Source organism: Falco biarmicus, chromosome 2 (genome assembly GCF_023638135.1).
Source record: "Falco biarmicus isolate bFalBia1 chromosome 2, bFalBia1.pri, whole genome shotgun sequence".
Classification (NCBI taxonomy): Eukaryota; Metazoa; Chordata; class Aves; order Falconiformes; family Falconidae; genus Falco; species Falco biarmicus.
In genome coordinates this window covers 25,925,088-27,078,520 of record NC_079289.1, presented here as the reverse complement: position 1 = coordinate 27,078,520, position 1,153,433 = coordinate 25,925,088, and the positions used below count along the sequence as shown (strand labels likewise).

At 38.3% G+C, this 1,153,433-nt stretch overlaps 5 protein-coding genes and 2 long non-coding RNA genes across 17 annotated transcripts; 5 read left to right on the top strand and 2 right to left on the bottom strand.

The window, feature by feature from the left end:
• Nucleotides 1-3,879: 3,879 nt before the first annotated feature.
• LOC130144695 (uncharacterized) lies at nt 3,880-24,315 on the bottom strand. The gene is made up of 3 exons (XR_008820220.1): nt 24,226-24,315; nt 17,171-17,268; nt 3,880-4,330 (listed from the first exon to the last, which is right to left on the bottom strand). It is a non-coding gene; the product is annotated as an uncharacterized LOC130144695 (long non-coding RNA).
• Nucleotides 24,316-24,366: 51 nt separating this feature from the next.
• SPART (spartin) lies at nt 24,367-42,240 on the top strand. Of its 5 annotated transcripts, XM_056328922.1 has the most exons (10): nt 25,092-25,410; nt 30,064-30,896; nt 31,994-32,191; nt 33,197-33,301; nt 35,076-35,205; nt 35,972-36,166; nt 37,140-37,298; nt 37,377-37,467; nt 38,436-38,496; nt 40,577-40,710. In XM_056328922.1, exons 1-9 carry the CDS (start codon nt 25,392-25,394, stop codon nt 38,494-38,496), a joined length of 1,791 nt encoding a protein of 596 aa, XP_056184897.1. In that variant the 5' UTR covers nt 25,092-25,391; the 3' UTR covers nt 40,577-40,710. The 5 variants fall into 5 exon arrangements, with proteins under 5 accessions (XP_056184894.1, XP_056184895.1, XP_056184897.1 ...); XM_056328919.1 differs by lacking the exons at nt 25,092-25,410; nt 38,436-38,496 and adding an exon at nt 24,367-24,434 and having other exon boundaries at nt 40,577-42,240; XM_056328920.1 differs by lacking the exons at nt 25,092-25,410; nt 38,436-38,496 and adding an exon at nt 24,425-24,544 and having other exon boundaries at nt 40,577-42,240.
• A 4,802-nt stretch (nt 42,241-47,042) lies between these two features.
• CCDC169 (coiled-coil domain containing 169) lies at nt 47,043-98,639 on the top strand. 2 transcript variants are annotated; one of them, XM_056329572.1, is made up of 8 exons: nt 47,043-47,346; nt 53,454-53,536; nt 53,989-54,099; nt 54,192-54,232; nt 88,934-89,032; nt 89,183-89,236; nt 93,025-93,101; nt 96,591-98,639. In XM_056329572.1, exons 1-8 carry the CDS (start codon nt 47,270-47,272, stop codon nt 96,691-96,693), a joined length of 645 nt encoding a protein of 214 aa, XP_056185547.1. In that variant the 5' UTR covers nt 47,043-47,269; the 3' UTR covers nt 96,694-98,639. The 2 variants fall into 2 exon arrangements, with proteins under 2 accessions (XP_056185547.1, XP_056185548.1); XM_056329573.1 differs by lacking the exon at nt 53,454-53,536.
• A 38,441-nt stretch (nt 98,640-137,080) lies between these two features.
• Nucleotides 137,081-388,672, top strand: DCLK1 (doublecortin like kinase 1). 4 transcript variants are annotated; one of them, XM_056328740.1, is made up of 18 exons: nt 137,081-137,384; nt 140,520-140,908; nt 150,561-150,907; nt 266,403-266,502; nt 305,747-305,863; nt 322,037-322,131; nt 339,703-339,787; nt 341,151-341,259; nt 345,668-345,725; nt 346,493-346,612; nt 352,407-352,553; nt 357,683-357,816; nt 358,488-358,565; nt 359,206-359,302; nt 361,210-361,290; nt 368,469-368,582; nt 374,324-374,397; nt 383,758-388,672. In XM_056328740.1, exons 2-18 carry the CDS (start codon nt 140,533-140,535, stop codon nt 383,813-383,815), a joined length of 2,190 nt encoding a protein of 729 aa, XP_056184715.1. In that variant the 5' UTR covers nt 137,081-137,384; nt 140,520-140,532; the 3' UTR covers nt 383,816-388,672. The 4 variants fall into 4 exon arrangements, with proteins under 4 accessions (XP_056184715.1, XP_056184714.1, XP_056184717.1 ...); XM_056328739.1 differs by lacking the exon at nt 374,324-374,397; XM_056328741.1 differs by lacking the exons at nt 137,081-137,384; nt 140,520-140,908; nt 150,561-150,907; ... (1 more) ...; nt 305,747-305,863; nt 374,324-374,397 and adding an exon at nt 320,942-321,110.
• Nucleotides 388,673-451,903: 63,231 nt separating this feature from the next.
• On the bottom strand, nt 451,904-961,977 carry NBEA (neurobeachin). 3 transcript variants are annotated; one of them, XM_056329059.1, is made up of 59 exons: nt 960,964-961,977; nt 868,693-868,924; nt 862,336-862,436; nt 862,007-862,102; nt 858,137-858,258; nt 848,509-848,635; nt 840,683-840,802; nt 834,300-834,446; nt 825,725-825,922; nt 825,157-825,290; nt 813,477-813,585; nt 811,021-811,173; nt 810,063-810,231; nt 800,903-800,982; nt 800,112-800,174; nt 799,906-800,003; nt 797,909-798,001; nt 794,677-794,785; nt 792,596-792,677; nt 792,264-792,387; nt 791,741-791,933; nt 790,456-791,475; nt 786,097-786,314; nt 784,440-784,593; nt 776,577-776,600; nt 773,975-774,155; nt 772,730-772,860; nt 771,250-771,357; nt 769,366-769,534; nt 767,883-767,978; nt 752,187-752,625; nt 740,312-740,466; nt 736,071-736,197; nt 732,353-732,480; nt 712,920-712,981; nt 699,902-699,966; nt 686,946-687,054; nt 683,077-683,243; nt 641,657-641,781; nt 620,341-620,484; nt 617,140-617,178; nt 605,344-605,480; nt 553,890-554,007; nt 552,906-553,008; nt 546,608-546,723; nt 538,304-538,416; nt 528,593-528,733; nt 520,653-520,772; nt 509,651-509,803; nt 499,876-500,043; nt 479,195-479,284; nt 477,497-477,689; nt 474,231-474,302; nt 471,906-472,061; nt 470,846-471,016; nt 460,216-460,317; nt 456,643-456,839; nt 455,779-455,930; nt 451,904-453,678 (listed from the first exon to the last, which is right to left on the bottom strand). In XM_056329059.1, exons 1-59 carry the CDS (start codon nt 961,246-961,248, stop codon nt 453,588-453,590), a joined length of 8,889 nt encoding a protein of 2,962 aa, XP_056185034.1. In that variant the 5' UTR covers nt 961,249-961,977; the 3' UTR covers nt 451,904-453,587. The 3 variants fall into 3 exon arrangements, with proteins under 3 accessions (XP_056185034.1, XP_056185032.1, XP_056185033.1); XM_056329057.1 differs by lacking the exon at nt 617,140-617,178 and having other exon boundaries at nt 776,592-776,600; XM_056329058.1 differs by lacking the exon at nt 617,140-617,178 and having other exon boundaries at nt 477,497-477,674; nt 776,592-776,600.
• Nucleotides 598,643-603,518, top strand: MAB21L1 (mab-21 like 1). Its single transcript, XM_056329056.1, has one exon. It carries the CDS (start codon nt 601,565-601,567, stop codon nt 602,642-602,644), a length of 1,080 nt encoding a protein of 359 aa, XP_056185031.1. The 5' UTR covers nt 598,643-601,564; the 3' UTR covers nt 602,645-603,518.
• Nucleotides 782,271-786,228, top strand: LOC130144844 (uncharacterized). The gene is made up of 3 exons (XR_008820265.1): nt 782,271-782,711; nt 783,871-784,021; nt 786,126-786,228. It is a non-coding gene; the product is annotated as an uncharacterized LOC130144844 (long non-coding RNA).
• Nucleotides 961,978-1,153,433: the final 191,456 nt, after the last annotated feature.

Here is a 1,153,433-nt window from a genome sequence, read left to right as displayed (position 1 = left end):
TGCCACTGTTTTCCCCTTCTCCTGTAATTACTGTCTCCCTGTTTGTTCATTTAATATCACCATCCCTTTTGGAACATGGTGATTATGTTTCTGCCTGTGAATGACCCAGTGTCTGTCACTGTAGATCCGCCCCAGCAAGCAGGGCCAGCTCCTCTGTGCAGCAGTCCTGCTCAAGCACTGTATGGTCGTTCCCCTTCTCTGGGGTCCCTCCCCAGCACGCAGTGCCAGCGTGCTTATTCGGCAGTCCCAGAATATGCTTTTTCACCAGTGACAATCTGGAACCAGTCCTGGATGTCGCTGAGCATCTTCAGTGTCTGCAACCAGTCCCCTTTCGGGGAAACTGAAGCTTCTCAGGCTGGACGTGCCCAGAAAGACTTCTCTGATGCGTGCCTGTGAAACAGCAATGTTCTGAAGTCTTGGAAAGGTTCATTAGTATCTAAATAACCAGCTGGTTACCTCTACACCTGATTCTACTCTCATATTTATTGGGATGACACAAGAAACTCTTGTTCGACTTTGGGAGACTTTCCACGCTGGTTTATGTACACGTAACATGCAGGAGATCAGGTCATCCTCTTTTTATGTGATGCTCTTTCTCTGTTGCTGCTTATGAAACAGATGTGAGTAAAACACTCACATAATCTGGAAGAATTGAGAGCATTGAAACAGAATTCCTAATTTGCTGCAAATTATGAGTTTTTGAAATGTCTTCCTTGCCTGAAGACACAGTTTAGTTTCCCATGAAATGGGATTTTCACATAAAAATTACTATGCAAACCTTTTTAAAAAAAATTTGAGAACCTAATTTTAAATATTTTTAATGTTGATTTATTTCATAAAATACCTATTGTAGTATATAATGTGCACCAAAACCAAACATACTGCATATACATAGAGGAAAAATTTTTGCTGTTTTAATTTTACTCTAGAACCATGAAGATAAATTACTACTTTGTGGATGGACAGAATACCTTCTCTAGATTACCTGTACATTAAAATGAAACAACCTTAGATATTAATGCTAAAAAACCCCACCTGTTTCAATCAGTATAATGTATTAACTGCTGTTACTGATTTTAAGAATTAGATGTTCCATCTATGCTGTAGCACTACCGTTCCTAATTTGTTATGAAACACTTACAAATAATAAATAAAACCACATAAAGTCAAATATGAAGGAGTTTCAAAGTTTTCTAAAATGAAAATATTCAAAAATTAAATACATGGAGAAACATTTATAGGCATTTTCATTGAAGTAATACAATTTTCTGGGGGAAAAAAAAACCCCAACAAATGTGTTTGGACTAGTTTTAACCAATCTTCTGGAAACTTTTTACAAAGACAGAGTAAGCAGTCATTCATAACAGTAAGCTATTAGCAATACCAGGACTTTCAAGGATTATGAATCACAAAGTCACAAAATCATTTAGGTTGAGAGGGAACTCTTGAGATCATCTAGTCCAGCCCCCTTGCTCAAGCAGGGTCAGCTACAGCAGGTTGCCCAGCATCATGCCCAGTTGGGTTTGAGTATCTCCACAGGTGGAAACTCCACGTCTCTCGGCAATGTGTTCCAGTGTTTGACCACTCTCACGGTAAAAAATAAGTGCTTTCTTGTGTTTGGATGGAATTTCACATGTTTCATTGTCCTGTCACTGGTCACTACTGAGAAAAGGCTGGCTCCCTCTTCTTCATTCACATCTATTATGTATTTATACACGTTGCTGGGATCCCTCTGGGCCCTCTCTTCCCCAGGCTGAACAGTCCCAGCTTTCTCAGCCTCTCCTCATCTGTCAGATGCTCCAGTCCCTTAATCAACCTTCATAGCCCTGTGCTGGACTCCCTCCAGTAAATATGCATCTTTTACTGAGGAGCCCAGAGCCTCACCAGTGCTGAGTGGAGAGGATGGATCACCACCTTCAACCTGCTGGCGATGTTCTTCCTAATGCAGCCCAGGGGGCCACTGGCCACCCTTGCAGCAAGAGTGCATTGCTGGCTTGTGGTGACCTGTCTCTCTACCAGGACACCAAAGCTGTTCTCTGCCAAGCTGGTTTCTAGCTGGCCAGCCCTGATCATATGCTGGTGCCTGGGCTTGTTCCTCCCCAGGTGCAGTACTTGGCATTTCCCCTTACTGAACTGCATGAGGTTTCTCACAGCCCATTTCTCTAGCTTGCTGAGGTCCCTCTGAAGGGCAGCACACCCACATGGTTTATCAGTCATTCCTCCCAGTTTTGTATTGTGCAAACGTGTTAAAGGTGTACTTTTTCCCATCATCCAGGTTATTAATGAAGATGTTAAACAGGATTGGCCCCAGTATGGACCCCTGGGGTACACCAGTAGTGACTTTCCTCCATCTGGACCTTGTGCCACTGACCACAGTCCTGTCAGCTTGGCATTTCAGGCAGTTTTCCATCCGCCTCCCTGTCACTTTATCTAACCCATACTTTCAATGTGATAGCTGCCGTTCCTTGTATCTCCACAATAGATGCTGAAGGCTGCATGGATATGGCATATGATATTATCCTCTCCCAGGCTCAAGTTTCTAAATGCATCTTGTGATTTCTGTCTTAAGGCATTGTAATGAACCTACCTATGTAGCTTCTCAAAACTTGAAAATAGTTGGATGCCTTCAAATCAAACTATATGGAAATGTTACAGTACAAAGTGGTAAGGGACTTGTAAGTATTGAACAAGGCACTTCATATTAGAGAATAATATGTTTCTTCAGAGCCAATATATGTATTTTTTATTCAAAGGCTACATGAATGTGACTTCATTTAGAAAGTTAAGTTGAGGTTTTAAAAGCTAATGTAAAACTCTTAAAAGAATATGAAAGTAGGTAAGAATAAGAATACATTAATAGGTTTATGTGTCTTCCAGGCAGACCTGTGATTCATCTAGTTGAACAGCCTACCTCAGACAAGGACCAACACTTTATTACTCAGAAAAATACAAAATCCCTTTCATGTGCATATTGTCTGAATATAAAAAGTGCTGCATCCTCATGGTACTCCAGACTTACAGTGAATAGTGACGAGTGGCATATAAATCAGAGAAATGTTCTTGTAGTCCAGGTATGGAAAGTGAAGTATGTCTTGCTTGAAAATTTATCTTCTCTTGAAGACAAATTTGAAATTTATCTTCCCCTGCAAGAGAAGGGCACTTCTCATTTTAAACTGAGGCTTAAAGACTGAAAAGCTGAGTCAGCCTCAGGAGGTGCCTTTGTCTCTCCTTTGGCTAAAGATGGAGACTGTCTCAACAAGTTATGTGAGATGAACACAGTCTCTTGTGATTATTTTGTATCTAGAAGCGTATTAATGTCTAATTTTTTTAAAGTTAAAACCAAACTCACAAGCTGTGATATCTGATGACAATAAGTAATATAAACTCTGTATTTAGAAATACTAGTTATCCATTTCCCATACGTGGATGTTTTGGGCTCATTTCTGCTTATATTGACATGTCTAGTTTATCTTTGGCTTCAGCTGGAGTCCATTCAAGCTCTTCATGCTCTTTATAGATTTTCACAGGTCAAAGACTGCTGCTGCTTTCTTCTAAAACCCAGGAAAAGGGCACTAATAGCTTACTCTGTGTTCCCAGAAAGTCTAGCGTCCCTGGATTTTAACACTGCCAAATCTTTGGCAGTGTTTGGGCAGATTGTTCCATGTAAGACTTGATTAGTTAATGAAGACAGGATGCTTGTTACAAATACAATGCTGACTTCTTTTAGACATTCACACTTAGCCACTCAGGCTATTGCCACGTTATGAGAAATGTCAGTGTCACACTGGGAGCACAATTACGTATTCTTTATTTTATTTACTGCCATTTAAAAATTGTGCACAAAATGTGCTCAGCCACAGGAAAAAAAAACACCCACTCAAAGTATTAATTACAGATTTTATTAAAAGCATACAGAAAACCTGAAGCGTAACCAAGCAAACGATCACTGTTCTCTCACCCTAGGAGAAGAGAGGAGGAGGGATTCCAGTGGCAGGGAGCTTAGTTGCTTTTGACAAGAAGGGAAACATAGACCTCCTAATTAACAGTGCAGTTAAAGAAGGGTGAGCAGCTTGCTGCCAAACATAACCACAGGGAAAACTGTAACTGCTGCAATCAAGAGCGTTATTTACCCAGTCAATAAAAACAGGCTGAAACAAATGACATAATGCCCTGAGTAACCATGGTCTGACAATAGGAAGTTACCAAGAAACATGGCTGCTGGTGGGTGGTTCCTCTCTCAGTCCTGAGGAGTGTGGGGTGACACAGGTACTGGACTGAGGGTGTCCTGTGTTGTATATGCAGTGGTGGGCACCGAGCTTGGATCTCATCCCTGTGAAATAACAGAAAGACCAAAGACAAAATCATGTCCACATGCTATGAATATCCAAAGGGAAATGATGGTCCAAAAACTCCCCAGCTATTGAGCAGAGTAAACTTTCAAGCTACAGGTGTTGAACTGCGCTGCACTGTTCTGGATTTTGTAATGAATCCCAGGAGATTTGTGACTTCATCTAACCATGACTAGAGATAAAATGAGGGTTTCCATTTACTCCAGCATTTTTGGGGTCAGGACTTTGTTAAAGAGCTAGCGAGCCTTTTTCACAACCTTAACAGCATCTTCCAGAGTGCCCCAGAAAGGAAGGAAAATCACTTTTACAAATCACAATCCTAAAGTGATTTGGCATGCATCAAAAAGCAAAACGATACTATATATGCTTTGGCTGACATTTACAAGGATACCAGAAAATGTCCCAGATTTACAGCTCCCTGGCTTTCCCTGGGCTACTCAGTGCTACTTAACTCAGTGTCAATGCTGAAGTCCAGTGCTGTGTGCACTGTAAGCTGTAAGCCATTGATAATGGTCACAGCTAGCTGTGGGTTTGATTTTTTATTTCCCTGTCCATATCAGATTACCCAGAACACCTGTCATAGCCTCACATTATAGCCCATAGCTTAGGCCTACATTCTTGATGTCCTGATGTCTTGATATCACACAGATCAGTGACAAAATGTGGTTAAAAGAAAGCAATGACTACGTATTTGAGGAATACAGAATACTGTTCATCAGGTCACCAATTAAAGTCATAATGCATATAAAGTATTTATTTCTTGGCTTCAGAAATACTGATGCATTGAATATTGCAGCTAATATGTGATCAGATTTTCTCAGACTCTACCATACTCCTCCAGATGAAGAGTGCTCTGATGAGGAGGAAGCAGTGGTGTGAGTCAGACTAGCAGCGTCAATAAGGATTTTCAGGACTTTGATGCCAGAAAATATAGCAAAAAACCTAAAACTGTGCTGCAGGCAGGAGTTACATAGGTAACAGGAACCATCAACACACAAGCGGGAGCCTTGTTGTCTGCGAGAGAAGGTTTGGAGCTCAGCCCACTCAGCATTCCCAGAAGGGGACAGTTAGTACTGATGTAGATGAGCTCAACAAGAATGTAAATAAGGAGCCTTCTGACAAGGCCACGCTAACTGCTAAAAGGAAACAAACTGCTGAAGACATAAGACTCAAGGACACTAGGGTAAAATAATTGTGGTAGTGGGAGATTGTGACCTCCTACTCAGATGGCCCCCCCAAAGAGGGTGGATCCTCTGCTCAGGGAGCATGCATAGTAAATTTAAAATGAACTGTACCTTTAAATGGAAGCAAGAAAGCAGCTAACCAATAATTAGTTAGGAGGTGTAGACTTTGGGTGGAACTATAACCAACTTCACTGTATGAAATATGTATTGTGAGTAAAATCAAGTGTGCAAGTTAGGAGGAGCAATCCCCCTTGCACCTGGCACTGTAATAAATGTACCTGCTTTATAACTCCTTGAGTCGTAGAGTTTGATTCTGCACATCAACTTGGACTGACGTGTCATAGCTTTCAGCTCTAAAACTGCCTTTTTGATTAGCTTTGATGTAATCTTTTCAACTTCTGCAAACAAGAAAGCCAGCCAATAACTTTTGTGTCATGGCAGCTAAAAATAACAAGAAGCGTAATGGTCCAGGCACAATTAAAATGTTTTCCAGGTTTTAGACATCTAAGTACCTGTGTCCGCACTGAAGTCAGCTGCTTCGTTATTCAGACTGTCATTTCTACACAGCTCTTTGTGGACACAAAAGATGTTTCCAAGCAGATTCCCCATCAAGCAAGGCCCTTCTGATATTGCTTGTGCACACCCACCAGATGTGGGTCATTGTGCTGATAGATCCTCATTCCTCTCTTGTTTTTACAGGTTTGGCAACTACCTTAAGTTTCACCTCAAGCAAATAAGTAGAGGATTACACCTAGCAGATCTGTCTGACCTCATTTTCTCATCTGCACAGATGTGAAGTGAAAGTAATCTATGGAAACAACTAGATTTACAGTCGAGAAAAAAACATTAAGGGTAAATGAAAGATCTGACCCAGCTGGAAAATCTGCCTTTAAGTTCTTCCGTAAATTATTCAGGGTTTTCACTTTCTTAGAAAACAACTGGAGGGCAGGCTTCCCAGGTACCAGGGGCAAGGATAGAGCAATTAAAGTGTCTCACTATGCTCCCTGTGCCAGAAATGTAAACATTGCACAGTGCTTGCCATAAAGGCTGTCTCTGTGAGGTGAGGCTTGCCTACTAATGTGCGTTTGGTCAATGGGGCTGGGGAGCCAGACAGGTCAGTAGCCTTATCATATACCTCTGGCTACTGACTTGTAACATGCCTCAGCTGCACGTGTCACATGCATTCTGCAGCGTGGGGAAGATGTGGAGACTGGAGGGAAGTGGGGGAAACAGAGTATCTGCATAAAACCATAGGAAAGGCTAGCAGGAGACAGTTCAAGCTGAGCTGGGTGTCCTGTTACTGCTTTTTGAACTTTCTGTAATGTAAACACTGGGTAGGAGACAACTTTAACTTCATACAATGCACATAGCCTTTAGTTGGAGCACAGCAGCAATGGCAACTGCTCACAGCACACATCAGTCTCGTCTGTAAGTGCCATCATAATTTCAGAACACAGTAACAGTTGTCTCCTAAAAGTATATTATTTCATTGAGTGATGAATGGCATTGTGAAATATTACCTATAATCAGAACCCTTTATGGCGAAGCTCATTAAGTTCATGACAAATCTAGTGTTGACAGCACTTTAATTTTGTTTTATTGCCTCATTTTATCTCAACGATTTCTGTCTCTGGTTTACAGTTAATAATGAAAGACAGCAGAACTGCACTGTGCTTAAGAATCAGAAAAATAAGTATTCATCTTTTTAGAAGTCCCCGATTTAGGCCATAGGAACAGTGGGTACTAGACAATGCAGGCACTGAGAAGGTGATTAAAGTTTAATAAAACTGTCAAGTGAAATAAACCAATCTCCTTGCAAAACATTCTGTTTGCCAGGTGCTTGGATTTTAGCTGTTAAAAAATTCTCTTTCAACAGTCTGTTTAAATGTGCAGCAGACTAACGTTGTGACTGCCAAGTCACAATTCATTTTTTTGCATGATCTGTTGAGACTTGGTAATAAAAAAGACTACTAAAACGACACATTCAGAAGCCACTATAGGAAGTGCTACATAGAATAAATGCACTGTTAATGAGTTGCTACAAACATATTCCTATCTTTTACTGTCTAAGTTAGGCTTTGGAGCCTGGTCTTTCCCCACTGTCTTCACAGAAGAGGTTCTGATTCTCCACCCATATGGTCACCTGCAACTGTCCAAACTGTGTGTCATTACCAGTCTGATTTGATACAGCTTTCCAGCATTTTTTCCATATGCATGTGATTATACAAAATCCAAGGCAGTGAGCAATCAAACACATACCTCCCCATAGAAAATCTATAGTCCCTACAACCACCTGAAACAACCTTTCACTTAAGTTCAGCACAGAGCTCTATTAAACTGTAAAAACCACTCATTATTAGTGGATTAATAATTACTAATTGATCTGCTGTGCAGTACCTCAGGTAACATTTTAAGAATTTTGTTTACAAGTTGTATTCTCCAGAGACCTGTAGGTGAATTAATACAGAGTGATTCATAAATAACGTATTCCTGTGATTCTGCCCAACGTGTCAGTGTGGGTACCATATGTCAGACCTTTCCTCTGCATTCTCCAGCAGCCTTTCTGAAGAAAACAGGTCAAACAACAAACTGAGTTTCTTGAAGGCTGGGATGTTCCTAAGGGATTCATGGTTTCTTTAATGAGAACATCACCTCGCCTCTTGCAAAGTTTTGCAGTGTGGAGTGCATCAGCTCCCTGACGCAGAGGCAACCCTGACTGACAGGAGAGAGATACCTCAAATAATGAGGAAACCATCACACCCTGGTGCTGCTCTGAATTAAAGAGGCAGTCTGGCTCTCAGGAAGACGAGCTTTTTTTTGGGCCACATTGGAAACACTAAGTGGCCTTCAGAGGGGAGAAATACTCCACTGAACAAATCTGCCTGTGCAGCTCCCACCGGAACAGGCTCCTGCTTTTCTCTGATATCAGAGGCAGCCAGTAATATCCACCCAGCCAAATGCTCACTGCATAGGAAATTAAAGGGCTTAAAGCTAAACCTACAATGGTTTGAGTGTCACAGTGCTATCTGAGATATCCTGTCCCTCTCCCTTCGTTCTTCCCAATTATTATTACTCCTCAAGCTTGGAAGTTATTTTAAATTGTATTGCAAGGCTCTTGGGAGAAGGCTGAATGTCTCGTGTGTCTGTATTAGCTCAGCTCCATGCGTGAATTTTGTGTTCAGCGTGCAGGTATTGCTAGGGCTAGTACAGCAATACACACACACATAGGAAAGAGCTCTCTTAACAGGAGAGCATTAAATTCCCCTGCAAAATTCTTCTTCAAATTCTTGTTCAAAACAAAGATAGAAAAAATATGCAAAATTAAAAGTTCACGTGCATGTCAGCAAAGCTTGCATTTTTAATTTTCCCATTACTTTCTCTGTGCTTGTGACAAGATGTGCAAATTTATACAAAGCTTTAATTAGTACTGTGTGATGAGAACTGGAAAGCTTTATGAAAACACCCATTTACAATTTTATCTGGATGCTCCTAAAGATAATGAGATAAACCTTATATTTTTCCTTCCCCTGCGCTTGGCTTTTGAATAATCCTGCCGACATATACTGTACCATGTGCAGCATTATCTGTAGAAAACCACTGCAAAATTAAGATCATAAGAAAAATAAGATATGCGGTATTTAAGGAAAAATAATTTTGTTTCTTTATGCTTTTGACAATGGTTTTGAAAAGAGTGTATTTTGAAATCATGTGGAAAAGAGTGTGCACAGACTCTGAGTAAGGAAAATGCATGACTTTTTCAGGGAACAAAAATCTCCCTTTGTAGCAAGATCCATATCAACCATCGTGCCTGGCATTCAGCTGAGTCTGTGGCCAACAAGTCTCACTGAGGGAGAGCCCTGCTACCTGGAGAGGGGCTATTCCCCCACTCTCTTGGTAATAAACCCCCAAGGTCTGAATCCTCTGCCTGGTAGTAGAGATTAGGATTGTGCCAATATCCTTTCTTTCCTTGTGGCTCAACATAAAAAAATCCCACCAAAAACCTAAGAAGAAGGGATACTGAGATAAAATAAATATTTTCAGGCGTTTGCATTTATTTTATTCTGCTACAAAGGAAATGTTGGGTTGGTTTTTTTTCTGAGGGGTTGTTTTAGGACCATTGAAAAGTGTGAGGAATGACAGCCTAGATTCACAAAATTGTCAGTGCTGTTGGCAGCAGGCTCAGGTAATAGGCATCCCAAGTTAAGATGAGGGAGGCTTCATGTCAGATGTCTCCTTGACTAAGAGACACTAAAGGGGACCCTGTCCCCTTTCTGTGTTGTAATTACCATACAGGCTACTCCCAGCCACCTCAGCTCTAGAGCAGCGGTCAGGGGAGACCTTTATAAGAATGTCTTCAATTAGAAAAATTAAAGTGTAAATAGACTATGACACTGGGTGATGTAGTAATTTCATTTTTTGATTAGAGAGAAAAATACCTTTCTTGAGAAGGAATTTCAGTCTAATAATCTGGCCCACCAGGGGCTCTATACTCCGATTTCTGTATGTGTATGTATTTCTCTTGGTGAAAAAGCTATATTTAGCAAATTTAGCAAAATTGAGATTTTCGTGCTCAGAATGCTGTCTAGAACAGGAGTGGTCACCCTCTCACTCTTGATTTGCATTGTCTCATGAGTCTAGAACAGTCCTCAGGCAGGAGATGGACCCCCCCAGGGGGCAGAAAGTGCTGAGGGGACTATTTGAATTCTCTGTGGTGGGAAAAAGCAAACCAGCATGTGCTGCTAAGGCTGCTATCACCACTTGCCCAGTGTAACCTCATCCTGCAAAAATGAAGTGCTGGGACCCTGGGAGAGTTGCTGCCACAAACTGGTCCCAAAGCTTACAGGAGATTCTGATATGCAGTTTGCAGGGTCAGGATCTTTTGGCTACCCACGATCTCGAACAATTTGTCACTGCTTCCCTTCCCACAGAGAAAGAGATGTTCTGGGTAGAAATGTATATGAATCATTGCAGACAGTAATTTTCTCCTGCAAATCTTTTGCAGGTGGTTTGCAACAAGGATGAAGCAAACTGTTCTGACATCACATTTGCTTCCTACATGGGCTCAATGCACCTGCTTAATCCACAACCTCACACACACAGGGTTCTTTCAGACTGACTTTTGTTGATTGATGGAAGATGGAAGAGTCCATCTCTCCCTCTCGTGCTTTTATCACTGTTTGAACAAAGAGTTTTATTCTTGTTATCTCCCTCTGGTGAGCAATAAAAGATAAACCACAGGACTTATAAAGTCAAAGAAAAGCTAAGAGATGTAACTAAAGAAGAAAAACAAAGAGCTGGCTGCTGACAGGCAGGTAGGCAAAGCTGGTGGGGTGCTCCACAGCACACCTCTTCATGCCTAACAGCTGCAGGTAAGGTGAGAAGAAAAGCAGCAAAAAGATTACAAGGATGCTTCTCTCAAGTGCCCTTTGGTCTTTGTTTTAGCATTTGCCAGCCATCTTCTGTGGTGCAGAGATCTATATCTAGATTTTAAAAACATCTATAGCTTTTTTCTTACTTGAAAAAAAATGTTTTTTCTCAGTCTATTTCCAAGAAATGAATATTGCACCTGAAGCTCTATATAGATTTTAGCCCTACTGCTCTAAGATCCAAAATACCTGGTTCTCTAGCCTGCAGTCTTTTACCAAGTGACTGCAACATCTTCATAATTCCAATAGCATAGTACAACAGTGACCACCACACATTTCTTCATTTACACAGCTAGTTGTAGCACTGCTGGTATTAGCTACCAAGAGAGCTTCAAGCTGATGTACAGTCATGCTAATTAGCACTTGTGTACACATCAACTTGTAGAAACTCACACCAAAATTAAATACATGGGAGGCCACTCCCATCCACTGGTAACAGCTTGTCTAGGAATTCTTTCATAAGTCATTGTTTATCAAGAGCTACCTTCTCTATGCCTCTATTGTCATTTGTTTATTGAACAACACAGAACGTTTATATGCAACTTCCATCTGATTCTAGTCTCAGAAGTGAAGAGTAGATGAGTAATGCATATTCTTGCTTTACTGGCAGTCTCCAAATCATAAACCGAGTGTTTGTCCAGCTTTAATAAGAATCCAGTAAAGTGATAGGATTTAGTTTCATTTCCAAGAACACAGGCCATTATTTCTGGGAATTAACTTAATTTATTAACATTTGACTTGTTTGTAAAGGTGCTGTACATCAGGACCACCAAGGTATCACTAACGGTTTTCTCGCTTAGAATTTGCTTGAAGGACAGACAATCAAATTCAAGGTGATTGCTACGTGCAATTTAAGCTGTAATGCAGCCTCCTAATAACAGTTTCTATTCACTCATTGCAATGATGACTGCTGAGAAAGATAATACTGACACATGGTGAAGACTAAAGCAATAGAAAAAGATGGTATTGTCACATTATTCATTATTATTATGCCTTTTGCTAAAGGAACCAAACTGGGAAAGACAAGATAGAGATAAGCACGGTTTCAACACCATTTTTGGCAATGATAATAACATACTTGTATAAGACATTTCATTCAAAAGAGCTTTTTATACAGAGATTTTAATTACTTGCATACACCAGCAAAGGCATCACAGAAACTCAGCCATTTCTGAGGAACAGACCACAGGGGTTCTACAGCAATGATACAGGACGAGCTGTGAAAGTCAGCTTCTCCAGCTGATACACAGGACTTGCTGCTCACAGTGACTCAAAACTGCAGGGTTAGTGCAGGCAGCTGCCTCCTGGCACAGAGGGATGGACCATGGGGGAAGGCTGGGAAATGCAAGGACTTCAAGTGTGGGACGTGGCAGGGGAGAAGTGAGATGGAGTTTGTCAGTTTTCAAGCAACTGCTGCTGGAGCAGCATGCATCTGCCCCCTGATCCCAGAGGCACAGCCCATGCACACACCAAGCCGGGCTGGACCATCCCGGTCCCCAGCTGCCTGGCGGGGGCTCCCCCACCATCCCTTGGGCCACCCAGTGCTCTCACACCTGCCAGCACCACTGCTAACACCCCAGCTGCTCTCAGCACACTGGTGCTCCACATCATTAGGCCATCATCACTCCAAATGTCCAAGAGTTATAACAGACGTACCACCTTCCTGCAGGTTTCCAAATTAATTGGTCCTTATTGTCACTTGTGCAAGGCATGCAGATACTTTGACAAAGAGAAAGCAGTGCCGGAGTGCCTGCTCGACCCACCCCCTGCACCACTCCTGGGCTTTCTCCAAATCCAGCTGTCAGCTCCCGCAACAGCTGTGCTCAGGGGAGCCAGGAATCAGCTCCTTGTGCACCGGCCACCTCTGTTACAGCTGTGGACAGCCAGCAAACCTAGAGACTTTTCATTCCTCCCAAATTCTTGACCATGAGGACATTCTGATCTGATAGTTCTAGGAATGCTGACGTTTTAAAAGAGCAGCAAAAGATGTGGTTTAGAAGGCTACAGCTCTGGACCAACCTAGTTGCTAACACTTATACACAACAATCAACAGAGCCAAATCATTGATTCTTTATGGAATAGTTATTCAACAGGGAAACTGAAGAAATCGGTGTTTTTATGTAATACTGTGCATGATGGTGCACCTCTTTGCAACTGCTTTGTGGTTATGGTGCACTGGAGGCATTAGACTGTCTCAGCTCCAGCCCTAGAGGAGTGACAAAGGAGGATCAAAATATCTGCAAAGAGAAAAAGGCAACTGGATGAGAGACGTAGATCCAGCTTCTGCACCTGGGGATATCCTCACCCCTTCAGGTTTCTGAAAGACTGGGAAGCCTCATTCTCTTTTGTTTTGGGTCCGCACACAAGAGTTTTCACGTGCAGAGGACACCTTTCCAGGAGTCAGTGTGCAAATACACCCTGGTGGCTCTGTACACCTTCTTCTTTCTATCTGGAGATCGAAACTGCTTTGGTTTTCAAGGGCTTCACAGCAAACTTGGGTCTCACAGCAAGACACTTTCTGGGTTGTATGGAAATCGAATCACAAAGTATGAACAAGGCCTCGGACATATGTCCTTTTCTGCTTCCATTTTAAGAGCTCCTGGCCCTCACCAACTCCAGCTGCTATTGCTGCTCCTCAGAAAGAGGTTACTGCACAAGGTGGATAATTTGCACTGGCCAGCAGCTGGTGGCAGTAAGCACCGCACCATGCTTTGTACTTCAAGAACACACATGGCAACAGCCTTTACAACAGTAAGCACGTCTAACAGTGGAAAAGTGGTGGGATTAGCTGAGGACTGTGTTCAATAATTTTAATAACAAATGTTTTATTCATAAGGCCCTATGACATTTACACGTGTTTTCTAAGTAAAATGTTTCTTTTGAGAATGTGTCCACAAAGTAACACTATTGATTATGCTGATTATGGGTTAAGGCTTAAACAGTGTACTATAATAAGATAATTAGCTAGGGTTTTTTTGCAGTTAATGACAGAATTAGTCCAAGAAACTTCTGAACCGTCTTCATTTGATGTGGGTATTTCCAGCGTAATTGCTCAATCTGATTTAATTATACCACCTGGCTTCCAAGGTACTTTAGACTGACCAAGATTGACAATGAACACTTGTTAGCCCATTACTCTTAATAACATAAAACTTCCCATTACCTCATCAAGTTTGGAAAGTTTTCCTGTTTTACAGTCAGAAAGCATATGTAAGCACTAGCCTGGAACAGGCTCTTTTTCCCTCCAGAGCCCTTACATTAGCACAGAATTACTGTTGCCTTGCCCAGGTAGTGCAATGTCCTGGATATCACTGAACTGTTAGTAAAACATTTCAGTTTTCCATACCTATATCGTACTGCATCAGTCATACATTGTCTTATATTTCCTCCTTATATGTGATATCAGCCCCACTAGCTTGTTTATGTTAGCTTCTTCTCTTTGTCCATCAGTCTCACGAAGTCTGGTTCATCACTCTTTATGTTAGAGTCACAGTTTCATTGCATCTTAATACAATGCTATTTGAGTGTATTTGATATAAACTAACATCTAGGATCATTTGTAGGTCTTGACATCAGGTGCTATTACACAGATTAGTGTAGTCAGTGCTGGCTAACAAGAGAGCAGAACTACTGCTCAAGAGGCAAGAATGGTTTTAGAAAGGAGTATTCCCAGCATGTATTTAGGGAAATGCAGTATATGCCATACCTGTTGCTTTAAATGAGCATTCCTATTTTTATTATTGATTTTTAATTTCTTTCCAGATCTTTTTGGCTATAATCTTTTCCAGAAGGGAACATCAAAGATAGGGCAATAGCTAACAACACCAGAGAATGTTGCTCTTATAATACGTGCAAAACCTGAGGCAGAAGGACCTAATACAGAAAATGAGTGCTGTGTCAGAGGTGATATAAGCTGTCTTACTTGTACGTATTTCAAACTAGACCAAAGAACTAGAAGCTGTCTCACCTCTGATGTGTATAATCCTGTTAAGACAGAATTCAGTTCAATAGGGATTAACTCAAATTTAGGTTGCATTTGGCACCCTAGTTTCAGTTGAAAAGCATTTTTTATACAATCACTGTTTTCACACCTACCAAATAAAAATGTCTACAGGAATTACTTCTTTTTTAAAGGCTTCAAACAAAACAAGAAAATTATGTAAGCCACTGAACTACCCATCCTTGAAGCCAGGAGAACAATCTTCTGCTCTTGAATATCTGTAGTTTTACTCAGGCAGCTTTTGAAAATACTTGAAAAATTTATGCAGTAGACAAGAACAGTGGAACAGGTTCTGCTTGAGTAAATATGTATTGAATATTTATCGAATTTGAAGTGCTTTGCAAGTAAAACCCAGTCAGAATTAGTATCTTCAAATACGTGTTTTCTGTAAATTAGAACAAAGTAATCATTTGAACAGTTCAAGAAGGGACATGGCATATTGTGAAGAAAGTGAATTTACCTTTCACCATTACAGCTGATACTGTGTGGAGGAGTTATTTTCCTGGATAATGCAAGCCCCTATCCTCCAAATGCATGTGCCTCCTTACGCACAGAAGTGTACCTTTCTCACGGCACCTTAGTTTTGCAGAGTCGCTGTTCTCAGCAAAGAATGGTGATCCCTGTCCTATCACTTATTGTTAGCTTATGCTAACAAAAGAAATTAACTACTATCTACTATATACCTGAGAAATAGCTTAGAGGGTGTATTTTAGATCCTTAGGTTGCAAGTGGTGCCCCTTTTTCTCTGGCAGCAAGGCTATTCTGACAAGTTCCCCACCTCCACACTGCAGTTCATCATCCCATCAGGTCTGCAGATGTGACTGTGATGAGGACCTACCATGAACAGCATCAGTGGTGCTAAAAACTTGCCAAATCAAAGAAAAAGAAACAGTTCTTCACCAGTGGGTTCATTGATTGGTTTTTAAACCAGGATGATTTGACTGTTAAGGTAATTATGCCCTCAGCCTCTCTGCACTCCGCTAGTATGCAGACAGCATGAATTCCTGAGCTTTTGAAGAATTAAATTAATATTAGTTCACTTGAATTGCAAGAGGGAAAGTGAAAGGGTATTTTCGTCCTACAAGTACAGACTTCAAACAAGGTTAATTCCCTAAGAGCACGTATCAAGACCTATGCACATAAAAATCTAGACTTAATTATGCTGCATATTATATTTTCTTAAATATTTCAATAAATAAGTAATATTTGAGGGTAATAAAATAATTGTACTGGAATACAATAATGTCTCAAACACTGAGGGAATAAAAGGTATGAAAAATTTCTCATAAAAATGTAATCCTTGGGATATAACCTTGTTACTTGCATTTCAATATCATACAGACACTTTATCCAGCAGGTTAGAGTTCCCAGTGCTAGTTATTGGGACTTGTTTGTGTTAAATTAGCCCCAGAAGGATTTTCCTTGTAATCCCTGTATAAAAAGGAAAGATATTAAATATTTCAATTAAAATAATTTTGAAGTCTAATATACCTTCTAGAAAATTAAAAAAATACCTATTTCATTTCAGGAGAGTTCCATGTTCACTAAATTTAATACATAACTCTCCTTCACCCAAGAAGACTGAATGAAGAAAACAGGAATTTTACTGTAATTTATTTATACAATGGTGGAACAACATTCCAGTGCTTGTACTAGGTAATTTACCTAGGGAAGTACATAAAGCCAATAACAAAGAAACTTTTATTTAAAGTTCAAGTTTTATATATGCTTCAGGTGCTTAAGTGTTGTGGTTGCCAAGCTGGAATAACCATGAGGTATCTCTAAGTAAAGGATGCAGCCTTCTAACCTAGGAAAGAGGAATCAGCATAAGCACAGAGTGGTTAATGGGTCACAAATTCTCTACACACACTTGGACAAAATCCTACACATGTAGGTCCATTTACCACAGGGCAGTCCATAACACTGAGGATGTACGTAGGTGTCTGTACCATCACAGTCTCATTTTTTGCTGTTTTGGCGAATTTAAAATTAAATTCAATCATATTTACAAGTAATGTATTACCTAGCGTGTTTCCCTTGTACACTCAAGGCCAAGCTTTGCACTGAGCTCCCTATATAAGTATTAATAATGGAGCTGTGAACTTTCAGGTGACTTTTTCATTCAACTTTTATAGCCTCTGATTATGAGTTTTAATGAACTCTTAACCTTTGTTCTGTATTATACAGCTTTTGATTATGAAATTTACTGACCTTTGGTTGATATTGCCCATCTACAAAAACTCTGGAGATTCATTTCAGGTTCTGATGGCAGATTTCCTCCACTGAGCTGATAAATATAAATCCCATTCCTATAAACGAAAAATCACGGGCATTGGATTTACAGAAATAAAGAAAATTCAGAAACCTTTTAGTCTATGCATTAGCAAGCAAGGCAGTCAGAAGAGGGCTGTAAGACCAGAATTACTGAATAGAAATGTAATGGTGCATTTTTGCTAATAAAATCATGGTTAGAATTCACATTATGATTTCAAGTAGATATGTCCATAGTATAACCTTCACTGTTATGCAGAAATACTGAGAATAGGTTTAAGCATCTCTGTACTATCCTATAGTCTGCAGAATAGACAGACACTGAGCAAAACCTAATTTTCGCTGCAGTATTGTTTGATTTTAGGCTGACACCTCCGCACACTACATAGTTAGCCTTCTTTGCTTTCTGCAGTCTAGCCCATAAACTAGAGATAAGAAATTACAGAGAGCAGCAGAAAAGATTCTGTCAATGGTATTTCCAAGGACAGTGAACTGAAATTCATAAATAATTGAACTGTGATAGCAGAGCTAAATTCACCCCTGTTATAATGCCAAGGCCACAGCAACAGTTTACCAGGAAAGACAGTATGCCCACATCATCCAGGATCTCCTCTGGCTAGGTCCTCTAGATCAGGTTGGCCCAGTCCTAAAGGCTCTTATGACTAGTGTCAGAGCTGAAGTGGCACCTGAGCAAAGGCACTCCTGTTGGCTCTCCCTCTTCTTTCCCCCTGCTAGGGAGCCAGCCTGTCTGACACACAGTCCATGTCCATCCTGTCCCCATGGACCCTCGAAAAGTGTGTAGCAGAGCTGATTTTCAGAAGACAACACAACACTATTTGCTCTTTAATTTACTTTAATTTAAGGTTGACTGTGGCTCTGAACAGTCCCATGGCTTTCTTGGACTTCTCATCTGTATCGCCTGCTGTCTTTAGTCTACTATGGAGATGGCAAGCCCTTTCAGCACAGGAGCTTCCCCGCGTTTTTCTGCGTCTGTGAACCCCCCGCACAGGAATGTCATGGACAGGTAGGTTCTAGGAAATAATACCACCTCACTAGTAAATGAATATATAACTTTGCATATATTTAGAGACAATTTTTAAGCAGTTAGCAGCAAAATCAGTAAAAATAGCATCATAGAATCATAGAATCATTTAGGTTGGAAAAGACCTTTAGTCCAACTGTTTACCTAATACTGCCAAGGCCACCACTAAACTGCGTCCCTAAGTGCCACATCTACATGACTTTTAAATACCTCCGGGGATGGGGACTCAGCCACTCCCCTGGGCAGCCTGTTCCAATGCTTGACAATGATTCTGGGGCAGACATTTTTCCGAACATCCAATCTAAACCTCGCCGGGTGCAACTTGAGGCTCTTTCCTCTTGTCCTATTGCTTGTTACCTGGGAGAAGAGACCGACCCCCACCTGCCTACAACCACTGTTCAGGCAGCTGTAGAGAGTGATAAGGTCTCCCCTCAGTCTCTTTTTCTCCAGATTAAACAACCCCAGTTCCTTTAGCTACTCCTCATCAGACTTGTGCTCCAGACCCTTCACCAGCTTCATTGTTCTTCTCTGGACGTGCTCCAGCCCCTCTACACCCCCCTTGCAGTGAGGGGCCCAAAACTGAACACAGGATTTGAGGTGCGACCTCACCAGTGCTGAGTACTGGGGGACGGTCACTGCCTTAGTCCTGCTGGACACACTGCTATGCTATTTTATATATACACACATATATGTGTATAATCTACATACCAGCCAGGATGCTGTTGGTCTTATTGGCCACCTGGGCACACTGCTGGCTCATGTTCAGCCGGCTGTCAGCCAGCACCCCCAGGTCCTTTTCCATCAGGCAGCTTTCCAGCCGCTCTGCCCCAGCCTGTAGCGCTGCCTGGGGCTGGTGTGACCTAAGGGCAGGACCCGGCACTGAGCCTTGTGGAACCTCATCCAACTGGCCTCGGCCCATGGGTCCAGCCTGTCCAGACCCCTCTGCAGAGCCTTCCTGCCCTCCAGCAGATCAGCACTCCCCCCTCAATTTGGTGTCACCTGCAAACTTACTGAGGGTGTACTCGATCCCCTCATTCAGATCATCAATAAAGACATTAAACAGGACTGGCCCCAGCACTGAGCCATGAGGAACACCCCTTGTGACCGGTCACCAGCAGGATGTAACTCCACTCACCACTACCCTTCAGACTCGGCTGTCCAGCCAGGTTTTTACCCAGTGAAGTGCACATCTGTCCAAGCCACAAGCAGCCAGTTTCTCCAGGAGAATGCTGTGGGAAATGGTGTCAAAGGCTTTACTAAGGTCCAGGTAGAGAACAGCCACAGCCTTTCCCTCATCCGCTAAGCGGGGTCACTTTGTCGTGGGAGATAAGGTTTGTCAAGCAGGACCTGCCTTTCATAACCCCATGCTGGCTGGGCCTGATCCCTTGGTTGTCCTGCACATGCCGCGTGATGGCACTCTGGGTGACCTGATCCACAACGTTGCCCAGCACTGGGGTCAGGCTGACAGGCCTGTAGTTCCCTGGATTCTCCTTGTGGATGGGTGTCACACTTGGTAGCCTCCACTCAACTGAAATAAACACATGAACAACTGCCTACAAGAATGAGAATAAGTGAAGAATTCACAACTCTGTTCATGCAGAAGTGTCAGCACGCAATAGTGTAGAACAAACGTCCAGAGTATTCAACTTTCCTAATACCTTCCAAGATGCTCCTTCAAATGACCTAAACCATCCACAGTTGTCACTGGCCATTTACATGGCATCTTATATCCAATAGCAAATACAAAGCAACACTACTTAGCCCACTTTTTTTTATTATTATTATTTACAAAATACTGCTTGTGTTGCACAGAAATTATTTCCCAAGCCTACTTGTCTCCTCCTTATGCATACCCATACCCATATCTTACTGGTCTTACTCCTCTGTGCTTTTTTTGCCACTAAGCTCCTTGCAGCTTGCTCTGGTCTTCAGCTGAATGGAAGCAAACTCTGTTTCTCATAAAGTGTCAGTCAGCCAAGGTTGCATATAATGGCAAAGCAGGGGTTTTAGCAAATTAGCCTCAGGATATTGGTTATCCTCCAAAAAGCTGAGAGGACAAGGTGGACCCAGCCCACAACTCTGCTCATAGTAGAAGCTCTGTGTAAGCCTCAGACTGTGTGAGCCAGCAGGGCCCAAGCTCCCCTGTCCCAGGTCTTCCCAGTCTCACCTCCATGTGGGCTGACACATGAAGGACTGGAAGGCTTATGCCACTGTGCATGGTAGCCTGGACTAGACAAATAAACATATTTCTTGAGTAGGGAGAAAAATGTGGTAATGTTCTAAAAAGTGCCTTTGTCCATTTAGAGGGCAAAGCAAGAGGTGGTGGGGTTACGCTTAATGAAGATAGGTAAGGCTTGGTGGGACGGATGGAAGGAGCTTGGTGGACATTCAGAAAGACTTTGTTGAATAAGTATGTTGTTCTGTATCTGAAAGGATGAAAATTCATATATCATCAAAACAACCTTGTAGCATTTCATGTTACTATCATAAACATATGCTTCCCTATAATGCTGCTTAAAGTAGCTTCTTGGGATTTTAAGCTGGAATCTGTTTCCCTGCTCATTGTGTTTACAGATTAGCCTATTATAGACATGTTCAGTAGCATCTGCATTTTACTGTACTGCATTTAATTGCTTTTGTAATGAAATAAACGAGGTTTGGGAGGTTTTCTACTGAGAAAAAACTAAAAGATCATTATAAGAATGACTCAAGGTCTGCTGAGTCCATGGCAAAGATTCAGTTTTCCTATTAATATCGCCTCAAATTTTAAGCAGAGTATGTAAAATGAATGTTTTTATTTTATTTTATTTATTTATTTACAAAACTCTCAAATTAAAATAATCATATATAATAATATATTAGCCTGTTTTGAAAGATGTAGACACATAATCAAATTTTTATCTTTTTAGATGAACAGGGAAATACTACATTTCGTACTCATTACCTGTAGGGCCAAATTATGCATCTCCAATTTAGAGACCTAAATGAAATGGATAGATTTTCAGATATATTAGGTATTCAAACATTCGTGTGCAACCCATTTCAAAACAGGACCATACCATTTAACTTACAGAGCAGACAGATTTTGCTGACAATCTTTCAAATAGCCCTAGTTTTTCTCAAAGCAATGTGAATACTGCCATCTAGCTATACAGTAACAGTATATCTTTAGGCCAGTTTTGCTAGACACAAACTTTCAGTTTCAGTTTAGAATAGAGCAGGACTGAGATATAAAAATTCCAGTTGGAGTTCTGTTAATTTAAAAATGGTGTAGACATCATTTATTATTAAAATATAGTATAATGTTATAAAATACAGTTTTGACAGAAAACTGAAAAGATCAGAACAAGATTAAAATCATTGCATCTGACGGTGAGCAAGCTATTCCTTGTGAATGACTTACATTACAAATGCAGGACCTCATTTTTCAAAGGTTTATACATGCCTTCAGTTGATTGGGGTAACTAATAAAGTTGAAACCACATGTTTGTAAATTGAAGTCTAGATCCTCTTTCCAGTTTGAGATTCATCTACCAAAGATCAGGATTTCTACAAAACACTTTGTCTAACAAATACCCTTATTATTTTGATCTATTAATTGTTTGGAAACTGTTTATATAGAGTGTCAGCTGAACACTCAGTATTCAAACCGTACTCTTTGAGTTCCATATTGAGGAATTTTTGGAAGCATATCATTGCATGTTCAAGATGTTGATACACCAAGCATCCTCCTCAGCACCTCTATGGGTAACCAAAGGATGAAGAAACAGAAGACAGGCACAGGACTTGCCCTGATACTGAGAAGGACATGAATGGTCTCAGCACCTAGTCTTGGGAACTAGAAGAATTGATTTCCACAGCCTGTTTCCACACATCATCCACAATATTATGTACAGGGCTGTGCAGAGCTAGACTGTTGTTTGGGATTACACAGTGGATAACTAGAATCATTCTGGTTGAGCTCCTGCCCACCAATTTGAGGAGCTTGTACTTCGAAAAACAAATTGAGACATGTGACTCCTTCAACTTTCTTCCCTAGGCAGAGATAACTGACGTAATTACATGACAGATATGCCACCTAATTACAAAACAGAGTCTCATTTCTAAGTACAAAGCTATCGGGAAAGTTATCCACTTCTCACCTGAGAAAGAAAGTCTACGTAATCTAGCACACACACAGTGGCACTCCAACTAGAAAGTGAATCCTATCCAAACACAGACTTACCTGAAACATAAAAGGAGAGAAAATCTACATAAGCAGATGTCTTTTAGCTAGTATTTCATATACCCTTACCAAACAAGACACGCTGTATGACATCTATTCCTGCACCGGACCAGTTCACAGAACTGTCTAGTCCAAAAACGGGCCAATATCAGATTCATCAAAGGAAGATGCAAGAAAACATGTTGTTACTCACAGACTAACAGCCCTCAGACCCGTTCTAATTCAAGCAACAGGAGGTTAGCCTGATTTTCAAATCGTGAAGAGCTGACACTACAAGACAAGCCAGAAGACAAGAAGACACTACAAGAAGACTGCCACAGGCAGGGCCCCAGATTGCCTCACCTAAATGATTAGGAAAACAGATGTTCTCCCAAGTCATCTGTAACAAAATCTTGATCTTTTTTCTTACATATAGTATATCACAAGGCCCTAAATCTGCCAATACAATTTTTGGAATAACTTACTTTGAAGTTTGGGTATGCGTATTTTTGTACACATACACAGAGCTGAATGAGAGTTACAGCTTCTTAAGAAATAGGGAAGAGACTACATGCGTTCAAGTGATTAACGCAACTTATCACAGATGCCCAACCACTCTTGTCCACTGAAAAACAGTAGAAAAAACAACACTTGATATCATTAGGGCTATGCATTATTTTTCAGTTTGACACATTAGTACTTGGTGGTGTGAGCCACAAAAAGCCAGAAGACAAGAATTTCTCTTTCATGTTCCCAGAGAAACGAATTCATGAGGTAAAATCAGCATGCAGACAACTGTTCCTCCACAACATTAAGAGCATTAAAAAAAAATGTTTAATTGTGGATACAGTGTGAGATACACTGCTTTGTAATTCTGCATTTTCAAGTTTGCATTTTTAATCTTCTGTGTAGCCTCCCCCCCCCCAATAAAAAAAACCAAACCACCTCCAAAAAAAACAGGAAAAATTGCATAACTCAGAATAATTCATCATCGTCATTATCATTATTATTATTAGTAGTAATAAAAAAATCACTTCCAGGCTTGTGAAGTGCAGAGTCCTTGCCCCTGAATGGTCTCTTTTTTGACAGCAGCATAATTTGCACCTTTGATGCTAAAGGAAAAAAGGTGAAATATATTTCACCACCTCCACTGCTCTCTGCAGTCTGACTGTATGTCAAATCATTTTGGAAAACACATAGCTGCCATCTAATAAAGTGGCCCACTATTCCAAGTGTGACAAAGAGGCATGCTAGCACGCTTCATCAGCATTTGAATTTGTTTTTCCTCTGAACTGAACAAGCAGCACCTCAATATTGTAATCAACATTTGTGAATAATTCAAGTTCTGTCGTGCCCAGCTTCACTATAATCTGTTCCAACAGGGATGTGTTTAGCTATAAACCACCCAAGAGAAGAGCTTTGCTACCACCGGTCTTTACAGAGACAGAGCCAGGTATTTCCCTGGTAGTACTCTCTTCTGACCATTTTTGTCAACTTAATGTGCTGCTTACTTAACAAACTGAACTCCCAGTCCACTGAAGCTGGTACGTTCTGCAGAGTCTCCCTGGTTCTCACGTTCCCGTCTCCATTGCAGCAGATCCCGCCGCAGCAGACCCTCCAAGAGCGCTGACCCCTTTCCAGAAAAAAATTCCCTTAGGCTGGACTCGAGGACCATGCTTACGGCATGCCTGAAGGCTGGGAATGTTACATGTGGGGTCCCATAAAATGGTCCAGGTTTTCTGTGCTTACCCGGTGGGTATCCTTATCCAACATCACCACACAGCGCATTACGCTCCCATGCCCCCCCGCTCGCTCCCGGAGCGCCGCTCCCGCCGCGCCGGCCCCGCCCGCACCCGCCACGGCCGCGCGGTGACGCCAGGGCCGCGTGCCGGCGGCCCCGCCCGCTGCCGCCTGACCCGGGAGGCGGGGCCTCGGCTGGGGCTGCGGGGTCTGGCTCGGTGAGCGCGGCGGCGGGGCCGGGGTCGAGCCCTCCCGGGTTGGAGGGGGGCTCAGCTGCGGAGCCCGGGGACGCGGGGAGGCCCGGCCCGGCCCGGCCCGGCGGGCTGCGGTGAGGGGGCTTGTTAGGCCTGGGGCGGGGCGGGCACAGGGCAGGTAGGAGGTCGCGGGGTGGGCGCCGCAGCGCGGCCGCGGTGCCGAAGAGACGGCGGGGCGGGGGTTGCTGTGTGCGCGGCGGGGAGCCGGGACGCGGGCCTGGGCAGGGCCGGGCAGCGCCCGGAGGGCTCGTATCGCCTCAGGCCTGAGGCCGGCCTGCAGGTGTGCGGCGCCGGAGGCGGGAGGGAGCCCCCACCCCGGCGGGGGGCGCGGGGGGCGCGGTGCCGCCTCAGCGCGGCGAGCCCCGGTGCGGGAGAGCCGGCGGGGCAGCGGGTGGTTAGGCTGGGTTGAAGTAACCGCGGTCATTTCTTGCGTGGCTCCTTATGGGACTGAGAGGTTACTTGTCAGTGTACTTCGGAAGACTGTTCCTCGTGTTTTGCGGTTTTTAAAAGATTCGCGTCGGGTTGGGCTGGAGTTGTTTGAATGTGGAGAAATCTGTTGGCGGTGATCGGAAACTGGCAGGCGTGCAGCTGATGAAAAATATTAAGTAGCCATCTTACGTAACGCTGCATCTTCCATGACGTTGTCGGAGTCTCTGGCCACTCGGTGGTGGATAGTGACAATGTCTTTGGACATGAGCACTGTGAAAATTCAAGGCTGGGCAGCACGGCTACACGATGAAAGGAATTATCTGCCCGACTGGTTTTTCAATTTCCTTTCCAGAGAAGTGCCAAGTAGGCCCTTGAAGCCTAAAAGCTCTGTGTTGAGTGCTTGTGGATGGAAATACACACCAAGGAGTCAGGAGGTATTAATCTGGGCAGAAAAGTGTTTGAAACAAGCAGCAGTACCCAGAGGAGAAGTGGATGTGCTGGCTGGGTGAATGTAGGTGCGGGGGTATTGGTGTAGGTTGAAATGTTGGAAGATGGGAGTTTACTGAAGTCCTCAGTAATTTTGAGAGTAAGAATGACCATGTTAGGTCAGATCACTGCCTTTCTGTTGTGTAGCTGTTGGTATTATCTAGCCTTAGGTGCTTAAATACTAGCAGCAGGCCACCAGTTAATGAAAAATTTAAGGGCTACTTTAAACAACCTAAATAAATCCACAGTTTTTTGCTTTTAGTTTATCAGCTAGTACCTGGCATGTATTAGTTTAAATCCTTTATAACATTTGTTTTAATTCAGTTTTGTTCTCTGAATTCTTGAAAGTCACTAATACTTTGTTAATTGCTCTTTCCCTACAGAAGTAAGGCTTAAACAATTCTGTCTGCATGGTAGTTCTCCTTTATCCTCTTCATCTTTGAAATCAGTGGCTGATAGTAAAATAGTTGATATGCAGGAACAGCTCTTTGATTAAGTGGTTTGCATTTTTTTGTTGTTTTTTGCTTTTCCTGCCTTACATTCCCCAGGTTTCAGAAATAGTGAGACGGAAAGAGTGTACTACCTCTGTCAGTAAGAATATTTAATCCTCTTAATAAGCTTTAGGCTTCATGTTTACCTTCTGGCAGTGAGATCCATCATTAAGCTGTACTTTTTTTTTTTTTTTAAATATACATTATATTTTTAATGAAGTGGGGTTTGCTGCTTTGGAGGAAGGGTGATCAGCCAGATAGTTGAGATGTTAGCTTACTATATAAAATTGAACTCGAGTTTCCGTGTTGCACTGTAGCTAGCCTCTCTTGTTCAAGTCATTTAAAACACAGACTATATGTGTACTGATAAATGAAAAAGGGCCATGGAATGAGCTCAGGCACTGGATTGATCTGTGATTATCTACAGTGCCTGTTGGCTCTTTTCCTAGCTCTGTTTTGGGCCAGCTTCCTGTAGGAGAAGTTCCTCTTGGTCTTAGTGCCGAGTAGTACAGATCTGGGCCAGTCTGTGCAGGCTGTAGGATCAAAGGTTCACTTGTGGCACTCTCGTATTTAGTAATATACACCTTGCCATTCATTCCAGCTTTGAAACAGAGGAAATAAGACTCTGCATTGTACAGAAACTGATTACAGATAAATATCAAAGCATGCAGGACACTTAAATACTGTACTAAGATCATAATACTGAAAATAATAATGACCAAGGATCTTCCTTGCATACAGATTGCTACTTAAATGTTCTGTTTCAGAGAATATTTCCTCTTGTGTTGTGAGGGAGCAATCCAGTTGGCTTCCTTACTTTATACAATCCGTTATTTTGTATTAATTTTAATAAATCAATAAGAATTAATTGAATTCGGCTCTTCAGACTGACTTTTAGTTACCTTGTGTTAAACTTAAGATATACCATTAATTCCTTCCTCCAAGTGCTTTGCCACACTAATGCATAGGTTCATGGTAACTATACTGTACATACACTGCAAACTTGGTATGTTGCAAATGATCAGAGAAGAGTTGCAAAACACCCACTCTTCTGAATTGCTGAGCCAGATTTTGTACCTCCGCCGTGCACGGCTGTACCAGTGCTGTATGTACACTGATCGTGCTGACATCTGTTTTCTTACAGACCTTTTCTATTGTGAATAAAGACTGAGCTTTAGCAAGAACAGTAGTGTTGACAGTATGATGAGCATACAGTGAATAGTAAATTAGTTCACTATTAAATGGAAATGCAGCTATGACTCTAGGATTTTACTTGATGCCTCTTTTTGTAATGTACTAACAATCATTAGCAAAAAAATGATATAAAAGCTGTAAAGTATCTTTGCCTTAGCCTTCCCCAGCAGAAACAAATAAAAAACATGGAGCAAAATAGACTGGTGCTGCAGTTGTGTTCACACAGATGAACTGTTTACTTAAAGCCTTAATGGACTTTACAGACTTTTTACAAAATTCATTTACAGAATGAATTCACAGGCTCTAAAAAAGTCAAAAATGGTAAATTTTGCTCATAAAGAAATAAACTGTGATATTAGATTAAACTTGTCTGTCTCTCACTCTTCTAAACATTTTCTCTGTTTTGGAAACCTACAGTAATTTTAAAATCAGAGTTCTTTAATATTGGGTTGTTTTTTACCTTTATGCCCTTCTTAAAAGGAAGATTTGATTTTTCATTAGTAAAAACAAGTGTTGACGCAAGATGATGTGGTTTGGGAGTCCCTGGGGTTTTTTGCTAGCAAATTATTTGACTATGCACATATTAAATGGTTAATGTCCAGCTCATAAAATATATGACATGGCTAAGTAAAATCTTTCATGTAAGGATCCAGCTATATTTGACAGTAATTCTTTCCAATTAATTGCTTCCTATTGTGCTGGTCAGAAACATACTTAAAACTTCTAAACCTGATGTCCTTGTTGTTAAATATACACTTATTCTTATGCCAGTGTTGTTCTCAGCTTAAATCAAAGATGCGGAGCACATTGGCAGCAGGTGATTGCAATCAACCAGAAAAATCTCCTCCAGCCCAAGATTTGTTTTCCAGCTACATGGTGGGGAATGGGCAGCAAGCCTGGTGGCTCAAGTTGCTGCTGATCCACTCCATGTGGGCTGCCTTCTCGAGCCATCCCTGTCATATTCCTAGCTATGTGTCTGTCATTGGACTAAAATCACACATCTTGTCTTTTGCATGAAATTGGATTTTGTCATGTCATAAAAATACAGATACGTTCCAGATTACATGGCAGGTCCTGTGACTGCAGATGCATCAGTCACATAAGTGCTATCTGCATTTTGATCATAAAGGATGCAGGAATAGAGCCCAATGTTTCATCTTTCCTTCAAAATCTTTTCATGACTTGCACTGCTTAAGTTTCTTTGGTTATGTTGGAGTAGAGGAAGGATATTTTCTGGATGATACACATATTTTTAATTTTTTTTTTTTTACTTTATTGATAGACTAAAAGAAGAAGAGACATTAAATAAACTTAAATGTAGGTACAATTTCAGGTTTTTATTATGAGTTTGGATTTCAGTAGTTCTTCTCTTCTTTCCTGATTTACTTTCTTCCATTCATCCAGTATATTCATAGCGAGTAATCCAATCTCTTAGCCCAGGGGTCCTCAAACTATGGCCCGCGGGCCAGATACGCACCCCAGGGTCCTCAGTCCAGCCCCAGTATTTACAGACCCCCCCGCCCCCCCCGCCGGGGGTTGGGGGGGGAAACCAAGCAGCCGCAGATGACTGCCTGCCACTGCATCCGCGCGCCGGCCCCCTGGTTAAAAAGTTTGAGGACCCCTGTGACTTAGCCTTTGGTTTATTGGCTTGGTAAGGGAAACTTGCCTCTCTAGGCAAAAGAAAAGTGATTGATTCACCAGAAAAAAAACAGTAACTTTCTGCACATCTTTTCCAGTTCAGGTACAGCTTTCTTGAATGTGGCTCAGTCTTGTGTGAGGTCTCACCAATGCTGTGTGCAGTGGCTTTAATGCTTCTGCACATGGAATGGAAGTATTTTAATTTTTGCACTTGGATTTTACTTACCCTCATGTTTTCTGTAGCTTGCTATCATTGTGATTGACAGATGTCTCTAGATTTTTCTCTCTTCCATCAAGCTTACAGCAGAGAATCATTGTTTTTACTGAAAATACATACTCTTTCATTTTTATAAAGTATCCAGTTTTTGTTGTCCATGATCATTATTCTCTTCTAGTATAACCTGGTTTTTCTGAACTGACAGTGCCTCTCAACACAGTCAGCAAAAAATTTCACTGGAGTTTTTTTTACATTGTGTGTTGCAAACATGGTGTTAGTCCAAGAATGATTTGTATTTGCTGCATTTGGCCAAGACTGAAGACCTGCATTCAGTTAAAAGAGTGATTTTACACACTTTAGAGTTCACATAAACCTATTGGATTATTTTCTGCTGTTCAGTTGGTGCAATAGACATAAAAGCTACAACATTTTATAGATACTGGTACTTCCAAGTTTTTGTCACCTGGGGTGCAAGAAAGTGAAAACACCAATTGTCTTTCTCACTTTATAAACACTGTAAAGGAAGTAAGAAATTCCCTGTTTTCATGTTGTAAAGCACAGCTTTAACTGTTCAGAGTATTTTTTCACATTCTGTGTGTTGATGTTAGTTGAAGTTTATCAAGATTTGTTTTAATCTTTTGAGTGCTTTACCTTAAATTACTTAAATAAATGTACTGAGTTTGTAACTTCAGCCTTTATTTAAATAGACAAAATGTTAACTGCATTTTTTAATATCTTAAAAGATTTTTTGAAAATATTATCAAAAGAAAAGTTAGATGTTTCTAAATTATTTTTTTTACTCTATTTGCTACTGATCTTAATACTTCTTTTAGATGAAAAGTTTAATATCAGGTGTGTTCATATTCTTCTGATGTTTAACTTCTAAAAAATGCATGTGTGTGATGTAACTAGGTGCAATGGTTATCAATTCCTTGCTGCCTTGGAGTCACATATTCTAAATCTGGAGGTTATTAGGAGATAACCATAATGTAGCAGGCACTGCACCAAGCAACTAGATAGCTTTCTGCTAATACACGCAGTGTGGTCATCATTAGAAACTGGTTAGAAGGTATTCTAAGGTAAATATTGTTTGGTTTCATCTATGAACATGCTTAATGGGCTTTATTCCAATTTGCAGTAATGGAAGAACTGCAGGATCCAGTTATGCAAGAAGATGCAAATATTAAAGCTATTAATGAAGAGTACAGGAAAGCCTTTATTTTTATCAATAGAGGACTGAATACCGATGAACGGGGTCAGAAAGAAGAGGCAAGAAGTTATTACAAGCAAGGGCTTGACCACTTGCTCCGAGGTATTAGCATTCCATCGCAAGGTCCTGCATGTGTAGGGTCCCAGTGGGAGTCTGCTAGGCAAATGCAACAGAAGATGAGGGAGACCCTCCGAAATGTTCACGCTCGACTCGGCATTCTAGAACAAAACATGCCATCTGTACAAGCAAGTCCTGCTGCGATGGATGCCCCTGCTGGGGTGCCCAAGTTGTACCCATCCATTCCTTCTAAAGAAAAACCAGAACGACCCCCTGCCCCTAATTCTTCGTTTGTACCAAATCAACCACCTGTAGCAGATAGGGGTGTTGCAACTGCGAGCCAGGGGCAAATTCCAGCTATGAGTCCATCATCTGCAAAACCTCTTTGTCTGCCAAATGAAGCACCTCCTGCCTATACTCCTCAAGCTACCAACGGCCATTTTACCGTGTCTTATGGCACGGACTCAGGGGAGTTTTCTTCTGTAGGTGAGGACTACTACAGTAAGTGTACTCAGCCACCTCCCCTTGAAAACCTGGGAGTGGATGCAGATGAGCTGATCTTGATTCCCCAAGGAGTGCAAATCTTCTTTGTAACTCCTGATGGGCAGGTTAGTGCTCCTTCATATCCTGGATATCTACGCATTGTGAAGTTCCTGGATACAGATAGTGAGATGGCACAGAATCGTCCACCTGCATTTCTTCAGGTAACAGGAAAATAATTTTCTCCTTTAATTGAATTTCAAGAGCTGTCATAAAAATTTAAAAGGCAGTTTTCTTAAGTTCTTGCTCTTCTGAGCCTAAATATCTGTGTGATAATATGAAGGATGTTACAGCTGTTGGAAAAATGGTTTTGTGCAAATACATACTTTTATGACTTTTTTTTTGCGAAAATCAGCTGTCTTCCAAAGGTTGTCAGGTGCTGACTGTTCTGGTGAATTCCATTTTCTAAAGGAGTTGACTTAACATGTCTTTTCATTAAGTGAACTTCCCTTTCCTCCCATAGAGAAGATGTGTTAATTCAGCTGTTGTAACGTGTTGGTGTAAAATGGGGTTGTGCGCTACCTGCTTCGGTCAGAGCTAGTGATAAGGTACTACAGTTAGGGCAGCTGATAATGTGGAATTTGAGGGCCCGTGTTAACCCAGACTCTGAACTACAAATAAAAAAGATGCGTTATTTGAATTTTTTTGGTCCATGCTTGCTTCATGTGGGCATGTTCTGTAATGTACATTGTGTTTCTGGTCTGGTTTCTGGATCTCCTTTTTGCTGCTAAGATTGGCTGTTGGAAATCTCATCCACAAAGCGGAAACCTGGAGGAGCAAACAAAAACTGCTTCTTGGTTTTGGGTCTGCTAGTTCACCTCCACCTGTGTTAGCAGCCTTCAACAGTCAGCCATCAACAGACATATAGTCTCATTATCCAATCATATAAACCCAGCCTGAGATCTACAGGCGCTGTGAATTCTGACTTGTTTGGCAGTGGTTGTCATCTGCTTTTACACCTGGGCCTCAAGACGAGACCTAGTTAAGAGACTACCAGTCTGAATTACAGTCCTGTGAAAATTAGTATTTTCTCCATATTGGACTGTCAGAACTAACCAAGAACAGTCATGTGGGGTTTTTGTTTTGAAGCTGTTGTGGTTTTTGTTTGCTTTTTCTACCCGCCCCCAAGATGGCATAAGGCTTTTTTATTTTTCTTACAAAACTTTATACAAAATCAAGTTTGTGATGCTTATCAGTATGTTTTACCTACCTTTCTTTTTAAAAGGATCCTTTAATTCCTTTTTGTGCTTGTCTTCTCTAGGTTTGTGACTGGTTATATCCTCTAATGTGTAACCAGTCTCCTGTTCTGTGCTGCAATACTGGAGTGTACATGTTTCCTGACACGATGTCCCAGATACCAGGGTCCTACGTGGGAGTAGTGCTGTCTTCAGAACTTCCAGCAGCTGACAGAGAGCTGTTTGAGGATCTCTTAAAACAGATGTCTGACCTTCGAATCCAGGTGAATTTCTGGGCTGCCTGGTTTAAGCTGATAAGGAAAGGTGTAAATGGTCAATGTATTTTTTGTGTGAAACTGCGAAGTTCTGTGTCTTGCTTGGTAAGCTCACCAGTGAGAAATCGATAAAGTATCCAAGATTAAACAACCTAGTAATGAAGCTGTAGGCCTGTGAGATGGGAGAAGAGAAATTTTAAAGTACAGATTTGTAAGCGCAGAGAGGAATTGGAGACCTTTTTTTATATTTTCTCTATTTTTCCGAAAGGTAATGTAGGACTCAAAAGTTTTGTGTTTAGGAGAAAGCACGTTTTCTGCTGTGTGTACACACACATGCACACGCTCTCTGTGTAGTTTTGATGATACCATTCTTGGAATATTGTGCCCAAACGTGTTAACAGTTCAAAAATGTTAAGCCACTTGAGAGCAAACCTGTGAAAATAGCGTGTATCTCAAAAATCTGCATTCAAATGTGATCTCAAAATAGACATATCTGGTTCCTTATTGCACTAAGATGTTGGCAGATTGAGAAAACAGAAAAAAAAACCCCAACAGTGTAACAAGGTGCAGTAAGATACAGTGACTGGAGACAAGGTGAAAAATGTTACTGTAAGAGCACTGGAGCACCATCTCAGGAAGAATGGTAATCAATAACTACGTAAAAGCTCATAGCAAGATTATATCTTTTTGTGAAAGACAAAATCATGTTGAACCATGAAGATTTGAATGCAGTGCTGATGGAAGACCAGTTTGCAGCATGCTGTGTGAGTGGGGTTCTGTTACTGTGTAAATCCTGTTGAGTTCAGAAAGGAACTTCACTGGCACAGGAGGCCACTAATTTTTGTTTTAAAGGGAAAGGTACTACAGAACCTTTATGTGATATTTCAATGCAGGACTTGCTGGATAAGATCCTGTCATTTTTCATGTGTAGTAGTTCAAACTTGCTATCTCATTAGTTCCTTATTGTCCTCAAATTCCATGTTTTTGTTAATGTTCCCTGATACAATGTCACAGGTGCCAGGATCCCATGAGAGAGTAGGGTTATCTTCAGAGCTCCCAGCAACTGATAGAGCGCATTTTGAAGATAAATTTAAACAGATGTCTGGCCACAAAGTCCAGGTAAATTCCAGGACAGTGATTCCAAAATTTTATGTTAAAAAAATAATAATAAATTGTCACAGAAACAGACGCTGGTACTGCTGAGATTCCAGACTCAATTGACAGCGGCAATGTATGGTGTGCTGTGTAGTGTGGGGGGGGGGGTTGGCTGGAGTTTTTTTGGTTGTTCAAGAGCTAATTCACTACTGCAGGCTGCCACATTTTGCAAATGAGCAGATTGCTGGAGTTTTAAAAAACGTGATATAGCACAAATATTTCAAAGCCTAATCTGATGGCCATTTAACGTGTCTGTTTTACACAGTACTCATGAGGATCTAATTAACAACTGTATTTAATTTAATTATAGTATTGAGTCACCTGTCCTATTAGGCAATCAGTTTCTGTTCTTTAGTATAGTCCTTAGAAGTCTTGTTGACTGTTTTTCTACATAGTGACCCAAACTGTGGTGTAATTAAATTATATCTGGAACATAGTTTGGGGGTTTTTAACTGTTTTTGGTTGGTTGTTTTTTAGCTATAGCTGTGTATTAAGGTTATTTGTCCTGCCCAGCCCCTGAAGTGTTTTGGTCACATGCTAAAGGTCTTTCTTGAACAGGAGATTTCACACTGCGGTGGAGCAGTAATTGATGATACAGTATATGTCAGGGATACATTGTTAATCTTCTGGGTAGCAACCTTGTAAATCTTAATCTACTCTTTTCTGTTAATGTTGGTTTTGCTTTCTTTTATTGTGACAGTCATCTTTGTGACATACCCTGCTTTTATTTCCAGTAAATATTTCAGGGGAATCTAAGAATTCCATGAAATATCAAACATTATTCTGTATTCTGTTCTGTTCCTAGGTTTCATCTATGAATGCTGTCAGTTAGACTTTTCTAGACTAAACAAAAAGATTTTTTCTTTCTGTCCATCGTTAACTAGCAGTGTTTTCAATCACGGAAGTGTTGGAGGTTTTTTTTACTTTTACATTGGAGAAGACCTAAACATGGAATCTCTTAAGAAAAACCTAAATCTATTCCAATTTTTTTGCTTTCTATAAAGTTCTATTATACATTGTCTGTGAACTGTGTAAAGTTTTGCTGTACTATTTAGAAAAACTAACCATACTGTGGTGGTGGTTGCTGTGTTTGAATGATTAACATATACTCCAGAAACTCTAGTGTTTGACATGAAATCACACAGAACCTATCTGCCCAGCTTTAGATTGGGAGCTTGATATGGTCCTTGGCTGTGCCATTCTGCAACAGCATCAACGGCACGTAGAATGAATAATCTCCTTTATTTTTTAATTTGAGAGGAAAGGGTAAGGAGCAAAACAACCAGAACAGCTGCATTCTTTTAGTGCAGCTGGATTCTCTGACCAAAGACTGCAGTTCTCATACTGAATAACAACAGAGGTGAATTCCCTCTGAGAAGATAAAAATAATAGGTTGATGAGTCTCTTATCTGTATTGCTAGTTAGTTTGTATTGCAAGTTTTCCTTAGTTACTTGACCATATGGCCGTATTGGCAAGCACATCTCTATTGTAACTGGATTAAGAAAGCGCACAGGAAGTGCTGAGCTGTCTGATAAGCTTTTTTGAATGCACAGCATTTCTGTGCAAATTGAGTTGCTTGTACACTTACAGCTTGCTTGAGTTTCTGTACACTTACCCAAGGAATACACAATATTAACATGATTTGATATCAGATCTGTATGATCTGAAGCATTTAAACCAGAAATCCTGATGATACATTGGGAAGTAGCTTCTCAGATGTTTACTTTTTCTTCATAGCCTTCAGAAGCCTCTGGTGATGCAGTTAACTTGCCTCAGACTGTACGTATCCAACCACAACCTGAAGGAGCAGAAAATCAGAAAGAGTTGCCAGAATGGAGTGAGAAAGTTGCCCATGGAATCTTATCAGGTACTGCTGTAATAAGAGGATTGTGTTGAATGTAAAGCTCTGTGAGTAACATTTAAACAGTATTTTCACCTAAACACATGTGTGCTAGTAGAAGCTGAGTGGTCAGAAGTAGTTGTTCACCAGTTCGTTGTGATCATCTAAAGGATACTTTGACAACCTTTATAAAAACCGTGCAGAATTTAAACACATTGGCAACAGTTTTGTTCATGAGGCTCCTCAGTTGACTATATGTCAGGATATCTCTGCCTGTGACTCAAACCACCGTGATATATAACTGCTCATACAGGAGTAAAATTGTTCTATTAAAGCAGGTATCTGTTGTGATTTCTGCAGATAAAAGTTTTTTTTCCCTCTGCGAACTTTTGGAATATACTAATGACCACAAACTGATTGTAATAAATATAAATCTGCTAGGAGGGCTAGAGGGTTGGGTTGTATGTTTTCAGAACGTTAGTAGTGTTGAGGTGTGCAGTTCTGTCCTTCTGACCCAACTGGGGCATGGATATTTATTAAAAAACTGAATGTCTGTATTAAGCTGACATTGATGAGAGATGGCTATATTGAACTTTAGTAAATTGAAAAACTGTGGGTGGTGTAGGAGCCGAAATCGCTTCAGGAATTCATGCTGGCCCATGCAGGGAAGAATATAATTGCAGACTGTGTTATCAGGAATGTTTGTAAAGTCAGTGTTTCAGAGGAGGGAAAACTGTAGGAATCATAGTCTGTAATATTGTACATTGTAAGAAAAACAATTTTTGCCTTGAAGGTGCGTCTTGGGTAAGCTGGGGCCTGGTAAAAGGAGCAGAATATACTGGTAAAGCTATCCACAAAGGAGCTTCTAAACTGCGAGAACACATTCAACCAGAAGAAAAACCTCTGGAAGTCAATCCAACTGTAGCAAAGGGACTTCATGTAGCAAAACAGGCTACTGGAGGAGCTGTGAAAGTCAGCCAGTTCTTAGGTAAAAATTTCCATCTCATAGTATATTCTATTTTTTGCCTTAAATATTTCATAAAATGGGGGTTGGTTTCTCTAGCCAATGACCTAGAGGGGAGGGACTGAGCTGATGAAATCCAGAGATCAGTAGTTTGTGCCTAGTTACCTCCTGTGAGAGACATACTTTAGGACTAATACTTATTCTATGGCCTTGAGGCATTTTTTTCTTAAAAGAATAGTCTGTACAGTCTTAAGTTTGGCATGCTTTTCTAAGTTATAGACAGTTATTTGAAGATGGTACCTCTCTTCTTAAATTGATAACAGTGTATTTTAAAAGCTGTGTAGTCACTGGTTACTACCATATTGTACCATTAGAGAATGTGTGTGTGTGGGCATTGTTTTAAATACACACACCTGAAACAAGTCTATTAGACTATGTATAAACTTCCAGATAGAAACGGCTGGTTGTTCAGAGGTGCTTGGTAACCCTAGCAGCTCTCGGTAACTTCATTGTGTTACTTACTTGCATTAATGTTTATGTCCAGTGTCTAGTGACTCATCCAAGTTTAAAAAACAAATTGTGCTGGATGTTGCAAAAGTACTTTGAAGAGCTGGAAAGACTGTAAGAAAGACTTCTCGTGAAGACAAGTGAGGAAAGAAACAGCTTGTTACCTATCTGCAGGTTGGGGGTAACAAAGCAATGGAAACAGTTTGAGTGCAGGGCATGTACGTATTTCTTTTAAAGTTCTTTTTAGCTGTAAGGCCAGCCTTACCCATTTCTTAGGAATTGGAGTTGTGCAGAATCTGAAAAATAAGGTTGCTTCTGTATCAGTTGGGTAATCAGCCTGGATTAAAGTCTGTCTTTCAAGTAAGAGCGTTTAAATAGAAGCAACGCTTAAGACTTCAGTGAAGCTTAGTTCTAATTAGAAGGAAGGACTTTTGAAGAAAGATGACCTTTGTTCTTACTAAATAATCTGCATACTATTCTTTTACGGTAGTTGAGGGAGTGTGTTCTATAGCAAGCTGTGTCGGAAAGGAGCTGGCTCCACACGTGAAGAAGCATGGCAGCAAATTAGTTCCAGAATCCCTTAAGAAAGATAAAGATGGTAAATCCACTTTTGATGGTGCTCTGGTGGTGGCAGCAAGTGGAGTTCAAGGTAATAAAAATTCCATATACTTTTGTAATTGTACTTTTTTCAACGCTATGAACTCACATAAGCTCCTCATTTTTACAGGGTTTTCAACAGTGTGGCAAGGTTTAGAAAGCGCAGCAAAGTGCATTGCTAAAAGTGTTTCAACTGAGACCGTAAAAACTGTCAAATACAAGTAAGTTATGTTTTTATTGGTTCATCTTCTACAGCATGTTGTCATTGTGTTTGAATACTGGCAAAAAAAAGTATATGAAAGTGCAGGGAAACTAACTGAAATACTTGCTTTACTCTATGCAGCACATGATAAGCTGCTAAGTGCACAGTAATGAGCATCTCCTGTAAGTAAAAAGATTAAATGAGTAAGTGGTCGTGGTAAGTATTTTTTTAGCTCTCTTCTAGAAATATTACCGCTTCAGGCTATGTTACAAGTAACGTTCAGATTTATATCTTTGCTCTACACTACAATGTCATTATTAAAAACGTTACTGTTTTAAACTCAGCTCTGGTCCTGAATTTATGTAGTATGTATTTACTTAGCTAAATTTAAGAAAAATGGAAAAATTCCATCTATCAGCAGGTTTGGTTAAAGTGAGGATGTACAAAAAAGAGAACTGTGTAAGGAAATCTAAGACATAAATAGCAATAATACAATAGACTTGACTTGCAAAATACAGGCATTCTTAGAAAAAGATAATAGGGGAAGAGGTTAGTAACATTTGAGATTAAGATGATGGAAAGACCAAAACTGAGTGCATGTACTGGAAGATGCTGTGGAGAATAAGGGAATATATCAAAATAACTGCAAGACATGAAATATACCCCTTAAAAGAAAAAAAAAAAGGCAATATATGTATTACAATAAAAAGTGAAGAGTAAGCAAAAACATGTAGCTTGTGGAACTGGTAATAGGTGTCACAAAAGAGATGTTCAGGATTGCTGAAAGTGCGTACAGGCTACTACCAGAAGGTAACAAGGTAAACAGCATACAAAATTAAGTGGATTGGCATTCAGGGTTGTGTTGTGCTGAATTTGAAAGAGGCTAGATAGTGAAGTTCTAGTCAGTGGTGCTTTGTTGCTAATGTTTGTACTTAATAGGAATATCAGGAGGTTTCACATGAATTCACATTAATGTTTTTATTTTAGATATAAAAATAGGACATATGGAGATCAGCAGTCAACAGGCACTAAGAGTGAAAACCAATAAGTAATTAAATGTTGCAGTTAATTATGATATATTTTAAAATATTTGATATGTGATCTTTTAAAAATCTATATAAATATGTTAAAATACTACATAATATATATCTTTTGGATGCTGGCTTTTGTTTCAGTGACAAAGATTTCTGCCATTCAAAATACTTCAGCGAATGTGCTAAATTCCACTTTAATGGAAACAAAGCTGAAGGAGCATCAGCACAGTGTCTCTAAATTAATAAAAAACTTAGCTGCAATACCTCTTTGGATGGAGTTATAAAGAGATGCTCATCATATGTGCTTGTTGATCAGAACTGGGGGCAAACGTAGCTTCAGATACTTCTGCCAAAGTACCGTGCTACTACCTTCGTGGTTTTTTTACAGTGGTTTAAATAATTGCAGCATCTACATCTGCCCAGCTTTCTTCCTTAAAAAAGCAAAAGTGATAAATGATGCAATTGAGACAAGCAAATTGAAAAATCACTTATCAAATACTAAGCAATTGTTATCTGACTGTATTGGATAAGCTACAGTCTTACTTTAAAGGAGGTTACCTGTTTTACTTATGATGTATAAAACTGGCTTATGATGTTCCTGAGGTGCAAATAACTAACCAAACTGACAAATACTGCACATTTGCTGTGAGATTAATTCTGTGCTCTGCAAATTTGATGCTGGTGATTCAAGGCTGTTGCTCTATCAGAGAATTAAAAATAAAACAAAAGAAGCACTAATTCTTTTTATTTGGTTTCATTGTTGGTTCCAGCCATCATGCCATGGCTGCTGTACTGATAATGCAATAGATTTCAAGGTTCTTCAATATTCTGTGCTTTTCTCTGGCCTTACTTTGAGGTCCTCAAAGAATTTCTGGTCTCAGGAAGCACAGGGAAAAAGTAACTCCACTAACTGTTGGGATTCTGATGCTGCCAGAAATACTTCCCTTTGGCCTGGTTTGTCTGATTACAGTGCTCTCTCGGGAAATGTTTGGTTGCCCAGAACAGCTGGAGTTCCTGCTCTCACTATACTCTTGTCCTCCTGTATGCTGTCCATACTGGTGTATATGTGCACCTTTCTTCACAGTTGAGTAATTAATATGAGACTGCTGACTTACCCCCTAAAGCATAAAGAAGCTGGGCCCACAGCCCAGTGAAGAGACCCGAGGCTTTATCTTGTAGCAATTTTCATCATAGCCTTAAGACAGCTTTTTTGAGTCTTTTGGGATATTGTATGACTTCTCCTTTTTCCCTGCTCCTTCCCCTTTGCCACTGCATTGATTCCAGATTACTTCAGATAAGCTTTCACTGCACAATGGAACGCTTTTGTAGGGACCTTGCTACCTCCAGTGTGTGAGCGTAGCTGTGTCAGCAGGTCTTTGTACCCAGGAGACCTGCTAGGCTGAGTTAATTTACTTGAGCACAGTGGTGCACTACCTCAGTAAGTCTGCTTTGGAGATTTTGAACTAACATGCCAGTGGGTTGCTGTTACATGAGACACAGTATCATTTTATGCCATGTAGGCATGGGCAAAGGTGATAGAGGACAAGTACTAACCAAGCACTATTCTGGCAGTGGTGGTACCAATAGAGCTAAAATATGCCCGAGGCGATTCCTGCCCCTTTTTCTGTAACAGGTGAGAAGGCAGGACAGTTTGCCCTCCCTCCTCAGTGCTGCCACCCATGGTACAGACTGAGAAGATTAAGCAGCTTCAAGGGTCTAGTTGTGAGGACTTAGATGGGGGGATATAGAGGGTATTAGGAAGTTTGCCTAAGAACTTAAGTGAAAAAGTACTTGGGGGGTTATTGCACACACCACCACCCCTTTATAGTTCTATAGATAAGCCTTCTCATCAAAACTAGAGGAAGGAGGGAGAAAGGCTGGAAGTTTTTTTGCAGAGGAAAAAGGCCAGAAGCATATTGATAACTCTAAAGAGTAATTCATCTGATAGAGGAGCAGCCCTTGCTCAAATGGCTTGGTAGTTTCTAATTTTATTCTTTAGACATTCAGGCTGTGTGCTTATTATTTTGGTAATGCTTAATTTTTTGCTTTAAAATACTAAGTATACAAATCTACAAAACCACTATCTTTCTTAAGGTATGGAGATGATGCTGGCCATGCTACAGACAACGCTATGAATTCTGCAATCAATGTTGGTGTGACAGCATTTAACATTGACAGTATTGGTATCAAAGCTGTTGTAAAGAAAACTGCAAAGGAAACGGGCCATGCTGTGTTAGATGAATATAAAGTATTGGATAATGAGAAGAAGGATAAAAAATGAAAGCAATGAAGTATTTCTCAAAGCCTTACATTAGAGATGAAACTTCCTATTTAGAATTAACCACATTGCTAATCTGCAGTTTAACACAGATCACGCTGTACTTTTCAAGAAACTGTTAATATGACATGAAAATGTTAAAGTAGGGAGGGTGTTCATAGATGGAAAAATGAAAGTTGTGTTAAGTCCTTGTTCTGTACTGAACAAGGGTCTTAACTTGATCAGGGCTTTAGACAACTGCAAGGATGTAAGTTTGCAGTTAATAAACTTGCCTCTGTAAGCACTTTTTCAAAATATAATATGGAATAATACATTAATATAGAAATATTATTGTGAATATTTTTGTAATACTTTATATTTGTAAAGAAGGTGGTGATACAGAACAGATAGGATTACTGATTCTGGAACAAGTAGGATTACTAGTTTTAGTTTTTAACTACCCTTAAGAGTTAGTTTTACTAAAACAGCTTGTCTTATTTAATATGCACTACTAAAATAAGCTTTGTGTTTTGTTGTTTTGTAGAGAATTTCCCTGTTCAGCTACCAAACAGCTAATCTTTCCAAAGCTCATGTTAGAAGAAATGAAAGATGAACCTCAGGTAACTAGGTAGTTATTCCCTTTAAAACTTTTTTTTTCCATCCAGCATATAAGCAAACCAAAGATAGCAAGCATTTCTTTTAAAAGAGGGTATTTACAACTGTAGAAAAATGTATTCTCCAGTTGACTCCATAAGGAATATATAAAGATTCTTTGAAATTTTGATTTTTATGTAGAGAAGATAAGTATGGTTTTGCATAAAGTATTTTTCTGTAAAAAATAAAAAATAAAAATAAATCCATAGGGGACACTAGGAACTTCTATGCATTTGTACTTTTCAGCCAATCCAGAAAGATTCAGAGTATGTATCATGGCCTCCTAATGGAAGACAACATGTATTTGCTTCAACAAATAGTTCTAACAGTCAGCATCTTTATTAAATTCATAGTTGCACAAGGTGCATCTTTAAAGGGTATGAAGTCAAGCCCTTTTAATGAAGAGGTGTGTGTGGAATAGGATAGACCCTACTGTGTAGGTTTTTCATTCTGTTCCCAGTACAGTGTGAAGTAACTCCATACGTAGAACCCTTGAGATGGTTTTACACTGCTACTTATTTAACAGTTCATTATTGAGTTTTAAAGCTGCTACTACACATTTTAATATTGGTTGGACCTGCAGCAAACAGAACACCACCAATTTACAACTTCCCTCCATTTCATGTAAATGGAGAAGATAACTATAAATGATTGTTAGCAAATGATATTTGCATCAGATTGAAAAAAATACAGTAATGACTAACGTCTATTAGAATGGTAATAGGTGCACACTTTGTGGTAGCTACTGTAAGCCTGTACTTAGGGTGAGAAATGTGAAACAAAGGATCTAACCACTTGCGGTGTAACTTTGATTTATGGAAATAAAGATGAAATTAAAATTGGTTAATCTGTGCTTGGCCTTTTTATGATATGAAGCTACTGTACGGATCAAGGAGTGGAAAGACTAGGCCTTCTGAAAAAAAGAAAAGTATTGGGGTATTCACAATATTTACGATAGAAATAAGCTCATCAATTAGAGCTTAAAACTTTTCAAACTAAAAAGGTCCATTGAAAGTCCACTACAACACTTTCTTTTTCTACAGTCTGTCACTTGCCAAGTATAATTAGTTTAAGGTGACTAAAGACTTCATGCTCGCAAAAGCATTTTTGTTATGAACTTCATTTACAGCAGGGATGTATGTATTTGTATCTTCCTTCTGCCTCCTGTTTTGCTTTCATATGTAGCTCATGTCCTTTAGTTTTGTATATAAACCATCAGAACAACAAGTTGGATTAAAACAACAGTTAAGATTGAAGTGTTAACAGTCTTCAAGAGACTTAAATTGTAGCACACTGAGGAAAAATATTTGAATGCCATTCATATAAGACGAGCATTGTCCTGTTGAACCTGTTGTTGCTGACTTCACATGTACTCTTTCAAATTTGTCTTGAAGTAGATGAAAGTTATTCTTTTTTTTAATAATTACTACCCCATTTTACATTTTCTAATGTGATACATCCATGATACTCCCTTTTACGTTGTTCCAAACTTTAGTTAATTCTCACTGCTGAAAGTATTACGCTGTTGAATTTACCCTGCTTCAGTTGTCACTACTTGGGCCCTGGGCAGCAACTCCACAGGGTTCTCCCCACTTCCTCTACCATATTCAACAGCCTTATCTCAGCTCTCCCTTTTATACACTACACGCTAACCTCTCTAAGCCTCATATCTTAGTAGGTTTTTATTTCCAGCTTGGTTTTGTTTCTCCTTTGAACACTGAACATCTTTTGATGTATGGCAGTCTTAGAAGTGGTCTTACTGAGCTGTTTACTGAGTGAACTGCTACCTGCTTTCCTACTGCATTTCTATTTCCAAAATAATGTGCTCAAAGTCTTTTCTGCTGCAATAGTGGTCTCAAATCTTGTCTTGAGAAGATTACTTTTAATGACCTCTAAGTCATCCTAAGCTAATGCTGTGTCTGTATAAACAACTATTCTTACCTCAAGTCTAAGACCCCTGCATTTGAATGGATTCCTCTAGATTGCAAGGGTGGATTGGTTGGTTAGTTTGTTTAATGCCAGTTTAAAACCATCTTGGGATAGTCTATCTTAATATTTACTGACAAACTAAATCTGTAATCTTTTAAAATGAATTGGTAGAACTACCTTCCACTAAAACATGCTGACTAGCTCACCATAAAACAGTGTAGGTTGGGAGGGACCTCCAGAGGTCGCAAACTACAGAGATCTGTAATCCACCTTCCTTCTCAAAACAGGTCCAGCTGGAGCACAGTACTCTGTGTCAGTTCTGCTCACATTTTGATTATCTCCAAGGATGGAGACTTTACAACCTCTCTGGGCAACCTTTGCCAAGTTTGACTTTGGTAAAGGTAAATATTTCTCCCTTATACTGGGCTTAAAACTTTTATAGGTACTCAGGTGCATTACTGCTTATCCTTCCATAGTGCACACTAGAGAGAAGCCTGTCTTCTCCATGCCCTCCTCTTACGTAGCTGTTGACAACACTAAGATCTCCTTACGCCTTCTCTTCTCCAGGCTGAATATAGGCCAGGTGTGCCAGCCTCTGACCTAAGGGAGCTCTTAGGATTTGTTTGGGGGACCAAAACTAAGTGCTCCAGCATGTGGTCCCACAAGTGCTGAACTGAGCAGAAGAACCATCTCCATCAGCCTCCTGGCTATGTTCTTCTGACGCAGTCCAGGAGGCTGTTGGCCTTGTTTGCTGCAAGGTGTGTTGCCAGCTCGTGGTCAGCTTGTTCACCAGGGACCCCGTGTCTCTTCCTATGAAGCTGCATTCTTGTTAGCATGCCCAGCCTGTACAGATCCATGGGCTTTTCCCATCCCAGACATTGGATTTGTTTTTTATTTAATATCATTAGGTTCCTTTCAGCGACCTGCCTCTTCAGGCTGTACACCCCACTCTGAAAGGCAGCCCTGCCCAACTGCATAGAGGCTGCTCCCCTCAGTTCATCATCATTGGCAAATTTGCTGAAGGTATGCCCAGTCTTCCAGGTTGTTAATAAAGAATCAAGGTATTAGGTCAGGGTTTGATCCCAGAGTAAAGTGGTCATACTGCTGATCACCACACTTTAAACCTGATGGCCCAGCCAATTTTCCAGCAACCTTACTTCCCAGTTACCCAATCTGTAACTCGCCAATTTGGCTATAAGGGTACTATGGAAGGCTATATCAGAGTCCTTGGCAAAGTCAAAATATACATCTACCACTTTTTTCCTTGTCCACACAGCCAGTCATACCCTAGTTACTGGTGCTACAGAAATAACTAGTTCTTTCTAACAATTAAATTAAGTCATAACTGAAATGTTTGTCTTCTGCACCTGGTCTGTCTTAGTCTCTCTTTATTGCCTTCACATAATCTGAAGATATGTATTCAAGTATAAAATTCTGTTTTCAAACCACATAATGTCAAACATTATGACCAGGTTTCCCAACTTATCTTACTGAAAATTTTAGTTTCAAAAATAACATTAAAATCCTTAAAACAATGAAAGCAGCTTTATAGGTATTCATATCCAATTTTAGCCAATTTATTTGGAATAAAGAAATGCAGGAAAATTCTCATGTGTTGCAAGTGTCATTATGTTACTGCTGTGATTGTTAAAAATATTGACAGTTTGAAGTTTTACCATGCTCACGCAGGACCTCAGTCCACAAGACGCCTTGGCTCTTCTCCCACTCCAGTTCCCAAACCACCTGGTGAAGCACATGGTTATACCTGCTGTCCTGTGCCAACCCAACCTGTATGGTCTGGGCTCATCTTTATGTTCCTGAGAACTTACCTAGTTAGGATAACTTGTAATCTGAGTTGAGGCTAGGACCTGAAAGTATCCTGGAGAGTAGGTCAAAGAAGGGTTTCCTGGGGCAGAGAGAGTACATGGTGGCCAGGATCTAGCCCTGTTACCATGTGCTCTTTGTTCTCAGACTTCTGTGTGATTTCAGGGCTCTTTCTGAGTTCTGAATGTGCCCTCCAGATGAGAACTATTCAGTAGGCTGGTTAAGTTAAATCTTGAAGCAGTTCTTCACAAAAACTTGTAACAAGAAAAATGGTTACTGATTAACACCTTAGCTGTTAAGATTCACTACACTGAGTTACTTATGGATGCTAACCTAGGTCTAAGTCATTACTTAAATTACTGGTTTGGTATGGAATGTGTTTTCAGTCTATATCTTAAAAAGGTAGCATTCAGTAAATTGTGAAGGCAAAATGAGCAGCTAAATTTAAATGTGTTACAGTGCAGCACTCTTCTAAAATTTGTTTCTTGATTAAAGTATTTCAGTCAATTTTTAATTCAATCCACACCTCAAGTGATAATTCAGTGATTAGATGATAGCATCAGTTATAACTCGAGACTGTCAAAAATCACCTCCTGCTCTAATCTGTCAGACAAATGAAATTAAAATGACTTTTTCTTCTTAGGACCAAGGTTCTTATGCTCCATCCTACTGTTCTACCCCCAGACACTGGATTAGTGACCCCGCTGTTGCAGTATCAATAAAGTGTTAGACTGGGCCATTCCAGTGTCATGCACTAGCACCTTAGGCCTAAAATTTCACAAGATCTCAGGGGCAACTTTTGGATGGCAATGCTGATTTATGCTATGTTAAAAGTAATGGTAATACATAACCCTTACCCTTGTTTTAAACTTCAGAGCAGTGCCTGTGTTACCCAACAAGCTGTAGGGCTGTTGGCTTTGGCTTGCTACTTATGCAACAGAATTACTTGAACTGAGAAAATACACCCTGTGTTTTTTCATAGTACACCAGTAAAGCTAAATTACAGTCCATCTCTTTCCTGAGAAAGCGAACAGATAGTTCCTCTAACGAGCACTAGGTTGCGTGAAATTGTGAGTTGATCCAAGAATACACTGGTCGCTGTCAGTCTCACCCTGTCTTTTGCGTCAGCTCTGGGGCTTTTCTGAGTAGCTGGTAAGCCGTTTCAGCTCACTAACCAGCAGAAACTGCAAACATTAAATGCATTCCCTGGTACAAGTTTTCTAGGTTTCCTGAGCTGCACTGGCCTGTTGGAGTTAGATGTCAGAGCTGGCACTGAAGCTGCCGGAGAAGGTGACAGGGAGAGCCTGGCAGAGGTGATGCCACTCTTGCAGCATTGAGCTGAGGTTAATTCAGTCCACCCATAAAGCTTTACCTTGAGGAAGCCATCAGATCTGAAATTCCTTGTTTGAAAAATGCAACATCAAACATTTTTGAGCGTGAATCCAGACCACTAAAATATTAGCCAGTGTATATTGACTAATTGACTTGATCAGCAATGATTAAGGCCGATTATTTTAAGCTTTCTGTCGCAAGTTAGGTTCTTGCAAACTACTTTATGGCCAGCACTGATCACAACTGCCGGGGATGCCAACATGCCGGCTGGGCTCCCTTTGGCCATCGGGCCCTGCCATGCTGTGCCAGCCTTTATGTGTGGGTCAAAGCGCTTATCCTAAAACCGTGCTACTTTACGTCCAAGTGTTCAGAACAATCTGCACATTATTTGTGCATCCCAGGTCCCAAAAAGCTCAGCACGCAAACTGGGCCAAACCTGTATTGTGTTTTTTCCCATTAATTCCTGGCGCGGCCCGAGCCACACGCTGGGGACTTCCCTGACAGAGCGGAGAAGCCGCCTCCCGGCAGCGGCTGCCGGCGGGCTGAGGGGCACCGCCACAGGGAAAGGCGACGCCAGCTGCTGGGCGGCCCCCGCTCCGCTTTCCCCGGGCAGCGGGAGATCCGCGGTGTCTGGGGTTGAGCGCCCCGAGGGGTGACCGGGCCGGGGGCCAGGACCCCCGCTCGCCGCCTCTGGGGCCGCGCCGAGCCGCTCCCTCAGGCCAGCGCCGGCCGTCGCTCCGCGCAACGGCGCCGACGCGGGGAGTGCGCGCTGGGCGGGGGCCGGCGGCGGCATGGGGGATGGCGGCGGCGGGCGAGCGGCAGGCCCCGACCGGCTGGCGCTGGAGCTGGGGCGAGAGAGGCGGAAGAAGTGAGTGCCCGGCGGGGACGGGGCTGAGGCCGAGCTCCGCAGGCGCCAGCTGTCCCGGGGAGCCGCGCCGAAGCCCCGGCCGTCCTGCGGCAAAATGGCGGCTGCTGCCTGGGGCGGGAGCGCCGGCCGATGCGGGGGTGCGGAGCGGCCTGGGAGGCCCTGTGCGCCCGGGGGGGACACGGCTCGGCCCGGCCGGAGCGCAGCCGGGAGCGGTGGGGCAGGGTGTGTCACGGGGCACGGTGGCCAACAGGGACAGCTGGCCAAAGGGCTGGCGCTGGCCCTGGCCCGAGGAGCTTGAAGATGCAGGAGAAATAATTTCAGCCAAAGGTGAGGCTGGTGCGGAAGAGGCGAGGAAGACAAGACTGGGCGTCATGGTTTAACCACAGCAGGCAGCTAAGCACTGCAGAGCCGCGTGGTCACTGCCCTCCCAGTGGGATGGGGGAGAGAGTCGGAAGGGTAACTGAGAAAATACGTGGGTTGAGGCAAAGGCAGTGTAATAAGTAATAAAGGAAAGAAAAAGGAAACAAACACACCCAAGAAAAGTAAGCGATGTGAAAAACTCCAGTTGCTCCCCACCAGCTGGCCAATGGCAATCTTCAAGCAAGGCAGCCCTGGCAAACTCCCCCCCACCCCCCCCCTCAGGTTTTATTGCTGAGCAAGGCATTAGGTGGTACGAAGTACTCTGGTGGTCAGCTGGGGCCAGCTGTCCTGGCTGTGTCACCTTCACAGCTTCTTGTGCACCCCCAGCCCACTCGCTGGTGGGGTGGGGTGAGAAGAAAAGGCCTTGGTGCTGTGTGATCACTGCTCAGCAATAGCCAAAGCATCACTGCGTTATCAGCGCTGTTTCATCACAAATCCAGAACAGCACCATATGAGCTACTGTGAGGGAAATTAACCGCACCCAAGCCAAAACCAGTACACTGGGACTGGAAGCCATGATGGAGTAAAAACATTAGAGGCCTTATGTGGGTGCATGCCTGACTGGGGGAAGAAGAACCTGATGGACAATGAGGTGGTCATAATACACACTTCTTTGCACAACGTTGAATAAATCTGGAAAGCTGGATTTCACCTTTCTCTACTATGAGCAAATATCTCTGAAACCTACAGGGAAGGTATGGCATCTCTCTACTGCAGTTTGCAGAGAAGATGAGGACTGGTTACTGCTCCCTGTTAGTTCCCTTGCTTAAGCAGGAAATGTTTCAGTGCTCTGATGATTGCTGATTCTCCTGCAGTGGTGGGATTCTAGGCTTTTTCCTCAGTTTGCTTAGGAAGTTACACATTTTTCCCCTGTGTTAAATAACATGATTGCCTTTTGAATGTTAATAAATTCAAAGTTAGAAAACGTCAGAAGCTCCCATGCTGTCTTAAGTCAGACCCTTAATATTTACATTTCCATACAATTTTCAAACATTTTATTCCATGCTGACTTCTCCCTGGACAATGTTTCATTCAGTGTCTGGGCTGCAGATCTCTTCAAACTAGTCCTGCAATTATGGACTTTATAAAATGTGTATTCATTAATGGAAAGGGCGAAACCAATACTAACAGAGTCAAAATAGGTACACAGCTTCCATGTTTGAAATGACACAAAAAGGAGCTTAGACATGCTTGCAACATGTAAGCAAATGTCCTTTTACTATGTCTCCTGAATAGTAGTGTGCCAGTGGGATGTGTGTTCTACATATCAACTGCAGAATGGTATTGGCTTTCTTGCACTGCTTGGATATATTTTTTTGTTGTTGCTGTTAATGAAAATCTGATTTCTTTATGTACCTTAAGTTCTTGCTAACATCCCTGAGAATCTTCTGCGAGACTGTGCCCGAAGTCCAGGACACATTGTGAAGTGGTGGCTTATTTGCCAATGAAAGGAATATATATACTTAATAAAAAACTTTATTGTGATGGCATGACAGTAAAAGACTTGTTGCTTCAGGTGGATTCTACAAATGTTTCCCATGTGTATCTTGTGTGTGCAAACAGACAATACTAGTATTGTCGATCTCACAGAGATTGTTTATTCAACCTGACTGTTGATGACCAGGCTTGTTAGACATCTGTATCTAAACCAGTGGCATGTGTAGTCAGTGAATACAGAAGGGCTCTTTGAAGGTGTGATTCATCTGACCTACTTTGGCTGGCTGTTTTAGCATGAGATGACTCACACCCTAGGAGGTGCCTGTTTCTCTCCATTGGGTATAAAGCAAGATGAGGATAACTGGCTTGCAGATAGATGTCTGCATTCTTTCACAGCCATCTCACCCATGCCTCTTTTTACTGGCTTATTTGATTATTGTACCATTTAGGCAGTTTGCTAACAGCCCACCTCCTGCTCTCATTTAACAGTCATGAAGAAGAGATTTTTTACATCAAAGAGTAAATTCAATCATCCATATATGTAAGGGGGTCTGTACCTAAAGTACCTGCTGATTCTCGGTGATTGTGGATGTAGTACTGTGAAATCTTTCAAAGGCTTTAATGAAAGTCAACTTAAATTTGACTCTGAATTACTGTAATCAAGATTCAGTACAGGTTTTGATTGGGAAATGTCATGGCAAATGTTTCTCAGAGAAAGAGAGAAGGCATATAATGCTGCAGTAGACATCTTAATAAAGAGATCTTAAAGCCATATATATATATGCATGTCAGCTACTTACTAATGTTGATGGAGTTGTGTGTTAATTCAGCTTGTGAGATTTCAGCTTCTCTGGCTTTGCTTGCCAGGAAGGCTGCAGCATTTTCCCAGCACGCTCCTGACTGCGAGTGTGAGAAGTCTGTAGCTTTCAATACTGTATATGCTCTTCTTTGTGGTGCCATTTGCACTGCGCAGCATTGTTTCTGCTTCATTTATAGGTTCTGAAGGCATCTATATACTTTTGTCTTCCACAGGAATCGGTAAAGATCTGTCATGTTATAGAGCTGATAGCCTAGAACTGATGATTTGCCTTGAGCTTCTCCTGTAATGTTTCACGGGCTTCTCTCTCCACTACAGAAAATGGCTTCAGGCAGCCTTTTGCCTGATACGTGTAGCAGATATCCAGATATGGATAGCAAAATGTGCAAGAAAATGGCTTTCATCCTAGGTGGCTGTCACTTTCAAGTAAAATAACACCTGTACGCTGTCTTAAAGAGAAACTTAGCAATTTTTTTCTTTTATCATTTCAATCACAGCCTTCTTTTCTGCACTGTGCTTTTTTCCCCTTTTCAAGAGAGCTTTCTTGTTATGCTTAGTATGCAAGGATGTAGTTATGCTCCCCTGATGACTTAAATGTGAGCCTCAAGGATTTAAGGGCTTTCTTCTGTGATGACTATAAATTGTCCATTGACATGGGAAAGATTCATAGTGCTTGAATGTGTCTATGTTTAGCACATGTGAGGCTGCAGGAAAGTCACACCACAGTCCCTCTAAGTACAGACTGAGTCTTTGGGCAGGCACAGCTGCATTAAATTCACAGTAAAATATATGGTGTGACCATCACTTCCTGTCACAATTAGAAATAACTCCAGAAATGCAAAATACTCTGTTACATTAAAAAGCTGAAATATTTACCAAGTTGGTCAATGTGATTTATTTCTGCATCCTCTGTTAGGGCAGGGACTGTGATTTACTGCACATACACTGACTAAAATAGAGAGGTTCCACCCTGGCTACTTTCTGGGTGCTATTGGAGAATTAAATGTATAATAATAATTGGATTTTTTTGAAAAAAACCAGTTTCAGTTGCCAAATGAAAATACAGCTTTCTGTCAGTGTAGCAATTACAGTCTGACACCTGACAATTTATCATTTCTGTACACACTTTCATCAGGACAAAATATAATTGGAGTTGTCTGGCAGTTTTGCTAATGGTGCAGAAAGAATAATAAAATCTAATGTACGCAATGTTGTATAGAGTCTTGTAATGGTAACATAAACTAAAAACTGAAAACACTGGATGTAAAGAACTGATTCTTCCTGTATTATCACTCTGCATCCATCTAAGCACCTGGTTGGGATTTCTTTAGAAAGGAAAGCAATTTCATTTTGATAGCTCAGCTTTAGTTACAGCTTTGACTGTGTCTAATTTTCAGTGTTACTTCCTTCCAAAAATCCCATTTTAGCACTCACTGTCGTCATCATTTCGTCTTTTCCAGGCACTGAGAGGTTGATAGAAATCTGATTTACAGAAACTTTATCTATTTGTGTTGGAATGATACCAGCAATGTAGTAAGATTTTGTCTTTCTTCTTCCTAGCCATCTGCATATTTCATTTGGAGTGGAAGCAAACAGGCAGCAGAAATCAAATTTCCTTTGGTATTCCTGCATCTAAGCTTTTTGACCTATATGTTTCAAGTCTAACTTTTGCTGGGGCTTTCACCACAACCATTTTGTCTCCAGCAAGTTACCAATACTTTCATTATTTCTTTGCCTTTGTCCCCCTGTCTCTGATTTAACATTGGCAGAGACAAAAAGAGCAATGGAGCAAGGAGGGAGGGGAAGACCCAGCTCTCCCCTGCCATTCAGACATCTCCTGCTGTTCTCCAGTGTGTTTCTTGCACTGAAATTACTCTTCTTTATATTTCTTTGCTATTTCAGCTCTTCAGCTTTCCTTATTCCAGGCATACCTCTTCTGTTTCTTAAGATGGGTTGGTTTGCTTCTGCAGCTTTCAGTTGAAATCTGATGTTTCACACTATAGAAAAGAAATGTCACCAACTGAATGTGAGCATGAGGAGTGCAACAGGTGGTACCATTTCTTAATCAGCTCTATCATCAGAGCATTGATGTCTCATAGGCCAATTAACTATTTCCTTAAGAGCATTTCTCATTATGAACATGTTCAGAAAGAGAAGATCCGTGTTGACATGGAAGCTCCCCTTTAAAATAATAAAACACACCAAAAAATAGGACAACACTATTTTCTGTCTTGCTTGTTTTAATGAACTCGGGTGAGATTTAAAAGGCATCTATAGTCATGTTGGTATTATAAAGCGTTTTCCAAAGGGCTTTATTTGAAGAGTTTCGGTCTCAGTTCTTTTGAAGTATCTCAGTTTGGGCACTGAAAAATGGAGGCACCCAAGAACCATTGGTTGTTTTTTTTTTAAACCTTGACTTTCCAAACAACTTTAAAGGACAAAATCACAAACTGCTTTTGCGTTGTGGTGTGGTGTGTTTTTCTTACAACCTACACTGGTGTGGGCTGACTTCTTGAGAACTCATAGGCAGGAGAATTTATCCATAGACATCTCCAAAAAGAACCAGGCTGTTGGCATAAATATGGCCGATAATTTAGTTAGCAGTAATTTTCTTTTGCTGTGATTGAGATGGTTATGATTCATTGTAGCACACTGAAGTAACATCTTAAAGGATGAGAGTCATTCAGCATGTTGTCTGTTGCATGCAGGTGGGTTGTACTCTCACCAAAGTCCTCTGCTAGTTTCTGCTGCTGGTCATACCTTCCAAGGCAGAAAGAGCTCAGTTTCCATAGTACTTGCCAGCTGTCTGGCTGCCCCACCAGAAGTAATCAATTGCCAGAAATATATTTTCCCACAAGGTTAAGATACTGAAAGACATGATGGCTTTAGCTCCTGGTTTTGGGGTTTTTTTGTGTTTAATTCAATGTAATCACTGGCTTTATTTTCTGGTAGTCATAATACATGGTATGCTTTGATTGTTTTTGTTATGGGTACAATTTAGAAAATGACAATCATTGACTAGTGAGTCAAAATGAAGAATTAATTAGAATTTCAAACAGCACATCTCTCAGGCATATTCCCATTTCAAAAAACATATTCCTTGGGCATCTTCTTTAAATGAAAAATTAAGGCCAGGGTCTTTTCTACATTTGTTTAATTCTGATGGTCTGCTAGACATTTTTTAATTTAAGAAATACTGGTCTTGTTTTTTATGGAAGTAATTTTATTAATGACATAGAAATGCTTCCATTGTTTTTAAGGCACTGTAGTATCTGTAGAGAAAAATACATTAAAAAAGCATGGGCAAGATGATGTAATTGCATAGGAATGACTAATAGATGCTTCAGCTGAAAATATATTTGCTTTATTCTTTGTAATTTTAATAATAAGATTAATGCAATAGTGAATTTATAGACTTCTCTAAATACCACAGGGAAATCCTTGAAATCTCAATATTTGAACTAGGAAACACTGTAAGAGAGCTGGAAAAAAGACTTTGCTGTGTTGAAGATGAAGGTAAGTGAATTACAACAGTCTTGCTAATTGATTAGGAAACACAAAAATATTAATTATTTTGTGAAGGCCCTACAGAGATACATATTTTTATTTAGAAATACAAGTTTTCCCTTTTCAGACATGGCTATTAGAGGTGTGATGTTGCAAATGTGAACTTAAGGAATGCTACATGCTGCCATGTTTGCTTTCTTCATTAATTATTAATGAAACTATGAATAACATGAATTCATAGAGTTGGTTAATATTCTGGCCACAGTAAGCCCTGTGAAAAAATCCCTTGATTTATATTTTCGAGCTCTTTTGTATGCAAAGATCCTCATTATGAGGATTACTAATTTGAGACTTTCTCAGTCTCCAGAAAAAAAGTGGGAACAGTTTGAAAAAATGCTAAGTTTTACTTTAAACAGCATGAAATAATGTGGAAGATAGAATAATCCTGTATTTGTTTTAAGGTAATGAATGGAAAACCAGATACGAGACACAAGTAGAATTGAACAAACGGCTAGAAAGGCAAATAAATATTCTTCAGGACAAGATGGAGCTTATTCGTGGAAATCCAGCAGGTAGAAACGCGTATTCATAACTGGCTTTTGATACAATTAGTGATTATATGTTGAAATTATATCAATGGATCAAATTTTCTGCTTACTTGTAGATAAACTGTCCATTGTTCGCACCTTTGATCAAATGCCTGTGGTGAGTACTATGACATTTAGTTGCTTAGCAATAAATAACACTGTAATTGAAGAACTTGTATAATCTTTTGTTTTCTCATGATAAAAAAATACCAGCAGCCTTGGTCTAGAAACCATAACAATCAGTCCTGCTTCCTTTTTTATTGTTTCAGATAATGCAGTTACTTATAAATTTATAGAGTAAAATCATTATTTAGGAGGTACGTAAGACCTGAATGTTGGGGAGAACCAAGCAGTGAAAATTTTAACGGAGTGAAGGTTGTGTGATTGAATCTGCAGTAAGGCATATGAGAAGGAGTAGCTGGGCTAGTTCTGTGAATAAATGAAAAATCTTAAACCTTGATCACAAAATCATGGACTCACTTAGTGTTTGACCACTGTCACAGTAAAAAAAAAGTGCTTTCTTGTGTTCAGATGGAATTCCATGTGTTTCTATTTGTGCCCATTGCCCCTTGTCCTGTCACTGGGCACTACCGAGAAGAGGCTGGCTCCCTCTTCTTCATTCACTCCTATCATGTATTTATACACATTGCTGGGGTCCTTCTCTTCTCCAGGCTGAACAGTCCCAGCTTTCTCAGCCTCTTTTCATCTGTCAGATGCTCCAGTCCCTTAATCAATCTTCATAGCCCTGTGCTGGACTTGGTTCAGGAAGTCCATATCTTTCTTATACTGGTGAGTCCAAAACTGGACCCAGCACTTCAGATATGTCTCACCAGTGCTAAGGAAAAGGGACATATTACTTCCCTCAACCTGCTGGCCACATTCTTCCTAATGGGGAGTCCAGGGGGCCATTGGCTGCCTTTGCAGCAAGAGTGCATAGCTGGCTTGTGGTCATCTTGTCGCGCACCAGGACCCCAAGGTCATTTGCTGCCAAGCTGCTTCCCAGCCAGTGGGCCCCAGCATATGCTGGTGCCTGGGGTTATTTCTTCTGCATTTCCCCTTGGTGAACTGAATTTCATACGATTCCTCTCTGCCTACTTCTGCAGCCTGTTGAGGCCCCTCAGAATGGCAGCACAGTGCTCTGGTGTATCAGTCACTACTCCCAGTTTTGTATCAGCTGTGGTAACATAGGTGAATAGTTGCAGTAACGTTTTGCATAATAGAGTTACAGGAATTCCTCATTGTACAGTGAATCTTTGCAACACTGAAGGAAGTATCTGTTTTCATTTTGAAAATGTTATTCCTTAATACATTCGTATTTCATGACCTGCATTTCAACAAAGCATAAAACATTTTTCTGCGATTTTGAGGAGAAAATGGCAAGATAAAACCAGCAAATATTTTGGCCGTCTACTCTTCTAAAGTTGTAAATAAAGTGAAAACAATTTTATATTCAGTACTGATTTTTTCTTAAGTCTGTTGTCTGCTGAAATTTTTTGCACCTTGCGTCTTACTCACTCTGTAAATAGAGAAGGTAGATAAAGATGTGATAATGCCTTGTCACATAAGTAGGAATAATGGACATTATAAGGCAGGCCTGTGATGATTTTTATTCCAGTTGCTTATGCTTACAGAAATGTTTCCATCTGACTTTTTTGTGCTTCAGATTCTGAAGATTAATGGGAGTTTACTGAGCCTGGAAGAAGCTTCATGGCCTATTAGTAGGAATGATTATCTGTTGTAAGCAGGGTGTGAATAACTGCTCTTTCTGATCTGATACATGGCTTTCAGGTAGTAAACATTCTTGCCAGTTTTAGTACTGTCCTAAAGACTATGGTCTGTCCAGAGGGGAGAAAAAAAAGTCCTTAGGGATTTAGTGAAATATTTCATTTTCCTTGTTTTGATTTTCAGGAGTTGGAAAGAGGGGAAGAAAATAGATATCTTTTATGTTGGTTTTTTTTTCACTGAAGATATCGGAAAAGTCAGTGTATATTTACAGATACTCTTGGAGAATGCAGAGCTGCTCCAGTTTTATTTAAATTTTTAGGAGATAAAACACTACAAAAAAAAAAAAAATACACAGATTATTTTGTGCTGTTTAAGCATATAGGTTTATCCAAATCCTTTTTATGTTTTGGAGAGTTGCTCGAGGGAGTAGGTGGGAATATTTAGCTTCTCCACAGATGAGAATAAAGAGCAGATGTGGTGAGTGGGTGTAGAAAAACAAAGAGCTTTGCAGCCAGTCATCAATCCACATTTGCTCAAAGTAAAAATGCTGAGAGTGGGTATATATAAAATTGTGTGTGTGTGTATGTTAATCAAAAGCACGCTATGATATTCAGCTTTCAGCTTGCAGTTGGGTATGAATAGGAATATATATTTCTTATGCATATTGCACAGGAAAAAATTATTCACTGAAAGGGTTGTCAAGCATTGGAACAGGCTGCCCAGGAAAGTGGCTGAGTCCCCATCCTTGGAGGTATTTAAAAGACCTATAGATGTGGCACTTAGGGCTGTGGTTTAATGGTGGACTGACTTGGCAGTGCTGGGTTAATGGTAAGGTCTTTTCTGACCTAAATAATTCTATGGTTGTATGAAGCTCTCTGGAAAGATAGCAGTGTGATTCTTGGAAAGATAGCAGTGTGATTCTTCCAGCAAGGTGATACAATTTCTATAATATGGCAACAGTAGACAGTAGATTTTGTTTTGAGCAACGTATTTCAAAAATTAAATCAGGCACAACAACAGGGTACAGCCTTCCTGGGGTGCAGAGAGTCCCCTCTCTTCTGCCTGGTGCAGTCCCTTTCCAGTGCTGTCCCGTGGTGGACTACAATTCCCGGCATGCTGGCTGGGGTTAAACCACAACAGGTGCTAAGGAAATGCAAGAAACAGTAAGTGAAGACAGTGAACTGGATAAAAGCAGACATAAAAAGTAAGTCTAAGTGATGTGTTAAATGACAGGCAGGAAAGAATTAAAAAATGAGAAGAGGCCCATTGATAAAACTGGTGATGGAAAGAAAATTTAAAAAGCAATGAGGTATGAGACAGACAGGAAAAAAATTAAAATAGGGATGTCAAAGTAGATAAAAATAGGCAGAGAAACGAAATTTTAAAAGCCACAGGATTAAAAGATGAAAAGATCAAAAAATAGGGATGGCAAACTAGAACGGAGACAGAAGAACAAGAAATAATTCAAAACTAAAGGCATCAAATGGGATAAAAGTAGATACAGAACATTTTAAAAGTGACAAGCAACAAAGACATTGAAATAAAGATGGCGAATAGATAAAAGTAGAAAACTTAAAAAGCAAGGGGGATTAGGGAAATAACGTGAAAAATAGGGACAATGAATTAAAACAGAAACATAGAAAGAAAAACTAATAAGCGAGGGTGCCAAGGAAAGAGAAGAAATAATATTTTAAAAGACAGTGAAGGGAATAAAAGTAGGCATAGAAAAACCATTTGAAAAAGCAAAAGGGATGAGGGAAATAAAGGGAAAAACTAAAAAATAGGGAAAGCAAACTAAAACAGACGTAGAAAGAAAGTTTAAAAAGCGAAGACACTAAGGAAAGACAAGAGATATTTAAAAGAAATGACAGTGAAATACAGAGAGCAAACACCATAAAAGTACAAAAATTTAAAAGCAATGCAAATTGGGGAAATAAATGGAAAAAAAATAGGGACGGCGAACTAAAATGGAGATGTAGAAAGAAAACTAAAAAGTGAGTGCCATAAGGAAAGAGAAAAAAAATAAAGACAGCAAAAAAGAGTGAATGGAATAAAAGCAAACAGAAAATTTTTAGAACAACAGGGATTAAGGAAAATAAAATTAAGTAATGGCAGTGAACTAAGACATGTAAGTAGAAGGAAAATGTAAAAAGCCAGGGGGCTAAAGAAACACAAAACCTAATTTTAAAATTATTGATGATGTCTGCCCCATCCTTCTTCTTCCCCCAGTTTTATATTCTGGACATGATATCATGTGGTATGGAATATCCTTTGGTCAGTTGGGGCTAGCTGTCCCAGCTGTGTCCCCTCTCAACTTCTGGTGCACCCCCAGCCCGCTCACTGGTTGGGTGGTGTGAGAAGCAGAAAAGGACATGACTCTGTGTAAGCGCTGCTCAGCAATAACTAAACAACCCTGAATTACCAATGCTGTTTCCAGCACAAATCCAAAACATAGCCCCATACTAACTACTATGAAGAAAATTAACTCTACCCCAGCCAAAACCAGCACAGAGAGACAGGATAAAATTTAAAATAAAGACAGTTAATAGGTTGAAGTACACATAGAAAAGAAATTTCAAAAGTGATGGGGTACATGACAGATGAAAGAATTAAAGAACAGTGAAAGCTAATTAACTAGCCATAGAAAGAAAATTTAAAAGGCAATGTCCTACATGTCAGACAGCAATAACTTAAAAAAGAAAGACAGTGAATAGGTTAAAGTAGACATAGAAAGAAAATTTAAAAGGCAACAAGGCACAGGATAGAAGGAAAACATAAAAAATAGGGACAGCAAAGTGGATAAACTTCAACATAGTTTAAAATGTGATGGCTTTAAGGAAAAAGACAAGAATAAATAAAAAATAAGAATAGGGGAAAAAAGACACACAAAATTAATTTTAAAAGTGACGGGGTGCATGTCACAGGAAAGAATTAAAAATGCTGATTCAGGGCTTGGATAAAAGTAGACATTGGAAGAAGTGACAGGGCATAGGACAGACAGGAGACAATTAGAAAATAAAGACAGTGAACTGCATAAAAGTAGCCATAGAAACTAAATTTAAAATTGACAAAGTGTACTATGGAAAGGAAAAAATTAAAAAAAAGACAGGAAACTAAATAAATAGAGACATAGAAATAAAATTTTTAAAGCAACTGGGTACAGGACAGGGAGGGATTAGAAAACAGGGACAGGGAATCAGAGGCAGACACAGAAATTTTTTAAAGGGACAATCTGCAAGAAACATAGGAAAGAATGAAAATGCAGGAACATGGATGAGAACAAAAGGAAGCATTGAAAGAGAATTTAAAAAGTGACAGTGTATATGGAAAAAAATAAGGAATTAGAATTCAGGGAAAGGGAGGCAGATAAAGGGAAATGTTGAAAGAGAAATTAAATAGTGATGGGTACAAGAAATATAGGGAAGAACTTTTAAAAAATCAAGAAAGGGAGCTGGATAGAGGGGGACATAGAAGGAATTTTAAAAAGCAACTGAGTACAAGAAATATAAATAAGAAGTAAAGCATAAAGACAGGGAGATAGAGGACAATGTAGAAAGAACATTTAAACACTGATCGGGTACAAGAAACACAGGAATATTAAAAAAACTAGGATGCTGGGGTGGATAGGAAGAACCATACTAAGAAAATTTTGAAAGTGATGGGGTATGAGAAACACAGGAGATAATTAAAAAATGGGAACAGAGAGATGGAAAGAAGAAAATAAAGAAAATTTTAGAAGTGATGGAGTACAGGACAGAGGGAGGCATTAAAAAATAAGACCAGGGCACCAGAGAGAGAGAAACATAGAAAGAGAAATTAAAATGCAACGGGATACAGGAAACACAGGAAAGCATTGAAACATAGGGAGAGGGAGTTGCAGAGAAGGAAACAGAGACAAAAACTATGCTCCATTAATGAATTATGCAACAGTTTCACCTCCTGCTGCAGCACCAGCCTCCTCGCTCTGCCTCTTGGCCCTGAATAATTGATGGCAGTGAGCACAGCAGCAGCAGCAGCAGCAGCAGCCCCAGCATCCTTCCTGTGCTGGCGGCCAGGTCGTTAGGAGGCAGGGTTAGACACGCAGGAAGGCCAGGGTCTACGGGGACAGTCAGAACTACAAGGACAGGGCACAATGGAAAGCAGTTCACTGGCACACTAGAAAGTGGTGGTAAAAGTGGGATGGGTCTTAAGAAATGCTGACTAGTAGTAACAAGAAAATCCAGAACAGACTGGTCGTGCAAGCTGGATGCAAAACACAGGCACATCTACATGAAAACACCCAGACTAGGACATTAGCCAGCCTTACCCCCTGCTTTGTCTTTGGGCTGAAAGTCCTCACCTCTGCCTGCTGTGTGCCTCGCAGACCTGTGTTCCCTCCAAAGGCTCTATTTCTTTTTCATTGTGTTGCACAGGGTTTGGCAGCTTAGCACTCACATTTTTTTATTATGCTAGCAGGTTTTCCTACGTCTGTGGGCACCTAGGTAGGTTTAATATCTTCCTCTTCAGACTCAAAGTCACCTTTATTCCACTTTGACTGAGGGACCTAGATCATCATAATGACATTTTCAGCAAGTGCTGTTATATCCTCGTTATACTCCTCCATGTTCATAATGACAGTTCCTTTTGTATCTGGATTTTCTCCACTCTTTCTAATGGGGCTTCCTCCTGTAGAACTAGTGCTAAGAGGAAAAAAGCGTATAGTCATAATGGGTGAGATACACAGCACTGTCTTTTGTAATGCTTCATAAAACAGCTTTTGTTTCAATTCTAAATCTTCAGTATTTTTTCAAATAGGAACAGACAAGAGAAAAGACGAGTCCACTAGCTAAGATGATGAAGAATCAATTATGTTCCAACTCTACATTTAATTAACAAAGACACAAGATTCTTACCAGACTGGGGACTGTCTGATCTGGTAATGGCTTCACGTCCTGCTTCTACCAATTGTGGATAAATTAGATATACATTCTTGTTTCAACATGTAAGCAAGCAGTTATAGAGAGGTATACACAACCAAAGTTTTATCCCCATCTCTGCTTGGGAGCATGAGCCCATTTCAACATCTTCTGCTGTAATGGGCTCTCTTGGTTTCGTCTGCCGTAGTAAGCTTTCATATCATATGGTGGAACTTCTCTGTATCTGTTGAAACACTCCTGTTGTCCTTCCCCTTAAGGTGTAGTCTGTTTAGTGGGAGAGTGGCCTCAATACTGGAGACTTTGGTGTTGCATGGTTATCTTCTGTATGAGGGTGACCTTGGCCTTAAATGGGGATAACTATGTGACCTTGACCTACGACGATAGTTACGACTCTTCCCATTGCCTCTTCTTTGATATGGCGGCAATCATGAGTAGGAGTGAGAGTGGGCACAACTAAATGATTGAGAGCAGGAGCAAGAGGGGGAAGAACCTGATCTTGGCTTGGAATAGGGATACAAACTTCCAGACCAAGATGAAGCACTGTAGGGAGACTTGGACCTTAAAAAAACAATGAAAAAACCCCACCCAGACCCACAACACAAAATAAATGAATGAAGTTAATTTAAAACAGCCACTCACACCAATTTTTTTCTCACTTTTTTTTTTTTTTTTATTCCTCTCCATATGCTTATGTCAGAGCTTCTTTCAGCTGCTGACATACTGCTACTGCAAATTGAAGAGCATGGTAACATGTAAATTTTCTGCTTATAAGCCAGAACAGCTGCTGCTTTGTAAGTGTAAAAACATACAGGAAGGGTAAATGTTTCCACTCACTTCTATCACATGAACTACTTAGTTATGGATGGATTTAAGGTGGTGTATACTGGCCTCTACTGGTACGTGAACGTGCACATTTTTCACTGCTCAGCAGCTACGTGCAGTGCAAATACTTGTTGCAGTAAGATGCAAAAAGAGCAAGCCTTAGTAGCTACAGCACAGTATCAAGCATCAAGAAAACACGGTTTAGCCTGAAGACAGTAAAGCTCCATTTTAAAATGCCAGCTTAGTCAATTTAACTTGACTGCATATTTGGCAATTTGCACAGGGTGCAAAATACTTGTTTTGCATTCTTACATGCAGGACTGGCTTCTAGCCAAACATTGTAGCAAAATTTTGCACATACCTGTAGCTCTAACTAAGGATAGTGACCACATTTCAAGAAAAATCATATCTAAAAGCCGCTAAACTCAGCCTCCAGTAATGAATGCCATTGCTCTAGGAAAGATACTGACAGCATTACTAAGAGAGCTATTCAGACTCCTGCCCATGGGCTTTTTTGAGGATAGAAGACATCAGCTACCCTGAGTTTTTTCTTCACAATTTATTCCACATATGCTCATTTCTCCTCCAATTTGAGATTTCCTTACACAAGTCTGATCTTTTGATTTGTAAGAAAAATTTAACCAGTCTGCAGTCCAGGTTAAAATCTCTTTATGTATCCACATGAGATAGACAGAAGAGAAAATTAAGGCAGTGTCTCTCACATATCTCCTACAAAGTGCTTTGAGGTAGGTAATAGTTACAATCAGACTAGGGAGATGCAGAAACTACACCTATGCAGTTTCTAGCCTGCTCATGGCTGTCAGGAGGTGAAGGATGTCATTACAGAGAAGCTTTAGTAAAAAAGGCACCTGTTCTTTAACAACCACTACCCAATTATAAATATCAGTCAACTGTAATCCCTGCCATTTTCGAGCTAGTGACCTACATATGAAACTCCTGTCGCTGCTGATCCCTTGAATCATCCAGTCCATCTAATGACAGAGAGAGGTGGATTGGAACTCTTTCTGATTGTTCTAGACAATCTCCTTCTCATTAGGATTATGTAAAACATTTACCTGGAAAATGAATACCTGTGCTCCTTTTGAATCTTCCTATATGCCATCAATCCTGTAGGAGAATCATTCATAAACTCATAGAGTTTGGACTTCTTTTCGCTGTTAAAATCAGTTTGACTGTTACTACAATTATAGCTTGACCTTTATTCCAAAAAGACACCAAGAAACAAAACATGGCCAAGATGCAAAAATGTGTACTGCATGCAGTGCAAAAGGTGAACATCCTAGTTAACCAAAATCAGTTTAGAATTCCTACAAGTTTTGGAGAATGTTATAGAATTCCATGTGTCTTGGTTTAGTTTTGCATGTTTACCATATGCAATGAAATAGTCTGTTGGATAAAACTCTTTGTCGTTTTTGCTTATGTCGGATGCACTTTAGTGTGACTGCAGTCTGATATGCTATCAGAATACAACAATGAAAAACAACGCAATTTCATTGAGCCAAATATGTATTCCTTTTTAAGTCTCCATTCTCCGTAAAATTCCTCCCTACATAAGGGAGGCCAACAGCATCCTGGCTTCTATTCAAAACAGTGTGGCCAGCAGGGCCAGGGAAGTGATCATCCCCCTGCACTGGGCACTGGTGAGGCCGTACCTCGAACCCTGTGTTCAGGTTTGGGCCTCTCTCTACAAGACAGACACTGAGGTGCTGGAGCGTGTCCAGAGACGGGCAGCGGAGCTGGTGAAGGGTCTGGAGCACAAGTCTGATGAGGAGCGGCTGAGGGAACTGGGGCTGGTTAGTCTGGAGAGGAGGAGGCTGAGGGGAGACCTCATTGCTCCCTAAAACTACCTGATAGGAGATTGTAATGAGGTGGGTGTTGGTCTCTTTTTCCAGGTAACAAGTAACAGGGATGAAACAGCCTCAAGTTGTGCCAGGGGAGGTTTAGATTGGATATTAGGGAAAATTTCTTCACCGAAAGGTTGGTCAAGCACTGGAACAGGCTGCCTGGCGAGGTGGTTGTTTCACCATCCCTGGAGGTATTGAAATAAATGTAGAGGTGGACTTAAGGACCTGCTTTAGTAGTGGACTTCGTAGTTTTAGGTTAACAGTTGGACTCAATGATCTTAAAGGTCTTTTCCAACCTAAATGATTCTGTGATTCTATAAAGAAAGTGCTGCTGTTGTTGGGATGGTATTTGAATGTGCTGTTGGTAGTGCTGTTGACTGATGACATGTTTGCAGGAGCTGGGGTGTATCCTGGAACAGGGGAAGGTATACCCAGCAGATGGAGGCTGACCAAGTGGAAACTGAGGAGGAAATGGTGGCGGTGGTACCGCCAGTGGAAGAGAAAGCGCATGGGGTGATGGAAGATACAAGGGAGGTGGAGGCATATGCACAAAGACTGCTGTTACAATGGTAGTGCTGGGGTCTGAGTCCTTTAGGTACCTTTGCTATGCGGATGTCCTCAATTTGAACTTCTAAAGAAACGCAAACCCCTGTGTCCCTTTTATGCTCTGCATTGATTTTAAAGAGGAAAATGAATGAAGCAGGAACTTGGTGGTGAGCACTTCCTGTTCTCAACTTAAGCATTTTTCTCCCTGCTTTCTGTTTATTTGAGACTACCCTCATTTCTTGATTATCATACTTGCCTTCCACATCCTCACCCCAAGCAGTTCCCTCAGTCTTCTCGCCTTATACTCAGTTTTGCAACTGTGGGTGGAGGCTGCCTATGCTTAAGAGACTCCCATCTCTCAGGTGCCAAGTGCCCACTGCTCCTCTGCCACTTCTTGATACACTTAATACTTTGCAATTCTGAGCTTCAAAGTACTGCACAGATATTAGCTGGTCTTCTCTCAAGCTTCTTTTCTTCCATGTATGTTTCCTGATTTGTTACCTCGTAGTGACCTAATTGGCCTGGTCTTGTCTCTGAATTGTTCTTTCCTTGCTTACTGAATTTGAGATTTTTAGATAATCTGTGGGATGAATACTGGGTTTTTTTGTTTTGATTTACCTTTAAGATAAATTTTTACATTTATATTAACATTATATACATTTTTATAAACCCTTACAATCTATCTATAATAAATATGTACCAAAAGGAAGGACTATATTGGCACGGCATTAACAAAGAAAACAGCCTCCTCTCTCTCTCCAGCTGGGAGAAAGCAGCTTGGCTATTTGAGATGACTAAATTGCAGAAATTCAAAACTGGCATAGAATAACAGCGTTGACTTTTCCAAGAATTTGCTCAATCACTATCAGCTAAGCCACTGAAAATAGAATGTTGGAGGCTGATTTCTATTGGGAAATGAATTTCTTCGGTCCTGTCCAGCCAGTTATCTAAAGGGTGGTTTTCCACCTCATTCTGTAATTATGTTTAATTTTGATAGGTGCTTACAGTTCCTCAGTCACGTACTAGAGTTTTATTTGAAGTAATTTTACCGCAAGCACAGATCTTCTTTGTTAAAACCAATCCAATTAGAGCTACTGAAAAATTAGTTACCACTTGTATTCTCTGCAACTATCTGTGCATACTTAATTATAAATCAGCTGTTGTAGAAATTAAGTACATGTTACAGACTGGTTTAACAGGTTACAAGTCATCATAGACTGATTTTCTGTGAAATACAATTCTCAGCCTGGTCTGCCACCTGCTGAGTGAATTGTACTGGTTTTCATCGGATGACCTTTTGGAATGGGGAGAGGAAAAAGAAAGCAATCCCATTCAGCTCATCTGAAGATAATTTTTTTAAAAGAAATTCTAAAGTTACAGTCACTTTCCAGTTGTGGGTATTGTTCCTTCTTGGCGGCCCAGAAGACATGGTAATGCTTGTTGTCTTAGTACAGGAACCAGACAGCCCTTGTGAGTAAATGCAAACAGTTGGAAAATAAGCTCTAATAAATACAGTATTTCAACAGCATATATTGAAATAAAACTTGCCATCTTTTCCAACACACTGCTGATTAACAGAGAGGAAGATTTAGAAAGTTCAGTGGCAGTCACCAGAGCAGCAGGAGGTGTTACAGTCACGAGTGGTGGTGGAGTTGGTGGTGGTGACAGCTGCTGATGAATCTAATTACTGAGCCCTTTTGTGTAGCCAGTTCCATTGATGAAGTTGTTCTCAGCCTAGAGGCAGAAGAACACTTACAAAAAGGTCATCTGACACTTTAGTAGATAGATGAACAAAAGTCTCTACAGGATAAAATGACTTGTGTGTTCCTGTAAATGCTATCAAGCCTAAAATAAATCAGCATACAGAGATATGAACATGTCACATGAAACACTGATATTAAAGATTGGTAACTCAGAGTATCTGTAGTTAAAGTACTTCAGTGTTAACACTGAATTTGAAAGACAGGCAATCGTGTTAAACAAAAGCATGACCTGAATTTGCTAGGTTGTCCCTAAAGAGTTGCAGATTCTGTAACAACAGATAATGCATTTGAAAAGTAAATGTAGCCTTATGTAATTTAACCTTGTTTAAGGAGATGAAAATTAATATACTCTTCTCTTCCAGCTGTTTACAAATAGACTTTTCTTAGAGTTTACAAAAATGTCATCATGTTACCCAGCATAGGAAGTTGTTGGCAATTAAGGCATCAGGAGAAACATCTGTCTGATGACACAATGGGCATATATGTTCCTCAGATTCCAGTAATGCTCTTCTAGTACTTCTGTGTAATTAGAAGCATCAAAATAGGTTTTAGCCAAACTAAGGAAATTTTGAGGGTTCTTATCAATTATACAAATATGTAGATGATTAATGGGTGAATGTGGTCTTGAATGGAGAACATGAAGATATAAATGTTCAATAGTGTAAAAAATGTCTAGTATGCAACAAATAGCTGTACAGTTTTGGTATTTCATTGTTGTAACATTTGAAGATGTCAAGTAGGCTGTGTCATGATATTTTGACTAGTGGTCTTTCCACTATCTAGTACGGTGAGAAGGCACCGACATCAAGATTAATGAATAAAACACATCTCAAAAAGCCATGAGTGGGTTTGAGTTTTGAAGGTTTTAACCAACTCTCCCTTGGCAAAGAATGTGGATTAAATACCTAACTATCCATTTGTGGCAGGCCACAGTCAGTCACCAGTGTTGGCTATATAGTTTTGCGTGAGAGAAGGGGCTGTGGACAAACTAAATGCATTGTGATGTTTTAGGTTAACAAACATGGGAGTAGCACTTACATTCATCACAATAACTCATTCCACAGCTGGGAATAACAACTGCATCTGTTATTGTATCTTTACAAATGAGACATAATAACTCATCTGGAATAGGACCATCTGAGGAGGAGGGGAGCTCCTCTGATAAAAAGGGAGGCTTTTCCTTCTTCCCTCTAGCATAAGCTTCCCTCGAGCCGGGGGGCGGGAGGGGCGGCCATAGGTGGGGAGGGCAGGGCAGGAAGGTAAAAGAAAAAAGTAAAAGATGGGTAAAGGAAAACTTTTCCCGCCTTTGGATTTTATCAAAGGAAGCTAATAAATGGAAGTCTTCTTATTCCACATTAGCCTAGCCACAATACCAGAAAGGGCGGGGGGGTGGGGGGGGCGGGGAGGGTAGGCAGGGAGGAGCAACAACAATTTTCTTTCTATGGAACTTCCTTAATCATTGCATCAACTATGAAATTAGATCAGACTGAAAGAATCATTGCTTGACAGGTAGAAAGCAGTGAAGTGCATCCCACCTCTCCTTTGCCAGAGGGTAAATGTAAATTGCTGGTTCGGGTTAAAGTTAGTCTCTGAGTAATTAAATTTTATAAATGAAAGAAGTCTATGTTAAAACTTCTACAAAAGGAGATCTATGACAGAAAAATAGAAGTGCTACCAAGTGCATTCTAAAACAGCCACTCTTGTCAGCACACAGTAGTATTTTCTTAGTTTATAGCAACAGGAATACTTCAGTCTGTTTCACACATGAGATTTGCTAAAAGTCAGAGGGGGAGGAAATCTCAGTATAACAGCTATTTGTTAAATTTTGCAAGAAGCCTTTGAAACGTAAACCAGAAGCAAAATGAGCTTTCAGAGAATGACTCCAACGGTAAACACTACTGAAATGTCTTGCAGAAGCACAGATTCTTAGCATACCTTAAAGTTACCCAGCTTCTAGGGGCATGAACAGTAGGATCACCCTATTTTAGTATTAGAAAGTATCACAGATTTTGAAGTTAAGATACAATGACAGTGCTTCCTCCTCTGCAGTTACAGAGGCTGGCCAGCTTGGCTGCATTGCCACTCAGACGTTTGTGCATGGTTTCTCTAATTCACTTTTTGGTCAGTCCAATTAATTCCATACTTAGGCATTAATAGTTGGTATTGCATATTTCCCAGTCTTTGTCATCATAACACCCTTTGCATTGTGATCTTTCACCTGCATCATGAAACTCCTTGGAATTCCTGTGCTCCTTTTAATTCTGGGAACAGACTCAAAATTTTTGTCCTGTTAGGAAAGGAAGTGCAGACATATCTCAAGTCCCACACTTAAAATGACATTTCAGTGATTATTCTAAGCAGTGAAAGCCTTTAATCCTCTCCTTTTACCTAGTGAAAGGTTGCTTGACTGAAATATCCACTTTCCTCAATGAATGTAGCCAGGCTGTACCAAAGGCTTGAGCAGTGTTTTGAACTCAGTTGACATTCTTTGGCATAACTTCAGTATCCTTAAAGTGAAATATCCCTTAGTTCACCGTCCACTCAGAGAAGAGACACAAACTCTCTCCCTCTCCAAAGCAAATTTCTGAGTGAGAGCTTAATTCAGCATTCTGAAGCAGTCCCTGGGGAAACTTATATTCACCATTTATATATGAAGGTTGAATTCATACCTCATGTATATACCTTCAGTGATTGATGTTAAACAGCATGAATAATCAACCAGAGGCTTCTGTAATTAAAACTCACAAATATTCAATAGATGTGGTCAACAGAAGCATCTTGTTTTTATATGAAATTTTAAAGGCTTTGAACTGTCATTAAAAAGAGTTAGAACCAGAAAAAAATTCAGTACTTTAGAGGAATTATAGAGGAATAAAGGCAGGTTAATTAACATTGATAATATACAGCTGTGGGCTGGCTTTGGGGCGGTGGGTTGGCTGATGTAGATAAGGTGCAGCTGTGGCTGGTTCCTCCTAAGTAGTTAAATAGCTCTAAGGGGTATGAAAAAGAAGGAGCATATGAAGAGGAGCAATGGATGAAGAGAGACCCAGAAGAAGCAGAGGGAAGAAAGTGTCCTGGATGTAGGAGAGACAAGGAGAGGCCCTGGGAGAAAAGAAGGGGGCCTGGATGAGGAGAGGCTGGCTGGAAGAGGACCCTGGAGAAGGAAGATTTCAAACGCAGCAGAGGCAAGAAGCAGGGTGGACTGGCCTGAAAAGGATGAAGAAACAGCACAAACATTACATTAAATTTTGAAATCTTGTGGGGGATTGGTGGCCATGCTGGGGAAAGGCACAGAAACTGCTTATTGAAGTTAGCCTGGTATGGGATGGTAAAAAAGTCTTGTTGCAGCTGGTTAGGTTGGGTACTACTGCAACATGGTACTACTGAAATAGATGAAAATATGTGTGAAGGTTCACTGAGAAAGATCTATGGACATATTTGGTGAGTATGACCTAGAAAAAAGAAAATTACACATCTGTTATTCCAGGTCTCCCTTGAATTTTGAAAGGCTTTGCAACATTGCCACGTAAGTTCCGTATTTCACCCCAAGAGAAATAATTCTTACTATGAGTGTTCATGTATTTATGTAATTGTCAAGGTGAAAAAAAACCTTAAAAGCTTGGTAACACTAGAACCCCTGTACAATCTTTAGTTTTTGTTGGACAGTTCTTTCTATAGTGGCCAGGTTTTCCACAATGAAAGCAGGTGTATGATGGTAGAGGTGGACCCGAGGGTTTCTTTGCGTAACTAGAAGTTTTTTGGGGGAGAAAAAAAGGAGAGACACATGCATACCTTCTTTCTGTTTTTTTTAAAAAAATAAATCTCTACAATATTTCCATAACCTCCAAAGAACATATCTGACACTTACTTGACTAGATTGTATTCATGGCAAGACTGTATCATCATAGCTTTTTATCTGCTTTGGAAGCATTGGCTTCAGCCAGATTGGCAGTCTGTTTAACAGGTAATTAGTATTTTGCACACACATTAGGCTACAAGGAGACTCAGGTAAGTTACCTCAGGTAAGGAGTTGTGTAACTAATCCAGTTGTCTTCCAAGTGGGTTGAAGCTATGTGTAGAAAAAAGTATACTAGCCAGTGTTTTTTTTAAGCTGGTCTTTAAGCTCCAGACTATCTGAAGAAGCTAGCCACTGTGCATTTGAGAAAGATGTGTGCAAGTAGCATTATTTACATTTAGCAGCATTAAAAGGACACACAACTTGAAAGTCAAGGCAGTTGGGTTTGCTTGCTGAAATTCAGCTTCAGACACAGAAGCAAAAAAGAAAAAAAAGATCAAGCTTTTTATAATCCCTCAGCAAGACAAAAGAGTCTTTTTCAGTAGACATTTGACCATTATGTGCTGTAGGCAGACCAAACCGCATAGTTTCTCCTCATTAACTTTGATATTAAGTGATTTAACTAAACTTTTTCCAGTTGACAGTGTCCTTTTAACATATAAATTGTAATATAAACCTTATGCAGAACTAGATCTTCAAATTATGGAAGCCAGCTGATGTTTTTTTAAGTAGTACTTCTTCAAATGTATTTATTCCACACTAGTCCAGATACAAGCAGGGTTGAAGGGAGTGACTGTAAATTATTTAGACCTTCAAGAACCTATCATTCAGATCAACCATTCATGTTTTTGTTTTTACATGCATTCATTCACAAAAGCAACCAACTAGTTTCCACATTCTACTAAATTGTTGTTTCATATACAGCTCTTTTCTCAATGGTAGCATGATCTAGATTGACATCTATGAAACAACTTCCATTAATATTTGCAGAGAATTTTACAGGTTATTAACTAATTTGTTTGAACCCAAATGGTTTGCAAAACACATCCAAATGCCACAAAACATCTCTAGGAATAGACCAAAATTCAAATATGGCATTTAATAGATAGTAAAAAGTTTTGGTTTGTTATGACTACACATTACCTCCTGTGCCAGTCTGTACTAAAGAGATTAGAGTAAGTTTTGAGCTGCTTTATGTACCTCCATTTTTTGAAATACTTGAATTTTATCAAAAGTTTAAGTGGGCTTGGACACCAGTGGACAGTTTTTCACATGTTAGAGTAAACTTCACATGACTTTACAGAACCAAGAACACGTTTAGGGGCAGCACTAAGGGAGACCAATTTCCTTCAGTAGCTACTTTCCAAAGTAATCCCCCTGAAATGTACACCATTATATTTCTGCCATGAGTGAGGGAAGAAGTTCCCAGTGGGAAGAGGTTTCTTTTTCTTGGAAATGAGCTTTGTCCTTTATTTTCAGAAGAATGAACTAGCTCCTCTGCATTAGGCCCTGCCTTCTCTAATCTTTGTAACGTCAAAGACTAGTAATTTCATTGGCTAGCAGTACATTGTTTCACCAAGTGCAATCACTAGTGCTTTCCCAGACAAAGTTACACATTGTTGAGCAAAAAATGCAAGTGGCAAACATGGCATTACAGCACTTTCAGGTCATGTCTCCTAACGTGCCACACATACACATTCATATATTCCTATAAGCAATTAGGTACGTTTACACAATTTTCACAGTCTGTGTTCAAACAAATTAGGCTGTGTTGTCCACTGTCTATATACCACAATTTATGAAGTAGTGCACTATTCAAATTGTGGATCTGTAACTATAATGACTAGAAATTCAAAAATAGCCATACAATCGTCATACAAAACATCAATGTTCCAGAAACACTTCTATTCTGACTGTTGCAAATGGCCATGAGATGTCTCTAATTTGCAGCCAATTAAATTCTTCTGTAAAAATTGTGTTAGTTCCCAATGCAAAATTAATGAAACATATGAAAAATGGTAAACAGCTTCTGAAGCGTCTGTAAACAGTTCTTTTTGTCTTGAAGTTGGGTAATACTGCAACATTACACTGAGGCTGATATGGTCCTCCCCTTCTATCTTCCTGAACTAGGAACTACAATTTACAGGGTAGTATCAAAATATACACACATTTTAAAGTTAAATACTTTAAATTATTAAAAATTAAATTAAAGTTTTGTTCACATTACAGCAGTTATCCAGCTATAGATCACAGCATAAGGTTTAAAAACACAAAGCAACCCCTTTTTTAAAAAAAGTATTTGACAAAAAAGTACATCTAAATATACCTCAATAAGCTGGGCCAGAGAACAGGTACAGAAGTGTCATCAATCTGTTTAGAAAAATTAAACACATATTCAAGTTCTACAATCAAACCATGGCAATAGTTTACTGTTGTCTGAAAGCCTGCACTATATCCTCTGAGTGTCTCTGAAAGGGCCATTTCTAAGCCAGTGTAATTTGTATTTGTTCAAAACAAAGTCCAAACCTATGACAGCTTAAGAGTGCCTATGTGGTTAATGGGAAGAAACTAAAATAACCAAACCCTCCTGAGATCAACTTGTTACTCAGAATATATTTGAGAGGGACCCTTGTCAAATGCTTACAACTGCTTAAAAAACAGAAGGTTAAGGAAGCTGTCAATTTTCAGCTAAAAAGGATGTAAAAAATACATTTCAGTTTATTTGAGAAGGAAGTGTCACTATAGGAAACTTATTTTCAGGGTAGTTTGTAAATTAATCAGTTAATATCGCATGATTTTCTAAATGCATACAGGTATCATTTATGAACACAGTGTAGTTTTTTCTTTGTCTTTCATTTACTTAGTTATAACCAACACTGTCTTCCCTCCCACTCCAGGATTTTTCTTTTTCTTTTTCTTTTTTTTTCTTTTTCGCTTTCTCTTTCTCTCTTTCTCTCTCTTTCTCTTTTCCTTTTCCTTTTTAATTTTCTTTTCCTTTTCCTTTTTCCTTTTCTTTTTAATTTCTCCTTTCTCCTTTCTCCTTTCTCCTTTCTCCTTTCTCCTTTCTCCTTTCTCCTTTCTCCTTTCTCCTTTCTCCTTTCTCCTTTCTCCTTTCTCCTTTCTCCTTTCTCCTTTCTCCTTTCTCCTTTCTCCTTTCTCCTTTCTCCTTTCTCCTTTCTCCTTTCTCCTTTCTCCTTTCTCCTTTCTCCTTTCTCCTTTCTCCTTTCTCCTTTCTCCTTTCTCCTTTCTCCTTTCTCCTTTCTCCTTTCTCCTTTCTCCTTTCTCCTTCTCTTTCTTTTCCTTTTTTCTTTTTTTTTTTTTGAGGCAGCTGTGTTAGCTTATGATAAGATGCATCTTAGAAATGTAATACAGACATGCCACAGAACACTTGAGGCTAAAAGACTGCTAACTTTATTTATGAACATGTGATTTGTGTTTATACACATGCTAATAAGAAAAGATAAAAGGAACTCTTTTACAGAAATAAAACCCAATCTGAATTAGTTCAAATGCTATAAACGTGTTTTACATAAACACATTACATTAACTACTAGGGTCACTGGGCCAGTTTAACTCAGGCTCGCAGTGAGAGGCATTCATGTCCAAAAAGGAATTTGAACTACCCAGTGATAGAATTACAGAGGGCCAATTTAGACTTACAAAATGTTTTCCATTTTAAATTGATTGTATACCATTCCATGAGAATCAGAGGCTGTATCCTTCACAGAACACAGACCTCAAGTTCATTAATTTCTAGATTAAGTTATCCTAACAGCTTATCAAGTGATCAGATCCAGTGATCTAGGGTTAATGTAATGCCTCACCCCATTCTAATGAAGAAAAAGCAGTTATACTTAAAGATGAAAACCAAAACCACCACAAAGTAATTTTTGTACTGTAAGGACTATTTTGAAATTTGTCATTACGCATAGCATTTGACCCAAGTGGCAAATGGAGATCTAGGCCATTACCAGTCAGTATTTCCTTGAGTGAGTTACTCATGTTCTAGCAGCAGAATGACAGTGTTTTCAAACGTGAAGAAAAATGCTGCCCCTTTTCTAAAGGGGGCACAAGTAAAGTGAAAGTGTTGGTATAGTGTGGTGGTATAGTAAAGAACGGCACCAAGTTCAGTGGTGCAAACCTTGAACCTACATGATCTAAAAATGATCATACATTATCTGTACAGCACACAGTCATACAGGAAATATTCTAGCATATTTAGTATGAAATGCAATGTGTTACTAGGCACAAATATCAATGTTCTCATTAGAACCGTGCAAATGATAGCATTGCTCAGTTTCGACTATGCTGAATCAAATACATTGGATTTATAACGTATACTATGTTTTACTGGAAAATACGTTGTCAATGTTTGGAGAATTAATACAAGGCTACATTGCTTAGAATTGGGTGCAGCGTGCAGAAAAAAGTTTGAGATTGTGTTTTTACATACTGCTTTTTATGTTCCACTCACTGGCTCCGTTCGACTTCTAGAAGAAGAAATAAAGGTGATTGGAACTTGTACTCAACATAAATCAGTGAAAACAGATTATAAAGCCTGAACATCGAAACATTATATTCTGATAGTCTTGTGAATGTGGAAATTCATTTGTATACATAAACACTGCTCTCTTGGTATATTCAGTGCAACTGAAAAAAACCCCTCAAAATCCCATTTGTAATTTGTCACCAATTACTTTAAGATACAGAATACAACAGTGCAGGAGGAAGTCCTCAGATATTTTCTCTCTGCTATACTATGCAATTTCTCTCTGCTATATGTGAAGTCTATACTACAGTTTTGTGTTCTTAAATAGTCAGCCATGAAATTACAAGGGTAACTTCAGCCAAACTGTATAGCCCTAGTGTTACAAATAGGTGCCAGATACAATGCTTTGGTTTCTAAGAAAGAACAGTAATTGTCTAGACACTTTGAAGTGCATGTTTACTTACATGAAAAAAAAAATCAGTAATCTGACAAAGAAATAAAATAGCAGCAGCATTGTCTTTAGAACAGTGTTTCTTTGTGGAAGCCTAAGCACTGGGTTCAGGTACCTACCATACTCAGACATGAACATGCCAAAGCACTACCTGTGGTCATATGCTATATTTACTGAAAACAGCAGTAGAAATGTCACGTGAAAGCAGTTCCTAGGATTTTGTGCAACTGAGGAGACCTTTGACAAAAAAAGGTCTTAATTGCCAGAATTTGCTTTAAGATCATCTTGAAAATGTTACAATACTTTAGGAAGTATTTATGATACACAAACACTTGCTGAGATTCCGTATACTCATTGGTCTGTACCTGCACGCTACTCATCATGAATCAAACATGCAACCATTGATCTAGTTAATAAACAATTCATACATCATCCAAAGTGCCCTATGCGCAGAGGCAATGCAAAGGCTGCTGTGGGATTTCTGTAAAAATAGAAAGGCTCATTCTTCCTGCCACTGCTGGAACATCACCAGGCTACAATTACAGCCACACACCTCCCAAAGACGAAAAAGCACACGGAAATACTTTAGATTATCTTTATCCATTTTCCTTGAAGAACATATTACAAGGCAAGTAACGCATTTTTGAAGGCCTCTCCAACCATGACAGCATGCATTCATCATTCCCAAACATTAGCCACCCCACCAGCTGTTTCCTCGAGGTTTCCAGCTGAAGGAATAGAAAGCTAACCTGCCTGCTTCATTTTCAATGTTAGGATGGCAGTGACCTTCATTCCTTATCCCCACATACAGGTATTGGATTTTTGATGGTGGCTGCGTCTATCCTCTCATTTTAGGGCAGCATTTGAATACCAGGAGGGGGTGCCATCCAACCAGAAACAGATGCATTGGCAATACAGCACTAAGCATACCTACCTAAATTAACCCCCAAAACAAAGCCATGTTTAGCAGCACAACACTGTAGCATCCAGAATTACTTGGTAGTGTCTGAAAGCACTGCAACTACTTCAGCATTATGCCCAAAGTTTATATGCAGAGCCACATAAATTCAGGGGGTTTTACTTGCAAATGTTTCATGGGCACCAGGATGCTGCGGTACTATTTGTTTGAGACATGCTGTAACTTGTTATACTTTATTTATTGAGAATTAACCTTAGAAAGACATGGAAAACCCACAGCTTAATAATATCTACTAACTGTGGAGACAAAGTGTATCTTTTAAGAAGGCTGGAAAACATGGCCATTCAAACCATGCTGATATAGCTGATACAGAACCGGACTGTATGAATACATCAACAACAACCATGAACCTGTAGTCAGAATTGCATTTGAATATCTAACTTTATCAATATACCTGATTCTCCATCCTCCATAAATCTTAGGAATACAGAAATAAAATCTGGAGCACAGATACCAGCTTAGGGTAAAAGCAGACTTAGAAAGATAACTAGTAACATTTGGGAATGTGCTAAACTGCTTGCTGAGTTTCAAGTTGGAAAGGATTAACTATTCCTTCATCATACTTGCAGAAAAAAAGCAATATGCTTTAGGATGTTATTCTTTTTCTCTTGCCTGACATGGACATTGTCTTTAGGAGACTAATAGGAATCACTTAAGAATGAAACTTCTTGTTTGTCTGGTTCGCCAGCTGGGAAGTCTTGTTCTTTCCTCCAGAGCTAGTGTGCAAAACCCCCCAGATTTGGGATGTAAGAATATCCCTGCCCCCCTCCCCCAAAGGGAAAAAAACAGTCAAACGCTGACAGTCAGACTGCTGGGTGATGGGAACAAATTATAAGTTTACACTACAATGCATATCTGTCTTTACTATAATGGCAAACGCATACCATAAGGAATCTCTCCATGTAGAGGAAGCAGGATCTACAACTTGACTTTCAGAAAAATCAGCCCCAAGAGCAAACCCAACTTAATCATCTGAACAGTTACCACTCTTGGAGTTTGAATCCCATGTCCCAGCAGGCCAAAAAGTCTGTCTGCTTTGGGACAGGTACAGTAAAATCTACCCTGTGGCAACAAAACTTAACAGCAAATTTAACAAGAAAGATACAATCTGAATGAACCAATATCCACAAAAAAAAGTGAATATGCTGAAACCCTCACACAGACTACAGTGCTTTATGGCTACGTACGTAACATCTGATTTGTGGTTACTTTAACTCCTCCAACAGGGCTCTCCTAACAGTTACTGATGAGTTCCTAGGAATCAGGGCATTATCATCTCTGTATTCTGAAAACAATATAAATACAGAAAAAGCATTAGTCAGTTCTTAAGAATGGGCTTTAATATGTAATTACATATCACTGCAGAGAATCCCATTACAGATATAAAAGCAAAATTTTACATGCAGTGTTGTGCTTTTATCGCCTCAACACACTAACAGTACATTTCAAGAAATCTTCAGGTTTGATAGTCAACTGCAAGTAGCAAAATCTTTTCAATATTTTTTTTTTCTTTAGAATAGAATGAATGCCAACAGCAAAATGGTCCTTAAGGTTGCTAAAGGAGAGTCTGCTAATGCATGAGATTCCTTCCTGATCTAGCTTAAGTTTTTTTCCTTCTGTTGGGTTACAAAACCATAGAACACGTCCCTATAGTGAGCATGGATGAGGACACCCCCACACACAGTCCCTCTCTGGCCTTTTAAAATAAGTCCCAACCATCCATTTTGCCTTCCCAGCATCTTACAAAGAGTCCACCATATCACCCCCACCCCACCCCCCGCCCCCCTCCCCATATTTCAAATCCTGTTTACTTTTAGCTTCTATTAGCCTTGCTTCTGTTACTAGATTTCCGTTATGAAATGTCTTGGAAAAATCTGAACAAGTAGGCTATCTTCACTCAAGGTCCACTCAAGGGTCTTTCTAAGATCATTTCAGCATTTAGTCGGGACTCCTGCACAGTTATAAAAATCCAGTACTTTCTGTCCACGCGTAAGAATTCCAAACACCCTATTTAGGGATTCTTAGGCATTAGGATGTTCTTATCCTGGTCTAGTTTTTTCCTTCATCCTGTGAAGGTGAGTTTAAGCATCTACATCTGTTCAATAAAAACTGAAATTCATGGTTATGCATATAAACCAAAAATCTGGCGTACACATATATTACACTGAAATTTATTCTCTAGCTTCCCTCTGACAACCACTGGGGGATTTTTGCATTTTCACTGAAAAACACGCTTACGAAAGCTTCAATAAGCATCTGTGTCACAACCTGTGTTTCTGCTTCTACCTGCATGTGTATCTCTAACCATCTGTCATGAAGTCCAGTGGCATCCCTGAGACACTTAACGTTGCGCTGTTAAGTCTCCTCACAGACATTCTCCTGAAAATAGTTTAAATATGTGTAGGTAAACAGCCAGCTTTAGGTCTGACCACTTTAAAGTCTAGGGCTGAAGTTACAGTCACCACAGTGTACGCGTTATTCTAAGTTTTAATGCATCAAACATGAAGAGGTAAAAAAGCACAAGTACACATTTTAAAGAAAAGACTGTTGTAAGAATGTCACAGAACCACAGGAAAAAAGAAAACAAATAATACATTGAATGTTTAGGAAATGAAAACACTTTACAAGTCTTTATTTCTGAAAAGTCAGATGCTGAAGTCTTTAATCACATTCAAACTTAATTCCAGCGAGGTGATACAATTTCTATAATATGCCAACAGCATTTTTGTTTTGAGCAACATATTTAGAAAATTAAGTAGTATTGGCAAGTCTTTTTAACCTATTAGCAACCTTTCTAATTTTTCAAGGAAGTCAGAATCACGCAGTTAGAATTATTAGAAGGACCTCTAATAATCTGTAACTTCCTAAGCAATTTCAGCTCTATTTAACACAGGAAATACCTCAAAGATACTAGATTTATCTCACTCAGCTAGTCATTTAAGGTCCTGCCAGTCAACAGAAGGAGAGAAGAACATTTCTGTAGAGTAATTCATCCCATCATCATTCATACCTAGAGCTAGGTAGCATGAAATATTTTCTTGATATCAAGCACTAAAGGAAAAATAAAAAAAGGTTCGTCATTAGGGACCCTGACAGTCAGCAAGCTATAAAAACCTGAATGAAAAAGAAGAATACAAATGTAAATTCTGGAGTGATGAGCAAGGAAGCACTGAGGATTTTCTGTGTTGGTAAATTGCAATGATTATTGCAGATGGCTTGTGCTATTTTTGCTTTAAAATCAGAATCGTACTAATGAATGGTTCCTTGCTATTAAAAACACCCCTAAACCATTTAAATATACAACTATCTTTCTGAAGTCCTTATATTGACTTGAGATAATATTTTACTTTTTGTCTCAAAAAAAATGTAGATGTCACATGACAGTAAATGCAGAACCAATACCTTGAACACAAATTTTACAGGCAAGGTTTAGAAAATAATTTTTGTGTACTGAGGGCAGAATAAAAATAACCTAAATAGAAAAGAGCACAGGGAGCACAGGGGAGTTTCAGCAATGAAAACTGTTTAGTCAGTAATTTCCTTTATGTCCCAATGAGTAATACAAATGTCATACAGTACTTCAGAAATAATTACAGAAGGAATGCCTTCTCTCTAAAGTATAACATGATGTGAATTTTCCTTGCTTCTCTTAAACATGCTGCATTCATTTGTTCGCATCTTTTCATTACATGAGTTTTGGTGAAATACATGCTCTCTGTTAAACATAATTTCCCATAAAAGCAGAAAGAAAATTATTCCTTTCTCTCTCACCATTTATGCAAGAAAGAATCCCTGGATAGTGGCTTTATTATGCAAAGACTGGAAAGCACGCTGCAAAATCAGTTCAGAAGAGTGCACTCCTGATGTCATGGCCTTAGCAACACTCTAGTTAAGATTAGCCAAGGAACCAAGGTTTGTGTGATAAATCACCATTTTCAGGAGTCTCCAGCACCATAGCTGAGAAAATTCTGACATTGAGGGCCAGATACTTACTGCGCAAAGCTGCCTTTCTGAGAGCGCAGTGACCGCAGAACTGAGACCCTCACACAACCACCTCAGGGTTGTTCAGGCTGTCAGTTTTATACTGTAAGTAGAATGTGTGGCGGTGTCACACTGGAGAAGGTGTTGGTAACATGGCAGGAGGGGAATGTTGGGTTTATGAAAACGCGTAACAAAGACTCTACTTCAGTAGGTGTTGATAACTGCCTATAGGGAATGTCAGCACTTTATAATGTCATAGGAAATGTTGACAATTCTACTAGAAAGTGACTGTTAAATGAACTTTATTGCTCTTGCTGGATTAAGTCACCAGTAGCTCTGTGGGAATAAGAAATCTGGTATCCTGTCTTTTGTGAAACTTGGGAGTATTTTGGAGAAGATTCTGCAGCCTGGTCTGACTGCCCTAAGCTGTATCCTGCCTCCTTGCAGACCTCCCCTTCCTACTCCTTTCATCTGACCTCAGACAAGTATTTTGGATGCCTTGAAGAGACCTTTTCGTTTTGCCGTTTTTATTTTCCTTGTCATAGTGGTGGTGGTTGGTCCTCCTGGTGGCCTTGCACAAACCAGCAGGCAATTTTATTTACATCACTTTGTGGTATTCCCAGAGGCAGAATATGTTTTATATTTCAAAGAAAACAATCAGGGAAAAATCTTGCAGGCAAGGGACATTTATTACTGGCTGTTCTTAAAAAGTCCATCGACATCGGTTGACTTGGGACCCTGGGATATCTTCCAGAGAATATGCATAAGGAAGCAATCAGGCCGACCAGAAAAGATACTAAGTGAAGCATTTCAGAGCCAGCAACAACTTGTTCTGGCAATCTGAACCATGGCAACGGAGGGCTGCATTCTGCCGCCTTCCTCCTGGAGTCAGCAGCTAACCTCTAGGAGTGATGCTGTGGAGACCATTGACACCAGGATTTAGGGTAGCGGTGCCCCACACCCATTACACTGAAGGAGCCTGAGATTTCCAAGTCTTCAGGCTGGTTTCTTTACCCTGGCTGTTGCACATGTCTGGTGCACATAAGACGCGCTGCGTGCGTGGAGTTCAGCTCTGGGTCTGGTTTTGACTATGAAGATGGTGCTAACCGCGAGGGGGCACTTGGCATTTAGACAAGTGCCGGGAGCCTGTCTGCGCCTCTCCTGAAGCCCTTAGAGGATCCGTGCGTATATACCGAGTGCATGTTAGTGCATATTTTCTGTAGAAATATGCTAAATAATTTTTGTGTATCATTTTCTCGGTAGCATATGACTAGTGAGTTTATTGTTATCAACTTAATATAATTTTCTGTTACAACAAAACTAAAGATGTATTGCTTTTTGCTCTTGATGGGTTTAAAACATGTTAAAAGATTCAGCTAATCAGCTGATGAACATCAGCTCCTAGTGTTGGAGGGAAGAGTGTTTATTTTCTAAACAAAACTTCATTTGATTTAAAATGTCAAGTAGGATGGATTGCAAAGGCTTCTTGTGTTCCTTTTTTTTTTCTACACGACTGACAGATATATTGCTTCTGTTTTAACTCATGGAGAAAAGTTAAAGAGCATTAGAGCTGAAGCAAATTGCCATAAAGATCAATAGTTTGCAGGAGCTAGACTCTGGTGAAAGCAAGTTTGAGCCTCTTGATGGTGTCATGGATTTGTCACCTTGTCTGTTGTGAAATGATTTATGGAAATTACCATCTCTGTTGCCACTGGTAGCAGGGCAAGGAAAAATCCAGAATGAGTACAACATATGTGGGTGGCCTTAAAAATTCAGCTGCAGTGTCATTCTGTATAATTTCATTTTCTGGCAAGTGTTAAGTGAAATTTGTAATTTTAGTCGAATGAAAAGGAAATTGTGTGAAAAAAAGATGAACTGGAGAATTGGTGTTCCCTTTGTGGAACTCCGGGCTTTGGTCACTGCTGGACAGAAGACTTAATGTATCATTGCTCTGAGAGTGAATCTTGCTAAGCCCTGCAAAATTCCATTACATAAAGAAAGTATTCATTTAAAATCTCAGTGTGTCTTTTAGCTTAGCAGCTTGCTCAGAGTGGTTTCACATGGATGACTTACTGAAAACTAAAGGATCTTAAATTCAGGTTAAATGCCTTAGCTTATGTCTCCTTTTCAGGAACACATTGTCCAGCTATTCAAAACTTAGTAGAAGAACCTGTAATAAACCTATCTTTGAAAACCCATTTCAATATTCAGTTACACCACTTCTAAAAGCTTTTTCAGAATTTATCTTACTGGTTCATCCTGGAGTTTTGTTGGCAATTTCCCCCTCTGGGGGAGTGCTGCATACTGGGAGGCTCCTTCTGGTTCTCTTGAGCTCTCACTGGTCCTTGCTTTGTATTGACACTTTTCTGTGCTCCAAGAACTCTGCTATAAGTCTGTGTTACTGTATGCTTTAAACTCTGTTTTCTGTGAGCTTTTGCTTTTGTGTTCTTTTGTTGTATTAAGCACTAAGCTGATCATACAACCATGAGCACTGAGAATTGAATCTGTTTTGGTGAGGTTTCTTTCTGCTTCCTTCCTACAGAATTTAGGAAAGACAAATCCAGCCCTTAATGATCTGGCTGAGTTCATGTGCTGGAGTTTCTCACTTCTTGATTTGTAATGTTGTGCAGCAGCTAAAAATTCCAGATGCCTAAGGTCTCAGCTAGCACTTCAATTAGTGCCTTGAAAGTAGGGGTGGGAGGTAATTTACAATAGTCCTAGCTAAAGTGGGTCTCTAGAAGCTCTCTGAAGTTTTACTATTTTAAATTTTCTTGTGACTGCTTTTGAAATTGCGTTTTATAGTGTTTGTGGACTTGGGGAGGTCTTTTAGTTGAGTAGGAACACCTGTATCACTAGATTCCTATAAGAACTTCAGTATTGCTACGCTGAGCTCTGCATCATCAGTTAGGTGCGTGGACCCAGGAATAGAAGTCAGAACACTGAGTTAGCTGCCTAAGTTTCCTAGGTATTAACTGGGAGAAAGGCAGCTAGATTGGGATTCAAAACAGTGTGTAATTGCAAGTTGGTAAGAAACATCCAAGAATTGTGTCTGAAATTTCAGAAGTAAGCATGACCTTGCAGCCTTTCTCACTTGTTCCTCTTCCATTCATGTAAATTTTGCATTTCTGACTGATTGATGGCCTGGCTTAAAAAAAATATCTCAGTAGCAGTTAAGTATGATGGCAAGGGCACTCTCAGGATATGAGATATGAGAACTGAAGCTCTGAGGGTGGCAGAGGACTAAAATGCAACCCATCTAAACTCTTTGTGAGTTATTTTTTAGGCTGTTAGACAGTATTCCTTCCTCATGTGATGTGGCTGAAGCGTGCTTCTCAGGTTGTGCCCCATCAGACAGATCACCAGAAAGCTTTGCTTTGAGACTCCATAAAGGCTTTCAGCAGCAAACTAAGGAGCTTGATTAAGCTTGTGCTTATGGGCAACCACAACAGCAACAGCTCATATGCCTACCTCAGTTACATGGCAAAATCAGATGTGAAGAATGTAAGAGATTGCATAGGTTGCTGCATTAGCATTCTGCTTGAAGTGCAATTTAGACCCTAGTCCCTTTTTGATTTGGGGCTTCACTTCCCAAGCTATACATGGGGAATAATTTTTAATTTATTTCACAGGAGAATTGTAAGCATAGGTACATTTCAAATTATGAGGCACCCAGATAATATAGGGATGGTAACCATATACTGTAGTATCAATCTATTTTCGTCTGCTTGCTCATGAGAAGCAGTGTAGTGCACCGTTTGTTTGCTTGTGGTTGGATATCATCCTTGCTCTAGAGCTGAATGAATGCCCAGGCATCTGCACTGCACCAGCTGCATTGGCAGCAAAAAATAGACAGTGCTTCTGAAAAGATTAAATGAAAAAAGATCTAAACCCCTACTTTGTAGGTGAAAGAACTCAAAGAAATTAGATGAGTACAATCACTGAGGAAATACCAAATTGCTCTGTTGTGAGTAACAGCTGCAACACCTAGTCTTACTGTTTGATATAACATTGATGGACAATCTAGTGAGGAAATAAACAGTGGGCTGTGGATTTGCACAGAACAAATCTGGAGAGCATCATGAACTTCTGTATTTACTGTGTTTAAGCTGACTGTAGTCATACAAAATATGTTGTAGGTGGTACAAAATATGTTGTACAAAACATGCTGTCACATGGTTGTGATCTTTAATATGCAGTCAGGTAAAGAAAGCAAAAAATAAAATTAGTTACCTCGCTTGACAGTGCTGAGGTTTTCTGTATCTGTCTTGTTTAATTCTGTACAGACACTGAAGTAATGAAATAGCATATGAACCTGGTGGAATTTGGCCAAATCTTTTCTTTAATCTGCAGCTTACTTTTTCTCCTTGAATGGGCCAGTGTTAACTATAGGAGCCTTCTGTGTTAGGAGAAAGATTTCATCTGCATCCAAGGTACTTCTGTTTTAATTAGAAAAAGACCAAAAAACCCCCAAATCTTTTAATGTCTCCAGTGTGTCTGTTGTAACAGATTAAAATTAATAACAGTTCAGTCATGTGTGAAACATTCTTGAAAGATGAGGCTCTTCTGTAGCTCCTTTTTTAAAAAAAAAAAAAAAGAAAGTGGGACTGGTTATTCTCTCTTGGCAACATGTTTTACAAGTACTGTGCCTTTTGCCATGCTCCTGCAAAATCTTGACTTCAATGGAAATCATTCCTAGGGAATTCACAGCAACAGCCAGAAATGTTACTGCAAATTTTATGAAAAATAAAATTTGAAGCTGAATAAGTAACGTGTTTTATAGATAATTATGAAAAGAATAAAAGACACAGTGAGTTGCAGATGATAGAAAGGAGAAGACTGGAGATTTCAAACAAGTAAATGTAAGAGATGTATATGCTTGGTGGCTCCCTGTTAGAAACCATTGGTAGGACTATCACTTTACACATCGAGAAAATAGAATGGCTTGATGATGTCCAAAATCAAGGATATAAGTTATGGACCTGAGATGAAAATGCTTTTATAAGAATGACATAATCTTTGGAGAAATGACAAATGGTATTTTCAAGTTCACTCTGGAACAGACTGAATAATACTGTGGGAGGCTGGATGGATGCCCAGAAAAGTGGAAACTGAACTGTTCAGCCAAGGTACTGACTGAGGGATGGAGGGCACAGTTGTAACAATAAAATGAAGGTCACAGAATCACAGAACTGTTGAGGTTGGGAGGGACCTCTGGAGGTTGTCTTGTACAGGCCACCTACAGCCAGTGGCCCAGGATGATGTCTAGATGTTTTTCTAATACCTCTAAGGAGAGAGACTCAACAACCTTCCTGGGCAACTTATTGCACTGCTCAGTCACTCTCACAGTAAAAAAGTGTTTCCTGATGTTCACAGGAAACCTCCTGAGTTTCAGCTTGTGCCCAGTGCCTCATGTCCTGTCACTGGGCACCAGTGAAAACAGCCTGGCTCTGTCCTCTTTGCACCCACCCTCTGGTGATTATACACATCAATAAAATCCCCCCTCAGCCTTCTCTCCTCTAGACTGAACAATCCCAGATCTCTTAGCCTTTCCTTACAGGAGAGGTGATCCAGTCCCCTAATCATCCCCATGGCCCTTCACTGAACTCTCTGCAGTATGTCCATGTCTCCCTTGGGGAGCCCAGAACTGAACACATTACCCCGGGTATGGCCTCACCAGGGCTGGGTAGAGGGGAAGCATCGCCTCCTTTGACTTGCTGGGAATGCTTTGCCTAATGCAGCTCAGGATACAGCTGACCTTTGCAAAGAAGGGCACGTTGCTGGCCCATGTCTGCCAGGACACCCAGGTCCCTTTCTACCATGCTGCTTTCCAGCTGGGCAGCTTCCAGCATATATCAGTTCATGGGGTTGTTCCTCCCCAGGTGCAGGACTTTGGACTACTTGTTCAACTTCATGAGGCTCCTATTAGCCCATGTCTCCAGCCTGCTGAGGTCCCTCTGGATGGCAGCACCACCCTCTGGCCTATCAGCCATTCCTCCCAGTTTGGTGTCATCTGTAACCTTCCTGAGGGGACACTGTGCCCCATCATCCAGATCATTCATGACGATTTTAAACAGGACCAGACCCAGTATTGATCCCTTAAGGCTTATATTAGGTTTGGGATGTTTTTACCATTAGCATGCATTCATAACCTCTCTGAGAAATAGATGATATAAGGGCACTGGCCTTCTGGATCTGAGGTTTGCATGATAAATAGGGAAATTAAAAAAAATACATGAAAAAAAGAAAGGGAGAATATCTGGGGAGAGTCATATTATCTTCCTTTCCATGTGTACCAGGAAAATCTGGTAAATAAATGCATAGTGAAGCATTAAGGTCATGAGAAGAAATAACTGATCATTAAGGCAATGATAAGGTAATCAGTACAGAAAGTGAAAGGATTCAGCTATTCTGACTAGGGAGATGCTCGAGTTAGAAATAAAAATAAACAAAATTTTTGAAAAGGATACTTTGTTTATACAGGGGGCCTAAGCAGACAAATGGAAGAACCTGACTAGCCTGATACGTAGTAACACTGATAATGAAAACAAGAAGGGATAATTATTAAAGGTATGCATTTGGCAGGAAAGATCAAAACAGAGATAGATACGGTATGTTGCAGGTGTGAAAGACTTTTACATCAGTGTTGTTCATTCTTTCATCATCTGTTTGGGTTAATTCATCTTGAGATCGATAGGAAAACAAATTTTAGTCACAGTAATATTGGGAAATAATATTGAAATATGTATTGAAACAATATGGCTCTAATATTAGGACACCAATATTTTCTTTTCTATATATAGCTGTCTACCTCTTGGCTAGATCTTGAATTCTTACTACAGGTCTCATTAATACAGTTGAGTGAGTATAGAGTCTTTTATCTAGATATATCTAAGCAGGCATCTTCTGTGGAATAGTTGTGTAAACAAAGAGGTTTGCAGATGTTTCAGTGCAGAGTAGCCCACCGCTGCTCCAAAAGGACATGTGTCTCCCGTAACCCATGTGTCATACCTGCCACACATCAATGTCTTGGAACCTCTAGGGCATCTCAGATGGCCCCCGAACTGAGCTCTGAAGCTGTTCAGCTGAATGAATTGCTGTGCATCATTGGCTGTATTGACTGTGATGCTTAGCAGGAGCTTCACAAATGGACACTCAAATGTAGATATCTTCACCTTAGACTGAATCCCATACATACAGTCAAATATAGATATAAATATAAAACTTGGATGGATTAATTTGGATATAATATTATTAGATTACTTCCAGAAATTGTATTGTATGTGATACTTGTAAATAAAGACTAAAACCCAAGTGCCTAGTAATAATGATGAGGCACAGATCTCAGTGGATGTAATAGTTAACACTTTTTGTCAGAAAATACTGGATAATAAGGAGGGAATGCATTTTTAGAATTTGAAAATCTAGAAGAACATTGCAGAAAAGCCAGTCAAAAAAACTGTCAGATCAAGTTATCATGAATTAATTAATTTTAAATTAAATGTGTATATATTGCCTAAGTTTTCAGTAAAGGCAGACACAATAAAATGCAAGACAAAGGAAGAAATATCTAATGTCAGCCAGTGCCTAGAAGAGGAAATGACAGTAACTAAATCCTAAGGAAAACTCAAGGAGCTGGGCATGCTTAAATTGAGGGAAATGTGTAATCTGTACCTTAGGATTCTGAAAGAACAGGCTTGCTACATCACTGATCTGATAGCAAGTGGTTTTAATAAAGTTGTGGATGATGGCATTGTGTGCATTGGAGAAAAGAATTTTTTTCGTTTCAGTTTTAAGATAGAGAAAGAGAGGAATAATGCAGAACAAGACTGAAAAATGGATGGTAGGCAAACCTGTTGACATTCTGTGATGAGACAATAGATTTGTTGTCACAATAAATACAGTAATCATGTTCATTGTGACCTCTGATAAAGATACCATGTCACATGGAAAATAACTAATTTGGAGAAAAAGAAGATTAGTAGGTTTGTGAAGGACTAAAGAGCTGGAAAATGGAACGTAATAGCAGTGACTAGTGAAGGAGGCTGCTGGGGGAGTACAAGCAGAGTTCTTCCAGAACCAGTTTAGGAGTAATCTTAACACTTATTGCATGACCTTGATACACAAAGTAGAAATAGGTTGTGATATCTCTCCTGATACCAATTGTGTAATATAATGGGATCTGGATGTTGTTTAGAAAAAGAACAACACTGAAGACTAGATTATTAAAATGGGATTAAAATTTAATAGTGTAGACCAAGGGATTTAGGAAATAGTAAATAAATTCTGTTATGAATTGAGAGCTGATCACCTGGACATGCTGCAGAGGAGAATCTGGGTATTCCAGCTGATCCCTTGTTGACTGTGAGCCATCACCGTGCAGCTGTGAAAAAGGAAAATGCAATCCTAAAACTTCTGTACACAGTTTACAGGAGTATTACTGACATTGTTCAGGGCAGTGAGGTGGCTTCTGGAGTACTACATACTCAATACAGTTCTGTTCTCCAACCGTAAGAAGGTTGAGCTCCAGCCTGATGTACAAAGGGGTTACTTTGATGATTAGAGGAAAGGACAGCCAGCTGTGTGAAAAATGATTTTTAAAAGCTCATCTTATTTATACTAGTAAAATGAATGTTGAAAAAATGTGTTCCTGTCTTCTGTCTATTCATGCTGAGGGCAAACACCAGGGAGGAAGGAGAACAGTTATCTTAGAAATCATTTCAATAGAGAAACAAACAGTTATAAACTGAACTTGAATAATGTAAGACAAGGAAATAAAAAAGCCATCTACATTTAGAGTCGCCCAGTAAGAATGTCTCTAGTGGATGGAGTGGATCAATTTATGAAAGAGAAGCAGTTTCCCGTGTTAGAAATGGAGGAGCACCTGCTTGGGTGTGTGTTCTGCTTCCAGTGCCAGTAATCAAAAACAGTCTCTACCACTCTTGGTCTAGCTCATCCCAATTGTAGACAAGGTAGATGGCTACACACCTAAGACAGATAGTTGCCCCACAAAATACTGCTTTCTAGCCAAGCTGTCATGAGTTACTTTGACATCCCATGTGCCTCTTCAGCCAGTCCAGCAGCTCTCTCAGCAAGTGGTTTGGAAATGGATGTACAGGTGAGATCTGAAATCTTCCTCCTACCGAAAAGGACCCATCAGAGTGAACTTTTGTTAGCAGTAAGGAGCAATTCTTGCTGGTCACCACAGGGTGACTTTACTAATCTATCAAGGAGCAGCAGTGTGGAAAACTGTATCTGTATCATTTTAACACAGTGGAAATGTGTAGCACATAACTTGATAATTGTAGCATATGGTTAATTGCCTTTGTCTCTGCAGTGTACCAGGCACAACCATGTAAACAAAAAGTGCACAAGAAGCAATTAGAATGACAAACATCATAATGCTTGAAGAATAAGGACTATGATGATGATATCTTTATACAGAACGGAAATATTTATAAAACATCATTTTATCTACTGTAACCACAGGGTTCCTTAAAGGAGGTTCTTAAACAACTAGAAGAAGAGAAGAAAAGGCTCCAGAATCAGCTAAAAGACTATGAACTTAGCCTGGAACAAGAAGCAAAGGTTTGTAATCACTGTATGCCTCTAATCTATGAAAGCCATTATGTTGTCTGACAAACAGACAATAGAATAGTTTCACAAAATATGTCACTGGAAAAAAGCTTTTAAAATATTTTGCTTAATTCTAGCCTATATCCCTTATTTCAACTGTAGGCTTACCACAAAGCTAACAATGAGCGGCGCATATACCTCTCAGAGATTTTACAGGTAAGAAAAATGTGTGACTCAATAACTTTTAAAAATCAGTATGCTTTCTTAGTATAGCAACAGCATCTGTTAACACCTTAGGTCAAAGCCTTTTGTCACTTAATTCATCTACCAAATCCATTACAAAAGCTGCCTTTTAAACATTTTGAGAGCTAGAAATTGAGATATTGCTACAGTTTATTTATTTTTAAATACTATTTTTGCTTTTGTGTCAGTTGGTGTTTCATTGTTCCCAAGCACAGTCAGTGCCCTTAAATGAGAAAGCTGAAGCAATTTTCTGATACTTGCCCATCCATTAGTCGCAGGAGTGCTATGCCAGTTTAATGTTTCAGTTGAAAAGAACAGAACCAAATTTTTAGCAGTAGTGACACCGACCTTAAGTAGCAATTCCTCTTTTTTGTATTTCTCCTTTTATTCTTTTAAAGACAAACTAGCCATCCAGCTCAGAATGATGATACAGCATGTATTTCAATTAAATTTATAAGCTAAAGGATAAGATACCTTGTTTTGGTGAAATCAGAGGTTAAATTTTATTGCTGCACATTATGTAATACATAAAAATTGATACTGCAAACTGAAGGAACCTGTAAAGATTTCTAGTACTTCTTAGTCTGAAAGAGCTCTTAATTTCTGAATTATGTAAAAGTAATAGTTTAGTGTGATACTCAAGAATGACTCACTGAATCCCTGTCATAGCTAACTGGGGTGAAAGGCTGTAATTAGCAGTGTTTCCATGTGTCTGCACAGCGGGCAACTGATTCTCTTGCACGGTTCATTGCTGCTCTGGGAAATCTGAAAGAATTGCTTAAACTAACTTTCCAGCATGAAACCAAGAAAAAAACCCCCAGTAAATGCCCACGATAACTGTTAATATCTTTGCATTAACAATGAAACTGGGAACTGCTGGAGGAAGAATATAGGAAAGAAAAGATGATTTTATTGCTGAACATGCTAGTAAGAGGAGTGCCTCTGTTCAGCTGCCTAGAAAAGCACTTAAATGTGCATAAAGCATTATTTGAAGTGAGGTATATGCACTGGCATGTTGCTTAAATGGAGCATTAGGGACTAGGATTTTGCCACTGACACTCAAGGTAGGTAGCACATTTTATTCTTAGTAGTCAGTTATTTGCCCCCATGATTTCAGAATCATATGAGAGCAAAATAATACTCTTCACTTTAATCTCCCTATCATCTCTCAGTGTTAAACACCCAATCTAAAGTAGTTGTAGAGGGTTCCTCTGTAGCCTATGGAGAGAGGAGCATGTTTAAGGTGCAAGCCATCACACCTGTTCTAGATCAAGATGAAATTAATTTCCCAGGGACTTATCAGTCCCTCCTCCTGAGCTGTGAGCAGAGCCTATGTGAGTTGTTTGTGTGATCAGACACTGATGTTTTACATTGCTAATCTGAACATGGCAGTCAACCTAATCATGGTTGGTTGTTGGTTACAAAAGGACCAGTGGCTCCTCTGGTCTTTTCAGGTCTTGTTCAGGTATGGATTTGATTTGATTGTTTCCTTTATATTATTTTAAAGTCTGTGTATATACGCCCTCCCTTTTAACAGTTCATTTTAACAATAGAGGCAGAAGTAAACTCACATTCAGTCCAGACTTTTTCAGCTGTAATTCTCTGTTCTAAAGTCTGCACAGTAATGTTGGTAGTAGTCAAGTTAGAAGGATTTACTCATAGGCTAACATTTTCCCTACATTCCAAAGTAAATATACTACAGGATATTGTTATTATATATTACAGTGACACTCTTTGTTACAGAGAACGTATATAATGTCTTTTTAGGCTTTTTTTCCTCGTTATGTTTGTGCTTTTCTATAGTCCACAGTAAAAAAAAAAACATATTAAAAAAATTGTAGAATGGAAGTTTCCGCTACTAGGTGTTAAAAAAATCCCAGGTATTTGGATTTTTTTTCCTAGCTTGTTTTGGATCCCTCCTGAAGCCTGTGGCAGAAGCAGAAGGCAGAGATACTTCTCAGCAGCCATTTCTTTTAATTACCTTTTTTATAATAGAGCACTTTTTCTGCTGTTTTACAAAATATCTTCTGAGTGCTTTTGTTGTTTGCCTTGTCTGGATCTATATGGATATAGTAAATTGTAAATGATGGTTTTAAAATAAATTAAAGATTTCACAAACTTGGGAAGTCATGCTAGAGGCACCAACGGTTTCTGGTGTATTCATGCTTGCTTTTTTTTTGTTTTGTTTTCTGTCTGAAAAAATGTTGGTTTGGGATTTGAACTCCACAAATCTCAAAACACTTTCTGATATTATTCGGAAATCAGTTTAAGAAGCAAAGAACAATAGCAGAACTTTGAAAAGGCCGTTTCTTTCATGCCTTTTACTAGTATAGTAGACTCTGACTTGCGATTATGAATTCTTTGCAGAAAAAACCCACAATTAATCACAATTATCTGCTTGTGCAATAACAGCTCGTTTTAGTTGGAATAGGTCTGGAGTAAACTTTACCAGCAAAGAGACTTTTAAGGACAATAATCGTATATACTGGCACTCTATATTCATATAAGTAATAATTTAAAAGAATGGTGAAGGCAATCGTAGTACAGGCCTTGCCTTGTGTCACAGAATCACATCTGCCTAGAAAGACGATGAATTATACTAGTCACCATCTTTAGTACTAGAGTTCCTTAAGTGTAAAAAATTTCTTGCTTTCAAGAGGGTAAATCTGTGCAGATCCTATTCCATTTTTATGCTTGCACTCTGAAAAGACTGTTTTAGTTACAGCTACAACTGGGTCAAGAACACTTGCCTGGTGCATTGTATATTTGGAAGCACAGTAGAAACCTTTTGTCTTGTAAGCAGTGAGACACGCTTCTTTTTAGTGCCAGAATTTTTTTCTCACAAGCGCAAGATGTTTTCACACATGCTATAAAATGTAGCATTTTAATGTAATGTAATAATCCAAAGCTTGAGCCTTGTTTAGGTAGCCCCAAAATCTAGCTGTAGGCTTTGAAAAAGCCTCCACTGATCTGATGTAGCCGATACATGATAATCATGATATATTAAGTATTTATTACATGTTCCTGATGGATCTGTTTAAAGGGGCTGAGAAAACTTTATTCACTTACACTTGATACCCAAGTGTGCACAGCAGCCAGGCAAGCCCTAAACTTTCTGCATTTTCTAATTTTCTGCCCACAGTATGCCTGTCCCTCTGAGATGCAGTAAAGTAATGGTAAACATGGTGAAGGCAGCTGGGTGAGAAGGGAACCCTTGGAGCTAAGGAACGAGGGAACCAAGTGATTTAGTCCTGCTTGGATTCTGTTAAATGCAAGACCCAGGGTAACAACCGAGGGGTTTTTCTATGTGTCCAGTAAAGTAAACTTCTAGAGTATGCAGAGATTTCCATGCTGTGTTAATGTTTTTTTCAAGTAATTCCTGTCCTTAATTAATGGTTTAATCATTCAAAAATACAATTAAGTGATTATAATTTGTTTCTTATTCAGGGAGGTATGTTAGGAAAAATAATCCTTCTTCATTGAAAATGTGGAGTTATAGGTAGCATGACCAAAAACATGCTGATTGAAATTACGTATTCTCTGATCGTTCAGCTCAATAAATAATGGTATTTTTGCACAGCAAGGGATTTTGGCATGTGTTCAATTCTCCAAATCAACAAGGCATCAGTATAATATCTGCTTAAAGTACTTTATGGTGATAAGGCCATAGCGGGTCAAAATTAGTTTGGAAATATTTTACTTCTTTAACTGTGATTGTTGTTAGCATTTAACTTGTTTTGTAAAAAAATTGGCTATTGCAGACCTCAGCTACACTTAAAATCATTGAAAGGCAAAAAACAAATGCTCTGACTGGCAAGAGAGAAAACCAGATACTAAGGTAAATTTTCTTTATATTTCCTCTGTTTTCTGGTTTATTATTTTTTGCTAAATACTGTGTTTTGAATATTGCAACTTTCTGTTCATGGTAAATAGCACTGAGCATAATTCTACTGACAAAGTATTAATCTTAACATAATATTTGATACTGTTTTTCAATCAGTTTTATTTAATACTAAGTATGTTGCAATATTGAAAATAGATGTATTCAAGTGGCCTTTCTGAAATCTTACAATACCTCTGATGTCCTTCTCTTTCAACCTGCCTTTAAAATGGATCATTTTTTTCTGTATTACTGCAGAGTTGAGAATAGCAAGTATACCCTTTAGTCCATTAAGAGTGATTCAATTAAATAAATGCCTTGCTTGGTCCTTTTTAGCTAATAGAGGTTGTAAAGCTTTTTGTGGATGATAATGTGAGTGATTTTAGATGACAACATATAAAGACTTCATTGTTTAACAGATTTCTGTTTAGTTACATGGGTTATAAATTTAAATTTGAAAAGAGCCCACCCTCTCTGAGCTACATAGAAATAAAATTAATTTCTGATTGTAGTGCTTGTGGGAGAGCTTGAAATTGGAGGACGTTTATTTTTCAGCTGGACTGAAAATGTTGAGAATATAAAATACGAAGAATATAGGGATTCATGTCAAAATTGTGTTGGACCCAGTATCCTGCCTCCAGCGGCCATAAGTAGATGCCAACAAACAAAAGTGTGTAAGCAGGCAGATATAATATTTGCTTTTGGAGCTCTCCCAAATACTTTGTTTGGAGACTTCCTGAGCTAGTATGTTTTCTGTGTATTTAGTATCTCACAGTAAATACTCTTACCAATAAACCCACTTACCAATATTATCAAAACGAGCATACCCAATATATATTGGGAACTTCAGCAAATGTAATGAGTAAATTATAAGCATGAAATTGTGTAGGTATATTTGCTGACTAGCTTTATCCTTTCATTCTGTGTAAGCACAGAATCACAGGATTTCAGAAATCAGAACACTAGATCTTAATGCTCGAGGAGATGACATTAAAAGAATATGAATTAATGTAGTACAATATGAATTAAAGACTATAACTAAAGTTTCTTAATACAGAAAAAAAGCATGTATAGGTTTGAGGGGGTACATCAGACCCCACCAGCTGCTGCTTCTGGTCCCAGTGATGTTTAACATACTTCATGTGGAGAAGGTCAGGAAGCTAGAACTAGAATTCACTGTCTCTGCTGGAAGGTTAAATATCATCAGCCAGATATTGAGATTTGCTGAGGGTTAGAACTGTGATTATCTGGGGATTTTTTATACTTTATTTTAGTAGACCATTACTTATGCTGAAATTATATGACAGTACATTTCCGTAATTTTCTTTATATCAAACAAAAGAAAATAAAGTGTAAAATAAAATAGTGCCCTGTAATTGCTCGTCTCAGAAGATGCATATTGTAACAAAATATCCCCTTTCAACGCATTTTCCCTCAGGGGATTCTTTTTAATTTTTCAAAGTACTTTATGCACATGAAGGGAATTTTTCATCTTTTAAATTGCCCTTACTAACAAAAAACATGGTTTACAAAGCACTGGCTTTTATAACTAGGACTTAGAACTTTAAGGTCAAACTTTGGCTTTAGTTGGCAACATGGAGATAAGAATGGGGATTTGGCATAGTTTGTATTTTAAGGAAACACTAGAATGTAAGTAAGGACCCTTTGATCATCACAAGGTTAGCACAGCCATTGTTATATTATTCCTTTTTAATTATGTTTTGATTTACAGCCTGAAGGCTGTTCATTCAAGCTGACATTAATGAAATATTTTTATTCAAATGAGGGAAGACCTGCATGACTGAAAATAAACATGTTCTTGAGAATAATTTGAAAATTTTCTGTCCAGAGTTTTTCTCTCACTTCTCTTGACCTTTCAGAAAATGTCTGCCTTCATTGGATTCCAAACCATACTAAGAAACTATGCTTAAAGTTTAACTATAGGTGCAGGTTTGGAAAACCCAACCAGCATATTAAAGCAACACCAAAACATTTTTGAGTAGCAATTCTGAACACTAATTGTCAATGCATTCAGTTTCCTGGCCACTCAGACCTAGAAGCCAAGTTCATTAAAGGTCTTTCTTACAGAATTTCACAGGAAAAGAAGAAGATAAGCTAGCTGTCGGTCGGGAAAAACATGAATGTCTTGATGACTCATGTCTCTGATGAAATCTGAGCAGCCAATTTAATGTCATCATGAGCCCTTACTGTTTTACTCGGGCATAAACGTGGCTTATTAGCTCAGTTTCAACACTGCACTGGCTGCAGCTACCTGGCTTCCAAGTCTGTAACTCCAACTGGTTTTGGGTGGAAAGAGGTTTTGCTGCCTGCAGAATTCCACACAGACACACAGTGTGTGCTTGGTCCAGTTCTACAGTGATCTACAGATTAATCAATTGATTTTGAGTAATGGATTTATTTGAATAATCAATTATTGAGCAAACTGGGGCCTTGGGTTCTAATCTTCTAAGCTCCAAGTAGAAGTAGTTCCATATCTCTATGGGCAAGGGGGTTGAGTGCATCCTCAGTAAACTGGCAGGTGACACCAAGCTGGGCAGGACTGTTGATCTGCTGGAGGGCAGGAAGGCTCTGCTGAGGGGTCTGGTCAGGCTGGACCGATGGGCTGAGGCCAGTTGCATGAAGTTCAACAAGAAGTGTCGGGTCCTGCCCTTAGGTCACAACAATCCCTTGCAGTGGTACAGGCTTGGGGCAGAGTGGCTGGAAGGCTGCCTGGAGGGAAAGGACCTGGTGGTGCTGGCTGACAGCCAGCTGGACATGATCCAGCAGTGTGCCCAGGTGGCCAAGAAGGCCAACAGCACCCTGGCTTGTGTCTGAAACAGTGTGGCCAGCAGGGCCAGGGCAGTGACCATCCCCCTGTACTGGGCACTGGTGAGGCTGCACTGTGAATTCTTTGTTCAGTTTGGGGCCCCTTGCTTGAAGAAAGATAGTGAGGTGCTGGAGCATGTTCAGAGATGGGCAGTGAAGCTGGTGAAGGGTCTGGAGCACAAGTCTGGTGAGCAGCATTTCCTATGTAAGATCATGGGCTCAAGAGCATGGTCTCCAGAGCAGAGTGGAATACCTGCAGAGAACTGTAACTACATTGACATGAAGTGGTTTTCCATTTCCTAATGGGGATTATGTAATGTCTCCTTAGCCAGTTATCGTTCTCTTTGTGCAGGTGTTCAGTATTCTGTTCACGTTCTTCAAACACCATCATTTAGGTAACAGGAAGCAGTCAGGAACAGTGAGATGAGGAGGGAGTTTGTATGCAGAATAGATGCTCTGCTAGCCTGCAAACCCAGAAATATACTTGTTTTTTCCTCAGTCAGCTTTATTAATTCACAATAGTAATCAGTTATGTAAATATAAAAAGCATGTAAATTTATAGCATTTAAAGCTTACAAGGAATGTGACACTTGATAACTAACTTCACCCATTTTATTTCAGAGGGAGGTACAGTGCTCCAGGAAACCCGAAGATGGTTAATCCTCAAAAAGGATCAATTAAAAAGACTTTAGGAGTGAAGCAACTTCCCAAACTAAAGCACTAATTTAATATCAATGCCAAGAACTTCCAATCATTTAAAAAACACCACCAAATTTAACGGAGCGTTTCCAAATTGAAAATGAAGGTATTTGTGCCAAACCCAGATTGGCATGTCGTCTTAATGGCACTTAATGTAAGTGATCCTTTGCCTGACAGAATTGTTCTTCTAGTTGCCATCTTTGTTCTGGTGATCTCTGACCCTTTCCATTCTGGTTCTTATCAGTGATTCTGTGTGCCAGGATGTTGGAAGCCTTGGAGAATGTTTAATGTCTTTGTACGCTAGGTAGATTCTTTAACTTTTTGACTACACGGCAGCCATTGAAAACAGACAATCCTGGAACATTTTTGACCTCTCAGCCAGGAAGAAGAAAAAGGCATGCTGATGTAACCTGAAGTATTGTATCAACACCCAAACCAATAAATCTCAGATACAGTTCCATCCAAGAGCATGCCCATTCAATATAGGCAGCAAAAAGAACTTCTCAAGTAGTCTGATGTTGGTACAGCTGAACATGCCTTTCATTTGGCTTTTAGAAAGACCAACAGCGTAGTTTGCTAGCCAGTCTGATTTCTTACATGATACCATACGGTAGAGTGCCTTTACAGTTTAAAGTTATATTCTACAAGCTTTATTACTGTAGCAGAGAAGACAGAACAACTCCAAATGTAACTCTTTCAGAGGCTGGCTTACCACAGCTCCTGTGTTGACCGCCACTTTGCCTGCACGGTTTAGAAGCACAGCACCATTGCCAGCTACTTTAGGCGCTGGTAATGGGTAGAAATGAAAGAAAAACAGAACACTTTATTAAGGATTCTTCAGAGCCTATCTTGTGGATGGGTTGTTTCTTTTAAACACTGTATACACATTATGTTTCCTGATATTGGTATGTTGCTATTTTAAATTTGAACTCTCAGATGAACCTTTGTATCCACAGTCTGGGTTCCATAAAAATCTCTATGTATTCTTCAGTGGCACTGATCTGTGTATTTTGAGGATCCAAAACAGTGCCAGTATTTAAAGTAATCTCTTCAAATAAAGTAGAACTACTTTGTATTTTAATTCTTAAGCATGCAATTATTGTTGCAGTTTCACTACCTACACTTTAGTCATTAAACTTCAGCAGAATTTTTCTAAGTGGCAACAGGAAAAATGTTTTGGTAATGAAGCTTCAAGCCTTTGGGTTACATCTTAAAAGCTCTTGGCAGAGCAAACGTGATTGCTTGACTGTCCTTTATTATTTTTAAGAGCATCCCTAGCTCTTTTCAGTATCTAACAAAGCTTTTTGCCTTTTTAAGAGCAGTACTAATAGTTCCTTATTACTGGCAGCATTAAAGTGAGGCTGTAATTAAACTCATACAAAAAGATCAGTGATGGCATTCTAAAATGCAGAGAGAAAAGGCCTGCAGTATTGTACAGCATATTCTGTATGGAAACCCCATTTTTTTCCTCTTTCATAGCATGAGGCTTATTTCAGGTATTTCTTATGTTACTGTGATGCACCTGGTATTATTCTTCCATAAGCAGGGTGGCCTGCCTGGCCAGTTTTTTAGTCACAGTCACAGCTGAAAGCATAGCAGAGCTGATCAGGTTAGCACTCTTCTGTTTCTGTTTTTCACATGGAAAAATTCCAAATTTTGATTGTGCTGGCATTTGTCATCGTGAAGGAGAGGGAAAAAATCACCATAATGGTCCTGTTGGCATAAAAGACAAGGGACATCTGCAGTAGTGAAAAATACCCAGTTCTTGGATTCATGCAGCAGACATTTACTACTGCTGTCTCTGAATCAAATGTTAGTCAATGCACTTGAGTCTGGTCCCAGTAGCACCTCAAAATAACTGGGAACATTGCACAAATATGGTAGAATGGCACTTATGCACAGCAGGAGACTTGGGTGCTTCCCTCATGGGTAGTCCTTACTGAGGACTTAAAAAGAGACTTTTTTTTTTTTTTTTTTTTTTTAAGCCTAGAAAGAGTCGTTTATTGCTAGAGTTTGGTACAGTAATGACCTGAGGAGCAGAGCAGACTGTCCTACTTCATCCCTGTTTCAGCTTGCCAGGAGCAACCTCAGGATTTGAAACTCAGTAGTATGCTAATTAAGCCCTAAAACATGTGTTTGACCATTCTAATTGTGTGGCAGCTGTAAAGTTTGCTGTGCAAAATGGTTATAATTCTGTACTCTTACTCTTTGAATTTGGCATTTCATTTTCCTCCTGCCTTTCTGAAAATAAGGGCACCCCTTGTGATTGTTTGATGACTCAAGTTTCCTTGCAACAGCAAAATTTTTGGTTCAAAAGTGTTTTGTGTTATTTCTTCGGACATGAGCAAAACTTTTTACACTGCTAGCTTTCCCAAATTATGTTGGAATTTTTCATTTGGCTTTGTTGTTTTGGATGGATGAGTGTTTTGAAATTCCTGAATTTCTCTTGTGTGGACTTTTTTTCTTTACTATTATGCTGTGCTCTGAAATTGATTTTGTTTACATTTGTGGCAATGAACAGTTACATGTCTTTATACATTATATTCTATATGAATATTTCAGCACATTTAGGAGTAATTAATCCTTCAAAGCACTTATGTATTATTATTTTAGACATAGAAGACTGAATCACAGAGCTAGGCTTATTTAAAGTAGAGAATGGTGTGTAGTGACGCCTGGTTTTTCTCTGATTTTGTGACAGAGTGATCTTTTGTGATGTTGCTAACCATTGCAGGGTAAATCTGTCTCCTCTGAAGTCTCTGTGCATCATATCCTAAACTGGAGGAATCTGAAGACAAAAATGGGAAATTGAATTGCTGACAGTTGTGATCAGTGAGTGAATGGAGCTAAACATCAGAGAAAGATAGAATTAGAGCTGAATGTTTGAATCTGGCCAAACTTCTTGCAGCACAGAATGTAATTGGGATTCCAGATACACTGGTTGTAGCATGTAAGTGCCTTTAATTGATGAAACAAGAAATCTGATACCCTAATTCAGGACTTGAGAGTATGCTTCCCTTACACAGTTACTCATGTAACTCCACTGGTTTCAGATGAGTCATGATTTTGAAGTAATTATGACATTTTAAGTATTTACCCATATTGTTGCTGGAAAATATGAATTAAAAATCTCAAATTCTGGTAAGCAAACATTTCTTATTTCCTGAAAAACTTTTTTTTTAAAAAAAATAATCTCATGATTTAAGAGGGTATTGAATCATGATTTTTCTTTTTGATAAATCAGTATAGGACCACTGTATTCCTCTATGACAGAACAAAATTAAAATGTTTGCTGGATAGGCATTGACTGTGTGGTTATTATGTAATTATGCAGTATAACCACAGACTCCAGAGAACTTTAGGTGATGAGCTTCCTCACATTCAGGACATTAACAATGAGCAAGATATTTCATTGCTTAAATACTTTGTTTAATGGATTCTTAATATAAATAACTGACTGGGTGGTACAGTTCGCACCTTCCCTAATTCCTGTGATATTCCATCTCCACTGGTCCAGATGAGATGTATAATTTACCTTTAACACATTTCCAGTAGTGGAAAATGCTGTGCAGGCATTTTTAAAAATGTAATGCACACAGTAGCAAGCAAATAAAGAAAGGAAGAAAGAAAGAAACAAACAAACCAACCTCTGTGTTATTAAGCTTCTGCTGCTGCTGCCAGACTGGTCTCAAACCTAAACAATAATTTGAACTAACTCTGGTTGGAAGCAGACATAAAGTACGTGGGTGAAAATCACAGCTAATTGCAACAGTTTTATCTCTTTACATACAGGTGTCACACTAATGGCAGACAGCTCTAGACCAGATAATGAAGCTTTTCAAAGTTGGCAGTACGTCATTTATCTTGGCAGATCAGTTTAACCTTCTCTTCCAAAGATACAAACATTGTATGTAGTTCCTTGTAGGTTACAGCTTGGAATCCAGTTTTTTTGCCCTTCGCTAATCTGTGCCATAAGCTACTGACTAAACTGTGTAGAGCCCAAACGAGTATCTCACGTCTGCAGGAGCAGCATGCACATGGAACCAGTCTTTCCCTATGGTTCTGCGTGCAAACCAATGCACCACTCCACAGAAAAGGCTCACCCAGGCTGTGCTGTCCTCTCAGCAAGAACCAACAACAGCTGAGCTACTGGAATGGGTTTAACCTCTGAAGCCGTTCTGGGTGCTGCCTGTCACAAAGGTGGCTTCCACCACAGTTGTGTCCTCCATGTAGCATGCTCTGTGTGGCTGGCAACATACTCTTAAAATGACTGTCAAGACTCCACAAGTTTTCTCATGGAGGAGAATGAAGGTGTTTTGTGTATTCTGGCTGGTGGAACAGGAAACAGCTAGCTGGCTTAGCTGGGCCCTTGCCATTCATTTCTAGAAATTTCCCATTGTGATTGTGACTCTTTACCAAACTCTCAGATGTTCTTTCCTTAATCAGAGATGGTGGCACATCACCTGATAGGAATGGAAAGAGAGGCATGTGCCTGGTGGTAGTCACACAGCAACGGGAGTTGCACTTTGTTCACCCACAGTACAGAGCTCAGGACTGAGAAGGACAGTAGCCTGCTCCCTTAGCACAGGGCAGTTCTGAGCATCTCGAGTTCCCCCAGCTGAAGTTCCTTTGCCTGTTATAACTAGGGACAAAGCAAGGCTGAGAACACAGTACTGATGTTGCAGATGCTTCAGTGCACCTTGCTAGAAGAGGTTAAACAGCTGCTTGTGCTCATGCCCACGGGTACCTGGGCAGTTCCTAAGTTGGAGCTGGGCTTCTAAGTGTAGGCAATGCAGTTTCTTCAAATTTTGCAGCTAGGAGTGTGCCGTTGCCATGACCTGTCACGTGTTTGAGGATCACCACTACTCCATCAGGATTCCATATCAAAGACTTCCTTGGCGTGGCCTTCCCTGATGGATGCAGCAGAGCTTTACTTCCATGTTAGTAAAGCTCCTACACTCTGGTTCCCATGTAATATCCTCACCCCTCACTTTGTTGCCTGGGAGAAGATGAACTCTGTTCCAGGAACCCACCCGTACAGTGGGGAGAATAGTATGATTCTGGTGCTGAAAAGTGATACGAAGATAAATACGTGAGTTCTGGAAGGAAGCCAACTGGTAAAAACACAATGAGCCTGAGTAGGCCTGACCTAAATCAAATGGGTTTTCTTTTGTCTTACAATGTAAATGGATAACATTGGTGCTATGTTGGTGCAGAAACAGCTGTCGCCACTGCATCTTACTGAAAAGAATTACCAATAAAGATTCATGTCTTATTGGGTCATGGAGCGTTTCCCAATGAACACAGCCCAGCAGTGTCACCAGTTGCTGTGCAAATCTTGTCAAAGGAAAAAATGTCAGCCATGAAAGGAGAAGGACCCCTTGTGAGGTGTGGCTGAGGAGATGCCTCGCTCCCCCCACCACTCTGTACAACAAGCACTTCCTCCTGCAGCTGTCTGATCCCTCCTCACAACTAGCTAGTGTCCTATGGAGAATCTGCTAAGGAATGATGTGGTGTAATGGAACAACGCAGGCTGGGGAGCAGAGAAATCATGCACAGCTGAGGGATTATTTTGGGAGAAGGATGAAGCAACAAGGGTGTGCCCCCTTGACTCATCCTGTGCTGATTAGGAATAGGATACTGAGAAATCTTAAAAAAGGGGGCAGAAAAGGGAAAGAAAGAAATGTGAGCATGGGAATCATCTGTCCCAGCTTGGGGCTTAGAAGTCATACATCTAAGTCTGAGCTAATCACCGTGTACTCCATGTGTAATCAATGAGAAAAAATAGACACCTTCAGAGAGCAGTTCCTCTCATTATGACAAAGCTGCTTATAATGGATCAGATGACACATCTACTGGATTTCTCTCCACTAACTAGAAAGAGAATACAGGATTACAAATTCAGAATAACCTGTCCAGCGTGTAGCTAGGTACGGTGAATCCTGTTCATGAAAATGCCTATTTTTCTTGCTCTGATTAAGGAGAGTGACACACAAGATCAGTAGAGAGTCTGAGCCAAGAGGAAATACTGAGCTGCGATTTGACTCTCCTTTGGGCTGATCTTTTCCTCTTGCATCAGCCCAGCACACAACAGAGGACCTGTTCTTTAAGCACTCTATTTACAAGGCCCACAGATCTATTCTCATGTTGCATCAGCATTTACAAGGACAAATTACCTTTTTTTTTTCCTTCCCTTTGAAGAGATCTGGCAAGCTCCACGCTCTTTTGAAATCAAAGCAACAAGCTGCTGCATTATTCTAAAAAGCCCTCCCTGAAGCCTGTGGACCTCCAATATATAGGTGGGAAAATATAGCCCACAGATCAATTTGCTACAGACCTTAGAAGAAATCTGATGCAATTGTGATAGGAATCAATAACCTAGAGATCAATACTTTCTTGTGTGTTCCCATCTCTTAAAAAGCTGAGCTAGGAGTTTACTAATGACAAGTCAAATTGTTGGCTGGGCAAATGTGTTCTTGAAGGATTAAAATAGTTTGCAATTCCTGCCAGGGCTGCAATGGCTAATAGCATGACTTCATTAGTATAATATATCTCTAGGACAAGAATAATTTGTCCAAATACACTTAAAATGTTTGGATTAAATCACCTGCCTTGCCTTAGGGTGCCACCAGAAATCACCTCTCAGGCCAAGCCTCTGATGGTCTGCCATCAGCCCCTGAGCAGCGAGGATGGGTGCTGCTCTTGTGCCACCGAGGCTGTCCTGCCTTGGAGGGGCGTGAAAACCATGCGTCCTTCATGTGGCTGGTGAGGAGAGAAGAGTGGAAGACCATATGTCTGGACTGTGTTTTGCACTCCAGACATCTGCAGTGAAGCACCAAGTGTGAAACTGTGTTGCGTTGTGGTCATTGCTGCCTTGGCTAACGTTTCTTAATTTGTATGAACACCTCTCCAGTGGCTGGTGTTTCTGGGTGTACCCACAGGCATGCTAAACTGCACAAGCAATGGGAATTCCTAACAATCCAAATCTGTCAGAGCAGAGACAGAAAAAATACATCTTATAAAAAAAAGAAAAATCAGAAGACTAAAAACCTGTTATTACAAAACCACACTCACAAAGCTACGCTGTGATGCCTTTGCCACCCTGGGCTGGGTCTAACCCTGGTTCCGCTCACCGGGCCCGACCCCCAACTCCACTTGCGGGCAGATGTCCTGTGCCAGCCTTGGCTGTCCCTGTCCCTGTCCCCAGGGAGGTGCCTGGTGCTGGGGCTGCCCCTGGCACCCTGTCAGCCTGCCCTACTCCTGGCTGGGGCAGTGGGACAGGCCCTGCCTGCCCTGCCTGCCCTGTCTGCTCTGCCTGCCCTGCCTGCCCTGCCTGCCCTGTCTGCCCTGCCTGCCCTGCCTGCCCTGTCTGCTCTGCCTGCCCTGCCTGCCCTGCCTGCCCGGGGATCCCCTGCAGCTCCTAGCCCTCAGTAGCAGAGGTCACTGGCTGCTACCAGTCCTGTCAGATTTGCACTTGTCAATAGCGATGACATAAATAACAGCTCGCTAAAATGCAGGAGTGATTTACTTTAAGCACTTCAGCACCTGCTGTTGCTCATTAAGGGATTATCATGCCCCAGATTGTTACTGGCAGTCCAGGGTTTACAATTTTAGCACATGGCATGTGTGTACAAGTTACCTTACAGTAGTGAGTTCATGCACTTACGCTGTCCTCCCTCCGACCCCTCCAGCCTTTGTCTTAGGATCTCACACGTAACTTAGCCACACATTCTGGAGGTGGGATGATTAGGAGAAAATTCAACAATTACAGCAACACACATGCTTTTAATGTTAGATATCAGCGTTTGACAGATTCTTACAATTCAGAATAGTAGCGTGTTCTCTGTTGTTGGCTTATTTTATCACTATGTGGACATCACTGCAATTAACAATTCCTGAAAAGGGTAACGAATGCAGAGGTGGAAGAGATGTGAACTAGTGCTAAAGCCTCTGGGGAGATCTGGTATTTCACACTCTGGGCTGGCATTCGGTGAGGGAAGTTATAGCAGATTTCATGGCGGATATCCCAAAACCTTGGCAAAAATACCTGTCTTGTTCCTCCTAGTAGTCTGCCCTGCCTAGGTAATTGCTTTAATTGCTTGTGCATGTGTTCTCTGGTATCTGCAGCACATACTTTCCCACCGTAGCATTTCACAGTACTGCAAACTTATTCCTTCATCTTGTTTTACTAAAGTTGGTCGCCTTCAAGCCTGAGCCATAGAGGAGTTCAGTGATTGTTTTCTGTCCTGCCTGGTGATTTCCCAGCACCATCTGTTTCCTAGTGCCAGCACTGGCCGCAGCAGTGCCTGCTTTGCCCTTTTTGAACTGTCTGTCCTCTCTCCTCTCCCCATCAAAAGTTTAACTGGAAATTAATAAAATTTTACTGCTTAGTGCAGGTCTGTGGACTACTTGTCTGGTCTCGGGGAACTATCATTTAGGAGCAGTGCCCATGGCATTTCTCAGAAAGGAAGAAGGAACGCTCTGTGCCCAAAGATACAGAAAATAGAAAAAAGAACATGCTATCGCTGCAGAGGACAAACAGCACCCTGCTGCTTTCTCAGCCAAAGCTCTGATGATGTGCAAAAAACCTCGCCAACAACAACAACAAAAACCCAACCCAAAACAACCCCTCCTAAAATCTAAATAATAGAATTATGCAGTGAAAGATAAAACTGGTCCATTCAGGCTTCGGCTTGAGTTATTTTGAGAGAAAGTTCATAATTTCTATAAAAACATTGTAGTATCAAACTTAATATAAACTTCAGCTTAAAAAAAACGGTACAAAGCAGAGTGAGAGCAGGAAGGTTACCCTATAAAAGCCTTTGAAAGGTTTACTTAAGAAATACCTTTGATTATTTTACATCTAAAAATGTGCTCAGAAGCAAAGAAGATACTTCTGCTACAGAAGAGGCTTGCTGAGGGTGTGATTTATTTACTTGCAAAGATAAAGTTTAATATATTTAATGGACTGGTTGAATTCTCGTATAAAGAAAAAAGAGAGAGATGCTCTAAAGTAAACCTGCATGCTTTTGGCGTTCCTCTTGAGCTGTGGAGTATAAGCATAGCCAAGGTACTTGCCCAGTATATCTGTGCAAAGACTGGCTAACAGCATCCAGGGGATTCCTGGACCCTTAGAAAGGGTCAAACAGAAGATAATACAGAATATGTTGTTAAGGTTTACATTAAGAGCCAGATTTTCAAAGGACTTCACAGAGTAAATTCAAAGAGGGCTCAAATTATACAGGGCTTGAAAGTTAGGTTCCAGAAAGGGAATCTGCCACTAATACTGTCTGTATGTTACATGGGAAAAGTTAGAAATTGAAGGATGAGATTTGCAGCCCTCAGATGCCGAGTGTGGGGAAGCCTAAGCCAGCCAGCCAGCAGTCCAATCGTCAAGATGATGACCATGAATGGCGGAGATCTCCTGCCAACTCTGCTTTATCTTATCCAAACCGAGTAGGGCAGCTCTTTCTGGTAAGAGCTTCTGTTTCAGTTATTGGCCACTCCACGACGAAATGCAGCTTAACCATAAAATTCTGTGCTGTACTCCATTTCAAATCCTTCAAATGTCTTTGCAACAGTTCAGCCTTTTGATGGTTTCTTGTTAATAATTTTCTACAGTGCAGAAATAAATACATTGCTGATGTCATTGCATGCGCATTGTAACATGTATTCCACAGTCATCCATAATTCATTGGTGTTTAACAAACAGAAAATGCTCTGCTGGAATAATTTTTATTAAACCAAACATATAATGGTTAAATAAAATAGGTTGGTTTTTAAAAAATACCACTTTATGTTATGAAATTGTATGTGTATAAGAAGACAGAGTAATCATAATCAAGTGGAAGGAAAAGGTCTCCTTAATAAGGAATGCTGAAGAGGTTTTGTGTAACCTTTTCATCCTTTCCTCAGCAAATCAAGAGTTCTAATATGTACATCTCTGGGAGTGATGCTTTTACCATGTTGATTCTTTCTCTTTGTAGTTGCCTATGAAGCTTTATTTAAAATATAAGAGGTCAGTCTCCCTTTTTTGCTTTTGCAATTATATGGTGGGTTGACCCTGACTGGACCCAAGGTGCCCACCAAAGCCAGTCTATCTCTCCTCTCCTCAGCTGGGCAGGGGTCACAGCGGAGTCATGGTCTCCTTTGGGCACCCACCTGCTCCAGTGTGGGGTCCCCCCAGGCTGCAGCTGGCTGCCTGCTCCCCCGCGGGCTCCGTGGGCTGGGGGCACAGCCTGCCCCGCCGGGGGCTGCCCCGCGGGCTGGGGGAGCCGCTGCTGCGGCGCCCGGAGCCCCCCCGGCCCCTCCGCACCGCCCGGGGCTGCGGGGCTGCTGCGCTCGCTCTCTCGCTGCCGCAGGGGGGTTTTACCCCCTGCTCAATACGCAGCCCCTGAGGCGCTGCCGCTGTCGCTGGTGGGCTCGGCCTTGGCCAGCGGCGGGTCCCTCTGGGAGCCGGCTGGCACTGGCCCGCGGGCCGTGGGGGAAGCTTCTGGCAGCGACTCGCTGAAGCCGCCCCTGTAGCCCCCCCGCCACCAAAAACCTGCCAAGCAAACACAATACAACTGCCCTTAAACAGAACTGATATTAAAGAGCCTAAAGTTGTGATTTTGGCAATTTTAACAAAGCAGTGATATCAAACACATTCTGTCTATGAGCTGATAAGTCAAGCTGCTGACTCTCAGGAAGGATAAGTTTAGGCTTCTTCAGTGCGTGCAGAAATACCAGAGATTTTCTCTCCAGGTGTGACACTTATCAACTAAGCCTTTCCTTTTTTGTACACATCTTGTCCTTTGGCCTTAAACCAGGAGTGTGGTGAAAGCTTTACAGGTGCTAATGTCATAGTTGCGTGCTAAAGTTACTTTGAGGCACCTGGCTCTTAACTGAGTAGTGGAATCACAAACCTGCGAAATGCAGATAGTTTTTGAGAAAAGCTGCTTGAGTTTTCTGGTAGAAAAGGTAGGAGATCAAAGTCAGCCTAGAGGATATGTGCCATGTCTAACAGTACAGCTTCCCTGGAATAAGAACACTAGTTACTACGGAAAAAAATAAAATCACACTACCAAATGTCAATGCTTATTGTTCTAAAGTATGTATTTCATTTTCAATAAAAAAACATGGAAACAAATCTGTGGGAAATACTTCATACCGAAGGTTTTTAATGACTTACGTTCTATTTATGAGCCTTGGTCTTTTTGAATTTTCAGGTAGAAGGCACCATTTCAGCTGCTGAAAGCAGTGTTTTCAGCATGGAGGCATCCAGGTATCGGTTTCCAGGGGTACCTACTGCCATGACCGTTACCGATGTTCCCAGTGCAATAGCACTCGCGGGCAGTGCACGTGCAGCACGCCTGCCCACTTGGAGGAGATCTGCACCATGTGAGAAAACTTGAGGCTAATGTATGACAAACCACAAAAACTGCAATACCTGTGATTTTGTTCTCAGGTGACGGTTATCTAACTGAAAGAGGATTTTCTTTGGTTTGTAATAGGAGGATTTTCATTTTTTTGTGTGTGTTGTATTGTACCTTTAACTGTCAGGTACCTCCTTCAGGATGGTGGGTGGAAATTGCAGGCAAGCTGTACAGCTCTGTGGGCAACATCCCATTCATCTGAGCTGAGCTCTTGGGAAAACGTTTTTGAAAGGAGAACTAGCTGAGCTAAGAATAGACGATTACTTTCAAATTTGCTTTCTAAAGGCCATTAAGTAATCAAGTTAGCTCCTTTGACTGGGAGGAAAGCTCAGTAAACCTATGTAGCACTGGGTTAATATGTGTACTAGTGAACACGGGGACATGAGCTCTGCATGGCTGGGAGGAAAGTTCCTAGTGAGGGCCATGCGCTGTTTACTTCAGGATAGAGCACTATGTTGGGTGAATATTGAGGAGCCCTTGCTTTGGCCTACAATACCTCCTGAGGTCATCCTGAAGGTCATGATCTAGCCTGGATGTCTGTAATTCAAATGTGAGACAGCTCATTGTGCCAGCAAGGCTCTTTAATACTACGGAGGTACTTACCTTTAAGGATTCATTTTACTTAAATGATTCTGAATAGGGAATGATGTTATAATTAGGACACTCAGCTGGGCTGTAGGAGATGATGATGATATGGTGACTCAATTTCTCACTTGTCTGTGGGATAGCAACTGTTTTCTGTGGGTGTTGTAAGCACTATAATTCTGTCATGTTCTAGAGGCGTCTCCATCTCAACGCGACAGGCATCACCGGTAAAAACCTGCAAACGAATCCATGCCTTCTAAAGCAGAAAGATGAAAGAAGAAAATTGAATGAATGGTGGAAATTGTGCATGCTTACATTGTTTGTACACCCAAAAATGGGATTATTTGAGTTTATTGGCTGGCCACCCAGCAAGATGTAATACCCAGATTTCTACAATGACTAGTTTCCTGCAGGCTGTTCAGGCTGTGGATGGCTTCTGCAGCCCAGCAGAGCCCTGATCCTGTTTCTTTGTGGCAGCCATTTCCACCAGTCTAGACCAAGTGAGTGAGAGAAATAGTGGCGAGTTTATCAGTATTTTTCATCCTCCCTTCCTGAAGGCTAAACCTCTTCTCTGTAGGCAGAAAGACCTGCCAATGGGTAAAATAGACAAGTACACCTTTGCAAACCAAAGTATAGTCACAAATGGAAAACCATACTCTCTCCTGCAGCATCCCACGAGCATACTTCTCAATTAATGGCTTCAAAATCTGTCATGTTCTGCTTCAGAAATTGATGGAGGAAGGGGACCTTTCATCTTCCTTTTTTTTTGCTGGCATGAGAATGGGACAAAATCTGCTATTTGTCCTAGCTGAGATTGGTAGAGAACATCTATTACGATTGAATCATTGCCAAACAGCTTTGGGTTAGAGAGATGAGCCTGAATGAAACTTGTCTACACTGGGAATATTTTCAGTTCTCTCCTCATGACTGGCTCCCGTGCTCTGCCTTTGTCCATAACTTTTCAAGGAACAAGATGGGGTATTTGATTCTTATTTCAGATTTTATCCAGGTCGATGCAATGATGGGAACCTCTTCTTATTGCCCAATGTGAGACAAACAGAAAAAAATAAAATACAGAGAATATTTTTATGTTAAACCTGATCAAGAGCAAACAGAAAGTGGTAACAATAATATGTAAAGCGACTTCACTTTGTAAGTGGTTATTTACTTTAAGAACTGCTAAAGTAAGTGTTTATAGCTTAGCTATAGCTGATTTCAGTTTAAATTCTGCAGGCTTCTCAATCTTAGCATAGAGATCCACCCCCAGGAAACAGCTTGCAGACTCAGACCTTTAGCTGGAAGAGTTAGCTGACTTATGTCAATCAGCTTGCCAGTATATGCTCTCCCTACCGTCTTCCTAAAATAGCAGTAGCTAGTTGAAAATTTATTTTCATGGGGGTGGGGAGGTGATAGGAATAATAAAATGAATTCATAAGTCTCGCTGTGCATCATGAAATATATCTCTTGATTCTTATGTATATTAGCTAGGCACATATGGTATATGGCTGCAGAGTTCACAGTAAATGCCATTCAAAAGGATTTTGACATTTAAAGGTCAAGTGGCACCAACATGCATTGAGAAAGCATGATAAAAAAAAAAAGTATATATAAAAGTGAGACTCAGAAAGAGAAATTAAGGGAATGATACTGTGATAGCTTGCCATTTTGCTTGCAAGTTGTTTTGAAGATCACTAGGGAAAGTTTGTGTTGCCATTCACTATGAAATATAGTTCTAAAGTGGCATATGAAGATAAGGCTTTTGCTAAACAATGACTACAGCATCTATCTGCTAAAGATCAAATAGCCAAGGCACTTTGAAAAGCAGAGGAAACAACACAAAAGTTGTATGACACAGCTCTGCTTTTGCTGCCTTCTGCTTCCTTCTTCAAAGAGCGGGCAAGAGAACTAACCTTGCCTATGGTCCATGCTTTCCTCCATCTCTTCACTTCTCTTGTTTTCTTTGATTTTTTTTTTTCCATCAAACAGAAAACTTGTAGTTTTAGAAGAAAGAGGTTATTAAGCAAGGAGAACCAACTGAGTTGCAAAGGGGCTCTTATTCAGCTTAAAACTCACTGAGCTGTGCTGGCAGAGGGGAGTGGATGTGCACACGGTGCTGACATTTGCACAGTGTAAGGGAAATGCAACATTTTTTCCTAAGCTCTTGTTGGTATAGCACTTTTATAATAGCTATAGTCACAGAGCAAAAACCTTCAGGAAGAAATGTAAACATTTTTCTAAATTTGTTCGGTTGCATAAGAACCGAAAGGTGAACCCAACTTTTCCCTCATTCCAGAACAAAAATAGACCAAAAGTACAAAGATGAGATTAAACTCTAAAGTTTTCTTGAAGTCCCTTTGTGATTAACACAGAAGTGTGATTTCTCAGCTTCACAGTCTCAATGCTTTTATGTCTGCAAGTCACTATTTGACACCTCCTTTTCCACACCATCCAGCTCACCTAAGAATCTGCCTTTGACACCTGTTGTTAAAATGTATCTTTAAGCTAGATTTTTAAAGTGCTGACTTTTAGCTAGATAGGAAGAAAAACTTCATCACTGTAGTGATAGTACACACTCTCTCCCAACTTTTGGAAGAATGAAAGGAGAGGCCTGCCTTCTTTCAAGGCATTTTCAAACTTCCAGTAATGAGTTAGCAGGAAATGTATCCCCGCAAACAAACCGCCATAAGCACCATTGCAGAGTCCCTTACAGAACTGCCATGTAAATCAGCAAGGCTGTTTTGGAACTTTATCACATGCTGGCAGGGAAAAGAGGCAACGCACCTTAAATAACTTCCAATATGCAAGACTTCTAGGGAAAAAAAAAATCATAGAGAAAGTCTCCCACATATAGATTATGATTTGCTGCTGCATTATGGAGCACATAAAATGAAGGATAAAATATTTTCAAACTCATTATTGATATGGCTGTTAGGTTTTATGAAGTTTCTAAATGCTGATTTTACAATCCCATTATTTAATAATGAAAAGTGTAAAGAGCATACACTACAGATGAATATTTCAATGTTAGTGTCTGCTTGGTAAAAGACATAGAAGAAGAAGTTGGTTTAACCTGAAAAATTTGCATCATGCTGAGTAGGGGAAAAAGCAATAAAATACATGGAAGCAAAGTAAAAGAGTAGCAATGAGCAATACTTCTAGAGGATAAATATTTACTTTTTAAAGATTGGACTGGCTTTGCTCTTTGATGCACCTTCTCAGTTTTAAGACTTATGCCTTTATGAAACAAAGAAAATATTACCAATAACTAGTTAATCTAAGTCTTGTAATGTACAACTTCTATGAACATTAGTTTTCAAGGAATGTAGCAGTTTTGTCTATGAGCTCCTCCACTGTGGTAGAAAGCCAGGGCACACAAAGTGAAATGGGATTATACTCCTTGGGAATACCTTGTGCTGCTTTCCTCCTACCTGAAGAAGCTAAGATAGAGAGTATTGTTAATGCATTAAGCAACTGCTGCAACACAGCTTGCTTTCATGGGGAATATACATTCTTCTAATTATTTTAACTAGAGAACAAGTTATTACTATGAACAGCTGTTTGATCTCCTGCAGTAGATAAAGGGGGGGAAATGATATTATATTAATTCTTCAGGTACTATCTGGTTATACAAGATATATCCAAGACAGGATGCCTCAGGCACTCTGAACTCCTTCTAGGATGCTTCACAGCATTGTACACCCTGCCTAAAAAAATTTCCCTGTGCTCAGCTGATTTTTTCTCCTGTATTTACATTGCAAAAACACTTCAAAGCAATGAAAGGACCCATAAGAGGCATCTAATTCCTTGACATCCATCACCATCAGCCTGTGTCATGGCACAGAGGTATTCCTGACAGATGTGGGTCCTTCAGGACCTGTATCTCAGTCGTTAATCTTCCCTGCTGAGTGTCAATATGCCAGGTGTATGTAACATGCACAAGAGGATCTTGGCAAGTGTATAACCCACCCCTGGTCAGGAGTAATTTTTCTTGGTCTTATGATAGCCTGGGTTGTTGGTCCTCTGAGTGCTGTTTGTGTGGCTATATGTGTCATTATAAAGGCATCAAGTATATGTAGACATACCATAGATGCTCTCTGAGACCAAGTCCTTTAGCACCCTGCTATGAGTTACCTGAAGGTACTCCCATGAGCAGCTCTGGTAGTCAATTTTTTATGTTTGTGCAGTGCTTTGCCCTCCAGAAACCAAGGCCAGACTTCTGTCTCAGGATTATCTATCACCTTCTCTAACAAGCTGGAACACCCACTGGAATACGGCACTTGGCAATTTAATAGAAATGACCATGCAAGAGCCACCAAGGGAGATTTTTCACTCATCACAGCTGCCAAAGGAGCTATGTGCCAACAAGAGAGGCAGTGCAAGACTGCAGCAAGTCACTAGCAATACCCTAGTCAAAGAAATGTTGATAGTTTGCAGCGCTACTTTATGAGACTCAAACCGGGTTTGACTTTAGTGACCTTTTGATTTCCATTTGTGAACAAATGGGAATAATCAAATTTAAAGATGCTCAAGCACTTGTCCAGGCTTTCAACTGTCCTAAGGATCTTGCTGAGGACCTTGGCAGGGCTTGTTTACAGGCAGCAGATTATTTTTTTTTTTCATTACAGAGGTGCTTATCTTCACTTTCCCATCAAATCAGCCAGGCAGCCTGCAGCCAAGCTCTGTTAGAATACAGAAAGAAGGGTAAAGCAGTTGCAGTTAAAAAGACCATAAATTACTCCTTCCTCTGGTGGTGGGAGAGTGCAGATTGCACTGATCCGGTTCTTTGTGCCAGAATCCCACTTTCTTCAATGACTGTCTTAACCTCAGGCCTCACCCCTGCCTTTCACAGGCAGTTTTAAAGCATGCAGAAGTACAAATCTTCTCTTTTCTCCATATTTGCAAATTCAGCTTTACTGAGGCAGAGTTTTTTGTGAGTGAAGGCACTCTGTGACTGCAGCATGACACAGTTGTCAGAGATATGCCAATATCTGACTGGTCAGGATTTATGTCTTTTTTGTTTGTTTCATTTTTGAGATCGTAAGCAGAGATGCACCATACTTGTCACTGGGGCTAGAGGGGATCAATATACGGTTCAGAATATGGAGGGAACGTGAGTTCACACTGGTGCAAGTCTGCTCATCAGTCAAAGGCAAATATCTTGCTGGTCTGAATCTAGTGGTTCCAACTTTTGCTAAGTTTCTGCAACAATGTGAGTCAAGAAGCAGAAAGACTGCTTGGGACATGTATCTGGAAAGAGCAAAGGCAAAAAAAAAAAAAAAGGAAGAAAAAATCCTGTGCATGTACAAGAAGGGTGGAGGGGTTCTGGATCAACAACACTAATAAAATGTTACATTTCCGGTTGCCACGTCATAGTGACCTGTACTATGAACACTGAATAAGGAGGGTAATTGTTTTGTTATACTATAGGCTTCTTGACTAAATCCTGTTGGCAGCCTGGCTGTATGGGACAGGGACTGGGACCCCTCAGTCCTGAAGCCATCAGATCTAGCTTCCATCTAGCAATCACAGCCCAGATGTCTACAGGCGGGCAAGCCACAGGAATGGACTCATACAATGCAAGCATTCTCAAGAGAAGGTGGGATGATGTTCGGCACAGGTTAGACCGTCTTCTCCAGAGTTCATGCCATGCTATGGTATGCATGGAAAGGACTACAGCCATACATTCTAGTGCAGTGTATAGTTTGCTCTGAATTATTGAACAACAGGAAATCGGTACAAGTGAAATAACAAAATGTAACAAAACCACACAGTCTCTGCCCTGAGGCTTGATCTAGGCACAAATATGTAAGCATTAGTAAGAGGTTACAAGATCACTTAATTCTGCTTTTTCTGGTGCTGCCAGCAGTTCCTGTAATTTGGAAATGCCTCCCCAGTGTCTCTCAAGGACCTTCATTCTCCCTTTGTTCTCCTCAGGGAATACCACCTCTCACTAACCTTTAAAGGTCTTAAATCTTTCCCCAGTTAGTGTTTTGAAGCACTGTAGAACAGTTTTAAATATGCATATGTATATAGAAAGAGTTTGTCAGGGTAAAGCAAATTTTGCAATTCGCTAAATTAAATTCTTAAACATTGTCATATAAATGTGTTCTGTTAAATGTCTGACTATCTGGGCAGGGTAAAATATTATGGGTTTTATTTTATCTAGTTTATATATGGCACCTAAATATAAGCTGAGAGCCAGATTTAAAAATGTGTTTTCATTAAACTAATGGCAACTATGTGCCTAAGTTGATATTAAGTTTAAAGTACTATTCAGATAAACTTTTTTTTTTTTTTTTTTCAGTTGAGGTTTATCTAAGTTAAGGAGCTCAGGACTTGTCTCTTGACAGCTTTTAACATACTGAGTGAGAATTAAGTGTGTGGGTTTCCATCACCTTGATTACCCTTGCCATCAGCAGGAAAAACTGTGCTGCAAGTAATAATAGCAATAATAAGACCGTTTCCTTTTTTTTTTTTTTTAGTTTTATTTCAGGCAGAGCACTGTCAGTTTGCAGAGGAGTAAAATGCATGCCGTTAAGAAGATTAAAGGCTGTTTAGACTACCATAATTCGTGGTCCATGCAAAACCTGAAAGCAATGTATTCTACTGGTGATACCTGCATAACTGGGATAAAAATACCAATAACGTCTTCTTTTCCTGAAATGGTTGTAGCTACCCATGCCTACAGGCAGTAAATAAAGCTAAAGATCACAAAGGAGAACAGACACCAAGGCTCATAAGAATGCCAGATTTCTTTATGAAAATGCCTGATCTAAGAAGCCTGAAGTTTCAAAAAATAATTGAGATTTGTTCAGCCCTACATTTCCTCCTAAAATGAAATAACTTTACACAGCTGCCTTGTCAAAGAAAAATGGTGGGCTTGAAGCTAAACTAATGTATTTGAAATATATTTGAGTTCCTGACTTTGTTTTAGCTGAAAACACTTATCTCATGGAAAGCATCAAGTGTTAATTAGACTCACCAGTTTCATTCAGATATTAGTGGCAAGTAGAACGCAACCCTGCAGATTTGCAGTGCTTCTGAGAACCATCTGAAGGATTATTTTTGTTTTTATGTAATCTGTGAAAAATTCAGTTCATTTAGGCTTGAATATAATTTGACATAGGGATTTATAAGAACCTCGGGAACCTCATGAAGTTCAAAAAAAGAAAATGCAAACATCTCTGGAGTAGAAAAAACCCATACACCAACATAGGCTGGAAACCAAGAGCTGAGAAGCAGCTTTGCAGAGAAGGGTGTGGGGGCTCTGGTGGACAACATGTTGATGAAGAGCCAGTAGTGCACCCCTATGTCAAAGGCAGCCAGCAGCCTCCTGGGTTGCATCAGCCTGCATGTCCAGGGAAGTGGTTCTCGTCATGAATTTGGCACTTGTGAGACTGTCTAGAGTGCTGTGTGTAGTTTTGGGCTCCCCAGTACAAGAAGGACATGGATGTATTGGACTCCGAGAAAAGGTGAATCCTGCAGGATGGAATTTACCTCACTTTCACTACCCTGAAAGTCAGCCTGGAATTCAGGTGCCCACTGTGTTTTTGTATGAAGCTTACCTAGTTCTCTTTAAGGAGGGTTTTCTATCTGTTAGGGTGTGAGCTTTTTGAAGAAAACCTAGTGGTCTACCCAGTTTGATTTATCTTGAAAAACTAATACTACTAGACATTCATCAATGTGCCAGCTCATACTGAAGTTCAGATTTCTTGCTTTTGTCACTGTCTTGTGTCCTTCGCTTTGGCCAATTCATTGCATGCTGGCAACCTACTCTAACAAAGTCCTCCTTCAGTTCTAACAGCTGTTGTCACAATTCTTCAATTAACTTCTATTCTGAACTTAGTCTTCAACTTCTCTAAATTGGGGAGTAGCATTTGATTACAAAAGCCACACGACTACAGCAAAGGTGGAGTGTCTAGGCTTTTTTCCTCCCTCTGCCTTTCACCGCTGAAGACTTTCACACACCAGTTACGTGTGTGAAGACTCTGACATTTCCATGAGCTAATCAGAATATGCATAAGGAGACTCAGAGGATTTTCTTCCCTTTTACAAATGTTTAAATGACACAGTCACGTTGGGGTGTTCTATTCTAGGAAACATAAAAGAGTATCTGCAAAAGTAGTTTATTTCTCATACTCTGAAATACTAGACTAATTATTTTCTGTTTTAAAATAGCCAAGAGGAATTCTTGCTGTTGCGGGGTGAAGTTGGTTGTTAATTATTTATATTTTCTCCTTTATTCAGCTATTTTTTCTACATAATTAAAAATTCCTTCCCGTCCAAGAAGAAGTCTGCATTCCAGCTGAGTTTGAGTCTCCTAGAGGGAAAGGGTTTTTTTTGTGATTGCTGGTTTTTAGTCATCCCCTGCTGATATCCTGTCGTCCAGTCAAAACAGAATTAATTTGCAAGAGGCTTCCAGCAGCAGAAAAGCCTCTGAAGTTTGCTGTAAAATAATGCATACAGTGTACTGGAAAACAATTGAGCTTACACTACTGGAATATAAAATTACAGTAAAAAATCACTAATCAGTTTGACACGCTAAGTCCAATATTGATCTGAAACAATATCATGTAGTTCTTGTGCATCGTCAAAATAGGAAGTGGATGCTATAAAGAGGCTAACACAACTTACAAAAGTGTGTAGAGTAAAGCAAAACTTCACACAGAAATTTTAATGACTGATAAATATTTGGTCAGACTTCATCTTACTGTGGCGAAAGCCTTGTCTGTTTTGTCTGATAATATTGTGACGTGCCTAAGAACAACTAGGCATCTAAAATGGCTTAGTATCCAAATGAAGGAATTTTGAAAAAAATACATTTCCTAATTAGTTTAACCCCTAGACTGCCTGTGGACTGTCAGTGCTGATGTGAGGAACTGGCAGTTTCATGCACAGCTAGATATAGATTCTTCTAGAAGTCACCCAATGGAATCTGAAAATAGTCTACAAATATGCACAGCATTGTCACTACTGAATCCTGTGGAAATCATCACCTAAGTCAGAAAGGCACAGAAGACAATCTAGATTCTGGTTGGAATGCAGGAAGGAAAGCTAATCTGAACATTACCTGCATTTTAAAATCAGTTTAATCAAATTCATGAACACAATTGAATGGACACACTTTTTTAAAAGTACATAAATAAGGCAGTATGGCAACGCCAGTCAGAAAAGTCACGTGGGAGTTGCGTATATGCAGCACACTTATGCATCTGTCATGTTCCGGGGAATGTTGATTCAATATCATTGAGTAAATCTATTCCTTGTGACATTTTGATGGAGTTTTTTTTTGATCTTTTATTGCTGCGATATTGTAGACCATAATCAGAGATATTAAGATTTATTTTCATGTCTCCTATATGAAGTCCCTATCAGAAAACAGCGTTAGCAGGATGTTCTCAAATAGCTGCTTCTGAATGGGCTGCCAATCTGAGACAGCAGAAAGGACATATACCTATTATTTTAGGTATTATTGTGAGCCATTTTACTAAAATGAAGTTTATTGCCCAGTTTATTCTGTATTATCTTTCTGTCTTCCTCCTGCTTTGTAAAGCTTTTTACACACTTCTCATCCTTTCTTAAAGACTTGTGTGAATAAAACAATATATACAATCGCTGTTACGCTGAAAGATTTACTAAAAAATTAAGATGTTTTTGGTTTATGGACAATTCAGACAATTAACCTGTTACACGAAATATTGACTGTAAATTGTTTTATACAACCAAAACATTTGGAATACACAAATGCTTTGCAAATATTAATTAGTTCTCAAACTATTTTTCTGTCCCTGTTACACTGTAAACTCAAAAGTGCGTTTTACAGAGCCAAACGTGTTTGGGGTACGAGACAAAAGCGATGGGCCAAATGCAGGCTTATGAAGCTCAGCCAGATTATTGTGTATGGCAGTTTTTACTGTCTAATATAATACAGTAAGTTTTTACTGTCTAATACTCAAAATACATTATTTAACAATGCTATCCTATACATTGTTTTACAGATCTTCCTTTTCAGAGGTGAAATTGTTCTTTTCTCTGTGGGGACGACATTACCGTAAATCTGAGTTATTGGGGAACAAAGCTTAGCTTTTGTTAAGGAAAACTACAATGGAGGAATGCATGTTAATGATTGAAATGTAGGGGTTCTACTAATCTAATTACAGCCTATCTGTTATCCAAACCTGATGCCAGTTACATGAGACATCGTATCCTGAGCCACGTAAATTGTTCCACTTCTTTGCAATTTTGGATTAATCTGAAATACAGACCTGGTATCACATCTGGTCATAAGGTTGGAGGCCGAATACTATCATACACAGCGTAACTCCATATTACCCTATTTTGTTCCTGATCCATTCTTGATTTTGGGACTGCCATAACCTCTGAATTTGTTGAATAACCTAGTAAATAAAAGATAAACCTTGCATTTTTTTTTATTTTTTTTTTGGCTGTAATGAAGGTCTAGCATGAACAAGCAACTCTTTAAATTATTTTTTCAGTTATTGAAGCACAACTTCATTTATCAGAGATTTAATCTATGGAAACCACAATATTCAAATAGTTCATAATAACATGGAAGTTCACAAGGTGCTATGTAATATGTAATCATTTTTGCCTTGAAACCAATTTCTCTCAATGTTGTTTTCTATAAATATTGCTTGATGTAATGGAACTTATTTTAGAGCACTACTGGAACAAATCAATTACCTCTTGACATTTTTTCCAGTATCTAGCATAGTAAAAACATACATTTTAGTGTCTAAAATATGTCATTTTGTAGAGTGCTCTAATAGTTTCTGAAGATTTCTGGAGTAACTGTAGCAGAACTTCCTTTTATAAAGCAAATTATTTTAATGTCTGGTGGGGCCTTGTTCTGCCAAAAAAGTCAATAAGATAATAAGAGCTTCTATTAGAAAATAAATTTTCAGTAACTTTGAAATATGTGAATTAAATATGCACTGTAAGGACTTGATTCACAAAACTTTTACCTAATAGGTAAAATAGGAACAATTAAGACCAACGTTTAATAAGATTACAGTACTATTACGCCAGCAAACATTAAATGTTCCTGAGCCTGAAGGACATTTTTTTGTTGTTTAATTTTTTTGATTTATTTTTTTTCCCCTGTAACTGTGAAATACAGTATCAAAAAATAGTTGTGTTTCTGCACCAGTGGTGTGCAGTTAAAAGCATCTTGGTACTTTTTTTCTGTAATCTTTCCACGTCTATGAGTTCTTTGACTATGCTGATTGTTTTTTCACAGGTCACAATGGTTTTTATTTATTCAGTTTTTCTCCCCTCATTGAGTATGTGAAGGAGAGCAGGAAATTCTCATGCCAGCAATTCCCTAGTCAGCTGCCCATTAAACACTGAGGCACCTAAAGTTGGCTAATATCCTTTGGCGTGCAATGCTTTCAGCTCATATCCATAATACCTTGTGTCGCTGCATGTCCAGAAGCATCAGTCTTCACGAAGTGAAATGGATCATACCTAAAACATGCAGAGGTCTAGAAATTTCAGATAAAATTAATTTCACCTAACTGTCCATCCTGTTTTGTTATTCCTCGTTCCCCATGCATGCTTGATGGGAAGCACAGGCATGTGTGAAAGGGTTCAGATGCCTAGAACACAACTTTTTTAACTTCCACCTTCTTTATGACTACTTTTCTTAGGTCTCTGGAGGATGTGTTCCTACAGCTTTGAATTAAGTCAAGGGAGGATCTGCTAACACCAAGCTCACACCTTTTTGTGCTCCTCACACCTACTTGTAGGAATAATTTAATTTTTTTACTTCTCAAAACAAGATATAAAATATTGCCTGTTATAATTAAGCAGTTGGTGAAGTTGAAACCCAGAACCCATATGCTGTTTAATTGGTTGCTTCCAAACAATGTGACTGATGTTAAAGGAAAGATGGAAACAAGTGGAACTGATTTAGAGCAAGACATTGAGCTTGATTTCTTTGAGATCGTATTTCTTGTTAAAAGTCAGCCTCAGTCTGTGATAACAGGAGATAGCAAATTCATTTAAAAATGCATTTATTTTTAATACTAGAGAGAGACTATCAAACAAAAAGGGTTTTATACGGCAGCAGTTGAATGTCTGAGGAAAAGCAATAATATTCATATTGTCATTTTTCACAGGTGACTTGTTTATATTTTTCAGAGCTATTAGACTCTCTGAATGCTTAATGGGAAAGTGTGTTTTCATAATCTATTCTCAACGGGTACTTAATAGCTACCAAATATCTTAGTTCCCCAATTTTCTGCTGGGTCTTGGCTCCCTGATCATCAATACTGTATATATTAGTTCAGCAGTAAGCACTGTTTCAGACTGAAACATTTAGTTCCCTGCAAAACAAAAACTAGGTGTACTTCTGGACATAATTCAGTCCAAACCCCATTCTCTAAGGATGATACGAGCCCGGACAAGCTTGAACTCCAATGTTACATTCTCCCAACCCACCCTCAGTAGGCTTTGCAGCCTCAAGCAACCTTACATGTCTCCCCCAGACAGGTAGTACATGCCTTCTGTTTCATGCTATAAAAATACTGCTTTTGATAGGCTGAAGCAAGATCTTCACATTTTTTTCAGACAATTTCAACTAGAAAATAAAAGTTATTAAAAAACATATCTCTAAGCAACTGGTCCTTGAGAAGGAAGCCCAGAGCTAGTGTGCATGCAGCCGGCTTGTGTGAGTGGGACAAGTCCAGGTGTGCACATAAGATATTCTGCGCCATGTAGCATGGCACGAGGGATCTCCCTATAGTGAATGCATTTAGCAATGTAAGTACAGCCAAAGAAACTGAGAAAGAAACCACCAATTATTCAGGCAGTTGATGGCAAAGTAACAATTGTGTTAGTGGCAACAAACAGGAGAACTTACCCGCACATACACACCTTCCTGCACAAAATATGCATGCTTTGGTCCCGCCCATACTTCATGTAAGTTTTTTGTACCTTGCTGAGTTATCCAGACACCTTTATGTGTGTCATTCCACAAAAATGTTTAGATAAGTCTAAATACCTGTCTTTGGCATACACTTCTGCATATACATTACTTTACTAATGCAAATAATTACATTCATTGGGTCTTAATGATTAATCATGTACTTAGGTATTTTTTGCACTGGGTCCCAAACTGTGTTCAGGGTTCAAGTGAGCAAGACAGTTTGGTGTAAGCCTGCTCCACCATGGCCTCTCAATAAAAATATCTGCATTCCAGTGACTTCAAAGACTGTTAGTCAGCCCCTAGGGTACATTATACTAACCTATAATAAAATGGATGCCTTTTTGATCTGGGGAAACGGTGACCAGTCATAAACTAAATTTTTTTATATCCATCCCCACCTTTCATTCATATGTCAAAGGTCTACTGCTCCTGCAACCCTTGAAATGATTAAGAATTTTGCTACTGTTAGCAATGCACTGAATCAAGGTGAGCTCTTCTTCAATACAAAATGCAAACCTAAGACAAATGGCTAAATACAGTTTTTCAGCTCTGCAAACTTGGCTATGCTTTAGTGAAGCTCAGTTCATTCATGAGCACTGTTCGCACAGTTTTGAGCAGCACATGTAATCTTTCCTTACGCAATCGCACTTTTTTTTCTTAATTCCCTAGCACTTTCTTAAAACTACTAGGCATACATAGTATTTTGTGTTATTTCTAAACAAAGTAGAATTCCATGATTCTTACAGTTTAATTAAAGAAAGAGTTTTAAATCAATGCTTAAGTTTATTGATTTCTAGGGGGCTTAAGTATACACTTCAATTAGCATATAGGTAAATATGCTGTTGAGTCATAATCCTGGTTTATTTGATAAGAATTGCATTATCCGTCCTGTATCAATCAGTCTAGGTCACCCACACTGAGCTCTCCTCTTGGGTGTCTTCTTCATCTCACCCCTCTAATAGTTGCTCTTTGTCTTTTGGTGATTTAGAAACTGCTTCTTTGTTTACTTTTAGAAAGCAAACATTTTCATGATACAGATTCCTCGCCTAAGCAGTCTTTCTATCACTGGCTAAAGATGAAACATCAATATCTGTATTTACTGAGGAAAATGCTTCCAGTCTAAAGACAATTGACTTGATTTTTTTTTTTTAATTAATTTGCAGACATCTTCAGCCTGATGGTACCTTTTTGCTGCTGCGGTCAAGATAAAACATGAACATAAGACACAAAACATAAAACATCTTCTCACCTCCAAAACCAATCTCAGAAAAGAAAACATTCAGAAAAGTTCTTCAGAAGATACTTCATAGCAATCTGCAAAGAAATCTCTCCATTCTCTGCAATTTCATAACCAAGGACTGTTAACAACAATCCTTAGGGGTGGGGTGGGGACTTACTTTCATTTCCTAGTTTTCATTTGGCACTTTCGGGTAAAATGAGACAATATTCAGAGCCTGTCATCACTGTTCTTTATTTTATTGTATGACTACCTGCATCTGCACAGAAGACAACAGAGAGCCTTTGGGCCTGTGATTAAGGATACATAGGAATCCTACACTGACATATTCTACCTGGATGATAGAAGCATGCGAGACAATTAGACAATACTTGAGGACCAGAGAGGCACAACAGGGTGATGGACAAGCTGAAGGATTAAATCTTTATGAAGATCCAGGGTAGAAACAAAGCTGAGAAGGTGCTGTCTGTCATTACTTGAGACAGACATGGTATCGTGATTCTGTATTGAGTCCTAACTCAGAACTGTGTCACCAGAACAATAAAGGGTTTGCCTTCTGCTGGTCATGGCAAGACACAAATACGTTCCCTCTGTTAAAGCCTGGGCATTTTGTCTCAACAGGGTTTCCAGAGCACTTAGTAGGGAGAGGCAGAAGCAAATGTGTGACATACCCCCTTCTCCCTTTATCACGCAGTACTAATTTCCACAGGCTACTGGTCCAATTAACGACCAATACCAGTTTCCAATTATTAGTATAATAGAACTGCTAATTTTATAAATGCCTTAATGCTCTACACATAACCTAGTAACTGCAAGAGTAAGAACTCCTTGATTACAATCTAAACTGAGACTAAGAAAAAGGATATCTTAGGCCCAGTGACCCATTACATTTGCCCTCAGCTTTTAAGGTTTATTTACATGCTATTTGTATTACAGTGACATGTAAAGGGCCATCAGTGTACCTTCTCTCTACTGCAATATACTGAATCATACAATAAATGGCAGCCTTTTCTTTAACAAACGTTAAGATAGGAAGCATATACTTGCATGTATTGCACAGATCACATGATGGCAAACATTCTCAAATGAAAGCCTGAGACACCAATGGGTTGTACCTCTCAAAGACCAAGTTTGTTGTATATGTTGTAGGTTTAACCCTGGGTCTCTGAGAGGTAGATTTATGATTACTTGGGATAAACTAAATTCCCTTTAAGGATGCTGCCACATATTTCAAATTCTTTCAAAAACAAGGCAATTTGATTTCCTACATTTTAGCTCATTCTTGTATCCAACAACAACAACAAAGATACGTAAGAAATTCATAAGAAAAAGGATGGAGAGGCTGGGATCTGTACAAACACTAAACACTTAACCTTCCTTGTGTTATTTTGCAGTGTGTCTGAGGTGTGTACATATATATCCTTTTCTTTTCCCGTTTGTCTCTCATTATCACTGACTATTCCCAAAGTATATCTTCTTGTATCTGGCTTGTAGGCAGTACCTTGTCTTTTGTCTTTATGTAACCATTCTCCCCCTCAGTTTTCAACAGAGCAGCCTGTTTCTTCCTCTCAGCTCCCACATGGCAATCATTCCCCTTTGCTATATAGATATGCAGTCCCTCAATTCTCAGAACATACACTTATCTAACGTCTCTTAAATTTGGAAATGTACCTGTTCTGCCTTTGTTCTGCTGGGTTCTACTCATAGGAAAATGTTCTGGGACTTCTTACGTACCAAAGTGAGAGTAGTTAGTATTTTAAGCTATATTATCTTGTAACAAAAAAATATGATAAATTGTTTGTTTAGGGTATCATCATATAAACTTCTTCTATGTACAGTTTGGAAGACATACAGCACCTCATTGTTTTAAGTCGGCACACTATGAAATATAAGTGGGACTGACCAAACACGGGCAGTAATTAGCACTCTTTAAAACCTGCAATTACAATTTTAATTTTATCTTGCACATAGTTGTGAGTGCATATGGTAACATATGTATATGAGAGTACACATATCCACTGATAGGACCAGTGAGTTTTTACATGCATGTTATCATCAAACACAGCCATAATATTACTATAAAATGCAGCACATGTTTTAAAGGTCTATCTTTACATTGTTTCCTCTTTTTCTTCACCTGGCTTTGTGCTTGTTTTATCCTTTTTCACTCAGAAGCTTTGTGTCTCCTCTCTAGTTTGAGGATGACAAAGTATGAACACCACAAACTCTGCAGGGAGTTCAGGAAAATCGTTATTACAACGTTGTTTCCTGCAGTTTTCATGGCTTCTTACACAGACAGAACCACAGAAAAAATGGTGAATTTAGGGCAATTCTTCCAGCTTTGCGCTATATGGTATGTGGCAGTGAGGAAGCTGAAGGGCTCACCATACATGCCCAGCAACAATGAAACAAACCTTGTTTAATGAGAAAGGAGGAAAAAACATTTTTTATCCCAGATGCTTAAGTATTCATCCTACTATGAGTTCAGCCTTTGTTTAGGGACACTTCACTCCCTTGCAAAGCACAGCTATCGACTTCTAACAGTATTATTTTATTTCATAAGCTTGGCAAAAGCACATATTTTGCTATACATACATTTATCACAACTATACAAACAACTGAAAAGTAATTATTGTTCTGATTTCTTCTTTCTTTCTAATCTACCTTTGCCCTTTGCTTCCATTTCCCTCTTGTTCCCTATTCCCTTTTGCCAATGGAAAGGGGAGAAAACAGAAAACAAAAAAACTTGTGGGTATCTCATGGGTTGAAATATTCGCTGTTTGCTGAACTATTTCTCTATCCAGCATCACCAGTGATCAGATAAAATATGGGATCCCTGAAACCACAGTCTAGGAATTATGTATTTCAGTAACTAGTAGGTAGTAGGGTTATGCTCCTGCATGCTATCTATCTGTAAATGTAACATAACTTCAGCAAGACAGAGGGGAGTGTTGATTATTTTGTAGCCCTGTCTTCGTTGTGGAATAAGAAGTAGCATAAGAAGACAATTTTCCTGCTAAGATTACGGATGTTTGGGGAATATGCTGAGCTGCCCAAGGAACATACAAGCATTGCATAAATGGATGTGCCTGGTAGACATTTCACAAGACAGAGGTTTTCTGCACTGGTTTGGCTTTGTTTTCTAAGGATATGAAACTCAGAAAATGCAGTGAGGCTCAATTCAAAATTAAGTCTTCTAAAGTATGGAAAAAGTACTGGCAAACGGAGCACCTACAGTTTGTTTTTTCTGAACTTTTAACATGGTTGTGGCAATGCTAAGGTGGAGACCATCCATCCTCCCTCAGAGGTTCTTAAGACTCTCTGAGGGATCCCTGCCAATCTGCTGCCCTTGGTGAGCAAGTCATGTCCATCGGCTGCCTCCTGATCATTTGCAACCCCTGGAACCTGTAACCAAATTGGACATGAGGAGAGAGCTCATGTACATTGAATTCCTCAAAATGTTAGGAAATTAGACAGCTGGGTAGCGGGAAAGGGTATTTGTGTCCATGAAGAGGAAAAGGTTAAGAAACTGATTCGCTATTGGACATCTAAGAATCAATATAGGCAAGATGTGCGACCGACTGAGCTCCATTCATTCTGCTGCTCTGGGAACAATTATTTCAGCATCTGTCTTAAGTGTGAGGGAACTTTCTGCATCTGATGATAAATTGTGTTTAATCACTTTTACATTACCAGTGACTTTCACCTAGCTAAATAATTATCATGGTATTGTGCAATGAACTTATCAATTCTTCTAGATTTATTCCCTTTTGAAGGTTTGATACAGACTTCTAGTTAAAAAAAAAAAAAAGGCAAAAGTCTAGTTTCTTTACTAAGAATGTGAATTTAAATAAATAAAAAAAATCCTGGTTGATACTTTTATTTTAGTTTTATGGGATATTGTTTTGCACCTTTCGTCTCTCAAAATTTAGATAGCTCAGCTAACATTGGAAACGGGTAAAAATGTAATTCCTCAACAGCTTCTATCTACTACTATGGTACTCGTGTGTACCAGCTTGTATAATCCTCAAAACTAAGATGCTGAAACTGAAACTAATACACCTCATAATGTATGTAAGATATTTTAAATAGCAAATTAATAATGCTAAAGGCCATTACATATATTTAAGTACTTAGTAAAGAAAAGTTTTTTCTGAAAGATCAGCTGACAAATTTTACATTACTTCAGTTTTCAACAAAGGCTTTAGACCACTGCCATACAGCAGTGGAAAGCTAGGCTGACTTTAAGAAGGAAGCTAGAACAGAGGAAAGATTTGTGTACTAACTTGAAAGAGTCATAGTTAAACCATTTGAAACAAATACATACACAGGATACCGATGTTGCATGTTCTTCTTTGCTATAATAAGAATTATTCTATTTATCTAATAAGAAATATTATCTGCAAGAAAGAATAATTTATATTCAATTACTTGCCATCTTAAAATGATTGAGCCTCATGTTTTCTGCATGGTTTAGTACTTTCAAAGTGGGACAAGCAATTATCTCTTACATAATAAACCATCTGCATGGACATAATTAAACATTTGCTCAGTTTCATTTGATATTAAACCAGAAAAAGAATGTGGTTAAGTAGCATTTATCATGCAAAAGATGCAAAAATCAGCTGAAAATCCATCTATAACATCTTGGTTAGTTGCTAAGCTTTTGAAGGGGTCTTGAATAGATCTCAAATGTGATGCTGCATAACTCAGGTTGACATGGTAACATGCATAGTAAGGAAAATCTCAGCTTTATTAGCAACTTCATTTTAATTCCCTCCCCTTTTCAGATGCTCCCTCAGTTTCTGGAGTTAACGTATCTTAAGAGTCTCTGATTGTAATTCATAATTATCTGGTGCAATTAAGATGGTGTGCTAGTCTTTTATTTTGTAGGCAGCTGAATAGTACCAGGTCTATGACCTGAATCCCTAGCAGCATTTTTTAATGACTGTTAAATTTAGTGCTGTTCTGCGGGAGATTATGTGTATTGCTTGATGATGTTTGCTCTATTAGGAGTGATCTGGCAGCACTCTGCCAGAGGAAACAAGCAGAAAGGAAGAAATTTTCTCAATGTAGCTACTCTAGCAAACATATAAGCTGTGAAAGGTCAATGACCCAGAGCCACAGGCTCTGAAGACTCTTGCAGAGCAGACGAGACCAGAAGGGCCACATCTTGAGAACACAGGTGAAGGAATGATAGCAGGGTGAAAAAGGACCCTGTAAGACAGAGGCAAGGCTCAGTTTGCAAGAAGAAAACTGAGACATGGTCATTGCTTTTGGGATATTTGGATAAAACTGAGGCTTTCATAGATGACCATCACGGAATTGTAGGTCTTAAACTAAGATAAACACATCTTCAATTGTTCTTTAATTCTCTCTAAAAGCTTTATTTCTTCTGCAAAGCAAAGCATACTTTGTTTCTAACAAGGATTTACATCTTTATATATTCCTTAATTATCAACTTCTGTGCATGAGAGAGCACTACAGATTGGTGTATGGTGTGGGATGTGTCTGGCACCTTATAGCATGAGATTGAGAGGAGGGAGGGAGAGAAGGAACTGCAGAGCAAGGATATCATCTGAGAAACATGATAGAGTAGGAAAGCAAAGTGCTACGCTGCATGAATGCATGAGGTACAGATGAGAGGCAGGATCTGTTTCATTGTATGACGCTTGACAAAGTCTACTGGATAAGGAAACTCATCAGACCTTTTGGGTAAGTCATGAATGATAACTAGAGTACTTCAGCTCCAAGGATGAATGAGGGATAGGAGAACTGTGAGATTTCACAGACAATAAATAAAAGCAGACTCAGAGTAACAAAAAACCCCAACCAAACAAAAAAAAAAAAGCCTAGCAACCATGACTTTGGTCACTCTTCAACCCCCAAAATAACTTACTACTTAGAAATGTAAGATGTTACCATCACACCAGACAGCAGCATTATTGAGTGAGAAATGAGTGTTTGTCACCTAGCTTTACAGGGGAACCTTGATTTTACATGGAAATACTGGCATCGCTGTGAGATCTTTTACAAAGGATATCTGATCAAGGAATTAGAAATACTTGAAAAGAAATCTGACAAATGGAAGAATAGAAAAGATCTTCCTCTGATAACTGCATAATTAACAAGATTGAAAAATGGTTGAAACTAGCTTCCATCAGAGCTTCTGGGTGCACAGTAATTCCATGTGTCTACTGAATGTCTGACACCTTCCACGATGGCATTCCAGAGCCACAAAAAACCCCAGCCATTTTTTAAACTGACAAATGGGGTTTCTGTTGTTCAGATAATTCTAAACGTAATAATCCTGGTAAAATTCCACTGAGGAAACAAAGCAGCAATAATTGTTTGGAGGCAGTTTCCCCTAGGTCTACACCATCCAAAAGGGAAGAAAAAAAAAATTTAATGTCACTGTCTACTGCAATATCATCAATTAATTGTTAAGATTTAAAAATGTTGGTTTTCCACATGGACTGGTTTTACTGAAATTTCAAAAATGATATAAAAGGTTCTGTGTTTTAAAGCTACAAAGAGATGTAATTCTGTTTATGTAAAACAGCCCTTCATAAACTTTCAAGGGATTTTTTACACTAAACTTTCTTCTAATAAAGCAAAATCAATTAGTTCTTCAAAACAGAGGACCCTGAATTCCACTTTCATGGCAAATTAGATTTTGCTTTGTTACCATCTAGGAGCTTGTGGATTATCTTGCTTAATACTACTTTCCTTCCTGTCGACAATTAATGTAATCTTAAGATTTGTGTTTGAGTTCTTTCAGGCTATTAACAGTAATAGCCTCTTTTTATAAAAATTCACGTTTAAGGCTATATGTGAATATATTTCACGTTGCCTGTGCCTAAACTTCTAAAATCTCACCACACAGAGAAGCAGGAAAAGTGTTATCTGGTGACACAGAACTGCCAGCTACCCTATTCTCTTCTAGGCCTCATGAGTTTCCCCACACAAACATGGTTACTGTATGTATGTATGTATGACAATGGCCATATTGCCTATTAAAGGACTGAGCTGGCAATCCATAGAGTTTCAAAATCATAGAAAACATCTATCTACCCCAGCCCAGAGCTTTTGCCTTATGTTTTCTAAAAAGTAATTATAAATAGCTGCTCTTAAAGAAATTTAATTTTGAATCATTTCAGATCATTGTCACGTCACTGTCTGAAAATTTTTCAAAGTCAAGTTTTTAATGAGCTTTGGGTAATTCTAGTTTGGTGCAGTAGAACTGGAGGTACCTGGAATAGTCCAGAAGGGTAGCGTGTTGGGCAGATTTCAGGTTTGTGTTGAGGCTCCCAAAGTCTGACTCCAGTCGTAGGCATTTAAGTTCTTTCTTTGGGGGAAGGGGAAAAGACTATCAGTTATGTTTACTTTCCTTCTCCATTTACTAGCTGTTTAGTTTGTTGCAAAGAGAGTCTCTAACTTTCATTCTTTTTCCTCTGTATATACTATTTTGGCAACCTGGGCATCCCTGACACAATATGTGATGACTGTGGGAATATTATACTTTGATCTGATTTTACCTTGAACTATGTTACCATAAGAGTCACAACTACTCTTACAGTACCACTGCTAATTAAAACTATTACTGCCTGTATATTTACCTTTGTTTTTCTTCAGCAATAAAGCATTTATTATTGATCCTAGTCATAATCCCCAATAAGGTATTTGGGATTGATCTGTGATCAATTTTTTTGTCTTTTATCTGGTGAACCTTAAAGCAGTGTATAACTTTATGGTGGCTAAGCATATCTGAATTAGCATCAACAGAGATGTTATTAAAGAGTACTTCTCTAGACTTTATATTTTCAATACTTTGGAGGTAAAATTATTTGCTGCTCAGGATCTTAAAACACTACTATTTATCTGTGCACTAATGGTATTAGACAAACTGAAATCTTTAAGATTATCATGATAGTTTGGAGGTTGAAACTCCTCTAAATTAATGAGAATTGGATTTTCAGCCATAATGTAGATAAATCTTTAATTAAATGTCATCAAATCAATTCTACCTGCTGCTGTGCTTAGCCATGGGGTGGTCAAGTGTAGGGACTATCAGTAAATGAGCCTTTTCAGACTACATAAGCAATAGACCTCTGTAGTACTCAACCTGCATGAGAGAAATGGTGGTCTTGTTAAAGCAACAGCCAGTGCCTTACACCTTTAACCTGCGAATAAACTACAGGAGAGGATGGCATCCAAATCCTCACTCAGAAAAGATATATGCTACTCAAAGGATCTGATTCTGGTTGTAACAGGAGGTGTGGAACCCAGCAGACACTGCTTGACAACCTCATATGGCCAGTGCATCACAAAAAAATGGCATCTAGAAGGTGAAAAAACTACTCCTATACAGTGAATATTTGAGACACCTCCCAGGTCACTAATGTCTTCCTACTTCATTTCTCCTCTTCAAATGACCTGAGATTTCCCCATTATTTCCTGTTTACTGCCCTCACACATCCTTTAGTGACTTGGGTCACACTGCCTGATCACTTCCCTGAGAATGAGCTAAGGTCTATTGCTCCCTGTCCTCACAAAATCCTGCCTCAGCTATTGTGATGTTGCAACCCTCTTCTGATTGACAAGACCCACATGGCAAAAGAGTTATTTGGAGATTTACTTCAAAAGTGCCAATAGTTGATGCAGAATTTTACTCTCTATATTCTTTCAGGAAGCAAGCTCTTTTTAAAAACAATGTAAAAATTGTGTCCCAGCCCTAGCCCCTCCAACTTATTTTTAAAACACTGGTAAACGAAACTACCACGTATGCTGTTCTTAGGTCATTAAAAAAAACTGTGTAGTTTGTATATTTATATTCATAGAACATACCAGCTTTTTCTCAAAACATACCAGCTTTCTCTCAAAATAAAAAAAAGACAGTCCTCAAATCCTCAGTGTAGAGTATGTGAATACTGTTGAGTTGAGGTTATTGTGAACATGCATATTTTAAATTATTTTAAATGCTTCTGCCAAAGGTTAGCAGTCAGCAAAAAAATCTATTTACTTTAATTAGTTTGAACCAAAGACCAGCAAAAGTTCAGATCCTGCACTTCAGAATTATTTTATTTCAGCTTCTTGGCAAACTGGAAAGGAGAAAGATTATAGTAACGGTTTACTTACATATATCTCTTGCTATACTATATGACAATGGAGACTATTTTGGAGATGGATAAGAGAGGTTTTACAGGTATGATTTAGCCTGCCACATGGATAGTTCATTTATAATTGATAATCCTGAATGACGGGGGCTTAGGTTCAATTTGTTAAGCAATGCAAGCAAGCAAATAAAATCAGACAAAACTGTTTAAACATGCCCTTAATAATATCAGAAATATTAGTATCTGAAACATCTCAACAATATCTGAAAGAAAAAAATAAAGACACATAAGTCTGACAAACCATTCTGTAGAACATTTGTGGACATAGTCAAAATATCCATGGAATATCAAAAAGTGAAATATCATAATTTTCCAATACAAAACATGTTCACTTCACAATGGGACCTCTTTCCAGTGGGCGAATATGCAGAAATCACTTTAAGAATGTTTTATCCAATGATGAGCATATAATTATATCTGCTGTATGCAAAGAGAATTAAATCCTAGTCTATAGTTTGCTTTTAAAAGGATGAACTTCTTGAAGAAGTCAGTTATACGGGAGACAAAAAAGTCTTTAGCAGTGAATGATTTTACTAGATTCAAAAATCCAGTTGTGCAGTTAGAAAGGATGTTGTCTTTTGTTAAAAATATCTTCACTGAAAAGAAATACAGGAGGACAGATAATATAGCAAAAACTTATTTACTCATTATTGTAAGTCTGGACAAGTGAAATATCAACAACAGACATATGAGAAATCATCAGTGAGAAATTTTACAGACACAAATACTAAGGACAAAGAGGAATTAAAAAAAATACATTGTGAACAAAATTAATCCCAGCAAAACTGTAGGTCTGTTATTAGAAGCAAACAGCTGAAGTTGTCAATAACAATGCAGAACAGACAAAAGTATTCAACAAGTATTTCTGCATAATGCAATGCCATCCCAGTCAAGAATGCCACATGTTTTTGCCTAAAATAATAAGCAAATATTTTTTAATATACAGGTAGTTTAACTTTAAAAAGAATTTATTAGTTTTATGCCTGAACAATTAATGTTGCTATTCAAGAAAGTAAAGAATATTAAGGAAGTAATAAAAAACATAGTTAAAGCCAGGGTTACAATTTGTCTACACAAAAAACATGACCCTGATGATATAATTCTAGCTATGCTGGAATCAGTAGCAGGTAAAATAACTGAAGGCCTGACACGTGATATAATCCATACAGAAAATGATTGTGTAATTAGTGCCAATGTGCACATCAAATTGAGTAGCTTTCTGGGTGAGATTGCCAAATATGATTGATGAAGGTGACTGCATCGACATAGGCTTCTGTAAAGCAACAGACAGACAGCAGTACATCAATCTAATTAAGTGATTAGCTTTATACAAAATCAGTGTAACAAATAATAATTAATTAAAAACCAGGTAAATGACAGATCTTCAAAAGTAGCTACAAACAGCTAATCATTATCCCTTGGGTAATTCTTGAGGAACTTGTAGAGGTCTGTTCTTTTTTACAAGCGAGTTCTTCTCAACACGTTTCTGGTGCCAGGGCTCTGCCACCCCACCCCACGCCTCTGCAGTGCCCAGCTGGCGCCTGCAGCTCCAGTTGCTCAGATCCCTGCTGGGAGCTGGCACAGGCTGTTTGCTGGAACGGGCATATGTGACCACGCTAGCACCAGTTCCCTTGGTCTGGTTTGGCCTCCAGAGAGCTGAATGCCTCTCTGACAAGAAGTGGAATGAGCTCTGAACACACCCTTGATACTGCTGCCTCGGGGCATTGAGCCCCACATTTCAGAAAATGCTGTCCTCTGCCACTACAGGATTTTATGAGTGATCTGAAGAAACATTTAGCAGCATTAATGGTAAAATTTGCAGATGACATAAAATGCATGAAGTACTAAATAATTCAAAGAAAAAACAGTTTCTCTGTGGGGAAATTGACATCCTTTAGTAAGCCAGGATCATTTGAACGTGCTTTTTGAGACAGCTGAATGCAAGGTCATTCAGCAGGAACAAAGAATGTAGGTCACGTTTAGAAGACTGGAGACTGTGTCCTGGAAAGCAGTGACTCTGAAAAGGATTTAGGGGTCACAGTGGTTAGCCAACTAAAGAGAAGCTCCCAGAACAATGTTCCAAGGCATTTGGTACAGCCTGCAGATACAGCAGTGTTGGGTGGTGACATAACTGTATCCAATTCTACTGTACACTTTTGACAAAGGTGCTTAAAAATTAGAAATGTTCAGAAAAGCACTACTGAAATACTGGATCTGAAAAACCTGATTAACAGTAAAGAGATGAGAAGTTGAAGTTACTTAATTTATCTGAAGTGTGATTAAGAAGTGACTGTATTGTGGTTTATAATAATGCATTACAGAGGGCTCAGGAAACGCAATAGTCCAAAGTCTGTCCAACGACGAAAGACAATTTTGCATTAGCAAAAGAGTACGCTTTTTTAACAAGGCCACTATATAACTGTTGAAACAATTTACACAAGCTTTGTTTCTATTTAAATTATGTTGTTTTAATTTGAGGACAAGCACATGAAAAAGGTAAAGGAAAAGCATCTTTCAAAGTGCTCTAAAAAGAAAAACATGGCAAGCATGCATGACAAAGGCAAACAGACTGTACAGTGCTGTGTGGTGTATTCATGTTAAAACAAAACTACAAATGAACAAAACACATTTCAAAAGATGCTTTCCTATTCAGTTTATACTTTAGTATTGATTTGTATTCTTTTCTTTTGACTTTTTTTTTTTTTTTTTTACTTCATCAGAGTGAAGATCTTTCTTCAACATCTGTGAAATTTTGCACACTTAGGCTAAATGTGAATAATACATGTCAGAGACATGTAAACACCTATGGGAGAAATAAATTATGTACGTGAACACAGGCCACTATAGCTAAAGTAATGAGCTGAAACATAAGAAATTTCCATTAACCTGATCATCAGAAAAAAAATAAAATCTTTACAATTGGAGGAATTCAACTTCAAAGAGATGTCTCCTTTGGGAATTAGAAGCCCCGTTACTTGAGGCATTTAAAATGAACTGGACAAAACAGCACTGAAGAATGCTAAAGAACAATCCTTTGTCAGAACCGGGATAGTCTTGTCCACTTCTAAGCTTTGCGATCTCCTGTTTTTTTCTTATCATTTAAGACTGTCATGAATATCTTATTTGATTCTTCACCTACAAACTAATTGGTTTAAAACCAGATTTTTTTTTTGCGAGATGACCAGAATTATTTTAAAATTAGTTTCCATTCTTCCATCAAGTATACCAACATTCTCAATATCGCCGTACCTGTTAAGTCTAATCACAGACCAAGACATTTTCAGAAACAGTAGACTAAAAAGCAATGTAGCTGGTGAAATACTCGATGTGGAGGTGCTCAATTTTTAGGAACTCACATCTGAAAAATTGTGATCTTTAGTAAAGTGCCTCAGCAACCCACTGACCATAGGGGAAGAATTAGGTGCCTTAGAAGAAGATCCACAAAAACTAAGCTAGGTGGTAAAAGCATGCTGAGGACAGAGTTGTACGTTGACTTCTGAATCTCTTTGATGTTCAGGTATTTTAATGCTATTACTCCTTCGAGCAGAGGTTTTCCTGAAGGTTTTAGGTGCTCATTTCTCCTTCAAAAACTGAGGAAACAAGTGTAGCCAGAAGTCTCCTGTATCTGTAATGATTAAAGAACTCCTCCAGGAGGATGAAGACACAGCAACAATTAATTTTTCTCCTTTAGGGAATCTCCTGTCTCCTAAGATCCTATCCGTGGACTATTCTAGGGGAACAGAAAAGGAGTGCTCCATCCTCTTCTTCCTTTGAGCCTCTTACAGTTTTTGTAGACGGAAGGCTTCATTTGCCTTCAGACAGATTAAGCAGGAGCCTCTGTTCTGATTAGAGGTCTATCACTGGGAGCAGGGCACCCAGGGCTTAAGTCCCTGCTCCACTGATTGTTTCTGGATTTATGGATATAAAACACATAAATGGTCTGTAATACAGACACACAAAGCCATCTTTTGTCCTTCCCAACTGAGTGCTACAACCACGAGGTTACAGACTAATTCTCTCTGTCTGATCTAATACATTTTTAATTCTTTCAGAGTACAAAGTGGAGCAGCTTCAGCGGAAGGGACAGGCTGTGTTTTCTTCCCTACCATGTCCCTCTGGACTGTGGGATGTTTACCTGACAAGTAGAAGACAGTTGTAGTCTTTGTTGCACAAAGAAAAGCAAACCAGGTCCTTTACCTTGAGAATGTTTTAACCACTGAGATTAGATTTTTAAATAAAAATGAAGAATAGCCAAAGCTTGGAGGAGAAAGCATCAGTTATGGCTGAATTTTTGTGTGGAGGTTGACTTAGCAAACATGCTCCAAGACCTGAGGGGCTCAGGCACAAGAGGAGCCAGTCAGCTGAAGCCCGAGATGCCTTTGGGCAAATACATCTTCTAGGAAATTTCCGCCTAAAAACTGTAGCATCTGTGGAGGTTAGTCACCCCCAAGGTCAGGTGTAACTAAGCCAGCCGTGTAAGGAAGCCTGGCTCCAATTTTGGTACCTAAATCCCCCGACAAACCAACCTTCAGCACCCAAGCCCTGTCCACGAGCTGCGGGTCTGGGCGTGGGCTCTCTTACTCTGGGACCAGGCGAACCTCGCGGAAATGCCCAGTGACGCATTTGGTCAAAATACTTCCAAAGGTGTTTTTTTGGATGCTGGGCGAGGGCCTGGCAGGGCCGGCAGGGAGCCCCCGCCAGGCACGGCCCTGCCCCGCACGCAGGCGGGCCGCCACCGGGCGCACCCCACGGCCGGGGCTCCGGGGCGGCGGGCAGGCAGCAGCCCGCGGGCGGCAGAGTTACCTCAGGGGGGCCCGCTCGGCGCGTAACCCCCCGCCGCCGCGCGGCCCCCTCCGCGCCCGGGCTGCCGGGGGGCGCAGGCGGGCAGCGGGCTCCCCTCGCCCCCGCCGCCCCGCGGGCAGGACGCGCTGCCGGGGGCGGCTCCGGCGGCCGGTCCGCAGCGCCGGGCGAAGAGAGGGCCCGCAACGGGAGAGAGGGGGAGACGGTGGCGGCGGCGCCGCCCTCTGGAGAGAGCGCCAGGGAGAGGCTGGTGTGAAGAGCCGCATTTCAATGAGGGCCGGGCTAATGCAAATCACTGCAACCGGCAGCAGCAGAAGAAAGGCGAAGCAGCTGCAGCCCGGGCTCCCCAGCAGCGCGCTCCAGCCAGGGGAGGCGTAACAAAGGCAGCGGAGCCGCTTTCTGCGGCAACTACTGCGATTAAAGCCGGGTGGTCGCCGGCGGGGGAGGGGGGGAGCCGCCGCAATTTGGCCGCCTCCCGTTTCGAGCCGCCGTCTTCCCTCCGCGCCCCGCCGGCAGGTCTGAGGGAGAAGGTGCTCGCCAGCCTGCGGAGAACAGGTGAGCGCCGGGGCCGGGGTCGGGGCCGCCCCCCACCCCGCGCAGGGGCTGCGGCGCGGCCGCTGGGGCGCGGCCGCCGGGCACCTGTGCCCATTGTGCGGGGCGGCGGCCTCCGCCGCGCTCCGCAGCGCTTCCCCCGCGCGGCCCCGCTCAGCCGCGGGCGCCGTGTGCCGGGGCGTGTGCCGGGCTGCGGGGCGTGCGGCGCCGGCCCCCTGCCGCGGGCTGCCGCCCTGGGGCGCCTGGCTGTCCGCCGGCCCGGGGCAGCGCCGTCGGTGCTTCCCCCGGTGGCCCGCGGGCGAGCGCACCTCGGGTTTGTCACTGGTTGGCGCCGCGCCGCCCGCCCGCCGTGGGGCTGAGGGGCTCGGTGCCGCCTTCAACGGGCTGGCTGCGTTTCAAACACGTCTCCCCTGCCCCAGCAGCATGAACCCCCTTTTTCTTGAAGCGGCTGCCGCATGGATCCACGTTTCCCCTCCATCATGACTTAGTGTGCTGCTCAGTCCCTGGGTGATTTCGCGGGGTCCCAGTCGCATCGCTGCGTGATCTATTTGATTTTTTTTTTTTTAATCAACATGTCTGATTGTTTTATGTAATTTCTCACCCACACCTGCATTATAAATAATTCTTTAACAGATGTATAGGGTGTGAAGTGTTGGGCATGGTGGTTTTCCAGGGGTGTGTCCTTTCATTTTTCCTCTATCTGTGTATATATCCCACTGTGTATTTATACACACCCAAATGGAAACATCTGATCGGATCAAATTGTGTAGGATTTCTTTGTCTGCTCTGACCTTGTGGTTTGAACATGCTTTTCTCTAAATAGCAGGACTGTGGTATTCAAGGGGAGCTCTATTTCTGTTTTAAAGGGTGTAATTGGGAATTACAGCCATTATTGATTAAAGCATAAGTGTGCGGAAGAAAGGGCAGTGACTCCCACTTCTTCCTCCCCCCATCCAAAATTAGTAAAGCTGAAAGTCTCTTTAGAAAGTATATCTTCATGTAAACTTGTTTTTTCCTTTTTTTGTGTGTGTGCATGTGTTTGAGATGGTTTGAGCACATGAAACAGCAGACCTAAGAAAAATCCATTTTTCTTGGCACAGCCATTGCTTTTGAGATACAGCTTCTGAATTGTGAGTTCTGGGATTGTTCAAATAACAGTTTCTCATTGGAATTAGAAATGAGGTAAAACAACTGACAATTTTTTTTAATTTTTTTTTTTTTACATGGAAACCTTGGTGGTATAATCTTGATCCTAAGCTGTGGCCACGAAGTGATGTTTTCTATTTAACCTATAGAGAAGTATCAGTGAGATGCCACAGCAAATGTTCTTGTTCTTTTCACTGAAGTGGGGTGTGTGTATACTGAGGAGGAAAAGCATATGTTAGTCTTTTTCTTTTTATATATACACACATATATGCATATATATATGATTTATAAACACACATATTACTGTACTATATATATATGTTAGGTACCTTTAAATATTTACAAATATAAATCTTGCACATACACATAAACACATGATCCTGTGCCAATGTAACAAAATAAGTTGTGGGCTGTAAACAGAGCAGGGAAAATAATTGCCACTAAGGCCCTGCATTTGCAGTGGTGTGCCTTAGGTGTTTCTTCTAGTCAAGCACATGAACCGCTCTGAGAAGTTGCTGAGCGCATCCCCTACAGCTTTGCAGCATCAGGGTCCAGCTGTATAATCACTGGTGTAATACAGACTTCTGTAAGCTAAAGAGCATCCATAGGCCTTTTTGTATTCCCTCCTACTGTTTTACAGCTGGTCTGAATACATTTTTTTTCTTAATGGTCCCACAGTTATGAGTGGTTGAAACAAAGTTTGTGCTTGCTATTTTTTTTTCTTTTTATTGGGAATCAATGAGAGAGGCTGCTTCTAAATTAGGTCTGTGCATCTGTGCTATAAATAAACTTACTGTGCTCTGCTGTTCTGCAGACAACTGCAAATCTAGGTGGCTCCGAAATTAAAAGAAATGTGTTTTGAACCTTTTGATTGTTCTAATTTTTTTTCATATTTCTGGTTTTATTTGTGAAGATTAATGTGCAATTTGTAGTATTTTTAGTCTTGTGTTGATTGTAAAAAGGAACAGAAGTATCTACCTTCTTGATTTCATTTTAGAACATGAACTTCCATTTATGTGAACTATATTGAACAATGGGGATCATTTTGGTCAGAGGTGACGGGTTTTTGTCATTGTCAAACATGGGAGACACCAATTGCTAATTTACCTGTTGACACTGAATTTATCACTTCAGTGATAGTTTTGTAGGCAAAAGAAGCTGTCAGACTTTAATCAATTTGAATATTAGGTCTAGGGTATTAGTAATAAGTCTTGCAAACATTACAGAGCACTGAAGTAGCTTGCTCATTGGAAAGTACTAGTACCCCATGTCCCTCTAATCTTGATTTTGTAACATTTGAGCACTTCTGTTGGTTCAGAGTATGCAAAATATTTGCACAAGGACAACAGAAGTAATTTATTACAAAGCTTAGGCTGTAGGGAAACCAGCGGTTAGAATATGCAAGGAATTTTGAACCGTGGGCTTGACCCACTAAGTGGTAGTCCTGATTCTCCTCACCAACCTGCAATATCTGTTCCTCTGAGAAGTACTTCATTGCTTGCTTGTTGGCGACTGGTTGCCCTTCTGAAATGGCCTCTCCTGAGATCACATTTGGAACAAACAGTTTGGTGGGGGTGAACAGTCTAAAGGGTAGACTGGACTCAAATCACACCTGAATAAAACATGAGAAGAAGTAGAAAGTTGATGCGTTTGTTCTTTTTTTTCCAGTAGCTCAACTTTGTCACCTCATTTTTGGAGCTCTTACTGAATTTGAACAAATGCTTTTTAATGTTTGCATATTGCTAGCAAGGGGTTTCATGAGTGGCATTTCTATGGTGTATAAAAGCCTAACTTACGAGCTAGGTTTTACGGCATGGCAAGAGAGTTAGCTGTAAAATGAACATGTGAACATAGCATGGTTTCGTTCAGATGTTTGTCTCAAACTGGGAAGTAGTCCTCTGTAAGTGCTATGTATAGAATGTGAAGTCTCAAAGTGAGCTCCCTAAAAATGTGCATTGTTCTTAAACTTCTTTTGTCTTGTGCATCCCTTAGGTTGAACTTCAAGATGTCCTTTGGGAGAGATATGGAGCTGGAGCATTTTGATGAGCGTGATAAAGCGCAGCGATATGGAAGAGGGTCCCGGGTAAATGGTTTGCCCAGCCCTACTCACAGTGCCCACTGCAGCTTTTACCGAACCCGTACTCTACAGACCCTGAGTTCTGAGAAAAAAGCCAAGAAAGTTCGTTTCTATCGCAACGGAGACCGGTATTTCAAAGGGATTGTATATGCCATCTCCCCTGACCGGTTTAGATCCTTTGAAGCTCTCCTGGCTGATCTGACCCGAACTCTGTCTGACAATGTGAATCTGCCCCAGGGAGTGAGAACAATCTACACGATTGACGGCTCCAAGAAGATTTCCTCCTTGGACCAGCTAGTAGAAGGTCAGCAGTAAGATTTGGATGTGTAAAGTTATGTTTGAGTCAGTGTTTGTCAAATCTGTTAAGTCTTTTGCAAATAGGTAATAGTGTTGCCGTTCTTATTGATAAAGAAAGGATCTTCAATAGTATAACTAGAATTGTGAGTATCTAAAATTGTGCCATGAAATATTATTGCTTTGCTACTTAATTCCATCTTGTTGACAGTGTCTGACCTTTCCCTTTCTGTTAATGTAGTGTTGATAGTCCTAGACCTCGAAGATTGCATCTGCTGGTTCTTTTGAACTTGCATGTTTAAAAATGCTGATGAGATTTTAGTCAGTTAAACTTGACAAGGTCCATGGTGCTGATGAAACTTACATGAAATTCAGTTCTGATGGATTTTTTTTTTTAAGTCTGTCTGTACCTAGTGAAGAGCTCCAACTCTTCCCTACAAGTAAATGTGCCTTAAGTAAAATACTCTCCTCTCATGGAGAAGAGTATAAATGTAGGCAACCTGTTAAAAGAGTAATGTTGTAGCCATGATTCAGCTGGGGTAGACTGTAAACTTTTCTTCCCTCTAGTTTTTACATTTTCCTCTTCCCTAGTTCATTGGCATCCTTACATTGATTTTAAATAAGGCTCATGTACCCACAGTATAAGGCATTACCAGTGATTTGGTCAGAACTGACAGGTCTTGGTCATGATCAAACATTGGAGATCCCAGCTGCTAATTTGCCCATTGACAAGGAGTTTATCACTCCTTCAGTGACAATTTTGTTGACAAAAGAAGTTGTCAGCATTAATCAATAAAAATATTTGGCCTAGGATATTAATAGTGCCTTTTACAAGTTTTACAAATTGCTACAGTAGCTTTTCCAACATAAAGTACTTCTGGTTTGCAGTGGATTTCTTCTTACGTGTGTAGGCAGTAGCTCCTAGTACAAAACATCAGAATGTATAAGGTCTGAAAGCATTAAATAGCACATGGCCATAGCTGAGGTTGCTTTTTATCTGTAAAGTTTAAATGAAGGTGCTTGACTGCATTCAAAGAAAATAAAGATGGAACGATTTTTTCATCATTGCTTCCATCCTGCCCCTGGCCCCAACGTACCATGGGCAAACTTGTAAAAAATGGATATATAGCCACTGGACAGCCATATTAGAGTTGTAACAGACTGTAATTTCTTTATGATTTTAAATTTTGGCACTGGGTGGGAGAAGTTGCGGTATCAGAATGTAATGAGAGGATCAGAAGGCAGCTAACGTGGGGAGAGAAGAAAAGGCTAATGATGAATAAGGTTCCTGAAAGAGAAGCACATCTTTGCGTAGCAGTTGTTCAGCCATCATTGAGTTGTCTCCTTTAGGTGCCATAACAGAAGAAAACTTTTTAAGGAGAAATTTTGAGAGGACATTCTTTATAATCCTCCTTGCATGAAAAGGAGAGTAGGAGAGAACATGAAGATGCTCAAAAAGAAAATTGAAGTGGTGGATTTGTCTATCTAAGTAAGGGTTTTGGGGGTTAGGACTGTAGCTTTAGTGAAATGGAAAGGAAACTTAAGATCAATGCTATGAATATCAGGGCAGAGTTAGATCTGTATTTGTCAGGACAGCATTTAATTGGTGGAGAAAATCAATTTATGTGAGGAAAGACCAATATTAATCAACAACTGTTTAAAAGCAGTGTTTGTGCATTTTTTTCTCAGTAGTGGTATAAATAATTATGCTTATTTGATTGGTATGCTCATCAAGAAGCAAGTATCATTGATGTTAATGTTGATTTGCAACGTCTTTTGCTGCCAGTCAGAATCAGCTTTTGAAAAGAAGGAACTGAATGCAGAAACAAATCCAGCAACCTTTAAGACTGCTTTATTTTGGCATCCTAGAAAAGAATAATACCTAGAAAAGAATAAATCAGCCAGTCAAATTGAATGACAGTACAAGAACATAAGTTTATTTTAAAGAAGGGCTTTGGGATTTCTTTTAGTTTTGTGGAACTTTTGTTCTTTATCTTTTCAATGAACACATCCTCCCTGTGTATAGTTCAAGTTGGACAATCTTATTTTCTTGTGCCGTTAACACTGGGATTTACAGAAGTCAGTCTTTGTGTGCAAGTAGAGAGCTTCATCCTTGTTTCCTCTGAAAGGGGACTTCTGTCTATTTGTATAAGACTGCAAGGTGGATTATTTTGTTGTTTCCTTTGTAGAGCTTCGCTGTAGAAGTACAGCGAAGAGTACAGGTTCATATATTATTAGCTCAGTGATGGTTTTTATGTAAACCCTTTCCACTCTTTACTGTACAAATTTATTAGAGTTTGGCCGGTCTGGTACAGCATTAATTAGCTTGAAGCTGTTCTTTGTGCTTAAATAGCTGGAAAATCACTTGATTTTTGCCTCTTGCCAAATTACATTTGTACTCAAACCACTGAAATATGAAGCATTGCCTTCTTAGTGAGACTATTCCCTTACTCTTTGGATTCATTTAATGAGACGGTTATGAATTTAGATATTTTTTCTCCTTTTTTTCCTTCTTTATTGGAAAGGACATTCAATTTTGTGATTGTGCTGTAAGGTAAATATCTAAGGCTTTGATTTGGTGGGGTTTTTTTGCCTTTATGCCTATGAGGAAGTTACTGGACTCTTACCTTCCTATATGGTACATGAAGAAGAGAAGCTTCTGGGGGAAACAAGACAGCAACCACTGTCTTTCATCCCAGAGCTAAACACATACAGCTGCATGAAAGATAGGCCCAAATGAAAAAGGTTGTGAAGGAGCTGTTTTGCTTCAGTAATATTTAGTTCTGTCCTTCAGACAATTCAGAGCTGGCATGGCTATATGCTGGTGTTGCAGGTTACTTTGAGGTGTGTGAACACATCTTCCTTTTATTTGAAACTAATGAATTCTGTAGGGTTTGTTTTTTTAAGACTTTGGGCATGTGAGATCTGTTGGAATTTGGTAACAAGGGGTATGTACCGTTGTAAAAAGTTTCACTTTTTACAGTGCTCTGTAACTTTACTTCCTCTAAGGTGACAGGAGAAGAGGAGAATGCAATGCATTCAGGCTACCTCCTTTTTGTCAGACCTGATGTTCAGGGTCCTCTTACCTTTAAAGAATGGTTTCCAAATGTGACATGACTTTATTCCCTAGGTATGACCTGTAAGCAAAGCATGTAGTAACTATCAAGATGAAGTTGCTCTTAAGGCTAAATTGTCTAGCTGTAAACAAAGTGTCATGAAAGGACTAAATGCCTTTTGCTTTTCCAGAAGTGTACCATCTTTAAAGCTGAAGGCAGAGGTGGACTGATGGGTCTTAACCCCCAAAATACCATTAAACAGTGCAACAAGAACAGTAATAGATTGGAATGAGCAGGATAACTCTGAAACAAAGAGTATTATTTACAGTTTTTACTCCTGGGGTCCTGCTATGTGGAACAAAGACCACAGAATCAATCCATAGCCAGAACTGCATCCCTTTCTCATTAATTTTTATTATAATATTACCTCAGAGTCTTGAGTATGAACCAAAATCAATTGTTGTAGGTTTCCACAATACCTAACACAAAAGATGAACTCTGCAGCAGAGAACTGGCAGTCAAAGACAAACCAAAAACCCCAAACCACAAGCCTGAGAGAGTACTGGAAAAGAATATTGTCACATGTCAATATTGGATGCATTGCCAGACTATTATAAAGATTTGTATGTGTGCATGCACATTTTGAGTAGGCGTAATGGCCAAAATTGTTTCAAGGAATAATCTGAAAAAGGATGTCTCCCAGGGATTATCTTGGAGCAGTCCTCATTGAAGGAGCAGTTTAAAAGAGCACAGATATACCAGTTTTAATGTCTGGTAATGGCTGTAACTGGCTAGTAACTCCTGGGAGATGTGAACCTCACTGCAGTGACAGAGGAGATGAAGGCTCACGTGAGGACGGCAGGGAGGCTTTTGTGAGTGGAGGCAGGCAGTTTGTCTTTGGTGCAGCAGAGAAGCTGCCTGCCAGTGGAGGGAGGGTTCAAAAGGCAGTGCCTCCTTGCTAAACTGATGGGCTATGATTGAGTTCCCAACTTTTTTTGTGTGGGTCTTGCTGCTCCCACTGGCACGTCATTCCTCTTGTCTCAGCTGTTTCTTCTCCTACCTGCTACTACTACAGCCTCCTTGACTCTGCCACCCGCTCCAGCTGCACTGGTGAGAAGCCCAGCCAGGGATGTAGGAATTGATTGATGTGGTCTCTGGTGCACTCTGGAGCTAATGCTCTTTCTTCCTAAGTCAGGCCTACTTCAGAAGGTGGGAACTGATGGTCTGGAAAGATTCATATGCATATGTAATATGCTATCAAAATATTAATAGTAAAGTATCTGTTTAAATGTTTGTAGAGCTGAAACTATGTGGACGTTTGTTTATAGGGTTGAATTTACACTGGATATTTACCATGGACTTGATCCAGGGCTATCAGAGTTAGTGGAAGTTGGACTGGAGCCTGTGGCAGAAATGCCTGCAATCCTTACATTGTTTAATAAACAAACAGCTGAATAATCCCGTTGCATAAAATGGTAGAGCGTTGTTCTGGCACTGTTTATTTGATTATTTCATGAATTTCAGAAGATTAATCCTTTAACCAGTTGATTCACATTGTGTCTTCCTTAACAACTTCTTGGAAGGGCCCATGGTTTCTTTTTCTAGGTGCTTTCCAGTTATTTTTTAAGTATGTATGATGCCTATCTTGCTTGTAGCAAGGCTGTGGAAAATTATGGGCCAGAGGGGGTGGAAGTACATCTTATTTTTTCACTTAGCTTTTGATGAGAGAAAAAAACATTTCAGTCTGAGCCAAGCAGAAAGAACCATGTGTGAAATAAGCCCTTTAAAAGGTCTGAGGAGATCTGATTTAAAGTTTCTGATGCATCTGGTGTCTATGTGAACATGGGTAGGTCAAATTCATTTCCTGGAGATGCTCCATCTCTTTTGCACTGTTGCATTTTTTTCAGACACTGCAGAAAGACAAGGCAGTGGTAATGTGGCTTAAGTAGGTTATTGTTCTATTAACTAACACATTTGGGAACTATTAGGTAGTAATTTATTTGGTTCACGTAATTTTCCTTTTGCAATCTGCTCTGTGTGATGAAGGATAGTCAGAATTCTTCATCCTTTACCCTGAGATTGCTCTTCTGCCTTTTGTATGGACAAAACCAAAGGATGGAAATGAAAAAGGGCAGGTTTGCCTGTTGCATGGGGTTCTGGGGGTGCCAGTCCCTTCCTTGTATTCTTAATCTATTTCTTGCCCTATCTGTTGGGGAAACAATGAACAACCGCTGCACTGCACATCCTCACCACCAAAATGTGCAAGTACTGCAGTTCCTTCATCTCTGGTGGGCTTGTAGATTAGCTTTTATTTCCTAGCACACATCTGCTACAAGGAATCAACACTATTTTCAATAAATTGGCGGTCCTGCTGCTTTCACAAAGAGGGGTTGGTGGTTTCCTCTCTGCTTGCGTGATTCAAACAGGTTCTCTATTCCTTCTCCAGGGTTTTCACCTAAGACGAGCTGGCTTCTTTATGAAGCCTTTTTAGGCCAAAAAGCCTTTAGCACAGAAAAGCAATGCAAATAATACCTTTCAAGAGGTAATGCCTTGATCATTCTTGTAGTAAGACTATCAGAAAGCTAAAGAAAACAAACTAACTGCTAGTATCAATATGCCAAAGAGGGAATCAGCACCTGCATCAGGAAAGCTCCAGTACTTACAGGCAATGATTCGATGCCTCCTGAGCAGTCACTTTGTACACAGATATTATTCTTTAAATTATATTTTTAAGACATGAAGCATGTAATGAAATTCTATCATGACCTATAAGTCCTTCATTGTTACATGGCTCTAGTTGTTCTGCAGCACTGAATTTTAGCAGATGTATAACTGCAGGTGGTATGTTCGTGGGGTTTTTTTAAGCATAAACCATGTTTTGGAATCTCTCTTTCTAAATGATTAGCTTTCTGATTAGCTTATCAATGCTCAGTTTTATTGTAATTGTTCCATGTGAAATGTCCTGACATGTTGAGTACTTTCACAACTTAAATTGTAGGATTACTGGTTCAAAACTGGCAATTGTATACCTCTTACCTTTTTTTTTTTTTTTTTTTAAAGTTAGTGTTGTGTGTTTCATTTCATGTTGCTGTGGAGAGGTAGGAGGGTGTTCAGGAAAAGGATACTTTCTAAGATTTAGAAATAACTTTTTTCCCTAGATGTCAGATATCCCAAACCAGCTGGGTGTCCTGCTTTTCTTTTTCTAATGGCTACTGATACTGTAATCAAGAGTCAAAATTTCATTAGTTACAGCTGACTGTACTGTGAAATGCTCGCTCCCCTCTCTTGGGGAGCTGCAGTCAAGCAGATACTACAGGTGGGCTGTTTTTTCTATGCTTTTGTTTAATCCAGTATCTCCAAAGATTCCTTCTTCAACATGTATATTCTGTTACAAATCTAGTGTGTGAAGATTGTTACCTTCTTCCTCCATCTGTCAGTTAGTCAAAGCCGACATTTGTGGGCTGTATTTGTGCTCAGGCCTGACCCAGAGCAAGGGCTGGTGGTGCTCAGTGGGATTACCCCTGGAGGTGTATTTTCCTTCAGGTACGAGTCAGGGGGGTGAGGCTGTTGTCTGTGAGGCAGTTGTAGGCAAAGGTTACAAAAAATAAAAATAAAAATTAAAAAAAGACCACCCAAATTATGTCATCACCTAATAGTTTTGGTGAGGAAGCAATAGTTAAGGCAGAAGATGGATTTATTGAACTGGTCAGTTCATGTTCGTGGACATGTCCCATGTTCAGGAAATTTAAGCTTGTATTTGAGTGTTTCTAGTGTTTTGAGTACTTAAAATTTGCTGGATGTCACCTTAAAACAGGGTTTACTGATCTTAAGATCAGATGTAAGATACTTCTAGGACATAGTGGGTTTGTCCATTTAGTTTTTGTTCTTACAGGCCTGGTCCTTAAGACCACTGTGAATGAGAACTGCAGTCCCTGGCTAACGTCCCTGAAGGGGGACTTTGCTTGAAGTATAAACAGTCTTACATTTAACATAATTGTGGAAAAGGTGTGTTTCTGTTTTCCTGTATAACATAGCTCTTGCTAAAGGTATTTCATCTTAGAAAGTCTTGGATACTCTAACTTCAAGATATTCTGTAGCAAAGTAATAGCCTGTTAAAGGAAAATAAAAATCTTGGTGCAAATATTGATGTAATATAGTACTGTTGGAAATGAAGAAAGGAAAAAGAAGTCTGATGTTAAAACAATCCCATGACTTCAGTGATTGTATTGGTCTTTTTTATGGTCATTTACACAAGATTAGTTTTATAATGAAGAGCTGACATATGCTATTAAACACTACAAGGAACCCATCTGACCTTTAAATATAGCTGATATTAAAAATCATGTGGAATGCTAGCCTTTCAAGAAGGGGAACAAAAAGAATTCTTAATAAAGTAAATGTAAATCTTCTGGGTACAATGTGCATCGCCATTTGTTTAGGTACCTACCCTTTGAGAAGTGAGTTTTAATATGAAGACTTGCCTTTAAATAAATGTTATTTCATGCAACTAAACTGAACAATTTCTCTGATAGCACTGAACCTGAAAATTTTATTATTATCCCTGCCCCCCTCACCCCACCCCCCTTCCTAAAAATGCTCTTAATGATTTTAAAAACTTGTTAATTTTATGGATGTGGTGTTGTGGATGCATTCTGACCTTGCAGTAACTGAGTAGCTAGTGCTAAGAATATTGGATAGGGACATGGATGAAAGAGTATATGTACCATTTGATCACTTTGGGATCATTGCTGTGGTTACACCTTTCTGTTCTGATGTTACCATATTTATCTATCTATCTCAGATATATACAATGGATAAAAGGAAACATTCCATCTTAGATTCTTAGCACTTTAGATGTTACTGCAAAGTGTAGATTAACTTGAATTTACATGATGACTAGTAAGCATTGGAATGTCTTACTTCATCTCCCACTCTTTTTTGTTCTGTTTTATAAGTATACTTTACGAAACCCCCAAAAATCTTTTTACGGTTTTTGCTTGATCATATGCTGTCATTGCACTTACCTTTTCTGCTCAGTGGTCCATCTTCACATGTTTCTCTGCTTTGTTTTCTTTTGGAGTTCTTCCACTGCTTTTCTGATAATCACCATACAGTGTGTTACTGTCCCACCTTTGGAGCATCATGACAACAAACTTGAATCTCTCGCATCCGGGGCCTCAAGTCCTAGTGGATCCCCCTCTCCCTACCCCATTTCTAACTGTGATAACTGTGTATTGGCCACAATTCCTTGTGTGCTGTATTGTTTGTGGGATTGGGTTGGGTGCCCTGAAACCTTAAAATTTGTGCCCAGAAGTAAAATTTAAATATTTATTTTTCTTTTAGTAATTGAACTGTGTGTCCTCTTTCCTTAGTGTGGGGATTGTTGGGAAAATCTTCGTTTCTTATGTGCTTTTTTGGCATACGTGGTACATCATTGAGTTTTGTTCTATTTTTAATATCTTGTGCTAAACTGCTAACATGAAGGCCTCTACGCTTTCAGACACTGAACTACTGAACTCAGAAGAATTAAAACATCTCAGATGTTTTTGTGGTATTGTTCAGGATAGGATTTTGCATTATTTGTAATGGAGTTTAACTGCAGGCTGCCAGAAGGTGTGGTCTTGCTGGATCTAGTATTATTTTCTTTGGGGAGTTTTTGCAGCCAGAAGGGTGAACTGGATAAGCTTGTTGCAAAATTAATATTGTCTTCGCGTTGTTCAATCGGATCGCTGAGCCGGTCCAACTCACCCAGTGTGACTGGCAGTGCAGTCAGTCAGTCAAGCTCAAGGGAGAGGTTGGGGGCACCTGCAGGTGCCCCTTTTGCAGTAGCCTGAGCCTGCAGCTGGACTGAATTAAGGTACTCCCTCCCCAGAAATTGTGTGGGTGTGGTATTCGTGAAAATATTTTATTGTAGATAATGCTGCAATAGAAATATGAACTATTTATCCACTTTTTTTAACTGCAAGTACTCTGTAATAACTATTTTTTGCCTTCCTTTCTCCACCATATTATATATTGAGTCAGTAGAATAATACAGTGAGATTTCTTGCTTATACATTTTATGCTGCTTAAAGTGTTAAACAATCAAATATTAACAAATCTCCCATGATACTCATCCACCTTTTATAGAAAGTTACTTGTAACCTATAGTTTTTGAGAACATTTCATATTATTTCTTCTGAAGTGTTTGAGGCATGCTGTTTTGTTAGGAGCAGGCCATTTAAGCATGAAGGCTGGGGGGCTACTGTGATAATGTGGTGGGCAGCTGATTAGATATGAACCCTACTTACTGACAGCAGCAATCCCCACTGCAGATGGTGTTTTCTGATCGAAGAACTGCAGGTTTCAGGGATTTTGTAATAGCATTTTCTGAATGGTTAGCTGAAAAGTGATCTTTAAAGGTGATTTTATAGTCTGTAGCATCTGAGAAGGGACAAGATCAATATTTTATGCACTGTAGATCAAGAATAATAAGAATAATGTTTAATAATTTGAGAATAATTTGATTTGTTCTATTTCTGTGTGGGTTTTGGTTTTTTTTTTTTTCCTTCTGTTTTCCTTCCCCCTCCAATCTGACTTGCTGGTCTGGCACTTTTGTTTCCACAGGGGAAAGCTATGTATGTGGTTCCATAGAACCCTTCAAGAAACTGGAGTACACGAAGAATGTAAACCCAAACTGGTCAGTGAATGTTAAGACAACTTCTACTTCTCGTTCAGTGCCATCTCTTGCCACTGCTAAAGGAGGTACTCCAGATGCAAAAGAGAATAAGGATTTCATTAGGCCTAAACTAGTCACTATCATCAGGAGTGGAGTGAAACCACGGAAAGCAGTCCGGATTCTGCTCAACAAGAAGACAGCACATTCATTTGAACAGGTTCTTACTGATATAACCGATGCCATCAAGCTGGATTCAGGGGTGGTTAAACGCTTATACACACTAGATGGAAAACAGGTAAGAATTTTCATTATGATAATTCTCAGCATGAAGTGAATATAATTTTCATTAGTAAAAAATTACTTTCCTCTAGAACATAGAACCAGGCCTTCCACTGCTTATAGTATACTCATGTTCCCGAACTGCTCACAGATCTTATCATGAAGCATTACTTGGCCTCAGTGATCGTCTTGCCATTTATGATAAATAATAGCTCTAAATCTGTCAGTTGAAAGTGTGATTTTTGCTCTGCATGCCGGAAATGTAGGACGAAGGATGTCATTTTAAAGAAGCTCATTCTGTTAACTTGTTTCAGCTTTTTCTTGCAGCAGTTTTATGAGTCATTGTACTTGACTTTCCGTAAACTGTAAGAACAAACAGTGAGGATACATTCCACTGTGATAAATGCAAGTCTACCGCTGTCCAGAGTGACCAAATGATGAATCTTACTGCAGTTAGAATGGACTATGAAGAAGGTGCAAGCTTAGAAAATGAGTGAGCTTTTTTCCTTTTGCAGGAAAACAGGTAGTATTATGTAGTTGCCCACATTTATTGAGGAGTATCTTGTAGGTTGTGTGTTATTCCTTCTATGAAATACCTTCAAGCAGTGACACTTTTTTATCTGACATACTAAGTTGCATTAGGGTGAGGTTTTTTGAGAGACTTATTGAACTTGCAAGTGGAGGGACAAGAAAAAAATATTACATAGTAATCCTACTTCTTTTTTGTCTTTCACTTTATTTGTAATTTATCTATGGACATGTATTAATTATAGCAAAACTGGAAAAGCTGTTAACCTGATGAAGGGCAAGACTAATTTCAGCATGACCTGAATTGAATTAGAGCAATGGTGACTCTAGAGAAATAAGGCAGATAGTTACAACTGTAAATGCAAGTTATTAAACTGAAGAAATTGATAGAGATAGAATGTGGGTAGGAAGATGAGCAAACAGTCTTCCTGAGAAGCTAGAAGCTGCTAGAGACGAAGATATTTCTGCTGTAATGTATCTGTAGTTTAGAGATTCTAGGCTCAACAATTCACAGATATACAGGTAACAGTGTACCTATCAGGAAACACTGCAAAATATGCTTGATACAGGTAAATAGCTAGATCTGGTGGTGATCCTAAAATGTCTTCAGTTACTGAGGTTAATATTCAGGCACAGCACTGTAATCAGCTACAACAGTACCCTCTGATCTCAGAGAGGGCTGGTTAATGGACAAGCTGCTTATTCAGAGCACTGGTTCAAATCAGGGCCAAGTCTGGCTTGACCAGAAGTCCCTTCCATCTGCTGTTTTGTATCAGTAACCTTTGACACCAGTTGCAGACTGGTAGTTCAGCTCTTGATGACTGCATATATGCCTGTAATGATCCCATTACTGTGGCTTTATTGGGAGCTTTGACCTGGAGCAAAAATGTGATGTGAAGTTCTTTTTGTCTGCAGCAAAGGTCTGGGGAAACTCTCAACTCCTGTCCTTCTTACCTTGCTTCATGCTCCAGGGAGCACCAAGGCTAGTAAATTTGAGGAAGGAGTTGGGATTTTAAAGCTGCAGAGATCAGTGGTGGTCTCTGCTGTGACCTTGACAGAAGATCTTGAGTGTCTATTCTAATTCCTACAAACTTTCTCAGTAAAAAGGGTTGCATATCTGTTTTGTATTGTATATGTAAATAAACTTGTGGTTTAGCTATGAAGCCTGACATATGAAACATGTGGCCTGTTGTCTTCTGGATAATGTGCTTGCCTGTATTTTTTTTGTATTCCAAATGCCTCTTTAATGGTTGTGTTTAAAATGAAAAAAATATCTTTACACCTGTTTTAGAGCTCTAATTGCTGGAAGTAAATGTTACTTTCCTACTACCGGGGCGAAAGGGAAGATCAGGTTTTCTTGGCCCTGATGCTGTCAAAGTTCAGTTGAATCCTTTGTTAAGTCATGGGATTTGAGATAAGCTCAAATCAGTGGTGTACTGGGATATTTGTTATCTACCTGGTAGCCTGAAACCTACATGTCTAAAGGCTCTCCCAGAGGTCTGGTGTCTCCACGTTCCATCCCTTTTTGGCTCTACAGTTGAAATTGCATACCTTGCTGCCTAATCCTACTGGTAAGGGCAGGGTTTGGGGGAAAGTGTGTGTGTGTGTTCTACTGGTATAACGAAGGCTTTGCTCACTGCGTGTACAAAGCAGCTTTACTGGCAGAAAGGGAAATGAATATTCCCATGCTCAGCAGGAGCAGCCTGTTGCTCACCCCTGCACAGGGAAGTCATTGATTTCCTGTGCTGCTAGGCAATTGCTGCTCCATTTTTCTATGCCAAAAACCTGATCTCCCAGATGGTGTTGGGGTCACGATGATGGATTTCTTTATTGCTCAACTCAAGCTGTGAATGATTACTGGGAGGAAATCCATAGTAAATCCAAAAATTTTCCAGTAATATTTATAGTTGGGAACTTCTGCTGTGGCTCCTGCTGGAGCTTCGAAGGTTCTGGAAAAGCCTGTGTTCACTGACTAAATCTAACAAATCTGTGATTAAATTTTTCATTGCAAACTTAAAAAGCAATACAATTTTAAAGCCTCAAGCAAAGAAAAGTAATTTACTGTAAGCTAAGAGAATAAAACTCTTCTAGGATTATTCCTTGGGAATGTAACTTGGAGAAAGGCTATTCTGTACAGCCATCTCTTGTGACTTATTTTATGAAGCCAACACTGGAATTACCTACGCATGGCAAAAATTGGCATGAGTCCCATGTATTGTTACTGCAGGTGGGTAATGGGGTATGTATGCTGTTGTTGGGAACTATTTTTAGATGCCTCAGGCTAATAGAAAGTAGTAGGAGTCAGAGTCTTAACTGGGCATCCGAGTTAGGTGGCTGTCCCATACTGACCCTACTCATTGAGGAATTGAGCTTAAATGCTCTCCCTCCAACAGTTTGGTTAGTTGTGATGTTTGATTTTTATCTATAAAAGATGTTAATAAATATTATGTTCAGTTAAAAGGAATTTGAATGATGGCCTATAAAATTTGATGACAATGTAAAAAACTTCTCTTGATGAGAGAGGTAGTGCTTGCACAATTAGTACCTGAGGAAAGTTGTTATTGCTAGGAAGAAAGCTCTTCCATGATATTAATTTTCTTCCTCCATCCCCAAAATTCCTTCTTGGTTTTGGAAAATTCAGTAATTTTTGGTGTACATAATGTTTTGTGGGTGTTCCTTATAACTCCAGGGAGCTTGATTAAGTACATGTGTTGTAGTAACCATTTCAGTTTTTTAAATGATGGAATAGTAGAAGAAAGGGGGGAAAAACCCCACACCCAAGCTAAAAAAAAAAAAAACAAAACAAAAAACCCAAATCCAAGAAACAAAACCCCAAAAATTGCCAAGAAAAGAAACCCCAACAAAATTAACCAACCTTGTCTCATTGAGTCAGCAGCAGTTCAGGGACTGAAACCTGATGTTTTCCAGTATTGTGTAGTATTTACTTGGGATTTCATAGAATCACAGAATGGTTTGGGTTGGAAGAGACCTTAAAGATCTTCTGGTTCCAACCCCCCTGCCATGGGCAGGGACACCTTCCACTAGACCAGGCTGCTCAAAGCCCCATCCAGCCTGGCCTTGAGCACTGCCAGGGATGGGGCAGCCACAGCTTCTCTGGGCAGCCTGTGGCAGTGTCTTGTCACCCTCACAGGTCACACACCCTCACAGGTCACACCCTTATCCTACCTGACTCTCAAGGCAGAATGGTGGGCATTCATCTGAGAGCAAAGGCTGCAGCTCTGGCTGGGGCGTCTGCACTATCTATGTTGGTGGTGGCTGATGCCTCCACCCAGACGGAGCTGCTGAAGGGAGAGGCTGCAGTGCAGACCTCAGGCTGCAGGATGTGCCCAGACCTTTTTCCTGGGGTGGGGACAGGCAGCAGACCTGCCCCCAGAAGGTGTGCCCAGGTGGAAGACCTTCTGCAGGAGGCGGCTGAGCTGCAGGAGGCATTGAGAAGGCTGTATAACATCAGGGAGGTTGAGAAGGATTTCGTGCTTTTAATTTAGTTTTGTTAAAATTGGTTTCTCCTTATTATAAACAGGGTGACTAATGGTTTATTTGCATTTCCTTGTAACTTGTCAATCTGTATTTGACTTCAAGGTTTCTGAAATTTTAGAATATAATTTAACTTGTGCTAAAAGGGGCACAGTATACAACTGCAATCTGATCATATAGCACATTGGTGGCCTGCATTTAGTATACTCTTGCAGTTCAATTATTAATGATTCCTCAAAGCTGGATAGGTTTCATACTGTGTCTAGAATAGTATATGTGTATTTTTATAGATAGAGGTAGAAGGAACTGATACTGTTTGTACTCTAGGGGAAGAGAGAGAATCACCTCCCTGTAAGATACTGAAGGATTTGAAGATGATGATGGGACTCTTAGAAATGTTTAATAGTTTTATGAGTCAAAATTAAAACCTTTCTGGGGGAGGTCTTGAAGTTTTCCTGGCCGACTTTGCTGTGTGAGGAAAATAAAAATATAATGAGTAGGTTTAATGGCTGTCTGTAGGAATACAGATCATGAGGACATGCTCTTACTGTATTACTCTTTTTTTTCTTAGATTAAAAGGTTGTTTAAGTGCATTAAAAGGTATTGTCAATGTTGACCCTTAATATTATCATGTACTTGTACAGAGAAGGAATGCTTACTTTTGGCTAAAATATGTCTTGCTTTACTGTAGCTCCAACGTTGCAGTTTGGTTTTTAACCTTCCCTTAACAGAAGGTGCCATTTTTAGTTTGATATACATTAAAATACAATTTTGTAAAAGGCCGTGTGTGGACACACAATACAAACATGAAGGATGCAAGCTGCCTGTGGAGATAGAGCCTGGTTGCTGTGTTGCAAGCTCCGATCTCTGGTTTCTGTTTACTTGATACACTTCTAGAACAACACTAATGACTGAAATGGCAGAAAACTAACAAAGGTCACACATAACAGCAAAATTGTGTAACAGTGCCATTTTAGAAGTGTTATGATGTGTGTATTTGTACAGGATATTTACAATTTGTATGTTTAGACAAAGACTAAGTTTGGACAAAAGTGCTTTGTTACCTTGTAAGTCCTCTATTCACTTTTAGCAGAAGAAACATCTGGTTTATAATGGGACTTACTTATTTGAACAGGTGGTTTGTTTAGCTTAACAAGATGCAATCATGCAAATTATTCAGTTTATGTGTTATGCTGTGGGTTTGACTCCAGACAGATAAGTAGTCAGTGGCAGAGATACCAAAATAAAAGTCACTATCAGTTTTGTTGTTCTTTTAAAATACATTATTACAAATCAAATTACCTTTACAAATATGAAATATAGCTACTGTTACTTAAAGGCATACCTTGCAGAAGTATGTTTGAGAGGCATAGGATGTCCTTCAAAAACCTTGCTTTAAGCCATAAAAATAGATATTTTAAAAAATTGTGGCTGCAAGGAAAGGGAACATGACAGTGCTAGAAAGCTTGAAGCTTCTTCATTGGGTAATGTTTTTGTTTTTTATTGGGACCCCATTCTAAAGGGGGATATCTTATGATACAAACTCCCTTTCCTGTGGACTCCTCTATGTGAAGGCACCTAATATCTTAGTTTTTACTACTACTATTTTAAGAAAGTACTCTTTCAAGAAAAAGGAATCAACCATTTGCACCTACACCTAAACTGAGCATGTGCTTTTTAAATTGTTTTGTTCTTAACAAGTGGAAAACATTTGATGATAATGTCTGATTCTACAGTAAATTCTTGACCAAATCTACCGTTTTGTAGGATGGATTAAAAATCTCAAATGTCTTTCTCTAGACTTGGATTGTCCTTGGTACAGAAAAGCCTATGTACAACAAGGTAGGTGTCATTCGCTGAAAGACATTCTCTACTTGGCATGTATGTAGCTTATGTTATATGACAGTCTAGACAAAACAAATGTTAAGAAAAATCAAATTTATGTGCAGCAGGTGACTCGTTTTGTGTGTGCTCTGTAATTTTGATTCATATCAGCATTTGTAATCAGTTCCATTCTTAATATAGAAGGTGCATTTAAGGGTGACTGGTTGTGCATGTTGTTTTTATTTGTTCTTCAGTTGTAGTTACAGTCCACTCGAGATACATGCAACTTAAAATTATTCCTAGTTTGAAAAAAGTATAGAAGTGCTATTTTACCTTCTGTATGACATATCTTGAGTGCAGTAACTTTAATGTCTCTCCTTGGTTGAAGGCTTTAGAGCTCCCTGCCAGCCACAGGCACACAGGGGTGGTGTGATTGACCAGAGAACCATGGTGCAATTGCTGTGAGGTGTAGCTGTGCAGATGCTGACTAATTGGTAGCAAACATTAAGTAAAATGACTTCTGCAGCGCATGTAAGCATTTTAAAAGGGAAGCAACAGCTAAAGTTGTGTTTATTTTTTTGAGGTGGCACTTTACTACCTGGGGACCTGAAACCCATTGCATTTACACTGTACAAGCTGTTTCTTCTTAAAGGGCTTCTAATATGAATGCTAAATGGACATACCCCTCAGAAAATACCCATGCTGCTTAATTTTAGGCATGAAGTTTAGGACCCTGTCTGGGAGATGCTGACACACTACCATGTTATGTAGCTGAGAAAGACACTCCAAGAACAAAATGTGTCTCTCCAGCTTTTAATGTATCTCACTTTCCCTCCTTCCTACCTGCACTATATTTAATCAAAAACTTCCTTTCTCTGGAATATGTATTATTTCTGGCTTTGATGTTTTGAAATTGATTTTGGGAAAAAGACTTAAAAGATGAGGATTTTTTTCTTAATACTGGGGAAAAGGCCCCTTCTTGAAGATATGATAGAATGAAAAACAACAAAAAAATATCAGAGACCCAAAATTGTCTGTCTCTACAGGTGGTGATAGGCTTTGGGAGTCTTAGAAGATTCTTAGAATTCTATTGAGAGAAGTGGACTTCCATTATAAATTAGACTGTACTTTACTAAGAAAAGCATAAAAATCTGGTTCAAAATAATTCAAAGACATGCTAGGGTAGACAGTGTCGGGTGATTGGTATTATTCTGGTGTTAGAGGAGAGCTGTGATAGGTCCTTGAACCCTTGTGACTCTGGGTAGGCTGTTTTGATGTCATGTTATGGCATTGACTAACAATTTTAGTTGTTACTCAAATAAAGTCTTCCATAAAGGAGTGAACAGAAGCCCATTCCTAACTGAAGGCAGTGTGTTCAGTCATTTGTCTAAGGTCAGTTCCTATTAAGCTGAGACTGACAACTGTGTTGCTCTGTCTCTAAAAGCTCTCTCACAACAGCAGTTTCCAGGGTTGCTAACTGGCATCCCTTAGGAACTGTAGGCTGACTTTGAAAATTAAGAGAAGATGCCATCTTCTGTGACCTTTAGATTGGCTTTCATGCTGTGCAAAGTAAAAAAAGCTGTTATTAATTGAGTAAGACTGAAAACTTGCATATCTGCTTCAGTATGCTTTAAATATCACATAAATTGATCCTACTGTCTTATAAGGGTATCCAGTTACTCATTAGAGAGTTTATGTACAGTCAGAAGCCTTTTTTAAAGAAAGGTCATTTCCAGCTCCTCAAAGGTGGAGGGAGTATGGTATTGTGCAAGTGTGGGGAAGGATGCCTTAGTGGAAAGGAAATGGTGTGGTCATTCAGAACTATCAGTTACTAGAATAAACGTCTACCTGGACTTTGCTCCATTGCTTTAAATGTGCAATATAACAAAGAGGAGCTTCTCATTCAGTTAAGTTCTGATTTGTGTGTTGCTGACTGGCGGGCAGGAGAGGAGAAGCAAACGGAAACACCCCCAACTGTATGGTCTTGTTGGGAGTGATTTTTTTGCTTCTTTGTTTGGTCAAAGAGGACTTGGACCAGTGCTTGCAGATTTCTCTGATGTTGTACAACTATTTTGTGGAGACGGGCATGAAATTACTGGTGAGAATTGAAAAGATTTTCCACTGCTCAGTAGCGTGTAGTCTCAGGACCAGATACATTCTCTGTCAAGAGCTGAAATCCTTTTGTGATGCTTTCAAATAGTAGTCATCCTAAACTTTGTTTGTTCTGCTACCCCATCCTGTTATGATACTGTATTTCATGACTTTCACTGAATGAGCTGAGCTCAGTAGTTTGAAGACTCGACAGTTTGACAATACACACTGTCATGTTCACTGGGATAATTTTATTTTTACTCTCTGAAGCTGTTATTGTTTGTAATATTTTTTTCATTGGCATAAGTAAGTGTGGTATGTATTTCCTCTCTCTGAAGTGGCATGATGTAATAAGACTGTAAAAAAGCATAATGAATCTTGGATTATTTCTGTTCCTTCTAAACCAAGTTGTTACAAGAGGATTAAGAATTTCCAGCCATTTGGAAGAATTGTAAGTATAATCTAAAAAAAATATTTTCCTCTCATAGTTTTTGTGTATCATGTGTTTCTTTCCTAAGAAATTATATTGTACTATTCATAGAAAAAATTCTTAATACTACATGCAGCTTATTAGAATTTAAATATCTGCTTTTTAATGTAAGCATTTTAGTATAATTCTATCCTTGGATTGTTAGACCTTGAATTTTTTTCGCAAACACTTGGAAAATCTTGGCAATCTTTCTTTTGAAAAAGTTGCACTAATAAACTGAAGGTTGGTAACTCTTGAATCAAGCTCAAGTTTGAACAGCTACCTGAGACAGTGCAAGTATGTCCTTGATTACTTATTTCTTTCTACTTACTTTTATTTTCAACATGTTTTTGCCAAGCTGTTGTGTAGAAGGAAATTGTTCCATGAATGATGAATACTGAGAGGGCAAACTACATAAATTTTGTGTTACTAGCCATGTTTTTCTGTGAAACCTAATTCTTTAATTTTTCTCTATCTGTTTATAGGAACCAAGATCTTTAAAACACCACAAAATGTAATTGATACTGGTAAAATAGTCTCAAAACTACTGATGGTGGAGGAGATGGTAGTGACAGCCCAATTTTATACCATGTTTTTCTAATTAAGTTTCTGTGAACCCAGTTTCTTTTCTGAAACTGCAGTCAACTATGAAGCATCTTAACTTATTTTCAATTCTTTCCAGCTTCTTAAGCCATGCACTTTGCTGTTCTTACAGTGAGCAGCAAGAAACATGAATGTCTTTGGATGTTCTACCTATTTGGTCTGGAATTGCCTCTTGTGATTCTTTTTCTGTAGAAAGCAAGTCTAGGGCAATGACATAAGTCTCAGGTGCTCACCAAGTTATTCAAGATGAATACAGGTCTCTGCCTCTTGAAGGATCCTTCTTAAATGAAGCTTGCTGTGTATAGAAGTTGGAGATACAATTCTGTTTCCTTACTCTGTGTGTCTGAGGATTTCTGCTGTGATTTTCAGTAGAAGTGGGACTGAGGCTTAGAGGCTCTACAGGGACAACAATATTAAGTGCTATTAAATCAGTGATGTACAATGTATTCTGCCTTTTCCCCCCTCCATTCGTCTTCAAGCTTGAAACTAATTTGTTCAATCCTGTAGGAAGTATTGACTTAATCTTTTCTGAATCTATGTCCCCACTACTGTGTGCCAGTTCATGAGGGCAGAATGTCCAGACTCAATCAGATTTAGGAACTAATACAATTACCAGTAGGTTAAAATATTTCCATTGTACTGAATGAAGATGGTAGTGCTCTGAAAACATCTTAGAATTTTATAAATAAACCAAGCTCCTTTGAGACTGTCATCCTGATGTCACTGGTTAATATGACTAGGTGTATATCACTCATAGTTTGTTCTTAAATTTTATTAAGTACTTTGTTACACATTTTCCAAAAATCTCTTTTGAAGTAGGTCAAACCACCTATTACAATGAAATGTTTTTGCTTGAGAAGGCTTCCAAGAAGGGAATCAAGCTTTGTCCATAGGACTGAATTCCTGAAGTCATAGACAGAAGGGCAAAGAAGTCTTCGGGAACTTGAGGCATGGCAGGACAGGGTATGGTACTTTACAAACAGGAAAAAATGAGTGCAAATGGGTGTGAAATTATCAGAGATAAGTGAGTTTAAGTTCAGAAAGCAATATGGTATGCTCTCACTGGAACCAGCAAAACATTATAGGGTTTTGAATTCAGAGTTGGATGTTGCTGAAAATAGAACTCATATTAAGTAGTTAAGGCTGATTGCCTCTCCCAAATCAGTTGTTCTGGTGGATTTGGTTTTCCATTAAGTGTTGGACCTCAGAAACTTCTATTTAAAACTCCTCAGAGCTTTAATAGCTTAAAACTGTAAGAGACTTTTACTCATAGAGTGAAATCTCAGTTTGAAGAGCATTTAATTATCTTTTTGGCTTGATTTAAGCAGTGATTTTCTTAAAGCTGCTAGGCAATAGGGGAAGATTGGGGGCATCTTGTGGAATAGCCAGAGTAAAGTGATTAAAAGTGAGGGAAGACAGACATTGCCCAAAATGCACATGCTGACTTTTAAGTAGAAGGTTTGCGGTTTAAAATATCTTCACCTGCTTTCCCTTGCAGCCAGGTTATGCGTCTGTTTTGCATTAATTTGAATTGCAAACTGCAGCTGCTGCTATATAGCATGCATCCAAAAGCTGAACCTTTGACACTTTCTTCTAGTTGTCCCTGAAATATCCTGCTGTCTCATGTTCTCTTTCTTGATTTCTTACACGCCTCTGAATCATTTGTCTGTTTCTGAAGGCTTTCTAGGAGACTCCTTCATTTTCTTTGAGCTTTTAACTACTCTTTTTGTGTATTTCAGTATTACCTCCTTTTTCAATTTGTAGTTACAACTATTGTTAGTTTAAAATCTAGGAAATTCTGACAAAAGGCACTTCCTGTGGAGTTTGTTCTATGTGTGAAATGGTCTCCTGAGCACAACATCTAGATTCCATACTCCAGGGCTTTTGTTCTGTTTGTATATCTTTTATGCTTATGATCAAGATTTCTTTAACCTTCTGCTGTTTCTCCATGTATGAAATCCGTGTTTGCATCTTACACCCACACAAAATCTAAGTTAAAGCTAGTGCAATTATAGAGTGTTTAAGTGGCATACTTACATGCTTGTTAGAGAGGAAGTAACTTTGAGAAGGAGGTGACTGTAACACGCATGTGTTGCAGGAAATGATCCTGGCACACTAGACATTGATAATGAGAAACGCAGTGTTCACATGAGAATAAAATCACCCTATGATCTTAAAGCTGTTTTACAACCTAAACAATTATATGGTTCTATGCTATAATTCTGTATTGGTGCTTAAAAATAAAAAGATTAAAATTATAGAAGCTCATGATCATTAAAAAGTCCATATAAGGCATTTTTGATTCTGATACAGAGTAGTTTACTCTCCACTTCTTGCTACAGAGTTGTGAATAGGGTCAGTGCCCCACGTGGGTATCAAGGTGGTAGCAGAGTTTACACCTAAGCAGTTGGGTTTAGAGTGAGAGCACCTGGAATACAAAAAGGCACTCTGTTTTCTGTTGTCTGAGTAGTCCATATTGCTATCTGAAATGCTGTTGTATTCTATTATTTTATTCTTGCTACATCAAGATAATTCCAGTGCTCCAGCACATTCAGTTTTCTATATATTTGTGGAAAAGAAGGCGGCTTATAGGCCTTAAAGAAAAAAATGATATTTGGATGTTTCAGTTTCTAAACCAGAACACATCTGTTCTGGGGCAGATTGAGGAGCATTGTGAATACTCTGGAGGAATCTGTTTAAATAGAGTGTGATCTTGATGAATTGGGAACACGGACTGCAATCAGTGTAAGATTTAATAAAGCAAATATGAAGCAGTTAATGTAGGAAAGAGTAATCAAAGGGCCTATCAGAACCAGAGGAACAGAAACCAGGTGAGAGTGCAGTAAGCATGACATGAAGGTTTTTAATGTAGGAAGTGTTGAATATTTCATTGCTATGACACGGTGGAAAAACTTATTTATGTAGGAGAATAAGTCATAGAAGTAGGAACTCTTTAGTGGTTTTGTAGTTGATTAGCAGCTTTGAGAAAGCAGTTGTTGATACCTGCTTTTTTCATCAGGGATAGGCAAAATTTCTGTATCTTACGTAAAGACGGTTGGACTGATACTAGTGTTGAATGCTCTCAGTACAGTGAGCAAAGTTTGAGTCATGCATAATATCTAAAGAGATGAAACAGGAAGAACAGGGCTATTCTAACTGGCCAAGAACCAGGAACTTTGATACTTGAACTTGTCACTCTTTTGGTTAAATTTAGCAACAAATAAACCTGACATGAACATTCAGTATCTGTAGTATGGACATGCCAAATCATTAGGTAAAATCTGTGTGTGGGTCCATTTCTGTAACACAAGACTGAAAGGAAATAAACCCTTTTATTTCCTAAAATAAAAACCTATAGTCATTTACAAGTATTCCATTAGTTAACAAAATGTCTGACGTTTTCAGTTAAAGTATTTGTCAAAACAAATACATTTTAACCAATACATTTTTTGACAAAAAGCTATTTAGTTGAATGTTTCTTTAAATGAACAATTTCATTAAGACATGAGCAAGAAATAATGCTGTGAAGCTAAAATTAATTTTAAAACATGTACTAAATTGTAAATGTGGGATCAAAGGAGCAAATGGGTAAAGATGTATAGGAGTCACTATAGATGAATAACACTTCCTGAAAAACGTTTTCAACCAAAATTATATTGCAACTTCATTTAAATCTTATTTAAGCAGCAATATTTAAATGTGGGGTACTGGTATATAGCCTGCTGTGTTTTATACTTTGGTTGTTTGTAGGGGGAAGGAGGTGATGAGAAAGAAAGGGTGTGACTTTCCTTTTTTTGGCAAGTTTTCAATAATACTGTGGGAGGGGTGGCTTTTAAATGTGGCATCCCTGTAAAAAACCTGAAGTCTTCTATCTGCAGATGGAGGAGGGCTGTCCTAGAAAAGAAAATTAAGCTCTGGTTTCTCTTGTGCTGAGTCCAACTGAATGCCAGTCATCCTTCACAGCATACAGTAGGAACTGCTCTCTTAAATGGTACAGAAGGAGGGGGAGAGGAGCAACTGAATGTCATATTGTATGTCTGTAGGAAGAGGAAAGCTTTAACAGCGTTTCTTCTCTTATAGGCAAATAATCAGAAGGATCAATAAAATAAGAGGCAGATGCTCTGAAAAATGACCTATATTGTGGCTATACTGATTGAAGCTCTTCACCACTGCATCCAGTTCCTCCCCTGGGTGGAAGAGTTTCTCCCTTGCCTTTAGTTTCAAATTGCAGCATCTTGTCCTGCTGCAGCATTGAAACAGGAATGTTATGATGTTATGCAGTCATCAAGCTTACTTTTTTTTTTTTCTTTCTTTTAAGTACCCTGTCATAACTGAACATCATTCTGAAATCCTGAAATGATAGGCAGCCTTACAGCTCCAAGTTTTCTCCCTCAGAAGAACCTTGGTAGAATGTGTGGGAAGCTTTTGTAACCCAAATCAATGGTAGTCTCTCTGTACAGTACAGAGTGAGCAGTTCCATTCTTTGGGAACAGAGCCTCACTAAAATTATGTACCAACTTCCCTTAGCTTTTATTCTGTATTATTTTAGATTACTCCCTGGAAATACATCTTTAAACTTGGTACAAAAACCTTCAAGCAGATCAGAAAAGGCAACGAGTCATTTTTGTCTTGCTAAGTAGAGCCAGAACATTTTTCTGAGGTGCAGCGGGTGTGTGCTGCATTAGAAAGAACAAAGGCACCACTTCTGCTTGCAGTCCTCATCGGGGAATCAGAGTTATGCAGTTAAACAGGAGACTTAAACAAAATAAGACTGAGACATTTTGCCTTTAGTAAGGTGTACATAATACCTTTTTAAATTAGTACTTAATCTCAGTCGCTTAGAGATGTAGAGAAGGACAGGCTGAGTATTTAACAGTGGACATGAAGAAGAGCATGAGACTGGATAATCTGCCCTCCATGAGGGGAGGTACAGACAGAAGTTGAGAGGATAATATGAAGTTTTTATGGATGGGTGATGCTAATCAACTGGAACGGTAAGGCTGAACACAACACAGAATGAATAGCAAGGTGAGAAGAGTTCATAGAAGGCAGTACAGAGCTACTGAAGAGACATGAAGAGATCATTCGCCCCCTTTACACAGGATCCTGTGTTACATGTAGGTCAGGAAAAGGAACTTATTTGCAATCCTTGAAACTCTTAAGGGAGCCCTGGGAGTAGAAGGGTTGTTGGTAGGTACTGCAGAGGGAGAAGCAGCTGTCTCCTGACAAATCCAAAGTAATGCATCCCAAAGAAGGGAGGACTTTAGAGCCTAGAAGGGTAGATGCTCCTCCATTTTGAAAAACATAACAAGTAATTTGGAGAATCTTCTGCCATCTGTGTATGCTGTGATGTATCCAAGTATTTATGTTTGATCTTTAGCAAGTCTGAAAAAGTTTTAATTGCAGACATATCTCAACTTTAATTTGGTGAAGCTGTAGCTGAAGCTAAGGGCTTTTTGAATAAAAAATTTTGCAGTGAAAAGAGTAGCCTTAGTAGTCTAACTTTGTTGTGTGTCGTTGGTGAAAACATAATTTAGTATTTCTTCCCTTTAGGCAGCCCTTTTCTATACAAATTTAAAATCTTCTGTAGGCTTCATGTTCTCAAACTTCCTTTCTCAGAAAAGGTTTAAGTGCTATGAATAATACCATTCTGAGTCAACTGGCTAATGCTAAGATGTTTCAAGTATTTTGACACATCCTGCAATAGAATAATAAACTAAATTAATCAGGGTGTTTTTTTGATACTACTCTCATTCATAAAATTTCATACCCTGTGAAAACTCTCTTCAGACATCTTATGTCACTCGCTTCTACATTGTTGTATGGAGGAGAAGCAAGACCATCAGCTGATTACCAGCACTGCAAAACAGCTAGGCTAACTGTACTGTCCTAGTTTTCTCCCTTCCTATAGGGAAGGTGGTGTGTAGGTGGTGGTGGGGAGACAAAGGGGAATTAGGTTTGGGGGTGTTTTTTTCTTCCCCCAATAAATGGAAAGTTATTTCCCAAATGAGGATACAATCAATCTGCATCAAAGAGATGATTTATTTTCTTTTTTTTTTTCTGTTTCTTTTATGACCCTGCCTAATTCAGGTTTCATTTCTTCTGAGATGCCTGCATAAATCTCTGCTACTCAGTAATTTGCTCATCTGGGAAGGGCAGGTTGGCACTCTTGTCTGCTTATGTACACATACACCCATAATCCAGCGCTCACATTGCTTCTTTTGAGAACAAACAAGTAGTTAATTTTTTTCTTTTTTGTTGTTGTTGGTTTTGTTCTTTGTCTCTTTTTTCTTTTGGGTTTTTTGTTTTGTTTGACAATACCAGTCAGTGTTGTTTATGGACAAAAACTGTTCTATCCTAGTTATTTTTTTCAGGTGGATTTTCACCCCCTGTTTTCTCCCTGCCTCTTGTTACTATGGCTTGTATTTCCCTCAGCTTTGTTAAGTTTGATTCTGCTGGGAACTAGTACTGAGCAAAGCCCGTCTGGACTAGTCTTAACTACTGGCAGCTGGCTTTATAAGGAAATAGTTCTCATATATGGGATAACATACACAGCTGTCTTTGGAGAGGAAAACATTGCTATAAAGTTTGGGGTGGTTCTTCCCTGATCTTGGTCCATCACATATAAATGCAAACAATCTGCCACATATGCTTCAAAATCTTCAGTCTGCCTCAAAATATTTGTTAAAATTTTTTTCAGGCTGTGGAAAAAATTGTCGTCAATAGAGTCATTATTTTAATGCTGTTGCTGATCTTTAGAGATATTGAAATATGAAAATGTGAAAGTCCTTATCTTCAGAGGTACTGGGCAAATGTTTGTTGTTGCTTATAGATCACATAATTGATTTGATTGTTAGAATTTAGGTTGGAAGAGACCTTTAAGTTCATCGTGTCCAACCATTAACATAGCACTGCCAAGTCCACTACTAAACCATGTCCCTGAGTGCCACATCTATACATCTTTTAAATACCTCCAGGGATGGTGACTTTGGGCAGCCTGTTCCAATGCTTGATAACCCTTTCGGTGAAGAAATTTTTCCTAATATCCAATTTAAACCTCCCCTGGCACAACATGAGGCCATTTCCTTTCATCCTATTGCTTATTATCTGGGAAAAGAGACTGACCCCCACCTTGCTAAAACCTCCTTTCAGGGAGCTGTAGGGAGTGATAAGGTCTCTCCTGAGCCTTCTTTTCTCCAGGCTAAACGACCCCAGTTCCCTCAGCCGCTTCTCATACAACTTGTGCTCCAGACCCTTCACCAGTCCCGTTGCCCATCTCTGGACATGCTCCAGCACCTCAGTGTCTGTCTTGTGATGAGGGGCACAAACCTGACATGGTATTCCAGGTGCGCCCTCACCAGTGCCCAGTACAGGGGGCGGTCACTGCCCTGGTCCTGCTGGCCACACTGTTTCTGATACAAGCCAGGATGCTACTGGGTGCCTTGGCCACCCAGGCACACTGCTGGCTCATGTTCAGCCAGCTGCTGAACAAAATGTTTCAGTATGATGAATCCAATAGATGTTTTAGGATGAGAAATAAAGAAACAGTAAGAATATGCAGTTTATGCTTATTTTAGATTTAACATATTACAACAGCTACTTTGTTCTAATAAGTTATTAGTTTGACAACAAATAGAATTGTAATCTTTACTGTGTATAAACTGAATTCATGTAGGCAGTGAAGAATGGGTTTGCCACTCATCATTTGGAAAGTGTCTTCAGACTATAAAGCTGTCAGATATCCAAGTGGAGTTTTATTGACTGACTTGCTGCGATCAAGGGAAGTTCAAGAAGACTTACAACAGGCCCGTGTCTTCAGCAGGAAAGAATTAGGACTGCTTAGCAGGGAGTGTATTTTCACCTGCCTCTTTGAAGAGCAGAGAATGTGCAACCATGTATTTCAGTGAAACAAGTTAACAGCTCACATGGTAATAAAAACTTCTTACACTTCAGGACACAGTCTGTGAAGAGAGAAGGATGTATGCTAGCCACTTTTTTTGGCTCTTTGTTAAGGTGGCAGTCCCTCTAACTCTTCTAAGGCATCAGAATAGCCAAATAATTGAAGCATAAAGCCACTTCTGAGATATTTGTAAGAAACTTATCCAGCCCTTACACTTTCATCAGGTGAATTTCATCTGCACTCATAGATCTGCTGTTCAGTGTCTGGTTAAAAGAACCCACATCCCTTGTGTCTTGTTTTATATTCCTCAGTTTCTCTAAGGATAACTCAGAAGTTACTGTGGCTCTGTTAGAGGACCATAGTAGAGAGAAGTTCACAGAGAGTATTTGGTACACCAACCCTTCAAGCTATAGAGGTTAAATTTTAACATCTACTTACTTTTAAAACTCTGTGGAGAAGCTCTATGCAGTAGAATTTGTCAGGTGGAGAAGCTCTATGCAGTAGAATTTGTCAGATTGTTAGGGTGAGTATGTGTGTGGTGGGAAATAGGCTGTTGCCATGTAATGTAATAAATACACTGGAGAAACTTCTTAGAAGCACCCTATAGCTCAGAAATTATTTCACTATTGCATTAAAATTGATGGAATCTATGCAGAATTTCTTTGTTTGCATAGCAGGTAAGGTGTTAAACTAAGGGAACTCAGGGAACTGTTCGGTTGGGATGCATTTTTTTTTTCCTTTTATAATTCATGCTAACAAATTGATGTGCAGAACTTATTCAGAACAGCTGCTTTCCTTTAGCTCCACTGGGTTTTACACATCTGACCATTCTGGTGATAATCAACAGTGAGAATACCGGTTTTCACAGTTAATTGAATAGCTGAGGATGAGTAAAGTATGACTGATTTATTTGATTTGCAGAAAACATCAAGAGGATGCATTTTCTTTTAAACTTGTTGGTATCTTCCATTCTTGTCTTGTTTCCCATGGAAACAAGCTGTATGGACTATTTATTTCCATCCTTGCCTAATACATTTGGAACCTATAGGTCTGCTTAAGTGAAACTTGAAAGAGCAATAGCAGTTTTTAAGCAGTACCACTGAATTTATGGAGTTTTATGGCTGATTAAAACAGGGTCAGGTTGATGCCCTTGGTGGTGCAGGCAGACTTCTCCCCCTGTGGAGGTGAAGCAGCCAGGACTCTTGTCACCGATGGCAGTAGCCAGCTGGTCAGTAAACAAATAGCTACTGCCTAATCCTAACTCTGTGGAGGTGCCATGGCAAATTGGAGAGCGCTGAAGTTAACACGGCAGAAGGAGAATCCACCCTGTGCCCATCGCTGAGAACCTGCTATCAGTGTCTCTGAGTAAATGTACTTGGGCTCTCTTCATCTCCTTCTTTCAAGTATATGATGCTAAGGAGTTAAGTTGCCTGCCTAGGCAGCTGAACATACTAGTTTTCTCTTTGAAGAAAGAACTTGTTGTTATATTGGTTTCCTTTCCTGGGAAATGCAGCATGTGGTGGGGTGTTTCCCCTCCTTGTTCACTGATAAAAATGTACGCCTTGAGCATGCTTTCCACACATGTACATACACAAAATGTAAATGTGGTCAAAATGTATTCAGGAGGTGGCTGTGTCTGGCATCTTTCTAATCGCTAAAGGTGATAAAATATTTTCTGCTAATATTTATTAATGAATCGGAAACATGAATATACGTTCCTTAACTCAAGTGATCTATGGTGTACATAATTGTTCTGCCTTTTCACTACGTAAACACTTGCTTTATCCAGCTTGCAAATATTCTGGGCACACCCCTCAGCAGTTGTTCTGTGCCTTTTTCCTTCAGCCCTCCTTTTCTCTGAAAAAGAAAACACTGGCTGACATGGGAAGCATTCCTCTTCAGCTGCAGTATAAATCTTCAGGTATATTTGCCAACTTGAACCAAAGGGAGAAAGGGGTTCTTCACTGCCGATGCAATGAAACGTTAACTCTCTGTAAACCCAATCTGCAGGAAAAATGAAAACTACAGCTAGTAATCTAGTATTTTCATATTTTTTTTAAATGTTGGTAATGCTGTAGGAAGTAATATAGAATATACCCACCCTATTTAGGCTTGCCTTTACAGTTGCTTTGTTTCAGAGTTTTTATAAATTAGCCTTTCCCGTTTCCGTGGCAACTCAGTTGTCTGCATTGGTTGCCAAGGAACAGCTTCTGCTGCACAAAGGACAGGGACACTTCTACAGAGTGATTTCATTCTTGGCGCTAATAGGCAGTGGAAGTGAAAGCTTGATATTCAGTGGAGTATGGCCTCCATATTGACTGTTAGCAGGAACTTTTTTTTTCCATTTTTAAGTGTACTTGAGGTGTTGGCTTCTCTTTGTAATTCAGCTATCACAAACCTCCTGTTATACACAGCTACAGGACTCCTGTGGAAAGGTGTAATAGTTGCATAGACATAAAGCACTGGAAAATGCATGTTTTCAGAACAGTTTAACCAACCATACAATAAATTGTCTTATTCTCTGGTTAACAAATGAATTGTTTTTATAATGCAAAGTCAATTCTGTCATTTGTGAAGAGCAATTAAATACTCCTTTTCTATATATCCCAGCAAAGACAGGATTAAAAGTGAGCAGTATTAGGACAGCTCTTTGACATGTGGCTCCCTAGGCTCTCTGGAACTCTAAAAGTATTTTCTTATTTGACCTCTGTAAAACTACAATCTGGATTCCCATCTGATCTTTCTTTTAAGAAACAAAATGACACCTGTCATCAGTTCATCAGTTTTATAAAATGAATGCAGATAAAGGGAGCATATTGTGAGACATAATTCTGTGTTAGGGTAAAATTTTATATTTGAGGCTGCCTTGCAGCCATCGGTTCTATAGCTGTGAATTTCTGAGTGTATGGTCTCAAAGTAGGTAGTTATCAAAGGAACTAGTCTGGGATTTGTTACAAAATACTATATGTATTTGCAAAGGAGAATATTAATTTGCTTTTTAGTTTTGTAAGTGGTAATCAGGGCAAAATATTGTGCATTGCACAACTAATAAATCCAGTTATGTGAGACTGAAAGGGAGTTGGACTCTTCCTCAGAGGCTGGTGTAGACATGAAAATAGGGTCTTTTGATCTTGGTATAGAATCTGTAGCTCAGATTTAGCCTACATCCTCTCGTTGAGTCTCTGATGAAGTGCCATTACTATAGTGTTACATGAGTGCTACTCATCAGTGGATTTTGTGTCAATTAGTATTGGGAATAGCTGCAAGGAGGGTGAAGTGAGTATTGTATAATACAGACTAGTCTGTTATGCAGAAATGCAGATACTCCTGTGAAAGTAAAAAGCTATTGCACAGCATTGTCTGCCCATAGATGTGTAAGGAAAGAGGCCAAGAATAGTTTGTTTGACCTGTAGCTAAAACGCTGGGAGGAGTCTGCAGTAGCAAAGCGGCTTACAGAATGTAGGGAGAAGCTGAGTCATTAGAAATTCAATAGCATCTCTAATTCTATGGCTTAGGCAGAAAGCTACGTTACGTGCAGCCACTTTGCTTTTATAGGTACTGAACAGGGCATAGCCTCTTAGGGTAAGTGTGGCCAAAACCCACTGTTACTATGTTCTAGTTTTTAGACATTTTTTAAAGCCCTTTGTTACACAGTAGTAGCCCTGCTTACGTGAACTGGTGCGCCTGCAGGCTAACTCACAGGAGTCCTTTCGGACTTGTTTTAGCTTAGTTTGGGAATGTGCTGGCCTTGGAAAACTGGCGTTCAGTCTCTGAAGCAAGTCAGTGCCTCTGCATGACATTCACAGCTTGATGGATTACTGAGTGAAGTGCAGTTTTATCCCTAGCTATTACCACCTTTATTACTGAATTTATTAATTTTTTTAATTTCTAATATAAGTGAAGAAGTGCTCAAACCTTCCCTGTTGTAATAAAAAGAATCTGTTCTTTCATAGTGAGGCTGTTTGTAAGGAAAGCTATACTGCAATGAGCACATAAACCTCCTGGAAATCAGAGTGAGCAACTTGACTTTGATTAATGTTTGAAAAGCTAGATTTCAATATTGTATTACATGTTAAGCAAACCAACTACATTTTGCAAATTTGAAATAAAGCAGTGGGTATGGTGGTGGTATTTCACAGTGCAAAACAGGGAGCCCTCAACCCCTTTTTGTTCCTAGTTAGCTGTAATCTGAAAGCTTTGAACAGAGAGGACAGAATGCACTGGAAAATAAAGGAGCAATTTACCTATCTTCTAACGAATGCCATAAATAGCAGCCTATCCTTTGTACTTGCTCTCTCTTCCAGATACTGTATTCCATGATACAAGTCCTACAATGTTCTTTAAAAACCATTTGGGGATTTTTAAATGGGGAACATTGAATTCTCTTTGTGTGTAATGCAGTTAGAATAATTTGCAGTTGCCCAAATAGCTTTACAAGTCACTCAAGGCATGATTTACTTAAAAATTATATGAATCAATTAGATAATAAAACATACTTAATGTAAAAGTTATAGCACAGACTGATAAAAGCCAGGCAACTAGATTAAGTATTTGACCTAAACTTGTCCTTTTGAACCAGATGTAAGGCAACACTTGGGCTGTAGGCTGTGTAGATACTCTGAGCTGTACCAATGTTCTAATCTCTGACCAGATGGGTTGATTGGAGAGCTTGATATCACTGTTTAAATATTTGTTAAATAAAAATGTTTATTATAAATACCATTTACAAGGGAGAAAAAGACTTTGCAGTACAATTGATCACTACTTCCTTATTTGACCTTTATTTAAATGAGATCAGTCATCCAGATTGTATAGAATGTGGCCAAACTGGGGATTTTTTCCCCCTCCTCTTATGTAACAGACTTTAAAACCCTGATTTGATATAAAAATCCACACAAACATTTTATGTAAAGTGCATGTTTTATATTCCATCTCTCTTTATTGTCTACCCTGCCAAAATCAAATAAATGCCAAATGCACACATGAATATAAATTTCTAAAAAAGTCTTTATTTTTGCTATCTCTACAATGGCCAAAAATAATGTATTCTAGAAGAGGGCTTGAGTGGGGAAATTCTTTATTGCACTGGTTGGTGCAGCTTTGATGCGACAGGATTGCTCTGTCACTTGCTTACATTGCCTGGTATGCTCACATTGGCAGGGCTTGCTTCCCAGGCTGACTGTGGCTTTTCAGCTATCAGCACAAAAGCTACAGCAGACATTCCTGTCCTGCATACTTCTCCCAGCTGTTGGTACTATCAAAGTATTCTTTTTGTTTTGAACCTGGCTTCTAGTGTGTCTGTTTGTGTTTAATAGTCTAAGTTTCTAATAATTCAGTCTCATAGGAAGGAACTGAATGATGGGTTTAAGGTGTTTGCTACCTAAATTAGCTCACAGTCATCCCAGTCTGAGTTAAAACTGGCCTCTTTTTACACTGCCTCCAAAGTATCTTGCAAGAGAAAGAGACACTAAATTCAATGTTGCAATTTCACAGCACATCTTAAAATTCACAAAACTAAAGCTTAGCTACAGTCTTGTGCCATGTGTTAGAGCTGGGCTGTGAGAAAATTCTCTAAGCATACTAATATTGCCTTAAGAAAGGAGTTCAGCTGACCAAGTAAAGAACTTCCTAGAAATCTCTTTGGGAAGATTTCCCATAAGGGTAGTTCAGAAGAATGTTATCACAGAATTGAGACTTTTCTGAAATATCACTAAAAACCAGCAGGTGACTGGGATTTCCATTTAGTAAGTTGTCAGTATTTGCTGTCTAAATAGAGATCTAAATGAGGTACCATTGACAGTAAGTTGCTCTCATACTGTATTCCTGTTGATTTAATAAAGACATTGACACCAGCTGTGTGATATGAGGGAGTCTATACACTTAACATGTTGATGACCCTTTTTAGTCTTGAATGATTATTCCAATCAAGCCTTCTGTTAGAAGTACTTAAGGATATAATATTGGGTTTATGTATAAGTATACAAAATGGCACCAAGAAGAGAAGTCCTATTTTGTTCTGCTCCTGCAAAGGGACTCTCTGCTTGAGGTCATTGACTGGCTACAGATCTGCTCTGGTTTTTTGTGAAACTTTTATCTGTTCCTGGCTTTTTTTCTCAGACTGCCCCTTTAAAAATTAGGTAAGCAAAGTGCATAGTTTCTGCCATTTCTGCACAAGTTGCTGAAAGTCTCATAAGCCATCCCCAGTTCGTTTTTTTTAAGTATTTTTTTTCTTTCTGAGAGTCTGTTCTGTGTGCTACCTTGTTATTTAAAACTCTGCAAAGGTGTTTTGAACTAAGGTATTCTATATAGAAAGGTATTCTATATAGAAAGACCTTCTACAAGTTCCTTAAACCTAGCCTGCCCAATGAATGGATATAGGTAAGTGTTAGTCTTGCTGGTTTTGGGTCACATAGCAACGCTGATGTTCCTTTACCTATTACTCATTTTTCTGCCCTTTTAAACAGCATCTAAAATTTCAGTTGCATTAAGCTACACCTCTTATTCTGATTAACAGAGACAATTCATAATAGTAAATTGGGATGCCCTCGGCAAGATAAAGAAAAGGAGGGTATAAGTTTATTTCCTTACTACAAACTTGTGCAATTTTTGCCTTTGAGACTTTTTTTTTGCTATATATGTTGTGAGGCCTTGTTGGCTTTGGCTCATTACTCTCACAAGCTACATCTAATATTAGTGACATTTGAAATATGCACACAAGGAGAATATATTTACCAGGGTTCAAAGTTGGCTTAGAGGGATAAAGTCTAATTTAGTTCAACTTGCAGGGTTTATCAAAGCGTGTGTATGGGAAAAAGCTCCAGGGTAGGGTATTATAATGCTGTGTTTAATCACCCAAGCTGAAACTTTTAGATTGCCCACAAACCCACTGTTTGGCTCATGAAAGAACAGATGATATTGATAATTTTCCTGCCCTCTTTGAAAGGGAGCAAAGAAGGGTCACAGGAATTGCAAGACTTCAGAGATACTTGCTTTCTTTTGGCCATGCACAGGCTTGGCTGTATTTTCACTGCAGTGGCTAGAGTCACACAAATCCTTTGTGATTTGAAAGTGAAGTTTTATTTATTGTTCACAGCTGTTTTCTAGGGGAAATCTTGAAAGAAATGCATGTTTCAGGCAAAATGCTCCCTTTTCTTGTTCACCCTTGTTTCTGAAGTTGATGAATTTTTTTAATGAATTGTGGTTTTAAACTTGGGGAGGCAGCTAGTGTGGTGGCTCAGTTTGCTGCAGTTTAGCAGGAGCAGGATAGTAGCAGGGATTATGCTGGGGAGCTTTCACAGGTGCGACTGCTGCATCTTGGTAAGTGCAGCTGAAAGAGCTGAAGCCAGATGCAAGGAGTTCTGGGTAGGGTTTAGTTTCAGGTTATGTTCACCATCAGCAAATGGCAGCTTCGGAAGGGTTGGTATGGGCTAAGGCCAAGAAGCCCAGCACTGAAAGGCAGAATGGTAGGATGTTCTGAGCAAGCTGGATGTCCCTTGAAAAGGTGCCTGCAGCTGCTTCTGGTGTTCGAGGTAGTTGTCCTTAGAGGGTTTTTTATATAGCTTTAGTGAGTTGAATTACGTGGATTCTGTGTACATCTTTAGAGTTTGGATTGGATATATTTTTTTTTTAGCTGGTTTACAGTTCCTTGGTTGTTGATACTAGAAAGGAGGAACATTTTGAATCTGTTACTTTGTGTATTGAACGTTTGTCATCATGTTTCTACATTAAATTGATCAGTTGTCTTACCTAGGGAAGATCTCTTTGCAAAAATTCAGCCTTGATTTTTCCTTTGATCTATGCAGCAAACCATCATGCTTCCCTTGATTGCTTTCTTGTGATTGCTGTACAATATTTTGAGAATTCTTCTGTTGTGAATCATTATTTGGCAGGTACATGGAGAACTGCAGGATCTAGCTGAAAACTGACAACTTTTCCACATCCTGCTGATCTTGGCCAGATTGCAGAACAGTGGTGGTCTCTTGTACTTGTATCATATCTTAGATGAGCTTTTAATCTTGGGTTTGAGCTTGTTGTCAGAAAAAATAGTTAGATTCAATAAAGCCTCTGTGCAATGTATTAATGTATAATGTCTCTTGTTATAATGGTCCTCAGGTACAATTTCAGGATAAGAAGCTGTTTATATTAGCGTGGCTACTTTCTCAGCATTCAAGCTAGTAACTGTATCAATTTCTTTATTGAAGCACTTGAAAATGAAAAAACAAATGATCACATTCAGCTTACCAGTATGTTTATTTTAAAAATAATAAAAAAATAAACAACTTCCACTTCCTTCCTTTGCTACCTCCTCTATTTTTTTTTTTCCTCTACCAGATGCTCTTCCATCTTTACATCATCCCAACTTTCAGCTGGGGATAGTGAACAGTTCGTTGGTACTGCACACTGTATGCTGAAGTCTAAATTTGAACAAGTGTTACATAATTGTCTGAAACCAGAAGCAGGCACTTACTTTAGGGAAATTATGAAATATTGCATGATTCCTGATTAAAGTTGTGCATTGGCACTGGGGAACGAGTTAAATTCCCCCAAATCCAAGCCAGGATCATGATATGGAAAACAAAGCATCCTGCATGTGCAGTGCAAATATGAAAACCATATGTAATACTGCAGTGCCTTTAAACAATTGTAAGTGAGAACATGTGAGACTGTAGTAGAGTTTAAAATGTGTGTAAGTAAACATGGTATGTTCTTCCCTCTCCTGCTGATAGATTACCCCTTGGTGCAATTTCACTTCATAAAGCAATTTTCAGTTTTACAAGACAACTTTGTCCCTCAGCCCAAGTAATTATTTCCTTCTAGCTTTATTTCTCAGCTTATCCCCTGTTTCCAGGACTTCTCTAAAATTTTACTCTAGAGCAAGAAAGTTAGTGTCCAGTCAGAAACAAACTATTGAAGATTGTAGAGGTCTTTGGAATTACAACTTTAGGACATACCAGAAGCAAACGGTAATTAGGTAACACAGTATTTGCAAACAGAATTGGTGGCAAATGCCAGGAGACTTCAAACCTTCCAGTTAGTGGCCTATAAACTAATGGTTAGGCTTCTCTGCTGAGAGGCAGGGTGGAATTTGTGGGACTCCTGCGGTTACTTTTCAGAAACATCTCTATGCTCTTGGCAGGATTTTTAAAGGTGTTTATGTGTACTTAGCTTCCTGCAGCTAGTATTCATGTGAAAGCCTTATTAGATGCTTAACAGCATCATTAGCCACCTAAATACCTTTTAAACTCTTTGCCTTTGCCAGAAGGATCACAGACTTTGCTGGGATGGGTCTTTTAAGCTTAGCTCTAATGCTCAGATTTCTCAGCCTGTGCTAAGACAGGTAATGTCAGGTACAAAGTACATATAAGCAGAATCAGACACAGTTTTGGGAACTATATTATGGGGTTTTTTTCAGGGTGTACTTCACATAGAAACTTGGTCATGTACGGGGTCTGCAAGTCGCAACATACCTGAATCGATGAGCCCACCAGGCTCATCAAAGGCTATAAAAAAGTAGTGTGAAGCAAAGTAGCAAGGGGAATGGCTCACTTGGGAAGTTCAGTTTATATATTAGGAAAAACATTTTCACTACAAGGGTAGTAGAGCACTAGAGCAGTTTGCTCAGAGTTTGTGTAATCTTCATACCTAGAAGGTTTTGGAGCTTGACTTGGTGAAAGCCATGAGAAAGGAATGAAAGTCTGGACTAAAGATTCCCAGAGGTTGTTTCCAACAAAATATCTATGGTTCTGTGAATGCTTCCTAATTTTGTGTTTTGGTGCATCTATTCTTATTTTTTATTGGCCTATTTGTATAGGCCAGTGAGTCCAGCTTCTGTCATGAACTGATGGTCAGTGACAGTTGTTCGTTCATAGCCCACAGACACTGTGACCATTTTCCTTAGGGAAGAGTTTGCCTTTGCATATTAGGTGCATGGCAGCTACTAATCTTAAATACTGTGTATTAACCATATAATAATTTACCTCTGTAGAGGTTTTTTATAGTCTTGAGATTTCATTCTCTTGTATGCTTTGTAAATCACAACTGTTGATGCTTTCTCATTGTTGTTCTTGGGACTAATTTTCTCTACTGGGATTAGTATTCCTTAGGAGATCTCAGTGATCTGCATCAGTGTGTTTACTGATGGATGAACGTGTACAAATTTTCAAGATTTGTGCAGGTGTGTGTGGTAAAGCTTTGTGGAACATGGATGGAGTGAAAATAGGAGACAGCACACTGTAGCGCTGGCATTCCATGACGCATGGATTTTTAGATCATTTTTGTAAAGGTTGTAACAAAACTTCAGTCTTGCATCCTTTCCAAAAACTATCTTAGAAAGGAACAACCGCCCTCCCTTCCTCAAAATTATAAAGAAATATTTCATATTCATTGCAAATTTGACTTTATATAGATGAGTTTCTGGTATTTGTTATTCAAGTCAAATGTGTGTCAAGTAGGCCTTTTTTCTTTTAATATGACCTCTTGGCATAGCACGTTCATATAAAAATAGAGAATACATAAATGTAACTTGTACAGAACACTTTTTATGTTAAAGCTTGTTTGAATTAAATATATAAGCATGAGCTTCCGCTGGTACCCATTTTCCGTGTATTGTAGACATATTGTAATTTCTATTTCTGTTTAAAAAATATACATTTACGCAATTTCTAAGAGACAGCAGACACAGGTAGTAGTCTACCTCCCTTTATTTTTCAATTCTTTCTGTGACTTTGTCAAGCTGCCTTCTGTTCTCTGCCAAAACTGTTTCAAGCAAGTCTCTTGAACTAGCTGTTTGTTAGTTAATACTGTCAGTTGCTAGATCTGGAGCATAAAATTGTTGTTGCATCTCTCCCTTCATGCTATCCTTGTAGCCCTTCACTACATTCTTATTTTTGTGCTTATCTTTAATTAGGTATTTTCCTATTTTTCTGTATCTCTGAGGAGCTATGGTAGTCATTAGAACTGTAGTAGAGATTTGACTGGTTTTGAAAATCAGGATGATTTTTAAGATGCTAATGTTCAATGTCATAGAGAGATGTTTTTTTTTTTTTTATTATCAGCTCAAGTGAGCGTGGTATAATTAACATGTTTTGTCCAGATCGAATCTCCAGAGCTTTGCTATCGACACAGAGCAGCATCCTAGAAAGCAGTTTCCTGTTTGGCTGGGGTTCTGTTAGCAGCCCTGCCAAAAGATGCAGTTGTATTTCCCCTTGCCTCTCCTGTGCCAGCACCAGGACTTGGAGATGACTGACTGGGATTCCAAAAGCTCTAGTCCCAGTACAAACTGGGGGATGGGAAGAAAGTGCTACAGCTGGCCGGAGGTCAAAGAGTAGGATGTGACTAGCCACATGACAGCAGCACTAGCGTGGGCTGGCTGCAGTTGTTGTTGTTGAAACCACATCCTAGCAGATAGCTGCTGAATATATTTGAGTTATGTTTATTTCATAAGCCTGTAATTTGGTCAAATTCAAGAGAGTTTTCACAAGAATTCAGAAGTCATTAACTTGGCCATAGCTTCCTAACCAAATGGCGAGTCTGTGCTCCACATGATGGAATTATAAGAACTTTTTAATGAAACACACATTCAAAGGTTTTTGATATGAAGAAATCTCTTTGTGTCAGAGCTGTAGTTATTGAGGCTTCCCACATCAGGGTGATGTGAGACTGCTACATGGCATGGAAAGTTTTACTCCAGATTTGTTACACCTTACTAAATTTTGGAGAAGAATATTTCCATTTTTAGAAATGCATTAATATCATTGTTCCATGTAAAAAGGGGAACAAAGGGGAAAAAAGGTGGGGGAAGGAGAGGGTTCTGGTCAGAATATGATATTAACTGAACTCTTGGCCTTGATGGTGCATTACTTCCCGCTACTGAACTCACTCTGTGTATGAAGGGCAAGCAGACTTTGTCTGCTGGGGAAGAGACAGACCTCCAACTCGGTTCTCTTCATCTGAACTTCTGAGGGGGGAGTTCCCATGTGACTGGTAATGCTCAGTGTTATGGTGAAGTCATGTGGGCCTTTTATATAAAGCTTCTAGGCTTCCTTTCATCAGTCTTCAGAAATTCCCAGCTTATTCATCTATTTGCCACTTTGTGCCTCAGGGGAGAGGACTTCAACTTAGAGATACTGCTTACATGACTAAAACAAATAAAGATTTTTCAGCAACCTCTGTTTGCTAAGGGAGTGCCCTTTTCAGCTTCTGAAATGAGGAAGATGGGCTAGGTAAAACATTGTCCTGGAGTATCAAATAACATTATTTTTAGCAAATGATATTTTGGCAGCAGGAAAATTACATGAAGATGAGCATAGTTGTGATCTCGTCTCTCAATAAAACAGTGTAAGTGATGAACAAGGAGGAAATGTCTTCTGTGGCTTCACAGAAATCCTTTGTGGAAAGTTTTTAACTTGTCTCCATTTAATGGTACTTAAAGCTCAGAGAGTTTGCAGCCCATTAGAATAATTCTTTCTGCTTAGACAGGAAAGCAGTGGCCCATCTTGGGCCACAGAGCTGGCTGACGGCAAGGTGCTTCAAGTCACTGATAACTACAGGCATACACTGTCAGGGCTTCACATGGAACAATTGCTTTCATTGCTTACTTTTTCTCCCACTTGATCACCTCTGACTGTTATTGCATCCTTTTTGAAAACTATCTTAGAAAGAAACAACAGCCCTCCCTTCCTCAAAATTATAAAGAACTATTTCATATTCATTGCAAATTTGATTTTAAGGGCGTACAAAAATAATTTCTGTGTTGCTAATACAGGAGACTGAAAAATGCATTGTGTGTGGCCTTTGGGGGTAAAACCATCTTTTAAAACCAACCAGTATAATAACAAGTTAATTACAAAATATTTTACAAATTTTAGCCTTTTCTCTCTTGAAGACAGAACTAGTATCTGCTACCATCATTTTTATTTAGATATTCTGGTTTTACCAGGGGTTAAAAAAGTCTCTGGTTTTCTTGTTTTGTTTTTAACCTTAAGATGTTCTACAGACCTGGGTTTTGTGGCTCTGTGCAGCACGTTTAGCTTTCAAGTTAGAAGTAATGATTGCTTTTATAATTGTTTTGAAGATGCAGAATAATAAAAGTCATGGAGTCCTTCACTTTTCAGATTTATGAAAACAAATATTTAATATAAATTTTACTGTGTTCTGTTTTGAATGTAGAAAAAGGCAAAGTAAAAGGGGCAGTTAGCTTTCTTGATAAACTTGGAGTGCAACAAAACAATCACTGAAGGCTTTTCAGTGGTTGTCTGTAACCTGTCTCGGCAGCGCAGCCTCACTGATGAATGGCAGTGGGCTCCTATGCAGCCTCACCCTCCCAGGAGTCATTATTATATCTGTTTCACTATTTATAGTGTCATACAATGAAGAGATATGTTAAATAGCTGAGACCTCTGCTTCTCTGTCAAATTTGAGTGAGACTGAAGGTTTTAAATACTGAGGAGATAAAAAACCAAGGGATTTGCAGTACACTCAGTATGCTTAAGGCCTTTTTCCTTACAAGATTAGATTGTTTAGAATTTTGGGGATTTTTTTTCTTTCTTTCCTGTTGTTATCCAGTTACTTTAAACACTGCAGATTCAAGTGCATTTTATTGCTTTTGGTATAAGGTAGTACTTGGGTCTAACTTTGTATTGGAATAGTCCAAATGATGTATTAGAATCTGTTCTTTGGCTATACTGACATGTTATGACTGGATATATGTTTTAGTGCTTGGGCACTGCTTTCTAAAATGGAAATAGCAGTGGACATGCTGCCATTGCTTTTGAAAAGGAAAGAATCACATGCTGCTGAGAAACATGAGTTTGCTCTGGTTTTGGTATTATGAAATCCCCATGTTTCCTTTCTGTCTTCAGTTTATTTATTACTCTTGAAAAAGTTTTGCTGTTTCTAATGCTGCTTGTGGCCCAAAACTTGCTTTACCAGGTATTTTGGTAAAGATTCACACAGAAAAGTAAACGTTTTCCTGCATGAGTGAGCAGGACCATTTAACACGGAACCAAAGAATGCCATGGCTGGAGCACCTCTAGGACTCTCATTGGCCAACAATAAGGTATGATACAGATGATTGCGTTGTGTCTATAGGTACCACATACGGTAGTCAGAAAAAATTCTTAGAAAATAGGAGCTCTAACTACCATTTTTCAGTACACTCATTTTTCAACAGTTTTTCTAAGGAGTTTGGAAAAGGTATTGTATTAGGGGCCCAGTGGTGGGGCCCTAATTAGCTGTTGTGTTTTCTGCCTTTTGCAGATTTGTATCTCCCTCTAGAGTATGTTGAACTGAGAAGTTATATTTTTGGAATGTGGACAGTCTGTGACTCCCTTCAAAACTGGAATGTGAATGAAGGCACGGTCAAGAGAGCATGATGATGGTGGTTGTTGGTGTTTGCTAGTCATAATGTTTTCTAGACAAAGATGATTCCCATTTTATTTTGGGTCATAATGTTTGTAAGTTAAATCAATCAAGTGAGAGTCATTAGTTACTCAGATGTACAGCAGGGTGAAGTAAGTCTTCAGGTAATTTTTGTGAACTGTTACTTTGTTAATGCTCTGCGCTGATCTGCTGTTATGGAAAACCACTTTTCTTTGGATCAGAAACTCCTGTGGTAAGAAGTTGTGGCACAGCTGTGGCAGGCCAGCTCAGATGGGAGTGGAGGTTCTCAGGGTATTTACTTTCCCTCTGCACCAGCTGGCAGAAGGCTGGTGCATCTGCTTGCCCCATTAGCAGCTGCCCTTCTGGGTCAGGAGCTTTTTTACTACAGAGCTCCAGTGACTGCAGCCTTTGTGGAGTGTTACCTGAGCTAGCAAACCATAGGCGTTTCTACTTCTTGCTGTTTGTATATATGGTATTGAAACATAAAGAGGGAAAAAAACATGTTGAAACTAAATCTGTACTGCTTTTCTAATTCTTAAATAAGACATGCAATTCCTACTAACTCATAGCATGATTTTGCTGTTTCCACTTACTGAATTTCTGTAGCACTGAGGTGTAACTTTTAGAAAGTCACTCTGGATGTTGTAATGTGGCTGTGCTGTAATGTCATCCATTTGTACTCTGAAACCTCAGTAGTACCTAAGTGTCTGCCAAAAGTGTAGGAAATGTATCTCTGTTGAAGCTGACGGGAAGTGATCTTTTTATAGCTGTAAAAGTGAAGGCATTGAGGATGGGGTACTGTCTAACTTTGGCATTTAATTGATAGGCTTTTTGTACAGCCCCACACCTAGATATAGGAGACTAACTCCTGCAGCCCTGGGCAAGATTCAGAGCAGGAATCAAGCAAGGTGCTGATAATCTTACTGATGTCTGGAATAGAATTTACGATTTTATTTTGGATATTGAAGTTTTCTAAATAAAAAGGGGGGAAATTAAAGTGGCAATGAACGTTATTGTCTACCATATTAGAGGGTGGAAAGTAAGGATCTTCTGAATTAAGCAGGGCAGAAAAATCTTATATACAAGCGAGTGCTGCAGTGAAAGAATGCTTGTGGTTTTGACAAACAGATGAGAGAAAAGGATTGGTTAATGGTGAAACAATGAAGGTGTTGAGAGAAACTTTCTTAAAGATTGATACCAGTGAACAAGAAGGGGCTGAGAATTTACAGCTGTGAGGTTTGGCTGAGACAAGAAAGAAGTTAGAAGGAGCAAAAGGTAGGATCTGGATAGTGTTGGATCTTTCAGGTAAGAGTACAGAGCTAGATCAAGCACTGTTGAATGACTGAACCTTTATAAAATGCTGAAGAATACAATACAACTCTGCCCCCTTCTTTAGAATAGGTTTACTTTCTTATTTCCTTGCTGATGCTTGAAAGGATCCAACTGGCTGGAAGCACCCACCTTCACCCAGGAAGGGAGTATTTCTATACTAATCGAAGGTCATTTTCCTCTCTCATGACTAGACTTATCTTTTTCCATTGCAAAGATAACCTAAGCTCAGCATATGATCAGGAGCATGCTGGTGAGAGCTCTGTCACTGAAGAAGGGCAGCTCCCACGTTGTCTTGCCACACACCTTAGCAATTATTGTTGGAGCCATTTCATAGGAAAAGCTCCTTCATAAGAAAAGGCTGTTGAAAAGTCCTGTTCTGTTTGGATTCTCCTTTTTTAATTCCCTGACAAAGTTCAATGTAATATCAGATTTGTTCTGTGATTCTGCTGTAATTTCTATCGTACTGCAAAACATGGGATGGTGGCTAGGTACTGTTGATTTAAAGGCAGCAAAACCCCAGATAAAGTTCTGAATTTCTGTTTCTTTGTGGGATTTGACTTGTTTGCTTATTAAGGTGAAGTTGCTGATTTGGGGGAGAGAATGACAGTGATAGTGGGGGTTAGCAAGTTAATTCCCTTAGATTTCTATTTCATTTGCTCTTTCTAAGCAGAAAACTTTATTTAATTTTAAATAAACCCAAGAAAATTTATTTAACTTTGCCATGGATATTCCTCTATGTTTTCATACGTACATTTTTTGCACTTCATTCTTTATAACGGTTAATGACAATGGCTTTTACGAAGCTACGTACGTATGTATTCAGCAAGAAGATCATTAAGAATTTAACTTTAGCTCTCAGGATCTGTAGGCTGAGGGGCTTAAGGAGAATGCAAAGAGGAGCTAAGGCAGCCCAGCCCTGAACGGGAAGGGAAGGAGCTGTGCACAGCCATGAGCCTGTGTCTTTAGGTAAGTTTCATTCCCCTCACTTCAGATGTTTGCATCTTAGCCTCCTCCAACTAAGCTAATTTAGACTATTGTAATAGCCAGTGAAAAGACATAGGCATTTCTAAGGCATGATTCATGACCTTTCATAGGATGAGATGAACTGGACCTGCAAGAGAGGATTGTTTTCTTTGTGAAATGGAGCTTGAGGTAACCAGGGCACATGTAGATGCTTGCATCATGGAAAGCCGCAGCTGGGGCAGAACATCACCATTGTGCTGGAGGTCATGCCTGTCACAGGACACTGCTAGAAGCAAAAGGAAGAGAAAGGGGCTGTGACTCTGCTACCCCAAAACCAATGGCATAATAGAGCTCTTGGAGGAACATAGCCTAGCTGAAAAACTGTTAGTTTCCGGAGTTGGGGGTGTGTTTTGGTGTTATTTTTTTTAATCTCACTTGGGAGCGAGGGAGTTATGTAACAACCATGTCAGCACACCCACAGCAGCAGAGTGGTGACACAGTTATAGGGTAAGAAGAGCAAACGAGGGATGCTGTTTGCCCAGAAATTTTAAACAAAATGGGCTGTTCAGGGATGTTTAATTGCAGTGTTGGCAGCTCTAATTTTTCTGTCCTTAATTTTGTGGTAGTCATTGTCTGACTTGGAAATGTGGCTTTGGAACTTTTGCAGCTTTGAGGGTCTGTATTGCTTTTTCTTCTTCAAAGCTACTAGGTATTATGCTTTGGAAGACATTATAGCCATGTGGTTCACAACGTTTTATCCATATACTGTTTTTTATTAACCATTGAAAGTCTTTCATTTGCTTTTTATCTTAGGAAGTTTTGGGCCACCTTTGTGGATTTTGGGCATGTTGATTTGACAGTATTAAAAGAACTTTTTGATTACTTTGGGAGAAATAATCTGAACAGTTTAATTTTTTTTGCCATGCATAGAATACCTTTTTGACATCTTTTTGAGCAGAGCACTCAAAACTGAATATAACAGAAGAGAATGAAGACTGGAGATCGTTTGCATTTTTTTGGTATCATAAAAAAGGTGGAAAAGTTTAATTTTTCAATGGAAAATAACAGCTGGTATGGTGGAGGTGTAAATTATTTCAGAGTTTCAGTTTTTATTCACTGTGACTGCATGTGTCTCAAAAGAGTAATTGACATCAAGAAAATTAGATTTTCTGGTAGTTTTTCTGGCCTATGAACATCTAATTACATTTGTTAACCTGCAGTAAAAAACAGTTGTCAGAACACAGGACATGTTGATGTAATTATTTTCACTGTTTATCTTGTGATAGGAAAATGCATACAGACAGATCAATATAACAATCCCTATTAAATGCTTCTGTTCTCTAAGATTTGGGGAATGATGCTAATGCAAATGCTCTTCTGAAATTGTTCTGCTGATGGTTTCAGAAGTTTCACTAGTCATAGTGAAAGAGCCAAAGGTAGGGGAGGAAACCTCCTAAGAACTAAATTATGCTTTGTTTTGGCATGGTGAGAATCAGAGAAGGTACTCTGGTAATCCAGCCTTTCTAGAGAAAGTTTCTGAAAGCTTTCTTTCAAACAGTTCTGAGTGTCCATCAAGCTTAAGATATTTTGGAGAGTAAAGTGTCATTGAACTGATAATTCCTGCCTTGGGCTTTGTTAGGGAATGATGCCTACAGACCCCCAAATCATCTCTTTTTTGTCCTGAAACTCTGTTAGACGTTTATTGAACTTTTTTTCCTAATGATTCCTGACACTTTATTTTCTATTTTAACTGCTTGCTGAGCAGGGGGCTGGTATTTTCTCGCAGCTGTCTATCATAATTATTAAGATATCACAGCTAACTGGTGATAGTTTACTGAAGCTCACAATTTACTTTCTGAAGTTAGGATTATTTTTCCTGTGTGCATAATTTGTGATTTAACTACACTAAATGTTACCTGCTATTTTATTGTCTCTTCAGTCATTCTTCATAAAGTCTCTGTTTTCTTGCTGTGGTTTAACCCCAGCTGGCAACCAAGCACCACACAGCTGCTCACTCACTCCCCCCTTCCCCCAGCAGGATGGAAGGAAGAGAATTGAAAGGGTGAAAGTAAGAAAAATTGTGGGCTGAGATATGAACAGTTTCATAATTGAAATAAAATAATAATGGTAATGAAAAGAAAAAAATAACAGAGAAATATAAAACCCAAGAAAGACAACTGATGATGCAAATGAAAACAATTGCTTACCACCAACCAACTGATGTCCAGCCAGTCCTTGAGCAGTGGCCCCCCTGGCCAAACTTCCCCCTATGTTATTGCTGCGTATGGCATCATATGGTACGGAATATCCCTTTGATCAGTTGGGGTCAGCTGTCCCAGCTGTGTCCCCTCCCAACTTTTTTTGTACCCCCAGCTCTTTTGAAAATCTTTTGAAATTTGAAGGAGAGGAACTGGATTAGCCTTCTCCACTGGCTTGTGGATAGAAATCCAGTAGGCTTGTATGTCAGGATAACCCATTACAAAAGCCATGCTGACTCTTTCCAACTGGGTCATATTTATCCAGACATCTAATTCCATTCTTCATTGCAGTTTTTGTTAGTATGTACTGCACAGATCTTAGGCTTAAGGTCTTGTCTGCAGTCTCTTAAAAGTCTGTCACCTTGGCCACCACACAGTCCTCTACTTACCAAGATATTTTTAATTGAGAGGTGACATACCGTTGTGTTACTAATTTACTGATTACATGCCTGAGTTCTTTCGGGATTCCTGGGTTGAGTGCCGTCTGGTCCTGGTGAGCTGTTAACGTTAGTTTTGTTGTTCCTGCTGTACCTGCAATATCAAACATACCCTTGGAGTCCCCTGCAAAGAGGGGTCCTGGCAGGGGAATCCCGAGAAATGGTGTTGCAATATTGTAGCAATAATGTGGCAAAACTCAATGAGACTTCCTAGGAGTGAAATGTTACTTTAATACGAAACTGGTTTCTTTCCAGACTCTTACACCTGGGTACTTAAAAGCACCAAGATACTTCTGTCTGCAGAGTTTAGCGTTCAGGCACCAAGGTCTGTATATCCAAGTTGTTGGTCCAGTGCTGTGGAAGACAAAGGACTCCAGCTGTTGAGTTCTCATTACAGCTTTTGGATTTTTTGGCAGGCATGTAGTTAGTCTCTGTCTGGTTAGTTGTTAGTCTCTCCATCCTTTCTCACCTCTGCATCATTACGAATTAGTTGCAGTCGCTTGTTTTAGACTTCTTTTCTTGATTTGAGTATCCTGAAACACTGCATGTAAATGTGCTGCAGTCTTGCTGGCTTACTAATCTAGACGCTATCAACAAATTCCATTCTTATATTCCCTCTTCTGCTGTTTTTCTTGGTGTTTCTGTGCTCAAATGTTAGCATTTATTCTCCATTCATACCAATGTTAATATTTCTATCACAGCCTTTTATAGAGCCTCCCCAGCATCTCATACTGTTACTATCACTGCAGTGAATCTGTATCTTCGTATTTTCTGTAATGCCTTTATCTTCTGAGTGTTTCTTGACCACTCTAATGATGAGTTGCCTCCCAGAGTTTCTGGCAGGCTTCCTGTTCCTGATGTGCTTGAAGAAAGATTTATCATTAGTCTGTGCCAGTTGTTCATCAGATTTTTAGTTTTGCCTGCCTTGCTGTGCTTTTACATTTAATTTGCCAGACTTTATGATCTATTGAGCTATTTTTTTCTGTTTCGTCTTGACTTCAGGTTTTTTGAGGGTAACCTTACTCCTACACTGCTGTTCTAACTGTTCTCGTTTCCTTTCTTCCTTTTCCAGGTTTTACTTAACAGGAAATATGTACCTGCCTTGTCTTTCCAGTCTTATCTCTGTTCGTAATATCTACATTGCCTGCAAAGATTTAAATTCTTTATCTGCCCTTTTTGGATTCTCTTAACAAGCTTCCTTACTTCTCATGCTTGCACTCTCTGAAGCTAGATGCAGCTGTAGGTTTATTTTTTTTTTATTTTATTTTATATTTTATTTTATAGCTGGGAAGCTATTGCATGCAGGATTTTTCAAAGTCTTGTAGCTGAAAAGCCACTCTGTATTTGGGAGCAAATCAAGGGTTGCATTTTCTTGTGTGGACTTCCCACCCAGCTGCTCTGTGAAACAGTCACTGAATTAATGCACACACAAAAAAAAAAAATCACATCCTGATGTGATGGGATGTTTGTGACCAACATAAAAAGGACCTGAGCTGTCAAGTCTCCTATTACGATACCCCACTTTTATCATATCACATTAATTGTTGCTATTCTGATTAGTTGGTAGTAAGGAACAAATACCTTCCTGTTCCAGCCTGGAATCTAGTCCATGGGGATGCTGCTTTAATTGTGGAAATGATAGGTTTATATATTGGAAATAAGAGGAACTGGACATACTTGTTAATCAGTTATACGTTATTTAGCATAATCATACAATGGTTTGAGTCTGAAGGGACCTTTAAAGGCCATCTAGACCAATCCCTCCCCTATAGTAAACAGGAACATCTTCAACTAGATCAGACTGCTCAAAGCCCTGTCCAACCTGGCCTTGAACACTTCCAGAGATGGGGTATCTACAGCTTCTCTGGCCAACCTATTCCAGTGTCTTGCCACCTTCACAGTAAGAAATTTCTTCCTTTTGACCAGTCTAGACTTACCCTCTTTCATTTTAAAGCTGTTGTTACTTGTCCTATTACAACAAGCCCTACCAAAAAGTTTGTCCCCATCTTTCTTACAAGCCCACTTTGAGTATGGAAATGCTGCAACGAGGTCTCCCTGGAGCTTTCTCTTCCCCAGGCTGAGCAAGCCCAGCTCTTTCAGCCTGTCTTCATAGGAGAGGTGCTCCAGCCCTCTGATCATCTTTGTGGCCCTCCTCTGGACTCCCTCCAACAGGCCAATATCTTTCCTGTGCTGAGGACTCCAGACCTGGACACAGTGTTCCAGGTAGTGTCTCACCAGAGTGGAGTAGAGGAGCAGAATCACCTCCCTTGACCTGCTGGCTGCTCAAGTCAAGTGGAGTAATTTTTATGACTGAAGTGCTGAATAAGTAGCTCACTTAAGGAAAAACAAGGACAGGTAAGAGAAGAAAAGAAGTTCTTCCTTTGTGTGTTAAAGATGCCTTTACTTAATCCACTAGGTGATGTTGAAAGCCTCTGAAGGTACAATGAAGAAAAACCAAGTCATGCTAGTTCTCTTTAGATTCCTCAAGTAGGCTATTTCTCATCCATGTATGTTGCCAAGAACAGGGTATATTGTTCAGAGGAACTTCAATTGCATTAGCAGCTTCCAGAAAATAGTATTGTAAAACACATAGTCTAGCAAAATTTCAGCACTTCTTTTGATAAACAGTGCTGAAAGCAACTCATGGTGAATGTCTTCTGTATTTGCTTCTGACTAAAAGGAAGGAAGAGTGGAGGAAGGTGTGAATTGGATGAAAGTGGCTCTTAGCAATGGCCTGGAAAGCATACTTCAGAAAATCACATAATTTGTCAAAGTCTGAGGACAGACAATTTAGTGGTTTCTTAAAGACATGCTCTAAGGGGGCACAAGTACAAGCTGTTTCTTTGGGAAGAATAGATAGCCATAATTGCCACTGCCTAATTACAAGTTATTCATTAGCCTAAAACTGAAGGAGCCATGCAAAAAGTGGGTACTAGGTCATCTTTTGAACATATCTTATTTTAAAAAAATAGTACTTGCGTGCAGAGACATTAGAAGGATTTGGTACAAAACAAGACGGAGGTGGCAAAGCTGCAGCAAGAAAACATGCTGTAAATATATTAGTAGCAAGATAAATCACTAAAGAAAGAACTTGCTGTTAGGCAGAAAGTCTAGAAAGTTACCAACAGTTGTTGCTAAAGATGTTGTAAGCATCATTTTTACTTTACTGATCGTGATTAACTGAGCGGACAAGCACAAGGGCCAAGATGTCAGAACACAGCCTAGCATACACATACAGAGGTTAAAGCTTGGAGTCCTTTCTTAAATGCTTTCATGGTGGACAGGCAAATTTAGGCAAAAGACTAAAATGGGTAAATGCTATTAGAGACCTTATTTGAGAATGAACAGAAAATAACTGAAATTTTGGAAAACTGGAAAAGGACCAACTTAGTGCTTATTTCTAAAGGGAATAGGGGATGGAAGTATAGAACAGAACCACAGGCCAGGCAGTTTAATTCCTGGAAAAATACTGAAATAAGAAACAGGCATTTTGAGGAAATTGAGGGGGTAAGCAACAATCAACATAGATTTGTCAAAGACAAGTCATTTTGCATCAGTTTGTCTTCCTTCTGTGACAGAGCAATGTGCCTGCTGGGTACGGGAGAAGTAAATTTGATATATCTTGACTGTAGGAAAGCTTTCAACACTTTACTAGTGCTCCTATGAATAAGGTGTAAAAATACTGTTTAGCTGAAGATTTGTAAAAATAGACATAGAACAAAGTTTAGTGTGTGATTATGCTAGTTTGTTTTCAGCTGCAGAAATTCCCAGTTTCACAGTAACCTGTCCCAATGCTGCTACTAATTAATATTAATGCGATGAACAACAAGAACTTTTAATTAAGATATGCCCTGCAAATCATATCAGAGATGGAAGCTATGTTAGAGAACAGATTTAAAATTGAGATTTTTTTTTAACATTGTGAAAGCTAAGTGCAGTGTTGGGACCAATAATCAAATATCACATGGGAATTAGTTGCTAGCTAAGCAGGTCTGAATAAAAGAATTTTGAAGTTGTAGTTGATTCCAGCTGAACTGTAACTGGGAATGACATCTTGTTGCAAAACATAGCCATTGGCTGTGTAAGCAGAGTGGTTGCATTCAGCACTGGTCTGGCTCAGAAAATACCAAGTAAAGAGTGAAATGAAATGTGCCCTGCATGGAGCTTCAGGCTTCAGAAAAGATGTTTGACTGGTTGAAAAGAAGCCAAATGCAAAAGCACCAAGAATGAGCAAAGATCTAGAAAACTTCCATGACATGGCCCACTGCTGTGGCAGTCTATGTCTGCAGTTCTTGTTCATGTTACGGAACTCCCTGTGCTACTGTTGACTGAGTTACAGTAAATCTTGTATATAATGGCTTTTATTTTTCCTTTTCATGGAACTGCATTTTTTGTCATGAAACCCCATTAAAAGGGGGGTGGGGGTGGGTGGAAGTTCTTATACTGAAAAGGTCCTTACTGAGATTGCAAAATCTAGTACTTAAAAACTGACAAGGACAATTCTTGTTCTCATTCAGCCTCCATGTGTGACCACAGGCTGTCTTTTTAGCTGTGCAGTTGCATATAGTTTTCCTCATATAGGTTTTTTGTCTCATTTACTGCATGTCATGAATGCATACAAAATCAGCAAAAGTGTGTGGTCATCCTAATCATACTTGCTATTGCCAGTGTTTGGTTTGGTACAGTCCAGTGTTTTTAAGGTTTGGGGTTTTTTTAACTCATGTGGTTGTACTTGTACAGGGTGCAATATGGATCATTTCTGTCAGCTTACTGCAAGGCAGTAAAATAAGTTTGAGTGGCTTTAATATCCAGTTGTTCACATTTTTATGTGTAGTTTTAATATCAGAAGATACTTAAGGAACTATTGCCTTAATATAGTCAAGGAGATGGTGTGACTTCTACTTTGTTGTTTGTCATAGTTTTCCATGATAGCTGGTGGTATATATCAGTTAAGCTATCTCAATGGCCATATTAAAAACAAAATGTCACCACTTGCAGAAGATTAATTTAGTGTGGTAGCTTTTGTTCTTCCTATTCACACCATAAATAATATTTCATTACTGTAGTGTAAGTGAATTCATTTAGTTATATGATATGCTGATAAAAAGATGATTACAGTGATGTATAATGAACTCATAGGTGAGCAAGGTCTTGCTTCAGCTGATCTAGCTCTAGTGTAACTGGAAAGAAGCTCTGGTCTGTATTTTGTAAGAGGCACTTCCGAAGACTTACACTGCATGCTGAAGGGCATTTTTGGAAAGTGATACTTTTTGGAAGATGACTTTTGTGAACTACTTGTTCTGAACTCGCTGTTTGACACTCTGCAGAAGAGAGAATTTTCTGTTATCTTGTAAAAGTGTATGCTTTATACCTTCACTGTGCCATTCGGCCCAAAAATCTTAAAGTAGCTATAGAACTGTAGAACATCAGATTTGCAGATTACCATGAAATCATACTAGTCTGAGCAAAAATTGAGAACAACCACTCTATAGTGAACAGCTCTGCTGGATGGCCATCTTTTTTTAAAAAGCAAATCTGTTCCCTCTTCTCATTATGTCAGTTAGTTTCAAACAGGAGCTGTGCAGTGAGAAGCTGTAATTGCTTGTCAGGAGGGATAGAGGAGCTTAGAGAATACCTTCCCTGTGAAACCTCTGTTGAGTAACTTAAAGGTTTCTGATTGTTAAACTGAAATCCCCAGTTTCAACCATCTTCTGTATGAAATCCACAGACTGAAAAGCTCCAGAGTGGTGGTGGTCACAGCCATGCATGCGTTCTGTCCAATATTTCTCTTCTTTAAGTTTCTTGGGGGTGTGTGTACTAATGAAAGCTCCTGGTGCATTGCAGTGCAGTCTGGAGGGTGACTGCAGTTCCCGATGCATGCTGAGCTAGGTTTAAGCCCTACTAGGCTAAATTTAAGCCAGGTGAAAGCTGTTCTCTAGCCATAACAGCGCAGGTTTTAACCACTCCTTATAGCAGCCTCTGCTTTTCTTCCTTCCCGGTAAACTGCTTCTAGTGCAGGGGAAATGGAAGCAGTGAACAGAAGACTGGTGCCCCTATCTTAGCAATGGGAATGGATTGAGCATGCCATTGAGAAACTCCCACACAATCTCTGTTGGCAAAAATAATTAGAAATTGTATATTAAAGTGTCCTTTCATTCCTCCTTTCCCTAATCTTATCTTTCTTCAAGCATGCTTAAACTTTCTAATGGTTAAATACTAACCTTCACTAATTCATGCAGTTTGTACATGGAGGTATTTTAATGAGCCTGTCATTATTTGTCAGCTGTGTGGCCTCTGACAATAGGAGCTGTGGCTGTTCTAGTAGGGTAGCTTCATAGATTGTCCTGCAATAAACAACAGCCGAACAGAAGAGGATAGCATTTGAGTCAATTATGTTGCTTGATTTTGTCAGCTGGCATATGGTATTTGCAGTCCTTAAATTGGTTTAAAACATAGATCTCCTGCTGTGCTGATAGCTAAATCTGATTATTCAATGATCTGGCTTTTCCTGTAAGATACTAGAATTAAACAAGGCAGCATATTTAATACACCATGTACCAGGACGACATCAGTGCATTCTTTAATGAAGAATTTGTGAAGCCAGCTTTGTGATATTAAGAGTACTGGCGGTGAGGTTTGACTGTTCCACAGTGCCTGGCATTTATGCAGAGGTAATAAAAGTGCTACCCTAGATATTACTATAGCTTCACTCTGAAGCAGTAGCAAGTATCTGCCTAACAACTTAGTAATCCTCACTCCAATATTAGACACAAAACTATGTGCTGCAATATTTGACTTTCCTGCTGTGTTCATAAAGAAAATGATGACTAAGTTCAGTTCTGGTCTCAGAAAAATTTGCAGACAAGCATGGAAACCAGTGTATTTGCAATTTCAAACTTGCTTCAGACTCTTTTTCCTCCACTTTGTTGTGTTTGTCAGGTTATAAATTCATTGAAGCTGTCTTAATCTTTTCTGTCGTATTCTTGTATGTGGTAGATATTTAGATGGTATCCATCATCATCTACACCTTAGAGATGAGGAACATAACAGAAGTTTAGTTGTATAGATCAAAACTCTACAATAAATGGTCCGGTCTCATGAGTTCCTGAACAATCTCAACCCATTCAAGACAAAAGCAGTAAATCTCCAATGTGGGAAGTAAAAGGATTTAACTAAAGAAAATGCTTTTTTCCAAATCAACTACCAATTATGCCCTTTAATAATATTTGGTTGGTAGTTTAAATCCTTTTAATGTTAGAGGACAGCTGCATGTCATTCCTCCCACTTGGTAAACCCAGCGCATATCCACAGTGGCGTTGGAGATGTCAGACTTAGAGGTCTTGCCAGGGCATGTGTATTGCACTTGCACAGCATGGTTAGTTCCTGCTTGCATGGGTTTAACTGCTCATTCACAGTGCTGCTGTTCTGTGCTTGTATGACAGCTTCAGTATTGCTGGGGGGCAGTGCAGGTGTAGGTGCCCAGTGACCTGATAGGCTTGAGACATTTTGGGAAGGCTTCAGATCAAGCTGCTGCAGCAGCTGCCAGGGCAATGAATCCAGCCTTTGACCCCTTTTTGTACACTTGCAAGTTGCCCTGAGGAAATGAAGCTGTTTGGAGCACAACTGAATGAATTCTCCTGGGGGCCCAGATCCAGCCTCTGTACTGCAGGTTGAACAGAATAAAATCCATGTCATTCTTCCAGCCTGTTTCTATGTACTATCTAAAGTTTGTAGTGCTGTGAGCAGAAAGATTTGCAAATACTAGTTGCACAAAAGTATACAGAAGATAGAGGGAGCTGATAGTGTTGTTGATTTTGATGTGAAATATCTCTGTATGCTCTGTGTGCCTGAGAACTGGTACACAGCTCCAGTGTCATCCACCAAGGCCAAATCTGAAAAAAATTCTCAGGAATCAGCAAAAATAGTCAGAAGTTATGTGCTCAGGCTGAAACAGTGGTATTTGCTCCCTGCAGTGTGTCTAGCTTGTTTAAAAAGTAATCCAGGAAGCAATTTCTTCTTCTGCAAAGTTTGACTTTGCTTCTCCGTGTGTTAACACCAATAAGTTATGACTGTATTGCTTCTTGTGACTCTGTAGTTTGGAGACAGAGAAAAAAAATATTTCTTCAGTGTGCACATAACTGCAGACTACTTCTTACTTGTATTAAATAATGGGATCTGAAAAGTGCAGCTGATATTGATTGCAGCTCTTTTTCTTATCAGATACTTAAAAATCTTGATTGCCTTTTCTGATATAAAGAAAATGTTTTTCCATAGTTGGTCATACTAGTTAGGGGACTTGCCCAGTGCTGGACTCAGTATCAGAGAGGAAGAGGGAGAGGAGATGGTATAGGAAAAAAGTTTTCTCCCAGATTCAGTTCCCAATCCACAAAACATGCTCTGCATGCCATATGAGTGAAACCTACCCTTTTATAGTTCTGGAGAGAAGGAGAGGAGAAAATCCAGTAAGGCAGCGGTTAGGACATTTGCTAGAGGTGCAAGATTCGCAGGGTGAAGTCTCTGTCGTGGCTGACACCAGTAATGGCTGTGCCACATCCCTGTTGGAGACTCAACACAGAAAACTTGTTTTCTCTGTTGGAATTCTCTGGCTTTGTTGTGCAGATCCCAGCTCCCAGAAAACTTCTTTTCTCTGTTGGAACTCTCTGGCTTTATTGCTCAGATCCCAGCTCCAAGTGCCTCACCTCTGCAAGGAGCATGTTCGCTGGATAAGCAAGTACTTCATCCAGGAGGTGCAGATGCATTGTGTGCAAGCCCAGTGGGCACCCCATGTTGATAAGCCGTGCTGGATCGCTGCTGACTCTGGCATGAAGCACGGTGTGCAGAGATGAAAAAGCCTGGAAAGTGAGACTTTGCAAAAATATATTTAAGAGTCTTGGCAGAGGAGTTTTTAGTTTAATCTGATATCTATTAACTGAAGCTGTTTTATTTTAAGTGAACAGGAAAAAATCAATGATCACCAAGGCTCTTTTCTCAGCTGGGAGTTTGTAGGCATGCAGACTATTACTGTAGGGAACCTAAACAGGATCAAAGTGGGTACTTTTCACTTGCATCCATGTGTAATTCCTAGATGCATATGGGATTTGGCCCATGTAATAAGGATGTAATCCCTTATTTCCAAGTGCTTGAGAGCAATTAAAATATTGGGGGCAAGGGAGAGAGGTTAGCAGACTGTGTAACTTCAAAACAAACTGAAGAACTCTGAACTAGATGACCTTTAATTTAAGGCTTTTAAAGTCCTTTATAAATATGGTGATAAACTTGATTCATAACTTTTCATGGTTGTTTCTGTGTTTGTGTGTATATTTTTTCTCTTATAAATATTACATTGCAGGAAATTGAAATACCATCGTGAAATTACCACTCTAGTCTCAACAAATATAAAGACTTTCTGATAATCACAAGTGAAAACAAAAGCAGAAATTTAATGACAAAAGGAGACTTCCTTGTAGGTGGAATAGCATATATTCCTGTACTGTGATTACAAAGAAGAAACTACATTTCTGTTGCTTTAAGTCAGCCTGGGAGCCAAACACCATCCATTAACATTTTTAAAGGTAATGCAAACGTCTGATTCAATGCAAATGTCTGCTGTGTGCTGTCCCATTTCTTTTGTCATTATCTAGAAATAATATCTAGTTTTCAAAGGACAGATGTTTGTTTCCTGAAAATCAACAAAAAGGTGTTATTCTGGCATCTGTTCAAGTTGCCTCAATCTATCAACACACTACTGTTCACTGTAGTCGGTAACACACTCAAGTTATTCATGGTGGAGTGGTGCATTTGCACAAACACCTTATGGTGAGGATCTGTGGATGTTAACTGGGGCACCACTCAATAATGTAAAGCAGTTGCAGTTCCCAGAGTGCCATGTCATGCTCTACATGGATGGCATTTGCATACAACAATGATGTTGCAATCGATCAACCAAACTAAATAAACAACCTAAATTAGTTCAGCATTTTTTTTCTTCAATTCAGATCTTATTTAGAAGTTCTTACTTCTTTGGCTGATACCAAAACATTTAAAAACTAATTTTGTTTCTTTGATGGAATTTATTTTCAATGGCTACATTGAAATTCATGAATACATTTTTCCTGGGAACAGCCTGTGATTCCTTATCATTTTCCCACCCTTCTGACTGAAGCATTTCAGTTAAATTTTTCAAACGAACTTTCCATTTGTGGGCAGGAAACCACAATGGGCCCAGTCTGCAATTGGTGTTCCCCTCTGGCCCTGATTATTGAGCATACACAATATCTTATGGATTTAAGGGAACTGAGAACCTCAGAAGAACAAGGCCTGTGTGTCTGTCTGGGAACACCAGGACTGACAACTGCAACAAGGCTGTTGTGGTCTGGGGAAAAAAGCGATTAAGGAGAAAGATCAGAAGAATTAATGGGATTTGATATGTAATCCTCTCTGAGAAGAATCCTTGCAGGCGGGGGGGGGGGGGGGGGGGGCATTGGTAGTTGAGGGGGTTAAGGAAGTTCACTTTTTTTTTTGTGGAAAAAAGACTGGTGGTCAACCCCTGGTGCTGCAGAGGTGCTGTTTGTGCTTGTCAGGAACCTTTCAACCTCTCTGAACCTTCTAAGATTTCGCAGATGACGCATCTCAGACTCAAACCACCATCTGAATTTTATTTCTTTTGAAATTGTTTTAGGCTAAATGTTGGCCAAAGTTCTACTGGAGTCCCCCATTCCCTTGTAGAATAGGCCGAAAGGAGGTTGTGCGGGGAGCCAGGCCCCTGGCATGGGTGTCTAGAGTAGGGCATTTTGTATGGCTTGCACCTGTTTGGGTGATAGGAACACAGGTGTCAGGCTTTCTCACCAGGGACAATGACACATCCTACCAGCAGTTGTTCATGCTAATTTAGTCTTCTTTTACAGACAGATCTTTTACTTTGATTCCTTGTACCTTTAGAGAAACAAAGCCTAAAATGCCCAGAATATCTTCATTTACTCTGTAAGACTTCTGCTGTAGTTCATGTTTTCCACACCGATTATCTAAACTACAGTAAACCCACACTTACAGTTTTCCGGTTGTTGAGGGGGGCTTGAGTACTCGTTCTTGTGTTTGCTTGGAGTGGTGTTAATGAACACATTTTCGGGATAATTTGAGTTGACAGGGCTCCTTTTATTCCCTAGAACAGTGCGTTAAATATTCACATTTCCTGATTGCTTTGAATACATTGGGATTAGTGATTATGCAGAATTATTCTAATATTCCTATTTTAGGGATGTAAATCTGCATAAAAGTAAGGCAAGTGGCTGGGTGATACAGTAGAAGACAGACATCTCTGGTGGAAGTTACCTTATTGCAGCCAACACTGTCATTAAACTAATGGGTGCCTCCCGTTGTGTTGGTTCTGTGCATTCATGTATTATTAGGCAGGTCCGGCTACCTGAACATCACTTCACTAAAAGTGAGAGTCCAAAGGCCAAAGCCAGTCTCAAAAGAGTATGGATTTAGAGTCTACACCCCATTAAATTCATCGGGAATCAGGGTATTGAAAACTGCTTTTCCTCTGCTGTAGATACTACTGTGCTGCAGTTAGTATTAAAAAGAAATGTATATTGATATTGCCTTCTTGGATTCAAACTCAGAAGAAATAGTGTTTACTCTGCAGATGTTTTTTGACCTGATTTTGATGCCTTCAGTTTCAAGGATACCTTAACACATTATATTTTATCTACTATAGTGGATGTCGCAGAGCAGAGACTGAGTGCCCTGACTTCAGAGGTAGGACTGCAACATTTTAGCTGCTTGTCTACACATCTGGCTTTTGGCCATAGCATTTAGCTTAAAATAGCCTGTCACAAGGGTGAAATGAATTATCATATCTGATTATCTGTAAATCCTATCCATCTTTCTCAGTGCCTCTCAGAGAAAACACATTCATGTATTAAACTTGCCCAATTTTCTCTTCCAATACCATGAACAGAAAGGGTCCCACTTTCTCATTTCCACATGTGTTGTTGGCATGCCAAACTTGCTGGTTACCGTGAAGTTGTTCTGCATGACTTTTATTGTGATAACTTAAATTTTCTTTTCCTTCTCCCTTATATTTTCAGTGTTCACTTGCTAAGCACTGCATTTTAAGCATCAGCCTCACCAACACTGAGACACTTGAGTGTCATCACATGGTGCACACCAGAGGATCAGGCTCAATGAGCACAGGTTTATGAAAGGCAGGTCCTGCTTGATTAATCTGATCTCCTATGACAAGGTGACCTGCTTAGCAGATGAGTGAAAGGCTGTGCGTGTTGTCTAACTGGACTTCAGTAAGGCCTTTGACACAGTTTCCCACAGCGTTCTCCTGGAGAAACAGGCTGCTCATGGCTTGGACGTGTGTACTCTGTGCTGGGTAAGAAACTAGCTGAATGGTCGAGCCCAATGAGTGGTGGTAAATGGAGTTACATCCAGCTGTTCACCAGCTGGTTGATGTTCCCTAGGGCTCAGTACCAGGGGCCAGTCCTATTTAATATCTTTATTGATGATCTGGACAAAAGGATTGAGTGCACCCTCAGTAAGTTTGTAGACAACACCAAGTTTCAGGGGAGTGTTGATCTGTGTGATGGCAGGAAGGCTCTGCAGAGGGATCTGGACAGGCTGGACTGATGAGCTGAGGCCAATGGCATGAGGTTCAACAAGGCTTAGTGCCAGGTCCTGCACCTGGGTCACAACAGCCCCATGTAAGGCTACAGGTTTGGGGCAGAGCGGCTGGAAAGTGCCTGGAGGGAAAGGACTTGGGGGTGTTGGTCAGCAGCTGGATGAACATGAGCCAACAGTGTGCCCAGGTGGCCAAGAAGGCCAACAGCATCCTGGCTTGTGTCTGAAACAGTGTGGCCAGCAGGGCCAGGGAAGTGATCATCCCCCTGTACTCAGCACTGGTGAGGCCGCACCTCGAATCCTGTGTTCAGGTTTGGGCCTCTCTCTACAAGACAGACACTGAGGTGCTGGAGCCTGTCCAGAGACGGGCAATGAATCTGGTGAAGGGTTTGGAGCACAAGTCTGATGAGGAGCAGCTGAGGGAACTGAGGTTGTTCAGCCTGGAGAAAAGGAGGCTCAGGGGAGACCTTACTGATCTCTACAACTAGCTGAAAGGAGGTTGTAGTGAGGTGGGTGTCTCCCAGGTAACAAGCAACAGGATGAGAGGAAATGGCCTCAAATTGCACCAGGGGAGGTTTACATTGGATATGAGGAAAAACACCTTCACCAAAAGAGTTGTCTAACATTGGAACAGGCTGCCCAGGGAAGTGGTGGAATCACCATCCCTGGAGATATCTAAAGGATGTGTAGATGTGGCACTCAGGGACGTGGTTTAATGGTGGGCTTGGCAGTCCTGGATTAATGGTTGGACTTGATGATCTCAAGGGTCTTTTCCAACCTAAATGATTCTGTGATTCTAAACTGCTCAATAAATTTGCAATTTGTTGCTTATATGATTTACCCATTTGAGGGGATTTAATACTGGGAGGACTTGGCTTGTAAGTTGTAGACTTGTAAAAGACTTTGGCTTGTATTCTCACTTAAAAAGGGTTGAACATGATTCATTCCTTGGTTTCCTCAATATCTGAGTCAGTTCTGGAAATGTGCAGTAGGAGACTAATAATGTTTCCTCTGACCTTTATTTCATATTTAGTATGTATGCTGCTACGCACGAAAGAAGCAATTTAGTAATGAAAGGCAAATATGGTGGTAGATGTCTCATTTTATCATTGACAAGTTCATGTTGTGTCATAGTACAACTGTTTTGTGATATGTAAAAGTTTTTACTTACTACATTTATGTATTTTACTTTTGACAAACTTTTGTTTATTTACTGATGGGGAGGGAACTCAGATGTGAAAAAGAGACCTTTTACAAGATTCATAAAGCTTAAGTTTCTATCCCCATTTCATCAATTTGCATTTTGTGTGTTAGCCAGGAAGGCTCAGTTCTGTCCTGATAATATAACACAATAGTGTTCAGGGTTGTTAGCAGATTCCGGCCTCCTAGACAATCCTGATTAATTTGAGATACAATTGATTAAAAGTAGCATACAGATACATTTATACTCTTTCCTCCCTGAAACAACTTCATCAGGAGTTACCAGTTTTGCCTTGGAAATCTGTGGCTTTTGTCTAGGAGAACAGAAGCTTCATCTAATCTCAGCTTCGGGAGCAGATTTTAGCTAACCATGTTTGCTTTTTTCAAACTGCAGATCTGCAAGTCCTTCCCACGCCCAGATCTGCACATACAGATACATGAAAATCAAAGGGCGTAGTCTGGTAGAAATTCTGCTGTCATTATAGCATACACAAGATGATGACAGTTTTGGCTGAAGTACAGGCAGCATCTGGCTTTCAGTATTACAAGTAAGCATGTGAATAAAATTCAGACTATTCACAATGTGTTATCATACGACTGTTTTTCAGCAATATTTGTCTTTTAGATACTGGCTGCAGTGATTCATTGCTATGATAAACATTTTGCTGCTTTTGCCTAATCCATTGTTTGAATTCTAAAAGTGAACCAATGAGAACAGAGCTTCCTTTTAACAGCTTGACCAGCTCAGGTTAATGAGCCAAAAAAAACCCCAAACCAACCCAAAACAAAACATGGTGTGGCTGTGAAATAATAGATTGTTTGCTTTGAACAGAAAGCATACTTCTTAGAAGTAAAGGAGTTGTTAGGGCTAATCAGATACTTTTTTCTTTTTTTAAATAGAAAAGCTTTCATGTAATTTTGAGTCCCAGAATTAGGTATATGCTAATTCAGATATGAGATGAAAAATAGGCATATGAGCTACATATTTTGGAGGACAGTGTCTGCTCCATATTCTCTCTGTATTTGCTTCATTAACAAAAAAAAAAGTGTCTTATGCAACATATAAGAAAATGCTGTTTTCCTTTTGCTTCCCAATGCCTGCTAGTTTTAGGAAGAAAGAGGACAACAGTGTCTTTCTGTAGGTTACAATTCCAAGTCTCTACTTTGACCTCAAAAACTGTCCTGGTTTCAGCTGGGATAGAGTTAATTTTTTTCTTAGGAGCTGGTGCAGTGCTGTGATTTGGATTTGGTGTGAGAACAATGTTGATAACTCACTGATGGTTTTAGTTGTTGCTGGGTGATGTTTGTACTAAATCAGCGATTTTTCAGTTCCTTGGGCCCTGCCAGTGAGAGAGCTGGAGGGGCATGGGACATTGGGAGGGGACACAGCCAGGACAGGTGACCCAAACTACCCAAAGAGGTATTCCATACCACGGGATGTCATGCCAAGTATATAAACTGGGGGAAGAAGAAGGAAGGAGGGGACATCTGGCATTATGGAATTTGTCTTCCCAAGTAACCATTATGTGTGATGAAGCCCTGCTGTCCTGGGGATGGCCGAACACCTGCCTGCCCATGGGAAGTGGTGATGAATTCCTTGTGTTGCTTTGCTTGTGTGCGTGGCTTTTGCTTTACCTATCAAATCGTTCTTATCTCAACCCTCGAGCTTTATGTTCCTTTCTGCTTCTTCTCAACGTCCCTTTGGGTGAGGGGGAGTGAGGGAGCGGCTCCGTGGGGCTTGGTTGCTGGCTGGGGTTAAACCATGACAAAACCACATTGTATAACATTGTTTGGGGGGCATGGGGGCTGGTGTTGTCTTAAGGTGCAAGATCTTTCACCAGTCAGTTTTGAGGCAGTTTCAAACTACTCACAGCTGTCTTTGGATGATGCCCCATCACTGGAAGTCTTCAAGATCAGGTTGGATGGGGCTCTGATCCAGTGGAAGATGTCCCTGCCCATGCTAGAGGTCGTTAGACTGGATATCTTTAAAGGTCCCTTCTAATCCAGACCATTTTATGATTTACTTGAAATATATGGCTGCCATCCATTTGTGGCAGTTTGTGTGAAACTCCCATCTCAGTTTAACATTCAGTACTGCTGCAATACATTTTTAAAGTGATGTTACGTTGACCTTTCTTATGGGACATTATAGACCATCACTTTTGTTTGTCAGTACATTCACATTTAGATACAGGTCAAATCTTCGCAATGATATGTCTGCTCAAAGGGTGTTATCAATAGCTTTGTGCTCTCATTAAGGCTGCGCTCTTCATGGGGTTAGGCAGTTGAAACTAAAAGTGGATAAAGACATGGAATAATTCTGTACACAACAAATAAATACAGTATCAGCAACTGTATTTAATCTACATCTTGGTCTAAGTAACGTAGTTTATGCAGGGAAGTTTTGTTCTTCATTATGGCTATCGCCACAGTGAAGAGCTAGTTTGCTGGAAATTGCATTGCAAAATAGGGGAGGGGGGAGGAATAGGAAAAGGTGTGTTTGGGGGATAGTGTTACATTTCTGGGTCATGTAGGTAAGTGCCTGCACCTGAAGTATCTGTGATTAGCTCACATTAAACTTTGGAGGGAAAAAACTCATGCTGGTAACTCAAAAAAATTCACTAGGGTCTTGCATTAAGTTGTATTACCTTGCCATTAGTAAAACTGGAGAAATTTATTCACTTTCTGCTCATTCATCTTTTTTAGATTTCTATCAGAAAGTAAACTGCAAACAGGATTTTCACTTTGCCAGCAGTTTTTAAAATAGCTGCCTCTTCTGTCCTCTTGATTTTAAAAGAAATCAGTCTTTGAGATGTCTTAAATACTTTTTTTTTTTTTTTTTTTTTTTTTTATAATTCAGCATTAGAAATAGCACTCCAGTATGAGTCAATGCTTTGGTATCTGCCTCTTATCAGCTATTTATCTTGCTTAGAAAAAAGCAAAACTGAATTTACTGTGTCATGGATGCCAAATGTTGCAGACTTGATAATGAGGGCTGAGCACTTCCAGGTGATTTGTTAGCAGCCCCTTATAATAACAAAAGAGGTTTGAACTGAAAGTTAATTTCAAGGACTGCTTAATAGAGTTACTGGAAAATGAAGTGATTAAGTTGTCCCATGGGGTCCTTACAAGTGCTTGTGGTGGGTGTGAGCTGTGTGGTGGATGGGAAGCAGAGGACTGTAAGGGCAGGGGAATTCTGGGGTGAACATACCATGTAGTTACATAATGTGACCTGTGATGCTGTTGCTTTTTTTTTTTTTTTTTTTTTGTGGTTTTATGGTTGAGTCATCAGTTGCAAGTGTGAAAATTAGAGACTTGCTTGAAAATCTAGGGACAATTAAAAAAAAAAAAAAAGGCACCTGATCTATAGTTTTTCAACTTAGTTCTCTGCCAGCATAGATGATTTGCATTTCTGTGCATAACCAGAGTGCCACAGGCTTACTAAACTATAAATTAATAACAAAAGCGTGACATTGTTACAGTACCTGACATTTAGGTTTTCCTTGCTCTTGAGAAACCAATATCTGGGCTAGAAAAATATGGTACTTCATGTTAGCTAGCTTTCTAAACTAATAATGATCTGTGTTGTGCTTTGCAAATTGAAACGGCTTCATTATGGGGTTAAGTGCTGCTGCCCAGAACAGGTTGACCTGGTGGTTAGAGCAGTTTCCTAAGGAAAGGGAAAAACTTCCTTTAACCATTAGAATATTGCTTGCCTAACTTTGATGATTAAAAAGAAGTGCTCTTTTGTTTCTTTTCCCTTATGGAAAGACTTTGGCGTGTGGATAAATGCTTAGAATGAAGCATTTAAGATTGGCAGAGGTGGTATTTAAGGTATATCCTTCCCTTCCCCCAGTTCTTCGTTTCCTGTTAATTGCTCAGATACTCCATTGAGTGCATTTAGTCATTTCAGATCCTGTTCCTGAGAGATTTGATGAAGTATAGTAGAGAGATCATACAGAGACTTCTGCTCTTTCTAGTCAGGAAGATAAATGCATCATTAGTCTTGGCCAAGGTTTTGCTTTTCTTGAGTACACCTGAGGTTACTTCTGTATTCACAATTTTTGCTTGCCTACCAGGAGGATTCTTTTGGCTTGAAGTTTTTACTCCCCTTGCCACATCAATAGTTTTTTGTTTCCTTTGTCCCTAAAGGTGTAATCACCAAAAAATGCACTGAAGTTAAACTTGACTGGATCTGAGATATTGGAAGACCGACACAGGTCTTGGGAATAGTGTAAGGATGGTATTTCTGTGAGTTGTCTGTGAAGTGCTTATGTACCCAGCAACATACGAGTTCATAGTTCCTGCTTTCCAGTTCAATGTTTGGAAAATATAAATTGCAACTGGGCAGTGTATACTTGGGGCTGTATTTCTGTCCATAACAGTTATAAATATTTTTGCTATGTTAGAATTACATTATTATATTATAGATCTTGATCTCCTCCATGCAGACTTTCAGCAAAGATTTATATTGGAAGTATTATGGTTGTTATGAACATCCCAAAGTGGAGACATATCTAATATAATGCTCTGGTTTTGCATTTTAGGAAGACAGGACAAATGAATACCATGAAAATGTTTCTTTGTTCCTCTAAGTAATGCCTGACTGTTATTTGGTGCATACTTTTGTAACTGTGCAGCATTGAAATAATGTATTTTGGCTTTTGGATTCTGTGTTAATAATGTAAAATAATCACAGTATTAAAAGAAAAGGGGGAAAAATGTTAGAGTTAATTAACTGCCATTGACATTTGTGACCCTTACAAAAGTCTTAATAATTTGCAGTGGCTTATTTCCTCTTGTGGAGACTCTTGCTGTTTGCTTAAAGTAGGAGCTGGAAACCTGTTCCCAAGCACTGATTATATCCCACAAATTTATCCAGTACCATTTATCCAGCTCTGATCCAACACTGCATACCTACGTAATCCTTGCTTTCCCGGGAAAAAAAAAACCAGCTATCTAGCCTCAGTTCAGTGCTGGTCAATACTTCTGCTGTGCTTTGGAGCTCACTGAAGCTGGAGGGGTGGCTACAGCAAGCTCTGTTCTTTGTCTTCCTAGACATACTGTGCTGAGGAACATCAGAAGATACCCCTGTTCTTGACAGTCCTGCCAAAAAAAAAAAAAAAAAAAAGGAAAAAAAGGGGGGGGGGGATGACGATGACACTCCTGAAGTCCCTAAATATTTCCCATCTTCTGTAACCAAAAAGTTCCTCTCCCTCTAGAGGAGGGACAAGCTATACCTACTTCTTAACTTTGATTTTCTGCTGTAGGGTCAGAAGTGGTAATGGTGGTTAGTCAGTCAGTGGGAGATTTTCACTGGCAAGACCTTGCATTATGTATTTGGTCTGGAGCTTCTTGCATCGCTAAGGGTTTAACTCCACCAGAACCTGAAATGGCAGCACCTTTAAGAGATCACAACACTGCTCATTGCTGAGCATTTGCATGAACTCTGAAGATGTTGCCTGGAAACATACTGCTGTGCTATTCTACAATCACACTGTAAAATATACAGGGTTTATCTACTTCCATCCAAGACTATGCTGTGGAACTACAGCAGTTCTTGCAATAACGGCTCATTTGATAAGCTCATCAGGAATGGGATGGAGCTCACTGCTGACTGCCAGCCAGCTGTCAGCTCACTGAGCCTGGAGCAAGGATGAACAATGTGGGTCCCAGGCTGTAAGCACACTGCCTGCCCACACTGCCCCTGCTTATGGGGTGGCATCAAGTAAAACTTTCTGGTGTTATTTTTAATTTCCCAGCGCTTCTTCTGGATCTTTTTGCTTTGTACCTGTCCATAACTTTGAGAGCTAGAGTAAATAAATAGAACTAAGGTACTCATCATAACTTCTGAGGCTGGTACTTTTGAATCCAAGTTGTGTCTGGTACCAGTTTGTAACGTTACCTGCTGTCAGGAGTGGTGCAAGTCTGGAATACTCACCACACAGTTGTTACTCCAGCTAAAGGACTGGCTGGCAACCGTGTTACAATTTGCACCGTTTGTTGCAGTCAGTATGTCCTATGCTGTCTGCTTAAACATAGGCTGCATGATCTGCAGTCCCTAAACAAACCCTCCTGCTATTGCTTGTGCCAATGCATGGGAAGCTGATGAGCAGATTTGACTCTCCCTATATTCCTGCCTCTGAGCTCAAATAGTCTGACAAGCTATTTTCCTTGTCCTGAATTTCTCACTGAGTATATTTTGAAATGCATCCCCGATCTTGTAACCTTATTTTCTGTGTCATTGGAAGCATTTCTTTTTCCAGAGGCCAGGTCCATTAGTCAGTTTGCCTAGCTGGCCATGAAGAGCCATTATTACTTCAAAACTTCATTGGCTTTTCACTGAGAAATCAGATGACAGTGTCAGTACCATGTTTTATTGGGCCCATGATTAGACAGGAATGCAAATTCACTGCGGCATTTAGCAAAAGGGTAAGAAAAGGTTTCTTTGTGGATGAAAAAAAGAAGTAGAATCTGTAGGAACTTGCTCAATGACACTGTTTTCTCCTAAACTGAAGAGCTCTGTATGTGATATTTTAATACGCAGAAGGCAGATGTGGCCATAAGGAGAGTGGTAAGACATTTTAAGATACTTTGAACAAGATCTAGTAGGCAGAGAAGCTAGGTCTTTCTGTGAAAGAATTCTTTCACAATTGATCTTTGATTTTTAATCAGTGTTTACTAGTGGATACATATTTGTGCATTAATTGAATAATACAAATTCAGCAAGGAATTTCTTAGATAACCAGGTCTGAATGTAGCTATATATATTTTCTGTAAGTTTTTTGAAATTTAATGTTTTCCTAAGGAAAACAGCAACATAGGTTGAAATTTTGCTTGTCTCAGCTACCTGCTGTGCCTCATTTGAAAAGGCCTGTGGGTAGCCTAGCTTCACTGGTTGACAGCCTTTGAAGAGGCACTTCCATCTGAAGTCTCTGGTGGTTTGTTTTTTTTTCCCTTTGTGATGTTTGGGCGTAGAGGAGGACACCTGTAGACTAATATTCTATGAGCAGGTGAAAACCTCAGTTATGGGATTTTCTGGTTTGGGGTTATTGTTTTATAAAACTCAGCTATATCTGTATCCTATCAGTTCCCTATAGGCTAGAGACTCTGAGGGATTAATACATGAGAAACTTGAGATGCTGAATAGTGTATAGCAGTGTCAGCCCTACATGAATTACAAACAGGGACTATTTCCCCTTATGTTCCAGCAGACAAAGGGAGGTACAGAGGTGGGAGAGAATAAAGAAACGGGTGATTCATCTCACCTAGCACTAACCGTCTAAAGTTTAGTGTCAAGTCTAAGCTTAATTGTTTAGGGATAAGTAGATATTTCCACAGGGCAATTCAGTTCCTCTTGAAATAAGCTGATATGACTGATCGATGAATTACCCTTTCAGGTTTATTGTCCTCTATTAACTATGCTCTGTCTTCAAACAACAAGCTGAAACTTTTCTTGACCTACCTTACAAGGTAGTCTTTTAAATTTTAATTCTTTCATTCTGTAAAAACAACCCTTACTACCCCACTCCCCCTAAAACCCCAGAATACCCGACCCCACCCTCTCCTGTAAGGTCTTGTAAGTAGTGAAAATACTAAGCAAATCTTAAAATCTATGGTCATATTGTTGTTGAAGTTTTGTAGGAACTGGATGATTAAAATGGCATATTGGTCTTCTAACAGTGAGTAGTCTGTCTTTATTTGGTGTTAGGCTTTTTGTTTTGTTTAGGGGTGGTAGGAGAGCTGAGGGCAGAGAGAACAAGGTATCTCCCTAGGCAGAGGTGAAAATGCAGTGCTGGCTCACTGCATGCCCTTAAGTCACTTTTTAAATCACATTCTTTAGCTTCATCCAAAAATCTTAGTCTCACTACTGTTTCTGAAGGAAAGAGATGAGTTTTCAACCTACAGCATGTTAAGCTGCAAAACTGGCATAAAAACTCAAAGACCCTGAGCAGTTTACCTGTTGTGTCAGTACTCTCTCCATCTTCTGATGCTACAGAGAGAAATTTCATAATTATCACAAAACCAAGCTCATGCATTAATTGTCTACTAAATAGTGTTTGACATGAACAAGGTTTTTTCAAGGTCCTCTAAGTCTGCAGACTTACCTGACTGTACCATCTCCTGTCCTTTGTAGATGCAAATCTTGCGGACTCTGTAGCTACCATATCAAACTGCTTGAATAATTAATCTGCACCACCTGTATAAAACAACACAGTTACCTGCTAAGATGCTATCCTACAGCAATGTCCCCAACACCAGCAGTTTTCTGAAAAGGTCTCATCCATACTGTGCACACAGTAAAGATGGCAGATTATGGACTCCCCAAACAGGTCTCTGTCTGCTGCCTTGCTGGTAGCAAAAGACCATCCGGAGGCTAACACAAGGGTACTAGGAAACTGCTTCTGAAAGCCTGACAGCTCAGTGTGAATAATTGCATGGAGACATTTGGGTTGAAATGTCTGGAGGTAAATTTGCTCTGATGCAGCTACATCCCTTGAGGTAAAGCTTGCAGCCATGCTGGAGACCAGGAAAGATGAAAGGAAGCTCATACAGTATCAATTATCATGATCCAGTCATCCCGTATACACATACTTGACTTATCATTCTACATCTTCATCACAGATCAGGCTATTGTCACAGACTCACTTTAATGATCTGAAAGTATTAAAAAAACCCAACCAAACACCCAAAAAACGTGCTGGAAAATTGATTTTGAATTGTGACAATTATATGTATTATTTTGACTGATTAGGGGGAGATAAGAGGACTGTTTGGAGCATAGTAGGAAATAAATAGTGAATTAAACTGTAAGAAGAATTTCAAGAGAGCATTTCTAAGGTACAGCATGTAGTAAAGGGGGAGGAATGAAGAACTGCTTCCAAAGAGCAGTTTTGCAGATTAAGGCAAATGACTCTGCTGGATGTCTGGGACAACTTGGGTCATCTAAGCCCTAGGAAAGGGGATGAGCTGGAAGCAAGCTCCAAGCATTATCTGCTTAACCTTTTTTCCTTTGCTTTATGAGTGCTTAAGGGGAGAATTAACAATATTGATATGGAACAAAGTTGCCATTTCAAACTGTTTCATCAGTCACTGGTAGCAACTAAGCAAGTCTTACAGTTAGACTTGTCGTAGATTCCCCCAAGAGCTGTAGAGGTACAAGGCAGTATTTACAAATATGCAAAGGCAGAAGAAATTCTCTTTGAGGAGCATATCAGTAAGACAGTTCTTATTAGATGTACAGTGTCTAAACTGTAGAGTTAATACACAGAATCCCCAGCAGCAGTAAGCAAAAGAACATGGATGTGTATTTCTGTGAAACCCTCATGGCATCCATGCTGCCGCTGACAGTATCATGGTATATGGGTTAATTTCTCCTAAGGTTAAATTTGGTTCTCCATCTTCCCCTTTGCTCTGCTTGTAGGACTACAGTATATATTTGAAAGAATGGCAAAAGCGACTCTGCCCCTGAATTTAATGCAAAATTTCCTGAAACAGGGAGACATTTCTTAACAAGGCAATGTTTCTTACTTTTTTGCATTAAAAAGATGTCTTCTAGCAAAGATGACCTTGAACGCTTTTGAAAATTCTTCTCTTGCATACTAATGTGGGATTCTCCATCCCTTATTCAAGACCTAGGCCATGCATGTGTTACATATAATAAAAAATACATAATATTGCAAAGATTTTGCATCAGTCAGAGAAATGGTTCTTGCTTAGTCTTGTACATCAGTGCCTATATGTATCACATTGTTCCCATGTTGAAATAAACAGCAGTGGTATTACAAATAGGACTTTTTTGCCAGTATAGTACACTTAGAACAGTCATCTGAATTAATGTTTAATTTTTTATTGCTGAAAATTGTACAATTTCTATAGTTGAGTGAGAAAGACTTTGAACCTGCCAAGTATTCCTTTTTTTTTTCTCTTTACTTCTGCGTGCACAGATCAGAAAGTTGTTCCCCTCAGCAGCTGTCATTCAGTTCACTTGTGTGTATGTGCATCTTGAAGGACAGTCGGCAACATTGTAATATTTAAGTGAAGACCGTGGTTCCATCCTGCATGAATGGGGAATGTAAAAACTATCATTGTATGGGTTTTACTCCTTTCCAGATATCAGTGCTGAATAACTAGCTTCAACCAGGGCTGTGGTAATGCTCTCCTAAATCTAACCCCCCCTCTACCCAAAAAATGCTACTCCAAACCCCTATACATACACAAATGTTAGGAGCTACCTTACTGGTAGGCACCTGCTTGTTTTGCATGGACAAAACATCTATCGATAGAATTACTTAGCAGCAGTTCCTGTAATACTGTAGAGACTGACAAGTAGTGTAGTTGTTTAATGATGGGAACAATTTTGAAGCTGTTGGCTAACATGTCTTCTGTACTTACTACATTTTGAGCAGTTTAGTTTCCAAGGCAACTGCTCATGTCAGCATACAGATGTGCTTAAAGCAATGGGAAGACATTTCCCAACAATTCCTTGATTTAGTGACAAAATATAAAGAACTAATTTCTGTTCTTTCTAACATCTGCAGAGAATTCAAGATTTCCTGTGGGCCAGCAGCATGTCACATTAATACAGAGATTTACCAGAGGGGAGCAATTAGGATGAATATCTAAGTGAGGCATGGTATTTATTAATGGAAAATACACTTTTGATTAGACCTCTTTACTGGGAGGACTAGAAAGTGAATAATGAAGACATCATAACCATTGTTGTGGTGAGGTTTTGATTTGTCTTTCTGTTGGAAAGAGAAGACGGGATTATTGCAGAGCAGCACATTGTGAACACAGTACACAGCACTGTGGAAGGTGTGATACTTGCTGATGGTGCTTTTGCTGGACCTATATTTCTCCGTCAAGTAGGTCACTTTCTGAACTAACTGGGGCTGCTTTCTTGAGGGAGTAGAATAAGGCAAATAAGCATCCTAAAACTGTTGAGCTGTTACTGTAATGGCTTTAGTTCAAAACTTCAATGAAATACAAAATAAGTACTGTTTTCAGTGCCTTGTGAGCCAATAGGAGGTCTTTGTCCATAACAGACCACAGTGGTTATCTAAGAAAAAAAAAATAAATGAGGGGAAGTTATCTGTGGGTGCAGAGATCAAAAGATCAGAATGATCTGTTGTGGTCACCTACCCTGATCTGACACATAAAGCAGAACAAAGGGATGTATCATTCTTGCTTTGGCTCCCAGGCTTGTAGCTATATTTGAATAGCATCCACTATAGCATAAACACTGATATTTAAAAAGTTTCCAGTGACTGAAAAATCCACCGTAACCCTTGGTAGTTACTATAAGTGCCTTAATGTTTTCCTTTGTTGAGAAGTATGGTGCACATCTTTACCTGATTTTAGCCAGGTCCAATTTCCAGTAATTTGTCTTGATTAGGTCTTTGTCAGCTAGACAATTTGTTTCCAGTGTAGGTGCTTAGCCTGTAGTCCTTTTTACCTTCTTCTTGACAAGATGTTCTGATCCCTCAGTTGTTCCACTGACTGTTCTCTAAACTCTCCAACTTATTGCCAGTGTCCTAGAGCAGACAATGTTCCAGGAACGTCTGTGTTAGTCCAAAACACAGAAGTAGCATACCTCCATAGCACTGCTTCAGATCCTGTTTTGTACATCACAATGCTCTATTTGCTCTTTTTGGTCTTAACGTTACAGCAGGCACTAATGTATACCAGTTCACTCATCAGAGGTAGCACACCTCGTTTAAAGCAACTCTTTCCATGCTCACAAAATATCAATTTAGTTTAACAACACCTTTTTTCCATTAATCTGTCCCAACTGTCATTCATTATATTTCCTTCTTTTAACTGCTTGAACCTCACATCAGCTACCATCTTGTTTTCCCAGAACCCAGTGTCTGATTGACAAGACTTTAATTATCCAGGTAACACTGTTCAGTTCCCTTGGTTGTTGGACTGGACCCTTTTTCCAGTTTTTCTGGACTGCTACTGCTTCAGAGCGCCTCATTTGACCTCCTTTACAGGTCTTAAATGTAAGGTACCCTGAAGTTTACAGATTCAAAACCCTTACTGGAGCAGCTGTTGTTTAGCATCCTCCTTTGATGATAATGGTAAGGGCATTATTTCATCCTTTATGGTGAAATATTTCAGACTGTCCTGTTTTATATCACTTGCCTAGTTAACAGCTCACGTGCAGAAGTTTTTTCCTTCCTGCCTTTTTGTTTTGGCAATGTAAAGGAGTCTCAAAGAAATTCACTTTGTCATTCCTTCTTTATATTCTTCTTTGTTTCCACACTGCACCAGACTGCTAGATAGCTAATTGACTCATTTCGTAACATTCTGGTACTAATAATTTTCTGACAAGCAGATTTACAAACTCTTCTGTGGTTCTTGTAATGTTAGTTCTCATCCTTTCAAACATTAGTTGTCTTTTAATATATAGCCAGTCAGTACTGCGTTTTGATTACTGGCCAGCAACACACTGAGCATGGAAGAGGAAGGAAAGCACCCAGCTCTGTCTCCAACAAAGTTATTTGCTGCTTCTCAGCTGGATATTTCTCCACAATATTATTGACAGAGCGTAGCTGCTCTCATGTACCCCTCTACTTAAGCTAAAAGGGATGAACAACTGGTGACTTTTCAATTGCTGAGCACAGTGAATAGTAGCTGGGAGTACTGAATCTCAGGGATGGTTCTGATATGTGTGATACATTGTACCAAATATGTATTTGAGAAAACCAATTACTAGAGATGTTCCTTAAGGAAAACATTTCCCAGTTAACTAGCGATGTGGATAAAATGGGATACTTGCTTTGCTTCCATCCAGTAGAGGAGCACCTTCCCCTTCTGAACAGTTCAAGTTCTACAAGAATTCCTGTACATCTGGAAAGTTCAGACTGTGTTATCTTTGCTTCTGTCCAAGAACTTCATGAATGTACACAGGAAGATGGTTTTTAAATCTTTCTGTATCAGTTTTTTACACAAATGTTTGCTAATGGAATCAAAAGTGTATTTCACAAGGTTCAGTAATATTAGGAAAACTGTAATAATTTGTACCAACTTGATTGACAATTATGAGAGCTGATATTTATATATTTATTCCTTCTGTTGAAGAGCTCATTGAAAAAAAAAAAAAAAAAAAAAAGACTACTTTGTTTCTGGTGGAATGTTTCCGTTCAAGAGGGACAGTTTTAGTGTCTTTCCGCAGAATATGTGTACCATGCTGCATGAAGGGTAAATTAAAACCTAATTCCTAAGCTTGGAAGAACTGTACATCAGTTATGATTAAGTCCCACAAGAAATGCCAAAGGTTTGCATAATTGAAGAGGTAGTGCTCAGAATATTAAGAGCAAGAGGAATCTCAGCATGAAGAGGGGTAAAGGAACTTTACCTCACCTCTGTCCTGTTGCTACTGGTACTGAATATTGTGATAGGTTCAAGTTAAAACTTGTAAAGGAAGGTAGGAAAAAGACTTCCTAAATCTGTATGTTGAAATTATTGAAATGTTTAGGAAATTATGAACTTCAAGAGTATTTCACTATCATGTTTTGCTTTTCTGTGAAGATTGCATGGATGTGTAAGTTAACCTCTTGCACCTGCTCATCCCCTCAGCTGCTGTAAGCTGGTGATTCAGGGTGGTTCAGTAGTGTCACTGGAACAACCCTGTTTACAGGTGCACAAAACTGAAGAGTCAATACTTTTAAAAATACAAGGTTTTGCAGATTTTCTTCAAAGAAATATTACCTTTGCTGCAAATGGTATGTGGACAATTTTAATTTCAAGGAAAAATAAAAACACTATTGAAGAAGCAGACGTTACATTGTTATTATTTTTATGGTGATTTTTTCCAATACTCTTCCAGTTCATTTTCATGAAGAATTTTTCTGCTGCAAACACAAGTACCTTTTGAAATGGATCATGACAGCCACTAGCAGACTCAACCTTCAAGCCTGTAACTGATCACAGGGAATTTTCATTCTGTGGGAGATTGAGATGCCAGTTTTGTGCTTAATTGGGACAAAATATCAAACTCATTTGTGGATGGAGCACTTCAAAAACATTGGCACTGTTTTTGTTTAAAATATTGATGAAATGCCTATGTTCTCACAAAATGTTTTAATTAAGCCAAATCCTCATTTCCCAGTGAGAAAAATTCCAATATTTTTTCAGCCTGTTTTACACAAGAGGACAAAAAACTGAGTTAAAATCCACTTGTTACAGTAAGAATTAATTTTTGCATGCATGTCAGAATTGGATTTTGGGTACTTAAAATGAATCTCTTTATCATGCACAAAAAATAAACCATTCTGTTGCAAAGTTGTTGGCTTGCAAAGCTAGTATGACCAGGTTAACCTTCTGCTGTTTTGCATCTCCATCTTCAGTCCTTTATGAAATCGAATAAAGTAACTGAGCCCCTTTGGTTAGGAGTCTCACCTTAATATCATGAATTTTCCTGAAAACAATCACTGATGTGTTTTGTCAAGTCTTAAGCAAGTGGTGCTGAGGAAGTAGATTGGTAAAGCCCTGTTTGGAGCTGTTAGATAGGCAGAGTAGAACACCCACCATTAGATATTTGATGCAGCAGGGGTATGGAGAGAGCAATACAATAGCTTGGCACTGCATTTGGAGGGTATTTTTGCTTAAGGCACCACTTCAGCAGACATCCTTCACAGACATATTCAGAGTTGTGCCTGCTAAATTTACCGACTAAAAGTATGTTCTTTATTTTCTTCTGGCTGCTAAAATTCAGGAGTGAACCCAACCATCCTGTGAGCTGGGAGAGGCACAGTGAGCACAGCACATCCACGCACCTGTGGCTGGGCTGTCCCCTGAAGTGCCTGGGCTGGCTGCTGCTGCTGGGGCCAGCTGGCCCCTAGCTGGGCACGTGTGCATGGCTCCGGTTTGCCTCTGCGTTTGCACGGAGATCGCTGGCTTACGTTCTAGGTGTAGGATCACTTTGCCATCAAAGCAGAAGCCAGAAGTAACTTGGGTTTGATTATGTTTACAAGGCAACAGTCAATGGTTTTCAGGAGAGCTGTTCTGAAAGATTAAAGCAGCTTTAGGCTTCAGTTTTAACTATTCCAATACAAATGAAATGGACCAACTAGGATTTTGGAACATAAATCCAAACCATGCTACCATTCTACTTTGGCATGTAACCATTGTAACTAACCCTGTCTTGTCATGTCCAATATAACAAAATTCAGGCCAGAACAGCTCCCTGAAAAACTTTTGTGAGGGAATGGTTTCAGTGCAAGGATCATACTATTTCTCCTGGTTTAAGAGTTATTGAAATGGCAGGAGCCTCTGCTTGTCTCTGCTGTAGCTCTCTCTGAAGATAGAAATTTTTCATTTTCCCATTCCTTTGTAGATGTTTCTGCTTGCATGTGTTTACCAAATCTACTCAAAAACCCCTAGTATCACCAAGCATCAAACGCTGCTCTCTGTGCTCTTCTCCAGGCCACAGAAGGAATAAAACTATGGAACTGGAGCTGAAAATTGACAAAGTTTAGGGGTAGTCTCCAAGAATGGTTCATCATTAAATGCAGATCAAGTGACTTTATTATAATTGCAAACTGCTGTTGAGGACTTCTGACATTCTTTAAACTTCCCTTGCCTGTGTAGTAGGGGGACCATATGGTGACTTGTTTTCTGTGTAGCTATGAAGACTTCATTATTTATTTTTCAAGCTACATCTTAACACTTCAGTTTTGCAAGATTTAAAAAAAAAAAAAAAAAGGGGAGCAAAAAAAATAAGCTGGACTACCCACTGGACTAATTTTTAACTAGACCAGGTTAAACAGATCCACTCAGAAATGAAAACGTACCTGTTGATGACAAACCAAGGATTTTCTGGTGTATTATTCTAGTGGTTTTTTTCCATTGAAAGCTATTTATTTGCATGTTAATTTTGCTGTGTGATCCACTCAGAAATGAAAACGTACCTGTTGATGACAAACCAAGGATTTTCTGGTGTATTATTCTAGTGGTTTTTTTCCATTGAAAGCTATTTATTTGCATGTTAATTTTGCTGTGTAATAATAAGATCGACCTCTTCCACCTGCATGTATCAGAGGCTGGGCTATTCCTACACCATTTTGGTATTGTTTTGCTGGATTTTTTTTTCCTTCCCATCATGCTCTTTGGTGGGTTATACCTTTGCTGAAATTGTTTTTCATTTACACACAATGGTGGTAATTTTTTTTGGAATGGTGCTACTCTTAAATCTTAGAAAAAATGTGTCAGATTGTAAGGCTTAGATTTTTGGAAAGAAGACAAGACCACTGTGCAATTTTTTAAAAGGCATATGGAGGGATGGTGTAAAGTGCTATACAAGAGGGTATTATTCCAGACTTGTATGCCAAGTAGCTGATACCATTGATTTACTAATGTATTGCTGTGATTCAGTGCTGTCTTTTGGAAAACCAAACTGTGGCTTTGGGGTGCTCCTAGAAATCTGCACTATTTAGCTTGTCAAAGAGTACAAGGCAGTTTTCTCTTAAAAACCAAATTGGTTGCCACTTTTCTTTGAATACTTATGTAGGATTTGAAAGGACTTTTTCTGGGTTTAGATCAAAAGTAGAAACTGTCCTTAGGTGGGACTTTTGGAGATGTACAGGACTGGGAGTGTCACCCAAATCAGACATATAGCTGTTCTTCAACCACACAGCTGGCAGTGCTGTAGACTGAGTCAAAATGCAGGTGGTATGGCTACAGAATAATCATAATTAGAACTCTTTGGAACAGAACTGTAGCTCTGTGCTAATTCTTTGCACTTAATATTCTTGTCAGCTACAGTTAACACTGCTGCAGATTAGCCCTGCCTTTTAGACCTCACGTTTGGTGGACTAGTTTAATAGATAGCCACCCAGCACAGCTCAACACCAAGGGTAAGGATCTGCAGTTGCTGATGTTACCTAAGGTGCACAGTAGTCATTACTACAGTATCTTTTATACAAATCCATTGCATTTCACTTTCTTTAAAAAAAAGAAAAAAAAAGAAACCCACTAAAACTTGTCACATTTTTGTCAATGTTTTGGGAGCTCTGTGGAGTAAGTTTTTCTAGGTGTTATTTCTGGCACATAAGGTTGTCTCTTTAGACTCAAGAACTGCTGCAGTTGCAGCTGTAAAAATGGCTGGGTATGGCTGCACCCCAGTGGGTTGCAGTAGTTGATCATAACCTGCCCTTGTACATCCATTTTGAGACGGTGCTGTGGTTTAGAGCTTTGAGGTCTTCCACTTCATCTGTAGTCTCTTGCTCTGACTGTGGACAGTGGAAGTAGCAAAGTCCTGGTAGACCATTAGTTGTTCAAATGTATGAAAGGTGTGGGGTCTGCTAAAATATCTTTTTATTTGAACCTTGCCATGTGATATCTGTTTGTATTAGTGGTAACTGTTGACTCACCTAGAAAAATACATAATTTGTGACCACCAGAAATAATAGTCTTTTTCAAGTACCCATAAACTGGACCTGACTAGTATACTTTGCAGCATTTTTTTTAAGACTTATTCCTGGGAGCTAAGCATTTTGAACTGTCTTGAAAGGTGCTATTAGAGGGTAATTACTAGTGGAAGTTCCAAGTAAAATGAAAATTTCAATTATTCAGGCTTCTTGTAGGAGGCAAAACTGTGGAGGAGGGATAGTTGTATTGGTAACTAGTATTTTTTGAAAGACTATATAAAAATAGATAAAATGCTTTATAAAGTTACATATGGTGATTTTTTGTAGCTTTTGAAAGAAACATAGGCTTTATACACTGATACTTTATTTAAACCTAAGCTTCAACTTTAATCCTGTTAATGCAGGGATTCTTACAAAATGACAGTGGGAGATACACAGCATCAATTACAGAGAAATATAAATTGCACATGGAACTCGGGATGGTTAATTCTAAAAGAAATCTTGCCTTAAAACTTCCCCAAATTGCTGGAAACCAGTGGGTGAGAGGGTCATTTAGTAACATCTGAAAGACAAGGCACACATAATGAAAGATCAAAGAAAGAAAAAAGCTTGGGGGAAAGATGGAACAGGAAGAGAGAGGAAGGATTCTGTGCAGAGATGGTAACAAATTTTAGGTGGAAGTGAGCAGATAACAGGGGAATTAGGGAACTGGAAGAAGGTCTTTAATATGGATTTCATTTTGTGGTAATACAGTAATCCAAGCTGAAGACCTTCACCTCTGTGATGTTTCTGTGTGCAGAGGATTTGTCTCCGAGGTGGTAAGTTCTTAAGGAATGGATGTAGGACTAATGAAGGCTAAAACAGTTTAGTTTGGATTCTAGAAGTTAGAAGTTCAGACCAGGACAAGATTAAATTAAAGCTAAGTCTGGGGTATGGATGGTGTAAAGATTTTTAAAGATTTTTGGATTATGAATTGGGGTCACCAGGATGAGGTTCTATACCAACAACTATGCTGAGAAAATAGATTATTTTCACTACAGACGTGTTTTACTACCATCACCCTTGAAGCTGCAGTAAAGAATGGTAACAAGCAGTGAAAAGGAAAACTTTCCAAAATAAAATACTGGTCTCTGCATTGATTAAAAAGAATTCCTGATCGCCATCTGCCTTTATTTTCTTTATCTTTTCCCTGTTTTGTGGTTTTCTTTAACAGAGATATCATCTTCCACATCTTTTTGTAGGTCCTAGTGCTTTTGCAGGATTTTTGAATATAGAATCAGTTTCCAGGAAGGGCTGAACATGCCTTCTTGGTGCTGTTAGCCAAGTATTTTTTTTTTGTTATTAACATTTGGAATATCTTAGAAAATTATGTATCAAAGTGTAGCTTGTCTGCGTTGACTGACTTTGTATGAGACAATGCTTGTTATCAATATTCCTGAGTCTATGCATGTGCTTGGGTTGGTTTTGAGATAGGTGAAACCTTAACTAGTTTGATCTGTTCTTTGACACACATTGATGTTTCTTCTAGAAACACAAGAAGTACATTTACTAAACTATTGATGACTTCAGTTTACTAAATCAAGCAGTGTTTCTTTATGTTCTGTGGAGCATTGATAAAAAGTGAGTCCATGGCAAGGTGAGAACAGCTTTGTGGCCTTAAAGAAAAATAGCAGCATGAATCCAGGTCTTGTTTTGTTTTCAGTTTTCCTCATGCTTAACAAGATCAAGAAACATTTCCTATAAAAAGTGCCTGCCTCCAGAAAGCAGTACTGTAGATAAAGCATCAGACTGGGCAAAATACTGGAAACTTCTCAGCACGTACTTCCTTAACAAATCAGTTAATCTGTCTTTCTGTTTCCTAAGTGACATTATATATATGTATAAAAGGTAAGTTTTACAGACGGGGGCTGCCCTATATATTTCTAACAGAATTTAAAAGACTGTCATAATATAAAAAAAATTAACACATTTCTGGTTCAGTGCAGTTCTAGGTTTGGGGATTTCTTGCTTTTTCTTATATATGGGGGCATTGCCCTGAACTGACACGTGAAATAGATGTAAATTGTTTTTGAGTCATGTTTAGGAATGTTGTTCTCTGACCAGATTCCATTTTTGTAAAGCACAGCAGAGGAAAATTTTTTAAGACTACTTTTTATAGTGCTCAGCTTAGCTCTTTACTGAAGTGCACAAGCCCAGGTACATTTCTGGGGGCTGTCCAAAGTGGGACAGGTCATCTTAGGGCTTCTGCCCACCACCTACTTTCTCCTCTGCACAACCTCCTGTAGAACAAACCTGGCCTTTTGTTTAGCACAGGAGGGATCTCTGTCACTCTGTCCCTCTCAGGCTGTGTCAGGGGCTGCAGTGTTGCCCATGGAAATCTTTTGTAACCAGGGCTGTAGGCTAAAACTGAAGTTATAAGAATTGTGAAGTATATTTCCTGACTAAACCCCTTGCTTTTCTTTGGTTCCTTAAATAGGTTCTGTTCTGCTGTTTAGCTTTGAAATATGTTGGGTATCATAAGGACTTTCCTCATAGTTTGAATTGTAGAGAGTTGATTGCACTGTTTCTTCTGAAATATGACATTGGCAATTTATATCTAAGGTTGTGCTAATGTTGTGTCTATGTTCAAAGTATCAATTTTATAGGATTTTGTTAAGGCTGTCTGTTCAAGCTTCTCTTTCCCATCATCCTAATGAGGTCTATAAACATAAACTTTGGAAAATTATCTCTGTTCTTTCTGAAACAAAAAAAACCCCAACAAACCAAAAACCACACCACAATTAAAAGCAGTTAGCTGGTAGCTGCTGTTGAACATTATAATCTCTAGAGTCAAAAAATTCTAACTTTTCCTATTATGTAAAAACCCAGAATAAAACAAGCACTGTGATGTCACTGTGATAGCTGACACTATCATAGTCTCAGGTCAGTCTCTTTACTCAGGTCACTAGTATTGTCATCGATGCCTATTGCATTCATAGGCTTTTCTCTTGCCTGAAGCTCTCATGAGCTCAGCTGTCACGCTCAATTGTGTGAAGTGTATAAATCTAAATGTTAATGAAAGTGTTCAAAAATTATGAACCCATCTTTTGACTGCTCTGTGCTTCTGATGTTACAGGTCTGTCTAGCTGAGTTACCCTGCCCTTGTTCTACTCAATAAAGAAGATCCAAAGAAAATGTCATATCTGCTTCCTACATCTTTCCTTCCCTTGAACTAAAATAAATGCTGCAGTACAGTGGGTTTCAGTTACATAAACACTGTTCTTTATCTAGTTAATTTTACTTCCCTTCCCAACTTCATACTGATCTCTTCACCAGTTTTTGGTCTCCAGGTAGAAGTATTTGCAATCTCCACTTCTTATCCATAAGGCAGTTAATTATGGCCTAACATCTAAGCAGCAGGAATGCAACTAGAATAATTGCTTATCTGTGTTATTGCGGAAAGGTCTTGAAATGTCTGTCAACTTAATTTAAATACTTTGCAAATAGGTTCTGTGTGTAATGTTGCAGATACACAATTTCTTGGCATACAGCGGCAGCTTAGTTATGATTTTGGAGTGTATTGGGTTTGCATTGCAAGGTTTTAATAGCGGATGGTTTCTGTCAGAAGCTGCTAGAAGTTTCCCCCATGCCCCACAGAGCCAGTGCCAGCCAGCTCCGAGAGGGACCCACCGTTGGCCAAGGCTGAGCCCATCAGTGATGGCAGTAGCGTCTCTGGCATAACATATTTAGGGATGGGGGGAAACCTGTGCAACAGCATTTGCAGCTGGAGACACGAGTAAGAATATGTGAGAGCAACAACTCTGCAGACACCAAGGTCAGTGAAGAAGGAGGGGGAGGAAGTACTCTGCTGGAGCAGAGATTCCCCTGTAGCCCATGCCTCTGCAGCCTGTGGAGGTCCATGGTGGAGCAGATCTCCACCAGAAGCCAGTGGAGAACCCCATGGTGGAGCAGGCAGATGCCCAAAGGAGGCAGTGACCCTATGGGAAGCCTGTGCTGAAACAGCTTTGCTTGTAGGACTTGTGACCCCATGGGGGACCCATGTTGAAGCAGCCTGTGCCTGAAGGACAGCACCTGGTGCAAGGAACTGGAACAGTTTGTGAAGAACTACAGCCCATGGGAAGAATTTATGTTGGAGAAGTTCATGGAGGACTGTCTGTTGTGGAAGGGACCCCACACTGGAGCAGGGGAAGAGTGTGAGGAGCCTCCCCTGAGGAGGAAGAGCAGCAGAAACAGCGTGTGATGAACTGACCACAGCCCTCATTCCCTGTCACCCTGTGCCACTGTGTGGGAATGGTGTAGAGAATTCAGGAGTAAAGTTGAGCCCAGGAAGAAGGGAGGAGTGGGAGGCAGTTGTTTTAAGATTTAGTTCTTATTTCTCATTATCCTACTCTGATCTGATTCATAATAAATTAAATTAATTTCTCCAAGGTGAGTCTGTTTTGCCCATGACAGTAATCTGTGAGTGATCTCTCCCTGTCCTTACCTCGACCCAGGAGACTTTCATTGTGTTTTCTCTCCCCTGCGCAGCTGAGGAGGGGAGTGATAGAGCAGCTTTGGTGGGCACATGGTGTCCAGCCAGGGTCAAGTCACCACATGGAGCTTGGCTTAATTTCAATGAGTGCATTATATTATCCTGGATCATGCTGATACACCAATTGTCTTGCATTCCAAGTGACAGCAGCTGAATGCTTTTGAAATACAAGGACAATGCTTTAATGTAAAAGGATTTATCTGTGCAATTCTGGGACAAAGATTTTAGTAACTTGTAGATGTCAGTGGGGTGATAAGAGATGTACATTTAATTTCAGACTTTTTTTTAAACCAAATTAAATCTACTTTTCATGTAAATTCTCTTAGGATCATACACTGCATTTCAGTAGAGGGACTTTTGGTAACCGTCCGTAGTTTTAGTATCAGGACACACTGTTGTTACAGTTTTTCTCTAGGTTCTTATGGAGTACAAAACGTGTGTGGACCACCCCACTACTCATAAATATGCCATTGCATACCTGCTCAGGTGTTAGCTGGGATGCAGGTACCAAATATATAAATATGTATTTAGGAAGGAGTAATCTACATTCCAAGAAACAAAGACATGTTACACTGTATGTTGGCTGTACAAATTGTGGTGGCTGCTTGCTCCATCTGCACTGTTCAGAAGGGTTGATATGAATTTGGCATACCATGTACACTGTGGCATCTTGCAGGGTGTCACGTTGCTTGTGGTAACTCAAAGGCTAATCTCACTAGCAGTAGAATGATCTTTAAGTTGTTTTTTTTTAAAAAAAATGTTCTTATTGACTCCATTTGAATTTTTTTCATAATTACAGAACTTTACAAAATTGGAGATAAATATAATAAATGTGTTTGGGGTCTTTTAATTGGTAATGTGCTACATTTGGAAAATCATCATAGGAATAAACAAGCAATTTGGAAGAATGAAGAACAAAAAATAATAAATAACAATTTAAAAGTTAAAAGAAAAAAGATGATCTGCTAATCCATTGGATTAATCCAGGTAATGGCAGTGGTTTCAACTAGAATTAGGACTGTAGTAAAAGAATATAGAAAAAAACTTCCCAGGAATAAGATTCAGGAAGCAAAGCTGCATTGCTCACATACTCAAAGTGTAACAGCTTACAAGATGTCATGTCTGTTTTACAGACAAAAAAGTTGATAAATTTAAAATTGGCACTTAAAAATGCCATAGGAGTAAAAAACCAGGAGAAATCTGTCAATCCTCTCTCTGTTTAGAAATGCTTGCATTTCTGAAAGCACATACCTGCTTTTGCTTTGGCTTTGGGATGTCAAGTGTTCCTAGGGATTGAGACATTAAACGAGTTCATGGGTGCAGCAAGGAAGACATGGATCATGAACAAGGGAGACAGAAATTGCCAGTAAATAGAGACAAAATCAGCAGCATCGTATGGAATTTTACTTGGTCAACATAGGAATCCCAGTATAGAATGCAGGGAAAATGCTATTGCTTAAAGCAAGAAAAGCATACTGCCATACCAGTGAGTTTATATTCTTGGAGATTTTCCTTTCTTTGAGCACTGATGGGAAAATGTAGTTATTTGATGCTACCTGGTTAAGCAAAAACAATGAGTTTTAGTAGATACAGAAAAAAAAGATGTGCCTGCATTCAAGGACTGCCCTTCAGTAGTTTTTCTTCAACAAGGTTTTCATGTTAAATTTTACAGCTGAATGAAGACTTATCAGTAGCTGTTATTTCAGATAGGAAAGACAAGTCCTCCTGGATATGCAATTTCTTTCATAGTTAATATACTTCAGAATACATCTGGCAGGACTTCAGAATCAGTACTGACTTTTAATTTCTTTTCCACTTTTTCATCAGCTCTTGTAATGAGAGCAGTAAGAGCTGATAAGCCTATATTCCTTTATGCAGCCTGCAGCTTTCAAAGTTCATCACAGAACTGACCCAAGCATCTCTGGAAAGGGACTGTATAGCAAAGGTGGTAGCTTCCCATGAGAGACAGTTCATCTTGAGAGGCAAAGGTGCATGTGCAGGGCAGCTTTTTCAGCAAGGGGTGGCCAACAGAGGACATTGCTGTAGTGAAATCAGATGGCACTACATTACCCTGCCTCAAGACTGAGATCCAAAAATGACTTTGAAGTCCTGTGGTGTAAGAAATACATATTAAGGCCATCAGGTATCTGAAGCCTTTCTTGGTAGGGCAGCGATTTACCAGGGAGAAAAGCTCTCAAGTACTTCAAACTGTGGACATAATTGGATACTGCAGGGACAGGCATGGCGTAAGTTGGCATTAGGAGTTGGAAGTGGTGACTGTGGTGAAGCCTGGTGGGAGGCTTCCTTGTCGCTCTGATGGTGATGCCTAGGACACTTAATACAACTCCCTTTCCCTCTTTTCCTGTTTCAAAAACAATAAATGTTTCTTTCATGCTGCTACTATTATGAATGGCTCATGAGATTCCTCTTCATTAGGACTGTAGCCCTTTCTTTCCAAGCAAAATGAGAACAATTCAAGCCCTGTACCCTGAAAAATCATCTCTACAAAACTCTGGGTAAATGTGAAACGTGAGCTTCCTGTTGGTTGCAGATGCTTTGTTTCTTGCTGAGACTCACGCAGTTTCTTTCCAGCCTTGCCTCACCAGAGGGCTTCCTGCCTCAATTTTTGCTAGTATATATACCCTCGACTAAGATAAAATACCATTGAGTTGTTGCCTGATACCAAATCTGTGTACCTGGTATTATTTAAATAACCCTTATAAAATAAATACCAACACAGTGAGTCCTCTTTAAAATGAACTAGGAGGAACTTGCCAGCTTTTCTGCCTGGTTAGAAAAAAAAAAAAAGGTAGGTGAAACACAAATCCATTTTTATCTCTTCTACAGCCCAGTTTACAAATGCTTTTAAATGGTTTTTGCAAACATTGCACTACTGCTCCTTGATGCAACAAATTAAGAGGATACAGTGATGTGTAGAGGACAGGTAGGGACAAGGAAGAGATCCTACAAGAATTTGGCAAGAGTAAGTCCAGTGAACATCAAGACGCAAAACTGAAGATGGAGTAGGTATGGAGATGGGGATGGGAATTCCAAGACTGAACACAGTAAGCAAATGCTTCCTGCCTGTGAACTTGGAGAAGGGCAGAAAATGGAGCAGTAGTTGCAGAGGCAGGAGAAACCTGGGTATCTGATTTTACCTTCTTTCTCTTCTTTTGCTCTTTCTGGAATGCCCATTTCAGATCTTAAAACCGGAATCTTCTGTTTGCATGAGGTTAGTATTTGTGCTGCTCTCTGTCTAAACTTTTGCCTTTGACAGTGCTCCTTATGGAGGCTTTTTCATCTCAGAACCACCTGGTCTTGGAGCAGGCAGGTAGTGGTAGCTGGTCACCTCCATTTCCCTATTCCTGCCTTATTTAACAGAGCCCCCCCCAGCCTCCTTGCTCTTGCTTTTCTATTAAACAGCTTGAGAACTTTGTTTAACCTCTACCTTGGTTATTTTTTTCCCTCAGCTAAAGGGCAATTCATTTGACTTTTGTACATTTTCCAATTTCTGTATAATAATATCCATCCTTTCTGATTTTCCTGATTTACCTTGGTATCCCCTATCAGTCTTCTGCCTCTTACACTGTTGTTCAGCTTCTCTGTGCCTTGTAATCCTTCAAGCACTGTTGATTGACTCCACTGCTGCTTTTAATTCTCTTTCCATTGGTTAACCTGTGAGGGCAATTTGTATAATGTTTTTCTCATTTAAAACTCCTTGTTTAGTATTAATTTAAAAATAGTGTAACACTCAGAGTCATGTGGCAGGCCTGGTTTTGGCTATTAAATTAATTTCTCTGGATCTTTGCTGTTTAGTAGGTCTGAGCTTTCTTTTTGATCTGAAATGGTGGTAAACCATAAAACTATCAGGAGATACTGATGGAAGTGGAAAGTGAGAGAATATGTACAGTTGAAAGCATTGATTGCTACTGCACCAACAAAACAGCTTTCCCAAATTTCTTTATAAATAGACTTCAATTCAGTTTTTGAACTTGAAGGTGAATATGGAAATGTGACTGTGTGTAGGTATAAGTGGTAGCAGGTAGCAGCTACTTGTGGTGTACCAGCTAATTATGAAACTTTTTTTTTTTGGGGGGGGGAGGAAAAAACTTTTCCCTTTTTCTTCACATGGGAAGATACAGAAAAATGTTAGCCTGAAACATTTCAAAAATTGTGTTTATTTTTCTGAACAGTGAATGTACTCTACCAGAATTGAATGCTTCTGTGATAGTTTTTGAAATATACTATTACTCAGACACATGCCCGGTGCCAGCCATATTACTTGTAAGCAATAAATCAGCTTATCTTCAAACAAAATAAATCTGACAGCTGGCCTTTCATCACTGCCTATCAAATGAACGTGTCAGATCATTCAACTTGTTAACTCCCGCTTAAGACAGAATCCGGTCTGGGTTTCATATGAAGCAAGGTCACAGTAGCCTTTTAGCATCTGTTTGTTAAGGAAGTTCCTAAGGGCTTTCCTTTTAGGAAGAAAGATTTGAAATCCCCTTCCCACTCCCCAAATCCTTTAAGCCCATGCAGAAATTTATGGGGCTTTCAGAATACTTTGGTGGTAGTGACAACAGGGAAATTCAAATAAATGGCTTTGGAAAGGTGTGTGTGTGTATCTTGTTGTCCAGATAGGAAACTGTAGCATTGTGATTTATGCTATTTAAAAAAAAAAAAAAAAAAAAAAAAAGTGTATATATATATATATTTTGGAGGCTAGTCTCTAATTGCTGAACACAGAACAACTTGGGTTGAGGTGTTCCAAGTTGTGGTACCTGTTACCTAAATGCTGGGTCATACCATATGGATCAATTGCCCCCTTTCTGTGGGCATAAGTGGGTGGATATCAGGGTACATGGATATAAGTCGTGTGGATGTGAAGAGGAAGCAGAGAGCACAAAGGGAAGTGTTTCTAAGGAATGGTCTGGTTATAAAAAGTTTTCAGCTGAACCACATTTCATGTGGATCAAGCAGTATTGACTTTATTGTGATAGGTTTTGGACAATACACAGTATAGTCTTTTCCCAAACCATTCATAAACTAAACTGGAACATGGACTGATGAGATAAAGTGGAGTATAAACAGAGCTGTCAGGTCTTTTCCTGTACAAATAAGACTTGCAGAACTGACTCCTATCTCACACTTCCTTTCGGTCCTCCACACTGTTCAGTGGTCTTTCTTTGACACTTTTTCTGTCATTTGGCTCAACTTTCATCACAGACATGAAATCTAATGTGTGAGAAGATGCCTGAAAGGTCTACAGGTAAGACTGGAGAATAAAAACATGTAGAATTTTAGCAGGCAAAGAGTAGACTTAAATGCATGAAACAGCATTTTTATTCCTGGGAGAAGCCCCATGTTAGCACAAGTAAATAAGATGTAAATACATTTGGCAGCATAAAAGGGAAAGTATATTTTTTTCTCTCAGAAGAGGGGAATTTTATTTATTTTTTATGTGTGTGCTGTAGTATTGTGGGAAAAAAATATCTGAAAGGGCTCCAAAGTGGTCAGTGGCTGCTTAAGTCAGCCTCCTTTTTCCAAGGCAGGACCAACTCTTGGTATATATTTGTCTAAAACTTCAGCTGCCAAGAGATTCTGCAACTCCTCAGTGGAATCTTTCCCACTGTTTTACAGTTCTTGCTTTCAAAAAGTTCTTCCTAAACATTAATCTAGATCTTCCTTGCTTATAATTAAATTTCTTCCTGTCCTAGCAACATATCATTTTCCCATGCAGTAGTACTTTCTATATACAAATGCTTATGACCAAGTCTTTTCTTTTCTTTCCTCAAATCTAAACAACTCTAGATTGCTCAGGTTTTTTTCGTATGTCATGTTTTATATTTTTTGCTTTGTTCTTTGTCTTTCTTGGACTCTGGCATCTCACATCACTGGAACTCTGTTCTTGATAACATTAAATCATTTGAAGGTTCCCTGGGATGCTTTTTGGTCTGAGTTAACTAGCACACTCCTGCATTAGAGAATGTTCAATTTACTTGTATAGATGTCACCTGAGTAGCATTACAGAATGATTAGAAATCTATAAAACATCATTTGTAAGGCACTTGTAAATATTATGGAATTGTAGAATGGTATGGGTTTGAAGGGAAGGGACCTTTAAAGATCATCTAGTTCCAGCCCCTCTGCCATGGGCAAGGACAACTTCCACTAGACCAGATTTTTGGTTTTCTTAGATGGTCTCAAACCTGATCTTCTTCTGTAGCAGGGGCTTCCTCATTCTCCCAGTCCCTGCTTTTGCCTTCTGCAACTTGGATGGTGTGGCTGGAGCACTTGCTGGTGAAGACAGAGGTGAAAAAGTCATTGAGTACCTCAGCCTTCTCCATGTGCCAGGTAACCAGCTCCCTCTTTGCATTCTGAAGAGGGCCCACATTGTCCCTGGTCTTTTTTTTTTTATCACTGACATACCTATAGAAACATTTCTTGTTGCCGTTTATGTCCCTGGCCAAATTTAATTCTGTCAGGGCTTTAGCTTTCCTAACCTGGTCCCTGGCTGCTCAGACAGTTTCTCTGTATTGTTCCCAGGATACCTGTCCTTGCTTCCATCACATATAGGCTTCCTTCTTTTGTTTTATTTTGTCCAGGAGCTTCTTGTTCATCCATGCAGGCCTCCTGGCATTTTTGCCTGACTTCCTCTTTGCTGGGACTCATCACTCCAAAGGTTGAAGGAGGTTATCCTTGAATATTTACCGAGTTTTCTGGGTGCCTCTTCCCTCCAGGGATCCATCTCATGCTTGTCCTTGCCTCTTACAAATTTCATCAGCAATGGCTTTATTATATTTATTATGGGGTCACTGACTAAAAAAACTGTTAAACATCAAGCCCAGTGTCATTCCCTGTGGATCTCTGCTGGAAATGCTGCCTTTTCAAGGTGATTTCCCAGTTGCAGTTACTGTTTGAGAACTGTTTTTCAGCCATCTTAACCCAGTTATCATGTGCTTTACTGATACTGAATAATGCTAATTTTTGAATCAGAATATCATGAAAAAGCCCAGATCACAGAATGCTCATGGTTGGAAGGGACCTCTGGAGATCATCTAGTCCAACCCCCTGCTAAAGCAGGTTCTCCTAGAGCAGCTTGCACAAATCGTATGCAGGTGCGTTTTTAATGTCTCCAGAGAAGGAGACTCCACAGCCTCTCTGGGCAGTCTGTTCCAGTGCTCTGCCACCCTCAAGGTAAAGAAGTTCTTCCTCATATTCAGAAGGAACTTCTTGTGTTGCAGTTTGTCCCTGTTGCTCCTTGTCCTGTCACTGGGCACCACTGAAAAGAGCCTGGCCCCATCCTCCTGACGCTCACCCTGAAAGTATTTGAAAGTATTTGTAGACATTGATAAGGTCCCCTCTCAGTCTTCTCTTCTCCAGGCTACACAGGCCCAGCTCTCTCAGCCTTTTCTCATCAGGGAGATGCTCCAGTCCCCTAAACGTTTCATCTAAGATTGTCTGTTGCATCTATGTAGTTACCTTTATCAACCAAGTTGTTATTTTGTCAGAGAATACACCCAGGTTTATCTGACAAGATAGATTTTCCCACAGAACTGCACTGACCAACACTAATTATATTCCTATAATCTAATGCTTTATTTCCCAAATGTATTACATTTATCCGGACTGTTGTCAGGCTAACTGGAGTATATCTGCCAATGTTATCTGAAATGACCTTTTGTTTTTTATTGGTACCCTTCCAGTCTTCAAAAGATTCTGTAGCAGCCAAAGATTTACATGTCAACAAGATAGACTATTTTTGAGATAATCTCTTCTAGACTTTTGGATAATACTTATCCAGCTCTTCTAATTTTAAAAGGTCTGTTTTGGTAGTAGATACTTGCTAATAGTCTCTTCAGTTATCAAGGGACTGGAACACATTCTATTGTGACTTGATGCAGTATCTTTTCTGCCACTACTGAAATGCAGGACAGACAAACCGTTTCTGCATCTTTATTAACAACTTTGCCATCCTGATCTGTACTTAACCTATACTATTGCCTTTGTTCTTAATTTGTGTAAACATTTTCAGTATCATCAGTCCTTGGAGGTGAGAATTTTCTTTTGTCTTTACTGGTTTTCAGTCTTTTCACAGCTTTTACTGTCCTACTATTTATTCCTTTCTTTTCTATTTGTGTGATTTGATAAAAGAGGCTTTAAACTGCTTTTGTTTAACCAGCAAACCAAGAAAGGCTTTTAGCCCATCTTATCTTGATTGGCCAAGCCACAGGTTCTGTAGAGCTCAAAAAAAAAAAGAAAAAAAAGAAAAAGTTATAGTATTTTTTTCCCAATATAAGCCCATAGTTATGGAAGAAATATGTAGCCACTTAGAGCTGCGGAGCATCTTCTTTTGGAGCTGCAAATGTGTGCTCATGCATTCAGTTCATATTTGTTTCTGTTCTCCAGTAATTTTCAGATTGTGGTTATTACTTCAGAGGTAACACACTTACATTGTCACTGTACTGTAATTTTTCTTTGTACAGAAAACAAATCTAGTGTTCAGTAAGTTTGGGTTTTTTTTAATTGGAAGATTATTGTGTAGAATATTTTAAAAACATGCAGTGAAATACTGTTATTGGTTTCATGAAAAGGCATACATTTCCTGTCTTGAAGTATGGGAAAGTGGAAGCTCGGTCACTGTGCAGTGGTGGAAAAGAGTATTGTTCATTGTAGTGGAAGGGAAGAAGAAGAAAATGGCAATTGAGATAAAGTCTGATTCCATAGTGACCTCTGGAGAATAAGTGTTTGGGTGGCTGGTGAGGCAGACAGGCAAAGGGGCAAATGAGGTTGAGCTGCAGTAAAATGTCAGATGTACCTGGAGAGGTCTTGAATCAGAATGACACTTTTTATTTTTTTAACTGCTCTTCTGGAAGAAATATTGCAGAGGGAAAAAAATAAGAATGAAAATGCTTTTCAATAATGCTTTGTTGCCTGCAATTATGGTTTTTTGTACTACTCATTTTTTTGTCTGCCGTTCTGCATGGAAGGGGCATTAAATAAATATTTTCAGTAGGGTTGATAAGAAGCGAGAATTAGGGATGCAATTAGATTACTTAATAAAATTACACTTCTAGTTTCCCTGTGCTTGGAAATGTTTGTTGCATTGGAACAAAGCATAGACCTCAGAACTGGGATGTATCGTAAAGGCAGTGAAGAACAGATGTGCAATGAAAATTGGCTAAACCTCTCTTAAGGTATCGGTCACTAAAGCCTCACAACAGACTTTGGCTTCTTTAAGTAGCACAGATACATAGAAAGTTCCTGTTGCTAGAGCATAAAATAGGCTTCTTGTATGTGAAAGCAATCAGGCCTGTAACATCTATGTGTCTTCTCATCAAGCCATTTATTGGTGGGCTGAAGGTGTGGAAAATCATAACTCTGTTTTCCTTGAGATGCTTGAATGAGATTGTTGCCTTGAAAATAGGGGATTTTATGGCACTGTTTCACAAGTCAGCCTTTTGAAAACTAGCAGATGACCTCCCTAGTCCTCCAGAGGCCTGTGAAGGTGAAGAAGGAAGGATTAGTTCTTTGGGAGATCAAAGGGTGCAACACAGCCTTCTGCTGCGAAGCCCCTGTCCCACGGGCCAGTCCTTAGTGCTGCTTTGTGTCTCTTTCCATGTGAACTGTAACAGGGATGTGTCTGTCCTTCATAGGCACCGACTCAGCACCTTTTAGGAATTGTGGAAGGGCAGACAATTGCCAACATTTAAGTAGTTTACTATGCCCTTGCACAGCAAAGCGATGTGTATTCTGCTCAAACTATGGCTCACTGACAGCTACTGAAAATCTGCAGGTGCTCCCTGCCTCTTTCAGATACACGGTGGTCATTGGGTAAATGAAAGTCAGCAAGTTTAAGTGTTTTGATTTTATCATTTCCCATATACATGACGATGTGTAGGAGAGCTCCTCTGCCTTTCTCCTTCATATCCTGTTTTATTAACAGTATTGTGGTCATAGAGGAAAAAAAACAACTATGCATGATAAGCAAAATCCATCCACATGCAACTGCCTCCACCTTCATCCACAGTTTACCACTGCATGAATACTAAAGTTGACATAAGGATTCAATTTTGCTCCTGTTTCTTTTGAAGGGTACCTTTTGGAAAATACTATTTTGACATGCATGTCAGAGCCTCAATATTTGTCTGCGTTGCTGTCACAAGAGCACACAGTAGAGTTTTCCATACTAGTCTTAAATTAACCAACTAATTTTGGAAGCAGTGTCTCTGCAGCAGTACAAGACTCGGTACGGGCCGCTTTACCTCCCCAGGCAGTCACTGTTTCCACAGGGGAGGCATGTCCCTGCTTGCTACCACAGGCAGACAGTTGTGATGCTGTCTGTCGCTGACTCCTAGCAATTCCTTTTCACCTTATTGTGGTATCGTATTTGGTAGAGTTAAAGAAATAAGGAAATCCATTTGAAGCAAAAGAGTGAGCATACAGAAATTAAAACAACCCTACATTCAGAGTCAGTTAGTTAAGATCCAAATGTTATGCTTAATTGTATCAAAATAACATCACAGTTCTCTATCAATGTATTAAAAACTACCTGGAAGTCTTACTGATAATGAAGCTGAAATGCATAAGAAATACCTACTGCATGTGCTCTATTTTGTTCTGGATTGTCTCTTTAGCTATTTTAAACCTCATTATAACTGGAAAAATTACCTTGCACAACAGCAGTGCACTGAAAGAACTGTGAATAGAAAACAGCGGTCAAGTTCCATCACAATCAGCAGTGCTAGTTTTAGACCAGCTGAGTACTACTTCTCAAAGGTTTTCTATGGTTAAAATGTGATTGCTGTCAGTGTGATGGTAGAAGCTTGCAGAAGGAAGTGAAATTTTTTTCTGCCATTGCTTGAGACAGGCTTAAAATCCCCCTGCTGAACTGTGCTGGGAGTCTGAGCAGAATTTTGTGTCAGGAGATCAAACTCTGTCCAAGTTTAGCTTAGTGAAATGATCTCTTCTCTTACCACTTATATTAAAGAGAAGCAAAGTCTTCACAAGGAACTGAACTATTGCTCCTAATATCCCTCTCTCTGGGTAGTGTTGGAATTTGATAATATTCCTAACATATCTCTCTTTAGGAAGCACTTGGAGTTTGATAATGAACCTGGAGGCAGTGTTTTCTGAATAGCTACCCCTTCTGTAGGAGACAAGCAGCACTCTAAATTCTTCCCAGGCACGAAGATCTTCTGAGGCACCTACACAGTCTGAGAACTGCAACTCATTCCTACAAGGCAGAGGAAAGTGCAGCATTTGTGATTCTCTCCTAAAGCCTCTGGCTGCCCCACTTAGTCAAACAGTAATCACGTCTGGAAAGGTAGATTGGGAGGCTTGTTTTATAATCCAGCAATACAGGGAAAATGGAGACCCTGTCAAAAGATCAAGGCCCCAGAAAGGGCTAAGTGGCATTCACTTATAGGGCTAGATTTCAGTAGAAGATGCTTGGCAATTAATCTTTCTGCTTTCTGTTGTGGAAGAGGAGCCAAGACTTGAGCCATGTATAAGTGAGAGCACTTGTTATTAAAGCATTGGTTTTCAGGTAGATTGCATTCTATGGCAAGAAATCACTCCTTGAAGATGAACTACTGACAAATACAGTCCCTTGGTTGTGGTAGGTTCCTTAGCTAGCAGCTGCCCCTCATTTCCAGAAATGTATTGCCTGGTCATCACTACAAGACTAAATTTTCTTCCCTTTTTTGTGCAGAGACTTCTGTGTTGGAAGGTGAATTGAACTCAAAATCTGATTCCCATGTCTCTTGACCTGTCAAGAGACTCCTATATGGATAAATTTTTGGAGGCTCCTCCATCAGCATGCAAAAAGTGACACGTGTTTCTTTCTTTGGGGGTCGGGGCTTATTACACTGAGTGGTTCCTACACAGTTCTTGACAGATACAGTGCTCTCTGTACATGGCACTATCAATGTCTTTTCACCTCTTCCAACAATCTACTGCATGGACTAGATGAAGGTAGCTCCTATCTCTCACTAGCTAGCCTCTAATCCCATGTCCCCGTGGGTAGGGAAGAAACATTTCAGGTGGCATCTCCTTCTTTCTGCAGTCAGTATTACTTGCGTGAGACTCCTGTGCCCTCAGTTAGAAGCTTCCCTCTTCTTATCACATGTCCAGAGCAGCCATCCATCACTTGTCCAAGGAATAATGTGACAAAGCCTGTGGTCTCCACCTTACTTTTCTATTGTAGGGGAATTGTGTACTATGCTGCAAAAGCTGCTTCTGCCCTTGAGGTCACTTGCTAGTTCATTTGACTTAAAGCATTCACTAAGCACCTAAGCAAAGAGCAGGCATTTATATTTTACTTCTTTAGGCTCTACTTTTTCATGATGGTTGCACCTATTTTACTACCAGACCAAAAGGTGAAGTTCTGCCACCCATCCTGCTCAGTGTGACAGTACTTTGTTTTGCATTACCCTGGCTTGCGGTCCAGCTGTGACTGTTTCTGGTGGCTTGGTTCCTTTCACTCTCCTGTCTTTGTGAGCTTGAATATTTGGAATTGGTGGAATCTTACAGGACAAGAGTCCTAGCCATGCTTATACAGTGAAGGAGCTGATGACTTTTTCCATAGGGCAATGTGTTAATTCAAACAGTTCAAATTTTGAAGCCACTGAAAACCCCTAGGCTAGTTAGGGCTTTATTTGGGCAGAAGAAGAAACTCTTTCTATGCTACCTTTAAGTTTTCACTAAGTTGTGAATTAGTAGAATAATAAAATATATTCATATATATTATTATTAAATTAATTATATTAATCCTTTTTAGTAGAATAATCAATCAGTACATTAATCAACAATCAAAACTCAACCTGTGATGCGCGTAGTTGTGGTAATATAGAGGGAACACTAAGATGCATGTTCTCTCTCAAACACATATGAACACACATTTATATTATCCTTTCATCCCCCTGCCTTTGTCTGTGTAAATTCACTGTGGTTTACGTCAGAAAAACAGTCTACAAAACTTAACAAAGTAGAGTAGCACCGTATAAAAAAAAATATCTTTTGAAATGTTTGCAACAATTAAGGTAAGATGATAAACCCTTTCCTTCTGTAGTCAACCACAAGCCTGCAAGGCAGTCCTGACAGTAAGATCCAGGTGAGTAATCACTGGGAAAAGCTACCAAACCTGCAGTCCTCATCCAGAAAAATCCTGGCCTTAGCATCCTTTTGTGCTTTTTGAATAGCAATCTTTCACCCTTCATCCTTTTCTATCTCACTCCTTGACCTTCTTCCTCCTGTTCTTTACCCCATCCCATTTCTGCACCCAACAGTGCTGTGCTCCACCAGGCAGTTGTACAGACAAAAGCAATTCCTGATACTTGCTTAGGTTACTGATGCCATTTTAGCAACTTCCCTTTATGAATCTATCTGAGTGCTCTGCAGTGCAGAACAAACTGGCAAATGCATAGGGAAAAGAAACAGGAAATCTGGCCTATGTCACAGGCCTCTGTTTTCTCTGACAGAGGAAAAGGGGGAAGATGAAAGGGATCTGTGTGCCGTACATTTAAATGGCAGCAGGCAAGGATAAAACTCTTGACAGTGCAGGACAGTTTCTGGACGGCAGTAGGACAGCAGCTCTGCTATGAGCTTGTGGATTGACCTTGGTTCTAGAAAGGAGCTGAGAATCAGGTGGGGGGAAGGATAAGGACTTACTTTTGATGAAGGAAAAACACTGTCTAAATGAGATGAGTTCATTGAAAAGGACTGTGGATTCTGCATGTGGAGCTGAAATGTTTGAGCCTGATTGCTTATCAGGACATTGCAATCCTCAGATAAGGGGGAAAAAAGCATAATTTCTCTCTCTCGTGGTATGGTTACCTTCAGTTCAGTGATAAGGTGACTTTGCTTTGAGTAAGTTAGGCTACTAATTCTACCCCTCCTTCCTTGTGCCCTGCAGCAGCAGAGATCACCCTCCCAGACAGCAGCTCTTTTCCTGCTGAGCTGCTCTAGTGTGAGCAGGCATGGAATGCTATACAGAACACAGGTCTGGTCATGGAGGGAGGAAGAGTTGGAGGGGTTTTACTTATCCCATCTCTGTATGATTCAAACTGTAACTGACAGGGCACAGATTTCAGGTTTTTGTTGTAGCAAATGGGGAAGGAGATAATAGAAAGGTCATTGGGCATTCATTGAGGCTGCAACATGATGGGGAGAACAACTGCAAACAGCTGAAGGGTTAAGTGTTAAATCTAGGCTTCTAGTGTAGTTTGGGTACTTTTCTGAACTATTTATAGTGGGCTTTGTCACCTGTTCCTGTTCGGTGCACCTCCATCTTCATTCTTGTCAGCTGGCCACCCATGAGATACTACAGCCATTCTTTTCATGCCAGGTAACTAGAGCTCAAGTTTTTGCAGTAAGGGAGCAGTAGCTGTGGTGTGCTGGCTGCCTTACAGGCATCCTACTCCTGGAGGACCGTTTCTTAACTGTGGCTTCTGAATTTTCCTTCCAAAAAAAGAGATTGAAGTTAAAGTGGTGCTGCTGCATTTTAAATATGTAATGCTGTCAAAGGTTCTTAGAACATGTTGGATAGGTAACCTATTTTGAGTTTTGTACATTTTAAAAAATAAACCAAAATTACCTGAATGACTCTGTATGAAATAGCTTTTTTTTCTTCTCTATACTGTGTGATGCTGAGCATTAGTGCTATTAATACTTCATGTATAAATGCATTAATGCATTAGAACCACTATTTGTTTAATACTCATAAAGTCACTTCAGAGTTGTTGGCAGGCACTATCCCCATTTTACAGAAGAAATGGAAACATGGAAAGATGAAATACAGTGTCTCAAATATCCTCTGGTTCTGGATAGCCAGAACAGTGTATCTGTACCCAGGCTCCCAACTGTTCAGCCCTTTGCAACAGTCTCTTTAAACAGTACAGCCTCATTGTGTTCAGCAGCCTCAGCCATGACACCCTGCTTTTCACCTGCAGTCTCATTTTGTTCAGTACATACCTGCTAACTTTTCCAGCAAATGAAGAAGGGCCCTACAGATAATAGCTTTCTTCATTATCCTCTTCCAAATGACACCTGCTTGAGGGATGAGGTGGTATATGATCATGTAATTAAAGACTGTATAATGTCCATTCCCCAGCAGCAGACTATGGGGGACCGTGGCAGCCACAGCCCCTGGCTCCCATTCTAATGCCGCAGTAGCATCTGGTGGTTGGAGCAGCAATTGCACATGCAAAAATGGGGCTTTTTAGTTTCTTTTGCTGTAGAGCTGGGAGGGGCATATCCTTCCTGGTGCTGCTTTGCACTTTCTGGGGCTAGAAATTACCCTATGGAAGAAGAGTATTAGAAAAAGAGAGTGTCTGATTCTAATTATGCTTCTACAAGATGTGCATTTGGATAAGAGCACATCCACCTTAAAGTCTGAGGAAACTGAAAGTTTCAAAGGGAGAGAAATGAGGCTTTTCTTTGACCTTGGTGCGATCCCTGCTCCAAAAGATCGAACAGCTAAATCTTCTGTATAAAGCACTTGAGCTGTTTGAGTTTTATCCTAGCTGGTGACAGAGAAATGACTGAATAGCTGCTGCTGAAGATTTCCCTGCTGTTTTCTGGGACTGACACTGGTGTGAAAAATGTAAAATGGTTTAAGAACTCAACATGATCATCAAAGATGATGATCTATAATACTATCTATACATAGTGCAGTTAGCTCTACACATTGCCTAAATTCTCCCTTCTGCAGAGAAGAAACTAGGAAAAGTAGGTTTCATGAGACAAAAATAAGATCTGTTTGCAGAAGAGGAGGAGTAATTTAAAAATCAAAGCAATTCTTCCTGGAAGTGGTGCCACAGTGGTGCTTTGTCTGTTCTGGTTACAATACATCATCAAGCAGGTTGGGAACTGCAAAGATTATATGTATGTTCTGAAAATGCCCAGTGAGCTGTTTAGCCATGGAGCTTGGTTTCAAAGCTGACAAAATGCTGTGGTCAAAAGCTGTGTGCTTGGCCCCACTCATGCCTGGTGAGTACAGGCTATGTGAGTGAGGACTTGTGATTACACCCACGGGAATGTCACAGACTGAGCTTTCCCCCCCTGGCTCTCCATGGGGCTTCTCCCACCATGAATAGCAGGAGGGTTTCAAGCCCAGTCCTTCGAGAGGCTTCAGGACTAACAGTACTGTAGATAGCCCCGACCTTCCCATCCTGCAGCAGCTTCTTCCAGTTTTTCAGCTGAGTCATCTAGTTGCTGGCAGGTTGTGGAGTATCACCCCAGGTACTCAAGTCAGGAAGGAAAGCAGAAAAGTAGATAAGCTACACTAATCTGGTCATTACATAGAAATACTAGGGAAGAAATGCTGCAGTGTGATTCTGCAAGTGAGCCGTTCCTAGTTTCAGTAGGTTTCTCCTGGTTTTCTAAGTTGGGGAGGATCTTCACAAAGACACAGTTGAACAACTGCTGCTTTTTCTGCCAAGTAGGTGTTGGTAGAAGGCTTTGGTTGCAATGGCCCATAGTTTCAATACTGCTGCACACTGAATTTGACTTCAGGCTGTGGCAGGATGATTTCCTAACGGTGTGACACAGCTGATCTGGGCTGTCTTTTTGGGCCATATTGTATAGAGACTTATTGCTTTCTGTTAACTGTGCTTGGCTGAAGTGTGGGGAATAAGCCTGTTTCTCCTGGGCAATGTGACTTCAGCTCAAGTAAACCAAAGCTTCTGTGCCTGAACTGCTGTTTTCCACCCTAGCATTGTGGTATTGTACAACTTAACAATAACAAATGTGTTCTGTAGACATTAGTTATTTCCTAATTGGAAAAGGGATGTTAGCACAAACTTTTCTTGAAGATTGTGTGTTCTTGCTTTAATATCATGTCATTGAACAAAAGCCAAATAGTTTTCACTGATAAACTTTTCATATCTTATTCTAGGTTTAAAGCAGAATATTTAGTTTTTTCTTTAGTACTCAAGAAAAATTAACTTCCTTCTTTGCATTATGCTTTTTACTGAACACTCTCCAAACTCAGTTCACTTTGTAAATGTAAAACACTCTCCAAACTCAGGACGCTTTGTAAATGTCAAAAAATGTAAAAAAAAAAAAAAAAAAGTAAGAAAAATGTATCTGTACTGTGACACATTGATTAAACTGGACCAAATCACATGGTAGCTTCTGGAAGGTCAGACTGATACTGAGCTTGAAACAGAACCTCCAAGAGTACATTCCTAGACCTAGGGGTTAAAACTGTATAGCCCAAATGCTACAAGGGTATGAACCTTTATTCCCTCTTAGGACTCAGTATTTAATTAGCCTGTTATGGCTGCTAATTAGCTCTTCCTGCATCTTCATTTCCAGTCATGAACTTTTAGGGCTGTGATTTTCAAAGTTTGCTGTCACTTCAGAAATGGTCAGTTATATAAATATGTGGCTTCTTGTTTTCCCATGGACATTATCTAAAATTGCAGATATTTTTGATGCTGTAAGGTATTTGAAACAGTAGTAAATATAGGATGATGTTCATTAAATGAATTGGAAGCTATAGGTTTCAAAATGTCAAGTGTATTGTGCATGACAGCATCTACTTGAAAATAATACCAAAGCAAGCTGTCAGACAGCAAGGCTTCCTTGTGCACCAGGTGAAGTGGGGTGGCTGCAGTGATTTTTCTGTTGAAGGACCATGCACGCTCGCTTATTAGTGGATTCAGACTGTTTTGTGCTGTTTGTCTGTGGAGTTGCTTCTTCTTAATCCGGACAGAGAAAGTAAAACTTGTAGCAGGTAGGCACACAGTGACAAGTTCATATAAATGCATGAGAGAGCAAGCAAAGTTATAGTTTAAACAAGGGTTTGCAAACAGCACTTAATAACGTTACAATGTCTTTCAGAAGATCCAGCATACACTACAGTGGGTTCACACTGGTCTTTTTAGCCCCAGTAAATATCACAACAAGTGTCAGTCTTTTGTGTGTTTATCTTAGGAAGTTACAAAAAAGTACTCTATCACGTTGTATCTAGAACACCTTGTTCCGTCCCTGGGGTTTCTTGGTGTTTTTTTTCTCAAGGGAAAATAGCACGTGTTTCACTCTGATCATCAGTCATCTAGCTCGATGCTGGAATCCTGACTGTGCTGTGGTGAAAGGTTTCCATGGCTTTGTCTATCTGCCTGTTGCTTTCATTTCCTCTGAAAATTACAATTTGTGCTTGTGAGGGAGATGCGCTGTCATGGTTATTATGGGTCTGTGCTCAGAGGCAAATGAAGAGCATGATGGAGAGAGAGCATTTCCCGTTTCCTCCCAAATAAGAAAAGAGTTAGGTCTGAGACAAATCCATTTTCTGACAGCCTGTGCCCCAGATGTCTCGCTTCAAATCTTAGGCAGCTCCAGACCTTAACTACTGTGAATTGCAATAATGGACAGTTTCACTTGCAACTTTTATTTTGAGTTCAGAGTGGAAAAGCTCCTTAAATTAAATGTGGTGGATTGAATCTTCAGAGGTTGCAAAGGCTGGGCAGTGGTTTCCTCTTCTCCCCCTCTCCTGCATCCCTGTCTCCAACAACAACAAAAAAAAGACCCCAGCAAGTTTGTGTTTCTGCAGAAAAGGTCATTTAGTACATGTGCTTACTCCGTGTGAGGCAACCTGTGCAGGAAGAGCTCAGCACTTTGTCTAGACTGTCTGCATATTTCTTGACATGAATAAGAGTTGGCCTTTATTGCTTACTTCATCTCACCCCTATGTTATGCTTGGATAATGCCTCATCTGTGAGATACGAGGAGACTTTATAGAGATGGCTGTTTGTGCAGTGGAGCGTGTGGTCATTCCAGCTTCATGGTAATCTGACAAAGTGGGTAAGAGTAGTAGTATGAAAATGGCATATAGCATTAGTGGAAAAAATTAGTTACCACTCTTTGTCCCCTTTCCATGTAACAAAGTAATCTCTGTTCATCATTTCTTGTTACCCTTCGACCCCTTGTCACACTGGTATTAAGCCCATTACGTGAATGAAATGTGTTCTGTAAACTCAGGTCAGTTCTTAATGGACAATAATTCAAATGATGAGACACGTAATTGGTTATAATTTACTCTAATTGATGTGCTTTTCCCAGCACAACTCCAGTGCTCAGACAGCAGGAGCATGGATGTTATTAACCAGGGCAAGTGTGAAGGGCGTCCCACTTTCCTATGTCCGGTTTTGTTTCCCTGGATCAGATGCACGGTAACTTTCATCCAGCCAAAAAGTCTTTCAGGTCATGTACATATAAACACCTTCAACCTGAAAATCAGCCAGAAAATTCCTGCCTACTTTAATTTTATTAAATTTGAATGCTGTTACAGGCAATGACAGATAACAAGCAGGCAGTAAAAAAAAGGTGATGCTGCAGTGCGTGTGTCTGCTGTGGCTTTCAACCATTGGTCACAGATTCCTTCCTTCCAAGGAGCCTAGTCTTAGGGCAGCATTTAATAATTTTATATCTATATATATAATATATATAATATATATAATATATATATAATATATATACACACACATATATTTATATTTATATATGAATATTTTATATTCTTTGAATTACCAGAAGTTTGAAGCCCTCGTATGTGGAAAAGCAGAAGACAGAAAATTTATTTCTGAAGGTGCTACTTGTGGCAATAAGAGTGCATTGACTTTTTTTCTAGCCCAAGACTAAGACTGAAAAAATGTTTTCAGAAGATGGACTGACTGCACTAATACTGTATGTTAATGTAATTGGCCATCTTAAAATTGTAATGCCTTTGATTTATTTAAATATAGAAGAATACATATTTCTCTGTTTTGAGCAGACAAAAGTAGACATTTATTCCTGCAGAGTGGAAAGCTTTCATGAACTTTAATAACTGCAGGAACTGTAAAGGTTTTTTGTTATGGAAAGACTGAAAATATTTACTCCTCCTCTTTCTTAGACTCCCTCAGAGCTGCCAAAGACTACAGGCACCTGTGAGCCAATGATAAAAGAAAGGCATTTTCTTAATGGGAATCAGATAGTGGTTTCATGCACAAGAACAGTCACAAAGCACAAGAATTTACGTGTTCCTTTTAAGCTATTAAGTCACATTTATTAAGATCTGTGTTTGGGCCTGTTCCTGGGTTTCTGAAAAGCATTTACTTGTCATTCTTACAGTGTAAAAAAGTTGACTGTCACCTGCTGTTTTTTTCTCCTGAAAGTCCCCTGCCTGCCTGAATATTTAAAATGTGTCTTAATTCCCATAGTTTAGGCATGCTATTAATTGAGGGGGGAAATTTTGTAGGCCTTTAGGACAGCTTCTAGTATCGTTATTTTAATCCCAGGGAGTTTTGTTCATTTTGTGTGGTGGCAAATGCACTTCTACACTGATGCACAGATTTTAATCTGCTGTAGTGCTCAGGGTTTCAGCCATTTCCTTACTACAAATGAATAATGAATAAGCTGTGGTTTGAAAGCTAATGGTTCAAGATGAAATCAAAAGCTCATTGCAACATGGATGATATTCATTTGTCATCTCCATGGAAACATCTATTTATCAAGACACTGCAGCTAAGACTGTAACAAGAAAGTAAGTAATTGTTGGAATGCAGGGCTTTTGCTGAGAAGCAGATTTGGTGAACAAATGATAGGATTACACAGGAATGCAGCATTATTTTTGAAATTGGATTTTTTTAAGTATACATAAATCTTTCACCTCAAAGGATATGGATTTTGTTGTGTTTTGAAAAGTTTAAAAATACCAGTAGAACGAGGAACAAAAAGCATAGATATTCTAGGAGATCTCTCCCATTCTGACCTGTTGTGGTCCATGTGCCTGAGAACTTGTGGTTAATTTCAGAGCTACAGAATTGCATGCCCCCCTTGCATCCGAAGCATGGCAACATGCCCCCCTGTGTATAATATGCCACCTACAAACTTAACTGGATTTAACAGTGCTGCTTAGCAACAGAAGGAATTTTGTTAGGTAAATTCATGACAGGACAAACCTATTTCAAAGTTTTCCTTAGCTGACTTTGGGTTATGTCCTGTATTTCTGTTAGTGGGAAGCTTGCAGAAGAGGCAGAAAGGTACAGTAGGTACCATGCCTTAGGACTGAGCCCATCATTTCTTGTCTCAGACAGATTGTACTTTTCTCGTTTAAATAGTCATAGTAGTGCAAGTCCCAGTCCTGAAACACTGTTTAATATGTCATTCCGTAACAATCTTGAGTTTTTAGTTTTATGGATGTAATGCAGTGGATTCAATACTTTTTTAGTACTCTTAAGACAGCTTTAATTGCATGGCAGGAGGTAAGCTCAGAGTTTGAGAGGCAACAGAAAGAGCATCGAAGGCTTTTTTCCTAACTTTTGTTCATAGTGCGCTTCAGCTTTTTGAAGCGGGGAAGAGCTTTTCCCAAGCTGGTGCTACTGTCTCCCAGGAATGCCATGTGTCCTTGCTGGGACAGATGATGCAGGAGGGAGAACAGCCCTTTTTCCCACTCAGAGTTTGCCTGAAGTTTCCACAACCAGGTAAAGTAGTTACCCTTCTTCCTCAGGAACAGGGTCAGGGATGGTTTGGCTTCTGGGAGTGAGGTTAGTCAAGACAGGTAGTGTTGTAATATGATGTCCAGGTAAAAGTTGGTGAGGAATTTGTTCATAGGCCATAGGCAAAACTGACAGGAACTGGTGGTGGTGAGAATTATCTCCTGTAAATTATGGACACATAATCTGTTCTGTTATTATTTCTGTCCCAATTTTGTTTATGAATGTGACTTATACTGAGGTTGGGGGTTTATTTTCTGCTTTTTTTAAGGGAATGGGTTATTTTGGAGCGTGCTCATAGCCCCTTGTCAGGGGCTTTTGCTTCTAAACCTATAAAATGTCTACTTATTATCCTTTGCAATTAGTTTCAAAACTCAGGGGTATTTTTAAAAAATATCACAAATAGATTTTGCAGAATATTTACCATGTATGTGGCAGTTCCACAAATGAAGCACACATTACTTCCAGTGTGTTAGCAGTACTCGTGACATGGGGAAGCATTTTTATGTTAATACAAATAGTGCAATTTACTGGTTACATGAAGTATGCATGGTAGTATGTACACCTGAATTGATATACTATGGTGAGGATGTTGTCCTGTAGTGCCTCTTGTCCCATGTTACTATAGAGATGGAAGACGCTTCAGCAGGACCTGTTTGTTGGCTCCAATTGTCAAACCTGTAGCCTCTCCTGTTACTTCCCAAGGGCAGAGTATTCTTTCACTGTCCAAAAGTGAAAAACAGGAGATGAAGAGTAAGCAGAGAAAAAACAGGCTGGCAATAAGACAATTGAGGCAGAAGATATTAATGGGAAAAAAGAGTGAAAATGAGGGAGTGATGGCAGGAGAAAATGAACTGAAGGAAAAAATCAAATGGCTGAAGCTGGGAGGGGCCACTGGAGGTCATCTGGTTCAACCCCCCCACCCCGATCAGGCAAGGTCCCCCAGAGCCGGCTGCCCAGGAACGTGTCCAGATGGCTTTTGTGTATCTTTTAGGCTGGGACTCCACAGCCTCATTGGGCAATCTGTGCCAGTGCTCAAGTCACCCTCACCTTAAAATCTGTTTCCTGATGTTCAGGAAAAAATGGGAAAAAGTGTGAAAAACAGATTTCACGCTATGAGCACTAGCTTGGGTGATCGCTCATAGCCAAGCATGCCTCTAAGGAAAGCTAAGTTAATGCATCTGAAATGTGAGAAAGGGAGAAGGGCTTTCTTCTGGCTAGGAACAATACATTTTGCACGCTTATAAAACCAGAAGTCACTAGTTTTGAAGTTCTGCAATGAAAGCTCCCTGGAGGATGTAGGAGTTCTCTATTTATGATCCTGTGTCCCGTCCCCCGTCCCGCCCCTTACTTCTGCATTTTCCCCTTCAGCCTGTCTGGAGATAAAGATGCCGAGTATGAAGCCGCAAGTCTCTTTGCTGGAGCGTGCTGAAGAAACGAAAGAAACCGAAAGGAGCGGCGGCTGGGCCCTGCCCGCAGCGCCGGGCTCTGCGGAGCCGCAGCTCCCCCGTGTGTGCAAGCGGGGGGCGGCAGCGGCGCCGGGGCCGGGGGCTCCGCTCCGCACCGCTCCGCTACAGCCTGCCTGGTACGGTGCAGCTCTTGGCCTGCGTTTTCTGAGCGTGCCATCAACAGGCATCGCCGCTTTCAAATGAAGAATTCCAATTTAATAACGCTAACATTTAACGTGAAATAAACTTACTTAAAATCATGAGAAACCAGGCAAGTTAATCCTAAGTTGCTGAGCTGGAGCATGCGGAGCGTTTGAAGTGTGCACTGGATAATTAAAATGGAATGAAGACCTCTGCAGCCCCTGCGGATGGACAAGGAACCGTTTAGCCTCCTTTAGAAGCAGTATTGATTTCTCTGAATATTCACGGCTGGTTAGGAGGGAAGGCAAGGCTGCTGCATGCTGTTAGGATGATGGTTGTTTTTCCAGAGTGAATTCATTCTGAAGTGGCCACTGATGAACTCAGGAAGGTAGACGGTAATCTTTGCACAGGAAATATTTTAGAACATGCCCCAGATGGTAACTTAGAGCTTTATGTTCCTCTGAGCCCTCAGGTTGGTGGAGTCACTGTGCCATTCCAAACAGCCGGTGTTTTTTTCCCCCCTCTGTAATACTTCCATCAACTTTTGGGTCACTCGGAAGAAATTAATACATTACTTGCATGATCAAGTTTCTGTTTGCGGAGGCAAGTTCTAATGTAGTCTGGAGGATCTTTAGATCTGTCTTATGAATATCTATTGATGCTCTTTTCTTTTCCCTACCTGTGTCTAGGTTTTAATTAGCCTTTAGTATAACCCTTCTTTTAGATAACCCTATAGGTTATATAAATCTGTAGGTTTAGGAAGTTTAGGGACAATTAAGGATGCAAAGTAAATGTATTTATGAAGGTAAACTAGCAAGGCTGGTTTTTACTGAGACTCTGAGCTACTACATCTGTCAGCAGTGAGATATATCTGGAAGGTAATTCAAAGCACTTAGTTTTCCTCCTGCTCTGAACCACCTTTTTTAAAATCTGTCCCTTTCCATTGAACAGCTTTCTGTTCATGAAGTTAACTTTTGTGTATAATAGCAGGAGAAAAGAAATAAAATTTATTGTAACTTAGGTTTAGAGGAATATTAATACCTACACTATGCCCAAATCATATATTACCAAGTAAAAATCTCTATAAAACACCTTTCAAAGTCCTAATACTGGCCTTATACAGAATGCGTCAGTGCTGGTGCTAAACTGTCTGGCTCCTACTGAGAGTTTATTTTAGATCCTTGTAGGTTACTTATATACCAAGTTACTTCTCTGAAGTAGAGAAAAGCAATTTTGTATGTTTTCAGGTTAATTTTTATTATAAGAAGGGAAAACACACCCACAGCCTCTTGGCTTCTGCAAAGAAGGGTTATACTAAAGGCTAATCATCTTGAACAAAAGGCAAGGTAACTACCTCTATAAAAATGCAAAGGAATGGAAAGAAGTATCTTTGGGGCTTGAAAGAGTTAACTTGATTTTAAATGATGGGGAAAGCTCAAGTAAGGGTGTACGTTTGAGGTGTTTTTGGCTAAGTGAGTCTGTTGCCTGTTATAAATTTGCTAGAAATTTGTGATTACATAGGTAATACAAAACAAATGCATGTCATATACATTGCTGCCAAACGTACACTGAGAAGACTAACTATGCAAAGCACCCTTGAACGCTTATGCACTTGGCAGCGTTCTGCAAACATGTTGTGAAGCTCTGATTTTCTGTGTTCATATTCCTCTTTTTCAGGTTTTTCCTTTAAGCAACAAAAAGACTTAAATTTGGATTCCAATATCAGGTTGTTAGTGCAGTATCTCCTGAGAAAGAAAAGTATCTCATATTTTTTCTGAAGCGTTACCTGCGCCTGCTGAAAGTTATTAACAACACTTCCAAAGTAATGAAGCCAGCCGGAGTAATTGGAGCCTTGCCATTAATATAAGTGAGAGTGCTTATCCTCTGTCACATGCCTAACGTTTGTGAATATCATTCAAGGACTCCTTGAAGAGTCCCACAACTAAGACTGGCTCATAATTACTTCCATCCCCATCAGAGTGTGTCACCATCTGTGGGCTATGTAGCCAGTTCCTTCTTGTTGCTTTTGTTTGACTTGATAATTATTTTTTTTAATGCTGCACAGATGTCCCAGCTTTGACAATTAGTGTATCTGTAGCTTCATCTTTGCTCTCAGGTGGTTAAGATACTTACCTTTTTCCCCTCTTTGCTTCTGAGCTAGCAACCCAGTTTCTTGGTTAACAAAAAAGCAAAAAAACCCCAAAACAATAAAAACACAACCAAAACCCAAGGAAATCCCAGCCAACCAAAACCCAACAACAACAAAAGCATATGCAAGCACAGGAGAGAGATTTAGGCTATGACATTTTATAGACATACCTGAACTTAGGAGAGTTAACCAGTTTGGACAAACCTTCATCTGTTTTGTTTTGGTTTTTTTTTTTTTCTTACAGGCCAGACATTTTCTGGTTCATTATGTTGGTAGTTACTAATTGTATCCTGGGATCTTTAAATCTGTTCATATTGATACACATAGAATGTGTAGAGAAATATATATGGATTTAATTCAGTTAATCACGGATTATGGAGTTAACTCCAAATATGTGTTCACCAAACAGGTGAAATTGCTTTTGATGCAAATTTCTCTTCCCAACATGGTGCTGTTTTCTGTTACTGCATCTTTCTTTCTCAAATCTATCTACACCTGGCAGCCTCCTGAATTGCAAATGCACTGATTTCTCCTACGTGTAGCCTTTTTCATGTTTCTTTATTGCATCATTCCCTAAAAGATGTAGGATTTCAGAAGTAAAGGATTTTTAGTTGAAGGCTATTAAGTCTGAGTTTGTAATAGGTAGTAGAATCAGATTATAGGTGGTACAAGTTGAAAGATTGTAAAGTTGTGTAAGGAACAGCCAAAGTACTGAATGGTTTGCTGGACTTCTGGGCCTGCAATTCAACAAGTTATTTAGGGCTGTAGTGCCTGAGTACAGATTGCTTCATCTTTTAAATTTCATGTGGGTTTTGAGTCAGTTCTTCTTCAAATGTGTGTTAAATTGCATATCATTTCCAAGCGCATCTGGCAAATACTTTTGATACGACTGTTGCATGTAAGCAATACTGCACTGCCAGCGAAGATGTGCATCTGCATCAGGGTGTCAGTTTGATATATCTTATTACGTCAAAAAGAGTCAAAACTCTTCCAAATTCATTTGGAGCTTATTGTGTCTCCGCGTGTTTCCTCTAAGCTATGCTACAGCTTAAAATAAGTCACCCTCAAGGTGCACAGATGAGGATAAACTTTCTAGTAATTAAGCATGAATGGAATGGTCTTCACTTGTGGAATCTATAAATATGCAGCTGTCGGTTTAATGATGAATGCTAGAGGGTTGCATGGCAGCCAGAAGTTTCCCTTTACATTTTCTTAGGCATCAAGTATATTTTAAGGATATCGGTATCGGTATATTCCAGTCATTTTAATCTTAAAATTAAACAACTCTGGATACCTACTCTTAATAAAAGTACCCCCTTTGACAGTTTATAGCTGAGAATAACATTACAGTTTAAATATTAAAAAAAAATTTCTAGCAAAATAGAAGGGATTTTGAAGGAATCGTTTTCTATATCATTGTGCTAGAACTTTCTGATATGCTTGACAAAGATCCTCTTCACCTGTCATTGCTTGTGAATTTATTCTGTGTTTTGCTGCCCTGGATTTCTTTGAAACTTTAACTGACTCCATCTTTTTGTTTAGCCACCTTTTCACAGGTTTCTTTTTAATTCTTAAATCCTTGGGTAGTCAATTGTGTCTCTACCACTACTTGTAAAATACTTTTTCCAAGTGTCAATCTGAGGGTTTTGCTGGCTTTCTTTGGGGTCACATCATATTCATGGATTTGTAAACTCTTCTCATTTTTTACTTGCTGGATTTAGTAATGTCCCAGCATTTGCTGTACTGAAAGACTCACAAGAATAATTTGAGTTCTACTGAGAAACATTTACATGGGAAAGCAATCTCCACGTTCAGTGTGTTTCAGAAATCTTAATGGTTGTAACTAGCTTGTCTGTGTAGTGGCGACAGTTTTGATCAAGGTGTCTCTTCCACAGAACTGAGCTTAAAATTCCAGATTTTTGTGATTATTGCTTGTGTGCTTGTGTCTGCTCTTCATCCTTAAGCTTTTGAACTCTTTCACATTGTAAATTTTTCTAAGTTAGATTCTCTCAGCGTATTTCCAACTTTTGCTGCTCTGTCCTAAGGAGTCAAAGCCCAGTTACAAGAATCACTCTGCTGGACCCCAGTTATGGATTACACATTTTTTCTGAAGGACACAGTCTTTGTTAATGGAAATATCTTGAATTTATAGCAGTTACTAGCAAGACAATTTCTCTGATTAATTTCCCAAGAAATGCCCTTGGGGAAGTATACAATTTGAACAGTGGCTTTGCTAGATACTTGTATATTAATATTAATGTTTATTTAACATGCTCTCTATCCATCTTGTTAACATCTGTTGTAATAACGGAAACTTGCCAAATAGTTTCAAGAGAGATGGTGATGAGTCTGTGCATCTGAATGTCTGTTTGGATTGGACTTTAGATTTATTGTCTATATTTTGCACTTAGAAGAAAGGGAATCTCTCAATTTTCACTTTTCTTGAGCACAAAGAGCTTTGATACTTGAATCATTTGATCTGGTTATTGAAAGGATTACTATTATTTTTCAGCCCAACTGACCCTCTGGAATTTGAGGAAGGTGTTTAGCTATTCAAGGATTTGCATTTTCTGCTATTTTATTGCCCTTATCGTTACATGAAATGCTACATTATCAGCATATTTGTGATGTTTTTATACTGGTCACACATTGCCGCAGTGTGCAATGACTTGTTGAAACCTGGACATCTGTTTTCTCTTTTCCTCCTTTTTTTTTAGAAGTCAACCATGTCGCTCTTTTTCAGTGTTGCATGCCAAACCTTAACTTTGCATGTCTATCTAGCCAAAAGGCGTCATACATCTCAGTTACGTTCCAGACAGTATACGATGGAGTGCTGTCTCACATGCTTTTTATTAATGATTATGCCTGAAAGAAAAGCAGTGTACAGCATTGGTGGACCACAGTCCACCATTAGTCAGTAAGCTAACATGAGAACATTGTGTCATGGACATTAAGGTGATGTCTGCATTGTAGCACTGGAATTTTGGAATTAAAATGCTTTCAAAGACAGAAAAATAAGTCTCCCACCTCTAATTGTATTTGGGTAGATATATGTTATTGCACAGCCCATCTGCTACTCGAATCACTAGTTGAAATCTGATTCTGCTTCAGGCACAAGATGTGATAGGTTTGGTTCAGATATTAATAACCCTTACAAATTCCATGTTTTTACCTGCTTCTGCAGCGCACACTCCCTCTCTCACAAGAATGACAAAGCCAGAAATATTCCCACATTTGATAAAATCATACTGTGGGGCAGGTTGCTCTGAATCCAAAGCCCAGTCCAACTGAAAGGAAATCTTTTTTTCCAGGGGGCTTCCCAGAAACTGCCTCCTTGAATGCCACCAGGTGGACCTGATGACATGGTAGCCTCTAACTTGGATGCTTTCTTAATGCTGTATTTGACTATGACTTTGACCTTTTCATGTATCATTCAGTAATGTATATAATACAATTTCTGTTATAGAAGGATTTTCAGTATCTAAAGCCAAATTACAAATCAAGATTTCCATCTTGATTTGGATCCAGGCGACTAGTAAATTGTATTCAGACCAATTCCCAGATAAGCCGTGTCTCCTGCAGTCTCCAATGGAAAACGATGCGGTCTCCCAGTGTCTCAAAAAGCGGTTGCAGCTTGCTGCCACAATTCCCAGCTGGGAAGGCAGAAAGCAGCATCTGGCCAGCCAAGCAGATCAGGACCCAGCTTATAGCTTCCTGCTGAGCAGAATTTGGCAAAAATAAGTACATGTCTAGAAAAATACATAGTGAACCATGGTTAAAAATCAATCAAGTACTTAGAATCTAAGGGTTAATTCAAGGACTCATACTTGACATAGCATATGTTTGATAGATCTCTTAACTGAAAATGGAAATAACAGTATTGTACACTTGTGGGTAAAATAATGAGAGTGTCTTTGGGTGAAGATTTGTATTGAATTCGAGAAATTGCAGTCAGAAGGCTTTACTGATCTGCAAGTATTTGGAAAAAGCAGATTTGGAGAAAAATTGATCATGTGCACCTTATTTTTGAGATTTATGAACGAAATCCAAGTTTGCAAGATTTGGGGGGAAATACAATAAAACTTCTTCAGAAGTAGGAAACCCACTGATTGCCTTATGAGGAAATGGGCCAATATAACACATTTATTAAACACAGTAAGCATGGCAGTGTTTCATTTTGTCTAGCACTAGAAGCTTACCCTGAAAAATCTTTTTATCTGTACTTTAAAAAGACATTTCCTTCTTAGCTCCAAACCTGTAATTATAATTCCGAGAAACTGGCACCTGACTGCATTTTTCTTTTGAATTAATTCATTTCACCTAGCTGGTCTCTACCCCCTCATTTACCTACTCTAAGCAACTAGAAGGATAGGATTAAATCATCAGCTAAAATTTGTCATAAAATGTGAACAATGAAAATTCATGATTGATTGTTATTGCTTATTTTAGAAACCTTACACACAGCCGTGAGAATCTAGTCCAGTACTCTGCTGTTGATTGCAAACATAACAAAGCTGTGGATTTCAATTTTTGAATATATCTGGCATGGTATTCTAAAAAGTAATACTATCCCAACCACTTCAAAAAATGGCATTTTCACTTGTACGTGACTGATGATTGAAAAGACACTTGCGGCCTTTGAATTGTAGGGGTTTTATTTATAAGAGGTTTTGTCATACAAAGGCATTTTTCAGCCAATGAATTCTCAAGCGTCACTGCTTTTTGAAGAACATACTGACAAACACTTTAGATGGTTTGAGAGACTGCTCTGAAACCAGCAGCTTTTGTTCAAGTCCAGTTGCAGGAGTACAATGATTTGAATGGTAAATAAGTAAAAGCAAACACCGTCTTGACACAGAGGGTATTTGCCACACTAGTGTAAGTGGGTGAAGAAGCTTCTTTAGAATTCCTCACTCATTAGATCATAAGCAGCATATTCTATGCTTAATTTTTCTGTGCTTAATTTTCCTATTCCTGAGTATTTAACAGGAGAATTCAGTAATAATCTGGAGTAAATAACTCATAGGTGTACGGTAATGTATTTATCATCTTCAGCAAAAGACAGCTTGTATAGCTACGTAAATGGTTTCCCTTGTGCATACACATTCTGAAATTCAGATACATTTCAGCAGAAGTGCAGAGTTGTGTGAGATAGTATCATGGTTTTCCTGCTAATAACTTGCAAGTGTTTCTGTTTTATTTGCCCAGTCTTTGAAACTATTTCAGTACCTCTAACAAGGCTTCACTTAAGCACCTAAATTCAAAGAAAAATTATTTTGCTTAGCCATCAGAAATTAGAGTAATATTAATTTCCTGGATTATGTGAGTTCGCTATTTACTTTTAATATATTGCCACCTGTTTGGACAAAAATACAGGAGGGCTGCTGGAGTCTGCACTTTGTGTGTCTGACCACTAAATGGTAGTGTTGTATTGCAGCTGATAAAGTAAAATACATGAATATGGCAGAAAAAAAATAAAATCCAGATGTAATTGAACTCTGCCATCAACGTCTCAACTGTTTCTCCATTGGCCCATTAATTACATCTTCTGCTGTTAAATCAGCCGTTCTCTCAATGTTTGATTGTTCTGAAAAAAACACCCTCTGTTTACAACTAATTCATTTTAAATGTGTGAGGAGTTTTTTCCTCTCCATGCCTTTACAAGCTTTGTTATGCTATTTGAATTGTCCATCACAAGCATGCTGATCTGTGGTGCAATTGCTGTGTGATTAACAGGAGAGTATTTTATGGTGACTAGCAGGATTCTGTTTCCTTTGATGCAAGATGACTGTATTTGATGTGGGCAAGTAGTTCATTATTTAGGATAAATCTTTATCTGGCATATACATTTGACTTTTATAAGCAAGATTGTCTGGGCAGTGGGGCTGCAAAGTTATTTCCCTTTTAATTTTGGTGTAGGAGCATGCATTGCTGATTTGACAGAGGAAAAAAATGCTTGGGTTTGTACTTGTGACAGATGGGCATCCCGCTTCTTAATCCAGCTGGACTTCTGAACCTGAAGGTTCACTTTCCTGCTTCTTTGCCAAATAACATAGCTTAGAAATTGCTGCAGTCCTTGAATGGCTCATAAGTATGCCTTTCTGCTTATTTGCCTGAATAATCTAACAGTACTTTATCTTTTGTATTATTAATTAAAGTCTATATTATTAATTTTAAATATTAACATGTAATTAAAATATTAATTTAACTATAATTACAAACAATATCATGAATAATAATACAAATTTTTGTGATATAACACCTGTGGTGTTCCCTGGATGTGGGAGTAGTTCTGGCTTGTGCTGCAATGCACAGATGATACCCAGCCAGCTGCAGCTTCCAGGTAAGTGTTACTGAGCAGAGCAGCTGGGAGAAGAGAGCATCCCTCTGTCCTTTCTTGGTATGAGTACAGGAGGCAATAATAATGCCTAATCCCACTTTTTGTGTCACACTAGGGAAGACAGTAGAGGACATATGGCTGCTTTATGATTTATTGCCTTGCTTTATGCTCTAGCAGCCTCTTGTCTGCCAAGAAGATGCTACGGGCCACTTGCTGGACCACAAAACAATAGGATACAGGTCCAATTCAGAACTTGGAGCAAATTGTGTCTCTTTGTTGACTTTATGAGGTGGGGGGGTGTTGGGGGGGTGTTGGCTCAAGCATTATGTGGCCTGTTGTAGGCAAGTCATTGCTTGTTTGTTACTGTTCGTGATTTGTGTAGTTTTAGGAATAGCTAACGCCACAAGGTACTTTCAATCGAAATATAGGATATACCTGGCTGGAAATGCAAATTCTCATTTTGTAGGAAATGACAAACCATAAAAATTTTGAAGCCTAAAAATAAGCAGAGTTAAAATTTACCATTCAGATTTTTTTAAGTACTTTTAGTCTTAGGATTTTGCTTTGGTGTTGAGTGAGTTATGGGACCTTGAGTATGAGTATCTATATAAAGAAGTACCAGTGTGATGTTCTTACTGTGATGCTCTCCTTCATCAGTTCATAGATATCTATTTAGATAGAAAAATCTCTGCAGCCCTCAAACCTTGGATTCTGACTAAATAATGGCATATGTCAATAACTTGGGGAAGTGAAGTGCCCAAAAAGGAAGATGAATCAGTTTGTGGATAACTCAAGACCTTTGTTGAATCCATATTGGAAACCAAATTAACATAAAATATAAAGATAAAATACATAAATCACAATGAAAAATTGTTGCTTGCTATGTAAACAGTACAGATGCAGGTTTCCCTGATCTAAACTGTTTATGATAGTCACTCTCAAAACAGATTAGCAGAAATAAAAAAGGGTTGGAAGAAATTCTACTGAGAGTTGTGTTTTTCTGTGGATATTATGAACCTGCAATGCACTCCAGTTTTGCAAGAGCAAAAGCTCATGCTTCATTAGTCTTTAACTATTAGAAGGGTGGGTGAAGCTAGTAAAGGTATTTGGTCACCTCAGATCTGGTAACTGCAAGATCCAAAATGCTTCTCTAAATGCCTACAGTTAATTGCTTTGGATGGACTGGAATGCTACAAGGCAGGAGCTGGACAGTTAAAGTAAAAGAGGTATACTGAGTTAAGGTTTCAATAATAGTTGCAAAGTATTTGAGATCCCTTTTATATAGGGAGTTAGGGGGCAAAGTAATATCCTAAATTTAGGAACTAAAGTAAAAGAGGAACAGACTAAGATTATGGACTTGGGTTGCCAGTAGAGTTTTACATTTTATATTGTAGGCTCTGAAATTGGAACTATAGAAAGTGCAGAGTTTCCTGATGACTGACATAGTACAGAATAAGAGGAAGGAGCCAAAGATTAAACCACTCCAAAATGTAAAAGAGTGGTTTGAAATTGCAAAGTAATGCATTGATTGCAGTTTTTGCCAGCAGGAGAAGAACTAAATATGGTACCATGAAAACCAGAAGGGAGATTTCCACAGAAATTATGTGGCTCTGATAAATTGGAGTTAAATTGAGAATGAGAAAAAAAGCATTTCAGAAAGAGGCTTCTGATGAATTTGCAAATACTATCCTCAGTGGATTTATGGAGAGATTGTAAAGAGCCACAGCTTAATCCCTGTGGTGCTCCTTAGAGATGCTAAAAAGGAGAACATGTAAGGAGAATTACATTGTGTTGCCAAAGTGTTGTAGTCAGGGTAAAGAGTGAATGGAAAGAGTGTGCTCAAAGAATTCATATGTAGGGGAGAAAATGGAGTCTGGTAGAAGGGGAAACAGGAGTTGCCTTGGGCAAGTTATATTGTTGTGGTGTGTGGTGTCGAGAGCTGAGTTTAGAAGAGAGAGCTGAAGTGACAGGGCAACAGTTGTGTTTTAAGTTAGAGGTGTCTGCAAGAACAGGTGTCAGCGCTGGAGGCTTTCAGAAGTAAGAGGTGCAGAAGGAAATGAAATTTTAGTACACAGTGGGGTTTAAATAGTGGAGTGAGCAGGCAAAAGCAACAAGCTGGTTAGAAAACTGGAGGGCAGCAAGTTTCTATTTGATGCAGGAGATGCCCACTCCAGGCTTGATGATGGTGCCTCTGCATTTTTCCTCTTTCCCATGTGAATGTGTGTTAATCTTGTTCCACACTAGCTAGTCAGCGCAATTGTGCATTAATGCAGCTTTCAAAGTAAGGTAACATTTGAGGAGGCGTCATTTTTGGGTGTGGATAGGAGGCATGTTCTCACTGCTCTTATCCTGTCTGGCATGAAGCGATTTTTGACAGGAGAAGCTTGAACCAGCCATGTCAGTGCTTCCCGCAGAGCAACCATTCTTGAAACTGAGTATTAGTGCTTCTCAGCATTGCATTCATGCATAAACCCATGGGCTCCCTCTTGGGAAATATCCCCTGCTTGCCTCAAATTCTCTAGCAAAGAAACTTGTTTACTAAACTAGTTTTAATCTAACAAAGAAAAGGTCTTAGCTAACATTTCAGGCCAGATACAGTAGTTTCAGTATATTAAAACTGCCAAGTTTCTATTAACTTTATCTGAATTCAGAGGATTAATTTCAAAGTTTTTAAAAAGATTTGTCACAAATTAAACACATTGCTGAAGAAGAAGGTGATGGCACAATTGAAAAACCTGGAATATTAATTTAGATTTTCTTTTAAGCATGCTGTCATTCAGTGCAACACAGAAAAACAAAACAGATGATAGTAAGATTAGTGTTCAAAGCATAGTACGGAAAAGTTTCTCCAGTCTTCAAAACGGGCAAGAAGGAGGATCCAGGAAACTGCAGGCTGGTCAGCCTCACCTTAATCCCTGGAAAGGTGGTGGAACAGCTCATCCCGGAGGTCATCTCAAAGCATGTGAAGGAAAAGAAGGTCATCAGGAACAGTCAACATGGATTCACCAAGGAGAAATCATGCCTGACCAATCCAATAGCCTTCTATGATGGAATGAGTGCCTGGGTAGATGAGGGGAGAGCGGTGGATGTTGTCTACCTTGACCTCAGCAAGCCTTTTGACACTGTCTCCCACAACACCCTCATAGTTAAGCTCAGGCAGTGTGGGTTGGTTAGGTGAGCGGACAGCAAGGTGGGCTGAGGGCTGGCTGAATGCAGAGCTCCGGGGGTTGTGATCAACAGCACAGAGTCCAGCAGGAGGCCTGTAGCCAGCGGTGCTCCCCAGGGGTCTGTAGTGGCTCTAGTCCTGTTTGACTTATCCACCAATGACCTGGATAAAGGGATAGAGTGTCCCCTCAGCAAGTTGCTGATGACACAAAACTGGGAGCAGTGATTGCTACACCAGAAGGCTGCGCTGCCATTCAGCGAGACCTGGACAGGCTGGAGAGCTGGGCAGAGAGGAACCTAATGACGTTCAATAAAGGCAAGTGTGAGGTCCTGCACCTGGGAGGAATAATCCGATGCACCAGTACATGCTGGGGCTGCCCAGCTGGAAGGCAGCTCTGTGGAGAAGGACCTGAGAGTTCTGGTGGACAGCAAGTTGCCCATGAGCCAGCAGTGTGCCCTGGTGGCCACAAAGACCAGTGGGATCCTGGGGCACATTAGGGGGAGCGTGGCCAGCAGGTCCAGGGAGATGATCCTTCCCCTCTGCTCTGCCCTGGTGAGGCCACATCTGGAGTGCTGTGTCCAGTGCTGGGCTCTCCAGTTCAGAAGAGACAGGGAACTACTGGAGAGGGCCCAGCGGAGGGCCACAAAGATGATGAGAGTACTGGAGCATCTCCCCAGTGAGGAAAGGCTGAGAGAGCTGGGCCTGTGTAGCCTGGAGAAGAGAAGACTGAGAGGGGACCTTATCAATGTCTACAAATACTTTCAAATACTTTCAGGGTGAGTGTCAGGAGGATGGGGCCAGGCTCTTTTCAGTGGTGCCCAGTGACAGGACAAGGAGCAACAGGGACAAACTGCAACACAAGAAGTTCCTTCTGAATATGAGGAAGAACTTCTTTGTATGTAGCACAGAATGGATGTTGATGAATGCACAAATTGTAGAAGCAGACTGATACGACATCTTCAACAATTTAAAAAGTAGAGCAACCTCTGCATTGCTGACAGAGGAAACAAAATGAAGAGTGGTCAGTCCTGAGCCACTGCTGGTCAACAGGCAGCTGAGGTGGAGGTTATACATGGAGCATGGCGTGACTCCCCTGAGGCTGGGGGTGCTGGCTTGCTTTCCATCCACTCCTGGGAGGCAGCAGGAGAACAAGCTATTTCTGCCAAGTTTGAGTGTGAAAATTCATATGTTTCTATCTATGATGGTGCCTTGGACCATCTAATTTGGGGGCACACATAGTGTTTCAGAGGCATTAACCTGCAGTGTGTCCACACAAGCCAGTTGTTAAAGACTAGCTTCAGCCAGTTTGAACCCCTACAGCAACATCTCCTCCTCATTTACAGAGGGCACTCTTGTAATGAGAATCTTGTGATAAAATGCTCTTTTTCACTGAAGAGCTCTCACAGCTTGATGATGCAGTTGTCACCATGGAGATTTCACTGCAACAGAAAAGAATGAGTTCTATGCCATTCAGCTTTGGAAACATATAGCAGATACCTCCCAATACCTTCAGCTAAGCCACCACCTGAGAAGAGAACGTGGATGAGAAGCTAAGAGAGGAAGTACATATATGCTGATCATAAATTATACTTTTTTGTACAGGACTGGATCTCGAAAAGTGGCATGTGTGTAACAACTGATAAATGTGAAAGGGCATGAATGAAAGCTTCAGAGCCTGAGCCAACAGGGAGGGAAATAGACTTGCCTTGAACTTCAAGGCAATATTCAAATGTGATGCTCTGTGAATTCCTGTTGAAGTCTAATTCCTTTCCCTCAGAAAGGGTATTTCGTGCTATTATCCACAGCCCACAGAGGATGGGGTCGGCTGAGGTTCCTCAAAAAAAAAATAATTAAAAAAGGGCTAGATTACAAATTTATTTATAAACAATGAGTATTTTTCTTTCCCCTTCCTGAAAGCCTTACTGAGATGTTTGGATTTCTCGTTTCACAGCAATGACCTAAAGACGATTACACCAGTATGGAATGATTAATTTCTGATTTTCCTGAAGCCATGAAATCCTTACAAATTAGTAATGGCTGTTTTGCTGGTCTTTCTGATAAGGGAAGTTCTACACAGTAAGGAATATATTACAAAACTGAACAAAGCATTTGGGAAAGCTAGTATGGGAGGCAGCTCCATACTGGCTGGGAGATAAATGTAGTAATATAAAAGATGTCTTCTGTTACTGTAATTCTGCTAGGATTCCGAAATTAAACAAGACTGTTAATACATATACAAACAATTTCTGTAGGACTTGAGGGTACTGGTGGATGAAAAGCTGGACATCAGCCAGCAATGTGCGCTTGCAGCCCGGAAGACGAACCATATCCCGGGCTGCATCAAAAGAAGTGTGGCCAACAGGCTGAGGGAGGTGAATCTGCCCCTCTGCTCTGCTCTGGTGAGACCCCACGTGGAATACTGCATTCAGCTTGGGAGTCCTCAGCACAGGAAAGAGATGGACCTGTTGGAGCGGGTCCGGAGGAGGGCCACAAAGATGATGAGAGGGATGGAGCACCTCTGCTATGAAGACAGGATGAGAGAGTTGGGGTTGTTCAGCCTGCAGAAGAGGAGGCTGTGGGAAGACCTTGCTGCAGCATTTCTATACTTAAAGTGGGCTTAGAAGAAAGATTTTTAGCAGGACCTGTTGTGATAGGACAAGGGGTAATGGTTTTAAACTAAAAGAAAGTAGATTTAGGCCAGCTATAATGAAGAAATTTTTCTGCAGTGGGGGTGGTGAAACACTGGCAAAGTTTGCCCAGAGAGGTGGTAGATGCCCCATCCCTGGAAACATTCAAGGTCAGTCTGGACGGGGCTCTGAGCAACCTGATCTAGTGGAAGGTGTCCCTGCTCGTTGCGGTGGGGGTGTGTGTGTGTGTGTGGACTAGATGTTCTTTAAAAATCTTTTCCAACCCAAGGTATTACATGATTCTATGATTTATAATCTCTCGGGAAAATCCATAACTGTCATGAGACTTCTTACTGACTGTCTTTGGTAGCCGGCAGTGAAATCAATTCAGGACCTGATCTGAGATGTTCCTCCATGAAGCAATAGACAAAGAATGGGGAAATCGTTAAAATAAGTAGTGCAGAGGTGATGGTTAGTGGAAAATATAGTTTGAGACATAAATATTAAGACATTAATAAGGATCAATTTATGTCTTAAAACAAGGAGGGCCTTTGTTTTATTGGAAAAATCAGTCAGAGGGGAAAAAAGGAGAAAAATAGTAGAACAAAGTTTATAGTGAGCTCCTTCTACTTAGGAAGAACTAAAGAGACCTGCCTAGGAATTAAATATTGAGGCTAAGTGAATCAAAAGTAGGAGGAAAATAAAAAAAATCCATAATAGAACTCATAAAACTTGATAAAAAACTGAGTCAGAGTCCTAAAATCAGGACTCATTTACACACTGAGGTTTTTCCAAATATATGATTGGGTTTTTTTAACTGTTTCACTGTCAGGGAAATGATGATCAAACTCAATATGACATTGGTTGAGGTTCAAAAAGGCTACTTTAAAATAGCTTTAAAACTTCCCAGTTGGCTGGCTATGGGGTAGAGGCTGGAAGGCACTTGCCACTGATTCTCTGCTTGCCCCCCTCCTTTGGGCTGCTCTTGCCTCGGTAGCCTCATTTACCCCCCTGTTGCCCTCAGTCTGCACTCCTGCCTTGCAGCCTGCCTCTCCTCCTTCCTTTATGCCTCATGTTTTCCTTTTGCCATCCTTCATTTCTCTTTGTCTTTCCAGAAAACCCCTATAACCACTTACCGTTTGAATTCTCCTTATATCCTTCTGCATCTTTTTTGTTTTACCACCTCATTTCTTTGTCCTCACTTTCTTTCCAGCTCTCCAACAGCAGTGGTGCCTGAGGGCACCCCAGCTTGAGATTTTCTCATTGCTCATCCAAAATAGCTTTCAGCTTTGAGTCTAATTAAGTTGTTGTTATTAAAAGAGGACAAACACACAGAACACCCCCACCCCCCCCCTTCTTCTTCATCCAAGAAGGAAGCATTGTGAAAATTGTAAGAAAAACATGAGAGTTAGTAATCCTGGTGGTGGTGATGTACTGTGCTGTTGCTGTGAGCTATTCCTGAATGCAGGGGAAAATTTGAGTTTCTGATTATTTTTCACTTAAAAATTTTGGAGTCGGTATTAACTTGATATGTGGTCTGCTCTAAAATAATAGGAACATATTCGATTTGCTGTGACTGACATATGCAAAACAAAAATTGTTCTGGGTTTTTTTGTGCATGTGTGTGTTTTAAATCATGAATTCAGAAAGATCCCTGATCCCACTATAGCCAGAATATAGTGATTATAAATGGTGATTTTATCTGTAGCTTTCATGGCATGCTTGTAGAGAAAGGATTGATTAAATTCCTCTGTCCGTCCCTCCCTCCTTCCTTCCCTCTCTCTTGTCCCTCTCCCTCTCTTCCCCTTGCCTTTCCCTCTCTTTCCCCTCCATTCCTGCTTCTCTCTCTCTGTCCTTCTGCACCTCCTCCACACCAGTACTGACTGCTCTTTCTCACTTGTCGTGAGAGAATAAAACCAGGTAATGCTCTACAAGCTATTATTCTTACTCTCAGGTCATCTGTGCTCCAAAAGATAATGCACAATTTCTCACATCGTTTATAGATATAAGAAAGAGAGTCTCCATAACAAAGTTACCAACTTCAAAGAGGTGAGTATTAAGAGCATAAATGTTTCAGGCCAGTTGAGGGAAAACAAAAGGCTCCACAATAGTTAGGATATTTCTCATTGGTTCCAGGTACTCACCTGTTTAAAAAAAAAAGAAAGAAAAGTTAAGGTAGTTTTTGCAGCAGCTCAGCATCTGTGCTATGGTGCAAAGCCAGTCCTGAGGCTAGGATGGAAGCCAAGTTTGCGGCTCTGTTCCCTGTTCTCCTTCTGGGGCAGTTCAGCTGATCTGCTTCATGCTCCCCCAGAGGCTGTGGGTGCTTGGCCCATCTGGATCCCCAAGTCCCCTCTGGGCTTCTAGCAAAAGTACCACAGCAACTGCTGAGATACGAAATATTTTGAGATTCTTCCTAGGCAGACACTTGCATTTCCCACTGGAAGGCAGGTGAGATTCATAAGTTGTTTACTAGGACAAGGATTTGTGGGGGATCCAGGCTTCAGCCTGTACAGCTTGCTCAGGTGAGTTTAGGCATGACAAATACTTCTGCCTCTCCTCTGTTTTGCACTGGGTACGTACAGGTCAGCTAGTCTTCTTCACATGACTTACATATAGCCTGAAGCCTATACTAGTGATCAATTTTCTTTGCTGCTCCTTGTCGGTTTTCTCACCGCTGATGCAAAGGATTGTAATGCCCGAGACTCCCTAGCCTCTGGTGATGTTACTGTTATTTATCCTACGAGAGTGTGAGACACCATTAACTTTAAATATCACCTCTTTGCCAGAAAGTTTTTTGTTTATAAGTGTCACAGTATGTTTAGTACCAGGTGTGTGGTAGAAAACATTTATTTTTTCAGTTTCTTTTTACTTAAGGTGTATGTTTGACCGTTCCTGCATAGACTTTGTTTTCCTCGCTGTCAGAAATGTCCTGGTGGAATATGGAAGATAAAAACTCATTTGTGAAAAAGAAGAAGATGGATTCTGTGACTTGAAAATAACAAAAATGTTCAGGGAGACTTTTGTAATTCACTATTTTTAAAATGGGCTCTATTTAAAGTTGATCATGTGCAACAGAGCACACTGGCCTTTTAAGCATTGGTACAGTCCAGTATGGGTGATACAAATCCTTGATCTTCTAAACTGTAACTTTTGAGGAGCTGTGTTCTCCATAAGTGAAAATGGGTAATAAAAAGCAGGTCCTGTTGCTTAGCTGATGGCTGATAGTGAATAGAAAGTGCTTGCAGATTTCTATCCAAAAAAGCCTGGAAGGGGGTGCTGTGTATTTGTTAGATGCCTTCTGGAAAGGCCCTTCTGTGAAACCTCTGAGGAGTGTGAGCTGAGGATTGGAGAGGGCGAGGGATGTTGAGACATAAAGGATGGAAAATACAGACAGCAAAGGACATTCCAAGGCTTCAAATAAATAACATAAAAAGATATTGGAAGCCTGAAGAGAAGTTATTTCAGAGGGGAGTGGGTTTGGAAAGAACTTAAGCTCTTGCTATGAGCTTTCTAGATAATTCCTAAATTAATAAAATCCCTGGAGACAAGAAAAGCTTGTGTATGTAGCGTATGTAGTTTTACATCCACTATAGGAAACTGAGAGCATGGAGAAAAGAGGCAAGCATAAGAACACTTTAAATTATGAGTGTAAAGTTTAATAAAATGCAAGGATATCTAAGTAGAAATTATTTTTCTATTGTGCTGATCCTATTTTCTTTCTTATTTGCATATAAATTGCACCGATTGAACCTGAGATGCTTTAAATAGTGGCAGAGTTGAGCCTGGTTAGGTGGTGTTACCTCCATTTTAATGTCTTGGTTAGGCTTGAATAAAATCCTCTTAACTGGGCATAGACAAGCATTTCTGAGTTTTATTAAATCCATACTTTTTTTTTTTTATTATTCAAATATGAATTTGATTTTAATTCGTCCTTGTTGTCAAAATAGATCAATTTTGTGCCTAGTGTGACTTATTATTTGCTCAGTTCTAATACTCTGCTCGGTATAAACATGTATGTAAAGGTTATCACTCCCCAGAAGTGTGTCAAACTTGGGAGGCAACAGGAAATAACAGGATTTTTAATGTCATTTTGCGAATTAGTAGTTTCGTACATGCTGTGGGAGAGGTAGCAATTTCAGAGGAACTTGACTGAAGGGAAGAGATGTTTGAAACTTGGTGGGAGTATGGGGTGGGAAGATAGTCAAGATATGTCTTGTGGACAAAAAAAAAGATGGTAAGTAAATGACTTTATATAAAGGTTGCTGAGGCTGATACACTAATAGAACATAAACTGAGTAGGAGCATGGTAAAAAGCTCTGTCAAATATTAACATTTTTAATGTTGGTGTTCAGGTACTGTGAGGTGTTAAGATGGCAGTCGTGATAGGAATAGGGTTGTGGTAGAGCTGAATTTAAAAATATGTGCATTGCTTAAGGAAAGGAGTTTTGGGGATTACCTTTGTGTCTTTGGGTATTTATTTCATCTAGTTCTACTCTCCATTCCTACTCTGCAAGCAAGTCATGACATGTACCACTATTTTTCTTCCTTGAGATTTTTCTAGCGTAGAGGCTCATAACTGTTGTAGATGCCAAAGCCTTAAGGCATGTTTCCAGGAAGCATGATGTGAATTTTATAACCCCTAGACACCAGTCTCTGCAGATTAGAAAGGTGCTTGCTTTTATGCCGAAGCCTGGAAATACCTCATTGGCCAATTCTTTCATTTGTGTTTTTGTAGGATCTAAATGCTGGCTTTCACCCCCTGCTTTTTATGAGGTTAGCTAGACTGTTCTCAAATATTTTGTCAATTTTTAGAGATTTTCATGTGTTACTTTCCTGTCTGTAAACTTGAAAGTCTATTTGTGAAATTATCCTGTTCAAATATTAGTGCACTATTTATTTACAAAACATGATATAAAAAAATAAGCGAACGTAGCCTTTTAAAATCTTCTGGTAAATGTGAAACAGGAACAGAGTTTACCAAATGTCTTTGACTTTTTAAAGGTAGTCAGACACCTAATTATTTTTTTAAATTTGTCAAAACTGGATCAGCAAGTCCAATGTCAGATTATGGGAAAGTTACTGATTTTTCTTCAAGAATATTAGTAAAAGTAGTCATATAAATGGAAACATTAAACTGTTAAATAGTGCCTTGTGAACTAAAAGCTCTTGTAAGGAAATTATAGAATTGGAATCAAAGTGGGACCTTTAAAGGTCATCTAGTCCAGCCTCCCTGCAATGAGCAGGGACATCTTCAACTAGATCAGGTTGCTCAGAGCTCCGTCCAGGCTGACCTTGAACATTTCCAGGGATGTGGCATCTACCACCTCTCTGGGCAACCTGTTCCAGTGTTTCAGCACTGTCATTGTAAGAAATTTCTTCCTTATATCTAGTCTAAATCTACCCTTTTTTAGTTTAAAACCATTACCCCTTGTCCTACCACTGAAAGTATGTCCCATCTTTCTTGTAAGTTCCCTTCAAGTATTGAAAGGTCACAATAAAGTCTCCCTGGAAATCTCCTGTATGGACATGATACTACACCAGTGTAATCCTGATTATTCATATTTGGGAGTAGAAAGGGGTTACCCTTTTACTCAGTACTAGAAGAACCATTACCCACTCACCTGACTGTTCAGCTTGATGCCTTCAAAGAGGCTTCATTTTGACTCTGCTAGTGAAGAGGAAGAGTGTGATGGAGACTCAGTTCACCCATATGAGTTCCATTCCCTGCCAGGGAGATTTTGCTGAAATAACTCCATTTCATTATTCTGCGTACAAAGCTGTAACCTTGTTTCATTGCAAAGGATGGAGACGTGGGCTCAAAAGCAAATTAATTATCCACTAAGTACTGAATGGTACCTTGTGCATAAACAAAAGGCATTTACCTCATACCCCATTGATGCATCATGTAATAAATGTACAGTTACAGCTTTTTGTCTTATCTCTCTCTTCCTGCAGTGTCCATGAAAGTGTTTCTCACTTGTAACAGATGGTCAGAGCACAGCTTTGAAATTTATCTGGAGATGAAGCCCTGTTGATTCCATTAAAAGTGTTCATGCAGTTGGAGACAAGGAGGCATTTGTTGTTCTTACGATTCTGATGATGAGGTATTTCATGCAATGCCTTCCTTTCCTTTTTGCTTGCAGGTGATGTGCCTTCAGGATTTCTTTGGCGATGATGACATTTTTATTGCATGTGGACCAGAAAAGTTCCGTTACCAGGATGATTTCTTGCTGGATGAAAGTGGTAAGAAGGTGTATTTTAAAACTTTTACAACCAGAGTAGAGGGCAGATTTCTATATCACACTAATTAAGACAAAACTGTATCATCTAAATTGATTTCAGAAAGAGCCTAAATATTTTTATTCTTTAAATTCTGACTACTGAAAATAAGTAACTGAAAGGAACAATAAAGTTACCCAGTGAAATATATCTGCCTATCTAGCATAAAACTTCACTTTAGCGTGAATTTTGTATATCATAGGAAATGGTTATGTGTTTGGTGGAACTCCTTTTTTTCCAATGTCTGTCTTAGCATTTTGTCTTTATTTTCTGTTGAATTTATTCTGCTGCTTTGTCATAATCTTTCAAGCTCACAGTTCTTACAATTGAGATTTATATAATATTTCACAAGTTATATGATAAAGGAAGATAGATACAATTCTGTATGGAAGATAAATATAATCAGTAAATGCAGCGAAAGTCATCTGAGAAAATTCAGGGAGTTCTGTTTTCTCAGAGACTGACTAATACAATAATGTGATCAATGTACGTAATCCTCATGTTCAATTTGCAAATACCTATATTGTTGCAAAGATTTCTAATTTAGGAACCATGGCAGGAAGAAAAAAACTATGTTTCGTAAATTTGGGGGAAAAAAATCTACCACTTTAATTGTATTTATTTTTGTGTACAGCAAGATTCAGCAAAGGTTTTATTGCCCCTACACTTTCTCTCAGCCCAGGGTGTGTTTGTAATCCATTGGTATCAGCTGCTCTCATCTTTTTGAAATATCAAAGATCTCAAAGAACAGCTGACTGAAACATCAGTCAGAAAAGACTTTGTTACGGTAGTAACTCCTTCATAGTCATCATGTGTGTGTTTTTTTAACTTCAGTACTTCATCATTGTTTATGATGCTAGATGATGCAGTTGTGAATGATGGTGCAGTTGTATTTCCCTAACTAACCCGTGAAACTGGAAGGCTTCTTGGTTCACTTGGATCCAGACAAATGCTCCATTAGCTTGTGTAGGAGCAGAATAAGGCGGTTTGCACAGACCATACCTTGTGAGCTGAGGGATGAGTCTGAAATGAGTATCTTTCCTACTGGGCATGGGAATGACATTTTGTGTCAGGCACAGACAGGAGCAAGCACTCATTCTGCCTTCCTCTAGAGGACCTTGTAATATGGAAATAAAAATCAAATGATGCACCAGGTTTGCTCTTTGCAATAATGAAATTGCTGTAGTTGCCTCTAAGGTGAAATGTACAAACCATGGAAAAGTAACTTTAGGCATCTTTAGGACAGGAATTAGAAAGGTAAGGGGACATATTTGGGCAGCAGGGGAGTTTCCCAGTTGGCGATGTGGCCAGCACAGCCATTCTTGCCTTTAACGACAGGATAGTCAGGTAGCTGACTGCATAGTCTGGATTCATTTGTGTGTCTGATCTGAAAGATGACATTGGCAGCTGCCTGGCATCTCCTCACAGTGAATCCTGCAGCAGTTTTTCCAGCACTGGCACAGGGAGAAATGCTGACAACATATTTGTCTAAATCCCTTTTTGAAGTACATAGCTCTTTTTTGGAGGTCTTGTGTCAAAGTACAGACATAGCCTGACTCTGCCTAGTCTTTATTTGTCTGACATATCATCATCTCTTTGAGTAAGCAGTCTTTCTCTGGAACATTGGTGCTAAAACCCATATTATGCTGAGCTGGAAAAAAAAGCGCTTAAAATCTAGGCTGAAAATACAGCTTTAGCAATTTGTTGTGGTGTTTGCTTTTCTACTAGGTAAAGATTCAATGAATGACTATTTTGAGTATAGGAGCAAAGAAAGAGCATAAAATCAGACTCCAGACTGTAATTTCTTTGCAAAATGTACTTCAACTTTGCTCTATATTTTTGGGGGAAGTTTGGTATCAGAAAACTTGTTTAGGTTGCTTGCCATTAATAGCTGATATACCAGCTGATATACATCTACCCAGCCTTTTCTGAGGTAAGAGAGGTAAGAGCAAGATTTGAAGAGAGAATTAGAAAACAACTGAGCTTTCAGCTTGTTTTGCTTGGTAGATGAAGTTTGTGGGATCACACTGTGTGTCTGTGTGTTCCTCATAGTTAATCTAAGAACATTAAAATTATCACTAAGTGCTGTCCAACTGTGCAAGGCTTGGAAAGCCTGTCTCTGCTTCCCTGAAAAGCAGCTTGAAGCAACACTGTGCTAGTCTCAGTCACTACATCCCTCCAGTGTTTCCCAGTTTCAGCCAGATGAGGAGAATAATAGCTAAGGTGTTGCAGTTTAAAGAATAAAGAAAAACAAAATTTTAAGGTGAGCAAGAAAAACAGAGAGAATAAATACTTAAACAACCACAGCCCTGGGATTTTGGGAATTGCTTATCAAAGAATACCCTTGTTCTGTGGTGTGTGTTCAGAGCTCCTGCAAGTAAGAGACGAAGTTTCTGGGATTGGAAGACCTATCAGCTGTACTGGGATCCATTTTAGCTATCTCTAGGTATCAAGAGAGTAGGTACCTGCAGCTGAGCCAGTCTCAGTAGGTTTCTTTCTTAGTAAATAAAACTTAGACCTATTGACAAGGTAGATGGTAGATGTTTGATTGACTTAGTTGAAGATGAATGTTTAGAACAGTTAGTGTGGATTATGCTCCAGAACTGTCTGGATCTTTTGTAAAGAGATCTATATGCCTGATTTAGCTGTTCTGAATCTACACTGTATTTCTGTAAAGCTGCTGAAAAAGCTTTTAGGGTGAGATTAATTTCACCCCATCAGAAAGGAAAAGTCTAAAGTTAGTCTGCATTATTCCTAGTCATCTTTCTTTATCCTGCTCCCATGGCTTGCTCCTAGCACAGGATAACACCTTCTAAAAGCCATAGAACCAAAAATTTAAAAAAAACAGTCTAGAAGGCAGTGAATCAATCTTCCTGTCTAACTGTGGAATTAATATTCCCCATTTAATTTCTGATAAACTTGTCTAACATGCCCCTTTAACACCTCTGATGAGGAATCTGTAACTTCCCAAGACATTCTGTGCCAGTGGTGAACTCTCCTCACTGTTTTTCAGTTATCTTACCCCAGATTCCCTTGCTATAAATGAAGCCCATTACTACTTTTCTTATCTACTGTGAACATGGGAAACAGATGATTCCTTTTCCTTTGAAAAAATCTGTGGGCTTCCATAAGCCTCATCAATTTTCTCTTCTTTAGGCTGAACAATTAGTTCAGCCTTTCTTTGTTTAGACTTCAGGCTCAAACCTGTCCTTGAAGGAAGGAGTGTGTTCCTTCTTTCTATCATCTCATTTCTCTGTTTTATGTCTTTCAGGAAGAGGCATTGCATATCCCCTTGGCAATCAGTTAAGAAAAGTCAGTTAATTAGGGACCCATCAAAGAGAAAAACAAGCAGTCGGCACTGTACATTGCAGTATCTTCTCTCTTCCTTGACGTACAGATGGTTTTCATATTAAGCACACAGTTTATCACATGAAATACAGTATCAATAGGCACCACCCCCATCATAATTCCTAGCAATCATCTGCATATCTGACTAAATCAATAGATACAATAGCCACACACACTTCCATCAAGAGGACTGCAGTTGGGGCATGAGGATGCATCAGAATGACCGTAAAATTAAGAAGTAAATACTCCTTGTTTGTCAAGCATCAGTGGAAATGCTGTTTTCATAGAAAGTTTTTTGGGGAAAAGCACAAAACCATTGTATTAATGAAGCACACATTACATCAACCAGCTTGTAAGAAGAAATATTCCTCGGCATAGAATATGGCCATGGCTGCTTCAGGCATTGTTAGTTTGCAGTTCTGGAAACTTTCCCAGAAATCCCAGGTTTTCTTTAACTGATGGTGGTTCAGTTTTCAAAGAAAAGAACTCAGAGGATGGTTTTCTATAGACCTCAGCTGTGTGTTGGCAGAGATTAGGGTTTAAGTGCCACGCTCACAAAAATATTTGCAATCAGCTGTTATTTCGGCACCTAAATAGGATTTGGCAATGCAAATAACTCACGGGATTGGCCCTAAATGAGAACATCTCCTTGGATTATACGGATATTTCTTTCTTAGCACTGTAAAGTATGAGAGTTTTTGAGGCTGGCAGTATCAGACTTAATTTTAAAAAATTAAGTTATTTTTTATGTTTAGTTAGTGTTGGCTGAGTGCTTTGGAAGCTTAAGTCGCACAAACTGAAGTATGGTGGATTTCATCACATACTGAGATGCATCATGTTAAAAGGCTGCAATGCCAGCTGACCAAAGCCAGTGTCTGCCTCCAAGCAGAGCGTAACCAACATAGAATGTCTGGATGTGAAAACAACTGCAGTTCACTTGTCAAGAGCACATATTACTGTTATGGAAACAATGATGAGAATGACCCTTCTAGGGGAAAATTAGGACTGGAATCTATGAAACTTAATTTCACTTTGATTTGGCTGGCCTGTGTTAGTCCTCAGCTCAGCATCTCTGTGCCAGCAGTGTTACTGCTTCATCTTGCCAGCAGCAGACAACTTGCCAGGAAAATCTGAGTCCTGTGGCGTCCGCACACGTGCGTGTGTGCGTGGAGGCATGCACATGCATCTGATTCAGTAACTGCTGTTAAGGTCAGGAGTATCATGTTTATCCCTGTTAATAACTGTCAGGTTTCTGTAACCTCCATTACTCTGTCCTTCCTAAAAGAGAGAGGAAGGAGAAATCAGTTATAGTCCTCTTCTACCCTGATTTATAGGACAGAGACTGATGTATTAAGCAGTTTTTGGCTGGACTTAGGAGTGGAGAGCATGCTGGCTGACTTACTCTGCCCTCATCAAAAACTCGTGCTTTGGCAATTGGAAAGTAATGGTGGGTTCTGGGGACTCTGAGATATAACTTTGCTTTCAACAGAGGCATAAATATAAAGTGTTCCAGCACGGTGTGATATTTTCAAATGTCAACAACTGCTGGGGCCTGGAGACAGATATTCTGTGTACAATGCAGCAATAAACAAAGGGAGGAGGGACCAGTCCTCTGGCTGTGTGTACCATTTCAGACCAATGGTTCAGAAAGGGCAGAAAGAAAGAAGCTGGGTTTCCTGTGGGTTTGCATCCAGTGACCCCTTTATTTTCTTACTCCAAGACCTCCAATTTCATCTCCACCCTCTCATCATGCCTTAGACACTTGCATAGTACCCTCAGCTCCTTCCCATTTGGTACACCGCTGCTTTTCCTCATTCCCTTCCTCACAGTAAGGACATTAACAGGGTGTCTGTTTCATCCAGCAGTGTGATAGTTTCACCACTTTCCCAATAACAATAGGAATATCCCGTCACTGAGACCACCTGCATCCCACTGCACTGGAAGTACCTCCGTCCCTCAGCTGGCATGCCAGGCTTGGCTCTGGCTGCATGGAAGGACTCAGCCACATGGTAGTGTGCAAGTGACTCACTTGTTTCTGTTGTGTTAAACTCTTAAAAGGAGAATGCTGATCTGCAGTTAAATACTAAGAAAAGGCTGTTAGCCTGATCATCAGGTGGTTGTTAATATAATATCATGTGTCGCTCATTAAATAAAATCTGTAGGAACGCTTGGGTTGAATGAGCTGTTCACATGAAAAATGCATTCACAGAACCTCAGGGTTTTTTCTGCGCAGGATTTCTTTTAACATTTGGCGCTTTTTTATAGGTACGTTGCCGATTACATAAGCCCATTTCTTTATCTGTTGTCTGCAAGATATTTGCTTTGAATATTCTCTACTCTGTCTCACAGGTCTACTTATTTGAGACATTGCTTCTCACTTTTCTGCCTAAGCATCTCTAGCAGTGAAAGTCTGGTCATATAAATCATAAATCCTTGCTCTCCCTAGCTGGCAGATTTATAGACATGAATAAAGACATTAGAGCTTTCAAGAAGATTACATACGTACTTCCCAGTTCAGATTTATACTGAAATGCCTTTCTTTTCTCTCCCTTCCCCTACCTCCTCACCATGCATGCATGTATATTTGCATAGTTATCACTTTTCATCAGTGTTGTTACGAAAAAGTTGCCTGTATGTATAACCAGGAAAAATTGTGATCACTTAAAACTTATAAAACAGTTTCTCATTGAAACTAACCAAACAGTAAGACTGCATTTGATGCTAATTCACTCTGCTCATTGAACCAAATGTTCCTCAATATGTTTTCTGCAGTATTTTCTTTCTCTGATGTCTGTTAAAAATAGCATGAATGAAATGCTATCCAATAAATTAGAACTGGTGGAAATTCCCACTTCGTTTGCATAAGGAGTTTTGAGTGTGCATATTCCTTCAACATTTTACCATGGTAAAGCTGATTTGGGGTATAAAAGTACTAAAAACTTTGGGTCCGAGAATATCAAGAGTTTCTCAATAATATGTGCATATTAATTAATGGCATTTTTATTGGGAATTTATAATATAAAGATTCAGCTTGTTTTAAATAGAAGAAAAATGGTTATTAAAAATCATCAGTATTTTTATCTTAACGCACAGGAGGTTTTACTCATAACAGGTAGTGTTAATATATAGTTAATAACAGAGTAGACAGAATGTGTTTATGGGTTTGTACAGATTTATATTTTTGCTCTTTTGTTTTATATTTGTGTTGTATTTCTTGTACTGAATCTTGCCAGGGGAATATTGAGATTAATCAGATTGGTTCAGGTAAAGATTTTTCTTACAACACATTTTAAGCTAGTTTCCTCAACTATGAATATCTCAATTGTATATCCAAATGCAAAGAGGACAATTCCAGGACAATTCCCATTTTTATGACCAGCCTTAAAAACGAATTTCCAGTTCCGGGGAAGTAACACCAAAATTTGGTAGACATAACAAGGTAGATCTTGGCACTTGAGTTCTTAATTTGACTGTCTCATGTCTCTTCTTTCATGGAAGTTGCTTTATTTTACAGCCGTTGAGCCTAGTCCACAGTTTGTGTAATACTTCATTCTAGACCACAGGTTGAGTTTTGAGCTTGTATGTTCAGTCTGTATCCTCAGAAGATGGTAGCTTCCAAAATACCAGCTTCCTTTGAGTGCTTTTTATGAGAGACTTTTATCTTTTCCTTTTCCAGTTCCAGTGATGACAGAAGCAGCAGATAGTAGCTGTGTACTATAAACCCCTCCACTGAGTCTGTTAAGTAGTTTGGAGAGAAGCGCAGAGGAATTTATCATAGATGTTTAGAAATCATCTTTCCCATATGTTTATCTTTGTACTTTTCCTTGTTTTGTTAATTAACTTGGTAAAATGGAACATAAAGTGTTGGTGATCTTGGCAAGTATATTTGCACTTGTATTTTTCACACTTTGCAGACCCTTTCCAATGCTGGCAACTATTAGAATCTGATCTATTTCTGAAATGATGAGCCCAGTAGTCCTGTTGCAGGCAATCTTTTGGGTGAGCAATGCAGTCCCATTTTCTCCAGTTATTACGAGTTTGTATGAGAATGTTTCAAGATTAGTAGTCTTTGTAGTGTCAGGGCTTCATTATTCAGTTTGAGAATGTGTACGAACTGTGTCATTTGCTAAACTGTATTAGGACGTGCCCTAGAGACCTTCCTGTTTGTTGGCTACTAGAGTTGTATCAGGGAGATTCTGTATTGCGATTAGATTCTACTCATCATCGATAAAATTGGACTGACTTCTTAGACTGACATTGTAATTTTCTACTTCTCATATTAGATACAGGCCCTATATTTGGAGTTTTATAATGTCTTGAGTAAGTGTGTGCACACGTTTTTTAATGGCAGAGCTGTCCACATATTCTCTTATACTGGCAAAACCTTTTGAAAAGAGAATAATTCAAAAACCGGAGTTCATTAGCTTTTAGAAATCAGAAACTTTCTGAAGGCATATGAGGAAAATATTTATCCTTAATATTTCTTAAAGGCCTGTTTTAAAAAACCAAAATCTTACCAAACAGAAACTGCAGTACAGCAGCTGAAAGAGAATCAAAACTAACCTGGATAGTATTTCAAAGTGGTGAAATCAGAAACAGTACATCAGTGACAGATATCCATATCTATATACACATACATATTTAGTGAGATGCTGTGTATACAGACACATATATCAAGCATAAAGGGTTTTACTGTCCTGCAAATACAGCCAGTGGAAGCCCTCTGTATAGTGGCTGTGTTGGTCTGTACTGCAAAACTGATAGCTCACAATGTATAATGGTTCAGTGCTGCTGTTTTCAAAATGCAACCTACAGAAATTTCCCATTGAAAATTCAAAAGTGTTGCCTGAGAGTTCAGGTTGCTCCTGTGAACAGTCACCTTCGAATAAACTTTTTTTATAGCATAGCTCCCTGCAGGAAAACTGGCTGCTAATATTATGCATAAAGTAATTTAAGGCTGAGTAATCATTAGGAAGTCTCATGTTGCCATGGAATTGAACACCCGTAGGTGGTAGGTCATGGAGCTCTGATTTGGATTCTTTTATTCTTCAGTCAGAGCTTTTTTTAAATTTTGTTCTAGAGGAATTGTAGCACTTGGGTTTTTCTTTTGGAAGAAAATCTTCTAGGAACTTAAATTTATTGAAGCAAGAAGGGACCTAATCTGAGATTTCATTCTTTTAACTAGAGGACCTGGGTCAAGGAAAGTGTTTGGAAGATTGCTAATTATTCCTAAGAGAGTGAAAGTTGGTTAGAAGACAAAGAAATTTAAATCACTTAGGTTTTCCTGTTACTCTGGAATAGGAAAGGAATTTTTCACAGCTGCTAAGATTGTAAACTGTCTTCCCATTTTTGCTAGACAGAATGAGGCAGTTTCTGATGAAAACACCATGTTTACGAAGAAAAAAACCTGCAGGAGAGCAAATTTGATGAAGCATTATACAAATTATTCCTGTCTTTAACTTTACATGCTCTTTCTGTTTTGCAAGCAGATATTAATGTCTGCAGAATAGGTGACTTGAGAAAATGTAATAGACTGATGTTTGCATAGCAGTTGCTGTACTGCAGGGCTGGAAGATGGGGTATATTGTTTCTGCTTAAAAGAAATAAATTGGGAAACCACAGGGAATAAATACGTGTCAAGCAGCCTAACTTTGGGATCTAATAAATTGCTTGAAATTGTCATTAAAAGTAGAATTCTTAATTTCATATGTAAGCATTTAATAGTAAAGACAAACCTACATAAATAAAACAAGATTGATTTTTTTCTAGATCACTTTGGGGAGTACTGTTCTCCTGAGATTCTGCTGGGAGTCTGCTGGGATCACAGCTCAGACTGGATGCAGACAGACAGCTGTGTAGTTTTTACCAGCAGGAGAAATATTAACATGTTATGAGAAGCTTTAAACTTCCTAGATGCAGATTAGAGACAAAAGGCTGCTAATGCTAACTGGGAACATTTATTCCATTTAGTTTGGTCTTGTTAATAATAATGATATTACAGAAAAGCCATCTTAGAAAGAGCATTAGATGTTGTAAGCAGGTATTGATTTAATTTATGTTGAATAGAAGATTAAGTAAAACCAAACCTGTCCGGCAATTAAGTTGATTTTTTTACATATTAAGAGAGAACACTGAAAAATCGAGAGAGTTTGTCAGTGAAGTCGATTAGACTTAAGAGTTTGGGGATGAACATTAGAGGAGGTTTGTAACTTCAGCCAAAATGCAACCCAGAAGCTGTCTCAAGTTTGCATCTGTCCGAAATAGATTGGTAAGGATCCAGAATCAACGGGCAGAAAATGGAAAGCCTAAAGAAAAATTAGTCTGTAAAGAAGTCTGTACACAAACCTGAACATGAAAATGTTCACGTAGACACATTTGCCAAAATTATGTGGATTTTGACCTTGCAAAAGAAATTAAATTAGGTAAAGTTTTTAGCCAGATGAGATTAAAAAAACAAAACCCACAAACGAACCACCATAAACTGAAGTCACGATACAGTGTAGTAATGACAGATCTACTATGTCAATGTTTTGGCCTCTGTATTCAGGAAAAAATGAAATCTGTAATGGGAGAAAAGCACCCTTTCTAATCAGATCTTTGGAGAAATGAAAATTACTGTCCCAGGGAAGAATGCAGAAGGTAAGTCAGTTGCAAAAAGCATCGTGTTGTGCAAGCAATACTTGTCACTGTTGAGGAAAAAAGTTTGTACGTGCTATTAAGATAGTAACAGAATTTAATGCTGTGCACCTTCCTGTAAACGAAAGAAGCTGATATTAGTAAAGCTTTTCTGTCATTTCTTTACTCATCTGATTTCCCATGCTCAATTAAGATAGGCTCTTTGAGCTTTCAAATAGGACATCAGCTTTATGAACAAACTAATCTGTAAACTTCAAAACACTCCTCTGAATAATCTCTGGAGTATGCTGTGATACACAGAATGAAAGATGGTTTCATGGGCTATTTCCAGCCTAACATGCATTTTCAGTCTGCAATTATTTAAACTTTCTCAGAATAAAAAAAAAAAAGAAAGTCATTGGGACTTTACACACCTCAGTAAGCGTTGTGGAGGTAGCAGATGTTGTTAGTGAAGCCATGTTTTCCAGCTATCCTGCAGTTAGCCTATCGCCAGCGTGACTCAGCCTGTTTACATTAGTTTTACCTAAATAATTATAGCAAAATTTAATTGCCTGAACAAGATAGCATTCAAGGAGAACCCATTAATATCAGTGGCAAAAGCTGCCTAGGGATTTTTAAATTAGAGACAGTCCTGGAGACTTTGGTATTTTTTAACTTGGGAAGCTAATTGCTGGATTTTCTGTTGATAGGTAAAGCAATGTTGCGGCAAGTCCGGGGCAGCTGAAGTCAGCAGTACCATTGTGAAGAGGCAAAAATGTGGGTGGGCTGGCAATTGTATTTGCCTATAGAAGGCAGGCGGGTTTTGTTGCCCACATTACAGAACAGCTCAATGTGCAAGGCATGTGTGCCTAGGTGTGAATGTTGATTTAGTGTCAGCATATAAAAGTGTTTTGCTTTAGTAAGAGTGCTTTATTTAATTGTCTGGTGCATGAGGATTTTGTCTGTAAAAATAAACAGTTGAGGAGCTCCATATTAGAGTAAGTTTGTCTGAATCTCTCATTTTGCCTTTTCCTGTATCCATTTGTGGACTCCTTAGCCTCTGGTTGATTTGATATCTTACTTATGTCACAGTTCATTTTTTTTCTTGTGTGTATGAAGATTAGATAAAAAAATCAAAATTATTAATATTTGACAGTGTAGGCATTCTTTTTATTAAAGGCCTGCCAAGTAATACTGTTATTTTCAAAACCCATTAGAATACCAGGTGGTTTTATTTCTTCGGACATCACTTTATGGTTTTCTTCTTTAAAAATTGCTGCCTACTAATTTTCAGTACTCTTATTAGAGGCAGATTTGGGTCACTAACTAGAAAAAAAACATCTCTAATATTCTGAATTCCTAGAGGTATGTTAAATAACTTTATTTGTTACAAGAGAACCAGTGTATGTGCCTGTGTATGTTTCTTTAAAGCCAAACCTACTGCAGTGGACAGTTACATAACAGCTTATGTTTAAATGGAACAAAAATATGGTTGTTATACTTCCTTTATTTTTTTCAACAATGTTTTGAAAGTTTCATCTCCTTTTCCTACCCATTACAAGCAACCTACACCTACTTACATGTTCCTGCCAACCAAAACCAAATTCAGACCAGTTACGCAGGTCTGAATTTGGAATAATTGCATTCTTAGGGAAGTGTGTGACTGGTGACTTGGACTAGATTTGGATACAGCTTTTCGTAGTGAAGACAGAGGAATGGTGTGAAAAAAGCCTACAGGTTCCCCCCACCCCCCTGTGATATAACACTCTGTTTTAAATGTATGGGTGGACGATGTTCGGTAAAGATGAGAGGAAAATCTGTAAGAAATACAAGGTAAACATACCAGTAGTTTAATAGTAAGTGTTGTAGGTACATATCAAGGTAGCATGTAATAGCCAGAATTTTCAACAGGGTTCCAAGATACCTGATATTCTTGTCATGGGCAAGTCTATAATTAACCTAAAACCCTACACATCAATTGTGCTATATTGGGTACCAAAACTAATGACTTCCTGGTAGGCTAGAATAGTCTGATTCTTAACTGGCACTGGTCCACGTTTTCCGCCTCCAAAACAAGTGTCCTGATATTTTGCATGCAGGAATGCAAGAGTCATGAAAGGAGGTAGGAAGCAAGAAGGAGCATGTGTCTACAGTCTAGTAAGTAAGGACATACATCAGGGAGAAAAAGCACTTCCATTCAGCTCCCTCCTTCCTAGGATAGTTTGAAGTGTCTGTAACTACAGTCATTTGTAAGCAAAAATACATAGACTTTAAACCTTAACTGTCATCTGTTTAAGTTAGTGCCCTAATTGCCAGCTAGTATCAAAGCACTGTTGTGGTTGTCCTTGCTCTCACGTGTGGTCCCCATTGATGGGCATAGCCATGTCACATGTTAGTTTGTCATCCAGGTGTACCTGGGATGACATTGCAACCTCGGGAACCCGTTTTGCACCCATGAATCCACTTCAAGAGTGAAGGAACCTTAAAGTTTGGAAATGACAATCTAGGTCAAGGAGGCTACATCCTTTCTCAAGCCACATCCATAAACCAAAATGCAATAGGTGTAGCTTCTTAATCACACCAGTACTTTCAGTTCTGTATTTATAGTTATCTTGGTTCTTATTATCACTGAACTTATCAATGGACAGCAAGTTGACCATAAGCCAGAAGGGTGCCCTGGTGGCCACGAGGACCAGTGGGACCCTGGGGTGCATCAGGGGGAACATGGCCAGCAGGTGGAGGGAGGTGATCCTTCCCCTCTGCTCTGCCCTGGTGAGGCCACATCTGGAGTGCTGTGTCCAGTTCTGGGCTCCCCACTTCAAGAGAGACAGGGAACTACTGGAGAGGGCCCAGTGGAGGGCTGCAAAGATGTTGAGGGAACCGGAGCATCTCCCTGATGAGAAAAGGCTGAGAGAGCTGGGCCTGTGTAGCCTGGAGAAGAGAAGACTGAGAGGGGACCTTATCAATGTCTACAAATACTTTCAAATACTTTCAGGGTGAGTGTCAGGAGGATGGGGCCAGGCTCTTTTCAGTGGTGCCCAGTGACAGGACAAGGAGCAACAGGGACAAACTGCAACACAGGAAGTTCCTTCTGAATATGAGGAAGAACTTCTTTACCTTGAGGGTGGCAGAGCACTGGAGCAGGCTGCCCAGAGAGGCTGTGGAGTCTCCTTCTCTGGGGACATTCAAAACCCGCCTGGACGTGACTCTGTGCAACGTGCTGTAGGAGAACCTGCTTTAGCAGGGGGTTGGAACTAGATGATCTCCAGAGGTCCCTTCCAACTCCAGCCATTCTGTGATTCTGTAACTTTAACTTAGTCATTTCACATACTAGTAAACAGTTTTCTTCAGTTAGTATGATGTCTGGGTTTTTAGTGAGTGACAACTAGAATTTAGGGTTACTTTTCCTTTTAAAACAGATTAAACAATTTCCCTCATGCTATGTAAAATAAAGTTTCTCTAATTTCTTAAAATTGTTTCTGTTTCTTGAGTTTCATGATATACCCCTAAATTTCTTGTTTCTTTGTGAGTCAGACTGCTTTGTTAGCAATACTTTGTGAGCCTATATCCAAATTAAAGTAATTTCTATTGGGGGAAAAAAAAAGATTGAGTGGAAAACTAAAATTTGTAAATGACTTCACATCTTGTCTAACAGTAATGTCACTGCACCAATTATTTGACTGTTCTTAAAGACTCACTGGAACATTAACATTGCAAAGAAGGATTTCCTTACAGGTAATGTACAGGTAGTCCAAAAATCTGTTGCAGGTGATTTGAAGAAAATTGTGCCCAGGCATTGAAAAAAGGAAATGAGTCCAAACTGAATACAAATTGTGTGCTGTTATTCTTTTTCTACCTTATGGTAATTAAATATATACCTTACTCTTCATCTCCCCATTTATGTCTAGAGTTTCTGGAGTCCAGGTCAGGTTGAAAGATGTAGTTTGCATTTAAATTTCAGAACTTTTGGGGCACTAGTAGCATGTGGCCTTACTAAAAGACATACGGTCTGAAAAGTAAAGTGGCTGTGATGGAGCAAAGCCTCTGTCAATTAATTCCAGGGTTGATAGTTTCATGAAGTGAAGAGCTGATGTATCAGCAAACTCTTTACAAGGATCCATGGTTATTCATGGTGCTGAGAGTCTATCAGTTACTGTGTCTCTAGACTCCAGGACTATGCTAAAAAGTTTTCAGTCATCTCAAGTGCCCCAAAGATTTGTGGAAAATATGCTTTGTTTTTTGTCATCTGGATCCTTTTGCTGGATCCTCTGTTAAGCATAGCCTTCTCAGCCCCAGAGTTTGGTTCTAGCTGGTTAGCTCTCATTGCAGAAGTGATGCTATAGCTTTCTAGCTAACATAAGATATTCCTTGATACTGTGTATTTCTGTGTTGTGTTAGAGGTGAATTAATGAATAGCTTTGTTTTGAGATTTTGCATACTTTGGATTTTTATTATGTTGAGCTCTAATATAATTTGCATTGCATTGTGCTTTAACAGCTTTCATCTTTAGTGAGGTAGGATATTGAGTATTTCCTCTTCTTACTTTTATGATGTCATTATTTCCTACTCTGAATTTGATCCAGGTGCTTATTAGGCATTTGGAACTTGTTAGAGATTACAGGCACTTATTGATGGATACAGCTACGTATAGCAGGAGTTGCTTGTAGTACAGAGGACTTCTCTGAGTCATTTAAAAGCAACTGGAGTATATGGGTACAGTGCAAGATAGGAATCTTTGTGAGCTCAAGTGAAATACTCATAACTTTATGTCTCTTCTTTTTAAAGAAAAGGAAAAATGCTTCTAGCCTGAGACTGTGCTAGGTTAATTCTTTCAAGATCTAACACGTGAAATTACAGGATATGAAAGACCATAGAGAGATCTTGCAGATTATTGTGTTTGTTGCAGTCCCTTTCACACCATTCATTAAGAATGACTTCTGAAAATAGGTCTTGTTGAAATGGGAGACCTGTATAAGGAGGTACAACGGTTGTTACCAAGGAAAGAGAGGCATATATATTGTCAGTAATAGAAACTGCTTCAGGGAATGTATACCAGCTTCTAGGCAGCTCTGTTTCTGAGATGGAAGCTCCATGGGTAGTTACTTGTTCAAATGATATTGCTGCAGTGAAATGTACGTGAGGTTTCCTTTTTAAAGCACATAAATAGTCTCCATTAAACTACAGGCATTTTGTTAGCTTTTGGGGTTTTTTGCACTTTAGGGAGGTCTTTGCCTGCACAGTGTAGGGCAGCAGCCTTATTTCATCCAGAAAAACAGTCATCTGGAAGATTTTAAAAACTGCTGTCATTCTCATAACTCACGTTTCAAATTACCGGTCCTGTATACTGAAGACAACTTGTGTAATTCTTGTTGCTGTCCCAGAATATTGACATACTTGTTGTGGATTTTTCTTTATCATTGGAACATATAAGGGGGATGCACCTACTTCAAGCTCTCAAACAGGTGGCAACAGACCAGATTTCTGAGATATATCTAGTAAATTGCAATAGCTACATCTGTGTTTTCACAATAGCTCTTCATGTCTTTATGTATTTGAATGGAACAACGAAACTCACTTTGCAATAGTGTATAAAGTTGTTCAAGAAAGAATAGAATAGTTCATTTGGAAGGGTGTGAACATTCCTGCTTTTCTAAGAGACCAAGCTTCTGAAACATGTTTTCAGTTTATATGGCAAGTTTGCAATATGTCACTTGTGGACATAATTTGATAAAGAAAGTCCATGATGAGTGAGATTATGTTAGCATGTTAGCTATGACAGAGTTTCCAGATGAGCAGTTTCTCTGCTCAACGGATAACAAGGCAAACTTCTAAACATGCTTACCTTATAATCACAGAATGTGTACTTTCTGAATATTAAACATAATTCTATGAATGACTCAGAAGTCATTTAAGAGGACCTACCTTTTTTTCTGAAGAGTTTGTAGTGTTACCTGCTCTTCCACAAGTATTCCTAGCTTTGGTGTCCAGTGTCCCCCGTGTTTTCCTGAACTTTCTTTCCCTCTCCTCCCCCACACATGTGGAATAGCCTTCCTGGACTCATCAATAAGAATTGTGTTCAAACCTTTCTTCAGTGATATTTCTTACCTTTCTTATGATGAACCTCATGATGCAGTTAGGTGGATGAGCAACTGAAAATATTTGGTGCTTAGCATGAGGGGCAGGTCTTTTCCTCCTCCTTTTTAAATAACCTACATGACTATATCTCAAAACTATTGAAAGCTGCCTCCATGTCTTTGTCTCCCTTTTAGGAAATACTTCATGTTTCTCCATCAAGCTCACCATGTCCTTTTGAATGACAATGATACTTTAAAATACTATTATTCACCACTACCTATAATGTGCAGGGCCATTCCTATTTCAGGGTTCTATACAAATTCAGGCAAAGTTGAGTATTCAAATTACACATGGGCTTTTTCATGTCTGTGAGAAAGCTGGCATGAAACTCTGGAATCATAGAATGGTTTGGGTTGGAAGGGACCTTTAAAGATCATCTAGTTCAACACCCACTGCAATGAGCAGGGACATCTCCAACTAGATCAGGTTGCTCAGAGCCCTGTCCAACCTGACCTTGAATGTTTCCAGGGACAGGGCATCTACCACCTCTCTGGGCAACCTGTTCCAGTGTTTCACCACTGTCATTGTAAAAAATGTCTTCCTTATATCTAGTCTAAATCTCTCCTGTTACCCCTTGTCTAGTCACTATAGGCCCTTTCAAAAGTCTGTCCCCATCTTTCTTATAAGCCCCTTTAACTATGGAAATGCTGCAATAAGGTCTCCCCAGAACCTGTGATACGCTTGGCTTTCTGGGCTGCAAGCACAGACTGCCAGCTCATGTCCAGTTTTCATCCATCAGCACCCCAAGTCATTCCCTTCAGGGCTGCTCTCAATCCCTTCATTCCCCAGCCTATATTGGTATTGGGGGTTGCCCCAACCCAGGTGCAGGACCTTGCACCTGGCCTTGTTGGATCTCATGAGGTTCACATGGGCCCACTTGAGTTTGGCCAGGTCGCCTTGAATTGGTCTTTTCCAATATAGCCTTTAAACCTGTGGTTCTTTTCCATTATGTTCCAGCAAGAAGTACAGAACAGAATTTGGCATGTAGGACACAATAAAAAATACAGGATACTAAGTTCAGTGGCTATATGAACTTTTGCAGGTTACTGATGCCATTGCAATTTCATGGTAAAAAATAGCCCATTTCCATACTCCAGTTTAGCAAACAATTCCTAGAAGGACAGAAGGGTCACTATGTCTGGAGTAATTATCTCCTAAAAACATTTCCTAGGAGATGACTTGAGTGGTCTGTTCAAAGATCATCCATCACATTCATCCTGTGGGTTAGTCCTTTATTCCAAACCTGGGGAAATGATGATTTAGGTGGTATACATGGGACATCTGAATGTATTTCTCTATGATTCTGTCTAGCTGTCTTAATACTTCTTTTCCTTTCTGACAAATTTTTCAGGACAAAGATTTCATATTTTTGTGAGTGCTGTTAGCAGCTCTTACATACAGGAACAGCTTCAGTAAGCTAGTAAACACCTGGGCATAAATGTTTAACATTATTCTTGGGTATACTGTGATGAGATCTGACACAGCAACTGTGCATGCATTAATGCAAGAAGTGAGAGGAAAAAAGATCCTCATCCCAAAACATGATTTTAAAAAGTTCTTCCTACTGCAGTATGCACTTGCTGTGCATTTATCATTAGAAGTAGCATTTCTGTCAGGCCTCCCACTCAGAAAGTGTTTAGATGCCACACGTTTTGTGTATCAGAAGTGCCTAACTAAGCAGAATATGTGACTGCCACCATTGCTACTGTAGTTGAAGTTGGCCTCATTTACTTTAAAGTTGCCTGTGATCTGCAAGTCCAGTAATGAAGAAGGAAAAAAGAAACAAAATGAAAGGGAAATGTCTATCTCCTGGGTATTTCAAAGCCACAGAGCACTAATTAGAGTCTCAAACTTAAATATCTGAATCTTGGGGGTATAAAACAGTGCATAGGTTAGTTAGAAACCATAACTTCACAGATAAACACTGGCAAAATAAAACAAAACAAAAAAAATAGTTGTCTGGAGCCAGTTAACTTGGGTGGAATTTTATTTGAATAAGTGTTTGTTTATGTGTCTGAACAACTGTTGTTTTTCCATCACTTGCATATATTATCATTAGATACTTGAGCCGTAAGATGCCAAGAGATTATCATATGTGCTGCAACAATTACCGGTGCACCTTATACACAATGTTCAAGCTGTGCCTTCTTAGAATATAACTCCTTACCCAAGAAAAATGCCCTGTCTTTTCTGGCTCACCTCATCACAGGACAGGTGATGATTTATGTTGTGTAGAAGTGTTAGTGAGAAGTCGATAGAGCTTGATGCTCAAGAAATTTCATGCTAATACTTTTTAGCCTACCTCCTTTATCTTCAAAGTATCTCCAAATGAATTAATTAGCAAACTTGTTTTCCTCTACTCTCATGTTGTTATCAGCTGAATGGTAATGTGTGGTTTGTGGTAGAGAAGAGCAGAAATAGAACTGATACATGGAAATAGCTAAAATTTGACTATAGTAAGAGCAGATACACTATAACAAAAGAACTAAAAATACCTTCTGGATACACATATGTGTGTACGCATACACAAATGGGAAAAAACATTAATGGCCAGTATACAGATTATCTTGCTAGGGATCTTACTCTTTTAATAATCCATTGATTTTCACTTCCTGTTTTCAGAAATTTTGGGGGGAGTTTGGTTTTGAGTGTGTGTTGTTTTTTTTTTTAAGTTCAGTAATAATATATTTCTTTACTGTTTGTTATTTGGTAAAATTTTACTATTTTTAAACATGTTTTATATAAGCACATCTTAAAACCCAAATAAATGCTTCAAATAAATAAAAATAATAAAAAAAAGACAAAACCTTTCCAAATCCAAAACACTTTGTAGTAATACTGTGCAAATATTAAACAAATCAGGCTCACAAATGTTCAGGAATTCACAAGTTATGGTTGTCTATCAAACTATGTTTCACTTCATCATTATTTGGCTCCCTCTGTGTTTCAGTGTGGCTGTTTCCTCCTTTATCTGCCATCCCTTACAGGACAGCACTTTTAGAACAAAACAGTGTCTCCAGTTCTCCTTTCCATGCTTGGAATACCAGTAGCCTAGGGATATCAGGAAAGGAAATTGTAAAGAAGGTTGTGCTGTGGTGGTTGTACAACATGGCACACTTAACCATGCAGTCTGTGGGCAGATGTAGAGGAGATAGGTCCTCTGTGATGCAGGCCGGATCTTCAGAAAAAATCTCTGTGAGGTCTGAAGACTTCTAAAGAAGTCTTCTTATTACATGAAAACACTTCTTGAGGTTTGCATTTTGTCCAGACCTTTGCTTTTCTGTTTAGCTGTGTAAATCACAGAAAAACTAAATTTGATCAGTGAGAAATTTTATGGAATCAGGCAGTTTTGGGTCTGTTCCGGTTCTGCTTCCTTTGGTTTCTTTAATCTGACAAATAATCAGCTTTCCCCTAGCCACCTCTAACTTTTGGGATTCAATTGTGGACATATAAGTTGAGTAAATCAGCCTGAGGAAAGAAAATAAACATGGAAGATTTCAATCCACAGTTAAAGTGTTCATGAAATGTTATAAGCAACTGGTGAACAGTATGTTACAATAGCAGGTATCCAGCAGCTTCAACCATAGCATTAAATGAAATGTTCAGTTTAAGTGAACTTCAGTGTTCCACTTAATCTCAATCATGTGTTTTGCAGTAGAAAGGAGGGCTCATGATGTGGTGTAGGCAATGTCACACAGGTGGATTACAAAGAAAAAAAAGTTCTGGGCACCAAATACCTTACTTTTTAAATGTGGCAATATGTTAAATATGAGTCACAGAACAGAATAATTTAGTGTTTCTTTGTGCATTTCTTGACATGCACTTCAGCAAAAGTACAAAATTTTAAAATTGCTATTTTTTAAAAAAAATATCTTAAATAGTGCTACTAATTACAGCAGCAAGAAAACAACTGCATGTTTTATGCTGGGATATTTGTTAAACATGGTGGCTGGAAAGTAATAACAGCTGCACCGTCTAGGACTTCTTATGCATTTCATGAGCCTTGGGGTCTAAGTCCTCAGAAAAGTCAGGTGCTCAGAGATAACTGAACATATAAATCAACAAAGAGAAAAAAAATCGGTAGAATTTACTGGACATCTTTTATGTCAATGAATTTTGTGAAAATGTTCAAAAATTTTCAATATGTTGTCAAGATCTAGGAGTAATAGATGGTTTTGGTAAAAAGAAATAATAGAAGGACTTGTTTTATTGAAATATTTTATCTTCTATGAATTTATGGAGAAAAAATAGTTTTAGGTAGCTTGATCTTTGAACTGTTCAAGAAGTCATTTTAAAATCAAGTTACATGCAGATCATGCTATTAAATCTGAGGCCTGACATAGAAGGCAATCCTGCATTTGTTTTTAAGCCAATAGACACCTTTGGACTGAAAAAATAGGTTACATATGGCCCTCTGCTGAACTTCTTTCTTTAGTTCCCCTTCTCCTCATAATGCCAATGTATATATTGTGACATGGCATGCAACAAAACATAGCTCCGTGATGAAAGGAGTCTGTTTTCTAACACAATGTGACTGCTAGTGGTGGACTTCAGTGAATACCTGTGGCAACCCAGCAAATTCGAAATAACACCAATAGCAGACCAAAAAATGCTATAATAACAAGAACAGCAGTAGAAAACTTGGTGCTTGCAGTCTTCTTAACTTGTACTCAGAAATATAAAAGACTGGTATCTCTCTCAGCACTGTGACTCCTTCACCAGGACACCACTGTTCTTACAGCTGGCACTGGTGTTCTTCCCCTCGTGTGATCTCAAATCTATTTCTGGTCATTTCCTTTTTCTCCAGCTGCAGCCCCAGTGTTGCTTGTGTTATTTCCAGCCCAACAAATGTGGTTTCTCTGGGGTTCCTAATTGTCCCTTCCTGCCTGGATCACAAAGACTCAGTGCATCCTTCTTTTTGACCCTTTACAGATTCTGCACTGTTGATCACACTTTCTGCACTAACATCTTCATCATTAACTGCTGTATTTTCCTCTCCCAGTTTCTCTTCCTACTCCCTCACTGCCTCAGTGTATCATCACAAAAACAACCCCTAACCTGCTTCTAGAGAAGAGGGGAGAGGCGACAGAATAAGCCTTCAAGATGTGATAAGATGCTTGTAAACAATTTTTTATTGATTTTTTTTTTCTTGCTGAGCAGTGCAGTTAGGCATGCTCTTCAAAATTGCTACTGGGTCAGAGCTTTTGTGTCCTGAAAGTTTCTCTGGAATGCCATTTCTTAGATCCACTTCATTTAAAGGTCTTTGAAGCAAAAAATATCCTGTGCCCCTTTCTTCTTACTATCAAAACCTGTTTGTTGGAAATGTGAAAATGGAATTATAGGAATATGTATTTAGGTTAGTGGGAGAAAATATTATATCAAGGTCTTGCAATGTTTTCTTTTTTCTTCTTGTAACTCTGAAATTAGATAGGGTCTTTTTTATCTTTTGTGCTTTGACTTTGGTGGGCTCATATATTTGGAGTGACCACCAGGATTTCCTAGTTATGCTGGTGGTGCTGCTTGTGTAAGCAAACTCACTGTCTAAAACAGCAGGAACTGTATTACATGTTGGAATATTTGACAAAGGTGGTTATTTAGGCATTTAGTCATATCCCTTAAATAAGACTTATTTCCAAATTTCATTTTTCCTGTCCTGTTCAGAGTAAAAAAAGAAATAATCAAAAGCACAAAATTAAAAACAACACTAAAATATCATTGCAGAAGTATGTATAATGATTTATTTAAGAAATCATGGGAAAAATAGGAAGTCTTGTTGGAAGGTTTGTGTACAGCCAAATACAATCCAATAGGAACATCATCAGCTAGTATATATTGTCATAGTCCCTTCATGGTAACTCAATTAAAATCAAGATGTACATGCTGAGAATGTGCACTGAAGTGTGCATATTAAACATCTGCTGTTTAAAAAAAAGATCTAAAAATATTTGGAGAGTGAAATAAACTGTGAAGTCTGTTTTCTGTTGTTTTCTTTTAAGGCATTTAGCCCTCTAGACCATATATGTAAAGCTGAATATATATCAAGGTAATTTAATTACAGGAACCATAAAACCTGAAAATAAGATATAGTATTAAAAGAAGGCTAACTATCTGCTAAACCAATTCAGTCAGTTTCTTTCCAGTACTCCATATAAGGTACAGGTAGAAAGTTATGGAAATTCCAAAGAAATAAGGGGAACAGTTTAAATGAGGGGAAAAAAAATGATGGTAGTGCTGGATTGCTTCTTGGTTTGTTTTTATAGCATGCTTTGAGAATAAATTTTCTTTACTGATGTATATGCTAAAATAATCCTTTGTGCAGCCTGTCTGCATTGCTTCCCCGAATTTGAGGATTAAATACATAGCTCTGGTTTTCATAGAAGTTTATTTTAATAAAGGTGCAAAATCACTAGGTTTTTGATCAGGTAAATTTGCAGGAAAATTACCCAGCTTAGGGAAGGTCAGGCTTCACTAAGATGAGTGCAAGGATTCTCATTACGGTGTGCAACATGGCTTTTCTTACTTCAGGTCAGGCAGCTGGTAGTTTTTCAGGTGAACCTCATAATGCAAATCTAGGTCCTGTTAACAGCTTAAACCAATTGGTTAGTATTCTTTCTGTGTAAGATGAACAAGGGGAAAACAGATAAGACTGTCCCTTGTCTCCTTTGTTGCTTTGTAGATTGTAGAATAAATCCAGATAAGTGAAGCATAAGGCTTTTGCTTTATGTAGGTGTTCTCCACTTCTATAGTACCAATACAGTAAAATCACCACATACTTTCCCACCCCCTACGTATATAAAGAAAAAATATCTTATGCCTGAGATGTAAAATTAATCTTGTGGAGATCAGCAGCACACTGCTATGCTCAAATTCTATTGCTTCCATAGAGATTCATTTTCCATTTCAAATTGCTAAGGGAGCCATAAAATATTTAGATACCTACGTATGTAGAAATCTTTTGTTGGATACAATTGTGTCCAGATATAGAAGATCTGCAGTTAACTTTGGGGACTGGATCTATGCAGATTTTAAAAAAACCAAACCATAAACCAGTGCTAACATCTAAAATTAATGCTCTAGAACTTTCCATATTATTTAAACTAACCTTTGCATTAAAATAAAAGTAATTGCTCATTTACCATAGTAAAAAAAGCTAACGTGTTCTATTAAACCAAGGATGGATGTAGAAGTTCTATTGATCTAAAAAGCTTCCTCACCAAGCTGAACTGGAAAAACAATGCACATCTCTTGGGTAACTTCTGCAGGTTCTGTTAGCTTTTATTAGCAAAAGAAAATGTAGCATACACCCTCTTGAGATACATTAATATGGAGAAAGATGTGTAGAGATAGGCAAGGATTACAGATCAGACCAGATTTCTTACAGTTTTCTTTGACTACAGACTTTTCACAAAAGCCTTGAAGAAATTCTCCCATGGAAAGGGAGAATTTTTTCCCAGGTTCATCCCTACCTGTTTGGGTGATACTTTATTTCTGCCTTTTGCATCCAGTATAGGAGGTGCAGAGTAACCCCGTGTTGCCATGACAGTTAGCCGCTATGTACTTCAGCAAGACCCAGGTATCGGTGGTAGAGCTTCTCACATCCAAGTGATACATTTAAATTTCTGTCCCCAAGAATCACAGTTCTCCATTTGACTCCTTGACTTTCTCCTGTCTTGGCTCCCATGCACTAATCTCTCCTGTCTTAAGAGAAGTTTAATGTTTCCTGTGAATTTTCTTCAAACAAAGAGTCCATTATTTAATCCAGTGCACCCAGATGTTCCAGTTGGACTCGGGGAAGGGGTGGGGGGTGAAGAGGAAGCAGGAATCAGAAACAGTAAAACTTTCATAAATGGCTGTTCTGTTGTTATGTCTTGAAAATGGAGTGTGTGCCCGCTGTGTTCCATAAACACATGCATTGCATTAGGTACAAACCAAAGCATTTCATTCAAGCACATCTAAATATTAGATGGAAACCAGCAAGGAGTTATGGTTGCAGGGAAAAATTAGGGGAAAGACGAAAGAGTTCTGCCTAGTTCAGTGAGTAATAACTTAATTGGTTGACACTTCTAGGCTGATATTGAAAGAGCAAACAAATATAAGTCATCTAATATAGAAAATTGAGGAAAAAAATAACAAAAAAAGAACTTAAGAAAACATATACAGCAACAGCCATAAAAATATCTGTTTAATTGCTCTTAATAACGAAGAATGGGGAGCACAGTATCTAAATTACACAAGGTTTCTCTCAGGTTACAGAATGCAATGGTTGTGCCAGTGTAAAACCGGGAATTACATTGTTGGTGTTTGTTTGGCATGCTTTGCGCAAAAGTTCTGAGCAAATGTTTGTAATTGTTGTTAGTGGATGCATAACCCTTTCTCATAAAATTATTATGTTCTCCTCACCCACAATGAATTAAAATGAAATGTATTGGTCAGTGCATGTGTGTATGCTAGCATATTAATAATAATTTTTAGAATGATAGAGATTGTTTCAGCTGCCTAATTCAATTTGGGAAGTCAGTGAGATCATAAATCATGGAACAAATTATTTTTTATCTTAAAAGAGGGTGGAAACACTGCTGTTAGATTTATGTGAATGGACATATGCTCTTGCACCTAGCTGTTCCGAAAGCAAATTAGTAAAACAGTTTTCCATATGGATGCTTTTGAATTTTCAGATCAATAGTTACAACAGCATTTATACTTTTTAGGGGTCCTTCTTCATTTTTTGTCATTGTGTCACTCATTGAATAGATGATTTTAAAATCCTTTCAATTTTTTTTTTTTTTTTATTCTAAATTATTTGCTTGGCTGGTAGACTTTGAAGTTTACATACACAAGCAATTTCAATAGCTTGAAAAGCAATCACACATCAGCTCAGCTGTAGCAATTGTGCATGTGTACATAATTTAATTTGCTTCTATTGTAGGCTCAGCCAAGCCATGTTGCATTAACTCACTTTTACCATGCATATATGCGGATAATTGCTGTGACTCAGATGACACTCAGTAACTTGGTAAACTGCAGTAACCTGATCATCTGCTTGAGCCCTTTTTTTTTTCTAATTACAATTTAAAAACAACTGTAACGAAGTCTCTAATTTCTTTCACTTTTTAAAAATATTCTTTCTTTTTTGATTGGGCATGAACCCATTTTGTGTGTGTGGTTGGATCAGCAAGGTTCTGCACATTAATTTCAGGCCACAAAGTGCAGGGGTTACAAAGACCTGTGTCCACAGCTGCGGCTCATACTGCTGTGAAAAAAGAAGTCAAAACTCCTCTGTCAGAGACACAGGGAGCAAGAGCAGTCATCAACGAGCTCAGTACAGACGAGCACTTTGGAGCCATGAAACAATCTCCTGCCCACATGGGAGTCTGCAGGAAAGGGTGGGAGGCTGACGGCTTTTTGGATCTGGCCCCATTTCATCTTAATCTGCTCTGGCTCCTGATCTTTTCAAAGTCTCCCCATTGTGCGTGTGATTCCTGCTAAACATGCAGAGAAATTTTTAAGATCAAGACCATATGATATAGCAAGATTAATCTACCCTTTGGCCTTCACCTCTCCCTCCCACTGGGGGAGAGGTTTGGTTCTGCTAATTTGTCATGTTACTTTTTTTTTCCTCCTGCCATCATTTTTTTTCCTCCTTATGGTTCACCTAAATTGGGGATTTTGGCCCAAACACACTCAACATATAATGAAGATAAATAGAATTCCTCACGTCCACTACATGAATTTTGAAGACATCATTGTTTATTTCACCAGTTTTAATGTGGAGAATTTGTAACTCATTTGTAGAATATAAGTGTTTTTTCACTTTCGTTATATATTGTGGCTGAGTGAATCCCTGTAGGTCTGTGAAGCAGATGTGTTAGTACAGCCAGTATAACAGCTTCATTTCTTCCTTCATCTTCTGCAATGCAGTCAAGTTTCAAATTGTTATGATATGCAGTAATTAAATATGAATAAATAAAATATCACCAGATAATGAAGCTGCAGTCCCCTCTGTCATGTTAAATCATTGATGAGGTGCCTGTGAGTAGGAACTGTGGCTGACGATGTCTTCTGCCACGAAGTCTCTGATTAGTTTTGAGAGCATTTGTGTAAATTTTTCCGTCATTTTTGCATCAATAACCAGAAAAAAAACCTTTTTGCCTCAGTAAAATATATAAAGATCATTACATCCTGCTGCCTCATTGATCCATTCCTTTCATGTCTTCCGACACCAGAATAATAACTGGAAGCAGACCAATTTTGCAGATAACAAGTATGTAATTCAACTGTGTTACCTTGTTAGGTATCAGTATGTAATTTGCAAGCTTGTTAGAATAAGGAGGTAGGTTTTTGGAAATAGATGCAGAGTACCTTTATCTATTTCTCTTTTAAAGTCATATTCTCCCCATAAAAATATTAATTTCAGTGAAGGAATGGAAGAAACAATAATCAAAATGAAAATTTTTGTTTGCATTTGTCTGTTTTAAAGCGGTCCAGGTTAATCCAGGTATTTTAGATCCTACAAATCCTACTCTGATGGAAATAAGGTATGAATTCAGTCTTCATGGTCTTCTGAAAATTCCTCCTGCATAGTGGCTTTTGACCCATCTGAAACATTACTTCTGTATCTATATCTATTACTCTTATCTCTATGAATATATCAGATTTATAATACCTAATTCCAGACTCTAGGGGCTTAATTTCAGACTCTACTGTTTGCAGTGTCTTCTTCTCACCTGTGAGAGGGCCATGGAATATCTGTCTTGTAAGTTATGAGAAAGCTGCCATTTGATTTCATCAGCTGTGAATATTAGGGGAAGGAGCTCCTGTTTGAGGTGGAAGGGAAGTTAGGCAGCAGGTTAGCTACTTTAAAAGGTGCTGCTTGTTTGAAACAGTTCAGGGAGCTGGAATTCTACTGCTCTTCCTCAGCTATTTCAGGGGATGACTCAAGATGTATAGCTCAGTCCATTAAGCGTTTTTTTGCTCCTGGCTTTAGACCACGACTGTTACAGAAACCCTGTTGTACAGTCACAGTCTATAGGGTGATGTGTTGAGACTGGACAAAGTACCTGAGGGTCCGGTTTACCGTACTCTCTTGTGATTTATCATTGCATTTGCACTGGTTTATTTTTATAACACCTGTATTGTTTTTCCAATATTTCTTTGCTGTTAGAATTACTGTTCCTTAAAGCAGTGTCTCTGGTACTCTGCTTTTATATGACTGAGGAACTGCACCTGCTGTCACATAAAGATAGCATGGAATATAATAATTAGGAAAGAAATTAGACTGGGACTGATTATTTTTCTTTAGTACCATCACAGAATTCCTGTTAATAGTAGAGATGCCCAAGTGAGATTTAAATAAGCCCTTTCACACTGTCAAGCTGTATGTTGCAGCAGCATAGGAACATACGATAATTTACCTTTCTGAGCTCCATTTTTGTGTAGCCAAGTTGCTACCCACGCTCAAGTTAAATCTGGGATGGTACCTTCAGAACTCTACACTGCAGTCACAAAGTAAATGTGCCTCATTAAAAAACTCCCATTTGTTCATAGAATTCTTTCAGTGTAGGAAAACATGTCTAATCTACACAACAGAGTTTTGGCATCCGGAATTACCTTTTATCTCCACAGGTTTGCATGCAGGCACATGTAAATGTGGAGTAAGCAAACAAAGCCCAGCTTGTGGCACCTAAATAGAACCACATGCCGCAAACCTCAGCCAGCAATGCAGTTGCCAGCAAAGTTTCAGCGTGCACACATCCCAGGAGCGATGTCAGCAGCTGCGAGACCAACAAGATTTCTGGCAGTGATGTTTTCCAGTTTAGACCTGACCACGCTTTACATCTCTTGCCCATCTGTTTGTTTTGCATTGTGTTACATCATCCCAATTGCAATATTTAAACTATAAAATCATCGGGGGATCATACAGAGGGGGAAGCTGCCTTGTGCAGGTTGCCTCAGGGAGAGCTTTCTATTCATAGAAGTTAGTGTCAGAGAAAGTGCAGAGGCTTTTTTGTGGGAGGAACAGACATATGGGAAGCTGGGACTGACACTGGCAAAACCACAGGGAGGTTAGAAGAAAACTGGAAAGTTAAGGCAAGGATATTTTGTCTTCAATATTTCTAAGTTTCAGTTATGAAGTGGATTTATGATGTTCTTGAAGAGCTTCTTGGGTTCCAGATACTGGTGGAATGGAAATTAGTAATTCTAGGGACTGTATTTTATTATCAGCATTGTTGCCTTATTCGGTATTTTGTGATTTTGAACAACATTGCTGTATATGTGCTTATGTTTGTGAGAAAGAAGTCATATTTTCTCTTAGAATGTCTAGAGGAACATAGGAGTATGTTTGTTAATAAACCTGGGCTTAAGTTAACTTTGGGGTTCAGCTGTGTTTGGAATTCTTGGTATTTGTTTTTTGAAAGTATTCTTGTAGAAAAAAACCCACCCTGTATTGGGATGACTTTTTACAGGAAATTAAGTGTCTCTTTGAGAATATTCGTAGAAAATAGATTAGTAAACATTGGCTTTGCATCAGGTCTTTACTGGTAGCTTTTCCTTATCTGTTCAGAGGCAGCTTCTGAGTGTTGCAGCCCTTCCAAGACTAGGAATACTCTCACTTCTAAATACTGAATAATCCCAAACTTCTGAATGCATGTTTTAGGGAAGTAAGACTTTAAATAAAGAACATATCTGAGAAAACTGTGGGTGACTCACAAAGAATAATATGGCAAAACTTGCTAAATTAATTATTTTTTCATCTTTCATAGTTGCTACATGACTTCAATTCAAAAGCAGCCCAGTGTTTTGTCAACCCGTATGACAGCCCTCTTCAAACACTTTAGTAGAAATTCATCTTTATTTAAAAAATTAAAAGTAGATATACTTCCACATTTGAATTTCTTTATAATTAATGGAGGAGATACAGGGCTAGAGACGTTTCTTGGACATCACCGTGTAGAACAAAAAATTACATGGGTCAAAGAGTTAAAAAAATGAGACACCCCTATGAAACATTGTTGTCTCGTGCATTGTTAGGCTTAGCCTACTGTGTCAATCGTAGTAGCAGCTTTAATTTCATGGAAGAAGGTCAGCTCAGACTGGATTTGTCTATCATCAGCTAAGTTTGTGTGACTCAGCAGTGAAATAATTTTATAGAAAAGATGCTAAAAACAACAATCCACTGAAATGTTAGATACTATCATAAATAATACCTGTAATTTTTATAAGGTAGAGTGTAAAGCATTGCTTCCAGTAATAACCTAACTGAATGTATATAATTATAGTCTTATCGATGCGTAGTTAGCACTCCTCCTGCCCCCCTTCGCCTACCCACGGCTTGTTGATTATCATTTAAGCATCAGCTGCATATTAAGCAGTGATCCTTGCTTCAAATGTTTACATTCCAGACTGCTTCAGAAGATGGTGTGGGCTAACATATTTTTGGTTAGTTGGCTTTTAATTTGCTTTTTTACAGCAGCTTTTCTTGAACTGGGTAGCATGTGTGAGTTTCTGTTTTCATTTTGTTTTTTCATCTGGACATGCCTATATATGGGCTAAAGAATGAAAAGTGTGTTTCGAGAGCGGACTGCCTTGTGGAAAATGTAGATAGAGACATGCCTCCTCAAGCAACTCTAGCATCACAAAATCAGTTTAGATCTGTCTAATGAGAGTAAAAAAAGATGTAATCTATGAAGTCAGTAAGAAATGTTTTGTCTCAGTATTAGGTTCCATCATATAGTTGGTTTGGAGATGGTTTGGAAGGAATGTACATACAAGATAATGGTATGAGGTAATATTAGCCAACAAGATTCTGAATTGTCTATGAAGGAGAAAGTCTGTGTTTTTTGGGAAATGCCAATTCTGCTAATGCCCTGCTGAAAGAAATTCTTAAGGCTGGCTTTTGAAGACAAATAAAAGATTTATATCTCAATAGTCACCCCACTCAGGAAATGATAATGATTTTAATTCACCCATTAAGAAGGACTTTTCCTTTACTAAAATGTTCTTGGACTTTCAGTTTTACATTAGAGTGACTATCTTTTACTTATCTCTCAGCTAAATTCAGACAAAAGGGCTGACAGTGAAAAAAATTCTGAGTACCTTCTGTGAGTCACACTAGGAGGACTTAATCAAAGGAATCACAGAAGGGATCTGAGAGGTCCCAGGGCGGAGGACCTGCTATACCTAAATTGACTTCACAGGTTTCTGGCTAACCTGTCTGTGTGAAGTTGCAGTTAGGGAAATTCAACTAGTCCTCCACATGATTTGTTCCAGTACTTCTTTATCTCTGCAGTTAAAAACATGTTTCCTCATGCATGAATTAATCTGCCTTTTAGAAATTTAAGATCACTCTTCTTTGTCCTATTTGTGATACAACTAATAGTAGGAATTTATTTTTTCTTAATAAAGTATTGAAGGCTGCTACTTTGTCACATCACTTCTTTTCTGAACTGAAGATCCTATTTATATTAGTTATTCTTTGCCGGTCATGTTTCCCAGAGTTGCGATCTTCCTTGCTATTCTTTCAACCCTCTAAAGGTGAAAAACTTGTTTCTACATGGGAAACACAAAAGTGGATTTGTTGCATTGGCTAACAATGCAGTAGCCCTGAGAACAGGATAATTCAGGTGTCCTCCACAGAGTGCTTCTGTTCATACCAGCAGGATAATGATTTCTTTCCTTTTGCTGGAGTAGTTTGCTTCAGATTCAGCATGTGATCCACTGCAAAACTTATGTCTTTTTTTGCAGAACTCTCTTTAGCAGTTATGCAAATGACGCATGTAGTGAGCTAGCTTCTACCTTTTTTTATGTTGCTTATTCTTTCCTGGTTGTTGTACTTTGAACTTGTTGAGTTCTATCTGTTTTTTCTAATAACTTCTCTTTTTTTCAAGACTCTTCTAAATACCATTTATGTCCTTCTTCAGTGCTTACAGCTTACAGTATGATAGCTTCATCACCAGATTTAAGATGCATACTCAGCTTATTAATACAAATTTTGATTTATACCAGGCTTGGAAACAAAACCCTGGTGAACTCCTTTGCTAATTCTCTCCTTATTTGACAGTAAACCCCTTGATAACTGCTCTGGTTTGGTTTTCCAATACCCGTTGTAAAAGCAGTTTCTGTAGAACATATTTTCCTAAATTGCAGCTTGGGTTTCAAAATCCTGATTACAAAAGTTTATCATCTCTACTGTCCTCCTTGTTATCCTGCTACAGCAAGACTACTTTTACACAGTTTGTTCTTGACAAAACTATTTAGACTATCATATTATTATATATAATTTTAATATCTTCTAAGCATCAAATGGTTTGTTTCCTTTATTGTTTTGTATTGCCACAGAATCACAGAATGTTTGAGGTTGGAAGGGACCTCTGGAGACCTCCTCTGGTCCAACCCCCCTGCTCAAGCAGGGCCAGCAGCAACCATGTGCCCAGGATCGTGTCTGAATGGCTTTTGAATATCCTAAAGGCTGGAGATAGAGAGAGACTCCGCCACCTCACTGGGCCAGTGCCTGGTCACTCTCAGAGTGAAAAAACATTTCCTGATGTTCAGAGGGAACCTCCTGTGTTTCAGTTTGTGCCCATTGCCTCTTCTCTTGCCACAAGTAAAAGGAAAAGAGCCTGACTCTGTCTTCTTTGTACCCTCCCTTTGGCTAATTTTTTCCATAATCTGAAACTAGGCTGAGTGTTCCACAGCTCCCAGTTTTCTGATTTGTGTCAGTTTTAAAGATCAGCACTTGCTCTGACTTGTTCTAATCTCTTGGGACTTTACTTGTCCTTCACAATTCTCAAAAAATAGTGTCTGGTAGCTCAGAGATTGTCTCAGATGTGTCCCTAAATATTCTTCATGCTTAGCTAATTTGAAAATGTTATCTAAGGGCTCTATCTAACCAGTTCTGTTCTTAGTGCACCTTGTCTTCTAATCCCGCTGTCGCTAAAGTTATCTACCTGATTGCAGTTAGTCTTTTTAATGAAATTGAAACAAAGAAAAAGGTAAACAGTCACGGTCTCATATTAGTCTGTTTCAAATGGATTGTTTATATTTGTATATCCCTTTTTTGTGCCAGGCTTCTTGCTAATCTAACTAATTAGCTGTGTAAGTGCCATGGGAATTTGGTTTGTGCTTAACTGTTGTGACTACAATCTTTATCACAGTACAGTATATTTTGTTTCTTTGAAGAAAAAAAAAAGGCTTTTAAATCTTAATACTGCAAAATGAACTTGTTATACTGATAAATTAATTGTAAATATGCATATTTACTTGAGAAAAAGCATCAAAGCAGAGATAAGTAGGACATTCTGTTTAAATACGTATTTTCTCTCTCACTACAAATCAGTTACACAGAGAAATCTGTAACTTCAGAAGACCTGGTTAAAATGTGTTAAAATTTAACTGTTTTGAAAGGGTGTTTCTCAGAAATATCTTTAGCTGACACTTTCCATGTGAAGCCAATACTCTGCAAATGGGCATTTTTACTTTTCTAACTGTGGAAAGGACTTGAACTTGTAAACTTCCAAAAGAGTCATTTGAAATGGGAGATGGTTGAAAACAAGTGATAGTCTTCAGACATCAAGTAGTAGTGCCAAACACCCTGAATTTGTTGGACTGTAATGTTGTCACTTCTCTTAGACTGGAATAAAAAAAATAATAAATGATGGAATGCCTGTGTACTTGATGCTTGGGATGATGTTAATATTTACCATCTGGATTGGATGGGAAGTCTGTTTATTCTCAAAGAACAAGATGATTTTTAATAGGTAATACGACAAATACTACCTCTTTGGGCTGGACAGGAAAGCATGCCATTGATCCTGCTGAACGGAACACTTAAGAACTGATTAATTTGTACTATCCTCTCATTTCATCTCCAATTGCATGAATAAAACAATGTCAAGAAAAATGCCACCCAATAAGATAAAGTAAGGCTCTTCAGTAAGAATTTCCCCCCCAGCTTCACCAGGGGCATTAGAGGGATATCTTCTGTTGTTAGAGTATATGACCAGTAAACAAGCTTTTGTCACGGAAAGAAAAAGCAAAGGCAGGACACGTTTCTTTGTTTCATGAATAATAATGCCGAGGCCATACATAAAAATAATATAGTTGATTGCAGTTGTAATCAGTTGTATCATGTTAGCCATTTCCAGTTAAAAGTAACTTTATGATATTTTGGTCAGTGCAGCTAGTGTGGTAAACCTGCAGTAGGGGGGGTGTTCTGAGTATAGGGTTAAACTAATGAATAGCATTGGAACAGCTTGGGTGAAGTATATTGAGCAAAAAAGTGATAAAATCTCTGGAAGTGAAGGGGAGTATGTGGCAAGACGCACAAGACATACATGTTAAAGACCGTGTGCTAGCAGTGTGTTTTAGCTAATGACAAAGTTCATATTTCAACTCATTCTTCAAGTCTCTTAAAATATTTTCTGATAACGCAATTTCAGCTTCAGAAATTAATATTTTACACATGCAAATTCATTCACATAGGTTCGGTAGGAAATATTTCAGATTCATTTAGGCAAGCAGGTTTTGAAGAAGTCTTCTAATTTTGGCTGCCTACAAATGCAGAGTTGGAAAATAATTAGATATTGTGCCTTGTCAGAGAAGCTGTTGCAGTGATGAAAAATGTTTTTTAACTCCTCATTATCACTGCTGTGGGGTGGTACTTTTCATGATAGCAGATTCCTTCTCTGTTGAAAAGTGAAATTTAACATCATAGTGTTTGTATAGCCAAAATATTAACATGGAAGTCTGTGTGAGATGATTCTGACAAAAAGGTTAGCACTTGGAGAAGGCAGGAAGATAAAATCTACTCATACACAGTAAGATTATGAAATACAGCAAAAATCTTGTGTTACTGTTTGTATTGAGTAAAAGAGCCCATCCCCATCCAAAGATACTGCTTCTATTAGGGTACCTTCACCAGTACTCAAAATCTATAATTTATATCTGGTCATTCATGAGTAAGATTCATCTTTTCTAACTTACAGGTTCCTAAGATAGGTCACATGTTCCATGGAGTGTGGAAGGACCATGGGGGGAATAGTTCATACGTATGCATCATATTTTTAGCTGTCTTGTACTTGATGAGTTCAATCCTCCCAACAGTGTCTTTAAGTTATGTAGATAGGAGCACGTTTGAAGATAAAGTAGGAAATACTTGAAGCAACATTTTGATTATAGATAAATTCTGTTTACCTTTTAAGAAAATCTTTCTGAGTGACTTCACTGAATTTAGAAACAAATAAGAATTTTGAAAGTTATACATTAGAGCAGAATGAGATATTAGTCATAGTACAGGAATTCATTAATACCTTCCTTATTTCTGGCTTTTGCCTTGTCAGTAAATACTTATCCCAGTTTCAGAAGTGGAGGATGATACTTTACATGAAGGAAAATCTAGCTTTTTCTATATTTTATACCCCAGTCAAAGCATGTTTCTTGGCAGAAAAAAAAAAAAAAAAAAAAGGATGTTTAGGTATTTGCTGTCACAAATATGCAGCACAGAGTTGAAATAAAGTATTCCTAATCTTTGTCATGAGTGGAGGACAAGTTACTGGTAAGAAATCAAATCAGAAGATAAAATGTCTCCAAAAAAAAATGCATTTACAGTGGCAGATAGCTTAGTGCATGGGATAAAATGTCAGGATTTTGTATTCTATGCATACATCACTGTCCATCTGCATCAGGAACACATTGAACGTGAAGACATGCAGAACAAAATTTAAGTAGGCACAACCATGACAATAGAAGGTTTGAAATTACTTAAACCTCTGTGAAATACCCTAGATCCCTTTCATTTCTGGAAACTGTATGATAGTTACCCTTTTAAACATGTAATTACAAGTCATAGCTGCCACTGATTTGTCAGTAGGGTTGGGTGAATTTCAGTCTATTTCAATGCCACTAGACAGGATGGTACCATTTCCCTTTTGCCGAAGAGTGAAACTTAGTTCTGCAAACAGAAGATTACTGGTTTTAATTGAAGGCATGAATGCAGCTGAAAAGTAAAATCTTATTAGCTGCATTAAGTATTAGCAACATGGAACAAATTACTCTTAACATTAAAAACTAAAATCGGTACTGCATTTGGGGTAATGATCTACTGATTGGCCTGAGGACACTGCTAGTGAGGCTAATGTCTTTAAGCAGTGGTAAAAGGTACCAGCTTAAGACTTACAGTAAAGTGGCTTACCAACAACCACATACATCCTTGATCTTCCTTCCTTGCTTATCTGTAGGATACAGCTGTTGCTTAAACCAAGTTAAATGTTCCTGTCTTAGAGAAACAGATTGACAGGGATACCAAAAAAAGTAAGTATCTGTCCTCTACACAGAGGCCTCAAAAAAAAAAAAAAAAAAAAAAAAAAGCAAAACAGTACATAGAATGATATTTTAGCCCAGAACTCATGAAGCCCATACAGTCAACTTCTGTATTGCTGACAAGGAAGCCTTTTTGATCTCCTGGTAGTTTAGATAACTTTTCAGTGTTCTCTCAAAACATGTTAAATTTGTTCATTTTATGACACTTTTATTGCAGATTAGTTACTCTGTATTGCTTTCTTGGCATTGTAAAATCTACCGAACATACAAGCTAATGAAACATCTTGGAAATGAAACATCACAGACCTGGAGACTGGAGGCGTTATGATGCTGTGTGTTAACATCCCTGAATTACCTCATGCTTACATTTTATCCATTTGACAACAGGAAGAATCAAGAGCTCACAAGTAAATATGCTAGGGTTCCTCCTAGTTGTACCAGTTCCTACCGCTCATTGAAACCACCATGCAATCTCAGGAACTTTGTGTTTCTTGTCTTGTCCCTATGGTGTCTCAGTGATGTCAGATCATAGCCTTGGGATATTTCCCCTTTTTTTCTCAGCTGTACTGTTCTTAATGTCCATCAAATGCCTCAGACTGCTGTGGTGATATTCTACACTGTAAAGGGACTGCAGTGTCACATCGTTAGTCTTGCTGCCGATTGTTTGTACTTCTTTCTCCCACTTTTTAGTTCTGTCTGTATTTATACAATAGAACATCTTATTGCAAGATGTTTTGGCTGGAAGAACATTCTTATTTATCTAGTATTCTGAGGTGGAAAGCAATAAAGCCTACGATCAAACCTTAAAAGTTGACCTTCTTTTGCTTCACGTTACCATGGGTGTCATCATTTTGTTCCTTTAATCTTAGTCAGTCGATGGTGGGAGGAAGGACTGGGACTTCATGATACATTTCTTCCCCACTGAACATAATCAGAAACACTTAGTGTTTCTTCTTGGCTGAGCATGCCCACATGAGTGAAAAGGCACTATAACTCTCTTCTGTCAGGAGTTCAGATCTATTTCTGATATAGTTTTGGCATCAGAAGAAAATCAGGGGAAAAAATGTTCTTCTATTTGATGGCTTACCAAGGATCCATTGTATGGTTATCAGAATACTGTTGATGAGGAGAAGATACATATTTATTTCCTTACCAGGATAGATTCTGTGTAGAACATGTGGTTTTAAAAAACACACTTTTTTGTTTAGTTTTCCCTTCCTCTTTATGTACACATAGTTCTACAGCAACAGGCAGATAATGGTAATGTCTTAGAGGAGACAAGCAGTGGTTATGTGGTTACTAAGTGGGATCCTTGCCTACAGTAAAATTTTAGTTTTCCATACTAAATGTTACAACAAAATTGCATACATAAACTGTTCATGGGAGCTGAGACCTGTTTACAACAAGCAGCATGGTTACATTTGACTCATAACTGGAAATCATTTTAGACTCTGTAACTAGTCTTGCCACAGTCTTGAAGACATGAGTTGCCTGACCCTGGAGCACTGAAAGCTTGTGCACGTCGTTCTCCACAAGTCATACCGCTGCCCATTTATGAATAAAAAAATAAAAGAAGGGTTGTCTTGAGTATTGTCCTCAATAGCATTGTATCAGTAGGATGGAAAGATAACCGTGACATGCATTTATTTGCCTCTTCTTTTCTTTTGTACCACTTTCCGCCTGGTCCTTTCCAATACTAGGAGAGAAAATACGCATTCAAATACAGAATCTTATCTCTAACCTCATTCTAACTCTGGGTGCTTAGAAGGTATTGAGAGAACTTGAATGCGTATTAGTACTTGTAATAAGATGAGAGTTAAGCTTTAGTGCACAGCACAAATTGCAAGAGAGGGATGTAGATAATTGTTTTCTTTACATGTTGGAAACAGGAAACATAGTAAAGTATATTACAGAAAGTACCTGGCTGTTTTACTCATGGGCTCTTAAGTTTTTCTACTAAGCAAATAATTACGTTCTAATGGGTTTAGCTTGAATGAGTCATTCTACTTCAGTCTCATTTGTTGACCATTAGAGTATTCAGTTCCCAAATGATTCCTGTGAATGGGGCCTGCACTGGGATCATGTCATCGTTTTCCAAGATCAAACAAACTGGCAGTTAGGTGTTCAGGACATTCTAAATCTTTGTTTACAAGAAAGGTAAAGAACCTGTTTACATTTCACATGGATAGATAGTTTCTGGAGCACCTGTTTATGCCAGCAAATCGTTGTAAGGTTCCTGTTGTAGTTGCCCAGTAGAATCTAATTGAAAGCTTTCATCTGATTCCTCCTGTTTTCAGCTGATACTTTCCTCTTACAACAGAGTAAATGTTTCTCTACGTTTCTACTCATCATTCATATAAAACGAGAGTAGTCATAAATGAATCACATGAAATGTCAACAGAAAGAAATTAGCTACTATTTGGCATTAGAAAGGTCAGAGATTTGGGGATGAGAAGCTTCTTTGGGAAGACCAGGGCGTTTCTCTGGTCCTCTCAGCTCTTAGCTGTGCTGGGTGTTCCCTCAGTAACACATCAGTTCTTGCTTCTATTTCCTTCAATAGCCTGATGAAAAACAAGGGCAGCCAAGAGAAATACATTTCATGATGTCATTCTCTGGTGGATATGTTTAAGTTAATGAGTTATGCTCAATTTTATTTCTTTGTTCTCTAATCTGTCTAAACTATGTTACAGGCTCCACTGATCATCTGTGAAGACTAAATAATGTGCAGGCTTGTACATGGTATTTTCTGAGTAGGAAGAAAAAAATATTGTTTATTTCTCTAAACCTGTGTTGAGGAACCTTAAACATAGGAAGACAATGGGAAGCAGGTTGATACAGAACTAAATGTTTACTGATGTATTTTTAAATAAGTGAAGTATACTGACATTGTCAGGTGAAGAGAGTATAAACATTGCTGCAGACTTCTAATTGTATATTGGCTAAGAAGTGGATTTTTTTTTTTTTTTTTTTTTTTTTCCCAACTGTATAATATGTCTGGTGATTAAGTTAGTATCCATTATGAGTGCAAGACATCAGCATTATGCACACTAAGTTCTTTCATCCTCGGGCCAAGAACCATTTTGCAGGCACAATGCAAGAATGCCTACAGAGCTGTGTGGGTGTATATAAACTCTAACCTGAACATCTTGCTGTGTTCTCAAGTGGGAGTGTAATTTCACCTCTTCATTGATTTTACTGATGTCTCTTATGAGCAAGTAGAGCTGTTTCCCTCAACCTGTGATGAGTTGCCTGTGCTATACAATGTGGGCTGTTGCTCACCAGAGGATTAAGCAGGAACAACAAACATGCTTCACTTTCTTCAAACCTTTCATGAGTGACAGACACCTGCGTCATCTTGTACAGTCTTAACATTTTGATATATAAAAGCAGCTTTCCAGTTCTTCTAGAAGAGGCTGCCTAGGTTAACAAAAAATGCTTACATTGCATTTGGATCATTTACAAAAAACCACTGCATTACTTAGGCTGAAATCTTCAGAAACAAATAAATTTTATGTGTAATCTCAGCACTGTTAAATTAAGCTGTCCTAAATACTTGCAGTAACCATGGTATCTAAAAGTCTGGATTACTGCAGCAGTTCTTTATCTGGGATGTGGTACATACTGTACTTGGATTTTAATGGAGCCATTTATACAGATTTTATATTTTCTCATAAAACTCTTCAAGATGAATGAAAACAAGTGTGGGCTAAATGTTTGTGCTTTTCAGTGCTCTTTCTGTTATAGAATCTTGCTGGCTTTCTTAATTGCTAACTTATGTAGTTTCTTTGTCTTTTAGAATGTCGGGTGGTGAAATCCACTTCCTATACCAAAATAGCTTCAACTTCGCGTAGGAGCACCACCAAGAGCCCGGGCCCATCCCGACGCAGCAAGTCTCCTGCTTCTACTAGCTCAGGTAAAGCATGCAAGAAATCTTCCTTAAAAAAAACCAACCAATTTGTTTCAATACAATTGGCAATGTGCTTGAAGTGCCATGATTCTGTGGAAAATCATTGTATGTGTGAAACAGTTGATAGTAAAAATTCACTTGTTTTCTAAGTTGCATCTGCGATGAAGTGATTTCCCAATATAAAATAATTCTCCAGTTTTATAAATCATATTCTGGCATACCATGGTTCAATTTACTTTATTTTCCATGCATGATTTTGCTGCCAATACATAAAGACTGACATAAAGAGATATTCTTTTTACTAGGAACTTAGTAAGTATAATGCAGGAAGTAGTCCAAGTTATGCAGCATAGGATCTGTGTCTGCAAAAGGTTGATTTCATAATCTTTATTTTGTATTTTGTTTCTGAAGGAGTTGAGAGGCAGCAGTGAGAAAAGGATAGGTTAAAGGCAATGAGGATACTGAGGAAAGGGGGGCAGGGCAGAGAAAGAATGCAATTACAGATGTGAGTGTGAGGTGCAAAGATAGCTGAGGAAGAAAAAGTCAGAGCTGACTGAACAAGCCAGTGGAACAGGCTGGAGAAGACACAGCAAAAAGCTTTAAGAAGCTCAGTCTGAAGCGCCTTGCTTTGGCTGCCTTTGCAGCTGCTCCCATGAAGTAGTCTGTGACTAGTTCCCCCCTGCTGCTTTTTCCTAAGCAAAACAAATAAATAAACAAAAAAAAGTGCATTAGATAATTTGCCACTATTGGTGCTTGAAAGTACTTGGTGTGCACCAGTTGAGTAGACCCAATCCAGCATTTGCAGCACTGCTTGTGAATATGGATTTTGTAAAAGGTGAACAAGAGGTCTGAAAGCCACCTCACTCTTCATGCAGGAAGTCTTCCGCCGACAGGGAAGCGAATTTCATACTGGGACCTGCATCCAGCACTGAAAGGTCTTTATGGGGAGGTGGTGATCAGAATGGCCCAGGTGCTCCTAGCTGGTTTCAAAGAGGGGAGACATGGACCAACTGGAAACATATTTTTCATAAGAAGACTAAGCTGAGAAAAAAAAAGGTCCTTGCTCAGGGAAGGAGGGAAGTGGGAAAGACACAATGAGAGAGGTGTAGACACAGGTAACAGGGCTGGGAGGCAACATGCCTCCTATACATCCTAAGAACAGCTGAAATAGAGAAACCTGAAAAGAGGTAATGGGAAGAAGTATCAATTGTGAGGAGCAAGCCCACAGTAGCTCTTTCTTAGACATGTATTAAGCAGATTTCTTTCTAGCTAGGTGGAACAGTTAAATTAAACTTTAGCAAGGGAGACCCAGTTTGCTGTGTGAATGTTACGGACTCTTTCTGGTTTTTGTCTAATGAATATTCATTTGGGAGCACAGGTAATGGACAGCGAACCGTGTATGTTCATTTCTGTGTGGAACTGTCTTGCTATGCATAACAAATGTTTCTGCCAGGGGACTAGCAACATTTTTGTCGTGTTGGCTATGTGATAACTTGTTGGTTTTGGTCCTGAGAGAAATTGTACTGTTTTTACTTAAACATGCAGAAGTGTAGGTCAGTAAATCTTAATTTCCTGCAGTTCAATTTTACAAGGGTCTGAGCAGAATACCATTACATGTTCAATTACTGCAAAAGACCAGGAGATTATTTTACAGCTGGTGAAAAAAAGGAATGTTTTCTGTATGCCACAATAATAATTAATATATCATTATATTTATAACAAGGAAAGAAACATTATAGTGGAAATATTAAAAATGCAAAGCATTTTGGATGGTCCTGTGCTGATGACGCATTTCCCATCTTAAAAATATGTTACGTGAAACCACTACATTTACAGGAACATACTAGTATGTCAAAAGATATTCTATGACCTTGCCTATTGGACATAATCATTTCCACACTGTAATTAAGATTTTCTTAGAGAAAAACATAAGACAAAGCCTGACAAGAATGGATAGGATGCTGGCAGATCAGTCGGTTAGCTGATAGGAGCCTGGGTGAAGAACCGGCTGAAGGGCAGGGCTCAAAGGGTTGTAGTAAACGAGGCTACATCTGGCTGGTGACTGGTCACCATCAATGTTCCTCAGGGTTCAGTTCTAGGGCTGGTTCTGTTCAATATTTTTATTGATGATCTGCATGCAGGAGTTGAATGCAGCGTTAGCAAGTTTGATGATGATACCAAACTGGGAGGTGCTGTTGACTCTCTCAATGAACAAGAGGCCTTACAGGGGGATCTAGATAGGTTGCAGCATTGGACAATGATTAATGGGATGAAATTTAACAAGAACAGAAGCCAGATTCTGCACCTGGGACTGAGTAATGCTGGGCACAAGTACAAATTGGGAGAGGAGTGGCCGGGACAGCCCTGCGGAAAGGGATCTGGGGGTGCTGGTGGGCAGCAGGCTCAGCGTGAGTCAGCTGTGTGCCCTGGCCACCAGGAGGGCAAACCGCACCCTGGGGTGCATCAGATGCAGTGTGACCAGCCGGTCAAAAGAGGTGATGATCCCGCTGGATTCAGCACTGGTGCAGCCTCACCTTGAGTGCTGTGTGCAGTTCTGGGCACCACAATTTAAGAAGAACGTTAAGGCACTCGAACGTGTCCGGAGGAGGGCAACAAAGCTGGTGAAAGGGCTGGAAGCCATGTCCTGTGAGGAGCGGCTGAGGATTCTGGGCTTGTCTTGTTAGGAGAAAAGGAGACTGAGGGGCGACCTCATTGCTCCCTACAGCTTCCTGAGGAGGGGAAGTGGAGAGGGAGGTGCTGAGCTCTTCTCACAGGTATCCAGTGATGGAGCACATGGGAACGGTTCAAAGCTGGGTGAGGAGAGGTTTAGAGTGGACATTAGGAAGCATTTCTTTACCGAGAGGGTGGTCAAACACTGTGTGGTGGGTTGACCCTGGCTGGACCCCAGGTGCCCACCAAAGCCACTCTGTCACTTTCCCTTTCAGCTGGACATGGGACAGAAAATATAATGAAAGGCTCATGGGTCGAGATAAAAACAGGAACATCACTCAGAAATTATCTTCATGGGCAAAGCAGACTTAACTTGCAGAAAATGGGTGGATCACAAGACAGAGACTGGGGGAGCAAAATCCCTCCTACTGTAAGAGAAGATCAGGTTTGTGACCACCTGAGGAACCTGAATATACATAAGTCTATGGGACCTGATGAGATGCGTCCCAGAGTCCTGAGGGAACCGGCTCATATCGTTGCCAAGCCAGTCTCCATGCTAATTGAAAAGTCATGGCAGTCAGGTGAAGTCCCCAGTGAGTGGAAAAAGGGAAACGCTGCACCCATTTGTAAAAAGGGTAGAAGGGAGGACCCTGGGAACTGCCGACCTGTCAGCCTCACCCCTGTGCCTGGGAAGATCATGGAACAGCTCCTCCTAGAAGCTGTGCCAAGGCACATAGAGGACTAGGAGGTGATTTGAGACAGCCAGCATGGCTTCACCAACAGCAAATCTTGCCTGACCAACCTAGGGGACTTCTATGATGGAGTGACTGCATCAGTGGAACAGGGAAGAGCTGCAGGTGTCATTTGTCTGGAATTCTGTAAGGCCTTAGTCTCGGCCCCCCACAACACCCTTCCCTCTAAATTGGAGAGATATGGATTTGATGGGTGGACTGCTTGGTGGATAAAGATTTGCTTGGATGGTTACATTCAGAGGGTGGTGGCCAACAGCTCGATGTCCAGCTGGACATTGGTGACAAGTGGTGTGCCTCAGGGGCCAATACTGTTTAATATCTTCTTCAATGACACAGACAGTGGGATTGAGTGTACCCTCAAAAAATTTGCAGATGAGACCAAGTTGAGTGATGTGGTCGACACACCTGAGGGACAGGATTCCATCGAGGGGGACCTGGATAAGCTCAAGAAGTGGGCCCATGTGAACCTCATGCGGTCCAACAAGGCCAAGTGCAAGGTCCTGCACCTGGGTCAGGGCAACAACAGGTATCTATACAGGCTACAGAATATTGAGAGCAGCCCTGCTGAGAAGGATTTGGGGGTGTTGGTGGATGAAAAGCTGCACATCAGCCAGCAATATGCATTTGCAGCCCGGAAGACGAACCATATCCCGGGCTGCATCAAAAGAAGTGTGGCCAGCAGGCTGAGGGAGGTGAATCTGCCCCTCTGCTCTGCTCTGGTGAGACCCCACGTGGAATACTGCATTCAGCTTGGGAGTCCTCAGCGCAGGAAAGAGATGGACCTGTTGGAGCGGGTCCAGAGGAGGGCCACAAAGATGATGAGAGGGATGGAGCACCTCTGCTATGAAGACAGGATGAGAGAGTTGGGGTTGTTCAGCCTGCAGAAGAGGAGGCTGTGGGAAGACCTTGCTGCAGCATTTCTATACTTAAAGTGGGCTTAGAAGAAAGATTTTTAGCAGGACCTGTTGTGATAGGACAAGGGGTAATGGTTTTAAACTAAAAGAAAGTAGATTTAGGCCAGCTATAATGAAGAAATTTTTCTGCAGTGGGGGTGGTGAAACACTGGCAAAGTTTGCCCAGAGAGGTGGTAGATGCCCCATCCCTGGAAACATTCAAGGTCAGTCTGGACGGGGCTCTGAGCAACCTGATCTAGTGGAAGGTGTCCCTGCTCATTGCAGGGGCATTCACCTAGATGACCTTTAAAGGTCCCTTATAACCCAAACCATTCTATGATTCTGTGAAAATTTATTTAATTTATTGCCAATCAAGACAGAGTGTGGTAATGAGAAAACAATTTTTTTTTTAAAAAAAAAAGCACCTTCCCTTCACCCCTCCTTTCTTCCTGGGCTCAACTTCTGATTTTCTCTCCCTCCTCCCTGCCAGCGGCACAAGGGGATGGGATACGGGGCTGCGGTCAGTTCTTCACATGCTTTTTCTGCTGCTCCTTCCTTCTCAGGAGGATTCCTCATACTCTTCCCCTGTTCCAGCATGGCGTCTCTCCCATGGGAGACAGTTCTCCACAAATTTCTCCAACATGAGCCCTTCCCACAGATTACAGGTCTGTGGTCTACACAAACAGCTCCAGCCTGGGTCCCCCCAGGGTCCCCAGCCCCGCCAGCAAACCTGCCCCAGCCCGGGCTCCTCTCCCCGCGGGGCCACAGGCCCTGCCAGGAGCTGCTCCAGCATGGGCTGCCCACAGGTCACAGCCTCCTCGGGCATCCACCTGCCCTGGTGTGGGGCCTCCAGGGGCTGCCGGTGGGGATCTGCTCCTCCGTGGGCCTCCCCGGGCTGAGGGGGACAGCCTGCCTCAGCGTGGTCTCCACCATGCGCTGCAGGGAAATCTCCACTGTGGCGTCTGGAGCCCCCCCCTGCCCCCCAGAGCACCTCCTATCTCTCCTGCACTGACTTGGCTGTCTGCAGACCTGTTTCTTTTACATATCTTCACTCTTTTCTGGCTGATGCTAGTCTTGTGCAGGTTTTTTTCCCTTAAATACGCTATCCCAGAGATGCTACCACCATCACTGATGGGCTCGGCCTTGACCAGCAGCAGGTCCATCTTGGAGCCAGCTGGTGTCAATTCTGTGGGACATGTGGGAAGCTTCTAGCAGCTTCTCATAGAAGCCACCCTTGTAGCCCCCCTGATACTTTGCCACACAAACCCAGTATACACTGGAACAGGCTTCCTGGAGAGGTGGTCGATGCCCCAAGCCTGTCTATTTTTAAAAGGCATTTGGACAATGTCCTTAACACACTTTAACTTTTGGTCAGCCCTGACTGGTCAGGCAGCTGGACTAGGTGATCACTGTAGGTCTCTTCCACCTCTTCTGTTCTGTTCTGTTCTGTTCTGTTCTGTTCTGTTCTGTTCTGTTCTGTTCTGTTCTGTTCTGTTCTGTTCTGTTGTTCTGTTCTGTTCTATTCTGTTCTGTTCTGTTCTGTCCTTCTATTCTATTCCAGTCTAGTCTAGTCTAGTCTATCTTCTTACCGCTTAAAAAGGATAAACAATTCAAAATGTTTCTATAAAAGTTAATTTTTGTGGTGACAATGGATCTCACTTGGCTGTCTGTAGCTCTTGTGTGCAGAAAGCCTGCAAATACTGAAGTCAACTTGTGTGGATGCTATGGGAAGTCTATTTCTAACCTTCCATATGTGAGTCTTTACATCAATATAACTGTCATAAAAGGAAGCGATATTACACTAAGTGGCCACTTGCCCTCAAGAATTGTTTTTAGATAATGTAAAATTAACAATAATCAATGAATAGATTTTAAAAACAAGCAGTTTGATATTATATACTTCATTAAAAAAAAACAACAATGGAAAGAAGAAGCACTAACTCATATGTTAGACAAAATACAAAGTTCTCCCATGAAATGCAGAAAATATGTAGAGATTTCACTATTCTGCCATCCAGTAGGCCTAAAAATACTGCCTATTTATTGGGATTATGTACCTGTGACAGTAGCAAAATGAAGGAATTACCATCTAGTGCACGTATGAACAGATAATTTTTTCCATGGTGTGTCTACATTAAACATCTTGGTATTAGTGAGTATCCTAAATGACTAGTGCATAACTGGAAGTTATGCTTTTGTTGTCATGTTTTTACTGCTAAGTGTATATACATCTGTGGGGGTTTTTTATTTATTTTTTTATTCTATGCCTTTAAACCGCTTTCAGTTCATCTTTACTGTGAGGGGTTTTTTCTTTCATTAGGGATAAACACAAAACATACTCAAGAAAATAGCAGATTCTTTGCTCAGATCAAATCCAATACATACACATTCTAAAAATGAAAAGATGTATCATTTTGTGAAGAGTTTTATCACAAAAAAAAGTTGAGAAAAGTAGGGATAAGGGCAGGCAGAAAGTGTTATCAGTAGCATACCCTTGAGAAAAAGCTAAGCAATCTCTATGGACAAGAGCATGTTGCTAATTAGAAAGAATCTGATCCCTCTTATTTGATTCTTGCTGCATTTTGAAAAGTTTGTGCGTTCTTCCTATGCAAAAGGATCAGATGCCTGCCTTGGTCATCAGTTCATGCCCATATTAAGATAAGACACATGGATACACATACTACACATGAGCCCTAAAAAGAAAGTTGCATAGACGAAGACTATGTTAAAAAAATGTAAAAATGTCGAAGTTGGATATTAAAACTGATAAAGTCCTGAGATGAATGGATGTCCTTGACTTACCCTTAATTCTCTCCTGTATGCATTTGTCGTATGGTATAGTCTTTAATGTAGATATTCAACATTATTTTTCTTCTCATCCAGCACAGGATAGCTGATCGGGATTCATCATTATTAGAGTTAATGAAGGATATTATAAGAGTCTTTGGGTTATTCCCCTATTGTTAGAGAGATGGATGTGTCAATGAGGGTAGGACATGGTCTGGTTTGGTTTAAGCACTTATATACCACCCTCAAGAACTGTTTCCCATGTTTGACACAGAATTTCAAGTGGCACATGAATTAAAGCCACACTTTGGCTTGAACTAAATGTTTATAAATGCGGTGAAGTCCATGAGTTCCTTGGTCTGAGCAAATAGTAGTGTGGTGTGATGAACTTTCCCAGATTTGTCCCAATAGCTTCTGAAATTGCTCACAGAAATTGAAGGGGTTATTTTAAGGGGTTGGCTGGTTTTTTGGTTTTCTTTAATATCTGTGTCTCATTTTTGCATCTCTAAGTCTGGAGCAATACCATTTTACCAGAACTGGTGCTTTGAAGATAATTTCAGTAGTGTTCACAGATGATTTTTAGAGAAAATTCTGCTTGAAGGCCCTTGCTTTCTGCTTCAGTCTCCCCTTGTTGTAGTGGCCCCTGACTGCGTGTGGGAGCAGGCAAAGGACCCTGAGTGTCTCCCCTCCTTGGTGAGCCCCCAGCCATTGCTCCAGAGAACTATTTCCCTTGTCTTCTCATCTGGTACTATGGGCAAAGGGTTCTTAGTGACATTCCCAAGGATCTTAGATAACCTTCACCCACTGGGGTTGCCTTTATCCCTCCATTGCCTGTAAGGGAAGCATCCTTGGCAAGCCTGAAAGCCCCATACAGACCTACCATAAAAATAGTGTCAGGGTTTGCAGGTACCTGGCCATGGCAGTAACAGCATGGGAACAGAAAAATAAAAAATACTGTCCCACAGGCTCTGGGACACCCTGGCACAGCAGGATGGGGGAAAAGGTGGAGCTTCAGGTGGCAAGCAGGCTGCAGGGTTGCAGACAAAGACCCTTAGCAATACTGGAGACTGCACTAGCACTCAGTGCCACGCAGGTGCAAATCTGTACTCTGGTTAACTGAGGGCAAGGTAATGGGTCACTTTGTAAGGGAACGGGAGACACACACCCCTCACCCTTTTGAGCATTACAACCTACAGTGAGCAAAAAAGCTGCATGTGCTTTTACACCATTTCTTGACATATTTAAGAGGAATGTATGCTCCTCCATAGGTGGTGGTCACCTTTCTTCCATCCTTGCTTTTTCCTTTTTGTAATTTCTTAACAGAGCATGTGTTTAATGTGCTTATATTCTCCTGGTAGCCTCCCTGACTCTGAAAGCAGATGCATCCTATTTTTATATAAAAACACAGAATACTTTTTTCTTAAAAGAGTACATGCAAGCTAGGAAGATCTGTGGTAAGAGCTGACTTCTCCATTATTATGTTTTGTTCAGTTTTTTATTTACATCTGACAGTGTTTCAAAACAGTACCACAAGACAAGTCTCGCTGCAGGAGGATAGCTTCCTGATTTTTTACAAATGCATTTGAGGTATTGTCTGCTTCAAAATGCTTTCAGTCTAAATAGAGGAGAGAAGCAGGAAACAAGGCAAAGGAGAGAAGCAGAGAAAAGTAGTGTGACCTCCCAGGCAAGCAGAGGGCTGAAGTCTGGTTCCAAGTGCAACAGATAATCCTGCCTCTATTTAATTTTCCTGATGTCTTCTTAAAGGCTGTAAAACACCTTAATGGTTGGGGTTTTTTTGTTGGCATCAGATATTATTTGGGAAAGGACATCATAAAGGAGACATTGAGTTTCAGTGAGGCCAGGTATCAGCCTGATGCTGGTGACTGAAAATTATGAATGTCTGAAAGCTATTCAGTAGCTGTTGGCTTCTGTCCAGCTACCAATTAACACCATTGATGTCAGCCTCAATGCAGGTGAAGAGGTAACAGATTTGCAGAACACAGCGCTTACTTCTTCATGATCATTACTTTTAATCAAATCAAGAGCAGCATGAGATGGCTGGAATTATTGTACCTTTTTCTGTTAAATTAAGGAAGGATACTGCATTTGGATGAACACTGTTTTAGCCTCTGAAATCTCAACTCATAATTTTCAGGACTTGCTCACAACAAAACTACTTTCTGGGTTTTTTTTCAGTTTGAACATCTCCTTCAAAATTACTTCCTTCTCACTTCTCCTCCCCGCTGAGTTATCTACTGTTCCCCTCAAACTGTCACCCACAATATTTCGGATGTTTGAAATCTTTTTTGTAACAGCAATTCAGGTTTGGGGTTAAGAGGAGTTGTTTTGCAGTTTCAGTTATTTAGTGCGACAGGGGTCTGTTTCAAGAGTAACTGAGTTGATACACGTACCTGTTCGGAATGACAAAGGGAACATGTGAAGAACAGATGGAGTAGGTCCTATTACCAAGGGCTGTTTTTTTTTAAAAAAAAAAAAAAAATTGCACCTGGGTAAAGAAATCATGAAACTACACCTCAGACTAAAGCCTGATCAAAACTGTAGATGTTCCCTAAAGAAAAAAGTGGTTTGGGATATGGAAATTGGATCTTATTGAAGACTTCTCTAGGGCAGATGCTTGTGCTTTTCTCAGCTATTTAGAAAAAAAGGGGTAGATGTGTTTCTCCACAAAAAGATATGTTTTCATTTAGTTGGATAGTTCATCCCTAAACCATTATCCAGAAACAACCCTTCTTCAGCCACCTGAGTCAAGAAGACCTTTTGGGTCCCAAAGGAAGGAACATATCATATTGTCTTTGGTGAGGTCACATGCTTTCATTCACACTGTTACAGGTACTCAGCTGACAGATTTTGTAATAAATATGCTGAAGCAAAACTTTCCTGAAGCCAAGAGTACAAACCCATGGGAGTGATGGAGTCATCCTACAGACCCAGGGATTTTTAGATGATTTTTACTTTGATCCTGGCTTCTTTTTAATTTTTTATTTATGGTGTTTCTACTTGATACTAATAATTAAAAAACTACGTTTTATCATTTTATAGCCTGTAACAAAAATCAGGAGTTAGTAAGAGAAATAGATTTGGTTAGACTGAATAGTGTAACCCTCTAAAGGGAATAGAAAGTTAAATGCTGAATGAGAAAATGTCCTCAGAGCTGGCACTCCATTCACACAAACTGATTTGAGAATCCTAGTCTTTCTAATTAGGCAAAACAGTTCAAAGGAAATTTTCATTAAAAGTTACATATATGTAGATGCTCTCTCGGTTAGGGTCTACACAAAATTAGCAGCCAAGGTCATAAATATCAGCTGTACTCTGATGAAGTGCAGAGAAAAAAAACAAGAGGCACTTGCCCACCTTATGAGGTTACCAAAAAAAAAAAAAAATTACTCGTCGATTCCAGGAAACGATATTTTCAAGGAAGACTCCTGTCTTCTGAGATATCAGGCATGTCTGCAATGTCTAAGTGTCTACAGCACTTCTCTGCTTGAAAGTGTGGACATAGCTGACTTCAGGTTGGGGTAGAAGTGGCCATTCCATGGAGGTTGGTGTGGGCTGAGTGTGTGTGGGGTTTACAGTCCCTGCTGAGCTCTGCACTGCTTGGGTTACGTTGTGTGGCTACCACACGTACCAGTGACTTACAGGGTCTCAGGTACTGGTGGCTACTAAGATACGAATATAAACCTGATCTGAAGGTGATCCCTTTTGCTGACACTTTTAATCTGTTGATCTGTTGATCATGTGAAAACTCTGTATGGGTCTGTCAAGCCTTGTCTTAGTGGAAGAGAGATGTTTGTCTTGTATCTGCATAATCACAGTCATCTGGGTTGGAAGGGACCTTAAAGATTATTGAGTTCCAACCCCCCTGCCGTGGGCAGGGACACCTTCCACTAGACCAGGCTGCTCAAAGCCCCATCCAGCCTGGCCTTGAACACTTCGAGGAATGGGGCGTCCACAGCTTCTCTGGGTAACCTCTTCCAGTGCCTCACCACCCCCACAGTGAAGAAACTTCTCATCATAAACTCTAGAAAAGATTGACTGTAAGAAGGACAGTTTAGAACCAGTTAAAATCAATGCAGTACTCGTTATTTGGAGTTTTTCTCAACCAGTTGCATTCTGATGTAGAACCTCTAAAGCCTTGTCTTTACTGGGGAGTGATAATGAGGGAACTTGCTTAATGTGATGCTTCGGACAAACTGTCTTTCGGAATGAAGAGAAAAATGACAAGGTGTATACAAGTAGAATACAGAAGCAGAAGGAACCAAAAGGCAAGGTATGGTTTGTTCCATAACTACTTTGTAACTACATAATTCTACTGAGGCAAAAATGTTGTTTTGGAAAGAACAGCGACAAACTACAGGAGTAATTGATACAAGGTCAAGTAGTGATCTTGCATCACTATTTTCTAGCTAACGGTTGTTGAAAATTACCTGCACACGTTGTTGTGACTTCTGTAAATCATTTTTTAGTTTATCCTGTACTAGTTGTAAGTAAGTTGTGGCTGCAAAAAAGCCTGCACCATTCTTTTCCTTTGGTCTCATTTTTTCCTCTTTCAACACACTCTTGTGTTTGGCAAACCACTTTTATTAACACACAGAGTCATCTCTAAATGTTTTATAGACTACAAGATGCTAACACATGAACAGGCAGTTTTATAGGAGGGTATGATTTTAATACAGTGCAGTGGCATTGGCAGCTTCTCAGACTGGCACTTGACACTTCCATTCAGCTTTTCTCAGTTTTTATTATTATTATTTAATAAAAAGTTTCCCTATCAAAATTATTTATTGGATTGCCATCAAAGTACATTTTGTTTACAGTGTTTTAACTAGTTCATAAACATCATTATATGAAAACCTATTTTGCATTTATCTTAGTAGATGATGGTATCCAGCTTAGTGTTCTTTTTTGTGGGGTTTTCTACCTTCATGTGTGTGCCAGGTGCTGGAAAAACAAATACGAAGATAGGTTCTTGCTCTGTTATGCATCCCCACTGAGAGGATGGTAAGGACAGGAGTTCACATGAGCAGTTGCATACCTCTGCTCCGAGCAGCCACAATAATTTTGTTATTTTTTTAGCTTTTTAATACATATTTTTCCTCTGAAATTTTGTATGGATAAATCTTTTTCATGAGACGATGGGAGGGCGCTGTGTGTTAAGCTGAAGTCTCTGACCCCTGCCATTTTATGAATAAAAGTGACAAGAAAACTCTTGCCTCACTCAATAACATGATTAATCACAACAGTGATTTACCAATTTCATATGTCTTTATCTACATAAATGTTCCCTGTAGGAACACGTGCTGTATCAGCCCATGAGAAATGCAGTGCAGATACTGGACAGGAATGCAGTTTCCAACCAGAATGCATTCCACCTAGAAATGATTTTTAGGGCAGTTTAGACTATATTCCACTACTTACTAGGAATGCATTATTATTAAATATTATTGATTTTATTCACATATTTGTTTCTGTGTTGTCTCGTCATGAGCAGTGTATGTAAGAATGGCCTTTGAATTGTCGTGATTGTAAATGGAGTTCAGGAAGGGGGTCAGAATCAGTCCAGTCTCTTCCCACTACACAGCACTTAATATCAACTCTATTTGCAAATTCAGTATAGTGAATTACAAGGAATTAGAGTCAGAGGTGAAATGGCCACAAGCCATAAACAAGAAGATAAAAAAGGAGGGGGCTCTGGAGTAGACTGGGGAATTATTAGGAATTGGGATTTCTTGCCTGTTGTGATGTCAGTCTTAAGCATTACATTAATAGTATCGGTAGTAATAGTAATATATATCTGCAGGTATCCAGCATCCAGAAGACAGACATGATGTGCACAGAGAGTTCATTCAGCCAGAACTTAAAGCCTAAGTAGACAAGTAGTAAAGATTATATTACTTGCCTGATGTTGTGCAGGTGCATATAGAGAGCTGGGAATAAAACCCACCTCACCCCAGTCCCTGTTCAGGTTGACTCTAATGTAGACTTTGTATGCCTTTGGTCATCAAAGTTTATTTAATGCAGTTCTGTGTTTGGAATAAAATCCACTAAAATTGGTAGGTGGGGAGAATTTTGATGATTTTGCTTCATCTCCAGCATATCTTAAAACTCTAGGTACATGTGTTTGGATTCATCTTTCCTAGCTTTAGAAGTCTGCACTTCAGTGGATGCTTCTAGGACATCAGGTCCCTTTTAGATGGTTGCTTGGGGATGATACATCTCATGCTATGACAGCAACTTGGTTGAAATAAGGTCTAGAAAACTACTTCAGATGTAGAAGTCAATGCAATAGGTACCTAAAGATCGGTAAAAGGAATTTCATCCTCAGTGCTAACTGTCATCTCTAGTTTCCTAAACATCTCTCCACGGGGAGTCTTTATACACTCGCAAAAACCTTGGCATGTGTTTTAGGTACTTACCACCTTTGTATTTTGGATATGGGTAGGGAGGTGAGCAAATGCCACTTAAATCTCCTGAGGACCTTGATCCATTAATCGTGCTCTTGATTTCAGATATTACAGATGGCCAACACAAGCACAACCATCATCATTTTCCTTTTTCAAAAATGCTGTTGGGGAGAGCATTGGAGCTTAGCTTAAATGCTTTAGATACTCTGGTGCTGGAAAGCGAGTGATTTTTAGGGTTTGTAATACTTTGGTTTTTCATCTTAAACAGATGAAACGTGGTACATGGGAAATACATTAAGAGTCAAAGACAACATTGCATCTGTTTGTCTGCATCCACTTGGTAGCTTCAAGTCTTTGTCTTCAGGACAGAATAACGGCAATAGTATTTCTAAGAAAAATCGTTGTTGAAAGTTCTGGGGAAGGAGTCAATCTGTAAGGAACAGGAACCACTGCCTAGTGCTACAAGATTTATTAAAGTGTCTCTGTTATCTTAATTTTTTTCATAATTATAAGACCTGAGAATATCTGCTTGGTTTAAAGAGAAGTCTTGTTACTTAGCAGTCCTGAGGACTAGCTGTATGTGAAAACTAGTAGTTTAGAATTAGTTTCTAAATAGTACCATATTTGTTTATAAGAAGCCCTTTAAAACTGTAAGTTTAAGGTTCCAAAAATCTCATTTTTAATGTCCTCATCTTGTCCTTTTCCTAAATGATTTCAGAAGTATTGATAATAAATTTTATTTTAGTCATTATTGGCCAGACCTATGGGGTGTTTTGCTGAATACTGTATGAACTTCAGTGAATTTGTCCATATGCATGTACTTTCCCACACACACTTAGTACAGCATTTGAATCAGTGCTGATATGTGCCAACTATTGTCCTCTGTACAAAGAGAATTTGAAGCCTACATGTGTAGAATGTTTTTCTAGAAAAGCAGCCTATTTAGATCCAATTCATTTATCTTGTTATTCCTATCATTATGCCAATATATTGCACCTTTGCCTTAAACAATGCCTTGCACAAAGTGATGTTGAGATTTGATCACTCATAGCACCTAAGCACCTAAGCTCTGTTAAGCGATCATTATTTATCATGCAGTATAATGTGTTTTCTTGATGTGAGTGGTGTGGTGTGGTAGATACACATGTTTCTTCCTTATAATGTGTGGGCCCAGTATTAGCCAGTGAGAACAATGTATTATGTAAAAAGTAAGGAAAATCTATTAAAAATGCCTCCTGTATTATCCAAAGGAATTAACATTTGCTAGATTGCCAGTCAGCCAAGGTTTTACAAGAGTTATTGTCATTTTGATTTTCAGATGAGTCATTTGGTATATTGCCCCCAAAGGCACCTCATTATGATTCAGTGCACAGCATATAGAATTGCTTAGGCTTTCGGGGCTCCATGGAAAGCGAGTGGGGGTTGCGGTGGCTCAGCGTTGTGAAGCAGCAGCATTATGCTTAATTGACACCTTTGATGTAGCCCTAAGACAGCACCTGCACCTCCCACTGCTGCTCTGAAGACGTCAGCCTTACGCAGAAAAGGCTTCTGCTTATGAATCCTGCATCGCATTCAGCTCACTCTGTGAGCAGCCCCAGCTATCCTTAACTAATCCCATTGCTTCTCATCTTGGCTACAGCTTGGCTTAGTACAGAGCAGGAATTTTGCTGCTTGCTGTTATCAGGTTAAAACAGTAAGATTTTGTCCATGTTAGAACTCATAGAAGGTAAGTCAAATACCTTGTTGATATCCTAGTGTGTAAATATTCTCCTAAGATTCAGAATCTGGGAATTCAATAGTCGATTATATTTTTTTCCTGGTGCTGGCAAATATGGACTGTGATATAACAGTTGCTTGTTTAAGAATATTTACATATATATGTGATCCACGCTTTGTAGTGTTTCTATCTAGCTCAGTGTAAACATTATTGATAGCCTTTTGTGTGATTATTTTGTAGCAGAATTCTGTCCTCTGCTGGTATTGTTTTGTTAATTGAATAGATAATGTCACATGCATGCAAAAGATGCTTCTAACATGATAGGCACTAACATATATAAAGGAACTTACTTATTTGTGAAAGTGATGCTTTGCTGCAAGTCAGACTTGAGGTGTTGCATCCAGTTTATTTGCCTCTAGAAAGCCCTTCTGGGTTAAGTCTGAGGTGATGTTTGGGGTAGATACTACTGCAAAAATCTCTTCAAATGAATGAGTGAGGAACAGCAAGCAGCTGATTTGTTCTTGCAAGCAATACTGCTTTTTGCTTTTGGTGGGTAGCACTTCAAACCATAACTAAATGAATGAAAAGGTTTACATATATCAACTGTCTGTTAAAGTCAACAAAGCATCTTGTTCCCCATCACTTTCAAGCACAGGAACAATACAGTTTTAAGAAAACATGTTCATGTTCTCTGCCATTGACAAAACAGTCTTTCAGGTGTGTTTATTTACTTGCACTCTGTATAAAAATTGGCTTCATGAGCCAAAACACTGAGGAAAAAGTTCTTTTGTGAATTACCTTATTTAATGTTTAAACCATTAAGCAAAAGCAAATTAATCTCTTCAGCAAAGAATGAAAAGATGTATGTTGATTTAACTATTTATTTGCTTTTAATAATGCCTTGTATTTATTTTTTCAATTTATTGCTCTTTTAGTGAATGGAACCCCTGGTAGCCAGCTTTCTACTCCCCGCTCTGGGAAGTCTCCAAGCCCATCTCCCACCAGCCCAGGAAGCCTACGGAAACAGAGGGTAAGGAAATAAGGAAACTGGTTTCTGAGTATGGCTGGGGCCAACCCAGCATAGCCATTACCCGATAGCCTTCCCTCCACTGATTCCTTCTGTTTGGAGTCATAGGGTGGAAGAGCCTGGCTACAGTCCTTGTTGTATTTATACAACACTGAAGTGGAACAGAACAGTTCTGTGCCTGCTAAAATACTAAGTATGCTGGAAATGGATTTATCCTTGAGGGGAAAACCAGGGGTATCTTTCTTCTTTTTTACAAAACTTTTTTTTTTTTTTTTTCGTTAGTTTCTTTTTCCACATGTTTCACAACTGGAAATGTTCACATTGTTAAAGACTTCTTTTTTTTTTTCTTAATTTACCATGGGCATTATGTCACTTATGAAAACTACAAACAGCTTTGATTTTGAAGCAAGGTGAAAGAATGTGCTGTGGAATTTAGCTGTGGATTAGCTGTGATACCATAGCCTTGTGCAGTGGAGATACTATCAGTATCGAAGCAGCATGAGACTTGCCAGTCACTTTGCTGGACCAGAGTTGTTAGGAGCTGTAAGTTCCCTCTAGTATAGAGGAATCTACAATGTGCCTAAGCATCCAGAATTAAGGTAGTACCTATGTTACTGCTGTTAACCCTCTGACAAGATATGACTTGTCAACCCAAAAGGCTCCACATGCTTATTTAATTATTTGTATCTGTTCAAAAGCAATGGGACAGATGTCTGTATATCTTCGCTTCTGCTGTTTTCTAAACTGTGATCCGTTCTCAATGGAAGCTTCCCTAAGGCAGTACTCTGTATCTCTAACTTGTTTATAAACACAGTTTGAACACATGCTTTTTCTGCCTTTTCAGTTTTTAAATAAAGACATAATTTGTGTGTCTCAAAGTAAGTGGATTACGTACAGAATTGGCAGTGCTTGACTTTAGGGGCTGGTGCAGACCTGATTCCCCAGATATCCAGATCAGGAATAGCTGTAGCATGGCACAACTCCCTTCTAGGCTGTGTACGCTCCTTCATGTCTGGCGGGTACCAGGGAGCTGAGGAATTGTGCATGCCCAATCTTTCCTCAGGCTAGGATACAGCCATGGGTTTCTGTCGTGACTTGTTTATAGATGTGGAAACCAACTGTGATCTTGCAGTATAGAGGCAGCCAGTGAGCAGCAGCTTGAAGCCTCAGGGTAGTGTCATGGTTTTCATCATCTGGTACAGGCAGTAAAGATGCAAGTTTCAGTTGGGTAAGCTGGTACTAAAATCTTCTTGAATGCAATATCTTCTACACCTGTTTGTTCTTACTCTCAAAGATTATTAATGAATCATTAATAAGTCATTGAAGAGGGAACAAAGAGTCTTCCAAATGAATTATACATTGATGTAAGGGTGTCTAGATGGATGTTATCAGTATACAGTGGATTTTCATTTGCTGTAACACTGTCTCTTTTCATTGGTAACTTTCCTAAACTTCCTTTCCCACCACTGATGCTTCTCTCTGCACAGTGAAGAAATGTTTTTTCTGTTAATGCTGGTTGGACGGGTGAGTGGGAACTATGTGGTCAGCACCATTAGACATAGGGAGGGGCTGGCCACAAGGTTTCTGAGTTTCAAGTGTGAAGAGGAGAGCAGATGGATTTCTCCTTATCCGGGTTCCCTATGTGGAAGTGTAACAGGATCACCAAGTGGCAGTGTTATGGATGCAAAGGGTTGTATAGTGGTGACATAATCACATTGCTAACTGTATAGAAAATAAATAATGAATTAAACTACAGGAGAGATAAGACATTGTTATGAGATACTCATATCTAGTCCCTTGACCTCGGTAGGGGACCTTTCATGCTTGTCGGGCTTTATTTTAGACAGTTGTTTGGGTTTTTTACCTGACAAAACATGGAATACATTACTGTAAAAATGGATTGCAGTCATGTAAAAATGCATTGCAATAATATTATTTACGTTACAAAATCAACTGCTCGGAAGTTCAGAGATGGAAACTTTACACTTGCTCTGAGAATTTCAGCTGCTTTCATCTCTAACTTGTGAAGCGAATGAGCTAGAAGATCAGTATAAAACCCATATATGGTTGTGTCATTGAAGGTTATAATGTGTATTCCAAGAACTGAATTAGTTCTACGAATAACCATTATGAACATCGGTGCTTACTGATCTTAATTTTCTTGTTAGCAGTCTAAATGGTGTTCTGTTTAGTTTTAGTACTATTGTATGTTGGTATTTAAACTTTATTTAGGGGACAGGTTGTGTGCCATATTGTCATAAACCAAATCTGAACCCAGAGCATTTTACTTTGTCTTCCATGGCTTCAGCTGCAGGGCTGACAGGCCAGCTGCAGAAGGTTTATTCCCTAGGAGGTTTTTGAAGTTTTGGTGTTATGTGATAGACCTACAAGAGAAAAGAGGAGATGATTTCACTGTCCCCAGTGTTGAGAGGTGAGGTATTCCTGCCCTGAAAGAAGTGTTGGCTACTAGAGCCACAGTCTGGGGTTGAAGGTGATGCTGGGCTTCTGGCTGGTCCAGGTTTCTCTCTTTACATGGAGTTTGAGGGAGCTACTGCTTTAGAACTGAAATAAGATGCTGGGTCCTGGGGATGCCTGCTCAGCTGTGTAGTTCATTGGTTTTTCTGCCCCTTTCTTTGTGCAGTCAGAGGAATGCCTGTTCTCTCATGCCATGAGGTTCATGGGGTGCCAGTGATATGTACTGGGTCTGGAAGGCAATGGGGAACATTGACCCTAGCACAGCCTGATTACCTTGATGTAACTAGTCAGTCAGCTCTTCAGCATCCCCATCCATGTGCTCTGAGGGAGTTGTAGGCTTAGTATGTCAAAATAGCAAGGGGTTTGGGCAGGCTGCCAGTGTTTTTCCTGGGAAGTACAGGTGAGAGGAAGTCATGCTTTTAAATTCAGAGGCACAAAAGCAAGGTACATCTGCAAACTGAGGGATTTATCTCTGTGAATAGTAAAGTATAAAAATAGTAGAGATGGTAGAATTTTCAAGGAAAATATTCCTTCTAATTATGGAGTTCATCAGGCAACTTGGAATAGGGGTCAATCATCTTCCTGACATTTCATCACTTACCTTTTCTAACAAAATAAATTCTGGCTTTCCACTGTTGTAAATATAGCCCAAAATGCTGCTGTGGTACCTACTCATGAAAACCATATTCTTATAACCCTACAGACAAACTTTTGTATTCTTAAAAGCCAGAACATAAAAAGATAAAAGTTTTACCCTTTCTAACTTGTATATGTATGTGGCTGAGTTGTTTCCAGAAATTCAGAAATCAGTGAAAGTCATATTTTTATAATCGTGGGTGAAATTCAATCTATATTTGAGGAAAGTGTGATTTGAAAGATAAATTTCATGGGTGTACTACATGGACTTGAAAGTGAACTAGGAACAATTTATCAGCTATCTGAGCCAACTATCATTGAATTATCAGCTTCTGACTACTTTAACTTGCAGGCTGTGTACTATAGTTATGCTTTCACGTAGTTTAATTCTTTCTTTGTATTTATTCTTAAAAAGGAAGTTAATATTCTTGGTTTTAAATTGTTATGTACTTATTGTGTATTTCCACAGAGGATTAAAACATCAGAAATTCAGGTTTATAACAGCTGAAGTAGAGAGTTATTGTGTTGCACATGCATATAGCTCTACCACAATAGAGTACAGTTAATGATGCAGACCCAGAAAAGGTGTCATGGCAATCACAATAATAAATGTACATAATAGCAACCTCAACATTTTATTTAGCTAGCCTTTATAATAGTTTATGAGCTTATTTCCCACTGTCTTGTAATCAGAGCCATTGCTTCAATTAAGGTGTACACATTCTATACTTTATACCTGGTTTTCTGTTGCTTGCCATTATTTTAAATGTGTTTCTTACTTCCCTAGAGACTACAATCTATAAAAGAATAAAAAATTAGATTTAAGGTACCTCTTGACTAATCAGACAAAAAAGTTTAATTCTATGTATATGAGGAATTTTTGACTTGTATGTGGCCAAGAAATCTTATTAATTCAGCAAGTTTTGTCTTTTTATTAATCTATGCAAAATAAAAAATAGATTCTCCTCATATCTTTTCAGAAATACAGCTCTCTGGCTAATTATAGGCAAGGAAAATTCTTGCAGAAAGGAAAACTTAAAAAAAGTTTGAAGTATTTAAAAGTATATGACAAAGCAGAGAAAATGATCCTGAAATCTTGTGTGTGATTTTGCTTTAAAACAACCATAACATTATTGAAATTAATGCAAAAATATTCCCTAAGTATTGAAAGTCAGTTCTTACAAGTATCATCTTTGTAAGTTCTGAATGCTTATTTTTTTATATTCAGGGGAGGGAACAGTGACCTGGAAGATACTACTCAAAAGTTTGGGGTGTTACCTTCTCTAGCAAATCAAAAGATTCTTTTTTTTTCTGTGCTGTGTATTAGAAATTCCCAAAGTGTATATGCTCAAAAGAAATATTAATAATTAACTGACTAGTTGGTATTCAGAATGAGATGGTCTTGTCTGTTTAAAATTCTTCTTTTGTCTAGATTGTTCACAATATAAATGTATTTAAGACCTGATTTTCACTCTGCCAGTCTAACAAGTCTGCTACTGTATGTACACATGTCCATTGGCAGAATACGTGCAGAATAAGCATTCTAGGTAATGAAAAACCCCTTTAAGCAACTTAAATCCCCTTTATATCATGCCTGCAAGTAAAACATAAACCTGCATAGATTAGTAAGACCCTTGTAAATTTGAAATTTGTAAAGCATTCATGTTAGGTAGTCCTTGTTTTATAGTATAGCCTTTACTTTTTCTTTTTTTTTTTTTTTTTTCCCCTCAGTTATCTCTCTGTGGTTAAAAAAAAAACAACAAAAAACCCCCCAAAAATCTCCAAAGATCAGCCCTAAAGCTCAGCCTTCCCATTCTCATGTGGTCTTGTATTTTGTCTTATACTTGTTCTGTTGTATTTTTTAAATATGCTTTTTACTTAAAGAAGCCCCCAAAACACCTTAAAGTTATCAGAGCTTGGCTATGATGTGTGCTGGGCACCTGCCTACTCAGCACCCCTCTAAACCATCAGTTATGTTTAATTCATCTTAAAAAGATAGTGCTCTGTCCTCTACTGCTTCTCTTTGCTGAACTTTCTTTTTCATCTAGTGCTATGGGGTATCTTGGCTAGTATTTTTGTGCTTTGTAGGTAGGGTAGGGCAGTGTATCATCACCTAACACCTCTGGCATTTGACGATCATCTGATCCATCAGAGGATGCTCAGAGTGGGTGTTGAAAAAAACAAAGTGGATCGTACACTCAGACTCTCCCTCTGCTGCCATGAGCTGGTTGCTTGGCTACCATCAGAAAGAGCCAGCGACGGGGGGATTTTACATGCTGCCTTTTTACACATCCACACAGACACAGAAAACCTGTGGAAATGAGATACCATTGTCAGTACAATATAGATAATGGCAATATTCTGTCAGCATTCCGGGGCTCAAGTGTGGCTGGATCCATGCTATATCACCCATGGGTGGCAAGTTTTAATTACCTTATACAAGGTAAGCACTTTCCTACTGCTGTTTGCAAAACAGCAAAAAGGGAAATATATTCCCTTTACTATTAAGTTCATATTGCCAAGTTTCCAAACAAATAGGAGACCCTCCAGAACAGGCGGACGTTGTTTTAATAGTGTTTAATAGGAAAGAATCCAATAAAAGAATAATTTCCTCTTAGAATATGTGGTACTTTGAAACTCCAGCTTTGTTTACTAACCGTCTATTTGTTGATTAAAAAATAATTTTATGACATTGAGCCAAAAATCTGAGTGTATAGAATATGTTTATTTTATGTTAAACAATATCTTCTGGTCCACAGTAACAGAAAGAATATGACAGTTGCAGTGCAACAAATCAAACACAATAAACAAATGTATACTGCACTTCATCTTACAGGACCTGTATCGCCCACTCTCTTCGGATGATATGGATTCAGTAGGAGACTCAGTGTAAAAGAGAAAATGGAACAATGTTTATGGTTTGTGATTTGGTGAAGGTTTAACATTTTTAAAGAGAATAGCTGCTAATTTACAGTAATAGTGAATCGCACAAAAGAGTTTTGCATATTTAATATTAAAAACACGGGGCCAAATTAATTCTAGCGTGTGGGGGTATTTTTGGCTTTACCACTGCATTTTAATGCAAGAATTTTTAATGAATGAGCCATTGAATATGTCCATCAGATACAAAACAGCATTGTGCACGCTTTAAGGAACAAAGATTGAATAAGGTGAATATAACGCACAAATCCATAGCGGGCACATCTATGAATAGTGCTCTTTTTATCATCTAAGGTACTGATTATATGTTCTGTTTTTACCATACGTATATTCATTTGGGTATGAACAGTTAATGAATACTTTGCTTTTACCAATGAATAGGTAAAATGCAGAAAAGAAAAATCCTGCCATATTAAATTGCTTGCACCACACTGTCTGATCCTGACACGCACATTTGGAACACTCTAATTTTAGTCTTTTTATCTAAATGAAAAGAGGATGAAGAAATCCCGTGTGGGCACTGGACAGAAAGTAAATGCTTTCAAAGCAGTGTTCAAGTTCTCTTCTCTGCATTACCATTTGATGACTGTAAACAGAAGGGTGTTCACAGGCAACATGAATGTTTTACCTGGCAAGGGCTGTTAATACTGATCATCTCTGTGTTGCAAGTAAATATGGACAGATTTCTAAATGAGAAAATATGGGGACCTGCTGGCTAGCAGCGTCATCTGACACACGTGATGAGACCTTTTGGGAAAAAAAAAACCATTTTGCCTGAGAAACTAGTGATTATTTTCACTTCTGTTAAGGACAGGAACATCATTTTTTATTTGCTGTAATAAGACATCTTATGCATTTTAAAATGAAAGCCTACAGAAATGGCAGTACTGTAAATCATCCCTCTATTGACCTAATTTCTCTGTTTGCGTAATTTCTAGAGATGGTCATTTTGTACAGCATGAATATGCAAAACTCCTTTAGTGTTAAAGTAGGTCATGCATTATAACCAGTTGCTTAACAAATATCTACTAATTTTATTTGTTTTCTGCTGCTTTATTGTGAGACTCTTAGTCTAATTTACATAACAGCAATATTTCCCATCATATGTTGCATATTGCTTTAAAATTTATCTGTTGTATTTAAGCTGATAGTGTAGTGATCACGTTTTTACTGACTTATACCTTTCCTTTCAGTATCTCAAATAATAATGATTTAAGAATTAGAAATAAGTGTGATTCTGGTCCTCAACAAAAATCCATAGAGATTATATTTTTGAGCTACGTAGTGATGATTTAATATATTTTGCAATCAGGGAAATTTACTTAATAGCAGAAAATTTTAGCTGCCACATGCCAACTTTTAAATGTAGTGAAATAATTCCTTTACACTGATTTGTTCACGATAAAATTTGGCAGCTGGAAAATGTTGGCATGTGATGTGGCTCCACTGTACGAGTAATCATTTTCTTTATGGAGGATATTTTCAAAAAGAAGTAGAAGGGCAGCAGAATACAAAACTTACCTTCTCTGTTTTCAATACTTGGTTCCAGTATCACCTGGAGAGAAAGTCATTGATCTGGCAGGTTTGTTGAAGCAGTTAGGTCGTTTCCTTTTGAAATGCATGTTTTTCCATTCCTGCTTCAGACTTCAGATCTAAAACTGTTCCCAGCAATAGGAACAGTCCCTGTGTCCCCCACCGCACCCCGATCCTAAAGCTGTCCTGTTCTACTGAAAAAGTTTGCAGCTGTGAATTTACTTGCATTTTTGCCTGTTATGAAGGTATGTCTTTGCAAAATATCATTACTTAATCCCAAGAAATGCATATTATGTAAAGGTGCATTGGGATTAGTTTCCAAAAATTCAGACAACTCCACCAGACTGATACTGTAGTTTTGAAAATTGTTTTTTCCTGTAAAGAAAAGAAATTACAGGAATATTATTTTTCCTCCCCTGTCCCATGTAGGCTATTGCTGTTTAAAGCAGTTCATTAAGAATGTTTGTTCTGCGCAGGGAGCGCAGATTGCCAGCAAACCTGAATCCCACAGCTTTGCTTAGTTGTGGAAAAGAAAAATGGACCTTATATCAGTAATTGTTATCATAGCGAGTTCTCCATCAAGACTGTTTCAAAGAATATGCTAGTCCATAACATTTAATCATTTCAACATATGACTTGTATTAAGGGGCTATTCAGGGGCAATATGTATCATTAATATTTCATTTAAGGAATGAAAGTCCCTTGGAGATTGAAAAGGTACACTGTTTATAGACTTTGAGATCCCTTTTGTGTGGAATGTAATTCCCATTATACATGAGCAGAATGAAATGTTTCTTTTAAGCAAGACCAGAAGGTTTCAGTTTATGGGTGAAACTGAAATTGTGTTTCTTGATGCTGTAGTTCTGCTTGCAACAGCACAGGTTTTAGTTTGTCCCTAGATTTCATCGACTTCATTAAATAACAGAATAGCTTAAGCAACTTTATAGTGTTTGAACCTCTTATAGTTCTCTGTATGCTGCATTATTTGTGCCTACTCTAAGGTGATTATGATGTAGCTAAAGAGTCTTGTATAGATTGTGAATGCTTTGCTTCCCTTTGAACTTTATGAATCCTTGTGATTATTTCCCTAATGCTTTCTGCAACTTTCTGGGTTTTTTTTAATCTCTTTTCTTCTTCTTTTACGCAACAAACAGTTCACATGTGAAGCACAGAATGTGTATGTTTATATTTATACGCACATACACACACATACATAGATTAATGGCTTTGAAACCCATGCACAGTTATGACACATTTGTGGCTTTAAACAGATATGTGGGGAAAATGTCTTTATGGGAGGATGCTCATCTGGTGGGATTTGCTACAGCTCTGTTAAAGGCAGTGGAGCTGCACTAACCTGTACTTGCTGCGCAGCTCCCCCGAGGAAGTCTGTACGGTTTTAAGAGATCTCATGTACATCAAGGGCTAAGTTCTGCTCAGTTTGAACTTAGTGGCAAAACCATGATTGACTGCAAGATGGGAAGGATAGGACCTTATACCCAGATACATATACACAGACAAAACATTAATCATAAATCTGAAATGGTATTATTTTGACACATTCAGACTTGTGTCTCCTCTTGAACGTCACTGTTTCTTTGTTGAAATCAGTAAAATCTTTAACATTCATTATCCACTGCAAAAATTGCTTTTTAATTTGTAAAATATAATTCAGCAACAGCACATTATATTCAGTTATTTTTCTCTTTAACCCATTTTCACAGGGCATATATGGCTGTAAAATGAAAATTCTGGGGCACTAATATTGTGGCTATAAACGTATATTATAAGAAAGGATACCATAATGTTAGACAGCCTTGAAGAACACCTGGGTTGAGATTGTGTGCTGTAGCAATTTAAATAAATAGTCATTTTTGCTTTTACAGTTTCATACTGTGATGTGAACTTTATATAGCACAGTATGTTACAAAAGATGTCCTACAACTCTAAATGTTAAAATGAATTAACAGTAATATAGAATATAGAAAACAACCTCTGATCAACCCAAGTGTACTGTTTTGTTAAAAATAGTAGAGAAATGAACAAACCGAAAATCTTTATGGTGCTAAATTACCTCAACACTTGATGAATATTTAGATTAATGTTGTCTGTGCTTTTTCTTGTATCCAATTAATGGTATTCAACAGAATACAAGATTGTTCTTTATTTAATATTCACTTTCAGTTTACCTGTTAGTGACAGGATGAGAACTTGTAACCATGAGTGATGAATAGAAAAATAACCTTATGTCACGCAGCCAGCAGTAGCTTTACATGCAGAGCAAAGCAAGCAAGTGGTTGTCACACTCCTTGGAAATGGGGGTGCTGGCCCCCAGGAAACCCCTCGGTTCAGAAAGCAGGGCTTGCAGAGCAGAGCAGAGGCTATTCTGAGCCGTATTTGCTGTCATTAACACCTTTCAGCTGGCTCGGGTTTGCCTTTTTCGCCATGCACCTGGTCTCAGGCTGGCTGAGCGCCCTAACTCCCCGTGGACGGCAATGGGTATGTAGATACATGTGTTGTGTATGCACACATTAGCGAAGGGTTAAAAACACACGCGGTGCACACATACATAATTGTATGCATTTTAGTGTCTGTATTTGCGCATGTTGCTTATATTCAAATTTGCTTAAATTAACCCTCAGCAGTGAAGTCTGAAAAAAAGCTGTACTGTATTCAGCGTGTACTTGTTCTCTGATGTTATATGAGGTAATTAGTTTGTGGTTTGCCCTGCAATACAGTGTTTTGGAATTTGGACTCTAGTGAAAGAGGAGCTAACAATGTTTGTGCTAAGGCCTCTTCATTTTGTTAGTTGCACTATGATATTGTAAATATTGGCACATTTACAACATAAGTTTAAGATTTTACGAAGTTATGCATACAATTATTTTTTTTAAAGAAAAGTGCTTGGATATTTGCTTTTTAAAATATACCATTTTTGTATTAATGTGATGCAGGAAACCAAAAAGAAAGCTGTTGATTTATCAACAAAAAACTGTAAAACTTGCAAAAAAAATAATGCTGATGAATGTTTTATTTCATATAATCAGCTGAAGAAAATCACCTTCATTTTTGTGCCATTGTTTCATCATACTGTGTTGTACTTGTGTTTCATATTTGACCACGTCATCCTGTTGCAATTTGTTGTTTCTCTAGATTTAACATTACTGTAGATTATTGTAAGCGATGTAATAAATATATTTAAAAAATACGCACTGTTCAGTGAGTTTATTTTGGAAACATGATTAACAGCTTTAAAAAAATACTTGCAGTTGGTATTGCTTGTTCATTTTGGATCAGCATTGTCCATCTAACAGTTCATTTAGTATAATCATATGGGATCCATGCATCCTAATGGGTTCCTTTAGATTTTAGATACATTCAGTGTCTTTTTAAATAATAAACGGTGGGCTCTAGTGTGTGCATACTGAAGATCCTTCAAGGAAGAATTTGGTTTCTAACAGGTCTTTTGGAGACAGTAAATATACCTGCCTTGAATTGCTTATGGGTAAGTTTGTGTGCACGCAATGGGGTAGATTTGACGTATGAAGTGAGAAATTAGTAGATGATCCAAAGCAAAGTACAGCTCCCTGCTGACAACTCAGCTATAGCAACACTCCTCTTAAGAAAAGAATTAGGAAAATATGCCTGTGAAAATCTGAGAGTACTGAAACGTACCCACAGAGTTTTAAAATAAGTACCTTGTTTTCTTGATATATCTTTCCGCTCTTTAAAAATACATATCTATAGCCTTTTTATTTTTTGTTTGGTGGGGGCGTTGAAAGAGAGATGTTACAGTTTCTGACATGTCATCTGCCAGTCTGATGCTTCAGCTGATGTTCAGACACTCTCCTGGAGAGATCTATGGTCCTGATAAAAGTTTTAGTTTTGAAACCATCTTGGCTGCTAGTAAATAGGTCTGCCTAAAAAAGTTGTACAGACATAGGAAGGAAACAGTACTGTAGAAATGACGAAGAGTAGAAACAAAATAATTGAGGTTTCTGTCCCTACCAAGTAACAGTTAAGAATGCCAGGAAAGCTTTTAAAATGCAACTCAAATAGATTCAAAATAGAAGTGGTGATTGTGCTGTGTCCTTAATTAGGTGGAAGAAATAAGAACCTCCTTTGATGGCCTTTCAATTTTTGTTCTGTAGTTGAGTGGAAACTTTTAACTGTGTATAACTTTAGAAAAGGAAAAAGGAAACCTTCACATTGCATCACTGCATATGTAACTTTTTATGTTAACCACAGTATGGATACAGTAATGACAGGTCAGCTTCCGATACCATGAATCTGATACTTTTTTTTTTTTTTAGATCATCAATCTTTTCTGGAGAATGCCAAAGACTGAGTGACCCTACAGTCTGAATTATGGCTCAGCTTTGGAAGCAGCTGTTAGGAGCTAGGGGAGGTTGGATTTAAGTTTACTGTTAAATACCATATAGGAAACTGTATTGGTCTTTCAGAATTGCTTTGTTGCACAAATCAAATGAGTATAAAGGAGTTGATGCTGCAGCTTAATAAGAGGATCCTAATAAAACAAAGTGCTTCAGCTTGAAAATTTAACTTTCAGTCTGTTAGCTCCATTTCCTTGCAAACTCCCTCATTTGTCCCTCTATCCCTCAAAGAAGAAAACCAACACAAGTTCCTGAATGGCACACAGCAGATTGTTGCTTGTGTCATTCGAATTTAACTCTTCTCCAAGCTGTGTAAATCCTGAATTGCATAAAAGAAAAAAATAATTTCCCTATGTAGGGCCTCTCAAGTATCTAACTAGATAGGGCAGGACACAGAATGGTGGATAAGTAGTAGAGCAGGTTTGCATATGGTTTTTGTCATTCCTTTCCAGATAAAGCAGTTTATAAATAAATTTGGATCTCTGTCAGTTTAGTGTAGTGTCGAATTTGAAAAGAAAACAATTGCATAATTTCTTTTTCTATACATTGAATTCCATTGGCTTCCATTCTTTCAGCATGAATATTGTGGATTTGATGTTTCTCCATGAAGTAATTTTTTTACCATCTCTGTACTGTTTACATGAAAACTTTTTCCCCCATCTCAGCTGGCTGGGCCAAAAAATGTAAACCATTAAACAAAAGAAAACAAAAAAAAACCACTTTTCACTGGATAGAGCTTAGAGAGGGAGTTTCAGTGCAACCCTTTCTTCTCTCTAAATTGAATAATAAAAAAATAGTTTGTTTTCTTAAAAGTTGCATCAAGATATATTATTTTACTGTTTTAAACCAGCTGTTCTCTGCTTTCCCTTTTGTTCTCTGGAGATGTACCATTTTGTTGTATTAACTCAGTTTCTTGCTCTGGACTGCTACATGTTAGAGGAATTTTTTGAGCCCTTCAAAGTCCTTCAAAGCGAATACCTGCACTGGACTGTTGTCTTTATTTTACCATTAACTGTGATGATCTTGAGGGTAAGGAATTGACTATGTCAGGAATTCATGATTGTAATTGACTATGTCAGGAATTCATGATGGTTACCTTGCAAAGGTTATTTATAAACAGACTGAACACTAGTATGGGCTCCAGAAGAGGTGAGCATGGTTGCTTAACTGTTTAGTTTTGGCTTTCATGCTTTTCATCTTTGCTGAATTGAACTTATCTTACACATATTACTGACACACATAGGTTTTGTATGTTTTTTAAATTCCGTAGAATTCTTCAGAATAGGGAAAATCTTAGGAGACATCAGTTGAAGGCATTAATAATTCCCTTATTCTGCACCTCCTTCCTGAATTTACACTTTACTAATTTTACTTTTTACTTCATTAAGCCTGTTTCTAAAAGAGCAGAACTCTGCATGAGATCCAAACTCAGCGTTACACCTGTGTGCATTTCTGTTACTCACATTTCATCCAGATGCTTCCTTCATGCTAGGAAAATACAAAGGAATCTATTGTTGAGAGACTTTGTAGACTCCATGTGCGCTAATAAAGGTTTTGAGAGGTTTGGAAACTATAATGCAGTGTTTGGGGTTTAAGATTCAGGAATCTGAATTGCATTAACAAACTTCCTAGTCGTACTTGTTTAAGCTTCTTCTCGTAACTGCTGATACTGGTAGTCCACAAGAATAATTCCTGCTGTTTAGTTGGAGTGGAATTTTGAAAATAATTTAGGACAAAGGTGAGTATGAGGAGAGAGAAATTACAGTAATATTTATTTTTTTCATGGATTTAACACAATTTCCACTGACATACAAACTATTTACAAAACAGTTGCTAAATAAATCTCCCAGTGAGACGCAGATGAAACACTATAGTGCTAATGTTTCCATTCACATCAGTGAGATGTGTGGTGTGCTGGCCATCTGTTATATAGACCTGAATAGGATCTGAAATCCTTACACCAAAGACCTGATTTTTTTTATGCCATCACTTTTATGGAGGTGTGCCATAAAAATGGCCATGTGCTGGCAACCTGTGCAACTGGACTCCTTTAAATCCATGTAAAAGTGATGACATTTCAAGCACCTCGGCATCTCTTAAAATTAAAACAGCTAATTGCATTAAGGTCTGTGTGTTGAAGAGATTATACTCTTGCTTAGAGTTTGTTTTCCCCCCGTCCCCATCTGCAATATCCCTGATGGGGTCCACAGCTGTGAGAGCAACAGTGTAGACAACAGACTGCCTCACGATTGGCAAGCCAACTGGAAGGAACACCGAGACCCACAAGGATTGCTGGACCCGGAGGGCTTTCAGCTTGTGAGAACAACGAGCTAATTAAAGTCTAAATAAAGGAATGTTCTTCTAGCTGAAGTAAAGATAAATAAATAAGTGCCTGCATGTTGTTCCAGAGGACTGAATAAAGATGAAAATATTTGTGTTGTGTTTAACTAGTAACGTCTCTTTCATTGTGAAAGGGGGTCGGTCCGTCAGCAGACTTGGTGAATATATGAAAATGTACAGTTCCTGGTTTATTTTTAAGCTGTTGTTTTAATAGGAGGTGTTCAGCAAAGGAAAAGTGTGTGTTTTCTTCATATTTTTCAAGTCATTTAAAAATTTTAAAGTTTTCAAAATCTCAGTATGTATTTTTAGCAAATGTCTTCTTAGCTACTGCTTCCTTGTCACTGGTGAGCTCTGCTGCTCACATGCTGGTGCTTTGCACGCAGATCTCACTGAAGGGGCTCTATGCTTTGTTTGCAGATCTATGGTACAGTATATGCTGCTAATGCATCGCTTTAATTCTTCAATTATGGATATCATCTTAGTCTTCCCATTCTTATGTGGTATCAATAAGAAAAGAAAAAGGGACACTTAACAAAATAATCTCATGTTGATGTTTTATTTCCTTTAAATTTTCTATGGGCCACTTTTTTTTTTCTTTTTTTCTTTTTTTTTTTTTTTTTTTTAGTTTAACTAAACCTAGGCTAAATACATATTTAGGGAGCTATACATCAAACAGATATTTAGAAGTGAATTTAATTTCATTTGTGTTAATGCCATTAAGACTTTTTATATTTAAAGTGAAGCACTTAACTGAAACACTTTGCTGGAATGAGCCCTCAAAGGAGTCTAATTTTGGAAGGACGAAGCAGTCATCATTCTCAGCTAAACCTCATCTTAAGGGTCCTTGAGAAATTAAGTTCCCAAATAGAAATTTGAGTACCTCTAGGCACCCATTTTGAGAAGATGTGGCCACCGAGTTAGGTCTCGATTTCTGTGTCTCCCCATTTTCGCATATGAGAACAACACGTTAAAGACTCCGTAAAGAGACCATCAGACTGCTAGCAGAAAGCTGCACCAGTGAGTAGTTAGCAGTCTTCGCCTAACGTTGGCTAAAAAAGTGTAATCTCACTATTTAAAATGCAAAAAACTGAACAAAGTATGTGTTTGATAATCTGTTGAAAATCTAGCACTAAATTTTTTGTGGTGTACCCCTTAAATGTTGTAAAGATTCATTCTTGATTTTGCATGTAACAAATATTAAACATATTTAAGTTTTAAGTCCTTTAAGAAAATACTGTGGGGTGGGGAAAAAAGTAAGAAATTGGATCCTGGTCTAGGAAAACAAACAGACACAGCAGAATGAGTAGTGAAAACATGTTTTTGTGCTTATTTTACAAGCAGGAGTGTAAAGGAAACAGTTCTCTCATTACATGTGTATAAAAATAGGCTTTAAGAGTGACTTCTCCAGACATGAGAACTTCTAGCATTTTCCTGTTACCTTCATCCTCATCTGCTCATTTGTTCAAAAATGAACGAGAGGTAAGTTTTTACTGAGACGTCCCACAGAGTTTAGCACAGGAATAGAACATACATAAACACATCCTAATCATGAAACAAGGGCAGCAATATCTTAGCGAGCTGCACAAAATCAGTCAGTGCTCACTTCTGTTGTCAAGAGGCAGCAAAAGTAGTCCAAAAACTGATTAATGCAATTTTTAATTCCGGCCAAAGCTCAGCAAAAATGCTTGGATGGATGAAAAGAATGAGCTGTGGTTGATTAAAAGAGAAAAAGAGCAAAGAATCTCTTGGTAGATGGGGTGCGCAAGCTTTCAGGATTATTTTGTGAAAAATAGGCCAAGTTCAGCCTTTGCTGACCTTAATCTATTGTGGGAGAAATTAAAAGTTAGACTATTCAAATGAACTCAGTATACTGGCCAGCTTTTAACTCTGCTGACAGCCTTCTCCCTGGCTCCATGCTCTGCAAAAATCCCAGCTGCTGCGTCGTTAGTTCCTCTTGCTCCAGCCATCAGCTGTGCTCTGCGGTGGCAGAGGAGAGAGGTCATTCCAAAGGAGCTGTATTAAATTTGTAAAGTGGATTGGCAGCCGGACTGTGGGCATCTAGATACCTCACACACGCAGATAAGAAACTGGTAGTGTTAGTAACGTGCAGTGCCACCAGCAATTTATGTAATATATAGACTGAAGGGGGTAATTAAACACTGCAGCACTTTGTAAGCTTTCAGTATGCAAACCGTGTGAACCTGAGAAAGTTTTAGTTTGGAAATCCTCTGAATGCTTCTCACTCATGTTGCAACATGAAGACGTGAGGAAGTGCTGGGTTTTGCTGTAAGTTTAAAGGGCCACTGTTACATTTCTAGCTTCTAGTTTGCTTTGAGGATGGGAGAATCCTGAAGATATGATGGTGTAATCATTACACAGCACAGGATAAACATTTTGGGTGAAATCCACCTCATGTGCCTGTGTAGTTTCATCCATCTAGATTGGTGATGAAGCAGTCTTCCTGAAGTACATGCCTAGAGTCCATACGTAACCGATAGACATTGGTAGGTGCTTTGGAAGGCTTCCCTAGCGAAATCCTGCCTGCTGTACTTCTGGCATCCAAGCTGGGTGGCTGTGAGTCACCTTCCATGGACTACAGAGATACTGTCCTCCCCCCATTAAGTGTATAGGCAAATGTAGACACTTGCTGTACGAGTATTTAAAACGGAGGTTCAGGCTGATGCCTCAAGTGAGCTATACCTAATCAAATGCTTTTCCAAGAAAAGCAAACGTTATTCACCCTGACGTTTTATTTTCTCCATACATTGCCATAATGATTTCTGCCTTCTAGAACACAACTGGGGAGGATTTCACCAGAGGGAGGTTTGCAAAAGTGAGGAATTCTGCCCGTAACAAAGCCAAATTCGGTCAGAACAGACGTTGGTGCTTCTGGTGCCTGCTGGGTTAACGGTGTTGCTGAGAAAACAATCTCCTGCCTGCAGAGGGCATACAGCTCCTCAGTTTTCCCTGCCAAGTGTGCGTGGAATAGGGAGAAACTGATGGGCCATACATAACAGCATTGCTGCACGTGATGGATCAGGGATATCTCTGCCTATGCAAGGATATCAGAAGTGCAATTTCCGTGGAAAAACTGGACTCTTCCCAAGCATCCTCATATCCCTTCACCAAAGTAAATTGATACTTTACATAGGGAACACTGAATCCTTTCCAGGACGTGTGTCCAGCAGGAACATGCTGCAGGTACTCCTGCTCCTTAAAAATCATCTTGTTTTCATTTGTGTCTCTCCATTTCCAGAGCTCCCAACACAGTGGCTCCTCTACCTCATTAGCATCCACCAAAGTTTGCAGCTCTATGGATGAAAATGATGGACCTGCAGAAGGTAACATTTGAAGGCTGACATTTCCAAGCAGTCAATGTAGTGACAACAGCAGCTGTGTAGGAAATGAGTCATTCTTCCTGCTGGAGAAGGTGGGAGCATTGCGGGCTGGATGACTCTCCATAAAGAAGCTCGGCAGCCTTAGCAAACCACTCAGGTTCACCCTGGATCAGATCTGATCTGGACATCGCTATTCAGAGGTGGTTTTGTTGCAGCATACTCGAGATACCAGCCCTGCAGGTGACACAGTGCTGACTGTATTATTTAAGTAACTTTTTCTCTCATCAGTCATGGTACTAAAGAACATGCTGCAGTCCTGGGTCTTTACTCAAAAATGGTTAATCTTACCCTGTACTAAGGCTTTAAGGTGCTGGCTAAGGGATAGTGCCTGCTCAAATACTGCCAGTTCACTCACCCGCACATATGCGTTGTATGTGTATGTTTCCCTCTGACCGTAACTGTTCATGCCACCTGTGAATCCAGGCAAACCCCAGCCTCCTTGTATCATGACATTCACATTTCATACTAAACTGGAACAAAGGACAGATAAAGATACAGTTAAAAGCACTGCCTTAAAGTGTGTAAATTCAAGTCACATTTCTGAGAGACATTTCTTTTATGGTACGGTATTTATATAGTAGTTTGTATCAGCTGCAGTTTACAGTCAGCTTTTAGAGGCATGTTAGGTATTTGTAACACACTATTTCAAATACATTTAAAAATAATGGTACATGAATGAGCACTAAAACACATGAAACTACAAACTTTTCTTATGCTTAGACACTGTGTAATGCAATTTTACCAAAACATCTGGTGCCCAGGTTGCATGTGAGGTAGTATTATTGAGAACATTTGTTTAAAAACTAAATATTTAATATTGGGGGAGGGGGAGAACTAGCACTTAGCACATGAGGAGTTTTATGGATGTCTCAGTTTACAGGATGTAATAAAATAAGTGCTTGAGTGTTGGACTTCTTTGGTACATATATTTAATCATGCTGTGTCAAGGAGTTCCAACCCTTTTTGGAGGCTGGTCTGCGCTTGTGCAGATCACAGAGGCCTTTTCATAATTAAAAAAATACAATTTTGGTTTTGTCCTGGGGGCATATTGCAATGGGAATGGTAAACTATGTAACACTCGAATGGTGGTATGTTTGAGCCCCCAGAAGTCTTATTTTTCATTATTGTATCTGTGTGAAACCTGTTGAGTATATACAATGTCAGCAGCATGGTTTCACTGTACAGTAAGTGAGATACTGACTCTGAATGGTTTCCAGGCTCCTAAACCATAGACTTAAAATGCATGTTATGTGCAACATCTGTGTTTCCTTCACTAACAATAAAAATGTACTAATGATTCTTTCAGAAGTGTTGGAGGAAGGTTTCCAGGTTCCAGCCTCGATAGCAGAGCGATATAAAGTTGGAAGGACTATAGGAGATGGAAATTTTGCTATTGTGAAGGAGTGTATAGAAAGGTGAGGAGGATGATATGCTTATGACTGTAAAAATAATCATTAATGGCATGCTTTTTCTATGTCTTTATTTGTAGAATATAGAATATGTAATAAGGTAATGTCTCAATGCCAGACAGAAAAACTAGGTAATGCCCTCTCATATGAAAAAAAGAGAGTCCAACAGACAATCTATGAGTTTAATTCTTTGTAAGCTTTATATGGTTTTTTTCTTCAGAATGCATGATTTTACCAGTTCTTTGTGTTAAATCAGACCAATGAAACATTTCATGTGTAGGGACATTCTTTAAAGTTGTCAGGAAGTTTTGTGTGTGCAGTGCAGTGGTGGTGGTCAGCATAAAAAGCTGACTGGATCCATCTATTCTGCATCTGACACTGAGGAGTAACCTCTTCCATGTTTATCTTTAATTAAATGGGCATCTATCTCCTGCTTGCCCACTTTATGCCATTATATGAGCTCCATCCAACTTTAGGAGCCTGCGCTCAAAATCTAACTTCTTCAGTGCCCTTTACCATTTTGATTTTAGACACCTACTCCAGATTAGAGAAGGCACAAGTCACCTCAAATGTCGGTGTTGCTGAAAGCATCCATGTTGACTAGCTCAGGTGTCGGTTTCTAGATCTGGTCAGGCAGGTCATGAGCCTGGTTTGAACTGGATCGACCCAACATTAAGAGTGTAAAAAATAGGGAACAAAAGCAGAAATGTCCCACAGAACCGCAGGTGCCTTTTGGCGGCATTGTTAAAAATAGGGGAACGTGGGGTAAAAAAGATTGAAGGTACTTCACCTGTATGTGAAATGATTGTAAGACTGTTCATGATATCCAGCAGCAGTGCAGAGAAGGCAAAAATCCTGCCAGAGCTAGAGATGTCCAAAAGAAAGAACAATGGAGATGTCAAGGTCTGATAATGAAATTTCACGAGTGAAGTTTTATATCCCTTATTACCAGATCATAGAGACTATTACAGAAGACTGTAACCTCACCTTTGGGCTCAAAGAAAGAACTTTTGCTCTTTAGCCTGTGAGAATGTCATATTAACCCTAGAGAGTAAGTAAAGATTAGATCTCATGGCAGATGATGATAAATTAGCTTGGCTGGTTTTAAACTAGAGTCTCTTTGGAAAAAGACAGGTCCCGCCCTGCATCTGAAAGTGTCTGGCAAGTGCGGAGACCATGAAGACGTCTGTTGGGGAAAGGGGGAAGAGCTGATTTTGTATCAGCTGACAGCGTGCTGGTGGGACTTGGCCAAAACTCTTGTGAGGCCTTTAGAGCTCTGTCAGAGTGAGTTCATGGTGGAGCTGGTCATCTGGAGGGCAATAGCTGTTCAGATCAAACCCCAGCGTCCGAACACTAAACTGGGGAATATGGAAACCTAAAGGAAGCAAAGCAAAATAATATGAAACCAAGAAAGCACTGTAAAACCCCATGGAGGGGGCATGACTGATGAAAAACATGAGTGAAAACATGTAACTAAGAAAAGAGAAAAATGCAAGCTAAAAGAAAAGTGCATAGTGACTGAAACAGATTGCAAGCCAAAATAAAAGGTTGAGATTTTAATACACTGTCATTCAGCTGAAAATGCCAGTTATGCTGAGAGACAGTTCAAATGTGGCGGTGTGCATTTTGCAACTCTTTCTCAAGCTCGGAGAAAAGACATGAATAAAATTAAATATAGGTCCTGACACACCTAAATATAATACTAATTACGATAGCCTTGAGAAGTTAAATGAAAACTGTTTCTTGTCCTCTTGTCTGTCCCACTGGTCCCAGAAGTATCCGGTAACATGACATATCTAATGAATACGTGCTCTAAGAGCATGATTACTCAGGTATTCCCCAATACATGCTTTTATGGTCTCTGACCTATACCATTCCATCGATGCGAATTATATCAGAGTTCTACTTCAGGACATCTTGAAAATTCAAGCAGAACTATTTCTGTTAGTTCCCACTTCTAAAGCAGTATGCCCTTGCCATCACAAGTGTGGAAGGAGAAATTAAAGGCTAAGAGGGTAAATTAAAGCCAGTACGTGTAAAGCCCCTTCAAAAACATTCTTCACAGTCTTTCTAAGCAAAAAACACCTCACTTCAAAGTCTGATATGTCCATCATTTGCAGAGCCAGAATTGATGGGGTGATACTTGGGAGAGAGGACTTTTCCACTTTCTTTGGACATACAGTTCCTGTGTGCATTAGACTTCAAAGGAATAGCGCCATGAGGTGTTAAGCAAGTAGGAATGGGTCTTGTTACACAGCTTCACTGATCACATGGATACTTCTTCTCCAGAGCTGTGGAGACCAGCCCGTGTGCACTGGTCAGCCACTCTGATGCGTCAAAGCTGTTCACAGGCATTTTCCTCTGACAACAAACAGACCGAAGAGAAACCAAAAACCATCTTCCAAATTGTCACATGAGGACTTCTAAATCCCATTCTATGTATCTGTGAATGCATGTGCACACACACACACACGTGTGCGTACATATATAATGCACACACAAAAGTAATGAAGATAGATTTTTGTCCCCAGTGCAATGGAAACTTTGCAAAAGGTTAAAACAGCCAGTGAGTGTGGCACAGAGCCCTGTTACGAACTAGAGGTCTAACTCTGTGCCCTGTGGTAGTGCTGTGGGTCTAGACTTTTATCCAACTATAATGTGTTTCCTACTTTGTGTGGCACCGTTTTATTGTTTAGATTGAGTGATAGGGGAGAGGTGATATGCCCATTTCACTGTGTGTCTGTGGCATGGCCATGCATATTTTTTGGCGGATGTGTAAGTTGCAGCGCTGCTGACAGCCTGTGGTTCTGCAGCTTTTTAGGGGAAAGGATTTGCATTATCTTGGCTTTAATTTTCTTTTTACCAAAACAAAGAGCAGTCAGAGTTGTCATCTGCTCGTTACATATCTGCTCCATTGTATGCGCAATTTGTCCTGCGGTGTTTTTATATGTGTTCATTTTTAACTTTCAGATACTTCCAAATTCTGACATTTCCTCACTAGCTCAGGTTTCCCAGTGTGTTGGAATACATGGAGTCTCCCATGGCCAACAAAAACCATCAATTTCCTTTCTCATGACAGAAAGGAAGCATTCCTAGGGCAACCAAACAGCTTGAAAGAGACTCCTATTGAAAGAGGGCATACTTTGTCGGAGTTTGAACCCCAGATATCTTAATTTCTAATATTCCTTCCACTACCTCCTCCTTCCATTCCCTAAAAATAGTGTCTCTCATTGCCAGAGGAATTCTCCATGTTTAAATATGGCAATGAAAATGCCCAGTCATTTTCCTAATGCAGTGCTTTCAGTTTATGACTCACTTTGCATGTCCTGTTTGACAGACTGCACACTTTCAGGCATGTTCATTTCTCTATTGAACTTATTATAGATCAATTTAATGTATCAGTTTAACTTTGTTTTGATAAATGAAGAATGAAAAAAAATCACCCCATATGTTTGAGAGGTAATTTTTTTCCTTATTTTTTAATGAAACATGCACCTAAGGGCAATGTAATAGACTTTTGTAAACTGTTTTGACTTTTATTACAAAATGAAAGTGTTTCGGTAAGGGCTTTTTCTTATGTTACCTATTCCACATTTAACCTTATAGTGAAACTAGAGCTTGTGAACAGAGCTTTGTGGTTTCATCCCTACAGCCATCTTTTGGGTCTGTAACTTGATTAAGAAATGGCAATTGATCCTCTTAAGTAGTCTACAAGCTGAGTTTTCTGTGTTAGCATTCAATATAATGAATGTATGTATATACAGGGCAGTGATAAATATCATATGGTTTCAAAAAAAAACCACTTAAAAGGAAATGTATTCTCTTTAATTTCTTACTGTCTCCATAACCTTTCATATTCTGTCCTATAAACATCATATTTAAATCTGCTAAGTACCATATACTTACCTAATGCTTAAAACATTATTCCAAGGACTGACGTTTTTGTCATAAAACTTGTAAGTACAGATGTGCAAACAAATGACTTTTTATTTTAAGTGAAAAATGTAAGTAATTACCATAGCTTGTATTTTTTTATATATAATAGAAAACAAAACTTTATGGTTTTGAGAGGATTTGGATTTGTAAATGCTATATAATATTTTTACATAAAACTGCAGAAGAAATAACAATTACCACTATAAAATGAAAAAAATCAAGTGACTGTTTTGCAAACATCAAAATGTCTTCATTTTTCTGAAAACATGCTTAATACCTTTTTCTTGGGCACACATATTCAATACATTTGATTCAAGTTCACAATTCCAGTCAAATCCAAGCTTCATTTCTTGACCAAACAAATACTTGAATAGAATCCCTGCCCAGACTTACTGTGCTCAAGTAACAAATATAAACTTGCCTGAGAAAAATATTCAATGGGATTGAACATACAGTTTTTTCTTTTCTCTTTCCTCAGATCAACTGGTAGAGAATATGCCCTGAAAATAATCAAAAAAAGTAAATGTAGAGGAAAAGTAAGTACAAGAAATCATATGAGACCAAAACATTTTTTCCCCAAGAAACATTTTGTGAGAGATCCATTTAGGAAGCTGTCGGTATTTGTCTTCTTCCTGGCAAACGTTAGAATCTTTTTGGTTGAAGCCTTTGCTTGGCCCCTGGAGACCCTTGGAGCATCCATATCCATATAAAAGGCTGCAGTGTGCCTTTCTAGATGCATGGGTTGATTCTCCAGTTGGTTGGTTGTGTGGGGGCACTCCCCTTGCTCTTTACCCCGCAATTATGTCCTCTAACTTTCATAATTGCAGATGTTATAGAAAACAGAAAAAAAATAGTAATAATTATAACAACACCTGTCACTATGTCTAAGCAGTATGCAAGATTAATCAAATTGATGTCAATTTTATACCAAGTGACTGTTAACTTTTGAAATCTGTAACAGAAGATGCTGTCATATTTTTGAGTCAAGATTCTGCAGCAGAGAAAAAATTTTAGAAGCTTTCATATTTAATGTTTCTCTGCATCAGAAGCATGTCTTTTCCTCCATTTCTTTTTCTATGGTCTACTCTCTGTTCTTTTTTCAGTTATCACACTGATGTTGTTTCTAGACACGTTCCTTCCATATTGCTGAAGGCAACATCTGTTACCTTTTTTTTTTAAAAAAAACAAACCTGAAGAATCCATGTAGGTCCCAATTCCCTCTGCTTTTTCCACTGTGAAAGTTTTTCCCACTAACCCACAGTCATTAAAGATTTTTTATTTTTTTTTTTTTTTTTTGTGGCAGGAACACATGATCCAGAATGAGGTGTCTATTTTAAGACGAGTCAAACATCCCAATATTGTACTTCTGATTGAGGAGATGGACATGCCAACTGAGTTGTACCTTGTCATGGAACTTGTAAAGGTGAGCATTTTGGAGGCAAGCTGCTTATTAAGAATTGTTTCAAACAAAATTTCATTGGTACTAAAGCTTACTAAAAATTATGGAATCACAGAATATTTTAGAATGGAAGGGGTCTGTGCAGGTAATCCTGTCCAGCACCCTACTGAAAGATGTGTAAGCCGCTATTAGATTTATTTGTATAGCTTTCAAATGTTTCCACTATTTCTCTGACTTTCTGTAAGTGCTCTGTGGACAATACTTTAGAGATCACCAGTTTTATTTGATCCCCCAAAAGAAGTCTTCTACAAAAGTTTTATCTTAAAGAAGCACATCTTCCTTAAAGTGAATTGAAAATATACCCAGTCTGAATAGCTGTAAATACCAGCCTTCAAAATACAGTATTCTTTAATAAAATAGTTTAATTAAATTATATTCATTTATGTTATATTTAAGCAATAATACCTGTCTTTTTTCCTTCTTGATAATAATTAAGCTGGAGGAGGGGGGAAGTGAAAGAGAAAAACCTGCTATATAAAACATGGCTCTATTTTTAAAAGTAAGTTTGTGAATGCAGTATTTTACATTTGGGACACTATTTATTTTTTTCATAGTAACTTCCAGATCTCATGCATTTATTTCACTCACTGGTGGAAGTGAATATTCAAACTAGATTAGGAAACTCAGACCAGGTCATCACTTGTCCCCGTACTGTCAGCAGTGCAGTGCAAGAAGTATGAATTTAGCTCTTGATTCTAGTACTAATACACAAGTATGTCACTGTGCATAAAAAATGGCAAAAATACATTTAAGTAAATTGTACAAATAGGACAGAAAACCGCTGAGGACACCTTGTCCTCCATACTTTAACAGAATACATATTTTTCACATTCACTAATGGGATTAGTGACTTTCTTCCTCAAGTATTCTGTGGGAAGGAGGTCTTTTCAGCAGCCACCTTCATTTCTGTATCTTGATCAGCAGGTTCTCCTGGGGCAGCCTATCATGCCTACACCTTGGAAATCCACAGTTTTAAGTATTTTAGTTTTAAGGACAAAGATTACTATAAAGCTGTGCAGCAGCAGTATTTCTGTGCAGGCCTGTTGTATGTGCATGCTTAACACTTGTGAGCAAATCAGGCACTCTGAACCCTGGCACACAGCTCACTTCCATTTATCTTGAATTAAGTGTGGTCACCTTTGGTAGATATCCTCTGTATCCATGGTTAGAAAGAGGCACCACCAGAGGTTGTGAGAGAAAACAATTTTGGCAAGCAGGATTGTTTTCTGCTTTGCTCTGGTTGTAGGTGGAGATTAGGGGATGCTCTTAATGTAGGCACCTCACTGAGATGTTAGATAGGACAATTCTAGGTCCAAGTGTTTCTTGAAGAACTTCCCAATCTCGGCTGGAATACGAGAGCAAAAAGAATGATTCTTTTTTTTTGTTTGCTTTGTTCCATTATCCTGTGCTCTATGGCAGCACCAGTGACACAAGCTATGTTCCCAGTGCAGAGCTGGAAGGCTGTCAAGTGTGACCCATGGGTGGATGGCCACAAATTTTCCCTGTCCTTGTGGCAGACCAGGAAAGCTGTTATCCATGAGAAGCTCAAGCCGTGCCCCACAGCTTAGGAAATGGCAACATTGTCCTCTTAGGTTTGAGCCTGCCAGATGACCTTCTTGGCTTGAGTGGTGCTATGGAGCTTATGGTCCTACTAAACCAGCTGTCCACCACCTCCAAGCTCTGAGGAAGCACACTGGGATGTGCTGGTGGCAAGAAGCTGACAGGATACCTAGCATCCCTGTTTTGTTTCTGATGGAGAGGTTAAATCCTACAAAAAAAGCATAATCCTGGCACTCTTCCATGCCATGAATCGTTCTGTGTAGACAGTCCCAGAAGCATTTCCCCACCTTCTTCATAGTCACAGCGCTCTCTTGCACTCAGGAGCGTAACATGAAACAGCACAGCTTCAGATCAGGTGCCATTAGCCATCTAACACTATTTTAACCATAATTAGTGTTATTTTCCATAAGCGAACGCATTCTGAAATCCATGTTACTGTAGCTTTTTCCCAGTATCTGTAAGAACTTGTTCAGAGGTACCTCAATACTCTTACCAACTTGTAATCTAATGTAGCCACAGCTTCAGCCTGCATTGACAAATCCTTCATCTCAGCCCCATGAGGTGTGCTAAGAAGTAAAAGCTGTGCCTTGTCTAACATGTCAAGACGTAAGCACATAGCTGGTTTTATGGGTGCAACCTGCTGTTCTATTCATGCTGGAAAAATGTTCAAACTGTAGTCTCTGGTGGATTTTTAATCAAAGTCCTGCTCAGCTAAATAAGACAGGAGGGGACCAACAACTCTTACAAAATAACTAGCCTAAAAGATGTATATAAAGGAAACTATCCATTATATTCACTTTCTGGAAAAATCTGTTTTCTTGCATTCTTTCTTCTTTACTCTTCAGAATTGCTGCACATACCAAGATATTTATGCTTTTAGCCATGGTATAGGAGGGCTTTATAGACATCTCTTTAGTTCAGCTATCCTAGTGAGCACAGTGCTAATGTTCTTTACTTTTATGTGGAATAATAAAAGAAATTTAGAAGAAAGACCCTGATCCTGGGAAGTCAACTTTGTTTCTTTGAAGCAAACATATATTCCTTAATATTTAATTGGGAAAAAACCCCAAACTTGTTATACTCTATGGGCACCAGGGAAGGTATTTCTGGAAAGACATTGATTGTTAATTCACCAGTTGCTGACTGTTACCATTTCAGAGCCTGCACTGTTAGAATTGATTAACCATCTGTTATTGACTGACTTTTGAAGACCTGACTTTAAATCAAACTCACAGACAGGAAAGAAATTCATGGAGAAAAGGCTTGATACTGCAAAGCACGGTTTCAGTTAATACCACCCTGCATTAATTGGCAGTAACATGTTTGACATAAGTGGCTGCTGCAAATGGTGCCCTCACCTCATGGCAGATAGGCCATTCATTGCTTTGTAAAGTGTAAGAAAAAGCACTTCATAAATACAAATATAAACACATTGCAAGTGGTGCTTGTAAAAGGAAGCAAGGACCTGGTTTCTGGCACATTGCCTTTTTACACAGCGAAACAAAATTGTTATTCAAACCTAACAGGGGTTTGGCCAATTTAACAAACAAGATTTATTGCAGAGTTTCCTTCACTGCTCCAGGATATGATTTCACATTTGCAGAAGAAAAGAGAGATTATATCATTTACATAACAAGCTAATAAATAAATAATTGGTTACCGTACTTCCAAATATACTTCCTTATGTGCTCATATTGATAAAAACTGCATTCAGATGTTGCTGGTCCCATTTTACTCCAGAATAGGGGATTTAAGACTGAAATGTCATCCTGAACTCACATCTTGTGCCTGAATAAATGATAGTGACCTGCAGTGTGAATTGGCTAAGCAGAACCTTGCAGGTTAAAGTGCTCTTTGGGGAAAGGGAAGTCTGAAAACAATTCTGCCTGATATAGCTGTCAGATCTGTTAACTCTTTCCAGGGCATCACCTCCCTTTTAAGTGCAGAGAATCCCACAGACTAAATATATGCTCTTTTCTTAGCGGGCTACCTGGTAAGAAACTTTACCAAGTAAAGTAGACTGCTTAAATGAAGAAAGTTATTCTGCTTCAGATTGCCTCGACCATCTGTTAATGTGCTTTGCAGCCTCTATTTTTTTCTGAGTTTAAGTTTCTCTTGCACATGAACATTTTTTCATTTTCTTCTGACTTTAGACCAAAATTTTCCCTTCTCTTTTCAAGGTTCAGCTTTTTTCCTTCTTGCCCCTTGCATCTCAGCTTGGACCATTTCCTTTGTTTTGGAGGCAGATCCTTTGCTGTGGCTATTGACCCTTCTCGTGAGCATCTGGAAGGTATTAGATAAGACCAAAGATCTGTCTAATCCACTACCTCATGTTAAAAAGCAGCTGGAACTGAGGCTTCACAGGAAAGAGGTTAGGGAAAATAGGTTATTTTTCCCACATATTTTGCCACATGCTGATATCTAATACTTGGGGATCAGATAATGCCATGAAGTACATGGTACTGTACTTTTGCCAAATATTTGGCCTTTCTCTCTAATCCTCTCTCTGGTTTAGCTTGGCCTTTTATTCCTCCTTTTCCTTGACACTATGTATCTTGATGCATCTTAATCAGTCACTGGTCAGAGCAAGCGGTTTTGATGTGGTCCAGATTTGACAACAGTGGGCTGCAAGCAGTTTCCAAAACTAGGGGTTTGCATCTACAGTGGGAATAAACCTGCCAGGGCCGACCCCAGCTGCACCTCAACAATGCTACATTTTTAATACTTTCTTTGGGTGTTTTTTTAACTAGTACTGTCTGTTTTCTCAGGTTTGTGTCTTTGGTGATTGTCTTTTTCTACCTTTTTCTCTGTAGCCATGATTCCTGGAAAAAGATCTTGTTTTGTTTCTTCCCCCTCGTCCTTTCTCTTAGTGAAAACAGTGTTTTCTCTGGAGCCGAGCCTTAGAAAAACCCAACAAATAACTTGAAGCTGTTGATAAAATCATGAGAGTTGGCAAAGCTGGGACTCCTCTGTTGCCTTCAGAAAGCACCTACTTTTCTTTAAAATACAGTCTCCTGTGTTTTGGGTTTTTTCTTGATGTTTTGACAGCAGCAGGGATTTTTTGCATTATTTTTGCAGAATTATCCTTTCCCTCCTTTTGGTGGTGTTGTGTGTTGTTTATAGTGCTGCTTTGATTTTGGCCGAAGGACCAACACCTCTGAGTAGTATCTCTCAAAAGATGTTTGTTTTTTCCCTCCACTCTGTCAAGGTTTCTCCTTCATCTCCTCTTTAAACTTTTTTTTTTTGGTCTTTCTCCCAGCACTGACATGTTCTTCTTCCCATGTGCCCACTCAGCTCTGGAAATACAGTCCAAATGTCATGGCTGCCTCAGATCCTGGTGAAGATCATTTCAACTTTGAGGACTTCAACTTAATTTTCCTTCTTTTCTTCTTTCTTTCTCTCTTTTTTTCTTGTTTTTTTCTTTCACTGCCAGTAGCTTTTAGCTGAATTAGACAGCACAATGAGCTGGAAATGGCACAAGGTGCCATCTGTATTTGTAGCTGTGGTGAAATACTAATGTTAATTCTCAAGTGTCTTCCAGTATGATTGTCTGACATATATGCTGGAGAGTTCTTCAGTATTAGCTGCGAGAAGCATCACACTACCCAAAACTTCACATCTTGTATAGAGAAGGTGGCTTCTAAAATCCATGTTTTCAAAGTTTTATGAGATGGAAACAAACTTTCAAAATATGCTAGCAGTGATGACAAGTAGCCGGTTTGAGTTTTACTCAGAGTTCTTTCATCCTTCTGGAGTGCAGTTAGGCTTCAGGAAAAAATTTGACGTCAGCCTGTTTGTGATTATAATAAAGAGTGGCAAGGGTTGGTACGTGAGTGACATCGTGACAGGCAAGTATGTAGGCATGCCAGAAATTTGCAGCAGAGGCTCTTAACACACAGGTTGGCAAGTGCTGGACATGTGACAAAACCAGCAGCAGGTGGGAATTGTGTTCAGTAGAGATTCCAGCCTCTTGTCTGACCAACTAAGCCATGACAAATTATTCTGAATTACTGATATGTTCAGCTGCCATTATGGGGGGATGTCATTACAGTACCCATTGTTTATAGCTGCAAGAAAGCTGTGCTGCTCCTCCCTCCTCCTCCTCCTCCTCTATAAATGATGCACCTTGATCTTCTCTACATTTTGCAGTCATTTCACAAGCAGTATTGCTCAAGGTGCCATGGTAATTTTTCTCCAGGGAGGAGATCTTTTTGATGCTATTACTTCCACCAACAAATATACAGAGCGGGATGCCAGTGGAATGCTTTACAATCTGGCCAGTGCTATCAAATATCTTCACAGCCTGAACATTGTCCACAGGGATATCAAGCCGGAGAATCTACTGGTAAGTGAAGATTCAACTTTTGGTATTGTTGATAACTTGAGAGTGTGTGAGAGAAGGTCTGTACTTCTTCCTCCTTCCACACACCCGCCAAGTTTATTTCAGTCTTTTAAGTTATAGGTCTTTTCATTTTAACCTTGGCATTGTAAAGCTTTCCTAAGAATAACAGCTATCACAAAAAGTACAGTAACAAGCTGGTATGTCTAGACTGTTCTCCAGGACATGGAGACAGAGTTGTTCCAGTGATCGCTAGAAGTGACCTTTTAGTAAGCTGCAGCATCATTTCAAGCTTCTCATGAACACAAAGGTGTTCTGTCCCCAGCAGACTATTCTGTACTTCTGCAGCTGGCTGAGTAATTAGCAGCAGTTCAGTTTTACAAACATGGTGGGTGTAAATGTTGAGCCCTAATCACACAGTACGTCAGAGCACAACCAGGAAGAGACTTCAGTGTCCTTCCTTCCCCTGCTGCACCTCCCAAATAATCCTATAGCACTTTTTATTAAGCCACTTTTCCAAATAGATAGCCTAAATCTTCCTTTTCCTGACTGACTCTGTATGAACCCCTCGCCACTGAAGACAATGAAAAACACACCCTGGCAATAAGTCCTTCTTCTGAGAATTTTGCACTTTTGAATGCAGCAATTTTTGTTCTCCAATTGATATTGTTTTATCTTTTTTGAGAAAGTAATTTCTCCCTGTTATTTCACTGTTCTCTGAGTTTTCCCAGATTTGCTGTCACGTTCCAGTATCAAGATGTCCCAAATTTCCATATATTCTGCAACCATAAAAAAATGCTTAAGATACCTGGAGTATCAGTTCTCTCAGCTGTGTGCTCTCTGTCATGATTTAGTGTATTTAGTCCTGCTTGACACTGAAGAGGATTTATGGGAATCTTGATTCAAGCAGATCTAACTAAACTTCCAGGGAGTGGGAGTTTTACAGTTGAGTGGTTTACTACTAGCAGTAGTTTACTCTAGTGGCAGGTGCCTTTATAATTCTGGGTGAGGAAGTAGCCTGTCCTTGTTTTCCAGAATCTGCTAAGAACATGGGTGGCAGTTTCACTAGACACTAATGATTGATTAGCACCACCCTGGTGCTGGTGTGGGTGGCTGCAGGCAGAAGTGATAGCAATCGCATGCCAGGGTTCATTAATGCTGTGACTCGGAGTGTGCAGGAGGGGCTTGGTCTGGGGCAAGGCTTGCCCTGCTGCTGTCTTGACATGTCTCTAAATGCCTAAATTCTAACAGTAGACAAGCTTTTTGGGGAAAAGTGGAAAGTAGGCAGGAGGTGGGGGCAACAGGGGGAGGATTAGATTTTTATACCCAGCTGTCCCTAGTAATTACCCACTACCAGGAATGATCACACCATTTGCATTGTAGCTGCATTTTTCCAGTTATGCATATGTAAAGGTCCTACATTGATATTGATACCGAGCAGCGAGGATGCAACTCTTAACCTCTTGCAGAATCCTAACTCTCAAAAGCCAGCACTTGATTCACAAATTACATTAATTCTCTAAAATTTATCAGGTCCTGGAAAGGAATGAACGCTGGTTTAGAAGAACCCTTTGCAACCAACCTTACCCAAGTTCTAACCCTGTCCCTGACACTGGCTGTCTGCGGCCTCGGTGTCTCTTGACCTTTCTACTTTTATTCTCTTATTTGTCGGATGGGATGGGTAGTTCCTTGTATCACAAGACTGCAATTAGGGTTATTTTCATGGCGTTTATAAAACACTTGCAAAATGCCATATGGGTCTTAGCCTTTCTGTTGCTAAAGACCTTCCTGCCTCCTGCAGCCTGCCTTTTGCTTGCAGCTCTGTAACCCTTCACCTAAGTGGTCATGTCAGTATTTTTCCCTTGCTGTGCTTGTGCTGCTGCTTTCATGCTATTACTGTCACGGCCTTGCACCTGCAAACCCTGGTAGTATTGTTACAGCAGGTCCTCCTGGTCATAGGTGTGAGAATCAGCCCTTTCCCCTCTGCCCTTAGGCTACTCATGGGTTGTAGCTTTAGGTTTAGGGGAGCCTATAACAGACCTGCCCCAAATGAGAGTGGAGCAATTAACTAGGGAGGGGGCAGCATCTGCCCGGATCAGTACATACCCCAAGGCTAATAGCCCGGTTAGCAGGAAAAAACAACAGGCAGTGTGAGCAAGGCCTGACAAAAGCTATAGAGTTACTGCAGGCAAGAAGATACAAGGGGTGAAGGGGAATGTGCTGCTCTGGAGGGGACACCCAGAGAAGGATGGTCCTCTGGAGCCTCCTTATTGCATCTCTTCTCAGTTCTGGGGAGGGCTTTTCCTTTCTCCTCTTCCTGTCTTTCCTTTGTTTTTTTTTTTCCTTTTTCCCAAAAGTAACTTTATGATTATGGCTGATGTGTCATATAGCTATCAGCTGTATATGTGATAGAGCTATCAGCTGTAGTCCCAGCTGATAAATCTTGGGGGTGTGTGAACCTGTCTCAATGTCCTGTGTGCACCACCAGTTATTTTTGTAAGTCCTTAAACATTCTTTATTATCCTCAAGGCATGCAAAGCCCACCTAACAGTCAACTGTCCAAGAGTTTAAGGTATGCTGAATACCTGTGATTTGTTAGCACTTTTTTTGTTCTCTAGAGAGTATCTTCCATGTTTTAATTGGAACATTTTTCATAATTGCTGCTATTTAGCATGTTTATTTTGTCAAGTCATGGGATGTCTCTATAGCCATATAATAAACCCTAGAGAACAACTCTGACTGTTGCCATCTGCACCGATCACAAGAGCAGCTTAGAAAATACTGACAGTCTTTATAGTAATAGGATACATATGGTGGCACACAATTATGTGTGGCTGCATTCAATTAGTGTTGTACAATTACTAAGTTTTATTGCTTAGTTAAAACAGTGAAAGCACTACATAGTGGGTAATTTGCACTAATCCCCATTTCTTTAATTGCCCTTCAGTATTTAAATGCAGCAGAACATATATAGCATTTGTTCTGAATAACATGAGCGTTAAATTATCTTTCACATTCCTTGACTGGCAAGTAACATACCACAGCTTCACATTGGGCTCTTTTTATATGGAGTTATAACAGGGTGAGGAAAAGTTACTTTCTTCAGTTTTACAAGTGAACTGAAGTAGTTTTCCAAGGAAAGTGGTTCCTGGAAACAGATGGGACAAAATACTAGAAAACACACAGCACCAAACCTTCTGCATTGGTAAATATTGCCAAACGAGCCTCTTCCGTAATTAATTTCTAGGATATATGAGTCATACAAGGTGTGGTATGTTAAAGGAAAGAACTTATGAAGGTTCACTAAGTTAACACAACTTAGAGAGGGCTTTGTAAAAGGTAACCGCATGAAATAGAATATGAGATGCTAATTAGACCGGATTCAGCTCTTGATGTCTAAGTGCACGCTTTACATTTTTCAGCAAGTGAATATTTAAAGCTCTAGTCTATAGCCTTTAATTAAAACTGTTGTTGAAATGAGATTTATTACTGCCATTTCAGAGAGCACTTTCTTTAGTTTCAGCAACCAGATGTATTTAACAATCTGTGTTTTTAATAAAACCGTAATTGCTTTTTTTTCCAGGGCTTTTCTATAAGCCTATCTTTTTTTCTGGCTTAGTAACACAGAAATGTGAATCCATATCAAATTGCTGGTCCTCTTAAAGTCCAGCTGTATTATAAAAATAACATAAGGAAAGGAGAAGAAATTTGTGTATTCTGAATGTCTGCTTGTGGCTGTATCATCTGGACAGAGGGGTTTTTTTCTCTAGACATGACTAACTAACAGGAGAAACTGGGTGGTGGTGGTGTATAAAATAATTATTATGAGCTATAGCAGATCTGTAGCAAACATTGGCAAGAGACTTCAAGATTTCATTTTTGCACCAAGTGAACTGTTCATGGGTCCATTGTAGAATTTATTGTATTTTTGTGAGACAAAGATCTAGGATTTACCTCTGCAAACAGTTGTAGATAAATGTGATTTTTGATGTAGGAGTAGCTGGTCAAGATGGGTATTAAGGATGATTTTGGTTTTGATTGTGAAGTATGACTGGTTTTGCACGGTGTTACTGCTAACTGTTGTCAGGACATCACTGCTGGTGAGCCAGATTGCATGGAGTTTTGATTCGGGTTGCAAAATAATAGTGATGCATACATACTTTAAAAAGGCCTCCTATAGACTGTTTCCATTTTTTAAGGTGCTGTTGTGGTTAACAGCATTAAATTCCATCATAAACGGTTTCAAAATGAGAAGCAAGAACCCAAACCAGCAGCTGGATTAAAGAAAGACTCACAGTCTAGTGTTTAATTTAGATGCATTTTAGTCTGTTTTGATTTTGAACATTTTTTGGTAAGTTTTCAGTGTTTGCAGGTTTAGGGTTGTTCCTTTGCATTAAGCCAGCTTTTAAAAATGTGTATTTTTTACTGATGTTTCTAGCTTTTTTCTTGTGACTGCATCTTAATCTCTATTTGCATCCATAAAAACCCATGAAAGATCATGTTGCTGCTGTGAAGACCCCGTTTTAACACAGGATTTTCTCGTATACTCATTAATAGCCCTACCTGTGTCCATTGATGATGACGGTAACATACCACTAAGTCACTGATTGGAGTTTAACAGTCATCCAAGAAGAGGATAGTGTTGCTAGGTGAAATAGTCCAGCCACAGTTGTGTCTCATGACTTCAACACACAAAGAATCTGTTGCTGCTATCAGTGCAGTCGCTGCTGCATTATCTAAGAAGCTGAAATTCCTGTGCAAGCCTTTAAGCTCTGTGGAAGTTAAAGGAACAAACTCCAAAACCCTACACTGTGTATCGGCTGTCAATGGGGAGTTGAGCTAGGAACGTCACTACTGGAAGGTCAGACCTTTGCTTCTGAGCTTTAGCTTCTAGCAAGTAGTATGTCCTTTGTTGGCCAGGTAGCAAGGTAAGTTCTTCCCAGACACCCTGACTACATGCAAGGGAAGTTGTCCAAATTGTCTGTGAATTTTCAAAGCATGCAGAGAAGTATGTTGTTAGTAAGGAGAAGAAAAAAGACTGTAAATTAGAAGGAACACTTCAGGCAGTTAGTAAATGATACAGTAGTTACCTTGACGGTATTGCATTAAACCTTTGAATTTTCCTCCTGATTTAGGTTTATGAACACCAAGATGGAAGCAAGTCCCTGAAGCTAGGAGACTTTGGCCTAGCAACAATTGTGGATGGACCTCTCTATACTGTTTGTGGCACCCCAACATATGTAGCTCCAGAAATCATTGCTGAAACTGGGTAAATCACTTCTAGTGACGATTCACTGGTGTGTACACAGTGGAGGTTGTTCTCGCCAGTATGCCAGACAGGAGTTCTTGCAGTAAAGACTTTTATGCTGCTTTTGCTTGGGTATGATGCAGAATCATGGCTCGTAGAACAATTTAGTTGGAAGGGGCCTCCAGAGGCTATCTTGTCCAAACGAAGGACAGCTTTGGAGTTGTGTCGAGTTGCCCCCAACCTTCTCAGCTTAACACTCACTCACAAAGAAGCCATTTTCAGATACAATAAAAATAATTCTTAAGCTGTCCCCAGAGACTGCTAATTACCATTCACTTAATTTTATTTCATTATCACACACTGTCCTCTTCTGATCTGTTCCACAGAGTAAACGCCTGCTGGCTTGAGCAGCCTTTGTCACCTTTGCAGGCTTCATGTTGGTAGGCATCACTTCTAACTCAGGAATACAGCACAATGTCTTCTGTGCACTCCTACATTTTGATCTAATGTAGTTTTAAGATGTAAATGTAAAAAAGATTTGAAAGCAGAATTAGGATAGGTAGGAAGGACACAGAGAAAGTTCAGATGAGAGTATATAAGAAACTGTGAATAATTCTGAAAATGTTTCCTCTGTTCTTGCACTGTAGTTCATAGGAGTTGGATGTCTCTAACCATGTCTCTCACACTTCTAGATATGGCTTGAAGGTGGACATCTGGGCAGCGGGTGTGATTACTTACATCCTGCTCTGTGGTTTTCCTCCGTTCCGTGGGTATGGACCAATCTATTCAACCGTCCTTGTTCTATGAATTGATCACTGTGCTGCCTTTGCATGAAGCACAGAGATTCCCACTGGAAAAAGTTCTCTGCTCGTAGAGTTTGGGTTTTCCTGTGCTCTGCACAGTAATTTACACAAGCCCCATAAAAGTCTGTGATTTTACTGTAAAATGTCTGTCTCATGTTTGTTTATTTTAGTTTAAACTTCATTGCATTACAAAACAAGAGCCTCCATTATGGGTTCTGGGTGCCTTTGCCTGATGTTTAAAATACACAGTGAAATAAGCATCTTCTTTCATGGACCAAATACGACATACTTTGTGGTCAGTAAAAGGTAATTAAAATGTAAGCCACTTAATAAGGACATCAGATCATTTCTCTCCCTCAGAGCAATTGCAAAGTTATTGACAATCCTAAAGACAAGCAGGTTACCTCAGAAAGAATGTACCAATGCACTTTGTTTTATGATCTTACTATTCACACCCTTGGTTGCACGCCTGAGGGGAATCAACAGCTTCCAAAAGCATACTAAGAGATTGCCAATTAAAAGCAATTTGAAGCAGCCTATTGAAACCAGCTTTGGAAATAATCTTTGTGGATTTTTTTGTTGGTTTTGTTTGGTTTTTACTTTACAGAAGTGGAGATGACCAAGAAGTGCTTTTTGATCAGATTTTGATGGGACAGGTGGATTTTCCATCTCCGTATTGGGACAACGTTTCTGACTCTGCAAAGGTGGGTTTTATAGTTGATGATACTCTCTTTTCCAATATTACTCCCAGTGCCAGTATTTAATGCATGTTGTTCTTTCACAGTACTGTATTTGACATGTCTCACACTTCCCTGCTACACCTATAAATTCCTCTGGGTCACCAAGTATGTTGTCATATGATCACTGTCTGTTAGACTCCAGGTGGTTCTGAAATGGACCCTGTCTCTATATGATGTCTCACACACCAGAGGCACCAGCAGCCTTTACTGATCAAGAAAAATTTTGAGTAATTTTGCTTGACCTGCACTTCTTAGCTGGAAAGCTCCTTGGGACTGTACTTTCTTTATATGTACTTATGATGGGGACCAGGTACCAACCTGAAGCCTTTGAATATTATGTAATAATATTATAGGGAGGCTGTTTTCCTCTTATTAATCCATTAGATGATATGTCTGTTGTTTCTTTATTCCAAAAAAACAGGCCTCACATTACCTGTAACTCCTTATTGTTGTCAGGGTCGTATGAAACACAGACTGGTTCCAGCCACCAGTTCATGGTGTAGCCTTTTGGTACATGGCACAAAGGACATAGAGCTCAAGGTGTGCTAAGGCAGACACAAATCCTTTTCAAGTACAGATCCTGACAGTAATCATTACACTTTCAGAGCAGATCAAGGGGTTTTAACTCTCATTAGTGCACTGGAGCAGCAGTTTAAGTCACAGATTTTCTAGGGATCTGGCATTCACAATGGTCATGTGTAAAAATTAGAGAGAGAGAGAGATAGAGAGAGATAATACATATGTGTATGTAAAAAAACCACACAAACCCAAAACACCAAAACATGCCAAAGCCGTAAAACTATTCATATGGTGATCCTGCAGGTAGGTAGGTGTTTAATTTCTGCCAGTTTACTTCTGTAGCCTGTAAGGCAAATCTAGGCAAAAGTGTCTTCCTGTTTCTTTCAGTGTGACAGTGTTTAATTAATCACCAAAACAAAATTACCTGCATCCACCTCCAAATTTAATGAGAGTAGCATTCACATTCTGAATCTCCATTCTTTGGAGAGTTACATTCTGCTTTTACAGATATGTGGAGGGTGATCAGGACTAGCATTTTAGCCTGTTAACTAACGAGGTTAATGAATGAGATACAGTCATAGAGTTGGAGGAACCACGTTGTTGTGTGTAGCAGGCTTTATTTCATAGCATCATTAATGAGAACTCTGCAAGTCCTTTGCCAATGGTGGCCTCCTGTGAAACACCTTCTTCCAAATAGTTCAGTCCAAATTTTCTGTTTTGAAGCATTAACCTACTCATTTAACTTCTCTTTGTTGCTAAAAGCTATTAACTTTTGTCTTTGGTGATACCTCTTTATTTGCTGTCATACTGCCATGCTGTTTCCTGTGCACTCCACTCTGGTGGAATTAGTTGTATATTTACATTCTAGTTGAAAACTGTGTAATTGCAGAGGAAATCACAAGAAGAAAAATAATATTTTTAAGTGTTTGGGTTTTTAATATCTTCTATGTCATTTATACAAAAGCTTAAAGTAAAATTCTAGATTTGCTGGGTTTTTTCTTACAGAAGAATTAGCTTTTTCTTAATGGGAAGCTAACCTAATTTCATGCTACCATCTGTTTTGTACATTATGCATTAAGTGTTTTTCTCTTAAACAGTGGATACACAGGTGTAACTCCGAGCTGTCTTCTAGCTTTTCAAGGTGTTGCTAGATACTGATTTAAAAATTCAGCTTGAAGTTCAGCAATTCATATTTGTGCCTTTTTTTAATAATCAATGTATTTCTGCAATTGGTAGTTCACTCTCTTATTAAGCACTCTTACATAATCAATTGAAAAGCACTTTTGTGAATTAAATGTTGATTTCTTCTTTAAACCTGCTCTTTAAATTTGGCCCTGTATTCCATTTCTCAGGAACTTATCACAATGATGCTTCAAGTGGATGTAGATCTGCGATTCTCAGCCTTGCAAGTTCTTGAGCATCCATGGGTCAATGTAAGTATTTTGAGGCTTATAGATGCTGCTTGTAGCTTGGCACCTTTGAGCTCTTTTCTGTCGTCCTTTCTATGCCCTTTTGGAGCCAGCACATTCTAAAAATGCCAGAGATTTAACTGGAAATAAGCTGCGTTACAGGCTGATTTAGTATATCATGCGTACCTTGAAGTATTCACTATTTTATGCATGCTCAGCTACATTTTCTCTGAAATATTTTGGGCCAGGTTTTCAACAAATCTCAACCACACTTGACAAATTTATACCTCTAACAATCAGCTTGCAGGTTCAGTGACACATTTTGCTCTCCTAAGTTCAGATGGACTCAAAAATCTGACAGTCATGATTAAGAGCTATTGAAATATAGCTCGTGGTGTTAAGCCTACTTGATCCAGCATGAAACAGGGAAACCTTTAGAATCATATTTAGCTTCTGACGTTGAAATATATATATATATTTATGTGCAGCCATATCCATTTAATCTTAGTTACCATGAAATAGCTATTTATGTATCCTGGCTTGTCTCTAAGCGACTGGACATTTGCCATAAAAGTGGTAATCAGTGAGATGGCATAGAGATAAATTTGGCAGAGAATAAAGAGATTTCTCTATAATTAATGTTGAGACAAGGACACTACTTAATATTTGTTAATTATTTCAGACTATTTAATATGTCTTAAAATACTTGGATGACAAGAAAGAAAAATTAGAGAAAATCCAGATTCAAATTCAGAAGGGAAGACTGAGAAAAGTACAATTGGGATGAGCAGAGAAAAAAGACAAAAGGAGGAACAAATAATGTTTTGTTGTGTTTCTTGCAAGTTTCAGTGCACAGTCCTCCAAAATCTTTTTCTACTCACTATTCTAAAATTCAAATATATAGTAACTTAATGTTTTTTATTAAAAATGTTAATCTTTTTTTATGAAAGTGTCCTCCATGTAGCCCAGAATAGTTAAGTGTTTCCTAAGTATATGCTTTAGTCTTGGAGGCTCCCTTGTTGCCCAAACAATTTTTTTTTAAATTGTAAATATTATCATGCAGAGCAGTTCTGCAGTGTACAAAGGGTGCAAGGATCCAGGACAATGTCTGATGAAAATATTTTCATTTTTTAAGGTAACATTTAAGCAGCTGAAATACTAATTTTCCTTGCTGCCAGGTACTGTCCTTGGACATAGTATTCTGTCACAGTTTATACTGACTTTTGGTGAGTGAGGTGTCTCTCTGTCTCCATGGGAGGAGAACGAGTGGGGATTTCTGGAGTGCAGCTGAGGAAGAGATGGAAGTGACTGATCAGAAGCTGCAGAGAGAACAGGTCACCCGCAGTGTCAGTCTGCACACTGCTGCTGAGGTTACTGAACCGTCACTTGTTTGGACCACGTAAGGATGTGGTCACTACTCTTCTTTTTCTGAAAAAACACATTGGAACTGTTAATGCTCCCCCTGGAGACATTTTTTTTTTCTTTTTGGCTTCAGTTACACCATGATATATTTCAGGAAGCCATTTTAGTGAGATGTATTAAGAAGAAAAGGTGCAGCTCTTTGCCAGTAAAGTGATGGTGATGGTGTGCAGGTGACGTGGTCTGCTCCCTGCCCTCGCTAGTGCCTGCTGATGGGAAGTGACAGGGAAAGGGGCTGAGGGCTAAAGTCTTTTGACACTCCGGAGCTCCGCTAACCAAACTTGAGCTCTGTTTTCTGAAGCACCGTGGCAAATTCTCAGTTTTCTGTGCAATAAGTTAAAATGTGGATACTGTAGAGGATACTGCAGAGACTTAAATGGATTTAAAAGGGAGTTCAATACATTTTTGGAGGATGAGCCCATTGGTGCCTCTTAAATATGGTGGTCTGGATACAACTCTTGGCTCACAAAGTTCTTAAGTACTTGGCTGGCAGAAACTGGAGGATATACCACGGAAAGTTCAAGAACTACTTGTTTTCGTTAAATGTACTATTTCATGAACTGTGACTACAGTACACTGTTGGAAACAAGATACTGTGTTCAATTCACCTTTGGTCTAGCTCTACTACACTTGCTGCAGTTCTCATAGTTTTATGCTAATTATACTTCTTTGCAATCAAAACCTGTAGCAGTTCTGTCCATAAATACATGAAACAAATATTCTATGACAGTTCTGTAATTTCTTCCTTTCTGTCCAATTGCTGCTTTTAGCAGCTGAGACGAATCAGTGTTTTGTTTTCAGCAATATGCTAACAATAGTTCATAATGCAGATCAAAACCTCTTTTGAATTCTCATATGTATCCTCCAGATATTTTTTCTGGAAAAATAAAGGCCAGCACTGGGACCAGTTCAGGAAAGTGCTTGAGCTCATTCCAAATGTCGTTCCTAGCATCCTAGGCATCACACATGGAAGCGTTTAATAGTAGGCATAAAATTAACTATATGGCACTAAAATCCTAGTTCACTTCAGGAGAAATAAGAACACGGCTGGGTTGAAACAGGTGCTTAAATGCTTTCGTGAAAAAGGACACTTCACTGAAGTAAGGCTGGGAAGTACACAGTAGGCAGCCTAGCAGGGACAGCCTGCTTGTGTACAGAGGCAGAATGATGCGCTGGTGTCAGATCCAAACTCACATCCCCAAACCATCACCTGCCTGAGCAGCTTCAAGTCTGTCACACCACTTCCCTGTACCTCATTTTCCCAGCTTCAGGACAGGGAATTATGGTAGTACTCATCCCTGTTTATAAAAGGCTCTGCCCTGCAACTTTCATAAAATACTATCTTTCTGAGAAGAAATGGCACGTGAAGTTTTCACCTAACACTCCATTTTCCCAGATGACCTGTTTAAATACTTTTCCATGGCATCAAATGCCAGACTTTACTTTCCCTTTTCTTATTTCAGTTCTGAACCTATTCATAGAGTGGTAAACTTGCAGCTAAAATACTGGATAGGACAGCTGGCTTGAAAAGCAGGCATGTGTTTTCTTTGACAATTTTAAAAAACATTTTCTCTCTTTGATCAAACCTTTGATAGAAGTGTTGTAACTGCTTACACTGTATAAAACCATTTTGTAGATTGTAAATAACCATTCTACTTTATAGCTGCTTACTATGTGATTACTTGGTAAATTGCTGAGATTCCTGGAATGTGCTTTGACAGCTTCAGTAGGAGCCAACCCTCATTTCAGTTTCAGTTTTTGCCATAAAAATAGCTGGAATCCTCTTGGAAACTGCAAAAGTTGTTATGGTGAAAGTCAGACCAGTAAAGCAGTTCCTATGTCAATAATATCCCAGCTGTTTTCAATTCAAAAAAAACAAAACCTGAAAAGATGTTGGCAATGTGCCACTGCCACAGATGGAGATCTTGAATTCTAAATGAAGTTCAGCAGCATTTCCTTGCCCCCTCCATGTAGTTTATTTGGATTTGTCTTTCCTATGCAGTACACTTAGGCTTGGAAACAAATCCATCGGTTTATACTTCCCCTACAGGGACCCCAGCTCTTTCCTTTCTTTACCTGCTCAAATTCTTTGCAAAACCAAAGAATTATAAAAGAGGCTGGAAGATTGAGGTCTGGCATTTTAAACATTGGTGATACTGAGAATCTGATTTATACTCTACAAATTACAGGACAAACTTACTCTCTTTTTGTTGTATAAGTAGTAAATATTTTCTAATGCTGCACTGAGCAGTGGATGCTGAAAGGGATGGACTGCATTCTGTAAACCCTTCTCTGTTAAAATAATCAATACTAATTGTTGTATGTTGATGCTGGAGGAGGAAGATGGCACACACCAGCCTAAAAAGCATTAGGGAAACTGGAGCTTTTACATATTTCCTTAACCATGTCTGCCTTGGAAATCTGTGTGCAAAAGAAATGAGTAACCAAGCAATAAGTAGTAATAAGCTGAGTATTTGTGAGGAACTTAATTTTAAAAGACATTTCTTACTTGGCAGCTGCACTACTTTTGGTTACACCCTAGGACACTGCTCAAAGAAAAATTTCCTTGTAATCCTTAAAGGAAAGAGTCCAAAAACTTTTCCAGTACTTCTATTTTCTCTAATTTTCTGCTGTTATTTATATAATGACCTATTCATCTCATGCCTTTAGACTTTGAAAGTAAAGCTCTTGTAAAAAGGATCTGAGTGCTTCAGGGCAGTAGGAGTTTGGGAATCCTGAACTTCATTCCATCTTTTTAACACTTCTTTTTTCTTTGAGTGGCAGTGTCTCATGCCATAGAGAACAATGCAAATATGAAAACAGTGTTTATTAGTTACTCAAATGACACCAAGGCTCTGCCTCTTATTTTTAATTTCATTTTGATTTCTTGCAAATAGATCATGAAACCTATTTTGTGGAAGTTGATTTAAAAAAAAAAAAAAAAAGGCATCTTAAGATCCCAAGCAGTTTACATTGTCCAGGTGAAAACTCAAATTCTGAACCAGAGTTTTGAAATCATCAATGGATTTTGACTGCTAAACTTCTGAAATGTGCTCAAGAGAGCGCTTCTTTCACAGCATCAGCAGTCAACATTTTCTGAAACTCATGAGTTGAGCACCAAAAATCACTCATCAACTTTAAAAGATCTTGTCCTGATTGCTAAAGCTGAGATGAAATTCTGTGATCCTAACCCACTGCAAGAAGTAGTTCCTAATGTTAAAATAGGGAAAAGGAACAGTTAACCTCATTGGGGTCTGACATCCTTCCCATTACAGCAACCTGATGAAATTCTTGTCAGCAGTGTTTAGCTTTTTCTCCAATTCTACAGCTTACCCTGCTGATTCTGGTGAATCTGATGGTGGGTTTTTTTCACTTCTTGCCTTTTTAAACTGCAAAGCAGTTTGTTTTTTATGTAGTTAAACAGTTACCATCTCTCACCTTCAATATCCATCTATTTTATTGGTGGCTGAAGTGATTCCAGGAGCCAGCTAATATATATTAGCTTGTTTATAAAGCATGTTGGAATAAAAATATAAGTAATAATAAAAAAAGATAACTACTAAACATCAGGTAGCAGCAACAGTAGTAAGAAAATTTAATAATGATAGAGTAATCCGTGTATCCCTATGCCGCATCTTACATTGAGCTGGAAGATATTTCATCTAAAGGCTGGAGCCCAAACTACGTGTCTCTGGCATGTTGCACTGGAATTGTGGGTGCAGTCCTTCACCAATAAAATATTACACAGTCTTGGTAACTATTGTCTTTTCCATATTTTAGTCTTTTGACAAGATGACATGCACGTTTGGCAGGCTTTCATATCAAGAAAGCCAAGAGAATTATTTTATTTCCCCCCCTCACCCCCTCCAGTGAAGAAGAGTACACTTTACAGACTAGCTTTCTTCTGGGAAAGGCAAGGTCAGCAGAAAGCAGGTTATTTTTAGGGGTCATATACCACCGAGCCAAGACTCCCTGGTGCTAGACAATAATCAGCTACTGGGTTGTATTGTTTTGTTTTGTGTTTTGCAGCTGTGTGCACTTGACCATATTTTGCCAGCCGAGACATTTTGTTAAGGGGTGAGTGAGGGATCTCTAAACACAAACTCCCCAAGCTAAATAAATAACAAACCCCAACCAACCTCCCTAAAATTCCCATATGCTCACTGAACTCATGATTTACTGCAGCAATTCTGTAACTCTTTGAGCGCACTCAGAATTGCTGCAAAGCCAGAAAAAAAAAGTGTCTGTCATCTCTTTGTATTGTGATCTTGTCTCTTGTTTGCCTGTATTCTGCTAGGATTTTGCTTAAGCGGAGTTTAAGAACTTTTTAAACTTTTATAGCTACACATACCATGCAGTACCAGCTTGGGATGACTGTTGTGGATGGCCAGTGACCTGATAAGCTGCATATTCTGCATTTTGTTGCCTATTCTACTTGTTGTTAGCTGAAATCCTGCATATTCTGCCAGCAGAGAAGTCTCACCCAGTGGAGACTTTTTGCACTGTTTTCAGGCATAAGGATCTTAATTGCAATTTCTAAAAGAACTTTATTCTCTTGGGCTTGAATTCAACCTGCTGACTTGTGCAAAACTGCAAACTCACTTCTTTCTGGTAGGGTTTCACTTCAGCATCAAGGATGCCTGCGTGGCTAGGTGCAGACTGACAGGTTTGCTCTGGGAAGCAGGATGCCCCAGCTGGGAGGAGGCACCTCCCAGCCCAGCTGCATGGCAGCTAGCTTGCCTGGTGCATGTGACAGCAGAACACGTGTCTGCCTCTGCCTGGGCACACAGTTGTGTGCCTACTTTTACCTCAGGTTAGATCAACTTGAAAACATGTGTCTTTTGGCTGGGACAATGAGGCTACCCACAGCCGGGTCCAGCTGCTTTCCCAGGCAGTCTGTGCCTCTGCCTGTCCTTTCCCCACAGCATCCCAGGCTTACGTGCCTTGGGACTGGGGGAAGGAATTGCAGTCCCTTGTTCTCAGTCAGTCAGAGATTTGATCTGCAGAGGTGACTTTGTTTAACTATGATTCTGGTATGGTACAGTCATAGACCAGGGGGAATGCTACAGCAAGCCGTGAGCCCACACCTAAGCTGGCCTGCAGACATAGGCAATGATACGTCCTGATACTGATGAGGTCTCACAGTCAACTGTCCCGAGGGTCTCATCCAGGGCATGCCTGACCTCCCATCTTGCCTGAGTTTCCTTGCACTGGGGCTCACTGAGCCATGGCTGCAATATTCACACAACCCCATAGTGTCTGAGTTTGTAACTTTTACAACAAGACATGGACCTTAGAGGTGTCTCTCAAGGCTTTTGGAGAGCCTTTCCTGCATCTTACCAAAACAGGGCCTCTGGTTTCTTTAATCTTTTGGGTGCTTTCTACTTTTGAGGTCATTATCTTTAAATTTATGTGATGCGTAGACGGACTCATAAACAGATCTGAGTTTACCAAGCTTTGAAATATTAATGAACCCAAAAATAACTGAGCGGGGGTAGTTAAGACGTGGCAGAAAGAATAATAAAATATTTAATCATTATTATTAACTAACATGACCTAAAATTTGAGAGTAAGATATTGGGTAAAGAAGGAGAGGCTGGTTCGTGACATACGTTCATCTTATAAATACCTTAGATATATTGATGGACACAATGATTGACCCATATTTCATTACAAACTTTTTGTAAACTTTTCTATATTGACAGGTTCTATCAGAATCACCTCACAATTCCTTTATTTCACCTTTTCTCTCTGAAGTTTTATTTTGCTCTATTTCTCTGCAGGACGATGGCCTTCCAGAGAACGAACATCAGCTCTCGGTAGCTGGGAAGATAAAGAAGCATTTCAACACAGGCCCTAAACCGAACAGCACAGCAGCTGGAGTTTCTGTCATAGCAGTAAGCATCTGAAATACACAGCCGAAAAACTAACATTTATGTGCCCACAAGACAGTGTGTGTTTAGGACATGCCACCAAAAAAAAAACAGAGAGGGTTAATTTTTCAGATAATTCTAGCATTTTATTAATATAAATGTCGTTAGACTGGTATTCTGCACAATTTCTCCATTGGTTCCCCTTGCGAGTCACATTAGCAGCCCTGGGAGATATAACTGTACACACACTTCCACATCTTACCAGAAGATCAGTGGACCTAACTCCAATGTAGATTCAACAATCTGAACAATGGGATCATGACATTTTGCTTGGCGGCAGGATCATCACATGGGTTGAGGCCGTACAGAGGTTGGAGCAGAAAGACAGCAGCACTTTAAAATGGAAGTTGCTCCAAACCCGTAACAGAAAATCTGTATGGCAGTCGCAGCTGCTCTTCTCTGAAGATGTCAAAGGGCACTATGATGCCTCGCTTCTACCTTCATGGTTGATACAGATCTAGCCACTTCAGATTTAGCTGAGCAGCAGCATTTTACTGTACTGCCACATGCACACTGCTTCCTTTTAGGCAGAAGGACTTAACTGTGTAAAGAATTAATGGAGCTCCTTGCTGCCTTCTGTCATCTTGCAATTCCAACCTAGGCATTCCAGGTTCTGAAACCAAGCTTGACCAAACTTTTGACCAAGCTTTACCGAGGTTTCAATGGCATCCTCAGTGTAGCATACATTGCATACATTTGTATTTTTTCCCCAAAATGAACACGTGTATTAGATATACATGTGCGCAGAATAAATTCAGTGTGTTATGGGATTCTTCATACTAATGCCATTGAATAGTAACATGCACATCCTTCACATTTTTAATACATCTGCCTGTGTTTGTAAGCTTTTATTACTCATGGTAATGTTAATGCTCCAAATAGTCACTAAAAATAAGCGACATGTTAAACATAACCATTCCCATATCAGATTACTCGGTGTTCATTCCCAGCTTCCATAAATTGCAGGTGGTGTGACTGCACGTGTACACTTTCTTGTACTGTTTCCACTTTCATGTTTCTCAGCTCAGCCCCTCCAGTGGTGAGTTAAATCAGCATGAAGTAAACTCAGCTCAGCACATGCAGTCTGGCTCACAGGTGTGAACTGTTTGTGCAGCAAAACGGATACTCTCTCAAAGTTACTTGGTATAAGTACTTAAAATTTCAAGCTGTGCCTCTCATATTTTTTCTTTACTCTTTCTAATCCTGAATGTCCTCAACATGGAAGCAAGTTGTTCCTCATGCTTTTCCTAGATTTTCTCAGTCATCAGCTAACATAGTCAGCATTTATTTATTTCCATTTTTAAGCAATAATACTGCAACAACTCTCCCACAACTAAAACATCACATACCCATTGCTCATCTGAAATGCAGGTATGTTCTGTATAGACTAGCTGAAACCGTGTTCCTTTCGAATGGACTGCCAGCACGCTTGTCCATGAGAATTACTGTTCAGATCCTCCACGCTAATGACTTCAAAGCTTAAAAGCAAGAAATGATGCCTCTGTCCTCATCCACCCCTCGCCTCCTTTATGTTTTTAATTTCCCCACCCTCCTCTGTTTTTTTCTTTGCCCCAGTTGCTGTGCCAAGGAATTGTTTACAGCAGTTTGACAATCGAGTAATGAAAAAGGCACTGTAGTGAGTCTTTCCACTGCAAAACGTTATACATCGGGGGGGGGGGGGGGGGGGGACAACGACACACACGACACACGTATATGTTTAATTACATTCTTAATGGCTTTTATTTATTTTCTAGTGTTTGGAAATTTAACAGATTATTTTTAGTGATCATCTCTATGGGTGAACATCATACTCTGGCATGATTAATCCATCAACTTGGCCTATGAAGTAGAAATGTTTAGCATATTTTTACAGAATTCAGAAAGTGGTTTGATTAGCTTGTGTCAGTTATTTTCTAAAACTTGGAAGACACGGAGAAGTGTAGACTTCTTTAGCGATTTGGTAATGTTCCAGAAAGCTAAATAACTTTGATTTTAAGAAGAAATTGCCTTTATTTTCTACAAAACTAATTTAATAAGTAAAATAAAGCCAAAAGCAAAACAACAAAACCTTTAATTGTTGTTTCTGCATTTGAAAGCTTATTCAATATACATTTGACACGCATGTCATCAGGGGTTTACATCTGGGGGTCTTCCTTTAACTGTGCAATCTCTAATATTATTGAAGTAAATCTTATTAACAAAGACTGCTCTACATTTAAAATTTTCAAAGTATGTACAGATGCTGTAACATATTGTTCAGCACTAAAGACGTGCACTAAGTGTATTTTCTACAAAAATACTGTTTTATTGTGCCTGCTTGTATGTTTACTGTAACTTTTTGAGAGAGTGCTTGTGTATATAATATACAGAGTTGCCTTCTATATATTATATAACACATCTGTGTCTGTGTGTGTGTGTGTGTGTGTGTGTGTGAAAATGTGTCAATATGTGCATATATTTATATAGCTTACTTAGGAGTATAACAGATAATTAATAGCATTATTTTAAGTTTTATAACTCTGTTTATCTACAGAGATAGGTAATTTGTGGTATTTAGTCCTTAATTTGTCCTTACACTGGTATGATATTATATGCCTGTTTTCTTCAGTGGTAAGAAGTAACACACCTCAAAGATCTCAAGCAATATTTATCATATGCACCAATTAAAACTATAATATGAAAACTAATTTTCTAAAGAAGCGTTTGTGGTCAGTTTGACTGGGGGGAAGTTTGAAGCCGCATGTATTTTACAGACATCTGCCGTGGCTGCTGCTTCCTTCAGCGACGTCCAGATACATTGTATTGAACCCCTCTTTGGTTCAGACTTAAGTCTGAACCTTGCTGATGTGGTAATCCTCAAAGTTGTAGCTGACCATTCAGGGTAGGGATGTCCTGCAAGTGTTTGTGCATGTGTCCAGACTTGGAGTTTGTCCACATTTGAAAGGATTTGTCAGTTTGGACAGACTACCATAATGAACGTGTTGTGCATGACTAGCAAAGTAGTTCCTTTGCTGATGTAGCAGAGATGATTCACCTAACAAAATTAGCTATACAGGCAAAGAGACTTTTCTGTTGATACCTTAATACATCATTAAAAGTTCTGCCAGCATAACTATGTCAGTTGGAAAAAAAATTCCCTTAAACCAACATAGCTTTGCCAGCAAAATTTTAATTGGAGAGCTAGCTTTTAAAACAGCAAGAGAATTAGCAAGCCCCTAAAAAACTCTGATTGCTGCGGGGAGAATACGTAGGAGAAAGATCACTTTTCATGCTCCATTCTTAAACTCTTGTCATAGACATTGAGTGCCGTCTCTGTAGCAGACAGGGGCTGAGCTAGTGCCCCTCCAGCCCGTGTCAAAGTGGCCGCATAACTGCTAAGCATGTGCCAAAATATTTGCAGGATCAGGTTTCTCATACAGCTTTCCAATAAGAACAGTATTTTATAGTTACAGGATGGTGTTTATAAAAGACACTGCAGTAAAAACATGAAACCAGACTTTTTACTAGTCTTTTTAAAATTGGGGGATACATTTTTTTCCTTCAATTCTCCAAGGGTGTCACCTCTTTTTTGTTTTTCCTTGGCCACAGAACAATACCCTGTGGCTGTACCCTCTGGGCTTTAGTGACAGTGGCTCAAGCAACCAAGAGCCAAAATAATTTTTTTCAGAATGCTTCTGCGATCCAGAAGTGTGCAGTAATTCCTTGTATGAACTGAGTATCGTTTGTATTCTTGTCTGAAATGTTAAAGCTTTGCCTGTATGTTGTCACTTCTGTGCTTGTATTTTTGCCATTGTTAAGACAGATGAAAAGATTAATGATAATCTTCTCTTAAGGTTGTATGAGGTCTCTGTCTTGGCAATGGGAGTAAACTCCAGCTGGAGACTCAGAGGAACTGAGTAGGACAGGAAAGAGAAAAGCTGCTCAGAAAGTTGGTGCAGCCCTCTGCCTCTTGTAGAGCCCTGGGTGGGCTGGGGACACCGACGTGGGGCCGCTGCTGGCAGTCGGGCAAGGGCAAGGTGGTGGATGGCTTGTTGCCCTGCATTCTGCCGGTTTAAACATAAAATCACATGTTCCAAGCAGCGTTTTTAGCGGTGGGATTTCTTGAGTGATGTGGAAGAGAAGCCAAGTTTAGTCTGTGGGTTTTGCTTGGCTTAAAGGTGAACCCGTGCTTGGGCTGTCACATCCCATCTATTGTCTGTGTTGTCCTGGTACCCTTGTCCACAGTCAGGTTTCCCACAGCAGCAGTTCCACGCCAACAAAATTGTTTCAGGTCGTGTTAGGAAGCAACTCCCCCGGTTTTGTTTTGGTTTTTTTTCTCTATTACTTTTTAGCTCTTCGACTGTAGGGCAATATTTTTGATCTGCTTTTTAAGAAAAAACACCCCTTTTGTGTATTTTATGTGCAGCATACAAGGAAGCCAGTAGATGGCAATAACAGACCAGTGTAGTTAAGCCAACAGCAAATTAACTCGGTACAAGGTTCTGCGTTTAAACAGGAAACGTCCTTTAAATAATTCTAAATAAGATGCAAGTGGCATTGTTTTAACAAAATGGAATAAATTATTAAATTCTACGCTTGCAGGGGAGTCATCAAGAAAAAATTAAATTTGCAGTTAGGTCCTAGCTACCCTTGGAGTGGTTGGTAACTGGAAATGCGTTGAACTGCTTTACTGAATTTAGAATTCAAAATAGTCGTCAGTATTGGAAATATATGCCACGTTCTTAGTGAAGCACAAAATGGCCTTTTCTCTTCATAGGGTAAAATGTGAACATCATCACAACTAACAATTTTAAAGCGGGCGAAGTGTCTCCCTCAAGATATTTTCCCCTAAATTTTTATTTAACTCAGCTAAATGATGTCTCCACCGTCTGTTAGTGCAGCACAGAAGGGTTAGAGAAAACAACACATTTTCTTTGTTCCTATGCACACGATTCTGATAATGATAAATTAAACCTAAAAGATCTGTATTCCTTAAGTAATATCATGAGCACACTTTCCTGGACACGATGTTAAGTTAATTTCTATTTTGACTTTAATTGGTGCAATTTTAAACCGAATAGTTTTGTACTGTTATCTTTTTGAGCATGAGGTGTAAGCTGAAATGATAAACAATGTTATTCATGGCTCTGAGTAGTCCTCCTCTCCAAGGTTAACGCATTTTTAGAAATGAATTACCATGATTGATGGGGTATCAAAACCTGATTCTTTTCATCTTTACACATTCCATGATTATGAAGCAGTCTAATTTAAGCCTTGTGTAGTCTGTCTAGCCTGTTCCTTGGGATGGTTGCACTGCATTTTTTTTAAAATTATTAAACCTCACAGTTTAATTGCAAAAGATAATTTTCCATTACTGGTATGTGCAACTTAAAAGGGCACTTCTGTCTTTGGAGGTAACAAGATATTTGTCAGACTTTTAAATGAATGCATTATGCATTAAGTAACCTATTTCACAAACTCCATTTTAGTTTGAATAAATCGGCTTCTAATTTAGCAAGACTGAATCTAGAGTTAGTATCTTTTTCTTTTATTTCTTTACTTTTTTTTTGCTTTTCGTCTCTGGTACATAGCTTTAGGATGTTAGAGAAGTGCCTTCTGAAAGTGAAAACAGTAAATATGCACTAAATAAGGAACAGCTTGCTCTGGAGTCTGAATTCTTTAGCCTAATGTCGATCCACTGAGTTGCCCCGTTTCTCTCTGCTCAGCTGGACCACGGGTTTACCATCAAGAGATCAGGGTCTTTGGACTACTACCAACAACCAGGAATGTATTGGATAAGGTATGAGATGGTGCAGCGCCAACAGTCAGTGTTTCCATGGCAACGTGCTGGCAGTCTCCATTAACCAGTTCCTTCAGTGGATAAACATGCTTTTTGATTTGTTATCCGGTCCATATGCTGCTTTATCAGTTTCGTTTTAATCTTGATTGAGATGCCACACCCCCTCATTCCCTTTCTTCACCCATCCCTCACACCCACATTGCCAGCTTTCTCTTCATCGCACATGCTCAGTATCAATTTCTCCTATAGTTAAAAGGACAGTGTATATAGAAAATCTACTAGATATGCTGAAGTATGCACCCTCCCCCTCCTCTATTGCTTGTTAAGGCATCTGCTTCCCCTGCGCTCCTGTTTTGAAACACACGGAGCAGCAACAGGCTCTCAGCATATATTTTCCTCTTTTTCCATGCGAGATGTGGAGCTATATACTGTCATTTTAAACCCACTAAACACAATCCTTACCTTAGATTGAACAATGCATTTACATAACGTGGTCTGCAGAAACTCTCCCAAGTTCAATGAAATACAATGCATTGTATGTGCTGGTAAGCTTGTGTTTCTAACAATGCATTCCTTCTCTTTCCTTTTTAAAACCCTTCTGATACCTATTTATTTTTATTTGATTTTTTTTAAATATTGCATGAGTCTTTTGAATATATTTTTCTTCATTGTGTAACTGTGCCAGGGTTGTTGTTAGCTGGCTTAACCTGTATGATAAAATGGGGATCTGGGGGGGAAGGGGTTATTCTGGAGCGGGGGCAAGGAGGGGTCCAGGTCTGATAGCCCACACGAGGCACTAGGTCCACACACCTCCTCAATCAATCCAGAGCCCTGGAATTTCCATCAAGTGGTTATTTGCTGGCTTTTTTCCTTCTTATTACTCACAAGACCCGCATATTGATAGCTGGAGAAATTTTTACGTTTCTTGCAAAACCTGCATTTTCTAACAATGCAATGTTTGAAGACTTTAAAAACTCATCTGTGAGCTATTTGGGAAAACAGCAAATTAACCACATTAGTGAAACAGCAGAGATGGTCACTGCAAGTGTTTCCAGTAAAGTAAAACTCCCACCCTGGATCATTTCACTGAGTGCATGGATCGGGCTACAGCACGGATTCCATAAACCCTAGCAGTTCACCGAGCGCACACTGAGGGTTAAGTAGATACTGATATGGATGTTCTGGGGAAAGAAAAACCAAAAATAATCCTTTTTTTCAGACCAAAAAAAGTAGAAAAATTGAGAATCACTTTCACTCCAACTGCTCAAGTGTGCAGCAGTACCTGTAATTCCAGCTTATTGCGCTTGCGTTGGTGGCTACAAACCTACCATGACCTGCAAGGGCACAGCAAAACCTGCTTGGTCTGTCCCGTCACTTGGCATCATCCTTCGCAGGTTCCAACCTTTCAACACAGCCAAGAGACGGCAGCACAGCATCTGTGCTTTTTGGTTTTGAAGACAGGGTGAATGGGACCTGAGTGCCCAGCTTTAGCTGACTGTGGGTTTGATAGTATTAGAGGAATTCTTCTTTCCTGGTTATGAAGGAAAAGATGGCACTTTGTGTCAAGCAGGACTTTGTCAAATAGTTGCAAATGTAATGCCTCCTCTGTAAACCAGAGGAAAGCTCAAATGAGCTTTATTTCTCTTCCTGGAGTTTAGTTGCTATCCATGATCAGCTCACAGTCCTTCTCGGCTTTACTGTATTTTACACCAAAAGAAAAATAACTCCCCAAAAAAACTCCTGTCTTTCTATACACAATGTTTGGATCTTTTAAAACCCCAGCTTCAGGGGGAGCAGACCACCAGAAACTGTGATAAAATGGAGCATCTCCTCTCAGACTGGCCTTGACTCAGTTTGACTGCATAGCCCAGATTTTGAAACAAACCATATGCATTTTGAGGAGGTAGGGGGGGAAGACTAATTCTGCAACTTGGTAAATAAATAAACGCTATTAAAAAAAAAAAAAAGCCATTTTACTAAAGCACTAGTAATGGCTGTCATCAGCATACAAAATGACACATCCCTGAATAATGGGCTGGAGCAGATGGGCGATAATCTCTCTTATTCATACATAAACTGCTCTGTTTTCCAGCTGGGGGCAGTAACAACAATGTTTATAATTAGCGCTTTCTAAACAGGGCACCTAGTGTGGAAAGGCCAATTGGGAGAGCAGGGCTCCTAGGCGTAGATGCTTAATTAGGAAATACTATAACAGGGGGTACCTCCAAACAAGCACTGCCCTGTGCTTGGTCCTCTTTCATCTACGAGAACAAGCAACTGCTGTAGTGACCAACTTTTTAGGCTAAATAAAACCATTTCGATGTAGCAAGTGTTTACTTTTTAGTAACGCAAATGCAAAGCATATGAAAAGGTTCATCAGTTCCCATCTATAAAACAGTTAATTTATCACAGGCCCATGAAAATTAACCTGAATTCACAAGTACAGCGAAAAATGAAAGCAGATCCCAAGGAAAATGTAATGCTCCCTTTGTCAGTGTTGAACTACTCATTTCTTCTCCAGTCCTTTGATTGTTTTCATCCCTAGTTTCTAGTAATCTTCTAAAATATCTTTTTAAATGGCACTATTTCCTACTTCAATCAACCAGAAAACCTTTTCCTTTCTCGGCCTAAAAGGCATTCCTATCCAAAGTGCCTCAAAGTCCCAATTTTGTGACCCTGTTATATTCCCTTTCAGTAGAATAAGATGTGCAAAAGTGACACAACTTTTTTTAGATACTAAAATACAACAAACCTTATGTACAATAATGTTTGTTATATCAGATATAAGATATAATGCCTAGGAAATCTTGTACTGTTCCTTGAACAGAAGGAACAGAAAAATCAGAGGGGCTAAATCAGTAAAATCATTTGGACCCCACAGTGATACATGTTTTAAAGCAGCCCACCTAATGCTGTTGGGACACCAGCCCCGCAAACACAAGTGCAGAAAAGGCCAAAGCAGCAGCAGGAGGGAATGAGACCTGGGGGTCCCAGTTACAGCGCCCCCCGCCCGCCCCCCCCCCCCCCCAGTCTGCACTGTGCCAAGGCTGGTGAAACTTTGTTGTTCCTGATAGCCAGGAAAGCCAGCCTTGGTGCAGGAGGGTAATGCCCATGGTGCAGTCACATCTCCATTCTCCCAAATTGCTAATGCCAACTCAAGCCGAAGACAGAAGATATCACCCATCTCTGAGCAGAGGTACTATGTTCAGGATTTCTTTTTTTTTCTCCAAAGTCAGCCCATTCTCTGGTAGTTCTCTTTGTAAAAGGCTTAAAGCCAATTCATTCATATTTTATATGGGAACTTATCAGCAGTGACCACAAAAAATCCAAATGGCACTTGCATTATCCTTCAGAAATATCATAACTGATGGATTTACTTTCTTATGAGGAACTTTTCTTTAAGATGTCATTAACTGAGGCTTTTAACAGTTTGTGTGAATCCAGATTTTTTGGCTTTCTTGTAACTAAGCCAGAATATAGTGGAAGCATTCCAAGCCTTTTCTTTAGCCCCAAGTGTTGCAGTGTCCAGTCCATAGCCTTCTTCAGCTGCTTTACCTGTTCCTCCTAGTGGCAGCATGCTTTGAAGGCAGTGCTTTCCATAGTTTACCAATATTTTCTTTGACCCTGAATTTCCAAACTGGTTCTGGTTTATGTCTGAATCTTAACATTATTTTAATCTGCTGCTGACAGAATGGCTTAAATTTTCTGCCATTTCTGGGCTGATTCAGAATATCAGGGGAGCATCAGAATGGTTGTATCTAATGTAAAACTTTAGTAGGCAATGTTCGTATATGTAGTATTATGTATAAAATTAATATAAAATGTTAGCATATGTTATTTTCTATATATCCACAGACACTATATAAAAGCTAAAGGAGCAAAATAAAACCCAGGAAATGTATAGGAAAGTCATTAATGATTTTATCTGTGTAATGACAATAGCAAGGAGATGAGGTACATTGGATGCTTAACATTCCAGTCCATACTAAATTCATAAAATACTTGATTTTTAAAATACAGTTCTCATCGTCACAGTTAAAAAAGTATCTGAATAGCTCATTTGAAAACCCATAGTTCCATCCTCTATGTTTGGTTCTTAACTTCCATTACTTTGCATCTGTCAAGTTACTTACACCTGTCCCAAGTAAATACAGGACACTTTCAAGTCAATACTTACAACCAGACGTCTTGACAATGGGACAAGGAAGTTGGGAATCGGGCTTACTATCTGTAGAGTGCCATGCTTAATACCATAAAACCCTCCGTAAGCTGAATGCTGGTAGAAACAGGCAAGCATCTAAACTCATTTTAAATCTCTTCTGCTCTTTGACTAAGAAAACCACAACTGATTTTCAAACTATAAATAAAATTCACCCTTGCAAACAACTTGGCACTAACTCTCTTCCACATGTAATTCAAACCAGCTGAGGAATCACGTCTCTAAAAAGGGGGGATGTCAAAAAATAAACACAAACTTAAATATAGCAATACTAATTCAGCAGTTGTATGTGTAGAATACTACTTTGTATTCCCTCACCAATGCAGTACAAAGCATACATCAAATTGATTTGGTTTTCTTTCTTTTTTACTTTCATTTTAGCTAAATTTCATGCCAGAAGTTACATGGTGCGCTAAAGCACTGGCCTTTTGCATTTGGAGGTCTAGGTTCAAATCCACTCGATTAATTTGTCCCCTCGATGTGGTCATTTGCACATCTCCAAATCACCGTGTAACTTGACTTAACTTACAGCTTGTGCCTGAGGGGCTAAAAATAACACGTGTCTTTTACTCCTGGACTGAGGTGCATTGCTAATTTTGAAGTACTCTCCAAAAAGTGTCTTGAAACATAAATCAATCACACACATATATATATTTTATATATCTATATAAAATTATACATATGTGTGTGTGTGTAACCTGAGAAACCCATGGAAAAAATAAGAAAAAAAAGATCAGACTGAAGGGCTGCCTGGCTCGTGCCATGAGCGTTGTTTAATGGTAATTTTTACAGTAAGGAAACCTATCATTACATATCTCAGCGTATCAAGGTCACTAGCCAGAAGCTTAAGGAAGTAAGATAAAATTATCTAGGTGTGAACATTTCAATATGTGCATACACATATATGTATATAAAAGAATGCACTGGAAGAAAAATACCAGTGTTGCAATATGTTCATGTAATTCCACACACTAAACAAAGCATCACAGAAATTACAAGCAAATAACAAATATGCTCCTGCAGAATGAAAGCAAGTGAAGGGAAGGGTTTTTTAGATTAATGCATGAACAGCTGCATCCCCAGTTCAGTCTCCTGGCTGGTATGAATAATGGATGGACTAAGAGGCAAAATGCACAATAATGTTCTTTTATTAATGAAATGCATATATATCTATATTTGGTGTCCAGCAGTAAATTAAGACAAGTGAAAAGAAAAACAGTCACTGCTCACATTCATAAAATGCAGTTACTTCAATCCAATAATTACTGACCTGACAGAAAATATCACCCCACAGCTAAAATAAGGCGCTTCCCACTGCAAATCCAACATATATATCAAAGCTGTTATAGTTTTTGAATGTCTGTTCATAAACACACAGTTCAACATTTTCCAAGATAAAAAATGAATTTGCATGGCTCAGGAGGCCTGCAACATCAAGATGTAGAAATCAAAATGAAGACACTCCCTATGGCAAAATCCTGGGAAAATGCTAACTGCACCTCGGTATACAGGTGACAGAAAGAATGATTTTAAAATAATGCTTCTTTACTTGAAATTAAATGCATTTCCAAAAATGGCTTGTTAACCATTTGGTATTGGGTGTCAGGATTACTAAATGTTGATGCAAAATACATTAGTGCTTAATGAAGTGCTTCAGACCCATCAGCACCAAACTATTAGAGGCAATCCACTTATCTGCTGCTGGATAAGAAGCTCTACATTTCCTCATGGATTGCAGGAGGACAGCCGCATATCTTAAATAAGAATGCTATCCTTACATTTGAGTTGCCATTACTATCGTATAGTGCTCAAAGTTCTCACTCTCTCACCTCGAGCCAGGGAAAAAAATGTCAAAATGTGATAATGAAAATCTGGGATTTGCAGCCCTCTGAAGCATAAGTGCACTTCAGATCCTCTTATTATTTATTGAAAGAGTAGCTTAAAGTAGAAATGCCCTGGAAATCCATAATGGACTGGTTCATGCACCGGTGAACCACTCAGCTGAACAGTAGATGAAATAATACATCTATTAAACCAAGACAATGTGTATAAGAGGCCTTTGTTACAAAAACCAGTAATAATAACAAAAAAGGTGATTTTTTTAATATGCCCACGTGCACAAGAAGGTACAGTAGGTGAAAACTGCCTTTACACACACAGTTCAATACTCAAATGATTCTTACCATCTCCCCTGCATTCCACAGCATTAATCTATCATATTTTGAAATTCTTCAGAGGTAAAAAATAACCGTGACCTCATTACATGAAAAATAGCATTTGTGCAGAATGCAGAGTGGCAATACCGTCTGGCAGCGTACTAGATGCTGGAAGTACAAAACATCATCAAAACATTGCGCAGAAGAAGCCCGGTCTTGCAAGGTCTGTAGGGCTTGTGGGTGCTCTGTCTGTGGCCAGAAGTGACCCATTTTGTGGGTCTGATATGTTAAACGTTAAATGTTAGAATATGACCTGTGTATTTTTAGCTCTTTGTGACTTTATATATTTTTATTTGATAATCTCTTTGGGTGAGAAAGGCTCTGAATGTCTCAGCCCAGGAGAGTTACCACAATAATACCCTTGAGTCTACAAGAGTGTCTTTACAAAGACTGATTAGACAATATTCAAGGGAGACTTTGGATAAAAATATAAAGAAAAATATTGTCTCAAAATATCTCAGGAAGTTTCTGAAGGGTTAGGAAGCCAGAAATATTTGGTCCTACAAGTTACAGCATAGCATGCTGGATTAAGTGAGATCATCAGGGGTATTTCTGCTTAATTTTTTTTATTGTTGAGGCAAGTGCCTTTATGTATATTTTTAAAAATGTGTTTAAACAAAAGCCCCCAAAAGCTTTCCCAACAATAGTAGAAAACCAGTACCTTGGGATTTATTTTTTAACATCTTAAAAAATATGTCCTGATATTTAATTATTTACCTGGCTTATTTATTTTGGATTTTTTTCCTTTAAAAATAGCAATATCCTAGGCTAAATTTCAAAACAGATCTTTTATTCAAGTGTATTTCTTTCTGTGTAATTTACTCTGTTTTAAATATCTTCAGTTTTTACATATACATTTACCATTCTCATGGAGCAGGTTTTAAAAATACATTTTGAATTCAATACAAATATTTTTATTTATTTGACCAGAAATGTTCAAATTTTTCACAAGAGAGTATCTATTACCAGAGGATGATGTGATGTGGTCTAAACTTGAAATAAATGCTTATTTCCTGTAAGCATAAAAAATCTTTTTAAATGGAAATCTGTATTTTATAGAATGGTAATATATGCCATTCTTTTCAATTTTCACACAGAATTACATACTGTATGCAGTATATTCACTGTGTGTAAAAGGTCTAGGTAATCTTCTGTTTCACATTAAAAAATAATCAAAAACTGAATCGGTCCAAGGCTAAGAAACATAGAAGGCATTGAAAATACTAATTAGAGTATATATATTCTTTACTGAAAGATTAGCAGTGAACAGAGAAGTTCTCAGGAGATGAGAAGTGTTGGATTTTGTAGGAGTTATTTAAAATATGGGGATGAACTTATCAAAGGTAATGTTTTGCCCCTTTAAAGTAATGCCATGTAGGTTCCAGACACAAAAATATTAGTTCAGCAATTTAGCCTAACTAAATCCATTGGCTATAGTAGCTCTGTACTCTTGTCCATCTTTCTGTCTCTGTTAGATCATTATTGAATGCTGATTGCATTCTTTTAGAGCATGGGTTGCTATAATGCTATTCTGCACCGGTATGATGGATTTAGTTTTCATTTTGTTCTCAAAAATATGTTGGCTATAAAAATACATCTCTGCTCTCCTATGAGGCTCATGCTATAACTGGTAAATTTGCTAGAGAAATCAGTCATGTATCTCTGAAGAAAAAACAATAAATCCTTTGAAGCAGAATAACCTTTTGGCTGCATTGTTTTAAATGGAGATTTTCATAGTAGGGACAAATTTTACAAGTCTTAGAAGTCAAACCTACTGGCTTCTCAAAGTTACCTTTGCCTCCAGTGCCGTAATCGGATATTTGTTTGCATTTTTTATGTCGTCTTACTAGCTACCTGCCTTTTCCCATTTTGCTTTTTCAAAAAAATTCATGAAGGCAGCCTTGCTGCAGAAGACAGTTAACTGTGTTGAAGTGCTCTTGCTGAATCAAGGCCATCCTGTTGAACTTGTAATTTTACAGCAATTTCAGGGACTGCAGTCTAATACTCCATAACCAAGACAACAGCAAAACCCAGTCCCATGCTTGAAATTGTTAGTCAGACTTAGGCTGCCCTTATCTGGGTCGCAGTTTCACCTTGTAAATGTGCCATAAAAGCAGAAGAAAGGATATGGCTAGAAGTCAACAGCCATCTTATTAAGACTTGCATTCCCAATACTGGCAGAAACTGATCAAAAAATGAAGCCCATCAAGTAAATGTTCTTCTTTCCCATTCCTAGATACTCTGGATAGACCTAGATATAATTAGTGGAGTATTTAATTCAATAGACCTTGGTTAGCAGGTGGAGACAGGGTGGTCAGGCTAAACAGGTCTTTCTGTCAGAGCTCTTCAGCATTCTCCCTAAGAACATCCATCGAGCAGCGTGAGGAAGTGTCAAAGAGCTGGGCTAGCTTCCTTCAGTGTTTGTTTCTCTCTCTTGTCTGACAACTTCATCACAGTCCATCTTTGTTAGCTGATTGCACTGACTTGAACTTGCGTGAGTGTGTATCAGCCTTCATTAGGTCAAATCAAAGACAAGCGTACATCTCTGCCTTGCCTGTAGAAACAGATTTATACTTGGAGAAGGGTGGGGGGAAGGTCATTTGGTATTTGGCTTGAAATTTGAATCTATTAAAGGATGAAATTAATAGCATCCAGAAGTAGAACATATGGCATCCATATATATGGTACTGTATCTGCTCGATGATGTCACGCTACCTCTTAATGTTTGGGAAATGCACTTTTTAAAGCATTTAGCTATGTTGTGGGCTCAACCTTTCAGACCTGACTGAGACAGAACAGGTTTAATTTGGTCTGAACATTTATTATCCCTGGTATTGCAGGCCACATAAAAACTCATGGTTTTCATTAGTTTTGCATTTCACACATAGCCTAATTTCATTTATTCTTATTTTATGCCCCTGCCAGACCACCGCTCTTGATAAGGAGAGGCAGGTTTTCCGACGAAGACGCAACCAGGATGTGAGGGGACGTTATAAGGCACAGCAAGCTCCACCTGAACTCAACTCCGAATCGGAAGACTATTCACCAAGTTCATCCGAGACTGTTCGCTCACCTAACTCACCCTTTTAATAAAACACTTTTACTCGAAAGTCTTGGCTTTAACCCTTTGAGACCCTGAAAATCCTTCAGACCTGTGTGAAGTGATTACAGCTGATCTATCCAGCAGTAAATGCTGGGATGGTGGAACACTAAAGGGTGCTCACAGAATCTTTGTAAGAATAATTTCCTAATTGATTGAAATACTTGTTCTCTGTTTAGATTGCAACTTGCTGCTAATATGATCCTCAAAGGGTTAAGGCTATTTTGCTTTTTTATTTAAAGATAGAAGCAGTGAATGTTTTCATCAGTGAAGCTAGGAACTGCAGTATGTAACTTTAGCACATGTTAACCCTCTGAGTAAACAATCAATTTAAACCTTGACAACCCACATTAGGGCTTTATTCTGGCTTTTTTGCTTTTATACGCACATATCTTTTATAGTACCCTAAAGCTCCTTGCCTGTTTCTGGCCAAAACAATATCAAACGCGCTAATGCTTAGGGGTTACAAATCTAGGCTTTAAAAAATGAAAATAAAATTAAACAGTATCTTCTATAGCAGCTCGTTCTAAACCTGCATCAATCTTCCACAGGGAGTGATTGTTGTTGGAGGATATAATGCAGGCTAAACGGGGAATTCCGTTTAGGGCAGCCTTGTAGTTTCCAGAAGATGACGTGGTGATGGCCACAAAAGGTTGCTTCCATATTGTTTGCTGCTAATGACAATGCAGAGTCTTGGGAAACGGCTTGTGGACGCATTTTGTCATGTAATGGTATGTAATGATGTAGTTGAGAAGTTCCTGGTTCCTTTGCCTCACAGTCAGAAATGTGCAGACATCCTCTCAGCATGACCTGGGTATTCCAGGAGTCACTTAAAGATTAACATTGATGAGAATTACCCTTAAAATAGCTAGACTATTCTAAGCCAGCGAAAGTACAAGTCATTTAATATATATGTAAAGCCTACACTGAATTAGTGGAAGTTTTGTCTTAGAATGGAGAAATTAAAAATTATTTACTATTTCTATCTGTAATACTTAATAAAATGGGCATTTACACAGAGTATACATATTTCTGGTTTGTTGAAACCTCAATGCAACATTATAGCATTATATTTAACCGTTATCCTTAAGTTGGCTTCCACAGAAATATTACACTTTGTAGACTTTTGCTTCAGATGTGATAAATTGAAAGAAAAATTATTATAAAATCCCTCAGAATTTCACTTCAATGAAAAAAGCAACTTCAAAAATCCTATTCTAAAATAAAAAATATGAAATTTTTACTTTCTCTTATTATTCATATAAAATGGAATTTTTCTCCTCTAAAGTTAAAATTTTCTCACAATGATTATAAAGTCACATAAATGTGTTTTCCCCCCCTCCTCCCTCCCTACCCTTTTTCTCTCTTTCGCCCTTCTTCTCTCGTATCATATAGCTAGAAATATCAATATGCTGCCCAAAAAGATATGCAGACTTTTCTGCTCTTGCTGGGAAGTACAAATAGATTTTGGAGGAGCAGACCAAGTTGCCCATGGTGCCATTTCTACTCTCAGTTCTGTTTGCATATCCTGACAAACAGCTGTGACAGCTGATGTGTACCTGTAGCTTGTTGCAGCTGGTGTAATGCTCTTTTGGATTTCTAGTTGGAAGTATCACTTGAACTGTATTTCAAGAAACATTGAAATTCTTCTGTTTCTCCATCCTTTAAAGTGCATCTTTCATTGCCTCTGTCACAAAAATTTGTATATTAAAAGCTATGAAGACTTTAAATACAGGAATTTCAACTTGTGAATCGTCACAGAAGTGGTACAGGTACTTCATACAGCAAGTTTTTAAATCCACCCAGTGTTAATGATCTAGAAGTGAGATATTTAGTCAAAACTAGATCTGCAGACATCCTGCATAATGTAGAGAGATAAGCATTTCCAAGTTTGATTCATCTCACCTATCATGGGCATGCATTTCAGGTAGGACTCATGGTTTGATTCACTGCATTGACTGTAGAAGGAACTCCTGGTGGAAGCTTACACCAGACACCAAACTTCAGGTTATGAGTTTATTAGAATGAATCTCACCCTAATTCAGGAGCTCTGATCTCTGAACGTACACCCATGGGCAGATGGCCTGTGCTTGGCCTCAGTTACTCTGTCTGGAACCTGAGTAGCAACATCTTAACCCAAGTGAAGCAAGTAGGTGTCTTGGAGAACTCCACAGGGGCAAGAGGTGAAAGGACAAAAGAACTACCATACAAAACTTGTCAGATTTTAGGTTTTGGGGAAGGACTGTGTCTGTGGCAGATCTTTGACCATGCCCATCCCACCTTAGATTCTTTGTGGAGAGAAAGATCCTTAGTAGATAGGGCACAGCCACTGCTGTTGTGAAGTTAATGGTAGTTTGATAACATTTGGATAAGGACAGAAATTATTTTTCAGTAAGATTAAACCTTCAGCTAAGGTAAAGCCTCCCTTGCCACTTACCTACATCAATTTACAGTAGGTCAGGAACTGGCATATGTTTTTCCAGCATTGCCCTTCCCACTTTATATCACAGCCTTTCCTTTAGAAGAAATGCAACTCAGCCATGTAAATGCAAGACATACATTTGGTAATAAATGTCCATTGATACCATATGCTCCTTCACTATTGGGAAAATTTGGCAGTCTTAAAGCAAAAGCTGATGTTCGTTCTTCTTAATGAGAGAGGGAAGTCAGGAGAAAAAAAATAAATAAAAAAATATGCTTCACCTTATGCATGAGAAATATTATTCAAAAATCCATCTGGGATTTTCCTATCACCTTTGCTTTGCTTTGTTTTGGAATAGAGGGTTATCATTAAAGTAAGATGTTTGGCTCCTTCATCTTCCACCATCTTGTACTGCTTAAAATGTATGTAAAAATAATCCTAGATCATGAAAACCCTACTCATCCCCAACGTCTGATATGTTTTCAATCTTTTGTTCATGTTTTATGAACATAATTATAAAAATATATTTTAAGTTATTTTTAGGTCTATGAGAGATCGGGTTTCAAATTGCTGATAGCCTCTTTTTAGGCTTCAAGGAAAGGTGTCTGAATATTTAAACTGTTTTGAAAGAGTTGGCAATAATGGTTTGAAATGTATCCATTTATCCATATATTTTTTTAAATATAACCATATATATATGTATGTATAATTTCATGGAAATAATAATGGTTCAGGCTTGTTTGGCAGTGAGATCCCTTTTTCTTGCCTAACTTCTGAATTCCTGGGGGTAAGCGAAGACAGGATATGTGCCCCTAAAAATACTTGAAACACCAGTGAAAAAAAGAAATTAAAGGTAACAGACTTTTTTTAATGTGATGATCTGGGAGAGCACATAGCACACTCTGGGCATTTTACTGTAATACACACCAGTCTTCCTGACTTCTTTCTTCATTTCCCTTTTGAATCATTGCATCGTATTGGTGCTAAATGTGACAACATATTTTTTTTTTAAGCTTATTACAACTTCCTTAAGCCAACTTCCTTCCACCAAGCTGAGACGGATGGCAGCCATGGAAGGCACTGTCTTATCACCAAGGAGATGGAGAGGAGCACTTCCGAAGGGTGATTCAGGTCATCTAATATTTGGTCTCTGGAGATGCCTGACAGTCTGATCTTAGCATTAACAGGAGAGTAGAACAGGGTCACTTCCAGCTTAATTCCTCTAAATTAAGTGTAAGTGGGGATAATGTGGACTCCAACTTAAGTGCAATATTCTAGTGAGCTTACATGCAGTAAGCAAACTTTGATGTGAAAATGTAGTACTGATAGGTGATAGCACAGGATTAGTTAAACGCTGCTGAGCTGGGTGTTGTCTCATCTAGATGTTTCCATCTAGGAGTTACGCATCTAATCTAGGGCAATCATCAAAACTTCCATTATAGCTGCTAGACTGGCTTCTCTAATGGATAATAAAATTCTAAGATGGATGAATTGCTCACTAGATGAGGTGCCTAGCCCAAATATATTTAGAACATGATTTATTAAGTCGTGACATATAAATTAATATTTCTGTAAGTTACAATTTTCATAGCATTAATGTACAAAAAATCCAGAATACTACGGTTCTACTCAGAGGGTTAACAGAAAAGCACTAGGCATGCTGATTACATTGGTGTATCCAAACTGCTTTGCTTTTTTAGCCAGTGTTTGCTGATTTTTTTCAGAAAATTCTTGAAAAATTTCAAGTTTGAAATAATTTAAGTGTTGTTGTTTAAGGAATTTCTATAACCAAATTAATCTTATTTTTAGCTTAACTTATCACAGGAATAATATGTATCATTGATGCAGTGTAAGTCTGTAGTTATCAATTTTATTAATTCCACAAGTGATTCCAGAAATCTCTCTTTTTTTAAGTACTTACTATAGAGCTTACAATGGTGGCATAGGTGACTGAGACTGTCTTTCTTATTGGTAAACAAACAATATTGTAATTTCAAGAAAGTCCTAAGAATCAGCTTTTCAGTTTGGTAGTGTACTAGTTAGGGGAAAGCTATCTCATGACATGCATTGTGTAAATCATCTTTGTAGATGAAGATTGTTCATATTAATGAACACATTCTTTTTCCTTGACATTGTAGCAGAAACTGTTTACTTGTTAATGAACAACCAATACATTAATTTGCTTCAGACTGTTAGAGGGGAAAGTGAGATTCCAGTCATTGACAATGTTATTGCTTTACAGTAGCCCTCATCTAATTTAAATGTGGTGCATACTACAATAAGCAAAGGCAAACCTGTGAATAAACTCCTGAAAAAGCCTGGCGGGTCTTTATTCAGTTGGGTGCTCACATACAGTAGCATATGACAGCAGGAAGGCTTTCAAGAATTGTTGAAATGAAAGCGATATATCCACAAATAAGAGCTAAATTGCAATCCTTTCCCTATGGGGCATATATGTTTAAAAAGAAAAAAAAAAAAAAAAAAAAGAAAAGAAAAGAAAAATTGGCTCAGAGGTTTGCAGTGCTACTATATTACCACAGGGCAAGTACATTAAATCATTGTTATTTGCTAGCCTGGGGTGTATGTTAGAAAATGGCATCTTTTTTATTTAGTTTAGATTGTGGGCAGGGAGAGCTTTCCTAATATTATTGCAGTGCCTGCTAGTGCTGCCATGGTTAAGGCTGTGTTAGTATTTCCATTATAAACTCTTAGTCTCAAAGGTTTTTAATTTGATTGTAAAAATTTGCTTCAGGCAGAAACTTGGCATACAATTTTTCAGCTCACAGTTGATTCTTTTCCTAAAATATAAGGGAAATCAGCTTGACCTCTTTGACATTTATTTTCTAAGTGTACACAAACATTCACACATACGGACACAAAGACGGTCTTTATGCGGCTCATTTCAGATGTGGTACATTTTCAAGCACATCTCACAGGTCTTAACTACAAAGGTGACAGCTCAGAACTTTGGGGCATTTTTAAAACCAGGGAGAAAACTCAGCGATCAAGAGCAAAAATGTTCCACGTGTGGGAGAATTTTATTTTGGTGTGACAAACATTGAAAGGTTGTGCAGTAGTGGGTATGTGTATATACCATGCTGAGTGCTCGTGTAATTTCTAAACCCGTTAGTTTAAGTCACTCCAAGTAGCAAATGCTAAATGTGGACATGCTGAATTTCCCTGTAAGATTGGGAGAAGAAGCATTTTCATCTTGTGTTTTAGAGTAGCACCATGGACAAAGCTGACGTTACACCAGCCAAAAGGATCCACAAAGAAGAATTAAAGGAACATGTTTTCTCTTAAAGGGCAAAAAAAATTGTCTGAATAAGACAAGGCTGAAAGCTCACATGAATAAGAGGGGTATTAGAAGCAGTCTAAAAAGCATAAGTATGGAATCATTTGAAAACTATAAAAGTGCAAGAAAGCCACGCAGTGTAATGAATCCATGTGCAGAGCCAATCAGCTACTAATCTGGAGCAAATTTACAGCTACAAACAGGCATAATTAATATACAAATCAAACACACCCAGCGGCAGATGGAATTGAAATCCTAGTTCTTTTAGCAAACATAATGCAGACCTCTTCCTCCTATAGTCACTAAATGAGACCGTGTGTAGCTGTTTGAAGTAGTGTTACATGCAGGCTAGTGGGGAAATTAGGTGTTTAAAAAATGACTGTAAATTAATTTATTTTTTTTATTAGCAATTCTGCAGCATGCTCCTACCTTAATGGGTCCTTTTGGGAAATGACAGCTTTCAAAAATTGATGTCTATGCATTTTATGCTTGTCTGCATATATACTTGGATAGCCCATGCCAAATAGCTTCAGTAAGAATTGAGTTGCTATATTGAGGCTCCATATTACCTGCAATTTTCTGCAGCAGGGGCCAGAGGAAGGAATAAAGCATCCATTAAATAAAGAGTTCATGGAATGACCCACCTGTAACAGAGAAGTCTTCCTCATCCCTCTTAGTGATTGACTTGAATGATGAACCACATTGCTTACTTATTTCCAAAAGTGTTCACCCTGCCTGACTGGGTGAGGAGGTGACATTGGACAAAGCCATGCCATTTTCTTGGCATCCGCTTGCAGTGTTGCACATTTTGTCAAGGCATGAGTAAATGTTAGGTTAGGAAAATAACTGTTTATGCTAAATAGCAGAACTAGCAAAAAGCATGTAGGCAGAGATTAGCCATGACACTTGTAGACTGGCATTTGGAAAATGTTTTCTGACCAGCTGATCAAACAGGTTTTTGAGAGGGTTTTTTTTTCAGTAGAACCATTGGAGCCAAGAAGCTCCAATTGAGTTTCAGGTGGAACTTGCTCTGTTCATGAGGAACTTTCTTCTTAAGGTGTTTCTGATAAGTCTTCATATGCATTTCCTGTTGTAGGAAGACACTGGACTCAGAAACTCAGAAGATCTCTTGTATTTCTATGTTCTTAACAGATTTTAAAGCTAATGATGAATTCTTCATACACATCTGATTTTAAGTGACAGCAGTGAATAAAAAGAAGCCTAGTTTTACTTGTCTAGAGTTACTTTCAAGAAGAGCTGATATCACTACTATGACTGATACTGCTGCTGCTACTGCTACTACCACCATTGCTGTTCAGAGGTAATTACTTTTTTTACCTACGCACCTCCATTAGGTGCCTGGAATGCTTCAACATCTGCTAATAAGACCCAAAGGGTCTTATATTAATGACAGCACTTATAAATTTATTTTCTTTTCAAACAGGATGCCCACAGCTACTGTAGCTGAGTTCCATAATATGGTGAGAGTTTGAAAACTGGTGAGAGAAATTAGTAAACTGAGAGAGGGGATTATCTGTAAGGTATAAATGCAATGGATCGCTTGACCAAGAGTATTACTGGTGCTGTGTCTTGCAAAGGAGATGAGGTTTTTTCTGTTCAGCAAATCCAAGCACATAGCAAAAGGCAAATAAACCTCTAAGATATGAACTTCTGACAATTTGGCATTCATCATGAATCTTAACTAGGTGTAGTTTTTATGTAGTTACTTCAGTGTAATAAGGAGATAAAATATAAGATGGTTAACACCAGATCTTGATGACTTTTGCAATTGATAGTTAGGAGGTGGGAGGAATCAAATTGACTTACTGATGCTAAAACAAGAAGTAGTTCAGGAGAAGCATTTCCAGAGAGAGTTGATGTGAAAAAGGGAGGAGGACTCTTTAGTAATTCCTGGAGGCCAATTTATCACTTGCCATTTGTGCTGATCTTTGGTGTCATATCTGAGGGTAAAAAATTACTCAAAGTGGTCCAAGGTTAAAGACATAACTGCTATAACTTATATTTTATTAAGGAATTAATAATAAACTTTTATATTCTGCCTGAATGAAAATTGTTAAAGGATTAATTAAGTGTGAAATTAAATAACACTTTTCTCATGTATGCTAAAAAGCTATCTAAGGAAGTGGTGGCCTTTAAACAAGTTTCTAAATTATTTCAATTTAGAAAAAAAATTCATTTCTTTTGAAAAGTAAGAAATTTAGGAATTGCTATGTGGTTTGAATGGCATAGATGAATCTTTCATTTTCAATGTTCTAAATAAATAATTTCTAGATTATATATATTTCTGCAAAAATAGAGGGAAGCCAAATTTCATTTTTCAAATCCTGCCATTTATGCCAATAAATGTGAATTAAAAGGAGTGAGATCTGATATTTTCACCTTAACTAATGAACTAAGTTTTTAAGTTGTTACTTAGTATTTGCTCTAAAATGGTAATAAAAGAGTAGAAAAGGACAAATCACTTAATGCCTCAGCTCTAGGTTTAACTTCTAACAAGCTCATGTTTCTTAAGCGGAGAAGCGTTACAATATATTTCAATTCAGTCATCACAAGCAAGCCACTAAGGAGTTACATCCAGCTGCATTCCTGAAAAGCTGTGCACAGGCTTTAAAAATTAGTCATGCAGCCACATCCCAGTTTTCCCACATAAACCTCTGCACCAAAGTGAGTCTTGATGAACATGATTATAAAAAAAAAAAAGAAGCAACTATTAACAAAATTCACACTTCATGTGTTAATGCCCTAGCACAGGAGGTGAGTTTGGATAAGCGTATGGAAATCAAATATAGTATGAACTGACAGCCTTTTTATCTGGTGCCCTTCGACACTATACATACTAACTCTCATGAGAAATGTGAATACTGTTTTACAGTGGAAGCCTGCAAAAGCCCCCTAATGACTGGAAGTTTCATTGTAAATGGCTGGATTTGGGGAATTAACAGGTGAATAAAGAAATACAATAAAAGACCAGAGAATAATGCATTGCATAGTGTACTTTTTCATTTGTTCTGACAATCGATTTAGTTTTAATTTCATACTTCATACATTATCAGCAAGTGTGCTGGAGTGTAAAACCTACAAATAAGGAGTCTGAGTAATATGAGATCCCACCAGGGTGCTCTGATTATTTTTGCTGAAAGGCAGAGAAAGTGCTATTTTATCTATGTTGGTAAAAGCATGTATTTTATCCTACTCTCATTTACAAGTTAATAGTTGCTATTTAACAGCACGTTCATGGAACAATTCTTGATGCAGGATATAGATGCAAAACTAAAGAGTCTATTAGAAGATGCCTGTCTGTCTAGAAGATAAATTTTTACGTTCACAGAGATTATTAACTGACAACAGGGTTATAGGCATGTAGTACTTTCCTTTTTGGACTTTCTCTTCCCAAAGAGTGTCCGCTCCACCGTACTGGCAGCAAAAGCTTTCGGCATGCTGAGATGAAGGTGAGTGACTTGTGAACACCATAAACCTTCATGAACCTTCACGGTCTTCAAAGAAAATAGCCCCCTTCTTCTCTTACCCCTTTCACACACCTCCAGCCTCTCCAGGCCACTTGTTTCTTTCTCCTTCCCACACTCCCTTTCTCTTCTGCACTGCAAATGTGCAGTGCAAATCCCTGTGGTAAAACAGATCAGGGAAACTTCTTCAAGGAAGAAAAAAGTTTTACCCTGCATTAATAATTACCTGGTTCTGTTTGTGACTCCAGTACACCAGCATGCAAGGAAAAAGGGTATGAAAAAGTCACTGCTGCAGTGGGAAGATGGGACTACTTTCAACAGCAGGGGTGGTGTAAATTGTAAATGAAAGGTGTAGGGTCTAAAAAACATGTATTGTGTCTGTTGGGATCAAGTTCTACACTGTTGTTCTTATATCTGGATCTTTCAAAGTGTTTTTATTTTGTATAAACAGAGAGTCAAGTCATGTGAAAAAATACTGCAATAACAAAAGAAGAAAGACTTGGAGGAAGGTGGGACATGATCATTTGTGTTCAAACATTACATATGCTCAGTAAAACTTGGAATACATAGAGAGGAGGTGTCATGCCTTCAGATTATCTACATGCTTTAGATTTATCCAATGCTTTCTAAAGGACAATGATGGAAGACACACACAGACTATCTTGCAGTCACTTGCCCCAAAGTGATAAATGACCCACAGCTTTATTATGTGTTGCCACTTAACCTTCAAGGCAGGAAAAGGCAGTTGCTGGAAACCTTAAGCCTAGATGTTGCCCCAGTTGTAGCTTTTTGCTCTGCCCCAGAGCTGCTCTAGCTAGGCAGTGTTTTCCACTTGTCATGGTGTAGGTAGAAAAATAAACCCTGGCCCGCTGCATGCCAGCAGGCAGGCTTGGCACTGCTGGTCTCTGCCAGAGAACGCCAGCAGTCACGAGGCTCTGTGCACTGTGCAGTCATGGGCAGCTCCTGACAAAGTAAAAATTGATGATGCTTAAATACCATTTAGTCTGGCTATATAAAGGCCAGTGAAATCCTCTTTTTGAAAGTGTTGTAGTTTAACCCTGGCTGGCAACTAAGCCCCATGCAGCCACTCACTCACTCCCCCACCTCCAGCAGTGGGATGGGGGAGAGGATTGGAAGAGTAAAAGTGAGAAAACTTGTGGGTTGAGATAAAGACAGTTTAATAGGTAAAGCAAAAGCTGTACAAGCAAACAAATCAAAACAGGGAACTCATTCACCACTTCCTATGGGCAGGCAGGTGTTTGGCCATCCCCAGGAAAGCCGGGCTCCATCACACATAATGGTTACTTAGGAAGACAAATGTCGTAATGCCAAATGCTCACCTCCCCCCTCCCCCCCTGCTTCTTCCCCGAGCTTATATATACCCATCATGAAATTCTATGGTATGGAATATCCCTTTGGGCAGTTTGGGCCACCTGTCCTGATTGTATCCCCTCCCCTATTGCTTGTGCCCCTCCAGCCCTCTCTCTGGCAGGGCCTGAGAAACTGAAAGGTCCTTGATTTAGTACAAACATCACCTGGCACAAACCAAACCCATCCATGTGCTATCAACATTGTTCTCACAACAAATCCAAACAGCACTGCACCAGCTACTAAAAAGAAAATTAACTCTGTCCCAGCCGAAACGAGGACATAAAGATACTTGAACCAATGATAATCATAAAAGACACGCTTCTGCAAAGAGACTGGAAAATGCAGCTATTGGGGTGCTGGTTTGTTGCCTCTGTACTGGCTGCAAGCATGTGCCAGGCATCAGGCAACAAATGGGGACCCTATGGGTGGCTTGCAAATCAGTAGTAAATAGTCATAACCAAGTCTTCCCTGGAAAGCAGCTGGATTTGGGGTTTGGGTTTTGCTTTATTTTTTCTAAACAGCAAACTTGTTCAAAACTCAGACTTGCTTCCTGTTACTTGTTTCTGTTATGTTCTAGGAAATGGGACTTTGGAAACATTAACAAAAAAAAAAAAAAAAAAAAAAGATTAACAGCGTTACATATCCAAATCTTATCGTGATTCTTCTGTTTGGGCAACAGGCAGGTAAGGAAGATAGGATCTAGATTATGTCCAGCTGCTCATTTTGAAGTACAGACATACTGCACTCCAGGCAGGGAAATCACCTGAAAGGAAACCTTGGTAATTAATTATTTATTTCCCTTCATGTAAGATGAAGCTGGATATTGTCATTTTACATATAATTGCCACATAATCAAATCTATGGTACTACAACATTCCAGAATATCCCCAGATTGCTTTTTTTATACCAGCTCTAGGTAGGAGAAACATATACACATAGCAAATTCAATGAATGGCATTACAGTTAAAAAGAAACTTTTAGCACTGAGACAGTTGCCTGTTATCAGAGATTGCTGGATTTTTGATCAAAGCCATGAATATGCATGTATTTGTTTGAGCAGATATTAAACTTTGAAATATAACAAGTTTAATTATGCAATGTAGTATAAAGAAAAAAGACATCTCCGGTCCAAGGCTTCTCAAATCACCTGCATAGAGAGAAATCAATTTATTCTTTCCTGCTAGACACCTGAAAAGATAAACCCACTGACCCTGAAAATATCTCTCTCTCTATTCTTGGCCACATCCATAATCCTCCTTTCTTAATAGCTGAAAAGAAAGTCATAATTAATATGCCACTAGAGAGTTTTCATTATTTCTTTGGAATTACCTCTTAATTTACTAGATTAGCCTGATTAAGTAATGAATTTGTCAGTTCCAGTTTTTCCTTAAGAATATGAAATATCTCATTTTTGGCCAGGCGATGCTGAATTAAACCGCAGCTGAGGAAGACATTTTGGCCTAGATTTCTTTTGTTAAAAATTCTTTAAAACCACTTTCTTAATGCACACCTAATTACTGAAGTCTGCAGAGCCCCACAGGCCTTCTCCACTTGCAGACTTAGCAGCCACAGAGCTGGAAGCAAAGCACAGTGGCTGGTTCTCTGTGTGCTGAAAGCCACAACACGAAGGGAGGAAGGGTGTTGTAGACCACAGTCCTGATGCTATGGCACAGAAACCTGGTATTTTACTGACATGCTGGGTTGCGGTGCCACTAAAGATGTGCAATCACTCTCCTGCAGAAGCCATCTCTTCCATTGGCTGGAGGAGGAGAAAATCACGATTTTTTTCCCAATTATAGGTCCAATTTTCCGTGCATTGTTGAAGCACACCAACCTTCCTTCACCAATGTGTAGCAGAAAAGTTTTGTCTTGTTTCTGCATTCATTTTTTGAGAACTGTGGACTTTTCCCTTCGGTGTTTTTGTTGCTGTTAAGAAAACACCTGTGGGTAATTAATTATAGTATTTTATTCTAATTATGAGCCTGTAACGGATCAGAAATTGTCCTCCTTTTGTCTTTACATGTCAGGAGAAACTGGTCCTCGTTCCCTGCAGCGTTTCCCATTTCAGCCAAATGGATCAGTTAAGTAGCTAACTCACTGAGCACATGCATTAATCTGCTCAGTAGCCTAATTTGGGGAAAATATGCAGTGTTGCCATTAAAATGTCAACCTTTACCCCTTATAGCTGCTATACTTGGAAGGGAGACTGGTAGGTTCCTGTCTGCAACTCAAGGCTGATGGTACCATAATTGCCATAGGTGGAAATTTTCTGAGACCATTGGAAAGGTTTAATGCCTGGCTGTGTGCCTGTACAGGAATGCAGACTGGCAGAAACTTGCTTCTGCTTTGAGGCCACTGGTAAAACCCTGGGAGAGGCTAGGAACTCAGTCTTAGGAGCTGGAGTGGGATGGAGACTGGTACACACACACACACACACACATACCTATATATAAAATGATAGATGGAGAAAGCCAAACCACAAATAACCATGTGGCACTGAAATTCCTACAGACCAGCGGTTCACACATCAAGAGAACATAATCAGTGAAGAGTGATGAGCTGAAAAGGAGAACACAAAAGCCTGACATGCCATGAACCAAGAAAAAGTTTCCAGGCTGCAGGATTTCAGTGACTCACAGTCTAAAAGATTTGGTGGTGCAGGAGCTGTTGAGGGCTGGCCAGTTGCTCTGGCTACAGAGCATTTCACACTGCATGGAAGTGCAAATGTAGTGATGGTGAAGTGCAACTCTGTAAGGGGAGGAGCAGTCAGCTGGCTTGCATGGACCCTGCCAGCACAGGGGAAGGAGCTAGCTGTCCTACCTCTCCACTTTGAAGGACTAGACTTCATGTTTTTCGCCAGGTTCCCAAACCTGTGGAGTTTTTCTTTTACGCTAAATGAAGAGGTGACAGCTGCTTTTGTTTTAACCTCCTGTCTGCAGCTCTGATGTGTCTGTGCTACAGGGTTATGCTCTGCTCAGGGGAGACTTCACCACAGCTGGCATGGAAGAAGCTCTGAAACACATCAAACAAATAAAGTAAAGTAGTAAAGCTCTCATGGCCTCTGGTGAGAATGTGCAACTATTGGTGTCCAGAAACTTTTCAACTTGCCCAAATCACAAAAGCAGCATGTGGCCTCTCTCTGACCCCAGCATCAGCTTAGTGGCCAATTTTATGTCCTTGCAGCAGAGCAGAGGTACTAGAGCTCTTCAAAGAAACAACAGGAAAACGATCTGTCAGTTTGAACAGCCAAGGCCTATGTGATGGCCAAGATTTGGTTTATTTATTAATTTTTAGCTTGTGTGAGGTGTTCTTTAGAGAGGCGGTAGTCTCTGTGGAGGGGTGGCAGCCACCTCCTCTGGGAGAAGCGCGGGCTGCTCCACCGAGCTGTGGAGCCTGCAAAAACGGGAAAGCTGCTGAAAACAGCAAGGAACGGAAATAACTTGAGCTCAAGGGTCATGGAAAGAGCATCTGGAGGAAGAAAATAGGCTGGGCAGAGTTTGCTGTGACCAAAAAGCCATGTAGTTGGCTGAAGTGGAGGCTGAGAGAAAGGATCTGTTTGCAAGGATGCAATGGGCAGGGGGAGGTGTGTTAATAAGTCTTTTTTATTTCTGTTCTGTCCAGCATAATCACTCTGAGCTTAAAACAAGTTGGCTGGCCAGGCTTGTGTTTGAACGCAGCCTATCTGGGCAATTTGTTGGCTCCTTCTGGAGCTTTTTCCTGAAAATAATAAATTTTGATGGGGCTGGCTCAATGCTGAACCTTACTTTAGACAGCGATGTTCAGGGAGACCTTGGTTCTCTTTAAAAGTTTGCTCATTTTCAAGCTTTTGTGCCTTGTCCTCTCTCTGCCATCCCAGAGACTAGGTGCTGCTGCCCAGTTCAGGGAGAGGAGCAGGAGCGTTTCTTTGGTCTCCCATTTCTAAAACAGAAATGGAAATCAGACGAAGGCAAAGCTTTGAAGGCCTGTTCAGCCTAAGTGCTTTCAGATACAGCAAAGCAGAAGGGGCAGAGGGGTAATACACACAGACTACCATGCAAAGAGGATAAATTCAGAGCATTTTTCCAGTATTACAGTACCAGGAGAGCTAATGAGGAAAAAGGTAAAAGAGACAAATAATAAGGAGAAAAAGTGAAACAAAATCATGAGAATTTGGAACTAAACTGGCCACCCATTTCAATGTGAATGCACAAAAGGCAGCAAGATCCAAACTGCCTGCTGTGCCCCACGCCTTCACCCAGCTGCTTCCCTGGGACACCAGTGCTGTGAATTTACCCCTCCAGTGACTGAGGTTACCCTGTAAATGAGGTAATAGAAATTTGGGCTAGTCAGAAAACTGAATGGGATATCCAGAAATCAAGCATCAAACTCTTACTTTACTACTTACTTGAAGCCCAAATGTGGAAGAAAAATCTCCCACAGGACTTTCATTCAGTCTCATGTGTGCTGCCTTTCATGCGTGTCTTAAATTACACTCAAATGAGGCTTCTGTGCCCACAGAGCTGTCAACGTACCACCACTTGCCTGCGTCTGTGGAGAAAAATTCATTAGTTTAGGTGCCAGAATGCCATTAGTTATAATCTTACCTCTTTTCCTTTCTGTGTGTCCCACTGTCATCAGCCTGCTCCTTGCCCACTCTTCCCTTCACAACTTGAGTCTGTTGGCTGATTTCAACCAATTTGGAGAGAAGCAGTAGAATTTTAAAAAATAATTGAGGGTGTACAAGTATTGTTGAAATCAGCAGCTCAGGAACTGAGAGAAACCTAAATTAGCTGTTGGCCCTTGTGCCAGGGAGAGACAGATGGGAGCCAGCAGCGCTTCTGCCCGAAGGGGCAGCTTGGTGGTTGTATCTGGCTGCCTTTCTGTAAGGGGTGCTGGGCTGCGGTGGCTGAAGGGATGGGTGGAGAGCTGGCTTGATGCTGCTTGATGCAGCAGGTAGTACTGGACCTTCAGGAGGCAACTCCTGCAGCTTTAGTGTCACTATTTCCCACTCGCAGCTGCAGAACTTGATCTCACTGCCCTGCCCCAAAAGAAAGCAACAGCTCCCTCATCTCCTTCCCCTCTTCCTCCTACCTGTTTCATCCCTCATTTTAAAGGAATGCTATTATCCTTCCTCTTTCTGCAAGAGAGAAGCACCCTTTGACTTCCCTTTTTTTTTGTCTTGATGCACTGAAATTAGAGGTGAAAATGGCTGCTTCTAGGCTTCCTAGGTTGATTTGTATAATTTTGATCTTTCCAACATAAAATGTGCTGTTCTGAAATTTTGTGACCATGAATGTGGCCAGCTCTCATTTAAACAGACCTCTTCAATATTTAAGTCCTGAGAATATTTTTGGAAAAAACATTCCCTTATTTCATAATTCTAATTTTCTTCCCAGAAGAAACTGATTTTCCAGCTAGTTTTCCTTAGAAGCTATTATGAAGCTATTACTCAGCCCTTACAGAGAAAAGAAAAAGATCATGGGATCATGGCAGAGGGGGGAACCACAAAACGAAAGCTCTGAATATTTCACACATCTTTAACATTATTCTTTTAAAAAAATCCACACAGGCTGACTACACAAGTGGCACTGCCTTGCAAGCCTATGTGAACAGTTCCTTGGCTAATGCTCATCAATCTGAGGAAGGAAACCAGGTGACACACTGTGAAATGCTGACCCTGCTGCTTGTCCCCATGCCATATGGCAGCAGAAGCTGGCGTTGTTCTTTGGCACTTAGACCAGGAACTCTTTTGCCCCAGCCCACTGTTTACAGAAATAGTGCTTCAGCCCTGACCGTTAATGATGTGCATGTATCAGATGACAATGCTGTAACCTGCAACAACCTTGTAAACTTGGGCCATAGCACAAACACTCCGAGGACAAACACACTGCAGCAGTTATGTACAAAATATTAAGTTTGATGTGGTTTAATTTACTGGAAATGAGCAAAAGGAATTCCACTCTGGAATTCCATTTCTGAAGAAATTTGGCTGGAAAGAATCACAGCTCTGTCTAGTCTGGGCCACTGGCTTTATCAGGGTGAATCCACCCCATATAGAAATGTTATAAGTCTCTCAATGCTCTTTGGTTCCAGTGTTAAATTCTTTGATAATTGTATCTTGAACTATTTCCCTTGGCAGTCTGATCTTTAACCCAATAACCTTCTGAGTCAGATTTTTTTTCCTGTCATCCGGTTTAAATCTCTTCTTCCTTAAATTTAAGTTTATGTCTGTTTCCCTTGTCTCTGCTTTTCCTGCTGAGCTCTCAGGTTTATAGGCTGAGTCATTTCTACTTGAGGTTTCTTCCCACTCTTTGCTTTGTTTGTTCTGCTAACTTAAGCACTATGTTTCTCTTTTGTTCATGGACGAGAACTTAAAATTTAAGAAAGTCTTGTTATCCTCACCATTCATTTTCTCACTTCATCATCTATCTAACCTGCAATGTAATTCAATCCTTCTGCAGTGGCCTCAGATTGTTTTTTATGGAAAAACTGTACATGGGATGTGAATGATCCAGAGCTTCAAAAGCAAATTCTTGAATATTAATGACTATGCTTTTTTATCTCCAGGGTGATAGACTGCCAACATCCATGTCTTTGAAATCCTTCCTGCAAGTAGATTACCATCCACTTCAGGATGGCATCAATCATGCTCATTTGATGACTTTTAGTTTAAAAGTTCGCTTGTTTGTTTGTTTGCATCATGGATCTTTTCCCTCTCTTCCCCTCCTACCTTTGTTTTTGATTACCCCTTTGATCAGCTGGTGAATTAATTAGACAATTGTTCCCCTGACTTTCAGCAAATCCTTTACACAGACTTGGGAACATTTGAGTCTGTTCAGAGTCACATAATTTGGCATGTCTTGTACCTTTGTGCCCCTTTTTTTCTACCTTCTGTAAAATGTGCTTTAGTCTACATGCCTAATCTGAAGCAGTGGACAAAAGCTGTTTTGGTCCTTAATCCAGTTTGAGCAAAGGATTTTTTTCCCCCACTAATGTTCTTTAACAAAAATAGACCTGCAATCCCGGTCTTGTGATCGTCTGATGTGCAACAGGTCAGAGCACCCACATCTGTCTCATAATAAGTGTGTCAACCAAATATGGCTTTGTTACAAAGGGAAGAGTCAAAGACTCAGTAAACAAAGTATTCTGCTCTAAAGCAAACAAATAATCAATGAAACCAATTCTTTCTTCAAAATCCATGAGCACCTACAAAGCTCAGAATATGGAGATTCATTTCCCCATTCTCATCCTCCTTTCTCAGATCCATGCACAGTATGTGTGTGCCTCGTCTTTCTCTGCAGAGGTTCAGGGCCAGTCACCCAAACCCCATTGCTGCCTCACTGTGACTGATTGCTGTCTTCTCTGGGCAAACATTAGTAATGAATTATACGCAGTGAGAGTGATACCAGCATGCAGGTTTCTAAGCACAAAACGACAGAGAGTGAAGGGTTCAATGAAAGATGCATTCCTCACTGAGTCACAACAGCTGCCTAAAGGAGGGGGCAAGAGGTTCATACCCTGTTTAGCTATAGTCCGTTACTCACCAGTTAAGAACAGCAAGTGACTCCTAGTGTGTTACTCTTTAAAATATTAGTAAATTATTAATATAGCTAATAATAAAATATAATGGATCAAATAAATTATTAGCAAAACAGAATAGCAGACTGGGATTGCTCTAACATTGCTGTAGCTGGGAAGCAACATTTATTCTGCTCATGAGGGTTGAATAGTCTTTCTCCTACTTCAGCCACAAAAAGAAACGTTTAGGGGTGAAAGACAAAGCCAGTCTTCACCCTTTAGGAGGTTTCAAAGGGCCCTTTGGCTACAAAACCGAAGTCACTCATTCAAAAAAGAGGCATGGGCAAAGGCAGAAACTGACTGTCTCATCAGGAGGTAAACAGCAAATCTGCTGAATAAGAAAACGAGGGAACTTTCTCATGTTACCTTGGTATAAGCAGATTAAGCATATTTTTGCTTTTATTTTTTCTGCCTACATCTTTTATAAACATTTGTGGCTGTGTTGTCTGTTTTGAATGCTATGAATGCATGTTTGTGGTTTTGCTTAGCCTGAAGTGAGGGAAGCGCAGCTGGCTCGCACCCACGTTTCAGGCCACCTGCGTTCCTCTCCCCGGCCTGCAGCTGGGCCAGCCCTGGCCCTCGACTGGTGATCCACCTCCTCTGTACCCTGCTCGCTGGATCCAAGGGATCCAACACATCGGGCCCATCTGAACCACGTGGGGAGATAACACGGGGTCAGGAAAGGCAGAAACACCCTCCAGCTCCCTGTTGGTGAGGCAGAGGTTCTCTGCTGTGCTGGGAGGTGTCAACAACATCCCTCTAGCCCATGTCTCACTGTGGCAGAGTGTGTTGCACTGGGAAATGAGACAATCATAGTAAATGTCTTCAATGGCTCAGAGCGTAGCAGTACTCTGATGCCAGCCTGCATGGGAGTGTAGTGTTCCCGGCTAAGGGAGAAGACAGCCCCACAGGAGGCAGGGCACCAGGAGGAAACACACAGGCTAGGCCTGCAGCAAGCCGTGCCGCCTCCCCGTGGGGAGCTCACCCTGTAGTACAGACTGAAGCAATACTGACCAGTCAAAACTGCTGCTACATAAATCGGCACTCTGGGGGTTTGAGGAGGGGCCTCAAGAGGCAGAGGCATGCGGGGGTCCCAGGGGAGGCCCTGTGGCCCAGCAGCAGGGTGGGTCTGCCTGCTCCCTGGGCAGGCGCATGGGGGAATGCAGATGGGCAGCGAAGAGGCACCGCGTGTGTTGTGGTTGAGGGCCATCACTCCAACCTGCATTTGTGGTCACAACAGGCACTTAGAAGACACAACTCTTCTCATCCTAAGGTCATGAGAAATATATCAAATGAATCATTAGCTGTATGGCTTGCTCAGATATAGGCAGCTATAAGGCTAGCATTACCTGGGAATAATCCTTTCCAATTACTCTGCTTCAGTCCCGTATACCATTTATGTTCTGAACTCCTCCACAGTGTTCCCATAATGTTTTCCCAGTGGCAGAATTCCTCCACATTTCCTGCTGTCAGGCATCGTGGGCTCAGTGAACAATCAGATGGAGCCTGTTCAAACCTCTAATAGCTGAAAGCTTTATTTCAGGATTAAAATAATTTACCCCCTCAGATGTGATATGTTTTATGTACAAATAACTAACATGGTTCAGTGATTGGTACTGATTATTTAGGTACTAAAAAGATTTCCTAAGCATTCAGTCAACACTATTTTCAAGGTATGATCCAGAGCAAATGATGTTTCCCAAAGGTGTGCGTACTCAATTGTGGGCACTCCACTACTTTCACTGCACCTTGACTCCGTTTCACCTTGACTAGTGCTTTTTAGGAGACCTAAAAAAACACCCCAATCTAAAAACCTAAATGAGAAGGTACCTCAATTTTGGAATTTCCGGTGAGAAAGGAAGCACTGCAGGAGCAGCTAGGACCTGCTGGCTGCCTCAGTCTAGGATGCATGGTTCAATGCAATGAGGCATTGTGGGCACCTAAGTAGGTCTGGTCCCTTAAAAAAAAGTAAATTGAGTTCTTCTGGGGAAAAAGTGCAGAAAAAAACACTTTGGGAACAGACACAGTGCACAATGCAGAGGAGTGGTGTGAAGGGTAACAGGGAAAAAAGCAGGTGGGACTATTTCTTTTCCTGATGTCTCTGAAAGAAGGCATGCACAAACTCAGGGAGAGATGTGGGAAGCACTAGAACTGTTTTGGGGTCAGGGAACAGTACAATGTCTAGAGGCCAAGCAAGGCAATGCGAAAGACATGCAGCAAAGCCATGACTCTCCCACTCACAGGTGTGACAGGCATGGACACATGCTGGTTTGAAGGGCAAAGGAGACACTGTCTGAGGTCTTGGATCTGGTCCTAAAACCTTTTCTGGCAGCACCTCTGTCAGGGCAAAGGTGATCACCAAAACCTTTGTGTGCAAACCTCTGAAAGGAAATGTGTGCTGAATAAGCCCTCTGTACGTTAATAACCTTGTGTCAGTAAAGGATCCAACAGCAGTTTAATCTTTTTTAATCATACAGGTTGGGCTGATAAAGAATGTATACTTCATTTATAATTACTACAGTAATTACGGGCTTTCACAGCAATGTAACTGAAATTAAGAGTTATTTCTTATATCTTTATGGCTATTTCAAGCCATTTTAAAGCTTTTTCCTGTGCAATCTCATTTCACTTCTAACAGGTCATGACCCATCTTATATCCTGGCCCTATGAAGAGAAATAATACTATATCCTTGCCTACAAGGCCATTACAAAGCAGTTTTTTTCTCCAATAAAAACAGGAAAAGAAATCATTAAGAACATTTGAAAGAAATGTAGTCCATCTTATCAAAGGTATACTTTTGTGTAGAAGATGTATTTTCCTACCACAAGCATTAAAGGGTAACAGGCATAATCTTAGGAGAGTCACAAAATCTACAGCTCCAGGGCCACTGGGGATGGAAAAGGCACGCCAAGAGGAGCACATCACGGAACCAACATTGATGCCTCTACACCTTTCTGATCTGGGCCACCCATGGTGATGGGGATCTCAGCCACAATCTGCCATTAGTCTTAGTGTTAGAGTTAGGGTTGAGAAAGCCACAAAGCCTACAGCTTCAGGGATATTGGGGACTGGAAAAGGTATGCCAAGGGAAGGATGGCACTGCACAGACATTGATGTTTCCACATCTTTCTAATCTGGCCTACCTATGGTGCTGGGGGACCTCAGCCTGAGCCCCAATCGGCAATTAGTGTTAGTTTTAGGGTTGAGATAGCCACAAAACCTAGAGCTCTAGGGCCACTGGGGCTGGAAAAGGCATGCCAAGGGGAGCATGGCAATGCACCAACATTGCTGCCTCCACACCTTTATAATTTGGGCCATACTTGGTGCTGGGACCTCCCCCTCAGCCCCTAGATGCCATTAGGGTTAGGGTTAGGTTTGAGACAGCCACAAAGCCTACAGCTCAGGGCCACTGGGGCTGGAAAAAGCATGTCAAGGGCAGTATGGCACTGCATCAACATCTTTGCCACCTTTCTAAATTTCACCTGCCATGGTGCTGAGGACCTCTGCCTCAGCCTCAGGATGCCATTACAGTTAGGGTTAATGTTACAGTTAATACTCAGAGAGCCATAAAGCCTGTCCCTTCACCTTGATTCCCAACAGCTTAGTGATTTCCTTCTCCTTTGCATGCAGGTAGAAACTGCTATAATATTCCATTTCTTATGCAATGATGCAGTGAAGCTTTCTGCTCTTCTCACCTTTCCAACCTCACTTTATCTCTAAGCATATATATGAAATCAATGACTAATGGAAAAATGACTTGTGTTATTGCCCCTTAAGGAGCTCTGCATCAGCAAAATGAGAGAAAAAGAAAACTATAAGAGATCCAGGTTCAGTTCTTTAAATCTAGAACCCTGTCTTGACAAATATAACAGGAGGATTGGGCAGGAAAAGAATAGATGGAAGAAGCTGTATATGAGAAAAAAGAAATAATGAGCAAATTGTTGCATAGTAAGCTGAAATCTCAGCTCCTTCTTAGCTACTGTCTCCTGCTCCAAGACTTCTACTTAAATTCACAATAAAATGTTCATTTTACAATTACCTGTGACTTTTTCAGAACTCAGTCATGAGCTTTTTATTCTTTTTTATAACATCTACTTCAACAAGGTCCTGCTTTGCAGTTGGTGCTTCTGTGCACTACTTCATATCAATAGCAAAAGCTTCTCATGTCAGATTTACTTTGAAGGATTTCTTATCTAGCATAGGCAACATTATAGATTACTGTATGATAAATGAATGCTTCCCCTCAGATCAATTTTACTTTCTAGTAGGCTCCACATGCTTAGTGGAGTATACACGTGTATCATCATCATCAGAGACCATTACATATACAACTTCCATTTTAAGGTGTGCTGGGTAAGACTACACACTTTTTGATATATATCCACTGCAAACCTCCTCTGAGAAAGAACTCAGCTGGAAATCAGAGCTATTTTTTATGAAAAATCAGCATGAATTCAGAGTCATAAAGAAGCAACATCTATTTGAGAGGAAGCTATCAGAAAACTTGAGAAGTTGGAACATGTGTCTTAGCACTTCTTTTTTTTTGTGTTTGTATCTATCATTGATCCATAAGTAGCCCAAGTGATGGTTGGAAAGGGTAAGCAGATGACTGCTCATTTGTTCAAAGTATAAATTCAGTTAGTGTCATGGCACTTTATAGGTATTAAACACAGAAACTGTTTTATTTTCCATCCTAAAATCTCTGCTGCAGGTACAGTTCCTGAGCAATTGTTCTGTGTAGGATGGATCATCAAAAGAATCATAGATTAAAAGAATCATAGAATCAATTAGGTTGGAAAATGTAGAGGACTGAAGGCAGTGGGTTGATTAGCATTGATAATATGCAGCTGTGGCCTTGCCTCGATGGCAGTGGGTTGATTGACATGGATGATGTGCAGCTGTAGCTCGTTCCCACTAAGTAGTTAAATAACACTGAGGAGTGTGGGGGGTTAGATAAAGTAGGAGCAGTGTGGTCTGGTCTCTGGAGGTAGAAGAAATAGTATGGCTAGTAGGATCAGATTGATGGAAAAAAAACTTTGTTGCAACCTACTAGCCTGCTTGTGCTGTGACAATTGTTGCCCTGTGTCAGGGTAACTGAGTTGGACTCTCACTACAACAACTGGTGCCCAATGTAGCTGAGACAAGTGGGAGAACCTGTGACCTGTAACAGACACCATGACAGGTAAGCTGTTGACCACTAATTGATATGTATGTATTGCAATATTTGTTGTCCATCTTAACTTAAATTGCAACTGGAAAAGGCCTTTGAGATCATAGAGTCCAACCATTAACCCAGGACTGCCAAGTCTACCACTAAAACATATCACTAACCACTACATCTACATGTTTTTTGAACACCTGTAAGGAGGTGATTCTACCACCTCCCTGGGCAGCCTGTTCCAATGCTTGACCACCCTTTTGGTGAAGAAATTTTTCCTAATAGCCAATCTAAACCTCTCCTGGTGTAACTTGAGGCTGTTTCCTCTTGTCCTGTTGCTTCTTATCTGGGAGAAGAAGCCTACCCCTCTCAGGTAGCTGGAAAGAGTAATAAGATCTCCTCTAAATCTTCTCCAGAAAAAAACCACCGCAGTTCCTTCAGCTGCTTCTCACAAGACTTGTGCTCTAGACCCTTCACCAGCTTTGTTGTCCTTCTCTGGACACACTCCACCACCTTGAAGCCTCTCTTGCAGTGAGGGGCCCAAAAGTGAATGCAGTAATTGAAGTATAGTCTCACCAGTGCTGAGTACAGGGGCACAATCACTTCCTTAGTCCTGCTGGCCACACTGTTGCAGATACAAGCCAGGATGTTATTGACCTTGGCCACCTGGGATGCTGCTGGCTCATGTTCAGCTGGTCAGCCAGCACCTCCAGGTCCTTTTCTGCCAGGCCTTTTTCCAGCCACTCTGCCCCAAGCCTGTAGCCTTGCGTGGGGTTGTTGTGATCCAAATGCAGGACCCAGCATTTCCTTTGGAACTTCATACAGTTGGCCTTGGCCCATTGGTCCAGCCTGTCCAGATCCCTCTGCAGAACCTTCCTGCCCTCAAGCACATCAACACTCTCCCCCCACCTGGTGTCATCTGCAAACTTACTGAGGGTGCACACAATATCCTCAGCCAGATCATCAATAAAGGGATTAAACAGGACTGGTCCCAGTACTGAGTTCTGGGGAACACCACATGTGATTAATCACCAGCTGGATGTAACTCCATCACCACCCTTTGGGCCTGGCCATCCAGCCAGCTTTTAACCCAGCACAGAGTACACCTGTCCAAGCCATAAGCAGCTAGTTTCTCCAGGAGGATGCTGTGGGAAATGGCTTTATTAAGGTCCAGGTAGACAACATCCGCAGCCTTTTCCTCATCGATTTGGCAGGTCACCTTACTGAAGGAGATCAGGCTAGTCAAGCAGGACCTGCATTTCATAAACCCATGCTGGCTGGGCCTGGTCTCCCAGTTGTCCTGCATATGCTGCATGATGGCATGATCTGCTCAATAATGTTCCCCAGCACTGAGGTCAGGCTGGCAGGCCTGTAGTTCCTGGGATCCTCCTTCCCGCCCTTCTTGTACACGGGCATCACATAACTCACATGAATTTCTAAAGTCTGTTTTTAAGTTTTAATGACAGATTTTTGCCAATCTACTCAAGTAGAAAGACAAACACATTTTACATATATAAAAAATATATACATGTATATAACCTCTCTGTGTGCATGTGCACATATGTGTATAAATATACACACATGTATAAGGATATATGGGTTACTTGCAAAGGAACAGCAGGTGCAATGAATAGAAGAATTATCCTTATTTACTTTTTAATAAATAAGGATTGGGAAGTTTAGGAAATTTGTTAAAGCAACATTGAACTCGGTAGTAGTATTTTACAGCTATTATTGCAAGACCTTGTGTTTTCCTTTCTACAGGGGTCATGCCCCTTGTAGTGTTTTATTTTTATAGTGCTTTGGTACTGAACAAACCAAAAACTAAATTAAACTCAGCTAAAACCATTGTGGTTAATCTAGGTGTGAAGCATGAAATCATGAAAAACAGTTTTGCCCAATTTCCACATGAAACAATAATCAGCCATGGCTGACTCACAAAAGTCAGCCCATGCTCACTCGAAACTGCTGAAACTTTGTTTTCCTTATGGAACTTGTCTGGGGGGTTGGGGGTTTTGTTTGTTTTTTTATTTTTATTTTTTTTAAAGAATGACATTCCTTACATTTATCTACATTTTTCCGAATCTCTTAGAATCCTGGGAAAGACTATAAAACTCAGTCTTTTCATTTATACTTGGAGGTACAGGGCAACTCAATCTGAAACATTACTTTAAGAGAAAGAAAAAAAACCAACTAAAAAAAGGGAGTTCTTATGAAGAAAATGCCTTTGGAAACCTCAGCCTTACACTAGACTTGATGTATTTGAATTTAGTTCTCTGTCATGAGGGGGTACACATATTCAAAGCTTAAAACTACATTTCAGTAACTGAAGCAAATAGCTTCATATCTCAGCTTTAGCGTTCAGATCAGCCCATAAACCAGCTCTTGTCACAAAACAATACATCAGCTAAAATGAACGTTCCCTTGCTAATTTTATATTCTTTAAGTGCAGAGGTCTTTTGTTTCCCTGTAACTATTTGTAACCCTCTTAAGTTTAGATCATTTATAGCCTCTGCCCTCAATATCCACTAGATATCAAAAATAAACATGAAACAGATGACTACAAAATATGCTTTCTTTACTTTTCTGTAAATAAGTTACAGTTATACTGTAAGAGTGCTGCTACCTTGTGTGACAGACAGTACTTGGTGGGTTTCTCTTCTTGTCCACAACTCTTTGATACTCCTGTAGGGAGACTGAACCAGGTGGGATTACTCAAGGAGAGCAGAAATTGCCACCACAGTAGGTCAACATCCTGAGGCTTCAGCTTGCATGAGAGAAGCTGCAGCCTGGAGGTGAGTCTACTTGTCTTCAAGCATGGAGACAGAGTACCGTGAGGGACAGACAGAGTCTGACCTCTGAGATGATGAGAGGAACTTTCCTAGTGACCAGAGATCACTGGGCAGAGCTGGCAGCAATGGAAAAAGTCCCTGGGATGGCTGAAAATGAGTCATGAAGAAGGACCCCAGGGGAAAAGGGAGACTTACCCACAGATCTTTCCTGTTTCTGTTTGTCTGACCCAGTAACTGGGGGTTTTATTACTTGGGAAGTCAGTTAATTACCCTAGGCCAGATGTGAACAAAACCTGGCTATTCAGCATTCAAAAGCTTTTCAGTCTTTCAGAGGTATTCACTAGCAAAAATGTCTAACAAAGCATCTTTGGCTGACTGACCACTGGCCACACTTGCCACCATCATCAACTTGGGTAGCAAACAAAGTGCTTTACAGTACACACCCATCAGCTGCTTCTGCAAACTGCCTGTAAAAGCACTAGCGACTTGGGTGCATTTACAGAGAGTTGAGGCATGCATCCCCCATTGCCTAAAATAAACTTCCCAGATCTTAGCTATAATTACTGTTCCTAGATACACCAAATCTCTATAGTAGCAGTTTAGTATATAATATAGGGGAGGATAAAGCACTAGCCAACATGTTTAAGGCAGTAGCCTGAAGTAATTTCTTCCATCTATCCTTAAAGTTCACTGTGTAACAGTTTTCAAGCAAAAGATTTTTAATGGGTACCTAAAGACAATGTTTCTGAAAAAACATTTCTATCAAGGAGCTATGTACACAGTGTCCTCTGCAACCAGGCTCTTCATTCAGATCAAAACATGAAAAGTCCTAGTGTCCCCTCAGCTGTAGGCTTTGCGTCTTTCTGAAGTGTCACTCTATCCCCAACACTGAGTGTACTTGGGCTCAGGCTATGGTCCCCAGCACCATGGGTGACCTAGATGAGGAAGGTATTGTTGTGACAATGTCTGTGCAGTGCTGTGCTCCCCTTGGCATGCTTTTTCCAGTCCCAGTGGCCCTGAACTGTAGGCTTTGTGACTCTCTCAACCCTAAACCTAACCTCAGTGGCATCTTAGTGCTGAAGCTGAGGTCCCCAGTACCATGCCTAGACCAGATTAAAAAGATGTGGAGGCAGCAATGCTGGTGCAGTGCTGTGTTTCCCTTGGCATACCTTTTCCTGACACAGTCACCGTGGAGCTGTCAGCTTTGTGGATCTCTTAACTTTAAACCTAAACCTAATGGCTTCTGGGGGCCGAGGCTGAGGTCCCCATCACCACGGGTGGCCAGATTATAAAAGTGTGGAGGTATCAATGCTGATGCAGTTCCATTCTCCCCTTGGCATGCCTTTTCCAGCCCCAGTGGCCCTGGAGCTGTAGGTTTTGTGGTTTTCTACACCCTAACTGTAACACTAACCCAAATGCTAATGGCAGAACAGGGATGATGCTGAGGTCCCCAGCACCATGGGTGGTCCAGATTAGAATTTCTGAAGACAGCAATGTTGGTGCAGAGCCATGCTCCTCTTGGCATCCCTTTTTCTGCCCCAGTTGCCTTGGAGCTGTAGGGTTTGTGGTACTCTCATCCCTAAACTTAAGACTAGTAACATTATGGAGCTAACACTCAGGTTAGTAAGGGCTGGTGAAATAATTTGCAGATAGAGAAATTATTAATGTGTGCTTATGTGCATGCATGTCAGGGCCCTGTACCCTTTTGGGATGGGTAGCTAAACTTTTAATTCTGAAATTTGGTTTTGTTCCTAAATTTTCTGAAGACTTCTTTTTGATTATAATGTTGAGTGCATCATTTATTGTGTTAGAGTCGTGCTGTAGAGTAATGGACAAGTACAAGGGGAACTGACTGAAAGCTGCCTCGGTTTTCATTATTTTTGCTACTTGACTTTGCAGTCTTACTCAGATTATTTTAGTACAGCTTTTGCTTAGTTTTATCTATGTTTGAATATTTTTAAAGGCACGATAAAAACACTGTGTTACAGTGCCCAGCACATCTCTGTTTTCTATTTCAGTCAGTAAGTTAAACAGCAGTTCCTGTCTCTTCTAGCTCATATCAGAATAGGCAGTAATGTTTTAGGAAACTTGGAGATCAGATGAAGAATTCTCTCTTGCCAAAACACCTGGCTTTGATGGAGTCCCAGCAGGCTTATGTAAAGATTTTTCACAGTTGCTTTTCCATCTGATAGGGAGTAAGTTCAGTAACTCTAGAGAAAGTGGCTGTTTGCCATGCAAGAATTTAGCATTTAAGCTAAATCTAATAAATGCCCAGAATGTGCTGCTTATTTCCTGATTTCACTAAGTAATGTAGATGTAAAGATTTTTATCAAGCATACTGGCCACTAGTCTTCAAGACACTATCAGAAAATCAATTCACCAAGACGAGATTGGTTATGTTCACCCCAGACATGTGTTCTGTAATGTCAGACACTTAATTAATATACCCTAGGTCTCCTGTAGATTTAATCTCCTCTCCGTCTGTGTCTCATCTCCACTGATGCTGAAGAAATATTTGACAGTGAATTTCTATTTATAACTTTATACTCCTTTTCAGTTCCAGAGCCATGTTTTGTTACCTGCAGGAAACAAATCTGAGTCTTGTAATCTGAGTCTATAAGCAAGAATCAAGCAAATGTATCCAAGGCCAGCCTGGCTTTATATAACCATACTGCATAATCTATTCCCTGGCCTTTTGTTGTAAAACTTGCCTCAACAGTTAAAACAGCTAACATTACATTGAAGGTTATGGTTTCTTCATTAACTTTTTTTTTTTACACTAAAAAGCATGTACTGTCTGTTGCTCATTCTATACACTCAAAAGTCTAAGTGAAAGATATACTTTTTAAAAATGTAATTGCTTATCAGGCAGTAGAGGCATGGAGCAGCTGAAATACCCCACAGATCATTTTCCTGTATGTTTAAAAATGTCATAAAGTCATCTATGCACAGTCCTCAAGAGTATCTGGTTCTAAATGAAGTTTTAATTAGTCATACACCTTGCTGAATTCTAAATTAATTCAGGAAGGACACCTGGGTACTGTTATGGGAACATAATTATGACTTCTACCCAATGTGCAAAACCAGTAAAAAAACCAACCTCAGCAATATTTTAGAAAAGGGGCGATGACAGTTCTGGAGGTATTATAAAGTCACCTACATAAATCAGTAGTTATTTCAGAACAGAAATAGTACTATATAACATGTTTAGTCCAGGTTATCCCATCAGGAAGGGTTGTATTCATGACAAACATTTAGAAAAAGGAAAATGGCTAATTCATACCCTGACCTGTTTTCTTCAGGGCAGAAGAGAGAGAGAAGAGACATTATAAAAATGTACTAAGGAATAATTGATAAACACAAGGTGAACAAGCACTATTTTTACACCCATTCTCAGAATACGTAAATAAAAGCATGCTCAATGAAATTGGAAGACAGTACATATCAAATGGACCTTTTGCTGTACAATACACAATTATTCTACAAGGTGAGAAATACCTGGAAAACCTGCAACAATTTTGTATATAGGGTTTACAAATCACCTCAAAGAGAGTAGTACACTTTTAAATAAATATTTGAATTTCCCTGGGGAATAATTTTAAAGGTTTGAGGGCACAATATTTCTGTTTGTTAAAGCATTAGCAAATTTTCAAATAGTGGCAGGCGGAATAAATGTCACCAGTAAGTCAAGCCATGACTGATTCCCAGAAAATGTCTTCTGTCTCTCTTGAGCAGTAAGGCCCTACCACTGATACAATCTGCAGATTAATTTCTTTATAATCTTTCTAAGACCCATCTGTCTTGAGAAAACCAATGGAAACTCACTGAGTCAAAGAATTTGGTAAAATCATAGTCACGAAATTTACTCCAGTGTTGGAGATTTCACTAGGGTTCTACAAGAAATTACTATAAAGAATGTAAATACTATACTTACTGTAGGAATAATTTACTCTGAATAATATCTGAAACTGTCAAAGAGTGATCCTATAAGTATTAGGTGAGGTTATCAAGAGTGTATTCCTTCTATATCATCTTTATATAATTTCTTCTTTCCAAAGCTTTCAAAGGTACTCTGTGATCAGTCTTTTTCTACATTGTCATCAGAAGTTGATGACAGTTCAGTATTACCTAACTCTGAATTATTTTGTTTGGAGGATACCCTCCTACATTTTGTATGCTGTTTATTTAATCCTATTTCCGTTTACCTAAACAGGGAAGATTGCAAACTGATTAAGCCATTTGGCACATCATAATTAGAGAACAGGGTTCACTGCTGTTGGATCTGCTGTAGCTGTAAAACAAGTACAGAATACAGCTGCCCATTAACTGGAAATCCTTGCAGGAAGTACTATACACCTGCTCTCTGTAGCATTTACTAGTTTCCAAATTGTTTTTAGCAGTAGTCTAAGGAATTGTATTTGATGCTGTAAACCTAACAATTCTGGTTGTTCTGGGGATTGCTTTTTCTGTCTGATTTCAGTATAGCTGCAACTCATTTTGCATGAGAAGTGATTGTTGGTGCATAAGAGTTTCTGACGAGGATTCTTTGATCTCAGACTTTTATCCCATCTTTTAATCCCATTGTGTCTTAGTTTGTTTACTTTGTTGGCTTGACAGCAGCATTTGCATGCCTCTCCATATTTTCCTAAGTCAGTGAGATTTAAATATTGTTACTTCTTCTGTTTGAACAAGCAGCACCCATACGTATCATTCAAACCCAAACTGTGCCTCAGCCAAAGCCATTCCTTTGTAAGATACTTACTGAACTGGTGGCTCAGCAATGCATAATTAGTGCATCACCTCCTTGGCCTTTGCAGAATGGCAGACTGGAGCAGTTTACTGAAAACATAAGTAACTGATTATTTGATAACTCATTTTGGAGACTGAAAAGGGAAGAGATTAATCATGTAATTGCAGGAGTTAATTGAGGTAAGGAATGTAGAAGGCTCAACTTGCTTCTAATCAATGGAAATTCTTCCAGGGAGACATAATGGTTGTGAACATGAAGAAAAATTGGTAAAAATTAGGAAATTATTTATTAGAATTCTTAGCCATTCTTTGCCTGAAATATTCTGCCCTGACAAATGTTTGGGATAAAGAAACAATAAAGAGACTTTGTGCCATATAAGTACAGGCAAGTTTTGTCTAAAAATAAAAACATTTCCAAGACAAGAAACTCACAGGTACCTGTTAGTGTTTTGAAAACTGCACAAGTCACTGTGCACCGTTAGGCAGTGAGGAGTCAGCTGGAAAGGAGGCTTAGCTAAGAGTGAAGTCAAACAAATATCCTGCATCTGTGTTTTCCGTGGAAGGTGCTATTCAGAGGGCATTTCCTATGGGAAATCAGATGTTGGCCTTAAGAGAGATTGCAGCCTCTCAGGAGGAAGTTATGAAGCAACTTGAGAATGACAAATGCAGTGAATTACCAGGAGCAGATGGTATTAATCTGAGGAGTCTGAAAGAAATAAACTGTGAAATAGCGGAGATACTGATGAGGTCCTTCCATTTATGGTGATTGTTACTGGGGGCTTCAAAGTCATTTGAACCAATTAATTAGATTTATTTTTTTTTTTTTTTTTTGCCTCAGCAGAGGAGAGTTTGTTCCAGCATCTACTGCCTGGATAGGCTTCCTTGTGGTTTCTGGGCTGGGAGGATCACTAGGGTGCAGGATGTGAGGAAGGCTAATTCAGTTGGCTTAGACCAGTGTGGCTTCTGCAGAGGAAAACCTTCACTGCTTAAACTTACAGGCAAAGGAAATGGGGAAAAACTGATTCCCAAGTTAAGTCATGGGAAAAGATTTTCAGTGAACGGCTGTTTGCTAGTGTCAAGATGTCAGTAGTGAATAGGGAGTTGAATGAATCTGTAGAAAATATGCAATTGTGGGAACTAAAAATTGTAAAGAAATGGAAAACACTCTAAGCAGATTTGCATACATATATGTGGGCTGAGAAACAAGATGTCAGATAAGGTAAAATCAAAGTAGTAAGGATTAAGGAGTCGGTCCAATATAAATAACAGATCTCCTTATAGAGCAATAACTGGTGAATTCATAAAAAGGCCTGTGCAGGGAAAATGGAAAATTCAGAGAAGGCTGAAAAATGTATCTGTAGATAAAAAACTTGAATTGCAGCACCTTCTTTTATGGAACACATTAGGTGAACAACACACAGTGCTATGCAGCTAATGAGAGTGAGACCTGGAAAGGCAAAGGCTTTATTGTGACAGCTATTCACATAGATATTTCCTGTGAGCAGGAAAGCCATAAGACTGAAAAGTCTCGGAATTTTTCACTGAATCATAAGTGGCATGACAGAGACAAACATTGTATTTATAAATTCTATCAATATTGATGTTTCCTCTAAATGTTCAGCTGTGACAGTGAAAAGAATGTACCTTGTATAAATACCATTTTGCCATGTATGACTTCACATTATATATTTTAAATGACTTACCGTACAGAAAATAGGAAATGGAATCAGGTATCTGAAACACTCTAAGAAATTATTTGTGGGATTTTCTTCTCTACTTTAAGAGCAGGAATTAAGAAGAGAAAAGGATGTGGCTACTGAGACAAAAATGGAGTTGATCTGGAGAAAATAAAAAGAAAAAAGCAGAATCCATGAGGTCTACGTTCTCCTGAAGTGGGTTCCTAATACATGTTTCATAGGCCAGAGGTGTTCCAGTAGCAGATGAAGATGGTGCTAGGGCAGTGGATTTCATGGAGTTTAGAAGAGGGTCTTCAGACAAGCTAAGTCATCTTCCAAACAAGACTGTGTGGAAGGCAGACAGCTAGATAAGGAGAGTTGCACGTGGCAAAACATGGTTATGGGGAGAAGACGGGATTCGCCTAGTGAAGGGAGATAAAGTTAATGGTTAGTTTTGCTGTGCAAAAGAATGACCAGGACAACCAGAAAGAAAATAGGTGACAAAGGGAAAAGGGAAACCAACCACAGCAGAAAAAGAAGACAGAACAGCTTACGTAGCCTGATACTGGAGTATAAAGAAGAATACAGATGCTGTTCAGGTAACTGTGATGTTGAGAGAGATGATAATACAGAATGATCTGAGGACAGACAGAAAACAGTAGAGAAGAACATGAAATTTGCTTGAACATAAAACCTAGAAGTTTTTATGAATCAAAGGACAATGTGTTACTGTGAGACGATAGGCCTGCAGTGAAGAGATGCAGAAAACAAAAGGATGTGCTCTGGATGCACATGAGGTTGAAAGGATTCTGGAAGAAAATCTGTGGGTCAGCCTTCCAATGAGGGTAGGTGGTGCTCCCAAATTCTCATTGAAATAGATGAAAGATAATTACCTGAGTTGGCAAAGTTACTCAAAGAAATGGAAACTCCATCGATCCTCTGAAGAATCCTCCTGTTTCATAGAAAAGCAGGGCCAAAGTTTGACACAGCTATGAAGACAGTATCCTGGTTTGAATTTTTAGAGAGGCTTTGTGATATTGACAGTTGAGAAGAATTCAGAGGGAAAACATTTTACATTTCTGTCAGGTGTTTGGGACTCAGGCTAGCAAAACTGGTGGGGACTTCTCTAACCTTGGAAACAGAAAAGCAGACTCAGCATACACATTTGTAGTCTCCATGCTTAGATTTAATATACACAAATATGAAAATCCAGAAAATGGAAAAGAATATATAAAGAATTCCTGGCATCACATATGCAAGCGGATTTCAGAGGGATAAGAGAAACGTGTTAGAATACCTATATTGCCTAGGTCAGCTGTTGAAGAGTGTATACAGTTCAAAAAGACAGATGTAAAAGTGAAGTTGGAAGCATAGACTGAATATGATTATATGGTAGATAATGACAATATAACGAATGATAGTAAGGACAAAGGTTGAATCAACATTGTTAGTCAAATATACTATCAAAAAGGGTATTTGTGTGGGTGCTACGAAGACTTGAGTCATCCTGTAAGTGGTCCAACAGTCTTCACTGCTCTTGATCAAAGCTGAAAAAAATGGCACAAGACCTTTCTGTTTCCCTTGGCTTTCCTTCCCATTCCCCTGTTCTCCTAGATTGCTTTCCCCCTTGTTTTACTGAGAAGTTTCTTGCTTTTAGTTATTCCTTTGTGACCATTGGGTATCCTGCTGACCAGAATGGTTTTACTCTTTGATGGAGTCCCTTGGCTGTGTGCTTATATTATGCAGTTTGTGAGTTCTTCAAAGCAGTCTTTGTATGCCACCCAGTGCAGCAGGGTGCTGCCCTGTAACTTTTAGGTATGAGGATCTCTGGGTTTAGAAATTCTTGTAACTTGTATGAGGTCATATAGAAAATCCTAAATTGGGAGTTTCTGGACTCTATTCTGGTGTGCAGTCCAACGCACACTACAAACTTGAGAAGGAAAGTCAAATAAAGTGATGATGGGTATTTCCTTGTGGCTTCAGAGGTGATGGTGCAACCAACAATGTGAACAGCTTAATTTTGTGATTCCTGAAACCTTTATTTCAAGGTTTATTTAAACAAAGCTGGAGATCGTGAAACATTTGAAATGCTGCATCCTGTTCCTTTTAATAAGACTTTCTAAATCATTTTGGGTCATGTCAATGCTATAAAGAGGTTTTCCTTCTTGAAATTCAACAACTGTTCACATACTTGGTCTGATTTATCTACGCCATTCCAGTATAACTTAATTTTCTGAATAAAAAACCTATAAACCTGCATTTGTAGGATGTCAGCATCTTCTGCAAGAGATTAATAAAATACATCTGATGGGGTTTTGCTATAAATTTTTGCTTGATTAGTGGATTTAAAGCATCCTTTGACCCAACAGCTGTGAGGTTAGAAAAAGGAGGAAATAGAGCCATACTTCTCTTGCTCCAAGGGGACTGTAGAGATAGCTTGCTGAATCAACCAGAAAGAGCTTCAGTACTTTAACTAATCCAACTTGCTTATAGTCCTGCTCTCAAGATGCACCACTTTTCTCCAGATACATGCCTTATCTGCAGGAAGAGAGAGGCCTAGGAGAAATCTCTACAATCAGGGTACTTATTTCCCTGTGCAAACCCAGCTGCTCTTCCTTTCTGTGCTTGCACTCTACCTTGGGGGGAGCACCAGCTCAACAGGTCATGAATAGTCTCTTACCCCCTTGTATCGCAATGATGCTTGGTTAACTATAAACTATTTCCAGGTTAGTCAAGTAAATTTGTGAACATGTTTTGTGGCAAGTGGCTGATATCGCTTAGAACTGGTAAAATTTTAATCTGATCTACGGCATCTGAAACCTGTAGATTTTTAGGTTAATCTCTGTGTCTGGCTGCCTTATTTGGACATTTTAATCAACTTTGAATGCAGATGTTAGGCCGGACTGTCTTTTGCCTGGTTATCATCAAGAAGTTAACGTAAAATGCAGGGGTCTGTTAGGGATGTGAAATGCATCTCCTTCGGTAGTGAATGGGGTATTTCCAGAAGGGACATTTTTTTATGTGCAAGTTAAAACTGTTTTTTCTACACCCAGCTCAGACAGAAATAATCAGTTTAATGTGAGTATGTACTGTCATGTGGTCAAGCTTTAGGTGAGAGCAGATTTACACAGAGAAATCAAAAGGAAATGGCAGAAGCAGTCTCTTGCTGGATTCTGTGACAGTAAGTGGTCATACAATAGAGAGCTGCCAGCTCTAATCTCTAGTCTTTTTTCCATTCTCATAAAGTGTTCTTTCATTTTACAGAATATTAGTTTCCAAGTTACCCTTCTGTATCTGTTAAATATTGATTATTTTTTCCTTTAAAACAAGGGACATATGTAAACAAAGAATCCATTTTAAAGGAAGCTTAAATGCCTCAGACAATTATGTTTAGTATCAAGATTTAGAAAGCCAAGCCTCATACATTAATTATTAGAAAACAAGGTGGATGGTTAAGATGGATAGACATCTGAAATCTACAAAAACTTTAAGATATATATCTGAGGAAGAGTGGGGAGGTGCACTTTAGGTATATTAAAAGAAGCATAAAGAGGAAAAGAACAGAGTGGAAAACTGTGGCTGCTGAGAAAAATTTTGACAGGGTATTTGGCTGAGAAGCTGTCTCCCCTGGGAAAGGTTCTCTGAACAAACAAAACGAGGCCAGACAAAGGGCTATAAAAAGTTCGGAATTATGTGCTGAGATATAATGGCTGTAATTGCATTGGTTTTCTTGTTTGTTTTTCTTTCTCCCAGCTCTTGGGGTGGGTTTTCCTAGGGAGCATGAGTTGATTTGGGTAGGGGCAAGGACCCAACATTGTCATCTGCATGTCACTGGCAGCACTACTCACTCAGCAGCACAAAAGGGAGCATGGGGATGGAGGCCTGTGGGAGGATGGCAACACTTCTTGCAGCCGGACGGGGCTCCGTGGTCCTGGCTGCAAGCAATGCAGATGGAGAAAAAGAAAAAAACAAACAAAACAAAACAGAATTTAGGAGGGAGTTCTGGGAGTGGAGATATTCACAGGACCCTGCACTAGCTGCAGGGGCATGTCCTGGGAGCCTGTAGGCAGATCATTTGAAAGCTTCCTGGCCAGTTTTCTTTAGGGTGTCTGTCACACAGCATTCAGGATGCCTCTGTCCTGCGCCTGTAGGAGCACCCAGAGCTGTCCTGGAAGCCCCAGCAAGCGGCGGTGGGAAAGACAGGCTGTTCAGGAGTGCTGCTTTCCTTGGGGCAGGGCTCAGTTTTCAAACCATATCGGAGGCAGCTACAGTCCCTGCCAGCAGCCCTGTGCAGCACAGCTAGCAGCCGCTCTCAGCTGCTCTCAGCAAGCTCCTCAGCCCTTGCCAGCCGTTTGTTGCAGATGCTGGCAGCTGGCTTCATGCCTGCCCTCCCCACCCTGCCTCCAGCCAGCTGGGTGTGACAAGGACGGGAGCTGGTAGAGGCTGGCTGGGAGGAGAGCAGCAGACATGTCCCACACTGGGCAGAAATGGGAGTGTGGCTGGGGGGCGACTGGGACAGGGGCAGCTAGGGCAGAGTCTGTGCAAAAAAAAAAAATGGCAAAAATTATAGAAAAAAACAGGGCAAGAAGGGGAGTGATAGTATTGCATAGATTTGGGGGTTTGTTTGTGTTTTTAATTGCTGGTGAGTAAAAATTTGTGTGTGCACAAAGTTGGAGACCTATAAGACATAGCACTGCAGAGGGGTCTGTGCATGGGACTAATGGGGACAAGGGGCTGTCATCTGCTGCAACGCATTATGCACAGTAGGAATGGCAATAGGTCGTGTCTTCTGAAAATAATTTTGGGGAAGGAGATCTAATTTATGCACTTGGGTACTCTGATACAATGCCGCACAGTGTGGTATCTGAGCACATTTCAGATGTCTTCAGCTTCTGGGACGGAGACATTCATAAATAAAGTGAGACAAGTGGAAGTTGGGGAGGGTTTTCTAAGGAAGATTTTCCAAAATTAGATTCTTCCCCTGCCTCACATCTCACCCCACCCCCGTGCATTTTTGTAGAGTTTTCGCTCTAAATCCGAACATGCACCAGAGAAAAGAAGCAATGAGATCTCAGGGTCAAAGGGTGAACTCTGCTTGTTGCAACATCTGTTCTTGCTTACACAAGGAAGTTACATGGGTGTAAGGAAGAGAAATCAAAAGAAGTACTTAAAAAATGATCATGAAATGCTGGAGAAAATAATTTCTTGTTCCTGTCAACTCTCCCCTCCCCCCTGGCCCTGGCCTTTTTTGAAATCCTTAGTCACATTTTTGACTGAAGAATAAAAAGTGGATATGAGGAGACTGTGACTAAATGCAAATTGGCAAAAGAAGGAAAAAAGGATTTTAGCAAAAGAAGAGCTCCCATTTTTAACAGAAAAAGTCAAGCTTCCTCTTTCAGAGGATTTCATTAACACATTCAACTGAGGAGGTGGCATATGGTTTGCATAATGTGTTGCAGCTTTATTAATACAGAAAGAAAAATAAGTGGACAGAATCAATTTTTTTGTGGCTCTAGGTGGAGTTAGGCCTGATACTGCACCCTTTGATTTTCATGATCAGCTTGTGTCTTGCCACCCAACCCTCTGACCCCTCTGCCCAGGTGATGGACTGTCATAACAGGGAAACCTTTGATACTAACATCACTGGCTCATCGACTGGCTACTGAATTTCAGAGTCCCTTTTAGCCCAAACCAGTGTATTTTAGAGCAAAGGCAAAGCCACAAAGATGACTAGGGGACCAGAGCATCTCTCTTATGAGGAAAGGCTGAGAGAGCTGGGCCTGTGTAGCCTGGAGAAGAGAAGACTGAGAAGGGACTTTATCAATGTCTGCAAATACCTTAAGGGCCAGTGTCAGGAGGATGGGGCCAGGCTCTTTTCAGTGGTGCCCGGCGACAGGACAGGGGGTAACAGGCACAAACTACAACACAAGAAGTTCCTTCTGAATATAAGGAAGAATTTCTCTACCTTGAGGGTGACAGAGACTGGAAGAGGCTGCCCAGAGAGGCTGTGGAGTCTCCTTCTCTGGAGCCATTCAAAACCTGCCCGGATGTGACTCTGTGCAAGCTGCTCTAGGAGAACCTGCTTTAGCAGGGGGTTGGACTAAATGATCTCCAGAGGTCCCTTCCAACCCTGAACATTTTGTGATTCTGTGAAAGTTGATGTGCTAGACTAGTCAAACTGTGACTTTGTCTCTGCGAAAGCTAAGATTAATGAAGAGAGCAATTCAGCACAGTAGCCTGTGATTTGATAGCAAAATAGAGAGCTATCTGCTGTGTAATTGCCAGGAGAAAATCCAGCAAATGACTCTCTGAAGTGACAATCACTGTCAGGTGTCTGGACATCAAACACTTGCCTGTTGCAGGGCCAGTTAAAGGGCAGGACACAGCTCCACACAGGAAGAGATGCAAAATCAGATGGCTTTACCACATTTTCAGATATTAAAAAGCTGTGTCCTTCACCCAGAATTTAATTGGTTTACCTACCTAAACTTACGTTGCATCCTCACTTCTCATCATAGTTTCACACTTTGCCATTGACTTCATCAGAGATACACCAACCTATTTAAAGGTTTGTGTCCTTTACCAAACTTCTGTTTTGCCTTTCAATTTTATGATCTTCACATTCAGACATGAAAGAGTCTTATCCCAAGTATCTGGTGTTTTAATTGAGACTGGCTGGCTCAGTGTAGTCTATGAGCTACGCTAGGATGAGCAGAAGATTCCTCTTTTGCCAAATCAATCACTGTCTGCATTGATCCCGTGATCATTTGAACCTGTGGTAATTGTTATTATCATAAGCTTTTTACAACTGAAGTTTTTATTTCATTAAAAAGTATTCCAGTGAGGCTGACTTAAGTTACCTCCCATACAGTTGTATGGGAAAGAAAGACTTGGGATAAGTCCTTTGGACCTCATTTGTTAACTGTTTGATGGTGTTGTGCTCTCTGAGCCAGTCTGTCTGATCAGTCATCAGTACCGTACAGAAGCAGTACTGTCTGTGAATTTTACTTTGTTTCTCTCTTGATCCTATAGCAGTGGTGCTGAGCTATTGTTCTCACTTGGTGCTTGGCTTGAGGTTTAATGCCTGTCTTTCAGACTGAAAAGGGCTTGCATGTCCTAAAGGCCAACTGTTTTCAAGATTTTGAACTTGTCCAGTAAAAGGCATTACATGTCTCCCCAGTATTGCATGATAATACACAGGTGACTTAGTGACAGTCTTTTAGTTGCCTCTGTGCAGTAGCCCTTCCATGCACCACACCTGATATGTAAGAGCTCCCTTCTGCTTTACCCCACCTCTTTAAACGGAGTAGAGACCTTGTGCCTTAGAAAAATGCTGCTTTAGGTTAGGAACTAAGGGGTTGTAAACTGATGTTATCTACCAAGTGCTACCAATAATTCTGTGCTATTCCTAACATTTATTTTGCTGTAATGCCTCTGACTCCCAGTTTGCAAGCATTTTTTACCCATTTTGCAGGTTACATAATGCACAGGTTGTAAAAAAGTAATTTCTGGCATGGGTGGGAATAAAATCTGGATTTTAGCATGCCCACATCCACTCTTCGCTCACTTCATTACAGTATTCCCCAGTCAACCCTCTGCCTGTCCTGTCTGAATGCTGGCCTGTGCTAGCCTTTGCAGTTGTAGGACTTGGCTTTTCTGTATGCAAACATTATGCTAAAAACATCCGACCAGCAAAGCCAGAAATAGCAATGGGCTGATTTCCTCAGTTCTGCCTCAATAAAATCTGCATAGGTCATTAACAAAATACATGCCATGTTTCCATTTAGTATTTTCCAAATAACATCTGCTTCATTAGCTTCTCAGGAAGAGATCAGTAGCATGAGTTTAATTCAAATAACATCAATGGTGTGTGTGTAGAAATGGAAACAGCAACAGTTGTGTGTGTCATCACATAGCTGAAAACTGCCCTTGTATAACAGTAACAAATCCCTTGCCGTGTGGTGTTTTCTGTGAAGTTTCATGGCTATATGTCTCTCTTGAGGGGCTGCCTGGGAAACGGTAGTCTGTAAGGTTTGGATGGAGGTGGCCTCAGTCGCTTGTACTGGGCAGCTGTTATAACTGGAGATATTTCCACACAGAATAGCAGACTTAGAGAGTTTTGTAGAATAACTCAAGTTGGAAGGGGACCCATAAGGATCTTCGAGTCCAACTCCCTGCTTCTCACAGGGCTACCTAAAACTAAACCATATGACTAAGAGCATTGTCCAGATGCTCCTTGAACTCTGACAGGCTTGGTGTTGTAACCACTCCCCTGGGGAGCCTGTTCCAGTGACCAACCACCCTCTGTCAGGAACATTTTCCTTCTGTCCAGCGTGAACTTCCTCTGAAGCAGCTTCATCCCGTTTCCTCCTGTCCTATCACTGCTCACCAGAGAGGAGATCAGCACCTCCCCCTCCACTGTTCCCCTTGAGTCACTTGTAGACTGCGATGAGGACAGCCCTCAGCCTTCTCTTCTCTAAGGAACAAACCAAGCGACCTCAGCTGCTCCCCATAAGTCTTGCCTTGAGACCTTTCACCATCTTGGTCGTCCTCCTCTGGGACACACTCTAACAATCTGATGTCCTCCTTATATTGAGGCACCCAAAACTGCACACAATACTCAAAATGGGGCTGCACCAGTGCAATCCAGAGTGGGACAATCACCTCCCATGAGCAGCTAGCTATGCTGTGCTTGATGCACCCAGGACACGTTGGCCTTTTTGGCTGCCAAGTTTGGCTAGCCAGCTTTCAGGCTTGGTTTTGCTGCTGTGCTACCGTGGACTAAGCTCTTTTCAAGCTACAGTTGCCTTCTTGTCTAGGTGCCTTGGAATGAAAGCAAGGTAAGAAACAAAAAACACTTCACTGAAGAGTTGTTCCTGCATCCTCAAAAGCCCAGGCTAAAGCACGTGGCTGTAATTTCCCTGATGCAATATATTTTTAATAATCATGAGCCAATAGATGTAACTGGGAACTAGTTAAACATACACATATGTGCAAATGCGCACAGCTACAGATGCAAAACACATACAAATGGTGCATTGCCACAAAGAGAGGAAGCAGTTTCAGGGAAGCCCACCTGTTGTAATGTTGTAGGAGAGAAGGTGGATTGTACCCACTGCCATGGTGTTGCTCTCTACAAGGACTCTGTGTTCTAACACAGCAGCACCCATTTCAGCTGTCAGCTTGTGGGTTTGACTGCTAAAACACATGGGCCTAAACACTTGGCTTTGTGTGTGCTGACATGAGGAACTCAATATTTTTAGTTGTCTTCCTTACACCTCCCAGGATGTCCACATCACAAGTGTCAGGGGCAGGTGTTGAGCATTTTGCTTTGGACCATCTTCTCAGTGACTGTAATATTGTTTCTTTTTCTGACTATTTCTCCATCTTGAGAAACTGTCAATCTTCAGGTCACTGTTCTGGTTTAATCTTCTCATGCCTGCACTGACATGGTAAATTCCATTTCAGAGTAGATCACCATAAATCTTGTACTTTAAACATATTGGCAAAAGTAGGGAAGAGTTGGAGTATCTGAATTACCCAAGAGACTTGGCAATCTCTTTTTTCTTTGGGATAAGAGCAGGCAATTACATGATCCCACTGGATCTTCTCTTTGCTTGACCTGTTCATCTTTGCATCTATTACTCTATTACAATCCCTTGTGTGAAGAAAGTCTGAGATGCGAAGACAGATAATAAACATAGTCCCTGGTCGACTGCTGCTCTTCAAAGGATTTCTATAACTTAGATTAAGTAGTGCAGCTGTCCTTCCCCTGTAACTCTTCCTTTTCAAGTCCCTTGGTGCCTGTGTTTATCCAGGTTGCACAATGGCTGAAGTATATGACAAGGAAATATATATGATTGTCAGTGCCTTAATTAATGCAGGGTGAAACAGAAGGAAGAGATGGATATTTGGAATGAGGAGTTGGTATTTGCAATCTTACTTACAGTGTTTCTTTAACATAAAACAGAGACAGCAAACTTGAGTTTTGGTGTATTAACGTTACTGATCTATCTTTGTTAAACCAGCATGTTTATTTCCTAATTCACAAAACTAATCTTGGGGTCAGATTTTAAACTGGGAATACCAATGTTTGAAACTCCAAAGTGTTTTCCTCTAAAAGTGGCTAAATATTAATGTTGCTAATATGTGCATTCAGTTGTTTAACATGGCTGTTCAATACTGAGTAAGTGTGGGCCCACACCAATGCAGGGCTGTGAGTTTCTTGGGTTTTGAGGGCTTTTTTTCAAGGAAGGCTACTGAAAAAAGTAGTAGCTACTGAAAAAGTGCTCCAGTCTGCTGCTTAATAGAAATTCTTGCTGGATGGGCTTTTTAAAAAAGGCCTTGGGTGCTATAAATAAAAGTCAGCTTCCACTAGATGAACAGATGATTTGATTTTAGTAAAGTCTTAGTTCAGCACAGTAACATTTCATATGCAGGAAATTGACAAAGTTGGGAAGTTTCACCAGCTATATACATCAGCAGGATCTTCAGTATTTTCCAGCTACTTTTTAAACCAGCCATGTTCCATCTTGTGTGACCTTTTGCTGTGACTAACAATCAAAAGTAAATTGGCAATATCAAACAAAAGGACAAAAAGATAGTTCACAGTTGTTAGAGCCTGAGACACACGATAGATGAGGGTGTCATAAGTAAATATTTAACCAGCAGCTTTTGTATTGGAGCAGTAGCAGAAGGTATAATCCACGTATCACACCTTGCAGTGGCTACACAGACTAGTAAATGCACAGCCTAAGCTCCATGGGCTGCCTACAAGCCTTGGAGCCAGAGCTGACCTGAAGCTGAAGGCTGGCACTGCTGCAGCGACAGCTGAGTGAGCTCCAGCTTTACCTCAGGTGACAACTGCACAGAAAGCAGCACTGAGAAATGCACTGAGACAACTATTTTAATACCATTTTTGTAGATTTGGTCAGGTCTAACGCACTGATGTCACAAGAAATATCTGCTGGGTGGACTTCCTCAAGCACTGTGGGTGCTGTAGGTAGAAGCCAAGAACCTCTTCAGATGCAATTTGAGGTCTGAGCCCCCCTGAGAACCACACAAGGAAATGCACTGACATAGGACTTGCATGTTGGTTCATGTGTTCTGAAGTTTATGTGAACTGGCACTTGCTCAAGCTGTATTTCTGCTGTTGTTTCCCTTAATCCCCTTTGTCACGCTCTGAGTTCCCCACTGGGTTTTCTGGGCACAGTTTTTGCTAAAGTACATTTAGTTTTTCTCTCCAGTGCTGCTGCTATAAGTCATCTTTTTATTTCTGTGAAACCACAGTTGTTCTTGCTTATTCTGCATGCAACAATTCATTTGCCCATGTCCCACAAATTAAAGTTGGATCCATTTTAGGCATTCTAAATTACCCTAGTTCTCACAGGATGACGTGTATTGAAGTAACCTCAATGTGTCTCCAGTTTCAAGACTCAGGTAGCACCTGGGTGTTCAGGGATTTGTCCCTTTTGCTGGGGTGGTGACCAGAAAACAGCCAACACCATTTTCAGTGGGCTTTCCATAGCCAGTGCCATGAGATAGGAACCGTCTCAGCTCAGGCGCGAGGGACAGCGACCCACTGCCAGCCTCTTGCAGTGTCCATTCACAGATGCAGTTATTGTGTTGGCTGACCTGCCAGGTATAATATACTCTAATTCTGCCAAAGTCTTGCTGATGTTGCTTGATTCGCTGCTGAACAATTGTGCAGCTTTTAGTACTTGTCCTCATTGACAAAAAATGACATTACCATAGGTTCAGCTCCTGGTTTCCAGCTCGCCCTGTGGCTGGGTGAGGCAAAGACACAGCAGCCTCTGGGACTGACAGTTGCAGATGTTTTTCTGATCCTCTCCTGGTGTGCTGTGGGCCCAGTGTTTTGAACTCTGGGTTCTCCAGCACTGCTGATTATAAAATTTATATGCTGATCACTGCTGCGCTGCTTCATCACTTCAGTGTTGAATGGATCAGTCAAGCAAAAGTTGTTGGCATTTGAACCAAACTCCTGTCTCCTGGCATTTTGGGAGTTCTTAGCAGCTATGCTTGTTTGCCCAGGGTAGCACATCGCTGAAACCACTTTAGCAGTATGTATAATGAATGATTTTGTCGTTCAAATATTAGATCCTTGATGGCTTAAAAGTTAAGGGTAGGGCTTTGTTCTGGAGCAATGCTTTTTCCCCAGTGGGAGACATAGCTTGTACCTTTGCCTTGTCATAACAAGGAGATATATATGTGGGGTAGGAAAGGTGGAAGCATACTCTTTAACTGCACTCAGTTAGAGATCTACCTGAGATACCATGTGGTCCTTCAGGAGGAAGGAGACAAACTCTTAAATCTCTTTGTGCCTTCCTGATTACAATTCAGTGAGTGGAAAGTCTTTGTCCTACCAAACTGTTTACACTATGGCAATGTCCCTAGTCCTTGCCCAGATCAGTCTGTGCTAATGTCCCACCTTCTGAGAAAGTCGATGGGCAGGCATGTGCACTGATCCTGCCTGGGGATGTCAGGCTGGGTGGAATTCCTCTTGTCTGACTTCTGATGTCCACGATGCAGATCTTATTTTTCTCCACTGACTAAATTAATGCTGAAGTATCTAAAGTCAAGTAAAGGCCACCTGGTCACTCTCGTTTGCACAGTGTTTGCGTTGGGATAGGGTCCTTCTGGATGTGTATGAGGCTGTTATAATGTGTGGAGGGATGGATGACGTATGTTCTGCATTGCATTCAGACATACTGTGAAATCTGCACATTACCAAATATCATCAAGTCCCAGAATATAGTTAAAAATTGAAACTTTATGTCCAAACACATTTCTTCAATAGTATATGTGTACAATGATGATTTTGAGATCAGTTCTTCATATACGTACTCTCTACTTGGGAATAACTACATTTTCTTAAAGTAAAAGCTAGCATCTCCATGAAAGGTTGATATTTGTAGAAATCTGATTATATGTAGACTTAACACAGGCCACCTGATCTAAATATTTCTCTTCTAGAAGGCTAAAAAACCAATAAAAAAGTCAAAACAAAAATTCAAGTATGGAATTCATGTTTACTCCTGCTAGAACTGGAGAAGTGAGTTTTCTTTAGGAAATCATCATTTGGGGGTTTGATACCATGCTTGAAGGTTTCATGGGAGGTTGGGTAGGTGGCAGAGGGGAAAATGGTGATAAAAGGTCTTGATTTTCAGAATAAATCCAGAAAATGCCCTAGACTGAAACTTAAGTGTATCAATACAATGCCTGCTATGTTCTGAAAGATAGTGCATGGAGAATCAATAAACCAGTGTTTTTTAACTCACTAATTCATGTTGTCTAAAAGAGCTTTCAGAGATTTTTGTTCACTGGAGATCAAAGTATATCTGTATATATTATATGCAGATATATATGATATATGTAGTGAACAGAGATATTGGTAAGTCAACCATTGTTCACTGTTTTAGAATCATTTCGGTTGCAAAAGATCTTTAAGATCCTTGAGTCCAACAGTTAACTTAGCACTGCCAAGTGCACCACTAAACAGTGTCCCTAAGCACCACATCAACATGTCTTTTAAAAACCTTCAGGGATGGTGACTCAACCACTTCCCTGGGCAGCCTGTTCCAATGCTTGACAGCCCTTTCAGTAAGAAATTTTTCCTAATAGCCAATCTAAACCTCCCCTGGCATAACTTGAGGCCATTGTCCTATTGCTTGTTATTTGGGAGAAGAGACCAACACCCACCTCGCTACAACCTCCTTTCACATAGTTGTAGAGAGCAATAAGGTTTGCCCTCAGCTTCCTTTTCTCCAGGCTGAACAACCCCAGTGCCCTCAGCCGCTCCTTATAAGAATTGCACTCTAGACCCTTACCAGCTTTGTTGTTCAGCAAACGTTGCTCAGTTTACTTGTCTGGCACCCTTTCTTTTTTGGGAGCTTGCAGTCTGACAGAGAAGCTCCCCTGTGGAGTCAGTGAGAAGTTTCCACGGTGTCCCTGTTAAAAAGCGTGGAGCTGCCACCTCTCACTCCTGGTAGGATAGAAACATCTCCTTTGCAAATCAGAAGCAGTACAATATTTGCTTTAAGAACTTTGCTGCAGGTCTTCTAACTGGACATTTCAGTGGCTTGGGAGTATGAAGCCCCAAATGATCAAGGATGCTCTTAGGCATTATTTTACTTCTGCTAGATGTAGTGAGAAAGATCACCATTTGTTTATTCAAGAAGTTGCTCTATGCAGAAAAAAAATAAATATTTTTAGCAGCATTTTAACTTTGTTGTGTTAGAAATGGTTCACATATATAATCACTACATGACAGAAGTGATAGAGTATCTGTGACTGGGTCTATGACCAAATATTGAGATATAACGAAGAACGTAATACGGAAAATATGTTTGACCCATTAAATAGAAGTAAGAACTGGATCTCACAGCATAAGTCTGCTCTCTGTGTTTGCCTAGAGCAAACAAGCAAGAAAGGAAAAGCATTCATGTGGAATGTGGATGAAAATAATTCAACAGGGGTTACTGTAAATACTGTAGAAAAGTGTTGGTGAAAGCAGATTAAATTCCTGTTACAGGCATAAAATACAGAGAAGAAACCAAATAGTTTGGTTTAATAGCCCTGTGTATTTGCTAAGGAAAGAAAAATGTTTTTCTGCTGTCATAGTACCTTCAACAGTTTTCAGAGCAGATACAGAAGCTGTTTCTACAGTCCTCTTTCAGGGATGGCAAAAATTCTTTGCAAATTAGCCTACTCAGGTTCTTTCCAGCAGAAAAGTACGTAAGTTATTTTTCAAGATGAGGCAGACATCTGTTTGTTTTCAGATTTCACAGAGACATTGTACTGGATTTGTAATATTTTCATATATTTTATATGTATAAAGATTTATATATATATTTAATATTTCCAATTATAAAGCGGAAAAATCCAATATTAAGAAAATTATGCCTGTTTTATTCTTCACAGTTTAACAGAACTTCATAAAATCTCTTTTGACTACACAGAATTGCTTTTTATTTTCATTTTTGTGGAAAAAAATAGTTCATTACAGTACCTTAATTATTTCATGTACACAAAGGAATTGGCTTACAGTCTAATATATGCTTTTGGTATGGTAGGGAAATAATAGAATTAACTGGTATTACTAGATTCCTTCCTTGAAGACTTACAGATGCCACTTGCTACACAGGACTGGAGAGATTCTTTATTTTTAAGAGAAAGGAAATGTTTTTGATCAGAATACTTTATTATTAAAGCATTGCAGATGCATTTTGGTTTTGTGTACCTACTCCATGTTATGGCCAACAAACTGAAAATCCATCCAGCTGATGCATCATGAGATACAGAATATGTCCAAAAGACATGTGCTACATAATAAGATGTGTCCTTTGCATCGCAGGCCAGTGGTGAGAGTAAGCCCAGCTATAGCTGACCACAGCATTTGCTGTGTGAAGGCAAAATATGGCAGGCATCAAATCTTGTTTATAATTTTATTTTCTTAATCTTGAAAACGGTGAATTCTCCTCTGTACACTTTTTCTTCTTTGCTGCCTTTCTCTGTGTTCCTCTACACATAATTTTAAAGTGAAAACATATGACTTACAGCCTAACTCCATCCATTTACTCAGCTGTACCTATTTAATCAATTTAAATTGGAAGAGAGTTTACCAACTTCCAAAAGTAAATCCAGGACCAGTGCAGAGAGTATTGTATAAACAAAGGTCTAATTTCATTTTTACTTCTGAAAAGAAAACTCAAAAGCGTGGGGAGAAAATTTTAAAAATTACCTTTCTTCCTGAAAATAAAATAGATTAAAAAAAAAAGGAGGAAAAAAAAGAAAGACCAAGGAACATGGTGGTTCTTTACTTGGATTCTTCCTCTTCTAAGGCCACAACAAAATTAACAAGCCCTGAAACAAAACTGAGAGTTTAAATTAATGGCTTCTGGCAAACTGTCAACTGATATTAACTTTATCATTCAACACAATGTCAGTTTGAAAAGCTTCAGGATAGGGCATTTGAATGTTAGAATCCTGATTAACAGATTAAATGAATTCCGCTTTATCTTTCAGCCCAATACTGTGGACTAAGACACCTGATTTACTAATCTCCTCTGACTTTTGGGTAAGTATCACTGACTGCAGGTTGGGCTCAGACCATCGTAAAACAGATGAAGACAGCATGGCAGAGCTTAGCTTCTGTTTTCTAGCAACTATTTTGTTATTTTGGCTGGCCAGTTTAGATCTCATTAATGCTAATACTGGAATAGGCTCATGACACACAATCCTAATGTATGTTTCATGTGGCCTGATTTTTCTTGGAAGCAGAGGTTGTTAAATATTTATATTATGTTAGCATTTAGTGTCACTAAGCTCTGTGGGCCCATCTTACTACGTTTTGTAAAAATATGTAGTTCATGCAATCCTTCTCCTAAGGTGCTGCTGCACTTCATCAGTGGCAGAAAGCAGGCCAGTGACTAGCTTGTTTGTATACGCTTATTCCCATTTTGAAATTTGAAAATTTTAGTTTGCAAGCAAATAAATTTAATTTTCCAGGGCAACTAGCTCTGCTGTGGACGACCATATGAGTTGTGCAAACTGAGCCACACCTGAACACCTTCCATTTCTTGGCCCATTGTCTGTTCCCCAAGGACAGATAGGTCCCAGTATATTCCCATTTACCTCCTGTTCCTTGACTGATCTGTTGTTGAAAACAACAGGAGCTTAAAGTTATTAAACAGATATTTCTCACTGTTCAGATTTGTTTCTTGCATGTTGGGTAAACGAGATGTGCATTTTCACCGGTGACAAACTTACTGGTTTTGCTGTTTGCTGGAGAGCTTCTCTTTCAGGATGTGCCCAAAATGCTGCTCCTTTTTAAGGTTATTTTTTCCCCTCCATTTCCAAGGAGGGTATATGTGCTGGTGAGGCCATGACAGTTGATTAACTCCGGTTATCAGGATGCTTTCTTTATTCCTGTTAAGTCTCTTGCAGATGTGTGGTTCCAGCTTATCACATCACTTTGAAAGGAGTTGCACTGTGCTCTTTTGACCTTTCTTCATTAAAAATTCATTGTATTATCCCCAAGAAATGTATATTTCTCCACAACCATGTTTTAGCCCTGTAAAACACTAAAATGCCTTTTAAACCCTTTTTGCCCATTCAGAAAAGTATTGCAAAACCATGCTTCTGCAACACCCCCTTCTACCTAAGAATGCCAGAGTCCTTCACAGGCGTGAATAAATGAGAGAAAAGGAAATATCACACTCAGAAGACGGACAATGCAGGAAAAGGTTTAATGAATTGCCAAAGCTTACAGCAGCACCATGATGGTATATAGTACCTTTTGCATGATGTTTTGGGTTTTTTTCTGACATCCACTTCTGTGCCTTAGCCACAGCAGCCCATAGGAGCACATTCCTCTCTCCTCTCTGAGAATTGATTTATCACTATAAGTATGGTTTATTATACAACCTTATGCTGTAAATCCTTCCTGCTCTAATGGCTGATAGAAGTCTGGCACCGCGGTGAGTTCCTGCTCATTTACTCTCTGGATATTGGGTATGCTGCTGATGTGAGAATGAGCTTCCTGGGAAGTCTCTCTTAACATAGAAATGTGAGAATCAAAGAATTTGATTCTGCTGGGATTTCTCCCATTAATCAGGGTTCTGAATGGTTTCACAACCCTTTGTTTCCTTCATTTTCATTTTTATTGCATCCAAGTTTTATAGGGAAGCATTTTTTAAAATCAAAAAACAGAAAACAAAGAACCAAGCAATAACTGTGAGCTACTGCCTCAGTAGGACTGTTTGTTCAACACAGTCACACAGAGCCAGTCTGCTTGAAAAATGTGTACAGCTTCAGTGCTATTAAATATAATTTGTCTTAATGCAGGCAATAATCAACACTGCATACATCTGTGAGGGAAGGAAGGGATTCCACATATCCTTTGAGATGATTTCTGTAGTTGCATGAATTTATTCAGGGGCTTGGAAGGGGTATTTAATTCACTACAGGAATTGCTTGCCAGTGCAAGCAAGGCTTAATTCATAAGCAGCCTGGTGTTGTGGAGTGCTTTACAGTCCTTACATTGAAGGTGCCCCTGTAGTGCAAAGTATTGTCAGTGTGGAGAAGTGACATGGTAACATGAAGGATGACTTTTGAAGGCTATGTCTGAATGGAAGTCACAAATGTAGCTGCGGCTTATGTAACAGTGCCTGAGCTAGCTGCAAATATGCAGTTTTGGGTAAGGCTGGCCCCATGTCCACCCCAGTCTGAAAGCTGAGTGAGCACAAAGGAAAATGGCAATGGCTTTTCCCTCTCTGCTACTTGAAAGGACACTGTGTAAAAAAAGGAACTGTTTAAAGTCCAGCTCAAAAAAAACCTGAGATAAAAACCCATTAGGATCTACAGAGTATCTCTTCTATGATATCTGTATTATGGGATCACTGTCCTCAGTGGGGTTCTTGTAGATCTCTCCAGTACGACCTGTTAATGTCTGTGTCTGTCTGTGAGTGGCCCAGCGCTAACCAAGCACAAACCTGAGCACACAGACATGTGCATTTTCATAATTAATCGTTGCCATTCAGTCTATTAAAAGTGAAAGTCTCACCCTGATAAAGCTCCAAGAGATCTAATTACAGCAGGTTGTCCATTGAGTAATGTGCTAATGTGAACATGCCACTCCTGTGCCCAGTTTTCTGTTCTCACTCTCTGCTTTATTTTCTTCTTTTTTTTTCTTTTTTTAATTGAGGTTGTGTTTCAAAATGTTTATCCTGTGTTCAGAGCTGTCTTTGGGAACTGCACCCATCAGCTTTCTTCCATTGCAGCTGCCTTCTCTGGGAACAATGAAGCTGGCAATGAGCTTGGAGGGTGCTTGGGAGGCAGCCCATTCCCACTGCAGCTGGGAAGGGACTTCAGAAATATTCTTGTAAGACACATTATGATGGACTTTGTCATTCAGAAGGAAAATGTGTAGCTCTTGATGCTACAAGCAGAATCCTCTGCTAGAGTCCTGCTTAACCAGGTGAGGTCGATGGTGGGAGGAAAGGATTTGCAATTTGTTGCTATAGTAGAGGTGGCCCCCCTGGCACCCATTCATTTCACAAGGGGACAAAGGGACTTCCTCTCCACTGGGAGACCCTTTATGGGTGCTGAGTCTCCTGGAGGGGATTTTTTTTGCTGAACAATTATTTCAAATAGTCTTCTTTTCCCTGCTTCAGCTGAGCTCAGTGTGGTTTCCAATTTGCTCCTGCCTCCGTCCAGACATACTGAATATCTTGAATGCATTAGGTTGCCCTGTAAAATAAGGGAATGGGAGAATGTTGGGGGCTGGCAGCTCTGTGTTAAGAAGTGGTCAGGAGGAAGATTTTAGGGAGGCAGGTTCCCAAGTGGAAGGCTGTAGCCTTGGGAAGTGTCAAGTTGTTTTGGGGATGGAAGGGTTTGAGACTGATTTTATCATAGTGAGGGCTGCAAAAGAAACTGGTGAAACCCATGTGGAAATCCAGGGTCTTCATGGGGAGTCTGTTCTTTGTGCCCTCTACACATACATTGTTTTTTGTGGATGTTAGTTTGGAAAACAGGAGTGTATCTCAGGACACCTCTCTAGGGCTCTTTCATCAGATATATACATGTTGTGGGTGGGGTACCCACAGACCAAGATGTCTCTTCCTCTTCCTTTAAGGCTCCCCTTCCATTGTGTGTCAGACCCACAGCAGCTCTCTGGTATGCTTCCCATCCTCAGACCATGATATACCTTCCCAAAAGTTGATTTTTAGCTTCTGTTACTCTAGATTGGAGAGACCTGTAAGATTTCAGTTAGCTTAACCTCTTTCCCTCATAGTTTACCCCTTCTGGGTATTGACATAGTTGAAGCAGGTAGTTGTAGATTTCACTGAAGGAGCTCTGAAGCAGCTCTGGGTTTCTTCAGACAGCACAGCAGGTAACACAGAGATAGGGGAAGCAGGGGCTCATTTATATCCCCACTCCTGACTGTTCATCAAAATTTTGGTCTATTTCCTTTCAGGATTGCTGTTCCGCTCTAATTATTTCATTTCTCCTGGTAAGAGCCTTCCAAGTCTAGGTGTTGTTTCTTAAGTCCCTTTAATTTTGAGAGTTTCCTCAGGAACCTCTTTGCTCAAGAGGCTATCCCCTTATGGCTGAGAAGGAACTGCATTTTCTCTACATAAGCCTCTGCTTTTTTAAAGGGTTTTACCAGCACCTCCAGTTCTTTTTTCCCCTCTTTGATTTTCACACACTAAGAAAACCAACTCCTGGGTCATTTGAGTTGAGTTTACTGCCCTGGAAGGCAAATGCATCTTGAGGTCTCCACTCTGCAATCATTAAAAACCTTCTTCTGCTTTCAAGTCTAAATTAATTTACATAATGTTTGTACCTTCTGATTCTTCGGCCAGAGTCGTCCATTATTTAAAAAGAGTTCCTTTGTGTTTGCCCTCTTGGTCTACTTACAGCCTATCAGACATGGTAATACATGTCTAATGTCCTCAACCCAACCAAAGTACTATGGCCTTGCTTGACCGCATCTTGAGAGGGAGCGTCATGTTGCTGGTGGGGAAGGGGTATATCTGAATTTGTGTGATCCACTTGTCCTTGCTACTGATATACACCTTTTCCTGCCTAGTTTGTGCATCAAATAGGATTTAGGATTGAATTAAGTGTTATGAAGTTAGCACTGCTCAGACAGAAGTAAATTTTTGTGTGTACAACAGCAGAAGTGTAAGTATTGGGAGTACAGTGGAAACCCAGATGCTAAGAGAGAGTTGGTATCTAGAGGTTAAGAATGGCAGTGGTAAGGGTGCAAAACTGTAAATACCTATGGTTTGCCTTACGTATAACAGAAACACCAAAGAATAGATCCATAGTCTAGTTGTTTCTGCTTTTGTGTGTATTTGAAGTATGGCTTATCACGTGATAGCTTTTGGACAACCCCTCTGGTGTACAAGCCCCATTTCTTGTTGCTGGAGCCACTGGAGCTCAACTGCCTGTCACCGGTAGCAGCAATGTACTGTGTTTACCCAGTAATGAGCAACAGACTTTGGTTTCCACGCAACTTTCCTGCAGAACAGGTTTTTAATATTTTTAAGAAAGCAAAGGATGTTTATATATCTAAGGTTCTTCCTGTATATGAAATAACAATGTTCAGAAATCTAAAGCAAATCAACTTTTAGAGAACTCATGTTACTTATAAAGGAAAAAAAAGTTAATTGCGTTCATATCTAAATGTAGACTGGTACAGGATTTAGTACGGATTACTAATTTCTTCTCAGGTTTATCCTTATTTCATGAATGATAAGGTCAGAACATGAAAGAATGAACAGCCACAATGGGGGTTATTTCCTGAAGACAACCATGTGGTTTTGTGTGATGGTCACAAAGTTACAGATGTTAATCTATGGTATTGCAATTTGTGGGAGCCTCATTACTTGACATAGACCATGGAGATGACACTTCCTTTAGAGGCGTATTAGTAGTTTATTTCATTTTCTGCATCAGCTTAGTCATGCTTGTTTGTCACCATTGCTGCTGGAAACGTGCGCACTTCCTAAGGTTCAGAGTTTCTACGTACAATGGTAGTTAGAGCATGAAAATAATAAAGAAGAAAAGTCAGCAAGGACATGTACAATTTTGCCTGTTTTTAGTGTTCCATCCAAATGCTGGTTCAACAACGCTTTTGTCCTTCCCCCTCCAGTATCTCTCCCCTCCTATGTTACATGTGTATATTGTGTGTGCCCTGCCCAACAGCACTGAATATTGCTAACTCTTGACAGTTTGAGGGCAGACAGAGGGGGCATCTGTTGTATGTCGCGGATTTTTTTTGATGCCTGGTGATAATGTTGATACAGATACTTTGATCTTTAAGCAGTTTGACTTCATGGGAGAGATTCTGACTGTGTGGATGTCTAAGTAACTTCCATCAGCTCATAAATCTAAATAATTCTCAAACTCTCCTCCTGGTTTTATGATCTCCTAAATTATACAGTCTAAAGTATTTTTCAACAGTTCCACATTTCTGGCCAAGACTTTGGAGATGGTGAAAGCTGAGCCTTTAGTGTCCTGTTTCTATGGCAGAAAGGGTGCAGGCAGCATTTGTAGGCCTGGGCACATGAAGATGGTTTTCACCTGCTTTGTTCTTAGGCAGATGTTTGTCATGCTTAGCATCCATTCTCCTTTTATGCCTTTATTAAAAACCTCCCCTCCACACAGCATAAATTTTGCAGCCTACTTGAGCTCTCATTGATGTTGCGAAGGTCTTTCCATGGGAGATTTGAATAAAGGACTGATATTTTAACATTTTTTTTTGTAATAACTCCCATGGTTTAGGAGAGGGTTTTTGTTACCACTGGAATGCAATAAAAGCCTCTTTTGAACAATTTTGATGAAGGGTGAACTCTTTCCATGCCTGTATGTGCAAGGGATATGTGAGCAGTACCCGCCCAGGAGTCAGACCCTGCTCAGTCTTCATCAAACTCATCTTGACATTTAAAAACTGCTCTGAATTAAGGACTCCCTTGCATCACAGATCAGCACCTTACAGACACAACTCCAGACTATCTTTCTCAGATTACATCTCTATTTGAAAAGATGTTTCTTCCAGACTTCTCAGATTTCTGAAAAAGTGTGATTTGTAGAAGAAATTCCATTTTGCCAGTAATGTTCTGATTAAGCAGAGGAGGAAGAGGAGGATGAGGATAAGGAGGACCTCTCCTCCTCTTCTGAACTCTGCGTTGGGCACTGACTACTAAGTCCTTCTGGTCTCATTCAGACCAAATACGAGTTTTGGCCAGATTTTCTCCATAGAATGGCTCCAAGTAGAGCTATTTCATTGTATTGTATATCAGCAGGTTAAAATTGCTGAGGCATCTGTTGGAGCACAGTAACTACCACTGCTTTCCTCTTATCCAAACCCTGTGTGGCCAGCAATGGCACTTTGCAGCCAGAGGGAAACAAAGAGCCATTACTTTCAGTGTGCTCTCCTGATCAGGATATATATTGATAGTTTATGCTAGAAAGAAGGGTTTATGAGTGCCTCTGGCAACTGGTGGTGTGAGCTGTGCACCTATAAATTCTAAGTTGGCCGTATCAAACAAAAAATATTCTCCAGCTATAGCCTGGGGTAACAGGCGGTGGGAAAAGCCAAGCTGAACTACTAATCCATAACCACAGAAATTACCTCCATTCCAAAACAAACACTACATAAAATTTTAAAACATGGCCAGCCCGATATATGTAATAAAATGTCAGTAGTATAATTCAAACCAACCTTAGAAATTGTGATATATTGCACTTGGTCACATATACACTTCTGTATCAGTGTTAGTTAAGAACAAAGGTCGACAGCCGTTCAGGGGCTTATCCTGCCCAATGAATATTATCACCAACCCATTATGCTTTGATGTTAATAATTTCTAGTGACCAGCAGCACCTACACAATAATACAAATATACTAATTTAAAAGAATTTGGTTTCATTTAAAAAGTCATAAAAAAACATTTGTGAATTTCGATATAGTTATTGTGGATTTCACAACGTTATGGCTGAGAGAAGACTCTAACCTTAAAGATTTGGCAGCAGTTGCATTTGAGAAGTGATAAACCCATTATATGCTCAGTAGATATCCCCCCATCTGTTGACAAAATAAAATTATAGAAAATGTTGGACTGAAATCAAATGTTTTTAATAACCAGTTTTCTTCCCCCCTCCCAACAACAGAATAAATTCAGTATAACAAATAAAATGTAAAATGCACTACAGTTTACACAAGACAATTTTACAGTTTCATGGGAGATTTTAAAATTTTCTCTGGGGAGTTTCTCCAGGTATTTCAGGCAGGTGTTTGTGCTATCTGTAAGGACCTCTCACTATAATGAATTTCATTTTGTGGGAACCTACTTAACTCACCCTGCTTAGTTAAATTATTTAACAAATTAATTCTGCTTCGTCTCTAACTGCTTGCTGCATCTGTGCACCATAGCTAAAGAACAGAAAATGGGATAGTGTTGGAGCTGTATGCTTCAACAGCTAATCGAGTTTAAAAGGCAGATACAAAATACAGAAAATATGTTATTTTCTGACTTCTCATTAGGGCACACTGCTGTAGGTTTCAGTTTTGTCCTTCAATATGCCTCTTGGCTTTAAATTAGAGACCTGATGGAGCATGCTAAGGCTTCTCTCCTGTCCAGGTTTCCCTTCCTCTACCAAGATGATGGGTCTGGCTGCTAACTCCTGCTGTGGATGCAGTGCTCCCCAGTCTGTTAATAAATACATTCCCTTAGATTAATGTTTTGAACTGTCAGAATTTGCACAAGCTAAAGACATATTTCTGCAGCCAAGCATGCTCCTCAAATACTGCTAGAAACACTGGGGAATTTTTCTGACTGCTACTGGTATCTGGGAGGCACTTCCTCACCTCATCCCTGGAGCTTAGTGTGGCTTCTGTACCTGTTATGGAGGTGTGGCGATCTCTTCTTTGAATATGTTCAATCAAAGCTTTGGTGAGTTTGGCAATATTTCCTGTAGCCCTGACTTTGTGGTTTACATTTGCTGTATCCCATGTAAGGAATTCTTTGTTGTAAGTGGGTTGCATGAAATCATCCTTAATTCAAATCAGGATACAGTAAATTGTAAATCTATTTATTCATTTACAACATGCTAACAGAACTCACAGTTACAGGTGTTTAAAAAGAAACACAGGAAAAAGAAAATAATTCTGAAACTACCATCAAGCTCCAACCAGAAAAACCATGTCCTTGTATTTGCCTGACTTGCAATAGATACTTCCCTGATATATTTCTTTGTACATAAACTGTGCCTCAGTCTGTGCTCTCCAGGGACAATCATTCTACAGGTTCTATAGCTCATCCCTCTCCCAGGGTCCTTTATATTCCTCCTCTCTTCCACCTCCCACCTTGCTACACATAATATCCTTCAACCTTATTCCAGGGATACCTATAACACGGCTCAGAAAGTGTATGATTGGACAGTGTGGCTAAGCTTTAATCTGTTGAAAGAACTGATGCAGCCAAGAATAAAGCCAGTGGGGAATAAAAAATGGGTAGAAGGTATCTCCAGCCTGATTCTCTTCCTGACCCACTTTACCTGGCAGATGAGAGAAGCCTCGACCAAACGGAAAGGAGGGTCTGGATGGCCAACATAATTTCAAAATGCCTTAACTTGTATAGTTGTGAGGTGTTTACATCTAAGCCAGTGACCCCAGGGTACTTTTGTTACCAGTGCAGAGAAATTAATGTGTGTTGCCACAGGAAGACTTCTTTCATTAGGTGTCCTGGATACCTAGGGCAGGTATCTCAGTAGTTCAAATGACTCCCCACAAGTGCCTGTTTGTATGTTTCCATGGATAATAAAGGTATCCTGGGGTGACATGTACGGATTTGGATATCTGATCTTAGCTGAAGCAAAGGGTGAAACAAATCCTGGGTTTCCATGCTGAACATGTCCCAGCCAATGGACTTGAAACCCATTTGCATATTGCTAAATAGCTAAATTACATGAACGTATGTACAGGCTCCTTACTTGCCTTGCCTCAAAGGGAATCAGTGAATTTTGGGACATACTAGGCTAGAATCAGTAAGCTTTGAGTCTCAGTCTTCAGATGTTTTTACAAGATGTTACACTTCAAATGCTAATGAATCAGATATTTAATTCAGAGGGTCACACCAGACTGTTGTTAGGAATTCAGACTTCAGCCTAGTTCTCTTCTCCCTGGAAGGCACAGAGAAAACTATGATAAATTGTCAAGTGTGATATACAGATAAATGTTGCCATGAAGAGTGTTTCTCTGGAATTTAACCAGGCCTATAAGCCCGTGTATCACTGTATCCTAGATTTAGTACTAGTTAATTCAATTCAAAATATCTTCCTTCTGTATGTGAATAACTGTCAGTCTTCTTTTGCATGAGATCTGTGTGATTATAATTTTTTTAAACATATGAAACGATTATAAGATTTCAAAAAAACATTTTTGCTCCACTAACTTGCAGGCAACTGTAGTTTTCTAATGTAAATAGTACTGAGTTTAAGTGACTCGTGTAATCAGTGTCTGGAGTCCCTTTAGCCTCCACATTCTTATTTACATGTTGATTTTTAGTGTAGTGCATAGATAAGGAAAAGCGAACTTGTTAGCAAAATCAAGGAATGCATCTAGTCTTTCCTTAATTCAGATATGGACTTTCTGAGAAGTGTTTAGCCTAACATTACCAGGTGTCACTTTCTACTTAGCGCTGGAACTGGCGCAAAGGTGGGCTGTCCAGCTCCACTTTGCGGTTACAGTGACTGGTTTCTGAAGATAGAGAGTTCAGTCAGGTGATACACTCAGGGTGTTATGACAGCTGTATTCTTATTTTCTTCCCTGATTTCACAGCAGTCTCCCTAGATAAGGCTTTGAAAGACAGAGCTAATAAGGTGCTTGTCAGCAACATGGCTTTACTTGTTAAGAAGCTGGGGGCACTTGCGTTACTCAGATGATGGTGGTGCTGTTCCCAGTTTCTTTCATCTGGATATTCCTACTTCAGGGAACAACATGTTGAACAGCAGTGCTTTGTACAATTTCTGCAAGGCAATTTGATTCCTCTGTTTTTAAAAGAGGACAATACGGTGCTTTTAGCAAAGCTTCAGAAAGCTGTGCCAGGGTGTGAGTTGTCCCTTCTCATTATCCCATGGGAAAATGGGGTTGTTGAAGCACCTACTTTTGTGCTTCCAGTTCCCCATGTTTGTTTTCTGTCTTCTATGACCTAGTGCTGCTCAGCCAGGTCCTTTTGGCACATCTAGCCTTCTTGGGAAATGTCTTTTGGAAATCAGAGATATATAAAACTATCTGCTTGCTGCCTCACGATTCTTGCTGAGTAGTCTGCTGATAAAATTGCTCCTCTTACTTGACCAGTCCATCACCATCACCTGCAGAAAATAATTTTTAAAATTCACACAAAAAAGCTCCATGAAAACTTTGCCAAATTTGATCACCCCTGCACTTCTATGATAAAACCAGTAAGATTGCTCTAGGCAGCTGCCAGTCATGTAGGTAGACTTACTGGTTGGTCTTATAACATTTAAGTGATCTTGGCTTAAACATGTTGCTTATGATTGTACCCTTTAAACGTACTTGTCTCATAACAATTTTTATACTAAATGCATCTTAGCAGCTGTAGGGGCATGGCTATTAAAAATGGAGGCTGTGATCTAAATATTTTCAATAGTTTGGGTGGCTTGCCAAATCTAGACAACTTACATGAATACAAAATTGCTTTTAGCTGTTTCTAAATTGGTTTCTGAAGTTTGGGTTACACCTATTAGGTACAATTAGATATAGTTTCTAGTAACAGCTATTTTAACCAATAATAACCTTAGGATATAGTGTAAGCTCTTTGGTTTTGTTTTGCTACATCATATAATATATTCTATATAATTACAGATAAGATTGCACAAAACATGTAAATAGAAAGAAAGGCAGAATTTTAAATGAACTAGAGGTTAAAACTTGCTTTGCGAAAAGCACAGGTTTGAGTTAAAACTGGCTACTGGAGTTACTTGAACACTGTTGGGAAATACAGAACAGTGAGGATGCGTTTGACATGCTTTGCACGTTTAGACACAGTTTGCACATAGGGACTTAGGCCTAAGCGATAGAAGAATTCTAGATCACACACAAATGAATATATGGTAAATGGTAAAACCTAGTTGCTAATAAATTCTGTATTTTTGCTGGGGTCACTTTAATCCTTATATAGCTGTTGTCTGTACATGAATAGTGAGTATTTCTATAAAGTCTCCCTTAAGCTCCATAGTCTTCTCAGAAGTGACTTTACATGTAATATTTTTTTTATATTTAACATTTTATGCATATGAAAGATCCACTTTATTGTAGAAAATAACATTTACTAAACTTATTACCACTTTATGTTCATCTCATTAATTAACATTGTATTAGATGTATTTCAAAATCCAGGTTTTACATAAAGTCTCTTGCTTCCAAATGTCAAAAGCCATTGAGAGCAGTATCAGACTAAAAAACTAAAGGTGAGGTATTCTCAAGTTCACTGAGAAGAAAGTGTTACACAGGACTGACCGTACTGCCTCCTGAACCAATCTTGCGAATGGGTAGTTTTACTTCAGGCTGCAAAGCATTTGTATGTGTTTGTTTATTAGTGTCTGTGGCTAATCATGCGTTACTCCGGGCAATCCCAGAATATATGCAAAAGATCTCCAGTCAGTGTACACCACTGGCACTTAGGACGCTCATTAAACTGAAAAATATCTTCTTTTCTGATGTTACAATGCTTCTATCTAAAACGTTCCTGTATGTTCATCTGCATGTGCATTTATGATTGCTTTTTATATCTGCATGGTTTTCTCCCCAGTTATTTATTTTCCAGTCAACCACTAAGTACATTCCAGTTCTCTCCCCCATCCCACTGTGGGGGGAGTGAGTGAGGAGCTGTGTGGGGCTGCGTTGCCAGCTGGGATTAAACCACAACCGAGAGTAAACCCTGTCCCAGCTAATATGCAGAGGGATCACCTTTTGTCTCTCCAAATGTCTTGTTTGAAAGTCTCACAATGGTTTCATGAATCAGTCAGGCTAAGTCCTGTCCACTTGCAAATTATCCACACCACAGAAAGACATAAGTGCTTTAACTCCAGGACAAAGTGAACCTGTTCTCCCCACTGGCTGGTGGGATTTTGATCTTCTGGAATGATGAGGGAGCTGAAGACTTCTGGTAGAAATACCTTTAGCCTGGGATTTTAAACAAGGCAAGGAAATGATCTGCAGGACTGCAAAGGCGGCACTATATTGTTCTAGCAGTTCTTAGCCTGTCTCTGTGAGAATTATAAATTAAAAAATAAGGACTACTTAATTTCCACGTGCTTGGGATTATGTGTTGTGCTAATGTAAGATGCCTCAAAACAGTGAATTCTGTAGCTTACCTTAAAGTGATCAAAGGGCCCGGGTAAGTTGTCTTTGGAATTATTGATTTTTGCTGGGTTTGTTTTTTTATAAACTGGTTAAAGTACAAAAGTCCTTGCCAATATAGTAAAGGGAAAAATGAATCAGAATATGACAGGCCTGTCATTCAGACAGGACTGCATGGTGGTCTGTCTTATTAGTGTTATTATTAGTGGTTAATAGGTGTCTTATTAGTGGTTAATAAGGAATTTACAGGTGAGTTAAAATAATGAGATAATTTGTTACCACAATAATTTGTGTAAGTAGATGATACAGTTTTGATAAGACTACAAACATGTTAAAAGGAATACTGGTTTCATGAAAGGCATTAGACTAATATTGCATATTTTTTTATGAAGAAATAATACTCACAGTCTCTCAAAGTGTAGTTGTTTCCAATGTCCAAAATTCAGCTGTTCCTGCTGGAACCCTGCAGAAATCTTTTTACATTAGAAACTTCTTTCCAAATGCTAAAAGCAAGGGAAGATACAGCAAGAGGACACTGATTGCCCAACATTTGCCCAGGGCAGAATACCATTTTTTAATTTTATCTGTCAAAAATGGATTTGTTTGAGTTCACAAATGTCTTATCAGTTTGGAATTTCAAATGTTTGTTTTTGGAAAAGCCTTTCAGTGGGTCTATTTAGTAGTTATGTTAATGGTTGCTTACAATGTCCCTGTTCTCTTAGCTTTTTATCCTTTGAAACACACACAGTTTGTATTTGAGGGCTAATTTTTATGGGAAGTACAGAAATCTTGTCAGCTAAGTGTTTTGGAAAAGGGCATTATTAAGGTGGGAGGAGGACTTTTGCTGAAAGTGTGCTTAAAAGAAATTACTGCAAACATTGATGTCTGAAAAGAAAAAGTCTTCAAGAACTGGTGGTTTTATGCACTTACAAGTAGGTCCACATTAAATTCCTAGAAACTGACATTTCCAGGAGTTGCAGTCCCATAATATGATTTTCTACAGACCAGATATAGAGAGATATTAGATTCTTAAAACAAGATTTGAATATAATTTAAGTAGTGGCCATATAAATACAAGTGTTTTACCCTTCAAACCCTGGTTTGTGAATGGCTGCATCTGTTAATCTGGAAAGGTTCCTATGCACATCCCTCATCTATTCTAGGACTGTTAGTGAAGATGCCTTTTTTCTTTTTGCCTTAGATACGAAAAAACAGACTTGGGATTAGCCACATAATTTTGCCCTGAGCCCAGGTCATGCCAGATTCCCTGACTAGAATTTCTACTGTTCCCTTTCTCTTACTTAATACCATCTAACCTTGTGATTTAATGATTTATCTGTTTTGTTTTGTCCTGGTTTTGCTAGAAAGCTCCCCAGGTAGCAAAAAGAGTGACCCACAATTGAGCTGCCTTGCACACACACGTGCATGCACACGTATTTATGCTGTGAGTGCCTCTGAAAAGCACAGTGGCCCCTTCCCTCCCCATGAGAAACACATGGTGACAAAAGGGATCGAAGAAACCCCAGAAACAGGGAGAGACTTGGGAGAAAGAGGTTGAGCAGTAAGTTGAAAATGTCCCTATAGGCAATTTATCTTGAAGAAAAGTTGCAGAAGGAATCTTTTTTTCAAGTTTTCATACTTATATACATTCAAAACCCATTCTTCCACCCCTCCCTCAATTACCAGATTGCACCTTGCAGAAAACCGTAACCCTTGAGCTCTCTAGTTGTGTATGTGTTGCCTCATCACATTCATTATGGGCTGATATGGAACTCAGAAGGTATTGCTGACTAGTGTACTGGCCAGATCATCCATCAATGAAGAAAGATCAGCACCCCTTGGGACACTAATCCCAGCCTACATGGAATGAGGTGTGAGTACACTATCTGTAGCCAGCTCCTGCACAGGATCCATATTCATTCAATACATGTCTGGAGTTTATGTCCCAGCTGAATCCTTCCCGCCTGACATTCGTAAGTGCTGCTGTAGATGTCTGGCTAGCAGGCTTATCTCCCACAAGATAACTTCTTAGCATTGAGGGACTTATCAAGTTAGGGCACAAGCCTCTGCAATGAGGCTCTGACAACAGAGGAAGCTATAGCAATGGTGATGGTAGCTTATTAACTCTTTCCAAGGTATCTCATTTCATGGATCTGAACCGGTGTCGATGAGCTTCAGGGAGGAATGGCCAAGGAGGAGCTCTGACCACATACTTCTTGAAGTCTACAGAGCAAGCAGAAGCTCTTTCCAGTCGATATTGATGTTCCATCATGTAAAGGTATGCACAAGGCAACACGCAAAGGGGCTGTGAGTCTAAGCATGCCAAAAAACACTAAGCACCTTCCACATAAGCTATTGCAACAGCTGTAGCTAGTGATCCAAAAGCTGTCGTTTTAGGGTGTGGTGCTCGAAGATGATACAGCAGTCTTGTGCATAAACTTGTGGCTGGGAGTTATTGCTGAGTCCCAGGCCCCACCTGTCATGACTGTGTGACATGGTTGATAGGCTGATGATCATGGAGCCCAAGGCACTCTTTGTAGGTGCCTTGGCTATATCTAGCAACTTGAGCAACGAAAGGTGGAGGCTTGGGCACTGTGCTGTGCTCATCTGCATGGTGTAACTGGCATGCCATTAACCTATCACCCTCTAAACACCCTGCAGTGTGCATGGGCTAGGATGGATTAAGGGCTGGTCCCAGGGAGTCTGGCGGCGTGGCTAGAGGCTCTCGTGCCACATGCTTTCAGGTCAGAGAAGGGCCCTGACCTGTGCTAATTGCTAGGAGAATAATACTCCCACATGACCTCTGGTTCTGCTCGAATAGACAGCTGAAATATAGAATACACTTTTAATTTCAGTTTTTTACCTCCTGCAACCCACACTGGGACACCAAGGAGCTTGGTGAAGAGATGTGTATGGGCCTTCTGGAGCCTCACGTGTGTGTGCTTTATGCTGAATCTGCTTTAGTTCTCCCTGGCAGTTATGGGGAGTTGGGGTATGTGACGGATACCAGGAGGGTCATGGTTGCAGGAGTGAGAAAATCCAACTTATGGCCTGCTTTTCATGGCAACTTAAAGCAAGGGGGACAGAAGCATTTAGTAGAGGAAAGACAGAGGGAAGGGACATTGCAGGAGCAGAGCTGGGACAATCTGTTTGGGCTTATTTGGAAAAAAATGAGTGTTTTGTTGTAGAGGAAATCTGTCCCTCTTTGACTTTTCTCTATGCTCCTAGCCCCTTCCCAGAGCCCTGCCGTCTCCCTACTGAAGCAGTCTTTTTTTTCTATTACTAATTTTTTAAAAGATGTGCATGCAGGGAGACTGGCCACCAGGCACTTTTTTATTTCCTGTTTGATACCTTTGTACAAACTAATGTATCTGAACAGCCATAGGCACTGGATTTATATGTATAAGCTGTACAGCAAGGCTGAAACACCACTTTCAATTGTTCTGGAGCCTCTTCTGGCAATCGCTAGTCCAGCTACGCAGTAAGGGAAACTAAGTGCATCATTCTTAAATTTGCATGGCTATGATACTACGATTAGCTTTGCCACAGGGCTTGGTCATTGCAGCATCCTGCCAAGACCAACTCTCTTCAAAGTATAAACAGACATGAAACTTCTAAGCCAAATCCACTGATGTTGATAGTTTTTAGCTGTCTGTAATCTTCTGGCACCAGGGGAGATATTTTTTTTCCCCCCCACTTTTGTACATAAAAGCATATTCTCTGCTTGATGTTAGGAACGCTAGACTGAAGGTAGCTGAAGGCACCTTAGGCACACAGAGCTCTTATGCCAATCCTTTAATGAATAAAAAGCACTCCAGGCTCTGAATTTTGCACATAGGTACCCCTGTTGTTACCCAGGTCCTTGTTTGTGCACATGGGGTGCAACTGAGAGAGGACTTCTAACTAATGGTGTGGAGCTGTAGTGCTGTTTAGGCATGATGTCACCACAGAGGGACCCATAAACCAAGTCAGCTGTTTGGCAGATTTTCATCTACATAAATCCCTCTGTAAACTAATTATATGGTCACAGCTTATAAATTTTACAAGAAAGCAATCTCTTGACTTGTTTTTCTTGTCGGTTGCAGATCTTGGAATTTAACTGTAGATGCTGCAAAACTAATCACCGGGGTTAGAGAGTCTATAAACTGTACCGTATTGCATAGACATATAAATTTCCAGTACTTCTTTCCTTCTTTAAATATCAGCTTAAGTTTTAGTCCATTCATTTTAGTGTTTGCAAGTAACACACACCTACATAAAACCAGTACACAATTAAACTGGTGGGAAATGTGAGCATAAACTCCAGCTAGAAGTCTCCAAATGAAATATTTATATGTACTAGACATCTTGTATCAGGAGATGGTTCTCTTGCTGTTATCAGAAGTCAGCCCTTCACTCCCCGTGTCTACTTCAAACACTTTTATCCCTGGCAGCACGAGGCTTGCTTCAAACATCCTGCTTGCTTGTCAACGGCGTGATATTATAGCAAAAATTCACCGCAACTGTTGTTCACAGGCAGCATTTTTAGCTCTACAAGCACAACCCATGAGATTCTCTATCAACATAATCATTATTTATCCAAGGCTTTTCCAGTAAATTAAGCCTAGCTAGTCTTTCCTTGGGGTAAAATGCATCAGCCTTTCTTTTATTTTTCCTCTTACAGAGAAAGCAGCATTCTCCTCAACAGTGGTAGGATCTGGACAAGGAATAAGCCTCATAGCTGTTGCACCATCCTCCTGGTATGGCATCGGCTTATAGTCCAATTTTTAACCTATGTCTAACTGGCAGGAACACAGCCAATAACTGCACCTTAATTTCACTGCAGGTATATTTTTGTTGTATCCTCAGTGCTACATCTCCCTTAGCTGAGAGATTGGTCACATTTAACTGGTTTGGTCAAAGCTGCTTCATCTTCCACAGGCAGCTTTCAGAGTTTCCCTGGAATCAGGAAGTCTCATTTCTATAGAGAAAAAAGGTGAGTTAGCCCAGCTTTACCATGCAACAGAAATGGGGCAGCTGAAGCTTTGGAAAAGTCTTGTGATATAAACTGGAGATCTGCTTCTTTTTATGTTAAAAGACCCGGCAACAGATCGTGTATAATAATGTAATTAACAAATCAACAAAAACAACAAAGGAATTTAAATATCCTGGCACATCATTTTTTTCTTAAAAAAACCCAGAAGTTAAATAGACACTAAAAGGCAACAGTGGTGTTTCACCACAAAAACCATATCAAGCTGGTCTATGTGACTATACCAGCCTGTTAATACATTCTCCTTGACCTATGCCTTTATGGAAACTCAATTTTTATAACATAAGCCATAGTGGAGATGGTATATTATTGCTATTATTACTACTACAATTATTATTATTATTATTATGAGGCTGACTTTTTTGGGTGCCCCTACCTATGAATGCAATAGAGTAGGACTTTTTTCTTTTTGTAGCCCATGGCTAATTTCTCATAAAAAAAACTTGCTTGGGCACAAAACCTTCCCATTTGTGACTAAATTGTACTTCACACAATTGCTGCGAGACTTCATGCAAACAGCAGCATTAATTAAGATACTAGTAATATTCATTTTTGTTTAACTGCAATGGTGCATATTTTCTTAATCAATTTGTTGAATAAAACATGAAATTAGGTATGAAACTTGTATAATTATGGAATGGAGATTGTGACATACCAATAAACTGTTTCACAAGCTGCAATTAACATACCAATCCTTTCCTCTACTCCCCATCTCTCCCCCAGCCCCAGAACAATCAAGTTAGTTTATTTGCTTCAAAAGCTGATTGATATACTTATCTGCTAAAATGTATACAGTATTCTAATAAGATTCTCAAACATTGGCTTTAGTTCGTTTTGATAATTGTTTAAAGAACAATCATTCTAAACAGGAAGGCAATGAGTAGGGGCAACAAACTGAAGTGTTGGCTGTTATTCTGCTTTTTAGTCTATTATCAGGAGTTTTCTAATTATGAGGAAAGTATTTTGCTTACCATTGTTACCTTAAATTAGATATCTGACATTTAGCTAACTGTATTTCCACTTGCTGTAATCTTTGTAGGGACCTCAGCATTTCCAAAAGGCAATTTATCCCACCTGTTTTGTTCTGCTATGAGAGTGTATATATCTAACTTTCAGTGCCCAAGGCAAAATGAAATTAATTTCATCTTATCAGATATTGATACCCAAAATGGCTTTCATCAGATCTTTGCTTTCTGTGAGGTCTATTATGCAAGATCATTGCCTATTCACAAGAATCCTAAATATCTCTTACAGGCTTTGATTTTTCACTTCTGTTGATCAAAGTATCTTTAGTAACTTCTCTCCGTGTACTGACAATCAAAAGAGTTGCAAAACACACTCTGTAACCTCTGTTTTAGTTCCTGAGACCACAGGAAATACAGCCACCCAGGCATGCATAATTTTTGGTATAAACATAGCATATCAGAGAGGATTTCTTAAAATATTTTTTTTGTTTGTTCCTAATGATAATGTGAATGTTTTGATGAAAAGTTCATTGAAATGAAAAACAATCACTGAATTCTTTGCATATTTTATTTTTCTTTTTGATTTCCAACTCACACACATCTGGCATATTTTACATCTTTGCAATAAAACATGGTTACAATAGCTTAAGGAATTTATATATCCAAAATATTTCACCATGATCTCAAGATGAAATGAACTTGTCTTCCAGATGTTCAATAGTCTCCCAATTCTAAGCTACAAACTCAAGATATTGCTTACAGACGGGTGATGAATAACTTAATCATTACGTTGATCCCCATGATTTCAGAATCATAAATACAAACAACAATGAAGAAGGAAATTCAGTGCTAAACTTACTAATACAAGGTGGATAACAAATAAGTAATCACATCAATAAATAATGATATGTTTCTGGTGCAAAGTGCCAATACAAAGAATCCATTATCTTTTTAAATAAATGACTGCAAGTGAGTGTAAATTCTGAGAAAATTACATTCCTGTTACATGCCTCATAGCCCTACCGACACAATATGTACATCTATGACAATACAGTCACCAAATATACAAAGAAGAAACATGAATTAAAGTGTATATACCCCTGGGTGTGTAATTTGATCAGTACGATGTGCAGAAAATTATTCCAATAGTTATCATTACAGTATTGTAAAACATGAAGTGCCTTAGTTTGAGTGGCTTCAGGTGAGATTTTCAGAAGAACCAAAAAGAATAACCTCAATTACCTTTACAATGAAGCTAAGGCTGTCAAATAAACTAAGCTGCTCAGAGGAAAGATAAAGGAAAAAATCACTGGGGGCTTTCTTGCCCATGATTTGTATGCCAAATGTTAATAATCCAGAAGTATAGCACTTTATCTGTATTGGAATTTATTAAGCATTACAAAGCATTAAACTGAACTTCCCTCTTTGCTCCCTTTCCTTCTAGTCTTTGAATTTAAAAGGGAGGAATTCAATTTCTATTGTATAAATATGGCAAATGATGGCTTTTTATCCAAATGCTTCATGAGCAGAACTCCACTTAAGAGGGGTAAAGTTTAGATTCAAAACGTGAAAAAACATGTGTTGGTGGAAATGTCAAAATTACTGTTTGCGCCCAAATTCAACCCTTTAACACAAGCTGTACCCTTAGGCAGATCTCCAGTTTGATTTGTGTGAATGCACCTGTTCCTTCAAGACATCAGGTTTAAAGTACATGCAAGTTGTAACTCCACAATAAAATTAAGAAACAGTTTTGTTCTTTATACAAGGTTTTACTTTTACAAAAGTATCCCTTTAAAGTTAAGATGTGCATCTGATGTACAAAGTATCAAACGTATTTTTTTTATCTCAGCTTGAAAAGAGGCTGGAGATGGGATGCATGTTAGGTTCAAAGCCTAAACATTGAAATAACTGGACACAAGGTTCCCCAGAATTTTCAAAAGTCTCTTGTGGCGCATCCTACTACCTTTTCTCAATAAACAAAGATATATGAAATAATTACCAAAACATCTCCTAATTCATATAATTTACATGATACAAGCTTGCTTTTCAGCAGCTGGTGTTCAGTTGTGAAAAAACACACAAAGTAAAATGGTTGCTGACTACAATGTACAGCTATTGCTGGGTGTAATGGAATGTACAACGGAGGTCAATGCAGACGTGGTTTTCCACCAGAGACTACACCTTTCATTGCAGCACTTGTGCTCTCAGCTTTACCTGGGCTTTCAGTTCTTCATTCCGCTTCAGTATCTGTTCTGATGCTCATAATGCCACCGGTTAAAATCTATATTAAAAGCTACAATGCTGCCAGAAGCCATGCCAGTAATCAGAGTTCTGAAAAAGATAGAACAGGCGGTCCTGTTAATCCTCTTTTACCTTCTCAAGCAATGGTTTACCATAAACAGCAAAAAAGCTAAAAGAATAAGGCTCTTTTTGCAACACTGTCTGAAGATTAAGCTCATGGGTAGGATTCAGTTTGCAAATGAGACGCTACATTTAGGTGTCGCCATATGAGCCAAATTTCCATCTTCCCATTACAGGAAGGTCAAGGGAGATCTGGAGGTCCATTCAGGCACCTTCACATAAGTAAAAGCATCACACCGTTTGACATGCTCTCACATACCCTGCCTTGCCTCCAGCTGCCTCTCCAGAAGGGTGTGGGTTTTCACTGGGTGCTTTGTCATGTGTGCCACCCCAGGTACGTACCTCAGACCTCTAAAGTATCTCAAACAGTACTAACTAGCTATGGGTAGGCAACTGAATGTGACCCCAGTCAGTACCCCCAGTGCAGCCTGAGACCAACTCCCTGCAGGTCACTGGGCATGTACTTTAGAGTGAGCTTCATTGTCCTCTAGACTCCACAGGCTGTAGCAAATAAATTTTCATTTTTATTACAGAAGTTCGTTCCCGTAGCTCACATGAAGACACCTTCATTTAGGTGTTTTAGAACCCAGATGCCTAATTTCAGGCACCTTGTGCCACTGGAGGTACCCCAGGACAGCTGACGTGTCTATGCTGGCTGGCAGCTGGGACATGGGGCTTGGAGCACTCTGCACTTGGGGCTGCGGCTGGGATCAGCTGGGTATCCCATGGCCTCCCAGACAGAATGAGATGCCTCTGTGAAGACAGCTGAACCGATCCCTTAATTACAAGCTGGTCCCACCTTGGTACTCCTAAAAAGCTTCATATTGAAATGTAGCCCCATATTTACGCTGTTCTGGTGGCAATAGCTGAGGTGATTTTCCAGTTATCACATATCCTCTAATTCTGGTAGCTGAGTTTTAAAAGGGAATTAGATATCTATCACTACTTCTATCAAACTATACAAAAGCTGTTTTCTGCTTAATTATGTGACTAAAGCTAAGCAGGTACTTAAAGCACTTTGCACAGCTGGGGCTTCTCAGCCTGTTATTGCAATAAGGAATAGAGAAAATAGGCTAGCTGAAATTTTTTGCAGTGTAAATAAATCTCTTCAAACAGAGCACAGTACTGTATGCATAAACTGGCAAAGCTCCAGAAGTGAATAGGCCTGTTCCAGTTCCAGTTAGTTAGTTTCAATTAGGCTAAATCTGAGACAAAAAACTTGTTTCAAGTCATCTACTTATACATGTTTTTGTTGCTTTTGTTGCTTTGCGAAATGGGTTAATATCATCGGAATGCTGAAAAGTGTAAGAAAAAAAAAACTTAAATGAATGCTGCATGATTTTTCCAATATCCTATGAATTCTTTGCATGTCATGAGTTTGTATATTAATAAGAAATACAATACTGATGCATGATGTACACAGCAAATCCACTCATAATCCTGCATAAATGCAACATATAGACTTTCATTATAATCACAATAGAAGACTGAGGGATCAATTTCATATATCTTTGACATTTACAGTGGGAATTTTAGTGCCACAGCAGTGACTTCAAAAATCTTGGCTTCTACACCACACCCCCATTGCTCAAGAAGGTCAAAGGAAAGGATCACACCCACTCCCAGTGGATAGATCCACCAATAGTATTACACATTATAGTCTAGATGCAACCCCAAGTTCTCAAGCTCTACATATGTGAAAATCAGAAATGTACCACAAACTTTTGTAATGGGCTTTAAGGCCTCTACTACTACTACTACTGCACTCGGATCCAGCCTGACCATTCCTATGTGCTTAAGTTAATGTAATTTTGCTCATACTTTGCTAACTGAGCCTTTGGCTTACTGACTTCAATGATATAAGACCTCATGTTACTTTACGTGCTTGTGCTGTGAGACTTAGGGATCGGGAAAAATGCTGAGTCAGACAAATCAACAACAACTGGGGTAACAGTTTTGTACCGTATCCTGTTAATGACTGCATACCATAAATTCACACTTTACAGTTCATGGAGATGTATACTCTGTGCAATTTTACCATTTACATACAAACATTAACGACAAACTCACCTCTGATCATGAGACAGATCCATAGCTCTTATGCCAGCATCACAGCCAGGGTAAATATAGAGCTGCTTGAAGTCACAGGCCTGCCACACTTCCACTACACCATTGTCTCCCCCTGTTACCAGGTTCTGCCCATCACTGCTGAGGAGGATGGCCTTCAGGGGGGAAAGACAAAACCCAAGCACACAGTCAGCTTTTATGGAAACAGGTTAATACTACAAAAAACTAATAAACTTATAAGCATTTCTTTTGCTCTGGCCACTTTAAATTTGAATAAAAAGGCTCCCACTCCTCTTTTTCCCCAATCAAAAAGTAAACCAACAAATATTGGGTCTCCAAATGTAAAATTGTGTGGTTTGAAACATGATATATAACCAAAAAACTGTTTAAATGAATCTGCAAAGACTTGAGTTCAGCACATAACATTTCAGTGTTTGTCTCACAATAGTCGGTGCCATTGCTAACACTTAAAGCAAAGCAGCGATCTGCATTCCTCATGCTGCTTCAAGTGCTAGTGACAGAGCAGAGCCCTGAAGGCACAAATTCATGTCTTGGCTAATAAATGAAGAATGGACTCTTTTCAGAGCATTTTGTTTTAAAGATATATTTCCCACTGAAATTTAATTCCAAACAAACATTCCAGGAATCATGTGGGATCATAAACAATTTGTTCTTATTTATTCTGGAAAAGCTCAAGTGCATTTTTGCATTTGGAGATGGAGAAAAGAGGATCTGTGTCTGAATATGACTTAACCAGAAGGTATCAATTTTACGCATATTTCCTTTAAATCACAGGGCAAATACATTAAATTTATTTTAATACATAAAGGTGAGACACAACAAATGTTTGTTTGCATTTAGATTTACCCTGGTTGAATCATTGATCTCCATCTGAGCTAAGAGTTTGCCATTAATGCTGAAATTGCTGAACCGTCCTCGTTCATAGTAGATAATGCAGTGACCTTCACTAGATACTGAAATTAAGCGAGGATACAAGCAGTTTTCTGTTCCTTCCAGGGCTCTCAGCAGATCTCCAGTAATTGTGTGTACCAGACAAGGACCTTCTGTATATGAAAACATAATATATCATATATTTGCTACTTATACAAACTATCTATGCTGTGCACAAAAGCAATGCATAATACACATTTATATCACATTTGTCCTGCATAGATATAAGGAGATGTAATGTTTGGTTAAAGAATTTAAAATATACAACAGAAGAAGAAATGCAAGAGCTAGCATATTAAGAAAATAGATACAACATGCCTAAAATTGGTAGTTTATTATTTACATAAACCGGTAGGAGTCTTCCTTGATCTACCTTCTAAAATATTCTTTCCTTTTTCCAAGCATTCAGAAGCCTCAGCCTTACTGCTTTCCTCCAACAACATGAACTCTCTTTACCCTGCCCATTCACATTAAACAGATGGGGCCCTATCAGTGACTAGTAGGAGCAACTCCCAGAGGGCATATAATCGTATCACTGCATATTTCCCCTATAGACAATGGCAGTCCCTGTAGGTCCTCTCTCCCAACGAATATGTTATATGCATAAATTTCAGTCCTAAATTGTTTTAACAATGGAAGTCATCTGACAGCCAACAGTTACTATGATGTCTGAACTATAAGAGCTTTTAGGAGACCACATTGTAACTGCTATTACTCTAAAGAGATAATAATATGAGATTTTAATATATTTTTATGACTGCTGATGAAAGAAAAAAACAGCTATGAAATCCTCAATGTACATTTTAAGATGCAAACCTAGGCTATTTCCATTTCAAGATCTGTGAGAAAAGCTCATTTGAAAGTGAGATCTGTATTCCTACTAAGAAAAAGAGTCTCTTCTGTGGTAAACGTAATGAGTCATAGTAAATACTAAATGTTTTCTTTTATGAATCACAGGATACTCCTGGACAGCAAAGTAATCTCTTCCTTACACAACTGGCTCATGACCCTGAAAGTAAATTCATTCTGGCAGACTCAGCCACCTCACGTTAAGCCCTTCTAACTTCCCTGAAATTCACAGAGCAGCTGGGTTTGCCCAGGTAGAATGAATCACAGCATCAGTGCATTCACCCATGAGCCCTCTGGTATAGGTTTTCATCTGTGTTTGCATAAAGCCTTATACAGAGTGACCTCAAGCCTGGCTGGGTCCATGAGCTACAACTGCAATGGAATTAACTAATGTTCTTAAATAGTTGAGTTTCAGCTTTGGAAATACTGAAATGCCAGAATGTTACATGAAGTGATGCCTCCACCTTTAGAATAATTACCGTTAGATCTTTCAAAATAAAAGTGTAATGCCTTCACAGCTGAATCGACATGGACAAGAAAAGGCAAAAAGAAAATCTGATTTAAGATGTTACTGTAAAGACATGCAGACTGACCACTCCTTTTGTGGTTTTATTGGATAAGAACTTGCAAACATCAACCTGATGCACAGGATTTTTCTCAGAAGAGTCCTATATGCGCTGTCTCCCTGCCGCAGCAGGTTCTCGAGCACCGTGTGTGTTACCACGTTGCCACAGCCAGCTCCAGAGGGACAGGCTCCCCACGAGGGAGCACAGGCAGCACTCGGGTAGGATGGCAGGGCAATGCAGCACTGCCACGAAATGCAACCTAAGAAACTGGAAAGGGAGTGGAAAGGACAGAAACTGAAGAAGCAGCTTTAAAACAGGCATCTGCTGGAAACCAGAAATAAAACCGGGTTGTTTTTTTTTTCTCTCTGCATTTATATATGGACTAGAGTTCGACGAGGAAGAGCATGAGGAGAGTAACTCAGAGGACAGACTGGGTATACATTTCTCTTGATCAATTACAAACATATTCTGGATTTGATGTAAAAGTCTTGGGTTCTCCAGTAGCTTTTACCTCCAGAAATATATGTTACCAAAACGTCATATACTTAATGAAGCAGAAGATAACTGAGTACAGATTCCAGCTACTTTAATAAGATAAGACCTGTAAAAGAATAGTTGAAAAGGGTACACTATTACAGCAGTAAGAGTGTATAAAGATGCCTTAAAAGATAAGAAATAGCAGTGCTGCAAGAAAAACTTTAGGTTCAGTGTCACTGTACATTTTTTTCATAAATGTCTTGACTTCACCTACGACTGTTATGTAGTATGTCATTACGAGAGTTAATGACCCATTAGGATTTCCTGTTAAAAATGCCTTTACTCAAAAGTTTCACACTCAGCTTTGAAAATAAATGTTGAGCTCCGAGGCAGTATAAATGGCGATAACCCAGGAGCTCAGCTGTGAGCAAAAGCGGGCAGAACAAGCATCACATCCTTCTTAACCTCAGAAGCAGCAAACTTTTTAAAAAGGAATATGAGGATATCCACAGAGATGAACAAAACGGGCATCGCTGTAGACAGAGAAGCAAGTGGCTGGATGTGGATGTAGGCGTGGAGTGGAAATGAGATAGGAAGATATGTAAGGAAGAAGAACCTTAAGGAAGGACAGGGGCAATGTAAGGAAAGCAAATAAGGGAAAAGAGATAACGTAGCACAAAAGAGAGAGAGAAGGGGGAAGACAGTGAGGCAAATAGGAAAGGAAAAAAGACGTGCAGTTTGCCAAATTAAGAGAAGAAGCTGAACAAGAGAGCGCAGTGGGAGAAGAAAAGTGGACATGGACTTAAGTGGGAAAGGAGAAGGTGTACGGAACAAGTAAAATGGAACAAATAAAGGAGAAACAGAACACAGAAAGATGAAGCAAACATTCATTGAGGCACGTGTTTCATTTACATTGATTACCAGTTATACAGGAGACTGCTGCAGGTTTGGAAAGGTATTTTGAACATTTGTATTGGCAATTGTTGGGTACTCTGGATTCCACAGATAACTAACAGGGAGAAAGTGTGAACAGAGGGTTCAAAAAGCTTAACAGAAGAGAGGTAACAACAAGTCTGCAAACTCCTCATTATTTGGAATACCTCACAAAAAAAAAAACCAAAAAACCTACTAGACAAAATGCTGTCCACAGATTCAAAACCAGACAAACTGACCCTGCCTCCCTTGCTAAGGCTGAGCTCAGTCCTACAAACTGCCATTCAATTATGGTCAGGGTGGAGAACTTGCAGCTGGCCCTCCCCCAAATACAGGTCTCTACCAACAAGTTTCTTCAAGATCAGTAAATGTCATTATGAATTGTTGTACAAATTTTTTATCAACTACTCTCCCAGGTCCAAGGGGGAATAGCAGCACAGGCTGGAAGGAACAACCAACTTAATTTGTGTTCAAACCTTGTAAGCCCTGATAGTAAATAATAACATTCAGAGTAAACTGTTGCAGATTCCCCCAGAAATACTACACGTCTTAGTAGAGGAGGCTTTAGATAATTGAAGTATATGTAGCTTGAGGGAAGACTGGGAAGTACCACTAAAAAAGGCTCTAAAACTGTATAGACTTAAAGCATAAAAACATTTCTGACCTTTAGCACCACTGATAACAAGTCCCAGCTCTGCACAGACCGACACGCAGACAACTTCATGGTCATGACCAGTTAGAACAGCGCGAGGAGCTGGATAATCACCTGTAAAAAAAAACCACATGGGAATTAAAACAAAAAGAGCAAAGAACAGAGGAACACCAAACGAGATCTGTTCCATCAACAAAAGAACTTTGCTGCAATTTTCCTGAAATCAGTAGCATCAAAGAGAAGTGCAGTGTGGTTAAATATCTCATACTTAGGTTTCTGAGCAAAATCAATTCAGATGTCACAGTTTCACAGGCAGAGCTTCCCAATTCAAACTCATTCCCAACTCATACATTAACAAAAATGTTAATTCAAAACCAAAACTTCCTTGGTTTAGAAATTATGGACTGTGCGCTGCTTACAATACACAAATTATAACAATACATTACAGTTTCATTACCTAAAAATATTGAAAATGTGTATTTCAGATAAAGAACACGAAGTGTGGTGGTATTAAAAGCAGCTGTAATGTAAAGGTCTGCTATTGGACTTCTATGCCTCCAGACTTCTGCTAGGAACCTAAAGAGCAGCATGAATTGAGGGTGTTCCTGTATTAATGGTCATAATTTCTTTCATGAAACTGGTGGTCAGAAAGAAGAAAGAAGGGACAGGACTGTACTAGAAAGATGCTACTATTGCATAGACATTACTGGTTCAGAGACATACTGACTGCTTACAGATTAAAATTATAGCTAAAAGTGATTATGGGTATACATAATGTTAAATATATCACCATGGATAACTGTCCCATTTTTATCCCATTTAATTTATTAAAGAGTGGGATAGACTACTCCCTAAAAATTTATTTTTTTCTATTCAGAAGCGAAATGTATTTTATTTTGAGTTCAAACAACTGGGCATTTATGGAGTATTTATATGACAAATAGCAACATTTCTGTTGTTTCTAGCAATAACAGATGCTGACATTTTAACGGTGAATCGCCTATATGAAGTAAGGAATTGCTCAGTATTTGATATTGCTTTGCCAGGCAAAGAAAGATAACCAGTAACAAAAAATTAGCAACTTGCTAGATAACATAGATTTCAGCTGGTTATATTTACTTTGTACAAATGAAATATAGAAAGCTGGCAAATTCCAAAGAACTGGAGTTCTGCCAGTATAGTTCAAATACTTTAAAAGGATAAAAGAAATGAGCTAGGGAACTACAGATGAATTACTGTAACATTAATCCTATGCAAAATAACAAAATGGTTAATCCACAATTCTGTCAACAGAGAATTGGAAGCAAAAATCTCATTAATGCCAGTCACCGTGCTGTACTGGAATAGCAATCTTGTCAAGCAAGCTTCTTTGTTTTTAACAACATGAGAGGTATAGTTGATAAAGATGGCTGTGTTAAAATGGCCTCCATGTATTTTTTTCCAAGATATTTGTCTTAGTAATACAACATTTTGATTTAAACCTGTTTTACATGGGACTGAATGTGGACAACATGGATGGCATAGAAGCGGGTTCAATGATAGATCTTAAAAATTTTGGTCCATAGAAAGGTATTTACTACGAGCTACATATTCAGATACAGGAAATTAGGGTGTCCAATTAGGAGCTGGGAATTGATTCTTGACAGAATCCTAACCAATAATGGATAATACAAAATCTTTGCTGGTAAGATATGGTTGTGTATAAAACTGGTACAAAGATTCACAAGCAACCATATGATGAAGAGAGGAAGAAATTACTCTAACATTCTCTGCATTGCTTAGTTAAACAGAAAGGTAGCAAAATGTGTTTTATTTTATTTATTTTGAATACAGCCAGGTGGAAGGCTGACACTCCTGGACAAGCACAAGCTCTGTTCGCTGGAGAGGAGACTGTTCTGGAAGGCAGTGAGACAGAGAAGGATTTATGGACCCAGAAAGGAAAACTCCCTCAACACTAACTTTAAATGCAATACTCTAGAATAGCAAACTGGAGTCGAGAAATATCTTGCTGCTGTAGATAAGAAAGATTAAAGTCTTGTACCCACATTCACAGAAATGAGCTTAAAGGAGGGTCATACAACTGATATAGAGAATAAGGCTTAAGTGTTTAAAGGGTTTTCTCTCTTTGCTGCACAGGCAGCAATGCAGTGACTTGACCACTGTAGCTGGGAGTCACAGGCATAAACGATGTCCAAGAGCACAAAAATTTATCTTGCAGCTAATGGCACAGCAAGGTCCAATGGGTGAATGGCTGCACACATTTCAACCCTGCAATAAAATGCAGTTTCCCAACTGGAAAAAGGGTTAAACACTAAAATTAAAATGGGAACTACCCAAGTAGCTACGCAATATTGGCATGGGCTTCTGAAAGATATGCGTTAGGAATGGAGGTTTTCACAGACTTTTGTGGGTCAATGAATTAAGTATTTCTTATTGCAGACACTCATATTATATAAACCTGTCAATAAATTAATGAAATGGCTATCTGGGTATGTGACTTGGTAGGACGTTCCAGACCTTTCTTACTTTAAAGGAGAGAAATATTCTGACTTGCAGCCTGAACTTACTTCTGTCTACCTCGTATTTCTTTGTTCTTGTGTCAGCACTGTCCCTTAGCTTCAGATCTTCTCCCCTTCTTGTGTTTTCCCCACTCATGTACTTACAGAATAAATCAGCCCTCTCAGTTGTTCTTCAGACCAAACTCTAAAAGACAGAGTTTTATTTTTATAAAAAATGCCTCTTTTTATTCATTGTAGCAACCCATTTCTGTGCCTGTCTAGCTCCAAGTTGTTTCTTAAAATTTGGGTAGCCAGAACTACATACAACAATAGTCCTTCAAAATTTAGTGTGAACCTACAGTACTTCTTGCGGAACCCTACATAAATTTGGTGTATTTCACTATCTTTCTGAACCAGCTGAGAACTGCCAACCATGGATTCACAGACTCTTTTTGGACCCAATAGTACAGGGTGGGTCAGTCTACCTGGTCCTGTCACTGCATTGTATAGACACTTCCCTACCTCTAACGAAAACAGCTACACCAATAAATCCTAGTTTCCCAATCTTTAATCTAGCCTGAAAGAAAAGAATCTTTCCGGTCTGGAAACTGAAGATGTGAACTGAAAATTGGGCTTTACTGCTAGGGAAGGATAGATGTTGGAAAAAACAGAGAAAGATGCTTTTTGGATATCATCAACCATCAGCTGTATTTGGAGATTTAGATTTTTATCATTGCTGTTGAGAATCCCACTTCCTTTTGAAGTTGGATTTTTGTTCGTTTGTTTGTTTGTTTGTTTCAGGTACATAACAGAAAAATGAAAAGAAAAAAAAAATCATCCAACTAAATACAGAATTTTCCACTTCCCTCCCCCCCCACACCATATGTCCTCCTGGAATAAAGAAGAATTATGCCTAAGGGTCATCTTGGCTTAAGCTCTGATCACAGAGGTGTATACAGCAGTGTCATCAGACTGCAAAGGTGAATGACTGAAATTAGATTTTTTTTGAGGGAAAAGAAATAACACAGTTTTCAAAAGGGTATTTTCCTTAGGGTTTCCTAGGAAAACATTATAATATCATGAAACTGTAAAATGTCAGAATATGAAAAATGAGCATATTTAATTGACTACTTGATTTATGAAGGAAAATGCTTATAAGAAGCAATTGCACTGAAACATAGATCTTTGAGTCCTGTTTTTCAGTAAATACAAATTAATAACAGCATATCATTATTAGTAACAGTCCGACAGTAATTGAAAATGGGATTTTCCCCCTTAGGGCTCTAAGAAAAAAATATTCAGTGATACTTTCTACAGGAAAAGTTGTGGCATGGGGAAGAGAACCTCAGTCATATTACATTTTATTTTTAAGGACAGAAGTTGTGAATGCCAGGAATCATTCAAAATCTAACAAAATATTCTGTCACTGTCACATCACCACTGATAGATGCAACAGAGGTCAAAGGCTGCAGCTCTGAGGGAATTGCAGGTGAAAATATCCTACCTAAGAACTGAGATACCATCACTGTAAACTCCCTGTAATTTCCCCAACGGAGCACCTTTGAACTGAATTACTACAGGGCAGAAGGGAAAAAAAAAATAATAAGCTGCATTGTATTTCCAAGCAAGTAAGTTTTTCTACAAAGTCTGAAATTAAATACATCTTCCCTTCTCTCTGAAAAATATAATGCTTGATACTACTATAAGGTTATTCTAGAACAAACGGTGCTCTAGCATGGCAAGGAAACAAAAGAAGAAAAGAAATAGAACAGTGTTATTATTTCTTTCATATTGTCCTTTTCCAGGAATTATGTACAGATTGCTATGGGGACACACCTAAGAGCCTTCTGTATAAAAAAAAAACCATGAGACCACAAGGCAAATTTCAGCTATTTCATCTCTGACTTTGATGGCAGCAAGTACAAGACCATAGCTGAATTGTTTGCTGAAAATAATTTTGTTATTTACTTTAGTATTGGCATTTTTGAGGGTATACTCATCAGAAAAAAACTTAGAAAATACTACGGAAGTGAATACTTTCATGGAAGTGAAAATGTAATAGCATTCTTGAATTTTTACTGTCAGAAAAAAACATCCTGGAGTTTGACGAAAAGATAAGGCTACGATCAATAAATAGGAATATTTCAAAAGAAGAAATAGCCAATAACAATGTCCACAACATGAAGGAGCAATGGTTGTAAAAGAAAGACTGCTGACAGAAAAATATTCATATATTCAAAATATTCTCAGTTCTGGCAGAACTGCTTTATTTGCTGAGGAATGTGAGCAGCACTGTATATATCTACAAGCAATACACCCAGGTGAGCGGATTTCCAGGTACCTTACATCCATCCAGACCCTAAAAGGAAAAATACAGTAGAGGAGAGGTCAGTAAGGATTTGCTATGTCTCTTCCTATTTCTTCCACTAAATTGCTTTGGGAACTTTGGCAAGTTGCTGAACCACCCTGCACTGTACAGCTCCCATGGGGTGTGCAGCAAAGCATGGGCGCAGACATCTGTTGATAAAATGCTAGATATAACCCCATCCGTTCAGGTGTATTGCTGGCACATCTACCTTTGTGCAGCAGTCTTAGGAGAGACGGGTCTTCAGCTACCAGAGTAGAGATGGTGCCAAGTAAAAATTACACACTAGTTTTCAAAGTGCTTCTACTCTGGCAGAACAGCGCTAAGATACTGTGTTTTAAAAATTGATACCCAGATTGTACAAACGTACAAGTACCATAATAACTCTAAACAGGCAAAGCAGATTGCGTGTGTGCCAATGCGATTGCGCAGGACCTTCAGACAGCCGTCCAGTCCACTTGGTACAGAACATACTGGTGGCTATTTTTAAACCGCTGCCCTTTCAAGGTTAAACTAGGGCATATTAAAATGTAGAGGGATATAAAAGAATAAGTAAATATTCTGAGTTCAGAATAACTACTGTTTCAAGAGACAAACTCACAAACCCTTCAATGTTCACCATTTAAAAATGTTTCAAAAATATGTTATGTAAAATGAACACATAAAGGAATACTTCATGACAGACTTTTAAAAAGTGCAGGTTAACTGGAGAAAGAGCGCTTGCCCTCCCTTTGAGGTACATACAGAATATACTCACTGGGATAGGACAAATTGTTAGCACCTCTGAGGATTACATTATAATGCTAAACAAACCCAGTTTAGGACTGATAGACACAGGTTTTTTCCAGTGGTCAGCACAGTTCCCGTTAGAAAAAACAGGGTTAACTCACACCTCTTGTGACCATCCTCTTGGAAGCTACAATAGGTAATGAGAAATGTCAAGTCCCGAGATCAATGAAATTTCAGGCTCTAGGGACAAAACAGGAATAGCATTGATCCTTTTAAAGAACACCAGTCAGAGGATGAATGTAATATATTGCACAGAAAGGCTCAAGAGGATAAGCGGCCAAGTCCAACATACTTACCTGACAAAAAATTCCATCAGCTTTTAGCACAAGCTGCCTACCCTTCCCTTCTTTCATGCAGGAGTCTGATTCCAATTAAAGTGTGCAAATTAATTTTTATCACTTCCAAATTAGTTTCTGAATTTGTGTCTGTTTCAGATGAAAGCATCTGTCCCTCACTTTTCTGCTATTCTATCATCCACTTTGGTATCTGTTCAAAGACTCAGAGATAATTCTCAATTTCAAAGTCACTTGTTTGAAACAGACATTCAATAAAGCAATCATAAAATATAAAAATAAAACAACTATAACGATACATGTTGAACTCCAGGGCATATTATGTACTCTCTTTGCTCCTTTTTGTGATGACTAATACAGTTGCTATGTGAGAAGAAATTTGTATACAAATTAGAGTTCAGCTAAAACAAATCCCTATATACCATAAAGAGAAAAAAAATTGAAACACAAATTGTCAAACTCTATCACAATAACTTTTCTATTCAATCCTTAGAACTGCAAAGATTTACATTTTCCAGATCACTTCAAAGAATTAAAATAAGCAAACTAAGTCCTGTGATTGTGCCAGGTCTTCCTAAGAGAAAACAGATTCCTTTCACTGTTCTTTCAACCACAGCAGATTTATATAATGTGGTCATCAACTGCATAAGGTGCAGATCTAGATTACCTATTGCAGATGGACAATTTTGGCTTAGAAAGTAGGTATCTGACCCTGGTGAGATGACTAAGCTTCATTCAGGGAGTGTTCCTTCCAGAGGCAGTACTTAACTAAGCAAGGATCAAGAAATAAGGGGAGGCTCAAAATCTCATAAACATATATAAAAACCTGCTTTCAACTGCCTTTCAGCCTGAAGGAATTCATGCCACATCTCCCACTTTCCAGGAGCATCCCCAGGCACCAGCCTCTAGTCTAGGCTGGAAAAGCATATTTTCTGTCACTGCTATTGGAGCTCAGCAATTGTATAGCCATGAAACCAAGTTTGTTGGACCAGGGAATGTACAAGTAGGGAGATTTGCCCTACATACTGCTGTTGAAGGTATGTACTCTTGGTTCTTGATTTCTTGATCTCTATTTCTATCCAATCATCAAGTCACATAAGATCCATAAACAAGAGCAGAGAAAATAATTTTGCTTTCCACCAAAGCTGGAGGTTCACAGGGGGCCCCTCCCACATTAATTTATAGCCTGATAGTCAGCATATGCTTGTGAATATGGGAAAGTGGGTTTGAATTCCCCCAGTCTCTGGAGGCTGAGAACTTAGTCTCCCACTTCCTGGACAAACATTCTAACCAGAAGGTTTTTCACAAGCTATTTTTGAAAGCTAATCCATGGAAAACATTGTATTTAAAATATGGTAAAACTTCAGTCTTCTCATACCAATTGTGAGAAGCGTTAAGAAATTTTGACAAGTGAAAAAAATTGGAAACTCCTTTTTGATGCTTATTGTAGAAAAAAAGTGATAACTTCATAGATGCATTGACTGGAAAAAATATTTTAAAATCATAAAAATGAAGATCATGCTTTCACAGGCACGTTTTCAACTACTGAGTTGGAGCAGTCACTTGCAAGAGTCTTATCCAAGACACAATTTTTCACCACTCTCTTTAAACCAGAGCTGGTTCTGTATTTCCCACAGACAGAGCTGAGGTCACCCTCTGAGCACCTGTTTGCACTGGTATTTTCAGCAGAGGGCTCTACACCAGTCTGACAGGTTAGGTTATTGACATACATGTTGTTTAGTAAAAATTTCATCTAACTCATGGATTCTGAAATATGGAATTTTAGCAGAATCAGTAAAGGGTTTGTTCTGACAGGTTTTGCCCCAGATTATTTCACAATAAATAATTCTGCTTGCTATGTTTTCTAATGAAATGCTAGCTACATTTTTCTGTACAAATGTTACATTATATAAACTATTTAGGACTTGCTCCCCCTGCCCCGCAATTTCCGCCCCCCCCCCCCCCCCCCCCCCAACATTTTCTGAAACAACTGAAGTTCCTTTTGGTAATTGGATGCATTGAAGCTGAAATTGATAATTAACTGTCTTTCAGCTTAAAAGATCATTATAAAGTCAAGCATCTAACCCAGATAATTACTATAGCTGACATTTTTCTTTAATTTCTTCACCTTCTTACAGTCTGTGGTATAAAATACCTTATCTGTGTCTCCAGATGACAGCTTTTAAAAAACTAAGCCCCCTTTTCCCCCCTGAAAATATCATCTACATCTTTCTAAAAATTCATTCTAAAGATGTTAACTAATTGGATTTGACCTACAGCGAACATCTCACTTTCATTTTTCCCGCAAGGTAAATCCTAATCTTCTACCAGTAAGTATAAAAGAAGAGTAGATTAGGAAATATTTATTTACTACTTCAGCAGCTTTAACTATGTAAAACTTCAAACATATTTCCATAAGGATTGTTGAGAATGCTTCACTCCTGAAAATGAGTATAGAGGGAATCTACCATACAACAACTGTCATCTGTTCATGGTAGGGAACAGACTCCAGTAGTAATTACTTCAGCAGAAAGATTTAGTAACTGTGGAAGTTTTAAAAGGCAGAAGATCCGTCGGGCATATAATCACTCGTGATCTATCTACTGATGAACGTTCATGAAAAGTCAAAGTAGCTGTTAATAAGGATATGCTTACAACACATAAGGTTCTGGTTATAGTACAGTACTAGTACATAATTAGCACACCCATGATAACTTTAATGCCATGAGTAGTGATAGCAATAATAGTGATGACATCACACTTCCTCAACATGAGTCTACAACATGCCTACAACATGAGTAGTAAGAAACCTGATCAATACTTTTCAAAGCTACCACAGTGGACTTGGGTATTTAATCTTCTTGAGATCTGCTACCTGTGCCTGTGAGATTACATTTGCCTGGACCCGACTATCATCTGCAGTGCAGTCTCCCATTAATCTAACTATAAGGCCTTTTCTTCAGCAAAACAGCGCCTTATCCACATAGACATAGAGACAAAGAACAAATAATACAATTTGGGTTTGTTTTCATTTATTTCTGTCAGCCAACTGATATCCTTTCTTTTCATAAAATTAAGGCTCTCCATGGCAGACACTTCCAAAGTTACACAGCTAAGATACTAAACGTGAGATTCCAAGAAGTTACACTTTCTTGCATTCAGACATGTTCATGATGACAAAAAGGTATCAGAACTAAAACAAATCTATCAGCAAAAGAATTGGAGCAGTTTGTAGGGAGATGCTAATGGCAAGGCTGTCCAAGCCCCATAAAATCAAAGGAAGTAAAGAAAAAGTCTTACATTTTTTCTTTAATGAAAGGAGCAAGAGAAAGCTCTTATTTTTTTTCTGACTCTTGGCATAGAAGTTACTAATACTTGATATGAATCACACAGTCACTCAAAGAAGCAAAACGCCATCAAGCTAACAGACTGCCTTGACATGAAATTCTTTTTCAGACTGAATTTTTCCCTATGTGAGAATTAAGTGCTAAAAAAGCTCTGGAATATACATAAAAATTAGAGGAATTTGTTATGGGAACACAATTTTAGTTTCCCCCCCCTCCAGTTTCCCTCTGTTATAGAAGCAAAAGAAAGATGAGAAAGTGAGGCTTTTGTTTGTCTCCCCTTTGCTCTGCTTACAGACAAAGGAAGAAAATTAGAACACAAATAAAAAATCTGCTCCTGCAAAATTAACAAAATATTTACTTTGTAGCAAATAAAACACTTTTCTACCAGACATTCAGTTGAGGAAATACTTTCACTTAGATGTCTGTAACTGATGGGTCTACAACTGCCTCCAGTCAGTACTTATACCAGAGACCAAAGCTGATAGCGATGGATTTTTCCATGTTTATCCAAAGAGGCAATAACCATAACCCAGTGCGGAAAGTAATCATCAGAATTCAGAAACTGCTTTAAATGAAATGGATTTAGTGTTGTACAAAACAGCTCTAGTATATGGAAAAAAATTGCTCTTGTCTTTAGCTGTGGTCACATTTCTGGCTTGGGTGAAGGGGTCCCTTCATCCCTTGGGTGAAGGGAATTAGTAGTGCATTTTAAGTGCCCTCTTATATAAGTAATCATCATCATAATCATTATTATTATTATTGTGTCCTGTTCACTCTGCAAAACACTGATAGTTAGTCCCCTGCAAATGAAGTGCAAACTCTTCCTGACATTTTATCTTTTCCTATTTTTATTCAGTCACATTGCTTCTCCAAAGGTTCACTTGCTATAGAAAGACCTTTCTCAAAGAAACTCATTTGATTCCATGGCATGTGAGACATTCCTTTTTTGAAATGGCAAGCAGCTGATATAGCAGGCTGTAGCACAAAAGGAGTAAGTTAAAATGCCAAAAATTATTTCTTGGGAAAGTCAAAATATAGTGATATACATCCTGTCACTTAAAGGCCATAACCATCTTGTTCTAGTTTATAATGACATGATGCTATAAGTGATAAAGGCAATTACAAATTTAAGAATTACTCCCATATTATTATCTATTATCACACACAGACTGTTTAAACATTTGGCTAGTACTCAATGAATTGCTTAGCATGTGGTGCTCTTCTTGTCAACCTGCAAGTGAAATAATCAATATATTTGGCAATACCTTCTGAAGCTAGCAGAAGGAATGCTAGAAAGGAATAGGCGTGACAGAGGACCTCTTAGGAAGGTGTTTTTTACAGGATACTTACTGCTGTTTGGATTGTCACCTATAATATGATGTCGGCCACTCCAGTACCAAAGCAGCAATGTAGCATCACGAGACCCAGACACGATGTAGCAATCACCACCAATATAGGACTCTGATCTGGCAAGGCAAGTCACGACATCCCAGTGGCCAAAAACAATCTGAGTTAATTTTCCTGGTGGGAGTGTAAAGTGATACAAATTCAGGTTTTTAAAGTACTTGCTGCATTTAGAAATCATTAACTAAATCATGAACAAATATTCAGTTCAAATGTAATTTTTGCCTCATGGCCCTTAATTAGAGTTCACTACATGCTACAAAAAGTTAAAAAATTACAAAGATAAAACTTTTTTTTCTTTGCTTTTTATGTTCTTATTGAGGGCTGTGATCTGTGTCAATCCATATCCTAACCCTTATCTCTGAAAATCAAGTCAGTGCTGCAGTCGCTGAATATTAAGTGGAGTTACTGATCCATCAGTACTTAAGCAATGGTGTTAGAACACTATCTGTGAATTTATTTCATGAATTATATGCATAAGACAGCACATGAACTTTTCCATAATGGTGCTACATTATTATATTAAAATGTATATTTGTTCTACATTAATGTCAAACTAAGGTTTACTGTGATCGTCAGCTCCTTCTTTCTATTATTGCAATCAGTTTTTAGTAATATACTGAATGACATTAGGCTAAGCAATCAGACAAAGAAACAGAATACTGGTTCCTGGTAGCAGGCTACGCAACCTGCTTCCTTATTACATGAAATAAATAGAGAGAAACAATATAGTCATGAAAATATTGTAACAAAAAGTTTGGTTGATCCTTTTAATATAACTATGGCTTTCAAAAACTGTATGCCTTTCTGTTTCCTTTTACACTCTTTATCTTCCATTTTAAAAAAAAGCATCTTAAAGCTATCATGCTCAAACAATCATGCAGAATTTTATAAACTGCCCTTTATCATTTGTTGAGGGGTAAGCGCAGATATTAGATATGGTAGTATTAAGACAAGGGCTCACTTTGTGACCCAAGAAGGAACAGGTAGTAATATTTAGTGTCACCTGTTTCTGTAGAATAAACTCGAAAGCTCTTGTCCCAGAAACCACAAATAAGAATGTAGCGATTATCTGCTGTGACCACGAAGCAATGTGCATTGATCTGGATGCTCTGATCCACAAGGTCTGTGATCTGCCGTTTGTTCACACCAGAGTTATTGGCTGTAACAAAATGCAAAACACATTTTACAAGAAAGCCATTCCAACACCTTCCTGTCATCCACTTACAGGAGAAAATGAATACATTTAACTTTCAATGAACTGTGAATTTGTTGTTGAGTAAGCATTTTGAATATGAACATTTAGAGCTGTCTATATGGGTGTCAGAAATACAAAATTATTGTGAGATTTCTGGTTTCCCTTTGAATAAGACAAAAGATTTTACAGGAGATGACAATTTCTTCTACACTGCCTGATGCACTGCATAATATGTGGTAATATTTTAAGTGTTCTGCTGAAGTACTCGCCAAACCCAAACTGAACTAGGGGAAAGTGATGGAAGTCCATTGAAAATACCAAGTCAACGCTAACAATACTGCAGAAACTCAGCTCCTGCTGGTTGGTATCTCTCCTACAGAAAACTTCCCAGCTTGTATCGTGTGACCTTGGCATCCCCCATACCTGCAGATGCTTAACTGGATCAAAGACATCAGGATACAGCTAGTGAAGCTACTCACGTCTAATGTGCTTTTTCAACACTGTCTTATCACCTGCTCCTCAAGCAGGCAGCCAGGCCACAGTCAGCAATGTTAAAAGAGGCGATGTCACCTGGAAATTTCCCCAGACAGAGGGAAAAGGAATGGTTCATGCAGAATCCCACCACCCTGACTATAAAATGGAGCTGTTAGGAAGGACTAGGAGTAACCAGCCAACATGCTCGGTACTTCCTGCAACACAACAGGCTTTGGCAATGCAACAAAGCCGTGTCCCTCTCACCTAACATTAACTTTCTAGAAGTTCAGTATATAATATAAGTTAATTACCTATGCTCCCTCTATACTTGCTGGAGAGAGAGAAATCGCTTCACATGGCAAGTCATCTCACCCTGTAATAGCTGTCCAAGTGCTAGACAACTCCAGAAGATGGTTTCTCTTTCTACAGTAGCTACAGAGGGAACCTTGACAACCAACTCCAGTTAATTGAAGTTAGGTAAGATAAAACTCACTCTGACAGACATGTTTCTCCTAACGTAGAAACACGACAATGCAGGTAATATTCTGACATTTCTTTTGTCCCTATTTTTGGTTATTCTAATTAAATTGCTCACAACTGCATGAAATAAAAGACTCAACACAAAAACCCCAACCTATTTTACATTTGCTTGTAAAAGTTAATACCATGTTCATATACATTCCAAGAACACATATTTAAATTAACAGATCCTTTATATCCATCCACTGAAAGATAATGAATAACAGATTACTCAGATTTCCAGAACAGGTGGGCACAATAGTTGTGCCCTAGCTTTTGAGAGGAAAATCTGAAGAGAAAACCTTTGTCATTATATGAGCAAATGAAGCATACAGAATGCGAAAGCTAAGTCTGCTGAGGTACTTGTATATAAATCTTTCAGCCACAAATATTGACACAGACGAAAAAGGAACTTTTCATCTGGAGATGTTTAAAAATGCATTTTTTTCTCACCAATGCTGCAAAATTGTCTTTAAGAACCTTCCCTATACCCAATTTCTATCTCAAAAATATGCCTACTGGAAAAAAAAAACCCAAAACCACAACCACAAAGCAAATAGTTGCAAGAGAAATAATGACTTAGGAGTACAAGACCTGCAATCTAACAGTTTTAGCAGATGCTATTTCTCAAAATATTTCACCTTCTCAAATATTTTTGGATTTTAAAAATACAATCATGCATGCATCAATTTAGGATCCAGTCTTTTCTTTATTAATTTAGTAATGGCAACTAAAACAATCCAAATCATAAATTGAATGAAAATAAACGGATCTGCATCTGCACTGATGTACACAGAGCTGGCTGTAAGAAATGAAAGTATGTGAACTCTACCAGACCCTCACATCTTATTTTACTAATATGACCTGATAAGAGAACAGAATTATAGATATGGGCTGACAATGTAACTCACTTAATTGGTTGTTTCTTAAATACCAATTGTTTGTGATGTTAATAACAAATAGCACTCATGTAATTCATGCAGCATCAATAGCTAATGCATTTAGTTCTTCAGGACTGACAAGAATAAATATTTTCCTATCTGCCATGTTAAATGAAGCATAATATACAAATATAGCTTAATCAATAATTCTTGAAAATGCCATGTTCAAATATATTGCTACATTTTCATCTTGACATACCAATCAATGGATCCATTTCAATTGGAAGGTGATGGGCTTGATCCAAAGAATATCCTGGGGCTCCCCGAAGGCCTATGCATGAAAAGAAGAATAAAGCACATAGGAAACTTGTTGTCTAAATTTTTTATATGATTTATCTATGTTTAAAACTGCATTATTGGATTATTTTATATATAAAAAGTAACTTTTTACTATTACTTGTTCTATGAATATTTTAAGATACCTTCCTCTGTGCTACACAAATATGCATTTCTTAATTCTTCATGTAATTATAAACGTATGAGCACAAATTTCATCACAAGTTCTACAATCACATTCATTAAATAACTTTAAAATAGAGTAACAAGAGAATTTTTATTTTTACATTGAGCACTGTATGAGATCTTACAATAGCACAGAAACTAAGAATAATTGGATTAAACATTGTTATGAGTTCCTCACATATGGAAAACCATAAGTGACAGAAACTTGGACTTTTAATGGATTTATCTAGATATTTTAGCTGGGAAATTGTGGGCTACAGTAAATTTGCTACAATTGCTCCTATTAGTTCTATCCTGAGCAGCCCTTTTGCTGTTCAAATGTGCATCAGGGGCTGCGTATTTAGTGTTATCTGCTCTCATGCCCAGGCAGCACTGTTTTGGCTCTTCTGAGTACCTTTCCTAGCATATAAATCACAATGGTCACCAATGAAAACACAATTTTTATCAGGAGCTGCCAAGTTGCACAAGAATATCATCCATAAGAGGAGATACAACATTCTGGAGAACACAATTTTCTAATACTGCAACAGACAACCAGAGGAGGTAAAAGAAAACTTTCTCTACAGCTGGCTCTGCCATCTTCTGAAAAACATCACTCTGAGAACATCTCATTCCCTCCTTTCTTTCTCTTCTTTCAAAACCAAACCAGTTTGGGACAAATCTTTACTGGTATTAACTCAGATTAATTTGCTTCTGTTGCAAGGCAACTATGTAAATGCCCTCTACTGTGTACAAACTCTAAAGTTCTACATACATCCCACAGCAGTAAAAGTGGTCCATGTACACATTTGTGTAGACGAAACTATCCTTTATACTAGAGTTGTGATTTATTAAAATAATATTACGGTAATAGTAGGAAATTAATACCCTGTCCTGGATTAGCCCCTTGCAAAAAAAAAAGACATTGCCAAGGATTTAAAAGTTAAGAAAATCATCAAATGAGTTTTGATTCTCCAGTCTTGTTTTCCTGTCTCTTTCTGCTATAATATATGCAGAAAGCATTCCTCTCTCAAATTTACACCAGAGGTTTTCAAATGGGGTGAAATTTAGTTCACGGTTGGTTCATGACATGAATTCTTCATGTTTGAACATGACTTATGTTTTACAAAAGTTTATCTGAAAAACTAAGATCTAAGTCACATGGATTGTAAAGGCCACCATGACCTCTACCAAACTAGATGACTTCAAATAACAGTTGTTAAGGAAAACCTTGAAAACCAGGATATGGCAATAATAGTGACCTTGACTCCTTCACATTAAAGTATGGGTAGGAGCTTTGGCTTCCCCTCACTTGACAGTCTGGATGAGAAAGGGGTACTTGAGTACTAAATAAGCCTCCTCAAATGGACGAGACATCAATGATGATGGGTACAGAGTACTTGGGCAGCATCCCTGAAAATACAGGGGAACTGATTAGGAATTAGTCAGCCAATGGTAGTCAAAAGAGTATCAAAATATCAGGGGATAATTTCTGTACCTCTGAATCACTTCTGACATTGGGCTATTTGATTGAGGATGCTGTCATAAAATATTTTTTAAAAAAAATGTTTTATTTGCATTTTTTCCCCTCTAAGTTTTTCCCTTTTATTTTAAAGAAATAGGCAAAACATTTTTACATCTAAAGCAGCTTCTCCTGATGGAGTATCATAAATGTACGGATTTGTGAAAAGCAATCAGATATCCTGTTCTATTCCTGTCCTATTCTCTAAACCACCACACAAAGTTTTTCTGTGAACAGAGAACAGCTACCTTCTGAATACATGCAAAATTTAATATCCCTGCTAACATTACTAAAACTTTCAGAATGAAATTAATATTAAACATTATATCACTACTCAGATTTCAGTGATATTAACTTTACTTGCTCTGATCGTTCCTCTAAATGCATGCCTATAAGTGAACTCCCATTCATTCTTCTAAGTCTTGCTTCTAACAGCAGTCTTTGGCCAGCCTTGTGCATAGGGGGCAGGATCTATTTCACCTGACTTGAATTATTCACTGAGATGCTTACATTTAAGCCAGTGAATTTCCTAGGTAATCTACAATCCCTTTACGTCTACTGAAGGTAGATATCTATACCTAAATATCACAAATCCCTCTCCAGGAGGACCTACTTCTGTCCAAGGCTGCCTCTTGTGCAAAAAGAGTGGAGGACTTTTCTTTTTTTTTGCCTAGTTCCTACAAAGTTCCTCAGCCAGCTACAGAGTCCCACTCTCAAATACAAGGTAGCTTCTTGCTTTTCCCAGGTGGTACAAAACCTTCAAGAGTTTCCAGATACTGAAGCATAAGAGCTACCCCAGCAGGGAGCTACCTTGGAAAATGAAACCCGCTCTTCCCTTCATGTACCTCATGGCCCCACCACCTATTTAGTAATCCCTGGGACAACCTCAGCACTTACTTGTCCAGGTAAGGACACAGGACAGCCCTAGCAGCAATACAGAGAGGTGAGCAGAGGAGCTGGAAGGGAAATTTGGGATGAGCTTGTTGGATGGGCTTTTGGGAGGGCATGAAGAAACTTCTCTTCAGAACAGTTCACTGTCTGGCTGCTTAGGCTTGCTTAGGATCCCATGTTATCCAACGGTGCCTGAGGGGAAGGCTTATGACAAGCTCCCGGACAGACCCGAAATCTCTCTCAAGCAGCAGACAGTGCCGTATGCTCTCTGGCATGCCAGTATGTATTCCTGAAACCTGGGACACATTAATATCAGCTGTGTCAAGAACAGCAGCACTCTCCTGAAAAGCATTATCAAAGACTGATCCCGATGTAACCACAGATCGATTGGCTGCCATGGTGATGTGCTGCTGTTAGGGAGAGTGTTTCCAGGAACGACTCCAGAGAAAACACAAGCTTTGATTATTTGACACAAACCAGAAAAAAACAATAAATTTTTGCGCACAGCCAGGTGAGTGAGACTAACCCACATCCAGCTAAACTGCACTCAAAATTAAAGCTGTGCCATTAAGGTCTTCAAATTCAAATGAAATGTGCCTATGAGAACCTACCTACGGTGTTGTGCCATCGATTGACTGCAAACAGCCTGCTGCAAGTGACAGTCACCACGGCAGGGATGGTCAAGTGGGGCAGCGTGTTGGCTGCTACGTGTGTGACGGGGGAATTGGATGGGAACTTCAGCACCATGATGACATCCTGCTGCATCTGATCTTTAAACATGAGGGGGCTCTGTGGAAGGAAACACTGTTGAGTAGAAAGGAGAAGAGAGCAGAAGAAAACAGAAGGGATAACACAATTAGTGAGGAGGTCTGAGGGAAAAGGAGGTTAAAAAAAGAGCAGGCAAGCGTGTGCACATACAGGGAAAACAACACTACCTGTGCGTCTACACTAGTGATGGAGGAGAGCAAGATCAGAAGCTATTATTGGATCATTACACGAGGATAAGCAGAGAATAGGTATGGTAAGGGTTATCATTACAGGGCGCAAAATGACCATTAGCATTAATTAATGTACAGTAATATGCAAAATATCACAGCAGTTAATATTCATACAATCAAGATACAAGTCAAATAAGAGCATTAATCAATTAATACATCATAAATATAAACGCTATAAACTACGACAGTTGAAAAAAGAAATTTTAAGAGGGACTCAAAAACTCACAGATATTTCATTTTTCTTAATGAATTCTTTATATGAAATACAGCATTTTCAAACAGAGACAATTTAATTCTATCTAAAACATACTTATTAGGGAGTCTGTAAGAAATTATAAACCTGTTTGATGACTCTACACGACACAGTTTTTCATACATGGACAATAATACTATTATTAAGTACTGTTTTAGATGTTATTTTTTTCAACCACTGTTATAACAAATAGAATTATTTCTAGAAGTTCAAACAATTCTTCATACTTATCCATTTAAATTATTATTAAAAATATATTCTCCATATTTGAGAATATAAAATAAATATTATTTTTGTTTGACATCTACACATACTTGAAATAACACAGCTTACACTTCCAGACCAATTCCCACTTTTGCAGTGTACAACTAGACAGAGTGATTTCCTTGTAGATAGATAAAATGATTGAAACTACTGCACGTATTACTGTCGATTTATGAAACTTAAAAGAAAATATCTAGCTCTAAGCATTTAATCAAAGGCACTGAGGGGCACAGAGATCTGTCTTGTTCAGTCTGGCTATTTCATATGATTCTTTGCATGAAGCAGAGAGAAGAATGTGTTGGGAATGAGTTTTGGCATTCAAATTGAAATTTGAAATATACATTGTATTCTCCCAGGGTAACAGGCGGGAGGATTCCAGCATGATTTGAACTCCAAAACTTCAGTTTTGTCAAACAGGCATTGTTCATAAATCAGCCCCTAACAATGCAGCCTTTAAAACAAAACAAAACAAAACAACATGCTCACTGTAAGAAAAGCCTGCAGTCATACTCACAGAATTAAGAATGTAAATTTGTATTTATCAAGTGTGCGTTTATGAAGACAGGGCCTTTTTATACAATGTTAGACAGGAAAAGCCAGGACTATAGGAGGCTAAAGCTATTCAAACCTCCACCTTGCTCTGCTGGAGCGCTGTGAGCCATTGCTGCCAGGAGAAAGTACAGCTGCACGGGCAACAGAGGGCATTAAAACTGTTGCTTAATGGGTACTTTATGAGCTACAAAGGATCCTCAGGTTCAAAGGGAATGCATTCCCGGCCAGCAGTTATGTCTTACCAGGTGCATGGCAGAGCTCCGAGGTGGATGGGGCTCAATAAGCAACTGTGATGGCGTCTGTCCAAAGTTCTGTATCTGCGCCTCCATGGCCTGCGGGCAAGGGAGAGGGACTGTCATGAGTAATATGCATCAAGGAGAGAGGTCAACACACTGTGTGACAATGCAGGCATATCCCAAGTCAGCCATGAAAAAAGTCCAGAAAATTCACCCGGTGCTCTCCTCCCAGGCTGCAGACTCATCCAAGTGTTAGTATTTTGTAGACAAGCTTTGCTTCTCCTTTCAAGCATGCTTCAGTTAACCAACTAACCATTCTCATTTCCAGCAACTGGCGTTATATGTGAAAATGTTAACCTGTGAGGACATGCAGTTCAGGTCTTGAAAGCGTTTTTTTTTGCACTAAAAAACATATATACCTTAATAAAGTCCTTTGTAAGGAGGAAAGTATGAGGATCTCTAATAAAATAAGTCTCTGGGATCTTAAATGGGGGGAAAGAAAAGCAAACTGAGAAACAAAATTCATGTATAAGATATAATAACACCAAAATAGTTGCTATTTCAACAACATTAGTAGGGTAAAAAAACAAAACAAAACAAACCCAGAAACAAATCTTACCAGGCACATTCAGACTAATGTAAAAATCTTTCCAAGTTGCATACATTCACTGAGTATTTCATGCTTAATTTTATTGCATTTTTTCCTGGCCTTTCAGGATTTACAGGTCTGAAATGAAAACTTAGCAATTTCAATTCATTATTCAAGACTTAAATCTACTTTCAGAATAAACCTGGAGTAATTTGATAGGGAGCAGAATACAGCTCATATACTGAGATGCATCCCCTACTCAAACAGTTCATTAAAAAAATATATATATTTAAGACATATTCTTAAAAATTTTGGCAGAATATTGCTGCTTGTAAAACCATACTGTTAAAGAACACTTCTTATTTTTCAGACAGGTACTATTTTACCTGACCTTGTAAAACTGAGAATAAAGCGTTCTTAGAAAACTAAACTGGCAGATTTTGAAATGCACTGTGCATTATGTACCTATATATACTGTACCCTGCACTACTGACCCTTAATATTTTTCTTGCAAGCTTTATGAATTTTTCATTTCCTACCACACGAGAAACATGAAAAAACACCAAAAACATGACTATCTTGGTAAATTACATTATTTCTTTCAGACATAAAATGGTAAGAAACACAATAAATACTTTGTGATACAGAAGAATCCTTTTAATCTATGTATGTTGTAATTCCTGCAAGCCAAACTGTGTTTTCCTCTGCTTCACAGCAGAGATGTAAGAACAGATATTAGAGAGAGATGTCCTAGAAGGTCACTAATGTCTACCACCTCAATGCCCTAGATTGACAGGTATATAATGGAATACCACAAACAAATATTTGCCGAAAAAGAAACTTAATGCAAATTCCAGTCAAGTGGCTGAAGGACTTTCAGCGGATCGTAGCCCTAGCACATTTGTTGCTGTAACTATCCCGGTACAGGTGATTTTTTGTTTGTTGACTGATTCAGTCTCCACGGCACATAGTGTTTCTTGGGAACTGGTGAGCATCTTGGGTTTTAACATGATTTAATGATGAATCAATTTAAAATCATAGAGCAATTTCACACAAAGTCAACGCATTTCTGTGGGCATATGTGTATACATGTGTATGTCTATACAGCAGCTCTCTATATGTACCACACAAATGGTATCTCTTTACACACTGTGTAGATACCTTCACTCATGCAGACATTTTTTACACAGGCACATAAAATTCAATTCAAGTCAAATCAAAGGTAGTATTTCCCATTACATTCAGTACTCTAGAACTGATTTGTCTGCTGGGGAGAAGGGAAGGGAATTATACTTGTTTGTGAATTTCATTTTCAAAATGACAAAGACTAATATTAACAATATCAGGCACTGTGGTATATGCTTTCATGCAGATCTGCCAATAATATTTTCAGACAAGTAATTTCCATTTTTCTTTTTTCAAATAATTATCAAGGTTAATTTCTGAAAGAATTCTGTGTTGAAATAAGAGTGTGAATTGTATTTGGCAGCAATACTGAACAAAACCTAGATCTTCTTCTCCTATCCTTTATAGTGATTCCTTAAATGATACTTCTGTTCTCTTGTGGGCACATTGAAATAAATGATTAAATCTTTTTTTCAATGCAGCCCAATCCTAATTTACATGTTTACTTTCACGTTGTCCAGTCTTGGCAAATTCTGATTGTTTGGCTATAAATTCTGCACACAAACTTTGCTGGCTTTGCCTCCGAGTTCAAGTAGATTTATGATAGTAATAGAGGAAGAGAAAGAGAAGCAGAATACAATAATAAACCAGCATGAATTTTTCAGATTATGAGGAATGGACACTTAAGACATAACTGTCAAAAGCAACTGTTATTTTACAGCTCAAGATGTCCGGGTAAATACTCACTTACACACTTTATGTGCCCATAATTTTAAAGCATTTAAGTTACTGCCAAATCCTTCTGCATCCAGAACAAATGCAGAATCAAGACCTTGATATTCAGGAAATATTGCATGTTTTTGCTGGCTTGAATTTACAAGATAACCACCTCCTCCCCACCTTGTGGATAGTAATGTTATCCTTTTCTTACAAAAATACCATTTTTAAAACTGAAAATTCTTAGAAGCGTTAAAGAAACTGAACAATGTTTCTTAAAAAGTACCTGTAATAGTAACTACTGCACTGAGACTATAGTCTGCACAGTACCACAGCTGTGCACAGCTACAACTGGTATTCCTCTCTGGAGCTCACACCACTTAAAAAGGACAGAAAAACCTTGTCAAAACCTAACACAGAAGATAAACATAAGCATACAGAGATAAAGTGACTGGCCCAAGGGTATTCCTAATGCTGCCTCCTATCAGATCACTTGACACAAAATGAAAAGCAGGTACACAACAGATTTGTGAACAATAATGTAATGCACTGGTTTGTTTAAAAAGAGAACTCTGGCTGTATCTGAAATTAATTTGAAAACCAGTAAGTGTACACTTCAGTTCTTGAACTGTAAATTATCAAACTTTAGATTTGTCTCAAGTACTTCATTCTAAATAATCAACCCCTTTTCTCCCATCAGATCTTCAGTATTGTGTGCAAAGTGCTACACCACTCCCCGAGACACACATTCTAGTCAAGTCAATAGAAATTTTAATAAAATAAAGTTAATTCTTGTTTCACCTTCAAACGTCCTTCGCGTAGAAAAAGCTTGGAATTCAGTGGCTGCAAGATTTAATGCTTTCGGAACAGCAAAATGGCAATTATATTAGTTTTCACTTTCTTAATAAGGTGTTGCAGAAAAGCTATTTAGTGAGCTGATTTGAGATTCCCTACTGTTTTTAATACACATAAAATGAGATTTGTACTCCAGACACTTCAGGGAGTATCAGTTAGGAAATGATCATGTATTGCAGAAAGATAAAATGGGTCTTAGTCTATTATTTGATAATTATAGGTCAGAACAAGGGGAAAAAATCTGCAAAAATGCTGGCAATTCAATGTTTAAAATGAGTTGATCTCACACATCCTAATTTGTGCAATCAAGCAAAATGCAACTTCATAGCACTTAATATTGGCTATTTAACAATAACAGAGAGATATTTATATGTTTACATACAACTTGGTCAAGAAACCAATATACCAAATCATCCAGTCTTATGAATGATACTAACCTTAGATACAATAAGCAATATCCTCAATGTATTTTGATCAGAGGAAAGAAATATTGGGTTTTAATTTTTATGCTTAAAGGCAGACTGTACATTCACAAGAATTATACAACTGGGATGTTCCTCTGCAGCCTGGAGGATCGGTCCTTAGCTTCAGCTTTCTGTGGAATGAAGAGTTCAATACATCTGCTTTGCTCGCTACGCAGTCCACTGAAGAATTTGGGATTTACTTCTCCACTCTGGTTGAAAAAAGTACAAATCTGCCATTAAATAATACAAGTAATCTTTCTTTAGGAGTAAGAACTATTTTTAGTGGTCAAAGGCAATGCCTCCAGCAGCAAGCAGTGTAACTCAACAGCAGCAAAGCTGCAGAGCAGAAGAGTTGGTCTTAGAACACAATATTTATTTTTTTTCAGTTGGAATGGATCTACAACGATCATCTAGTCCAACTGCCTAACTTCTGACTGAAAGTTAAAGCATGTTCTTAAGGCCATTGTCCAAATGCCTCTCAAACACTGACAGGCTGGGGGCATTGACCACCTCTTCAGGAATCTTGTTCCAGTGTTTGATCACCCTCTCAGTAAAGAAATGCTTCCTAATGTCAAGTCTAAATTTCCCCTGATGCAGCTTTGAACCATTTCCATGCACCCTATCACTGGATACCAGGGAGAAGAGGAAACTACCTTTGTCTTGAGGAACCCATGCTGAAACTGTACCCACTGCAGGGTTTTCCCACCAGACTGACTCCAGCATGGCCTGCAGATCCCAGCAGCGGCTGAGCTCTGCTAGCTGTGTTAGCTGCAGCTGGAACACACTGTGGCTTAGAAGACAGTTCACACACCCCAAAACTGCTCTGCAGTATGAATGAGAGCATGGCAAACAGGGATGATCGGTGGCAGATTCATTTCAGAAGCACAGTCCTACACTAAAAAAAAAAAAAAAATACTAGAATTAACTCGCCTGAAACAGCACAGAAGTGAAGGGTTTGTTTGCTTTTTGATGTGCCATTATAAAAAGGGTAAGCCATGAAGCAGTGTATTTTTACCATACTTTTTGTCTAAAAATGTTATTTAGAAATGCAGGTAAAATGACCAAGGAAGATACTAAGGGTCCATCTTATTTGCAAACTTCCCTTTGCTGAGAGAGACGCCTGGTGCCTAGATAACAATAGAAGCATAAGGCATGAGCACTTTTACTTTGAATCATGGAGGGAAGAAATTCCTAAAACCAAATTGCATCACAGATCATAAGACAATGTCTTCATTCTTCTGTGAAGTGACCTTGTTTTATTCATCTCCACTGATTAATACCATAATCACTTAAACTTTCTAAAATATGTATTATCTAAATGCCCCTATGGTTTTGTTACCTTTCTTACATATTCAGTCTTCCTGTAACTAATTTGCATAATACTGGTGTGTTTTGTTCCTCTTGTGTACCACATTCAGGTTTTTTCTACAACCCATTTGCCCCTTTGCATGGCAACTGAGTCCAATGAAGTGCGACAATCAGTAGGCATTTGAGAAACAAGCACCACACCAATAATCATCCAACTCCACCTTTCCTGAAAATGTATTTCAGTTTTGCATCCAGGTGAAGGCAGGACTCCTTTACGTGCTCTCCTGCCCGTGCAGCCAGCATGCTCAACAGCCCCCAAGCATCATCTTCTTCAGAGCAAGCATGATTGACAGCCCTTTGGTGGGTAGCATAAGCAGCTTGAAATGTTATTGTTTTGCACGAGTGGTGTGAGATACCGCATTTCTACTTGCATCTGCAGCTGTTAAGCAGCATCAATATCTTCAGGACTTTTTATAAGTTAGGTTAAGAGTATTGATTTCCATTTTATTATTGTATGTTTGGAGGAAAGAAGTGCTGTAATTTAAACAAAAGCAATGACTCAACTAGTCTGGAGGCTTCAATACAGTTAGTTATTTAATCAGGATACTCAAGGGACTGAAAGATGGGCACAGAAATGCATTTTCTCCACAGGTCACTACTTTATTAATTTAACATGGAGAAGGGGCAACCTTAAGCTCCCTCCCCGCACAGGAGGTACCTCATTGGATCCACTGTGCAATTAAATGGCTCCCCACTAGAAGACCAAAAGCTGAGAGCCAACCTCCAGCCTCCTCTCAGTCAGTCCACCCCTGAACCTCTTCCTCAACCCCCTGTGAAAGGAAAGAGTGCTAAGAAATGTGAAAGGTAAGATCTGCTAGGTTTTCTACAGGCTTGAATCACGTTGGTGAACTTATTTTTCTTAGGGAGCCCTGCCTTTTAGCTTTCACATTTACCTCATCAAGCTATTAATTGTGATACCTAGTTCTTCCCTCTTTCGTCTTTATAATGCTCCCATTCTTGCCCCTGGTAGCCCAATATGCCTTTCATGACACAAAAATATTTTAAACACTCTGTCGGCTTAAACAAGCATTTGGTTGATACATGCAAATGGGAAATGAACTCGGTACATCTCATAAACAGAGACAGAGAAGGTAGAGCAAAAATACCATCAAGATGGATATCCTGCAGCCAGGGCAGGTTTAGCTGAGAGTGTCCCTTACTCTCCTAGGCATGCTGTCATGTGCCTGAGCACAAATACTTCCTTTTCCTCTCCAACAGCCCGTTCCCCTGAAAATCGTGCGAAACCTCTTTATGCTGAAAAGGGCCGATGTCACGGAGTGAAATGGTCCTCTCCCTTCCTAACCATACCAGAAGGAAAGAAAATTTTCTATAGTTTTTCTCTTTCTTGTATCCTTCCAACTCTGTGTGGAACAAAGGAGCTTGCCACTGATATAATGAAATTCTCTCATTAAATTACACTAAAAACTACAGCAAACTCTATTATAGTCTAAAGCAAATAGCTTTAAATTCCAATTCCTCTGACAAGGTCTATGTTGTTATAGGGGTTCCTCAGGCCACGCTGCTCAGTTCATCACTTTCTTTTTATAGTTGCAATAATTTTTAAAACTGTGGGTTTTGCTCCCAGCCCATGGCAATTTCACTGCCTTTTCCTCCCTGCCGGTTGCCTGTATACAAGGCAGACAGGGAGTATCCCTTTGCTTATAGAGTGAGTGCTGTGCAAGATTCTAAATGTACGCTGGAACTGAAGAAAGTCATACATTTATTTACAGTTTTGTTTACAATGACATTCATTTTTTTTTTCTCTTTCATGTAGAATAGAACAGAACAGATTATTTCAGTTGGAAGGGACTTGCAATGATCATCTAGTCCAACTGTCTGACAAACTCAGGACTGACCCAAAATTAAAGCATGTTATTAAGGGCACTGTTCAAATGTCTCTTGAACACTGACAGGCTTGGGGCATCAACCACCTCTTGAGGAAGCCTGATACAGTGTTTGACTACCTTCTCGGTAAAGAAATGCTTCCTAATGTTCAGTCTAAACTTCCCCTGGTGCAGCTTTGAACTATTCCCACATGTCCTATTACTGGTACCTGGGAGAAGAGCTCAGCACCTCCCTCTCCACCTCCCCTCCTCTCAGGAAGCTGCAGAGAGCGATGAGGTCACCCGTCATATAAAGAACAATTGATTATCCTCATTTCATGCTATTACTTTCTTCAGTTGAACTATTGTATTTCCTATGTTCATGTTTGTAATAATTCTTGTCCTATACAGATTGGTAACATTTACTGAAACTCTTGTGTTCATTGATGTCATGCCAAATGAAATCATTGCTCTGTCATCATTCCCCCAAATCTGTCTTAAGTTTATAAAAGAAAATGTTGCTCTCTTTGATCATTAAGTTACTGAGTACAACACATTAGCAAAGATTTTACTGCTAAACTACTTTTGTGAGAGATGCAAATAGCATGATACAATAATTCATTAAATATATAACTTCATGCCACAAATAGTTAACGTTTTGAAACCTGGGCAATCAGGATTTTTTATTTTTAGATTACTGATAACTGCCTTGAAATAGTTTTTCCTATTGTTGTGTAATGGAGAACCTCAGAATCAAGGATTCCTCACTATCTGACAAGCAATTTTATCTTTTCTGAAGAAATTCCCTCCTTCATTTTAAAACAAGAATTTTTGTTGTTGTTTTAGGATGATAAATATTTAAGGTGACTGACTGAAATAATTTCTCATCACCTAAACTCCACCTATATAAGGAAATACTTCCATATCCTGTTTTCATTATTCAGACACCAACACTTACGGTTACATTCAAAAGGCTACATGGACAAAAGCTCTATGTGATTTGTTGGGTGAGAGGCCAATCTAGATGATCTTTCCCATCTGGTGTTTAGGTCTAGGGAACAAGCTTCTCTTTGACATCTTGATTCTGCAATGCAAATTACTAAAATGTACACCTGCAACATAGAATTTCCCTGTTGATACTACTCTTTTGTATTACTCCCTTATGTGATGGTAATCAAAGCATCACAACATGCAGAATTGCAGATGTGTCCTAGCTAGTATTTGCAAACCAAACCAAACCAGTTCTGTTGCCTCAATATGCCTCCCATTGCATAAATCCTGTTACTGAGAGAGAGTCCTTGCTCAGGTCTTAGCAAGAACTTGCTCAGAACATCATCTTCTATTCTGGCCAAACTCTTTCTTTCTTTCTTCCCGAGTTTGTGTTGTCAGTTTCAAGTTCCAAGAAATTCAGGTTCCTGTTAATTCCAAAACTCCTCTTGAAGCTAACCCTGCTCGCAACTTTCCATTTCACTTTTTTTTTTTTTTTTTAAATCTATCATGACAGTCTTAGGTTTGTCATACCTCTTATTTCTTGACACTCCTACTCAGGAGTTTTTGCTTTTAAGCAAAGTGTTTCCTTTCCTCTCCCCGATGTCATCCTTTAACTAATTTTTTTTTTTTTTTTTAATATGAAATACTAGCCAGGATGCTGAGAAGTTATGTTATTAGATCTTTGAGATTTTTTTTTTTTTTGAAACAGAGCAAACTTATGACACAAACATTCTTTTCTGAAAAGGCTCCTCAGATTCCAAGCACATTATCTCCAGTAACAGAAAGTTATTTCAAGGCTTTTCTGAAAGAAATAAAATTGTTTACATTTCCTTGAATAAGAAATAAAAAAATCCTCTGAATTTTTACATGTAGCTTCACTTCTGACTGAACCACTACAGATTTTCAAAGTCTACAAAAAAGGAAGTGAAGGAATAAAAAAATTATATGAAAACTGTCATTAGCATCCCATAGTTGGCAGTCACTAAAATTTACAGGCATTTTAAAAAAACACTGCTGCTGTCTGGGACACTGCAATTGTTTCCACATGTGAAAAGCAGTGAGTAACAGCCAGAAAGCCTGAATTTCCAGTTGTACTAGTCTTAAAATTGCCAGTAGTATTTTTTTAAAAACACCATCAACTGCATTTAGAAACCTGCTAAATTTTACAAGTCAAAAGTACTTAAAATAGTCTTTTTTGTTTAGAAATGCCTAACTAGATTCTATTATGCAATATTTCAATGAAATCACAATGAAAAAAGAAGTCCCAAAGGTCAGGACTAAAAAAATCCCATAAAGCTCTGGGAAGGCTGCAAACATCATTTCTTTGCATTAACAACCATACCAAGATCTCTCTGTTCCTATGGTAATTCCTTCACTCCTACAAGGCTCCCAAGGACTGCCTTCGTAACCCTTTCCCTACCTCCTCCTCCTTTATGTCAAGAACTTCAAATGTCCTTTCTGTCCTTTCCCCTTCTTCATTGTTCACCTGGTTTCTCATGCTCCCACTGCACCTTGGCCTCTCCCTCCTTCAAGAAGACAGGAGCTGTTTAAAAGCCCATCTTCCTAACAGTGCCATTTCCCCTCCTTCAACTCTCATCAGACATGAAGAGAAGCTGCTTACCCTGACCAGTGCAGTTAAACACTACAGCACATGCAGGGCTTCACTCTGGGTAAAAATTAAAGGTACTTTTGGTTTTCCTGTCATTTAAAAAGTATTAAAATAATAATTAAACCCACACGTCACTTATTCATCAGCATTTATACTAACCAGAACGCTGAAAAACAGACACTAGCTACTCTGTTGCAATGAGGACAGTGGTATGATTGTACCTTTGTATTCTTACATTAATTGAGCTCCAGATATTGTCCAGGAGTAGAAACACTACAAAACAGAGAAAGTACTTGTGAAAAATCTCTTGTTACTTTTCTTCTCCATTGAGGCAGAAGAAAGAAGAAACTTCTACTGTTCATTAAGATCTCCAGGGGAAAGAGACATAGAACAATCTCTATTCTAGACAAAATAGCAAAACTGAGCATCTCTGTCCTTATTCCACAGCCTGGTCTGGAAAACAGAAGCAGTCAACTTGACCTCTACTCACAGCTCTCAACAGGCCAATGCGTCAAGCGAAAAAAGCAGTAGTGTTTGTGAGGAAACTGGGGGAGTGACTACTTCTGAAGGACTTTCAAGCTGGGAGACCAAATGGCTCCTGACTTCTGCTAGCCAGGAAAGGTCGCACAAATAGAAAGAGCCTGGCTTTGCTGGTACCCGCACAGCCACTGTAAGAAAAGGAAAAACTAACGCAGATGAGAATAAAATACAAGTACCTTAGACTTGTTAAGTGCTTTGGGGAGTAACTGGGAGTGGAGCCAAGGATGTAGCATTGGGCTGCTTCCCATGGTTTTCAGGGTGATGTCATCTGAATAGTGCACTGCCTCTTACACACAAGGAAATTTTACTCCGTGTCATCAGAAGGGAGAATTTGTTGGGGACGACAACAAGTTTTTAATACTATTTACTAGCTCCTCTTTCTTTTGGTTTTGTTTAAGACACCATGTATGTTTTTAATTGTCAGTTCTAAGAGCATAGAGGCCTTTAAGCATAGGCATTCTATCCATACAAATGCAACAGTAATATCAGCAGGAGGTTTCATTGAAACTTTGAAACTTCATCCACTCCCTTCTAATTTTTTTTTTCCTTCATGACTAAGAGCTTTCATAGTGCATATTTTCAGCTGGTTTCAAATATGCTTTTTATTTTAAAAGCTAAATTGTGAGCTTTAAAAATTCAGTTAGACTTGTTAAAATCAACAATAAAAGTAAAGTTTCTGTATGATGTGTTTATTTTGGGAGGAAATGATTTTTTAAAGAACAAAAATTTTTAAATTCCCCCACCTTTCATTATTTTTCTGTCCATCAACTGAATTTATTCCTTTTTTTTTTTTTTAAGAAAAATATCTTGTTTCCTTACTCTCCAATTGCATTTCCCTCCCTAATACTGTCCTCTTTCTGTCTTAGGAAATGCTCATACATTTGCATTGTATTCTGTAAAACTATTACATATTCATACCTTTTGTATAACTTTATGACAAAGTTGGCAATATAACAGATAAAACATGGAATGTTAACATTTAGGATAGTATTTAATTTCTTTGACTTGGTGTAAATTACGTGCAACTGGGTTTGGTTGTAGGAGGTGTAGTAAACTGACTCTGGATTGCAATCTATAGAGGGTAGGTGCTGAGGACATCTACTGAGCACATTTTGTCAACCTGTTGATGTTAGCCTACGTAACTCAGCAAAGGACTGACCCTTCAGACAGAGAGGCTTCAACAATTAAGAGCTCCAAAGAGCTAAACTAAGTGTCATGAAAACTTTCCACCCATAACGTAGAAATTAAAAAACCCCTACATTAACCATTAGTCAAAAATTTAAAAGTTACTAAAACAATCCTGATTTTTTTTAAAAAGATGCAATGACTTATGATGGAAGCTAATGTAATCATGAGGTACAGACAAAACAGCAATGACTGACAAAATGGTTGCAATCATGCAATGCTTACAGCCATGACCGTAACAGAACCCAGCAGAATACAAGATATGGATTGAAAAGTCCCAGTTTTTCTATCTGCCCTTGGCGTACATTCTTCTAACAATGCATTTTTACAGTGTTTGCCCAGTCTAGTTTGAAATGACCCATTTAATGAGTCTTCTACAGTTTCTCTAATAAGATTTGTACAGTCAAATTGCAGCCTATAGACCATTGGAAACTTCTGCCACTAAGCCTGAACTTTCCCATCTGAATTTGATCCTGTAACTGCTAGTTAATCTGGCATCAGACCAAGTAATATCCCTATCTCCATTGGCATGAGCAGCTCTCCATATTCCTAACTTTCTGCTACATGTCCCCTTTCACTCTGTTATATTCTATCAGGCTCTTGAAATCATAAATCAGTCTCCTCTGTACTCTCATCACTCAGATGCTCTTCTCTGAACTCTCTCAAATCATTCTGGTAAGGCAGCATGGAGAACAGCACACCATGCTCGCAAGGAAGTTCAACCAAAACATGAGTTAGTGACTGTTCATACCCCATGGCAATTTGGCCAGTAGTTGACAAGAATTCAGATGATCATAAGCAGGTAGTCATTTGAACTACTGGGACACCGACATCTTTTGATGTAGAAGCGAATAAATGAAGGCATAGGATCAAGTCTAGAGAATATCATTGTCATGAAAATAAACATTATTAATAGCTCAACTAATGAGTCTTTACTGTCAGAAGGATAACTTACACGTTTCAGAAAGCCAATACACAGAACACACATCATATTTATTTCTACTTATTTTACAATTAAGAACTTCCCCTGTAGAAAAAACACAGGAGAAAATGAGGAAAACAGGGAAACAAACAACAGAACAGGCCTTGTGAAAGCTTGCTGTAATAAAAGAGGAAAGGGTACTTAATCATTAAAGAATGCATTTTAGCTGTGACTTTTTCTTCTGTTTTATTATTGAAATAAAACATGATCACTGAAGACATTTTTTTAATGCTTGGAAAGCAGAACAGACTCAGTAAACCATAGCATGCATATTTTGTTCTTGTTTTATAAATATAAACCTACAAAATTAGAAGTGTGACTCAAAATTAAAAGTGCGACTTCATGTTCTACTCTTGCTTTGTCAACAAAAAAGCAAAACTCATACCTAAAATATTTCCTTGTTAATGAAATAAAACTTAAAAAGTTAAGAATGTGGTAATAAAAAAATAGTGGTTTTCTTTTTTGTCTGAATGGAAAGTAAATGCTGGCTTATCTCTTCGCTCTCAGCTTCATCTTTGTATTACAAATCATCTGCCTTGTTCCCACCTTAAGAAGGTGCTCTGAGATTTGCAAAGCACATACTTTTCAGTACAAATTGTGGTTATGAGGTTCCAACCACCTGCCAGCCTCCAGTTTGTCCACTGCAGGACACAAGAACTATCCCAGAGAACAGGCAAACCTACAGAAATAACAGCTGAAAAAGGACTGACAAGGAAGTAGGTAAAACATACATACTGAAAGGTGTCACATATAGTATTCATGAAGCTTCAGTGCATATTAGAATTTCAGTTTTGGAAACAGGTTATAGTGTTATGTTTAAAATAAATGTTCTCAGTTATTTTCAGGGTTTAGCTTATAAAGAAATAATTCTGTTTGGATTATTTCCCAGAACACATTCTTCAAAACTTCACTTTGTTCTTGACATAAATTGAAAACAATAATATAGATATACTGTATACAGGCTTCAAAATGGCATTAAAGAGGCACATTATCAATATGTTTAAAACATTTAGAAAGCTCAGCTTTGCATCTTTCTAAGTGAATGACTAGATACTTAGACTGAGTAATATCTGTTTCAATAAACTGCTGTGTGTGAAATGTTTTGAATAATAGTTAATTTATGCTGAGGTAATGACAGCGTAATATAACTGAAATCTGTGCTAATAGGAAAAAAGAAGCCCCTTCCAGCTATTTCTGTTACAATCAGCCGCAGTAATTTTCACCCTATCTCTCTCTCACATAAAAAATTACTTTAAGTGTATGGTGAAATGCTTGTTGCTAGTTTTAAAAGTCAATTAATTGGTACCTGCCATCCATATGGAGAAAAACAAAATAACCAGACAATAAAGAAAAAATTTTCATGTACAAGACCTATATTTTATATATTTCTGCAATAAAAGAGAGCAATTGTAGTTAATGATGTTCTTTTTCTATCAGCAAAACATTACACCCAGTTTGAGTAGGACTCCAGCACGTTCTGACAAAAATGCACATGAAATTTCTAATGTAGGTGAGAAATGGCCAAACAATTTATTCCAAATAATTGAGTGAAGTAGACTGAGACATTTTTCTGGGCTATGAGTTATTTACAAACTCACCTTTGTATTCCTTTGATGAATTAATTATCTGAAATATTTATCACATAGGTTGGCTGAAGTCTCATCAGCTAAGTAAGTTATTGGCAGTTCTTCTGTTCGAATGTTCAATGTATGGTCGGTGATGTACATTGAGTGGTAGTGCTTAGCTCTGTCTGGATACTGAGCTTTTTAATCACAACTACAATGAATAATAAGCAAATCTCAGACCTTCTAATATGCCATTTTGGACCCAAAAATACCCACCTGTATGCCACAATTTGGTTTGGTTCCAGGAATTGTATATTTTCTTGACTATGAAAGATTCTGAATTCCCATAAACATAACGGCACGACCCAGGAATGGTCATGAGCACAGATCAGCACAGATTCACTAAAATACTGACTACTGATCATCTCTAGCACATCCATTAACTGGAGACATCATGATCAATCTAGAGTTAGATTAATACAATCTACAGTTAGATTAATAGATTAAAATTGTTTTGAGCAATGGTAAAAGGTTGTTTTTAATTTGGAATCCTATGGATCAGATTATGATTTCTGACTCCTTGTCATAAATGGCTCGCGTTACTTAGAGTAGGTGCTCCCGAAAAGTTATTTTCATAGTAAAATTGGATGCATAGCTAAAGTGTTTCAGTAAAACACCTTCTGAAAGCCCTTTGCCTTGAAGAAGAAACAAGGAAAAGAGCACACATTAATTTCAAAATAAAAGCATATACACTGGGCAATTACTGCATGGTAACTGACCTCATGCAAATTACACTAATTCCTTACTGAATATTCTGACTTAAGGTGTTTGCTTATGTATTCAGCGCCTCCTGCAGTAATCTTTACCTACAGAAATAAATATCTTACTTTCAGAAAATCCCTGTGGTTTTCTTCTTGATCTACAGCAAGCTATCAGAGAAAGTGACAGCAAGTAAAAACTCTTCCTTTCCCATTTACAGAGGATGACACCGAGCTCTGAAATTCATTGGAAAGATATGAAAATCATTATATGCACAGGTGCTCGCAGAGTGAAACAAAAAAAATAAATTAGTTTTCTGTTGATAATATCTTAATGCATACAAACCAGAGTTACAGACAAAAAAATACTATAAAATAATCAAGGTGATTTTCCCCAAACCAATATAAATTTGGAGGAAAAAATCCCTGGTTTTAAGTCTGGGAAATACAGTATTCAGGAGTGAAGGAGACGTAGACTCCTCCACAAAAATCAACAGGATGCAAGTACACATTTCTTAGAGAAGAACAGAAGCCTCGGCATCGATGACAATTTCTACTTTGATAACCGCTTTCATTTGAATAACTGCTCTTGCTATACAGACTCCTTCAATTAACTTCGAAAAAAAGGGGATATTGATACTACTTGCAGCTTCCTACTTGTTTCATCACTATCCGTATTCATGCCTAAGCAGGACTGCTCCTAGGAAGGAAGTGATGACCATCCCTTGTATGGAGGCAATTAAGCACAACTGAACATGTAAGTGGCCAGTGCTGTGGGTACAATTCAATCAAGCAGATCCATAGGGGTGGGTTTGATATTCTTGTCACATCAAAGAAACGGCGCCCAGAAGAAAAAGGTCTAACAAGTTAAAAATGAAATCAGAATAAATAAGAATAACTCCGAGCGCAAGCAAGAACAAGCACATGGCTGCAAGAGCTGGTGTTACCTTGAAAGCGTTATATAGTGCTATTAGAATAGCGTGTTAATTTTTTCCTCATAAATTTGCCAGGTTCAGCCACCAGGGAAAGGCTAGCATTCCAGCTCCCTTTGTTAAAGACATATCTATCTTGCTGAGTCTTGACAGCCCTATCATGTCAGCCCTCTGTAGTAGCAAAGAGTGTTTCAGCAAGGAGGGGGGGGGAAGGAAAGGAGAAAAAAAAAAAAAAAAGAAGTGAAAACTGATGTGATCTACTCTGCTTCCTGTGGGCATATTTCACTATAGCAGATCCAGAGGGATGCTTTGTTATTCCTGTCAGATCAAAGAAAGAGATAACAGAAGAAAATATAAGAGGAAAAATAAAACCCAGAAATGAGGGTAACTGAAAAGCTTTGCAAGACTACTGCATCATTATGACTTTTCAAATTATTTAAATATGCTAAACATCAAGTCACCACCAAAGAAATAAATATTGCATAGGCCATATGCTCTGTTAGCTGCCAGCAAAACTGTCCTACTAGGATTAGTTTACAGGCGCAGCAACTGCCTGTCAAACACTAGCAATTTTAATCATTTTTCAATTTGCTGTGTGAGTTGCGAGTATGCTCAGGTATTTTGACAGGTGGCTGCTCAGAACAAATATCTGAGCCCAGTAGCTTCAAACTGCCTTGCTTTCCTATGCCCTTGCAATTCCTGTTGGATTGGGGGTGTGCAAGTGTTTGGTGAAGATGCAGGAATGGCACTGCACTGCTAAGCTCTATTTACAACTTACACAGAACACAGGGATGACAAAAAGTTAGCCTCAAGTCTAAAGCAAACCCATAGCTGTGTAATACAATGTTTCACTTGATTTTTCAAAACACATCACAATTCTAATCACAAGCAAGTTGAATGCCTAAAAAAAAGTAAATAGAGATCCGGCTATGATTTTAAACAAACAGAAAAACTGAAATAGTACTTTTCTGCATACTAAGTGTGCTTTCGGTACTATATGTCATTAATCTATTGGGCATTAACTGTCCACTTAATTATTTTGTGTTTCATCCGCAAGGTAGTACTGAAAATAATTTTAGCTCTTCTTTTGCATTTTCTAATGAAGAGTGTAACTGTGCTGTTCCCTTCCAGCCACAACACTTTGCGTCATACAGAAAAAAGTTCCTGACTTCAAAAAAACATAACCCCATTGATTTTTGAGTGTCCAGATTTCCAGGTGTCTGAGAAAAAATGGGGCTCCTAAAATCTATAGACATTCTGGGAGAAGCCAGGGGAGGAACTGTATTTTCCTAAAAAAGTGAACCAATAACACCAAAGCACCATAAATAAGCTACATTTCTGATACTGTTCTTTATACATTAGCATTCTCAGCATCAACCCCCTGAAGTCAGCCAAATCTGTCCAGTGGAAAGGATTTAGATTATGATGTAAACTAACAGTAAAGACAATTCCAAATAACAGCTAATGTCCAATATAACTACTGTTTACATATTAAAAAGAGATACAGGCTTTGTACCGGGAATGTTCTGTCATGTTTCTCCACAGGAGAAGACTGTCATGGTAAAGTTCATTATCAATTACTGCTTTACAAGTACAAGATGAGTTAAGCTGTCATAATTTTCTCAGCCAGAGATCCTGTGCTGTCAAAAAATGTCAATTTCTAATCTGACAAAAGAAAGAAAATTATCTGTTATTCTGACCTCTAATTTCTTGACATTTTAATGCTGTAATTGCTGTGGTTAGTGCTGCAATCATGATTTCACCTGTCAAGTAAGAATGAATCAATATCCTTAAGCTGTTTTTCAAGTTTTGGCTTTCACCTCACGGCTTTTACTTTAGAAAAGGAAAAATTTACAAATAGGATACAAAAAGTTGCAATTAAAAATAATTTGGGGCTTGAAAAATATTTTGTTACACATTTTTTCCTCCTCCTTATTACAAAATGAGAAGAGTTTTACAATGTGCAGAATAAGAGACCATTAGAACGGATAAAAATGGAGAACTTTCTAATTTTTAATCATAAAAGATCTGAACAACAAAATTCAATTTTATACATTCTGTGGAGCATTTAATTCAGGATTTTCATGTTGCCTAAATTATAGCGATCAAGTATTTTTCGTGTTATCAGCAAAACACAATGTTGTTTGAAAAATCAAAATCAGTATGTTTAAATGAAATCAGTATATTTTACCCATCCAATGCAGACACTAAGTTGTCAAAGAGTTATTACAGGGGCAGGCATATGTAATTTCATAGGCTTTAGAAATCTAAAACTTAATGCTATCCCAGCATTCTGGTTTCACTCATTGTGAATTTGCAAAACAGAGATGAAGCAACCCAGACTGAGAGTCTTCTACTAAACAGGTCCAAACAGAACAAAAGCACCGGATGGCCATTTTTCCAGTGTTAAACAGTAAAGAGTTCTTAGAGGGCTCCCCCATGCATGTGAGAAAAATGTAAGGAATGGCAGAGATTAGTTATCCCACCACTGAAAATGTTTTTGCTCCAGCTAAAAGGCTACTGAAGTGGCTCCTTTACCACTCTTCACAGAGTGCTAAGAACATACTTCTCGGTGGTTGAGTGAGGTGTCAAGGGTGAACATGAAAAAGCCAGGGCATAGCATGAACAGGTCACAGGGATCTGCCTTTTTAAATGATGTTTGCCAATCAGCTCAGACCTAGTTGGGAGGGGTTTTTAATTTGGAGCCTTATTTCACTGGATGGGTTCTGCTGGGACTGGGCTTGATATGGAATTAGTTACGGCCACAGCTGAGGAGGCTCCTGCCATATCTGAGCCCACTGGTCTGATAATGGCTGCTGCCAATAAGGTTGTATTGATTGGCTTATTTTACAGCCATTTATTGAGAACATTCACCATCCTCTGTGCGACAGAACAAAAATGTCTCCATTTATTTAGAAAATAAACATCCAGAGCATTTGGATGCCGAGATGCATTATCCTGGATAACTGCAAAGCTCAATTAATTTTAAATTTCAGCGTTTCTCAGTTAAGGTGCCAGACACTACCACTTGCCACTGAGAAACATACTAAACAATTGTTACTACTCTAAAAGGTGCTAGTGTTCCTATCCTTACATTTCTGTATTTGTAAGTGGTCTTCAGAGGCTTTTACAAGATCTTTTTGCTTTTAATATATTTTCTGGAGTATCTAGTAAAAGGCAGAAGTAAAAACCAACCAAACAAACAAACGAAAAAAACCACCAATGAATATAGAAAATATATACTTGTTAACACAAACATGACATCCAAATACCTGATTTACTAGATCATCAAGATGTCAAATGTTTTATTACCGGCCAGAGAATGTTTGCTAGTTTCAAAAATAGAGCTCAGGGAAACAGAAGGCAGCTCTAAATCTATATATATTTAAACGTGTATTGTAATTTCTGATTAAAAATGAACAAAAAGTATTTTTTAACCTTTTTATGACAATGTCTGAGATCTCTCAGAAAAGAAAGCATACTATTTTTAAATGTATGCACACAACTTTACGTATCTATATCTAACAAAAATTAGGAGGATTTATTTTTTCTAGACATGTTGTCTTCTCATTGCTAACAATGAATTTTATTTACTAATTTAACTCACGGCAATGAACATTAAGCTGTGCTTTTAGAAGTTTACATGGTGTAAACAGCCTAAAACCAGGTTTGTGTGCTACTGGCTGACAGGGCATGGGCTACATGTACAAGTGAGTGAACAAAAACATCTCCGTGAATTTCCTGAAATTTCTGACGACAAGGTATGCATGTAAGTAGAGCCACAGGAGAGCTGAAGTCTCATCATGTCATAACATGTTAAATAAGGTGCACAGACAGACAGATAGACCTCAATCCTACAAGCTGCTCTGTGGGAGCAGACCCTTAAAGTCAAGGCATAGGAGTCTGCCCATGCAAATCAGGACCTTAAGCCATGCAAATCCCTTGTATTCATGGTGCTTGACACCTGTTTAAAAAGTATCCCTGCTTAGTATCTCCAGTTTTGCACCTTACTGACTCTTCTTGCACTCACAGGTTTAAATCCAGAAATCCATTATGTACATGTTAATTTAAGTATTTGAGGCAGTGGGATCAAAGCAATTCTGGCCATTCTTGAAACTAAGCAAATACTAACTGTTTACAAAACAAAAAAGCTTTGCAGTGCATGGTGTTAAAATCCAGCTCTAGGAAGCCAGGAGTCTGAATGTTCTTTCTTTAGTTCTGCTCCTGAAAAACCACCAAACGTAACAAGATGCAATAACCACTACTAAAAACAACATGCCAAAACCCAATTATTTAGCTGAATATAAATGCTTTCTAGAATTGATTTCCTTATGAAATCTGTAGATTTCTGTTTCCAAGATTGGAAAACAAACAAACAAACAAAAAAACATCGCCTGGCAATGTATAAATTATTACTGTTTTGCATACAGCAGATGGCAGCTATCTGGGGGAATGGAAGATTGTGTCTACAGCTTCATCACAGCGGTACTCATCTAGCAGCTGTTGCTTTTTCACACTTTTCACCAAATTTCAATTGTTTTAGCCAACGAATGGATGATATTAGAAAATGGTCATTCACGTTAATAGTCTTACTAAAAACAAGTACAGTCACTGGAAGGAAATGTATCAGGATAGCTAGTTGTTGGGGTTTTTTTATTCACTAATAAATTTTAAATGCTCACTTGCATATATATACGCGTGCATGTGCATATATTCAACATACCCATACAAAGACACAAATACTTGAATGCACAAATAGCAAACATTTTCTATTTTGGTAACAGTTTCATTACTTTTGTTTAATCAAGTATAATCTGAATAATTGCTACTATCCCTCTAGTAAACATATCCTTTTTCAGATACGTACTCTCAGCAACATTATGTGACTGAATAGGTTAGATATTTTTTCCCTATGACTATGACGTGGGTTTTTCTTTCGGCTTTTCAGTTCTACTACATGAACTATAAAATAACTGACCATTAAATATATTAGTAACTTCAAGCAAACAAAATACTTCAGGGCATTCATTTTGTTGCCAGTTAATAGTTGCCTCTGAAGTCACCTAGGACCTAAGTTCTGAATCAAGTCACACACAACAATTTTCTCCAACAGTGAAAGATGGGAAAAGTACCATTTCTTGTGAGATGACAGCATTTTTAGAATGAAATTGCAGTAAACACCTACCTCCCTGAGGACAGGATCAGTGATACTGTCCAGGTTCACAGAGCCTTCATATGTTAGGTAGTGGAAAACGTTGAGTGCACGTACTGCTTCTGGTCCTCGTTGCTTGTAGCCAAATATAAGGTCAATCCACTGATGAAGTTGACATGATACAAACTCGCTTTCCAGGGCCTGCAAGTGACATTCAGAGTTAGGAAGTAAATTCCATCTTGCAATTTCATGCTTAAATTACATCCTACCTTTTCCAACTGAGGAAACATAATGGGTATCATTACATTTCCTGTTTGGGCTTGATATATTTGAAATCTTTCAAACATAAAAAACCAGAACTAATTATATAGAAAGAAACACTAAAAAGATATTCTTCCCTTCAACTCTATGTCATGCTAATTCTCTTTCCAGGTACTGGGTTTCTCTAGCTGCAAGGGTTTTAATTATTAATTTGGGGGCTTGTCAAGAAGTTTGGTAATTTGTCAAGAAAAACTGATGAAAATGGGAAAACAATTTCAAAACCTCAATCTTCCAGCTCATTTCCAACTATTACTAATTAGTCTTAAATCAAAAACGGAAACTTGAGGATTAAAAAGCTGTATCAGCAAAATGAGGTTCTGAATTCCAAATGTAAGTTGTGACTGATTTCTCAAAGAAGAAAAGCATTTTTTAACACTCGTTTTTGACATTAGGTTTGTTCACCAAAGAAAACACAGGCCACAACTAGCTAGTTTGAAAATGGGTTCAAGGATCAATACTCCTTTGCTCAGCATATGGAAAGAGTTTCATTCTAGACAGAGGAGGTGATGATAGTATTATCGCTGAGCCTGATCCAACCAATGTGCCTTTATCAGACATGATTGGTATCCTTAGTAGGTATCATTGCCTGAACTGGAGCTTTCAAAAGCTGAAGGAATTACATAGTTTCTCCTCACCCCACTACCAGACTATCTGTCTTGTTTCCCATGAGCCCGTACCCAGATACACAAATCATTCTCCTATAAAGACTCATCATGTATTTAAGATGGCATCCCAACACACTCGTTCCTTCTTTCCTAATACTGTCTTCAGAGAACTGTGATAAAGAGGAACTGGTATTGAAATATTTGTGGTTCATTGACCAAGTTTTTACATGTGCCCTTGCCCAAATCCCATCACAAGCCTGATTTTGTACAGCATCATATACCAGTTCCCTTTGATTAGAACAAGCACAATTCAGTTCTCAGATCTGGGAACTAACTTCCAATTGGTTTGTCGTCACAGCACAAACAAACTAGCCAGCTGCAGCAAGGTCTTTTACCATCTCATACCAACATAATCTTCATGCCAGTCCCTCTGCTGCCTTCTCCTCATCCAGGGCATGTGATGTCTGCTTCTTCCTCCTCTCCCTTCCTTGGCTGCCCAACCCCTTAACAGAACCAGCCACAGCTGCACCTTATCCACATCAGCCAACCCACCGCCCCTGAAGCCAGCCCACAGCTGTATATTATCAATGTTAATTAACCAAGCTTCATTCCTCTACAGTTTGTTAGGAAAAAAAAAAAATTACAGAATCACAGAATGGTTGAGTTCGGAAGGCATCTCTGGAAATAATCTGGTCCAACCTCTCTGCTCAAGCAGGGCCACCTAAAGCAGGCTGCCCAGGACTGCACCCAGATAGCATCTGAGTATCTCTGAGGATGGAGATCCACAACCTCTCTGGGCAACCTGTGCTGGTGCTCAGTCACGCTCACAGCAAAAAAGCATTGTCCAGAGAGAACCCCCTGTGTTTCATTTTGCGCCTATTGCCTCGTGTCCTGTCAATGCCCATCACTGAAAAAAGCCTGGCTTGCTCTAAAGAAAAAATGCCAGCCTTAATACAATTTATTATGTAAACATCTGTGTCAAGCTTACTACTACTCATTGCACACAGACAGAGCTGGCAGCAATCCTCTATATTACATTATCTAATACTTTTCATTCTCAAAGATTGTGGGGTTTTTTTTTTCCTTCCCCTGAGAAATCCTAATTCCTCCATTGTTTCTAGCTAGCACAGTCCCACTACTCAGCACAAACACTTTCCAGATAGGACAGTTTCATGTCTGCCCCAGGAAAGTACAAATTTTACAGGAGAATAAACTTTGGGAAAAATGTGTTCTCCTTTTATTCATTTATATCAAAAGGAGGCTGCTTCAGATGTAATCATCAGACACTGCAGTACTGTGCCACGCACTGCCCATCTGCAGCAACCCCCTGTACACCACCCCACGGGCAGGAATAGCCACAGACAGTGCAAGCCACATGGGTAATCATGGATCCATCCCTGGGTAATCACGGAACCGCTCCTCAGACATTCTCCCTGTAACACTCCACATGGAAGAGGAACTCTCCGTGCTTTGGTGGAAAACTGGACCCTTTTCTGTCAAAACCAGTGACTGTTATTTCTGAGAAAAATGGACAGGAAGGCTCAGGCTTAATAGCTGGCATAGAGCTCAGTTTTCAAGGGCTTAAGTTCAGCATACCAAAAGAAGCTATAAAGAATGGTTGCAGAGAACCACAGAAAAATTTGTTTCCTTTTCAAAATCAGAGGCCATCGTATGCAAATGGCAAGTACTGTTATGCAAATAGCATTAATACTACTTAATACTAAATACTATTCAATGAATACTATTTGGTTTCAAAGCATGTCTCCAAATGAATCATTAAGAAATGCCAAATCCTTAATTATAGGGTATTGTGTGCATGCAACATGATAAAGTTAGCAACTACATCATCCCCATATAGCCTTTTTCATAAGGACTTTTACCTCGTTTAGCATGCAGGAGGTTAGCAGGCAAGAATAAAATTAACTATGCCACAGCAACCATAAATAAAGCATTTCCTAACTTTTAAATGTTCAATTTTTAATGTTACTTTGTATGTAATAAAACTTAAAATAGAATTTATAGCCTGTTGTCTTTCAAGCATCCGTCTCTGATCAACTTAAAGTGAGCAGCCTAACTGTTCTCTTCCTTCTCTGAACTCTGCATATTTATGTTTCTTTTGCATCTGTATCTATTATTTATTTACTAAAAAGTAATTTTAAAAAAAGTGTTAGGCATTTGCTTTGGTCAAAAACAGCACTGCTGTTTCTAGAATATGGAGAGCATTTCAGGAAAAACAGAAAAACTTTTGACTATTGAAAGGTGGGCCAGTAAATTTAAAAAAATAAATAATTTGGTCAAATGAGCACATTTCACCAACTATCTCCTCTAACATCCTCTCCCTCTATGTAAAGTGCCTCCTGAAGATTTATGAGCTGTTCACTATCAACAGTATGTTATGTTTCTCAAGAACATGCAGTGCTCAGTAGGGAATAGGGTGATGGAATTTTCTGCGTAAAAAATAATTTGTAGGTACAGTAGGAACAACATACAGGAAAAGATAAGATAGTATCCTTAAAATAGGCTGGTGATGGCCCCAAAGAGCAGCGTTTTTCAGGACTATTTTGGATTCAAAGCATTTTGGAGGCTTTAGCTTTTTAGAGCATATTTTCAATATGTAATATAAGGAAACTATTTTTTATAAAAAAGCAATAGTAATTATTATTTATATGATTACATAATAATATTTGTGGTTCTCAAAGAGTCTTACTGTTCAATAGAAATGTGCTAATATCCAGCTTGTCTTGTATTATTAAAATATACAGAAAACAGAGTTTTATTCAGGCAGTCTCAAACTGAACTTGTTTGAGCCACTGTTATTAGGGCTTCATTTTCAAATAGCATCATTCCAGTCAGTATTTTTTTCATTAATTTTGTTTTGAGAAAAGAGTCTCTCATGTTACTGTTTACAATGGAGTGAATTTTATTGCTAATAGGTAAATTGCAAGCATTATTATTTATCTAGTGTAGACATATTTTGAAGTAGAAGTACTGTGGGGTTTGTGTGTTTGCAGGCAAGTATATGCACACGTTCCACAGGCTGAAAATCTGACCTGTAGCTGTTGTAAATTATAAATAGATATTAGTAAATTTATGTTTACATATGAATTAATATAAGCCACCTTACTGCTTAATGGAATCAATAACTATAGCTCTTTTCAGACTTTTGTGCAGTATGAATGCTGCACACTTTCCTCCTTGCTCATCCTAATTTGATGTTAAAATTATTTTTTACAGAGAATCCAGTAGGAAATATTGGTTTTTATTTTAACGCAAGCTATGTGCTGTGTAAAGTATCAGGAGTTCTGGATTTATAAAATATGCCGTTCCAGTCTCTAACACAACATAATGTGTTACCTGGGTATTTTCTGCCATCAGAGAAGAAAGCTCTGATGCTGCCCCTCATCTGGACCACAGCTGCACCTGCCCCCCCTGTTTCTGCAGCTCCTGCCTTGTTTTCCCTCCCCTCCACAACTATATGCTCTCTGTCTCTCCAGGAACTCCTACCTCAGTATCTTGCTATTAACTTATGTTCAGTATATTTAAAAGTATTTTCTTGAAACTACTCCGAGACACTTTGGTTTTGTAGATCTGCTCAATAAGCAGACCATTGGTTGTTTTAGCCTGTGAGCTGGGTTTTTCTTCCCTCCCCTTACATCTGTGCTCCTCCGCAGTCATTGAATATACAGATTCTGTCTGCCTAATACTTCTTTGCCTCATTTACCATTTCTTGTACTGACTGTCAGAGTAAAATCTCTGACTCTTGTCATAAAATAAAACAGGAAATACTGATATCTGAAATCAGTTACCTTTGTTTAAACAAAGTAATATATCAATAAAAGTGACACAGAAGTACATTCTAAAGATTTGTGTTATTCAGGGATGTCTGCACAGAAACTGATCCTTTATGTGAGCATCTTCAAGATGTAAATAAGATGCTTCAGTGATATAGAAAGTTTACAAACACCAAAATCATTGCCAATTCCAAACTGGACTGAAACCCTGTTAGCTGAATGAGTTTTAATTGCATTGAGAACAAACCTTGGCAATACACGAAATTATATCAAAGTTACTATTAAGGAAGTAATATCAAATCTTATCTACTGCTTATCTGGTAAAAAAGGAATGTCAACTGCTGCTGAACGGTGAGGAGCAAAGATAAATCTTCCAGATCCTCATAGCACAGAGGTTTCATAATAGATGTTTCTAATGACTATTCAAGAAGCTCTTTAATTATGAAATACTATGCATGCTTCTGAATAGCCAGGGAGCTGTACAAAAATGTAATTGGCAGCAAAGATTGCAAATAAATCATTTCACAGACAGGAAGAAAATTCAATCTTAGTAACAGTTATGTAATAGGAACAAAATATGTATAACAAAAACAGGACACCATTTAGTCTTTCAAAAAGATAATTTATAGTGAATGCATATTACTCAAGGCTGTAATCTGTAATTTAATATGTGCATAAGCCATAATGAAAATATCATTATAATTAACTATGAATTACACAATCTTGCATCTTTTGTTTCAAAACTAAAGAATGCTTATTATAAAAGCCCTGCTTCAGTGTTTCACAGTGGTGTTCCCTGCCTTGATTTAACATGCTTGACTTACTGACTGAATCTGTTCTATTTCTGGCTCTCAGGACTGCTCTGAGTCTGTGGGGACTGGGAGGCTGAGTAGGACTACAGATGCACATCTGTGGAAGGTTTTATGCGTGTGCTTTTTTTTTCCTGGTAAACTGGGAGATTATGATTGATGAGCCCAGCATTAGGGTAATGTTATCAGGGACACTTTCTGCCTCTGTCCTTTGTGCCGTCGCCGAGGTCAGACCATAATCATGTTAGCATTGAACATAGTGCTTTATTAATGTTTCATGAGTAACTCCGTAGCAATCAGTCTAGCCTTGTATGGATAAATAAAACTGCTACAACGATCCCTGATGTATACACTGAGCGCTTTAGAAGCTACTGTAATAGGTCTTAAAAGTACCTTGACCGAATGTCTTTTCCAGTCTTTATAATGTCTAATTCTCACAAGTTTAAAGGAACCTCTTTTGATTGAAAACTATTTCCACCTCCATTTCTGTGCTTAGTTAGAAGTGTAAAACACCCAGCTGAACAATCACATAAAACAGCACCAAAACCCTGCCTGCCATTTATTAATTTGCACAGAATTTTAGTGAAGCTTGTTAACCAATTGGTTAAATTATGTTGATTTATGTCACTGTGCCTCTGTGATGCTTTCTAGGCTGTTCTCTACTTGCTTTGGTAAGTCTCAGGATGAAATGCTGAGATTCTTGCTGTTATTTAAGGAAAATGTTTACATTCATAAATGTGCAAGTAGGCTGTATATAAGGATTTGTATTTACTCCCACATAAAATTACACATTATATATGCCTGCAGCAAGCAAAAAATATGTATGAACAGAAGAAAATATTGTCAGCTAGGGAAAAACAAGATCCCACTGTATGTTACAAGGTATCACAGGATCCTTTCCACTGAAAGGGAAGGACTACTGCTGATTTCATTAGACAAGGGATCAGGATAACACTTAATTGAAATATTCCTCAGTTTTCTGTGGCCTTCCTGTAAACATGTTCTCTGCTTGCTTTGCTAAGCTGCTGTAGAAATTCCAGGCTTGCACAAGCTTGCTGTGTTTTACACGTCAGCACCACACCCAGGGTAATTTTTTTTCTCAAGATAGATTCTTGTATAACAGCCAAAGCTTGGCCTGGGGATGACCTAACTGAATAATACATCTGCTGGATGGTTCAAAACATGGAATCAGACGTTAGGTAGGGAATGTCAAACTTTCCAGTCCCTTCATACTTGTTCGTTATTTTGACCAGTCTAGTTCTAGTGAGCAAAAAGACAGCATACTGGCAGTTTGCTGGATGCACAACTAAAACCCTGTGTGAGGAAGCTTTTCTGATAAAATTATTGCACATTCAAATTATCGTACTTTTAAAATGTAATTCCATTACTTCGTACTACACATACTATCTGCATTTTCATGAAAGGGATTATCCTTCTTTAGCTACTCACTATTTTATAATAAGCTTTATAAAAAACTATGCATATATCATGCTCTTTAAATAACCCAAAGTTATTCACTTTGTTTCTACCCTCTGAACTTCATCCAAATGTGAGTACTTCTTCTGTCATCTAGTCCCCCAGAAGTGAATCCAGTATTCCAGGTGCAGTCTCAAAAGGACCATAGACAGGTACAATTGTTTACATCCTCTGTGATGCAGTGATTCTCCACAGATAGCATCAAAATACAGTTATTTCTGGTGAATATAGAATTAAAGAGTTCTGTCTAATCTAATTGCTACTCATTGTCACCCTTCCCTCACTACTGCTCTATTTTTAGTACTATTTTTATTTCCAGACTTCTGTTTACTATTGAGTATCTTTAATTCTTTCCTCCCAAGGTGGTTTTCAGTGTATTTTCTCCATCTAATTCAAATAAATCTATGCCTCTTTCTCCTGTTTTCTAGGAAATTCCCAACTTTATTATCATCTGTGAACTTCATCAGACTTGAAGACAGCATGTATCTGTGTAGAACTGAATTTTAACCACTGATCATGCTCTTGCTAAAAGTATATGCTGGGATGAATAAAGGCCATGCAGAAACTGCCTCCAGGCAAAACTGTATAATAATGGCATGATGCTGACATCTGTGGGGACAGGGGTGGAAGACAGTACTGGAAGGGTATGCTACATAAGTGAGATCATTTCTGATTTTAGAAATCTGCAAAGTACTCAGTTGAAGACTGTAATTCTAATACTACTCTAACCTTAACATCAGTTTGTCTGTCTCCTGGCAGTCTGAGCATACTTACACATCTATGGAATCCGTCATTAGAGCTATTACAGCTTAATATTTAAAAGGTGTTTCCAGCCTTTAACTGTCAGGTTTTCTTAAAAGTATTGTCCTGAAGGGCACAAATGTTATGCTCTAAATTCATGCAAGCATCTCTTTTCTTCAAAAGCACAAAAAAAAAGAGACCTCCTATGCTCTTTTCTAAATAGCAGAAATTGCATGAGAGAAATCAAATTTTAAAAAAATATAATAAAAACCCTGTAATAAAAATTATATATAAGCTAATATAGATATATAAACTATATATAAACTAATAAGAAAAGTACATATAAAAACACCTAAAGCTAAAGCTCTTCTTCAAGTGATCTCTTATCACCTAGTGGCTTTTATGCTCCTATTAATCATTCCACCTTTGTGGAAAGGAAAGATGGAGAAAACACAATTTAGGATACAAGAAGGAACATTCTTTATAAAATTACCCAAAGGGAGTCATTAATATGCATCTCTTATTATATTTCCCAATAGGTGGCAGCTTGTTTATTCTTTTCCACTAAGGTATCACACTGCTGTTCTTACAGATGTCAAAACTAAACCTCTTGGTCAACTTTAGGGTGCTTACTCCTGAGCCCAGTTTGAGTTTAGCCAGAACCACAATCCAAAAAAGGCGCCCTGCAGTGGCATGGGAACTCCAGAGACACGTACCTGTGATTGCACATCCCACACCTGAGGACACTGATGGAATGTAGTCATCTTTTGAGGTCACCTCCTTTTTTGCTAGTAAAATTGCACTTTGATTTATTGTCACCAGCTGTGACAACTACTTGTTTTTTTAAAAGAATGTTATAATATTTGCAGCAATAAGAGAGATCAGCCAAGGAAAAGAAGGAAAATGTTGTTGGGTTTCTCCCTGCCAGTGAAGGACCGCTCCCTGGAACACATTTCTCATGCTTTGTGTAGTGCATTTCATATGCCTCAAGTGATGACGTTGCCATCACTCCCTCAGGAGACTGCTGTACATACGTCAACCGTTTACTGTTCTTAACAGAGGATACTTCTAAATCATATACATCTATCTAGGCATAAGTTTGGCTTTATAATATTCTTCTAATCTTTTGAACTTCATATGGCTATTTTTTCTACCAACTCCTGAAGGGAAATTTTCTTTAAACAGACAGTTCTTGAAAGTAAATTGCCAAACTGATTAGAATGAAACCAATACTGCTGTAGTTCCAATGGTATCTATCCCAAAAGCACTGTAAGAAATAATGCACAAGCTGAGAAGTTATGCAACTGTATGGAAACCCATAGCTTATTGAAAGTGTAGTCCTGACTCTATAAGCAAGATATGCAATATGCATTTTAAGGAAGATCCATTCCCAGAATAGAACCATAAACTGAAATATAGCTGGCCAAATCATCAGAACATAACTTGGTTTTTCCTAAAAAAGACTAGAAGCATATGTACATATTAACTCTACTGTTAATAAAATCATTATTTATTAAATTAAAGCAAAAAATATACAATGTAGATAAATCTTTTTAGTGCTTTCAATTCTGCAGACTTCATGGTAATTTACATCAGAGCAGCTCTTTTGCAAAATTTCTTCAGAGACTGAAGTTGTTGGCTTAGGTTCACATTTCTACACTTCCAGTTCCTCCCTGATAAAGTGTATAGTTTCAGTCAAGTAAGGAATATAATAATCTCGCAAGATATCAGCATTTGTAATATCCATTAATTTTTTTTATGTAGAAGGTAGTGAGAGGGAAAATACTTGAATTTTCCAGGCTAACCTATATTGTCCAGCTCATGCCCATCGGATGCTTTCTCATGAGAGAGTAAATAACTGAATTCCATCTTCTATGATTTAGGCACATGGAAGGAAAATCCATTGCAAAATAAAGGGTTCTGTCAAGCAAAACAGAATACAAGTTCTCCTTCATTTTTTATTTTTTTTTCTCTAAATCTAGTTCTAAACAGATGAAAAATAGCATTAGGTCATCTTGTTAAAACACAGAACTCCTTACTTAGGCAAAACTAAAGTGCATCTTACCATCCTGTTGATACGGACAAAATCTTCAGGCTTCTTTGCCCACGGAGGGAGATCAACATCATTCACGACTACTTCATCTTCCCTGATTCCCAGACTATAGCCGTTACTGTTGACAAACATCTCTGGTAGGTAGTAAAACTCTGGAATTAACTCCTAGCAAGGAGAAAAAACACAATGAGATTTTACATTTTTACAGAGATGCTAAATGGTGCTGCCAGAATCAGGCTCTGTTGTAGCAGACATTAAAGCATTCCTGGCTTTGTTTATGTTTCTGTGCATTTGTTTAAGGAATTGTATAATCTGGTGGTTTGTACTTACAGTCAAACATATTTTTGATAATGAAATATTCATTATTTATTTTCCCCCTATCTGTTTTTACGAAAAACACAACTTTTGAAAAGCAGTATATATCAATAAAGGAGACCTTTTCAGAATAACAGGTACAAGAAACTCTATGCTAAGCCTTCAATAGTATGAATAGATTGGGTCTTTTAGTCGCTATTTAACTAAACGGCTTAAAAGGGGGGAAAAGGTTGCTGATGCAGCACTGTCTTGATTTTACTTCCTCTATATTATTTAATTGCAGAAGAAAATGTGGCAATTTGATTATCTATATAAGGAAAAAGAATTCAGGGTGAATTAATTTTTCTACTGTAAGAAAAAATCAAAAATACATGGAGTGAAAAAAGTCAGGACAATAAACGTCCTTAAAACAGAAATACATGATATTTAAACTGTGAAAGATCCATAACTGAGTAGCCAAGATCACCTGCAGTGCATTAAAACATAGGTAAGTTAGGGTGTGAAGTTTTTCCTAATTTGCAGGATAGCTAAACAGAAATGCATTTTGACATAATAAATATTGCTTTTTTTTGCTATTATTTTAGTAGTAAGTATCAACCTGCAATAATAAAAAAGCTTTAAAGCCTGCTATCTTTTCTAATATCTAGATATGGATTAAATTCACTATACTACATTGTTAAAAGCATTATGGCATTCAGTTGTGTAACAGGATCAAAACTGATGACACAGCACCTGAAACCTGAGTCTCTTTGTGGTCCTTTCAAAGGCTGCAGACATGCAAAGCGTAAAAAAAATCACTGCAGACACAAACTCATCTAATTAAATCTGATATGCAACTCCATAGAGAATAGAGCAGTTAAAGCATAGATGGTCCTTTCAAATTCATTCATTTAAAAAAAAAAAAAAAGAATATTTATGTTACAATGTTAAGTATGTTTAGGGAAGCAATTTACTTGCTTCTTTACATTATTTTTAATATACTAAAAACAGCCTGAATTCAGATTAGACTAAAACACAATGCCAATCAGCATCTAACCAGTGCAAAACACTAACCAAATGAGACATGCCTGAGCTTGAATAACTCATTATGAAATGAGATGTAATTTCAAAAAGCCCAAAATATTTACAAATATTACATGCAGTAAATAATAAAAAAGCAGCTAGAGCAAAGCCAAACTATAAGCAATCCTGAATAACCTAAGAGGTTAAAAGAAAAAAGATTTTACTGACAATCTTAAGTTTGATGACATACCTCTAATTTACCCAGAGTGCTTCTACCAGCAAACTTCCCCCCTTTCCCCTAAACAGGACTCACTAAATCATAAAAGCCTTTTGGTTTCTCTAATGAGGCCAAAAAAAGAATGAACAATCCTTGATGCTGGAGAAAACTAGTTATTAATCTTTCTAGAGCTCAACAAACTACTACTAACATGTGCTACCGTACAAATCATTTGCAAACTAATAGCATTGCCTTAAAGAAAGGAAAAATTCATAAGGACCTCAGAATGGTGAAATATTATTAAGACAAAATTAAATTAAAAGTCAACATTCAAATGAAACGGAATTTTTAAAGAAAAAAGTAAGCAAGGTTTATTTCTATTTTGCATAAAAGCCTTGAAACACATACCACTGTTTTTAATTATTACCATTTTTTATGTAACAAGGTGGTGTACTAACCTGTAATGTCAAATAGGATGCAAGTTCTTGATTCCGTCAAAGATACATTAACTCTTAAATTTCCCTTTTCGGTTCTAAATGTCCTAGGATCTAATTGTGAACTTTTACATCTAGTGTATCTGAAAGATTTATGCTACCTGAGACACTTCTAGTGTATAAGTGAATTCTACTAACCATCTGACTTGCGGGGTATCTTGAAACAAAGGGATTTAAGTCACTGAATATTTTTAATAGTATTTCCATTTAGTAATTTTATCTCTGTTGCTATTTGCTTTCAGTGTAATTTAATGTTCCCTTGTCTAGTATAGCAGAAAACATAAATAGAAATAGAATAAACAGAAAGCATGCCATTAACTTTCTTCATAAGATTTATTGTGTTGTATATGTTTAGTTTGACCTGTCTTATTCCTGTGCTCTGGAAACTAACCAGTGCCTGACTTCTAAATCCTCCTCAAATAACACTCTGTCTAGAACCCTAATCATTTCAGTTACACAGCTCCTGGGTTTTTTGTTGGTTGCTGTGGTGGTTTTTTTTAGTCAAAGTAACATAACTGGAGAGAGTTTTTAAAAAGTTTAATAAACTTACTGTGTTACAGTCTCAGCATTCTCTTTGATGTTATTTTTAGTGCAGCCTACAATTCTGTGTGCTTATTTGAGTACTATTTAGCATGAATTGAACCTTTTCTTGAGATATGAACAATGTCGCATGTGACCTTTCCCAGATACTTACATATTTTCCATACTCTTCATTAACCATTCAGTTTTCTTTGGTATCATTTGATATTCTTCTTGCAATTTTGCTGTCTTCACCATTGACTAGACTAAGAAACCACAATGCTTAAAAGCAGCTCAAATAAATCCACCCTTTTCTCATTTCTAAAGAATGAATTAATATATGCTAACACACAGACCCATTATGAAAACTTGTGGCACTCCTTAAGTATGAACTTGCCAACATTTGGAAAAATCTTTAAAATATGTTTTAGCTATTTAGAAGCATAGAAAATACAAATAATTCAGAGAATTGTGATAGAAAGGTTTGGATTTATCTATTCACTGTTTATTCTGCTGTAAAAAAATGAAGCTGTCCCTTCTACTTCATGCCAAAGGCAGGCGCCAGGTGAGGATGGAAAGACGAATATTCCCTTCCCTAGGGCCCCTGAGCATGCTTTGCTAGGAGTACAAGCCGAGAGAAGCAAAAAGAGGTAGGATTAAGCAAGGAGAGAGCCTGGGAGATGGCTGGGAAAATGATGGAGCAGACAGGAGCAAACTTCGGTGGAGACGGCAAGACGAGAACCGGGGCCCAGAGAGAATTGCTTTAACCAAGAAGCCACTTAAAGTTGCAAGAGTGAACACAAGTATGAAGGAAAGGATAACACTCGCTAGAGTTATTTTCAACACTTATTTACATTTTTCTCAGCCAGAGTTTGGGTTTTCTTTGTTTCATCAGTGGGTTTGTGCCAGTTCATATTCTAATAAAGATTATAACTAGAGACAGCTCTTTTGGTGCTCTTTGGTGCTTTGCCTGTTAAGGACACCTCAACTATTTCAGGGTCACATTTGGAGAGGTCACCTTGCCCATTCCTCTGTTCCAGAAGAGGTTCAGCTATACCATCTTTTCTGCCAGACATGTCTATCCTGTTGTCCTAGAATTTGAGTGACAGCAACACTCCACAATCCTTCCATCAACTGACTTCAGCATTCTTCATCTGAGGAAGTTTTACCTAATGCTGGGCCTAAATCTTGCATTACACAATCTAAGTCCATTTTCCCCTGTCCTAGCTATCAGTCCATCCCAGATACAGAGAACAAATTACTGTTTTCTCTTTGCATAGTTTATTACTTGTTTGGAAAGCATTATCCTACCAGCTTTACAGCCTTTCAGGTCCAAAAAGCCAAATGAAGAACAATGATTTTACCTTCTGTATTGCCGCATTACTTAAGTTTTAGTTAGAGATGTGTAATATATTCTTATCATCTCCCAAATTAGCTAGTAGAATTATTCCTAAACAGTGCACAACTTAATTTATTCCTATATATCCTTTGGCCTTACTGTATTTCGTCATATGTTCATCACACAGAAGCCAAAATAAATGTTTTTCTCAACTTCTGTAGTCTTTAGATCAGAGAATGAGATTGCATACTTTTCTGACAGCATCTGCTATTTTTCATTCGGTTTTATGCACAGTGTAATTTGCCATACAGCAGACCTTCCTACAAATGACCAGCTTCGTACTTTAGAAGGGTCACTGTTAAATTCACCCTGAAGATAACGACAAGGACACTCAGAAATCAACAGGGGAAAAATGTGTCTCGGGGATGGTATTTACACCAAGGGATGGGACACAGAGGACCTTCTATCTCCCAGTCTGCTTTCCACTTGACAGACAGAATAGTTGCACAGTGTATCCTTAAAACTCCTATTGCATCACCCATGGCACTAGTGGTAAAAGTCAGTGCAAAGCCAGGTCTATGCAAAGGAGTGCTTGTTTGAAGCTACCATGATTTTGGGAAGTTTATGTTTCAAGCTACAAATGCTCACGGAAGAAAAATCTCATTTTTATTTTTTTTTCCTATACTACAAACATTGAGTCAGCCAGTGTAAAACAGGACATGAAGGAAAACATAAAAATAACAACATAAAAAAGCTTTCCCAGAAGTTACATCAGTTTGCAGGCAGCAAATGAGGGAATGAAAAGAAAAAAGATAGGTCAATATCTTTTAATAGTCTGGTATTTCTAAAATATTCACAGACCAATTAAGTGGTTTAGATGCATATTGTTACTATATGCCATTCAGCTGATAGATAATTTTGCATATAAATGATAAAATGCAGTAAATTTTATTGGCTTCTTTGCTCTTGCCAAAATATATCAAAGGTTCTAAATAAATCTTTCTGACTACATAACCTGTCATGGGTAATTTCTTACCACAAGAAATATCTAGAGTTCAAAGAGTTAATAAAAATAGGGATTCTAGTGATCTAAATCTATTTGCCGTAATTTCTGTCTAGTCGTCCTTGACATTTCACAAGCTGGTAACCTTCTCTGCTCCCCTTTCATTCACACTTCTAATAAGACAGGTTAGCTTTCTATCATTTAATAGTCAGCTACCTTTCAAACTGCCTGAGAAGCCTGGCTCTTCTTAGATGAAGAACGATGCAGTAAAGCTACTGAGGGGTGTAAAAAACAGAGCTAAAATGAATATTATAACAGACATTTCTTGTCTGTAAATGTGATCTCTAGTTTATTTTAATAGCTATACTAAAACCCCAAGGTATAGTTAACAGTATTATACGCCTTGTGTCTTCATATAAGAAAACATCCCCAAATGCATTTTCTAATTTACAAGCCTGTGACAAATCCAAGCTGCTGAGAAATTAAACTTTTAAAATATGTCTTGGGGTGATAGAGGACCACTATTAACACTATCATAATTGTACACCACTTGCATCAAATCTGACGTTTCTGTTTAATATGTTTTGCTAAGGGTATGCCATTTTATGGCCTCCCAATGAAATCAAATCCAACACAGACGTTTTCACTTTTCTAATATAATTCACTTCAAGGTTTTAAAGCTGCCATTTCTTTTTCTTTCTTTCTTTTCCTCCCAAAAGGTCGATCCCCTGGCATCCATTAATTCCACAAGAGCCTAGTACTGGGTCAACGAGTCAGTCATGAGTACTTCCACTAACCGTGTTAATTCACACTGAGGCACCTCAATGACATTTTGTCAGAGCTACCTTTCTAACTTCTAAACACGCTATTCAAAAAGCCATATAACAAGTTTGAGAGGCATTAGGAAAGATTAGTGCCTGAACAGGAGGTTCTGAGGAAGTCAATGTTACCAAAAACTGGAGCCAGGGTGTGGAGGAAAAGGAAAAAATGTGAAAGCTGACTGGCCACGTTATGGTCATTTCTGGGTGACTTGCTTCCGCAAAGGTCACACTGCGAATGTTCATTCTTTCTCCAGCTTGTACTGATTATCTCGAGAGAAGGTCGATGTTGATAAAGGGAGACACAATAAAATAAACTCTGTTACCCAGGTTCTCCCTTGTGTGTTACCACGCTAACATGGCACATACCATACTAATTCTGTTTCATCCACTGTAGGTGAACCGGTTTCTTTGAAAATGAACAAAGCCCAGCCCAAATGTAAGGAACAAAATTGTCTAAGTAGCTCTTTAGCCATCGATTGAGCAATATTCCATCATATGCTACATTTTTCAATATAAAGGTATATTTCAATATATTCATATTTCAATATGAAATATATTCATATTTCAATATAAAGGTATACCTTTTGCCACAATTCAAGATTCAGTAATTCCAGCTTGTTCTTCCAGCTGATCAAACTACTGCCACAGCCCTACTTTCATTAGCTCAAGTATGAAAAAATTCAGTTCCAGAGGAGACTACACATAGGCAAAGGGAGAGAGGGAAGGCGGAAGGAGGGAAGGATAAAGGGAGAAACAGAGGGAGAACGCCAGAGGGGATACATGTATGAAAAAAGGAGACTGACCCACAGAAGTGCAGCATCCTAAACAGATATACATTCTTCTGCAACTGTCACGTTATCTGTTTTTTAAATTTCGATGCAGAACTTCTTAGAATTGGTTTGGATGTTTCTTTTAAAACTACACTGAGACTTCAAAAAAACACTGCTATGGGAAGTGTCTGAGTTGCTTAGAAATCTCAATGTACTAGTCAAAACTGACCTACTTCAGAAGTGACTTAAGCACCTAATAATAAAGCACTTCATAGTCCTCTTGCTTAAACAGTAACTGATGAAAAAGTCATAACACAGATTTTACTTTCTAAAAAAATTAATTTTGAAAGGATTTTTTAAATTAGACATTGCTAATAAAGAATTAAGGTAATTCACATAATTATTTAATACAGTACATGAAAGCAAAAATTGTGGCCATCTTACAGTACACAGCATTGAAGAACATCAGATTAATTCATTATACAGGCTGTTTTAAAATTATTTCATAACCTGTGCCACAGTAATTAATGCGATTACTGAGATCAGAGATTAAATGAACTTAAAGCAGCTCAGATGAATTTCAAATGTATGATAAGGAATAAATGAATAATGAACACTTGCTATTGTTAACAGTTTTCAAAGTTTGCTGCTTTGATGGATAGCCCATATTCCATGCACTTAATATTTACTATAAAGACTCAAAAAATCTTCAGGGCAGGAAAATTTACAGCGTGGGAATCCACGCTGCCAAAGACCCTCATTTATAACTGCATGTGCAGACAGAAAAAGCTACACAAATACGCAGAACACTTTGACAGAGAACATGCTTTAAGAGTTTCTAATCGCACACAACCTCTATACATCTTCTCTTTTGCACACTGTGTACTTTCTTGCAGTTGCGCTAGATAAATACTAGAAGTTTCCAGACAGCTGAACATGAATTTTTTTGATGTTTCACACTCTCACAGTTGAAGGTCTTTTGTTGTGCAAGACAGTGGTTGCTGCTCATAGGAGAGTGGGCAAAATGAGTAGAGATTTTGAGGGGGTTTCTTGGTTCCCTAAAGCTCACTGCTCTTCCGGTCCCTGAAAACTTGATTAAAATGTTTAAAAAGCCTGTAAGGCATTCCAAGCAGTAGCACAACTAATCTGAAAAACTGGGGCATTTGTAGTATTAATAATAGCTCAGTTTCCCATCCTATTGCAGAAAGGACTCCAAGGCCTCAGGGAAAGGTTGGCCCTGATGTCATGGCATTGAGAAATGCAGTTCATTAAGATCTTAAGCAACAAACAACAGCAACAATTAGCTGCTATACTCATTCTTGATTTATCGCTAAGAAACAGTGTCTACAAATGGAAAGGGCCTAAAGGGTCAACTTGCACATCCTCTTGCCAATTCGTGATTGTCCCTGATGCTTTTCCAGTGCTTTGCCAGTCTGTTTCTAAGAAGCTCAAGAAGTAAGGGTTTTACTACTTCCCCTTGTGGGGGTATTCAAATTCACAGAATACTCAATTTCACTTTAACTTTTCATACTCTGTTGCCTAAGTAAGCATTTTTCAACTCTGATCCCTTTCCTCTGAGGTTTACCTCTTTGTTCACTGACAAACAATTCTCCTCCCATTTGTATGTTTGCATAGTTCATAGCATTTATATTACCACGTCTTCACTTTTAGACATTAATTATGCCACACACATACACATTTCCCTTCCTATATCCAGCTCCTTAAACACATTTGCTGCTCTTCTTATGGCTCCTTCCATTTCAGGTATATACTTCCACTAGCCAGTTCCCAGCAAAGAGAGCAGTAAGAATCTGCTTTATCCATTACAAATAAATACTAAAAACTGAATGAGGAAAAAACAAAAAGTTTTTTGCTTCAAGATAAGAGCTCTGAAAAAAATGAATGATTAATCAGGCTGTTTCAGGTGGAATTTGGGTGCCATGAGATATTCTAGGTGTTATAACGCTAAGGACGCAGCTTCAGTCTCACGATAAGCTTTCTGTCACCCTGCTGATCTTCAAGTTTCCTTGTTAAACTGAACACAAAACAGCAATGCATTGACATACATTGTTTAGGCTACCAAAACGGACTTTGGTAGACTTACGCCAGGAGTGGCTTTGTATTAATATATAATAAAATAATTTGATGATGCAATACATTGAATGCTGGTATAAAATACATCTTAAAATATCTTCTGCTTTCCACCTGATTTTTTACTTTTTCTTTTTTATTTAGGTAGCTTATGAACTTTTTCTGTTTGCTTTATCATGCCTTAAAGATTCACATTATTTTCAAAACCACTTTTCTTTATCGATTTTTACCTTAAGATGAATCAACTCATGATAAATCAATTCAAGGTTAATTTCTAAACCTACCTTCCCTGTATCTTCATTAATTAATGAAACTATATTTTAAACAGCATCTTTCATCCCTAAAGTATCCCTCAACAGACACATCAGGAATTATCTGGAGAAAACATTTATTGGCTAACATACCTCATCTGTCCCTCCCATATCAGATTTTCTGTAATGATTTAGCCCCAAGTAGGATTTTTCTTTCTAATGGCATAATGGAAATGAATATATATCTAACTTTGACTCTGGGGCTCTACGGCAGACTTCCAAGTATGTTGTAGAATACATTTCACAATCTTTCCCCAAGTGTAGCTCTGACCCTTAATTTTTACTCTCTTACCCAAGTTATCCCCAACTCCCTTTCTTAAATGCAATGACATTAAAGTACATAGCTGCCCCACATCTTCACCTTTTGCCTTCCTTTTCCGAGGAGGAGGATCTGGTTTTGAGCATCTTTTTAATACTTGTTTTATGCTAATAACTTGGGGGGGTTTCAATAGAAATACATTTTGTAGTGCAACTGTTATCCCACCATAATTCCCACATCTTTGCAATAGCTGGCAGCAGCAGTTTAAATTACCCCACTTTGTACACAAGACTCCTGGTATTTTCATATAAACATTTCAGTTCTTTGTTTTACAGATAACTCATTCAGCTGCTAGTTTAGGAACAATCCTTTCACTAATTATATACCCTAGCTGAATACCGTCCCTCTGTCTGTCCACAGATATTCCTTTATCTTTTGCAATGCCTTCATGTATTTAACTGCCCTCCTCCTGTGTACTAAAGCCAGACAAGAAGATTACTGTCACTTCCAACTGTCTTCCCTTATTCCTCAGTTTAAGGCTCTTATGTTGTTTCAGCCCCGCTCCTAGGAAGCCATTTTCTCAGATATTCTGGTGGGATTCTAGGAAAGCCAGATTTCATTGAAAGGGAAAAATCAAAATGTCAGCACTCTTAATTTGAAGAAAAATGGTTGCATTTCAAATATAGTAGATATTATCTTGAATTCCTTCCAGGTTCTGATATTTCCTTTGTTTTTCTTACAAAAGTAACAGTAATAGTACTTAAAATACTATTGACTTTCAGAGGAGCATAAATAAACCTGAAAAGGGCTGTAAGAGGTTTAGGTTAATTTCTTTTCTTTAAAAAGCATTTTCTCACATATGTTATAATGGCCATACAATTTACAACTCATTATCCCAACTAGTAGCTAAAAAATAACAACACGTTTTGTCCACATACACTTCTGAGACTGCTGGAATATTTATGAGAACTGGAGCTCTGGTATAAAAAAACAGCAATAAATTTACATCTTCTTTTGTTTAGTTAAGTAAAAAATATAATGGTAACAGGACCTTGACTTTAGCATTTCCTAGTATGAGTGGTGGTATCAAAACAGGGAAAACATTCACTTTAAAATAAAGTTTAAAAGTTTTTAAAAATAACAATTAATGATATACTGCAGCCTTTGCCTACCTTATTACTAGAAAATGAGAATCAAGAAAGGACCATATTATTCAAACTGTTATTAGATTTTGGTTTATTTCTGATAAGGTCCCATCTATATGAATAATATCCCTTTGTATTTAACAATAGGTAAGGAATAACAACAGAAAAATCACCCTGCTCTCCGGCTGTTTCTGTATATCGTGTAGAAGTTGTTTTAATCTAATGCGTATTGTTGCATAATATCCCCAGGCACATTCAAGTAAAAGCCAAAGCTGTACAGAAAAGCCAACATTTTAAATGGGTCTTGTCATTAATGCTTTATTAATTGCCCCAGGCAATGCAAACCCAGAGCTAGGCAAGCTATAACAATATGACACTTTAAGGTCAAATCCAATTCCTGCTGTGTTTTATGGAGTGGGCCAAATATTGAGTTAACAGCAGGAAAGAACAATTTATTGGGCTTTTCTCCTTCTCCTGATTATCTGTTCTAAATTAGATCATTTAGGTTGTTTTTCTCCAAAAACAAAACACCTTTTGTCCACTCAACTTCAAAGAATCTTTGATTGTTTCTGTTAGAACAATTCTTAGTAAGATCTACCTTTTATTTAAACTGTACCTAGTGTACTGAATATAAAGATATGAAATATAAAAACTTCTTTGTCCCTACATAAAACAAAATACCATAAATGAAAATGCACGTTTCTAAATTTATTTAGTATAGAAGTTACCTTCACATCTGAGGTATCTCTTTGGCTGTTCCTCCAAGACCTGGCTACTGAAGAGAAGGTTCGATCTGGGTGGTCAAATTTGCCATCATTTGCATTTAGAAAGAATGTTGTAAAGGGCTCCTGTAGTCAATGAAATGAAGATGGATTAAGAAAACAACAGAAGGAATCATGCAGCAGGTTTCTAACAAAATCTAAATTACTTTTGCAGATCAAAATACTTCATAAAGGCAGAATTAAAGAAAAATATGACACATCATGGTTATATCCATGCATGGATATCTCTACTGAATATCTTAATACATTTATTGGCACTAACACATTTTACACGCACAAATCTTGAGTTCTGGCAGGAAAGGTTATTTTACATATATTCACTCTTCCATAAGACTGATTACCCATCAGCAGCAGATCTGTGTAGCTTAGTTCCAGTTCACAACAGCTGCCAACTTCACTGCAACAATTGTAAACGCCCTCTGTGTTATTTATATTACCACACTTTGTTTACCCCTTGTAAGATGGTATGCCAAAATAAAATCTTAAAAAATCTGTGGCCTGGATTTTCCTTTTGTTTTAATTTAATTTAAAAGACCTCATCAGGTTCCACTTTGCCTCCCGTGGGCAGAATGGCTCTACGATACTTACAACGCAGACTGTGGTTACAGGATATCTATTTACCATTACTTTGGGGCACAGGTACAGAGATGAAATATTTAGGTTTTGTTTTTGCTAATTCTGTCTGCAACCACACTCCTAATACTTACTAAATGGAAACAGCCATTAGCTTTTGAAGAGTTCAAGTCTTACGCAGTCTGGAGAACCCATTTTTATGTCATTGCATTCCACTGCAGGGAAGGGATTAACAGGGGACCAAATCCTTAACTTGACAGCAGAACCTGAATTTTGAGATCAGCTCCCTGGTTTTCCAGCACAACGCCATTAGCTCTCTGATTCAACTAATATTTGGCAATATGTCCATATAGATGAAAACTACTTCCTTCTCTTTGCCAAAGTCTGATGGAAACTATTTGAAAAAGTGACCCTTTCATTAAATAGACACCCAAATTTATTTCCTTGCACGTCCTTATCATTTGTAATTTTTGTTAATCAAAGCAGTTCATAATCACCAGATTATAATTCCTATTACAGTATTACCCATCTACTATTTGAATTTTATTCTATATAAGCTCTACTTCCTTTTCTGAAACTTTTGAAGAAAGCAGGGAACTCCTCCATTAATAAAGAAATTTTGAGGGAATTATATCATATTATACCAAAAAAAAAAAAACATTGCGTTTTTAAATTTCCCATGATTAAAGAGGACTGAAGTAATTCATTTTCCATAGTATTTAAGGGCAGTTCAAATATATGGAAAGCACGGATGCAAAGGTAGTGAAAGAATCTAAAAAGACAAGGAAAATAAAAGAGGGAATTCAGACTTCCAGAGACTATTGTTTCTCTAATCTTTAAGCCTCATGTCTTCCCAATTAATCTTCTCTATCATGCACAACAGTCAACACAGACTACTTTTTTTCAAAGAGAAAATCTCTAAATTTCTTTCTCTAAATGAGAAGGAATGGGATATCTCTCTTATTGTCATCATACTATGCCAGTACCTTTGAAGTAGCTTAAGGGAATTGTTTATATTTTAACAAAGATTTTTTTTGTTTTTTTCTTTTTAGCCAGGAAGAGTATCTTAACTTTCAGTGTATGAGAGTGCAAATATGGAATAATTTTCATTAAAATAATGCAAGACATTTTACTGCTAATTGAATGGTGGGGTTCTTTTCCATATTTTCTTTTTCTCTTAAAACATTGGGATTTTTTTTTTAAAAGATACTTCCAAAAGAATAGGTAACAATCTAAGAAATAGACTTTCATCAGTGCATTTATTCCCATCACAGAACAAAAATATGTGTTAAATAATTAATTTAAAATAATTAAATTAAATACAAAGTCATCACAATATCATTTCTTGTTGGAAGACCCTAACCCCTATTGAACAATGACTTTGCATTCATGAATACTGAAAGAGTGTGTGGCAAGTGAGGAAAAGATTTATTTGAAAAGAACATTTGACTTTATCAGCAGCTGAATTTGGTAAACAGTATAAAAGTATCAGAATGGACTGAAATACTGAAAGAAATTAACTTTTTGTGTGTCCAGATTTTACAGTGCTCCTTATAGTGAACTTCATGTAAAATATAAATGAAAAAGTGTATGATTCAAATGCAGAGCTAGCAAATGGAAAATGATATATACAGGAAAGGGATTATATTAATTTATTTTAAAAATCTACTAATATTAGAATTTCAACATTAAATTTACATAAATTCTTTTAACATTAGAATTATTTTCATTTTAACTGAATTCCTCCCCCAAATCTCTATATATTTGCAATAGCCATCTTTCCAAATTATGCTATTTTTCTAGCTTACTCATACTGAAAAACTTTATATCTTGTTCTGTCTTCTACCATCCCCTATCTATCACTTTTTTCTTTATAAGATATGTGTAATTTGTTGTGAATAGCACAGTGGAGCAGACTGTGGGTCACTGCTGAGGTTCTGAAGTCAGAAGCAGTTGATGGATTTTAGAAAAGCAGAAACCAGGAAAATGATGTAATTACAATGAATTATGTAAAAATATTAATCCAAAATTCCATGACAACATTATTTTAAGCATCTGAGACAAATATACAAAAGCAATAAAATTCATAATCAAGGATTAAACTTTTAATAGCTGAGCACTACAGGGTGCCCTATTATGCTATCCTGCTATGACCTGTTGTGCCTAGCTTTTTGGATTTTTAATCCTTAGCAGAAATTCAGAGCTTTCAGTTGCTTTATCTCAGCCCTCTCACATAATTGTAAGGTAATTTTTATTCTCTGGAAAGTCAAGTGCTTATATAAATACAATTCATATCTGTATTCAATATACTCATTTAAATACTGTTATTCTATGATACCGATTACTGTCATCTCATGTAAAGGTTTTGTTGCTGAGAAAGCTATAAAGCTGCACAACGTTTTCATTACAACCACTTCTCACTTCTTCCTAATATTCTGAATAAAATTCATGCCTTGCTTACTGCCAGCAAGAAGAGAAATTCATGGGGTACTTGATTATGGTGAATACAAGCTTGAGCTGTGGGAACACGGAATTTTTCCATTCAACAGCACTTCTCTCCCTCCATCCCCTTTTAACAGTGCCTCGTCCCATTTGAATCATTTATGGTGGGAGTAGGGGAGGGAGGAGGAAGTGATGTGTCATTATAAGACATCTTAAGTTGCACAAAAATGTCTTTTCAGCCATTTGTAAGAGAAGGAAAGAGTATTTGGAGCTTTGTCAGTGACATGCACCTTTTGTCTGACATATCTCTGACTATACTGCTCAGACCTACCGAAAATGAGACTCAGATTCACTTCTGTTTACAAAAGAATTTCAAGTTCTCCCCACCTTTGAGCCCCACTAAAAACTAGTTTCAGCTCGGTCAGATCTGACTCATAATAAATCCAGAATTTCTTCTACTTTGTACAAGTACTTGGTCATAACAGAAACTGGAAACCTATTATACCCTAACAAACTTCTTGACTACCACATTAGAGAATCATGCTTTCTAATACTGGTCTCTGTTTCAATGAAGGTGTAAGCGATTGACACAAATACAACCTTCTTCAACAGCAACTACTGAGACCATCCAACACCACCATAACTCTCACCTATTTCACCCAAAAATCTGAAAACAATGCTGATATTCACATTCTACATGATTCAAGTCAGAATTATTTTTTCTGTCTACTCTTCTGCTTTCTTCTGTCCACTTTTCAGGTTGGCACTCAAGTCACTGGAGTATGGCATCCTGACGTAGCACTCTTGGTTTAAACTGTTCTGCCTTCTGCAACTTAAATATTCACTGACCCAGACAGAAAGCATGTGAAAAAACTGACTCTTGAGCCAGGTGGTAAGGTCATCTAGTCATAAACTATGAATATTTAATTTCATTTATACAAAAATGGAACTAGGTCAACAGAACAGTTCATCCCTTTCCAGAATACCTTTTATTCTCTTTGCTGGAGCAAACTTGTGGGTGATGTTGGCTCCCATGGAATAAATAGAATTTTGGAGGTTTAGATCTAAAGATGCAATGTGCAAAAATGTTTAGCCATGGTTTGATTTCAGTAACACCTCAAAGGAGGGGAAGGCAATATTATATAAATCATGGTGTTCTCTGTTAGTTCTTAATCATCATTATTAACCTGACGACAATACAGTAGACTTTCACATTCACTATCTATCTCTGCGAAGTAGTTCTCTAATCTTTAATCTACCACTCAATTTCGGAAAGCAAGATGATCACTTTCAAGAAATAGCTGATTTTGGTCTTGCTAATCTCTCACAGACAGGAGATTTCAGTAACCATGCCTAAGCATATTGTTTGAAAGCTTTTTTTTGTTTGTTTTTTTCTTTGTATCTTCTCAGGGATAAACAAATACTCTTCCTTGAAAGGAGTAACTTCATGGAACAACTTCAGACTTCATGTGGAGGCTTCTAAAAATCCTTACATCTAGCATTACAGTTGGACTCAATGATCTTAAAGATTTTTTTCTAACCTTAATACTTCTATGATTCTATGATCATGTGGGATTCATTTGTAATTATAGCATTAAATATTTCTAGGCTGTGATTCAGTTCATTTTTTATGAAGTCAGTTAGAGGATTGTTTCTTGATCTTTCAGAATTCTAATATGATGTAGTGCTCTGAAACGTACAATAGATCAGTTTAAATAAACATGTACAGGTAAATTTAAGAACTGTTTTGGGAGAGTTTCAGGGGCAGCTGTGTAACCCTCAAAAGTGACCATAACCAATCTGATATATGGCCTGGTGAAACTGAAACATTGCTTATCCTGAAAATGCTTAAATTTTCCTCCTATCATTTTTACAGGAGAGAATGGAGCACACCTAGACATGTACAAGCAGCTCGTAGAAAATACAAACAGAAGCTTAGCAGATGGATTAGTAGCTCATGGCTTCAGTTAAGGATTACACCCTATTCTCTTATGTACAATGAAAGCAGAAGAAGAACAAAAATAATAATAAAAGTATTATACCTGCTCTAATTATCAATAGCTTCAACATATTACATAATAAGCTATTGTCATATTTTTAAAAACATAATCAAATAGGTCACTTTTAAAGACAGATTTTTACCGGACACTCAGTACACAAAAGAACTCAAAAAGAAAACTCTACTGCCAATGAAAAATTTATTAATGACAAAACAGAGGCAGTGACTGATGATATCAAAATCAATTAAACAGGACAGAACTGAGGCTAAGGCATAAAGTGCCTTTTATAAAAGTAGCCTGATACATCAGATAAAGGAAAGCAACAGAGGGAAATATAAAGCAGTAGGGAGCAGATTATCACAGAATTGACTCAGAAGTATGATATTACAAGCAATATTTTGAAGAGAACTGACAGGAACCAGATTGCATCTGTCAAAGCCAAAAAGCAAGAAAAAAAAAAATAATTAAGGTTTTGTGGCAATTACATGTTTCTCTATATCCATACTTCAGAGTGGCTGAAACTTCCTTTCCTACTGCAAATACTGTTTCCTCCAATACAAAGCTCTAGGCAAGCAGTTTCTCCCCTTTGATCCCCATTACTCACTACTGCTTTGTTCTGCTTCTATGTAGATTATTTCATTCCCAGTACACTCTGTTTGTTTGCTTGTTTCTTTTTCTCTCATTTTCTCACTTTTTTCTTTCCCTTTTCTTTTGTTCTTTGGTCTACAGTCTTTCCCGTGATTTTACTTTCCACTCCTCTCTTTCACTCTCAGTTCGTCGTAACCTTCTACCAAAACCCCTTCCTCAGCACATCTTTTCCCATGAATTATCTCCAATCTCTTAAAATACTGAAAGCATTTTTCTACCTAAATCCCTGCATCTCCTACTGTCCCCTTCCTCTTTCTGGACCAAACAATCATTTACCTTTTAGAAAATGTTCTTACCCAGTTGTCTTCACAAACTCATACCAAAACACTAGCTCAAGAAATTAATGAGCAAGAAATCCTACTTTTAACTTCCAGAAATGTGACTTAGCATTATCTATCAACTTCACTGGCATAATCTTCTCCCTTAGGATTTTTCATCCTTCATTTTGTAGCCAAAAATATCTCTCTAAGGATCACTATGACTTTATAATCCCCATCACTATAACCTTTTCCTGTCTCTGTACACTCTTATTTTCAAATCTTTATTTTGGGTTTCCATATGCAGCCTTATCCGATGTCACCACGTTATTTACTTTTCCCCTTTTCTGAGCTTTAAACTTTCCCCACATCTGTCTCCCCCTCACTTATGTTGTCTCCTCCCACTACTGATTGCTTTTCCTTGCTGGTCACTCCTATTTAAATAACCTTTAAAACACCCGTCTAGGTGTGCCCCCATATTTAAATTCTCCCTATGTTGTTTTCCCTGGAAAGCACTGCTTTTCCTTTTCTTTTCTGCTTTCTATTCTCACATATGCTGTTTGCTCTAACAGATGTAATTTGTCAGGTCTATATTGCAAGGCCATCAAGGCAGAGACCTTATTCGCTCCCTCTTTTAGCACAGAAGAGAAAGAGAGCAAGAACACCTACAGTATTACATAAACAACAGTAGTAAAAATGACACAGCATTAGCCTAATACAGGAAATGAATACTCCTTGGTGTGTTGTACATCCAGCCTGTAAGCAGACTTTCAGCCCTAAGAATTTGCCGACAGGCAAGAGGGGAACCTTTGTTGAATAGCAGCCAAAATTAATAGATAAACGTGCAAATAAAACCACTGTTTGCAATATACTTTAAGGCAACAAAGAAGCACATGTGAACCATTAAAAGTATTCACAGTACATGAATAATTTAGCAACATTTAATAGGAGTACAGTGATCACCCCGTATAGGAGTGTAATCAAGGCTTAGTTTCCCACGGGTTAAGAAGTATATCCTGAAATCATAGACACATGAATTCTTCCCTTCTGAGCAGAAAAACAGGACGTGTCTAAGGAAAGATGAGATGAGTGAAAACTCAGATGCTACACTTTGTGCGACTGCTTTGTTTGGTTGTGTGTGAAACATGCTTAGAATATACCTTATGCTACAGATTTTTATTGGTCGGGTGTAATTTAAGTTCAGTAATTACATAGCAACCCAATTTTTCATTAATTCAGGTTTCTCTGTGAAACTGTAAGTCTCTCATCAACACTCCTGTTTCAGTAATTCATTGTACTAAGATGTAAACTGAATTCAGATTCATTCTATCTTTGAAGTTTTGCCCCTTTCCCTAGGTCTGATTTTGAGGATAGTATATAAGCATGAGGTTCCAGAATTGAAACAGCAAATGAAAGTTACGAACCACATTCTTACATTTCTGAAAACTGTTAAGTTGTTTATTCATTGAGAAGCATAGTTCATTTGTATAAAATATTGCTCTGTACTGCTTTAATATAAAATTGGTTCTTTAATTCCCCCCTCAATTTGACAGTTTAATGTGCTTCTTATGAAAGATTTTTCTTTAATGTTGTATATACCTGTCCCTAACTGGAAAATAATAAATGAATATACAAGTAGTAGCAGCTTTCTGCATCGTCTAGAGACTTTTTTTAAAAAATGGATTTAGTTTTACATGAATTTTCTTCATTGTCTGTGTCCTTACACCACCACAATTTTGTGTCTAAATTGTATTTCAGGCTGTTTGGGTAGGAAGGACTGCCTGATCACTACAAATGATGAGTATACACAGTATACTTAGAGAAATTCTAAGATTTTAAGGTAGGGAAGAACAATAAGCTTTTGATAGAAAGGTACTTTCGTTCAAAAAATCTAAATAGTGGTAAGTGACAGAGGAAATGCTGTAGATAAAGATATTCATGAAAACCAGGATCTAGAAATACTTACAATACGAACAAGCCAAGCCAATGTAGAAGTAGATGTAGAGTAGTGAGTGTTGTAATGATAAGGTGGAGTCTGATCATCTTCCCACGTCTCATACCGTTCTGCATAGAAGACTGCTCTCTTTGGGTTCAAAGCACCAATAGGCTGCAAAGGGATAAGAGGTCAAATATATTATCGGCTGAAGGGCAGCATGTCTGAAATGTCATAGGTTAATTCTGCATTAAGATTCACTACATAGGAGACTGCAACCAAACTCATTCCATGCTGTAGTAATCCCTTCAGATTGCTATAATCTTAGAAATTTCTTTCAAAGGCTTTGTGTACTGAAAGTCTTATGACTTTCCTTATTTTAATTGACAAATATAAGTGATCCACATCTGCAAACTTTCAAGACCTTGAAGTATGAGTTGTTTCCCAATTAATTCAGTAACGTTGTTCTGGAAATAGACTTCTAAAACTGCATTTAAAATGCATTGAGGCCAAACTAATATTTCTGTTGCTGTCATTCACCATAATCACACAGCTAATGAAAACTGACTTTTGCTCACACAGGATACTTTGTAATGCACAGTTCATGATGAAAAGATTTCACACGGAACTGCTGGTGGTGTCTGGTGATCCTAAGCAGAAATACTTAAAAAACATGCATAGTCCTGCAGGATTGGATGTACTTTCTGACTGAACAAAGCCATGTTTTACTGAACAAAACAAGCTTTATACTTAAATACAATACAATATGGAAATTATTCACAAATTCAAAGTCCATTCTGGCCATACTTTACAGACAACCTCTATAAATTAGTTAAAAAACAAAAGAAATGTAAGACAGTAGTAGGAACTGTTGGCTTTGATGTGCCTACTCAAGGGATACATGCTTTTCTAGGGTTCTTTTAACTCACTTTATCTCAGAAATTTTTTTGCAAAAGATATTTGTTATTGTGTGATACAAAAGTCACTAGGATAAAGAAAATACAACAGAAAGTAACTAAACTGTTGAAATAAATATGTAAGTGATCTTGAATGTGTATTTCCAGATAAGATAGCAGTAGTATACTTACTATCTGCAAAGAATGTTCGGATTTTAGCTTTTGTAGTAAAATTAATCAAACACACAGTTTAATACTTAAAGGGCTGCATACTTCTGCACCAAATAATAGTATAAACTTACTATAATTATTTGTATTAATCAAAAATTAAGAGTTAGAACTGATATCACTAAGGGAGTTACAACCTGAAATCAAAAGTACTCAAGGTCTTTGACCTTTTTCAAAATGCTAACAGGTATTTTCCCATTTCATTCCACCCCACAATTCTTCTAGTGAGTTAAAATCCAAAGTCATTTGGAATGGAAATACCAGTACAAGGTCAAATCAATGGGTTTCACTACACTGCATATGTAACAACAATTTTAAAGCTACAAGGATTTTATTCCTTCAGCGCTGCTATGTTTTTTGAGATGGCTGTTAAAAAGGTTGACAAAGAACATGATGTTTACCAATTTTACATATTACAGTTTGTTTTTAAATAGCAGTGTTTGATGAAAACTTACATTTTAAAACATTATGGTTTCAGTGTTTTTCACATGAAACACTCTGGATGCCTAATACTTTGCTGTGTCATGGAGATGTTAATAGCTTTCTCATACATGTAAAATGTATGAGTAATCCCTAAAGATCAGTGTTATCTGGTGCAGATTGCACAGCAAGACCTTATGAAACATTCTTGAAAAAGTAAGTATAAGCCATTTCCTAACACCTTCCAGGCATGTTTCCCAACTACTGCATAAATAAACAAACAAACAAACAAACAAATACTTGCATTTTTGTTATACTCTGGTTTGTTACACATCCTGCCACTGTCAGGATACGCTGGCATTATTATAGCCTATAAGTTGCCAATATATAAAAATGGTTGTTCAGCTACTTCCTTGACGGAGTATCTTATTAAAAGACATTATTTTCCTATTAAGACTGACTAACTGTGCCAGATACATGCACTTTGCTAAATTATATCGGGACACTGCTTTGCTTCAGGGACTGCATGGGACCTGCCGATACCACCCTCGTTTAAGGTACTGTGCATCCACTGCTCTGGCAGGACAAATTCCAGTCCCCAACTGTGCTTTTCAAAAGCTAAAGCAGTAGTTCACACTCTCACCTGTTAACAGGAGATGTCACCCTCTCTGAGAAGGAAGCACAAACTGGCAGGCAAATCGGTGAGACTGCATTTTGCAATAGACAAACACCCTGACAGTATCTCTGCCCTTCACTGTGAAGGTGCATCTTACCCTACGCTGCAGTGAGTTCTGAGGCTACAGAAGACAGAGGCATCATCTGCCAAAATATACATATATGTTTGAAGCCACAGTAGGGAAGGGATATGGTGATCAATGCAAGACTGAAAATCACAACTCCAGGCCTTTCAAAATATATTTGAAGCTGATCAGGTATCTTTCATCAAATAAGCTATGTGTTTCCATTCTTCAGTGTAAATTGATTACAGTAACATGAACTGAGAAGCATAACTGATGCTCAAAAATAATCATAAGGTATTCCATTTTATAGACTAGTTTAACCCATACCTTTAAATAACCCTTTTAAATAAATAATATATATATATAAATATATAGAGAGGCAGAGTAGTTAATGAAAAGGTACTTCCTCTCAAGAACTTGAGAAGAATTTTCCAAAGTCACACAAACCACAAATGCAAACACACCATCACACTTTCTGTTTCTTCAGGGAGAAGTGTTATTTCAATTTAAAAGATAAAAGATACAAGGTTGTAAGATGGTGCATTCCCATTTTCATGTAAAAATGCCTGCACAAGTAGCTAAAATAATCTACTTTCAGAAGACACATGTTCAATTTATTAAATGATAAACGTAAAAAGCCCTATTCTGAAGATTTCCTTCATCCTCATCAATATTCTTTTCAGAGTCAGAATCCATTTTTCTTTCAATTACTTTCAGATTCATTTGAAGAAAAATGCTGAAATGCACAAAATATCTGCTGAATAAAATGGACTCTTTAAGTGAAATATCATGAGAGTCATCTCCTTTCTTGAACGGTATGGAAATTTTCAGGTGAAAATCTCTGGGAAGAATCATTTCTGGAAATTACCCTTTCTTGCCCCAGAAAGAAGGAAAGAAAGAAAGAAAGAAACAAAAGGGTGAGGTAGATCTTGTCTTCAGCTAGAAAGTCTCACCTCGACTCCTCAGGACAAATCCTAGATTGGATGAACTAGTGATCTGGATGGTAGCCTGGGATTCAGGAGATACAGGTTCATTTCTGTCATTCCACAAAGATTTCTAGTGTGTCCCAAGTAAACTGCTGAGGAATAACTACAGCTTGCAATACAAAGGTGTGCTAGAAATCCCTGAGCCAGTGGGGGGGGGGGGGCTGGCATGCAAACACACCACCATGTATGCAAGGATGACAAGTGGAATCCCAGCAGCAGTGCAGCTGTCTCAACGCAGCACTGCATGGGGAGGAGAGCTGGGAGCTGCCCAGACTCATACAACTGCAGCTTCTGGTTCAGCATTCCATCAGCTATTTCTGGCCTGTGGGGAAGAAATATAAGGAACATCTGATCCCCCTTTTCTCCCTTTCTGTGCAGTAATGGAGACCCCTATGTGAAACACTTCTCCGCACATTAACAGAGAGGACTTGAATGTCCCCTGATGCAGGAAGCCATACACACTGGAAATGCTAACAGGAAGTGCCCATTTCTCTCATCTTTTTGTTGTGCAATTTAAATACTTGTTGATTAACCACAAATAGATCAGCCTGTGCGTACCAAATGACCAGGCATTTTCTGAAAGCAAAACCTTCTGTAAATAAAATAGTAGGGAGTAAATTCAGAGAGGTCTGTACCTGGCTTCCTTAGTGGTTTTCTAATGTCCATGTGGGAAAATGCTGTTACCCAAAGAAATGCTAACAGTTCATCCTTTCTTAAAAGACATACATTTTCTGTAAAGACTTTAAATCTCAATTGCACAAAGTACCAGCTAACCCTGGTTTACTCTGATGAGTAAATAGCTAGATGATCATCCTGCTAGATGACAAGATCTACAGTAACAGTAGTCTCTCACATTTCTTGTGCAATGTGTAGGGTATGTGGAGTTCTGGGCACTTTTCCATAGCATTACTGTGCCATTCTCAGCCCAGAAAGTCTGAGGTTTTGTCAGGTTTTAATCTAATACCATGGCTATAAAATGGAGATAAATTTTATTTATGGATCAATCTCTGTATCTTAACATAATGGAAGAAAGTAATTTTATTTCCATTTCAATAAGAACCTGCTGCTGTGTGAACTAGTCAAAATGACTTGCAAAAACAATACAAATGCAAAGCTCAACCCATGTCCTATGTCTCAGTCCAGTACCTTAACCATAAGATTAGTACAGAAGCTGAATTTGAGTCTCACAAATTGTTCTGAACGTTAAAAAAAAAGTTCTTTTTATGACGTTTTATAAAATACTTTTTCCAAACATGTTGTTTGTCTTTTTATTAAAAAAATCCCTCTGCAAGGACTCATACCAAATAGTATTAACTTTTCATAAAATGGTTTTATAAGATATTCTTTACTCCAACCAAGCAAAACAACTCGCTTTATAACAATGTCTATCCAGCCACTTCACTTCTGATATACTAAAAGCTGCTGTTTGAGTTTATTTTATGCTCCTTTTTCATTTAAAAATAAAGTATTTACTTTAACTTTAAAAACACACTGCTATTCATGTCATTCTTTTCTATCTGGTTAATCTCTTTAGACATCTGGCCTTTGAACCAATGTATTGTCAATACATCTAGTGTTTATATCCACTGGACATGTTATGTTAGCTCATGTAATATTTACTGTTTTGCCAGCTATCTTCATAGAACTACATTCTCTCATGAGAGCAGAACTGAACGTAGCATCCAATTTATCCAGCCATTGAAATATTCTGCTTATCTTGACTCTAATTCATGCAGCAACTACCTTACCTGTTTATATCTCTCTGTTTAGCTTTTTTTTTTTTTTTTTTTTTTTTTTTTTGGGTGTGGGTGTGTAAGGTGCTCTGCAATATCGTGGCTGGGTGCAAAAGAAATCTTGAGCATGGCTTTGTTTGGCTCTAGCTCAATACAGACTGAGCTTTTCCTGACTGCTTGCTTTTTTACTAAAAAACCACACCAAACAACAACCTTTAAGTAGGACATCTTAGGATGGTACTTTAAAGTGTAAAATAAATCATAATTTTATCCAAATTTGTAAACAGTTTTTCTTCAGCATACCAATATCAACACTATCAAATATGAGTTCTGGCAGGTTCAAAGTACCGGAGTTTCACTCAGTAAATTAACATTTTATTTAAGAAAAGAAAATGTTTAATTGTGTGGCTTAAACCAAATGAGAAACTCGTTTTCCTTCTGATGGTAGGGCTGCGTGTGGTAAGGAGTTTAAGTTACAGGAACTGATCTCATTTTTCCAGTGAGTGGCTCTTGATAAGCCCATAAACTCCATTCCACAGCATACACATTTTTGGAAGTATTAAGTGTGGTTTCCCTTGAAATATTCACACTTCGATGCATTCATTTGCATTATTACATTTAGAAGCCTTGGGGCTTTATCACTTCCTTTTCTTGAAATGGCACAGTAATAAGGAAAAGTGGTTATGCTTATCACCACCCGTCAGTCAAACACCTTCTATATTAACAAAATATAATTTTTTCCACTCAATGAATGGGCGTGTGATGTTTCATACACATGTCAATATTAGTATTACTTTGCCTGGTGAAGAAATCATTTTATTTAACAGGATGTATGACTGGAAGTAAATGAGGAGAAATTCCCATTTACACTTTAATGAGCAGGGACAATGCAGCATGTCAAAACCATGCATTCACTAAAATTTAGGAGTAAAAGTCAAACAATTTTGCACAAACAAACCATATCACATTTTAAGTGTGCTGAAACCCTGAAAACCTCAGTGTACAGTAAGGCCTGCATACACGTTTCCTGTACTAATGTTTAATACCACAGGTATTCTTCCAAAGGAAATCTCAGTGACGAAGAAAATAAGCAGATCACCTGGTGGTTTGATAGTGAAAAGATAATCTATGTACCTATGACAGCCTCTTTCATTAGCTTTTCATCCTGTCAAACAATAAACATAACCTTTAACCTTGTATATGTAATGAATAAAACTTGAGCCTACACTGTCTAATCAAATGAGTGGTCCAATATATCCTGCTGCTATGGCACCTTCCATGCCCATGGGCCCTGGTTTTAGATTTCAAATTATAACTAAAAGCAAAAGAAAAACCTTGATAGGGAAATTTCCAAACATTTCAAAGAAAAAGGGCAGAGGAATTTTCAGGCTAATATTTAAATATAATTGTTCTGAGAGAACAAGCAACATCTGGATGTAAAAGTACCACAATAAGGAGCGCTACATAAAAACTGAATAAAATTAAATGGAAGGAAAGAACAAGTTACACATTCAAGATGGCTTTGCAGTAATGTAAATATTTAAGTTTGAGTTAAATGCAAAAGGCATATGTTTTACTCTGTCACTGACACCATAAGCAAGCCAAACACATCTAGTTCCATTTCCACAAAACATATGAATTGCATTCATCGTGTATGCTCACTCAGGAGTTGTGATGTTGCAACAGTGGCGTAACATGTTTTATTCAGAAAGCCTAGGAATCAAAGGTTAAAAAATTGCAAAAGTACTGTCAGTGATCATAATTGACACTGGAGCTTTGCACGAACTTTGTGAGATAATACACAAATTATTTATTTTTTTAGAAGTTAGATTCAGCATCTATATTTAACTACCAGAACTTTTTTAAACCAACAAAACAAAGCATGATAGGTGCTTTCTCTTTAAATTTCATTGCTTTAGTGGCTTCTGCCACATACGCAATAGTGTTAGAATTCCAAATAATTTCAAAAGATTGTTTGAGGGGTATTAGTTACTAAATATTCAGGATAGAGGCTCTGTGAAACCTAAGAAGGGCAAACTTGCAGGAAGACAGAAGGTCAGGAACTAACAAAGGAGATTTTATCCATCAACAGCTTAGCTGGAGGTTCTGATTTGCCATCAGATCCGCAAGAACATTTCTCCATTGCAGGGTAAAACCTGACAGAAGGAAGTGGCTCCTCATGGAAAGGATACTGTGTGTGCCGGCCCCAGAGGTCTGGCTGAGGCTTGATCGCACATCCCGGTTCAATAACATGAACAATAAATCACTAACTCCTGCTTTTAAGCACTGGGCTACTCAGGATTCACTTCCCTAACAAGGAAAGAAGGGGCTTGCCTACAGATATAGGACAATATTGAAAATGAAAACAGAATTGCCACAGAAATACTTCAGATACATTCTGATTTTGAAGATTTTTACTGATAATGCACAAATTGAAACAGGTTGCTGTTTCAATGCATAACAGCCCAAGTGCACAAAGTAAGGCATTTCATGTTAAACTGGCCACTGCCTTTTACAAAAAGTCATTAATCTATTTTCCCATCTAAAATCATTGTGAAATGAAACCTATCAGATGCTATTATAATGAACACTGGAAACATTTGATAATTACACCCTTTTATCCTGAGGGATCTCACAACACTTCATAGATTGCACACATGTTCTCTCACACATCCACGAGGTAAATGCAGCTCAGATATTGCCAGAAAGGAAAGACCATTCTCCTTAACTAGTTCAGTGTAGGCTTTTTTCCAGGGGTCAAAACCCTAGCTTTTCCAGAGGAAACCACTGGCAGCTTTTGAATAAGAGAATGCAGTTATCAAATTGGGTAAGAAAATGTCCTGGAGCAAAATACTGCTGTGCACATTGCATGGATTCTTGAAACGTAAATAACATGGAACTTGATTTTACATTTCCTTTTAAGGGAGAGCACTACTAGGAGTGCAGCAATACTTAATAAGATATACAAGCACTAATTCCATAATGAGTCTTTACTAACTCATGAGGAAAACCTATCTATTCAACTATCAAGCTACTTCCTGTAGCAATTACATACCTTAATAGGCTGCCATAAAAATTTGGATCCAAGCAAAACTAAGTACCTCATGACGGACTCATGAGACGCTGACTAATCTTGTTGCACTTCACCACATGTAGTGCTATTAATACTAGAAAGAAGTGAGTTTGAGAGAGTTTGAAAAGTGTAAGCATCATAATGAAAGGTTTATCACTATAAACAACTCCAAAAGAAATATTTTTATACATGCTAGCAAGTGCAAGATGATCACTGGCCTTTATTTAACTCATGTCTGTGGAGCTTCTTTTATTGTTCTTGGCACAGATTACAATAGCATTACAAAATTGAAAAACATATTTGTGAAACATATCTATAATACTGTGAAATACTGTGTCAGAAGTTTTACACAACATAAGTAGAGTCTCAACCAATTTGTTTACATTTGAGGTATACTTTGAGTGTAGTTTAATTTCTGCGTTTATTTACTTGTTTATCTAAGAAAAAGGGAGAGGAAACCTAGGTGTCTCCATCTGCTATTACGCAATCAGGTTCTACTCAAATTATTTTGGAAGTCTCACAAAAGTAGGCTTCCAGGAGCAGTTACATCTGGAGGTACTGCAAGCACACTTTCCAACAGGGATATGAGACTGTGGGATGCCCAGGGTGGGATCTTTCTGCTGCTGCCCAGGACGTGTGCTTGCAGGAAGAGGAGGAAGAAAAGCAGACTTAAGGCAGAAGCCCCAGAAATTCTCATCCCTGACCAGCAGCAGAAGGGAAAGCAGGGGCTGCAGCACAGGGGTGCAGAACAGACCTTGGGGGTCACTCTCTCCTCTCCAGCCTCACTCCTTAAGTCAGTGAGTGACAGCCTCCTGTGGTTCTGAGCCTCACTCAGCTTGTACAAGCAACTTCACGCTCCTGGCTAAGGAACTGCAGCAAGGATGCAAGAAAGCTGCAAGAAATTCCTGCTGGGGATGTTGCGAGGCTACCCACCTTCACCGGTAAGAAAGTGCATACACTTTCCTAGTTGACATGAACCAGGAAAGATACTTCTCACAACTCAGTTTCAAACCCTGTATTTTGCCTTTATTCCATTTGGCCAAAAGTAGTGCCCCTCCATATACTTCTGCTATGCTTGGCCAGAACATACCTTCTCCCCAGCCTGTTGACACAATCAGAGTATCAGAGCTGGGTATAGCTGGCAGTCTGGTGCTATTAGAGAAACAAATACTAGGAACTGTTCTATTATAAAGCACCAACTGCTCGAGTCTGGCTAGAGGACAAAAACCACAAATAACGATAGGGCGGAGATACTCCAGGATCTAAAATACACAATACTTGTTTACTGAATAATCATTAAACCAAAAGGAGGTGCTGCTATTACATTACTCGTCTACTGAAAAATGAAGTGAAAAATTAGCCAAAGCTTCTTATTTCCAAAGGACCAGCTTTCACAATCTAAGGGAGATAATTAGTGAGATCAAGTGGTCTGACACATTCATGATCCGCAAGTCAGAAGGTACAGAGGAGTTGCAGGTTTGGAACCAGATCAGTCAGGGACACAAAAGCAGCATAATGTAGAGATTCAGTATAAAAAGATTCTAAAATAGAAAAGCCCATTTCAGACTTTTCTGACTTAAGATAAAAAACTAACTTAGCCAGACTATAAGTATAAAACAAAATCTCCTCCTAAAAGTGCTGGCTGTCTTTAACAGAATTGACACGTACCTTTGAAAGATCTCTGAAGTTTCCTGGAAGGGTCAGGTCTAACTCCTCAGACTCATAGTTTGTTAAGACCCACGGAAATACAGGGTATTGGTTCAGATCATTGTATGTTCGTCCTATTAAGAAAGAAAAAGTTTTAAGAAGTAGGAAATAGTGTCCACTACTTCAGCTGAAAAACAATCTAGCAGTTACTTCTATTGCATCACATACTCCCAGTTCCCACCACTTGACAGAATCAGGTATAAATCTTCCAGACAAAAGCAACCATTCAGAGGCACTTATCTTGACTCAGAAGTCAATGCAGAAATCAGCGTAATATAAAGAGCGCAGTATTTTTCAAGATAATCTAAAATGTACCATATGCCAATAAACACTTTCCTTTTTATTTGCATTAAGTTTTTTTCATAGCATGAATGTTGAAATTTAAAACCACTAGACTATTATTTTCCTAGCAACTGCATGGGGTATCATTAGCTGGCAAAGATTAAATGAGACTCCAAACAGCAAGGGGATAAAGTTGAGGTTTGAAAATCTAGGTCTACCCTAGATAGACAATATTAATCCATTATTCCTCATGGCTCTTCTTCACTGAAGTGAGATTTCGCTGCAATAGTGGAATCAAAGTGGAGGAAGTCATGTTTGCTTTAACACTATTTCATAAGCACTTTGAAAATCAAAAAACATTTTTCCTCCCCTAAAAGCCTAAGCTGACTGCCCCAGGCCACCCTCTCCAAACATAATGAAAGAAACATCAATACCATCCCAGCAGCTCACATGTGCAAAAGCCATCTTTAGATACAATTTCAAAAGAACAATCTGCAACTGAAGTGAACTGTAAATTATGAATTAATTACCAGAAAAATTGTGTTTGGGAAACACTGTTTTTTCTGTGTCAGCTGGTGGTTAGTAGTATCTAACATTTCAGTGATAAGACAAATGAAGTTGCTTAGTAACAGAGCCATCCACCATATTGATTTACTGAGAACCACACAATATGCAACATGAGTCTTAAAAAACAAAATCAGGTCATAAATATATGTGTGTGTGTATTTATATAATATAATTAGCAGACTGAAATAACCCAGGTTAACAATTCCCAGTCCTGCGGCAGATTTACAGCCCTGTCTCACTAACTGCTTCCTTCCAGGTTCTGGACAGATTCCTGGGGTACAAAACCCGGCACAGAAAAACACAGGCTTCCTTGTTCTGAGTAGCATTTGCAATTCTCCACAAAAATCAGCTCTGCTTTAATGAAATGTGAAACTTTCACTGCTCTACAAACACCTTATTTTTTTAATAGAAGTTGATGGACAAGGAGAATGTTTCTATTTTGTACTTAGTTTCACTGAAAACAGGAAAAGTGCATATCGTTAACAACTGTGTGTCCTCATTTTTACATTTTGAGCACATAGGTGTTCACAAGAATATAAAAAAATAACTGAGGTGCAAATACAACTGTTAAAAAAGCAATACCAGTACAGTGTGCCACACATAAATAAAGATGGATAGAAACAAAACCAGTCCTTCTTTAATACCAAAAATAAGTGACTGCAAAACCATTCTCATAAAAAATGAGTATGAGTATCAAAAAAGTAAGTCAAGAAATACACCAGAATTTATCCATGTGAGGGAAGAAACAGAAAGGTACTCTCTGGCAGAATATTAATTGTTTTAGTTGGGGGGTGGGGGGTGGGGGGTGGTGCGTCTAGATGTCCTGAAGTAAGACAGCTCTGCTTCATTTTCCACATCTGCCAAATCAATATATTATTTTCCTCTTTTGCAAGGGATTAGTTACATACAATTTTTAAAGTTTCTTGAGATGGTCAAATTCAAGGTTTTATGAAATATGGCCTTTATAACACTATACCTGTATATAATAAATGTTTTTCTTACCATCAGAATCCTCAGTTAGGTTAACCAGAAGAGTGTGCAAAAGCCTCAGCAAAAGAAAGATATTTGTGTTTACGTAAAGAGCAGACTAAAATAAATTTAAGATTCAGGAAGAGAATGACTCAAATGACTGTAGTCTATTAAAAAGCATAAACAAGACTAAAGATTCTTCAGAATCAAAAGTTTTATGGAAAAGTGTTCACAGTAATAAAGACCTCGCATTGAAAACACTTTATAGAAACATTTGGAAATGTGAGAACATTTGCAAGAGTTCAAAAGGAAATTTAGGGTTATCCAAAATTATTTTTATTTTCACAATTGAGATTTTCCATACTCTTATTTTAATGAATTTTGATATTAATTTGATTTCATTTCAATTTTAATATTCAGTCAATAAGATTTTGACTCTTTGATCCTGTTCCACATGGGAAAATCACAAACATGTGAATAGCACAAGAAAAGAGCAACCCTAAGCCTAGCTGCTGTACTTGAGTTCTCCTTTGCTGTGTGGTTTTGATAGGTTACTTATAGTACAGACACACAAACAAATTATCATGTGGAATTAGCCCCATTCAGGACACTGCAGTAACTCTTGTGTGCAATTTTTTACCCCATGATGAGAAATAATTTGCAGCAATTTATGTCTCATCTTAGGTAGGATAAGCTACAAACAACGGAGCCTTCATGATTATGTATTTGATAAATATACCCATAGTCTTGTGAAAAAAATATTTACTTCTCTCCTACTTCAATATTTATAAAACATGTTTTATTTATGAAGAGATTAACTACTAAGAGTAGCTATTAATCTGTTTAGAAAAAAGTTAGTAATTTATTTTTCTCAATTCACCAGTTTTCTTTTTAACGCCAACAGATAAAAATGGCTTGAGAAGATGAACCATAATTTAAATTGTGAAAGGAGACCAAACCTACATGATGAGATAAGACCACACAACTATGCTTATCTGAGTGGAGGACAGTGATCTAGGCCTATAATGGGATTACAAATCCCTAATTCTAAACATGCATAAATATTAGTGGTTTAACTTTATTAGGAATGCTTTCTTGATCTGTTCTGGCTTCACAATGATTATTTTCAGCATAAAGTCAGCAGATGAATATATTTAGTCGTCTCATCAATTGTCTGGTTCTTCCCGCAAGAATTATTTGGTTCTTTCTTTAGCTAAATAAATATAAAACATAAACCTGTATTGCTATTGGTAGTCCCTATACCTTTTCAGAAGCTTCAGATTTCCCTCCAAGTAGGCTTACAGAGATTAATATTAAAGGCTGAATATTAAATATCGCAAGCCTGTGACACTAATCTACTTGAACAATAAAACAGGCATAGTAAATGAGATCTCAGAAATACTGGATATGTTTCTTCATTAAAAAAAAGTTTTTAATTAAACCATCCAATTTAATGTTTTTATATGGCACTTTAGTTTTGAAGGTAAAGTGAGCTAGAGACAGCTGACAAAGAAATTATAACTGCAATTCCTTGGTGAAAATGTTAATGACAGCAAAATATTGTTTAATTAGATGATTGCAGCATCTGGATTAACACTCTTTAAGAGCGATGTTCCTGTGCTTGTCTGCTTCTTCACACTTTACAGACATTTTGTCATCTCTAGGTCATTAGGAAAGAATTTTTAATGATTTTTCTAGAAGCAAGTAGTTCGAGTTACATCTAATTAGATGACAATAATAAGCCCAACACATGCAGTAGCTAAATATATACATAATTAACCAGTGAGGGCTTGTACATCACAGAGTAAAAAAGTGGAAAATGCTAAACAGGCAAAAAAAAAAAGAGGGAGGGGGAAGATGTTCATCTGAATTTATTACCTGACTGAAGATGTCTTTTTTTTTTTTTTTTTTTTTTTACACAAACCTTTAAAAATAATCCCTTTCCAGTACAAGAAACGGCTTACAAAAATTATGCGGATAATTATATAAAACTTTAAAAAGCTTTGGCACATAGTATTTAAAAGAATTAAAATTCCAATAAATACAAATACAAACACATATTTCATATTCTGCCATTTGAAAAGGAAAAAACAGCAGAAATCAGTTAAACAGTGAGAAAGATTTGAAAACAAGACTTCTAACTAAAACAGTTGTTTCTAACTATATTAGAAAATGACTTCTTGTTCCCACTCCTCTTGATTCCTTTTGCTGCGGTGGGACTACTTTTAAGTACTTGTAACTGCGAAAAGTAAAAATTACTCTTCCCTATATCACCCAGAGGGTTCAGTTGACATACATGGTGATCACATGCAATATGGCCTTTTCCTAAGTGCCTGAAGAAAGGACAATTAGTATAATCATAGCTGCTTCCAAGCCTTCAAAGTGAAAGGATCCCTGAAATGGCAATAGGTAGGAGGAGGGGGAAGGTGGCCAGGAAGACTTATGTCTACACAACCAGAACAAAAACCAGGGACATGGAGAGTATAACACTGAGACTGATTGATAAGTAGCAGAGTGCAGTGTTTACCTTTGGGAGAAAAACCCAGAGCTGTAAACATGCTGATATATGCTCGAGTCAGAAAAGAGGGACAGAAAGAGGTGAAGACCTTGGAAACAGATTAGAGAGGTGGGAAAACAGTTGGGTAGAGGGCCAGAGAAGCAGGTTGAAACAAGAATTTAGAGAGTCTTGAAAATGGAGAGCAATTCTGAACTGAAATTGCAATCAGGCCAGCAGAAATGATGGTAATCATATAGTCTTGGAGAGGAAATTATCGAGAAAGACAGAACTATGATAGCTGAAGCAGAGACTTATTAAGTCATGAGTACAGATCACAACAGAAAAAGTTAAACTAAAAATGAAACCGGGCAATGTTTCAGAGCTGGTAACAGGGTGATGTAATGATAACAACAACAAAAAAAAAAAGTCATAGAAACATGGATTTTTTCCAAGGGGACACTTCAGTATTTCAAACATTGATTAAAAACTTACAGAATAGCCAGGGGCCATGCTTGTCAGGACAGACATATTGGCAAACCAGGGAGAGATTTAAGGAGAGATCCGTATATTTATTTCAGTGGCTCTGTTCTACAGAGACCAGACAGTCTGTGTAATTAACAGTATTAACAAGCAGGCAAAAGACAAGGTAGGTAGGATTTAAAAGAATTAAAATTCCAGTTGTGGGAAAGGACCCATCTGCATGCCACAAACAAAAGAAATGAGTTGGTGTCAGCAGCCTCATTCCTGAATGTCTCTCTTCCAAGGCTGCTGTTTCCTGAATAATTTCAGAAAAGGATCACAAGAAAACATGAGTGATTTCTTACTGTTTTGTAAAGGGCTAGATGCTAATTAAGCACAGTTGAAGAAGAAAGGAAGCTACAAAGAATCAGCAAAGAGCATATTAAGCCACTTTGTTAGTGGACCTCTGTTTACTTGGAAGAGGAGAAAAAACAATGAAGGGACCTATGTATCACTTCCCAACAGATAATCCACATTTCTTAAGTGCCAAACCTCCACATTTCTTAAGTGATTAAGCTATGGCTCAGATATGCCAAATAAGCCAGTAGGAGCTAAATGGCAGCAACAAATAAAAAGCCTTTGATTCACATATTTCTCAATGGCTAAAAACAATGATACTGTTAGAAAAGAAGACACTGCTTAAACAAACAATTACAGTCTATAACTAGGCCATCACTGTCTACATGAACAATTACTGGCAAACAAGTTGTATCTTTCAAGGAAATATTTCTTATGGGATCTCATTACAAAAGAGTATAATTAAAAATATATTTGGAAATTGGATTTCTAAAGAAGAAAGAAAAGAAAATATGTGCTATGTCTTTACTTGGCAAAGGAGGTCATGAATATATTCAATACTCTATCTTTGTGTACAAAGTAGAAAATCCCATATTTTCTTCTGACTGCCCAGGGTCCTACAGTGTCTACAGTGCACAGAGATTTTGCTTCTGTTTAACAGATGTACTGGGACAGTTATCAGTTCCGTGTTATCAGAGCTAGGGCATCATGTAGCATCATTAAAAAGAATGATTTTATAAAATAGGTCAGTCAATACAAGATGGAGACGAAGAGCTAGGCTGAATTTCTTCTAGAGACTCAAATTTTCCTCCCTCTCTTTCAGGGAGTATGGTCTTTACCTAAATTTGAATTTGAATTTTATCATGCATTGCTGAAGTACTTCATAAAATGGTAGGTAATACTGTGAAAATGAGCAAGTGAGCTTATGCAATTAACAACAATGAGATTACATGAACAAATGAGATTTACCAGTAAGAGACTGATACAAAAAAATCTGCCAGAAATTAAGTGCTTTGAGCCAGAGAGAGACAGCACTAAGGTACTGACCAAGCTGCTGTAAGCTCTTCCAAATACAGTACAAGCTCATAGACAAAGAAAAAAAATTGAGTCACTAATCCTCCAAACCTTAGGCACAGCAGGTGGTACCTGGAACGCTAATGTCAGGCCATCCTATTGTAAGGCAGTTGAATGACATCAAGAGAAACTGGCCTCATGCAACCACCCAGGTGTGTGGCTGTAAAGCCTACTTAGCAGTACTAGTATGAAACAACAGGTTAAAAAACAATTTTCTTCAGAACTCTGAGATACTCTGAAGGAACCTCTTCAGGGTGAAGCTTTTTTACTGATGGATACTTTAGTGTAAGTCACTGCAATTCCTAATTGACTTCAGACATAATGATGTCTTCCAGGTTTGGATGCTTTGGTGATGTACCTAAAAATAAATGACCCTGGATTTTTAAACTGACTAAAAATGAAAAGTAATTTATCAAAAATTGGCTCAGTTCTTGTCTACTCTCATTTAAAGAGTTTAAACACACTGCTTACAGAAGAAATGTATATATAAAAAGGAAATTACAAGCGAAGGACAGTCCCATCGAAAATGTATTGGACAAGAACTGAGGGGATCTAGGCTAACTTCCCAGCTCTCCAGTAAATCCTCCAAGTCTGGGTGAAGCAGTCAGGGAGCCTGCGAGGCTCTGCCTGTGTTTCCTCATCACCACAAGAGCAGCGGATGTGCAAGAGACGCAGAACGGCTGGAGGCAGGCTAGTGTCCAGAAGCAGGAGAGCAGCATTCTTGTGGCACTGTGCCAGAGGTAATAAATGTTCAGCAGGGCTCCTTCCTTCAGCAAAGGTCTGCGGGACTGTGGCTATAATGCTTGGGAACCAAGCTGGTGAGCCTGCATTGGACTGCACCATACAGACTTTCCAGCCCAGGTCCCCGATAGCTTCAGGGACTCCGCTTTGTGCTCCACTGCACAAGGTAAACGTGCCCTCGGATTCCCAGCTGCTCAGCGGTAGCACTTCTGTATCATACTGGGATAATTTGATGACACATTTATTAACATCCATAAGACCGGATGCATGGAAGATGACTACCATATAAGCATAGAGACAACAGCCTAAAGGTTCAAAGCAAGTGAGTTTGACAGCTCCTGAATTCTGCCACTGCCCTGTTGGGAAGAACGCAGTTGGGACTGTCCTCAGGAATGGTCAGTGTAACAGGTGCTACCTTTGGGTTTCACACTCACATTTGTCTTACATCTGGCCTGAGGATAACCTCAAGCATAAAAGTCAGGACCAAGTAAAGATGAGAGTTGTAACGCCAGAGTACAGAGTGATGCCTGGTGGAATTTAATTTGGGTTTCAAATGAAAGCTCATTGGAGTGAAATGTCTGAGGAAGGCTCTCCACAGGCAGGTTCATAAGCAGCATGTGTGCTACAGGCAGGAGTTGTAATAGCAGACAACCTCCTGGAATTCTTTGTATATGGTGCAGAAAACTGTTGCTTTTCACATTTAAAATTACCACAGGAGTTAACACGTAGAAAAGGGAAAGGTGAAAGGAATAATGCCATCGCGAATGTTTAATTAATGACAATTGCCAGAAAAAGCTCTTCTTTTGCCAATAACAAATGGATGTCTAAAGCAGTTATTTCTCATTTTAAATACCTAATCTGATATTATATTTCACCTCAAAGAACTAAACGAGAAAAGAAGCTGTAATCTAATCATACCACAATCCAGGTGACATCTGTACTAGGCAGAATACTGTTGTTATTCTGCTGTCTAGTTGTTGCTGCTGAGAATGATGAAGTAGCGAAATTACATTTTCCCATTATTATTTCCAGACACTCTCTGGCAATGGTTTGTTGACTCTAATAAAGCTTCAGACCAAGCTGTCAGCAGAGGAAATGGCAGGAGGGGAGCAAGGAACTGCCTCCGCAACAATACATGAATCTAAAGTCTCAGTGATAGGTTGTGCATTTTCTGATAAAATTTAATGTGTGTGTTTCAGAATCTATCGTAAAGCTGCAGCTGAATTCTAGAGGGATAAATGAATTCTATCAAGTCACGGTGCTTAAGACTTTGACAAACATAAACATATTATGAAGGATTAAAGAGTCAGAATCCTTACCTGCTATAGTGTTGAGGAACATCAAGTATTCGAAGTTAGATATCTCCCGTCTCTGCCAGCGCTGAGTCATGTTGGAGGATTTATAAAGCTGTCGGGGAGTGGCCAGAGAGATTCTCCTAGGAAATACATTTAAAGAATGATTTTTTTTAAGATTCTCATTAAATGTTAAGATGTAGGGCAACATTATTAGTGTGATTAATTTCAGATTCTCTCAGAGGCTTTTTTATTTTGTTTAATGAAGTCAAGAATACACTATTACCCTTATTTGAGAAATTACTACAATTAAGATCTGTATTTTATTTTACCAGTACTACAACATTGTAATCACTCAAAATAATATATTTTGTGTTTTATTTTATTCTGAATCTGGTTAAAAGACTGGCAGGAAAACAAACTGCAGACCTCCTGGTGCCTGGCTTGTCCAGCAGGAATAAAAGAGGAATACCACTTCCTTGTTTCAAAAGCATGCATTGAGATAAGTTCATTAAGGTGAGTGAGTGATAGATTAAAGTGCCGTATATTTCCAGCACTGGGTTGAAGATATTTACTCCACAATTTGTGCACCTCCTCCATGGTCAGCTACCCATGATCCCCTTCCTATATCCCAGTGAGCTTTGAGCTTTCTATTTATAGGCTGGTTTCTGAAAGAAACAAGGTTTATTCAGTTATCTGCTCGCATGTCCATCTGCCTGTCTCTCCATAATAACTTCTGAATTGCATTTCATTCAAATTTGGAAAAGGAGTAGAAGCTTCTAAGATACTGAATTTCCACACATTTTCTAAATCTTACCTGACTGGATAAGGGAGAAAGAACCAAACTACTGTGCCGTGGAAGGGAAAAGCAGAAAGCTTCAGCTCTTCCATTTTCAATTTGACAACATCAAAATAACCAAATACCATGCACCAAGTTCTAAATTACCCATAGCATATAAAGTCCCCCGTTGGTAAAATATAAGGGACTAGATTCAGTCTAGACTAATGCATTAAATAAAAAACCTTGCAACAAGCAGAAATAGCTTTACTGCTCACGACACATTTCTAGACAAAATAGTCCTTGCTGAAAAAAAAGACAAGGATAATCTTTGGAAGGAGAAAAAATTAATCTCCTCAAATATTATTTTTTTTACAGAAACTTAAATCTTATAAATAGATCAAAATAGAGAAAATGTTTATACCTGTTAAAAAAGAGGATCTCTAATATGTACCTTATTCATGAATTTAAAGAATATATTTAGTATTTATATAGTTTGTCAAGAGTAAATAGGGACACCCAATGCTTCAGCTTTCAGCTGCACACTAAACACACTAGGTGCGCTATTTCTAGACTCTGAACGCTGAGTATTATCTTAAAATAAAGTTATATACAAGGTGTCAAATTGGGCAGCAATTACAAAAATGTGGACCATCTACTTCTAAAGATATATGTACGTACTCCTACACATGCACTAAACCCTATTTCCAGAGAAAGAATGATTGAAAAAGTATGTGATTGGAGTGTACAGCTATCACAAATATATGCCTGTCTTCTCAGTGTGTAGGTTGTCAATGTCTACCATACTTAGGCTTACAAATTGAACATACAAAAATGACCATGCAAGTGTAGGTACACTTCTTTAGTCTCTGTACCTACCCAAAACAGCAACACATAAGGTCTTGCCAGCTTGGCTAGCCCTATTTTATAGTAGACTCCAGGATGCCAATGGTAAATACACTTCACTAGTACAGAGAAGATGTTATAAAGATTTTTTTAAGTTTTTGTTATGCTTAATCTGAACAATTTATCTAAAGAATTATCTGAATGTAATCATACTTTATATTGCATTTTATAGGATAATAATTACTTTTACAGCTAAACTCTCAAAGACATTCCCAGGAAACTTGGACTAATGCTACACACATTAATAAATACAGGAAATAAAAATACTAAAGAGATCACTAAATTTACAAAGCATTTCTGTCACAGATTTTCTGTTCCTCCCATGATAAAAGAACATTTATGCATCAGTACAGCTTAGTAGCTGCTTTTGGACTTTACCCACAATCTCCCAGGGAGTCTCAAAAAATCTATAAACTGTCAAGTGCTGGACTTCACATTTGAATGCCCGATTTGAGCGAAGTCTACAGAAAATCAAAATAGACTAAAAAAGCTCCTTATTTACTCTAAGGTGTTTGAAAGATTTGCAGTTATTTCAGCAGAGACTGGAAAAAATTATGCACAATAAATTGGTTCCACACCTGCTTGTTTCAGTTAACACAGGAAGACCCACTGTTTTGTGTTTTGCTAAATCCACCCAACTTTGATCAAACCGTTTCTCTCCTTCGATATGCCATCATCAGCACAAATGAATGTGCTTCCTTTGCTTCTAGAGGACTGTGAAATACCTACTCAAAATGGAAACTGCAGAACATTCCCTGATGTACAAGGGGATGATCCAATTTTTCAAGTTTTATATGCTTTAAATATGTTTAGAAAACACTTCATAACATTCTGTTGAGGGAAGGGGTGTTATATATCCCATATGTGGAGCATGACCTGCCCCCTTTCACAATCCCTTCTAATTTAGTTAGCTACAATCCAATCTCATACAAAGAATCTTTAAATATCTTGTCAAAAATGTAGCACCTGTGTGATGTTTTGTATTGTGTTACTCCTGTTCAGAAAACAAAAAAAAACCTTGAGAAAGCCACTGGCTTCTGACAACTCATTGATACTTTTAATCAAAGCTCTAAGAGGGGTTTTACGCTTTGATGATATCAAATCTTAGCTTTCTGACTCCTCACCCTTCCCAAAATCCAACCTCTGCAACCAGCTATATTGAGATCTGGAAATGTATCACCCACAAGCTATTGATGTGGAATAAGTGGCAGAGCTGAGCTGACATTGAATATAATAACCATAACAGCCAAAATACTTTTTCTTTCAGCAATAACTTCATCATTTCTATTTCTTAGCTTTAATAACTGGAGTCATTGTTTTACTTAATGCATTAATAGCCCACAGAATTTCAGTGGAAGGTGCTAGCATATGTTTAGTGGGGAAGTATGATACTGTATCTTTTGCCAATTCATTGATCTCTATATGTTTATAAAACCATTGGGCAGCTCACAGTTAGTTTCTAAGCCATGATGTTACCCTCAATAAAAATGCATCAGTAAATTACACCTGAGGTGTTAGAACCCTAAAATGTGGTCTGCTAAAAGTGTAAAAATGCGGGCATTATTCCACCTGTGTAGAATCATATGGAGCTGTAGAAATAAGTTAAATAAAAGGCACAGTAGTGTCTGCCCAGTTGTATCATATGGCACGGTCATAAGGAAACGACAATCAATGCAACATGTCTAAGGAACACTGCAAATGCATTTATCAAAGACAGATGAATTTGATTACCAAATCAGACCAAACTCTTCAACATGTGACTAATTTTAAGGATGTAATTACTTCTTTGCAACATTAAGCACAGGCTTGAATGCTTTGTTGAATCAAAGCATTGAAAAGGCTGTTAGGAAAAGTAGCAAGAAGTCAAACTGGAGACTTGCTTAGAATGGCAGGTCTGTAAAAGTCTTGGGAAGAGATACCAGTTTGTCTGCTTCTAATCCTTTGTGCCATTAGAAGATCATAAATATTGCTTCTTCGTTCTGTTTCCTTCCATCTTTGTTAATCACAGGATTTCTCCATGAAAACAGAAATGCACTTAAAATCCATATACTGCATTAAAAATAATTTACTCCTTCAGAAGGTTTCCATTGTGAATGCAGTTCTTTATGATAATGTAATTAAATTTAGATGAAATATTTATCAAAGTAGTGTCAGAGAGGAAATGTTACTTACAAAAATAAAACTAAAGAACTTTTAATCAAAACAACCAGAAAGATCTGCTTTTGTTAAAATATTTTAAAGTACAGCTTAATCTGGGAGATTGGTCATAAAAAAGGATAAAAGTTTACTCAGCGTAGCAGCTCCTTTTGGTTACTCAGTGTAATTTCTCCATATGTTAGTTACACAAATAAGCATCATTTTAAAAATTAGCATTCCAGAGGGAACATATTCATAGGAATGGAAACTATATTCTAACATCAACAAAATATTAACTACAGAGCAGTTATAGAGCCAGATTTTCCCTCAGCTACTCCACTGCAATCCTACTGAAGACAATAAGGGTAAGTAGACAGAAAAAAAGGAAAAAACATGATTACGGGGTCTTTATTGTGCATAAATCATGACATGATTATGCAAGAACAAGAAAGGAAAAACTTCACTACCATATGCCAGATTTATTCTGAAGGCTAGCAAGCCCATTTTCGATTCAAATTGAATGTAATCAAAAAGATATGGAAATAACTGCATATAATATTGAAGCTTAAACTTTTCTAAATAATTATATATCAACAAACTTTTTCAGACAATTATTCACTGAATAATGCACAAAGGATATGAATTTCAAAAGTAAAAAATGTCACTATAGATATGAAATTCTGATTGAGAAATTTGCATTTTGTTTGTTCTAGAACAAGTGGCCATTTTTATTTCAGAAAAGAATACTATTACCTTCCATTTAGAGACAGCAATTCCTTTAATTTGAGTATTTGGAAGAGCAATGCAAATATTAATAAGATGCACCTTCCAAAGAAATGCCCGAAGTTCCCCTTGATCTTAGTGAAAACTTGAGAAATTTGGCAGTTTGCCTAAGAACTTCAGCACGTTCAGGAGATCAAGCCTTAGGCATCATGAGACTCTTCAGCTCATGACAGGGAATGATGTTCAGCTGGGAACAAAATAATTCTCCAGTCCTACAAATGCTTTGACACTTCAGAGTATTTCCACATTCTGCACTGGGATAAACCAAGGACAATATGAAGTTTTAGTTTGTAGGAAATGACTTAAAGAAAGAGAAAGACACATCCCAGACTTAATCATCCACTGATGATTAAGTAACTGGCTTTTGGCCAAGGCAGGCCAAATGGAGATCTGAGCCCAAAGCACCATATTTTGTGAATTTCCTGTGGTTTCCTAACTCACTTATATTTATTTATTCTTCTTTCATTTTGACCAGAAATTAATCCTAAACCTAAACATTTTTCACCAAACTTCTGCTGATACACCTTTAAAAACAATTTTAGGTCTGAATAGACATACCCAAACAAATAATAAAAAAAAAAAAAAAAAGGAAGGCAGGAGGCAGGAGATTTCCCCTCCAACTCACATGATTGTCTTACCCATCACTAAAATACAAATACTTTTACAGTATAGGATCTGACAATTCGCAGCCTTATTTCTGACCTTAGACTGATTTGATATTGATGTTGATAATAAAAACTTTACTTGTCTGTAGAATGTGAAAATCTCTAAAACTGAACCTCAGTTGTGGTTTTTCTTTTTTCAAAATATATAGCCTCCTTAATTTTGGAAACAGAAGAAGAAAAATTCATTATGCTAATGAATGGAAGAAATTTGGGAATTGCAAAATAGCCGCTATACTGATGAGCAATGAAGTAAAACCCACAGACTTTTACATAAAAAGCAAGTGAGAAGATATATATAAATGTGGATAACTGGCTAGCTGAAAAGGGTCACATAGACATAGTCCAGCTGGCTGGACAAAAATGCACATCGCTCTCAGCCTATCTGAAGTAAAGCAAAATACACTGTCTTTGGCTGTCCTTGTTACACAATAACAGGAAGATTTTGGTGGGAAAAGAATGTTGCAGGTGGGAACAGAAAACTACAGAAGAGAAACTAGGGGCGGGCTTGGTATTTAGGCAACTAACCAATAATGAGCTTAACTTTTGTAATATGTATGAGCTAATTATAAGAAGGCATAAAAGGTGACTGTAAGGTACAATAAACGAAGTCTGCTGATCACTCATATTGAGTGACTGTGTCTTCCCTCCGTCGCGACATATAAAAGCAATAATTTTCACTCAGCAAACACAGAACGTAATCAAGTTTAGTTCCATGTCCCACATAACAATCACAGCAAGGATGAACGTTTGTCTACACATGTGTAAAACCTGACTGAAAACCAGACTTTGGAGAGATAAAGTGTAAGTTTCCTTCACTGAAAGGTACTTATTTCCTATAATTTAAAAAAAAAAAAAAAAACCACCACCAAAACCACCCTTTTACTTCTGTTCCATAATAACAAGCCCCAAAGTCAGTAAAGGGCATTGTTTCTCAAACTAACCTTAAGGAAATCAAGAGTTTCGTGACAGGAATGATGCTTTAGTATTGATATATTTAAAGATATAATCTGTATAATATAATAAACACAAAATATACAAACTATTTTAATGAAATTACCTGGCTTGTGGCAAACCATAGCTGGTTCCTACTCCAACACGTGGTAAGCTGTACACAACCTTTTTCACTGTTGCTTGGTCAGGAAAATTAAACATAACAGAAGCTAAATGAGGAAGAGAAAATATGGACTAGTAAACCATCTGCAGAAGTCTGTTTCTCCACCTGCAATATATTTTTTTTAAATCCTCCTGGTCTTTTATTTGGGAAGAGAAGTCAGTCCCACTTTTGCCCTCCCAGGGGATCCAGGTTAGAACAGAAATTCCTGGCATACTTCACATCTATGTATCATCAGCTGGCTAATGTTTTGGCACCAACTCTCCCATTTTGCAGAAGACCTGAGTGTGGCATCCTCCAGAGGAACCAGAGCTTACCATTAACCCGTATAACCTTTTATCAGGCTGGGAAGCTGTTCAGTAGTTTGCATGGCATTTATCTTCTAACTGGTGCATTAAAACATACAGGACCAGAAATTGTTTAATTCCCTCTCCAGCTGAAATCTAAACTTACATCAGAGCTCCTCAGGGCAAAAGGCTACTGACACACCTCACCAAGCACTGAACTCTGAATCAGAGTAGCACATACAGAAAACTGAGTGGATCCATTTATTGATCTGCTCCTTTTCACTTTACCTCAGTTTATAATTAGAAAAGGAAATGTCCTGTTAGATATTTCACTAAAATATTTACAGAAAATGGAAGAGAGGGGTGAGATCAAAAAAGCAAACTTCCTATCAGACACTTGAATGTACTAACTGCAATGATCTGTTTTTATTAATAAATCTCACTGCTGCATGGAAAGCAGTGAGATTGATTTATGTGATTGATTTTAATGCAAAATGCAATGAATACATGCAAAAGTAAGCATTATTGAACACAAACATAAGCACTTTATCAAAGAAAGCACAGAGTTTAAATTTAAGTTTAATAAAGTAACAGAAAATAACTACTAGCACATTTTTATGCAACAAAATAAACAAAGACATACTTCTGTTTGCCATAAACACTTCCAAAGCTGTGTTCTGGAGAAGATAACGTCTTGAGAAAACAGCCCGAATCTCACTGAACATCCATTTTCCATGAAGGCCTTCTGTATAGGCGAGGACCTTCAAAGAAAGTCAAGGTGACAACTATTAGCCGGAGTTTTTCGTTAAAATATTGCATAAGAACATAGTAAATTTTAGCCATCAGTGAAGTACAGTTAATTGTATCTCTTTAACAAGTAAAAAACATGCATTAAAACATGAATTTCAATGTTTTTAAAAAATGCAATGAAGTACAGCTGTTAGAAGAATATCAGCAAGTACCATAATCTGATACTGCTAAGGTCAACTTATTTTTCCTAAAAAACCCTCAAGCTCTACAAGCAAGCACAAGGTAACAGACACGGTTGCAGTTATGCTTAGCTGTACTCTTTTCCAGCAGTGTGCATGACACAGTTGTCAGTTATGTATCGGATAACAGATTTACTTCTGTGGCAAAAGTACTGTGCAAAGTACAACCAAATCATATAATGTGCTATTCACATCCATTTCGGAGTCATAAAATAGAACTTCCTCCATTCCATTAATAAGTACAGGAATTAGCTAGAACACCATGTTGGCACAATAACTCTTCTAAAGTTGGGCACATCCAATATAATAAACCATGAAGAAAATTTAACAAGTTGTATTTTTGCATTTGAAAATTAATATGAAAATCTTTTAAAATTAAATAATTAAAAATTAGCATTGCTTTTACAATTTGTCAGTTTCTCAATTGAAGGCGATGGTCTAAGACTAGATATAAATACCTAAATAATGTTTTTCACTGTTCTGGATGTTCAGGAAAACAAACAAAAAAGACACAACGTAATTAGATATTGGCTTTATTAACTTATCTCATCTGCGAATTATCATTCCAGCAGTATTATGCATTTAGAACAACCCTATTCCAATCCTTCTCATCAGCTGGAAGGCTGCTTTCAGCCCTCCACCTCTGGTCGGGTGGGCTCTGCCCATTGCTGAGACTCTGACATTTCATCCTATAGGGAGTCAGTTGGTTGCGATGGGGACCGTCCCCTCCCTACACCCAACTGCATTTCCCCGGCTATGTAGACTGTGCCTTTCCCTAGGCTGCAGCTACTAAGAGCTACAGCCTCAGTGAAACAAAGAAACACAATGAACACCTTCACTAAAGCGAAATGCAAAAAGTGGGTTTCAGACCAGAGAGACTGAATTTCTCTGTTCTCCACAAGGTACATAAAAACTGTTGATATACCAGCTTGCGGTGCTTTACTCACTCAGTTGAGGTCTTTGCTTTTTGTAATCAGGACCTCCCCCAACTTCTGAACAGGGAAATGTTGGGGAGACCATATGTTGCTGCTGTCAACGATCCTTCATGCTGAAGGTAATGGAAATTGTATTCCTTCAGTTTTTTTCTCCAAAGTAACTTCAAGTTAGTAACATGTCTTCATCTATGAAAAAGCTAATTTAAGTTTGTAGACTTGGTGTTAGAAGAGCCCCATGGTTTTTTGCTAATTTGTTCGCCATAACTTTTTTCTCATAGCTATGATGGGTCTGTTTCAGAGATGACGGTAACAGCAACAACACAAATATTCAACACACATTGAAGAGCATTGAACACACAATGAAGAGCATTGAAATGTTAGTTCTGTCCTTGATGGAAACTGGACAGAGGAACACGCCGAGTCCCCTGTGCCGTCTACATGAGACGTTACAGACAAGACTAAGCAACACTGCGGCTGATGGCACTGTTTCGTTCACCCCAGCTCTACACTAACTAAACACAGCCCTGAAGGAAGGAGCTTGATTTCTTTGGAGGTCCCCCAGACACACACAAGAGACTATATGCCCCCTCCTTTCAGTCACAGGCCAGCTGTGGCATTACTAGCTTATACGCTAATTCCTGCAACGGTCAAAAATCTGCACCTTATTTTTACTTCGAACTCTGTTGACTTCAGCTTCTAGCCACTAGATCTGGTGACACCTATGTCTGCGAGATTAGAGACTCTTCTAGTAACAGACAACCTTTCCTTGTGTCGGTAATTACAGACTGTGATCCAGTTACTGCTTAGCTTTCCCCTTGATAAGGTAAATAAACCAAAATTTCTTTCAGTCTTTCATTGAGATCAGATGCTAGGATACAGCTGGTATCATGTATGTGAAATTCAGATGGTTAAGAACAATGTCTGTGAAGATTTCAGCACCCTCCTGCTCTGAATGTGTTCTGCTGCTATCTGATACATAATTTTTGTAAATACACAGGTTGTTAAGATACACAGAGGAAACAGGGAGGAAAACACTCAAGTTTAAAAAGCTAAAAGATGAGAACAGTCTCCCAGGCAGAAGAGTTTGAAATGTATATAGCAGTAACCAGATCTACAGCAGCCAGCAGATTTGTCAAAGAATTAGGTCCTTGACAAAACAGCATGCTTCAGGAATTCAGTTTTTGTTTCAGAAATGTTTCCAGTTGTCCTTTTTTTTTTTTTCTAAAGGAAAGCATTTAATACTGACTATAACCTATGTATTAACATTTTAGATGATTCACAGTGATATACTTACAATGTCTTGATCTATACCATAGATTAGTTATTATAGTTCAACACTAAAAGCACATTGTGTACTAACAATACGTTTGTTGCCTTTTTCTCCCTCCTCTTCTTACTCAAGTATAAAAGAGTCATAAGTTCACAGAGGTACATTCACCCCACCAAGAAATTAATGACTTAAGATAGCACACCAGTAAGGCAGTAGAAAGGATAGGAAATCAGAGGAAAGGAAGGAGTCTATAATTCAATTACTGTCCTCGATTACACTCTTCTTAACTGTCTATTAGTCCTACAAATATCAGATTATCATGTCAATATCAAATCATCTCAATTATTTCAGTATTTCTGCTGTATTGTTTTCCTGTCCAAGATATGCCACCCATTTTTGTCATCCTCCATACCATTCATCTAACACCATTTTCAAGCGATTCATTAAACCTTCCATTATTAGGCATCTACAGTTTACAGCAGAAATTACTGACATTGTTGGAGGATTCTTTCTTGTGGTAACAAGAGCCAAAACAAAGTAATTTCATTTTTCTGAATTTGAATCCTTTAAAAGGTTTATACTTTTTTCTTTTCTTCCAGAATAATTTTTAGCATTTCACTTTCTTGTATCACGTGAATGAAGGTCTGGCTATTTTACATTTTTTACAGACTGCATGTATTGCATATTTCATTATTCATGGAAATAACCACTCTGTTCACCAAAAGACACTGACATTATGTTATCTAGTTATCTGAAGCCAAAATTACCATGTGCTCCATCCAATATTTAGTTGTTTATATTTAAAGTCAGTGCTTGTTATTTTGATAGTTTTATGAGGTTTTCTCTTAAAAGCAGTCATGGAGACTTTTTGTTGTAGGCATTTCTTAACAGCTGAATCTTCATGACTGAGCACAGAATTCTAGATATGTCTAAATAATCCGTTTTAAATAAACTAAAAAACAACCAGCCAACTAACAATGTCTGCATTTGAACTGAGCACACTTTTCAATATTAGTATCAGCTGCAACTGTTTGGTTTAAACCTCACTTCTCTTAGTAAAACCCTTTCACTTACTCAGAAATATGGGTATGTTTTAAATATAGTAATGGGTCCGCTGGCCAGCAGACAGATCAAGAATAAAAATTTGCTAGCATGCATTGCACTAAGATGAAGCTGTCATCCTAACAGAGGAATAAGAAGTCTGTAAATCTCAGGGTTCTCTAATATAGAAAAACATCTATTGGTGACACTTACTTAGATTTGATTAGTAAAGCAGCGTGGGAAGTTCAGAAGAAAAGCAGAACCATTACTGAAGTGCTTTCCTGCTTGGCTCAAATATGAAGGCTCCATTATTTTAATTGTATTTCTGATGTAATCAAGATCTATCCTTTTTTCTTTTTTTTTCTTTCAATTAAGAGTCAAGACATTTTTAATCATAAACCTACTTCAGTAATTATTCAATTATTGATAATGAATTAACTGTTATTTAATTAATATTAAAAAATAGAATTTTGAAGTATTGCATTAACCAGAAGACCAGAAATACTAGTTTCCATTCTGCTAGAATCCCTGATAGATTATTCCCACAGGAGAAACACTTTAGCATAGAGGCTTATTTTTGCTGCTTTATACCATTTTTTGGTATCTCATAGCCCCAGGCACAGCACACAGAAGAATATTCTGGCCCTTTTCTTTTGATTATTGCTGCTGGAATTGAAATAATCACAAAATCAGGTACTATAAAGATATCGAGGAAAGCAGCCTGTACAAGTCGTAGCTATTCTCAGTTGGTTTTGTAACTTTATGTAAGTTGTAACTTTATGGTAAGAACAGTCACTTCTCCAGCCTGCTGTAAAGAATTGTTGCTTATTGCTCAATATTTCCTTTTTTTAAAATAGCCCTTTGGTGTGATTCATTAACACCTATGTATGTGAATTTAATCTACTGTTTTCAGGGGAAATTCATCATTTGTCTTTTGGAACCATATTTCTGTTTCAGGGTATTTTAACTCTAACCTGATTCCTCAATGAATGTATCAATTCATACTTTATATCTAGTGCAAAATACATGCAATCATTAACATGTAATATAACTTTGTTGCTGGGGGTTGTGGGTTTGGGGTTTTTTTATTATTATTATTTTCAAAGCACTTATTTCCCTCATTATTCCTTACCTCCTATACTAATAATGTCAAACCAATAATGTAGTAAGGGACTTGCATTCCTTGCATTTATGTACAGTAGAACTGGTTCATTTTTTGCTGCATTTCCACAAATACATTCCAAAGATCCTGTAGATTTTTTTTCCCCAAGTCTGAAAATGATCCTCAGAGTCATGTTTTCTGAATAAAATGGCCATTTCCTGAAATTAAATGTATTTTTTTCCTTTATCAATGACCAGAATGGCTTCCAAGAATACTGTAATTTTGGTACAGATTTTTTCATTTTATAAAGATAGTTTTATCCAGTGCTTAAGTGTAGCTACTATTATCTTTAACCTTGACACCACTATTTTAGTTAGAATATTAAACAAAAGAGCTCTGGTGCATCCTTAGTTTAGACATCAAAATCCCACCTGTCTGTTAGATGGCTCTGTTACACAGCAAAACAGGGTATTATCTTTAACATGTGGTACTTATTTCCTTTTTCCTCTAGAGATGCAAGAAGCTTCTATGAATTAATCCTTTTCCCTCCTTCTAAGTTTACCCCTCCTACTTCTTCAACTTTTAATATCTTATATTTGAAAAAGTATTTGCTCTGCATTTGAACAGATTTGTCTTGACTGAGCAAAGTCTAGTGAGATGCTGTTGCATCTTGGTAGCCCAACCCAAAGCAACTCTTCATCATTTTATTTGATTCAAAGACTTAGAGATACACACTTAAAAGCACTTAGAAGATATGCTTAGAAGTATATTCCCAATCTGTCCCTCCAGCAGTCAAATAACCCTAATAAATTTTCCTGGTGTCTCTATTTTCCAGTGGTTTAACTGTCCTGAATTATATGTCCAGTGCTACGCTTTTCACCACACTCAGAGTACCTTCCTCAACACTGGAAATTATAGTTACAACTATTTTATTTATGCACTAACTATATACTGTACCTTTTTTGACTGTTGGTTTTGTTTTTTTTTTTAAACTAAGCTTGCAAAATTGTGTTTCTTCCAATACAAAATAATCCCTTGTCATCCACATAGACAGTGGTCCTTTAATTTGAATAGGATTCTTGTTTGTATTTCATTCTTCATTCACCATCACCAACTTTTGGAAGACAGATTACCTGCTAGAGCCAACTATGAGTCTATCTTATGTGTCCCAACCTTGAACAAAAGACATGAAGAAGAAATCTTGGTTCCTTTCAATTACCCTGCAGTCCCTACACCTACATTATCAAAATGAACAAAAGTAAAATAGCCTTGGTATTCCAGGTTTCCAGGGCAGGACCTTGCATATAGTTTCTCATGACAGACTTTTCTGTGAATGCAGTTGCCAAGGAGAGAAGAGAAACTCTCTAAAGCTCCCTCGTCCATCCTTGTCAAATGAATATTTAATATTCCCTAAGGTTGAGAAAGTGTTTTTTTACAATGAAATTCTGCTGTAAACTTAAAAAAAATAAAATATATTTTTGTTAGTCTGACACTACCCTCCTGAAAAATAACCAAACACAGTTGTGACGGACATAAATTATTCAAAAGGTTCTGCTTGGGCCTTTTGCCTCCTACTTTCTGGTGGAAACTATATCCTGCTTTTCATATAAAGTGAGCTAGGGGTCCATAATGGAAAAGCTAAAATCTAAATCTGTGGTTACCTCATCTTTTTTTGTCTAAGAATAGGCAGGAAAGAAAAAAACCAAAGATGCCAAGGAAGGGAAGAAAAAAGAAATTATCACTGTGGGAAAAGCTACACTATATCACTTTATAGTGATACGTGAAACAGCAAGCAAGAGTATGCTTCAGTCACAAAGCAGCATTTGATTTCATACTAACCATTTCATAACAGCCTGGTAACCATAAAATTAATGGAACTTAACTGATACGTTCCCTACATCAGGGTCTTACGGGATGCTTCCAAATTTGCAACCTCAGCACTTAGAAGATGCCTGCCAATAAAGCACGGAGTACTTCACAAAAACAAATCACAGTGAATATATATCTTCAATCACAGTGCTGTCTAGAGCCAGCTACAGAAGTGTGCTTAAGCACCTGACCCAGGTACACAATAAGCATTCATAAAATAGTTTAGCATTATTGTACACTTTTAGAGCTTAGAAACGCATGAAAATTATTACTAAAATCATTCTCTCCTGTCAGGGCTTTGGATTTCCCTTTTTCAGGTGTTTGCTAGCATCACCATTTGCTTCAAGGAAAATGCAAAATTCTGAATGCAGATCTTCCTAGGTTAAAAAAAATGGTTTCCATGCACATACAGCAATCTTCCTTCTCCAGAACCATCTAACAACAAGGAGTTCACTTACAAGTACGTGGCAGACTGCATGATTGCTTTACATATTCTAAAGACGCTTCTAAAATTTTACCAAATATCACATTATCATTTTTTCTTTGCATGCTATGGTCTAGTAAAACATTCTCAATTTCTCTTTATATTAAGGTCTCCTTTTGCCTTCCTTATAACATGCATCTGTGTAAAAAAGTGTCTTTATTTGTAAGCCTTAAAAGCTTTCCTCCAAGGGTCTCTTGTGATCCTATGCTCTCCAGGATGAGCTGAGGATTATGTGCCATTATAATATCTCCATTCACATCAGTTTTAAAAATCTTTTTTAGAACTTTTTTTTAGAATAAATATTGGCACTCCTACTTCATTTTTCTCCTCCTCTTCAGGGATCTAAAAAATGCAGATATTATTTTTGTGGGTTTGAGCTTTACTTCCTTGCCAAATTTTCTCAGCTTATACTTCTACTTCCAATGTTTTTTTAAGCTTTCAGGAGGCCCCTTGTCTTGAAACACAAGGTTCTGTTCACCCCAACCTTTTCGAAGTTTGATCCCTCTGGCCAGCACACTGCTTCGGTACCCATTAAAACAATGCCCATGCAGCTGACAGCAACTGACGCTCTTATTCCCACGTTCGTTTTCAGTCATCTGAAAAATTATTTTAAGTTGGCCCATTTTCAGCTCATTTTCCTCTTTTCATTGGTAAAATGGTTTTGCATGTTATGATTTTGTGTTTGAGGAAAGTAATGGAAAGGATACGGGGATTTCTCGAGAAGCAGCTGCAGTAAGGTTATTAAAGCAAAAAAGCCCTGCTCCTAGATAGAGAAACACTGCTGCTAAATGTTAACATCCGGATCAAAGTAATCCAAAGAGAGCATCTTACGTACTCTAAATGCATTTTTTCTAACTCTGCTTTTGTAAAACACCAATGCCTAGTTTTAAATACAAGGAAAAGTGCTACTGACATGGGGAAATATTACTTTTGTGAAAACAGAATTCTGAATAACAGTTATTTTTATCATTTATTTGATGGAGTTACACATCTGTGCGCCTTTGTGTAGTTTCCCCTCCTATGAAATGTGCAAACAAATGGTCAATTCAGGTGATTCCTGAAATGCCGGGAATGGACTGAAGTTCCTGGGGAGAATAGCATCAGGTAGAGGCAGCGGATTTAGACATTACCACCTGAGAAAAGGTAGGCAGAGGCCTTTTTCAAGCTCTACTTCCAAACTAAATTCCAACAGTTATTGTCTTAAGCAGAAGTTTCAGCCAATTTAACAATTCTAAAAGTGGGAATAAAGCTGATGGCACCAGCACGTGCAGAGGAGCAGAAGATAAATACATTCGAGTCCAGTGCCATAGAAAGCCATGTTAGAGTACAGCCCAACTCAAAACACAGAGGCTGAGGAAACAAATACTGGGGCAAAATCTGAAGAAGAGAGAAGCTCAATTAGTTCTAGTTAGCAGCAGGATTGAAGCAGATTGTGTCTGTTACCTCATGAGGATTAAGATGATTTTGTGTTGACTTTGGCAAAAATGGGATGTCAGGCTCAAATCTAGTTAGAAATCGTAACAGAACTGCTGTTTCTGTTCTCACTCTACACCTTGTGCTTAGACATTAATCCGAACAGGCAATCTCAGTACTTACACTCACACTCTTCTGAGCAATTCTGCCCCAGCACCACACTCAGTGAAATGCAATCAAATTATTTCAATCAGAACTGTGCAAATTACATTTTCAGTTGAGCAGACAAGACAAAAAAAGACATAAAATTGGTATGACCTGACCAAACCTAGAACTTTTTTTCAGGATTGAAAATGGAGAGCTTGTCTGCCTGTCAGCTGGTTTATTCTGGGCTGCCTTAGCACAACTAATAGAAAGAAAGGACTTGTAATATTCAGAAATCTGGGGAGAAGACAGTGCTGATAAATGCTTACAACTTGAAACCAAAGCTGGATATTTATTAATTAAATAGTTGCTTGGCAGAAAAATGCAGTTTTATTCAACTTGAAATACTGATGGATTTGACAGATTTTGTGAGAGTTTGAGCTGAGAGAAGTTGCAGAACTGGATTCAAACACCAGCATGAAAACAAACAAGTTCTCTGTTGCCTAAAGTGAGAAGCTGGAATAGGCACTCAGATTCAGTTTCCTTCTACCTGAAAGGTATATGAGCCCAAATAACATCCTTCCCCAACAGTGTTGTCTGCTCCACCCCACCGCTGTGCTCCCAGTGAGCCTCTCACAGCTGGATCAGGGCTCCTTACTGGTCCAGGTTGGACAGTGCATGTGGGAGTTGCATTACCTGCGTGCTGGCCCAAGGAAAGGCAGCAGCAAGCAGCTCACCGCAAGCTCCTACATGTGTGTGATGGATTCAGCAATAGAAAGAGAAGCTCTCTGGCTCCTGCCACGTTTGCAGGGATTACAAAGCAAGCATTGTTTGCTGGTCATAGTTTACCAGCATACAAGGCAACCTGCTCCCTTCAAACATAGGAAAGAAGTGAAACAACTCCCCAGTTTCCAGGTAAGCATGTTGACATCCAGTTATTAGGAAGGACTAGGAGAAACTCAAGTTCTTCTATACTCAAACTGTGTCTTCGGGTACTCATTTCATCCTCGTGTATTAGTTTTTCCCTTGCACTAAGGATAAGTGATTCAATCAAGTTTTAGGACTCTGCAAAAGCAAAAACTGTAGGAATAGTTTGAATAATAAAGAACGTATGTATGGTATCCACAAGTCTGATGGGAATGAACACAAGAATAAAGCCATCATAAAATCCTCAGGATCTTTTTTATTTTTTTAAACTTGCATACCAATCTATTTATTCAAAAACACAATGTAATAAAAAATGTCTAAAAGCTCAAATTAACCATGATGTAAATCCTTAACACTATAATAACTGAAGGCACTATAACTGGTATTAAAAGTTTAAATATTGAGTTTTGTTGAACATTACCCATTTCCTACCAAATGACAGGTAGAAAGATAGGTTTATGTCCCTCTTTTCATAGATGTGAACTCCATGTCATACAGATGATATGTGCAAACATCTTGGATTTTAAGTTTCTCATTTGATTTATTCAGTGCAGAACACATATGATCTAAGGTCTACAAAATAAAGACATTTTTTCTATTAGAGAGCTTAATTTTTTTAAGTTTCTGTTCCTATATAAGATTAACAACAAAACATTACTGGTTTATGATCAATCTTATATACAAAAGCTGTTTCATCAATCCTGACATTTGGAAATATAATTGGAGGAATTTCTACTGCTGAAATTTTAGCAGTAAGTTTAAGATTTATTTTTATAAGCAAAAAGAAATAGATTGAATTGTAAAGTGATAGATACTATAAATTTACAACAGCCTTGCCATCTCCGAACTTTCTGTATTACAGTTTGGAACAGACAAGCATAATCCTCAAGAAATTCAAAATTCTACAGCTGCCACATGCTTCATTGTGCCAAAAAGTGTTGTGTCTGGAGCACTAGTGACTCCTGGAAGTCAGTTTGCTTGGTGGTGGAATTTAATGCAGATTCAGGGCTACTCTATGTTATGTCATCTTCTAATGTCTCCAAAGAACAACTACACTGCCTATGAGTTATGGTGTGCACAACCAAAATATCTTCATCTTTGTAATATATTGCCATACCAACTGATTCTTTATTAACCTATTTAAGATGAGCTTAAGATGAGGGGGGTTTTGCACTGCTGGGAAAGACAAGGAATTATAGCACTGGGAAAAACACAATCCACAGCTCCAATAGCAACCAAAATTCTACTATACTTTTTATTATTATATATGGAACATTATCTCATGTTACTAAGTCTGTACAAAGAAAGGATAGCAACGTTTCTTCTGAGAATTTTAACTTGGAATGCTTGCAAACTGCCTGCTGTAACTAAATAATAATTTCATTAGCTTGCATCTCATTTCATTTATTTTGCTTCAATATTACAAAGTACCAATGCATTCTATACTTGCTTTAAGAATTTTTTGCTTTACTTCATCAGATACAGTAATTAAGCACTAAAAAATGAATCTACACAAAACAGAAAAACTGCAAAAATCAACATGTATCAAATGTAATCTGTATATAGAAGCTCCATAAGTGATTTTCATATTTATTTCAATAACTGGAACCACATTTACACAATATTTTTATTATGTGCATTCTGTATATTCTAGGTGTACTTTCACATAGTTAACTATCAGCTTATTAAATTTGAACAATGTAAAGATCAAAATTATAGATAAGTAGAACTTTTTTTTGGGTCTAATCCTTTACAAAAAGTCTCATGAAAACTAGGAGGAATATTAAGAGTCTACTCAGCCGGCTACCAAAAATGGATTCTGGGGTATACATATAGTCTTCTGACGTCTGCAATAACTAGGGGAAAAAGTGCTATAGCAGATTTAATATACAGGTCCCTCTGCTTTGGATTTCTAGCCAACTGGAATGCAAACCTGCATGTCATAAATTTGGGCATACTCATAGGCTTTCCTGTGGTGAACTCTAGGTTCCCAGTATGAAATTACTGCAACAACTGTCAGCATGTAGAGATATTTTGTGTGAATGTGTCTCTGTTTTTATCCACTACAAGCTGCTCCACCACAGAAGGTATTTAGATTTTATGGACTTCTGGGTACTATGCAACTATGAAAAAGTATGCCAACCCCAGCCAAAGAGGGTTACCTCATATAGCCTCAATTAATTTATTCTTAGCATTTGTTTAATTAAAAGAAATTATTAATAACATGGAATTTACTTCAAGCGTTACAAAGATATTTCATATTTCCACTTTTTAAAAACTGACTACAACAGCCAACTATTCAAATTCTCCTATTAATCTAAATTCTTACCTTTCTTTTATGTGGGTAACAAGTTAATTGCTTTAGTAGACAACAAACCCTATTAACTTGTATAGACAGATTACTGCCTGTACCGTGATCGGCTCCATTATTACTGCCATTAAGTCTGGATTTGGTGCATATCACATTCCTTCTAAAGAATACAAGCATCCTACGTAATAGTCTATCTCTGATAAGACTCAATTTTGCAAGATGCATCTTTTCTTTGGAGCCAGGTATCCTAACTCCTACTGTTTGGAGTAGAAGCTGAGAGTACTAAGCAAGAGAGCTCAGCATCTTGCAAATATGCTTCTTTCATTGAAAGCCAAGAAAGTCAGATATCAAGAGAAGAAGAAAGAAAAAAAGAGAGGGGATGGGGGGTGGGGAGTGGAAGGAAAGGAATTAAAAGCCATGAAAATGCATCACATTAAAATGCATCTTAGTTCTGTAACTTGCAATGATGTCCAATGTACATTGAAATATTGGAAAATATACAGTGATGCTGTTTTGTTTTATTATTATGAGTTTCTGTCATTTTAGATGTTTTCTAAGTTTGGATGTATACACATTTGTGAGAGAAAAAGAAAATGGTACAAAATGATCATATAGTTTAATTAAATGAAGTAATCGTAAGAGATTTTAATTCAACAGTTCAAAAGTTTACAGTCACAGAATCTCCCCACTGTGCAAAAAACAGAGATAAGTCTGCTAATTGTTACATGAATATTTTTGGCTATTATACACAAAAAAAAACCCCCAAAAACCAGAACAGCCTTACTTGTAAGTCTACAATAAAATATTTGCTATTCCTCATTTACATTAAAGGGAATTAAAGATGAAACCAAGCTAAAATAAGTCCCCACTCAACTTTTTAGCACAAGGACAGGTTACTTTTAGAGCAGTCTTAGAAAATCCAACGTATGACATGTGACTGTTGCAAACTAATCCTCACTCTGCTTCTACTTCTTTCTATGAACTGCAATGCAAGGTCCAATAGACAGCCTCAGATGCGTCTCAGGTCCAGTACATGCTTTTCAAACTTAATCAAGGGAATATAGAAATGTATATAAAAAGATGAAAGTGTCTTTGCCTTTATACGTATTGGGAGAAAAAAAAAAAAAAGTAGTAGTAGTAAAAAGCTGGGGGAAAAAAAAGTGAGATGTTTCATAGGGGAAGGTTAAGTCTGATGCTAATGCTTATTTAAAATGGTGACAGTCTGGAGTAGTGAAGCCTTGCTGGGCTGCTTTAATTTCTCCCTGGAATAGCTCTCTCCCAACCTTCGGCAGCACATCAAAGTCTCTGGAGCTCAATTAAAATTGGATTATATTGAAATGCTCTATCTATGGAACTGTGTGCTCACTAACACTTTTCTTTCAGTAATACTCCAGATGACAGTTGCCCATCCCAATTTAAACAGTTGTCATAGAGACCATGAACTAAAGCAGCAGTAACTAACAATACAAAGGAAAGGTAAGTGGTAGGATTTCTGTGAATGAAGGGCTTGGTTTCCAGCCGCAGTGCTCACACTGCAAGCAGCTAAACGCAGAAAACATAAAAGGCTGTAATACTCTCCACAATCCGAAGCAGCAGGGCAAAGTAAGCAAAAGAGTAAATATTTCTAGCTACTGGGGAAAAAAAGGGAAAAAGTGTTTTACACACCAGCATGTTGTAGCTACCTGAAATGTCCAGAATCAAGTGACACTCCCTAAGAAAAACAGCAGGTAACCCTGGATCAAAACTACAGTTACTAGTCTATAAATTAAAGGCATTGATAGGTACATTATAACTGCAATAGAAAAAAAAAATGAGGTATGAAGTGTTTCCCTCTTTTCAAAAATATTTTATAGAAGATTTTTTTTTAATTATAGATGATGTCCATATCCTTTGTCTTTATGACAAAAACCTAAAGTGAAGATCTGATACAAACCTCTAGGAAACTCGCTGTAATGTTAACTAAATGTGCTCAATGTGCCTAATGCTTTCAAATTGTTTTATTATTGGTTTATAACCTATAACCATGTAGATTTTTGATGTACTGCACCAAAGCCTGACAATACCACTGGAAAACCCTGGCAGCTTCCAAAAAACCCAAAATAACATAAACAGCTTATGTTTCTGGCAGCACCGGACAGCAATGTATTTAACAGCGTAGATTGCTAGTAATGATACTATTTTCTCATGTAGATGGCATGTTTCTGGCACTATAAAACTCTTAACCTTTCTTGTAATTGGCTTATTGAGAGTCCCAAGGTTGTTTTTTGTGCCATTGGGCTGATCACCATGGAAATGAACACTTATTGCTGTTTTGCAGCAGTGCTCTATTTTTCTTCCAAGTCCTCCACAAGCATCCTCCCTGCTCTCCTGGGAAGGCAGCGTTAGGATTTTGAAGCAGCAACAAGGCAGAGTGCAAAGAGCGCAGGCCAAAGGGGAAGCAAACAAAAATGTGTCAGAAAATCTAAAAACTGCACAGATCAGAATTTGTCAAAACAAGGCCTTGGTTTAAACCAACAAGAAGGGCCCCTACAGCTCGGGCCTTGACAAAGCGTGGCCTCTTTTTTTTTTTTTTTTACTTTACTATTATTTATTTTATTTTATTTTTAGCCCAGCTGTAGAAAACACCATCTAATGAACCTGTCTGGAGCTGCTGTCCCCATCCTGTCAGGCATGTCAGGAGATGACAAGCACTGGGGACAGGCCGCCGCCAGTCACAGACAGGCTTGCCAGCTGGAGAGTTCAGCCCCAATCTAATCACACCACCAGAAAATAACTTTCACGCTTGCAGCCTGACAGGATGGGCTCAAGGAAAAGAAAAAGAAAAAAATAATAATAAAAAAATTAGGATAGAAACAATGCTTTTTGTTTCAATTACGTACCTTTTGGAGGGGAAAAAACCCCAACCATTTTTAAAAGCTACTAGCACTTCATGTTGGTTTCCATTAGTAGAACTGTTTCTGTCTTTCCTTTTACAAAAAGACCACCAAGGAAAACATTAATGCCAGCAGTTACAGAAGAAGTGAAAATGAGACTGTATTTGTGGGACCTGGATGCGCTTTTGCTGCATTTACTATTACATACACACACTCTTTTCCAACATATATATAAATACAAAAATAACTGCAACCGTTGACAGAGCCACACTTAAGAAAAATGTGTGACTAATGGTAGTGGTTTTATTTCAAAGAAGCTGGGCTCATTGGGTATTATATCTGTTTATAGCCATCACTCCAGGATTTGTATTATCACTTGGGAAAAAACTGCCAAGGTACTAACGGTCGAGCTGTTTGTGCTCCTGAAATGGAAATGAATATTCATACCCAAGAATTACAATTTAAACAAAAAAAGCACCAGAGCCCACAGCCTCAGCATAGGTGGTTCTTTCCTGTTTACACACAGATAATGAATAAACAAAAAGGAAAATCTTGAGCATGTATCTTCAAAGGGGCTACAGTGAAAAGGCAGTAATACACTGGTGAGCAACCTTTCTCATTCAAAAATTGGAAACACATATGTCTATTCCAGAAATTTAATAATCAAAAATTGCTAATATAGATCTCTGTTCCAGAAATCTAATAGTAAAAATCCACAGAAAGAGAGGGTGAAAGTTATTTTTTTTTTAAATAAAAAAAATGTTGTTTCCCCCAACAAACATTAAAACAAATTATTAGGTCTAGACACAAACAAAATTACTTAAAAATACACATTCAGCTAAAATGAAAGTGCAAAGTGCTAAGTGTATCCTATCTGCTCCTAGATGTAAATCAAAGTGTATTTGTCTTCTAGTGTATGTAGCTTATTATGTACAGCTTAGTAAACAATTCCCATTACTTGGAAGGTAACTGGGATGGAAAATGACTGGTTCATGTAGTACTTAGTAATTATTTTATGAAGAAATTATGAATGAGTGTAGGTCCGTCTAATCCCTATAAAATAATAAAAAATGAAGATTTGTTATTGCATCCTGCCATTCATTCACTCTCTGCTGACATTATAGATGTCAGAAAGTCTGTTTAAAAGCTTGCTATCTCTATTCATCTTTGTTTCTGGCATGAAATACAGACTATAATAATCTTGTCAAGCCCACATTTAGACACTAATTCATGACCCTCTGCTACAATTTAGAGAAAATTCATACATAACTCTTTTAAAACAAACTATGACCCCAGACGGAAGGGTAATATCTAGATTCAGCTGCCAAATAAATGCTGACTAAAGCCACAGCCACCCTGATGTTTCTGTATGGATGAGAGGGTACAAACCATAAAAACATATTTTTTTTCCTTTTTAGCCTGAAGACTGATCAGATACATTTTTTTTGCCATTTTGAGATATCAGGTATGCAATTAGGCATCACTTACTTTCCTGGGAATACAGAAGGAATCATCTCTTTCACAATTTAAAGACTATGGCTAGAGCTGTCACAAAAGAAGTAAGAATCCAGAAGACTGGATGCAGCCCACACCACCAATGCCAGTGAGAAGTGGTGACCCTCACCTTGATCTTCCAGCAAAGCCTAAAACTCCCCATCAAAGACCCAGCCTGCAAAACTCATGCAGAAGGATACATAGCGGAGTTGACCAGTACTCACAACCTGTCTGTAGACTTGAGAGGACAAACTCAAACAGAAGTGGGTTTCTGCATACATACAAATGGAAACATCTTCTGTGAGCAGTCTAGATACAAATGCACTTCTGCAAGGAACCTAAATACAAACATAAATATACTTCATCCTATAATCCCCTAACAATGTCCGAAATCTGGAAAATGGGACAGTAGACTCAAGTGCTGTCACAAAACCTGTTAGTATTTTGATATATAAAGTACCTAGATGGCAAAAATCCTTCAGAAAGCAGAAAATAAGGAAACCGTACCTTTTTTCTTGTTTGGTTTGGTTTTGGTTTTTTGTTTTTAACGAATGTCATTTTGATTAGTTTGATAAAGAGAACGGAGAAAAAGATGCTTATTATTAGAGAAACAAAGGTATGTCATACTGGTCATACTGACAGTAAACTAGCTGCCCAGTTCTGCCTGTCAAAGGCATAGACTGACATGATGAAGGGCAATGATACTGAAAGATTTCTCATCTCCTATTGGCAGTTTCATATGACCAGTCAACAGATTGATGCAATGTCTTCTCTTTATTCACATACACAGGGATTATTACACATTGACCAAAGAAACACAGCTAACTCCTGTTGATTTAAGATGAGGAAACATCATCTAGTATCACACACTTGGGTCACAAAGTGATACAGAATAGCACACCCATCTGAAATTCCAGAAAGTTCTGCTAGACAGAATGTAATTATTGAAATTGTAATTTTCTCTGAACATCAGCATTACCACCTTTGTTAATAATTAAAGGTACTGCAGAAAGTTAAAAGCCGTCAACCGAAAAAAAGCTGTTCTATTTGAAAACAATGATAATAATAAATAAATGTAAAACCACAAACCCACTGATTTGAAACAGCATTCCTACAAGTTTTTTTCTTCTAGACAGTATCTTTCTCAAAACCACCATGTACTATTTTAGCATTAGTTTATACACTGCTGCTTTATGGTGGTATTATTTAATTTATTTCATTCATGTTGAAGCAGAGAGCTCTAGCCTTTTGACCCCAATTTTCACTTAAAGAAACAAATTTCTTTTTTGCAAACTAACTCAATTTTTCTCCTGTCAACCTTTAGCCTCACTTTAAAATATTAACCTTTTTCCTATCATGATAAGCATCCAACTTTCTTCTATCCAAATTTAATGTTAATAACCATATCTTATGATAATGTTATATTCACTTTTAGCTACCTCTGTCAAGCACACAGAAGTAATTTAAATCTATACAGCCTCTTGAAATTTAGTAGCATTTGCCAAAACCACACAATCCCCTTTAAAAAGCACTATTTCTTTTGAGTATTTGCATTTTTTCCCATTTTGTGCTCTAAGATGTTAGCTAAAACATACGTTCCTCCTTTGAAAGCAGAACAAGAAACTGAGGCATGGCTTCCATACACTTCCACAACAGAGAGCAATGCAAAATCAGCACAATCACTTGCCTTCTTTTTCTGCCAAAAATAATTAGGTGAAATGAAGACATAGCAGAATTAGGGTGAAGAAGCCCGAACTGGAGGGAATTTTTTCCTAGATTTATTTTGATCCTATCCCACCAATTTAATTGAATGGGCTGTATCAGTGTTGCTGACAGAAGAATCTATTTAATATAAATTACTATAAATAATTTAAAAAACTTTAACATCACAGAAAATAAAGAGAAATTTTTACATCATCTCTCTAGAAGCAGCATCTAAGTCTGACACTTTAGCTACTATAAATATTAATGCTGATTGGACTTGTTTGCAAGAATGTCGAGTGGTCTAAACAGCTGTTACCTTTGGAAGTTTGAAGTAGAAGCTGGAAGTACTTCAGAGAGTCCAAATTTGTTTTTACACACAGCTGCCCACTATCAGGAACCTATAGAGTGACCTCACTGGCTTTTCCCATGGAAGAGTGTTTCACCCATGTATAAGGAACTACTGAGAAGAAACATCTACTTGCTTCAGGAGAACTAGATCTGTACATTTCTCCTTCCTGGTATCACTTTAGGAGTCCATGGGATCGCTCATTTAAAAGATTGAAAAACATAACTAAAACAAGGCCATAATAATTATGAAATACCTCAGTGAATGAAAAGCGACCCTCGCTTTGGCTAGCTCAGTCTTCCAATGCAACTGTGCAATATTACCATGTCTCCTGCATCGTTATGCTGTAGCATATTTCCATGAAGAATAAGGCAGTCAAGCTGTATTTTATAGAAGTCTATGAGAGCATTACTCTTGGAAAAGTGTTTGAAAAATCAGTTCGTTGCTGTTGGAACAGCTTTCTCTACCAGCGGGAAAACTTTGGGTATTTTTAATGTTTATGAAAAAAACCCAAAATTTTTACAATGGAAAATGTCAACTAGTTCTATAAAAACCCAAACACTTGAAATACCTTTTGTCATTTATATGGAATGAATCAACTTTTCAAACTTTTCAAACTTATGATTAAAAACTTAGAATATGGGAAGATTCAGTCTAGCCCTGCTGGGAACTTTATTTATGACACTGACCAAAATACTCTTTAAAAGATTCCGGTTTTTTATAAGCTCACAGCAAGTAACACCAGGAAGTAACATTTTCCTGCCTCAGTACACACAAACTAAATAGATCCCAACCAAAGAGTAAAACAACCCAAGACCTATTTTACATGAAAACAGCACTTCATGTAAGGAAGAAAACCTGCTTATGGGTAATTGCTGTCCCAGATGTGTTGGGCTCTGACAATCATGAGCTCGTTTGTCCACTAGAGGGCAAGGAGGTGGAAAATTAAAATATTGAACCGAAGCATCACATATTTCAACAAATATTTCAAGTAAACCCCCTGCTAGTATAAACAATAGTATAACAGGAACACAATTCAAGTTGTGTTAGTAGCTGGAACTTGTATTCATTAACTGTCTGAGTTTTCCTCCATGATAAATGACCCCATGCAGATGAGGATGGCGGTACTTTTATGTCTCTGGGACCCACAAATGTCTAAGGATTTTCATGGACATCAAACTGCAAAAGGTTTGATCAGAATTGCAGATCTGCTTGATTTTAGAAGGACTGGGCCTTATCCAAAACCCACTGAAATCATTCCAGGTCTTTCCACTGATTTCAGTAGCTTTGGATTGACAGGAACTCTGATCAGAAAAACATAATTAAAAAGTGAGGGGAGCAGCAGTAAGCACAACGAAAGGGAGAGAGAGAGAAAGTGAACACATCACTCTATTCAAATGATTAAGTGATAAAAGAAAGAGAGGGGGCATTGGCTAGACAAAACACAACCATCCTATCCTGATCTTTTACAGTGTTGCTGCGTTCTGTAAACACACACTGAAAGGCGGTGATGTTGTGCAACAAAGGCATCTCTGTATCTTGTCAGAACATCCTTCTGCTTCCCTGGGCAAGAATTACTCTTCAGTTTAGTAAGAACATCAGTTCTTACTGATCTCATCATCCAAAACTTTCTATAAAGCCAGTTTTGCAGAGTCAGTGTATTCTACCCTGCTTAGTTCAGGCCGTATATGAACAGTTTGGGTGTAAAAGAATGAGATTTCTTTTATAACAGTGAGTCAAGCAAACTCCTCTGAGAATCTCATTGTCAAGCTGGATTCTTTCCTGGTTGCACGTAATCACCAATAACTGTAAGCCATCTGAGGCCTATGCCACATGTTGACATTGTAAAATTGAGGTGTACAGAATGTTCAGTAGACTGGTAGGTCAACTAGTAGAGAAAAAAATCCAAATTTGTTTTTGGTTGCATTTTACCTACAAAGCTAAATACGTTTCTTGGTGGCTTAGGTTAAAGACAAAAATTCCACTGTGCTCTTTTAAGCCTCACTAGTCATAGTGAAATAAAATCTTTGGAGGAAAAATGCATTTCTCTCTACCTCCTTCCCCTTTCTAAGACTCAGGCTCAATAAAGTCAAACATTACACTGAGCAGTGATGGGACAAGGGGAACACAATTAGATTCCCACTTTCTCCATGATCCTTGCTCAGTCCTGCAGGGGCTTATCGCAAAACATTACACTACTGAATGCTGGAACAGAACAGGCCAACCTAGGGGAACAGTAGTGCCGATGGGCCAACTGACTTCTCTCCCTCAGGACAAGAAAGTGGGTGTTAGGGCCAGAGTCTTCCCATCCTCTCGCAGAGCCAAACATTTACCATTTGTTCTGGGAAAAGATCTTCCTGATGTTAAGCAGTGTCACCACTAGTATTGTGGTCAAATCACCACAATACGTCAATAATTTTTTTTATTTAAATTCAAAATATAAGATACAAGACTGACATGAATCTCTCCAGTCAGATATCGTGCAGTCTGAATTTCCTTTAGCAACAACTGCTTTGAACATAAATAGCAAAACTCACAAGGGTTCTCTGATCACTGCCATTACCCATTGATAATTATTTACTGATAACGGCAGTGATTTTAGACTTTTCAACATAACAACAGTACTATATACTACAAACAAGTAAAATACACAAAAAGGAACATGATCTGAATTATGAAGCACAGAAATGCATTCTGCCTGTCGGATGACCCAGTTTCTGAGTTACATTGTTCAAGCAGGTTATTGTGATAGATATTGTAATAGATCTAAGCATGACATCCTGCAGATTACTAAAAAAACCTTTGTAATGAACCTGAACAGAGTCCTGTGGTCCTGTGAGGCTCCTCACAGCATCATTTGATTTCTGAACAGCACAGCATTAGGTCTGCTAAAACAACCTTCCCATATTCTTGTGCTAATTTTATCAAAGCATAACACTGAACAAAATTGCCATCTACTCTTTTCACACACATATTTCTCAATGAACGATAAACCTAATGCAATAAAGTGAAGCCCCCTCCCAACCCAACCTGGCTCCCGACCCCCTTCTGTCCTCCAGGACTGCTCTCTGTTTATCTTGCTATTACGCATGAAGTAGCAGAAAAAATCCTTCTTCCTCAGTGTCTTGGTCTCAGACTCTGCCAGGGAGTGAGCCTGTGCTGTTGACCTTAGCTATTCTTTCTGAAATCCTGTATATGCCCTTTACCGTATGTGAGCAGTTCAGTTTAAGAAATCAAACCCAATTTTCCCTGCTAGAAAAAACAATCAGTCAAGGCATATTCCCCACTATTTTTTTTTTTCTTATCAAACGGCAGGTTTTCCTCTGTCTCCCTTACAGTACTGAAGTTCCTTTAAAAAGTCCTTTTTTTCCCCTACAGAGAGCAGCTGAGAAATTAATTTCCTTTCTCTTATTTTGGAATCAAAACTTTGGAATTATTTTTTATCAGTTAAGAAAAAATACCAACACAACTCTGCTTAGATTACCAAAACCACTCCTTATCTGAAATAAACACAGAAAATAAAATCAAGGCAGCTGAATCCTTTTTTAAAGCTATGAAGACTTTAAAGCCAGAATCCATTCTCTGAATACAAATAGGTAAATGTTCTTAATTATCCAGGTCCTTGAACTCCTTTTGAAATCAAAATGTACTCAGAGAATGTCATTACCAGGGGAAACCATTCTATAGCTATACAATATTTAAATCTTTTTAAAAAAATCTTATTATGTACCAGGATCTTTAAAAGCCAATTGAATATTTTTAAAACGATATTCTGCCATAAAATCAGCTGCTACTTGGAGAACGTATGGAAAATATGGATGGTAATTGAAATTATTGACCCAGTAATAACTCTGAGTAAGCAAAACTTGACTTCAACAGGAATCATACTTGAATTAACAGTGCAGGATTGGTCTGCACAATTGCCAAATAGCTTCCTGTTTCTTCATCTTGTATATTAAAACCTAGTAAAACCTTGATACCTTGACATAATTTTATGTTGTCACTAACATTACAGGACACTCCAGCTTGCCTTTGTGCTCAGAAGAAGCCCTTCTGCTGATAGCTATTATGTACACTCTGCTTCCATTTGCAACTGTGCAATGCAAACAATGCGTAGGGAACGACCTGTTCAGTTCCACGCCATCAACAGATAAAACTGCCGAGTTTGAAAGCACAATTAAAAACAGTAGCTGCGATAAAAAAAAGAACATCCCACCAGTTTACTGTTCTGACCACAGGAAGACTCCAGGGATAAAAGCTGTTGTGTGTTTACGGAAACAGGGATGTGACTAAAAAGTGCCCTGTCAGTTTTCGGCTCTGTCTTGCCAGCTGCATTAAAATGCAGCCCTGAGCAATTTTTTTTTTTTTTTTTTTTTTTTTTGTCTGGAATTTCAGGAGCAGAGAGTACAAAAGAGCTGATGAGCAATGAATGCTTCACCCTTCCTCAATTAATCTTGTCTCTCTACCTTTGCTTTTGCTTTCCCTCTACATGAAGGTAATAATGACACCCTCATCCATTATCCTTTTATCCCTGTTATTCTCGTGAAATTGCTTAATAATATGTTACAGATTCGTCTTCACTCACATAATTCTTCCTGTCATTTGCAGTATATCATCCTGCAAACATACAGCCCACTTTCACTGGCCGTTCTTTGAAGATTATTGTCAGTGACATCTTCAGGATGCGTTTGGAATCTGGAGCATCATTTCCGTTGCGATGGGGAATTACACTGACTTATCTGTCATTGCCAAAAGCACAACAAGCAATTCAGTGTTAATGCAAAGGTAACACAGGTTTTTATCATGCCGCCAGAACAAGAGCTCTTGTAAATTTATGCTAATATGGCCCTTTTATAGTTTAATAACCTCCTCCCCTACTGGAAGAAGGGGCACATGCACAAGCACACACATACACCCCCACACTCCAGTAGTTTAATAATCTGTGTCACAGTGTGGTAGGTAATTTGTAGCTGATCCTCTTGTAATTATTTATTTTAAATCTTTTTATGAACGCTAATCTTATATAGTACAGCGGATCTCCAGTTTTGTTACATATATAGAAATCGTAAGAAGAAACTGAACAGCTTCTATTTCTAACAGTAGGTATCAACTGTAAATAGTTCCCACAACATTAATTCTGTATTTCTCAACAAAATAATAACAGATCAGGATTTTGGTTGGTTGTCCCCCCTCCCCCCTCCCCACCCCCCAGCCCTTTCTTTTCTTTTAAGGCTATGGCTGCTGATTCTGTTTGCTTTCCTCATCAAGAAATCCACAGTACTACAAACGAGCCCTTCTCCCTGATCCAGGGTGGCATTCCAGAGGGACCCTGGCGATCCTGCCTGCATGCCAAATCTGACAACACATGACAAGCCGGTCGGCGTGCAGTAATTTGACTAATTATACCGGATTAGAGCATATTAATGCAAGCTGTTTTCTCCAGAGTTAATGACCTGCTGACTGGGTTCTGTAAGGCCCCACTAGGTCTACAGACAGCTAAAAAACAAAACCCTGCTTTCTAAGCCCTCGTCATTTCGCATCAGCAAATGAGTATATCAAACTACTGAGCAGCAAAATTCAAGCGACATTTTGTGTGCTAGAAACCCATGCAGCTTTCCCTAACTTTCCACCTCAAGGGTTTCTTTGATATAAAATTAAAATCTACTTTTTTCTCATTTATTTCCTTCCTGCAATGCAGAGTCCAGAAACTGAGGAAGGTATTTTTCCCAAATTTTCCCCCATTCTTTCATTAATGAGCACAGGGGAGAGAAAAACAACTTATGGTCACTATAACACTGCCATGTTATTTCATTATTATGTTAAGATTCTACATTTTTTCTCAAAACATCCAGTATTAAAAACAACTTTATGAAGTGATGTTCTCAAATTAAATGTGTTTTTCAGGAGGTTATATCCCTTGAGATAATTATTTGGGGATTTATTTTTTGTCTACTTTGTTCTAGATTAATAAATTCTTCATAAAGAGATTGGCTGTTGTTTATAAATATTTTAAGTGAATGAAAAATATTTTACAAACTTGAAATGGATAGTTTAAAAAGAAATTATTTTTAAACTTTGGCTTGTTTTAAAATCAGGTTGTTAAGAACACAATCGTTTCTACAAATATGAAATAATTGGGCTGAAATTAAAATTTTCTCCCCCCAAGGGCCATGGATAACCTTTAGCAACATGACAAGAGCTTTGTGTGTAGCTGTGTGTATACAACACAGGTTCTCATATTCTGAAATACAAAAACGTTTTTCATTTAATGATTTTAATATATACATGACTAAATTATCTTACTGTTCAAATACTTAAATCATCCATTAAAGGATTCTGAAATAAATTCACATGTGAAGCTCTTCACATAGGCTTCTGTATTCTTATTTAGAGCTTGGAATATTTCAGTACTCCACTGAATACTGAAAATATGCCCATGTAGCATAAGACAACAGTTACTTCTTTCCCTTCTTTTTCTCATGTCATTTTTTCCAAACACATGTATGTGTTACTTTCTGGAATAACTGAAACTATAAAATCAACTCCTTGCACATTTTCCTCAAAATACACACGAAAGTGGGAAACTGAATTGCAGCTCGATACACTGAGCACGTATTTCCAATATAAATGTATTGCTGATGCAAAATATGATAAATAAATTTACTGCAGAGAAAAAGTTGAGTCTGTTAGCACTATACTATTTGATCCATTATAATTCTACATGTACTTTTGTATCTTATGTCTCATAAAGGACTAATTACATACATACAGTACATAAGTTATACACAGGGAACCAAGTACCACGCTTATGCCCATATATGTATTATCTAGCATAACTCAAATGAAATTTAAATTTACTTTACCATAAATGAGATCAGAAACATACTCAATTAGCCCATAAGATCTCTGAGTCAAGTTAAACTTGGTACAGTCCACTATCAAATTAATTATGCTTTGCATTTTGCAAGCCAGAAGAAAATTGGGCTATCTGTGACTTCTGCTTGCAGAAAGTATTCTTTCACTTCAGTGAGTAAAGGAAGAGGGTCTGAGTAACATTAGTAGTGCTGTAAAAAGTCCTAGAGGGCTAGCTTAATCAAGAAATTGGAATGGGCTAGAGACCTTGACTCTAATTTACTAGGCTATATATAGTAATTGAACCAAATCCTGGTCTTGCCTTTAATTACCCTAAGACCTCTGCTTTGCTATTACCTCAAAGAGCCTGAAAGTTATCACCAAGACTACTGTTCAATGATCTATGGAAAATGAGATGTCCACCACAACCTGAAGGGAGTTATCAAATGTTCACAGCAAAAAGGAACCACCGCCCTGGCATTCTTGTTGGCACTCCCAGCAGAGGACTGGAAGAGTGACTGGGCATGAAGGCTACTAAGCTGTCACCCCTAAGGGGGATCCTTCAGGTCATGGGTCAAGCATATCAGGAGGGCAGTGTGGGAAAGGCAGAACTGTTGCTGCTCACGCATAAATAAGGGACTTTGGTCTTCAGGGCTGTCAATCCAAGCATCTTTCAAGAGAACTAAATTCATTATACACAAAAAGTGTAGATAGCCCTTCCAAGAGGAATAAAGCTGGCATTTGAGCCTTCTCTAGATAACTATGTAATCAGTTTTATACTGAAGTTGCTTTGACAGTAAAACTAGGCTTAGTAAATGGTTTTGTGTGTTAGAAGTAAGAAGGAATACCAAACCAAAACCAACCAAACAAGGTATATAGTGACTTTTTTACAATAAGAATCCAAATAACTTTATATTTTAATATAGATGTTATGTTTTACACCAACACATAAACAGAAAAAAATATAAATTTTAAAACAAGGCAAACATCTGTACAGCACTAAATAGTAGCAAAAATGTACACACTGACACAGGAAATCTCAAAGTTTAGATTAGCAGCCTTTAAAGCATCTATGCAGTACAGGCTTACTGTAATTTGAAAGAAATATTTAAATCTTGACATTATGTAAGTTCTGAATCTGTTTACCTAAATTCCAGCCTTTGTAGCTGACAAATTTTTAGGCTTTACTTGAGCCTGATTACCACTCACACCTTCAGATCTCTGTTAACACTGGCATGAAATGGTGACTGAGTGATCTCCTAGAAACTTACACAAATCTATAAATCATGCTGTTGCCTTTCTTCTTATGGCTATATAAATCCTGGTAGAGAAGGCAGAACGTTTATGACACTAAGGTCCACTTTGATAACTTCCCAGGAGCTCAAAGTTTGTATCTAATTTACAAGCAAATGTCCTTATGTATATTTGTAAAACATCCTACTGAAATACAGATCTGAATTTTTTTTCCTATCAGTGTATTTTCTGGTAGATAAATAGGAACCAATGACTGGTAGTGATCACCAACTGTAAGGCCACTTTAACCTGTAAATTCTGGCATTGCAGCTATGAAATCCATTCTTCTATCGTACAGACCACCTATACTCCAAAGCATATAAAGTGAAAAAACTATAATAAAGGATCTAGCAGGAAGACAAAAGGGACTTTTACTCAGCATAGGAAGGGGTTCACTAGTTTCATTTTGAAAAATTACTAAAGCACTTTTCAGCCTATCAATCACAAAATATCAGGGTATAAAATTACTTTATGTTACTGGAGTTATTTCATAACCATTATGATTCTACATTTCAGTTTGTTTCAATTTTGTAAAGGGCATCTCTCCAGGCTGCAGGATGCTGCAAATATAGTGTGAAATACCTTCCTGACGGTACCCAGGTTAAAAAAAATAAATAAACTGGTATGTGTAGAATATACACAAATAATGACCAGGAAGACAGCATGCCACAAATGAGTGATGGAAGCTTTCTTTAATATAAAAATATCTGTTGATACCCTATTTTACATGGACATGGCAAACAGTACCTGGAATAAATGCTTCTGTAGTCAAGTGATTGCATTCTTCTTGGGCTAAAGAAACTGAGTAATAAAGAACGAAAAACTGTGATATTCCGAATCTCATATTATTCTGATCCTCTTGGATATCTAGCGCTCAGAACAGTCTGAACATCTTCAAACAGGCTTATATCACACAATTTACATACACTTCATTCATCTTTTATACCAATTTGTGCAAAAGCCTTAAAATTGGGCTTACTAAGAAAAAAAAAAAAACAAAACACACCACCACACCATTTCTTACTATTGTAATTCACTTGTTCCAGAGTTAGGCAGTGTTTTTGAGAGGAAAAAAATCACCACAGCAGACATTTTTATGAAAAGAATCGGATAGTCAAGATTTTTATTTCACCAGTCACTGTGCATACTGCAATCCAAACAGAAAATACATTCCTATTTTGATAAAGAAGTTGACAGAACAAGTTTAAAATTACTTGTTACTTCCCTCAGACACATCATATTAATATTTTACTGAGAGCTGAGCATTTTTAAAATGTAACTATTTATGAGTGTCCAAAGCCCTAAAGCCAGCTATTCCTGTCTAAATGTAAACAAAGATCTGAATGACTGCAAACACAGACTACATTAAACTCAATCACCATTTATTATGCACAGTTTACTGTTGAAGCTAAATTCTCATCAAATGAGATTCAAGGGCCAGGTCAAAAAAAAATTTTATATTATGTTTTAAGCAGCATTTCCTAAAATTTAAATTCAATGAACAATAATATATGTAGAGGTTTTGATCTGGCTTAAGTATTATCTAATAATGATGGTACTAAATAAAAATCACTAGAAAGCTATAGCATCTGCAAGACAACAAAAACGGCTTACAGCAGAGACTCCATGAAACATTTAGCTGGTATTTTCCACACACTGATCCAGTAAAAAAGGGTAAGCTGTAAAAATGTGCTTCTGAGAGTTTCAAACCATATTGTACAGAAGTCACATCAAATTAATACTGAGGACCATTTAGAGCTTTTATTCTGAAAAGCTTTTGAAAAGGGATTAAACTATGAAAACTCACATGATACTAAAGTACCTATTAATGGGTTTAGGGGGGGGGGAGGAACAATGAAAGTGTTATTTTTAGATAAATCGTTACTTTGTATGTAGCAGCACAAAGCATTTGCTAAAGAGACACTGCGACAGTTCTCCAGCAATATCCCACACATCTAAACACTGAATTTTTCTTGTCATTAAGAACAATCATACATAGAAAAGAGGGTCTTATGGTTTTCTCTTTAATTTTCAACAATTTCTATAAATAATTCATTAGGAAAATGTAGCCTTAGTCAAAAACTGTGTAAGCAAAATCAGCACCGTTTTTAGATTACTTGTTATTTTAGAAAACACGACTGCATGTTTGTAGTCGTCCATACGTGCATCTGATTAACAAAAGCCTGCTAACAAACCACTTGTATAAAAAAAGTTCACACTGTACAATACACTTAACACGCAGAAAAATTATGTTTTCAAAAAATAACAGGAAACAGCGCGAGTAGTGAGAACAAGCAACTGGGGTAGTTGTCATCTCATCAAAAATAATGAATGCTCAAGAGATTTCTAACTTCATCTCTTCCCAGTCATTTGTCCGATAACAATAGGCTACCAGGAGAGAAAAGACTAGGCGCAGAGCACACTCTTCTTCCTCGGCTCTAGCTAGCACCTGTAACCTCTAAACAACTGTGTACCAGCTGAAATCCACATGACAACAGCCCCAAAAGACAACTGGAAATGTTGTTCCTAGCCTGCTGTGCCTCCATTCAGCGGCGGGATGCACCACATGGTGGATGACAGCTTTGTGTCTGCCCCATCTTGCAGTCTCCCCTCCTCCCTCGACACACAGTCATGCACACACAAAACAGTCTTATGGCTAATGATGCAAACATGAAGTGTAAAGTCTCCTTAATTTGACCCTTGTTAAACTCCTAATTGGATTGAGGCGGTCTCAGAGTGGAAAGCAACCCTGGATTATTCAAGAAGGCTTTTACAAAATGAAGACCAAATTACAAAAGGCTTCCACTCTGGCTGCTGGACACCACAAAGAACAGGCAATGAATTGCAGCTGTCACTTAAGTTAAAAATCTAATCAATTGCCTTTTTTTTAAACAGGTAACTTTTTGAACAGTTTCTTCATTGTGATACTCTTCAGAGCGCGCTTGACCCAAATTTAATAAGCTGCTATTAAAGCAGATGAGCAGCTGTAGAGCAAACAGTGTAGAATGATACCGTGCATTCAGGCTCTTAATGATTTTAAAATGACTACAACCATTGCTTCATTCAAGAGGAACAAAGCTCAGGGCTCTTTGCTCAACAACGTCTTAACACAAACTGTCTGAACAGACAGCATTCATTTGTCCTTCATGAACCCAAAAGGTCAGCTGCATTGCTGAGAACATCTCAACAGTTTAATTGTGTTTCTCCTGTAGGAAGACTGAGAAGAGAAACTTGGGGATTCCTTGTGTATGAAAACTAGCCTTTTTTTTTTTTTTCCCCTCTTCCAAGGAAATATACAGCTTAAGTACAGAGACAAGGGGTGCATGATATGCAGACAGGTGTAAAACATGAAGTAATTATAGAAGCTCAAATTAGTTCCTAGGCCTGAGGCAAAAAAGAGAACAGTGCCTTGACAAAAGGGAATAGCAAATAAGGATAGCAAACAAAAAATGGCTTGAATGTGTAAATTAGCAAGAAAAATGAGACAGAAAAGCAGCTTTACTCTACTATTATTCACCACATGAGAACAGAGCAGCTGAACATGATCAAGAGGGCTTTGGAGGAGAGAGGCAGGCATCAACACCGAAACGAAGCCAAAGAGTGGCAGCTCCGCACTTTCTAGTCAGTCACTCATTATGTGGTGAAGTGCTCTTGAGAAGTGCCTCTTATACTTGACCTATCATATTACTTCTTCTGTAAACACATAATCCCTGCTTGTTAGGTGGTGTCAACACTAGCATTCATTCACTGTGGTAGTCCTTTTGTGTATAGACACTTTAGAAGTGCTGCCAAAACCAAAGAATTGACACCATAATAAAACAATTTGAATTTCAACCAGGTAAACAGATCCTACGCGCTTCTGTAGAATGTAATGTGCAGAGCATTACATCCAGTGTCCCTTATTTGAGACAAAGCTGCTTTCTTACCACAAAACTATTTTCTTTGCCTGTGTTTTTTTGCCAGATTAACAACCACCTAATGATTAACATTAATAAATGAAGAAGGTTTAATAACAGGAATTACAGCCACTGCAACTTACTTATTTCACGCATGTAAAAAGAATAAGAGTTTGCATATTTTTACTACCAGCCAGCTACGCAGAAGACCTCAAACAAAACAAATTGTGGTTGTACAAACAAAACTGACCATCTCCTACATGCAACGTATTACCATGAAGGTCACCCAAAAGCCATAAAACCGGTTAGGTTTTATGCCTGAATTTCATCTACGTGTACAGATATTTTATACCTCAGTATTTGTGGGGACTTGTGTCTGATTATTATAATTAGATATTTAGACCTTTGACTCAAATATTATACTTTTTGCTGCTAAAGGCACAATTTCATACTTAGAACATCTTCTTTAACCAATTCAGAAGTATAAATAATTGATTCTGTGCTTCTGTGTTAACAGAGGCTTTCTAGACAGGATACCACCCTAACATTTATGAAGTGCTCCGAACACTTTTGCAGCCTGTGGGACTGCAAAGATGACTCATTCTTTCATTAAACACTCAACAAAATATGAGTGAACTTTCTGATATACCACTGAGTATCAGTGAAACACACAACTAGAATGGTAGTATTTGGTTAAAATGGCAATTTTTACAAATGAGTCCACAAAGACATACAAAAGGAGGACTTGGATATGTAACACCCCACCTCTCAAAGCTGAAGAGCCATGTTAGCACTTGGTACATCAAAAGAAGCAAGAAAAGTAACATTACAGGCCTGATACTGCAACAAGGTGACATGATACATTACTGCAACCCTGTCTAAAAAATAACTTATCATCATGTGATGCCAATGTCATCATCCTCCTGCCCAGGATTGCCAAGATTTTTTTGTTGGGTTTTCTTGGGTGGGAAATCAAGCCTATGATCCTATCCACACATAAATTTTGCAGCTGTGTATTATGTGTTCAGGCACTGAACTGTGCATTTCTGGGAAAGCTTGACCACATTTAGTGTTTGGCTCAGCTTACTTAGCAGGCAGCAACAGGCAGCTTGCCTATCATATGGTCTTCAACTCATCCACCTGGGCCCTGGGACAGTGAAACAGTCCTACCTGGACTATCCACGGCATTTCATTCAAACACCTCTGAATTCTCGGCAGCCTCGACTCATCTGAAGAAACTCACATCAAATGGGAACCTAAGTCTCACACCTTCTACCTTTGCCTTTCAGCTGTTGCTTCTCCCAGTCCTAACCTTTAGACAGAACTTCTTCCCTGCATCACTGTCCTTTTAGAAATCCCATTTTATACTAGCTTTAAAAATAAAATCAGAAATACAAGCTTCCTACATAATATAGTAGCTAGCATTATTTATAACAACACTAACCTTTTTCACTACCTTTTTTCTATTTTCTTTTTCACTATTTCTTGCATTTGCCAAAATTAGACTATAAAATGAGGCCGGAATCACATAAGTTCTATTTCTCTACAACATGGAAATGTGTGTCACTCTATAAATATTAAACGAGACCAATAACAAATAATGTAGGCTTGTGAATGAAGGCCTCATAAGTCCCACATTTAGTAACATTAATTTAAGAACACACAGTACCACGCAATACAAGCAAATTCAGAAGTTTGTGCATACAAAAAGGTCTCATTCAGTCCTACTCATTAGGACTTAATTTAGAATGTAAAGAAATACCAGTCAAGGTGCCAATATAATTATTTACACCTTTAAAGATGTGTCATGAACTTCATTACACAGGTTCTCTCTCAACTTCTGGAATCTCCCTGTTGTCCCCCTCTTCTCAAACACATCCTGTTTCCCATGCTAATAAAGCTTTCTTTTAGTGTATAGATTGCATAAGGCTCTGGACGGGTTAACCTCTAAAATAGTGAAAGATGCTGCTGAAAAGGCTGCTGTTTTCACTGTCTGGGACTCCAGAGAGCATCATTCGCTTTCACAAAGCAGTGACTTCTGCCCACAAAATCAGCAGCTCCACTGAGGCTGGCTCAGTTCAAGCACAGCCAAGAGTAAGCCTGGGAAATGTTGACACTTTCCAGCATGATTCACAACAGGGTCACCACGTGGGCCAACCGTGCTTAGGTGCGCTGATAGAGATTCCTCAAAGTTCAGATTTCTGCTTAGTGCAGTATTTATCTTTATATGAAGAAAGCCCTACACATTTCCACTATATTTCAAACTCCTTTAGGCAAAGAACTACTCTTCCTTCTTAATTCGTCTTCTGATTTACCCCTTTGGTTCTTTATATTGTTTTTTTAAGTCCCTTCCCTTCAATGAAACAAATGTTTACTAGAAGTTTTCACATTAATTTTTCCTAAAAGTTTTAATGTCTTCCAGTTCAAATTCATTCTCTTTTGCCCTGATCTTCATCCTATCTAGTCATTTTCTTTCTAATCCAAGCACAGCATAAATTTTAGTTGCCTTCCTCTTTGTGATTTATTTCTCCTGTCCTACAAAGCTGTACAAACTTAACTAAATGAATATAAACATTAGGTTTTTAATTGAATCACTGTCATTTTGCCTGCGCAACTGATGATCGCACACAGTACGGCAGGATCAGTGTGAGGTTGGATTTTACATTTCTTACGAATGCACTGAATTCAAACGTGCAAGCATTTGCTTTACAAGCAGTCCAACACATCCACTCTGTGACTGATCAGCACGTATGGAATATGGCAAACACTCTTCCGTCAACGCTTTTTCAGAATTTCTAGAAAACAGACTGTCCAAACAGGCAGCCTGGCCCCACATATCTGGGAGGCTACCAGGGAAAATGGAAGGGCATGGTTTACCAGCAGAAAGGGAAGTCTGCTGCTAACACTGCTGAGCTTAGCAAGTAAGAATTTACTGCCCAAAAAGTGACTCAGCTTCTTGGTTCCAATTTCTGCTAAATGGATATCATTGTAGGCACTAATGACTACTATTTTCTAGATACTTCTATAAAAAATGATTTTCACCAACCCATAACTGATAAGCATATGATATGCAGTAGCCCTAGCATGGCATTGCATAAATAACTTTCTAGGTTCAAGGTGACTTGAATAGTCATTCCTGTCACAAAATTCATGTAAAGGAGCTAAAGAATAGAAATGAATAAAATGAATGCAGCTTATAGAGGAAAGGAAAGTAGCACAGAGGATGAAACTACAGCTGCAATTCCAAGCTTTCAGAAGGCCACACTCTGCTATGATGCAAACTCTTGCAGAGCCTGGCTAAAATGAGACATGAGTTCATGCAACAAAAGTTTCGTCAGCACAAAAGAATGACATGTAAGCTTCACTGACCCAACTACATCTGATGTAATTAGTGTCATCATTTTAGTTAATGCTTGATTTGGACCATTGATCTTAAATATTTTATGAAATGTTTAAAATTATATAGAACAGATGTACTCTGACTAACATGAGTAGATTACTCAGCAAACAAAACTACACCTGACAACTGCAACATTTCAATAGCACACAAACATAATTCCAGCTAACTATTCTTTACAAGTGTAACAATCTTTCCTCAAGGAAAACAACTGCTCATTTTTAGGCATTTTCTAATATACCAGTCATTGTAGTTTTTCATGGTCCTTAACACAGAACAAATAAAAAACCAGAAAACGTTACAAAACGTGCAAAATGCTGGTTTTCATCTGTGAGGTGTATCCTATCTAAGGATTTCAATGATAAGCATGTTTTGTCAATTTAGCAAACCTCTTATAATATCTGGCACAATAAGCAGGTAATATGTGCATTATCCAACAAGTCAAAACCTATCACAATTGTATCATCAACTAGCCCAAACCCAGGTCAGATCTCATATTGCCATAAACCATCATGTAAAAATTGTCCTCAGAACATGTTTTTATACATGGAGGAAATCCCGAACAATGCATAAAGGTAAACATCCTCACTGTCACAGCCCAAAACCAAATTCTATTTATTTAAAACTGATGCAGTTGTTCTCAGCAAACTCAGTTTTCAAATTCTGTGTTTCTCCACACACATTATATACTCACACCCATTATTTACAGCTTTTCCCCAAGACTCACCTTCTGACAGTTATCATCTTTGGTACATAACACTGCAAACTGCTCCTAGGAGAACATGCACCATGCAAATTCAGGAGCAAGAATGAAGCCACTGGCAGACCTGTCCGCTTTCATCTTCATGGTTATGAAGATAAAAATTAGTCTGAAGTTTTGTTTTCTTTCCTTTTCTTTCCCAATGAAAGTACTGACTGCAAAAAATGCTATTTATACTACAAAGTTCACTAGGACAGGTTAGGGCACAGGCAAACTTCAGGTCTGCTGGTAACCACATCCCCTTGCTTAACATGCTAGCTGAGGAATGCCATCTTATATGATTCACTTCTGAGAACCAGTGATATCTTCTCCCCAATCATGCTGCTAATGTTGTCTTGAGCACACCCAAGGTTGTTTTCACAATAACAGATGAAAACAATAATTCATTCTCAGTGAAACTAATTTCCTACTCATGCAGTAGTAGGAAGAATGTGACCTGTATTTTCTAAGCAGTGTTTTCCAACCTTACAAAATGCTTTTTATCTATACCAAAATAAGGGTTTATCTCTCTTCTTCCATTCCTACAAGCAGTACGAAAACTTTTTAACCTCTCTTTTTTCTGTGAAGGAAAATTTTGTTTAAGCTCTGGAAGAAATTAGATGCAAAAGTCTTTCATATCTGGATACAGAGTTAGAGGATGAAGATGGAAGAAGCTGATATGAAGACAGATACAACTGAAGACTATTATTACTGAACACTGATGCTGAGACACTTGTAAAAACATCCAGCCCGCTTGGATATCTGCAAATGTGGTAGGTGAAGTGACAAACCCTGCAGCTTCTGTGCACCTTGTTACTTCATGATTTCGGAGATATGTTAGCATCTCGGAAAAAAGATTTTCAAAACCACCTTGGCAAACAAACGTATAAGTACTTCATGTATAAAGGATGGGTCCCACTAATGTCAGTGGATTTACTTCCCTGAGAGACTGGTTAAGTCAAGACACGTTAGGGTGAAAATGGTACATCTAAGGTTAAATAGAGGTTGACACCCAGGCTTCAGTCATGATTTTTGTTGTTGTTGTTGTTGTTGTTGCTTTCTGAAATCTGCAAAGCTACAAGATACTTCCTTTCTGTCTTTTAAATCCATCTTTCCATAAAATTTAAGCAGTTATCAGAACTTAAATTGCATAACAAAATCTGCTTTCCTGAAAGGTATAAAGGGAACCTAATCTTAATTTATGTGGTTCAGAGAATCTCTGAGACATTTAACAGCAGTACATCTAAATGAGTTACTGCAAGTCTGGGAAGAGTAAATGACTAAACAAGAGCCATACTAAAGTCAATATCTCTAAAGTTACAGATCCCATTTTATAATTTCAGTTCATCCCTATATTTTTAAACAGATGTACCCAGCCAGCACCTTTGTAATTAGTCTGTGGTACACTGAATAGCAAAATTTCTCAGATGGACTCAATACCACATGCTCCCATACATGTCCAAAGTGGAAGGCACAATATAACCATTTTACAGAATTCTCAGGAATCAGACAGGAGCAGAATAAATCACTCTGTGAACAAGCTGTGTACCAGGCTTCATTAGTTATAATTACCCCCAAAATATGCTCAGCAGAATGCACACGTGTCATCTGGGAGTGACACACAATAGAGTGGGCAACTTATAAACTCCTCCAAGCACAGAAAGAGTCCATAAAACAACTGGCTTGTGCATTTGGATTCATGTGATAACACCTCCTATTGCATAAGCCACCAGATGACACAGATGGGGCAAATCCAAACAAGGAACATTTCTTTTGTATAAGCATTGGACTTCATTTGATGCCCATTCAACCAACAAGCTGAGAAAGCTGAGTATAAAACACTAGATCTTTGTCTTTTTTATTTCCCAGATTGTGCTACACTTGCTCAAAATAATAAAACATGTATAGTTTTAAATACTTTGAACATAATGACTTAAAGGAAAAACAAAGCAAAACAAAACAAAACAGAATGTTAAATTTAACATACTTATGCACAGGCAAAACCAAATGTTCTTTCCCAAACTTTAAAAGGAAACATTTCTAATGTAATATTAACCAGCATTTCCCTTGCAAACACCATATTACCAAAAGAAGTAAGTACTGAGTGAATGTACATATCAGCAATCAGATCTGTTCTCTTCTGGAGAAAAGAAAATTAATTAACATTCTGTTAATGGATCAGATTACCTTTCCTTTAATGATTACTACAGAACCAACCACGTTACAATTATTGCAACACTGATTTCATCTTAACTTTGCTCTGTAAACTTGCTAATTTTTTTCTGCCTCCTGTACTTTCTGCCAATCATAATAACTACTTTCTCTCTGGGACATTCCAGTCTCATACCAAATGCACATTTTTTCCCTATTCTTGCTATTTACTTTTTTGCATCCATATACCATAGTGTCCCTGGTCTTCTCATTAAATGTCTTTCCACATCTTTCCTGTAGTTGTCTATTACTGCCCACTGCTATGGAGATTTGATCATGTGAAAATATTGGAGGTAAGTACTTGTTTGCTGTAACAAAACTACACTTTACTCAGATGGAAACCGATATTCTTATACAGTTCACTGTACAGACTGATTCAATGGCAAATATAATGTGCAAGTTTAACATGCTCATATATGTCAGTATTTTAATATAAATCTGGAAATATATATTGTTTGGATGTCACGTGTAGACTAGTGCATGTGTACGTGTATTGATATGAATGCCTATGTGTCTATTTACTTCTATATCCAAACATCTAAACACATACAAATAGGCCTGCATAAAATTATAGACACATGTATGTGTACACACTCAAAAAGCACCCTACACCTTTAGGTGGCACATACGGCACTTATACTTTGTTACATTTCAGCGTGCTGTTAGGGAACTATGTAATATCCTCACATCTGTTAGCTACTTCCAAGAAACCCCAGAAATTAACTCCAAAACTCTGACTGAAGAATTTATTTAAATTAGTAACTTAACATTAACCACATGACACTGCGTTCTGTGGAATCGCTCATATCCACCCAATAACCCAGTTATTCTGATACAGTGGACTCTTAACTGAGGTTCGTGGACTTAGAGTGGTAACATGAACTGTCACGCAAAGAGTCGAGTATATTCACAACATGTAAGATCAATTAAGGTCTGTTACTATAAATAGCATCAGTTAACCTGCGATCAGTCAGAGCTATGCTGTGTGGATGCAAGCAAGGACAGAATTTGGCCCGCTTGGCCACATTTCTGTGTAGTGCAACCGAGAGGTCGCTTCAGTATTCATGCATTCAGTGCCCACAACCTCCATATAGTGCTCACAGGCACAGTGGCAGCAATTTCGCATTTTTAAAACATCAGAGAAGCATGAACGATTTGTGAATACGAGCTGCTATGGTATTATTTGAAGTCACTGCCTTATTCTTTTCTTTTTTTCTTTTTTAAAGAAACAGATATTGAAACTATCCCAGCTAATAATTTCATTCTGACACTTGAGTTTAAAAGGTTAAGTTACTATCTGAAGAAAGGTAATCTGACTGCCTTTCAAAGCAGCCTGCAAGCTCTGCAATCTGCATAGAGAGGGGCATTTGTCATCATTAGCTGAGCCGTGACAGCTGGCACCTAGGGTGTCCCAGATTCAAGAAGTGGCAAAGGCACTCTTTTACCTTAAGTTGCCATTAAGTATAGCACGCTTCATAAAGAGCAATATTTTCTTTTTGTTACAGAGCATGAAATAACAGCAATGAATGCATCTATATTTTCTTCAGCAGGGACAACAGGCCGATATGCAATTAGCAGTTACCTTTAGACAACAAGACACCAGGTTTATTATATGAGCACACACCCAATTCATGTCACTTGAAAATAACTACAATTGGCTCAAAATTAGGGCAGTATATTTTCCTTCAAAGATATTTCAGACTGATTGATTTGTAAATTTTATTTATGGACATGACAAATAGTGAATAAAACACAGTTTTTAACTAGAGGTATAGTACTGCCACTTCAAGCTAGGAATGCCTAATTACTTAAAACAGACAGGTAATTAGATATAGGAAAATAAATAGTCCTACACTAGCATACAAGCTAATGCAGTACATTAATGCTTTGAAAGAATGCCTGATGGAGCACTACTTTAATAGCAGCATTAGAAACTTAAAGTATATTCCCATAGTGTATTTAACAGCTAAGTTTGCCACAATTCTTTTTTTTTTCAAAACAGTTCCATAAGCTTTTGCTTGTGTTCATATTTAAGAGTTATTTAATAAACTGAATGCGTAAAAGTCTATGAAATAAGTCATTTTCATACTACCATCAATTATTCAATCTATGAAATACTGAATAAATGGTTTATAAACATTAAAAGACCCTGATCTGTTTATTTTTATAGAAACAAAACACAAAGCTACAAACTAATATGCCTTCACATTAAAAAACCAACATCAAACAAAAAGAATTTTAAAAAAAGAAGAAAAAACCTTCATTTCTCCTCAGTCTCTCAAATTTGGAAACATAATCCATAAAGCTAGATTTTGCATTATTATGTAAACTAGTTTTTCACAAATAAAACTAATTTTTGTGTTAATGTAAAATCTATGCAAATACATGCAGTCATTTATCAAGGAAGCTGACAAGCATTCCATATTGGAGAGGGAAAATGAAACTGCCTCAAGAATAGAGGCAATTAATTATTTCTGTATTTTCTCTTCCTCTGTCTTGAGGCACAAAAGTTATCCATCCAGTTAAAACAGCAAATGAAATAAAGAGTTTTTTTTTTATTTAAACACATATGGCTTTTGCCTGCAATACTGATCACCACAAGGTCTACAGATGCCCGTGGCTAAATTGTACACTGGCAGATGCACACAAGGGAAAACTGTGTTAATGCAGCGTGGTGAACAAAACAAATGAAGAACTGAATTTTGTGGGGGTGAGAGTGAGAGGGCTTCTTTTACCCCATGAAGATACACAGTTTGCCTACCAAGAGTGGATTAGATTAGTTATACATTTATTCTGAAAAGTTTTTTCTCATCCCCTATGTCAAAAATCTGAATAGTATGTATAGAAGAAAACATTCACACAGATATACACAATTTTCTAAGGTACAGCTGATAAGTAATGGGCTTGCCAAGATAAATGGTTATATTATTTCATCTTTACAATTAAGGACTAATAATACATAATGAATGCACTTACAGAATATAATGAGAAAACTGTTGTCCAACATACTCGCTGTCATTTTTTACCTACTTAGAGAAGCAATGTCTTGAAGCGTAGCTGGAAATTGCAAGCATTACGGCACAGCCTAGCATATGCCATATACTCTTCTGTGCTTCAGAGGATTAGTAAAAGTTCTGCACTTGGTAATTGTTCCTTTTGATAAGGTTATTTTAAAAAACTGAAGACAAAATTAGCCAGTTCATTCCTGGAAATAATTTGCAGAAGGAAGCAAGAAATAGACATGGTAAAACACTCACTGAAAATAAGACAGAATCACGTTGATCGCAGTAGTGATCTTAGCAGGCCTGTAAATGCTGCATAACCTTAAAACTACCACTGTAATGACCAAGTAAAAGTAGTAAAGAAAATACTTACAGTCCATTTTTCACATGTATTTTGAGTGTCACACAACATAACCACATCCACCCCATTAAAAACAGCATTAACAAAAAAAACCAAACAAAAAAATCAAACTTTTTCCTTGAAATTTCCTTTAATTTTACAAAATAATTATTCTGTATCAACGTCAACTATAAATAAAGATTATTCAGAAATGTGAAATAATAAAGATAGCTCCTTTGCCTCATCTAAAACTAAGGAGACAAGAGAAAACATTGTCACTACCCTAACAGATACTCCATAATTTTTTTCTTCTTTTCAATGGCACAAATGTGTTATAAACAATAACACGCCTGAAAGGCAAGATCTATTTCTACTATTGAGAAAAAATCGATAATAATATTCCTTTAAGACAAACAGATATTTCCCATAAGCAGCTAGTATTTCTCTTTCAACAATTATATTGCAGATTTATGAAATTACAAGATTTTTTGTTATCCCTGTAGTCTTTCTCATTTCAGTGACACCAGCACTATGCCACAAAGGATCCTGTTCTGTATATTCTGTCCTAGAGCTGGGATGAAAAAATGGTAGGGAAAAGTAGGAAGGACAGTAGGTGACCTAGGTTAAATTTTCAAACCCAAATAAAAGGAGAACTAGAGTCATTTGCTGCCCTTAATAAGAAAGTCAATTCCCCCCTAGATAAAATATTATGCTCTGTACCGACAATGTTCCACCAGTTAAGAAAACAAAGTTCAGAGTGGTGGTGGGAAAATCAGTGCATTTTAAAGCTCAAAAGATCTAAGTATCAAGTTTTTCCTGAACACATCTCTCCCCTTCTTCCCTAAATAATAAGTTGGTTGACATGTTTATATTACAATTATAGCTAGGATATTTTTAGGAACAATGAATAAGTGTTTTTAGCAAGTAGGTTGCTTATATTTAAGACTGTTAAAAGATTTTGTACCTTTTGGGAGTTATAGAAATAGTCCTGAATATGCAAAAGGACATGAAAAATACAGTTTTAATAGAGATTTTGAAAGCATAACCTTTCACTCATTTCTCTGAATAACCTCAGTCTCCTCGTAAAGGCTTTAGAGCAGATTCGGAAACGCATTCTTGTGGGAGCATCTTGCTAAAATATGGACAAAACAGCACTGCCCTTTCTCAAGGAACTAATTCAATGCTATTGCTAAAACACAATGAAATTAATAGGGAAGTTCTGCTTGACAGAAGAGTAGATATTTGGGCCAAAAATATACTTCCTTACCAAAGCATTTGATGCATTAGGTATTTTAAAGGCACACTGTATTTCATCCTATTCAAACGTTAACCTCCAAGGGTTAGCCCACTTAGGCCCTGATCCTGCAAATAACTGCCCATGCACTTACCTGTGAGCCTGAAGAAGCCCATGACCTCCCCAGCACCAGCTGAATGTTTCACTAGCCATGTGTGCATTGGCAGGATCAGGGCCTTCACAAGGTTCAACGAAACATATTAATCACTCACGACCAACTCACTCAACTCCTCCCTTCACCATTATTTGTAAAGAAAATACCGGAGAGCTATACACTACATTAAAAATTAGAAGTCTGCATTGAAGTATGTTAGGCATGTCTTTTTATAGCTAAATCAAGATAAAGTGAGCTACATAGGTAATTTACCATACCCATGTTATCGTAACGGGAGAGGACAAGTTTCATTTTGAGTTAGAGGGGCTTAACATGCCCAAAGTATCAGCAGCATGAAAAGCAGCAATAAACACGTAACATGACAAAATGTTTATGAAAAGATGATGCTTACTTACACCTTTCTATAGGCTAATGTTCAAAGATGTTAAGCAACATGTTTTCTGCTGATTTCAACAGCTCTAGCAGCTACCTACAAGATGATGTAGTTTTGTTTGTTAGCTGATATGAAACCAGCTTACACAAAAACACCACTCACAAAAATAAGTATGTTCAAGACATACCACCCTCCTATTTTGACTGGGCTAGAAAGATGTTTGGGTCACTCATAAAATACAGCATGAACAAGCTGAGGGGTGCCATAATTTATATAATGATGTATTTCAAATGCTCCCACACTTCAGTTTTGATCTCAGACAACATATTCCGGGGCTAGGTTACCAAGAGGAAAAGTTAGTTTAGACATGAAGTCTTCGGAAGCTGCTCATCCAACACATACAGCTTTATTTTCAAGGTCAACATTGAATATTTTCAGTCATTTAATCATATACAGCATGAGAGAGTAATGAGAGTTCTGCAGCGTTGGATGACCCACTACAGATGTAGTAGATTAAAAGGCGCTAATCCCCACTGATTCCACCCTCCTCTCACAGTTCAGCAGAAAAGAGCATTCTCCAAGCAGGAGATCTAAAAAAAAAACCCTAGTGTTGGACTGCTTAAATAAAACACTGTACTTTAAGGAATGTCTGGCTTTGCAGAAGCTGATGGAGAAGTGAACCAAATGAATAATTCAATGCATTTTTTCCCCTGCTTGAATATTTCTGCAGTTCTAGCTAAAGTTACAGTTGTGCAAGCTCCATGTTTACTTTTGAGACATAACTTTTAAAGAAAACAAATCAATTACTGGTTTTTTCCCTTAACAGATTGCAGATTAGAGGAATTTAAGGCATTAACAGTTCATCCATAAGACCTAGGATGACCAAGTCCAACAGTAATGCAAACTCTTTTCATGGTTTGTTTGGTGGTTGTTTTGTTTTTTTTTTTTAATGGGAAGAGAATACATACATGTGTTAGATTCAGCACTAATGAATGCTAATTGTGTACTGTAAAAAGGAGCTATATCACAGTTTTTTAAAAAAGTAAAAAGCATCTGCAGTAAACTAGGTAGCAGAAGAAAAATGTTTGCATACATAATTAATGAGAAATTTATACCCAAAATTCTAAGTAGAGAGTGTATAAGTCCATTAAAATTGCACTTTTGCAAACACTATAGCAACTTACATTTAAACTTAACTTTTTGTTTCTTCCTAAATTTGAAAGTGGAGGCAAACAGTAAACTACAAAATAAGAATACAGAGAATTGCAGGTACCACAAAAAAAATGATGCTGCCTATTTTATATAATGTGACACTTAAAGCAAACTCGGCACAAATATCTGTCTTTAGTTTTCCTACTTGAAAAAAAGTAAATTTATTGTTGCTGGCAGGATGATATGGATGAAATAACCAGGATGAATTGAGGGGGGAAGGGGAGAAAGAGGAGCCAAGAAATCAGATACATTCAATGAGCCTTCAAACTCACTTCAGCAGTAGGGATAAATAATTTAATCAACTCGGCTTCATTTTTTTCCTAGCTCCCTAGTGCAATAGGCAGATATTAAAAAATAAAAATTTAAAATTCATGAGCAGTTGTGTGTGGAAAAACTATCGCTATATAATAAGAAATATAAAGTGATATCAATGCAAGCACTTTGCATGTGTCTGCATCTGCATGTGCATTTTAACTTACACTTTTCACCATATGAAAATAAATTATTGGTGAAATTTATATAGAGAACTTTATTTTTCCCCCCCTGCAAATTACATTTTAGGGGCATAGGCCAGTACCTGCAGTCGAAGATTTTCAACACCATTTGACTTTTTGGCTAACATGAGCACTGTGTGACAAGGCACTGCAGTTTGAAGATTTGAAATAACAAGCAGAGTTCAACAAATACTGTTATAGTACCCCCAATTAGGGAGAAATAACTAGAAATAAGTAAATTGGTAAAAGTCACCAATATCATATGGTACCGTTACCGTGACAAATGATCAATCATCGTTTTAATGAGGTGATTTGAGATTATAATCTCAATTTTCCAAAACAACTCAATACATATAAAAATAAAAGTCCGTGATGAAAAGGTGTTCCTTTTGTAATTTATGAAGGACACATCAATAACTACAGGGAAAAAATAACTGCAGTAAGTGGTCAGAAGCTCCGAAATATTCCTGGTTTATATCATACACAGTCAGATAATAATTTTTGGAGTCTAAACCAAACCACCAAATTCTTGTCATGTAAACGATCGGGTCGCCTTAGCAGTCACATTTCAGGGGTTGACTGGTGTCAGCAATGCCTAAATCCAAACTATCAAATGTTTATTGTGTATGTGGGAAATGAAACGATGTAGAGAAGTTAATACCAACTTTTAGAGCTAACCATCACCCACCCAAGGCTAAAGCCAAGTCATTGCCCATCGCCACCAAGATACAATAAGTAAGTAAAACCTGCATTGCTTGGTATCATAGGTTAATCTTAGCATTACGCATTGCAAGCTCTGATTTAGGATATCAGACGTAATTTTTATTTACATTAATTTTGCCACTTTATGAAAATGAAGACCACCGACAGCTCAGAGGTACCACCTATCGCCTTTTGCCTTTAGCAACCGGATTTACTGAGCTGAAACCCAGGGGGCAAAAACAACCCGGCCCTGGCCCGAAGCGTTTGCACCGTTCGTGCGGGCGCGGGGCCGGGCGCTGCAGGGGGACCGGGGCGCCCCCGCCGCGGGGAAAGCCCGGTCCCTCGGCGGAGCCCGGAGGAAGGGACAAGCTTTAGTCCACCCGCTGTAACTTTCGTTTTTACGCGGCGCTTGTATGTAACCCTCGCGGGGAAGGCGCTCTTTCTCATTTAAATCGCAAAGAAGCCGCCCCCGACGAGATAGGGCCGGAGGATTCGCGCCGGCCGGCTCCCAGACCGAGCGGCTGCCGCCGGGCACGCCGCCGCGCCGGGGCGGGGACCGGGGCCAGCACCGCCGCGGGCCTTCCCCCGCCCCAGGCGGTCCCGGGGACCCGCCCGCCGGAGTTGAACCCAACTTCGCCGCTTGTCCGTCCTCCGCACAGCCCAGCCGTGCCCTGCTGCGGCCAGCCCCGCGCCCGTGTCGGAGGGCAGGGCGCGACCTGCATCGCCCCCGGCCCCGAGGGGCGGAAGGGGGGGGAGGGGTGGTCGTCCCGGTCCCCCTCCGCGGGGGCGGGATGTGCCAGGCCGGCGAGGTGCCTCCCCCTCCCCGCCCGCCGACGGGGCCCGCGGCGGTGCCGGCGAGCCGGCTGCTCGGCGCGCCCGCAGCCCGCGGAGGGGGAAGAGGACCGGCCCCCGCCCCCTCCGCGTCCCCCGCCGCCGCGGCAGGTTCCCCGCGCGCCCGGGGGCAGCCGCCGGTAAGAGCTGCGGGGGACGGCAGTGGCGGCGGCGGGGAGGTGCCCGCCTGCCCCCTCGGACCCAGCCGGGACCCCCGTAAGTGTGTGCTCGGGGGAGGCGGGGGGAGCCGGCCCCCGGGAGCCCGCAGCCCGCGGGGGAGGGAGGCGGCAGCCCCGCACCCCGAGCCGGGCCGGCGGCCGCTCTCCTGCGGGGCGGCTCGGGAGGCGGCGGGACCTGGCGCGCTCCGCCGCTGGCGCAGCCACAGCCGGACCCGCCGCGGCCGGGCGGAGCCACGTGTGTCCCGCCCGGCGCCCGGCCGGGAAACTACCCGGAGGAGGGAGCAAATTTTGCCTGGAGGAAACCAGCTCCTCTTCGCCCGTAGCAGCCAGACAGCGGCCGCCCCTCCGCCGTCGGCCAGGGGGCTGCGGCCGGTTAGAGAAGAGCTTCCTCGTTCGGGAGGACCTGTCACTTGCGGGTTTGCAGCGAGGCGCCCCGAGCCAGCCCCAGCCCCGCAGCGCTAACGGGCAGCACGCGGTCCCGCATCAGCTGCCTCCCGGGCAGCGGCTCGGGGAGCAGCCGCACAGACGCCGGAGCGAGCGGGCCAAAGTCAGGAACCCTGCGCTACGTGCGATAAAGTTGGTCGCATTGATGCGCTGAATAAATGTCGTGAAATGTTCTTTGCGGTATGGCTTCTCCTTGACGGTGGATATGCCCGTGGCAGTTACTTTAAGAATTAGTAATCGGTTAGTAGATTAAAGATTCCAAGCGATTAAGAGCTTTGCTGGTTTATTTTTTCCTTAAAATGTAATGTGGGGTTCTCTCGTAGTGAAGCTCAGTGAATGCTGCAAAGCAGAGGAGTTTGCCACCCCGGCTTATTTACAAATAAAGGTCCCGATTACTAACACTTAAAGTACCGAAAGCGAAATTTGCTAATTACACATCACGCGCACGAAACCCCGAACTGTCAGATGAGTAGCGTGCCAGCACGTTTGCAGTCGCTAGCATCCCTCCCGTGTGCACATTTACTAAACGCAGCTTGCTAGCAGCGCTCGCCATACGATAAATCGTCCAGGTTTGAAATTCAGAGATACTTCTAGTGCGTCTCAAAAAGCAGCTGAACATCCACTCTTCACAATATATTGGAGAGCTATACGGAATATAAAAACGAGGCTGAGAACTGGCAGATTAGATTTACCGTTCATATCTGCTACTTGATTTCTGGAGGGAACGTGAAAAAGACCTGACGGATACGTTTAGCGATTGATTCTCCCTTCATGAGGTACAAACACAAAAAGCAAGGCAGAGACAATGCCGAAATGCATTAAACCTCAAAATCGATTACAGCCCGTCAGAAGATCTTTTAAAACAATACAAATCGTGGACTTTGGCGTAATATTTTATCCCGAAAGACACTAAATTTGCCGTGAATGCGCTGCCTTGTTCACTGGCCGGTTCACGAGAGGGAAAAAAAAACAACAAAAAAAAACCAACACAGCAACTTCTCGCTTCAGTTACAGACAACTATCAGGAGGAAAGGACAGCGTGATGTGGCGCCAAGTGTGAGTTAATGAATTTACGCCTCTGCTCCTGTAGGAGCGAGCCCGGTCCGCAGCTCCCCAGTTGATGGCTGCCCATTAATACACCTGCGTTCCCGCCCCGGCCGTGGGGAGGCAGGCGGGGATTCAGTGCGGAGCCGCACAGTTTTGCCAGGTCCTTGCGAAACGCCAGTACCCTTGGAGTTGCACCCAAAGGAGAGCCATTTCTCTGGATTTCCGAGCCACAGACGACCGGGGCGGGTTTTCTGCTAGTAACCTTCTACCTTTCTATATGTGCCTGCGTGTGCGTGTGTGTGTGTGTGTCTGTGTATACATATCTATCTCCTAGAGAGGGATTAATTAGCCGGGTTTGAGCTGAAAGAGGCTGCAGTGACGAGGCCAGTGGCGATTGGCCGCCCGCCTGCCTGGCCCTGCCTTTATAATTTCCACACGAGTGCATCTGGGCTCTTATACAAACCAACAGCCAGCTTCTTCTGACATATACACACACACACACACACACACACGGCACTTTTTTCCACCATCTGATTAACCACCCTGCATACACACAGTGATTACTACGGGAAAACATAAATAAATACGAAGAGGTTTTATTATTTTGACTACTGGAAGCCTCACTGTGTCTCAGTGCAACTTTTGTTTTTCTTGCTGCTGGGGAAGGTGCAGCTCTCGATGCTTTCCTCTCACTCACGGACCCTTTAAAAAAAGGGGGAGGAAAAATATCGCCCCCTCCAGTCCCCCGCCCGCCCCCCCCCCCCTTCCCCCCCCCCCCCCCCCCCCGCCACACACACTTCAAGACGGCTGATCTAAAAAAGCAGGAAGAGAGCATCTGAGGAGCAGCAGCCCCAGCGCATTTTGAAAAACATTTGTTACATTTCAGAGTGCGGCAGCCTGTTTCTCCTCTGAAGTTGGCTCCAGCCTTAGCAGCCGCATTGGATCCCACAGCCTATTGCGAGACTCCGGTATACAATCCGGATCTCTGCCCCAACATGATCGCGGCCCAGGCCAAGCTGGTGTATCATTTGAATAAATACTACAACGAGAAATGCCAAGCCAGGAAAGCTGCCATCGCCAAAACAATCCGAGAAGTCTGCAAAGTGGTGTCGGACGTGCTGAAGGAGGTGGAGGTGCAGGAGCCTCGCTTCATCAGTTCCTTGAACGAGATGGACAATCGCTACGAGGGGTTGGAAGTCATCTCCCCCACGGAGTTTGAAGTCGTGCTGTACCTGAACCAAATGGGGGTTTTCAACTTCGTGGACGACGGCTCCTTGCCGGGCTGCGCGGTGTTAAAGTTAAGCGACGGGCGCAAGAGGAGTATGTCCCTCTGGGTGGAGTTCATCACGGCGTCTGGCTACCTCTCCGCTCGCAAAATCCGGTCCAGATTTCAGACTCTGGTGGCTCAAGCCGTGGATAAGTGCAGTTACAGAGACGTGGTAAAGATGGTGGCGGACACCAGCGAGGTGAAGCTGAGAATCAGGGATAGGTACGTCGTGCAGATCACTCCGGCGTTCAAATGCACGGGGATCTGGCCGCGGAGTGCTGCCCACTGGCCGCTTCCCCACATCCCCTGGCCGGGACCCAACAGGGTGGCGGAGGTCAAGGCGGAAGGCTTCAACCTCTTATCCAAGGAGTGCCACTCTCTGGCCGGCAAGCAGAGCTCGGCCGAGAGCGATGCCTGGGTGCTGCAGTTCGCGGAAGCCGAGAACAGACTGCAGATGGGCGGCTGCAGGAAGAAATGCCTCTCTATCCTCAAAACCTTACGGGACCGTCACCTGGAGCTGCCGGGCCAGCCCCTGAATAATTATCACATGAAGACTCTGGTTTCCTACGAATGCGAAAAGCATCCCCGCGAATCGGACTGGGACGAGTCGTGCCTGGGGGACCGGCTCAACGGGATTTTACTGCAGCTCATCTCCTGCCTCCAGTGCAGGAGGTGCCCGCATTACTTCTTGCCCAACTTAGACCTCTTTCAGGGCAAACCTCACTCGGCCCTGGAAAACGCGGCCAAACAAACGTGGCGACTGGCTAGGGAAATACTTACCAACCCCAAAAGTTTGGAGAAACTTTAAAGGGTAACTCTAAAAGCGGCCCGACCGATCAATCTGCTTGTTTCCCGATGAAGTTTAAGCTGCCTGTTCGAAAAGTCAAATATTGTCACTTGACAATGCAAATCATAACTCTCTTTTAAAAAGGAATATAGTTTAGGCTCTTCACAAAGAAAAGCAAGTAAGAACAGCAAGTATGGTTCCTCTTATCTTCGTCACAGTTTTGCAGTTCCCCATGGAAAAAAAAAAAAGAAAAAAAGAAAGAAAGAAGAAGAAAAAAAAAAAAGAAATTGTGTTACCTGGAAAGGAAAATTGGCCGTAATTTAACATGATTGTGACCGTTCTGCCCAGAAATGGTACCAACGGATTATAAAAAAACCCGGTATTTTTATGTAAACCCTCTGTGAGTAAAAGCTATTTGGATATGCCACCTGAACAAAACCTAATGTACCTTTTAATTTGTATCAAATATTGTGATCTCACATTGTCTTTGAAATAGTGGATGTTGGTGTTTTGTGATTTGGTGAACAGAAGTTAAATTGCCATTTTGGATACTTCAAGGACAGTTTCTGCTAAAGAGAAGATACCATTTAAAAAGGTAGATTTTATCATGGTACTTTTGCTAATTGTCTTTTGAAGTGTCTGAACTTAACAAGTTTACATTTTTCGTTTCATATATATTGCTTGTTCTATTTCTAACATTCCATAAATATACTTGAAATGTTATTTAAATATATTCAAAAGAAATTTGGATTCTGCTTATATAATAACGCTTGAATATTGGAATTATATATTTGAAAATGCACTTGAAATACACTGGATACACCTTTTGTGATTTAGATTTTAATTTCTGTTGCTGATTTATTTAATTACAAGCTAATAAATGAAGTAAAATGCATATGGGTAAGCGTTTCAATACCGGATCAAGTTTTCTACTTGAAAAAAAAAAAACAACAGAGGCGGCTATGCTTTTGTGAATTTTGCCTTTCTGTGGAGAGTTGCTTAAAACCTGTAAAGCAGAAACCTTCAGGGCTGCTGCCTGATTTTGCATTTTGAATAGTTTTGTAGAACAGGGAAATACTGGTGGTGCAAACACATTAGAATTTAGCTCCAGATGACCATCAGCAACTGTCAGATACCGATGCAGTTGTTAAGGCAGTAACACTTTTTGAGCCGTCCGAAAAGAAACCTCTTTTCGAAAGGTTTACTCTGCGGCACTGATGTGTCTCTGCTCGGTTTTGAACAAAGCTGAGGAAACGCAACATACCCGTACAAGCAGTCGGTGTACTGAGCGAGCAGTGAGCCTGATAAAAGTAGCATTTTGGCGCAAGTAGTAATAAAGAAGAAAATAAAATTTGTAGGTGAAAGGCTCAAGCCGGCACCAATAAAGTGAACAACAATATTACTCTGACCTACAAATCCGTTATGAATGTGATAAGATTGCCAGCTGCACTCCCAGAAATCAAAACTCTGTGCTCCCAGGGCATTCAGAGGGAATAACATGTACGTGCTTACAAAACTGCAAGCGATCCAAAAGTGCCTGTCCGTGCTGCCACGCCTGGTCCTCCTCAGTATGCATTTCTTTAAAGCGGCTTTATAGGCAAAACGCAAAAAACGCCGGTTTTATTTAGTACCCGAACAGTCAACAAGTGCTGAAAGGGGCCGATCGCCTGTCTAACACCCACTAGCAACTATTTCCAGTGGGTGCACTTTAGAAACCGTTACACCCAGCGATTCTGACAGGATCTCTTACCCCACCCCACCCCACCCCCCACCCCCCACCCCCGGCACTGCGAAGCAAGTTCCGAGTTTGAGAAATGACTCGTTAAAGAGAAATCACCTTATTACAACCATATTCAGACGAGGTCGCTAGCTTTTTCTTGCCAATTATTTACGATATTTCTGCAGAATAAGGACCCCCGAGGTCTTTGTAAAAGTACCTTCCCCGTTTTCTCTCTTCTAACATTTTCCAGCGCAGTAACAAAGAAATAAAGCAACAGCGATAAGAGTAACAAGAGATGCAGGCGAGAGGAGCGCCCGGTAACACACGTCCCTCCGCAGCCCCCCCCCGGCAGCCCCCCGCCCTGCCCCCGCGGGGAGGGAGCCACGCAGAGGTTCCTGCTCCAGTCACGCACCCCTGCCCTGCCGCGGCTGGGTTGGAGGTTTTCGCGGAGGGGGGGGGCGGCGCTGGGGAATCGGTAGTAGTAAATGACTTCAGAAAAAAAACCAGAGCTTTCCCAGGAATCGAGCCTTGGGTACATTCCTTTTTTTTTTTTTTACCCCTAGAAAATAAGCATTAACTTGCATTTCAGCAGTCAGAGTGTTTACAAAATGCGCCGTATTTTCTTACATGGCAACTAACTTTCTTGAAATAACGGGGTTCTCCAGTATCCTCGGAAGGGGTAAAACCCTCCGCTGCTGTGTCTCAGGCAAGCTGCGGGCTGGGACTGCTGCTCCCTCCAGGGATTTCAGAGCAATTGGCTTAACTACTAAATCTGACCACGTTCATACAAAGGCACCGAGCGAAAGGCTGTTGGAAAACGCGCATGCTGCCGTAATAGAGGATTTAACATCATTAATACATTGCGCTTTTTTTTTTTTTTTTAATGAAACGCAGCGAGAGGCGGCAGGCGGGAGCGGAGTTTGGAGGGAGGGGGCGGCCCTGGCGCACGTGCACCGGGACCGGCACCGAGACCGGGGACAGAGCCGCCCGCCGCACTCACCTTGGGGTCGATCTTCTTGAAGGCCGGGTCATCCTCGTCCACCTCGAAGTAGATCTCCGTGGTGGTGATGGAGAGCGTCCCCTTGGCCACCACCACGGGGGCGATGAGCTGTGCCGGCGTGCTGAGGACCACGGGGCCTGCAAGGCAAGGGCAGCGGCGTCAGGTTGGAGGCGCCCGGCCGGCCCATCCCCGGTGGCCCTTCCCCTTCCCTCCGCCAAGCCAGCGCCCGGCGAGCCCCCTAATAAACTTCGTTTGTAAACCGCCGTGTTTATTCCCTTCCTGCCCGCGGTCAGCGCTTTGAACTCCGCGGTCAGGACAGAAGCGACTTTGTGAGCTCCGGGGTTGCCAGATAAATCAACCAGCAGCGAAATTCAGAGGGGTTAAGAGTGAAAAATAGCTGCCTCTTAGAAGTAGGTCCCGTCCCTTTTCATGCCCTTTTGCTCCTCGTTAACACTATCGCTGTTTATGTGCGATAGCCGCGACACGCAGCTCCGACCTGGCAGCGCGGGGTCGCCGCGGCGGCCGGGCCGGGCCGGGCCGGGCTGGCGCAGGGCAGCCCCGCCGCCCCCGCAGCCCCGCCGCCCCCCGCAGCGCCTCCCCCCCCCCCCCCCCCGCCCCGCCACCCCGGCCCCGCGGAGCCCGGGGGCACGAGCGTGAGCCGTGGGTCCAGATCTCAACTCCGAGAGCATCGCGAAAGATTTTTTTTTTTTTTTGCTTTTTTCACCTACTTCAATACCGCAACGGCTAGCATCGTTAAATGTATTTGCGGCAGGATCATTTTTATTTCAGCTTGCTGTCACTTAATCCTTTTAAAATGACTGTAACAGTGTTTCGCTCAAATACATTGCTTAACGGGGTGCTTGCACGGGCACTGAAAAGATGGGATGGGGAAAACCCGTTATAAAAGGCAGCCTTCTCCGCACACAAATTGTTAGGTTTTAATTCAGGAAAAAACTTCTGCTTTCATGCAAAAGACAACAAGGGGGATCACTTTTTCACCATCTTATCTTCAATACGAATGCAATCTACTGTTAGAGCTGACAACCTCCGTCTTTAGGAAGCTCACTTGCTCTATCGAAAAGAAAAGATGAAATATAAAACACTCTCCTAGATTTAACCGCTAAAGCGTGTAGGGTGATTTGTATACACATACGTGATCACACGCATCCCCACGCACGCACAAACACACATCTGACACACAAACAACGCGAGCCCCGACACCGAGAAGCCGGGAACATCGGCTGATGTGCCTTTCAGGAACTGGCAAACCGATCCCCTCAACGAATGCTAAAAAGGGTCTGGCTGTTTTTAAAATCTCCTCTGCCGTCAGGAAGACCTCGCTCAGATGGTAAGGAGTGCCCTCGTCCCCTTCCAGCTGCCGTCCCCGGGCACTCGCCTCCCTGGGGACCGAGGCGGCGGGTGCGCAGGAGGGCCCCGGGCTGCAGCGCGCGCCGGGGATAACGGCACGGATGCCACCTCTCCGCCTCCTCCGGCACCGCACGCACGCTTTACTACCAGACCTTGCAAGCCACGCTTCAAATTACTCGCTTAGCCCAAATTAGTCCTGTACCGGAGCATTTATGTGTCATGTTGTTAATGTTTTACCTTACTGTAACACCCAATTTGCGACCGTATTGCACAATGTTTTGTCATTTACGCTGCAAAATAAATAAAGAGGGAGGCACGGGCTGCTGTGTGTACGAGGGGAAGCTCAAACGCACGGTTTCAGTGACAGCTTTCAGCAGCCCAGCGTGGCAGGCTGGATAATATTGATACGAACTCTATTTTCTTTCATTTTATTGTTTTCCATCTCCTAATAAACCGGGGTAGCCTCTTGACCCTAGTCAGCTGATCGGAATCACATGCGTCGGGCTCGCTTTCCTGCTCTCCCCGTCTCGCCTCCATCTTCTCTCCCTCCCTTCGCGGTGAGAAGGGAGCCGAGCCGAGCCGAGCCGAGCCGGGGAAGCCCGGCTGCAGGCTCCAAAGGGCAGGGGGGATCGATCCGAAACGCCGCTTTAAAGCCTCATCAATCTTCATCTAGGTTGCTCGAGTAATTACGCCCGATTCTCTTGTACGATTACAAGTGGATTTGGGTTTCTATTCCCCAGGCCCCCTCTCTTTGTGTTTACAGAAGGGGGGTCTGGGCAGACAGCGGCTCGCTGCCCTGCAGAAGCACTTGCCCTCTCAAGCGGGGCGTCCCTGCCCTCCCCTCGCCCTTCCCCGCAGTGCGGCCGGGCCTGGCGCACGGTGATGGGCTCCCGGGCCTTTGTGCGGGGAGAAAAGCGCCTTCGGAAGACACGTCCTGGAAACGACCCGCTATTCTATCATTTTAAGGAGGCGCTTGTGGGCTTTGCTGAATCCCAGAAGGAAGACCATCAATTTAATCCAATTAGCTCTTTTCCCTGGTGTTGTGCGGCTAAGATAAAAATAAAGCCACCGCTATTTAATGGTCAAAAGGCCAAAACCTAGAATCTGACATCCAGGAGAAGACAATAGGTGCATCCTGGCTAGCAAGCGTGCCCGCGAAATGCACTCACGTCCTGGAGAAGAGGGCAGAGCTGCCAAAGCAGGGGGTGGATGTGGAGGGAAAGGGAACAGTCGCTTCTTAGCCCCTTACTGAATGCAGAGGAAATCGGGGATTTCTGGCTGCCTCCTCATCCTCATCCCGAGAAAAGGCTCCGAGCTCCCAGACCAGTACCTTGGCATCTGCCCTCTGTTCTGCTCAAATGACACCTCAGATTTGTTGCAACATAAACATGTCAGAGGTATTAAAATGCGACAAGGAATAAGCATCATTGTACTTTCCAGATGAGGAAACGTCTGCTTGTGGGGTGTTTTTCTCTCTGGGCAAAAAAGAAGCAGAAAGCATAACAAATTATGGGATTTCGAGGGAGGGGGTGTTCAAACTAAGTTAAAAAAAAAATCTTTTCAGATTTTTTTGTCCTCCTGAAAGCCCAAAATAAAAAAAAAAAAAAAAAGGGGGGGTATTAACAGTGTGTCATTTTCACACTTGTCCTTTGGAAATCTCCAATTACAACTTCCAATTCCATAGCATGTTTAAGGAGCACTGAGTCTTTTTGTTGTAGCCTTCAGGGAGCAAGCCAGGCACTGAGAGAATACGAAATTAATCCACTACAGCTACAGAGAGAGAGGATTATGTTTTAATCCCCTTTGGGATAGTCTCTGGATCTTAAGGATCCGATATTAAAATGTTTACATAAAGCATCATCAAAATACCGCAGATTTTCCATATGGCACTGAGCTACCGGGAAGCTTTGGGTCTCCTTCCCAAACCCGGTTGATAATGTCATGAAACAAAAGCCGGGCACACCTGAGCCAAGAGCCGCGGGACGGGCTCATTCGCACGCGGGGACGATAACAAGCTGCGGCTACCGGCCTCGCCCGGCCCCGGGCGGCAGCGGCGGCGAGCTGCGCTTCTGCGGGGGATGCGAACGCCGGTTCCCCGCGCGGCTGCAGGCAACGGGAGCGGAGCGGGGGCCGCGCTGCCCGGGGCACCGGCCGGCAGCGGCACACGGCGGGGCTGCAGGGGCTCCCCGCGCCGCCGGCCACACCGGGGCCAGCCGGCTGGCAGCTGTGGGGGCAAAGCCAACCTGTGGCTGCTCCGCCGCGCCAGGCAGCCCGGGGATTGCGGGGGGGACGCGCGCCTAGAGCGCTGGTCGGCTGCTGGGACCCTTCAGCAAGAGCGTCTCTTTTTTTAAGGAGCGTTTTGTTGCCTTTTCCCAGCTCCTCTGCAGCGGCCAGGGTGGCTCGCAGCGGAGGGGCAGCGACCAGGCGAGAAGTTCTAGCCTTAAAACCAGACCAGAAATCACTTCTGATCTACAGGTCTTGTAATCTGTTCAAATGGAGAATTTTCCGCTTTGCCTGATCCCTGTGGTCAGCACATGTGATTTACATTTCTAAAATAAACGCTACCGCGCATATACATTTTAAAATAATATTTTCTTTCCAGAAGTAAATGATTGTGGGATTAGAAGGTCCCAGTGAATAAAAGCAGAATGCGATCTCTCCCCTCCTCTCTGCTCATTTTTGTTAGACAGAGACTTCAGTCGTCATATTTAGTTCTTGTATCTCAGCTCTTGTATTTTTTAAGTGCAAGTAAAGAAAGTCAGTGCAAGTGAAAAGTTCTATCAGGTGAAGAAGCCTGCTGTCTGCTAAAGTAAAATTGCCAGTAAAATTACCCCTCTTACAGAAAGCTCTGAAAGAGTGATATTTTGAACTTGTCATTTCAAACATTTTCATTTTCCTAAACTGTCACTCTTAACCGTAAGAACTAAGCATGCATTACATTTATGAGCCTGAAAATTACACCAGAAGTATATTTGCTAAAACGATTGGGCATAATTACACTTAAGTAGGACAAGATATATGCTTTTATATGCTGAATTATGAAAACAAGCAATTTACCTGCTGCAGAATTAAAAGTAACTTTTAAAATAATGTGTTGGTGATTACTTATAGATGAGAAAACACTAGCTGGGACAAATACTTTTAAAACATACCCAATCAGTCAGACTAATTTAATCTTACAATCTATTGGTAATTATTCTGAAAAAAAGTGGTGAATATCACCATGTTTCATTTTTAGCTGATGCTGTTTTAAAAGGAAAAACACGCAATCTTTTTTCATACACTGTTTAACATGGAAAAATGAATATATTTACTATGTAAACCATCAAATTTTTCATAAATCACAATTTGTAAATTGATATGATATTTAAACAAGAATTTTAAATATTAAATATAACTATTAAAAATCACTCATAAGGTACCTTAACTAAGGCAACTGAAATTCTCTCAGCACTTTAACTTTAAAGCCAAGTGTATCTGACACTGACTTGCATTTAAAATGACTACAAATCCTTTTACTTGAAACAATTTTTACACAACACGAAACACACACACACACACATACACTTTAGTTTCTTGAAATATAAATGGCATAGCACACAAGCAGAAACAAGTATAGGCACCAGAAGCCTTTGGGAAAGTCAGAAAACTATTTCATCCAATTAACGTCATTAATTTAAGACATGCACTGCCATGTAAATAACAAGTAAACAAAGCAGGAGTCCTAAAAAACAATTAACAGAAATTAGGGTTTTTTTTGTTCCTATTGTTGTCAAAAATCTGATTCAAACTACTCTTTAAAAAGACTCTGCAGTAAATATATTGAACTTACATGAGGATGGTTGCCCCCAATTTGTTCTCCACTATAGCAGATACAGGGAGTAACTCCTTCACTCAACACAAGGCCTTATAAGAATGTACATATACAGTTCCCTTTACATATCATTTTCAACTGTTTCAACAAAGAGAATAATTCGCACAAATTTTTGATTGCAAAAAACATAATCTAAGTCTAAACATGACTATAATCTTGTTTTTCTCCTCCCTCACTTGAGTAACAACCCCAATTCCTTTCCCCTGTTTTCAGAGATATCCAAGCTTACTTTGCTGGCTTTTTACTCTTGCACAATCATATGTTTCATATTGTGAGGGAGGGATTGATTTTTATTGTTTGTTTAAATGTCATTGCCAGTGTGTATAGCCCCTGATATCCAAAATTTTCCCCACTTTCCCCCCCTTTCCTCCATAAAGCACGTAACACTACTACTAACATCAAAGATCAACTTCAATGGTCTTTTTCAACAACAATAACTAAACAATTACAGCAACTCAATTCTCTTAAGTGGTGCCATAACAGCAAACAAATGTGTTTGATTAAAAGGAAAATGTAAATAAAAATAATCTTGCATATTACAACTGTGAATAAAACAGTAAGAAATAAATACATATTTTTGTGAGATTATGAAAATAGTTAAAGATAGTGTTGCTTAAGGAAAAAAAAAATTATCTCAAACATATACATACTTTCCATACATTAGAATTAAGTGACATATGCACCTCCACAGGTAAAATATTACTTGAATTCCATACCTTCCTGGTCACATTGAAAGAAAAATGTAAAAAAGTACTTCTTCCTGAGGGAAAACATGTTTCACAATATTCCTAGGAAAAAGTATCTCTTGGTATAGTTCAAGGCATGATAGAAAGCAACCACTTAATAGAACGGTTACAGAATATGCAGAGACAAGCTCAACACCATAACAAAGTCAATCTTACTAGGTGTCTTCTCACAGAAGGTCCCACAGAACAATTAGCTGTGTGTCTAACAGCCTAAAGCAACTTGGAAAACAAACTTTTGCCCCCCTCTGCAGGTAAAGCTCTGTGGCTACATGAGGACCTCTGAACTGTGCTCAAGCTCTAAGTGGCTTATGTGGGTTTAGTATTGTTCCAGGACATGTTTGAGCACCAACCTGGCAGATGATCAGGTATTAATAATAATCAAGACTCCCCTTAATGATTTACAGCTGGCCAGAAACTTAAATATTTGGGATAGGGACCTCACTACTGCAATGCATACATTTGGCACTTCAAAATTAGATACGTACAGTGTGCTCTGCCTGAAGCTATACCTTGGAAGGACTGAGTAATTTAAACTGGTTAAGAAACAAAGAACTTGATTATTAAGCAGTGCATCCAGATGCGAGTATGCTACACTAAAGCACTATGACCTGCACTAGCTTCCTCCTAATTTTCAGGTAAAATTTAAGGTACTTTTTTTCAACCTAAGTGATGCTGAACCTGCTCACATAAGCGACAGTTTTTTCTCTCTGAGGGAGCCACTATAGCTGTCTATTTAATCAAACGTAACAGAAAAAACACAACTTAGAAAAGCATATCTAATGTGAGAAGAAGAAAGGATAAAGTGGAGAGAGCATCCTGCTATAGCAGTATCCCGCTGAAACAGGAACTCATTGTAATGAGTCAGGAACACAAGGGATCACATCCCAGTTGCCACTCTGAATGAACCAAACTTGACAGGTATCTTATACAGTCCAGCTTTGTGTACCTTGTCATGCCAAAAGAGTTCAATTGATTAGAAACGAAATGAAAGATGTGAACCCTCAGCTTTCATTTCTGCTAGTCTCCATTCTGGAAAAGCTCTTCAGGATAAACTGTAAGCCTTACGCTTCTTGAGACCATAGTGAAGGGAAGTGTTATGTTCAGATAGCTTGGATATTTTAAAGTTCACTTATTTGGTTAGTTACTCCTGTAGGTGTGTGGGAAAAATGAAGTAAGTTGTTGAATCAGCATATGACTTGCTAGGTATATTTGGAAGAATCATCTAAGATGCAATAGTTGTAACTTGAAAATTAAGTATCTCAAAACACCACCAGAACCAATACAGAATGTTTTCTAGTGTAACTGTGTCTGCTGGTTGACTGCATATTTTGCTTTCCCACAGTTAGGGAACTTCTGAAGACTCTCCCACAAATACTCTCTGGTACCTAACAAAAGGAGAACTGATGTGGCAGGCTGTGTTGTACAGGCTTTTTTCCTTAACAACCTGATTTCATTGCAGGAATTTTATTGCTTCTGAAATAACAAACTTGTTAAAGTTTGTTCAAAATGGCTTCCAGGATCAGAAGTTATAAAGATAGAGGCTGACAGAGGATGTTCATAGAAAACTCATTTCTTTAGAAAGCCAAACTAAAAGCACTCACATAACAGGCTACCAGTGGGGACTGTCCAAATGTACTGGGTTAGGCTGCCTCTTGTACAATTTCTGGCTAATAAACCCAGGACTAACCAAACTGTCCCCCTGATTGATTTTTCAGCTTGCTTCTGTTAACACTGGTGGAAAAAAAACACACCAAAAAAGCAAAAAAAACCCCAAATCCTGTCCATAGGTCAACAAAAGTGCTCACTTTAAATATAGGGACTGTTAATACAGTTCTGGATACCTTCCTGCCGCTTACATATGTAGGTCTGTCCCTATATGTTCTTACTACGATGACAGAGATTTTTACATGGGAATCAATTGCATAGTGAAGGTGAAATAAGGTGCAGAATAGTGGATCCTGGCTGCTTACATATAGGCCTTTTTTTCTGCAGTCTCTGTCCTATACATCAAATAGCTCATCAGCTTGACCTTTGATAAGCTAACCAGTTCCATCCAGGGTGTGGTACCTTGGGACCAGGGAGAAGCTGCAGACCTGTGCACTAGGCAAGTGTTCAGTCATAGGCTCCATTGCACAGCCTTGGAGTTTTCAAGTAAAAAGTTTTGCAAGTTATGGAAAATAAATATAAATTAAATAGGCTGATATGAGTGGACAGTAAAAGCACGTGAAGCACTCTCAGAGCCGTTCATAAATGCAAAAGAACAAAGTTTGAATTGATTTAATTTTAAAGCTTGGAAAGCAGGAAATCCAGCTGCCATTTTGAAAGTTGAAGATGCTCAGACTTAGAGTGGGGTGCAATAAGGTGCAAACAGACGGGCTCTTCAAATCTTATCATATGTGACTGTCAACCAACTTATAAAATACTAAGCTATTTTGGACAGTAATGTAGAAAGAATGATTAGAATAAACACTGAGACATCTAAAAATAGTATGTTATAGAAACTGTGGGGCTTTTTTTTTGTTTTTAGTGTGAAAGCCAACTGCATATCAAAAGTATAACTGTTTCCAGTTTATGCCTGAATCTATACTCTAAATTAAACTCATACAAATATGTTTTTCTTTTTTATACTTAGACTTGAGGATCAAAAGCTGAATATATAATAAGCAGAAACTATGGAAATCTGGTTGAATTAAATTTCCTTGTTTGGAAGTACAAGGCTTGTGTGGTTATGTGTCTACCATAAAAAGGGAAAAAGAATGACTATTCTTCCACATTCCGGTCCCTTCCCTAAATAAGCAACCCCCGCAACGGAATTCCTATCTCGAACTCTAATTTGGAAGAAAAATGGAGTTTGAGGGGAGAAAATTATTCAGTAGTACATGCTGAATTCAGTGAATAGTTTCCATTGAGAAGCCTGAAAAACTAGGAGAAATATTGACTTTTTTTAGTGTTTTCTAATGAAATTGATATTCGTTATTTAACTGATGTATTTGTGTGTGCACGTATACATACATACTTTCTTAAAGAAAAAATATAAGAGATGGAAAAGCTTAAGGTACTTTAGACACCTCCAAACAGAGAGAAAAAGTGAAAGAAAATGCAAGAGAGAGGAGAGAGAGAGAAAAAATAGGGCTGGGGGGAAAGAAGGAGAATAACTACTACCTCTGACTCTGGAAGCCTCAGAGGTACAAGCTGTTGGAGTCTGGGAGAGAATTATTAGGAAGCATCACTGCATACTTGCTACAGTCCTTCCTGAGCTTCCCCTGTGGTTGCTCCTTTCTGACCTCTGGGACCCCCCCAGCCCATCAGAGTCACTGGTGGAGGGATGGCAGCTGCTGCAGTAGAAGGAGAGCGTGTGATGGGCAGCAGGGCTCTCCCAGCCTCACAGAAGAGGACCCACCAGGGAGGGAGGAGAAAGGTTGGAGGGTGAAGACGGGACCACTCTTGGAACCACTGTCATGCCTTGCTCTCCAGGAGTTGACAGGGATGAAGATATTCCTTCAACACCTGCAGGGTAGGCTTTGGTTGCTGCTGGAGACAACATAATGTGCTATTGGGTCCTTTCTTTGAATCCATTACTCTGACAGCAAATAATGCAGCACAACTTTCTCTGGTTGGCCCCAAATAAATGATGGGGGTTTTGCCTGCAAAACCTAATAATTTGAAAATCTGTCTTCTCAGTAGAGGCCCAATTTATTGTTCTTTTCTTTAATTAAGAAAATCTACTGTTTGTCCAACTCCATTAACAAAAACAATAGAAATGATCTTACATACTTTAAAATAATTTTGAGATGACAACAGAAGAAAAAACAAGAAAAGATGCCCCTCCATTACTCCTTAAAAATAGGTAGAGAAAAAGTACCGACCAGCTTTGTTTATCAGAGATTGTTTTACACTGGTCAACTCTTGTAAAGAAAATTCAGTGTCAGATTTTCATAATAAGAAATATTACTGTAACTAAATGTGTATATGTATAAATATTAAATGCATTCTATATTTAAAAAGATGAGTAAATCATATTTAAATTTTCCATCCCAAATACTTATTTTGTGACCTTTTTGTGGATGTAGATGCAATTCCTTGGTGTGTTTAGTGTTTTAATTACTGCATCTGGCCCTGTGCAAGGCTTCAAAATAATTTCAAAAGTGTAAATGACTCCTTTGTTTGAATCTGGAATAGAAAGTTTCCCTTAGGGCTAAATTATTTACTTTTTATTATTATTATTTTGGTACTGTTACACAGTTTTAACTGTAAATCTGTGTAGTAGTAGAACTTTTGGCACTATTCCAATTTCCACTAATGACAATGTCAAATGTTTTTTTCAATTCAAAATTGCTGAAAATTGTATTGATTTCTGTTAGTTTGTCTGAAATGAGACTAAAGGCTTACTTTGCATAGGCCACAAAACAGATGTTGATAGTGTTTGGTTACCACCAGTCTTGTCTGGACTTCAAACATGACCTGGAAGTGAAAGGTCTTATATCTCATTAATAATAATACAAGCTGTCAAATCCTCATGACCTCGCACAGGGCAGTAAGTCAATACACTCAGCACACTACCAAGAAGTCTGGATAGAGGGCTTATCACATTTAATCCTCAAGCCAATGTGGAATAGCCACCCATGCTGGCTTGGATGGAAGGTCAGCCTTGTTTAGTAGTAGCAATGCTGCTTTCTAGAAATATCTCTATGCTGAAGTTCAGAGTTGGTAAAAGTTAGGGCAGTGCTGGGCTGCTGTGTCTCACTCACACCGTCCTGGCACATTTGCATTGTTTCCTAGGTTTCCTTCCACCTAGGGACAGATGTACAAGAAGAACAGAAGATTTGTAGTGAAGGTTAAGATATGTTAAGAGTAAGATGCATTAAAGGCAGTTAGGTGCTTTCCTTGGGTTTATTTGGATGAGATGCTCAGTCTCCTCGTACAATGGAGTGAATAACATGTATTTATTCTTGCAAGACTGTTGTGAGGCTGTAATTCACCATGGCTTATGGGATGTCAGATTCTGAGTTGACTGAGCCCAGGCAAATAACCAGACAGATGCCTGCCAAAGCCTTTTGTTTTCCTAAAATAACCCAAAGCCTTATATCCTCCTATCTTTGTTTCCTTTTTCTTTCTAGAAACTGCTCTTTAGAGAGCAGTAAAAGACTTTGTCAGGGATACTTTGATTAGCTGGGACCTATTTGTTGTTGCCACCAGCCACATGACAAAATAGCTGAAATGTGCTCCAGTTACAGAACATGTATCTTTCAAAAATGTCATTAAGGCTAAAATCTGCTTTCAGATGTGCACAAACAATTCTCATCAAGTCAACTGCAACTTCACAACAAAGGGAAGAGAACATATTTCTAAAATGTAAAATTCATAAAACCTGAGTGGTTCAACATTTATTCTGGTGTTTGCCTTTTTTTTTTTTTTTTTTAATGACCTATTTTAGAGCAAGTGGTGCTTTGAAATAAAAAAAGTTTCGTGAAAGAGTATTAATTATCTGTTAAAACATATTTCCTTTTGAGAATGCCAGCTTACAATATTAGAATAGATCCACATATTTTTCATTTTGAAAAAATCACCTACTAAGCAGAAGACAAACTGTTAGTGAATTTGCATTCTCAGGTTCTTAAGAGAAAATGTAAGTATTTAAGAGCCTTACTGTAGCATTAGAAAATAGAAAAGGAAAAGAAAAAGGAAAAAGTTAGTAATATTAACTCACTACAGTGGATTTGATTGTATGAACCACAGATTCACAATATATTAGAAAACAAAATTGACTGGTCTATCTCAATCATTAGTTCTAACAGAGATGTGACTTGCCTCTTGAAGTGAACAGTCTGGGAAGAAAAGGAGCTAAAACTGAAACAGAAAAATTTAAAATACTTTAATACATAAATGCTAAAACAAGAACAACATCTTTTGATAACTCATACTGTAAGACAGTTAAAGTACTGCTTTAGTTAAAAATCTCGATGCAGACTTAAAAGTCATAATTCTAAGACATAATAACATGGAATCTGATTTTTATATTTTACTAAAATGCTACTTAATATAATGAAATCTGACCAACTGCCATTGCAACATATGGAATACTAAGATTATATAATAAAATATTCAGACTATAATTATTTAAAAATTCTCCATCCCATATGTAATTTATCAAAGTGAACTTTGCATTGATTTGTGCCACATGGTTGATGAAAAACTATAAAGAGTCTCTGGAACAAAAGGTATGTACAGATAACTTTGTACGAACAGTCTCAATCTGTTTCAAGCTTTCCTTTTTTTTAGTTTTAACTTCACAAATCAAAATATTGTAACATTTATATTCTCTTAGTTAAAAACTTTCTAAAACCTAAGGCCTCATCTTTCTAAAACGTGCCTCAGTTTCATGGAATAAACTATGTTTAATTGTTTTAGTTAAATGTGGACGATCTTAAATCAATTGAAACCTGTTTTATAATGATTTTGTTTAATTCCTATCCCTTGCTGAGACAACCCACATCATTGTAAACCAGGTTTAAATTGATTTTAGCTTTAAAGTTAAATTGGAGGCATATCTGAATATAGAAATTCCTATGTGTTATTCCTCTATGAACAGTAACTAGATATAAATGATGCTGTGATATACCATAACTTGATATATCTCAAAGATTTCCAGTTCACATACACTGAACCCATCTAACTCTTTAGCCTACAGTGTAGCTGTATTCGAACCTGCTCTTCAAAGCTGTCAGAGGTGGTTCTAACCATCTTAAGCATAAAACCCACCTCCCTTGCCTACTGCTTTTCATGATTTCAGTTATTCGACCCAAGTTTCAGAGTCACATTGTATATTCTGAAAACTGTGGAAAACCTTGATACCATTATATGCAAAATCATGCAGCAAAACAGAGGGCATGGAGGGACTGGTTTTTTCAGCAATGGGTAAAATTTACAAAAGACACATACGATACCATGTGTGACCATTAACTCTCAAAAGCATTTCATCTCCAAAAATGAGCAAGAGTCGAGTAGCAAAGGCTGCAGTTAATCTAATAGTAAAAATGAGGTAGTGGAATGTGGGTTCTTTTTGACAGGTTTGCAGGTTTTGGTACACATATAGAAGCATTAGCACATCATCTCACCACCCTTGGAGGCACCCTGCTTGCTTTGTTAGTGTTGGTAGGGAGCACAAAGGCTAATTCTGTTAGGACAGACGTCCTGTCAATATTTCAAAAGTTGATTTGTTTCAGTTTCTGTAATTTCTGTTTTCCTAATACAATATCTCCAAATTTCTATAAACTTTAAAAGCAGAGGACTAGAATTACTGTGCCATGTCCTGAAGGAGAACAGGATAGCATATATGTAGTGATCTCTAGTAATAAGCTACATTGCACATTAATACTTAAGGATGCATTGAAATACCAGTTTTTTGCAGAGGGATGTAGCTATAGGGGTTGTACTGCATCAGTGTGTTTGAACGAAATGGCAGTGTTGGGGCATATATAAGAACTTCATAGCTGACTGAGATTTTCCAGACTGGGCAAGAATTCTGCGTGTCCACTTTGCAGTTCTAATTAATATTTCAGTGTAAATGCACACTGCAGCCTTTGAACTACAGCTAGTGTATACATATTTGGTTGGAAGTATTGTTCTTATATCTAAGAACTTAGCCAATGCAGCACCAAGTTTTCCTTCTAAAGCAGAAAGGGACATTGATCAAATTATTGCACTAATCATCCTGCTTGATGCGCTGTTTTATTGGCTTAAGACAACAGTGTCTCAGCAATGGCTAGCTGCAGATTGAGAAAGCAAGCAGATTGACGTATCAACTGTGATAATCATGTACTGAAGGTTACTCCCAAACAAAAGCATTTACTTCCCCTGCTCTGCTGTGCTTTAGTTTCAAAGTGTGAGACTAACTTCCATGTAGGAGTTTTTTGGTTTTTTTTCCATTTGTTTATTTTTTCCCCCATTTGTTTATTTTTTGTTTTGCTTTGACTTTTTTTTTTTACCATCCATTTATGATCTTTGCTACAAATTTCAACTATGGCATCAGAGGAAAATGCAGGAGCAAAGATAGCTATTTTAAACATTCAGTTATGCAGAAAAAATCCTGAGACACCACAAAACTACCCCTTAGTGGAGTAGTTTATTAAAGATTTTCCTAAGTAAATTAACCTAAAAATGTTATACTGCATTTCACAGTTCTCACATTTTTATCTCATCTGAGAGAAGAGTGCATTTTCAACTTTCAACATGCCTTTCTTTCCAGACTACTTTCCCAGGAAAGGTAGTATTGGCTCAAGACAGAGCTGTAACAGAATCTGCTAGAAGGTGGATAAAAGTGAGACCTCACTGCATACCTTCAGCCAGGGAGAAAGGTCTACAAAAGCTCTCAGGTACATATTCACAGAGGATTCATTCCCAGCTCGTATGCTAACTAACAAAGTTCACAGCTGGGTTACAGTCTCATTCCCTTGTTTACAACAGGCAACTTTTTCCCTGGCTGTGACAGATGGGTTGAGATACTGCAGATCCCCCCTAACTCCATCACTGAGAGAAGTGGGTGCCAGCAGGAGCACACGTGTCTCTCCACAAGCTGTGTGGCACTTGGGATCAGGTCATGGCACACAACCGCATGCTGACTCGCAAAACCCTGAGTTGTGGAATTAGTACTCTTTTCCATTTTAACAACAACAACAACAACAATAATAATAATAAAAAATAGAGACACTCCACAGTGATTTTACAGAATTTTCAACAAGTCATCACAGGCAGCAATAAAAGTACTTTGAGGTATTGCTATTTATTGCATCTCTGCTGAAAGACTGTGCAATAGGCACATGCTTTGCAATCAAATTCCTGTAGTTCACAGAAGTAGGGCATCATATTAAATCTAGAACACAAAGAATCTATTCGCACTGTAATTGTATGCTTAGCTGTCAATATTAAGACACCAACCACAAAGGTTATGAACTAACAAGTTTAAAAGAGCCTTTTGGCTCATATCTTAGTTGTGATGAAAAGTATAATTACCTGCAAGGTTGTCAATCTCTTTCTCTTGGAGCAGGCTAACAGCATCATCATCTCCTTCCAGCATAAGCTCTGTTTCTGCGTTCTGATTTACCACAGCTTGACTTCGGAAAGTCTTCTTTGACTTCACTACATCCTCTTCGGTGCCTAAAAAAAGTTGGAAATGCTGTGAATTTAGCTGAATAATTTTTTAAATATAAAACAACTAGTCAAGTAGTAAAAAAATACAGTATAGATCTTTTTTATTGATAAAGGGAAAGAACATTTTCTAAAACTTTATCAAAATTTACAAAATAAGCAGCCTTATTCTATCTTTCAAAATATATCTTGAATAAAATACGAATTTTTTCACAAAGACTCTCCTGCTTTTAATAATTGCCATTTACTTTATGTTCAATTTGTTCCATTAATTTTATACCTGCAAGAAATTCAGCAAGGAGTTTCTCTAGCGTTTTTGGTGTCCTGACTCTGATTGACCTTTGAGAGCTCAAACCACCTACTCTAAATAAAGAAGCTGTTTTTAGGAATTCAAAATCTGTCATGATTTTTGTTTTAGAGATTGGGGGGGACAGGGTGGTGAATAGGATATAGGTTATCTCAATATACAGTAACAACAAGGTAGCCTATGCAGAGATTCAGAAAAGACTGAAAAAAGACAAGCACAGTAAGGGAATTTTGGTGTGCATCTCTGTGTGTGTTTCTAAGGTGCACAATAAAAATGTTGGTATATAGACATGTGCCAATTACCTCAAAGGGCTTCACAGGTAAGTCTCACCCTCCTTCTTGCCTACAACCAACTTTTTCTATTCAGACTGATGGTTCCTTACAGCAGGAGATAACCCCTTCTTACACTTTGAGAAGGTCCAACCAATGCTTGCCAGGGTTAATTTGCATGATGTAAAATATTAATCATAGTGTGGTCAAATGATAGAATCATAAGTAGCTTTCATATCATAAATAACTTTAATGTTACTGTTTTGACATTGCCATGGTATTTGTTTCTTAGCTGGGGAGAGGTCATCAGTTCTATTTTCAGTACTACAGACTCATAGTAGCCTTAGGCAAGAAAGCTTTCTATTTTTTTTCTAAACAGAAAACTCTGCATCTTCACCTTGGACCATACAGGATCTGGGTACCTCTGGTTCTGCCAGAGAAATGAAACTCAAATGCAATCTCTCCTTTCTATAGGATAATTTGGAAATTTTCTTCCTAGTAACCTACAGAATGATGGGTGAAATCTGAGCAAAATCAGGTATGTGTGGATTTTGTTTGTCATCACAGAATGGTCAGAATTGGAAGGGACCTCTGAAGACCATCTGGTCCAACCCCCTGCTAAAGTAGGTTCTCCTAGAGCAGGTTACAAAGAGTCACATCCAGGCAGGTTTTGAATGTCTCCAGAGAAGGAGACTCCACAGCCTCTCTGGGCAGCCTCTTCCAGTGCTCTGTCACCCTGACAGTAAAGTTCTTTCTCATATTCAGAAGGAACACATATGTTACAGTTTGTGCCTGTTGCCCCTTGTCCTGTTACTTGGCACTACTGAAAAGAGCCTGGCCCCATCTCCTGACACTTGCCCTTAAGGTATTTGCAGACATTGATAAGGTCCCCTCTCAGTGTTCTCCAGGCTACACAGGCCCAGCTCTCTCAGCCTTTCCTCATCAGGGAGATGTTCCAGTTCCCTCATCATCTTTGCAGCCCTCCACTGGGCCCTCTCCAGTAGTTCCCTGTCCCTCTTGAACTGGGGAGCCCAGTACTGGACACAGCACTCCAGATGTGGCCTCACCAGGGCAGAGCAGAGGGGCAGGAGAACCTTCCTCCACCTGCTGGCCACGCTCCTCCTGATGCACCCCAGGGTCCCACCGGCCTTCCTGGCCACCAGGGCACACTGCTGGCTCATGGGCAACTTGCTGCCCACACTGCCTGAACGTACAACATGATGAATACTATTATGGCAGATGTAAAATGATGAGGTAAAGCCCAGTAAGACTCACAGCCTCACATGAATACAAGGAGAACTAAGAGGAATATAGTAAGCAGACAGGTTAGTGAAGATAGATGCATGGAATGGAACTTCTGCCAGGTAGTTTTGTTATTACAAACAGTAGGGAAGGTGTTAGGATTTTATCTCCTACTCTTATATGAGCCTTTTAATTAGTTTGTGCACAGGAGAGTCACACCATATAAATAAAAGTGCTCGAGGCATATTTTTCTGTAAGTGTGTTTACTCTGAAGATCACTGTTAGCATGCCACTTGATACTGGACTCTACCACAGGCTGAGACAATCTCATGTTTTACATTGCCTAAAATTAACCTTTTTTATACTATTGCTATTATCCCAATTGCTATTTCCGAAACTACAGAGCAGGTAAAGACAAACAAACAAACAAAACCCCTGCATTTTTTTCACCAAGCCCAAAATTAAGGACAGCAGCTCTAGTCTTCCTGTTTGTTGCTTTTTCCATTAGGACCATACTGATACTAATAGCGATTAGACAACACCAATGTCAAAATATATATATATATATTTATATATAAAATACACTGTATTTTGCTGTGCTCAGTTATTAGGCTGTGATCATCACCTCACTTGCATAGGTTACTACTTAGTGCAAATAACTGTAATTATTTACCCAATTTAAAATTGAATCAAGTAACTAACGGGTGGGAAAGTTTTCAGTATTATGTCCAGGGTTTGGGTTTTTTTTGTTTGGTTTGTGTGTTTGTTTTTAGTTTTTCTTTTTTTTTTTTTCCTAAGTCACAAAAAGGAGTAGGAATTGTAGAAGTTTAGAAAAACACAAAGGAGTTATGTGTTGTAACAGATCTTCAGTTTTACCAATTCAGAATTGTCCTGAGTATTTAATCACTAGATCAGGATCTTGTTACACTTGTGTTTACTGCAAGGGAGTTTAGCATCACTTGACACAAATAATAGCTCCTGCTGTGAAGCATTTGAAGTTGAAGGAGATTCAGCCTGAGATGATCTAACATGATGGAGGAAGGAAGCATGAAAATATTGTTCTCTTCGTTTTTGGTAGTTCTAGTGAGTGTTACAAAAGTTTCTGAGTTTTTATAAAACGTGATAATCTTCAAATAAATTACTTCAAAAGTACTAATTTGGAATAATCAGTCAACCATTTCTGTACTAACTGGTTAGATCAGTGACAATCCTTTAAAATTATTTATGCATGAAGACACATTTTTAAAATTACAAGAAAAAAAGTTCCAGGTCTGAAATTATTACTAACAATCAAAGTGCATCAGAAGAACCTAAAATTTAGTGTATTTTAAACCCCTTGTGATGAGGGTTCCAGTTACCAGATTGCAGAAATATTGCCAGACACCGATGTAAGAAACATGGTAGAGTAGAAAGCATTAAATAAGTTTGGCAAATTTGGAGCTTAGCAACAAGACAAATGTTTCTAAAAGCCATACTGTTTTATAGTATTAAACATACATTTATCTAAAAGAAATATAGTAAATGGCGCCTCTTTGTTTCGATGGAAAAAAGTTCTGGTTTGGCTGTTGTTTAAATTTATCACTTTGTTGAGCGCACCTCAGTTTTGCTGTACTGTACCAAACATTTATCTAAATGAAAGTGTACGAGACCTGGAGTTGCCCTTCAATCACTATATCCTTTATGAATTAGAGTTCCATTTATCAAAATTACAGCAAGAAGAGTAAGGTCTCACAGGGCTGTCTCATTACAAGGCTTGTAAACACTGTCCTTACAAAGAAATGGTTTAACACCTAACAAATCAAAAACTGATTGGGAATAGAATTTATTTGAGATCATCTATCTTCAGAGGACGTGCTGCACTGAGTGCACTTCGTGGCCTTTCTACCCATTCATCAAGAAATTAACAAGCGAATACCACAGACCACCAGATCTCCTTGGATCCTGAAATGTGAAATATGTTCAAAACAGATCTGTCACGTCACAGATGTTCCATTTTTATATTTCAAGAGAACTTCAAAAAGGTTTTAAAATAAGAGAACCTCCTCAAATGAGTAAAAAGAAAACGAACTTGTCTCTTTAAAATGAGACAACAAACTGAATAAAAAATTATATGACATAAAACTATGTCGAGTATTGTTAACAATGATATAGAAAGGAGAGATGAATAAATGAATACTTGATATTTCAGTGCATTTGAAAAAAACTCAAACCTCAAATTATTTTTTTAAAGCCCCAGCAAAATTACTATGAAATGAAATCTATTTCCAGATATGTCATTTAAAACTTTTTTTAGGACACAGGGAGACTGTATTTTAAAGACACAATAAGGAATTGTATTAATATCCGTTCCTAAGTGTAATTAGAAAATGTTTCAAATTCACTAAGATAGGCAACAATTAAAAGGAAACCAGATAAAATTTCAAGAAAGCAACATTTTGACATTGGGGTGCACAGAACTGGAACTGGGAGATGCTATCAGTTCTTGTCCTTAACAAACTCCTTCTTAAGGGATATTTTTCTAGACTGATATTTGGAAAGAAGCCTTGAAATAAGCAGCCAAGTATTTCCTAAAACTACATTTTGCAAAGAAGTTAAAAGTTGTAAGTCACCCAGCTCACACAGCAGTCCAGCTGAAGTTGGTGCCTTAATTTCTTGAAACTTGAAGGCTCTGTCTTAAAGATGTTTCAAGGAATGTATGTATAAGACTAGATAAACTATTTTTCAAAAAATCCATCTTTTGTTTAAGCTGTTATAACCTTGATAATTTTTTTATATGTGCACATTAATAAATAGATTCCTACAGTAGCTTCAGGACAACTGAAAAGAGCTCCTCTTAAAAAAAATTAAAGAAACCAACGACCACTCCTCTACAATACCTGTGTTTTTTATATGTCTGAAAGGTTATATGAGCTGCACAGTAAACTTGTACAGTACTGCCAAGGATTTACTATTCAGTCTTCCAGTAGTATTACTTTTCCTTAAACAGAAATTAAGCAGACAAAAAAAGCCCATACCAAACCCCCACAAACCCCTAATAATTTCCAAAGAACAGGAGAATCTCATGTTATTTTGCAGCTACAGCTCTAGAAGTATTTAATACCGGCAATATTTAAACAATTGGGGGGTTACTGTTATTGCAACATTGGAGTTTTTGCCTCTCTATTTTCAATTAAATCAATAAATACCCTGTTGGGTTCTGTAGGTCCCAACAGGTTCTAGGCATGCAATCTAAATTTCAAAGGCACTTTAAGTGCCCCGACCCACAAAAATTGTCCCTAAATAAAATTTTAAAATTAGCAGTACAAACACAACATATTTTTTATTGTATTTATGTTTATGTACACTTATTTTATTAGACTTTACACTAATTACTATGATATATGTTCTCTCTTCTATTCATTTATTATATGTTCAAATACAGCGTTTTAATTTTTTTTCTCTCTGTATTTAGTTTAAAGTGAAGTTTAAATATGGTTAATTTTAAGAAAAGTTTGCTTGGTAATGCTGTAACCAACAAAAGGAGACTACTGCTTCTTATAAAGTTGTTTCCATAGTTTACTTCAACGAATTACCGATAAGGCAATTTATGCAGTGAGTGCTCTTTGATCTTTGAAGAGAGATGGCAGAATGGAAAGTTAACCTCATTTTAATGTTACCTAAATATACTGACAGGAAATTCTAATGTTTCCAAACATCTGGAAATCTGCTTCATGGGATGGTGTTCTTCTTTTCTATAAGAAACCTTTTTCTTATATTGTCTTTTACAGTTTTATGTGGCTTCTAAAGGAACATTTTGACATAAGTAAAGTCTGTTCTCTTTACAGTAAAATGCTGCATTTAATTAAAAACTCTCTTTTATAGCAGCTAAAGTACAGTTTTTGTGAAGCTTAGCTTTCCTCAGAAGCTTTTAAGGGTAATGTTGCTTTTTTCTCCTTACAGATCACTGGTATGTACTGCTCTGTTGAACGCTGCTTTTGTTGCAGAATTTTAATCGCATACAGTAGTTTTAAATATTTTATTAAATAAAGGAATTCAGAAATAGTTTCTCACAAGAGGCTACCTGATAGGTCATGATGTGAAACATGAAATTATATCACAGCTAAAATATAAGTTGTTAATACAGTTCAAAAGAACTAAGCTTTTTCTTGGGTGAGATTTTTTGTTTATTGTACAAACCAACTTTTCCAGGAAGAACCAAGCTTATGTGTGCACAGCATTAAAATGCAACGTTGTTATCTACCTTTTTCATTCTTTCAACATCATTAGTAGTTGAAAATGCTTAGAAAAAGGTTTTGCTAGATAATCTTCCTGCTTTATATAGACTACCAGTTTAAACCCCTGCTTTCATTGCTAATCTTTACTAACTTGATTAGGACCGGGACCCTCACAGCAGTCACAGTTATGGAGAGCAGCTGCTTGGGAGACTGTAAACTGACCTCTACAAAACTCCGTAAGATTAAACCATGGACATGGCGACCACTCCACCCCAGCCTAATAGCTTTCCACTGGGCTACAAAGCCAGCCCTCCTAGGACTGAGTTCACTCGGTGGGAAACATGAATCAGGTACCCCTGGACCTGCTGAAGAGACTGGCTTTCTGGCTTTCAGTAGCAGACCAGTGCTGGCATATCATGATGAACTATTCCCACCTGTGTCTGCCAGGGTTGTTATTTAAATTGCAATGTGTTTCTGGAACTGGCAGCTTTGACTGGCATATAATTTAGTTTTCCCAGAGAATCAGAGAAGCAACTGTTATTAAAGGAAGGCTGGTTTTAATAGATCTAATAGAAGCCAGAGAAATCTAAATCATATTTTCATTATTAAGGATCTTTGAAGAAATGAGGGAGAAAAACTATGGCAATCGCATAGAAATTAAAAATTGTATACATTTGTATTGGAAGTTACTTCCACCAAAAGTAAAACCAAATCACATTTTTGTTTTCCATAATAGATAAATACCTGAAAATTTAATCATAGACATTCCATGCATTTTTCTCCAATTTTTATACCTAATATCTGACCAGTCTTCTTTATGTAATTTGTAAATAAATACTTTATTGTTGTGTACATTTTCCTCTTTAAAATTCTCAGATGTTTAACGTTGTAAAAATTAGACTGACATAAACCGTGCCAATAAGGAGACTAAGAATATGGGCAAGGCCAAAATGAACATGTGAGGGCTTTTTAAACAATAAATACTTGTAGTTAAAGTCAAAGTGTTGTACGTTAAAATAAAAGGTTGTACATAAAAATAAAGTTAGCATGTTGAACATTCATTATTTTTTTAGTTTACAGATAGGAAACCTGAGACTCAGAGTGGTTACAAAATTAATTTTTAGAAGTTGTCAGTATTATCATTATATTTATTTGAGATTTCAGATGTTGTGAGCCTACGAGAAAGGATCCTGCACTGATTCAGCATCAGCTCTAAAGAGCCAGCGGGTGGGTGACAGAGTCAGACATGGCCAGTCCAGCAAATGTTACGAGGCATTTCAGGCTCCTGAAGAGCAGTCTTCATTCTGACTGGAACCAGAAGACAACCTTCTCACAGGAACTTAAAACAGTCAAATGTTTATACTTGGATTAAGATGTAGCTTGCCACTGTAACTCGTACACACAAGAATGGATTCATATTTCATGACTGATGACCTTTACAAATCCCTGTCAGTTTGAAATGCAGCCCCTCAGTGTATACTGTAGTTGATAAATTGCAGAAAGAAACCAAATTCTCTGATATGCTGTGCACTTAAACAGGCAAAGATAATACACAAGAAAAATAATTAGGAGCAGTAAAATTTTCCTAACTGTGTTTCCAGCCATTTTACAGAAGTACAGTAATAGCTGAGAGGAAAATAACTACATCACACCACCAGTTATTGCTCAGTGGAAAGGACATCAAGGACACTTGCAAGTAAGAGAATTGGATCAATATTAACGCGATTTTCATTTCATGCTTCCCCAACTCCAGTAAGCTGACAATATACTCTGATTATGTGAACTGCCTCTGAGTAACATAGAAAAGGTTATTAGAGCAAGAGGTGGAAATGGAATGCACTTTTTATATTGACAGGTCTGCTAATAGAGTGTACTGATTTTCTAAGCCATGCAATGCATTTTCACAATTTGGTTTTGACAGCAAAAAGGAATTACATTTATTCTTAATTCAAAATATTCACGTGTAAGCAAAGGTTTCTTGAGACAGGCCACTGAAGAGGGTAATCAAACTATTTCAATAGCAAAATGTAATTAATAAGGTAAGAAACAAAAGGTGATTGAATTTAAATATGTATGCCAGGGTAATGAAATCATGAAACAAATCTGCTAAATGAGGCATTCTATGCTTTTGAAATAGCATCTGATAAAATCTTCTTACGATAACACATAAGTGAAAAATAGGTCATGTCTTAACATTCAGGTCTGGATTATGTCTGGAAAGTTTTAGATTAGTTCTGAGTTTGAAATACCTAACCCAAGCACACATTCTTCAGGAAAAGCCATGTTCTGACTCTATCTGCTTGCAGAGCCTAAAGACAGGATCAAAGTTGTTGGAATCTAAAGAGGCACACCCCATACTGAGGACCTGTGCCCACATATGCTACCCTCAGTTTTGCTTCCGGCTGACAAAAAAATTATAATTGAAAAGGCTAATAATGATAAAGCCTCGGGAAGAAATGAAATGCTCTTTGGGAATACAAACACTTGGTATACGCTAGCAGCCCAGTGGTAATGCAGTGGCATGTGAGAAATGTGATCTCACCTCCTGTACTGGGCTATTCCACACCAGTATTTCTAACCCTTACCTGACATTTAAAAATTAGAGCCTCCAAACCATGAGACTGATCCAAAGCCCAATATTTTTAAAAAGAAAGATATATCTGTAGCATTGTGGTCTGTCTTCTAAGTTTGAATTCGGCCTCTCTGTGGCCAAAGCACGGGCAATTATGTCTTTGCTAGAAGGCAGTTTTGCCCCTCACCACACAAACTTTTGCTATCAGATCCAAACAAGGCCAGCTCTTCAGAAACAGCCCCTTACAGAGACATAATAGGACAGCTAAAAAGTCATTCTCTAGTGCAGGGAATGAAGGTGTAGGAAGTAAGTTTAAAATTATTTTATAATAGCTATTGTAATTTCAGTAGTTAGGTAACTATTTCAGTCTCTATTGAGACTACTTATTTATAGAAGAAAGCCTCAACAGCTTGTGATCAGTGCTTCGAGAGACCCGTTTGCCAATACGTCTGAAATGATTTTTGCTTTCTAGAATAGTAATCTTTGCAAATGACATTCTGCTCTTTTGAGATAAACAGAAGGAACATCTTATGCAGTCTTTACACAGGCAAAATCTCCTATGCATGATACAATGTCTCCTTTAACTGTTTCTTAAAAGGATTGTCCGTGTTATATATATAAATAATAAAAGTGTCAATATAATAATGTCATTAGAATATCTAGATTTAGTCTCCATTATATTGTATTTTATTGTGCAATTCCAACTGGTTCAGTGTGCTGCCCTGTTTGCTTTCTTTTCTGTGCAAATTTCATTTCATCTTCACATAGATCACCACATCTTTAGAACTGGCGTACATAATTTTCACTTCAGCAGCAACAGTAACTGGTGGGAGGAACTGTTTCTATTTCTGCATAGATCAATGCCTATAGCAACACCAGACAAAGGGCAGCACCCACAGGATATATACATTTGTGAAGCAGCAGTGTGTCCCTGACATTTGTTGGGATATTTGTGTTTAACTCTTAGTGCTACTACGGGACTATGTTCTAGAAGCAACAGACAGCACTTCTGTTGGGCCAGGCTGCTGTAAATGCATAAGCTCCTTCAAGACAGAAATTATCTATAAATAGCAAGTTTCTATCAAAATTATCTAGATAGCAATTATCTATCAAATTAAAATCCAAGCTTTGCTATTTGCCTGTTTTGTGACAGAGTTTTAGTCTTGTTTGGTTTTGTTTGTTTGTTTTTTTTTTACAAAAATATCTGCAGTCATAAACCATCTTTGTTTCATGCAGTCTAGCAAAGAAAAGCGAAACAGTAGCAGTACACAAGATGTCATTGAGATAAAGCAGATTCTAAGGGTCTATTATTAAAACAGCTCAATGAGATAATTGACAAGATTTTCATTATTTTGTCTCTAAAATAGGTGAACGGCAATCACTGTCCCAGGTAGAAAGCCTGTGTGTATTAAGGAGAGCTAACTCACAGAAATCTTAGCAGCAGTCAGCAGTAAAGAAAAAAGGAAAGCAGTATTTTCTTTCACTTTCTGTTAAGCTGCCATGTGGGGTCTGTGTGTCTTTCATTCTGCTTTGCAAAGGTTGCAAGAAAGTGCAAACCTTCTGTGCAACTGCAGGAATACTTGCAAAATTTCTACATTTATGTTAAATTTGCAAGTCCTAGCAACACTATTTTCCATTCAGACTGGAGCTGAGATGCTATTTAGACAACATGATCAGCTTTTTTAAGGGCATGGCATTGAATGACTTGTGCTATATAGTGAAAGAACTGCCAATAAAATCCTCAAGTTGAGCTTGTAGACAATGTTCAGGGCTTTACAAAAATATACTGGGAGATATATTCTTTAGGCATATAATAACGATAAGAAAAAAGTCATGTCATGATGTAGCATACATGATATGAAACCCCAAATTAAATATCTAACTGGAAACATGCATAAAATGCTGGCCGATAGAATTCTTAACAAGTTGTCTTCCTTGTCACACTGGTTAGTGGTATATTTGAGAACTTTCCCTTAAAATATATTTGGTTTTGAATACAGTGCTTTCACTAGGTGTTTCTGCATCCCTGCCTGTACCTTGCATAATGCTGAAACTCATAAAATCTTCCAGTTTGTTTCATGCACTGGTACTTTTTGTGCATGTTTCAAAGCTATAAAACTATAAAACAAGTAACACATAAGTGGTATTGAAGAACTCACTGTACTTGTAGGAATATGGAACAGCCAGTGCACATATACATGAGTCTTTGTTTCTTGTGTACAAATCTTGGTATTTACATAAAACCTATACGATAATTTCAATGTGATCTAATAGAAATAGATTTTCTGTGATATATGTAAAGTAGTGCAATGTAAACAGACGAGTAAAAATAGGTATATTAAAATACACATTGTCTCTGAAAACTAATTCCTTTGTTTTTGTAATCTATACATAGCGATTCCATTTGCTTTGTGAAAGACAAGGAATCACCTATATTGAAGAGATACCTGCACACTGCCTCTGTCCACTTAACCCATCTTTACCTTGCATGTAGCTCAGGGGCTCTCAGAAACCTGAGCCCATTTCCTGAAAGCCTGTCATGCCTCCTACTGGCTGTCAGAAAGAGTGGGAGTGTAAAGTCTTTTAAAATCTATACTATGATCTCCTAATTGTAGGCTGCAATGCTTGCAGCACTGCTGAAATAACGGCCCTGCATTCCAGCCATGCACTTGGCAGGCTGTCCTAGCCAGGCCTTCATAAAACACCTTCCTCCGTACAGGCAGACATGGATCTTCACCTTGCATTTTTACACCCGTTTGGTCCAGCTTTGACTTCTTTACTCATTTTTTTTTGTGTTATTAAACACCTTTCCCCCTTAATAAATGATACATATTTCCAGTTGCTCCTATAAAAAGTGGAGAATGAAGTCCTGCAGTCAAGAAGACATCAAGAATAAGAAGTGTGGAGAAAATCTAAAACTGGAATATCTTGTGCTTTTAACTATAGCCAAAGAAGATTTAAAGTGCTGTTACTCCTTAATATGGAGTCTTAAATCACAGAAAATAGGAGGCAAGAAAAGCACATGGTAAAACCTGAATCCTAAAAGCTACATTCAACCAGCTGTGAAAGATGTCCTGAAGGAGTATTATTAGACTTTCACTGACAGAATGCTTTTCCAAAATGTTTGTATGAGATGCACTGAATATACATGGGTCAATAACTTCTATTTCTGTGTCAATTAGCAATAGAACTGAATTAATAGAACAAATACACCCTTCACATGGGTTTAAAAACATTTTGCCTCACAGTAAATTACTGGTTTTGGTAAATTAATGACTTTCATTTGGCAGAACCGACAGATATCATGTATTCTTTTCACATGAAACCATTAATGGTTGAAGGGGGAAAAATGCAGCTAGACTTCTAATACTGGCGGTGGTTGTGATTTTTAGGTCTTAGGAATGGTCTTGCAGACCAGTTTGATTACTTCAAGAGCATTCCAGAGTCATATGCTTTCAGATGAAGCAGAGAGAAACAGAAGTAGTTATAACTGCCGGTAAGAAGTCAGAAAGTTCTGCAGTAAAAACTATTAGCTCAGACCTGTAAACACCAGCTAAAATCCAGGTCATGTCACATAACATGACAATCTCAGAGGAAAGGCATTTGAAACCCAACACAGAGGTTTTGAGGGGAAACGAAAAGTTTTTGTATCCTATTTGGCTGTGTGAAAAGCTTGAATTAGAGTCAAGGTAGAGATTCTGACCTTCAGATGTGAGGAAATCATTAGAAAAAAAATGGGAACAGGTATTTAGAGACTGCAAAGGACTGTTAGGATGCAATTGCAACTCATCTCCATCACCTAGTCAGACAGCAGAAGTTCAATACAATTCAGCACAATAGTGTTCAGTACTCTACCTAAGGAAATTCCATTACAGTTTACACCTTGAAGGTGTCTTTCACTACATTACAGTGGGTTATAAGAATGAGGATCTTCATAATAGTAGATATATTTAATCAGAAAATATTTATGATTGGAGTGACCTAAGAAGTACTAAAAACAAGCCCAAATTAAATCTAGTATTTTAGATTTAATTATTCTCACAATTAGGATTTTGCTTTGCTGATCCTTCTAGTAATACCTAATGTAAGCTCTTATTCATGGACTTTCTTAAAACAATTTAATTTTCACCTGTATTTGATAGTTACCATGTAAAATATTGAGGACACAATTATGTCATATTTTCCCTAAAACCCTAGGAGGATGAAATATTTGGAAGTTTATTTGGAGAAGCAGTGGATGGCACTGTTGGGCTACAATTATAAGGCTGTAGATGCAAATCTTGAATTGCTAAGCTTAAAAAAATCCACAGATTTTCATGACTCCTTCAGGCACACAATTTGGATGCAAACTCACTCAGGGTACATTGGAGATTTCACAATCAATGTGGAAGTTCCTATACTGAAAGGAATTTGTGTAATAGGAGTATTATTTTAGGTGCTCCAAGTGAAGCAGAATGGTTTACACACTTGTCTCACATGGCAGGATGATCACATTTAGACTAAAGAACAAAGTGGACTTACTTGACACATGGAAGCATTGTTATGGATTAATTTAATGACTGCATACATATTCTTAAAATGCTCACCACTGAATATCAAGTAAAATACATGGGTTTTCTGTCCATAAAGTGGATGCTGTTTCTTAAAACTACTCACAATTAACTGTCAACTTGTGTGTACTTATAGACTAAAGTTAAGTATGTATAAATGGGGTGAGGGAACAGGGTTTCTTCTTAGTCAAGGGCTTTTGTTCTTTAGTTTCTCTTCTATATTCATACTTAAGACATCACTTAAATAAATATTAGTTTGGAAAGTTATCTTAGATAAGGTTCATCACCTGCATTTCCCCAGAGCAATGTATTTTATGATACTGTATGTGTTACCAATTTTCAGGATAGGGCATTAACTATGTCAAAAAAAAGTATCAAAAACATTTTTGCGGCTCATGTAGTTACAACAAACTCAGTTTCAGTTATAATAAATCTTATACTGTCCATGAGCAAATTAGAAGTGTTTTATGATGATCCATACCTGCTCAACATATTCATTAATGATCTGGATGATGGGGCAGTGTTCCCTTAGCATGTCTGCACACGACCTGAAACTGGGAGGAACAGCTGATATGCCAGAGGGTCGTGCTGCCATCCAGAAGGACCTCAAGCTGGCTGGAGAAATGGGCTGACATGAACCTCATGAAGTCCAAGAAGTGCAAACTCTTGCACCTGGGGAGGAACAGCCCCAGGCAGCAATACATGCCGGGGGGGCACCCAGCTGGAGAGTAGCTTTGCAAAAAGAGAACCTGGGAGTCCTGGTGGACACCAAGCTGAACATAAGCCAGCAATGTGCCCCTGCTACAAAGGTTAATGGTATCCTGGGCTGCCTTAGGTAAAGCATTGCCAGCAGGTTGAGGGAGGTCATCCTTCCCCTCTACGCAGCACTGGTGAAGCCATACTTGGAGTGCTGTGTCCAGTTCTGGGCTGCCCAGTACAAGAGAGAGATGCACATATTGCAGAGAGTCCAGCAAAGAGCCACAAAGATAATGAAGGGACTGAAGCATCCTCTCCTAAGAGGAAAGGCTGAGAGCTGGGACTGTTCAGCCTGGAGAAGAGAAGGCTCAGGGGGATCTTATCAATGTGCATAAGTACCTGAAGGGAGGGTGCAAAGAGGAAGGAGCCAGGCTCATTTTAGTGACAGAAGCAGCAATGGGCAAAAGCTGAAACAGAGGTGGTTCCCTCTGAACATTAGGAAACACTTTTTGACTCTAATGGTGACCGACCACTGGCATAGGTTGCTCAGGCAGGCTGTGGAGTCTCCATTCTTGGAGATATTCAAAAGCTGTTTGGAGATGGTCCTGGGCAACCTGATCTAGGTTGCCTTGCTTGAGCAGGTCACTTCCAACCTCAAACCTTCTGTAATTCTGTGATATGTAAATCTGCATTTCTTAAAAATGTTTTATGAAGTTTAAAGTAACTTGTTGATGTGGATTGCATTTCTAGTATCAATCAAATGTTTCTGCTTTGGTTTTTTTTTAAGTCCATGAGAAATTACATAGAAAGATCAGTTTTGAACATCAAGATATAAGTAATCTAGGGGTTTAAAAATATTGCTGAAGACTACGTTCTGGCAACTGTCTGCTTCAAGCTCTGGCTCCGTTGTAAGAATCACAGAACCTTTGAGGCTGGAAGGCACTTCTGGATATTGTCCAGTCCAACACCCTGCCCAAAGCAGGGTGAGTTAAAGCAGGCTGCCCAGGACCTTGGCAAGCTGGATGTTCAGTATTTCCAAGGATGGAGACCACACAACTTCTCTGGACAACCTGTTCCATTGTTTGACCATCATTAGAGGAAAAAAAATGTTTTTACGTATGTTTAAATAGAATGTTCTGTATTTCAGTTTGTGCCTGTTGTGCCTTGCCCTGTCACTGGGCACCGCTGAGAAAAGTGTGACACCACCTTCCTCATTTTCTCCCAACAGGTATTTACACACAACTATATGGCTCCCTTGAGCCTCCTCCTCCCTGAGCTAAACAAAGAATATCTAAAGAATATCTGTATTAGTTTAGGAGTAAAAGTAAATATAAAAGAAGCCTAGAAAAAGATCTACAAACTCAACCCTGACAGCAAAGCTGTTCATATAGATGTAGTATAGAAAGAAATATTTCATAGACAAAACTGAAAGCGTAATTTGGTCTTTAATCTCATACGGTACACATAGAATGCTGTCACTGCAGATACATCTAGAAAAGTAACTGGTTTGTATGCACCTAGTGGGCCTGCTAGTAAAACTCTGGTAAGTGATGATCCAGTATCAGTTGTTTTCAATTTGCTTTCAGTTTTGCACCAGTTACTAAAAAAGTACCGCTTTCTTAAAGACGGTTCTGAAATCAGTGTTGTTGAAACTGTTCTGGAAGTATGGTAGACATTGTCAGTAAGCACAGACAAAAGACAGGGTGAAGATGATGAAGTCAGAGGACTTTATGAAGCTAAGAAAAAGTAAATTAATGTTTTTAGAGATATATACACAATTTACGCAGCAACTTTGACAGACAATCTTGAATTTACTGTAAACAGTGGTGGTCTTTTCATCAAAAAAAGACACCTTTAGGTTGTTAGCAATGTCATTAGTGTCAATAACCTAATACATCAAAGTGTAGAACCCAAAATGAAGGATGTCTGGAAATAAAGACTAGTTTTTAGGTGAGCATTCCGACTTCCTAGAAGAAGGCATTTGATTTTACAGCAAAGCTTCTGAACAGAGATGGTGAAATTGAGCATTGCCAGTTCAGGGGACATTTTCATTTCTTCAAATACCTTATCACTTGCAAATGTCAAGCTAAGTTTGTTTGTAAAACACAGATGACTTTCTGGAACAACATTTGGTGCATGCCAGATGAAACTAGCTTCTTACTAGTTTTTCTGGAGTGCCCTCTCTCTGTCTTGTTCTAACACTTACTGCAGAAGGCTGGGAGCCCAGCAGTTCAGGAGATGGAAGTCAGGAGCTGTGGGAATCAAATGGTCTGGACTTCTCAGCATGGAGGGCTTGCTCTAGAGCTAGTTAGACTTACTGAAAGTTCATCTTGACAGACTTTTGTAACACTAAGGACCCTCAAAAATGGAATCTTCCTTTAGGGTTCATGGAACACCCACAATCCCTGTTCTGAAGACATTTCCTGGTTTGAATAGGGGTTCTCATGCATTTCAGACTCTCAGTTTCACAGCAGAGAACCCTGCAACCTTTCTTTTAAGGTAGTACTTGCTTGAAACTAAATGTTCTGGGAATGTAAGTCCTTCAGCAACCTGAAGGAATCCTCTCTGCAATTCTTTGAAAGTCTATCAAAAACCAGTTGCTTTCATGAAAGTAGATTTCAGATTTGAACATTTCAGATTTCAAAACATGATTTTTTAAATTCTTTTTGTATAATGAAAGTGTATTTCTGATGATGAGCACACAGAGCATTTGCTGAAACTTAGAGCCCTAAGGTCAAGTCCCAAAAGGAGACATACAGTCTGCTTCAGCTAGAACTGCTCTTGAAACCAGGTTGCTAATTAGATGTCCACATGCACAGTGGAATGAGTAACTTAAAATATGCAAGTTCATAAGCAATTGCCATATTGCAAATATAAGACATATCTGTAGCTTTGTTTCAAGACCTGAATGTATTACGTTACATTATAAAGGCTTTTTTTTTTTTTTTTTCTTTTGTTCTTTTTCATTCTGAGCATTCAGGATCTGTCATGATAATTGGCTTAACAGGCCAAATATTCTTGAGCACAGACACTAGAAATCTTGCACATATATGTTTAGAACATGGGCACTGAGTTATTCATGTCCATTTCTTCCAGTGCAAACTAGAAAATGTGGCCTGTCTTGGACCTCTTCTATGTGCATATGGTTTGTGGACAACAGTCTTTAAAGACTGAAGGACCAAAGCTTTAGTAAATTATTTATTTTGCTCTTAAGATGACTGTTGTGGAGCAGTATTCTGTCTCACTGGCAGGGTGGTACAGTAGTGTCTAATCTATACTAATCTTCAGTGACTGTAAACTGGTAAGGTGATTAACTGGAAGCGACAGTTCTCTCAACACATGTACAGAATCACTTTGGATAGGGTCATATCTGCATATTTCATGCATTTATTGGTAGTAAAATTTGGGGAAGAGAAATAGAGTTTATAATCTTTTCTACAGTATTTTTTTTCTTCCTTTTTTTTCAGTCCGCAATTTAATCAATTACACTGAAACTCCATCTAAACTTAAAATAAGAACTATTTAAAGCTCACAGACACTATAAAATTAAAATGTTACTAAAAATTTCCAGGTAGTTCAAAATCCCATTATAGCTTGCACTTCGATACTACAATAAGTAGTATCCCTTCAGCCTCACAAAAGGGAGAAATTAGCCTATATATCTAGTCAAGTAAGAATTTAACTAAAACAAAAGGGCCCAGCAGATACAATGCTGAACTAATTATGCTTGAATTTTAAATCTATATATGAAAGTCATTTTAACAAATTACAGACATGGAGGAGACTAATCCACAGGGAAAAGTTCTCCAGTCCATCTCCTGTAAATGCTGCTATGACTCTGACATACCTACAGTCTCGAAGGACAGCCATAAGATACAGCCACAGGAAGAAGCTTTTATTTGTCACACAGTTGTATATAGTCATAGAAATAGGTTATAATTTCTCACCGCAATATTTTTTACCTGTCAGGTACTTTGAAAAAAAAAACACGTATATATAAATGTATATGTATATGCACACACATACATGTATGTATGCATATTATATTTTATCAAAAATAGACATCTGAACATGCATACAATGGCTGACTAACAAACTGTAGTTAAATAGAAGCTTCACCCACTTGTCTGGCAGCAGAAATTTTGTAGTAGATAATACATAATGCTTCCTACAGGAAGAAGTCATTTACCTGAAATTGACGCTTTTGGGTTTTTTTACCTCTTCAAGGTAGAATTTAACATTTGTTGTTACTTCTCTAAAACAAACATATACATCACAGACATCATTTTCAAGACTATTCTATTCCTTGATGACTGCAAGTATTATATAACTACTGTATCCATACATTCAACATCAACTCCGATTTAATAGTAGAGTAGCTGTAGAGCAGTTTTTTATTTATCAAGGTCATATCTTGATGGCTGCACAAGCTTAGATAAATCAGGTGTTAAGCAGGCACATCTCCAAGGAATGTGGAAATTCTCTTATCTGCAATCCTCAGCATATCTTATTATTTACTGCCAAAGAAATGACTGATTAATTTTGTCATCTTTGCTCTGTGATTTTTGCTCAGCTGAAACTGCCTGCCCTCTTCTGCAATGCCTGATCAGACCTATTTAAGTTGATGCCTTTGATCGTAGACACTGAGGAGCTTGCTGACTTAGGCTTTGACTAAACATTCCTCTATTGCAATATTTATGCACAAAATCCTAAATGATAACTGACAGTCAATGTAGATAACAAAAACTTGTAAGATGTTTCCACTATCTTACTGATGCTCGAAATAGCTTTACTTGTACTAGAGGTATCAGTCAAGATGAAAAAATGCTATTAATATAGCAAAAGCTCAACAAATTTTGCTTTTTGAGTAGTTTATTTTTCACAAAGTATCTGAGGTCAGGTAGAAATCTGTTACTGGAAAACTATGCAGTATGATTCCTTTAAAATGCTTTAAATTCTTTCTGTAGTGTGATATCATGCTTAGTTTTGGAAGCTAGGGGCATTTTACTATCAAACTGTTCCAAACAAAATTATCAAAATAAAGCTAATAAAAAACCCTACAACGAAAGTTAAGCCCTATGGAAAAAAATCTGCCTCTAGCTCTTTATTAATCACATTCCAACACCAGAGGCTAAAAGTACATCAAACTGCACCAAATCCTTTTCACATGACAACCTCATAAATTATTCAACTCATTAGTAACACCAAGAGGCATAAAAATAACATCAGTGTTAAGGATGTTTTCTTACAGAGAAAGGTCAGCTAAAAGTTTCAATATTAAAATCCAAAGGCTTAAGCCTCTGAAAAGTAAGTATGTCTAGATAGAATCCATGAATTATAACCTTAAAGCATACTGGTTTAAAATTCCATATGTTGATTTTAATATATCTGTGAAAAGTTAGAATTATTTAATTCTTCAAGTATGACAACTTCAGTCTGTTGTAACTTTTATGCAACCACTGTTTAATGCGTACCACCTCTAAACACACCTGAGCTTTAATTTTCCTGTATGTTGAATGTACTAACAGGTGAGTAGCATGAAATTATATAGAAAAAAAATCCAATATGAAACTATAACTACTTCAGTTTTTCTATTTCTTTTGGTTGCAGCTTTGTCTTACAAGCTAGCTCTACTACCAGGCAGCTGTCACCTGCACTAAAATACTAGAACACCGAAACTACATAAGTAGAGGCAATCTCTGCAACATGCTGAAACTGTTTGTGCAACTTTTATTACAGTTCTCATATAAAAAAAAACCAAACCATTTTTAGCACCCTCCAAGTACAATTTTATCACAAAGATACAACATTCCTGCTATAAAGGCATGAAACAAAGTCCATCTAAGTAAATGGAAAGCTCCTTTTTTTAAAAAAAAAAACAACCCAGGGTAATATTAAGGCTTAAAACTTAATAGTTTATACATTAGATTTCTTCCTGTTTTAATGCTAGTTTAATATCCAAAATTAAAAATATTAATCAATACGAATATTTTTAAGGGTTCTTACAGCTGTATAACACATAAACCCCATGGTTTTGATAACTATTTGCCTTACAAAAGCAACACAGCAATTAGCACAGTTTTGCATCTGCCTCTCATAAGATCTCTATTTCGATGTTTTGGAAGAATGTGGAGAAAATAATCCTTTGTCAAATATGCAATACTATGTACTACTGGGGGAAATGTCTTCCTTAATTCAGTTTATGAACAGTTTATGACCTGAAGTCCTACACATGATAGTCTTCATGTTTAAATAATTATTAAATTGCACTAGCTAGTACAACTGCACACACAGATATTAATTTATATGTCTAACCTTGTTTGAATCCAAGCTATTTGCCTTAACAACCTGCAAAGCTGGTGAAATGCATAGGTCACACAGACTTAGCTTTGTATCTATGATATTCAGAACTTCTGGCAACTTTAGCCTTTGGCTACACATCAGCTGAAAGGTTCAACTTGCTTTGTGTATAAATATTTCAAGTTTTTACTCCTACATGCTAAAGAATAGCAGGATATTTTTTTTACCCTGGTACTACAGATTTTAAAAAAAAAAAAAAGGACCCAAATGCATCTTAATATTCTTTAAAAAATTCCTGTCTTTGATATGTTAGAGAGGTACCCCAGCTTAAACCTGAGAAATAAATTTGCTTTAAACTTCTGGAGTACTCAGGTTCAGCCTGCTGTACTGACATCATTAAACATGTGAAACTTTCAGATGATATAAGGGAATGTATAAGCATGTTCCTCCTTCCTCTTTTATACTCCAGCTACCTCTCCATGAAAATCAAACATTGATTAATCCTTAAGTTCCTAGATGGAAGCAGTTCATTATTCAAATCACAAGCATCCTTAAAAAGAATTTTAAACAAGTTCTTAAGTATTTCATGATTTGCAGAGAAAAATACTTTTGGCTGAGATTATGCATGCCAGGATAAAACTTCTGATATTGTTTAAGAACAGTTAATTCCTTATTCACAAAAGGTCTCCAAAGAAACTATTACGACACATTAGTTTGATGGCCCAACAGTTTCATTCTGTCACTCTGGAGAGACTAGTTCAGTTGCTTTTACCAGTGTCTCAAAATTAGCATCTGGGAATGCTACAGAGGTGTAATGTGAATCCCTTGGGGATCAGAGAATTTAACGGCCCACAAGCTCAAGTCTTCTGGTTCATTAAAGTGCAAGAACTGAAAGAATTCCTTTTCTAAGAATATGTTGTCATAGGAATTGTCAGCACTGTCCTTCGAAAAGAAGGGATATGATTCTCAGGGATTCATAGACAGCAAGAAAATATCATAAGCTACATTTTTATTCAGGAGTTAGTACTGACCATATTCCACAGCAGCTTTCAGGAGAGCATCAGAATGAGTAGACCCAAAAGCATTGCGAACAAATCGCCTCCGCCGGCGCAAATCATCTTCCCAGTAATCCAAGCGCCAGAAGTCATGAAGTTGGCTGTGAAATAAAGAACACACACATCAGCACCTACCACAGCTTAAACTGTATTTACATACATTATAGTATAATTGCACTGCTGCTTTTCTATTTCAGGAATACAATGTTGGGAAACATATATTACTAAAACATACAATATTCTAATGTTTCTTTACATGCATTTATACATTATAAACCTCAGCACTGCCTGTCTCAAAATGTTCTGCCTGCTGCTAAAAACATTAATCACCCTAAGCCCATTAACAAATGCAGCATCAAATTACAAGTATTAATGGCACAGCTTGCTTTCTTTTACAGTGTTTTTAACAAGGCTTGTAAATCATAGAATGGACCTCAGTGCAAATAGTTTGCAATTTAATGACTATGGTCCCTTAGCAGACTGAACTTAGAAGTATAAAATATTGCCCACTTGAATTTTGTAGAACTATGATTAAACTAATGTGCTGAAATATTCATTGAAATAATTCCCCACTGCCCCTAGCAACCTGAGAAAATTGCAATTTTATTCATTATTAATAACACTGAATTAGAGCAGAAAAAAAAATCCACCATGTGGTAATTGTCTTGGTAAATTATTATTCCAGCACTAACAGAGTACTAGGACGATTTTATAGCTTCCAGCTAATACAAGCCATTAACTACCACAGCCATCTTTGCGTTACATTGCCTTTTTACATTCGAGAGCAATATTAAAGGTCTGTAGAATGATATAAGCCATTGTTAGTTTATACTCAAGTCAAAATATACACATATATAATCATCTGGTATTCAGCTTTGGTTCTAAAGAAACAAAGCAGCTCCACTTCCAGACAACTTCTAGGCCTTATCAACACAAACATCTTCCACATCAGTTTTATCAGTATGCTGTGGCATATTCTGGCAAAGTCATATTTTAAGGCAACATTTAAAAAACCTTTTGCATCACTATAAAATACCCACAAGGTTTGTGGATGCATCCTTATTATCAAATTCATGATTGAACACACCATACAATGAAAATGATGCTGCAGATCATGTCCTTGCAGACCGTAACTAGGGAACCACTGCTTTAAAACAGTCATTTTCAATCTATCTGCAGAACCTTGGAGATGCATGGTCAAAAGGCAGATGAAAAAAATAGAGAAAATTTTTCAACTCATGAGTGTGGGATACATCTTTGCTGGATTTTTCTAGGTGTTACTTCAGCCACTGTTTTCTGTATTGCCTTAGGCAGGAAAAGATCATCAAGTCCAACCATTAACCCAGGACTGCCAAGTCCACCACATTTAAGCACCACATCTACATGTTTTTTGAACACTTCCAGGGATGATGATTCCACCATGTCCCTGGGCAGTACACACTGGTAGCCATTTCCAGAGGAAATGCTGAAATATGCTAATGTAGAACGGACCTTTTAATTTTTTTAGTCCATTGAACCACTTTTTTTTATGCTTGTACAAGTTCTTGTCTAACTTTACGAACTTCTGTCATGACACCTGGATCAGTTCTGGAGGGCACAGCACCAAGGGAGGTGGACGCAGCAGCTTACCTTCTAGCCACTTAGAAATTTTTTGCATTTTGAGTGACATTTTCCTGACATGCGTCTTAGGTCTGCGTGAAAGCCCTACTTTAATTTCTTCCTTGCAGAACAGGCATTTTACTTATATACAACCAGCCAGGAGGCAACTTCAGGAGTTCAGTGGGAGTTGCTTCCTCACTGAGAGCAATTCAGGGCATCTCGTGTAAAGGCGAGGCAGTGACTCTGTGCTCCCACGGAAGATGCAGCATTAATGGCCTGGCCTGCATGCTATGAGACAGAAATATCTTGCTATCTTGAGCACCAATTATTTTCTGCTGTATAAAACAGCCTACTTCGGTTTTGTACTGTGATATAGTTATTGCTTACAGATGTCATGTTAGCCTAAAGTATCAGTCCATCATTTCTCCTCCTACACTGAGCACCAAATAAATTTATTGGGATTGCTAAATCCCCTTGACCCTTATGTGATATAAATGCAAAAATGGACAGAAAAGTGCCCCATGGTTTAAAAGACAAAGCTTAAAGACTCCTAGTGCGCTCCAAGTTTATATTTTAAACTGATGGTATCAAAGGTAATCCTAAAGGCTTTTTATCATTATTTTTTTTTGAAAGGCAAAAAACTTTCTCTTTCTAATTCCATCTAAGAGTAAGTCACGATGGAACAGGAGTAAAGATATTAATGAAAACTCTTAAACACGAGTTCTCTGAAATGGCATTTATCTCCACAATAAAAAAAAAAAAAAGAAAAGAAGACTGTTAGGTTGATAAGAATGATACAATTATGTAAGAATTAAAAACTTTTAATGAAATCAAGAAATATTAAAAGACTAAAAAAATTACATTTTTAATTTGTTCTATGTTTAATCTGATAATCCATTAATTTCATTAATCACTCTGAGGTATACTGTATATTCTCAGCTGAAAGTAATATAGATTTTAAAGTCATTATTTTAATGAACTGTTAAATAAACAAGTGATGAAATTGTCAGAGGATAAGGTCTATTTTTGGGACCCCCAAAAATGTTACAAGTTCAGCAGGGATGGAAGTCTGAAATACCTAACGATGGTGCAAAATAAAAATTTCGAAATAATAGAACACAAACCTTATTCCTAATCACAAATTATATGGCTTTTTAAAACACAACTGAAGTTTCTTCCCAGATTTTTCTACAGGAGTCTATCCCACAACATTATCAAATACTTCCAGATGATGGAAGATGGTATCTGAACCCTAAAGAAAAGGTTTCTGATTCTTAACCAGTTACTCTCAGATTTACCCTTGACTCTTTGTGCAATGTCTTTAATAAAAAGGCAAGATATTCTCCTACCCTATTGTTAGCAAAAAAGCAGATGCCTGAAAAGCTGATGGCTATATATACAGAAAGTTTTGAATGGTTGAGTTTCATCACTTGCATTATAAACAGATAAATTTGTGGGATTTTCCTAAAAAAGTTATATTATTACATCTTTGAATTAGAATAAAAATGCTAGTAAGTAGAAGACTGTGACCATTAGCTTCAGACTAAAACTAAGAATTTAACTTCCTTTAAAAGTCCAGAGCTATGGACTGAATCAGTATTACATTGTCTAGCCTCTAGATTACAGCCTTTCAGAAATACTTATATTCTAATCCTGTGGATGTTATTCAGGCTTTAAGATTTTTCAGGAATTTAGGTGGCTGTTAGGTAGTTCTAAATGATGGCTGTAAATCAAGTAGAACTACACTTTCTAACACTGTAGTAGGCACAAGCGAGTCCTAGATGACAGCAGGTCTGCAAATCGTTCACATCTCTGCTACAATCCATTTTTCCTAGAAGTGACTTGACTAAATCAAGTAATTTTTGTAATTTGTTTCTGTAGCAAGTACAATAGTTCAGTAAGCTTTAATTTTCTTTATAACTTATATTATTAATAATTCGTATTTCCACACCCAACTAGATTACATGTAATTTCCCCTTCCCCCATATCTTATACCAGTCAAGTGACATTTTGAATCAGGCTTGTTTGAATGAAAAAGTGCATATTAAGCATATTGGAATGATTTAATTTTTTTTAAGAACTAAAAGTCCACAGCATCATTTATATGCTACTTCTGCACACATAAAATAAACAAATAAATCTGTATCACTTGAACTGAGCAGTTATTTAAAATGCACCTTAAAACATGACCCAAATTAGTCTGCGCCATGAGCTTAACTGTCAAGATAATTTCCTTACAATCTGTAATATAATACAATAGAAAGCTTTCTCATCCTTACCTTAATGAGGGCTGGTATGAAAATAGTGATATTACAAGGTTACTAACAGTGAAAAGCTTTATTTGGAGTGGTGTTGCACACTTAATCCCAAATTTTGGATGTGCAGTATTTCATGTAGTTAATACAGACACAGAATATACACGTTTTAATGGAACAAGCCCTATTTTACTACAGTTATTGAAGGATTACAAATTCTGTTTCATTGCCACTGTCATCACTGGTGTCTGCTTCGCAGCTCGCTGTGTACATTCTCCTACTTCAAGCAGTGTTTTACCTTGTTGAAGGCCAGCATGGGATGGAAAGGCAAAGTGGTGTGGCGTTACCCCAGGTGGCCAAGGTGGACTTTGATAAATCAGAGCAAACAGCTTTGAAGTCTCCCAAGGTCAGGTTGCTCTGAAACTCAGAACTGCCCAGAATTCTATATAATACTCTTTGTTACCATACCCCACACACACCTCCCATGTATTTGGGGACAAAGATTATTGAGATGGACTGAAGTATTTCAGGTAGGCCAATCTATTACCCTCTTAGAGGAGAAACTGTGTAGCGCTCTGCCACCAAAACAATTTAAAAGAATATCCAGCCAGCCTGCACCGCCAAGTCCTCCCTGCCTTTTCACATCTCTATAGCTTGGACTTTTAAAAGACAACTTTTGAAGAGATTTATGTTAACTCCCACAGCCACAGCTCTGATGAAGTATATGGGAAGCAGTTTTTCTTTTACTTATGAATACCAGCTCTCCTAAACAGCAAGTCTTTTTCCACCCTATGGGCAGTCAGCATGGGTGACAGCAGCTCCACAGCTGTGATACCTGGTCCCCTTCACGTACAAATGCAGTTTGCTGTATGACACCTACAGCCACAGCAAATACAAACAGTGGAGAGCAGCAGTACACATGACCATAAAGGCATCCTACAGATGGAAGAGATTAAGTTTGAATATGCTAATGAAGAGAACAGGCCTGCAGGCATGAGGGAAGGCAAAAAAGTTGTTTGGAAAAAGAGGTGGGTCACAGAACTGGAAAGTTGTCAGAGAACCCATAGTCTTTGTAATAATACTGGGAAACTGCATAGAAAAGGCAAGGAATTGATGATCTGTAATTTCCAGAATTAGTCCTGGTTGGTTTTACATAACGTATTTTAAGAAGGAAAACCAATTATTTTCACAGTGTGGAATTATGATTGTGTTTGGAGAATTGAGAAAAAAATGTATATTTAAAAAGTATAAAGCATTTCCCTAAGATAATATGAAGAACAGACTACTTGTAACATTAAAAAAAAAGTAAGTAAAAGAAAACTTGAAATGGAAAAAATTTGCAAATTTTTACTTATGCAATATTTATTACAGTTAAAAACTACAAGCCAAAATATAAACCTGTTTGCCAGAAGACAAAAAAAAGTAAAAGTCTTCTGCAACAATTAAAGAGCAAATATTGTTTAGAAGTGGTATAGCAACATATAAATACTGTATCAGAGTGAAGGTTCCTCTGACTGTGCTTGAAACAGAAACAGTGACTGCTGGGTTTATCAAGATGGTGAGACACACACGTAAAAATCACATTATAATGGCTAAAAGAAAACAAAGCACTACTGTGCCTGAACAGAAACAAATATCAAAAGCCTTAATTAACGTAACTTCTATAGTTTACACAAAACCAATTTTTTTAGCTAGAAAAATCACAAAACTCCATGATGTTTTTCCAAAGAGTATGCTGGAGAATCTCCAAAATAAAGCTACTGAAGTTTTTTTTAAAAGTACTGAAAACTAAGAATAATGCTAAACAACTACTACCAATAAAAATAAAATCTGGAAATATCAACACAGAGAATAAACATGTCAATGAACCTGAGAAACATCTAATGCAATGAAAATTCAAAAAGACAGTAAAAATATTATAAATAGGAGTTTAAAAGATCTTTAGGTCTTGCTACAAACAGCAACATTTTTTTCTCTTAAGTACATATGCACAAGAATTACTGTTGTTAAACATCAGGAGTATATTTGGCAGAGGTTCAAGGTAGAAGGGGAAAAGTCTCAAAAAAAGACCTTACCATTTAAATATAAGGATGCTAAATACTCAGGGAAATTTAGGTAATATTTAACCTTTTAAAAGTTTTTTTTTTTTAATGAATATTATGCTGAGTGACTCAATTCATGCATGAGGAAGTTTCATACTGTAATTTTTGAAAGAAGCTGGGTGGATATGTCCTGTGGAAATCACATGGATGTTATATTGTCCTGGTTTTGACTGGGATAGAGTTAATTTTGTTAGAAGTAGCTGATGCAGTGCTGTGTTCTGGCTTTGGTGTGAGAACAGTGTTGATAGCACACTAATATTTCAGTTGTTGCTTGGTAATATTTATACTAAGTCAAGGACTTTTCAGTTTCTTGGGCCCTGCCAGTGGGAGGGCTGGAGGGACACAAGAAACTGGGAGGGGACACAGCCAGGGCAGCCTTGACCTGAACTAGCCAAAGGGATATTCCATACCAATGAGTAGAGTTGTGTGATGTTAATTGTTACACAGTATTGTATATTGTCACTTCCGTATGCCTGTTAGTACTGGGCATCCTGTGGCGCCCATCTCTACCACTTTGGATTTGAAGATCTGATCCTGACTCCTCTTCAACTGCCACACCAACAAAGAATGGCTTTGGTGAAACCAGATCAGTGCAGCCATAATAGAATCAGAACTGTCTTCAAAGTGCAACAATCCCGCACCTCGTACCATCTTCCCTGCCCAGAAGGACTGTTACAATAGGTGGAGTCCCATGTCGTGGACTAAATGAACTCAGTGGATTTCAGAGAAATGGTCCATAGACTAAGGGAATGACACCGTGGATTTATGTTAAAGGACAGAAGAGGTGATTATGTATTTGAAAACGTATCATGTTGTAAATGGTATGGAATAAGAGGTGGATACTGTCCTGGTTTCGACTGGGAAGCAGGGCTACAAGGCTTAGGATATCATTACAATATGATGAATTCATGTTCAGAAATTAGTGAAGTGACATAAACAGCAGGAAGACAGGCCATGAAGAAGAACATAAGAAGCTGATGGAGAGGGCACAGACAATAAGTTCTGGGGGATGGTGGTTGTGTCAGTGGGCAAACAAGGGATGCCTAGACTGCTGGTTAGGGATAGTGTTTCCTGGGGGATGGCAGGATGGTCAGTGACCACTGGCTTTCAGTGAAGCAAATTAGCATGGGTAGAAATGAGAGAGAAAGCAAAGGAGCTCCCTGCAAATTTGGTTAAACAGTTGGTGTCCTTGTCACTGACAGCTGGAGAAGGTGGTGCGTACAGCACAGCAGTCCAGCTAGACAACTTGCATCCCAGCAGCATGGCTAGAAGGCATGCCAGCACTGCCGTATTCAGAAGCATCATGAGAGATGACAGGTATTTTTTGTACCTCCTGTGTAGGGCTGCCAAAATGTGAAAAATTAAAATGAGAAGAGACAGGAGACAGGAATGATCGGTGAAATTTGAGAAGAAATGTAAACAAAGTCAGAGCACAAAAAATGAAAAAGTACTTGATAGAAAAGTCTAGAGTTAGGCAGTGAGGAATTAAAAAAGAAAAGTAATAGGGTCTAACCAATAGATAATATTCACTATTCACTGGAATAATTTTACCAGAGCAGGAGAAAACAGGACAGATTAAAAGTTTTTTTCTGGCAATACTTTCCATGGTACCGGGAAATGAGAAACCATAAAGAGCACAGATTGGGAGGCAAAGAAATTGAAAAGCATAGATCAAAGATTTGAAAAGTTGATTTTGTGAAGAAAAAGCAACACTGAGCTGGAAAAAAATGGAGTAGTAGTAAGTTTGTAAGGAACAGAGATGTGAGAAGAAAACCAATGGCCATGGAAATGAGTGGAAGAGAAATAACTGTGGAAGTGGACAGGAAGAAAAAGAAATCCATGTGAATAACTATGGATGGATAAATGGATAAATAGTGGGTTATCAAGAATATCTGTTAGATAATCTATAATATTTTGAGACTTGCAAATTTAAGTTACTTTTGTTTAAGGCAGTGAGCTCCAGAAATCTGTGACCTTTATGGCTGATCTGTGTTCTACAGTTACTTTATGAACAGAAAAAGGGGAAAAAATAGTTCATTTTACCACAATCGATAATACACACAGCACAAGTTACCAGCAGATTACATACTAGTTGACGCACAGGTTTCCCTGTGAAGACTGGAATATGGTAGAAGTTTTTAAAACAGGAAGGAAAAAGTTTATAAGTTGTTTACACTTGTAAAGGATGAATGAAATTCATGAGCCTGCAAACTTTTACAGATATTGGCATTTATGTGTTGTAGCTTTGCAAGGTTTGAGTGGAGGGGAAGGGTTTTTCATGTAGACTTTGAAATTAGGGTGAGAGAAAGCACGAAGGACCTCAAAGTAACAGAAAAAACTACCACTGATCATCAGAACAGGAGCAGAAGAGTCACCTTTGAAAGGCAAAAAGAAAACTGCCAACACAGTTTCTTTCCTATGATCATGTTACTAATGGTATTGCATTAATCATGAAGGACAAAACTGAGAGGAACGGAGAATTGGCTACAAACGAAATAAGAGCGAGAACCATCAGAAGACCACTAATGATTAAAGATCCACCAAATTCCTGAAGAAGAATTTTGTAAGAACTGTTTTAAAGTGTAACATCCTTGTCAGAAAAGGAGGAGTGATTTATGTGGCTTTTATTCTCTTCTTAAGGCACTGGAAAAAGGTGTATTTAATACACACTCTTAAGGAAACCCTCCAACTCCTGAAACTTTTATGACTTAATTTCAGTGAAAAAGATGAGGACACTGAAGTTCAAAAGAAGTAAAATAGAAAGAAGAAGCTGAAACCAGAAATCTCTCTAGATGTATTAATCTTCAGTTAGATGAGACATCAGAAAGGAGAGTAATGTCAGTAGATGTGAAAGGGAGGCTGTGGCAATAGAGATGTTCTTTTTAGCTATGGTAGTACCTGAAACACAAGCTTCTAAGACAGCTAATTCCCAGATTATACTGTATGGTCTGATAACTTGCTTCTGATCATCAGGAAAATTTCTGTAAAACGCAGACAATTTGTATATGGATTTGGGATTTTAGTACATTGCATAAAGTCTGAAGGAAAAAACGATAATGAACACACAAAGAAAGAAGGACTAATAATCATCCTGATTATCTAGGTTTTTTATAAAGCTTAGATCTCCAGAATGAGATGTCATTCTGGAATAGCTGCTATATTATTCAGTAGTAGTAAACTTACATCATGAAGCAGTAGTTTTAGGGAAATAAGACTAACCATGCATAAAACTATATGGGAAAAAACATAAGAACAAAGCCACGTACCTCTTAAAAAATTAGTAATGGACATGTCAATAAATCAAATGTCATCAAAGTAAAACTAAAGGTAAGTAGAATTTTTTAAATTATTAAATTGATTTAACATGAAACATAAATTAAAAGTAATGTGAAATAAGTTTGGCAAATTATCCAAATATTGATGTGCCATAGTAGGACACTACATGTAGTACACCTAAATGAAACAATACAATTTCTTGAAGTTTTATACTCAGTTCCTTTTAGAATCCAGTGACATCGAATAAACTGAACTGAGGCAATATAAAAAGTAGATACATAAATTGTCAGTATTTGACTCACCAGAATCACACTGGGTTTTTTTAGTAACAAAATAACAGAATGCAAGTGCATAACATTTTAGGAATAATAAATGGTATCCCTTGAAACAGTAAAATGCAATAAACTTTACGGTTACTAAAACTGAGACATATAGTAAGATAATCTTTGAGGATAAGGAAAAAAAGTGGTTGGAACAATACTCTGTGGTTTAACTCAGATTTCCAGTCTGGAACTTTTATCCTATTTCAGAATGTGTTGACATCTCTCCAAAGAAGAAATAAACCCCTCAGAGCCCAAAAAGCCTTTCTATAGTTTCAAATAAATGAAAATTTGGGTAAAAATTACTTTTGGAAAATGTTTTGAATGAAAATACAGTGTTTTACAACATTTTTATTTTTAATGCATTTTTTCTTATATCATGCCATCTCAGCACAGTGGTGTACTTCAGAAAATTTCATAAGTACTACCATGATGCCACAGTATAACAAACTCCAAGATGGAATGAATGGTGTATTGAGGTTGCCTCTCTCAACTGATTGCAAGAAACAGACAAAATGGCTTACACTGGAAGCGTAACTGTACATGCCAATAATTAAGCAAAATGTACTCCATGCAAAGAATGCAGCTTTCCTTATTCAAAACATGGAACTAGCTCAAAGTTTCACTGACACAAAAATTGAACTATTTAGCCAATGATCTTCCAATTTCAACAAAAAATAAAAATCTTATTTCTTTTACAGTTTGACTATTATGCTTGCTATAATACCACATCAGAAGCAGGTACCATGACATCAGCTCGCGAGCTTCTTCTGTGAAGAAATACAACATGAAAACAAAATAAAATTTCAAAATAAAAAGTTTTGTAGGCTTTTGTTAATTTAGAAAAATGAAAGGGACAAAATCAGGCATTTTCATAGGGACTTAAACCATCATAATTTTTCATCAAAAGATTTAACCTAAATATTGTTTTCTGATTTAAAAAAGTTTTCAGCCCAAAATTCCATTCAAATCTGTTCGTACAAGCATACCACCTGCTGGTAGCAACTGTATTTTGTTTCTTAAGCACCTTAATTGTCAACTTAAAAGAAGGATAAAAGTCAGTGCCCTATGAACACAACAAACAGGAGTCCTTGTAAAATAGTACAACTTTTTGTTAAAATCATCTGGAAAGTAGTGTGCCATTTTACAGCTATAAGCCATAAGAAATCAGATAAACATCTCAGAATATATCTTGTTTATCTTAATTTTAAAAAAGTGAAATGCTGATTTAATGAAGGAAATGGAAAATGTTTTGGGACAACCATCAATTTTGCCATAAAGATGCTCTTTTCTGAACAAGGTTAACTTCTATAGATAAAGTTCTTATGAGACTGCCTAAGATATTTACAGAATTAAACTTCCTTTTTTAAAAATCAAGTATTCAATGTAGTTCATCTCTTGAGTTTCAAACACTAAATATTCCTCTAGCAACAGTTCTGTAGACAGCATTTGTCTGATAATAGAGCTCACTACTTCTATTCAGCCAAGAATACGTAAATGCATTTGAGTCAGAAGCATGGTGACTAAATTTTGACGGAGGAAAGTGAAAAACTGGTTGCAGAAAAACCAAATAAAGTGGTGTTATGACCACTGGAAAGTAAGCAAACTCTCTCCTGTAGTTATGCCTTGCCTCTAGTATAGCATCTTATTGTCTGACTCCCTTCTTGCACAGAATTAGTTTAAAAACCCCCAACCAACCACCTCTCCAAAACACAACCCTTGCTCATCTAACTTTTTTTTTTTTTTTCTTGGTTCAGATGTTGTACTGAAAAGAGAAGATAGAGAGAACAATTTATTCAGAATCTCACAGAGACACCTTCCTCCTCTGCCTTCTGCATGAGTGCTATCTTTTCTACTTATGTAAATGATAGGATATTTTGCTCCTGAGTGAAATGAACACCACTAGATTCTTTATGTAGCTTTTCCTACCTTTTCTGAAAAGAAAAAAAAAATAAAATCAATTTTATCTTTGAATTATTAATGGCAATAATACCACTGCATTAAGAAACTCCAATAAGCAAAGCTGGAGGTTGAGGTCCCTGCTCAGCTTGTTGTAATTGTCACCTGCATACAGTCCGCATCAGCTCAATGCAGAAGTTTTGAATTTTTGCAAATGTTCTGATGAAGCAGGCAACTTCTACAAGGAAAACAATTACCACTGTATTTCAAGATTGTTCTTATCATATTAAATATATAACTATGGACAAAAGGGTCCCAGCTTCTCAAAAATACCTAGGCTTTTGTGACTTCTCTGCAATTCTGGAATTGCACTAGCTAAAAGTTGGTTCAGTATGGTTACTGTGCCTGAACAACCAAAAAAACAGTCACAAGTTTTCAAAGCAGGCATCCAAGTAAAAGGGCTTGAAGCTCTTGAAGACTTTTGTGCCTCATTGGCTTACTTAAAGGTCAAATGCTAAAGGCTCAGACTTGTAAGTAGGGATAACATATGTGACTGCTGCTGAGGATGCTGCCCCAACTGTCTGCTCCATTCCAGATGCATAGATTAAGGTGTCTGAATTTCTTGTGAAAGAACTACTGAAGCAGCTACTGAGCATACTAATTCCATCCCAGTTTCAAGGCAAACCAGAAATGACTTGTCAAAAAATCTAGAGATGTACTTTTAACATCAACTGCAGGGTTGAGGTAGACAGCTAGGACTCCTTATCTCATTAGTTACTCCTGTTATGTAAGTTATGGCTCAAAGGCTATGGCATCCAGAAATAGAAATTTTGTCTCTCAAAATCTTTAATTAGAAGAAAAAAAATATTTTGTCTAAATATTTTTAAAGTCTTATTCTAAAACTAAGACAGCTTTTTTTTTTAATATTATTTCTTAAAAACTCATAATGAATTACTGCTTCAAACCTTTATACATTATTCAAGCTGCAGCTGTTTAAAGACAGCTAACTTATAAACCTGGCATCGAGAAGAAATAATTAGCTTCCTTGAGACTTATCAATGAATAGCAACAGTGATCAAAAATAAACAATAAAGTTTTAACTAGGCAATTATTTTTATTTCCATCATGCAGAGCTGTTTATTAAAAGGCAACTGTTTTAACAGAAGGATTATTTTTGCAAAATGTCATTTCAAACTTGGTAATTGGAAATCTTCGAATTGAAATTTATGGAAGTCTGAAATTTTATACTTTCTGAAAGTTTTTTGGGACAGATTCCTTTTTCATCTGTAAGTACAGACTAAGTTAGAAACAAAGCACACACCTAGCTGCAAATCTAAGATCATTCTTCAGAAACAAAACAAAGGCATGCTGGCCCAGTTAGTGGATATGTCTTGACTGGTGTACAAACAGTTATTCCTATCCACAAATGCAACTTGTATTGATGAAATAAACCTTTGCCAAGTGGCATAGCCATGAGTGCTATAGGATTTTTAATAGAGATCATGTTTACAATACTATCAAATAAATGGTGAAATAATCTTAACTTTGGTCTTTTTTGTTCCTGGGAATTTTTGTAAGAGCTAAGAAAGCAGCTTGGCAAGTAAATCAAAACTGTTCTATTTATACTTTATTTCTGACAGTCAAGAGGTTCTTTAGAAGTATAGAAGCAGTCTTCTATAAAACATCCCAAAATATATCAGCATGACCTAATGATTTATTTTTGGCTCTGCAAAACTTGTGGGAGAAGAAGCAGACATGACATAAAAAAAAAAAAAAAAGGCAACACAGGATTAAAACTTCCTTGTCTTCTGTCTTGAAAAAAATCTCTGTTTTTGAGGGTTTTGGAAAACAAACAGCTTTAAAGAATTTTTGCATACAAAGTATTTGACAATCCTTTGTTCAGGATATACTTTTTAACGTTTTCCTTCCTTTTAGCTACTTTATCTGTTAAGCAATCCTGAGCAACAATCATGAGACACAGCTGATTTTTCCCTTGTCTGTAGCACAAACCTGTGACATGACCACATGTATCTCCTGAATTTTCCATGTACTTTCATCATTCAGTTGATATTGTATAGTATGATTTCCTATAGGGATATGCTTTAAAAATATATTTAATGTATATTTGGCTATTTTTGGCTGTACGTTCTTACTTAAATGAATATTACAGTTAAAGAAAAATCATAGCAACGGTTTAATAAATTTATACAAAACCCCACCACTTTTCTGTGTAGAATCACCATGAGGAATTACAATCCTCAAAGTTTATAATTAAGCTGATTTCATCCTTTACATGTTCTCTGCAGTGGGTTTTTTAAATGACTTTGTTACCATAGTTTGCATGGAAGATGACAAATGAGAACAGGACTTCAAACTATTATTATACCAGAAAGGAAAGCTTATGGACTGGAACAGTACTGAAGTAGAAAATTCATGGGGGAAAGAACCATAATCCATCACAGAAAGATGTGCTGCTTTCCCTTCATAACATGGGTAGCCGAATTTCCTGATTCAGGAAAGCAAAAAGCAAAAACTACATGACTGTGAAATACAAGCTATGAGTTGAGGAGAGATGACATTCTAGTAGTTCAAAAATGTGAGAAAGTGAGAAGAAAGGGAGCTGGACTCAGTCTGTACCTGGGTTTGAGGGCAATATAGCAATAGTATTTTTTTGCTTACTTTCTCTGAGCTGCGGATCTGGATAATTCAGAATATTTTCTGCCAAAGCTCCTTGTGACACAGGCCCTAGGAAAGAGTTGACCCTGAAGTGCTGAAAAATCACATGTGGCTTAAGGAGCCATGGAGCAGGTCATGCCAGCCTCAGAGGTTGTCAAATTTCTAATGACCAGCTTGGGGGAACATAACATCTGCCCCTCCCTTCTTCACCAGCTTCATTCTTTTGGAGCCTCCTGCTTTATTATAGCTGCTCCAGATCTCCTGTGTAGCTCAAAAGAAATAATGTTTGAAGATGCTGTGAGGTTGACTATCACCTTATTTTTGGGAACTGATTCTTCTACAGGGACCAAATTGCCTATGGCATGGTAGAATTTGTTTTCCTTTCTTGCAATCTGGAAGGCAGAGTTCAATTATTGGGAAGTTAATACTAGCAATTAACAGTTGTAATTTACTGGAAAATTAAGGTTGTCAAATTATGCCAAACGATAGCTGAGTTGAGTTTCTTTCTCTAACTTAAGACATCAACATTATTGACATTTAACTAATCAATCCAGGCCCAATTCTTAGGCGATGGAGAGAACTAGTTGCACCTCGGGGAAAGTTGGGTGATAGGGATCCTGCTGCACTTGTCTCAAATAACAAAGATCTCAACTGTAGGGAACATAAAAACCTGGGGTTCTTATAAAAGAATTTGGCATCTAAGACTTGTGTTGAATTGTCAAGGGAAGGATCAGGTCAGAGAATTCACATGACTGAGTGAAATCCAAGAGGCAGAGAGAGAAAATGAGAATTACAGGCTATATGGAACCCATTAAATGAGAGAACTGGAGAAAGTGGCCGATTGACTTGTCCCAGTCTTATATTACTACAAGTAAAATTTACATGGCGGTATCTTTTCATCACCTGAGTGACCTGCTAAAGCAAATTCCAAAATATAAAATAGACAAAAATCACAGAAATCATCTCATCTGTGTAAATTTGAAAAAATTTCAAAGTTCCTCTTTTGAAAAACAGGCTTATGATTTTATTGCTATAAAACTGCAATGGAGAATCAGGTCAGGATTCAAAATCCCAGATGCAGACTGTAAATGCCTTATTGAAAACAAAGTTATTTTGAACCCATAGGAAATAATGAACATAAAATTATATACATTCAGGAGACAAAAACTATATAAATTCAAGCAACCAAGTAAAAAAAACCACCTGACACTCTCAAGAATCAGACTATGTTATTAAAGCAATTGAGAAATCCTAATAGTTAACACTTAAAAACAGAATACTGTTTATTATACATAATATAATGTTAAAAAAGCAACATTATTTTGGAGAATTTGAATCTGTGGTGTAGTATATACTTATTTTTAAAGAAAAAATATAATTTAGGCCTAATTCTAAAAAGAAGTACGATTTTAAGTATAAACCTATGAGCAATCCCATTAAAATCAAGAACATATTTAAAACGAGACTTGTTTCAGGACATATGTTAGGGGCTTAATTCCACAAAAATTTCAGAAAATTCTACTACTGGTAGAATATCAATGTATTGTTTTACACTACAGATTGAACACTGGTAGGAAAATATATATAGAAATTGCTATTTGTTACATACAGATAAGACTTTAGTTGAGGTTATTTTCTTAACTCTTTTTCTGCTTTCTGAAACAGATCTCTTTTTTTGGAAGAAGCAAACCACCAAATCAAAAATCCAAACTAGTGAGAAACTTCTTACATTCCTAGTAAGAAATGGATTGAATTGACACCAGTATGAAAAGCTGCTAAATCACTCTGAAAGATTACTAATCTTTTATATGGAAAATGGATATAGATTCTAGTCTCATCTCATGCTTTATAGGACTTTTTCTTAAATAAGTGACTTAAATAATTGACTTAAATACAGTTCTGGAATAGCTTTTGCCTAGTATCTCACGCTTTGTTTAAGCAACCAAAGTAACATGGGACTATGTGGGTGAATATATACATCAGGCCTGACCTTCCATAAGTCTTTCTTTTACCAAACTATCTAAATTAAGTTGCTTTAGTCATACTCATATTATCATTGTCTTGATACACCCTTGTCTTTCTGTAGATGTTCTGTAATCTCTGCAATTAGTGATGTGGCTCCAAACTACACATCCAAACCAAGGTACAATGTATAATGGATCTACTATTGTTTTAATAGCAGTATCCTCCCATGGAGTAGCAAAGCTGAATTATGGACCAAGAAGTCAGCTGCTCTTCCTAGTTAATACCGAATCTGTCAAAAGTTTTTTTATCTGGTTTTGGAAAAAAAAACCAAAGCCCACAAAAATGTATTCTTGTTCACAGCAAAAAAGCATTTTGTTTATATTTATCTTATCCCTTGAAAAAAATATGTAATACTTCCATTATTTAGTTCAGGGAGAGCTTAGGAAAATGACACTGTACCGTGACATCTACATACAATGCTGTGAAAATACTCTTGCTTTACCCTCCACCACACTTACAACATTGTGTTAAGAATTTATTCCCATTACCGGCAATATCATCTTCCAAACAGGCAGAATAACTCAACAGACTGATAATGAAAAAAACACTGTTAATGACAGCTGCAGTGTGCCTATGACTGTAGCATTTTGGACACCAGTGAGAAGGCAGTGTGATTCAGAACTTATTCCCTATCATTAATCGGATTATTTGTCAAAATTTCTTTTGATAGAGACTTGATAGAGACTATTATTGATGCTGTTCCAACCAGCCTTTGGTCAGCAGCGGGACCATCAGCCCTTACACAACAAAGACGCCTTTGCTGATAACTTACAAATATCTGTGCACCCTTCAGCACAGCTAACATGGTAGAAAAGAAACACACTAAAACTCTCACTGTTAAGGAAACACGAAGTCCAGAACTGACTCAGTAATACACCCTTCTCAGACACTAACTTGCTAGAGTTTTATCAGTCACCAGTTAATAGTCACAAATGCACAGACTCCGTCATCTCTTCCCTTAGGGCCGCCTCTGACATCATGAGAGTGGCTGATGGCATGGAACCATTCAGAGCCTGCCTCTAGAGCAGACACACTCACAAGAAACACTGAAAACTCAGAGTAGAAGGAAAGTACAGGAAACATTATGGAGGTTTGTTGGATAAGCTAGTAATAGCTTATTTACTTATAATACTTGGTTTTTTCACTACAAATGTGTATAAAAACTGTTTAGTGAAGATCTCCAAAACCTTCCTGTGCCTGCAGCAGACCTTTGAAATTAAGCAGGAAGAAAGAAAACAGGTTAGAGCATTTATCTTTCTGATATTAATCTTTTCTACTTCTGTTCCATAGGACATAGCATACCAAAATAAAATAAAATGAGCACAATACATATAATAATAATGCTCCAATTATCTTGGAGCAGCAGTGCACCCAGCACCTGGACTATATGGAAACTTTTAGGAAGATGAAGAGGAATCTCTCCCCACTTTGGGAGGTCTCTGCAGATTAATTTATTTTCTCAGGAGTCACTATATGTCATTCAGTGCTCAAGGTGCATCTGCTAGGGGAAGAATCATGGTCACTTTCCCTAATTTTCAAGTTAAATTTGCAAGCAAAGTACTTTTATTTTGTAACTTGCACATCAAAAAACAGAGAAACCACTATTCAGCACTGTGAAATACACATATATGCTAACCACCGATATCCAAAGGCACCAGAATGCAATTGATTATACAGCATTATGCCTGCAATCTTCTGAAGATATTCTGAAAGCCTGTGACAGTAAATCAAAATTATTTTTTTCAGACTTTGTCAATAAAGTGTTCCTTTCTCAAACATACACACCAATAATAATTTGTGCCTAGACTGTTACACCTGATTCTATCTGAAGGTAAATACAATTTATACGTGAAGAGCTATGGCAGACACAACATGCTTCCCCCATGAATCACCAAAGTTTTGTGGAATGGAACACTGTCAGCCTTTTCTGATGATGCTGTCTCACTTTACACTAGCAAAACATTAATTGGAATGGGGAATGAAAAGACTACAACCATATGGCTCAGGCCCAGGCCCATCTCTTACCACATTGCTCCGATTCAGAATCTAAGTCTTTATTATTTTTATTCTTTTGAGACTACTGAGTCAGTGTAGATGTGCGGATTTGGTTGAGGAAGCTTTAGTCATTCCTGATTAGCTTTCTAATGGCAATAAAACTAAAACCTGGCACATTGCAGATGGGGGAGGGAGGGTAGGTGGGGAATGAGACAGAAGCAAGTACATGTGTATGTCGTTCTCTTCTCTGGCTATTACACAAAGTGAAATAGCTCCAGCTGGAAGGATTAACAGCGACCTGCTCCAGAATAAGCTACAGCCTGCTAGGGGAGCCTCCAGGGAGGTCGACAAGGCCATTGCAAACGTTCTCAGCCAAAGAACAGAGCCATAACTGAGAGGGATGTGACAGTGATCTTTAATGCTGTAAATGGCACCACGATGGTGAATCAGCAACAAGGACTCAACAATTTCTCAGAAGAAAAAGCCTAGGGAGAACATATAGTTATCAAGCAACGAGTTCAGAACAAATGAAAGTACACTTTGTGTGGATTTCTCACACAATATACTCAAGGTATGGAACAGAATGTTATGCCATATCATGGATAATAGAAGTTTACATGAGATCTTAAAGGGATTATGCATTTTCTTTCATAGAGGGGGAAAAAAACAAACCCCAAAAGTTATTAAACTGAAGGATATCACCTGTGGCTCAGGAAGTCCCTGAGCTACAGTTTGCTGAAAGCTGGGAGGATACGCTGGGGGAGTGTCACAATAAAGTCACCTTGGGAAATACCACACTCCTCCCTAGGCCTCCTCTGCTGGCAGCCAACAGATATTGGAGTAGCAGACTTGTAACCTGATTCTGGTAGTTTGCTGTTGTATCGTTTTCCACTGTTATTTTGGGGCTGATTCCCCAGTGCCTTCAAAATAGCCCTGTGTCAACTAAGTTTCAGTGAATTAACTTTCGTCCCCTGGTTAACAGCGGTACCAAGTAACTGATGCCGTTGCCCATCTAACGAGCACAGAACAGTACATTCTCAGCAGGAGGACTTGGGCTCTGTAATTACTCCTTAGAAGAATGTAGATTTGGCCCAGACCTTTGAAGGTGTTCATACAAAGAAGACATACTTACACATATTGTGAAATTAATTGGTCTTGAAATATAAACCAGTTCCTAGTATCAAACCCCCTAAGTTTATGAGCTTTTAATTTTTTAAAATGTCATCTAGTACGTACATACACTGCCAGGTCACAGTATTCTGTTAACATTTGAAGAAGATGATTGATTTATAATCTTAACATTTATTCTTTTGGAGTGAGTGCAGTAAATACAACTGTACACAGTTAAGTAGGGGAAATGAATATACACATGAAAGAAATTTACCAAGTTTCATCAATATTATGGTATTTTGCTAATATAAAAAAGAAATCGCCCTAGCTGCACTTCAGTGGTGAAATATATAATTTTCTTTTATATGTTATTTTTGATCAACAATACTCTTTAGTTGCCATTTTTAAAATGGAGGTATTAAAATCACAGAGCAGCTGCACAAGACAGTACATATTCTATGATATGTATAGCTTAAGATCATTTATGGGAGGAATGTCTTTAACAACTAAATTGCACAGGGTTAGACTGTGATGAAAATGTATAAATAAAATATCTTCAAGATCTGGAAAAAGTTACTTATTTAGTATTTAACAGAAAACGAAAAAAAGAAATGTGAAGTTAAACCAAAGAAAAAAATCGGTATGCTTAGGGCAGCATTTGATCAATTTTAAAAATACCACTTTATCTGCTCTCTTTTCCTTTGCAAAATCCAATAAACTGCCATTATATTCCTTTTAAATGGTTCCATTACAAGGATTCTATAACAACAGACTAATCTCTTGATAATTATAATAAATGCCTGTAATCAAAGCAGGAACCATTTAAAATAAGGAGAAAGGCTGTTTTCCATCAAACTCATTGTAGTTCCGTGACCTTTGGAGCATTAAGCTACATCATATGCTGCCACCTCTAACTGCAACACAGCTTTCCTACCACTCTTGCTCAAATAAAAATAAAAAGGATGAGAGATCAATGGCAACGTGGATTGACACATGGTAAGAGTTCTTACTTTCCAGCTCTGAGCCTTGTAGAACATAAAAACCTCAATTCGCAAGATTCCAAAGGCTCAAAGTCGGCAGCATTCAGCCAGCAGCTCTTTGACGGGCTTTGATACGTAGTGCTTCCCTTCAAGAGGGAACAGGGGAAGGAGCAGACTGGTATTTTAAAAAAGTCGTGCTATGGCAATGTGAGCTGTATATCACTACTAACGCTTAAGAAAGTATTACTTTTCAGAAAGACAGGACATTTTATCACAAAATTCGATATTGTATTCACATGAACAAACAATGATTTCCAGAGATCATTTAAGAAACTGAAGGCTGATAAAATTACGGGAAATGACTATATATGATCAGAATGGCTTTCATCTGCATTTTGTTAGACCCAGCATTGATTTCACTTTTCAGCTGTGAACAGCAAGAGGCCAGCTGTGGCCAAGGGAGAGAGCAAGCAATGAACCAGGGTCACAATAGAGGCTGAGTTGTCAGAAAATTTAACACTTTTAATGACTAAATCACAGCAAAAAATCTTCAAGTTACAACCATTTGAAAATTATATCCAGCAGGTCCCAGAAACTGTCAGAGAACAGAAGATTTAATTTATGACAAAGTAAAACCTCTGAACTCTAGTTATGTGAATAAACAGCATTATAAGGGGAAAACAAACAAAGCAAGGAAAATATAAAATACATTGCCTTCAAGGCAGAAACAACTACATTTTACTTCATATTCCCAGATGTGCTAAAGGGAAATTTATGACAGCACACTGAAAAGCAAGATTCCCATTGTGAAACCCTTCACATTTATTTAACTAAGCACAATCACTGAAAATGACCTTTATCCAAACCCTTCACAGCTGTCTTAAAATGATCTAAAACTATTGCCAGATTTTCTTTAACTAACATTACTTAACAAAAAGTCATTACCCCAGGGCCATATTACACTACTGGCAAGTAAACACAAATCCATTTTCAACAACATGCTACGAAGTTTTAATGAAATATTGATAACAAATTGAAAACTCCCCATTAAAAAGGTGCCAAACAATACAAATCATCATAGTTTTCTCTTCTAGCAACAAATAAAATTTCTTTATGCTGAAAACATTTGGCACCTATTAGACGTACACGTGAACAGAAAAATGGCTAATACTTAAAAAAAATATCTTACATTTAAAACTTATTAAACACGGTGTCAAAATTATTATAAATGAAGCTGTTCTAGCAGCATATCGAGAAAAGATATCCTCATCTGTTCTCAAAAGACAGTACTTACAGAGCGTACATTTATCTGTAAGATAAAAAGGGCTACTGACTATAAATTCATACGGCAGTTTTCACTGCAGTACACTAATAATTTACCAGCGCGTTAATAACATTTGATTCCAAGACTTAAAAACCAATGTGTCAAAACGATGGACACCTTATTCTTTCTCCTTTTTCTACATAAACATTGAACATAAAGATAAAAAGATTGTCACAAGACCTGGCCTCCTGCAGGTCTAGGTCGACTGACAGGGGTTAAGGGAAAAAAAAAAAATCATACCTGTGGATTCAGAACAGGACAGTTTAGTTTTTAAAAGTACAGACCCACAAATAAAGTGGGTGCATACTGTGGGGAGGGAGGGAAGGACTTTATTAAGGGGCTGGTTAGTTCAGTAAATCATGGCTTTCAGATAAAGATGATTACGGTGGTTCTTTGGTGTGAGAGGGAGAAGGGTACAGGAGGTTCATTTCACCACTAAGTAATTATGCTGACCCGGAGTGTTACCATTTATCATGGCTGAAAGATGACACTCACTGTTAGCCAAGGGAAACTGCTGGTCAAATGCTTCCATCTAGATCAATACACACCACATTTTTCTACAGCCAAAAGTAATTATACAACAGCAAACTTCACAATCAATACCCACTCGAGCTAACTTATATTCTGCTGTATAGACATGAAGGTATGGCACCGTCAACTGTCACTACTGCATTTGACCCAGATTAAAGGGTTTCTCCCCACCATTATAAAGGACTTTTCTATCTATTTTCTGAGTAAAAGCAAATGCATCCTCTTTTCTACAGCATGAAAAACAACGAGCAACCATGCAGGTTTTCTTGTTATCTTGATGTTCTTGTTATCATTTCATAAAGTCTCACTTAACACAAAATAAGAAAGAAAATCAGTCAATTACAGAAGAATCAATCTTCCTAACCACTGAAATCTAAAATAGTTTCTGGAGCATTAGTTTCTAAAAGCTGCAGTTGAAGATCTGACCTTTGTGAACTCCAGAGATCAGAAAAGAGAGAAATTTATACACCTAAAGTATTAAATCAATGTCATTTTCAGTATTAAACATATATTCATGTTTGTTTACACAGAAGCGTACACACAGGATTACCAGCAAGCCAGCTAGTACACAAAATTAGGCTTTAAGAGTTTAGGTTTTGTTTCAAAATATATCTAAATGTCAGTTTTGACAACAGCTTTCAAAAAGGCAGAGCTTAGTCTTATAAACCAATCTAACACATCAAGAAAGGTTAGAGGGAAGAAAAAAATCACTACTTCAGTAAAAAAAAAATATTTGACATCCAATTTTCAAGCTGATTTATCAGTGGAAAGCTAAAATTGATAGTTTGCCATTACCGGGTAGCAGGCTGTCTAAGAAAGCTGTTACAAAGCCTTTCATTTTGATTTAGCCACATGGATCAATACAAACCTATACTGTTTCAATTTTACAAATATTGATTTTCTGATATAACCTCTGTGGGAGAACATTCATCACCTGCTATACTAAAAAATATTGAAATTTATTTTGTAAACTTTGATTCTCAACAAAATATAGTGTTCTACTGAGTGAAATGAAATCTATTTTTCCAGATAACAGCTAATCACTGTTAAAATATTTTTACTATTATATTTTTGCCTTTTCATTTCAGAGTCTGACTTACATTGCTAATCCTTTAACTGGATTCATATCAAGGAAGGTCACAAAACTTTCCTTGGTTTTTTTCATCAAGTATCTTGAGATTCTTTTCAGTTTTAATGAACAGAAGGACAAACTAGAACTTCAACTTAAATTATTCAGTTATAGTGAATATTAAATTTTTACACTAAGTTGCTTCCCAAACCTGGAACCTTAATGCTTCAGGGAGGAAGATTTTTTTTTCCCAGACATGAAAGAAAACCCAGTTTCTTAAAGTGGAAGCAGGTATTATATGAAACAAAAATCTTTATCCTATATTTACACAACAATACTATTTACACAAACACTTTGGGGTTTATCCACCTTAGGGTTTTCTAATCTGCTTTTCGTGATATCTAAGAGCTCTGCTGTTCCTCAACATTCAAAGTATACTACATTTTTATGTTACTTTGTTCATACGTGGTTATTGATTTTTATGACAGCCCATTCAAACTGATACAAATATTGAATTTATTAAAAAAATCATGTGGTTTTGTAAGAAAATTTTGAATTGTACAGCCTTTCTCGTTCCAAAATATGTCATCAATCCTGAGTACCTTATTCAATTAAAAAAAAAGCTTAAAAATAATTTACCAGTTTGAAACAATCACTTTATTTACCCACTTCTTTCCCAAAACATCCCTATATGAGCTACCTAAACAAGACCACAAACATTTCTGAGTGTCACGTTGCTGCTGGTAAGTACAGATACACTATCCAGCCAGGGAATCAAACCAAAAAGGACACCAAACTGGTTTTAGGAGGAAATACACCCTGGATAAAAGTGTAAAAATTTTTTCAGCAGCATATGAAAAAGAAAAGAGAAAAATCGTAATACTATGTTGGAAGGACACAATGCAGGGATGAGATTCAAGCAACACCCAAGAGGGTTCACATTAGTAAGTGTGCACTCAGAACATGTGCTGGTAACACAATGCCATTCAGATCAGTGATTACCAGACTGTGAAAAATTCCTAAATGATTAAGTTAAACACTAAGTAAGTGAAATTCCTGAAATAAAAGCAATATTTTCATAATGGAAAAAATATAATAAATTCTAAAGTTTCTTGTAGATGTGGTATCATGAAACCAGGGCAGAATTTCTTTGGTGGATTTAGGGCTCAATATGGATAGTCTGTCTATTTACAGAATACAGAATGTTATTTCTAGCATTTGGATACTAGAGTAATCATCCTATGTGTAACTGAAATCAAATAACACCAACATCAAAATACCTGAATTTGAAAAAAAAGATATTAGTATCACAAAAATTATGTAAGATAGAAAGGTGGGAGAGAAATGCACAGAAAAGAAACAAAACAATTCGACTGTATATGGAAGTAAGGACTTGTTAGTCAAATCAGATGTGCCTTTTCATCCTGTTCCAAAAAAGCCAGAAACAGATCTTAAGTGCAATGGCAATGGCTACATGCAGCTAGAAAGGACTCTATATGAGCCATCACACAAACCCATCCTGTTATTGTTCAGAAGCTGATGCTGATTCAAATGCTGATAATTTTAACCATTAAAATGGTGAACACAGTGAATCTGAGGCATAGCAAAAACTCACTAAAGAACTACATGACTAAAGCGTGTTTAAAAATAAAGCAAAGCAGCACAAAATATTAAAAAACTTTCTCTTAAGATAAAGTATTAATTAAGTACTATTTTAAGGGCTTTTTTTTTTTTTTTTTTTTTTTTCCATCAGCAGATCTCAAATCACTCTTTTAGCAAAGTACCATAATTCACATATTACAGATGGGGAAAACAAGGTAGATAAAGACTGAAATGATTTATTCAGTGTTGAGGTGTCTCCTCACTGGCACCACCAAGATTATAACTTCATTATTTAGGGCATAAAGTGACTACTTTCATAGCTGAAGAAAGAATCTTGCTTTCCCACATGAACTGTATTGTGAATTCTGGAGGGGAGAGTGGGTGGAATAGTTGGTATGTCTTGGTTAGAAGTGCCATGAATTGCTCCTCTGATTTGTTAATGGCATTTATTAAATCCACTATTCCCATAAATATATATATTTTCAACAAAGATTTAAAAATTACAAGAAATTTGAATCTCCATAATTCCAATTTCCATATATTATTCAGTTAAAAAAACCCCAGCATTTTGAAAATATGTTTATGTTTATAACATAACAATAACTAATCTCAATGCAAAATAACATTTTTCTGAATTTCTGAAAAATAATTTCCCCCCTAACAGGACTGTTTTGTTAATTTTTTTAAGGGGAAAAAAATAGTTTTGTAGTCTCTAGCTTGTTTTCTTGGGTTATTTTTGGTTTTGTTTTTTATTTAATGAAGAGAGAAAGAAAAACCTAGAAGCAAAATATCTTGTTGACACTTGGGCCGCCATCATATAATCATAGTAGCAAATAAGTAAAAAGACAGCATTTGTAGCAAGTATGTTTAAAGATCTTTTCTTCTAATAAGGGTTCTCTGTATCTAACCATATTCACATCAAGAAGAGAATGACCTTCTAAAAAGTAATGATGGTGATTATCCATATAATGGTTGTAACATGCAAATATACAGCAGCCATGTAAAGGAACAAAAACCAGGCAGCAACTTCACAGTGCTTAAGGGCTTCATATTTTACAGCAGCAGCATTAATGGAAAAGTTAATGTAGCATTGAATAACAGTGAGTTGCTCAGCTGCTGCTACTGCTGCAGAACATTTACATCATGGAAATAACACATCATTTTTTCACTCCTATTGCTTTCTTGACCCACAGAAAAACAACTCTCAGCCACCCCCAAAATCACATGCAAAATATTCCTGCATTACTCACTCAGTTGCTTAAGAAATATGCCCAAGCATATAATTTGCAAGACTGAAAATGCAAATAAATTAATAAAGCACAAAACTCAAAATCATTAAGCAACAGCACTGAAGAAAATCTTCAAAACTATACTCTCTGACTTAACTCATATTATGGTACAAATGCATAAACACAATCACCTAATGCAGTACACAAAATGAAACAGCATTTTGCAGTACTTAATTCCTGATCTCAATACATGAACTATCCAGATAATTATGCATGTTAAATTCCCTTGTTTTCTGTATACCAGAGAGTAAAAACTACTGATGACATTCAGTACAGTATAATTTAAAAACTTTTCATTGAGCCAAGTTTACAGGAAAGTTTTGGTAGGCAACACCTAGATAATGTAAATGGAGGCACATAATTGGCTCTCAACTAAATTGCACTGAGAGTTGTGTTTAGGGAGAAATCTGAGGAAATGGCCACAGACCCCACAGCTATAAGTCCTGTAAACCATGTCCACCCTTCATTATTGCTGGCTGGTTTAGAAAAGAAAAAGTAAGGATTTTTTTTTAATGTAAATACAGAGTTAAATGTTGGCATATAACAGCAATCTGTCCCTGCTTCATAAATTCAGGCAATGACCTTAAAAGTTTTGCTTCTTGATGCAAACTCTAAAATGTGAAGGCATATCAGAATTTAGAATTTCCATTAAGGAAATTAGTTCTTCCTGGAATTCCTGAAAATTATTCATTTAATGTTTCTCCACTGATGTTGGACTAGTAAAACTTTTTGATTTTGTTGCTGATTGCCCTTTTTCACTATCAGAAGAACAAAGTGAAGACTGCTAAGCATGGTTATAGAAAAGGAGAAGATTCACCCCTTTCTTTTCTGCTCTCAAAATAATCAAAAAGGTGCTATTAGTTTGAAATTCGGGCAACTCAAACAGAAACACAAATGCTTGACTGATACTTTATAGTTTCACTGTTGATACACATGAGAATAAAAACTGGGAGTAACAACCACTGCTTCCAGATCCTTCAAAATTTGTTTGTCTGCCAGGTCTAAACTCAAAAGTTCTACAAAATGACTCTTCAGTCACACCTACAGCTGTTTCTCAGTTAGTATTTGTCAGGCAGTATGAAAATCTTCCTCTCCCTACCTTAATTTATCTGCTCTAGGTATCTAAGTGAATGCAACTTCTGAACTGATATTATCATTCAGCTATATGCATAATTATATAATTCACTGACCTTTACTGTTCTCTGATGTCTGTGATGATATTAGCTATGAATTTCTAATAGGGTTGACAAAGTACTGGCAGAAAGTATGTGTCTTGCCTTTACAAGAGGTTTACATTTACATACAATTACAACTGGTAATACTGATGGGTATGGGAAGAAAATCAACAATAAAAACTTCTGAGTATTAGAGTCAATGGAGAACCTAAGAAGCCAGCAGCCAGGAAACCAAATTATTTTCCAAAAGCTACTCAAAACCTGCTTGTAATTTAACATCTTGTAAATGTTTTGGAAACCATGAATGACAACAGGAATCTGTAGGAGTTCTCCTGTATGGGAATGTCCATTATGGCCTTTTCATTTTTACACTTACATTTTTCCTAGAGAATCTATGTCTTTTAGAGAACAGCAGCATTACAACTTTACTGTGGGGATTGTGAAAAGTTAAATTTAACAAAAGAAGGGGAAAAGTAAGTATATTTTCTTAAACCTGAAAGTAGAAAACAAGAATTTAGAAGGACTTTTTTTTTTTTTCTGTTTTAGTGTACACAAATTGAGAATTTGTTGATTCCTTTTAAAGAAGTGGAATCCTCTAAATAAATACTGCATTGAGAGAGCTGCCCTTAGTTATTTGTCACTGTCACTGAAATAAAGGAGCTATTCTAGTACTTTCAGAATAGGACATTCCCAAGAAAAGGTCTCTGTTGTAGTGTTGTCCAGCAGAACCTTTTGAACTTCCCTGCACAGCTGGCAATAACACCCTTTCATAGCTCAGCTAAAGATTATCAAACGATGGAGACATACAAGGTATACCACAGTCAGAAGTCAGCACGTGACCTGTAGATTTAGCTTCTGCAGCACACAGGTTGGAAAAATTGATGTACATGGCCTCCACTGGATGCTCATTCAGAAAAAAACATGTCTATTTCTTTCCAGGAAACAGAATATATTCATCAGCAAACAAGGGCAGCAACATACACAGTAACATTAGTCCAAAAATAGGTAAAAATCTAAGCCTGAATATATCTGATATGCTAAAGGACCATTTACACTAATGGAAAATCACAATTTGTATGTAAAAAGTAATTTCCTTGTTTTTAAAGAAAATTGGTAATATTCCTCCAACACTACTGAATCGTACATAAATTCCAATCTATCTTTTATATTGCTTTTAATATTTTGTTTTTATTCCATCAGGCCTCAAACCTTTATAAAACCTTCTTTGCTAAAATTTAAGACGGTATGGTTTTCATTGAGGCCATTATCAGAGAAATTAATGGCCATTCCCACAAGATTCCAATCACAGTTTTTCCTACATTTTTAATTCCAAGACTGTTAAAAATGAAAAGTAACGTATAGTTGGGGAACAATTAAACAGTTTGTCTCTCTGGGTCCTCTAAGAGTATACAAACAAGAGATTTTCACAAATTCTTCATGATGATCTCAAATGGAAAGACTATTAAGAAATAAACTATTTTTTGCTTATTCCACTTTGCCTGGTAGTTAGCAAAATAATGTGGGGTGATTTTTTATTTTCTCTCATGCTTCAGTGTTAATTGAGATTAAATCAGAAAAGGATAGCAGATTCCATTTTGTTCTGATGGATACGTATCACATCATGCTCCTGCTCTTGGCTGCTCTTCTTTCCTGACAGGTTTCACTCAATTAATTTTCATAGATTTTTAACTCAACAGTTCAGCATAAAATTCTACCACTGAAAATGCTGTCTGAAGTTCACAAAATAAATTTTCTCTACTATTAAGCTGTCATCAACTTTCACTTTTTATTCAAGAAATCACAAGAGGTTGAGCTACTATTCAGTGTAAAAGATTACTATGCATCTGAAAATAATGTGTTTTTAGCTTTCAGAAATTGGAAACTTGTATGTCTATACATCAAAAAAATTAAAAATGAACATTTTTTATAATTAAAAACAATGTTTCTACTCACCATGAGGCAAATAAATCATGCTTTACTTTCCTTCGTGTTTTCACGTAGCACAAGATATATTATGCATAAAAATTAAGGCCCTCTTATGGCAAACTATCCCAAAGGCTTCAGTAGTATTTCTAAATTGGGCCTAAGAGACATCAGATTTAGCTTCCTCTTTATGTATGTTTTTATTGCTTCCTACAATTAGTGCAAATGTAACTTCTAGTAAATCATCAAAACAAATTTCTTACACAAGAATCTTCCCTAGATTCAGATTGTGACTGTAACAAAACCAAAAAGCATTCACATCCAATAAATATAATTTGCTATCAGGATAGAAGAGAAAAAACACTGGGAATGTGAAAAATAAGTACACAAACTCTAAGAAATAATTTCATTTTAATTTTAGTTTGTTGACATTATATATACAGAATAATTTTTAAAACGATGGTTAACATTCTCAAATTGAACAGCAGAAGTATGTGTGTCATGCATTTTTTTGTGGATTTTCTAATAATCTAGAAAATTGGATAGTTTTCTATATTATTGGGTTTTTAAATGGTTCAGTGCTATTGAATGTTTAAGAAATACTTCTGGCACAAGGCAGTATATTCCCGAAGCTGAAACAATCATTAGACTCTGATGTTCATCTATTTTATTGAACTACCCACAGGGAGCTTTATGGGCATACTACCATGTCAAGGTCACAGGATTAAGTGAGCAGTGATGACAGTAAACAAGCCTTTTCTGTATATTCTAAAGGGTCTTACTGAGTTACTTAAAATGCCATAAACGTAAATAGTCTCCTATCTCTACAACACATCTATGACAGATGACTTCAAAATATAACACTCTTGTGCAACGGAGCTTTACAACCTAACCGACAGCCTATATTATTGACAACAGATACCAATATACTGTGGAGCACAAATATTGGGAGAAGCTTTCAATCTGTCATCGTCAGATATTTTATGTCTGTAAGTGTATAAGAAATATATCTACATATACATCAGACCTCTGTGTGAACAGGTACTACTGTGGAAAAAACCCAGAGCTTCCAGGTTAAGAAAAAACTGTTACACAGAAAAAGTAAATACTGCAACAAATGTACGACATCTATACAAGCCATGTAAAAAGAGATACTGAAATCAAACACACAAAGTACTTTCAATACCGACTTGAATGATTTAATTACTCTTTAGAAGTTTCCTGTGCATTACCATGTCTATTTTATAAATGAGGAAAGCAGTACAAGTGAGTACAGCAACCTCCAAGTCCTGTGAAATCTGACAGACACGCTGTTCCCGATTCAGCCAAAAATAAACCTGTGCAAACTTATTTGTTCACTCTTAAAAAAACCCACAAAATCAATCAATCAAACAAACAAAACCAAAATCCAAACCCAGAAGTGATAAATTGACAGAGAAATGTCCGCTGAGAATATTTTCCAGAAATCAGAAAAGTGAATTGTCTAAAGATGACCTTCACAGTTTGGTACCTGTGAGCATGCAGACTGTGCTAACAAAGCGCATACAGAAACACCAAACCCAAGGAACTCTCCTGCTAAGCTATCTTAAGGTAAGATGGAAGGGGCAAGGCTCTGGTTGCTGGCCTCTGTGCCCAACAAAGCATGCTCCTGCTGTACACCTGCAAACAGGATCTATGCAGCACTTGGGAGCAGGAGTTGCACCCATGCTTGCCTGTGACTCCCCTGTAGTAATACTGCACGGTATGGCTCCAAGCAGATTAGAAATTACTGCAGACAGAGTGAGAGGAGATAAAATGAAATAGGCACAAGCACCGTCTTCCTGCTTGATGGTGAAGGTACGGATAGATGAAGGCTGCCATGATAAGGACAGAACAGGTACTGCTGCGAGGAGAGCTTTGATTTCCTCAAACATGGGACTATCAGCTGACATAAAAACATGCTACACAGAGATAAGATTTTCTTTTTAGCATCAGATGACCTGTATGATTGATGCATTGACTTAGGAAAGCTCTGAGGTAGTTTGAAGGAGGATGATGTTGTACCACAGAGAAGCAAAAATGGGAAAAAAGCTCATGTTGAAGGTTGATTTTGTTTTCCCCCCGGGGGGAAGAGGGGGAGGAAAAAACCCCAAACAACTGAGGAGACATTAAAAACGGATCAGTCTATTACATATCTTGGCTGATTACACATGGCAATAAGGAAAATGGGAAATACAGGAACTAAGAAGTCTTAGTATCCAGAAGATAAAACTTAGGATGGTATCACAGAAGCTTGACAAGACAAAATAGTGTTTGTTCCTGTGAAAAACAAGAAAGAAATACTTTTTGTTTAGCACATAATATTTACTTCCTCCAAAGTTCAGAAACAGGCATGAAACATATTTATTAAAAGTCTAGGCAATGTTAAAAGGGAAAAAAAGGTAGTACTGCACTTTGAGATAGAACAGAAAAATCTCTACCACCACCTCTGAAAGAGGATGGACACATGAGATATTTAGTCTTTTTAAACAAGTAAATGAAAAAAACGCAAAATTTGGTGGTAAGGGACTCATTTATTAAAACAACAGATCTTAAAAAAAAAAGTTATAAAAAGATGGATGTTTTGTACACATGTGTATGCTAGGTTGAAAAGTAGCTTAAGTTTTGTAAGGTATTTTAGATGTGATTTCATTCTCACTAGGTCAAGTTTTTTTCAGAATACCTAAGAGGAATTACATTTAGAATGAAAATAATCACTGAAATGGAGTTCCTATTTCCAAGGAAAGATGTTAAAGCTACAGAACAACCAAGTTTAAATCCTCCAAACTTAGAAAATTTCAGGAAATTGGTGGATAATCCCCCATTACAATAAACTTGCCACAATTTCTAAAACTGAAATTACACATACAATGCCAAATAATTCTATGTGGAAGGAAGATAAAATATACTAAAACACTGCTATGGTTGTAATCAAGATCTCTTTAATAAACTCACATAATCAAAAAGGAAATGTAACAAGAAAAAGAAGAAGAAAAAAGCAGACGGCAATTCCTGACCACTTGCTTAGCAGTTCTCTGAAAATTCGTGAAGTGTGATTCCAGATTACTGGAAAATAATGTTATGTGGTCTTAAAAGGGGGAAAACACCCACTAAATGTTTTTAAACATTAAACTAATGTTTACCTTTGACACATGTAAGGATCCTAGAAGGATTTATCTATCAGTAATTAATCTAAAAATAGTAATGTAGCTTTATTATGAACAATTTCCTTTACACCTTTGCCATTTTATTTATTTATTATTTATTTACTTATTTATTATTCTTCTACAGCATAATCAGAGTGATTTTATAACACAAGAGTACTTACTGTTCACATAGACTAAGAGAAATATCTAACAATAAAGGAATCCATGAATGGTTAATACTTGGATATTTTTTTTTTATGAGTATCAAAGGTTCATGACCAGAGTAGGAATTTTTTCAAGTGGGAGACTGTGTGGATTGTTTTGTAAATTCTGCTGTATTGAACTTTTAATTACCAACTTTGACGAAGAATCAGAGAAAATCCACAGTAAAACTTGAGGTGACAACAAGCTGTGAGAATTGTAAGCATAGCACAGGAGAGTAATAATGCAAAATTATTTTTAAAAGTCTAAAATATATAAGACAACAGAGAGAGACAACAGTCTTAAAAACAATTAGAAGTACAGATACAAAGCAGGAAGTGATTTCCAACTAGTAGAAGGGACTGACAGCCTGCAAAGTGGTTCCTGCAAGTACTGACTGAGCCTACAATCTTATTTTAGGATGTTTATTTTAGATGTTAGGATTTAACATCAGTGAAGCTATAGTGTGAAACGAATTGAGTTGTGCATTGTTGAGGGCTCACCTGCCATCAGGTGCCCAGATCGCAGTACCTCATTCTAAGGAAGATGTAAGCAAACTGCAAGGAATCTAAGGCAAGACAGCAGCATTATACAAGATATAGGTAATTTAATATTTAATATTAATTTTATAATTCATAAAATAAAATTAATGTTTAATAAGATAATCAGCAAAGAAAGACTGAAAAATTTGTGTTTGTCTAGTCTGGAAGTCAACAGCCTGAAAGGACAGTATCAGCTTCCAAAGACTTTGAGAAGGGCTAGGTATAAAACCAGGTATACTTAATTTAATTTGTAGCAAAGAAAATGATCCTATAATGCACATGCAAATTCAACTATAAAGCTATCAAAGACATAGAACAGGTTTTCTAAGGTGTTTGCAGATTTCTACTCCCTCCCTCCATGAAAAGGGCATGCAAAGCATGTGATAGGGATGTTCTAGACTATACCTGCCCCAGTGCCTGAGGATGATTTTATCTCCAGTTCCTTTCCAGACCCTACTCTGAAAACCTCGAATTATTTTATAAACAAATGGTTGGACATGAATATATTTCCAATAAAAATGTCCAAAGCACATTAAAGTTTTGAGAGGAGGGGAATAAAAATGGCTCCACTGGGTTTTCACTTCTGGTTAAACTTCGTATTTCTGATGTTTCCAACAAAAATGTCTAAGAAGTCTGTCAAAACACTATAGATGTTTCTCTTGGAGAAAACCACTTTCTATGGCTTTGCATTCATCCTCTGTAATCTACATGAAGCATCACATGAGAAAGAATCCTGGAGTGTAATCATGCTACAACAGCTTACTGTAATTTTCATTCGTGAGAAAAAAAGGCCTTCTTAGAAACACTGAACTACAGCATCTTCTTCTCTATGGCTTTTGCTCCTTTTTATTCTTTGCTATTCGTATAAAGAAGATGGGAAATCCACTACTATATGGCACAGGTATTACTAAATAGACACGGGAGAAAAAGTGAGAATCATGAGAAATTCTTCCCTCATGTTTTCTACTGAGTTTCTACTTCTATCTAAATTGGAGGCAAGGAAAGAAGGAGCACAGGTCCTAGAAACATTGTCTAATACCAGCAACAGTTAGTGCAGCCTGCTGATATCCACTGTAGAGGCTGTTTCCTCTGCAGGAACTAGGAGGAAAATATGAAGAAAGGCAGATGGACTTTGAAGCCCTACTGAGATGTGGAAACTTCAAAATCAAGAGTGACTGAAATTAAGAGTCCTCAGGAAATCCTGAGTTGAAAATTCAAAGAGTCTGAGTATTAGATGGACTTATGTCTACTTGTCCTCTCTTTCTGTTTCTTAAGCATTCACTTACAGCTGAAGATAGGTTACTAGATGGACCTCTGGTCTGAACCATTACAGCTGTTCTTGTGATTGGTGTCCTGGAAGATGAATGACTGGATGCATATGCGCGTGCCAGCTCCATGGCTAGACTTAAGAAGTAGCAGAAGTCCCTCTCCATTAAGGCTGGCCTTTCTCTTAATAAATGTATACTTCAAACATTCTTGTTACTCCTACAATAAAGATATTGATAGTAAGTTGACTGTATGCAATTTGGAATTGTATTCTGATTGCTGATTCAGTTAAATACTCTACTGACATCTAAAGATCTGTTGTTTCTAAAGCTTAAAGAAAAACAACATTGGCAAAACTTTCCTCTTTGTGTTTGCCATGAAGCAAAAGGGGAAAAACAAATTTTAGGCAGAAATAGAGAACATATTGAAAAGAGGTTGAAAAAACAGAGTAAAGAAGAAGAAATAATTCTCTTACTGCAAAACTAATAATGTGAAAAAAATGCAGAAGCCTTCCTTCTTTAATATGAAATACAAGGTACTGTACTTTCTACAGATAAACAAGTCTTTCCATGCTTTTCCCAACATTGGAAAACACTACCTCTTTCCAAAGAAAATCTTTTCTTTGGAGGTTTCTTCCAGCTCTGGAAAAAAAATAATTCATAGTGAACAGCACAACAGTTCAAAACAATTGAGTAACCTCACACATATACAGAACAGAATAAATCTCACGTAAGCAAACTGTGCACTCACTCATACAGCCCATCTCCGGTTATACAATACTCCTTTCTTGGTGGGTATCTCTATGCTTCAAATAACATTCTACATCTAACTTCCTATAATTAGAAAAGGACACAATGCTTCTATCCCCCTTTTTCCATTGTGCTTGTCAAATGCCACAGCACCACTGGCAAAAGCTCCTTCAGATAGTCTCTGCCTTCCATTGCAGCGGTAAGCAACTAGGGAGGCTGAAAGGAACAGGGTGCGCAGTGGGTAGGGGGTGTAATATCATGCATGCAGAGCAGCAGGAGCAGCACAATGCTGAAAGCATAGTAAGAAAGCTAAGGAGATTGAAATACTCAAATACTACAAAAGAGTGATCAGATTAGAAAAACAGTCTCAAATTTATGTTTAAATCTTGCTCCAGAAGAATGAGTAATACTGGACCTAAAAAGTGAATAATGCTGACACATTTGCTGATCTCAAAGTATCTCAAGTAGTGCAGTTAGGTAAAAACAACAGAAGACAGAAAAGTATTTTCTTAATTTTTTTTTTTTTTGTGATGAAATGATCTCAGAACTAAGTATTTGGAACTTGCAAGCGGGATAACTAATGAATGAGCTGAAAAATATGCAGTTCCATCAGATCAAGGATCTATTCTGCAAAGAAGAATAGATTCCACCAATTCCAAAAACACAGAAAATTCATAAGAACTTCTTCCAGAATATGTGGAAGAATGCAGAATCTTAACAGGCCCTCCGACAACGGGCATGTCAAACACACTTTGGGATCCAGTAGGCAGGATCTGGTCCTCCACCTTTTCCACTGTGCTAAAGCTCCCTTTGTAATTTATGTCTAGCAGTTAAAATGAGCCAGAAATGCATGAATAGCTAAACCAGATGAAACAGATCTGCAGTGGGGGACAGGATAGGCTGTATCTCTCTGAACTCCCCAAGACAGCAGCTAGTATAAAGATGGAGTCAGAGCATGCCAAAGGCTGGCTGTAAAGGAAACTCCTTCTTACTAAATTCCTGTGTTCTGGTCTTCCCTGCTGTAAACTGGAAACACTTGGTTTAGAAGCAGCACTGTCCCAGAATCAACTTATTTAACTGCCAAGCCCCATAGGCTCAGAACGGGGGAGTTCTCTTTCCGCACTCACCCCCCCCACTGGCCCCCAGCACAACCCAGTCTTTGCAGAAGCACATGCTGTAGCGAGAGGCAAAACTAGCTGTCTGGCAAAAAACTTTTTATTTCCAGCCTGTCTCCTCAGACGAATTTGGTCTTCACCACAGAATGAGTTTGACAGCTCTGCCCTCCACCATGAATGATTAATTTGTTATGGGTGTCTAGTTTAACCAAAGATGGATTTACAGAAAAAGCCCTTGTATACTTGCTATTTGGTAAAGCTGCTTTAATGTAGGTGGAACCTCCTTCATCAAATCATGGAAAGCAAGAGAAGCAAGGCACATTTTTAAATGTCATTTTTCTCATTATAGTAATCCTCTTGTGTATTTCAAAACTGATAATGTGAAAATATCTATGACAAGTATTTCATATCTAGATTTAGAACACAAACTGGAATTCAGAGCCCTTTGTATTGCCCTAGATTGCTCTAAACCTATAGAAACTGTAAGGTAGAGCTATATATACAATATTCTTGAACAACAGTTTTAGAAAAATTGAGATGTCTGATTAAAACAAGAAGCTGAAATAGGAGAATACTCCAAATAAACACGGTAACAGATTATGGCCCCAAACACAACATGCATATAACTGAGAAAGAATTTAAACTGTGTGTACAGACAGGTTTCACGAAACTTTTTTTTTTAAGAAAGATCTGTATGGGGAGAGAAGCAGATGGGGAGGAAGAGAAGCACCATATGAAACTGACAGAGAAGACAGAAGGAAGCATATGTTGTGACATGAAGACTATAACCCTGAAAAAAGCTAAGGGTAAGTGCTGACTTAAAGAAGCTTTGAACGCTAAGCTATGAAACACCCTGTTTGATTCTTCCTGAGTTCAAGGAAATAGGATGTTGCATATTCACTCTGAATAAGTGGCAATGCATCAAAGAAATAACCAACTCAACAGTTTCTCATCTGAATGGGAAAAACCTGTAGAATTCTAATTTTGGTAGAACGCTGAAATTAAAGAAGAGAAAACCAGTATGTTTAGGGTAAGCTATTATGAAGACGCCTAAAAGTGCCAAAATGAGGGAAACATAATTAGTTTGGTATAAGGGCACAAACAGGTTTTGTAACAAACTAATGAGATTTATTTTGAAATCTATTATTCTTTGTCTGAGATATGAAGGAGAAAATAAGATAATTCAATAATTTCCTTGTGTTTTAGAGGAGCTGATGCTCACACCTGCAAGAAATTGAGCAAAAGAACTTTAGTCTTCACTTCAAGAGGTGAAGAGAAAATATTTGTGAAGGGGGAAAGAAGTTAACACTGATAAACAATATACAAAATCAAGTTTTTTTCAAAACCGTTATTTACCATTTTTAGAAAGGAGATGAAAGAGTTAACAGGTTCTCAGACCAACGCAAACTGTACTGATTAATGTATGGACAGGGAGAGGTTGTACAATGTTACTGTGTTTGTAGGCATCTATTCAAGTGGTGGAACACTAGCATGTAATTAATTTCTCCTTCATAAATTAATGGCTAATTAAGAAGGTAATTGAAATGCAAGTCACCTATGATTTTATGTTATTTTAAATTCAACTATCTCTATGTAACTATAATCTAACTTAGAATTGAAAGTTTTATTTGTTTTTTTCTTGACTTACACCATTCAACTTCATTCTTGTTTCTTCAATCATTTTGAGACTTTTATGATATGTTTAAAATTCATAATTCACAAATACTATAGAATTCAATTCATCAGACCTTTTGTTTTTCCTCCCAGTGCTAAGTTTTTATGTTTCTTAATAGTCTCTGTTTCTTAATGAACAAAGAGTAAACTATGTGGCACCTACAGTTTAAACACAGTAAAAGCTGGTTGCTGGTTTCTGCAAAAACAGTACACGCAGACACAAAAGCTGGGGAAGCTTACAAACCATTGCGTTGAGCCACAAACACAAGGAAAAATTTTCTCTGCAGCTGGGTCACATTTCACAAAATGAGCCCTTAGTATTTTATAACATGAGCATCTATTTGAAAAATTTAGAAATTGTTCTTTACCTTGAAAAGAGATAATAAACCCCATATATATATGTATTAGATGCTGCAATTATCAGTAAATCAGTAGCTGCAGATCGTTTATGTGATAGAGAACTGAAGCTTTTAAGAATCGCAGTCACCGCCCCCTCCAAATAGTTTCTTACCTATCTTACCATTTTGGACGTCAAAAGGTATTGCTATTGCCCAAGTATTTATCATGTGGGAGTGGTTGCCTATTTCTTCCCCTGCCCCTTCTGGGCCTGGGAATGGTCTCTGTAATTTCAATAAACGGTCTCCATCTCCCGATGTAGGCAGGAGACCAGCAGTGTGCCTTCGGAACTGGGAACGCTCTCCCTGACAGAAGTGGTGGAGTCACTACAGAGGTCTAGAGGTCTGGAGTGTCAGCCTGGTGGTTTTTTTTGTAAGTAACTGTATTCCAGTCAGACTGTATCTCCCGGGCACAGAGAAGCATCAGTTTATAAAGAGACTGCTAATGCTGTAACTGTGTGTCAGCAATTAAAAACGGAGACTGGAGGCTTGTTGTGTCTCCTGCTGGCCAAGACCAGTTATGTACAACTTTAGAACCCATCTCAATTTCCATCATAGAAAAAATATTGCAGGAACTACCTAATTAACAACAGTTTCTGCCTTCTGTGCCTAAGCAGTTTAATGAGACCCCTCTCTATGTTCTGCACTTGAAGCCTTTTAAACCTGCCCACTCAGAACCAGTGACCTCGGTCCTTAACAAGGCTCCAAGGTTCTCCCACTGGGCATCTCCCCTACTTGCTGCCATCCTAGGCCTTTCCATTCACAGTCCGCTAGGTCTCATGACAGAAGGTACACTTGGGTGGTGGATCACACAGCTGCCACGGCACACATGGTAAGACCTGCAGTGCAAGGCTATTTGCTTCCTGATCAGCTCCTGCAAATGGGGAGCCCCACTTGGAGACCTTGTGCTGCTGTCACCATGCTCCCCTTCTCAGGTTAAACAGCAGCCTGCAGCTAAAATACAATCAGGGCAACAGCTGCACCTAACACCACAAGTGCCAAAATGGGAAAGCAACATTGCAAGTAATTGAGAAGTAGAGACACCGGGGAAGTGGCATGACAGGAATAAAATAAGAGTTCCTTTTGCTTGATGTAAGAAATTTGATAGGTTTGTCACAGGTGTCAAGCTGCTTCATGGCCCATCAAAAACTATCATGGACTGACGAGCAAAAAAAGCTGCAGCAGTGGTCTGTTGCCATTTAGGATGCCATCAACAATCCAGGAGCGGAAAGTTATCTGGCCCAAAGATGAGATGGTCTCCTGAAGAAATTAGTGACCAGGATCTGGCTTAAGCCTGCAAAGTGTCTGCAGCCACTCACAAATTTGAGCAACATTATTAAAAAAATTAAAAGATGTTAAAAGGACTGAAAATTGCCCTTGTTTTCATCAGGGTCAAGTCTCCAGGTACACAGCTTTAAGCTTTAACTAGAGATAAACATAAGCACCCATTATTGACTAAAGCTGTTATGAATTAACCATACCACAATCTCTTTTGTGATTTTTTTTTTTAATTTCCGCCAGAATGCTTCTGATGTTAAGACTACTGAGTTTCTATAAGACTGAATTTCCACACTTTCTAGCACCTTAAGAAAGCAAACCATCTCTATCGTCACTGAGGAAACAGTGATTTCTTTGGAAGATATAAGGATGATGAACTTGAAAAATATCTGCAAGAATCAACTAGACAGAAATGCAAAAGGAATGAACAGTATATGTGGTATTTGTTAAATATTACTGATGTGATGTGTCAAATGTATTGCTTGGACACCTTTCTAATAGGCTAAAAACCTACATATATATTCAAGTTAAATCCAAATAGATTTTTTGAAAGAAAATATTCATCTATAGAAAAGTTTTTATATTAATCTAGCAGTCTCAACTAGATTTTCACTGAAGAAGTTTTTCAGAGCTAAAAGGGAACTTTGTGTTCTGCTCTGATTCAGAGCAGACTTAAACAGGATTTAAGTAGAAAAATCAAGCTGTAAAAATTTGGATATTTGGAAGCAGAACTTCCTTCATTTGTCTTCTTTGAGCTGTTCCACTCTGAATAAATAATCAAGTATTTCTGGCTAGAATGCACAAAGAGACAGACTTGGCAGTCTCTAGCTTTGCAGACAGGGCACTCACATGACAGACCCAGGTTCAAGACCTTGCTCTGAAAGAAGGAAAGGAGCAATTTCAGCTCAAGCCTTCCACATGAGGGTCAGCACCTTAGCCACTGGCTATTTTTATGATTCAGAAGAGCAAGGCTCTGGTTTTTGGCAGCATACATGAAAATGTTTAATTTATTATTAATAAATTGAATTAATTTAATTTAATAAATATGTTGAATAGAACGAAGCTAGACTCAATACAGCCCCAATTAAACCCTTAAATACTACAGTATCAGTCACATACAGTAGAATTATATATTTTGGATCTTTTTTTGTTTTTTAAATTATTTTTTCAACAGGAGTACCTGCAGACTTGAGCTGCACTTAGGTTATGTTCAGCTTTACACATGGTATAATTAAGTAAAATTTGATTTAAGCATACATAGCCTGACTGTGCATGGCTGGCACTGACTACTGTTTTGTTGTAGGAGAATTAAGATTTACCAGTGGATCTTACCTGTTCATTACTTGCACAGAAAAAGCTATAAACAGAAGAAAGCATTAGGCAGCAACTCAAGTGACGTGATTCTGCTGGTTATTCTAACACTGACTTACCCTATAAAGCTAGGCAAATCATTTTGACTCTCTCTCCTTTATTTCAGGCTTCCTCTGCTGACGTCTACATGGAAATCTCGACTTCTCTCAATACCTCATTCACAACACTTCACTCAGATTCTAATACTGGTAGGAGCCTCAAAAGCTACTGATATACGAACAGTAAAACTGCATTATAATCAACAAATACCTGTTCCAATTGATTTAAAACATGGTAAAATATTATGTTTTCAGTCTATAAAGGAAGTTTGATCTGTAAATCCTTAGCAAAGAAGACTCTTTGAGAACCAGTTGAAGAAAGGACTAACAGAGAAAACATATTTTTAGCAACACTAGCTCTTAATATGTTCATATTTCAGTTGTACAATGACCACTTCTCTTAAACTTTGGAAGAAACACTTAAAACCCATGCATTTAATGACTGCATCTTACCTGTGAGAAACAGCTCCCCAGGCACCATGCTTATTTGTTAGGATGTTGAGTATCTTCTGTTTCAGCTGATTGGCTGTAACGTGATCTCGATGCTTGGCAGCACTGATGAGATGATCACACATCTTCTCCTCCTCTCTTCTGTCAGCAGCATACTGAGCACACTGTGACTAGGAATGAAAGTATATCCACTTCATAAAAGATAGGCTATTTAGAATTGCCTTAAAATGATGATTTACTAAAATTCTTCAAATATGACGAGAATTCATTATAATACTTTTGAGAGGAATAGGACACACCATTAGACTGAAACAGTTCTACTACTATATATTATCCATGAAAAAGCACTGAGAACACGTAAAATTGAAATATCAAGAGCAAAGACAATTGCAATTAAATTGCAATTAAGGAATTGCAATTAAAAACATTTAGCTACACATCTCCGTGCATATATTTATGACCATAGATATGCTTTAAAAGTTGGTCTTTTCATTTAAACTTTAAAAGTTGTAAAAGTTTCATGTGTTCTCAGGTATGAAATACAGGTATAAATATATAGCGTAATATATATGAAAAAATTATGTACAGTGGTTTTGATTTTTAAATTGCAATAAACCCTAAAATTTAAGAGCCATTTGGTAATTGTATTATTATGGATACTAAAGAGAAATTCCTTTAAATACAAAAGGAGTATATTTTCTATTTCATATCATAACGTGAAAAAATTTCATAACATACTACCACTTTTAAAAAACCCCGATGGTTAAAAAAATTGCTCATCTTTTAAACTGAAAAATGTCTAATGTTCTCATCATGTTTCCTTTAAGAGAGAATTCTTTCTGAAAAAAACACCATGGTTATTGACCTTCATGCAAATTTGTTTCTAAAACTGTCAAAACTCTATAGCATAAAACTAAAAGTTTTGATAAATCCTTCCTTTATGTATAATAAGCACAATGTAATTTTTCCATTTCTTTTCTCAAAATCATGTTATGTTCAAATTCAATTTCGCCTCCTAGTAGAGATCCTTTCAAAATGTCTAAACAAAGCAAATGTAGCCATGCTAATTAAAATAAATCCATAATAGGATCATTTTCTAGGTATAAATTACAAAGGCTAGATTATTCTCAAAACAGTTAATTTTGAAATCACCTTTTGAGAGACATTTTTGCATGCACAGTTATTGTGCATCATTTTAGAACATTTAACCAACACTCAGTGCTGTAGCACAGTGCTGAATAGAATCCTATTTTTGAGTATTGAAAAGAGCAATGAAAATTAAGTTAACCTCATACTAAACTGTAGTTTATTCTTCATCTTTCTGCACACTACATTTTTAGTACAGATCACATTGGCATTCAGTAAGATTTTAACAGTGGTCTTTCCACTGTGTTACAGCCATTATTTCAAGTAATCTATCTGGAAAAGAGCAATCATTACACTAATTCATAAAGGGTTAATTCATTTTTCAATTTATCTTCTTGTACAGGGAAGCACCAATTAGTACAATGATGTGCCTTAGTAATGAGGTTAATATTTCACCAGCTCATTGGACAGTAAAATTAAATTTTCATTTTTCTTCCTGAACAATTACCAAGGTTAACAAAATGAAAGTTAACTGTGAAGCACCCACTCTGGGAGGAATTTCCCTGGCCCTGACTGCAACTGGAGTCACAGGATAAAACGTAGATGCTGGACCATGGCCTCCCCGCTATGCAGGAGACACAGTAACTTGGTGCAGCTTGGGGCAAATCATTTCACCCATAACGATTCAATTAAAGTTTAAAAGGTAAAAATAAAATAGCCACTCACTTCTCTGGCTGAGAGCAATGATTAACATGTACTAAACCCCAGAACATACACCAATACAGCTTATTAAAACAAAATGACAGATTTATAATTATGCAACAGAAAACTACCAGAAATCTCTTTGTCCCTACTACTTTCAAGTAGGATGAATAATAAAATGTTCAGTTATATAGCTACCATTATTAAAGACAATATATAAAACATTCTTTCAGACTTTAACCATCACCTTATTTAAGTACATATGAGTTTCATGTTTAACACAGGGTACATTTCATAATTTTCTTTTATGACTTGCCGAGTTTATCTTACTCATCTAAAATGTGTAGGTGAAGTTTTTCATGTGACAAATATAATGAAAATTTTCATATATGAAAAATGTGTTGGATTCTTTACCAGACAATAAGACTGACTTAAGGCTATTCCTTTAGGGAATTTAGTTAATATTCTAAATCCTATTTGCTAACAGAAGCTGGAAGTTAATTGAATATTTTCATTTTGTCTAGAATTCTGACAGATCTTATACCTCAATGTATTCTTCAAAGAGCAGATAACTCAATCTTCTGTTGTCATCTTAGGTTACTGGATGATGCTTTGATAAATATCAAATGTTATTTATTGTTGAGGCAATATGAAACTTCAGTCTGACAAACACTTAATTGTAAATGTGATTTTATCTAAGTTCAAAATATCCAGTATATGCTTGGTAATAAAGTTGTTGCAATCCCATATGACAAGTGTCTGCTGTCTGCTCTGACAAAATGAAGTAAAGGTTATGTGTATTCAAAATGACAACAGATAGCTGTGTCTCACACTTTTCAGCTAGGTCAAGGAGCACAGGAACTAGTACATCAAAGTGCACATTTGAGAGAGCTGTTTCAAGGAGATAAAAACCTCATCAAAACTAAGATTACTGGATCCTATTTCTAGCCACCAGGTGCTTGTTGACATTTTCTGACAGATGAATAAATTGATACAGCTATTTATTATCATCAATACTAAGTCAGTCTCTCTTAATCCTAATGTTAGGTCACTTGCACATTATAATATGTGGAAATGTATCTTTGTGCATACATAATTCCATATACACAAATGTATGTAAAGACAGGTAGGTTTGTAAATAATAAAAACCAGTAATGCTGTAACATTGTATAAAGCGCCATAAAAGTGCAAAACCATATTTGATAAATTTATATAAAAAATGAAATTTCAACTCCACCACTTTTGTATGACCTTGTTTTAAATATGAACAAAAATAATACTGAAGAAATAACAAAAAACTCGTTAAACTAAACACACTTTAAAAATAGCTTTTTTGCATATTTGTTTCATTTTCAAGAACGTAATTTAAATAGTATACTGCAACACTTATTGATGAAGAAGTAACTGAATGTTGACTGCTTTTAGGAAGAAGAATTATAGACATTAAAGAGTCAGCTGCTCTGTTACTTCTTCCAGTATGTAAGAAGAATAGACATTTTAAACACAATCTTACTGTTAATAGTTAATGATGGCTAACTGGCAAGAAAGATGCAATATCATATTTCAATATATAAATTATAGGAAGTAAATGTTCTCATGTGCTTCAAAATGCAAAATGTTCTAACAAAATTATCTTAAAATACTAATTCTGTTTAACAAAACATTTCTATTTCTTACGTTTTGTGAAGAGCCTTAAGTGTTTTAATTGCTTTTCTTTCTTACTGAACTCATATACAGTGTTGGTAAAATCCAACAAAAATCATTACTAATGTGAATTGCATTACTATTTGCAATAAATCAGAAAAATTCTTCGTGAACTTAAGGGTCTGCCATAACAGTTTAGACATTCTGATTAAGGGATTTCTTCAAGCTGTAAATGTTTTCATGAATTTCAGTGAGATGAGAAATTAAACCCATTCCTTGTGTTTGACATTTACCAAAGCTTTTAAAAACTGGTTTTAAAATGCCTCCAATGTAAATTTCTTTCTTGGAAGAAAAAAAATATCTTTATTGTATGGGGTTAAAGTCTAGGTGACAACTGAGTGAAAACAGAGAAACAGAAATGCACCAACTCTCAGGCTTACCTCAAACTCAGCATGCTTGTGGACGTCTTCAGCCCTTTGTCGGTTCAAAATAAATTCTGCTTCATTTGCAACACGCACTATATGGTCTTTCATTGCATGACATAATAATCTAAAATAATAAAAAAAAAAATAAACCTTTGTATTTGATATACTTCAAATAAGCTATTTCAGTAGTTTTACTTAGAATGGAAAAAAATTAAAATTCATGAAACGACTGTAATGCAAATGCCAAATCAGCTGACATGAAAAATTTAATTGTATCCAAAGTTATCTGCATTTGTGAAAGCACAAATAAATCATGTTATATGGAAAAGGCTTGCTATTTATTATTGAAGGGAAAAGTTATTTATGGAAGTATTGTATTTTGAGTGTGTTTTTATCAGCAGACTCAATATGAATCCTGTACTATCATAAAAAAATATTCAGACAACTGCTTAAGCTCTTATTGATATCATGATATCACTAAATATAAATATTCAAATTTCAAAGTCTTAAAAAAAGCATGAGATTATGGAAGGTTTAAATTTCTATTAAAACTGCAAAATAATATACATCTCTTGTGTATGTTTTTCAAACACTGGAGTGAAAAAAGTGCAACATGTTTCCAAGTTTTCATGGTGTCAGAACTAGACAAATTTTACTTAAAAAGAAGGAAAAAATTGATTTAAGATTGGACTGAGTCCGAGGATGTCAATCAGACACCTTACATTAAGACTCTTTTAAAGACCACCAAATACCATGAGATGCATAATAAAATTGCAGCATAAACAGCACTGTGTTGTTAATAATGCTCTTAATAATATCTTATTGGGCAGGAAGAATGGAAGCAACTGCTTGCTTTCTTGTCCCTACAGTCCATATCTAAGTTTGCCTGTTTTATTAAAAATTGCTTTGCTCTTCTTATCAGCAGGGAGGAAATATCTTTCAGGATGCAGAGATCTGACAGGTCTGTTTAGGATCAGGAAGAACTGTTTCTCTTTGTGTCAAATTGGCACACGGTCTGGGATTTTCTTTCTTGCAGCATCAGGGATACACAATTTCAGAGATTCTGACATTAAGAATGTGAAATTTCTAGCAAATTCCATCATAAAATTGGTGTCTAGTGCTTAGAAACACCTCAAATGAAAGTCATGATTATTAGAAATTAAAACCACGATTACTAGACCTTACACCTAAAGATGGAAAGATTTGAACTCTATTCTTGCCTTTGGCATGTTGCCCCATTTGTGAAGGGTGGATATCACTTACCCTGAGTTAATGTTTAATATGGGTGTGTGGCATGGGAAGACATAAATGTTGGGGCCTCTGTTTAGAGGTAAAGACAAACAAGCTCAGGTCAAGGTTTCACAGTGAATATTCATGCTTTTAATAAGCTTTTTTATTATATCTAACCCTTTGCTATCCTTGAAAGCAAAAGCTTTTTGGCAAACTCTAAGCTGAAAGACTGAAGTTGCCTCCGTTGTAGTCCTCAAAATTTGGCTTTATTTTTTAATCTACCTTGCTGGAATATATACTTTCTTATTTTACTACTGTTAAGTGTTCAAATGTTTATTGTTAAGAGCTAAGTGTAGAACTGCCCTCAGATATGGATTAGGAGTGAGCATTCATGACTTTAACAAGCTTCTCTAAAATGAGAAAATACTTGAAGTGAGTGTTTAACCTCTCCAATGAAATTTTGCATCACAGGTCTTCCCGAACTTTTCCATATTATATTAACAACTTGGAAGCAACTAGCTAGGATTTCAAAAATGAACACAGAAGATTTCAAGTGTCTGCTAGCTGTACATCCCTTCCTGAATGAATAAACTATTGACTAAATAGAGCACAATGCAAGTTCAGTATCTTCGAGTCAGCTGTGGTCCAGGCAGGATTTCTAGTTCCAAATGGCTTTAGGTGATATTGATAGGTTTCTTAGAGACTCCCTGCCACCAAGAATTTGGTGAGAAAAGATCGAGACTAACCTCAGTCCACTGGGTTTATTATTTGGGACATCTGGACATAGTTTTCATACCTCAAAAAACAATGTAAGCTGCCTTTGTTCATGAACAATGATAAATACATACCATCTTCATTTTATGTGTATTTATCTGTAGTAAAAAGTGTTCACATTCTCTATGACCATTTATGCAATAAAACACCTACAAGGGACTTCAAATGGATTCCCAGAGAAAGCTAATTTCAGCAAGTTATAAACAAATCTCTTGCCAATACTCAGCGAAAAGATAGAAAAATAAAATAAAATAAAAATCTGTTGACACTAGTCTCTGACTGTTTTACAGAAAATGAAAACTTTTATAGACATCCAGCAGATGAATTAAATTAGCTGGCTGAAACTGCTGGTGACCACAGTGGTATCTCCTACCCCTCTAAATGACCTTTCTGCTACAGAGACTGAAAGACCTGATGCATTTGGGAACAACACTGGAGTTGCTACAGCTTTTGGACAGCACATCAGGCAAACTAAGCCAGATTTCAGGTAACCTTGAAATGCCACAGGTCTTCAGGCTCCAAACTCAAGGAGATGACAAATAACAGGTGACCAGAGAACATGACTGAGCACTGGGCCCTGACTGCCTACAGCACTCAAATCATAAGCCTGGCCCCCACTCATTTTTTGGCTCACTTCCATCCAGAAAATGTATAGGCATGGTCCAAAAGACAGCTTACTAAAGACACATGGATGAAACCAAATCAGCTTAAATTCTTTCCAGTGCTACCCAAGAAAGTTCTGCAGGTGTTTTCACACCACACCCCAGCACACATCAGTCTAGTGGGCAGCCCTTATGTTATTCCAAACAATCTGAACTAAACAACGTAGTAATGATATCTTCAGGTGAAAAAGGAACCATACAGGCTTCAGGGAAGAGCTGGACTAAATGCTGTGCAAGATGAATGAAGACACTCCATTCTAACAGGTGCTAACCTTAAGCAGTATGAACATAGGCCAGTCCAGCCTATTTGGTTTTGTTTAAAACTACAGACATATCTGCCCTCTTTTTGTTTGCTGTCAAAAATTTTATCTATGGGATATCTCAGTATTATTTCAACTGTATCTAGCCAGTTGTTTCATACACTCTCATATATTTATCACTGCGATTTCTTCAAGAAAAAGATAAAAACCTGTTTGTATGTGGTCAGCACATTGGGATTATGACAAAGGTAAAGCCAAGGCCTATCAAAAGTATATAATCAATAGATAATATTGTATCAATGTGTGCTACTAAGGGACATATTGTGATTCACTTACCTTAGGTGCTTGTATGCACCTAAGATACAGCTTCAAAGACTAGGAAAACTATGTTTTTGCATCTGGAAGACCATTAAGAATTATGCTAGCCTTAAAAACACTTGCCAGAAAGACAGACTTCTTCAAAACAAGAAGGATTAAAATCTAGGCCATCATTTAGAAATTGTGCATGCCTCCAAAAGAAGCCTTGGCCTGGATGTTTTGATTTATAAGTGCAAGAATGTAGGTCAAAAAACAGAACCATAATATGTTAAAACAGTTAAATGTGTTGACTTAGCTTTGAAAGGAAAGGCAGCTACCACAAGGTCAGTGAAGCAATGCCTTAGAGAGGTTTTTGCAAGGAAACTTATGTGCTTGCTTGAAGTTGTTAAAGGAAACTTGTTACTTCTTGAAATATAAAACACTACTTAAAAAATTTTTGGTACTGATTTTTACTTCTAATGTGAAGTTATCCTGTATTCTCAAACTATATTTCTACTAAGGAAGGGACTGCAAAAGTGTTATTACTATTATATCTGGATTACATCACAGCCAGCTAACTCTGACTGAATGTCAAATTCATATAGACACAGCACAACTCAGCATACTGTCCTAACTGGGTTACACCTGATGAACATGCATCATCCTTTGAACACTTAGCAATTTACCTAAATCCTTACTAACTCAATCACATGCATGGCATAAGATTTTTTTTTTTAAAAAAAAAAAAAATTCAAGAAACCTCAGACATTTCTGGCATAAGAAAAAGTGCTTACAACTATCTTTTGGATTCTCATATAAAAAATAACAGGAAGGATTCAGAAAGGATCCTAAACCAGGAAAAATCTCACACTTCGTAGTTTCAAAGGCTGCCAATACATTAAAAAAGTTTCCCTTCACATACTGTAAATAAGAGAAAAACCCAAGGACCTCTAGGTCAGCAAATTCACTCCACTGCAACATGCAGCTACATCATACAAACTCTTTCATAAACTCTCTTTAGTTTATGAACAGCTTTTTCATGAAATCTAACTCATGAAATGTGTCTTCAGTTTATGAAAACGTAATTGAGTGCTTGCCTCCAGCACAGCTTTGGAAGGTCCTCTAAAGGTTAAAACCCTATTCCTTTCTAATCCAATATTCTTCAGCAGTCTTTACTGTTTCATTTTATGCAAATGTTGCCCCTAGGTTCTCACAATTCTTCCTTCTGTTGACCTTCTGATATTACATCTATCCCTATTTTACTAGGGCAAGTAAATCAGCTCTCTGACTTTTCTTGTATGGCAAAACAGTTAGTAACAGAGATTGCCTTTTGGGCTTTTACTAATTTCATACACTGATTTTACCTTCTCTGCAAGTGCATAACCAAAACTGTCAGCAGTATTCTAGACAAGTTCTACTTACTATTTACATAGTAACATTAATACTGACTTATTTCAATGGAAATACCTTTTTTTGATGCAATTCTAGAATTTTGTTTTCCTTTTTCTTAGCCCTATGTTCTATGATTTTGCACAATAAAATTTCAGCAATAGATCGGTCTTTTACTTCCTCAGACCTTTCCAAAAGACGAACCAACAGTGTCTAGCATATATTCTCAGGAACATGAACTCCATATACTATAATTTGTAAAATATTTAGGTAACATATTGCATTGTATAATATCTGTATTAATGCAAATTTGAAACCCACCCAATATATTCCGATTGGTATTTCAGTCATCTGCCTAGCTATGTTTCCCACCCACAGATTTTTACAGAGCACTCCTTTTTTGGGGAAAAGTCTATCCTCTGCACCTTTCCCAAACCATCATCCTGTACTGGAGTGACCAATCAAAGTAAGAAGGAGCTTGAGGCACAAAATACATGTATACTTGTTAGTCAAAGGGAAGATCTGAAATTTTATAGCAGTACCACTTTTATTCTCCTTCGAAAATAAAACATGACCTTTAGTGAGTTCTCCTTATCACTGACAACTGAACATTTGTTGTGATTGAATTATACTCACTGTTCTCACCCACCCTTGTAAATTCTCAGCCCGCCTTAGCAAGCACCACCCTCAAAAGACCTAGTAGATAGATGGATGTTGAGACAGTGATGAGTCAGGCCTTTTGGTCATACTTAATCTCTACACAAGTAGTCCTCTCAGAGGGTTAAGGAGTTGAAAAGTGTCACCACAGGCTTGCTGTACTTTTTGTACTGTTCTCCAGTAATTCAGGATTTGCCAAAAAAACCCACCCAAAAACCAAAACCACAACAAAAAAATTTACCTAGAATAACATTTGGCTGTATCCTGTGTGACCATTTATTCAGTTGCACCACTGAAACTCCTACTAGAATTGAAGCAAGTGTGCTGCTGTTTCCTTCCCCAGCTGAACTTTAGAAGTCCAGGGTACTTACAGGTTAAAGGAAGTTGTGAAAAAGTACATGTAATCAATCAGATGCCCCTGTTTTTCAGATATTGGGGTTTAAAAAGGCTGGATTGTGGAGTTCCACATTCCAAGAAGTCACTCAAGGAAACAGCCAGAGCCTGGGAGAATTTTTTTTACAGTTTTGGGAAATAGAGGTGGTGATAAGACTATACCCAAACTGTCTTGGAAACACATAAAAAGTATAAAATGTTTGCAACATGGATTAGGACAGGTTGTGAAAAACAGTGCTATTTGTACAATGATCAGAATTGAAGGATGAAAACTTGTATCTCACTAGCTGTTCTGAACTAACTTTGTTGTCCTGCAGTCCATTCTTCCTAGTAGAAATCTTAAGAGAGAAAAAGGGCTTGTAGCTGTTACACTGCTAGATAAAACAATTGTGCTTATGTTGCCCAGTCTTTCATTTGAGATAAACTAAAAAAGCAGATCATTCCCAAGCAGCAATTTTCAAAACAGATTACAAAATGAACATTTGTTATAATTTAGCTAAGGTCTTGCTTCCTCTACTCATTCCTGAAGTTCTGCCAACTCACATGTTCAGGGAAACAGATGTTTCTTTGACTTACTTTCATCAGATGCCCATAGCTTAATTTTTCCAAGAAGCAGCCTGGAAACATGCCACTTTTTCACCAAACACAGTTGTTTTGACAATTATTACTCTTAATGGCATTCACAAGAAATGAAACCTATTGTTGCACTTGGTATCTATAATAGGATTCATAGACTGGTGTAACTTGAAGAGTTTGAAGTTCTACAAGATGCAGTACTGCTACAAATACTTTGAAAGTAAATTCCTACAACCATTAGAAGGCAATGGCTAACACAGGGGTCTGATTTCTAGCAAAAAGCCAATAATGAAGAATTTACTAGAGAAAATTTTGCAACTATAGCATGAAAGACCAGCTACTTGGCTACTACATAAGCACATTGGCAAGATAAACTTCATGGAGGGTAACTATTAATGTTTCAGAAATGTCACAGAAGCTATAACAGACTTGGTGAAGCTCAGTTGACTACTAAGAATCTATTCTACTTCTCATAAAGATTTTCTATTTTGCTTAAGAATTTTCTAAATCTAGAGGAATCTGTCTCTTTGAAATAGTGACCATCCCGTAAACATCCAAGACCAGCAGTTACAACTGGAATGGCCTGCATCTCAGAATCAGCCTCCCCATTGAGATATGACTGGATCAGGCAAGGCCAGAAGCTGAGAGGATGCCTCAAAACCTCGAACAAATCTAGGAAGTCCAGCTGTACTGACCTCACAAGTACATAAGTGGTTACCATAACAATGTACGCTTTGTCTAACACAAACTAATTATCAGTCTGGAGGTAGGGCAAGGACAGCTGTTGTAAAGAATACGAGATTATAGAAAAGCATATCAAACAGGGAGCTTAAGCTTACACCTCAGCTGGAGCAGAAATACAGATATTCAGTGCCCAGTTTTACAGAAGTATCTATGACAGGAATCCTCTACTGATGGAAGATGGCATTTAGGATGAATTTCCACAAAACAGCCACTCACAGATGATAAAGGATTCCTCCAATCAAAGTTACACTTGGTGAGGGTGACAATACAGCAACAGAATTTGGTTACATCTGTCAAAGACAGAATAATCAAACAACTTTGTTCTTATTTATATATTGTAATTGAGGGCTATTTTCTGCCTGGATTTACACATACTGGATTTTGCACATCAGGCTAGAATCCTTTGCAAGTTGTTCTGGTAGGCCTACATAATATCCACGATGTCTGAAGACCATATGTCTCGTATTCTGGGATGATTCAGGTGATCTCCCTGTTTGACCTCAAGGTTCCTGTGATCAAGATCATTGGCAAGACAGAAACAAGGAACAGCATCCTTTCTCCATCCTTCTTGGACCCAACTACTAAATGAGTTCTTCAAGGAGTACCTAGGGATCCAACTGTAAATGCATGTCATAAATCAAATATGGCAAACGGCACCATAGATACACCTTTTAACACAGTGCCTGAACATTTAAGTATTGTGGACAGTGAATAATGACTGTGAGCTCATTTACAACAAACCAAACATAACAGAACTGCCAAACTGCAACAGAGGATGTCCAAAAGAAAATTTGCTGCAGTTACCCAACAATCCTAGTTGAGGTAACATGGAAAGAATGTAAGTCTTTATTAGCTTCCTTTCAGGATTTAATCAGCAATTCATCTAAATTCAAACAAACACAAATTTCCAGTCTATTTAAACATTCTGCTACTCTCTCCAGGAAATTAGTGAAACCTCTCCACAAAATAAGGTTTAAAAGAAAAAGGCCTCCTGTGAATTTTAAGTATGCTTGGAGATCCAGTTAGGTGGATATGCAAAAGTATATATTTTCATGGCCAAAGGCAGAAAGCACACTTAGGTACAGAGATGAAATTACAGAAACAAAGCTTACAATTTTAAATCTGAGATGAAATAAAGTCTCATGATTCCTCAAATGTATGTTATGATCTGACTACCCCTGCTATTTAAAATAATGAAATTATCTAAGTAATCAAGGAAATTATTTTAAATAAAAGAACAAGGTCATCTCTTTAAAGAGGTGAGTGTTGTAAAAACATAAAGGGAGAAGGAAATGGAAGATGAGGATAGTAATCGGATTCTGAAAGACTAATAGATAATGATCTGTAACATCCATCTCTTAGGCAGGATAGACCCCTGAGGTACTCCACTTGTCAAAGGCATCAAGGTAGAGTACAACCAATTAATCACAACCCTCAGAGGCCCATTATGCAGCCAGTTTTCTACCTATTTAGTTGTCCATCCATTCAGAATGTAATGTTCTAACTCCAATACATGAATATTGTGGGACACAATGTGGAAACCTTGCCAATGTCAAGGTAAGATGTACAATGCTCTCCCCATGTCCACAAATCCAGTTTTATCACAGAAGACAAACAGGTTGGTCACGCGTGGTCTAGCTTTTTTAAATCCATGTTGACTGTTCTCAATTACGTTCTCCTTCATGCAGCCAAAAGTGTGGTCCAAAAGGACTTGTTACATGGTTTTCCAAGGTACGGAAGAAAAACTAACCAGCTCACAGTTCTCTGGCTTTAGTGGATTACTTTAAAGATGGGTGCAACATTTACCTTTCTCCAGTTACCTATGACCTGGCCCAAGTTCCTTGACCTTTCAGAGGTAATAGTGATCAGCCTTGCAAGGACTTTCACTACCATCAGATGTACCCCATCAGGTATTATGGACATGGTATAGTATGGTATGGCATAGAACAAGCTATCTCAAGGAATCCTTGACTCAATCCTCATCCACTGCTGGTGGTTCTCCTCCTTGAACACTTTCACTAAAAATAGAGACTTGAGAAACCTTGGTGAAGACTGGGGCAAGTAAGGCATTGAGCACTGCAGTCTCATATAACACTAAATCATCCATCACATTCAGCAACAGGCCACATTTTCCTTGGTCAGCCTTTTACCACTAATGAAGTGGTAGAAGCTCTTGTTGCCCTTGATATCTTTCAAGTCTCATTTCCAGTTGTGTTGGCCTTCCTGACAACATTCCTTACATGTTCAAGCAGTGTTTCTAAATTCCTCCTTTCTAGCCTGCTTCTACTTCTACCTCCTGTGTACCCTTTTTACACCAGAGCTTTACTATAATTTCCTTGGTTAGCTAAACCAGTCTTGATACACAGACTTTTTTTTCCTGTTCTTGCACTTGGATGATGCTGTACTTAAAGGCCTGCCACCTTTCCAGAGGTCTCTTGACCTCCATATCTGCCTCTTATGCAATCCTACCTATCAGTTTCCTAAATAAGCTAAAATCTGCACTCATGAAGTCTGTACTATGCTACATCCTCACTCCACTATTTCATAGCAACTACAGCCAAAGGTGACATTAATTACCACATTCAAAATCAGCAGATCCAGCTGTGTGTCACTCTTAATTGGTTCATCCTGTATCAAGAAGTCATCCCCAGCACCCTCCAGAGATCTTCCTGACTGCATGCATCCCACCCTGTGGCACTTCCAGAGGATATCAGAGAGGTTAAAGATCCCTATGAGAACTAGGGTTTGTGATCCGGATACTTCCTCAAATTTTTTAAAGAATACTTCTTCCTTTCTCTCACCCTGAATGGGTGGTCTGTGACAAACTCTCACCATAATGCCACCCTTACAGGACTCTCTTCTCATCCTGTCCTGCAAGTTATCAGCCAGACTATCATCAAACCCATTGAAGAGCTCCACACATCTGAGCTACTCCTTCACAGAGAAGGCAACATTCTCTCCTTGCTTTCTCTGCCTCTATTTCCCAAGGAACATGTATCTGTCCAATTGTAGCACTTCTGCCATGCAGTGCAGGCCCTCCCACCAAACCTCATTCATTCCACTGATGTCATAGTTTTGTGATTGCATGTGGAATAATTTCTACTGCTAGTTTCCCAAGTTGTATGCATTTGCATACATATTTACTTGAAGTGGGTGCTCCTATCTTTTCTCTTGTTGTCACCCTACACCCTTTTCTTTTGACCTTATCCATCAGCACCCCACTTAAATATGGGTTGTAATCTCCCTACCACATAATTCCTAAAGAACTCTTTTCATGTCTCTTTTTACAGCCAACATTGTAAATGCATCCAGCTCTTAAATAAAGAAGCCTGCTTGTGTATATACCCTAACGTAAATCTGAAATCCTAATTAAGCTGCTATCAGTGAAGCTCTTGACATGTGTGATACCCTCAATATCACATATTCATAGCATGAGACTTATTAAAAAGCAGCATAAAGTTCAAGATCCTAACCAGAATATCTCTAAATCTTTCAGATATATTATAGACATGTACACTTCCAAATTAAATATCTTTGCATATGTTTTCCTTGAAAGTATTAATTCAAATCTACAGTCAGATACTCTTGTTGTACTAACAACTGTTATAACAGTTCCTGTTTTTAGAAAAGTGTATCAGTGTCTGTATGCTGAATCCTACAAATGTGTCATTCAGACCTTCCTAACAAAACAGTAACTAAAACAAAATACAGAAACAAACACAGTAAATCAACTGATGTAAAATGAAGATGCATTCATTAAATTGACAGGGCTTTTTCTTAACTACAACTAAACTGAAATATTGTATTTCAGAACATTTCTAATGAAGTCAAAGATCAGAAAGACACTCGAATTATTTCAAGCAAAATCAACAGAAGTTAGGTAATCAGAAAATCACCTTATAGCATCCATATATTAAACAAGATTGATATCTAACTGAAAGCAGTAAAATCTATTATCCTCTGCATTACACCTAAACATTTCCTCTACGTCAAAAGAAAAAGCTTTCTCAAAACTGTTGATTTATTTACCCAGGTCTCTCAAAATCTTACTTAGAAAGTCCTTCAAAATATTCTTAGTCTTCATTTTGCTTTTAATAATTTAAAATTCAATCATTATTGCCCAGCGATTATATGCAATTTTACATCCCATTAAGCCTGCTTTGTTTTAATTATAAAGACCCTTTGTTAGATTCCTTTAAATGATCCAGTTTATAATTTCAGGTTATCCTAGGGAGCACTTTAATTCAGCTGCACATTCATCAACTGTTTATGTCCTGTTAATTGTTGACAACTGCACAATTGCATTCTCTAGCTATGATTGATGAATTGCATTCACAAGTTTAGCTATTAAGCAGAATAAATATTTATAACAATTTCCAGTTAAAGGATTGTTATCTTTATACCCAAAAGGGTAAATTAAAAACAAATGGGCTGATTGCAAAGACGAGTGTTCTAATAATGCACACACACTTGTTCTAAAACACCTTTCTGACAAAAGTATATGGAGGAACATGCGTCTAAGGGCAGTTTGATTAAACATTCCTTTGACTGGATTTAAGCAGCAGTTCTTAAATACTATGATGTTTTGAAAAGTTTTTGTTAGAGGGGAGTAGAGCGTTCACTGATATCTTAATACCTGACTGCTAAAAATATGCAGATGTAGGATTTGTTCAGAATAAGCATTTTATCAATAGCGAGCATGCAATAATATCTGAACTCACTAGCCTGGCTGAGAAAATAGAAAGGGTCAAAAGGAAATTTATTTTCATGTTTATTTATTTGTATTACTATCCAAGAACATAAGCTTCCTACAATTACTCAGTTTATTATCATGTAATATTTATTGTACAATGTGCAGTACATGACCCACTCAGGTGAGTCCTATTATGGTGTAAACTCATATTGCCACTTCACAGCAAGAAGAATTTCCAAAGAAAAGACTAAATTTCCAATTGCTATATTGTGGTGTAACTTCAGTGTGCACAGGGAATCTGAAAGAATTTGCACCAAGCAAAAACTGGGTGATAAGCTACAAGTTCCTCTTTTCAAGGTATTCATATTCCTATACCTTAGTGTTTTCTAAACTTAATTTTAAATAAACGCATGATTTAACCACTGAAATATCACAGCAAGACAAAAAAATATCCTCTAATAAAGAGAAGATTTGATACTTTACTTTGGTAATGACATACCAAAGGAAACCACACCTAAAATGACAGCATCTCTTCAACAGGTGTATTGCTATATGTTTTGGTTTTTTTTTTTTTTTCTCCAGCTGCACATATCAAGACATCTAGTTTCAAAGGGATTTAATGTACTGGCCAATATGTGTCACACACATTAGACAAGTGGCTCCATTTGTCTTTGGCATTCTACTACCAAGAAGGCCAAAGAGTCCCCCTTTGCTGCCCAGCTTGCTGGCTGGAAGTACTGGCAAACATTGCACAGAGTAAAAGACAGACACAGTATTAAAATTACTTGGGGAGTGATAATAAAGTATCTTAAGAATTTGCAAAAGCAAGACTGCTTTTATAAACATAATAACCTGCGTGTTTTACAGAACTCAATTTGGACCAGAAATTCTAGGTAAAATAATTCCTTTTGAAATTATAGTACAGAGAAGTGCATCTGTACAATGAATGCAGTGCTCCTAAAACAGATGGAGCAGCAGATGGGTTTACAGATTGGGGTCCCTGGACTGTCTGGGTAAAACAACCTTGCTGCTCTGGAAAATGGTGGTTCAATTCTCAAATAAACCCAAACCTATATACAGTTCATGGGAGCTCTATTTCCTTCTGTCAATAAACAAAATTTTCAGAATTTATACAATTCCATATTAAATATTTGCTATATAAAGTATCTATACAATAAATCTCTTAATTAAAATGGCCTTTACACAATCTTTTTGGAACAGATGGTGAGGAAGTATTATCACCCAATGGAATAAATGCAAAATGACTACTTGTTCAAAAGCTTTAAAATTAATTACCTTCCTTCATTGATGAGCTCAATAAATGCAAGTCCTGCATTCTTCTGAATAGAATTTTGCCATTCCTAAGAAGATAAAATATAACATGATCAAAACCCAAGGATTTTAAACCACATTTCTGAAGCTGACCCTGATGACTTCCTAAGGAGCTTGAATATAGGCTGAACTTCTTAATTTAATGCTTTTTTTTTTTTTCCTTTTCAAAGAAGAATGACTTGATCATTTAAAAACTCTAATTTGTTTTGATTTTCAAATAACTTTTAGGTGGTCATGTTTTCTGTTTCACCCTTAAGCAAGCTTTAGTTTCCTTGTCTGGAGAATATGAAAATACGTCTTGTTTCTCCAGTTCATAGTTGCCCAATGAACATATTAAGTGCACCAAAGTATGACAGCAGTAGTTTCTTCATGTTGCTTCACTGTTACACCTTGTACATTTTATCATATAGGGCAGACAACAATGTGTATACCACCCACCCCTCCTTGAGTTCAGTCTTTGCTTCTGCCCCGTTACAAATGAAAACAAAACCAGTTGCTAATAACAAACTGAGTTTTTAAAATTCTTCTACTGTTAACATGGATTTCCAAGATAAACTTTTGAAACTAATTTAAACCACCTAATCAATATTAAAAGATAACAAGTTCTATTTCATATACCACTAAGTTAAAGAGAAAATTCTCAATGCATCACAAACAGCTTCTATCACTGCCTCTATCACACCAACAGACTTTTGATACTTGAGATAAAAAAAGGTTGAGACATCTCTCTAGCAAGTGAAGATTGCTTTCTTTTGGGACAATACCTTAAAACTTTAAGAGTAATAAACAATTCCTTTTCATCATATAGAAAAAAAGAAATCAAAATACATCTTTTGTACAAAAAAAAGTAAAACAGTTCAGAGATAAATCATCTAGTCTGAGACTTCATCTTATAAACAGAAATGGGTAGAGAGAGCTACAGTTACAGAACTATTCTGCTTTACATTTAATTTTTTACAGGACTAAAAAAATCATGCAGAAATTCCTAATGCTTGTTTCCTGATACGGGCAAAAAAAGATACCTTTGTACAGATAAGGAAATTTTCTCAAAGAATAGTTGTGAAAACTAATCACTAATCAGCATGGTGCTTCTTACTGATCATAGTAATTCACAGATTTGATCAAGTCATGCATCTTACAAAAAACCAGCAAGAATTATCTTGTACTCATGATTGATTTTATAAGAGGCAGCTACTGAAATACTCAAATCATGAACATACTCTTAACCCATTACTAAAGAGGTAAGTCCTGGTTAGGGAAGGTGGAGTATCAAGACTCTAGCTTGTGGTCTAGAAAACCATTGTAACAGGTCCTTTCTTCAGAGCTGTTGATTTTGTTCTTTTCCAAATCCACTAACCAAAGCAAGCCTAATGATCTAATTTCTGGAAGCAATTAAATTACCTTGGTACAGTACAAAGCTACTCTGAGAAACTACAAAGAAAAGGATTCAGTTGCCTAAGCATAGGCAACTAGTGCCAATGGAAGAAACAATAGTCTGGGTTTGAGACAGTATTTGAGGTGTATCATTATATATTTTTTTTAAATCAGAGCCCTTTACTGTACACTATATAAAAAAAAACTGTTAGCATTTTCTTTTGAGATGATTTTCTGCACCACAGCTGCTATGACTTTGCAGTGAAGAAAACAGAACTGTTATCACTACAATTCAGGAAAGAAGTTGAAAAGAGAAGAAAAAAAAGAAAGGAAAAAAGGCTTCTTAAAGACAGCTAGAAGAAAGCATGCTGATTAAATTTTTAAAGAGAGACAGAGGGTCTACCTGTGTCTGCAAAAGACCAAGAAATTCTTGCATGTATTTTTTCAGATCTTACTGTTCAGTGCACATCTCAGATACTGCAGGACATCCAAGATGTCCTGGATATCTTAAGGTACCTAAAGAGGCATTAGATATCTATGTGGAAGCAAACAAATCTCTTCTTATGTCCCCACAGGTGGAAAATCTCAGCAATTTATCCAAAGTAAATATTCACATTAAAAATGTGTGAAACCTGCCCAACTATCTACCAAAAACTAGTGGAAAACGTACTGATGCAGAACCAGAAAGAAACCAGGATTCATGCATTGCTTCACTTCAAACTCACTACTACAAATACCACTACAAACTCCTAACCTTCCATTAACCCACAGATAGGGGAATAATTATTACTACTACAATTTCCTCTCCATTTTAGGTGTAATCTAATATAAAAGATTCATGATCCTGAGAGGTGAACCGTAGTTGTGAAGAGGCACCAGGTTTTCTTTTTTCCAGTTTCTTTTTAAAAACCCCCAACAATAAACTGAAATATTTAGAAATGCTAGCATTATAGTTGCATTTCAATAGCCATTCAGATCACTGCATGAACTTTAAGAACTGAATTAAGATGTGGAGTTGTATGCTCAAAGAATGTGCAGCAATTTTTTTTTAGAGTTTCTGTGAAATTTAAGATAATATTTCTCACCCTCAAGATACAAAAACCAGAAAGATAAACACCAAATGTAATGGATACAGTGATGGTGGGTGGGAAATTTATGCTATAGGCAAGTAGAATCATAGTATAGCTATTTGGTTATTAGCAGCTAAGTTCTTGAATGACTACACTACATCTCAGGTGGTTCTTGTGTAGTTCATATCCAGAATCTTCTGGGCCTTAAACAAGAGTTGGGAGACACTTCTGTGCCTCGGAAGTGTTGATGCCAATTACATGCTGAAGTAACAGAAGACTTGACAAAAATATGTAACAGAGAATTTCTTCTATACAAGAGGAATGTATTGACCTTTCTTCCTTTGGGGTTCCTGATTGACAGTGCCAGCAGTGCACCTCTCAGAACAAGGTAAGGTGTAGAAGACTCAGAGTCAGAGGCACATTCAGAGACTAACACAGACAGTGTTCAAGAATGATGACACATAACTTCTTTGTACTAAAACCAGAATGAAGATACCAAATTTCATTTCTAACTTTATTAATGTTGAAACAAATAAAAATAAGTCTTCGTACACAATAATTAAACATTGTAACATTAGACATTCAGTTAAATTACTTTCCCGTATGGTTATGTTCTGAATATTTTATATTACGCCATTTTCTATTGAAGACATCAAAAACGTACTAAATCATCAGGATACTGGCAATTGCCAACCCCTGTCCCCACCTAACTTGTCCTCCTCTATTCTATTGTTGCTTGAAAAGCATCACTGCACCCAGAAAGCATGAGTACATGTTCCTTGACAGAAGGTTCAGACTGAATCCTATTATGAAACTGTCCATGCAGAGGAGAACAAGATGAATAAAACTGGGATGAGAATAAAAGGCTGAAAATTCTAAAAATTGAACCATAACATAGTACAGATATTATTTGAAATTCAGGGTTTTTTTTAATTCACACCATTTTGAACATTTTTTTCTTCTCTGATATTCTTACAATTTTTACTTTTGAGTATATTTTCCTAATCCTATTTTTTAAATATTCTCAGTACACTAATAAAAATGGGGAAAAAAAAGACACCAGAGAGTATTAACAAATTTAGCAACATCTTAAATTGAAGAGAGTATTAACAAATTTAGCAAATCTTAAATTGATACCAGAAAATTTGCACAGGTGAAAAATAATAGCCAAGGAGTAAAAAAGGAACAGCTAGGCTTGACATGCTAAGAACTATTTTTTTAGTTTATATAATACTTCTTTCCAAATTAACTTTTGCTTACAATAATTTTTTTAAATTTTTATTCATGGTGATTAGGGAATTTCTTTAAAAATATATTGTGAAAATAATAAATAATAAGCCTGACATAATAGCTTTATAAAAAAAAAGGAATAGTGATTCTCAGAGTTTTCATAATTTACATAGGAACTCTTACCCTTTCCACTTTCCGCAAGGAAGTCTAAGATTGTATCGCAAATTACAAGTTTCTCAACAAACTGCGGTTACTGAGTGGACAGATACCTGGTGTAGTAACCACCCCACAATTCTCCTTCCACTACAGGTGCCACTGTCTCGATCAATTGTATCTTCTGTGGAATTCTCTCTTCTCCATTTCTTAAACTGATCTATTTTTTGCCCTTTTGTCATACTGAACCTTTACTGAATTTTCTAGTCTAAAGTATTAATAATTCAGTTCATATCTCAATACTTCAGTCACTGTCATAACTCCTTGAGACAGGTGAAATTCTTCTCCATTGACTCCTTTCTAGGCCCTTGAATATGTTTAGACAAAAAATCTTGTACAAACCAGAGCAGGTGCTACCTTTTATGTGGAGACAAAAGAGGAAATTCCATAAAAATGTGTTTGCAATTCACAACATGCATGTAGGTTAGCTAAGGTTTGAACTCCATGTTGTGAAGTTACCTTCTAAAATCACCAATAACTTCCTTTATTTGAGAGGAAAGATTTAAAGGAAATGATACAAGATTGAAGGAAATGGCAGAAAACCATGTCCATTAAAAGTAGGTAAAAGCAGAAAAAAACAACTGAATTTAAGGTACAGCCTCATAATTATTTTTAGCAGATTACTCATAATTTTTTGAGAAGATTATACAGTTTTTAAGATCATAGGGCTGTCCCTACCATTCCTAGAAGAATTTATTTAAAGATATTGAAGTCTTAAAACCTTCCATTACTGTTTGGAATTAGAATCAGATCTAAGTATTCCAAATTCACTGCCTTTATCCCTCTCTCACACTCGGATGTATCTGGCTGATAGATGATAAATAAAACGTACTTTTGGTCTACCCTTTCAAGTAAAATTGTGATCAATTTTTGGATTTTATGATAGGTCATCCACTTTAAAAGTGACTATTTCCCATAGTAAGGAAGTTGCAGAATGGCATCCTCCTGGGAGGCAAATCTGCAAGTATTTGAATACTTCTTTTGGATTCTGGCCAAATCACAGAAAGGAAAAGAATGTGAAACTTTCACAGCACTTATTTATGTGAATATGACTCTAACAATGCAGCAAAGGCAACAGGAAGTTTTAAATTTCACTTTCACAAGACTAAAGCCTTATTTTTCCTTTATTTTCCTGACTTGGAGTAATATGTAAATTTCTTGCTTTCTTGGAAACATACAGACACATTGCCCTTCTGATCACCTGTGGCAATTGCCTAATTTATCTTGGAAATTAAGTCAAACGTTCCCAGAGGAACATTTCACTGGTACCTTAGAAGAAAAGAATAATAATAAAAAAATCCACAATTGCAAAAGCATTTACATTATCCAAACAACACTAGGGAAACAGCCAAATTTATTTAGATGATATAATATTAACATTCACCACCTTGTGGAAATTCTGCACATATTCTAATACAGACAGAAGATACGCGTTAGAAGACACACGCATATCCGCATCTTCTAGAGCTTACTTCGTGACTGGAAAAATAGTTTGTCATTTAAGAGACCCTAAAATTATTATTAACAACTTGTGTTGCTATGTATGGCTATCAATCATAAAAGCCAATCCACTTATTACTCAACCAATCTTTAATGTTAAAGGTGAATAACTAATCTGAAGTCTTCCAAAACGCACCATTAAAAAGAAGACCTTTTGATGTACAGAAAACTATCCTTCACATTGTCTCCACTGTATATACAGTGAAACCCACAAAAAATATGGTATAGTTATTAATAATGATGGTCTCAGATAATGAGCTTTTGCAGCCTTTCTCAGCCCTTTAAGAAATAAATACCAGCTGATGACTTCTGACTTTCTAGGTATTTTCCTCTGATCTAAGATTTTTCTCAATTGTAGGCAACTTAGTAGAGCAGTCAGGGGAAGACACCTTGTCGTATTAGGATACGGGGAAATTAATTCTTACAGTTTCCTGATCCTGCCTGTTTTGCCATTAATCTAGAAGAGGTTCAGAGCAGCATCTTGCTGATGTGTAATAAATTTATTCTTTGACATTTTTTGACAAAAATACTCTGACAAGGACAGGCAAGAGAAAGGACCAGAAGTTCTGTGATGACTGGTGTATGAAAGATATTGAGGAAGAGATGCTGCTTATTACTAAAGGAAAAACACAGTAGTTTTCTGAGTGTATGGGGATCTGGAAGAACATCTCACAGAATAATCAAGAAAGTAAAATTGCCCAACAAGTAGAAAAGAATACACTGATGGTTTCCATTTGAAAGTTAGATTATCAGAAGCAGATGGCCAAGAGATGAAGCCAGATTGGTCTGGAAGACATTCCACACATGGACAAGGAATTAATGCAAGAAAATTCTTTGACACCCCTTTAGTGTAAAAAAAAAAAAAAAAAGACAATTCAAAATGATAATCTTCTTGTAGAATTCTATAAAGCAAGTAAGAAACATTAGGGAGAAAAAAAAATACCCACCCAAACATAAAACATAAAACAATCACTCCCAACAAACCACTCAATTTCTAGAGAAAAAAAACATAAAGGAAAAAGTTTACTACCTCCCCTGTAGCTTGTCCAGGAGTTCATTTCTGGTTTGGAAATTACACTAAATGAGTATAATAACCTATTTGTGTACAGGCCGTGTTCTGGATTGTGAAGAGCCCTAAATCAACATCAGAACATACATGTTTATGTTCATTAGCATCTGGAGTGCTGTGTCCAGTTCTGGGCTCCCCAGTTCAAGAGGGATAGGGAACCACTGGAGAGGGCCCAGTGGAGGGCTGCAAAGATGATGAGGGGACTGGAACATCTCCCTGATGAGGAAAGGCTGAGAGAGCTGGGCCTGTGTAGCCTGGAGAACACTGAGAGGGGACCTTATCAATGTCTGCAAATACCTTAAGGGCAAGTGTCAGGAGGATGTGGCCAGGCTCTTTTCAGTAGTGCCAAATGACAGGACAAGAGGCAACAGGCACAAACTGTAACATATATTATGTGTTCCTTCTGAATATGAGAAAGAACTTTACTGTCAGGGTGACAGAGCACTGGAACAGGCTGCCCAGAGAGGCTGTGGAGTCTCCTTCTCTGGAGACATTCAAACCCACCTGGATGTGACTGTGCAAGCTGCTGTAGGAGAACCTGCTTTAGCAGGGGGTTGGACTAGATGATCTCCAGAGGTCCCTTCCAACCCTGACCATTCTGTGTTTCTGTCATTCCCTTCTACATTATATTTTAATTCAGACTTTTGCAGTGATATGATATGAAGCACCATATCCTCCTAGTTGCACTGGTACAGAGACACTGGGTTATTCAAAAGGACAATGTGAACACATAGCCAAATAGTTTCATGATTAGGAAAAAGAAAGATTAAAAATTTACACCTCCACAGGAATTTGCATAACCAACCTTAATTTCACCATTGAAGTTATACCAGACTTAATTTCCTAGATAGATTAAGTCTCAGGTCCATTGTTCTTTAGATTTAAGAGAAGCTGTCATTATTTAACTTGTCTTCAGCCTTCCTACTGCCGTTGGTGTCAAAAAGAAAAATAGCAAGCACTCTGTTCATGTGCTGCTATCACAGTTACTCTGAAAAAGCTGTCACTTATCAAAGAAAAATTAAGGAGTATGAGAACTCTAGGAATACCGTTGGAGCTAGTAAATAAGGACCAACAAGCATAACTCAAGTTGAATCTAATACTGGCAACAAGAGTAAACAAATACAAAATTATTACAAAAAGGTTTCTAATAATGCATAAAATGAAAATGTAAAGTAGATATACAAATAGTGTAGTACAGAAATAAAGCTAACTTTCTTAAGAAGATGGAGCCTGGTAAGATACCTGTGAGGATGGTGCTTGATAAGAAGGCACTGTACAGCAGAGCTTGACAATTCCTACTTAAACTTGGCTAGAAAGCTTTGAATAGATACGTTTAGTATCAAGAAGTATGGATTGCGTTTCTATTGTATGAATCCCACATTTCAGAGCTTATGGTCAGCTGTAGGACCTGAAAGGATTTCTTTTTCTGCTTGGTTTCTGTGTCGGGCAGCTGCCAATTTCTGAAGCCCAAGATCTATCCCATACTTTGAAGCAGAATGTACATGTAGATGTGTTTGTGCGAACTGAAATGTCTCCATTGCCTGGTTGATGGGTCTTCCTATATTGCCAGAGCTAAACCTACCCCCAGATTTCCTCAGTGAGAATTTCCTTCAAACTTGCACTGGTAAGGCACATTTTTGGGTTTTTTTTTGTTTGTTTCTTGTTTGCTTGCTTTTGTACCTCCCCTTGCAGTGAGATTAATTTCTTTATATTGTTTCAGTTTTTTTCTTGTCACTTAGGACAACAGGCAAATGCACTCATTTGCCTTCCCCTCTCCTGTCTTCTGCCCCATTTTGCCACTTCATTATAGTTTTCATTTATATAGTATATATAGTAGTATACAACTACTACATTTTTACATGCGTCAAACTGCTAGAAAGTGTTTTATGGACTGTGCTGCATGGCAGCAGATCCTTCACAGATCTTTTTTGATAACGTATGTACTGAATGGCTGCCTGTGGTATGGAGAGACAGACTGGATTCAGCCAAAGCAGCTTCTAAGTTTCCAGGTTAATAGACAAGACAATGCAGACAGATACAACTCCTTTATGAGGCTCATACTGTCAACCAATGTTTGAAAAACTTAGCTGAAGCTCAGTTTACCCATTAATTACATACTGGAGTTGTCAAGTTATGGATATACTCTCAGGATAGTTTGCTTTAATTAAGTCATTTTAAGTTCTACAATTTTTCATAAAAGTAAGCAATTTATAGAATTTACAGCTTAATTATAAGAGGGACTATATATCAGCATGTATTTGATAATCTCCAAACGGGTTTTAATTGCCAGTTTTAAGAAAAACATTTCTTGGTTATGTATATCCTTTTCTTCACTCCCTATATAGTTTCTCTAAAAAAAGCCTATTTATAAAGGATAGCATCTAAAATAAATCTTTTTCCTCAACATAGTGATTCATAAGTGGATTATTTTCATTCAAGTTTTGATATTTCTTTTGGAGGCTCCTGAATTACCATATTGATCAAACATCCAACATGGGTGGTGGTGGAGTCAACAGAACAATGTATTGAAAGCTACAAAATTGTGAACATTTGACTGGTATTCTACATGTATTCTACAACCACAAATGACCTAGTATTTTTTCCCTAAAGTAACCATTTATCCATTATAATAGTTGTATTTTTAAACAGGTAAAGTAGCAAGATGTCTTAAATACTAAGACAGTATTTTCTGTTTAAGAATATAAATTTCCCCTGTTAATAGATAAGATACAGATAAATACAAGTGGCATGAGATAAAACTCTTTTGGGATAACATCATTCAGTTTCTGCAGAAGCTGTATCCCTAAAGAGAAAAATTTGCTGAAGGTCTGGAAGCAATTAGAACCTATTGTAGTGTTTTGGCTAACTAAAAAAAAAAAAAAAAAAAGAAAAAAGTAATTGAACTCTAAATCTGTGTAAGAAGAAACTATACTGCAAAAATTCATATTGGCTATTTTTTTCTTTTAAATTGTATGTTTTATTGAAGAAATCTGCCACTCCAACAGCAACACAGCTGTGACATGCTCAACCAGGCTGAGGGAACAAAGACCAGCTAATCAAGCACAGATCTTGTCAAACATAACACATCTTCATCCATTTTATGTTAAAATAGACAAAATCCAAATGAAAATGCCTATTTTATGAAAAGTGAAAATCATTGTGTGTTTATTATCAATTATCTAGAAAAAAAATACATTCCAAGTACTTGGGTGTATGCTTTTGGTTTATATAAGAAATAAAGAAAATAAAGCCTTCAAACTAACCTAAATTTTATGAAGCAGATGATATTATGAAAAGATAAAATGGGTGCAAGGAAGCAAGTTACAGTGCAAGAGAGATTCAGAAAGTACAAAGAGTGAAGTTTTTGTTCTTCCTCAAACCTACAAATGATTCACTATCCCTACAGGAGTTCCTTTAAAACTTAAAATGTATTTTTCACAGAAACTCCAAATTCCTTTGGGGGAAAGGCTTGATTGCATATCCCTCAGAGTCTAAAAGGCTGCCCATATGAACTGAATTATCCATGACATGTACCTTCAGACATTTGTAATGTGATATTTCATGTAAATTTAGACCATACCTTGGACGTGAGCCGCTGGCAATGTTGATTTTATTCAGGAGCTCAGATAAGAAAAAAAATTCTGACATCCTTGCTAATCTGTAGTTGTTAACATGGAATTTCCAACATAAAGAGCATAAAAGCATCTAATTTGCTGTAGCAAATGAAAGGAAAACAAACTTCGCATTTCCCTTTCCTTTTCAATGTCTAAAGTTACTCTGTTCTGTGCAAACAAAATTGCACTTTTCAAAGGTTTTTAGTATCGTCATCTATCTTTTAAGTGACACATTTCAAACTTGCCCATATAATCTGTAGAATGTCATTCAATTTGAATATGAAGGATTTACCCATGTTAGGAAGAAAAGCCCTAGTTACATTAGGATTACTAAAAAACCGCAGTACTTTACATAGTCTTTCCAGTTCATATTACTCAATTTATCATATGGAAAAGCTCAGGCAGCACTATCTCTTTTTTTATAGAGATGAGTTAACCTCATTTGCTGTGGACCACATCTCCTACGATCCTGATTCCAAGTTCTGTTAGCTATAGGCTCGATTACGATATTACGCTGTCTCCTATTCTCTTCTAGCCATTTTATGCGTTAGCATTTTTATAGCATTTACCTCATGTTTCCTTTTGACAAATAGTTTCAAAATGTAAAGAGAAAAAAAGAACACAATTTTTACTTCAGATGAATAGAACTACAGACCTGTTTGTTTAGTACACCTATAGGATTAAATAGAATATTCTGAGGAGAGGCATTTACAGAAGCTATACTTTTGGAGTTAGGAAGATGAGGGGAGGACAATGCAATTTGCACCACTACTGCCCCCTGTTGACCAGCTCCTGTAGAAACATTTAACATCACCAACGAACATTAACGGTATTAGCTTCTAAACATCAGGACACACAAAATCTTCCTTATTTAGAGGATAAGAAAACAGCCCTGAAGTATCAGATGGGGTAAAAAAACTGAAAGCTTGCAATTTCCCAAGTAACTGGGTAGATTGAAAGCAGTTCTCCCAAACAAACAATGAAGAAAACTAATAAATATTAAAAACTTCAAAATGATTAGGCTCTTCACATTATTTCAGGTATAATATGAATATTATCTTTAAAATAGTCACTTTTATTTTAAAATAATAAATAACACATATAATAGCCATAAAAACAACAAATTGATTTAGCTACATTTGTTACATAGCTTTACTGGGATGTCTAAAGAAAAAGCATTGCAGAAAGAGCTTAAATTTCTCTCTCTTCCTTTCAATCAATATTTGAGGCAAAGTTTCATCTCTAGGGCCCTTAATGGCAGGAATTCCTGGAGCCAGCAAATGAGTAATGTTAAACCTATGATTAGATGATGAGGCCATCAAAGACACTAGATCCTAATGCTACATTCCACTTCATTCCTGAGAACTGCAGTAAAACCAAAGGCTAGGAAGAAAGGACTCTAAGTTATTCCTTCCCTGAAGAAAATGCTTCAAAAGATGCTAAAAAAAAACAAACAAAAAAACCCAAGGTTGCATGACATGAACATAGAGCTCAAAAGCCTTAATGGATCTTTTGGAATTTTCCTGGAACCTGGGACTTCACCATTAGGTAACAAATTTTTCAAGTGCCCTGCTGGATAAGGTTTGAAGTTCAAACCCCACTGAGGATTCCTGCCAGGGATGTATTTTTCTTTTACTTTTCCCTAACCAATATCCACCCTGGCTAAAAGAGGAAGAAATAAAAAGGAAGATACAAAAAGAAAAAAAAATAATAAAGGAAAACAAGATTTAATGATTTCCTTATGACACAAGCATGAAGAAAGACAACCTACGGACTGGCAAACAGAAGCAGCAGGTAAATTAGAACTCCCTCCCCCAAAATCAGTTGTTAATGGTAATTATTTTCAGATAGATTCCTGAAAAGTAGATCTTGATTTCAATTACCCCTAGAAACTCATTTGTTTTCAGTACATTTTTGGTGCATGTTCTCAATGTACAGCAGTGAATGCTCAAGTAAAGCTACAAACAAGTAATTTCCTTGATAGTAATATAACAAGTTAACCTGGGCATTTTATATACTAACTTGGTTTGAGTTTAACTGGTATTGTAAATCTGCGGGGGACTTGGTAAATGAAATGCTGTTAATAAGTCTTTAGAGAAGTGTAAAAACTTGTGAAGTTATTTGGATCTGTTAGGCCATCATATTTTTCTTGTATTTTACAAAATGAGCAATATTCTAAAATATTTGTTGATAACTTATTACTGGCAGCTTAAAGTAAAAGGCTATATATATGAAATTAGCCAATAACACTTCTGTCAAAACAAATAAAATTAAAATTGATATATAAACAACCCAAAAAATATGAGGAATTATTTTAGTCTTGAGTATTTTACTTGTGAAAGCAACTCAAAATGTTAACTGATTCAGATTTCTGAGAAACCCATTACTGATATGCTAAAACCCCAATAATTAACTATAGCATTTTTAAAATAGAAATAACCTGCTGCCAGTCCTTGAGGACTATCTAATAATTTTATATACTGAAAGCTACACAAAATATCCAGTACGTTGTCATGTATATCAAAAGTAATAAAGTCACCACAAAATAAGGTTTTAAAAGTTACTAACTCAAAGGCAGATTTCAACATTAAATTATGACAACAGTATCCTATTTACATAATTCTAAATAGGAACTGGCTTTAAAGTGAGTTCATACACAGAAAAAGTGCATAAAGTACATCCATATCTTCTACAAAACGAATGCAAATATACCTTGTATACCACATGAATATAGACAAACTATACAATATATATAAAAAAATATCTGCAATTTATATGCTACCAGGAGAGTTTAATTTGTATTTTCTTATAACGAAATGGAAGAAACAAACGGCAAGATAGAATTCTTAGGCTGGCAGTAATGCGGCACTATGCAAAGAAACTAATACAATTAATACCAGAGAATGTCTTACCTGTGAACAAAGCAGCATAACAAGTTCAACCACTGAAGTACTTGACTTCATACAAACCAGACCTGCAATAAATAGTCAAAGATGAATTTAAAAGATTGGTGATATTTAGTTATTATAGATTCATGGTTTCAGAAATTCCATAAAATATTTGTAATGTATTTTTTGTCACTCAAATACACTAAAACAACTTTCAAGCACAAATATCTAAGAATTTCAGATTCAAACATACTTAAATGTTCAGAGAGCAACAAAGAATCACCTGGAATAATCTATACCAGGTTCAGGACAGAATGTGTTTTGATTAAGTCTTTTTGGTACTTAGCTTAGTTCAGTATTTAGCTAAATAAATAAATACCTATCTATACCATCCAAAGCAATTTACTATAAACATAAGAAAATAATCTTTGAATATTAAATCCTGTAAATTCTTAGGAATAAACATTCAGATGTTATCAAGTAGAGCATAAGGCCTCTGCTTAGAAATTGTTTTAATTCATCTGGTAACTGATTTTCCTGTATTTGAAAGCTTGAGTGTGAATGAAAGAGGCATTCATGTGGAATCTTCTCTTTATTAAAATTATAACCCATAATTTGTAGACCGTGTTTCTTAAAACAAACCTTGAATTATGCAGCCTAACTGTTATTTATTGTTTGTACTTCATTTAAATGATCAGTACCACCAATATAGATACTGGTTTGCAGCTTTGGAAATGCAAATTCACTTTCTGAGAGAAGGGTATAATATCTAAGTATTTAAAAGATGCATCGTACAGAGACAAGGAGGAAATTACACTTCTACTGTTAACTTTATATATGGTAGTTTCTGTTACCTAAAATCATACAGACGTTGATATGAAGGTTTAAGGCATGGAAACACTTTGTTTGTACTATAAAAATGATAAATTCACACATCTAAGGCTTACAGCTAAGGACTAAATAGGAAGCTGAAAAGCAAACTGATGTGCTTTAAGTAGGTTCCTACAAACAGCGATTAGAGACAAAAGCACTCCTACACAATAGCACATATATTTATTGTGGGTAGCAGATAAATACCCTTTTGTGCCCATTTTGCTAACAACCCCATCCTTATTGTATACTAACACAGAACAAGCTGTAAGAAGCCACTAGGATTCCATTCTATCAGATATATGGGCAGACAGTTAACTAATGAAATAAGAGGCAGATGTGCAAAGCTCATTTAGGGAGACAATTGTTGTAATTGATCAGCTATTCTCATGCTCAAGTGCTAGAGGAGCAGAAAGATTAATGGGATACTTATCACCTGCAGGCTACCTCCACTTTCTGAAAGCTGACAAAGAAAATCCAAACAGAAGACGGAACTTTACAGTTAAGCCAATGCAGGTAGCACAGAGACGTCAAATATTTTATCATAGAATGTTCTCTGGTTTATTATGAGTCCACCACATATTCTGTAAAACTAAAAACCATATCTTTTCTGTTAATACACTCACCATCTTTCAAAATCAGACCTCAGGTGTATTAAAACATGATCAAAGAAAAATAATGCTCCTAGAAACATTCCCATGCTACAGTCTTCTAAATCTGTACATGTCTGTACCTTCTGATTTTTCATCAAAAGAATGAACGTGTCCAGAATAAGCACCATACACAGTTATGGAAAATAAACCAATTAAATTACATAAGAAAAGTTTATGCATCAACAGTAATTTCTTTGTATCTTCACCAACTTTCCAAAAAGAAGAGAAAAGTCGATGCAAAATATACATTTTGAAGAGAAACACACAATGACTATTTCCTGGCTTAATTCATTAAAGTAGAAGTTCATAACTTTCAAAAACAGTTGGTGATACTTATACTGCCTGTGTACCTTCAAACAATATGAAAAAAAGTTTGGAGCATGGACCAAAACAAATGTATCTAAAATGGCACAAAGCTGGGATAAGTACTCATAATTGTCATCCAGGTAACAATGATGATCAGTATGAAAAATAATAAGATTTTTTGTGTACTATATCTAACTTTTTAATAGCCTGATGATTCTATGGGCTTGAGTAAAGAGGTCATGTCACCTAAAATGGATATATTTTCTCTGTTTGTCCGGACATCACTTGGTAATTTTTGTACATCACATCTAATCAACTGCAAGTTTGGATGTAGCATTCTAGCATCAGATAGGAGAACTGGACTGATTTTGGTGAAATTCAGAAAAAGAAAGAGGATACAGGACTGACATCTGGTTAGCACATCAGCACACCCATTAGTTGCAGCCAGCTCTGTAATTCCCTGCTGACGAAACAACCCATATTAATAGCCACTAACACCTCTCGTAGCCAGCAGTATTTAAAACTTGGCATTCTAGGAGGCTGGTTTTCATGTCAAAAAGAAACAAATAACTATCTTAGGGAAAGCAGCACTTTTCATATGTGAAAATATAGAGGGAGATAGGAAAGCTTCATAAAAGAATTTCATGGCATCAAAGATGGATGCAAGGAATACAACTTCGCAGAGAGCTCAGTCTACAGAAATCAAGTGTGCAGCACTCTAATTACAAATAAGCAAAAATAGGAGGAGCCATGACAGAAAACGGGGAATCCCATGCATCTTGGTGGGTAGGAAGAAGGAAATAGAAACAAATACTTTCTATTGACCTTTAAGTATTCATACCATACATTCCTTGAAGTAAAGCAGAATACAGAAATGTGAAAGATTCATAGCAGGGCCACCATAAGCATTGTAAGCTTCTTGCTTATCAGACTCCTGTTCCCACTTCAGGGACTCCTTGCACTCAGATCATGAGGGAAAGTGTGTGCCCTCCATTACATGCTCAATTTCCTCCCTCCTAGCTGTCAAGGGCTCTATCTTTGTGTCCCTCCTGCTTCTTCCTATTTTTGTTTATTTCTGATTAAGCAGTTAAAATTTCAAATAAGTAACAATTTTTTTCCTATTACACAAAACACAGTTAATCTTCAGAGTTTACTGCCAGAGCTGTTGTGGAGTCCATAGTAGAGAATTATAAAACCAGATCAGACTGAGTGGAAGACAGATCCATTTGTGCCCATTAGGAAAAATTGTCAGAATGCAATCTCTGGTTTATGAAGATCCCACATAATCAGATGCTGTAGGAGTAAGTTAAGGAAAAATCACCATCCCCATCCTGTTTAACTTACCCTACATAGACCAGAAGAAAGATAATTTTAATACCTTTTGGTTTTTAAATCTGCACTATCCTCTGTTCTAACTGTTCTAAGTCCAACTTGCGTGAATTGCCTCACTGCTCTTGGCATGGTACAGACACTAAAATAATTTCCTCCAGCAGACAGTATATATTTTAAGAGACAAAAATAAAAAAGGAGGAGGAAAATGTTCTGCTCCCCTTTTACAGACAGAAGAGAAGACACAAACTGGTTGAGGTACCTTCATAAAATCAAAAATACAATTTGTAACATGAATCAGAATAAAGATAATTTCCTAAGTCCCAAATGCACTAACAACTGCTTATTCTTCCTCTTTACCATTTTGCAGGATTTGACAGAGATTTTGAGAGTGTGCAATTTATTAGTTTTAACATAATGAGAAACAAAAATGATAACAAGCTTTGAAAAATAATGGCTTCTCTGAATGAGGAGCGCACAGAAATCTATTTTCAGTTCTCTTTCTCCCCCACTTAACTCCAATGAGAAAAAGTATTTGCAATTCAAACTAAAACTGTTGCCTGCATTCTTCGGCTGCAGATAAGTTCTTCCTATACCATCTGTATCAAATGCCTTTAAAGAAGCTAATGTAATTACCAAAATACAAGTGGATATTTCCTGCATACAGCAAGGTTAAAAAGGTCACTGTTTAACTGAATGGAGTACGTGCTTTTTATATTTGCTGTTCTTAGTACTTTCCTTCATGGTCTATTCTCAGTCCATTAAATATAGCCATCAAAATTCAGCAATTTAATAGCAACAATGACCACATATATGGATGCAAAAACTGGGAGCATCAAGTGCATGACCTTAGCTAATCTGGAATAAATGATGTATGCCTGGCAATTATCTCAAAATGCTCTGGTTTACTTGACTACTTTTTCAGAGTTCTTCTGTTGGCCCAAAGATATGCTAATTATTTCTTTTCACTATGACTTATTAATGTCTAAAAAAAGATTAATTTCAACTATACTATTTTAGTCATGCCTGTGGCATTAATGAAGTCATGGGTTCAAAACCTCGAAGCTGCCATGCTGAACTAGTCAGTGTGAATTTCTATTTTGAAGAAATATAACGTAGGCTGATAAAATCAATTTTAAAAAAATCCTTATGAAATAAGATCATGGTTTTGAACTTCCTTTTATTATTATTAATACAATGTGTGTACGAGTCTAACTGAATACCACCACAATTTCATCTGGTCTTTATCAAGGTTTGCCTGCATTTTCTTTCAATGATTTTACTTTGTGTCAACTTAAACCCTTATTGGAACTGGAATCAATTGTAATATTAGCAAACCCAAAAGTTATATGTTTTTATATCTTGTGTTCAACTTAGAAAAAAGATTCAATTAACTATACTTTAGAGGCTGCAGAAATCTTTCACTCAGTTATAGCATCTACTCATATGAAAGTCTCAGGTATGGCTAAATAAAAAGCTTCAGAAACTTTAATCCATTTAACTCAGTTTACAGAGAAAACTTGGCCTTTATTACTCCTTTACAGCATGTCATCAAAACTACAGGAGCTTTGTATAGTAAAAAGTGCTTATGACAAAATAAAGACATACTATTATATGCATTATTTTATTAACATATGAAAAGTGCATACAATGTACCTGGAAATGAGCATTAGGTCCTAAGTTAGACAAAAGAAAAATCAGAAAATACCAGAATTCTCCTTTTTAACTTCTATTTTTGTTAGGTCAGCTATTTTCTATTTCCTACTCATACAGTCTTACACGTAATTTAAATAAAATTGTATTGTTTCAAGTTATTAATTATAATTACTCTTCCCATAATCCTCACTCACTTCTGTGCCAATAGACAGAGTAGGACTCTTCCGCGGGTAATTACCACTCACAAATTTTGTCTTCATTTTTAATAGACTATTCCCTTCTACTCTGTTCAACATTTGTTAGTAATGGCTAAACAAAGTTTCAAAGACAGTTCATGCTGATGACAGAAACTAAAGCATATTTTGGCTGTGACAGTACCAGGAAAAAAGTGATAGTGATATTTTGGTTGGAAATACAAGTTTTCCTTCCAGTTTATTTTTCTTGCAAAATGTCTTTCTTCTGCCATCAAAATCTTATGGTGAATGTTTTCTTGAAATGTTTTGCTAAATCCAACTTAGAATCAAAGAAATAAACTTAGGATTTCATTTTTGACCATTAATTAAAATTACTTGGATAGTTGAAATTTACATTATTGCCTCTCTGCCATATGTTGTCAACCTAGATTAAAACTGATGTTTTTAATCAATCATCAAGTTGTTGGTGAGTTCACGACAGATCTGAAAAGAGAGAGTATGGAGGGAAAATACAAAGACAGGTGAAAAGTTAGGAAGTAAATGCTAAGTATGCAAAACTATTAACTGAAAAGACAGATGTTCTTATTCCAAGTAAGGTAATTATTAGCGGGGAAAAAAAAAGAAAGCAAGATGTGTATTAACCAGAATGTAATGTTTTACAAGATTACACTCAGAATTGGTTTTAGAACCATACATATGTCATATATTTTGTAGACAATTAAATTACACTAATGGTCTTAATTTATGAAAAGAAAAAGCTGGCAAATATTCAGGAATTGCAGAAAGTCTGCAGATGGAAATCATAGCCATGTTGCAGAATAATTACATCTTTACTTTTACTAGATGAAAGGAATCACTATTCTAAAGAATGTAAGTCAGAAAAATAACAAAGTCAGGGTTATGGATTTAACAATTCCCTTCAGCAGCCTTGACTGGCAGAACACAACATCACCACCAACTCTAGGGACCATGAAGGACGGCTGTATTAGTACTCCAGACCATCCTTTGTATGGGTAGGTCAGAACAGAAGAGTGACACAGAAAAACATAATGAATATGAATTTGACTCAGTGCTTTTGGAGTTGATCAAGACAGTTATACTTCTTATAGGATTTTTTGTTATGGTGAAAGACACTGTACAATATATGCAATATTCTTTATATCTGGTGCTCGAAAATCTAGGAAAGGTATCATCCAGGTTATCAAATGAAATAACTTTTAAATATTATCAGAAATCTTCAGATAAACACTGTAAACATTGGTAGGTCAACACAAAAAAATAGATTTTAATCTGTTCAACCCCAACATAAATGATTCTGCCCCTTTAGTCAAATTTGTAAAATAAAATGGGCCTTAACACTAGGACATTTAAAAGAATATTAATGTTATGTAACAGTTTCTTGAGTTATTTTATGTTATGCTATTAAAGTAAGAAAACCTATACTTCTTCACACTGCAGTTATTAAAAAGGAATCTAAATGACGACTATAAAATATCCAGATGGAATCACCGAATGGCAAAAACACTTGAAAGCATACCCACAGAGAGGGGATTTATTACTACATATCAATGATTTACTTTTTAAAATTACAGACTTTAGTACTATGATGTCATGAGCTGTAATGATATTGACAAACTGATGCTGGTGTTACATTACTGTAAAGAGTCTAGTCTTACATCGACGTATGGAATTTTTGTTAATTTTCCATTAGTGCTAATGGGATGCACAAATTCTTGTTCATCAAATGAGAAGGAGACTACTCAATCTATAAAATAAAATCCACTACCACTGTTCCATTCCATATCTCACTGAAGATTTTAAAAACTGATCCAGTTTTTCATTTAGCACTTGTGGTAATTTCTTTCTTGGCCAATGGTCCATTGGAGTTTACTCAATATGTGCATTTGTGTTTCTCTATCCTTCTTTTAAAATAGGATCTCTTTGGAGGGATCTCTTTAATTTGTTGTGAGGTAGTGATGCCTATTTAACTGCGATACCAGAACAGATCTAAAATTTATATCAGTTGATCATGTATCTGTTGGGAACTTGTTCTAGTTAGCATTAATAACACAAAATTACTCTTTTCACATAAAAGAATACAACACAAATGTTAATTATTAAGAAAACAATTCCCTGCTAAATTTAACAGGTTTTTTTTTTTTTTTGGAAGGATGATACTTATATACTAGAATTTATTTTGGAAACGAAATGTGTTTCCTTCTCTTCTAAAGCACCCTTCTAGACAATGGATCAAAACAACTGAACTGGTTATCACACTGCACTGCAGCTGATCAAATAAAAACACCTCTAATCTTGAAAATGTCTATAAAATTTAGCTATTGCTTTTCTGTTAAAGTCTACTTTAGCTTCAGGTAGGCTTGAGTAACTTATAAACATTTTATCTCAGTGGAAGCCTGGAAGAACTAAAAAATACACTACGCTTAGAGGTTCTGGAAAATCCAAATCTCTTATTTATCTAGAAAGAATCTCAATGAAAACCATTCAAATAATTTTCCAAACACCAAACAGTCCACTGTGAATATTAAAATATGATCCTGAAAGTCGTCTTATTTTCCCCTTTATCCTATAATATGGCTCAAAGTTGTAGCTAAATTTTTGCCACAGCTGCTGCCCTAGATATTTTATTTCAATGGATGTAGTAAGAAAAAATATTAATGGAAAAATATATTTACAAATTAATTTAAAATGAAAATGTAAAATGTGTTTCAAGTTTTGGTGTGGTATTTTCTCAAGATGCCATTCCTTTCCTGATCAAGTTGCTTTTTTTGTGATTCAATTTGTAGAAAAACTACTAAATGAAAACACCCAATAACAAAGAAGTTTTCACATATTAAATACATCTGGGAAAAACCAACTCTTCTGAGATTTTGTGTTCTACAGATCCCTCACAGTGTTCTTATTTAAATGAAGAAACATCTACACCTCCTTTTCTTTTTTCTCAGTCCTTCATGTCCTCTCAGATCTGTGTTACAGGAAATTAATATGGGAAGAATTACCTCAACAGTGCATTGTTTTCAAAAAAGTATACAAACAGAAATCAGAATACTAATTTCACTCACCAACACAAGCAAATGTTTATACCTTTAGTAAACCTATGGTTTCTCTTTTTTTTTTTTTTTTTTTTTACATTTTAGTAAAAAATGCTTTCTCTTCATCTTAAGAATCTTTTCCAATTCTATCTAAAGCTGTCAAAAGTGACCTCCTGGACAGGAGGGATCATCACTATGATCCCAAATGGCAGTGTGTAGCATATCACACTTTCCCTGAAAATGCATTACTTGATGTTATTTCTTCGTTAGGTATGAGGTTTTATTTTTTTCCTGAAATTTATCAACTTTTCCTTAGTTTCAGTCTATAACTTATTCCTATTTGATGCCCTATTTTCTGTGCTTATTTATTCTTTTTTGTTTCTTCCCTCTTTTTATAAAACATAATAGTTGCCTTTTGTTTCCTTCTTTCTAGTACTACCTTCTAGTTCTTTGTTACATTCCTTCCTTGTACTAGGGGGGAATCATCATGGCGTGACATAACTGAAATGTGCGTATGGTGAACAACAAAAAAGGAAGGTGAGAAAAGGATAAACTGCACAGCAGTAAAACCCCTTATTCTTTACTGGTCCTTATTTTCTTATATTTCTTCTCTTTGGCAACCTTGGGGCCATACTGAGATATCAGTGAGTGAACCAGTGAAGCTACAAATAGGAAGTATATCAAAACCTCACTGAACTCATGTAGCTAAATTTCCAATTTCCTAAATTTCCTAAATTTCCTAAATTTCCAAGCCTAAGATGACCATTATTTTAAATAGGTATGATCTCCTGTGTAGCGTAACCCACCAGCTAATTTTTGTATCTACTTGAGCAAACTGTTGGTGAACTAATACTTTGTTTAAATGGTAATTCTTTCTGAGATTTTGATAACAAAGAAAAAAACATCTCCATTTCCACACTGAACTTTGCTGACCTTGGTTGGCAGCCACCAGATCTTGCTCCTATCCTGAAGCCCTACTGACAAATGGTAATCATTCTAAAACAGTGTCTCTCAAAACACAGAACTGTACCGCAGTCATAGATCTCTTGAAATAACTTGTATTTCTTGTGTTTCAGTTTTCTTTATTTACTTGACAGTAACATTGTTATGGGCTCTCCCTAGACCTGCTTTGACATCACTTTGCCATCTTAATTTGACATATCAAAACTGTCTCTGTTGTCTGACAAGTTCTTTCAGCATGAGGGTTTCCCACTGCAAGAAAATCTCCACAGACAACATCACTGTTAGTATAAAAAGATTGGATCATAAAATTCCACATACCAACAGACAAAAATAAGACATGATATAAGACAATATATGTTTAGCAGGTTTGTGTTTTTTGGGGGACTTAAATCTTAACATAACATTACACTGAACGCAGTGAAGATGTATTGTCTTAGTTCTTGCAAAAATAATCCCAAGTCTGTAGGGAGTCTGTTAACATCTAGATAAATCAAGTTTGATGGTTCTATTAATGCTTATGATATCGTTAACATTTATTTCTATGAAAAATGAAGGGCTCTATATATAGGTATATTTTTAAGATTCAAGTGTAGTAGTTTGTCATGTTAAATGATTCAAGAGTTTTCGTGGAATATTCTATGTTTATGCCTTGAAGGCGTGGAAACAAGCACATCCATATCCAATAGGATGAACTGTAGAAGTGCCTTCGAATCATCAGGGCAAGTAAGGCAGTTTTGTAAAATTGGTCACTGATTAAAATGTTTCAGTCTGGGTCAGAAAAACAGGTGATAAGTACACACAGCGTTAAGGAGTATAGAAGGAGCAACTGTGACCAGCCAGAATGCAGTTAGTTTTGTAAAGAACCTGGACATGGGCTACATGGAAAAGGATTATTAGACTGCCTCATGAGAATTACATCTTTCCAGGCAAAATCTGATACAGAGATGTTACTTGTACCCTATAGTTTATCAGAGCTAGGTAGTTCTCTGGAAAATACTGCTGGGATAATAAAGTAGATTGATTCCATTTTTAAGCCTTTAGAGGACAAAGGGTGGGGCAAATACCTGCCTAACTGTTTCAAGTCCAAAATCAGGCAGAATCCCCTGCTGAGTTCTGAATGATGAATTAAGTGGAATAAGAACCAGAGAACCTCTGCCTGTGGGGAGCTTCAGTCACAGCATGAACATCCTGTAGATACTGAATACCTTTTTGGCATACCACCTCGTTTTTCTTTGGACCTGGACAGTAGAGGAGAAAATAATAAGGGGCAAGAAGGTGGCTGTTCTAAAAAAAATAATAAAGTAATTGCACAACTTAGTCCAGTGTTACTATGCTGCACTGCTGTATACCTGATATAATGAGTCCACCTACAGGCTATGTGACAGCAGTGCCTGTACATGTTAAGAACTTTCTCAAGAATCTTTTAAAAAATATTTCCTTGAAATAACATTAAAGAGGTCTCTTGCTATTCTTTTTGTAGTAGGAGCCAAATTTACTGGGGGGAAAAAAAGAGAAAAAAAGAAAATTATTTTCCATGAAAGCTGGAAGTTAGAATGAGAAGGCAGACAGATGGACATCTGACCTACATGGTATTAGGACAAAGGAGGAGTATGAATTCATCAGGGAGGTTATTCTTCTAGAGTTTTAAGAAGAAAAGACCAGCCCTTTCTAGGCTTTACGGCTTGCAACTAGAATACAGGCTACTAGCTTGGAAAAGAAACTTGTGAGAAAGTACCCAGTACTGCTGGAGGTAAGTGGGACCCAAGGACCACAAAAACCTCCCTTTCTCATTTTTTAAAAGCTCTAGTATTTTATGCATTTATTTCTGTGCTTTAAAAGAACAACAATTGTTATTGTTTGGTTTCTAATAATATAATTTTTACAGTAGCACTTTAAACAGTAATTTAGTAACTTCAAATATTAGTAGCTTCTGTATTTTCAAGGATAATTTTCAGACCTTCTTTGCAGCAAGCCTGACCACTTTACACTGCTACCAGCTTTTCTTTTCCTGAGGGCATGGTTGTGTTTTTTTTTTACTGCTGCACTCTCTTAACCCCTTCTGTTGAGTATATGTAGTTGATTCTAAACTTTACAATTAGTCTCACATTTTCAGTCATTTTTTTCTTCATTAGCAAAGCAACAGATTTCTGCCTAATGAGAATGCCCAATTTCTGCCTAATGAAAACGCCATACATTTTTGACAGTACATATATCTTGATTATTAATTAACGTAACAATGATAATACAATCAAGGACGTATAATCTGAGTGCCAACAATTTCTACCCTTAAGTTACTCTGGACCACACAAGCCAAAGACAAAGGAGAGGGCATGAGCAGTTAACCTCTGTTACACAGTCTAATACATCTTAGTAAGTGTCCAATTCATTAGACAGGGATAGAGTGGCTCATATGTTTAATTAATTATTGGCAGGTTTACTTTCAAAAAGGTGCCAGATGCTATGCATTTCCTAGTTGCTATCTGGATCTCTGATCTATGTTGTTTCCTGCCATGTTAAACATCTGTTCAGAACATACTTCTGCACACAGGAACTTCAGTAATTTAAGAGTTAAATCTTCAAAATGGAATGAATGTGTATCTTCTTCACTTTTGTGTGTTTGTAATGATATCCCTTTAAAGGCATCATAAAGGAATATTATATGAAGAAAAATGTTCTGTAACTGGTGTGGGGATCATTACAGTTTGAAGATTTCACTGTGCATAAATAATAGACTTCTGCTGTAGCACCTGCTCTTCAGTTCCTCCTCTGAATGCTAGGATTGGGATCTGTCTTGTCACTAGTAGCATATTCAGAAAAACAATGTGGAAGTTGCAAAGCTTTGAACCTCGATTCCGCTGGAGGATGTATAAATAGAGGCAGATTTGAATATCCATTTCACCTTTCATCATTTATTTGTTCCTACCATATACATTTCTGGAAAAAGGGTGGTGTTTTCTGTCTCCATGTGTATTTGACTCATCGATGTGTTCTAGTAAGAAACACTTTCAGTCACAAAGTGTTTGCAGAAACATGACCATACTGTGGAGCCTTTCAGTAAGACACTAAGAGCTAATCATAGAGAATGTCTTACAACAGATTTCTTACAAGCCTATAAATAGCAGTTTGAAATTCGTGATTTTTTTCCCCTCCCCTGTAGATGAAGGGATTACATGTGCAGTCAGGATTTCAATCACTACCAGCATTTTAAATTCTATCCACTGGAGGATTTCAAAGGGTTTTGTGCCCTCATTCAAAATTACCTATTGTTTTCTTCATGGTAAAACCCAAACCTTGCAAATTACTTGCAGAAATTCTAAAGTAATAAAGGAAAATATATAAGAAACATCCTCACAATGCAAATCAATGCTCAAATCTTGTAACAATATAAAGTTATTCAATGTATTGTTAGTGATGATGAATGTTTTTAAACTAACTGAAGTAAAGCATTATCTGTAACTCATTGTTTCAACTTCACTATCTAAACGGGGCTTGTGTTTGGACAGTAATGCAATTTCATTGGGATCTTTTTGCAAGTGTTTACAGCAAGAGATAAAAAGAAATCTATGAACAGGAATCCTACTGCTACAAATTAAGGAAGTCTGTCTTCCAGAGGATAGGGTCAGGCAATTCACTGGCTTTAACTGCACTGTGCTGAGCCTGCAGCATCACATCTTACTAAACATAGAAGTACACCGAGACACCTAGGGCACATGGAAAGAAAGGAGTGAGAGGTGGCATGGCAGAGAAGAAATACATTATGCACTCCTTAGCCTTGAAAACCAATACAGAGCTCCTGCCCCAGTACAAACCAAACAATCCATAAGAATCCTGATTCTGACTGACCAGTGTGATCACACCCTGTGAGACATATGCTGCAAATGACACTAGCCTGACCTCCCCGCAGAAACATTTTTAACATTCAACTTGATTTCTAACAGGGATTCTCTGATGTCTAATAGAGTTAAATTCATTCTCTCTCTCTCAGTCCTGCTTTATCAATTGCTTTCCTGTTCCTCATGCTGCAATATCCATAGTATTGTACCAACACAGTATGTTACACAGTTGCAAATGAACCAGAAGAGATTTTTTTAGTTACTTTTCAGTCTTCCATTTATTCACTGCACAATGATGACATACCACAAATGATAGTGCAGAGCAAATATTGAAGCTGATTAAGAGATACACATATAACTACTGCCTCAGCCAAGAAATTATAGGGTATCTTTTCTTGAAACAGATACCTATATTCATGAATATTGTGTAAAAATAGCATCATTTAAGCATCCTCTGTTGAATTGGTTGAAACTGGCCAACATGTTGAAAAGTTATGAAGGGAGTAAAAGGCTGATCCTTCTCAGCCAGTCTGATTACATAAGTCTCACATCCTCAAGAAATCACATTAAAGTATATGTATGGCTATGCACTCATACACTTGCAAGGACTCTCTGAAATGTGGGACCAAATTATAGCTGGCACGAGGCTTGCCTGAATAGACAAACTTCATTATGCAGAGAAAGGAGAAAATGTCTCACACTGAAATGAGCTTCAAGGTAATGATTAAAGAACTTCTTAAATAAAAAACGAAACGCAGTTTATATATATAAACATATACACACAAACACACATAAAAAATCAGAAGAAAGGCTTATTTGACTTAGGCTTCGGTGACTTTGAACACTGACCATCTTTGATGCCTTAAGGGAAGATGATATATTGTCAACTGCAGAACAAGGGAAAACATGCTTTTTTTACTGATCCCTGCAGGTGGCTAGTTGATGCTAAAGTACATCTGTCTATGGCCATGTGAACAAATGCAGCAATGGCAACGTTAGAGCAAATTAAGGTTAACGCAGACTATCACACCTTGCAGGGTATGGCACAGAGGAAGTGAGTATTCACAGGCTCCAAAGCCACAAAGAAGCTTCAAACCTATTCAGCAAATACATGACATTTTTCCTCCTGAGAAGCTGGATTTAAGACTATATTTAGAAAGAATGTGTAAGACAGTCATAAAGACTACAAGTAGCATCAATCACAGTACTTGATGGTAAGCCCTAGTAAAGTTTCCCAATGTTATTTACTCTCATTAGGCATTCTGCTGGTAGAAAGGCTAAGACATCCTGTAGTATCTAACTTCTTTTTATCTCTTCTCTTTGGTACATGGAGCAGTTCAAGCTCCTTACATTGTACTTCATGGCATTTATCTCCCATCCATCAATCGCTCTTGTGTCCTGCTCTTTTGTTCCCTCTGCAGCGTGTGCGTATCATTCTTGAAGTGCTGACTATAGAACCAGATGGTAGGAGTTTCACTGAAGTTGTGCACAGAAATGAAATCACCTCCTCATTTATTCTTCCTAGGCATCCAATATTGGACAAGCCTTTGTTCCCTCAGCACTGAGCTGAAAGCCCAGAGTATACTAATTATTATAAAAATCCCTAAATTCTTTGTGTGGCTTCATCCAATATCTCCTACCCTCTATGTATAGTTTATATTCTTTGTTCCTAGAGATTAGACTCAGCATTTGGCTGTGCTGAAATCTGGCTTTTTCTTGAGTTTCGGTTATTCCACAAAATGATTCAACACCTCTCTCCAGTGGAATGCCCTTGCTTCTCATTTTCTGTATCTCTGTCTAAGCAGTTAGCTTTGCCAGGAACAATTCTGTACCATAATAAAGACTGTTAATAAAAATATCAAAGTAGGATCAAAAAGTGGCTTATATAAAATTTCTATGAATAGCTTCAGGTTTTACTTATGTGCTGTTAGTTCCAGTTAATGGAAATTTGAAAATCATAACACTAATTTTTTAATTCCTTTTCTCTCTTACTTGTAATATTTATTCATTTATTTAGTTCAGAATGTTGGCTACATGCTGTGCTACACACTAGTAGGCAATTACCAAAAAGTCTGATTAGTTGAAAGAAAGCATGCCTGGACACACAAACAAAAACATTTAGCATGTGGCAGAGTGAGATAAAAGATAGTATGAACAGGAAAATAAAAGTTCTGCAAGAGCATGCAAGCTCTGCTTTACAGCATCTGTGCTCCTGAGCACAACAATAATACAAAGGTTCTGAGAAGTTTCTAAGAGAAAACCAAGGGTCATGTTAAGCACCAAAAATTACTTTTTTTCCCCAGAAAGTATAAAGGATTTCCAGATTACTACGGTGTCTTAGGAAAATGGTTGTCCTGTTTTATCTAATACAAAAGAGTATTGTTTAAGCAAATCAGAAACTAATTGTGCCAGTACTGGTGGATGCTACAGTGATGCCACACTTGTGGTCTTTGGGAGCTTTTAATGCAATGTCATTTAGCATCCAAGTTCTATCTGTGGTTTCCAGAGGAATGTTTTGGGCAATTTTTCAATTGTTTCAAGAAGCCTCCTGTCAAATAGCATACAAAGCTAGTCCTTCACCACTTCTACTGAATATTTTCATAGGGCCATGTGGTGAGTTAATGAAGAGAAATGAATTCTGCTCCTATCAGCACAAAAACATTTTCTTTTTCATCTGATTTGAATTGTGCATGTACCAGAAACATATCAAATGCATGCCAAAGAATCTGTATGAGCTCTTTTGGAGAAGGACTACCTGGCTGAGCTTCTACCCAGCTAGTGATATAGGAAAATGAAAAGCACTGGTAATGTTTGTTTGGTATCTCACTAAGGAGAAGGGAAAGCATTGTATGTGACTATGTTTCAATCTTGGACCTATTAGAGTTCAGGACACTCCAAGAATAGCTGTAGTGAAAATACTTTTATCCATCTGTGCTTGACAAAAAAAGGATATAACTTTTCTTTTGGATAGAGATCAGATTACACTTGCCTGTAACATTTTCACCTAAAAGCTAGAATATCGTAATGTACTGTACATGGAGGGAATTTGCAGACCATATGGAAATGAGAGTTAGTAAAAACATATCTGTGCAAGTGTTAAATGGAACTCCACAACGAGCACTGCTAAGCTCAAATATGTGACCTACACATATTGCATGTTTGTTTCCAATTAGATTTTATACGGACAATTTTAACCTTTGCAACTTCTATTCTCTGAGGCACTGGGAGAACCTCGGTTGATGAACCACAGTAATGTTGGGCTGGTTTTGGTACACTCTGAAGCTATTCATATCCAATTGCAAAGCAATCCTTTTTAACTTATCATTGAGGACAATTTCCAGTTATAAAATATTTTGGGAAGTTGATGAAACATTAGAAATTCAGTTGAGTGTAAGATACTTTTGAAGAAAGAAATGGTTTTGGGAAAAGGAACAAAAATTAGTATTATTTCAGTATAGTAAATATGTGAAATGTTTTACCAATAAATAGGTTCTGCAATGTCAGATTACAGCTTGATAGGGTTCCTCTGCTACCAGTCACATTTGGGAACTTAAATGAACAAACAAGAAAAAATAAGAATTTTGAGTATGAGTGGTCCAAGTTTTTGGTCTAGATGGACAAGATCATTGCAGCCCAGTCATTTCAACTCCACTCAAAACTTAAGAACTCACTGCTTAGATATTAACTATAATTTCCTCAAAAAATTAATCAGCCAGTCTTCCATGGGACAGAATGATGATACATCCTAAAGGAAAATGAGGTGGCATGGTATGACTACAAGATTTTTCACAAAAAGTTTGAGACAGCTCAACTACTGTGAAAAGGTGAAATCATAACTAAGTTGTATACACGTTTCCAAATATATATTTACAACACCTAACTCAAACCATCAGATTTTCTGGAAAGTTTGCATAATCAATCTGGTTTAGAATTATTAAAATGATTTTTTTCTGTTCCCTTTTCTTTTGTGCTCTCTCTTCAGTATGCAAAACCTCAGCTACAAAACTCTTGATATTCTTACTAAGTCTGAAGTGATTTAGTAATTCTTATACACATGCATGCACAAGAGTACTAGAGAGAGCTTCAGAAAAAAAGCCATGTCATCAAGGATGCCTGGAGGTATTCAGATAGGAGAAAGACTTCTTACCATAAGGAGGTTTTGAAAAACTGCAAGAGGAGGGAGGGTATTTTTGTGTTTCAAGCTTGAATACTCAGAAGAAAAGGACACGCTTCATGGAATGCAACAGATACTTTTATGTTGATCAATTTGAAAAACAGACAGAACCCTTAGACTTGATTAAATAAAGTTTATTTACTCCTTTTTGATTGTTATAACTAAAACCTTTAGACATAAAGCAATAAATTAGACTATTTCATATAAAACTGTCAAGCTAATTACTGCTTGCCAGTATAAAATCAAATTTAAATTATCAAAGCCCCACAGGAACTCTGTGTACTCACATATCTTGAATAACACCACTAAACCCCTCTATTTTGCAGAGCCATTACATGGTGAGCACTTTCAAGCACTTCAAGGACCAACACTGGCTTTCAGTAAACAATGACAGGAAACTTCTCAAAGCAAATCAGGTATCAGACTATGAGAGAATTTAGAATTCTCTTTTAAAGGCAAATTATCTAGGCAAGAATTCAGTTTAGTTGAGAACAAGGGTCTCATGCGGGCAGTGAAGAAAGAAAAGAAGTACACAATGACTATAAAAGCATCTAAGTTCTCTGTTAAGAAGCAAAAAAGCCCAACTGTGTTAGAAGGAGCAAACAGAAATTCAAGTCCTGCAATGTAAAAATCCAAGGTGTACTCAGATTTTTTTCTTTACGGATTGCTATTTCAATATCTTGGGAAGAAAGGACTGTTTTTCAGAAAACAGGAAGAGTGTGATTGGTTAGACACAACATTAAGGAAAAGTGATGGGAAGGACAGTACTTGTTTTGGAACTCAGTGTTTGTAAACTATTCCTGAGACTGAACTGAGTGGCTCAGTCATAGATGGGACAAAATTTGGAATGGCAGTCCAAGCGGGTATCGGAAGAATGCTAAGCCATGTCTCTCCCTGTACAGGCAAAGACATAAACTCATACCGCCATATAGCTGTGAGGCTCCTCTGGCCTCTAGCTTTTCAGTCTTTGTCACATGCTGGGAACTGTTGTAGCCTTGTTTATGCCATGAATCTGACCAAAAGACAAAGTCAGAACAGCATCAGTGAAGAATTTTTTAAAATCTATAAAAGAGTTCAGGTGAAACCAAGACAATTTTAGTTGTATTGTATGAATTCTATAGTGCAATTAATCAATTGTCAAATGGAAAGGATAACACTGCTACAAATTTTGCAAACAACTTCACTAAGAGACTTGAAAATGGAACCCATCAAATATCTTAGTCATCTGTGTTCTTGATGAACATCTCAGACCACTAACTTCAGGTGTCATTAAGTGAGAACTGCAACTTACTCATAGCTATAAAATTAACAGTATAAAATACCTAAAGTCTCCGAGTATTACTAAGCTGCTATAACATTCCTTGGTCTTATTAAACAATAACGAGACAAAAAAAAAAAAAAAGGCTATTTAGAAGATCTCATTTACAAGGTACAAATATTTTTAGCATTAAGAGTAGAAGATGGCCAACATTGTGGGGAGTATTAACTGAGACCATAGAAAGACTGTACACTAATATTTAGATAAAATGCATGTATAATAGAACGAGTTTAGGAATTTGAACACAAAGATGTGTTTTTTCTGTGTAGATCTTCACACATTGTAAGTTCTGCCTTAATGAGACTTTTTCCTCTCAATAAACAGCAGTATTGTGTGTAAGAACTATTCTGAAAGGAAAAAAGTTTATTTAGCTGAATATATTCTCTGAATATGTGACGTGGGAGCAGTGCATGCTCACGCAAAATCCCCTATCACTATTTTAACTACATTCACACTGATTCATTACTTTCTGCATGAGCTTGCTGTATTTTGCACTTTCTTCATAATTTCTGCATTACTTACTGCCTCAACTTACGAGGCAAATCTTCTAACTATGAAGTAGTTATAAAACCCCACAAAATTCCTCAGAAGTGTTCAAGAATACTTCTTTTTCAAAAGTCATCCCTTTTTATTCCCCTATAGGGACAGCTCTTTATCCATCTTTGTGAATCCAACTGACCTACCCAAGCAAATAGCTTCCCTACCAAATATAGATACACATATCAATAATGTTGGAGCGCAGTCTTCAATTCACTTTCTTTGGGAATCGATTACACTTTTTAACTGTACTTTTCACTAGTTTCTCAAAGTCCGGCTGAAACACATATAATTTTTCTGAGGAGGAAAAAGCGAACTAAAGAGAAGTTTTTGCATTCCAAGATGACAGGACGTATCTTTACACAGCATCTCACTTGGAGAAAAAAAGGGGTACAAGAGCTATCACTTAATTTCTGTAAATGACATTAAATGCAAGGAAGTGAAATCACAACACATTAACAACTGATTAATTTATTTATGAAAAATAGTTATATGAAGTCTAGTGAAAATGAAAAAAAGTTCATATCAAATGACTAATTGTCAAAATAATATAATCTTATAACAGAAACAGTACCTTCAATCAACAGCTCTTGTCCATGACTGCCCAACAGTGTTCGGGATAGGAAAGGGGCAAAATCAACAAAAATTTCTCGCAGCAGAGGGGCCACCTTTTCTAAGGCTCTTTCAAGCTTTGCAGTGATACTGTGAAAAAAACAGACACCATGATTGGAAGAACACTTAACAACAGAAGTTAAATGATATCAAATCGTATCTGTTTTTAAAAGTTGCTGCAAGCTTCTTTATAAAAGATGATCATAATTTGATGAAGCTTTACAGTGTTTAAATGGCTTTAAGTAAATGCAAATGTTACGTCAGCCTCATAAATTCTACACCATTTACAGAGTACTCCAGAATTTATTCTCATTTTCAAACATGATAAGAAGAACGTCAGATAGTCAAGTGTAAGTGTATTTCACCCATCTCAGTTTATATGCATCTCATCATTTTATATACAGTTGAGGGCTTGAAAAGAGATTTTATTCACCCAAAGCAATCACAGGTAACTTGCTTTTTCGTTCAAGCTTTCAAATCACAACATCTGGCATTGCAATGCTAGACAATGGAGTACATGAGAAAGTGTTCTAGCACAGGTATCAAGAAAACCAATATTCTTTTCTTCAGCTTTGAGGGAACATGACCCCAGGAAAATAACTTTGCCATTGCATTTATACTTCCCTGCCTGCTGAGAATATATACTCTTCAAAGCCCAGAGTGTTCCTTAATTTCAACTTGTACAATGAGAAGAGGTGTTGTGACTTCAGTTTGTTTCTTAAATACCAGAAATATTCCTGTGTCTGAGGATACAAACCTAGCAATAGTATGCAAATGTCAGCAGTGTGCTAAGGACTGTACCCCTAAGAGTCCTTCCCCTTTAAAACTCAACAGGGCAGAACACTTGTACACTCTGAAACTCCTATGCCAAGATTAAAAACCTGCTGTGTTATGAACTATTCCTTAAAAACTGGGATGAAATTACATACGTATTCTGGTCTACCAATAATTTTTGCTGTTCTTTTTCAGATTGCTGGTGGCTGAAGGGGTTTTCTTTGTGCTTTAATTGCGGCACAAAAATATTACTGGCATTTAAAAGTGCATTTATAGGAAGAAGTTATGCTTATTGACAGGATCTAAGAGAACGAACACTGACATTTAAATTTTATACTGTATCTACTAACTATAAACATTAAATAAATATGGATTTTTTTAAATTCAGATCACATAAAGATCCCTGCATTTAAAGAGAAAGCTGATATTATAAACATATTGGAAGTTTTTCTTCATTAGCATAAATTATTTTACTGAATTCCTATAGTTTATTTTCTTTCAATGTTCTGCTTTCCCATTTCAAATTCAGATAGTGATTTCCTAATATTCCAAAGGATGGATTCATATCAACAGCCTTTGCTTTAGTTGACTGGTTGACTTTTACTATGCTAAAGTCTCTGTTGACTATATTTGAAACACAGGCAACTACCTTAGAGTTTTGTAATTTGCAACATGAATCTATCCCAAGTTTCTCTGGTAGAGATAAAAAGCCTACTAGATTAATCCAGTCTTCTCTAAACCATGTTTTAAAATATGCTTTCACTGTACATTGGTTTAAAAGACCCCATTTTAGAGTTCACTTAGCTCTGAAAACTTTACATACAATTGAAAAAATATCAATGTCAAAAGTTTTAAAATTAAGATCAATTTTTATTTAAGAATCAAGTAATATGGGAGGTGTGGATGTGCTGTTAATCTACACCTTGGATGAGCTATTAATAAACACCTTGTTATCAAATGGATAGCCGATGGATCTTGTATATTATGGATCTATTAATGGGCAATTGGGAATAGCATTCTGTGAAAATGTGAGATCAAAGTTTAGCACTGTTTAAAAATGCATATCAAAGGACAGGAATGAATATTTAAATAGAGGAAAAAGAAAACCCGAATCCTTTTTCCTTCATATAAATCCCTGGTGCATTTACATGTTGAAAACTGACTGCAGTTCTGGTCCTTCAGTTTCAAAAAGAACAAGTAAAATTAAGGAAAAAAACATACGTAGAGACCCCAAAAATGTTTCGGGGTAGCATGTGGCCCATCTACTGCCTTTCCTGTAGACACACACTAAGGAGAGAAATTGATCTGATTCTAAAGCTGTTTCTAACAATTATTGTACCTTATAATGCATCCTGCAATCATGAAGGAACCGTAGAGATTCATGTAACTAGTTTTCATGACTGAACTAAGATTTTAAGGGGGTTTTGTAAAGAATGGGTATTTTGGTTTTTCCTCTCCATTACTGGAGATTCAAGGCAAATAAACTCTTAGCAGCTTCCAAATTCAAGATTATTTATTTTGCAGATTAAAGACAACACACATCAGAAAATTGTGTGTGTCTGTGTGTGTGTGTATATATATATATATAATTTATCCATATATAAATGTGATAAACTTGGACAGGAAAGGTTGAAAGAGCACAGTAGCAATATGAGATTAAAAGAAGTAATTTTAAGACTGTGAGCAAAAAGAACAAATAATTCTGTGGATAGTTCTTGCTACCTACTGCTTGAATTGGTCACAAGAAAGTGCAGAGAGGTGGGGGGCACACACTGTCCCAGTCCCATGTATGCTACCTTCCCAACCCCATTCCAGGCCAGACCTCTACCTCCAAATCAAGACTATTAAATGCCAAAAAGTCCAAGGTAGTTCTCCTGCCCACTTCCCTCTGCTCATTCTACAGCTGTAAGCAGCTCTTTACCTATTCAGCAGCTATAAGGGAAAGCTTAGGTAAGTTAGCTTTCACTTCATGTTCTCTAACCCCACAAACAACTCTCATTTTTAACCTCATAAAAGCTGAAGCACAACAAATTCATAATAAGGAAACCAAAATTTATCTGTAATCAAAATAAACTTTTAGTTGTTTATTTGAAGCCCAAAGCACATTTCTTGGGTTGATTATATTTTAAGTTTTCTACATTTCTGATATTGTGCTTCCCAGAATTTTTTTCAGTTGCTAATCTCAGTTACTACTCAGAGCACAACATTTTCTGAGTTCAGATTCTGCATTCAAAATGTGAATTCTAGATTTTGCAAACTGAAGTTTTTCTTTGAGTCCAGGACCAAAACTTTCAAAATGCTTATGAAAAAAACAAGAACATTTCATTGGTTAAAATAACTGAAAAACAAAATTGTTAAAAATCCAGTTTAATTTTAACATACTTCAGTATCTGAATTTTAAAAAAGATGTCAGCCCCAGTGAAGCACTGTCCCAACACAGGAAGACAAGAAGCAAAAGGAGTGGCTTAATTACACCACAACCTTATTAACTTGCGTCATAATGCTGTCAAGTAATAAATAACACCACACAAATGGACATTGTCTCGACCATTTGCACCGTTTTGGAGCAGAGCCAACAGCCCTTCTGCTTTCAGCCTGGGCCCACACCCCCTGCCATGATTTCACCTGCACTACCACCTGACATTTCAGCTAGGACCAGCAAAAAAAGGCATTTTTTGCATCGTGTGTTAAATCGCTGAAGTACCAATACTTTTTTTCACCGGTTACATAGGGCCTTCGATTTAAGTTTATTTCTTTTCTAGTTCATTACAGAATGACAGTCTTTTGTTCATGAGCTTGTAAGCATATTAAATGAGCAAAATTATATATTTTTTCTTTGTATAGTTTCATATGTTTGAAGTTGTGGGAGAGGAAATTATAGTTATTAAAAGATAAAACTTGTGTACCTCATGTTTTCAGCTGAATCCTCTGGCATTGGAGCAACAGTTTGTACAGCTGGGAGATTTTTGCTGGTAGCACCATTCACAAAGCTGGATGACGAAGAGGAAGAAGAAGATCCTGAGTCTACTGCACCTGTCCCCCAAAAAATACAGGTCTTAATTCAGTCTGAAGAAACATAATTTTTAGAGATTTGTAATATATTCCTTGTCTTATTCATCTACTTTTAAGTAAGGAAATAATGTTGTTTATTCTAAAACAATTCAAACAATTTGATATGATCATCATATAAATTAATACCTTATTCTGCTACTATAAAAATAATAAGCTTAAAAAGCTATTGGAAAATCAGGCAAAATAAATCCTTACCTCATTTTCATTATTCCCAAATTATATTCCAAAGATGAAAACATTTTTACATCATCCTGTAAAGCAAGATCTTTCTAAAATAAAGGTATATTTATGATGAGCTTGAGTGGAGAATAGAAGTTTAACTTTTTTTTATAATATATATATATACACACACTTCTTGACTGCTGTAGTTGCAACTACAGGCAGAAAATAAAATACAAATTTAAGAATTACAGAGAAAATAGAAAATGCATATTCCTTCAGGAAGTAATATGGAAAACTAGTATCTAATTATAGTTTTTCTGTTTCCTTCCTCGAGTCAAGGGGAATCTTAAGGTATTAGAAGTCGGAAGGGCAGCGGGGGTATCATTTCAATGGGTTGTGAACAGCTGCCCAGAAAAAAAGATGCAGACAGAGCATACATTTATACTTTAAGTGATCGGGGTCAGAGCTAAGGGCTAAACTTAGACGCTAGATGCCAATCTATCATGCTTGCTGAAATGGGACTCTGAGTTCAGCCTCTCTGAAGCAAACCAGCAAAGGCTCAGAGTGGCCATGAACAGTCGTGAGAGCACTGTGATAAATGCTGTCCCTGTTCTGCTGCGCTGTCCTTGTGCAACGCGTCACTGCAAGAGAGGTAGCAACGAACAGTCTTGTAGTCGGAGCTCAAAGCCTGAGGGACTGCAACGCTACCAGACACAAGGGCGACAGCCAACAAGATTTATCTAAGTTAGCAACGAGGGGTGGAGAACCCCAGTTTAGAGATCAGCGGCATTATCCTGCCAATTTTGTAAAATGATAACTAGTTGCTCCCTGTTGCTGGTCAGTTTTAGCAGCTGATACATCACTGTCCTTGGAATTACATAGGTATATGTTATTTTTCAGTTTCCTGCAAAGCTCTACAAAGCATTTACAGTTCCTTAACTGCTTAAGCAGCCAGCTGACAGTGAAGCAGAGGTCAAATGTTGGTAATCATGAAAAATTCTCTGGCAGCAGGGATGATTTATTGTGGTTTTGGTTTTTTTTTTAATTTGCCTTTAAATATTTTTTACTGATAAAAGAATTAAGGTAAACATCAGAGCTTTCACTGGCTCGCTTAAGAAAATTTACATTCAAAACTCTCAAAATGCAGCAGGATCTGCTGGGCTTGCTGACACCAGAGTAGCTGGTGAGGTTCAGGATTTAGACTAGGAACTGATTTAGTCTGTTTTAATAATGTCAGTGGGAGGTGGCGGTGGCTGACACTCTGGGTTCTGACTTGCACTAAATGCAAATTGTAAATGTATCCAAACACACCGAGAAGGAAACACAAAAATATAGGCTCTCTCCCAACCTAGGAATCACAGCGATTTATCTGAGAATAGGGTAGCTTAAAAAAGATTAAGGACTCACACATATGTGTATGTGTGTGTGTATTTATATTATTTATAGATATGTATTATTTACAAATTTATATTCATATATGCACTGGTAACACATTTTTTTGTTGTTGCTTCCCTCTTTCTTCCAAAACCAAACTTTCTTCATTTAAGGTTGTTGTCTAAAAATGCAGTTGCTAAGTTGTTTAACCAGCTAGGCTCCCAGAAGAGAAGGTCAAGCAGACCTAGAACTACTGGATTAACATAGAAGTGAGAATCAGGATCAAAATTGAGGAAATCCAGTCTAAACCCCTATAAAACAAGTTTCTTACATAAAGAGATGAAGGAAGAAAACCTATCTCCTAAAAGATATATTCAAAACACTAAAAGGACTTCAGTAACATACATCTCATTACATCGTGACAGTGACATTGACTACGACAGCAATGGCAGATGGAATGTAAACACTGACTGTAAGCCATGAATAACTGAAAAAAACACCTTTCACAAAAGTCCAGCATAGAATATACCTCAAAGACACAACTGTATTTCTACAGTATCTGTGATATACTGTAAAAACAACTGTAAATAGGTTTGGGGGGACATCTAGTGTTTCTAAAAATTGTATACTGTTTCTTTTTTACCATAGTACAAAAAAACCCCAAACTAAACCAGGTGCTGTTCAATGAAATTCTATACACTACTTTAAAATCATTAATAACATAGATAATTTCACAGACTTCAGGTATGTAAACCAGAAAGTACCTGGATACTTCAATGTATATATCTCAAAAACTGACATGCATAATCACTGTTTTAACTACCATAGGCACAGTTTAATTAAAAACAGCAAAAAGAGTATTTTAATATAATAGATATTTATATATTTTCAATGTGAGACTACTTTTTTTTTACTGTCAATAATGTTGAGCATTCTTAGAATGTCGATATAAAATTCAAATCTTAAAAAAAGTTTGGAGGGGAAGGTCTTTTGAAGCTGTTTTTTAAGAGAATTCATCAATAAAGCTCATTCAGATGAATTAATGCATAAAAGACTTTACTAGAGCAGTCGAGTACACACATAATACTAATTAATTTGTTACTTGCTGAAATTCTATTGAATCAATACTTTTCCTTTAATCAAGCTAATCCATAGACTAGGAGACAAAACCAGTTGCATTAAAAAAAAAAAAAAAAAAGCAGCTATAAGATCTACCAGAAAAAAGCAGCCTTTAATCCACAGTGAATGTACCATGGCATCTGCAATACTGTCCTCTACTAAGGGAGGTATCGGGGAAATGACTGATTTTTAAATGCACTTACTTACAAAGAAGAGCTACTACATTCCAGCCCAAACAGTTCAGATCTTTAATCACTGAGAAGTCTGAAAAGCTTACATTATTCAGTATCAATTGGAAAACAAGGTTTCCAATGTAGGATATTTTTTGCATGACATAAGAGTACCTAAAAGGAAATCCGTTCAAGATTAACAGAAGTGGCTACACAAATGGAACTGTTCATAGCAGTGATAACATTATTCAGAGCATTCATTCCTCCCATCTGCCTCAGGATAATTAGATTTTAAGATTTTTTTTTTATCCTTAGAAAAATCAAAGTTCTATTACCAGGTATTAAAGGTAATCTGCAAAAGGAAAGAAAAAAAAAATGAGTGTGCCTTCATATTATTCCATGAAGCAGAAGGATGCCAAAAGCTTCCCCCTCCATTTTCTGCAACCCCAGGGAGATTTTCACTTTCTCAACCCTTGACTGAAATCGTGATAGCCTTGAAGAGAGCTTTTCTCTCAAGTGCTTTTGTGTAGTTTAGAAAGAAAACAGACCATAGCCAGACATTTCAAAGGAATTTAAGTAAACGTCAGTTGCTCTCAGTAAGGATTCATTTCTCAACAGAGATCACACTCTCCATGGTCAACAGGCTCCTTGATGATAGACAATCCCATTATTACTATTATAAATAATTAAAAAAAGAAGGTCTTGTCCTCCTTCTATAGGTCACAATGATCAACTACTGTTAAGACATCACTACAATTAAATTAGGTAGGTTCTTACTGAAAAACCATCCAAAAATCATAGCATAATTTTCCTTGACAAACAGTAATTACCCAAAATATTAACTCTCCACAATCTACAGTATATTTATTAAGTAGCTAGTTGTCTTTACTTCCTTTGACACACAAGGAGGGATTAATTGGTATATATCACATAAACATCCTCTACTGCAGAGCACTGGAGAATTTAGCTCATTTCAGTTCTAAACTACGCTTATAAAACAGTGTTAAGGCTATTTACTTTTTTAAGTCTGTGCAAGTCCAATGTGCACTCTCAACACTCTCAAAGATTACAAACATACGCCAAGAGAAAACACTGGCTCTAATAAAGGCCAAAATTTAATATTTCCAGGTTTTTAATTCAGAAGCACAAAAACAGTAACAAAAAAGATGATTAAAAAACAAAACACCACTAAAAATAACAAAAAACAAACAAGAAAAAATGAGGGTCACAAAAATATTTAAGGACAATACCTGTTGTATTAATCATACTTTTTGGTGTAGCTCCTGTTGCAGCAAATATATTAGGTGTACTACCCGGTGGCAGTCCACTCCCAGGTGTAGCAGCTCCCACTGTGGTAACAGCCAAACTACCTGGAGGGGGTTTCTTTACTGGTACAACCACACTCCTGTGGAAAAAGAAACCGCAGATTACTAGAACTGCACAATGGAGTCAGCAAGGTTTTTTTTGTGATGGGATTATGCTGTGTTAATACGCTGTGCTGAAGAATACATAGTAATGTCAATTTTCTTAACCTTTCTGAAATAGGGTAAGACTACTTTAATGGACCCTAACACCATAGTCCTATCCTTTGTCTGCAGCTTCAAGTGATTCCAAGAAACTTAATCTGTCTGTCAGTGCGCACAAAATGAAAAGACCCGGCCACTTCATTGATATGCTGTGAACACTGCTATCACCTGTGTTCTAGATTTGCAAAGAAAATGTTAAGTGTTGGAAATATTGCCAGCATCCTAGCAGTGTACATGCATGCAGTCTTAATGAGTATGTTAATTTGTTGATCTTACTGAAATTATCTAAGCTGACAATTTTTTTGCCAGCCATCTGAACATTTGAGTACAGTAGCTGATTCTTCAGCACCGTGCACATACTGGTCTTGCAAATATAGTTCACTAACAAACATAATTTTGCACTCAGCCTTCTGGAAAACTTTCACACTCATTTCAACCAACAGCTCATGATGTAAATTGAACACCTAAAATGGAACACAGTAAATATGTGCTTTCACAATATTGATACAATATTGATTTAAAAATAAAGCTTAAAAAGCAGTCTTGAGAATTTGAAGCTTTTAAGAAGAGAACAGGGCTTTTATAGAAGTCTGACATAATATCAGATATAAATAGACAACATTGCATTCAAACACATTCTCACCTAATCTTAAACCACTCTCTTTTCCCCCCAAATCTCAAAACTAAAAGACTTCCTCTATGTGTTATAACAGAAGAAGAAGGAAACTTTTAAGAAGACATTTAATTAATTTTTTTTTCAGCACTGGACAGCTGTCATAGTGCAGACAACGATATTTACATTTTTCCTTTTAATATTTCCATTTGTCTATCAAAAACTGCTCCTAAATAGTCTATTTCAGTAGAAAACCTGAGTGAAAAACAAACCTGAAACAAATTATATTTGTAAACGTTACAAAAGATATTTTCATCATCATCACGTTTGCTAGTTAAGCAGATACGCTTTTCTTTAAAATTAATCATTTTGATCAAATAATACACCAAGAAAATGCAACTTTTTAGGGCAATAAGGCCACATTTTGCTCTAGAAGTTCCTTTGGTTATTGTTTTGTTATCCTTCTGTTTAAACAGGATGATACATACAGATTGAAAGGTGCAGAACTACTTTTTACAGTAAAGTAGTTTGTTCATATACGTCTAAATCTTCAGTGTCCCCTGGATTTTAAGGACTGGTGATGTAAATTGTATTGTTGATGCTATTGTGAGAATTATAGACAAGTTTGGTTTTTTTTTTTATCTCCTCTTATATGATGATAGTGTACAAAATGATCCGTAAACAATTTTTTCTTACTCCTTTTTAGAGGGGTAACAGTGCCAGTTGATGTATCTGCGTTTTGAACAATGTTACCACTACCCTGAAGCACATACTATTAGAAAGGTAATTCTAAGTATATTGATGATTTTCTGTCTCCTTCCATTGACATTAGGAGAAAATGAGTTTGCACAATGCAATAGCTATTAAGATAAGTGACCCTAAAATAATTGCTTTTGTCTGTAGTTAATAATCCCATATAATAATTTCTAATATGAAGTGTTTACATAGCAGCAGCTACAGGTGATTAAAGCCAGGTCTACACGGGTTAGATTACCCTGCTCCATAACACCATGAAATTTCCTAAAATTGGCTCCTATCCACACACAAAGATCTCTGTCTCAATTAATACTTCATATACTGGAGTTCTCGTTTTTCAGGAATACTGAATACGTATTCAAAAGCAGAGGCCCTGTAGTGCCAAAGAAACAGAAGGAGAAATTAGGACTTGTATCTTAAGTGGGAGCATCTCCTGAATATTTTAATTTCATAAGGAAACTACTATCATTACCTACAACACCTTTGTAGAGAACTGCAATAGAAAGGTTAAGACTGGTGTGAATGGGAATATTTGGCTGCTGAGGCACAAGAAGAAAAGACATACTAGGAAAAACCATTTTCAACTGCCTAAGCTAATGGCACATAGATTATCAGGTCATCAAGACCACAGGCATGAGTGTATCTTTGCAAGATAATCAGACTTTGGAAGCAAACCCAATGAACAGTGATGACTCAGAGAGGTGGGGAAGTAGGGACAGACTATTGACAGCTCCATAAGGGTAAAAAAAGGCATAACTAAACCCTGAAAATAGTTGCCAACCTATGAGGAACCCAGGATATGTGAGAAAGACTTGACAGCTGGCATCCCATGCTCTCCATGTCATTACAGCAAATCCTGGACCTAGCATCTGGACACAAGGATGGGGGGAGTCTGCTGGACAGCCTCCTTAGACACACACCCATTATAATGTTTGCAAACATGAGACAGACCACGAGTCAGTGAGATCTGTTTTGTTTTGGGTAAAATAATTTTTCCCTCCTATAAGGTCTGGTATTGATATTTGCTAAATTGCTGACACAATTGCTGCAGAAGTATTTTCTATTTTCCTGCTACTTTTCTGAAGAAGATGTAGCTAAATTCAAAGTCTTCCTCCTTTTCTTCAGACAGCTCAGTGGTCTTTCAGAGTATCCAAAAGATCACTTAACTATCCATAGCAAAGACCACATCTGTCAACTTTACTTCTTAGACATAATAGAATCATGGAATAGTTTGGTTGGAAGGGACCTTTAAAGGTCATCTAGTCCAACCACCAAATGTACTGGCTTCCTGTAAAGGCAAAACCTCATTTTTTAGGAGTGTAGTCAAAGACTGAAAATCAGCTCCCATAGTAAGAAAGGACAACCCTACCCAGACCCCTCAAATACTAATGCTCTACATATGGTTGACATTCTTGTGTAGGTCTGAATCAGGACATTACAGCAGGTCAGGTGTTATTAAAATACAAATTATCAAGAAACAAGAGAAATCTCTCTACCATAAGAATAGGCAAAATCAGTGAGACGTTATCATCCCAGACTGAAAGAAAATGCGGCTTTCTGACATGTCACACATAGTGACCTTGTCAAAATGTCTCGTTCTTGCTGATAGAACAAAATACAGTGAGAGAATACAGAATAACATGCAGAAGAAGGAGATTGAAAAACTATACAAACACCACAACAGAGTGGTCAAAAATGTGCAAGGCAATCAAAGGAACAGCAGAACAAGAAAGGTGAAAGAGGATGACTTGGTGCTTTCAAGTAAAAAGCCCCTTCTTTTAATCAATCAAACTACTGCAATAGCACATATGGTGAAAATGGGCAAATCAGATTTATGAAAGAAGTGTAGCTATTTACCTGCATATAATATGAATGGAGGAAATAATTCAATGTGATAGGTGTCTTACATGTATCTGTAAGGCATTCAGGTATTTCCTTCATGGAGGAACAGAAATCTACAGACTAGAAGAAAAGGTTATAGACACTTCTATCGTTTCATATTAGGCCTAGTTTTCTATAGTGTATTTCAGACTTCCTAAACATCCCAAACTGGTCCACATTTTTCTGGTTCGTGTTATCATGGTCTCAAATGACCCCCAATGATTTAGTCAGGAAAAGCTTAATAGTAATTGGCTGTAGCAACTGATTTTATTTCTCTGTTCATTAGGTCGTTTACAAATCTAAGAAGAATTGTGACTACTAATCATTATTCTGTTACTCTACGCGTGTCCTTTTCAAATTGTAAACCTAAGCCTTAAGTCATTGTAATTCATATCATGCTTCAGATGAGTGTTGTTGGTTCAACCTGCATACCACTTGCGCATTGCTGGTTCATTAAATAACCTCAGCAAATGGCTACAGGATTCTTCTGGGGTTTAGAAATTTGCATGAAATAACTAGGTAGAAAATAACACCATCAACGTGTTGAACTGCATAAAGAGAAAAAGGAAATAAAAGACCCCCACCCCTTCTCAAATTTTCCTTAAAAATTTAGGTACCCAGTGCTGGTGACATACAAATCAGGTTTTGCAGCATTGTATTGTCTCACTCTTTCTCTGTGATCCACATTTTGTATATCTTCATTTTAAAATTTAAAGGCCTTGCAACCTAATCACTCTGGTCAATCAAGAGGTCAGAGATAAGCCTTCAATACTGAATGTCTTGTGTCACCTATCTAAGCGGCAGCAATTAAATCAGAATCACTTTATGCTGTTCTGAGATATGTGAAACCTCTTAAGGCTGAATTAACATTCTTGCTCCTCCTTTTCTCCCCCACAGCAGCAGAAAGCATAAGGATTTTCAAGAAGTGCTCTTCAAAAAGCAGTACAGATATCAGACAAATTTTTCACAGAAATACTCTGTCAAAAAACAACTTCTCCCAGATATTTCACAAGAAATCACAGTAGGAAATTAGGGACAATTTGCTATATTACATGCTACCTTGTTCCTACAGTTAGATTAAATTAATCTCTGGAAAGAAAGCTTAGTATTTTTTTAGTATTTCTGCCGTGAGTTATACATTTTCTCCATGCCTATATACATGACCAGTCCTTTATGAAACATGCATATTGCCCATAAAAATTATCCACTATTCTTTCTGATTTCAGCCCCAGATTATGATTTGAGTCTATAATAAGTGATCATTAGCATGTACTAACAGCACAATTTGAATTCTACTTTAGACAACATTCTATTAGACATTAAGGTAAGATTAACCTGAAATCAAGGAAGGAAGATGTAACTCAGAGTCAAGAGCCATGGAAAAAATGGATTAAAAAATTGTTAAGTATACTGAAGAGATAGGAAAGGCTCACAGAAGTATATAATCTTTGAACCTGTGCAAGTGAAAACTTAGTGCTGAATATCCAGTTAGTTGTTACGGATTCTTTCAATCATTTGATAGCATACATTCATCAAAACTTCCTAAGCTTAAAGTACATAAAATGATCCTACTCTACTAAACACAAATTGCTTGTTTCTAAATATAAGAAGGTGAATCATCTCAGGTGTGGTTTTAGGACAAGGACATGAAGATCATTGATCTTCTCTCTCAGATCAAGCTAGAGAGTATTTACCCCGAGTGAGATTCCCAGTCACTAGTACCTCCTTTGCATTCAGGATAAATTAGCTGAAGCACCTAAAATGATCTAAAATATTGACAACAAAAAAGGAAAAACTGTAAGAGATTAAAAAGCTAGCTATCAAGAAAGATGAATGGTCTTGGATGAACAGAGAAATTGGAAGTACTAGGAATTTAATAAATTTGAAGAATGTGAATAGAATATAAGTGAAAACATCATGTATTAAATGCCAGAAACATCATCGAATAAAGACAAAAAAATAAAGATGCAACCAGCATGAGGTATAGACTGGGATGGGCAAGGAACCTAACCCTGTATCTATGATGCAAAAAAATCCAAAAAGGCAAGAGCTAAAAAACAGCAGTTTTGTAAAAGTCAGCACAGCTTTAACGGTGGTTTTACAGAGCCTGTTTGAGTAAAAAATCAAGACAAAAATCTAGTGCAATTTTCGTCTATATACCCAGTGAATAATATTAAAGGGCAGAGAGATGCTGGTTTCTCCTGGTAAAACAGACATAAAACTTCAGTTGAGATACATCTACAGCTCCATGCATATGAATACAAAAAGATGCACATCATACAGGTTATAAGAAGAGTTTTGAAAGTGCTACCTGCATATAGATTGCTAAATGATGGACAAGGGGAACACAGTTACAGCTTTATGAAAAAAATTGAGGGTTAATATACCAAATTTTGGTCATCTTGAACCTATTTGTAAATTTAGGATGAATTTGTTCTAAACAAACAGGTGAGGTGGAGGTGCGCTTCCACGTTGTCACCCATTTTATTTAGTAAACGAGTGGCCAAGACAGTCTCTAGGAATACAGACAATGCAACTTCAGCTCCCTTCTCCATTTAACAGGATTTGAAATCATACCTCCCATTCTCTGGAGTGTATTTTAACTGCTATTTTAGAAAATATATTTTAGAGAGAGGAGCTCTCAAGTCTTTCCTTTGGACCACAGTCTCCACTGCACAAAGATACGGAAATTACTGAGAGTGAACTGAAACCCCTGATGGGTCACTTAATTACCAAACTGACCAGTTTTTTCATTCACATGTTCACAAACTACTGTGATACCCAAAGCAATGGGGAATGCAATGACTAAGTACAGACAGCACCTGTAACTGTCCCTTCTGATTAATGGGAAATATGCTCTGTTTTCTCCCATTATTTTTCATTATGAACTTCAAAAAGTAATATTTTCTGTTGAGAGAAAAATAAAACTTATTTATTCATATCTCCTTTTTATTAAGTTTTCAGGAAAATCAGCTCTATTTTTCAGCAATTATCTTTTGGAGAATCTAATAACTCTAACAGGAATATAACCTCTCATTTATCTGTTTTATTTAAATGACCGTGTAGATCAATATGTATCAATGATCTCCCAAAAGTGGGTAATAATACAACAGATAAATATTGAACCTCTCTATTTGAACCTTCAGTGTTTCTTCTCTCACAGTTCTTGTCTTTTCCCCATTCTGCTAGTATAGAAAAAGAAAAAAGAAAAAAGTTTATTCTAGTAAAACACACAGATCATCTGAATAGTCCTTCTAAATATAGCCCACATACATAAAACATATTAAACATACTTTTTTGAAGATCATCTCTCTCTGTACAAACTGGCAGGGCATGTATCAGCCTTGACTGGATTTCACAAGATGTCCACCTTTTCTAGCATCTAAATACTATTAAAACTGCCCCCAAGGACCTTCTATGGGGGACAAACCCCCCAGCCGTCCACCCCCCAAAAAAACCCCAACCAAGACTATAATACTTCAAAAGTGTATCCTCCAAAATATTTCAAAATATGCTTGTGAAGCCTTCACTGAGCAAGTAAACTATGCAAACCCATAGTATTCCAATTCATGAACTGCTAATGCATTAAAAGGAGTAAGGTAATTTAACAGCAGCAAACCCCCCTGATCGTCTCACTTCCAGGACTTCCAGATTTTCTTCTTAGGCAAGCATGCTTTCTATTGAAATAATTCTGCTAAGTACAAAAAGTATATGTAAATTACCTCATTTTGAAAAACTAATAAATGAGACACAAATCCATAAGCACTCTCAGTTTTGCTAATAACACCCCTCTAAAATCTCTCTACTGGAAATAAGTAGTATGGAACACACGTAAGCTTCAGAAAGCATTACCGGGTAGAATCACAAACAAATTCACAAATGTTAATGGTCTAATTTGCATCTAGTGGGACAAATGCCAAAAAAAAAAAACCAAACAAAAAAAACCAAACAGAAACAAGAAATCTCCAAACCCTAAAAATCAATAATGGGGACTGATTTTTGTCAGACAAAAGATGAGAAGGCAAAAAGGAATTATTGGTGAGTTATGTTCCATTAGTTGCAAATCTAGGTGAAACAACCCTTTGTGTTTGCTTCTAAAAATGTCATCCCAGATGCCATTTTCAAGGAATTCAGTCTGACGTTAAAAGACATGTCATAACTTTGAGGATCCAGGCTCCAGTGTCCCAGAAATCTGTTTATATAGCTCATAATGTAATTACAGCTACCTTAAGACAGATGAGGCAGAAGGCAGCAATATATTGAAAACTAATTGAAAAATGCAGTTGTCCAGAAGCACTTGTGGGGAAGAGGTCTCTGAAAAGCTGCTCAAAGCTTCAGAGTTTGAAGTGAAATTTTTGATGTTGTCACTCTCAATCTATTGAAGAGCTGACAGACAATCAAACCCGTCTGGCTGGCTGGCAGCTCATTTTGCTGGCAGGTGGCAAACAATTAGACACACCAATTTGTGCCTCCTGATGACATTAAAGCATGAAACTAAGTTGTATGCAGGGCCTAGTGATTTGTGTGAAAGCATTTCAAAAATAATACTCTTTGCCGTGGCAACTCATTTCAGACTGCCACCTCCCATTACGGCTTTGAGTGGTGAAGACGACAGACTTGAGTTCCGTGTGGTGCAAGGCCGCTTCTGTTCAATCCGTCATCAGCGCCCCCCGAGACCTCAATCCCCTCCTTTCATCAATATCACCTCATCATTTACATTCGATAGTACTTGAACTGCTGCATACATTAACTACACACAAGTCCTATTTGATAAAACATGTTGGACACATTTTCTGCTTTTATATTTCATTTATGAGTGCACAAATTCTATTGGAAGAACACACTGTGGCCTATTACACAATGACTCCTACGAACATATTAGCAATGTACGATTAGAAGATAACGCAGAGCAAAATACATCATATTAAATTATAAAATAGAATTTTGAACTTCAGATCTGTTTTCAGGACTTTGTTTTATATAGAGTTTACCTGCATGTAAGATTGTGATTATAGTTACAGAAATATCTTAAAATAACAAAGATACAGTTATTTTTTTACTAATTACTTATTATCTTAACTCTTCTTTTACAAGGCACTCAGCCATCCAAATGCAAAAATAAAATAAAAGTCTAGCCTCACAAGGACTAAGAATATTTTTTGATTAATGTTAACATTTATCTGACCTTGATTTACTTATAAATATGGAATCACTGTGCACATTTTATAAAAACTGAAAGAAACAAAACCTGACGAAACAATACACTCCATTACTCATGACACTCCCTAAAGAGAATAAACATGACCAATAGCCACATTGCTCAGTGAAGTACCAGAACTGCATAAACTGTAGCAACAGAAGACCCTACAGTAATATGGTTCAGAAGCACAGTGTCAGCTTTTAAAAAATATGCAGTGTATATTACTTGTTATTTTATATCAGTAAGTACAATTATATTTACATGAGCAAGTATAGAAGAACAATCACACTGTATTTTTTTTTCATTTTTCAATGATAATTGGGATACTATAGGCCATACAAAATGTTCATAAACCACCACAAGCTAAAGTTCATGTTGTTTTCTCAATTAATATTTTAATTAATTCTAATATTATTTCAATATAGTATTCAATTCCCATCTCGTTCCCGCCTCCCCTTTGTTTCAGCACCCCAGGAAAAGTTATAGGGTCAGGATCTCAATCTGCTCCTCCTTCATAAATTGAAAAAGAAAAGCAACACCACAACCACCCATCTTTTACCTCCACAGAGGTCAAGCAAGTACTTTGAAAATATGAGCAAACTGCACAGAGAAGTAATTTCATGAACAGTGCTCATCATTCAGTAATGTAGCCATGAGTTACAACAAGCCAGCTGAGGTCCTGTGGGCCAAGTATTTTCATCAAGATGCCCACAATAACATCCATTTAGTTGGAGGAAATAATTTAACATTTCCTAATCTGCTGAGACGTGCCTGAACCTGTCAATTTTCCCTTCATAGTTGAGGGTTACATTGAAAAACATTATTTACCTCACGCAGTAAAATCAGACAGCAGGATCATCTATTTAATAGAAACAAAATATTCCAACGAAATTGTTGTAAATGGGTCTTCTTTTGCCTAAACTTCAACCATTACCACTTTTTTTTTTCTTTTTTCTTTTTTTTTTTTTTTTTTTTTTTCTGAAGAAGTAAACAATGCCAAGAGCTGACATGGTACAACATATGCTACCAAGGTCCAAACACAGCTGTACACTTTGTACAGCAAATCCTGGAATTACAACTTGGACAGCAGGGTAACAGGACCAGGAAAAAACAAAACACTTAAACCCCTTAGCTCCTAAGCAAACTTATTAAGAATGAAATAGCTATGAAAATCCACGGGGTCTAGACATCTCTCAAATAGCACCTCTCAAATAATTAAATAATTTTGTGTTAGCATCTATTAATAATGATGTTCAAAATGTACAAGCAGTCACACTGTTGCAGGAAGAATATAATGGAGGTGGTCCCACTAAATACAGGTTATGGCCAACCTACTGCCGATCTTCAGAGTTTTTCATGTTTTCTTCTAAATTTAGAAATGCAGAATAAAACTCAGCTCTTCAACCAAATTGATGTTAGGTTCCCTCTAATGATAACAAAGATATCTCATGAAGTGATAGGCTCCATTTTAATTTAGGTGTCTAGCATTTTGTGAATTAACAGCAACCCTCTGAATGAAATATTTTTCTTAATTGAGCCAGGTAGAAATTTAGCTGGATACGTTCAACTAAAGTAAAGTAATCTTTTGGTGGTTGCAGTTAGGTATTATTAATTCTTATTCATTATTTATTATGTAGCACAAATTTTTGTACTCCTTATTGTACAAGAATACCTTCTAGAATACGATGGTTCCTCACAGAGGATAAGGAAAAATTCCTAACTGTATAGGAAAAAAAAATATTTTTCAATTCACATTGAAATCACTCTAAAATCAAAACATGCAGATTGATGAAAAAAAAAAAAACCCTTAATGAAACTGTTCCTAAATGAGCTTTCTCTGGCATGGCCTTAAGACCTGTAATATTATTTGAAAGGGATATATTAATTGCTTCTAAAGTACATTTCACTTTTCCTATCTTGATCAGATTTTCTTTGTTACAATAGATACTACCTGATTGTTTATTGAATTATTTTGGAAAAGCAGCCTCAGTACTAAGGTATATATACAGACAAGAAGGCAGCAGATTTTTTTTGGAATTCATAATGAAAAATTGCTTCTTCACTTTTATTTCAAAATTCTCATGTATCTTCTTGCATTTTACATTACACTGAAAGATGCATATTGTTTTAAAGACTTTTTTAATGAAGACATTTCTGTAATTTTTTCAGGTTTTCTGTAAAAGTCTGTGATTTTTCTTATAGATCGCAACATAGTTGTTTTCTTGCTTTATTTTTCATTTCCTCATACCTGTATGATGAACTAATACATTTCTACAACTTTGCTTAAAATTTTGAGACATATTTTACAATTTCTTTGAGTTAAGTCTTGATTCCATTTTTCACTTTTAAAAAACATTCTTATGAAGAAACTGCAGGGGTCTTTGTCATACTGGAAAATGTAACCGGATCAACACTTATAAAAGTTAGCTATTTGCACAGGTTAAGATTGAACCCACGATGAATCAGGTTACCCTTCTTCTGGAAGGATGTGAACTGCACATCTTACCACAACTTCTATGTTCAGGATAACTGAGATGGACTGGACATTTAAAGAAAAGCAGATTCATTAGAAGGTGGGAAGATACCCCCTAAAAAGAGAAACAAAGGACTCTTCGTAGAAACGTTCAGCAGTTTATTTTTAAACACTAACTTTTGAGCACATTTGCTGTTTAAAGACCTAAAAGGAAACTGGCTTCCACCATGACCATGCAAACAATTTGCCATGGTTGAAGCATTTCAGTACCAGAAAACAGTGCAATGATGGATCCAATTAAGATTTAAGCCTTAGAAAGAATATTTGACAGACTTTCTGCACAGTCTGTTCTGTATCAGCAGATACTACCCCTCCTGCTCCTCACTAAAATGCTGTTTTAAAAGAAAAACGTTTTTATTGCAAAAATATTTCTTTACAACAGGCTTGCTTTCCAAGTACCTCGTGGAGTTTTATTTACTGCTGACAGAGAAAAACAACGTGAATTACTTCTGTCTGTACTATACGGCCTGTTTTGGTAACACAGAAACGGAGAAGTAACACAGCTGTTTTTTAACATAGTCTAATACAAACCAACAGAGAATAACCATGTTTAAAAAAAATAAAAGTCCTTCAAATTTCTGATTTACATAAATATAAAATGAAACCGGTCATATACCTGTCAAATGAGTGAAACTGCATGGGGAGAATAGCTTGCGCTTCTCTCTTCAGTGCAGGATCTGGGTAAGGGATCGGATCCGGACCACATTCTGCTATTTCAACAGGGGCTGCCACAAGACTTTTCAGTATTTCCTTTACATTGATGCCTTTACTTTGGCTGATACTGGATATTGATGATGCAGGTTTCAGGATTTCACTGGGGCTTTCTGTTAAGCTCTCCTGAGATTTCTTCACTTCAGAAGACAAAGTAGACAACAGCTCGCTCATAGCATCAGGGCCTGTGCTGGTCTCCAAGTCTGTCCCATTCAAAATGTTAGGCATCTGTTCATCTCCAATTCCAGAATCTGTATGAGGGATAGAGCTTTCCAGCTGAATATCTTCAACAGGTGTCGGTGTTTCTTTATCTTTGATATTTTCTGGAAATACAGTTGGTGTCTCTGCAGTGAAATAGAGATTATGAACAATATTTATAACTTTGATTTCTTTCCTAAAAATATGACCACAAGGTTTTACAAGACAGAAATGTGTTAGAAAGTCCACAATTCTTAGCAGTTTAAAGCTCAAAAACTCATTCTACGTACAAAACACTTTGCTTTCAACAGCTGTTTGGCATATATAAAAGCTTGGAAGAGGAAGCCCAAAGCTGCATTATGCAAGCTCAGTGACATTTAGAAATTACAGCCCACTACTCACACAGTAATTAAATAGCAAAATACTGCCAGCAAAAAATAACACTAAAAATTATAACCTATTGACTGCATATCTGTATGATCTGTGAGACTACTGGAAGAGAAAAATGCAATCATTTATACTTTAGGATTACTATAAAATTGAGTCTTTTTATTGCTGTCAGCAAATATTAAGCCTACATTCAAAGGAAAACTGCTAGACCTTTTGGTTGCTTTGTCTTTTGTTTTATACACATTTTTACACACCTATCATTACATTGCATACAAATTTATTTATACATGAATAAAAAAGGATGTTATTGTTGATTTTAGATTGCATTTAGATAACTCCCCTTTCCCCACAAAAGGTAAAATCCTGTAATTCTTTCAGGCAAATGTTAAGAACAAAATAAACACAGCTTTATAGAGACAGGAAAGTGGAATCTGTTCAGTTTGGAACACTTCCAGATTGATATGGACTCTATAACATGTTGTAATTGAAAAACACACCTTTATTAATTACTTCGGTGAAACAGACATAACAACTTCATTAAATTAAGAGTAATTTGCTATGCTTAAAGGAAAGTTTGCTAGAGTTATGAATAACTTCCATATTCATCTTTTTGGTTACATTTTTTTAGAGCAACAGACTGTGGCTACTTTTAATGACAAAAAGTTGCACTCAAACTGATTTTTTAATTTATTTTTAAACTACTTTATTTTCATTAGAGCACTTGTCTTGAATATAAAATTTAGCTGGCCTATGTATGAAATAGGAACTTTTTTTTTTTTTTAATGGTTCTGATATAGCAGTTTAGATATTATGGAAATTACATGTGGATATTACAACATACTCAGATGAAGGTCTGCCCTTCTGACTATTCCAAGCAAAATGTGCTTCAGCAATGTAACTTTAATAACAATCAATAACTTATTATCGATTGTTTGATACAGTCACGTGTAAAATATCTACATTTTTACCACTTAGAATCATAGAATCATTTAGTTTGAAAAAGACTTTGAGGTCATCAAGTCCAACCATTAACCCAGCACTGCCAAGCCCACCACTAAACCATGTCCCTAAGCACTACATCTATGCATTTTTTAAACACCTCCAGGAATGATTCCACCACCTCCCTGGGCAGCCTGTTCCAGTGCTTGACCACCCTTTCAGTGAAGGCATTTTTCCTAACATCCAATCTAAACCTCCTCTGGTGCAACTTGAGGTCGTTTCCTCTTGTCCTATCACTTGTTATCTGGGAGAAGAGACTGACCCCACCTGCCTACACCCTCCTGTCAGGCAGCTGTAGAGAGCGATAAGGTCTCCCCTGAGCCTCCTTTTCTCCAGGCTCAACAACCCCAGTTCCCTCAGCTGCTCCTTATCAGACTTGTGCTCCAGACCCTTCCTCAGCCCCGTTGCCCTTCCGTGGACATGGTCCAGCACCTTGATGTCCCACCTGCAGCGAGGGGCCCAACACTGAACACAGGGTTCGAGGTGCGGCCTCACCAGTGCCCAGTACGGGGGGTGGTCACTGCCCTGGTCTTGCTGGCCACGCTGTTTCTGACACAAGCCAGGATGCTGTTGGCCTTCTTGGCCACCTGGGCACACTGCTGGCTCATGTCCAGCTGGCTGTCAGCCAGCACCCCCAGGACCTTTTCCATCAGGCAGCTTTCCAGCCTCTCTGCCCCAAGCCTGCAGCCTTGCGTGGGGCTGTTGTCATCCAAATGCAGGACCCAGCACTTTTTCTAGAACCTCATACAGTTGGCCTTAGCCCATCGGTCCAGTCTCTCCAGATCTCTCTGTAGAGCCTCCTGCACTCAAGCAGATCAACAGTCCCCTGCAACTTGGTGTTGTCTGCAAACTGACTGAGGATGCACTCGATCCTGTTGTCCAGATCATTGATAAAGAGATTAAACAGAACGGGCCCCAGTAGTGAGCCCTGGGGAACACCACTTGTGACTGGCCACCAGCTGGATGTAACTCCATTCACCACCACTCACTGGGCCTGGCCATCCAGCCAGGATTTTACCCAGTGAAGTGCATACCCATCCAAACCATAAGCAGCCAGTTTCTCCAGGAGAATGCTGTGGGAAACGGTGTCAAAGGCTTTACTAAGGTCCAGGTAAGGAACATCCACAGCCTTTCCCCTCATCCACGGGACAGGGGTCACCTTGTCACAGAAGGAGATCAGGTTTGTTAAGCAGGACCTGCCTTTCATAATTCCATGCTGGCTGGGCCTGATGCCCCAGTTGTCCTGCACATGCCGTGTGATGGCGCTGAGGATGACCTGCTCCATAGCCTTCCCTAGCACCGGGACCAGGCTGACAGGCCTGTAGTTCCCTGGATCCTCCTTTCGGGCCTTCTTGCAGATCAGTGTCACACTGGCTAACCTCCAGTCTTCTGGGACCTCTCCAGTTTGCCAGGAATGCTCATAAATTATGGAGAGTGGCTTGGTGAGCTCCTCCACCAGCTTCCTCACTGCCCTTGGGTAGATCCCATCTGGACCCATAGACTTGTGAATGTCTAACTGGAGCAGCAGGCCACCAACCATTTCCTCTGGACTGTGGGGACTTCATTCTGCTCCTCCTTATCCCTGTCTTCTAGCTCAAGGGGCTCGGTACCCAGAGGGAAGCTGGTTTTACTGTTAAAGACTGAGGCAATACAGCATTAAGTATTTATCATAAGTCTTTTCTCCATCCTTCCTGGCAATCTTCCCCGCTGCATCCGGTAAAGACTGAAGATTTTCCTTGGCCCTCCTTTTGTTACCGATGTATTTGTAAAAACATTTTTTGTTATCTTTTAGAGCAGTGGCCAGCCTGAGTTCTAGCTGGGCTTTCACTTCTCTAATCTTTGCCCTGCATAACCTTGTGACATCCTTATAGCCTTCCAGAGCTGCCTGCCCATTCTTTTACAGGTGGCAAACTCTCCTTTTTTACCTTGTGTTGCAGCCAAACCTCTGTTCAGCCAAGCCATGCACATAAGTATGTGTGTATGCATGTGCATATAAAAAAATCCATATGAAATTATTTACATGTTTGAACTAATGGTAGTGTAAACCTCATCATGTGTACAGGGATTAACAAGCAGATACAGATAGAACAGAAGAGACTTTTAAAAATACAAAGCAGAACAACCCATTATAAAGAGTATTGCTTTCTTCTTTTAAGAGCCATAAACACTGAAGCCACTTCCTTCTTCCTTTTCTCCTAAGTGCCTTAAACACATCTTATCAAATAGATATGAGTCCTGCTTTGTGAAGCAGGAAGTCGAAACTGGATTTATGAGCTGCATAAAATACATTTAGCATCTGCTGGGCCAGGAAGTAAAAAAAATCCATATCTACTTAATACTGCCTATATTTGGCACAGAAGGACATCTGATCCACAGAATGACCTTAATAAATTTTCTACCTGTCTTTTTAAACTTCACCCATACAAAGACAAGGCTTCTCAACTGAAGGAAGGAGTAGGACTGGACTGCCAGTCAAGTAGGTTGTTGCCCTTGTAATGTATGGTAAGTAAAATAGCGTAAGGCTCCTTTATTAGGTCAATGAAAAGAGGACACTGAAAAAAGAAGATGGTCCGCTACATGGTGAAGTTAGAGTACACTTAACTTCAATTTTCATTAAAGTGAATAATGCTGAACAGAAAACGAGACAAGAAAGTTGATAGAAATGTGGTTGTGGAAATTCACATACCCTAACTCAACCAGAAAAAAGATTTGAAGACATTAAAATCATGGGAATGAACTGAGTCCAAGCCAAGTTTGAAAGATACAGTCTATGAAATTACTGGTCTAGTAGCAAATAGTTTTGACAAACAGGTAAGTGGAGATAGCACCACAGGACTGGAGAAGACCACACATGGTTTCTTTTTTTAAGAAAGGGGTAAAAATGATCTGGACAACTGCAAACCTTCAACAGTAAGCAAGATTCCAGGATTTATTCTGGAGTGAAGAACAGTAATGCAACAGAAGGAGACATTACAAATTGCTTTGTTAAAAGAGCTTTTAAAATATTTATTGCTTAAAGAAAATAAGGGCCAATGTAGTAAATTCAGTTAAGCTGGGGCTGTCACAACAGATAGTAATTTAGTCAGGAGAACCTGGAAATTAATAGACTGTGGGAAAAGAAACTGGGTAAGAAGAAGCCATCAAATAGCTTCAAAAGAAAAAAAACCAAACCACCAGACTGAGAGCAACTACCATGGGAGTTATATTGTTTAAAAATTTAATAAAGATTTCAGGTGAAAAAGTAAAACCACTCTGGTGAAATTTGCTGATGACAGAGTTACAAGGTACAATTAATGGCCACAGAGGGATGATTATAAGAAGGAATTATGACAGAACTGCAAATTACATTTAATAGTGAAAAGCTATGCATCCAGTGACTAAGACAGAGATTCCCATTGTAACTGAAATTCACCAACCGGAAATGACTGAAGAGAAGGACCTGGATACACCAGTCACTGGGTAACTATACAGTTACTAATACAACACTGCCATGGAAAAGGCAAATGTGATTCCAAACTTTTCTGAAGAAATAGTTCCTGCAACAGTTAAGTATTAATGGCATTAGAGAAGGCTTTGGTACGGTTTGTTATGGAATACTGCGTACACTGTTGTATTTGAGACAGATGGAAATGCCACTGCGGAGATCCACAGTGATCTACTGTTGCAGAAAAGAAGAGTTTGGCTAATATAGTCTGGCCAAACTTAACACTGAGATGGTATACAACAACTGTCATACACGTATTTTCTGGACACAAACTCCAAAAAAAAAAAGGATTTAAGCTAAATGGAAGAGTTGACATGAGAAATACTGAGTGCAAACTCAGCAGGAATAAATTCAGTTTGGGAAATAACAGCCATCAATACGGAATTAAGATTCTGGAATACCTGTCCACTCAGAGTAGCAAGTTCAAAAAACAGAACTAATTTCAAGATGCTACAAATAGGATTGTACTTAATTACTCAGCAGGTACCTTGTAATCCTTTGTTCCCAAATGAGAATAAAATGCCTAGAGGTTTTGAAGCTAAAAATGGAAGGAAAATTAAATTTGTGGATATGGGATTTAGATATGACATACTATACAATACATAACACTATTTAAAATTATTTAGGAATAAAATATCAAGAGAAGTTAATCTAATACAGGCAAGTGTATGGACACTTGATTTCCACAGAAACCACACTTGTATCTTCACTTTTCTTACTGTCTTGAGTATTTAATATGAATATGCTGTACTAAGTCAATTAAGCTTAGTCTGATTTATCACTTCGAATAAAAGTCTTTAAAAACTGCCTGCATACAATGCATTAACTCTCATTTTTAAAAACATCAAGCAAGCTAATTGAATAAGGGTTTAAAAGGTCCAATTTACTTTTTGTAAATCAAAGGAAAATAAACTCAGACCAAACTGCTTAATAACTGCCTCTCAAATAAGAATACTAGCAAATTAGTATTTGTGAAATTCAGATAAATACGTCTTGAAAAGACATAATATAAGACCGTTTGGATGAGCATTATTAATAGTACTATTCTAGGTAAATTATAAACTCCTTAGCATGGGTCAAAAAACCCAACCAATTTTAGTGACAACACTGCACATCCACAAGTTTTATTCTATGTTCATTTATACCATGTCATGGCACTTCTGTTGCCTTCAGAATTCAGGAATAAAGAATACTGCTTCGTAAAGTTATTTAGAAAAATCTTAAACTGATAACACGTACACTTTTATAAAGATCCTAAATACTCCAAGAAACTTAGCAAAATGATAAACATGAACAGAAGCAAAAATATAAGTGATTGCATCTGTCTATGTTATAACAATGTGACAGTAAGCCTGTAAATTTTAAGCAAACCTCATCAGTTTTCTGCAGCACAAGGCCATGTCAGTAGACAAAGCAGAAACATTACTAGATCTAGCGATCTTAACTCTGTCAGAAATAGGCAGTTGGAAGCCAGATGTCTCCTTCTTAGTGTTTTTCATTGTAACTAATGAGTTCATCTACTACATTATGGGAAAAATATGGGCTTAAGTTAACTAAATGACATATTGTATATCTGGTGACCTCATCCGTCACGCTCCTTCCTTAAAATATCTTGTTTGCTTGTGATTTATGAAGTGTATTGTAATTGTTTTAACCTACTGAGTTACCTAAATAGCTCTTGCACTGCTTCCATATGCCTAAAAAATACACCGCCCTCCATGTCTATTAACTTAATAATGAGACATTTCATATTTGCAGTAAATACATACAATTTTGCCATTATAAAAAATGACAACACAAAATACTCTGCTTTTAATCTTTATTTACCTCAAAGAAATGGAAAAATTATGTGTATATTCCTATGGTCTTTTTCATTTCACCAAACCTCCCTACTAGATAAAAATCATCTGAAAATTTTCAGAAGTAAAAAAGTATGAAAATTACTATTTTTACCTGCTTACAATATGGGTGAAAATTTATTTGAATCCCAAATCACTGTCAAATTTCTGCTGCAAACAATATAGCCATATTTGGCAACAGAAGGTTTGGGGTAATCTTGATACAGGAGCTGCTGTCACCTTTCAGACTGCATGTGTAACTGGAAAATTTGTAAGTTGTTTTCTGTATAGCTGTCTTAAGGCATTGATAATAACCGTACTAGCTGCCTTTTATAAACCCATTTGTAGTATTCTACAAACCTTCAGGGACAGTACAGTACAAGCTGAAAATGCTTTCAATCCAACCAGGCAGTGATATTATACCTTCTGCCATATGCGGCAGAGTCAACTAAGCAATTCCTAAGCTGTAGCCTATGAAAAGGGAGTGAAAAAATTATTCCTAGGAATATTAATCTACTAGTTTTCATAAAAGAGAAGCAGTGCAATTAATCTGAGATGAGAAACTAAGTATGGGGACAGAATCAAGGAGTAATAAGGATCTGATTTAAAAGCACACTGAAAGCAGTAACCAAGAATGGAGTTGCAATGGAAATGTCCTCAAAGGCTGAGGCACAACATTGAGAAGAAACACCCTAAAATAAACATTAAGATGCCAAGCTGCTCTGTATCTACCCAAGACCTTTTCTCCTGTTGGCATTTCTGTTTCTGTGTGAAAGTTAAAAAGGGACCAGAGTAAAAATCCCTTGAATAGTGATCCTGGTCATAGCCCAACCACATAAGGTACTCATTTTGGCAGCATGGCCAGTAATACTCTTCATGTAATAAATATGCATTAATAGGCAATTTCAGCTGTGCCCCACTAAAGGAGGTATGGAAGACTCTGGGGTGGGTTGGCAATTGGAAAGGCACGAATCTTGAGACAGGAGGTTTAAGAAAGAAGGCTGGGAATTTCCCCTTAACCAGAGTGGATTTGTGAGGAGAAAGGATGTAGCTCTGGACCAGGAAAAATGGAGTGGCTCTGGAATGGGAGAGAAATGGAGGTATGAAAGACTTGGGGGTGGGGAAATCAAGCCTGGGAAGTGACCAAAGAGGACAGAGTTATCATCAGCCCTTTTTCACAGCTGGACACCTGTAAGTGTATGTCTTCTCTTCCTGCCCACTGGAAATTGCTTCTATTTGCTCAAATACTTCAAGGTCTTCTGATTTGTTTCCTTCCCCGCAGTCACTCCTGTACTCAGGCAGGCACACAGGGCAGCTCATTCTACCTTGACTAAAGAAAGAGTATTAAAAGAGCCACTTATGACAGACATAACTCTTGATCAGTTTAGGCAATGTCTTTAATCAATGTCTTAATTATTCCTTACTAATCAAACCTCTTTCACTCAGTGCTTGATAGATAAGACATCTGTACATCAGTCTGATTGATTACCTGGTTGCCAAACAAAATGTCAGCAGTCCTAATACAAAGCATTACTGAGGCATTAACTAAAAAAGACTTACAATAAAATAAATTTAAGAAAATGAAAAGTTGTATTAAAGAAATGTCAACTTTAGGGTATAAAACCAGCTGGTTACATTTAAAACAAAAACCAAATACAAATTAGGAAAAATACGGTAATATTTTCTCTAGGTGAATTTCCTATTTTTTTTTAGTATTTTCTCTTTCTTTTTTTATTTTTGTCCTGTGCAAACTCAAAAACACATAATGAAAAAATAGATTTGTTGGTAGTTATCTATAATAATATCTGTATTTCTGATCTGTGCTGAGAAGACTTATGGTTTTTGTGATTAGACATTCTCTGCAAAAGAAATAAAACTCTGTCACCTAGGTTACAGCACCCAGCAACAAAAGTTAAGGGTGAAGCATAGAATGTGTTAGATACATATGATGCAACTTACACTAAAAATGTTTTCTATTAAGCACTACTTTGAAAAATCAAAGACGTTTAAAACATCTGTAAATTGCACACACAAATGAAAGGAAGTAGTGATGTTACTTCAAAAAAATAATCCCTATTACCACTGCTGCATGTGTAAATAACAACTGATCAATACTATAATGAGATATATGTGCAAACCTTTCTTCTGATGCCTTAAGTAGTTGGTGAAGGGTAATGTTAGTTCAAGATGTATTTATTACTATCTCATGATCCTCAAATGCATGCCCTCTCAGAGGTAGTTGGAATAAGCAGCATGTATTTCACCAGGAAAGCAGTATGATAATTTTGAGTAGCAGGTAGAAATTCAACAGAATTTTAATTTCATGATTCTCGTGATCATCCATGTCCCCTATAACATCTCCCTCAGTTTCTTGAGAACATATGTACAACCAGATGTTGAAGATGATGGAGTCATGAATTTTGTCAGGACTTAGTGGAGGCAAAGGATATTTTGACAGGCAATGGAAATTAGTCCTTTAGTCCACTTTGTGTAGTTAGACTGCTACCCTTATGAAAAATACTTGGTTTCAAAACAGGCTGGAAATCTCTGTACTACTACATATAGGAATACAAACAACAGTATCACAATATACAATACCCAGAGTACTGTATACCTATGAGATTAGAGAAACTTGATGCTTTACTTGTCTTCAAAGAAAAAGTGGTTTCTGCAACTTTTTAATACAGTTTCTTGTGTCAAGAAAAAAACAACCAGTAGCTTCCAGTCAATCCACAGCACATACCTTTAAGAAATCTGTTAATTTACAGCGCTTTTGGAAAGATACAGAGAGTGTAATCAAGGGACTTGAAAAGCCAATCCATTTTTGATAAAATGTTGTGATAAGTTATATACTGGTTTTCTTCGGATGTTATAAGGTGAATTGCAATGCTTTCATTTCTGAAACACTCCTGAATAATGCTAAGTGAAAACATCAATTTTCAAGTGAAAATATCTTTCCACTACTTGGTTAACATTAATTTCTTCTCAGTAACTAACAGGCTACCAGCTGAAGTGTAAAAAAAAAATATTATTCACATTTTTCCGCAGCTGGACATGTGGAAGCACTATTGAAAGAAACAGTAGTCCAATAAACCTTCAGGATAAGCAAGGACAGCTTCAACAATGACCAGAATTGAGAAAACTCATCTGAAATGATCCTGAGCACCATAGCTAAAACTACTTCAAATTTGTAGATGCAGTTGGAAGAAGTTGCATGATAAGGCAGATTAGCTGCTATTAACAGAAGATACCATGCTCCTCTATTTCTCCTGTGTTTTATTCCAACGACAAGACATTTCTGCTCTCAAAATATGCAGTGATTACTCTCTACCTGGCAAAAGAAAGGGCTACTCTCAATTTTTTCAGTCTCAACTTCCACACTTTCCAGACATAACAGAGATATTTTCATACCCATTTTGGGAAAACATCCCAATCTTACCAAAGAAATTGACTGAGAACAAAACATTATTTTCTAAGCTATTCCAATTGCTGCCATTCCAGAAATACAAATTGAAGCATTTTATGCTCTGTAACAAGAGCAATTCTTCCTGACTAGAAGTGAAGACCACTAATGATGCCTTGACTAACACAAGTTTATTTTAAAATGGTTGTGGGAACTGGCAAGTTGCACTGCTCAGATGCGTTTTCAGAATGTACTGTTAAGTCAGAAGCCTTTTAAGAGACTGGATAACCCTCCTACAAAGGCCTGAACCTCCTCTGATGTTAAGATTAATTTAATGGATTTGCTCGAAAAATGAAACAGAAGCAGCTTGTCTGTCTTCCATAAGAAGTAGCTTTGCTTACTGGGACTATCTTCATCCTCCTGAATTTGAAAGGAAGCTTTTCATAGGATTTGAAATCATTCCCCATCACAAGGAGTAGAGATCAAGCTTTAGCACTGCTTCCCTACTAAATACAACACAGCTAGGATTTCGCACACATAATCTTTGTGGAAGATGCTGCTAAAGATGAAGGTCAAAGATTTTTATAAAAGGGTTCGCTAGCACACCAGGCTGCAAGGAACCATCACCTTCGAGGAACTCAAATGCTCAGCAGGCAAAAAAGGAGACTGGAATACTTATAAGACAAAAAAAACCCAAAAACAAACAACCCCAAAAAACCCCCATAAACCAACCCCAAACAGAACTGAGAATACCCTCAACCATACCATGAAACAAATCAGTATTCCTAAATACTTTACAATGAAGAAAGGTGCAGATTAGTTGCATTGCACACTGTTACATAGGTAGACAAGAAATAAGGGATATTGGAGGGACAATGAGATGCACTGATGAGATTTATTAGATGCCAGGTGTGAAGGGAACAAGCCTGCCAATCATTAGGTTGAAGACATTGTGTAATTGTGTACATGGACATACAGTTCCTACTTTAAACCATAGATATGTAGTACTCATAAAGAATATGTAACTATGAACTTGTAAGTAGCAAATTATAGCTATCTACGGGATGGGGATATTACTAAGGCACATAATGTCATTAGACTGGATTAAGTGCCTGAGATCAAAGAATTTCATGGCAGCTTTTGTCATAAAGCACGCCTTGTGTCTGGAGTTCAGTTAAACCTAGTCAAAGAAGCCAGGACTAATCTGACCAAGGCACAGGTCTACAATGGCATCTGTAGTGACTAGTGCCCATTTTATCTCTTTTTTAAGTAGATTTCTAAAGCAGACCAGATGAATTGTACCCTAAATGTGCCGTAACTCCTCTCCACCTATTATAAATGGAGACTAGGATGACTAACTCAGACATTGATTCATTACTGGTATTTTCCTGAAAGTACAACTCACACATGACTGATGATTTTGAGATAAAACCTGAAAATCTACTACAGAGGTTTTGGTCATACTGCAACACCCACAGTCACAGAGATAGTGACAATGATAAAGAGTGTTTCTATCATCTTTGACTAGTCAGATGAACACAACTCTACCCTTCTAGCAAAGTAATTTTAAATGTTATTCCCACCTTTACTACACTTAAATATTTTAAATATGCTGAAGAACTTATCTTAATCACAGTTAGTTGAAGAAATCTGATGAACCAAAAGGTCTATACGCCAGAAAACTTTTTAGATCACTTGAGAGGATCCTGCATTTAAACAATTCTTGGTTTAAAGTCTCCATTTTGAAATCTTCATAAACACAGAGAAACTGAGCCATTTGACATTCCAAAAATCTAACTCATTCTAATTTTTCGGTATTGTGAACAGAAAGAAGTCAGTCTAGCAACATCTACTTTTGTAGGATGTGTTTCTCAGACATCCTTCAGATGGAAGAGAATAGTTCTGATCTGCTATTTTCCTTGAGACTGTGGTAATAAATTACTCCAAAGAGTAATACTATATATGACCTAAATTGAAAAGAGAGGGAGCTTGCTTTTAATTTTGGAAGTTCCACTTTGTCTGACTAAGCACAGACTATTTTAGAAGTACTGCAAACCCTTTATAGTTATCAGAAACCAGTACAAGAAACTCAAACACTTGCAACAGACTTAGGACAAGGAGTAAATCTATAGACAGAGTAACATTTTTCTTCTCCTCATTAATCAGCTTAGAAAGAAAAATAAACACAGAAGTATAGAACATTATAAAGAAAAACACCCATTTTTATTGTTAAATGGTAGTCATGGACACCATCGGCTTATTTTTTCTTTCCTAGGTGTGTCCTTCCTCCTTTAAGCACTATAATATAACATATAGCTTGTGAACAATATTTGCATAACAGTAGAAGAAATATTACATTCTGATTTTACTAGCTACAGACATTTGTAATTAAAGTTAGAATGTATTTCCCTGCAAAGCATACTTTACAATACAATACTACATTTTATTTATCTGTATTATTCATATTCATATATATTTTCATATTCATATATAATACCACCAATGAACTAGGCAAAGGTCAACACTTTATATGATGAGAACTGAAAAGTTTCATATCAAGTATAAAAATGTTTAAAATTCTTGTAAGCTGTACTTGCCACCAGCTGTAGTTTTAAGAAGCATACACCAACCAAATACTGTAATGTGGCCAAGACAAGTAGGGTCTCACACGGCCTTATATGTATTTTAACTGAAGATATTGCCCCATGTAAAGAAAAAAAAATCATCACTAAGAACAAAATCAGTATTTTACTTAAATACTGATGATACACCTACTCCTATCTTACTCTTCCCCTGCCAAGTTTCCTGGACAGATATCTAGATTCCATCTACTATAAATGGATTTTCTATAAGCAGCCAATCCCTCTCCCTTAATTCACACAGATCTGTCCCAGAGAAGTCCTGTACAGTTCTAACAATAATGATACAATTTACTGTATTGAATTGGACTGACAAGGAACAAATCCTTCACATCCATTTACTTTCATGTGGAATGAATAAAATAAAGACTTCCATGTAACCATGTAAAAACTGAAATTTTATCATTTTTTTTTAAAAATAGGATTTTGCTTTAAATTTACTATTAAATGCTACATTAAACCACTCTATAATGTGTTAAAAACCTTAATATTTAAAATAATATTCAAATATTACATGCTTATTGCCAACATCTGAAAGCATGTCAGATTAGTAAAAGGAAACCAATTGGTTTAGCTACTGGAATGAAAGATTCTTGAAAGGACAAAATAGGTTTTAACTTTTAGCCTTTTCTGACAGTGGTGACATTTTTTTTCCACTTAATTTCCTGATAATTTTCGAAACTGAGGAAATGGGCTTAGAATATAAAAAGCAGAAACATTTTTCTTCTGTAAGGGGTGAAGCAGCTCAGTATAAGCGGCTGAGAGCTCAAAGTTAAAAACTTGAAGTATATGATGGTATCAACAAATAAAATAACTAACTACAGATAACACTTCCTTTCCTGAATAATTTGTTTCTAAAGCCAAAACACTTCTTTTTTAACCCACTCACACTTTTACTATAGCTTTATTAAACTATTTTAAAACCAAACCTATATTTTATGTGAACTCAAGGTAAAACAAGTACTATAGACAATAGTACAAAAGATAGAATTCTTAAAAAATGCTTTATTTGAAATATTTTGGTTTGTATGGCTGCCTCCACTTCTCCCAAATCTTTTTTTCTGCTTACATATATTTTATTCATGTACTACATGTAGATAAGAAGAAAACTATTTACTTTTCCCCTCCTTTTGCCACCCATTATATCAAATACCAAGCTTCGTACAAATAGCAATATAATCTCATTTGTGTTGCATAATCTATGTTTATTCTATTGAATTTAATGACGATTAAATTGTCTTTAAATAACTGTGTTTTGAGGCAGTCTAACCAATCCCAATTTTCAAACAAAGGTGGCTAAAAATAAAATATCCTGTACCTGCTACACAGAAACATGCTATAAACACCCCCCCCCCAAATAGAACAATAACAAAAAAAAAAGATGAGAAAGCAGTATTTAACAGTTTTAGGGGTTTATTCTGTAGTGCTACATAGTACTGTAGTATTCTTGTGAACTAAGAGCAAATTATTTCTTTTTTATCAACAATGGATTAAAGCATACAAATGCAACTATATCACAACAAAGAATATTATGTCAGCAAATGGAATGATCCAAAATATTTTTTTTCTTTGTATGGCAGATAATCTTATTAATCAAAATCACAAATCCTTGCTTACTAGTAGTTAGAAATCAAAACAATTCATAATATAAAGAAATACCAGATGTTGATGTAATGAATATTTTAACATAATGCTTCCAGATCAGCATATGATAAACAGAAGTTGCATTACTACTAAAGTAGGAAGTTAACTATTTCTGTTCTTTATAAATAAGATACAACTTTAAATTTCTTAGGCTTTTTATAAATCAGTCTTTTTACTCACTGAGATTTTTCAAAATCATACCAAGAATATTTTCATCAGATTAATTTTTTTAACCTATTTTACATTTCTGTATTTGCAGCACAGTGCATGCAAAGAAATGGGAAAAATGTACATGCAAACTTGGCTAAAGTTACATTCGGGTAACCCTCTCTTTTTCAAGTAACGATATCTGAAAGACTTATTCCCTACATAATATAGTATCTATTCAAACAAACAAACAAACAAACAAAACAAATCGGGCCCAAAACATATAATAGTTGTTCTGGTCACAAAAGCAGTTTCCTTCAAGAAAAGCACAGCACAGCACATTAACTAACAGGCATAAAATAATTCACAATACATACAATACCAGAGGTTTACATACCATCAAGAAGGCAAGAAAAAAGCAAAAAAGGAAAGCAAAAGTATAGGAAAAGGTATGGGGAAAGGGAATACTACAAAAGTACTACATACTTTATGTGGTATGCAATATTTTTAAAATAGGCCTGATTTTATTTTTATGGACTTAATATTGTAGCAGAACAACCACAAACCAAAAAAGCATTTTAAATTTTCTACATCCATTCCCTCCTCCTGACTTCTTTTTTAAATTTAATTTATTTTATTTCATAATAAGTAAAGTTAATAAATGGTAGTAAAATAGGGAAAGAGATTTCCTAGAGAAATGTAGGCAGGAAGTTAAAGTTTTAAAGGTATCATCAGGTCTGATCTCCATGTAACCTGAGGCGTATACTTATTTATCAACAATTACATCACAGTTAGTTCTTGAATTACATTACATTAAATAAGAACACCCAAACAGGTTAGGAGATGATGTTAATATTACCTTTGTAAAATGAGTGGGCAAAGCTCTGCTCAGGAATTAACTTGGCAAGGAATCCATGGTTCAAACTTGGGTGAGGGATAGATGGTATGACCACAACTGTGGAGAAAATCATGGAATCAAATGTGAGCCAGCTAGTATTCATGTGTGGTCTGGTCCACTGTGGATCCATGACAGATATCCTATCTCATTGAAACATGCAAATATGGTATTATCAACAAAAAAATGCATTTCTAAAGGAAGAAAACAAGTTCTGTATCAAGAGATAGGAAACAGCATACCTATTATTTGGGCACTTCAAGAGCAACATTCATAGGGGAAAAGACACACAGAGAGATATCTATGTATGCACACACAGAGGCAAGACAATTATGGATGAAACAGTTCACTGAAACTAGCAGTTTCTTAGTGCAGAACTGTAACGTATAACGTATAACCAGGTGCAAAAAATTATGATTTCTCATAGTTAAGTTCATGTAATACATTTATAATGGAAAGCCTACAAACACATGGACTTCAGAAATTATGTATAAGCAGTAAATCAAAACATCATGATGATTAAGAAAATAATGACTAAATGTAAATATGACACAAATTGGAAAAAAAGTTCTATGAAGAATCAAAATTAGCAACTCTGTAAATGGAAAAAGTAATTAAAAGCAGAACAAGAAGAAAAACATACATAAAGACCTTCATGGACAAATTCAGTTACAGTTTTAAGCTCCTTTAACACAGAAGGTACAGTTAGAATCAATTGACTCAGACTTGAAAAAATCTACTGAACTGACAGTGTATAATATTTGAAACAAAGTGGGGTAAAGTTTGGATTCCTAATTTCTGACGGGTTCTGACAGCTAAGAGACTCCCTCCCTCTCAGGCTGAAGAACACATGCTAGTAAAAACCACTACTTCTAACAAAAATCAGGAACAGTTCAGCCAAAGAAGGCAACAGAAGTGTCTCCTTTTCATTACATTGTTTCCACAGGCTTTTAAACGCAGGCACCAACACAGAGGACTCCAGGAAAGTACTCAGTCCTCCACTACCCTTTCACAAACCTCCTCACTCAAACAAAAGGAGTTCACATGGGCAAACAGCTGTGTTTGCTGTTTATACATTTCATGGTATAGAGTTAAAGATATCTGTTCTTCCTAACAAATAAGAGATTTAGGAAGTTGTGCTGATCGACTGTCTCATACTTTATAGCTTTAACTCCATCAGGCACCCTGTTTCTTTTTAATTATTTTCAAGTTAAAGGAAAAAAGCCATAAAAAAGCAATATGCCAGTGAAAACTAGTTATACCCTATGAGCAAATATACAGAATAACTGAAATCTGCCAAAGTATGTTAAAGAGCCAAATAATTAGACAGGAAGAAAGTAGCAAGTAATTACCTATTAGGATCTTTAGCTGCTCATTAAAAATACTTTGCAGCAAAATTACTGCTCTAAAAAAATAATCAAGTAACATTTGAAGAAAACAAATATACCTGTACTTGTTGGTGAATTTATTTCTTGTCTGATATTTCTACCTGCCTGGCTCCCAGACCTTGCAGTTTCTCGTTGTGGTTCTAGTATATCACGGTATTTGGAGACCATCAGAACGGAAATAAAGTAGACTACTGCCAAAGCTAAGAACTGAGCCTGTTTGCTGTCATCCTGTGTTGGAGAAAAAGGAACAGATCTATAATATCAGACATTTCCATAGAATTTTCACACAAGAACATCACAAGGCGTAATAAATAATATATTTCTGAAACATTGTATCTGTTAGTATAGTAGCAAATGGATTACATAGATGATTTAATGGATTTTTAGTGGAGTACTATGAACATAGCGTGTATTAAGTACTGAATTTTACAGGTAATTTGGTCACTACACAAATCTCTGGGACTGTGGAGCCAATGGGCCTTTCAGAACAGAGGCCTGATTCTGCTCTGGAAGTGCTTTCAAGGCTTCCCAACTGCAAGGGCAACTGACTTTAGCTGCCCCAAGGATGAGACTCCGAAAGCTCTGGCCACACAAGAAGGTAAGGGGTACTACTGCTAAAAGGGAGAACTAAGCTCAACAGATGCTTTTCTAGCTAACACTGGATGCATAAGCAGGCATAACAGCTTCTGGTAACATGTAAAAGCAGGAGGGATATGATCACTGTTTTTTTTCCAGCAATAAATCCCAGCTCCTACATTCTATCTTCTCCTTGAACAGGACTGTCAGCAGCAACCCTAGCTTTCCAGGACTCTGATTTAAGTAAAGGCCAGGACCACGACAACTTCGCTGACTTCCTCCCACGCCACATATTCCACTGTTCTATGGCAACTACCATCAATGGCTTAGGTATCATCCTGATTAAGCTTAAGTTGCTGTAGCTCATCTGAAATATTTTTTTTTTATTATTATTATGGTGTAAAACTCAACACGGTAGACATAAAGACTTCAGCTTCTATCTACTCCTATAGTGGTTTCACAATTCCACAATTATGCATTTTCTGTGACAAATCCAGTGCTTGCCTGCCATGTTTTCTGGGTGTTATTTAATTTGGCTGCATGTCTTAGCAGTTCTTAAAATAACAGAAATCTTCTTATTAACTTTCATGGAAATGCCAGAAACAGCATTTCCCCATTCCCTTCTACTCTACTTAAGAAGGGTAGGTGAGAGAAGATCTCCACCCAAATTCAACCTTGCCCTTTCAAGATGATCAGGTCATCCTGACAGATACTTTTTTTGTGTGTCAAGTTCTACTTTCTTCTTTTTAAAGTTATTTCTAACATCAATCTTCACTTCAATCTACTCGAACTTAGGTTGGAGAAGTTTAAGCATACCTATTGGTGTATATATAATAGTAATTCCTATTGTACTTATTTCCAAAAAAACCCACATTGTGATGCATTTATGCTAAAAAAACTATAGAAAAATCTGAAAAACAACAAAAAAATATATTTACATATAGTGTGTATAAATATATATGTTTAGCAGAAGTAAAAACTGTCTTTATAAATCAATTTGCTGCAGTTCTGTAATACATATAGTAATTCTTCCTCCTACCGTGGTTGGAAAAATAGCTGACACCTTTAGTAATCCAGTTTTAATCAACATAAGACATAATTGATTTTTTCTGGCTGTGATTATTTGGCTAATGTAAGATCAAGTCTGACTGTTAAACACAGTTAGCTACTAATCTGAAATAGCTTACCAGTATGATTTTAAAGTGCAGAAAGTGGCTGGTAGTTACAAAGCCACAAGCAGATGGTTTGCAGATAATATACAAAGTACAACACATGAAGGGTATTTTTAATTCCGGTGCAATCAAAATCTCTTTCAAAATATAAGTGATGATTTTGCAGAAGAAAGAATTACAGCACATATTACTCACCACATCACGAAAAACAACTGCTCGTAGACGATTAATATCAACATCCTGAAGAAGCCTATCAGGGTCTTTTATAGGAGAAAGATTGCCAGGGACATTTTCAAGGGGAGTCTAAAAATAAAAAGTAGTGAGATTTTTGTCTATCCCCGCCACCCCCCACCCCCAAATATCAAAGCATGTCTGTTAGAACCTTAATTTGACACCTTTTTTAGATATTGCATCAACCTTAGATTCTTTTTTACCACCAATAAGCTTCCAACATAATACTCAGAAAAGGGTTCTAGAAATAAAGCAATGTTATGAATTATTATCTTAACACTATTTAGATAAAAAATTTTACATCTTCCCAGTACCTCAGAACTGTATCTTTTCCCAGAGTTACAATAATTTGCACACAAAAGGTTATTTCAGATTAGAGTTGTCTCATAGCAGTACAATAAATTATTTCTAGTATGTTTGTTAAATTTAAAAATGATGAGCAGAATAATTTTGAAAAATCAGTTTATGTTCATGTTACTGAGAATTATTACAGACTACTTACAGAATAACTGCTATTATTACAAACGCATAGAGTAGTATGCTTCCTTTAAAAAATGATAATGTATTACAAATGATGCCTAAACACCTAAAAGTCTCCTTATACTGATTTGCTTTGCACTGAATGTGATAATGTGGAGAAATGTAATGTTTTGGTGTGATTTAATGAAATAATTTTGTGAAAGTAGCTCAGTTTGTAAATGCTATCTGAAAGTCTTTAGAGAAGAAAACCCGCTGAATTTAGTAATGAAAATATAGTAGCCAAAAAAGGGATTTTTTTACATCATACGAAGTGTTGTATTGTAGGCATGGGCTGTGCTAAATTCTCTGAGATTTGAATTTCAGGACTTCCAAAGTCTTAAAGTCGCCCCCCCCCCCTTTTTATTAATTATTCATTAGTAATTATAATGAAATTATAAATTAATAACAATAAACACAAATAAAAGCTATTAATTAATTATTAATTATAAAAATGAATGATGAATTAATGAAACCGGAAAACTAAGCTGTAATTGAATATTAAATAACTTTGATTCCTAAAACCAGATAGAAAATACTGATGTCTAATGTGCATTCAGAGGTCTGTGGAAGTTGTCAGGACTCAGATGTTCCATCAACAAAGATACGATTGCAGGATTTCATCAAAACTGCAAGTGTCCTGACAAATTAAAAAAAGCTGTGTAGGTATACATGACAGGTTTAAGGGGATGACTTCTTTGAAGTAGACCAAGCAAGAGTGAAAAAGCTTATTTAAAATTACTCCAGTCATACTACTGTGTTAATGTTTTCTTGTTTCAAATAAACCCCCTCACATTTACTTTAAATCAGTTAACAGCAAAACCCTAAGCTTTTGCCAAATATTTGAGAAGGCAGTTACAATTATTTTCTGATCCTATGAAGCCGTAGCACGGATGTCGTTGCTGCTGGTAACTGAGGAGTGGGTTACCTTGGTTGCTGCTGCTGCAGTTACACCCTGAAGAGCATCTTGAGTTTTACTGCTGATTAATGATGTCTTGTTCACTCTTTCTCTCTGCCTTTGCCGACATTCTAAGCAGTTTCTCACAGCCACACAACAAACTAAAAATACGTTATGAAAATGTTACAAACTGGAGTATTTTGTCATTATTATAGGCAGATCATCAATTAGCAATCTGTATATCTAATTTGATATGACAGTAACCATATCCAAATAACAAGTGCCACATAGTTCTCACATTAGGTTCTCTGTTGGTGCTAAGAAAGCATGATGTTGACTTATTTATTTTATTCTTTAGTTGAACAACTGAATGTTTTATATAACTGATATATCACTACATTAACATTTGAAAATTATGAATCCTTGAACTGGAGCTCTTGTACATTATTGATTTGTTATCAACACTTAAAATCTGAAAGTACTTATGTACAGCTAGAATAGAAAAAAATAGTAGGCAGTAATTTAGAATTTGATGAAAAATGATCATTGAGCATAAATCACAACTTTTATTTTAGCAGCAGTATAATTATCAGTGACCTAATGAGTGGTATGAATAATAACAGGACAAAATCTGAGTACAAAAACTATTCATCATTTGAGAGATTAAAAAGTATGTTGGATGTAACATTAGCAAAACAGCACCATGCCAGATGACAGTCAAAATTTAATGTTTGCAAGGATAAACTGATAGAGTTTGCATAGAATAGTTTGAATTCTTCATAAATTTAAAAATTTCCTAAATTAACTGTAACAGTATATAGCAAATAGTGAAGAGAGGTGCCAGACTGTTGCAACATGTATTAAGGTCTACAGAGTCTGCACGTGCATCCCACGCTTTTTCTTACATAGCCTATAAATAGTCTTCCAAATCCATGGAGACCTGGATAAGGAAACCTGCAACATGCAGGTAGCAAAGCAGTTTTAAGGAAAAAAAAATATCTCAATTTATTTAATTATATTTAATATTTTTACTCCCCCAAAATATAAACAATTTGAAACGTATAAGAAAGAACAATCTCAGACATGTCATTTTAGCTTATTCTTGTGCCTAAATTGAATCAACCATAAAACTGTCTCAAATCAATAATAAACAGGATTTTTATGTTATCACATCATAGTCAGTACAAGTCCTTTCCTACATGTGTCACTATTTGATCCATCTGTAGCTCATTGATCTGTAAGTAATTATTTAATACATACTGTCTGCCAACTTACCAAGCCTTAGGCACTGTCGCATTAGACCTCCAGAAGACATGTTTTTTTCAGCTTCAATCTCACTAAAATTTAGAGAACTGGCAAATACTAGTACATCAACCATTGCCATCAGACGGCTGAGAAAAGTTACTGCTGTCTCTGCTGACATTCCCTGTGTCACTTCAATATTTTCCAATTCAGTCTTTAAAAGGAGATAATTGAATTAAACATTTTGAACACAACTGGAATATAAAGACAGCACATACACATACAAATCTAAATTGTTATGCCTAATGACAAAAACGTTAAAGAGTTACTTAAAAATCTCCTACTATTAACGTAAATTCGAATTAAGACAGCACAAAGAGTGAGAAAATTATTTACATTTACATGCTGTAATAGATGAGAAAAAGTCTAATATAAATGAGAAGGTTTTTAGCAACTATGTAAAGACAAAGTGTGGCCAGATAGTAAAACAATGCACGGTATCTATGGGTGCAACATACTCTTACATTCTTCCATAGGCTAAGCAAACTGACAGGTAACAGATGAAAGTAATTACTGTCTGTACAGCTTTTATGTTCCTTTAGATAAACAAGTAAATGTGAGGAGTGGAGTGGGAAAAAACACAGTATTGCCCTGTTTCCATGAATCGATTCTCCCTGGGAATGCTTATACCATATCGGGACCTGACAAAGTCCAATTCTCCTGGAGATCAGAAGACAGAACGTTTACTCCCTCATGACAGCAACAGGGGGAAGTAAAAACATGACAAGTTATATGGCACGCAGCTCACACTTCCCAGAGAATGGCTATTTCTTTCCTAATATAGTGTTGGATTCTCCTTAATGGGAATCCACAGAAAAATGCTGAATGAGGTCAGTATTTCTGAAATCTGAAAGGGGCCATGTTTTTCTCCAAAAAGATACTTAGAAGTCCAGGGTCATGTTTTCAAGTGCATTCAGGTGTTGAACAGTGCAGATACATAAGGAAACAATAAGTTTAATTAAAAAAATAAATATCTGTTTAAACACTTTTACCTCTGGAGCTAGGAAAAACTGAAAACAGGATTTAGTACTTGACTGTGTCCACATTTATATGCCTAAATACTATTTTTGAAATTGTTTACAGATGTTTGCTTCTTACTGTCAAAAAGATTTCAGATCTCAGGGCTTTTCTGAACATGGAGTTCAGTCCCTTTGAAAATTATTACTTTTGTTAGGTTTGTTTATTTTTATTAATTTGCTTAGAAGTATTTTAAAAAAATATTCAAAATGTATTTTTTGCTGTTAAGGCCATTTCCTTCCAAAGAAAAATACAGAAAAATAAAAATTTCTTTATTTCCATACTTCTAAAAAAAAACTAGTAACCTCACTCATAACTCACTTTTTAGAATACTTCACCTACAAAATTATTAAAGTGTGAACTGTGCCAAACTGTATTAAGGAAGAAACTGTTTTGAAAGATGAAGGATGTAATGTGGCATGTGTCACCACAAAGATAGATACCGCTTCATTTAATTTCTCTTCAGGATGTAACATGTCAGTTACATGAGTGATTTGGGAAGGGCTGTCATCTGTCTGATCTGCCCAATAATATCAGAAAAATGGTAAAATGACAACTCTCAGAAGAACGATTTCCAGCCTATCTTCTTTCACCAAGTCTCCCCCGCTTAGTGTGTGCTGTGTTCCTACTTTTTGGAATAAGTTGCTGGATTTTTATAACAGACTGGAACATCATTTTCGAAAGCACTCATCCAAAGAAAACATATTTGCAAAAATCTATAGCTGTAAGTCTCCTAGAAAAACTCATAGGTGGTTATAAAAACTTTAACTTTGAACTCATGCTTGAAATAACTTCAGGCTTGCTAGCAGCCAACTGACTGCCTGCTGTTGATTTTTCTTAAGCTTCAATTGTATTGCATCAATCATAGTCTTAAACCTCCTCAGAATACTCATTGCTTTTTTTTTTACAAGTTATGTAATAAATTCATTTTATATAACACTTTACTTCATTTTACCAAGACTTTTGCAGACTTTGAATTGAAAAAAAAAAATATCTTTTTTTACAAATTTCCCTAAAATTCTGCTGGATGGAAGTAAAAAATGACAGTTTTTTACAGCAAAACTTACCATCAGTTCTACCTGTTAAATACAGCACATTGACACTCTAATGATGTTTAAAATAAGATCCATTATTTAATCAAGCTGCTTTCAGGTATTAGCAATATTTTAGAGAGATGCAGCTCAAAAACTCTTTAAAAAGTGAACAGATCACCATCTCATGACTATTCAGCATACTTTAAAAGCAGTAACAAGTCTCCCATATAATTAACGTGTTCAGGGCCTAAAGAATTCTTCTATTAACAACCGTATTTATAACTTAAACTAGCTCATGGGCCTGCCTACATTCAGTCCAGCAGCCAACAGTAAGCATGATACTTGACAATGCGTTAAGTTACTCAAGGGAAACATGTTAGGAAAAGTTAATGATTACCCTAATACATTCCTATTCACATCCTACTACATGATATAGGAAAATAATAATGGTAATAAAAAAGCGCCAAAATATTAAATGATCAAAAAAAAGGTATTTTTTGAAAATGCAAAAAAATGAAACTTACAGCAGCAATACTAACCTTAGAACCCTGGACATGCAACAGACAAAACAGACAACAGATCACAACAATAAAAGAAAAAGAAAATTATTTAAGTTAACTAAAAATACAATGTAAAATTGAAACAAATTAGTATCTTGGAATTACACATTTGTTTAATTTGTAATTAGAACAGCAAAATATTTCAGCTCAGAATGAACATTTGAAAATAAAGACTTCCAAAAGACAGCTATGCATAAGGAAAACTGTAAATCTTGTACTATGGCATTCATGTAAACACTGATTCTTCCAAACCAATGTACATCTTTTATATAGTACATACAGCAATTTTATGAAGCCATGTAAACCAAAGTGATGTTTTTACTGATTGTATAGAAATAAAATTATTGCTTTGCAACAAGCCATTCAACTGAAATGTAATAAAATATTTAATCCTTGTATGAGGAGGCAAATATGTTTAAAATGCTTTGACGAAACACATGTACGTCACAAAAAGCAAACTGGTTCTTCATGCACAATGCTCCTTCCTTTGAAGCAACACAAGATAGCTCCTTTTGTACATTACATTTGGGTGGGATTCCTTCAACCTAAATCACTATCATACCAGGTATTTAAATGCTTTTGAACCACAGAAAGAAAATAAAATTAAAGATTCACTATGCCCCTGGGACAGAGTTAGTCTTCAAATTCCAGTGTTCACAATGACATAGGTGTGTTAGATTTTTATGTTTTAGTTGTAGATAGATGCACTTTCTCTCTTATGACAATAGGCAAGGAACTAATCCTCAAGTTTTAACCGGTTACATTTTAAAAAGGGAAAGAAACTGAATTTTCAAGAGTTTGTCAATATTTTTGTCATTTAAATAGTTGGAAAACCTAATCTAGCAGAAAGAAAACCAAGATGAAACAAACTGCTTGCTTTCCTGTCAGAACAGAAAATACCATGTTCAACCAGTTTTTAAGTGTGTCTTCCCCTTTTATAGATGGAGGTACCTCGAGAATTGAACTGTGGCTATTATCTCTCAATTACTAGCTGACAGTTTTTACATCAGTGTACCACTGTTGATTCTCAGAATTTTTACAGATCACACAGCAGCCGTGGCATCACATGAGTCATGAACACAGTAATGCTAACAATATATACAGAACATACAGAAAAATATCTCATCTTGGCTTTTAATGCACAAACCTAATAAGGCTGTCTTTAAATGTTTGAGCATTGTAGCCAGCTGTTCATGTAACACCAGCAACTCTCAGATCACAGTTTGAGAGCTGCTGCTTTAAAAGCTGCAAGCAAGAATTAGAATTATAGACTTCACAGAATAAGTGGGAAAACAAACTAATTGCAAGGGGTCTGGAAATTTACTCTCGATTGTCACATAGATTTCAACTCCTCAAATTTCTTTTGCCTTACTCAGTGTCCTCAAGTACTTGTCACAGCTGCTATTCTTGTAATAAGCAATGATTAATTCAAATTCCTAGCTTGTACACAGTGTTTTATCTGGCAACCAGCTGCTATTAACAGAAAGCATCTCTGCAAACCTTTTTCTTTACAGCTCCTCAAATATGCTTTTTACACACTTGTACACCACCTTAAAAATGTCTTCCTTACAGCTGTAATTAAAAAGAAAAAAAAGCCTCAAAGACCTCCCCACAGAAAGGAGAAAAAAAAAAAAAGGTTATCAGTATTTTATATTTTATAGCCTCCCTATAATATTGGCAGAATTATCTAATTCCCCAATTTAATAAGACATCAGAATCAACACTGCAACACACTCCAGCTTATATTGCAAAACAACAAAATAGGGTGTATTTTTTTGTTACACTTGCTTCAGTTTCATATTGTTTCATATATACAATCGACAGTGCTTTAAAAACACCAGCATCAGAAGCAAGGCCTTGTACAGACCCTGAGACAGGGGTGGCATAGAACTGAAATCAAGGGAAATATTAAATTATGTGGAAATAATTACTGCATATTACAGCAAACTTTGCCATGTATTCCATGCAAACATACAACCTTCACTGTGCTTGAGTCACTCACAGATTTGTGAGTGGTTTCCTTACATAGATAATGATTCTTTCTTTTTCCTATTCATATTTAAAGGCTCATGTTCACAGCACTGTTCAGATCATCCTAGTCTGGATTAAAAAACAGGACAGCAAAAGGCAAATTTCTATTACAGTAATTCCAAGCCACTTGAGAGGAATTACAGGGATGTGGTCAGAACATGCACAGAGGCGATGAGGAAGGCTAAGGTCCGTTTGGAATTAGATCTGGCAAGGGAGGACAAGAACAACAACAAAACCCTATTCAAGTACGTCAGCGGGACAAGGATGACTAGGTAAAATGTGGGCCTGCTGTTGAATGAGGTGGGTGCCCTGCTGACAAAGGACACAGAGAAGGCAGAGCTACTGAATGCCTTGTTTGCTTCAGCCTTTACTGCCAAGGCTGGCCCTCCAGTTTCCCAGACCTTGGAGGCAAGAGAGGAGGTCTGGAGAAAGACTTTCCTTTGGTTGAGGAGGATCGGGTTAGAGATGACTTAAGCAAACTTGACACTCACAGATCCGCGGGCCCTGATGGGGGACGCACCTCCCAGTGCTGAGGGAGCTGGCAGATGTTATTGCCAGGACACTCTCCATCATCTCTGAAAGGTCATGGAGGACTGGAGAAAAGGCACAGTCACTTCAGTCTTTGAAAAGGGCAAGGAGAACCCAGGAAACTACAGGCTAGTCAGCCTCACCTCCATCCCTGGAAAGGTGATGGAACACATCTTGGAGGACATCACAAAGCACGTGGAGGAAAAGAAGGTCATCAGGAACAGTCAACGTGGATTCACCAAGGAGGAATTACGCCTGACTAACCTGGTAGCCTTCTAGGATGGAATGGCTGGCTGAGTAGATGAGGGGAGAGCAGTGGATGTTTTGCCTGTGTAGCCTGGAGAAAAGAAGACTGAGAGGGATCTTATCAGTGTATGCAAATACCTTGAGGGCCAGTGTCAGGAGATGGGGCCAGGCTCTTTTCAGTGGTGCCAAGTGACAGGACAAGAGGGAACAGGCACAAACTTCAACACAGTGTGTGTTCCATCTGAATATGAGAAAGAACTTCATTACTTTGAGGGTGACAGAGTGGAACAGGCTGCCCAGAGAGGTTGTTGAGTCTCCTTCTCTGGAGACATTCAAAACCTGCCTGGATGTGACTGTGCCGCCTGCTCCAGGAGAACCTCCTTTGGTGGGGCGGGGGAGCTAAATGATCCCCACAGGTGTCTTCCAACGCTAAGCATTCTGTGCTAAGCATTCTGTGATTCTGTAATTCAATAGTGAAGAAATTCTATAATTAAGATTGCCTGTTCTACAGCAGACAAAGGATCATGGAGTAATCTTCCACCCAGCCCAGAATTGCCATTTCATGCCAAGTCCTAACTATGCAAAGGAAAAAATCTTGTTGAAATTGGAAATTCCCCAAACATTCATCTTTTTTAAAAAACTGTGACAGTACTGTTTTTTCAGCAAGGGAGAGAACACAATACAGAATCTGTTGCAGAAAAGAAGAAAAAACCTGCAATTTCTCTGATATTCTGAAAGTAATTTTGCTAAAATTATCTCTTGGCTCTTTTCTGCATATAGCCCTAATTAATTCAAACATCCAATATTCAGCATCTATGCTATTAATGAGAAATAGGTGAAATACCTTTAAAGAAATACGAGAGGCAATGGGACACATTTAATAACAACTAACTGTAGCAGATTGTTGAGATGAGAGTTTTGTAACAGACATTTAGGACTTCCAAGAATTAGCAGCCCAGGATGAGGCTTTGTTTCAACTCAGGCTGACACACTGAAGTCAAGGAAGTGTGAATAGGTAGGACTGTGAGAATAATAAAGGAACTCTGTTTCTGTCTGTCATCTTCTCTGTAAGAAAACAAGCTACCTCACAACAAGAGGCTGGATTCAGCTCCAGGTTAACAGTCATTGCAGCAGGATCTGGCTTATTATCCACTAGGTGTCTACATGAAAGAGCACTGAATAATTTGCTTCTATTGAGCAGATCTCCACTAGCTAGAAATCTAGTCCACATGCAAGTACTTCAAGTGGATAGCTAAATTTACTCTAATCTCTTCCTGAATTCCATCCTGTTTTATCATCCTCAAGTAAAAGGGTGGAATGATCTTTACTGTGTGTTCTATAGCCTTTTTGGTCTCATATTTTATTATTCCAGACAGAAATGTAAATTAATTTTTAGAAGTAGATGTAAATACTTGTGCTACGCCTCAAATACAACACACTAGGAGGAAATAAGTGAGAATACTACTTTGAAATGTCAGTATGGGCCCAAAAGGCCTTCAGTGAGAATATTTGAGTACCCAATTCATAAGAGTGAAAAAGGAAGAAATTAAGGAAAATGAGCTCATACTTGTTGATAAACTAAATATATGTGTTCTACAGGATCTACAAAATGTGACTATTTTGACGCCTCAGAAAAGCTCCACAGAATAGAGATATGGAGGATCAGAGGCTTCCAAAGACAGACTAAGCAAGACGAAGACTCTGTGGATTCAAACAGGTAGACAAGGAGATATGACTCAAGCCTATAAAATCATAAATAATATGGAGATGAATAAAGACATGATTAACCACTCCTTTCATAGCATAAATAGTAAGGCATATAGTGACTTTATACTTTTAAGCAGGCTTAAATAAACAAAGACAAGAAGGGCTTCAAAGGTTATATAATTACTTTGTCAGACTCGATGCCATAGGATATCACGGAGGCTAAAAGAGTAAGAAGCTTCAAAAAAGATTAGATAGAGTCTAGAAGGATAAATTCCTCAGCGGTTATTAAACTTGACAGCCCAGACACCCTCTCTAGCTGTTAAAATCCTCAATGCTGAAGCAAAGTATCATTAGAATCACAAAATCATAGGATTATTTAGGTTGGAATAGACCTTTAAGATCAAGTCCAACCATTAATCCAGGACTGCCAAGTCCATCATTAAACTCAGACTACTGTATTTTGATCTAAGTTGCAAACAGTTGCTGTTAGAGGCAGAATGATAAAACCAGTCAGGCCTTTGGGCTGATCCAGTAAGGCAGTTTAGGTAACCTGTGAACAGCTTGCTTTTGTTAGAGTAGTGCAGTACTGCTTGACTGGACTTCTAATACTGTGCCTAGTTTAAATTACAGAATCACAAAATCACACAGAATCACAGAATGGTTTAGGTTGGAAGGGATTCATGAGACGCAACATAAAATTCGGACTGTACATCTTGTTGAAAAAAAAATCATTAATGTAATTAGGCACAACACAGCAGATTCCATCTGAAAATCAAGAAACGCTTTTACATTGTGGAGGTGACTGAGCACTGGCACTTGTTGCCCAAGCAGCTGGTGGAGTCTTCATCCTTGGAGATACTCAAAAGTCATTTCAGCACAGTCCTAGACAATTAACTCTTGGTGGCCCTGCTTAAGCAAGGGGTTTGGACCAGATGATCTTCAGAGGTCCCTTTCCAGCCTCAGCCATTCTGTGATTCTGTGATTCCTTGAAGTGGTGAGGGAGAAAGTGTATTGATTCTTTCCTCCCTTGAGAGTTACTCGGGCAGACAGTGTCACTAGAAGGCCTGCCATAAGTGTTTTTATGCAGTGGAGATGTCATATCAAACTTCCAGTGTCAGACCTCTTTTCTCTTCCAATTAGCAGCTATTGGAAGGAAGAGAGCAAGACAGAGTCTTCTGTAACTGACTGTAAGCACTGGACTACTTTGCCCTATCCAGACTGAGAAGAAACACATCCTAACAGCAGCCCATCCACTTTCTCCACAGCAGTTCAAGGATGCAAAAATATTCGAAGTCTGAGAATCAGTACGAAACTTCTTCTCATTCATCATATGACGGATATTCAGAAATGGTCTGATGCCCAACAGGACATCTGGTCCCTTCATAACTGTGATTCAGAACAATACTGAGGGAGAGGGACCTTCTCGACAACAAAGAATGTGTTTGGCTCTTTGTATGATGAATAAATCCACCTTCCTGCTAATGTTTATGGATGGGCAATGATGGAACAGGGAAGGAGTTGAATGGGAGGAAAGAAGTTCTCTGCTAGGTGGAAGTGATGAATGAAATCATCACCTAGAAAGTGAAGGTAATTTGTGATGTTATCAATTACTTCTCCCCACTTTTCCTGTATATCTGGGGCAAAAGTAATCTTTTTTTATTATTTTATTTCATAAAGTAGGATTAATTCAGTTTGAAGACAGCTACTGGAAATGTATTTATTTATATCAATGCATGAAAATCACTACAATTGTAGCAAGGCAGTATCAACACACAATATTTTAACAAAAGGATGTGTAATTTATAAAGCTGTATCAGCTATCTATCTATATACATACACACACACATCTCTCCAGAACAAATAGAGGGAAATGGTGAAGTGCTAAATTATTATCATATAGAACGGCTCTGCATGAACTAGAATAAGAGCTAAAAACATGAATGACATTCAATGGAATTACAGCCTAATTAATGCTGTGTCTGTTTTATAGTTTTATATAAAAGATGGCAATGAAAACTTCTTCATTCTCAAATAATACCTAAAAGGTTTGTTTTAAAAAATCTCTCCCAATGTCCTTTTATGTAAAGACTGATAGTACAGTCTGCATCTCAAGATGGCTTGGTGTGCACTCATACTTGTCAATATTTACAATGAAGCACTTGCAAGATCTTTTATTCAGCAACCTTGATGTCATTCTTCTGACAACAGAGAACTATAGTGTTTCCTGTGAGTCCTGCGCTTTTGCTTATAGCAAATATTGTCCCACTTAATACAGTGAAAATAGTAGACACCATTTTACTATTAATTGCCTGGCTGAAAGTCATATCAATGTTTAGCCAATTGATAGTCCACCCATTCTTACCTTTCAAATAAAATTGTGCAAAATAGGTTTTTCTGCTAGCTAACTAGAAGTAATAGTAGAGGCAAAGTAAATTTATCTCAGTTGCTGAATGGCTAGAACAAGGAATTGAACTTTCACTGCCAAACTACATTTGTAGGCTCCAGGGCCTACTAGCTACGTTACTTCAAAGGAGCCTCTGTGTCCCTTCTGGCCTCATTTGCTCCCCTTTCAAAGACCTGTATTCACTGCAGATACTTACAGCATGCTCAAGCTAAAATGTTTAGTATGAAAGAAATAGTTACAGATATGTGCACAGACAAGGCACCACATTCAAATACTGTAATTATTAACAACAATGCAATATTTACAACATATTTTTCTATTTTTCATGAATCATTCTACCAGGCTACTTTGCCTGCCTGAGCTGTGATCACTGAAAGAACTTCCAACTTACTAAGAACATCGGAGTGGATAAAAATATCAGACTATTTCAATACAAGACTGGAGAAAAAAAAATGAAACTAAGGTCAGGACCTACTGAAGGAAGAAATAAACAGTAAGTAGTGAAGAGATGACTTCTGGTGTCATTTGGCATGCAAACAAATGGTGGTCATGCAAAACAGATTTATTAATATCAATAACTAGCCATCATAAAGCATGTAATTTTGTTACAGTAATCAAGATTCATAACCATGATCCTAATGGTCTTCTCTTTCAAACAAAATACTAAATACCTAAGAAATATTATTCTTACTTAGTAGTACTTCTCTAATAAAGTTAGCATTTCACATGCAAAATATTATAAACACTCTGTACATCATAGCTTAAGAGTTTCGATTATAAATTAATTTTTTTGAAGGAATTGGCAGGGGGGGTACAGGAGTCCCTAAAGAAGAGAAGTCAACCGCAAATAGTGGTTTGTATTATTAACAAAAGTTTCTATTATGACCACTAGGTGGAAATATTGTACTTACAGTTGGGGATGTGGCTGCTGACAGCAATGGTAAAATTCCTCCACAAGCAATAATAATATTGTCTACCATCTGGGAAATGAGGTGTATTGTGTTGTGTACAAAAATAATATTTTCATTGCTATTGACAAAATCCATCACAGACTTTGTGGAGTGACTGCAAGAACAGAAGAAAGAATGGATTAAAAACAAACAGTTAAAATAAAAGCTTAGATAAATTTACTCTTTGCAACCAGACTGTGAAAGTTTCTTTGCTATAAAGGCAAAATCTGGTCTACAAAACTTTGCATGTAAATTGTCTAAAAATATGAACAGAACTAGTTTAATGGACAAATTGATTGCTACCTATTTTCACACCAGGATTAGTTTCAGATAAACAGTTGAGAACGATTCGTTAACTGTGTATCCCCATCAACCACCACTTCACTTCATAGGCAGGTCTGCTGAAAGCAGTGGTGTTGTTTCTTCAGTGTGAAAGATATTATTTTATATAAAAGAGTTCACCATACTGCACCAGTGCCTTTTGAAGCACCCTTCTTAACACCTAATGATAACACCTGCTGGTGTTTTAAAGAAGAAACTTGATAATATAGTGATAGCTTGATCTACTATTAACAATTTATTATTTATTTATTACCTATATTAAATTTAGCATTAGAAAAAGCTCTGCAAGCCCCAGATGCTAATAAGATTAGCTGAAATCTCAGCAACTCCTAATTGGTGAGAAATTGTCTATGAAACAGTCACTCCTGAAAAATAAGAAATACTATGTGAAAATACTGTGGAATTCTAAATCTGCAAGTATGTTCTTTTCCCAAAACAACATTGTTGCCAGCCAGCAAACAAAAAATTAAAGGTTTCAGCTGAAAATATCCAAACTGAACTTTAATCTCTAAGCTTTACCTAAACACAAAATACAAATCCCTCTGAAAAATATTGCCAAATAAAAAAAATACCAAAATTATCTGTTTCCTAGTGACTATCACAGAACACCAAACTGGAAATGAAATACAATATAAATTGCTTCTTGGATGTTAACTATGCTCAGGTTTTCTGAAAATGAACTATTCTGTCCTGGGAAGTAGATTAAACAGTATCTATTATATCTAAGGGCTCTAATAACAGTAATTTATTGAGTATCTCTCTTAAAGTGTTTAAAAAACCTAGGAAATTACATTGCTTTCCTAAAATATAACCACCACAGGAATTGGCATGCAAAACAAAAGTTTGTCCACTAGAAAGAGTGATTACTTAGCAAATGTTATAGGAAAGAGGTTTTATTTATAAGATTTGCAGGTTGAGAAGCTCTCTTTTAATTGATCAGTTGAAGAAAATAGCCATTAGAAGACACACAAATCTTCCTCATGTCTGAAACAGAAGCAGCAGATCCTAATGCTAAACGTAAGCTGTAAGAGTAGCTCAGTTTAGTTAGGCATGTATAAGTTATACAGTCCCTCAAGAAAACAAAAATGGTTTTATGTGAAACAGAGCTGTAACAGGCTGGGAAGGGGTGGGAAGAGAAGATGCAAGATACAGAAGGGTACTTAAGCTAACACCAAGTCTTTCCCTCCCCACTACCCCAGTAACATCTACAACACACCTAATTTTTCCTTATTGATGGAAACACAAATCAGGAGTTAAAGAAGGAAAGAACACCTACCTTCTCCAAACATGTACATCTGTTTCTAGTGCAAAAAGCAAGTCTGTCAGGAGCCGCTGGTGCATGGGAGACCATTTAAACTCTGGAATACGAAACATAGTTGTGCGTGGACCTGGACTAAACTGTCGTCGCTGCTCTTCTGTCATTGGCATTCCTCGAAACCCCAAGTCAACACGTAAATCCCGGTCTTGCTGGGTGACAGATCGACCCTGTACTGCCTACATCAACAAGAAGGTAAAAAATCATGTTAACTTTTTGTAAAGTCTTTTTGCATGGATCACATTATTTGAGAAAGTATGGACTAAAACTTGACTGAGCACAAACTACAGGAGATGCAGATATTCCAAGGCAGGCAGTATCCTTCAGTAAAGGAGCTGCTACAGTTCAAATCAGTGAGCACTGAGGGGCTACAGCTGACCTTCCTTTCAGCTATTCACCATTTTTTTTTACACTCAGGTTCTTCACTTGAAGTATTATAAAAAAGACAAAATGCAGCATGTACAAGGTCAGCAGTAATAAGACATTGTTTATAGGAAACATCTACACTTTTTGAATATTTGATTCAAAACATGGACAAACTACACATTGATGGCTTCAAGGAATCAGTGTACTTTTAGACAGCTCCTCATTCTCCAAACCCGATTTATTAATATGGTCTTTTTAGCAGGATTATTAGAGAATCAAGTCTAGTCTCCCAAATATCATTTTAGCAATTTTGTTACTCTTGTTAATTGGCTAAAGGTTTTGTGGATCCTCAGGACACTTAGATTCTCTCAACAGGTGATGGATGTGAATTTCATTCCTCTTCAATACCTACATAGTCATGACTGTTTCCACTTGGTGATAAAGACAGATGTAAAAGATATACATAGAGGATATGATGGAGAATACCATGAAGAAAAAAGCAGCAAAGAACAAACGTTTTGATCTAACTTGATCATATTAATAATAATAACAACGAAATTACAATGTGCAACACCTCTGAAAAGAAATACAAAGTGTGATCCTTGAAACTACTTTAAAGTGACTTTAGATTAGCTTAAAGCTGGCAAAATAGAAAATATACTTGCTTTGCTCACATATTCATTTCCTGATCTCAGCTTACCGTTTTACATCTGGAATTTAAAAGCAAAGACATTTAAGAAATATTTGTGCTAGCAATACAGAAATGGACATGGCATTGGAGTTGACTTGGAAAGCTTCTTAGATCTTTAGTCTGTTTTTGATCTTCTGTAGCCAGCATTTTGAGAGCAGAGCAGGTTCCCTTCATTCAATTAGACCTATTGGGATCAAAATTGTTACTCTTGCTTTCATTTGCTCTATTTTTTTGATGTCTTTAAATGATTCTTTTCTTCTTTTCTTAGACTCATCTAAGATTCACATTTTTTACGTTAGTCTTCTGCATACTGCTTTCAACTCCATTTTCAGTCCTTCTTAGTTGGGACCATAGGAAAGAGGTAATTTTATATTCTTCAATATTTGATCTAATATTGATAAAGGCATTAACTCTTCTTAGAAGTAAGCAGGAGTTCCCATCTCTACTTTGTTGTGCAATTTGTTGCTTCTCTTCAGTCCATTTGAATAAAAGACAGCTTACTTCTTACTGATAAGGTGGGGAGCTGACTGTAGATCAAATTTTTAGAAAATTGGAAAATAGCAACTCCACATACCACTTGTTCTCTTTTGGGTATAACTACAGGTGGTTGTCATGTCAGCAGCAGTAATGGTATCATAACTCTATCGTAACAGAAGTTTTATCCAGCCAATAATACCATATTTCCAAGAATGGACTTCGATGTGTGTTGTGTAAACTGCCATGAAATCCAACTATCTGCACTTGGATGGACAGTCTTTAAGTAATTTTCAGTGTTTTCAGTTGTCTCAAAGGGATCATATCTAATGTGGCAGTTCCTATGCATGCTGCAATCAAAACACCAATCTCCAGCCCCACTGTAGATATGTTAAAATTAACACTGTTCTTTACTCATGAAAACAATAATTCTTGATTTATCTTTTATTTAATACATATTTAGATCTTTTTTTATTAATATTAACTTCATTTAAACAGAAAAGATTTAAGTATGGACAGCTTACAGTTCACAGGGTATTTTGAAACAACCAAAGAAGAGATTAAAAGATACTAATTTTGACGGTTACACAGTTGATAATTTTTTTAAGAAAATTATTTCAAAGAGATATTAATGGCTTCTGACTTAAATCAAATCAGTGTAGTTGTTCATTGATTTTAGTGGGAATAACTGTAATTTAAGTAGTAGATGGAGAATCATGGAAGTTAACTTGTAGAGTCAGACTCTGGAAGAGTACATGGTTTGTAGATAATTTACAGGTTCAGATGATATAAGGAATTTTGTGAGTAGCTGGGAGTAAAACATTTTGCTTCTCTCTTACAATGATCTGATACAAAGTTATTAAGACTTATGTATCATTTTAATCTTAACAAATAATTATAGTCTTTTAATAAATATATTAATTATTCTAATAATAAAACTTAGGGGTTTACTTTTCTATTATTCAACTTTATAGGTGAAATTAATCAAGAAAAAAGGTTAAAGAACAGAAAAGTCTGAAAGTCACACCAACAGGATTTTCTACATTAGCTACTATAAAGTAAGATTATCCTTTACAAATTCACTGTATTTATGGGTGCATATATGTACATAGCAATTGAACACTAGCATTTCCTTTGTCTTCTACTCTTTAAACAAAAAAAAAAATGCGTTTCAAAATAAAAATGGACTGCTCCTTTTTCTTGTTATCCTCCATTCATTCCATTTATCGGTTTCCGTGGCATTAACAGTCTTAATTTTAAGACTTAAAGTATTTTTTTTTGAACTGATAGTAATAGGTACACTATTTCTATTGAGAGCTTTTAGGGCTTGCTCTTTATTACACCGAATACTTTTAAACATAAGGATCCCTAAGAATGCTTGATAGTGTGTCACTGATGTTGTGAGGATTTTCATAGTTTTGAAAAGTATAAGAACCTTAAACTCTTATAAAACCTGTCTAGGGAATGCAAGAGCTCCCTCTACTTTTCTCTTCAAAACAGAGGTTCTTACCATAGAAGAAAGAATTAGAAGAGAGATTGTTTCTGTATATTAGAACCCACTGGTCTGATTAATCTTTTTAATTTTTTTTTTAAAGGGGAAAGTATCCATTTTGGAAACCATGTTTCTTTAAATAAATAAATTAAAACATCAGTTCACTGGAGTTTTTCTGAAAGTATTGTCTCCCTGAAGAACAAAGAGGGCAGGCTGATCGTTGTTCTTTCATCAGATGACATGTACTTTGAGTGTACTTGAGTGTATCTCTGAAATTCTTTCTTCTGATGATTTGGTACACACTACACGGTACCAGGCAGAGCAATTTCTGACAGTCTTTGTTTGGCTCTTCTTCCATACTTTCAGGAAGTCTGCTTGAATTCAAAATCTTAGAAGAAAAATGCTGGTGTACACACAAGACGTACTGTCAGCTAGTAAAATCTTGAAGGCAGTAATTTTTTTCACCTTATAACATCCTTAAAAACAATCTTTGGTTACATGCTACAGTCTCGGAACAATGCCAGTGAGGAAACTAATCCTGTGCTTTAAAAGTTCAGATTATTTTGCTGTGCATACAGAGTACAATTCTTTCAGAGTAGTGTTCTGGCTTGGCCCTTCCATTTTCAGTATGCTATGGGTCTCACAAAAACAGTAATTTCTCAGAATTTTTCAGAGGGAGACCTAGGCAAGAAAGGATCTCCAAGAAGAAAGTAAATACTTTTTTAATTAATAATTCTCTGGTCTGGGAATCAAGTTGTAGTTTTTCTTCTCTTATACCTAAACTATTCATTTTCTTGTGTTAGGCTCAAATACGAAGATTGCTTATGCCAGCATTCCTGTACAGGAAGAAATTACAGTCTACTGAGGTGTTGTAAGACTACACTCTGAGAAAGGTACAGCAAGAGTAAAAACCACTTCAGTGTGATTTCATAGTAAAATATAGATATTTTGAATATTAAGACATAATAACAAGAAAGTCTAAAGCAGAATTCTAAAAGTATCTGTGAATGTGTCCAGAAGAACTAAAGAAAAAAGACGAGAGATTCTCTTAGCTAAGATTTTTAAACTAAAGCATCCACAATTGCAATACGTATTTTTTTATACGGATATGAAAGACTTCGCAATCCTTACACATCATGGCATTTTCAAAGCAAATAGGCTTGGAGGATGGACACCATTCATATAATTAAAGAAATATACCTCAAATGCCTTTCAGATCTCATACTATTATTTTATCCAGCAGCAACAAAGAGCAATGACATTGGAAAAATACATGACTACAGCACTTGAAACACACCTGGGTTGTGGTAGTTGTCTGGATCTTCCGTATCTCCTTTCCTGCTTCCTTACCATCATCAGATCTTTCTGTATCTGAAATTATACTTCCTGCATCAACACTAGGTACAGGCTTGCTTCCAGAAGACTCTGTCTCAAGAGTTGTAGCAGTCATTTCAGCATATTCTAATCCTTTAGATGATGAAGCCAACTCCCTCTCAGAAATGCTACTCATTCCATCTGAAGTTGTGTGAATCTTGAACTCCTTGTCCTCTATTATACTTGAAGTACATGTTATATCTACACTACCTGTCATATGTGCAAGCAATCCCAAATCGTCATTTACACCAAGATGCATCTGGGTTTCTTGCACATTTGGAATAGAAATGTGATTACTTGAAAGTTCAGGTAGAAGTTTCTCCTCTTGACTAGGTATTTTATCAAAGAGAAATGAGGTACTGTTAGTAGAAGGTTCATCTTTCTCATCAGCCAGAGTTATTAATGGACCATTATCTTTTTCCTCATTCTTCTTAATAATGCCCACACTTCCATGGACATTGTTTTGGAGTTTTTCAACAGCAGCACTATATACATTGTCTAGAAGAGATTCAACTTCTACAAGTGCACCATTTTCTCCAGTTACCAATGTCTCTGGTGATAAATCCATATCATCAAGTTTTACTTCAGTAGCCTCGACCTTTTCAGCTTTTATATCAACTAAAAGGTCATGAACTTCCACATGCACTCCTCCTCCTGGTCTCTCAGCACTTCCAAGCACGTCATCTGACACCTTTGTAGACATGAGCAAGTCCCTTGTATCTGTACTGACAGGGTAATCTGTTTCACTTTCTGGACTTTGACTTTGTGAAAGGTCTTCTATCTCTCGAATTTCCATTCCACCTTTTGCTCCTGTTGTCTGAGAGGACAGACCTGAGATGGTGCTCACATTCCCTTTCTTCCCCTTTTTTATGTTTTCTTCCTCTTGCCTTTGATACTCTTCATACATTTTTGCTAGATACTCCTTGTGAGCCTCATATGTGACCTTAAAAAGAAAAGTACAGATTACGTGGATGAATATATGCTACGTTAATTTGGACAAAAACTAACAAGAATCTTAACACCACATTATGTACAGTTTACAAATTGTTTGACTTCAAAGGACACAGGATAACAAAAAGTGACACCTTGACATGTATGGAGACAGCCACCAGATGGCACTAAATCACTTTACAGCTTATTTTACGAGCTTGCTAGTCCCTTTGGAGGAGTTACCAGTATTAAAAAAAAATACACGAGCCATTTCTTACCTTGGAATGAGCTATAGAAAGAGTATCCACCCACACTCTCCAGCCTCCCCATTCATACTTTATTGCATGATACAAGAGAATACGGAAAATGTTGTAAACCATCTCTGTGATCTTCTGCTCTTCAGAGTTCTTAGGGTTAATGTATCCCAGAGAAAACATCCAGTCCTGCCACACTGAACACTGAAGTAAACATCTAAAGTGAAATAATTAGGTCAAAATATATCCAGACAAAGCTTCTTTATTTTAATATTATGATGGGTAAAATGGGAGGGACATCTCTGAACATCAAACCAATGGTAGAAAGAAAAGTACTTCAGGATGGATAAAAAATTGAAGTATGTTCTAAACAGAAAAATCCAGTATTAGTTGCTGAATGAAGAAAAATTACCTCAAACCTATTACATGACCTTTTTTTTTTTATATATATTCCATTTAATATACAGTACAAAACTCTACAAAGAGTATAACAGACTGCTATTATACACAAAGCAAGGATGAGAAAATACTATTTGTAGTGACATACCTTCTGTTTTCACGGCTATTGCTAAAAAGTTTGATCATATCAGATAAGAACAAACGTCGAACTTCCATCAGCTCTGCACTTGGTGTGGAGTTTTTTAACAGTGTTGCCACCACCTTAAGAATCACTTTGAAAGAATAAATTAGTTATGTAACACATTTCAACAGCATTAAAAAAAAACCCTTGCTGACAGCAACTAATGTAAGTAGTAACTGAAACCCGTATGTAGTAGAGATACACTAATGAATTGTTCTCGCTTTCTGAATCATACTTTCAAAAAATCCCACAACCTCTAGGCAATACATTTATCATACAAACATAACATGGGTCCTTACTTGGATTCTGAATTTTCACTGTAGAATCTGGCTCTGGATGTGGTTTATGAACAACTTGAGTGCATACTTGCTCTGTCAAAATCTAAAACAGAACATTAAGTTCCTTTTACCATTTTTAATTAAATGCTACAGCATGTCATTGTTCATTTTTAATTGTTTAGAATATTTACCATGGCCCCACCCTAACTTCATACAAAACATTTTGGTAAAATATTTTTAGTTTTGAAGAATGGAAACAAGCAATTCCTCTATGCAAGGAACAAGACTTTCATGTTTGAACAGGGACTCATTAACTAACTTTTTAGTTAGCTGACTAAATACCTAATAATGGTGTTATAAACATATTTCATTCACATTCCTCATAGTGTTATACATTCACAGATCAAAAATTATTTCATTAGCATTGTACATCAAAAGATATTTTCATAAATTCCAACCATAACAAACCCCAGTAATCCTTAAAAGCGCGTTTGGTTTTCTCCAGCTAGGAAAGAGGAAGAGTCACAGACAGCATTCCGTAGGAAAAATCCTGGGGCTTCACATAATGAGCAAGACAGATCATTCTTCTGATTCATGAATTGTATCTGACAAACTAATTAATCTGTACTGAAGCAACACCACAAACTTTTTGCATTGGCATACCTGTCTCTCATTCTGTGTACGCAACTTTATTTTTAAGAACAAGCTAAAGATTTGAGGGTATTCACACAGGATTCTCAATAGGTACATTCAAGCAAATGTATTTCAAAATAGAATCATTTCACTAGTAATTCTTATATATTTTAAAGTAGAACTGTAGCTCATTCATTAATCAATAACCAAATTAATGTCAGTTGTAAGCACAGTACCTTTGATTGGGACTTTACATATCAGTATTTAAAATAGAATACAAATACGCCTTTGCTTTGTATGAGAGAACATGGAAAATATCTACATCAGTTCCTTGGCAAATCCTTTGTACTTACAGCACTTAACTCCTTTTTCTCCTCTGCTGGCTATTTTTTCAAATGTAAATGTCTGTGGAGTCCATGAGGACTTTAATTTTGTTATTTACATATTTTCTGAGAATACCAATCACAGAAGCTCTCAGAAATCTGAATGCATGGATGTCTGGACTATGAGACCCAAGCGGTCAAACCACACAGGGTAAGCTTAGATATGTATAATAAAAAAGACCTTGATATCCGAATAAATCATTGGTAAATAGATGATGTTTAGGTTTCTATAATCATAGGAAAACATTTTCTACATCACTCAGACCAAGAACCCTAAATACCAACCACTCTTTTAGTCTTCCATGTCTTTCCTGGAACCAATCCTGAGTATCCAGCCATTACACCTACTCATGATTAAAAAAAAATAAAATAATAATAATCTTCCTAGTGCATAAGATCCTCAGAAATTGCAAAAGATTCAATTCTAAGTCACCATTTTAAAAATAATTGGAGATTGGACATGATCTTTATGCATTTGCAGGCATGAGGATATGGGTTTCAACCAACTTGATGTTGACAATACTTTGCTTTAACAAAATTGCTCATCATCAAAACTGAAGTTTCTGCAAGTGCCTGATAGAACAGTTGAATGCTTCGAGGTCATATTCACTCACCTCAAGCAGTATCTGTTACATGAAAGTGGCTGTGTTCAGTTATAATTTTGGCATACTATCAACATTAGTAGTCAAAAAAGAAAAAACACTTTTCAAACTTTTGTAAACTTGAAAGAAATGGTAAGGAAAAGGAAAAAGAAAAAGGGAAAAGAAGGCATCCCTTTGCCTCCAGCACTTTTCATTGTAATGGAAACAGAGTCCTCCAAACAATTGAGGAGTAATAGCAACTGGAGGTCTGCAGTAACTTTTTGTGTGTGTGTGTGTACAGTGACAAACATCTTAAGCAGCAGGATCTCTTCCATCACCCTTTGTAATACTGTAAGTAGAAAGTTTTATACTTAAAATGTGTATCTAAAATTTTCTCAAAAGACATGAGAATCAGGATATTGTAAAACACAGAGTCACAACAATATAACTAATTAATAATTTTTTTTCAATAGAGATAACAATCTCTATGTTTAATAATTTGTACCTCATAAAGTGTATTATATGTTGTAACGGTCACTGTATTTGTGTGTAGCATCAACCTTTCTCCAAGAAGTGTGAAAAGACTGTGAGTATGCATGATTTCAACCTTTCGCCTGGAAGAGAAAATAAAAACATCAGGAAAACACCAAGCATGTTGAACATTTTAAGTAAATGCAAAAAACCTAAAGCCACTTACTTTGATGTACTAAAAAGTTCTCAAATGTTATTCTATAAATATTATCAAATAAAAACCATTTAAGATCCTTCCCAATATGAATGCAATTGTAGGAATACACAGAGGTTCTCAGAACACAATGTTATATTTGGGTTGGGTTTTTGTATAAAAGAAATGATGCATAATTGTCACCCTCCATGACGTTTACAGTGGAAAAAGACAAAGGAATCCCTTTCTATCTTACTTCAAGCTGAAAGGGTTCAAGATGTTCATAGGCTAGCTAAAATGTGATCACTGCAGAACACATTTTTTGTTGCTCTCTCAAAGACTTAGAGGACAATCCAACATCAGATATTCCAACATACACACTAACACATATGAATTTATCAGTACTGCCATTCACTTTATACAGCATTCTCTTGTGTAGCCAAAATAATTAAATCCTGGAATAACATAAGTTCCAATGCAAAAGAAATAAAATCCTGAAAAAGTTATGACATTCCAAGTGACTGAAGTGATTTTTACAGCTAGGATCAAATACTACTCAAATCTTAAAAAGCAGAGAAAGCAGCTCTCATCAGTGAACTCCATCTGTCCTAAACCACTACTCTTTCAAAACTGGATATAACATTATAAATATATAGAGGACTTCTAAACTGCATAATTAAAATTATCTACTACTGTAATGAATATGAAATAATATTCAAAATAATTAATAATCTATATTAAAGCAGCAGAAAAACATGAAATAACAAAAAGTACAGCAAAATTTCTGTAAAATTTTATGCACTCAGAAGCTAAGAAACTCCCTTTTCACGATTACTGATTATAATAACACAGGTTTAAATTACATAGATTCATTCAAAAACTTTTGAAATTCATACATTGTATTATAATTTTCAAATAACCACAAAAGAGAGTCACAACAACTTACAACAGTGTGTACTCTTCTGTGCACAGAAGAGAGTTTGTGAGTTACTTATGAGAAAAAAGAAACAGCAACCTTATAAGCTATGATGTAGCACATGGAAGTGAAAATCCATTGGAAGGTTTAAATATGCAGATAAAACGCAAAAGTAAATAACAGACTGATTTCAGTGGTGCTGTAGAAAGAATCAGAGATGGCATAGCACGAAAAAAAAAAAAAGGATTTTGCCAGCTATTAAGGTTAGACAAAGTAGTCTATCATCACATATCACAAAGGAAAATCAATTAAGTTATTCAGGCTCTCACCTAACACATTACTGGTCACTTCTAAGAATCAATTACCTCCACTCTATAGTTTATTCTGCGATGAATATATATGAACTACAGCAATGGTAATTGGTTTTGTACCTACATAAATATTGCATTGGTTCAGATTTCATAAATCACATTATAACATCTCTTTAAGCAATTCTGCTTTAGTGTATTAAAATACAATTCCTGTCTCCTATACTGTGAAACAGAAATGTAAGTGCTGTATAATTTTATGTAGTTTATAATTTCACAATGCCTTAGAATTTCCTGTTGTTGACTACAGTTTTATCAAATCATGCATATGCTCACATATGTACGTGCACAATTAGGCAAACTTCACAAACACTAGGTGTAAGATATGAAAATGGTGTGTGTGTGTGTGCATTTGTACATGCTGAAATCTACATAAAATGTGGATATTTACAGATGTTCAGAGGTCTGAAAATTTTAAAAAAAACTTTGAAAGTTACACAGACTATTCAAGTGGATTTCAATTACTTCAATTACATGAAAAATAAAGTTAATTTTGTGCTATTTACTTTCACTCAACAATGGAAACTACACCAATCTATCCATAATTACAAGTAGATGCTAAGGAAGGACTGAAAAATGAAATTTCAGATTCTCAAAAATCTCATATTTTTTTTCTGTAATGTTCCACTGACAGAGTTTGCTACTTGATTTACCAGATAAATAAGAAGTATTTTAAACAAATGTATATATTTGGACACAATCAGGCTTTTGCACAAGTTGAACGTTCATCTGGCGTATTTTACTTAATCCAACTCCTATCAATGTGAATGATTTTCAGTGCCCTTGGAGATTCTTGAGTGGACTATCAATTTGCTTTATTAATTCCCAGAATACTATTAGGCTTTCTGGATCCCCAAAGAAAAATCCCATTTGGGAGCATATTCTCAGCTAACTGTCTCTCAATTATACAGTCATACTTTATTGATCTTACTGAGAAAAGCATGTCTAGCAATACCGCACTCTGGCTGCATTCCTAGCTCCTTTCTCTTCTAAGGAGGTTTTACATGATGAAGTCTCTTGTGAAGGACATGGCTAATTTTTATACTGCACAGTCTCCCACTGGAATATCATTTTGGGTTAACCCCAGCAGGAAGCTGAATACCATATGCAGAAGGGGAAAAGTGAGCAGCAGTAGGTTACACAGCACTGCATGCTTCTTAATTCTTTCTTAACACAGAATATGGAAGATGAGACTAAGTACATCTATTTCACGAAACCAGTTATTTTACAATGTGAATATTTCTTGCCCACAGATATGTCCTTACCTCTTTTTTTTATAACCGTTTACTTAGTCTGTTTGCTTTTCTGAAACTTTCCCGTGTGAATAACATATTCTTCTATTTCTTTTTTCCCATCATTTCAAAGCTATTTTTAAAAGTACTGCTCTGAAACTGTTATTGCCATGACACTGAAAATTCTGGCAACGTATTTTTGATTATACTCATATGTTTCCTGTTATCCTTAGATGAACATGCAATAATCATTTATAATATGTAGTTTTGGAAAATGTTTTTCAATCGTTTAAAGACTTGAATTTCAGAATATCATATATTTGGCAGACAATCACTCTATCTTTTCAAACATCACAGTGGTAACAAGTTAACTGGAAAATTAATCTTAACCCAATATATAAAGCTATCTCTGTGTGCAAATTATTGACCAGAAAAGCTAACAATTTTATTTTAAGTAATTCCTGAAGACTGTCAAAGAATATACAGTAATAATGAAAAACAAGGGAAGAATTGTGAACTTAAATACATCACTATAAAAATTTAAAAACTACACTTACTTATGACCCAAGTGTTTAAGAAAATATCCAAGGACCTTCAAAGCTTGCACCCATATACTCTCACTTTTGGAAGCCAACAACTTATAAATTACTCTAAAAAAGAAAAATAAATTCAACAAGTTTTTCAGTTTATAACTAAATACCACATATAGCAATTGTATTTCACTGAACTATGATATTTCTTAATAAATAAAACTACAGAAATAGTAAGCTACACAAAATGGAATGGTATACTAAAAGCACCAAGCACAGCATAAAAACTTGATTGTGAATTCTTTAGGTAAGATAAATGATGTCTTTTGGTTCAGTTCAATGTTTTTTAACAGAAAGCAACCTTGGAGCAATCAAAGACAGTCTGAGCAGATGTAGCTTAAGACGAAGGAAGCAGACTGGAGCACATAAGGTCACATCCTCGAGTTTCCTGGAGTACCTCAATGCTACTGAAAAACTTTTCATTTTGAAAAACCCTACTCAGTATCCTTTCTACACAGGACAGGGTACCTGCATTTCACCACAGGATGTTTATACTGAAGTCTCATATGTTAAAAGTAAAATATGGCAGTATGTTACACAAAACCCCATATACACATGCCTATGAAGCTGTATCCTCATTGCAACAAATCTGAAGTAAAAAAACCCCAACACCATCTTTTTTTTAAATCTTGGATAAAAAAAGGCCTCAACTTTTAACTAATTTACTTTATTCCTTATTTAATTAATATGATTGGCTTAAGCACAAACTCTACAGTCTTTCACAAAAGTAATCACCCTTGATTTGAAGGCACCAAGAGACAGAAAACATTGCTCTTTCCTGGACTGTTCTTCAACAAATTTTGAAATTTATATTTTAGTTTCCCATTTGAATCAGCTGAGCTTCAGCTTTTAGCCATTCTTTTTAGTCTTTCTTCACTAAGGAGCACTTCAGCAGACAATATCTCTCTTTTTTGAAAAGAATGATGCTATTACTAAACAACATCTGAGGCTTTTGTCCTCTGATAACCTAAGCAGATGAACCCCTAATTCTATGTTAAGACATTTTTTTTGAATACTTAAATGTTGCAGTACTGTGCATTCTATCCACTTTTTTGACACAGACTTTTAAACACACAGACTGCATCATCAAGCAGTTTTAACACTGGTACCACAAATGTTACATAAAGATGTCTTAAATCCTCTCGATCAGTCTGACCCTTATTTGAAAGGTGTCAATAATAGAATTTGGTCTGAATACAGACAATTATAAACAGAAAACAAAGTCCTAACCCTGAGTACAACGAGTCTTTCCTTAAACTAGCATTGTCATTCAGTTTTAAGTACAAGTATTTCTGTGAAGATCTTAGTATTTTGGCAGAAATCAGGTAGGTTATTTTCGCCCTATTTTGCAAGCCCCTTGTATTTTCCCAAGTATTTTCAGAACATCACAAAATAAAATTCTATATTAAATATTAAATTATTAACATGAAAATTATTCATGTCTGAAAAAAAAAATTAGGCATAAGAAAACAACAACACTGCTTTCCTGGCAATTAACAGTTATTAGTTTTACTGTCAGCTTAACATATCAATTCCACAGATAGATTTTTTGCTCTTTTCAGAGAGAATCTGAGAGGTTAGCACATGGTTTCTCTTGTTTTCCTCTTCTTCCCTCCAGATTACATTAAACATCTGAAGATGGACTATTCAAAATTATTCTGAGATAGATACTTGGCTTTTTGATACATCTTGTTAACTACATATTCTATTTGAGATTGAGAAGTAAGTACAACAGTACATTTACCTTCAAATATCATAATAATAATCCTAAGTGGAAATTTTTTTCCTCCAAGCTATCAAACCCACTCTGTTTTTGAAAAAACAAACAAACAAACAAATAGCCTAAATTAATAAAATTGTAGTTTGAAAGATCAGCAACTGTGATATTTATGTGAAAAAGAAGCAATCTGGAGAGTGATGATACTGGAACTACTTTTAAGATATTTTCTCACTTCACTTCTTACCGTATCCCATTTCTCTGATCAAAGGCAGGTATCATGGATGCTGGATGTTCGGACATTAGTGCCACTAGCAGCTGCAGCACATCATGAATATTTTCATCCTGTATGACAAGCATCAATGTTATTCTACAAACTAACCTCAACAGCAGGCTTCCGATAGAGCTGGTATAGTTAGTTACAGTAAAAGACAGGTAATTACAAAAATGTACCTCATGCATTGTTAATAAGTAATTTAATATGCTTTGCAGTTCATCTTCTTTCACTCCTCGATCCTAAAACAAACAAACAAACAAAATAGGAGGGGCATTATTCAGAGAAAATACATTCTTACACATTCTTTAAGTTTGACTTAAGAAAAACTTGGACCAAGTCAAATAATCCTACATTTTTTTCTACTTAAACTGAAAAGACAAAATTCTCTCTTTCTTTTCATTGTTTTGCCTTACCACATTGCCAATTCAAAACAGTATGAAGTCAGAAACCAGAAGAAATAAGCCAGGCCAGAAAATACCAGTTTTCAGTCTGGTCTCAAATGGCAGATTATACCTCAAAGACTAGTGTTCAGCTGTAACAGAATGAGTCCTAGACCATTTCAACCAATGGTAGAACAACAACCAAAAAAAAAAAAAAAAAAAGGGATAAAGCAATAACTAACTTAACTGCCATTACCTTTTTCATTTAACCAATCAAGCAACTATCTGTTATCACAAAATAAAAGAAAAAAAAAACCCAAACAAAATACCTGAAAGTTTCTGTATTGTTATATACTGTTTTTGCAAGTACCGTTAATAAAATATATATGGCATACTTTGGTGAGGTTAATAAGAAATATTGTACGGATTTACAACCTCCATGGTGATTAGAAGTATGTGCATGAACACTAAACCTAACCAGAAACAGATACAATACCTGACAAGTACTACATATTTATAATATGAAAGGTCCTATTTCATGTATATAACAGATCTCATTGTTTTACATCTGAAATATACTGTTTTACCTTCAATATAAGTTGTTTCAAAAACAGAAGCATAAATGCCCTTAGTGATATGATTTCTTTCTGTGAGGGTCGAGGACCATCTGGAAAAAGCAAAATAAACCACTTTTAAATATAAACTAATTCCTTTAATGACTGTCGCTTCTTAAGGAAATCACAGTTCTTACAACATATTAAGTATTCTATTCATTATATAAAAGTTCACATTTGCAAATCATATAATTTATAACCTTTCAGAATCACAATTTACAACACCAATATACGTAAGTGATGTTTCATTTGGAAAAAAAAAAGAAATCCACATATATGTTGTGGGTTTTTTTCAAACACAGACACAGGAAGATAAAAGGTAGTAATCAGGTCTAGACTCACACAACTAAATTAAAGTATATTTTCTGTAGGTGTCTTCATATGACCCAGGAGTTTAAAATCCCAATAAAAGCAACTACTCGCTTTATTGACTAGATCTACTCAACTGACCCAATGTCAGTGCCCAATTCAGTATAAAAAATATTAGTTCTATTGACTCCGCTGAGTTGAATTCCACTGAAAACAAAGGGAGTTTAAACACTTACTACAGGCTACACTGTGGATATGTAAACTTAAAAGGGTCAGAATACAAAGTTGAATCTCACCTAAAATATGGGATAACAACTTGGAATAACCAAGCTACTATGTTAAATACCATCTGAATGAAAACCAACAGAGAAAGGATTAATGAATATTAGCAGTGGCCATTAATCTGTAGCAGAAATTGAAGCTATTTAACCAAACAAAACTACCACCTGAAGAAAATATTAAACTAGCAAAAAAAAAAAAAAAAAATCTGTATTCTATAATACTTTAAACAATTGTGCTTAAGGAAGTACATTAGGAAACCAGAAGTATCTAAAAAATTGAATAAGAAACAGAAACAGAGCCTGAACAACCATATTCACTTGAAACTTGCTCTATTGTACTTTTCATTCTCCCCTCGCAATAGTTAAGGATGAACTGGAAATTCCTTTGTTGAGTTTCTACTTTTCAAACAATGTGTGTCATAGCTAATCTTAAATATCGCACAGTGAAAATAAGTGCAGCTGTATTTATCTTTTCATCAACCATTTCATCTTATGCTTATACACACATATCAAAGCTTAGTAAGAATCTCTCAGCATTATTACCAATCCAGATAATGCAGCTTCGTAATGAAGGTTTTTTAATAGTCTCCAGTGCCACTCTTCGAAGTGAAGCCACTGCTGTAAACACATTAATTCAAGTTTGCAACAAGGAAAAACCTGAAGGTAAGTTACATTTGTTTGACTAGCAGGAACAAAACCAGTCATTACTCTCTCAAATTTTCTTCCCTGTTTAGAAGTGCAGAGAGAAGAACTGCATACTTTTTAGAAAGGAGCAAATAAATTTAAACCTCTCCCTGCTACTACGTGTAAAAGCAGTAAAGAATATTGTTGTAAAAAATCTGTCACATAGACTTTAAAAGTAGAAGAATAGTTTTATACCCATTCATTCTAACGGCACCATGAAACTTCTATTTCCCGTTGTAAAAATAGAAGTTGAATTTTTTGGTACTAGATGTGACTACATTAAGTATTGCATGTGTTTTTATGGCAATGGCGTGCTTCTAGCTAGCAGCTATTTCTTTTTCCCTAATGCAGATTCAGCTCCTTTAACTGTATCGCAGAAATCTGTTTCTTTGCATATCTTCTTCCCTCCTACTCCTTATGGGGATTCAGTATCAGGCAATATCTGAAAACCAGGTCCAAAAACTGAGGCATTTTGTCTTTTCTGGAAGACTAATTATAGAAACACAAAACAGAACACTAAAGCAATAGGGAGCTCTGCAAAGTGTTTCTGTAACAGAAATTTTAAGGAGGGATTAAAAAGAAGATATTCCAAAATGACTGGGAACCTGTTCAAAGATACTCAAGTTTCATACTTCTTATTCACATACCCACTAGTTCCTCTGGAATTATGTGAGAACCCTGGAAAGGGTTCTTCAACACATAGAAGATACTAAAGCAGTTGTTTGCAGGTTATATGCCAAGTAGACAAAACAATGTTTTTTCCTTTGGTCTTCCAGTACGATTTATTCCTTGTATTTTGGTTGTGCCTTGAAGCTTGATGGCATTAGAATCAGAAAAAGGGGACAGCTTCTACCCAAAAGACTTTATCAGTTCAAAAAATTAAAAGCGGACTGGAAGAGAAAAATAAGAGAGGCTGGAGAAACTGGAGGCTGTGTAACAGTAGACAGGTACAAAGAAAGGAAGAAAGAACTGCAGCAATAATAATGCAACAGTCATCTGATACAGACTGAATGGAATTAATTAATCTGGGAAGTTGTAAAGCTACATAAAATGTTTTGCCACTATAACTGTTATGTCACACACTTTTTGGCTTCATTACTATTTGAAGATTTATTTAAAAAATGCCTTATTGACCAATGGTATAATTTATGCTCTAATTAAAGAATATACATTATACACATATATACTGAGGTAGAGAGAGACAAGTAGATCTGGTTTTTAATTCAAACACTGGAAAGTATTTTAATTTTAATTAAATTTTTAAATGTCCATTAATCTTTGTGCCCATCACTGGATATACACAATTCGGTATCACCGTTACTCAGAAACTGATAAACAGCACTGCTAAAGAGTAAAACCAAACTCAAATCAACAACAAAGGTAATCCTTTTAAGATCTGGTACAGGAACCATAAGTCCCTAATACAAAATTCTTGTTAATTGGCAAAGAGAAAGGATGTCTTCTTTATCCCACACTAGGATGAGTCACCAAATTATTTCTTGGTTTTAGATTTTTTTGTGTATGTATTTATTGCAGATAGCACATGATTTACATCACATTTTTTTAATATACACTCATAATGGGAGTTAGCCAGCTTTATCCAGACAAAAATAATTTGAAAAAATGTATCCAATTCAGCCTTGCAGCACAGACCAATTATAGGGGCATAAACCAGAATTAATTAAGAGCAAATAGGTAAACATATTCATACAGTAGAGTACAATCAGTACTGGTGTAAAAAAGCTGATTGGGAGCTTTGAATAATAAAAATAATGATTCCTAATCCTGCCTTTGGAAATAAAATAATGTGTTAGCAGTTCAACAAGCAACCAAATGCTACATTCTTTCATCTGGCTTTATTATATGTGAAGAGCATGATTTTTCAACTACTTAAATTAATAAAACATGATACAGCTAGCAGAATCCGATCTCCACACATGCATAAATAACATTGCATGTTATGTGGATCACAGAAAGACCGACTTTTTCTTACCATTGCAAAGCAAATGAGAACTGAGTTCCACTCTAACCCAGCCCCTGGAATAACTCTGTGCAACTTCTATCCACAAAAAGAAAAAAAGTACTTACTTTCTCCTTGTAATAAATTTCATAATTGACTCTATTCTAGCTTATGTTAAAAAATATTGGACATTAAAAATGGTCTTGAAAACTCTATTTAACACGAGTTAACTTGTCATTAACAACTATGTGTTCTTTAGGAGGAGCCAAGACACTGCTCATAAAGGTCCCTTCAGATTAAGAGTTGGGAAACATGCAGGAAACACTAGAAGAGAAAAAGACATGCTTGGCCAACAGCTCAAAAATGAACTACACTACTCAGTAGCCTGGAATTAAAATGCATATTTCTCTCATACAAAAATGAAGTTGCAAGTATTTCATAGGGATGCCCCACAACAGGGTCCAAAATTACAATTTAGCACAAAACATTTCTGAGAGTTCTTAACACTGAGTATCCTAAGTTGTTCTGTTGGTTTTTTTTAAGCAAAAAACCTTCACAATAGCTTATTTTTTTGTTATTGCCTTCATTCTATGCTTTCTCATTAGTGCTCTACTGTCAGTCCATCATTATTGTCAGAGAATGCCATGCAGTTGGTAAGTAATTCAAATGAAGATTTTTCAAGGCATAAATATTATGGTGGGCTCTAATGAGTTTTCTCTCTTCAATTTGCAGAAATTGTACATCAAATTAATTCAGCAACATGGGGAACTTTTTTAAAAAATGCATAAACATATTTTTTCTTTAATAAGGTGAATAAATATATTAATCTAACTGTTAGTAGACATCCAAAGATGAAAATAAAAGTGTGTTTAAATTTTTCTCTGTTGCTTTGATATTAAAAATGTGTGTTTTGCTCCTTCTGAGAGACAATCACACCTTGGCTTTCCTTTAAATATCAGTCTAGTATATATTTTGAAAAGATGAAACATCAGAGAAGAACAAAGACTGGTAACATAATGTTAAGACATCTCTTGCAGCCTGAAGTATTATCACTGAAATGCACCATCTACCACAGCAAGATAGAGTTACATCTCTCCCAACTTGTCCTCTTATTCATTCCCTAAATCTACAAAAGGAAATAATAACAGAAAGAAGTAATATAATTTTAAATAATTTTTACTCAATTGCCTGCTTTGCTCTGTCTTTAGATGCTTCAACTGTTGGGCAACGGTATGATATTCTCCTGCCTTTACAATTATTCTATATGATTTAACAAAATGTTAAAGGCACGCATATGACAAATCAAGCGAACAGCTATAAACATAGTTCAAGTGTAAAATGTAAAAGATAATAAAGTTTAGAGGTTCTTTCCTGTGGAAATTGGTTTGACTTTGTCTTCTCTTCCTGACATAAGACTTATTTCATTATTTTATTTAAGTAATATTACTTTTAATACGGTCTTAAGAAAACACAAGCCACTTTTGTCCTGCCACCTATTTATAACTGGTAATTATAAACAAACACAAATACAACACAAAAAAAGAAAGTAAAACTCATAATTTTAAACAGAAACCTTGCCTCCATTATGTGGATCTGCATCTAAAACGTAAAACCTACTAAGAATAATTACCAAGCAAGCCTATAAATACACATTTTGAAAAAGCGTTTATAATACTGCAGAAGAAAACAAAACCATATGAATTTAGTATTCTGAATCCAGTAAGAAATACCAGTTTGAAACAGGAAATCAATAATGAAAGAGAAGACACAAACCCAAATTTGAAAGAAATATTTGAGCCTTTTAATTAATTAAAAAACATTTACACCTCCTATTTCATAAGCTGAATACCAGTAGAAGCCATTGGGAAGCTTTCATTTCTTAACAAAACAGCATTAGCCAAATGGAAGCTCAAACATTGAGCCACTTTGGCTTCAAACAAAGTATACTAAACTGTCAGTACAGAAAACTCACCCACTTTGTGCTTTATTAAAGCAGGGTAAGGCAATAAAACCTTGAGGCAGAGTAACTGTCTGCAAGTAATAGTAAATCAAACTAACATCAAAAAGTGTTTCAATATCTCTGCATAAAAAATGATATGCCTGGAAGACAAAAAAGCATCACACTACTAAAATGTCTGCATGAGTAAGCTTACTTTCTAATAAGACAGCATATTATTTGAAGGCACTATAACACATCCAGTCAAATTTTGGATATTGGAAAGATTTCCATTACAGTGGTCTTCAGATCTGAAAAGTTTCATGTCAAGTTAGCTTAGAGTTTCAGTTGCCTCTGATAAGGGAATATCCTATGACATTTTCTCACGTTATGACATTTTTCTGTCTCTTACAGTAAAATTACTGTTCCTAGACAATGGGTCCTGTTCTTTCATTTTGAAATATCATATGCTACTTTAAAGGCAGTAACTCTACTATTCACATAGTTGTATTTTTACAGGGTAAGCGTCTCACATTTACAAACTTCTTTTTACACATTATTCTACATTTTAACAAATAATAAACTTGCTGGCTACATGTGGCATTAGTGGCTCTATGCAGGCTAATAAAAATCAACACAAAATGAAAATCCTAGAACAGTTAACTTTTTTTAAATATTATATGAGTTGCTGAAAACAGAGGTGGAAAGAAAAAAGCACTAAGTGTATTAACTACAGCTACTTGTATTCTAAAATTGTAAGCCTGAATCAGCCAGACTTGCACATCACATTGGCAGATTGCACTAAATGTTAAAAGAGAAAGCATCTGGTGAAGAGAAGTAATGTAATATCCAGGTGATTAAACATTTTGAACAGCTTTCAGGAATTTTATCAATTCAAAGTAATTAATGTGAATTTGATAAAAAAAAAACCCTAATATGAAATGAATATAAAATTAAATTTAGCAACCCATCACCTCAGCAATTATTATATTTCCACAGCCATCTGTCTGCAAATAACCACCGTTATTACAACTGTATCAGTCAGAAGCTGAAGCTACCTGTGAAATGATAGCCAAAAAATTCCTAGTGCTGATTTGTGTGGAGAAAACTCCCTAGCTGTGCTGAATTTGCATGTCCATTGCTATGTCAATGATTTTCTTCCATGGTAAGCTGACATTCTTCAACTCAACCCAAGGAAAGCCATTTTTACAGACAGGAAAGAGAATACTTTCTTGTATCAATTATATGGGGCTTTCTGCAGTCCAAGCAAGAGGAAGGAAGAGGATAAAGAACAAGGAAGAAAGTTGAGATTTACCTTTACAGAAGTATATCTATAAATCTAACTAAAGAAAAAATAGGAGAAAATTCAGGTAGCGTGAATAATATGTATTTTGAAAATGCGCATGGCCTCACAGCTTATCAAATGCCTTCCTAACTACTGTATGAAAGCCTTAGGAATTGTGATTTTTGTGTCATAGTGCTACACAAAACAACCAGTAATTTGCACTATCTGACTACCTTTCAGGGACCTACCTGGTTGCCCTCCCAAGAAAAACAGAATATTGTCTGGAACTGACACAAATGAGAAGACAATGTACTATATTCTTAAAATAGGTAAGGATGTAAGAAAAGGTAGGGAAGTAATACAGCCATACCTTTGCTAATTTAGAGTTAACTGATTCACTTCTTATTCCTAATTTTGTGTCCCTGTGTACCCCATGCCTTTTCTTCAGATTTTGGTGAATACATTATAGGGCTTTTTAGTTATTCAACTGGCATTACACATACAAGTACTCCCAAAATACAACTAACTGCAGAGAGGCAGATCTGGGCAAGATAAAAACAAGCCATACCTCCTACAGAAAGAAATGTCACACTGTTTCCACAAAAGAGCAAGCTTAGCCAGAGGGAAGCCTGTAACATGCAATATATTTTCAAAATGTTGTTAGGTACTAGTATTGTGACACAGAAGTACAGGCATTCTTTAATTAAAAACAACAAGAAGAAAACACACACGCACACAAAACCCTAAAAAACAAAGCCCCAAAAGAATTACAGCAATAACTTCACCTTCCAACAGCTGGAACAGTCACAAATATAATGTTCATATTATAGGCTGCTCAGCTGAGTTTTTAACACCTTAATTCCTCACTGAGTTCAGAGACGGTTAACTTGCCTGATTCTGATGGTAAAATTGCACCTATGCAGCATGACAATGCAACCCTCAACAAAGTAGAGGTCTGAAAGCATGATGCTGGATAAAGTCATTCCCAGAGCAGGATTCAGCTCATCCTAATTTCAGTTACCTACAGTTAGTTTCCAACACGTGAGACCAGTTTCACCTTCCATGGAAGTCAACAGAGATCTAATCAACACAGCCAATGCAGAATAGAAAGGAACTACCTTTCAAACTAAAAATAGTTCTCAAGGCTCTGTTAACTAAAGGTAGGACACAGTTTCCTAAACATACTTATCAGTGACATTTGACATGCCATAAGGCATCTGAAATACCTACACAGAACAAGCAGATTTGACACAGGATGCAAAGGACACCTGCATCCTTCTGAAAGGCAAGTGAGATGACCCACAGAGGCTAAAATGATGCTAGAAAAACCCATATACAGGCTACTGATTTCTGCATTCCACTGTCTGTAATCAGCAGACATCTAGCTCAGATAGAGACACCTTCATTGTAGGCACCAAAAAATAACTATTTTTGCAGAAGGAACCCAGAATCAGTATCAGTGAAAAATATATTTTATCATTGACAAAAATGTCAAGGTAATTAAGTAACCCCCACAGTTAATTTTCATCATCTGATATTAAAAACTTCTCATTCAAATGAACAGAGAATAGTGTGCTTTTAGCAGGTATTTTAAAAGGAAGTGTTAATAATTTTATGAAGAATCTCATTCACCTAATATTATACTATGAGAGAAGTATAAATGAGGTCCCAGCACCACCAGCAGCTTTCTGGGAGCCTGAACAAGTTACATCTTCACTGCCTATTAGGATACCTAATCTAGGGTAAGAATTGTTCCTTCCTCTTTCATTTATAAAAAAAAATAATTGAAGAAACGCCCTATACCTACAGCTCCCTTACAAATTAAGAATTATTCAATAACTTACACATTATATATGTCACATTCTTAAATATTTGGTTATGTGACAGTACTAAAACATTTCCCAATTATTCAATTTCTCCGCATGACAGTAATAGTTACAGCATAAGGATAATTAATATATTCTCCTGTATCAATCAATTTTTTAAGAGACTTTCAGCCAAATCCTCCCTGCTTTACTCAAGTAGTCAGCTAAACATAATGATATTACAGTTGGAGTGTATAGGATTAGAACGATTTGATGCTCTGGTTAATACACATCTGTTACATGCAGCATTTAGCCAGTATGTATTATTGTATTTTGTTGTTTCATTCAATGCTTCCTAAGCTAAGCGCATGACTACAAGCAAAGTTAAAACAATCTCTAGTTTATAAGGGCACAGAAAAAATATTATTAAACTCAAAGTATAGCTTCAGAGAATCTCAGCAGCCAGAACCAGAAGTTTCCACTGTGTTTTCAAGGTCACTTAGCACTACCAGTCATTCAAATCCCACAAAGCTTTCTTTGGCATATGAAATATGCTTAATATTTCCTCTTTGTCATGGAAGAAAAATTAGTGATTTTAATGTTCCCTAAAGTGTGCCCACATAAGTATATGCCATGTGAGTGAAGACCAGAGCTGGAATCTTCTGGGAATACATATAAACATAAGGAATTATCATCAGAGGCGTATGATACACCATAAGTACTTGCATAGTCCTTCTCTGTTGACCATGGGTACCGATTATCGCCATTTACTTACCTCCTTGTCTACAGATCCAAGGAACTTTCACACATTTACATCATAAGTCTTCCTATACAAGAAATACTTATAGTTTTTTTCTAATGCATTGTACTTACCCAGACCTTTAGGAGTAATGCCGCTGCTATCGGCAGGATTAACCACCCAGTAGTAGTATTTCAGTGTGTGCATTAACTGCAGTACTGTTCCTACTCTGCGTATAGTGTTATAGATTGTAGCAGTTCCAATGAATTCAGCTGACAAATAGGTATACAAAGACAGCTGCACCTGAAGAATGAAATAGTTATCCACATAAATTTAAGTTCTGTATTACTAACCTTAAATTGTAGGGGTTTTAGGACTTTGGATATGATATAAAAAACTTAAAAATATTTACAGTTTACTTAGGGCAGGGACTGGACTGACACTTTGAATGACCTTCAAAGGTCCCTTCCAAATGAAATTCTCTGATTCTATGATTTGTCATGATGAATATACTGGTTTGTTTTCTATTCTGGCTTTTAATACTAAAATTATACATTTTCAGATTTTAGGACCATGCCAGTTTTCACTTTGGTCCATATTCCTCAAATGTGATTATTTAGAAAAACAACTTATTTATTATTACTAGAGAGAAACGATAATTTTTTAGTTTTTATCAAACCAAAATACAAAATTTAAATTTAAATGAAAGCTTTATGTGAATGTGTAACAAAAGATATCTCACCTTTTGCTTACAAGTAAAAACACATACTTTTATGCTTAATCTTTAAGAACACAATGTAATACAGCCATTGAAAAAGCAACTGGGTTTCTAGAAACAGATTTTAAATAGAATTAGCCAGAACCTTAGGCAAGAATGTAACTGCTTTTAGGAACTTATAAAAGAATGCTGGAGAATATAGTTAAGCAGGGTATAGACTTCATTATATAAAAACAATCTTTGCCGTTACCATGTTTTAAAAGAAAAAAAAAAAAAAAGAAAAACCTAAGCACCATGGTATAAAAGAATAAAAAGAATACTAGTATTTCACTTCATTGTAGGAAAGCTGTAACATCATTCAAGTGTTCAATTACCTTTGCAGGGGTATGTATCCAGATAGCAGGATTAAAAAGGATGTGATCACATAATTGCTTCAGTAGGGGTGCTCCATGAGACAACCCATCCAAATATTTTGCAAATGACAAAAATTGTTCCAGAACTGCCCTGGTTATATGAACTCTAGATGACTGCAGAAAAATAAACAGAAAGAACAAAGCTAAAGAAAAACCTTCTTCCTTTGTATACTTACAGTAGAAATATGAAGTGATATTTTCACCAGGGTCATCTTTACTAAATACATGCAACCTTATATGTTTTTATGTCACTGAATATGAAAGTAAGAAAAAAAATAGCAGTAACTTATACTTTCTAATGGCTACATTTAGGAGGTTGAAAATATTAATCCATAACTGATTTTTTTTGTTTGTGTGGTTTTGTTTTTATTATAATCTAAGTAGGATTCTACATTTTACAGCACAGTGCCTTGAGAACTTCATCTGAAGTCCTTAACTGTTCTTCAGTTGTCTTACTGAAATTAGGTATCTTTGTATATAACCACACATTACTGGTAGACTTGCTTTTGTTTCTAAGTAGGGATTTGAAGGAGTCAGGTTCAAGGTTTCCTCAAATTTCAAGAGTCCTCCAGTTTCATAGTATATGCTATCAAATCAGGGTTAAGACCTGCTCCTATGCAGTAACATGGCATGCAGACTGACAAACTCCTTTATATACAAAGTTAACAAAAGGAAGTAATAGGAGAAACCACTAAACATCCTTCCCCTTGCCTTCTCTACAAAATGTTCCAATTACTTTTAATGCTGTAAGTACAGTCTGGGAATATGCAGACTTTTTTTTTAGAAGCAAAGTCTGTTTGTCAATAATACAAGTTCAGCTTGGATGCTGAGTTTCCTTTAGCTTGTACGTCACAATTCACAATTAGTCTGCAACTAATAAGAAAAAAATGTTATTCTGAAGTCAGGGGAAAAAAGAGCTTTCTGTCCTTTCTGAGCATTTGATCACATGCAAATGAAAACCAGATAATTTATAAATAATAAAATTGAGCCTGGCTAGCAAACAAAGGATTTTTTCCTGCCACGTGTGGAAACTGAATATAAGCATCTATTGAAAAAATAAAATACATCCTTCTGAAAAACTGCAGCTAAGGAGAATATAGCATAAAAAAAACCCAGAAAAAAGCATATCCTGTAAGAATTATGCTGTGACACAAATAATAATAGTCACATAACCTGAGCTTAATGATTGTAGCAGGTGTTAATCAGAATAATACACAAACTTCTTTTTTTTTTTTTAAATTTCACTTACAGCATTCTAAATTGACGTATTTGATGTGTGTAAACCACAGTGCTCTAGTCAAGAGAAAGGGACTCCATGAGGGTTCTGTAGCCTGCCTGTGTATAACTGACAGAACTGGAGCTAACAGCTTCATAAATTCATTCTGGTTATACCACAAGGAAACCTACCACTGGAAAAAAACCCCCACCTTAGACCAGTTCTTCGATGTACTAAATCACACTTGCTTAGTATGGAAAACAGAAGCATAGAAAATAATCTGCTTTTAATTATTACGTCAGCGAAAGTAAAGCCTTTCTGCTACACTAATGTAGTTCCATAGATGAAGATACCACAGGGTGCAGAAGAAAAAAAATTATTTATCATTCTGCTTCAAAATTCAGTATATTTTTAAAGGTGAGATTTTTGTTATTTAATTTCACCATCAGAAAACACAAAACTCTGGTCATAACTTCTTCTCAAATGACTGTTATATTGACCACATGTTAATGAAAAATACAGTAGCAAACATTCAAGAATGTCAGAGCCATGAGATTCAATCATAGGAGTTATTACTATCTTAGGATATTAGTAATATATAGGAATATTTCTATCTTAGTACAGCTGCCAGTAGTTTGTTTTCTGGTTATTAAATGGTTTCATGTGGGCTTTGGGCCAGGAAGCAAGTAATGTTCCTCAGACAAGCATTTGAACTGAACCTGTTCTGTGACAACTGTCATCAGGTCTGAAAACAAGCAAGTAAAGGAAACGCCTCTTGCAACTGCTTCTTTCAGAAATGAAGTTAGTTTACAGTTTTTCTTCTTCAAAACAGAGCAATTATTTCAGCAATTTAAGAACTTAACCACAGAGGATTAGCTTAATTTTTATTAGTATACACAAAAAAAGAAATTTAAACCTAAATTATGACATCTGTGATATGCTTGTACAAACTGGGAACAAGAGAACTTTCCTAAATGAGAGTTTAGGGGACAGAGTGTGAAGAAACACAAATAAAAATACATTAAAGTGATTCACAAACAGATCTGAAGTAAAAGCACAAATTAGACAAGCAGGATCAACGCCAGAAAACTGATTCTTTGAACACTGGCATATACGAGGATAAGGAAGATGAAAAGTGATTGAAAATACCACAAAGATAGTAGAAATACTAAGAACAAAGAGGATAAACCCCCAAACATACCTTTTCAAGGAGGTAGCCAATGACTAGAAAGCCTTTTCCACCCAGCATTTGTTCTTGCATGGCTACTGAACTCTTCAGAAGCTCAACCAAGAAAGCCAATAGGGTAGCACTGCACATAAAGAACAAGCATATTTTCAGATTACAAATGTAGAAAAATCAGTCTGTTTCATTCCCAATATTCACCAGCTATTAAGTGAACAGAAACAGGCTTGAAATGGTGAAAAATCCCTTAAAAGAATACAAATCTTACTTTTTCTGTTGACAAATTTCTCCAATGATTGTTCACATATTACAACTGAAGAAGTGGGAGTTCATATTCAAACAGAAGAGCAAAATCACTGTGTCAGCTCTCCTGATTTGACCAGGACTATCCCAGGTTTTAAATATCCAGTCCTGTAGCTTGCAGTTTTAGTTAAAGGTTGTGCGTTGGAGGAGGCAGAAGATGACGAGTGGTATCCAGTTGACAGTGCTAGAATGATGCAGGCAGGGGCCATGTCAACCATTTTACCATCCAGACAAACTATGCTAAACAGCAAAATTTGCAGCCACTAGGTATGTCATCATTCCACACTGAGTCTCTCAAATCACTACTACCACAGAAATGGCATAAAATGGCTAAACATGCACGTGGGCACCAATGCCCACCACAAAACACAGTGGAACAAGAGCAGGGTGGAGAGCTTCCTTCATACTTCCTCCAGACCAAACATGAGAATCACATCTAGGCCTGACCAAATAAAAGTTGAGAATCACTTTCACCCAGTTAGGAAAGTATAGCGAGACCCCAGAGGCCACAAAGAAATCGCTCAGCAGCCTATATCAGCAATTTCTGTAAGGTGTTCAGAAAGCACAGGGAGGCAAAAAAAGTGCTCAGAATAGGTGACAGCTCAGAAATAGAAGAGCTATGAAAGACTTCAGGGGACAGACTGTGCAAGAAAGTGAAACTATGTCATGAAAACTAACAGCGGAAACATACGACAGATCAGTGCACTACAGGAAAAAAATCACAATTGACTCAGGTGGATGAGAGGGAAACAAAAATACACTCATCTATTGCTGAAAAACCCACAGGAAAAGGAGAAAGAAAGAACCAAAACCATTTCTGACACAAGGTAAATATCTGAAATAATTTTTCAATTATCTCAAAAAGGTAGATGATGGAATGCATTGTACTGCATGTACAATGCATACATAAAGTCATTATTCCTTTTCTAAAAATAAAATAGTTATAACAGTTCCTAGCTGTACAGACAACTATCTGCAACCATTAAAGTTCTCACACAGGTGGTAGGCACAGGCAAGGGTGAAAACTGTGGCCTTTGCAGCTATGAAAAAGTGAATTAAAGGAAATGTCCAACCTGCATTTTATAAATATCAACTTTATTTATGGTATCTAGTCACATAAAGGTTCACTTGCTCTCCAAATACAATCTTCTACTTTGAAATAAATGTTGAGACTGGTTAATCCATGCCAGCACCAAAAAATAATCCATGTGCTGAGAAACACAAGATTTATTCTATTTGGTGAGCAAGGCTGCCATGCGAAAAGTACGCAGTGTAGGCAAAGTACATGCTGTGAACATGAAATAGTGCCTTGTCTCACTTCATTGTTGAATGGTCATAATAATCAGTCTAAAATCACATACAGAATGCTCCACAGAATGTCAGCAGTAAAAGAACACAGATAACATCCATTTACAGTACTCCAAAGCTTTTAGCAAAACAGCCTGTCAAGCTGTCACATCAATTACAAACCAGGTTATATGCATCAATTTTTTTTTTTACCCCTACTTAAAGTTTCTACAGTATTTGTCATCTAAAATAAAATACTCATCATTTTTACTACATGGCAATCCATAAGAAGTTAATGTAATGGGTTAAGACTCAAGAATTATTTTTTTTTATTGTATAGGTCAAAGAAAATTCCATATAGATGGTGCTTATTATCAACCTTTATGAGTAACCTTATGACTTAGGAGGACAACCATAAAGTTTAGAAAGAGCATACATCTTTGCAGGAGTAGGATCTAGATTACAATAATAAATACTATTAATATTTTATTGAAAAGTAAAAAAAAAAAGATTCTTAAAGTGGATTTAAAATATTGTTGTACCATGAACACAGCACCAGACTTAAGTTTAGAAGGTTCTACTTCCATTTCTATAATTGATTTATCAAAAGTCCTTTTCTTTGTATTGCAGTTTATTTCTCCATCCTTTGAACTTAGATGTAAGCTGATGGGCTGGAGTTACTCTTTCCTCATGTTAATACAATCTCTCTGAATTTGTTAGAAATTCTTATAGGACTCCAAATACAAGTTATAAGACACACTGACACCCTAACAATAAAGACTTTTCTCTCTTTCCTTCTTTCCAAGTACACATAAAACACACCAGTCAACTCCAAAATAATCAGTGGCCAGTTAATATTTAACCATGCCACAGACACAAATACATACAAGCTGGTTCTATGCAAGAAACACTGAATCAACAAAGTTTATTAATTCAGATACAGGTAGACCCCAATTACCAATTTTTAGCTATTAACCATCTTGATGTGGGGTGTGGCTGAAATAATTAATTCTGCCTGCCCGTGTTAGCACTGCACAGAGCTACCTTAGCTGTCACTGCAAAGTGATGCCTATGTTTCTAGTTCCAGGAAAGCACATTAATTCAGCCAATACCTTTGTGGATGAGCTATGCCTCTTCCTAAGTCCAAAATAGCTTTTCACATCTACTGAACCAGACATGTAGACACCACAAGCCAGCTCTGCGGAGTCAGGTCAGATCTGCAAGTAGTAACTCTAGCTTCTAATCCTTCTGTATTGTTTATGATTGCCACCATAAATAATGGAGTTGAGTGTAGTATATAATAATTCAAATCTTGGGATAACACATGTGAATGCATCATTACACTTTACACCTTCAAGCACATAAAAAATACCAAGTAGCAGGAAAAGCAGCAGTTAAGGAGAACCACCTGGCATTCACATAGAGGCACAACGGAGTTTGAAGCAAACGCTGTAAAGGACCACAGTATTCAGATACAATTTAGCACCATAATTAAATGTAACTAGCACTTTGTCCACACCATTATGCAGGAAATGAATTGATGAAAACATCTGTAATATTTTAACTGATAGAATAACTGTAAAATCAAAATGGAAGTATTTTTAAATTCTCACTGCACATACAGTACTGAAGCTGTTACTATCTGAAGATGACTGTTAGAGACAGGCAGAAAACAGGTTATGTGCTTAGTCTGATTTTTTTCCAGAAATCCTGCTTGCACTTGTTTCAGGTGAAACTTCTTTTTTTTGAGAAGGAAGGAGGGAATGAAAATCCATTAAATAACAGCTGTTGCACAAAACACTGTTTTCGCTTGTTATGTTCTCTGCCTTATACACTTTATGCTAGAAAGCATTCAGTCTGCCTGAGTAGACCCAACATTTAATAACTCTCAGCTAAGCTTTCCCAACCTTTTCAAAACTTCTCTCTCCCCACATGTTCAGGCTGACCTTAAGCAAACATTTAAGATGTGTGTGTGTGTGTGTATATATATATCTGTAAAAATCCATACTGACATAATGAACCTATTATCCTCAATACCGCATTCAAAGAATGTAGTTTATTGGAGAACGGACTGCCTAATTTAGAGAATTGTATCCAGAACTTTTAACATATTTCTAAGGATAGTAATTTTATGTAGTCATCTTGGCAGCTAAAAATAAATTAAACTTGAACATTTTAAGTATATATATATATATATATTTATTTTTATCAGCAGAACCATGTTGCCAAAATTGTGCTTTTAAAAAGGTTACTGTTGACACAGGGGAAATGATATTGATTAGAAGACTATCTTCTAAGACGAACAATTTTTCAAACAGAATTTAACAAACTTACCAGTAACTAAAATGCATCGGATTGCTGCAGGGCTCACATTAAACTTGCAAAATTCTGTGCACTGCCATACAAAATTTCTCTCCATTCTTGCCTATTTTCAACTCCCCTAGATACAAAGGCAAATATAAAGGATACTTCAGCCCATTCCTACATCTCCTCTACACCACACTCTGCCTAGAACAGATCAGTTTGTCTGCAGTGCAGCAAAGAAACAGATACAGAATGAAAGTATATATGTCAACGAACACTAAATCATACAGAATTATGATTTCTACTAAAAATATAATTAATTTCAGGGAAAAAAAATTCCCGCAGTTTTCCACTACTAAGAAGCATGAAAAAAAAGTTTGCAGACCAAGACATGAAGATGCTGTATTTCCAATGGTTATGATACTGCTTATTCTATAATTAGTGTATTGTAGAGATGATAAGTCTCTGGAATACTGTTACGTAAAAACCTGAAGATTAACTACATTTTTACAGCACTGCTTGATTTTCCCCTCAAACACACATGTGCCTTGTGAAGACTTCTAAAACTTAGTATTTTTTTTTTTTTTTTTACAAATAAAACAGGAGCACAGAATTGGTGTTCACAGCATACACTGTCTGACTGGAAGATGTTCTTCAGGATATTTTCATATCTACACATATTCATTATATTTGTGAAGTCCCTGCCTCTAAAATTCAGACAGTTATTCTTACAATATGCACTATGAAGTGACAAATACCACCTAGCTTTCATTCATCTAAATATATAGGTATAATATAAGTAACTATTATGTTTCAATAGTTCATCATTATGTTTCAACATCATAATATTTTAGCATCACAATCTTCAGTCAACAGTCATGCAATGCTACGCCTTAAATAAAAAATATACTACAGATATTCACAAAAACAACGGCTTCTGTAGATATCAATCTTCAAAATTTCAAAGTATGACACTTCCTTCTTCATTAATAATTACACACATAAATAAGTAGTTCATTTTCACTCTTATTTATATCTACAGTCATTTTAAATAACCTTTTCATATTACACGTAAAAGAAGCTGACAGTGGAAATCCCAAGGATAAGAAGTCCTTATGCTATGACAATTACTGAACAAGAAAGAGCCGCCATTGTCACATTCTAAATTGACTGGTACCTCCCACTAAGAAACAATTATTACTGTTTTGTGGAGCTAAAATACAGGACAATTTAGATAAAACATTATTGCAAAATTGTTTTTTATGACTTCACTTACAAATGAAGCACTCTATTAGGAACATCAGTCATGTATTCAAATAAAATCAGATGACAAAGGCTTTGGAGAAATAAATAAGTCAGGAATTTGCACCATTAGGATAAAAATAAAATCTGTCTTGGGTGATTTTTGGTGTTGTTTTATTTATTTTATTTTTAAATCACTACATAGATCAATTTCTGTAGTCTACTCTTTCCCGTGATAATTTTCTCTAAAAAGACTACCTTAATTACTTTAAGTTTCATCTTGGACTGTGTATTAAAAGTTATCTTAATTATGCTTTACAAAAAAGCCCCTTTAATTAAAGTAGGCATGTAGCTATAAAGATTTAAGTATGTTCATTAACAACTGATGATTTAACCTTAAGAGGGTATGTTAAAAAAGAATGACACAGTATTTGTTCTGTTTGATTAGGTTTGGAAGGAACCTTTAGAAACTAATTGTATTTGTATTTCCAGCTTCTCCCAAAATAAGATAAAAGGAACATATGATTAACTCCACCACAGGCGGTTAATATGATAACTTTTGAAAACTAATCTTAGCATAAACAGATAAAGTGGTATTAAGGAAAATCATACACCAACAACTAATGCTTTGTTTTTAAACAAAAAAAAAAATATAAGGTATTTGCTCTTAACTTTAATTCAAAACACAATAATGGCTGTATTGAAATACATTATTATTATCATCATTATTATTATTATTATTATTATTCCTCTTAATCTGTTGGCTGCCCATTACATCTCATTGTTAGCGAACAGTTTTAAATGAGTATGGCTGATTCATGAAGTAATTTGTTACTTCATCAGAGTATTTACTAAATGTTTCATAGCATGGACTTAGAAATCCTCAGCAAGAAGCATTAGCAATGTATTAACAATATATTTTGATACACAAGAGATGCAAGATGATCTCCACTTCCTTACTTCATTCCTTCAGGAAGAAAATCAAAGTGCAAAGGATAAGCATGGATTTCAGAAATAATTTTGACTGCACATATAATACTGGTTGGGAATACAAAAAGGGATTTTCATGAAGGCATATTGGCTGTAAATACCTGGGCCAGCTGTGGCAAACAAGAAAATTCTTGAAAGACAGTAGGAGATGACAGGTTACATAGGTGGAATACTACTTGGCATTAACCTTATTTGCTACCATGATCTTGAAGATAAATTCAATGAAATTAATGACATTATTAAGAACTACTGAAAACTCATGGATTTTTCATATTAAACTAATTAAAAAATCAAGACATCAAACTGTATTTCCTAACAAGCAGTGTTATTTTGTATCTCTGGAAACTGATAGAAAAACACTTTTTCCTATCAAACTATTCATCTCTCAAAAAGTAGATCCAGCAACACCACTATCTACAGACAGGAAGCAAAAAGTCATCATCTGAATATAAAGAATACTGGAAAAAATGAGTACAAATATTAATTGATGAGAGCAAAACACAAAACATCTACAGGAAAAGATGAAGAACAGGAGTTGAAATATTATCATTGCCTGCCTCACCAATTCTTCTATTTCACTGACTTACAATAGGTGGGCAATATACTCTGTAACAGGGGCTACCTATAGAAAAAAAGTGAACATAATGTCAGTAATAAAACTGACTGAAAAGATGCCTATGTTTACCTTGCTATAAATTTTAGGTGGGTGTATGTATCACCTCCAAGAAAGTTAAGATGGGCCTAGGCACTACATTTATTTAGTATGATAAACAGTAAAAGTATTTTTAATTTTTATTGCATAGTGCATGTGAACTAGAAAATCCAGTTAGCAACTTCTAGAATAAGTATATAAAGGAATTATTGGAATTACTTCATCTATTTAAGCTCCTTCTACTTTCAAATGTTTTCCCAGTATGGTACAATCCAAAACAACAATCTCATCTGAACCAACATTTCTTATTTGTTCTGTGATGGAACTGAGCCAGTGCCAAAGTCTGTGCACCCAACATGTGTGAGAATTGGTCTGTGTGTCAGTGCTCAGCACACCCAAGTGAGCTCAAAACCACACATGAGAGACCACAAGGGAACAAAGCAAGTCCTTCCTATCATGTCACCCGTATAGTATAATCAAAGGTAACAACAGCATCATAACAGAAAAAAGCGTTGTGCTGGGTTTGCGTGGCAGGTTTTGGTAGGGGGGGGGGGGCGGGGCTACAGGGGTGGCTTCTGTGAGAAGCTGCCAGAAACTTCCTCCACGGCCCATGGAGCCAGTGCCAGCCGGCTCCCAGAGGGACCCGCCGCTGGCCAAGGCCAAGCCCACCAGTGATGATGGCAGTGCCTCTGGGGTAACATGTTGAAGAAGTAGGGGGGGGGGAAACCTGGGCAACAGCAATTGCGGCTGGAGAGAAGAATGAGAATATGTGAGCGCAATATCCCTGCGGCTGCCATGGCAGCACAGGAGGGGCAAGGGGCTCCTGGCCCGGAGCAGAGGCTCCCCCCAGCCCGCGGTGAAGCCCACGCTGAGGCAGGCTGTCCCCCTCAGCCCGGGGAGGCCCACGGAGGAGCAGATCCCCACCGGCAGCCCCTGGAGGCCCCACGCCGGAGCAGGTGGGTGTCCGCGGGAGGCTGTGACCCGTGGGCAGCCCACGCTGGAGCAGCTCCTGGCAGGGCCTGTGGCCCCGCGGGGAGAGGAGCCCGGGCTGGGGCAGGTTTGCTGGCGGGGCTGGGGACACCGGGGGGACCCAGGCTGGAGCCGGCTGTGCCTGAAGGACGGCACCCGTGGGGGACCCGGCTGGGGCAGGGTGTGAGGACTGCAGCCCATGGGAAGGATCCACGTTGAGGTTCATAGAGGACTGTCTCCTGTGGGAAGGACCCCATGCTGGGGCAGGGGCAGAGTTGAGGAGCCTCCCCTGAGGAGGAAGGAGCAGCAGAGGCAGCGTGTGATGAACTGAGCACAACCCCATTCCCCATCCCCTGCGCCACTGGAGGGAAGGAGGTAAAATCAGGAGTCAAGTTAAGCCTAGGAAGGAGGGAGGGGTGGGAGGAAGGCGTTTTTAAGATTTGGTTTTTATTGTCTCATCATTCTACTCTGACTTAATTGGTAATTAATTAACTAATTTCCCCAAGTTGAGTCTGTTTTGTCCATGACAGTAACTGGTGAATGATCTCTCCCTGTCCTTATCTTGACCCGTGAGCCTTTCAATGCATTTTCTCTCCCCTGTCCAGTTGAGGAGGGGAGTAATTGAGTGGCTTTTGGTAGGCACCTGGTGTCCAGCCATGGTCAACCCACCACAAGCACTCTACATTTATTTTTATTATATAAACACCTTATTAATCTAAACTGCTACATTTTCTATTCTAACCAGACTACTGAAAAGGAGGATGAAAAATAGCAACCTTGGTATTCAGGTTGAGGGACCACTCTCCTGAATAGCAGGTGCATCACTTAATCCAAGAAAACATAATTAAGACATAAATGCAGTTTCCATTCTTTCAATTCCTGTGTATGAGAGCACAAGAATTTATATAGCGCTTCAAAAGCAGAATTGTAGGGCATTTCAATACGTGGTCTCATGGAAAATGTAGATAAGGCACACAGGGATATATGTATTACAGGAATAAAGCACATTTACAAAGAACGCCATTAAATCATAATGTTGCTATATTCACATTGCCCTGCTTTATAATTAAATTTTTAAATTAATCTATTAATTTAGAATAGATTGAAATTGTGAGTGGATTAAAACAATTAAAAAATGTGTTTCCTCATAGTCCTGTTAACAAACTCCTAATGTTAAAAAACCTAATTAAACAGATAACTGAGAACCTCAAACTTCTTAAACAGATTTTGTTGTGTGCAAGACAGAAGGTGGTGAGAAGGTTCAGAAGAGTACTCTGGAAACCTAGGGCATTTACCCTGCAGTATCAAGCTGTTTGTATTTCCCACCTCCCAGGAACACATTAAGATAAATTGCAGTACAGCTATTCAAGGGACAATTTCTGAGTCCCCCAAGCTGGTCACCAGAAAGAAATTAATTCTACAGCCATAGTAAGCCTTTACAAACGTAAACGGTCTACTATCATCAAACATCATCTGGACCTTTGGGGGTTTTTTTGCAAAGTGGCATAAAGATTATCTGCTTATAAAAATACATAGATTGTAATGACTAAATGCCAGCTATTTTTCAGAAATAAGTGGTGCATCTCTCTGCTGCTGTTGTAGATATATTTTCATAGGTAGAAAGGGCATAAAGTATCAGGTACAGTTCAACAATCACATTTTGGAGAGGACCAAATAAAGAGAGAATAGTCTAAAAAACAAAGGGAGAGAAGGAAAGAACACAGTAAGTACACTTCTTCCCTTATTCCATGCAACAAATTAATCTTAAATGTAGCCCTGTTTTTGATGTTTGGCCCCTTTCCCCATTATCTTCTTTCCTTGACCCCAGAGATCTTATATTCCTTTACTTGCCTACTTCCTTGTTCACTTAAACTTTTTTTTAATATATACAACCTAATAAAATCAATATAACAACATAATGCACATACACTTAAACCTATGGTAATTCAACATTTAAATTACATCTTGTCAAGCAGCCATTTGCTTACAAGTCTTTCAAATATGTTCTTGAGTTAGGATCATATCTTGTTGTATTATGTATTTGTACAAGCATATAGCATAATGAATTACAGATCTCTTCTTAGAATATAATCTGATTACAGAAGAAACGTATTGATTCATTCAAGAACAATTTTTTTTTCCTACCTACGGTTCAACTAAATCCAGAATTGTTCTATACATTTAAAATTGAACTTTACAAATGTTCTCACTCACTGGAAAGATCACACACTTGCAAAGAATTAAGTCTTTATCTGAACTTATTCAACTTACATTAGCTCTCCATTTTTAAACAGACCTAGTTACTGCTTTAACTTTTATTACAGACTCAGCATATTAATTAATGTAACATATATTTTATTCTTATATATGGGCACAAACACACATAATCTTCCATAAATTGGAATAAAGCATTTTTTCCTACTGCTGTGTCAGTAAATAAAAACATACAGGGAATTTGTTTTCCAAATTTATTTCAAACCAAGCTTTCGTTTTTTCTAATTCCCTTACTTAACAATACTTCAATGCAATGTGCATACTGGAAAACAGACTACAAAAAAGTAAATAACCCACATGAGCCAAAACACAACCAGCTTTTCTGTCTTTGACATCAAATGAAATAATTTACACCACTATACTCTTGGATGTAGAATTTGTTATTTTTAAGACTGTGGTATTACTTCTAACATTGTACTCAAACATTCTCATGAAATACATTAACTTTTCACAATACAGAAACAAATAAAAACCAGAAACCATCTTAGCTATGTAGATTTAACAAAGGGGAAAACAGATAACTGACAAAATGTCACCAAATTGATTAATTTCTTAAATTAGATTGGGACAAGTGATCTTTCATGAAAAATTATACCAATGTATCACTTTCAGTTTAATTTTTCAAAATCGTAAGCAATTTTAGTATTAATTATTTTGCAGTTAACTGATTTATTACTGAACTATCTAATGCAATGGCAAATATCCAGAATAATTAATAGCAGAGTATTCTAAGCAGCAAAATAAGCCATGTACTCTGAATTATGCATCTATTTTATGAATTTATTCAAATACAGGAGTCAGCATCTGGTGCCCTGAACAGTTTTCTAGCAGACTTTCGTTACATACCACTCTATAGAGAAACACCATACCAGTCCTTCAAGCATTATCTTTTCAGTTTTGATACCTCCAAAGGTTTAGACCACACACTTTGTCCTGACAAGTTTAGACTTCTTGTGTTGCCACTAGAATAGGAGCCTGCCCTGACAAGCAGGTGGCAAGGGATCTTTGCAAAAATAACTACAATTGAGCTAGCTTTGAACGTGTCACTGCGGGTACTGACAGACTCCTAAGCCATCCTTTGCAGGCTACATGTGAAGCATTCATCCAACTTCTGTGCAAGCTTTTCAACCTAGGGGTTACTTCCATAGTATCAGAGCAGAGACTTCATGTGTCCCTGTTTAAAACTCTCTTGGTGCACCTCCAGTCACTGTTGCATTTATAACATGGCCACAAAAAAACTGACCATAGCTCTATGACTTTCTGACTGTGTATTAATATGGAAGGAGATACCTTTCATTAATTTTGAGTGTTATTAAATATGAACTCAAATGACACAGACTTTGGGAAGGTAAATGACATTGCACTGTCAAGTAAAAGCACTCTGGTTTCTTTTAGAGGTTGCAAGAACTCATGAAACTGTCCTTAAAGACTCTACAGTGATTTGAATTCATTATTTAATCAAATAAATTTGATGCCAGTTCCATCTGGAATCTCATCAGATTAATATAATTTACACACCTCTACAGTAAACTACTTTTTACAAAATACTACTGTTTTCAAAGAAACAAGGGTAAAATGTAAGTCACAGCATTCACAGAGAAAACAAATCAAACATTCTCACAACAAAACCAAAAATATTCTTAGCTTAATTTAGTTTTTTGCTTGAAAGAAGCTTACCAAACTGTTGTTTCCACCTGACTGTCATGCAGCTGTCGATTGTCTAACTGGGCAAAGAGAGGAAAAAGAACTTGAATCCCTCCAATGGAATGAATTGCGCTGTGAATGGAGTGGGTTACAATAGCTTTCACATCCTAAATTAATAAAATAAATAAACAAAAGGGAAAACCTCAGTCAATATCAGTTTTAAAGGAAAGTTACAAACATAACTTGGGAACACTTTAACAGATAATTTTAAGTGCAAACTAAATCAGATTTGTTTTAGCTTAGTTTCATTACTTATGTTTCAATCATAATCACTATACTTAAAGGAAAACATTAAACAGAAAAACTTCAGCATCATGGCAAACTGTGCCTTATAGTATAAAGTATATATTTCTTAACAAAGAAATGATCATTTTTTGCTCTAGAAAGTGAGCAAAGAAAGAACAGTTCAAATGACAGGTATATTAAGAGCTAAAATAATACAAAATAACAAGGTCTCGGTACACTACCACACAAATCCTCTTATGATCCCAATGATGCTGTGCTAATAGTAATCACAGAACATCGATTTAGCAGCACAAACCTGAAGCATAAGAGCATGGGGGGAGTGTACAAAAATTGAAGGATTTTCCTTTGGTGAGGATTCAAGGCATAGCTGAGCATCAGTAGCCTTCGCATTATATGTAAAAGCAATGCTACTTGCAAGTTTTCCATCGTATAGTACTTGTTTATGGTGCTCAGCCAGATGAATGTCACTCTCAGATTTAAACTTGAATGTGCTCTGAAAAAAAAGAAAACATAAACTTTACAAAGTAAATATTTCAGACAAAATTCTTGCCTCAAAATGTGCAGAAAATACATTGGATTTGAGAGGTAATATAAAAACTGCTGAACTTTGTTTTAATTTTCCAGTAGTTTAATGCTACTGAACAATTAGACAATATTTTTGTTTACTCCACATCAACATGTCAATATAATATTTGGTGGTTTATGTAGTATTATTGCTCTCTCCTTTCAGCATCAGTGTTAACAAGTTCGGCAGTAACTATCTGGAAGAAATGTGTCACATTAAACACCTATAAATATGTTAAAATAAAAAATTGAGCATTCAATGCATTAAAAATAAAGAACAAATTAAATGCCTTGTATTTTAGTTTATATAAACTCACTCAGAACTTTGAATCCTATACCATTTTGATTAAAGGAACAGTTATTTCTAAACAGCATTAAAACCATTCATTAAAACACTTTATTAACAGTCAGAAGTATATATAAACAAGTTACTTACACAAAAAAATCCAAATAAAATTATAAGTGCCATATTTCAGACTAATGTTCTCAAACTCAAAGCTTTTACAAAGGAAGACTGAAAATTTCTGTTTTCTTAAACCTACTATGATTCATATCTGATCTAAAACTATATTTTCTGGCAACACTGACAAATCAATGAAGCACAAGAAGATAGATTTCTGCCCTTCTGCAAAGCATTGTCAGATTTACTTGTCACATAACTACTTTTGCATGTAACAACCATTTGACAGTGTCAAAAAGACAACTAGCAGTAACACACAGTACTGTAGTGACACAAGTAAAGCAAAGTTATTAGAAATGACCACCATTTAATTAAAGCAATATATATGTAATGTGTTTCTAAAATCTTTTCACAGTTTAAAATAATTCATCTCTGAGGTTTATCATGAATAATTTTGCTTGTTTTCACTGCATATAGCCATCACAATTCTCTTTATCCCTTTGGTCCTACCAAATCTCTCCCTCCTTCCCCTACGCACTGTAAGAAAACCTATATCATAAAAACATTGAAAGTACTATCACTAGGGGGTTGGTTAAACAGGTTAGAAGAATTAAAAAAGGCAATTTATAGGCTATCAGCTGCTCTTTCCGAACAAAATACAGGTTCCTACTGATTATATAAACCCATAAAACCCATCCAGCTTTAGCAGAGCTCTCAAGGCTGCTGGAAGCCCTGACAAAATTCTCTTGCTTACAGCTACACAATGGGAAAGTACATCTGCTCAAGTGACTGACACACGGCAATATAGGGTCTTGTGACAAGCATCCATTTGTATGTGGGTCATAAGATTGATGTAGGCTGAACAGACTGGGCACCTGACTGCAGCTGCTGGAGAACCCCTTGGAGTGGAACTGTCAGTCAGCCCTGTCCCATGCTTGGTGACTAAGCAGAAGGGAGGCAGCAATGCCATGCTGAAAATATAGGAGATTCAGGTACCATAGCAGAGAATGCAAGTAGGAAGGGCAAAAGTAAGCTAATAGAAAGTGATTTAAGCTACATTTGGCAAAGAAGGAAAATATTTAGCTGCATTACGAGGAGTGTTGCTAGCAGATGGAGGGAGGTGATCTTTCTCCTCTGCTTGGCACTGGTGAGGCCACACCTGGAGTTCTGGGCTCCCCAGTACAAGAGAGCTGTGGACTTACTGGAGAGATACCATTGAAGGGCCACTAAAATCATGAAGTGACTGAAGCATCTCTCCTATGAGGAAAGGCTGAGAGAGGGACTGTTCAGCTTGCAGAAAAGAAGCCTCGGGGAAGATCTCATCAATGTGTATAAATATCTGAAGGAAGATTCAAAGAAGTCACCTTCCTCTTAGCAGTGCCCAGTGACAGGACCAGAGGCAATGGGCACAACTGAAACACAGGAAATTCCCTCTGAATATCAGGATAAAGTTTTCCACTGTGAGGTTGTCCAACAAGGTGGTAGAGTCTCCATCTTTAGAGATATTCAAAATCTGTCCAAACAGTCCTGGGCAACTAGCTCCAGGTGGCCCTGCCTGAGAAGGCGTTTGGGCCAGATGACTTCCAGAGATCCATTCCAACAATCTCAACCATTCTGTGATTCTGTGATCTGCATTTGGGTTAGGAGTCCATTTTGTAGCGAAGCTCCCAGTGATCCTCACTGCTCTGTTCATACTGCAAAGGTGTTCAGAACCAGAGACTTCCTTTTGGCTGAAACTCAGATGTCCCCCAACTGTTGGTAGTCACTCAGCCCAAAGGATTAGACTACAACCAATCTGAATGAAAAACTGCAATATATACACTATTCAGCCTTCAGCACCAAATGTTTTAATCTAGAAATGTGTTCCTATCGTGCCACACTACTTACTGAAGTAGAAAAACCGAAAGAATGAGTACTAACTATGCTTAGAGCTCCAGAGCTGGCTCTCTGTTGATATGGCTGACTACATCTCACTTATCAGGAAATTACTGCTACAGATTACAGATTTGTCCTGATGAAGGTGATGATGCACTTCTCCCCAGAGGGCGTTTTTAACTATACAGATAAATCTCTGTGCACTTTCTGCCGAGACAGAAATAATTTAGTGATGTCATTGATTTCCAAAGATATCTGCATTATGCATGTACTATATTTTGATGTTTCACCACATGAAAACACTTCTTATCTGGAAATTTTTTCATGCCTATAAGCTTTGTCAGATTCCAAAGCTCAGAACGTTTTACCTTGATGGAGTTTTTCATAACTTTGCCATTTTAAATACGTCAAAGTATTTCAACACAAAATCTGTATCATTTAATTACCGTGAAATTTCACAACTTTCAAAACTGCTTAAGTTAAAATAAATCCAGTTTTACAAACAAATTTTGTCATTAATCTACCTCCTTGTTTTCAGTGTTTACTATGCCTCAAGAATTTATCAGACAGAACTATTTAAAAGTCAGGCACAAATAAATTATACAATACTGACTCACATTTTTTGGAGAAAAACAAGAATTAAAGGGACATTCTGCCATTAAAGCCTAACAACAGTAATCATAAATTGGAAATGCTAATCTCCTACCCAACAGATTATTATCACAGAATGGAAAGAGAGGCCACAAATTCTGATATATGATACTCTTTTATTGCTAATATGGTTTTATAGAAAGATAAAAGAAATGCAGTATGCAAATACTGTACTGGGAACCTGAGAAAATACAACCACAGAGGGACAGCAGAGGCTGTCAAGCATTGACAGCCGAGCCCAGAGAGTGGTGGTGAATGGAGTTAACATTCAGCTGGTGACCAGTCACAAAGTGGTCTTCCCCTGGGCTCAGTACTGTGGGCAGTCCTGCTTAAAATATCTTCATTATGATCAGGACAAAGGGATCGAGTGCACCCTCAGTCAGTTTGCAGATGACACCAAGTTGGGTAGGAGTGTTGATCTGCTTGAGTGCATGAAGGCTCTGCAGAGGGGTCTGGGCAGGCTGGACTCATGGGCCAAGACCAATTGTATGAAGTTCCAGAAGAAGTGCTGAGTCCTGCATTTGGATGACAACAGCCCCACACAAGGCTACAGGCTTGGGGCAGAGTGGCTGGGAAGCTGCCTGATGGAAAAGGTCCTGGGGGTGCTGGTTGACAGACACTGAACATGAGCCAGCAGTGTGCCCAGGTGGCCAAGGCGGCCAGTAGCATCCTGGCTTACATCCAAAACAGCATGGCCAGCAGGACAAGGGAAGTAACGGGTCCCTCTGTACTCAGCACTGGTGAGGCCGCGCCTTGAATCCTGTGTTCCGTGTTGGGCCCCTCGCTGCAGGAGGGACGTCGAGGGGCTGGAGCGTGTCCAGAGAAGGGCAACGGGGCTGGGGAAGGGGCTGGAGCACAAGTCTGATGAGGAGCAGCTGAGGGAGCTGGGGGTGTTCAGCCTGGAGAGGAGGAGGCTGAGGGGAGACATTATCCCTCTCTACAGCTGCCTGAAGGGGGGCTGTAGGCAGGTGGGGTTCAGTCTCTTCTCCCACATAACAAGCGACAGGACAAGAGGAAACAGCCTCAAGTTGCACCAGAGGAAGTTTAGATTGGATGTTAGGAAAAATTTCTTCACTGAAAGGGTGGTAGAGCATTGGAACAGGCTGCCCAGGGAGGTGGTGGAATCACCACCCCTGGAGGTGTTTTAAAAATGTGTAACACAGTGTTTAGGGACATGGTTTAGAAATGGACTTGGCAGTCCTGGGTTAATGGTCGGACCTGATGATCTCAAAGATCTTATGATCACCTAAATGATTCTATGGTATGAGGTCAAACTGCAAATGGTTAGTTACTGGTCACTGAAGGAATGGAACTTTGAGATCTGGTACAAGCAGTATGATGACATAAAGACAGCAAAGAAGAGCCTTAGATTTAGCATATTCTACACATGGTTAAAAATATATACAGGATCCATAAAGAAGGTATAAAGGGTAGGTTTTGCTCCTACAGGAATAGGAGAGGGAACAGAGAGGGATGAGAATTACTCCAGCACTGTCCTCCCCAGTAAAAGCAACTGTGCTTGATCAAGACCACTACTCAAACACTAGCAGCTCTCCCCTCTCCTTTAGCAGCAAGAGTGGTGCTTTTTTATTTCCCATTCACCCCTTTTTGCTACTGTAGGTTCAGCAATCATACACAAAATACCATCTTGCACGATGTAATTGACTTCAGCAAATTTGAATTTTCCAGAGTATTTTGTGTGTGTCAGTATGTGCATGCACAAATGCATTTTTACTCCATCCTTTGTACATGACAAAAAGATTTATACTGTAGCAGTGATCAAGAGCAAACTCAGATGCAGCAACATATGGAATAATCTGACAACTCATTTTGAAATGCCTAAGAGGAGTGGCACAGATGTGACAGTGCTATAAGGACAGGGCTTTATTGAAACATCCCTTTATAAACAGCACCAAGCACTGCATATCAGATGCATCTCTTCCTTCCTTGCCCCTCTACTCTGTGTTTATCAGCCCCTCAGGATCCCAGCTGAGACATGCTTCTCTCTCTTCTTTGCTGCCTGGAAACAATGATGGGTAGCAGAAAAAGCACAGTGACAGCAAGGATACTGCTCTCATTTCCTTTTTCCTTCTTCAATCTCAAGCAACTGAAAGTGTCAGCATTGTAGGTAAAAGTCCTGTACAGCAATTGCAAGACTCAAAAAGAGGATGCTTTATTACAGATAAAATCTGCAAATGCAAATGTAAAGTTCTACTATGCTTTTACTAAATTTAACTTAAAATTTCAAGAAACTTTATGGATGAATTTGGGAAGACTTAACAAGAAAGAGGCAAATCACATAGTTCTACTGCCAGTGTATTTTCCTCTCTTCCCCTTTTAAAAGTTTGATTATGTGTTATTTCTATGCAATAGTTACTAAGCATGGCAGCTTTTCAATATTGCTACTCACACAATCACTGTAACACTTTTGTTCAAAAAACCCCAAAGGCCTTTTGATAGAACTGAAGATTTAGTATTTAAAAGTAAACTATCTGTTTATTATTTTTTTATATATATATTAAAGCATGCTGGTTACAACTAAATGTATTCAGAAGGACACGTTGAGCGAGACCAGCATGGAAGTATCATGAACTGTTTCTACATTACAATGTTCTGTAATAAGCATGTAATGTATAATAATAATACAAATATTACGTATATAAAAGATAAAAAAATTCTATAAAAATAGTAAATAAATCTTATTTTAATGGCTTCTCTAGTTCATCCTAAAATCTGGTGCTTCTACTTGCATCACATAATAGGGGTGCAACAAGGTACAACAGATTCACTTTCCTTTGTAGATCAAGATCTGACTTTTCCTGAACTTTGTGGCTCTGGTGTTATTTGCAACATTACATACTACCTATATTCAAAAATTTACACCTACTGCACTGTCCTGAGTTCTGGCATGTTGGTAGAGTATGCAGATTTTGCTGTATTCCAGAGGTCTTAATGGCACTCATTGTAGGATACAGACATTAGGAATGATTGTTAGCGTAGCCAAATAGAGAGGCAAAATCATAGTCTCTTATGGACAAAGCACGTAGAGCACAAAATGAGGAATGGTCACTTTCCCTAAAGAATCAGAAACCTGGGATATAGTGGACTAAAGTAAGAATTGCAAATCAAAGGAACTACCAGAGACAGTTGTAAGAAAGAAAAAACATCTGTATTAAGACAGTCTCCAAAAATCTGCAAGTATTTTGAATGATCATCCTTTGGGAGAAAAGCTTTGGCACAACCAGAGTTCACAATGAATCTAGAATAGTGGACCTTTTGCAAAAGCTGAATAGTTGATTCTTCCAGTTGGCTAACAGTACCAACAACTGGAATCAACAGGACATGTAGTTAGTTAACTACTTAAGAAAAGGTTCTGAAAGGCCAGTTTGCATCAGGAAGTTAGATGAGAGCAAGAATGTGATCTCCAATGCCAAGCAATTTGAGCTAAATGTCAATTGGGGCCCCTTGGACTATGAAACACCCATACTGAAGTGTTCTGAACTGATGGACATTTGCACCCACACAGAATCTGAAAGGATTTACAGAAATAAACTTAACTGAGACACATAAGAGGCAAGCTTGGAGTGAAAGCTACAGTCAGTGACCTGAGATCTCGAAATGACAGGATGTGGTTCCTTTTTTTTGGTTGTGAGTAGACCTTGAGTTAGAAGTTGATAAAAAAAGTGTGCTGTTTTGTCTTATTTTTTTGAAATAAGGAAGTTAAAGAAAGAAACTGTGTTATTTCTGGGGTCCTGCTCTAAGAACCTGGTCTTTTAAAAGGCTACTAATAAAATATACTTTCAGATTCTTAGACAAGGAAGGAAACTACTCTAGAAAGGAAGGCAGAATTAACTGTACTGGCAACATGACCTAAACCTAAAACCATGATATACCAAAGAATATCCCCAAAGTATTAAACTTCATTTAACTGACATTTTACAAAAAACAGTAAGAAGCTACAGGTGTGAAGAAGTGTAGTTTAATGGAAGTCTATGAATCAAGCAAGGTAATTTGACAACACTGTAATAAAGTTAGTGCAGTAACTACTGGAAATGTCATTTAGCATGAAATCATGTATGCCTCATGAACCCCTTCAACACTCACAAAATATGACATAATAATTTTCACTTGAAACAAATGAAAGCATTATTCCTATTTGATATAACTTCAGTATATGGCTGCAAATCCACTTAATAAATTAATAAAGTTTTACTACATTTACTATGAAGTAAAAAATTACATTACTTTCTTTTGCATGACCACAAAAACATTTGCAGAAATATTTGTTCAAACAAAATAGAGTATTAAGTTTGGAATAAAGTATTCCTTGTTTGCACAGGTGATGCACTTCTCTTGACTAACTGAACTTTTCTAATTTCAAGGCAGTCAACAATTTCAAGCAACAATCAACTGTATGCAATAGACTTCCTCTTCTCCAAGTAACCTTGACACATTTAGCTATTCACGCTACATCCACACCATAAAAGATGAAAATATCAACTTGTCACTGTCATTCTAGTGTTAGCTGTGTTCAAATGATTTAAAGCAATCATTTTCAGCACATCAAATTAATAGTATTAGAATCTAAATGCTGATTTTTACTTGCTTTTAAAACCTTTGTGCTTTCAGAGTATATAATACATACTAAAAAACCCTGAAAATATACTTCAGATGATACCACAAATTTCACAAATCAGAAAAAGAAAATTTGGGAATAATTGAAAGTAGAAATTCAATATGTTTCACTGGGATTAGATTCATTTTCAAGCCTTCTCCACTAGGCAGTTTCTGCAGACTTCTGCAAAGTATCTGTTGTTTTTCGTGATGAAATACTACTATACACAGCTATTCCAAGTCATAAGGGATTATTCATACTAGAGATGCAAGTTTATGCATGCCATTAATTTATCCAATCTGTCCCCTAAATGTCACTGGCAAAGCATGAGTAAAAAAGTTCTTTTACTTCAGCAGAACTATTTGAACCTGTGCATTTGAAAAGAATTGGTTTATTATGCCTTGCTGAAAGTTAATCTGCCTTAACTCAGGTTTTAAACACAAACAGGAGAGAAGAAAGTTATTCCCCTGGTATTCAGTACACCAATTACAAAATTGTTCTAATCTGATTGTGATCTAAAGTAAAAAAATTCACATACAAACATGTTTCAGCTACACTTTAAAGAAACAACTTGCATCTTTCAAAAAGCTCATGGAAATTAAGGTTAGTTAGGATACTTGAAGAAACAGTCTTCTTTTGCTGAAAACAAATCACATAGCTCTGGGTGAACCTAAGAGGAATATTTACATGCATATATATCTTTCAACTACATCTATCAAATTATTTTCCTTTCATAGCTTTAATTTTTTTATGATTCTTTGTTACCTTGTATCCAGGTCCTAACTGATGTATTGCAAAAATCTGTGCTGGGTTGAGTGCTTCAGTGAATACATATACTGCTCCAAGCTGGCCGCAGAACACTCTATTAGCATCAGCAGTCTCCGAAGAGCCAAGAAAACATTTGTCATAGCTCTGTATCAGGAAGAGGCAATGTTAATAAAGTCTGGTCATACAAACTATACAATGAAATAACATTTGTGTACAGTTACTGAAGCAAAAAACCTAAGGCAGGCTCTAGTAAAGAAAATAAATCAATCATTTATTACTTCAGTACCTGATTCCCTGTAGTGAAGAACTTTGAATAGCGTAGAGTTAATTGTTTTATGGGTCATTATTACAATGCTTTTGACTGGCCACTAGGATTTGATTTTTATTAATTGTTCAACATAAAACAGAGAAAATTAGAACAGTACATTCAAGTACCAAATAACCTTCCCTACTGCTTTCTAGGAAATAGGAAAGTCCTTGTAATTATCATTCCAAGTTCCTTGTAATAATAATCAGAACTCTCACTGCTAACACATAAGAACATGTACTGAAATGCACTCTTCTTTCACTGTTGTGCTAACAGAGCTAAACATCTCTAGCAGAAAAAACATCAAATATGAATTTTTGTAGTTTGCAACTGGTGCAGTCTTCATGACTGCAGCCTATAATGATTTGGTTTGACCTTAAACTCCTCTTCTGTCTTCTTCCACGGTCACAAGAATTATTTTCCATTCTTCCTTCCAACAACTACCCTCTGAACAAAGACCTTCTGCAGTTTTCCATCTGTCCATTTCTTATTATTTCAGGTTTGAAGTGGGGGTTTTTTTGTGGCTTTTGGGGTTTTTTTCCAATTTAAATTTATTTTGCAAGAATTACGTGAAGTTATTCTGGTGCTTCCAGGAAAAGAGGCTTTGAGAAGAAGCAAAGCTTAGAATTTAACTGTCTAGAATAAAGATCTGGGGAACTGGAAAAAGACACAGCACAAGAGGAGAACAACAGAAAGCATAAGGATCTTTGCAAGGCTAGTCCCTTAGCTTCCTTGAGTCACATGTACTTTATTTAACAGAAAAAAGGATCAGGCCTCACTTTTTGAGCTGAATCAGCAAACCAGTAGAATCAGCATTAGGAAGCCTGCTTTTTCATCCTGCTTGGCTGTTGCTGAGTTTCACCCTAAGAAAAACTTCTGTAGTCTAGAGAATGGAATCAAATATGGTGACACGCCACCGCAGTGGATTGAGGTGGATAAGCTATTAACAAGGAAAAGGGGACTCTGTCTAAAGGGTTAGGAGGAAGTCAAAGATCTAGAGGCCAGCTTTGCAATGAGGTGAGGTAACAGGTATCCAGGATTTTATCTCCGACTTATCCTCCTTTTGACCAAACATCTCTTTGAATTTTTTTCCCTTGGGATTGCTAAACTTGTATTAATTGTTTTGGACAAACCTAAAAAATTTCTGAAAAAAACTACATCAAAGTTGGTTCACAAAGTCCTACCCAGGATGCATAGTGCAAAATAAGGGCTATGAGACCACTCTGACTACTGGTAAATCTAATGGTGAAACTTCCTAACAGTTTTCAGTTAGTTCATTAAAGTCCTCCTTAGCCTTGAAGGCTTTACTGACACCTGCGCCACTAGTGTCAGAGAGTGTTAAGTCAATTCATGTTGAGCAATTGCCATTTTTTATGGTTATTTGAGGAATCTGAATACTGATGCCACCCTTTTTCCTAGTTTATACTTACAAATTCCGAGATCTACATTCCTGCCTATTACAAGGGTATTTTCCTGGCCTCTTCTAGATAACATTAATTGTACAACATGCATCATAGTTTTCAATGGAATCTGAGTTTTACATATAATTACATTCTAGGTCTGTTTGCCTGTAGTAATTACCAGTTCTGTCTTTTTTCATTCTTACCAGATTATACTTTCCCATTTTCTGGTGTTTCATTCTGGATTAAGTGCTTCCATTATTTTTAATTGGAGGGGAGGCCTAACTCCTGATCTTCTGGTAATTTATATTCACTTCTGCTCCAGATGCCAATCAGTAGACCTGATATATTTATTTATTTATTTTAAAATCAGCACCTAATACTCATAGCTCATTTGCTCTTCCTCCAACTATCTCGCATTTCCACAGTTTTATACCCAACTGATACCAACAGATCCAAGTCTGCCTATTTCTGTACATCCCTGGTAACATGTCATTAATGACCCCAAGATGAGATGACTAATAGATCTGCTTCATTAAGTGCCTTGGCCCAAATCCTCCTATTTTATTTACATAAAAAAATAAACTCTTGGAACTTATGGGCTTGTTACTTAAGGACATAACTGTATCCTTAATATTCTTGATGCTTATAGGCCTTTTTTCAAATGCAGCCCAAGTGCTATTGATAGAATCAACTTGTTGGCTTTCCAATCCTTCTAGTTTCCTTATCCTACAACAGAAATATAAGCTGACAGATGTCAGGACATCATCAAACCTACCTTCATTCAGCTATCTGAACAAAAATCTTCCACCAAACCCCAGTATCCCCAAATTCGACACCTTGAAGAGGCATTTTGTGCTTTCTCTCATGTTACTTCCCATAACTGGGGAGAATTCCTAACAGCCAAACTCTTCCAGTTTAACTTCTGTCCCCAAGTGTATTTGAACTCTTATAAATAATTAACTCCATAGGCATACAGAGCTGATCATGATTACTGACCAGCCAGCAACTGCACACATTTGATTATGTTGTACTCTGTCATGCATTTCATGTCATCTTTTTGCCATAATCTCTAGCTATATCTACTCTTTGGAATATAAACTCAATGAGTTATTTACCACTAGCTACTGTATCTTATGTAGCACACAATGAATCTCAGCATTGCTATATTTTTGTATTTCATTAAATAGGAACAATGAAGTTAAAACCAAAACCACCTCTACAGAATCTATCAGCAACATTCACAATAGAAACAGCTATACAAAAAAATTTACAGTGTCTTCCCCTTTTTCATCCTCTCTCATATCTTACCTCTAACATTCAGGCTGAACATTGTGCAATATTTAATACATGGAGGTCCCCTCCAAAAAAAAAAATTTTTTTGAACAACGTTTGAGTGATTTAGAGTTTTGTAAAGATGACACATTTTGCAAATCCCTAGATGAAAAATGTCTATTAGGACAACACACATTGTTGTCTTACAACGTGAAGGATACATGTGTGAAGCCTTAATGACTACTTCATGTTATATCCTGTATCTTGCTGCTCCTATTACAGAAATAGTTAAGAACCCAGTGATTTCATGGATGAGTATAAATAAGAATGAATTAGAAGAAATACAAAGGAAAAAAACAAAACAATAAAATTTTAAAACCCCGTATTTTTAAACTTTCACCCTTTTTGTCATCACCATCTTTACTTCAGTGTCTTCCAGGGTACATACAAAAATTGTAGACTGAGGTATTCTTCAGTTCTTGTTTGGATACAAGAGGTGAATGTCAGACATTGAAAAAAAATGTCATAAAAATATAAGATAATTGTAATGCAAGATCAATCTGTGAAAAAAATAAATTCAGTCTCTACCAATAAAAAATCTATCCTTGTAAAAAAAATATATATAATGAAGACAAGACTTTTCAGTTGCTCACTGTGTTAAAGCTACCACCGAACAAAATGCACCATGATTAAATATTATTTTAGATGAATAAAATATTAGATTTGCATTATTGAGCTTTAAGATTAACTGATTTTTTTTAAAGCACAGATTTGTTTTAAACACTGAATCTCAATTATCTCACAATGTTCTTGTATAAAAAAAAGACTGAAAAGAGTAAATGCACTTAGTTAACAACATGCAACTCCTGCACCTTTCTCAGTTTTCATTATCAGCTTTCGCAACCTGTACTGCTATGTCTGCCCGTATAATCTACAGATATAGTTATGCACAATGTAAGATGTAAAGAAAGAATGATTAGCACATTTGCGTAGTTTTTTCTTTTCCCCAAAAGGTATTATGGTAAGGCATTTTCTTGTCATCTTGCAGGAGACTGAAGTTATGTCCAAGTGGATATATGGAAGAGTATGAAGGCAGAAGTTAACAAAGAGCCAGATAATTTCTCAAGACTTTTCAAGGGAATGCTTCTAACAACTCAATCTTTGAAACAAGAAAGTTCTAATAGTTAAAACAAGAGCTTCTCTTCCTAGCTAAATGTGTAATAGTGCTAAGGAGTCTCCATACACCCCCCTCCTATTTTCCTTTTCATGCCTTTTATACAGTTGCACCCATACACCTTTCCTGAATTTCTCTTACTTTCTTCTCTATTTCCTCCTTCTACTATAATAGGTTTTTGTTATTAAAAAAATAGAGACCTAATGATAACTAGTGTCTTTCATAACTTAATCTATTCTCCAGCAAAGTAAAACTTTAGCAGAAACTTAAAAGACATCAAAACATCTAAAGCTCAGTAAACTAATCCCACCTTAAGAAAAGATTGTATTTCTGTTACATGAGAAAGCACAAAGGAATACTGTGAAGAAAATAAGATTAGAAGGAACAGCTTTTCCTGCTAAGCATTTATCCTTAAGGATTACAGATCCCCACAACATGTAACTAGTAACTCAGCCCAGATCCTTTGAGACGTCCGCTGGCTTTTCAATCATCAAATTCTCACCTATCACCAAAATGTTTATATTACCAAGGAGAAACCACGGTCTGTAAAAGCTGAAAGGCTTGCCTTTTCCTGTAAGTAGAAATGCTACCAAGAAATCAAAAAATGATGATCAGAAGCTTTGGCAAGCAGAACCCTCCATGTAATATTTAAACTCTCCCTTTCAAATCCAATTTTGCCTCTAGAATTTAGCAAAATACAGTTAATTTCCTTAAGTAGAAAAGAGCTTCCTTACCCTACACAGGCAGTCAGAAAAAACTGAGAGTTATATTATAAATAAGAAATAACAAAAATGTAGCAAGCTGATGAATCAAGCATCTCTGAACTTCTCACACAGCTTTAGCTGAAGGCAAAGCACAAGAGAATCATTTCCCCATCTAAAACTTTGGGCCAGAAAGAGTGCTTATTTCTGCATCATTAGGTGTAGATTCTCAAACCTTCCAAAGCAGAAGGTACAAAAGGAGAGCCGAAAAAACCAACAAAAAAGAAACTTATATAGAATTCATTAAAATAACTTAAATATAATTTTAATATAAAAAATACAAAAAGGATGCATTTCCTCTAAAAAATTGTTGAACTCAGTCCAATTAAGAGACACAGGTGTATTTACAGGTATACATGTAATCTTCTCCAAGTAAAAATGACTGGTTTCTGCCTGTGGGACAAGCAGATGCAAGATTGCTGTGTCTTTGCTCTGGGCCAACTAATGCTATGCAACAGTACATCTCTCAGTATCTTTTAACTGGTTGACACCTCTCTGTAAATGTTTACTACCCAAGAAAATTGCTCAGTATTTCAGGTATGAAATCTTGTAGCAGTTAATTTATACTTGCTAACAATATTAATTTAATATAAATGCCTTAACACTTAGCACAGCATTTTACTATTTCCAAGTCAAACAATAAAAGGCAAAATATGCTTGTTACTGGGAGACAGATGCAAGATTTCAGACTTCGCTTAATACTGTAAATACCTTGACACTTCTCCACCCTTCTGTTTTCTAGCTTTTACTTTTTGTCTTGCTATCCTGTTAGTTTAAAACTGTAAACTCTGCATAGAAGAAATGATCTCTTACTAAATATATACAGTTATTAAAATAATATGACTGTGAACATAGCTCAGGCTATTCAGTTTTACTGCAATTAAAAAACCTACTTAAAATTTAACGTTCAATAACACAAAAAGCATAGAAATCTTTTAACCATTAACAAATAACTTCTGTTGAATCCAGCACAGAACTTAACGTGATACAAAAATGAGTACATTTGTATACGTTGGCAGTATGCATAGTAATTTAGCAGAATTAATCAGTTTTTCCTAAGGACTTTTCTCAAGCTAAATCTGTAACATCTGTAAATCTTAACACATTTTCCTGTAGAAAAAGCTAAGTATTAATCCATTGCTATCAGTGTTCTCTATACAGTATCACATATTAAAAAGATTAGCTATAATAGTCTCTCCAAACAAAATCTCTGAAAATTTCATTAAAATAGCTATGCAAAATACAGGCAAAAAAAATCCCAAGTATTCTAAAAATATGTGTAATATATAGAACCAATAATATTACATTTTATTAAATACATAACTAAGGAAGATAGATTAAAGGAGAAAGTTAAAAAAAGATACAAAATTTGAAAAGACCTAGAGAAAACATAGTACATTTTTTCTTTTTCAATTTACCTTAAAATGAAAAGCTATGAAAAAGGAAGAAAAATAAAGTCTTACATCGTTTGTGTTAACATGCCAGGCCATGTCACCATAGGATACCAGCTGACCATTCACATAACATCGTATTTCACTGTTTCTCCATCGATTATAGATGTGTACGATGCTTATCATGTACCACTGGAAAGACATGAAAAATCAGTATACAGTGGCAGTTTTTTGTGCTATCAAACATGAAGTTAATGAATAGCATTAAAAATAAGTAACTAGTCTTGTAAATTTATACAAACAGATTAATTTTTGCAAACTCTTAATATTAAAAGTCAAGTCAGTGAAACTTCAAGTTCAGTCAATAGAAACATGCCTAAATGTAATAATAAATCTACCTGCTTTCCTTTATGGGATCAGAGCCAAAAATGCATACATACAATTAAAAACTTGATTACACTTCCATTCCTGAAAGTGTAATTTAATTTAAACACTACAGGCTGTAACAAAAAATACAACTGAGTTCTGATGGGAAATACAGTTCTATGTGCACCTACCTTAAAAAATTCATATCACATATCTCTGCCTTTTCATCATAGCTCTCTGACAGAAATTATTAAATAAAAGGAAAAATTTCACAGCACCAAATTTTACAGCCCAGTTTAAGACACCACCCTGGACTGCTTCATGCGATTTTCTTCCTCTGTTCTTTACCATTTCACCAATTTTTCGACAACTGTCATACCATTAAAAATGCATTACATAATCAAACACAGAAAGTATCACAGTAAAATGCTCCCTAGTACAGCTATGGTGATCTTTGAAATCATCTGTTCAACAGGAAACATTATGTCAGAGTTCAAGAAGAAGACCTTAAGTTCCCTTTAAAACCAAACCTTTAAACTCATCTCAGACTAGGAATGGAAATTTAATCTGTAAAATCTGCAAATCAGCTCATGCTTAACTGTAATGGGTGTCTGTATTATTTCAAAATATGTACAAACCAGACGAAAATGGGCATATTGGAGAAAGTCCAGAAAGGGCCACAAAGATTATTAAGTGACTGAAGCCTCTGATACATGAGGAGAGGCTGAGATATGGGTCTGTTTAGCCTGGAGAACAGAAGGCTCAGCAGGATCTTATCCATGTGTATAAATACTTGATGGGCAGGGGATAAAGAAGACTGAGCCAGAGACTTCTGTATCCGGTGAAAGGACAAGAGGCAATGGGCACAAACTGAAATACAGGAAACCTCATTTAAATGTATGTATGAAGGTGGTAGTAAGCAGTAAGGACAGTCAAAGACTAGCACAGGTTGCTCAGAGAAGCTGTGGAGTCTCCTTGCTTGGAGATACTCAAAACCTGACCAGACAATGTCCAGAACAATCTCATCTAGGTGGGCCTTGGAACAGGGAGTGACAGCAGACTGTCTGAACACATCCCTTTCCAACCTCATTGATTCTGTGAAAAAGTCGGCTCATCCATTTTGAAAACACCAGTTCATATTCTAATAATTTGGAACAGTAATTTACAATTTACTTGTCTTCCTTTTCTTGGTATCTGTTTCATTTCTTTTGTTTTCTATGTTCAGCTAAGTCTCTTTTTTTCAAAGCTGAAAACTTTTGCATCTCTTGGAGCATTATTTTAACAAAGTCACTTGGTGTATCTCTCCCTGAGCAGGGGTAAGTAGATACAGAGCCTACTAATAGAAAAATCTTCCTCTCTGTATCAGAGAAATTAAAAGCATAAAGTTTTAATGTGATGATTTTGAAATCAGAGCACAGAATTACAAATAAGAAAAGCATGCAACAAAATATATTTTGACAATAATTGTTGCAGTAGTCCTTGAATTGAGTTATATTCTATTATAAATCTGTAGTATCTATATATACATACTAGAATACACATATTTTTCCATATTTGTTTCCAGGTCTTTAAAAATAAGTCTTCGGTTATCCCTCCTTAAAACCTACAGTTAACAGAAGGATGAAAAAACCCTACTAATCATAACAGCAGCACTGAAGTATCTCACTTCTTGCATATAAAGGTAAACAGATTTACTGGACAATACTAGATTAATGATGTGCTGCTACAGCTTTGGGTTCTGAAGTCACATGTGGCCAGTCTGCTTTTTGTTTTTAAGAACCATGAACAAAGTATTTTTTTAGGTCATTATACACCCCCACCCCTCCATCGCCCCAAAAATAATCAAAAATCAAACCCACAACTGAACAAGCAAATGTTTTCCCCATTTTGTAGGCAGATTCTATTTCAGAAAGGAACACCCACCATAAATTCAACAAAATATTCATAACTCGAAGTCTAGAAGCTTAACTGGTGACTATGCTAATCAGAAACTAAGTGCAAACCGCATGACTAGAACTCTGTTTTCATCAACACTTCTTTTTCAAAGCTTCTACACCACCTAACATAAACCTCTTAGAAGAAAAATCCCCTTGTCCTCTTTCCTTCAAAGGTTAATTTACCAATAATCTCCACTAAGTGATGACAATTTTACATTCTTTCATCATAACAGCAGGCGTTCTTTGCAATAGCACTATTCAGAGTTGTACCTTTTCTAACTATTCACATTTCCATTTCTGATACTTCCGTAGGAGAAATCAGCTGACAAGCATAAGCCCCAAGTTTTATCCATTTATCTTCTATTTGTGATTTTTTTTTTACAATGTTTTAAGAGAATTTCTGACAACATACCAGTTTGTAAGACTGTCACTGTGTGTAGCTTAAGCTTCACAGATGACTCATTCATCTGGAAATAAATAGTTCATTACTTTTGTTGAAACACTGCCTACAGAGCCTATAAGGAATTAAAATAAGCAATTCAGTCTTGGGAGAGTTTTGGTGTCCATGTCAAACTTCAGGAAGATGATATGATCTACTTTTGATAATCTCCCCCCCCCTACCCCTGCATGCAGCTTCTAGTCCAAATCTCCTTCCACTTTTCTCCTTTCCACAACTTTTCTAAACCTTTAGCATCACTACTGTCAGAGCACTACCTCTGTCTGCTACTCTGACCCACAAGGCAAGCTCTACAAAAAACATTGAGCTTTTCTTTACCTGAACGCACGTGCACATACACATGCCCATGCACAGTCTATCCCAGATCATTATTGTAACTAATCCAGTAAAAAAATTGCTCTTTTGCCTCCTGGACTTGAATTAACTCAATTTACATCTTAAACTTTAACTTCTTTTTAGCCAGGGAAGTACTGAAGTATTAAAAAATTATTTACTCTTTGTGTCATATTTGTCACTAGTATCAATCTAGATAAAATAAGTAACATAGGTTTTCAAAGCTAATTCCTCACATACTGAACGACAAACTCCACCAAGAAGCCTATAATGCATTCTTACCAATAGGAAAATAAAGGTCCTTCTGAGATTCCTACTTGCTCACTTGATTCATATCCTTCCATCCATGTATTTTAACAAATAGAAATTCTCTTATCACATGATTTCTTTAAGGCTTTCAGGGGAGTATAATGGCTAAAGTCCTTAGGGAATCCACATAGCATGTATCAACTGGCTCACAAACTTGTTCTTATGCAGGGTAAAAATCCTTCCAATAATTCAACAGAAGTAGGGTACAAGACTGCCAGTGCAATATTTCATTGTTTTGTCCCTGATATGTTTATCAATGTGTTTTCTAATTCTTCCTTTCTATTTCTCTAGCTTCTACACCATTTTGATGGTTAATAGATCAGGCATGATAATATATGAATCTAAATATAAGCAAAGCCTTTTTCTAAAATTTGTATAATTTTCCATCACCCTTTTGTTTGACAAAATAGATGATATACCACAATTAAAAGTTTGGCAAATTTCATATTCAAATTTCTTTGGAACTTGGGGGTGCCTTCTGTAAGGTCCTGGTAACTGATTAATACCTCTTATGTTGATTTCTCTACCTCTTCTACTGACACCTCAATTTGAGACACTTCCTTTGATTCCTCGCCATTGAATTGTCTCGTAGTAAACAATGATGCAATTAATTGATTTAACTTTTTTGTTATGACACCATATTCATCAAGGGTTCCTATTAAGCCTTAGTCATCTAATTGCCCGTATGGACTGGGAAAAAAAAATGAACTGTCTTATTATTTTATATATAATTTGCTATAACTTATACTTTTCAAAGCATTCTTCATTTTGAAACAACTTCCACTTTCTGAATATCTTCTTTTTACTGACAGTGTCTCGAATTTGCTATTTATCTGTGCTCAGGTACATTGTGAGGAGCCTTTAAACTTTCTATTGGATTTTTTGGATTAATGGTGTATTTGCTTTTAGCCTTTTATATCTTTGCATTTAAGCCATTTCTCTAGCACTACCAAAGACGATGTTTTAACTGCTTATCTTTTTTTTTGTTTGTTTTAAGAAGTAAAGGAAGTTTAATTTAAAAATAAAAATAGCAAAATCCTGTATATCCAAGCATATTCTCCGTTTTTCAATTCAAAGTCAAGCAAGGGCCAATGTTTGAGCTCTCTAAAAGATTCAAAAAGAAACAAATCAAAATGCTTCTGGTATTTAAAAGTTTGAACTCTTGTCTTAGTACAATGCCACCCAGTTCATAGCAAAGTAATGTAAGCTTCTTTATGTTAGCATGCTTCCTGATCTTCCCCAGTTCATCACAGATGCTATAACCATGCTTATCATGTGGCTAACAATTTGATCTGAATAGTATGGTTTTCCTACTTAGTTACTGATTTTCAGGGCACAGGAACTCTTGCTATTTATTGTTACGATGGACTTATCTGATTAGGTTAAGTCTTTATTTAATACAGGGCATCAGTCGACTGGCAAGGCTGCCCCGCTGTCATTTGTAACTACAATTTGAAATGAGTGCCCACTGATGGTCAAGTCAACTTGACTTGAAAAGCTTCTGATACTTCTACTATGTCAATAACCTCATTTAAAATAGATATTCCAGTTTTATTTTTGTAGATACATAGAAGCAAGCATATATGTATGTTGCAATTCCCTATTACCTTTGTTTCATTTATGGGAATGTTTTTTGCTGATGTACAGGCACTTTGTTGCTTTCTGCCCTATCCTGTATCTGAAGACACTGTTTTCAGGACTTCAGTACTACAGAATGAACCAAACCAAGCTGTATAAGTTCACACACATATTTTCTTCAGTTTTTATTGAAATTGAAAAATTTCCCCCCTTTTTTTTTAATTTTCAAAGTCAGTAACACAATCTTCTTTTAAACTCATCTTACAGTCTCTTCCCTACATAATTCTTTCAAAACTGCACCAAGCCCATGCCTCTCTGCTATAACAAGAGCTTCCTTAGGCAGTACTCAAACACACTTCAGATAACAGCCTGCCCATTTTTTACACTGCTGAAATCTTTCAAGCTTAATCACCCACTGCTGAGTTAAGTCATATTCCTGCTCTGTAGCACCGTATAATTAGAGAGATGGGGCATCACACTCTTAAGTATTTCCAAAATGTGGAACTTATTTCAGTCTGTACTACAATTAGTAAAGGTGTTCAGGATCAGAAACACCCCAAAAAAGCTGTTTGCTCTTGACTGCAGTGCTTTCCTGTTCATACTTCTACAAGGACTGATGCTGAGGCTATGTGTGAAAATTACTGGCAGTTACTAATACACAAAAATTTCATTTTGGAGTCCCAGAAAGCAGTATAGACATGTTAAATACAACACTGCCAAAGCTAGTTTAGCTCTGTTGAGAGGTCAGTCTATTATACTACAGCCTCATTTTCTGTTTGGGGATATGATAACCAAATTTCTCCATGTATTTTCATAAATACTTACTTTTATAATGTTGTTAAAATAAACTAATTAAAACGTAAAATAACCACTTAACACATCTCAAAGTTTTAACTTAAGATTACATATTATTCTGTGAATGGTGTCATATGACACAGTTAACAGTGGAAAGATCTTCACATGAACATAGTATCATTCTGAACTGCCTACATAAAGCTTTTGACCAGGTGGTTTGAATATATAATTTTATTGTGAGTCAATAAATATTTTAAAACAACATTATTGAGAAGTTTAATGAGGATGAAGTTTCTGGCAAAGTGCCTATGTCTATAAGCAAATGGCTAATAAATAGTGTATCTGATGACAAAAATTACAGTTCTCCAGTTAGCATTTGGACAGTAAGCTGCTTTGTAAATGGATACACATTTTTTGAATATCTATCTACACATTCAATGCTTGCACAGGGGAACCAATGTAATACGTAAATAACATGAAGAAAATCAATCTACATGTTATACAGGATATATTTTGACTTGTTAGAGCCAGGAGATATATTTAACAGGTTTCGTTTCCCCCATTATGCTTTATGTACCTTCCCACATATAAGTACACACAAGTCACAATGAACAAAATATATCATGTGAAACCACTTGCAAATATATTCTAGAAGATTTATTTCAAATGCTTTCTAAAGCTGACATACGACCCAAAGCGTATGAAGCACAATCTTTGAGAAATATAACACTGGCATGGGAGTTATATTTGGGCATACTTCAGCAGATCAGCAGATTAGGATTTGAAACTGATATTCATATAATGAGATGTACTATATAGTGTATAATATATAATATATATTGTATAATGCACTAGTATTTCAGAATTAACTATTTGAAGTGGAATACAAAAAGCTAATGTTTTCCAGGGATGGCATGAAGCAAACTACTAATTAATAATAAAAATTATCAAAAGAATATCTTGCTAAAATATGAAAGGCTGCTCCTTCATCTACAAGTAAAGAAATTATTAGCTAGGTCCCAAAAGCTAGTTATTAATAACATAATTCAAAAGCTACCAATTCCATTTGTTACTAGGTTAAGTGTTTATCAGTAGCATCAGATGTGCTGCTTTGAAAACCTGACCTGTCATGAAAACTCTTTTCTGGCTCTCAAATTAAATAAAATTTGCAAACCAGAATTTTTCATTTCAACACTCCTCAGATATGTGTTTATAAGACTTTGCACATCCCTGAGTAATATGCTAGAAAAAGACCTCAGTATCTTTTAAAAAACCCACAAATTACCTCAAAGCTACATGGCAGAATTAGAATCAGTGATTTTGAATCACAAATGTGTAACAAGAAAAATAGTAGAACATAAAGCTGATGATTGAATGATAGCATTTCCTTCCCAAGAGACTGCTTCTCAAAATCAAACAAGCACTGACATTCAATATACAGATTCTAAGGCCATAAAAAAATGAAATAAGCCTCACAGCAAAATATATACAAGGCTGCTATCAGCGACAAACACATAATGCTCACTGGACAGAAAAGTCAATGCTTCGGTCAACTAACTGAAACACTGAAGCCAGTAGAATCATCATTCTCCTAGGACTAATTGGCATACAGTACAAATGAACACTAACATGATCTAGAGAAATAATCAAGATTTACTATGAAAAATGAGAAATCCCCAAACACCACTGAAACTGAAAAAAGTTCAGAGCCTCATATCCCCCAGTAACAGATAATGACACTCTAGCATTGCCAGCAAAATTGTTCCAGACATTGGTACCAAAGTTACCATGCGCAGAGAGTTTAGAAATAGAAGGACAACCTGTCAAAAATAAAATATAACCATTTCATAAATACTTAAGTTCTTCTCTATCTGAAGCTAATGAAGCAGTATTTTCAAACAAGTTGACTTTATAGAATTGTTACCTTATAAGTTATTACATTTTTCTTGAATTGATTCTGGTCTGTAACTGACATAAAACTTTGCATGACCATCAGAGAAGCTACTTACAAATAAGAAATTATTAGTAACATTGTGGTACTAATGGGAATTTAACCCTTCTTCCCAGAAGCACTTTGTCACATTTTCAAGGTTATTCTTTATTGTAAATACCACTTTGCTTACCTTGCGTGGCTGAAAGTCATACTTCACACAGTGCTGGAAACCTTTGCCTTTTGACTTCAATGATGTAACTATTAAGCAGTTGCCAACAAAATGAGCAGAATACCCAACACCTTTGCTAGTGCGGAAACTGAAAAGAAAGAATCACTAATGAAATTTGAAAAAAGGGAATTATTCTATAATAAAAAGATCAAAATATTACTTTAAATTGCTATGAGAAAGAAACCTGGGACAGTGAACTTAATTTCCTTTATATCTTCTCCCCCCACCACTTCTTTGGGGGGAGCTACTAACCTTCATCACTTACTTGATTCCAGGTTACATCCTAAAACTCTGTACTTTCTGTTTTCCTTTACAAAAATACAAGATGGTAAATATTTTATCTGTCAGGCATCTCCCTCAGTTTCCTAATTCATCATCATTTAAAATAACACATCTGATTTATGTTGTAAAGAAAAAAACATCACAGAAGAAATTTGAGGTGCCTTGCAATTCTATGGGGCTTGGAGAACAATGCAGCTGGTATAACATAAAAATTTGGATTCAAGGCAATTACTAAGCACAACAATTATTTCCTTTTCCAGACTTATGATTTAGTTAGGCCAATGAACTACGACATTTTAATCAACTGAGTTGTGGATCTATTTTCATTTGCCAAACTGATAAAGAACTACAGCTTTAACAAAATACATTTAATAAGAGTTTCTAGCTTTTTTGTAACAAACACCATGAAGACAGATAATGCAGAAAGCTCATACATTTCTCTACTTGTATATGAAATCAAAAGCATTTTAAAGAGAAATTTTAGACTTCTTAAACACCATTTTGCAAAGGTAGCTGGTGGAAATTCATGAGTGGCATTACACAGAGCATTTTTGAAAAGGTAAATCCGTATTTACAGCTATGTCACTTACTCCTTTCTGAAAAGTCAAGTACAATAAAGAGAACTCTGCTATCATTAATATAGGGTACATTCATAAAGCTTTTAGCCTTTTTTTTTTTTAAACTCATTACCAATCAGTTTATAAAAATAATCAATGGCTGAAATACAAGGTCTACATAGTGAACTTCATCCATAAATTGTGAAATGAAGCTTTGTAAGTATAAGAAAAAAGACACTACTAATTTTGAACATTTGTATATACTCCTGTAGCCCACTAATTCATAATTTCTCATTTTCTTAATGTAGGTGATGTATAAAACTATTTGATGTTATTACAATTATTACATTACATTATTACAATAATGATATTTTAACTGGTTTGATTGCTGTAACATTTTCATTAAACACTTTTACCAGGTTTGTCATAGTAACATTAAGAGGTGAAAGGTATGAGCAAATACTAACCTTAGATTTCATCTTAATAGCTGCTAAAATTTTCACTTACCCTACTACACAAATACATTCTTGATTTTAATATGCAGAAAAATTGCATAGTTATAGACCTAGTTCCATCTTCAGAAACTTACAGTTAAATGTGTATGCATATATTACTGAAGGACAGAATCAGATTTTCGTTTTTCCTCACTGTCAAAAATATAGCTGATAAACCATGATGTTCTGAAAAAAATGAATGCCTTAAAAGATAGGTGGTGTGATCCTGAGCTTAGATGTTCTCTGAGGAAAGTTTTTGAGGTCAAAAAGAGACATTCCAATTCTCAAATTCTGGAAAGCCACTTTTGTTATAATTAATTAGAATACTTCTATTAAATGTGAAAAACAGTGATCAGTCTAAACAGAAGTAATAACACCTATAGACAACTCTTCTCCACCCTACTGTGTCCTTGCACAGAGGTCCCTACTTCCAGTCTTGATTTCAGTCATCTTATGAGTTGCAGCATACGATGCCCAATGGTCTCATATCATCAGGGTGGTTCTGTTAGCTTTGAGCATGCTTTGGTTTGCTCTTTCCCTTTAGCAACTTGTTAGGGTGCTGCAGAAGCTTTATTTTCCCAAATCCAGGTTGGGGTTTCTTCATACTTCTATCTGCCTCAATGCATAGTACAAAATTCTCTCTCCCCTCAAGCTGCTGCACTGGAAAGGAGCATTATTCCCTGCCACAGCCCTTTGCACAGGCTTTCACACAACCCTCCTTGCAAAACAAGGGCACTATTTTTAATAAGCCTAAAAAGTCTTCTAAATAAACCTAAGATATAATCTAAGAATGAAGAAGAAAAATTACATACTGCCCATCACAACCGACCTGAACAGTGAAGACAGTACCACCACCATTCTCTTGTGTCTTTTGGAGACACGGATCATTTCAATGATCTGGCTTCCACAACCACCCCATAGGCAGCTACACCCCACAACTAAAGGAACAGCGAACAGCCTCATGGGAGAATATTACTCATGTACGTATGCAACCTGTGTTACCCATACACACAACCTGCATGACCACAGTACTGAATTCTGTACAATAAAATGAAGGTTAAACACCTTAAAATACAGCTTTTACAGTAAGAACAACTGAATGTGTTGTGGGCTACCCTGACACTTTGAGTCACCTCCTTGGGGCTTTACGCCATTCAAAGAACTTTTCACCAGGTAGCTGCAACTCTTACAATGCCAAATCTGTTTCTCAGCAACTTAAGTCATCCCTACAAGCTAAAATGGTTCTGGCTAACAGAACCCAATTCTGAAGGATATAGAAAAAATTGCACAGATCCACTACAGTCTGACGTACGGTGTAGTATTATCTGATTATAGATGCCAAATATATATATTTTTTTTAAATTACCAACATCCAATCATTGAAAATACCATCATGTTTTTCCCTGATAAAACATTATTAAAATTGTGTAGAATGCATCCTACTACTCTGAACAGGAGCTAGTAAACATTTTGTTATACTCTGTAAAAACAACAACAAAAAAAACAACAAAAAGAATCCCTCCGGAAGAAATGTCTACACCTTTAAAATTTCTCCCTTTCCTAACCTGCCCCAGTTACTGGGCTGATTTTGTCAGCATTATGGCAAACCGGACTGCTCTTGAAATTTTAAAACACTCAATTGTCTCTACATGTTCATCACATGAAGACAAAAAAGCAATGAAATAATTAAAAAATAACTCATTTCTTAGCAGGACTCTTCATCTTGGAATAAAACGTATGATTTTCTAAACATGAACATTGGCCAAGATTTTACTTTTTTTTTTTTTTTCCCCCAAATGAATTAGCATTTTAGTACAACAGTAGTCGAGAAACAGAATTGAAATATGTTCTCTGCCTTAACATTATAACATACAAATTATGTTAATCTTCACATTTTATTTCTTGCCAAAGGTAAAGTAGGCTAGGACTGGTCTCTAGGATACTGCACCGAAATCCTCTTACCAATTACCTACACATGTAGAACTTGCCACATTCAAAGATGAAATGCACAGAGACAACAAAAGCAGTACTGTCTAACAGCCATATGGGTTTATGAGCCTTTAACTACCTCCCATAGCAGCTGGTATACAATTTTACCACAGATTGTTCATAAAACCCTTATAGTTATGTTTCATTACAGACAGTTTCTCAAAGCAGCTACTGGATGTTATTGCACTTGAATAGCAGGTAAGCGTTCTTCCATCCACTAGTGAAACAGTTCAGTGATTCCAGTTTCTTTAGCTTAGGATTTTACAAGCAATTTAACATATGAACATAGCACTTAGTTTGAGAAGATATTAATTCATTCTTTCCTAAAGAAAAAACAAACCCAAGGATTCTTTTCTACTAACTTTGAAATTCCATTATGTGCTTTTCCAACTGTTCTGCATTATCTCTATCATTATTAGCTCTAGAGAAGGACTGAAAAGTCTAGACAGCTTGGCTTTGTGGCTTTTCTGTTTGTTTGTTTGTTTTCCTTGTCCCTACATCAGTAAAAAGAAGATTTAGAACACTCTTTCAGAAGTTTTAGCCATTCTGCAATTAAATGACTGTGGAAGCACTTGGATGTTTTAAGGACAAAAAGCAACAATTATGATAATTCAGCCTCAGTTCACCCTCTAATTCTTTTACAAAGTCCAATACACAATTTGAAAGAACATCTCTTAAAAAAACAACACAAAGAAACACAAAAACCCCACCAACCAAACAATCTTAATATCTGGATTGATTTTATCGAATTCCAGGCCTTACACAGAAGCAATGCCACCCGATCTATTTTTTTTAGCAGAAAGAAATATAGAGATATAGAGGCTGGAGGCTTCCCATTTGGAGCATGCCTAAAGTTAGCCCTAAGCTCATAGATTTGCACTGTCTTTATGACAAAGAATCTACACCTCATTTTTGAGGAAACATTTCCAACGATCTATTAAACTCTGTTATTATTATTATACTGTGTCTTATTATAACTGTGATAAAATGACCATAGTATTGTGTGTCTAAAAGTTTTAATTTTCCTGTTTTGCTGTCTACCCACTGGATCTCCGATTAAGCTATCTACCAACATCAGAGTTTGCATAAATTCTGAAAACAGAAGTCCAGAGCATCCTTAATTTCATCCTTTTCTTTTTTTTCTTGGAAGTTTTAAAAAATTAAAACAATTTTAAACAATTAAAAAATGTGTTTTCCAGAGGATAGTTCACTCCAGAGTTTTCTCTGAATACTACTATTTTTGCCAAGTAGCGGTTCTTAACTGTAAATGGTATTCCAGTAACGCTTTTGCCAAGATTTCAGGAAGTCATTACATCACTGTTCCTCTCTTCTCTATTTGTTCAGATTATCCTTGAAAAGACCATATTATCTCTTCAGTTAGAGCAATGAAAAAGCAGTTTATGGTCATTGGTTACCTACAATAACGCTTAACATCGTTTGGTAATTAGTGCTTTCTAATACATACCTATTAATTCTGTAAGCGTGGCACCCATCATTCACTGCTAGGTATATGATGTTGGTTTGCTTATACTAAAGTTTGTGCTATAGAATTCTGAAGGTTACCATTTGAACCTGACAGCTCTGCAACAAAGCTTTCTCCTTATTGTTATTTATCATCCAAATGTCAAGGGCTTCTAATTTCCTTCCAGGATTGTCACATTCATTTAGTACTTGGTAAGAAATCTACAATACTGTTCCAATATTCAAGTATTAATAGACTGTCACTTAGGAGCTGCCCAACATCATCCTCAGAGATAATTAATTTACATTTTTTTAAAGAAAAAACAAATTGGCTTACAGTTCTTGAAGCAGCACTTAGCATTTAGCTAATTACAGAACTGTAGCAGTTCTCCCTTACATCTGGCAAATGTGAAAGCATTTCTTTGCTTCCTTTCTCTATTTTTAAGCATTAGTTTTCACATCATGGTCAAGATGATATAATGGCACTCTCCCACCAGAAAGGCCCCTGGCCACTTCTTTTTGCACTCACTTAAAGCCTGGATCATATCTAAGAAGGTGATTGGGAATAGACAGCATGGATTTACCAACTGGAAACTGACAGCCTTCTACAATACTGGCTTGGAGGATGGGGAGGAACCTTTACACACTGTAATAACTTCAGTGACAAACTATTGAAGGATGAGCTACATAAGTGGCCTGAAAGCTAACTGAACTGCTGAGCTAAAGGCGTTGTCATCAGTGGTATGAGTCCAGTCGGAGGCCAGTTACTACTGGAGTACCCCAGGGGTCAGTACTGCGTCCAATCTTGTTCAGCTTCTTCATTAATAACCTGAATGGTGAGACAGAGTGCACCTCTAGCAAGCTTACAGATTATAAAAAATCAGAAGGAGCAGCTGATATAGCAGGTAAGCGTGCAGTCATTCAGAAGGACCATAGAGGGTTGGAGAAACAGGCCAAAAAGAATCTCATTAAGATCAACAAAGGGAAGTGCAAAGTCCTGCCCCCGAGCAGGAACTGCCCCAAGCACCAGCATATGCTTGGTACTAACCAGCTGGAAAGTGGCTTTGCAGAAAGGGACCTGATAGTCTGGGTGGACAGTAAGTTGACCATGAACCAGTAATGCACCCTCCTTGTGGCAAAGGCAGCCAGTGAAATCCTGGGCTGCATTAGGAAAAGCATTGCCAGAAGGTTGAGGGAGGTGATTCGTCCCCTGTTAGCGCTGCAGAGACCACACCTGGATTGTTGTGTCCAGTTCTGGGTTCCACAGTACAAGACAGACATGGACATACTAGACTGAGTCCAGCAAAGGACTGAATGATCAAAGCCTCTGACATGAGAAGAGCTGACATATGGGACTGTTTAGCCTGGAGAAGAGATGTGTACAAATATCTGGCGGGTGGGGAGTAAAGACGACTGAGCCACAGAATTCTCAGTCATATCCACTGAAAGGACAAGACACAATGGACACAAATTGAAACTGATAACCTTTGTCATTGTGAGGGTGGTCAAAGACTGGTACAGGTTTCCCGGTGGGGTTGTGATGTTTCCATTTGTGAAGATACTCAGAAACCTAACTGGAGCAGGTCCTGAGGAATCTGTTCTAGCTGACTTTGCTTTCAGTACCTCTGCTTCAAATCAAGAGTCTTCTCTGAAGTTGTGCATGCTACTGTGTTACTGCTTTTAATACAAAGATTGCTTAGAAGACAGATGACTTTCAAGAAGAAACTCTGAAGAAAGAGTTAATCAATATGACACATTTTTCACCTAGTTAAACATGAAAATATACATGCTCAAAAAGCACACTAAAAGAAAATAAATCTTTACTTTGATACTTTCCTTTTGGTGGTGGTTTTGTGTGACTGAACTTTTCATGTGGCAGTCTAAAATCTCTGTAAAGAAGTTTAGATAAATGATTTAATTTGAATATTTTTCCTGTTTCTACTTATTAATTATGGCTTGGTTTAAGCCACCATGTAAAAATGACAAGAATTTGCATTGTTCCTAATTTCCTTCTGAGGTTGCATATTCAGTTTCCCTTGCGTGTATTACATTTACATTCTATTTAAACAGAACCAATTTTGGCATTTGATTTCTGTAAGACTGACATCTTTCTGTGGCTCATACAAAGCACTTGCCAAGTTCCACCTTGTCAGTCACAGAAGTCTTATTTCCTGCTCTTGAGAAAAACTCTCCCTTTACATATAATACATAACACAAGGTAATATAAGAAAGCGAGACACTGAACTGTGATTAAAGCTATGTGTGTGCAAGTGTGTGTGTGTGTCAGACAATAAGCCATTAATTCAGCACAAATGTGCCCAAATATTAATTGAAGAGTCTGTGCAAGTAGCAAAATACCTATGTTTATACTAGAGAGGTTATCCTTTAGTGCACTACAATAAGAGAGTTGAAACTCCATATGTTTTGGGGCTATACTTTCTCTCAAGGTTTCCAAGGTGTAACAACAAAATAGAGAAGACATTATTTTGGTATATTCTGGGTTATGAAAACAGAAAAAAAAATGAAAACCAAGAAAAGCACACATCAACCGTGGGGAAAGATAAACTCATAGGAAAAAAAAAAAGTTTTCTTACTCTGCAAGACTCTTTATTGTAATCAATCTAAGAAACAGATACTATATAAACTTACTACAGCTAAATCATACTGACAGTGGAGATTTTTTTTTAAGCAAATATGGAAATGTAATGGTTATACCTAGTAAGAAGTATGTTAATTAAAAAAAACCAAACTTTCTTTAGCATATAATGTTAAGGTAAGACCCAGAATTCTTTTGAAGGAAGAAATTCAGGCTTCTTTGATAACTCAAAGGGCAGCTTTTCAGGGTTTATTCATTGACATGTTCAAAACCAAACTCTACTCAAGGAAAATTCCATTTATTGAAGACACATACACGTAGCAATTACTCTAAGCTATACGACTTCTTTGTAGCAAAGTGAATATAGGCTAAAGAAAAGTTCTAAATCAATATACGTAAAAACAGAACCAGAATTAAATTCCCTCTGACACAAATATAAATATTGAGGAAACCTTAACACATGAAGAATTTTAAACTATTTTGATGCAAAAATATGTTTAAAAAACATGCTCAAAAGTCTTAGAATTGTAATCAGATCATAACAAAAATCAGAACTACATCACAGCATAAAATATATGTAAGAATAAATAATAAAGCATCTGAAGTTATTCTAACCTAATACCATTGCTGCTTCTGCATCATATTGCAATCGGAAAGAATCACATCACTCAAGCTAAAGGTCTTTCTAGACTACTAACTATAAGGAAAGCAGCGTGCATCACAGGCTGTGCAGCTTTGGAGTATGCTTTTCCTGTTCAGAGGCAGTATAAAATTCTCAGATCAAATACATCACCTGAGATTGCCAATTTTGAAACATAAATTCTGGCCAAGAAACAAATTATCATGTTAAATTCCTGTATGCATGTTCAGTCCTATAATTGCATTTGTTACTGTCCTTGACAGACTGAAAAAAAAAAATAAATATAGATCATACTGATAAAAACAGCTATAGCCAACAGCTTGAAAAGGTCTCCATGGTAAAATGACTCTAGCACTTAGCAGAAAACGGACACATGGAAAAGCATTATACCAGATGGTAATTTAGAGAAAATGTATAGGTTTTTTTTTCTTCAGAATAAACCTGAATTATTTTTAAGAAGACATTTGTTCCATAAAAAATATGAATTATTTTAGTTTGTCAAGTAAAAGCATAGTAAGATTTTTATGTATTGATAGTACAAGTAACTTCCTGAGACCCCATCTACTGGTCCTCTCCTCAGCTGATTACTAAAAACTACTACTCTTTAGACTACCTGAAATGACTACAAAGTGAGAAACGTTACTTTGGTTACATCCCTCCTGGTGCTATTCTTGTTTTCCTGAGCTGATATAACTTGATAGATCTTGCTTATGTTCAGCCCTCATCTTTCTGCACAGCTGATACACAGTCTTTAAGAATATGAGAAAAGGTAAGCATACTAAATAGCAAACACATAAAGAACGAAGAAGTTCTGAAGAAAATATCAGCATGCTCTGACACAACAGAAGGTTCCTTATTTTCCTGATTCCTTTTTTTTAAATTCAGCTAAGACAACCATACTTCAGCAGTATACAATTAACTTCTGAAAAAACTTTTCTCATGATTGACCAATAAAATACACATTTTTACTATTATTGTATAATTTCTAAGTATCAGAGGACTTTATTAAGGATGTGACTTATTTCTATTTTCATCACAACAGCAAACCTAAGTAAACTAAAATTGTCTGTCCTGCGACTAATGTATTATGAAATATAGCTTCACTTTTGGGAACAGGTGATCAGTGAGCCATTTTTATATTCACAGATCTACTTTCTATAACCTCTAGATAACATGCAAACAGTGCCCTCTGAGTATAACAGATTTGTTTTGTAGTACTGACATCAGCCAAGGATCTTAAACACCAAACAGAAAATACAATGACATTTTCTCAGTTTACAGCTCTAAGAAATCATGTATTTTAAAATTCCTAAAGAAATCACCACACTAGATTTTAAGGTTTACCTACAAAGCATATATCTTGCATCCATGAATTTATAAATTGCAAAGCAAAAAGGACAGAAGACTTTGTAAGAGCTTGTATAAAGTAAGCAGCATTAAAATCTGTAGATATATGGGGGTGGGGGGGTGGGGGGTGGGGAAGTATGTCAGAAACTAAAAACAATGGGAAAGATTAACTGTTATTAGGAAGCCAAACCAAACCATAACTGCAGCATTATAAGTTACTTACCAATAGAGATAGGGTTTATCCTTATCTACATTGATATTGTTTAGTGGATCCATACGAAACCAGGTGTTAAGAGTAAATCCATTTTGATAAGGCCACTTAGCAATAGGAGGCAATGCAATTGCCTGGAGGGGGGTGGGGTGGGGGGTGGAGAAAAAGGAAACAGCAAGTGAAGAAATGAATTTTTTGAGAAGTATTGTTAAAGGTAATGCCCCTCTAAAATCCTGTCATTCTAGACCTCCAGATCTGCTTTAACTTTCAAATATTAAAGAACAATATATATAAAAGAAACCCCACCTTTCAAATAGTGCTTTTGAATAAATGCATTGGTTTTCCATCTATTTTAAAATACTTTCATTTTAACTACATAAATCCTACCAATAGAAGACATGGAATTAAATTTTTGAACAGGCAATATTAAGAGAAAAAAACAGAAAAGTGACTTCTGCAGAAATTAAACTATAAATTCAGCCTTCAGTAAGTATGCATCTTATCAACAGAGTTAAACATTAAGGTCAAATGAATCCCAAGTTGGTTGGGGATATATTGGTTGAGAGATTCACTGTTAAAGCTACAGTATAAAATAGGTTGTTTTCTGACATTCAAGAGCACTATCAGTTGGTTTTTTTTCCCATACACACTTAGTAAGGTAAGAGACTGAAAATTTTACCCCCATACTCAGTTAAACACATTAATAGTAAGGCATGGCCTGGGAAGAAATTTGGTTTTTCATTCATTTTTTTTGTGTGGGCTGACTAATGAAGAGCTTTGAGAGAACTCTATCCCTGGGCAAGACCCTGAATACCTGATCTAACTTTGAAGTTAGGTACTTGTTAGAGAAGAAATCAGAGAAGATGAACTTCCAAGGTCACTTACAAAGTAAGTGTTTTCTATAATACCAATAAAAGATAAAATATTTTTTCCCCTCAGTATCAGAACTATACAAAAATTGAAGTAATATAAAAAAAATCTAAGAACTTAAATGGTCGTAGTAACTTAGAGATTACTGTAGTAGGCACTACTTACAATAAATTCTTTCTCCCTCCATCAGACAAAATATAGAATATTTCATGCAAAAGTAGTTAAGGAATAAACAGCCTTTAATAGTGCTTCTTGAAATAAGTTGTATGTGAATGCAAACCAGAAGAAAATATTTTTACAAATAAAAATAGCATGTTATTTCTAAGTTTATTTAACTGATATTTTTCAGTTTCATTAAGATCATTTTAACTCTTATCACATTTCAAAATAATAAAGACTAGTTAGTTAATCCTTGTACTGATGACATTGGGTTCTTATCAAAGCCATCAGTGATACTGACTGAGCACTGGTACAGGTTGCCCAGAGAGGCTGTGAAGTCTCCATCCTTGAAGATGCTCAAAAGCCATCTGGACACAGTCCTGGGCAGCTTGCTCTAGGCTGCCCTGCTTCAGACTAGGTAAGCTGGCGAGAAGACCTCCAGAGATCCCTTCCAACATCAACCCTTCCATGATTCTGTGATGCTTAGAATGTCACAGTTGGAAAGTGCTCAGGAGTGCTCAAATTGTGTCCTGTCCAGATTCATAATGAAGACTACAAAGAAACGTAACAAACTCGTTCATTGCTTAAAATGAGAATGGACATTAGTCTCTGGGCAACAGAGTCAGAATAACCACACCAGGATTCTATGCCAATGTAGCAAGTACAGAGTGGGACTGACTTTTCATTATTTTTATATGCAAGGCAATTGCTGAGAAAGTTTTAAGAGCAGAGAAATAGGTAAGTAAGAATGATGGGGAACTCACAGTAAATTTTAGAATCAGATACAGCAACGTGCTCAGATTATTCTAGCATTTGACTAGACAAAAGTAGTAACACCATTTCTGCTGCTAGCCTGGTTCTAACTGCTCAGTACAAAACATTTCAAGGAACTTTTGGGATATCGCTCCTGCCTCCTGAGAGGGAGTTCCTTGCCTGAAACAGGAAAAGACAGGAACAACACCTGGGAACACTGCCTCCACCACAGGGTGTCTCCTAATGCAGTGACTCCTGTGCTACTTACACAGACTAGCACAGATGTAACAGTACTGGGAAGAGCCTGGGAAAAGCTCTCACCAGCAGATCAGCAGACTGGCTCTATCAGTAGACAAGATCAGTAGACTCTTGGCTTTTTCATACTGCCACTGAAGCCTTGGCTATACGAGGAGAATGCACCCAATTTTAAAGAGGGCCAATGTGATATTTATTGTGCCAAGTAAATATTATGCTGTTTCTCTGTCTGATGTCATTGCTGTGCATCACAGCTGAAAACCTGAACTCAATGCCAGTAAACTAGGTCATATCCAGTCTCTTTCTCCTAATTCAGTGCTTTGTTGTTTGGGTCGCATTGTAAGTAATTGCCCTTGGTCCACTTGAGAGGATGATTTTTCTCCAGAACTTCACAATGTAATCCAACATGCACTACTCAAGACATGTAAATTTGAAACTGAAATTTCTTGATTTACAGGTGCACAGTCAATGATGTGAAACAAGATCCTAACCTAGGAAAGAGAAATGCTTATTGTGCATTTCAGTCCAGAAAATCTTTATGCTCCTGTAATTGATGCACCTCTTTGGACAGGGAGAAATGTTTGGAATTCTTCCCCTGCAGAACTTTTCTTGAAGCTCTGATACAAAATTAAATTTAAGAGAGACGTTTCATCAGGGTTTGCCTCTGAAGCCCAGAAATGTCAAAGCAGCATGTGTCATCATAGACATTCATATTCTGCAACAGCTGTCTTGCTGCTGCATGTACTTTTAGGAGAGGTTAACTGTGGTTTTAATTTAGCAGTAGCAAATTAAACTGTGTCTTTCAAAACTCAGTAATTAATCCCTTACACAATCCGCCCTATGCATTTTGCTGACACATCTGTTTGTGCAGCTGAATATCAAACAAGATCAAGGAAGTGATCCAGCCAAAAATAACCCAGGTGAAAAACAGTGATTTTCAGCAAGTTTATTTCCCTAATGCAATCTGCCACACCAACAGCTGTATTCACAAAGAACAGGAGGTGGTGGTTTATGCTTGAATACAACTATCAATGCTATTGAGGAAGTAAAAGCAGAACAGCCCAAGAAAAGCTCCTAGCATCCTTCACGGACTGGCATGAAAAGACAGGGATCTCAGGATTACTTCCCCTTAAAAGATTTCAAGTTCTACCATAAGCACATACTATTCCATACCAGAATGGAATCGAACCTCAAATCTGGATTTCTTATTTGTAAGCATTTGTATTTACTGCCTAAATAATCACATTTATAGATCTGTATACAATACTTGAATTTATTCTTGGGCTTTTCTGAACATACATGCAGTGAATGGAAGAGAAAATGTCTATTTGAGAAGGTTCAGAAAGGAATACAATTACATCATCATAAGTTATCTCAAATAGTAAAGCCAAAAGAAGACTGCATTTAAATCACTGCCTTCAGGGAAAGGAAACAGCTGATGGATTTCAGACAAAAAGCTATAATAAAGCTTATGACTCAGCTGCCACTGTAAACTGTGATGACATGGACAAGCTCATCCCTGTTTTCTTCCTCAAGCCTCTGGTCTATATAGCATCAATTACGTTACTCAAATAAAATAATGCCGTTCTTTGGAATTTTCAGTTTTCAGTTCTATGATAACTTCCCCAGACAAAAATCTCCTAGTTGACATTCCGTCCTTACAAGTGCAGCTTCCCAACACTACAACTACCTTGCAAACTTATGGAAGGCAAGGTCTGCACTACTCAAGCATGTATTTCCCCTCTTGCTTACTTTTCAAGAATTTCTGAAACCAAATGAAAGCAAATGCAAATGAGGAGAAATGTATCTGATCCTCGAGTTGTAGTATTTTGGTTGTAAACTTACTGCAGCACTACAGCCTGGGAAGTTGAAAAAGGTATCAGGCCCATGTCTCTGCGGCATCTGATTGAGGACTGATAATAGTTTAACCGCATGTCTTGGCTGTGAAAACAAGGAAATTGCACAAAAGTCAATACAACCATTTTGTACTCTCTAGGCTACAACAGAAACCGGACGGTTTTCAAACAACACAGCAAATTAAAGTAGTTAGCAAAAATACTTCATACGTTCAATCAACATGAAAACAAATACTCAAGTTTATATGTCCCAGGAGACAATTTACGTTAACTTCAGGCTCTAATGGAATGACAATGCTTTATCTGATCACAGCTTACCCAGATTCCATTTTCTCCTCGAAGCATGCTGAACAAAAGCTTCAACTCTTTGACAGTGATGCTGTAGCTGGCAAGAACCCCCAACATATCAACTAGAAGATCTTCAAAGGAAAATAAAGTTATTCTGAACTCTGAATTTCATTGTTTTGACAAAAAAGCTGAAAAAGTTAATACCTTTAAATGTAGGTGTACTCACAAATTCTAAAAATCAAACTTAGTTGCCTTAAATATTTTACAAAGGATTTCATATTCTTGCTGTTTTAGTTATTTCAGAAATAAATTTACATATGCAGTTTTAGATTTTGCATTACACTTTGAACAAAGTATTTATTAGATTTATGATGAATTAATTCTTCCCATTTTACAACATTCATCATACATTGTGAACTTTCTGCTTGCTCCATTCTGTTACACACTTTTGGAACAAGTGTTTCTTCATTCCTCTGAAGTTAGCATTTTTCAAAAACCTCTGATCTAAAAGATGCTTGACAGTACTTTTTATCTTAAGCACAGTGCATTATACTGAGAATCTGTATGGTTCCTACAGTTTTGCTACAGTGATAATGCTTCCAATTTTTAACAAAATGAAAGGCCAGGGGAAAAAAAACCCAAACAACCCACAAACAAAAACCCTCAAAAAAAAATCATAGTGAGAAAGCAATAATAAGACCACAACTAAAAGAAGTGATCAAAATTGCTCACGAATTTATGTAATACAGCTTTCATTAAAACATATCAAACCCCATAAATTATTAAAGTAATAGCATTACATAGCCTGCTTTTCAGAGAATATCAGGTTTAAAATTACTGCTAGTGCTTGGATCTTTAATTGTGGGGTGCTGGACCTCACCTTACAGCCCACACTTTCTTCTGGAATAAAATATACACTACTTAAGAATTACTACTTCCTCTAGTAGGAAGCAAAATAATTTGCTTATCTTCACAGATGTGGCATAAGAAATTTAATTCAGAGATCAAGCAGCGAAGCACAGTTTCCAAAACAAAAAGGCTATGACACAATAGAATCAGCATTAGTAAACTTTTTCAATCTGCACAACAATCAGAAAATTCCCCCTGTTAAACTTGTAGAAGAACTGAATAAGTTTATATCTTATTTGCAGGACTACATATTCTCCTTGTTCATTAGTGAAAGGATGACTCTTACAGGTACTGTCAAAGAGTAGTCTTAAAAAGCATCCCTCCTTTTCAAGGACATTTCACGCTGACATGTTGTTTTAAAATAAATTTTCTCTCTGCAAATCCCTGCACATGTGTTTTTGAGTAAAATCATCATATCTATTTAACTTGTTCCACTATGCATCCAACCTCTGGTCCTCAGTAAGAAAAAGGCATGTGTGAAGAATGAAATACTTAATTTACAGGACACAGTAAGCTGTTCAGTGAGTGAAAAAGCACGTCAGGAAAAGCAAAAGAAGAACACTGTAATTTGCAGACATTTTCACCATAAGATCTGAATATATTCCTAATGTTCAGGTATAGATTCCCCCCCCCCCCCCCCCCCGCCTTTCTTTAAAGGAAGAGTTTATTTAATCTCCCCTTTAAAATTAGTGCTACATTGTATTTGTGACAGAATTTATTAAGAGAAATCAAAATAAAACTACAAAAACTAAACCACCTTTTCTTTTATGATGGTGAATTCTATGACTCAGCTCCTCCTCTGGTACCTACAAGCATCTGCCCCCTTTGCTGCACAGCCTCCAGCCTGCAGTGTGAAGCTGGCAGTGATTGCACATATCGTACGTGATTAGAAATTGAGAACAGCAACACGCTGAAAGGCAAATCAGCACAAGCAACCACCAGAACACCAGTCTGGCTGAGAATTTCCCAATTCTTATTTGTAGTTTTAACTTGCTTTTTACATTAAGTTACTTCAAACTTTGCTTCTTTTACATAGAGAAATTGTTGTATAGAAGCAAAGTTCTTACGTGAAAATCAGAACATCATTAAATAAAATAATCTTCAAACACAGATGACAAAAGCGTAAACTAATACAGTCAAACACAGAAATGATTGGCAGGTTTTTAAAAACACTGAACATGTGCTGCTTTGTCTCATTGTTATAGCCCTGTACTACCCTGTGGCACAGAAAATTTCGTATTTCTACTGAAGATGTTGATAACTCACAGGCATTAGAAAAATGAATAAAACACTGATGGAGAGAAATAAATGTAAGCTCCCTAACAACGTAACTCTGGGTAAAACAGAGACCTGAAGGATTGAAGCCTAGTAGATAACAAGTAAAGAGAAAGCAAAGAACTGTGGAAGTCAAAGCACTTAATGCCACTTCAAGCTATTGCTGTAAACACCTCTAAAGAAGGTTTGTTTCTTGTTTCAGTTTAATAAGACTTCAAAAGAACTGTACTCTATTACATAACTTTATCCATCCTTATTAGAAATCTCATACAAAAGAGTCAGTCCACAGCTGGTTTATAAATCCTAATAATCCACTCATCTATAAATGGACAAAGTTCACAAAACATACTACAACTGAATTTTTAAGATGTTTACTTAATTTCTTTGCATTAAATAAGATCTCATATATAACTGGTATCTATGATCTCATTTCAGAAACAAGATTGTATAAAATAATATTAAGTCCAGAAGGAGAAAACAGGCACTGTTTCTCATTTTTAATGCATTTCTGAAATGCATAGAATGCAACAGGTTTTATTTCTGTTAATGGAACCTCCTGACTACTTTCATACTAAGCAGTTTACGTATGATCTATAAATTAAACAGAAACCTTGAAGGAATGCTTTATTATGTCATTTAATAGGAAAAAACAAGGGTAAAAGATCCTGCCTGTCTCTCAAGTAATAATGAGCACATATTAAAATGAATGGGATGGCATAAGCTTTAGAAGACATATTAAACAGCATTGGAAACCCAGCTTCAGGAAAACTTCCCTCATGTTTCCTTAACTTTTTAATAAGATTGTCATGAAATTTTGAATTTTAACTCTGTAGGTGAAGTAAATTAATTTCTACAGACTGGCAATAGAGAATGTCATCATTTTGCAGTTTTTCTTATGGAACCAGCTGAAAGCGAAACACTTGTTAACAGCCTATTAATGACAGAGCAGCCAAACCCTAACATTTTTGCTTAAAAACTAGGAACTGTTTCAGTGCTTAAGAATTCAGTTCCAGCTGTTTTAGAACAATAAGCTACAGTATCACAACAGAACCACAGGCAATAAAATGGGGATCAAGGGAGACATATCCACTCTGTATGAGTTCAGGATACCTTCTCATCCACCGTTCAGACTTTTCTGTAGGTACTACAGCCACACTATCCCAAAGAGTGTCTCGGAGCAGATGATCTGCTCCGCCACTCATCACCTGGAAATAGAGAACTATGAAAACTGAATCCCACAAGGAAGATTCTGTGCAGCTGTTAAAAAAGCGTACTAATCACCTATACAAATATTTTAATAATCTTTTCCTCTTAACCATTGATAAAATGGCTGACCATCCCCTACACAAGTAATAACATCATCACAGTACAAAGATGACTTCTGACAGGTGATGCTTCTGGAAAGCAAATTGGAATACAATGGCAATGATCCCATTTGGCTTTTAATCTTGACCACAGAATCTGAAAAATCTCAAGAAGTGAGAAATTTAAAGTGCTGAGAAACCTCATGAACCTGACAGTCTTCATCTAAACAGACAAGTTCTAACTGCAAAAGGTTGGGCACATGTTTACTTGCTGTTGTCTTACTTTCGTGAAACCAGAGGACAGTGGCTTCAGACTTAAACTGGTCTTGAAAGCTTGCGGTCAGAACATAAAACAAAGGTTATGCCTGTTTCATCTATTTAAACCTTACCTAGTTCTAATCACAGTGTTTCACAAAGCAACAAGTGAGATGACCTAAAAACAAACTCCTCCCCCCCGCCCCCCCCCCCCCCCCCCCCCCCAAATAAAAAAACAGAAAACCTGTACCCTTTAAAAATTACAAAAGTCAAATGCAAAACATTAGGCTGACAGAGTATTAGCAGCAACTGCTCTGGGAAAAAAAGTGGTAGTTAACTCCCTAGGACTAAGCACTAACACAGGTCTTGTTCATAACATCCTCCCTGAATGTTAAAAATAATTTTGCCAGAAAAGTTCTTTTTTCTTTGGGTTTGGAAAGTTCATAAAAATATTTAGGGCAAATGACATCAATGTCTGCGTAGCAGATTGGGGAACACAGATAGTGCATTCATTGTCTCTGATTTTGTCATCTCAAGTGCCCACCACTGAACTAGTTATTACACGAACGAATTTATTACTTCTGACTTATTACCAGCATTGTTGCCATTTATAAAAGGGTGGTGAGGTGCTTGCGGAAATCAAGGGATAAAAGCAAAATGATGAATTTTGTTGCTTCCATGACTTTTCAAATAATTATCAAAACCCTCCACATTCTCATAAATTTTCAGTTATCAGAGAAAAGACCCTACAAAGCATGACTTTGTTAAATCCCTGCCCATGATATACAGAAAACTATTCAAATCACTTGACACACATTGCAGAGCTAAAATGTCATCAGAATTCCAATTTTCAGTGTTGATTTTAAATTAACTATGTGCTCTCTTTGTCCATGTAAGTATATGGAAGAGTAAGCTTACTGATGCTTTTTCTGCAGGTCTTTTCCTGAAGTACTGTGTGACCACTCTCAGAAAAAAGATTAATGGGGCAGAGGCTCCATTAATTTTTTTATGAATGAACTATCCCTGTCTTATATTAATGGTTGTAAATTTAGACTGATTTTTCAGTTTCCAAAAGCTCCTAGAAGCCAGATCCTATACACTTTATTTCTGACTTCTACAATTAGCTAAGCATTTTTAAATATTTCTCTCTAATAGGGACATAATTACAGTAACATATACCACATACAGAAGTACTATTTAGGGGAGCTCAAACTGGAAAAAACTTTATTGGTATGATTACTGATGTAAGCACATTTCCATAAGTGAAACACTGAAAAACTTCAAGAAAGAAATGTTTGTTTTAATCAGCTAATGCCTTATATTTAACATGGAATAGAACAATATCTTTGCCTTTATACTATTCTGACATATTTACAAATCCTGCAGAACAAAACATCCTTGGTGAAAATCATTGCTTTTGTGAATCTATTGATCTGTTATACTTCTGTCTGAATCTTGCAGTACAATATTTAGCATAACACTTCTGGTTATAGCATTTACACATACATTTCTAATGAACAAGCTTGCTATGAAATACAGAATGTAGCTTCTTCAAATACTTTAATATTAGAGATACCTTTATACTGAAAAACAGCCAAAACTTGAATAATCCAGTTTTCATGCTGCTGTTACTCTCCTCTTGTTTCTGGTCTGAAATCCTTGCTGGTTTACTGTTTCATAAAGCCTATATATTTGTCAGGAATCAAACCATCTGCTAAAATCTTGGAATTATGAAAGACAAAGCGCTTCAATCTTTTAAAAATGTCTCACAATGTAGGTATCCTATCAGTCCCAAACTATATAAAAATTAAGAACCACTTTTATATTGAGTTGAAAGATATTGATCGGCTTAAATTTCTCCCCAAGAAATATAAGAAGCAGATAACTATGCAGTTTCCAGCTGCCGTATTTAAGTATGGCAACCAAAGCTGCTCCTCTAACCAAATAATTCAGGATTACTATCTGTACCCTACTACTGAGAGGATGTAGTCTGGAATAACATAAACTCCTTCAAAAGTACTCTGAAAAACTTAGCTGTGCAACAACTTCATCACTTGTTTTCAGTAGGTGAACAAAGTATGCTGGGCTTTTTTATGCTGTAAAAAACTTATAGGACATTAAAACCCACAAGTATAAAAGCTAAAGAGATATTATAGAGAGCACAGCTATACATTATGAGATATCATTTAATATAATCCAAATGTCCAGCATTCAAAGGTAGGAATAATTTCTGATATGCCGTCAGATATAGGTTATGTTTAAAGTGGATCAAAATAACAATTCTAACATATGAATAATTCAAAATGGTCAACACACTTAAAAACTAAAATATTACTTTCACAGTTAAGTCTAAGATACTGTTCTTAATTATGTTCAGAACAGCTTTTTTATCACTAAGATAACATTATCTTCTCAGGTGAATTAACAGGCAGTTATTTTAAACAATGTATCTACATATATTTTAAACTAAGAATATGTATTTGTAATTTTTCTGAAATTGATAAAAAAGTACTTCTGACTCAACAGCAGTACTAACCAAAATATCACTTTCAGTAGAAACCAAGACATCCCAAACCCTTCCGTAATCGCAAAACATTGACAGTTCAAGAATGCAATGATTATTTTATCAGTTGGCAATTTATACCTGCAATCATGTCGTCCACAGTACTCATCTTCAGCAGTACCTGTTCAATTAAGCCAACTTCCGTGCTAGTCTGTAAATTACGGACACTTTTACGTAGAATTGCTGTGAACATACTCCAGATTTCTGCTTGGCACGTTACATCACAGTGCTCCAAAAGCTCTGACATGCACGTGATGCTCTCTGCATCCTGGATTATAAAGTTCATCTCTAGATCAAATTCGCCACCAACCAGCTACAAAAGAAAGCAAGAACAGCATTACAATGTGTTATATATAGTTTAGTATCTTTCATACTTTTGTTGTCACCAACAGCAAATTTTTATTGCATGAGAGAGGCAATTTTAATAAACTCACTGCTATGATCTGTAAGACAGCAAATTAACAATCGTTTTATGTAAAACACAGCTTGTACAAAATACATACACTCATATCATAAAACACTACCTTAAAATTTTGACATAGTGTTGAACACAACACTTTCATAACATAAAATCAGAAGATACTTGAAATATTCCTTCCTGTAAGGTAACTGAAGTGGTAACCTGGCCCTGAGAGACATAGTGCAGAAGCTGCAGAACCTGAAAAGCTCAAAAGCAATTGAGGCTTTCCCACAGTTCTCTGGAGAGAAATCCGCCTTTCAGAAATAAAGGCACTGAAAATAACTTTGCTATGTTGTCTCCTGATATAAACCAACATATGCCCTTAGTTAGGTGTTTGCAAGACCTTGCTGCCCTTTCCATTGTACCACCCACCCAGCCATGCAGTCATGCTCAGAAGAAGGATCAGTGATCTGCTCTGGACCAATGCAGACATGGAAAACTTGCTTAATTATACCACAGATCAATTCATTGCGTGGCCAAGGAAAGCTACTGCTGGTGCAAGGGACAGACAGCACTGTGAGAGGAACAGGCACTCAGACGAAAATTGATTTAACAGCAGTACTGATGAAATTACAGCCTGACTCCTGTCTATGCAGATACTTGTAAAATGCTACCCAAAGTCCTGAGCTCCAGTTAAATAGCACAACTAACAGGCACGTTTTAAGAGGGGGTGGGGAGAAAAAGCATTAGCAAAAATTTGCAAAAGATATTGTCAAGACCAAGTATATCTTTGAGGAATGGAACTCACCAACTTCAGTTGGTCACTTGCACAACTTAAAAAAGATGAATTCAGAACACCTTACTGAACTGAACAGGAAACTTAGTTTAAAAACACAAACCCCTTTTAATGGCAGAATTTCTTTCAGTTTTGAAGGAAACAAAGCCTGACTCTCATGCATCCTACTCTAACACTGGTGCTTTCAAAATTCTTCAAGGTTACTAGGACTGAGTTCAATAACGGCAAATATATTACCTAACTCAAAAAGGCAAAAAAAAATAAATTTTAGAATAAATTTATTCTGCAACACATTCTTTTCTATTTGATTCAGCATTTTATATAAAATTGCAGTAATATGTTTTAAATCAAGATATTCACAGAATTCATCTCTTATAAGTGTATAATTTCAACAGTCACTTTTAATTGAAGGCTATTTCATAGCTTATTTAAAAGCAGTTGGTATTCCTTCAAAATAAATTCCAAACAAGAAGCAAGCTGAAATACTACGCAAACTTTTGTTTGATGGTTAAACCTATCCAAATATTCAAAGTCTTTCTTCAGACAGAATTAATGCAAGCAAGCAGTGACTAGCTTTGGCTTCTACCTTGATTCATACTTTTCATCCACTTACAAATTATTTTTTCTCTATCAGTTAATTGCTAATTATAATTTTCTAATATAAAAGCTTCTAATATATTAAATATATAAACAGACTACCTCCTTAGTTCTCCTGACACATTTAATTACATTCAAATAAATCTATTATCCTAATTATGGTCAGTATTTTAGTGTAGAACTTGTGACTGCATATCACATTTCTGCATATTTGGTAAACACATAATGTCTACCAAGGGCAGGCAATAAAACGGTCAAATTAGAAGCACAGTATTTCTACAGTCATTCTTTAGAATGAAATAGTTTTACAGAAGAAAACACCACACTTTTAAGGAAACCCAGGTGGAGTTTCTGTTTCTGAACACAGCAGTAACTGGTGCACACCTCACCAGCAATCTGGGTGGTTGTTTTTTCAGGTATCTCTCCACCTGGATGAGCCTCTCTGAGATTATGTTAAAAACACACAGAAGTTAAACAGGCACCCGTAGAAGACATTCAATTAAACTCTATCAGATGCATATCTTAAGATGAAAACAAGCACCTTCTGGAAGTGTCTACTTCTTTCCATGCAGGAAATCCAGGATGAGAAATTGTGTTTGTGAAGTCTCCATCCTTGGACACATTCAAAAGTTCTGTGGACACAGACCTGGGCAACCAGCTCTAGTTGGCCCAGCTTGTGCCTCAGGGTTGGATCAGAGAAGATCCAGAGATCCATTCTAACTTCAACAGTTCTATCATACTATTTAGATATACAACTTAGAGATACCCAATTAAGATGAGATCAATTCTCCCACTTGTTTTTGACAGCAGATGGCCCTACAACCAAGGAAAAAACTAGTACTACCTCAGCTGGAACACAGAGGTTTGATACAGTTTGATCCCCCTTTCTCAAACATTATTCGCTGTAAAATTCTTGCTAATTTAAACTAATAAACTAACATAGAATGGTTAAAACAGACTAAAATAATTCACAACAGTCTAATATAATTCAAACTGTATTTGCTTGCTAATGTAAATTAATTGCTAATCCGTAACATTTAAAAGACTGAAAAAGAGCTCACAGTATCAGTCTAAAGTGATGGGATGTTTCACCACTATTAAAAACAAGCTGTATATATACCACATCACAGTGAACCTGCATCAAAAAACACACTGAATGTTAATAAAACTGGTTTCATGGAGAATCATCTACTGAGCTAGGGACTATCCAGTAGGTACTACAACTAGTTTACTTGTCCATTTGGCAGCAAGATAGTTACAGTCCATCACAGTGACTGCTTATTTCACCAAAGAAAACATTAAAATGCACCAAATTTGCCCTTAACGGTGGTTTAAGCATATTTCAGCCACTAACAATGATCATAATTATCATTAAAATCAACTTCCTTAATAAAGGAAAAAAATTAATGAACTAATTAATGGTGATGGCAAAAATTTAAGAAGGCAGGGGGAGGGTTACTTTTTATAAAGTAGTCATACTAAAAATCAACATAAATTAAAAATATTAACAGTCACATTAAAAAGAAGTCTAAGAGGACAAGGAAAATCTAAACAAAAATGAAGCAAGTATACAGAAATAAATGACCAGGGTTAGATTGTGCTCAGGAAGTAATAAAAACCAACCACTTCTGCTTTAAAATGTGAAAATAAAATATAATTCAGCTAATAAAAGTAGTTGAACATTCACTAAAAAAAAAAAAAAAGTGTTCACTGACAACATTTTTGCACCTGCATTTCACAAACAAGAGACAGTAGGCAAAGATGAATAACCAGTCGGTCTTCACAGCAGAGGGAGGTTATCAGTGCAGAACCACAACGATAATGAACTGGTAACACGTGTGGATACTAACGAAAGGACAAAGTTTGCCGAAGAGCCAAAAATCATTAAATGCAGTTAAAAACCCACCAACTACTGGGAGGTGCAAAGATTTTTCTGGTATCAAGTGGCTGGGCAACAACGTATGAGTTCAAAGTTAGGAAATGCAAAGTAAACCCACATTATTATAGTTTGAGCCATATGTACAAAACGACAGGTTCTCAAATCTACTATTATCAGTCAGAAAAGAGATCCTGGAGTCCCTGTGGGTACTAGTTTAAATAGCTATGCCATATTAAAAGCTGTCAGTAGGCAACTGTAAAAATTCATAATAAATTTGCAACTTTATAACTTGGATATGATTCTGGATGCAATACCACACACAAATCATATTGCCATAAAGTAACTTATTTTTAATGTAATGTGGAAGACTTCTGTAGTAAGACACATTTCAGCTAGACTACAAGAAGAACACGAAGATAAAAAACCCTACAGGAGCCAGTATACCATACCATAAATCAGTACTCTTTCCATATCACAGATCTCAAATAAAATCTTTTTTCTTATGTCAAACACACAGTTTTACTTTGCATTCTTCAAGTGAAGATTTAATATTCAGTAAAGACCATGCTTTCACTGTCATTAAGTATACTAAATTATTGCTTGTCAAGCTCATGCATCACTTTTTAACTATTCTGCATCATTCACAGCACAGCTGTAAGAAATGAAGCAGCAAACTAATGTTCAGATCATGGTTCCAAGTTAGATGACTACGGCCAAGAAACATAACTCCTCCTGAAAAAGTACTGAACTGGCAGTCGTAAGCAAATTAGGCTATCTTCCCTATACTGAGGTTGTTTACAATGACAGGCTGACACTCCTTGCAAATTGCTCCAAGAACCTATTTTAACACCACCATCCTCAAAAGCAGCTGCACTGCTCAGGATATCCATTTTTCTGAATACTGTGGCCATTCCTCAGTAACCTTCTGCCATTCATTATGCTATGCAAAAAAAGCATTTCTTGCTAAACTGCCGCAACTATGCGGAACTTAGGCTGGTCTTTTACACCCTTTTGATCTACAATAGAGGTGAAATATCCCCCCAAAACGGAGAAGTTGTCTTCATATGTCTCATAGTAAATTCAGATCAGTTCTCAAAATGCAGTAAAATACACGCTACTCAACATCCGTGATTAGAGTGTTTACTTGTGAAAATCGGAATTCTTCAGAATCAGATTCTTCAAGTTCTGAAGAATGGATTGAAATAAAGAAAGAATAGAATAGCATAGTTACAGTTGGAAGGGACCTAGAATTATCATCTAGTCCAGCTGCCTGACCACTTTAGGGCTGACCAATAATCAAAGCATACTATTAAGGGCATTAACCAAAAGCCTCTTAAACACTGATGGGCTTGGGGCATCGCCCACCTCCCTAGGAAGCCTGTTCCAGTGTTTGACCATCCTCTTGGTAAAGAAATGCTTTGTAATGTCCAGTCTAAATCTCCCCGATGCAGCTTTGAACCATTCCCACGCATTCTGACACTGGATACCCTGGAGAAGAGCTCAGCACCTTTCTTTTCCACTTCCCCTCTACAAGAAGCTGTAGACAGAAATGAGGTCACTCCTCAAGTTTTCTTTTCTCCAATAATAGATTGCTTCTCAACTCGAAAATTCATCAAATGAAAAGAAAGATGACAGTCAGTCTTAGAAGAAATAAACAAATGGAACATCAGGATGAATAATGCTACTGAATATTGAAAAACTAAGAGAAAGAAGAGGTTGGAACTTATTTTAAGAGCATTTTATAAAAAAAACCCTGAAGACATTAAAATTTTTCAGCACAATTTCATCTGTGATTAAAAAAACCCAAACAACTGCCAAGCATAAGGATCTTAAGAAATGTGTGAGATGCAAAAGATTTTTTTTTTAGAGGCACTTGGTATTTTTTCGGTTAAACAAAAAACATGAGCACATTCTGCTAAAGAATGACAGTAATACAAATACACAGTAACAACAATAAAATGTGAAAATCTGAACTACAGGGAGATCAAATAAAACATTTTTCTTTGCAATTACTTTCATGTTTAAATGGATAAATATCAAAATTTTCTCAGTATAGTCTATTTTGCCGTGTTCTACACTCATACTTTGAAAGAAGTTTCATGGTACCTAAACTGGTCATTTCTGTTTACTTTTAACATTTTACACATACATCTCTCTACTGCTCCTCTGATTCAGAGTCTTAAGAACTACTAACCTGTACAATTGAAACGTAATTGTTAAGAATAATTTTTGGCAGATTTTTTAGTTTCTTCAAATGTCATCTGAATTACAAGGATGCATACAAGAAGAAAAAAACGTGTATCTCTAACGATCTACTACTTCTTGTCTTGTATTTAATCTCTATACACTTTTGGGCAGCCAAAGATATTTTTTCAGTTTCATATTTATCGAACATAAAGTGAAATTTTGATTGTACTTATCTACAACAAACCCAAAGCTCTTCATTATAACCCTTTCCCCTGATCTATATTAACAGACCTGTGTTTTATTTTTCTGTCTTGATCAAAGAAAGTATATTAGAACTATATAAACAAAAGTATTCAAACATACAAATGTCTAAATCTGCTGTTCATTGCTATCAAAGAAGCACTTCTTCAAATTTGATTCCTATCTGCATTTATTTAAACAAAAATCAAGAACATACATTCCAGAATACTAGACAGAGTGTCACTGAAAAACTTCATTATCACAATGGTATAATTACTACAACCCTAAAAACACCCAGGCCTGATCTGCACCAAAGCACTCCTTCCTCCCCTCACCTAATTAACTACTGTCACACTTGTACTACCTTTTCTAAACCCAGAATAAATAAGGGCTTATCACAGTCAACATGACAACCATTCTCATCTGTTTTGGACTAGTTCATGAGAACTACTTTAGGTTCAAATTTACAATTAGAATCTTGCCTTGTAAGTATAGGAGGTAAGTAGTTTGGAAACAAAATTATTAATTCTCTTTCTGTCCCTGATATTCATGTATGTTTCTAGGCATTGCAAAACAGCTGACTTGGCATTCGGCACAAATTTCCACAGGGAATGAGCTGGAAATACCCAGCTGAGATAGGGGTGAGAATCTCTTAAAATTCCAAATCAGTGAGCTGCTTTAAAGAGAATATTAGTAAACTTTTTACCCTTGTTAACAAAAGCCATCACATAACACGCAGGAATCATTCTTGTTCAAACTGGAGCATCTTTTCTACAAAACAAGACTGAATCGATTTCATAATCACCAGTAAGAGTTTAAAATATGTGGAATGAGACTGCTACTGCTTCTTTTATAAAAATAGGGCTCCAATTCAAGCATTAAACATTGTAGTCTCACAAAAGTGGTGGTGGACCCAGGCAGAGAAAAACAAGTTAGTATTTTCTGGTCATTAACTAAACCATTACATTTCTACACAATTAATTCTGATTTTTAGGAAGATTCTTTTTCACCTGCATGAATGAAGATTTCATTAGATATAAGTGTTTAGAATGCTAAATGAAATAAATTTAACTTTTTAGTGACCAATATGTATGCTCAACACATGCATTTGTTAACCTACATATATCAATATGACTACAAAGAAAAACATGGGTAACAAAACCTTAAAGTGGATATTTTCAATAACTGATGTGTATTCTTCCTTTATTTTTAAGTTTTACTTTTAAATGGTTAATTGTTGGAGTTCTTTAGAGATCTGTAGTACAAGGATGTGTATCTGGGGTAACTTTCAAAATTCTCTTTACCATCAATGGAAAGTAAAAGGTGCTTCTGGGCAGTGATTCATCTCACTGGTTTTAGATGCAACATTAGGATGAAATAGACCTTTCCCTGGGAATGTAGTGCTTTTCACCAACTATAAAAAGACAACTAGTTCAGACAGGCACATCTAAAGTTATGTCAGATTAATTTTACCCAGTGTGCTCATGGTATGGTTTATAACTGAATGACAGCACTAAAAAGACCGATTCTCTGATGAATCACTACAACGGTAAGTAATTCGCCATGTTACCGTATACTTTTTTAAGGAGCCTTCATTCATTTCAGCTTCAAAAACATTTTTATCCTGAATAATGTATAGTACACACACAGCAGTGTGCCACTAAGGGAATGCTACCTAGTAAGTTTATTGACAATTTTCAAGTATTCCAAGAAAAGAATATAATGTCCCTTATACCTGCTGAGAAAATATGAACGAAGAAACACATTCAGCTTCACTTTCGATACTTTCAAGCACGAACTGATAATTATGCAAGCTTAAAAATATTTCACTGAAAAAAATTACCTTTAATTTCTTATGCTTTCTTTTAGGGGAGGAGGGCACTCCTGTAGGTTTGTGCACTGCCTCTGGCTGGGATGGAGCTAATTTCCTTCATGGCAGCCCATATGGTGCTTTGGTTTATGTTTCTGACTAAACCAGTGCTGGTAACACCCCATGTTTTAGATATTGCTGAGTGGTGCTCACAGTGCCCGGGCTGCCCATTTCTCACCCTGCCCTCCCAGCCAGGAGGCTGGCGGTGAGCAACAGGTTGGGAGGGGACACAGCCAGGACATCTGTTCCTGACCAGAGGGCTATTCCCTACCATCATGCTCCGCAAGAACACCGTGGGATAGTCTTTCCAAACCAGGGGTTGTACAAAGACTGGCTGGGCATCAGTTTGCTTACGGGAGGGGTGTTTTTGTGGCGAGTGATTGCCATTGCATCACTTGTTCCCCACACACATGCTTATTAAACTGCCTTTATCTCAACCCATAAGGTTTTTCTTGGGTTTGCTCTTCTGATTCTCTCCCCCATTGCACTGGGGGTGGAGTGTGTGGGAGCAGGTAGAGGCAGTGGGCGCTCATTTGCTGGCTGGGATCCCCCCACTAGGGTTTAAGACCTTTGGCTTTGGTTCTCAGATTTACTTCATACAGTTTTTCCCCCTGAGCAGTACTGCTCAATCCAGTAAACTCTAATGAATCTCACGTAAGTGGTCTTAACAAAGCGCTGAAGGGAAAACCAGCAAATTACATAGTTCCAACCATAATCCCATAGAGCAAACGCTGCTTAAAGAGTACAAACCCAACTAACCTTGAGTATGGCCTGCTGAGTTCTTCCAAAATCACACTTCAGTGTTTGTCTCAGAACATCAAAACCCCAAATTTTCTGAATACACTATAAAGTATGTTTATTCCCCATTTCAAACAAGCCTGCATATTCTACCACTGTTATACAGGGAAGGCATTTCATCATGCTCTTCCCCACCCTACAGTAATTTTCTGTAAGTCAATAGTCAACTGTAAGTACCTACAGTTTTTCCTCTTCTTTTAGTTTTCAGATCTTTTTACTAAGCATGAAGAGAAAGAATAAAAAATTATTTGAAATGCTTGGAAGGTAACGTATGTTGTGAAAGAATAAAGGCTCTATAAGCAATGAAGATTGACTTTGTACTTACTAATGTCCTCCTGTTGTCATTGTTACCTGCCTCAGGACATTAGCTTCCTTGGGACATAAACCAGGAAGAGACAGTAAAAATTATTCCAAGAACTGTCTACTCTCCTTTCATTTCTGGGAGGACAGTTCTAAATAACATCACTGGCACCAGCAGTAAGATTTTCTACAACGAAAGAACAAAGCTAGAAACTGTCAAACTGAAACTGCCTTTGTTGTAAAAAAATTACGCACAGGTTTATTAGGCACTATTGATGCCTTCTTTAAAAGAATGCTATAGTTATCTGAACAATCATCCTGCAGTTTCACATGGCAAAACTGGCACAATGCAGCTCTAATACATTGCTTAATGAGGGTGTGAACTTTCATCTTTGGAGGGTTTTCCAAAGAAAACCAGCACGTGTTAGAATGCGTAATTATAGATAGTAACAGACACAAGGTATACGCCTGTCAAACTCATTCAGTGCAGTTCTATGATTCCAGTATTCCCCAAGTCTCAGAAGAAACGTTTGCTCATTTGATAAGCCCTGCAAAATAGTAGTTGTCAATACTTACCTAATGATCATGGTAATGCTTAATTAATGGCAATGGTAACATTAAGTTACTTCAGCAAGCTGTCCCAAAGAAACACCCTTAAATGAACTGTACCTAAGAAGGAAAGGTTTCTGTGTATTTAAAATGAGTTACATGTGTCTTGAGATATTATTCCAGAGTCTCCTCATAGATCCTTAGTATCAAAATAAGCTGCTTTGATGCAAGAAAGGGAAGAAAAAAAAAAATCATTTTGCTGCGCTGTTTAGAAAACCTGTTCCCTGTACCGATTAGTACCGTATTGATTAGCATCTGATTTTTTTATCATGATGAGGTGTTGAAATTCTTTGGCTGAAACTTCATGGCAAAAAAACCCAACACCCAAACCCTGAGGGATGTAAATGACAGACTATTGTTTAGTTTAAAAAGAGCACAATGTCAAGGTGTGGTTTGAACTCTGTCTGTTATAGTAGGAATGCTATAGCACTGCAGTACGCTAGAGTCGTGGTAACACAGATAATTCATCTGACCTGAATAATTATGTGTTGAATTTTAGTATGTTGCTCCTCTGACAACATAAATATCAAATATAAATTCAGCAAATAAAATAACAAAGACCTTTGTTTCAATGGAAAAAAAATAATCACAGGACTTCTTTTCTGAATGGGGCACAGATCTAGAAGTCAAATCAAGAGAAAAATACTTTAGAGGTATGTTGAGAACACCTTAAAATTAAAATTACGGGTACACTGCTATACCATATTCTGCATACCAATATTAATGAAAGTGTGCATTAAACCAAAGCTTCAAAAACAATGGTAGATGACTTGCAGTCAAGTATGTATGTGATTTACTGAGACAAGTATCAATTACATTCAGATGCAGAGTTAACAGCCTGACTTAATAGTTTTTCAGTTCCCCTCCCCCCCTGCTTTTTAAACACATACTTGACAAAGGCAGACTTTTTCTAAGTATCACTGAGGCTTAAAGAGAAAAAAAACCCCAAACCAACAACCACAAACCCCCCAAAATACAAGATGGGCTATTTGGCACAAAGTTCTCTAGCTGTTCTTTACCTAACAGTTAAGAATGCTTGATTTCAGGGTAGGACAGAGATTAGCCTGATAAAGTTCAAATATCTGCCCCCATAAAAGCTTCCTTAGCACAAGACTGTAAATCCTTGACTGGAAAAGTCCTAACTGAGAAGGAATGCAAGAGGAGAGTTTTAAAGTGCAACATTTTACCTGCTTAGGAGAGCTGGAAGAACAATCCCGTGATTTATGCTAGAAATGAAGACCAATAAAGGCATTTTACACACATGTACCAAACCCCAAACACAAAACTGGAAGTCATCCTCCCGGTCTGGTGTTCCTACATCATCAGAAGACTTTCTTTCCATTTATTACATCAATCTCCAACAGACCCGTTCAGGCCACAGCAAAATATGAGCTTTTAGTTTAAGATGTTGAACCTGAACACTGAAGTAAAATCAAAACCATTCTCAAACATGGAGCTAACTCATTTTCACTTTGTCTGGTTTAGTTCTGCTTGTGTATTCCTTCTGATCTAGACTCAATCAAACACAGATCAGCTGATTAGATAAGGGGACCTCCTAACCTCAAAAAAGGAAAAGTTAATGACAATTTACCTTAATATGCAAACCCAAGTAGTTTAGGTTTGCCACATCTGCAAAAGCAAAATTTCAAAATTGATTTTTATGGACTATAAAGATGTTGATAAATAAACACAGCTTAAGGTGCATGAAACACATTATTACTAAATAGATATTCCTAGTTTATTTTGCTTATAATACTTCATTAGCCCGTTTTTGGCTCTCTTCTCTCACTTTTACAAACCTCTCTTTAAGTTCAAGGTACAGATGCAAGTACAGTATAAGGTCATGACAGGTCTAATAAGCTTCTAACTTCCAGGTTTCAATAACCAGCTATATTTTAAAAGAAGTTCTTTGGAGATGTTTTGGGTTTATGCTTTTTTTCTGTTTTCTGTTTTAGCTTTAACCTATCTTCTTTTGTTTCGAAGCCAGAAGAGAAGTAACAGAAATTGAAATAACTGAGTTACAATTGGCTTTAATCTAATTTGCATTGCACAACTAACAGTATCACACAAAATGTTTGTGCAGATAGCAGTGTCTGTTTTTTTAAAAAACCCTGAAAAATCCTACAACACAGACACTCCTGCTTCCCCACCTTCAAGTATATAAGTGAACAGAATGTATTTCCTATAGATAATAATAGATTATTCTAGTCAACAGAAGTTTCCAGTAAATCAAAACATTTGGATTTTATTTTCATGGATAACAACATTTGTTATTATTCAAATGTACTTGTCAAAGTAATTTTTTTGTTTGTTTGTCAACTCACAGATGCATTCTGTGACTAGAATAAATTGCAACAATATAGTTAAGGGAATTTTAGTCTTAGAAAATGGTGGATTTTATCTCAGAATAGTCTGTGGGATGGTTCCCAGGCACAGCAAGGACACACAATTTAGAAATTATAGAAATTAAATGTGATAAAGGACAGATTAACCACAAGGATTGCGGTGTGTGTTGTATTTACACGCTTTGGCTAAGATCATAAAAATAGCCACATACCATCAGGACAACTACCTAGTGACCTTCTAAATAGCCATCATATATATATATATCGACCTTTGCCCTGTAAATCCAAAACAAATAGCCTGCAGTCTCTCTTACTGTCTCCTTCTTTGTCATGAGGTAATCTAATCACAGAGGCAGAGCTGTTGCTCTCTGCTGGCACTACCTGCTTTTTCCTCACTATTAAAGGAGCCCTCTTGCATACCCTTCCCCATCAGCACCTCTACTGCAAGCTCCTACTGCGCACGGTGGGCAAACTTCACCCTGCCCAGGCCCTCACATTTCTGCTCTGCATCTCCTGCAAACTCACATAGTGTAACCTGTCACCTGCCTGCCTTTACAAAGCAGGTCTCCATCCAATACACTCTAATGGGACTGAGACAGTATTATGCCCCGTGTCCCTCCTGAGAACCTACGGAGGAAAGTATTTCTCCAGTTACCTCTTCTGTCATACTAAATTAAATTTGGTTACCTGAGATATTCGACAACTAGCTAAGGAATAATCTACTTTTTATTCTAAAGGCTATGACTATTTGAACAGAAAGAAAAAGAAGTTTAACCTAAGTAGCTTTCATATTGCAATCAGGTTTCTATAAAACAATCAACATATGCAATTCGCTCACCTTGCTAAACACCACTTGCCATTAACCCAGCTTGCTGTTTTGTACCACTGCACTGGTGTTTGGTAAGAAAAGGAATAACTTACATTCCTCTCATTAAGATTAAGCTATCTATTACCTATTTTAAACTTAAATAATCCATTTTTAAAGTGTCCTACTCTCATGTCCACCTTCCTCCAAAAATTTTTATTAGAATCTTTAACTGCTTTTTTTTTTTTTTTCAATGAAACATTTCCTTCTTGTCACAAAACCACTCTAAGACTCTGAGAAGCCTGGAAACTATAAATCATGGCTATGCAATATTTAAAAGCAGAACAATTCCAGTGAACTCAGTTATGACAGTGCCACTTTCCAACTGATACTTATAGGTGTCAAAAGTATCCTGTTCACATTAATGATTAACGATAGAATGATAGCCCAGGAGAACCACAGTGCTGGGGATACCTGATCTCAAACAATGCTGAAGTGAGGTATGCACAATCGCGGTCTTACTCTCCATCTCATGTTGCTGAAAAGCAGGACCTTAATTGGAGGAAGAAAGAAGTGTCCCGAATTCTCAACATCCTGCTGTGCACTTACATCAACCATTTTGAGATACCTAGTAATATTTCTGGCATCAGTATTTTGAAACTTGCCAGCGGCTAAGCTGCTCATCACCAGTTTGTGAAGCTCTACATTCAATTTCAACGTGCTGATTTTCAACAATCTTCCATTTTTCATTAGATGCTAAAAGCATCGACTACTTACCACACAGCCTTTTCTTCCCAGAAGTTAAGATGGGAGAAAAGAACCCAGCATTTACGCAGAGTGAAAAGCCATAGCTCATTTCTGTACAATGACTCTATTGATTCTAAAAGAAATGTTGGATATGTGATGTAGTTCCATTTAATTCTCTACATGTGACATACCTAGGTAAAAGAGAGCCAACACTAAATAAGGAAGTCCCAGTCAGCATTCCTTCAATTAAAAAAGATATGTAGATTCCAGCAAATAATAACAATCTAATCTATAATCTAGTTAAATTTATTAATGGAGCTTGAGCTAAGCCTTCCTGTAGAACCTGTTAATGACTGAAATATCTGTTGACTATCTTTATAAATAAGCCCAGTCAAATGTCTAAACAAGCATAAATTTACCTCAAAGCTTACTTTGTTCCCTTGATAAATGTATTTTGTTATATAAATTTTAATTTATAGCTAACAATACACTTATAAATCTAATTAGTTATTACAAAAAGCATTAATAATTTCTTAGCAAATATAATAATTTACAAGAGAATAATGTTGTTTAGTGTGTGAAAAAATGCGGAAGATTACCGTTACATTACACATATGCATGAATTATAAGGTGTCACATTTGGGAAAATTAACACCAAGATACCATTCCAATGGCCATATAATTCCTTCTCAGGTTTGGTAGCTTGACATTTGTTGAATAATCACCATCATCCAAATTTTCAAATATAGCCAGTCCATACATTTTTTTAAAGGTGTTTTTTTTTTAAATTATGATTATTATTTTAAGAAAATCAAGAAAAGTTAAGCTATTTGTTATATTTTCTTGTCCTCAAAATTGAGCAAGATCTCACAAAGGACAGGGATTGTGCTTTAAAAACTTTTAAAACTTCTCTAAGCCAATTTTTTTTTTTTAAAGTCCTTACAAGAAGCTTCCCTTGGTTATAAAGGCAACTGCTGATACTGAGATTTGTAAGACTAATATTTTTTTAACCCGATTTGTCAATATTTCTCCCTTTCCTTCCCTAGGTAACTCTCAGGATAGTGTAAGATAACTGTTCTGGTTCATGACTGGTCTCCCATAGGGTTTTAGCTGTCATTAATGATTTAAGACTTTTTCTATGCAAGGATAAAAGCTAAAACCTCAACCTCTAAAGGAGACACCACAGAGACCACAACGACACTTGTTTCACAAAGCCAGAAATGCATCCTAAATGTCTTTTTTCTTCTCTTTTTAAATTTATTATGCAGTTCTTTATTCAATTCAATACTTTCTTTAACCTGTAAACAATAACAGTCAAGAACAAAGGTCAGAGTTATATAACAAAATAGGAGAGGTCAATAATGCAACTCTAACCATAAAAAATAATTTTAAAGGAGGAAACTGAAAGCCAGATAAATATGCATAAGAAACAATTTAACAGTGGTCAGAGTTTCAATTATGCAAGAAGCTTGTTGGTTCTCTTAATTGTTCAGCTTTTCATTAGAGTACCATTTTATGTACAACTGCTTGCCTTTTTCACTTTCTTAGGTGATCCAGAGGCAAGGGCAACACAATTAGGGTTAGATGCAATTATAGACCTGCAGCCAAGCGTGAAAAGTTTGTTTCTTCGCTATTTTTGTTACTTAGTATTATGACTTTAGTTTGTTACATAAACTATCTCAGCACTTGAAAAATACACATTCACCTTTCTAAAGATGAAATCCATAAGGAAATGAAACCAAATTATAGCGGTAGGAAGTACCTGTCAAGGAACAAGGTTATCTCAATACTGCACTAGTTCTCCCATTGTGTTTGCCTGATGTTATTTGAACTACAGTTCTAGAATATAAAACCACCAAAAAGGTCCATCTAACCTATCCCAGTGGCAAAATGCCAAACATCTACAAAAAGTCTAAGAATAGGATAAGCATATACTGAATTTTCTCCATTATAGAGTCCCAGCCTCCCGCTACTGGTTACACAGGAATTTCTCGATCCATAAGTAATGCCTTTGTTTCAACAAGCTGATGGATTTCCTTCCATTAATTTCTCTCAGCAGTTTCTGACCTCTCACCTTTTTGGATCTTTGACATCCTATAGTAATAAGTCCCACAGTTTCTTCGTGATTTGTGTAAAAATATCTTGTTATATTATATATATATATATATCTTTGTGTGTGTGTGTTATATATATTATATTAAATATATATAATATAATACAGGATTATTTCATTTCAGCCCTCTAGTTCTTGCATTTTGAATAGCAAAGAAAAAGGCTTTTTTTTCCACATTCTCCCTTTTATTCACCTCTATCTCAAATATACTTATCTCTTTTTGAAGCTGGACAGTCCTAATTTGTGAAGTCACTCCTCAACTGAAATCCATATTTAATCACCCTTCTTATCCTTCACACTTTTTGCTAGTTCTAATATATTCTTTTGAGACTGGAAATCACCAGAACTTCATGCATCATTCAAAATACAGACATATCATTCATTTATACAACTGCATAAAAATGCTTTCTTTTGCTCATCTTTTCCTTATTAATGATTCCTAATACATAATTTGTTTTAATGATCGCTACTAAGAATAAAATGTTTTTTTCACAGAAATAATATAACTGTGAGGTCATTTATAGGAGCATTTGTGAGAGAGCACAGGTAAGACAGGGTAGAAGATATGAAATGGAGTTAGACCTTCTATAACTCTTTATGAGATAAGGAGGAAATAGCTGAAACACCTTCCAAAAATGTTAATTGCACCACACACTCATTCTTGTAAATACATACACAACATAAACGCAGTATGTAACATGAACACTGTACTTCTCCACAATCACCAAACATCTCCTTTCCCATTTATGATTCCCATAATAAACTATATTTATACATAATTGCTACATATATTTTTAAATGAAAGGATAATTCCACTAATAAAGAATCAGGATACTAAACCCTCTCCTCCCCCAAACAACATTAAAAAAAAAAAAAAAAAAAGCACCACTCTCTCTCAACAACACATTGTCCCTTAGTCAGTTTGATTAATAAACAAGAGAAATGCCTACAAAAAAAAAAAAAATATGGTTAACAGGAAACATATCTTTTCAAGAAAAATACCCCATCACATCTTGACATTCTTGCCATGTTCTGATACTATATTTACTCAATTAATGCAGGCTGAAGCTTGGAAGGAACACTTAAGGATGCACTCTTCTGGTCTCTCCACGACTCAGATCCAGATTTTGAAAACAATATTCCTGTGGTCTGATTTTCAAACACTCCATCTGCAAAACTAATCACACAGCTCCATCTGTACTAAGCGTTCATTTTAAGGTATCATGTAACTGGGTAAAACTGAGATCACATATAATTTGATTTCATTACAAGACAACTACAATTGAAGAGTCAATAAGTACAAGGCTAGGTGTTACATGGAGGAAAATCAAATGTTCTTAATCACATTAAAAGAAATTTCTTACAAAGACATATGATCACTCCTGTAACATTATGTTTAGTTGATATTTACATAACTTTAATACAATTTCCAATCACATAATCTACGGATGATGGTACTCTTGGTTAAAATATTTGTCGAGGTACAAAAATTTTTATGACTTTTTTTTTCTCAGTACTTAAATGATTTATCTGTACTCAGCAGAAGTAAATTCTTAACTTATTAAAAATAAAACTGTAATTCAAAGAAAAAAGGGGGGGGCTGTATAGAAAAGAGGGTTTTAATAGAATTAGAGAATTAGAACCCATTTTTAATTACACTTCTTCTACGTAGCTATGTCTTAATAAAGACTTTGGTTCTAAAATAATCACAGTTTTCATTTAAAGTGATTAAGTTTGGAGATGCCTAACGTATTCCTCAATAATGTTTTAGAAAATAAATTAGAATACAAAGAAGTTTAATATGCTTTCTTTATTAAAAAGGCAAAAATCCCCACCATTTATTTATCTAATTGAAATGAGAAAGTAAAAAAAAAAATCAGAAGTAATTCACACAAGGCTCCAGTCAAACTTGATAACTGGCTGGTTTTGCATCATCTTAAAAGCACTTGGTTTTGAGGGAAAAGTGTAAAATGCTAAGCAGTAATTAAAGCAAAGGAAAGGATTGCTAAACAAGGCCTCCTCAAATGGCTGCATTCAGTTACTTCCCCTCCCCTTTCAACTTCTTACACAATTTAGAAGGGGGAATAAAATACAAAAAGGAACCGTAGCTACAGTTCACACTCTAAAAATATTTAATACTGTAAACCCAGCAGAATCTATCAAAAGGACTTTTCAGATCTCATTTTAAACACTCCAAATTGAATCTTGAATATGTGAAATGTTAAAGAGCAACAAAGATACTTTGAGAAAAAACAGTCTGAAGGTATTATTTTGCTATTCAGTATTTTTATCTTATCAAGTGCATTAATTTTTATTAAAGCCTATTTAATATTAATTCATATTGTATTATTTATTTATAATTAATATAATATAGTAATTTCAATTTATATTAAAATGTTCATAAACATTTTCAGAAACGTATGTCTTTGTCCACAGTGATTAACACTGAAAGTACGTTCTTCCCCTTTTTGGCCAGTGTAAAACACAATCGGTATTTCATTTAGGTAATAATGTTACTCTAGAGGAAATGGAAGAGTTACATAAATGGAAAAAGCATAACTATATAAATATTCATAATCCATAAAAGCTCTTTCAGAAGTGAGGTCTTCAGAAACCATTATCAACTGGTAAAATATAAAATTTATTCAGTTACTCTTTAATCAAATGGGTAATAATCAGAAATGAGTATGCCAAGTTAAATAATAATTCACCCCATGTGTAAACAGATGAGAACAACTTTGCAAGAACATAATCATTAAAATGACTGTACAATCTTGATCAAAATTTCAAGTGTTTCCCTTTCCAGTACTCCTCCCAACTTTTACTACACAGCAAATCTTATTATAGTCTTTACTTACCGAATACATGCAATAATCACAATTGTATTCTGCAAATAAACTAATTTCACTTTCAGTTGTTTCAGTTAACTAAAAACCTAATTATTCCATTAGTTCTTGGGGTATTTCAATTTGATACATAGTCAGGGTCTCATCTCCTCAAAAATTTTGCATATAATTCCTCTCCATAATAGAAGTCACAGAAGTACCTGGAGGAGGCAAAAAAACCTTTTCCCAACCATGTTAATAGCACTACCAGAACTTTGAACCTGTGGCCAGATCGAGTTGCTATATTTTTTTATAATTTCTAAACAATGGATCACTTCTTCCTGATTCTGAAGGTCTAAGTAACTAACCAATTATTCCATGTTTCTGTATTTTCTGTACATTTCTCATTTGTCTAGGCAGCAGGAAAATCCACAAAAGAAAATTTATTCATAACTAGCTAAACAGAATTAAAGCAGAAGAAAAGTTGCAAACCCAAATTCTGACTGCTCTTAACAACTGGAAGAAAACTAATAACTCAATCATAAAGCGGGCATCACTCCCAAAGAAAAAGACAGCACACTCTGGAAAACTGGGGGTTTTTTTTGTAACAGGGCTATTACATCTGCTCAGAACCATAATGTCTGCAAATGAAGTATGACAGTGTCAAAAATATTTATTACTTGTAAGCACCTGAATCTATATCAATTTGTCCTTCAAGATGTGCCAGTGAAACTTCTGTTGTCAAACTCAACCTTAAGCAGCACACATCCCTCCCTTTTCAGTCCCACACGAGACTTGACAGTTTATTTCTGAATGCTTCTCCTATGGAGCTCTGTGTGGAAAGAGACACCCATTGAGATACTGTCACGCAACCTTCAAATGTCTCCTCCATGTTGAAAAGTAATCTCTACTACTGTAAATAATACAGCTTTCAACACCAGTGACAATACTGATGCAAATTTTGTTTAGCTTAGATACTTCCCCCTCCCTCCATTGACCACTCAGATCTGCATTTCACTAACACTCTCCAAGTTTGATTGACACGGAGAGCTCTAAATTTGATTTTTCCCTCATTAATAAAGATGCTTCCTTTTACCAGCCTCCCTCCTAACCTGAAGTCTATCAAAGCTAAGTAGTTACTGCATCACGAGAGCAGCTTAATGCATGCAAAATTCCCCGTCCCCTTGGAGGTTCTAACAGCCATGCCCATGCGGAAGGAGCCCGTGCAAACCAGCAACCCAGCTGCAAAAAGGCCTGTGTGCTGGCATGGGGAGAAGTCAGGAGGTGGAGGGGGATAATCACTCCCTGGTCTTGTTTCACCCTGGTTTAACAGTCATGATGTCAACCACTCTGTACTGGCACAAAAGACTGTAAAGATTTCAAAGGTTGATTTAAGATTGTATCAGTTTGGGTGGAGGTTTTCTGGGGGTGGTGGCTTTTTGGCTTCTTTTCTTTTGGGAGGGAGGGTTTAAAGATCTGAGATTGGAGCACAGTGGACTGAATGCTATTAGATCCCATCTTGCTCACCGGGCAGCAGCGGGCAGGGCCATGGCTTCCCTAGTTTTTACAGACTTGTACCACAACAAACAGGCCCACGGTGTGCACAGAATATGCTCAACTAGAATTATCCACTTTGGGCACAAGCACATGTAAATTGGACTCCACACTGACACACGCTCAAGATCCCTTATTATGTAAAATGGTTTCATTAATAACATTTGCTCTGATTTTAGATAGAATTTTAACAAACTTGCTGTGTTGTCAAGCAATAAATGTCACATTTAATTGCACATTTATGAAGTTATTTCAGAATTACACCAATTAAAAATTTTACCACAAAAAAGCAGCCTTAGTATAGCTGTAATAGCCTAAGCATATAAGAAAGGCTACGTTTACATAAAAAAATGCCTCACAGTTTGAGGGACTTAATAAGTGCAAGACAGCACGCCCTTTCATTAATGCTAACAAGTTAAAAAAAAAAACAAAACACCACACAAAAAACCCCAAACCGAACAAGCAGCTACCTAAACCACTTTTAACAATATAGGAAAACACAGCAAGTATGCAAAAGCAAAGAGTTAGTGGGAAGTACCCTTGCTCTCCTAGATCAAGACATTTTAAGTATCTTACACGACTGAATAGTAATTTCCACATAGTTTTCTCATCTGATTAATTTCTTGATATTCCAGACCAAATCATATTTACAATATTATTTTCAAAGCACATTACATAGGTCCTTCTAGATATTACTTCATTTTTAAGTTACTTTCAGACTACATCATTTTTTTCAAAGAACTGAACACACAGGATTCTTTAAAAAGCATCAAAACATATTCACTACAAAGTATTTAGCATGCTCAGTCTTAATAGCAGTGTAAATACACTAAAATCTTTTGTCTACATTTTTTAACTGCATACATTTAATGTATAATTACAGATCCTGAGTGGTATTTGAAGCTTACTGCAGATTGCTTGTAGAATGACATTTTTAAAATCCCTGCAAGATGCTACAAGAAAGTTCATTTTTTCCACTTACTGTTTTAACTGTCGTGATATCTATAAGACACTACAGATGCATATAAACATATATCTTTACTAATCTATATTTAAAAATTAATCAATAATACTTATTTATTAAAGCCACTAATAGTTATTTAACCAACAACATAAAATCTATTTTTCCTCAGATCAATAACCTGAATTTTACCTCAAACCATAAAAGCTAGGAACATAGACAGAAAGATTCATTGTTAATGCTGAATTAGCTGAATAAATATTTCCTACTTCAAAAGGTATGCCATCAGCTGCTTGGTACATTTGCTAATACTTCATTACATGGCAGTTCTTTTCTACAACCTCTACAACTATTTATCTAAATTTCCCTTTCATGACACGTTCACCCATCTAGCTGACCAAGGGAAGCCAGTAGATGTGGTGGTGGGGTTTTTTTATTTTATTTTAGCAAAGCTTTTGATACCGTCTCTCACGGTATTCTTCTAGACTAAATGTCCAGCATACAGCTAAAGTTCATAATACAGTGGGTGAGCAACTGGCTGACAGGTCAAGCTCAAGGAGCTATAATAAAACGGGTCACATCAGGCTGGCAGCCAGTCACCTGTGGGGTTCCCCAGGGCTCAGTTTCAGGGCCAGTGCTCTTTAATGTCTTTATAAATGATCTGGACACAAGACTCTAATGTACATTAAGTAGGTTTACTGATGACAGTAAATCAGGGGGAGCTGTGGACTCCCTTGAGGGTAGAGAGACATTACAGAAAAGTCTAGGTAGACTACAGAGTTGGGCAATCACCAGTTGTGTGAAATTTAACAAAAGCAAGTGCTGGATTCTCTGCCTGTGATGGGTGTAATCCTGGTTATATGTACAAATCAGGGAACAAGAGTCTGGAGAGCAGCCCTGTGGAAAGAGATCTGGGGATTTGGGCTGATGGAAAGTTGAATATGAGTCCACAGTGTTCCCTGGCAGCAAAAAGGGCCAACCGTGTCCTGGGGTGCATCAAGTACCACATAGCTGGCTGGTTGACGGAGGTGACTGTCCCACACTACGCTGCATCTGGGCAGCTTCACCATCAGTACTGTGTGTAGTTTTGAGCATCTCAATATAAGAAGGACATCAAACTGTTAGAACGTGTCCCAGAGGAGGGCAACCAAGATGGGGAAAGGTCTCGAGGCAAGACTTATAAGGGGCAGCTGTTTGGTCAGCTTGGAGAAGGTTGAGAGGTGACCTCATTGCAGTTTACAACTGCCTCAACGAGGGCAATGGAGGGGGAAGTTCTGATCTCCCCTCTGGTGACAGTGATAGGAAACGGAATAAGGCTGGATCAGGGGAAGTTCAGATTGGACATTAGGAAAAGATTCTCTACTGAGAGAGTGGTTGGTCACTGGAACAGCCTTCTCCAGGGATCTGGTCACAGCACCAAGACTGTCAGAGTTCAGGAGTGTCTGGAAAACTCTCTTAGTCATTTGGTTTAGTCTTAGGTAGCCCTGTGAGAAGCAGGGAGGTGGACTTGATGATCCTTATGGGTCCCTTCCAACTTGAGATATTCCATGATTCTGTGATAATTAGTGTCAAAGAAATGACTGAAGAGTAACATGGGTTGTAGTCTGAATCAAGCTTACACTTCTGTGCATAAGAAAAAGGGTAAGTATTCACTACACATCTTTGTGCTTCATTGGCTCTCATCAACACCACAAGACACGGATAAATTTCATCAGAAAGACATTGCAGAACATTGTTGCATCACTCTGTTCTCACAAGACATGGACTCAAATAGTATGTTACCATGTCTACCATCAAAATTCAACAACTACACTCTCACTCTGTCTCGACCACACACCTTCCACTGCTTCAACAGACAGATCTCTATGCACCTTTTCTTTTCAAAATTTAAATGTGATTTTCCATATCAGGTGCTTTACTTAACTGCTGGAGGATTCATATCATTACAGATTTGCTCAAAGTTTCTCTCCCTCTCACATACAGTTTAGACATTTACAGTACTTGTAAGACAGCTGTTTAAGTCTTTTCACAGACTGAGCATGTAAACATACTCCTTATATCACAGTAACTTCAAGGAGACCTTAAATTATCACAGGGAACATTTCTGTAACATACATATTTTCAATGCTATTTATTCTTTCATGCAACACAGAAGTATTTACCTTTACATCAACAACAGCAACTAGAACCACAAAACCACAATCTTCAACTCATAATCATGCTTAATAAAAAAAGATTTAAATGTCTCAGGTTAAAGCTGCATGCTGTGACGGTAAGTTTCTAGAAGCTCATTTTAAGATGTATGTGGTCATCGCCAAATGAGACTTAACACTCACAATATGTGAAAACAAGAATCACATCACAGAAGACACAGCTGACCAAAGGCCTTATCTATCACATCATATAACAAAAGCTATTATGGTCTGATGCTTACTGTTTCATACACAAGTTATATGACACAAAGTGTCACAGATTATTTCTCCTTTTGTTTTAATTTGAAATTCTCAAATGTGGAAAAAACTAAAGAGGAAAGTAATTTCCATCTTTTCAAAGAGTAAAAATCCGTAGCAACACAGGCAGCTCCAGATTACAGAAAACAGAATATTCCACATAGCTACTAAGTAAATGTATTAAGATTTCCTTACAGAAACACTGTCCAAATATTAGCAGTCTTGCAACTTGTTGTGAAAAACAGGCTCCAATCTGAGAAAATTCTGAAAGTACACGTTCAAAATTGAAAATACTGGCAAATCTTTGTACTGTTCTGCTAAAAGTAAAAACTGTGAACTTTTCAGCTCTTTAATTAGTGATTTACAACATGCAGAAATGAGCTTAACTGCAGATATTCAGCACGCTTCTCAAGTCCTTTATTCAAAGTTATTTTCAGATGTTCAGTATTCATCACATTGAAAAGGGAAATACAGTCAACACTGGGTAGCTGAAGATGATATACAAAAGGGACACATACTACCAAGTTCGGGGACAGGGAAGATGCTAGGAAAGCCCCTGATAATGCTCCTTACATGCTATCTCATACAAGACAGCTGTCCATGAAGTGACCACACTCTGATGCTTCCCTAGCTACTGTATGCAACCTCAACTTCTTTCAATTCTGCTCAGGCTTTTGTAAATATTTTTCCTGCGTAAAGTGCACATATTTAAATGTAGGCAAACCAGAAGTAAAAATCAAATGTATATCAAAGTTTCAATACAATGCTGTGTTTTCAGAGAGAACAAAAAGCTGATTCATATTGCAGTTAGGTGAACTTTCAACAAGATAATGAGATAGTTCTGGCTGGTGATCACAAGAACAGACTGCAAGTAAATCAGCAAGGGACTGCCAAAGAGTGAGCTTCGATCTAACTAATTACAAAAAAATGTTACCACAATCTGGAGCATCAATAATGTTAGAAATTCAGCTTATGCATGTCCTTGTTCAACAACACTTACTATTTCATGTAATGTGGCTTAACATATCAAAATATTACAGTTTGACAATTTTACTAAAGTCTACCCAAAAGTCTTTGCAATAGATAAGACAGTCAAATTTCTGCCTAGTGAACTTCAGAACATCTGTTTAACCAAATTTTATAGACCTGTCTGCAAGGGAAGACTAATTTTTCCTTGCAGAAGCCTTTTTTTAAAGCATAACAGATAGACTAGGTAAACATTTCAAAGACAGCTTTAACTAATTAACAGAACCAGAGAACCCCAGTAACAATGAAGGAAAAAAAAAAGATTATAGTTGACTTGAATTAGAGCAATACTAACACAGGAGATGACACCAAGATGAAGGACAAGTAACTACAGAAGTACCCACAGCCTCCTGGAGATGTTTCATAGGCAGATAGAATTGTTGTAAGTAAATATTTCATAAACACATAATGGTTGTTAACTATTCTCTTCTCATTATTTGCTAAAGAAAGACAAAGTTCCTTCAACTACAGGAATTTAATGTAACACAGTCCAAATGAACAGTTAATGCCAGAAAGCCACTAGCTGGGACTAACCAAATTCAAACAGCAAAGCTGGAAACACAGCCAGGGTTTGAGCTGAGTGCCAGGCAGCCAGAAAAGTCAGGGGTTGCACCAAACATAAGTGCAAAGAAAAAGGATGGCTGGACAAAGGTCAGACAACCAGGTACTTCAGCTACTATTCAGGGTACAGAAGTCCTGTCTTACTCGGCTACAGAATAGAAAAAGGCTTTTCAAGTGCTGTAGCTGCTGATGCCCCAGGTTATCTCCCAAAATCCTATGTACCAGACTGACTGGAAAAAACAGCAACACCCAATTGGCCAGATTAAATATTTTACAGTGACACAGATGGAAAAATATCAGCCACTACACAGTGGTCAGGATACTTTGTAAAATTTTTGAAGTCCTTTGAAATAATTGGTTAAACACCTTACATTAAGTGTGCATTGCTTTCATCCTGCAAGCTATAAAGAATATGTTTAAGAAAGAGGTAATGAGTAATTATATTGCTCCATCTGTTATTTTCTCACATTTCCTGAAGCATTTTTTTTTTTACTGCTGCTGTGTTTAATAATCTGATTATGTATTCTAAGACGGTGCATGAAGGCTACCAGTCTAAGATTAAAAAGGAAGAGGGGAAAAAAAAGCACAAATTCCTTTTTGTTTTCTTCTGATACCCACTGTTGTGATACAAACTACCCACCTTCCTAAATACAGATCAGAATCTGGTAATAAGGACTAATGCCTGTGTTAAGTCTTTTCATTACAGAAGATATACAGCAACCCTTGGGCTGTGGCTGGGAAAGAGTTTTAGGGGGTTGGAGACACCAGAGAGTAAGGAACTTATTCCCTAGGAAACAAGAGGTCCCACGAGAGAAGCACATACCTTCCCAGTCATTAATGACCACAAATCAAGTGATGACATTTCAAAACTTTGAACTGACTCCCACAGCTGAAAACTTACTACACTTTCAGTTTCAACTAGTCACCTTCAATTAGTTGGAAAACAACTACTAAAAACCTATCCTAGTATCATGATGAAGTTCAGGATTTCAGTTTCAGGTTCTACCACCCCGAAAGTTCAAAGACTAGGAGATCTGAAGCCCTAAACCCTCTAAGTATTTTTAGGAGAGAGTAACTGGTTGTCAGTGCATACCTCCTGTAGGTGAGAGCATGGATGAGGTTAGCACTGCAGTTTTCATACATGCAGACTGGAAAAGTTCCTATCGTGGATGGGAAGGCTGCAGGGGAGAGAGGAGTAAGGGGAGCATTTGCTATATAAAGCTTCAACAGAACAAATACACTCCTAAATTTTACTTTTGATCAGCTAACATTTTTTTGACAAATTACTTAACTGAAACTGCCTTGACCAGATCAAGTGGAAAGTTCCCCAAAGTAGCCCTACCGTTATGTTCTTAATACACCACACTGCTTCCGAGCAATTCTCATGCTAGTTCCATGGAAACAAAGACATAACTGTTCATTCAAAAGCCTGCTAAAATTTCCATTACAAAATATGCCTACAAAAAGCCTTTACTTTGTGTTTTTATTATGAGAAGGAGAAGAGAAACCAGGTTATTTTCTGTACCTTACTGCAAGCTTCAGAGACTGGTATACAGATTCAACCAATCCCACCACATCAGTAAAAAATTAATTCTGATGAAGCTTAGCAAACTTGGTGCAATTAAGAAGTCCTTTTATGGTTCATAACCTCATTTAAGTTTCAGAGTTATTTGCTGTGCCAATCATCACATAAAGGAAATAAAAACGTGTGTTTGACTTCACCTTTAATTTACTTTAGATTATAAATTTGATAATTAAATTGTTAAGCCATAAGCTAGTTTTTACAGAATTGGTAGAAAGTATTAATATTTATGTATTTTTATGCAATGCTTGTAAGAAAAAAAACATTAAAGCTTTCTTGCTGCTGAAACCTCATTTAAATTTAACTGATGCCCCTCTACAAGAATGCTTTTCATTCCTCTTGAGTTTCCTACCTTGCAAGATGAAGATAATGTTCTTTTACTCCTTAACTTTGATTTATGCCCCTTTTTTTTCAAGTAAGAGGTTTCTGACTAAAAGGACAGAGGATTGAAAGGACTATCCATTGTAAAAAATGTTTTTCTCTGGTACCTGCATAGAGAAGAGGGAATACCAGGGCATTGATCACAGAAAATTGCTCATCATAGTCATGGTTTTATCAGATGGGTAAAAACACCAAGAAAAAATACCTTACGTCACGATACAGTTCATAAATATTCCCAATCAAAGGAAATGTAAGTCCCAAGTTCTACTCTACAACAAAGACATGAAGAACAAAAACAGGGACAGTGAGCAAAGTTTCCACCATCAGATGCACAAACCTAACAAAAATAATCAGTGGAATGTGAGCTTTATTTCCATATGAGACCTTGATTACAAACATATTCAGACCTCCACTTACATGATGGTTACACTGTAAGACACGGAAAATCCCTATTCTATTCAAATCGGCTTTTAGGTTAAGGACCTGATGCTGAAATTAAATACAATTATGTCACCAAGTGCCTGCTCTGGACTGAATACCTTTGATAGTGTACTGTCAAAACAGCAAGGGGAAGGATTTTTGCATCCCCTTAGTCACTTCTTCGAAAAGCTCTAGTCTGATCTCCTCTGCAAAGTATGTTACAACTCTGCAGTTGCTGTCAGAATGCATTTTTGCTTTTGTATTCAAATTTATGTAAAGTCCTTCCAAAAGAAACAATAGTTTGCCTGTGCCTAGATTTGCTAAAGAGCATATAAAATCTTGATTTAAGAATGTGTGGTAAGAAGACATGGATACTCTACTCCTCCTCCTGGGTAAATTCTTACAGTGGCTTTTCATTCTATTCAAAATGTACAATGCATTTTTAATTTGCCTGGTTGCAGCTTGTGGCCACTTCTTATGATGTCTCTTGTCACTAAATTAACAAGACTTTTATAACAGAAACTCTTACCACAAAGAAGTCCCTACACACTTCAAGTCACATCTCATATTTTTTTGGAAGTTCATTTGACTGAGCTTTATGTCCTTTCCTTCAAGATGTTCTCTCACAGACATAGAAAAAATCACTTTTGAATTGAAGGGGGGAGGGGGATTAAAAAATAAAGAGAAGCTCTAGGCATACGACAGAATGAAAGAAAAAAATATATGTAGTTACATAGAAAATTACAGGAGAATACATATTAAAAGAATTTATGCACAAAACTAGACACTAGAGAGAAGAAAGTAAAAAAGAAGAGTTGGAAAAAAACTAACAACTGTTTACTTTTGAACTTTGTAATTTCTTTAACAGCAAATAAAGCATATACAAATGCTTATTGAAAGACTTGTTCTCCTGTTACTCATCTTCCAAGAAATTAAACAAGAAAACCCCTTCTCAATCACAATTCTTAGTTTTGTCTTATGAAAAACAATTGCATCCCAGAGTTCTTCACTCATCTTACCACAGCAAATACAAAGGCTTAATTCCATTTGATTTACCAAATTGTTAAATGACTCAAGTATTTTTGTTCCATGTAATCACAACAAAGCTACAAAAAGATGGTCTCTTCAGTCCCTCCTCCCTCTGCTCGTACTTAAAAATCATAGAATGAAATCATTGAACAGTTTGGGTTGGAAGGGACCTTAAAAGATCGAGTTCCAATCCCAATGCCTTCAGCAGGGTCAACTTCCACCAGACCAGGCTGCTCACAGCCCCGTCCAGCCTGGCCTTGAGCACTGCCAGGGATGGGGCATCCACAGCTTCTCTGGGCAGCCTGTGCCAGTGCCTCACCACCCTCACAGTAAAGAACTTCTTCCTAATAGCTAATCTAAATCCACCCTCTTTCAGTTTAAAGCCATTCCCCCTTGTCCTGTCACTACATGCCCTTGTAAAAGGTCCTGCTCCAGGTTTCCTGCAGGCCCCCTTTAGGCACTGGAGGGCTACCCTGAGGTGTCCCCAGAGCCTTCTCTTCACCAGGCTGAACAACCCCAACTCTCTCAGCCTTCCTTCATAGGAGAGGTGCTCCAGCCCTCTGATCATCTTTTGGCCCTCCTCTGGCCTCCCACCAACAGGTCCATGTCCTTCTTCTGTTGGGGGCCCCAGAGCTGAACGCAGTACTCCAGGTGGGGGGTCTCACAAGAGTGGAGCAGAGGGGTAGAAACACCTCCCTCAACCTGCTGGCCACACTATTTTTGATGCATTCTAGGATAAGATTGGCTTTCCAGGCTGCAAGCACACATTGCCGTGTCATGTTGAAATACTTGTTCACCACCACCACCAAAATGTCCCCATCTTCTTCCTTCCTAATTTGCTGTTCTTTCCTCGTCATATTATCTTCCCATTTTTCATTAGTTATGCAAGTTCTTTTTGTTTTGTGAATACAGCTAAATAATAGTATTCAACATTTGTTTATGAAACCAACTTTAAAGTTTTAAGTTCTATTATGTTCTTAATGAATACTAAAATAGATTTCTTTTTGTATTCACTTGTTGAACTGGGAAGAATTTTTCTGAAGTACCAGAAGAAGAATCACTGAAATTACTGTAATTACTGAACACATCTAATTTATGTAACAGCAGCGTATAAAAATATGCATGGAAATGCAAGTAAGAAACAGGGATTTTTATGCACTGTCCTATGTGTTAATGCTCATTTTTACCCGTATATTGGTTTCTAAGTGCACCTTCATTAGCTATTCCCTGTTCATAAATTCTCTTTTTATACCCTATACAAAGGGGATTCCTTAGTCTTATCAGAACAGTGGCTATATCTATACATGTACTAGTTTTGCCCCTTTTTCACAACACTGGAGGAAATTTTTCAAAGCTGTTACGAAAATTTAAGATAATTCCAAGATGACCCTGTAAGGCCATTCGCTCAGCGCATAGGGTTTTTTTCAGGTATTTTATTTTGTATTTTACCTTTCTATAAATAAATTTACATTAGTCTAAATCTTACTTCTGGTCTACAATGTCTCTTTAAATTCTCCTGTGGTAAATCTTGAGAATTATGTTAAACTATTAGAATTCTGAATGAAAATGTAAAACATGTCCTCCGATCCATCACTTAAAATTGTCTAAGCCCAGCAATTTAGGACCTAAAGGAAGTGTTGTTGCTTTACAGGAATCTATTTTTCCTATGTATTCATTACAGATTCTCCAAGTTATCTCTGTGATGCAAATGCTCTGCTGTGCAAAAGGTTAATTTCCTATGTGATCAAGATTCAAAAACTATGCACTATATTCAGTAGATTTGTTATTGTATTACAAAATAATTGCAACCTTCTTGGTTTTATAGGCTGTTCATGCTTTTCCATTGGAAAAGGACCTATAAACATACACCGTAACTTGCCCTACAGAGTCCTACTATTATTTGGAACATATAAAGAGGATTGCTGTCTTGAAGAGCAATGTGAATTTTGAGCAGATTTTTACTTTAAGAAGTAAATAGATATGCAAAAATTAAGAATTCTCCAAGATTCAATTCTATTATCCAGTGGTTAAGGAAATCTTAATTTAGAAAATGGGACTGATTCTTTAATTTGCATTAAAATAGAATAGTATTGATTAATCGATTGTGTCACAGCTGAGTATTTTAATAAAGACCTAATTAGTAAGCTTAAAATGCGTAGTTTCCAAAGAATTTCTGGATTAACACACTTGTCATCCAAGCAAGAAACCAGTACAGCAGAGTTTTCAAAGCGCTTTGAACACCATCACACTCAGCTTTTAAGGTTTGACCCTAAACAGTCACAAAGCTGACAATAGACAAAATAGGCACAAACAAAATACAATGACGTATAATAAACCTATGCTATACACTCAAAATAGAGACCTTGCTAGTCCCAGGGACGCTACTGTACTAATGAACATTGCTTCTGCTACACTTGCTATTCTGACATTTTACACATTCTACAATAATGTCTGGTTTTAAACATCTGTTTGTTAAAGTACTCCCTCAAGTAGGAACATAAATAATTTTACCATCATCACAATGCTAGAATCAGTATTAAACAGTGGTGCATTCTGAAGCAAAAATAGAGTGGTCATGTTCAATAATATGGCAGGGGGGAAAAAAAAGTCTACAAAAATTCAAAAGTGAACAAAACAACCCTTCAGATCTGACTGAAGCCAAAATCCCCGCTCCTTAACCAGCTGTTCTTAGCTGGTATTAGCCCCAGAGGACTGGAACTCCATCAGTTGTGCCCTTTAGGACGACACAAGGTGCAATGGCTAGAGAAATAAAAGTAGCTTAACCTCGAGAAGGGGTGTCTTACTTCAGTCAAAAGCATCCCCTAGGAATTTAACTCTTCCCAGAATCAAGAAGGGTTAAGAATTATGGTGGCACCAACCAGCATTCAGTGGGTTGCAGTCAACACTGGCGCTTAAATGGACTTTAGGCAGAAAAGCAAAGTTGTGCTGGGGATGACGGAGGGAAGCAGCTCTCTAAGAGGTCATGAGCAGAAGACTATCAGCACGACACTAGTTTTCTCATGATACAAGTACAGAGCTTTTCTGAAGCCTAGCAAAATGAAAATTTGCGTAAACCCGGATTCAAGGTGACAGGCAAAAATCTGTCATACCCCAAACAGCCACCCCCTGAGCAGCATGCTGGCCCTCTGCTCAGGTGCCTGCAAGCCAGAGGCAGCCGCCACAGGGGCAGGTGACACCAGCACACTCCAGGTACAGCTCGCTACAGCAAGCGTGTGTGCCCCCCCAAGGGACAGCAGCCATGGGCAACTCATGCCAGGACAGTGACACCCCCAAGGACCGGCCACTGAGGAAAAGCACATCTGAGCAAGGCCTGAAGCAGCCCTATGTGGCAAAGGACAATTATTAATAAGCAAAGAGATGTGGAGCAAAAAAGAGTGAGCAAAGTGCAGCAGAGGGGATCACTATTAAGCAAGAAGTGTGGGATGGAAACCATAACATAAATGACCCTGCCCGTGCCACCCACAGCCTGTTGGAGGAGCTGGGATGAACCCAGTGCAATGCACAGTGACAGAAGGGGAAGCTGGGGCTGAGGGGAGGACAGTCGTCCAGCTTGCCTCTAGCCTGGGGAGGTGGAAGAAAGTGTTTATGTGTTTGATTATTTAGTTCTCGTCAATACCCCAATCAGTGATCAAAGTTTGTGTTAACTAGCAATAAATTAAGTAAAAATCCCCTGAGTGAAGGTTATTTTGCCCATAACACCCATTTATTGAACAAGCAGACCACTGCCATTTACCCAGGCATCTGTAAGAAAACACTAGATCAGAACATGCAACAATGCAAGGGCAGCTAAAGCATTTGACTTTGTAACTATAAGGAAGCATTAGTAATGGAGATCATATCCTTTTTAAAATCTCAGCAGTCCATAACCCGTTCTCACACTAACTGTAAATCTGTATGCAGTATCAGCTTTGAAGGTGTGGTTGATTAATGGGACAATGACAGGAAGCAATCCCTCGATGCAAGCTGGTTCACCTGACTTCAAATACTCTTCTGCATTAGAGATATAACACTTCAAGGAGAAAGGAAACCAAATAATGGTTCAAACTGAGAACACTGTCTGAAGCTAATATACAAAATAAAGAGAAAACGTAGTAAAAGTACTATGGCAATTTGTAGAGATGTGTTCAGAGAACCAGACCTCAGAAATGGTTACATTTTGTCCTCATTATCTTATTATAGAGAATTCCATAATCCTGCCTAAAACTCTATTTTCACTTACCATCACATAGCCATGCTATTCTATTTAGAGAACTGTCATATCAAAGTAAATGATTTGTGCACTGTAAAGACATTTTAGATTGCTGATGGAGGAAACTCCTGACAGTGACTTAAAACCAAGAAACCAGGCTCAATAGTTATGTAAGCAATTAATTATTTACATTTCAGAGATAAAAAACAGCCTGTGCCATTATAATAACAAGTATCTTATTTGTGAAGTGGACCATTTGCTAGGAATTTGTAAATTACAGTATAGTCAAGTTGTATGCATTCCATACAGAATGCAAAGCACAATGTAACATTGCATATACAGATCCTAGATACTAAGTGACATTAGTTGAAGGGCATAAAGAATCATTGTTTCAGCTTTTCCTCTGTTTTCACCACAATAGACTTAAAAATTCTCATAATAAAATCATACAGTGTAAAATATTCATGTTCTCAATTTATTTGCTACCTTTTACCATGGCAATTCTCAAATTTGTTTGTAATTACTTCCAGTTTTTCCACCTGCTTCCACTGTCAGCTGCCCTTATATTACACTTATTAAGCATTAACAAAAGATCCTCTAGCATCCCACAGGCCTTTGTGTCTCACTGATCTGTGTTGTAATGCAACCAGAGATACACAGTGGTGCCTTCTGCCCAGGCCCAGCTGGCTTCCTTTTGACTCCCTTCTCTGTACACACACAATGACGAAAGAATGAAATTTTTTTATACAAAACCTTCACAGATTTTCATAGGTAATGAAACTATTTACATAGATACTGTTATGCACTACTAAACATACAAGTATTTCCTTTGTAATAATTTTTAAAAGATCCGGAAAGAGAAACGCTTCAAAGATGAATGAATTTTTAATGTGAAATCATCAATCGTTTTGATTCTCCAATGAAAATGTATTACTGTAGCTTTGCATTAGAAGTATAATTTATTAAATGTCTTCATTTAACAAATTTTGGGCTCAATTGTACATATTTCTTTTAACTTAAGTACATCTTCAATATTGAAAAAGAAAAAGTAATATAATCTTCTTTGAGATCCCAAATATATTGGAAAAAGCTTTTGCTTAGCCTACCCTGTCAGTGAGGAACAACTCCAAACAAGGAACCAGTCATTTATTCAAATAAGTTATTTAAAGAAAAAGAAGAAGATTCCCTAAAGGAAGAACAGACTTCTTCAGAAAGTACTTGAGATTTTGTCCTTTTCTTCTATGAAAACTATCCATCTGGCAACCGTGCCATGAAAAGTTCTTGAACCTGTGTTCTTATAGTAATGGCTTAAGAAGTCCCTGCATCAGTAGAATGATTGCTATTCCACACAAACCATGGAAAAGGAGTATAATTTTCACCAATCAGGACTGATTAGCCTGAGCCTTTACAAAAGTCTACACAGTAGCTGATAAACACTTGGCTTGTCAAATACAAGAGCTTTGAGAAAAACATACGGAGATTATATTTCATTTGCAATATCACAAAAAAAATTAAGATTAATTGGAAAAGTCAAACTCAGTTTTGTACTTCACCAGCAAACTCTACAGGCAAATCAGTGAAAGAGCAAGACCATCCAGCAAAAGCATGCCAACAGTGAGCAGTCCTGGCATCGGTAGCTAACCCATTGAGTTTTCATGTTCCACCATGCGTGAGCAGCCCCCTCCTCATATTTTTGGCAAAACAATTCAGTCCTAGAGCTCTTTGACTACATTTACTGACAAGTACCTGGAAACTGTGTCAGAGAGAGAAAAAAAAAAAAAAAAAAAGAAAAGAAAAAAAAAAGAAAACCGAAAAAAGCACAATCCCCTCCCTCTCCCTATTTTTAATTCTTTTTACACTGCCTTCCTTTCCCTTTAGCAACACAAATAAAAATTTAGTAATATTCAGCTATACCTAATGGAACAAGTGAAAACAAAAATAAAGACTTGAAAGATTTGGGAGCAATGAGGTTTTACAGTGTGAAATCCCCTGGTGTTCTGATGCAATTCCCTTAAGACATCTGATCTCAGTTAACATTAAAAAAACCCACACAGAGCAACTGCTTCATGTTAAAAAAGACTTGAAAAACAAACCACTAAACTTATCTCATGTCTATAAATCAAATACATTCATAATCTCTAGGACTGTATTCCAGAAACAAATACCTCTAAAATGAATAATAAAATCTAGTAATTCACAGAAATTTTAGAATTCTAGTTTATGGATTTTACAAGATGGGTATATTAAGTTATAGCATCTAGAAATTCAGTGAGGAATAAAAGTAAATAACCTAGAAAACCCACTGTGCTGCAAACACATACATTGTAAGACAGTAAAACAGCACAAGCTACAGTCTCAGATTCCCTTAGCAACAACAAAGAATTGCATCTGAAAATGAAGTGCAAACCTGAAAATGAGAAGCAGTGATAGCAACAGGCCAAAGCTACCAGCACATTACAAAGCACATATCAAACAATTACCATTACTGAAAGCACTGCAAAAAGAAGCCCCCCACCTAACCCTCAAAATACTGAAGAGCATCAGGCTTTTGAGTCTTCGTCCCAACACATGCACTGGGGCCAAAACCAGCACATCTTTACAGGATTCTGAGCTTACTCCTGTCAAAAATAAGACATAAAGTAAAAAAAAAAAAATAAATCACATTATTAAAATTCCCATTGGACTGCCCTTTCAGATAGGAACTAGCAAAAAAAACTGCATAAGGTTCTGTATTCTTTTCTGTAATGATTATAACAAGCCTTCACCTGGAAGCTCTTTGCCACAAAACCTCCATGTAAATCAAATGCATGATGAGGTTTTCTTCGTTTTGGGGTTTGGTTTTTTTTTTAATTGCCTGAGCACACAAAATTATTTTTTAATCTTAAAAAAATAGTTTAGGCTAAAGGGCAGATCACAAGTTGCTCTAGGAGGTATTGTAAACCTAGAAATCAGCAGTCAACTGCAATTTGAAAAAAAGTCAGCTACTTATACAAGACTAGGAAGAAAATAACATAGTGCTCTAAAAAAGCAAAAGGGGCCAATAAGAATGAAAGTCCAGTTGTATTAAAGGCAGCATGCCAGTCTGTTGACAAGTGAGGAGGTTCACCATCACCTGTGCTGTTATTAAATCGAAGAGTTTACATGCAAAGAGAAAAATCAAACTAAGCTCATTAAACAGACATAAAATGGAATAAAATATGGCTAGAATAACCAGGACACATTTGGACTAAATGATGAAGTTTTAAGAATGTACTGTAACACGTCAGAGATGAAGTTGTAATGGTGTCTTGGCACTTTGGTTAAGACAGTAAATAGAAAGATAGTTAATGAAAATAATTTGAACAACGATAGAAAGCATAAAAGATTTTTAAAAAGAAAAAAATAAATACGTGAGTGTAAACTGTCAAAGAAGATAGGAAAACAAAGTACAAGGAGACAAGTTTTACCCTTGACTATGAAAAATATGTACTAAAAGAAGAAAAAAAGTTACATACAGTAGAAATTAGAAGATCTATGATTAACCATAAATATAAAAGAAGCAACTTGGAAGAGATAAACACAAAATCCTGAACAGAACCAAAAAAGGAAGATGTTTTAAAATGGGACTCTCAAGTGAAGTCAGCTGGAGGCCTCTAATTCAATGTCTCAGAAGTCTGGATGGGCACAGCTTCCAGAAAAGGAGCAATACTAGACACAGCATCGAGGTCTTGTAGAAATGCCAGGTGGAACTTCAGTAAAAGCATGCTCTTAAGTTAAATATCTACATGTCAGCTGTCTGTGTAAGCACTTGCTTTTGACAGTAAAAATCTAGGCAATTCCAGACACTGAAATCCAGAGAACTATTCAGCTAATGACAAGTAGGTCTGTATTTTATGATGATACACACAGGTGTCCAAATGATGGCAGGGACAGCAGAGACACAGGCAGCCAGACAGCTGGTATTCACTGAAATTTTGCAACTTTTCACTGCCACAAGGGTATCACTCAGGGAGTTTAGAAAGAATGTAAATTATTCTTTTTCAAAGCACCTGTTCAGGGTTTGTTGAGAAGGCTCAGTTTGTGGATGTTTTGGGGGGATCTCTGAGTTGTTTTCATATTTGTTTTAAAGCTACATCATCTCAGAGTAATACTACTACAAAGCCAAAAGCTTTAAAATAAAACTACCTCAATGACTTTGATTTAATCAAGAAGCAAGGCAATCTAATGAGAATTTTGCTTCTGAGATGCTAATAGTAACTTGTTTACAAGTTATCCCCGTTTTGCTAGTTTATTATTAAAAATTCAAAGGCATATCACAATCACAAAATAGTTAAGGTTGTAAGTTGGACATCATCTCAGTCAGGCCCCCGCTCAAGCAAGGCCACCTAGAACTGGCTGCCCAGGACCAGGTCCAGACAGCTTCTGAATATCTCTAAGGTGAGAGACTCCATCACCTCTCTGGGTAACCTGTGCCAGTACTCCTGTTACCTTCAGAATAAACAAAACCCAAACAAACCAAAGTTTCCTGTGATTCAGGAGGAACTTCCTGTGTTTCAGTTTGTGCCCATTGCCTCTGGTCCTGTCAGTGGGCACCAGTGAAGACAGCTTGGCTCTGTCCTCTTTACACCCTCCAATCAGGTATTCATGTACATTGATAAGATTCCTCCTCAGCCTTCTCTTCTCCAGGCTAAACAGTCCCAGCTCTCAGCCTTTCCTCACGGGAGAGATGCTCCAGTCCCTTCATGATTCTAGTGGCCCTTTGCTGGACTTTCTCCAGTATGTCCAACTCTCTCTTGTACTGGGGAGCCCAGCACCAGACACAGAACTCAAGGTGTGACCTTACCAGCCCTGCATAAAGAGGAAGGATCACTTTCAACCTGCTGGCAATAATATGTCTAATGCAGCACAAGATAACATTCACCTCCTTTGCTGCAAGGGAACACTGCTGGCTCATGTTCAACTTGGTGTTCACCAGAACCCCTAGGCCTTTTTCTGCAAACCTGCTTTCCATTTGATTGCCCCTCTGGCATATATTGGTGTACGGGGTTGCTCTTCCCCAGGTGCAGGATTTTGCAGTTCCCCTTGTTGAACATCATGACGTTCCTGCCAGCCTGTTTCTCCAGCCTATTGATAGCAGCACGACCTTCTGGTGTATCAGCCACTCCTCCCAATTATACATCAAGTGCAAATTTGCTGAGGGCACACTATCCAGATCATTGATGAAGATGCTGAACAGGACTGGAGCCAGCGTTGACCCCTGGGGTGCACTGCTGGTCACTGGCCTTTCAGCTAGACTGTATGGCACAGATCACCACCCTCCGGGCCCAGCCATCCAGCCAGGTATTCTCATGCTCTCTCATTCAGTCTGTGTACTGACAGCTTTTCTATAGGATCTTATGGGAGACAGTGCTGAAAGCCTCACTGAAATTCAGGTATAGACAATATCCACTGCTCTCCCCTCACCTACAAAGTTAGTGATTTCATCACAGAACGTTATCAGGTTGGTCAAGCGTGACTTCCTCTCAGTGAAGCCATGCTGACTGCTCCTGATGGTTTTCTTGTCCTTCGTGTGCTCAGATATGGTTTCATGATTAGCTGCTCCACCACCTTCCCAAGGATGAAGGTGAGGCTGTAAATCCCTGGATCCTTTTTCTTACCCTTCTTGAAGATAGGAGACAAGGACAGTAACGGTATTTATTCATGCTTTGTCTTTTCACATAGACTCCTGAGTACAAGACCCGAAGTCTGAAGTATGTAACTTAAAAATAAAAACTTCCGAAAACTCTTATGGTTGCAATCAAGGAACAGCCATGAAACCAGTAACAGAAAAAAAAAAAAAAAAAAAAAAAAAGTATATTCCTCAAATGTAGTTCCTGATATACTACTGGTCCTAGTTTTCTTACGCAAAACAATTTTGTAGAAATTCTTATCATATGCTGAAGTCAAGGTGTTCTAAACAATGAATTTTTTTAAAAGTAATTCTAACAAATTAAGACAGCAACTACTTTGCTTACTGTTTTTAGAGTAGCATAGCACTTCACTGTTTTTGTGCCTTTGTTTTATGGTGCAATATAAAGGAAGATCAACTCAGGCTAGTATAATTCTCTCTCTATAGCTCTTCTAATTATGTGAAATATTGCAACTATAACTTTTATTGCTATATGTAAATACAAGCAATGCTAATACATTTTACCTCATACTGAATATTGCCTCTCTTTCCAAACATGCCTGCAGTATCTTTTCTACACAGCCAGTTAGTCAGTGTTCAGGACTTCAAAACAATCTGAGGTCATCTTGAGTTCCAAGACCACTGCTCTTCCAGATGTTGCATCCAACTGCTTTAGAAGTTTGTACTTTTTTCACCAGCTCATTCCTCAGCTCAACCCAAGTGTTAAGTATTTCTACGTATCTGCTAGTGAGAGCAATCTTTACATGAAGTTCCTCTAAAAACAGCCATACTACAATGAAAACTTCATAGAAAACTGCTCAGGATGAGGAGTAAAGGAGGACAGAAGAAATATGACAGAAAGATGCCCATAATGATTCAAATGAAGTCTTTATTAGACAGCCTCATGACCAACGTAATACAGTCCAAGGATGCAGTGACACTGAAACAAGTAGTGTTACCAGGTTCTTCTCTCTAGCCATAAATTCCTATATCCCCACATGCTGGATAAGTTTCTAGATTAATCTGTTTTGTCACTTGACAGCAAAACCGTTAACGCTGACTGCAAGAACAAAGTCAGAAACATTTCTGAACCACAGGAAAGCCTGAGATTGACCTTAATTTACTGTGAAATTTAATCATTTGTCAACACACATGTCAAAAAATTGCCAAGAAAATTATTGCAATCAACATTTACTACTAGTTTTATTTGGGTTTGGTTTTCATTGCATTAGTATAAGCTCAATGTGTCTGAACTTCTCTTACCAGATTTGGTTAATTTCTCAGGTGGGGTCAACTGACGAGTTCTTTTCTCTGCAATGACTTTTCCAGTGCCCACACATACAACATCGTTACGATATGACAGGGGTCAGCAGATGGCACTCTTACACATTTTTTAATACTATGCTTTTTACTGGTAAATCTTTATTTAATAGAAACCTTTTCTGATTTGCTGTATGTGCATGTGCGAGTGTGCACACAAAACAGAAGTTCAATTTCAGAAGAACAAGTCTAGCACTGTACTGATGTTCAGGCTGCATTCATGAAAAAATCTGCCTATATAACATCTAATAATTACCTCTATTTCAAGGTTACTGTGCGTTAAACACAAATTATGCCTGACATACACCTAAAGTCATACCACATTTTATCTCTAATAAGAAAAAGACATTAAACCCACAATGATTATTACCAGAATGAAAAAAGTCACATAAATTGCACTCCAGCATGGGACTTCCCCTTTCCTCTATAAAGTGGATTATCTAGCAGACACTGACATTTGTGTTACAGAAAACAAAAAGAAAGATAAATACTACCTACATTCTCTTGTAGTCATCCAATCCATCCCTTCATTTCTATAAATTAACAGAGTATTTGTCACATCATTTTTACACTGGGATGTTTTCAGCTTTTCCCTGATATTAATTTTAGGAAAGTCACTGTCTTTCTTTCAAAACCAATAAACCTACACTGGGAAATGTTTGTAATATTAAGGAAGAAAGAGAAAACACCTGAAAAGATGCATGGTGAACGTTTTATAAGTGAGATGCCAAGCACTTATGTTATGCTGCCTTTTGCAGATGCATCACTTTATAGAAGTTTACTCAGCCAAAACCCTACCTATACATGTCAATCAAACTGTGAATTGACAGCATTTTTCTCTTTAGCTATACATTTCATCTTTGTTTACTATATGCATTCTAATCTCAAAATTTCTGCCTATTCAACTATTCTGAATGAATTCAGCTCTTCCATACTGCTAGTTTACTGTAAGATATGTGTAATCTGGAGAAACCAGACATATTTATATTTAAGAAAAGCCATTAATGGTGTAAACTAATTTAATACTATGTAACAAGAGATACAGAGAATAACAGAATAGTTTGGGTTGGAAGGGACATTTACAGGTCGCCTAATCCAACCCCCCTGCAATGAGGAGGGACAACTTCAATGCAGTACCTTTTCCTGCAAGAAAGTCATAAATCACAGAGGAGGTGTTTGCACAAAGCAGAGCACTGAAAGCCTCATCAGACCAGAATTCTCTTCAGTCTTGCTCACGCGGCCTTCCTCTCCTCCAGCTAGCTTGTCTGGTCTTCTGTAATCCCCATGATGTTAGCTGAAGCAACCATCTCTACCCTACATCTTCAGTGACACCAATACTCAGAGGAAATTCTGACAGCAGAAAAAACTGACAGCAAAAGTGAGTCAGTTACTCTTTCAGAACTTGCTCCAGTTCCAGAAACAGAGGCTGTTGGAGTGATGATGTTTTGGTAGAGGACAGGGGACAGATTACAGGATGATATGGATGTTGGAACTGATGGTAATGGATAGAATGACACCAGAATGAGGGGTGACTGATGAACAGCGGAGACCATGGAAAATCGCTGGGATGATATGGAGCAACCTACTTCTCTGGGTAGGCTGTGCTGCGCTACTTTCCCTGTCCCCTCAAAGCTTTCATTCCTGCTCCAACCATTGAAGAAGAACTCACAGCAGCAGCACAGGAACTCATTCAAAGAATGCATCTTGCCAGGTTGAGAATGCAGTGTGCTTTCTTTCCTCCACCTGGTGTTTGTACTACAGTGAGGAAGTACCACCTGGAAATGAACGAACAGAGCCACCAAGTCCATAGAGGTGTTCCTCTGTTCACAATTCATTCAAATGCCATAATGACTAATTAAATCTGCCTTGTCTTGCAAATAGAGTCATAGCACACAGTTAAGTCAGCAGCTTCCATTTGCATGCCTGCATTGAACTGTTAGTCATTTTAACTGAGCAGACCGAAGCTAGAGTACGGTCAGTCAATTCAGACAATATTTTGAAGCCCTTTGAATAATCGGTGCATTCAATAATGCATTAACTTCAAATATAAATAACACCTAATGTAAATTATGGGTTTCAATTTTCACTTAAGGTAAAAACTAAGTCAGAACTATGACAGTATCAAAATACTAATCTTGGATATTTAAACTTCTACTTAACCACCTCTTTTTGTTCACTAACAGTGTACAATCATTTCCTTCAACACCTCCATAACAGAAAGTGACTTACTGAGGATGATATTCAAGTAACTGTTTACTAGACTTGTATAGACACCTTATTAAGTATTTCTGGATGCCAGGAACCAAAAGTAAAATGATCAAATGTGTTCTGTGGTTTTGGAACCAAAACCATGTATCACAGAAAGTACTTCCAGTGAACATGTTGATTTATGTTTAATTATAGTAAAATAATTTTTTTATATAAACATATACATCTGTAATTTAAAAGGCAAACTTTCAAGCTTGCATTTAAAATTCAAAGCAAAGACATTTCAAACGTTTTCCTAAACAACACATACTTTTTTAACTTCTGTATTAGTATAACATCTAAAAATTTCCAATAGATTAAAATGAGAAATGCTCTACCTATCTTCACCTAAGGAAAATTTTGGATCAGGTTTTGAGCAATTAAACATTCATAACTTTTCTCCTCAGTTTTATTTTAATTCCCAACAAATATACAGATTGTGTTGGCCAGTTCTTTTAGTTATTGGATTATTATTATTTTCCTAATAGCATAATGCCTTCCAAGATTTATATAAATCTTTCATTAAATATTTACCTCAAAGTTGGAATAAACCGATGGTGTTCTCCTTTGGCCAAAATTTTTACTTTCAGTTCCAGGTTCCTGAAAAACACACTTACACCAAAGTCCATACCCATTATTTGAAGTAGACTCACCTTTTTTAAAAAAAATTGGAACAAAACACAGAGATTATATCTCAGCTATTACAATATAAAAGAGGTTAGTGAATTTCAGAAGCAAAATAGAAGTGATAAATTTACTTATTTTACTTAAAATCTTTGGCAGTTTCTCTTCTTGGACTGATCAGTAATTTCATAGTCACTGGCTTTTCTTCATCTACCCCAATCTAACTAATCTATGACTTCAATTTAAGACTTTAATCAATTATGATTGCTGAAGTCCAAAATGAAGCTACAGCAGGGACAGTGTAGTCTAGAAGTAGTCAAACTGCCAAGATTAAATGCTTAACGTGTCTATTGTGGTCAATGTGAGAAGAAACCATGACTTTTAGGTTCAGTAAGACACATCTATAGCAGTACTTCACCATAGACTATTTAGAAAATTTTGCATGGTCTTAAAGAATTTGTGACTTGATGAAGACAATCTTTTCTAGCTAATGAAATAATAAATTTGAAATGTGAATTCAAGAAAACTGTATGAATGGAGAGGGGAATACCATCTCATCAAAAAAGACTATGGAAATTGTCTGTTTATTACATCTGCTTTTTTAGTTTAATTTCATCATGAAATTGGAGTAAAAAATAGATTTTCATAGCCAGATGCAGTATAAATCCTGAAGTGAGATGTGTATTTGGCATAAAACATAGAACTTAAGGCCACATCATGACAATCTAAAGAAACAAAAAGCTCAAAGCAACTTCGCTAATAGTTTTCTTCAGCTGGTAGATCAAATGATGAAGCAATGATTCAATCATTAACCTGAAAGTCAAAGCATGATTTAAAATTACATTTTTCTGTTTTTTCTTCTTTAACCATATTTCAAATTTCGTAATACAGAACAGAGTATTTTAGTTTTCTAAAAGGAACTTCCCATGCTTTTATTCTTACTTTTGGTACTGTTTATCATAGTAAGGGAAGTCTGATGGGTATAGCCCATATTGCTCCTCAGGAAGTTACAATTTCAAATGCTGCAGTGTTTGCTCTCTAAACAACAGTATTTGCCAACACAGATGCGTTTCAGGACAGGATATGGATGTATTTTTCCCACTCAGTGGCAATGGTCAGTTTAGCTTTTCTCAATGTAAAGTCACTAGAACGGTCCTCCTCAAGTTTCCTTCCTTCTGTAAGCAGGAGACAGGGCAGACACTCTTAATTGACAGACTGCAGTAGAGTGAATTACACTCTATTACCAAGTCAGTTAAAAAAAAAAATTAAAAAAAATCTCTGAAATACCAAAGCAAAACTAATTGTTGAGTCACTTCTCTAAAGAGAACACTGTAAAAATGCTACCTCTAATGTGCCATGTATGGGGATGATCAGCACAATTTACCTCCTCCTCCACAAGGTGCAGATTGTGCTTGATCAAAATGAGTGTAGTTGGCTCTCTTATTTTTGCTAAAAATGAAAAACATTGTTGGACTGTGTAAAAGTTCCTGTCCTGCAAGCCTTGTGTAGAGACTCAGCACCTTGCTAGGTCTTCCTCCTTTTTCCCTTCTCCCCAGACACCTACTATTTGTCCTTGCAGGAAGGAAGAGGACAGCAAAGTAGCAGCTTACACTTCTCACTTTCTGAGAAGACCTACAGATGCTGTGCCCTGAAGGATCATTATCAAGACTTCCAGCAGAGTACGATTCCCTGTATATAAAGCAGCACAGTAATTGCACCAGTGACAGACAAAAATCAAACAGCACCCACTAACAGAATTTTCTGTTGTTCTTTTCTAGTACTTGTTGGAAGAAAAGGCCTCTTTCTGTTGTAAATTAATTGCTTGTATTTATGTGCTTAACAAACATTTTGCTTTATCAAAATAGTTACAGAAGGAACTCAACCACCAAAATTGTGACTACACTGGAAACATAATTCCTACCTTTAGGGAGCCTGGCCTATATTTCAGCAAGAATACAAGAGAACATCACATATCTGTAAGTCATTCAAGATTAAACCAAGAAAATCCCACGCATCTAAGTCAGTTCAATTCCTCACATTTAGAACTGCTTAAATCTTCACAAAATTTCTTCTTTTTTAAATACTAAAAAATTATTAAAAGTAAATGTAAAATTAAATTTGAAATTATTGCATAAGCTTGGATTTCAAGTAAATTAGAGCATTACTCCAGTATATTAAGTAGTGCATTTGAAGTTTCAGAGATAAGTGTAACTGAACAGACAAAAGCAAGTTTAACTGTCAAAGTCTAACTGCTAAAGTACTAAGCCACCCCTCAACACAGAAGTTTCCTTTGTGAAGTAAGAGAAAAGTTTTGGAAAATACCTACTTTTAGTCTATTTATTATTAAAGTTTATTAATAATCTTCATCTATATCATTATCAGTTTGCTCAAACTTCTGAAATGGGCTAAGATAGGTAAAAAAAAGTAAACACCAGTTCCTTTTTAATCTATGAATATAAGTGAACAGGTGGATTTACTAGTTCTAATGTAATGAAGAACCAGGAACTCAGTCAACTGAGTCTCCAACCTCCTGTGCTCTTTCTGAAGCTGTTTTAAATGCAAAGTCGATTGGGAGGAACTGTAATCAGAACACCTATAATTATACACATTTACCAACAAAAGCAGTTTTAAAATACTGGGTTTGATGCTCACTGATAGGCAGCATCAACCTCAGTAATGCAGCTTTATTTGGGGAAATACGAGAATACCTTAATGGCCACCAAGCACTGAGCTTTCCTTTATGAAACAATTGAAAAAGCACAAAGTAGAAGATTTACTGACTGCTGAAGCACAATTAAATTAATATGTTTCAGATACTTTGAAAATAAACATTTATTTCTCTAATAAGTTAATTTGATTTAAAATAAGATTATGACCTAATTTCTGAAAAGAGGTCTTTAGCAGACTCACAAAGGCTTGGATACATACGGTCTCCCCACTGAAAAAGTCTCTAAAATTAGCAATTTCAGTGAAGTATACCAAATCACTAATTTGTTATATTAAAACTGGCTCTGATTGCTTAAGTCACACAATTAAATAAAAATCAAGGTTTTTATTTCAAAGCCATCAACACTTGGAAAAAAAAAAAAAACAACTGGGCACAACCATTAGAAATCCCTGTGGTTTCTGTCTAGGGCTACAGTCAGCCTTAGTGCTGACAACTAATTGTAAGCACCAATTTGACTTTTAGATTGGAGAAAAATTGCTCTATGGCCTTTTCCAAATCTGTTCTCAGAAAAGAAAACTAGCTAAATTTCTAAAAACTAGACCCAGAAAACAACCATGGGTTTTTATGCAAGTCTGACAAAGAGGTTTTACCAGTTCCAATACTGAAGAATGGCGAAGTTCATTACATCTCTGACTTGTACACAAAAGAAACACTGATCTTTCATCCACAGGCACTATCAGTGTCTTATTTCTGCACTCAATATCCTAAAAGTCTAAAGAAAAAAAGTCATTTAAGGAGGGAAACTACATTTTAAAATATTTTAAACCAAAAACTATTCTTCTGCTAGATGTAATTTTTGTATTTTGGAAAATTGCTATAATGATCATTCAAACTACCACTGCATTTGACCTAAAAATATTTGCTGTCTGTGTTCTTTAGATGAAAAACATCATGTGAACTCCTCTTACTGAAAGCCATTAAAACATTTAGCATTACTATCCTATTATCTGGATGAATCCACAGTCATTTCATAGTGTATGTTTAAATAATAAGGTTGTTGACTGAAAGGAAAAAAAAAACCAAAACCAAAAACACTGATCAGACAAGAGTGCATTTTGACAGTTGGGGGGGGGGGGGGGGGGGAGTGACGAGAAGAGGCCACTCTGGATACTTGCAACAAGCAACACTTACTGTTATATTTTATATGATACAGACATAAAAACTTTGACAAATTAAGACCTTAGCACCATCAATTAATGTGATAGGTCTTGTCTCAAGGGAAAAACAAAAAGAAAAAACAGTTATAAAACTTATTTCTTAGCTTAATTTACTTTTTCCCCTGATGAAGTTGACTATCCTCTCTATGGAAAAGGAGTGGGGTAGCTTTCAACTAACATGGACTTTCTTGACTCTTCTGGAAAAATTTTTCCATTATCTGTCTCAACCTGTGCCCACCATACATCCCACCACTGCTCTGGGAAAAGGCTGATCAGAAGCTTCTTCTGCTTTTGAGGTCTTTCTGGCACCGTCTTTTCAGTACGAGGGTGTGATCATAACCTGGAGGATCCACTTTGCCCTGTATAACTGTAAGCTGCTGCAGCCATCCCTCATAGGGACTGTTTTCTCTGGAGCACGTATAGCCTGTGGAAAAGAACCTTTGGATACACACACATACATTTCCAAAGCAAATTCTAAGACTACTAGTAAGTCAGAGCAAAGGAGATGTAAATATATTCAAGATAAGGGATCAGAACAGACCTTTCAAGCACGATTACCTTCAAACTTCCCTTTCTTTTTCTACCATGAGTGAAGGACTTTATTTTGGCAAACAGTGTGAGCAGTGAAGCAGACTATTCTGTTTGGTAGCTCTCAACAGAACATCCACCACAGAATGTACAACATTTAAAGCACCCTTTAGTATTGTGTTTCTTATGAAGGATTTGATTAAAAAAAAAAAAAAAAAAGAGGTATCATAGCATTCAAGAACTCCAGGATCAGAGATCTAGATGTTATGTAAGTTCCTTATAAAAACAGAAATGCTGGAACAGCAATGGAACAGAGCTTTACTGTAACAGAAATTTCCACAGAGGAGAAATCTGCTAGTAAGTACGTACCAGTTCCGTATACAAAACAGGGATTAACCTATTTTTCTCTATGTACCATCTGGATGCTACGCAAACGAAAACATCTCTTTTCACCTGCTACAAAATTTAGACACTTAATCATACTGTGCCAAGATCTGCATTAGATGTTCTGAACTTCATATCCCATTGTATTAAGGCTCACAGCTATTTCTGCACGTTTCATATTCTCAGATACTAACCTGAATTCCCTGCTTTGCCTAAGAGGTGAGCATTACAAGAGTTCATTGTTTTTATTGCAGAAACAAATACAGCAAGAAAAGAATCAAGAAATGGACTATGCTAGCTTACAGCTTTTTTTTTTTAATATGTTCACGTTTTAGCTAACATGAAACTTCAGAAGGTAAATGGCCCCAATCAAGACGCACATTCAAGAGCCTATGAAGTCCTACATCATCTTTAAATGACTAAAAACTAAAGACTTCTAAAAACTTCTAAAGACTTCTAAAAACTGAAGACTTCTGATAGTTTACGTATATAATTTATGTTGATCTGTAAGAGAATTTAAAAGCAGTACTCTATTTTAGCACAAGCACTGCCACAAAAAAAAAAATCTGTTCTTTTGGGACCGCTTGATAGTGTTACTTTTTTACCTCTACTCCACGTAAGATACACCAACCACTAAATTGGCTCTCTTTTAAAAAAGGAAAAATTACTATGGATGAGCTTCACTGTCCATGAAGACAAGCTGATATCCACAAAAGCCATCACACCTACCTCTGCTAAAATCTTTGAGATGCACTAAAAGACCATGCGAGTTTGACAAGTATGACATCTTTTGTGTTGAATTTGGATTTCAAGAACCTTCCCAACAGGATTTAGTTTTAGTTTACTGTCCGCTTTATACAAGAAAAGGAAAATGCAACTGGTACAGCAAAGCAGAATCTCTCTTCTGGCCATGACTGGAAAGATCCTCTTTCAGAATCCCTTGAACTTTAAATATGTTATTCAGGTGATAAACATCTTGCACGATCTTGCCAGTATTTGTACAGAAATAATCTATTACAGCCAAAGCCTATCACAGCTGACAAGTTTATGAAGCATGGAGCTGCTATCAGCTAAAGGCTTTCCACCAGATTAAAACAATTCTAAACTGCTGTGTTCACTAGACTGCTGTCGTGCTTATTGCCTACGTTATGAGACAGGTAGATCCTAGATGTGTCTCCTGAGCAGTGTTGATTAAAAGAAATTATGCCCCATCTTCATATCCTCATTAACTGAGGTGGTATAACAAGTTAGAAATGATGAAATCCTTTAGTAAGCTAGCTACACATCCACTGAAGCACTGATAAATACCCAGCTATGAAGAATCAGGCACAACATCTGGATGAAAGATATTTAAATACAGGGAACTGCAGTCCAACAAGACATGAACATCTGTCCAAAAGGCCTAACCTGGGGGGAAAAAAACCCAAACACAACACCCCCCATCTTGCCTGGAGTACAACTTATCCGATGCCTCTTTTGAGCCTCCTCTGGAAACAAGCAGTAATTGAGCATCCGGATGAGAGAAAATGCAGACTTCTTGACCAGAAGCACTCTGTGCCTATAAAGGTAATGTCTTCAGAAAAAGGACGCTGAGGCAAAACAGTTCACCCATTGAATGATACAGTAAAGTACATTAAAAAGTGCTTATCCTCTCCTTCTCCCATAAAGGGAAAAAATCATGTTCAACTAGGAAAAAGACTCACAGGTAACATCTTTATTAATCATTGCATTTATCAGCGTTGCCTGGGAGTAGTCTGAAAACAGTGCTGACAAATTAATGGATGCCTAGAATGAAATAATGGAAATCTGATCCCATGTTTTCCCATATTTTCAGTAGGGATCCCAAAAGAGAAGAGATGTAACGAGGAAATAAGAGGTTTAGCTGAGCAACAGCATCTATGAAAAAAACTGAGGAGGTCACTCTTAAGTGCAAAATGGGATGACGGCGATGACACAGAACTTCTTTATAAGGGAGATATGAACACATCTTTGATTTCACTGCACTGTTACACTTTTATCCAACAATACTGCATAAACATGAATGGTTTCATGTCCCCTTCACTAGGAATCCCCTTAGCAACTCTCAGTGATGCTCTTGCACTTCACATTGTGGGCTCTAGAGCCTGCCTAATATTAAACCCAGAAATTTTAACTGATACTGAAACATATACACAGTGACAATTAACACGAAAACTATTGGTTGTGGCAGGACTGCATCTGATGTTAAGATGTTAGCAAGAACAGTTAAGTAAGTAATTTGGATTTGTATTTGTATCACACACACATTCTACCTAATTCAAACAAAACAGAATAGCTATAAAAATATCACATGCATTCACTGAACACAACCAAGGTATGAGCAATACACTTGAATGTGTATATATAAATACTTTCATGGACAATTAGTCATGCGCTACATAATACAGCAATATGTCATAAATATAACATACAGCTACCTAATACTGATGTAGTTACATAGCCTTACGCTGTGGTGCATGATGGAAGCCATGGCTAGTAAGCTTTAAATTCCATCTGCTGAATAATTAAGATTTATTGGTGTTACACCATGAGTTGTGTTACTCCACTGCTCACCGTAACACTCAGCCACTGGAGTGACTGTTCAGCTATCCATAATTTGAAATGTGAACCCTGGGACGGGATGGGGGTACTTAGTAAAAATATTAGGAGTTAATGCAAATCCTTCATCCATGGCATTTTTATCTGAACACTGTAAATAAAGTTTATTATCTGTCTTTTATTAAATCAGGATAATGAGTCTCCTGTGAAAACATCTACCAAAATTAGGATATACGCATCCCCTGTGTTTGCATGACCCTACAAAATAATAAGAAGGTAAAGTAATTTTAGTTTTAGAATTTGATTTAGACTACTTCAAGGAGGGAAGGTGAGGGGAGGGAGGGGGAAAAAAAGCAGCCCCATATTACATCCACTTATGATAAGAATATCTAAGTTGACTTAAATTTATTGGATGACAAACATTCTAAGAGAAACAAAAAAACCCTCTGCAAATATTTTGTAATACTGATACATTAAATCTAAAATAAATTAAGATATTCACAGAGAACAGACAAATTTATCATTAAAAAAATGGTCTTTTAGAACTAAATAATAAACATCTGCTAATTTTAAATATGCACAATTTTGAGTGTACCAGATAATATTTTCAAGTATTATGGTCCTAACTCAGCTTTACCTAATATGGTCTTGTCTTTAACTGAATGACACATCAGGTAAAGAAAGAAATTATATAACAGTGAGCAACAAAAGACTACCATCCACAGTAAACTCAACACAGTGAAACAGTACCAAGATGAAGTAACACATTAACTAAAACAAATTTCTCGTCTACTTAGCAGGTTCAGTTCATTTTAAATGAACATATTGATCATCTAGACCTGAGGAGGTAAACTGCCTAATTTGGGCTGTGTACACACCATGTCAGATTGTTTTGATTTTTTTTTTTTTTTTTAATTATCCAGATTTCTAAAGCAGCTCTTTAAAAAGCCAGAAAAAATACTATTTATATTTAGTATGTTAAAGACATGTCAACCAATAAATGAATCATTATGTAACAGAAATTCGGAGGTGTCTCTGCTCTGGTTGTCCATGGGCTGCAGCTTCTCAGTGCTGTCTCTGCTCCAGCCACCCACAGGCCATAATTGCCTCAGGTACAGACACAGTCGAGTACAAATAGTTATATGTACACTAAAGACAAAGTTTACGTTTCCCATCTTTAGCAAAACTTAAGATTCCTTAAGAAATATACACATCTATGTAGTGGGCTCTATGAAGCCCACTTCAGATCTAGAAATGTTTTCATAAGTAGTATGATTTCAAAGATGTTTTCATAGAGTCACCGAACAGTTGGGTTTGGAAGGAACTTTACATATTCTCCAGTTCCACCCCGCCTGCCATGGGCAGGGACACCTTCCACTAGACCAGGCTGCTCACAGCCCCATCCAGCCTGGCCTTGAGCACTGCCATGGATGGGGCAGCCACAGCTTCTCTGGGCAGCCTGTGCCAGTGCCTCACCGCCCTCATAGTGAAGAATTTCTTCCTAATAGCTAATCTAAATCTGCCCTCTTTCAGTTTAAAGCCATTCCTCCTTGTCCTATCATTACATGCCCTAGGGGCATGTAAACAATAAGGCTGTATATTATTAATTGTACATGCACATGTGTACATGCGCGCACACTTTATAAGCTGCCCATGTTTCAAAATCTGGTGAAAAAGAGCAAATAAAATACACAGCCATTTCTTTTACTCAGTTATAAAGTGTAATTCTAAATGCTTTAGTCCAAAGAATGAGCATTATGCTTGTAAAATATTTTTAAGTAAACTTCTGTAAACAAACGTAGTAATCATACAATCATTTAGGTTGAAAAAGACCTTTGACATCAATCCAACGCTAAACCTAACACTTCCAAGTGCACCACTAAACCTTGTCCTTAAGTGCTACATCTACACGTTTTCTAAATCCCTCTGGGGGTGGTGACTCAACCACTCCCCTGGGCAGCCTGTTCCAGTGACGGATAACCCTTTCAACAAAGAAATTTTTCCTAATATCCAACCTAAACCTGCCCTGGTGCAACTTAAGCCTATTTCCTTTTGTCCTATCACTTGTTACTTGAGTGAAGAGACCATCCCCCACCTCACTACACCTTTCAGGGAGCTGTAGAGAGTGGTAAGGTCTCCCCCTAAGCCTCCTCTTCTCCAGACTGAACTTCTCCAGTTCCCTCAGCCGCTCCTCATCAAACCCTTCCCCAGCCCCGCTGCCCTTCCCTGGACACGCTCCAGCCCCTCGACGTCCCTCCTGCAGCGAGGGGCCCAACACTGAACCCAGGGTTCGAGGTGCGGCCTCAACCAGTGCCCAGTACAGAGGGATGATCATTTCCTTAGTCCTGCTGGCCCCACTGTTGCAGATACAAGCCAGGATGCTGTTGGTCTTATTGGCCACCTGGGCACACTGGGGGCTCATGCCCAGCCGGCTGTCAGCCAGCACCCCCAGGCCCTTTCCCACCGGGCAGTTCCCAGCCCCCTGCCCCAGCCTGTAGCGCTGCCTGGGGCTGGTGTGACCCACGGGCAGGGCCCGGCACTGAGCCTGGTTGAACCTCACACCACTGGCCTCGGCCCAGCCAGCCCAGACCCCTCTGCAGAGCCTCCTGCCCTCCCGCAGATCAATACTCACCCACGAGTTGGTGTCATCTGCAAACTTACTGAAGGTATACCCGATCCCCTCATCCAGAACGTCAATAAAGATATCAACAGGACTGGCTGCAGTACTGAGCCCTGGGGAACACCACTTGTCACTGTCTGCCAAATGGATGTAACTCCATTCACCACCCCTCTTTGGGCTTGGCCAGCCAGCCAGCTTCTAACCCAGTGAAGACTTCATCTGTCTAAGCCTTGAGCAGCCAGTTTCTCCAAGAGAATGCTGTGGAAAATGGTGTCAAAAACTTTACTAAAATCTAAGTAAACAACATCCACAGCCTTTCCCTCACCCACTAAGTGGGTCACCTTGTCATAGAAGGAGATGACGTTTGTCAAGCAAGACCTGCCTTTCATAAACCCATGCTGGCTGGGCCTGATCACCTGGTTGTCCTGCATGTACAGTATGATGGCACTCAAGACGACCTGCTCCATAACATTCCCCAGCACTGGGGTCAGGCTGACAGGCTTGTAGTACCCCAGACCCTCCTTCCTGCTCTTCTTGTAGATGAGCATCATATTGGCTAACCTCCAGCCTTCTGGACCTCTCCAGTTAGCCAGGACTGCTGATAAATGATAGAAAGTGGCTTGGTGAGCACTTCCACCAGCTCCCTCAGTTCCGTTGGGTGGATCCCATCCAGTCCCATAGACTTTATTTAAGTGTGTCTAAGTGGTGTAGCAGGTCACTGACCATTTCCCCTTGGATTATGGGGACTTCATTCTATTCCCCCTCCCTGTCTTCCCGCTCAGGGAGCTAGGTGCCCAGAGTACAACTGGTCTTACTATTAATGACTGAGGCAAATCAGGACTTTTCCTTATCTTTTGTCACTATGTTTCCCCCCACATCCAACAGAGGATAGAGATTATCCTCAGCCCCTCCTTAGTTGTTTCTCGTCATTGGGAAGTTCTCACTGCTCACTTTTAATATTTTGCAACAGAACTCTTGTTTTTTTTGCAAATGAAGTGTGGTTTAGGTAAACCACAGGACACTTCAATCAGTCAAAACCTGCAACTCAGTAATTTCCAAAAATACAAAATTATTTTAAAATAATTACAGCATTTTCTTGTGTTACAAAACTGAACTCAGAAACTTTAAATCTCTTGCCAATAGCCTACTTGCAAATTTCCTGAATTTGTTTTCTGAGAGACCCAATGTTCACATAGGAGTTTGTCCAATGGAAGGAAGAAAGGATTGTGAAGGGTTTTCAGTCTATGGTGAAGTACAAAATGGTTGAAAATTCATTCAAAACAGGAAAATTCACTCGAGACTTCAGTATTATTCCTAGCACTTCTTTGTGACATTAAACATATCAGTATCCAGTAGTATCTCAAATACAGATAATTAATGAAGTCTAATCAAAGAATCATAGAGGGTTGGAAGGGACCTCTGGAGATCATCTAGTCCAACCCTCTTAAAGCAGATTCACCTATGGCAGCTTGCACAGTTGCGTTCAGGCAGGTTTTGCATATCTCCAGAGAAGCAGACTCCACAGCCTCTCTGGGCAGCCTCTTCCAGCGCTGTCACCCTTAAAGCAAATAAGTTCTTCCTCATATTCAGAAGGAATTTCCCATGTTGCAGTTTGTGCCTGTTGCCGGGCACCACTGAAAAGAGCCTGGCCCCATCCTCCTGACACTCACCCTTAAGGTATTTGCAGACATTGATAAGGTCCCCTCTCAGTGTTCTCCAGGCCACACAGGCCCAGCTCTCTCAGCCTTTCCTCATCAGGGAGATGTTCCAGTTCCCTCATCGTCTTTGCAGCCCTTCGCTGGGCCCTCTCCAGCCTATTTCTCTTGAACTGGGGAGCCCAGAACTGGACACAGCACTCCAGGTGCAGCCTCACCAGGGCAGAGCAGAGGGGCAGGAGAACCTTCCTCCACCTGCTGGCCACGCTCCTCCTGATGCACCCCAGGGTCCCACTGGCCTTCGTGGCCACCAGGGCACACTGCTGGCTCATGGGCAACTTGCTGTCCACCAGAACTGCCAGGTCCTTCTCCGCAGAGCTGCCTTCCAACAGGTCAAACCCTAGCCTGTACTTGTACATGGGGTTGTTCCTCCCCAGCTGCAGGACCTCACACTTGCCTTTATTGAACTTCATTAGGTCCTCTCCACCCAACTCTCCAGCCTGTCCAGGTGTGGCTGAATGGCAGCGCAGCCTTCTGGTGTAGCAGCCACTCCTCCCAGTGGCAAGCAAACTTGCTGAGGGGACACTCAGTCCCTTCATCTAGGTCACTGATGAAGAAGTTGAACAGGACTGGACCCAGTACTGACCCTTGGGGAACACCACTGGCTACAGGCCTCCTGCTGGACTCTGTGCTGTTGATCACAACCCCCTGAGCTCTGCATTCAGCCATCCCTCAGCCCACCTCACTGTCCACACTTCCTGAGCTTACCTATGAGTACATTATGGGAGACAGTGTCAAAAGCCTTGCTGACAGTCAAGGCAGACAACATCCACTGCTCTCCCCTCATCTAGGATGGAATGACTGGCTGGGTAAAAGGCTACTAGGTTAGTCAGGCATAATTTCCCCTTGGTGAATCCATGTTGACTACTCCCCATAATCTTCTTTTTCTTCCACATGCTTCAAGATGACCTTCAGGATGAGCTGTTCCATCACCTTTCCAGGGACGGAGTGAGGCTGACCAGCCTGTAGCTTCCTGGATCCTCCTCCTTGCCCTCTTTGAAGATTGGAGTGACATTGGCTTTCCTGGTCCAGTCCTCAGACACTTTTCCTGTCCTTCATAACCTTTCAGAGATGATGGAGTGTGGCTTGGCAATAACATCTGCCAGCTCCCTCAGCACTGGGAGGTGCATCCCATCAGGACCCACTGATCTGTGGGTGTCAAGTTTGCTTAAGTCATCTCTAAGCCAATCTTCCTCAACCAAGGGTAAGTGTTCCTTTCTCCAGACCTCCTCTCTTGCCTCCAGGATCTGGAAAATCAGAGGGATGACCTTGGCAGTAAATATTGAAGCAAACAAGGCATTCAGTAACTCCACCTTCTCTGTGTGCTTCATCACCAGGACACCCACCTCATTCACCAGCAGGCCTACATCCTCCCTAGTCATTCTTTTCCTACTGATGTACTTGAAGAAGCCCTTCTTGTTGTCCTTGACCTCCCTCGCCAGACTTAACTCCAAACAGTTCCTAGCCTTCCTCATCATGTCCCTACATGTTCTGATAGCATCCCTATCTCACTCATAAATGGCATGTCCCAAACAGATCCTAGCCTTCCTCATCGTCTCCCTGAATGTTCTGACAATATCCCTATCTTACTCCTAAATGGCCTGTCCCTTTTTCCACATCCCATAAACTTCCTCCGAGTTCCTCCAGAAGCTCCTTATGCATCCATGTGGGCCTCCTGTCCCCACTGCTTGATTTCTTACCCACAGGGATGCACCTATCCTGAGAATGGAGGAAGTGATACTTGAGTATCAGCCAGCTGTCTTGGATCCCCCTTCCAGAGTCCTAACCTATGGGATTCCTCCAAGGAGGTCCCTGAAGAGATCAGCATTGGCTCTCCTGAAGTCCAGGGTTGCAGTCTTACTTGTTGTCCTGCTTCCTCCACACAGGATCCTGAACTCTACCATCTCATGGTCACTGAAGCCAAGGCTGCCCCCAACCTTCACATGGCCAACCAGTCCTTCTTTTTTTCGTGAGTGCAAGGTCTAGGAGCAGAAGTCACCTCACTGGCTTCTCTACCACCTGCATCAAAAAGTTATCAATCTAAGCAGATGATAACTTGCTCTTTTCTGGATAAACAACAGCAGAACATCATGTCAGTGCACAGTCTTCAGTGTCCAGAAAACAAATGCTATAAGGACATCACACCTGATCTCCCACTTCCCATTCTGCATTCCCACATTACAATCAAAAGGACAGATGTAGTATTTACCTTAATTATGTTCTAGGGGTTTTTTTTTTGTTATTTTTAAAATATAACCTACAGTTTTGTGTTTAAAGTTGCAGCAATTTACTTTGAAGCATAGACATGAGGTGTTTCCTTTATTGTATCACAGACAGATTTCTAAAGGAGTCAGTTCAAGACCAAAAAATGTCATTAAACCCAGGGATCATCAAAAATCTTCCCATTTTTCACACCAATGCATGTGTCTCAATCTTATTTAATAGCCAAACTGTTCATTAGCAAGACCCAAACATCCCTAACATCGCATACCTTGTCTCCTTGGAAATCTAACCAGCCATGGTGCAGAACAACTTCCTTCTTCAGTTCAGGGACAGCTACAGGTAAGTTCTTCTAGTTCGGGTTCCCATTCAGGTCAAAAATGTTTCACTAACCAGTTTGGTTATCCTGCTCTAATTTAGAGAGAGGAGAGGGAACAATATTTATAAATAGGCTGGTTTAGATAATTAGATAGGCCTTTAGGTAAGTATAGCCTCAAATGGCATCTCCTGCTCCACAGCAAAGCTGGAAGCAAACCTGTACTTCCAGCAGGTCACTGTAGCTTCCCTTCAGTTTTTTAAATCTGATACAAGGAGCTGAAGAAGTAAAGAAGCACTAGGCATGCTGGAAGTGTAGTGCCGGGGTAAGAGAACAGGATGAGCATGTTAACAGGAAAACAAACAGAATCACTCTACATCTACATATAGCTGTATAACAAAAGGAATATTGGAAGTAAGGTCAGATTGCCAGTGTCAGCAGGACTAAAGGAGAATTGTGTATAAGTAATACCACCATAGGAAGAGAGCTACCAAAAATATTACTTCTCCCTCCCCTCTCACCTCTCCCTCATGAGAGGAATTTAATTAGAGTTTTAATTAGAGCCTGAGGCCAGAATAAGAGTCTTCATACTGAAAAAGTTCATGAGAACTGCTGTACTAGGTCAGACCAACAGAAAAAAAAAAATCCATCTAGAAAAATAACCTGTTTATTAAGAAGACATTAAAACATAGCATAGAAAAAAATTAAGGATAGGGTAAGCATATATATACATCACTTGGCCTAACTTTCCCCTCTACGATCTCCAGCACTTTCTTCAGACTTCTTTAGCTAGTGGTATATACTTTTATGTGATAGCTTCTGCTGCAAAAGCCCATAGCAAGTTGTCTCAGAACTACACATTATGTTGAAAAGCATCTTACTTGGTTTTGAATGTTCTCTACTTGTTAGATTAATATGACAACTCCGAGTTAGAAGCAACAGCAAATTTGTTCAACACTCCCTATCGTTATTACAGCAGAACTGTACCCTGCTGATGCGCTGTTCCGATCTTTTCAAGAGCGTTCATAATGATTCCTAAAACTTCCCTTTCTGTGACTGAGGATTTAGCTAACATTTTCATTAGTTTATTCCAATTACAGCACTGCATTGTGAATAGTAACAATCAACTCAAGGACCATAGGTCTACATGCAAAATTAGGATTATTCCCTCTCTCCATATACATACTTACTTACCTTGAGATGAACTGTCACTTTATCAGGTTGGTGTTTTTTTTTTTTTTTAACTTATCCTGAATTACTCTGTAGTGTCTGCAAACTTTGACATCTCATTATTCATTCCTCTTCTAAATGATTTATGAATATATTAAGAGCACAGGCCTCAGTTCAGATCCTTATGGGATTCCATAGGTGACCTCCCTTCAGTATGAAAACAGGGCATTTATTTTCGTCCTTTTCACAGTACATTTTAACTAGTTTTTACACATGTAAGAATCTCCCATTATATCATGGAAGCTCAAATTTTTCTAAGAGCCTTTGGTGAAAAATCTAGCCAAATACTTTGGATGATATCAGCTGCTCATATACATAGTTTCCATCAGAAAATGCTGATCCCTAAAGAACCTTGAAACTTTTCCAGTATTCACCCACATGCTCTCCAATTCTATTTTGAATTGTGATTTCTACCTGTTTACCAGTACACTTCTCAGATGTACTGATCTACACCTCCCCTGATCTCCTCAGAACCATTTTCATTATTATAGACTCTAATTCAATTTCTTCATACTTGAATTCCTTAGAAATGCTGGGTGAAGATGACTTGAGATTATTAGTTGCTGCTCCACACAATATGTACAGCTTGCTAGGGTCAGCAGAGTGGGATCAAGCAGCTCAACAGCCAAATACTGAAGAAAGAAGTGTCGTGCGCTGCTGAACACACTGCTGACTCACGCAGCAGGGAACGGTTGCTCTGCAAATCCCAGCAGGTTCACGCAGTCCCACAGCTGATGGATCTTCAGTAACACATACTCCCCTTTAATGGAATCATACTGCAATTGTAGTAAGACCGCAAATCTCAGATTTGGGAGCAACAAAGACCTCAAGATAAAACTTCAGAGTCAAGGAATTTGTTTATTTCTAAGGTAATGGTACAAATGAGGGGTTCTGCTCTGATTCAGTTAGCACCCCTGGAAGAAAACACAACTCACACCTGGCACACTGCTGAGGGACTGCTGGAAGGCAGGTACATGCTATGTGCCAAGCACTGCTCTGCAAGAGAGGAGGGTGATGTAAGAAACAGCTCCCTCAAAAGTCAGATGACAGCTACAGAATTAGATATGGAATCAGGTCCATGATTTTATGTTTCCACACTTGCTTCCCAACAATAAAATTTCTTTTATACTGAAACATGTTGTAGGACATGCCCTACTTTATTTAGCAAAATGCAAGGAGAGACACAAATGTCCCCAAATGAAACTACACATTCTCTCGATAAAAATTAAATAAAGTATAGTAGGTTAATATACAGGTCAATGTGGGGTGGGGGTGGGGCAGGGGAAATAATCTTTACTTTCTCTTCTTTTCCCTAAGATACTCATTAAGTAACAGATGTTGAACTCATTTATCAGCAAGTGGAAACAACAGACAGCAATGACGGTACCTGTCACTGGTTACCGTAGAGGAGGACATTACAGGCACAGTTTGGAGAACTTCCAATCTGATTTTATGACATCATGCTGCATCAAGCAGACCGCAGGCAACACTGAAACACCAGATTGTTGGTGAAGAATTACAAAGTCCTATTATCACAGTAGTCTGATCTGTGTTAGGTTCATAAGGCTTTTCAGATTCAGGGGGTTATGGATATTCTCTCTTTTATGTTAATTACATTAAAGCTACTACAATGACACAAAACTGCTTTGGCACAATTCCTCAGGTTTGTTTTCATTTACCTTTCTAATCTGTACACCACCCATACCTGTTTTGTCTTCTTGCCAAAAATCAAACATTCCTTATTTACTTAAAGTTTCATTGTCACTTTTTTACTTAACTGTTCACTAATTGATAAGAAAAAAGTTATTATAAAATAAAATCTGAAAAGAAAAGAAAGAACACTACTTTGTCTGTACTCCTTCCTAGGATGCTGAATATGGGTAAACAATTCCCACAGCCTCCAACTACAGAGTGACCACATTTCTAACAGAAAATCTTTAATAATCTTATTGGTAAACTAAAATCCTTCTTCAAACACTTTACTCCCAAGCAAATGTAATTTCACATTTCATTTACAGTCATTCATTTCCAGTGAAGACACCAAACATTTTTGGTGCTACCTTATCCTATAACTTCACAAATTAAGACATCTGGTTTTTAATGAATCCTTAGTCTAAAAACTGAGTAATATTCTAGACATTGCAGCTATTTTTCCTGGTCCTTCTTAACGATTTAAGTAGTCCTTGGTTCATTTCAGTGGCATCACCAATAAAACAACTGATTTCCCACCACAAAAATAAGTATTTTAACTTTTAAGGTGCTCAAAATTTACCTAAGCTACTGATTTATTCAATTCAATAACCCATTCATCAGTGACCAGACCTAGTTTTTCCTCATTTTAATAATTTTTTAATTTACTAAGTATATGCATACAAGATACAGCAGTAGAGATAATATTTTTAGTTGAAAAAAAGTTTCTTCAGCTATCAACTAGGTAACTAAAGCCCTGGACCTCACCAGGCTTCAGTGACAGGAGTGGGGCATGTGCGATACTACAATAATATATGGTTGCAGAAAGATGCTGGATACACTAGGACAGAAAGGTGATGCTGTAACAGAAATACAATGTGTTCCAGTGCTACAAGCTCTTAAAACTCCACCAATGTAAGAAGAGCCAAAGGCAATGCTTCCACCTTTGCAGGCAGAGATAAGGTATGCACCGTGCAGGTGACACAATCTTTTTCTTCGCTTATATTCAAGTATCACAGCAATAGAAAAAGAAAGCAATCCCAACTCTGCAGGTAGTGCAAGCTTACTATACCCCAAGAAGTTAGAAAGAACTAGAAAGACAGCCTTCCTCCCTTCTAAACTCTGTACATGGACATGCACAGAATGTAATTGGCGAATACAGTTCACAAACAAGTTCCAGAAGTTAATGCTACAAGCTTCGTTACCCTATAGAAGTGGGAACGTACAAAACACCCAAAGAACACCCTAGTTTCACCTGTTATTCAAAGTGTCTCAGACTCCAGTCAAAATCAGAAGCATTCTTTCGTAAGAGCTTCAAGAAACCTTTCTGAAATGGTCCAAAAGACATGGACAATTAATTTAATTTACAATTAAAATTAGTAAATTTTAAAATAAAATACTAGGTCAACAATTCCAGTTTCTTAATTAGCAACTAACTGAACCTGTAGAAATTACATGGGGCTGCAGTTCACAGAGCTTTTAGCATCTATGTTGAGCATACCTTTCTAAAATGCCTGCAACAGAAGATAAGCATTTATACTACAATTTTAAAATGCTGTTTGGGTTTCCCCACACATACTTTTAGGGAATAAAATTCCTGGAGAACAAGGGTCACTTGTTAAAAATGTTGGATTAGAAAAATTAAAGGTAAGTTTGTGCACTTTACAAATTTATCAGTCTTCTAATTAAGTGACTGAGGTTTTAGAAGGTATACAATTTCACTATACAAATGAAACATGTCATTTCAATGATTTATCTGGAAAATAATCATTCCAAACCCTGTTTTAGTCTTGCTGGATATGCAGAGGTAAGCTTCAGCTAATCTCTAAAAAAGGCCATTGTTTGCAGGTATAAAATCAGGAAAGCTTATTAAAAGAAATAAGAAGATAACTATTAAAACCGTAAGTGGTATTTTTCAAATCCGTGCAAATCAGCCAAAACACAAAACCCTATTTTTTCCCTCAACCAGGTTGTTAGATGGCTAATTAAGTGAATAAGACACTATACATACAATAGTTACATAATTAACAGTTCAACCTTCAGAGAATGTTGGTATCAAGACAAATAATAGAATTTTTAATGACATTAAAACTACACTTCCAAATGACAACATACAGTGAAGAAGATAAATCAATTTAGCTTTGTGAGGACCCCTTCATGTTTTACTTTGTCTTACTAAATCTAGCTACCATAAACCACATGGGCTACACGAAGAATAAAATTGTTTTTAATGAAATATTTACTTACTTAGAGAGCCACACATAAAAATGTAATCTCTATGTTGCAGAAATATGTATTTGGTTCCAATATTTTAAATAACTTGCAATTATATGACTTACAAATTTATTACACTTCACAAGACATTTTAAGCTACCTTACAAGATGCAAATATGAAGTAGAAGATTAAGACATATCAGCTTTCAATTACAACAAGCTATCTACTTCTGTTTAAATGCTGTATTTCCTTGATTTGCATAAATTTCACTTTTTATCATGATAAAACAGAAGTGAGGCTGGTGCGGAGCCAAACAGGCAAATGTTCTCAGACAGGTTGCAACACAAAGCCCATGCAGGGCTTTGGAAAGAAAGGAAAAGGTGACTCCAGAACTGCAGTGAGCATTTGGTATAGTGGAAGAAAACAGGTAGACTAGAACCCAATTAGCAGTATCACAAAACGAAGGGCTTCCTTGGTTCCTGTTGAAGACTACGCAACCACGGAAGAACTCACAGCATGATTCCAGTTCAAATTGCTCACTGATCTAAGGAAAGGAAACTCAAGTAGCCTGGAAAATACCTTTGTCAACTAACAATATTCACGCAGGTTCCTCTGCCATTTATCAGAATCACATCACATAAAATGAAACAGCAAATTGAGGATATTAAAATTGAATGCTAAGACCTGATCCTTAGACCAAACTGTTAAAAGTATTTTTTCCAGTCAAAATCAAAAGCATAGTGTTTACTGTTCCCCATTTATCTGCATCCTTCTTCTTTCCTCCACCTCCCACTCCTCAAATCTTAGGATTATCCTTATTTTTATTCTTTGTTTTTCTTGTGGTTTATATCACTTCTCACACATCTTCCATGTTTCCAAGAATATTAATCTTTCCTTTTGATGAGATGATGCCTCTTGAATCTTCTGCATTCCAAATCCTTCTTTTACACTGTCACTCAAATGTCACCTTATTTCTCCTTGCTCTCTTTTTCACCTCTTCCCCCCATTTCTACCAAAATAGCTATACTTTCTTACCATCAGTTGCTCATTCATTCATTCACACTTCCCACAATACCTTTTTCCAAAACTTTCAATATCAATGTTATTAGCATACATTCTTGAATCGACAGACACAGCAAGGTCTTGTAAGTATTTATCACAGTAGAAGAATTAGGCGCATTATTCCTGACAATCCTTAAATTTGTCCAAGGTGAATCTCAGGCCGCTGATACCACAAGGTGCTTTCAAAGGGCAAAGTCCAACAAGCGCACACCTTATGCTGCCAGCAGGGTTTTATGTCAGACAATTAATCCACGTCAGACCTGGATTACTCACTGCATTCTCCTTTAACCACAGAGACTGAAACTTTAGGTCATATAACTGTTTCAGCAGACACCTGGAGATTAAAGACCTTGACATCTGTCTTTTGCAAAGACATTTCCATGACTGAAACTCATACACAGCTGCTAACACAGCTCAAAAAATCTGAATGCAAAACCCTCACTTATTGATTGCAGTAATTAAAAATAAATGAACACACTGTAAAATACTCATAGGGATGCACCTATCCTGAGAATGGAGGAAGTGATACTTGAGTATCAGCCAGCTGTCTTGGATCCCCCTTATCTTCCAGAGTCCTAACCTATGGGATTCCTCCAAGGAGGTCCCTGAAAAGGCCAACGTTGGCTCTCCTGAAGTCCAGGGTTGCAGTCCTACTTGTTGTCCTGCTTCCTCCACACAGGATCCTGAACTCTACCATCTCATGGTCACTGAAGCCAAGGCTGCCCCCAACCTTCACATGGCCAACCAGTCCTTCTGTTTTTTGTGAGTACAAGGTCTAGGAGCAGAAGTCACCTCACTGGTTTCTCTACCACCTGCACCAAAAAGTTATCAGCAGTGCTCTGCAGGAACCTCTTGGACTGCATGTCCCCAGCCGTGCTGCCTTCCCAGCAGGTATCAGAGAGTTTGAATTCCCCCATGAGAACCAGGGCCTGTGATTGTGAACCAGGTCCTGGGCTCATCCAGTCCCATGTCAAAGCAAAGAAAGACAGAATTGTTACGACACAAGGTATGCATTATGATTTTAAAGGATGCAGGGTAGATAATGGCTTATCCTATTTAAGGAAAAGCAGAATATTTAGTCTGAGTTAATTGCAAATAAGAACATGAAAGTGGTGCTCCAAGACACAGTATGTAAGAGACATACAGATTTAAAAATAATAATAATAATAAAAAAAAAAATCTTTAAAATGTGAATCCAGTTTTTCAGAGGTACCTGGGCTCCTAATTGATACTACAGGTATTTCTAAGTTTTTCTGGAACTGTAATCCCAATTTTCAAATTTCCTGATCAATATATTGATAAATACTATAGTATCAGGCATATATCTGTTTGAATATTTTAAAACATCACAAAATGACTTAAAAATAAAATTGCTAAAATGCTGTTTCATATATTTGAATGAAATCCAGTTGCCATCCAAATTCAGTTTGACACACATCAGTCATGTGATGAAGAAATTTATGGTTTTGGTATGCACTTTGAAAATACCCATTGAATCTACGTTAAAGAATCACTAGTTTACACAGAATGGAAGATAACTTTCTGATTCCCAAGCAGTGGTAGAGTTCATTAAAAGCAGACACTCCTGGACTGTCATTTTAAAGCTTGACTAAAATTGGGTACTCAAATAATTTCATTAAATCACTGCACTGCAGGAAACAGCAAAGCAATGTCCACATTAGAAGTCGGCTTTAACAGTCACATTCAATGTCATCTAAGAAAAGGAAGCAGGCATAAAGCACTGCATGTGAGCACAGGTTCTCCTACACAAGAGACTGACTGGTTCCAGCAAACGGGAATGTTGCCCTCCGGTGTTCAACACTAATTCTTTTAGGTATCACTCCTAATTAATATCTCCATCAGTCTCCTTAGACATGCTCAATTATAACATCACTGAAGCAGAGAACAAAATACAAGCCTCAGGCTAGGTACTCAGTGCAGAACAGACAAACAATTAGAGACAAGGATTTAAAACTTTTTATTACTTGTTAAAAAGTAAGTGTGGTTTTCGGTTGGGGTTTTTTTGTTGGTTTTTTTTTTTCATAAAACTGTCATAAGCAGGATAAGCAACGTATGCTTCTTTTTGGCTTTTAGTACCCAAAAACCATTTTATAAAGCTTCACAGCTTACAGCTTTGACAACACTTACTGTATGAATCCATTAATCAGATTCTCAAAATCCATTACTTAGATTCACATGTAACAAATGGCAGTTTTCTAAAAGATGCAAGAACAGATTATGACTTACTTTTTTTTTTTTTTAAGTGTTAGGATTTCTAAGGCTAATGTCATACATGAAACTGAGTTCCAATTGGTAGTCTTCAGTCTGTAAGTACTGTTAAGTATCGCTGTTACTAACTCTGGGCTTCAAACCTTATGAAAATAAATGCACAAGACTGTTCTTTGCCAAAACACAACGAAACCTGCAATAAAAGCATTATTATTTAAGCAAAGCTAGAAACACAAAAATGACTTTGTCTAAGAAAATATAGCAAGATAAAAACCACTGATTTTAACTAGGCAACTGTCCTATAACCAAGAAAAAAGTACCCATGAGACAGATGCACAGTGCAAAAAATTGCCTCTTTAGGCATTGTGCATAATAATGAACTTGACATTTCAGTGATTTTATTCTAAACATGGTCTGAAATCATATTATTCATAGCTTTTCCATTACAAAATGTATCTTTAAGTTTCTATCAAGCATTAAAAAATTGCTCTGCAAAAACCTTTACAGAAATCAGGCTAATAACCAGTATAATAATATGCATAGCAAATACAAAAATAGACTACAATAGCAAAGTCTGGGTTAAAAAACCTAAAACTGTTATAAAGCTCCAAGAAGAAAATACCAAATTCAAAGTCCAAATCCCAGATTTAAGTATGCTAGTACCATTGACTATACCACAAGAAGAGACATGATATTGACTGTGCAGTAACGGATCTCAAATTAACTGAAAATTAATCAATAGGTGATTTAGAAAACATCTGCACTACCAAATCTGAGGCATCTAATTTGATTGCTAAATAAAGGGCTAATCTTTTGAGACAAGGAAAACAGAAAAGATAAGATTTTCTCAAGTCAACTGAAAGAAAGATTCTAATTCAGGCATTTTCCTACCTCTCTAAGAATCCTTCTCCATCTCTTCCCTTCTTTGAATGGCTATAAGGTACATCTATAGAGATGATAGCCTCATACCTGGTACCTATTACACACTGTAATCACCACCAACTCTCCAATTTCATTTTATCCTCCCCTCCCAGCACACTCAGAGTCATCAGAGTCTCAGTAAAAGGCCTGTCAGAGAATTCATGATGTAGTGCTGGATATGCTTCCAACTGCACAATCTCACCATCTTGTAACAGGTGTATGGCAATGCCAGGAAAAGGAAAGCTACTCCACAGTATCTTTAATCACTCATTCCACAGCTCTGCAGCAGAGTGCTTTGGCCACAGGACAAGAGATACCACCTTCTCTTTCACAGGACGGTAGTTTTGTTTCTTACTTTGCTTTGTTTAGGTTTTGCTGAAATATAGAAAACTGTGCTATTTTGCCATTTTATCACAAGGTGTAGGAGGTTTGCATGGCAAGGTTTTGATGGTGGGGGACAGGCTACAGGGGTGGCTTCTCTGAGAAACTGCTAGAAGCTTGCCCCATGGCCCACAGAGCCAGTGCCAGCTGGCTCTGAGAGGGACCCACCGCTGGCCAAGGCTGAGCCCATCAGTGACAGTGGTAGCACCTCTGTGACAGCGTATTGAGAAGGAAAAAATAAAAACCAAAAATCTGAGCCAGCAAGAGACAGGAGTGAGACTCTGTGTGAGTAACAAGTCTGCAGACACCAAGGTCAGTGCAGGAGGGGCAGGGAGGCTCCAGGCGCTGGAGCAGAGATTCCTCTGCAGCCCATGGTGAAGCCCACGGTGAGGCAGGCTGTGCCCCTCAGCCCATGGAGGTCCACGGTGGAGCAGGTCTCCAGCTGCAGTCTGTGGAGGACCCCACACCAGAGCAGATGGGTGCCTGAAGGATGCTGTGACCCAAGGGAAGACCATGCTGAAGTAGGTTTGCTGGCAGGACTTGTGACCCTGTGGGGGACCCACGGTGGAACAGTCTGTTCCTGAAGGACGGCACCCCGTGGGAGGGATCCACGCTGGAGCAGCTCATGAAGAACTGCAGCCCCTGGGAAGGATGCACACTGGAGAAGTTCATAGAGGACTGTCTCCTGTGGGAGGGACCCCGTGCTGGAGCAGGGCAGGAGTGTGAGGAGGAAGGAGCAGCAGAGACAGTGTGTGATGAACTGACCGTAACCCCCATTCCCTGTTTCCCTGCACTGCTCGGGGAGAGGAGGTAGAGAAACGGGGAATTAAGTTAAGCCCAGGAAGAAGGGAAGGGTGGGGAGAAGGTGTTTTTCTGATTTGAACGGTAATAAATTAAACTAATTTCCCTAAGTTGAGTCTGTTTTGTGACAGTAATTGCTGAGTGACCTCCCTGTCCCTATCGCGACCCAGGAACCTTTTGTTGTACTTCCTCTCCCCTGCCTGGTTGAGGATGGGAATGATAGAGCAGCTTTGGTGGGCAACTGGCATTCAGCCAGGGTTAAACCACCACACATGGTAAATGCCATCTAAATCCATCTTCATAATGCATTTGGTCACATTCATGTGACCACTGTTCAGTTAATACCTATGTCAACACACTGCTTAGTAGCAGGATTAGTCTCAAAGGTGTGAATAACACCCTGAACTGAATTTTGATGCCAATTCATAAAAGCAGGTTAGGCTAATCACAAACAACTAAACCAAAAAGATTGAAAAAAGTTCTCAAAATTAGGAGAACTAAGCTAGAAAAGTTATAAAACTATTTGACCAGATCCGTATGCAAGTAAAGGCACTGAAAAATAGCCACAATCTGTCCACATTCAAGACTGAACCATTAAAACCAAACAACTTCTCACACCTAGGCAACAAAATGCTGTATCTCTGCTTCAGTGTAATTTACTTTGCAAAAATCACAGTAAATTACAGGAGTTGCCATGAGAAATACTAAAGATTTAACAAAGGCCAAACAACTTCCTTTTGAATTCTACCAGGAACCAAGGGAATATGGAAAAATAGCAGCACCTTGAGATGCCGTTTAAAAAGATCAAAACCAACAAACTAGTACCTCTTTGCTCCCAAACATTTTCACAATAGAATCATAGAAAGGAACAGAAAACCTGACATTTAAAGTACTTTAATATTTATGAATAAAAAATAAGCACATTTTGAAGCACTAATATAGATAGACATATAGGTCCTCACGCCCTGTATAAGGCAACAGAGGAGTTTTATCCTACTTTCCAATAATGACAGCTATATAACCATCAGGAAAAAATACCACATAAATGAAAACTTTTGATAAATTACCAAAGTTCGGTATGTCATCCAATAAACAATGTCATGGTAACAAACTTACAGGTAGTTAAGTCCAGTCAAGAATCAAGGTAGCATCACTGCTAGGTTCTGAGGATGTCACTACAGAAACAATCTCAGCTACTTGTCAGCGACCAATTTAATCCAAATCAGGTTTGTGTGAATCTTCCAATTACATTTTAATAATGGCCGTCAAGTCTTCCCAGTATTCTCTTTCCACTGAAAAAATGGTTGTAAAATTTAGTTCTTGTAAAATAGTCTCATCCCTACACCGTCATTGTGATTACTTCTGACAAAAGGATTTAACCAGTATCAGCAGGGATGCAAGGCCTAGTAAGACAGAAGGAGCAAGTAAACAAAACCGATCAGCATTTGCTCCATGTATCACATACTTAAGCGGGGGCGGGGGGGAAGGGGGGATGGAACGAAACAGTATGTTTTCAAAATTAGGGGATTTAAAACTAAGGGATTATGACTTCAATCTGTTCCAGCAAGCTCGTGAACAAGAAACCCAAAAAACAAAGAGTAGTTAAGATCGAAAGGTATAATTCTAGAAAACACTATTCACTGCAGCTAAAAACTGAAACACTGGGCTTAAAACATCCTTCAATTCATTGTATATTTTTTTCTGTTTAGCTATGGAGTAATTTCCTACAAGGAATAAGTAAATTAGGACTCTTCAGTTTGAAGAAGGCATCTGAGGAAAAAAAAATGAGACCTGTAAAATTTTGGGTAGTGCAGTCAAAAATCAACAGCTCTTGAAATGTAAGAGCTAAGGCATATCACATTAAAGTGAGAGAAGGTAGGTTTAAAAATAAATAACTATGTAATCAGTTTTATAATTCCTTCCCACAGGAATATACGCTAAAACACATTTTACGTATGTACAAAGGCAGCAGTGAATTTCATTGGAGGGGGAAAAGAAATGCATCAACCAATGCTCACTACAAAGGTGGCACCTAAGAAGTCTCAGAGCCATGTTTTGCTAGTGGCTACAACAGCATTAGTAAAAGGCTTCATTACATGCTTTCCCTGCTCTTATACTATTCCCTATGCACCCACTCTTGAAAAACAGTATACTTGACTAGACGGGTTTTTGGTGCAACTTGGCATAACCAGTGTGTTCTAAGCCACCATATTTTAATGAAAACAATCACAATTCTCCTGTGAAAGGAGATGCTTGCAGTCCCAAAATAACTAAATAAAATCTACAGTGAAAGAGGCACAATGAAACACCCTGTTGAGGAATTAACATCTGTACTGACAGACTCTGGCTACTTACTTTCCCAGAGCACATACAAATCTCATTTGGTAAAGGCATCAGCATTTCCTACCATTTATATTCTTGTAGTGGACTCTTAACACATGGCTTTAAATGCATACCGAAGCGCACACACACACATGAAACAGCATCTTTAGACATTTTAAACCAGCACTTACTGAGGAAGAATGCAGAAGGCCATGCACACAAAATTACATATAAAAGGATGTGTTGGGTCTGGCTGAGATGGAGTTAATTTTCCCCATAGCAGCCTTCTTAGTGCTGTGCTTTCTATTTGTAGCTAGAAAGGTACTGATAACACACCAGTGTTTTGGCCACTGCTGAGCAGTGCTCCCACAGCATCAAGGCTGTCCCTCCAACAACTGCCCCTCCCCACACCCAAAGGCCAGTAGACTGGGAGTGGGCAACATCTTGGGAGGGGACATAGCCAGGACAGCTGACCCAATACAACCAAAAGGATATTCCATACCATATGGCATCTGCTCAGCAAAAACAAGATATGAGAAAGGAGCAGGAGGAGGGGGGCATTCCTTATTATGATGCTTGTCTTTGAGAGCAACCACTATGCACGCTGAAGCCCTATTTTTTGACAAGTGGCTGGATATCACCTGCTCTGACGGGAAGCAGAGAAATCTTCTGTTTTCCTTTGCTTCCACACACAGCCTTTTTGCTTTTGATTTACTAAACTGCCTTTATCTTGACGCACAAGTTCTCTCCATGTTATTTTCTCTCCCCCTCCCCAACCTGCCCTGCTGAGGAGGGGAGTGACAGAGCAGCTTTGTGGGCACTTGGCATCCAGCCAAGGTAAACCCATCACAAAGGAAATGGGGGGGGGGGAGGAGGATCACTTTATTCCCCTCCAAAAATACATCTTCCACTTAAATATACAATTTTTACTGAAAACATCAAATCATAATGGAATTAAATATGCAGTTTCCAGAGTTTTTCTCATTTTGACCATGAAAAAGGTATTATCACTCTGAAGGTTCTGAAAACTGTATTGCTTTTAAACAATGGAGTGAAGACTGTAATGCATGGTTAGCATGACTCTAAACATAACATTTAGCTTCTCCCTCTTACAATCCCCATAATACCGATTAAATCACTCATTTACGTTTGGTTAACAGCAGGATCCCTGCAGCAGAGGACAGTGTAACAGTTTAGTTTTCCCAGACAAACACAGTTTGAATTCTTACACTATTCAGATGCAAAACTTCTCATAAATAAATAAACAGCTCAACATCTTGTAGGGAATGAATTTTATAATGGGAAAATGCAGACTAAACTGAAGAAAATCTAGAGTAAGAAGTAATCAAACTGATAATCTTTACTTTTGACTAAGAAAAGGTAGATGTAAAATTTTGACCATACTTTAACAGTGCTAACTGGGCAAAAAGGTTCTTAACATCTCTGTTTAATCATCAGGTAGGAAATGAGGACTGGTAACTAGTGCACCAAATGGAAAAAAAAATATCTATAAAAATAGATGAGAAGGAAAAACCTAGATTATGCCTACACAGTTCACAGCATCATAGTTCATACCATCATAGTTCATGAGATCAGTTGTGTGCTTTTGAAGCAAATCATCTAGATTTCTCCATTTTGAATGTGGATGCTTCAGTTCACATCACAACATGATCTTGGAGTGCACCAATTATATTTCAGATAACTAAAATGAAAGATGCACTCCAGGAGTACACATAAAAATCAGCCCGGGGAAATCCAGATCTTCAAAAATAAATTGTGTTTCAGTTGCTAAAAAAACAGGACCAAAGTAAAACTACTCCATAGTAACTTCCCCTGAAATGCATCATGTGGATGTCAGGTCCTCTGCACCAACTGTGCTGCTTTTCAGAATCCATGGTACTAGCAATGATAGCTAATGTGAGATCTTTTCTCACTCTGATAAAGGTTATCTGGAAAACAAGACAGCTACATTCCAAAGAAGCAATCAAGGTCTACCCACAGGCAAGTATCAAAAAAGATTTGTAGGATCCTGACATATCCAGCCCTCTTCCACTAACACTGTCGCATCACTGGGTTACCAGCAGCTCATCTGCATTAGCCAAAGGACAAAATTAATTCCTAGGTGATACTGATCTCAGTAAAACATCTTGGTTCTTGTAATGCTACAGGTTTCATAAAAGGAAAGATGAAGTTCCCAATTTGGCACCCATAAGCTAACTGTAATCACACATACACAAAAATAACTGTCTATAATTTTCATTTATTTATTTTTAAACCCGTAAGGCACAAACACATTGGGTGGTTCTAAGAGAAATAACAATCCTTGCATAGTATTTTGTGAAATCACAAGCCACTGGAACCATTTTTCAGAATCTGTGCAGAAAGTTATTGCAAAACTGCTCTGCCAAAAAAGCATTGTTATTGGGTATTTTTTGATTACACACAGCTTGACAGAAAAGAGAAAGAAGCTCCATGCAGCAACCTTTTGATGCCCAGTAAGGCGAATTCTCCAACTTTGTACTGAATCTATTTCCATGGCTTTGTATAAAGTCTTGACACAACAGAATACAACTTGAATTTCTTCCAGAAAAAAAATATCTGTACTTCAAAACACACAGTAATTTAAACACCTTGGTTTTTCGTGGCAAGAAGGTAATTTCCCTAGATCCAAGATAGAGAGGAAAGCCTCTGACTGAGAGGCAGATAAAAAAATAGAAATAAGTTACGCTCATCTGAAGAGAAATTTAGTCATGACCCTCACTGAGGACGAGTGATCTGATTTTTTATTCTTACTGGAGAAAAAGCCAGCATAACAGTAACCTGCCATTAAATCTAGGAGTTCTTCCAGTGGAGACAGAAGTTTACTGAAAAGGTAAAACAATATACGGATTGCAAGGGGCAGAAAACATACCATACAAGCTACCTGACAGAATTAAGCAACTTACTATCCCTACATGGAAGGAGTATGGGAGAGAACAAAGAGTAGGTCAAGGAAGAGCTGATGCTGGACAGCTTCAACACAGCAGACCTCAGTGCACTTTACAACCTGAGAAGCATCCTAATCTGTTGACAACCACCACCCATGAGGAAGACTCATGCTTGACTCTGGTTCACTTAGTGGAATCCATACAGCCCTTATGTGTTTTTAAACAGGTTTAGGGAAAAAAAGGTACCTAGTGTAAAAAATCCATTTCACAAGGGAAATTACGTTCAGCTAAGAGATGCCCCTTCACCATCTGACTAAGCAGGTCCTGAGGGAACACAACAGATTTACAAATCCTAGCTAACAAGCTTAACTGACTGAAACAGCAATGGCAACCTAAGCTTCCCCACACAGTGACAAGCAGGGTCACAAGCACTTCATCTCACTCTTCTCCCTCCCCTCTCCCCCCTTAAACTACATTAGAACTTCAGTCACCGAGGAATTAAGAGAAACACATCAGAGAACACTGACTAAGGCCCTTGAGTAGATTGGGTACACGCTCTATTTGGGCCCTCAATGAGGAACAGATCCCACAGAAACAGATCCTCAAAAAAGACATGAAGGACAGCTTATAGCTCCTATTTATATCACCTAAGCAAATAAAGTACCAATCTCTCATTTGCCAGAGAGTGCTCATAGAATCATGGAATGAGTTGGGTTAGAAGAGACCTTTAAAGATACTCAAGTTCAAGCTCCCTGCCATGGGCAGGGACACCTTCCACTAGACCAGGTTGCTCAAAGCCCTCTCCAGCCTGACCCTGAACACTCTAATGATGGGGCATCCACAGCTCCTCTGGACAATGTTTCAGGGTCTGACCACATTCATCGTGAAGAATTTCTTCCTCATATTCAATCAAAACCTACCCTCTTTTCAGTTTAAAACCATTCCCCCATCCTGTCACTACACCCCTTGGTACAAAGTCTTCCTCCATCTTTCTTATAAGATCTTTTAAGCTCTCTCGTAAGTTCATCGCTTCCATAAAGGAAACTTCCGAGACAGAAGCATACTTTGCACTGCTGTTGATCATGGTCTTTGTTGCTTGGGACTGATTGTTAACTGTGAATGTACTCATCTTGTCTCTGATCTTAGCTTGCTATCCTGAAGTCAGCTTGGGTCAGGGATAAAATGGCAGCCTGTATATGCATGACCACTTGTAGCGGGCATCTTTTCTGGTCCCTCTGTGCCCAAATAAACTTTTGTCCTTCTATGTCCACATACCTTCAGAGTGCTGCTGGCACAGTTCTTTTGAGGTTCCTTTCTCCACAAAACAATGGCATGACCATCAGACCATGTGAAATAGTAAGTTTTTCCTTCCAGGCTGGTTGCCATTTATCTGCTGATTTGGAGAGCTTATTCATGTAGCTAGAGCAACATGGGCCTATCAACACTATAGAAAGAGGTTTTGCACTAATATAGTGTAACTTTGGTAAGGAGCATGTGCTAGGCATTTAGCTTGTGTCACAGCTTTATAAATACTGAAACTGAGAAATCACTGATTACTGAAGATTCCCCCCTCCCCCCCCCCCCCCCCATCTTTTCCTTCCCATAAACCATTTATTTAAAGTTAAAGGAGGAGCCTTCACAGATCTCTTTTAGCACTTAAATATTTTAACTTCTTGATAAATGTAGGAGTTCCAAAAGATGTTTAGTACCATACCTGAACATTTAAAACCAATCTGCAATTCAGTTGGTAATCTAAGCGTGCAAGATACATGTTAACAGTACAAGACCTCACCTGTCAGCACTGGTTCTTTGGCTAAGGAAATACTTAAAAGGGTTTAAAGGATTTCTTTTACACTGATGACCGAGAAATTTGGAACAGATTTTTTGGAACTGTATAAAACCCACCTTTCAAAGTTACTCTGGTTCTTAAATCTGCCCTCCTCAATAAAACGTAACTGCTGAAGAGCTCAAGTAATGTTCAAAAAATAGTGCTTGGACAATCTCCACCACACATTTACTCCACCAATTATTTACCAGACAATGATGGCCTATATCACACTTTGTGAAGGGGGGAGGGAGAAGTAAAAAAAAAAATAATTCTTAAATATAGGAAAGGCAACTAAAACTGCTGGGAAAAATCATACACATTTATTTTTCCTTTAAAAATGAAAAGGTTGTATTTGCATCTATGTTGCTGTATTAAGATGTGTATTTACTTGATTTGTATAAATCTGCAAGTAAAACGTATTCCCCTTGTTGTATCAGATGCTATTTACACACAGTTGAAAATGTTCATTGAAAACATCCCTTTGAGCAAAATGAATTATAGCAATTAATCTTCATGACCAGAAAGACTTTTTAATTAGAACTTCTTTGCATAGTTTCTCATCTGGTTTTAAAACTCCTGTTTTTTACTTCTACAGTACATGGGCATCTAGTGAAGTATGATTTTGCTGTTCAGCAGTGATTAAAAAAAAAAAAATAAAATCCATGAAGGTAGAAATACAATCCACCATGACAGGGCAAAAATAAATTAACTTTTCCCCTTTATTGATGCTGCCTAAAATCCAGCATTCTCTCACAAGTGAAAAATTGCATTAGTAATCTAATTCTAGCCCTTCATAGATCTGCCTATCACAAATCAAGCTGGAGAGAAAACTTTCACAGACTATACCCAGAGCTGAGATTTCCTGATACCCCCTTAGTATTCCACTGTGCAAATAACCTTCTTTGAACTAAAAAATAAAGCTGGTTATTCTAAAAGACTGGTATTCTAAGTTTAAAAAACAATTACTTCCAGTCAAGTGAGATTGTTTCATTATATGTTTGGAGTTTTAGTTTGTTGTTATTACTTCCATTAAAATGCTATTTTATTATGTTTATTGTTAAGAATAGTATTTTAAAGAAATGCAAAAAAGCTCCAAACAAACAACAAAATCACCCCACAGTTCCAAAACTGATTTTTTGTTGTTCTATATGAAAAGTAGTAGATTTAATGTAAGCACATCAAGGATTTTTATGGAAAGAAGTATTTTGCTAAAATACCCCAACCAGAAGAAATACTTCACACTTCAAAAGTTGTAAACATTATTTGAAAATTATGTTTTTATTTTAAGGAATGTAGAGCTAGAAATATATGCATATTTTTCATTTCCATAAAATCCATAAAAAACAATTAGCCCCAAATCCTGTAAGAACAGGCACAGCTTTGATGTTTATGAAAATTTAAGAAAATGTAATCTGTTTGCTCAGGATAAAAGACTGTGGCAGCCCTACTTTCATTCAATAAGTAATAACACACACTTTGAAGAATTATTTAAAATAAGAATTTTGAAACAAATAAGAATAATTCTAGCTACAGAGAAACTGCAATAGTGAAGCTATGGCAGCTGAAGGGAGAACATATGTAAATCTAGTCAAATGGGCCTACAAAAAGGAAAAGAAAAATGAAACAGACAAAGCTTGCTTCAGATATTTGGTTTCTGTTTTCTTCACTAACAATATCTACCCAGTACTTGACAAATACACTCATTGAAATGCATCTTCAATATTTGTTCTCCATGAAATTTGAATTGTTACTTAATTTGAAAGTAAAGCCATAACCCATTGTGACATCACTCATGAGAAGGATTACAGTGAACTTTACTACTGCAGATCAAAAAGAAACTTTAAAATGCAATCGTATTTAGATAGTGAAGATGTAAAGTATTTAAAAAGTTAATCTTTAAGTACATTAATTCAAATTTCCTTTTTTTTTTCAGAATTCAAAATTCTGAAGAAAGGAAAGTCCAACCAACTGAACAATGACAAAGAAATCACTGGCCAATAAATGCCTAAAACAATTAATAGCGCCTCACTAAACAGATATGCAGTGAATGCGTAGTTTTTAAAATTTTTTTTTTTTTTACTGTAAAAAGCTCTGTAGAGCTTCTTCATCTTAAAGGAGCATATTTTATTCACCTATAAGCAATGGGTCACCAATGCAAGCAACCAAGAAGAGCCATGAATCTACGCTGTTGAGGACAATAAGACCTTTAAGGTCCGATAAAGCCATATTTTTTAAACAAGCAACCTTTAACATTTTTGAAAGGAAAGCCAAGTCTTTTTATGTATGTGAATAATAAAAAAAAAAGCACAGTATTTGGAAGGTATCAGATTTTTAGATCTGCATGTTTTCTGTCATGCCCTCCTCCAAAGCCTACACTTGAATACATACTTTCTCAGTTTTGACTACCACTAATAAGAGGCCTTCCATTCTAAATTGTTCTGTGAGTCATGATTTAACATTCTGTAACTGATCTAAGGCTCTTTCTTCCCCTTCCCCCCATCCCCCCCATCCCCCCCCCCCCCCCCCCGATTTTAACCAACCTTCATAGTTCATCTTTAAGGCTTCAAAGCTGGATAACAACATCTACATTAACATTTTTTTCATACCACAGAAGTGCCTCAAAATGCTTATATTTACATTTATAATTTACTGATGCTCACTAGGCATTCCATTTTCTTTCATTTTTGCCATGAATTTTTAAACAAGAAAAGATGATCCAACCAAACAATTTGTGTGCAGTTCAATGGTAGTTTGCAATTAAATGTGCCAGGCATCTGTGTAAGTCTTAACAGGCCCTGTGCACGGAAAAAAGGAATGGTCCTGCAATTTAAAAAGCACACAAAATTAAACAACGTTAATCTCATCTACACAAAGAAAAAAAATCTTAGGTAAGCATCCATGGTCTAATTACCAAATTCAGATAAAGACCATCAAATGTTTCCAGGTAGAACACACACACATATACTGGTCTCTAGCAATGAGCCAAAACAGAAAATACTATATGACAGTGATAAGAAAGATGGAGTTCAAACATTGCCTTGATCCTTTCTTCTATTAAAAAAAATAAAAAAATAAAAGGAAAATCTTCAACTCTTCCAGTTAAAAAAAGAAATCTCATAGTAACTGTGTCATGGAAGTATGATTCTTAACTGAAAATTAGCTGGATGCATTTTGAACACATCCAGAACCAATAAACAAAACACATGAAGATCCTGTTCATTTGTTACATGTAAATTGTAACTTACCATTCAACCACCATAACAGATAAATTTGTTGTCTCCTATACAGGGGAGTTTTAGATACCAGTACCTGTCTGATTGACTTGAAAAAGAAAACATCTGATTTCTTCTTTTAATACACAATTATAATATTCCAAGCCAGGGTAAAACATCTCAACCACTATGAACTGTCCACAAGAACAGTTAGTCTTCTTTCTATTCAGCCAAGGACTTAAAAAGCACAATGTAGTTATGAGATACAAACCCTACAAGACCCAAGTTCTGAGCCTTTTGTGAAAGCTGGGCATGCATTTCCAGTGGATATGTCACACAAGGGGGGGTAGTTAGGAGGAAATAATCCCTAGATGTGTAAGTAAAAGCTATAAAGCATGAAATGTAAGCACTTTCATCCACATTGCATTGAAGTAGAATGTGGGATTAGTGACACAAACAGTTTAATACAAGCTGTTCACTGGTAACGCTGTCCTCCAGGATGTCTCTAAATAGCTTCACGTGTATGAAGAGAGGCATCAGCAATGTGCACGAGAGAACAAGCCGACTCCTCTTTGTCAAACAAGACTTTTCAGAGCTGGCAGTGAAGTTGCTGAAGAGCTACATGTCACTGCCAGTTCTTTCAACTAGTCAGAATCCATTGGTTTTATCAGAAATGGCAACACATCTAGGACAGCCAGTATGCATAACTAAACCTTGTTCATCACCTGAAAGTATCAATCACATTTTTTTAATTGTATCTCACCACTGCATATGTCAACACAATGAAGAAACTCCACAGATTTCAAAAGGTGAAAATCAGCTGCTTTTGAAATACAGAGAAATTAATAGTAGAGTACATAGATCAATCTCTGCATAAAACATTAATTCTGTTTACAACTAACAAATGAAAATACTTAACCACACAGGTCTTGTGTACCTCCTTAAGAACTGTATTTCAAAATGTTTCTACCACTTAAAACCTATCTCTCTGTGGTGGACTGACCTTGGCTGGATACCAGGTGTCCACCAAAGCCGCTCTATCACTCCCCTTCTTCAGCAGGACAGGGGAAGAAAAATACAATGAAAGGCTCAAGGGCAGAGATAAGGACAGGGAGAGATCACTCACCAATTACTATCATGGGCAAAACAGACTTGACTCGGGGAAATAAGTTTAATTTATTACCATTCAAATCAGAGTAGGATAATAAGAAATAAAACCACAACCTAAAACCAACTTCCCCCAACCCCTCCCCTCTTCCTGGGCTCAGCTGTACTCCCAAATTTTTCACCTTTCTCCCTGCCAGGAGCACAGGGAACAGATGCTGTGGTCAGTTCATCATGCATTGTTTCTGCTGCTCCTTCCTTCTGAGGGGGAGAACTCCTCACACTCTTCCTCTGTTCCAGCGTGGGCGTCCCCATGGGAGACAGTCCACAAATTTCTCCAATGTGAGCTCTTCCCACGGGCTGCAGTTCTTCACAGACTGCTCCAGTCTGGGTGCCCTCAAAGCATCACAATATAGTTTTTTCTATGACATTTTACTCCCCAAAGGTAAGTCTGATGACTTAAAAGTACGTCTCCTTTACAGCTTATTTTGATGCTTATAACAATTAAAGACTTCAGGCAAGTCTTTGTTTTCAGTCACAGTACAAACCTATGGACCTAGAATGGTTACTCTTAACGTACAAATATATGAGAAGAAAAAAAAAAAAACAGTTGAAAAAAAATTAAATACATTACAAGGGAAACTGAACATAGATTAAGAAGCTGGAAGCTACTTACCATACAGCAGTACCAAAATGTACGAACAATTACTGCTAAATGCTACTTTTCTCAATAACTCTCTTGGCTGTGTTAATTTTTAATAATGCTTCAGTAGCCTTTCATTATAGTGTTTAAAAGATCTCATTTTGCTACACTAAGTACAGACTATTTAGTTTGATTTCCATTTTCTAAATAAATAGAAATGCCAAGGAGTTTTTCTTTAGTCAGGATTTTTTTCTAGACCACAAACAATTCCTTCCTATCTCCAGTAAATCTTCCAAGGTTTCTTAAAGGAATTTTAAATTTAAATTCACATTGTCTGGACTTTCAGCTGCAGCTTGTACCACATCCTGCTTGTACAAAGTATACAGTCTCCCCAACAGCTCATACACTATGAAATGCATACATAAGGAAATTTTTAAACCCAAGATTTTTCAAAAACTAATGGAGCAAAAACATACATAGCCAGTTCAGATGTACTGCTTAAGCGAAAAAAACCCAACCCTCATCCTCAAAAATGCCACACATCCAAAAGTCCTAGTACCTAGAAGGAGGTGAGGGAAACACAACATTTGAAGAGATGGTAATGTAGAAAGACGTAACATGACCATGGACACAGTTCAGAAAGCTGAATCCCTATGTTACCAGGCTGACACCATTTCAGTTCAGGTTGCTTAACCAGCTTCCTTACTGAGGAAGCCCTAAAACCTACTGTAACTTCACAAGAAGCATGTGAGAGAGGAATTTTGAAATAGTAATTTAAACAAGGTGCTCCTAAGATTCATCTGACCGCCAGAAAGGATTTAAGATTGTTATCAACACCTCAAGCTTCTTACAGCTTTTTCTGCACATCTGGATAGTATCAGGCTTTGGTACAAGACACATTTAGGACTGATCTCAGCCAGAAGACAATACATTGTATGTGCTGCTCTCTTTCCAGGGTGAAGCAAGTTTTAGCTAAAACAGAGCTCGACTGACTTAGAGTGAGTTGAAAAGCCAGTTATATCATAACTAGTGCAGGAGAAGAGCTCAATTACAAGTATTTACTGCCATTCTAACTTCAGAGGACAGGCTAGAACCACAAATCAAAGCTGTGACAAATGATCCAAGAACTTAAATTTGGACTGTTAAAAAAGAAAGGGCATTTTCTATTTACATACTAAAATCCCTTAACTGCTTTTAGTTTGGTTTTAAGAAAAGGATTTCTTACTTAGAAAATTAAACACTTAACACATTTTGAAGGCCACATGTGGGCTTAGACTCTCTTACTAACAGATGGTGGTAATTCCCTCACACACCTCAAAAATTAATAGAACATCATATAACCAGTCATTTCAAGGTCTCTGTAAATCCAGGTGGACACCGCATCAGTGAAAGAAGATAATCTGTTGTATTCAGAATTTTCCACTCATACTGTTAAGAGGTATTTTTAATGTAAAGCTTCCTTTCAGTGGTACCATTTCTTAGCTAAACTTCACCTAAACAATTAACTTTTTTTGTGTGTGTGTGCTGAGACTTTTAAGAACAGACTCAAATGGAGAAGTATCAACTTAGGCAGTCTAAAGGTTATCAGCTTATATGGTATAGCCTCGTTCAGTTGAAACTTCTGCTTCCCCTCTTCTCACCCTTCCTTTGGATTGTTGCTTTTAATTACACCAAAGTTTCTTAATACATATTTTACATGTATTTGAATTAGTTTGAGCTGCTGGTTTTCTGAAAAAGTGAAAGCTTGCTTAATAAACTATACTTTCAAGTCAGAAAAAGGATTGCAGGCTTCAAAACTATTTTAACTGAACCAGGACATGTAGCAAAGCAAGTAGATCCAAATTTGTTCTTAAATAGAATTTAATCACATTCTATTAGAAATAAAGAGAAAATTTACGTAAGCTATTTTACTATAATTAATTTTCCCTTGTTATAAAACCTGTTTATACTACTAATAAGGGAAATAGTCATGACTGTAACAACTGGGAATGACGTGCTTCTGGGTTTTAGGAAATATCTGTAACTACCAACTTCACTGAAGAACAGTCAATTTTAAACACAGTATCAACTCCTATTCAGTGAGCACTACCTTTAAAATGCCAAATACTTGTACTGAATCAACTATCAAAGACTGACTCCCTCTCAGTGACTAAGCCTAGATATTGTTCCAGTATAATAATAAACACATTGTGACATCATAAGTTACTTCGAATGAAAAAAGTATTTTCTTTAAATGAAGCATGAACTATAAAAATTTTGTTATGCAATCATCTTTGCTTAATATATTACAGTTTCTAAGTTACACAGTCACACCCACAAGAAGTGCTATCAAACATTTAATCTATCAATATTAGACTATATATAAAGTCATTAATCTATTCTTTTCAACAAACTCAATGAAGAACTTCAACAGCTTTGGATCTATACTGAATAACAGGGTGGGTTCTTTTTATTTTTCCTTCTGATGTCAAGCATCTGTAACTTTGAAGACTACGCTAACTACTAAGCTCTTCTAGCTTAATTTCAATTCATTCTGTTTTTTTTTTTAAAGGTAGTATTTATAGTAGTGTTAAGACCCACAAAGTTTCCTTAACTCAGTATTAAGCCACTAATATTGACTTCATACATTTTCAGCAGAATACCAAATATGGCTACATTTTATATTTCTGAAATCCAAGAAAAAAAGATTACCTACAACCATAACTGTGATTTGCAGAACTGACAGACACTCTGGGGTTTGTGTGCTTCATCCAAGGCTATCTATTAACAGGCAGGCACAACAAATGAAAAGCAAACACTCACTTCTGTGGCTTACAGAGGTCTGTTTTCTTTCTTGGCTGCATGTGGTGCAAATTGTCCTTTGCTGGGTTAAGCATTGCAATATTGACTGCATTATTTGTGGTAGGCATTGCAGCTCATACTGTGAGATGAGAAAAAGAGTTGCTGTAATTAAAAGCTTCCCAGACTCCTCCTCCTTTTTGGAAAGGAGCACTATTATCTGCACAAGGAGAATAAAGATCTAAATGTGCAAATGATTAAGGGATTGGAACATCTGACATACAAAGAAAGCCTGAAGAGAGCCGGGATTGTTTAGTTTTAAGAAGAGAAGGTCTGAAAAGATCTTACAAATGTGTATGTGTATTTGTAGGGGGGGTAGAGTGAGCAGGGAGTAGAAACAAGAGAGACAAACTCTTCTCAGTGGCACCCAGTGACAGGAGAAGTAGCAACAGGCACAGAAAACTCCAGTAAAAACTTTACACAGGAGTCTCTCCATCATTAAAAGCATCCAAAACCCAGCCAAGATAAGGCCCCGAGCTACTTGCTCTAGTTGACCCTGCTTTGAGCATAGATTTTTGTCTAGAGATCTCCAGGAGACCCTTCCATTCTCAACCGCTCTACAATTCTTTGGAATTTCTGTGATTCTGCTAGTTTATGAAAGTGCTCTGACAATGAAGCTTCAGGAGGATGTTGTAGTGTTAGCCAAAGAGAAAAACAGAGTGGCATCATCATTAATGTGATTTTGAAAAAAAGGAAAAAAAAATAAAGTAAAAAAAAGTGTGTTCATATGAGCCTAGGACAGTATGTTGAATTTTCTTTTCAGATGAACTCAATTCACTTCGGCCTTGGATAGTCTAACAGTCTCTTGTAAGTATTTCTGCTTTCACATAACGCTCTCTAGGATATCAAAAGATGCAATGGAAGCTGCAACATTTCCATGAGGAACAGAGTGATGAGGAAGTCTTTCAAATGACCTAAAAGGTGCATAAAACAAACCAAACAAACTGGAAGTATACATGCCATAGCTGAAGACACAGAAGCAGCAGCAAAGATTTTTGGAACCCAGAGGCTAAAACATGGGACAGGGGCTCCACAAATCTCTTCAGGAAAAAAAAATAAAAATTTAGAAGAATTAAGTAGCTCCCACCTCTTGAGCATCTTGCTTTGAAGAACTTACTCAGTCCAACAGAGTCTTAACACAAATGTTTTGGTAAGTTTCAGCTATTCAGCATATGAAAACTAAACAGCCAAGTAGCCATCAGTGACAGACAGGACTTGCAAATACCACACACCTTGCCACTTACCAAAACAGATAATGTATTTCACTGGAATAAGAGAAGGAAAAGAGGGGGTGCTGATATTATTTTACAATTTTATGTCATCAGATTTCTTGCTCATGAGGAACATGTTGAGGCAAACAATCATACTGGACATGTAAACACTGAGTTTACAATGAAGCCTTTTGTGGGATCTCTCAAAAGAAAATGACAAAAAGTCACCAACCATGAAAGTATAACACACACGTTAGTAAAGTTTGTTACCTCTTCCCTCTTTCCATAACCTAACATAGCCACAATGCAGCTTTCAGAAGTCCCTTGATAATTTGTTTTGATTCATTTATTAAGATAAAAATTACCATTTGAAGGGGGATGAAGCTGCTTTCTTCCTTACAAAACTGGCTTTTTCTTCTCATTTCAGGGCCCCATTCTCTCAACATTCTGATTCCTGCAATTAAACAGCTGCAGCTAATGCCCTTCTGCAAAGATGCTGAATCCCCAGGTCCATTCTCCAGACCACTGGGAAGCTCATTCTCCCTGCTAACATTCTCAGATATAGTAGTTCACATCTGCTCACATTATGGGGATGCTACACAATTGAAGCCGACAAAACTCTGTAGCGACATTCTTATGTATATGTCCTATTGGAAGGGGCAGACAGCCTTCCCATTCTGCTAACTATAAAACATTCAACTTCAAGCAAGAATGCTCCCATAATTTCAAAGTAATCTCTTTTTCCTTTCTTTGTTGTTTGGTTTTTTTTTTAAAAAAAAATAATTGAAGTTTCATAACACTAAGAGTGACAGGATGATTTTTAGCTCATAATTAAATGAAAAAATATTTTTTGGATGCAGTGAGCTACACAGAGTACTGCTGAAGAGTAAGAGCAAACTCTGATCGGTCAGGCATGAGCAATCCAAGACAGGGCTTGGCTTCAGTCAGTTCATTACTAGCTTGAATGTGTATTTCATGGTTACTATCCTATATTTAATAAAAGCATACCTTACTGTTTTCTATGTGGTAGGAAAGAGTGTATGTTTCAAAGGTTTGTACAGGCTTATTTGTGAAGCAAATGACACACTGTTTCCAAATTCATATTTGTGTTTATAAACATTCAAAGCACTTTGTTTTTACAAAACAAACGAGCAAAAAAATGAAAAAGAAAACAGTTTCAGTGGCTCTTAAAGCAGGCAAAAGTCAATAAAAGTTAGAAAATTGTATGTAACTGGGCATTTGTCACAGAATATAAAGACAAAAAAATGAGATAATGTGAAACTGACTATAATGCCATATTGCTGGTACTGGAGTTACTTTAGAAGGCTCTGCACAAAGAATGATTATTTCCATCCTTCTGTCTACACTTTCGCAGCACCAAAAAGCATGGTATGATAACAATTTCACTTGTAAGTGAATATCTTGCCCTCGCTCACTTTCAGCTAATTCCAAAATCTAATACCTATTCTGCATAGTTAAGGCTTCCAACTGTAAACAAAAGGGCAGTGAAAGAAACATCATTTTCCAAAAATAGCAGTCAAGCATTTGTAAGCTGCTGAATGGCATAAGCAGTATTCACATTTATGCAAGCTTTCAGTGAGTTGTTATATTGGAACAATTTCACTGATGCAACCCAATTTTAAATTAAAGCAGGTTAGTCACATTATACAGTTGCATTAATATAAATGAATCTGCATCACTGGTATAAATCTCAGTAACACCACAACTACTTAGACTTATTTACTGAAATTTATAATTTTCCATGTACTTCAAAAGTAGAACAAACTCTAAAGCATAGAAATTACCAGAATGCAAATTTTAGCAGAATTTAGCAGAAAGTCAGTAGGTTAATCAGAAGGTGAAGTGCTTCTCTTCTGGAAATAACAGATAATCTTTCTCTTAGAGATGAATGTCATTAACAATCTTCATAACTTGAAGTTATGAAACTATAGTTCAAATAGCTGAAATTCATCATAATCCTATAGTTGAAAAAGGTATTTCTATCATTAAGTAGTATGTGACTCTCCACAAATAAACCCTTTTTTTTTAATTGTTCATTATCTTTATAGGTTATCATATATTGAATATAGTATCATTCACAGTATATCCAAGCCAAACCTTTCCAAGGCAGAAGTGGAAGGTAGATCATTAAATTCAAACCTGATGTTTCAAAAGATCTGCTGCCTTTGATTATACAAGCAAGTTCTAAACTTGATTAGGATTTAAAGAAAGCTTAAGGGTTCTGTCTATGCAAGAACTAATAAAACTCCACAATGGGGCATTTACAAAAGTATGAATGGTAATTAAGGATCACATTCCATCACAAAATAAATGGAACTTCATCAACAAACACACACTACTGCACTGACCCTTTGGCCATCAAACAGATAAAAGATACCAGCTAACAACGTAGCTGCAATGATACTTTTCTGTGCAAAGTACTACAATAATGGAAGAGCAACACAAGCTTATTTGAAATGGCACATTCATCAAGACAGGCTAAGATATAAAACCAAAAAAGTGAAGTACCAGGTAATGAACAGGTAAAAGACTGATTTAAAATAGCTTGCATAGCTTATTAAGTTAATGCAGTGTGTTAGTACTGTACACAGTGTATATCAGGATAAAAAAGTCTTAGTATTGGTACTAACCCCATCACAGATTTCATTCCACTTTGACTAAACTCAGTATGGCATGAAAGGGGAACAAACACCTCAGTAAGAATTCTGAGATGATTATGCAGTATTTCGGTGTTGGGTTTTAGTTTGTTTTTTGTTGGTTGGTTGGTTGTTTTTAAGGATGTAATATAGACAGTGATTCATGTATTTGAAACATACAAGTGGAGACACCGAAAAGCATTAACATGAAAGAAAAAACTGCATCATGGCCTCCTAGACAAACCTCATGGTTGTAATGAGCCATGCCCCTTGACTTCTACCCCTTTGAATACCCATCTGAAAGCCAAGATTCAGGGGAGGACAGTGAGGGAAAATATGGAGAAGAGAGAAAGATTAGTATATAAATGAATATACAGCTAAATGCTTAGTCTTATAAAACACGTGGTTTAAATGGGGAATCAGGCCACAATTTTGTAAAAATAGTATCCTGATAGAGAAAGGTGCTAACCCTTTGCTTGATGCAAAGGGATAAAACATAGGTAGGGTCTGAGGTGGGAGTAGGGGAAAAAGCCAAAGATCTGAGGTGTTTATTAATACCAATCTTGGAACTTTATTACTTCAGTGTGACAAAAATAATAAAAAGCCTCTAGGTGTTCACCTCCTTTATAATCCATGAACTGAATCCTGTACAGACAAGTAAGATGTAAAGCTAAAAAAAAAAAAAAAAAAAAAAAGCTGTTCAGAGTTAAGTGATAAGGAATATTCAGTGATATGCTCACCATTACAAATTTTAAAAAGTTATCACCTATACAAGTCTATCAATCCATCATACCAGATCCACAGTAGATTCCAGGCCACCTGCTGAGATACCACTATTGCTTCATGACTGTTACAAGGACTGAATAAACTTGCCACCCATAAACACCTACTTGTCAAAGATTAGAAAGAAAAAGGCAAAAGTAATCAGTTATACTATAAGAAATTAAGTGAACATTCAGTCATACAAATATTTTTTGTAACCAAAACTAATTTTTCCATGAAAGTATTTGATAATGACTATTAGATAAGGAAAACAACTACAGTACTCAAGTAGCTGCCCATGGAACGCTACTACAAACTCTCACACTGGAGGATACTGCTCTTTTCATACAGCTCTGGCAGCTTCTACAGTAACATCCAGACATAGCTTACTATGGGTAGTACAAGAGCAGGATAGAAAGGAACTAGTGGGACAGACAGTAACTTGGACAAGGACTGCCACCACCAGTTGAATATTACCTAAAACAAAACTCACACACACAAGAAAAAAAAAAGAAAAAAAGAACAACTTCAAAATTCCCCCAAACTTTGCATTCTTGAATAATACTGTCTATCAGCAGAGAAATATACTACAAAAACAGGAAGTCTTCTAGTCTTCTACCAAGAAAATGGAATAAGATTCTCAAGCCTGCAAAGCTAGTTCCACAAAAAAACCCAGAAGTCATATGATGGAGGCTACAGCTCAACACCCATGCTATCTCAGAGTACAACAGCATCCAACGAACAAAAGTGATTCTTCCTCCCCACACAACAGTGGAACTGTGTCACAGGATGTTTCAGCAACCAAAACTGTAAATTGATTCAAAGAACTCAAATATCAAAAGCCAGCTTTAGCTTAAGACGACACTGAAATGTCTGAAGAAAATACGTGATTTCTTTTTTTCTTACATATCCCTCCCTTTTCATTTTTCCTTATAACTACTACTATGGAAAGCCTGTAAAGCAAGAAGGATCTCTCACATAACCCAACCCATTTGGCTCTGAAGCTGCAAATGCCACACCTAGAAGTGCACAACATGACAGAGCACTAAAAAATGGCTTACCTCTTCTGATGGGTAACTAGCACTGAAGTAGGATGGAATAGCCAAGAAAAGTGTGGGCTGTAGTCAACAAGAACAGCAAGAGACTTTTTGAACTACGCCTGGTGTTTGACCTACTTCTTACAAGCACTCTCTAGCCTGACAAAACATATATAAAAGGTTTCGAGATTGGACAAGGACAACCCTGGTCAGCTACACCCGTATCAGATTGAAATCTCTTTAAATCTCTATCTAATCTGTTCAAGATGCATAGGCAAAACAAGCTGCATGTGTCAGCACCAGTCATATTTTTTTAGTACCAGTCAGCTTCCTGCTCACCCTTCTTATTTTGCACTGCCACAGAATCAGCACTACAAAACTCAAAATAAAAAATTCTAGGAATTTCAAACCGGAACAGAGAAAGCTTTCTAAAAGCTAAGAAACAATGCAATTCACATACTCACGTTGGATGAAAGCTGGCCAGATAAGAGACAGTTCAAAAACACACTGAAGGAAAAATTCCCCAAGACCATTAAAATACTGGAAAAGCAGAGAATTAAGGAAGAAAGTCAGTAAAAATAATGAAAGGAAAGGCCATCTGAGATGTATTATAGAAAAACTAATTAAAGCCATATGTGGAAATGTTGCACTAGAAAATAAATGGAACAAAAATACACCTGAAGTAGTGGACAGACTGACCCACTTCCACCTTAATATCATATTTGCTGGAGCACATGGTGCAGAACTTTATATAAATATCCATCTAACACATATTGTAAGTACAAAAGGGTATCAAGAAGCAAAGGCACTACAGAGAATAACAATAAGCACATCTACCATAGCAATAACAACATCTTTGACAGTACCCTAAGAAAACGAATAGTGCTGTTGAAAGGGGAAAGGCCTCCTCACCAATAGAAGCACCGAACTGGTGTCAAAATATCCCCAAAGAGAAATCACTAAGCAATTAAAGGATTATGTTGTTTGCAAGGACAGACTTTTCCAGTTCGGTGCTTTGCAGTACACAAGGGTCAGTGAACACACATCTCTGAGACAGCATGCTGAACCTGGGACTTCAGATTAAACTCATGGACCAAAATCAAAACAAGCACCATCACAGAAGAACACATAAGGTACAATGAGGAGTTTCCTCCTACTTCTGGAAATGTAAAAAGAATACAATATTCTAAACGATCATTTTAGAAAAGTGTTTTAGAAAAGCTCATACTCTTAATATCTTCTGACCTTCACAATATTAAAACTAGCAGGTGTTTTTTTTAAGGATAATAATTAGTTCATAGGCATCGCCTATAAAGGGCTGAATCCTCTCTCCATTGTGTCTTTCACTGTAATATTAAACAATGAAAAGTAACACAAGCAATACTAGAAACTCTTACCAAGTGATACTCAATTAAACCAATTCACCAGTGTAACAGAACTTTGAACACAGTGGGTTCAGAGGAAAAGAAGCGTCACTAAGAAAAGCATCAAGAGAATCAACTAATCCCATGAACAGCACAGGCATACCCAGGAACAATAGACTGTCTTGAGTTGAAAGTCAACTGTTAAAATCTAGCAAAGCTGAAAATCCAACAACATATTAGACACAGAAAAGGATTTTCAGCACTGCATAAAAAGCACTTCATCACCTCACAGATACAAGAAATCACTGTGTCCATCAACATCAGAAGGTACCACATGAACAAAGTGAAATGCAGTAACAGAGACCACAGTGTGAGGCCACCAAAAACAAACATTTAAAAGGTAAAAACCGTCCAAGAGAAACCCTAAGTGGAAAACTTAACAGGAAAGAAGAGTGACCATCTCCATGAGAAGGGCAAGCCAAGCCAAAGTTTTGTCTCAGACATTTGCTGCTGCTTCCACACAGATGCAGGAAGAATGAACAGACTTATTGAAGCTTTACAGGGAAGAGCACAGTAATCTCAGATAAGAAAATAAAAAAGTATCTCAATTATTAACTTCTGATTCTCTCCAATAATAAAAGAAGTGTCAGCCATGCAGAATTCCAACACCAAAAAGCTATTACCAAACGGCTTATAGATGCCCAATATGGTATAGTGTAGGTTAAGTCTCTGAGAGAAATATAACCTATCAACTGACACATCAAACTGAGATCAGCTCTTTAAGCACTGTCCACTCAGTATCACATTTGCACCAAAGTCATTCAGAAATACTAAAAGTACAGGCTGAAGGAATACAGAAAAAAAAAGCCAACAAAAACTATCAAGTTCTGTCCACCTCCACTCACCCCACAAATAATGTTTCTAAAACACAAAACTGCATTTCAAGTTGCCATTAAAACCCTTAATACAGAATCAGATAACATTTAGGTTTTTAGGGATATGCCGTCAGCCTCACTTTGTATCTGCCATATCCACTGTGTTTGTTTCACACGCAAGTAAATTAAGTTTCAGATACACAAGCATTAAGTTTGAGACATTCACTGCCCTGACAAGAAAAAAGATTAGCAGACACAATATAACCTCTCTCTGCTGTGGGAATACTGACTACTGTATATTAGAGTCCATCTGTTAAGTAATGACTGATCCAGAATGCATCGCTACTGCAGCAGACTCCCAAGCAGTTTCAAATTCATATATGTCTCCTGACGCTGAGAGGACTGTTAAACATTCGTATTTATTTTTAAGTATAAGCACAGTTCTCAGAAATAGGAACTAATTAGGAGGTTGATCTCATACACAAGCACTGTATTTCCTCCACACAAATACCAAAACACATTCTTACCTTCCCCCCTCCCTCCCCCGGCAAAGACAAGCCAATGTTAGTCCAGTTGCTGATGCATTAACAGCCAGAATTAAAATAAGCTTAAGTATCAGTAAGAAGAATGAAAGAAGAAAGAAAACCAGAAAAGGATTAAACATCTTTGTATCTGTCATGATCTATACAAAGCCAGTTAATAAAATAACTACATGTCATTCCCTTATCTCTAGTGCTACTTTTACAGGAATGGGTAATAATCCAATAAAGTTATGATGACTTGTACCACACTTGTAAAAAAAAAAAAATATATATATATACAAATCAGTTTCAGTTAAGTCACAAACAGCTTGTAGAAAGGAGTAGGAAATATACCAGATTATTGTTTTGACATACTCACAAAACTACAAAGGCTTTAACCCTGTGTGTTCAGATAAGCCATAAATATTAAAATGATCTGACCAAATCATGTCTTTCCCTGCATGCTGCAGCTTTTCCATTCAGTCTGTGCTAGGTCAAATGCAAATAACTGTCAAACAGAAGAATACATCCTTTTAAAGTGTCTGAAACAAAATATTTTTTACATGACTTTGTACAAAATGAGTGGAGGTTAGAAGCATTAAACTCATTTGAAACAAAGGCATTTTCAATTAATTGCCATTTAGTTTTGAGCAGTCATTATTCTATGCTATTTTACATGCAAAAATTGAGGATATTTCATTGACTGAACTGCTTTAAAAGCTCTGCTGCAGCAAATCTTGCATTCAGGAGCAGCACCAAATTGCACATAATTGAAAGTGATTCATTTTTAGATCCACTCGTTTGGCTTTTGTAGGTTCCTCAGGCTTTGGTGTAGGTAGCGCAAAAACATTAAGTCATACAGTCCTGCAGTAACTCTTTCACTCCATGAAGTAAGCAGATGACTAAGGAGCTACATTTTAGCATCTTCTCTCCCTTTCAAGCTATTTACTGGTGTAAAACAGTTACCTCGCAGAGCACAGACCTTAAATAAAATTAGCAACAGCACTCACTTTGCGGACAAGAATGTGTTTTGGAAAGTACGGCGGATTATTAAGACATGAGGAACCCAATACAATACTGCAATACAACTAACTATTACAGACGTTAAAGCATATTAAATCCTTTCAAAGATCTCCCTCCTCCTACCCCGTCTACATAAAATACTCAACTAGCTCTGAGCTAACAGGGTTAAACCCTTCACATGCTTCAACCACTATAAAAAGCTACCAGCTCGGTCTGGTTTTGTTTTTTTTTTAATGTTTTCCCATTAAAAACAGATACTACAGACATGCCACTCTTTCTCCAGTGAGGAAGCCTCCAGGTTATCAGGCAGCATCCAGAACCCCAAACTGCAAATTAATCTCGTTTTTTACACCGTGAATTGCCCACACTCCGGTTCTGCAGGAGCAGGCAGTGGGAAGGGGGGCAGCGGCCTGCCCGTGCCAGGCAGGGTCCTGCCTGGAGTTCAGGGAGCGCCCAGGGGGCTGCTGCTGCCACACGCGCCAGAGGAGCGGGTCGAGGTATCGAGGAGGAGGGAGAGGAAGGCACTAGAGGAGTTTGGGATGGAAAGATGGTCGGAGAAGGGCCGTACGTGTCGGAGGGACGCAGGGGCTGGGAAAATGAAGGTCCCTTTCGGGCTGCACAGGGGCGGGGGGCGCAGGGCGCAGCCCCGGGAGGAGGTGGGCTGCGGGAGCCGGTGCCCAGGGGCCCTCTGCCCGCCGGGGCGTCACCGGGGCGGGGTGCCGGGCCGCTTACCAGGTTCAGCACCGTCTCCACGATGTCCCGGTTGCTGACCTCCCCGACCTGGATGAGTCCGATGAGGACGGCGAATTTCATCCGGATGTTGCGGATCGGCACCGACGGGTTAATCATCCCCGCGGGCAGCACCACGGACCCGGAGCCCGACGCCCTCAGCTCCCCCATCACCGCGACGCTGCTGCTGCTGCTGCTGCCGCCGCCTCCGCCTCCACCGCCGGCCCCGACGGAGATGAGTCCCGCGGGCTGCGGGTCCGGCCCCGACACCGGCTTCTCGCTCGCCATTTACCCCCCGCCGTTACCGGCACCTGCCGCCGCCGCCTCCCCGCCCGGCCGGGCCAAGCCTCGCATCCACCGCAGTCGCACCCGGCGGGGCCGCAGGGAGCCGGCCCGAGGCGCAGGCACCGTCCCAGGAGCCGCTCCCCCGCTCCGCTATAATGAGGGATTATTATGGGCGCCGATGCCCCGTTAGCCGAAGGCTGCCCGGCCGCGGCCGCCTCCCCGCCGCGGGGCAGGAGCAGCGGGCGCCGCCGCGCGCGGCGCGGCCCGGCGGGGACAAGCGGCGCGCGGGGCTGACGGCGGCGCGAGCGATCGCCGCCGCTGCTGCTGCTGCTGCTGCTGTTGTTGTAGAGCCGAAACCGCCGCCGCTCACGCCGCCATGTTGCCGCCCCCTGCCTGCGGTAGCCGCTAGGGCGCCTGCGCCGAGCCCGTCGGGGGGAGTGGCCGGGCCGGGGCCCCCCAGCCGGCCGGGAGACAGGTGAGCAGGTGCACGGGAGCCGCGCTGCTGCCGCCGCGGCGAGAGGGGCCGCGCTGAGGCACGGGGCCGCCGCCTCCCGCCGGGATTGCCGCCCGGCCCCGCCCGCCCGCTCCCGGGAGGTTACGCAACGCCGCCCGAAGTGACAGGGTGGCGCCCGCCCGCTTCGACGCGGGGCCGCCCCCCGGCCCAGCGCCCGGCCTCGCCCCGCTGCCCTCGGGCGCCCCCTGCGGGCGGGGCGGGCCGGGCCGCCGCGCAGCCACTCGGGTGGCCTGCGGAGCTACAGGCGGGGCCGCGGCGGTGGGCGCCCGCTGCCAGCCGCGGGCCGCCGTCGGCGGGAGGTGTTCCCGCTGGCCTGGCGCTGGAGCCTGCCGGTGAGGGGCCCAGCAGCGCCCCGGCCGGCAGCCGGAGCAGGGCCTGCTGGGCTCCCCGGGCGGTTCCCGCCGTGGCCATCCTCTGTGGCCTCCGCCGTGCCTTTCCCACCGCGGTCCCACGCGGTTCAGTGAGGAGTGGCTGGGCTGGCACCTCTCGCGGTGGGTTTCTTCAGTAGCTTTAGTGTTAGCGAGTGGCCAGGTTTGGGTGAGGGTGGCTGGGGTTGTGCAGGGGCTCCTGAGCTGTGATCCCCTTGAGCATAGGGAGGGACAGGGGAAACCGTGGGGTCTGCCAGCCCAAGAGCCTACGTGCTGCTGGTGAAGGAGAGGGGTGCTTTCCAAAGTTCTTGTTAATACTTGAATGCCTGGTTCTCGGTGGTGGTGTTATGTACAGAGATGTCCAGCCAACAGCAGTTTTACAGAGCCCCTTCGCTTCAGTGGTGCTTCATGGCAATGAGCATTTTTCCAAGCCCCTCCAGTATTATATCTGAGAAACCTCTGATGCTCTTAGGAGGCTCAAATTATTCAAATGTTTGTGGAGTACAATTGTATGTATTTGCTCTGCATGTGCTGGAGACAATCCATCCCTGTTCAAAAAACATCTTCTACCTTGTCTTCGTAGTGACTGTCATCTCAAAGTTGAATTTTACAACAGATCTTGCCCCCTGGTCTTAAAATACCATTCATCCTGTCTTTTCTGTAACCCCAAATTTGGGAATTTGGCTGGAATGCCAGTCTTCCTTATATGTAGCTTTAAATAATAAACTGCATAAACACAATGAATCAGCAGGACTTGATCACTATGTTCTCGGGATTACAGCAGCTGCTTTAGGCTCCACCAAGAGAAGACCTCTGCTCTATACTATGAGAAGCATTAGCTTTACGTCATTGTAAATACATAACAGTGACGTTTGAGAGGTCCATAGGTACTTAACAGTGTGCATAGTCCAGATGCGTAGACATGACTGGGGTTAGCTGGGAATCACGGAACCAACATTATTTCAGAAAGCTGCAAAAGATGGGGAGAAAACCCGAAAAGTTGCTTGTAGGGGATAAGAAAGCACAAAGTTTCCATGGAAGAAAATTCCTTTAGTTTGCCACCATCCCTGAGCATCCTTGTATGGCTCAGAGTAAACATATATTTCAATTTTGTATATTCGTGGAGGGACCAAGGGTTCCATTCCCACCAGCCCTGTAGCAGAACTAGCAAAACTGAATACACGTGCTTAACTGCTTTACTACAGTCGGGCCATCGTAGTTTAAACTCCTGAAGAGGGGTGTTCAGTGAGGTAACCTCACAGAGACTTTCAACTGTAGTGGATGAGAAGCTCTTATGTATCACAGGGTGAGTTCTGGGCATGATAACTTCCAGCTAGTGGGTAATGATGAGCTGATGGAACAGTGTGTTTCAAATTACACTTGCTTTTTCTATCCTTGGCTGAAGTAGGTCCTGTTAAAAACATTATCCAGAAAAACCTAAGCAAAAATCCTCAAATTATAAATGTCAGTGAAAGATTCTATTACTTCTCTTACATTGCCCCATTTCACATAAAAACCAACCAAACAAAAAAAGCCAATTCAAAAGGTAAACCTTTGACTATATAGGTATGTTAAATTACAGTTCCAGTCTACAAATGATCCAATTATGCAAATGTTCAGCTTTGGTTGACCCAAACTGTTCATCTGTATTTCAGAAAGTAATATTTCATGTTCTTAATGATCCTATCTGGCATCCAGGTAACCTCTTAGGGTCTGGAGGTCCTCAAGTTTGTGTAAACGTAAATATTTAATTATACATGTAAGTATTTTTGAAAGTTCATGAATACTTGGCCTTTTTCAAAAAACTGAAACCTAAGCCTAGAACTCTGTAACAGTCACTAAAAATTTTAACACCCTTAGGAGCTAACACCCAGCAGTTCTCCTTTTTATTATTCCCATATCCACATCTATATGGTGATGCATGTTGCTACAAATAGTATGGTTGGCTGGAAGCTTCATGTTGGCTGATAGGTTGACCAATTTTCCTGTTCTGATTTAGCATATGGCTGCTGCCTGTTGAACGAGTTGGAAGCTGAGTTATAATTGGTTTTCTATTATATATGTATTTAGATCTAATACAGATATATATTTGTATTTTTATATATGTATATATTTAGATCTCTATCCACTTACCAACTTTTACAAATCCTCAAATAACTTTGTAACTTTGAGATGGATTATTAAATTTGTTTACAATTTGTCAGTGACTCGTTCATCTTTCTGATGGAACAGATGGACCAATAGCACAACCACATAAACCTACTTTCTCTAGAAAAGTGGGATAAAATATGGTTTGATATGTTTTATTATCTGTTCTATACTTCATATTACTCTTCATGGAAGACTCAATGATTTACACATGTACCCAAATGCTGGGGTAATTCTTGACTACAGCTGTTCCATATACAACTATCAATGCATTCCTCCGCATTCAATTTCTGATGAAGTTGCAATTGTGAGTTTGTTTACAAGTTGTATTTGTGAAATCCTTGGTTATATGATTTCCACTTTAGGACTTGAACTGGCTGACTGTCATTTCCTTTGCTGAAATCACATATTATACTATACGTAGTATAGGAAAAAACCTTTTTATTAAAAGAAGGTGAATTCCCAACATTGTGTTTCATAGCAGAGACTTACTTTAGTTCTTAAACTCATACTTGGTTTTACAAATTTTTACAAAACTGTGTTCTCTTTATTTTTTTAAGCTGGAACACTCTTAAGAAGTAATTATCTTTTCTAATCAACAGTGGTTGTTTTTGATAGGCAAACTTTCATTGAGGTGAGCCATTCATCAACTTGTGAACGTTATTGTGACACTGGCATTTTGAAAGAACAACAGATTTGTAACAGTAATATCGTCCTTGTAGTAATTGCAGCTCTGGTGATCATTTGCTTCCATTTTAACACCTCATCAGATTGAAAATTAAAATAAGAGTACATGCACTAGAAATGCTACACAACATGATTAATTATTTTCCTTAAAAATCATGTTTGTCTCATCTCCTTGATATTGACATATTCTGTACAAAACCTGTGAATTTGTCAGCAACAGTTTCATTCCTGAGCTGGCTAGTTGAATCCTAGTCCAGCAAGGTGTTCTGCATTAGCAAATCCCAATATTTGCATAATTGTAACCATTTTCAGTTCAGCTTGCAAGATCAGTCATTGACACAGGCCCAGACTAGGTGTGGCAGGAGGCTGTGTGGAAGGATGTTAAGAGCTCCTCCATCCTTCACAAAGACAAGGCTGAAGCCAGAATCTGGTCTTGTCCCTTCCTGTACCTTTCACAATTGTTCCCCACTGAAATGAGAGCAAGTAATGAGTAATGCCTTTGCTCCCAGACCATACTTTTGTTTCACCTGTAATAGGTGACGGGAGGTTTCTTTTATGATATTCTTCAAATTTTGTCAGCATCCATTCTGCATAAATGCCAGAAGGTGGTCTCAAACATAATTTCAAAAACGAAAGAAAGAGAGATGTATCCATGTTCCTATACTTGGAAAAAACAAATGGGGGAGAAAGAAACGCTAACAAATACTTGTTTAAAGTTTCAGCTCAATTTTTATTTCAGTTGTAAAATAAATTGTAGCAATACTACTTGATTTTTTTGGGTAAAAAGATTATATAGTCATTCAACTAGAGAAAGCTTGGAAAAACATGTTTTAGAAGACAGACTCTTGGCTAGAAATAACAGAACTACTTAAGTGAATAGAGACTGCTTTGGACAGGCATATATTTACATTAAATCTTAGCAATTAGGGTGGTTTTTTTTTAGTAGTGAAGTGATGTAGATCAGGACTGGACCATGTTTGAAAGAGTTACAGAATTTTCATTTATCTGCCACTGTGGCATCAAAATACTGCTTGTTTTACCATGTCCATATGAGGACTCCTGTTGTGTTTAATTAGACTATTCTCATGAGTAAGGATAATGTGATTTGTTCCCGTGCCAAGCTCAGGAAGTGCTATTAGCCCCTTTCTCTTGAAAACCAGGATTTCTTATAAGTTTAAAATAAAAGCTAGGAAATACAAACTGAAAGGCCATCACAGCATCTAAACTTATCCTGCTGTGCATATGTATTGCACCAAATAGTTCCATTCAGTGTTTTTAAACTTACACACGACAGGGTGCATTAAAGCAGAAGTAAGAGAACTGAGGTTAAAATTTTCTTGCTACTCTTAACTGAAAATGATTGTTACCTGCTTTTTCTATAATTCCTTTTCTTTAGTCTTAAAAGAGAAAAAAGAAACCTGCATGAAAAAATACCTTTAATGTATTTGCAGAGGCATGTTTTGTTATACCCTGTGCAATTTCAGCAATACTGTAACAGGCCTTCCAAGTGAGTTTATGAACATTTCAATCACAGTGAAGCCAGTGAAACCAGTATGACTTCACTAAGTTATTTTGATTTGTATTGCAGTTGGTTATCCAAATAATTCAGTTGTAATTTTTAAAAGATGTAGTTAATATCTATATGTTTATGTTATTAAAATTAATTTTCTCTCTGTTTTTTACACTCAGCAGAAAAAATGTTTGTTCTCATGGTTGTAAATACTACTAGGAAGAATTCATTAAATGTAAATTTTAGAGTAAAAAGCTGTAGTAGTCTGAGAAGTAGTTAAACAGTAACCGGATCCACTTAAAATATAAGTCTTACTTTTAAATGAAAATATGTATTCAATTTGTCTTTTTTTTTTTTTTGTTTAATTGCCTTCATTATGGTATAATCATAGTAAATATGCCTAGATGTAAATAGCAGGGTTCATATTAGACATGATATTACAGAAAATAGCATAATTTGTAATGGTAATGCATAGCTCTTATGTTCTTGCTTTGAAAGGGTTTATTCTGTGATTGATTCACAAATCTTGCTTTAAAACCATGAGTTTGAGCTGCTTAATCAATTCAACCATTTTATTATCATCTTTTTTATTTTTACAAATGTAACCATGAGAGCCTTTTCAGTACCGTAATAAATACAGTAATTTTTTTTGAAGTTACTATTAGGTCAATTGTTATGAAGGTCAATTATTAATATTGACCTCTTTGTTGGTTCTCTCCATAACTGATTTTTTTTGTTGTTATTGCTATCTTGTCTTGATCTGTAATACTTCAGTCTATATTGTTGCCTCTCGCACAATGGCAATGCGGTAACATGAGGACCCATAAAAATCTATTTTCTAGGCAACAGGAAGGATCTTGAGAAAAATCATGTAGGTCTCTCCTCTCTATATATTCCCTACTCTTTGTTAAGCACTCCATTTACATACAGCATGCCAAGCTGCCAGCTAACTTTAAGAACTATCTTCAGATGCTCGTTACAGTGTTGCCAATTCACAAAGAAATCAGTGCATAATGCCATTGTTAGTCCAAGACACTTTTTACAACTAGATATCCATGTACAGTTTTTAACAAAAAATATTTTTTCATAGAAATTTCAAATTCTAATTAGAGTTAAAAAAAATGTATCTCTTACAAAATTAATTCAGGTGTCTTAAAAATGATACAACAAGCAAGCATTAAGTTCCATATGTATGAGCTAAATTATTGTTACTTCTGGCATTATTCTTTTAATGTGTTTCTAGACAATAATTTATGATGGAAATTAAGTTTTGGTGGAAACATTCTCTGCAATAATACAACAAACTAATCATTGCTATTATACATTTCTATTTGTTGACAAAAAAACCCATAAGTAATTGGCAAACAATGTTTATTTTATATGCTTCTGCATGATTATACTTCAACTACTTGGAACCACATAAATGCTTAGACAGAATAGATGCTGGTCACACACTTTGTCTATATACCACAGAACGACCAACAACAGCAGACAAAAAAGATCGCAAGCTGTCATAACTCATTAGAAGCATTTTCCTAAACAGATACCATTAAATTTTAACTTTAAGGACTTAACATTTACAATACACCGAGGAATAGAGATCAATGGAAGGAAGATCAATTAAAATCGATAGCCTAGTTTGTGCCAACAAAGTATGTGTTTGGTTTTATTATTTTTAAAATATTTTAATATATAATTTATTATTTTATTTTACTATCAGCAAATACTCAACAGTTTACTGAAATATCATTGATATTATCAACAGGAATCTACAGTAACTATGAGTATTATTTGATGTTATTTCGCACTCTACTCATCACTTTTTTTTCCTAATCTGCTCAGCACTTGTTAGCACCCAGAATACTGTGTCCAGTTTCAGTCCTCACAACTCAAGAAAGATGTGGACAGAGTGGAGAGGGTCCCAAGGAGGGCCACAAAGATGATCAAAGGGCTGGAGAATGGAGAACCTGCCCTGTGAGAAATGGCTGAAGGAGTTAGGTCTTTTCTCTGTGGAGAAGAGAAGGCTTGGCAGTGGCCGGGGGCGAGGCTCACTGCAGTATTCCAGTACTTAAAGGGCAGCTACAAAGAGGATGGAGACTCTCTTCACAAAGAGCTACATGGAGAAGACAAGGGGCAGTAAATACAAGTTGCACTGGGAGAGTCGACATAAGAAGGAACAATCATTCATTGGAACAACCTCCCTAGGGATGTTCTGGAATCTCCGTCACTGGAGGTTTTCAAGATGTGATTGGGCAAGGTGTTAGATAATCTCATCTAGGCTCTCTTTCCCATGAAAGTTTGGACCAGATGATGATCTTTGGAGGTCCCTTTGAGCCTGGGCTGTTCTGTGATTCAATGATTCTATGATTATCTCCCTAAATTATATATTTAGCTATTATATCTGTAACAGAAATGTTTTTTTAAAACACCCAAACACCAAATAAATATATTCATTATATTCCAGAAAAGCAACTGACTTCAGAGAAGTTTCACGAGTCAAAGTAAGTGCAGTATTTATCCAAAGGGATTTATTTAGTTGCTTGTTTTGTTTGCTTGCACTAAAATGAAAAGAATGTGTTAATCAGGATAATTAGTTTTCTGTGTCATTGTCCTGCCCCCCCCCCAAAAAAACCAACAAAAAACACACCAAACCCAAAACCCCAAAAACCACTATCTATCCTCTAGAGAAGAAAGAGCTATGACATACTTCTTCCTCAAGTTCCAAGCCTTATTTATTTTTTCCCTGCTTTAGGATTACCTTTCAGGATATTTTATTGATGTTGGCTTACTCATTTTGATCTGTGACTGTAAAAGAAGGGATATGGCACATCGCAGGGAAAATTATGTATTTCTGGATGTTTACAGTTGCCCCAAGAAAGTAAGTCAAAATTAGCCTGTCATCAGAATTTCAGTAGGGTTTATGTTTAAGGTCATCATCTTGAGTTAATTATTCTACATCTTTCAGGAAGTACTGCTTAAAACTGCGCTGGCTACTACAGCTGAGACTTTATAGTACTGTGTAGAGTGGAAAGATTATTTCACGTGTCTTGCAGGCTACACCTTTTAAAGAAAAAATGCCAGTGTTGTTTGCTTTTATTGCTGCAACATGACACTCTTGACTCTTATTCAACTTGTGATCCTCTGTTGCCCCTGGATCCTGTTCTGCAGAAGTACAAACAAGCTGGATGAGCCACGTCCTGTATTTGTGCAATTTAGTATGCCTTCTGAAAGTAATGCCTCGCACTTGTGTCTGTTCAATAACATCCTGTTTTTCTCAAGCCATTCCTACAGTTCATCAGGATCATTTTGAATTCTGATCTTGTCCTCCAATGTACACACAGTTGCTTCCAGCCTAGTGTTGTTTGCAGATTTAATAAGCACACACTATTCCATCATCCAGATCATTAATGACATTATTATATAGTATCAAACCTTAGTCACCCTTGCAGAAGCACACACAGCACTATTTTCCATGTGGACAGTAAGTCGTTCTTCATTATAATGAACAGTATATATAGGTTCGTTATAACCTTATAATGGAAGTTACATACAGACCATGTTTCCATGTCTTGCTTTCAAAGTATGTTCTCAGACATCCTAAAAGCTGGGCTGACAGTGAGATGCATGACATAGTTCAGGCTGGCACAGTCCTTGGAAGTTGACCTGGCCTAATTTTCCCTTCTCTGACTCCCCAGCCCTGGACACTGTGAGGCCTTAAGCAGGGTAAACTTTGAAGTTAGATCCAACATTGAACTTTGGTTGAGGAACCTTGTCCAGTCAAGTTTTGAATATCTCCAGAGTTGAAGATTTTACAGCCTGTCTGGGAATCTTCCAATATTTGGCCATACTCACAGTGACTTTTTTCCCCCCCTTGTAATTATTTGCACTCCTGCAACTTTTGTTCATTGCATCTCATTTTCACTGTGAATATCCAAGAAGTCTGGCTCCATCTACTCCTTTTCCACCTACTGCATGTTGGAAGACGGCAGTTAGCTGTCACCTAGCCTTCCTTAATTCAAAATAAGCAAGCCCAGTGCTCACAGCCTCAACTTGTATGTCATGTGCTCTCTTTCTCTAACTATCTTGAGGGCCTCTGCTGGACTCACTCTGCCAGTTGTCAATGTGTTTCTTACACTGGGGAGCCCCAAACTTGACACAGTTCTCCAAATGCAGCCTCACAAGTGCCAGCTAAAGGAGAGCAAGCACTTCAGCTAACCCACTGGCTATGTTCTTACTAATGCAACCTGATTTCTGTTTAAGCTTGCATTGCTGCAGAAGTGCAGTGCTTATTCATGTGTATCTTCTTGTCCTTTAGGTAACCCTAGCGCCTTTTCTACGGATCTGCTTTCTAGATAGTTGGTCTGTGCCATTACAATATGCTATCCCAGATGCTGGATTTTGCATTTGCCTTTGCTGAATTTCATAAGATGAGGTCAGGTTCCTAAGCACATTCTCCCCTTTCTAGTAATTTAGTTTGCTGAGTTAAGCAGTCTAGCTGGCTCAGTCCAAGGTCAGCTCCTTCGCTGGTAAGAGCTGTTGGGAAGCAAGACAGAAGTGAGGGCATGCCCCTCTGTTCCCTTGGGAATTGCTTTTAAGTTGAGGCTGTACTGTTGGCCCCTGCCTGTGCTACGTTGCAGTTGTATGGCATCTACATCTGTGCCTGATCCTGTACCCTCTTGATCCTGACCCTGGCCCAGACCCTCTGCTTTGCCTTTGGACCTACCTAACATGGCATCAGACCTGCCTTGTCACTGCAGGCTTTTGAGGTGATCACTAGTTTGGAGCTGGACCTGTTTGTTGTGTCCAGACCCGATCCTGACCTGGATTTAATGACTCAGCATTCTGGATCCTTGTTAGTGAGGTCTGCCTCTGCCTGCCTTGCTGCCAGTTACTTTTCCCTGGCAGGACTGCCAGCCTGTTTCTCTCCCTTTTGAGGTCCCTCCACACGGCAGCCCAGCCCTCTACCTTATCAACTGGTCCTCTCAGTGATATCATTCACAAAACTGAGAGTGTACTCCATCCTGTCATTCTGGTCTTTAATAAAGACATTAAACAGCATCAATACAAGGGCCCCAAGAGCCTCCTCCCTCCTGGAGGTCTGGCTTTCTGGGCTCAGGGCAAACTTAGGGATAGCACAACAAAGGGCTGTCCCCTTTCCTTTGGTGGTCTTGGGCAGAGTGATCCCAGACAGTTCTGCAGGAAGACCTCATCAAAAGCTGATGCGTTTCTCTTGGGAGCTGCTTTAAGCTACAGCTCAACTGTTTGGCCCCCACCTGAGCTACAGCTCCCATTGCATGGCAGCCACACCCGTTCCTGGTCATGGGCCCTGCTGATCCAGGCTTGGACCCTGAGTTGTGGAATGATTTCCTGGCTTAACCTTGGCTGTGCCTTGCCACTACAGGCTTGCCTTGCGATCACTGGATGATGTCTGACCCTGGCTACCGCAGCCAGACCCCACTTGCCTTGTTTAGGTACTGTGGGACTGGGTTCTTACCACCAAGCCCTCTGCCCTGCTGCTTGTGTTGTTGCATTCAGCTCCTGGATCCCCACCCCTGTGGAGCAGTGGGCTTTCACTGCTTCCCTACAATCACCCCAAGCATTCACCCTTGAGGAGTGCCACTAATAATCAACTGCCAGGTGGGCTTTCAGCTGCTGATGGCTGCCAGCTCTGCATGCATTTTGTAGTACACCCATCTAGTACCTCTATCTCCTGTCTACCAAGATGCTATGGGAGATTATATCAAAAGCTTTGCTAAAGCCAAGGTAAAAACAACATTTAGTGTTCTCCCCTTATCTACAGAAGGCAATCAGGTTGGTCAGACATGTCTTGCTTTGATAAATCCAAACTGACTGTTCCTAATCATGTTCATCTCCTTCATGTGCCAGAAAATTATTTCCATATGGACTTGCTCCACAATTTTCCTGGGGACTGATGTAAGGCTGACTGGCCTGTTCCTACAATTCTCTTTCTCAACCTTCTTGAAGATTATTGTGACCTTTGTGTTATTCCAGTCATCAGAAATTTCCCCTGATCACCATAACCATTCAAAGATGATATCAGGCATCCCTGCAATGACACTGGCCAACTCTCAGTACTGGATGCATGTGTATGTCCAGCTTGCTTAAATTATCACCAACTCACTCTTTCTGTACCATGGGTAGCACTTGACTCCTGCACACTCTGCCACTAGGCCCAGGGACCTGGAAGCAGATTTTGCCAGTAAAGACTGAGGCAAAGAAAGCACTGAGTACTTCAGCATTTCCTGTATCTTTTGTCACTAGTGCCTCAACTTATTAGCAACAGGTCCAAATTTTTCTTACTCTTCCTTTGTTTTACCTATAAAAGTCCTTGTGACCCTTCCGATGCTTTGCTGATTTGAGTCCCAACTGAGCTTTTGCTTTCCCAGTTCATTCCCTGCACATTCAAGCAGTGTCTCTGTAATCCTCCTGGATAGCTTTTCCCTGCTTCCATCTTCTGTACACTTGCTATTTTGCATTTGAGACCAATCAAGAGTTCCCCATTAAGTCAGATTGGCCTTCTATATCTGATTAAATTCTCTTACACCATGATGGAGCTATTCTTGCATTTTGAGGAAGATGCCCTTGAAGATCAATCAGCTTTCTTGGTCTCCTTTTCAGGGCAGCCTCTGATAGGATCCTGACAGACAAATCCCCGAATAAGCCAAACTCTGCTTTGAGATCAAAGGTCTTTTTTCTGCTACCTGCCTTCATTGATTCTCTCTAGATCTTGAATTCCCATCATCACATGGTCACTGCAGCCAAATCTTGCATTGATATTCATATCACCAATCAGTTTTTCCTTCCTTATTAGAACACTCAGCAGATTACCTTTGTTATTAATCTTGTGTATCACCTGTGTCAAAAGACTGTCTTCAGAGGACTCCAGAAAACTCTTAGATTGCTTACACACCACCATGCTACCCTTCAGGCAGATACTGGAGTGCTTAAAGACACTCCCCCACCACGAGAACCTGGGCCTACAATCATGAGGTTTTTTTCTGATGTTCAAAGAAAGCTTTGTCTAACTTGTGTTCTTGTTGAGGCAGTCTGTAATAGATGCTTATCACAGCTTCCCCCTATGATCCTACAAAGGGAGGCTGAGAGAGTTGGGGTTCAGCCTGGAGAAGTGAAGGCTCTGGGAATACCTTAGAGCGGCCTTCCAGTACCTAAAGGGGGCCTACAAGAAAGCTGAAGAGGGACTTTTTACAAGGGCACATAGTGATAGGACAAGAGGTAATGGCTTTGAACTGAAAGATAATAGATTTAGATTAGATATAAGGAAGACATTTTTTATTATGAGGCACTGGAAGAGGTTGCCAAAGAAGTTGTGGGTGTCCCAAGAATATAATTCAGTTTCAGCATCCATTTTCATTCTCAGCAAAAGTACTGCATGGTGGGACACATACCTTTATCTAGTCTTTTTTTCCTGTGTATTTGCAGAAATGGTCTGATTGGACAGTTCCACTGACAAATTTTGTGTTGTTCTCAGCCTGCCATTAAGTCGAGTGATTACAGCAGTATGGTTTGGGTTGTCTGTGGGCTCTGTCTTTCTGCACAGAAAAGAAATTGCCTAACAAATCTTGACATGGAAGATCTGAGGTACTTCTCTTTCTCTGTTCGTTTTTGTTGTTGGGTTTTTTTGGTGTTTTTTTTTGTTTGGGTTTTTTTTTTTTTTGAGGCAACTACCCCTGCATATAATTGCCTCCAGAGGTGGGAAGTGTTCTCATCTCCTGTATGAAGAACAGCCTAGAGCTGACCAATATGAAACCATGACTAAGAGAGTGTGTTTAAATAAGAACTTAAATTGGGCCCACACAGTAAGCATCTCCATTTACCATGAAGTTCTCTTCAGCAGCTCTGGGGCTCTGCCTTCTTGGGAGCTCCCTTCCCTATGAACTGGAAAGTCAAGCTCTTTTGTTTTCTGCCTTCCCATCAATTTTGCACTTCTTTCTAGATGAAGGTCCAGCAGGAAGGATTAATGTTGTCCCACTACCTTATTGTTCCAGCCTGGTGGCTGGGCCACTATTTTTGCAACTAGGAACCAAAGGTCCAAAACCTTTCAGATTAAGAAGAGGTTTACATATGCTTTTAAATAGATTGTTAGCAGAAAATTGAGTAATGACAGCACAACTGTCTGCATAGAATATGAAAAGTTGTGTCCTCTCTATCTTCTTTTATCTCTGATGTAAAATGAACTCAATCTTTCCTGTTGGTGACAAGCTCAGTCTTCAGTGTACCACCTCACAGATTGGACTCATTCAGGTGTTTAAAGGGTGTTAACTTGTGTGTTAAATAGATCTATGTAAGGTTCAATATGAGGTTTAGATGTGCAACATTTTGAAGCTGAAACGTTGACCTCAGAGCCAGAAAATGGTCCCTGGCTCATTTTATGTAGCTGTATGTAAAAGAGATACACTTGATATATAGTATCTTGGACAGAGTACAAATAACCATTGTTCTCTAAAAAGGTGGCATCACAGTTGAAAGTGTTTGTCAGTTCCATGGTGTAGGAACTTGACAAATTCAAAAGTCCCAGCTGCTGTCAGATAATCCAAACACTGCAGGTTTTTTTAAAACATTCTTCAGAAATAATTTTCAAGATGAGATTTTACAGCATGAAATCATGATTTCTATTTTCTCTTTTATTCCTTCGGACTGGTTCTCTGGTTTCCAAATTTCCCATCCTTACACTGTAGCATAAAAACAATTTATACGGCATGTGATGTAGATACGCTATACTGATAGGCAGAACACTATTGTTCATTCAGTAGTTGGTCAAGGTCTATTTATCAAGGTTGCTTAAAGGACTGAAATTTCTACTTGTACTTCTCATGCTCCATATGACATTCCTGGTCTAGTAGATCCTTAGTACCTGTTTTGTTCATCCCTTTTCTTGAAGTTTACTTTCCATGTGGCTTAGTTACTAGAAAGTAAAGTAATTCCTGAGCTCATATTGACTCCCGCTAGATAGGTTTCCATGAAAGCATTCAGCTTACGTTCTCCACTGCAGCTGATTTACCCTCAAATTAATGTATCCCTTCCTCAGTTTCTTTTCCTAGACCTCCTTCTCAAGCCAAAGCACAGCCTTGTATTATTGAGATGTTTATACTGACTTTCTTCCTACTGGAGTGGTCTCGATTAGACCCACAACTACATGTCCACCAAAACTGGTTTTTGCATTTTCAGAACAGCAGGTACCTTCAAAGAGTCTGAGTGGGTTTCAAATGACAAATGTACATGCCACATTTTAATGATGAAGAATATCTCAGAATGTGTGACAATTTATATGGACTGAACTCACATAATCCCTGCTTCAATCTTTCTGAAAAGTGATTGACATTTGTAACTACAATGTTCTGTTCCATCTGTAGTTTGATACCATACCACATTGTGCTATTGTGTAATACTTAGATGCCTGATTTGATAGGTAACTCTTTCTGTTAATACTGCAGTAGGCTTCTTATTCATCTCCACAAATAAGACACTGCTTGCAACTCACTAAGTTTCCACTGTGTTAAAAAACTAAGTCTTATTCATATAATTGTAGCTAAGCTTCTCAAGCTTGTGTTCTGTCTTCACAAATCTGGCGTACTGACAATAAGGTGTGTTTATTACTGAGTAAAATGGGAAGCTCATAAAGTTGCTGTGCCTCTTACTAGTTTATTAGAAAGGAATTACATTTCTCACATGGGATACAGATGCACAAGACAATGAAATCTTTGTAAACCCTGTGTCCCACAGAACCAGTTACTGCAAGGTGAGTGATTATTTGCCTTTTCAGGCATTACTAGTCATATCTAAGCAGATAATATTCTCTACATAACAATCAGAAATAAATTTAAGGACAGATTTTCAAGTATTGCCTATGTTTGAGTCACAATTATTCATGATAGTGCTTTAGGTGATGTATTTGTCTAGGCACAACATAACTGAGGAAAGAATTTAACATAAAAATCCTTTAAATGCAAAAATTTCTACCAAAATGTGCAGAATTCATTGCCATCAAAGTGCTGAAAATTTTTACTGGAATAAAAAATATTGTATTAATTTTCAACTTATTTTGCTTGTACATATTTATTACTGTGATTTTTTTCAGATTTATGACTCCAGTTTATCACATAATCCAAATGTTAATGTGGTTTGCACAAAAGCATACTATTATATGGCTTTTATATACATTGCAACAAAGAAGTTTTATGTTCTTTGCTAATGTCTTTTTATTTATAAAGAGTCATAATATAAATATGAATCTGAACCACTGACTTTGTGCATGTGGCTATATAATGTTTTACTGTCGGTGTTACTGTTGCTAAATTCACCCTTTGTTTTCAGTTTTCATAGTGTCTGATTATAGTTTTTGTTCTTTGACCAGATTTTAGGACAGCCAGGAAAATTTGATTTTCTGTTGTTTGAATAAAGTAGATGCAATGTGACCCTGATTCAAACTACAGTTCTTTAGTACTACTAAATAAGTAACACTAGTTTTAAAATATGCATTTTTAGTCAAAGTGTAGAACAAACAATACACTGGTATAATGAGACAAGTAATCCTTTGTGAGAACAGGATTTCTCATCTTATCTTATCTCTGGAACTGCTGTGGGAATACCACCTTTAACAGACCCAGAAGAAAACAGAAGGAAGAAAGACTTGGTTATGCGACTGAGAATTTCCGCTATATCCTCACTGTTGTTTTCTTATATTCAAACTGAAGGTATGAAGCAAATGTAAAAAACATGAACCTTTATGTTAAGATTTTATGTTGGCAATTGTGCTATAAATGCATATGTACAGTCTGGTCCTAATGGAAACTTGGGTGGTGGTGCTGTGCCACTTGTCACCTAAATACGCTTCTTCATTCATAACAGGCCAACACATGTTAGGTTAATGCTAACCTTGACAGGTTTTCTTCTGTAATCCATCTTTTAAAAGCAAATAAAGTCAGATAAAAATGACAAAAGGGCATCCCTGTACTCCTCTTCCCTAACTTTAACCTCTCTTCCATTAAGAGTTAGATTCTTAGTTCAAATAAGTCCTCATTTCAATGGGATGCCACCAAAATCAATGTCATAACATATGTTGCTGTGGATAAGAAGCTGGTCCAAGAATTTTTCTACAGTAATCTGATAATACAAATGTAATTAGATGCTAAAGAATCTTGAGGTGTCTGCAATGTAAACATTAAGCATTGATCACCAGCTGATTTAATTTATGAGCTTAAATACATTTGAAGAGAGTGCCTTGATCTTAGGTAGCACACTGACATAAAAAAGAAGAGTGGGCTTGAAAAGTCATTAACATTTCTCTCAGTGACACTAGAGTAGAAATTCTCAAGCTAGATAATTTATAACAGGAAGAAAATTCCATCATCGACTGCAGCATCAGGAACAGCACAACAACCCTTTTTCACCTCTTCATTTCACAAACCCCAGTAATATATATTGCTTCCTTTTCAATGTCAATACTATCGTGATAATTTTTAACAAAGTGGAAAATCCGTGGATGACACTGACTGATTTCTTATCAACTGGTACTGTACAAATAAGTAATGAATGCATTTATTTATTCAATTATTAAGCTACTTCAGCACATCTAGCAGAAAGCAGAGTCTAAATGTTTCAGAGACAAAAATGGTAAGTTAAACTTGGACAGTAAACTAGGAATTCCTTATACAGAAAACTCAACATACTCAAAATATGTATTTATGAACACAGAATTTTAAAAATGCTGTTTATTATTTTTCCACCAAGAACAAATACTAATTTCCTCCAAACTGTCTCCAAAGGATTAGATTTAGAATAAAATTTGCTGAAATGAATGATGAAGTGAAAATAGAATAACAAGCCAACATTCACATCCAAAAGATATGAATCATTGAGTATTAGCCTGTAAATATGTATTTGGTGCATACCTGGAAATGCTCATATCTTGGGTTCCAACTTCTTAAGTCTATATTTGAAAATAATTTAGCATTAGCAATAATACACCTCTCACAAGTTTATTATCTACACATAACATACAAAGAAATAACAGAAAACATTGGCAGTGTCTTTTTTCTTTTTTTTTCTTTTTTTTTTTTTTTTTAAGATAGAGCTTCAAATATGTCACACATACGAACTTCCAGGGTTACCTTGTGTACACATAAGAGATGGGATCTGTCTGGTCTGACTTTAGCAATCTAAATTTTACTCAGCCCAGGATGCAGTTGGACAAGCACTTGTTTGGCTGACAGTACTGGCTGAAATAGGTCCTAGCTTCACTGTATGCTATTCCATCCACGCTGTCCGCTGAATTGCACTAAGACGTCTGTTTGTGGGTCAGTTATGACTGTTATTAAGCTGAAACTACTGTTGAAATCAACACTCATCAAGTTTGTTTGAGACAATGGTTTGTCTCAAAGGTAGTCAGCCCTTGCTGCTTCTGTAGTCAAGAACACCCAGAAGACTATTTTTTTAGCTCTAGTTTAGAGTTTTGACTTGTTTATTGCAGATGTCTGTCCCCACGGGTTGTAAAAATGTCCAAGGGCGCTGGCGTTCAGCTGAGTAGGTCATTCTGTGACAGCTTAGTCTGAGGTGAGTGTTTCTGGCTTTTCTTCACCCACCCAGGTGCACCTGCCTTCCTTTTTTGCCCCCTGCTTTTCAGATCCTGTGAGGACTTGGTTTAAACTACCATGACTACACTTTTATACAGTTAAGCTTTAGGTGCCTGAATAAAACTAGATCACTCTCTAAGGCAAAACTTAATGAAGAACCCCACCTTTAATGCACAATTAGATGTATTCTTGTGATAATGTACGAGTGATACAGAGTTGCCTACCTTCAATTTCCAGTTATTGTGTGCACAGTTGTGAAACTTTAATTGCTGGTGTCTTAGTCTAGGTTTGTGCTTTTGTGCCTAGGGTCAGGGTTTAAGGAGGAGAGGAAATAACAGTAGAGGAAAAGAATTGAGTGAGGGTTCTCCTGAGAAACCTTGACCCATCAAAGTCCATGGGACAAAATGGGATGCCTCTGAGGACGCAGAGGACGGTAGCTTTGTCATCTCTGAATGGTCATAGAGTTTGGGTCAGGGAGGTTCCTGATGATGGGAGAAAAGCAAATGTCCTGTCCTCACAAATGGCAAGAAGCACAATCCAGAGGACTTCAGGTTGTCCCCTGAGAAAAATGTAAAGCATGTCTGCTTGAAAGCCACTTCTGAGTACATGGAGAAAGGTGAGGTAATTCAGAACAGTCAGCATGGACCTGCTATGAGTAAGTCCCTGAGCAACTTACTCTGAATTCAGTGTTGACTCCGCTTTGAGAAGAAGTTTGACTTGAGACATGCCATGGTCACTTCCAGCCTTGAATGATTCTTTGTCTCAATGACAGTGACTGTATTTTAGCTGAGGAGTGTAATGAATGGGAATAGTAACTTTCAGCTGAGGAATTATGATTCTCTACTCTATCTGATTTGCGTGAACAAAATGAGGAAGCACTTTAAAAATTCAGTAGACTTACATGTATAGTAATTTTGCCTTAGTTTGATATTTACAAAGCTTCAAGTAATGACAGTTTAATGAGTGGGTCCAATAAATACCTTAGGAAGAGAATCCAGTGCAAAATTAGACTTCGTGTTGACTAACTTCTATGTGCTTTTGTTTGACTCTTTTTAAGCTACTTCAAGGCAGTTTGCAAAATTTCCACTTAGAAACTAAATTAGCCACAGGAAAATAACATTTACTAAGAATAAGGCAAGGGTCAAAATTTTTGATAGATTATGTTACAATTATGTAGTCGGTTTTGTTGACAAATATGTTATAGTTACTGTGCTTACACTGTATTTTTTTTTCTTCCCCTGTGAATTCATTTCCATAAGAAAAAAATTAACTCAGATCAGATAAGATATTCAAACATCTCTTTATGGAATAGGAAGTTTTATAATCTTCACTTTCTATTTTGGACCTTGTTCACACAGTTTACTGAACTGGTGAAAATTAAATTTAATAAAATGCAGAAGTCATCTTAAGGGCTTGCTTATGCCTGTATGTCCAAAAGCTGACTAGTTAAGCAATTAAATCTGTATTTAGGTAACTATGAGTGAAAATCATCAGTCATCTAACCTAACTTCACATGTCTAGAAGCTGAACCCCTAACACTTGGCTATTCACCATCTTTTCATAATCAAGTGAGAGAAGAAAGCTTTTCTTGAGGGTGGAATATGTAAGCTTCCTTCACAGAATCACAGAATGGCTGAGCTTGGAAGAGACCTCTGGAAATAACCCCATGCTCAAGCAGGGTCACCTAGAGCTGGTTGCCCAGGACCCTGTCCAGATGGCTTTGGAATTCCTCCAAGGAGGGATACTCCACAACCTAGACAACCTGTGCCAGTGCTCAGTCACTCTCACAGTGAAGAAGTGTTTCCTTATATTCAGAGGAAAGCTCATGTGCTTAAATTTTGGGCTGTTGCCTCTGGTCCTGGTTCTGGGTACCACTAAACAGAGTCTGGCTCCATCTTCTTTACACCATGGCTTCAGACATCTATATACATTAATAAGATCCACCCCCCCACCCACCCACCCCTCGAGCCTTCTATTCTCCAGGCTGAACAGTTCCAGCTCTTTCAGCCTTTCCTCATGTCACTCGCTTCAGTCCCTTAGTCATCTGTATGACCCTTTGCTAGACTGTCTCCTGTATGTTCATATCTCTCTTGTACTGGGAAGCCCAGAACTAGACACAGCACTCCAGATGTGGACTCATCATTGCTGAGGGGAAGGATCACCTCCCTCAATCTGCTAGCAACACTCCTCCTAATGCATCCCAGGATACCCATTCACCTTTGTAGCAAGGGCATATCGCTGGCTCATGTCCAACATGGTGTCCACCAGCAGCCCCTGGTCCTTTTTTGCAAAGCTGCTTTCCAGCCAGGTGTCCCCCAGTGTGTACTGGTGCTTAAGGTTGTTTCTATCCAGGTGCAGGACTTTGCACTTCTCATTGTTGAACATGATGAGGTTCCTGTCAGCCCATTTCTCCAGCCTGTCGATGTTTCTCTGGAAAGCAGCACAAGCCTCTGGTGTATCAGCCACTCGTCTCAGCTTGGTGTCATCTGCAGTCTTGCTGAAGGTACACTCTGCTGCATCATCCAGACCATTAATTACACTGTCAAGGATCCTTAGATGCCTCAGGATGAGTTGTTCTCCTCATTGCAGATGCTTATTGCTGTCCGTGAGCTATGGAGAACATCTGTGGTTACTAGCTCTGATTTAGGCATCTCAATGAGTTAGCTTAATTTAGTTAGCTCGGTTGCTAAAGCTACAACAGATTACTCTGACCTGAAGCAAACAATCTGGATTTTAGAGGGGTATAGCATTCTAACCTCTCAATGGCTGCGCATGTTCAACAACTTTGAATAGTCATGTTAAGAGATCTATGCCTAATAATATGAAACTGTTTCCTTACAACACCTATCTTACTTTCTAGAACCATTTGGAATTATTCACAATGAAACATACATCACCCTTTCTAATGAACTATTCATGATTTATTTGTTCTCACTGTTCAATCATGTTCTTTTTATGCAGCTTTTGTTTCACCAAGACAGAATCTTCTGAAACAACTTCAGCTATTCACTGTATTTACACTTTTCTGCATTTTCCAAATGCTGTTACATTTCCACTTTTTCAATACTTGCAGAAAAAGTCATATTTCAACAAAATCCTATCATACCATCTTCTTAATAATTTGTTTTTAATTTCTGAAGTCTTGCAATTTTATTAAAATCTCTGTAGTGTTAAGATTAGAATGAATTCTTCTGAATGATGTCAAGGCAGTTCCGGATGAAAAAAAAGCTCATCCTTCTTTTTCTGTGTGATGTCTATGTTCAGTGTCAAGAATCATTGCTGATGCCAAGTTAAGGTTTCCTGGTCTTACGGTCTTCCAGAGTGTACCAAAATCAAAACCCTATGATAACCAGAAAAATACAGAGTTAAGATACAGGCGAATGCAAATTTATTTTTTCCTTCCATTCAATGCCAAAAATATCTACAGGACTTTAATTTGGGGGTTTTGCAGGTAACATAGGGAATTGGGGGAATACCATAAAAAAAGAGGACCTTTAATACTCCAATTTCACTTTGCTGCTGCGTGCTTTGCTGATTGTTCTCACTAACACTATTTGGACCAGAAAACTGCCTCTATTCCTACAAGGTTTAAGACTCAGTCAAGGATCAATGCCACCTAAATTTAGAGACTTAACTGAGTTATCTAGAAGCTGAATGTCCATGCATCCCTCTATATTCCACACAGAGTGAAATGACTACTGAAGCTCTGGGTCAGCCTCTGCAAATAACTCTTTTTGTTGACTACAGAGGCATAGTAGGGTCACAGTACACCACCAAGCACTTAGAATTCCAGCTAAAAATCCAAAGATAGGTGAGATGAATCCAGTTCTTACTGCTGAAAGCAGATAGACTGGATCATAGAAAAGAAAGAAGGGAAGGACAGCGTTGACACTTTTGGCATTGATTTTCCAGGAGGACAAGAGAGATTAATTTTTTTTAAGCAATAAGATTAAAGCTGTTGTACTTATTGTATACATTTTCAGTACTATTGTGAACATTTAAACACTCTGTAAAATACTTTTGCAGGCTCCATTTACACAATTTCTCTATGGTTTCTTATAATGGAATAGAAATAAAAGTCATGGTGTAAATATGGAATGTAAACATGTAAATAATATGTAAATTTGGAGGGTGGACCTTCTGAGAGGGCACGGAGAGAAATTATAGGTCCTATTTGTAAAAATGTTAAGAGTTAAATGTTATGTTAGTTAAAATAACTTTAAATACATGACAGATGATCTGCTATTCATCCCTTCTACCATCTTCAATATTTTGTCATACAGAAGGTCAGGGTGCACCTACTTCATATCAAGTAACAACATGTTCAGCTGTGGCAGATAGCATATGATCTCTTCCCTGATTATTTTGCTTAGTCTGTTATTTTAATTTAAGGAGAAATTGAGTGGGTCAGGTAGGATGTTTTGGAGGGAGATTATGCCTTTCCTGAAGAGCAACTGAGCACCCTCAGGAAGTAAAGGCTGGAGACTGCTAGGTGTTGCAAGGAGAAGAGGTAAAGAAAAGAGTCATGGAAAGAAGCTGCACACTGTAAGTTCAGCAGCAAAGAATGATGTGAAGAGCAGAACAGTAATTGCATCTCTTGCCTCACAGCACCCGTACCAGGTTTAAAGGGCACTCCTTGAATCCACAGGTTCCTGTGATAATTAGTTGTCAATAATCTTTCGTATTTGTCTTGCCATGCCTATGAAATTCCACCTTTTTGATATACACACGTTTCTTGTAAGAGCTAAAGAGTTAATCTAGTGAGCTGATCTTTTAAGGATATTTTCTTTTTTTTACTTTTCTGAATTATAGTTGAGACACAGTTGAAAATAAGTGCAGGTATGTAGAATTTCTTCACCTGTCATTTGGGAATTATAGTTTACTGTAATGCATCAAAAATGTTAACCTTGCCCACGCTTTATTTGCACTATACTATTGCCAAAGAGGATGTAAGTGCCCTGAATGACATCAGTTAGGGGTAGTCTTGCTTACTTGGTTCCTGATAATCAAGAAAAACTGGTTTCTGTGGGAGCAGAATGCTAAAACTGAAAAACAGTTGAAAAATTAGTCTTCTTTCATTTTCTTACCATATACTTTATTGGCATAAATACACCACGAGGTCTTTTATTTCTCTCAAAATTAAATTTACAGAAAACCACCAACATTCCTTGTTTGTAGCTTCTTAAGATATCTAGTACAGTCCACACCAATTCTGCCAAATGTGCAAACCTGATGAACTGAAGCATGCAGTGTATAGGGTTTTCTTTGATGGTGAGTCCCCAGCGAGAAATATCCTTGATCAACCCAACATTCCCTGAGAACTTCAGAGGGAAGAGACTGTCTTCATCCACCACCACTCACTGAAGAGCCAGAAGAGCTGAAAAGAATGAATTTAGCTAAAGCAGACCTCATTTGCGTGCCTGATCTTTTCCTCCCCCCCCCCCTCCCCCCCCTTAAAAATACCAAAACCAGTTAAGTTCTTTTTTTAAACTGAAGTGAATACAATAATGTTATCTGAACAAATGCAGGCTGGAAAATTATTTCCATTCTGTCCTGGATAGGGCTCATCTGTACACGGCAAGGTGGTCCTCAAGAGAGCTCAGAAGTTTTATCTGACAAGTGAAGGACTGCCCAAAGTTTTGTCTCCATGCCAAGAGTTCTGAGACTATGTGTATTGAGGGTCCCTCCCATAAAGAGCAGGATGACAGCAGGGACTCCTTGTTTAGGAGTGTGACAGCAGATGTGTCAGCATAATAAATATGAGTAGTAAAAACAACAATTCAAAGTAAAAAAATAAATAAATAGAGCCTGCAATATTTGTTCTGTGAGATTTCATTTGTGATGAAAACAGTACTGATAACACACCGATGTTTTAGTTATTGCTGAGCAGTGCTTCCACAGTGTTAAGGCCTTATGCGCTGATGAGAAGTAGTGAATTAATTCCTTATTTTCCTTCACTTGCACACACAGCTTTTGCTTTACCTATTAAACTGCCTTTATCTCAACCTATAAATCTTCTCACTTTAACCCTTACAATTCTCTCCTCCATAACACGGAGCGGGGAGCAAGTGAAAAACAGTGTGGTGCTTAGCTGCTGTCTGTGGTTAAACCTTGACAAATGCCTAAGAAAGAAAGAGGTTTTCATTTGCAACAGAGCTCTCAAACCCTATCAAACTTCTTGCTTTACCATATCATATTACAAGTTTTATATCCGTAGAAAACAGTGCAAAGCAATGCTTGGATCTGAGTACTACAAGGGTTCGAGGAATTTAAATCTGGATTTCAGTTTCACCTATTTAAGCTCAACTGAAATCATATCCTTGATCTCCACCCACCATTATTCTATAATTGTTATAAATATGTTAAAGGTAATTGATTAGGTTCAGTGAATTATAAAATAGGAATAAATAGCACTGTTACTTCATTCTGTGTTTATTTGGTATTGAATTGGATAAACTCAGTATTGTTTTGATTTGGTACAGTGTAGAATAAATGAATTTGTGTTTTAAATGTTGCCAGAGACACCAATTAGAGATATATCCTGTCATAATAAGCACTGTGCAAATATTGCTTCCTAGAATAAATGTTTTTTATTTGCAATAAAAAAATTATAGTATCCTTTATAGCTGCACAGTCTTGAACATAAATGGGGAAGAGCTTAGGCACACTGGGAGTTTTGTGTGACATCAGAATAGAATTTGTCTCTTGAGACTTGGAGATATAAAATGAAACTTAGAACTATCTGTACTTCATTTGAGGTATAAAATACCTTTTAAAATGTCAAACACCTTTTTAACTATAAAACAACACTGATCTATATATTTTTTTTAGAGGAATAGGTATAAAAGGCATGGAGTTTTTCTTCTTTACCCACTCCCTTTGGATTTTCTTGCATATAAAACTGGTACTTTACTTGTTTACTATCAAGCCAACACGGGCAAGTAATTTGTAATTTATACCATGTTACCTTTAATTCCTAAACACCCTGTGCATTCTGATATCACCACCGTTTTATATGACTGTTTATTCTGTGGGTGAAATTTTTGAGTACTGAATGTAATATCCCTTACTTAATTTGGTCCTTGCAGTTTACTATGTATGGGATTATTTTTGTTTATATCCCTCATGAATTGTCTTACAGTTGCTTGCATTATATGTGTAAACAGCCAGTGAAATTTCTACTTGTGAGAATTAATCCATGGTCTCAGAGACGGAAGTCAGGGACTGGCCTGTGTACAAGTTTGTTTAGAATAGAGCAGAGCAGAGCATAACAGAACAGAACAGAACAGATCATTTCAGTTGGAAGAGACCTAGAACGATTGTCTAGTCCAGCTGCCTGGCCACTTCAGGGCTGACCAAAACTTAAAGCATATTATTAAGGGTATTGTCCAATATCTCTTAAACACTGACAGGCTTGGGGCATCAACTACATATCTAGGAAGCCTTTTGCAGTGTCTGACCACCCTCTCGGTAAAGAAATGCTTCCTAATGTCCAGCCTAAACCTCTCCTGGCACAGCTTTGAACCGTTCCCACATGTCGCGTCACTGCATACCCAGGAGAAGAGCTCAGCACCTCCCTCTCCACCTCCCCTCCTCAGGAAGCTGCAGGAAGCAATGAGGTCGCCCCTCAGCCTCCTTTTCTCCAAACTAGAGAAACCCAGAGTCCTTAGCCTCTCCTCATGGGACATGCCTTCCAGCCCTTTCACCAGCTTTGTTGGCCTCCTCTGGATGCATTCAAGCACCTCCACATCCTTCCTAAATGGTGGGGCCCAGAACTGCACACAGTGTTCAAGTGGAGGCCACACCAACGCTGAATTCATTGGGATAATCACTCCTTTTGACTGGCTGGGTCTACTGTGATGCACCCCGGGGTTCAGTTTCCCCTCCTGGTGGCCAGGGCAGCCAGACTGACTCACGCTAAGCCCGCTGCCGACCAGCACCCACTGATCCCTTTCTGCAGGGCTGTCTCCGGCCACTTCTCTCCCATTTCATACTTGTGGCCAGTGTTACTCCATCCCAGGTGCAGAATTCAGGATTTGGACTTGTCAAATTTCATGCTGTAGATGATTACCCAATGCTCCGATCTATCTAGATCCCTTTACAAGGGCTCTGGTTTGAGAGACTCAGCAGCACCTTGCAGTTTAGTATCATCAAACTTGCTAATGATGCATTCAACTCCTGCATCCAGATCACTGATAAAAATATTGAACAGAACCAGCCCTAGAACTGAACATTGAGGAACATTGATGGTGACCAGTCACCAGCCAGATGTAGCCCCATTCACTACAACCCTTTGAGCCCTGCCCTTCAGCCGATTCTTCACTCAGCACACTGTGAATCAGCTTATCCCACAGCTGGACAACTTGTCCAGAAGGGTACTGTGAGGGACAGTATCAAAAGCCTTACTAAAATCCAGAAAAATTATCCACCACATTCCTTTCACCCACTAGGCAGGTGACCTTATCATTGAAAAATATTACCTTTGTGAACCCATGCTGAGAGTGCCTGATGACTGTGTTCTTTAAATGTCTTTCAATAGCACCCAGTATGACCTTCTCCATAATTTTTCCAGGAACTGAGGTTAGACTAACAGATCTTTAGTTCCCTGCATCTTCCCTCATGCCCTTCTTGTAAATTGGAATAACATTGGCTAGCTTCCAGTCACCAGGGACCTGGAATTTCAGGAAATGTTAAGAATTACAGTCAACTGCTAGGTGCCCCAGATTTGAATTGGAGGATCACCCTTAAAGGTTAACATCTCTAGAATACCCATTTCAGTGCTGTGCCTGATGGGAATGTCAGTGGAGATAATAAATGGTGTGGACTACATCAGAAATCAGGTATAGTCCACTAAGAAATTAACTATAGAACCTTTTTCAGATATACAGCAGGCATTGTTTCCAAACTTTAGTTATCCATTTGCTCTTCTAGAAGACAAGTGTTGAACTAATATTCACTAGTTACAAGAAAAAAATCATTTTATTCAACTCCAGAATCGTATCTGTGGTGTGCTCTCATTTCTTCATGAACAATATCAGTAAATGATTTAGATAATTCATTTTAGAATATTTGATGTGAAATGCTGTATGTAGCTTCTTCATAAATTCTTAGGTAACCCTTGTGCTCCTTGAATAGGTAGTCACAGCAGTCTAAGCAGGAGAAAATCTGGGCTGAGTCAATACTTTCTGTAGAAAGCAATATGCTGGTGAATATAGCCATTATACATTCTACCGTGTTCTTACCTCTATTTTATAAACAGCTTTATTTAGGGAAGCTTCATTACTTCCTAATTATACTTACTTCCCACCCTTTTTCCCTCATTAAGAACTGAGTAGTCAGCACCTCAGCAATTATATCATCATCACTAATCTTCTTCCTCTTCATTTATTAATTGGAGTCTTTTGCTCTAGTTTCTTTTTTTTCGCTGCATATAAAAGTCATTCTTATTCCTTTTATTTCTTTTGGCTAATAACATTTTTGTTAATAATTCTTTGTTCAGCATTAATATCACAGTCAGAGATGATAAGGCTTGATTCTGCTGGAGTTTGTACACACAGAAACTGGGAGTCAAGTTAAAAGCCTAAAGCAGAACAGTTTTAATCCAAACTTTCAGCAAAGCAAGTCTGCTCTTTTCCTGGATAGTGCTGGTACCTCGTTCTGCATGATGTCTTTGGTTTTCAAGAGACATTCAGGAAACAAAGTGATTCTAGAATATTGGTTATGAAAGACCCAACATTCAGCTGATCCTCACAGATTTACTAAATGTTTTGTCATGGCTGTGAGGGACGCAAAGGACTTCTGTGCCTCTGTTACAATGACCGGAAAGGTACTTGTCAGCAGATTTCCTCTGGCTTGCATATAGCACTGATGGCAGGGTGCCCAAAGCACCCTAGATTTATTTTCTAGATCCAAATGAATTAAGTCTGTCTATGGGTATGTGAAATGATCTTAAATGCACAAACACAAAGAACACCCCCACAGCCATATTATCCCCATGCTAGCTTTTGCACAGAGGCAATAAAATTACTGTCACATAACATTGGTAAATATAGTATGTATAGTATAGTCATCTTCAGAGGCTTCAGTCAATATAAGGATGTCAGAGTGGCAAATACCCTACAAAATACAGATCATCTTACAAGTCCTATCCCTTAAGAATCATATGCATTCAGATAAACACAAAGCTCCAAATATTTTTCACATAAGACTTTTATGTAACATTTTATATGAAAATGTACTCCATGTGTTCCTTGATCATTTTCTTCCTTTTACTTTTGAAGTCTTTCCAGCAATTTTTTTTTCAGGCCTTCCCACTGGTCTCCTGTTGCATTCTGCTAAATAGTTTTCCTGCTCATCACAAGGTTATTTCCTACTCTCGTTCTCTTTCTGCTCCCATACTTTCTGCTCCTGTATTTCTTTGTTCTTCCTCAATCTCTCCTGCTGTTGTCTGTTCCCACAGACCTTATCACTGTTTCATCTGTTCCTTTTTCTGACAAATGCTGCTTTGCATATCGCCGTTTCTCTGAAATATTCTCCTAACTCCTCCCTCTGATTATACTAAGCATTATGCAGGGCTCCTCCAAACCATGCCTGCTCTTCAAAACAAAGTGATTCTCCATAGCATTATGCTGCTCCCTTCAAAATTCCTTTGTTCTGTGGCTACCATCCAGCTGATCATATATTTGCTCTGCTCCCACTTACTGTCATTACACTGGAGTCTCTTAGTAGTGTAATTTCCCATCATCGGTTCATGGTTTTCCCATGTCTCCCAAGTGCCTTCTAAATAGGAAATTAGTATTGCTTTAAAGTTCATGCAAAGTTCAATTTTGGTATAATCAATAGCAAGCCTGCTTTCCTGTCCAAAATCTTCAACGAGCAGTCTTTTTCCCTTTCAGTCTTTTCTTATCCTTTCCTATTTGGACACTCAAAGTGTTCATCACACCAGCTCTTACTCCTTTCTCTTTGCCATTGCATTCAGGACTGAAGCAAAGTGTTTCACTTGGACTCCTCCTTCTGATGACATATAGCTCTTTTTGTTAAAACCATGGCCATTCCTTGCATCAACAGCTAATCTTGAAAGCTTTCTAGGTAAAAGGAGAAAGACTGCAACAGGCAATGGCATTTTCTGGGCTTAGATTTATTTTCTAATCTGCCAAATTGCATGCATTTCACGTCTCCAGCAGCCCCGCTGGAACTCTAGCCATTCATCAGGGCTGCTGACATTACTTAATAGTTCTTCCTTTCCTTTAGCATCCTCTTTTCACCCAGTCGTGATTTTTTTCTGCCTTGTTTTTCACCAATTTTTCAGTCAGCAGCTATGGGGAAGAACAACACGGATGAAGAGCAATGATGGAGAGAACACTAGTGTCTCTGATACCAGGGCTCTGCCTTTCACACCTACTGTATAGGCACCCCAGCTCTTAAAAACACCCTGCCCAATACCATATACTCACATATACTGATGCCAGCTCCCTACAGCAGCTACAGATGTCCTGTTGCAATTCTTGCCACTCTGTGGCTGCCCAGGCCTGCCTGATGCACCGAGTCCTTCCACAAACCAGTCACTGTTCTGTTCCGTACCACTGCCCGCTGCGACTGACCTGGCTTCCCTCGCGCTTCCTTCCCCAGGTATTCTTTCACTCTCCTGCATGATCCAGGATCATTCTTCTACATTCCTCCTCTTTTCTTTAAAGAAAATTTGAAAGTGTGAAGGCCATAGTATCATTTATTTTTCTGGAATGTGCAGATTTTGTGTGCTTAAATCTCCACTCATCATTTGCCTTGACTGTGAGAACAGGGAATTAATAATCTCCATTTTTGAGGAAGAGCAGAGATGGAACTGCAAAGGTCAGCAGTTCTATACATCCTCCCTTTTTACTCATATTTTCTGATTTTCTTTCCTCCCTTCGCTGCCTCCCATATTTCACCCCACAGATTGTGGTAATGTCTACTGTGGAAAGACTTACTACAAAGACATTACTACTTCTCTGCCTCTATTACTTACAAGGAAGATGAGTCACTGCACAAACATGGTAAGATTAGCATCCTGTCCTCTCGTGGCCTACACTGTGAAAGTCAATATGGTGGCCATTGTCCAGATTGTGTGAGTTGTGCCAGGAAAAAAACAATCAGTCTCCTGCCAGCACGCTATGTGTTGCAGGTTTATTACACTGATCCTTTCTCCTGAATGTCATAAATATGACATGTTGCTTTAATAATTTTTATAAAAAAATTGGAAGGGGAATAACATGATGCCGTTGTTCCATACTACTGCACCTGTATTCTTAAGCTTGTTCTATGTAAACAAACATAAATACATAATAAATAAACAGAAAATAGTCATTCTTGATCCAAATTCAAATCGATAACACTGAGAAACACTGCATGTTTGTACACACATTCCTTTTATTTACCAAAGTGGATCTTAATTGATACTACTCCTCATGTCAGCAAATCTGAAAAAATAACACTTGCCTAGGAATGGGCAACACTAAGCAGCTCTTAGATGGTTTCTTTTTTCAGAGTTAGAAGGACACCTTACTGTTTATCACAGTAACATATTCTTCTGATATATTGATGGTACATTTTCCTGTTAAAATCAGTCCGTCTAAATTTCTGGAGGCTTTGGTTAATGAAATACTGGAAAACTTTGCTAGCTTTTTATTGTTTAGAACAATTTGAAAAGCTGCTCATAGAGTTGGAGAAAAGCAGATGGTATTTTAAGGAATGGCATAGACTTTTATATGATCATTCTTTTCTGTAAAACTAAGGGTTTTTTCCGTATTATTTTTTCATGAATATATAGATGCTCGATGCTCCCTCATCTCCAAGTGCATTCATAAAGCTACACTTTTTTTTTCTTCTTTTTCATTTAGAGAAGAGAAAGAACAACTGCATCCAATTTTAAAATACAATAAACCTAGATGCTTGTTTCTTATATTTGTGGGATGGGAGCTTCTTACATTTATGGGACTACATTTATTTTTGATACAAAAGATTCTTATTGGGTAAGACTGAATCTATTTGCAAGAGGTAATGTCATTAGAAGCTGAAGTGTCTCAGCACCATATGGAACTGGATATTTAAGCCTTTGTCCAAACAAAACCCTTTCATATCTAATATTGTATCTCCCAGAAGATCTGTTTACACATACACAAATCATTTACACTTCCTCTTGATAAGCAGAACACCTTCAGTCTACAACTAAAAGGTATTTTCCTAGCTCTGAAAAATTTGAGTCATATTTCTTTTTCCTGTAATTTTTCTACAGCTTTTAGGAGTGTAAATGCAAGAATTATGCAATATTCTAGTCTGTTAATGTCATACAATGAAGAAATAGACCATCTCTCAACTCTTCTCAAATACTGCCCTGCATTTACATTAGAGTGTTGTTAGGATATCATTCTTAGCTGCTTGTACACAGTGACTTTCTTTTCTGAGCTGTTGCTTTCCAGTATGTAATCCTCATTCCACAGCTTTGTCCAACATGTTTTTCCTTATATAGATATTTAATAAGTGGTATTAGTATGGCTTTCCACCACTATTTACCAATCTTGATTGTCAATTGTAATTTGAGTATTGTATCTCCAATATTGTATGATTTATTCCCATTTGTTTCTGAAAGCGCAGAAATGACACCTTACATTTAGTAACATCTGAAGAGGCTGAAGCTTGCTGAATTCAGTGGAACCTCGGTTTCTCAGTCTAAGGAGTTAAGCAGGAATGTTGGCTTAACAAATTTTTGCATCCTGCATGCCTATCTATCTGTTTCCATCCCCATGCAGGAGCATGCTGCTCTTTTCATTGTGTCACCTGTAACAGTGAATTAATGTGGGGTTAAGATCAGTCAACCCATGTTTTAAAGTCAGAACCATGAGTAAAGTAGGGAGTTAGAATTTAAGCCAACCTTCCTGCCAAACCCACTGTATTGTGGATTTGTGGCTGCAGCTAATTCCTACTTCCTTTAACATATGAATTATTGATATTTCATACTTTTTTGAAAAAAATATCTAAGATGTTATGTTATGCATATTTAAATTGATTTCCAGCAGATGTGGTACTATTGCATAAACTATATCTGTGTATAAAAAATGGCAACCCTCTTAATTTCGCAGAAGTTCCAGAGAGATCCTTTATGCCTAAAAGGCTTCTTCTGGGTTGTGAGACATTAACCAATTAGCTTGTGTACATTTGGACTGGCTGTGCATTATCAACCATGTGAACATGTAAAGGATTTTTACCTTAAATATAATAACTTTCATGAGTGCTAGAAAATATTTCCTTTCTTCAATATGAAGCACAAGAAAATACCTGTTTTGAAGGGTTAATAGGGAAAAGGGAAAGCTAAATAACAAAATTATGCATTACTATGGTATTTCATGTTCTCTATAGTGTGTTAAAGGTTTCCTAGTAACAGATCAAGTATTGCTAGGTATTTTAAATGGGACAGAATACTGTCTACTGTAATTAGCAACTATTCAGCTTCTGAGAAAATCGGGACCATGAAAACCTACTTCATTTGTCTGCACTTGATTACTGAAGTATATCACATAATTTACAGTTGTCTTTTATTATATTTGCGTCGCAAATCTTAACTAAGATATATTCAAATGATCTGAAAAGCAAAACTGCTACAGATAGCCACAGTAAAAAAAAAAAATAGAAGTACCCTGTCTTGCTTAAAATATCATAAAATTTTTGACGTAAGTTATTTTAGCATATATATATAGATATGTATGTGTGTATGTATGACATCAGGTTTAAAGAATTTTGACCTACTTAAAATGTGTCACATGAATTCTGTCATTTAAGTGAATTCTTAAGAATTTTCTTTCATTTGAAAGCAAGGTAGGGGCTTGCAAGAAACAGAATTTCATTCTGGGGTTTTGTATGGCAATTTAATCTACGACTTTGGTAAAGCTACATTTTATTGAGAGTAGGAATTCTATTCTGTTTCCTCAAGTGGCAATGAAATAAAATGAATAGGAACATTTTATGCTTTACAGCATTATAGTACTTAAGTTTGAGAAAGACGTGAAACAAAGGTACAAGGATAATTCTGTCTTCTGAGTTTTAAGGGTAACGTCTTCTCTTCCCACTGATGAAAGGTCTTATAGACTGTGATCTCATACCCTGAACATATTTTACTACAAAATGAATCTGCATTTTCATCAATTTTGTCTTTGTGTCCTTAAGAAACAGAGCACAATGATTTCTTCATATTGTGGATTCTCCCTAATATGTCCTGCTATTGTAACAGGCTCATAGTTACAATGTCACAGACCATTAATTTATCCTTATCATTAACAGTCTAGTTTCCATATTGTGCACAGATTTGACACAGTGACTACAGTAAAGGAAATTCCCAGCATTCAAGATAATATCTTATTGTTCTTTACTCCCTTGGATAGGTGTCCCTGCCCATGGCAGGAGGGTTGAAACTAGATGATCTTTAAAGATCCTTTCCAATCCAAACCATTCTATGATCATAATTTATTTTTTTCTACTACTGTTTACATAGATTGTGTGGCATATTCATTTATATTACCGATATATCGGTAAGGAAGAGGTAGAAACTTGTTATTTGGAAGTCCCATAAATTCTCAACACTGGCACTGTATCAAAGACTATTCAGTTTGAAAATACATTTTGTTCATGATAAAATAGAGGATCAGAGTAGATGATACAGACACACTAACATATGACTGATGAGGATATCTGAGACAGCAAAAGTCATTGTAAGCTGATGCTTTGCTTTCATGCTTTGTCTAGACTCAAAGTCCCATGCAGACTCAAACAGACTAATACTGACTGCATCTGAATGATAAAGCCCCATGACATTATAATTACATTTTTGTGATATCCATGAGAGGCATTTGCCAGTGATGTGCCATATAAGGAAAACCTGGAATCAGGTTTTTTTTAAGCCAACTGTTTCATATTTTGCTATGTAACTGTGTAAAGAATGACAGACTGTATTACCCTGATAAACCTTGTGTAAATAGAGAAAAAAAAAAAGAAGAGAACTACTTTTTAATGCACCAAGTTTTCAGTGAAATGTGAGACTGAAGGGAAAGTAATTCTCTGTGGATGAGTTCAATCCAGTTAATGAAACCAAATGGCTTTTGCCCTGTGCTTATTTGTTAGTTTATTGTTCTGAATGGTAAAATTTTCACATCAAATAATTTGATTATTCTACTGCAGAGATGTTTGGTTGTTTTTTGTTGTGTTTTTTTTTTTTTAATAAATTCATTGTTTTTGTTTATATATGCAGCACAGTCTGCCATTTATGCTCATGTGGACTTACTTTTCTGCCTAAAAAGCTCACTATTAATTTTTCAGTAGCATAGCAAAACACAATCCTCCTGTGGTGGACTGTTTTGGCTTAGTAGGATGTACTCCATTTTCCTGTGTGAACACCATTTTAATTGCAAGACTGCAGTGTCTGAATGCTTTCATTTTGTCCTTGGTCTTGTTTTGAATATCCAAAACAGCATGTATACAACAGTAGGCCGAGAGTGTTCTCAAGCATCAAATAATATTGAAAGGTCATGTGATCATTAATTTAAAGGGTTCAAATTACTCAGATGCTGACACCTTTTGCCAGGATGTGCCTTAAGTCGTGGAAGGGAGTCACCTGAGCCAGGGAGGCTGGAACTCCATTGAATGATCATATCAACTCATTTGGTTCAATAGCAGATGAATACCTCAGCATCATTACAGTTGCATCTACTGAATGCCAGAACAGAGACTTCCCCAGAATGTACCATAACTACCATATGGCTTCCATGCTCATACTATACAATGTGCACCTGAGTCATACCGTGTTGTTAGACTAGTACCCAGCAGAAGATTCACCTGAGCCTGAGAACTTCAGAAATTCCTTTAAGTCCTTCAGTTCTGACATTGGTTCTGGTGGTTTTAGAGAAGTGATCAAGCAATCCCACTTTCTGCACAACACGCACAAGATGGTTGCATCACAATTTAGAAAGTGTAGGACAATACTGGATTGGAAAAATTGGCAAGCTGCCGCTGGATTCACCTTCTTTGTATACCACAAGAGCGAATAACATGATTCTTATAGAGCAGGTAACAGAATAAACACAAAAATGTGGACATTCACTTCATTGAATTTAGCCTCCTAAAAGTTTGCTAGCCCTTTTTAAAGTTAATAAAGTACACCTCATATGTTTATTGGAAAGAGACGTGAAAAAGAGAGGACAACTGAGCCCGTCCTACAAAAAGTGTCAAAGACAGGTAGGAATTTCATCCCAGAGGTGTCTGCCTCTTTCCAGTAAGACAGAGGGAGCCAAGGTGACTAGTTTAGTTGGCCAAGTAGGGAAAGAATAATCTGTTTAGGACTATTTGCACAACAGTTTTGCACCCTGATCAAGGAAGGTCTGTAGGTGTGTAGCATTTGTATCCTTTCTGATGGACCAGAGAAAATAATTTGCTGATTGGAAACCTTCAAGGGCGTGGAATATAATGAGAGAGTTCTTTTCATACTGAAACAGAAAAGTTTCTGAGTTGACCAGAGCTAGACAGACCTTTTACCAGTATATAAAGTTTAAGGGAGGAATCCCCAAAGAAATGTCTGGAGTAGGGGGTGGGGTGTGTGTGATTTAATAGGAATACAGTCTCATTGGATGGGATTTACTTAATTTAATGGTAAAAGAGTATTCTGCCATTTGGTCAAAATGTTACAGTATATTACAGAAACAACATATACTATAATTTATAAATACTTTTGCTTTTGTTCTTTCATGCCTTTCTCTTCTTTGGTGTAAAGGAATTCAATGATGCAAAAGTAGAGGGCTTTTTTTTTGTGCCTAAATAGCAAAAAATAAGTGATAACAATTAAATGTAAACCAGTGCAGCTCAAGAAAGGTGGAGTGAGATCTAGCTAAGAAGCAGAAACAAAGCAGAATTCATTTATGGAGTTAACAGAGGTATTAATTTTATTTGAAATGTGGAATAATTCTGGAGGAAATCTCCAAGACAATGAGCAGTCTATTTATGTGAGCACTACTGAAAAAAAGTACCAATACAGAAAATGGGCATTCGGTGGTGTTTGAAAAAAGTACAGTTTTGTAGTATGTTTTCTATAGATTACGAATGAGGATTAGGACCTAATAAAGTTGCAGTATGTGGCAAATGAATTCATATTCCAACAATGAACTGATATCTGCACAGGGTTTTGAAAATCAAAACACTATAAATTATAACTGATGGTCATTGTTATTTGTTTAGATATTTTTCATGTTTGAGGTTAATAGATATTTGTCTCCATTCCACCAGCTAGTACATGCTTTTAAAGGCAAATCATTGTTACAGGGCCAGATAGCTCTTACACAGTAATATATGAGAAGACAGTGAAAGGCTTAAACAGCATGCCTTAGATTGCTCCCATTTTTCAGAATGCTGCAGTGCAGATTTTTTTTTTTTCTTTAGGAAATCTCTAATGTGAAAATATGACTACATATAGTGCATATCTCATGAGTGTGTCAGTCCTCTAACGTACTAAACAGCATCAATTAACTAAACGTTTTTGATTGACTACTCTGAATCATCATGTCCTAAGGGTAAATTTGGTATACTGAGATTAAATTTTTCCTAGTGACTCTCTGAACATTAGTAAGTAATATTTTGAAAAGGTTTATTCTTTGTGTACAACCAAAGTCTTAGAGTAACCTATTGAAGAAACCACACTCAAGTGTCTTTATTTCAAATGTTATATACATTCTAATGCATGACAGCACTCAGAAAGAACTCAGTACTAGTAAAGATAATCATACTATATGAGATGTTCCTGTATTGTAACAACTTAGGGTTGAGTTATTCGATGGGTGGAAGAACATTCTAACAGAGGTAGGTACAAAACAATTCTCATAATCTGAAATGCTGGGAAAATTGTTCTTTTCATCATTATCATGCTGTTTTATGAATATCGTCTCAAGTAAGGCAGATGAACCTGTGAAGATTTCAAATTTTTTTTTGCAAGGAAAAAAAATAGGAAGTGTGGAGGGGGGGTTTCACTTTGACATCAACAGTGTGCATTTTTCGATAATCAGATTGATGGTCCTTTTTGCACATAAGGTAATAATGAGAGCTATTACTACAACTATCCATTAGTATGCCCAAAAGGAGTACTTAGTGTTTGAAAAAAAGATATGAGTATGCAGAAGCATATATCAGTTTTCTCCTGAAGTCTCCAGATATTAAAAGCCTATTGTGCTTAATGTGGTGAAGGTTTAGCAAAGCAATCCTATGCATCTTCCCACTGTGGGGACTCCATTTTAAGCATTTGCTAAATCCAAGCATTCAAGTCATTCCGCTGTCAAGGCAAACAAGGCTCCTAATTCCCACTTTTTTTCTAGAAGGGAAAGCAAAGTGCCACACTCCTCGTGGTAGGAGTCAGTTTCTTTTTTTTTTTTCCCCCTTTCTGGTCAGGTTTTATAATTGCTCCTTAAATTAACTAGGCTTCACAGATGTGGTGCCTCTTCTCAGTGGGTGGCCCTTTTATCCCTTTCTAGTCCTGGTGGGGAGCCTGTGCAGCTGCAGCTGGCATTACATACAAATCTACTTCTGAAAGTGGTAGCAGTAGGGGAAGACTGTGTATAAACATGCACACAATATTTTTGATTTCTGAACTTAAGTAATTTTAATCTCTTATGGGAAATTCGAAAGCTTTATGTGATATTAAAATTCCTCCTTAGTTTATACCTGCTCAGGAGGAGCAATGATCCTAAAGTCGTGAAAGCAAGGTCTGAACGAGATCTCAGGAGTCTCTTTCAACACAGCCCAGCTATACCACAGTCATAAGTTACAGGAATTTTCCAGACTTACAGCTTAAAGAGTAACACTTATGAACATTCATGTTAAGATTACTTTTTTCTCTAAGCACTTACGTCCAGATTTGTAATCGAATTAGGTTAGGATATTAATGCAAATTTACCTACATTCAATTTCATTGACATTCCTCATTCCTTTCATAATTGTATTAATCAGAATGGGTTAATACAGAAAATACTCTCTTCCTACTATATAATATTGACTGTACGGTTTGTTGGCCAAAGAAAGTTGAAATAAAAGTATAACACGGGTCCTCTTTGCCACCGTCTATCTACTTCTTAGCACTAAGATGGCTGAAGAAGTAAAAGTTCTTACCGTAGCAGCTTCAAAACAGCTGGAGAACACATGGAAACGGGAAACATGAAAGAAGTTTTTATGGCACTAGTTGTGAGTTCATGTCCTCCCATGAAAAAATGTATCAGCAATGTCAGTGTATACATATATTTGCACATACCAGGTATGTGTATGCATATAACTTGTTCCTCCAGTCATTGCTGGCTGTAACTCTAAATAGTTTAACCAAGAGAAAGGAGAACTGCTAGTGCCAATAATTGTCTTGGCTCAGCTCTTCAGACTGGTAGAGTGACAACGAATGTTCTGTATGTAGTCACCTCCATCAGTGAATTGAAAACCCTGTCTATAAAAGACAGTATTAAAAAATTTCCTTGTGTAAGATGTACAGGCTTTGTGGGATCTAAGAAAGACTGACGGTAAATAACATCAGCTGCAGTATGTTGGTAGTTATGAATCCATAAAATTTTAAGACCAAACTGTATTTGTAAGTGAATGTGATTTCTCAAACTGATAGCTTATATTTTTTTTAAAAGCCTTATTCTACCTCATAGAACGTCCTTGATTTCCCAGAAACAGCTATATGAATATTGTATTCTTCCCCGTGTAAGAGTATCAGGTAAAATACTGGTTTCAGCACAATAAAAACAAGTGACTGCACTAGAACCTGAGTTGGATATAATATACCTTTATTACTAATGCCTTTAAGCCATTTTCAACAGTAGCTGCTGTAAAATGAGTGTGCTTGCACTAGGACACAATCTAAATAGGTAATCTGTGTAACAATCTTGCTTTCCCTAAGACTATTTCCCTTGTTTGACCTTGACACTCCAGTGGGTTTCCTTTCTGTTTTAAAAGGATCTCTGAGATGTGAAAGAATACGCATGTGACATGAAGTATAACAAGACTGTGTCTTCCCCTGAAGGTGGCCAGCTCATCCTTGCATGATCATCACAGTGGTGGGATTTGTCATTGGAAAGGCACAAGCAGGAGATGCACTCCTGTGAATAGTAGCTCTTTTTTCCCACCAGGATGAGAGGGGAAAAAATTGTCTCTGAGTTGAGCTGACATCAAGACTAGATGTTTGACCTTGATCATGTGTCCAGTAGCACAGATACCTAAGTATGCTCCTGTCAGCTGGTGTTTGTTGGGAGACAGATTTCTGTAGTGCGCACGAGAAGCCACATCTATTTTAGACTTGATGGTGGTGGCATTACCCAGTATATTATGTTACAGTTCTAACAGCTGAACCCAGAGGACACAAAGCTATATCTGATACTGCTCATATACTTTTTGTGTCACTATATACGCTCGGCACAAATACTTCAAGTATTTACAATTCTGTATGACAGTGTCCCTCTGCTACTTCAGCATCCCACATCCTTCTAAACACCTATTTTCTTTACTCCTTTTCGACTATTTTTTTTCTACTCCTGTCCCTCAAATACCAAGGGAAAATGTCATTGCAGGGAAAGGAGAAAATTTGCCCCAAAGTTGGATACTGAATCTTAAACAAATGATATAAAGTTAAGAACCAGTCTAAATTCCTCCGACAGGGGTCTACGTCCCATAACTTGAATTCGAGACAGCTCTGCAGCTAGCATCTAAGTTTGGATTTCCCTGTTAACATATGAAAGATATCTGTCATACCAGTTTGTGCCTAGCGCAAGCCGACTGCTATCTTAAATATAATATAACTCGTTCAATGTTTAAAACATTTTGATTGTCCCTCTTTGCTGTGAGGTAAGAGGTGAATTTTTATTCATGCCTTTATTCATCAAGTTTATTCATCAGGTATTTCATGCCTGAGCAAAAGACTCTACGTTAGTAAAACCTGAGAGTACACAGATAATTGCAATGTGATAAAATAACATGGCAAAACTCAGTCATTTTTGTCTTTGAAATGTACAAGATTTTTTTCATAGCCATCCATTACTTGGCTCCATTTCAAAATTTCTTAAGTTCTATTTGCTGAATTCATACCACTTGAAGAAAGATTATTGCAATGCAGGGCACAAAGTTTTACTGGATTAGTAAAGCTGCAGATATATTTCCCATATAAGACCCTTGTATGGTGGACAGTTTTATTAAATATACATTGTGTCTTTGAGCAATAACAAGAATTCACATATCTTACCTATAGTTGTGGTTTGCATTTATACTCATGGCTAACTTAACGGCTTTAATGCAACTATTTCCTAGGCATGCATTTCTGGCACTAATCCAAATTTTAGCCTGTTGCAGATAGTGATGATTTTTTTCTGCAAACCCTGCAGGCATCTCATGGAGAGAAGATCAGATTCTTATAAACTCCTTTATGTACTAAGCCCTGTAAATCCTCTAGGGCCTTCCAAAGGGTAAAAAGCTTAATAAGCGTTAATTCCCCTTTGACTACACAGACCACTAGTTTCATACAGATAAATAGTTTCTGATGTCCACTGATGTGGATTCTTCAATGTTATATCTAAACCAGATTTTTCTGGATAGAAGGACAGTGTATAACAAGTTGCCAAAAGAAGCTATAGCACCATGGAATATACATTGCTCTGATGAGCCCTGACACAGTGAAAGGTGGCGGAGGGGAAGATAGCTCACAGGTGCAGCGTGAGAGGTTGGCTGAATGTCTCCATGGTAAATGGAATGGCAAGACCCACACAAACAGTGCAGTGGGACTACACTGTGCTCTCGGCATGGGATGAGCAGTGTATACATAGATAGATTTCTGCAGGTGGGCGGGGGCACCACTTTTGTGAAATTCTGCCAGATCTGATGTTGATTATGCAGCCCAATGGTCAATCCAATATTTGAAAAAAAAAAAAAAAATCCACCTTAGAGGGTGATACGCAGACTGACCATTCCCATTCTTACAGGTGGACTGGGAAGTATTCCAAGGTTGATTAGTTCTATGTGTACAGTGGTGGCTAAAGTTTGTAACAGTCCGATGCTGCACTTTGGGGTTGTGGTGAGTGTGTTTGTTTCAGACCAAGCTGGGTTCTCTTGTTAGCATTGGTGTCATTGGCAGATTCTGTCATTCCTCCTAGAAAGCACCCAGAAGAAAGCGTCACTGCTACATTTGGAAGCATGGTCTTGGTGAATGACTGTGGCAGTTCAGGCACATACGTGCTGGAGTCACATCGTAGGTAGAAACTGAAGCAGGTAAGAACACTAAGGGTACATCACGGTGTCACCTGCCTTGGCAAACCTGGCTTCAGCCTTCAGGCAGCAGGACAGGGTGCACTGTTCCTGTGCTACCCCCAGCAGGTCTGAGAGGATGGGCTGTTGTGACAGACCTGCCTAGGACAGTCTGGGGAGTTTCAGATCCACTCTTGATTCACTGTGTGCATCATTCTCTCTTTCAAAGTTAATAAACCACTGCCATTCTAGTTTATTTTTTCATGATTCTTGATATCTTTCACAGTTAATTTTCAAGAAAATAATTATTTTTGTTTACAGAGGAAAGGGATAACAATATTAGCCTGGCAAAGGGAGAGCACTAAGTGTTTTATTTAGAAGCAAGAGACACTCAAGTTATAATGTAGTTCCATTTTAGCTTCTTTTAAATCAGTCTCCAGTTGCTTATTCTGTTTCTGCTGGTGATAGTGACGACATTCCTAAGACAACTTATTAGGAATGCCAGTAAACAGCAATTCATGGATCAAACTGCAGCTTTATTGCTGACTGGCATGACATAACCATGAGAGGCAAAGGTACGAATTTAGAAAGAAAACCAGCTGGTTTTCAAGTACAGCATCTGAACACCTTAGTTTTAGAGTAATTGGCCCCCCATGTTGCAGACAAAAAGAATGTATCAAAATAATGTATACAAAGAATGTATAATAAAATGTATTTTATTAAAAGGATGGGCTAATCTAGAATTTAACATATACATGACTGATTAAAGCTGCTTTTATTATCTGAGATTAAATAACAATGGACTATTGCAAGAATTAAATCATGGTAATAATTGAAATTGAATCAATAAATCAATGGTATTAAATTATCAAGTCACTTAATACAACTACTTGAATCTAGTCATGAGACTGGCAGAAGAAAGAAGTGTGGGGTTTTTTTCTTTAGTTCTGTGTTAGTAACTGAAGGAGAAGTTTCCTTTCATTTGAGTCTTAACTAGTGCTCCAGCTTGAAAATGAATACTGATCAGTCGGTGAACTTTTATGAAGGAAAATGAACCAAGACAGGCAGTAAAACTGTTTTTACCAGCTTTACAGAAGTACAGAGACTAAAGTGACTCTTTCACCACTCACCATTTCTAGTTAGAGCTCATAGCTGCTAAAGCAGTCATTTTACTTCTTCTGCTCTATTTCCTCCATACATAAAAATAGAAAATTTAAGAAACTTAAAATTCAGTGGATGCTTCTGAATGTAATAGCTGCTTGGGGTTTTTTGGAGAAGACACTCCATAATGACAGATTGCACAATTTGAGCTTTTAGGATTCTGCAGGTACTCTTTGCTGTCGATACATTTGCACTGGCATATAAAAGCCCTGTCCTCACACAAAAAGAGCAAAATGACACCTCCCCAAAAATAAAACAAGTGACTACTTGATTGTCCTTGTCGCTCTGTTTGATGTGATTATTTGTTATAATGAATCTCTCATGCAGTGATGGACTAAGTATAGCAAATAACATATGTGTATGTATGTATCTTTCACCCCTTCTTCCTTTGGATGTCTTTCCAAGATAAGAAAGGAATATGTCTCTAATATGTGGTCTTAAATGTTACAGAAAGCATGCTCCACATTATCTGAGGTATTTTCTATGTGACTTTGGTTGTCAAAGTCACAAAAGTACATCGTTCATGAATTTTAGATATGGTCTGGCCCAAGCCCCACACAGGAAGCAATCTTTGGGCTTTACGTCAATCTGTTAAATTCCACTCAAGAATTACCAGTAACATAAAAAATCCATTATCAGAACATTGCAATAAGATGTACGAGACCTGTACTAGAAAACTTGGTACCAATCTTCTATCTGGTGTATGAACCATGGTCCTGTTCTTGGCAGCTGTAGTACTATAGGTTATTGTCAACATACAGTTAAATATGATTCCATGATCTAGTTACTTATTTGCATTAGGCAATAAAATCATGGAAGTCAGCATGTGTCTTCATTCAAGACAAAAATGTATGGATTGCTCTGATCACTTTTAGCCTAACAATGTGCAGCTATGTTTGTATCTCTGTACGGTGGTCTTCTGCTGTAGCCTGAGCTGTGTTCAAATACGGACTTCTCTGCCTGACATAGCAATACAACTCTGTCAAACTACTGCCAGCATGCCAGTCCTAAGGTGAACTATATAATAGAGTTTTCTATTGTAAGGATGTAAATCAGCAGCAGATGTGAAAAACCTAGGAGTAAAACATAACAATACAATGATAAAACTTTGTAGTAGCATGCAGCTTTCCTCGGTTCTCTACTGTCAGTTTGGGTCTCCATGGCTTAATAGCTGCATAAACCTTGCAGACAGCAAAGAGCCATTGATTTGAACGAATTCAGGCAGGCACTGAGGGGGTAGAATTGTATCTCTGCAGGGTATTCACTCTTTCTTTGTTGTCTCTGAATTGCCATGATGTGCACAGAATAAGATTGGCCTCTCGCAATGCCCACCTCAACTGGCAAAATTCTGCACGTTGCACAGTGTGAAGTGGTGTGAGGCAGGGCATGCAGGTGGGGATGGGCAGCAGGCTTAGGAATATTATGCAGTTACTCCATTTATGTTTCCAGAAACTTATGTCCTCTCTTGCCTGTATGCAGTGGGCATGGCCCACTGCCCAAGACCATTTAATTGCATGGGCTAGGATATGAACTGCCAACTGCCATGTTTGGCACATGGAAACAGCAATTTTGAGCTTACTGCAAAAGAACTGAAATGGTATGTGGCTGATTTCAGAGATAATACAGAAAGCTTGAGTTACCATGTAGCTGACATTCTCTGCATACTGTGCAAATATAGAACCAGATTTTCAAACACTTACTATTGACAGCTATGAAAAAAATGTTGTCGATGTGTCTTTCAGCCCAAAGGGAAAGTACTGAAGAAAAAAAGACCATATAAACATGATTTTCACCTTCACAGGAAACCATTCTCATGTTATACAATTAGCAACTGCAGTTTTCCAGGAACTCTTGCAGAAATTTCTTCTATAGACCACAAACAACAGTGTTTAATAAATGGATTTACTGTGTTAGGGTGCATCTTATCCCTGGGTTCCTTTGGTGTAGCAGCCCCTATATCTGTCCCGTGAACAATTCTGCTTAGGCCTGGGAAATCATCAAGGAATGGAAGTAAGGGGTCTACCCAAGAACACCATGGTTTGCTCTGGCGTTTATGCATAGGCACACGCAGATGACTAAATACAAATACACAAACACTTTAAAATATGAAAATTATGATTTTTTTTCATCACATAAAAATGTGTGGAAGTGTCAATTAGTCAAAAAAATGGAACACTTAACATTTTTCTCTGGGATATTCAAACCAAAACCAGCATATAAATCTAAAATTACCAAACTGTACACTACTGTCTAGAGTTGCTGATCATTAATGGAGCACCTTCAATTTTATTGAATCGTCTTTCTCTGGGAAATTTGTTCAACAACTTTCAATTGTCTGTGGTTTACTCATAGAAAACAGTTGTCAATAAACATTGGCAGGTAGGAATCTTACACTAAGCTGACTTATGGTAATGAGATTTCAAACATTTTTGACAGAATAGAAGGACCATAACTAAACAAATATTATAGAGAAGTTTTATGATATGGTTGCATCTTAACCACAGTGTGTGCCCTCCTCCCTTGGTAATCCCGAGCAAGAGACATTTTAAAGGTCACTACAGCTTCTTTTCTTCTCATTCAGTGGGTTTCCTTCCCAGGCTGCCAATATTTCATGTATTTTTCTCTAAATGAATGAAGCTGCTGAGTATTTTATCTCTTTGCTTCAACATGCTGTATTGACTTTTTATGCTGTCATTTTGAAAACTAAATGAAATGCACTGTATTTGCCAAATTTCTCATGGTGGCTTTCCTTTCATGAGGAAGTGACATATGCTTAAATTGTTCTATCGGTGCTTAGAGAATATAGTGAGTTTGACTAAAAGTTCAAAACCAAGCCACAAAATAGGCTATATTTCAATCTGAAAAAAACCCTACTTCTTAATTTTTCTTTTGGCTAGGAATTGTGGAGTTCAGGCCTTTTCCCTTCATACCCACAAAGCTGTAATGGTTTGTTTCCACTTGGGATATAACGGTTCACTTCTGACTTGTATTTCCATTTGGTAGAGTCAATTTTTGAAACACTTTACCCTATGTGTATTCATTTTGTTTTTATAAAGTGCTTCCAGTGAGGACATACTTTACAAAAAACAGCTTTTAATGTCTACAATTACTTCAATCAGTGTTCAAAGAATTTGTTTTAAAGCAAACTACACTTGAAATAAAATGGAAAAACTAAATTCAAATTTAGAAATTAGGACACAGAAAAGAGCAAGTAATTACATTCTAGATTAAGTAGAAAGATACCCAAGCGAAAAGGCATACTGTAACTAAAAAGCTCAGTGAGGAAGTTTTTCGTGATTTTGGTTAAATATGTATCCCATTTTTCACTGCTCTGGGGTTCTGTTCTGCACATGTGGGCATGCAGACTGGAAAAAAACCCTGCCTTTTTAGAAGATTGTGGCTGTGCCTGTACTGCCACAGGGCAGGCCCAAGGCCAAATTTATTCGTATTAATGAAGTAGTTATTAATCACAGTATTTGCTATAGTGTAGTAATTATTAGTGGTAGCTTAATTATGTTAGTAGTAAGAGGCTATACAGCTGGCATGCTTGGAGGAAACCTTGCAGTGAGAATGTCAGGTGGAACAAATTATTTGAATCCTTTCTCAAAGGGGTGCCAGGACCTTTTGTAGGAGCACTTTCAGGTGCCAAGCTGCAAGGGCAGGTGGAGTTCGAAGGCAGCCTGAGCCTGGACTGAATTTAAGCTGTTTAAAGGAACAGTTTGGACACTTGATCCTGGGTTTTAGAGAGAGAATGGATGAAGCACAATGTGATTGTTGCTGAGGTAAAATTCCTGCCCACATCTCCTCCAGCAATACAGTGGAACAGTCCAGCCAGGCTTTCAGAGGATTTGGGTGCTATGACAAAACCCAGTCCTAATACTAAATGGCAGGGATTTTTGAGCTGTGTGTTTGCATTTCTGTGAAAACCACATACCTTTTGATTTTTTCGAGTCATCGCCTTTGTTCACTTTTGTCTATAAACTGCAGTCTGAGTCTAAGGGATATCCACTTGGAAGAAGATATTTTTCCCCACCTATAATGCAAATTAAAATGCCACAAAGTGGTCCTCTGCAGGAGGCATAGGTGCAAGTTCATCTGTGAAATTACTGTTGTTTTTATCAAAGGCTCTCAGCTAATTTCAACAGTTCTCAAAATTGTTTGCCTAAGCAAAGCATACTGCTACCCTTAACAGACTTGCTGAGATTGTTCATCAGATCCCGATTCCCTACAAAATACTTTTCTTACTTCATATTTTACATTAGCCTAAATTGATGGACATAGTTGTAAATTCTGTAAATTACTAAAAAGCATTAAAATTATTTAAATTATAAAACCTATTTAAAATACTGAAAAACAAAACCTGTGTTCTCAGGCTGCTGTTCCCACTTAAGGAATCACATCATTAACAGTGTGATCTGCATGTCTTGGCACATCCCTACTTGTTCACCTACAATGTAATGAAGTTGTTGACTGAAGAAGAAAAATATTACATGTAGGAAGATCTGTAATGCAGGCATGAGAGGTCTAAACCTTGCCTTTCTTCAGTGAATCTTCGTAGGAGAGGTTCCAGTGACACTGTAAAAGAAGACAGAGGTTAAAGCAAAACAAATGTTTTCATATAAGCAATATTTAAAATGTTCTGCAGCATGCAATTAGAGGGTACCTCAGAAAGCCATATGTCCCCCAGTTCTTTTGGCAGTAAAAAGTGAAGAGGAAAATGAAACCATTGAAGACATTCTCACTGGATGACTTGCACCATGTCTGGTGCATGTTTCATGATCAGCAGTGTAGGTGAGGAATCCCTATTTCTGTGATAAAAGGAGCAACACTAAATCATTCAGTTAAAGAATTCCAAGGTTGTGTTACTGAATAATTTGTGAGAAGTCAACCCTGACAGAAGCATGTACAGCTCGTCATAGAACTTAAGGACTTTGCTGGTAAAAGTCCAATTGGCTGATGCTGAAGATGCCAACATTTCCATACTGATGTTGCAGCAGGCCTGATGCATGTGTTTTGTTCCCTGATTGGATCTCTAATATCAGCAGGAAGGGTGTTTCTTGAAAATGGTTCTCATAGACATGTATCTGAATGCAAAGTGAAAGAGTGAGACATCTTTGCCTGTGAACCTTGTATAAGGATTACTTCAAACAGTGCAACAGTGGCACTTCTGTTTCTTTATCCTTTAGGGGTATTAATCAGTCATCCTTTGGAAGAACGTGAGGAGTGTTGTCAGTTGGTCCCAAGGCACATACGAAATGAATACAAGTATTTGGATAATCCTTTTTGCGCAAATTCCATCTTGAATGCAGTTTCCTATAAAGTTTCTGGCTATAAGAATTTAACCAAATTATCTGTAATTCTACAGGAAAAAGGTTGTATCTACACTTTTTATCCAAAGCTCAAGCATCAATATATGAATGAAAACCTGTGATCAGGGTAAGCAACATATGTAATATTTAAAAAAAAAACAACAAAACAAAATAACAAACAAAAAAACCCCCAACCATTCCCAGAATCTTGCCTGTTATTCAAGATGTAAACAACCATGGGGTGCTCAGTCTGTTCTAGGTATTAACGAAACACAGTGCACTCTTCCCCTTTCATAGGAGTTCTGGCGCCTAAATTGGAGAATACATTGAAAAGAAAGTATGTTTTCACAAAAAACAAGGAAGGTGAATCATCCTTAACTTGAGCATATAAAAATTAGAAAATCTGCACATCTTAAAATCCTTTAATTATCAGTACAGAGAAAAAAAAAAATGTTGTCCTGTGATCAGAGTCCAGCAAAGGGCATAGTAGTCCTTATTTGATAAGGCCTATTTTCCTACAGGGATTAGGTCAGGCTAGACATCTCACTTTCAGACACCTTAAGTTAGATAGTATGGCTCCCACTCGACAGGTCCTCTCCTACATGTTTTGTAGAATAAGGTTGGTGGAAGGAAAACATGATTTTATGCTTTAGTTATACTACTAGCCATCTCTTGTACAGGTATCTAATTTTTTTTTTCCTTTTGGTGGTATACCTTCCTTAATTTTATTTTAAGTTGTATTATAGATTAATATTTTAAAGTGATTTAAGACCTTAAATATTAGTCATTTACTATTTTCCTGCAAAATGAAGTTTACATCCATTCTCTATAAACATCAAACACAAATCAATGAAATAGTAAGAGCAGCCCTATGTTATGACTACAGTCTCTGAAAAATCATGAAAAGTATATATTTTATAAAAACAGTATATCATAAACATTTTCTTTGAATTTCCCATTACTACCATTAGTGATAACCTAAGTGTGTCATCTTGAAAGTGTCTGGCTTGTGTGCTAGAGAAATTCTTCTGTTCAATTACCAAATCTGTCAAAGATAGTAACATTTCCAATATTTTGCTTGCTGTTCTGTATGTCTATAAGAAACTATGGGCATATGTCAAGTTTTTAGTCATTTATGTAGCCGTAGAAATAATACAACATCAGTCTTGGAAATTGAGTTAAAGTTGGCAATTTTATTTTTCTGTGCAGTCAATAAGTGTTTAATATTTCCTCTTGTCCTTCAGGCAATAATTTTTTTAAAAAATGACTTCTCCTTTAAATGGTCTCACTTCTACCAAGTGCCCCAAGTAAGCCTTTGCAATGACAGATTATGCTTGGTTCCACATGGCTACTACCTGCTCTGTTTGGAGACTGTAATCAGGTTTGTCCAGATGTTTTTGCCTCCTTGCCTGCTAGATAAGCACTTTTTGCGAGACATTTTAAACAGCCCATTTGCAGCCAAGGTCTTAGGTGCGTGTTGAAAAGCTAAGAGTGGTATATTATTTAAAAGAAATATTTAAATTGAAGTATGTGCAGTTATTTTCTGAAATTGTTTTAGGTGTAAGGGAAAACAAGGAATTGAAAATGAATGAGAAAAGCAGAAGTACCTTTAGCATTATGGAGTATTTTCCACATATCAAGATGTGCAAGGAATTTACATTTCAATATGTATTTAATCTAGTGAACAGATAATGACTGTTATAGTTCATTTATAGGCCTGGTTTTGAGTATTTTGGGTAAGATTAATCTATTTTTACTAAACACTAGTATTCTGAAACTGTGAAAAATGAAAAAATATTCAGTAGCATTTCAAACACCTCTGATATAATTTAATTTTTTATTATTGTTATTTGTTTTCATTAGCTTTTCTGTGACTAGCGAAGCAAATTCATGCTGTGTTCATATGAAAGATCACATAAAAAATCCATTGTCAAAGTAAACTTAATTAAAAATCAGAATATGTTTTGGGAGTGTTCCTTCAGGTAAAAAATACATCATCCAATAACCTGAATGAAATATTACAGAGAAATATAAAGCTAGAATATTAAAACACGAAGTCTTAGAATTATAGTCCCAGTCTCCAAATATTCCATGAAGGAATTTTTTTCATAAAAATCAAAACAATCATGAATGGTAATGGCAACCCCTTTGGCTTATGGAAACTTGTAGATGCCCTTTCAGCAGATGGCGGTGGGCTCTCAGTCAGCCACCTGCTCAAAGTATGGTCTGGAGAAGAGAGGACTGGTGCCCAAGAACATGCTTCACACCATCTATCAAGATGAAAATGGTATTGAAAAATTTGAGTACAAGTCTCTTCTTCAGTGGGAGGCATTCTTCTGAAATAGGTATATATACTAGGTGAAAAACAAGAAGGAAACTGGTCCTTTTTGCACCTTTTCTCCTAGTCCTGGTTCAATGCCTTGCCAAGAATGAAATATGGAGGGCTCCAGAAAGTCTTCTCTCTGTCCTGTGAAGGCCTTACTGCCAGGTTAGGAGCTATAAGATGAGACTCATATCAGTTTAGATACATGGAATTTAAGGTCCATGGCATTAGAAAGCAACTTAGTGGAGGTTCAAAGAGCTCAGGGATTCCAGGAGTATCAGATCCGCAAATAATTTATCTAGTTAGGTTGCAATCTCAAGATAGATAGGGCTGCTGCCTTGCCAAAATTGCTGTTTCCACATGTTTATTCTTTAGAGAGAACAGAGAACTCTTCCCAGGCAACCACCAGACAACAGAGACAGAACCAGTAATGCACACACAAATGAAAAAGAGAAAGAACAAGTAAGGGTGTTGGGTATTTGGAGCACTCACTGCATTTGAAAATTCCTCACTAAATATGTTCTTTCTAAAAGGTGTTTTTGTACCAAAGTGGAATGCATTATCCAGCCAGTCTCCATGGTAACTTTGTTTCTTATTAAATGGAAGAGGAAAAAAGCCCAATTAACTGATATGACCTTCTATTTGTTAAAGCATTCTGCTATACCTTTAGTGACTGTCTGCTGTATATTGAGAGACGCCATTTCATTTTGGCTGGTTTTTTTTTTTTACAATTATTATTAAGAAGTACAGGTTTTTCATATTGAATTTAGATCATCATGTGCAAACAGCAAATGGTATATCAAGGGGGAGAATGATGCCTCTCTGCATCTTGAAGTTTCTCTTAACTTTCAGGCATAAAGCTACTTTTCCATGGAACTGCAGGAATATTCATGCTCCTCATTCTCGCCATAAAATCCTAAATTATAGACTTCCAACAACTGTCTGGTGCTAGTCAGATGAGGTCCCTTAGACAATTAGTTTAACTCCTTTACCCAGGGGAATAAACTAAAATAAATAGATTTATCCGAACCTTTCAAAAGAATACTAGACCAAAACCAATGACAAGGACAGACAAAATAATATAAGGAAGTTTTCAAAGGAAAAATGGCAAGAAAGGACATGGGCCTGGGTAATTCACACTGTGGCCTCTTTACTTGTGTGATAGTCTCATGAAAGATGTCCGTTGTATTTGTACATTAACACAGCACTGGGAAATACTATGAATGCAGAATACTGGAATCAATATTTTAAAAAATCCAAATATTAATCAAAGTTTTTCTATTTCTACAGCTTTTAGTGTATAATTGAAAGGAAAAAAAAATCATTTGAGAATTGAATCTGGAGTTTAGTTTCTTGCATTTTCCACAGATAGACTGTATGTTTATGAGCCTGTGCCCAGATCTTCCTGACACTCCAGGGAGAAGTGCTTTAAAGTCCAACACCGTGGCAAGCAGCACCTGGGGTGGGCAATCCTGACGCCATTAAAAGGTTTTACGGATGGGCTTTAGCAGCAAAGCAGCTCTGTGGCTCTTGGCAATGCTTAGCCCAGCTCGACTGGGGAAAGCATCGTCATTATCAGTGAGGAGGAGGGGAAGGAAGGGGAAGACCTCTAGGCTTTCAAACTAAGTGTACCCCAAGGGAGTTACTCAAACTACAGGCCTGTATGCGAATGCCTCCTCTCACCACAAGCATCCAGGAAACCACCTGCTGTTTGCTAGAGAGCCCTTACTAAACCAGCAAGGACCAGCAGCAGGCAGCAGGAGGAGGTTCATGCAGGGCACGGTGCTAAATCTCATCCTGTTGGGATGCAAACGTGGCAGGTAGTTGCAGAAAAGGGCTTGTGTGTCACCTGAAGTAGGGCTCCCACGGTTCCTCTGTCCTCACTGCAACCCAAGTCACACCTCCTCTGTGCTCCTGGGAGGCATTAGACCGGCACTGCTGTGCAACTGGTTCTTGGGCACTAGAAGAAACTGTTTCTCAGAGAATAGTGTGTTCCTGCTCCTTGCCTTCCTTTAAATAACCTGCTGCAGCTGGTATTTCATCCGTGTATTTAGTCTGAAGGGGCACTGAGGGATTCCTGGTGACTCTAGTAAATAAAGATAGTTGAAATGTCACTGCTCGGTGACAGCGCTTGGCCTAATTGAAGCTGGCTCAAGTAAACAACAGGCCTAGGAAAAAGAATGTTTTAGAGCCATTGATTCTAAGTAATGCACAATGTTCTTGGTACAAATGTAAGCCTCTCCTTATGTATTACAGAAGGTTATTTTTATTAGGTGTGCTGGCTCCAGAAGGCAGCTTTTTTATATATATAAACACTTGGTACATTCATTTATGTTTCTAAATGGCATAGCAGTCTTAGGCTTGGGCTGGTTTTTAGGGTTTTCCTTTTTCATTAGCCAGTTTATCTGCAGCCTTGGAGTTTATTTGCAATGAATAGAAAAAAAGTTTTCACAGCTAGAATGCGGTGATTCTCTTGATGCAACATTATCTGGGATGAGGTAGGCTGTGCCCCAAGTACCGTATCTTAGGTACCATCCTTGGAAAAAGAGGCCAGTCCCATAGGGTAAGGCAGGCTGGTAGCTTTTCACAGAAAAGAACACTACTCCTAAGCCGTATATTGGGAAGGAAATAGAGTGAGAATATAGGGTATGGCACTGGGACCCGGCCACTTGGCGGAGGGAGGCAGGGAGGCGTGGAAAATGGTTGGGAAATGGTTAGAATATCTGTGTGCTTAAAGGTAAGCCTTGGGATATGCATGTGGAAGGGGAAGCTGCCTGCATTACTTTGCAGTGGGTTCTTGTCAGAGTCCAAGGCAGCACAAATAAATATATTTTCAAATAACAAATGTTTGACTGATATGGCAGAGCTAAGAAATTTGCCATGGTTTTATCAGGGTGTTACAACATTCTTAGGGCAACAGAGAAATGATGAAACATGGAGAAAAATGTAGAAGTTCCTCTGAACTCTGGAGAGGAGAGTTAGGACAGAAAAGGCCTCCAGAAAAGGCTGGGCAGAGGCTCCTGGGGCAGGTATTAAAGGCTATGGTGGTGTGTAAGTACAAATGATGTGAACACGGGCTGAGACTATAGAATTGAAAGTGTCTGCTCCAGGGTACCATGCTTAGCTCCCGGTGTAGGGTGGCTGTATTGTCACAGGGCAATGTGCAATAGTTTCCTTGGCGTTATACTGACAGCTTCCACCCTGCAAAGCTTTGGTCTTCTTGATCCTCCTGTTATGCTCTGTGGTCATACAACAGAATAATATTTTTTTTTTTGGTGGTGGTGGTGATTTTTTTTTTTTAAATTTTTATTATTTCAAATGTCTGTATTAATTTGAGGGCTGAATTTCAGGCTATCATACATAGCTGCTGATTTATATCATGAAACTGAGGTTGTATTGTACACCCTGGAGCACAACATGACAAGAGGAAGTTTCTGACAGTGCAAAAGAGAGAGGGTTTTGGAGAGGTGCTCAGAATGATAGGAGACAAATCTGGTCTGTTCTTGTCATTGCTGCTTTTTGATAGCCATCACTCACCAGAACCATACCAAGGTTTTGCTTTAGAGGAAACCAAGAATAAACCAACATCTGTGCAATCGGGGGATGAGTACAGGGAATGAGCTGGTAACTCTCATAGCCATGAACCTTCTAGTCTCCCAGATACAAAAAAAAATAAAATCCTGCCAAATTAATTAAGAAAGAGGGAGAATAGAAATAATTAGAAATTTTATTGGGAGAAAGCACAATCTAGAGCACAACAGCACATGATACCAAATTTATGCTGATGTAGGCTTCACTGATGGCTTTGAGTGTCTGCCAGAGGCACCTGACAGACACCCAGCAGGGAAAGAGTGTTCCTGAGACTGAGTATTGCCAGCATGTTTGGGACCACCACAAACTGCACCATCAAAGCCAGGGTCAGTTACGTCCTTTGGATCACCCCATTTCTGAGGAATGGCATTGTCTCACCTGAGTATAACGTGATGCAGTGGCGCTGTGATGTTGCAGGACATTTGCTCTCTCTGTTACTGCCTCCTAAACTTGTGAGTCATAGCTTGTGTCAGCATGCTGCCAAGCGGCATCAGTGTGGATGCTGAGGCACCGTGGGAGGCAGTTCCCTCACAGAGGAAGGCATGTGGGATTAAAAAAGCATATGAACCAAGTATGAACAGGGGTATGACCCGGGGTCTAGAATGGCCTTGCCAAAGGTATTACAAGGTGCTGTGGGGTAGATGGTGTTCCCAAAGACTCCACTATAACATGCAGTGTAAAGATAGCTGGCAAGGCCAGAAGGTGCTATATGAGCCTGAAATGAGTGAGGAAGCTCAGGCTCGGCCTTCCTTACTGGCATGTCCTTTGGGAACAATCTAACAGAAGGAAGCACAGATAAAGGATTGGAAAGCACTTCCCCATGGGACTTTAAAGTCTGCTGTTCATTATCCATGCTGGGGGGACACCTGGCCCCAAACCCAATAGGAACAAAGAACTATAGTTGCTGGCCTTTTAGTGTGTGTGAAATGTTGCGGCCATGTGCAAGACAGCAGTAACTGAGAGAAATATATGGTGAATCATTGGCACACTGCTTCAGATATGTGACATGGTTACTGGATACTGAGTGAGCTTAGACCAGCAGCTTGGAGAAAAATGGTGAACTGAGCTTGAGCAGTGGAGGATGCATAACAAGGCACTGAACATCTAGCTTTTTTCAGAACAGTTCTCCTGTCCCTTGCAGAGAACCTGGATAGGAAGCCACCCTCTCTAAACAACCACTTTCAGAAAATCCACAGCTGCAGCTGCCACGGGACCTGGCTGCTTACTGCTCCATGAGCCCTCCTGCCTGAACTCCAGCTTTCTGACAGCACTGCATTTTCAGAGTTTCCTTATTCTAAATGCCATGCAGAGAGGCATGAGGACATGAAAATGTCACATCAGACATCGAAGAACTGAAAATAGCATGAGAATTATAGAACTCTGATTTTCTATAGGTCAGTGCAATTTCTGGTACTGGTAATCTAGCAGAGAAGGTGCCTGGAAGAGCAGCACATAGCAAAATATTCACCACCTGCTGTGGTGAGAACCATCCTGAGTTTCAGTGGACCAAAGAAGGAACTGGAAGGTTAGCAAGGAACTGAATTAACAACCCAGGTATGTTATATGAAAAAGGCAAAACACTACTGATTTCTGCCATTGGGAAAAAAGGCTCATTTTCAGTAAGCTCCATCAATTTGAGAAACACTTTGAATATTAGAGCATTCACTTCCCTCCACAGTGTTGTGTGGAAAATCTGGACCGCTCATTTGCCTTTCTGCCCTAACCCATTCTGTATCCATTTTAAATGTCAAATACAGAATATGATTCAGATCAGGCATGGCTCTATGAAAAGGTGATGTTACAATAAACATTCCTGTAATAGCATTTTGTAACATTACAACAGTTTTTATCTTGGTTTGGTTTTGTTGTTTTTCAGGGGTTTTTTAATAGAAGTATATATTGGCTGTGCAAGGTAGTAATTCATTCGATCAACAGTAAATGCTCCGGTATTTCAGATCAATATAGTGCAGAAGATAGATTAGGAAGACATTTCAGCAATCTCTTCCTAGTATATCTCAGGGTTTTTTTCTAATCTTTCTTACCTCCTCCATGCCACTTCAGGTACCACAAGACCAGAAGGGAACTCCAGAGTCATCAGCTTCAGCAGGTTCATCTCCTGTTATGCATCAATTAAGCTTTTTCTAGAGTTAAGAGGTTGAAAAAACCTTGAAGGTGTTCTCCCTCAAAGTCTCCAAACAGCCTGTTCTGTACTTCACTGTGCTGTTTGGAAATAATGTAATCTGCAGTAAATATATTCATGGTCCGTTCATACTTATGCCAAAGTGGCTCAAGCATAAATAGATCTGTATCTCTCTTGTTCTTTCTCTGCTTGAGCTATTTACAGACAGCAATGATACGCCCCACCTCTCAGCTTTATTCCTACTTGTCTAAGCAAGCCATGCTTCTCAGTCTCAGCTAATAAGATATATTTTCCATTCTTTAGAACAGTTTGGGTAATCCTCCCTGAGTTTAGTTTATCTGAATTCATCTCCATGAACACAAGTAACCAGAAGTGTATGATCTACCTGATGGGACATCCAGAGGACTACACTATTCATGCTTCTCTCTCTCTCTGTAGGAAGGGATAGATACACTCTAGATCTAAAGTTGCATTTTTCACAGTCTTACCGCATTGGTAGACATATTTCTTGCAGGTCGTACTCTTCCTTGAAATTCATCTGCAGTTTCCAAGTATAAACTACCAGTTTACAAATAAATTCTCACAGCTGTGTCTGTTTACACAGCCACCGTACCTTGTACTATTAACCTACTGTTCATTGATTCCTCTTTAGTCTTCGTAGCCATTCAGTTTTCCTGCATTATAGTCTGATCTTGGTCTATATAGCTAAATTCAAACTTCAGCTCACCAGCAAATTAGTATACCCTGCTTTCTTATGTCATTATCTTTCTTTTTGTCTTGAAAGTGTTCCCGAGACCTAATACTAGTTTTCAGCCTCAACCTTTTATTTTTATGCAATAATGCTTTTTCACAATGGGCGTCACTTTACTGCATGAGTACTCTTATAGATTTCATCTAAATAATTTGCAGAGTAATATATCACTTACCAAGAATGGATCTGCATTTTACTTGGAATGTACGAAGTACAATATATATCCACATTTTTAGTTTACAGGCTAAGTAAGAATTTACCAAGTACCTGCAAGATTATCCCTTCTGTTATGCAGTTCTGTTTATAAACCACACTTTGATCAGAAAGAATAGATTCTTTTGTATAATTATGCAGGAAAAATAAAGTGGCTGAGATAGTGTTTCCCCATAAGCTGAAGCTTTCAAGAAGCATTATTGGAACAAAGAAGTAATTTAGTAGTAGTAGTAGTAGTAGTAGTAGTAGTAGTAATATTAATATTATTATAATTACCATTATTATTATAATTATCATTATTATTATAATTATCATTATTATTATCATTATTATTTAGAAAAAAACCAGAGGCTTTATGATGTGAGAGCTGATCTGAATTCTTTTAACCTGGGGCCTCTAACGATAATGTAGTTAAAATAAAACAAGAGGCATTAAAAATTAATATGACATCCATCATAAGATGCCAGATAGGTTATATTTACATTTTTCTTAAATTGTGCTAAAAATCGGGGTCAAATCCCAATATATATCACTTGATTATGTGTTTCATGATTGGCAAAGATTACACAGTATCTTTTGGCTTAGTTGGGAGGAAGGCATGTAGCTCCTTTGGGTACACTTGATAAGAAAGGCTGTAGCACCCATGATTTTCAGGGTAGATACTCCTGCCTGTAGTTTACTTCACAGACTTTGCCATCAGAGCAATCATTTGCCTGTGAGCCACTTATTTCCCTTGGTGGTGGTTTTGTTGCCTCTACGGAGCTTTCAGTGCAGGTTGGCTGCTCCTTGGGATCCAGGAACAGAGGGGCATCCCCAGGGGCAGCAGGGCAGCACCGCACCTGAACAGAGGAGGATGGTGGTGGGAACCACTTCAGTCCACTGTCCAGCGAATGCCAGGCAAGTCCGTAGTGTGAGGCAGGCCTGGGGTCAAACCTGGAGGTCAGCCCATGGGTCAGAGTCCAGATGGGATCAGCAGGTATGCACCAGGGTACAGGCATGGCTGTTAATGCCACCGTGGTGTGGCTCTGGCAGGGCGCTGAGGTGCAAGCTTCAGCTTGAAACCAGCTCCTGCACAAGGAGGTGGATCCCTTGCTGGGGCGTCTTAGCAGACCTGTTCAGGGAGAGCCTCCACCGAGGCTTTTTAGCAGAGTTCTCATCAACAGCTCTCTTCAAGGCCAGGCACCTGCAACAATCTGAGTTGGCCGTGAGCCCAGGCAGATAAACACCCAGGAGCAGGGAGATGCACTCGGGGGTTTGACATTCAGTTTCATTGTATATATTAACTATCATAGAGGAAATGGTATTTTTCAGTGTGAAAAATTGACCTAGATGGCAAATAAACCAGTAGTACTGTTATGTTATTCACTGAAATTAACTGAATGTGATTGCTGTCTGTCATTGAGCAGAAGTAGATCAATTGGTTCCTGACCAGCTAGTCTCTCTGAGATGGGCCCAAAGAAGAAAAGGCTGATAGAAATGCTGCAGCTTAGCTTCCAGAAAACTCTGAATGTTTAATTTGTTGAGAAATAATTTCCTAGGTTTGCAATAATGTGAGCATCTTAATGATGACTTAGGTCTTGTGGTTCCAGGATTTTCCCAAATGTCAGATAACAACAAAGGAGATGAAGGCAGACTGATGTGATACATTGAAAAGAATTACTAAAAGCACCACAGTTCACCACAAATAAAACAACAAGAAGGCTGAGATACAAACAGAGAAGTACTCTTACCTTTCCTCAGTTTTCTGTTATGAAAGGAAGCTATTTATTAAACAGTGGTGAGCTGAGAAGGGGGTTGGAACTGGAAGCAAGGAAACTGCCTCTGGCTTTTTCATTCCTGATGTTTTGAGAGAAAAAGGACTTAGTCTGCACTGTTTGTAAATAAACAGAACAGCATCAAAGGTACCTGCCTCCACCGATTCCTCCTCCTAACAGAAATTATCTGCAGGACCCTGAATGTTGGGTAAATGCTAGGTCAATGGGGGCAGCAATTTTTATGCCTCTTGTCTTGGCATCTGCTTGCATTACTGAAATCTTTTTCCATGTACTGTACTTGAAAGAAATGTGTCTGTTTTAAGTCAAAGAACGTTTGACCATGCAACTTTATCTGCCTCACTGCTGCTTATGTTTAGGCTTGAATTATTTTGTAGAAGAAAAAACAATTCTTTTAAAACACTCTTCTGGTCTTTAAATATTTGCATTCCCAGGAAGATGGAATGTCCTGGTGAGGACTTCTATCAGAAGCTCAAGTATGTTTTACTTTTACAAATTACGACTCCCTCCAAACATTCAGGAAGAAGAAATATGGCTGTAGAAATATTTTAATGACAGAATCACAAATTAACATATTAATGTGCAATTAGAACAAGCAAATAAAATTGTGTTTTCCCCAGTACTAGCCAGATAAAGAGCAAAATATTTTTAAGAGAAACGAAATCACTCTGCTGCAAGCATAAAAAGGACTGACATAAACTCGTATGAAAAAATATGACAATTTCTATAAAAAACACAGGAATATCCCTAAAAGAAAGAACTTTTGGGTGATTCCTATCAGATAGGTATTAATATTCCTATTGACATGCATATTGATAATGAACTAAATGTAATGATGTATGGAATACACTTGATTCCCATGAGAAATCTATTTTAATCATGCCGTATTGTCACTATTTTCTTTTGCTTGGCTACATTTCACCTAAATTCATCTGTTTAGAGACTTCAGTAGCTGATCCGAACAAATCACTGAATTATTTGTCTGGAAAGAAGTCAGGATCTCTGGAGAGCGTTTATGCTCACCATCTTTCTTTTCTTACTCATTGGTCTAATTCCGTTGGTGTATGGATTAGCTACCTGGGTGGCAGTGACTCAAATTTTGAATCACTAGCTAGACATGAGCTAAGCAAATAAAGTGTCAGGAATTACGCTGCTTCTCACTTACTGGCTGGCGAAAGGAATGGCTTTGGTGTAATCTATTATATTGTAGGTATTAGTATACACCTTGCTTTCCATGTGTTTGGTAAGATCTTTTTCTTCACCTTCACTAGTATTAATCTGAAGTACCTGCATTAAGAGGAAAATACACCCTTATCTTGTTCAAACTTCATTTTGGTGTAATTAAAAAGTACTTGGTTTTAAAATATAAAATTCCTGTTTCTGCAGCATTGTTATTCTTGTTTAGAGGAAGAAACAGAACATAAGACGTGCTTGTTCTGTAATTGGACTCTTTTTCTAGTATTTATTTCTCTGAGAGGCTTTTGTTTTCCTTGACTTCTTGTGCTGTTCTCAAATACATATGATAATCTTACTTTGTTCTCCTACTGCTACTGTTTTCAAGTGGTTGCAGTTATAAGTAGCTAACCTGCTAAGATATAATCTATTTAATATCTGAAGCTGTCTTAGGGACCAGGCGTTTTACAGGATACAAACAATTGTCAATGGGCAAACTGATCTGGAAGAAATAAGGACCTAGCTAAACCTTCAGCAGATGAGAAAGAGTGTTGAGGTATTTTTATGTACAGCAAATAGTAAGCACCGAAAGTGTGTCCAGGCTTTATATAAACTTGGGAATTTTAAAAAGAGATTCTTCCCATTGCTCAGTAGTTTTGCTGATTGGGTTCCTCATAAAGCAGGGGAATAGATATAAGAAAATCTTGATCATTTATATTCTTTGGGAATAGGCTTCTTTATACATAAGAAGGAAAAATAAGAAGAGGGAATAAGCATCCTGTACCTGAAATGTCTGATTTCATTTTTGGTTGGCTGCCTAGATCTGGGAATATTTGAAAAGTTTTGTTTTGTTTCCAGTTTGAAATCACCATTCTTGCCCATTTTGAATGCCAGAACCTGCCCTGTCCTCAGGGTCCTTCGTGTTCATGACTCTTTGACAATTGCCTCAACCAAGGAAGGAGATGGGGAGGGTCCAAATAGTCCAGCTTCCTACCTGGACCTAATCATATTTCTAAGTAAACTCAGAGCAGAAATGTCTGTACTTGAGCTCATGCAATTAAAGTGTGCATTTGCTAATAAGGCATTTTTTGCAGTGATTGATTCCAGTGAACATTTTGTCCCATTGCACTACTGAGATCAGAATTGCCTATTTCAACATTTCAAAACCTGTAAATGAAGCTCCAATTATCATCAGATCAATTTAAAAGTAATGATGCTTTAAAGATTTTAATTCCTTTTTTTGTTGCCTGATTGCTAAACTGTCAAGATAAATTTGAACATGTATTCAAACTTTTCTCCATATCTGTGAAGCACAGAAGCTTCCCATTTTTTAAATGTAAGCCTAGATTCCAGAATGTTAGATGAGTTTGAGAGGCATGACTATAATAAAAACATTACAAAGAAATACAGAGGCACAGACAGCAGTGACCCTCTTCAGTTCCACTTCCAGAGACACTACCTGCCCTAGAGATGTCACAGACTGAATAAAAGAAAGCAAAAGAAAGTGGAAGAGTAACTTTTCTTTCTAAATGAGAAACTGAGCTGTACAGAGGGGAAAGTTCCCATCCATTAACACATACAGGCATATTTTATTTGAGAATTTCAACTCCATTAAACAAAACATACACAAGCTTGATTTTAATTATGTTCTTAGAACCCACAGACTTCACTAAAATTTCTCAGGATCTTGTATTTATGCCCATTACAGCTTTTCTCTGAACTGGATTCTCTCTCTCAGATTCAGGTCACCTAACTTTCTTTAGGCACCTGACTGAAGTCTTGCCATGGAGTCTCTTCATTGCTCAGTAGAAAGGGATATCAGATGTTAGATGTGTCTGTGCAAAATACAGTTATGTATGCTATACACAGTCTATGGTCAGATATGTTTTTTGTGATAGTTTGGAGATGTCATTCCAACAGCTTAACCACAGGACTGTCTTCTTCTATATTATTTCTAGACATGACTCATATCTACTTCTAGATTCTCCCAGCTGAGGAGGCACAGCTTTTTTCAGTGCAGGATATGGGAGGGGGACAGTGATGAAAGGAAAAGCTGATAAAGGGAACCCAACATACACACTTTCAGGCAGTGCAACCACAGGACTAAACTCTTAAGGAGGACACCCTAGGAGGTAATTTAATTACTTCTTCCAATTCAAAACAGGTTCTTCATTCTGATTTGAATTATGTAAATCAATATGGGGTACTGGCACAGTACAGGAAGCACAACATTATTTTTGAGTATCTAGCCATGCATTGATGCATCTTTGCATCACAGAATGATGACATCTTGTCAAAGAAAGAGTCCTTTATTGCTGCAGGTGCATTAAATACCCTGAAAGAGAACCAGTTTAGGAGTACACCAAGAATTTTGGGGTGTATCTGAAATGGCTATCAGGATTTTAGAATCTAATCTTGGACTGAGTAACACAATGTTGGCCTTGCTCTATGTAAATTCATGTATGAGTAAAATTAGCTTCTTGTCTAAGATTCTGAGTCTCAAAGGAACAATCTTTAAAGATTTAAATGGTACAGTATAGGCTTTCTAATATGCAGTTGGTCTGGAATTTCCTTAAATTAAAGCTTCAAAAGGTCTTCAGAATTTGCATCTCAAGTAAAGAAGGAACCTGCAGGTGAGAGTTTTACTTCTAATGGGCTCAAGTGCCGCCTCTGAAAAGGCATGAGGAATAATCACGAGTATAAAAAGAGACAGAACGAGATAGAAAACATCTTAAAGCTCAGGCAGGAGACAATTGAGGCTTGCCCCATGTCAAACTAGGTTAGGTTTTACATTTGAAGTTAGAAAAATTGAAAAATATATTTTTTAAAGTTGTCTAAATGAAAAGAAGAGCACAGTACCAGTTCCTGAAAGGTTGGTAGCAGCATCTATACTTTCATGTTATTATTTTTACCGTAGCAAATGCTTAGAATATTCTTGGAAGAATGATATTGAGGGAGGTAGACCTCCTGTCTGACCCAGTGTGGTTTTTTGCTATGTTTGTAAGATGGCAAAGGAAGGGGGAAATCCTATACAATAAGCATGGTATTGAGGTTAAATAAGTTTTAGTTATTCCCTCCTGCCATCTTCCCAGACACTTTAGTTAAATAATTACCATGATACTGACTGAGGAAGTGAAGGCAGAGCAAATTATGGGCATGTGTTTGTTTTAAAAAGAAAGAAATTACCTCTAACAGAGTAGAAGTCTCACTCATGAAATGAGATATGTTCCCATCAGACAATTACAATCCCAGAATGCAGAAAAAATTGTCATATGAAATTACAGATCTTGATACCAAATTTTATAAATTAGTCTGTCAGTGCTGGGCAGGGCTTCATGACTGGAAAATTACCTATTAAAATCAGAAAAATATGGAGCAACATCAGCCACAATAAATTTATTTCAGTAGTAAGCAAAGCTTTAGAATAAATTTGGAAGGAATTAATAGGAATTAATATCATTGAAATAAATGCTACAAGAACATAGCATGGTTTTACCAATGCTAGATAAATCAAGAATAACACAATATTTCTCTTAGAAAAGGCAAATTACTTTTCTAGTTAAGGAACTAATGTATCTGACATTCATTAAAATATAAGCTATGGTGCTGCTGTGGTTTAACCCCAGCCAACAACAGCCCCACACAGCTGCTCACTGACTCCCCCTTGGTGGGATGGAGGGGAGAATCAGCAGGGTAAAAGTGAGAAAACTTGTGGGCTGAGATAAAGACAATTGAATAGGGAAACCAAAAGCTGCTCATGCAAGGAATCCATTCACCACTTCCCATTGCAGGCAGGTGTTCAGCCATCTCAGGACAGCAGGGCTCCATCACGTGTAACGGTTACTTGGGAAGACAAATGCCACCACTCCAAATGTCCTCCCTTCCTTCTTCTTCCCACAGCTTTATACACCGAGCATGACATTCTATAGTATGGAACATACTTTTGACTGGTTTGGGTCAGCTGCCCTGGCTGTGTTCCTTCCCAATTTATTGTGGCTCTCCAGCCTTCTCTAAACAACTGAAAAGTCCTTGACTTTGTATAAACATAGCAACAATAAAAACATCAGTGTTTATCAATATTATTCTCATACTAAATCAAATACACAGCACTGCACCAGCTACTGAGATGAAAATTAACTCTATTCCAGCTGAAACCAGGACAGGTTCATATTTGAGACACTTGGTAAACCCAGAGGAAAGAGGTATGAAACTCTAAGTAAGAAGGAGATGGATATGTCAAAAGAGGAAGCATGAATCTAGGAAATCATTAACATCAATGTCCCTAAAGTATGACTTTTTGGTCTTTTTCGAAAATTTATTAATGATGTAGGCGGCAATAATAGGACTCCACTAGTTAAACATGAGGGTGACACAGTTTTGGCACTAAAAAACAGATAATCATACATTTCCATCAGTACATTCAGTCTAGAAAGCAGAGAAAAGCTTGTAAATATGAGTGATGTTCTGCACAGCCATTTAGTAGGAACAATGGCATTAGCTGATTTTAAAGACAGAGGTAGGTGAGTTTTCAAAGACCTAATACATAAAGTGATTGTCTACAATTGCTGTCCTTGAGGATTGAAGAGTCCCCTCCCAGCCTCAGGTTTCTCGGCTAAAAGCTAAAAATCAATACAGATCTTAGGAGACCCATGATAGTCAGATGCCTATTCAAGGATTCTCTTTCAAACCAGTAGAATTTCCAGAATGTGAAGAAACAATAAGAGAAACCCTTACCAAGATTGCAAACTGTCTTATTAATTTCTTGTAATTAACTGCAAGGAGCTTCCATCCCTCACAGTGAACCCCCCGACAGCCCCTGGCTGCAGACAGCTGCCCTCTCATTCTTAACACACAGACCTGAAACTTAGCCAAAATAAATCACCATAAAGTATTTTCAGAGTTCATGTATTAACCAACACATTGGTGGCTTCTCTACCACAGTAGCCATGGGTGTGGAAGCAGATGTCTAAAATGAAGTTTATCTAAAATCATTGCAATTTATTTTTTAGCCTGCACTAGCTATCAGCACTCCTTCTGTGCTCGGTAAAAGATGTGTGCCTTATCCTGACAAAGCTGTCAAAGATAGGTGGGATAAATTGCGTTCTGTAAATGCCTGTCCTGGTCTGTCAGCTATTTAGACAGTCTTGATGTCCAGGATGCCTAACTTACAGATCGTTACTGCTGGGTGGAATGGAAAGTGCATTCTGGGGATTATTTACAAAGATATACGGTAGTTGGGGGAGGCTAAGCTTTATATGCTCCCTCCAGAGTCAGGGCACTGGTTCCTGAAGAGGATAAGGGAGTGCAGGATCCCAACTTTAGCCCCGGATAGTTGTTCATTTCTAGTGACAGTAATCTGTGGTTACTTGACTGTGAGGACTGCGTCCCATCCCACTTGACATAAGTGGAAAGTGGCAGCTAAAGTAGAGCCGTCAGTCTTTTTTTTTCTTTCCAGAGTGCTATTGCTTCAACATCTTTGATTTAGGGGAAAAAATAATAATGTCAAGAGGCAGGGAGGGCAAGATTCATAGCAAGGCAGGCAGGTCAGGCCCTCACCATCTGGGGATGTCCCACCACCCCCAGAGAGCAGGACAGATGCAGGGTGGCTGAGGGCTGCCCCAGCCTGGAGCACAGTGCTCTGGGCACCCCTGGGAGTGAGGATGGGCCAGAGCTGGGCCAGGATGTCAGCCTGTGGGTTGGAGTTCAGATCCATGGGACCCATGGCCAGGCAGACAGCTGTGATGCAGTCAGCTCTGGTGGGGATAAATGGCAAGAGTCTCCCAATCAAGCAGCTCCAAGAGCTCCAAGGCTGGGAAGCGTGGGCTGCAGGAGGTGTCTCACAAAACTCTCTTATGAGTGAGCTGGCCTTGCCGGGGACCTAAAAATGATCTTCAACTCCCTGCTTACAATGAATACAAATCTAATTTGAAGTTCCTAAGAATTAAAAAAAAAAAATGCTTGGTAATTTGGTAAATACTACAAGATTTTTCTTTTTAGGGGGGCAAGTAGGAGCCCTTTTGTGCACCTTGGGTAAAGGTGCAAAAACTGCACAGCATTGGCTTAGTGCATTTTGAGTCTCCCTTGCTGTACTAGGAAGGGAGCTGTGTTCCTCCAGATGTAAATGTGGGATATCATTCATGGTCTGATAACAGTGTTGACGTTAAAGCTTTTTAGAAAATTAGGAATAGTTATCATTATTTGCCATGGGGATAGTATTCCTCTACTTTTCCAGTTCTTAAAAATAATTGGATTATTTAGCTTCAGACTTTAAAAAACCAAATTACTGTGGAACAGTAAAGCTACCTGAAAAACCTGATAGACAATAGCTCCTGAAAGTTGTTAATGACTGAAATTAGGCAGTTTGGATGAAAACTTACACAGCAGCAACTAGGGTTTTCAGTCTCGCTTGTTCTGTAATTTCAATATTATTCTCCAGATGACTCAGCAGTGCACTTACACAAATCATGGGCATACACCTGTATTAGTATATTCTTTTTCTACCTAATCAATTCGCTGTTTTCCTGCTGTGTGCAATGTTTGTCCCCTATCAGAGGTGTCATGAGACAGCTCCCTTCCCTGATACACACTAACTGTTCTGTAGGATGAAATTAAGATGAAGTTCTGGCTGTAAACTGCCCTAGTTCTGTGGAGATCCCAAATAGCTTACTAAGCTGCTTTCCATATTACAGCTAAATATTTGTCCAAGTATAATTAACCCCTCTACAAATACCATCCTTTGCATATTTTATAAAAAGGAAACATTGCAGGCTTTCTGTACCTGTCACAAAGGAGCAGAAGTAGCACATTCCCAACATTTTTCCTTAGCAGGTCTCCTTGGAGATTACCACACAGTGCCTTAGAGCAGTTTAACTGCACTGAAGTCCATAATCCATACTTTCCTATGTGCATTGCGGGCTCTTAGATTAAGTGTAGAATGGGTTTACAGCACAGTACTGAAGAACTATATTTGGGTACTGTCTGCTGGGCTGGGCTTTAGGGTTTTTTAAACTTGCATTAATATGCTGAGCTGTGGTTAAAGTTTTCCTTCCTCAGGGGGAGCCTCATGAGGTAATTGAACAGGTAGTGGTGTCAATGGTAGAGACATAGGTTCCTGAGCTCAAGCTGGGGTAATTGTTTGAAAAATAGTCATGTAACTGTAGCTAAGGAGCTTTCTTTGAAGGCTTTTGTTCATAACCTACAAAGCTTCTTCATCCTTTTCACCTTTGTGGTAGCTCTTTAATAGGCAAAGACTCATCAGTCTTAGTTTTCCTTTATTTTTTATGATAAAAGAGATATCATAGCTAAGTTAGAAATTTGATGAAGAAATCAAGATTTCAGATAAAATATTTTCTAAATATTCCAATTTGTTACGTGATGTAAGCTGTAAAAGTAAGATACTATTTTCATACCCTGTTTTGAAACACAGAAAATGGAGCAGCTGATGAATGGAAGTACATTAGGTCGACTCAGGGTTTTCCTTTCTTAATATAGTCAATTGTCATGTCTGTCATTATAATTATTTTTTTACCAACTGCTATTTTATATTTGTGTGAACTGATACAAATTTTAAATTTGTTTTACTAAAGGAAATATACTTTTGCTGTCACACTGGTCAGCAGCTACTTTTTATGTTTCTCATACAATTCTTTGACGTGGCTTTTCCACTTGATGAAGAAATGAGGTTCAAATCTAAAGACTTCTGGCAAGGCTTCCTCATTGATTTAAAACACTGAATTAGATTTCTACTCCTGGCTTACATTGAGGCTAACTGTGTTTTGCAGTGGTTTGCAAGTACCTAGTCTTGCCACAGAGATGAGAAAATTATGATATTTCTGAAGAAGAACTTAGATTTTTCAGTCTGTCACCAGTTCTTAAACCCTCCAAAAGCTGTTGGTAGAAACAGGAGAAGCCACACATTTCTCCTAACCTTCTCCACAGCTGAGTTTCTGCTTCTCTCTTTCATTTCCATTTATTGATGTTTCGTTCTGACTCAGTTGTTGCAATGTCGTAAATCAAGAAAGCTTTTGCTCTTATTAACTTGTCAAGGGTTCCAGGCTCCAGGAAGTGAATAGATTAAGAGTTTTCATGTAGTTGGTCAGAAAGAGTTAAGCTAAAAAAAGTTTAAAAATTATGAAGTCACTTAAGTTTGCAATAATTATAGACCCAAATGTTTAGTTAATGAGGTGCAGCTAATGAACACGACATAAATGCCATACGTATTCTGTGGCATTGTGGAACTGGGAAAACAAATCCAGATTCCTGACCAGAAATTGTTTCAAGCCTCACTGCTGTTCATTTCAACATGCAGCACTATACTGGAACTAATCCAATAAAAACTCTGAGAGTTCACCTTCATCCTCCTTTTCCCTCAAGGATTTCTGTTTTGGCAGGATCTACTGTGTTCACACTCTGTTTTGCCACAGTTGTTCCCTTCGTTCAGATCCTTTGCTAAATTGGAAAGTGTTTCTCCTTCAGAACTGCAAAAATATTTGTAGTTAAAATTCCACCCGGACCTGCTGTCTGAAAACACCTTATTTCACTGATGTTTACCGTGCAGTACTTAACCTTCAGTATTTCACTTACATTAGGGGACTACCCTGGGTTTATTCCACCTTCAAATTGTATGTGCTTTGGGGGCACCCACTTTGCAGAAGCCATCTGTCTTGGTAGCACATCCAGCTCTCTCCATGTACTACAGAAAAGTCCCTTTGCAAGCTTGGCACAGGCTTACTTATAAGACTGAGAAATTTGCTCTTCTCCCCAGGATTATTCTGTGTCATCAAACTTTCATGGTCTAAGGCTGTATTACCTTTTTCTGGTTTTCTCCTGCCACATTACAGAAACCCCTGCTGAGAAAATCCCCTGGGCAGGTTGTGGGGTCCAGAGCTGGGTCCTCTAGGGAGGCACAGAGTTTCTTTCCCAGTATCTTTAGAGACACTGCTGAGCAATCACAACTCCAGGCTAGCAGCCTTCACAGTGCCGAGAATAAATGAAGGGAAAGGGAGAGCCTCAGCTGCTGAGCTTTTCAGGATAAACATTGGAGAAGGGAGGCTTCTCAATTCTTCAGGAATTGTGAAAAAACTTCTGGAACAGAAGTCATATTTCCCAGATAGATAGGTTCTTTCTTTCTCTCTCTCTTTCTTTCTTTCTTTGCTTCTTTCTTTCTTGCTTGCTTGCTTTCCTTCCTTCCTTCCTTCCTTCTTTCTTTCTCTTAAAACAAGGTAAAGGTAAAAACCCCAGAAGTTAAACAAATGGACTTGGTGGGGGGACAGGATACCAGCAGGTGCAGAAGGACAGTACAGTTCAATGTGATGAATTGTGTATCCCCAGGTAAAGGAGATGACAGAAAGGGGCAAAATGAGAATGGTAAATGCTGAGGGATAATCTCAATAAATGAATTCCCAGTTAAAGAGTTCACTGAAAAATAAAAATTTCATGTAGAAAATATAAAAAGCTAAGAAACAAGAAGAGAAAACTGGAATGCCTTGTTAAAACTAGCATATTGATTTATAAACGTGCAAAAATCTCAATTGGAAGAAGATAGAAGGACAGAGTAATAAAGAAGCATAAACTAATACAGCATAGATTGTAATGTAATTGATACCATATCTTAAGGAAACAATCAAATAAAATGAATAAGCTCAGTGTCTTAGGTACCACTGAAGCCCTGCTGGCCTTGTGAAATTTCCATTCTAAATAGGAAACACCTAGTAATATTCAAGTAGGACAAAAAAAATTTCTGTGACCTGATCAGAGCAATCATCAAGCCAAAAGGCCAAGAAACAGAAGAATAACAGAAGAGGTTTGGCTATGCTGCTGTTGAAAGGACATGTCACAAGTGGGGGCTAGGCTGAGACTAAATTTTTAGACATGACTGGGTGCTCTGTAAAGCAACTAGTCAGGGAGCGTGTAGGAAGAGATGCAGCTTGTGGCTTGTTCCTGAGCAGCATCCAAAAGTTTTTACTAAAAAGTTCTTTATAAAATACTTAGATCCAGCATTTTGCACTCATAGCAAGTCCCCTGACCCTCAATCTGCTATCATACTATTTAATGTCAAAAAGCAGATAACATAATCATGACAAAATGTTGTTTCTTGTTAAAAAAAAAAGATATAGGGGAGAACCACGTAAAATGCATTAAATAGACAACATAGAGGTTGTTCAAAGAATATGCAAATTACTTATGAAGAGATGATAGAAAGACCAAGAAAGCACTTAAGCCAGAAATAAGATGACATCCTGAAAGAGTTTTGTTAACAAAAAGGATCACAGACTACACAAATTTCGTTTGTCAAGTACTCACCAGGCACTGTTACAGAAATAACTCACATGAATTAAAAGGGAAAGTTCTAACTTGGTTAAATATAGAAAACCAGAGCAGTAATAAATGGTTAGCTTTCCTAGTACAGGAAGGTCCTGAGCTATCATTTCCCACTGGAAATGGAGGCCTTCACCTTCAATGTATCCACAGATGATCTGAAAACAAGAGCAAATAGTGAGGTGACAGTTTGCTGATATTAATAAGTTTTAAGGAGACATATCAGGAGAAGGACTGATTAACAAAAGTTGCACAAAAGACTGAAGGCAGTGAATAACAGTATAATAAAATGATGAAAAAAATCCAACATAAACAAGCAAAATGTCCTAAATTAAGCTCTCAGGTGTTGATATCTTGACCAGCTGCAGCTCAGGAAAGATAACGGACCTGTGATGTCTATATGAAAACGCCAGCTCAATGCTTAGCAGTGTTCAAAACCAATTAGAATGTTCTCAAGAAAATACTGTGGAAAAAATCGAAAATAAAACCCAAAACATAGCAATCCTGCTGTGTAGGCTTATTACATTCAGTATTTTCCATTCCATTTGCAGTTCTTCTACTCACAGCTCAAGATAGGATTTGGTAGAAATTGAAGATACACCAGTGACAAGTGGTGTCTCTTAGGGGTCCCTGTTGGCACCAGTATCATTTAATATCTTTGCTGGGGACATGAACAGTGGGATTGAACACACCCTCAGCAAGGCTCCAGATGGCACCAAGCTGAGTGGTGTGGTTGATGGGAAGGGATGCCATCCAGAGGGACCTTGACAGGCTTGAGAGGTGGGCCCATGTGAACCTCATGAAGTTCAACAAAAACAAGTGCAAGGTCCTGCAAAATGGGTCGGGGCAATCCAAAACGTGGATACAGGCTGGGCAACGAGTGGATTTAGAGAAGCCCTGTGGAGAAAGACTTGGTAGTAATGGTGGATTAAAAACTAAAAATGAGCTAGCAATATGTGCTTGCAGCCCAGAAAGCCAACCATATCCTGGGCTGCATCAAAAGAAGTGTGACCAGCAGGCTGAGGGAGGTGATTCTCTCCCCCTCCGTTTGGCTCTCATGAGACTCCACCTAGAGTACTACGTTCAGCTCTGGGCCCCCCAACAGAATAAGGACATGGACCTGTTGGAGGGAGTCCAGAGGAGGGCCACAAAGATGATCAGAGGGCTGGAGCACCTCTCCTATGAAGACGGGCTGAGGGAGTTGGGGTTGTTCAGCCTGGAGAGAGGAAGGCTCCAGGGAGACCTCACAGCAGCCATCCAGTACCTAAAGGTAGCCTGCAAGAATGCTGAAGAGGAACTCTTTACCAGTGAGTTTAGTGATAGGACAAAAGGTAACAGTTTTAAACTGAAAAAGCATAAAATTTAGATTAGCTATTAGGAAGAAATTCTTTACTGTGAGGGTGGTGAGGCACTGGCACAGGCTGCCCAGAGCAGCTGTGGCTGCCCCATCCCTGGCAGTGCTCAAGGCCAGGCTGGATGGGGCTTTGAGCAGCCTGGTCTAGTGGAAGGTGTCCCTGCTGAAAGCATTGGGATTGGAACTTGATGATCTTTAAGTTCCCTTCCAACCTAAACCGTTCTATGATTCTGTCATACTATGTTTCCATGATACATGCTAACTGAATAGCTGTATTAAGAAAGGAAAAACTTGAGGTGACCTAATGCACTTCCATTCACCAGCTGCTCAATTTCCTCTCTTTCAAAACAGGATATGAAAATACTCTCTTGCTTTTACAGCTTACGTCACATCACTCAAGGTCAGATCCAGGGAACGGGCCTTGGCCTGTTGTGTTTGCTAGTGCAGATGTGCCTAGATTGGCTCTGGGAGACATTGGGCTGCCTGGACTGCACTTGCACAATATAGGCTTGGTACTACTGAAGGCTTATTAGATCTGATGCCAATAAGCTTTTATTATCATTAAATTTTCAACTTAGTAATTTTCATCATAAAAAATAGTTATTTATATTTAAATTATCCTGATATTTTCCTAGAGTTTTTTAGTGGAAAGGGAAGGCAAGGAGCAGGAGAGAGGGGACAAATATACCAAGACCTATGCTGCTGGAAAACTGGGAAAGAACTCCATGAACTGAATTCCTTCATATAGATGCATTATTGTCACACGAAAGAGGAAGAAATCAGTTTGGCTGGGAGCATGTCCTTATTCTAGCTAAGTTCGAATCCTTGCAGTGGGAATTTGCCTAAGTAAGAAAGTCAGGATTTACCTATAAGTATTGGGTGTAATTAAATTCAAAAAGTCAGTATGGGTTTATCCACTATGTTTAAGTTTTCGAGCTATACACTCAAAATGTTACAAGTAATATTTCCAGTTTTTTACTAGTACTAGTTTCTCTGTCATATTTTCCATATGACAGCAATTATCCTGTCCCATTTTGACTCTTTTCTTTATCTTTTAAAATTTTAGGAGTAACTGTGGCCTAGTGACTATTTCTGAGATTTGGGCAGAGAAGAGATTATTTTTCTGGATCCATTGTCCAAATTTCCTATGAATTAATATTTTCTTTTTCATATTCTACAGCTAGACCTTTAAAAATCTGAATTGACTCTAAGTCTATGCAAGCTCATCCATTTTTTAGACCAAGTGTGAAACTGTCATTATGTTCAATGTGATAAATAAAATATATTCAGTATTTTTGAACATAAAATTCATACAGTTACTGCTCTGATATTGATAAGGTTTTATATTGGCCTAGTTGTAAACATGCAGTAATTGACCACTTATGCAGCAAATGGGAGCACAATGACTTCTTGCAGAAAATAATACAGAAGAAATTTGCATCAGAGATGTTCCTGAAGCCATTTTGGAAAAAAAATTTTCTATATACTGTTTTAAATATTGTTTCCTGCAGGACGTAAATAATTGAAACAACATATAAGAACAATAATATGCACTGCACCACAGGACGACAGTGCAGACACATAGAGCAAACTATTTGCAAAAAAGCACGTAATGTATTTGACCTCAGAAGCTGTTCTAGAATCTAAGATGTATCAATTGCTAAAAAAGTCACAGTTTTCTTTTGAGTACATTAAAAACAGGACTATACTAATGATTTGAAGAGATTTAGCTATGCTATTTCCCCTAATGTTTCATAAATTTATGTTCATATTTTTTCTAATAGACTCAGCTAATGTTTCATAGGAAATACACTTGATAGTTTATTAAGAAAACTGTTCAATAAGGGATCCATTAACTAAGCTCTTAGATACGTACCTAGCACCCTTTGCTTTTCTTTATTTGTCACCAATACAAGAGGACAGTGATTTGCTCGGAGATGCTAGTGGCTAAGTTCTTCCAGTTGTTAATCCAAAACCATTCCACTGCTGGTCTGCACAAGCTAAAGTAAGGAAAACCACCCAATCCCATTCAAAAACCTAAGCCCTTCATGCATGCTGGCAAGACTTCAGTGGAGTGGTAACTGCATAACTGGCGCTAGACACTGGCTTGCAGTGCTTTTGTTCTGTCTGCCCTTTCAGTTGAGTGAACATGCACAAATATCAAAAGAAATAAAAACAGGGTCGTTTGTGCCAGTGATTATGTCATCTTATACCCTTTGCATTGCACAGCGTAAAGTACCTCTCATTATTTACCTTTCTCAGAAGAATATTCTTTCCCGTTTAAAGTTGGCATTTAGAGAGCGCATGGCCCTTTGAAACATTCCTCCATCCCTGAAGTGTCACGTCTGTGACTGAAGTTCATGTGCTCCAAGGTAAAAAAGTATCTGATCAGTATCCCAGCATAAAAGTATCTGATCAGTAAAATACCCGGTAAAACCCTATAGCCCTATTCACACCCACGAGCTACCCCAGATAACAGCCGTGATTTGTGCCTCCTGTCTCGTGCATCTGTGTCACCCTGCTGAGGCAGTCAGGGGACTTAGCAGAGCCAGCTTTTAAATCCTGTTGAAAAATACCAAGCTCTGGCATTTGGTTAGAAGCTTACATGTCACTGATGTCTGTTTGGACACCTTACATACCACAACTTCTTTTATGAAAAGTAAATCAGCTTTTAACATTCTGGGGAAAGCCTCTTCTCCAGATAGACTTTATGGCAACAGCCCCCATCTCTATCTAGGTTGCTGGATCTCCATCTTAGGATCTCATGTCCAAAAAGTGTCCAACACTGCTGAACCTGGATGCCATCGCTCAGTTCAGCTGCAAGAAGTGATATATTTCCCTATAAAAAGACAGGCCTGAAGCGCTAATACATCCATGTAGATTAAACCCCAATGTAATTTAGGTAGACTCTGTAGCCTACAAGAACACAAGTTGTGATTCAAAGTGCCATGTGATCAATGGATACCAAGTTTGTATGTCCATGTGTATTATTTTAAAGTTGCTACTCATTTGATACAAAGCTGATTAATTTACATCGTACTGGATGCTGTACTCTTGGAAGATGTAGTAGTGTACATATGAGAATGGCCACATCATGGCTAATTTGCAGAGAGCTCTATTAAACCTTGATGATCTGGTTAGCCTAATAAACATACTATTAACTGTCATGCCTATTATTGGGAGGTTATAAGCATTTTGTCTGGGACTGAGGTCACTGGTTTATATTCTGTTGGCTTTTGGTTTATGCCAATAACTCTGTTTTAGTTTGGGCATCAACTAAGGGATACAGTTATTGATTCGGTTTCCACTGAAGTCACTGGAAATATTTTTGTCAGCTTCAGTAGGAGTTAAATCAGATCAAAAATGAAGACCAGTAATTGACTAAGAAAACATTCCATTCTTGAATTTATATTCCTTAGTCAGATGTACTATTACTGTATATCTAACCTCTCACCTGTAGACTGCTACCTTCTATTACAAGATCTAGGCTCTGATATACAGTTTAAGAGATTTGCTATTGTCTGAGGTAATTTGTAGATATTTTATGGGAAAACTTTGAGATTTTTTTTATCTTTTATTTTTTGTTACTCGTATGCTAATTCCTGTAACAAAGCATCATGACATCTTTATAGTTCCTATATCTTGCATAACTGTACAAATATTTCAAAAATTAAGAGTGAAGCTATATAAACTAAAAGAACTATTACAATCTATGCTATTAAACAAGAATGAATTTAATAAAGTAAATATATAGTTATGTGGTTTTGAAATTTAACTATTTCATTTCTTAAAGATGTTTACTGTAGAATAACAGTTTGCTTCTTGCTTTTAAGACAATTGGCAGTACTATAATGTTGGCTCAGTTGTGCTGTATAAAAGTCAACAAACTATTTCCATGTAAGTGTGTATGTCACCTGTGTTGTTATCGAACATCACAGTTTTATCATGATTGATGTTATTGCAATAAATACATGAAAAAACCCTGGATTTTTGTTTTAATGGATTACAGGAATTTTTCTAAATTAGCACTTCCTAATCTTCATTCCAAAATACAGTTTTCTGACTAGATCAGTATCATATCCCTGTGGTAATAAATCATGGGCAGAATGTATCCCTTAAAGGAGAAATATAATCCTTTTATATCCACTAGAAAATACACTCTCTGGGACAGGATTTGGAATCTGGCCAAGCTGCACATGGTGCAGGGGGAATTGTTTATTAGGGATGGTAAGACATTCTTCCTGGAGCTTCTTAATACATACATGTAGGGCAGAGTTCAGAATGCCTGGATTTCTTAATGCAAATTTGTTTATTCAGATTTTCATCTTAAGAAAATAATCACCTCGAATTTAAATGCTTTTTCCTAAGCTCTAAAAATATAACTAAAATCTTGTTTTATTTGTTTTTACTTTGAAATACATACATAATTTGCTTAACCTTGACTTTAACCTGCAGCTTTAAAAAGTTTATTTTGCTGCCAGCACAATACTGAGTTTGAAAATGTCCATAGGGTAATAGAAAATGTATAGTGGTGATAAGCAGTAATTTCACAGTTAACTGATCATGATGTTACAAGATGCAGTGCAGCCTCCTAATCTTTCCTTACTCCTTCTCTTCCTTTTTTTTTTTTTTTTTTTTTTTTTAGCATTATAATTAGTATTGCCTGGTAGTTTTATACAAACTAATGAACCAAAGAAATAAAAGACGTGGCAGTAGAAGTGCCTGGCCCAAACTTCCAGCTGTGGTCAGGCACTTAGTATACTCAGGAGGGTAAGAGGCTGTACCCTTCTGAACTGAAACTCACACACCTCCAGCACCTTACATGTCAGGTCTTGACATGCTGGGCCATCACCTTCCATACTCTCAGGGAAGTTTAAGGTAAAATGTTTTATTTCACTGTTGTAATTTCCTAGGCCTATGTATGCTGACAGTTACCACCACTCAGGTGATGAAAGGTGATTTTTTTACACCACTGCAGCATTGCTCTTTGCATAAACCTGTATATATCTGAAATCTCAGAAAAAGCTGAACTGAATCTTCATATGTCTGGATTTCTTGCCAGGAAAAAAAGTGTATTTTCATTTCTGAGAGCAAACTGGACAGTGCTTGGTGAAATTCTGAATGTGACTGTTTCTTTTTGAACCATGGGCCAGCAAGGTGGCATCTTAGAAAAAAAAGACTCGAGGAAGGATGCCTCAGGAAAAGCCAGGTAAAAATTGACTCCAATCAGCTGAAATGAGTGTGACGTTCTCAATTTATTAATCTTTAGATCAGGCCCTGATTCAAAAGCCCGAGGAAATATTACATGACTTTTCTTATAATGAGGGAAAATACGGCCAACAAGGCATAGACCAGGTCAAAGCCTATTAATCTTCATTTCTAGTCTACATATAGCTGAACTTTCTACAAACTGTCCATCAGTCCCTGAACTTTTTGAATTAGCTTTGCTAAGTGACATCTGACAACGTTCTCAGTTCAACACAAAAGTGAAAATCCAAACCTCTACCTGATTAGTGTTATAGCATGAGGATTTCCTTGATACAGCTGATTCTTGCTACTTGGATTCAAACCAATAGTATCTTTTCTTCTGGGTGAGTTTTGGTCAGTTTCATTGGTTTTTAATTTCAAAAGGATACCACTCCTTACACTATCTTCTTTAGGAACACAAGCCATTTACAGAGATATAACCCCACTGTGACAATCACCTTGCAGTTTACACAAAACCAGCCTGATCATATCTACACAGCCCCATTAATATTTTCTCTGTGCTTATGATATGGTGAATGAAATGGAACTAAATATAGTAAAGTGAATGAGTTTTAAAGCTCAAGAAGTAAGTCAGAGATACCAGCACTGACTCAAGCGAGCTTTGCCTGATCTGTGGTGGTCTTGGGATGCAAAGCCCCTTCGCTGACTCAGAGCACAAACTGTGCCTGGATTTTCTCCTGATGAGCTCAGTTAGTTGTCTACCAAAACGCTCACACCCTCCACATATAAAACTAAAGATCTGTTTTGGTCCCCAAAGGGCTTTTTGAAACATTTTTTTTTTCTTTAGTAAATTATTGCAAACTGTTTAATTTCAATCCTATTCAGTAAGAAGCCATGAAACAGCTGGACTGTTCTGCAATTAACTCTGTATTACACTGCATGTTGCATCAGTCAGAAATGTAAACATATTTGGGGACTTATTCTGTTCTCACTGATTGTATTTTTATTTGGACTAGTACATCTAAGAGCAGAATCCGCCCAGAACTTACAGGATAAGATGCCTTGTCCAATTCTGACAGTCAGGTAACCTAGATTTTGTTATTTCTGTTGCATTACTTATGAAGAAGTTTTTAACTCAGATATGAATGGGAGTGACCTCAGGTTTGAGATGGGATTCATTTGTCCTAAGACAGGCATCTAGAAGTTGTACGGAGGGCCTGACCTGTCTACCTTAGGTGCCTTTTCCTAAGGAGAGAAGCCAGCACCCACTGAGAGAGGCTCCTTTTCCCTTGGATAAGTGTCTGAAGCACACTGAATGACTCGCCTGTTGGGCGTGCCTATTTGCCTTTGCTTGTTATGAAGGGTAACTACCTCAGAGAACTAACTGGCACATGCGGTGAGCAGTTATGGTAACTGAATGTGCATGTCTCGTAACATTTTAGATGCTGTAGGGTAACCCAGATGTCCATGTGGATATGCCTGATAGGGCACTGCATTTTTGCATATTGGCCTTTTTAAGTTCCTTTATTTTGAAAAGTATAACGTTTCAGTGAGTTTTGCAGAGGGTCTGAAAGGAGGTAAGAGGCCAGATGGATTAGCAGGTTTTGGAAGCCTGTTCAAAGTGAACAAGCTAATACAGTGGATATGAGGAATCAGCTTGGCTAGATTTGGCTTAGGGAAGTAAGCAGACATCATGACTACAAAGTCACCACTCATTCCCTCTTGTCCTCAAGTTGCTGTCTTCAGTGTGAGCACAGAAGATTGCTAAATTCATCTTACTGGCATTTGTAACTGAGGGAGATGGAGAACATGTCAGGATAGAGAAAGTGTCAGCATCCTTGATGCTGGTGAACCCGTAAGAGGGAAAATTACACATAATAAGATTTCTTCTGAAGTTATAACTTCACAGAAAAAAAAAAATTGATGATGGAGGGTGATATAGTATCTTTAAGGGATCAGGAGTAATAAGAACTGGTTTTTTCAGTTATCTGTCTGAGAAATTTTGTTTTTCCTGCTCTTACCATTGTTAGTCATGGCACTTTAGTGTAGGCACAGCTTCACGATGTTACTCCTGGACTTCATGTGGAATAGAAAAGTTCTGCTTTCTGGGAAACTAATCCTGACTATCACAATCCAATCTAGTTGAGCAAATGCTGTTATTCAGAGGCAACTAAAACCAGAGTGAGGCTCAATGACCAGTGGCCTGAGACTTCATCTCCTGTGTATATCAGACTAAAATGAATGCAAAAGATCATCAAATAAGAATAATATTTTACATTCATGCTACAAAGCTATTAATGTAAACACAAGGTAGAGGTACCACTATTTAGTGAACAGGGACAGCTGGGACCAAATCTAGAATAGGACTTAGCTGCATACAGGTTACATAGCACAATGCTCTGCATGGTATGGCTTGCTTCTGGAACAGTCAGGTCTGTGCTAGATGCCTGCTTGCTGCATGGGAAGACTTTTGTATCTTGGGATGGGAAACCAAAATAACCTCTCACTGCATATTCTGACATGGAGTAATTGTAAAAATTGTTTCAAAGGATCGCTACAGTGCATGTGTGACATTTAAGAAGTGCTCAGTAAGCTAAATTTTTCCAGGCAGCTTCATACTTCCGGCACATGCTCAGAATATTTATGGTGCATGAGCTGTAAATGTAATGCCTCCAAAAAGCATTGGATCTAATGTGTTGTGCACCATCCCAGAGTGCACTCCAACGTTTTCAGCTATCACACAGGCCCAGCACTCCCCACTGAGCACACACGTTGTCATTGCTGGAGGGCTGTACTGTTCCTGGAGAGCAGGAGCAGCACGCCACTGGACATCTGGAGCAAACATCAGTTTTGTGAACCACTCATGGATGAGATTTGTGGTTTTAAAAGTGACCATATTTCAGGAAATATTCATATATATTTTAGCCCTTAGAGTTATTTAGGGATTACTGGGCTGCTAAGAGTTCATTTCAGAAATTCAAGGCTCAAAAAAAAAAAAAAAAATAGAAGAAGAAAACTCTTGATTCCTTTTCTAGTAATCAGGGTGTTCGCCCAGGAAGGAACTGTATGGGACAGGTACAAACTGTTCCATGACATTGCAAATAGGATTTTTTTTCTCTGCCAAAATAGGCCCACAGTTTCCAGGCAGATAACTGTCCTTTTTAATCTGATTATATTTGTTCTCTCTGTTTCTAATTATAGAAGCTTGATTTATTTTTTCCCTAGACAATGTTGCAACTTCAGCAGGAGGGGAGGAGGATTCCTGCACTAAATCTAAGCTGCAAGTGTCTTCTTAGGGCAGCGGGGGTGAAAGACTAAGGTTTAAACTGACAAGGCAGCAGAAACAGGCTCCCACTCCCCACCAGTCAAGAGTTCAGGAGATGCTGGAAGCAACAAGTGTCCAAGATGCTTAGATGGCACTTGAACACACCTTAAAAGAAGGAAACAACGTTAGCTATGAAATCAGTAGAGAACATCTCTGGGAGGAAGTCCCAAAGGCAGGCATGCTGTCCTCATTGTGAACCCCTTGTCGTGAGGACCAGAAAGCTGAATTGCAGATGGTTGGGCCAGGGGAGCTGCAGGACTGCCTCCCATGCTGAGCTCATTTTCACACATTTTCCCCGTGTGATATGATGATTACATGTCTCAAGGGGAAAATTTTGCTTTCCCTTGTATTCTGTCTCTGGCCCCATTGACCACGAACCTGTCCAACCACATCCTCTCCTACTCCCCAACTCATGTCATTTCCTAGTGGTTGGGTAAAAGTGACCTCTGACTGATTTTTTTTGACACTTCTTCTTAAGCTTCCACTTCTGAGTCTTTGAAACCAAGCTGGTGTCCAGATGCTTGAAAGTTAGTCATTGGGGCACCTAATTAGCAAGTGGTCAGACAGCTTCATAGCATTTATTTATAGGTGTCTGTTGGTAATGAATGATGCACCTGATGTTTCAGATGGGAGCAATTCTGCCAAGTACTGCCTGCAGAGCAGGCTGTCAGAAATCAAATAGAAAATACATCTACAATTGGGTGGAGGTTTAAAGATTGTGAAGTAAAATTGTGTGTGATCAAAATCCTGGTTTGGATGCTTCAGCTCTTCTATGGTTATAGCCCACAATGAAGGACTTACTAGTTTTATGGGATACACCCACCATGAATTAAGTGGTGATAATGTAAATGCTTATGACTGCATGTAAGATGCTTCTAGCACATAACAGCTGGTTTATTATCTGCATATGGGCATTCAGGTACTTTAAAACACTTAGGTACATTTGATTAAACATGAGTGGAGCTAGAGGCAAAAAATATTACTGTTACTCTGTGAAAAAGCCTTTCAGATCTTTTACACCTTAGACTTCAACAGAGCACCTAACAAATCTGACCGATTTATAATTGGTTTATTTTAAGGATAGTGGTACAGTCTGCTCTGCTCCATAGCTGATTTGTTTTCTTTCAAATGAATGCATTTTTCTCCCGTAACAAGTTTCCTTAGTATTCCCTACACTCCCTTTAAACTCAGTGGAGAGACACAGATGCCCTGAAGGGTGATTCATTCCTTCCTAAAATAATTTTCCAGGATTTGTGAATTTAATATCTCTGTGGAGGTGTACTTTCTCTTTATACTATGGATAATCTTGACAATTAACACAGGCTACACAGCTAGCTTTTAGGTGACCAAAGGTAGATGAAACTTAATTTGCCCTGTGCCTAATTCCCTTTTCCCTTTCTTAATCCTTTCCTTTTTCATTTCACCTCCAATATTCTCCCTGGGTCTAATCTACCTTCGTGTTACCTTCTGATTAGTTTCCTGTACTCCATATGCTTCAGACCTATTTTAAATCAATAAGAACTGAGGCCACTCAGCACCTTGCAAAGTTAGCTTGAAGTCAATGGAATTGACTGTATGAGTCAATCTGAGCACAAGCAACAGTGTTTGTCAGAGAAAGTTCCTTACTCATTTGCTCAGCTCAAACAAGCTAGCAAGTGCAGATCAGCATCTTTTCAGGATCGGGTCTATGCTTCAAACAGGTAATATTTACATGTCTCATTTGTCTCACACAAATGCCTTCTTGTAGAAGATTGTCTTTCCCTGTTCCTTGAATGTGGAATAAGAACATATAAACTAAAAGAAGAAAAGAAAAATTATCAAAAAGCCAAAGGCTGCAGAGTTCAGACCAAGTGTGTTATCTAACAGCCACTACATTTTTTATGTTAATCAGCCTTTTTCTTCTTATTCAGCAGAAGGGAAGGGAAGAAAAAGATAAAGGGCAGAACAATTTCCTGTATTTCATCTGTTTGTATCTTTTGAAAAGGCTCTTTTCCCCTTCTTCTTCTCAGTCTTAGATGTTGCTATGATATGAGATTGTTAGGTCTGTGCATCTTAAAATGACCATTACGCTGTTGGCCATGGTTGGCACAGTCACTAGGTTCCCCATCATGGTCGGTTCAGTGCAGACAGCAATTACGTGCCCCTTTCTTTGCCTCTACTCACAATATAACATCCAGTCACTAAATGACTAAAACACTAAAGCACTCCAGTCAGCTGAATGTGTGTCTTTGCATCTTACCAGGTATCACAGCAGGCCATTGCTTGTTGCAGCTGATAAAGATTCTTTATGTTATAACATATACACATGGTTTGCCCTTTACTAGTATGTGGCATAAGAGGATGCTTGTTGACCTCTGGCTGTCCATTAAACACCCTGACATAAAACCGACAGCAGTATCTGTTGGATGCCCCGGAGTGGCTAGCTAGCAAGGAGGTGCTATGATATTACATGTTAGTTTTACGGAGAAGACGCTGTCATTTTTCATATTCACCCTAAACACTATGTTATTCCTCAAGGTTTGGATGATATCAGGTGTTACATGAAGAACAGCTGTTTTGGACATAGCCAGGAAATGCTGAGTAGTGCTCATCCTTTGAAGAGGCAATTAATATCTTCCCATTACCATTACAGTGCCAGTCATTCCACCATCACTAAATCTGCTCTGGCTTGTTCCCTAACATGTTTTTAATAGAGAAATATATAGCAAGAACAAAATAAAAAAAAACTTCTTTACCTTTTCCCCAGCTGGAAGAAAAAGGCCATATTGTCAGACAGTCAGATAACCCATCCGTTTATGAGTAACCTGCCCTCATTGTAATAAAGTTCAGACTGATCATGGATACAGCAGAAACTTCAGGTGGTGTTGAGTGGAATAGTCTCTTTGCTAACAAAAATGTGATGAGACAAGCATTTATTTAGTATTGGCTCCTAATTAGACACCAAACTCACACACAATTATTGCATTTCAAAACCCTTGAGAGGATCAGGCCAGACAATCTCTGATGATGTTTTCCCATGACCTCAATTCTTGAAGAGTATGGGAAGAATCCACCAACAGAGGTTTGTAAAAAAGCTTCCCAGATGACACAAAAAGGCCTTTTAAATTCACTAATAAATAGGCGTAGTATAAAAACTTCATAGATGCACAGCTATGCTGAAAAATCTGTTAAAACTGCCATTTTTGCATCCTGTCTTTCAGTTCAATGAGTTTTATCAAAAGGAAAAATAAATCTTCTTTTTAGTAGTCATTCATGCTACATTATATAGATCACAATGAAGTTTGGCCTCACTTGTCAAAACAATCAAGGCAGATAGTAAAAAGCTTAATCAAAATTTGGGGGAACTCTACAAATGTGCAAACAGAGTCACAAGAAAGGAGAAAAAGAGGCGCTGCCACAACAGCTGTCATGGGGAAACAGTGATTGATGTTTTGTGTAATGGAACACAAACCTCATACTAAGTAATAAGTAGTCAGTCATCATCCCACTAATTACTCAAACTTCATTATAGGGAACACCAGGGCCACAATTAAATATTGTATATTACCCCTCAGTCTAATTACATAGCCTTTTTAGTTGCATTGTAGAAGCAATATGTTATTTAATTATTTTCATTTAATGTATTTTAAAACAATATTTAAAACCTCATCCAACACCCATGGGGTTTTAACAAATCATTAAAACCACTATTCATGTGTACAGTAGCAGTGCTGTAACCACATAAAGCTGGCATCCATTTCAACTTCATTTATAAAAATCAAACTTGGAAACCCGTTGGCTTAAAAGGTCCTGACTCTAGCTGCCAGAGCTTTAATGGGGTTTCACAGACATAAGCCAGCCTTAAGTATATTCTTAAAGTGTAAAAATATATCAGGAGCAAATCCTGGCCTCTTCTCAAGAGTTTTCTGAAAAAGCAGCTTTCTCGGAGAGGTCCACAGGGAGATAGATGCTATTCTGGTCACTAAGACTTCCTCTGGGGAAGGCACAGTGCATGGGTCTGAAAAGCTTCACTGCTACAGATATAGGCCTAAGAATATTTTATTGTCTGCTAAACAAAGGATGCTAATGAGACAGACAAGTGAAAGGGAGGTGCAGCTGATGTTGTTGCTTAGTTTACTCTAAAGTGCTCAGAAACACAGTGGCATTTTGGTATTTGTGGTGCTTGAGAGCACACCAGGGGATTCCTATGCTGCTCATCCCACCAAGATGAGTAGGTTCATCAATGAGACCACAGAATTAGAGATAAGCTCTATGGATTGAGGGGTCCAAGTGTCTAAGGCTAGAAGAAAAAAAATGTGGTGGCCCGCTACTTTTCTTCTTGTTTCTGATGGAGCTGGAGATTCAGGGAAATCTAATATGAGCATGTCTGTGTGAAAAAGATGCAGCAGGACTTAAAATTTGGAGAGTTTTTAGCAAATTTCACTGGAGTTGTAACTTGACAGCCAATTTTTTTTCAGCTATCCCAAACCCTGTGGTCTTCAAATAATGCAAGAAGACTATCTATCTTGACATTTAGTGATGGCAAGGATAGTCTAAAAGAAGTAGACTGTGTATTTAATCAAACAAAGGTTATTTAATGGTGTCATCTTTTTTAGACTACTTGCTTTCATTAGCTGTGACCATATGGAGCTCACAGATGGCAAATAAAACAGTGACGTCCTGTTGAAATAAGAAGGGGCTAAGAACAGTAAATAAGTTGCTGGCAAAAATCAAGATGAATGATGCATGTGATATATATGATATATGTCAGAGAGGACTCAAAATGTCATAAGAACACTTGAGTCTGGAAGGGTTTTCAATGTGAATATCAGGAGCTGTTAGATTGACATGGGAGAATAATCTTAATGATTAATCTTAGGGAAGGGAGAAAATTCTTGGGAATTGTAAAAATGAAGGCTTCCTTCCACTCATCAGCTCTATTTCCACTTTGGCCCTTCCGTGCTGGGTTTTCTCTTTTCTTCCTTCCCTGAGGGTACTGTCAGGGTCACTTTTTCTGACACTTTCTCTTTCATCTCTTGTAAGGAAGGATCTCACTCTGCATTCAGTATTGCATCTAGTTGATCAAGACTTTTTTGTGAGCAGCACGATCCATTGTTTCTGTCTAAACCCAGAGGTACAGTGAAGGATTGGCTGTACACTGCCTGTTACACCAGTTCCTCATGAGTTAATCAGAGTAGGATTTGAGGACCATGAAGCCAAAGTACAATTCTTGCTGACTGATCTTAGATGTCTATTTACCCTTGTCTCCAAAGTTTTAGCAAAACCTGCTTATTAGGCTATATACTTGGTGCATATGAAGATGCTGAATATGGGTGTGGTAAACAAACACAGAATGTTAGGATGCTCTGGTGATGGGCTGAAATGCCACAGGCTGTGAGCAGTTGCAGAACACAATTCCTACCAGCTGAAGGGTATTTCTGCTGTTCACCATCTCCACATTGAGCCCACCAATCTTCATTTCTTCTAATGCAAAGTCAAGCAAGGGATTTTAAAGCATAACCATTTATAAGCACAGGTGGTTTAAATTCACCCATTTGATTTGGGCAGGAGCAAAGAATAAGCAACTCCAGGGGCCAGTCCCCTTGGAGAGGTAGCAGCAAACAGCACTGCTTCTGCAAGAATCCAGCTCCTACTGCCTTGCACCTAAAATGTGTCTAAATATCCAAACCAGCTGACAATCAGGAGGCTCACTAAACCAGCTGCTAAGCTAAACAAGCAATATAAGCATCCCCTAAGTCAGATAAACATTTAACTCCTTAATGGTGATGCTTTGTACAGAAGAGTTTATATGTATGCCTTACACAAAGAACATGGAAAATTGAGGAACTGGTGCTGTCTCAGACCCCTGAGAATATATCAGATATTTTGGGAAACCAACAGAGACAAAGTTATTCTTGCACAGAGAAGGTCGGATCCAACTATTTTCTTCTTTTAAATTCAGCATCTCCTAACCTATCATGAAGAAACTAGGTGGGTCTAGATGACTGATACTTTAATTTTCACTGATACTTGGATCAGCTTGTTTTGGTTTATATTCAGAATTTTAAAATTTTGAGGGGAAAAAAGTTTCAAGAATGCTATCCATCTCAGTTCACCAATTGCATCATATAATACTTGGTTGTCGCAGCACTCTCCAAACTATCAAGCTACAACAAGGTCTTTTTACGATCTCATACCAACATACTCTTCATACGGTCCCACTGCTGTCTTCTCCTCATCCCAGACATACATTCGCTGTCTTCACTCTCTGCTTCTTCCTTGGCTGCCCAACCCCTTAACAGAACCAGCCACAGCTGCATCTCATCTACATCGGCCAAAACACTGCCCCTGAAGCCAGCCCACAGCTGTACATTATCAATTTTAATTAGCCCAGCTTCATTCCTCTACACTTGGTCATTGTTTGCATGTGGGGTTTTTTTTCCAGTTCTGGGGTAAAAATGCAGGATTGAAAATGTTCATTGCAAGCAGATAAGGATACTGAGGCCTAACACTTTGAAGCATATACTCAGAATGACAGACAACAGACTGGGGAACACTGCAGTGTTCCAGAGAGAACTAACTGGTTTTGTGCTAACTTGTCTATTAATCCACTGCAGGATTTTTTGTTTGTTTGTTTTAGCCAGATAGCAGTCTTTTTGAAACAGGGATTGTATTCTTGTTTTCTCTTTGTGCAGCACTATGCACTCTACAGATACTGAGCTAATACGCCCATAGGCAGTCTAATAATATATGCAATAACAAGAATGATGTTTTCAACTTTAGAATAAATACTGATAGGAATGTTGGGTGGACAAAATTATTAAGACTAAGTATGAAAATTGTAGGACTGCAGATGTGCTATATTTAACTAAAGGTTACTAGTAATTTCTATTTATTTTGTCAGACAAGTGAAAGATTTACATTTTTGAAGAAATAGTTAAAAGCAAACAGGGTTTAGCCAAGGGTATCATAACTGTGAGGTACCAAGAATGTTTCTTCTCACCATAGTCTACTAATTCTCTTGAAGATGGAATTATGCAAGAGTTCTTTGGCATTCTTTCAGCTAGTCAGTGTTCAGATTAATTCTCCATCCGGAAGCATGAGTATGCACAATGGAGGGATACATTAACATTGTGCCATTTGATACCCCAAAACCAGATGCAGTCTGAATTAAGAAAAATCAGCTGAAGAAAGAACATACAAAAAGAGATGTGGCGTTTAGCAATTACAGGCCAAATCCAGAATGGGATTTAGGTGGACTGTAGATCCAAAGTCCCAAATTGTCAGCTGATATCTTCCTGCTTATGAACTACTTTACATTGAAGGCCTCTAAATGCCAGTAATTCTTCACTTCAAATCTGAAAACTGCCTAAGGTGTCCTTTCTTCACGTATGTACGTACACATCTACCTGGTCCTAACAGTTAGTTTCCTCATTCTTGTAATCCCTCTTGGTATCTAGAAACTTGTCAGAGGCACATAGTGTAGGTGTACCAGTGGATGTACTGACAGCCTGTATAGCATCCTGACAAAAGTCTAATAATAGATAATTTCTTGTAGTTTTATGAGTTTTCTGGTACCGTGGTGGTACTAGAAGCTTCCCACTTCCTGGGAAACATCAGTTCATTTACCTTTTACGCTGACAAATCCAACCCCAAGCTTATTTCTTCTGAAGAATGTGTGCAAACAACCAAGCAAAGGCTACAGCATGACATCTTCTACTTAACTTCTTACTGTTGTATCGAAGTGCGGGAAAGAATGTAGCATTCATGGAGTAAAGAAATCAAATTACAGCAAGAATGTAGCCCAGTGATAAGGATGTTTCATCAGAATCTGAGTTCTAGGAAGATTTCAGCTCGTAGTATTAAAGGTGATGGCTATAACATACTGTCATGGTCACACTGACTGCCATCAGCTTCGAGATCCTCATTGGTAGGTTGCAACCTAGCTCACATGACTTTGTAATGGGAGTACAGGCTTCTGTCTTTTGCAGAAGATAAGGAACATAACAAAGTAATTAATACAAGGAAGGAATCCAGCACGGCGAATTTAGAGTCAGGGCACAGACTTAAGGCAAATTGGCGCAAACTTCATATCAGTTAATAATTCATAACTCAGACTACTGAAGCCCACTGCTGATCATCTCCCTTCCACAACCCATTGAGGAACCAAACAAGTTATTTGCCAACGTTGGGAAACTTAAGCATCCATTAACTCACCCCTTCAGTGGTCTATAATCCACCTGCCCTTCTTGGATCAGTGCAGATACAGTAATTCCACCTCCAGTCCATTTGCGATATAAATGGTCTCAAGTAGGAAAAACTGAAGGTTTCAAGAAGTTTAATTCTTGAGTTCTTAAAGATGGCTTTCACTATGATTTTTCTCCTCTTTCCTGCTAAGGTCATTTACAAGATAACCTCCAGTTTTCAACCTCACCAGTACTCACCTGCTACTCCACAAGTTGCCAACTGCTGCAAAATCAAGAGCAAGGTGCCTACCCGGCTGTACAAAAGGCAGTAAGGAGTCACATTCTAATGACAGTTAAAATGTTTGTTAAATGCCCTCTCCACTGCTCCCTTTTTGCCCTTGTTGCCAGTGCACTGACAGTTAAAGTTTTCTTGGCTATGGATAATTGTTGGTTGTATGTCCAGATTTTGTTCTTTGAATACAGGATTTGAATGGGGCATGCAATGGGCCTGAGTTACCTCCCAAAGAATGTAGTTGTCCAGTAATTTAAGCCAGCCATACTTGGAGCTTCCATCTCCTATCTCTTCTGATCTTTCTGTAAATTCATATAGATTTTAATCTAACTGGTTTGGTCCTTAAATGCTAAAGTTTGGCCTGTAACTACTTTAGAATTTAAATATTCCTTTAAAAAAAATAATACATTTTTAAACATTGAAAGACTTCCATCTTCTTGAAGGGGATGGGTCTACAGACCAGATCCTTAAGTCACCAGAAATTATTTAATTAAACCAAATAAGTATGAAGAGTCTGCTCTGTTAAATGGTTTAATTTAAGTAATTTTGAAAGTGAAACCTGGTTTTTAATATTACACTACTTACAATCATAATTATAAATGTATAGATGGATCTTGTTTCTAAGTCCATGACTCTTATCATGATTACCTTCCTAACTACCTTTATATATTTATGGGTTAAGTGTTTGTTAGTTTTTTGAAATGATTCTTTATTTTAATTTTGCTTCATGCATTTGACTAACAAATTTTATAGGGAAATTAATGCAGCAAAACAATAGTTTTAAAAGACTGTAGTGTTACTTAATTGTGAAAACAATCCCAATTGATTGTGATGCCTGTAAATGTGTTGCACATGCAGTCTCTGTGACACCAAAAACCTGTTGGTACTTTCTTTTCTAATAATGCCTATATTAATGTAGTTCTGTTCAACTAGATTGTTTTACTGTCCCTTTCAAAACTCTTCAAATATTCCTTAAAATTACCTATTTTTCAAGCATTCTTAGAAGAGTTAACAAGACTTTTGGGGAAATTTAATGTGATAGTTCTCTAGTGGTACTTTGTTTCAGCAGCAGTTGTGAAAAAAGAGCAACAAACCAACAACAACAACAACAAACCAGCCAAAACCAAAAAACAGCACCATCACAACTTTTGTAATCCCTCAGAGCTCTGCTCTTATTTATTAGCCCACATTATTTATTTATTTAATTTCACCCTCAAACACAAATGAAAAAACAACCTCTTGGTTATTCTGTGGATGCTTATGTGCACACCTGTAATTCACAGCTAAGTACACTGATTTAAATAAATGGGTCTCATGCAGAAATCCTGAACTTTGCCTCTGCAAATTTCCTACCTTGAAAAGCTCTAGGGCCATGCCTTGTCTCAGGCTCCTGCTTCTCCTATTTGAACAAGTAATTTACCTCAAAAAAAGCCCAGATTGATCTGGGAAAACTGCAGTATATGAAAGAACATCCTCTCCACAGGATTAATCAACAACCATTGAAGTTGGTGTAGAAAGCTGCCATTGATCTGAGTGGGATTGGTTTGAAACCATTAACTGGGTATATATCTTAACCAGAACAAAAAGCTGTTCTATGAGGACTCTTGATTGAGCAGATATTATTGTATTTAAATGAATAACCCTTGGCTAGTTTACTCCAATACTGCTTCTTTTTCCTCAGTTAAGCACAACACAATGAAATAGAAATCAATTCTGATCAAGAGAGTTCACTGATGTGAGTTTTAATGATGAGATTTCATGAGACTCTTTTTGTGTCAAAGGGCCACACATCTTTTCCAACAAGGCATAAAACCCAGCTTCAAACAGTTCCCAAGAAAGACTTTTAATCCTGGGACTATTTTTAGAAGGATTTACAACTCTTACTTTTTTTGTCAGTTTTATATGACTGCTGCCAATGCAGTAATCAGAAGTTTGGTTAATAAAGATAATACGGTGAAATTCAACGTCTTTAAAATATTTGAAGTCACCATCAGGTGTGATGACTAGTTAGAAAGCAGAGAAGTAAATCAAAAGCAGTATTTGAGTAGAAATAATGAAAAAATAACAATAACTTGCTCTAAAGTGAATCCATTCCTATAAACAAGAGGGTAGTTATAAGAGTTCATCTCAGGCTTGAACAGAAATATGTCATTTCAGTTTCTGAACCCTTTCTAGCCTGTAACATAATCTTTGGTGCACAGATTTTACAACATGCCTGGGGAAGAAGTAGAAATAGCTTGTTCTGGAATGGTAACCATATTTTATGTTAACATTGGAAAGATTTTCTGAAGGTGTGCTGCAAGATAGCTTGTGTGCCAGTGCTAACAAGAGGGAGGAGGAGATGCTCTCCTTTGGTGGATACAGCCTTTTCCCAGCAGGCAGAGGACATGAGAGAGTTCCTGAGTCTGACATTTTCCGTCACTGAAGTGAATGGTCTAACATTGGGGCATTCTACAGCATAGCGGATGTCAGTGACAGCACCCTCTTTTTCACATATGGTGTATTTGTCTTTGGTTTGGTTTTTATTTAATGAGTGAGCCACCAGCACTCACAAGGAAAAAGCAGGTACATGAGCTGAGGAGGAGGTTTTGGACAGTGAACACCACACATCACTCATCACATAAGAGCCTAGTTCAGCTGCGGTGAGAGATGCTCCAGGTTCCCACCCAAATGTGCCCATCTGTCTCTGAGCCACAAGGAAATGTTGGGGTCCTGTTCCCTCATGATGGATAAAAGAAGAAACAGAGAAGGACTGATGAACTGATGAGAAAGCAATATACTTAACTTAGAGGGTAGGAGGTCCAATACATATGTGTGTCCTGATGGATGCCTTGAGGATAAGAGCTTGCTTTTTCACCTCCCAAGGTCTGTGGCCCTAGTTGTAGCCAGGATTCCTGCTCCCCAGAAATTAGGTAAGGAAAATGTCATTAAGTTTTGATTTGTTTCTTTCTGATGGTGCATGGGACTTCACAAAGGGCTGACCTATTAAAAGAATCTGAAAACCAAGGAAGCTAAGAAAAGTCACTTGGGAGAGCATCCTCAGGCTTGAAGCAGAGCTTGCAGGTAGATAGAGCCGCCAGCTGCAGTGAGGAAAGGCCATGCTGCTGGGGAAGACTTCACCAGAGAAACATCAGACATGAGTTGAACAGAAATCTTACCCCCAGAGGCTTCTCGGCTTGCCCTTCTCAGGAGCCCTTGCCACCTGCAAACCAAGTCCCTCACCAAAAAGCTGCACCAAGAAAAACACCCATGAAAACTGAGGGACTCCTGTTGTCTTATTTTCTGCCAGATCTCCATTACTGCACTCATCAGAATAAAGTGTTTTAGTGTAAAGCTTCAGTTATATTCCTCATGTACTGCTATTTGTACTAGACAGACCCAATCAGTATATTATTTTCCTGTTAGCTATTTATAACAGCATTTCTCTGTTATAAATAGCTAAATTTCTTGTCAGTTTTACTCCATGCTTAGATTGAAGCATTTTACTAATTTCTCAGGTTGTATGTATGTATGTATGCATTGTATACATGCAATCCTTTGGGGATTATTATATACATAGATCTACTCTGTGGACTGAAGAATGAATTTAACATCTGCAGTCTTATTGCCCGAATGCTTTTTGTCTAGCCCTGGTTATATTCCAACATTTACACGCAGGCTTTGCTCAGGGTAGGTATCAGCAAGTGTGCACCAAATCCGCAGATGAGACTGCACTGTGCTAAAGCCATTCTACTCATCTCCAGAGCTGGGGAGTTGATGGTGAGCATCCGTCTGCACACACACATCCAGGTAAACACCGCGGGTAGCTGCCAGGTTTGAAATGGAAAATGGATTTAATACTGCTCTTGCATTTCCCCATCGGGTTTGTCTGGGCAGCAGGAGTGAAGGTGGTGGGGACCATGCGGTTGTTTCCTTTAGCTGGAGGCTCCGGGGTCCTGTCGTATTAGAGAGCCCCTGTAAGACAAGTACATGTTTCTTGCTTAAGGCCAGACTCTGTCTTTGCCTGGGGCCGTTGCTTAGAGGTGGAAGGTATTATAGTATATGAGTTAATAAGGAGGAAAAAAGGCAAATTAATAATGAAGTAGACTGAATTTTAACAGCACTTCTGCTCTGTTCCTCTCTCAGAGGATTAAAAAGATGGTACTGAGCTGGTTTGTTAAACAAATCTGTTCAGCTCCTGACCTTCACTGCTGCTGAACAGTTTTCTTCTGCTGTAACCATCTCTCTCATTTGCAGAGAGAAAAATAAAAAATGTGTGTGGCAAGTTATAAAACAAGGTGCATTGTTTGAAGGAGACACTTGCACTTTGTGACTCTCACAGCTGACCTTGAAGTGTATGATACAGGACAAATGTAGCTGCGGGGAAGCTTACAGCTAGTCCTGCCTTAGTCACTGTCAGTGCAAGTCGTGTTGGAATGCCTTCCAAGGCACTGTTTGGCTTGAAATAGCTTCATATTTTAGATTGGCTTTGAATTTTCCTTTTTTCATTTTAGACTTTGGTTGATCTTCCAAAATGTAGCACTATATTAAAAGGATTTTCTGCCTGCTTTCTCCCCCCTCCCCTCCCCACCAGCTATTCTCTTTTCCATTACCGGCTCTGGGTTGTTGCAGTACTAGTATATACTCTTTAAAAAAAGCTAGCAGTTGGCTCAGCCAGGCTCTGATCTTTTCCATTATTAGAGTGTTTAAAGTCACTATCAGCCGTAACAGAATAGTAGGGGAGGAGGTTATCTTATGGCCCTTTTGTGCAGCCTAAGATAATAAATTCAAAACCTGCAGATAGCAGCTCCCATGCAGGATTACACAAATAATAAAAAGGGTTGGGAATTCTAAATGATTAGTCAAACAGGTCAAAATGTGGATGTGAAGGAAAATATCTGATGAAACCCCAGCTTTTGCCACATTTCTTTTCTGTGGAAATAACAAGTTTTTTCTGAATTAACTTTAAAAGCGAATTCACTATGAACATTGAGAGTAATACATAGATTTTCAGGTGCCCTGAATCAGATTGCTTTTAATATAAATTTTGAAATAATTTCCAAATCACAATAAACAGGAATAAATGTTCTATTGGACATGAAAAGGGATGTATCCATCCCTGCACTTCCATTAACGCAGCCTGGTAGTTGGTGTGTCTCTATTCCCAGCCACGGGAGGCAGAAATACCCCTGAGTATCCATCTTGGGACGTCTGTGTTCTGTTCTCCAAGCTTCTTCTGCTACAAAAAATATATGTGTGTGGTTTAGCCTATGATAATTCATTAAAACTTATAAAACCAACTCATGTATTTGCTAAATTCACAATACTGAGTCTTTATAACTTGCATCTTTGCCATATATGGCCTGTTCTTTTCACCCTTCATAATGTCCTTATTACTTGCTAGTGCATCATAAAGGCCACAGTCCTGCAAACTGGTTCTTATACGCTTAATGACACACCTGGACTTCATGTGGCCCTGTCTACAAATGTGTACTCTTAGATATGTATGGTTATGGTGTGAGGACTTTCATGGACGTCTACACAATATCACTGTGCATTGCACAACTGCAAAGAAAAGATCTCCAAGGTATATGTATACAGAACAGACCTTTTCTAGAACAGACATTCTTTGGGATGTCCTCAGTGCTAGCCTGTGGTTCATGCAGCTGTAAAACTGGATTCTTTCCCAGCATCTGAACTACATTTCAGGGTCACTCTGTAGTATTTAATAGTGTGAATTCAATTTTAGGGTTTGAAGTACCAGATCTGAGATGCTGCCTTCACATGATGCACACAGAATTAGTACAAGTTCACTCTTACAGTTTAAACTATAATAATTTTGAAGGGGTAGCTTTGTGCCATCAGATGTGCTGCTGAATTAGGCATCTGTCTTCATGTAGCTGATGCAGAACCAGCTGAACACTGTACAGCATGTCCAGGCTAATCAAAAGGAAATGTAGTTGTGTCCTTGCACCTAGCTATCATCTTTGTACCACAAGTTGATGTAAAGCAAGCTGATCTGGTATTAACAGACAAGAAGCCAAGGATGCAGTTAGAAGTGACATTTAAAAATGGGAGATTTTCTCAGAAACCTGGAGATGGGACCAAAATGTGGGTCTGCTTTAGAAGCTGAGGAAGATGCCTCTTTTCCCACCCTGAGGACTGGGTGCCTTAAACTGATATATAGGCACTCCTGGTAGAGTTCCCAGCTATTCCCCTAGGCTGCTGCTGAAGACAGCTCTGGCCACAGCTCTGGGAACACTACAGTAGGACAGGGAGCCCAAAAAGGTGGGCTACAAAAAAGCTTTTTAGTCAACAAAATAAAAGAGCAACAGAATAAAACTAAGAAAATACTTTCACAATTAAAAACTGTAGTAAAAACAAGGATTACAAGGACAGTGTTAAAATCCAGTTGTATTATTGGGCTTTAGAGAGTTAAATATTTTATTTTAGACATGAATAGCATAATAAATAAACCTTTTAAAAGTGAATACTTTTACCACTTCGGTAGATATGCTGAAATTAGTTCCTTTGTTATATGTCTAAGCAATTTTTCAGCAAATCCATCCTACATCAAACTGGCTATGATCTTCTCCATTATCTAAACAAAATGGACACCAGATTGAATCCTGAAGTGGCATCTTTGATGGCTCTTTCATCAGCTCACAAAGGCATATCTTACTTATCCCTGCTGGGGGTACAGTGCAGGGAGGATGCCAGTGGGGTACGATGTGTATATTGACCCAAATTTCAGCAGTTGTGTTGCTAGCTAAAGGCTGAATCCAAGCAGTCTCAAAGGGAATCAAACGTGCCAGAAAAAGTCAGTGAAACTGTGATGTTGGAGGTATATTTGAAATGGAAGTGAATTAATATATTTTAGGATCATCACAATTTATTGATTTACTGAATGTACAGACAAATTATTTATATATATATATATATATATATGGAAGTTGGACTTAATAATCCTGATGGCTTACTTCCAACTTGGTATATTCTATGATTCTATGTTATGCACTTTTTGTTATATGATGCCCAGTATCAGTGAGTTCAATGAAATAAGGTGTTCTGTTATTGACGGGCATGCTCTGCTAGAAGTTTAGCTGAAATTTCTTTTGCACTTAAATAACAGCCTGGTTTATTAAAGATTTCGCAGTGAGTTTAGGTTATGTTAATCAACAATACTGCTGCTACAGAGCACAAATAATGGTTTTGAAGTGTAATTTGCTTAAGTGTGTTTGAATGGTTTTGCAGCAGTCTTGGAACAGTTTGAACTATATTTATGATGTTTCAGGTATGGTAGTTTTAATGGACTTGCACTTTACTGATTTTCCGAATAAAGTCCAAGAATGCCTCGGATTATTCCCTCTTTTTTTTGCACTGAAAATCCGTAAAGCTTAAAAATGGTGGGAGACGTGACAAGGATGGCGATGTGTCACCATTTCTTGTTTTCTCACTGTTTTCTGACTGTCCTTTCAAGAGTAAAACCTCATTTCTTTGTCAACCTTTTTCCTTCTTCTGCTCATCCCAAACTGGTTTTACTTCCATGTTTAAAGTCCTTCATTTTTATTTGGGGAAAAAAGAATTCCTACAGGAAAATCCTCCTGTGAAGACAGGCTGAGAGAGCTGGGGTTGTTCAGCCTGGAGAAGAGAAGGCTCCAGGGACACCGCACAGCAGCCTTCCAGCACCTAAAGGGGTGAAAAGCTGGAGAGGGACTTTTTACAAGGGCATGTAGTGAGAGGACAAGGGGGAATGGTTTTAAACTAAAAGAGTGTAGATTTAGATTAGCTATTAGGAAGAAATTCTTTACAATGAGGGCCGTGAGGCACTGGAAGAGGTTGCCCAGAGAAGCTGTGGCTGCCCCATCCCTGGCAGTGCTCAAGGCCAGGCTGGATGGGGCTTTGAGCAACCTGGTCTAGTGGAAGGTGTCCCTGTTGAAAGCATTGGGATTGGAACTTGATGATCTTGAAGGTCCTTTCCAGCCTAAATCATTCTATGATTCTCTGATTCTATGAAACCTTCCCCTCTTCCTGTCCCAAAATTTTCTTCACTTACTTTATACATAGGATTCTTTATATAGAAATTAGTAAATATGTATATGTAAGTGGGAGAAGAAAAACAAACAAACAAACAATGAGATAACCTTTGATCAACATAAGTTAAAATACTTGAATTAGTTCCACTGACATCATGCATTATGGAAAGTGTGAATACAGAGATGTGTCTTTGATAAAAATAGCTTCAGCATCAATGAAGTCACAACAGCTTGCTTTGGTTTAGGTACTAGACTTGTAGTCTCCGGGTGATATCCCAGTTTTCTAATGAAAAAGAAATCCTATATATCTTCGGGGCTTTTTTTAAAGGCCTTTGAAGACTGCAAAAATACCGCTTGCTTCCATGGACTTTGGACTTTCTTACAGCTCAACATTTCTTACCAAATCCCACCACAAACGTCACTGCAAGTCTGCCACAGATTTGCCAGTGACCTTGATCTGCATAAAAGAGTGTCAAGTGACAGCAGCTGAAATTAAGAATTGGAACAACATTGTGTACTGATAGCAAAAAGATGAGTGAATCACACTTTCTCTGGACAGCATCAATACTGCAATATTATGTGAGTTTTCTGCAAGACAGCTTCTAGGTGGATATGCATTTTTTTAAAATTGAACTTACAATACACCAAAAAGACCAGGGACCTACAGTCTCAAGATGCAGCAATATTCATTAACATTAAATCCTACATAGAAAAACTATTATTGATTTTTACTAAAGCAAATATTTTTATTGTCAGAGTTGCACATTAAAGATATATGAAAACAAATCCATACTAGCTAGCTAATTCCAAACTGAATTCTGAAGTAAGATCTCTGCAGCATTTTCTAAGGTGTCTAACTTTCTTTTTTAAATAGTAGCCTCAATTTCTCTGAGTTGTGAAAAAATAATGTCTAATTACCAAAGGTCATACTAAAGGTTACTGGGAAAAAACATGTATTTAAGCTCCATGTCCAGTATCCAGTATTTTACATTAGACAAAGCTTGATGCTTCTCCATGAGCAAGGAAGAATAATGTGAAGTTTTAGAAATAACAAGCACTCCCTTGCTCACAATACAAGTTTTTTATCTCAGAGTTATCTGTGCAAGTAGTCATGGGGATGTTAGGATCAGGCAACTGGTTTCCTACAGAATAGGTGTAGGTAAAAAAACTAAACAAATCAATCCCCAGAAAACCAAATCCACAGAAAAAATCAGTCCTCAGTTCATTTTCAAGTTCTTTAAAGGATCTTGATGTCGTTACAAGTGAAAAAATAGCCTGACTGTGAAAAGATCCATTTCATACTGCATTTTTTTCCCAAAAACAAAGTTCTGCAAGCAACATGTTAAATATTTCTTGCTAGCAGATGCAAGATGTGATATTCAGCTAGTTTAATCATCTGCAACCCAAAGGAAAAAAGGTCCACTCTGCTTTTACCTAGGGCAGAGACAGAACATGCAAAGTTCATAATGCTTACAATGCTTCCACACCTTGCATTACCATCCAGCTTAAATGGAATTGCCCTGTGTTTTGTCTACTAAACCTTAAATTGATTTAACTGCAGCATCGTGGGTTTTAAAAAAAGAAGTATCAAGAAACAGCCCCTGGTTTGAGATCTTTTAATGCATTTTGAGTAAAATCTGACTTGACTGAAGTCAGTAACTACTCATTGTGAAACAAGGCAAACTTTTACCTCCAGTGTCTTCACATCTGTATAGTAAGACTCATCCTAGCTGTCAGTGAAGAAAGAAAAATGTATGAAAACCAGCCGGAGAAGCTTGGTCTTCTCTCTCCTGCTGGCAGTGCCTTTCTACTATCTCCATGTTTAACTGAATGCAGGCTTTCATTCCATAGCAGCTTCTTTACATTTATCGGTGTACATATGATACATGTGATCACTTCTAGCATTTACCACTTCACTTTCCATTTGCTTTTAATTCAACAAACTCTGCCATTGCCATGCTGTAGTTACCTTCATTCCACATACTGAAACTGATATCCTATTCCTCATTTATAAGTAGATTCTATGCCTTTTCCTTCCACCTTTAAGAGTTTTAAAACAACCTCTGTTGTCTTTATCACTTACACATGGCTCCCCGAAAGACTTGTTCCTGCAGCTAGTGGAAGGGAGGGGGATTATTTCCCATAGAGACTGTGCTTTACATTGCTCTGCTCTAACCATGGTAATATATATAAGGTAATATATATACCTCTATCAAGGCATAGTATGTGTCTGATAGGTGGCTGATGAGGGTGTTACTCCATTAAGGACTTCTGACAGCAAGATACAAAGTTCTACCAGTGTAATGCAATTGGAATATTTCACTTAGCTTGAGCTGTTATAGATTTTACACTGATATCCAGAAGCTTGGAAGCTTTGAGAGCTATTTACAGTTCCTAAAGTGTAAAAGAGATTATTTTATTGTATACTTTGATATGTTTTCCTTATTATGTACTCCCTGGAATTACTTTTCCATTAAGACACACTGAAAAGTAATAAAATGTAAATATCATTTTTATATCACATTTTTCTGATTATTTTGGTATAACCAATTTGTGCTGACATAAATACCGGGTTAATAATAATAAGGATATGATATTTCACAGTGTTATATTGCTCTTTGTGTAAAAAGACCCTACGCTGTCCCAATTAAAACTAATTCAGCTTCTCTGGCCTTTATTGTCAAAGAATTCTCCAGGGCTTTTCAGATAACAACTTTTTTTTTGCCTTAAATCTCCCTCGCTCTCCACTTTCAGTAACTTTTGCCAGCTGGTGAAGCTTGAGCTGTGTGCAACAGAGGGTCCATCCCTCCCGTGTTGGCTAAGCTTTCAGCAAGCTGAACGGGATGCCCACTATTTGCAGGGAGTGCTGGGAGCAGGATGAAAGGCTTCCTTCCCCATTGCATGTGCCTTTACAGCAGCCAACGCACAGCTGCACAGCCTGTGTCTATGCCAGAGGGTGGATTTTTAGCTCCTTTTGTAGGCATTGTCAATGTTATTTACTGAAGGAGTGGTTTGGGGAATAATGACTTAGCTGCGCAGCCCATGCAGGAAAGGGAATACGGATACTCTTGAAGGTGAAGATACTTTCTGTTAAATAATGGTGAAAAACACCTTGCGTGGTTTTCATGCCATGTCTTACAAAAGACAGTAAAGATGCCTCACGCATTTCTCCTTAATGTCATTTTCAGTTGCCTATTCCTGTGACAATACGCAGTTGTTAAGGCTGATTTTCTTATGCATCGTCTCTCACTCAATTTTGAAGTGTCAACAAAGACAGAATAGACATTCTAGTAAAACTGAAGATCTTAATTTCTGTGTCTTGTTTTCAACCTGTTACCTGACAGTTTCATTTGGTGTTGAGTGATTCTATTATTGTGAGAAACAGTGAATAATCATTCCTTATTCACCATGTCTGCATCATTTTAAAATTATATACTTAAGACTATTATCTTATATTCATAGTTTCATGTAACATTGCTTTAACATTTTTAGCATTATGTCCTTCCTCAGTCTTCTCTTTTCCACTTTGGAAAGTCCTAGTCTGTTTTGGGTTTTGTTGTTTTGATTTCAGTTGTGCGGTCATCCAGGTTTCCTTTATTTGAATTTTTTTTAATTTTCTTATATTACAGTAGGGATTATCACCTGTAGTTTTATACATATCTGTTTCAAGCCAATTCTTAATGACTCCAAGTTATTAGAGTTATTGATGATAACTAGCGCTTGTCAGTCCAAAATGTCTGAATAGAACTACTTTTTCCCTGTGTTTGTTACTTTGCACTAATGCCATCAAAGTCAGGACACCAGTGTGGCAGGAGAGCAGCTGTGAGTCTGGTCTGGGTAGCAACTCCAGTTTGGCTGTCCAAAGCAGAGGTAAAGGTTCAGGGAATGGAAAATCAGACACAGAAGACCACATCTCTTTAGGCATCCTGCCTCTCCCAGCAGACTCCACCATCTGCGTTCTGCAGAGATCCTGGCACGGATGGAGCAGGATGGTAGGAATACCACCCTGCAAAACAGCCTGAAAATGCCCAGCTGACCTATATGTTGAAGTAGCTGATATCCTCTGTGGGCCTCTGGCTTGGAGTTGTTCTCAGAGTAGAAAGATAGGGTGGGCTGCACTCTGCATACGGACATCCTAGTTAAGAAGAAGGTGAGGAGAGTAAATAAATAGAAACCCAACAACCAAACAAGGTAGGGTAGGAACTAGGTAGAGGGATGGGTGGGTTGGTAGGTCCTACAGAGTGGACACGAGAAGCCCATGCCTGTTATCTGCACAGAGAGAAATCCTAACAGGTTAGGCACAATGAGCTCTGCTTGTAACATTAGCCCCTGGGGTCTTCTGGCAACATATCTGTAGATCACCACTCACATGGGCTTTGGAGCATGAACTAGCCCTCCATCCTCCGCTGTCACATGCATGCAGGTTAACTTGCAGATAGGTCTGTGGAGAGCATTTGCGTGTCCCAGCAGGACTCAGCTACGAAAGTGCTGTTGAGAGTGGCACTGCTGATTTTGTTGTGGGAACACAAACAGTTCCCATTCAGCCATCTGAAAAACAGACATGGAAAACACAGCAGGAATGAATGGTTGAAATGATTTGAGGTCCCTTGAGCTCCACCTCACAGGTAAGAGTGCATCTACTCTCTGTTTCATGTAGGCTGTACTATATAAACAGTATATAAAACAGTATATAAACAGTTATAAAAGTTTTATATAAACTTCAGACTACCTAGCTATCATAGAGTTGGCTGCTAAGTCTAACGTTTCTGTGGGAACACCGTGGTTCACTGGAAAGATGGATGATGCTCTTTCTAATTTGAATAGCTGTGTGAGCCCATAGGCACCACAAGCTGCACATCTCGTCTGTGGTCTCCACACTCATTTTGGGAATGCATTATGTCTACAGCCAGCAATGGCATTTGTCATACTGCATCTTATGCTGAGCGTAGATGATGTTGGGTAGAGTTATCTTCATGACAGGGCTGGTAATAGATAGCCTTGTTCTTCCAAAGTGGTTATCGAAGATTCTCACTTTGTTTCCACAGTGTCTTACTACCTATTTCTTGACCAGGCAATCCAAAGTCCTCCTTCCACCCTGCGTCTTCCTGTGCAGCAACCTCCATTGCCAGGAGGAATCATGCTGAAGTAGAAACAAAATCAGCTCTTCACAGCTTGTGACCGTGGTCCTGCACACAGAAAGGTTTTTCAGTCCGTTGCAGTTAATGTCATGTTTCCAGCCTGGTACAATCCCATTGCAGTGTGATTTTAACCTAGAGATGTTGCAGGGTGGATGCCTCTGCAAAGAAATTGTGTTCCAGCTGGAATTTTGTCCCATGCTTTAGAGTATTGTAAAGCTTCAAGGTAAGGGTGTTCTGGGCTCCTGGTCAGGTAGAAGGCTGAGAACTGTTGCCACCTGTAAAATGCTGGGCTGCAAGAATGAAGGGCTGAGGTTCTCACTCAAGTGACCTACCTAACCTTTGCCTTTACTCCCCATGCTTTCTACTCTTTGCCTCCACTGTGTTTCATGGTTAGAAAAAAAGAGCCACAGGAATACCAAAGTCCTACACCGCCCATAGAGGGCAACATAATTCACATGGGAAGTGTGGAAGGCAGTAGTAAGCAAGCTGGAAGGTGGATGCGACAGGCTGGTGGGAAGTTGCTGTTAGGGCTGTGGTGTGAACACTGCTGGGCGTGCTGACACTCAGCCTGTGCAAATCCAGCTGGTAAAAACTCAGCGCTCACCTACAATAGCGCAATGGTAATGCAGATACAGCAGCTTTCATGGGAGCTTCATCAGACTCGTGCTGTGTGTAAGTGTGAGCTGAAGCTTTTAAAAATAGTAACAGATAATGTTTTAAGAGCATAAATAAGTAAGGGAGTAGATGAGTTAATAGAAACACTATCAGTATAAATGGTAGGAGAGCAAATTTAGGCACTTAATTTTGCTCCAAATTCACAGAATCATAGGATGTTTTTCGTTGGAGGGGGACTTTAAAGATCATCTAGTTCCAACCACCCTGCCATGGGCAGGGACACCTTCCACTAGACCAGGTTGCTCAAATTAAAGCATGGCTTTGCTTATGTGCATGAAATTAAATGTGTGCACAAGCTGTTGCTAAAAGACTGGACATTGACGCTTAAATCTGTCCACATAGTCTATTTTCAGGTAAAACTCGGTACAACTGAACCACTGTGCAGAATTTCATGGACTCCATTAACCTGTCAGCAAGGGATCAGGGAGAGTGATCTGTGTGAATTGCTGTAAGTCAGTGGCAGTGGTGGTCAGACCTCAAGAATGTAATTGAGATTTAAATACTATCTGTGATAATAATCTTCATGGTTTGTGTAGGCTGTCTGCAGGGGAGGAGAAGTCCAGGCTAATAGGAGGCAGGGGGGTATCTTTGCTTGAAAAACATAATAATTCTTCAAGCCTCATGTTTACTGAAATGCAGGTCAAAATGAACAAGTCACTAAAAGCACAAAATGTGACTTGCTAGGGGTAGAAGGCAATAGAGGCTTACTTCTGTTGAAAGCCCCTGAAAAATAAAAGCAAATCTAAAACCAACTCAGAGCATCACTAGGCAATGACTGAGATAATGCTATAGAGCATCCTCTCAGCTCATGCTTTTTGTGCAAGTCTGCTGTATGCTTCAGCCTGAAGGCAAAAGAAGCAGCTTTCATTCACCCCTCCTACACTGTGTGGGACTGTCAAACGACAGCCCTTGAAAGTAATCATTATTATGACATAACAAAAGGGTTGTTTTTTTAGAAAAAGGAAAGCAGCCATTAGCAACTTATTCAAGTTGATATTTCTGCTGTTTTCATTTGAAGTATTACCTACCTCCTCTACAGCAAATATACAAATTCTTGAATTAAAAAAAGCTTTAAAGTGCAAGTTTTATACCACACATTATTATTTTTTTTGACTGAACTCTTTCCCCACTTGCTGGAAGACAGAAATCAGTTGGTGTAAATGTCTAGGATGAAAAAGCACAGCTTGTTCCCATTCTACAATTTTGATTATCTAACATCCACATTTAATAAAATATACACTTTATTTAATCGAAGCCTTGAATATTATTTTTAAAAAGTGTTTAAGTTTAGTTTGAATTCAGGCAATAGAAACTGCCCTGTTTTATTAGAATAGAAGTGAGGAGGTTTTTTTGATTGGAAGAAGTTTTGCATCAGGTTTTGTTAAAAATGTAAAAGCTTTTTGTATTTTTCATGCAAGTAAGGAATGACAACTATAGATCTAAGGTCTCTTCTAACGTGTATTTATTATCTACTTATATTCAAAATTAGCTTTAAACCTCAAGATTTTGGGATTTTACATTTTACAAAACGTTTCCCAGAAAATCCTGACTTGGAGTACAGGCCATTTATGTTAGTATGTTAGGCCATTTAGACCAATTTTTGATACTTACTTGAATTAGTCAGTGGATATATTGAATTGCTAATTAACACAAGAAAGGGGGCAACAAATTATCACCCACTAGAGATTTGTCCACATGTATCCCAATTCACAGTTCAGCTTTGCAAGGTTTTTACTGTAACTAAAGCCTCAGTTTCACAATTCATTTTCAGTAAAGCTCTTGACCATGCTTTAGATTTTAAATGATTGCCAAACAGCTGCTTAACACCAGTGGAACCTAAATCTACATATAAGTCCTTTCCTGAATAGGGTTGTACCTAATCACTAGTTTTGAAACTTTGAAGAAAAAAGGCTCAGATCACAGTAACAGGCATAAATCTTGCTTTTACTGTTCTCAGCAGCTTAATCTGATTTCAGTTATTTTATCTTACTTTATGTGTACATACATATTTGTTGAAAATAAAATATTAGAGTACATCCAATATGGAGAATGATGATATAGCTCTCAAATTCCCATGACCCCAATACCATGTTCCCAGTTTTGAACATTTTAAATCATCTGACTTGTGAGCAAAGTTTCTTTATTCCCACTGAAGTTCTTCTGAACCAGGTGTAGGACCCTGTAGGTACCTTTCATCACACTCAACTCTTAACACAGTTCTACAGGTCCGTTTTTCTTGAAGACTGTTTCAGGACAATGCTGATCATGCCTCCAGAAGGAGGTCAGTGCATCACACGTGCTGTGTCCTCTCCATTTGCCTAACAGTGTGTAGCAGCTGTGCCAGCCCCCTTGGGAGATACTCCACTTAGCAGAAGGGGTTACTCAGAGCGTCCACTACCTAAAGATGTCCTTCATCCCTGCTGTCTCTGATTTAGCTCAACATTGGCAAAAGTAGCTTGGGCAAATTTGTAAACTTCAAAGTTCCTCTGAGTTTAATTTTTCTCTGTACCTCCCTGTTATGTATGTGAGGTTTTGGCTCATATATATATATGGCTGTATTGGATGACAACAGCTAAGCTGGAACTCTGCACAGCTTGTAAAATTCATGATCAGCTGGATGGTTGTCTGAGGAAAATCACAGTCCGTAGGAAATCTGAAAAAAGTTGTGATCCTGGTATATTGGTATGATTTGCTAACCTAATGGTATTTTGCTTACATTTCAGTGCTTCAGAGAAGTTATCATAAGGGGCAGATTTTTGATTTGTGTGTGGGAGGTCTCACCTTTAAAAAAAATGAATAAATTTGGGTTCACTTTTCTCTTTACCAGTACTATAAGTACTGAATTAATTACTAAACATGCTTATCTTCCTCTTATTTTGCCTTAAAGTTATTTCAATTTACCTATAGTTTTTTCTTATAATTAATGACAGCTTTGCAGAAAAAAAATCCCTTTATCAAAAGGGAAAAATTTTAGCAAAATTTTGCATTCTGCACCTGTTGTGGAGGAGGATAGAAATTTAATTCTGGATGGGTGAACAGGGAGTTATGTTAATTTAATATTAGGTTCCATTTACATGACAATGCTGTTGGTCCTCAGATTACCCAGTGCTTGACAAAGACAGAGCAAGAAAAGTGCCTCCTGCTTCAAAGACCTATTAAAACATAGTTTAAGCTGAGTGTCAGCAGACACCTCCTGTCCTGCCCAACAGATGACTAGAGACTGGGGCAGTTCTTTAATTTCCTGTCCTGGGAGAAGATTATTAGCAGTAAAGAGTTTTAAGTTTGCCAAGGATTAAAAACAAGGGAAGGACATTGGACAGTAAATTCATCCCTCCGAACCTTTAAATTTTCCTACGTAGGTTACTCTTAAGTTGGTATTTACAGAATATAATGGAACTTTACACAAGCAAGGCATCTGCACTTATGTTCCTGAGAAACCCTTAGGTGTCCTGCTGTGTATTACATGAACTAGATCTCTGTGCTGACTTTGTCAAATACTTCCACTGATTTATTTATTCATTAATTAATTCTTTCCTCTGTTTTAAGAGATTCCTTGTGTGACAAGTAGTGACAGGCAGGCAGAAAGACTGGAGTCTTCCATTTGCCCCTGTAAGACGCATGATGCAATGAGTAGATGAGTTTCTGTTCTTGAGCTTTTTTGCCCGATGTCAGATCTCTGAAGTTAAGTACTTGAGGTCAGAGGGTCTGTTTCCAGGTAGGCAGATGCAATTCCATTGATTTCATACCATCAGCCACACTTGCATTTTGAGAATACAAGCGCTAACTCTGATTAGATGAGATGTCAATTGAGATGTGGACAGCCATATTCAGGAGACCAACTTGATATGATTAATTTTATGAAGGATATTGAACTCAAATAGGGACTTTGAGGCATTTTGGGAGAAGCTGCATTTGAACGAGTGAGTAGGAAATAAAATGCAGGCTGAAAACCTCTGCCAGGGACACCCCTTGCCAGGTAGAGGCAAGGGCCGATCGCTCTGCTGAGGAAGGGGAGCTGGGAGCTGAGATTCACGTCAAGGCAGGCAGAGGCAGTGCTGTCGCCATCCATGGCTGTCCCACCGCACCTGAGCCAGAAGTGTACAGCAGGCCTATAACAGCAACCAGTATCAGACACAGACCAGAATTCACCCAGCACGTTCACAGTGATAAGACAAGACCGAGGTGAAGCCATAAAGTCAATACAGAGGTTCAGGATAAGGATCACGATCAGGGAGTCATAAGATGGGGCACAGTCATAGCTGCAAAGCAACCAAAGCACAGCTTAGGTGAGGACCAAGCACAAGAGCTTCAGCTCCAAAGCAGCTCCCAGGAGAAGGAGAGAAAGCCCCCTCTGAGGCCTTTTCAGGTCTTGCTGCACAGCAGCTATCATTGATGATCTGGCCTTGAGCATGGACATCTGAATTCCTAGAAGGGGAAGACTGTGCTCCAGACCCTGAACACTCCCATCATCTTCTGGCCCAGTAATGCAGGATGTCAAACAAATGGACTGGAAGAGGTTCTGAGCTCCTGAATGTGAATGAACATCCTGCCTGTGTACTGACTCCATGCTGGCGCAAGACCTGAGTGTGCTTCAGTCCCTTTCCTTCAGCAGGGCTCCTGCTGAATGGTCATCAGCACACTGGTTGCAGATGATGTACTGCTAATAAAATAAGTAGATATTTACTAGGTTTTCTTTTTCTTTTTTTTTTCCAGTGAGTCTCATATTTGAAAACAAACCAACCAAACAAACAAAAAAAAAACCCAACCCAAAACAACCAAAGCAATGTTGGAACAGCTGCAATTGTGATAAATTTACCCTGGATTTGCTAAGTTTTGGTTGCAGTGAAAATGGCAATAATGCTAGAGATTTCAAAATAGTTAATTCTTACATTTTCTAAAGTATCTTTACATGCACTTCCAAAATCCCTTCATTTCAGACACTAAATAGAAACAAAGACACAGTGGGCCAGCTTGGCAATGTTGTCAAGGAAAAAGTGATCCCTTTTTATTCATTAAGAAAAGAATTCACACAGTCTGACGAGGGTGGATGAAACTCCTTTCTTTCGATTTACAATATCCTATCTGCCACGTTCTAAGGTATTCTGAGTTACCATATTACATATCTAAATGTGTGCTGAACCAATGACAACATGCAGCCTTGTGATGGAGACACCGGCAGAATAGGATATGTGGATTATGCCCACGTACGGCCAGGGTGTGAGCTCAGGCACTTGCACTCTGCTCATCTGCTCACTCCCTGGCTCTGTTTTGGAGTCCTTCAGTCAGCTCTCCAGAATGTTCTGCTACAGCAAGCAATACTGTAGGTAATATGGATGTGGGCCAGTTTGTGCCACCTGGCTCTGTAGCTGCACAGTGGTCCATATCCTCTTTCGTTTCCGAGTATGGATGTTGTTGGTGGTTACTGTCTAAGAAGAGACAGTGAGATGTTTTAACATCTTGTCCTTTCTGTGTTCCTGCTGACTCATTCCAGCTGTTCTGGATTCCTGCTCATCTCACAAGGGTGGACTTCTACCTTTAAAAGGCTTGCACTGCTTAGCCGTGTGCACCCATTTGACTGTCCCTCAAAAGAGTGCCTGGGGAGGCAGATGCCACTTTCATTCATTTCACAGCTCCTCCAGGGAACATACTTTCTCTTATTCTCCCACTAAGGCTGAGTGACTATCTATGCATTCCTAGCTAAGGACAGCTTTGGCAGGGTGGCTTTCAGACACCCCAAAGCAGAATACATTGGGCAGTCTGGTGGGAGCTGTTAGAGGTAAGTAAGCTTGTTGACATTAAGAATGAACTACCCAGACATCTTCTACTACTTGCTCCCTGCCTCTGCCCCTCAATTTGTTTTACGCCTGTGGCTCTGTCTCTTTTTTCTCTGTCAAGCACCCAAGAATGAATTATTCTACTCTAAATTTAATAGTTTGGGTTTTCTTTTTTTTATTTTGGTGAGGGGATTTTTTCAACAGTTTGGTTTGGCACTCAATTGGAAAATTTAATTATTCTTATACCCTTAATCCGGATGGCTTTGTTGCACATATGGGATTGTGAATGAGCAAGATAGTCAGGAGACAAAAAATGAATAGTGTGAAGTATTCAGTACATTTTACATGTACTGTTCTTTTGAAAGTAAAATTTACCAGACCAGTGGATGAAATTTATTTCAATCTACTAAACTGTTTTTTCCTTGGCTAATGAAATTCCCAGGTCAGAGTGAAGAAGAAAAAATCTCAGAACACTGGGTCTGAGCTATGAGATTGTACAGATAAAACATTTTGTACAATATACACTGAAAGACTAGAAGACTTTGGGCAAAATCGTCCCTTCTTGTATTATTGTGCATTTGAGTGACAAACACAAAAATGTCTCTTTTAGCAAAAAAACCCCAACAGTTTAAGTTTAACCACTTCCAACTATTTGGAATTCAGCACAGGCTTTAACAGTTAAAATTTTTTAGCTTGTCTGAGTCACTCTTTTGTTCTTATTTTCTTCCCCACACAGATTCTCATAAACTGATTTATCCATCCTTGAACCTTCTCTTTGATAAGCAAAATAGAGTGAGTTAGAAAGCAGAGCTTCCAACTCTTCAATCTTTGTCATGGCTTCTTCCTGAACTCTAAATTTTCACAATCTTCTGGACACCTACAGGAGGAAGCGTATTCCCACTACATACGAAACGGTAATTTTCTATTCTCATATTGGAAATTTCCTTTGTTTATATATCATGGGATTGTTTCAGTCCTTTTGACAGTGTCAGCCTAGGTTTTTATATTCATATTGTCCAGTGCAATCCTCAAATTCTGACTGCTATCTAGGTTACAATTCCCCCACCTGGATGTATAATCTGCATTTTGTATTCTTGGATATGAGTTTATATTTATCCCTCTCGCTTTGCGTTTTGCCTGAGCACTGCTTAACACCATTTTTATCAGTGACAGAACCTGTTCACTCTTCCCCATCCTTAACACTGTGATCTGAAAATCTTATCTCCAATGATGTTATGTTTCCTCCCAGGTCACTGAGAATAGTGTTACAGACCTCAGAATGAAATCCTGCTCCCTGGAGGGATTCCAAGAAGCACATACACTCGGCGATTATTCATTTGCAGTTATTTTTTGAGATCTATTAGCTCACTGGTTTGTAATCCATTTACCAGGTGAAATTCCTCTGTTGTTCTAGTTTGTTAATCAAAATGTATCCCATCAAGTCAAATATTTTCTTCTCTGTTGATGTCAGATCAATGTTGTTACCTTTATTGACCACCCTTCCCTATCATAAAGAGATGCTAATTTAGCTGAATAAGCTCTAGTTTTCATTAAGTCAGTGGGCAGGCATTAACAAAATTAACTTCCCTTAGTTGTGCAGTAAGGACACTCCATAGCAGAGAAAACATCTTAACCTCTCCATTCATTTTCAGCCACCTGAAGAAGTTGGTGCATGTCAGCTTCCCTTATGAGGGTGGGAGGGTGTGAAAAACCCTTACCTCTCCAGCTGGAAAAGGGCAGAGGGGCTGCCCTATGCCAGTGGGAGCAGACTCCTGCATCCCTGAATCCCTGCTTTCCAACAGGCAAGAGACCCCATCATAGATAGTAACTGTACTAGCCCCATCACAACTTTTCTGACTTCTTCCTGCCTTCACTGCCCTTAAAGCAGCCAACATGGCAGCGGTCTCTGTGATATAAGCTAGTGATAGAACAGAGATATAAACCCCATGCCTGAGCATCTCAGGGTCCTCCTGTCCTCCCTTACTCACCCAAAGCACTTGGATGCTGCTACATCTGACGATGGCAGCAAAACTGCTCCTTTGTCAGTAATACACATTGTCAGTAATACACATTGTCAGCCTGAAGGCTTGAGGTACAGAGGATGGCTAACAAGCAGAGGAAGAGGATTAAGCTATTATCAAGAGCCCAGAATCTGATCTGTAGAATTAATACATCTGCTTCAATAGACCAAAGGACGTTTTGCCTGGCTAGATGCTGTGAGATAATAATGATTTAAATATGCAACCCAGGTGCCTTAAGCGGCATGAGTCACAGACGGTGAATGAGCAGAACTTTTTTTGACCTTGAGGACTGCAGAACTCGGTTCTGGACTGTTAATCAATCTTTTTTAAAGGCTTATTCTAGTATCTTGCTGTGTGTCCTGATTCATAACCTGAAGTGTTTAAGGACCAGTTTAAATGTAAGCACATGAGTAGTGCCAGTGCTGTCCATAGGATCTGTCATCCACGCATGAGTGGCCTGATGGAGCAGAGGGAAAATGTTCAGCTTCTTGTAAGATCAAGTGCATGGCTTCCAGTGAATTGTAAGTTTAATCGCTCTGCAAAATATTTCACTTCTGGTACCAATTTCAGGACAGCTATTGATTTCACATCTTTCAAAAGCTTTTCCTACTGCAATTATGACTGTACTGTCTTGTTCATCTGAACATAACATGAAATAGATATCTGCCAGAACAAGTGTAAGTAGATATAAGAGATTCTCATTACTTTGTCAATTAATTCCCGTGTATTATTTTGTGGAAAGTCTATTCTGTTTTAAATATCTTATAATGCAATGACTTGCTAGCGTTTGATTAGCCACATGATATTTTTTTTTGACTAAAAACCTAATTGTGCATGCAGGCACACTGCACTCTGTTTGTTACTTGCTTACAAGTGACTGTTCCCCAGGAGTGAACACACTGTGCTCATTTTTTTTTCTTTGGTAATCTTTTTCTTTTGAGATCTCCAGCACTGTAATCCCTTTCTACTTTCTATGGATTAAGTCTTCTTTTCCAGCATGACAGACTTTAAATAACTTAATGACTATATTATAAATAGCCTATATTATAAACAACAATACGTAGTCCTCAGTGAACACTGAGAATGTAAATCAGCATTACTCTTGCTGTTTATAATATCAGAAAAACCATACAATTGAATTACAGCCTTATGTTCAGCCATGGACCATGAAATTAGCGGGTAATAGCAATGTACTGAAACTCACACCCTTTAAAAAGGATCAGGATGAGAAATGGTCGAAAACATGCTTTTATAGAGCTGCCTTTCACATGCAGCCTGAGTCATTGCTGCATCACATAGAAGTGAAACAGGTGAAAAGTTGAATCTACATTTGATGTTGGCTGGCTATTAGCTAGTGTGAAGACTCTACATTTGGTCTTTAAACAGTAAATAATGACATATAAAAAACTACCGGGTTATCTCCTATTAAACTTTTTCATTTTTTATGGTGAGTTTCGCATGTATGTTGTTGACTGTTACTGCTATGTCATTTTGATAGAAAGAACCTGCAGAGCGGGGTGAGGACTAAATGAGATCAGTTCAGAGGGTGTAAATCTGAGATAACGAATGACCTCCAGGGCAGTGCTCCAGACTTACATAAGGACAACCCTGCGCAAGAACACAAAGATATCCTCCTTGTTGTGTCATGCACTGCCCTGAGCCTTCACAGGGGCAGCCATGGCACCACTTCACCACACAGCAGCCCAGCTGCTGGGACGGAGCTGCCAGGTGCCCAGCAATGTGAAAGCCATAAGCCCAGAGGGGTGCGAAGCCGGTGCCAACCCCGCCGCTGAGCAGAGCAAGCCTGGGCAGCAGTCAGGTGTGAGGCATATGGAGCCTATGGGCTAACACTCACTCATGAAACCTGAAACACTGTGTGCATTTTATATTTCACTCCCACGTATTAAAGCAGAAAATTATGAGATCCTGGGCTGAGAGGAGCAGAACTTTGATCGTTTTTCCCTACTCTGATTTCAGGTGCACAGCACCCTGCTAATGGAGGGGACCCTTCACTGATGGTGATGAAGAGTCCAGGTAGCAACTTGCTGGAGTTAAGCACCCACCTGTCAGATAACAGGCTGAGTGTCTAAGCTTGCTTTTCTCCTAGAAGTATTCCCTGGTAATGCCTTATTAGTCATATGAATATGAAGAAACTGATGAGGATCTATATGCAGCTTGCTTGTCTTTGATTAGCACATCCCACTAGAATCCAGCATGGATTTTATTACTCTCCCTTATCCTTTTGAACTAGGTTCATTTCCTTAATTTTGCATTGTCCCAATTTACAGTACCTGAGGCCATTGTCATCCTTTCTGTACACATAGTAGGTGGTATCTAATGAGTTGCTATGAAATCTCTTCCTCTTTTTTATCTCTGGAACCTCTGTTAGTGACTTTAAACAAGCTCTATTCATCCCTAGAGCAGGCCTGATCTCTCTCTGTTGTTGTTTTGGGGTTTTTTTGTAGGTCATGGTTACTCCAAAGCTTAATTTGTAGCTATTATTTATCATATATACCTAAAAAAAGTGTAGTCAGGGCTTTACTTTAACCTGCTAAGATGAACTAATCAAACAACCTCGGTCCTAAACATTAACAGAAATAAAATATTTAATTGCTTTTAAAATAGCTGGGCATGCCATTTACAAAAGCTTTCAGTATTGTCATTATGGAACTGCTGCATTCAAAAATCAACCTTTGTAGTTGCTCTCTTGCTTACTCATCTATGCTCCTGTTGTGATTTTAGCCATAGCACTCAGCAGTGCTAGGTTAACGGTTGGACTTGATGATCTTAAAGGCCTTTTCCAACCTAAACAATTACATGATTCTACATCTCCAAAGTCTGACGGGTGCATGGCTTCACCTAACCTGAGTTTCACAGAAAATGTAAAATGAAAGGACTAGTGAAGGAGGGCTAACATATAAATCTAAGCCAAATTCATGAACACACCTAGAGAGGACAGAATTGAAATTCAAAGGTTAAAAATAATACTGGGTTTTTGACACTTCTATCACTCTTTTTATCCACAGCTCTGAAAGCACTTTCTGAATAGTGATTCTTGATGTCTTGAAGGTGAATTTTTCCTTGTATGTTAAGCGCAAGTACATTGGGGCACTGAGAAGTGACTTGTCCGGGTTCAAACACTGAGTGACAGATAACAGAATAAGCAACTCTATAAGCTGAATCCCTCCACTGAGTCTGGCTGCGGTGGAATTAATTTGCTTCACAGGAGCCCATGTGATGCTTTGGTTCGGATTTTGATTAAAAGTGTCAACACAACAGTGTTTTGGCTATTGCTGAGCAGTTGCCTGCGTAGTGTCAATGCCTTCTTCCCATTCTGTCCTTGTGAGTAGGCTGGAGGTGGGCTAGAAACTGGCAGGAGGCACAGCCAGGACAGCTGACAGCTGACCTGAACTGACCAAAGAGATATTCCATACCATATGATGTTCTGTTCAGCAATAAATGCTCGAGGAAAGTAGGAGGAAGGGGGATGGTTATGGTTATGGTATTTGTCTTCCCAAGGAACTGTTACACATGATGAAGCCCTGCTTTTGTGGAAGTGATTGGAAATCTGCCTGCTGATGGAAAATAGTGAATAAATTCTTTCTTTGCTTTGCTTGTGTGGGCAGCTTTTGCTTTCCCTATTAGACTTTTATCTCAACCCATGAGTCTTCTCACCTTCCTTCTATTTTATCCATATCCTGCAGGAGAGGGGAGTGAGTGAGCAGCTGTGTGGGTGTTTGGCTGTTGGCCAAAGACAACCCACCACAAGTTCTCAGGACTGGTGTGTGTCTTCAGTGCTCAAACAAGGTCTTCTGCTCCCAGGGGTAGACCAAATCAACCTCCAGTCACCACCTGGGACTTCAGACTGGAAAAAAAATATTCAAAGAATTTTAGATGAAGAGAAAGCCAATGTTTTGCTAAATAAAACATGAAATGCAGTCTAAAAACATAGGTGAAATAAGTTTATTTATATCAACTACCTAGGTGGAATAGTCAACCCATCAAACTAGCATCTTCTAATCAATGGTCTCATGACCTTCTGGTAGAAAATTTCAGTAGAGGAACTTTAGCATAACAAAGTGTTCCCTGGACCACCAATCAGACAGTACCATACTGGTATGATTCATGCACTTGGAATAAAGTGGTATTTTCTCTGTTCTTTCAAAGTACAGACAAATAACAGCAGAAAAATCTATAACGAAGCAGTGTTACAGATCTAGTTTTTACCCATAAACTCACAATAACACTGAAGTAAAAAACAATGCAACCTGTCAGCTCTACTGCTTTTTCAAGAAAAAGGCAAAATAAGTGTATTTGACATTAACTGCTTCTTTAAAATTAATCTCATACTTCCAAGAAATGAGAGAATGTGCATAATTCAGTTTTAGATTAGAATGTTAAAGGGACATTTCCAGCCTAATAAAGGCAAACAAGCCAAATCAGTGCTCTTTGAAAGTGTTCCAATTTTATCATTATGATTTGCTGTAACTGCAGAGGACTAGAATATTGTATTCAGCTTATTTTCTTCATGTTATTAAGAGCAATTTTGGTTTAATTATTTCCCCTGTCTGAATATATCTTTCAAAATCTAGTGTAGATTTAATAGGCGGAACAAAGAAAATCAATCCTCTTCTCCCCCTCAAATTTTATTGCGACAATAAAATCCATAAATATGGCAGGAGGACTGTCAGGTAGAGGTAAAATTTCATTTTAACTATTTGTGATTCACTATGGTTTGGGCTGACAGAGCTTGTACCTGGTTATTATTGTTAGACAGAAACCGTTCTCATTTTAAGACAACTTATGTGAAAACAACTTATATTTAAAATACTGGAGCACCTTTTAAACTAATGAACTCATTATAAAGCATTACTTCACATATTACATTAAGGTTCAATGTATAAAATAGCTAATAAATTATGAAGGTAATAAAAGGTAACTGTAAAGGTAATTATAAAGGTAAACTATGCCATTTATGAACAGAACATCAGAATGATCAAGTGATATTTGGGGCTCATTTAGAAGTTTGTTTCTTTATCAATATCTGCACACCTCTATACACATACACAGCATTAAAGGAAATTTTACAAGGAGAAAAGGCAAAGTAAGCTAAATAGGTGTGTCCTTTGATTTAGTGAAAAAGGTTTTTTTACTCAGGTTTTCGGGAGTACATTGGATACTCTCTTCCTTTGCCATTCCTTTGTATCTGATACACGCGTTGTCATGCTGACCTGAAAATGTCTTCAACAAAGGTTTCTGCTGCCCTTTTTATCCCATGATTTTTGTCCTCATCAAAGCACAGTATTCTTCCTAATTCCTGGCAGCATCCTTGGTGATTGAGGAGACTTTCCACATCCCAGTGACCACCATGGCTGCATCCAGAAATGGCAGCAAGGTGACAAGTCCTCCACACAGTGCGTGGGGAAGAGCATATGCTAAAGAGGAAGAGCTATAAGCACTATCATAAGGACTTAGATGCACAAGCAGCTGTAAACTAGCAAGAAAGGAATGCAGGAAAAGCTGCAGGCTAAGCTCTTCTTGACATAGTTGGTCATGTGCCTTATGGTGCACCTCTGGGAAGATCTTCCCTGTGCTTGGGATTTAGAGCCCTGTAAGCTTTGTTTGACATGTGTCAGTCTGATTCTCCTGGAGGAGGATTTTAAGCACAGGTTTATTAAAAAACCTGAATTTTAAACTTGAGGGCCTAAGTCCTTTTGTAGTTGTAGGATAGGGAGGAGGCCAACATGCCTGAAATGAGAAATACCTTTGTCAAAATTATAGCTGACCATAGTAAAACAGTATGTCATACTACCGCTTAGGAAGTGGAAGCAACCTTGGCTGAGCTAAGGAAATACTTTTCTCTTCTGGTGTGAGAATAGCAAAGGGCAGCATTTTTGTAGTCATGTGACAATGAAAGAAATTACAATGGAGAAGGTAGAGCAACCTGTGTACTATGCAGTGAACTTTCTCAGGTGACTTCATCACATGCCTGTAGAATTTGGATTTCTTAGGGGACATATAGTAAGGCAAGTCTGATTCTTCACCCACTTTTGCAAGTTTACTGTTAGTTAAACTCCAGTGACTTTGACTAAAGAAAATGAGAGGATAATTGAGTTCAGGGTCCCTGGTTTGAAGTCTTAATAATCTAATTCTGGACTGGGGCAAAAAACCAAAACAAAACCCAATTAGGGAGGAAAGGAAGACAAAGTCCCTCAAGTTATGCTCATGTCTTAACTGGATCTGCTACGTGTCTTTAAATAGAAGCTCTAAATCACCAGTTTCTGAATATCAGAAAAGTTAGGAAGAAAGAGATTTCCTTTTATTATATGCCACTAGAGCACAAATACTTAATTTTTGCTTCAATACCGTAGCTAATTTTCTGCTCATGTGTGGTAAAATTGCAAAGCTGACATTATTTGAAACATCTGCAAAAACATCTGTGATTGACACTTTTGCTTTTAGTGAACTGAAGAGCTTATTTCTGTGGTTAGGTGACTGTGCACCACTGTCTCTAACAGCCCAGATCACTCCTCCAGACCTCACAGAAACGTACATGCAAGATCTCCTGTACTTCACATCTTAGCAGCTGCCACTCTGATGATTATGTTTCTAATTGCACCGTGGCTTACCACTATTTGTACTGCTCTACTGAGCTGTGTTTGGAAATGGATATTAAGGTAAAACCTCTTCAATAATATGTATCTTCACTTTAATATCACTTTATGAACTGGCTAAGGTAAAATCTTGTGTATTGCATAGTCAGGATAGAAATTGCAAGGAGAAAATTAATTCGGTTTCTGCCTTTTAGAGCTTGCTCCCTTGCTTGTAATCACAGACTAAATTTTTCCTTTTAAGATTCAATTCTCCCACTTAAACCCAAAGTCTTTACAATTTCATCCTTGGCTGTGATATTAATGTTTAATCTTTGAGGATGTTGAAATGTATTTCCTGCAAAATGTTATGGGCATAATGCAGGAAACAGATCCTGAAACAACAGACAGCTGCATGAGTTTTGTGATTTTAGTTTTGTTTGCCTTTAGTGTCAATAGAGTAAGCTTGCTTTGCTTTGCCTTGTTTTATTTTCTTCTGTTCTTCAACAGCAACATTCCAGCACTTCAAAGTCAATAGATCTTTTTCTGTAAACCTTACCATGTATCAGGTTCGTCTCCTGGAAGACAAGCAAGTGAGAGTCAAGGGTAATAATTAATGTAACAAAAGACCTTTTCCTTCACCCTGTGTATCATACTCATACTTTTTTCCAGCTGAAGCTGTTCGTGTACTTAATCCAGAGCTTTGCACACTCTACAGTATTTCTTCCAGTAATGAAAAAGGAATCTGCTGAACCAAAGAAAAAGTTAAATCCTATCAAAAGGTTAGTATTTCATTAAGAGATTTCTCAGTCAGCTGAATGCTAGTGGTCTGGTATATATACATTAAAACTCATTTCTATTTACATCTGATATTTTTTCCCACAGAATGCATTTCACAAGATTCATTGCTTGTCTGTCTCTCCCCCCAAACCAGAGGCTTCCAATTGCTGGTAGAGTTTGGCAAGGGGGGCGGAGTACAGGGAAGGAAGTAGGGATAACATTGATTTGAATGTTTGTGTTTAAACCCAGATCTTAGTACTTAAATGTACTTAGAGCCAAAGTATTCCAATGTTCAATATCTGGGATTAGGACAGCTCTGAATTTGTTATATGTACTTTTTATAGTATGATGCTGTCAACTTCCAGAGATACAAATTTATTTATCCCAGGACACAAGGAGGCTTCAAACTGATCACTGTCTTTCCATTAATATTGGATAAGGCCTAGATTCTCTCCTAGCTCAAATGGGACACTTTTTTTTTCTTTCTCTGTCAGCTCTGAAAAATGCAGACAGAAAGGGAGAAGTACCTTCAAAGAGCAGTCCTGCCTATATTAGATCTGAATTGCCCTTTTAGGGCTCCTCTCTCTCACCACAGACTATGGAGAGTGCTGGGGGTAGCTACCCCCTATTTTATGCATCTCAGTTAAGTCCTGAGATATTTTCTGCATAGTATAAACATCCAGGAGAACTACGAGTCCAACACAGAGGTGCACTGAACTGTTTCATGCAATGGATCTTTTAGATTTACTCAGAAGACCAAAGTCATAGATATTTCTACAAAGAGAGATGTTTCACACTCAGTAGTAGGAATGGAAGGCAAAGATCACTAAATGTGGATGATTGCTCACAGAAGATATGCCAGGCATGTACAGCAGTGACAATGAATGCCTAACATCCCTGACCCCTAAAAGGTTGTGAATGAGGTGCAGTTAGTGCTGCAAGGGAAACATTACAGATTCGGGAATCAAAACAAGCTGATTAGGTAGCCTAAGGTTTTTAAGAGGCTTAAGGTATACATCTACATATGGCATCAACTGTTTAGGCCATGGTCCTAAACACATAGAAGTACTGCTGTGGAACAGACTGGGAAGCAGACCATCTCCAAAGGTTTTATTTGTTATATCCCTTTCCTGTGGCTGTACAACTGAATCAAGTGACAGGACAAGATCCAGGTAATCCTTAGGTGCCTGTAATGAAAACTGCATAAACATGAGGCACTTAACTTTTGGAGGGCAATCCAAAAATACCTTCCTAGCCCCATTAGCTACCTAATATGCCGTTAGTATCGAAGCTTTCCATCAAACAAAAGGTGGTATTTATAAGGCCAAATGTTGATCTATGAGTTTGTCATTAACTGGATGAATGAGCACTTTCGAAAAATGTTTCTTTTCATTCTTATCTATGTTTCTAAGATAGGTTAGATGAATCGCTATCATAGAAAGGCATATGTCATTGATTAAAAAGACAGTGTAGGGTGACTGGCCCAGATATATTGATTTACATTGGAGACATCAAAAATGTAAGGTGAGATAAGCCCTGCCTAAGGTGTCTAGAAACCAGAGTTACTATCTTTTAGACCGATTGAGCCAAGTATGCACTTCCCATTGACACCAGCTAAATGCCAGACTCTGCACCTGGGATGGAGTGATGAGAGGCATAGGTATAAACTGGGAGAGGAGTGGCTGGATAGCAGCCCTGCAGAAAGGGATCTGGGGGTGCTCATTGACAGCAGGCTCAACAACATGAGTCAGCTGTGTGCCCTGGCAGCCAGGAGGGCAAACTGCAGCCTGAGGTGCGTCAGACTTGGAGACATGCTGCTTAAGGACGTGACTTAGTAGTGGACTTGGTTGTGTTAGGTTTGTTATCGGACTTGATCTTAAAGGTCTTTTCTAACCTAAATGATTCTATGGTTCTGCAATTCTAGACACAGCATAACCAGCTGGTCAAGAGGAGTGATTATCCCAATGAATTCAGCGTTGGTGTGGCCTCCACTTGAACACTGTGTGCAGTTCTGGGCCCCACCATTTAGGAAGGATGTGGAGGTGCTTGAATGCATCCAGAGGAGGGCAACAAAGCTGGTGAAAGGGCTGGAAGGCATGTCCCATGAGGAGAGGCTAAGGACTCTGGGTTTCTCTAATTTGGAGAGAAGGAGGCTGAGGGGTGACCTTATTGCTCTCTGCAGCTTCCTGAGGAGGGGAGGTGGAGAGGGAGGTGCTGAGCTCTTCTCCCGGGTATCCAGTGATAGGGTGCATGGGAACAGTTCAAAGCTGTGCCAGGAGAGGTTTAGACTGGGCATCAGGAAGCATTTCTTTACTGAGAGGGTAGTCAAACACAGGAACAGGCTTCCTGGTTGATACCTCAAGCCTGTCAGTGTTTAAGAGGCATTTGGACAATACTCTTAATAATATGTTTTAACTTTTGGTCAGCCCTGAAGTGGTCTGGCAGCTGGACTAGATGATCATTGTAGATACCTTCCAACTGAAAATATTCTATTCTGTTCGGTTCTGTTCTATTCTACTCTACTCTACTCTACTCTACTCTACTCCATTCTACTCTATTCTACCCTATTCTGCTCTATTCTAACTGTGTGGGATCCAAAAATTGGGCAACCTTGTACAAAATTTTTCCAAAGAAGCTAGTTTCATAGGTTTGCTGTCAGCCCAGACTTTCCACTTAGACAGCCCCGTTAATGGTGCTGCCATTTGGCCCACTTTGTGCATTTAGTACCCAGAAAGTTCAGACCTGTTAAAGGTTTCAAGCACTTCACATAGGTATAGCACATGCAATGACAAATGTTACTGTTGTTAAGTAGGAGACTGCATATAATTGGATGAAGAACTATTCAAAAGACATTTGAAATGTAAGGGAAGCAGTATAACAGAGGGCTTAATTTCAATGTATTAAAATCCTTAAAGAAAAATAAGGCCAAAGTGAACACCAGGAATGACAGCTGTTATTCTGATTTACACCATTCAAGGGTTAGAGCTAATTAAAATCAGCGTACCAGAGTTTTGGATGAACTGATGAGGTCTGAAATACTGCTGGGTTTCTAAGTATCATCAGAAAATCACAATAATGATATATAAGTATTCCTCCATATCTGGAAACTCTGAATGAAAGTGCTTTATTGATGACAATCTGAAAAAGACTGAATCCCTCTGCCTCTGCTTGAGATTTTTAAAGCTGGGTGCTAATTAATAAAATTAAATCCTGGATAAAGAAAGTATTTCATACAGAAAACTTACAGCACTTTTCAAATGTTCCTCAGAGAGCATTGCTGTAATGGTTTCTGCATCTGTTTTTGAAAGAAGACTACATTTTTTAGGGTCCCAGAAGCTCAAGATGATTTGAAATGGGCAATGACAATTGCTCAGAAGCATCCATTTCTGAAAAAATCCTTCTAAAGTGGCACATATATCATCTAGATTTTGCATACACCTATAAATTTCATAAAAGTCCAATTACTTCCCTAGCAGAAGATTGAATCATCCCATGTATCAAAGCAGCCAAAAAAAAACCCCAGCAAAGGCTGATGATCGAGAAATGTATTGAAAGTTGACATCAGCCTCTCTACACCTGGGCTGCCGTTTGCTCCACAGTCAGTAAGGCTGCACGTTCAGTTACCTGCAGGTCCAAGCCCAACAACAACTTCAGACTCTCCTACAGCACGCTTCATATGGTTCCTGGGGCACATTAACAGCTGCCAAATACAGCTGGCACCTTGTCATAGGCGAAGGCCTTGTTTATACTGGGGGGGCTGTATGCAATCACAGGCTGGGCTGAACCCACTATGGTCCAGTAGTCTGGAAAATATCCACAGCTTTGCCTTTTTGGGTTGTGTTTGCCCATCCTGTACCAGATGCTTCCTCGGAGAGGTCTGAAGCTGAGGCTGTCAGAAGCCCAGCACTGAGCATCCATAGTGTCTTTTCCAGTAGCTTGAATTCAGCCCAGTTTGAATTCTGCCTACAACCCCCTGTGGCTTTGCAGATGTCTGTGCCAGGGCCCTTCCATGCGACAACATGAGTCTTTCTTGTCTGCCTCACACTGTCATTGCAGATGGAGAGAAGGGCCTGATGGAGATTACAGGGGGTTGGAAGCAGTAAATTGGCTCAGGATTAAACCTGAACCACAGAGCTCACATCAAATTGTATCCAGAAATGCCAGTCGGACAATGCCACAACCCAAGATAAGAACCTTCTGAGAGCTGAGCAGTGTCAGTACACATCTAATATGGCTTTAAGCCCACACTCAACAGGCTACGGAGCTGGAAAACATGGTGCAGGGTGTGCTTAATCCTACTCCATGCCAGATTGTTATGCTGACAGAATAGTGTAGTGTGCTTCAGTGTCACTGGAAAACAAGCACACTGACACTTGTGAGGACCTGAAAACAGTTTCTAATCTGACAGCCTTTACATATCACAAGGTGAATCTTGCCTCTGCTGTAGTTCACTAAAACCTTCTTGGTTTCAATGAAGCTAAAGTTAATCCTTTTATGGCTGTAAGACTAATGTGCTGTTCAGAATGATTTCTGAATGTTATAATGCCTGAACTTCTGGAGTATAATAATGAAGTATGACCTGCCCAGCAGCTGCAGCAGTTAGCGCTTGGCAGTTACTTCAGTAAGGCTGGGCTTTTCAGGAGGGACAAACCCTTCTTCCAAAGTGTTCCAAAGTTGTGACTGCTCTGTCACATCCAAGGAGACCTGAACTCACTTTGCCTGTGATAGTCCCAGAATTAGAAGTACTGGGGAAATACAGAATAGTGGGTGGGGTACAACACCCTGATTCTAGTTGTGAGCCAGTTGTGACGTCAGGGTATGATATTTGCCTAGGCTGATCAGTCTTCCCAAGAGTCAAGGATTGTCTCAGGCACAATTCTGGGCTAATAATGACTGTGTGGACTTGTTGCAAACATCTCCAGTAGCCCAGGGAGCTCTGTGCTGTCCTTCATTAGGGAGCAGAGGCATGATTCATTACAATGGCAATTTGCAATACATCTACTGCCTTCTGGTACATGATCAAAGCCTCAAATCCACTATTCTGAGATCTATTTGTATCTTCTTTAGAGCTCAGAACTGATAACCTGTCCTGCAGTGGATGGTTGCAATCTTTTTGTTCAGCTTGCTTTCTCAACAGTTAAGTCTCTTCTGTTGTTATCCTTGTGCTACTGTCCACCCTCAGTGCAGAATTTTAATCAATATGGAGGTCAGAAGACAGCAGGGGAGCAAAAACCAGCCCTGCAAGCAAAATAGAGTTTTCAGCTGGAGGTAGACATGTTGAGTGTCCCTGGTGGCAAACATCATTCACAAGGTGTAGGTGGACACCCCCAACCTCCTTCCTGGCGAGCTGCTGCAGCTCATCATGCTAAAGCAATCACTTGGGACAGCAAGGAGCTGCTGGCCAGAGATGAAAAGTGCCACTGGCCAAAGTGCCCAACAGTTGAATGTCTCAGTCTTTAAAATCTGTGCTGAAATCTAACACTGTGATTTAATCAGTTTTAGCTGTTTAGTTAAATCTGTGTGATAGCATCCTAGAAGCAGCTGAACAGATGTCTGTGCCTCCCTGTTTCTCTTATAAGCATCTCTCCTGTTTGTTGGTTTACTTGTCCTAATAACAGAGATTCATTGCAATGGTGGCTTCCTATTCTGTCTTCTCATTAACCGCTCCTGAAAAACACCACAGCACCTAAGAGTTCCCTGCTGAACTGCAAATCACTGGCACTCTCCCTTTTAGCGATCACAGGCTCTTTTTTAAAAGCATGAAAACTGATCACAGCTTCTGTGGGGCTTTCCTACATTGTAAGGGGCCATTACACCTGTCCACCTCTAACCACCTACAGCTTCTGGGACATGCAGCTTATGTCTCTGCATCTATGTGCCTCAAGTTCTTGTTCTTCCTGGGTGTCAAAACCACTTCACAGGCTCTGAACTGCTCTTTTAGACCATGTTTTATGTGATATTCACATACCGTTTCACTGGCAAAAGCACTTGTACTAGGTTTACTATGAAACATAGGGTCTGCCAGGGGGAAAAAAATGTCAATATATCTTGCATGTTAGACACACCATGTGCATACACACACTTAGGAGTACCCTTACCTGCAGAGTGAACAGGTAAGATCTGATCCAGTGGTCACCATGCCTCCTGTCTGCCCTTGTGCTGATGCTGGCTGGCTGGCAGTGGACCGTGCGTTATTTCGTAGTAAGGCCTACAACATCTGTTGCAATGGGGCATGGGACTAGCAGGCATCACACATTTATAATTCATGTTACTTACAAGGGTAGTGTTGCTGCAGAGAGCTAGATCTTGGTAAAATGCAGAGGGATTCAGGCCACTTCTAGCAGAGCAGTCTAATTAGCACCAGCCAATAAATTATAATGTGGATGTAACCAAGGCCTCAGCAAGGAGCAATGGGAGTCGAGAGGAGACCTGTGCAGGGGCGCCAGCTAGGAGCAAATAAAAACACACTCCTCCTGCTGCTGCCCCAGAGACCAGCTGCAAAGGCCATGAATGCACTTTTCCCTTCCTCACTCCATCCTCCCATGAAGCAGGAAATGGAGTCCATGAGGTAAAGGACAGACAAACACACATACATGGATGGATGGGTGGGTGCCAGACAAAGGCTGCCAGGTGCATGCATTACAGCTCTGGCCTTGGCTGTTCTCCCCACTTGTATGCAAACAATACCTCCCACATGTAACTGGTATTTCCATCACTTCTGAAATCCTTGCACTCTACTGGTAAACACAGTATTTTTCTTATATCCATATTTACTTTCATATTTTCTCCTAATTCTGTACCCATTTCTTCCGACAAATTCCTGCTGGCAAGTATTTGCTGCAGTATTATCTGTATAGTAAACAGGTAGATTTAACTTTAAGGTCCTTTGCATCAGCAACTGAAATGCTGGTATCTTTGCTTTATTATTGGAACTGAACTGGGCTCCAAAGTTTTTGCTTTCAAAGAATTTTGTGTTTTCCTATTTCCTATTCAGTTTTGAAATATGCTGCCTCCCAGCAGAGGAAAGAGCAGTGGAGCTTCAGAAAACTCCTGGCAAAGTTTATGCTTAAACCTGAATTTTTAGAAGGGTAATTTCAAAACTACCATCAAGAGAGGAAACATCCTTTTCTTTCTTTTAAATTTTTTTTAAATCAAAGCAAATCATAACTAGACTGCCTAGACGGAGTCCAATAACCAGACTCTTCTGGAAACTATTTCAAGTCCCTATTTATTACTTGTAAAAGGTTTATGTTGTTTCTGTGTTTGTCTCTACAACAAATAAAACTTGATAAGCAGAAAAGTTGCAAATTAGATAAAGACAATCCCAGCGACATTATAAATATTATGAACCCCTTGAACCTTCCTACATGGGAACATCTAGTTTGAACGACATTTTCACACACACGAGATACACAGATTCAACAGGAACAGTCAACAGCATTTGTGACAATAAAATGAGCCATAGCTGTCTCAGCAGCAATGACCTCTGGCAATATCATACACAAAGAATGTAAATTCAGACCCAGCAGTGCAGCACCTGGCTACAGAAGAAAGAAATGTGAAAGGTGCCATGGGTAGGTAGCAATGAGGGGATCTGAGGGGCTCAAATTGTAATGCGTTTCAACTCTTCACATCATTCCTCTGTTGCTTTCAGATTGACTGGAATGTTGTTAACCACCAGTCCAAAGCTCTCCAAGCTGGCTGTCTACATCATCCTGAGATTTGCAGACAATTTCAGTTAAAGCTCTAAGATAAAATTCTGACAGCTGTTTTGGCAACCCCATACTTTGGAGCCACAACTTAAAATATGCCCTTATAAGGAGCAATGTCCGTACCACCCTGAAGAAAATCTGCATCCCGTTTATAATCTTTGTCAATCCCATTTATAATCTTTCTTTGGGAGAAAGGGGTATGTTCTTCCCTCTGCTCCCAGTTTCCCATGCTAGACCAGGGAAGTGTGGAGAAGGAAAATGCCTGTTTCACATGCAGAAGGGCCATCAGGTCTGTAGCTGGGAGGGATGTATGGCTGGGGAGGTGGCACCTGGGCAGACACTGAAACTTGAGACTTGTTGTCCCTAGGAGGAGACCACTGGTCTGTAAGTGCGACTACCTAGCCAGTATGGGGACTGGGTTTGGTATTTGCAGGAGAAAACTCAGGCTGTCTGGTCAAGTTAAGAAAAAGAAAGAAAAACCTGAGTAACTGAGAATGGGACTGGTTAGGTGAGGTGACTATTTGGAGGTGAAGAAAATTCCTGAAAAACCCAGAGGCTAAAAGTGGTCAGAAATGAGAAAAAATGGCACCTAAAGTGTGTGCCCATGAGCAGCTCGGTGCCTCTGAGCACTGAAGGGTAACCCCAGTACCAGAGTGACACCATTCCTTTCTTCAGTAGCTGCCTGTAATGGCCCAGGCAGCCATACTTCAGGTTGGTATAGAAGACATTCAACTTACTACTGCTAGCTGTCACTCCATAAATACAAGGGGACACTGCCCCCCATTAAGAGCTGAATTTGCTCACTCCGGAGTGAAAGGTGTCTGGTGCTGGCTGCTGGGCTCATAAATGTGGGAATCCTTATGTTTATGAACCCAGATGCTAGGACAGGGCCAGGACCAGCAGGTGGTAAGAGGAAGAGAACAACGTGGTTTTGCAAAGTCCTTAAATGTAAGACCATAAGAAGTTGGATTTTTCCCTTCCCTTTTTCTTTAGAACATAGAATTTCAGAAACAAACTCACCATTACAGATGAGCAGAGGCCTGGTTCTTCTTAACTCTTCCACTGCTTTCTCTGCCATAAGCAAACATAACACCTTTGGCTCAAGAAATCTGACAGCTACAGGCTTTAGAGTATTTGATCAGTATCACAAAACCCTTGCATCAGCATCTGCTATTGCTCACTGCTGGATACTTGATACTAGGCTAGATCCTAGGCTGAGCTTGTTTAGCCTTCCTAGCACCATCAAACTTTACTTTTCTTTAATATTGAAATCTGTCATTCATTCATTTTTTATTTATTAGAGAAGATAATTTAAATGGATGATCGAAGCAAATTCAGGAAAATAAGACTGCACTAACTACACAGGGACAGAGGAAAAACACATTGGCCAAGGCACTACAACAATTTTATTTTTCTACCTGCAGCAGTAGTTAAAAGGCAAGGGAACTACCACACACTTTGCATTATAATTGGAACTATAGCTCTTGAATGTACTGATTATGCCATGTTTCTTTAGTGCCAAACCCTTGGTTAGCTGAAATGCTGGCAGCATCTTTCCCTGCAGCAGTGCTTTCTTTGCAGTATTATCTTTTAGGAAATAGACTTTCTTGCTTAATTTTACTTGTGTTAATAGATGCGGATTAATTTCGAGAAATGCAGACTAAGGTAATTAATTAGAAAAAAAAAAAAACCCTCATCTCATTTGGGAGATATTCATGAACTTGATGCAAATCTTTACATTAGAATAATCACCTTTTTTCTAATCAGTGATTTTACCCAGCTGAGTACTTGAAGACCAAGACTGGACTCAAGCTCTCCACTTAATTTTTTTCTCCCTATGGACCTATATGTTCTTATACTCTTGGCTGTATGCCCAACTTAAACAGGAAGGAGAAGAGTTCCCGAAGTATTAATTACATCTTTTTCCCAGGGGAAAACAACTCTGTATTTAGTGTTGCCTTCTCTGAATGAAATGGATCTTGGAGTTGTATGTCTCATTTCTTGAGCAAGTTTATTACTCACTAAGCTCTAACATAGGGGAACTCTGAATAAGATAGGAATGAGACAGGGCTTATGTAGCCCACGCTGCATCAGGTGGCATGGCATCATGCTCACTGTGTTGAAAGGCAGTGAGAAGGTGAAAGCCCAGGAACTGTTCTGCCAAATCTGTTCCTGTTTGTGCATGAAATGACCACAATGTATTCCCAGTCTGATTCACAGAAAAGAAAACCTGAGGTCAGGAGGGAGAATTCAGGGTGGAATTCATCTGGCAAAACACAGAAACCCAAGTTTCTCTACTTAGCTGCTTTTTAAAGTGACGAGGGAAACAGGCACAAAGGTATGACTTTTCTTGAAGATAGATGTCTCAAGGAAATCAAGTGAATTGCCCTGAAATTCCCAGGTTTTGCCTGCTTGTTGTAAAAAGCATGAGGATGACAAACTCAGGTGTAGGCTAGATGGGGTAAATCCAACTTGATGTCACAGAGGCATTGTTTCTGCTCCCCTGAGATAAGTGTCACAAGCAATGGAGGAGAAAGAGCTACCAATATACATTTTCCCTGGTATTTTCTATGTGCTGCTTAAGGTATCATAATCCTTATGTATTTGTGGTCCACTTTTTCACACTTTTAAAACAAAAAATCTCATCTATTGATTATAGATCATGACAATAATTAATCTCATGAAAATAATTACAGCGCTCTTTTTAGTGCATTCAGAGAATGTACAGTGTAAATCCTAACGCTCCCTGGGGTCTAACATCAGTTTCACGTGCAGTGCAATTGCTTCCAGATAACCTAGCTCATCTCCTGGGAGTGTAGTGTAATTTAAATGATGTACATCTTTTACTCTCATGATGAGTTAGCCACATTGATCTTCCCAAAGGGGACACTGCAGCAGGTATGTGTTATGTGTTGTGAATGTAACTGATAACTTTTCTAATTATACAGCCTGAAATAGGTTGATAAAGTACTAGATTTATAGATATTGTTGCTTTGTGCCCAGATCTCACATCTATAATTTCCATCTGGTGTGCAGAAACTAAATTTGTTTTCCTCTAAATACGTCAGGCTGTTGAACGTACGTTGCTCATGATCTTGAACACAAAAGGCACACTTAACATCAGTAAAGTGAACAATGTACCATCAATCCTTTTGTGTGAGAGCAATCTAACCAAAAGCTTTTGGTCTACTGAAATCGATTCTTTTCCCTTCTTCTTTTGGGAGAGAGACTTATCTAGTTTCCCCTGGTTTGCCTAGCATATTTGCAGTGTCACATTGAGCATGGCTATCACCACATGAAAAGTGCCACTCTTAAGTGCTGCAGGATGCTAATTGTGAGAACTACTATGGTTTATATCAGAAATGAGTCTAGGGTGCAGGAGTGAAATTCAGATCTAGTGGAGATTTTAAATCTTGACTCCTGAAGTCGCTGCTGAAACTAGCTGGCTTCTGCAGGGCCAGAGCTGTAGGCAGGGGTTTGAGCTTGGTTCTTTATTGAGATAACACAGCTGGGAGCAGAGGCAGGATTATAAGGCACTGCTCTTGGCTCCTGGGATGGTTCAAACACAGGGATTGGAGGGAGACTTCCTCTAGGAGTCCTGCCTTCAAATGGAGGAACAGTGCTTTGAAGACTTCTGACTGTGAAAATCTCATTTTCCCTAGCAGTCAGGAAAGAGTAATGCCAAATGCTCACAACAGCAACAACAAAAATGCTCTCATACATGCCTTGCAGTTACTATTTTTTCATTTACATCTTGGAACTACAGAAAAGATCATTCCTTAATGCTTAATACTGTATTTCATAGTCATTAGGTTACAGTAGAGCACCTCTGATACCGGAAGAATTATTAAGGGCATATTAGGTACTAGCAGTTCACAGAAGAATAGCTAGAAAACGTAACAGGACCACATAGAAAGTAAGGAGGAGTAGGGAATGCTCACTTATATTTTTCATTATCAGGGTAGTTCAGAAGTCCTGTGGCTAAAGCAAAGGGCATCTCCTTTCTTCTTCACTTTAGGGAGTTGGGTGAAGGGAAGGCAGAGCAATGCTCTGCTCTTACTCCTTCAGGACAGACTTGGGTTGGATGACATGTCCCAGCCTGCCTGAACCAGAACCAAGGAGGGCATTTCAGCAGTTCTGCTTTGTACAACTGAATTCTGGGTCAGCATTGCTCCCTGCTCAGAGGGTACCTACGTTGTGTCAAATGTACGTGTTTGGTGAGACATGCCTGGGAGAGGTTTCATCCGTTTCTGATCTCTGTCTTGTTTTAGTGATGCAGCTGGAACTGCATCTCTTCCTTGAAGATGGGTGACCTGAGCTGGGACATGTCATGGCACAAACACAGAGTAGCTAGGGATTAAGGGAAAATAGCAGAAAGGTACCATCATCACCTGATATTATCAGTGCCAACAAAATGGCACCAATGGCAATACAAGCCTTCTTCCCTACCTGAAATAGGTTGCTAAAGCTACAGGTTGACTCCAGCAAGAGATGAGCTAAAACTCCATGTCTGCAGTTCAGAACATGAGGAAAACATGACTGTGAGCGTATTTCTGGACCACTGAATCCAGCCCTCTGTTGTCACAAATAATTCAGGTGCACTAGATGATTCCATCCTTTGGGTGGTTGGGAGACATTTGATGTTATATGCTTCTCATTCTTCCCCGTTAGCCTTGCTGGAAGGCTCTTCCAGGACTTCACTGGGACAGCAAATAGAACTTTTTTTCCAGTATCCAGTTTTAATTTATTCCTTGGACAGTCTATGTCTTTCTGTGCTTGTAAGAGCATTTCCTTCAGATTAAATAAGTCTACTTTCTCTCTGGTGTGTTTATAAAAATCAGTTGTGTCACCTCTCTGTCACCTTTGTTTTGTTAAACTATCTGAGCATGAAAGTTTCACACAAAATATGCTCTCTAATCCTCTGATCACCATAATAGCTCTTCATGATTTCATCTTTCTTGAACGTGTCTATGAAGATTTCAAGGGTTAGATCTACAAAATGAATTGAGGTACCTGAATAGCTTTCAGGTACTTTACTCCAGGGATAGAATCACAGAGCTGAATTATTTCAAGGGTTAGATCTACAAAATGAATTGAGGTACCTGAATAGCTTTCAGGTACTTTATTCCAGTGATAGAATCACAGAGCTGAATTTGGCATCAAAACTTCTTTTGTGCTGGATGGGCAAAGCTGAATGCCTAAGGATGAGCACAAGGCATAGTGGGATATGTAAGTGTACCAAACGGAAGTGTCGTAAAGGGAAAAATACAACATTTTTTCTATAGTGTAACATCTAGGTGCCTACTTTTACTCTGCATAAGCACATTTTTTGCTGCCTCCTTCCTGGTTTCATAAGTGTTTGTATTAATCTTGCTCTGAAAGAATTTGAGGAACAAGTTTGCTTTCAATTTAACATTGCTCAGCACTGATTGAAGGCTTTGTAGCAATGGCTTGTTGGTGAAGAACATTACTGACTGTAGAGGTCATATAACTTTACAACTTTGCCAGTCATCTGGATTGTTTTGATTGGCACCAGAGAAAAAAGGACACTTTTGTGGCACACTTCATCTTCATTAGATGACATGAGTGTCTATTTATCTTTGTTTGCCACAGAAGACTAACACAGACATCTTCATTTCAGCAGTCAGAAGCTACTTAAGGTGAAACCCACCTAGCCATAAGTCTTTGGCCATAAGGTCCCTACCAAGGAAGACACCCAGCACTGGTGGAGAAGTCTCCTGGTTTATCAGAAGGAACTTTACTGTATGAAACTTGCAAAACTGTTGCTTTATTAGTCCTGCTGTGTATCTTACTGTTCTTGCATGCTATCGACAACTGTGTTTAATTCCACCCTCCTTTATGACAAATTGAAGACAATCATCTAAATTATACACAGTTGAAAACCAAAACAAAATGAAACAAAATCTTCAAAAAAGCCCAAACAGAATAGTGTGCAGCCTGATTTAATGATGGATTAATGTTTACTTCCAGGAAGCCCTTAAAAACACTTTTCCCATATGTGCATTATAAAAAAACCACACATGCAAGATGACTGGGAGACTAAACTAAATGTTTGATCTCCAGTTCTGTTTCTCAGGAAGTTTGACCCACATGGTTGGTTGGTGTCCCCAGGAACTAGAAATCATCTCTTCAGGATTTTTTGCTAGACTGCAAAGGAGTCAGTGCCTCCCCCCACTTATTTTTCCAGATGTCCACACACACACACACAAAAAAAAAAGCAGTGGCATTTAACTTCAGATGTTTTTAAGGGTCTGATGGAAAAGAGAAATCTCCCAAACTACTTTTCTTCTGTATTGTCCTCACTATTATTTGGCACCTTTTACCCTGCTGTCTTTTATAGGGGCCATCTCTGTGTCTTCAGACCAGGTAGATGAGTGTGGCCTGTGGTGAAAAGCTCCCTAGACTGCTGAGTTGTGACGCTGCAAAACCAGGTTGTCTCAGCCTAGGTTCCAATGCCGTTCTCCAGCTGAGGCAATGGAGAAGAGGACAGACATCATCTTGATAGGACAAGGGGTAATGGTTTTAAACAGAAAGAGAATAGATTTAGATTGGACATGAGAAGGAAATTCTTCATAGTGAGGGTGGTGAGACACTGGAACAGGTTGCCCAGAGAAATTGTGGATGCCCCATCCCTGGAAGTGTTCAAGGTAAGGTTGTATGGGGCTTTGAGCAACATGATATAATGAAACGTGTCCCTGCCCGTGGCAGGGACTAGAAGATCTTTAAAGGTCCCTTCCAACATTGCAGGATTCTATTTCATTTTAAAATTCCCATCCTCCAGTCAAATGGAGTCTTTGGAGGCCTATGCTCCTTTCACAGTGATGGTGCCAGCCTTTCACAAAATAGTTGAAATTTTACTAAAAAAGACTTAGGAAAACAGTAGGAATTCGTAATTCACATTAATCAATTATTATCCCAAAACCACTGGCATTTTATATTTCCACTTATAATATAATTTTTCCAGGGTTATCACAAATGCAGCTCCATGTTCTTGTGGACAAACATTTCTGTACAGTCTATACCAGATGAGACCTCACCAGAGCTTTTGCAATAATGGTAGTGCATCCCTGTGGATTGGTTTGTAGGCCTCTTAGAAATTCAGCTGAATTTACAGATTTCATTTAAGTATAAAGGGCTACCCACAAAAAAAGTCTTAGAGAACCTGTCAGAGTTCAACTGCCTCTCTAAAATGCACGAAGTGTTTAATGTTCCAAATACAGATAGTATAAGTTAAATGTTTTATCTCTCCTTTTTCTGAGATAGCAAGCCAAGTCATTATTTGGAGAACTGCGAAAGGTGCCACTATCAGCTAGGACTGTCATGTTGTAACCGACATTTCATTTTACTCATCTTTGAGTGACAAGAGCACAGGTCCGCTGCAGGGAGGAGAAAACAATATCTCCCACCTTTCCCCTCCAGCACAGGCTGCTCAGTTTAGATTTCCACATCCAACATAAATCAATATTCAGTTTATTGCTCCTCTCCAGGAACAAATGCATAAGTAGAGGGCATGTGGACTACCCTTTTCAAGGCTTTCTCACACATCCAAGGCAATGCAGCCATTGTAATGCTACAAGATCCAGGCATTTTTTGGTAATACTGCTGTAGCAGTGTAAGAAGCACAGTTTTACTAAAATCATTATTATGAGCATGCATCCCAGTTATTTTTCAAGAAGTGTGTCTGGGGACTAGTATTTCCTACTGAGAACCAAATTACCAAAGTAATATTATGCCATAAAATCAGGTGGCTTTTTGTTTGTTTGTTTGTTTGTTTTTAATTGCTAACAGCAGCCTGATTTAGGTGTTTCTCTTTCAGAGTGAGACTGGCTGCATTTAACCATAACTTTTGTGAGCAGAGGACAGCCAGCAAGCACACTGCCACCAGAGACCACACTTAGCAGAAATGGAGGCTCAGAATATGATTTGTTTTAGGGAACAGAAAGGCTTATTATTCTGCCAAAGTGGTGAGTTCTCTCTCTTAGATCAAGTTATTCCTTTTAGGAATAACTCTAGAAGCCTATAGTTCATGAAAATCCTGGAGGAAGGAAAAAAATGTTAATTAAAAAATCCCGGTACCATCAGTGTGAAGTGGTAAAAAGGGGTGTTAAAAATTGCCTAACAACATAGCATTTTAAAGTATATTCACAGAACACATGAAGCAACAATATTCAGTGCAAAAGCAGACTCTTTGTTCTTAACAAGTACACCTATGGCTTTTCTGCTGCACAGTATCACTTCTGTTAGTGGTGTAGCTATATAAGGTTCCAGTCATGTATGGGGCTGTACATAACAGTTACAGGAATTTTGAAGTTTAGCAGCATTTTAAGAAAGGCAAACAGGCTCAGAAAAATATTTCTGAGAGAGTAATAAATTACTTTTTTTCCCATACATTCAGAATAATCCTTTAGTATTTCCTCCAATTAACAGCTACAGAACAAATTGTTTAACTCCTTTTGCAGTGATGTTATTCTGCAATGACAGAATGGAACTGAAAAAAAAGTTTGCAGGGAGAGGAAACAGCTGATATAAGGCCAATAGACATCACTGGGGGAAAAAAAAAACAAACAACAAACCAACAAAAACAAAAACCACCAAACCCTGCACACAGGGTTTTGGCCACACAACTTTCTTCAAGTCTGCAATGTGAAAGAATTTCAGCTCTTCAAACTTTCATTTCCTAGTCAATTGTAAACAGAAATAAAGTAGATTAAAACAGATGGGAGAAGAGAAAACATTGGTCCCACCACATCACCTTGAGATTCAGATAAAACCCCTATGCACTAAATTCTGTTTCTTATATGTAAAAAGTTTGATACACTACTTACTGTAGTATAAGTAGCATACTTATAAGCATCTAAATATATTACTTAAATATCATGCAATCATAGAATGGTTTAGGTTGGAAAGGACCTTAAAGATCATCTAGTTCCACCCCCCCTGCCATGGTCAGGGACACCTTCCACTAGACCAGGCTGCTCAAAGCCCCATCCAGCCTGGCCTTAAACATGTCCATGGATGGGGCATCCACAGCTTCTCTGGGCAGCCTTTGCCAGTGCCTCACCACCCTCATGGTGAAGAATTTCTTCCTGATATCTGATCTAAATCTGCCCTCTTTCAGTTTTAAGCCATTACCCTCTCTCCTATCACTACATGCCCTTGTAAAAAGTCTCTCCCCTTCCTGCAGGCCCCCTTTAGGTACTGGACAGCTGCTGTGAGGTGGAGCCTTCTCTTCTCCAGGCTGAACAACCCCAACTCTCTCAGCCTGTCTTCATAGGAGAGGTTCTCCAGCCCTCTGATTGTCTTCGTGGCCCTCCTCTGGACTTGCTCCAACAGGTCCATGTCCTTCTTCTGTTGGGGGCCCAGAGTTGAACACAATACTCCAGGTGGAGTCTCATGAGAGCAGAATAGAGGGGAGAGAACCACATCCCTCAACCTGCTGGCCACGCTTCTTTTGATGCAGCCCACAATACGGTTGGCTTTCTGGGCTGCAAGCACACATTGCCTTGTTGTGTTGAGCTTCTTGTCCACCAAAACCCTCAAGTCCTTCTCCTCAGGGCTGCTCTCAATCCACACTCTGTCCAGCCTGTACTTGTGCTTGGGACTGCACCATCCCAGGTGAAGTACCTTGCACTTGGCCTTGGTGAACTTCATAAGGTTCACACGGACCCACCTCTCAAGCCTGTCAAAGTCCCTCTGGATGGCATCCCTTCCCTCCGGTGTGTCAACTGCACCACACAGCTTGGCATCATCAGCAAACTTGCCGAGGGACCACTCAGTCCCACTGTCCGTGTTCCCAACAAAGATGTTAAACAGCACCGGTCCCCATACTGAGCCCTGAGGAACACCACTTGTCACTGGTCTCCACTTGGACATTGAGCTATTGATGGCAACTCTTTCAGTGCCGCCATCCAGCAAATCCCTTATCCACTGAGTGGTCCCTCTGTCAAATCCATGTATCTCCAGTTTAGAAGCAAGGATGTCATGTGGAATAGTGTCAAATGATGTGCACAAGTCCAGGTAGATGATGTCAGTTGCTCTTCCCTTACCCACCAACATGGCAACGCCATTGTAGAAGGCCACCAAATTCATCAGACATGTGTCAGGTGAAGCCATGTTGGCTGTTCACCAATCTCCTCTTTATTTTCCATGTGCCTTAGCATAATTTCCAGAAGGATCTGCTCCATGACCTTGCTGGGCATAGAAGTAAGAATGACTAGCCTGTAGTTCCCTGGGTCCTCCTTGTCTCCCTTGTTAAAAGTGGGGGTTATGTTTCCCCTTTTCCACTCGGTGGGAAGTTCACTGGACTGCCACAGCTTCTCAAATAGGATGGATAGTGGCTTAGCCACTTCATCTGCCAGTTCCCTCAGGACCCACAGATGCATTTCATCAGGTCCCATGGACTTGTATACCTTCAGGTTCCTTAGATGTTCTTGAACCTGATCTTCTCTTACAATGGGTTCTTCATTCTCCCAGTCCCTGCTTTTCTCTTCTGTGACTTGGACAGTGTGGCTGGAGCACTTGTCAGTGAAGACCAAGGCAAAAAAGTCATTGAGTACCTCAGCCTTCTCCATATCCTGGATAACCAGGTCTCCTGTTTGCTTCTAGAGAAAGCCACATTTTCCCTAATCTTCCTTTTATTGCTGACGTACCTACAGAAGCTTTTCTTGTTGCCCTTGACATCCCTGGCCAGATTTAATTCTATCAGGGCTTTAGCTTTCCCAACCTGGTTCCTGGTTGCTTGGATAATCTCTTTGTATTCTTCCCAGCTACCTGTCCTTGCTTCCATCCTTGGTACGTTTCCTTTCTGTGTTTGCGTTTGCCCAGGAGTTCCTTGTTCATCCATGCAGGCCTCCTGGAATTTTTGCCTGGCTTTCTCTTTGTTGGGACACATCACTCCTGAGGTTGGAGGAGGTGATCCTTGAATATTAACCAGCTTTTTGGTGCTCCTCTTCCCTCCAGGGCTTTATTTCATGGTACTCTAGCAAGGAGATCCCTGAAGAGGCCAAAGTCTGCTCTCCTGAAGTCCAGGACAGTGAGTTTGCTGTGCACCCTCCCTGCTGCCCTAAGGATCTTCAACTCCACCATTTTGTGGTCACTGCAGCAGAGTTAAGTCTTAAGGTTAATTCTTCAGGTTGTAGGCTGCCCTTGAGCTTCACATTCCCCACCAGCCCCTCCTTGTTGGTGAGAACAAGGTCCAGCACAGCACCTCTCCTCACTGGCTCCTCTATCACTTGGAGAGGGAAGTTACCATCAATGCATTCCAGGAACCTCCTGGATTGCTTATGCCCTGCTGTGTTGTCCCTCCCACAGATACCGGGGTGGTTGAAGTCCCCCCTGAGGACCAGGGCTTGTGAACGTGAGGCTGGTCCTGTCTGTCTATAGAGGGCCTTGATGGCTCGGTATTCCTGGTCAGAAAGCCAGTAGAAGACCCCACTATAATGTCACCTGTCCCTGCCCTCCTTTTCACCTTGACCTATAAGCTCTCTGTCTGCTTCTCATCCACCCCAGGCAGAGCTCCATGTGCTCCAGCTGGTCATTGACATAAAGGGCAACACCTCCTCCTCTTCTCCCCTGCCTGTCCTTCCTAAAGAGCCTGTATCCTTCCATTCCAACACTTCAGTCATTGCAGCCATCCCACCATATTTCCGTGATGCCAGTAAGATCATTGCCCTGCAGGTGTGCGCACGTTTCTAACTCCTCTGGTTTATTCCCATGCTATGTGCATTTGCATAAAGGCATTTAAGCTGGGCCCTGGATGAAGCTGATTTACTGGCTGGAGTGGCTGGGATTCCTTTCTACTGCTCTTCAAGTACTCTCCAGCTGACTTGAGATCCCTCTCCAGGTTCTGGGCATCTACTGCTGATACTAGCATCAAACTGGTAGGAATAGGACAGACTGAGGTTCATATATATATATATGAGCATCTGTACATTAAAATTATTTATTAGCTTACTAATTATTTAATTCACTAACTAATAAGCAATTTTAGATTGTTAAATACATTTTATTGGTTTTACTTCTCCAATACAGTGTGGATAGAAGTCTGTAACATGAGTTACTCTACTAAAAGTCTTTCTCCAGAGGTCAGCTGGAAACAAACTATTGTCAGATTCATTCAGACAACCCAAAACTCATGAATCAACAGACCAGAAAGGATTTCAGAATGTTAACAAACCCAGTACTACAGGTTTTGTTTGAAAATATTATTTTTGTAGAGAACATCTAGGGAAAATACAGTGCTAACTAGGCACAAATGGGAAAACATAGGAAAACTACCAAAACTAGAGAAAAGTAATCAGGCTTGTTATTATGGTTTTTAGAGATCAAGCTGGTTGACTTTCAAGAATCACTTGCTCCAACCTTCATAGTGGTCATTTCCACATACAGGAGGTTAAGCAGATGTGGTAGAAGGTCTGCATGGATGAGCAAAGAGCTCCTGACAATACTCAGACATAACAAGGAAATGCACAAGAGGAGGACACCCAGGAGGAATATGGAGACACTGTCCATGTGGCAGGAATGGGGTCAGGAAAGCCAAAGTCCACCTGGAGTTGAATCTGGCAAGAGATGTGCAGGGCAACAAGAAGGGCTTCTTCAGGTGCATTGCAGCAGTAGGAAGGCTAGGGAAAATGTGGGCCTGCTGCTGAATGCAAGAACGGAACTGGTGACAAAGGACATGGAAAAGGCTGAGACACTTGGTGCCTTCTTCACCTCAGCCTTTAGTAGTAAGACCTGCCTTCAGATATCCAGGCTCCTGAGACTAGGAGGAAAGTCTGAAGCAAGAAATACTTAACTTTGGTGGAGGAGGTTGATGTTAGGGAACATTTAAAAATACTGGATACAATAATGGTCTTTGCAAACCCACGAGATCTGAGAGAGGTGGCACACATCACTGAAAGGACATTGATCGTCTTTGAAAGCCCATGGTGACTGGTAGAGGTTCCAGAGGACCGGAAGAAAGTAAACGCCACTATTCTCTTTGTGAAAGCCAAGAAGGAGAATTTAGGGAACTCCAGGCTGGCCAGTCTTACCTCAAACCCTGGAAAGGTAATGGAGCAAATAATTTGGAAGGCCATTCCCAAACACATGAAGGACAAGAAGGTGATTGGGAGAAGTCAGCATGGGTTTACAAAGGGAGAGTAATGGTTGATTAATTTGATAGCTTCTGGGACGAGAAAACTGGCTTGGTGGATATGGGGAATTTACCTTGACTTTAGTAAAGTATTTGATGCTGTTTCCCATAACATACTCATAGAAAAATTAATGAGGTGGAAGTAAGTGGACAGTTAGATGGGCCGAAATCTGGTTGAACTGATGGGTTCAGAGGGTTGTGATCTGCTGCACAAAGTCCAGCTGGAGGCCAGTCACTAGTAGAGGATCCCAAGGGTTGATGCTAGGTCCAGTACAATTTAAACAAATTCATTAATGACCTGGAATGACTGGACAAAAGGCACCCTCAGAAAGTTTGCAAATGATGCAAAACTGAGAGGAACAGTTAATACCCCAGAGGGGTGTGCTGCCAGAGGGACCTTGATAATCTGGAGAAATGTGCCAACAGGAATCTCATCAAGTTCAGCAAAGAGAATGCCAAGTCCTGCCCCTCCATGGGAAGGAATAACCCTGTGCATCAGTACACACTGGCTACCAAGCAGCTGGAAAGCAGCTTTGCATAAAAGGATTTGGGAGTCCTGCTGGACAAAAATGCAATGCTCCATTGCAGCAAAGGCCAACAGCCTCCCAGGCTGCATTAGGAAAAGCATTGCCAGCAGGTCAAGGGAGGTGACTCCTCCCCTTTACTCAGCACTGGTGAAGTTACATCTGCAGTTCTGTGTCCAATTCTGGGCTTCACAGAACAAGAGAGAGATGGAGTTACTAGAGGGAATCCAGTGAAGGGTCACTAAGGTGATTAAGGGACTGAAGCATCTGACATACAAGGAAATGCTGAGAGTGCTGGCACAGTTCAGCCTGGAGAAAAGAAGGTAAAAGGAGATTTTATCAATGTATATAAATGCCTGAAGGGAGGGAATTCAGATCAGATTCACTATCCAGTGGTGCCAGTAAAAGGACAAGGGGCAATGGGCACAAATTGCAATACAGAAAATTCAATTTAAACATAAGGAAAAACAAGTTATTATAGGAGTGACTGTACACTGAAGAGGTTGCCCAGAGAGGTTGTGGAGTCTCCATCCATGGAGGTATTCAGAAGCCAACTGGCCACAGTCCTGGTCAACCTGCTGTAGCTAACCCTGCTTTAAGCAGCAGGGGTGGACTCCAGAGGTCTCTGCCAACCTCCATGATTCTGTGAAATACAAGAATATACAGCTGTGGCTAATAGTCAAACATTCATACCTTTGGTAGCTCAGAATAACTGTTTTTAAAGCTAAAAAGTCTTCAGGGGACTTTGACAACCTTTTCATGATAATAATCTTTCAATTTAGTCTTAGTAGAAAGAAAAATAATAACTGCACAAAATCGACTTTTAACAAAAACAGTTTAAATATTTTACGTTTATAGTTCATGCTTTGTTTGCAGAGAGCCTAAGATATGTTTTAGCTGCAATAATTGTTATTAACTGTAAGGAAAAGAGATTAGAAGAGTATAGACATCCCCTACTCCTTCCTCCCCACTGCTGGCTGAAGGGAACATTTCATTTTAGGTATGATATATTTTTCAAGTTTCAGTTATTATACCCAGCTATAAGTAAGGATTTTATTTTTCCCTACATATGTCACCTTGTGTCCAGGTTGCAGTCGATACCTTACAGAAAAGAAACATTCAAATGAAGTATGCAATACTGCTTGTTCATATCATGAAATGCTACGTCCTTGTTGAATCAAGACAGTTTAGGCTTTGTATCTGAACCTGAGGACACATACTTTCTTTCAGCTTCTGGAAATATCACTGCCACAGAATGTGATCTAGAAATCCATAATACCATCTGGCTTCTGGTTGAAGAAGTAAGGAGTAACCTGACCTTCAGTGGGCTTGTTCACATGCTCAGGAGAGGCCTAAGTTTACGTACACACTGAATCAAGTCTTCTGGTAGTGCAAACTGGATGGAACAGCTTTTTGAACCCATCAGCTACAGCCCTATAGATGGGAATATTAACTATGCAAAGTGTCTCCATCTCCCTTCACACCTCATCTTGAGTCACACCACACAGCCTACCCAATGCTTCTGTCCCTTCCCTGTTCATGTTGCAGTTACTTGCCTGCTATCATTCTGTAATACCATTAGCATTATTCAGTATAATGCAGTTGCAGAATATTGATGGTGCTCTGAGTCAACCCAGCAATTACTGTGGAAAGGCCCAGAAAGGCTACTGTACATTATAAAAGCATTAAAGTGTGAGCACTATGCGATAATGATGGAATTATCCTTCTTCACTTCCTGCCGCTTTCTGAATGTCACACACAAATTGAATACTAGGTAATCATATTCCTACCTGGTCATTTTCCGCCTTTAGTCTCTACATCATGTCAGAAACAACTGTATCCTTTTACTGCAGCAGTTGCGTGGGCTTGACTAACAAAAGATTGCATAAAGAATTAAACATGTTAATATAGCAGAATACTTTTCCTGTTTTGTTTTTTTCTTCACTTTTTGATGAACTACATTTTTATTCAAGCTCTAGTTTGTGAATTGGAAAAGAATTCAGATTCCTACTCAATGTGGTTATTATCTTTTTTCTCTTTTTTTGATCACTTGTAATGAAGTAGTTGAAGTTAACAGAATAAGAACTGCCCAGCAAGCAACTGTATTCATGTCAGAGTGAAGATGACTTAAGAACAGAATGAATGCCTGTCTGGGTCAGACCAGGGGTCCATCCAGCTCACTGTTTTGTCTCTCCATGGACAACAGGAGATGCTGTTTCAGCAGGGAACACAAGCCCCACCATTTTCTGTTGTCCCTTCTCCTTGTACTCCCCACAACCCCAGCGGGTGTGTCAGGGGTGTTAGAAAGTACAAGTCTTTCTTCTCCCTTTTGTATCTGTTTATGGACTTACTGTGCATGAGTTGTCTAATACTTATTTGGACCTGCTGATACAATCTGCATTCACAAACTCTTATGGCTGTAAATTGCAGTTCACTACCCACTGGAGAGAGGTACTTTCTTTAACATGTTTTAAATCAAGCTTCTACTGGTTTAAAAACTTGTCTATAATTCAAAGATTACACAGTTTGGTGATCCACAATTCTACATTATCTTTTTCACTGTTTTCATAGCTTTACAAACCTTAGTCATACCCCATCTAATTTTCTCTTTTCCAAAGAATAAGAGACCAAGAATCACTTTCTAGCCTTTTAGTCTCTTCTTGTAAGTCCTGGCCTTCTTGGTCTCTTCTCATAAGGCAGCTGCTCTATTCACTTGATCTTTCAGTTGCTTCTACCATATTTTTCTTGAGTTAAACACTAGAAATATACATATTTCCACATACTTCTCAAGATATGACTGTAACAGTTTTTTCGTAGCAGTGAGATTTTGTCTTCTGTTCTGTTCTCAATACTCTTCTTGAGGAAGCCCAATACTTTGTCGGCCTTCTGGATGCTGCTGCACACTGGGCTACAGTTTGGATGTAAGCCTGTGCTCAGATGACGTTTTAGACATTTCAGCTGAGACCCATGGAGCCTTTCTCCTTTCCCCAGGAGAAAGACTTGGTCCTTTATTATCCTTCAGTGTCATATCATCTACCTCCAGCACAGATGGACCAGTCAAACAATGTCCTGCATATCCACTACATGGTCCCATTGGCACTTGTAGTGCCATCATATGGCTGATACTGGATATATGTCATTCATAGGAGCCTTCTTAGATGGGCTCGACCACAGACTACTGCAAAGACAACCCAGATCTGTAAATTTTTTGTGCCCAGGCTGGGTTTGCACATGATGGACAAGTGGATGCAAAGCTATATGTGCCATCCAGGGCATGGAGACAGCCCAGGGAGTGCACTGAGTTTAGCTCAAACCTCACTCCCTGGTTCAGCTTCGTAACTTACAGACCAGAAATAGCCCTTCTTGCAGTGGAGAGTGCTGTCACCTTCAAGTGCAGGCACAGAGCTATTAAGAAGAAAAAACGTGACTGAAAGCAGTTTCCTTGAAAGCTGTGTATGTGTTGCACTCCTCTCTTTGATCAAAGCTGAATACAGCCCAGAGGAGTAGGTCAGCTGACCTCAAGGACATAGCACAAATAAAAGAGCTATTGACTAGAGAACTGTAAATCCTGAATTCCTGAAATTAGAAAATGTGTTGACCATCTTTTTATTTTACAAAGTGTCACTGCAAGAACTTTCTGAAACCAGAGCAATCCCCTTGCCAATCTCTAACCTTTAGAAAGGAGAACAGTTGGGTGAATATGCGCACAGGCTGTTATTACTGTGTACCATGAGAGCTGAGCATCAATTGCTTCATTTGGTGTGTTTATCAACTGCTAGTATTTACTTCCTTTGCTTGTATTTGAATAGGTTGTCTGAGTATTTTGGCAGTGATTTATCTTTTCAGGCAGCTGCTTCTTTTGTGTTGAGGTTTCTAGGGATGTTTTTCTCCCTGGCTATGGTATTGTAGGTTGGATGCAGACCTGCCAACCTTGCGCTATCCCCACTAAGAAAAATAACTAATGACTTGAGGGAGAAATTGAGGTAATTTCAACAGACCTCAAGCCATTATTATTTCTCCATTTTATGGCTGTTACAGTTTCCTTTAGTCTACTTGTTATTCCAGCTGCTGATGTTTGTTCTGCCTCTTTACTTTTGTTTGTAAAGCTTTGTCAACTTTCAAGGATAACAGCAACATAGTTCTTTATAATTTTTCACTCTTTAATTATTAATTAATTAGTTCTCAGGGGTTTTTTTTACACTGTTCTTTATAGGTCAGGCAGATCTGTAAAGAGGATGAGTTGCTCTTTGAACAGCTTACTGGGATATATGTTTCCTGATATGCATTGTTGAAAACTGTACATACAGCTATTTTTGCATCTCATTCTTCTGGAATAGGTGTGATGCAATGGTTGAAGAGGTCATGACATGCTGATTGCTACCAGAATTATCTGGTTTGTAGTTCACACTAATTTTATAATCTGGGTTGCAGTTGCCTTCCAGTCACTGCTGGTGGGAATCCTGCTAAAGCTCAGCAAACTGAGGACTAAAGAGAAAAGACATGGTCTCAGCATTGCTGTTTATGTATGGGTTGGCAATTTCTGTCCTTCTGGTGTGGTAGAAATATTTTGATTATAATTAGTGCCAAGAAGTAAACAGAGAGAGGGATGTAGTTTAAAAAATTTGAACAAAGATTTGCTCCTTAGATTTAACAGACATTTACAACTAAAGCTTCCATTGTGGCCTTGCATCAATTGGAAAGTAAAGAGCAGATCTAAATGACAGTTAGATGTAGAAAGTGGTCATTTTTGTAGTAAAGAAGAAAGCAAAACAAGCTAAATATGTGTTACCCAGGAAGTTCTACTAAGAGAATCCCTTCATATTTAAACAATCAAAATCACTATACAGTTGGCTGTTGGCTCAGTATTGTATATCAGCATTGGCAGGGTGAGGGACCTGATGATTTTCCAGGACCACTTCCTATCTCATTTTCTATGATTTGCAAGCCAAAGCCTCTCACTTAAATGTTTAGAGAACACTACTAAACTGCAGTTCTGTAACACTTTCCTGCCTCAAATCAAACGGTCTGTTTTCAAACAGAACCTAGCCCTTCCCTCCCAAAAGCTTGAAGATTCAAACAACATCTAACTGTATGGATGGGATCTGCCCTTTCTCTGAAGGAATAAATTATTATTAGATTTTTTTCACATGGAATTGTAAAAAAGCTTGAGATTTTCTAATTCAGTCTGAATTCTGAAAGTGTGGGATATGTTTGTTTTATCATCCAGAGATGACAGCAATGTTCAGGTGATGGTGCAGTGAGTTCTTGTAGCACAAATCTAATCATGAGCCTGAAGGGACTGGTTCATTTGCAAACGCTGCAAACGAAACTGCAGCATTCAATCTGCATACAAAGCCCCCTGGCATTTATACAGTTTCTAAACCCATTGTTTTGAGGAAGTGAAACAAAAAGAATGTACAGACTGGATTAAGTCCATGGGAATATGGTTATCTATACAGTCTTTAATCTATATGCAGAGATGTGCAAACACTTCCATATGCCCCTAACCCAGTTCTGTAATTCCAGATAACTAGGGTTCAGGGCAGTAGTAATTAAATTAGATGTGTCCCCAGTACTAATAAATCACACTCTCTTAAACTCATATTTGCTCTTCCATCATGTAATATCAGGCCTTTTTTAAAAAAAGCCCAGAAGTGATTTGCCCACCAGAGAGCAGCTATGTAATGGGGCCATAAGGGCAAACATTTGTCTACAGTTAGGTCGAATCTGGTGTGTCCAGCCATTGAAAGGAACACATGAATTGACGGTTATCACACAATATTATAGATTTCCTCCATATTCTGTAAGTGTAGCATGATTTAGGGCTCAAGAGTATGCTTGCAGCCTGGGCTCTTCATAGAGTATAGATGCATCAAATATCATATTTTCTTTATTAGGCAGTACTAGGTGATGAATGGAAGGACCTATTTTGTGCTATCAAGTCTTTAATGGCTTCTAAGTCTATTATCATCAACTGTAGCTGTCAAATCAGTCGTTCAAACTTTCACGGTGTCACAAGCATAATAAATATTAACCAGTTTTTCAGAGCAATTTTAATATGTTGTGCTCTTCAGCAAAATAACCTTTCTTGATATAGTCAGTAATGCATGGGCATTATGGGTAGAAATGTTGTGGTAGTTGATAAGGATTAATGTGTTTGTTTATTATGTTGGAAATTATCTCCTTCTGAGCCCCTTTAACACTCTCATCCTGAAAAATCATGTTTCAAGGCTCATCTGTAATGATGTAAAAGTTAGATCTCTGAATCTGAGTGTGTCACCCTAGATTCCCCTTATATAAAAAACAGGTGCTCAACAGGGTGATCCTTGGGACATACCTTTTAGAAAGGCTTTGCACCACCTGTCACCACACTAGGGAGAGGATCCTGAACCAGGTGCTGCTGACTATCTGATGTCCACATTGCTGCCACCCTTCCATGAAAACTGCCCACATCCAGGTGTGGCCAGATCTTCTCTGGGTCTTTTGTGGTGCCTCATAATATAATGTTCTGAAGGGTGGGATTCGGTTCACAGCGGCCAAAATAACTGGCTTGTTTCATCATCTGAAACTTGCTGAGTGTGCTGTGTGCCGAGCAATGAGGTGTAGGACAGCCAAGCCACATAAGGGTGCAAGGCCTGCTACAGTGTTAGTATGAGACCACCTCAGGGCAGGGGGCCATGCTGCCTGTCTAGGCAGGATCATCCTGCCAAAAGCACCCAGTGGTGTGCCTCTCAGGGAGCTGACTAGGCCTCCAAGGAAAGGAATGCAGCCTGGATAGTCTGGTTTTCAGGATCTTCTCCTCAGAAGGGGACCTTATCCATGCCTGCAAAAATCTTAAGGGCGAGTGTCAGGAGGATGGGGCCAGGGTCTTTTCAGTAGTGCCCAGCTACGGGACAAGGAGCAATGGGCACAAACTGCAATGCAGGAAGTTCTTTCTGAATATGAGGGAAAATGTCTTTACTTTGAGAGTGACAGCGATGGAACAGACTGCCCAGAGAGGCTGTGGAGTCTCCTCTGGAGACATTCAAACCCGCCTGGATGTGACTCTGTGCAAGCTGCTCTAGGAGGACCTGCTTTAGCAGGGGGTTGGACTAGATGATCTCCAGAGTTCCCTTCCAACCCTGACCATTCTGTGATCTGGAAGTGAAACAGGAGCTGGCAGTGTAGATACCAGTCCTGGAATGAGTTGTGTCAACCCCCCTGGGGTATCTATTTCTCCACTGGACTATACAGACAGTCTAGGAAAAATACACAGACTTTGACTTGTGTTTTCCTAATCTAAAGCAGATTAATTTCTCCATAGACACCAGAGACAGTGTTTGGTCTGAGTCCCCTTCAGCTCATTGTGTAATGCTAAATTGGAAGGGGCCAGGCAGAGAGGCCTGTGGTGTGGCCTGGCTCATGTCTGTGCTGCTGAGGAGAAGCTGTTTTACAGCAGATCTCTCACAGAGGGAGATAGCTGAAGCAGTTCAAATCAGAGACAGGAATTAAGCAGGGTGAATAGTCCGTGTTTGAGCTCACTCTTTCGTATGAACATCTTTTGTGCAGTAGTGTAGACCTTCCTGTAGCAGCTTAATCCAGGCAGCATGCTGGAGCATGCAAGTTTGTGATCCTTGCAAGACACGGTGATGGCAATTCCTTTCTTTGGAAATCCTTGGGAAGGAGGAGGTGATGCTTTCCTCCCAGACAAGCCAGCTGGTTAGGGCACTCTCACACTCAGTGGAGTATACTTCTACATCTGAAATGGATCTAAATTCATGTCTACCGGGAGTATACCCTAACCACCGGTGTGTACACTGGTCACAGGGGAAACGTGTACAGAGGACTTTTCAACCTACTCTTCCAGGCTAGATCTTTCCTGAGGCAAAATAATAGGCAAATTAACTCTGTCTCTCACACACTGTCAAGTTATTTTATAAAAACGTTCTCTCCAGCTGTCATTTTCTGCTGTTAATAGATGTGCAGTGTTGGCATTGTAATCTTGGCAGCAGTTTACCAGCTGTCTGGAAACTCCAGCACTAATCTTGTCTCACAAAACATAGCTGTGCGTTCAGTTTGGTAGCAAAGTCGTAGCCCAGTTTCCTGTTACCAAGGCACAGCCAAAACAAAAATACTTTGTTCAGCAAGGTGTTAGCACACTTATGTACATGACAATGCTTACCATGTCTCTGTGTCCAAAACCTACGTTGCATTGTTTCTGACTCCCCTTGATACATTGGTCAGTGCAACATTTCAGACTGTTCCTACCTCCCAATCTGGATGCGCGTGTTTCACCTTGATTCACCCTTTGTTCAGTGAATACATTCTTTTTGAGGGGCCATGCATATTGTTCCACCCTTCCAACTGAGTTAGCACAATCTCAAATAGACAACTTGTCTATCAGTCACAGCCGTCTCTGAGGACTGCTTTGAGTGGTTTTTCAGTGAAGCTGTTAGATGAGTATGCATACTGATCAGTCCTCCAGCAAGGCCTGCCCATTATCTCCTCTGCCTGAACAGTGATCTGTATTTCCTTTTAGAAGAAAGAAAAAGCAGGGATATGCTTTTGCAAGACAGACTTCTGGGTTCTTAAATCCTGATGGAATAAACAATGTTCTCAGGGTGCTGAGTGAGATCCACCCTTTTCTCACTGCGCCCATCCCCACGATCTTAAGCAATTTAGTGGGATTGATTTGGGGAGTCCCAGTCTGAGTCACTAATTCCTTTCTGCCATTATAAGAGGAATCCATTCACCTAAAGCAGTTTTTAGACTTTACAGTGGAAACCAGACGCTTAAACATTAGGTCTTACAGTGCCCCATACTGCAACACTAAAACCCTTTCTTTTTCCTTAGGGCTTGAGATATATTTGTTCCTAGCAATTTCCTTCATATTCTGACCAATTTCGAATCCACTGGTGTCAAACAATAAAAGCTTTCTGTATAAACCATGAGTGATATAACCAGTTATGAAATACAATTGCTGACTGTTACCTTCTTACACATAACTTGGGGTCCTGGCTGTCCAGGACTAAACTGTCTTTAGTTTGTTCCAGCCCATCTGACACCTGGAGAAGTGAGTACACTACTGTGCATCAGTCTCGTCTTGCTATGGAGATGGGAAGGGAGCTGGGATGCATGTGGAGATTAAGGAACTGCAAGGTACCACTGGTTGTAGTGTGGCTGAACTGGCATGCAATGTTTCCCTCAAATGTTTCAAGTGAACATGCAAATGCTGTAAATACAGCATCTGAACGCTTTATTGTCCTGAAAATATTAGTCCATGCTGTGTCTTGAGGAGTGGAGAACTGTTGTTAAATATAATTGGGACAAGAGGTTTCCTGAGCATTTAGTGATTTGCAAGTTTATAAGTATAGAAATATAGCATGTTCTAAGTTAAGAAACTTTAAAAAGCAAGTTAAATGAAAATAGAAATTCTACAAGAATAATTTGGGAAATAGTAAACCCAGTCCACAGTACCTACTCCTTTTTAAGCACACCTTTCAATCAATAAAACAGACAACTAATTATGGACAAGAAACTGTGCTGATGGATATGTTCAAACAGCATACATCAAATTCTTCTTACATATATCTGACTGTATCAAATACCTTTTAAAAATGTCATGTTACAGTCTTTATATGGATTTGGATTCCATAAGCAAATTCCAGATTTATTCCGGTGTTACCTCCTTTTGTTGAGGCAAGTGAATTTCATGGAGCTACACTCAGGCAATTCAAGTGAAGTGAACAATGCATGTATGGTTGCCCTGGCCTACTTCTCTCATCCCTTCTTGTCAGCTTCAGGAATGCAAACAATTTAAATAAAGATGGTTTGGCACAAATGATGAAAGATATCCTTTTCTTCACATACAGATTATTATCAGTTGATAGTTAATAGAGTGGTATTAAGTCCACCATTTAACACTTCCCTCTGCCAGGTTACGTGAGTCAAGTGACAGCACAGGACCTGGCCAGTCTTTAAATACACCATCAATGCATGTTGCCCTCAGCTGCTCAGATCCTAATCTCAGTTACACTGATGCATCTTTGGAATTCTCCATTGACGGCATTGTGCTCAAGATCTGTAGAAGAAAAAACACAACTAAACAAAGAAACAAACAAACAAAAAAAGAAAATTAAAAAATTCTTCATGGTTTTGTGCATGCTGGGCAAGAAGAATCCTGTAGGACCATCTCTAAGTTATCATAAGTTAAAACAGCTTATAAGTTTATCTCTAATTTCCTGTGACAATGGGAGCTTTTAAGACTATACCAGTACTATGCTGCAAAAAGACAGAACAATCACAATCGTCTCCTGTGCTGGTCAGAGCTAAGCTCTGCTCTAACACACATAAAGGTCAAATCGTTTACACTACTTTTCCTGAAATTGCACTGCCAATGAAGGTGTATCTGGTGTCATTTTTCCTGAGATAAATTAACTTATATTTCTTCCAAGCTGGATGTTATTTTGTTATTTCAGCCTTATTTTTGAATCTTCAGTCTCTGTGTCTTACATCACTATCCTCACTGGTATTAAGATACAATTGAAATAACTTCTTTGAACATGAGATTGGTTGTAAAAAGAAATGCTGGGTATCTTTATGGTTTCCTGTGATATACAGGAATCATATAATATGCCAGAAAAAGTTAAAAACTCAAGGAAGATCTTCAGAAGATGGTATTTCCTCCTCTCCTATATAATATGCTTCTTTTATCTGTGGAGATTGTGATTCAGGAATAATTTTTAAGGTGGCTTCCTGTCACAAAAAGTGCTTTATTCTACTGTCTTACCAAAGCTTCCAGATGGGGAACCAGAAATAGCATCCCAAATGGGAATATGTTAGCTGCTGTGATTAAGGGCTGACTGACTGAGGCAATGGGATCTCTGTTCAGTGTGTGTTTGTGTATGGGAGGTCTAAGCACCAGCAAGTGGAGAAGAACATTTCCCTGGGGAACTTCAATTCTTTGTGTGCATATGTGAGTATAAGTACAGATAACTCCCACGTGAATATCAGATGGGCAGCAAGAAGGATAAGAGGTCTGGGGGGCCAGTTACCAGACAGACACAGGCCTGGGGCTTGGATACTGGAGAGCCCAGGGGTCTGAAGGCTGGCCACAGGGGAGATGTGGTCTGGACCAGCCTGTGTGTGCTAGGAATAGGAGGTCTGAGTATCAGCAGAGGGAGCGAGGTAGTGAACCTTGGTGTTTGGCATGGCCAGCAGTCAGCCCCTGGGGGAAAACCCAGAGATATGGGGTCCACCAGCACACTTTCCTCCTGATGAGCATCAGAGGAGGAATAAGATGGGGCTGTCTGTGTAGGTGCTGTATGTTTCCTCTCTGTGTTGATCAGTGTGACCAGTCACGCATAAATGTATTTGTGTATGTGTGTGTCTGTGCCTGACGGGATAAATGTCCAGCTTCATGGCTGGGTGGAACTGAGGCCATGAGTAGCTCACATCTATCAGTGTACTGGATTTGGCAATTCCTAACAAAAAGCTGGCATACTTTTCTGATGAATGTGACCTTGATCATCTCCACTAAAACACTAATCCAACTTTCTATACAGACTGGATTCTGGCAACTCCACTACGTTCTGCTTCCATTCCTACAGACTTACTAAAACCATAGATTTTGACCACATTAAAACTGAGCAGATCTCTGGGCTACTAAAATATGATTATGCAAGTATTGATGTGTGTGTGGTTCTCCTCCTGAAAATTGCCAGTTAAAACCAACACAAACGCTACTCTAAATAGCCTTTGGATTTAGAGAGGAACAAAGTTGGTTTAAATTTTATACAATATTATAGCTGCATTTTCATTTAAATCCACATTTTAAAACACACTGTTCAGACTCAAAACCAGGCAGGGTGGCAGATGCCAATGCTCTTTCCATCACAGCAAGACATGATATAATATCCTTTCTGGTCTTACCTGCCCTTTCATTTGTCATTCAATGCTCCTGTTGCCATAGAAGTCAAGGGAAGTTTTGCCGTCTAATTCATCTGTGATATTTGGACACTGTCCAACAATGAACTGTCTAGAAATTTTTTTCTTACTAAGAAGGCATCATTTGTTCTTTGTTCCTTGTCTGAGAACTGTTTCTGTTGCTCTACTCTCAGAATGGATGGGACAGGGTTTCAGGATTTGTGAGGGAGGAAATGATGCCTTTCTTTGAATAGCTCCTTCTTAAGAGGTGTTTTATCTGTACCAGGGGGAGGATTTCATCTAATCTGAACTGTTTCAGTGTCATCCTACAATTAATAGCTGAAATGCTATTTCCTGTCTTCTTAAGCTTCAGTTCTTTAGTTTATTCAGTACAGTCCCCACTTTCTCCCCATCTCCCAATGGGTCTGTCCTCAAGATGAGCATAACAAGTAGAAGTGCTCCCCGAATTTTATGTTGAGATCCACTGTAATTAGTGAGTAGGAGATGACCCTGTAACTTACAAAACACAGCTATGTCAATGGTTTGTTCAGAAAGAGAAAAAGTGAGGCAGATAGTGGCTGGAGTTTTGTCTTATGCAACTCAGAAGCATGAAGAGAAAACTCTCTGTACTGGGAAGTGAAAGAGGGTCTGAAAATGAGCTTGAGTACTGAAGCCCATCAACATCCACATTGCTTAATTACTACTATGGTCCTTGCTCTTTTTTGGACTATTCAGATGAGCTGTCACCTATTCCAATGTCATCAAAACAATGAGGCTTATTTTCCTTTCACCTGTGCTGGTATAAATGAAAACTCATTCCATCATTGTTAAAGTACCGCAAATCCAATTACATGGTTTTTTCTTCTTCAGCTATCCAGATTCAGGTCTTGTTTCACCTGGATCAGAGTCAGCTGAAATGAGACAACTAACTGAGAATTCTTGGGTTTTGGTAATAAGGTCTTGGTTTCTCTTTAACTGATCTCATCTTTGATTTAAGGAAGTTCTGCCTTGAATCTTTTTTTGTTGTTGTTGGCATATGATGAGGCAGATGTATGCACACACTGACTTGCTCCACATTCTATGCAGTATAGATTGTTGTGTAGCAGGATTTCCTGCTTTCTGATCATAACTGCATGACAATTAGTCCTTAGAAGAATTCATTGTTCTCCTTAAAAGATTCCCTGATGTTTATAAATTATATTCTTTGTAATCATCTGTATTCATCTACATCTGGGAAGATTAAACACAGTATGTTCTTTTAAAATTCTGGGGGGAATTTTATTTGCCAAAATGTCCATCAGGAATACTGTCTACAATTCTGATGAAATAATAACATTGTCTAACAAAGACATGGCTTTGAAATATTTCTTGTACAGTCTGTGGTATTTTGATGGATTTGTACATCTGAAATGTCCTAATTATGTATTTACTACAAGTTTTCAGATTGCATTTAGGTTGATTAATATAAATCAGCACTACAGAATAATAGAGCCTGGCCTCTATAAATATAACAGCATTAATAATAATTATTTCCTGTTATCTTTATTCAGCTAGTTTGTATTGATTAAAATTACTTATAGTAATGTGGAGTACATGTTCATTTAAGTGCTGAAACCCTGTCTGATACGTAAGAAAACTTAAGCTGCTGCAGCTTGCTTACTGTACTGTGTTTGTAAGAACACATGGGATGGATATATGAATGTAAACTGCCTTTGAGCAAGCACGGAGTGAAGTCTTAGAGAACAATGATCTATATTAATGCAAAAAGGAAAATGTTTGTTCTCTTTCCTAATAAATATGGTTCCTTATATTTAACATAACCACCAGGCCTGACATTCATATGACTGCCTAAGCTACATAGGCAGCCAGTAGGGACAATGGGAACTTTTATGGCATCATTCATTTGATGTTTTTCAGACATTCACATTGAGTTTGAAATGGCTTTTGCCCTATGTGTCAAAAGGCTTGTCAACCTGAACACAAAGGAATACACAAGAACAGTGTCAGGCAGAGGAGCCCCAATAACCTAATCAGAGAAAATGAAGAGCCCTGACCTGGGTCATGCCAGGGATGTCATAGAGGATCCTGGTGGTCCAGAGATGACACCAATCAATGAGTCAACAGGAGATGCTTTCATGATCACCTTATAAACTGAGGACGGTTGCTGCCTGCAGGGGTCTGGGACACATTACGAGATGCAAAAGAAAAACATCTTGGAATTGTACATGACTTGGTATGGGATGTTTAAGGGAAGGGCAAAGGGTGGGGAAAGGGAGAAATCAAAGTAATTTGGGGAGCTACCAGAGTGGGAAAATAGAAGGAATAAGGGAAGAAAAAGGTGTAGGTCATGTGTAAACAGGTTGCTGATCAGTACACTTGCCCAGTCGCACATACCAGTCTTGTCTGATCACCTTTGTGTGTCCCGTTTTCCCATTTAACTCCATTTCTAACTACTTTTCTGGGCAAGGGGGCTCTGTGTGCATGTGTATGTATGGAGATCTGAGTACCAGCAACTGGAGGGAGGACAACAGGTCACATGTAGGGGTCTGCATGCCTGTAGTGTCAGCAACAAGGGAGAATGGCCTGCATGCATGTGGTGTGTGTGTGTGAGCGTCTGTATGTGTAGGCACTAGTGAACATCAAGGTAAATTTGCTTGAGAGTAAGAGAAGAGACTTGAAAGCCAGATACTGAGGCAATCTTAAGTATGCAGGAGAGTCAAAGGGGACTGGAGGAGCCAGAGGGGGTCCTGGCTTCTGGAGACACTAGGGCCTGGACATTGGCTGAAGGAAAAAAGATCAGGCCATCCCTGCTGTTTGTGTGGTGTAGGTTCTGTAATTTCTATCTCTGCTGACTGATGTGGCTTCCCATGAATGCAAGCATACATATTGTGTGTATGTGTGCACACATGCCCATTGGGAACACATGCTCAGCCCCGCTACTGGCTGGACCTGGGGATATGGAGCTGCAGCAGCCTTGCCTCTGTCAGGCTGCTGGGTTTGGCAGCTCCTAACATCCTGGAAGTGCTGGTTCTGTCTACTGACAACAGAAGGTCCAACTAACTAGTTCACGTTAGACTGTATGTGTAGTATGTGTCTACATATGGTCAGAGAAGCCCCTTTCTGGGAATCTGAGTGAACAGCAAGTGCACAGTGTTGCTTATGTATCGGAGATGGTGCCCTTTGCTATTTCTCACATAACCTAAAGGAGCAACTACCTGAACAGACTAAAAGCATGCCCCAGTGTGCAAACACACCTCTTCCAAAATCAGCAGCCCACCTGCATTGGCAGAGAGCGGCTGGGGAGAAATCACCCAGAGGCTGCCACAGAGGTTGTGTAATGTGCTGTTCTCAACTCCGATGAATAGTACTTTTGAATTTAAAGAAAAGTGAAGGCTTACAAAGGCTTTCACGCTGAAGTGCCAGATCTACGTGCACAAACAATTCTCACCCAGTGAGATATATGTGTACTTTTGTATGCAAAATGCTGTGAGAAATTAACAAGGGTAGAGTATGTGCAGTCCCTAGGATCCCTTCCAGCATGTGTGCTTTATTATTTTCATAAACCAAAACACATTACCTTTGTGATCAATGCCTCACTGATTTTGCTCTAGGCTGTTAACTCCCAAGTCCCCTGAATATCAGAAAATTCTGTTCATTATATCACACAAATGGAACCCATTTATTTCTGAAAGCTCAAGGCTGGATGCTGGGCTACATTGCAGTGAATTTGTAATACTCCTCTGAAGTTAGAGGACTGTGTCTGGTTTAAATTAGTCTAAGAGGAATTAGAAACTGTTGCATAAGTTCCTGTTTACAGTATGTGTTATCTTCACATCAGTTTTCTATTCATTCCTTTTTCCAGGCGTATGATGAACCAATAATTGGAGTACAGAATGATCATGTAAAGATTACTCAGTGTTAGCTGATCACCCAGAGGCATTCTTATTACAGTCAGCAAGAAAAAATATTTGACTGTGTAACTCATAAACAATACCCTTACTTGCAGGGGAAGGAGAAGCATTTTGAAATGGGAATTCTTTGGTAGTTCTTGGATAAATGCTCTATATTGCAAGTAAAAAATTTATAACATAGATTTTCCTTCTTGAACACTAAGTATCTGTCATAGAATGGAAAACCTTGTGGCAAAATTAACTTGTATCCTGACCTTTCGCTTTTACTTTTTTCTCTTTAGCTTGACCTACTCACAGCCTCAGGATCACTGTATGAATATACACAGTTCTTAAAATCCCTTGACATTACAGGCCTGTTCTTTAAATAATATTTTTTGCATGAATAACCCATGAATATATAGGCTGTCTAGACCTTTGCATTTCAAACCAAAAAATCAATTAAAAACATACACAGTAAAAAAAAAAAAAAAAAAAGTCTGTGGCATTTCAAATGTTATCTGGTTACAGTTACAGAATAGTTAAGGGAAAAGAAATGAGATCTGGCTGATGAGAATTTTGGCAACACCGAGTGGAAAAAGGCACATGACTAGAAAGGGCGCATTATTATAGCACTCTATTATATGAATTTGAAACAGTGGATATGCAGCAAGTATGTATATTTAAAAACTGGCTCTGCCTTGGATCTTTGTATTGTTCTGTTTGATCATCTTCTGCTTTAACCAAGGCACAGCCATCTCTTTGCCTTCTTCAGAAAAATACCTTGTCCATATTAGGCATGGGATATTCTTCAGTGCATCAGGAAATGTTACATACATGAAAGATAGCCTACGCTCAAATGCTTTATATGATCATGGAAATTATCAGCTAGCATACCATATTTAGTTACAAATCAATATCATATTTGATACATATCAAAACTGTATCCTTTCCTCTACCCTGATTCCTTGCCTCTGCCCTGTTTTTGTTTTACTTTCAGACACAAAGGTCATGCCAAAAAGATATGCTTAAATTGTCAGTAATTTGGGGTTTGTTGCTGGTAGAGGATGTGGCCAGTTTTTGCATGCGTCAATATGTGGTACAAATACTACACGTGCCACTCTGTGTTCCTTCTACAGTTTCTTCAAGGCAGCGGGAAATGTAGTTCATTTTCTGGCTTTTCTGACATTCTCTGAGCGATGCTGTGTAACCAATGCTGCAGGGAAGCAAAGAAACAGAAAGGAGTCCTATAATGTGAATACGCAGAAAGCTAATGATGCTGCAAATCATATATTGTCCAGATATTTTGAGACCTCAGAAGCCTACTACCTAATGTTTTTTGGACATAAGCAAGCAATTTCTGAAAGCTAATTGGTATACAAATACACATTGTCCATATGATTTCATTAAGCTTGTCACAAGTAAATTGAGACAGAAAGTATCTGTTTAGGCAAATACACTTCAATTTAAACCTTATTTGCTGATGCCCATGGGAATTATGAAAGTGAAGGGCAACAAAGACATAATGAAATGCAGGAAGTAATTGGTGGCATCAAAGAAAAACCTTCTGGAACCTTCAAATTGGTTTCAGATGCATGTCCAGCTCTGCAAGTGTTTTATAACTCATTCTCAAGAGAGAATGTCAAGCTTTTGGACTCACAGATAAATGACATGACAGAATATAACCTCTGCTTCTGAAATATTCTGCCCCTTCATTAAGAGGAAACTCCTGAAGGTGGAGCAGAGTACAGGAAGAGAGATAAATAGGAGGTGAAGGAAGATGTCATATGAAGAAAAAGAAGAATCAAAGGTCTTTGTTTCAGTTGAGGATGTATCACACTCCGTATTTCTGAACAGTCATTGTTCAAACAGCTTACTGCTATTTTGTACTGATGGAAACATTTTTCTTTTAATAATAAAATTAAAAGCGGAAGAAAGAAAAAGAGTATATATGATCAGTTGGGTAGATGACCTTATTTTCTTGACTCCTCTTTTCTTACTCTTCTTTCTAGTTCATTAAAGCTCAAGGACTACAGGAAAAAGAAGTTGGTCAGTAATTGGCTGGTTCACTTATTTTCTTTCTTGAGCAAGGTGGGATTGGGAGTTAAATTACAGAGCTTTCTGTTGCCATCTGCTCTACAATTGGAGTCTCATCCAAGAAGGAACAGAAAGGAGACAACCGTCATGCCAGGAATAGATGGATATCAACAGGATGTTTGTAGCCTGTTGTGGTTTCTCCTTATTTATTACACTGAATATGTGTTTGAACATGCAGGGCAGCAAGACACAACCAGTACTCAGGAAAAACAAAAGGAAATTAGGAAGGTTGTTGGTGAAGTCTACATTTAGCTGTTAGGGTCTAATCTCTTAAGGCTCCTTCTGTAACCAAGGGAAGAGATTTCTCCCAGGGGCAATGCAGAGTGGAAGCCCAACTCAAGGTGCTCTGAGCAGCCTCCTGGAGCAGCCCTAGGCAGTCACTAAGGGGCAAGTCAGAGAAGAGCTGCCTCCTGTGGCTGATTTGGCTTGTGGGACTCAGCTTGTTCATATGTGGGCACATTCCCATCCCTCTGCTGCATTAAAAGGGACTATCAAAAAGCAAAAGTACCACATGTTATAATTTTCTCTGTCAAGAGAACTGTAATCTATTTCTCACTTCTTCAAATATAACTTAATTTGTTAACTTAAAACACAGGTTTTGAACATGATTACATGTTAATTTTACTATATAATCCACAAAGTTTGGATAATTAAATGTACTTTTAAACCTGTCTCTATGCCCTGTTTTGAATGATGGCTATGATTTAATTTTAATTCCTTTTCTAGGACTAATTCCCTCATGTTTTGAATTATCAGGACCCACAAACTTTGTTTCTGCTTGCATGAAGACCGATTTCAAATTAATACAGTTGTCTTTCCTTTTCCATCTGAAACATGAAATCCTCAAATTTCCTTTATCTATTTTCAAACTGTGCAGGTTTGTTGGGTGGGGTTTTTTTCTGTATTACAATAAATCAGAAAGAAAGCTGCATTCAACCAGAATACAGACTGCTGCGATGACAACAGTGACAGTGACAAATTATGAATTGCCTTTTGGCTGCATGTCTTGACAAAGGTACGCCTGTTGAACTGTGCTCCTGACAGCTGCCTTGGCCTGGAGAGGTGAGAAACCACCAACTTGGTAACAGAGCACTTCAGATTTGATTAGTTCTGCAGTGTTAGTGCTTGATTATGCCCATTTCTGGCTGGCTGAGTTAAAGAAATCACCATTTCCCTTCACCTGCACTGTCTCAGTTTTTTGTTGGTGGTCCCTGCTGTCAGCTACTGCTTCCTTGGAGCCCTTCACAAAATCATTCCCATCAAAATGAGGACACTTAGCAAAGAGGAACTATTTGAAGTGCCACCTCATTCAGATGGAAATGAGTCATAGAGGCCTTATATGCACAGCATACCGCCAGATCTGAGTGAGCAGCAGTCTCCAGGGGAAAGGTGGTAGTGAGGGCTGCTGGTAGTTTCTTCAGCCAGCAAAGAGGAAATGTGATTCTTGTCCAATTATGTGGCCATGTACAAGCAAGCCCATGCAGGTATCTGCAAGAGCCCGAGACCACACTTAAGAAAGAAAAAGTGTTTCAGTTTCTAGGTTGACTGTGCTCTACCAATCTCCAAAGGATGACAGGCAAGGGGCTGGTGCTCCACAGTGTCCCCTCAAGTCTAAATCTAAAAAATTTATTTAAACCCCAAAGGTTTGAAAAGATGGGATCTATCATCTGCGGCCACTTGCAGCAGCCTGGGCAGTAGTAATGCAATGCATAAGGTGAATGTTTTCTTGTAAGCCAGCTAGAACATCTAGCACACCTAACAGTGCTATTATTTGGATTAACATGTGGGGGTTTAAAGTTTTCCTATAAAAGGATAAGACAAATAGCTCTTTTGCCCTGTAGAAATGAGGCTGTCATTTCTAAGCTTTAATCAAACTGGACTCACGTATCCTCTTCTTGTTAGTGGAATCTCCTTAATTTATGGGGTGTGACTAGGAGCATATTTAGTCTTGTGGGTCAACTCATGTCAGATATGGAAGAACATGTAGAAAAAGCTATTGAAGACAATTTTCTGATTAGCTACACTCCCTGACTAAAGGAAATCCAAACAAATTCCCACCCCCAACCCCCACCCCCACAACACCCTGTTTGAGTAATAGTCTGGAATTATAATATACCAAACTACTTTCATCACCTCATGGCATAAACCTGCAGTGTTTTTTTCATGGTTATTACTACAAAGGATGAACAAACAAATGTACATCAAAAGAAGGACATTTCTAAGCTAAGACTTAGTGTAAAATTACACTTAATGTTTAGCTTATATTTTAGTACAATTTTGCCAAGCAAATTAAAAGAGAGAGCAAGTTAAGGACAACTGATATTGAATCAATTAGTGAAAGTTTCACATTTTAAATCACCGTGTTCATAAAAATTATTGCAGTGCTGGCAATGAAACTGAAAAATTAATCGATAGCAGTGACAGCATGTTAATTTATTACTAGCATGAACTTGTGGGGAAAAAAAGCAAAATGTGAAGAACCAGCTTCTTTTCATTCTGTCCATAGCAAATGTTCTAGGTAGCACAATGAGGCAATGACCTAAAGGCCAGACCTTCTGATAATCTCTCCATAGAGATTTAGCATTTGTGGGATGCTGAAATACTGCAAAGCAACCCACAGAGAAGCTGCCTAATTTTGAAGGTTTTCTTTTATTTAAAGGGCTTTTTGTGTAAACATTCTCTCAGGAGCTCCTAGGTGTTGTGGGGGTAAGCATTACAATTCCAGGGACCCTTGTGGATACTGAATATACCTGAAGCAAGACTTCAGATAGCTATGTTTGCATTACTGCTATGCCTTTACCTGACCTCTGCAGACAGCTGAAGTAATTGGTTGGTCCCCATTGGACCTGCAAGGTCCAGGGTGCCTCATGCTCTGCTTCTGGCTATAAGCATTTGCACATTGGCATGAGTGGGCAGACACATAACTTTGGCCAAAGCCCCAGCAGGATCCAGAAACACAAGCGGGTGCTGCCATGCTCCACGAGAAAACAGGTGCTGTGGGTGCTCTGGGCAGGCCAAGAAAACAGCAGAAATTGCAGCCTCTACTTCTAGGATCATTGCAGGCTTTTATTAGATACAAAATGCAAACAGAGCCCTGGGAGCAAAGAAACTAAACTGGCATTTACATGTCCTAAGTCAGTGCCATAACAAGCTGGTTACAGTCACAGCTGGCCTCCCCAGTCCCTTTCTGGTTCATAAACTGTGGGTTTGTCTACAATCAACCATAATAGCAGGACCAAGAGTACCTCTACAGAGCTTGCCTTCAGCTGGAGATGACAGTAATCTAAGTAGGGTCATATTGTAAGATCTTGGACTTCCTAGGAAAATGTACTAATCAGAAGGATGTGATGTGAAGGGTAAAAACCATCAGCCCGGGCATATTGTCTTCTCAGGCTGCATTTTGAAAAGAAACAAATGAGACACAACAGAATTGTCATTCCAGGGTGGAGCTACATAAACTTCCACAACCAATTAATAACATGAATCACTGAATATGCACTGTGAAACTGACATTGCTATAAATCTGACAGGTTTTTTAATTAATTTTTTTTAGAGGAGGAGGCTTAAGCCTTTTTATGATTGATGTGAAGATCTATGATTGTGATAAGACAATAAACAATGTAATTTGTTTCTTTATCACATGAGTCAGAATGTCCATATCCTTTATCTACTGTATCCACTTTGGAGGGCAAGGTTACACTCCCAACCTTAGACTTTGAAACTTAATTACCTACAAGGAATGGCACAGCCACATAATGGAGCAGAGGAGTTTTCTAGCTGATGCACAGTAAGAAGCAGATCAGTCAGACTAAATGATCTAATTATTTCTTTTTACCAAAAAAAAAGTTATGAAAACAAAGTCTCCAGTTGTCACAGCTCTGAAAAAAACTTACCCATGATTCATTCAAACCAGACATGACTATGCAAGCTGGTTGAAAACAAGAAGAATAACTGTGAGATATGAACTTCTCCATTCATCTCAGCTGCCTCTTGATCATTTAAATTTTGGTCTGAACAATTACTCCATTCCTCAGGCTAATAAACAAGCAATAAAAAGCAGAGGGCACTAGATACTGGGTGGGAAGATACGATTCCTTACAGCCAAGACTGAGAGCTCACAGGAATGACAGTTGTCATAGATGAGAGAAGTCAGATTTAAGCACAGTGGGTCCAAAGAATACAGACACCTATAACTTAAACTGCTACCCAGCATGTACTATGAGCTATGCCCAACCTGATTCCCCTTCTCCTCCCAGAGAAACTTGATTTCCATGTATCTAAGTTGAAACACTCACTTGCAAAAAGACTGCATGAAGTTCAAAATCTGAAATGCTGGTCTGTAATATCATTGTGTAAATAATTTCACATCACTCATTCATCCACTAATAGTCACATTTTCCTGGGCTTGCTGCATGCTCCAGTCTTACACAGCAGAAAATTCAGGATTGATCCTTGACCCTTCCATGGCCTTCCAGTGCCAGATAGGACAAACCACTTATTTTCTCTGTGATTCAATTCCCTTTATGAAAAATTCCCCTTATAAAAAATGAAGATAATATTATTTCCATGATTTGCAAGCCATGTTGAGGCTAAATGAAAGAATGGTAGCACATACAGTAATAAAACGTGAAAGAAATTGCTTAGTTTAAGGATACTGGGACTAATATCACTTTTTGATTAAGGGAGAACTTACAGCAAAAATACATAATGAAATTTTACCTCTAAGAATTTATGAGTTTCTTGCTTCAAACAAGACTTAATGGATTTCAGTAAGATAAAACATCACTAATCCCAATTAAATCTTCACAATTGCTACTGATTTACAGGCAAGCACTGTAAAACCTTAGTCGTATAAAATAAATTTCTCTCAAATGCCATTATTTTGTGAGAAACATCTCAAAACTGTGTTTTGTTTCTAGAAGAAAAATACATTACTAAAATCTCATTTTGAGTGAACTGCATGCTTAACATATTAGAAAAGCAGTAATGCCAGCATGTGAAGTGCTTTGTGACAAAGCCTCTGGTACATCTCAGTTCTAACCAGTCTGCCAGTTTTGAATCTCTTGTTTAAATTTGGGGGGGTTAATAATAAATACACATTGTACAGGTATATATAATGAATGCCTCAATGTACATTTAGCCCAGAGATGTAGTGGTCACGATCTTTCTGTTAGGTCATTCTAAAAATCGTTTCAAGTGACTATTTAGCCAGTCACCACCTATGAATTAGGTAAGCTCAAGAGACAGATTGTCCAGAATGATGAGGTTAGTGGACTAACAGGCAGACAGAAATGGAATACCAGATCATATAAGTTTTTCTTCTCACATTTTGTCTCTAGCACTGATCAGGGATTTCATATGAAAATTTAGCAAATAATTAATATCATAGTCTCCTCCCAAAAAGGTTTGTCTAGTGTCTACTAGTTACCATTAACTGGATGTCTTGTCCTCTCTCAAACATATAGTACGCATTTTTATATCTATATATGTAGCAACAGTGCTTTGTTTCAACTGTCATTACTCTTTTAGTTTATATTCACTTCTAATTTTTGTTTTCAGTTTTACTAAATATCAAACATGGTTATATTATGGAAAAATGTTTCCTATGGAAATACGTTAAGTACAAAACATTTTATTTATTTATAACTTTTGTACCGGAAACAGTGTGGCCAGCAGGGCCAGGGCAGTGACCGCCCCCTGTACTGGGCACTGGGAGGCTGCACCTCGAACCCTGTGTTCAGTGTTGGGCCCCTCGCTGCAGGAGGGACGTCGAGGGGCTGGAGCGTGTCCAGGGAAGGGCAGCGGGGCTGGGGAAGGGGCTGGAGCACAAGTCTGATGAGGAGCAGCTGAGGGAGCTGGGGCTGTTGAGCCTGGAGAAAAGGAGGCTCAGGGGAGACCTAATCCCTCTCTACAGCTGCCTGAAAGGAGGGTGTAGGCAGGTGGGTGTTGATCTCTTCTCCCAGGTAACAAGTGATAGGACAAGAGAAAATGGCCTCAAGTTGCACCAGGGCAGGTTTAGGTTGGATATTAGGAAAAATTTATTCACTGAAAGGGTGGTCAGGCATTGGAACAAGCTGCCCAGGGAGGTGGTTGCATCACCATCCTTAAAAAGTATTTAAAAGATGTGTAGATGTTGTGCTTAGAGACATGGTTTAATGATGGACTTGGCAGTCCTGGGTTAACAGTTGGACTTGATGATCTTAAAGGTCTTTTCCAACCTAAACGATTCTATAATCTCATGGAAACTCAACTTCTTTTTGCATGAAATTCAGATAAATCTTATCACCCCACTTAGCTTCTTTGTCAGGCTTAATTTCTACCCTATTTTGTCTCATCACTTTTCCAGGCTAGACAGTCTGTTTACTGTGTGGTTCATGATAGTATTTCAACATCCAGATTCCATCTAACACCTTATAACCTTGTTCTGTTTATCAAGGTCATTTGTTATGTACTTCTTTAGACACAATTTAGACTACAGCTTTTAGTATAAATTAATACCTCATTTGGAATTAAGAAAAAAAGTAAATTATACTATCAGATCACAGAATTGCTGGAGGTTTAAGAAAATATTCAGATAAAATATGTAGCATTTGCCTTAAAGATTGGCAATAGGTTGGCTAAATTTAGAATAACCTGGGGCCCTGGGCTAGGACGAATGTCAGCGAACATTCCTCCTGTATCCAGGGCTAAAAAATTAAGTCCAAAGAAGCTTCCTACTGCCTAACTGTCTCCTGATAGTTCCTAGATCTCACTCAGCCCAAAACATAGCAAGGAAAGATTTGCTGAATTCATATAGTTGTGGTTTTTTCTTGCTTTGCTTTTCTTCTTATGGTCATTTACAGCAACTGAATTCAGTCACACTTCCTCCTGTCTGGCTTTTGCAATCCCTCTGTGTGAGCACCTGAGTTGGGTATTTTGTTCAATGAGAGTATTAACTGTTTTGCTTCCAGCTATCATGTGGACTGGGAGAATGGACAACCTGGTGTGTTCGCCAGAGGGGCAGCTTGGGGTTTGCAGGAGGAGGGTGCTTCCCCTGCACAGAGGCATGCACACCAAAGCATGGCACTGCTGTCAGACACCCTTGTTCAACTGACTCCTAATCTGGGATGTACCATAATTGCTGCAGAGCATTTATTTTCAGTTTGTAGCTCCACCAACAGCATTGCTGTTGTCTACCTGTATTGCCTAATGGGTGAATCAGGTGAAAAGGGTCCAAATTTCCCCTGCCTGCACCAACAAGGCTGAGCGCCTTTGGAAGCCATCCTTGAAGACCATACCTGCATAGCATAGCACCTTGCACACAACAAGTTTCATTTCAGTTTCTATTCAGATTGTTGACATGCCAATTTGTGTGCTTAAAACATGTCACCTTGTCATTATAGTCAAGAGAAATTTAAGTCTCTATTCAGTTGCTTAAACATGAACATCTAGTGCCATTTTAGTTGTCCCTGTAGCTGCCACTCTGCAAGTGTGGGGATGTCCTTTGTAAGTTCACGCTTGGTTTTGGGTATTTTTTGAGAGCTAACCAGGAAAGAAAAGGAAATGGGATTCAGTCCTTTTTGCCACCCCATGGTCTTCAGCCTCCCCTTTCCCAGCTGCCTGGAAGCAGCCTGCTCCAGCCTGCTGGCTGCTGCACATGCTGAAAGCAAATCCTGCTGTCACTAAGGTTGTGCCTGGGCCTCTGGCAGTGAAGCAGTCAAGACAAGGTGTCTACATTTGCACCACAGACCTGGTGGCTCTCGCACTGACAACAATGGCTCCAGTAGTAAATAACCTTTTGGTAAGAGACAAGCAACAAAATCGCTGAAGTGGAGACCAGAACACAGCATACCCTATCTTAAGGGGAGAATTTACCTGCTTAGATTCAGTGGTGTTCTTTCTGTCTTGCTTACTTGCCCACTGTAATGGGGCACACAACTCTGTCATGTTGTGTCCTTTTCTCACACTGCTCCCACATCTCTTTGCATTTGTTTTTCACATGCATACTGCCTCTATATACTTCTTTTCGACAGCATAATCATGCTTGGTACTCCTCAGACAATTTAGTTCTCTACATGCTCCAACTAGCCTACTCTGGATTTCACGTACAATTGTCTGAGGAGAGCAGACACAATTTTGTCCCCTTTGGCTCAGTATTGACATTCACATTATTATTTTTGTATTTTATCAGTGCATAGTGTCCTTAGTATCAAGGGTCCATTGTATAAAACAGGGCATAAATATCTTCAGAAAGCATATAGGTCTCTATACTAAGTTATTTAAGGATAAAGCCTGTAAGAAAGGGAGTTTTACTGCTTTCACTTTACATAAGAGAGTGAAGAAAAGACTGTAAATATTCAGACACCTACAGATAGTCAGCTCCTGGAACTAACAAAAGTGACTCACAAGAAATTTGGGAATATCTTTTTTGAATATGGCCTACTACTCTGCTAAAAGAGTGATCTCATCATACCTCTTGTATATCACTTGCTCCACTTTCCCTGAGGTCAAGAAGTCATTTTTTTTCTCTCTAGCCTCTGCCTGCAGAAACTGTCTATACTGCTAGCACAACCAGCTGTAAATATTAATGGATATATAAATACATTCTCTGGAATTACTCTGATTCAGATTACTTCTATTTTTCTGTGTCAACATGGAACAAGTAGATACCATTGGAAGGGACTTTCAGCACTGGAAAGCAATAGCATGACTGTAATGGTATTAAGCTCCTCTGTCCAAAACCCAAAGCTGTGATATAATTTTCCTTAATTTGCTCACCAGAAGGCAAAACACAAATATGGCCTCAACCTTTGCAAAGGGTAGCTATGAGCCAGCTAGCCTAAACATGTTACCTGGAAAGCTACTGGAACAAATTCCTTAATCTCTCAGATTGCAAGGATTTGAAGGATAATACAGTAATAAAAACAGGTCAATATGGATTTATCAAGAATAGTCACAACAGTCTAGTTCCCTCTTTCAGTGGGGTAACAAGGCCTAGGAGATAGAATATAAATAGTAGATATGCACACCTTGACATTACTAAAGCTTGCGGTATAGTCCCTGCAACATTTTCATATGCAAATTTGGAAAATATTGTTGAAGGAGTTTTATCAAGAATTTGCTTTCAAAATAGAAGGCCCAGACAAATTGAGAGGCCCTGCAAAAAGTCTCTCCCCATTAATATTCAATGTAAACCTTGAATATTGTGATAAAGAAATAGGGGGTTAGTCCCATAAAATTCACTGATGACAGAAAGTTGAAAAGTACAGCATGCACTTCAATGGTCAGAAGCAGAATTAAGAATGAACTCAATAAATTAGAGGACTAGTCTGAAATCAATATAATGAAATTTAGTCAGGCCAAGTGAAAAGTTCTCCAGGAAGAAAAAAATCTAATTCATAAATATAAAATGGGGAAAAAACCCAAGAGTACCTGGTTAACTGGCAGCACTGCAAGCAAAGCTCAAGGGGATTCTCATGAAATGAGTGTTTGAGATGCTGTCACAAAAGAGGCAAGTCTCCTTCTGAAATCTCATTACATACAAGACTTATTGCTAGTTAAATATTAACATGCAAGTAATTATTAATATATGCTACACAGTCATTACACTCCTTGGAACAAATGGTAGAGACACAATGACAACATTATGTCCCATTTTGAAAACCATCATTAAAAAAGGTTATGGATAAACAGGAGGGAAAACCCAAGTGATGAACAAACGTGATAATCTAAAAAATTTACAGGAAAAGCTGAAGAAAAAGTTCAGTCCAGAAAAGAGAAGACTGAGACAGGACAGTATAATCATGTTCTAGAGATGTGAGACTATTAGAACAGTAATCAACTGTTCTAAATGGCAGTGATCAACAAGACGAGGAAATTGGCCTAATTTATAACGAGACATTTAAATTGTATGTTACAAAAAATTCTTAGCTGTCAAGATGTTTGAACACTGGATTTAGTTATCTCTAAAGTTTATAGAACTGGCACTGGAGATTCTGAAGAACAGACCTAGTTAGAGAAGTATCTGTCAGGAGTAGCCCAGAAATTGTGTTTGACCTTGTTTTGGAGCTAATGAATGAGGTCAATGACCTCTGAGGCTGCCTTCTACCTTTTGTTTCAAAGAAGTCCATGATTTCTTTCATGGCTTAAAGAAACCTGCAAGTACTACTGGATACATAGCTGTAATTTCATCAGTCATTTAAAAATTTTTAAAAGATCAAATACAACCCGGAGAAATGTGCAGCACCCACTTGCAGTATCTGTGATCCGCACCCTTAATGTGAATGGGGTTTGTTTTGGATCAGTTTGCAGCATCTTCCAGCAGCACATCCTGATTCTAAGTCCTTGATGCACAGACATCTGCATCTTTTAAGGACCACTGGTTCATTGATTTAAGCCTACTCCCATCTGTTCATGTTCCACTGGTCACTGCCTTGAATTGTTTGCCCAGTCACAGTAACAATTTATTCAGATATAATTTTAAAATATATTTTAATCTTTATATACATTCAATTTAAATATAAATATAAAATACAAAATATATATCTAAAATATATAATTTAAAAAAAATATATTGAAAAAAAGGAGCCATAACATATCTTTTTAAATCCAGTACCCTAGTATAAACATTTATCACTCATTCTCTGTCTCTAGTGAAATGTGAACTTAATAACATTTGAACTCATTTTGAACTTCTGAACTCTCAATTTTCAGGTGAGCTTGTACTTAGCTGACTACTGAGGACTGAACAATACTTTGTCATTCACCCCTGAGATTTTTTTGTGGAGGTCAGAACCATGTTTCTGAATATTTTGAATAATAATGATGGTAAGAACATTTCCTGAAGCTACTCACTTAAGTAGTGGCCCAGCTATGGCAGAAATGAAAACAGCTATTTAAAGTCTCTCATTTGGAAAAAATAAAAGTCTTGAAGAGGGAACAACGGCAGAAGATCAGTGATGGGAGAACATTGGCTGCTCTCATTTGTAGAAGAAACAGTTGTTAAGGTGATGCAGAGTGAGTACTAAACATATGACCTTTGGGAACAAAGCATTAAAGAGATCTCAGCTTTGAATAACTAGAAAAATTAGGGTACAGTCTGCTGGTATGAATAAATGCCTTGCCGATTATGGAAATTTTAACAAATATACTGTATCATAGATATAAAACAATAATAATTATGTGTCAGACCATTCTGGGAGGTTAGGATTCAAAGGCTATTGAACTCTTCCTTCACGTTCCCTTAGAAATACATTGTTTTTAAAAAAATCTGTTGTACCTCTAAGCTCTTATCTCAGAACCTCTTTGATGATCACTGAGATCAATGAACATATGAAATTTTACTGGTGTATCAAGCAGGTGAGTTATCCCCTAACCAGTGTTACTCAACATTTTTATCCCATGCTTCAATTTAGTCATTAAGTAACACTCCCAATGCACTACAGGGCACTGCACTTTATCCCAAGATGAAGCTCCCACGAAAGGTAGTTCTGTTCCTCTCATTTGCTTTACAACCACAGGGATGAGATATACAACCTCAGGCAAAACAGGACTGTTATTACATACCTGCATATTGCAGAGGTATCTTTCTGCTACATCTTTTTTTATCTTCTCGGCAAGACATCATTTGTATTCTTACACCCTGCAGATAATGACTGTTTGTTAAAAGTTTAACAATTCCTGCTTTAAAGATAATTTATCTTCATCTGGCTTGACTAACAGAAGCTGGACCAACTCTGGGTAGCTAGGCATCATATCAGATGGGGGCACAAATCTATAATGATTTGCAATGGAGTGTGTGATTTGTATTTCCCTGCATGTATTCACAGTTGCTTAAATCCTAGTTTGTACAAACCATGAAAAATATAAAGGAATCATCGAGTAAGAAATTGTCCAGATGATTTTATTTTAGCAGATGTAGAGAGCTCCTTTGTATTTTAAGGTGTCAAATCAAAACAGAAAGCAATCATTTATTTTTAACAAACAAGTAATCATTGTCTAATTCAACACAATATTTAAGCACAGGCTGAACTTCCATTGGAAATCATATTCATTTGGAGAAGAGGAGAGAAATCCACTTACCTACAGACCACATACAGGAAGTCCATAAATATCCAACAGGACTGTTCCTCAGCACAAGTGTTTATGTGTAGAAAAATGCCTTTAATTTTAGCCAACCAAGTTCCAAAACTTGGTGTGATTAAATGCCAAACTTATTGTGAAATGTGAGTGTGAATGTGAAAATCTTAATACAATAAAATACCATAGTCACTGCAATAACAATGTAAAACAATGTCTATTAAGTTTTACCAGTAACTGAGGGCTAAGATGTTTTGAACTGATCTAAACTTCCCAGTAAGATAGCTGTAATTCAACATTTGGCTGCTTCACAAACACCAGAAAAGTAGATAAACCTTCCAAACATCTTCCCTAATGTCACCAAGAGAAAAAAAATATTTAAAACACCACCAAAGATAATAAAAAGAAGTCAGCTACATCAGGATTTTCTGGATGAATAGTATGACTGGCTATTCAAGCTGGGGGACCAAGCTGAGGTAAGCAACATAGAAGACAGCAAAAAATGTTGAAAGTAAACTAGAAGTCTTTTCCTGCTTAAATATCAGTGTCTGCTCAATTTCAATAAGATACTCATTATTTCAGTTGTGTTTACTCAATAATGATTGGGAAGAAATAACATCAGGGATAACAGTAGTTGATAACCTCCAGATTTCAACTGTGACTGCAATTTAACAAAAATGATTCAGTCTTGAATATTTGAAGAGAAAACAGAGTCCTTTCCTGTTGCTTCTGGCCTGCCTATAGCCTTCTTGCTGCACCCTCTTACTTTGGAGTTTCAAGACAACAGGTTTTAGCAGAAACAGAACAAAACAAAAAAAACCACCTCACAAACTCCCTCAATAACTCTAGAAGGAAAAAACGTGTGTGTGTGTGCATGTGTGCGTGCATGTGTGTGTGTGTAGGAATGAAGCTGGGTTAATTATGATTGATAATGTACAGCTGTGGGCTGGCTTCAGGGGCGGTGGGTTGGCCGATGTAGATAAGGTGCCGCTGTGGCTGGTTCTGTTAAGGGGTTGGGCAGCCAAGGAAGAAGCAGAGAGAGTGTGCACATACCCTGGAAGAGGAGAGACTAGGAGAAGGCAGCGGAGGGACTGGTGTGAAGAGTATCTTGGTATGTGATGGTAAGAGACCTTGTTGCAGCCGGTTAGTTTGGAGAGTGCTGCAACATATATATATTGTGATGGTAATTCGAAGAGCTACAAATCATCACCCTGCTTACACATTACATGTCTTTCCATCTACCCATATCTGTCTGTGATATCTACTCCAAATACATGCTCTCCCCAGCAAAGGCCGCTCGTCTCCTTGCGTGCTCACTGTTGTTTGTGCAGTGTCTTGGCAACAAGATATCATCTGGAGTTACCACGTGTAGAAAGGATACCCTCTGAAGCTAAAATAATCATTTAAGTCAAGATATGGGGGAGTTTGTCTTGAGATCTGAGGTTACCCTTGCATTGATATATATATAGAGAGAGAGAGAGAGTTATAGATTTTACCAGGCTTCTTTCAGGGCAAACACTCTGAAAGGGAAACAGATTAAAGGAGCTTGGTTTTCTGAGATACTAACAACGGTTAAATTATCTCCTTACTTTCCTGACATTCTTTTATGTGCAGAGAAGACATGAAATTACAAGCTGCTCTGAAAGTGAGAGTAGCTACATGCAATTACCTACAGGCTAAAACCAAACCCCTCAGCTCCTGCTGCAGGAAAAGCTGTGGTTGCAGTGGCCCTAGTGAGAGTGGGCCTCCTTGTCTGTGACACAGCCCCCAGGGATACTCTGGTGACTGCATGAAAGGCACCCCACCATCATGTCCTCCTTCACCTTTTCCCAAAGAAATGGACTCCAGGAGCACTTTTTAAGGAGCAAGACCGTGTTGAGGCATACCTGCTTTGATCCAAGAGCCCAAATCACTCTGGCTCCCCAGGATGTGTGATGAGACAAGCCCAGCTGGTTTCTGGATCCCAGCTGGGGGCCATCACCTCTGCTGGGAGGAAGCTGTGGCCATGTGTACCTGACATCCAGCAGGTGAGCTGTGGAACCGCTGCAGTATCCAGGCAGGGAATTCTGGGTCTTCATCATGGATTTCAGTGCACCAAATAGAAAGCTATAGCATTTTGACATCAAGGGTAATATCCTATCTGGCGCCTGGCTGCTGAGTTTCTGCCTTCAGCTGGTATCCTTAAATATTCCTAATCCCAGCTAGCTGGCCTTTGTTCATATTCTGTGTTAAATAACAGAATGCAAAATTGGGATACTTGCTTTGGGAACTGGAGAGAAAAAACAAAAACACAACAAAAAAAAACCCACCTCACTTGCACGCAACAGATGAAGAACAAAAACCTGGCTTCAAAAAGCATTAATAATACCAAATGCCCAATGTGATCGACATGTAAATCACACAGAAATCAGGCATAGAGAACTTTCCTTGGTATTCAGTAGGCATTTGATAAAATAAATCACAGCATACCAGATTTCTTTATTAGGTTTAACTGAAGTCATCACCTTAGCTAACTGGATTTTCTCTACTCTCCAAGCCTGACTGTGGGGAAAAAAATGTGTGAAAATTGATTAGGTTAGAAAAACTTGCATGAAATAAATAATTGACAGAAATAAACTGAGTAAGAAAGGTAACAGCTCAGACATGTTCTCTGTTGGGTAGAAAAATGAGAATTATTTGGTATCATTACATAAAAGGAATTATTTTTATAAACAAAATTATTATTTTCTGAAGAGCAAATGACACAATGGACACGTTGCAAACTGGTATAAGAAACTGTGAAATCCATAAATAAAGCAGATGCTGTTTTAGAAAAATGAGAGTCTTTTAAAACATAAGTAATAGTTGGCACCAAGTACTTGCCCCTCTATAATTATAAATAATATATTAAGATGCATTTAATGATTTATTAATTATAATTAGTGATTATGTTTATTTCTACCCAAACATCATGTATTTTTTTTCTTGTTGAAGTGGAAACCAAGACACTTTTTAAACATTTTATCTAGGATAAATTTTATCTCATTAAAATAAAAGAATCTGATTGATTAAATGGAATTAGAGCAGATATGTAGGAGCAGAGGCCCAGATATACAAAGCTGTTGAGGAATCAAGCTGCTATTGAAAACAGATGAAGTGAAGGCTCCATATAAAATTGAACCACTTTGGGGAAGTTAACAAAAAGTCAAAGTTATGCTAACAACCCAGTTGAAGTGATAAAAAATTAAGCAGTCACATTTTAAAAAGACATAAAACCAGACAATAACTCATTCAAGTCCTGTCAGCTTCAACTCATTTAATTGGAAAATCTCCCAGACACAAACAGAATTTGTATCCATTCCTAACATAGGTGCTACGGCAAAATGACATTTGGGAGCTGCCAAACAAGAAAATTGCTGTTCCTGCCATTGAGAGATGCGTGAGACCTTGTGTATACAAAGGCTCTTGTTAACAGGTGGGAAACCCGAGCTACTGCTTAACTAATCAGTTACTATTAGCAATCTTGTTTTGCAAAAAAAAAAAAATTATGAAGAAATATAAACTTCAATGTAAATTGCATTAAGACGGCAAGCTGGCTGTTTGACCACTATGTGTATAAAAAAACTGCCATCTAAACAAAATTCTAACTCAAAGTCTGCAGTTTTTTATATGTTAGACAGCAAGAATACATGGCATGTCTTTACTTGTTTTCCTAAACTTTTTTCAGATACATTTTCTTTCTTGTTATTGTGGAATGGATGCACCTCTTCATTTGCTTCACTTTTTTATAGAAGCACCTCAACAGGGTATTCAAATCACCAGTTGTAGGTACATACTGCAGGTGTAATATTTACCTATTTTCACAGAAATCCAAGATCTAGCAGCCATGCAGAGCAATTAGTTTCAATCAGAGTGACTGTAACTGTTCCTAGGGCAGACAGATGTAGAAGGTTGCCTGTTAGAAGCCATCTGTCTTGGGTTTATGAAAGGCAAGTCCTGCCTGACAAGCCTGATCTTCTACGAGAGGGTGACCTGCCTAAGTGCATGAGAGAAAGGCTGTGGATGTTTTCTACCTGGACCATAGCAAAGCCTTTGAAACCACCTCCCACAGCATTCTCCTGGAGAAACTAGCTAGCCATGGCATGGATGGGTGCACTCTGGTGCATGCTGGGTGAAAACCTGGCTGTATAGCCAAGTCCAGAGAGTGGTGGTGAATGGAGATGCATCCAGCTGGCGCCTGGTTACAAGTGGTGTTCCCCAGGGCTCGGTGCTCGGGCCAGTCCTGTTGAATCTTTATCGACAATCTGGATGAGGGGATTGAGTGATCCTTCAGTAAGTTTACAGATTACACCAAGTTGCAGGGGGAGTGTTGACCTGCTTGAGGGCAGTAAGGCTCTGCAGAGGGATCTGGACAGGCTGGACTGATGGGCCAAGGCCAATTGTATGAGGTTCCAGAAGGCCCAGTGCTAGTCCTGTACTTGGGTCACAATAACCCCACGAAGCGCTACAGGCTGGGGCAGAGCAGCTGGAAGCTGCCCGGTGGGAAAGGGCCTGGGGGTGCTGGCTGACAGTCGGCTGGGCATGAGCCAGCCATGTGCCCAGGTGGCCAAGAAGGCCAACAGCATCCTGGCTTGTATCAGAAACAGTGTGGCCAGCAAGACTAGGACAGTGATTGTCCCCCTGTATTCAGCATTGGTGAGGCCGCACCTCGAACCCTGTGTTCAGTGTTGGGCCCCTCGCTGCAGGAGGGACGTCGAGGGGCTGGAGCGTGTCCAGGGAAGGGCAGCGGGGCTGGGGAAGGGGCTGGAGCACAAGTCTGATGAGGAGCAGCTGAGGGAGCTGGGGCTGTTGAGCCTGGAGAAAAGGAGGCTCAGGGGAGACCTAATCCCTCTCTACAGCTGCCTGAAAGGAGGGTGTAGGCAGGTGGGTGTTGATCTCTTCTCCCAGGTAACAAGTGATAGGACAAGAGAAAATGGCCTCAAGTTGCACCAGGGCAGGTTTAGGTTGGATATTAGGAAAAATTTATTCACTGAAAGGGTGGTCAAGCATTGGAACAAGCTGCCCAGGGAGGTGGTTGCGTCACCATCCTTAAAAAGTATTTAAAAGATGTGTAGATGTTGTGCTTAGAGACATGGTTTAATGATGGACTTGGCAGTCCTGGGTTAACAGTTGGACTTGATCTTAAAGGTCTTTTAGAACCAAAATAATTCTATGATTTGATGAAAAGCGAGAAGAGGTAATGGGAGTTCTGTCTTCGCCTTCATAAGAGCAGCAGAGAGGCCAGAGTGTTCTCCATAAGAAGACTTCTGTTTTGAAACCAATAATAATTCCCATTACAGATTTGCTGTAGTGAATTAATAATTACTGGCAAAAATTTGTTAATACTGTGATCATAAGCCATGTCATACGGATAGTATAATTTACTAATGAAATATCACCTCTTTGCAACTTTATTACCCTCTCCTAATAATTAATCATTGGAATAGGTTACAAAGTGGCAGCCTTAAATATTAATGTAATATTTAGATGCTTATCATCAACACTTAAATACTGCGATAAGGTTATAGCACAACTCCCTAATAATTTCTGCAAAATAAGTTATCTCTTCATTGCACTTTAGCCATTATTTGCTGTATGCCTTTGATTATATAGCAGTTATAGTTATTGTCATATTATGTCAAATTTATCAAGCTGGGGAAATTTTCTGACCAGTCCCATGTAAAAACACCTCACTTCTTCACAGTTTGATGTGCAAATTCTAGTTCATCTTTATAAAACTAAAATTAAACAAAACAAATATAATGAGGACCTAATTTGGCTAATGAAAAAGGCACAGTTGTGATAGCTCTGATGGACTTTGCTGGAAAGATTGGTGAACCTAAGTGGGGAACAGAGACATTGTAGAGTTTTTCTGGGGGCTTTCTCAGTGACAATGGTCCAGGGTGGTCTTTTCCATCTGTCCCAAATTCTCTAAGTCCCACAGGCTTCTTCACTATAGACTTTTGGACTCTGACGAACCACTTGGCAAATTTTTCCTCCTCATCCCTAACTAACCTATGCCATGCACACCCTGGGTGCATACACATGGTAGTCTAGTGGTGTTTGTAGACTCCTTAAAGTCCTTCAGCCCTAAATGATCTGGACACCTATAGGCACAGATTTCCTTCTGCTTTGTGTCATGTGTCATTTCTCTGGGTGTCTTGGATACTCCAGAGCATGTCAAGCAGCACAAGATCCGTATGTGTGGGCAACTGAGTCATGCCCATGGCCCAGCATGCAGCCTTTCACAGGATTCTGTCTTTCTCTGGTCATCATGCACCAAACCTCTCTGGAAAGAGGATGGGGGAGGACAGGGGGCCACGCACAGTTCAAGTATCTACATACTAGACTGCTGCGAATGAAGAGACAGGACGCAGCTTGATGCAAGCAAGTTGTCCCTTTATTAGTGATTTTCTTACAAATATATACGTTTCTACCTTCTACATATTACACACTGATTGGTTAAATCTTAAGCGTAAAAAACACTGATTGGTTGATATTTAAGGCACACCGTTAGAACAATAGGAACTTACTAGTTTATCTTGACATAGCAATAATTTCTATTCCAAGGTTAGGGAGTTTCTTTCTACGCGGCTTTCTTGATTACATATTGGCGCCATCCGTTCCCTTATCTGGCTACTTGTTTCTCTGTCCGTCTGGTTGCCTCCTCAGCTGTGACGGCTCAGGGGTCTGCAGTTAGCTTGTTCCTTTGCTCCCAGGGCTTGTGCCCTACAAGTTCTAACAAGTCTCTATTCATCAGGCTATCAGTACTTGGACTCTTGTCCTTGAGGCCTTGTCCTACACTAGACCTGCCTGAGTAAACGGGCAACCTGCTTTCCAAGGGGAAAATCCAAGAAGAAATCTGTCATCCTTGCAGTTTTGGGGGCAGTAGATGTCTGCAGCACCAGCTTGGGGTCTCTGATGCCAAACTTTGAGACAGTCCATGACAATAATGGGAAAGTTTCCTCAGAATTTGTATAAGAAATGGTCATCTGAGAAACCCGCAGATGCTGAGCAAAGCTGGTGACAGGCAAGGTGCGTACAGGACTGCCTGATAATCTAATACTTCTTGTGGCCTTGTCACTGGGCCCTCACCAGAGACATTTAACTCTTTATCCAGAAAAGGAGCCCAAGGAGTGATGAATACATTGCTTTCAAGGAGATCTGGGTTGCCTGCAAACCCCAGTGTTGATATTGAGCCAGCTGGATCAGAAGAGGAGCTCGCAACAGGTGAAAGCCAAATCACTGGGGTAAGCGCTGCAACCACTACATCTACCAACACAGCCCTGTGTGGGCACATACCGCAGCTCTGGGCTGAAGGATGTCCCTAGAGCCAGAGAAATGCTGAAGTGTGCCATAGCTCCTGACTGGCCCATGCCAGTGAAAATCGGCTTCTATGCATACACGGAGCAACTAATGCATCACCACACCCTAACCTTAGAAAGAATAGGAGAAAGTCTGCAGGATTCGTCACCACACAGAAACAGGAAATTCCTGCTGCAAATTTCAGTTTCCAGACACTGGAATTGCTCCCAGAAACCCCAGCACAGACATAGCCTACTTGTACTGAGATGTGAGAGCTTGGTCAGAGTTCCAGTGCTGCCTACATCTGCGATGCTTCTCTAAAAAAGCAGAAAGCCCTGCAACATTGCTAAGTGACTGTAGTTCAGACATTCCTGCTGATGCAGGCATACAGATATCATCGGATCATGGACACTGTCAAAAGGGTTTCTTGGAAGATGTTCCCAGGGCTGGGTGCTACCCAAGTTTTCCTATTATATCAACTGCTGCACTCTCATGGCTCCCAGTTCCCTCAGAAATACTCCTGAGGGGAGTCACAAGACAGTCTTGAGTACATTAGGCCTTCTGAGTGTTGCACCAGGCACATTATAGTGTGATTGTAATTTCTTTGTCTTGGTCATTGTTCTGGTCATTGTTGTATTCACTTAATAAAAATTGCTAGAAATGTTGGAGATGTGTAACTAGGCTTTACACCACCAAACTGAGCTGTTCAGAGATTTGTGAGACTCTCTTAGGGTCAGAGGAAAACCTGAGGTAAAGTGTAGGAATATTATTGTTAGCTCATGTGTTTGCTGCAAAATAAGAGACTAACCATCTTATGTGAAAGCCTGGTACAATCTCTGTGACCATACAGGAAAAGTACCAGGTACATTGGGCAAGGTACATAGAGAAAACAGTCTTATTTGGCAGCACGGTGGCTGAAGCATTTCTACAAGGTGGAAAAAAGGGTCCTTGAGTATCAAGAAGTTTTTGTGTATTTTATTTTCATGACTTTAAATGTCAAATGCAGATACATTCTTGGTAGCAAAGCCGAGAATCAACCCTCAGCCCAGTGGTCCAACCAGAAGGTTAGACAGTCCAGGGTTTGTGTCACATTTCCTACCCTGTGAAATTGTATTTTGAGTCACATGGCTGAAGTGATAAAGCATGCGTATCTGGGTGCTTCAACTGAAAAAGGCATTGCTTACTTCCTAGGTGAGAGGTCTACAAACAAGCCTATTATACAGAATTTGAGGAAGGAGGAAAGGCAGTGCCTCCTTCTCATGCTGGCTTTTAAAAGAAAATGGTATTGAAGCTCGTAGGGGAGTTTGATCTTCATGGAGTAGTAGGCAGCCATCCTTTGAAAACCTGTCACAAGCTGTAGAAGAACTGGCAATGTCAGAAATTGCTGCAGTAGTCACAACAGAGAGATGAGGGCAAGGAATCTGAGGGGAATGGATGGCTAGAACAGGAAAAGAGGCTGACAAAAATATAAGAAGGGTCATGGGGCTATGGATAAGTAGACTGAAGGCAAGAAACTAGAGGACTGAAAATAGCCATGCAGGAAAGCTACTTTTAGGGTGTGAAGTCCAGGCAAATAGACTTGCTCAGATGAACACAGAGACTGAGACTGGAGTGGCGTATGCAGAAGGCATTACTGAGATGTGTCTGAATAGAAATGACAACAGTTGTGAGAAAGGCAGGTATGGTTATGCACACTCCTCTCCAGAGCTGGGAGTGGAGCCCAAGGCTCCCAGCATTGGCCACTCCTCCAGTGCTAGCTGGACACTCAGTGGGAACTACACTATCCTATATTCTGCTTTTCTCCATAAAAACGGTCCCCTGCCACCGCTATTAACTGCTTCCTGAGCTTGAATGGTGGAGCTCTCTGCAATGATTCCTAAAGCTTTACCCTGCAGGATGCTTGTTCTCGGAAAAACATGATTCTGGGTTTCGGCAGTAAAACACAAGCAGCACTCATGCTGGTGTAGTTTGTGTGTTGAATACTCAACCGTGGAATTTTAATTTTCTTTTTTTCTTTTGGTGTGGAATAAATATTATATGGATGTAATTACTGTCTATGGAATTAATAATTGCCTTGCATATCCAAGCAAGTCAATTTGCTCAAGAAAAAGTCAGGTTGTAGTGTTACTTCTTCTGCCTTTTACTTTGAACAGAAAATGCTGTAAGATTTCTGCAGAACTCATTAAGCTTCCAAATTCCAATCTACATTTTTTAAAAGGTGGATTTTCACAGGCAAGGCTATGAACTTTCTAATTAACCTGCACACACATACACACAGAGAAGAGGATGGCAATGTTTACCAAAATCAATGTGATTACAGTCCAATTTGTACTTCTATTATAAAACTGTTTCCCTAATTCAACTGCAAATAAACCTCTGCTGACCAATTTTATCATCTAAATTCCACATGAGGAAACATTTTTTTTTCTTCTAACAATGAATAAGAACAGGATTAAGAGGACTCCAACATGTCAAATGGCAAGTGAAGACAATCCTTATTTACTTGTACTGGGTGCTTTCATTCTGGCAATAGTAATAATAATAATGGGGGATAAAGATAAATTCATATTTTAATAACTTTACAGGGTGAAAGTTGTGTAGAGAGGGTTCTCTGGGGCTTGAGGTTACTCAGTATTTCACAGGACTACCAGACTTAACAAGTAAGTCCACTCTTATTTTGACATGGGAATAATGTTTTATTTCCACCTCCTTCCAACTCCTGCTTTGCTATGGCTTGCTCTTCCCAAGCCCTCAGTGCTCAAAGCCATGAGCTGATCTGTCAGGCTCCCCATCCACTTTTAAGTGCTGCAGGGAGCCACCTGGCCAGGAGCAAAATGTCGAGATGGGAAGAGAAAGGGGCAGCCTAGGTGAGGAAAATGGTGGAGCCAGTTGGTGGTTAAGGGTCCTTTGCTCCCAGTCCTCAACCAAAACCCCTTAACTTCAGTCACACATAAAATCAGCTCAAGTCCTGGCAGCCAAACCACATGTGACAGTTCTCTGATGTCACTGTGATGATACTGCTCTGTTTCTCCTCTGCCACTTAGGACTGTCAACTCAATCTCCATACAAAAGCTCAGCTGAGCTTGGAGGGTACCAAGAGAGCTTGGTAGGCAAGGAAATGAGCAAGAACAAGTGGACACAGCCAGAGCATGAAGTTGTGGGATGACATCCTGCCCCTCTTCCTCAAACCCCAGGAATGTCACTAGAGAGGAGTAGGTTGTGACCAGCCCCAACTGTGGAACTGCTGTCAGCACAGACTTAACCTCGCTGATATGCCCTGTTTGACATAGCTTTGTCTCTCCTGCCACATCCCCTATGGAAGGCATCACCTTCCCTGTCAGCCACAGCCACAGGGAGGGCTTTGTCACCCTTACCTGCCCCTGGACAGGTATCATCCCATGTTCCTAGCACATATCATGGGAAATGGGATAAAAAGGGACCAGAGATGAAGGCTACAAAACCCTAGATATTTTCCTCTCTGCAGCAAATTTACATTTTCTTGATAATTTCACTTCTGGGAAACTTCTGGGCTTCAGCTTGACCTTGGTGTTTGAGGAATTAGTCAGCAGTGAAACAGTTTTGCTACTTTAGTCAGCTTTCCAGACACTGAAGGGGGGGAACTTAGTCACCTTTGGGAAGAGCAGAAACTCAGCTGCAGATTTGGAAATGCCAGCATTAGCCTTAAGGCACCTAAATAGCTACGGGGATCTGACCCTCAATTGCAGTTCTTTCCTCATAATAATAAATACCACTGTAGCTTCACCCTGCAGTCACATGGAATAGCTGTCACTGCAATGAACACAGTCGCAAGCTCCAAGGGAATTATGGATTACCAGTGACTTTAAAAAGGCATTTCTAATAACCACATCCTAGTTTTCAAGATCCAAAGTTAAAGGGAGGAAAATATTTCATGGTAGCATATGGCTGTTCATGAAGATACAGCTCTTCTGGTTGCTTTGAGATCTTTGTCATGAAAGTCATAACATGCACTTTTCTTGCAGTAATGGCATGCCATGAAATTCAGTCTAGTTTCTTGTGGAGGATCAGGTTAAAGACCTACTATCTGTGGGATTTAAGTTATATTATTATGATAATGTTATATTTGATAACAAATTAGATGCAAAATTGAATAGTGGGGTTTGCAATAGAAAAAAAATCAGGCTTAAGTACATTGTAATTCCTTAGTGTCAGAATGGCAAAATAATAATGCAATTACATTTTAGGCAAGGGAATTCACATTTCATGTTAAAAGAGCAGCTTTTTCTCTTCTGTTATGTCTTGGCTCTTCAGAGTTCAAATCATATGGCTAGTGAACTTGAATCTAGCTTTGGATCTTCAATATATTTTAAGTAAATAAACTATGTGTCAGTGAAGAAATTACTATGAAATATTGTACAGTACAATCAAAAGGCTGTATTTCTTCCTGGAAACATAACATGGCATGGAAATAGTAACATACTTCAAAGCAGATTTCAAGTAGCTTAGAAAATGACACCATGTGGTTTCATTTTTACATATCAACTGAATATTGGTGACTTTAAATGTCCACTCTGATTCCTCTTTGATTGTTCCAGCACTATATACTCCTTATCAAGATCTAGTTGTAAAATGAACTGTATATTTATAATTTATCAGAATACTGAGTGAACTAGATTTCCCCATCCCAGGAAATGCAGAGTGCCTTCCCTCCATTGTCTCAGTGGGAGTTGTGGAAGTTCAGTACATTGCTGTATCTCGTTCTTAATGTAATCTATTTGAGGTTTTGTTGTTGTTGTTTGCTTTACAAGAATAAGATAGGGTTCTGAATTCTTGTTCAAACACGGGAAAATGATAATTTTTGCTAATATCCTTGCTAATAAGGGTGCTGAAATAGCAGAAGCTAATGTGAAGTCAGACAGTCACACTTTCATAAATCATTCATGTCGTAAGCAGCTGGTGGTGCAAAAGTAATAGCACCCTCACTGCTACCCAGCTGATAAAACCCTTTTGTCTTCAGTGCTGAATTTCACTCAGCTCTTCATACAGTCAGATAAGATACCTACTACCCACAGCGAAAAATGCAAAGCAAAACAGGACAACCCTGAAATATATGGTTAAAAAGTCAATAATGAATTTATTCTTATTCCTTGCTATCTTTTATTGCAGTACAAAGCCTGAGTTGCTGCATTAGGTCAAAACACACAGTAGGAGACAGAGTGGGGGTGGAATGAGCCTTGAAAAGTTCTTACAATCCATGTTGTTCATGCAAGCACAACAGCTCTCAGGTGGCAAGTGCTCATTGACTCCTCTCCAGCCCTGGAGAATCTGCACCAGCTACATTTTATAAGCATCACATGGACAATGTCTGTGCACTTTTAGGTTGAATGTATGACTCAGTGTACTCTAGAACCAGCAGCAAGAATTAGAGCATAAATTTCTGTGCTACATACTGCTATGGAGCATGAAGGATGTTTTCAGCATCCGCAAGGAAGGTGGGGTTAGGAGGGCACAGTCCTCACCTCTCCTTTCCTTGCTTTCTTCCTGATGGCAGAGCCTTGGCAAAGCTGTATATTTGAAGACAGGGGAGAGGGAATGAGCCAGGGGCTACAACTGCCAGAAAAAGCAATCGAAAAACGTATATGAGTACCAGAAATGCAGAAACAGCAAATAATTTGTTAAATAGAACAAGATGGCAGCAAATCTTTGGTCTTCTGCTTTGTTGCGCATCTCCAAAAGCACTAGCAAGATACGGTGACAATCCTTCCTTCTTTGTTTGTTTGAAATGGTCCTTAATTTCAGTGAAACATAACTGTTTGTCTGGAAAAATATGCTACTCTCAGGATAGGAGAGCCCCACATAGGATTGGCCAGCAGGAACTGTATAAGGAAACTTCTGGGGTTATCAAAGCAAATATTGCTGATTCAGATGTTTTTTACACTTCTTTGGGGACCTGAACCTTTTATGAAAATTAAAAGGTCCTTGTCTGTGTGGAAAAGACTGACATGCAGAAAGGGAGTGAACAGATGACCCGAAGCCGTAGTCACCAGCCCTAATTGTTGCAGCGTATCAAACGCAAGGAAGATGTACACAAACTGATAGTGCTGAGGTCAATGAAAAAACACTGTAAACCAGCAGGCAACAGTAACAGCCACCCCTTCTCCCCTTCCCAGGCTGTGCTTTCCTCCTGTGGTTTCACTTTCAGAAACTGCTGATTAAGAAAGCCCCCCAAAAATCATGTACCAAATGAGGAGGGGGAGGACAGGGAAGGGAAAGAACAGATGATATTTATGATTAAGAATCTCAATCACTCTAGCATAAACGATGAACTTAAGATCATTGGCAATAGAAATAGTTGACTTAACAGATGGCACGCAGCTCCTGTCAGAGGAAACCATTTTGAGCATGAGCTTAATTGAATGGTTCAGATCTGTATAAATTAACATGTTTTAAAACTGTGCATATTCTCAGGTGGGTATTCAGAAAAAAAAAATTAAACGTTTTAAAGTTCTTTCAGTGAAATTCTTGTTGTCAGAGGCTGACCCCCAATTTTCAGATGTTTATATGTAAGAAAAATTAATGTCCTGTCCTCCGTCTTCAGAAAGCAAATGCCTGCTAATGAATGTTGTACTCTGCTTCTGGCGCTCATGATCTTAGGCGTGTTTCTTACAGAAATTGTCTTGTTTGAGTAGTTCCTAGGGGCAAACATCCGCGTATATGAAATTCTATTAGGTAAATACTTTGAATATTCAATAATTGCTCCACTTGATATTGCAGAGAAAAAAAAAAAAAAAAAGGAATGAAGTTGCTTTATACTAACCCTTTTCTTGAAATTTTTAGTCTGTCATGGATTGCTGTGTATATGTGACAGGACATCAGTTCAGTCGAAGGAACTGTTATGAACACCCAAATAATTCTTTACACCAGACTGAGGCTGTGCCTCAGCATAATTGTTCATGAGAGCTGTGAACAGATGCTGCACATTACACTGACATTTGCAACAGAAGTGTGAGCAGTGAGTTTTGATATATTATGGTGCAAATGGTGTGCTATTCCTGCAAGGCAAAGTGAAGGCAATCCAATACAGGTAGAAGAGCAAGAATAGGATTCATTACTTAGGAAATCTAAAGTAGAGAATGGTGGGAGTCTACTTAATTCACCAAGTTTTTAAGAGCTTGAGAGGGTAGGGTGGCACAATGTGAATCCTATTCTCCACTGCTTTACATTGTGCACAAGGAATCCCCAAGCTGAAAAATTCTACTGAAATGAGTATACAATGCAAAAGTAGAGTCAAAATATCTGTCAAAATCCATGAACTTCAAGGAATTGTCTCATTTCAGCACATCAGTATGTCATTTCAGACCAAGTAAATCTGCTATTAAGTTTGTGCCCTGTCCTGGCCCTCTGCATATCTGTGATCCTTTCCATGAACTACATTTCCAGCTGCTCTGATGTCTGTTTCTGCCACTACTACATCCCAAATACTCAGTTTTCTCTTCTTTCTGCCAAGGTCAGAATGGCTTGAGCTAGGTATGACTAAGCAGGAAAACTGGCCTTTTGCCTGTAATACAATATTATGCAAAGAACATATTTGATTATTAAAATACTCTCTTATTTCAATGTAATTCATATTAATTGCAGGTGATGGGCCAAATTCCCTACTGGCCTAAGACATTCCAGTTCCGTCAGCTTCAAGGCACTTGTGCGCACATCTATCAGTCATACATTTCTGAAGATGTTATTGTAAGTTAAATGAGAGCATTGATTTACAGCAAATGTTTTACTCTGCAGTAGCTGTCGCTGTTGCTTATTCAACTCTGTAGCTGCCTTATTTCAATAGCTCTTTGTTTACTTTCAAATGGAACTTTACATTTGTAAAATCAAATTGTAAATTCACGTAAGGACTCCAAGCCCAATACCCCTGACAAAGGACTAAATACTTATTTCATGGGGGGGTTCACTAACATTGAATGAGATACTGTACCCAGTTACAGTAAGGATGCACACACGCCAGTGTGAATAGTGTGAGAGGAAAGTAGATGGTTGTGGCATGACTCCATGTGAGCCAGAGGTGAAATTACCCTGTTTTTTCTTCAGATCATGCACACTGAAAGACATCTAAAGATCGCAATAGTTCAAAAGCAAGATTTATGAGTACAAAAACAGTTAATAAGAACAAGATATCTGTTCTAATGGCATACATTCAGCATTGCTGGGTGAGACAGATTAAATTAAACAAGGTTGGAAGATAAATCTCCCTCCCCACCATGCCCTTCCAAGGAGCATCTTCCAGTTTTGCTTTCTAACTCAGTAATTTTCAGCATCTTTCTGGCCTACTGTAACTATCACATGGTTTCCTCTGGCTCCCCAATAAAGCCAGGGACATTGCTTTTAGTCTGTGTCCTGCTCTACAAGCCAGTCCTCTGCTCCCATTGGGATCCCACAGGTTGTCCCACTGCAGACATCTCTTGCTGACTATCTCTAGTTCTTCTATTGCTCCACACAGCCCTCCGGGAGCTTCTCCTAGCCAAGCCTACCAGCCCTACCCTGCCTACCATGGGAAAGGCTAGACCAGCCTCCTCTTCCTTGTGGGACCAGGCACTGGACCCTCTATGCTGTAGTCAAGACAGTGTAAGCAGTCATCCTACCTCCCTGCTGCCTAGTTACACCTGCTAGCGAAAAATAATACACGGACTATTTACAGTGAACTGTGCCCAAAAACAGTTCTGCCATCTGTCACAGTTCTGAATAATGAGTTCTTCATACTTCCACAGAGTTATACATTCAAAGATACCCCCATAATTGCAGATAATAATAAATGTGGACACCTGGCATTCCACTGATGGCCGTATTAGTCCCAGTTAACAGATGGGGAAAACAGGGCATGAAGATGTTAAAGGTAGATTTTACCTCACATAATGACATCTATCTAAATATAAGACACCTTGTCTACTCTACTTAGATAGGTTCTGTCTTTAGTCTATAGACACAGGCACCTCCAGAGGGCTACTTATCACACATTTTCTGGACTCCAGCCTTTGGGATGAACTGTTCTCTGGAAATGCCTGTCTGTATTCATTGTCTGCGCAAGGAGACTTGACACCAAGCCTTCACCCAAACAGCTCCCTTTTAGATATCTAGAATTAGGTGAGATGATTTCTTACATGAGTTACGATTGGAGAGTCAATTAGTGAGCTGAACAGGGGAGCCCACCCCACAACTATGGGCTCAAAGGGCAAGTAGGATGGCTACAACATGTCAGCTGCAGAGCACATGGGAACGGGGCAGGACCCAGCCACCAACACCCTGAGCAACACACAGAGATGGAGCATCATGTGTTGTGTAGAGTTTGCATTTATAGCTGCTGACAGGTGATCATGAAATGTAGTCTTTGGAAACTGGTATCTTCTTGGCAGAGGGTGGGAATAAACCAGAACAAATTAAAGAAATGGAGCTAAAAGAAAACAGAGAGGACTAATAGAATCACATCAAAGGTTTCTGAGAGCACCAAATGGGCAATCATTGAAAGTCACTGAAAGCTTTCCCATCTCCATATCAGATTGGTTCTGTAGAGAGGACAGATGGTGAGTAAGGCTGTTCAGGTCAGTCCTTACACCTGCCTACTTGGAGAGAGGCATTGTCCAGCTGAGCTGGTGCCAGGGTAGAACTCAGAAGATTTGGTTTCCAGCTCTGTCAGTAACTGAAACACCATTGCCACAGCCAGACCCTTTCCCCTTTTCATGCTTCCTGTTCCTCATTTATCAAATGAGCATAGTTATTCTATAAGATTCCTTTATAAAATATTTCCAGTTGACTAAAAGAAAATAATTTCACTTCTGGAGCTAAAGGTTACATCTCTAACACCGTCTGTTGTACTCACTTGAAAATAGATGGGGGATTTTGTTTTTAATTTTGTATTTTTAGAAATGGTAGAAACCTATAAATGTACAGAAGATGAATGGTTAAATACATACATCTGTGTAAATGCGTATGTACAGGTAGATCTTACTACCACAGGGAGACAACATTACATGCTAAAGTAGAATCCAGGCACTGTCCAGGAGAATTGAACAGCAAATTCCCACTGGTCTATCCGGTGCCAGAATTGAGCCAATTGTCATCTATGTGGTTTGCTTTCAGAGCTGACCACTGCCAAGGATAGCAGTATTTTGCATTGTAATTTTCAGTAGAATTAGAGGAATTTGATGGCTAGGTAGCAAGAAAATTTACTGCATTTGGCCCTGACTTTTCCCACATTCTCCCTCCAACAATGTGCAAATGTCCCTTGGCTGTTCTGTGCACAGAATTTTCAAGCAGAGATTGAATGATGGAAGCATACCACTGACACGGTTTCATTCATGTAGTGGGTGTGTTTAGGTAGTTGCTACAGCTCTTGATTTGTTTACCAAGCACAAATTTCTCATCCTTCCAAAGAGCCTGTTTCAATAGGAACTTATCAGTAACAGCTTCAATTAGGCACTATGGTGTCTGCCTAAGAACACGTGATTCCTTGGAACAAAATCCTTCCCCCACTGAGATCAGTGGGAGGTTTGCTGTCAAGGGAAAAGTCTTCACTCTTTGTCTTCATTTCTGATTTCATCTAATTGTATATCTGCCCACAGTATTTTCAGACCCCTTTGCAAACCTGAGGACAAGGAAAATGTTTTTTTGCGGAGTCCTGTGACCAGTCTTGAAATTGTACTATGATATGATTTATTGGTTGCCATAAGGCAGAGCAAAATACGTATGAGTGACTGATTTGCATCTCCCAGTTTTCAGGTTATTTTACAGAAGACTGCATTGCTGGCTTTGCCTTTTCCTATCTACAATGCCCTGGATCAAAAATGAAATAAATAAGAGGTCTGTATGATCAGTTAGATACAAAGTTATAAACCTTATACAAACATCAGAAATTAAAAGTGTAGTTTCACATAGTATGGGTTACAAAGAATGGGAAGCCACGTGTTCCAGCAATTGTCTGATCAGAAACCACCAGACCATCCTTAATGAGAGGTATCACTATTTTTGCTGTAATCCATTATATTGGCAGTAGGTAAGGCATATATAAGAGAGTGAAAAATAGTTATCAACGTACTTTAATGGAAAATAAACAGTAGCAATTTACGGCTTGTTACGTGCTGAATGAAAAGGCATTCTTGGAAGCACCTTTTCTCAGCCCCCAGAGGTGCCCTCACATCTGTGTGTTTGCTCCCTATGGATGCTCCAAAGCTGTAGGATATGTAGCCATTAATGTGCACAAAAGTCACCAGCTTAAGACAGACAGAACTCGATTTTTTTGTGCATGCATGGCAATTTTATTAATTTCATCGATGTCGATACTAATTGTTTTGTTGAGGATAATCTGCAAAATTACAGTTACATTTAAAATAAAAGATTTGGAGTAAGAGTCAGTGGAATCTGAAAAGCTTTCAGCTGACAAAGAGAAGGTGTCTACCTTATGGTGGGATAATAGTTCTACAGAGGCTGTAACGGGAGTTTATACACATAGCTCATGGTATCTTTTGCAATATGAAACAGCTTAGTTCATCCAAGATTCACACAGGGCTGCAGGCTATAGCAGAGAACTAGAAGACATGTGCCCTCTGGAACTGCAGATGGAGGCCAGCTGCAACATCTCAGAGAATCCCAAATGGCCACAGAAGTCTGCCAATGGTCACTGAACCACACCCTAAGGTTAAGAGTCTGGAGCTGAATCCTGTTCTTAGTGCATGGCATTTTTATGGCACAATACCACAGAATGACAGCCTGACCACCATAAAATTATCAGAGCCAAGACTTCTTGGAGTGACAGGAAGAATGCCATACCTCCCTTATAAATGGAACAAAACCACAAATTGCACAGACAATCATTGGAGTTTTAAAATTTTCTGAAAATCTTCCAAGAACCCACCAGGGGATGGAGAAAGTTGGATCAAATTTCTGTAAGAAGCATATTCATTTCTAACTTCATCTAAAAATGGTAAAAATGCCCTCATGCTTCAAAAACTGTTTAAGCAACATTTTTTTATGGAAGTATATACTGCTTGTATCCATCATTGTGATGGGGTGGGTAGTCATCTTGTTTGCTTGAGTGAAGCAAAAGGCTGACATAATTGATACTAAGCAGCATATAACTTTGTTTAATAAAGAGTCTTCGCAGTTTTTTAACTTTAGGCAAATGAAAGCATCAGTACGGAATACAAGATTAATCTTCATGTATTTGTTAATATATTTGTTAATATATTTGGAAACTTTAAGAAGCATGGTGAAATTGCCTTTGAAGCCATGGCATTCAGAAGTTGAAAGCCTGGCTGTGGTAAGGAATTTAGTATCCTCTAAGATATCTACTATTAAATTGAAACTAAATCTGAAATAGAATTCATTCAGTCAGAGTTGCCATCAGGACAATTTTCCTTTGACTCCCCTGCAGAAGTCCCAGGAAAACACGGTGGGATCCACTTCAGCACTAAGCTCCCTCAATCCTTCTGCTCTTGGCAGAGTGTGATCTGGAAGTGGTGGAGAAATGAATACAAGGAAAAAAATGTGCAAGATAGTTTACCCTGAGTGTTTGAGTTTTTAGCATAGCTATCCAAAACTTGAGGGTTTAGCCACTTCCCCCTGCTTTCCAAAGGGCAGACCACAAAACCCACCTTAGAGTCTAAATCATATCAAGATTTGTAAAGAGAGATACTGCCCCTGAAAACTGACACTGAATAGGATACCACATAGGGATAGCAAGAAAACCTGCAGAGATCAGAAATCTTCCCACCCTCTCTGCAACTTCGATTTCTGATCCAGGCTGAAAATATTTTGCGTTTCTGCACAGCTGCCAAGGTGAGCTGAACTCCTGCCTTCTGAAGGCTGCCAGGTGGCTGTGTGCTTATGCCTTTTTTTTTTTTATGGTAGACCAATGATATTAGAGCACTGGTCCAAGAAGGATGTGATATGGGTTTGAAACCTCCTTCAGATGGAGGGGGCTTGGACCTGAATTCTCAGAGGTTGCCCTGTAGAGCACATTACAGACCCTTCCTGTAGGGTGCGGTGGGAGGGAAGGGAGACAGACAGTATTTGCCTGTCCATACCTTCAGCTTGGCATGCAAGATCCACATAGTTAAAAGAAGATCAGACAAGAAAGAAAGAGTATAACTGCAAGGCTTCTCTTCAAACAATATGTCCTGTGTTTCTTGGTCTCTCACCTCTGGATGATTGCTGCAACTGCAAGACTGTTAATGCATAAATTGTGCACTCGTAACAGCTTCTCTGGGGTTTCAAGTTAGCATGTACAGTGCCTAACCTCAGTGCCCAGGAAGCTTTTAGGTTAGCCGCAAGGTGCCCATTGATTTGGAGCAGACAAGCGTTATGCAATGCTGCACTGCTGTCAAAGCAGAGATGCTTAAATTGCATTGAAATGCAATTGCAGCCAAGATTTTAAAGGTGTGTATCTAATTCTTTGTAATCAAAACTTTGCATCACAGAAATTTTTTAACACCAGCATTTACTGAAAAAGAAAAAAAAAAAGAAAAAGCTATTGCAAAACAGGCCTTTCTGGCTCTAGTGAAGGTAAAACAGCAGAAACAAAGAGAAGCTATGCAGTTCTTTGCCTGGTGGGAAGAGACCACACTGCAAATACTTCTTGCAAATATTGAATGAAGGGAAGTACAAAGGAGCCTATAAATGAAGTCAATGCAACATCACTGAACAATGTATTAACTAATCACTCCCGATATTAATTACTCCTATTGAAAAAAATATCAATTTTTTAAAGAGCTCTATAAGGAGACAACCATCATGGTAAACACTGCCGTAGGGGCATTATATACATTAGATAAGGTGATGCCGATATTATCAGTCTCACCCAGGTGCACAGTCACACTGATCTACTGATGAGTACTGCAGGAGAAAGAGCGGACTGAGTGGGATCCAAGTTCAGACAGTATCTTTCACTCAAACCAGTTATCACAATGAAAATCTGACACAAAGTCTGTTTAAAATACATGGTAAGGATGCTACCAGTCTGTTAGAGACTTGGCAATGGGAGACTTCAGTTTTTGAATAAAGAATCAGCAAGCACCACAGCACAGAAAATATGTAATAGATCCTTTAGGGGAAAAAAAATGCTTTTCTAGAGTGCACAGCAGCTGCCTTGCTCTAATGTTGGGGAAGTGTTATTACATTTATTGTTGGCTCCATTTCTTTCCCCGTTGTTGGCAGCAACTACATCTGTCTTAGCAACTCGGGATATTATTAGGTAAACTACAAACACCCTCAGAGGCTCTAGGCTCTCAAGGCATCAATATATCTGTCACATTTCAAAATCATCAATTACATGTACAGAACTGACTCTTAAGTGTCACAGCCGGGACCTTGACAGCAGCTGCTCAGTGCTGGCAGCACTGTTCCCACCACACAAGTCACCCGAGGTCACCTTCCCAGCTCACCCACCTTTCCCAGCCTCCAGTGCTGCTCCTGCAAGGACCCTCCCTAACTCCAGCTCCCTGTAACCTCAGTGAGAGGGAGATGTTACCCAGGGTCTCATATTTGCTCTGAGGGGCAAAATATAGTGGAGGATCTGGGGTGCAGGCAGGCAGGGACATGAGCAGGACCGGAGCTCACCACGGCTCAGGAGCTTCTGCGCGTGAGGACAGGTGCCCTCAGCACCAAGCTCCTTGCCACTCGCTCACCAGCAGCAGCCTCACAACAACAGTCCTATACCTCAGACATATTGTACGTACCTAAGAACACATGCTATAGTGCCTTCAGCACCGAAAGAAACTAAAGGGACAGTTTGCAGCCCACCCCTGGGAACCCGCTGAGGGCAGCACCCTACACACAGCAAGGGTCCTCTGCATCCCACCCTGTCTCTGCTGTGGATGCTGTGGGCTCCCCACAGATGCCTGCAGCTTCACAGCCTGCCAGCTCCATTCCCAGGCACCGGCTCCCGGGAAAGCACAGCCTCCTGGGCCTCCAGAAAGAGAATTCAGGAGCTCTCAGCAAGCTGAGACTCACAGTCGTGGTGGTGACTGTGCTGAATGAACCCCCGCCATGGTCTGACTGTGACGGCAAGGTTGCGTTTCTTCAGAGAAGCACCTTGTCTGCCAGGGCTGGCTCACCGTCTTGTTGTTGGAAGGCTGTTGGGGTCTCTCTGGAGGCAGACACAGAAAGACAGTGGCAAAGAGCACACATATTCCCCCTTCAGGCAGTTTGCTTACCACTGAAGATCAGTACAGCATTTACCATTCTTAACAAGCCCAGCAAATGACACCAATTAAAAAGTTTTGATTTTCAAAATACTGGGAACCTCAATGATTTCTGTAAACATCTATCACACAATTGGTGAAGGAAAGGAGTATGCAGTGTTTTCCAAACCCGTGGGAGGCTCCAAGTACCCATACTCTTAAGAATAAAATCTTTCATCTTCTATTCAGTCAAACTGACTCCATAATGTTTATTGGATACTACAGTGAGAACATTACAGAAGAATAAGATACAACTTTAATGACTTGATTGGGTTTTGTATATGTGCATAATAACATTCTCTCAAAACCTATTCCAACTCATCACACACGACTAGAAGAGGCAGTGTTGCTGAAGACGTTGTGACCTTTATTGTTGAATATAATGTTATTAAATAAGCAATAAGGACAAGAAATGCATGTAGCAAAGCAAATGGAAGCCTGGCATTACCCCACTGATCCCTTCGTATTCATAGGAAAACATGAATTTGCACTCATATGCAAACACTGGTAATGAGGTGAAAGCTTCAATGGTTCTCCGTTGTATAGTAAAGCGGCTATCACGGACAAGGTGAAATTCTCTAAATGACTGAACTGTCTATTATGATGGCTGCAGAACTGAAATTTAGTACTTCATGTTTTTTTTTTCTTTTGTCACTGGACCTTATTCTGTTCTCAGCCACACTGGTATAAAACAGTGTTATTGAAGCTATTTCAGAAACTAGCACAAATTAAAAGAATGAGGCCTCTTGCCTGCAAAAAGTACATATGATCATATGGATATAGAGAACAATGCATGTAAAAAGATAAATTTCAAAGTCAGTTACCTTTTTGAAAATTATAGGCTACATTCAGAATGAAATGTTGAAAATATTGTCGATTCCTCAACACTAACACTATAAGATACTTCAGCTTTCTATAATAACCAGGACACAGAGCCCACTTATAAAAATTATCTTACTATCTGACACCTTAGCCAGTGTAGCAAGACATTTACGTTGTTGTAATACACAAAGCAGGCACACATTAATTAGTCTGTTGGTAGTTATTAATACTGATACACTGGTGGCTGACCTACATTGGTGCACATTTTCATCAGCAGGAACAACTTTAAAAAAAATAG

Coding starts and splice junctions, on each gene's coding strand:
- CCDC169 (XM_056329572.1), top strand. CDS start 47,270: ATGGGGGATGGCGGCGGCGGGCGAGCGGCAGGCCCCGACCGGCTGGCG. Junction 53,537..53,988: donor TTGCTGTGTTGAAGATGAAG/GTAAGTGAATTA, acceptor ATTTGTTTTAAG/GTAATGAATGGAAAACCAGA. Junction 93,102..96,590: donor AGAGAAAACCAGATACTAAG/GTAAATTTTCTT, acceptor ATTTTATTTCAG/AGGGAGGTACAGTGCTCCAG.
- SPART (XM_056328918.1), top strand. Junction 32,192..33,196: donor TGTCTGACCTTCGAATCCAG/GTGAATTTCTGG, acceptor ACAATGTCACAG/GTGCCAGGATCCCATGAGAG. Junction 35,206..35,971: donor TGCCCATGGAATCTTATCAG/GTACTGCTGTAA, acceptor TTTGCCTTGAAG/GTGCGTCTTGGGTAAGCTGG.
- DCLK1 (XM_056328739.1), top strand. CDS start 140,533: ATGTCCTTTGGGAGAGATATGGAGCTGGAGCATTTTGATGAGCGTGAT. Junction 339,788..341,150: donor AAATGATGGACCTGCAGAAG/GTAACATTTGAA, acceptor TGATTCTTTCAG/AAGTGTTGGAGGAAGGTTTC. Junction 368,583..383,757: donor CTGGAGTTTCTGTCATAGCA/GTAAGCATCTGA, acceptor TGCCCCTGCCAG/ACCACCGCTCTTGATAAGGA.
- NBEA (XM_056329059.1), bottom strand. CDS start 961,248: ATGGCGAGCGAGAAGCCGGTGTCGGGGCCGGACCCGCAGCCCGCGGGA. Junction 798,002..799,905: donor GATCAGAGAAATGGGATACG/GTAAGAAGTGAA, acceptor TTTCTTTTTTAG/AGTAATTTATAAGTTGTTGG. Junction 479,285..499,875: donor CTGATCCTGTCCTCAGGGAG/GTAGGTGTTTAC, acceptor CCTTGCCCGCAG/GCCATGGAGGCGCAGATACA.
- MAB21L1 (XM_056329056.1), top strand. CDS start 601,565: ATGATCGCGGCCCAGGCCAAGCTGGTGTATCATTTGAATAAATACTAC.